This window comes from Rhodnius prolixus, unplaced genomic scaffold (assembly GCF_049639745.1).
Source record: "Rhodnius prolixus isolate KJV_2025 unplaced genomic scaffold, Rpr scaffold_1, whole genome shotgun sequence".
Lineage (NCBI taxonomy): Eukaryota > Metazoa > Arthropoda > Insecta > Hemiptera > Reduviidae > Rhodnius > Rhodnius prolixus.
Window position 1 is genome coordinate 12,800,348 of NW_027411581.1, and position 1,091,732 is coordinate 13,892,079.

The 1,091,732-nt window shown below is 33.1% G+C and overlaps 37 protein-coding genes, 7 long non-coding RNA genes and 1 pseudogene across 116 annotated transcripts; 15 read left to right on the forward strand and 30 right to left on the reverse strand.

The window, feature by feature from the left end:
- Positions 1 to 147,262: 147,262 nt before the first annotated feature.
- On the forward strand, positions 147,263 to 148,277 carry LOC141454676 (uncharacterized). The gene is made up of 2 exons (XR_012458867.1): positions 147,263 to 147,549; positions 147,700 to 148,277. It is a non-coding gene; the product is annotated as an uncharacterized lncRNA (long non-coding RNA).
- Positions 148,278 to 149,956: 1,679 nt separating this feature from the next.
- On the reverse strand, positions 149,957 to 156,991 carry Srp54k (signal recognition particle 54k). Its single transcript, XM_074129131.1, has 9 exons — positions 156,769 to 156,991; positions 156,179 to 156,355; positions 155,856 to 156,085; positions 155,634 to 155,784; positions 155,034 to 155,182; positions 154,016 to 154,277; positions 153,796 to 153,904; positions 153,454 to 153,720; positions 149,957 to 150,863 (listed from the first exon to the last, which is right to left on the reverse strand). The coding sequence occupies exons 1-9, from the start codon at positions 156,844 to 156,846 to the stop codon at positions 150,769 to 150,771; spliced, it is 1,518 nt and encodes a 505-aa protein (XP_073985232.1). The 5' UTR covers positions 156,847 to 156,991; the 3' UTR covers positions 149,957 to 150,768.
- A 136-nt stretch (positions 156,992 to 157,127) lies between these two features.
- On the forward strand, positions 157,128 to 160,140 carry LOC141454672 (uncharacterized). Its single transcript, XM_074129165.1, has 2 exons — positions 157,128 to 157,383; positions 158,762 to 160,140. The coding sequence occupies exons 1-2, from the start codon at positions 157,347 to 157,349 to the stop codon at positions 159,106 to 159,108; spliced, it is 384 nt and encodes a 127-aa protein (XP_073985266.1). The 5' UTR covers positions 157,128 to 157,346; the 3' UTR covers positions 159,109 to 160,140.
- Positions 160,141 to 162,368: 2,228 nt separating this feature from the next.
- Positions 162,369 to 171,130, reverse strand: LOC141454665 (uncharacterized). Of its 2 annotated transcripts, XM_074129140.1 has the most exons (12): positions 170,895 to 171,130; positions 170,367 to 170,393; positions 170,233 to 170,298; positions 168,983 to 169,045; positions 168,817 to 168,882; positions 168,507 to 168,736; positions 168,224 to 168,337; positions 167,261 to 167,395; positions 165,765 to 166,004; positions 164,577 to 164,693; positions 163,608 to 163,673; positions 162,369 to 162,618 (listed from the first exon to the last, which is right to left on the reverse strand). In XM_074129140.1, the coding sequence occupies exons 1-12, from the start codon at positions 170,943 to 170,945 to the stop codon at positions 162,531 to 162,533; spliced, it is 1,263 nt and encodes a 420-aa protein (XP_073985241.1). In that variant the 5' UTR covers positions 170,946 to 171,130; the 3' UTR covers positions 162,369 to 162,530. The 2 variants fall into 2 exon arrangements, with proteins under 2 accessions (XP_073985241.1, XP_073985251.1); XM_074129150.1 differs by lacking the exons at positions 170,367 to 170,393; positions 170,895 to 171,130 and having other exon boundaries at positions 168,817 to 168,902.
- A 4,139-nt stretch (positions 171,131 to 175,269) lies between these two features.
- Positions 175,270 to 180,970, forward strand: LOC141454682 (glutamate receptor-like). The gene is made up of 12 exons (XM_074129197.1): positions 175,270 to 175,432; positions 175,823 to 175,983; positions 176,144 to 176,551; positions 177,019 to 177,152; positions 177,752 to 177,925; positions 178,996 to 179,216; positions 179,493 to 179,611; positions 179,685 to 179,774; positions 179,867 to 180,024; positions 180,118 to 180,228; positions 180,321 to 180,405; positions 180,636 to 180,970. Exons 1-12 carry the CDS (start codon positions 175,285 to 175,287, stop codon positions 180,789 to 180,791), a joined length of 1,965 nt encoding a protein of 654 aa, XP_073985298.1. The 5' UTR covers positions 175,270 to 175,284; the 3' UTR covers positions 180,792 to 180,970.
- Positions 180,971 to 182,950: 1,980 nt separating this feature from the next.
- On the forward strand, positions 182,951 to 193,235 carry LOC141454694 (ionotropic receptor 75a-like). The gene is made up of 9 exons (XM_074129210.1): positions 182,951 to 183,279; positions 183,351 to 183,508; positions 184,837 to 185,118; positions 185,243 to 185,376; positions 186,087 to 186,257; positions 187,366 to 187,568; positions 188,560 to 188,768; positions 188,882 to 189,144; positions 189,330 to 193,235. Exons 1-9 carry the CDS (start codon positions 183,135 to 183,137, stop codon positions 189,607 to 189,609), a joined length of 1,845 nt encoding a protein of 614 aa, XP_073985311.1. The 5' UTR covers positions 182,951 to 183,134; the 3' UTR covers positions 189,610 to 193,235.
- On the reverse strand, positions 190,604 to 199,809 carry LOC141454687 (glutamate receptor ionotropic, kainate glr-3-like). Its single transcript, XM_074129204.1, has 10 exons — positions 199,625 to 199,809; positions 199,116 to 199,282; positions 198,322 to 198,609; positions 197,931 to 198,064; positions 197,678 to 197,848; positions 196,826 to 197,019; positions 196,225 to 196,430; positions 195,131 to 195,310; positions 194,839 to 194,933; positions 190,604 to 190,865 (listed from the first exon to the last, which is right to left on the reverse strand). The coding sequence occupies exons 1-10, from the start codon at positions 199,803 to 199,805 to the stop codon at positions 190,604 to 190,606; spliced, it is 1,878 nt and encodes a 625-aa protein (XP_073985305.1). The 5' UTR covers positions 199,806 to 199,809.
- Positions 199,810 to 201,167: 1,358 nt separating this feature from the next.
- Positions 201,168 to 207,379, reverse strand: LOC141451292 (ionotropic receptor 75a-like). The gene is made up of 10 exons (XM_074122566.1): positions 207,181 to 207,379; positions 205,605 to 205,765; positions 205,084 to 205,371; positions 204,875 to 205,008; positions 204,608 to 204,778; positions 204,025 to 204,236; positions 203,088 to 203,296; positions 202,820 to 202,999; positions 201,627 to 201,721; positions 201,168 to 201,531 (listed from the first exon to the last, which is right to left on the reverse strand). The coding sequence occupies exons 1-10, from the start codon at positions 207,326 to 207,328 to the stop codon at positions 201,276 to 201,278; spliced, it is 1,854 nt and encodes a 617-aa protein (XP_073978667.1). The 5' UTR covers positions 207,329 to 207,379; the 3' UTR covers positions 201,168 to 201,275.
- Positions 207,380 to 208,591: 1,212 nt separating this feature from the next.
- Positions 208,592 to 214,373, reverse strand: LOC141454701 (ionotropic receptor 75a-like). The gene is made up of 10 exons (XM_074129222.1): positions 214,129 to 214,373; positions 213,155 to 213,324; positions 212,707 to 212,997; positions 212,496 to 212,629; positions 212,089 to 212,259; positions 211,678 to 211,889; positions 211,381 to 211,589; positions 210,803 to 210,985; positions 209,751 to 209,845; positions 208,592 to 209,102 (listed from the first exon to the last, which is right to left on the reverse strand). Exons 1-10 carry the CDS (start codon positions 214,277 to 214,279, stop codon positions 208,856 to 208,858), a joined length of 1,863 nt encoding a protein of 620 aa, XP_073985323.1. The 5' UTR covers positions 214,280 to 214,373; the 3' UTR covers positions 208,592 to 208,855.
- Positions 214,374 to 215,582: 1,209 nt separating this feature from the next.
- Positions 215,583 to 219,856, reverse strand: LOC141454714 (ionotropic receptor 75a-like). The gene is made up of 7 exons (XM_074129263.1): positions 219,719 to 219,856; positions 218,381 to 218,551; positions 218,095 to 218,306; positions 217,816 to 218,024; positions 216,879 to 217,058; positions 216,702 to 216,796; positions 215,583 to 216,208 (listed from the first exon to the last, which is right to left on the reverse strand). The coding sequence occupies exons 1-7, from the start codon at positions 219,850 to 219,852 to the stop codon at positions 215,962 to 215,964; spliced, it is 1,248 nt and encodes a 415-aa protein (XP_073985364.1). The 5' UTR covers positions 219,853 to 219,856; the 3' UTR covers positions 215,583 to 215,961.
- A 478-nt stretch (positions 219,857 to 220,334) lies between these two features.
- On the reverse strand, positions 220,335 to 222,327 carry LOC141454720 (uncharacterized). Its single transcript, XM_074129277.1, has 3 exons — positions 221,575 to 222,327; positions 220,729 to 220,898; positions 220,335 to 220,652 (listed from the first exon to the last, which is right to left on the reverse strand). The coding sequence occupies exons 1-3, from the start codon at positions 221,723 to 221,725 to the stop codon at positions 220,335 to 220,337; spliced, it is 639 nt and encodes a 212-aa protein (XP_073985378.1). The 5' UTR covers positions 221,726 to 222,327.
- Positions 222,328 to 222,446: 119 nt separating this feature from the next.
- On the reverse strand, positions 222,447 to 228,905 carry LOC141454710 (ionotropic receptor 75a-like). The gene is made up of 10 exons (XM_074129252.1): positions 228,510 to 228,905; positions 227,191 to 227,360; positions 226,312 to 226,599; positions 226,100 to 226,233; positions 225,838 to 226,008; positions 225,420 to 225,631; positions 223,997 to 224,205; positions 223,719 to 223,898; positions 223,286 to 223,380; positions 222,447 to 223,215 (listed from the first exon to the last, which is right to left on the reverse strand). The coding sequence occupies exons 1-10, from the start codon at positions 228,655 to 228,657 to the stop codon at positions 222,957 to 222,959; spliced, it is 1,866 nt and encodes a 621-aa protein (XP_073985353.1). The 5' UTR covers positions 228,658 to 228,905; the 3' UTR covers positions 222,447 to 222,956.
- Positions 228,906 to 230,843: 1,938 nt separating this feature from the next.
- Positions 230,844 to 238,109, reverse strand: LOC141454709 (ionotropic receptor 75a-like). The gene is made up of 10 exons (XM_074129236.1): positions 237,342 to 238,109; positions 236,659 to 236,828; positions 236,216 to 236,506; positions 236,005 to 236,138; positions 235,760 to 235,930; positions 235,182 to 235,393; positions 234,884 to 235,092; positions 233,466 to 233,648; positions 231,703 to 231,797; positions 230,844 to 231,379 (listed from the first exon to the last, which is right to left on the reverse strand). The coding sequence occupies exons 1-10, from the start codon at positions 237,490 to 237,492 to the stop codon at positions 231,118 to 231,120; spliced, it is 1,878 nt and encodes a 625-aa protein (XP_073985337.1). The 5' UTR covers positions 237,493 to 238,109; the 3' UTR covers positions 230,844 to 231,117.
- A 1,091-nt stretch (positions 238,110 to 239,200) lies between these two features.
- Positions 239,201 to 242,582, reverse strand: LOC141454724 (ionotropic receptor 75a-like). The gene is made up of 7 exons (XM_074129290.1): positions 242,429 to 242,582; positions 241,697 to 241,867; positions 241,408 to 241,619; positions 241,125 to 241,333; positions 240,740 to 240,919; positions 240,563 to 240,657; positions 239,201 to 239,653 (listed from the first exon to the last, which is right to left on the reverse strand). The coding sequence occupies exons 1-7, from the start codon at positions 242,560 to 242,562 to the stop codon at positions 239,407 to 239,409; spliced, it is 1,248 nt and encodes a 415-aa protein (XP_073985391.1). The 5' UTR covers positions 242,563 to 242,582; the 3' UTR covers positions 239,201 to 239,406.
- Positions 242,583 to 242,635: 53 nt separating this feature from the next.
- On the reverse strand, positions 242,636 to 245,360 carry LOC141454728 (uncharacterized). The gene is made up of 3 exons (XM_074129300.1): positions 245,144 to 245,360; positions 244,505 to 244,674; positions 242,636 to 244,428 (listed from the first exon to the last, which is right to left on the reverse strand). The coding sequence occupies exons 1-3, from the start codon at positions 245,292 to 245,294 to the stop codon at positions 244,114 to 244,116; spliced, it is 636 nt and encodes a 211-aa protein (XP_073985401.1). The 5' UTR covers positions 245,295 to 245,360; the 3' UTR covers positions 242,636 to 244,113.
- A 1,685-nt stretch (positions 245,361 to 247,045) lies between these two features.
- LOC141454734 (venom allergen 3-like) lies at positions 247,046 to 280,292 on the reverse strand. Its single transcript, XM_074129303.1, has 5 exons — positions 279,785 to 280,292; positions 258,186 to 258,332; positions 257,643 to 257,772; positions 256,587 to 256,676; positions 247,046 to 254,675 (listed from the first exon to the last, which is right to left on the reverse strand). The coding sequence occupies exons 1-5, from the start codon at positions 280,115 to 280,117 to the stop codon at positions 254,452 to 254,454; spliced, it is 924 nt and encodes a 307-aa protein (XP_073985404.1). The 5' UTR covers positions 280,118 to 280,292; the 3' UTR covers positions 247,046 to 254,451.
- Positions 268,189 to 268,260, reverse strand: LOC141446426 (U4 spliceosomal RNA; annotated as a pseudogene).
- Positions 280,293 to 281,859: 1,567 nt separating the features above from the next.
- LOC141454744 (uncharacterized) lies at positions 281,860 to 687,421 on the reverse strand. Of its 45 annotated transcripts, XM_074129318.1 has the most exons (22): positions 381,110 to 381,257; positions 380,072 to 380,151; positions 322,567 to 322,623; positions 322,246 to 322,347; positions 321,078 to 321,161; positions 314,940 to 315,037; positions 313,355 to 313,522; positions 313,100 to 313,227; positions 312,196 to 312,353; positions 310,595 to 310,720; positions 306,384 to 306,893; positions 298,876 to 299,052; positions 296,807 to 296,976; positions 295,997 to 296,104; positions 295,571 to 295,883; positions 293,342 to 293,463; positions 293,134 to 293,268; positions 292,946 to 293,052; positions 292,140 to 292,269; positions 291,817 to 292,034; positions 287,286 to 287,437; positions 281,860 to 286,358 (listed from the first exon to the last, which is right to left on the reverse strand). In XM_074129318.1, exons 1-22 carry the CDS (start codon positions 381,184 to 381,186, stop codon positions 286,345 to 286,347), a joined length of 3,234 nt encoding a protein of 1,077 aa, XP_073985419.1. In that variant the 5' UTR covers positions 381,187 to 381,257; the 3' UTR covers positions 281,860 to 286,344. The 45 variants fall into 45 exon arrangements, with proteins under 45 accessions (XP_073985419.1, XP_073985471.1, XP_073985477.1 ...); XM_074129370.1 differs by lacking the exons at positions 380,072 to 380,151; positions 381,110 to 381,257 and adding an exon at positions 687,309 to 687,421; XM_074129376.1 differs by lacking the exons at positions 380,072 to 380,151; positions 381,110 to 381,257 and adding an exon at positions 685,612 to 685,796.
- LOC141454941 (uncharacterized) lies at positions 597,413 to 600,887 on the forward strand. Its single transcript, XR_012459060.1, has 3 exons — positions 597,413 to 597,455; positions 597,539 to 597,705; positions 600,764 to 600,887. It is a non-coding gene; the product is annotated as an uncharacterized lncRNA (long non-coding RNA).
- Positions 687,422 to 687,574: 153 nt separating the features above from the next.
- Acat2 (Acetyl-CoA acetyltransferase 2) lies at positions 687,575 to 692,436 on the forward strand. 2 transcript variants are annotated; one of them, XM_074129616.1, is made up of 8 exons: positions 687,575 to 687,805; positions 687,885 to 688,006; positions 688,165 to 688,277; positions 688,349 to 688,548; positions 688,694 to 688,923; positions 689,073 to 689,258; positions 689,839 to 690,001; positions 690,705 to 692,436. In XM_074129616.1, exons 1-8 carry the CDS (start codon positions 687,754 to 687,756, stop codon positions 690,824 to 690,826), a joined length of 1,188 nt encoding a protein of 395 aa, XP_073985717.1. In that variant the 5' UTR covers positions 687,575 to 687,753; the 3' UTR covers positions 690,827 to 692,436. The 2 variants fall into 2 exon arrangements, with proteins under 2 accessions (XP_073985717.1, XP_073985720.1); XM_074129619.1 differs by having other exon boundaries at positions 687,576 to 687,805; positions 687,917 to 688,006.
- Positions 692,437 to 694,559: 2,123 nt separating this feature from the next.
- On the forward strand, positions 694,560 to 697,756 carry LOC141454922 (cuticle protein 19-like). Its single transcript, XM_074129630.1, has 3 exons — positions 694,560 to 694,981; positions 696,082 to 696,153; positions 697,351 to 697,756. The coding sequence occupies exons 1-3, from the start codon at positions 694,970 to 694,972 to the stop codon at positions 697,579 to 697,581; spliced, it is 315 nt and encodes a 104-aa protein (XP_073985731.1). The 5' UTR covers positions 694,560 to 694,969; the 3' UTR covers positions 697,582 to 697,756.
- A 19,589-nt stretch (positions 697,757 to 717,345) lies between these two features.
- On the forward strand, positions 717,346 to 721,136 carry LOC141454989 (cuticle protein 19-like). The gene is made up of 3 exons (XM_074129777.1): positions 717,346 to 717,494; positions 719,834 to 719,974; positions 720,758 to 721,136. The coding sequence occupies exons 1-3, from the start codon at positions 717,477 to 717,479 to the stop codon at positions 720,992 to 720,994; spliced, it is 396 nt and encodes a 131-aa protein (XP_073985878.1). The 5' UTR covers positions 717,346 to 717,476; the 3' UTR covers positions 720,995 to 721,136.
- Positions 721,137 to 721,805: 669 nt separating this feature from the next.
- Positions 721,806 to 726,315, reverse strand: LOC141454945 (uncharacterized). 3 transcript variants are annotated; one of them, XM_074129678.1, is made up of 10 exons: positions 726,188 to 726,315; positions 725,847 to 725,978; positions 725,676 to 725,776; positions 725,380 to 725,543; positions 724,716 to 724,865; positions 724,431 to 724,619; positions 724,221 to 724,358; positions 724,040 to 724,143; positions 723,849 to 723,936; positions 721,806 to 723,437 (listed from the first exon to the last, which is right to left on the reverse strand). In XM_074129678.1, the coding sequence occupies exons 2-10, from the start codon at positions 725,921 to 725,923 to the stop codon at positions 722,163 to 722,165; spliced, it is 2,286 nt and encodes a 761-aa protein (XP_073985779.1). In that variant the 5' UTR covers positions 725,924 to 725,978; positions 726,188 to 726,315; the 3' UTR covers positions 721,806 to 722,162. The 3 variants fall into 3 exon arrangements, with proteins under 3 accessions (XP_073985779.1, XP_073985771.1, XP_073985762.1); XM_074129670.1 differs by having other exon boundaries at positions 726,103 to 726,237; XM_074129661.1 differs by lacking the exon at positions 726,188 to 726,315 and having other exon boundaries at positions 725,847 to 726,181.
- A 1,833-nt stretch (positions 726,316 to 728,148) lies between these two features.
- LOC141454960 (iron-sulfur clusters transporter ABCB7, mitochondrial-like) lies at positions 728,149 to 741,015 on the reverse strand. Its single transcript, XM_074129686.1, has 13 exons — positions 740,747 to 741,015; positions 737,832 to 738,065; positions 736,724 to 736,913; positions 736,448 to 736,614; positions 735,747 to 735,848; positions 735,479 to 735,655; positions 734,297 to 734,471; positions 733,670 to 733,827; positions 733,423 to 733,586; positions 732,463 to 732,592; positions 729,291 to 729,434; positions 729,069 to 729,200; positions 728,149 to 728,754 (listed from the first exon to the last, which is right to left on the reverse strand). Exons 1-13 carry the CDS (start codon positions 740,933 to 740,935, stop codon positions 728,527 to 728,529), a joined length of 2,190 nt encoding a protein of 729 aa, XP_073985787.1. The 5' UTR covers positions 740,936 to 741,015; the 3' UTR covers positions 728,149 to 728,526.
- On the reverse strand, positions 738,725 to 740,748 carry LOC141454967 (SET domain-containing protein 4). Its single transcript, XM_074129700.1, has one exon. The coding sequence runs from the start codon at positions 740,504 to 740,506 to the stop codon at positions 739,196 to 739,198; it is 1,311 nt and encodes a 436-aa protein (XP_073985801.1). The 5' UTR covers positions 740,507 to 740,748; the 3' UTR covers positions 738,725 to 739,195.
- Positions 741,016 to 741,032: 17 nt separating the features above from the next.
- On the forward strand, positions 741,033 to 753,998 carry kri (uracil phosphoribosyltransferase krishah). Of its 7 annotated transcripts, none has more exons than XR_012459071.1 (8): positions 741,033 to 741,342; positions 741,448 to 741,490; positions 742,357 to 742,506; positions 743,951 to 744,095; positions 744,206 to 744,336; positions 745,169 to 745,232; positions 747,450 to 748,105; positions 749,996 to 753,998. XR_012459071.1 is itself a non-coding variant. In XM_074129723.1 (8 exons), the coding sequence occupies exons 1-7, from the start codon at positions 741,176 to 741,178 to the stop codon at positions 747,563 to 747,565; spliced, it is 816 nt and encodes a 271-aa protein (XP_073985824.1). In that variant the 5' UTR covers positions 741,033 to 741,175; the 3' UTR covers positions 747,566 to 747,579; positions 748,510 to 749,952. The 7 variants fall into 7 exon arrangements, 6 of the variants coding, with proteins under 6 accessions (XP_073985824.1, XP_073985832.1, XP_073985846.1 ...); XM_074129723.1 differs by lacking the exon at positions 749,996 to 753,998 and adding an exon at positions 748,510 to 749,952 and having other exon boundaries at positions 747,450 to 747,579; XM_074129731.1 differs by lacking the exon at positions 749,996 to 753,998 and adding an exon at positions 748,594 to 749,951 and having other exon boundaries at positions 747,450 to 747,579.
- Positions 750,646 to 765,124, reverse strand: LOC141446319 (uncharacterized). Its single transcript, XM_074112879.1, has 9 exons — positions 764,709 to 765,124; positions 763,928 to 764,110; positions 759,207 to 759,332; positions 757,361 to 757,404; positions 756,284 to 756,338; positions 755,879 to 755,971; positions 754,337 to 754,441; positions 753,859 to 753,903; positions 750,646 to 752,719 (listed from the first exon to the last, which is right to left on the reverse strand). The coding sequence occupies exons 1-9, from the start codon at positions 764,751 to 764,753 to the stop codon at positions 752,639 to 752,641; spliced, it is 777 nt and encodes a 258-aa protein (XP_073968980.1). The 5' UTR covers positions 764,754 to 765,124; the 3' UTR covers positions 750,646 to 752,638.
- Positions 765,125 to 767,474: 2,350 nt separating this feature from the next.
- LOC141454991 (neprilysin-2-like) lies at positions 767,475 to 783,253 on the reverse strand. Its single transcript, XM_074129785.1, has 21 exons — positions 783,232 to 783,253; positions 780,677 to 780,716; positions 779,316 to 779,409; positions 778,983 to 779,074; positions 778,853 to 778,909; positions 777,482 to 777,643; positions 777,256 to 777,339; positions 776,035 to 776,272; positions 775,146 to 775,371; positions 774,797 to 774,910; positions 773,507 to 773,657; positions 773,285 to 773,402; positions 772,995 to 773,088; positions 771,659 to 771,835; positions 771,478 to 771,581; positions 770,777 to 770,835; positions 770,565 to 770,613; positions 770,417 to 770,484; positions 768,828 to 768,958; positions 767,944 to 768,108; positions 767,475 to 767,844 (listed from the first exon to the last, which is right to left on the reverse strand). The coding sequence occupies exons 2-21, from the start codon at positions 780,699 to 780,701 to the stop codon at positions 767,665 to 767,667; spliced, it is 2,388 nt and encodes a 795-aa protein (XP_073985886.1). The 5' UTR covers positions 780,702 to 780,716; positions 783,232 to 783,253; the 3' UTR covers positions 767,475 to 767,664.
- Positions 783,254 to 787,295: 4,042 nt separating this feature from the next.
- On the reverse strand, positions 787,296 to 794,491 carry LOC141455000 (uncharacterized). 2 transcript variants are annotated; one of them, XR_012459085.1, is made up of 4 exons: positions 794,098 to 794,491; positions 792,580 to 792,773; positions 792,066 to 792,258; positions 787,296 to 788,403 (listed from the first exon to the last, which is right to left on the reverse strand). It is a non-coding gene; the product is annotated as an uncharacterized lncRNA (long non-coding RNA). The 2 variants fall into 2 exon arrangements; XR_012459084.1 differs by lacking the exon at positions 787,296 to 788,403 and adding an exon at positions 788,414 to 788,742.
- Positions 794,492 to 808,292: 13,801 nt separating this feature from the next.
- On the reverse strand, positions 808,293 to 814,715 carry LOC141455007 (uncharacterized). 2 transcript variants are annotated; one of them, XR_012459087.1, is made up of 8 exons: positions 814,621 to 814,715; positions 814,227 to 814,534; positions 813,888 to 814,140; positions 813,277 to 813,769; positions 811,571 to 811,760; positions 809,106 to 809,231; positions 808,838 to 809,019; positions 808,293 to 808,498 (listed from the first exon to the last, which is right to left on the reverse strand). It is a non-coding gene; the product is annotated as an uncharacterized lncRNA (long non-coding RNA). The 2 variants fall into 2 exon arrangements; XR_012459086.1 differs by having other exon boundaries at positions 809,106 to 811,760.
- A 1,103-nt stretch (positions 814,716 to 815,818) lies between these two features.
- Positions 815,819 to 820,870, reverse strand: LOC141451301 (uncharacterized). Its single transcript, XR_012456674.1, has 3 exons — positions 820,596 to 820,870; positions 816,793 to 818,610; positions 815,819 to 816,697 (listed from the first exon to the last, which is right to left on the reverse strand). It is a non-coding gene; the product is annotated as an uncharacterized lncRNA (long non-coding RNA).
- Positions 820,871 to 823,984: 3,114 nt separating this feature from the next.
- LOC141455010 (uncharacterized) lies at positions 823,985 to 840,022 on the reverse strand. The gene is made up of 4 exons (XM_074129810.1): positions 839,861 to 840,022; positions 830,937 to 831,150; positions 828,457 to 829,679; positions 823,985 to 824,863 (listed from the first exon to the last, which is right to left on the reverse strand). The coding sequence occupies exons 1-4, from the start codon at positions 839,873 to 839,875 to the stop codon at positions 824,624 to 824,626; spliced, it is 1,692 nt and encodes a 563-aa protein (XP_073985911.1). The 5' UTR covers positions 839,876 to 840,022; the 3' UTR covers positions 823,985 to 824,623.
- A 21,735-nt stretch (positions 840,023 to 861,757) lies between these two features.
- On the reverse strand, positions 861,758 to 877,380 carry LOC141451307 (uncharacterized). 2 transcript variants are annotated; one of them, XR_012456675.1, is made up of 3 exons: positions 877,178 to 877,380; positions 867,193 to 867,415; positions 861,758 to 862,054 (listed from the first exon to the last, which is right to left on the reverse strand). It is a non-coding gene; the product is annotated as an uncharacterized lncRNA (long non-coding RNA). The 2 variants fall into 2 exon arrangements; XR_012456676.1 differs by lacking the exon at positions 877,178 to 877,380 and adding an exon at positions 870,854 to 871,187.
- A 9,459-nt stretch (positions 877,381 to 886,839) lies between these two features.
- Positions 886,840 to 903,496, forward strand: LOC141451312 (uncharacterized). Its single transcript, XR_012456677.1, has 6 exons — positions 886,840 to 887,603; positions 889,252 to 889,395; positions 890,139 to 890,276; positions 890,436 to 890,629; positions 900,908 to 901,083; positions 902,766 to 903,496. It is a non-coding gene; the product is annotated as an uncharacterized lncRNA (long non-coding RNA).
- A 38,747-nt stretch (positions 903,497 to 942,243) lies between these two features.
- On the reverse strand, positions 942,244 to 952,592 carry Pdss2 (Decaprenyl diphosphate synthase subunit 2). Of its 2 annotated transcripts, XM_074129985.1 has the most exons (7): positions 952,518 to 952,592; positions 951,686 to 951,918; positions 950,963 to 951,091; positions 949,613 to 949,814; positions 949,246 to 949,497; positions 948,807 to 948,968; positions 942,244 to 947,903 (listed from the first exon to the last, which is right to left on the reverse strand). In XM_074129985.1, exons 1-7 carry the CDS (start codon positions 952,566 to 952,568, stop codon positions 947,748 to 947,750), a joined length of 1,185 nt encoding a protein of 394 aa, XP_073986086.1. In that variant the 5' UTR covers positions 952,569 to 952,592; the 3' UTR covers positions 942,244 to 947,747. The 2 variants fall into 2 exon arrangements, with proteins under 2 accessions (XP_073986086.1, XP_073986082.1); XM_074129981.1 differs by lacking the exon at positions 952,518 to 952,592 and having other exon boundaries at positions 951,686 to 952,511.
- A 6-nt stretch (positions 952,593 to 952,598) lies between these two features.
- Positions 952,599 to 958,199, forward strand: LOC141455178 (uncharacterized). Its single transcript, XM_074130044.1, has 4 exons — positions 952,599 to 953,505; positions 955,873 to 955,996; positions 956,117 to 956,172; positions 956,735 to 958,199. Exons 1-4 carry the CDS (start codon positions 952,777 to 952,779, stop codon positions 956,870 to 956,872), a joined length of 1,047 nt encoding a protein of 348 aa, XP_073986145.1. The 5' UTR covers positions 952,599 to 952,776; the 3' UTR covers positions 956,873 to 958,199.
- A 704-nt stretch (positions 958,200 to 958,903) lies between these two features.
- Positions 958,904 to 966,363, reverse strand: LOC141455069 (ESF1 homolog). The gene is made up of 11 exons (XM_074129912.1): positions 966,127 to 966,363; positions 964,907 to 965,470; positions 964,548 to 964,729; positions 964,356 to 964,469; positions 964,064 to 964,264; positions 963,751 to 963,967; positions 962,228 to 962,520; positions 962,007 to 962,129; positions 961,758 to 961,928; positions 961,538 to 961,678; positions 958,904 to 959,335 (listed from the first exon to the last, which is right to left on the reverse strand). Exons 2-11 carry the CDS (start codon positions 965,463 to 965,465, stop codon positions 959,222 to 959,224), a joined length of 2,115 nt encoding a protein of 704 aa, XP_073986013.1. The 5' UTR covers positions 965,466 to 965,470; positions 966,127 to 966,363; the 3' UTR covers positions 958,904 to 959,221.
- Positions 966,364 to 966,582: 219 nt separating this feature from the next.
- LOC141455070 (CWF19-like protein 2 homolog) lies at positions 966,583 to 974,164 on the forward strand. The gene is made up of 12 exons (XM_074129927.1): positions 966,583 to 966,777; positions 966,853 to 967,026; positions 967,447 to 967,563; positions 967,644 to 968,062; positions 968,164 to 968,296; positions 968,381 to 968,638; positions 970,247 to 970,312; positions 971,314 to 971,505; positions 972,846 to 972,962; positions 973,440 to 973,595; positions 973,672 to 973,854; positions 973,938 to 974,164. The coding sequence occupies exons 1-12, from the start codon at positions 966,712 to 966,714 to the stop codon at positions 974,058 to 974,060; spliced, it is 2,004 nt and encodes a 667-aa protein (XP_073986028.1). The 5' UTR covers positions 966,583 to 966,711; the 3' UTR covers positions 974,061 to 974,164.
- Rpn12 (regulatory particle non-ATPase 12) lies at positions 974,073 to 976,829 on the reverse strand. Its single transcript, XM_074130108.1, has 6 exons — positions 976,669 to 976,829; positions 976,521 to 976,593; positions 976,345 to 976,447; positions 974,853 to 975,045; positions 974,576 to 974,761; positions 974,073 to 974,294 (listed from the first exon to the last, which is right to left on the reverse strand). Exons 1-6 carry the CDS (start codon positions 976,777 to 976,779, stop codon positions 974,157 to 974,159), a joined length of 804 nt encoding a protein of 267 aa, XP_073986209.1. The 5' UTR covers positions 976,780 to 976,829; the 3' UTR covers positions 974,073 to 974,156.
- A 41-nt stretch (positions 976,830 to 976,870) lies between these two features.
- Positions 976,871 to 979,545, forward strand: LOC141455249 (transmembrane protein 50A). Of its 3 annotated transcripts, none has more exons than XM_074130172.1 (5): positions 976,871 to 977,005; positions 977,099 to 977,286; positions 978,151 to 978,257; positions 978,417 to 978,589; positions 978,749 to 979,545. In XM_074130172.1, the coding sequence occupies exons 2-5, from the start codon at positions 977,194 to 977,196 to the stop codon at positions 978,853 to 978,855; spliced, it is 480 nt and encodes a 159-aa protein (XP_073986273.1). In that variant the 5' UTR covers positions 976,871 to 977,005; positions 977,099 to 977,193; the 3' UTR covers positions 978,856 to 979,545. The 3 variants fall into 3 exon arrangements, with proteins under 3 accessions (XP_073986273.1, XP_073986269.1, XP_073986264.1); XM_074130168.1 differs by having other exon boundaries at positions 976,887 to 977,021; XM_074130163.1 differs by having other exon boundaries at positions 976,948 to 977,286.
- Positions 979,546 to 982,641: 3,096 nt separating this feature from the next.
- On the forward strand, positions 982,642 to 998,694 carry Grp170 (hypoxia up-regulated Grp170 co-chaperone protein). Of its 3 annotated transcripts, none has more exons than XM_074129896.1 (18): positions 982,642 to 982,800; positions 983,762 to 983,894; positions 985,113 to 985,378; positions 986,567 to 986,772; positions 986,845 to 987,022; positions 987,480 to 987,666; positions 989,147 to 989,296; positions 990,139 to 990,336; positions 990,409 to 990,581; positions 990,692 to 990,724; positions 990,823 to 991,070; positions 991,243 to 991,492; positions 992,155 to 992,320; positions 992,531 to 992,812; positions 993,868 to 993,975; positions 994,929 to 994,992; positions 995,189 to 995,377; positions 996,405 to 998,694. In XM_074129896.1, the coding sequence occupies exons 1-18, from the start codon at positions 982,769 to 982,771 to the stop codon at positions 996,434 to 996,436; spliced, it is 2,895 nt and encodes a 964-aa protein (XP_073985997.1). In that variant the 5' UTR covers positions 982,642 to 982,768; the 3' UTR covers positions 996,437 to 998,694. The 3 variants fall into 3 exon arrangements, with proteins under 3 accessions (XP_073985997.1, XP_073985988.1, XP_073985994.1); XM_074129887.1 differs by lacking the exon at positions 996,405 to 998,694 and adding an exon at positions 995,493 to 995,627; XM_074129893.1 differs by lacking the exons at positions 990,692 to 990,724; positions 996,405 to 998,694 and adding an exon at positions 995,493 to 995,627.
- A 1,493-nt stretch (positions 998,695 to 1,000,187) lies between these two features.
- On the reverse strand, positions 1,000,188 to 1,001,848 carry LOC141455133 (O-glucosyltransferase rumi homolog). Its single transcript, XM_074129991.1, has one exon. It carries the CDS (start codon positions 1,001,688 to 1,001,690, stop codon positions 1,000,512 to 1,000,514), a length of 1,179 nt encoding a protein of 392 aa, XP_073986092.1. The 5' UTR covers positions 1,001,691 to 1,001,848; the 3' UTR covers positions 1,000,188 to 1,000,511.
- Positions 1,001,849 to 1,003,955: 2,107 nt separating this feature from the next.
- LOC141455020 (uncharacterized) lies at positions 1,003,956 to 1,044,103 on the forward strand. Of its 9 annotated transcripts, none has more exons than XM_074129832.1 (24): positions 1,003,956 to 1,004,552; positions 1,004,630 to 1,004,823; positions 1,007,547 to 1,007,672; positions 1,008,291 to 1,008,469; positions 1,008,706 to 1,008,799; positions 1,010,697 to 1,010,807; positions 1,010,889 to 1,011,005; positions 1,012,452 to 1,012,940; positions 1,017,267 to 1,018,553; positions 1,021,410 to 1,021,458; positions 1,021,834 to 1,021,873; positions 1,025,106 to 1,025,191; positions 1,025,327 to 1,025,419; positions 1,025,500 to 1,025,544; positions 1,026,572 to 1,026,914; positions 1,026,997 to 1,027,095; positions 1,027,182 to 1,027,380; positions 1,028,380 to 1,028,493; positions 1,028,581 to 1,028,757; positions 1,029,117 to 1,029,284; positions 1,029,998 to 1,030,225; positions 1,031,211 to 1,031,274; positions 1,032,699 to 1,032,826; positions 1,032,907 to 1,033,644. In XM_074129832.1, the coding sequence occupies exons 2-24, from the start codon at positions 1,004,659 to 1,004,661 to the stop codon at positions 1,033,045 to 1,033,047; spliced, it is 4,542 nt and encodes a 1,513-aa protein (XP_073985933.1). In that variant the 5' UTR covers positions 1,003,956 to 1,004,552; positions 1,004,630 to 1,004,658; the 3' UTR covers positions 1,033,048 to 1,033,644. The 9 variants fall into 9 exon arrangements, 7 of the variants coding, with proteins under 7 accessions (XP_073985933.1, XP_073985951.1, XP_073985960.1 ...); XM_074129850.1 differs by having other exon boundaries at positions 1,008,309 to 1,008,469; XM_074129836.1 differs by having other exon boundaries at positions 1,003,961 to 1,004,189.
- Positions 1,042,755 to 1,047,008, reverse strand: LOC141455228 (uncharacterized). Its single transcript, XM_074130143.1, has 5 exons — positions 1,046,782 to 1,047,008; positions 1,046,619 to 1,046,709; positions 1,046,393 to 1,046,539; positions 1,045,473 to 1,045,756; positions 1,042,755 to 1,044,883 (listed from the first exon to the last, which is right to left on the reverse strand). The coding sequence occupies exons 1-5, from the start codon at positions 1,046,856 to 1,046,858 to the stop codon at positions 1,044,799 to 1,044,801; spliced, it is 684 nt and encodes a 227-aa protein (XP_073986244.1). The 5' UTR covers positions 1,046,859 to 1,047,008; the 3' UTR covers positions 1,042,755 to 1,044,798.
- Positions 1,047,009 to 1,050,471: 3,463 nt separating this feature from the next.
- Positions 1,050,472 to 1,064,489, reverse strand: LOC141455195 (uncharacterized). 3 transcript variants are annotated; one of them, XM_074130062.1, is made up of 8 exons: positions 1,064,360 to 1,064,489; positions 1,058,211 to 1,058,442; positions 1,058,017 to 1,058,127; positions 1,056,233 to 1,056,358; positions 1,053,295 to 1,053,378; positions 1,052,390 to 1,052,521; positions 1,051,872 to 1,051,993; positions 1,050,472 to 1,050,614 (listed from the first exon to the last, which is right to left on the reverse strand). In XM_074130062.1, the coding sequence occupies exons 2-8, from the start codon at positions 1,058,439 to 1,058,441 to the stop codon at positions 1,050,488 to 1,050,490; spliced, it is 933 nt and encodes a 310-aa protein (XP_073986163.1). In that variant the 5' UTR covers position 1,058,442; positions 1,064,360 to 1,064,489; the 3' UTR covers positions 1,050,472 to 1,050,487. The 3 variants fall into 3 exon arrangements, with proteins under 3 accessions (XP_073986163.1, XP_073986172.1, XP_073986182.1); XM_074130071.1 differs by lacking the exon at positions 1,064,360 to 1,064,489 and adding an exon at positions 1,059,668 to 1,059,842; XM_074130081.1 differs by lacking the exon at positions 1,053,295 to 1,053,378.
- Positions 1,064,490 to 1,091,732: the final 27,243 nt, after the last annotated feature.

Consider the following 1,091,732-nt stretch of genomic DNA (forward strand, 5'->3'; position numbering starts at 1 on the left):
GAGACCTTAGCTGGCTCTTTAAAATTCGAGCCGAGCTACTCAGGCTGAATAGTGTTCCATGGTTGGAGCGGCAGGGTGATAAGAGCATGTGCCCTCTGTGCTCCATAGGGGCACAGGAGGATCTGTATCATTTCCTGGCTATATGTCCTACTCTAGGTGAACTCCGACTCCAGATCATGGGGAGTTTTAGTCTTTCTGGTCATTATATTGTTGATTTACTGTCCACCCTGGATTATCTTCCACTGATCACTTTTGCTAAGAGAGCCTGGATTGTAAGACACAAAATTATAAATGTAGAATGTACAATTTAAATATCTTTTATTATTATTTTTAACTCTCAAGAAGTTTGTTTTATTTTCTATTCTTTCTTTTTTTTTTTTTTTTAGCTTTAGAATTTGGTTTCCTCTTCATTGTATTTACTTCAAACCTCATTTTATTTATTTTTATTCTTTTTTGTATCATGTCCTTATTTTTATGTATTTCTTATTTTAATGTATTTATATATATATATATATATATATATATCTTTTTCTTTTTTTTTTCTTTATATAAAGGCTAACTCCTGCAGACGGCTATAGGCCATGCAATTTCCAAATTTTGTATTTTGTATTATTATTTGTTTATTTTAAAAATAAAGGATTAATTATTATATGTAAGTTATAAGTTATAAATTCAACCCAATTTTTTAAATTCATTAGCAAGAAAGGAGGCTAATGTTGCCTGAATCAAATTGAGGGTACCAAACAAAATGTCCAAGAAATGGATTATTATAAAACCTACGTGGATTAATAATAAAAATTTGGAGCCTACTCATAATTTACTTATCGCAAATAAACCACGAATTAGTGTTATTATTTGGAAGGTTGATTTATTGGACGGTCTTTTAGCTGTATTGGGTGACCATTGCCCTTATTTAGGAGGAACAAAAGGAATATTTAATAAGTGTCCCTTTTCACCCACTAATATTCTCCGACTTGTCCCAAAAATCTTCTTAATGCTGTAACTATTACTTTGGAAAATTATCATCGCTGATTCTATCCGTGGAAACACGCATGCATGTTCATTGTATCCCCACATATCAAAGGTTGGTAGATCAGCTTAGTGAACTATCTTTCCGTCTCACACTACACTTGCTGAAATCTGCAAGAATATGCATGCTACAACAGGTAAAATTCGCCATATCTCTCACAAAATGTTAATAATATGTATGATTTCCCTATAAATAAATGTAACACAAAACTGCACATATGACTCTATCGCAATGTTATAAAGAACAACAGATAACTTGAAACAATTATTTGACTAAAAAAAAAAAAAAAAAAATCGCAAATATGTCTAATGTTGAGAAACAAAATGGAAGAGTTTCAAAACTCTAATCCTTACGCTCTTAAAAACATAGTTTTTGAATCATTTTATTCAATATATGTGCTTAGCAAAGAGAACTATAATTTATCTATATAAAAACTACGATAAACTAAGCTAAATGTTCTAAATAAGTGTAATTTGGTCGCACCAAAAAATTCAGATAAAGATCAAAAGAGGAACGGCTAGACTGAAAAGAACGTTAAAATGACCTCATCAAGAAGTTATTAAAAATAAATCGTATATCGTCATTGCCATTACTGGCAACAATCGAAAAATTATAATTAAATAATGCTTTTTTTATAGAATCGATTTTTTTTTTTGTTAGTTCACACGATTAACAATCGAGTAATGAAAAAACTTATCCTTGAAACGTCCTTTTTGAGTAAGTCAAAAAAAAAATCACGATAATGGCTCCCCACGATCATTAATTAGCAGATAATCATTACCACAATCTCCTCTTTCATATTCGATTTTATAATTAATAAACTAAAAATAGAAGCCATAAATAAATCAAACAAAGATACAGTCTAATAATTAAAATAACAAAAAAGTTGTGAATTCAAAAGAGGTTAACACCCGGGCCTTATAATCGAACTTATTGTATTGAAATGTTCTGAAGAAGTGATACTAAACCAGAAGTTGCAGTAAAATTACTCAAGTAACAATCCCAATAACCAAACTGTTCACTGTATCACTGTCTACCTACTATTTTCACCAAAAGATTATAGGTTATCATTCGTAACAAACGATAGATTATAATATCTTTTTTTTCTTTTTTTGAAAAAATAACCACCCGTGTTTACAGTTACTTCTATATATAATCAGAAAACAATTTGAACTAAAACGTTATAGGCTCTTCTGAAACAGTTATCTATTTAAACTGTTCTGTTAGTATTTCGAAGATTTTTTTCATTACTGCTACTTCTACGTTTCTATTTCTATTTCTATTTTATTTTTTAGACGAAAGATTAGTTAATAATTTTGATACTTTCTTTAAGCTGAACAAAGCTTGAGGCTTGAGCCTCTTCGAGAGAAAAATGTTAGTAAGGAGCTATTGATCTATTATAATCTATAGAAAACTGGATAAAGATAGATTTGGGGACTTAGATTAGCAGAGAAGCTCATATCCTCCAAAATAGTATATGGTTACATACCTTTGGCCAAAATTCAGATTCCGCCCCCAGCGAAGAGTATGCACTGGAGGCAGAAGTTCTGGGGGCGAACACTTAGGATGGGGAATCTTGGAGAAGCTGTAACGCAGCATTAACATTTATTGATTAGGTATAAAGAAAAAAGAAGAAGAAGTTGAAGCCAACTTTTAATCTCAACAAAAAAATTCTGTTTTGGAGGTAAAACAAACAAACTGCTATTAACCAATTATTTTAATCAGCTTCATTGGACCACTTCTTTTTGCAATCAAAATGGCCACTTAATAAAGTTTAAAAATAAATAAATAAAATCTATTTTGATAGTTTAATAAATATGCAGTAATGGAGCAATCATAAATCAGTATGAAAATTTGTACATTTTGATTTACAGCTCACGAAATTCCTTTCGGCAAGTAGGTAGACAAGAAAGAAAAGAAGAGGATGATGTGGGTGGAAGCTGAAAGCCACAGGTGAAGACAATCACCGGCGAATGAAGGTGACCCGAGGCAGTAGAGAGCTGGCTCGGAGTTGGAACAGTTTTTTACCCACTCATTACTCGGCTAACTCGAAGGAAAGTATAACATAGGTTAACAAATAAGTGTTTGGATTGAAATTAATGGCAAAGAGTAGCTGAATATTAACTTAAAGTGCTTTCACTTCCGTCTGTGAATTACACTTGTACAGATTTAATTTTAATATTGGTCCACTTGGTTACAATTTTTTCATTAAGCTCATCTACACAAAATACTGTAAATGATACAGCCAAAAATCTTTTGCCCAATTGCTCCTTATTATGCCAGCAATCCAACTACTGGATACAGAACCCAAGATTCTGAATTCCACTAATATCTGAACTTCAAAATTCCTGAGGCACTTTTAGTCTCTCGCCCAACTGCAAAATTTAGATGCACCATTTCGCTACGAAGACATTATATTCTCCACCAACATTTATGTGCTTAAGTCGATAGCAGAGCTAGCAATGAAATATGAATGTATTTAAAAGCTATAGCCGAATTAGAATGAATGGAAGAAAATGCTTAGAGAAGGATTACGTGATTTTAATTTTGGTTAAGCTCGTAGAAGGATGGCAGGAGCACAGAGTGCTGCTCCATCCATTAGCAGTAGTTTATGTAAATAGTTGTATATAGTAGAGGGATGAATGTGAGAAGCGAATGTATTTGTAGGTAAGAATGGAGAGTGAGTGATATTCTAGTGATAAGCACCTAGACGATGCTGGCTGTATGGCGGAAGCCAATGCCAAAAAAAAAAAAAAAAAAAAAAAAAAAAAAAAAAAAAAAAAAAAAAAAAAAAAAAAAACTATTGGTAATCACCACAATACGAACAAATTGCATCCTCAAACAGGAAGATACGCTAGTCCAATAAGAAAGCTATCCCCTCTACAAGTGACTGCAAAAAAGTAGTACCGCCAGTTGCAACCACATTTAATGCTAATGTATTTTAAGCTGGTCTAAGATTAAAACACACAACCAAAAAACAAACAATAACTCGTAGAAACAAGTCAATAATCTAGTTATTGTAATTCAAAAACTGCCCAATAGACCAAAAAGTCAACTAGGAACAAAATAAAAAATAAAGAAGTAGAAGTAAGACACATGCAAAATAATAAGGTCATGACATGTAAATAACAAGGATATGTGATAATGAAGTCATATGGGTTGAAGAGTAACTTTCAGATGTAGCTGTTTCACGTACGATCAGCTAGATAATGGATGAAAGAATCAGGAGAAAACGGTACACAACGTACAATCAGAGAGATAGACGAAGGGAACCGAGTGAGTGAATGAGTAAGAGAATGCACTCTCTTCAGGAGGTAAGTACTCCTTAATACTTACACAATCAAGAGAGTGTACTCTTATCAGGAGGTAAGTACTTCTTAATACTTACACAATCAACAGTTTTACAAATACAAAACAGAAACAGACACAATAATTCTCTCAAATAGAAACTTTACTCTCTCTCGTTTGCTTTCAATGTGTGCAATACTCTCGTGGATATCTCTCTCACAAAATAGGTACATTGTCCGTCCTTTCGCCTTTACATCCTGAGGGCATTACCTCCTTCCTCCACCACAATCCATCCATCCTGTTCGTGTAAAACACACTATCTTAACCTATTGTTATCTTCTACCACCACGACCTTCGCCTTTATTTTCTGTTTTATTTAAACTCTACACCCAAATACTAAAAAAGTAACTCCGCCGACGAAAGTGATTCGAAGATCTGATAAAAGGAAGAGTATAGAATCACGGCGCAGTCTCTCTCTCGCTCACACATTCAGCAAGGTGATATTTATTTTAGAATATAACAGCTGTGAATGGTATCTAGTAACACCCCAAAATATAATAATGAATAACTACGAAAGTTTTAGGTGAAAGGGAAAAATAATTGGCCGTTTTTATCAACAAATCATGGCCAAATAAATCAAAAACTATATAGAATTTATTCAAGATTAAGTAAATATTTTATGGATTATTTAAAAACCGAAATATATTTTCTACGTATTGTACTCTAGAGAAAGCAAACTGTCGTAAAGGAAAATAAAACTGATGTGCAACAATTTTCTAGAAAACTAAAATCAAAATCCTATTACAAAATGGCTTTAAAGCAAAGTGAAAAAGCCTAAGACACATTAGGTCAAAGTTCAAGTAAAATACGTCGCGATCAAGCAGTAGGATAGTGTCTTCTGGAATCTGAATGTCGATACACAGATTTGCTCCTCATGAATGAGAGTTCTGTAGGTTTTTCTATCAGGGTTGTGAGATGTTGGGTGGTCTCTGAACACACTTTCATCACCTGGATGGGCATTACGTTGGGCACATACTGGGCCAGAGCACTTCTGTAAAGTTAAATGAGACGAAGACAGAAACTAGAAGACTTTCTACAGATTGTTGGGGATGGTCTTTGGATCAGACTAAGTGGACAAAGGCACGCCCAGTTAATCAGCTAATTTTATCGATATACTTATTGTTCGGTTATACTAAACTAAATATCAAATTTAAACCAATCTGGGCGTATGGAATAGAGCGATGGGGTTCATCAACCAAACGCACCAAACTCCAAAGAATCAATCTAAGACACTTCAATCTATAGAAAACTCTCCATTTTTTTATCATTAACCGGGCTATACATGCCATCTTGACGCCACGGTAGCCGAGCGGATAGAGGCAAGACCTGCAGAGCTAATTTATATTAGTGATACTGGGTTCGATTTCCTTTCTAGGTCTTACATTTCATTTAATGTTTAATATAAGAACTTTGTAGTAAAGTATGTTTGCTAATCGCCTTCGTCCATGACACCCTAATTGGTAAAGCCCGCCTAAAAAAAAATAAGCATTACTTTATTTACTTTTTCACTTTTACATGCACATCTTAACATTCCTTTTATCACCCAATTCGTCAAAACACGATACGAATTCTCCACTTTAACCTACATCCGCACGGAAATCCTGTAGCACAAAATCTTTCTTCTATAACTCTTCCTGACAACCCAACAAGACAGTGGCGACTTGATCTCCTTTCTAATGAAGAAAGTGACAAATCGTGAACCATTAGGTAACTTCTTCACACGTTTACTTCTACTGTTTACTGTTATCATTGTTACTTATAGCGCCAATGCTCTGATTTTAGCACAAATAAACGAGAAAAAAAATACATCTAATTTGAACAGTCTGCAATTATTCGCTTGAATTAACCGCGATGAAACCGAAACAGGTTATTTACTTGCATTTAATTAGTGAGTTCGATATTAAGAGCTTTCCTATCAATTTAATATTCGTTGCCTTTTCACTTTCTATATTTCTGTCGTAATAAAGAATAGCAAATCATACAATAACATCATAAAAATTAATAAAAAAAAATAAAAAAACAAACCAATCTGACCGAGTGTTATATGGGGCTTCGTCACAATGTTAACTTAAAAAACAAAAGTTAACACTCCAGTTACTGGGAGTTATGCGCGCCTAACCATATGGGTTGCACCATTAAAACTATGGAGTGTTACTTTTACTTTGTAGATATTTATTTATTTGCCTCCATTTAGTTGTTTTTACTTCATAGCTGATCAAGTTTTCCATTACTTTCTGCAGTAGCTCCCGCCAATCTGGTCAGTCAATTAGAAAAAATCACTTTCGTATAGTTGCTTAATGAATAAGATGAAATAGTTCTTACAATTGACCTACATGATCAGCGAAAACCTAGCTAATAAAAGTAACTGCAACGAATGTAAAAATCTAGCTTGAAATTTTCCAGTAGATAGCCTATGTAAAAGAGAAGTATAATTCTTAAAGTGCTACTGAAGTTAATTTGAAAAAGCCGACCCTCGAATAAAGAAAAGGTCCAATACCTTCTTTGACTTTTAACTGACGGAATTTCTTGTTGGGTTAGGGGCTTAATCTCCCAAGTAAAGATCATCCTAAGAATGGGACCGGTTTAGAGTACTTAGATCAGACAAAAGTCTGATATATAGACTGACTAAGAGTGTACACCCTTATGATGTTATTTAACTTGTAATACTGTACACTTACTAGAAAATTGAAAAAGCTGGGCCTGCTAGTAATAGTATCTTGCATATTCAACAAGAAATGAGACACGATTTCGAAACTATCCTAAAGAACACGATTAAAGTAGTTTCAGTTCAGGTTTCGGCTACGAAAGAAGAGAGATCCTATCTTCAAAGATCTAAAGATGGTAATAAATCTAATCGGCCATTAAAAAGTAAAAACACATCAATAAAAGTTTTCGAACAACTAATTTACCCAATCCAGAGATCTAATTCTGAGTCTTATCAGTTACTGATGGAGTAAATTAAATGTCTGTTAACATCTGTCAGTCTGTTAACACGGCTAATGATCAAGAAGTTATGGAAAAGCATAAAATTATCACTAAACGAATCATTTACAGGAAATGAGAACATTTTATTGCATCGCAAAAAAGTAGGTATAAATCTCTTCTTTTACAAACCTTACTGCTTACAGTAAATCTTAAAGTATTACAATTTATTTCTCTTATAAATACGAACCTATGGTAAAATCTAATGGTTGTTATTATTATATAACCTTTCAATGCAACAATTTTCTTCCTAAACAGTTTATTTGAAAAATTATTCGGATCTAATCAAACCAATTTAAGATAAACTATGTATATTAAACGTTCTATGAACACCAGTTCTAATACATATATGGAGAGCTCGCATTACGAAACTTACAAAACAACTTCCATATACTTGATTTATAGAATTACACATCATAACTCATAATTTTTATGCAGGTGAAAGGCGTTCTTTACAATATTTATGCACCGATGTCTGCTTTACGAATGGTTGCATTAATTAGTTAAACAACATCTTAGATTTTGTATAATGATATCACTAGATGCTGTAAGATTTAAATAAAATTAAAAACTTCTAATATATGTGTGTATTAGATGGTCTAAGTATTTTTGTATGGTCAGTTAGATTGCATGAGTTGCTACAAAATAAAGAAAAGTTATAACTTTGGTTAAATACTAAATAGGTTTGCAATAAAAGTTTGCAATAAATTAATCACAAAATCGCCAAAAAGAAAATCTGAACTTAATAAAAATTGGATTTTGTGATAAGGTACTGCCAAAAAATACTCACAAATGCTATATCAAAAGGTCTAAGTTGAATGGATGGAGTCGCGTCCTTGCGCAAATGTGAAAGGTACCATATTGTTTGATTCTTTAGTTAGAACAGTTTTTTCCCCCAAATAGCGAAGTTTTTAAGAGAATCGAGTAAAAATAAGTATAACAACTGGGCTAGAAATTGTGAGATATCTTTAGCGTGGAAGACGAGCACAATTTAAGGATGCTGGAGTAAAAAGCCTGCTCACAATAAAAAACAAGAAACTAAGTAAAAAAACTCATCCACATCCGTTAACTAACCTGATATTACGAGGGTCGTTTGAAAAGTCCGTGCATAGTCAGAGAGATAGCACTACTGGCGCGTATCGAGGTTATGTTTAGTTAGTAGCATCTCTTGGAAGAACACACACCAAGTTTCAGCCAGATCGGTCTATTTCTTTGTGTTTGGCATTCGTTTGAATCGAGGAAGTCGAGTGATTTTCAAAAAATGGACGAAAAAGAATTTCGTGTGTTGATTAAACACTACTTTATGAAAGGCAAAACGCCTCAGGAGACTAAAGAGAAGCTTAATAAACATTATGATGACTCTGCACCTTCGATTAGAACAGTTTATAAGTGGTTTCAAAATTTTCGGAGTGGCCATATGGGCACAAGTGACGCTGAACGTTCTGGACGCCCTGTTGAGGTTACTACTCCAGAAATCATTGATAAAATCCATGATATGGTGATGGATGACAGAAGAGTGAAGGTGCGTGAGATTGCTAGTGCTGTGGGCATCTCGAATGAACGGGTACATAATATTTTGCATCAACATTTGGACATGACAAAGCTATCCGCAAGATGGGTGCCGCGATTGCTCACGCTTGACCAAAAACGAAATCGTGTGAAGTGTGGCAAGGACGGTTTGCAGCTGTTCCAGAAGAATCCGCAGGACTTTAAGCGTCGTTTCGTCACTGTGGATGAAACATGGATACATCACTACACTCCTGAGACCAAAGAACAATCTAAACAATAGGCGCAGGTTACCAAGGGGGAATCTCCGCCAAAAAAGGCGAAGACCGTTCCTTCGGCCGGAAAGATTATGGCGACTGCCTTTTGGGATTCGCAAGGAATAATCCTCATCGACTATCTGGAAAAGGGTAAAACTATTACAGGTGCATATTATTCATCGTTATTGGACCGTTTGAAAACCGAGCTGCAAGAAAAACGCCCACGATTGGCCCACAAAAAAGTCCTTTTCCATCACGACAACGCACCAGCTCACTCCTCAGCAGTTAATGGAAATAGGGTTCCAACTCGTTTCACATCCCCCCTATTCTCCATACTTGGCTCCCTCGGACTACTATTTGTTCCCCAATATAAAGAAATGGCTGGCGGGAAAAAGATTTTATTCAAACGAGGAGGTGATTGCAGAAACGAATGGCTATTTTTCAGACTTGGACAAATCCTATTATTCGGAAGGGATCAACAAACTAGAGCAGCGTTGGACGAAGTGTATAAGCCTAAAAGGAGACTATGTTGAAAAATAAAAAAGGTTTACCCCAAAAAATTAAGTAGTTTTTATTTTTGCACGGACTTTTCAAACGACCCTCGTATAACAGCAGTTGTGATTCCTGCCAATCTTAAAGTGGTTTTTATAGTCGACTTAATTGCACAAAACTCAGGTGATAAGAAAGTTTAGCACGTTTAAAGGATAGCCGAAATGCAGATCTCAAGAATATGGTGATATCAGCAAAACCTGGCAAGCAATCCGAGCAGATACAAGGAGATGCTTAATTATTGAAGCAATTCATGGAATCTGGGATCTCAGCATTACGATATTGCAGAATTAGCTAACTTTTGTAAAAAGATGAGCTAGAATAAAGAATTTTCAGTCGTTACTAAAAACACTAACTATTTCTGACATGTTAAAAATGATTGCATCATAATCATAAACACGATATTGGTACATAATAATGTGAGTCCGATCATGGGTGACTACCAAAGTCGTGATGCACAATCAATGGAGACAAACAACAAAACATACATACATATAGACAGATTGACGCACCAATCCTGCTGCAGAATTAATGGTCAAGGTGTGCAAGCTTACTTCTTTTCTTTTTTTCTGTCGTTGTGTTAAACGAATTGATTGGGCTTGACTTGTTCATACAACACAGGCTTGGCGAGTTTGACTTGTGTTGTAATAAGGTAACTGTGACGTAACAACTCTTCATTTTCACTAACAAGTACTACGTGACAGTGTCATAATGGCAAATATTAGAGTAGGAGGGGGATTTTAAGTATTTGTTAAATGTCATTGGTTTTTATTTAAGAAAGATTGATTCATTAGATAATACGGTGACTTAACGAGTATAATACCATGTAGAATATATTAATGATCTCGGAAGGAAGCGAGGTTATGGAATATATTAATACTGAAAAACGAAAAAATAAATAATTGGCTAAGATTTCCAAACAGATAGTAGGCAAGAAAGGTGAGATTTCATTATTTTGATGAACTGAATCTGCAAGAAAGGGATTGAAGTGTCCCCCTCAATCAAAAATCCCCTCAATCAAGGGCCCGAAGAAAAATGAAAAGAAATTTATTAAAAATTTGTTTCTACGGGGAGCCACTTGCCCTCCGGTGCCTCTAAATGGCACAATCTATTATGCATCTATAATTGTGACATGACACGGGTGCAAAAAAATAGTGTTCAGTACGATACGGTCCAAAGAATAAATACCGTTGGAGTAATATTGTTCAAGACGAGTGAACAATTATGAGGTCAATCAAAGAATGAAAACCAAAACAACAAGAACTGACTAAACTTTTATAATATAAGATTAAACAGCTTGAGTAGCATCTATATGAAGTAAGATAATAACAATTACGTTTGTCAGTAAGTACATTCTACTCGTATATATGAGAATTATTGAGTTCGCATTGCTTCCTAGTGTTACGTACAGATAAAAAGTTGATTACATAGACTGAAATCAATCGCTCTGACAGATGGAGAAGTGCGTAATTCTTTTATCGTTAAATGCATAAAAAAGGAAGGAAACTGTTATGTTACGATTGGCACACATCGTTCTACTGGACACACATGTTGAACGTAATAGTTCGTGTTTCATTAGTAATACTGAAAATGGTGTACCATTCTAATTAAGTAGATTTTTATTACGAAGTTTATTCTTTTATTATCCTTAATATTCCCTGTTTACATAATTATATAACTTATTATTCCTGAATCCATCTTACAGGGATTATGGAAAGGATCCTAAAAGAACAGCGGAAGAGATGGAGAACCCGCGCTGACGGTCGTCAAGCGAAAGAAGCTCTTGTCTTTTGGACTAGGCATACTTTTAGCAGGTTCCGGATCCACCAGTTAGTCCAGGTATCTGAGCGAAAACGCTATCCAAGCGTATCATGTACGTGCAACTTGCTGATTTTAAAGGTCATATCTTCGGCAAGGTGAGAGTCCACCCTCGTTGTTGCATACTTAAAGTTAAACGAACCTATTCGGTGCATAACTAGGAGACTGGGCCTCCCCTCTACCACTATTAGTATCCGGTTATTTACGATTTTATCTAATATTATTCGGCAAGAAGAGATTCTCCTTGACTCTCCGCATCTCTCTGGAGATGAAGGGTGGACGAAGAACATTAATTTCCTACGTAACTTACTAGAAACGAGCCGTCCGTTTCTGCAATCAAATCTATAAAAAAAAAAAAAAAAAAAAACGTTACGGTATTTGTCTAAAATGTCAGCGGCACAAAAATATTTACCACAATATGTTTACAATGTTCATAAAATCTGGCAGAGCTAATGAATTGTGTACCTGGCATTTTCTGAATATTTAATTCACCCACCAACAATGCAAAGAAAAAGAACCTAACCAATCCATTCACCATTGAACTGGGCAAGACCATTCTTTGATAGATCACTTACCAGAATAGCTTTTCTTTGGGTAACAAATACTTAGAATTCAAATTAAATGAATAATGTATATAGAATACATTAAAAGTGAATAATGTATGCAATTATTCTGTTCATAAGGTACATGCAGTTAAGTTGAATATTTATAAAACATTAAATTATTATAATTTGAATGCAATAAAATACTTTAGTTTTACGTAATAATCGTTTCAATTGATTGGTGCAGCAAGTAAAGGTTATATTACCTAATATATTTTAAGCGAGCTTAACGTTCTACAAGCACATCTTGTGGACAGGATGAAAAAGCACTATTAACATTCTAACAATTAAAAACTAGGAACAAGTAAGACTAGTCCTGGAGAACTCTCACTTTCAATTTCGCACATCCATGAACACTACACCAAAATATTGTCATTTACAAAAACCGACAACAAGGTTGCTTCCCTTAGTTGAGATGTTGAAACACACAGCTTCCAAAATCCGTAAAACAGGGTAATTGTTTAGTTATAAACTACAAGAGTTGGGTTTTGAAAAAGTAGTTGGATGGTAATGAATAAATACTTTGAATCAAAATAAATATAGATTATAGAACCGAAAGACTAGATTAGCTACACATAAATTACGATTAACTGAAAATGGACTAGAATGAAAGACGTTTTAATAAGAGCCATAGTGCTGTGGGATAGTTGGAACTCTAGAGAGTTTATAGATTATTCTGACTGGTTACAGCATACGAAAATCAGAGTAACCGACTAAGGGTGCCACTATCGAACACTGATCAACTACAAAGTACAGTTGAACTATTTTAGAAGTATCTTTAAAGTGGCTTAACTCTTGGCCAAAGTGGGTCCTTCCTTCTTCCTCAAAGGATGATCTTCCCACTCTTGTTACCGCAGCGCTTTCGTTTGCTTTGTCTATGAATTGTTTCTACATTTCTCTTGTAAAGCCGCTAAAGTACTGCCTACATCCGGACGGATTTAAACCTGACATCACTATGGCAATAGAAAATATAACAGTGGCCCACTTCGAATGGTTTCTTTAGAACTCAAATTTGATTTATTTTTAAGGTAAGAGGCTTTACTTTACAATTATAATGGCGTTTAAGATATTATTTGGAAGTATCTTGCAAGGGATTTTAATTTCTTTTATTTCAAAAACATGAGACTAAGATGACGTTGAAGTGAAGAGGAAGACCAAATCTTAGCTCCAATTTTTCAGGAATATAATTATTATTACTATTTACCTGACAGTTTCGATATTCCAATCAATGAATTAAAATAATCAATTCCAAACTCACCTGCAACAGAAAAGCAGAAGTTAGTAAAATCATACATAGCTTCAAAAAAAATATTTATAATAATTTTCCATTCAAATTTTATTAATAACGCAACAAATTAGGATACGTATTTTTTAAAATAAATATTTCAAGATGAAAATGAATTTGCTGGTTGAGAAAATAAATCAAACTAACACTAGACGTGAAGATAGCAGATCAAAGATCAGATAAACGCGAATACAAGAGATCTGTATCGATGAATGAGATATTTAAAAGTAAGTTTGCATTCAGTGAAATTGTAACAACTTTTTTTATTATTATCACTATTATCAGGTTCAGAAATCTTTTCAATAAAGTGTATCAGTGATTATCGAGCCACTGCCACATTAAAAACTATTTCCTTTAAAGGATTTTAAAAAAGAATTATAGCTAAACGCAATAAAAGTAAAGGAATACGGGATAACAACAGGAGAAAGTGTAGTTTTATTAACTGGAATTAAAACTAATTCCTATTATGACGATTAGAAAAAAAAAATATTTAAAAATTAAAGAAGCATTTACGTTAAAAAACAAAATTTCCCTTATAACAGAGATTGTTTTCAAACAATTTCTCTAATCTCTAAAAGTAAATAACTTCAACACTGAATAAATTGCTATTAATTTATGGTAATCAAGATTCTTATTAACACCAAATATAACAGGCCTAATGTTACTTTTGTTGTTGAGGATATTCGTAAAAACTTTCTGGACTTATAATTAAAATATCAACAAGTATTAATGTGGACGAACTAATGGCACTAAGTAGAAGAATTAGGATAAGAATTAATTCTAATTTCGGCTATTTACTCAATTATTCCTAAGAATAAAAGTCTCATAATTCCTGACAACATTCTGATGGCGATTGCAAGTAAAAAGTAAAGTAATCGCCTATTTTTTCAGGCGGGGCTTAACGTCCAACTACCATTTACTAGGTGTCGTGGACGGAGGCGAATAGCAAACGTACTTTACTATTTCTCATTTAACCATTAAATAAAATCCAAGGCCAAGACCGGGAATCGAACCCAGTACCACAATGCATATTAGCTTTGCAGGTCTCGCCTCTTAACCCACTCGGCTACCATGGCGCGATTGCAAGTACGTAGATAGTACCGCTCCTATCAGCAACATCCATCAGTTTTTGACAATGGAACAACATTTCTGTTGTGGACGGCTATCCTAGCCAAATTTGTCTTGCAATTTTGATAATATGAATTTTATCAGGCAGGTGATAGTTGTTGAATAGTTATAAACAAAAGAGAAATGATTTCAATAATTCCCTTAAGAAAGAACATACTTCCGTTTTGAGGCGGTTGACCTACAGCGTCTCTCACAAACCCGACTCACACCAGCATCACTTGAGATAGTGAGAGCAGAGGCGAACGAGGATTTCGCTTTCACTAGTTCGGTTCTAAATTATATGAGCCAAACGTTTGCATTCCAATTGTGATCCGCCAATATTTTTCTTGGCCACCATTTTCTACAATGTATTGTAGAAAATATCTAGTTTCCTACAATCGACGGGATGTAATATGTTTCTCCAAATGAGTTAAACCGCAACTATTATGTTCCTGGTAAACGTAGGTTTAATACGTTTTCCTGGGTTGTACGAATCTTTTCCCAACAGTTTTTTTGAGAAAACCATGTAAGTCTTTGGAAATGAATTGATCTAAACTTTATCTAGGAAACTTGGACACAAGTAAAATTGGCCATGCATTTATTTAAAATGGGCAAAGCAGTGCGAAGTATTTATTGAATATATTCCCCAAAGTTTGAAGGCGCCACTATAGCCGAGCGGTTAATGGCGAGGGTCGCCAGATGTATTGTGTTATTATTATTAGGTTTAATTCCCGGTTAAAATACTGATTTTATTTAATGGTTAATAAAAGGAATAAAAGGAGTATGATTGCTAGTCGCCTCCGTCCACGTCACCTAATCAGGTAAATAATATTGTTACATTGGACGTAAAGCTCGTCTGACAAATTTGGCATTACTGTACTATTTATATTCCCCCAGATTTCAATTCAGGGTTGACGATATTTTTTAAAAAAAGTATGGTCAACAAAATTATTCTCTACCGCATTGCATAAAATGGTTAAATCCATTGGACCACTAAAAACAGGGGTACCAAAAAAGAATCCACAATATTAACTTCACAGTAGAAATCAATAGAGAATGAAAAGACAAAACTGGCAGGCTGAGAACATAGAGAAAACCATTTAGTAATGAGAATGGACATTAAAAGTGTCTGTGAGAATGGTGAGTTGAAAGAGCTGAAGTTAGAAGAAACTAGGGCAAAGGTTAATTTCGCTAAGTTTAGGTAATTGGTAGGTCCAAGAAGGTATTATAGGTTTAGGGTTACAGAAAGAGGAAGAAGTTTATATCTACCCAAAAAGACTAGAAGATCTGTTGAACTCGTTGATAAAGAACTCTCATAGAGTAATAGGTAATCGTTCTCCCAAGAAGAGATTTCATTGACTACAAGAATTACGTACCCTTCTTCTTATAACCACAACCAATTTTAGACCTTACGTTCTGTTCAACAACTCTTAACTACATTGTAAGTATACCTACACAAGTTGGTAAACTCGTGTTTTCTTCCTTCTCATCTCTAAATGTAGGTTAGGATGTTCATTGTGCAGCAGTAAACACGAGAGTCTGTTATCGTACAGACATCCAAACTCCACTAACAACACACTATCTAGACAGGAGAGAAAGGTCAGTTTTTCAAATATATATAATTACAACCAGAACTAACGACCATATCACAAAACATGATCTGCAACAGAAACCACCGACTGATTGTGAAAACCGGAAATTGTAAAGCTAAAATTATTTTACTGATAACTTTTGACTTCGTACTAGCTTTGGAAGTATTACATTAAATCACTAGATATGTCAGAAGAAGACATGTGATCCTGAAACTCTTAGTATTTAAGAATTTATAGCTGTTTTAATCAATTTTAAAAGACAGATTAAATGAATCAACTTAATCTATAAAAGTCAATCTAGAAAGGAATTAAACTGTGTTGAGAACAAAACCGAATTTAGATAACCAGAGCCAAGTTTACAAATTTAATGACAGGACTGATAAAAATTCGTAATTTTTACATTTACTTTTATCCCGCGTCACAGGAAGTAAGATAGAGGTCGGCCGAACTTAAAAAAGTAGCTTATACAATTGATATGTACGGGTGCGTTCGTCATCGCACTGAATCCGTGGAATGTAAAAACGAAGGAATCGAATAAAGTTCAAATTCCTGACTTAATATAGATTTCAAAAGGCGACAATTGTAACGGATCAGGGCGGGTTATTGTTAAAATAAATATAGAACCTTTTTTTAAAAAGGCCGACAACAGTAAAGCAGTACGTAATATAGATGTAGATAATGTAGATGATATCCGTCACAGCAATCAGCGAGTGTTGGGTAAAACGGAAACATAAGTGAAGTTCAAATTCTCAACACCAAACCGGTTAATTAACCTCTAATAATGGACGAAAAGTTCGAAACCGGTCAGAGAGTTCAATAAAAATGAACGGATAAAATCAGAGATAATCTAGATATAGTATAATTTACGATGATAGTAGAGCAAAGTGATTAACGCACTTATTTTGTACTTTACGAAAAATTCTATTTCATTGTTGCTTTCATCAGGCACCAAGTCTAAAGGACTATTTAAAAATTAGTAAACAAATGTCAACTAATAAGAAAGATTTTCAAATAAGAACAGTGAGATTTTGATATAACTGAAAAAGTGTGGGTGTTTCAGATTTATGTTTATGTGTGTACGTAACAGACATCCGTCACAAAGAGTATCACAGTGGAAAGCAATCGCTTGAAAGTGCTCTTGGAAATCTCCATCAACTCTAAAAACAAATAGAAACAATTTTTTCACGCGAAACATTAACAGAGATGAAGAAAACAATGGAAATGTTTAAATATACCTATATATATAAAACCAACGAAAATATGGCCACATATCGAGAGAAAGAAGAATTAAAAATGCTTTTAGCAAGTGAATGAAAGCAAAAGACGGAGTTATGCGCCTCACAACTAAGAAAAAAACAGTATTAAAAAGGTGCTTAAGTATTGGAGTGCGTTATTGGCGGAGACTAGAAAACTGGAGTATTAACAGAGTACCGAGAGAAAAGCAAAAACAACTTAAGTTTGAAGCCTCAAAGGACTTTCTCTCTCACGCTGTTTTTTCAAATACAAAATTTTGAACTAAATTTCAGCTAACTTTGGATAAAAGAACGATAAAGGGAAACTTGAAGTCCCAGAAGCCCTTCCACAAAATATATTTTGGAATGCAAAGAATTTCAAACAAATGCATGTTTAAAAAGTAAACGATAATCAAGATTCTCACTTCCGGTAGCAATTTCAACACCATGTTTAATTTTCATCAATATAATGTAAGATTGTACACTTTAATGAAAAGGCACATTAGAAATGCGCCCAACTCTCTCACCGGTATTTATTGATATTTCCATATTTTATTACCATTGTAATATTTTTATATAATTTAGATAAGCAAACTGATAATTCCTAATTTATAGTTAAAAGAATGAGCATGAACAGATATAAACACAGTTAAACAATATTGCTATACCGAATGAGAGAGATATCACGACATTGATACAAAAATATATCGTGCACATTTTCAGGTGTAATTTTAGGTTGTTTTAGATTCATTTCTAGTCCAAAAATCATAACATGCACTAAAAAAGAAGGATACATAATAACGATCCTGGTCCTGGTCCTGCTTGTACACAATCCGGGACTTTCTCCTCCAGGATTAAGTGTAGATTTTCTTTGCAGTCTGAATTTTCAATCAATATTGAATTGCCTAATAATATAAGTAGAAGAGCTAACTTTAAACTAATCGAATTATTACGGGAAATATCAATTTTTTTAGCTGTGCAAGCGCGTTGGTGTTTGTACAAAATATTTGTAAAACGGAAAATCACAAGAAGCTGAATCGATATATTTTGCTTGCGCCCTACGACAATAAGTCGATTAGAAGATAAGTTAGCAATCAAAATGCTTAAACCGGAAGTAACGTTTTATTTTTTTTTTTTAAATCTATTTTTGAAACATTTTTCCACTGAAACATTAAGAGTACTACAACGGATGGGGATTTTGGCTTGAGTATACCATTTCAGTAAACTTCAGGCTATTGTGAGATGAAGGTTCAATTAAGTCGCTAAATCATGAGCTGTAGAATCAAACTTTACAACAGAAACTACCGCTTTAAAGTTTTGGTTTTTTGAAAGTTTCTTAAAAATGTCCTCAACAATTTTCTTTTGCGTTTTGCGTGTTTTAAAATAATTTCCCTAGGGAAGAATTTTTATCGCTATACTAAAGTCAGGACTCTTTGTTTGATAAAATCGAAACTCTAAAGTTTCAAAACTCAATTTAGAAAATTTGACACCGTTTAGTAAGAGAAAGAGCCTCTTCTTCTCCAAATCACCTTGGAGATGTAATATTACCTTCCTTCCTGAAAGCCATTTATAAAAGCAAAATTATTTACAATTTTTTACTTACTATAATCACAGAGAGAAAAAAATTATGAAAAGCGAGATCAAATCGTTAAAATATTAAAGATCACTATGTTTTGTCTAAGCATTATTAGGATGAAAACAGAAAGTCCCCAGCAAAAGATTACCAAAAAGAGTAATAATGGAGGGATAATTATTATGTAAATAGAAGTAAATATTATAATATAGTATAACCAGGGGAATACTGCAATAATCACTTTCTAAACGTTTATCTGTAACAATCTCTATAACATGCACATGCAATAACAGGTTGTATACTCTCTCACGTGTACATAACTTGAGCAGAGAGGAGGCGGCAGGTGAACATTGGAATCATGCACATAATGATCTTTCAGAACCTGAAGAAACGTTATCAACCCCTACTTTTTCTTTTATAAAAATACATCCTAAATAGATCCAATAATAAAAGTAACTTTTTTCTGATTATAAAAACTAAAAATATCAACTATGAAAGAAATAAAAGGCAAAATATAGATGCATTTATAGTGAATAGATGCTATTTACTAGAAATATAGTGTTTTTAGTAAAATAGTGTGAACTTTTGACCTGTAATTACAAGTATTAAACGATAATCATCAAGGTTTACTAAAAAGGTTATTATTTTGTAATTTTTTTACCTTTATTTCATACATTTAATATCAATAACAGCATTAAAATAATGAGGGATGTCACTATTTAAATTTTCAAGCACTAAATAATTTCTAAGAGATCGGCTATTAATATTATAGATTTTTTTTTTAAAATATTTAAATAGGCTATTCAAAATTTTTCCTGCAAAGTAATGCGAATTTCATAAAACTAATCATTTAATTATTTGTACAAAAAGAATAAAATACCTTTGTGGCAAAGCAGTTTCTTCTACATTCTTCAAAACTATTTTAATAAATGAAACATGAAACTAATTAAGTTACTAGTTCTGCAGCAAGAACAAAGAATCTGGTGCGAACACGAACGCGACTTCCTTTTACCGCAATTTACGTAATTCTGTTCTTGTATTTTACTAAAATGTTAGTTGGCTCCAATGTTATAAAAGACAGTATACTGTTGAAGGAATGCTTTACGCCACAAGTCATTTAGAATCCCAGTATACGAGTAATTCCAAATATTCCAGAGAAAACATACTTCCTTTGCCGACTACCCTATGAAACCCTACTGTGACCACTACGGGTAATATTCTTCAAGTCTTATTTTTGGGTAGGCATGCCAAATTCAAAATTGGTGATAGATTCGTATAATATTCAGTACAAACGATTTAGACCAGGGGTCCCCAAACGTTTTACACAGAGGGCCAGTTCACTGTCCCTCAGACTGATGGAGGCCCGGTCTATAAAACAAACCATTTTAAAGTAAAAAAAAAAAAACAAAAAAAAAACGGGAACAAATAGAATATTTCAAATAAAGAACAAGTAAATTTAAATCACCAAACTGCCCAGTATTTCTGTGGGAATTATGGATCTGCTTTTGGCTAATGAGATGGTCCAATGTCCGGTTTAGTTATAGTGCTTTGCCTTTCTTCCTCCTTCTGGCTGTTATTTTACACTGTTTTCGGAGCCGTGACGCGTGCATCCCGCACCATCGGAAGTAGTACTGTAACTACATGAGCGACGCAGCGCTTTGCGGCGGCACCGCCACATTTAGTGCTCCTCTCACTGACCACCACCGAAAGAGATGCCCCTTCCAGAAGTATGGCTAAACCCAGATAAACATCCTCAGGGGGCCGCATGTGGCTCACGGCAGTAGTTTGGAGACAATGGACTTGGAGATTTGAATTTAGACAATGGCCCCTTCTTGGTTAAACAAAGTTTTATCAGAAAATGTCCAAAAAATAGAAATATACCTACTTTGCATAACACGGACATAGCTGAAAATGTGAAAATGTCATGAGAAAGTAAAATCAAGGGATTCTGTGCATCCTTAAATCAGGTAACATGGTAGTCTTGTTTCGAACAATAATAATACTAAGGGAGCAAAGTAAGGGATGTAATTTTGGATACACAGGAGTTACTTATTTAACTATTTCCTTATATGTGTTCTTAAAATAAAATGGCTATCCTTCTTTTTTCTGGGCCATAATAAAATAAGATTTTAAAAGAGATTATAGAATTTTTTTTTATAATTTGTGAATAGATAAGTTAGCAAAGAAGTCAGTAACAGTAGAATGAATATGTAGTTACCATCTTAGAATGCAGTCTTATGCTAGCATTCACTGTCCACAGACAGAAGCAAAGATTATCATTCCATTCACTTTTGTCATGCCCATTAGGACTAACCGAGACTAAAGAGGAAATCGACCGTCACCGTGTTTTCATAAGGCCGAATAGTTCAAACAACTCCAAGAATTTTTTTTGTTTTCCGCAGTTTATCTTTGATCAAATACTGAATGTAAAAGAATCTTATAGATCAATATTTGGAAGGCATCAAAATTTGGGATAAAAATGCTTGAAAAGTTATTAAATAAAGCAGAGTTTAATCTTTTTAAGACAAAGATCATCAATTCCCTTGGATGAAAAAGAAGCTGCAGTTATTCAGAGTAGAACCCTCCTGTTACGTAATCAGGAAAAGGAACCAGTATTTTTTCGCAAAAAAAGGATACAGTAAGTAAGGTATTCATGTTTGTAAGTTATTGAAAGAATGTGTAAATACCGGTGGTTCAACAGTAAAGAAGGTACAGGAGAAAACGTAAGACATCAGCTTTCTCTTTTTAGATTATCAGGGATATTAAAAGTAATTTTTAAGGGCAATGCATGTTAGATGGAAAACACTTAAAGATCTCTGAGGCTTGCATCTAAAGCCGAAAGGATACAATCTAAGATGCACCTTTCACTAGCCGCAATGGTAACAATATTAATTAATGAATTTCGAACGAAGTTATGGCTTATTACAGAAAAGGCTCCGGCTAAACGAATCTCTTGTAGGCTTTTTTGAAGGCTCTTTAAAGTCAATAAATCTAATGTTAATGCTAAGATACTATAAAAAAAATATATATTTCAACATGTTTCAAGTAAAAAATGGAAAGCATTTCCTTTATTAATTATAATTCAAATTTAAAAATTGCCTAAAAACACAGAATTTTACTGAAAATATTTGACGCCATATAGGCAAACTTATGAGCATTCCACAAATAGCAGAATTACGTCAGCAGGTAACAATGCAGTTACACTACCCATTAACTAACGGCATCTCTGTTCATGATAAGAAAAGTCTCGTTTCTAAGTGATATTCTCGCCTACCAAAAATAATAATTTTAAATAAAATATAAATAGATAAGTTTACAATTTAAAATCGTTCTTGCCGTCACCGAGAAGCACGTTAAATAAAGGGGGCTTAAAATTATAGTATCCTAGATGCCAGTCAAAAAAATCAAACAAAAATGTTGAGAGTAAAAATGACAATTTAGGTAGAATAGGAAGTATTAAAAATAAATAAATAAGAAAACGAAATCCATTCACAAGAAGATGACGACTTACTGAAAAAAGTAGCAGTAAACAACTACTTCCGCAACAAAGATTTTGTCAAAAATGTAAGGATTTGAAGCTAAAATAGTACCAAAACCGATAACCAGATCTACGATTTCTGCGACGTTTCATACAAATGAGACAGCGTGCACTAAAAATTATTTTTCGAACTCAAATTTTGTATTTGAGGTGAAAATCTATTTAAAATATCTAATACGATCGCAATAGATCCTTCTGCTAAGAATTAAAAAAAGTAAGAATCCGGAGTAACATCCTTTTACAGCAATTCTCATAAAATCAAACTTGTTCGAAAATCACTGTAAAAATAATTATTTTGACTAAATTTACAAAATCAGTAATTTAGAGGGATACGCAGCACCCAGTATCTAAGTACTCCTTTTAAACTGAACCGTAGAGCTCAGACGAGTAGTGCTATCTACTCCTAGGCAGGCAATCCGTTTCGAAGCCATGGTATTTCCTCCGATGGCCGCTGAAATGATAGGTTTTGGAAGTCATTTTGATATTTAAGCCGCATCCACCAATTCCGCTATTTTTCCTTCTCGCTGGTGAGAAAGAAAGTGAGAGAGCGAAATTATTCCCTAAAATAACTTATTTCTAATTCAGGAACATCGAAACAAGTTCAACTGAAAATTACGACAGAAAAAACTATGAAACCGCTAAGATGTATTATTATTCCATGCTGTATGATACGACTGTTATTTTATAGTTGTTTTTATGTCTAGCCTTATTTTAAGTTCATAATTGCCTGCCTTACATGCTTACATCTTTCGTGCTTAAGAGTCTATATAAGAAGTTGGTAGTAAAAAAAAACAACAAATATTTAAGCGAACTTTTACTTCTAACTTAGCACGATAATGCTAGCAGCATAGCCTTGACATTATAATATACCTAGTCGTATTGATTCGTTCTGTTTATTATGTATAATCGTCGTCGTTCATATAAATATAATATGTACGTAGTCGAATAAAAAAAAAGATACAATAAAAATTATTCTCTTGTAATAATGAATTTTGAAAATTAAATTAACTTTTCTTATTTCCGTTAATTTAATCACAAACAACCATTTAGTTATGGAAACCTCCACAAAGACCTTGCGAAGGTATGCGCGCCAAACCTAGATAGCAAGTTCACCGTGGGTGTTACATGTGCGTAAATAAGTGTCTCCCCCCATTTAAAGAAAAAAAATATCAATTTTTTCGCAATAGAATATTAAAATTAATTATATGAATCACAAATTATAGGTTTAGGTGTGCCCATGGGACTCATATCAGTCATCAACAATTTCTTTTGAAGTTTTGACGAATGATAATTTCAAATTTCGTGAAAAGTGTTTCAAATAAAAATCTGGCGTGGGCTGACGGACACACGATTTCCTACGATTGAAACTGTTACAATTTAAATTCTGGGGTATAGTTTCCCTCAAACAAATGTGTAGGTGGTGGAGGGATAGATTAGTTGATTCTCTGCTTGATTAAAGTAGGTTTGTTACTGCACCTGTATTCCGCTTGTCAAGACTACATTCTCTTAAACTTGATATCCTAGAATTATGAACATTTTAAGTACTACAGGGTCTAGTCAAATCAATGTCATCGGGTCAAATCCGACCGATGTGGACGGAGTGGCACTGTAGGGATCCGCCAAAATTATTAATACACATCTAAACCAAAGATCCAAAGCCTTATGGCGAATCGTTAATGCTTCTCTTCCAATAAGCTACATGAAGTACTCAACAGACGTTTTATTTCCGAACTAATCCGCTTCCGAATCCTTACTATTCTATTCCAGACATCCTAATACAGTAGCTGAAACCTGAAACCTTCCCTTCCACTTCCCGACCGACCACCTCTTTTAAATCAGTAGCGGTCAGTGATCTCCTGATTAATCAAGTCAAATCAAAACTCCTGGAGAATTTCAGCAATGGATTTCTTTTATCGCATTATGAAATTTTCTTGAATCATAGAATCTGTTCGGAAAAATCGCCCCCAAAAAAAGTTTATTCAGTAAAAAACTAGCATGCTCAAATTTAAAATTTCCGCTTGGTCGCAGTGTTAGACATTTTCAAGAAATACTCAAAATTTCTATTCAGCAAAGTGGACACCTCACACTAAATGGCCCAGTAGACCCACGATGCATGGCAGTTTGAAAAAAAAAATAATAACAGCAATGGCACTGAACAGGATTGCGAATTTAAGGAAGAGGCAAATGAGTTCCATGTATTCCTGCCAATGGGACGCAGATATAAGAATAATAATTATTTTTCTCACTTAAAGTACACCAACAAAATTGGAATTGTAATGAAATGTAGAGGAGAACTTTTGAATTTGAATTATAAACCATTTGAATTAGACAAGGTACAGATGTGTTCAATGTGCAGTCTGAGAGAAATAGAAGATATTTATCATTTTTTAGCAGTATGCCCTATCCTGAGATCCTTTAGGAAAAAGTTTTTAAAAAAAGAAAATATGTCAAAAGAGGAATTGATAAACATTCTAAATGGGGAAAATTTAATAGGTTTATATAATTTTGTTATAAAAGCAGGGCAATACAGGAATTTTTTGATTTTAGAATTTAATTATTAATTTTAGGTTTTCTTTGTTTTTTGTTATTTTCATCTAGAAGAGACGTTTTTTAATTGTGGGTTAATTTATTTTTATTATTATGGAATTGAGATATGTTTTTTGACAAACTAAAACTCCTGGCAGACGGTACGGAGTACCATGCTGTATTTTTTTCTTATTGTATGTAACATATAAATTGTAAATATATAAGAATATATATAAGAAAAAAAAAAAAAAAAAAAAAAAAATAATATTATAATACTATATTATAATAATAATATAGTTCTTTATTCTCTTAGTTGGTTACTTTATTCTAGTTTTTGTCACTTTTTTTTAACTAGATTCTTTTACACTAACAATAAGTTACAATTTTATGTTCGAATAAAACTTCCTAAACTGTTGTAACAGAAATCCAGGTCAATGTTTATTCCTTACATGTCAAGAAGCTTATTTCCTATGGTAAAAGACGTTTTTAAATGCATAAAGCTAACTTAATTTACAACCTGAAAAGAAATCTATGTAGGTAAATATACATTTTTGGACGTAATTAATCTGAGTAGTAGTATTAAAGATTTAAGTCTTTAGTTTTTTATTAAGAAAGTAATATTTTAAAGTAAGATTTAAGTTATACCAACTAATAAGGATTATTAGATCAAATGAAACTATTTTTATTGTGGGTTAGAGTTAACGACAAGATATACGGACTGGCCTACGTGTACACAGGAATTAGGTAACCAACTAAATTGAAGTGTACCAGTAGGTAATACGAAAGTAGTACATGTTGTGTACTTAGAGACAGGTCCAACACACAACATTCCATTATAAAATAAGGGCTTAACTAACAAGTAACCTAAAACAAGAAAGTTACCTAACATGTAGAGGCCCGCACAAAGCTTTCTGGACAAGTACAAACTACCATCATACTTTTGTTTATACAATAAGCAGATGAAGGGCTAATTTAAAATTCTTTCTGTACTAGAAAAAGAGCATATAAATGGGAATGTTGTTATCTATTATTATTATTATTTTTTTTTAATGCTTTAAGGCGCGTCAACATCTAAGGTTATTGGCGCCCGGAGATTTTTTCAGTGCACTGCCGGCCTCCGAACAGTGTTCTCTCGTTACAGACAACACTGTCCATCACCGGTCAGTGAGCTGTAAGAAGCTCCTAGGAAGAGAAAATCTAAGAGTTAGCAGCTGGATTCGAACCCGGGACCTCCGCGTGGGAGTCCAGTACGCTATCCGCATAGCTAATCCCTTCCCTTGTTATCTATTATTATTATTATTTCTATTACTGTTAATAATTTGTGGTCGACTGAAAGATAAGTGACGGTGTTGCTTTAATTTATAGCTTTTGTTTTTTTTTTTTAACTTGAAGACGCGCCCAGAGCTTTTTGTTCAGCGCACTGCCGGCCTCCGGAAGTGTTTTTTTGTCACAGATTTCACGCTCCATCACCAGCTAGCTGTAAGAAGCTCCTAGAACAGGAAAATCTACCAGCCAGCAGCTGGATTAGAACCCAGGATCTCTGCATGAAAATCCAGTAGTAACCACCGAGCTAATGCATAACCTTAAGATCATTCTTCCGTAAACTAAAAACTTTTGCAGCAAAGGCGGACCCATTCCAACATGAGTACCCGGAAATTTATCTCAGAAACGGTCGAAGAAAACCCAAGAACAGAAAGCGAAAAATTGAGACCCCCTACATTTATTAGAAAAACATTTCTACGACAAACGACGACCCACTTTTCGGGGACCTCCGCAAACTGAAAAAAAAAAAAAAAAAACCACATTCTTCTGATCTTTAATAGAAGGGAGGCAATTTAATCGTTAAAAAAAGAGTTAGGTGTAACGTTTGAACGTTAATATCTCATTAATACTCAATAACTCTACATAATGTTACAAAATTAGAATAAACTTAATTACTGTTTGGTTTTTAACTAAAGCAACAAGAATTTGTTAAATGATCTGTTAACGGTATCCATAAAAAAAGAAAATGAATAAGGTCAGATTTACCATAAATTATCGATAACCATAATAAATATATCGGTACATCAGAAACATAATATTTTTAAAATAGGTTACTCCTTTTTTTATTAAAAATAAAAAATGTTCACATGAATATTTAAACTTCAAATACACATAATTATGCACTATTTATATAAAAAAAATTAATGGGGCTGAATAGCAAATATGGTTGTCTTTTAAAATATCAATGGGAAATTTATTAACTATTTGTTGTAATAAATGATTTTAATTAATATAATTGTTCTTATTTTCCCACAAGCAAACAACAAATATCTAGGTACCTATTTCAGAAAATATTTTTTCCAGTAAACAAATATTTATCTATCGACTCTCTAATCTAAAGACGAGTTCTCGAAATTAAGTTTATACAGAAATATATCTCAGAGACAAAAACTGCTCATCCTCGCTTTTCAATACACTCTCTTTTTTTTACGTTTTAGAGTTGTGAGAATAGGTCCCAAATTATTCCTTAAACTTCTTAGTACACAGCAGACTCTCATCTCATACGAAACACTGGAAAAAAAAAAAAAGTTTGTCGAAGAAATACAAGTTATTAACGAAGCAAATCGAAGTAGAAGTAGAAGTGGTTATTCCAGCGGGAGCCTGCTGCAAAACCATGTTCTGCCCCAAAAAAACGGAACTCAATAATAAGAAACTCTTAATTAGATCTTCATATAATTCTACAAACTGAAATATACAGGACTATGGTCAAATAAGATTGGGCGAAACGTTCTGCGTGAGATCTTCGCTAGAATATGCAAGAAAATCGATCTTTCACACCGAAATTAAAGCTCCAAAAAGACAACGATGTTGACTAAAAGCGTAGAAGTCAACTTCTCTACACCAAACTGATGAATAAACCTTTGATGATAATTGATAATTCGAATGCGGCCAAAAATAAAACGCACAAGAATAGTAAAATGAAGGATATTACAGTTTTTATTACAATAAATCGTAATTATCATAAAATATTTGTTTCATTTCACTTTTATTACTACATACATAAAATTATCATATTCTAACTTTCGTAATATACACGCAAACCCCATTGGAGATTAAAAACAAAATAAACATAAAAATAAAATGAGATTGACAAAAAAAAATAAAAGTGGTCACGCCAAAAGTTCTAACAGTGAAGTTGCTCCTCTCGTTGTATTCATTGATTTCTTTTTTAATTAGAAAATATTGAAGTCAAGATTTTTTGCTTTTAAGTTTTCAGTTTCTTTGATTAGGAACAAGTAGTTTTTATAGATTGTTACGCGTTTGGAAGTTTGTATCCAAAAACGAAATATTAAGGAGCTGTCACATCAGCTGCTTTCTAAAGTATCCTTTTAAAAGTAAATCAAATTAACAAGTTTTAATAGTAAATGAAACTATATTTTCAGTACAAATTGTTTAAGGCCAAAAACTATTTGTTTACATAAATTGTACAGATATTTTTTTAATTTAGCTTTTCATTCATGGAACGATAAACAGTCTGAACCCGTTAAGAAGAGCAGGAATCGACTTGAAAGAAAAGCTTGATTCTGAAAGGAAGAGGAACTGGCGAGGAAGAAGTACAAGCTTTGTGCCAGCCTGGATTATGTACTAAAGAGATAAGATTAATACTTACAATAAACCAAAACAATGATGCAAAACTGTTCTAACAAAGGATCCAAACGAGAATTGAATTAACTCAAGACTTAAGAGCAATATAATCCTATTGAAACTACGGCTCAGATATTTTGAAACGACTCAGGAAGCAACTAAATATTAACTACAAATGAGAGTTAAGGTGGGGAATCAGAGCTCTTAATGCTTAAGACACACTTATTTTCTATAATTTAGATAATACTTTATGCAGCAAAGAAATTTACAATAAGCGATTTGCGTTTAATTTTTTACGATCATAACGTCTTGTTCATTTCATTGGATTTTCTAAAATTATGTACAATTTATTTAATTACCCGGCTGTGCGTAAGAGCGTTTAATTTCACGTAATTACAATTTAGAGCCCAAGAAACTCATACTGCAAGTCATTTATAATAAACGGTGATTTATTACTTGATTATTGTAAATAAGTTAATTTCACTTGAATTGTCAATGAATTGACGCAAAAGCTTAAGCTGCAATTAATGTCTAAATAGCGAGAGAAGGACACAAATTATTGGGAATTAAAAAAGACAATTATATTTTATTTATTTACTTTGAGAGTTAGAAAGAGTTGGGGAGAAACGGATCATGCCAAAGTCCCCAAAGCGCGTCATCCCACTGTTCGAAGTTTTGAACCAAAATTGACAGTACGCTCGTAGAGAGTGCAGCCAAACAGTGACCACTTCTGCCCTTATTGAAATGATATCCGTTTGCAGTTTCTAATGAATCATAAATAAGAATTATAACACCAACAATACGCGCCAAGTATCAAATGAATTAAAAAAAAAAAAAACAGAACAACGTACATCATTCACCATTTAATCCTCTAAAGAAGCAAAGAGTTTAAAAAAATCAAAATTAAAAATTTAAGTGCACTTTTAGAAAGTTGTTCTAATAAACAGATGCACGGTAAATAAAAAATAAATCAAGAAAACTTTACGAAAAGAAAAAGAATCAAAAACTTCTTACAATGGAGCCTTTAGTAAGGAATACATGTTAAATCATGTCTTAATAGGAAAAAAATAAAATACGGTCTTGATAAAGGAGAATTGTTAGGATAGAAAGTAACCAAGTTATACAAACGTCATCTTTCTTTGTCTTAACAGTTTGACAAGACACAATATGTAAACTGGAATATACCTTGACAGACAGGTATGGGAACTTTTAGACTGGTGTCTAAGGAAAAAATAAATAAATAAATGTCTGGGACTCACAAATAATAATTACATGACAAGTAATTTAATTATAACATTAGTTATATAAAGAAGAACCAGAAGAGAGATTAAAAACTCAAGAGGAATTAGACTAAGACATGTTAGTTGTATGGAGAAGTTTAGTTGATGGATCCATTTTTGGGTATCAAGAGGAATTTCGGTTGATTTCATCTGGTACATGAGGATGCCAACAAAACAGAATCACTTTAGTGATGTTAAAGGATACAATTCGATAGTTGGACTTAACCTACAGCTTTGAAGAAAATCATATCTTCAAAGTTTTAAGTGATATTTTCAGAAGAAAAAAGAAACCTTAGGGCTTCAAGAAAGGCAGTTCAAGAAAGAAACGTGTTTCTACAAAAAAGATAGAAAGAAAAACGCTTTATTTGCGAGCATTTGCAGTCGTTAATTTTACTAATTCTTTACAATGACAATCAATCGTATTCATTAACTGTCATCCTAAACCTTTTAAATTCATTTAAAGATTAAAATCCAATTAATATTTTATTACTTCTTTTGCAGTGATTTTACAAGTAAATCAAAAACTGAGTCACTTCACAGAAGGCTAACATTTAAATGAGTCATTTTTAGCGACTCCAGTCCTTGAAATGTGATAATAAACTGCTATTATGCCTAAAAAGCTGCCGAACACCTTGTAATTAATTTTTAACTTATAAAAAGTAAAAGACAGTAAAAATGTAGGCTATTTAAAATGAAAAAGAAATAATGGGTGTCTCAGGAGCCATCGCTGCCTATCGCTACACTAAACCACGTATTTTGATGTAGTTTCACACTATTAGCAAACATTTAAAACCTTAGATTCAAGTCGGCCAAATAAATTTATCATCAAGGCCCCAATAGTAAGTTTCAGGGGATGAAAGTAGAATAAAACCAAATTTTCTGACGAAGGTTTGTAATGGTCTCAAAATTTGTAACAAGAAATAAACGAATAGTTGTACAATTTGATAAATGTAAGAGATTCAGTATTCAGCAAAGAGACATAAAAAGCCTTTCAACAGTAAACAGGAAGCGAAGTGACGCCCAAAAAAAAACAAAAACGGAAGAGAGTCAGAGGTTATAATAAATGAAAGAAGATGGACAACAAACTCGCACAGAGGAGGAGAGTTGCCGATCTGTTGTACAGTTGTTCTGTGTTGTTCGCATTACAAAAGTCGTGAATTTGCAATGGTCACGAGATATAGCACTTTGTTGCGGAGTTGGTACCACAATGTTTTCTGTATTGGAAGATATGTTATTAATGTCCTTTTATCCTAGAGTTTTATTATCGAATAGGAGACAATAATCACGAAGAAATCGATATGCATACATTTTTAGGGGGTTCTAAAGGTTAAATAATGGAAGGGGCATTGTTTACAGATCACAGTTCTATGGTCAGTTTGATGTGATTATTACTTTTTAGCAAATTGTGCATTAGGATTTAAAAACGTTATTCAGTTCACTTCCCAAGTCTATTCCCACCAAGTCGCCCTAATAACTCTTAGAGTCTATTCAAAAGGCTCTCCCCTCGAGAGCAAAAAATGAATAGAAAACCAACAACCCTTCCACAGCATGACTCCACCCTTCACAACAGATGTCCGAGATGTCGTAATACTGTCAACGTTGCTGGCAAAAGGAACTCGATGGTATTACAAAAGAGTTACGTAGTGTGGAAATTAACATCCAGTATAATTCAGTCCCTTTATCCGTTAAATCGGAACTTTAAATTGCACAACCAATACTTTTTGGTGTTGAATGAGAGTTTGCGTTTGCCGCATCTTTTAAAATTTGAACTCAGACTTAATTTCCAGAGGAACTCTCCAAATGGCTAATAAGTTCCATTGAGCTCGAGACAAGGATTTTGTTTAAATATAAATCGTACCGTTTGAAAGAAATATTAGTTATCATTATAAAAGATTTCTAAAAGGCTGGATGTGTTACAAGTTTAAGGTACGTCCGACAAAATAATAACAGTGTATTTCCTTATTTTTTCTATCTCAAAGTAATACAGTTTTCTAACATGGCTAAAGAGCACACAACAACAATGACCTCTTTCTATCTGGAGAGATGCTGCCAAAGCAAGAAAACTTAAGACGTCAAAATATGAATAATCATTTCCGTGTTTTTAAAGGGTCAATCTAGGATAAGTAGCCGCAGGCACTTCACTGACTTTAAAACTTCATATATTATAATAAATATGCGGTAAATGATATATTGTCTATCATGGAACTGCGCACACCATACAAAAAACCACAAAAATAAACTCATTTTTGGATTAACAGATCTGAAGGTTAAACTGCTGAAGGAATAATATTTGAGAAATTTCTTGGTTAAGCTTAACGATCTGTAGTACTTTGATCATCCTAATATGGGAGAAAAGGTTGTTCGATCCTTAATGCAATACCGCTGATTGTATGCGTCGAAGCATGAATGTTATTTTTGTATTTCTAATCGGTCTAGGAGTTTCTTCGGTGATCAGAGGTTGACTGACTTGTTTGTTGTAAAGAACTTTACTTCAACTCAATTTCCGTCACACTTGTTGAGACAGCTGGGGGTAAAAAATATAAAGTAGATTTGGGACAAAAAAAATTGTACTTAGAATTGCATTTAAACTTCATATAAGGTTCGGGTAAACCTAGAAGGCTTACTATTCTATAGTAAGTATTTTAATATTTGTGTTTTTAATTTGAGACTCACGACAGTAAGACGCCCTTGACTTAGATGGTTGCATGACCAAAAGGAAGACCTCCGTCCGGTTGGAGTCATAAGATAACATTTCAAGGCCGCTGACCGTAAACGAATTGGGAAAACTTACTGATGAGCTCCAGGCCCTTCACTAAAGACTGTTGCGCCGATTAAATAAGTAAGAAAGGAATATATATAAAATCAGGAAGTGGTATAGGTGTCCCCGAAATCCAATATTATGGCCCCAAAAACTAATGTGGAGTAATTGTAACCTCATGTAGATAGCCTCAGTTAGCTCGGACAAAATCTTTATTACAATTTTTCTTAAGACTGATGAGTTCAGAGTTTTTTTCAGCGAACTGCCGGCCTCCGGACAGTGATTAAAGAACAGTAAGCTGCTGAATTCGTAGCCGAGATCTCTGCAGGAGAATACAGTGCTCTACCACTTAGTCCATTCTCTCAGAAGTTACGGTTAAAGGAAGCATAACTCCGTACATCTTTACTAAGTGAATTAATATTGAATCTTTCTATTGAAGAACTTTCTCTTAAACTGAATACTTCTGATGAATACATCATCTGTTCTGATAGAATATATTTCTGAGTACCGCTTCTAAGTTAGAATATAATTGAAAAAAATTGATGAACAAGTTTTTGGAGAATTTATCACCGAAATGTTCCAGTCCGGATATTTTCAATAATAAAATAGGGTAGTGACTTTTCATATAATGCCAAAAACGTTGAGGAATAAAGAGCTGAACAATTTCCAATGTGATAAATGAGAACAGACTGTGGTTACAGGTAAGTGGCTGAACCTTACGATTTTTCCACATTATTTGCTACAACTGGAGTTAGACTGCGTCCTTTCCTCGAGTTCCTTCAGCTGGTGATTCAGTTCGGCGGCACCTCAATGGCCATCGGTTTGGGGGTGCTACTAAGTAGGTACAATTTGTCTCCAAAATATATTACGAATAATTTTTGAAGGTGATTTACAATAAAATCTACCATTTCCTTCTTTTTTAAAAAAAGAATATCTAATAATAACAGACAATCACAAGCATTGTACATAACAATAGTAGTATTGGAGTGAATGAATGGCTACTTACAAGCGTAACGCTACTTTAGTTGACCAACGCTATCATGTTAACAACTTGCTGGCAATACTATTCGCTCCATTATATTCAATTGCGCCCATTTATTTTCGTATCCACTTCCTTTAAAACATTGCGCCAATTGATTACAGATAAAAAAAAAATCAATGTATGACGCTGGAAAAATCTAATTTTCTAATATCCATGTTCTAATAGTTCATCAAGTTCCCGCCTCTAGGTGGTGGAATTTCTTTTAGTGATTTCCTTTTAGCCATTGTACCAAGAAGCAAGTTATAGATCAAACAGAAATTCTTCTTGAAAGGACAAAAAGTTATCATACTCTTAGATTTGAACTAATTATTTGGTTATTAATATTTTACGTTCTTCTTTCAAGGCTCAAAGAGGCTTTTTTTAAAGATCTTTCATACACCCATCTTCTTGAGATTCTTATTCATCTGGTCCAGCCAACTGTTGGGTGGGCGATCTCTTAGCCTACCACCATCAGGGCAAATCTCTTAAGTCTTGGGCCATGTTCATTCGCCAAACAAGATCTGCCCAAATTCATCTTGCTGGCTACACCCCGATTTCCTGCACATGACCCTCTTCCCTTTTAAAAGTATCATTGCTTTTCACTAAGCATTGGGTAGTAGTAGGTTTACTCTGGTCAGTAAATCTTCTTTCGCAAGAACTAAATCGGAGTTCACTACTCGAGACTAAGCCTCTGAGGAGCGCAATATCATAGAACTTTTTGTGGTTTTGAACGTTAAAAGCTGGGCCTTTCTGTTGATATTTATGAAATTTTAAAGTTTTTAGAGGGGAAAATATAAAGGGGTATCAGGTATAACGGTGTCTCCGAAATCCAATATGATGGACACAGAAAACTTATGAGGGGAATTATTGCGACAAGAAGTGATTGCGTTCGTTTGCTCGAACCAATCTTTATTACAGGTTTTATTTGATTGATGAAATATGTTTAATTTGGAAAAGATCGCGCGAGCAAATTGGCGATGGTGAACACTTCCTTCAAAGTGTGAACTCATTTATGATGGTTGGTATGACCTTCATTGACTCGTTAGTGTTGTCCCCTCCTTAAATGTCTGTAGCGCAGAAGTAGAAAAGTTTAGGTCTCCACTTGTTGTGGTTAGAAAGGTGTGCATGTGGAAGAATGAGAAAGAGAGGCTGTTGGAGTAAGAAAGAGCTTGCGTCTTTCTCACATTGGTCCAGGGCTTCTGCGATATATTCTCATATTCCTGACTCCTATCTCAAACTCTGATCTTAAAACCGAAATTTTAGGATCAGCAACAGACTCTATTCCAGACTTCCTACTTGTTGCTACAAAGGCAACATCTTATCCTTTCACTTTGTGCACAGAAATACACCACTGCAACCAGCAGGAACTTGGTCTGCGAATGAATACGCAATCATAACTATCCTGCTAATGCTACTCCAACCAACCGCCCACGATTCAGTACACGAAGTCGAAAATTCCACCAACATTCATTGATTTCGTTTCTGCAACCCCAAACTACTAATTTTTCCTTCCAAAAATTCAATTGAATCGATTTCCTTCTGACAATCATTTAAAAACATTGACGAGATAAAAGATAAGTTAAAATAATTACGATTTAAGAAATGAAGATTCAATACCTCTAAAAGACCTAAAACCCACTAGTTTCTTTACTTAAACTTTAACGGATTGTATAAATATATTTGATTAACATTAATCAAAAATCTATTATATTTTTTTATGACCCATTTTATCTCCAAGAAAAATAATAATCAGTAATATTTTCGTTTAATTAGAAAATCTTTAACAAACAGTAAAAATGCTACTATTTTTAAAAATATAATGAAGTAAAATAAGAAACAATGAAAAATAACACAATTCAACTAAATAGAATGTCAGTCTTTTAATTAAGAAAGGATATGAGTAAGAATTCAAATTGTTTAAATGCAGAGATTTTAAAAGAAGAAGTCCTTAAGAGTTTGTCGTAATTAAAAACCACAGAGGCTGGAAAAAACAAACAAAAGAAATTCAGACAATAAAGTCCTAGCAACTTGAGAGTAATGAAAATACTATGGTAACTTAATAGCTAACAATATACAATAGAAATTAATAGGTTGGAGCGACTGCTAATTTAGTTCAGCTCAGTAAAGTTTATAAGAGTCAATAAATAGCTAATATCATTCTACACTGTTGACAGTAATGATGGAGCGGGGTATAACAGCAGAATCCGCAAGCTGGGTCGAGAAACATTCTCATTGTTGAGGGAATAGACACCGACCATCTGGATGGCGGAAACTAGCCTCTATTCAGAATTATTCATTGAAGTCTTCCGGAGAACAAGTATTTATTTTTTTAACTTTAAGGCGCGTCATCTGAGCTTTTTTCAATACACTGTTCGCATCCGGACAGTGTAACAGTCAACGAGCTATAAGAAGCTCCAAGGACGAGGAACTCTAACGCGGCTAGCAAAAATTGGATGCTTGGGACTCCAGTACACTAACCCTTCAGTTAATCTCGGCTCTCTAGGACCTAGATATATATTTCAAAATAGCTAAGTTTATCATTAATAAAACTATAGTATAAGTTACTATAGCTAGCTACAGCTATCTATTCAATATTTGTAATGTATTTTTAATTTCCAAAATAAAGCTACTAGATTTCCAAAATAGACTACCATAACTCTGGTTTTTATGACACACGCACGAATGTAATACCCAAATATAGAAAAAGTTATAAAGTAAAGTAAATGATGGTTTAAAGCATACAAGTGGAATGCAATTGAACATGCAGTGGCTAGCTTCTTCTCACGCTCCAACGGTGAGGTTGTCAAAGATAGTTTGGGAAAAAAGAAAAACAATAAATGCTTCTAATAGTCTTTTATATTTACTTTTATTTCAAACAACCAAAAAAAAAATTAATTTACGTGTTCAACGAAGTAAAAACTAAGCCCGAACGTTCATTAATTATACTAAAGACCGCTTTCCTAGCCATCTGCACTTGCGCATTTCATTGCTTTATGGGACGTATGAGGGTTTATGGACTATACTTGAGGCTACTTCTAGGAATTGTAAGAGGATTGAGACGCATTAATAATCGGTTAAATATTATTTTTTGGTTTAACTGAAAGGTTGAAAAACGGTATCACTTCCGAAGAATTCTCAATTTTAAATTGTGATCCGATCTAATTTACGATTTCTAGTAAAAGAATCTAAAGAAATTAAAAAAAAAAACAATAAATCAACACAAACCTTTAATAGCTTTTAAGATGAAATAATTTATTTCAGAAAGTAAGTAGGTAGTTGTTTGTTTAAAAAACTTAAGATCCGTTAAGAGGCTTAAAAATCTACACCCATTACCCACGATAATTACATCAAGCCAGCAAGAAATACAAGCACAGATTGAAAAACAAGTAATCATCAAATAAATAGAAATTGAAAGTACAAGGTCGAAATAAAAACTGACAACTTCAAATAGTATGTACGCGCCATAGAAAATGGGAATGCTAGGTTGATGTTCAATATTGACCTCAATTTCAAATAAGGCATTAAAAATCGAGAGCTATGTAAGCCAGTATTACACACTGAAAGACCAATTCGCCTTAATTATCTCCTTCGAGCACTTTCTAGTAATCTTTCTAGAAAGATGTCTGTCTGCAAGGAAGGCAAGGGGAAAGAAGATAGCTACATCTGTTTTAATAATATTTTTAAACATTTCAAGACGTTGGTGATTAGACCGACGTATTTTAGAGAATGTTTCTACTTTAGATAGATTAAAAACATCAAGTTAATATCTGACTACCGCAACGATCTAATTAATAGGTAACTAATTTGCTTAAAATAATGATAATAAAACAAGTGTAATTAGAGACCGTGTGAATTTTATAATTAAAAGTTCCCAACTGAAAGAAGAACATGATAGAAAATAAAATCCTTTAAGATTCTAATTCCCATCTAAATACTTGAACAAATCGTAGCAAGACTATTTCCTAACTAACTAGAACCTTTTTTATAACAATGCTTCAAGTATTTAAAAAAACATTCTCATATAACATCGTGGTCGGATGACCACGTTATGTCAAATAGCTAAGATTGGTAACTAAACAAAACAGTAGTCTAATAATATGGTTGGGGTCTTTGAAGTTCCCCAAAAAATGTTAAAAGGTAAACAACAGTTATATAAATATACACAATGGTGGGCGTGTCTTTAAACTGCACACGTACACACAAGTGGACATTTCACTTGGGAGAGGAAAAAGAGGACGAGAAGTCGTGGAGCTGGTGAAGGATTGAGAAGCAAGAGGTCACGTTGAAGAATAGAGAGATAGTGGGTGTAACTATCCGCCGTTATGATCTACCGCAGACCGCCTCTTTCATCTTGTCTTGCAATTACAATATGTACACATGCAGTGGGCACTTGTACATTCCATTTTATGCATAAAATGAAAATAGAAAAAAATTAACAGAACTTCGTAAAATAATGTTCAATACTTCCTTTGTTGGATAAAGAAAAACCACTTTTGAATCTCCATTTTGCTGTAAATTACAGGAACCCATTAAAACCATAAGTGGCAAATTCAATCACCTACTGGTAAAGTATGTGTCTGGTATGTGATTAATCAATTAACTTAATTAATCAGCAATCAGCTGATTACGATGAAATCATCACCATTACATCCAATGCTTATTAAACTTCTAGCTCCCAGTAACATCTTAATTTGGTTTGTATTAATTATTTCTTTGGTTGCTACAGTTACATTATTCGTAAGGTACATTCCTTAAAATCTCCAAGACCTATCTGTCTGTGGTGCTACCGTCGTCCTAAGAGGACCCAGTGGTTCCTAATTCTTTTTCAAACACCTCTGGCATCGGCAATTCTCTTTCCATCTTCTACCCTTTAAGCTAAGCATTGATATCTTCCAGTCATATTAATCAGAGCCTTCCACGGAATCTGTTACTTCTGGGATCTCCGATGGAACGTTTTCCGAGGGAGTCCCACTTTCTAAATGGCTTGCCAAATAACTCTTCAAGTAACAAGTTCTTTCTTGCTCTCTACGTTGACCATTCTCTTTAACTGCGCCAAATATCCACCCACCTCCGAATTTCTCTTTCACAGCTTCAATAACTTCTTATTTTTGGGTAAGAATACGAGATTCACTGGCACATGATCACATAAGAGGGTAAGTTTACTCTGAACACTTCCCAGATGAATCAATAAAAGTGGTAGGATTTGATTAAGTGGTGTTTTAAGGGAATAAAGTAATTGGTATAAGCCACGTAAATAAATAAAATACTATAATAACGGAAGGGACGGTAATATTCAAGCAATATCAGCTTCCCTTCCGGTATTTTGTTTTTGAGATAAAGTTTTTACACGTAATAACAATAAAAATAAAACAATTATTATTCAATCTAGTTCGTCGAGGAGAATCAGTAGCCAGTGTGAGCAATTCCTGCTTGAGGTTACTATTACAGGCATTGAGCTCAGACGGAACAGGCACAGAGTAACCATCGGTCTGATGACCACTTTGGAGAGGAGAAGTTTGTTACAGTCACCTTCAAGTCTCTTAATGGTAAAGGGAAAAGTAGCCTTTCAGTCAGTTTACCGGGATTCATTTTGTCCTGAACGTGCGAAGAGAAGGTTAAGTTTGTTGTCTCAAGTTAAGCCGAGATACTTAACGTGGTTAGACCATGAGATCAAAATAATGTTGAGTCTAATTAGTTTATTCAGGAAGGGTCTACATTTAGTTAAGAGTATGGCGTTAGTCTTCTGATGAGACTTTATTTGAATTTTCCATCTAGAGCAGCATTTTAGTCAGTTTTATCTATTGATAAAGTAAGTCAGTCTGTGATAGTGAGGACCTTCCAAGATATAAAGCCACGCCATCAGTTACACAGCAACAATAGTAAGTGGAAGTTTAAGCTGAGAATCGCGACAATATTATCTACATTCACAGTAGCAAGAAAAACTGGAATTTTCATCATTCAACTCAAAAAGATGAAAAAAAATAAAGGAAATGCATGATGATAGGAACAAAAAGCTATTAAATTACACAACGCTAATAACAGTTCCACAATCGGTTATTACTAAATACAGGACATAATAAAACAAAAGAACCGCCATCATTGCAACATGAAGAAAACTTTTACAAAATAATTCAAAAATTTACATTTCAAACATTAACGGAAACCATTAAATAAATTCATATTGTTTCATTAATGATTTAACTAACTGGGATGATTGATGATTTCTTAATGCGCTTTTTTTTGCTTTTTGGAGACCAGAAAATGCAGGCGCCTCATTTTACAGATTAAAGGCACAGGTATGTACCGTAGCGGCAGACAAGCATTCCTTGTTCAGCTTAAAATGATGATTGAAGACACGAAAGGTGTTTATGTACAAGCATTTTGGGTTCTTCTTACTAAATCGAAATCTAAGCTCACAATATCATAGCAAACATCGTAATCAAATAGATTTTGATTGGCTTTAGAATGAAAACTAATAAAATCTATCTCATGGTTTTTCAAAACTGAAAAAAGAAACAAAAACAAAGATTTAAAGAGATACAAAGTTGCATCAATCCACAGAAGATGGAAATGATAATGTTTAAATTCATGGCTTAGCCTAAATAAGTCTCATAGCCTCAATAAACAAACTGGGTCACAAGATGAACGTTAATCAATGGAAAAGTAACATTAAAAGAAATCCTTCTCCTTAAGACATTAATTAAAGCTAATAAATACATTTATATAATAGAAACTCTCATTACATAAATTTTAATTGGAGAGACGGCGACAGAACCGTGGAAATAAGGACCTTCCCAGCTGGTGAGGTTTTTGTGTCAAATAATCTCAGGAAAAGTGTAGCTATATAAAATTCTTCGTTTGGAATGAATGGTTTATCGCCAAAGGATGATCAGAAGGTTCAGTGAATTTTTTTATCATTTATGTACCTATCTTTTCAAGTGATCAATATAATGTTAAAAAAAAAGATCAGTAATGCCTATTTTTTGAGGCAGGCTTTACGTCCGACTACCAAATTATATGTCGTAGACGAAGGAGACTAGCAAACATACCTAACAATGAATTCTTGTTATTAACCACTAAATAAAATCCAAAGCCTAGACCGAGAATCGAACCCAGAACCACAAAGCATCATAGCTTAGAGGACCTCACCTCTAACCGTTCGACTACCGAACGGTGTTGCCACCAGTGATCAATAAAAAGGACCCTTTTACGTCGAAAACTCCCAGGAAATCTACTTAGCCTTATTTTGGTGCAGAAGCCTTAGCGGCTTCCATTTATTGTTAAGATTAAGGTTTCGTTTGGGACGCTACTTTTTAAAATAATAAAGAAAAGAAAGCTATGTACAAGATGGCGCTCTTATTAAACGCCAAACAATAATAAATGCTAAAACGAATTTAGTATCAAATTCGTTTAGATCGTTTTTAAAATGAATCCATCCAATTTTATGCGCCGACTTTGTTAATTCTGTATGAGTCGAGAGTTACTATTCAGTGGAAGCCAGCGAAGCTGCAAAGAAATTTTTGTGGATTTTATTTCTGTCGCAAAGATTGTGAAGGTGTTTTCTGGGTTGCTGAAGGAATTCTTTTACTTTTCTTTTTATTGATCACTTAAGCGATGGTTAAAAAAAAAAAATTTGACCAACAAAATGTAAATCTTCTGGACCTGATAGATGAAAAACACCCTCGCCAACTGGCCAGGAATGCTAAAGTTACAAAGAAAACAAAACATCTTTTCAGGCCAACGCATTTTCCGACAAAATTGAAGGATTTGATGTACCGCTGGAGGAACCACCCTCCCTCCTTTGCACTACATTTGGAACCCTCTGTCTTCCACCAAATCTAAAGAAAGTTGTGACTTGAACTCGTTTTGTGTGAAAGAAAGTGGTGAACATAGCCGAATATGGGTATATTGGCCTGGATGTACCTTGACCTCGATATTTTGCCATTTCCGATAGGCATATTGGTAAATTTGATGATCATCTGCAAAGGAGATATCGCTAGAACAAGTTGGAATACTGATTACTTCAAAGTTGAGGCAAAATATTAGTTATCATAAAAAATAAAAACAGACTATTAATGACAGATGCAAAAGGCATGTACGAATTAAGATGGCGACTATATCTAGCAAACACGATTCAATTTAAAAAAAACACATACCAAAATTGCCAACCAAACCAAACGTTTATTTATTTACGTCGTTAAAATAAAAATCGATATGAAACTAACTTTACTGAAACAATATCTTCTTTCAACATATCCAATTACCGACTAAAAAACAAACTACGTTGTGTTTAACGGCGTATAAGTGATCCTGTGATCCCCACCCAAACATATTTCACGTCCTTTAAAAAGAATACAAATAAAAACTTATTGGCTAATATCCTTTTAAAGTTATGTTCTAATGAGAACCGTGCACAGTTTATCCTTCTCTATTCGTGTCATTTAGATTTTATATTCATTTTGGTGGATTGTTCTGACATACACTGGAAAAATAAAAAGAAGAAAGCAATGTTGAACTCATCAAACTGCAAGAAATAATAATGTTTTCTGAAGTGAATGTTTTCAAAATGGCCTTAAATTTTGTAATTAAAGATACAAAGATTTAATAGGGAATAACATGCTGTAAAAGTTCTGTATACTTTTTCTCTTCTAGTTATTTGTTAGCAAGTCATTTGTGTAAGCTCTTGTTTCAAGTTCAGCTTAGTCACGCCCAAACACTTTTAGAGCTACTACTTGAAGTAATACTTATTTAGTTTCAATTTGTTCACTTGTCGAAATGATATAATTCTAACGTTCTGTTTTCATTAATCAGGTTTGGAAAGCAATGAAAGGTATTAAACATTCGGGACATCCATCATTAATAAAACTAATCAAGTGTAATTATCAACAGTTAATGCTGGGAGAAAGTTCTCGTCAACTCCTTTTAAAGATACCCAAGAGACTTGAAGCCGGATCTGAAGTAAAATCTTCTGACAATTTTTAAAATAACTATAATTGTAGAATGGAAACTGCAGAAATAGGTTAAATAGGTGATACGATAATCGCATTAACATAAGAGGGCGGTTTATTCTTTACTATTTAGTAGTCAGTGGCAGTTTTATGGTGACAAACTCTTGTGAGGTACATGGCTTACAAAAAAACATATTAAGTAAGTAAAAAACAATGATTACAATTCGAGAATGTACCACTTATTTCCATAAAAGCGAGCGAATTTCTCAATTATTTGGGGGGCGGAAAATATGTCTAGATAGATAACTAGCAATGCTGCTTTGAGACATGTCTACATTCCGAGCGCTAATGGGCGTAGATGTTGACGCACCCTAACTTTAAAAAAAGACAAACACTGCTAGCAGAAAAATCTTCTTTTGTTTTTTTTTTTTTTGCGTTTATTGTGCTATTCACAATCAGCGCGTTAGCGCTATAAGTAACAATGATAACAATGAACAGTAGAAGTAAATGAGTGGAGAAGTTACCCAGTGGTAACACTCCAAAACATTATATGGTTAGTCACTCTCTTCACTTAAGAGGACTTCACGAGGCCACTGTCTGTCTCTTAAGGCGTCTTGTCCGGGTTATCAGGAAGAGTTCTAGAAGAAAGATTTTGAGCTAGAGGATTTATATGAGATTGCTGGGTGAAGTGAAGTTTTCTGTATCGTGTTTTAGCACTTGGGTGACAAAAGGAATGTATAAGGTCAGTGTGTATAGTCAGGTTGGAGACATAAAATGGAGCGTTTACGATAGTTCGAAGTACTTTAGATTGTAGCGATTGAATCCTTTGGAGATTGGAGCGTTTGGTTGAACCCCACAGCTCTATTCCATACGCCCAGATGGGTTTCAAAATAGAAGTATAAATCAGTCTTTTGTTGTCCAGAGAGAGTTTTGATCTATCGTCTAAGTGTCTTTTATGTAGTCGATAGCGTCTGTTTAATTCTGTTCTTATAAGTCTAGTGTGGGGGAGAAAAATCTTAAAAATAGAAATATTGTACTATTGCAATTAAGGTAACAGGTGTTGTAAATTAGACTAAATTGCCACCAGAAATGCGAACTGAATGTATTTCTCTTCTTTGTTATCATAATTAAAAGGAGAAGAGCTATTCAAATCACAAAAGCGAATGCTACGTGACAGTAATTGCTAACTAAAGATTCTAAAGGCTGCTCATTAGAGGCTGATTCAGAAAGTTTAAAACAAATAACAGTGACAAAATTTAGTCTAGAACTGATAGTTAAAGTAATTATACAACCAAAACTAGTCCACTTTCTTGGAACAAACTGCCCAAGGCAATTACAGCTTTAAAGTTAACACGTTATGTAAAGAGAATGGTATTCGTGGCTGACAGAGGGAGGAGCACAGTTGTTTTTTTCCGCAACTCGGATTGGCTCGAACAATACAAGTTCTACTACTCTCTAAAAATGTCGACTTCAAGATAGAGAAGAGTGACTCTAAAAGAGTCCAGACGACCATAAATTGGCCAGAAGAAACTGCTATTATTCTTTTCTTATCAATCGTTCAATAATGGCGACAATTATTCAATACCTTAAGTTGTATTTTTAATATCGAGCGACACAAAATGAAGGTAGTTGTAATGTGGAATTGTGAAGAAAAGTAAAAGCAGCTAGTTCTTTAACGCTTATTGTATTTCAAACTTTTCATTTTATTGATTTATTTTTTAATAAAATACAGATGCCGTGTACATACGATCTCTAAAAGGGACTAAGTAGGTGAAGATTTTGGGACACAGTGGACCTGGATCTGAATTGATATTAAAATCGTTAAATTAAGATAAACTAGGAAAGTAAAGGCGATAAATCTCTGGTGGTTGATCCCAAAAATTTGGTCGGGTTTCCTGTCTATAAGATAGAACTGTTAGCGTATATCTTACGCAGGATAATTAGAATAAGAAGGTTAAAGACAAGAGAGAAATCGAAAGAGATACGTCAGAGAATTTTAGTCCCCCAGTGTCCATCTCAGAGAACCGCAATCTTCTTCCTACTCCAGCACTGTAGACATGTTCATCGAGAGGAAGAGAAACGAGTTAGCAACCTGACATCAAGAATGATCGTTCCGTTAAGAAGATTACACAATAAAGGCGGGCCAACGTTTAAAAGATCGACAGTGCTGAAAGAGAACGGAATTGAAAGTAGCTCAAATTTTTTGTTTTGAGTAGAGGTAGAATTTTGAAAGGAAAAGAATGGAATAAATTTAGGTTATGATCCAAACAAATATTACTTTTAACAGATTATATAAAATATCTCTACGTCCTAAATGTAGCCCAAATTGCGTATTGGTTATTATAATGCGCAACTAATTATACCGGAAAGGAAAACAAATTAAATATAAATTCAAGGAAAGGAAAAACCAAATTTATTATAATTTTGCTTAAGCAAAAACGTCATCGGAAGACATTGTAATGAAATATAACATAAATGAACTTCAGTGCACCTTAGATTCGCACAGAAACTAGATACATTTCGGCAGCCAAAAAGTCTTTTTGAATCCTTGCGCTTAAATTAGTCTTCTTTCATGCTTACCACTGAACTGAAGCCACCATTAACCAGATCTTATTCGATCATTCAATCTATTTGATTCACAAACGCTAATCTTTGCAATGGTACATAGATACAATAGCAAATCTGCGTTGACAGAACATGTAATACTACAGCTTAGGTCAACGTGCTAATACAGCGCTACAACCAGGAAGAACGTGATCTGAGAAACCATACATCGCTGATAACTTCTAGGCTCAGAAAATCGCAAGGCCGTCGTAAAAATTAAATAGCCTTTTTTTTCAGGCAGAGCTTAACGTTCAACTACCAAATTGTGGACGGGCGGTGGAAGTTTATACTAGGAATTTATATATATTTACGAAACTATGAACATTTATCCAACAAACACGAACTGGGAAGTTTTATTCACTTCCGTAGCACTACAATGAACCGAGAATATTTAATGGGGTCCTTTGACAAACACGTTCATTCAAAAAGTGGAGGGTTTACTTTCATCACCTTTCCCATAAATCTTACATTTATTTAACATTCGATCTCCCCATCTCGCTAGAAGGCTAGAAGGACATCATAGAAGAAAATAATTGATCCAGACTCCTGGAATGCCACTAACAATTTCACTTGAAGATGCTCTACAGTCTGACTACGCAGTCTCTAAGTCATTACAGCCACTACAGAGCTTCCATCAATTTTGGATCCACGAGTGTAACATCTGTCCATTATCAGAGACCCACTAAACGGACCTTTTCTCTTGGAAGTGGCAGCAACCTAACGCTGTGAAGAATGATAATAAACAAACGTCTTTACCTCTCTTAGCCAGAAGATAAAACTGCGATTGGAATCTTGGCAATCATCCAGAGAATGCACAAATTTTCTCAAAGCAATGTTTAGGTCCTTCAGAGCCATCCATATAGTACAGCAAAAATTTACAAACTATGATCTTTTTATTAGCAACAAAATTTAAAATTCGGGCTGTAGAATTTTAATGTGGTTTGCCAAATTTGATAGTACGATAATCATATATTCGAGAGCGGCCATTATTGTTTAACCCATCCTGTGGGAGGTGGATTGACTATAAATGGCATGCCAAGCAATATTGTCCAATTCCAAACGATAGTTTAAAATAGGATGTTTAAAATGCAAGTAAGGTCGGTTAGTATATAACCCTTACTATCATAAACTAACTTGATGGACTACAAATGCAATGTGTGTTATCAGAAATATAATCTACTTTATAATGTAATTTCCTTTCTACATAATGATAACGAGGTAATTAATAAAACTAACAAAATCTATAATACTGAAAATCTTAAATAAACTTTAATGACAGACCTTTCGAAAAGATGAATAACATTGTGCAAAATGATCTCAGAATGTTAAGTTCTGTCAGTAAAATTAATATTCTTCAGCACAATCCTTAGAATATTAAAATAATCTATTGTGATAGGCCTTGTGATAAGGATAAGGAGCTAAAAATTGGGACGCTTTCTTCCAATAGCGATAAATAGGGTTATCCCAATTTTACTGACGCTAGCAAGCGTATTATCTTTCCTTCGCTCAGATTATCAAACAATTTATTCGGTGATTAAACAGGCAATAGCCAAACTTAGGAATTCCACGGGAACATAAACTGTCCTTTAGTAACCACTAAACCGGAAACAGGATATTACAAAAAATAAATAAATATAGATACTCAATACATACACTCGATAAACTACAAAAAAATTAAATAAATAAAACTGAAATAAAACATTTACGTAGAGACTAAGTTTGTCCGTATATAAAGGAAAAGGATAGAAAGAAATGTGCGTGTTAAATGGACACTAATTTTCCCAAACTCCCCTACTTGGTGGAGGATGTCACAGGTAATGAGTTATGGAGGATTTTATTAAGAATTATGTCGATCGTAAACATATATAGCCGCGGAAAGCTATTAAAGGGAATGTATAAACTTTAGTGTGGGTAGATGAGAGTCTTACAACTATATTTAGGGCATAGAACTTAAATCCCTCGGGGCGAGTTCTCCCTTATATCCTGCAGGGAGAGACATTCTACAATTATTCCCCCCCACATGTGTGCACTTTTCTCTTCCTGCATTTCCCTAAGTTCTACATTTTCTATAAGCTGATATAGTTACTGAAGGTTAGACTATAGGGAACTATTCTTTAAGACTAATACAAAATACCTCAACCAAGAGACCTCTCCTTAAAATAAATACTGACTGAAAATGCTGCTAACAAAATTGCTAGCGTTTTATAAGAGTAGTACGAATGGGAAATTTGAGCAAATCAGCTTGTTGTTATCTAGAAGAAAAGCAGAAGGAAGTAAAATCACGTTTCCTTCAAAATCGGCTTTAAAGCCATGCATTCAATTCTCATTCATTCAGTACAGATGATAGATTTGAACGTATCACTCAAATGAAACTCTAAGGAGAGCTTTTCTTAGCTACCTGTTGTTCTTCAAAACAAATTTGCTTGAAAGTATGTTGGAAAAGTTCTTGAAAAATTGTAGAACTAAAAATGTGAAAAGTCTTATAAGTTAAAAACTACTTTTGATTGAGAGTTGAAGCTGAAAACCATGCTAAGGCCAAGTATCACAGTGTTATACCCACAAAATAAAACATTTCGAGCTCCTTGCTGTTATTTATTTTTTTTATTACACATGATCTCCATTCAGCCTGGAAATGAGTGTATCAATGGTAGCTTAATTCCAAGGTGTGCCATTATAAAATATCATTAAAAGTGGAATCATTAAGTTGACTTTTCGCTAAACACTATTTCTAACAGTTAATATCATGATAGATTCAACTTGAGTTTAAAACGCCTGCACTTAGGTAGTTCAACTACCAAACAAAGATAAACATAATTCATTCATGAAGTTCACAAATAACACAACAGAAATTTTAACAATACAGTAAACAGAATAAGAAATAATTATTACATACCAAATACCCACAAATAGTTGAAAGTAAATTTTTGCTAGTTGCTGAACTGGGAAGCCGATTATTAAGGATGAAGCAATAGACTGTTAACGATTTATTACCTTCCTGGGGCATACCAAACTGAGTAAGTTACTTCTCTCTCGTTTAAACTGTAAATATATTACAACGGAAAACTCAGTACAGCGACTGTAATCGTTACAATGTTGATAGATTTCTCTTGGCCCATTACGAGAAGCATTGGAGCCTTTTATTGAGCCATATGAGAAAGAAGTAGGTTTCTAATTCTCGCTAATCCTTTAAAATTACAGGAACGTTCGACCTGATTACTTCATTTTTTTTGAAACAAGAAAAGGAGTGCGGGAAGAAATACCAAACTCAACACGATAAACGAAATAACGAACTCTAAATCTAAAGGCAAAAGAAGTAGACTCTTCCAAGGAAATAAGTATAAGAAAGAAGAAAGAAAATTTCATATAATTTGCGTAAAAATAAATGGTAATTACCAATTACTCAAAAACAAAAGGGTACTTGAGTAAGTATGGTGCAATGTCAGGTGAAAGGAAGAGGAAGCTGCAAGCTGACCAATCATCGAGCACTTCATATCTGCCGCCAACAACCTATACTTGTTCAAATAATACTAGTTCACTTTAGTAAAACAATTTCATAAAACTGCTTCAATAGTAGCGTGCGTCTAGAATAAAATACCAGCGAGCAATCTTCCCTCTTAGATAACTACCAACTAAGTCCAGATATCCGCCTTGGATTTTATTATTCGCAAACTATAGGATCCACTTTAGCCTTAATATGCGAGAGTCGTTTGAAAAGTCCGTGCAAAAATAAAAACTACTTAATTTTTTGGGGTAAACCTTTTTTATTTTTCAACATAGTCTCCTTTTAGGCTTATACACTTCGTCCAACGCTGCTCTAGTTTGTTGATCCCTTCCGAATAATAGGATTTGTCCAAGTCTGAAAAATAGCCATTCGTTTCTGCAATCACCTCCTCGTTTGAATAAAATCTTTTTCCCGCCAGTCATTTCTTCATATTGGGGAACAAATAGTAGTACGAGGGAGCCAAGTCTGGAGAATAGGGGGGATGTGAAACGAGTTGGAACCCTATTTCCATTAATTTTGCGACCACAACTGCTGAGGTGTGAGCTGGTGCGTTGTCGTGATGGAAAAGGACTTTTTTGTGGGCCAATCGTGGGTCCAATAACGATGAATAATATGCACCTGTAATAGTTTTACCCTTTTCCAGATAGTCGATGAGGATTATTCCTTGCGAATCCCAAAAGACAGTCGCCATAATCTTTCCGGCCGAAGGAACGGTCTTCGCCTTTTTTGGCGCAGATTCCCCCTTGGTAACCCATTGTTTAGATGGTTCTTTGGTCTCAGGAGTGTAGTGATGTATCCATGTTTCATCCACAGTGACGAAACGACGCTTAAAGTTCTGCGGATTCTTCTGGAACAGCTGCAAACCGTCCTTGCAACACTTCACACGATTTCGTTTTTGGTCAAGCGTGAGCAATCGCGGCACCCATCTTGCGGATAGCTTTGTCATGTCCAAATGTTGATGCAAAATATTATGTACCCGTTCATTCGAGATGCCCACAGCACTAGCAATCTCACGCACCTTCACTCTTCTGTCATCCATCACCATATCATGGATTTTATCAATGATTTCTGGAGTAGTAACCTCAACTGGGCGTCCAGAACGTATTTTGAAACCACTTATAAACTGTTCTAATCGAAGGTGCAGAGTCACCATAATGTTTATCAAGCTTCTCTTTAGTCTCCTGAGGCGTTTTGCCTTTCATAAAGTAGTGTTTAATCAACACACGAAATTCTTTTTCGTCCATTTTTTGAAAATCACTCGACTTCCTCGATTCAAACGAATGCCAAACACAAAGAAATAGACCGATCTGGCTGAAACTTGGTGTGTGTTCTTCCAAGAGATGCTACTAACTAAACATAACATCGATACGAGCCAGTAGTGCTATCTCTCTGACTTTGCACGGACTTTTCAAACGACCCTCGTAATCACTTCCTATTGTCCATCACTGCTTCTTACACACATATAATTAATTGCACGGAACCGATCATTATACACGAATTGAAACGCAGGTAAATTAATTACATAAAATAAATTTAGAAATTATTAACTTTTAAATTGTATTATTTTACCTTCGATCGAATTTGTTTTTTTCATAAAAAGTATTCACTCACCTGTAACAGAAAGAAAATAAACAAATTTTACAAATATAGTAATAATAAAATATAAAACGGTTGTCAGAGTTTACATAACTTTGGTACCACAGCTAATTTGGTAGTTGGAAGTAAAGCCCACCTGAACCTAAATATGTGGGCACTACTTTTCTGTTTACATCATACTTCCGTATCGTTACTTTGGGAACCCGTAAGATGGCCAAGACCTGTGAACAACTAACTAAACGGGGGATACTTATGAATATCAAATGTCCAATAAGTTCCGAGGTTAAAAGAACACATCAGTCCTTCAGAAGTCCATCTCTGTAAGACATCTTTTAGATATTGCTGTCATTTTCTAGGCAGTAAAAGGGTTAAATTTAAAGACTGACATAACAATCACTTTGATTACAAAATGTTATTATAATGATGTACAATATTCCAAACGATGAAACTCTCCTTACTAAAATTCTAAGTTCCAAATAATTACTGTTACAATCAATGCATTTATTGTGTTTTAAGCGACAAGAACATTTCACTATCTATGGAATATCGTCTGGAGATTGGAGATAGCGAGGACACTGACTTTTAAGACGTCTGGGAGTAATATCTGGAAATGTTCTGAAAAATAGATGTTGTACGAGAGGACTGTGATGAGATTGAATGTTAAGATGGAGTTTTCTGTATCTGCAACTTGTGTGACGAAAGGAATGTTTTAAGGCTGTGTGAATGGTTTGATTGGTGACGTAGAAAGGAGCGTCCAACTATAGAGCGAAGAAATAAACAAAAGAAATTAATTGCAAAAACTGCAATTTGAGAATTTTCAGGTAAAACATTCCAAATCTTCAAGAAATACACGAATTTGAACGGAAATCGTTACAGTAATTTTCGTGCACGTGTGAAAGCTCACAATCTGGGGGACCCTTGGGTTGCACAAGCAACGAAATACAAAGTTTCTTGCTTTTTGCGAATGTTCGTTGTTTTGCTAGAATCTTAAAATGTGTATTTCCGATGTAAACATAATACGAGTATATACTTACATAATTTGACAAGATCTCAATACATTTTAGGTCATTAGCGTTTACACCATCTTAACCTCTTATAAGAGAACGTAAATAAGTACAGTAAAGATTTTATGGTAAATTATTTATATTTTACTAATAATTTCATTTACATAATAGCGTTTGCCTCCGTCCGTGAGACCTAATTTCAATCTAAAAGCCCACCTGAAAAAAAAAGTATTATTTCATGTGTGCTTCATGACCAAATACTGATCAGTTTTCTGGACGAAGGCTAGTAAGTAAATTTTACTACAAATTTCTCAAGAAATGCACTAAATTAAGCAAAAAACAAAGCCGAAGCAGAGAATCGCAAACCAATAACAAACTATGGTCCACAACAGTAGCTCCGCATAGCTGACTAGAGTAGCTATCGAGAGTGGATCTATCATAGAATGTATTTCCGGTAGGAATCCAATTTCTTAAATATAACACAATGATTCCTTTTATGGGAATGTAAAAGGAATCGAATTACTACAAATCTCAAAAATTGGTAACTTTATAAAATGTAATAACAAAAGAAACTAACTCGGTTACAAAATTATGAATAATGCATAAGAAAACATTTCATAATACTACTAACTGACTTGAAATTAGCGCGTAATACTTTCGTGTTGTTTGCAAAATACTTGTAGAGAATTATATAAACTTGCATAAAGTAGCAAAAAAATAGCTTTTAACTTAATTCTTAATGCTGGAAACTAGACTGCAGGTAAGAAAATACTAGTAATCAGGAGAAGGAAGAACTGAAGTTTGAAATATGAAAATCATTCTTGGTAGAAAGTGTGGGAAATGCAGAAATTAGTGCAATTGCAGTTCTAGTTTAGTGCTGGTACGGGGCAAGCCAACTGTTTGTACATTCAAATCTGTGTAATGTACTTAGTTGCACTTTGAATAACTAATATATTGCATATTTATCTTTGGAACAAGGGACAGTGAAAGGAAAATACGTAATTATGTCCCGTATTATAAAGCGCATAATAGAATTGTTGGAACACAGTGCGCCTAGGGACAAACTACATTTTGGGATCATTTATTTCTTTATTCGGTTTGATTATTTAAAACCCCAAAATATAATAAAGCATCGTGAGAGCACAATATTTGCAAAGATGAAGGCCGTAACAAGTTCAACACAATGCGCTTTGTCATTTATTACACATTGTTATATCTGACGAGCGAGGTAAATAAAATCTCTCGGGTCTCATCAAAATGTTTCTACTTCTTTTTCGAACTTATTTATTGTGCCCAACACTATTGTGTAACTGAAAATACATAATAAATAGTTCATCTTGAATAGATTCTAATATTGCAAGTAATCTCGTCTATCAAGTTTTGACATTATTAATAGTTCTTTTTGTAAATAAAAAAAAAGATGAAACTTGGCTCGGGTCAAGGTTAATTTAAAATAATTATAAAGATACAGTTCAATAAAACGAATTCAACACGAACATCACTTTTTCTTTATATTACCCAAAAATGATACGAGGATTTGTGAGTTGATATCAGAGAGGTTGCCGGACCCCTCCCTTTCTTTCTAGAGCAATGAAGGACCCAATAACAGATCTATTTGGTCGCAAAATTACTCGTTAATAAATGAACAAAATGAAAGTTCGGCAAGAGTTCGGTACAAAAAGTTAATAGATTCGTCGGTGCAACAGAAAGAAGAACCAAGTTGCAGCCGCCTTCATGGGTGCAACAGAAAGAAGAACTAAGTTGGAGCCGCCTTCATGGGTGCAACAGAAAGAAGAACCAAGTTGGAGCCGCCTTCATGGGTGCAACAGAAAGAAGAACCAAGTTGGAGCCGCCTTCATGGGTGCCACAGAAAGAAGAACCAAGTTGGAGCCGCCTTCATGGGTGCAACAGAAAGAAGAACCAAGTTGGAGCCGCCTTCATGGGTGCAACAGAAAGAAGAACCAAGTTGGAGCCGCCTTCATGGGTGCCACAGAAAGAAGAATCAAGTTGGAGCCGCCTTCATGGGTGCAACAGAAAGAAGAACCAAGTTGGAGCCGCCTTCATGGGTGCAACAGAAAGAAGAACCAAGTTGGAGCCGCCTTCATGGGTGCAACAGAAAGAAGAACCAAGTTGGAGCCGCCTTCATGGGTGCAACAGAAAGAAGAACCAAGTTGGAGCCGCCTTCATGGGTGCCACAGAAAGAAGAACCAAGTTGGAGCCGCCTTCATGGGTGCAACAGAAAGAAGTACCAAGTTGGAGCCGCCTTCATGGGTGCAACAGAAAGAAGAACCAAGTTGGAGCCGCCTTCATGGGTGCAACAGAAAGAAGAACTAAGTTTGAATCGACGTTACTTAGAAAAGTTCAAAAAGAGAAGAAAAAGAAAACATTTAAAAAACCAATGATACTTCCGGTCGAATACATAATTCGTCAGAGCCCATTGTAGTCTCTAAATGAAATGTAAAGTTTGGATTTCCTGCAATGTAACGTTCTTCATCTAGAGTGTTCTCACGCACTGAAAGACGAGTTTTCGGACCTCAAAGCGGACGTTTCCAATGTGAACTCGATATCGAAAACATGACCCGATCGCAATACTTTCCTGTACCTGTACTAAGCGAAGGATAACAAAAAAGAAAAAAGGCTAATATTTACAAGCAAGGGAAGGAAAAGTGCAATGCAATCAAGCAATGCAAGCACACTCTCATAGAAAAGTGAAGTTGAAGGCCACTTTCACTCTGGCACAGTGCGAGTGGTCATCGCTCGGCTGAACGCTTATTACCAACAATAATTAACTAAGAACTAACTATTATTATTCTTTTTATTGCAGTTTTTTAATTTCTATTTTTTTAATTAAAAATTACTTGTAAATTATTTCTGTAAATAATCAATTTGTTTTTCATATCCTTTATTTTATTGGATAGAGATTTAGGTCATCTTTGAAAATATATAAACAGTACGCAATTACGGTAACCGTTTAACTATCCACTGTTATAATTTACCTTTAAGTTTTTCTAATTAACGTTCAGTTATTTTTCATTTTTATTTTTATATCAGGTAAATGTCCAGTGAATATGAATTGAAAAACCAATTATGCAGAATTCATCCTGGGAGTTAAAAGTTTAAGGAATACTCGCCTGTCTTTCTCTTACTTTAATTATTACAATGGTTATTGAGAAGTTAGTTTCATTTGAACACAATATTATTTCAAATAGTGATTAGGAGTAATTTGTACCTAAAACTGGAAGAAAACCAGCAAGAGTAACAATAGTAGGCAAATATTCCCTGTCTGCTACAAATCAAGAAGCAAATTATTCTGGGACCAAGCTTACAGATTGCTCCAAAACACCGAACTAAAAAATAATTCTACCTTGCAGATATCTTATAAATTATAAATTTGGATTGTTAGTTCGCGTAAGATCAAGTAGTAATATCCCAAGATAAAGGGGACTCTGAGATGATTATGATTAGGTAACAATTATTATTTATTAAACGACCTCGAAAATTGCTGCATAACTAATTCTATGGTGATAGAGGAAGGAGAAGGTCTGTTTATTGGGCAGGACAGACTCATCGTAAAAATGTGAAATCGATTTAGTTTGGAAACAGCAGAAGTAGTTGAAGAATTAAAAAAAAAGAAGCATCCACCCAGAGCTGAGGAGTAAGATCTTATCCATGGAAATTAGGAGTAGCTTTTTCATTACAGCAACTAAGGGATATTCGCGTATGGAACAGAAACATGAAACAATATGCCTTGCAAAAGTCCAGGATAAATAAAATGAGAAAAGGATGCCAGAAGTAAGATGGCCAGAAATGGTGAGCGCAAGGGTATCTCAGAGAAAAAGGAAAAGAGATAGGCCAGCCAGGAGGTGATTGATGAACTGATGGCAGGAAGAGGAATGTCAGATGGCTCCTGCCTGGATATGGAAGGGAAATAATGAACTGAAGATAACCCAAACATTGACAAACCCGGGATAAGTGTAAAAATAAAAAAAATCTTGCAAATAAAAATAGGTAAATAGGTTCCATGTTTAATAGTTCCAGCTAGTTAACTTATTGTGGGAAGCTGAACTTCAGGTTGACCTATTTCATTCCAGATTGGAAATCTCGCAATGCTTCTGATGACGTTTTTTTTAATTAGAGATAGTAGGTTTCATTTTTGCAATGTCCAGGCACTTTAGAGAGTCGCTTAGAAGTTAAACAGTTACCTGAACGAAAATATGCCAAATAATAGTATTGCAAATAGGATGTACGAAGTTAAAAAGGAATTGCGAAAAAATAATTTACAAAAAGTTCGATCACATCACTTCTGTAATTCAGCTAAGTGCATTAATTGTATATAATATAAACATATCATTAAAATTCTTGGCCTAAATACTAAATTAAAATATATATATAAGTTATGAGGTTTTATAATATTCAATCAATAAAAATTTACTCAAAGGATACTTCATGTCATACGAGAATCTATAATAGCGATTACTATACTCAAAAATTCAATAAAAGAGAATTACCCGTAAATATTAAATGAGTAATTTCTGAATTGAACTATCATGTAATTGCACCTTCTTACTATGATGATACTGGAACCGAAATATTAATGGCGGAGAGAGTGCATTGAATGAGGCTCGTCATCAATTTAGTGAGAAGCTCCCAGCGGACCACCACAGCCATGGTGATCACGCAATTGTTTCTACAAAATAAATCACCATTTAATGAATACCCCAAACATAAATCTTAGTATAAGACCTTTCTGTTTAATCACTCCTCAGTGATTCAACTCCGGCAGTTCGGTGAATCGCTAATGGCTAATTATTAAAACTAGTCTTTCTCGCTTAACTATTTTTTTTTTCGGCAACTGTTATCTTAAATCTAATTGGCGCCGCGGACTGTGGTACGCAAATTTCTAGCTAAGAAATTGATGGTCCATTTCATCTACCCTCAAAAACTAAATTTATTCAACACCTTCCATCCCCTTAAAATCAAACTTAAATGTCCCAGAACTAATAATTAAAAAAAAAAAAAAATCAGATGTGAAAAGATGTGTACTCGTAGGTTACTGAAGTTTTGAAAAAAATTAATGCAGCCGTTTTCAGAAATAAATGAATAACAATAATTATCTGATTTTGAGCCCTTACACGACTCATAAAATTGAATTTGTAGCCTAAATCCATAGTTCCACCTGAACTTCAAACTTGCGAATGAAACACTTAAATAAAACATATATAGTTGAATCATTTTTCATTCCTCTTTCATGGTGTTTCTCCAAAATTTTAGGTTTGGACATTAGAATTAGCTTAACGGTTAGCACACTGGGCTTCCCCCGCAGAGATTACGGTTTTGAATCCAGCTGCTTGTCCTTAGATTTTTCTGTTCTTAGGAACTTCTTACAGCTCTCTCTTTGGTGATGGACAGTATTGTCTGTAACGAGAGTACGCTATCCGGAGGCCATCTGTGTACTAAAACACGTTCGAGGTACCAATGAACTTAAATGTGGTCACGCCTCAAATTGAAATAAAAATAAGATGTGGGCACCACGATTTTTTTCATTATAAAATAATCGTTAGAAAGACACCACGTTGTGATAGCTCGCCCTCATCTCTAAACACAACTATAATCAATTTTCCCAAAGAAAATCTAACTAAAGTGATAGGCCTAATTATTAATTACGTCCAATTTCCAATGAAAATCCTTTGATTAACCTAGAAAAATTACGGAAATCGAGAAAAAGTCGTGCCATAGTATGAACGCACATCCGCTGGCTTGATAAGTATACTTCCAGCTTTCGAAAATTTAACCAGATAATTCGTATATGTAATATGGACAAGGGCCATTTCCTCCGTTAGAGGTTCCGAAAGCTTCAAAACCGAGCACTTCCGGTAAAAATTGGATATAGAAAAATCTGACATGAATCGCAAGACGTCATCCGATGGAAATTCTTAAAAATTTACACGAACACAAATTGTAAAAAGTTTTTTAATGAATACAAACATTACGTGTAGTTAATGCGAATGAATTAGTGTGTTGTAATACGCCTTTACCGTAAACAGACTGTGACTAAATAAATGTAGGTATTGACAAACACATACGAGGTTCAAGCGACATATTATTCTGTAAAACAACATTATTATACAAATTAAAATATATTTATTATTAATATATTATAATTCAAATTTCTCTCTTGAAGTTATGGAGGAACTACGCATATATCGAAATATGAGAAGAAATGGAGTCATCCGGTCTAAGAAAAAATATAAATTTGGCGCGAACATTCACTCTCGAAGTTCTAACTTACTTCTTTCTCGAATTCTAAATTTGTAAACATACTTATCTCTTATTAACACCATCTGGCTAGTGAAAATCCAGATGGCACATTTAATGACTTCAGTACGCAAGGTTCTTGGTGAGGTTATAGTGAAAGGCACGAACATAGTGACGAGTTCAATAAAGAAATTAAAAAATGCAGTTTTTTTATTTTAAATAAATAAATGATAAAAATCAACTTGTATTATCTGCTAAAGAAAAAGCTAAAAAAGACTAGACGTTTATTAACATAAAAAGTAATAACGAAGAGTGAATGTCCATATGTCCAATTTAAACTGAATATAACGAGGGTAGTAGATAAGGGTGAAAGGCTGCGCACAGTCTGTAATAATGAAGGAAAACGTCTAGCGATAGACCGACTGGGTGGCTCAAATGTGAGAAACCAAATCTACTCTGTAGGAGTTACCATAAAAGGTAACCATAAATGTAAATTGTCCGAAGACTTCAAATGTAAAGAGTCCAGATAGCAGTTTTAAGCATTCAAGTAGGTGGCATTTAATTTCCTGTAGGTCAGTGGGTCTGCATTGGTTACTGCATATAAATGCACTATGGGCAGTTTTACAATCCGCAAAGAGCACGGTGACGAATTCAGGTTGTAAGTAAAAGATTTCTAGTAATAAGAATGGATATGTCAACTGATAAGAAAATAAAAGTATTTGCATACAGAGAATATGAACTAAAAAGTGAACTATAATGCGCATGGGTGAAAGACCAACAGCACACGAGGGAAGGGGAAAGAAAGGAAGATGACGGAGTACTTCTGACATTAAAATTCCTGGCGATAACGTCACGACCGGAACTACTCCCTCCACGTCTTCTATTGCAAGTACCCGGACAAGGCCAGTTAGATCGGCCAAATAAACACAACACCTTGTCAATAGCCAGACAGTGGTCTAACTGAGGCTGCGGACACTAGATCACCAGCCAACGTTCTGTACAGACGCCTATAATCTCTCTTTCGCTAATTATCCTCTACCAATTCTAGTGTTTCACCAGGAGTCACGCTATTGTTCCCTATCCCACCAATTTGCAAAGAATGCATGCACAGTAAGAAACTTTCGACTAGAATACTGCTACTGATATTTCGTACAATGCAATGGAACTATTACTGTTATCTTCCTAAGTTTAGAAATTATCACCTCTTGCGAGTTGCGCATAATAAAAAAAAGTGCACTCAGATTTTTAAAATATATTTAAAACAAAGTAAAGTAATCGCCTATTTTATCAGACAGGCTTTACTTCCAACTACCAAATAGATGTCGTAAACGGAAGCGATTAAGCAAACATACTTTACTGTTAATTTCTTTTATTAATAGGATGAAAAAATAATTGCCATTTCAGTCGTGATACATTTATTCTGCCGAGCTTTCGACCTAGGGACTGGGTCATCTTCAGGGCTGTGGAACATATTTACAGTTTGTTAACAATGGTTCTATTAAAATGAATATGTAAAATGTAACGAAATTTACAAAAATTATTTACCCAGTTTAGAAAGTAATATTTTTACATTTCAGGGTTGGTGTGTCTTCTGTCTTGTCTGTTCATGGACTGAGTGTGATCGGTCTGTGTGTGATATGTGTTAGATTGGGTGGAAGTCAGTGTTGCCAATTGTCAAGTATTTTGTAGTAAAAGTTTGCGTATATGTTGTTTAAATTGTTCGTGTCTGTTTTGAAATTTAAACTGTTTTCTGTCTTAGATATGTATATCATTTCTAGCACTTTCCTTTCTTGTATGTTGGTTTCTGATTTAAGTATCTTTGTGTTTGGGAAAATCGAAAGTTTGATGATTTTCTGTGCTGTGTAAGGAAAGTGCTGTGGTGTTCTTTTTTAGTTTTGTGTCGTAAGAGTGTTGGTACAGTCTTTTTTTTAAATACTGTGATGTTTCGCCTATATATTTTTTGTGACAGTCTTTACATTCAATTTCGTATATAAGATTTGATGGTTTGTCTTTTTCAGTCTGGTCTTTTAGCTTCGAAAAAAATTGTCTTTTTGAGTTGTTGGTGTTTTTTGTAGAGATTATTGTGTTTGTCGTGTTCTGCAGTAATGTTTTTAATTTGTTTGTGAGTGGTTGTACATATGGTAGTGAGGCATATTTTTTGGGTTCTATGGATAGGTTGGTGTCGTTGTGTGTTTGCACATATTCATTTTAATAGAATTATTGTTAACAAACTGTAAATATGTTCCACAGCCCTGAAGATGACCTCGTCCCTAGGTCGAAAGCTCGGCAGAATAAATGTATCACGACTGAAATGGCAATTATTTTTTCATCCTATTGATACTATGAATCAGTCACCAAAAATAATGAACCGCAATTCTTTTATTAACCATTAAATAAAATCCAAGGCCTAAAGACCGGGAATCGAACCCAGTACCACAATACATATTAGCTTTACAGGTCTCGCCTCAAACCGCTCGGCTACCGTTAATTGTGCAGTGGCACTATCGAAACAATGGTTTAATAAAACGTACACATTTATAAACGCTTTTTTTTATGTGGTTTTTTGTCAAAATGATGGCAGCTACGTCATGTGCTCGTTGTCCCAATCAAGAAAACTTATTAAGTTCCGTCGACCGCTTAATGAGTCCCATTCAACAGGTTAAAAGAAGAAGAACTCCAAATTAGTCTTTCTCTGTGCATCCTCTCATTCAGCGATTCATTTGTAGAGATTCATTTTCGCCATTTAAAGGACAAATAGTAGTTCAATATTAGTTAACGCAAAAAAATAAGGATAAATAAAATCATTAAATATGTAACAGGTGGGTTTTTTTCAAATCCCTCCTCAGATGTATGTACATAGATCCTATAGAACCGACTTGTGTAAAATTCATGAGCTTTACGATAATATCCCATATTCAAACCATTTGCGTGTTTAGACACTCAGCTAGCGTGGTCTAGTTTGGGCATATCGCTACACTAATAACTAGATGTGTAAAACAGTTGGCTGTAAAAAGCCCAGTGAATTTGGGAGATTGTCAATGAGTTTTCTTACACATCAACTACGTCTGCAAAAACTGTCACAGAGGGGAGACGTACGTTGCTGCGAGTATAATTTTGATGATGGTAAAGACTGGCATAACTCCCTAGGCTGCCCGAACGAATAGTCCACTTCTCATTACTGGAGGCAATTTAGGACATCTACTTCAAATTCAAGATCTAACCAATATTTCTCATAATAATAATAATAAAATACAGCTGACGAGATACTGGAATACTCCTGCATATACTCTGTGGACGTGGACAATGTATGTTGTTCCTACAAAAATAAATAAAAATGCAGAGAACACTGTACTGGAAGTAAAGAGCGCTGTTGCATTATTTAAGAGGCACGTTTTAGTGGTAAATAAATAGTAAAGTGTTCAGGTAGGTGTTAAGAGAATGGTGTTTGTGTGAAACACTAAGGTTAACACTTGGTAACCAACTATCGCTCGATGTACTAGTACCTAAACAGTAACAAATCTAACCGAGTACACACTTAGCTTACATTAAATATACATACTAAACTTGGTACCTACTTAACACAAATCTCCCCCCACCAACAACACAGCTTAGTGTGTCTAAAGTTTGTGCACTTTCAGCAAACTGGGCGAAATGGAACTGTGTCAGGCTAAGGCTAACAAAACTGTTACACATTATCGTACAGACAATGCAAAATTATGTAGCAAGATTTTACATAGCACTGGTAAAAAGGAAATGTTGGTAGCGGTACTTCGTTTTATTACTTATTTGGGCCTTTAAATGGCGAATTAGGCTCTAGAAATGAATCGCTGAATGAGAATATGCGCAGAGAAAGACCAATTTGGAGTTCTTCTTCTTTTAACCTGTTGAATGTAACTCATTAGGCGGTCGACAGAACTTAAGTGTTCTTGATTGGGACAACGGAATCAGTGAGATCGTAGGCTTCGAAGAAATTAATGGCAGGGTAGCCTAAGTGGCTGAAGTGTGGGTTATGTTGATCCACAATAATATTCTTCCGCATCTACGATCAGTGAAGCATGCTGAAGAAAGGAGTCTGACCCAAATTGGCTTCACCCAAAACTAAGATCAGTGCATTCGTTTTACACAAGTTACTGAAGGAATGCAGCTGAGATGGAGCAGCTATCTAGGAAATTTTGTAGTAGTAAAGGCGCTCTAGAGGAAAGAATGAATAGACAATCTAAACAGAAGACACAAAGAAAAGTGGGCGATAAGGTTGGACTGCTTTTATTTTGTCCCCTGTACTACAGTGCACTTAGCAAACTGATAAATTAGTTTGGAAATTAATACTAACTCCAGAATTAGTCATAACTTGATTTTGAACTGGAAGAACTACCTTCCTCTAAAACGAGGAGTATAAGATGGAGGACAATTTACCTGGTTAAATTCGAACAAACCTTCTTGGGCCCAGATACATTCTGCTACGTAATGAAATAGTTTTTAAGATTTGGGTTAGCTGCAAATCTGAGGCCTGGAAATGAAAGATCAGATAAGAGTTTTCTCCAAAATTAACGTAGGCTAAATGGCTCTAAATAGTGGGTTAAAACTGGACACTGCAGAAGAAAGTCTGCAGGATATGGTTGATGGTGTGTGATCATTGCAAGTTCTGTTAGACTCAGGAAAAAAACCAAGAACACTTTGTTATTCAAACAGTTTAGCAAGAACGAGATTTTCAAATTGGCGTCACAACGACGGATTTGTCTCTTACTCTAAATTCCGTTTACCGGAGGATATCAACTAAGAGTCGCAGCGGTTGTGGGCGTTAGGATTATCCCATTTTCCATATATTCCTGTCCAAGTCATGGTTCATAATGATAATTATATTCCAATCTTTGAAAGCTGTTTCAAACAGGTCTTTTAGTAATAACAAACACATCAACAACCATTACAATAATTCAATGATATCGAATCTCTCGCTGCTTAACGAGAGAAACAATTATTTTGTGAGGAACGATCCTTAATTCAATTATCAAAGTCTATTTCCCCTTAATCAAAAAAGTCTCCAAATCCATTTGGAATAGAGTAGATTCTGTAATGGAGATAACAAATCTAATTTGAGAGAAAAATCAATTCCCTTTCTGAATGGGGTAGGTTAAATTAGGGTTATCATATCAAATTAAATAAAAGTACGTTTGTAACGTTCCCCGAACTAGAGTACGGTACTAGTTACAAATTAAGAAAAAACAAAATCAATAAGTAAAAACTCTGGTTATATTTGCATTATAAAAGTTTTTCTTCCTTTTAAAAAAAAGTACTAGTGCGGTATGTCCCTCCTTGTCTTTACTGTTCGTGTAAAGAAGTCTCATTAAAATGGATCCCGGTATTAAGTTTTTAAAAAGTAATTCCAAGATATTGGGTCATGAGAAAAAAAGATGTAATTTGTTGTATTAAAAGTTTGCCAGTGTTTGGGATAAAAAGCGCACGAATATAGCTCTCAGAGAGAGAGGGAGGATGCAGAGAATCATGGTTGGTTAGCAATTGAAGTTAAGTGCTTCACTTGGGACCCGAAGGCGTCCTGGGAAGAAGAGCTGGAGCGTAACTACCACATGGGGTTTCTCCCTAAGTTTCAACTACAACCCAAACACACGTATCCCTTGGCTCAAGGAAAACAATGTGCCCTATCTATAATAAAATGGAATCGTCTACAAAATAACCATTAATATAAATGATAAATTATCAATATATTTCCTGGCTGCTACAATGATAAATTGAAGAATTATTAAGTTATCTCCAGAGTGACAAGGCACACCTTCTTTAACAATACGAAACGTACCCGTCAATATTTATTACAATATTCATTTTTTTATAATAAATAACAGTAATTAATAATTATTTATGGCTACTATAAATTAGGGGGGCTCCAGGTGAATAGAAGAGGAACCTGGGGTGTTCGGCGCTAATCAGAGCTATGATAACTCAGTAATCCTAGAAAAAGTGGCTTTTCAGCAAGAACTTAAAGCAAAATATTTGTAAAGATAATAATCAATTCCAGTACTTTTCGCAGCCTTGATTGGCTATCAAATCCTGCCAAGTTAATTCAAGTAGTGTGAGACTCCCCTCGGATGGACATTCTAATGAATGTTGGTACATATTTTCCGAGCATTAAGAAAAAAAAGCGTAATGAGATGAGAGTTTTCTTGGTGCGGGAAATCCTATGGTATCTTCAAGGGATCTGAGTCATCACTATAACGGGAAATGGACAATAGTCGTAGCAATGGTGGGTGACAAAGAAATAGGCGAAAGAGTTCTTTATTAGCCAATCGGCCGTTATTCGGATGAATTGTTAGCTGCTTGAAAGGCCAACTAAGTAAACAAATCCATCACAAGAGCAGACAACGGATAGCCTTCATAAGTTGAAAAGAAAGAAGAAGTATTGGGGGGTATTGCCTGTTCAATCTGAAGGAAAAACTCCCTCTACTCAAGCATTACCCACGAGACTCTCCCTAGATTCCACACAGTCTAATCAAACTAGACAGCACTAGAGGAGTGCCACAATCAGTCCTGTGGGTTGCGATGGAATAGACTAACTGGCAATCCCCTTGGGTATCTAACCAAAATTTACCTTCAATTTTTGGCTTAAAGAAATATGCAGAGAACAGATGAATATGAATCCATTAAACATGAGTTTCAGTACAGATTTAGGAAAGTTAAGCGTTAGAGTTTTGTAAACTATACATCAAATACGTAAATAATACATTTTTGTAGTGAATTCTAATTCTAGTACAAATGGGAAAAAATGTATTTCTTCATAGAATTCCAGAGATTAACTCCTAAAACTACCCCTAGGCGCGCCTTTGGATAGCTAAATATACGAGGGTCGTTTGAAAAGTCCGTGCAAAGTCAGAGAAATAGCACTACTGGCGCGTATCGATGTTATGATTAGTTAGTAGCATCTCTTGGAAGAACACACACCAAGTTTCAGCCAGATCGGTCTATTTCTTTGTGTTTGGCATTCGTTTGAATCGAGGAAGTCGAGTGATTTTCAAAAAATGGACGAAAAAGAATTTCGTGTGTTGATTAAACACTACTTTATGAAAGGCAAAACGCCTGAGGAGACTAAAGAGAAGCTTGATAAACATTATGGTGACTCTGCACCTTCGATTAGAACAGTTTATAAGTGGTTTCAAAATTTTCGGAGTGGCCATATGGGCACAAGTGACGCTGAACGTTCTGGACGCCCTGTTGAGGTTGCTACTCCAGAAATCATTGATAAAATCCATGATATGGTGATGGATGACAGAAGAGTGAAGGTGCGTGTGATTGCTAGTGCTGTGGGCATCTCGAATGAACGGGTACATAATATTTTGCATCAACATTTGGACATGACAAAGCTATCCGCAAGATGGGTGCCGCGATTGCTCACGCTTGACCAAAAACGAAATCGTGTAAAGTGTTGCAAGGACGGTTTGCAGCTGTTCCAGAAGAATCCGCAGGACTTTAATCCGCGTCGTTTCGTCACTGTGGATGAAACATGGATACATCACTACACTCCTGAGACCAAAGAACAATCTAAACAATGGGTTACCAAGGGGGAATCTGCGCCAAAAAAGGCGAAGACCGTTCCTTCGGCCGGAAAGATTATGGCGACTGTCTTTTGGGATTCGCAAGGAATAATCCTCATCGACTATCTGGAAAAGGGTAAAACTATTACAGGTGCATATTATTCATCGTTATTGGACCCACGATTGGCCCACAAAAAAGTTCTTTTCCATCACGACAACGCACCAGCTCACACCTCAGCAGTTGTGGTCGCAAAATTAATGGAAATAGGGTTCCAACTCGTTTCACATCCCCCCTATTCTCCAGACTTGGCTCCCTCGGACTACTATTTGTTCCCCAATATGAAGAAATGGCTGGCGGGAAAAAGATTTTATTCAAACGAGGAGGTGATTGCAGAAACGAATGGCTATTTTTCAGACTTGGACAAATCCTATTATTCGGAAGGGATCAACAAACTAGAGCAGCGTTGGACGAAGTGTATAAGCCTAAAAGGAGACTATGTTGAAAAATAAAAAAGGTTTACCCCCCAAAATTAAAAAGTTTTTATTTTTGCACGGACTTTTGAAACGACCCTCGTACCATACAAATTTAGTTTCAGCGAAATAGTAACAGGCAAAAAGTTACAATATTCTTATAAATGCAACAAGTAACAGTCGTGTTGGTTTCATCACTCAAGATTTTTTAAACCTCTTTTTACATCTTGCCCTTTGTCTTCTTTTATCCACCATAACTCAAAACATAAAAACAGCAAAAAGTTTGTTGAGGTAAGATCAAACACAACCGATTTCTTTATTGATTAGATTATTTTATTTCCGCTTTTAATGATTTTCTTTTAAAAGCTCGACCAAAGTTCTTTTCAGTTTGTAATACACAATAAACAAAAGCGGCTCCATAATTCTTAATGTAAACATTTTATTCTGAAAGAGGCTCGCGTTTCGCTTCTCTCAGTAACTCTTCTTTCTTATTTGCAGCGAATCTGCACAGTATTATTTAAGTGTAAATGTAAATCAGATTTTAAGAATTTCAGTAAGAGAAAGGAGGTGTCAGTGTTCACCCTGAAATATTTAATAAATATTCAGGGAAAAAAGGGATATTTTTCTATATTTTATGGAAGAAATCTCCTAAACAGTTTCTATATTTCTGATTTTAATACTGATTTACATATTCTGAATGTAAAATAGGAGGACAGTCAGCTTTATACTTTATTCTTTCAGTATTTTAAATAGTAACAAATGTTAAAGAATGTTCTGTAAAACTTGTTTTTATAAATGTTGCAAAAACATGATTTAATATTCAATTAATTCAACTAAAATAAAGCCATTGATATACGAATCTAAATCAGTTTTGTTGTCCGACTTCAGAAAATTCTTTTAATATAAAATAAAATACTAAATTAATACTGTTCACCGTTATAACTATTATTTTAATGTAGGTTTGAATTCTCTAACATTTACAAATGCTAACTATTAATAATGATGTATAATTCTGAAAAATAGAATATAATGCATGCATGTGTCTAACTTGTTGCTTGTAATTAATACGTGCTGGTTTTTTAAACGCGAGTTTGTAATTCTAATTAATAAAAAAAAAAAATTCAACTGTAAACTAAAATAACTTTAAATAACCAAATAAAAAGCCTTGATTAACCAAGGTAGTGGCAGAAGTCCTTTTTTTTAAATAATTTCTTTAAATAGTTTCTACAAAGATTAATTACAAATATGAATGGAGCAAGCGAATGAATGACCAAAAATACGAATACAAAAACTAGCCTCAAAAAGATGGACGAAGAGAGAGAGCGAAAAAAACCTAACTAGTGAGAAGAACACAAAACACGCAATCATGCACAGAGATACACTATATAACGGTGCACAAAGAGATCAAAGTGGAGAGGATAAGGTGCCGATATCGTAGAGGATGGAGTGGTTAGCTGTAGGGATGGGTGATGATGTAATAGAGGTGAGTGGGCGAACAGGAAGTGACCAAGACTGTATACTCCTCTACGTCCATCCATGGCCACAGGTACAATAAGAAAGTAAACACTAATGAAGGCGGTCAGGAGGAGAAGAAGTGCGGAAGCAGAGCAGGTAGTTGTACATAGGGACTCGTACTACACCTGTAAGATGAGTCTTTTAAATATGGGATTCTTGCTTTCTTATCTAGGAATAGCCAAGTATAACACCATATCAACGAACTACATTCACCTACGTTTATTTCCAGACTTATTAGTGGTTACTGGCTGTTTTTTAACATTCTGATAACTGAAACTGAAGAATATGTGACGTTCAGCTCAGAACAACAAGATGCTGAATCTTATCAATTGCCACAATAAATTTGCCAAACTTCCTTAGTTCGGCAATCATTCATTACCTTCTCTAATCCCCCGGGGTAGGGAGTATTGCAATCACACAGCATGTAGTTTTTCCAGTATTCCCATTTTGGGGGCCTCTGTACTCGAAAACATGTTAGTGCAAGGTGGATGTGAGCTGAAGGAAATTTCAATTATTCAATCAAAAGAACTACCTAATTTTCCAAAAGATAATCATGCCATTTTGACCATTTTAGAGCTTATAAATAGAAAACTGTAATAATGTTTTAATATTGAAACAACACGATTTCTGGCCTTATTTGAACAATATGCTATCAAATCTTTTAAAAGTTTGTTTAATTAATCTAGGAGCAAATGATCACCCAATGTGATTTGTAGTTGCAAGATTCTGGCTAAGATTTATGGATAGTCTAGGATGGGATATGTAGCGCATAACCTTGATCTTCAACCAACACTTGCCTTTCCTAATCAACCTAAATCAAACGTTTATAGTCCACAAAAAATGGTTATTACCAAAAGAGTGTTGATCATTAAACCCGGTGTTCCAACAAAATGTTGCTAAACATTGTACAGCTCATAGAAGCGTACATTGTTCTGACATCACATTTGAGGAATACTTAATGGTTGATGAAGTTCCTCATCAACAAACCTTGACAAACTCAAATCAATCAATTTTCCTCAAAAATTAATCCGGTAAAAGCTTACAGGAAGTTGGGTTAGTTATAAACGAAATATAAAGGAAACTATATGAGCCACTTGAAGAAATGAAGAACAAAAATGGAATAATCCCATCTATAAAACGCGCTTCCGTTTATTGATTTAGGTTGAAACAAAAGTAGCAATAGAAACGGCTTTAGACTAAAATGATACAACAATTTTTCTCGAGTTTCAGTTCGAGATTTATATATTGCAAAAAATACTAAATTGTTAAAAAAAAGTATGATGTAAAAAAAATAAAATAAAATGGTGGTGTACTGATTATTGAGACGGTAACAATAAAACATTTAATTCAAACAACTATTTTGAATGCACGATCCATCAGCGGGACAATACTAGATTCGATAACTTACGGTTAAAATGATCGTGTAAGGTTGACAAAAATACTGAAGTATGATTGAAGTGTATTGAATTAGCGAAGAAATGTTGCAGTAGACCGTGTAAGTATCTATCACACTTTCAGTACCTGTGATGTCACTACTGCTCACTATCCGATGACGACGGCGAGTAAAATAGGAAGTCGGCAGATGAAGATCCTGGATTTCAATGAAATCGTATATGGACTTAGATTTACATTCTTTAAAGATGGATTTATTATTATTCAACTATAGATCAATGAAGTGGGTCTACTAGCTCTAAGATCTAGGAGAGTCCAGCCTTACGGGTCCATAGCAAACACTTGGGGATTAATTATTATCGGGCACTTATTCACGTAACATTTCCCACGTCATTTAAGGCATTAAAGAAATAAAATAAATAAAAACAAATAAGACGAAAACTCATTAGCAGCTCATGGGATCATTGCATTTCCTGTTCTATGTTTAAAAAAATAAATAAAAAAAGTCTATAATGAACATGTCTGATACAAGATCATGTTTTGTTTTTTTCAATTAAATCTTCCGACTAATGGATGACCAGAACATCTAAAGAAGAGGAAAACATTCCATGCCATCAAAGACAGGTTAAAAACAACGTAGCGTCAGACAAGTGTCGATGAGGTAGACAGAAAGAAAGTTTAGATTATTCTAATGTGAACTAGACTACAGGGAACACGTTCCCAAGCACAACTTATCATTATTATAACAAACCAACACACATATACACATTTTGAGTCCCGTTTTAAAGGGCCACGTCTTGTTTAAAGAACAAACTGAACGCATGAAGGGTATTTAAGGTGTGATCCTAGAAAAAGTAGGGAACCATTTTTTTTGGAGTCCCCGTGTACTTTGATGAGAAATAAAGCTTAATCATTATAAATTCACTAAATATATATCCATAATTTATTAATAAATTATCATCTTTCCTTCCCATATAATTCTTTATCCAATTCCTTTTTTGTTTCCACCCTGCAGCAGTTCTAGAAAGGACATTCTGGAAAGGACAAAACCTCATTACTGCAGAATGGAGATGATAAAAAATGCAATATGCTAGATTGAAACAGAATCTGCAAGAAATAGCTTGGCACTGCGGATCTAACCTTCTCGTCTAGCAATTACCGGGATGATTAATTCGAACAATTTGTTTAGAATTGAATACTATTTTTTGCGACTTGAGAATTAAAAATGTAAGTATATTAAGAATAAATTATTAAACAGCTTCATTACTTTAACATTCATGAAATAATCTACTTCAACAAAATATCAGCAATACTTTTCTAAGCGATTCAAAGCTGAAATAAAGTCGCGCGTTTCAAACTAATACTTGTAAACATTTCTTTTAACCTCTTTTATACTTTCTCTAATAAGTTACAAATAACAAGGCAAACATTATACTTTTCTATACTTAAATGAAACTATTTATATACGCATTGACTTAATATTTCTTTTATTTACTCTCTCTTTAAATGTTTTGATTCGATTGTTTGTGCTACAATCAACGCGCGCTGGCGCTATAAGCAACAATGATAATCGTAACAAAGGAAGTAAACGAGTAGTAACAATCCAAAACATTAATTACTATTGGACTATTAATCACTCTCTTCACTTGAGAGAGATCACTTCTAGAGGCCACTGACTTTTAAGACGTCTTGTCGAGTAATCAGGAAGAGTTCTAGGAAAAAGAAAAAGATATTGAGCTAGTGTATTTGCGTCTGGTTGCAGGTTGAAGTGGAGTTACCTGTGCCGGGTTTTGGCGAATTAGGTGATAAAAGGAATGTTAAGATCTGTATTTGTATTCCGTTGGAAACGTAAAAAGGAGCGTTTACTATGGTTTCGAAGTATTTTAGATTGAAGAGATTGAATTCTTTGGATCTGAACCCCATAGCACTATTCCATATGCCTAAATGGGTTTTAAAATAGTGGTTAAAATTAGTCTTTCGTTGTCCGTTAAGTTGTAGACAACGTCTGTTTAGTTCTGTTCTTTCAAATCTAGCGTCAGGATTTGAAAACATTTTTATTTTACCAACTTGGAAAAAAAACGTGCTAAGGAACGAAAACCTCTCGAAGGAAAAGTCATCAAGAAATTTGCATTTCCGGCCATGCAATTTTTAAAAACTAATTTAAACCACCCTAATATTAAATGTGGTAAGGCTAAATTCAAGAGTAAAATGAACCTTAAGGGAACAAACTCAGTAGACTTTTCGGTGGAAAGTTGTTTTTAAAAATAAAATTTCAAGATCTATGAATGCATTATGAAGTGTAAAATCGTATCTTTTTTTTTTTTTGAGAAAAACGCAAAAAGGAAAAACTAGGCTTTCTAAAGAGAGAGAGACTTCTGAGGGCAAGATTCCAATTGGTTGTAGTTAGATCTTGGAACTGCTTAAACGACACAGGAAGTTTAAGCTCGCCATGATTTTGTGTTTTTAAGCTAGTGTTACTCGTGGATCATTTTAGGATTTTATTCTTTTAAACTTAGGAGCCCTCTAGACGGATATTTCCATAGAAAATCTGACTCAATCGCAACACTTCCGCCGCTTACTCTAGAAATGAGAGAGAACAAAAAGAATAAGATCGTCTTATCTTCAATTACCTTTCTTGCATGGTCAGAGGCTAGCAAACTGATAAAATGGACAAAGACTAGGATCTTAGTATATTCTTGAAGTAGTTTTGGCAATTTCAATTTTTTTGTTTGGAAGCTCAACGTCTGATTGGCTAAGTTACGTAGCCTTAAAAGATAGTCCCTAACATAGGGACCTTGAACATCGATAACGTTCACGAGATAAACAATTTCAGTTGAAAACTTCTCATCGCAGATCAAACATTTATTATCGTTACTTTGTTTAATTTTTAAACTAAATATTTATTTAAACAATAATTGGCCTTAGTACAAAGCCTGCGTACCACTGAATAACTTTACGTCAAATTTCGATAAAAAGTTTTGAACTTATGAGTTCAAAAGTTGATAATTCGTTCGACATTAACAGGAAATAATTATTACCCTTTGCTCAGAAATAGGAGATTCTCTCAGATTATTCTTTTGTTTCTTTCAAAACAGAATAAAAAACGTGTTTTGATAATCGGATGTTTCTCCATCGATATGTTATTAATACTTGTTTGTAAACAGTCAGCAGGCAGGTATAATATACTTCTGAAGAAGTCTTAGTTGGTGGGATTAGTCGCCTTGTTTGGACAGGTGTCGTAGTTAATAATATTGTATTAATACAATATTTTAGTAGAATATTTCTTCCTCTCTAAGTTGATGTCCATATCTTACTATTTTGTTTTACTAACACAATCTTTAAATTTAAAATACTGCCAAAGTTCTAAAAGCAAGCCCATATCTTAACTTAAACATGGTTAACTATCACAAGAAACTTGCGGGAAGAAAATTACTAATCAGTCAGAATTAAAGATGAACCAGGAATCAGACTAACAAGCTGTTGATATTAATTTTAGACAAAAACAATAATTGGACCAATCTAAATAATTCATCAACTAATTTTGCTAAAGCAAACGTTGTCCAACTTCTTAACAATGGAAAATTGTAAGGGCAAATCTAATACTTGACAGCCAGTAAATACGGAGGGGGTCATTTGTGGTAAATTTTCGTAAAAACGTAAACAAACATTTGCGTAAATTTTTCAAGATTTAAAATTATTAGCAAATAATTAGAACGATTGATACTAAACAATATGAACAATATCTCAAAAAAGAATTAGGGCTATTCAGGGACAATTTCTAACTAAAACCACTGGTAGGGCAGAACAAGAAAGTACCTCTTCCAAAAAAAGGAATTTTACGGATAACATTTAGGATCCAACTAACCAGCGATAGACTAACTTTCTAAGACAAATACTTCCGACAGTGTAAATAAAATATAACACTTCCGTTGAATAATTAATTCTATCAATAGGCTTTACTGTTGTAAATATTTTTCCAAATATTGCAAAACCAACTTATTAATCATAAAATTAGAATAAAAAGATAAATTCATGTTATAAAAAAAGATTTTTATAATATCAAATGAATAAGCTTAAATTTTGAATGGATTAAAATGGCAGTTAGTCCTTATTTTTAGTAGTTTTATCAGTAGTTGATTACTCAGAGACAACGTTTTGCGTTGTTATTCTGCGGATGTCAACATGACACACTTCGTGATTGAAATTCCTGGTTTTTTCAACATTATTGAAGGACAAAATTTAAAATAGTCGCGACTACGGTTTTAATATGGAATGCTTTATTTACGTCGACAATTTTAACTACGTATTGGTCGTAATGATTTCAAATTTTCTAGAAAACTAAAAGAGGAAATAATTATGATCAAATAAACTCACCATTTTTTTTATAAAAAGTTTTCAAAACCACAATTAATTGTAGGGCAATTTGATGTAAGATGATCTCACACTTCTTGTTTTATGGCACAAAATTAACTTACAGTTCGTTGAAATCACTTAAAAATTTTCTTCTGTTTACTTATTCTCACAAATTCTTATTTTTTGGAGGGAAAGGGGGGATAAATTTTGCCAAATATTATTTTGTTCTTTAAATCTAAAATTTAGCACAACTTTTAGTCAAAAAAAATAAAGATAAAGATAAATTAGTGTTTAAGCCTAAAAATAAATTAGTAGAAGCGGTTAACAATATTTAAAACTGGAAAAATGTTAAAACTCGATTGGCTGAATTATTTTTCCTCGTTTATAATAATAAATAAAATATTTTAAGAAATATAAATTTCTATAATCTGTAGATGAGGAATGTTTCGGGCATTTAGTCATTTTTTAAAACAACGTATTAGGTAGCAAAAGGAAAACAAAAGTGATAAAATGAAACAAAAAGACACAAACTCGAAAAGACGAAACACACACACACACGGTTATCACAAATAATAACAAAAGCACAAACCTAAAAAGAGAACAACTATTTTATTTAAAGAAAAAGAATTTAAATCAAAACATTGCTGTGTTTGGCACAGAAGAAAAAACTTCGTTAAAAATTAATCAGTACAGTAACACTTTTGATTTTATGGATTGTTTATATTATTTATTAATAATTTAAAAAAAAAAAAAATGCTGATAATATTAACGATAGCTATCCACACGCCATGTACAAGAGCCAAGCAAGGCTACTATACTACTGACGAGGTGTTCACAAGCCGGTTCACTAGATGGCGGTGAACAACGTGTGGTCTGTATGCGATGGTGCGATGGAGGGGATTTTCAAACTACGCAGAAGATCTTCCGCTCCAGCTGTCGGCAGAGCCACTGTACTTTAGACCGCTGTCTAGTTTTGAACGCAGAGTGAATGGAACTTCCGCCAGTACAGACTGCAGTTATTCAATAAAATACGCACAGGAATTTTGCTGACTACAATTACGAGGACTCTAACTGATAAGATTTATTCTAATTGAATTTAAACTTAAGATATTATTGACTTTAAGGTGGTTCTTTAATAAAAACAGCCAATCAGAGTGATGTCACAGGGACCGGAAGTTCTCTTAAAAATGGATATTGATGAAAACAGTTCTAACAGTCTTTATAAGTGAAAACAAAATACAAATTGGACAGATTCACAATACCAAACAAACTCCCTCAAACTCTACAATTTGAAGATTAAAACAGTATAATTCAAGCTGTGATGCTGAACGGTTTCAAAGACGTCTCCGCCCAGGAAACCTTGCTTAAAATTAGTCGAATATGTAGGTTCCAAGTTACGACTATATCCACCGCGAAACCACTTATACACTGGCCTCTCTGGCTTCAGTTTACCAACACGAAAAAAAGAGAAGAAATCTAGACAAACCAGGAACCATTTTACATTTTCGATTTTTGAAATGAAGGCTACCCTTTATATTTAAACCCTTGCCATAAAATTAAGGAAACTGAGAACAACTTTGCACGGTTATCACCAGTAAGTCAGCATACCCCGAGAGACAGGTGTACCTAGTCGTACTTCGAGCTAGAACTAGTTGCATCCGGTAGAATGTCCGTATATACAATTCTTCAATACCGTGTGGTAGTTTAGTGATCTAAATAATCCGACAACTTAGTTAAGACCTCTTTGACTAGTCGCTGACTCAGGATGATAACACTTAGCACAAATACGAGTAAATAAGCATCCTATAAATGTAAGTTGCTTGATTCACCGGCGTGAGAACCATTATGTTTAACAAGATAACTAGCAAAGATACTTAGAATTAAAAATGGTCACCTTGAAAGTAATGAATGCTAATATTTTTACAGATCCCAGATAACAGATAAAAAATACAACTGGCTTTTAACAAGTAACACCAATTACATACACCAGATATACCAGCAGTGTGAGAATTACATTTTTTATCCAGTTTAGAAGTTTAAAAGTTTTAGTCGACATTATAAACATTTGCATATTATTCTTCAATTATATATTTTGTTTATCAAAGTTTTTAACATTGCAGTACGCACAGTTATTTATGCAAATAAAACGCAGGGTGGAGTGTGTAAACCTTGAAATGTTTTAAAGGTTACAACAGATACTATTTTGAGGCTGTTTGAAATTAAAGTCATATACGGAAATAAGTTTACAGTTATAGGATAGATATAAAAACGCATTTATTTTTTGTTTTTTTGTTTTAAAATAATTTAATCTAATAAATAATTGAAATGCTGCAATTAAAATAAAAAATAAAACTGCGTGAGAAAGAGATTTAATATCTCTTATTCACAATTACGAACGGATCTTTCGCCGAATATACTCGAGTTTAGATCCCTTTGACGAAAAAAATGGTTTTTATGAAGGTTACATTAGTGCAAAGAAAGAATGTACTGATCTACCACCTGGATAAAGGAAAAAGCATTATCGGAATTCAGACAAATCACAATTATTATTGTTATTAATATTTATTTGCTTAAGACTGTGGTCTATACAAAGAGGTTTGCACATTCTTATTATATCTGAAATCAGACAAAGATACAAAGAGATAACGACATCGCAAAAAAATGAAGTACAAAATAAATAAAGTACTTATTGACATATAATTAATTCCATATGAAATAAACTATAATGAGCCTAGTATTTTCAAATGGGAAAAGATTCTTAACTGAAATTGATATTCTAGGTTCAAAATATGATAACTAAAGCAATTTTTGTATTTCTTTTATGTATTAATAAATGTGTGGGTGAATATTAAAAGATATGCTGCTCCTTGTTAATCTAAAAATAAATTTCTTACTTTACATGTCCCATCCACGAAAAAATAAATATCATTTAATTTCTTTAGACCTGATACAATTCACAATTATGTCTGACTTTACTTCGAACTTAATAGCCAATATCAGAATTAATTCGCAATAATAAGAGCCTGCTCCAGAACAGCTAACTTCCTTCCGAACACCCCTAGAGAGTGCATTCGCCTTCAAGGGAATGTTCTGGATCCTCCAATACTACTACGTACAAAACTGACAGTCCTATTCGACAGTCCAGAAACAACTTAACTGAATTCCCCACATTAAGGTAATTCTGAAGATACAATGTCAAAAACATTGTTTTGATTGAAGAGTCTACAAATTGACTGGCTTATTATCTCAGGAAATATCCGCGTTTTATCCGAGGATTTGTGGAGTAAAAGTGTTCGAGAAAGAGGATTTTTATATAAACTTTGTCTTTTCAGATGGATCAGAGAAGTTACTGTAAGGAGAACGGCTGGTTAAAAGAAAACCTACCAATGAGAGAGGTGGATAAAAGTAAGGATTTCCTGTAGGGAGGAAGGATCTATCCATGGCCTCTAGGTTCTCTGCTGAAGGGCACCCCCAAGAATAACAGAAATTCCTAATCTTTTTACACGAATTACCCACTTTTTAGATGTTTTTTGTTTTTGTTTGTAGCTTAGCAAAAACTGATGCGAGTTTAGCAGCTTCAGCTTCTTTAGGCGAGAACAGTATTCTGACCATATTAACGCAAATAAAGTGCAAATCTATATTAGAAATCTTCACTTAAAGCAAAGCGCACATCTGCTTTGCCACAAAGCCAGGCAATATAATTATTTTTAATTCCCACACTACTTTGTTTTTTAACGGTATTAACTCTTAATTACCATTTATATCAAACTAACTGAAAATATACTATTAAAAAACTTCGAGCAATCAATCTTGATAATAGTAAAGAGGATGTATTAACCAGGTTTAGTAGATTTCCTATATAAACTGCCTACAAAAGTTATTAATAAAAATACAATATAATGATTCACTTCCTTCCTTAATACAAATTCTGTGTTTATTTTTATCTCACGTCCCCCTAATAGATCGAGGCGCCTCTTCTGAACTTCCGGTAGAGCTTTAAAGCTTGAATTGCTGCCGTCTGGACAGTTTAGGCTGTAAGATGGAAATTATTCATGATCTATTTACTAAACTGTACCACCACCATTTACTATCCTATTCTATTCACGGATTTATCATTCATAAATATCTCAGAATATTACTGCGTAGATGTGAAACATAGAAGTTGGGTTTGCGACTTTAAGAAAAGTAGTAATTTATTTTTAACATAATAACTTTATGCATTTCAGATTGGAAATCCAAAGAAAATTGTTGTTGGAAAACACTGTATAAGTGTTTATTGCGCAGCTATTACTTGTAGTTGAAAATGTCAAAATACTTAACATTTTTACTCAAAAAGCTTGAAATAGTACTGAATATACGAGGTAATTAGCTTCTAATGCAGAATAACGCATAATCTTAAATAAAATAAGTTAAATTACATCAATTTTATAGAAGGCTCCCCCAAGAATTTAGCCATCTTATGAGAATGGAAACATAATGAGACCTAAACGAATAATAAACGAAGAAGAAGAGGTCATCCGATAAAGACACAATCGGGAAGGAATGGCCGCGAGAGGATTGGGAGAGGACGATAGGAAAAGGAGAAGAGAAGGAATTTGTGGAATTGACGTATGCACATTGTTCATCAAGAACCAAAGAAGAGAAAGCAAAATTGGGTTAATGATTGGAGGAGAACAATCAAGACAACGAATGTTTTCTTTAAAGAACAATACCTTAGTATTGTTCTTCTACAGACCTTTCTACTTTCTCTTACTGCTCAAAAGCGGAAGTATTGCAATCACGAAGATAACAATTTTTTTAATTGCAAAAAACTACAAAGTAATTAAAGGAGTACCAATAAAGTAATTCTAGCTCCTACACAGTCTTAGTATTATCACACAGGCTAAAAAGGAAGTAAAATTTTCAATTAGAGGGAAAAATTGCTTAAAAACCTCTAAAATATAAAATAAAATGCTAAAGCCTAAATTAAATTATATACTGAGTATATGCTTGACTCTTTTAGGTTTGTATTGAGAGTTAATGTCATATGTTCCTGTTTGGCTGTAAAGAGGTATGTCACTGCCTTGCAGTTTGGTGAAAAATCTGTTTGTACTATTTTTAACTATGTCTTTGATGTACGTGGAGTCTGTAATTTTGTGGAGCGTCTCGATGTAAATGTACCTGGGTGAGTCAGTCGGAGGCCAGTCTTAAGAATTTGACGAAGATAACAGAATTTGAGTTTTTCAAAGGAAATAAACGTTTCTTGGTGATCATGATTACGAAAAAAATAATACAAAGTGGTGTGTACGAATATACTGCTTTCTCACCATTACTGAAAAGAGAAAAATCGACCAATTTGATTTAATCTATTTTCATATTACCACCCACCCGGAAACTTGTCAATCAGGTTTTGTTTAAAATCGATCTGCCGGGAAAAACCTCTTTACTAAATGGATATTCAGTTTTTTTAAAAAAGAAATTAGGAGCAATAATACTAATACTTTCTAGAGTCTGTCTAAAGCGTCTCTTCAGATCCATGGAAAGAAAAACACAGAAAACATAATTTAAATTTTATTTCACTGTCTTTCATGACATTATAAAAATTACATGACATCTCGATTCTAGAATTAATTTGTGATAAAATGGTTAAATAAAAAAAAAGTTTGAAATCTAAAATAGTCAGACGGACCTGGCGAGACAGCTGGCAGAGGTTGGCAAACCTAGATCATTCAAGCAAGTCATTATATCAAAAGAAATGGAATTGGTTGTCCTTATTAGGGACAACCGATGTCGACAAAATCTCATTGTAAAGGATTTTAATAAGAGTAAAATACTGGACAATTTTAGGAAGCTATATATAGATAGATATCGAAACAATATTTGGGATATTATTACTGAAATAATACATATTTCTATTCCTCAAATACCAAATAATGTCACGTTCTTTGAAAAGATAAAGATTTCCATCAATAAAATATTCTAATATTACTTACTATCAGGATGTCACGGTGGCCATTTCGTGACGAGACACCAATTTACAGTTTGGTAAAATAATAGTCTAAAAACAATAGAAATACTGACAAACATTTTAGAAGAAGTCGAATCCATTAAATGTCTACGTGAACTATGTAAGAAGAAACGAATTCAATTAAAAATAACAAAGGAAAACAAAAGGACATTTGGTGGAATTCAGTCAAGCATAATGGGGCAAATCAATGGAGAATCCTACAGTCAACAGGTTGGCTTTCAATAATAGATAAACTGGGCGGAAGTGGAAGAACGGGAATCAATCAAATTCCTTCGCATAAAATCAATTAATTGATCAAAGAGAATAGTTTATGAGCAAGACCATGCCGATATGAGCAATAGGATTATTTGCCGTTGCACTGCACATTGGCCTCAACAAAAGATGGTTTATTCAGGATGAAAAGAGTAGAAAATTAAACAGTATTGAAACGGAAGCAAATGGAAAGCTGTCTAAGGAAGAACTCAATTGAAGCAGAGGAAATGCACTTTTAAAAAAAGGTGATTGTACAATAATTGCATATTAGGATGCACTCTTTGGAACAAAGAAAATGCCGCGTCTGAGAAAAGTGGGAATAACTGCTTGTAAGGTGTATCCCAGTTAGTTGATCAAATACAGGTCTAAGAAACGTTGTTCTAATTGCGGGTAGCCACCAGTTGCAGCATGAAAATGCTATGTTTATGTAATTTGTTAAGAACAGCTTCTTAAGAACAACTCAGTTGGCACAGGAAGCCTTCAATAAGAGAATAGGTGTAATATTGAATGTAGGCGAATAAGGAAATGAGATGACTAATACCCAAGCATCTCCTCTAATGCATGCCCTTTTGTCTGATTTGCGACAGACCTCTCCAAGAAAAGCGCAGAAAGTGGGCTCTCAGAGCTGAGGAGCAGGTGAAGAAATATCAAGACAATTATAAGAAGGAAGAGGCTCCGCAGGCTGATAAAATTTCCTAAGTGGTATTGTCGACTCAGAAATATCTGGGCAGATTCGAAGAACAATTGCCGTTATTCAACAAAAATTTCTAAGCCCAGGGTAGTTACCAAGAAAAGGCTAAAACCTTTCAGATTCCGTATCTTCTTCTCCGACCAACAATTCAAGAGGGCCAGCTAAAGTCACATAGTTGACATAACTAGTAGAGGAGGAGAACAGATTGAAGGTCTTGCAAGTGCAATAATCAATATTTGACGAAAAATACCATCAAAATAAGAAAAGGAGTAAGCAAAAACTTATCAACATTCTTTTAAAGCGGGTCGCTTTTCTTTTATACCAACCAGTTTCCTGAATTTCTGTTTAAAAGATCTTTATTATAAACACAAGCTGGCAGCTACAAATATTTATGTTAGTGAAATATAGAATTCATTTCACTACTAATATAAAATTTGTCCCTTTAAAAAAAAATCCTATTTATTATTTTTGTTTTTGTAATTTGAACTAAAAAGATAATTTAAACATAATTTTAGTGAAGATGTTATAGAAAAAAACTATACTCATAGTAAAATATTAAAGATTTGTAAAGTAAGGTAATTAGTTTCATTAAAGTCGTCAATCTAAAATAAATAATTATTAATCAATAAATCTGACAAGACTAAGAAACAAACTATTTATTTCAGTAAGATGTTTGATATTCCCAATCTTTTAATGAAAGCTAACACATAATTAAACTGAAGCGACGAAGTCTCTTATTCATCAACAAGGTCGTCAATAGTTATTTATTTAACAAGTGTGGAAAGTAGTAGTTTTCCTCACGCGAGGCAGGGTTTGCTCGCACGAGCGAGCGAAGCGAGGCGAGTGCAAGTGCAAATTGCCGAGTGTGAGGAAAATACTTTAAACTCGAGTTAAATATTATATTTTTTCTGCAACCATTTATTAACTAAAAAAATTAAAAATTTCATTTTTACAGTCTACAAAAAGTAATTTATTTATTATAAACATTTATTGTTATATTACAATTATTTACATTACTTACGTATTTACTTTACTTATTACATTTTCTGCTGATTCTTTTATTGATGGAGGAGTGTTTTCTAAACAGGCATCGCAAGAATCCATTTTAAATTTCTATAAGGTAACACTATAACCTTTTTAACTGTTATAATTAAAAATATCTAATTATTTATTAAAGTATTATTTTTATTTCTATATTCCTTTCAATGTTTATTTTATTTTTTAATATTCGTTTTTAATTATTTAGTTACGTTAAATAAGCTTATTAAAGTTTTACAGAAAATATTTAAAATTATTAATATTATTATTATTATTCATGCAAAGTATACCAAACTTGAAAATATTGATAGTATGTATTATTTAAAGTATATTATAGAAGCTAAATAAAAAGGTAAATAATAATTTTAAATAAATAAATTAACTGTAAAGATTTTCTTTATATGCAACAAATTATTTAAAAAGAAAAACGAAATGGAAATTAAACATTTACCCATTCAATTAAAACAGAGTAAAAGTGGATGAGATTGCTATCTGGCGGCTGAAAAATGTACTAATACCAAAAAATATCCAATAGATAGCGCTTGCGTCTAGTTTAAAAGCTAAGTTCAACATACAACTTCCTCATTATGTATACTTGTTTATTATCAATAAAAATGGTTTTTAATAAGAAAATTAGGCCAGAATTCATTGGGAAAGAAGTGGATTTACAAAAAAAAAACTCAGAAATATCTGTTTACAAATAAACATTAGAAAATATAACCATTTTACCTTTACAAATATTCTTGAATGCAATAGTTACGTTTACAACAACATAATAGTTCATGAATAAGACCTGGTTTTTCCAATATGTGCAATTGTTTAGTTACTTATTTATTTATTTATTTTCGAAAACAAGGATGTGTTAATTGTAATTTAATATATTGTGGTTTTCATTGACATCTATAGCAACTAATCAGAATACACATTTAATTTTTAATTAAATTTTGTTAATACTTTGCCAATTCTCCAACACAATCTTCTATAATCGTTTTGCGCTTCATCAAGAGTTAAGGTTTCTCTGCGTAACATTAAAATGGCGACCTACTCTGACACCTACTAACGGGGATAATGCAATCGTTTCAAATTATCGACGCGTGAACCAGATTTTTAAGAATGAATAAACTTTTGAATAGCGTATCTCTAAAATACCTACTAGGATTCTTAAATTTTATTTCAGCATTTGTACAAAAAAAAAAAATGACATTCACATAAAAGGATTTGTATCAACTACTTCTGTTATGTTCGAGGACCGGATATTATTTATTTTTTAACATTTATTAATACACGACGACAATTCTCGCGAGCCTGCCTCGTAATAAGTCATATACTCTTCAATTTCTACTCTATGGACAGACCTATACCTAGTATAACGATACTAGGACTACTTACGACACAATGTTATAAACAAAAGGCGGTAACACAGACATTAGCAAAGCCATCACCGACTTACACTTCAACTAATCTTATAGCAAACTGGATCAAAAAAAAGAGAATTAAATTTAAACCTACAGAAAAACCTAAGCTAAAATCTTCCCTCTAAGAAAGTTACAAAATGAAGACCTAAGATCCCTAAATCAAGATCAAGGAGTGTCCTAGCTCGTCGTAACTCTGGACGACCACATATCAACTCAAAACTGCACCAATCATAACCCAACTGAGACAGTTATATCCACTTACTAGAGACAAACAATAACGTACAAGGCACTACACCACCAAAACCTATTCTGGACCTGCCCTAGTCCAAATTTAGATAACATCTAGTAAACGACTGACCAACCAACTAAGTCATTACAAAAAATAATTTACTGAACTACTCTTCGTTAATCAAGAAATACAGAAATTCATCCAAAGGATTTCATGGTGTTCAATAAAAACACAGTCTTCTAACAATGTACATAGTATTATTTACAAGCATTGCACTTGTAAGAAACTGATCAAATTCGGTAACGTGGTTAGTTGTGATTGACTTGTCCGTCCGTCAGTAGTTACTTCAACTTGTAAAGAATAAGGTAAATGCATTTGATAAGATGATTTTAATACATCAAAAAGGAGTAGAAATCAATTCTAAAGATCTATTTTGGAAAACAATTAATGCTAATTTTAAACTAATAGTCGATTTCACTTGACCAAAAACCTTTTGTCCTTTAATCAACCCTTATAATTAACTTTTTATTAAGGAGATTAATTAATTATAAAAAAACAATTCTATATTAGTGACTCCAGTACTGTAAGTGGCATTTTAACTTATAAAGTAATTATAATTATAAAGATTTGTTAGCTTGCGTCATGTGTAACATTGCCTCAGCCGTTAGGTTTAAATGAAAAGTAAATAATAACATGGGCACTCCCTTTATATACCTGGGCCAATACCTGTGATCAGTTTCAACCAGGTAGGCAAGTTTAAAATGTTACGTTCTGAGATGAATGAAGTTTCTTAGCGTTTATCATGTTTTCATTCTTAGAGGTCTCACGATAATTTTAGAAACTTTCATTCTAAAAACTAAATAAAATATTTTACTTTAGAAAGCAAATCAAGTGAAATTAAATATTCTAGCTCTGACATTTAAATAAACTGTTTATAGTTAATAGAAGTATAGCTAACCAAGCGCAAATATTGATTTCTCAATTCAGGATCAATATTTTCACATTCTTATCAAATAATTGTTATTGTACATAATTTTTTTAATTTTTTTTATTTTATTTTTTTTTTTTTTTTACACACACCGGATGGGCCGTTCCCGAGCTCTCGCTCATAACAGCCCAATGATTACACTTCATCCCCAATGATCCCGAAACAAGAATAGTTCCCAAGCAAGAATATATGAGGGAAGGGCACAACAAAGAACCCTTCCTAAATTATAAAGAATTTATGCTACCTTTGCAGAACAAGCCAACAACCTTACAAACTGCATCGCATTCATACTCATTCAAACAATAAATACATTCATACTTCACGCATGCAGACAAAATTCCTATCCTAATTGACCTCTCAGTACTCGATATTCCTGAGAGGCCCGCTAAAAACTCGACAACTACCCAATCTATGTCATTCAATCCACAGTCATCCAATAAATTACTACTAATATTCCCACTTTCACTCCGCCTACCCTCGAAAATCACCCCACAGTGTACCGCGTCTTAGAGCCTCTTCTGCAAACTGTTTAAAGGCATCATATGCACTAATATTTTCCAGCAACAGGGTTAGTGTATCATTATCAATGCAAACATGATAGCCTATTGCACTCCATAATTTTGCCCTGAGATCCTCATAACAGATGCACTCAAAAATAATATGTTCGGCGGTCTCTAATTCACCGCAACGACAGCAACCATCACTTACCAAACCCATCTGATACCACTTTCCCTTAATTTGCCCATGGCCTGTCACTAGCCTGGAGACCGCGTAAGAAAAATCTGTGGGGACTATTCTTCTACCCATTGTCGCGTCCGGCAAAAACCTGTAGGTGGTCCTCCCCTTTTGAGAGTAAGACCAGCGAGATTTCCATTGCAGTAACAGATCCTGATCCAGTTGTTTCTTTTTTTCATTCAGGAGCCAGATTCTGAAATCATTTCCTATTTCTCCTTCTGGTAATGGTTCCAACGAATGTCCCCCCAAACTCACTGTTTTCCCTCTCCTTAAAAAGTATAATAGGGCCGATCTCACTACTTCCAGGTCAAGTGGAAGACATCCCGTCAAAACCTGTAGAGCCTCAGTTGATGTCGTACGGCTAAAATTACCCATCAACAACAGCATGGCTCTCTGTATTGCCATGGTATGAGTCCTAAAAACCGAGCTGCTAACCTTATGCGCCCAAACAGAGCAGCAGTATAATACCTGCGATAGTAAGATGCTTCTATACATTATTTTAACTGTTTTTTTCTTTAATCCCCAATCTTTCCTCGTAACTCGTCTAAGTTGGCCGATTAAGTTTTTAGATTTCCTTCTTATATCCTTTATGTGGGTGACAAAACTTTAAAATTATTATTATTATTTTTTAAAATTATCAATTAACCTACAAACATACAAGAGGCTTAAAACAATTTCAAGAAAATGCTTTTGTGGAAAATTGGAAATTATTTTCAACCGCAGCCATTAGCACCAATTATAAACTTATATTAACAATTAAAAATAAAATAACAGATAATATAAAGATTTCTCATCAAATTTGATGAAATATAATTAATTTAAAAATATGACAGACATCTGGAATGAGCCCTCACCTAACTTTTACTGCAATAATCAAAATATTCTTCTACAAATTTTCAATTAATATTTGCTCAGTGGTTAGCGTACTTAGCGTAGATTTCTCCCACATGGAAATACTGGGTTCGAAAGCAGCAACTGGCACTTAGCTCAATGTCCGGTTATGGGCCGTTCACTGAATGAAGCTCTGGGCGCCAATAATAACAGATGTTGAAGGCGTATAATTGTTTCAAACATAAAGAAAGGCGTTGAAGACGTTTTTTTCCGGGAAACATAGAACAAAGGTACTTCCGTTTTGAAAGATTTCCGTTGCTAAGTTATTGTTTAGACAGGTCCTACGGAGGTAATAAAGTAAAACAAAAAAATTAAAAAGCTAAATTAAAGTTCAAAAGTTTACATGTTACACATACACAGAAAATGACTTTTTCGGACTTTACAATATTAATTTTGGAGAAAATTTAAGATCTACAATTTTACGTGAACTAAATATTTCTCTTATTTTTGTAAGAGGAAGTAAAAACATCAATAAATCAGTCTAGCCAACTTCCCAGTTTGAATTTCCCTATAAAAACCAACGTCATCATGAACAAAACTATCAACGGACAGAAGTCTAATATCAAGAAATCATACACGGTGATAATGTAACCACCATGCTACTGAACATTTCAAAGAAATGGGTAAAAAAAAGAAGAAAGAAAAATGAAATTCATCGATATCAATGCTAAACACGAACAAGAAAGCAAAACGGGGGGAAAAAAATATGTTCATATAGTAGAAATAATCAGTAAGTAAAGGAACGGCCTTCCATAGAGCGGAAGTTAATATTACCGGTGTCCTGTTGATAAATCAAGATCCGTGCATGACAACTACACCATCAGGCTAGTTTGCCACGAGATAAAAGGGAACATGGCAGTCAGATTTGACAAATTTATAAAAATAATAAAAGAAATGAACTACTCGTAAGTGCAGCCGGAGGCTTCTGTGGCGGTAATTCTGCAATGTAACAGTCACAGGAGAGAATGCACGGTGGTAATTTCGAATTGAAGCAAAAACGTTTAATTGCTTTTTTCTATAAAAATTCAATATTTCAAATCTCATCTCTTTACATTTAATATTATTTGTTTTATTGTCAAAAACAATATTGTTAAGAACAATTAAAACAATAGATCCAAAGCACAGTTGGGTAGCATTTTTTATTTTACAAGAAAGTGAGATGAGTTACATCAATCATTTCCTAGTTCAGCCCGTCTGACTAATGTTAAAGTTCAGTACGCTCGAGGAATGTAAATTCTCAAAGATAGAGTTCGAGAATTTTGAGCCCACCGATGTTGCGGTGGCGATTTAGGTTTGTAGGGAAAAAGGAGGATGTAATGGGTAGGGAAATAAGGGACAAATTGTACCTAGGCCCCCATGTTATCGGGCACCCTCAACAATATTAATAAATTTAGATATGCGCATGCGTGAAAAAGAGCGGCACTTAGTAGAAATGTGCTTAAGTCTGCATTTCTGTAAAAATTGCCTCTCAAATAAATTTTTATGGGGAAAATGGTGCAAATGGAAATCTAAAATACTTTCAAAGAATGGTTAACGTATATTAGTCGTCTAGAATGGTGAAACTCCGAAAGAAGAAGATTTCATAATTGTGCACTGGCACTTTACTTCATAAAGAAGATCGCGTGACCATCGGAACTAACTGAAAACTTTGCGGAAAAAGCTAAAACTGAAGAAAAAAAAAAAATTCAGTATTTTGCCTTTCCGGTAGACAATACTTTAAAAAAGAATCATAGAATCAGGAGAGACGATATTATCTGAGTAGTCGGTTGGCCATAAGTGCTTCTTTTCTATATAGATTTTATTTCATATTTCTCGCAGGTCGTGAAAAGACGTACGCTTTGCAAGTGACTTTTTCCAGGTAAGGTAATAAGCTACAAATGGTTTTCTACAGTTTGGGTTATAGTTTTGTCAGAGAATGTACTCGGACAGGTGCAAAGGGCTTATAAAGGTGAGTGAGTCACCAATCGTCTCTTGAGAAGAAGTTGAAAATACATTAAACATATCAATCTATCCTTGAAAATTACTGAATCCTAAATAATAGGATTTAGGATTTCTAAGAGTTTTCTGAGCAAAAATTTTAATGATAGATTTTTTAAAAGAAAAACCTCTAGAATTTCATTTTGATTCCAAAACATTTTTATCAATTATTATTTCTTTTTTAACTAAATATTTTACTTGTCGAAAAATGTCACGTATTTGCCTGCATTCTAAGTTACCAAGAATGGTTAAACTCAGCCCAAAAGTAAAAAAAAAACAAATACCTGAGTTTTCCCCAAACGTCATCGCCAATACAAGAGTCAAGAGTTCCCCAAAACATCAATGAAGTACATCAACACTCAGCTTTTAACTATTCCCAACAAGGAAAACTCATGACCAGTTTTCCCCATAGTTTGCGAGTTTGAAAATATAATCCAGGCGCTAAGAGAAGTCACAGAATCTCGACAGACATATCAGTTCTGCATGTAGCCCATCTGTAAGTTTGCCAAGAGACTTTAACTCTAGTTATTAATAAATTAGAGGTAACTGAGTTATATCGCGAGAAATAGCTGAACAATGGTTGAATCCACATTGTCGGATAATATCAGTGATTTCAACCTCATAACATGCCTGTTTTTTTTTTGATAATCTAATTGGTTTCGGATTTTCATCTATCAACACAGATTATCAGCTTTGTGTAGAGAAATTTTAGTTCCGCTTACGTCCTCACTTGCCTCACTCTCCTGACTTAGATTCAAAAACAAACAAATTTTTCCTAAACAAACCAGATGAGTCAATTACTGAAGACAGATGGAATTCCAAAATCGATCTAAATTATGAAAATCTAGCTTGCTGCGACGGTTAAAAATCACTAAAGTAATAAATAATTTGAACATTCTTTTTTCTTTTATTTTCTCAATATTTAATTTTGCTTTGACAAATCATTGCAGTGAACTTATCTTCATGAGTAGGCAGATTTCCTTTTACGTCACAATATGGCAAAGAGAATACGTGACTAAACACTGACTCCTACAACCCACATACGTATGAAAATGGTAAGATTGTTATGGTGAACAGAAAATAAATATGACATAAAACTGCTGGGAAATCACTCGTGTACTTGGAAAAATAATAAAATAAAAGCAGGTTTTGGTAAAAAAAAAACCGACACGCGCCTTTCTCAATTTTCCTAATACTGGGAAAGTTTACAGAAATTGTTTGTTACTAATTACATTTTCCTAAGCAGAAGAATTCGAATTTGAGAGGGAATCGTAACCACACAGTCTATCAGAAATTCTATCCACACCCCAAATTACTAAGCGAAAATGTTTTAAACAAAAACGATATTTCCATAAATGCGCCAATTATAAGTGAAAGGTCTAAATAAGCGCAATTCTAGTCCAATAAAATCAATTAACGACTTCAATAGAAACTTAACTGAAAACTGTCAGACCAATTGAAAAGAGCAATACTTCCGTTCAAATTAAAGACGAATTCTCTAAAAATATATATATAAGTCACTCATAGCATATCCAACTGATTTTATTAATTTTTGTACTACTGTCGGTAAAATAAATTTCTTTACGCGACGATGAGAATTAGACAACAATCTCTGCATTCTCCGCTGTTTAAGAGACTAGAAATAGATGTACAATGTCTCGAGAGGTCCCAGCAATGAGTCACATAATACCTCCATGTTGTTGAAGTTATCTATCTATAATGTATATAACGTCTATTTACTTACATCACTTATTTACTTACTTAGTTAACCATTGTAGGTTGCAGTGATGATAGATAACGTGCAGCCTTCACATTATTCATATAATTATAATATTTGGTGAGTTGTTCATACTCTTTTTTATAAATATGTTTATTATTCCAAATTATTTATAAAAGTAAATCGATTCCCTAGAATAAATAGACATGTAGTTGCAGCTATGACACTCTAGGTAAACTTTATATTGCATTCTCTCAACATATATTTGATATTATCCATCCTAGGTTTATAATATTAAATTTATTAGTTCAGATCAGATTGTCTTCCAAAGATTTCCTTCACTCTCCTCAGATGCACAAACTGAACTGGATGGTGAAACTAATCATGCGTACCAAAGTTTCTGTTGTGAAAACTTCCTGATTATTTTACGTTAACCACAAGCTTTAAGCTAATACTCGTATTTTTTTTGCAAGAAGTTATCAAAGCATGAGAGCCGCTTTTGTGGAGCTTTTAGCCGCAATCGATTTAACAATTTTGGGGTTTTGCAGAGACTTCCGTTATGAAAGATCAGAGCACCTTGAGCGGTCGGTTTATTCTCCCAACAGCCGTGACAGCTATGATTCAGACTTCACAGGCTTAAGTGCTTCTATCGGCTTATCAGCTTAGAGTTCCCTCACCGATTTATGTTGGGGCAGTAAAGCCTTTAAGGCTTTTGTCAGGGTCCTCTAATGAACTCCTACGCTTGCCTTTGCTCAGTGGTATTGTTTCTCCTAGACCTTTTGTCTCATTGTCGAGTCAGATCTTTTTAATCTACTGTGACCGTATTCTCAATTTGTGGAGATATTTTTTCTTATAACAACTTTTTGACATTCTCATCAAAGAAATTAAGCACTTCCTTAACCTTCAAAGATGTTCTTGTGGACCATTACCTTTCTAAACTTTAAATGAGTAATTGCTCTCCCCAGATGAAATAAATTTATCAAGGGATGTTCAGTGCAACCTTATATTTTTAGTCTACTGGGTTTATGTAAAATTTAACAGATGTTAGATATTGTTTTTTATTGTTAAAATATAAACTGTTGTCACAGAAAAAGCGTTCTGCCTTCTAATATAGACTCTAGATCTCTTTAGGCCAGCGTCAATTTAAAATGACCCTTGTTTTCTCGATGCGAATCTCGCATTTTCTTGAGGTTTCTGAAGTCAGCCGTAGGAAGCATAGATTAAAATAACAGTTAAGAAGCAGACCCAATTTCTTACAATCTCCTTCTTTCGTGCTCAATGTCTTCAAAAGGTATTAAAGAAAACTAACGAAAAACTTGTAAATCAGAAAATCTTCACAATTGCATTACTTCCGTTTATGAGGAGCCAGGGAAAGGAAAAACTATTAGTTAATCTTGTGTTAAATCAATCCGGAATAGCTGACATTATCCCAACACTGGGGCAAACATGACGAAACCAAGTTTAGTTTTTTTTATGATCAAGTATCCACAGCCAAATGAATATATACATCAAACGTTTCCTTCCTGTTTATTTCGCATCATTACATAAATCATCTTAAACTACTATTTTGTTATGAACATGATTTTAGTTTTTCATTTAAGATTATGTAAGTGGAAAATAATTTTTTTATCTATGCTAATTCTTATACACACCGGCTTTTGGTTCCACATTGTGTGTCGATTTAATGTATATTCTATGTTCTGTCTGGAGGCAAACAGCAACAATCAACTTCTTCATAATGCCTGTTGTATATACAAGTAAAATGAGTGAAAAAATTTATGATGTGAAAAATTCACACGACTGTTTCTTGCTTCATTAGTTTGACATATTGATTAAGATTACTCTATTTTGAGGAGGTAGGTGGCGCTATCTTTAGATAAAGGGACAACAGCCTTCTAAGATGAGAAATATGCTTTCCTTTCTTTTATCTCCGTTGAGCAGATATCGCACTCTGCTCCTAAAGGGTTCTGTATTAGTTCGGACAGTCAGGATTCACTGCCGATTCTTAATTCTTTTCTTCACCTCGAAGTTGGTGCTAGAATGTATCAGAAGACTGTTTCTTCAATCAAAGGATGTACTACTTGTCTAGATTTTTTCTAAATTTGGCCAAATTACGCATGTCTCTCCCCCATATTAGACCGAAACTAATGTCGGCGTGGCTCTGGACTCTTGTCAGGCCAGAACTAAGTGCTTGCAGAACTACCTAACTTCAAACAACAGTTTAACATAGCGAATTGACGGATACCATCGCTCAGACGCCAGATCGGTGCTCACGTTACACATAATGGTTTATGAATACTTGACATTACCTAATGGATCTCCTTATAAGATTAATTTGGCAGACTTTGTGAGACAGAGTAGAGAAAGGTTCTTTCATCTGCTGTTTCTCCAAAAAGTTGTTCTTCAGTTTGTCTGTCACAATATCTATGTTTTGTGAGAACCCATGTTCTACAGTGTTTGGTAGTTATTTGAACAATAAAAAGAAAAATGCTGAAACACCGTATAGAGTAACACATCGAGTTAACAAGTCATCGAAACCCGTTAGTCGTATAGTCTGCAAAAAAAAAGACTGAACATATTCTACCAATTTCCAGCCGCATTGTGCGGCCAAATCTTCAGAACAGATTGCCTGAACTTGGTTTTGAAACTTCAGGCATACTGTACACCCTCTGTAATTACCCTAGTCAGTAGTTTGTGCAGAGACAATAATTGATATCATTGAAACGCAATACTGTTGTTGAAGTACCGAGTAAAACACAAAGCAAACCTTTCAGCTAGTTTCTTTATTTGATTTTAATCAATAAATATTACTGTTAATTAATATATTCTCCTTCTAACCGTTCTAACTTAAGTCTAATTTTTACCAAACAAAGTTTTTATTGAATGTTGTTTTCGTCTTCATAGAAAAAGATAGTTAGGGGTATTTCAAGGCATGTGGCGCCATTGGTTCATAAAAGTTTCTTGATTACTGTCAGAAAAAAAGGTATCTGCGTTTCTCTTTTAAATCGGAATTTCAGCGGCCAGTTTAATTCAAGCTATTTTAAGTTCAAGCCATTGAAGTGCCAGCAAAATGGCACTTTGACGAAAATCTGAGCTATCACACCACACCAGAAATGCCTTAAAATCAGTTTTCTTGGAGGAATATATCAAACAAAATTATAGCACCCTATTGATAATTACAGAGTTTAAGTAATCAGGTTAATATTCAAGAAAACTGTCAGCATACTGAAAGAACCATTCTGAGACTTAAATATCCGGTGACGCTTTATTTTTTTTAAAAGTCTTAATTTAAATATAATACGAGAAAGTGAAAAGATTGACCATATTCACAAAGTCTACAGACTAAAGGTAAAATTGATGAATTTTAATATTAAAAGAGTCGTGAAAAGAGAAAAGTAACACGTAAACATATGTGACGTTTCCTTTTTTTTTCACAATTGTGACCGGAAAATCATGCTAGCAGTGGCTACCTAAAGGAATATTGGAATTATTTCTGCAATTACTCGCTTTTGTTTTGTTTCCCACCCTCCCCCCTGTAATAACGCTTCCCTCTCAAATCACGCTCTTGCAATCATTTACACGCACGCTCTGATCATAATAAACACGCGGCAAGAAATGAAAAAACAAAAAAAAAAGAAGAAGTTAGAAATTTTGTAAAAAAGAAAAAAGAAGTTTTCATTTTCAGGTAGTCTAAAAAGTTTGTATTTCCGGTGAAATCCTTATTTCCGGAAACTGTCAGTAATGCAATATCTTTATCTCTCTCAGTGCACTCTCTAGGAAATAAACAGAAATGTAACGACTCAAATTATTGACACTTACATTTTAGTCTGTTGCTGTAACGAGGGAATCTCAAGGAAAAAAATGAGATATTGTTTCAAAGCTAGCAGGATGAAAGGAGAAGAGTTCAGTATATATACAGGAGATCGTAGAATAATTCGTCGAAACCACTTTTTCTAATTCAGAAAACCTCTATTCGTAAGTTTCTGTTGACAACTCCAAAAGAAAATCAGCATGGGGCTAAATTTCTTCTCACGAGGGTGAGGGAAACTTAATAATATTTCTTTTAGTAATTATAATAATCTTGAGGGGAAAAATTATTATTTTATACTAAATAATCTTAAGAAAACAGCTGAAATTCAATAAAAAGAACGAACTAGTTGCAAACATTTCCTTCGAACAAATTCTCATTATTCAACATTTTCCACGAGAACACCACACAAAGAACTCTTGTGCTTTAATGAAAATTATCATAAATACAGTAAAATTATTATTGATGCGCAAATATTTATTATTCTAACTCATTAAATGTGATAATAATTGCGATAACCTTGAATGTAAAATTGGAAACCGAGACATAGATACTGTTCTATCTCATACTAACTTATCGTAAGTTTCTTTTTTTATAACAAGTCACGACATTTAATAATTTTATTACTTTAAATGTGGACTAAATCATAAAAATATATAAATTTTTTTATTATCTTGACAATTAACAAGCTGCAAGAATAATTGAATCATTATAACAAATTGCTTCTTTTTATGCTAATTTGTGCATATGTTTAAAAAATTGCACTTCTATTGTATCTCTGACTAGAATCATAAAGCATCCATAACATTCTACATTTCCTAAAGTCACAACATACTTCCTTAATTTCTGAATAAGAATATCTGTGGCGTCAGAGACGTCGAACCAATAATGGCATAAAGAAATAAATGTTGAATCAGAAAACTATTACAACGAAATATTGTGACACAGGCCAAACATCAAAACTGATTCAATCAATTAACAATGTTATTGACTTTTCTTCGACCCTGTGCAGGGATAATTTGTATCAAAAACAAATTTTAACAAATACTGTAGCCTGCTGTAAATTAAGTCACTTAGCCTGACAGGCAGAAAACTGTTAAAAATGTGGTTAAGACCGTAGTCATGAATAATATCAACGATACTATATATTAACCAACACTGCAGAGCTAACCACATTTTCAACAATTAACAACACCTAGACTAGACTAGACTGCAAACAATTATCTTCTTTTTTAAAATACTAACAACCAACAATTAAGTAATAATTCTTGAGAAAGATCTTAGATTGAAATAGAGTAGGTTTGCTTGTAGCCTTAGTAGGCGTTTAATAAGTGCAGATTTCTCTCCCACTGATCAGAGACCAATTGGACCATGAAGTGGGCTGAATGTGGAGGCAGGGAATTTTCAAAATTAAAGATGGGAATATTATTATGAACTAGGTAATAAACAATATGTTTAATGTAAGTAATATCATCGCAATAGATTAGCAATGGCAGTATACACTTCAATATTCACTTCAATCCTGTTAACGTTAGCCACTCCCTTCGCATCTCCTCAGTCACGTGTGTGTTTTCTGGTGTTTTTATGTTACTTTTTACTTTTCTGATGTACAATGATTAGCAGGTTGTTAAACTTTAGGTAAAGTTAAAATAAGTATATTTAAATAACAATGGTAGAACCTATTGAGCATATTTCTTTTAGAGTTAAACTATAATTACTTATCATAATTTCCATTTTACACAAACTTGTTAAAAAGTAAAAGAGAGAAACTAAATAGCCTCTTATGTAACATAAAGAATTCTACAGATCAAAAATTCTGCAAACTGTAAATTATTCCTCTTTTAAAGTCAAATTCATACATCACGAGATCCAAACCATTTTTACGAGATTTTGTTCAATATTAAATATTATCCTTTATCAAATTGTTCCAATATTTTAAAAGATAACTGTTCTAAATTTTAGTCCTGGAATGCCCGCAAAACTTGCTGGAATTTATGTATATAATGTAGAGATATCCTGTACAAATTGTAGAAGCTACAATTGCATGTGCCATCAAGAAAAAAAAAACTAGATTTAAGGCGCTAAAGACCATTGATGGCGAAGCGCCATAAAAGAAAAAGGAATTGAAAAATTCATAATTTGAAGGGAATCGGTTAGTTAATCGTGAATACACTTTGCTGAAAAGGAATTTTTGTTTCCTGTCCCCACCCGAAAATGAGTCTAATGACTTCATTATAACTTAAACGAGCAGTTCTATTACTTCTACCAATATTTTTCTATTAACTAGACTGTTTAACTTTACAATAACTTCATTAAAGGAGAGTTCTATTGATCGGGTGAACATAGGCTCTACCTTCTCCTCTGAAATACATTTCAGAATAAGGTTCGACACCTGACGGTAGTAGCAGGATATCAAATATGAATTTATCTTTTTAGTAAACACTCTAAGTTTCAAAAACTGCTGTAAGACAAAGTTGCACAACTGTACACGCCAGGCATTCATTTATTTTTCTTAAGATATAATTACATTATTTGGTAATTTATCGCCCAGATTTGGTTAACACACTACTAATTGCCTTAAAATAAGTAACCTTCAAAAATTAGCTCTTTTTAGTGGCTTCTAAATTCACAAACACATTACGTAAGATGATTATTTGCACAGTCTGGGAAAGCGCGGATGGAGTCATTGCACTCTATTGTCTCTCTGGCCAAGATAGTCTCGCGCTCCAACCACCGTCTGGGGAGATGCATTCTACTTTTGTAAACGATATTATTATTACTTCTGTGCGCAGTTCTTTTCCTCATTAAATACGTGTAAGTATCTTAGAATTCAGCTCAAACATTGACATAAATTCCTAAGCAATGGAATATATTGAAGAATCTGTGAAAGCTAACTAAGAGAGGAGAGAGTTAGAACCCAGCAAAATCTATTTGTGAATTGTATATTTTTTTCTGTCTTTAAATAACTCGCACTCCACTTTTGCCTAATTTATCTTGGAAGGAAGCAAAATATTGGACAAGTTTTTCTCGATAGACAAGCCGACAAGCGGAACACGCTTGCGACACGTGTCAAGAGGGACACGTGTACGTATTACTTCCTTTTTTTCAGTAGAAAAACGTTACTTCTCACCAAAATTATACCGCTAAATATATTATCCTCCTGAAAAAAATATATATCAACATCTTGAAGTAGAATTTTATATAATTCAACAGATTTTTCATTTTAACAAGTCTTTATTTACGAAATAGAAAATTTTTAGGCTTAAATTTGATGATATATGAATGAACGTGATTATTCATTACCCACGAGTGAAGATCGCGTACTAATTACGAGAAGTTTTTTAAATTTACTTTATTTATTTCCACAACTGCAGCATATTTCTGCAATTAGTGAAGCTGATACAACATGATACATAGTTTAATGATGTGTAGCTTGAGGGGAGAATTCACCCTTTGGAGAAACTTCCAAAGAAGAAGAGCTCACTATTGTACACTGGCACTTACTTCATTAAGAAGATCGCGTGGCCACTTGCGTTTCAACTGTCTTGGAGGATTTCCATGGCAATGCAGTAAGTTGGGATACTAGAGGATTAGGATTTGAAGTAATTCAAATGTGGAATTTAACTTAACGGGATCTTATAGCTTTTGAAACATAAGGAACAAGGAAATCTCGGTGCAAGCTAGAGTTTAGATACAAAGTAAGGAGTATTAGCGGTTCGACGTAGTGTTTTTGACTGGAAGGATTGGATCCTGTAGATATTGGAAGCTTTGGCTGAGCCCCAAATTTCCATTCCGAAAGTCCAGGCAGGTTTGAGTATCATTGTATAAAAAAGTCATTTATTGTTTAGTGAAAGTTCCCATCGTTTGTCGAGAAGTCTAGAGAGAAGTTTGAATCGTCTGTTTAGTTCTTTCCGTTTAAGTCTAGTTTGTGGATTCCAGGTAAGGCGTTTTTCTATAAGGAAATTAAAACAAAAATTACCGATTACATGAATTACAATATAAATTAACCTGTTGAACATTAGAATAAAATACTCGTATCGCATTCATGTTTAACATTAATTTTTTATCGAGTTACATTTTTATATTATCAACCTCTCAGACCTTGTAACAAGTAGTGAACGTTAAAAGTCAAGTGAGTTTTCCTTTAGAACTATCGATATTTTTTTTATTTACGCTCAAATTACCAATTTGTAGAGGAAGGAGTTGCGACAATGTACACAATATACACATAATAAATTCGTCAATATAATAAACAAAATTGAAAAATAAGAATATCAAACAATAACCAGAACAATTTAATTACAAAGGAAAATACAAAAACAATGTCCAGCGAAAATAAAATGAAAAACGTATCGTTAAACAAAGCAAAACGAAACATGTCCTTTTCTTAAACAATAAGAAATTCAAATATCCTAAATAGCTTCCAAAATTAGTTCGTATTTACTGTATTTTAACTGCATTGTTAATTATTTATTTTCTTTTATTTATTGTTGTAATTTTGAAACGTTTCATTTATTGCTATAGAATCGAGCTATTAATAGAATTTACGGATCAGTACTGTGTGGCTCAACTAAACCCTCCAATATCTCCCGCATCCTTCCAATCAAAAGACCTCCGCCGTATTGTTAATGCTCCCTATTATGTCGGTAACTTCGCTCTTCACGAAGATCTAAAAATCCGTTTTGCTACAGAATCTATTCATTCTCGATTCATTAATTTCCACAGAAGCCTATCCTGCCCTCCCTCCGTAATGCATCCTGATAATCCATCTAAAACAACGTTGGCCTCGTGATCTCCTATCTTTGACAATACTAAAAATTAAAATTCCCGATGATAAGCTGATTTCTATCTTTCCAGGTTGCTATTACAGAATAAAGATAATAACTAAAGATATCCTTGATTCTTTCAAACAAAAGTATTTTACTGTATTAAATAATATTTATAGAAGTGTAACACCATTTCTGCCATTAAAATAATAAAACAATTCTTAACAATCCGATCTTTAATTAACATCAATAAAATAAATAATTAAAGAAAGATAAAAAAACTATACATCTTACATAGAAATAAAGATCATTGTCCATTAAGAAAGGAAAGTTATCTTTACGCAAGGATTACCATGGAGATATTAAGCGCAGCATAACTAAGGATAAATGTTTTAGCTGGAAGTCGTTGATGGTGTATGCACGAGTTCTCGCTGTACCAGAAGAAATGCAACAGTTTATTAAAACAATTTTATTCTGTTAGTCAAAAAAAAATTAGTCAACTATTGTCAACGAGGCTCCCCATCTAACTGTTCTATACAATTGATATAAATTGTTTCAATGCTATTATTAAACAAGGAGATCTTATTAAAGCGAAGTGTTTGAATCTAATATCGCAGCCATGTTTTCTTTCTGTATTTTTTACCGGTTAAAACTAGGAAGTGCAATTCTCAAAAGTATACTGCGGAAGTAAACGTTTTGACATTCATTACGACTGCAAGTGATTTTCTAGTTTTACTAGTGTAAAGTCTCTCTATTTGTAGTAAAAAGCGTTTTTTATTCAGCAACCTAATCAAGCAATTTATAATGGACTAAATGAAAATGTAATGTTTTTTAATTGAAGCACAGATACATATTCATGCTTTACGCAACAGTTAAAAGCTCACTACATAATTCGGAGTTCAGAATGAAGATTGTAACCGATATAATAAATATTTAATAAGGTGGATTATTTATTCTAATTAGCCTCCATTAAATGTTTATTCATATTATGTTTAAATTCCTTTAATTTTTATCATACACCTACCGATCTTTGTTGCCGTATAGTTAATTACAAGTAAAGGTAATGGTTTGTTATTAAGGAGACGGTAATGGTTTGCAGGTAATTAAATACTAGTTGCAGAGCTAATGGCTTTTAGATTGTTTGGTATACATATGTTCAAGCGAGACGAACATTTCAAACTACGTCGCTAACAAATTATAATTGTAAAAGTTCTAATTCTTGGTAAACTTAATGGTCTGAACAGAAATCATCAAGAGTTTCGCTCTTCATGGTGCTGAGAGATGTGTGAAGGGGAAGTTAGGCATGAATTGGTTTTCTGACAAGGAAAATCTAGTTTTTGGGGCAGAAAATTTTCGTCAGGAGAATCGAAAAGTACCTTTAAAAAGAGCCCAGATCTATGGATGAAAATGAGAAAGCCTTGGACTAGAATACCATCCCAGGAAGTGTAAAACTACTTCTGGGTAGCCAGAACTGGCTAACATCTTGAGACTGGACTGTAATAGATTGTAAAAGTTACCTCCTGGATATTGTCCATTCTAGGAGGATCTGAAAGAGCTGGGTCTAGAAACAGGGTAAAGAAAAAGCCTAAATGTCTTCCCAAAGCATGAAATTTCTTTGTAAAAGAAGATTCTTTAGACTGGACATATTCCAACATGGCGAAGATAGAAAATCTTTCAAGACAGCCATATAATGTATCTCTCCAAAATAAGTAAATACTTATTAGAAATGTTACATATTGCAATAGTATTACTCTATCTTAAAAAACACGCTGAACATTTGATATTCTTGATATTATGCAGCTTAGCACCCATTTTTATTGCATCAGTGACCGGTTCTGCTTTTCAACCATCATAAGAGATGGCTCAATCAATTTAGTGCAAAGATGTGACTTCTCTTAACGTTACCGTTACTTAAGTTGAGTGTAAGAAGACGAAATCTCTTTTTAAGATCTATTTTAGCACAATTTATTTATATAATTATTTCATATTTTCAATGTTGCATTTTTTAGACCAATCTTAGCAGATTAAACGAACTTAAACGCAATAATATGATGGTTTGATCTGTAAGAGCACAAATGTATAGCTCTATGAACGCTAGCATCTTGTACTTATCAAGGATTTCTTATTTCTTATTGAAGCGGTTGATGTATGTGCTAATTAAAATCGATAAGTGGAATAAAATGTGTAATTCGATTGGAAATGTTCTTGACCTATTCAGTTTATTAGTTAAAAGTAATGGGCTAAAGTATTTTCCGTATTTTCTGCTTTTTTGTCTTACTTCTATACCATTTACGTTCGAGCGGATATCCGATTCATTGAGTATTCACCAGATCATTTCCGTTTTAAGGAGTTTTGAGTGCGATTCATTAATGTATTGAGTGGTCAGGATATCTCGGAAGTGTTATTCAAGTGACTAATTGAGTGGTCAGGATATCTATGAAGTGCTATTCAAGTGACTAATTATAGCAGTTTAGAATGCAAGCAACAATTCCAATTTGAAGTGCAGAGCGGAAGCGTCACTTTACTGCCTAAACTTTGCAGTATTTTGCGTATTTCCGTACAAAAATTTCTTCCAATAAATACGATAAAAGAAAGTTAATGATTGTGCGCACCACAGGAAACTATTTTAGCGAGCAAATCATTGATTGTGGCATTCCAAAAGAAAAACCTAAGTTACGCTCCTATTTGACAGCGGAAAAAAAAAGAGTTGCAATCATTAATCTCAATCTAGGAGAGAATAGGTCAACATATGTCACTATTTGGACTCATCCTAAAGATCCGCTTGCCGAGCAATTCGTCTCTGACAACTATTTATCTAAAGTATGACAAAGAATATGTCCTAGACAACACAGTCTATAAAATTTTTCTACGAAAACAAAAGAAAAGCAAAACAACACATACTGAGAAAAAGCAGAAATAAAATTACAGTTATGCTAGTGAGGGAACAAGATGGTAATGGTGATGATGATGATGACGGTAGATGCAAAATGAAAGGTGTATGACTCTACAAATGTTTCTGCACAATTGAATACCACGGAGGTCGTGTAGAATATACCGTTGCATGTTCACCGCAAAACATTAAAACTATTCTTAGTTTGGTGCTTCGGCTATAAAAAGTGAAGAAACACTGCATTATTACTGCATCATAACTCAGGTGGTATCAAAATAAAAAATAAATATTTTCTTAAATTAAGAAATCTGACGTGAATTAGCTTCAACGATTTTTCTCTTTCAACGGCTCTCAAGAGAAAATTAATAATTCTCTACATACTAATAAATTTCTTCACTCTACTAATTTTTAAACATTAACGTACTGTTAGATTAGATTCTATGAGCATTGGCTAGACTAGGCCACCGTGTTAGAGAGGGAAACACAGCGGCACCCATTAAATTAGAGCCAGTCCAGTCTGTTAAACTAGTCTTCAGGAGACAGGTGAAAGGCTCCTAGACAAAGTATGAAGACATGCATTCCCAAAAGATGAGCCCCTAAGCCAAATTGCAATTTGAAACTCTCAAAATCAGAAATGAGACTTAAAGTGAGTGCACTTCCCGAAAAGTGCCCTTTAAAAGAATGAAATCATCACGATAGCCGAGCGGTTATAGACGAAGTCCGCATAGTTAACTTGCATTGTGGTAGTTGGGTTCGATTCCCGGTCAAAGGATAGGATTTTATTTAATGGTCAATTTGAGAAATTTATAATGAAGTATATTACTAGCCTCCATCTACGACACCTAATTTGGTAGTTACATGTAAAGCCTAAAAAAAATAGGCAACGAAACTGAAAGGAAGCTCATGTTTGCCCATAGTGAAAATGCATCTAAAAATATTCGACAAAGCAGGTACACTTAAAATAATTTTAGTTAATACTTAATCTAAGGATTTATTTTTAAAAACATTAAGTATTAAGGAATATATAGGTTTCATGACCGTAAATTGTTAAACTTAGGATGGATGATTTGCGAGAAATCGGTCAAATAAAAAACAACTCGTCTTTTTGCCAACGTTTCAACAAATATATTGTCTTCTTCAGGGCCTGGATATTACAAATACAAAACAATTTACACAGTCAGTAACATAGAAAATACAGTAAAAATCAGTAATACAAAAATAAACAGTAAAATACAATAAATTCTTTATAATTATTGAAAACTTACGTGGCTATGCGGGTTGGTTGAGTTACAGAAACTAAGAGCCAGAACTGGTTTTTACTTATTTTCTATGTTGCTGACTCTGTAAATCGTTTTGTATTTGTAATATCCAGGCCCTGAAGAAGACAATATATTTGTCGAAACGTTGGCAAAAAGACGAGTTGTTTTTTATTTGACCGATTCCTCGCCAATCTTGAATACTTAGTTTAACAATTTACGGTCACGAAACCTATATATTGGTTAATAAATGTGTTTAAAAATAAATACAAAAATTAATAGGTAAGCGCATTGCTTCTTAATGGTGGAGCGATTTTGGTGATTAATAGCGAAATTGGCTTCAAATATGTCACCAGTCAATGACTGCCCATTGTTCATCACGTTGCAGATAATTAATGCTCAAGTAATTAAAATCTACACACTTGGGCATGACTATTGGTCAATCAATCAATCAAATTGCTGACAGTTTTTTTTAGGATATTTAATGAAGGCTGTTATGGAGGTTACGTGATTTAGTAGAAGTCACATATTGTTTTGAAATGTCATTCATCAGTTCTTTTTAAATTGATTTATTTGTTCGTCGTGAAAGTATAATTGCATTCAATTTTTGATTAGGGTAATGCCTATTTTTATAGTCAGCTTAGCCTAATCAGTGCCTTGTTGATTGGTTGAATAGCAAATTCAACATTTTAGCATAAATACCAAATTCCAATCACTTATATCATCCGCTTCCAGAGTGTCTTCACCTTATTTTTTGCACTTTCGTCATATTAAAATAATCAACTCATATTAAAATCTATTATTCACATTTATTGTATAAAGATCATTATGGAAACCCAGAACACTTTATGTAAGTTTTCTTATTTGAGATGCTCAAAACAAATTCAGATAACCACACAAAAAAGAGAAATAGAGCAAAAAGTAAAGAAACTACGCCCTAAAAACAATTATTCCATATTCAGTGGGCCTATAAACATGTACTTCCGTCATAGACGTTGAAAACTTAAGAACACTTGATACAATCAAGATACTCCCTGTGACCAGCAAAACTCCTCAGACATACTGACAGAATTCTAGATATTTATTGGAGGCTAAAGATTGATAAAGGATTAGTTTATACTAATCCTAGAACGAATCTGTAGAAACTGTAAAATAGAACGAATTAAAAGTTAAAAATTAAGAATTCATAATTAAAACTTCCAAAATGAACTTGGATTTAATTTTATTCATCAAAACGAACTATTAAGGATGGATTAAAAAAAATGGTATTCATACAGAATGAATGAAGGTCATTCAAGTTTAATCTGGACGATGCTCAGTTTAAACAACCATGTAGTTAATTTAGTTTGTGTAACCATTGATAATACAATAGCTACAATTGTGGGATGCCACTAAAGTTCGTCATTTATTTATAACACTAGCCATTACATAAGGCATTTCCGGGCGTTAAACTCACAGAAACAGTGTAATAAACATTCAAGGAAGACATCCGGTTGCTAACCACTACTTACTCTGCAACGCAGAACACTTGATCATAGTTTATAATAATAACCGTAATGAGGGACCATGTACAGTAATGTCACAAAGATGCATGGAATTATTACAAACATGTTTTATTCTTATTAACCAGATAGACGAATGAATTAAATGTTTAGATAAAATAAAATACAAAAGTTAATAAACCTACGGAAATCAAACTTCATTGATGTTATTAAGTTTTCTCCAGCGAAATGTGCCAAGGACTAAAACAAATCGAAGACATCCGGGGGCGAAGTTTACTTTGCAGGCTGATTCGTACATCTTGACGATGGATGGAGGTAGTCAAGCTTGACAAATTTACACTATTCTTTTGTCAGTATTAAAGTAAAATTAATGACTGATAAGAAATCATTACGGAAGTTTGAAAAGTCTCAACTACGAGTATAACAACTACTAACTGAAGGCGTGACTTGTTATTGATGGAATCAATCTACAACTACAGATCATAATTTAATGTGCGCTAATAGATTACAGTAATCTCTGAGCATCCTTCCGCCTTGTGCTGAGACTGTAAACAGCAGACACATGTGGGTAGCCTTTAATTTAAAGTTCAAGGAACTTGTTTAGTAAGATAACGGTCATTTTTATAAAAACATTCATAAATTTAATCTTAAAAACCAGAAAATAATGCGTATTTTTTCATGTCTATAACCAAATTAAGTGTGATAGATGGAGGCGACTAGCTAACATACTTTACTATAAATTTTTCGTATTAACTATTAAATAAGATCCAAGGCCTACACCGGGAACCGAACCCAGTACCACAATACAACTTTACAGGCCTCGCCTATAACCGTTCGGCTACAAGTAAAGCCTGCGATTTTTTAGGGAAACGCCCAGTACAAAAGAAAAGAATGGCAAAAAAATAAGAAATGAAGATATAAAGAAGGAAATAAATATAAAAAAAACCGTAAAGAACAGATAGGCAAAAAGAAAATTTAAATGGTATGGACACTTAAAAAGAACGACCTCGAAGTAGGTGGGCAGAAAAGGCTAGGAAATCCTTCGAGGATGAGAAGAAAGGGATGACCAGTAAGATATTGGGAAGCACGGAGAACTGAGAGGGAGATTAGTGGAGAATATTGGAGGCAGAAAGTAGTCCTGATGGTAACTGAGAAAGGGAGTAACCGATTCAGTTACTACACTAAAAATTTGTTTCTACTTACAGAAAGGAGACAAATCTTGATCAATGACTTACCTGGAACAGAATAAAAACAGGTTAGAACAAATATAGAAAGTCAATGCTTAACAAAGTCAATACAAACAATATTTTAGTTCTTTCATATTACAACAAGGGAAAGAGATTAGCGCAATGGTTACTGCATTGGACTCCCGAAATCTCATCTAGCTGACGGCGCTTAGACTGTATCTTCCAAGGAGCTCGGCACAGCTCACTGTCCTCCAGCGGACTGTGCGTAACATGAGAACACTATCCAGCAGCACAAAAAAGATTCTGGGCGCCAATTAACATACCTCAGACGCTGTCGCGCCATAAATTAATAATAATGATAAAATAGTAATTTCTTTCGCGTAGAAAAAGTCAATGGGCAGTCTGGTCCTAATAGTATGAGTCTAAAAGAACTTGAATGCCAGCAACTTCTTCAAGATTGTCTTTAGCCTATAGGAAGATCTTTGCAAATGTAAAAGTTGGATTGCACCGATAGTCCACAGAGAGGATAGATTCTTGAACAACTTTTCGATCGACTTTTTCCTCTTTCCCCCTCTCTTCTTCATAACACTTCCTATTCTTAGTAGGAAAGAGAAAAAAAAATATTATGCAAAAGATTTGAAAACTAGTTATCGATTTGACATGATAATTTAAAGTTATTTTTGCACGAGTTTCGGTTTCTATATTCAATGGAAAAGTAGATGCAAGTATTATTGCATCTAAGTGGTACGAAATGTATGAATATGTAAAAGAATACATGCATTCCAACTATAACCCTTTTTACATGAAAATATCTTCTCTGGACTTTGTTGAGCCCTATAGCAACTTTAAATGCTCTATCATCAAAACAAGAATTATATGTCAGTTGCGAATTTCCTGTATTAAATTAATAAGATTATTTCACAAAGGGATTAGTTATGTGCTGGATAGCTCAAAAAGTTGCCCGATATGTAATTCAGGTGAAAGTGATGACTTAAATCACTTCTTTATAGGTTGTCCCTTGTTGGCAAACCTGAGAGAAAGATTTCTGCGAGATTATATCCAAAATTGTAGCGAACCCCTTGTGGATTTGCTACAAGTATCGAGTTTAAAGCAATTAAACGATATTTATTATTTCGTGGATGGGGCATTTAAAGTGAGAAATTTAGTTTTAGATTAACAAGGAGCACATCTGTTAATATTCACACACATTTATTAATATATATATAAAAGAAAAATAATAATTTTTGTTTAGTTATATTTAGAACCTAGAATATATTATATTTCCGTTAAGAATCTTTTTCCAGTTCAAATTACTAGGCTCATTATAATTTTTTTCTTAATTATTTGCTATTAAGTGCTTTATTTATTTTGTACTTCTTTTTATGTGTGTTGTTTTTTCTTTGTATCTCTGTCTGATTTAAGTTTTTTTTATAATAATAATGTACAAACCTCTTTGTATAGACCACGGTCTCAAGCAAATAAATAAATAATAAAAATAATAATAATAAAAGAATACATGCATCTTATGCAATGATGGCCTTCACAAAGGTGAGAGAAGGTTATGATGATAATGTCTGCATCTTTATTCTAAATAAATTTCTATTAAAAGCTCCAAAAATGTAATTCACTCTTTTCTCATTTGAGGAGAAAATCTTAAACCATGATTCTGGTTTAATGTAGCCAAAATTATTCTGCTTTTATAGAAACAATATTTTTAAATACATTTCTTGTTCTGTATTATTACAGTCGAAGTAATACATTGGTGCATTAGGAGATCAGATACAATACCAAGCTCCTTATAACAGATTCAAGTCGTGCTCAGCTCTCGTTATCAAATTCTCATTCCGTCCATTTCTCTTCATATTTGGAAACGGAAAGGCGTAATGAATAATAAAGAAAAAGGATAAAAATAACAACTTTTCTTCTCAACATTTCTAAATTTTTACCTTAAGTAAGAAAGATTAAATTAAAAATTAATAATAATTTGTACTACAAATTGAAATTCATTACGCCTTTCATTTGTAAATCAATAACTAATACATGTAGAAAACCAATGAAAATACAATTTCTTCACTACAAAATAATTACCAATGAAATGTGACCTCAATTCCGTGATAATATGAGTGAAAATCAATCAGTAATAATTATTTTTTAAAATTAAAAAATAGAAACAGGTAAACCAAAAGAAAAAGAAAAGAAATAATGGAAAATTAAGAAACGTGGGTAAGAAATGAAACCTTCTTCAAAAGCATATGGCAGATGTAGTAGAGGTTCGTCACGCGACAATCACAATACCGTTCTGTCTTGATTATGCCAACCAGCATATTTCTATTCTCTTGTGTTCCCGTTAAGGAAAACGAGAATAAAAATACACTGAGTTCTAGTAATGAAGCCATTAACTTATTACTCTCATTTCATCAGATCGATATTATAATTAATTATGGCCGCCCTAAATCGTGTTTGCATTTCATCTCTTTTAGATACGGTTTACTGGCAAAAATGTATAAAAGAAATTAATAGATCTCTAAACAGTGTGCACACAAAATTTATTTAAAATCATTGGAATCATTATCAAAATTAAAAAAACACCATCAACATCTAAAATCAACTAATTTTCTTCAAATTTCGATTTTTACCTACATATTTTATGCCTAATAATATAAACTACGCTGTGAGGCTGCACATTACACAAAAATGACACATTAGAGGTATGTTGTTTACGAAATGTGATTCCTTTACAACATATAATTTACGGTGAAGACCTAAAATCATTTATCAGCACGATTGCAACACTTCTTCTTAGTAAAAGGAAGTTAAAAAAAAAAAAGAAATGTACATCTTACCGATAAACGGAAGTATAGTCCCGTTATACTGTTATGGTCAATTGCTGAATTGATCCTTCTCTGGCAGCGTTTGATATTAATGTAATTATCTGTTTATTGAGCACAATCCGCGCATGTATGTTACAAACTTATCCAACAATTTCAATTCTTTAAATGATTCTTGTTGTGATATAAATTAACTGAACTCCTGCAAACTGGTGTAATTCAGTTAAACAGTAAGCAATAGAAATAGGCATCGTTAACTTCATTAGATACTAACAGGAACATAGAATTTAGTTCTGCTAAGATATTCTCCTGTATAAATGTACATCTTAATACCCAAGAAGTTCATTGGCTTTAGATAAATCTTGGCAGAGAGATAATTGTAATAGCAAGTTCAGTCATGCCTGACCAACGAGTTTTGGTATCTTTGAGATTTGCGGATGGTTGTTGGTCTCTTTTGGAACCTCTTTTTTTTTATTTTTTAGCCAATACTAAATTTCTCTTAAGAAGTTTGCCGTATTAATAACAATGTTCACGGCTGATGTCTTAAGTTATTTGTTTATATGAGACTTAAAAGAGCGATATTAGAAATTAAAAAACTTGAAGGAAATAGAATAATCAGAAGTATGATTATACAGAATTAATTTTTCATTTTACATTAGGGAAATTCCAAATTTCATCAATTTTCTTGTTTTCGAGTTTCGAAAACAGTCAGACGAATACAATCACAGGACAATTTGTAAAATCCACTTTTTCGCAAAAAAAAAATAATAAGCACTAGTTTTGGTATTTCAAATTAAACTAGATATGTATTTAGATTAAGTTGCTAAAAGTAATCCAGGTCAACCAAAAATACAGGAGTAAAGGTTGCTAAATATCACATATTTATGTAACACATACGGACCCAACAGGCAACAATATTTATAAATATGTAAAGTAAATGAATTCACTACTTAGAAATCTGAATTTTCTAATTATTCATCTTGTAAAAGCCAATCACGTAGAGGCTCTTAAGAAAAAAACCTATATTACAGCGGATTTCCCGTCGGTATTTTGCATCCATTCACTTTAATTGGTTTGCTAATTATTATTTATCTCAAAAGACACCATATCTATTGTCTCCTCATTTATATGATTTCATTCAAATCAAATTGAATTTATTCAATGATTTCCCAATCAAAGTAATTCTAAAACTAGGGAAAATGAGATGAATGATTCTCATTAGGGTTATTCCTCAATTAAAAAATGCAATTACGCTATAGAAGTTCCCCCCCCCCCAATAACCTCCAACACCCCAATAAAATGTTAACATTACTCATTCTATTTGCTTGGTGCACATGTTCATGGGGGGTTAACGGCTAGCTGTGACGTCATTTTCCTAATTAACTTCACCCTAATTCAGTAAATATCTCACCCTCCATCTGAGTAGGAAATAATCTTTAGGATCTTCCTCTGTCTTCATCCCCCATGACTACTTAGATTTTCCAAAATTATGCTTTTGGAAGTTTTTCGATTTTTTCTTCCATGGTCTAGCATGCTTGAAGCAATCTCTAGAATTTTGATTAGAAGTTTTCATGGAAAAAGATCAGCAACATCCAAAAAAAACAATGAAAGAAGAGTAATTGTGCGACGATAGGATGTGACAAAAAGGTTACCGGAAAAATTACCCAGCTGGAGGTGCCACTATGATAAATCGAATTTTCAGTTTGCGATTGACCAGAAAAGTGTTAAACGAATTTCCCCCAAAATCTAGAATAAACAAGTACGATTTAGATCTAAAACTATCATTTGAAACTATTTCAAAGAAAATTTGAAGAGAATTATGGGCGAAGGGGCGCCAGGCTTCTTTCTGCAAACAAAATTCAAAAATCGAAAAAGTTAGCCTAAGTCTATTTTTATTCATTTCACTGATTTTTTCATTATATAGTCATCATTTTTAATTTTATTCAGCTGTCTGCATGAGGGTCAATTCCTTTAAAGTCGCTTCCGTTGAAAAGCAAGGCGCCTGATAAAGGAATGCATTAGAATAATTTGTAAATTGCTCTCAATGAGCTATCATTAGATTAGGTTCGTTTAATAAACCCATCTTCAGTTTAGAAATATATCTGACTTAGGTAATAAATTACAAAATCTCTACTAAAATACTCCACGTTTTTTAATCAACTTAATGCGCGACTTAAATTAGATACCTTACACAACTTAACCACAAAACTTCATCTTTAAAGTTAATTAAAATATTTTTTAATCATATTTAAAAAATAGTGAGTATACAAAGTATGTGCCCCCTAAATGTTACATGGTCGACAATAAACAAAACATTTACAGTACATGTATTTACTTCCTGCAGCACAAGGTTAGCACCGTGTCACTAATTTATATATATAATTTTTTTTTTAAGTGAATGTAAATAATTACAACGCTATACATAAAATACACCTTTGACCTTTTTGCAAATGTTATATCCAAACTTCATGCATCAAACGTTACACATTAATAACAGCAAATTGAAAAAATAATAACTGATTTTATAAAAGGTGGTTCGTGTGTAACAAACAACTCAAAACCGAAAAATGCCAGAAGCTTAAAGCTCAATACATCATTTCGGTATCACCATTGAACCGGACCATACAATTATTCAACATTCATAATCTCTCAACGGGAAAAAAACATTTTACGTAAGGGGTTTTTAATTTTTATTGAGTTTCCCGTAAAATATGGCTCCATCGTTTTTCTTTAAAAACTCATTTAGACCTACAGCAGTTATATGAAGCATTTATTCAAGAAAATTCGAATATCGGGCTGTACTAGGATTGAGGAGCATTGGGAAAAGACCTGGTATTGTGATCCTGGAGAAGGTTGTCGGTGGATATAGTGGAACTAGGTTGGTTAGAGATCCTTCAAGAGCTACAGGACCCGGTAAAGAATAGAAGTTAGTAATCTGGAGATATTGTCCATTGTAAAAGGTGTGATTACAATCCTAATCCACTGTGGCCAATAAGATCTATTGTGACTCTCGAAAGTGTAAATAAGCACAACTTTAGACTCTTAGTTAAGTGTTTTAAAACTCGTTCAAATGGAGTAGGATGATGAACTAGAATCTGCTGCTGAGTTCACTTCACTGCAATAGTTGCACAGATCAACTTGCAGGCGCCACGTATCAGAATGAGGCAGTTTTTACGGTAAAAGTAAAGTGGTGTTCGGTTGTTAGTCTAGACTAACCATAGAGTCGCCAAGTTCTCTGAAGAAGTGGCTAGCTAGGACTTTACAGGGGTTCGTCTTTCAATAAATTTACAAAAAAAAAAAAATCATAAACTGTAACATAAATGAAACTTTACAAATACACAAAAATATGAACAGACTATCTTTAGATCTTTATGGTAAAGACAATCGAAGAGAAATAATAATAAGGGTCTACTTGGAAGCTGATGCGAGTTCACTTGGCCACTAAATAAGAGTGTCCGTCTCCAAACAAGAGAGAACACCTGAGATGATATAATAGGTGCCCAGAAGTCACGCTTTCCCCATTATGTTTGAAGCCAGCCGTATATAGATAGCCCTACTAGATCTATCTACACCTAGCCAGGGGGACAACAACGGACAGAGGCGGTATGGTTGCGTCTTGTGAAGAGGGAATGTCAGTATGAAGGTTTTTCTACCACCCGTAGAATGCTTTAATATAATAACAGGAAACTCACTGCCACATATATATTATACTATTTTATGATTAACCATGTAGTGCGCAGGAGTAGGCAACTCCTGATGGTGAGCATGAAGTTACGTCACACGATTTGAGAAGGAACAAAAATTAAATGAGAAAAAATTATGGAAATATTACCTATATCCTTCGGCATTTAGAGCCGGCTGCTCGATCGTCCTAAAATTTCGCAATAAGAATGTAGAGTAAGTAAAGTAGTGCTTTTGTTTTCAGCGAACTAATACTACTAAGTCCCCAGAACAGGGACATGGTCGCGGAGGCGCTTAGCCTAACATATTTCACCAAAATTTCTCATATCATCCATATTAAATAACATCCAAAGTCTAGACCAGAAATCTAATCCAGTATTCCAAGGCATCTTAGCTTTCTAAGCACTCGATTACTACGTCGACACGTTAACTAATCGGAACAACCAGGGTGATAAATATTGTTGGAATTTAGTTAGACTAGTTTAAAGAACTAGCGCAAAGTTTATCGAACCTGGGTACCAGATAAGATCAACTCAGACCTCAAGTTGTAAATCATTTTGTTTAGGGGGCCTACGCTAATAAAAAAAACATTCTTTTTAACGAAATAAGATAAAAAGTATCAGCTATTCCTTTACCTGGAGAAACAGTTACCTTACACATACGGTCTAGTTTATTTCTATTTACTAGAACTATAAACTCTAAAACATACTTATCGTTTTAGTGAACAAACTTGGTTCAAAAAAAAAAAAATCCATTCTTCTTCAACCAGAATTTCGCCAAGTACAATAAGATATTATCCATCAAGAAAGTATGCAGCAGCAAAAACCCCTAGACAGGTGGATCCGACATGGCGGAATAAGATTACTATCCATAACTAATGCTTTTAACTGGCGTTAAAATATCATTCCCAGATTGCTAGGTCATAGTTTTGGAGGACAACGAATAAAACTAGCTGATCTGGGGATGTTTTTTTAATGTGAAAGAACGTTTAAAAGGAATATTTGGTATCTTCTACGTATTCCTAAATATATGTATCTTAATCTGTATAAATACTCAAATGTCTTTCTCAAACTGTATAAATTTTTTAATAAATTTAACTATAACTAAAAGTTTATAAATTATAAAGTTGAACACTAAGCAGAAATGCTGCATTAGAATGCACTAAAAATCTAGAGAGCGTTCCCTGAATACTACAAAATAAAATAAAATAAAAATAAATAAATAAAATGGCGCAGTAAAATTTCTTTCATTGAAAATTGAAAAATCCATTCAGTAATGTTTCATTTCGTACTTCCGGCTGTGGATGTTTCATCAATCTTGTAACTAGCACACAGGTTTACTGAAATGGGTCCTTCAAAAGAACAAAATCTATCTTCTCTCAGCAGTGGCCTAATTTTCTCTGGGGAAAATTTTCAAATATAATGAAATAAATATGGTATCAGCAACGTCAAACTTCCGCCATAAAGAGTTCCTTCAGAACAGTGCACTGTTCCACTCCCTAGATAATACCACTGTACACTGAAAATATTTCTAGAAGTCCAAATCTGATACAAATTAGTACCTGGAAAATGAAATTGTACCGAATACATTTGTGTCTTTTATGGGGAATTTTCTATAAACAGCTGGCTGTATAATTATTATTTGAAGATAGGAAATTATCTCTTCAAGTGAGCACCTACGATTCTTCCATTCCTTAAAGACACAAAAGAATTAAAATCCACTTTTCTAACTTTCTCCTCTAGCTGCGGGTTTTGCTATCTTTTTTCCTAACATATTTTATCCTTGTCCCTTCCGATAAATTACCTAACTGTTAAGAAGGTTAAAATATAAATTTAAATTGAAACTTCATCTTTGTAATTATTTAAAAATATTATATAATTAAGTTTATCTATTTATCTATCCCTTCGAGGGTTTATCTATCGCTCAGCACATCCGAATTTATTTGAGAGAATAAAAACGTCGGAAGGAAATGTAACATCTAAAATTTTAATCAATGAAATAGTATAAATTAGTGAAATGTCCACGTAAGTTTCTTTCATTAAATAAAAGTACCTTAGCAACCGTAGGGTTCCTTTATTTGTACAAAGTACCATCAGTACAAAGCCCCCTTACTTTACCAGAACGTAATCACGATAAGCATTCCACTTGATTAATTGCCTTGCTTCACGAAATAACATCCGAAAGGAAAAAGAGTGATTCCATTACTATTTCACTGATTCTATTGGATGAAAGTTGGTTTTTAAAGGATATCGATAAGCTTAGGAGCATACTATTCAAACAGATAAAATATTATAGAGCATTTATCTCATCTAAGTAAGGAAATAGAATGAAAACATTAGATAAAGTGAAGTAATGCTATTTTTTTCAGGAGGACTTTACGTCCAACTGTCAACTTACGATATTACAATGAATTCTTATACTCTCAGAGGTAATCCTTGCTACACCCTTTCTGACAAGCTATACACGGATATGAGGGTAAAAATGTGGACATTGAGAATCAACTCCACAAGGTTACTGCCGGACTAAAATTCTGCTTGAAAATGCTTTAAAACAAATAATATTGGATATTTTTTTAAAAAAAGAATATGCGAACAAATGAAATCTTGAATTATAAATTTCCAACTGTCTGAATTTTGATTGATCCTTTCTTTGAAGATGCGTTTGTAATACAATGCGTCTCATGAAAGATTTGATTTTGTTATAAAAGAGGATATGAGAATAAGGAGACAATATAAATGAGAATTATAAGACTATACAATGAGAAAACGAAGCGGATACCAATATTATAAGGGAATTCTTGAATAATAATAATAATGCATTCACTACTAAGTAGCCAAGGTCATTAGTAGAAGAAAGGCAATGCTTAAAGCAGGAAAAAGTTCTTTAATAAAACAAGTTGAGGACTTAATTGACGATTGAAGATCATTAAAGGTGGAAGAGATCCGAGACTTTTATTTTCTGCTACTTCTCTAGTCTTTAAACCGGTTTGTAAAATACCAACAAGTGAAACAGTATAAAGTAACAAATTATCTTTCTTTTTTTTATGAAAGGAACTGGTTTAACAAAAGAGAAAAGGTAAATTTAAACTCTAATAACCTCTAACGGGCTATGGAGTATTTTTGGCAAAGTTTATAGCAATCCAAGATACCGTTAGAAAATAATGGTTATATCGAACAAAAATAACTATATGACTTGCCTTCAGTAATCCAGTCAACTAAATCCATCTGTAACCGCAAATATTACAATGGAGCGTTTCCATTCTAGAGGTTCCACTGGCACGAATAGAGTTCTCTAGCTTCTAAAGGAGTTTACATTTCCTTACAGTTATTATTTTAATGGTTACTAGTAAATATTTAATTTAATCTAAAAATAATGTTACTAGGTTTGCCAGCCCTATTTCAGGCTGGTTACAGATTTTCATTAACATTTATGGTTTCTATCCTCTGATTGTTAATAGAGAACTGGACTTCCACTAATAAATCACGTAATGCTCACAAAATTAATATGAAGGTACATAAAATAATGATATCGTAAAGGTTTCAGAACAGTACATTGTCCAAAAAAACACTTTACCTATCGTGCTTTAGCTACTTGTGTGACGATAGAAATGTTCAAGTCTGTGTGAATGGTTTGATTGGTGACGTAGAAAGGAGCGTTTACTGTAGAGCGAAGAATTTTAGATTGCAAGGACTAGATTCTTTTCACAGTTGAGCGTTTGGTTGAACCCCACTGTTCGATGGCCATAAGCCTAGACGGACTTTAATATATTTACATAAATTAGTCATTTGTGGTCCAGTGTGAGTTTTGATCTGTTGTCTAATAGTCTTTTTCAGTTGTCGGAAGCGTCTGTTGAGATCTGTACTCTTAAGTCGTATATGAGGATTCCATGTAAGTCTTCCATGTCGAAGTAAAGCCCAAGGTAGCGGACTACGTTGACTGCTGGTAAAGGAATTTAATTGCAAAACATAGGAGGAAGAGTGATGTGTCGAAGAGTGAAGGTAATGTTGTTTCGTTCATTTTGATTTGTGAATCATTTTTCTCAGGAGGTGAGATGAGACTGAAAGTTTCTGTGAGCAATTAACAAACGCATCTTCAAAGAAAAGAAATCAAAAATCGGACAATTAGTAATGTATAATTCAAGTTTACATTTGTTCGCATCTTTTCTTTTGTTTAAATATTTTCAATATTATTTGTTTAAAAGAATTTTTAAGGATACCGCATAAAGTTTCTAATTAGAACTTCTAATTCAAAGTTAGAATAAAGTAGAACAATTTTCGAGAAATTTAAGACAAACTAGTGAGAAGAGAGAAGTGAGATCTGTCGTATTTCCTGTTTCGAACTGGAAATTAGTTCAAAATGGTCCAACAACATTTCTTAATAAGAGAAAACTTAACTTTGCTACTTTCAAGAAACGTTTTTGACGCATAATAAAGCTGGTATAACCGAAACTATCTCGAGATAGGTAATTTATTGGTTGTTTAAGGTTACAGGGAAGCTAAAAGCGAAATACCACACATGAAAGACTTACTTCTAGTAATGAAAAATAAAAATAGAACGCTTTTTCCTCAACAAGTATTCATTATCAATTGAAATACTGTATAATTTCATTTCATTGCAAGGTTTAAGTTTTAGATCCGTGAAATGGTAAGATTTATAGACTGGAAATCAAAGTAAAAGAACCCAACTACTTAGAATAAAACTGTACACAAAGACAGACTAACAAAGATGTCTAACTGGGTACCAGCTGTGGAGGTTAAAAAGAGGATCCTGGCCACATCTCGCACCTGTCCGACGACCTTGACCCATTAGTATACATTCTAGTCGCTGAGGAATGGATGGCAAAGATAGAATGCGCTTTAGATAAAAATATAAAGAGTTAAAACAGAGGATACTGTGCAATGGAAACGACCACTCTCTGATCAGAACGGAAGTAGTTAAATCAAGCAAAAAAGTCCAAAAAGAATGGGTGTATTTGGTGCGAGGGTAGTATATTGGTGGAAGGAACTTGCTAAGTAGGTGAACAGGTCTGTGTGGCTGCAACTATCTCCTTGGCAACCTCCACTAGCTCTCTCACTTCTTTGCACGGAGAAACGCCTACACCAATTTCCTGATATTACACCGTCTGAATGCAGTCAGTTCCCCCCCTCCTTTCTTGTACTGCACAATTCTGCAATTCACTTTTCACCACCTACTTTTCATGCAAATCAGTTTACGAATTCGTATAAGACAATATGCAACTTACTTCCCACAATATTTATTTATTCATTCAGTTTTTGCACTTCAATACTTTCTCCTTTTAGTAAAGGAAACGAAACAAAATGGTTGATTTCAAACCCATATATCACTTTTTACAATACAGTTACTACTGCAGTTGTAATAGTATCCACTAATATTGAATTTTAGTTAGTGAACGTGATTAGTTATCCTTACGTAACTGATTTAGCTAGCCGTTACCATCCAAATAAGTAAATAGGTAGTTATAGAGTAAAACTCCTTTAACTTCAAGATCTACTCCATGTTGGAGCTACTGGTATTTCGAAGCAATCTGCAGCGGCAGGCTGTAGGTTAGTTAGTCCTTAAAGCTTTGCCTTAGCCTTTAGTTTGTAACCTTCCACAGCTACTCAATCATATCATCATTTGAATATTTCCAATCAAAATAAACCTACTCATGCAGCGTTTCCTGCAATTTTACGGCGAGAAGTCTAACCTCATCTACAGAAACTGTACCATGAACAGTTGAGTCAATTCAGTGTCACAACGATCTGCCTTTGTTTTCCTCACGTTCTCTTTGCTATTGACTCCGTCTATCTTCAGAATCAATTATTAAAAATCTTTATTATAATCCCTTACACTCTCAGTAGTACTCCTAGTCTTCTTTTGGGTCTTTTAAAGTTCTTAGAAGAATTTCCTCTATTTCCATCAAATCCTAATAACTTAGGTACTATTCAGAATTTTAGGTGATCCTTCAAGAAACGGCATGTATTTTTGTCTTATTTGACTGTATCTGGGGCCAATTCACTGTATGCCAGAAATTACATCATTTCCAACATAATTCACCAAGACAAGATTATTAATAGCTATGAATTAACTAAAGAACTCGCAATTATTTAAAGTTTTACATTTTATGTCAATCCCATAAGAAGTGCATGTAAACAACCCTTACCCTGGCGGCAATAAGGATACCTCAACTTATTTAGTAAAAAACAAACTATATTCAGAGATATATCGATATTATATAGTACAGTATGACAATAGTAGTAACAAATTAGACAAGTTCCACTCTGAGCCTGTGCTAATAATGCTGTTAAGGAATGTAGTAAAACATATTATGCAATTTAGTGGGTACATTGTGGCCCCTCTCATGCCACTGTTAGTGTAATGATTTCTTTTCGGATATTACTATGTTTTATTTTGTGTCAACAGTTAATCACTGGTCCTTCATTTTAATTTTACACTTTACAGCGCTCAAGATTAAGTAATTGGTAAAATATGCAAACATTTTTTTTAATTACATATGTGGGCATTATACGTTTATGTAAATAGGAAAAAAAATAATAATAATTACATCTTGAGTGTACAGTTAAATAGTAAGAATTTTTGTTTACTTTATTATAAATTTTATAATTTATAAAACACACAGAATACGAGGTGTGTTCAAAAAGTAACGGGAATTTTCATTTTTTGAAAAAAATATTTATTTATTCATCTACATTAATATTGTCGCCTTCAAAGTAGTCCCCTTCGCATACAATACACTTGTGCCAGCGCTTTTTCCAATCCTCGAAACACTTCTGAAACTCGATCTTTGTGATAGCTTTCAGCGATTCGCTTTTAATGTCATCTATGCTTGTAAAACGACGGCCTTTTAATGTTCTCTTTATGTTTGGAAATAGAAAAAAGTCACATGGAGCCATGTCTGGCGAATATGGAGGCTGGGGCTTCGTTAAAGTTTTGTTTTTGGCCAAAAATTCACGAACAAGCAATGAAGTGTGAGCAGGTGCATTATCGTGGTGCAAAATCCATGAATTGTTTTGCCACAAATCCGGGCGTTTTTTTCGGATTGCTTCACGCAAACGGCGTTGAACTTGTAGGTAGTACTCCTTATTGATTGTTTGACCTTGTGGCAAGAATTCATGATGCACTATGCCATTAAAATCGAAGAACACAGTGAGCATAACCTTCACATTCGACCGCACTTGTCGAGCCTTTTTCGGTCTTGGCGATCCAGAATGCCTCCACTGGGACGATTGAGCCTTAGTTTCGACATCATATCCGTAAACCCATGTTTCGTCACCTGTTATAACACGTTTCAGTAGATCCGCATCGTTGTCGACTTCATTGAGTGACTCTTGAGCAACTTCCATTCTCCGCTGTTTTTGTTCGAAATTCAACAATTTTGGAACAAATTTTGCTGCCACACGTTTCATACCCAAAACATCCGAAAAAATTTCATGGCATGAGCCAATTGATATGGCAACATCATCAGCGACTTCTCTGATTGTGATTCGGCGATCGTTCATAACCATTTCTTTCACTTTTTTCACGTTTTCATCGGTTGTTGATGTGCTTGGACGTCCAGGTCGTTCGTCATCTTCAACGTTTTCGCGGCCATCTTGGAAACGCTTATACCACTCGTAAATCCTTGTTTTACTCATAGCAGACTCACCATATGCCTTTATTAACATTTAACACACTTTATTTCATTTTTGACGCAAAATTTAATACAAATTCTTTGATCCATTTTTTTTAACAAACAAAAATCGCCAAGCTCGAAAAACACGTCTAACCTTAACGGCTGCCACTTAAGAAGTAAACAATGAATATTACTGAAAATTTTATCGTACTTCAGGGGCATGTGTACCAACATAATAAAAAAAAAATTTTACAGACTCTCCAAACCCGCGAAATTTAAAAATTCCCGTTACTTTTTGAACACACCTCGTATATGAGAAATAAAATGGTTTGATTTAAAATAGCCATTAATAAACAAGAATTTCTGTCAGCGAACTTTATGGAAATGCTTTTTGTAAAAATCGAGTTTATCAGCAAAATGAAAATAACTCTGTCAAACATTTCAGTACAAATTTATATCTATGAATTACAATACCAAGTAAATCTTTGATGAGGTTTTTTGGAAAAAAAGAAAAAGAAATTAACCTTTAAAAGCTTTTAATAATGACTATAATATGTCGATAGTAGAGTCGTACATTGCACTAAAGCAGCACGTAAAAGGAAAGTTTGACCTTAAATTTACTTCAACACCAATTCAAACCAAACAAAAAACTATTCTTCTAGAACAAGTAGAAAAGAAAAACAAAAAATATGATGTAGTTGTTGCGTACAATTTAGAAAAACTTGTTTGATTCATCTTCGGAAACCCTAACTTCAGTTTAAAGATTTATTGTAACTTCGGACTTTTAACTAAATGTTACTTAGTTATAATTTCAATAAAAAGGTATAATGGACACGTGATATCTACTTAAAATCAATTTTCATCAAGGATTTGAAAAGAGAATTTTCAGAGATTTCCATGTCTTTAGTTATGGTGGCATCGAAAAACGTACAAACTGAAAGAGAGAGAGGGACCAATTTATAAAAACGCTCAGGAGTATAAGTCACACTTCCGGATAAAAAGTTTTGACTAAGTTAATGCCGGAAGATACCTAAAGGAAATATTAGAGGTTTGGCAATTTTTCGCTTTAGAAATAGGTAGATCTAACTATATTGGCGTACACGCTAAAAAATTCGCTGAAAACGTGACTTCTGATATATTTCATGGCATTTTTTCTCCACATGAAACCTACCCTGACTTAAATGTAGGCCATGTATTGAAACTGCATGTTATATCTACAATGAAGCAATACTAAATGATTTCTTGCAACTACCACCCTGTGAAATACGCATATCTACAAATCTAAAAGGACCTAGCCCGTTATTTCGCTCAAAAAAGGTTAGAAATTCGGCAAATATCATCTGGCTAGCCTTTAGTAACTTGGTTTATCTTCTGTTGGATTCCCTAAATGAATATCCCATGTTCTTCTGGTCAATTGATTAAGATTTTCAAAATGTAGACTAGATTTGCAAGAAGTAGTGCCAAATCAGAACTCATCAGTTATCTTTGTTACTCTCTACGTGTATTGTACACTTGCTCGGAGCAATCAATATAGTAGCTTGATCGAGTTAGAAGAAAACTGATCGAGAGGATGCGGCCAGTGACCTTCCTTTTCTCGGGTGTTATTTGATCATGATTGATCTATGTCTGTCATACAATTTCATGGAATAAAATGCGGATGTTAATATTAACTAGAGACGAGGATATACTTGCTGCATTTGCATACAACGTTCTACTGTGAGAACGTTCTCATGAAATTTTAAAGAAAAGATTGCATGTTGCATTCAACTTATTCCATTCTGCATATTTCAAAAATATTCTTTTACACATCAGATAATTATGGAAGTAATTTAAACCGAAGAAAGAATAGTTATTAAATCTTACCAAACCGGCACAGATGATTTGATAGTTAAGAAGAAGCGTGTAAAAACATCACGGAATGAGCGATCAAGAAGAATATGCCACTTTACAAAACATTTTTCTAGTTCGTTAAATTTTAAATGATTCTCTAAAGTTCCCTAAGAATACTGGAAGTTATGGGCAATATTTGCAGCTTCTTCTAGACAGAAAGTGAGATCTTGAAGCCTCTGAAATGGAGAGAAATCAAGAGATTCATCCGCACAGGATGAAGACTTGTTTGGGAAGATATAATATAAACGACTGATGCTGACATCAGAATATACAAAATAGGACTGACCCTAAGTTTTTTTTCTCAACGATTCTTGTAAGCTTATGCTTCTTGTATTCTGGCAGTGGTCTGAGAAAAGATTACAGATTCTAGTACATCCCCTGGCAGAGAAGATATAGGCATTCAAAGAAGTTTGAGTAACTATCAGAGAAGGAAATTATTCTTTAAAGCACCAAGAAATCAATCATTAGACTACAATATGCTGAAGACCTTATTCAGGGCTCCATCAGAAGCTACTCTTAGCCGTAAGGAACTAGATAGTACGCCAAAACACACACATGCACAAAAACAAGTAGAGTCTGTGTCCAATTCTCCCTCAGGTAAGATTGCACTCTAACGACAGTGGTTCGGAAGTGGTGGAGGAAAGAATGTCAATGCTGCTATTCATCCTGTGGAGATCGAAACTCTCCCTCATTCCATTTCAAGTCCAGTTTCTCAATTAAGTGAGATACAACAATAGAATTATCTAAATTTAACCTTAAAGAATAAGAATAACGGCCAGCATTCATTCTTAAAGAATTGGTTCAGAGAACAAACAGATTTCAGTTTTTTTCTGCAAATTTAAAAATAGCAAGCCGTACACAAATTTTGGTAGCGAGAAGATAGAATTATTGATAATTCGAGAAATTAATCTTTGCGATTTAACAATTAAATAAGTAATAAAGACTTTCTAAAACTTAAACTGTCTTTAGCTTTTCAAAAATTTAAATTTTCGCTTAATAACTTTCAGATCCGTTTGATATTTAAATTAAAAAACAACTACATTTTAGCTAACTGCAACAGGAAACCATTTGTTCCTAATTATACTTTAACTTTTTGCACCAATTCTGTCATAAAAGGAGGCGAAAGGAAATTGGGAAAAAATAACTTTTTTCTGTTTTACGTTTTAAAGAGAATAAATTAAAATTTTAACATTCTTGCTTTAAATTCAAATTATTTTGGTTTAACTTTTAGTATAAATAATGTCGTCATTCCCTTCGACAGAAAGTTGAACTTTACCAAATGTCTTTTTTTTAAAACATTATTTCTAAACTTAGCGGATTGTTGGTTTGAGAAAATTGAGAAAACTTATTAGGGCATTTCCTGCATTTCCCAACATATTTAACGTTAATAATGTCACCAATCTATTTACTTTTAAAAGTCTAACCAAACATATCCGGTTAACCTTCAGAAAGTAAAACTTATGAAATCTGCTTTTTATTTCCTCAAGAGTCATTAGCAACCATTAAACAACTTTCCAAAAAAAATACTAATATCAAGAAGAGAGCAATAAATAAGGAGGTAGTGATCAGGGGGAAATGGACGTATTGCCATAGAATTATGGGATTCAAAAGAAGCAAAAAATGGCTGAGAAAGGTTTAAAGGGTTAAAACCAAACCTCTGCTCAGTGCTCACTCACTGAGATTTACTCATTCGCCATTATTACAGTATTTAAAACGCTTCTTTACTCGTCATTCAGTTTAGCCAATTCTTTTAGAAATAATATTTAGTTTACCCCAGTTAGTTATGGTTTAAACAACAGAAAGATTCTAAGTGGGTTGCTTAATATAATGAGTTTATAACTTACTCATCTAGGGCGAGTTCAATTAGTAAGCTTCCTGAACTTATTGAGGTCTTTAAAGTTAATAAGTCCATTAAATCTCAATAAAAGAAACTATCAGAACTATCCAGTACTATAAGGTCTTTAAAAGTAAAGAAATAGCTGCACAGCTAAATCTTCAGTGTGTCTATTTTCCTGTGCCTTTATAGTTTCATGTACGAACTTAATTGAGGTCACAGGACTTAATTGCTGTAAGCAAGTTAATTATGTACTGTTTAAAGTAGTGGCCGTAATGTTCAAGTTATGTTTCCAACAGAATGTTCTCTGAACTTTTACTAATGACGCCATTAATTCTGTGGCCTTTTCAAATTTAAAGTAACTCTAAAAATAGTGTGAGATGAACTTTCACGCGCCCTAAAGATTTTTACGATTTTTAATATTAAAAAAAAAAGGGAGAGAATAGATTCTTCCATTCAAAACTTTTAAAAATTTTAGACAATTAATCCCCATAAAAGTGGACAGATTTAACAAAAAAAATAAATAAAACAAAAGCCGTTTAATAATTTGGTAAAAAACAAAAGCTTTTGTGAAAGCTATTTTCCGATTGTTCAATTCAGATTTTTCTTTTTATACGCCATAGATTAAAAAAATAAAAATAAAATGGTATAGTTCCATCAGTTGGGAGAAACATGAATGATTTTGTCATATTTATAGGTTTATGAGTCATGCGTAAGGAATTCATTATCTATTTGCATACAAAATGAATTCATAAAGTAAGATTACAATGGGACGTGGCCATCTGGCATAGTAGCTGTCTCCTTTTTTCATGAAATAAGTTGACTGGCTGATGTATAATTTGAATTGTTGCAGAAATATTTAATTTAACACAAACAGCCGATTGGAACTTATTGCAGCTACCAATCAGCTTAATTACGCTTCTCTCAAAAATTAATAAAAACCTCTGCGAATGAAAGTATTTCTTAATTTACTTGCGTTAGCAGTTTTATTGAAATCTATTATCTAAACAATTTTGTTTAAATAAAAAAAAAAATATACAAATATGAATTTTAAAAATTCTTAATTTAATTCTAAATCATTATTACTAAATTTGTTTAATTTTACGAGTTTTATTAAATGCCATTTTCTGTTCAATTACTAGCGTAAAGTATTAACTTTTTTTAAAAACAAATTCCTCATACAGATGTTCTCCATTTGTATTACTTTCTTGTTTGAATCAATATTAACTTAAAAGAAATAAATATTTCATAATAATTACAAGAAAATTAAAGAGTTATTGTGACAGCAGCAGCCAAACAATAAAATAACAAAAAAACTATCAAACTATTCAAAAATAAGAAACGAATAAATAAACTAAAAAAAAAAAATAATTAGGAAATTAGGGAACAATAATACAAAATTTGTAGTTTATATTACTATTGTAAAAAATCAAAAAATGGAAAAAGAGCTATCGGTCAAGATTTTTGAACACTATCTTTTAGTAGTTCAGTTTCACATATGAGAGAAACCTCGTAAATGCAGCAATGGCGGGCAGCTGTCTGAGCTTCCGTTTGTAGATTTATTGGATTGGAAAAATTATTGTACAGATCAGTTTTCATTATATATTTAATATATATATATATATATAATTCTTAATTTTCAAGTATTTCGCAAATGTTTTATTATGATGACGGTACTGAGCCCTTTGTAATGTGACATAAGAGGGTCGTTTGAAAAGTCCGTGCAAAAATAAAAACTACTTAATTTTTTGGGGTAAACCTTTTTTATTTTTCAACATAGTCTCCTTTTAGGCTTATACACTTCGTCCAACGCTGCTCTAGTTTGTTGATCCCTTCCGAATAATAGGATTTGTCCAAGTCTGAAAAATAGCCATTCGTTTCTGCAATCACCTCCTCGTTTGAATAAAATCTTTTTCCCGCCAGCCATTTCTTCATATTGGGGAACAAATAGTAGTCCGAGGGAGCCAAGTCTGGAGAATAGGGGGGATGTGAAACGAGTTGGAACCCTATTTCCATTAATTTTGCGACCACAACTGCTGAGGTGTGAGCTGGTGCGTTGTCGTGATGGAAAAGAACTTTTTTGTGGGCCAATCGTGGGTCCAATAACGATGAATAATATGCACCTGTAATAGTTTTACCCTTTTCCAGATAGTCGATGAGGATTATTCCTTGCGAATCCCAAAAGACAATCGCCATAATCTTTCCGGCCGAAGGAACGGTCTTCGCCTTTTTTGGCACAGATTCCCCCTTGGTATCCCATTGTTTAGATTGTTCTTTGGTCGCAGGAGTGTAGTGATGTATCCATATTTCATCCACAGTGACGAAACGACGCTTAAAGTCCTGCGGATTCTTCTGGAACAGCTGCAAACCGTCCTTGCAACACTTCACACGATTTCGTTTTTGGTCAAGCGTGAGCAATCGCGGCACCCATCTTGCGCATAGCTTTGTCATGTCCAAATGTTGATGCAAAATATTATGTACCCGTTCATTCGAGATGCCCACAGCACTAGCAATCTCACGCACCTTCACTCTTCTGTCATCCATCACCATATCATGGATTTTATCAATGATTTCTGGAGTAGTAACCTCAACTGGGCGTCCAGAACGTATTTTGAAACCACTTATAAACTGTTCTAATCGAAGGTGCAGAGTCACCATAATGTTTATCAAGCTTCTCTTTAGTCTCCTGAGGCGTTTTGCCTTTCATAAAGTAGTGTTTAATCAACACACGAAATTCTTTTTCGTCCATTTTTTGTAAATCACTCGACTTCCTCGATTCAAACGAATGCCAAACACAAAGAAATAGACCGATCTGGCTGAAACTTGGTGTGTGTTCTTCCAAGAGATGCTACTAACAAACATAACCTCGATACGCGCCAGTGGTGCTATCTCTCTGACTTTGCACGGACTTTTCAAACGACCCTCGTACAAATACTTGGGTACTAATTGAACATATTATTTGAAAAGCTGAAACTTGAGTAAATTAACCATAGTGCGAGTAAGAACTTAATTCAGTAGTGCATCTTTTGGGTTTTAGGAGGCTGAAGGAACTCATTTACTCTGCCCAGCTTTGCTAATATTATCAGAATAGCTCAGTTTTGGTCTTTTTAATCATCAAAAATGTATTACTCTGTCATCCAACCTTTCAGTAAAAGCTTCAAATTCGACAGCTTGGCCTTCTCGACAAGTTCTATGGGCAAACAGCTTTCAATTCCACCGGACATAAAGGATGTCTATTTAAAAGGTTGGGCCTTTCTCTCATGACAACCACCTAATTATGTTGTAAAGGGTTTTATGCTATAATATTTACTGCACATCACTCGGAAATTAACAGTCTTCTAAAGCCTCTTAATTTTTGGTTTAACCGCAATTTTGCAAACATCAACCTTGCGTCGTGGGTGGGTGAAGGTTGTTGAAATGATCAACAACTAAATGTCAATGTCACAATACCTCATTTTCACGGATGCATTCATTTCGAACCCGACGTCTAATAATAGCAAGATAGTAGCGAGGGACCTAGAGATATTTTAAGTTAAACGGTATCATGATTGTGATTGACCTGGAGACTTGTTAACTTTTTTCGAATTTCCAGTTGAGAAAGATGGCTAATATTGAAGATGGGCTACAACTTGGTCAATCTAGCTCTAGCTAATAGCTTTTGAAACGCCCTTTGGATCCACTGTTCCAAGCTACAGAATCTTGTATTCTTTAAGCTATTACTATGGTTAATCCTCGGCTGATTGCCTACGATTTCGGCTCCAAAAATTCGTGTAATTCAAGCTAATCGGCAATGAATTATTTACCTTGAGACAGATGTTCAACAATATTAAATACTCTGGCGGTACTTCTTTATCTTCCTACTGCACAATTTCTTCATTTGTCGTTTTGGCATGTAGTCTTTTTTTAAAACAAAATATTGTCTTGGAAGTTCGTGAATGACTAAGAATATGGGAACATAATAAAGTTCAAAATTGGTCAACCTAAATATAGCGTCAGAAACAAACCAATTACTTCAAGATATTTCCAAGTTTGTCATTAAGTACTTAGGATTGAAATAGCGAGGATTCGGTCAAAATAAAAAATAACAACTCCGTCTTATTGCCAATGTTTCGACAAATTAATTGTCTTCTTCAGTGCGTGGATATATGAGCTGGTTGAGTTACAGAAAGAACAAAGCAAAAAGCTAATACAAATTCATATTTGTATGTAAAGATAAGAGTTTAAAAAAAAAAAAATAATAACGCGATCACATTTACAGATATGAGCTGTAATGATCACTTAAAACTTTTTCCGGGACGATGTAAGAGAAAGTCCACGAATCATGTTCATCAAAGAATATTATTCACCGAAAGTTTTACCACCTGCAGTTAAGGTACTATTGGTTATTTTTACCATAAATAAAGAAGATTGTAAAGACGTAAAGAAATGAAATCTTAAAATTTAGGTAATGATAACTCTATTTTTCAAAAGAACTGATCAATAGGAAACACAGCACGACACAGACAGATAAACTTACAAGAAAAAAAAAGAATTACAATCAGAACGCTTGTTAGAAAGACAAGGAAGACTATTGATGACTACATAGGAGGTCCTATTTCTATTTCACTCACACCTTCACTCAGTCATAGCAAATATCTAGTGAAATCTCTTCTGTGTGCGTGACTTATTACTATGTCTTACTGCTACTCAAAGCACGAGTTGCAGTAGTCTAACATTTACTAATATTTCAACCAAACTACCTGTTTTTGAGAACAGCCGAATACCATAAGAAAAAATGTTTTCTTAAGCGAATGAATGCGATTACTTGAAATGAAAACACTGAACGCTTAAACTCTGCATCGATACTCTAAAGTTTCGGACGAAATACGTTAACCGGATGTACACATTACAAAATGAACTTTACAGTATTTCCGGTCAAAAGGGACATAACTTTTGACAAAACTTTTTCCATCGAAACCTCTCTCGTCAATAAAGGCACCTAGTTTGGTGGGTGTACGACTAGAAAATTCTTTTTCCTCTGTTTGTATCGGCACAGAGTGTATACCTTCATCTGTAATTGATAACTAAGATTTGCACTTTTGGAATAGGACGATCTATAAAGTAACTATTTTTAATAGGATGAAAAAATAATTGCCATTTCAGTTGTGATACATTTATTCTGCCGAGCTTTCGACCTAGGGACTAGCTCAACTTCAGGGGTAGTTTACAAAGTAATATTTTTATATTACGGAGTTGGTGTTTCATCTGTCTTGTCTGTTCATGAACTGAATTATTTTTTCATCCTATTGAATCTATGAATCAGTCACCAAAAAAAGAATGAACAACAGTAACTGTTTTTATTAAATTTTGATTATTGGTTTATTAATTTTGGATATGACTAACGCCATACACTTCACTTAACGAAGACCCTTTCTGAACAGACCAATTACACCCAACAACATTCTGATCTCATGATCTGAGCATGTTAAGTATCTCGCTTTCTTTGTATAACAAACTGATCTTCTCTACTCACGTTTAGGACAAAGCCAATTCCGGTAGGTAAACTGACTACAAGGCTACATTTTCTCTCTTTACTCTCATGAGACTCAAAGATGACCGTATAAAACAAGCTCATGCTCAACAAAGCGGAAACCAGACACGAAATATCGGTACAGATGTGTATACCTTCATCTGTAGTTGATAACTAAGATTTGCAATAATAATTCTAAGCCTGCTCCGCCTGGAGCTTGTAATAGTATCACGAAGAAACTCCCAGAAAACACAGAACAAATTTCTTGACTCTTCGACGACGTACTCAACTTCTTCTAAGAGATATCTTTTTTAATTAATCTCCGTAAACGTCTTTATCTATTACTTTGTGAAAGAATACCCCAGCACTCTCCTTTCATAGAGCAGAATATCATCTCACTTTCGATTTCACAAATCATCAAAGCAATGTACATTGCAAACTGTTTCTGCAAAATTGTTCCCTAGCCCTGGAAGATGACCTAATTCATAGATCGAACGCTTGTCAATCAATTATGACAAATTGGTAAAACGACAATTTTACTAATAAAACCATAAATAATATGAAGTCTAAATAAAATGTAAATCAATACAATAAAGCGGTATGATTAATACCAATAATGGTTTCTAAATATAGCAACGTCCTTCACGCAATAACTAACATGTGGGGCTCGGAGCTGTGGCCACCTGGCTGAAGTTCGTAAGTGAAATCGTTAATCGGCGGGTCTCCTGGCAGAGGGCGTTCAACAATAAAACAGCTTTCGTTATTCTCCTACTGGATACACGAACATTCCATCAACGTGGCCCTGAACTAATTAATACTGTTCATAACGATTTCCTCGGAATATTACGTACACTACTATTATTAATATATAATCTTAATTCAAGCAGGAGATAAGCAGTTTGTACCTCTAGCGATCACCATCCATCGACCACCTCGACACTTCAACACCATTGTTCATTCCTCAATATGGAAGGACAAAATATTTATGTAACATTCATACGCAATTATCTTTATCCTATAAAGGTTATGTAACACTTTCAACTGAGAATAGTATTTAAATATAGTTGCATGCTATTTTTACACGATTCCTATAGACAAAAAAATCAAATCTGATGTAACCACTCATATGACTTCTTAATATCATAATCCTCCATGTTCTAACTTTGTACTATTTAAATTCTAGGAAGCCGAACCCCCAGATATCTCATGAGAAAAATCTATCCACAGAAATTATTCAAATAAAAGTTATACGAGTATATCTTCTTGTGTAACGTAAATAGAAATCTTAAAGGAAATAGTTAAAGCCAAATTACCTTCAAAATCGGGATTTTAGCTACTCAAATAGTATCGCGAAAAAAAGGCAACCAATATCTATTTGGTAGAAGTGGTATTTTGGGTTTGCTGTCATTGTCTATAAGCTTATAACCAGGTCTCCATGTTGATCTATTCCGAAATATCTAATTTAAACCGTTTTTTTTTAATTACTCACACACTCTAAGCGTAAACAAATCTCTTTTTTTTTTGACATAGTAAGCAACAAGATCTGTCGTCATCTACATTTCTGGGCAGGTGATTTTCTTCTAATTAGGGATGATAGACTTTTTTCACTAGAATTCGTCAGTAAAGGGAAATTCAATGAAACGGCAAGAACTGCCTTAGAATAACATTTCTTGGGGTAACTATATTCATTATAGTAAACTATATAACTATAGTGTACAGTCTATATTTATAATCTATAACAGAAATTAATATACTTAATAACTTTAAAGAAATAAGCTTGAGTGGTATAATAGATTTTATTATTAATAGTTATTTTATCTTAAATGAATGCCTGCATATCTTCTGAGCGCATTAACTCTTTATCTTGAGTCGCCAACAAGCTAGATTGTTAAGAAATTTGGCTTTCTTGAACTCAGAGTGGAGTATAACAATATAGGAATTATATAAATATTAATATGAATGGGAAACACATAGTGTAGTGAGGAAGTAATTACTCAAAATGGCACACACGAGATAACAAAGTAACTATACAAAAAAACCCTCAATTTATTAAAATAAAATTCACGAAATGAAAGAACCTAACTAGTGGACACTATCTAGAACTCTGCTTCTTTTTGTATTTTTAAAACTACACTAATCAAGTTTACTTGATAACTACTACTCTACTCCGAATTCGGGACTACAACCACTATACCCAAGTTCCTATCATTGCTGTTGGTCTTTTTTTTAAACACATTTCTGTCTCCGTCCTGATCCATTATAGTGGTATTTGAGAAATGAACAAATACTCTAGGGTAAAACAAACAATTGGTCAACCTATTTTCCTTAAAATCTGGAATTTCCGCTTGCTGTTAATTCCTCGTAAACCACGCCTACAAGTTTCATACAAAAATTCACCATTTACCTAAGAAAATTCATTCTAGAATAGTTGCCTTTTTGTGTTATTTTAAAAGAGTCTTTTTCTGTGTAACTTCGTAATAAAACAGATAAAGCGAGTAATGATAAACGGAAATCCTGTCAATTCTACAGGCCTTGAAAGTGTTATTAATTTTAATAATTTTTAAATAAAGCAAGGGGAAACTGTTCTGGATTAAGCAATAAATTGCATATATAATACATAAAATAATAAATTATTTATATTTATTTTCCTTTTTGTGTCTTAACTGTTCCTCAGGATAAGAAGGAAGTAAGAAATGTTATAAATTCTGAAGTAGATCTATATATTAGGCCTCTGATGCTTTTCTTGTCTATAACCTAGTTTTTCAAGATAACAAGTTTTTCCTAGCCTCACTAGTTTACAGTATGGTGGGGCGGTGGAAAGTTTGTAAAAGGAAAAATGGCCGCCCTCGTAGAGAGAGAAGAGTGGGGAAGGAGAGAGGCTATTGGAATGTGAGAAAGAGGATGTAGTAAGAATGTACTATTGACAAAGGAGAGTTAGCGGTACCAATTCCTTAAGTACATTGTAAATGACAACTACAGGTAACCACTGACATGAGTTGCTGGTATACTGTAGTAAACAACACCAATAGAGATCCAGTTAATAACTACAGTTCAATTAAATACATTATACATAACTATACGCGTAGTTGTGTTCTAAAATTTGAAGCAAAATGGTTGTCTTTTTTTCTACAACACATTCCAATCAAAGTTACAATTTTAGTTAACCAAATAACTTCTTCAAAGACTTGGTATTCCGAAATCGCTAAATAATATTGTGATTAATATTTCAAACAAAATGTGAAATTAGATACAACTACCAAAAACTCAATTATTGGACGAACTTCGCCTTGACGAATCTATTGAACAACTCTCTACGACCTAAGTTCTCCTTTTTCCAAAACAGAGATAATGCAGGTATAGAAATGGAGTAGAGACCATTCTTCATGCTTGTCATTGATTTTGAAAACTTGTGGAAAGTTCAAATTTGATATTGTCGTTCCAGAGAATAGGAATTAAGTATTCGTCATAATCCAGTCTATTGGAAGGTCACTTTGACTCAATTTTATAGGTTCCTAGGATTTTCTTTCATAAAGTACCATTGAAATGTTTAGTACGGTTCCGTACCTGCCTAATATATATAATCTTGAAATGTCTAATCAAAATTACGAAATGGAAGAGTATCAGTCTACCGTAAGTTGGTCCAACCAACAACCAACATATCCAAAGCCTCACAAAATACTCATTTGGATCTGAGCAAAGATAATGTGCGTAAATAACCAAACAACTTGTGCGTTTGTGAACTTAAAATGTAACTCCAGCTAATCTTCTAAACACAAATTCATTCTTCACAAGCACATATTTATATCAGCTGAAGTGGTTTTTGAGTTTTTAAATTGAAATTCTGTTCAGTAAAACTAGTTCAGCTATCCTGATCACATTGGTACCAAAACTAATTTTAAGAAAATGTGTATTTACTGTAGGAGTCTCAGTGGAATGTATGAGAAACAGGAAAGAGATGCCACTTTTTTAAGACCTCGAAACTTAATACTTCTGATGAAAAAAAAACCCAAGACGGATCATTTTAAAAGTTCTATACTTCCTTTTGGCGCAGGAAGTGAAGGTAAAAATAGTCTAAAAAGTGAAGCATTCTGCATAGCAACATGTCCACGGTAGATTCCCAGAGCATGTTATATTTTCTTTTGTACTATATCTATCTGTAACTGAAACGAACTCCATATAGTAAGTACATGATGTACAAACACAGTGTACAATGTCACGTTTTTTCCGCTGTGTTGCAGTAAATATACCTATATTTATGGATAGAGATAAAAAAAAAAGTTTTCGCGTTCAAGCAGAACAAAGAAGAAGAGGAGATATGCAGATAAATATTGTAGAAGATAGCAGAATAATGCAGATGCATGAGATAAGACACGTTCAGTGAGGTAACAGCCACAACAGAACATGATGTTTAAATATGCAGTTTTATTTAAATTAATTAGTATCCATATTAGGTGACATGTTAGAACATGTCCATTGTTTGTTTGTTGTTTTTTAATTTTAGCTCTTTGGGGAAAATAATTCTACGCGTTAACTTTGCGAATGTCTTCGCTGCTTCATTACAGAGAAACTCTGTACCACTGAGGACATTCAATACAACGAGCAGAATGTTCAAAGTAAACTATTAATTTTACTGTTGCAGTCTATTTACTCCGGTACTAGTCGTACAACTCGTCTACTATTTGCCACTATTCTTGCAAACAACATTCACTTTTACTTACTTATTATAGGGCAAGACAAACACAGGAAGACTATGATGCCTTGGCTGTGTAAACAAAGAGCCGAAGTGACTCTGTGCTTGGGTAGAAATCAGATTACTCTGATTACAGGCCTATTCACAGGGCATGGTAGGTTCAGGAAGCATCTGTACAAGATAGGGCTTATTAGCTCGGAACCGCTGTGCAAATTGTGTCAGGAAGAGGAGGAAACGGCCTCTCACTTGTTGTTAGATGAAGGTAGATTGAAATGGCTCGGCCAACATGAGCGGATGATAATTTTATAATTTATTTGGTAGCCAAGCTTAGTCCTAGGGTGTAGTTCATCTATAGGAACAATTTTGTTTATTCAAGATGTTTGGAACACCAAAATTCTAACCAGGAATTTGTCATTCAATTTTTTTTCTAAAATATAAGCGAAAAGAGATAAACAAGAGAGGAAGCTGTAAGTAGTGAAAAAGTACCAAAAATAGACTGATAATCAAGTTAAACAGAAGCTTTGCAGCATCAACATCTTCAGCTATATGTCAATATGCCTTTTTTTACAGAATTCACTCTCATTGAATGATTAACATTTTAATCAATAACAAAGACGTACTGACCACATAAGTATTTGAGAGCTCGTTTGAGCCGTTCGCTACTTTTGTGTAAACATAAAATTCATAAATAGATTGGCAGTAAATAAAATAATATAACATTATTTAGATGCATCCAATAGACATTAAATTCGTAAATTTTAATGAATTTTTTTTCTCCAACAATTAAGAATATTAGAGGAGACCACCAGAAAGATTTGTAACTGGCAGTTCGGTCTTTTTGTTGCGACTTGTGGTTGTCTTTAGATGTGAACTAATCTACTGTTACTCCAGTGAGAGATGTGGAATTCTTCCCTCTTTGTGAGAAGGTTCATTTCGTGGCGGAGGGTTCTAAGATACTGTTTCATTCCGGCTGTAAGAAGCTGTCCAAACTTACTTTCTATCTCTCTCAAATTCATTGTCAATTATCTGCTAATATTTTCTCCGTTAGTCCTAAATATAAAAAACTTATTTTAGTTTACAAAACTAAGTTAACCAAAATTCCGACAGATGGATAACTTATTTTTCGCTGCCTAATAACTCATCTCCCTCTGTTTAGTTTTAAAACTACCTAGCTTATTTTTTACAGATAGTAAGTTGTGTTCGTCCCAATTTATACAAAATAACTTCGTATAATTAGAATAATAGGAAAAGAAATATGAATTTTATTAGAAAAAATAATAAATGTAATCCCAAAATGAGTTTAAAATATTCAAAACTAATTTTAAGAGAACTCATTCTGGTACTTCCAGAAAACTTTTCTGGATAAATTTGAAGAATCAGGTCAACTAACTCCAGGCTAAGAACTAATAAAAGAAAAACATCAGAGCCAAGAATTCATCTTCCCCTAAGAAAGAAATGGTTATTTACATTACCATAAAATAAGTACTAGAAATAGGAGAAACGTTAGGTTATAAATCATGGGGATATTTGGAAACCACATGACAACTATTTTTCAAATGTAAATGAAGCAACAATTTCTATTACGAAACAACTAGAAACACATTATAAATGCAAATAGTGTTTGTGGACAGATCTAGGATGAGAGGAGTGTGTTCAAATAAAACTGTTTTTACAGCAATGTATTTCTAGTAAATAAATCAAAGCAAAACTTTTTTCAAAAAGCAGAAGAAATATATAAGACTAGTCACAAAAAATGAATAAATATTACCAAGCACAAAAAGACACCTAATATTTAAACACAGACAGTAGAATTAAGTTGCGATTTGAGATTGGAAATGAATACCGACTATTATTTATCTACATTATTGCTTCTTAAAAGAAATCTGAACTGCCCTTAAATACCTTATTATAACTTATACCTAGTAATTAATACCTTAGAACCCTATAATTAATACACTTGATATCAAAAACCTAGAAGTATTCTCGAATGTCTCTTGAAAGTCACTTTATAGCATCTCAGCATGTAATTTTTTCCTATCAAGACCAACGATGAGAAAAACTCATAAATTTTAGAGCTCGAGTAGAGGGAAAATAGCGTTCCAGCATAAATGAAGTTTGACTTGCTACGGGAGAGAATGCAGTATGATCATTTCACTTAACTAAATTTAAAGGAAATCAAGTGAACGTTCGGCAAAATTACGACTTAAAATGACGGAAGTGCGAAAGATGTTTTTTATTTCCAGGTTTCCGCAAATTTTGTAAAAAAAAGTGTGAACTAGATTGTTCTATCTTAATGTAAATGCTGGTTTAGCACAGTTTGGGCTTTAACTTATTGATAACTTCAACTCCTGTTGTTGCCTTCCTGAGGAGTCCTACTCCAAAGCTACTTATTAAGACAACTCGCAAGGTGCTCTTTGTTATAGGTACCCTCTTGCGAACTTCATTATCCGTGTTACACCCGTGTTTGAGATGTAACTTTATTCTTGTTGGGTGAAATGACCACTTTTCTGCCAATTGTCCAAGCTCAGCTGTATCCGAGCTAGTAGAGGGAAAATGGCGGTTCTGGCGCACCTAAATTGTGCAAGATCTAAACACCTCCAAATCTGACCGGGTAATCATCAAGTTCAACGAAGCTGTCAGCCATACCCATCAGCACCATTCTACCACCACCTATACAAATTCGATGAAAACCATGACCCAAAAAAATTTCAACTCTCAATATCTTCTCAACTAATGGATCTGTACTCAAGAAAACTATAGCATACTACTCAGTAAAACAGAGTGTATAAGAGCAGAAAGTTTCACACGAATAATCTGCTGTTTACTGTGGGCCCCATTTCACAGCAAAACCATGACCCAAAAAAATTTCAACTCTCAATATCTTCTCAACTAATGGATCTGTACTCAAGAAAACTATAGCATACTACTGAGTAAAACAGAGTGTATAAGAGCAGAAAGTTTCATACGAATAATCTGCTGTTTACTGAAGGCCCCATTTCACAGCAAAACCATGACCCAAAAAAATTTCAACTCTCAATATCTTCTCAACTAATGGATCTGTACTCAAGAAAACTATAGCATACTACTTCGTAAAACAGAGTGTGTAAGAGCAGAAAGTTTCATACGAATAATCTGTTGTTTACTGTGGACCCAATTTCACAGCAAAACCATGACCCAAAAAATTTCAACTCTCAATATCTTCTCAACTAATGGATCTGTACTAAAGAAAACTATAGCATACTACTCAGTAAAATAGAGTGTGTATGAGCAGAAAATTTCATACGAATAATCTGTTGTTTACTGTGGGAATCATAAGGGCCCAATTTCACAACAAAACCATGACCCAAAAAAATTTCAACTCTCAATATCTTCTCAACTAATGGATCTGTATTCAAGAAAACTATAGCATACTACTTCGTAAAACAGAGTGTGTAAGAGCAGAAAGTTTCATACGAATAATCTGTTGTTTACTGTGGGAATTATAAGGGCCCAATTTCACAGCAAAACCATGACCCAAAAAAATTTCAACTCTCAATATCTTCTCAACTAATGGATCTGTACTCAAGAAAACTATAGCATACTACTCAGTAAAACAGAGTGTATAAGAGCAGAAAGTTTCATACGAATAATCTGCTGTTTACTGTGGGCCCCATTTCACAGCAAAACCATGACCCAAAAAAATTTCAACTCCCAATATCTTCTCAACTAATGGATCTGTATTCAAGAAAACTATAGCATACTACTCAGTAAAACAGAGTGTATAAGAGCAGAAAGTTTCATACGAATAATCTGCTGTTTACTGTGGGCCCCATTTCACAGCAAAACCATGACCCAAAAAAATTTCAACTCTCAATATCTTCTCAACTAATGGATCTGTACTCAAGAAAACTATAGCATACTACTCAGTAAAACAGAGTGTATAAGAGCAGAAAGTTTCATACGAATAATCTGCTGTTTACTGTGGGCCCCATTTCACAGCAAAACCATGACCCAAAAAAATTTCAACTCCTAATATCTTCTCAACTAAAGGATCTGTACTCAAGAAAACTATAGCATACTACTCAGTAAAACAGAGTTTGTAAGAGCAGAAAATTTCATACGAATAATCTGTTGTTTACTGTGGGAATTATAAGGGCCCAATTTCACAGCAAAACTATGACCCAAAAAAATTTCAACTCTCAATATCTTCTCAACTAATGGATCTGTACTCAAGAAAACTATAGCATACTACTCAGTAAAACAGAGTGTGTAAGAGCAGAAAATTTCATACGAATAATCTGTTGTTTACTGTGGGAATTATAAGGGCCCGATTTCACAACAAAACCATGACCCAAAAAAATTTCAACTCTCAATATCTTCTCAACTAATGGATCTGTACTAAAGAAAACTATAGCATACTAATCAGTAAAACAGTGTGTAAGAGCAGAATGTTTCATACGAATAATCTGTTGTTTACTGTGGGCCCCATTTCACAGCAAAACCATGACACAAAAAAATTTCAACTCTCAATATCTTCTCAACTAATGGATCTGTATTCAAGAAAACTATAGCATACTACTTCGTAAAACAGAGTGTGAAAGAGCAGAAAGTTTCATATGAATAATCTGTTGTTTACTGTGGACCCCATTTTACAGCGAAACCATGACACAAAAAATTTCAACTCTCAATATCTTCTCAACTAATGGATCTGTCCTAAAGAAAACTATAGCATTCTACTCAGTAAAATAGAGTGTGTAAGAGCAGAAAATTTCATACGAATAATCTGTTGTTTACTGTGGGAATTATAAGGGCCCAATTTCACAGCAAAACCATGACCCAAAAAAATTTCAACTCTCAATATCTTCTCAACTAATGGATCTGTATTTAAGAAAACTATAGCATACTACTTCGTAAAACAGAGTGTGTAAGAGCAGAAAGTTTCATACGAATAATCCGTTGTTTACTGTGGACCCAATTTCACAGCAAAACCATGACCCAAAAAATTTCAACTCTCAATATCTTCTCAACTAATGGATCTGTACTAAAGAAAACTATAGCATACTACTCAGTAAAATAGAGTGTGTATGAGCAGAAAATTTCATACGAATAATCTGTTGTTTACTGTGGGAATCATAAGGGCCCAATTTCACAACAAAACCATGACCCAAAAAAATTTCAACTCTCAATATCTTCTCAACTAATGGATCTGTATTCAAGAAAACTATAGCATACTACTTCGTAAAACAGAGTGTGTAAGAGCAGAAAGTTTCATACGAATAATCTGTTGTTTACTGTGGGAATTATAAGGGCCCAATTTCACAGCAAAACCATGACCCAAAAAAATTTCAACTCTCAATATCTTCTCAACTAATGGATCTGTACTCAAGAAAACTATAGCATACTACTCAGTAAAACAGAGTGTGTAAGAGCAGAATGTTTCATACGAATAATCTGTTGTTTACTGTGGGCCCCATTTCACAGCAAAACCATGACACAAAAAAATTTCAACTCTCAATATCTTCTCAACTAATGGATCTGTACTCAAGAAAACTATAGCATACTACTGAGTAAAACAGAGTGTATAAGAGCAGAAAGTTTCATACGAATAATCTGCTGTTTACTGAAGGCCCCATTTCACAGCAAAACCATGACCCAAAAAAATTTCAACTCTCAATATCTTCTCAACTAATGGATCTGTACTAAAGAAAACTATAGCATACTACTCAGTAAAATAGAGTGTGTATGAGCAGAAAATTTCATACGAATAATCTGTTGTTTACTGTGGGAATTATAAGGGCCCAATTTCACAGCAAAACCATGACCCAAAAAAATTTCAACTCTCAATATCTTCTCAACTAATGGATCTGTATTCAAGAAAACTATAGCATACTACTTCGTAAAACAGAGTGTGTAAGAGCAGAAAATTTCATACGAATAATCTGTTGTTTACTGGGGGAATTATAAGGGGCCAATTTCCCAGGAAAACCATGACCCAAAAAAATTTCAACTCTCAATATCTTCTCAACTAACGGATCTGTATTCAAGAAAACTATAGCATACTACTTCGTAAAACAGAGTGTGTAAGAGCAGAAAATTTCATACGAATAATCTGTTGTTTACTGTGGGAATTATAAGGGCCTAATTTCACAGCAAAACCATGACCCAAAAAAATTTCAACTCTCAATATCTTCTCAACTGACGGATCTGTACTCAAGGAAACAACAGCATATAACTTATAACTCAGTTAAGTTTAGTATATAAGCGATCAAAATTTCATGCCAATGTGTTGTTAACTGCGGGAGGTAGTTTTAGGTCCAGGAACATCAATTAGTAAAGCTGCTAAAAAGCTCCCAGTCGCTGGAGTTACCCTACTGTACAAAGTGAAAGGTAAATCTAGAGTCAGCAGACGAATGGAGCCATGTACAGTACTCTCCTCTGCGGAAGAAATTTTTTTTTAGTTTTGTGGATCACGTCCGTTGCCAGAGCTGGGTTTCCCATCACTAAAAGGCATCTACTGATGAGTGTGTGGCAGCTTATTAAAAAACTAGATATACCGAACCCTTTCAATAATAACCTACCAGGTAAATCTTGGTAGAAAGCATTCTGGAATCGTCATCTTATCATTGCAAGAAGGATAAGCGAACTGTTTCTTGAGCCAAAGTAACCAATACTAGTTTGAACGTTTTGTATAATGAAGTTTCTCGATAACTGAATGACGCAGATGCCCTAGAAGGTTTGAACGAAATTAAAACTCTCCGGTAGGATAGTTGTATAAGGGTTGATGGTCAATAACTGCATGAAAAAGCGTAATGTTGAAAAATATTACATTATTTTGGTAGGCCAATTTAAAAACCGATTGTTATTAATTATGAATAAGACTGATTTTTTTGTTAAAAATCTAAGTGGAACAGTGATTTAGGTATTTTGAATTTATGGTCCAGGTAATAGGAGAATATAAGTAAATTAGGTAAACAGTAGAATAATGGCGAAAACAATAATGTAGAGACCTCAAAACAAGCACTTTCCTTCTATAATTTCTAAAAACGGCCATAACTGCAGTACTTCCTCTTACTGAGAGCGAGAGACAGAGCAGGAAAAGCTAATTTTCTAAATATATATAAAAAGAAAACTGCAACAATTTCCACGCAACATCCTCCATGAGTTGAGCAACTAAATGAATTTCCTTCCTCCAATTTAAAGCAACAAAACAATTTCTAATCTTTCCTTTTTTTTGAACACCTATGTATTTATCTTTCGAAAATATTATTTTGTTAAATCAATAACAACTAAATACAAAGTACAAATAGTGATTTTTTATTACATAAAATATCAACAAAAAAACTGTATTGAACTGAAAAAAGAAAGAACAAAGTTCTAAGCAGACTTCAAAACTTAGTTTGGGAGAAGAGAATACAACCACAAGAACCCTGTGGAAGTGGCCACTCACGCGACATGAATAATTCTAGAGTATAATAAGGGACAGGGCTCACTGTATAGGGCCGTAGACAAGGTACTGCGATATCGATTTGAACTTGGTTTTTATTTATTAGTGCAGTCAGTCAATGTCAAGCTATGTTCGCACCATCTCACTGTGAGAGTTTCCCATGATTGTTTTTGTATTTTAAGCAATTAATTATAAATTAGAGAAAAAATATAAAATAATTTTAAGTCACCAATTATAAAATAATCGATCTAGAAATCGCTATGTTAAAAGACATAAAAAAAACAACTTCTATTTTATTAGTCGTAGTAAGCATGTTTATTGTGTCCCTGATCGATTGTGGGATTTCATCCCTCATAACGGGTATTTAGATATTTATCAGATATTTCATCTTAACTTATATTTCCGTTTCGCACTAAACTTATTGACTCACATTTTGACTAATTCCATTTTCAACATAAAAAAAACTCCCTTCCATCAGAGAAATCGAAAGATGTTGAAAAAATTCAAAAACTTATTCAAGAACAGTTATTGGAAATAGAGGGAACTGGAGGGAATTTAGAAACCTTAATTCAGTAAAGTTACTACCTTACTGAGGACTGTGTAAGTTTGAGATTATGAAGTCGGTGGAGTTATCATAAAGCAGTCTGCAAGGTCCATCTTTACAGGATCGATGTCGGAGCAGACAGATATCTGCTCCATTCTGCACCAGCAGAAAGATGACCTGGTAGCACCTTAAACCATATGCACCTTACTTCTAGAGGTAAACGGAAAATGAGCACTACTGGTTCTCAAAGGACAACAGATATTAGGCTGTTCGGCGCTAAATGTGCGGGTGAAGTATAGGAAAACAAAATCTAGAGAATTATACAATCGCAGATTCCAGAGAAAACTGAACGGAAAACTAGGATAGTTTACGAGAGCAAGATCTAGCTACAGGAAACTCTCTACAAAAACTGTTTTAAGAAAAATTATAGAAATGATTAGAGAAATTATTTAAGAAAAATTAGAATATTTATTTGCGGTCATTTACTTTTTATTGATCTAATTAAAATGAATCTGAAGAAAGAAATTAGTATAATAATAATAATAATCTGCTTTAAGCATGAAATCTACAACAATTTTTCCACAAATGTTGGTAGGAGCACTGTCTTCTAACTCTGTATTTTAAAGGTACAAGGATCTCTAAACCCTTATGCTTGGCAACAAAGTTGACTGATTAGCATTCCTCATCACAAAATGGACTCTGAGAGGAATGTATATCGCGTAGCAGATACACTAACTGGCAAAGAAATAATGACAATATCTGGTATTGTTATAAAGCTACTTAATATTGTTTGTTATAATTATTTTCTAACAATGGCTGCTCTCTCAGCACAATTGTTTGCACACTCAGCGTACAATAATTTAAGACGTGGTAGGTACTCTTGGCCAGAACATAAATCAATAAGTTATGGTCTCAACTACAGATACGTACACTTCTATAGCCAAGCAAGATGGTAATATTTCTGATCTATTCTTTGTAACTAACACGTAAAGTAAATGAAAGTAATTTTCATTTTTTAATTCTGTGACGTATTAATAGAATATACATTTGTATTATAATTAGATTTCTTTCGTTAAAAACTTTTGCATTATTAAATTTTTTATTTCAGATAAAATATTTAAAAGCCACTAATATTTTGTAAATTTGCGTGATTTTTTATTTATTTATTTAGAAAGATAGAATCTTTGTAGTTAAGAACACAAAAAGTAAATCAGATGAATTGTGGAATCTGTTAGACGTGATTAGCAGGAGGAGAGAAACTACCAATGGGAGAACTCTCGACGTGATACCTATTATATCAGTCCCGAAGAAGATCTCGAAGCCACTGACGCTTAAGTCAGCGTAAAGGATTGTCTGGGATGGTAGCGAAAGGATTAGGCCATTGAGAGCAAGAGTAGTATGGTATTTTGGGTATTTTTCCTCGGCTCGCTGTTTTAACCAAAGGAATGTCCAGATCGGTGTGCATTGTCAGGTTTAAGACCTAGAGAGGGGAATCAATCATTTTTTGTTTTTTTATTGAAATGTCTTACAGAGTGTTCATCTGCCAGCAAAGCTGTAAAATGATACCAATGGAGAAGTTACCCCAGGGTAATACCCCAAAACTGCACAGCAGCATAGCCACTCTCTTCACTTGTGAGGAGATCACCGAGCTACTCTCTTTTAATAAGCTTTTTAGGGTAGAAAGATTTGGAGCTGGCAAATTGTAAATTGACATGGTTTTTCATGTATATGATTTGGCTCACTGGCCCGGCGATTGGAAGTGTGTCTGCAACGAGAGGACAATTGTCCGAAGGCTGTTAGTGCACTGAAAAAACCTCCATGCACTACCGAAGATACTGACGCGCCTTAACGAAAAAATAATTATTTCATTCCAACTATAAAGCAACTTTGTCAAGAAAGATACGAGAAGCGAAAGCATGAAGAAGTCGATAGAATGTTATAAAATAATAAATTATTTGAAAATTAATTGAAATCTATAAATGAAAAATTAGCAGCAATTAAATCCGTGTTGAGAAAAACAGGCTTCAGTGAAACAATATTGAAAAATCTCTTTTTTTATAAATATACTAGAGAGAATTGCAAAATTGCTGACATATTACAAAATATTGCTACACCCTGGCAGAAAATGATATGTCGTGAAATATAAGAAAACTATCTACGTGCCAGTGCGTATGTGCGAGTGAAACTTCCGTTGTGGTTTTACACTTAGGCAGTAAAGAAAGCATGCAATGCATGTCGCTAACATCTCATCTAGTTTCTCAAATTATCATGAGTAGGCGAACTATAAACTATAAACTTCACTGACGGAGATAATAACGCAATTTTACTAATCGAATGGTATTTAGAATGATTCAAAGATATTTCTGGTGAGTTCTGAATTTCTGGTAAACATTTTAATTAGGTTCCTCAGCTTCATACAAAATCAGTCTTTTTTTTTTTTGCAGCTTCCAGGTCTGATGCTTCTATGTGGAGATAAATGGGATTTGGTAAATTCAAATCGGCTTGTTAGATTGAAAAACGTAACGCAAGTTACCTTACTATGATCACTCGTTAATCTAGCACTATGATGGATGAAACTGCAACCGGTCAAGGTTGTTGTACGTGCTACGACCAGTAAAATCAACCCTGCCGACCTAACCATATTTTCAATACATTTATTTGGTTCGACCACTTCAACAGAATGGATGGACAGATCAGGGTGTTCTTTTTCTTTGAGAGATTTGTCCAAACCAATACTTCGGTGTTGGCTAAAATAGAAGTCTCGCTAGATTTGGAGGGAAGTGAGGTGACCTCTCAACGCCACCGCCGTAGAAAAGGAGGAATGATTAAGAAGAATAAGAACTATGCGGGATAAAGCCAACTAAACATTGCGGATCTAGCCATCATCCTCATTCAAATCATTCTTGTTTCTAAGGCAGACATCATCCTAGCTATAACCTCTGCCTGAAGAGATATCTAGTGAATATTCACACTGTTTTCTGTATTTCATTCTAAGGACATTGTAACAACTGGTCCGTGTTAAATTAGACAATGCTAATAAGATACAGTTTTAGCCAAAATTACTTCGTCGAGTGTGAAAAAAAAATTATTAAGATGGATGAGATAACGAAATAGTTGAATTATAAAAATAAAATGTATGTAAAATAACAATAAAAACAACAAAAATAGTTGTTTTTTCCAAAGAACAATTTTCACCTGTTTTCCCGAGTGGAGAAGACTGGTCACAGTTTAGAGGAGTGGTGGGGACACAAAGAGAGGTAACATAAAGGAGCTAAACTGAACTGGAGAGAGAGGGAACTGCGAGAACTCTTTTTAAAAAGTTCAACGTCCGTAGAACATGGGCGAAGTTCCACCAGCTGTATACTACAGCCGCTGGTGCAGTATTCCCGCCAGTTGCAACCTTCCCCATCTTTACTCTGCCGGTACAAAGCTCTTCTTGCTGTTATTTACTGTTTTCTCTCCATCTCTGTCTTCTTCGCACACTCTCACTATCTACACTGACTTCTTTCAATACCGGACAAAGAACTAGTCACCGTTACTAGCATAAACTGATATTTCCAAGTAACTTAGTCCATCTACGACGTCATGATCGAGTTTTATTATGTGTGATCAAGTTACTAGTTGCATATATTACAATAACGAAATCGAACTTGCCGCTGCTGAGCACTATATATGTGCTAAACGAACATTAAAACTATTCCATTTTATTCGTTTACTAAAATGTAATACCTTCTCATAGTCCTCTCTGAGAAACGCTATTCACGATAGACAAAAAGTAGAAACACTAGTTCAAAATATAGTAATTTCGGCAGTAGATTTTAATGAACATAATATTGCTTGTAACAAGATGTAATGGCGTCACATATTTATAACGAAATAAAAGTTATAAAAGTCTAGAAAAAGTCTTATATTTTGAAAAATGGTGATGATACCATGATTCCCCTTTCTAGGAATGCGAACTTTAAATTTGCATGAACAAACGCGAAACTAGAGTTTCTAAAGGCAATGATGAACCAAGTAAATAGTAAAGAAAGCAATACCTTCCACGACAAATATTAATTGCTTGAATCAAAACGATGCAAGACATATTAATAGGATGAAAAAATAATTGCCATTTCAGTCGAGTAAAATTTATTTTGCCGAGCTTTCGACCCAGGGACTAGGTCATCTTCCATGAACAGACAAAACAGAAGACACACCAAACTTGTAATGCAAAAATATTACTTTATAAACTAGCCCTGAAGATGACCTAGTCCCTAGGTCGAAAGCTCGGCAAAATAAATTTTACTCGACTGAAATGGCAATTATTTTTTCATCCTATTGGAATTATGAATCAGCCACCAAAAGGAATGAACAACAAAGACATACTAAGATGTCTTAAAAAAAAGAAGGCTGCCTACTTTGACAGCGCTTTAGAAAAAGAACATGAGGAAACGGTAAAGTACGATGAAATAGCAGAAAAAATATGGTAGTCAGACTAGGAATTAAGCTACAAGGTAAATTCGAAGAGAAACGATAGCGAAGAAATTAAATTTAAAAAGAAAAAAAATTAAAGAAACAAAAAGATTAAACCTTGAGAATAAAGCCAAAGCAGATATGAAGTGAAATCGAATACAGATAATAAAGGAGTCTTAGCTAAGAGGAGTTCATGGTAGCTAAGAGCCTCAGGGAAGATTGATGACAGGACAGAGGGGATGGATTTTGGGTATTGAGAATACAATCCCTTAATTTAGGATTGGCACACCCCCGAAATAACAAGAAAATTGATAAAATCTACGAAAATTTGAAGACATTACCAAGAAAACGACTGAGAACCATGCTAATTTTACTTTCTATTACTTCAGATACAAAAAAAAGTTTTCAAAATGTCGAAATTAAATTCAAATATACTGACACTGTAACAGAGCAATACTATCCTGAAAGGTCATTGCATTCTGTGGGAATTTAGTTACATTTCCATTTAGTAAAGATCTAAAACTATGAGATCATCCAACCGTTCTAATACAGAACTTAAACACTTCATTATTTTTTTCTTACTGCTTCCTTGCCCCAGTATCTTCCATCAAATCATCCACAACGACCTAAATATTCTCCTCATCAATGGAATCCATCTATTGCTCTACTTAATTCCACAAACCTTAACCACATATCTATATTCTCTGAAGCATCACAGTTTTTCTACATAAAACTGTTATTCCGCAAACTTAGCCCTCTACTCAAGCGATAATTGTCAAAGTAAAATTGATGTTACTGATGTGTTAAATAAAGTAATAGACTTTTTGAACTTTATATAGTAGTAAAAGCGTTTTAAATTTATGTTATTTGAAATAAGATTGGCGCAACCTCAAAACGTATATTTCGGACAAATTCTCATCCGATAAGATTTTAATGATCTCTGGCAACACTTCAACTTACTAGAAAATAAAGGAAGTTTCAAACTTTCCAATTTTGGAGAAGCTGAAATTTAAACACTGAGGAAAATTTACAGCTAATAATTGGAACATATCCTGAAAGAACACCACACTGGTTACCTAAATACCTATATTAGTAGAATATAGAAAATCCGTGCATTATGTATGACGAATTGCCAAAAATGTTCCTCTCTCTAAGTGTGAAATAAATATTACTGTACATTTATAACTGTTCGGAAGCAGTTTGACAAGGGTAAACAAAGATATATCGCACTTTTATGTGATACACTAATAACTCAACGATCCGGTAGGGCGTAGAGAACTTATGAATTTATATTGGAGGTTATTTTGTTTAGTAACAGCTCACATTAATTTTATAATCATAAAAACTGCAAACAACTTGACTGAAATCGAGGTAAATACGGAACTCTCGGTATTAGCCAGTCCCATTTTAAAATGCAAGACCTGATATTTTTTAGTCTTCTATAATCTTACTCACGAAAAATATATGCATGTATTAGATTGACAAACTGAGTTTTAATGTCGGGTTAAAACAATATCTGCCGAAAATGCAAAGTTTCTGAGCTCATTTCATTAATGAGTTAAATAACTTAAATTTTCAAATGTGTTTTAATAGAAACTATAATTTATTTTTACTACATTCAATTTTAACTTCAGTAATAGAATGGAAATAATTCGAGAAAGATGCTGCTTGCTTTATAATTTACTGATATTTGGGCATTCGAAAAATGAGGAATTCTAAAGATATTTTTACTGCTTATCTAACAGGCTTTATCATTGGTTTTGATAACTAACACATGAGAAATACCTTTTGTGAGATGTCTGTCTGTCATTCATCTCAAATTGCAAATTATAGAATCTGACAATGTTTGGTTGAATCTTTAAATTTTGGGACAAGGAAGAATTTATCTATAATTAATTATAACATCATAAAATGGTGTTTTCTGAAATAAATATGACTTCAACTTTTCCAAAGATAGAATTTTTTATTCACTGAACGATTTCTTGACAATAAATCTACAAGAAAAGCCCTAGTGGCTATTAAGAGAACAACCCTCTACCATAGATCTTAGATCATTGGGGCTGAATAGCTATTTAGGATCATAAATCCACCCCAATAGCCTCAGCGGTCATTATATCGATGGTCTTAATCCGTATCAGGGCGGTGGCTCAGAATAATTTATGATATAAGATCTCTAACACCCCAGGCCTCTTAAAAAAAAAAGAAGATTCTCTTTTTAGAACGAGAAGTAGTTGACAAAATAAGCCGCAAACAGTTGCAGGGTCAAGAGAAAATGATCAGCCCGATGTTCTGATCAAATCTGGTTGGAGAAATGGAGCACAACATTTCAAAAAATTCTATCCGTTCGATTGACAGATTTCGGTCAAAACATAAGAATTAGAAGCAGCAATAGAACTAAAAGAGTATTATAAGTTTATGCTACCATCAAGTTCTTCCTTATGCATAATCTCTTTCATTTTATGCTAAACAAATTTAGCTCAGGCGACATTTGAGTCTATAAAATTCTCAAACCTTTAACACTTTAAGCTGCAATATGAAAAGTCTTTCATTTGACATGTACAAAAGGAAAGTCAGCTGTTTTCCCCACCGCCTGACAGTTAAACTGCCACGCCAGCAATTTAACATTCCCACAAGTGCTTTTCACGGCAACAAAAAGTGTTTGTGTTGATGATGTAAACATTTCTGTTAATGAACAGGATTAAATATTTTATACAGACATGCACAGGAAATGAAGAAACAAAAAAAATTAAAGAGAATTGCAGGTATTACTATAATTAAACTGCAAGATTGGTGGTTATTAAATGTGTGTACGATAAAAGTAAACAAAAAAAAAAGAAGTGCATTCCTGTTATTAAATGCATTTCTTTCTATGTCATGGATAGAAAACTACAGTTTCACCAAAAGGTATTCATTATAATTAAGTAAATCATTTTCACTAAGAATTTTGTTCATGTTATTTGTTGAGATAGTCATTCTGTTTGATCGATTTCTCTTAATTAAACATATTAACATTGAACACGGCAGTCCTACTTTAAAAAACACGTTTATTTTCAGAACTTACAAATGAAACAAAATTATTGCAACCTCATTCATCAGGTTTGTTTGATATTTACTTGTGTACTGATGTTCATGTGCATTCGCTGATATGTTTTGTCATCAAGCTATACTAAACAAAACAAACTGAGCAGACCTTAAATACACCTTTCTTAAACTAGAGGCTTTTGTGGTAACGCTCAGTATTTAATAGGAAGCATTCAAGCTTAGGCGTAATTATAAGAATCATAAACTCTACTTTTGAATAAAGAAGCAATTTTACTCTGCCGTTAATTAAGCAAGTGTTAGGCAAGAAGAACTATGGTTTATGGAAATACTATGGTAACTGAAAATTATAAGTAGAGAAAAATGTTTAGGTTTAAAAAGTAACTTACCGGTTAAAAATTGGATTAATTTTTCAATTTTTGAGCAGCCTCTCTCAGGTCTCAGGTTTGTATTTAACTGATGTGTAACACTTTTCACAATAAAAAGAAGCACACAGCTGGCACAAACTTTTAAAACAACAAATACGCATAGAGAGGAAGTTATGTTACGGCACAACAACAATCATCACAGAACACGTTTCCAAACTCACTAAATTAATGACAAACACCCGTACTCCGGGGTTATAGCACTGGAGGTGGGTTGGCTAAGAGCGGGGACTCCAGGCGTTGCTACATCTGGCGCTACCAGCGGCGATTGTATTAACTCAGTTGCCATAGGTTATGGCTGATGATTAGATATAGAATATTAGGAGCTTTCTTCGACAGGCTGACTAAGAGCTTCTTAATTACAAAAATATTTGCAGAGTTAGTCAGTCTAAGTTCTTAATATTAAAAATAATTGACGTCTATGACTATTTAGCAATACCTTGTTCTAGAGATCCACACAACTTTTCAATCGTAATTTATTTGTTTTGCAAACATGGCCACTACACATCAAATTTTCTTACTTAATTCAGCATAGAGCTTTAACACTAATTACCATAACTTTTCATCAATTTGAAAACTGTTTTACAGGGTTCAAATTGGTTTTGAAAACTAAAAGGAATAGAGCAAAAAATAAAAATTTTATACTAAGATAATATAATCCTAAGAATCTCTTCTGCAGCCTCTATATCAATTTTTTTCTGAATGTTCCGAGTTGTTTGCCACTTTATTTAAAATAAAACTCTAAACAAAACATAATCATTGGTACCAAGTCGATTGAGCTAAATCACCTAATGCTTGGCGCTGCACTGGAAATCTAATTCCTGGTAAAGTTTTTTTTTAATTTTTTTTTCCGGCGCATCGACAGATTGGTCATTAGCGCCGTCTCGTCAAATAAAAACTTCTTGTGCTCGGATGGCTCCTCCTCCTCCCTCGTTACATCCTTTACTGCTTCCATCCCAAACAGCCGAGGGACACTGGAGCATATCTTCCCTCTTCAACCCTTTGACCATCGACTCCAGAAGTTATTTAAGAACTCCTGCCTATTTTTAGTGAAATGTGGCAGTTCTCCAGTTTGTTGGAAAATAAACCATTTTATTTAGAAATCCATTCTGGGTCAACTAGGTTATAAAAAATATTTGTAACATACGTCGTCCTCCGTTTCTCTGTACGCTCTGCTTGTACGATCCAGTAAGCTTTGGTACCAGTAATAATAGGCTGTTTGCAGGTAATTAAAGCTACACATGCAGGACAATAACCATACTTAGTAGAACAATAAATTTTATGAAGATAGAAGCGCAATGCAGCTGACTAATTGTGGAATCAATTTTCTTCAGTGAAACTTGGTAATTTTAAGGATTTGAAGACTTTTTTTACTTTAAGGAAGTCCCACAAAATTATTTTCCAAACACCTAATCTAATATCACAGAAATTTCACCTGTAAGAAATGCTCGCAAAGATTTTCTGAATCTCATACAGTTATGACCTTTATTAAAACTAATTATGGACCTAGAATAAAAAAATCGAACTTATTTGAAAAAAAAGTCTCACTTCTGCATCAAAACTCGATTGAAAAGTGAGTGTCAGTTAATCAGCATTAAGTGGCCAAAAGATTAATTGTAAAGGCTGTTCGTTAAAATATTCGATCAATATTAAAGAAAAAAGAAAGACCGGTATTAGACATAAGAAGCTTTAAAATACTAAAACGAAAAGATTGTATTTTTTGGGTCTTAATTCAGGATTCCCCGCTATAAAAACATGTTTCATTAACTACTAAATTGAAAAAAATAACCAGCAGGAATTTTCTAAAATAGTGCACTCTTCTGTGCATAAATGAAAATGTAACAAAATTATATACAGAAATCTTTATTTACAAATTTTTCCGTATTCAATAATAACTTTGTTTTGCTTTCTCCTTTATACTTTCTTATACACCAAATTAAAAATGCTCTATTCACAATATTTTTTCATCTTTTTTTTTTTTTTTTTTACACAACGTTTTCTATCTTACTCATTAATATTATTAATACATTTCATTTATATAATATGTACACATTCATGGATTACACAAGATATCGTTGGAGCCATTTTACAAACTGGTCGAATGTTAGCTGAACCTTTTTTTATATATATATTTAAAATCACATAAGTCAAGATAAAGAACACATGGTACGTGCTAATCATTTCTTTCTTTTTACTTTTATTATTATAAAAATATACGATCCTCTATGAAGTTCTCAAAGAACCAAGGACAATATTAGTTTATATATTTAATAACTTTTAAGCGCTAATGAATAATAAACTTTATTCATAATCTCCCTGATTAACTGGAAATGAATATTTTTTATTAAGTAGAAAAAACACGATCCACATTGCCAAATTTTTTTTTTTTTAACATTTAAAATTACTTAAAAAATAAAATTCTGACGTGCACATATTAATTTTAAACACAAAACATGCTCTTGCATTACTTATATAAAGAGCGTTCGGTATAAAAAAAAAAAATAAAATGATAATAAAAAGAAAAAAAACCCTATAATTTACCTAGTGTTTAGAAGAAAGGTACAAAACTGTATTCCAGTATGGATGACATATTATCATAATGAGCTAATTATCATTGTGTGGATTATTGTTGTTTTGTTCTTTTATTTGGAAATTAACACTACTTGCCTCCAAAAATATTGCCGAGACCTCCAGCTGCACCGCTCGCTCCTTGTTGTAATTGTCTCATAATGTTTTGAAGACCTGACATTCCACCTGCAAAAAGAATAGAAATCTCTGTTTACTTGCATGCTGATTAAATACGAACGAAGGTATTTTTTTCCCCCCTGCCTAAGTCCATGCCTCTTTTATTAGGTTTACAGTTTTACCATTAATGTAAGCAGTGTAACCTCGAAGTTTACATGCCATTATCTGGTTTTATGAGTCTTACAATGAAGAAAGTTCTAAAAAGAAGAGTTATCTGGTAAATTAAGAACCCTTAAGTAGTTCATATTCGTGATATGCGCTACTAGATTAGGGACTGCTTCACACATACCTCTGTGTTTAGCCATGATGAAGCCAAGGTGTTTTCTGAAATTATTTATTTATTTGTATTTTATCATTCAAAGGAATTTTCTGTTGAAAGGTAAGCTGAATATTTTTTTACTTTCTAAAACTCAACTGTATATACATTAATTTGGACGTTAGTTCAATAGAAAATGTATTTGTATCAGGTGAATATTTAAACCAAACATATCACGCACCTGACAGATTGATATTCTATGAATAAGACGTACTTGCATATAATGCTTTTGTGTCATACTTTAAAAAATGATTTTTTTAAAACCAAGTATTTCTTTTTAGCTAAAGGAATTCAGGCATGAAACCTGATGGCGTGAAAGAACTGAGCTAGAAGGAAGATTTTGTCCAATGCTAAATGGGAATGCCCTTTGTACAAAATGTTCCGGGGAAAAATAGAAAGTTCAGGTTCAAATAGAACACAAAGTTGACACATCACAAAGTCTCTCTTTACCCATATAGCTACGCCAAAGAAAGACAACGAAGCAACCCAAACCAAGCATAGGGCAAAGCTCAGATACAGATGTATGTGCCTTTCATGCGGACGACCAGTTGGATCTGACAAGGAAAACTATTGCAAGTTCAATTCGAAGAACTAACAATACGAATAATTGGAAATCTAGGTGTAGAAATGACCTCAAAAAATAGAAATTAAACGAATGAGAAGTATACAGCTTTTGAAGTACTGCTAATATGAAAATAATAATAATAATAATAGAGGGAAGGGATTAGCTATGAGGTTAGCATACTGCACGCGGAGGTCCCGGGTTCGAATCCAGCAGCTGACCCTTAGATTTTCTCTTCCTAGGAGCTTCTTACAGCTCACTGTCCGGTGATGGACAGTGTTGTCTGTAACGAGAGAACACTGTCCGGAGGGCGGCAGTGCACGGGAAAAAGCTCCGGGTGCTAATAACCTCAGCTGTTGATGCGCAAAAATAATAATAATAATAATAATAATGGTATAACGCAGATCTATCAACTATATTGTCAAGCACGAATCGAATTTTGGATAGCCATGCCTGAGAAAAATAACAATGATTAATAGTGTTGGGATTTATTGCTAGAATAGTTACGATGGAATAACCAGGAATGAATATATTGCTGATCAAATATGAGTACCAACGTCCAGCCAGTGTCACTGTATGTATTCTTGAAGTTGTTCGTAAAAAATCTTCTGACCATACACCAAGTCAGCTGGTCTAAGATGGGTATTCAGCCTTGAAAAACCTTGCTTTTCCAGATGTAGCTTAGTGGTTAGAAAACCACAAGAAGATCCGTAAAGCTTCTAGTAAAAAAACTCGAACGCCCAGTTTTTCTATTATTTTTTGTTTGTTTACTAAATGATTAGGAAGTTGTGAAGATGTTATTACTGCACTAGATAAATTAGCAAAAAGTAAAGTAATCGCCTATTTTTTCAGGCGGGGCTTAACGTCCAACTACCAATTAGGTGTCGTGGACGGAGGCGACTAGAAAACATATTTTACTGTAAATTTCTTGTATTAAATAAAATCCAAGGCCTAAGACTGGGAATCGAACCCAGTACCACAATACATATTAGCTTCGCAGGTCTCGCCTCTAACCACTCGGCTACCGTGGCGCCTAGATAAATTAGTAATAGTTGTGAAGGCTGGGTGAGAGGCATACGTCAGGATTGGGTAGATAAAGGCTCAAGGCTGGCGAATAAATAACTTGAACTAGCTGTATAGTAGGGCAACATAGTTATTCATCATTTCGATGAATGTATTACATATTTAACACAGATTGCTGAATTTCGTTAGAGCAGGGAGGTCTCGCTAGTTCCACTTATAACTTTTAGTGGTAGCTTTGGAAGTGAAGATCAAGGAGATTTCCCCATTTGGGACGAATATAGTCTTAAATCTTTGTATGCCACTAATTCTGTGTTGTGATACTCAAGAGAATAACTCTTCAAAACAGTGAAAACAGCCCAGGATCAGTGACTTTTTGAGTGGTGAGCACAGGGTGTAGTCTTAACCTGGAGGGAATCGTGCTGACTCTTCTCACTGAAAGGTACAGTTTATGTTTCACATATATTACTGATTTCTGTTAGAGCAGTAACTTTAATGAGATCGCTGCACTCATAACTACAAGAAGAAAACAAACGAAAATGTGCAATGGTAGTTTTAGATTCGAAGCAACATACCTTGTGTAATTGCTTATTGATCAAGGTCAGCATATAGTTAAACGTGATTTTAGCAAGGTCAACAATTAACCGAAACTACTTGCACCAACATTTGAACGAAATGATATTTACAATACAATATCTTACCCATTTGGTGAAGAACTTTTGGATCCATCATTTTTGCCATTTGTTGATTTAGTTTGGCCATTTGCATTTGATTGACATTCTTTGCCATGTCTCCGTTCTTAAACAGTCCTTTTATACCACCCATCTTCTTGACTACAGCAGCAAATTTAGTATATTGCGAGATTAAATCCTTTACTTCTTTTTCTGTCACGCCTGAACCTTGAGCAACTCTGATTACACGTCCTGGTTGTTTACTGAACAACTTGGCCCCGTCACGGTTATCCAATTCTATTAAAAACAAAATCTTGGAATTATAAAAAAAAAATACAAATTTTAAAATAATTTTTGTTCAAATCCTTGTACCTCCATCATTCATACTATCCATTATTGTCATTAATCGTTTCAGACGAGCCATTGATTCCTGCTCACTACCCTTGGACAGAAAGTCCTGGCTGAATCCTGGAATCATTCCCTGAGAACAACGAAAGTAATTCACTTTGATGAAGAAAGAGCAAACATAAATCAGTCATTAATTTTTTTATTTTAAGTTATAAATGTAACAAAAAAAAAATAATAATAATACCATAATTTGTGAAAAAGGTCCCATTTTTATAATATTTTGAAACTGTTCATACATATCCCTCATGGTAAACTGTCCATGTTTAATCTTCTCTATAAGTTCATCATTGTCATCCAATTTTAATTCATTCACTTTGTCAATAAGGCCTTCAATATCGCCCATTCCTAATAGTTTGCTGATAAATGGTTTAGTCTTGAATGGTTCTAGATCGTCTATGTGTTCTCCAGTACCGATAAAGATGATAGGACTATTAGTTGCAGCAACACTATTAAAGCAATACCAAAAAATAATTATATATATATATATACATATATTTGAGAGGGATAAAGTTTAAGATCAAAGTAAAAGTATCATTGTATAATTAAATTTATAACAATTTCAAAATAAAAACAACTACAGAAAGATGCGGCAGTCACAATAGTTCTTATAAGTAGTTATTAAAAGCACCAAAAAAGAAAACAGAAAACTCCAGAACTTTTGTAAAGACGAACTTACAAAAGAAAAGCGCGTGGAAAAAAATTAACGAGCCAAATGAAAGGTCCATCCAAATAAAAATGGATTTTGAAAAGTTCGAACGTGACATCTGTTGGTATGCTCCAAAAGAAACAAAGTTAAATTCGAAGCTGTTAATTAACAATGCACCACAACGTTTTTTCGTGAGTGGAAAGAAAATGTAACGCTCAGATTATGAAGACGGTTTTACGAAGAAGTCTAAAATGAAGAATTTGAAGAAATTCCAGTTTATGCATTCCAATGAAATACAAAGAACTCGTCTACCTTAAAAAGCATTAAAAAATAAAATTATTTGACAGATCTGGTTGATCATTGATGTAAGTTTTTAAGATTGATGACCGAAAAAACACTTCAGGTAGTGTAGAATAACAATTTCAGTTAAGAATCATAGCTACCAAAAATCTAATGAAATAAAAAAAAAGTTATTTATGTTCAAAATATCAGTAATGGCTTCAAACTAAATTTAATGATTAATGAAATTTTGTGTAAATATTTGAAGTATACATACGCTGAAAGAGCTCCACCACCCTTAGCATGTCCGTCCAACTTGGTGATTATGACCGCACCGACATCTACTTTTTCCTTAAAAGCTTTAGCCTGTGACTCACAAGCTTGACCGATGGTGGCATCCATCACGAATATGATATTATCTGGTCGCTACAGAAATAAGTTAAGAAATTACTATTAATTACTAATTGAAAACCTTAATCTAACAATTATATTATAAATTTTAAATTTGTTTAAATATGAGGTACTCCTTCATATTTCTGTTCTGAATCTGGGGTGAAGCAGAGTAATTCTAACCATAAGGAATATTAATGCGAGGAATCCGACTATCTGAAAGATGCCTCCTAATCACAGTCAGTGAATTAAAATATTAAGATACTAAATTAAATTAAAAGACTAAGATATTAAATCCCCCCCCAAAAAAAAGACGTTATGGTTTAAGTAAATATCAGTGCAACTAAGAGCCGGTTCAAGAACTCATCTTAGAAGTGCCGAACAGAATAGATAATTTTAATTTGTAGAAATTCACGTATTCTGTGATCAGTTGCAGATAAATATTAATAAATTTATAATATGGTTATACTTCTTAGTATATACTAACAATTGCGTTAGCAACTTGCAACATTTCCTCAAAAAGCGATTCTTCTTGCTTGTGTCTTCCAGAAGTATCGACTATAATTATTTCAAAATTCTCTTTTTTAAACATATCTACACCATCTTGTGCAATTACTACAGGATCTACTTCAGTGTAACTGCAATTAAAATTAACATGTTATAAGCTGTATTATATTTTAATCAATAAAAAAACAATCATACGACATACCTTCCATAGAAGGGTATCCTAGCTTTCGTAGCATTCTGTTTTAACTGATCATAAGCACCTGCCCGAAATGTGTCAGCACATACTAAACATGCTTTCCAGTTTTTCTTCAGATAATGATAGGCAAGTTTGGTACATGTTGTGGTTTTTCCTGATCCTTGTAAACCAACGAACATAATTACATTAGGACGACCTTTGGTTGGCTGATAAGCCTTCACTCCAGGATCAACTAGCTACAATGACAACATTGATTAGCAAAATACTCTAGGCTTCAATGAGAAAATCTCAATAAAAATATACAAATAACTCAGATTAATTTACATTACCTTCACTAGTTCCTTAAATACAGCACTTTGGATCATACGCCTTTTATTAAGGCCACCAGCCATTTCATCAAAGTCAATGACTGCCCGAACATTTTCCCTTAGTTTCTTTACTAGTCTAATGTTGACATCGGCCTCTAGTAATGCTGCACATACCTCTTTCAGCATAGAATTTAACACCTAAAGAAGTACAAATGGAGAAGGTGAAAAACAGAAATAAATCATTCCATTGCATTCCTAAAAGTCCTAAAAAGCAATGTCTAATTGGGTGACTAGATATTTGATCATGTATTTGGTATAGAAGTTAGTACATTATATTTTAATGATATATTACCCTGAGCTCATACAAATTGACATGGTGATATTCTTTTAGAAATAAAATTCTAACATTAGAGACGAAATAATTTTAATTTACTAACATGATTATTGTGAACTGACTCTAACAAAAGAGAAAAAGAGTAATTAGAACTTTCAAAGAAAAATGAAATATGAAAACGAACAACCCACAGTAAGATAAGTAAAAAGAGATTAATAATTGCACTCTAAGTCTACAAATCTGTGGTAAATGTAACTTTACAATTCTCAAAAAATACCTCTTCATTGATGATAGTTGCATTACTCAGAGATCTCAAGGCGGAGGTGATTTTCCGCCCTAAATCTGCTAACACCATGTTGTGAATAAAAATTTACAAATCCGAATTTATCCAATAGAATCACAGTACAAAATTATTTCTAAAATATGTTTAACAAACGTAAAGGTTAAACACATAACAGCTGTCACTAGGCCAACATGGCATGGCAGTGAATCGTAATAAACTTTCTTGGATTATAGTTCCACATTTATACCATAGATGGGGATAGACACTGTATTATGATCTACTTCTTGTATCTGCGACATCTATCTTCTACAAAAAAAAACTAATAAAATCTTATGAAAATTAAGTAATATTCTGGTTCTACAAAGAAGAAAGAGTTTCATTATGAACAAAATTTTTTGTTCAATTTTTGGTCTATGTTAAACTGCGCCTTGCGCGGGGGCGCCGCTCAATCAATATAAAGGAGTCTGTAGTTGCTGTAATGCAGCATCCATGAGATGATCTTTCATCTCACTATATGTATTAGATTTTTTAATTATTAATGAAAAATTGTTTTACAACAGTCTAACTTCACCATGTCTGACTTAGATAATTCACACGTTCATAGCCCAGGTAATTTAACTTTTATTTTTTTATTAGTATTTTATTTTAACTTTTAGTTAGTAGTAATTATTTTAACCACATTTTCTTTCTCAAAAAAAATGTCCATGTTTCATAATTTACAGTAAATTTTGTTTCATTTAATTACAAATTTTCCGGTGTGCATTTAATTTACATATAACAGAAACTATCCTATGAGCTTCCATAATTCTCGCCAAATACTTGAAGATTCTCTTAAGATAGCAGTTTTAATTTCTTCAAAGGGACTCAAAGATTTTTTTTACTTTTCTATCTAGCAAAACAAAGTTTTCACATTATTTTTTTATTTTTATTTCACATTAGTTATTTCTTATCTTTTGTTTAGCTTACAGATTAACAAAAATTTCTGTTAAAGAAATTCTCTTCAGAGATTCTTTGACCTCATCTCCCTCTTATGTTTAATCCACCTACTGAATTCAACTACTGAATGTTGTCCAAATAATTGATTTTTTTAAATTAAAATTTTAAGACATTAACGTTTTTCTAGAAAAGCTGCTATTGCAATTGAAAAACCATTAGATTATCATCTAATCTAACTAGGTCAGAAATAAAACAATTATTTGTAACTAATACAATAACTAATAACTCGACTGCCGGACATTTATCTTCCCTTCTATTCTCTTCCTTATCTATAAGTTTCTAATTTTTTACACGCCTCTAGCATACTGCCGATCTCCACAAAAAATCAATCTCTGCTGCCAGAAGTTTCTTGTATCTCATCAGTTGCTCAATATTTTGCATGCTTTTGCTCGAAGGCTTTAATAAACCTATAACTATCTGTCTTCCTGTTCGTCTCCTCTTGATTTTTTATCCGGGAGTTTAATTATTTTGCTCTGTGGAAACACGGCTTTAAACTAGTTTACTTTGAGTTAATATTCTTGTTTACAAAACAATGAATTTTCACTCTGTAGTATTATCCTAATATTGATGACTGGTGAAAATTGTCTCACATATTTTCTGACTACTTTTGTATTCAGAAATTATTCTGGAAATTAATATTTATTTTGAATCTTGTTCATAGTATGCTACTATAAATGTAGATTTAATAATTTAATATAGGGGTGGGATTAGCTAAGAAGTTAGTGTGCTGGTGTCCCAGCAGAGATCTCTTATTCGAATGCGGCCTCCGATCAGTTGATTTTCTCTTTGTAAGAGCTTTCAATTCATTGACCGGTGATGGACAGTATTGCCTGTAACGAGAGAACACTGTCGTAGACCGGCATTGCATTGAAAAAAGTTCCGAGCACTAATGACCTCAGATGTGGCAACATCTGAAAAAAATAAAATAAAGTAATTCATCATATAAATCATTAAATTTAGAGAATGCAATTTTTTGTTTTCATGTTTGCAGAAATGGCTAATGATATTAAAGAATCAGTGGCGGAATTGAAATGTAAACTAGAAACTATGAAACAATTACTGGCCGAGAATGGAGCACTTGGTGCAGTTCCACAACGGGATCCCACTGGTCATGAACCATTTTTTCGACATTCACCATCGTCTTCATCCGCTTCTCAAGACTATCTAACCAATCGACGTTATTACTCTAGAAGGGAAGCTTCGTTAATAGATGGCAATTTTCTTAGCGCAATTTTTGGTGTCATTTTTCTATTAATTGTTGGCGTTAGTTTTTATGCATTTCAAAATCTCTATTTTGCAATATTGAAGAAATTTCCATCAAAACACACAGAATTATAGATTTTTCGGGCCATTTTTTTTTTTTAATGTGATCTTAATTTTTGCTGCACTATTGGTAAGTGTTTCTTTTTTTTATTTAACCGTCACATTGGAATTTTCAGCATGAAGGACCAATTTTTTTAAGAAAACAAATCACATTATTCGCAGCTTGTACATTGGTGGCTTGTGTTTCATTAAACAACTCTATCATAAAGACAATATTTATTTTTTAACTGTTTCTACATTTTCTTGTTTTATGATTGTACTTTTGCGAATATTAAGTTAAGGGATCGAACAAATCATGCCAAGAATTCTGATATTAGAACACATTTTTCGTTAATTGAAAAAATGACAATATCCATTGAAAAAGTACCTAAGACCAGTTAGTATGGAAAATTATTAATAGAACTTGTATGAGGAACCTCATGAGAATCGTTTATTTGAGGAAAATCGACGTTAGCCTCATTAGAAGGGACTAAACATTGAAGAATGCTTGAATGCTCAAGAAAGTTTAAGAAACAACATTCATTTTGCATATCTCTTCGCAAAGGTAATGTCGAGAAATTTTTAAGGTCTACAAATTACAAGAACAACCATAAAAAAAATGTTGAAAGTCATAAGTTGGCAGTTTTTGAAGCAAAATAAAATTCTTCAAATGCTAGAAAGAATAATGACTATGTCTTGCCATCTAATTTCTTTGTCAATGATATTTATCGTGAAAGTGATTACCTGGATTGAGAAATAATTTAAAATTTAAAGAGTAGCAAATCCAAGTAAAGATGTCACATATAAAAAAGCTACTGGCGCTGAGGACAAGTTACAGTTACTTTAGTTTTTATTCTAAGAGCTCTACAGTTACTACCGATAATAATCTCAAAGGCAATAGCTAAAGTAAGTTAGAAACCGATTGCTGACCGTGACTACACAATGCTCTTAAAAAAAATATCCGCTATTTATTGACTGAGGTGCCAAAAGATTAAAGTTTATTTAGCATTTTATGAATGCACTACATCTTAAAAGTAAAAATTTAAATTTTTCAAACCAACTCTTAAGCACCGCCGCCACTTATTTGGAACAATATCTTGAGTAATAAAAAGTAAAGATCTTAGTTTACATTTTTCAATTAAGGTACTAACACTTGAAAAAAGAAAACGAGAAAACTATTATTATCAGAACTTTTATAACACTAATTTGGTAGTATTAATTAAAACTGAGCACAATTAATCAGCTCATAAAACAAGAAAAAAGTTTTGAAAATACTGGTCAAATACATTAATTTGCATTCTATTGAGTAAAGTACACTGTGTCAATTGACATAGTGATATAAATATACTGAAATATACTTTAAAAAAAAGAAGAAAAAATACTAGTTACAATTCAATTATTCATTGTTGCTATACATCATTTTAGGTACATATAATTTATTAATGGCTTATGCAGGAACAACACATTTACTCTCAATAAATATATCCCCCTGCACTGGTTACTCGTAATGGAAATCTCACAGATAATGTGTTTTTAATCAACTATTTAAAATTGAAATAAGTAAATATAAAATAAGTAAATAAATAAATAAATATATACATAAAGATTTGGTTGTGCAAAAGAAAAATTACGTGATATTTTGTAAATAAAAGGAACTATCTTTAAAATTAGAAATGATAAATAACCATCTTTTATAAATGGTACCATTAAAAATAAATTGTAACTAATTATCAATCAGTCGTTGAGGAAATACATTTGTAATGCACTGTAAGAGTAGAAGAGTGATGCTAAAGAAATGTTTCCAATTTTATCACAAAGTTGTGAAAGTTATCTTAGAAAAAATAAAACATTTTCAAAATGTAATTGTACAATAAATTAATCAAAATAATGTTAAAATGTGCCCCTAAAGGTTGGGCCTCTTTAAATCGTTTTTAAAAACAACTTAAAAATTAGTTATTATTTATTTAAAGATATTTATGTTATTAGTTAGAAAGTACCAAAGTATTTTCCTTCTTTTTCATAAAACGAAATAATTTTTATATAAATTTATAAAAAGTGTAATCTATTTTCTAATAAATTTACATCCTTAAAAAATTTGTTTTAATCTTAGCTGTTTGTGTTATTTGAAAATATTTTTCTTCAGGCGGTATTGAGGTAATTCACTTGGTTTCACTATTAATTAGGCAAATAAGACCAGTAAGAAAAGCTTTTTGCAAAGGCAAAGTTTTGGTTGTATAATATTATTGGTATTAATGGATTTCATTCTTTAGGGCCAATTGACTCTGTGACAGTTTCTCTTAGGAACTAATCTTACAAATAAAACTAAAACAGTATATTATATATTTCTCACAATATTATCTAAAACTGTTATCAATTTTTTTTTTTTTTTTTAATTTAAGGCTAGTCGACATCTGAGAACTCTCCATCACCAGATAGTGAGCTATAAGAAGCTCCTAGGAAGAGAAAAATCTACGGGTCAAGGATCCAGTATGCTAACCACTCAGTTAATCACTTTTCTCACACAAGTTTATTTGATTTTATTTTATGGCTATTAATTCTACTGTACCTACTTCATACTTTTGTGCGTCGCCAGCTTCCAGGAGGACAACTAAACAGTTTATAGATCTTAAAGAGAAGGAAGCACACAGAATAAAAATGTAAAATTTGAAAAAATTAAGAAATAATTTACAAAAATTATTTTAAAAATTAAAAGTTCTTAGGTTCGTGAAACTTTTTCAAGTGTGTTTAAATATAATAATCATAAGTTTCAGGCATAACTTTTACAGCCCACCGAATTCACTAGTTGTTAAGCAATTGTAGTGAAACAAAATGACAGGGTAATTGAAAAATTATTCTATAAGTACTTCAGAGAACCGAATTTATTAAATCAAAGAGTTCCAGGAGTCAAACCTAAGAATTCTAGTACGAAGGCCAAAAGTAGCTTAGTCCTCTTGTTAGTATGACTTTATATCTTATATTTTATACATTTTGTATAAATATAAGTTAACAACAGCAAAAATTCATTGGTTTATGCAAGATCAACTTAGCTTTATTTTCTCTACGTGTTACAAGGGAAAATAATGACAATAACATTTTAATTCAAGTTGATTAATCTATTTCTAAGGTGGATGAAAGTTCGAAACTGAATAAGAAAACCAAATTTTCACTTCACTGAAAGGGTTATACTTACAAAAAAACACTAATCATTTATTATCTCTAACAAAATAATTATTTTATATCTACGGATGCTTGCATCATCAAGTAACGCGGTCCTATTTTAATAATTAAATATGAGGTACATGTGAGTGGAAATTGTTTATTATTGTTTCAGTTGTACAACACAGTAATTTGTAACAAATTTGAAAACACTGACACCTTACCCAGCCATTCTTTGAGTTTTATCTTCACAATTTTTCACAAGTACAAGATCATATTTTCTCTTAAAAAAAATCATGCAACTAGAAAAAACAATCAAAATTCACGGGATCAAAAACACCGTCGAGATCAAGAGAGCCGGCTTTCAAGTCAGGATCAAAGTCTGGGATGCTAAAAAAAGAAATTGATGATAATTAAGTGTGCAAATATATACTTTTTAATTTAGTGTATATATATATATATAGTATATATATATATATATATATATTGTAGACTGTTATCATTAACGGTATGTTAAAAAGATAAATGCAGAGTTATAAAATAAGATTTAAGGTATGTGAAAGCCTAGAGAAAATGATTACGCAGAGAGCCTCTAGAAAGCGCTATCTCCTCTACTGACATGCTAAACTATGACCCTCGGGGCTGTAGAAAAGTAAAAAGTATTTCCTTAATGGGAAGGTGCACCCACTTTATCTGGAGTTCTTCTCTAACCTGGCAATCTTAGCGTTAATTTTCGTCAAAGCATCGAATGCAAACAATTATTTCTGAAACCACTGAGCTGACAAGAAAACCTAAAATAAAGGCCTCGCTTTTTCTTGTTGACCTTTCCTATCTGGCTCCCAGTTAGAACCACCTCCCGGGCTGGAAACCATTTTGGCATCCAATGTAGGCCCGGTACTTTATTCATAAAAAAAAAACTCTAGGGCCTTCGGATCAAGACCGTGACTGAGTTTGATAATGAATCAATTTTGTAGCAGGCTTGTTCTGGATGATGTAGAGTTTTTATATGCATACGAATACGGGTATATGCATAACGGTAAAATCTACTTATTACCATGACGAAACGTTGTTCACCAAACCATGGAAGCGCCTCTGGAAGCGCCAACCAATTGGCGAGAAGCTTAAATGAAATAATACCATAGTAATGTTATTGCACATGGCAGTTAAGCATTTACTGAAATTTACTCTATCCATCCACGTAAGTAATAATTTTGAAATGAAAACAAATCTGTATTCGTCCGCTAGAAGAAAATGATCGAAAGTCCAATTTAAAAGAATAAAAACAAACTCAAATAGAAACTGAATGTAACGTTCTCTATTATTATAATGATTTAATTGGTTTTCAATATCTAACTGATGACTGAAGAAATTCCGTTTACCTGTCCAAGCGGGTGCTTGATAAGAAAGATCGTAATTCAAGTGGTTCTTGATTGTAGGTAGAATCTCTGGAAACAAAAGGTAATTAAATGGATTTGTCAAATTATCTTTCATTATCAAAAGTTGCCGCTTACAAGTTATCTGGTTAATCACTGACTTACGAGTAAAAGGCAAATTAGATTTACGTTTTTAAAAATAGTTAAGAACACATCTTGATTAAAGTGAACTAAAAGTTCTTGAACAAAACAAAGGCACTTCATTTTTTTACAGAATCAAAAGCATTAGGAAAACTAAACTAAATCTCACGAAAAATAAAATATTTGACTTGAATTTCAATCTTGGAACCTCATAAAGCAAAGAAAGTATTAACTAATTAATTATTTGTAAACACCAAATGATCACTCGCAATTCAGGTCGAGAGAATACTGAGAAAGTGGAAGAGTGCCAGCAAAGGATCAAAAGTAAATCTCGCAAGAGAATTTTATAGAGAGTATTCGGAACTAAACTTAGAGCTATTGAACCGCAACTTTGTGGCAACTTCTTCTTGGGTCAATTTAATACCCAATACCCAAAATGTTAGTGCAGCAAATTTAATTTTGAACTTCTTTGGACGAAATATAGCGTTATGCTTAATTCCAAGCTGCACAATACTTAATTTATGCGCTAACTAGCGAGTATAAAATTAGGTCAAATTCAAGATTGTCTTCCAACTTCATCATTTTATTATACATCCTTTAAAGTTTTTGAATCAAGAGGCAACAAATAAGTGCAATGTACGCTTCTACCGCCAGCTCTTTTATTCAGAGCAACTAAAAAGTTCAATAACTTCAAATATGAAAACATTTGTAAGTTAGAATTAAAAAAAGATGATTTTTCTTTTATTTCTTCATAACCTGCTGATAAATAAACGATATCATTTGACTGAACAAATAGTTATCAAACCTAAACCAAAAAGTTTAATGAGAAATTACCGAAACCGCTGATTCTTTGACTTGTATTCAAATAACTGTGAGCATGGCTTTTCTCTTTCCTTATTTCTAGAAAGATAAGGTCCTGAATACCAAAATAAATTCTGCCCAGAAGTAGTTCTGTTAAAAAAAAAGTTTTATTAAATTAGTATTTAATAGAAATAAAATAAAATATTACAGATTATTTATGTACTTTTATTTATTTCTTTTTTGTAGAAGAAATATGGCACAACGTGTACCTGAAGAATTACTCAGTATATCTTTCAAAAATATAATTTTTATACATTCTAGAAAGAATACATCCTTCCAAAATGTGATGCGGTACATGAGGAGATGTTCCTTCTTCACACTGAATCTAACAGACGCCAATTTCATTTCTACGTTCAATTTCTTCAAGACCATCTCGTTTACATGTCACATGAGAATTACCCGTCGGCCCCGATAGCTTAATTATGTACATAAATTTTCCCGATGGTTACAGCCTGCTTCCTTCCAGATACTGCCTCTAAGGAGCCTGCTCTCTTAATTTTCTCTCTTTACTAAGCTTTTCTGAGAGAGAGATGGGATACAATCTTAGAAAAGAGATTTTCAGTCTCGTGGGGGAAATTGCCCCATCTTTTTTGGGCGCTTGTAGGCCAATCACTCACCAAGCTAAGCTCACACCCAAATGTTGATAACATTATCCCGTTTGTTGTGATTACTAAGGTATTCCCACTAAATTTTCCAACCGATAGCTCGCTTGCTTAGTGCGTTAGTGATTAAAATCATGAATCACTAGTTTCTGATTTTTGTAGTGCAAAGTTTGGAAAGAAGCTTCTTCAAATTTGATAATGCCTTGAGGATGTTAGGTAAGGCCTAAACACCTGCTCCATGGCCTGCACCAAGTCCTACACAAATTTCTTATATTTGTACCAGTTTCCAGCACCAGCCTCAATGGAATTCTTTGTGCACTCGTGTCCTCCTGCGTTACGCAAGATTTTGACCAAAATTCAAAATGGATTTACTGCTTCACCCTCTTCGTTGCTAGGTATACTATTACATTCTACTAAGATTTATTTTAGCCACCCAACTCTAGGACTTTTCCGAACGTAAGAAGCCAGGAAATAGAAACTTTTACTCTCTGTGTCCTTTCAATATCTATCTAATTCTACAGTTAACACTCACAAAAAATACAAAAATACGATCGCATACCTATGATTATTATTTTCATCACATGTGCTGAAAGTATCTTCCATATTTTCAGCAAAGCGTACTTTGGCAACTTCAGTTCTTGATCCTTTCTTGACAACACCCCTCGCCATAGGTTTTCCCTTTGGAGCTGAATATGCTTTTGGCATTAAAGAGTACATATTAGATAGTGCCGAAGAAGTGCAGTTTCTCTTAACGAACTTCATAACTTCTGAATCTTCATACTGCTTGCTGCTTTTTCCTCTGAAAAGAGTTTAGTTAAACATTAAGACTGCACTAGCCCTACGGCCAGAGTTTTATAGATGCTTAATTTAAATGTTGCAAAATGCTTAGAGCGCCTAAGTATGCTTTTTGACCTAGTAACCTTTCTTCCGCTCTAATCTTCGATATTAGTGTTCAACAAATTACTCATTATTACCTGTTGTTCATTGAACATCCTTAAAAACTTACAATATGTACGTGTACACTGTGATAATCAACAATGTTTTCTTTATTACAACCAAATTTATGAGTCGATTTTTACTTTGGACTTAATATAACAATATTACATTTTTTTATTTTCATTATTTTTTATTTTTAAAGTATATATTTTTCAAATAATTTACATACGAGTTGACGGCCAGGGAACCAGGCTTTCTGAGTACAATTTGTGAAAATCATTACACCATGTCAATGAGAATTACCCATTTTTGGTTAGCGACTGAATGATTGTTTCATTTTGATAAGACTGAGAAAGAACTCTAAGATCAGGACTCATTTCGCATCTGAATTTCATGCCCTACGTCGCGAGATTCTCTTTTAACAAATGTATACAGATTACAGAAGTATCCATTCACATCAACGTCCCACTAAAACCAGAGTTCCAGAAATAAATGAGAGAAAGAAAAAACAGCTGTAAACGCTCAAAACACTTTTCCTCACTACAATCCTCACTGATTTCTTTCACATTTGAATTTTTACTAAATGTTAGTTCGCTTCGTTATAAGTAAAATGCGGCTTCACCATGATTCACAACAATCAAGAAATTTTGAGAGAGGCTTTACATTCTGTATACTTAAGATCAGTTTTTATGAAAAGAATTTCACGACAGAGCGATGGGGCTTTGACTGATTAAATATTTAAAGGTGCTAAAAAGAAATGACATAGATTTATATTTCCAAGCAAGTATTTTTTTTTTTTTTTATCTCTGAACTTAAATCTATTACATACGAGTATTTTGCACAATTCAGTGAAATAGTTGAATAGATGAAAAATTGTCCCTCTTCATTGCCCAGAACAGTCCTTTTCTAACAAAATAATTTCAATCTTTCTTACGAAAGAGATTCCAAGAAGTGACTAAAAATAGAAAATCTATATGATTGCATAGCATTCCCTTAAAAAAAGTGAGAGAAAGCATCAAGGGCAAAGTAAGGACAAGAAGTGCCGGACACATGTTCATTCTAAAGTTTTGCAATATTTATACCATTGTATTTCCACTATTAGAAATAAAGATGACTCACTCATTACACTGTATTTTGGAATCAATATGAAATTGTTTGATAGTGTTCATCATATTGTCAATTGGTGGACACCCTACATCTTGGCTTGAAAATTCATATATTCTGAAAGTTGAACTCGAAGGAAGACAAGGGTCTCTGAAATTGTTATAAGATTGAGTTTTAATTAATGGAGAACAATAATAAAATAATAATTTTAAAAATGAGATAATCCTAGAGGCGACTTAGGGAGTGTTATCACTAGGTAACTTCTCCCCTCAATTTGTGAGTTTGTAGTGGTCTCAGTTATTGTCATTGTTACAAATAGTGGATCTAGCGCTGGTGTAACTTAACAAATAAATTAAAAAATAAATAAAGAAAACAAGAGAAATTCATTGCATAATTCATAAATATTTCAAGCTTATATCTTCTTTGGAAAGAAACGAAATTCAAGTATTATGAGTAGCAAATATAGAGTATGCGAATCCTTGTTTGGAGAAGTTCAAGGATCTACTTTACCACCTTGAGGGAAAAAAATTGACCTCCTGACATAGCCTTATTTTAAGCCTCATATCTTCTTCCCTCAAATTTTTAATCTAACGCACAAATTGAAAAAAGGGTTGTACCAATCAACCTTACAAATGTTTGGAGCTTCAGCTGTTGTTTGTAGAATTGCTTCTACAACCACCGAATTTAAAAAGTGAATTCACTTATTTTACAATTTTGTATTAATAGATTTTATTGGTCCTAAACTCGTTTTAAAAGTGTTACATACTGAGAAGTGATAGTCGAGTAATCAGTATTGAAAGATCTAAGTAAAATATCAACAGTTAAAGAAACAAAAAACGCAAGGGCAAAAACGAAATGACAACAAGAAAGCTGAAAAAGAAACTTGTCTTTTTTGGTGTCTGGGGAATTAATGTGCCAACTATTCTGTCCATTAGTGCCAATTAGTTAGAATACAATAAAAATTTGCCATTAATATACCTTTCAGGTGGAAAACTAGAATTTTTCTCCTTTTTCGTTTTCACCAAAATATCCCTTAGAATAGGTAATTTCATTAGTTCTTGCTCCAAATCGAATGGTGGACATTCCCAATTTCTGCGTTAACAAAAACAAATTAGGTACCCTTAAAAAATTTAATATATATTTTTTTAAAGCGTGTGTCAGTTAAAAGAAATTGCTTTCACTTATGTTAAGCTTTTTTTTTAAACAGCTTAGAAAAAATAAAATTTCTATTTTTAAATAGAAAAAAAAGTAATTATGGTACCCATCTCCCAGATTGGCATTTTCCTTTTCAGTTTGTTTTATTTCAGTTTTCTGAGGTTTGTTTTCTTGATTGTCCTCAATAATTTTTTTTTCTTTATTCCAATCCCTGTCATCTTTAAGAGCACCAATAAACTCTTTAAGTTTTTCTTGATTAGTTGTATCACGAAGACTTTCCAGTAACCCAAACTCTTCTTCATTGCATTTATTTATTTGAAACTCAATGTTTTCAATCTGTAAACAAACTTAATTAATTGTTATTCCATTAGTGTAAAATTAATGTACGTTTGAACCGCTGTGTAACGTGTACTTACAAGTGTTTCTAATTTCTGCAGTTCATTTTTCAATCGTGCTAGTTTTGCTTCATAATTCTCTTTCATCTTAATACAAATAAAATATACTATTTTAACCATAGACATACTATTTTATGATAATTTCTTATCATAAATTACAAACGTTCAAAACAGTTTGAGCACTTACAGAATTTAAAAGATTTTGCATTGTATTCAAAAGTACCAGTGAACTTGATTTATTTTTCATAATCTAAAAAGTCAAAATTACATTCTCAATTAATTTAATAATTTATAAATCTATAGTTGTCTTGTTTTTGATTAGTTTATATTGTGAAAATAAGGCAAAGATTTTCTTTATTTACTATTGTGCACTCTTTTGATTCAGAATTTTGTTTTGAAAGTAAACATTTGCAGAGTGAGTAAAACATGAGATGTAAGCTATTGACCGAAGCAGAGCAAGAACGCTTCTGTTGAGGTATCGCATTCAGCAAGGTGTCTCCTCTGGACTAAAATCTGGTCTCTTTCAGGAGCATTTTCAGCTTAAGAAAAAAGCCAGAAATTACACTGAACTATGTCGAAGCATAGTTGTGTTTAGCCAGGAAACCCTCTGAAATGTGAATAATGATTGGGTGCTTTAACACAAGAAGCTGCCTACAGGTCAGGCCATTTGCGTCTTGAAGGCGACGAAGAACCAATTAGTAGTATTACTTGGAAATGGTTGTGCCGTGTGGAGAGTAGTACGTGATGAACTGCGCTACCTAAGTCAAAGAAGTCGGTCAGCCATGACTTTGACATTGTTGCGAACCTGCCTTGCTTTTTTGAAGCCTCGCGGATAATGGATTGAAATGATTACAACTTGGTACTGTAGTGTCTTTTTTAGAACACAGCCGGCTTCCGATAATGATCTATCGTTACACACATCACATCCTTACCGGACTAATCGTGACTGTACTCGTAAAAACACACCAAGCAATAGAAAAACTAAGGGTAGACAGTAATGTCTTGGATGCCCAATGCACTAACCTACATAACCAAACTTTTCCGCATGTTTACAAAGATGATCACATGACCGGTAAAAATAATTCAAAGAAATTCACAATTTTTAAGTAAATTGGAGAGGAGCAATTGCTTTGTTTTCCTGGGTTTGATTACTATAAATAATAAGATAAAAAGAAATGGGTAGCTATATTTTTAAACACACAGGTAAATAAAAATAGTTGTAACAAATTTAGATCTCTCTGTCCAGTATTGTGACCTTCAGATGAATTTCCATTTCAATTTTTATTTTATCCAAAATAAAGCTGACAATTGAATGCAATGTTAATTAGCAGCAAATGTGATATCAGCAACAATTATGCTGTAATTTTCATCTTTTTAAAAATATAAGTAGTTATTTTTAATGAAATATAACTAATACAAGGCAGCTAAAATTCCCACCTCCAATTGGTTGCATTGTAGTTGATTGATCATATCGTCTAAAACTACTTCAAACTCTTCTTGTCCCTAAAACAATTTTTAATTATTGCAATATATTTCTTTCAAGAAAGTATAACAAATTATCTTTATCATACCTCAATGTCTTCCTTCTTTTGCTTCTCCTGCAAAAAGTTATAGTTTCTGTTATTAATGTAAAATTCTATCATAAATTTATCATCATAAAGTAATCATTATTACTTTTTCGATTTCGGAAATTATCCACCCTTAACGAAAAACCAAAATCCTTCTAGCTTCAGACACTGTTGCAACTACCTCCGATGAGTCATCTTGGATTAGGAGATAGTAGTGCATAAAAATCTAGTAGGGAAAGTCCTCAACCTCTTTAGTAAGGGAGGTTTCGTCATCTAGATCCTATAGGGGAAGTCACAATAAGCCTCTTTTGGCTACAGTGCCGTGGGGCACAGGTCCCTTCCCGCTTTTGTAAATGTAATCGCATCAAATTACTTACATTTCACCTAACTGCTGTGGATCAACTTCTGCTCTTCAAATGGAATGCAAAAATTATAGGCCAAATTAAAATTTCACACAGAAGCTTTGCCTGACAAATCTCTCAATGTTTCAAAAGAACTTAATTGTATAAATTACAGAATTTTCCAACTTACCTCATATATGAGTAGCGTGGCCAGCAGTAAAAGTAACAGAAACATTATCATTGTTAATTATGCATCATTATCTCTGTAAGCGGATAATTATACTTAGAATTTTCAATAACCAAGGAACAGAAGTTTTTTCGGTGAAATAATCTAACATATTTGTTACTAATGTATGGATTTGTTATTATTAATTTGAGTTTCTATAGAAATTATGTTATTTTTTATAGTGGGAGATAGCACTAACATAATAGGGTAAAATAATGAAAATAGTATAAGCATAATAAAATTTATTAACAAAATATCTCTTTAGAAAGCCAAAAGTAGAACTAAATTTACATAAATGTTTATAAATTCTTTTCCATACACATAAAAAAAGAATTAAGCTTTCTAAAGGCAACTAATCAGAGACATGTGTTGCTCATATGGATTACAAAAATTTCACTGATCTTACTGGAGCTGTTTAGACAGGAAATAAAGATACTGAAGTAAGTCCACTCCTCTTCAGATGGTTGCTGCGTTTGAAGTTGAATTCTTGGCAATTCTTCAATCAAGCATGTGAGGATTAATTAAGGATGCAGGGGTAGGATAGAATATTCTAACCAAATGGGGGTTCGTTGTCCTCGCGACCTATAAGGTTCTAATGTAACATCTCTCCATTAGCCAGTAATATCAAATGGCTCAGAGCACAATGCGCAAGCCCAACAAGGAGCCTTCAAAGCTGACCTCCGCACAGCTCAACGCCCAGTATAAGGAGTCTTGCTCCTGTTACGAGAAACTTCTGTACGCCATAGTGTTCGTGTAAAAAAAAAAAAAAAAAATAGTTAAACACAAAATATATTCAACCGAACATTCAAATCCACTAAAAATCCAGTCATTTCAATCACAATTCTCCCATACTTTTTATAACTAAGACAAAGGTGAATTATACACCCTGAGAGCCTACATTTGGAATTACCATTGGAAAAATGAGTAATTTTCCTTTGGTTTTCAACAAAAGTATAAGATTTCTGCTTCAGTGTATTAATAACTAAGACAGAGTTGGAATGTAAACAGAGGGTAGCCCGAATTTGAAGTGACGATTGGAAAAATAAGGAATTCCCGTCTAGTTTGTCAAGGCCTGTTGTTGGAATCACCATTCCACAATTATAGAAAAATAAGTAATTTTGGTCTAGTTTGACTGGAAAGATTAAGATTTCTGCTTTATACTAATGATAAATAAGCCACAGGTAGATTGTGCCAACTGGGTATCCTGAATTTGAAGATACGATTGTAGAATTAACGTAAAAATACAGAATATTTGTCTACTTTGACTGGAGAGATTGATATTTTTATCTTCATTTTTTTGCAATCTTTCACATTGTATTGTTCAAAACTAGACTAGTTTCTTATTTTTCCATTCTTTCTTCAGACATAATTTGGAATTCAGACTGTGTATGCATTCCATCTCTGTCTTAGTTATTAATTCACTGAAGCTGAATTTTCAACCTTTCCAGTCAAAGTAGACCAGAATTAGTAATTTTTCCACTAATTTTGCAATTGTGACTAAAAATTTGGGCTACCACGTGTATACATTCTACCTCTAGCTTAGTTATTTATTCACTGAAGCCGAATTCCCAATCTTTACAGAGAAACTAGAAAAGAATTCCTTATTTTTCTATTAATTTTGCAATCGTGGCTTCAAATTCGGAGTACCCAGTTTGTTTAATCCAATTCACGCATGAATTTCGGATCACCATTGCAAAATAATTTGAAAAATAAGTAATTCTTGTCTAGTTTTGAACAAACGTATTTGATTTCTGCTATAGTGTATTAAAACTAAGTCAATGGTGGATTGTACACACAGGGGTGCCTATAATAAGAAGTTACGATTGCTAAATTAATGGAAAAATAATGTTTTCGTCTAGTTTTACTGAAGATTTCGATTGTTGTTTTATACATACATTTAATTACTAAGCTAGAGGTGGAATGTTCACACAGGGTAGCCCAGAATTTAAGAATAAGGAGTTCTCATCTATTTTGTCTGGAAGGATTGAGATTTCTACTTTATTGTACGAATAACTAAGCCAATTGTTGATTGTACACAATGGCTAGCTCGAAAAGCAACTTCATCGCAACAAATGCGAACTGTCAGCAGTCGAGAAGCAAAGAAAGGAAGTAGAATAAGGATTGAAAATATTAGTAATCAATGGAATATGGTCATGAAAGAAATCCTGGCTGGAATGGAAAGCAGAGGTCTGCGAGGAGAATGTGTTAGATGAAACATTGGAAAAACAATACTGTAAAAGAGAAGGAAGATCCAGACAAAGATAAGTAGATGAAGTGAAGGAGATATTAGCTCATGAAGAAAGAAAGCGATGAACCAAGCATAAATGGCGGGAAAGTAATGGAATAATTTGATTTAGGAAATTAGATGAATAAATCTTCTTTTTGTTTATTTAAAATCGAAAAATGCATGAGAGAAAAGATATAACATTATCACTTCAAATATTTTGTTTAAAATTAATGTATATATGTCAATTTTTATTGTTTTTAGTACGCAAGCGTAAGGTTTATCTATTTTGTACATAGAATAACTAAATGGAATTGATTCGGTTCATAAAGAGAATATAAAAATAGTTTCTAGTTTTTGCTTTATTTTCGACGTAAAACGATTTAATTATTCAAGAGAATTCGCTTCTATTGAAAAAAATATTTATTTTGAATTGAAATGTGGCAGATTATTTTAGTATGAAAAATTCCTTTGTGAAATGAAATCTCAACTTCAAAAAAAGTCTGTCATTGACACCCACACCTACATTCACTCCTACGCTTCTGGTCGTACTTCTGATAAATAAATTTTGATCGGGCAGAAATTTAATATTATCGACGATTGAATAGCATTTTTTTTAAAATTTAGAGTGAACGCTCACACGATTTTTTTTACCTATTTTGAATTTTCTAGACATTTATAATTTATAAAAGGGATTTGACTTTAGTATACTTCAATTTCAATAAAATCTTTTGAAGGAGATCGAGTCTTCGCAGCTACACTGCACTCTATTTAGGTCATAATTCTCGGTAAAAAGTTTCGTTTTTATAGTGATAAGCTTAAGACCCGATTGGTCCAACATGGAGACAGTCTTGAGTCAAGACAATAACAGAAACCTCAATAAGTGCAATTAGACAATCGTACACCTATAAATTCGGAATTTCGGCTACATATTTGATATACATAAGATTTGATGCAGATTATAGAACCATACCATGAGCTTAATTACTAATGAGGGGAGCTTAATTTTTACATCTTCCCCGAATCCTGGTTAATGATTAAAATATAAGTAAGCGATCTTTATATAAGTACTGAGCAAACAAAGTTTAGAGATAATCATTCGAAAAGATTTCGGAATACATCAAACTGAAACAAAAGGAAGAAGAGAAATATATTTAGTAAAGGGCACTTTTCATCAACAGATTTTCTTAAAATTAGGAATCTTGGTCCTTATGTATTCAATTTTTATTAATACAATCCTAGTCACAACATTCAACAGTCTAGATTTTTCGTCATAAGATTGGAAGAAGATTCTCCTATCAAGATTGTACTTCTAATTTTGAGCCAGATCAGAAATGAGGAGGTGCTTAATGTACAGACAATGTTGCCCTACTTTTACCCCGGATTGGTACCGAACGGTTGTTGGCTGGCTCTGGACAGAGCTGATTAAACTGAATATGAGTTTTCCACGGATGCCTCTCTGGTTGGATCACTCGCTGGATAATGTGATTTAAGAAGTTCTCTTAATATATAATGGACATCTTACCAAATCCAATTGATTGATTGAAGGAGCTTTTGAAATAATTTCCTCAATTATTGAGGAAAAAACATCCTATTATCTCATAATTTTGGTATGTAAATTAGGAACAGAACGTTTTTCTCAAACTATGGAAGAAAACGCATTATTTCTCCCATTTGACCCAAAGCGTATAAACATTTCATTGAGAACTCTTTTCCTTAAAAAAACAAATGGTAGCAATAAAACGTTTATCTTTAATTTGATCATTTTCTATTTTTTATTAAAGGATTTTTTTATTGTCAAAAAAAAAAAAAATCTCTGTTTACTTTTAAGCTGGGCCAATTAGACAAAGATTTACATAAAATAGTATGTTTCTGTGATGGCCAATAGGTTTCCCGTCTAAGAACCCTTTTTTATTGATTTATTTTGTGATTACTATAATTTGAAAATTATCATATGAATATTATAAATGATAACTAGAGAATTGAGGGAATTATTTACTGAATTAAGTAATTTTGTTCTTCTTTGTTTATGCCTTAATTTACATAATTTTATGAAAATTACACAAACTAAAACTTCATGGTAAGAATCTATGAAACTGAACTAGAATAACGATGGATTCTTTATTGCAAATGATGATGAATGTGATGAACATTTCATTATTCTTAACAATTTATCTGGTGCATCTTCCATTTTGCAGTGCTTCTTCAATGTTTGTACGTGATTTCTTCATTTCAAGAAGTATCAATACTATTGAAATACATGCTTGCACCACTAATGGTTAGCTTAAATATTCTTTTATAAATGTTAAAATTTACAAATTAAAAGAATTTAAAAAAAGAAAAGTTAGTGATAATATTAACAATAAAAAAATCATCCTCCTAAAACAAAGCACGGCATCAAGGAAGTAATATTGAAAGTGGCAACAAAAACTCCAACTTACAGCTTCAGGCCACAGACTTTAGCTCATCACTTCCTAGCACACAGGGCACTTGATTCAAGAACGTGACATATGCTACCTTCATTTCTTACTCAGCAAGCATTAGAAAAGCCATCATCTTTCTTAAAACCTACATATTTCTGTTTTTTTTTTCTCATTTCTAGTTATCTACAAAATAACGTTTTGTTTTAAACATTAGACTAATTTTTTTAACTTGTTATTTCTATCAGATGCTATAAAACTTGTCAAGGATCTGACCAATGACGGTTTTCAAGTCATTTTAGCCAGACATAACCGCCATGAAGAAAATTATTATAGACGAAATCATTACTATAAACATGGAATTTACATTGATACTAACTGTAAAGCAGGAGTTGATTTGATTTACATGGTAAGTGAGTAGCAACTTTTTGAATTATAATTTTTGTATGGAACTATACTCACATTTCACTTTAGCTACTTAGGATTTTATTTGTAATATTTTAGAAGTTTAGAATTCTTAATCTGTTATTGAAAAAATTATATTTTAATAGCTTTTTTGTTAATTACAGGAATCAAGTTTAAATTCATTTAATTCTAGCTTCTGTTGGCTTTTATATCATCAAAATTATAAGAGCATCATTTCTACTTTGAATCAGTTACAACTTGGCATGACCAGTGATGTAGCATTGGCTGTACCTTTTGATTCAATATGTGATACTAGTGGATGTGAAAATGAACTTGAAGAAATAATTTCAACAAATTTGTTAATAATCTCAAATTTTTACGAAACCTATAATGTTCAGTACAATAACTATTTAGAATATATATTACTGTATGATTTGTACAAAGTATTGGCTTGGCAACAGTTAATAAGCCAACTTATAGGGCGTTGGTCGCAAAGCGAAGGGCTTATTAACTTTGCATTACCTAGAAGGACTTATAACATGGGTAGAACTGAAATAAAAGCTGGTATATATGTAAGTGTGTTAACTTTATTGCTCAGGTCTTTCGGGTTTTTACTGAATTCTGTATAAAATGTTAATATCCGGGGTGGCAGTGAACCAGCTTCTTCAGGGACATTAGCGTCTCTTCTTCGATGAGTACACTCCCATATGTTTATGGTAAATAAAATGACTTCTCTAGGAAGTTCGGATTTACAACTCCATCCCTCTACTATTCACAAGCTAGAAATCCTAAAAACGGTTTTAGTTTTAATAAAAACTACAATGGGGACCTTTATCGAGCGTGAAGTTATAAACATGAAATGAAATATTTAACCTGCATTGGGTGCTTATCCATTAAATAAATAAAAACTATAAAAAAACCAAGGATTTAACATTTTATCAGCAAATTGTTTTAAATCGAGTTTATAGCTCCTTAATACATTCAATAGTTTTTTATTTCTCATTTAAGTATAATCAATCTTATTTAATATTGATTTCAGTTTCTGGAAAAAGTTTACCATTTAGAGAATGTTGTGAATGAGCTTCAAGATGATAGATATAACGCAGAACATGACATTGCAAACCGGTTTACCTACGCTATTTCCCTTCACATAGCTGATTTGTACAATTTTTCGTGAGTATTCTGGGCAATTCACCATTAAAATACCAAAACAATTGAGGGTTTGGAGACGTCACTTCTCACAAAAGGTTTTTTTTAGTTATTGAGTTATAGCCAAATCCAATCTTTTTACCATGCCAAGTAAAGGTTAGCGTAAGATCGACTGGAAGAAAACTTTGAACTTTCTCCTTATAATAAAGGAAAGTCAGATTGTTCTAAATGGTAAAATGTTCAAACTTCAAAGACCTCATGTTCTGAATCAACTCTTCTCATTCTTGAGGACTGTTTCATTTCAGCATTAATCACGCTCTCACTTTCTCTCAGTCTTGAAAGGAACTGGGTCTCCTCAAACAGCTTCCTCCATTCTTCTCGATCGTCAGCCCCGGACCACTACCTGCGCACTTCCGTACTCTTTAGGTCCGCTTGTATGGCATCTACGTAGTTCAGATGGTGCTCAACCAAGAAGGTCGACTCTCTCGAATGCCGTGGAGCATCTTTCTTTTTAAGCTGTTCACCTTCATCCAATATCATGAATTACCTCTACTTTACACTGCCACAAGGGTTATTAGAGAGATACTTAATATTTTTAATGTTTTTTTGCCATTTGTCTGTAGGATAAATCTAGTAATAGAAGATAAAGCCTGGGGTACAAAACAAGAAGATGGCCATTTTGATGGTTTAATGGGTTTGCTGGAAAGAGAAGAAGTAAACCTGACGATCACTGCAATGCAGTTCATGAGCGCTCGACTAGATGTATCTGATTTTATTTTCCCTTCACATTATTTCAAGTAAGAAGTTTATTTTATCATTTCAGTTTATCGTTTGTAACTTTACTATAAGAAGGTGAGAGAGAAAATTTAGAAATGGATCTGGCATTTTGTGTTCGCTTATTGTAAATCTTACCAAGAAAAATACAACAAAGTAGGTCAAATTCTGGTTACATCAAGAATCTGACACGAAATTATCGCTCGGAATTCCTCAGGCGATCCTCAATTTACTGGCCTAAAAGATGGACTTCAGAATTTTAATCTTGCATTAATAGATTTAATAAATACAGCTTTCAATATAATACAGAGATGTACATATTTAGTAACATCGCGTATTCCTAATTTTGACCCAAGGCATGCAATAAACTTTTTGAAGTCAACTCTTTTTTAATTTTTCAAATATATACCTTAACAGACTTTAATCATTCATATTTTATGCCTTCTTCTTTGCATGAAACGTTCTGGACATTGGTTGGACAATGGCTGTGCCCTCCAATCACTTCCCAAAGACCACAACACACTAGAATCAGTGAGGTGATCGGCGATTGGTGTCACCCACTATATAATTTTTAAAAACTGATGAAACCATCACTGAAGAGAGGTAACGTCATTAACTTGAAGAAATTTAGCGGAAATTCCATCAATCAAAGCAGGAATTGGCGAAAGAAGGAATCGATCCTATTGCATGCCAGTACGTTTTACAAATCACAGGAGAGCAGAGCAGAAGTTTTGCCTCAACCATTATATACTCCAGATGTGTTAACACATTATCACTTTTGCAAGTATCTGGATAACTTTCTTTCTGGTAAAAACCCTTATCACTAAGTACCAGGGATTTCTCTGTCTAATGCCTTGAATACCAGGATCTAATTCTTGCAGTTACGGGATAGATATGCCATGCCAGCAGATTTGCTAATGGGGCCTGTTTCCATTAATATAAAGGAGATTTAGTTGAGATATACCAATTTACTTCATTTTTTTTATTTAGTAATATTTTATTCACAAATTATTTAAATAGATATTTATAAAAACAAATCACTGAACTGAGTTTAGATCTGTATTTGATTAAATATTTAATTTTTTTTTTTTAGCTTTCCATTTATCTTCAAACAGCCGCGCGCTCTTGGTACCTACCGTGCGTTGTCACTTCAATTGCAGACACCTGCGTGGATCTGTGTGGGATGCATGCTACTTATCTCAATTTTTATTTATTGGATTGTCCAGAATGTTTACTTGAGAGCCAATGATCCTGATGGAGAGGCTACTTGGAGTGGCGCAGTTATCCAAGTGATTGGTGTGGTCACCCTGCAAGGTTAGCACTTCATTAAGATGGAATGTTGCGGTAGTATAGAATATGCTAGTTGGAAGTTGAGCTACACTCATTGTTTATACTGGACATTTTATCGTGTACTTATTTTATTAAATCTATCACTTCAGCAGTAAGGCAAAGCACTGCAATATCTTGGGGCTTATTTTTTAATAGCTCCCTCTTATCTAAAAATGCATACAAAATTTACGATTGTAACTAAGATTTATTCGAAGAATAATTGATGTTTATAGTATCTACAACTAAAATTTAAATTTCCAGGATTATCTCAAGAACCTTATAGAATTGCAGGAAGGATAGCTTGTTTGTTTATCTTGCTGCTAGCCCTGATGATCTCAGTCTATTACAATGCTGCAACGATGAATGCTCTCCTCTCTCCAGTAGGATATTTTTCCTTTTACATATTCACTTGAATAAACATTTTCTTAATTGAATAAATTATACAACTTGTAGGCACCTGTCTCCATTCGTAATCTACAACAATTGATTTCAAGTAACATGCCATTATTTTTAATGGATATACCATATTTCAACACTAGAACGGTAAGTTAAAAGACATTGAGCTTACAAATAAAATCTATTGAAATTTGTACACAGCTACTTATCATTAATTTATTTATTTTTTTCTTTTGCAGACCCGCGAAAGACTCTTATCTAAAGAAGTGATGCATAGAATTTTATCTCAACGTCAACCAGATTTTATAGCCTCATTAGATGAAGGCCTGGAGATAATACGAACTCGTGGGGCTTTTTTAGGAGAAGATTTTACACTTTATACTGCTATAGAAAACAGGTAGACTTATGAAAAAAGAAATTGAATATTAATGTATTTTCTTCGATAACTGCTTAATGATTTTGAAATATCCAATCAACATAATTCATGCAGATTTCAAGATAGTGATAAATGCGATTTAAGCGCAATATCTGCTTTACCAAATGTCCCTGCAGGAAGTTACATTAAAAAATACTCCCATCTTAAGGAAATCCTTTTTAGAGGGCAAGTAATATGCAATTTATTGTTTAATTATAATTAAATTATTATTTTGTTAAATAAAATAACTTTTATTTATTTATTTCTGTTTCATTTAGAAATCTGCGCATGAAAGAGCATGGGTTAATAAACAGACAAGGGTTGCACTGGTTTCCAAAAAAACCCACATGCGGTAGTCAGCAAGTAAGTATTGTTAGACAAAGTTTTAAGCGTTTTTACGACAAATATGAATTATATAGTATGTATTTTTTAAATAAAAGCGCTCAACATCTCTGAGGTTATTGCCACTTTCTTTAGTGATGGTACCAGTATTTAGTGATGGACTAGTATTTAGAAAAGTTAGGTTTCAGTAGCATTAATATAGGATGCTTGTAATTTATTAATTACCTTTTTTTTAATTTGATATTTTACAGATGCTTTTACTTGTTGATTTGAAGGTTGTTACAATAGCTGTTTCAATCATGATTTGCGGAATTGTTGTTTCTATAACCTTAATTTTTCTTGAATGTTTCTTCGCCCGAATCAATAATTTCTACAAAAATGATGGTAAAATTGAAGTAAAACAATAGTAATGACAGTAGGTAACGACTTCTTTTTTGGTAGAGCGAATAATTAAATAAGGCTAAATTGTATCAATAAAATATAATTTTCAAAATTCTTGTTTTTAATGTAAACTCCTTCCTAAAAGATATTTTCTTTATAAAGATAACATTTTTGCTACAGAAATTTTGCAATCATCACGTAACAGTCAACATGCAATTGTGGGCTGAACGAATTCTGCCAAGTTTCTTCGTGCAAACTAAATTGTTGGAGGAATTTGAAGACATTTAAGAATTATAATGCTATGCACGCTTCCCTATATTCTGTTACAGCTCTTCATAAGTCCGCAAACTCCTTAAACTGTAAGATCAAGTTTTATCTTGGAGAGTTAGTCATTTATTGAAAATTATGGATGAAGAAGATAAATACATGCCAAAACTGCAATATGCCGAAACTACGTGGAGTCCGGTTTAGAATCATTGTACGAACTGATTTAGGTCTACCATTTGTTTTTTTTTTTTTTATAAAACAAAACCAGTCACTAAAATGTATGCCAGAGTAACAAACTCTGTCAAGTCTAGATATTAAACATATTAAAAAACTATAGAGGAATAAGCAAAAGGTTCGTAATGTAAATTGCATGCGATGGCATAACTTGTAATGTTGGACGCATTGCGCTTGTACTACTGCAGTCGATAGATAAGCAAAGGAACACCTAATAATTCTGGCTACACATCTGGTCGTGGGTGGAAACGAAAAAGTAACCAACATTACTTAGATTTCTTGTTTTTATCACATCAAATAGAATCCAAGACTGGGTAGTCATAATTATTAATTCTGTTAAGACAATAGAGGATTTAACTAGTTTTACCCACAGTTGGGACATCCATATAGTCATTTTTTTGTGACAGCCTTTGTGAAGAATGCTGACGTTGTAACGGAAGCGAGATATAAACGACTATTCCTTGCTTCCAATCATTTATTTCAATGAAAGAGAATCAGGAATCTGCAACATTACACTTAAAGCAACTTTAAACTATGTCCAGATCAGGAAATTGTAAAACTCAGCAGTATTCGCTCATCCAAACTCGCGAACTCATTATATTTACCCTGTCCCCTTAGCTTTCACCCTTTAGAACTTTGGAAGTAGGTACCAATCTGACTACTGGAGTCCTCCACTCTTGAGTGCCCAGTGGCGCTGGTATAAAAGCTTTTTTGTAAACTTTGATTCGGATTAAGCAAATTGTTACCAAAGAATGTTAAAATATTTTTAATTGGGAACTTTGCGAAATGAATAGGATCAACTAAAACAATACTAATACCATAATTTATGGAATACAAATGTAATATAAGGCCCTCATGGAGAATAAGCGACTGGGAACAACATTCTTTGAGAGATATAACGATACCTTAGTAATGATTGTGCAGCCTATTACTTTTTGGGCGGTAAATCTATCCAGGACAAGAGTTCTTTCAGAAGTAGTTTTTTTTTTTAAAAAAAAAATACCTTGTCGCGTTGGCGTTTCGCCATTAGAAGTCAAGCCTAATATAAATTCTCTTCAGCTGGTAGCTTATCACTTGATATGATCTTAAGTAAGCAAAGGCCTTACCTTCAAATTACTGATCTCAAAACACATCGCTTGCTCGGCATAGGACACAATATGGACTTTGGAACATCCAATTGCTGTCTCTGAAGATAATCATGATCAGTGATAAATCGGAAGCAGACTACTGCTTCATTTCGAGAAAGGTTATTTGGCCTTTCGCTGTCATTCTACGCAACATTTATGTACATTTAGTTTCAGATAAAGTAATTAATAAATTACAATTAATTAAAAAAAAAATAGAGTAATAAAATATGTAAAATAATGTTCAACTACTTCAAACTTATTACTTGCAACAAATATACAGTTTTATTTAGTAAAATTTTCGATTTTGGCTACAGTTGTTGCTATTTCTTCTAAACTGTGAATCTAGTGTTATCAAATTCTAGCTGTACATTTAATATTGTGAGTAAGGGGCAACGTATATCTGCGTAAATGTTATTTAGACTCTTGTTCTAGCTGCAGTAATTACTTGTCAATAGTGGATTTATATTAAAATTCAGTGTTTGTACGCTGAAATAATAAAAGGTTATTCTTTGAAGATACCCAGTAGTTATTATGAATATTTTTTCCAAAAAGAAGAACGAAAAAATTGACCACAGAATTAAGTATAATTTTCTGAAATTATTTTACACAAAGAAACACGAAGCATGACCTTTGATCCTAACTCATTATTTACACCTCACAATCCGTACTGGACAAATTCATTACTGAACAAGAAGTGTCACACTCCATACTTACAGAAAACTATTTTCAAACAATATTGCAATGAATATTGTTTGGTCAATATTAATTTTATGCACAATTTTCATGGTTTCATTTACAATTAGCTCTCCTATTTCGGCATTAATCACGGATTTCTTTAAACTAAAACATGTGGGAATACTTTATTTACAAACTTGTGACACATATAGTAAGTTACAAGTGACTAAAGCTCAATTTAAAGTATGGAAATTGTATATTTACAATTAAATTACTTTCCAGATGCGACCCAATTCATGAAATTCTTGTCAGATGAATTTATTTTCTCAATGAACATTAATTCACCAAGATCTTTAGCGAATATTGTACAGAAGAGTGACCAGAGAATCGGAATCTTCCTTGATTTATTCTGTGAGGAAAGCATTCAGTTCTTGAAACTGGTAGATATTATTATTAAATTTTTTACATTCGCATGATTTAAAATTTAAGTTTCAATTGCATTTATAAGTAATATTTTGTAAATTAAATAAATAACATTACAATTTTCACATATCATTACAGCACAGAAATATTAATTATTCTTTGGCAAATTTTATTGTATGCAGATGAAGATGCTCGACAGAAACCTAAAAAAACCAACGCTTATGTTATTGTTTTTGCTTTTATTTGGAGTATAGAACGGTTAGAGTCTCCCTGGGGCAGAAGTTGAAAGAACACCATTGTGTCGACCCCTTATAGTTCTGTTAAGAGAATTCTGACTTTATACCCGGTTTAGCGACCAATCGTTTTTGCATATTAGTCTATTTTGGATTCCAAGTGCTAGAGCTTCCATTTCGCTTTATAGCAGGATTGAGGGGGCCGTTTCCGTTTCTTCTACTTCTGTCACCACGGCACATTGCTGGACACAAATACTGTGGGGACCCTGCGATACATACATAAAAAGTCGTAAGACCAGATGAAGTAGTTTAGGACATTCGGCTTAATTAGCGCCGCTAAAGATTTACTATTAGCTTTGACTAGAAAACATTATTGGGATGCAAGGGCCATATCTAGAGGAAGACAGCATGCTTACAAAGGGTATCACCCTCGGAACAGCCGTCAAGTCTTCTCCAGTGGGTTCTAGTAAACGACTCAAAAGTGCTGGATGCACAAATGATACCCAGTGTCCTCCCCTTCAACCGATATTTCCTGCAAGCATCCCAGATTAGCAACATATTCAAAAACCCAAGTCCTTTAACCATTTCATGACACCATTAAGACTCGAGTTGCTGCCAGACAGGAAGTATATTAGCCACTTTTTCAGGTAACTTGACCCGTAACTGGTACCCGTCTCTGCAGGTATTTCAATCTAAAAACATGAACAACAATTACTGGTACCCCCAAATATTCAGAAAACAGATATAGGGTCTGCAAAGATAATTGATGTATGGCAGTTACTCATACAGTATCTTTTCGTGATTAGGAAGCCAACATGAAATATTCGATTTTATCACCCCACACATACCCTAACTCACACTTGTACAGTTTAGAGATTCCTAAAATTTAGCAAAACAAAAAACATAAGGAAGCCAATATAGATCTTTTTGATCGCAGTGAATTTATCTTATAAACTTCCCTTTATAAAAAAAAAAACTGTTACGTAGTATCAGAACCGGGATTACCAATCCAGAGAACACAGATTATTCTGGCAAGAAATAAGTCGTCTTTAAAAGTCATTCACCTGAAGGGAAGGTTTCTTTTGAGTTTATGTATGAATTTATTTTCAAAGGCAACATCTCTACATTTGTTCACCATAACCTATGAGTGGTTGATATTGTTAAAAAGTGAAAGTGACTTTTCTCTACTGGAGAATACTGGTATTGGAATGAGCAGTGAAGTAACGACAGTGATTTCATCACAATCAATTTTATACGACCTACATCGACCAGATGTAAGCAGTCTATTAATTAAGACACCCGTAGGGCGTTGGTCAGATCTATATGGGCTGGATTATAATCGAACACCAAGGGTACTTGACTTAGAAGGTGAAACCATCATTGGTTCAATGTTTGTGAGTAAAATTTATTTTTAACTGAATATTATTGTACTTCTCTGTATGCAATTTAAAGAGTTTTCAGATTACTGATCTTTAAATGTAGTTTGTACTATTTAGTTGTAAATTTATTGTATTGCAGTTTATTCAAGACGTGTACGATCACAAAAATATTTCACAGCAGATGCAAGACTGGTCTTTTAACAAAAATGATGATGTTGTTAATAGATTCTCTTACGTTTTACACATACATATTGCAGATATTTACAATTTTAAGTAAGTCTGTGCATTTTTTAAAGAATTATTTTTTTTTTAAACGAGGCAATCATTAAAAATTAAAAACCCTATTAGGTATGTATTTCCTTTAAAATCACATGTAAAACTACACGACTGCAATTCGCGAAGGCATAATTGATTAATTTTATTTAAAGTTTAAGAGCTTTATCTAAACCTAATTACGTTCAGTTGAATTGAAGGGTGAATCAGAACGTGGCATTCTAGCTGCCACAGAAATCCCAAAAAAGTCAAAATTCTATGATTATATTCAAGTAAAAGTGATAGACCTACTTCAGACTATAGAGTTTAAGAATTGATCTATAGCTCTAAAGCGTGTCGAACAGCTTCCAAGATACTGGGAGCCTACTCGTAAGTAGTGTTTCCTAGCTAAGGAAGACAGTTGAGATGGTATTAGACCTCATCAGAAAGTGTTATAAAAGCAAGATATACTCTCTTAGGGAGAAAAATGTTAAAGATTTAATAGGTCATCCCTATCTGCACTCTTCCTAGGACCTATAAAGCAAGGATGGTTACTCAGCCAGAATGAGGAGAGAGAAAAATCCGTACCAAGAATAGACGATGTAGCTATAATACTAAGTAAGTTAAGGTCGTTACGTAAGGATGAGTTGGAAAAATCAGAACTGTTTAAAGTGAAGAGAATAAGGCCAAATATACTACCTGCCTCCTCAGTGCAGTTTGCAATGTTGCAGATTAGAGCTCTTAGTAACGGATGGATGGGGAGCTCAAAAACCTGATGGACACTATTCTGGAATTATTGGTCATTTAGAGACAAGAGCGAGTAACGTTAGTGTGGCCCCATTGCTAATACTGCCCCATAGAGCCGCAATTGCAGATGTTTTAACCCCAATGTCCGACTACTGGTAAGAATTCAACCAATATTTTCTATAAAAATAATTTTACTGAAAACTAATTCTAGAAATTTATGCATAAAAGTAAAGTAAAAAGTGATGACTATATTTTACTGCTTCACGTCCAACTGCCCATCGTGAACGGAGGCTACTAGCAAACATACTTTAAGTTCTTATATTAAACATTAAATAAAATCCTAGGCCTAGACTGGGAATCGAACCCAGTACCACAAAAATACATATTAGCTTTGCAGGTCTCGCCTCTAACCGCTCGGCGTGGTGGCCGAAATTTAATATCTATATGTAATATAAAACATAGATTTCCTAGAAGTCCCTCACAGCCCAGTGTCCTGTGATGGGCTGAAAAGGTTCAGTTTCTAAATATCTCAAACATTATTGTCTGTTACAACGTCTTACACGCTTTTTGAGAAAACTCTAATCAGGTTCGAGCAGCGCTCTTGAAGACCAACAAAAAAAGCTACTGAGCAGTTAGAGCCTTCGTGTCTCGAGCTTTTGGTAACATCTCTTCTCTGGCCATCCTTTTAAGATGTTCATCTGCCTCAACTTCTTTTTCACTATTCTCTCTTCAAATTATTCTTATTTCTGATACAAATATTTCTTGCGCTATAGATTCGCGTTCTTATTTACCCACAACTCCTCCATTACTATATTTCTACAACCCTTATCTTTGAGAATCACTGTGCTAGACTAGAGTGGTGGCACCATATGCCGGAATATTTCCTTGGATGGAAAGTTTCCTATTCACTTCCCATGGAAATACAACTATTTATTATTATCCGCAATAACAACGAATGTAACATGGAGATCACTGAAATCAAGCATTAAGTATTATAATGGAGACTCCATAGTTTAAAAAATTAGCCCAAGACTTGTGCAGACTTCTTGGGGTAGACATACGCCAGTCACCCAGAAAGGTGTTGTCTAATTCAGGTTATAGTATGTTAGTAACGTTCCCATCTTTAAGATCTTTGAAAGGATGAAGAGGTTTCCTGCATTTTGTGATTAGTATATTTTTAATAACAATTCATTAAGATATGTAAAAGTTTATAACTTAATTTATTTTTCAATAATTTAGATTAGTTACAATAATCATTTCCAGGAAGCCATTTGTATTCAAACAGCCACGTGCTTTGGGCACATATAGAGCTCTATTTTTGCCATTTGAGCCTGCAACATGGGTAACCGTTGCTTTCATACTTTTTTTTGCTGCCTTAATTTGCTATAAATTTAGTATAAATGAAAACCATCGACCAACATTTAGTGAGAACATTATTCTCTTCATCGGCATCATTGCACAACAAGGTAACCTTTAAAATTTACAATATCTATTTATTAATAAGTGGAAACTTACTTTAGGAACATTTAAACGTATTCAGTCGCCTACACCAATTACTGCGAATCGCTTAGGTTAATGTACCTCTTAAGAAACTAGAGAACTTTGAAAAATATTATTGTTTACATCGTCATCCCGCTCTGGAGTTCAAAACTTCTAGCATTACTCTTGGTCTGACTAACTTTTAGATTCCCTATTTTCTATTGCCGCTCTCCAATTGAGGATACCAAGGATATACTTGTATTTTTGCTACTCAGTGCATCCTAAACAGAGACAAACACTCGCGATAACTTTCTTGGGATGTCTAGCTCAACGTAATTAGCCGAGCTAATAATCTTTGTAATAAATACAACTTTGTATAACTGCATTAGTTCGGTGTTAATTCTTTATCTACATTTAACTCTAACTATGTTTGTTCCATGAATGTCCTGATATAAATTCTTCTCAAATCTAAGTTTTATTGACTAACAATTAGATCAACATCAGATTGATCTGCATTTAGTATATTGTTGCTGGTAGACCAAGAGGACAATTTGCTATTGATGTGTTCTTGCTGGCCGCCAGTTTCTAAGCTGGATTCAAGGTTGTGAATGTTAAGGTCGTCTAATAAATAAAAAATGTAACTCTTCCAAAAGCTTCTAAATTCTTTGGTGTCACATGCAGACCTAATGCATTCACACTATTCGTTAGTATGATTTGCGAAAGAATCTTTAGGCTTTTCTCGTTTATACTTTAAAAGAAAAAAAAATTATGGGTAATGTATAGCGTGTTACAGATGTCAATATCAACTCATTCTGTGAAATAGTAGAATTAAGGCTGTGTTTTCGTTTGTGCTAATGTGTCTTTCGGTTCAAGCCTGAATATTCTTTAGAACAATAGAATAATAAACTGAAATCAAAATAATAAGATAATGCTTTCAGACAACAATCTCTTTTCTAAAATGTTATTCTGGTTTTGCAGGCTTAACAAGAGATCCCAAGACAATAGGTGAACGTCTAATGTGCTTCACTATGCTAATCATGGGAGCGATGGTGGTCTTGTACTATAATGCTGCCACAATGAGTGCGCTATTGTCTTCAACTCCACCCAAAATTAATAAACTTGACCAATTGGTTGATAGTAACGTCCCTCTAACACTTATGGACGCGCCGTATTATAATAATAAGGAGGTCAGTGAAACTATTTTAAACATAAGCTTTTAAAAGTCATTTAGATTTTTTTTCTTTAGATTACAGATAAAGGGCAATGTTCCTTTTTATTTTATTTTATATAATTTTTTTAGGTACGGAATCGATTGTTGGATAAAAACGTTAGAGACAAAGTTGATAAATATTCTAAAAAGACTTATGGTCTTGAAGAAGGTTTACAAATTATTTTGAAAGGAGGAGCGTTTAGTGCAGAATATTTTGCAATTTTTGAAGGCATTGATAAAAAATTTAAAGATTCACAAAAGTGCGATCTTACCTACATTCCAGCCTATAAACCTCTGTACGTGTCCTCCTACTTTCCAAAAAAATCTCACATAAAAGAACTCTATAATCGTGGGTTAGTATTTATTATCAATTATTTTTTGTTTCAATATGTTTATTGAAGATGGATTTTCTGACTAAAATAACTTCAGTCATATAAACTGAAGGAAAAGAAATCCTTTTAGAGTTATGTTTTGTTTTAACACAAATGAATGTTCATTTTAATTCAGTATTGTTGTAAGCATAATATTATTCCTACAGATTTCTTCGATTGATGGAACATGGACTGCTTCGAAGAGAAAAAGAAAAATGGATTGTGAATAAGCCCAAGTGCGCTGGCAAAGAACAATTTCTTTTCGTCAGTTTGGAAGCAATTACTATAGCATTAGCCACACTGGGACTTGGTGTGACCATTTCCATTGTGGTTTTAATTTTTGAAATATATGCATACAGCAAATCAAAGAAACTTCTAAACGTTAAACGTAGAAAAAACTTACATACTGAATCATCTCTATCTCTTATATTACCAGTGATTAATTAAAATTAGTTAAATGTGGTTAACCAATTATTTACTTTTGTTTAGAAATTACAAGTGTAACAGACTTGAAATTAAGAACTGTGGTCAACTGAATCTTCTTTTATCCAGTTATGTGCTAAAATAATGTGATCTCGAAATTTTAATACTTATAATACTTACAATACTTACAAACTTATAGTTCAAAGCGAAATTTAAATGGCCTAATCCTCTTACATCTGCATACAAACATAAATCTATTAGTTGTCTGCTTCCTACTAAACATAATTCTCTAGCCTAAATGTTAATGTGGGTTAGATTAGATTCCATAGTTGGCCAAGCGCGATCCATGGTATCTATTGCGGCCCTCTAAAATTGTCTGTCTCAAGTATCTTGTTTGGATCTAGGGTTTAGTCTATTTAGTTATGCATGTTTTGAAAGAGATTGCCCGTATAAAGAGTGAAGCTACGAGTTTTTCTTCTTCTAAGGGTCGAATTCTCTACGCTCACATTGACGGGAAATACTCAGTAAATTAAGTTACACTTATTCTTCTTGCTGACAAACCTACAAAGGCACTTCGTTTATAGACCCATGCGCTGCATGGGCTTTCTCAATGTGCAATGGATCTGTGAAGAGACCTACCGTCGTCCAATGTCCTTCCGGTTTTGATCGTTAGAAAACTAGTAGAGATTGTAAAAAAAGTAACGCAATAAGATAATAATACTTTGTGAGGGCAAATCAAGTTATTTTTGCTTTTCTAAGTTTATTAGTCAATAGAATGCACTAATTATTAAGTCTTAAAAACCTACTTACATTCAATGCTAAATTTATTCCTTATTTTACAAAAAATCCTTTGAATGAGGACATCCAAAAGAACTCCAAACTCTATTTAAGAGAGCGGGAGAGAAAAAGGCATGTATCAACGAAGGATTAACAGCTGTCATGATAATAAAAGTAACATACCAATAGCTAATTTGCGTTGTACAATAAGGCAGAAAAAAAAATTAAAAGTAACAGCTTATTATGGTAAAATTTTCTGTGAAAGAAGCGAGAGTTCTTTAGAATAGAACACAACTTGTTTCCGCTTCTTCCTGAAGTTGCGCACTTCAAGTATGAACACGATTCCCGAAACAAATAATCCAATTAGCAGTACACTAAAAGCTATTGTAAGGGCTCTCGTACCAATCGTGAATTTTTCTTGCTTCCAAATACATTCTGGTTTGCTAGCAACCCAGAATTTAAATTGATTCTTTATCATGCCATTTTCCTTCATTAATAGTATGCTGAAACAAAAGATGTTCAGTAAATTCAATGTTAAAAATAGTTTTGTCACTTAATTATAGTAATGACAATAAAAGAGTTCTCAGCAGATTTGAGCTCTCTTCCATTTTTATTTTCTATTAACAATAAAATGATTTTTCCCTTTTATAAACTGGATTTCATGATTACATTAAAGAAGCACCTTGCGTTTTCTCCATTTCCTCATATTCAACCAGTTTTCGTAATAGACTATCCTTTCTATATAATAAAGAAAACCCATTATAGTTGACTTTACTTACTTACTTAAATGTTGTTTCCATGTATGGGGATAATAATAATAATGTTTTATTTGTAATAAAAAGAAAGTAAATACAATTAAATAAATAAAAAAAAAAAACATTCTACGGCATGGAAGTTCCGTCTGCCGGAGGGTTGCACAAAATTAATAAAGCAAAATAAGCACTACATAAACAGACAGTAGAAAAATTAAATTAGACAGAAAAATAAATAAATAATAATAATAATAATAAATAAAAATTAACAGCATAAAAAAAATAATAAAAATAATAACATTAAAAAATGAAAAAGAAATAAAACAGAATAACTTTTTACTTTGAAAAAAGAAAGTAAAATACATTCATCAATAAATAGAATAGGAAAAAAAAGAAAATTATAGTATTCTGGAAAAAGCAAAGAAAATACATAAATAGAAAAATAGAAAATGAGAAATACCTACAAGATGGCAAAAATAAAAACATAAAGAATTTAATATAAATATTGAAGTTAATATATTTGGATGAAATTCACACAAGCCTTGAAGGGAATAATACTATGATGGCCAAATCATACGACGGCGATAATGCCAAGCCAGTCGCGCAAAGTCTATTAAGCGTTTGCAATCATTCTCAGAAGAGGCGTTTAGAAAGGGTATCAGCGCTGATGCAGGAAAAGGGCTAAAGCCAAGGCACCGCACCCGCAGTTCGCTAAGGGCAGTACACTCGCACAGAAAATGATGCAAATCCTCCCTCACAATCGGGGCACAAAGAGGGCAGTTAGAATTAGGACGGTCAAGCCATGGGATGAAATTTAAATGTAAAAGCTCACATCTGAGCTTAAATAACCATTTCAAATCGTGCAGATTAAGAGCTAAACGGCACTCAACCTCAAGACAGAAAAGTTTAACATCGTAATTGAGTTCTTTATACAAGAGAAACCTGTCAGAATCCTGAGCAAGCCGTACACATTGTTCTGTATGCCGAACCTTAATAGTATCTAACAAAGACCTGAGCTGCCCTTGCCAGAGAGAAACCTGATCCAGAGAACTATCAAACCTACAGGTGTATCTTAGCGCCAGCTCGCACCAGTGCCTGAACCAAAAAGCATTCTGATTGATTACCTCGATTGCCAGAATACGTGGTAAACGATGAGAGGGAAGATTTATAGCCCTAAGACAATATCTAAAATGTAAATTTAAAGTAAACACTTTAAGAAGATCTAAAGAAGTTTCCAAGTAAATCATATAGTTAGGTGTGGAGGAAGGTAACGAAAACAACTTCTTCACGAAAAACCGCTGAAACTTCTCCAACTGCTCATACCTCTGAAAACCCCAGACCTGGGCCCCATAGCAAACAATGGAACGTAAAACGGCATCGAACACTTGTTTCTTTGCATGAAGAGGGATCAGTTGCTGAGCGATGAAATTCGACCAATTCCTATTAAGAGCTAATTTTGCTGCTGAAATTCTTTCTTTCAGGTGGTATTCCAGGGAAAGGCGAGAAGAGAGCGTAACGCCAAGATACTTGTAAGAATTAACCACCTCCACTGGCTCACCCCTGTACCTCCACCGATCTGCAACAGCCAGCCTACCCCCCCTTCGAAAAACAACAATTTTCGACTTGTCGAGATTAACAGTCAAACTCCACTGTTCACAATAGATCGCCAACAGATTAATGTTTCGCTGCAAAGTAACACGGTCCTCCGCGAGAAGAACAATATCATCCGCGTACATCAATACACTAATACGACGACCCCCAATACGCACGCCACCCTCAAGCACCTGAGGCAGGTCATCCAAAAAGAGCGCAAAAAGGAGCGGGCTCAAGATACATCCCTGACGAACACCAGATTCAACAGGAAAAAACTCGGAAATACCCTCTCTACCACGAACAGCCGATTCAGCGTCGGAATAAAGACTTTTTAAGATACGGATAAATTTTGTTGAAACTCCAAGATTAAACAATTTCAAAAATAAGGCCTCTCTTGGAATACTGTCGAATGCAGCTTTAAAGTCAACAAAAAATGAATATACTTTATTACCTCTTTTAAGAAATTTAAGCTTAATAATGTTTAACAAAACAAACAGGTTATCAATTGTAGAATACCCTCGCCTGAACCCGGCCTGATACTCACTAAGCAACGCATTGTCTCCAACAAAGGATTCCAATCGCTGAAGTAGAAGACCAGTGAAAATCTTAGCAGAAGCGTCTAAGCAGGATATGCCTCTGTAATTCCGGACATCATTAACCTCCCCTCGTTTAAAAAGCGGAAAAATGATAGATTTACTGAATGAGGTTGGTGTTGCGCCAGTTTCAAACATGAAGTTAAATAAAGATAAAAGGCTATCCAAGAAGTTATCAGGCGCATACTTATAAAACTCATAAGACACTCTGTCAGGTCCAGGAGCCTTATTATTTTTCAACTTACTAATAACCATCTGTAACTCACGGAAATCAAAAGGGAGATCCAAAGTACTAGAGACAATGTAAGGTTCAGCATACAAAACTGACAACGCATCCCCTGAAGGGGTAAGCAAACTGTGGAAATAGGCTACAAACTTAAAAATATCAACATTATTACCGCATGTAAAGTTTTTACGTTTAAAGTGATTTGTTAAATGCCAAAACTCTCTGGAATCATTTACTGTTTTAAACTTGTCAGTTACCATAGAAAAATAAAGTTTCTTCGTATGGGGATAATAAACTAATAGTAATGTTAGATTCCATTGGAGTTGGCAAGAAACCCCTAAGCCTTGCGTCCCAAAAGAACTATTGTATCACCTACTAGTTAGATCAACGCTTCTAAATCTTAGTTTAGAATTAGGAATGTGATGAGTGGTTCTTCCCATATCCCAATTTCTAAGTAACTCAAACGAGAAAACCTAATTTTGGTTACCATCTCTTGATGTTATCTCCAAATATTCGTTCCACATTAGCTTATCAGACTTCATAGGACTTGATATTCTGTAAAGACGGTCTACTGCCTCTGGAGTTGATTGTCACTTGTTTCATATTCTTTGTGGATAGATTTTGCTTGCTAAAATATTAGTCTGGTAGATTAGAACCTTTATCTCCCAGGACATAAATTATTTTTAAGAATCGTCAAACCGCTCGGAAGCATCTGTTGGCATTATGCTTTTCTTTATATGATAACATTGTAGACTGTAAATCAGTTCCATATTGTTTCAAATTGGTAGTAATCTTTGAGAGGAGAGCCTGAAGATCATTTATACCAGAACTAAAACACTCTTCTAGGTACTCATTATTTTTTTTTACTTTTTACTTATGCTTATCAAGTAAAAATACTTTTGTAAACAAATACACAGGTACACTAGGTATATTCTTAATTATTATAAATGTATTCCGCCTTTTCGAAATGTGCAAAAAAGAAAAATAGATATATGCAATTCCAAATATGTATGTCCAAAATGTAAAAGGGAGTAAAAAAAGGAGTAGCGGAATATTAACTGATTATATTGTAGATGAACTATAGGCAATCATGGCCATAAAATACCTTTGCCAGTATCATCCAATGTTTTACTGCATCATAACTTTCAAGTTATTTAAAGCATAATTTACAAAAAATGTATTTTAATACTTCAATCTAATCAATAAAAAAATTCATTGTAACTGCAGTAAATGCTAACACTACACCAGCTCAACACTAAAAGAAAACTTTTTTTTTTTTAATAAGATTTAATTTAATTAAAAAAAAACCTACCTTCGTCTAAATAATTCCTTATAGGGACCATTGTTTTGGACTATTGGTCCAATGTGAGTTTTACTAAATTTATCTATTTCCGTTAATGAACATACCTGTAGAAAAATAATTGAACACAATTTACTTATCTTATTTCTGGCCATAAAAGTATCATATAAAATAGAACAAGTCAGCATCAATTCCCAAAAATATGATATAATTTTGAGCATGCCAATCTCTCTTCTATGTCGCAATTCCTTATTGTTACTTTTTTTTTACAAACAAGAGAAATTATTTATAAATGTAGACAAACCTCAGCTTCAGTATATTTGTCCCTAATTTTAGCATAACTATCAGTAACAAGATTATAAAATGCAAAGCCTCCTCTTCTGACCAATTCTAGTCCCTCATCTGAATCAAAGTACACTTTATTTGAAAGTTTAGATTTGGCCATTTTTGCTCTTAGGCGAACTGATAGTTCATCATTGCTTTCCTATTAAATAAATAACTTTATCAATTTATTTTAATTAGATTATTAAATGCATGATTCATCTTCTAGAAAGTCAGTCTCTTTTAATGTTTTTCTTTTACCTAAAAATAGAAATATTACATGGGTGACTAATTTCCAAAATTAAGTTTACATCAGAAAAAAAATGTTTTGAGCTTGTAAAGTGATTTTAAGAAATCAGTGTTTTTGTGGAAAAAATATCTCAAATATGGAAACAAAAATGAATATCGAACTATATGTTTCAGTTCTACCAGCAAACCCGAATATCTCCAGCGGTCAAAATTCATCAACCAGAAAATCTTTTCGGGAAAACCTGAATGGATTTTTCACTTTTATGTAATTAACTAAAAATGGCTTCACAAATTTTCTTTAATCTTTTACACTAATATACATCTATAAACTTTATTCGATCTACCAAATGAGCGAGGAGTTGTCACTGGTAAAATATAAATATAATTGGATTTCTCAGCTGCGTAATTGTATTGATCTCTCTGATTTGTGGGCCACAAGATCTTGAGCAATTTAGAAATACAAAAAAGTTATCACTTTTTGAGAGTTGAATTCAGGAATATATTGACAGATAAATAGATCTTATTTCAGATTCTAATTTTGATTTATTCTGCTCATTATGTTCAAAATCAACATCATCATAGGTTTATTTTTATGAAGATATGCCAGTTAAGTTTATAAGGTTTTTGCCTAATTAAGAATAAGTTTAAAATTAATTAAGTACGGTGCGCTACTACTGTATCAGTTCATTTTCTGAAAACCATTTTATCAGATTCAAGGGACCTAACCTTACATTTTTAGTGAAAACTAACATAAAAAAATTTGATAGAACTCAATACTTTTCTTCAACTTGAGGAAATAGAAAATTTTGAAGCAAATAATTTACTAACAGCATCATTGCGAATGTAAGGTTCAGTTTCAACACCGAACTTCAGATTGCTGGCAAGTAGTTGATCCATATTCTGTATGGCATTCGGTGCAGGCAGCAGCAAGCCACTCAATATGGCAATGTTGTAGTATAATGTGATGAAGAAAGCGAAATTCAATGCAGCAAGATGCCATAGTCTTTTCGACAGATTTTCCATGTCTGGACCACCTAAAATTTGATTAAAATATCTTTATGGATTTTAAAAATGCCATTTTAAGATTCCTTAAGAACGAAAATGTGTTTTCTCCATCCACTTTGGTAGGAATTTGTACATGTAATGTGTGCCCACTGTTATTAAATGTAATAAATTGCGATAAAATTTTATATTTCGCTTAGATGCTACCAGAAAACTCGACAATGGTTTTTTTTTTTTTACAAAATCGGTCAGCCGGGAATGCCAAATTTTTGTACTGCATTAAATTGTCAGTTTTTTTTTTGTTTTTCGAAAATAGCTTCTACGTTTTTCTTTAAACATGGCTCATTTACTTAGCTCATTTATATAACGTTTGAAGCTCAAGCAATACTAAAAGAAACTTTAAAAAAATCAATATTATAATGGTTACCCTGCTGTGCAATTGTAGCAACCACCATCAAAGTACTGTCGCTCCAGAGTTCTTTACAACGGCCGACTACCTTAAATGAGATTATTGTTACGATGGATATTACAAGTATAGCTACCCATACTATTGGTTGCAATGGAACAACCAAAGCCTTGTAAGTTCCCAACAGCTTAGGTTGTAAGAACAAGATCGAGCCTCTGCAAATACAAAATTCTCAGTAAATTTAAATGTTTCCACAATGTCATTTTTAGCAGTATTTGCTTTAAATAACATAAAAAATAATCACAAAATTCTGAAATCTAGTCAGAGTTTGTAATTTAACTAACTGTATCTAAACGTTTTGGTACGATGTGGCTTGTCAGATTTTAGACTCACTAGAAAATCAATAAATTTTATGTTGCATGTTGTAAATTTAGTTCTTTTAAATTAACATTTCTTTTTGTAATAATCAGTAAATAATACACCTAATTTAGATTTTTCGTTTCAGCTTCTGAGTTTTTTCAGTAAGACGGTAAAATATTATATTTTCAGTTTTTATTATAAAACTTTACTCAGTAAAAAGTTAAAAAATTTCTCAATTGATGGCATAAAATTATTTTGAAAAAAAATCATATGGTTGATTTATATTGAGCTTTAGAAGCACAATATTAAAACTTAATATTGATTCAATTCTTTTTTTTTTTTTCATTTAGGGCAAAGATCGCAACCAAAGTGAGTTGTGTCTCTCTCAGCCTCAATTGGACTGTAATTTAACCACAGAAAATGATAGATTCACAGTTTTACACATTTAAATGATATTATTTGAACGCAATTAATGGACTATTATTGAACAGTTAACATGTTTGATCACCATACTTAGCATAAGTGACTGCCAGAACATAATCAATAACTGCAGATCTGGGCACACTAAATATTGTATAGACGGCACTGATTTCCGTTTCATTCCTTTGCAACTGTCCTATCATACCAATGAAGCTGCCATTCTTTGTTGGAATTCCCCAAGTTCTAGCAAATTTGTAGCTGGGACTAAAAATAAATTATATCAATTTATTTTTCATAAAATTTCTGATACTCTAATAATAAAGAAAGCGGAAATTTCTAGACTTACGTAAAGTTATAATGTTCTGCTAAATATATAAACATACGCAAATGAAATCTACGTTTTGCGTCCATACCTGGCATATAGGAAGGATCTAACATCAACTCTATGATGTTATCTTGACTATAGTTCAAAAATCGTGCCTGTTGAGATAAAGCAGACGAAAATTGTTTAGAAAATTAAAAAATATTGACGATGTAAAAGAAGATCAGCAGATTTAAAAAATTAGTTTAAAAATGTAACCCGCAGTTTTCATTTTTTTAAGTTGATTTTTCAAATCATTATTGAGAAATGTAAAAAATATAAGTATCGTAAGCATATTTGGCTTCTTAAAAATGACTTTATCAGCGTTTTAGCGATAACGAGTATTTTACAAAATATTTATTTGTTTGAAATTTACCACAACGGACGCTTTTATTACAGTGCCCATAAAATTATTCCTAGGTTTAGGCATGCCAAAATTTATCGAAGTCCCAGTTGCTGGCCACAATTTTAGCTTGGTAACGGTGAAAGGTGTGGAATAGTGCATTTTATACAGATCATAAACTATTGTTTCATCTTCGCTAGCTACCGCCACAGTTACTGCACTGTCCACCAATATCCTAGCCGGATTAAGATGGTCTATTGTTTGGTTATAATTATTGGTCCAAAGTAGCCAACGATACGAACTGTTAAAGTGTTGAAAACTCTGAAAAGAAATCAAAGCATTTTATTCTTAAACACGTTTGAAAAATATTTTACTGCAGATTTTGCAATTTAGATAATTGTACTAAAGCTAGTATTTTTATGCAATTCTTATTCCCAACATTTTTTGAATTTTTGATATGAAAGTGTGAAGGGTTTAGCTCCTAATGAATAAATTCGTTATAGCGCTACATCCTCAGGGATTTCGTTGGAAGGGAGCACTCTTCCAGCACATTGTTACACATTTGTATTGAAACTCATCTTTACCTAAAACTCCTGAGTAGCTGCAAAAACTTTGTTGGTTTTCCTAAATAATATTGACCAAAATACAAAATTTAATTCCGAAAGTTTTAAACATGCAAAAACTCACTTTGTTCTAAATTAACCAAATATTAATTATTCCAAAATAAATTAATAGCAAGTTAGGTTATCCAAAAAAAAAATTCTCTCAAAAATAAATTTTATTTGACAATCATAAAGATTGTCTTAAAACATTAATTTCTGATTTACCTGTACTAAAAATTGTATTCCACTTCGACAAGTTAAATCTAAAAAAATCTCTGTAATCTGAGGTTGGAGAAAGGATGCAATAATTTCGTTTGAAGATAATTTAAAATTTAACACTCTACTGTTTATAGTATGCTTGTCAGTAAAATGTTTTAAAATGTTCGTCGCATCTGTGAAGCAGAAATAAAGTAAATCTTCAAATATTATTGATAAAAATATGAACATTATAAATGTAAAAACAATAAATAAAGAAATACATTTATTCTTTTAATAAAAATAACAAAAAACTATGGGCTCGAATTCAGATTTTAAAGTTATTAAGGGGTAAAATCATTCTTTTATTTTTAGTCATTGTTAATCTTATGAAATATTAAAATATTATTAAATATTAAATATTATGTTTATTATTTTTTTAATGATGGTTGAAATAAATTGTAATTTCTTCTTTCCTTTTAAATTTTAGATGACAATGTATAAGCGAGAGATTCAATCTGTATATAGGAGATTCATACCTTTTCTACTGCAAAAATAAAGATGAGTCCCTGCCGATGATACTCCGATGAATTCACCAATAACTTTGTACATGATAGCATTTTTACTACCAGATTCAACTATCATCCTACAATCTGCTTGATTGTTGAAAAATAATAGCACAATTACAATTAACATTTTGATAAAATGAGGGATGTACATATATATTACTTGTAATGAAGCAAGTTTCAAAATGATAGTAATTAATCATTATTTAACCAATATTGACAAAGCAATTATTTGTTAAGATATCCTAACTTTATTCTCTACGTAATTAATCGACCTAATTTTAGCACTAATTTGGCGAAAATATTGACATTTATTTTGTTTCCTACTATCAACCTCTAAAACTATCAAAGAGAATTTAGTAACAGTAGCATTTAGCAAATTGTTACTATCATTTTTTTTTTTTTTAAGCAATACTAAAAATAATTTAAAACTTTTATTTATGATGAGTATTATGATAGAACAGTAGTGAAAGATACATGTCTTCAGAGTTTATGCACACAATAAGACAGGCTAACTTTAATATAATATTTAAGAAATCATACATTTAATAGTTGTTTTTCATCGTTACGCTTTTTCGTGCAGTTTTTGACGACAACCCTTAAGCAAAACCCTACCGGACAGTTTTAATTACTAATTTTATTTGAGATATTATTCATGATAAATAACTTCTAAACTTCTTTTTACATTTTATGTTACTTTGGAAATTCTTGTTTTGAGGTCTACTTTGAATTGAGTGTCTGTGGCTGCCTGACTGAGGTTCCGGTGAATCACTCATTTACTTCCTTGTTTAGAGTTTTTTAAAAATTTTTTAATTAGCAATGAAGTTAACTTTGACATACTATAACATGAAATTACTATTATTTTATTTATTTATAAAGTTATCGAATCATTCCGATATTCGTTCCAAAGTTGAAGAACGATTTCGTTCTGCAGTCTCCGTTAGCAGTCTTTATTTAAGTAGAGTTTTACCAAATAAATTAAATTGACTGCCATTTGGGAAGAAAAGTTAAGCATTTTACATACTGCCAAGGAAATCCTCTAACTTCAAGTTTCCTTCAGCGGTCATAAACGTTTAGATTATTTCTTTAAAAGATTCCTTGGTCAGCATGGGTGATGTCAGGCCACCTTTTTCACAAAATCCACTCCTCCACTGATTGTTAAAGTGCCCCCATTTGGCAACTTTGGTTTTTAATTTTCATACTCCGTATTTACAGTTAAAATAAAATTGATACATCTATTTCCTTGACCATATTTTAGTGATGATTTCCCTAGAAATATTTTCCACAATTCTACTTGTGAAAGTAAGGAACAAAATATTTAGATCAAACTTAAGTATTTCTAGAAGTTTATCCGTTGGAAATTGTGAGATTCATAAAAAAAAAAAAACTTCTTAAAATTTTGGAATAAAATGCTTGAGGGACTTTCTTTCATTTTGTAAGCATGTAGCTAGTATTATGTAACTATTGGTTTCAATCTACACCAGATTTAGAGTAAAATGGGAAAATAATATGTACTTTATTTATTATTACTTTATTGTGCTTTATTAGTTTAACAGAATGATAACAGGCATTTCAAAACAGAAGCACTGTTATAGAACTATTGCTATCTTAGCCAGTACTGTTATTAAAATTGATTTTTCTTAAATAATCTTGATGAAGAATTTTTTCTTGTAAATTTCTTTTGTTTCATTTCAGCGCTTATTTCTATCAAGAAAATAACAAAAGATAAAATGGTTCCTAATGATAAAACAGCGTAGGCAACAGTTAATGGTTCTACACCAACTACCAATGCATCTTGTTTCCAATTGCATTCCTGTTTACGAGGGTTCCAAAGCAGTTTCCCTCTGCTCATGATGCCGGTTTCCCTCATCAGCGTGAATCTGCAGCAAAAGTTTTCATCTTAAAAACAATTGGGCAAAGAAGTAAATTTATTTTGCGACTAATTATATAAATTTAATTAAGTAAATTGCCTTACTTTCTGTTAAAGATCTCTTTGAAAGGACTGTTTTTTTGCAGGACCCCTGATGTTTTAAATGGCCGGTATTTCTCTATTTCAGTCAAGGAACAAATCTATTAAATACAATATATAATCATTACTTAAATTATGGCTCTGTGAAAATCTACAAAGAAAAATCAAAGCAAAATAGGAAGTTAAAAGTGTATAAAGCCAAGCAACCATTTGTTGCAAATGTACGTACGCTAACACTTTGCGTAACATCGAGACGATACGGTGCAACGGTTCTTCTTGGTCCAATTTCATTTAAATCATTACTGTTTCATATGATACAAGTGCAAAAGAAAATGACACAAAATATATCAACGTAGTTTCATTGCAAGATCAAAATATACAAGCCACAGCAAATGTAGCTATTTCTAACTTTGCAAAAATTGATTCATTGCTTGTGAAACACCTTCAGAAGGCTTTATGCCTGCAGAAGTTGATTTATTGTTAAAAGTTTATTTATTTTGATCTGTTTTTGCTATTTCTAACTGGTTTCAGATTTTCATTCATAATCAGTGGTTGATTCATGAGTTTGGTGGAGAGAATTTGACTTCTACGTTTCTGATGTACACTATAATGACTCGTATACTAAGCAATATTTTTTGTATTCATTTTTCATTAAACAAAATTAAACTAAAATCATTTTGCTGATAAACACGCGAACTCTGGAAGAAACTTTTATAAGCCGACTTAAACCTTAAATCTGTCTGTAGGCTATACTAAAATTCACAAGAGTGTACACTATATTTTTAAATTCTTGCTTTGCGTTGAGCTATTTTGTGTAATTTTTTATATAGAAGAATATGTTGTTGTAGGGGTTTTTCTAGGTATATAGTCTGTTGTGTTTTGACAATTTTACTGTCAAGTATTTCTGAAAAGCTTTCAGTGCAAATTGGCGTAATAATTTTCACCTTTTATCTGCCTTTAGAAGATGTACAGTTTCGAATACAATGAAGGCAGCTCCATTAGGAGCATAAGAGTATACATCTGTGCTATTTGCTTTTATTTAAAGTGGAAATAGTGCTATATAAAAAAAGGATTCTTTTTTAGTGCAATGCCAGAATAAAAACATGTTAATATATAATTTAAGGTCTAAAATTAATAAGCCGTTTCATTAACAACCCACAGTTTGATGTTAAAACTATCTGTAAACTCAAAATGCTTACTTCAGCGGCTGACAGTTTACTATTTATATCAGGATACGCTTCCCTAGTCATGATGTACAATGCCAGGCCACCATGTTTCAGCATGTCTACCCCTCCACTGATCGTAAAATATCCTCCATTTGGCAGTTTTGATTTTTCCATCTTTTTACGTAGTTTCATTGTTAGCGAGTCATTATGTGTCTTTTATATGCAAAAGAAAAGAATTTAATACTAGTGTATAGTGTATATGATCTAACTTTTTCAAAAGCAAAAATTGTATAGACTGTACCATGTCATAGAGTAAATATTTCGTATCAGAAGTGGCAATTTTCATATCGCTGGCCAATAACTGATCCATGTTTTGTATCGCGTTGGGAGCTGGCAGTAGAAGTCCATTTAGAATTGCCGTGTTGTAGTAGACAGCCGCCAAAAATGATACTCCCAGCAAACTGAGATAGATAATCCTTGTCGGTAGTTTATCCGTACTGTCTGGAATACCTGGACAATGTTTTTTTTGTACATTACAAGTTTATTACAAATATAAGTATGTTTAGAACGTGAGTGAGAAGTAATGAACCACTACTGTAACACTATACCAACGATAAATATTAAAACCAATTCTAAAATCTCGAAATATAGGTTTCCCTTCATCAAAAATGATGAGCAGGGTGCAGTTCTCTGACTTTTAAACCTCAAGAAAGGCTAACTCCGGTTAGATGTCAGGACTTTTCTTCTGTTTCTTTTGCACCTTAGCTTTCTTAAGTTGATTATAAAGACAATAGTAGACACAAACTATGGAAAATCAAACCTTGTAAACAGCTGTCAAAATTATTTTTCATCCCCTGTGAACGTTTTTAAAACTTAAATCGCGGGAATTTCAAAGTGTTCTGTAACAAACGTTTAGTTTCTACATTTTTAATAAATTTATACTTCATTTGATAATTGATATTTCCTTAAATATAATTTATAAAAATGAACGTTTTTTTTTCACGGCTAGATGGTCCTCCACCCCAGTCAAAATTTCTAATTCAATTAAATAATATGTCGCGAAATAAAGTTGCAAGTATGCTGCCAACGCTCATTATTGGGCTAAATCGAGAAATTGAAATGAAGATAACATTAAAAGAAATTGATTCGCTTTTTATAATTGGGATATTCCATCCCAAGTGAATGTTGGTCAGTCTACCACTTAATACGCCTACATGAAGCTGAATGAGATTAAATACCTTGTTGCGAAATTGCGGCCAACACTAAGAGAAAGCTTCCACCCCAGGAGTCGTTGCTCTGCGAGGTATCGTCGTAAATAGCAACGATTCTAAATACCACAACGCCGACTACTGCTATCATTAGCAGACAGGCCCAGACTGTTGCATTCATTGGAAGAATTAAAGCTTTATACGAGCCGAACAACTGCGGTTGTAGAAATGCGAAGCATACTCTGTAACAATGAATTATTATCATAAAAACTTTCGAATTCCAATTTTTCTACATTGATCCTACAGCTATTCACTTCCAGTATCTGACGGTTAAAATTTAAATTATTACTCTCCAATTATTTTGATAAATTAAAGTAACATTTGCTTTGTAAGGTCAAAATTGGGATGTTTTCTTTGATTGATTTGATAGTAATCCTCCAATGGAGTATTTTATCCAATTTCTTGATGTCCAAGGAAAGCTAAATTTTTAACTACAAAAGAAAGACATGATTATTCTAATCACCGCTCAAGACGCCAGCCAATCATTCATTTTCCGTCCTTGAAAAGTTTATATTTTCACCCAATGTTTACTCCTAAAGAACATGTTACTTACACAGTGGTATCCAAGATTCCAACAAAGTCTATTACTCTGGTTCTGGGCACACTAAAATGAACTCCGCTTAAGCCCATATCAGCTTCACGTCTTTTCACCTGACCTACCATGCCAGACCAAGAGCCGTTCTTTTGTGGATATCCCCAGACGTCAGAATAGATATATTTGTACCTTTAGAAATATTACATTTAATTGATTAATATAAAAGTTCCAAGTTCATGAATACTTAAAGAAAATATATATACAGTAATCATTTTTCAGGCTTACTTGAAGTTATAATATTCCGACAAGTGTTTAAAAAGAGTGAAACCATATCTACGATTCGCATCAACCTTAGGCAGATAAGCCGGATCAAATAAAAGTGGTATTTCTTCTGTTTTGTTGATAACCGTATCAACTAGCTGGAATATTTCTTTGGTTACCATAATTGTTTAAATTCGTGAAATCAAACATTACCAAACTCTAGTTCAACCAACCAACAGACTTCCGGTGAGCGCTATTCCTTTGAAATCCACTCTTGGCGGCGGTTCTGCAAGATAAGTTACTGTACCTTCTTTTGACCAACGTTGAATATTCGTGGCTACAATTGGCAGGGTGTCATGCATCCGATAAACATCTTGAAGGATAATATCCGTGCCATTTGGGTATGCTAGGGTGACATCACTGTCTGTCATCAATCTTGTAGGATGGAGGAGTTTAGTGGTAGCCGTGGGATCGTTACACCAGAATAACCAACGGAATGTAGCATTGAAAGCGCCAGAATTCTACACAGACAAACAAATAATTCAACATGAATTACAGGATTTAATGAAATTAGTAAGAAACTTATGTAAAGGGCTTCACTAGATTTAAAAAAAAAAGAATTTAAAGAAAAAAGCTTTTGTGAAAAAAAGATAATTAAATTTTGTTAACATTCCAGTTGAGCCAAATCCACAGAAATTATAAAGTTTCCTATCATTCATGGTAAAATGAACTAAACTATTTAAACAAATAGTACCTGCTTCAAGAAAACGTGTCCGCCTTCACAAGTTAAATCAAGAAATACTCCCAAAACTTGAGGCATTAGAAACGTAAGTTGCAGCTTTTTAACTTCACCTAAATGGTTAATGAAGTAACTTTGACGTTCATTTAGGCTTTTCTTTAACGTAAGTAGTGCGTCTGAAAATCCATTAATCCGTTTTTAAAAAAGTTTTCATATTAGTTCACAAAAATGGAGTTTTCTTTTACCCAGATTGTTTTCATTTATCACAGTTAGGCTCTCCACCAGTGCAAAGCAGTTCTTAACGGGAGTGCAACGCCCTAGTTGAGTAGGGAGATCTTAAGAAGATAATATGTAGAAACGTGATCGACAACGTGCCCGCAACACCGATTACAGGCGATGTAAGCTACCGATGAGGCGACACAAACTATCTAATTACGAGTATATTACAGGACGCTTCTTAGTCACCTTCCCATTGAGGAGTTCCACTTGCTTTTTCCTGGTGTCAAGGACTAAATACGATTATTCTTTTGTAAAAGGTTAAAAAATTGGCAACAGTATGTTGAAGTTCTTTGGATGCTTAAAAGCCTCTATAATGACATTTTCTTACATGTGTGGATTAAAAACAGCGCTACTTTCTTTGTCAACCATATCTTCTTGAAAGCTTGTTATTCTGGATATGAAGTATTTTACTTATTAGAACTGCAATCAACGGATGGAACTCTTTCAACCAATAGAAAAGATTGCATGCAGGTTGCTTGGGGTGCACTGTTGCTTCTAATCTCAAATAGAATTGAAATCACTTTACCTTCTAAAGTCAATGTTTTGTTCCGCAGAAATATAAGCGGAATTAAAGTCATTTTAAAAGATTATTCAAGCCTGACTTTAAACCGAGCTCAATTACAAAACTTGTGATTGGCAGGTTCTACCAAGAAACTGTTACTGCGTGTAATCCAAACAAATGCTAGAATATCTCTGATAGAGAATATTTAATCTATGAGATATTTTTTACCTGCATTCTCAAAATACAAAACACTTTTTATTTGTATGGGAGGATGAAGTTGATCGCCTGCTCATGCAGCCCCCAGCGTAATCTAAACGATCAACAGAGAGCACCAACCTGAATGGGTCAGGCCATAAGGCCGACTCAGGAAGTTGGGGTTTAATTGCCTATAAAACTCCGAAGGTGCTCAGGGGAAGAGTAGAAGCCCTACTTATCTCATGCTTCTAAAGAAGACGTAAAGGTTTAAATGATTTAGTGACATCCTTTACCTGCCTTCATCATTTAATCCTTAAATAAATCAAATTTCTCTTTGAAAGGTCGATGGAGGGCTAGATATTTAAGCCTTAAAGAATAGATAGCCGCACTTGTCACTAAAGTAGAATTCTAAATAATAATAAGTTAAATAAATAAAAGGAAATATTTTGCAACACAAGGCAATAAGAAAGCAATCGATGTAGTAAGAACCTATTTAAGAATATTACGAACTGGGAAGCAATAAGAGATGTTGCTGACATATTCTTTTACATAAAACAGAGTTTCGGAGTTTTTACAGAGTTTCGCCCTATATATTCTCTCAAATTATCTGATTACCTTCTTTTTGGCAAAAAAACAAATTGGTGCCTTCAGCTGATCTAAAATGCATTTTAATAATCTCTGTGATAGATGGCAAAAAACTTTCAGTTTTTATAGCCGGAAGTAATAGATTTAACAAGAATGTCAAAACAACGATTTTCCACATATTTTAAGCCAGCAAAACCTATCTTTTAAAAAAGTTAGACTTGAATGTTGGTTTACTCTAAACACTGGTGATTACATAAACTGACATGTCTATCAAATGAAGTCGTATGAATTATTCATACTCGTCAAGTTTTTGACTTCCCTTTGATTTTATTCCATTTTTTCTGAATAACCACTATCTTCCTCTGTTTTCATGTTTGATATAGCTCCCAAAATAACACGTCATTGATCATTGTTTAATAGCAATCCACTATTTATAATATGCTCAAGAAGTTGAAAAAAAAAGAGTTAGCTCTGATTAATAATGCGTTATCAAAACTATTCGCTCAAAACTATTATAAATTTTATTCGCTCTTGCCTCATATTAAGTAGCAGAACACACATGTTAAGTTCGTCGACACGAATATTAGGTTATTTCCCACCTAAGAGGACTCAGCTACTGAGAGAGAATACAAATAATATTCTTTTTTTTACATCAAAGTGGTTAAGTAACAGGACTAATTGGATTCCTTAATCACGTAAAAAAAGTGCAAAGAAAGGTTGCAATGATTAGTTGAATTCAAGACGAACTGCATTTGGATCTGGAAAATTTTTTTATAGCGAAAAGTCTACCTGTGAGTAAATGTCAACTCAAATCTGGAAAAACATAAACTCTAATTCTTCTCTACATCTCTAAACTAATTAACTCTAATTCTCTTCTATACTCTAATTTGGTATTTCGAATGATTTTTGATTATTTTGAGAAAGTGAGAACAAAAAGTGCGTTTTTTTCTTTATGCATTTAACGTTGCACTTATCAGTGAGGTCATCACTTTTATTTGTAATATTGTTTACAGGAAATGTTCATAGTTTTTTTCTCCATCCGCTTCATGATATTGCGAGATGGGAGAATGAGCTTCACGCTTAGCAAGAAACTTAACCAGGTGAAATGACAGGAGTTTTAAATCTAGGAAAACTTAACCATTAGAGCTTTGTCTACCCAAGTAGAGCTATCTCGTAAATAATTGTGAATCGAACAATAGGTTTATGTTTATATAAAATCTTTTTAAGCATATTTTCTTTTGTGGAACCATATCCTTTTCTTTGTTCAACTTGGTTCTCTTGCACAGTACTTAAATTTTAAAAGATAAAATCTTTAATAGAGTTAGTGCCATTTATACTACCAATTCTTTGATTTCTTCTTATGAGTGATTTTCCTTCAAAGCTCACATTCATTCATTCTCTCTTTGTTTTCAATCTGTTTTCCCAGAAGTTTACCATTAAATAAGTCCAGTATACTTTAAGAAACATAACTTTATTTGGTAAGTACAATTTATTCAGCAAATATATGTAGAAATGGTTTAAAAAGTGATACCATAATTGGTAACCCCAACCAACGATAATCACACAAAAAATAACACAAATGTAAATACATAATAAAAATTATTTAAATAGTTAACATGTAAGATTGAAGTCACAAATATCTAATCTAACGAAACTATGTACTTAATGGTAACAGTGCTTTCATTCAATGTCAATTTCTAAAACTTTAAGTAAAGGCTATTCTTGGTCTCGTCAAAAGGTTATTTCTGCTTTTACGCCGTTTACAAATCAACATTTCCGCCAACCAGAACACTATAGCAATGAAAGCTCCCATTATGATGATTCCATAAGCTAGACTCAATGGTTTAATGCCAATTGATAGTGCATCTAACTCCCAGTTTGCATATGGTTTGCGGGGCATCCAGTATGTTCGTTCACGATCAATAATGCCAACTTCTCTCATGAATAACAATCTGTAAACAATAAATACATTAGTAAAAACAGTCATCTTCCATTCCTAATCAGTATTTCCAACATACCGAAGAAATCATTGTACATTTCTTTTTGAAACAATCTTAAGATTCGATGAGTTTCCAATGTCTGTCAACAGAAGTGGTACTTTACTGAATGGTAAGTAAATTTGTGGGAACCCTACATTCATCACCAGTACATTATTAATTAAAATTATATTTGAAATGACCTCAAATACGTATTTGTTCCAAAGAACTTTTCTTAACGATTTTTAGTGTCTTTAACCTTGCGATACCAATTACACGAGTCTGGTCTTTCTTTCTTTTTCCTAATATCATTTTTCTTCCGGTAACTTTGATTTTTGAAAGATGTTGATACATCAAGGTTCAACTAAATTCGATTGCTACTGAATGTAATTGTCACTCAAAACCATGGAAATTGCAGGGTGTGAAAATCGAGTAATTATTTCACTATAGGCTTTCACAAAAGAAAACTGTTTTCATTTAAGATAAATTTATTGGAAGTTTGAGCGGTTCTGTAACCTTGTATTTTGTTAAATGAAAAGCATGTTTTGCATTGCATCCAATTTTAATGATGCAGAATTATCTGGATAATCAGTAATAACTGGCGAAATTCGAATCAGTACTTACTTTCTTTTAAATATCTCTTTGTATGGACAGTTGTCCATAACCAAAGCACCCGTATGACGAGGTCTGAACTTTTCTATTTCTGTTAAAGAAGCAATCTACAAAAGAAAAGAGAAAAAGTCGTAAATATTAATAGTCTTTCATAAATATTCAAATAAAAATGACTATAATGTTGGAAAGAAAAACTGAGTTGATTGAGGCCTTTTAAAAGACCGAAAGAAATTCATGGTTGTAAAACTGAAATTTATTATTTATATTGTCGTAATCAACAATTTTTGTTCTTGATAATATTAATTTACGACTTTGAGGACACTGCATAAATCTCAAAAAGAGAACAAGTTCCAACAGTTAATAAGTGCGTCAAAAAATACATCTGATTGCATAGTGTGTTAGAAACTGAACGGCTGGTAATAAGCATACTGGCTTTGTCAGACTAAGTCTGTTGTCAGACTGAAACTCTAAATGGATGAAATCAGGAAATGGAAACGGTGCTAAGTTTACTGAAATTGGTGCACACAATCTGATTCAGCTATCTTTTTGGTTAAACGTAATTGGGTAAAAGGAGTCACTGCTTACGGAATTTATTAAACTGTAAGCATTCAAATTACCAGTAAAATGATGTAACCATGTTCTACAAAGAATAATTAGCTGTGACTACAGTTCTGATACAGAAGCTAGAAATGGATTGGATATGTGATAGAACTGCACAAAGTACCACCACATGAGTGGTAGATAAGATCAACATGGTCAGTCAACTGAGAGCGAGTAGCGCCAAATCTTTCAGAATATAGTACAGAAGTAGGGAAACCCTCTCTGTTGACACCAGCTTGTTAAGTACATGTACGGCGATGAAACGTAGGAACACATCTTGTTCCGCAGACCTATTTACATCTCTCTTAGAAATCAGTACATCTAGAGCTTTGTTCTATGCTACCAATTGGTAGTGCTGAAGACAAGGCGAATGTCTAAACCATTGATCATATAAAAATTAGAAAGAGAAATGCCAATTTCAGTCACAATTTTTAATGAGTTGTCAGTTAGCTGAAGTTTCTTACTTCTGCGTTAGTCAACACTTCAGGTACGCGGTCATAAAATTGTCCAGCAAAATTGTACAGCGCAAAGTGTCCTTTTTTAATTTCCTGTAATCCCTCCACTGTGCCATAGAATGTTTTGTGTGGAGGCTTGAGAGCTTGCAGCTTCTTCCTCACTCCTACTGTCCAAGTATCATTCCAATTTTCCTTTGAACAATAAAAAAACTATTTGTAATAGTAACTCAATGTTGAATGAATTGTTTTTATATTTATAAGCATGGTTCTTGGGCAAGATCTTATGCGGCTCTGCACTGCGATCTGGCATTACACTTAATGAAGGAAATACTTTTAGTTCTGAGATAACTATCAACAAAATTCCCGAACCATATGTTGCAGGTTGAATATTAAACTTTCTCTGTTTATATTGGATAAACTGTTAAGTAAGTCATATATTTCTTCCCCATTTCCGTAACAACAAAAAAAGGAACTAAAATGAGGAATAATAAAGTTTTTACTAAAAATAAATAAATAAAAAATAAGTAACTAAAAGGAAATCTCAAATAACCACTTTATGAAGCAAAAGATAAATAACTTTAGCTAACCAATTCAAAATGGAAGTAAGGCAAATCTTGAATACCAATTCTTATATCACTTTCAAGTAATTGGTCCATATTCTGAATTGCATTCGGCGCCGGTAACAGAAGTCCATTTAAAATTGAAATGCCATAGTAGAGAAAAATGAAATATGTGAAAAACAAGAAAAAGAAATAAAATAATCTAGTAGGATTTTTATCTGGATTGTCTGGCATGCCTGAAAGGAAAAGTAGATTTAAGTTGTAACCTTTATAAAACTAGAAAAAATAAATTAAACTAAATTATCTAAATGTTACTATAATTACCTTGTATTGAAAGTGCAGCTAAGACTAAGAAAGTACTGCCACTCCAGTTATCATTGGTATATTCTGATTTGTCGTGGACAGTCATTGTCCGCAGTATAATTGCTCCGAGAATTACAACGATAAAAATGCAAATCCATGCGTTGTTGTTGATAGGTACGATTAACGCCTTGTATGATCCAAATAATTTAGGCTGTTTAAATGTAAAGGTGCACCTATGTAATTTTGAAACGAATGTAAATTGTAATTCAAACATAAATAATTCATTCATTAAGATATTCAGGCAACTTCCAATGATTGTCTAAATTATTAAAGCAGTTTACAAATAATTACTTGACATTTGGTTACAGCAGCTACAAAGACTATTCTTGCTACATTAATATTTGCGAAATAAAATAGTACAAAGACTCTTACTTGAACAAATAGAAAGTCATTAAATAGTCAATAATGGGAGCTCTTCCAAAATTAAGTTGTGCCGGACCAAAGCCAACTTCTGAAATTCCGCTGTCCAAATGTTTCATCATTCCGTTCCAAGAACCATCTTTCTGTGGATATCCCCATGATTTGGCCATTGTATAGCTATAACTGTAGTAGAATACTAATTAATTATGGATAAAAAATTGTATACAAATAACTTTGCAGAACTCTAAAAATAAATAATTTTACTACTGTATGGAACGGTAAGTTTTCCTTAATATTTTTGAAGTAATTGAAGTAAATGGTATTCAGAGCACTCTTGTGCAAAAATTAATAATTACTAAACTATAGAGATAACTGTAATATTCTAGAAGAAAGAAAATGTGTAATATTTATAAACTGACGTAATGTTAAAGACATCAGCAATAGTCAAGAAAGTTGACATTCCATATCTCTGGGCGCCATCAACTCCAGTCATGTAAGCTTGATCGAGTAAAGGATCGATAGAATTATTCAAATCATAGTCCATGGAAGTTAGCTAAAAGAGAAGGTAAACAATATATTTTATTCGTTAAATAAATTCATGAACTTCTAGTTCTTGGTATGGTAGCTTACAAGCAAAGTAGCTGGAATCACTGCTCGTTGGAAATTCTTCCTTTCTGGAGGGTCCTTCAGATGAATGTATGTTCCGTTGCTGTACCATAGTTCAACTTCCGTGACGGTGAATGGCAGCGATATGTGCATCCTAAACAAATCTAGCAATCTGATTGTGTCTCCAGCACCTGACAATGCTATGGTTACATTACTGTCTGTCCGTACCCTGGTCGGCCGCAGAAGAGTCAGTAAATAATTATAATTTGTGGTCCAAAATAACCAATTGTATGAAGCGTTGAACTTTGTAGAACTCTAAAAATAAATAATTTTACTACTGTATAGAACGGAAAGTTAACATATCTTCACTAATTTTGAAGTAAATGTATTCAGAGTATTCTTGTGCTAAAGTTAATTATTACTGAACTAGAGAGATAACTACAATATTCTAGGAGAAAGAAAAAGTGTAAACCTCATTTAAGAAACGTATTCCTTTTTCACAACTCAAATCTACAAAAATCCCAAGTACAGGAGGTTGCATAAAATGCAGCTGAGTATCTCTTGTAGAGTTTGCTGTAGTTAACAACTTTGAAGACAATAGTCTTGGTTTATTGTAAAATGCTCTCATTATTTTTGTTGCATCTGCAACAATTTAAAACACAACAATTAATAGCAGTCAATCACTTTTGACGGATAGAAAAGCAACTCAACTGCAATATTGAAGTAAATTATTTCAGAATCAACTCATTTTTATTCAACATTTTCCCAAGCAAAACTTCTTTGTTGCACATTATACAACTGTGACGGAGTCACTTGACTTCAAAATCTAAGAGAACTGAAGAATGTGTTTGAGTTTCGATTCAGACATTTCTTATAGGATCTGAAATCTGGACCGTTATTTTTTTAAAATTTGTGATTTCTATCTCTCTGATCTTTTGGTAGCTGAGTAGACCACTCGTCAGCCAATCATCAATACTGACTATCTCTTTATCTTTTCCTGCCACAGGGTTCCGCGTTATTGTTTAGTAACCACTTTTGCAGCGTTTACCTTTGCTAATAACCTGTTTAATTCAGTTTAAGCATCTTTACAACTTCATGCACGTCTTCTTTAAATGTTGCAGGCGGTCACTGGGCGCCAGAAGTGACAGTCAACGATTAAGTGCACCAAAAAATTCAGAATGAAATTATGACAATACTGAAACAATTTATGACAAATTTAACAATTTAATAATTTAATTCCTCAGAATAGAATAAGTCAGAATCATTTGTGTTCTTTTTTCGGATAGTAGCTTCACCATCTCTCTACTAAAGTTCCATGGGTTCGTTTTAATATTGATGAGTTGATCCCTTAAGAAATAGCCTGACTAGTTCTTTCTCTGGATGAAGAGAAACAACACCCATATTGTTAGGAATTAGTATAAATGTTAACATCCTCATTATCATTACCTCTCTTTTCGCAAACGTACAGCTGGAAGCCTTGAATTTCTAAAAAATGTTTGCTGATGATATGCGGTATACTTGAGGGCAGGCCAGTCCCAAATGAATCCAGCCAATAAACTACGCTAATTATGGCAAAAAGAAAATCTTTAACCTTCATAACTTTAGAAAAATGATGGCTAATGTGGGCTACTTAAACAAAAAATTGAAAATGAAAAACAACTTCTTAATAGTAATCGAATGAATTTGTGATTCTGGGGGTATATTAAATTCTACTTATACATTGATTACTCAGAATACAGAAAACATGACAAAAGCCCAAAGGTTCATGTGAAGTAAACTTGGAACTTAAGATCAAAAGAACCGCAAAAACAAAAAAGAACTAGAAAGAACACAAGAATAAATGATCAAGGCTTTATGAGAACTGCTGTCATATCACAAAATGAATTCAAAATAGATTAAACTCTGTCCCAGTTTATGCAATTTTATAGAAAGGGGCCCTCTACATAATATTTCAACAAGATTTTTTTGTTGTTGTTGTTTAATGCACAGTTAAATTCTGATACTTTCTCTTAATGGCATTCAATACTTTATGTTGAAAGAATTACTTTATATATAAATTCTAATTATATTACTTAAATGCACTATTGTTGAAAAGAAGTGCATTGCTTTAACTAAAACCTGCCACTTTTTAATCAAAGTTAGGTTAATTCATACTAAATGGAAACTTCAGTTTTAACATTTATCACATTGTTCAGGCTGTCACTTTAACTTTGAGAATTATAGCGATGTTAGTATTTGTACATAAGAAGCCACTCCAACTCATGCAAATCTTAGTAACATTGAATTGAAGGCGAGAAAAGGAAATTAGGAACTTTTCCAAATATGGAAATTATTTTAAACATGTTCCTCACTGTAACGAGACATTTAGCCGAACAGACTTTTCTGCTTTAACCCGAAAAGAGCCACTATCAGCTGATTTCCTAACCGGGAATTATAATTGTATACATTTTCGCAGACTTTACACAAATAGCACAGGAGATACAGCAATACGAAATATGAAGGAAATGCAAAACTCCGAAATTTATCACCTTATATCCCCTTCAAAAATACTGCTAGAAAGTTCGGATTGTGCACAATTGTAGAGGTATTCAAGTACTATAATTGTACGTATTTTCGCAGAGATAAAGCCAATAAGACTGGAGATATAACAATTCGATACATGAAAGAAATGTAAAGCTCCCAAACTTTATCACCTTATATCTCCTTCAAAAATTGAGTCAGAAAGCTGTAATTTTGTCGAATAATGTGTGCTATAGTTGTCCATGTTTTCTAAATGTTTACAGTAACTATATGTGTCACTTTGTTGGGTAAATTTAATTTTCGATAAAAACGATTCACAGGTGAAAGTAGATCCAAAAACACTCATAACTTTTTGTGCCAGAATTAGAATTTTTTTTTTGTGACAAAGTGTGTAAACTTCTCGAAAAACTTCACTTTTGCCTTGCCATTGCATTTATTGATCGTTGCTACCCACATCTTTGCGGTTAGTGGAATAATTTAAATGCTGGAAATCTGCGCTTTCTCATCATTCAAATCTTTCTTGAACAGTTTTCATGACAATGGATATCATTGTAAGGGAAGGTTTATTAAATACATATTTATTGATGCTCATGAAAATTGTTTATTGTGAGGCATTTAGCTCAATATTTACTTTTTAAGATTAGTGGTGACCAAAAAATAATGGAAATCAAATATGTATACAATTAAATATAATTGATGTTCTAATAAATTTTCTTAATCCCAAGTGTTATTATTTTACATGTTTAGTAAAGTTATTGACTAATCAATCTTCTCAAAAAGTTTCACAGGAACAATAGATTTGTTGCGGTTGATCTTGTGAATGCTCATCTCCAACATCAGGACGAAGGGAGCCGCTGCCATACCGACAATCAGAATTAGAAACGCTAATGCTAGCGGACCTGTGCTGACTATCAGCGGATCCTGACGCCAATGGCATTCTGGCTTTTGTTCTCGCCAATACTGATGTTGGCGATCCAGCACTCCTCGCTCCTTCATCAGTGTAAATCTGGAACAGTGAAATTCCAATCATTTGGATGAAGGTATTTCTCCAAGAAGAGACGCAAAAAGCTTAAACTTTATATTTCGCTTTCAGTGCTTTGGTTATGGCCGGAACTTCCCGTTTTTCACCGGGCTCTGCATGTCGCTGTAATATATACTCTTAACATATATTGTGTCTACTCAAGGTCATTTCCTTTTTCTGCCTTGATAATCCAAGCAAGCCTGCTCTATTAGCGTGAAGTTAACGCTCCCTGCTATTGCAAAAACTCTCCAAAGAGATCTAACTTTGTAGCCAAGCCAATCTACTGTATAATTCTTAATTTCCACTAATTACTATAAAATCTAGTAGCCAATTCCAATCCCATCGTCATGTCATATCACATCCACTCAAACCAATAGCCTTCTACTTCCTTTAAAACAACGTTTACTATGCGACTCCCTAAACACCAATCAATTGCGGCTTGGAAACTCGTGAATAGCGAATTAATAAGCAGACTTACTTCCTACTGAAAATCTCCTTGTACGGACTGTCGTCCACGGCTAGAGCACCAACATGGTAGGGATTTGATACCTGCACTTCCGACAGTGTGCACACCTTGCAAATAAATTCAAATAATTCAGTGCTAAAATGTCTATTATTTAAGAGAACAACACAATATTTGGTATTAATTATTCACCTCTGCATCGCTCAGTTGGTTCAGCAACTCGGCGTACACTTCTTCATCTTTAGTGAACAATGCAAACTGTCCGTTCTTGATTCTGTGCACACTCTCCACGATGGAAGAGTAGACATGTTCAGAAGGCTCTCCGAGCATTAATTTCTTACGCACTTCCTTTGTTACTGTATCATTTTTTCTCTACAGTCATCAAGAGGCCTTATGTATGATTTGCATCAAGAAATCTTTCAAGAAAAATTTGATAATGCTTAAACACTAGTAACTTAATATTATTAATAATTATTGAATAACTCTTAATTCAGCAAAATCGAGGAAGACCAGCCCAGTTTCAATGAATGGAACCTACTGTATCTTGGTGAATTTTCATCCTAAGAACTAGGAAACTGGGTTCAAGCAGCTTGAAGCTTAAAGCTGGAGATGTAACCGACATTTTGGTTGCTGATATCAAGCTAGTTCGCGATAAATCCAAGATAACGTATTTGAACCAGATCAAACAAGAGTTTGTTAACAATATTGGCCAAACAATGTTGGGTCTGTTGTAGTATATCTATAGTACGTACGAGTATATCAGATCTTGCCTTTCTTTTTTTAAAACACTTAATTTTTTTTTTTTTGTCAAAAAAGAGTTATCACTTATTATCATTATGTCTTACATAAAATCTTTAAATGTTTGATCTGTATGGTTAATGTATGGTTTTAACATAAGAGATTTAAAGTAAGCTGAACTCTAGTTGTGAAGAGTCGCAACAAATCATAATTTTAACGTATTGATCAAGAATTTTGAAATTGTATATCATATGAACATTCCAATTTGTAACTAATAATCGTAACTTGATTGTCTTATAAAAAAAACTTCAATTCTATTCATTAATGGCCTTAATTAAAAACAAAAATATTTTCTCTAACAACGAAAATTAACAAAAAAAAATCAACTGACAAGCGCCTCTCGCAGTAGAGGTCTGTCCAACAATCCAAACTCTAGCTCGCTTTCTAAAAGCTGTTCAATATTGTTAATAGCATTAGGCGTCTGTAACAATAGTCCATTAAGTATTGCCGTATTGTAATATGTAACTGTAAAGAATGAGATTATCAATAAGCTGAGATAAATCAGTCTGGTGGAGGCTTTTTCGTCACTATCTGGTAAGCCTGTAAATAAGCAGACAATTAGTTTATCACATACTTCACTGTATAACAATATTATGAGTAAATCATGAACCTTGCTGAGTAAATGCAGCTATAACTATCAGCACACTTCCGCCGAGATTGTCGTTGTACATAGTATCTCCTTCATAACTTGCAACTAATCTGAACATGAGAACTGCTGCAATGGTTATAATAAGTAGGCAAGCCCAGACTGAGTAGTCTAATGGTCGAATTAAAGCTTTGTTCGTGCCAAACATTTTAGTCTGTAGAAATGTGAAGCATGACCTGTCGGACAATAACAGTAATATTACTTGAAAATAATAACTAATAATGCACTCAATATTAAAGAATCAACTTGCCTGAATGTATTTATAGAAGTGACATAATCAATTGCTTTAGTTGCTTGAACGTCATACTTATAAGGGGCTAAACCCATTTCTGTCTGCCTGTGTTGTAACTGTCCTATCATGCCGTTCCAGGTTCCATTGTTTAGTTGAACTCCCCACTTGTTATTTAAGGCGAATGAATATCTAGGATAAGAAAGGATTTTTGAAATACGAGATCCATTAAAACTTTAAACTAAGCCTTTCAATTCGTCAAATCAAAATCAAATCTCAAATCTTCCTAATCATTTGTTCTATAAAAAATAAGCAGGTAATAATAAAATCTGGTGACAAACGTTTAAGTAACTATTTCACTCGGATATCATAGTTATAGCTGATTTCCTGATACTCAAAATATTTTTTAGCACGGTAACGAAGAGGGTTAAAACCATAGAGAATTTTGAGAAGAACCATTTTTAGAGAGAAGCCCAGATTCACTAATTCCGTGAGAATACCTCCTAAATTGCACGAGAAACGCTTCAAGCAAATCTGCTCAGTACTTAAGTTATGTATTTATTGTACTGATTTATGGAATTTGAGTAGAAAACTCAAAGGAAAAAAACCGGACATTTCACTTCCGAAAAGCTTTTTTAATTAATTAATGTTAATAAAGTATTTTTTAATATTTAAAATTTTAGCAAAACATTAAATTCTCGTTTATATTATAAAAGTAAAGGAACATTAAACATAACATTAAAAAAAGACTCTAAATGACAATAAAACATCATTTTTAAAAAAAATGGTAACTACTTTTCTCACTAGAAGGCTGTAAGAGATAAGTAAATCTGTTTGAGGCATCAGGAGATCTGATGGACTGTTTGAGGGAAGTTTTCATCATTTCTGTTTATAGTGTTTCCATTTAAGTATCTAAGTCTTCTATCAAAGATCTTTCTCTTTCTCTATTGTGAAGTGAAATTTTAAGTCCACATGTTCTCTACTTTAGTTACCGGCTGAGCTGAATACGATGATTATTGTTAATTGAAAGTGGTACTTCTACTACATCGAAAGACTTACTGTCGATTCCCATGACTGTACTTTAATAAAACAATCAAGTTTGAGGTACCTTTTTATCTCTTTCTTTTGAGAAAGGTTACTTCCGCAGAGATAATTTTCTAGACAGAATTAAAGAACCTCAAATAAGAACATTTCTAATAGTTAAAACTCAGCTTCCTAAAATTTGACAAATATTTCAATACTTCGCTGAATAGTTGTAATAGAAAGTAAATATCCCAAGTAGGAAGTTCATCCAAACCAGTAGGCATCCACCACAATTGCCTTCTAACTAATTTCTGTTAATTATTTATTATTACTTACGTAAAGTTACACATGTCGGAAAGATGTAAGAAAACAGCCAGACCGTATCTGCAGATCCCATCAATACCATATTTATAAGACTTGTCCAATAAAGGCTCTAGTAAATTACTCTTATTGAACTTTATTTCTGACATCTATAAAATAAATTGGACAAAATGGGACAGTACTTTTTGTTAAGACAATATAGTTTAAACTTGTAGCATTCTTACGATTTAGACATTTTTCTGAGATCCGCTAAACCACAACATTAACAAAATAGATAAACATGAGGAGTGCTTAACGTTGTGTGGCTTTGTTAAGATGATCACCGTAATCTTGTAGATCAGCAGCTCTTATCCTGGGGTCTACGAACTTTCATTCATTTTATATTACTTTCTCTATTTTTTCAAGAAATACATTGTTCAGAAGCTCCAAGAAAAGCTTCTAGTAACAATGTCATATAATAATAATCTAGTTCCAATGACGAGTTGAACAACCCTTACACACTCTTTCTGATCGCACTGAACCTAAATATCTATTCATTTTCCAGTTAAATTAATTGTTTTAACCAGCCATGGTGTGGCTCTAGTTAAATGCTATATATTAAGTTAAATGGCATGTTGACTAGAAAATGAATCTACTTAATGCTTATGTAAATCGTAAAACTTAACATCAGACTGGCGGCTAACTCTATGCTTTCAAAATTGTCTCTAGCTAGTGGTACATCAAGATGAATCCATTTACTATCAGACCACTGTGTGAAGTTCGTTATTCTAAAGGGTTGCGACTCATGTATCCTATATATATCGGCCAAAATCACACCATGTTCCTCATATATGGCCATGGTGACATCACTATCAGCTAATACCCTCATAGGAGTCAATAAATCCACTGTATTCTTGTAATTATCACTCCATAATAACCAACGGTAAGAACTGTTGAACATCTTGGAACTCTGCAATGGCAATTATAGGTATTCTGAGAATATTTTACTGTTCAAATCAATAACTTTAGTAATTTAGCTACCTCACCTGATGTAGAAAGGCTACTCCATGGTTACATGTAAGATCTAGATATATTCCTTGCACTTGTGGTTGTTGGAAATTTACTTCTATATTCTTGTTTTTCAAGGAACGATCCAATGATTTTATGTTATAAACATTATTTCCTTCAAAAATTCTTTTAAAAATAGACTTAGCAGCTAAAAGAAAATAACAATTCTGTAACTTAACGATATAAGTTTTAGATTTTATGAAATAAACTTTTAGTCAATGCATCCAGTAACAGTTCTTTGTACAGTTCTGCAAATTATACAGACTGTTTAGAAATTAGCATTAATTTCAAAATTAATTTTAGACAATTTTACATTTTTATCTTCAAGATTTCCGATCCTACAATGACAACTTATAGAGCTTACATAAAGATCTCGGTTTCCATTGTACACAAAATAATAAAAACCTCTGACTTTAATAATCTCTCAAAGGTCGCTTACAGACTGTTTTTGACCATAACAGAACAATTTTTATCCTATCGGCGATACTAAATCAGATAAGAGTTTCAGAACTTTTGGTTTTCAGAGTTTCAGAACTTTTGGTTTTCAGAGTTTCAGAGCAGAGCAGAAGAAAATCTAGGAAGAATCAGAACTATGGAATGAATTAACTGCTCACTTTCCTAGTGAACAAATTCCTAATTCAAAGCGAAAAGAATATGAAATGAAAGTTTTCTTTTTAATTATTGTTTTAAATGGTTAAAATTGAAAATGAATTAATCACATCACCTATAAAGTCGAGAGAGATGTTCCTTTAAAAACTCAGACAAAGGGATTCCCTTTAACTTCTCTCCAAGTTGTAAGTTAAAAATTATAAAAAAAAAATTACCTTTGGGTGTGCAGAAATATAAGTGAACTCCACCAAAATCATTGAAATGATGGCTAATTATCTGCGATAGTTGTGCACTTGTGAACATTCCATTAGCATAAATATTTAGATAATATACAAAATAGATTATTGACAAGAACGACTTCGACATTATAAGTTGTTAAATAGTATGTAGTTCAGGAAATAGTACGAATTGTTGAAAGCAGATCGTCAACAAGTTAATGACGTAGGTGGAATTGATTTCGAATTGTTTATTTGCCATTAATATTTTACTGTACTAAATCACCACTTCCCCCTAACAGTGGAATCACATTATACAGTTAGTCTCCTTTTTGAATTATTCTACTTATATTATTTTCATGATGCTGAAAAGGAATAATTTATTACTAAATATTGTCTTTTTCTCCTTCTTTTCAATAACATTTATGTCAGAGAAGTGGTATTGTAGACTAAATATTTGTAAATATTTTTTTTTTTCTCAAAAGAAATTAAACACCAAAAATAGTTTATTTTTCGGCGATTTTCTATGTAAAAATGAATTTGCTAGCAGACGAGATTAGTAACTTACTTATTCTGAAAGAAATATTTACCATTTAATCACATATTATCCTTAAAATTAAATATATAGCTAAAAATTAAATAAGTATGAATTTGTTGAAGTATGTTTCCATCTTTAGCTAGAAATTAAAATTAATTTTAGATTAAAATGGAAATTTTTTTTGACTTTTGGTTGAAGTTTTTAATCTAATTTAATTGATGATTTTATTTAACAGAAAACACAACCATTTTTGCTGAATGTACTTACAACTTTTATATACTGAATATACTTTTCTAACAAGATTATAGGACTCTTTAAATGACTCTCTCTGTGGACCACAAGGATCTATAATTTTTCAGTATTTATTTTCTTTAATTTCATTATAAAGCATATTCTGCAGCCTTTTCACAACAAGCATGCTTTCATTAGTTCTATTTGAGGTGGGCAAGCGATAATTCTGGACAGTGTTCATCCCAGAAAAAAACCATGTTCTTGTTCCTTTCTAGATTTGTGAAGGTAAGCTATGTTGTTAAAAACGTGGTCCTTGATACCTTGGTACGTTGCATAAGGCTGCCACAAGTACTACACTAATGTCTGTTCTGTAAATTGTTTAAACATATCTCAATTATTCATTATTTTTAAGAAAACAATTTAGTTTACAATGTCCTCTTACAAATTGATTGATTGATTAAATGGCCTCTTACAGCCTTTCTGTATGACATACAGTTAAACTTTGTGATCTAAAATTAGGTACATAAGGTGAAAGCAGTTGCACCAATAAAAATTAAACATAGACTCATGAGAAAAGAAAATATGGGATACATTTAAAACTGTAACACTGAGTTTAATGAGGTTGCCGATGCATAAAAAACTTTGAAGAATGATTTCTTCGCAATAATTTCTTTTGTTTTCTAAATGTATGTACTTCTATGAAGACAAGCACTATGGCTACAATCGTTCCTAATGATAAAACAGCGTATGCCATGGACAATGGTTCTGCACCGATTACAAGAGCATCTTGCTTCCAGTCACATTCCGGCTTACGAGGATTCCAAAGTAATTTACCTCTGCTCATGATGCCGGTCTCTCTCATTAAAGTGAATCTACAATAAGGGCAGACAATTTAGACTGATGGCAAAAGTAATCATTAATGATTATTTTAAATTGCCTTACTTCCTGTTAAATATCTCCTTGAAAGGGCTGTTATTCTGCACGATTCCCCCAGTTGGAAGTGGGCGATACTTCTCTATTTCAGTCAAAGAACATATCTATAACAAAACATTTAATTTATATTTTTAAATTTCGTAAATTATGTAAATTAGTTATTAATTTAAATTATGACAATGTCTGACTGGATAAAATTATAACCAATTAAAGGAGGGCCAGTTAAATGAATTTGAGATTTTGGTAAGGTGCCCAACAATATTTAAGGTTCTTTGCATCTACTGGATCATTATACTAAATCCTGCCTGATAACGTTACTTTTAACTAGTGATAACTAATAAGTTCTTAATTTATTTCCTTCCACAGAGGAACAGTTCACTTTTTATAATGAATATAAAACAATTTTTTTGTCACAGTTTCTTCTTAATACCAAAATGCTTACTTCAGCAGCCGTAAACTTATAGTTTATTTCTTGATAAGATTCCCTAGTCAGTATGTACAATGCCAGACCACCTTTTTTCACCAAATCGACTCCTCCACTAACTGTTAAAATGCCCCCATTTGGTAACTTTGATTTCTCCATTTTCTTACGCAATTTTACTGTTAAAGTGTCATTGTGAGTCTTGAATAAAAAAAAAACACAAATTTTTTAATTATGGGTAAATGCCTAAATTTGGATTAAAACAGTGTAAAAGTACATTTTACTTCCAATTCAATTACCATGTCATAGAGTAAATATTTCGTATCAGAAGTGGCAATTTTCATATCGCTGGCCAATAGCTGATCCATGTTTTGTATCGCGTTGGGAGCTGGCAGTAGAAGTCCATTTAGAATTGCCGTGTTGTAGTAGACAGCCGCCAAAAATGATACTCCCAGCAAACTGAGGTAGATGATCCTTGTCGGTAGTTTATCCGTGCTGTCTGGAATACCTGGACAAACGTTTCAGCTACAATTTTTTGTGATAAATTATAACATAAATACATAAATTATAAAGAACGTTTTCTAATAAAGTCAAATTTACTAAGGGGTTATTGCATTTCCCAACAGGTATCGCTAGTGCTTAGATAAGATGTAAGGAACATAAATTAAAATTAATATAACTAAGTTTTTGAATCAAAATACTTATTTACACTAAACAAGTTAATAATTGATAATGAAAAAAGATAAAATAAACGTTATTGAACTTACATTTATTGATTGAACAATTTCATATGATACACACTAAATATTACATTTGTTTGTATCATGTCTTTCCCTATTTTTTAAATGTATTTAGTAAGATAGATTTCTTTCTTTTCTGTTTGTATTTTTATTTCTTTTCACTCTCTCATTATCAACCTCCGGAAGACGATTTTACCATGCCGTAGAATGTGTGGAAATTCATGATTTCTGTGACTATTATTTTATTTTGTAATAAAGCATTATTATTGTTATTATTATTATTATAAGCACTTCAAAGATGATGTTCTGCCATACTGGATTATAAGTCACATTTGAAAATAGAACTAAAAAATGTAAATCGTATTTTTACTTTTCTTATTAATTTATTCTCAATAAATCCAAATCATTGGCGAGTTAGATATAGTGATTACGAGCTTGGTCTCTAAATAGGAGGCGTCCAGCTCGCCAAACCGAAAATAACTAAAAAAATTATTATTTGGAACAAAACTAATTATGAAATAGTGAACGATAGTAGAATTCAGAGGCAGCATACCGGACTCGCGGAGGACCCAGGATCGATTCCAGCTCACTGCCCTTAGATTTTCTTTTACTATAAAGCTACAATATGGGGGACTTTGAGAAGGCTATGTGCATCAGTAGCCTGAAATATGGGATGGCCTAAACGATTTGTTGAACTAAAAAAAAAACCTACTTGTCGAACCCCTTATACTTCAATAAATTATACTGAATTTTTAAGTAAAAAACTTTTTGACTGAATAACCCTTACAAACGCGTGCACAAGAGAGAAGGGAATGCATCGTTTTTGTGTTTAGGATCTGGAAATCTCTAAAAAGAATTTTAAAATTAGACAAGATGCACTACATCCCATAAGCAGTACAGAAACGAAAGTAAATAGGTGCCTCATGTAAGAAAGCATTGTTCTCACAGGGCATTTGTGAAGTAAATTGGATTTTGAAAGTACCTTGTTGCGAAATTGCGGCCAACACTAAGAGGAAACTTCCGCTCCAGGAATCATTTTGTTGAGAGGTATCGTCATAATTGGCAACGATTCTAAATACCACAACGCCGGCCACTGCAGTCACTAGGAGACAGGCCCAGACTGTCACGTCTAATGGCAGAATTAAAGCTTTATATGAGCCAAATAATTTGGGCTGTAGAAAAGCGAAGCACACTCTGAAACAGAGAATACTTGTAGTAACAGTGCTGCTAACATCTTAATCTTCTAATTGACAAGGAAGGAAATAAGGTGGCTAAACCTTGGCAAGGTAAATGTAAAACCTTATCAGACCTAAAAGTGAAAAATATGGAAACGTTAAACTCAATGATTGTATTAAACAAAGAGAATTTCTGCTTGCACTCATTCAAATAAGTTTAGTTACCTCGTAATATCTATGATGCCAACAAAATCTATTACTTTGGTTCTGGCAACACTGAAGTGTGCAGCGCTTAAACCCATATCAGCTTCGTGTCTTTTCACCTGACCTACCATGCCAGACCAAGAGCCGTTTTTTAGTGGATATCCCCACACATCGGAAAATATAAATCTGTACCTACAGCGAGGACAAGTTTTAAAAGCACATACTTAAAAGACATTTACGCTTGTCAACATTTAAATGTAGAATAGAAGATTTTAACGCTTACGTATAGTTGTAATATTCCGCCATGTGCGTAAAGAGAGTGAGGCCGTACCTACGATTTGCATCAACCGTCGTCAGATAAGATGGATCATATAAAAGAGGGATTTCTTCAGATTTATTTATTACCGTGTCAACCATCTGGAAAAAAAATACATTTTTTTCTAAATTTACATTTATTTAAAATTAATCAAATTCTAGATCTGTGAAAGAACTAACCAACAAACTCGCTGTGAGTGTAACTCCCTGAAAATCCACTCTTGGTGGAGGGTCGGCAAGCTGGGTTACCGTTCCTTCTTCTGACCATCTTTGAATATCTGTAGATATAATCGGTAATGTTTTGAACATACGATAAACATCTTGAAGAATGATGTCAGAACCATTTGGAGATGCTAGGGTGACATCACTGTCTGTCATAAACCTTGTAGGTTGAAGAAGTTCTGCGGTTTCTGCGGGCTTTATTGTGTAGAGTAACCAACGAAATGAAGCGTTAAAAAAATCAGAATTCTGAAAATTTAGTTTTTAATTTTAAAAAAGAATACAATAAAAGAAATAATCTAAATTTCAAAATTAAATTGTGCATTCCATTTTTCTTTAAACGTAGCAAGTTTCTGCCATCTACAGCTCAGATACATACGAGTGGAGAAGTTACCCAGATATAACACTCCAAAACACTGAACTATTAGTCACTCTCTTCAGTAGAGAAGAGGATCTCTAGGCCACTTTCTTTTAAGCCGTAAAAGGAATTCGCATCATTTAAAGAGAACTGATTCTCTAATTACTTCAGTTATCCGATAGATCGCTAAGCTGATCATTACGCCAATGGAAATTTTTATTTTGAGTTATTTATTTATTTCTTGGTTAAAATTAAAGAGATTCAATTTTCGAAATGTTACCGCTCAAATCAACCACATCCTTAAGGCTTCAAAGCTGAAACTACTTCACTTCAATGAAAGGTATCACTCTACATTTATTTAATTTATTGTTTTATACTTGGTTGAAGTATTGATGACAATATAAAATTATTTTTTTAAGAAGCTAAAATAGAGTTGTAAATACATTAAGGCCTAAAACTTATAATATTGCTTGAACGAATACCTCTTTTAAGAAATACTGTCCTTCGCTGCAGGTCAAATCAAGAAATATTCCCATTATTTGAGGTGTCATAAATGTAATTTGAAGTCTTTTAGTCATGTTATCTTTACGTAAATGATTGACGTTGTAACTTCTTGCGGCATTTACAATATTTTTCAACATCATCAAAGCATCTGGAAATGCATTAATTTCTTTTATAGTTCTTTTAATTTTGAAAAATTAATTTTAGAATCATTTTTGCAAATTCTTAATTATAAAAAAGGTATTCTATTTGAAAATATATCCTTAATCAAAAATTTCTGATTCATAGGCAGAAGCAAATTCTTCAGAAGACTAATCCGATAACAGTTTTTGATCATGATGGATGATTTTTTACATGTTTTCAGTCAAGGTGGGATTGCACCTATCTTAGAAATATAACATTTCTTTAAGGTAATATAGGGTGATTAATTAATGCTTCTTCTAATTGAATTCTGGAGATTTTAGTATTGATTACCTTTAGCATAATTTAATATACTATTTTATTTAAATTACTAAAAGAAAATGTAGGGTAAGGATAGTGAATTATGATTAAAATAAATAAACTAGTATTCAGATAATGGACTCCTTCCAGATATTGCCTAGTTTTTCTTCAGATTAAAAAATAGACCTAAGAAAGAAAAGAACTTCGGAAAAATGTATACATATAATGGCGAAAGACCAGGGTATGTTGCAGAAGAGCTTGATAGTAATTTCAATCATGCTAATCTCTGTTGGGACTTATTTTAAACTTTTAAGATATTAAGTCAATCCAAATTTAATCTGAAACAGAGAGTACATGGTTTTAATATTTTGCTATATTGATCTGTTTTAGTAAGAAGCATTTTTAGTTTCGATATAGTTACTAATAGAATTAATTACGTATAAGTAAATCTCTTAACAATTTTCCCGTATGAAAATGTAGATTAGATGCTCTTAATAAACGTGGACTTTACTGCAATTAACTTTCTAGCAATATATCGTTGTATATTCATCTTGCAGGAGGCAAATGCTCGCAACCACATGAACTTTTATTAGGAAAACACTTCGTAGTTGGCAGTTAACATCTGTACATAAATGCAAGACCTTACCCATCTTTGCATAATTAGAAACATGCATCTAAAAAATAAATTTTTCGAAACGTTTTTTTCTCTTTTCATATGCACAAATAAATAATGTTTATTAGAAACTTCAAATAAAAATAAAAAAATTAATAAAAATCATCTTAACTCTTTTTTTTAAAAAACAATTTGGCCAGTGCAGCAAGTTCCAATTGAGTATTCGGACATAAAAATAAGCATTACCTATTTTTTGGCAAAAAAATAGATTGGTCCCTTCTCGTTCTCTAAAATGCATTTTTATAATTTTTACCATAGATGGTAATATATTTTCACTTTTTGCAAGGGGCATTAACTGGTTTAACAGAAGTGTTAAAAATACCAATTTCCACATTTAAAGAGAAGTTAAGTCTTAAACCAATTGAGAATAGAAACATAAATGATATTTTAATTCTATTAAAGAAAAGGTTTTAACTCAGATATCTGAGTCTGTCAGATAGTAATACATGAATGATTTATATTGACAAGTTATTTTTCCTTGATTTTATTTTAGTTCAACCTTATCAGAAAGGACAATTTTCATTTCCAGGTATTTCAATGTCCACATATCCTTGCTCTCTTAATAGACACCTGCCATTCAAGTCCCGCTCTTGTCCAACATTAGCTTACTACAATATTAATGTGGTTTCTGAACATTAGGAAGAAATGGCTATTTTGTATTTCTATCCATGTGACATAGATTTAACTATTTTCATCGATTAAGATGTCAAAACTGATTTGACTTTACTCCTACAGTGCCAATATTTAGAAGAAATTCTAATGCAAATGTAGTTTATTTATGTGATAAAAATCATATACAATTGATACATTTTTAGTCAATCATTGAAGCAAAATTTATTTAATATATATTTCAATCATTCATGTCTAACTGTTTGAGGTAATTGAAGTAGATTTTTTTTTTTATATAAATAATGTAAATGTGAATTGTAAGTAATTTACACTGAGTTTTTTCAAAATGTGACATCAAAAAGTGAGTTTTTTCAAAATGTGACATCAAAAAGTGAGTTTTTTCAAAATGTGACATCAAAAAGTGAGTTTTTTCAAAATGTGACATCAAAAAGTGAGTTTTTTCAAAATGTGACATCAAAAAGTGAGTTTTTTCAAAATTAATTTTTCATTCTTTCACTAAGTGAATTTCTTTAAATTCACTTAAATGATTGATTTTCTTAAATTTCGCAAACTTGGTATTTATCAGTAAGTTAATACTTTTATTTGTAACATTTTTACAGGAAATGCTCAGAGTTTCCTTTCGCTGGGGCTGTAGCTATAATATCAGTTGCTGTATTGCGGAATGGGTTAGTGGGTTGCAGACTCAGTCATAAATTTGAAAGGTGCAGGAGAAATGATATCAGGATTTTCAGACCCAGTATAAATTGACCAGAATGAACTCCGCAAAGGTGGGCTGCTTTAAACCCGGACTTAAACAACTGGGAGAAAAAGAGCTTTGGCGTTGTACTTGAAGGAGACTCTTTTCGAAATAATAAGTACAAGGTTGAAACAACAAAAAGGGGACGATCTAGATATCAGAATAAAGTTGGAAAGTTTGCGTTAGGACTCCTCCTCAGGATAGAAGAAAGATCTAGGCATAAAGCATATGAAGGGCATCCTGATAGTGGAAATTCCAATTGAAGATGGTTAGAAACTGTGGATAATCAAAGAGTGAATTTAAAACATCGAAGAAGGAGTCGCTGACCTAGGGTGAGAGATTCGGGATATTGCTGATCTCAGAATATGCTTACTCTGTCTGTACGAGAAGCATAGTAGAGTATGCTATTGTTCGGCAGCCGATTTCAAAACGGACCAACAGACTTGATGCGATCTAATTCTCATTCTCTGTAGAATATTAGCAACAGGTTTCCCGGACATGAACAAATTTTCTTTATAAGCTAGAATACTAATACGGATTTAAATTTAAATCTACTCAAAGGTGTCTGCCCACAGTTACCAGTTGTTTTTAAGTACCACATCGTAGACGAATTTCTTACGCCGTCTCGTTCATTGAGTGACTTATGCATTCACATGAAGGGAGATGTCATATCAAAAATAAGTTCTAATCGGAATCATTTCCAAGAATGTTGTTCTCGGAGTCTGTTTAGTTTAATATAAAATGCTTTATATTAAATTGAACATGTGATTGGGTATCCATCAATAACCCAGAGGATCATCAGGTTTGTACAAAATAAACTTATATCCACCTTTACAAATGCGATCCGTTTTCACCAAAATTGGAGCATTAAAAAGTATTTTCAAATGACTACTTTCTCGAAAACGTTGAAAATCAGACCATGGATTTTATGATATTTTTGTAACAAATTAATTGTAGAAGCATATCTCTTCAATTGACCAGTTAAACTTGGTACATCTGAACAGTACTTAAATTTTAAAGGTAAGTTCTACAATACAGATGGCGCCATTTATACTGGCAATTCTACTTTGATTTCTTCTAGTTCTCTTCAAAACTCACACCTACTCATTAGCTCTGCTTTTCATTCTATTTTCCCAGAAGTTTACCATTAAATAAGTCCAGTATACTTTAAGAAACATAACTTTATTTTGAAAGTGCAATTTATTCAGCAAATATATGTAAAAATGGTTTAAAAAGTGATGCCATAATTGTCAGCCTTAAGCAACGATAATCACACAAAAAATAACACAAATGTAAATACAGAATAAAAATTATTTAAATAGTTACAATGTAACAGTGAATTCATTCATAACGAAACTATGAAGTAAATGGTAACAGTAGCTCTTTATGATTGGTAAGTTATTGAGTTATCTGTTATTTCATTCAATGTCAATTTCTAAACTTTCTAGTAAAAGCAATTTTTTTACTCTTTAACATTTTATTCCTCTTTTTAAGTCGTTCGCGGATCAAAACTTCTGTCATACAAAAAATTATGGCTATGAAAGCTCCTAGTATTATGATTATAAAAGCAATGCTCAATGGTTTCATCCCAACTGACAAAGCATCCAACTCCCAGCTTGCATAAGGCTTGCGAGGCATCCAGTATATTCGTTCCCGATCAATTATGCCAACTTCCCTCATGAAGAACAATCTGTAAACATTAATTAATTATTAAACTGTGTTGTATAGGCAATTTTGACTTTTAGGAGATATCTGATATATCAGGTTTCTAAAAAATTGGAATCCTAGATTATAGTTGCCACTTAAAACCATGAAAATTGCAGTAAAAGAATCACTCTAGGCTTTCACAAAGAAAGCTTTTTTTCATTTAAGATAAATTTATAGGAAGTTTGAGTAGTTTTGCAAGCTTGTACTTGTCGAAACGGAAAACACGGTTTGTATTACATCAAATTTTATAGATTACAAAATTATCTGAATAATAAGTACTAACAGTGGCAAAATCCGAATACTTACTTTCTTTTAAAAATCTCTTTATACGGACTGTTCTCTACAACTAATGCACCATTTTTGCGCGGTCGAAACTTTTCAATTTCAGTCAAAGATGCAATCTAAAAAAAAAAAAAAAAAAAGACATAGAAATCAAAAACAATCTTTATAAATATTCTGATCCTTGTTCAATACTCGTTAGATCAAAGGAGGGTCTAACGTGAGGCTAATCATCTTTCCGGCTTAGCAGTTCTTTTGGACGTCAAAAAATACATTTGATTGCATAGCAGGAATAGAAAGTGGACGATATTAGAAAAGTCTGCAGCATGACTAGATAAGAATCATCACTATGGTACAAACTAGAAATCTACTAGACTGAAAGAACTTAGTACAAATGCAGTCAATAAAATACCGTAAAACTGATTCAGCTATCTTTTTGGTTAAACGTAATTGGGTAAAAGGAGACATTGCTTACGGAATATTTTAAACTGTAAGCACCTAAATTACCATTAAAATGATGTAACCATGTTCTACAAAGAGTAGCGAATTATCTCTAGCCACATTACTGATCTAGAAATGGGTTGGATACGTGAGAAACTACATAAAGTACACACGAGTGGTAGATAAGATCAGAATGTTCAGTCAACTGAGAGTGAGTAGCGACAAATCTTTCAGAATATACGTAGTATAGAAATAGGGAAACCCTCTCTGTTGACACCAGCTTGTTAAGTACAGTGCGGTACAGCACTTACCTTACCTTCCCTACTAATAAATATCGAAACCAGTTCGTTATATGCAAAATGTACACGGATAAACATGTTTATACATATCTCTTCGTAATAATTATCTCTTTAGATTGTGCCTGCTCAAATTAATGTTGATGGGTTTATATTTCAAAGGATTCTTTAATTATTTGGTTATTTTCATTTTGATTTAAGAACATTCTTTGTTGTATATATATTTATTTATTTTATTTGAAATATATTTATTAAATAGTCAGTTATTTATCACCTCATTATTATCAAAATTGAATAACATCTGAGGTGATTTCATTAAATTTAAACTTCATATTTCTAATTTCTTTTTTTTTTTTTACTGAGAACAGCATAATGTTAATTTTCTACTTGTTAATTTTATATTTAATTTTACAGGTACAAACAGCACTTTTTGTCACTACATTTGCATGTGTTGAGTCCTTATATAAATGCCAGGAACGTGATTCGTAAATAAATATCTTGAGCCTAGTTGCATTGTGATGTTGATCAGATACCTCATGTGCAACGGAAAAAAAAAAAGGGGAAAACATAGAATTAAACATAAATGATTAGTCGATAGAATGCTTCATGATACCCGTATAGCAAAGATTGCCCAATCGAGACCCTAATAGAAATAGGAGAACAAAACTGATACCTTCGGTACACTTGCAGTGTTTACGCATCTCCCTATAGGAATTTTAGAATTAACTCTACTGCTAGGGTATTTGGCCAAACAATTAATTTCCTTTGTTGGTAATTTGAGCTGACAATATTCCCTGTTTGCCATCTGAATTGCCATTACCGAAAGAAGCGGAGGAGAAGAAGTAATGTGAATGAAGATATGAGCTAGGCTTCTTAAGAGAAGAAAAAATTGAATCTGATAAAAAAATAGTAAATATCAAAATAAGATTCATGTGCAGAAACTAATGTGTGATTTAATCTCATAAAAGCACTTTTAAATTGATATATAGATTAAAAAAGGCAATGCTATTGGTTTTCGTTTCAAATACACTATTATATGCTGAAGTTTCTTACTTCTGCGTTAGTCAACACTTCAGGTACGCTATCATAAAATTGCCCAACAAAATTGTACAGCGCAAAGTGTCCTTTTTTAATTTCTTGTAATCCCTCCACTGTGCCATAATACTTTTTATGTGGAGGCTTGAGAGCTTGCAGCTTCTTATTCACTCCAGTTGTCCAACTATCATTCCAATTTTCCTTTGAACAATAAAAAATGGTATTTAGATACTAATGGATAACTCAGTTTTTAATACATTTTTTAAATATGTGTAACAATTATGTTATTGAATTTTATACTCTTTTTTAGAAAACAAAATTAGAAATAATGATTAATTATAGAAGTCCCTGCACAATTAAGTTATACCTATTAGGGAATCATCTTGGAAACAGACTATGATAAAACGAACAAGGGCGAAGGCGAATCTCTTGCTCCAGGCTCCTCTAAACTCTTCCACAAATACGAATCGTTTCAGAAGACACAGTTATCTGAGAAAAAAATACTTCTCCATTGATGTAATTAGATCAATTCAAGTTTTGCTGTTCAGCTTTTCATTGCTGAATGAGAACAGCAGAATGCTGGCAAGTCTCAAGAGAGCTCGTACCAGTTCCTTCAAATTTCTTTGTACCAAACCATTTTCTCCCAGCTTATCTCCGTGCATATTGGTAAGATTTCGGTAGGTTCATATTTATAGCTGTCCTTGGACCTCTTACAGCGTTGCCTAATGTTCATTAACGGTCAAATTTAGACTTCAATGTGACAAACTGCTTGTGCACCCTTCATGGGTATTCAACGCATTGATTTAGAGATAATTTTCGTTCCTCACTCCACTTTAATGAAAAGATTTTTCTTCCTTTGACCCATCTCTTCTTCTTCTTCAATGAAACTCTCAAATTGAAGCGAATAATTTTTTGAGAAAACAGGAAGAAAATGAGTATTACTTTTGCTCTTCCAGTTCTCTCATCTCTAATAATAACCTTTTTATGGATCATAATTCTTATATCCCAAATCAAACTACTGACTGAAGAATTATAACCAACTTTGTCAGAAGTACATTTCAGTTCACCTGCTGGAAGATCAGCAAATAAATTTGAGGCAAAACCATCTCATCCATGCATTTTACCCATTACACACTGTCCAATAATTGTCGCTGCAATAAACACAAGTAAGCATCATTTTCCACTTTAAAAATAATATTAAAAAAAAAAAGATAAAAAGTAAAAACAATAGGGAAATTCCCACCCGATTCCCGCAAAGAAAATAAATTTGTTGAAAGTAAAGGAGTGTTTATTGGAGTAATTAAGGAAGGAAAAGAAGAAGTAATTAACACAACAACAAAAATAACCAAGGGTTTGGTTATTACCTTTTGTAATCTAAAAATAAATTAATTAAACGATAAGTTTCATAGACAAAACGATAAACAACTTCAGCTAACCAATTCATAATGGAAGTAAGGCAAATCTTGAATACCAATTCTTATATCACTTTCAAGTAATTGGTCCATATTCTGAATTGCATTCGGCGCTGGTAAAAGAAGTCCATTTAATATTGAAATGCCGTAGTAGAGAAAAATGAAATATGTGAAAAACAAGAAAAAGAAATAAAATAATCTAGTAGGATTTTTATCTGGATTGTCTGGCATGCCTGAAAGGAAAAGAGATTTAAGTTGGAACTTTTATAAAACTAGAAAAAAAAACATAAACTACATTCTTATCTAATTTTTAGTAGTTTACCTTGCTGAGAAAGTGCAGCTAAGACTAAGAAAGTACTGCCACTCCAGTTATCATTAGAATATTCTGATTTATCGTGGACAGTCATTGCCCGCAGTATAATTGCTCCGAGAATTACAACAATAAAAATGCAAATCCACGTCTTATAGTTTATCGGTATTATTAACGCCTTGGATGTACCAAATAATTTAGGCTGTTTAAATGTAAAGGTGCACCTATGTAATTTTGAAACTAATTTAAATTATAATTCAAACATAATGAATAAATAAACTAAGTCAGACATTATAGTAGTTTCAAATGTTATTCTGAACTAATTAAGCTTTACTAAATATTGTAATTTCCAAACATTTAATAACATCACTGTTGAGCCCACAATAATTACCTAATATTGAAGTATCATACCTAAAAAAAAGTCTTCTGAAATTTTCGCCTTTTTATTGAATCCCAGATCGGTTTGGGACTTTCTTTCATGAAATGTGATTAATCAGTTAGGGATAGTGATTTTGATTTCATTCATATTTTCGTCTCGCTGTACACTCGTTGGTTAACAATATTAAATATTCAATGAAAAGAAGACTTACTTGAACAAATAGAGAGACATTAGAAAGTCAATTAAAGGTTCTCTTCCAAAGCTAAGTTGGGCTGGACCAAAGCCAACTTCCGATATTCCGCTTTGAAAATGTTTCATCATTCCGTCCCAGGAACCATCCTTCTTTGGATATCCCCATGATTTCGCCAAAGTGTAGCTGTAACTACAATAGTATCCTAATTGATTTAATTTTTTGTTACAGATAAATATACCATTCATTTAAATTTATTGACTGACGTAATGTTAAAGATGTCTGCAATAGTTAAAAATGTTGACAATCCAAATCTCTGTGCACCATCTATTCCAGTCATGTAAGCTTGATCGAGTAAAGGATCGATGGAGTTATTCAAATCGTAGTCCATGGAAGTTAGCTAAAAGAGATGGAAAACAATATATTTTATTCGCTAAATAAATTCATGAACTTCTAGTTCTTGGTATGGTAGCTTACAAGCAAAGTAGCTGGAATCACTGCTCGTTGGAAATTCTTCCTTTCTGGAGGGTCCTTCAGATGAATGTATGTTCCGTTGCTGTACCATAGTTCAACTTCCGTGACGGTGAATGGCAGCGATATGTGCATCCTAAACAAATCTAGCATTCTGATTGTGTCGCCGGCACCCGACAATGCTATGGTTACATTACTGTCTGTCCGCACCCTGGTCGGACGCAGAAGAGTCAGTAAATAATTGTAATTTGTGGTCCAAAATAACCAATTGTATGAAGCGTTGAACTTTGTAGAACTCTAAAAATATATAATTTTACTACTGTATAGAACGGAAAGTTATCTTCACTATTTTTGAAGTAAATGTATTCAGAGTATTCTTGTGCAAAAATTAATAATTACTTAACTAGAGAGATAAGTACAATATTCAAGGAGAAAGAAAATGTGTATACCTCATTTAAGAAACGTATTCCTTTTTCACAACTCAAATCTACAAAAATCCCAAGTACAGATGGTTGTATAAAATGTAGCGGAGTATCTCTTGTAGAGTTTGCTGTAGTTAACAACTTTGAAGACAAAAGCCTTGGTTCATTGTAAAATGCTTTCATTATTTTTATAGCATCTGCAACAATTCAAAACCCAACAATTAATGGCTTGCCAGACTTACATACATTTTTGAAATATATTATTTTTGTACTTAGTTGATTAACAATTTGCAATCTAAACTTCTTTACAGTACAGAATATAAGGTTTATTATCGGTTCCACTTGACTTAATCCAAAATCTAATGCAGATATTTCTTAAAGGTTCTGAAATCTGGACTATATTTTATAAAAATTGTTGTAGGTTAATGAGACAAGCAATCCTAACAGGTGGGTATCCGTTTTCAAATAAACGTGATTAATCTTGGCTGGCTAGGCACTCATTCACAAACCAAAGCAGGGATGGAGGTTTGCATCACTTCCTGCATAGTGAGTAATGATACCTTCGTGATCAAGGTAGAGAGATCCTTGGGTCAGTTTCAACGTTGATGATCCTCAAGAAATAGCCTGACTACTTCTTTCTCTGGATGAAGAGGAACTACACCCAAATTGTTAGGAATTAGTGTAAATGTTGACATCCGCATTATCTTTACCTCTCTTGTCGCAAACGTACAGCTGGAAACCTTGAATTTCTAAAAAATGTTTGCTGATGATATGCGATATACTTGATGGCAGGCCAATCCCAAATGAATCCAGCCAGTAAACAACGCTAATTATGGCAAAAAGAAAATCTTTAACCTTCATAACTAAGCGAAATGCTGTACTAGTTTTAATTTAAGAAGTTACTGTTGGCTACTTAAGAAAAAAAACTTGAAAATATAGAAGAATTTTTATAATGGAATTGAAATGTTTACTGTTTGCGTGTACATTAAATTATAAATGCTAATTAAATTTGGATGATCAAAAGAACTACAAGAATAAACAAAAAGAAGTAGAAAGGAAGACCGAATAAATGATGAAGCTTTATGAAAACAGCTGTTACATCAAAGCCAGTTCATATTTATGTACTGATACATTCCCCCAAGATATTTAATATTCAAGTTGAAAGAATTATGATTTTTTCATTTTTCAAAGTCTACATTACTAATTACTTCTACTTAAATGCATTTTTTTTTTTTGTTTTTTTTGTTTTTTTTTTGTGATTTAAGGCGCGTCAACATCTAAGGTTATTGGCGCCCGGAGCTTTTTTCAGTGCACTGCCGGCCTCCGGGCAGTGTTCTCTCGTTACAAACAACACTGTCCATCACCGGACAGTGAGCTGTAAGAAGCTCCTAGGAAGAAAAAATCTAAGGGTCAGCAGCTGGATTCGAACCCGGGACCTCCGCGTGGGAGTCCAGTATGCTAACCTCATAGCTAATCCCCTCCCTAAAAAAATGCATTATTATGAAATAAAATAAAATGCATTACTAAAACGAACCTAACTTATTGTTGCGGTTATTATTTACACCAGGGAAAATAATTTTTGTAAATTTTATTTTATTCATTGTCTCTAAATTTTGAAATTGAAGACGGTGTCAGGTCAGTATTTGTACACAGAAAGTGGCTCTGAATGGTTCTACGGCAAATCTCAGTGAATTTAAATGTATGACAGAAGAAAAGATTAGGAACTTTCACAAATTGGATATTGTGTGAGGATGTCCTTTACCGTCACTTGTCATTAATCCCTGCAGAACTAGGATTTTCTGCTGTATAACCGGAAAAATGAACTAGCAAGAATAGCAAATTAGCTAGATACACAGGTTATTTATTTTTTGTTTTGTTTTTTGGCTCATCGACTGCTGTGGTCTGAGACAAATAATTATTTATGTGTTCTGGGAAGGATGTAACGCTAAAAACAAATTTTGCTGAGGATACTGATGGATATTATAATTGTGAATATGTTTCAATTTCTTTCTTTTCCTTTGTTGTGACTTACACTTAAAAAATAAAAATTAAGGGCATTTTTCCATCCAAAAAGTGAAATCATTGTTACTTTCTCTTACTTTTCTAATAGAAGTCATGTAATCGTGCAGATTCCTTCAATTTTGTTTTTTTTTCACCAGAAATATTCTAATTGTGAACCTTGCAATGTTTCAATCTCAGGTCTGTGGGCTTAGCAAGCATGTACACCATGCTATCGCTGCTCTTGAAATTTAACATTTAATTGTGAATATTTGTTTACTTTTCTCATACACTTTGCTATCTCTGAAGCCCAACAAGACATCTCAACAGATTGCATTTAAAGAGTTTAAGGTATCTGCTTCAATACAAACTTCTTGAAAAACTTCACTTTTGCCTTGCCAATGCATTTATTGATCATTGCTACCCACATCTTTGCGGTTAGTGCAATAATTTAAATGGTGGAAATGTGCACTTTTTCATCATTCAGATCATTCTTAATAAGTTTCATGATATCAATGGATATCATGTCAAGTGAAAGGGGAGGTTTATTAATTAGGTACCCACGCACAAATTGATGCTCATTACAATGTTTTATTTTGGCGTTTTTATGACTTATAAAATTCTCATAAAATAAAAACTCATAAAATTTGAAATTTAGATTAATGATGACAAAATAAATATATTATTTAATTAAGGTGATACATATGTATACAATTAAAAATACTTGATAAGTTTATTCTAATAATTGTTATTCTACAAATTTAGTGAAGTTGTTGATTAATCTGTCTTTCCAAAAGGTTTCACAGGAGCAATAGATTTGATGCGGTTGATCTTGTGAATGCTCATCTCCAACATCAGGACGAAGGGTGTCGCTGCCATACCGACAATCAGAATTAAAAACGCCAATGCTAGTGGACCTGTGCTGACTATCAGCGGATCCTGACGCCAATGGCATTCTGGCTTTTGTTCTCGCCAATACTGCTGTTGGCGATCCAGCACTCCTCGCTCCTTCATCAGCGTGAATCTGAAATTTGAATTGCAGAAAGCTTTAACTTTATATTTCGTTTTAGTACTGTCGTCGCTACCGGTGTTTTGGTTCTGGTAGGGATCCGAAAATTAGTTCAAGAAATCTAGATTTGACGGTAAAACTGAAATCTCACTTTTCAGCTTAATGAGGGCGCAGGAAGTGGATGCAGTATGTGTTATTTTCTCATTAGGTATCTTTCTAGTTTCTAAACTGGTTCAATTCAAGCAGGCCTGTTACCCCACGAGTAAAATAATTGTACATATTTTCGCAGACATTACACTAATAGGATACAGCAATTCGAAACATGAAGGAAATGTAAAACTCCCAAACTTTATCACTTTATATCTCCTTCAAAAATTGAGATAGAAAACTGCAATTTTGCACAATTGTACAGGTAAAATGAGTACTATAGTTGTACATATTTTCAAAATTTAACATTGTAACTTTATTTTTGGGGAATTTCATTTTCGGAAAACCTATTCGCAGGTTGATCCAAATGTGCACACGTTTGATTTTGATGTTTTAAAAAATGTGTTTTAGTTCTTTATAACATTGTAATTAAATCATTTCCATTTGGAGATATGAAACACATTTTTTAAAATTAGGACGAATCCAATCCTTCCTTTTTGAAGTATTTCGTCGTATTGTCAACCTCTTTGCTATCTTAAATTACTCTCCAAAGAAATTTCAATTTGTTGCCAAGCCAATCCATTCTATCATTCTTAATTTCCATTAATAGCTACAATTCTTAGTAGCCAATTCCAATCCCATCGTCATGTCATATCACATTCACTCAAACCAATAGCCTTCTACTTCCTTTAAAACAACGTTTGCTACGCGACTCCCTAAACACCAATCAATTACAGCTTGGAAACTCGTGAATAGCGAATTAATAAGCAGACTTACTTTCTACTGAAAATCTCCTTATAGGGACTGTCGTCCACGGCTAGAGCACCAACATGGAAGGGATTTGATACCTGCACTTCCGACAGTGTGCACACCTTGCAAATAAATTCAAATAATTCAGTGCTAAAATGTCTATTATTTAAGAGAACAATACAATATTTAGTATTCATTATTCACCTCTGCATCGCTCAGTTGGTTCAGCAACTCGGCGTACACTTCTTCATCTTTAGTGAACAATGCAAACTGTCCGTTCTTGATTCTGTGCACACTCTCCACGATGGAAGAGTAGACATGTTCAGAAGGCTCTCCGAGCATCAATTTCTTACGCACTTCCTTTGTTATTGTATTATTTTTTCTCTACAATCATCAAAAGGCCTTATGTATGATTTGCATCAAGAAATCTTTCAAGAAAAATCAATTATGCTTAAACATATATTTCATAGTGCAACTTAATTAGTATGAATTAGTACTAATTTTTATACATATTGAAAGAACACTTATAATTACCCCCCATCCTTAATACAGGTACATCACAATACAATATAACGGAAAATAAACTGACTAGCGCCTCTCGCAGTAGAGGTCTGTCCAACAATCCCATCTCTAGCTCGCTTTCTAAAAGCTGTTCAATATTGTGAATGGCATTAGGCGCCTTTAACAATAGTCCATTTAGTATTGCCGTATTGTAATATGTAACTGTAAAGAATGAGATGATCAATAAGCTGAGATAAATCAGTCTGGTGGAGGCTTTTTCGTCACTATCTGGTAAGCCTGTAAATAAGCATACAATTAGTTTATCATATGCTTACTTCATTGTATAACAATATTATTAGTAAATCATGAACCTTGCTGAGTGAATGCAGCTATAACTATCAGCACACTTCCGCCGAGATTGTCGTTGTACATAGTATCTCCTTCATAACTTGCAACTAATCTGAACATGAGAACTGCTGCAATGGTTATAATAAGTAGGCAAGCCCAGACTGAATAATCTAATGGTCGAATTAAAGCTTTGTTCGTGCCAAACATTTTAGTCTGTAGAAATGTGAAGCATGACCTGTCGGACAATTACAGTAATAATACTTGAAAATAATAATAACTATTAATGCACTCAATATTAAAGAATCAACTTGCCTGAATGTATTTATAGTAGTGACATAATCAATTGCTTTAGTTGCTTGAACATCATACTTATAAGGGGCTAAACCCACTTCTGTCTGCCTTAGTTGTAACTGTCCTATCATGCCATTCCAGGTTCCATTGTTTAGTTGTACTCCCCACTTATTATTTAAGGTGAATGAATATCTAGGATAAGAAAGTATTATTATGTAGGGTATTCAGCATTACTTGAACACAAATGCAGAAAGCAGTGGTTAAATTTGAATATTCCTGGAAAAAATATTGCAAATGAACGTTTTAGGATTTCTTTGGAAGCAGGAAAGTAGTATTTCCAGGTAATGGTTTATCATCACTAATATGGCCGATTGTATTGTAATGAAAGCTGGTTTACTAAGTATAATTGTATTAACAATTAGTTGTAGAGGTATATATGGATCATATACATCCTAATAACAATGAACCTGATCTTCCCTCATCTTAAGTAGTTAGAGATCAAAGGGAGTAACCTTAGTCTTAGAGTGTTAGAATTATCTTATCTTGGAGTCTTAGGATTATCTTAGAGACTTGGAATATGTAATTAACTCTTTTATATTTGACAACATTGGTCCAGAGAAATGAAGTAGGGCCACAAGAACATACTGACTGACCGCATATGTCCAGCGGTCCTAGGTGTGCACAACTGATTTAAACCGACATTTCCGTATGCCTTTTCAAGCTAAATTCTGTTAATTATTTACTATTACTTACGTGAAGTTACACATGTCGGAAAGATGTAAGAAAACAGCCAGACCGTATCTGCAGATCCCATCAATACCGTATTTGTAAGACTTGTCCAATAAAGGCTCTAGTAAATTACTCTTATTGAACTTTATTTCTGACATCTATAAAATATTAAAAATAAAAGGGATTGTACCTTTCTTGAAGACAACATGTTTTAAAGAAAATACTAAGTTGATGTTCACAGTTATAATGACAATTTCTTATGATTAGTGACAACAGGAGTAACCAAAACGCCAAATTCAGTGTCTCTACATCCTGTTTTATTTATTTAATAAATTAAGACATTAGGACCACCTACGGTCCATTCTCACTCCTATTTTAAGTGTGAAAATAGTAATGTTATTGCATAATTTGAAGACCAAATAAAAAGATTTGGTTTTTTAAGCCAGAATTTCTTCAAATCTAAAATTTTGAAAACAAATATATTTCTGTATTATCTATTTAACATTCAATTAATTATTTCAAGTCTTAACATCGTCCGTCCGATTTTTTATTGGAAGAGAGAATTTGAGCCAAAAATTGATTTATAACAATATTTTATAATGACATCAATCTTTTAAGATTGTACTCCATAACATAAACAACGACCACCGGCGAGATCTTCTGGTTAAATAAAAAAACTGTTCACTTCCAAACTTAAAATGGGTCTAAGGATGGATTCCGAGAGATCTGAAACTTCTTTATTTAATTAGATAAATAAAACTTGAAGAGAATAAAAATTTGTGGTTACACTCACATATATTTAGGATAAATAAATTCGCCAATATGTTATTCAATCTCCCAAGATTCTCTGAAACTAGAAGTTTAACAAAGTAGACAAATTTTGAAAAATAGCTATCCAGTCAATAGATCTTGAATTAATATTGCACTACTTCTAATTTATTTCAACAGATACAATTCTGGTTGTAAATGATTAGCAAAACCACATACTGCTTGGCTAACCCCATATCATTATGAAAGATGATGAACTTATTAGAAAGACATCTGAACTTAGAAGTGTGAAGACTGAGTTTCAAACATACTAGCGATATTGCCGTTATAGCAACATGCAGTTTGATCTTACAAAACCCTGCATGTCTGACAGTCTTATCAATACGAAAAAAATTTACGATAGGTGCCTGTCAACTGGTTTAAGGGCTCCATTTCCTGCGACTCATCAAATTAAACGACTCATTGATTTCGCGGTGCTAGAAAGGATTGTGTAAACTCATCTTTTCATGCAACTCACAAGAATGTATTGAAAATAGTTTTACTCAGCCTCTAAGTTAATAATATTAAATGTAAAATATTATAAGGCGCCAAGTTAAGGGCAAGAAAAGCTAATAAGTGTAGCTATATTGGATTCGATTTCTGTGTCCTCCAAGAATCAATGTAGTTTTTGTTAGAGTAATTCTATAATAAATTTAGGCGAATTGTAAAATAAATGAACTTGAATGACTGCACCTACGTTCTCTATTAGCTTCTCTTTCCCGCAAAAAGTTTATATCAGTCCTTAAACACACTCTTTCATTGGACCTCATGATCACCAATATCTATTCATTTGTCAATTAAATGTTATTAATTAAATCACAGTTTTAACCATAATTATGAAGTGACAGAAGTTAAATACAATATAGTAAATTAAATGACATGTTGACTAGAAAATGAATCTACTAAATGTTTATGTAAATAGTAAAACTTAACATCAGACTGGCGGCTAACTCTATGCTTTCAAAATTGTCTCTAGGTAGTGGTACATCAAGATGAATCAATTTACTATCAGACCACTGTGTGAAGTTCGTTATTCTAAAGGGTTGCGACTCATGTATCCTGTATATATCGGCCAAAATCACACCATGTTCCTCATATATGGCAATGGTGACATCACTATCAGCTAATACCCTCATAGGAGTCAATAAATCCACTGTATTCTTGTAATTATCACTCCATAATAACCAACGGTAAGAACTGTTGAACATCTTTGAACTCTGCAACGGCAAATATACGTATTTTGAGAATATTTTGCTGTTCAAATCAATAACTTTAGTAATTTAGCTACCTCACCTGATGTAGAAAGGCTACTCCATGGTTACATGTAAGATCTAGATATATTCCTTGCACTTGTGGTTGTTGGAAATTTACTTCTATATTCTTGTTTTTCAAGGAACGATCCAATGATTTTACGTTATAAACATTATTTCCTTCAGTAATTCTTTTAAAAATAGACTTAGCAGCTAAAAGAGAATAACGATTCTGTAACTTAACGATATAAGTTTTGGATTTTATGAAGTAAACGTCTAGTCAATGTATCTAGAAACAGTTCTTTGAATAGTTCTGCAAATTATACAGACCGTTTAGGAAATTAACATTAATCAAAATTAATTTTAGACAATTTTACATTTTAACATTAAGATTTTCGAAGTGACTATTACAACTTACAGAGTCTACATGAAGATCACGGTTTCAATTGTATAAGAAATAAAAAACCTCTATCTTTAATAATCTTTTAAAGCTCTTATATAGACCTACCGTAAAAAAAATAATTTGTGTACTATCGGAGATACAAAATTTGATTGGAGATCAGAACCAGAATTGTAAATATCCAGTAAAGTCAAGGAATATGCTCCTTTAAACACATAGGCAAAGTGATTCCCTTTAAGTTCCTATCCAAGCTGTAAGTTAAACATTCAGAAAATACTTTACCTCTGGCTGTGCAGAAATATAAGTGAGCTCCACCAAAATCGTTAAAGTGATAGCTAATTATCTGTGACAGTTGTGCACTTGTGAACATTTCAGTTGCATAAATATTTAGAAAATGTACAAAATAAATTGTTGACAAGATTGACTTCATCATTATGATGTGATGTTAAATATTATTTAGTTTAGGAAATAATACTATTTATTGAAAGCAGATCGACAACAAGTTAATGACGTTGGTGGCATTGATTTCAAATTATCTTTTTGACATAAATACTTTACACTAAAACTTCGCCCTCATCAGAAACCTCACATTATTCAGTCCCTTTAGTCTTTCTCCTTTTTGAATTATTCTTGTATTCATTTAACTCAAAAGGAATAATTTAACGATCGTTTCTCTTTTAATTAGCATTTATGCCTAATAGTGCCATTGTAGATTAAATATTTGTAAATATTTATTTATTCTTACAAAAGAAATAAACAGAAAATATTGTTCCATTTTCGTGATTTTTCTGTGTATTAAATGATTTTTCCAGCAAATGAAATTTATGTATGAAAAACTAAATCATCTCTCGTTACAGACAACATTGTCGATCACTGGACAGTGAGCTGCAAGAAGCTCCTACGAAGAGAAAACTAAGAGCCAGCAGCTGGATTCGAATCTAAAAACACTGAGTGGCAATCCAGTACGCTAAACACTGAGGTATCTCTTCCCAATAACTATTATTAATATTAACTTTGAAAATCATAGCCTAATTTTCCAAGTAATATAAGAGGTTTCCATTTAACTGCGACGTGCTTTCCAATGTTTACTTCTATTCAGAAAAAGTGCTGTAATCGAGCCTTATTTGCAGTTTAATTTCTCTTTCCCCTCCTTACAAGTTATTGTAATGTATGCAGAGTACAATTTATCTGCTATTTATCTACAATTTATCTAATGGAAAGCCAGGAATTAGAAGAATTTCTTTAACCTTTCTCTTTTGATAAAAAGTATTGCATTAAAAAGTTAATATCCATTATCGCACTTACTAAAAAGTAATATACAGGCGAGTTTACTTTCTTTTTAATCTACGAGCTATATGTTTTTAAAATAATCAGATAAATGTGGAGCGAGTTGTTAAGATTTAAATTTAGAGTGTGTTTTGAACCAAGAAAAGTTTAGCACCTACTACCTCCTAAGTCCTAAACTAATACATCCTTGCAGTTTGTACTTTACTTGTATGTATATTGTAACTGTTATTGTTCAAGTTTTCACAATGATCTAATGAATGTGGAACGAAATATTGCAACTTAAAGTTAGTGTGTTTTGAACCAAGAAAAGTTCAACAGTCATTATCTCCTTATCTGCGCCATGGTAGCCGAGCGGTTAGAGGCGAGGCCCGCAAAGCTAAATTACTCTTTAGTTGGGTTTCCGGTCTAGGTCTTGGATTTCATTTATTGGTTAATAAAAGAAATTTACAGTAAAGCCTACGTCCACGACACCTATTTGCTAGTTAGACCTAAAGCCCGCCTGAAAAAAATAAGAAATATTTGTTTACTTCTTTACTTTCCTTTAAAATAATCAATTTTCAGACTGATGGTTAACCGAATGAGGGTTCGAATCGTTTCACTATTGTAAGTATAAAAGTGAAATAAGTAATTTGAGAGTGCAACAGGCTTTTAGTTGACATAAATCTGTAACTGCAGTCTTCTTCATAATAACCGTATTGTATAAGAAATATTAGTTTTCAAAATAATATAGGATTTTTTTTCCTCTTGCGTCAGATTATTTCTGCTTATTTCTGGGAACGATTTTGAAATTTCTGAGTGTGTTGTGAAGGAATAAATGTTATCTATCATCAATCCTCGAAATTGAAACAAAAGTGAAGAGGATCTAGGAAGGAAAATGTAATGACAGTATTAGTAATATCGGTTTTTTAAAATATTTTATTTCCTTCCTTTAATAACATCCAAAAATATAGGTAGTACATCATTTGTAAGTTTAAAAAAACATACGTTATAGGTACAGCACTCACAAATCCCATAAGTAAATCAACAAAATGGAGAAAAATAATGCTAGCAGTTGTTAAAAATTTACTATTGAATAAAGGAGTTGAATAATAGCAGAAAATGTTCGCTCAATTTGTACAGGTAAATAGATACACTAAAAATGATGTTGCTTCGCCGAAGCCGAAGTAAAAGATAAATATAAATTCATTCTCTGCAATTTGATTGCTTCAAGATTACAATCTTTTAGAGAAAAAAAGAAAAAATCATGTGTATTAAATATTAAATTGTTTTAACTTAGGCCTAGGCTTTTAATGTTCTCTATTCAATGTTTCGTCGATGGTTTTTTTGAGAGGAATACTCTCAAAAAATGACAGGATTTAACCTTACTACCTGTATTTAACAGGATTTAACCTGAAAGAACTGAAGACCCAGAACGACATAGGGAGACAAGGTGAGAAGGAAGGCTTCTAATGGTGAGCGGTAATCATCTTAATCGTTTCTTTTCTGAAATTTAAGTAGTTTGTAGAGGAATTACATAGCCTCTTCCTTTTCAACCTAGCGAGCTCTTGAAATAGTCATCTTAGGCTGGGCAGTCGCCCCGAAGACTGTCCTTACAACAAGGTTCGACCAAATCGTTACGTCACAGGCTTCTTGCTTTCTAATTTCCTCAGTAACTTTATTTCTGAGTCATGATTCATCTATTTACGCCTTTGGTTTAGAGCCTATAACTGCGAGGATCATGTCAAGAAAGAAAAGTTAAACTGTTATGAGCCCAGATGTTGTAAAGGGAGTATAGATGGATTATGATGACGATTTTTATTATTATTATTATAAGAACTGAGAACATTATATTTCCTTTAATTGTTGGAATCTCAGACACAAGAATTTTGGAAAACCCTGAAGAAAACATAACTCATAACTTTTCATTTCATTTTCTAGCATTGGCGTTCTGGCCATAATTTTCCTTCATCACTAAATCTCGAGTGAGCGAATGAACATTTAGAATGTTATTTATTTGTTAGTCGTAAACAATCAAAAAATATTGAAATAGAAATGTAATTCAAACTTTAACACACACACACAAAAAGTTCCTTTAAAAACCATTGAATTGTTTTCCACATATACACCCAATATATCAGTGTTTTTTTACACACACTATACACAGAATACAAACAAGCAATGTATAATATCAACTTATTTATGGCCATAATATGGCTATCACATGTTTTCATCCATTGAACAATAATTTTATAATTTCTATAATTAATAATTATTTAAATTTCTTTATTAGAAAGCATCGATAACATAGAATGCAATCATTCTCTATTTAATTTAAACAACAATTGTGTGGCAACCTTAATTGTTTACAATTTTCCAAAACAAAAAATGTATATAGTTTTATTCATTTAGATTTTTATTCTTTAGGAATAAATATATCTGATTCTCAAAAACAACTCAGTCTGTACATTGATTTACAAATCATATTACAATTAATTAATTTTTAAAATGTATACTTTCTTCAAAGTCTCATACAAAACATACCTCTATACAGTAATTTAAAAATGTTTTTCTAATGAAACATTTCTAGCTATTGTGAGCAATTATTTTGATTAATTTAAGTTTTAAAGATTTGTTTTAATTGTAAATACTTTTTTGTCTTAAATTAAAAACAAACAAAAACGAAAAAAGTTACTTTCTCCTACTACTGCCAAGAGGAAGTAATTTTTAGAATCTATTTTATCTAAAAACTTGTGTGTATAGATTTCTTCTAAACATTTTAATTTTATAATATTTCTTAAATTTATTCGTAATTTTATGGAGTTTATAAACGGACTACATTCATTTTTTTTTTGCAGCTTCTATGTTTTCATTAGTTCTGAATTACGTTTTGAAATTTCATTGGTGTACAGAATTTTGACTGCATTAGTGCATGCATTTACATTAAAAGTTTTTTTAAGAGGAAGACAACTTCTCTAACTCATGAATCAACCTTTAATGAAGGACGAAAAATCAGAAAAAGCTCATCCAATTGTAGAAAAAAGCTGTACCATCTTGTAAAATTACCGAAATCAATTTCTATAATTCATTTTGATAACTTAAAAAATAGGCTAAGTATGATGAGAATTTTAGATTGAGAACATTTTTTTTACTATAATTATTAATTTTTGTATAATAGTTAAATATTTTAATTATGAAGTGATTTCAAAAGCTACCAATCATAAAGTAATTAACAAATTAAATAATAAAAACAACAAATAATCAGCTTATATCAATAAAATTCAATCCAGCTAGTAAGAGGCGTTCCCCAGGGGTTCTAGAGGAGAAACATTGAGTTGAAGTTATTGCAGAGGCAAGAAATAATCCTTTTAAAGTTTTAATCAATTTTTTTTTTCTTAATCAAATCAGAAAAAGCTGTTCAGCAATCATAAGTGAAAACTGTTCAATTAACATAAATACTTAGGACAATGGATAATTGAATAATTGCTACCAAAAGGTTCGAAATAAAATTATTTACTAAATCTGAAGATACTAATAAAAATTTGGAAAAACTGCTGCATTTCAATTTTTTTATTTATATAGCACATCCATATAACTATATACAAGTATTGCTTACCCCATAATATTTAAATTATTCAATTAAATATTTTATAAAAAATTATATTTTTAAAAAACTTATCATTTTGAAGCAATGATATGCAATATAATAAGGCATGCCTGAATAATTAGGCAAACATTTTATTGTTATTAGCAAAATATAATATTATGGCATTATTTTTATTTTAGATCTTAGCGTATAAAGTTTCTTCTTAGGTTTATTTTTTTTTAATTAACTTTTAATTTAACACTTACATTAATTTTTTAAAGAAATATTCTACATTTTTCTTTAGGTCATTAAGACTAATTTAACATTCACCAACGATTTTAATTAAGTTTTCTTATTCTTCTAAAGATTCGCAATTAGCTTTGGAAAGCTTTTCAAATATGAATCAAGATTTTAATTAAAAAACAGTGAAATGGAAGCTTATTAAAGTATTATTTATTTTTTAGATGATATAGAATAATAAAATGCAAAAAATCCTACAGTACAATAGAAAAATATTTAAAATATATGGTGTTTTCATCTTATATGCACAGAATTGAATATTAATTAACTTTTCGCTTTATGGGCTCAATTAACAAATTTATCAATGAAAAAAAATTGTTCGAAAAGATGATTTTCCAAATAAGTGAAGTGTAGTTAATTTAAAGAAGTCAAATAAAAAAAAAAAATGTAGACTATTATGATATGATTCCTCCAAAATAATGATCTTATAGAGGAAGGAGGTAGGAAAGTGGAAAAAGTACTGCAGCTAAAAAAAACAACCAATCATCATTTCGGGAAGCTTATCCAAAATTATAAATGCAGTGAAGACACTACACAAGCAAGCAAGATTGATAAATGTCCGTGATTCTTAATGAGGCTTCAAAATTTAGTCATCCTATCTAATCTTTCTTTGAGATCCAACAAGAAATTGTTATCGAAATACATTTTGGTAACTGTTGGCTTCACTTTCCAATTATGCCAGAAACCAAATCACCCAGGGATTGTAGTAACCGCAAATAGCGAAGCCACTCAAGAACATTTAAGCTTAGAAAAACATTCTAGCTTCTTTAAGATAGAATAAAGTTGGATTATGTACAGAACTTCTACATATTAGAAAGAGTTCAAGTATTGTTATTTCCATTAGTTGAAGAATTCTAAGATCCGCATTGGCTACAAGTTTGAGAATTAAGAACTTCTTTGTAAGCGAAAACATCCAGATAATCGGACTGAAAGGGCATTTCTAGAGGAAAGACAGTCTCCTCTGCCCACTCTCATTTCTTTACTATTTAATAAATTTGAGTCATGATTTTATAGATTGCACAGAAATAAATTCTAGTCTCATGCTAAAAACCTGTTGTATTTAAAAACCTTTTTTATTCTAAAATATTGACTAAATAATTATTTTAAAGATTCTGCTTTTTGCTTCATATAAAAATAATGTTCATAAAAAAGAAGGTAGATTTCTGTTCAAACTTTAATACGTTGATAGGAAGTGAAATGACATTAAAGAAAACATTAATTGCTTTTATGTTCTGCTTTAAAAAAAAACAGCTGAGAATTCTCCAATAAGAATGGTTCAAATAAAATTCTAAAATTTGCCATTTTCCACTGGAAAAGAGAAAATCTATTATTGAATCATATTTAGTACAGGACTTAGGACATTAATAAGTTCTTAAAAATACTTATTTCATAATATTTTCAGTGTTCGATAACGCGATATTAAAAATCATGAAAATTTTACGACGTTGCATTTTCTTTTTCTTAGCAGTAAACAATGATTTCTTAAGAAAAGTCAATTTTATAAAAATAAAATTTAATAAATTGTTACTAACAAAATTATGACTAAAAATTGATCCAATAATTTTGAAAATTTTGCAAAGCTGAAGATATTTAAGAACTTTTTGTTTACAAATTATATAGTTAACAATAATGCACAAGTTTTCTTGTGATACATAATTTGAACGCCTAATTATTTCTCTAGATTAGAGTAGATCAAGTGTTATTTAGTAGCTAGAAGCATATGGTTTTTTTTTTAAAGCCTTGAATAATATTCTTAAATTTAATAAGGCTTTTTATTCCCATGCTGAACATTAACGGCGTTCTGTAAGTGAGGCAGATGATGATCTTTCGTAGCCGATATTTTTCCATTAATAATTTAGCTATTTATAAATTTTTATTAATACAAAATTACTACGATTTCCATAATTCAATTTTCCTCATTATTCATAACTGAATTCATGGTAAAACTTTACTTACTTCCTTATGTTGATATTAATAGAAGCATTAATATAGCTATAAATTTATTCAAAGCTTCTTCGTTTTAAAAAATTCATTAATGTAGCAATCACAAGTGCTCCACTTGTGTTATTACAAAAAAAAAAAAAGTTTAAAAAAAAATGAGGGTAATACTTTGTAATTGATATCTGCTCTTTGAAATATTATAAAAAAAATTATATAAATTTTATTTTTGTGCAAAATGCAAGGCCGTGGTTTTTTACCTTACAAAAATTTGATTGCCAAGCATGGATTGTTTGGAGATTTACTATTTATATGAGCATTTTTATTTATTTATTTATTTATTTACTTAAATATGTAAGCTATAGGTAAATCCATTGTCAATGGCCATCTTTTCTCTTTTACATAATCAAAATTTAGTTTAATTATCGAATAAATTAATTATTTTCTACATCTTTTTTTTAGTAAAAAACTAAAAACTAAAAGGAACTATAATATTTAATCTTTCCAAAAATTTTCTGGTGTTGCCAAAATTTTTACAGCGCGTAGTTTTTATACTATACACAAAATATATTTAAAAGCTATTCTACAGCTGAGGTACACATTTAGAGTCAATGAAACTACAATTGACCAACATTTTTTTGTAATATAACTTATATATTTTTTTTTATTTTTTGGCAGCAATGTCTCCGTGGAGGACTCACATTGTTTTCAAATCAATAATTAACTATTTAAGATGGAATAGAAAAAAAAAGAAGAAATTCTTCTTTGCTTAACACTTCAAAAATTTGACTTAAAAAAAGGTTTGTACCCCCCCAAAAAAGTGACCGTTTTTCTCCGTTTGTCCACTTACAACCTTCATGTTTATTAACATTTAAGATTAATCTTAAGACTCTAAAGAGCGTTTCCACACATACTATCTGATTTTTATAAGTTTGTTTCGGTCACTGTGAAGGGATCCAGTACTAGTCTGTTAGAGAGAAATGAGAAATGTCCCAGCAAGATATGTCCTGAAAACCCAGAACTGGGAGAATATAAAGTTTTTGTTTGAAGGAAGAATTTGTGGTACCAAAAAGAAGCAATACCAGCACTAGGCCAGTCAGGTATAGGAAAGCGCAAAGCCCTGATTCCATTGCTGCTATACGAGATGCTCTTACTTTTTTCTTCTCAAACCTTAAGTCTAGAGTGTAGGATACTAAGGGGTGGTATACAACTAAGGATAAAGTATAACATCTCTGAATCTTAAGATCATTACGTCATACTGAAAACAAAATTGCACAGATGCTGAATCTGCTAGTGCTCTACCTTTGGCCGAAGAGGAAGACTACCTAGCTCAGCGTTACTACCTGGCCATCATTCTAAAAAATTAATAATAGTGGCACGATTAGAATTAATGCAGTTTGATAATTTTGAGGATTGTAGCGCTCTTGGATCAGAAATAATATTAAGAACAAAAATGATGCTTTTGCCACAAAACTGTGATTTTCAACTACTAGCAGATTTGTTTACAACAATCACAATAGGGACATCCATCGAAAAACGGTCTTTTTTTTTCTTTTTTTTTTTTTTTAATGCACTGATTGTAAATATTTTTGTCAAATACCTATAACATTTTTAAAACATAATTTTTGAGTTAATAACAGTTTAGTTCGCCTCCTAACCACAAGGGTGCGACAGAGGACTAACGTTTGTTCAGTGGGACGTTTGTAGTGTCCCACTGAATTGTAAATAACTTATAAAATGAGCATTTTTTTTCCTTATTTGTAATTGTAATGTACAAATTTCCTGCAAACAGAATAATGCACCTGCATCCTGCAGAATCTTTTTGTGAAAGAGTGTAGCCATTAATTATACTTCAATAGTTCTATAACATCAAAAATGCATCACACCATTTCTAAAATAAACCTATAGCTGAATTAATAAATATTTTTTCACAAGTTGTTTAACAATTAATTAAACTTTTGAAATAGGCCATACGTTAACAAAGAATAAAACTATTCGTAGAAGCCAATGTCACATATTTTTTTTAAGCATTTTTTTTTTTTAATAGGAATTCTCGCATTATTTTAAGGAATGTTCTGTCTCAATAACAATAAATAAATTTTTTAATAAAAACATAGAACAATACTCTACAAGTTTGTGGAAGACATCTGATTGTAACAATTACAATACATTCTCATAATTTGCTTTAGTATAAATCATTTTTATTATTACTTTTTTCAACAAAAACAGAAATCTTTATTTTGTATATTAAGATTTATAATTGTTATTATTACTTATTAATGGTTACAACATCAGTTTTTAACAAAAAATTGGTGTCGAGCACCACCGATTGATCCTTGGCAACTACTTCTCAAACATAAAACATTGCTCTCCTCCTAACAAAGACAAGTTGCCTAAGGGCACATATTCACTTCATAAGGGGCTGCTAATTTACCACAAGCAAGCTGGTAACCTTCTTCTTCTTTTTATTTTTTTTTTTTACTTAGATTACACCTAGACAGCACTATGTGCCTAATTCGACAGTGCTCCTGGACGTAGATGAGTCACTACCGGATACACTGTCAGTTTCAGTTTCTGGTAAAGGAGGTAATACATTTTCTTGGAACTGGCCAGATATATTTCCTGGCGGCCAATAGTAAGCTGCTACTAATATTTTACCAGCCCTTGAGCAAGCTTTTCCTACACCGAATTTCCTTGTTGATGCCCACACCATCTGAGTGAAGTGACCTGTGAAATTAAATTATCTTTTAAAAATGAAATGGATGAAAACAGAATATAAAGTTCTATAAAGGAAGAAACGGTAAGAATAAACGAATATTTTGAAGAGATTTTTTTTTTCCTGTGACTGGCCAGATAAAGTTCTAACTTTCGAAAATTTGGTGCTTCATTAAAAGCTTCTAAAATTATTAACTTATAGAGTAAAACAAAAACAAAGTTAGTAATAATATTGAATTAAAAAAAAGAACACATTTGAATAAAGACAAAAATTAAGGAAAACCAAACAAACCTATTTCGTTCTAAACAATTTATTAGTAGTTGGAACTAAAGATCGCCAATAGGAAAAGGTGTCATCTGATTTAGAATTATATATTTTCTATTTTGTGCCAAAAGGCAAACAAAAATAGATGCTAAAGGCGGATAAACTAGTTTTATACATAAATAAAAAAGGCAGTGACCTAACTAAAAAAGCAGAAATGTCCTTTATTTGTTCATGGAACTATCCATTAAGAATTGAGAGATAAATTCAAGCGGTTAAATTCTTTTTAAAAAGCACTCCTTGGTTTAAGTACTTACTTTAGGGTAGAAATGGTCCATAAAAGACCCAAGCTTAAGTCACCAAAGCTCTCCACCTATCTCAAACCCTTGTCAACGTTCTCCAACTTCAAGCGCTTTCAAATCGTTCTACACCCCCTTTTCCATTTGTCGATGTGCTTTTACCACAAGGATGATTATATAAAGCTTTTCTGAAACCATTTGCCTCTTCCATCTGGTGCAAATATCAATCGCAAACTACCTACCGAACTTTATAAAGACGACTTAATCTGGCTCGCTGAACTGATGATTTCTGTTCTTACTAATTTTTAGCCATCATGCGTCCTTACAGGTCCAAATATATTTTTAATCCTTTATTTCCCACTGTTACAACCGTTGTTCGAACATAGTGATTAAAATTCATATCTTCGAACCATAAGTTACGATTGATCGCACTGTTATTTAGATTCTTACCATTACTGCTTGAGACAAACATTATTTCTAAACTCCGTCTGCAGCGATGAGGGTTGTTACAAAGCGCTGCAAACCATTCACTGTTGTTAGAACTTATATTGCTTCCAAGTATTTGAATTCCTTCAAAAGAGTACTCCCTCCAAAGGTTACGGAAAATTCTTCTTTGCCTTGTACTAGCCATATACTTTTTTTGTTGTTGCTTCTAACCTACATTTCATACATCGAAACAATCAATCCAATTATAAGCCATTTTAAAAAGATCTATGAAAAGTTTGTGATATCACTTTTCTTTAAAGAGAAAATATGATCCTCTGATTTCCTCAACTCCCCAACTCTACTTCACATCTTTAGAGAACGTTCTGTAGTGTAATTAATTCCCTACACGAAAGTGAATCAAAGAAAAATGAGCCATTGATTTGTACGAACCAGAATCGAGAGCAACATATCACACTAAAATTATCTCTGTAATTTAGGATTGATTGTTGCCATTTACCCTATCCTCTAGTAAAATCTATTACACTAAACATTTCAAAAAATAAACATATGTTGGTTCAAGAGTATCAACCCTTTTGATTAACCAAAAAGGAAGAAGCAATAATTCATACTTTTTTTATTCATCTTAATAAGTAAAAATTCAAAAGTAGACTTCTTAAGTAATAAGCTAAAATCTTGTATCATGTTCTTAGTATCAATTCCAGAAAATAAAAGAACATTCCAAAAACTTTTTAAGGCAGTATAACATTTTAAGTGATAAACAAAATTTTGCCTAGATATTGTTTTGAAGAAACTTTAAAGTTTTTACGAGTGTTAAACGTTCCTACGTTTAATGAAGGAATAATACCTTATATTAAAGATAAAAGTAACAATTAAAAATGAAACAAGACACAAAAAGTAATCACTTAAATGACTTGCCTGCATTCACGTTGGCATGTAGTACATCTGGTTCTTTGAAGTAATTGTATTGTCTCACAGCACCATACCAGTAAGATGCCACTTCTTGACCTGGGAGAAATATAAAATTTATATGAACACACTAGTAGGACATCCATAAATTGTTTGTTGCCAAAAAAAAACAACAAAAATCAATATAGAGCCTTTATTTAGTTAATAGAAAGCCGTGGTGAAGTTTTATCTACCTATATATTTAATTTTCTTGTAAATTACTCAATAATTTAATCACTAAGTTTTGTGAGGCTTGCTAGTAAGCATAACAGCTTCATAAGTGCTGATCAAACTTTTCACCGAAATCAGGAATGAAAATCCTCAAAAATAACTCAGAATTATCTGACATTATATCTAGAACTATCTAACTTAACAACCGATTTAAAGCCTGAATATGCGGACTTTTGTTTGTTTAACTTGATGATTATTATTAAAAATAAGACCCTGATTGTACAGCCTACTTAGAATTGTAGTCCAATAAAAAGACTGGACAAACCAGTATTTAGTTATGAAGATTTTATAACGTTCGAAGTAAGGTTTTGACAAGTGTGAGATGTGAAAAAAAAAAACCATCTCAAACGGCTTAGGGGATAACACTGGACTGTAGCCATACTGCTGATATTGATGGTTTAATGCGCACAGTGCAATCAAAACTAACTCGAAAAATTGGGAGTCTAAAGATTTGAACATGGGCAAAAATTGTCGTATTTTGAGGTTTGTAATTGATATTAAAACAACTCTTCCTCCAGGATCAGATCAAAAATAATAAATACCATTATAGACTGTATATTTATATGAAGGTATTTACTGACAATCTGAAATATTGTATTATTTTTAGTTCTTGTGATTGATGATGGCACAGAAGTTTGTATTGACCCTAAATGATTAACTTTGAATAAATTTTGAGATAAAAGGCAAACATCTTCTGAGGGTTTTAAGTAAATAATTTTAATAATGAAAAGATTTATTAAAAGAAAAAAAAATACTAAACTATAATCTAAAATAAATGCAAAGTGAAATACTAACCGGTTACATCTGTCTGTAAGGTATTCGTTAAACGGCAAAACAAATTCTGCCCAACATCTTTGTCACTCTTGTAAAAAAATGAATTCGTGTGCGCCAGATGATTGGCCCATGATTGTGCCCTTTCACACAACTAAAAGAGAAATTGATGAATTAAAGAGTAATTCTTATTGAAACAATGACAGACATTCAAAGTTCCAAAACTGTTTCTTGAGGTGTTAAAATTCTAGTATATTTAATGAAGTGAATAAAACACAAAAACTGGCGATTTTCTTGTTTTGCTATCCTTAACCCCTTAACGTGCACGCTCGAGTTAACTCGAGCGCGCTAAATTGGCCAAACTGTGCACACTCGAGATAATTCGAGCTGCGTTGTACTTTATGCTGCTATAATTTTTCACACTCGAATATAATCGAGAATTGAAAATAATGTGAAAGCAAAGAAAAACAATCGTTTTATTGATATTTATCAAAAAAACTGTGCAATAAGGGGTTAATAACTAAAATTTAATTTAATTTAATTTACATATTTAGACCAAATTCATACCTGCGGACAAAGAGAAAGCACCGGTACCCCATGCCTTTGCCTATATACATTGTGCCAACAAAGACATTCGGCAATAAAGTCAGAGTCTAACCAGTCTGTATTTACTTCTTCCTCTTCGGTTACGATACCAGGTCTGTTGCTTAAAATCTACAAAATAATGATAAATTAATCTAAAGTTACAAATAAATTGACAGGTAATTAATCACACACAATTTATGATGAAAATTTTCTAAAATATTTCTGTAATGAGCCTGAGTTTTGAAGATCAATTTGTATAAAAGCGAGAAATGATTTATTTGTTGTATGAATTTGATTACTTGAGATGAATTTGATGGGTCTCCATCATTTCGCCGGTTTAGACTAATGTGAGTTCACAGATACTTTGGAATATTATCAGGGAGTAGTTCAGTGGTAAGCATATACTGGATTCCCACGCGAAGATTACTGGTTCAAATCCAGCTGCTGGCCGTTAGATTCAATCTTTCTAGGAGCTTCTCACAGCTCACTGTCCGGGGATGGACAGTGTTGTCTGTAACGAGAAAGCTGGAAAAAGCTCTGAGCGCCTATGACCACAAAGGTTGGTTGATAAGCCTTAAATTTTTTGTAAAACAAACAATGATTATTGCCCATCTCTTAAGATCAACAATTAAAATTAGTTCGGAAATGTCTGGAGCGTTCGATCCAATGCTGCGAATTCCTCCTCGAAGGTGAAGCTGGAAGCTTTCCTCATTTTTAATGTAAATTCTGGAACTTATCCTTCCTTACCTCCCTTATTCTTCTCTTCCTTTTGCTTCCTTGACAGTAACATTTTATTTTTTGTCCTTTCATTTTTATTGGAAACATGGTTCCAAGAGATTTGACGAAGAGAATCACCTAGAAGTATTTTATACGTTTTGGTTTTGTTTTTAAAATTAGTTTTTTTCCCCTTGGGATTCTTAATATATGTTCAATTTTAAACATAATATCAATTCATTATGAGTTTTATTTTTTAAAAAATACAACCGCCTAGTAAATATTCTTGTTGTTTTTTTCTCTACTTGTCTCTTGAGAAAATAAAGCTATTGTCCTCGATACGGCTTTAGATGAAATCTGTCTTTTACATCCAGTTGAAAGCATTCTAACCTAATTATTAACATATCACTTAAAGATTCTCAGTATTAATTACATAATAAAATAATAAGTTTCACACTTCTTAGCTATTCCTCAGAAAATCATTCGAGTTATCTACTTTTACACAAAATCTAAAACTGTTTAAAAGACTTCACTTAAGAAGAAGTACTGCATTCGTACAAGTTTTTTTTCCAACAAATATCGTTTTCAATGATTTGAATAAACCTAAAATTGAAATCAATTCAAACAGTTTTCAAAGAAAAATATTATTGGCCTTAAATTTTAAAAGAAAAATACTTTTAAATTTCAAAAGAGTTGTATAGTTGATTTCTAAATCCTCTAAATTTTGACTCATTGAAGAAATGCCGTGACTACATTGAACTACCGTAGAACACTGAGACAGAGCATGGTTTGATGAAGTAACATCCCCTGTTAGCGTTCCTGGCGATGACAGTTTGTTCAGTGTACCTAGGCAATTTCCTTTTCCGCAGTCTTTCTCAGTTTGAGTAAGTGAAGGATTGCTTAGGCTAGAGATAAGAATGTCGTGTGGAATTCAATTCTTATTTCAAACATTTGATATTTGTCAAGTTTTATTCCTTCTTTCCTTGTACAACTTTTTGACAAAGTACTTTGCTGAGATTAGGATTCTTTTTTTGACAATGCAAGAAAAAGAAGCGGATATTGCTGGCTACTAAGTTGTTGGAATCAAAAATCAAAAGACCCTACACCATCTCATTGATAATTATGAAGCAGAAGGCCGCAGCACAGCAGCGGTTTGTTGACTGCGGCTGCCAGCAAAATGCCTTTGCGTTATTGATCTCGGATGTAACTCGGTCGCTATGGTGACTGGCCACGCTTGTGGCGCCGAAAACCGCCAGCTTACACCAACCGTGCTCTGCTTCCACTTCCATTCATGACTGTAACCGTATGCACCTTCCACCCCCTCCGAAAGTGACGCTTTCAAATCTTCTTCCTCATCATTGTGAATGTCCTTTACAGCTATCGGCAAGGTCACGTAACTCGGCTAGTAACACACGTGACCTATCACATTACCTAGACTTACCCTCTGTCCTCTTTAATAAGCTTTGTAAACATATTGATGGATACTTCAATATCATTCATTGAATTAGTCTGTGTGATTCAAACCATGATAATTAATGCTACTTTAGACTGGAATACACCATCATTTTCGAAATTACATTAAATGAATTATTAAAGAAAGAACTGTAGTATTCAACACCACTTTCCTGCACTGCAATTTACTTATTTACCTATATAATTAAATTTTCTAGCAACTTAAAATTGGTAAGAAAAAAATACAAAGAAAAATTTGCTAAAAACAATTATTATTAATAAATACTTCCGCTTTCTTTAGTAATAAATACTTGTTTCTAGTAATAGGTTTCATAACAGGAATAGGGTTGGGTTATTAAACCCGAAACCTCTGGGTAAACCATATCCGGAAGAGAAGAAAACGGCTTCTCATATCCTCTTTGACTTATTTGGTCTTGGGTACTTTGCTTCCTATAGAGATCATATCAGAACTAAAACTAGTGAGTGAGATCCCAGGCCTAGGAAAAAGTTGAGGATTTACTACTAACTAGATTACTTAGGGAATGGCTTAGAAGCTGCGGTGCCTTGGGGAACAGGATCCGTTCCTTATCCCAATAATACTGTAATGTGGCCGTACATTGCTCTTCATAAATAGCCTTTCTCCTCAGCGCATTCGTGGGAAAATGTTCCAAATAAAAGAAAATAATTGTCGCCATTTTTGAGAAAAATCCCTTAAACTAGAAAACTGGCAGCACTTCCGTTTTAAACTCTCTGCATTTTTTCCATTTTTTGAGTTAAGCTGTTCACGCATTCACCTCAATTTGTAAAAATCGCTTTTTCTCACTCAGCCGACCACAAAACAAATATTTCTAGAACAATCACATAACTTCTCTTCCTAGTTGCAAGAGAAAGATTACAGTATCTAAGAAAAATTAATTAATGCTTACAGCTTTTATAATATGAAAAGTTACGAATGATGGTTTAAAGGTTTTAGTAATTTCATTCATAAAAACCTCAGTCTCAGTTAAAAGATCATTGTCATGCGCAAAAGTACTCATTGACCGTAAACGGTAGAGGATCCAAAACATTATTAGGGAGGTGGTATTTTGCTTTGAATCCATTCTCGTGCAATTTTAGAGCCCTATTTTTAGATTTATAGGAGGTTTAACTTAAGTGTAAGGGCAAGGTAAAATATTTATTGACTGTGTCATGATTATTATAATTTTGTTTGCATTTTATTTATTTATTTTGCAACCGTATGCAATTTACAATAAGCAAATGAGATGAGAGGTAGGGATATTGTGGAAATACATACATACATCAGAGCACCTAGAGTCATGAGTGGTATGAACGATGACCAACCTAGCGATGGAAGACGTTAGTGGCAACAACACACAACAACGATCCTAGAAGATCGGTGTTATATGTTGGATATGGTCGCGTGACTACCAGATTTGGAGGTTCGGGTAAATCAGAAGGTGGAAATAACTGTCTAACTTTGAGTTTTATGTATCGAGATTGGGCTATTTCAGTAACGAGTGGAGTATTTAGGTCAGAGTGTATTATGTGATTGGAGACGTAGAAAGGAGCTATTGTTCTTAGAATTTTGGATTATAAGGTTTAATGTTGGCTGTTTTTTGTTATTTATTTTTTTAAATGTATTTGACAAAATTAACTGCACTTCCTGCAGGCTTTGATTGTACAGTGGTGAAATGCATTATTGTGAAGGAGGAGAAATGGAAGTGTTAGTTTCTAGAGTGAATTCATTTGTGTATAATTGAGTTAGTGAGACACAGTTTCCCATAAACCAATCTTGCTGGCTTTTTAAATGGAGTAAGAAATAGAAGTGTGTTTTGATTGTTTGGTCGAATAACAGAATCCTGAAGCAGTGTAAAGTATTTTCCCTAAGGTAACTTCTTCACAAAGAAGGTTGGTACAAATTACTTGATGGATGAAACTTGCCGTAGTGACTGACTAAAAAGTTGACGAGTTGACTACGTTTATATGATTGACTAAAAAGTTATTGACCAAGCGTAATTATCGATTAATATGAAAAAAAATAAAATCTGTTGACGGTTAACTCTCTAAATTTAGGAGAGTGTTTTTCGGTAGTTGCTGCATGGAATTCAAACTATTTAGTGTTATTATTATAAGGGTACTTTTCTTGTGTCTATTTTAGTAAAATTATTTCCAGTAAGTCAAAATAATCTGCACAGTTCACCTTTAAACTTCGCTATCTGTAAAGAAAGTTTAATAGGGTGAGCACACCAACCTTATCTGGGAAGAATTGACGATTCTCTACGCAGCTCCTCTTCCTGCACTTTACACCTTAATCTATATCTCACTGTCCCGTTTCGATTTTATAAAATGAAAAGAAAGGGATAGAATTCTTTTTTAATTTAAACAAAGTTTTTTCTTACAAAATACTTCTTTTTAATAAATTAAATCTTTTATAAAAGTACATTTTTTTCACAAACTTATCAGTAGTACGCAACTTGCTAGACGATTAAATAATTTTACATTAACTTTTTAATTTATAAAAGCTTTTTGTGTTTATTTAATTAAAATCTCTGCAGAGTGTTTCCAAAGATGTATAAACTCAATTTACTTTTTTTCCCTTACTCTGTTTAATATTTATTCCCAAAATAAAAATATTATTTATTGTTTACATGAAACCAGAAACATAACCCAAAGGAAAGCTCATCAATAGTTTCAATTTTTAAATAAGAGAGGTAAAAATGATGGTTTTAAAAACTTAGAGATAACTTACTTTTCCAAAATGTTTCTTAGGAAAACAGGTAAGACCACAAATTTTAGTGTTAAATCTTAGAACAGAAACAGAACATATATATTCGACAAATCACTTTAACCACATGACAAATTTCAGAATAGCCTATTATATTTTGGTAATGGCATTCGACTCAGACAAAAGTAGTAAACGCTTTCTCCAGGAAAGAATTATAACTAGATCGCACAATTAGATTGTAAAAAAGCTCTAGAAAGTAAAAGAACCCTCCTGCTAAAGAGAATCAAAGGAATTCGTTTCATGACAAGACAAATGATATGCATGGTAATGGTATACCTTATTCACCCTGATTTCTTTCTAAAGAAGTTTAATACAGAACAGGGAAAATCTTTGAAGCAGATGTAAATCTAGAAGTTAGAAAGGAATATAAGAAAAGAAGGCCGATACTCTTTGTAAGATGAAAAACACATACTTCAATTGGAACAAGTCATGAAGAAAATACAAATGTAAGAACAGCAGAAAAGGATGAAATTAAAAAATTAACAGGATGGTTTATTTTTAAAAGACTATTTCAGTCGTAGTAGAAAAGGATGCATAAGTTTGCGCATTTTAATTCTTTACCATGGCAACATTAATTTAGTCTAATGAAATCTGAGTTAAATTAAAATTAAGGAAGAAATACAGGAAAGAAAATGAGATAGAAATGTATTGAGAACAGGAACAAAATACAAGTGAAAAGCAAATAGACTCCAACAGCTTGATTTCACTGTTTAAGTGCTTGAGTAAGTGAGGAGAAGTTCACTGATCTTTTACCACACCGAGGCGAACTAAGAGCTGGGGTTAGTGTTACTGCTCTATTCAGAAAGATAATAGAATGTTATCTCTTACTTTTAATGACTTAGATGTATCTAAAGAAATTTATTTTAATTGTCTGGAGTTACTCTTCTAACTTACTACCTCCAGGCGTTCAATGAGATATAATTAAATTTTTCATTAAAAAAGAATTTATCGTCATTGAAGACTAGATCGCAGAGGCGGAATAGACTTTTATTACGGTAAGATACAAATATAAAGAAGATATTAAAATAAATAGCGGATACATCAACAAAATAAAGATGCTGATGGTCAAAATTCCATTAAAAAATAAATAAAGAAAATAAACAGGAATACACAGCAAGTATAAAACATAGTATGACAACTCCACTACACGAAATGAATTATCTGTACGAAACTACGTTCGTGACATTAAATTTTAATAAAGCGTTACAAAATTTGATGTTAATAACATCAGGACTGTAACATTGATCGTGTTACATCAAAATGCAATACACCTTCTAAATAAATACATTCTACAAGATTTACAATCCAGTTAACATTTTGCTCCAAATTTATCAAAAACAAGGAACAAAATAAGTATCCATTTACATCAAATTACATTCTGTATAATTTGTTTTATTTCTGTAAACAATTGGAATTAGTAGGGCGATAAGAACCATCCTAGTTATAGCAAAGACTGTAATAAATTGGAAGTACGCACGAAACAACAATAGATGGCGTGCAGTTCTTATCTTCACTATGAACTGATCAATTTTTGGAAGATTCCAGAACACAGTTTAAACACAATTTTCATGAGCGATCTTTTTACTCCTTTTTCAGATAAGGTTGTTTTAATTTAATTTGCTACAAGAATTCCCATGCCGAGGGGGCCCCAATATTTGCCTTGATCTTTTTTTCTACTCTTGATTAAAGCAGGCAGCACAGATATATGAATAAGATTCTAAATATAATTATTCTTGGAGCAATATGGGTCATGGGTCTACAACGTTTAAAACAGAGCTTTAAAATTTGAAGCATTTCTAATCCAAATTTGGAAATGTGAAGCACCGCTCACTACTGAACATGGAAATTTATCAATGAAATGGAATTGGTGCGAAAGAAAATTAACGAAGAATAGAACAAGGTCATTATGTCCTAAGCTCAGTCACTTTCCAAGGGCAGTCATCAATTTTAGGGACTGGTAAGATCATAAGTTAAACAATAAAGACTTAAATCCTCGTTCAAAGACTTGAAGATAACTCTTCCAAGGAGTTTTCAGGAATAGTCCAACTCCTAGTATCGCGTAGCCCTCTATATTCTCTCTTCAGGTTCCATTCTCATTATAACATTAAAGTAAGAAAATAATTACCTTATTTTTCAAAGAGGTTTAACACCTAATTTCCGACCACAAAACCTATGGGATCAGTTGAATCCAGACATGCACATATCTCCTATGGAAGCAAACGATAACTTTTTATGGTCAATGTTTCCTCAAAGGATAATTTAGCTTTTGTCACAACATGGAGGTCCATTAGCTGTTTTAGCCTGCTTTGGTCCTGTTTCAGAACTTCTATTCAAAAAGTGAAACCTGCAAAGCTAAAAATGTATTGTGGTACTGGGTTCTATTCCCAGTTTAGTCCCTGGATTTTATTTAATGTTTAATAGTCGCCTGCATCCACGACACCTAATCGGTAGTTGGACGTAAAGCCCGTCTAAAAAAATAGGCATTACTTTACTAATTGTTTCTTATCTGATACTTTATCAAAGTGAAGTTCTAAGTTAGCTAATCGAATCAGGACTGAATTTATTTTTTTTAAATATCCACGACTAATTAATTAAGGAAATTCGTTCTGTTAGACACTTTTTTATGGTAACAAAATATTTTTGAGTCAGTGAACTAGATGAGTGAGTAAGTAATTGAAAAGAAATTTGGCCGATTTAATGGCTAAATGTACGGTATACTATAAATATCGGCGTATTTAGAATAACTACCGAAGTAGCCATAATAAGAATGTGTAATGGTCGCTAAGATGTGGTCCTTAAGAAGAATGTGAATAGTCACGCGGTATCGATTTAACAAATACACAAGGTCGCATGTCTCCACTGCTTACTATGAGCTTTCCACGCTTCCAAGCCTATTATAGGTTACATTACAGCAGAAAATAAGGATGATAACTGAAGAATCTGCCAATTATGATTACCAAAATAACCTAAAAGATAATCTTAAGAGATAGTTGTATCAACGTTTTTTCGGTTTATTGCCAATTTTTTCAGTTTTTACTCATAAAAATTTTGATTCAATAAAATAAAATGGCTTATAAAAATTTAGAGATAGCGAAGTTCTCGAGTGGAAATTAAATAAATTGCATTTAATGGGTTGAAATGATAGCAATAGTTCACCTATGTCTCGCCCACCTTTCTTGCAGTATGTGGGCGTGTCTGGTGGAGGTATGCTGCTATCTAGTGCTAAATTGAATAAAACATTTTTGTAACAAAAGAGTTAATAAACAATAGGTTTATTTTTAATAATAAGACAGATTATTTTTCCAAGGAATAATGATAGGAAAATTCTCCCGCAGGAACAGTTTAACAAAGTATGTGTGGGAGGGAATTTCTGGAAATGTATGAAAGTTACATAAGATAGACTGTTACATTTATGTTGTTTGCTGGAGTCTAACACTCTGGGAAATTGTATTTGAGAATTTAATATTTTCCTCTCACTAAAAATCAATTAATATTTGTTATTTTTAGAATGGAGTATTCTTCCTACATTTTGCTAATGCTCTAATTCAGGAAAATAAACGAACACAATTCAATATCAGTGACCAAAAATAATTAATAAATAATGTTACTTTATTCTAACGTACAGAACTTTCCCTTTTTAGGAAAAATTCATTCATTCAGAGAGACTGTCCCTTCCCTCAGCTCCTACTTTTCCTGCGATTTACAAGTTTCCATCTGATTCTCACATATAGGATTGCTCCTCTTTATTTTCCTATTTCTAAAAAGGACTCTCCTTTTTTTAGACTTGGTATATCTTCTTTACTCTCATCTTCTTTTATTACAGCCAACCTTAATTGTTCAGTTTACCTATGCAGATTGTCCCATTTACCCATATTGTACAGTGGTTAACAATCTTTCGGCGAACGAAACAAGATTGCATGCGCTACTACTATTAGTATTAAATGCAAAAATTTTTGAACTAAAACTTCCTTTAGATTGATGTATTGCCGGCTCTGAAGGAAATGAGCCATTGATTGGTGTCAGAACGAGAATTTACAAGCTGAAAGGTAATAGCTCCGTCATGTCCATGAATATTATTCTGGGTCAATTTTGATGTTTTGGGTATTGTCATTATCAAAGTTAAAAAAATAATCTTTTTCGGTACTCTAATGCCGGACATTTCTGATCCAAAATTGTTTAAATATGTTGCAGCTATTCACAGCAAACGTGGAGAAATCAATGATTCTGCCATTTGACGTAATAATTATATGTAATTTTTTTAAAAAATGGTTTAGTTTTAGATATGTTGGTTGATTGACCATAACTACGTTCATTGGATTTTCAATTAGTTTTCAACATGTGGTTCGGCAAATATGTTCTTATTTCGGATGCTGTGAACGAACCATTTTATAGGAGATTGAGACGGCCCTGCTAGGTCGTCCTCTTGAATTTTTAAAACCAACGTTTAGCAGATCGTTCTGCACATCTTCTCCTTCAGCTTCACGAACTTTCTGGTTGCTTAAATTGTTGAAAGTTCTTTTTTCGCTAATAATTTTTTTGAATTCTTAAAATTTCATATTCTACAAAAATTGTTGAAGAACGGTAAAATAAGACGAAGCAATTAGAATTTGAATCAAAACTTTTAAATCACATTTTATAAATGGTAAAACATTGCTACATATAGTTCAAATGTAGAAATAAATAAGGGGCTAAAGTTGTGATATCAACAAATTTAAAAGGACAATAGCATTTCCCAATAGTTCCTAAAATAACTTCAAAAAATTAGCCTTGGAAATGTATTAATACTTTTTTATTCTTTCATTTTTTATTGATAAAATTTACAACAAAAGTTGTAACAAGTAAAAGTAAAGTAACTTCCTATTTTTTTAGGCAGGCTTTGCGTCCAACTACCAATTAGGTTTCGTGGACGGAGACGACTAGCAAACACACTTTTATTAACCATTAAATAAAATCCAAGGCCTAGAGACCGGGAATCGAACCCAGTACCACAATACATATTAGCTTCGCAGGTTTCGCCTCTATCCGCTCCGCTACCGAGTTTTCAACTAGCAATAATCGCACCTCAGGAAACCTTCATTGGTTACGACATTGCCACCGCGCAAGGTTGTAACAAGTAAATTTGATGTTAATGGATCAGTTCGCATGTTTGGATTTTTTATAGCAATCACTGAGAGGTGAAACTCTTTCACAGAGGAGTTCACTCCCATCAATAGGTGTCTAGTCCAGTTCCACTTCAAGCGACAATGAGGACTTTCTGGAAAGTAAGGGCAGGAGAGCTGTCGCCAAAGAGGATTAGGATGGAGATCTAGTATAAGCTGTGAAATTCGCGGTAGCGAGACTTAATTAGATCGGTGACTAAAGGGATTTGAAGCTCAGTATAGTGCATTAAGAATCTTCATTAAGTTTTTGACTGTATTGTCTGTATGCGTTTGGAATTTGAAGGTTTGGTTGACTCCATACTTATGCTCCGCATGTGCTCATAAGTCTTAACAGTGTCTTGTTATTGTTAGCTGGAAGTTCAAGTTAAGATTTGATCAACGGTCATGTAGGCTAGAAAGTAATTTAAGGTGAAGAACAGAATCTATTATCGGTATTAACGCTAAAATCTAATTAATTTCAAAAATAAAGATTTTAATTTTAAGAAAATAGGGGAAGAAAATTGCATGAATATTTCACACCGTTTTTCTAAACCTTTTCTAAGTAAAGATTAACTGAATTAAAAGTCCTCTTTAACAACTATCACCAGAAGGGAGTATTAGCACAGGTGTATTGGAATTAGTACTGTTGTGAGAGTAAAACCAGATTTAAGAAGAAACAATTAGCCAACGGAAGTGGGCACTAATCGCTAGTATTACGGAAGGATGTAGCACACTCCAAATCGATTTAGCTAGAAGATTTCTCTTCTGTTGGATTCTAAGGTCAAGTTCATTGGATAATGGAATTAGTGGCAGATTTCATCAGCCTTCCATCTTAGAGTTCACTACATGCGACAGGTGAAACAATTATTTTCGTTACACGGAAACAAATCATAGAACTTTTTCTTTTACTTTTAGTAATCGCAAAAAGAAGTATTGTAATCTTGCGTATTTCAATCTTCATACACGTTGAAAAATTCTGTTACTCATTACATACAATTTGTAGGTTTGTAACTTTTTTTGAAACACTTTTTCTGGAAATTGCATTGCGGGTAGTTCAAGGAAAGAGATGACATTAAGCATTCTTCTTTAGTGCTGTATAAATGTGATGTTTGATTTCATCACTTGTGCATTATTAAACAGAATCAAATAGATGGAATTATATATTTGAAAAAAAGTGCGAACTTTCTAATTATTATCTTTGATTTTATTCGTCGAAGCACGCATGTTTTTGTATGCCTCACCGGTTTCAGAATTCCGGTTGCCTAAACCAGTTGACTTCTGGTTCTTGCCATATTTAAAGAAATTATTTGAATTGGTAACAGAAGTTTATTCCTTACTTTTCGTTTATTTATTTTTATTTCTATCGGAAAACCATATATAAAGCCTGGCTTTATAAGTAAATAAAAAATTTAATGTGTTTCAATTTTCCATAAAATAAATATATGTTCTCTGATATCCTCCTAGGCAAGAAATAAACCATATATCTGAATTTATATACCATGACCTCTGTACTTTTACATACTACAATCCTTGAGATGGGTACTGAATGCCATCTGCTGTTCTATTTATGTACTAGATCAACTACATACTAGAAGAACTGGTCATGTAAAATTTAGGCACTGTACATTATCTGAATGAATTACATATTACCATATTTCTTTCATAGAAAATAACAAAGTTTATATTGAAAAATAGGATCTTTCGAAAATATAATAGAGCTATCCAACATGCTTCCCTCTCTGAAGTGAATTATTGTGTTATTCCCTTGACCCAAGAAGCGAGCCTCATTTTCTTCTCTAAGAGAACTCTTGCATTTGAGAAGTTAATTAATGTGCTTTGTCCATTAATTGTTTCGTCTGCTCAGAGGTTTAATAAATTAATACCCGACAGCTTGATCTTTACTTTTTTTTTAGTCAAATAAGATAAATATATTTTTGTCTTCGTTTAGACAACGTTTCGTCAAATTTATTTCTTGTTTCAGGGACTACAAAAATAAGATTACAACATATATAGGGGTAAATAAGGATAAACGTGATAACTCTGGTTCGATGCTGAACCCATATACTAAAGCTGGGTTTTTGGACTGGATTCAAGGGCACGGTTATTTATTACCTCTTAACTATAAAAAATTGTGGACATGGACGATTTATCAACTGGATGATTCTGCCTTCCTTAAATTAATAATAACAGCAATTTTGTCCAGTTTCAAATTATTCCTGAATAATAAGGAAATAAGATGCTAAATAATTCTAGTTTCACCTCTTTCTATTACTGAATTTTTGATTAGATCTTCCAACAGCAACAAAATCTACTTAATAGTGTAAAGAACACTGTCTTGAGACCAACAATGACCTCAAATGCTCTTTAAATTAAATAAAGAATTGCACTTCTTTAATGACAACATGCACAAATGCCCAATTAAGAATTTCATCCACGAAAAATTCCTTTAAGAAATCCAAGAATTTTGAAAGAAAAACATTGAACAACAATCAAAATTTATCAATGTTCAAATTTACCATTTTAAAATTTCAAGTTACCCTTACATTTACCATTAAATACTGTATGAAATTCATTAATAGCAATTTGAAAGACAGTACAGAATCTTTAATATTTCCTTGTTAATGAAGGCGCTTAAAAACAGCAAGCAAATTTTCCGTTACCTGAATTAAATTAAACAAATAAAGAAGTAGAGTATTAATAGAAAAGGTAAATTTATCCACAGCTGTATGAATAAATTTAATTAATGAATTAAGATTAATGATCAAAGTGACCTAACATTAATAAAGGTCATCAGCAACAACCCGCTACACTGAAGCCAGTAATGAAGGTTCTTAATGTCAAATCTCACCCCATCAGGTCAAGCAGAGCTAGGGCTATAATGCTATGGATAGAGTAAGCTATAACAGAGGGGATACACGATTCTGCAAAAGGTCAAAGAGTTTGTTGAAGAGAGCAATTCATTTTTAGAACTTGAAGAAGAAATTTTTTGTATTGCTTTATTATATTACAACTAATGAACTCAAATTTAACTGCGTGGGTTATGATTTAATTTTTTTTTTTTAATTAGAATTAATTAAAAGTTTGTTTACTCTTTTTTTCAATAAGTTGGGGATTAAAAACATGAATGGCAAACTGTAGTACCAAAGGAGTTTTTTTGGGGCGTTGATTTGAGAAATAAATGCGTTTTTTTGTTGTTTTTTTTAAATCAATAAATCTAGAAATTTCATTTTAGAGATAACATAATCACAACCATTTAGGAGGACATTCAGACAATCGTAAACCTCATGACGAGGCTACACGTGCTTGGCTGAGAGATAGGCTCTTCTAAGGAGAATGGCTTCAAGCTTTACTCTGAAGATTCTTGAACTTGAGCAGTGCTAAAATTAGAGGGTACTTCAACAGACTCCCTGACTTGGGTTGCCTACCTCTACAGATTCTAATCTCACTTTACGTTCAATTTTTTGATTAGAAGATTAGCGAATTGGGAAAAATTGAAGTGAAAGCAACAAATTCATGATTGCATATAAATCTAGAGCTAAGCCATTTGATATCTTAGTGGCAAAATTTCATAAATAAAATCTTTTACCAACATCGCCATTACTTTTTTAATAATTTGTTCTACACAATATAATGACAAAATTACTTTATTATGTCACTGATTTTATTAATCAGAGCACCCATGTTTTATGAGTCTCTGACCGGTTTCGGATTTTAATCTAAACATCAGTTTTTGAGATATCAACTATGTTTCCATCTTACTCAGCACTTACTAACTGACTCATCAACTCTGATGATGGAAGAAAGTCCAAACCAAGGTCAGGGACTCAAAAGAACATAAGTGCTACGAAATAAAAAATCAGCCAATAAGGATCTAATCACATTTTCAACTTTGGTATACTTTTGTATATGCAAATCGTGCCTAAAAAGTAAAATATTTGATAATAGTTACTTTTATCTATTTTATTAATTTGTCTAGCATAACAATGATTTCATATTATCCCTCAAAATCAAAATATCCTGAAGAAGCTAAAGTCCGAAACCAATCTTACCAAAAAATGAGATAGAATAATAAGAGTAAAACCACTCTTTCAGTACTTAAATGGATGGCAAAGAGAAAAGACGGAAAAATAACAACATTTGCCGAGGAAACATTGTTTATTCAAAGTTTCAGAAATGTAGTTGATGTCCCTCCTCAAAAGTTGTCAAGAAATAAAGTTAATGAGAATCCATATATTTCACTTTGAAATTACAAAATTAATTGAAATTATGAAAATTACGGAAAACTGAAAAATCGTTCAGATGTTGACGGATTTTGGCCATTATTTTAGTATCTATAATGATGCAATCACCAAAAGGGAATATCAATTTCAGCTGTCAGCAATTTTTCGTTATCGAGGTAAACTATTCCATTCACTAACATAGTCACACCGACCAAAATACCATTGGAGTCATACTCAGGCAATAATCTGTATTTCCCATTGAAACCCAAATTTGAAATGATCGTGAAACTACATCTCACTAAGAGATAAGTAGAAACAGAAACTTTTTGGGATGTGGAACTGCAGTGAAGAACTACCTAATTTATGAAAAAGTTAATTTCCTCTTTCTGGGTTTCAGAAATCTATCAATAAGATAACATTCTTAAAAAGCTGTCAGTTTCTTTCTGGCTTAGTTCATTTTTAAACTTATAAGAAAGAAAGAAAAAGATAAATAGAGATGGATTATGTATTGATTATGAAGAGAAGCTGTGATGAAGGAAGGGCTGATGAAGAAAGCAGTAAATCATTTCAGACATAAGCAAGGCTTTTTTAATTTTAATCCAGATTTCTTTTATTTACTTAAATTAGAAAAAAAATTAGTTGAGTTGCTGTTGACCTTTAAAAGTTCAAGAACTAGGTATATTGAATTAATATTTTGGACCTTGACAGTGTTCGCCTTTTGTGAAATATTACTCCATATTTAGATATATACATGTATACATTTTTTTTATGCTTTACGACAAAAGCGAAGATGTAATTAGATTTGCATAAATATTGGAGTAAAATACATTTTATAAATTTACATATCTATGCACGCAAGTCTTGAGAATTCTTCTTGTTATCCTAAGGTCAGATCAGTTTGTTTTTCTTCTTTAGGGAAGGGTACCAGGGTGGACTTCCATTTATCATTGATGTTCTTGACCTTGAAACAGTCTTGAGAAACATTATATTTCTATATTTCTCGCTCGCTCACAGATCTTTGTTTGCAATTTTGTATTACTGTAGAGGAGAGTAATACTTTTCCGCAGGCCGTGGAAATAATTACTTTAATGAAACTTTCTTATAAATATTAGCCGACTGCTCTTTACTTTCGTTTCTTCATGCTGAAGTACATGTGTCCTTGATTTCTCTTAGTGATAAGAACTTATTTATGATTTCCAACAAAGAGAGAAATCAATTGTAAATAAAATTTCGTCATTAATGAGATTAATTATTTTGGTGTGAACACTCACACGTCATTATCTTTCTTGGACTGAGACTTTGGTCTCTAGAATGATCCGCTTGATCCGCCGAACAAGGTTTCGACAGTTAATTTACTTCGATTTACTTTATTAAAAAGTTGCTTAGATTTTCGTCAAGAACAACAGAAAACGGCATTTGTATTCATAGATTGTAACTCACTTATTTTGCTTAAAAAAAAAATCACACAATGAAAGAGGAGGTTTGAAAGGTTTTGAAAGATGAAAAGTCTGGGAGCTGATTAAAACATGCAAATGGAATTCAGCAGCAACACCTAAAACGATAGGTTGCTGAAAAGCTCTGCAGCATTTTTAGTTTCTCTTGGGAATTTAATTTTGTCACGACTGAATTACCGCCAACACAACTAGCCAAGGGAAGGGATTAGCTATGAGGTTAGCATACTGGACTCCCACGCGGAGGTCCCGGGTTCGAATCCAGCAGCTGACCCTTAGATTTTCTCTTCCTAGGAGCTTCTTACAGCTCACTGTCCGGTGATGGACAGTGTTGTCTGTAACGAGAGAACACTGTCCGGAGGCCGGCAGTGCACTGGAAAAAGCTCCGGGCGCTAATGACCTCAGCTGTTGATGCGCCAAAAAAAAAAAAAAAAAAAAAAAAAAAAAAACAACTAGCCAAGCCAGCCATATTGCAATGTGCATTTACTTACTACTTACTATCCACAATTAGCTAGCACTTAATTACACAGTTGAAGTGAAGATAAGAGCCATCCACTACTAACCATTCATTTGAGTTAGTGGTCGTGAGGGAGATGGATGGATCAATTCTTTAGCCCACATTGCAGAAATGAGAGCTGAGCGAGGCATTGTGCTCGCAAACGCACACCACCATCCTACACAATGAATCCATCGTCTCCTTGGAGAAGGACAACACCCCTGATCTCTATCCTAGCTTCAATTCAAGCTGTTAGCTGCCCTACTTTAGTGACCTACTTTCTGCAGTATATCTCTTCCTTATTCCACACTAACAACGTTACATAATTTATCGCTAAGCTGATCTAATCGCCTCAGGTGGTTTATATGTCAAATATTTTACAATATCTTATAGAATATTAAATATTTTTTCAAAATGAATATTTTTTGTTTTCTAAGTGTTTTTAATTTAAAAAGCTAGGTTTGTGAGTTGAATGTTTTCCTTTTTTGGTACCCTCAGTCTTGGAGTCTACATGTTAATATTTTCAGCCAAAATTGTTAAGGAAATTCAGTGCTAGTTAAAATATGGTAAAATATTATTTTGTTAAATAATTCTAGGCTGAATTTAGCAAGGAACGAATTGTTAATTTATCAGACAAGAACATGGTATTCTCTCTATCGTACTAATTGTATTTACAGGTATTGTACAGATGTAAGTAATGAGGACTACCAAATATTTCCCAAGATCTCTGCTAGAGAAAATTGAGTAATACAGGGTTTACGATGTCCTAGTTACCAAGCATTCAATTACAGACTTCTGGGCAAGATGGCTGGAATTCAATAAAGGTTTATTAAGGAATTGAAATCAAATTAGAGGATATTAATAAAGTGGACGTGGCACTTTGCTGTTAACAAAATTTAATATAATACTGATCTCAGTTCCATATTAAATTTTTAATTTTCCAATTTAATAATTTATTTTTAAACTAAAGTAAAACAAACACATATGTTACCACATTCCATTTCTGTTTCCAAAACAGAAAAAATAGAATAGTTTCCTGGACAAAATTTATTATGTTCCTTTTACAAGTTTTTGGGAAAATGGAAAAGTAATTCTGCTTGCATAATATGACGTTTTATATTAACCGCCAAAATCGTTAAAACTGTTTTTTCTTCAGACCTAAAATGATTAATTTCCGAAAGACGTGAAAATTTTGGCAATTTAGCATAAACTCCTTTAAGCTTGTTTGTCTTTACTCTTTCAAAATTTTAGTTAACAAACTGTTTTTTCAATGATAGTAATGTGATGTGATAACTGTTTTCAATGATTGAGAATTTCTCATAAAATGGAGAAATAAATTATTACATTTCAAAAAATAGCCACAACTAATTCCTTTTAAAATGTTACGAATTACCAGTTTTCTTGAACAATTACAAAGAAAAGTTCTACTTGTTCAAATATTATCTTAACGCCTACTTCATGAACGTTCTATAGTTACACACAGGAGCTTTTCCTAAGTTCATCAACCTGACCTCATAATTCACAACTGTTGCGAGCAAACTAGTTTTATTAGTGTTTGTCTTTCATTTCCCACAGCTTTTTTTTTTAGATGAGTATTATTAGATATAATTCTACCTACACTACGTTTTCTCTTAAACCTTCTAAAAACATTGGCGTAGGAAATGAAAAAGACGCCCAGGTCTTGGAATTATTTTTTTTTTTTTGCCTTCTGTCTTAATTTCCCAACAAAATTTAGAAGCTCCAATTAGTTTATTTTGGCTGCAGTGCCTGGAGAGAGAGGGTCTGTCCTTAATTTTATTCTAATTTGACACTCAAGTTTAAATAAAGTCTGAGATACTGTTTTTGAGAAAACTCTGAAAATATTCAGAAATATTAATTCTTTAGATCACACTTTGTTTTTCTTGATTCTACAAAATTTGATTCTTATAGCCTAGAGAGCAGCATTTTTTCCCTCGAGTGGCACTTTAAAGAGTGGCTTGACAGTATAGTTCCCCGTGCACCATGCTCGCTCCCCAAAAAACAACATTCCTTAAAAATTATTTGCAATACAAGTAAAGCCTTTCTATGTAGTAGTTCGTGCAACAAATTTAAAGAGAATCTTTGGAGGTTTTCTTTTGAAAATCTTTGTGAAACAGTTGCCCTTCTAATTTGATGAATTTCGTCCAAAACCATAGAATGTCAAAGTTAACTTTTGCTGATTCACTTTTTTCGTGCTCAGTGAACTGATGATAAAACCCACTTTGGTAATTTGATAGAATCGCATTAGGTAATGAGGTGTTTTAGAGATAATTTGAGTTTCAGTCAGAAAACGTAAAGTTCATCACTTCTTTTTAAAGCAGTTGTTTTTTTATTGAAGAGATTATTTTATTGTTGAAACTGTAGTGCAATTAGCTTTGATTTCCTTAAATATGAAGTGAATAATCGGGACCTCGACTACATTGTCTTACTTCCTAATTATAGTTGTGTTAATTATTGGTGTAGCAATTGCCATATTGTTTTCTTGTGTTTTAAAAGACATTCTGGTTAGAGGTCCGAACAACTTGGCAGAAAGCCATCTGGCAGACTATGTGGTTCTCTGGAATGGTCTTACATATTGACAAAGAAGTACGAGAAGAAAATGGAACACTAGTAAACAACGCCCACACAATTCTCAGCGGGCGCCACATAGATAATACACGTAGTAGGTTATGTTGTCGTTAGGAATGGGCGATAAATCTTATTTCCAATATCTAAAGTACTCTGAACAACTTGCAACCTTTTTTGCAAAATGAATATCTGCAGTAAACAATGTATTTTTTATGAATAGATTTACATCCATAAAGATAGATTAGAAAAACATTCATCAACATCTTCTTTCCTAAAAATATAAAGGGAGAGAAAGGATAATATATTTCAATAAACCAACACCACAGCCTCCTTATCTAAAGGGTCTTGAGGAGTTGGGCTCCCTAAATTTACCAAGGTTGCTTTTATCTTTCATTGAAATTTATGTTCTTAAAACAAAATCCAGGATCAATAATTTTTTCACGCTTTAGAGCAAGACAGCCTATCAACAAGTTTTTTTTCATCAATATTTATTAAATAAAATATTTATTTATGGTAGTTTTGGTATTGTTTGCATTGATTTCGAGGTATGGGAAAACCAACATATGGTATTTACAGCTCCCTTGGCTAATAATGCCCAAATCTACCCATGTATTGGTGGGAGTTCCATTTATTCCAACATTCATTTTGTTTCAAAAGAATAATTGCTCTGCAGGCTCTTTCACTTCTTTCTACTCATAATTCTACTAAGAGTATGAGTAGCTTTCTTCCGCTCATTATAAAGATATAATGAAGACATTCTATTTTAAATGATTTAGTTTCCTCATAAAATGTTTGTAATGGTAAAATAAAGAATCAGGAGTCTACAACTGAGAAGTGTAACAAAAGTGGAAGACATACGTATCTCTACTCTAAACTGATGAATGCAGGCTCTGATAAAGGGTAACAATCTAAAACCAATCCAATATAAAATAAATAAATGCCACAATAGATCCTTGGGGTGTCGCGGTGGCGTAGGCTGAATAGCCAATTCCCCCGATGGAAAATAAATAAACACGCTTTGGTATATGCTATAAAGTATGGTTGGTGTTCGCAATTTCATAAAGATCGTTGAAGCTGTTTTTAAAGAAGTCATGAACATTTTAAAATACAAGTAAAGTGGCAAGTCCCAACTTTGACCAAAACCTTAATACTGGTTCCTACGGTAGCAACAAAACGAAAACTATCAAATTTGAACTTTCTGCTATTCTCCTGTTTTTGAATTACACTGTCTTCGGACAAACAAAGATGCCAAAATCTTATCCAAAACAATATCTTGAAAAGCGTAATGACTTAATTTACGTAAAATGGTACTTAGAATTAACTTGATCAATAGCTTTGACAATAACAATTTAAATGACAACATTTTCAGCAAAAGAAAATAAGAACTTGCCCAAAGCTAAAAAGATTTGTAATGTCTGAATCATTAATAAAACCATTTTATACAATACATAGGCTTCGGAATGGTATCCAATGGAAAAAGGCAATGTTCTCAGTTGATTCGATAAGGAAGTCAACCGGAAAATTTAATTTTTCAGGTATCCTAAGGATTAAATTGCTTTCCTGGCCATTACCTTTATTTCTGCCCAATTGAAAATTAGACGAAATCTTACTGTTCAATAATATGGAATAGTGGAATGTGTGGAAATAATTTGTTGAAGAGTCGTCAATTATTTGAAAAGGGTGAAACTTTTCCTCGTTAAAACAAATAATTTATGGTGCATACATTTTTATAATCTCATGCAAATTATGCAAAAGAAATTAATTCTACTAACTTGTCTTTTCAAGAAATTTAGCTGTGGTCAGACATTCAGAATTGGAAGGGTTTTTGTGGCGCCAAAAAAATCTTTTAAACGGTTAAATAGTGCTTAATCAGTATAAAATAGTATTACCTAAAGGCCATTAAAAGAATCCTGTACTTAGAAAAATCTCACACGACATTCTCTTATTCAAGAAATAATAATAGTTATTGACACTGAATCAGTAAATCCAATAACGAGAACGTTTCAAAAAATCCAGATATTTATTCTGTAAAAATTGTACAACTTTTAACTCCCCATAGTACCATGTATATGGTAAAACTTTACATGTTACTGAAGTAGCACATTAGAGAAAGTTTCAAGATTCAGATCACTGGTAATCCCCATAACCTCTTTTTTTTCTCAGAAAATAATAACTATGGGGGGAATAGTATAGTTTATGAAAAACCGTTGGCCCCATAATTCGAGAAAAGTTCATAAAAATAGAAACTCGGAGTAGCGAAAAATCGCACTTCAAGGGACGAAATCAAAACGAGAAATTCATGTTGGAGCTTTCTGCAGCTTTTCGTTTTTGAGACATTCTTTGAACAGAGAACACGTTAGGAAAACACTTAGATACCACGCAATATAAATACTTGTTTCATATTATTCAAAGGGCCCAAAACATGTATACCCAATACTCAGTGTTGTCGTTTCCAACAATTACTCTTTTTCTTTTGAGCAATTAGAAGATAACAATTTGTTTTGTTATTATCTTGAACTGATATTGCTGTCATCCTGCTGCTTACACTAGGAGATCAAGAAAGTTTATAAAAGGTACCGCGAAGTTTTTATTATATTTGAAGGTATTTTTTACTTCAGTTTTTTGTAACAAAAAAGTAATGTTTAGACAAATTTAATTGTCAATTGATTTCGCAGATATTCTGTTTATATTTTGTTATCTAGCATTTCCATCTGCAAGTTGTTAAGTGTTAATGTTTACCTTTAATAGAAGATGAGGTTTATTAGAATTGGGTGCTCTGCTAGCTGGCTGAAACGGATATTGCTGAAATCCAGCACTTTGGGTGGGTGATCTCATCATGCCCTGAGTGCCAACCCTTTTATGCAGATTTTGAAGGGCAGCGGCTTCTTCACGCCGCCGAGACGGTGGTTCACCAACTGTAGCACCACCCATGATTGTATTCACGCCAGAATGAGCACGCCAAGAGCCCACACGTCGCCAGTTGTGGCCTCCACCAGGAGCTGTTGTGCCGCCTGTCGTCTCAGGACAAGCGGCTGTGGCGGCCGGCATCGCCGCCCCCGCTGTTCCGTCCATCACAAGTGTTTGTACTGTACTGCCTCCGTTGCTGGCCGTTTGCAGGCGTTACTCATTTCGCTCTCTTGCTCTTGCTTTGCGCAGAATCCCGCTCTTACCTCCCTTTTCTCTTTTAATGCCCAGCTACATCCTCAATAAATTTTGCCTTAAGCTTTTCCATTCAGAAAATTCGTTTGATAAAACTAGTACATCTTGAAAAACATATCAGATAAATACATACACATCATTACAGAAAACACTAAATTAAAAAAATACTATTTTGAGCCAGTCAATAAACTTTTAGATTAAATATCTAATTATAAGTTTTATTAATTAAAAGATAACTAAGAATAATGAAAAAGATTTCAATAGCTCACCAAACAAATTGAAGCTTCTATATAACGCTTCTATTGCTGATAAAACAGTGGTATTTGTTATTAATATTAAATTTTAACATACTGTGATGAATTTATCACGTTTGATAAATACCTTGTTTATAAATGCTGCTACTTGGTGGCTAATTCTTATTTTAGACATTTTTACCATTTTATTTGTTCTTTGCATATAACTTATTTTTGATTTTTCATAGATCTAAAAAAGCGTACGTTTCGCATATAAAACATACCTTGTAAGCAAACATGCTTACAATTAATTAGAATATAAAATAAAGATGAGTAAAATATTTGATAACTATCATAATTTTGATTTAATAATTGATGATGATCAATTAAAGTTATATATGATTTCCATTGGGTAGATGTTTTCTAACATTTTTTTTTTATTTTGGTGAACGGTTTTGCTGGCGGTTTTTGTAATATCGGCCGATTTTTGAAGACTAACCGCGCCTTCCCATTGTCTCACAATTTGTCAAACGTTTAAGAAGAATCTGTAATTCTTTAGTTATGAATCTCATTTTTTACCTTCCTGGATTTCCGTAGGGCAGCTTTCTAGTGTTAATCATTTTCTCAGCAGAGATTAGTGAATAATTAGACCTTTGTTTTGTTAACTGCGGTAGTCATATTTTAATTGCATTATCCTTGGTTTTCGAAGACTTGTGATATTTGTCAAACCTTGAGAGTCTGAGCTGGGATTGACACTCTAACATTTAAGTGAAGTAATGGAGAAAGAACGAAGATAAAGCGAAATTAAGAGCATAATAACCGAAAGGTTCTTTGCTCATAAAAAAAAAAATTACTACTTGAGTGAAGTTACTTGCAAGGTTAAGGCAAGGCTAAGTGAGAATATAATCTCAAATCACATCTGTATATTCTTCAATAGTTATGATTCACTTAATCTCATTGAAATGGCAAAATTCAATTTGTAACCTACTAACTCAAATAAAACAACAGCAGTTTTGTTCACCATCAAAAAATATAAATCTGCAGGCCAAAACAAATAGATAAAAATGATTGTGTCAGAATCTTAACAACTATGGTTGTCCTAAGGTCGTTTTCGTAAACTCTGTGTGTGTGTGGGTGTGTGTGTTTGTGTATATATATATTGAGAGAGAGAGAGAGAGACCATTAATTTCGTGAATTAGTGAAGTAAATGAATCTATTAGTGAAGCCAACTAATATTAGAAAAATTCAAAGATCAAATTTTGGGAATAGCAGTAAGTGAAGTGCCTGTTAGCATTGTGGAAGTGAATTCCCACAGCCTATTTTAATCTTGGATAAGAGGACATTTTGACCACATCTTGATCTTGAGAGCTAATGCTGGAAAAATAAGTTTACCATATATAATGGGGAAGATAAAAACAAAACTTTTAACGAGAATTGTATTATTATTAAAACATATTCTAATAATTACATAATTTTGTTTAATAAGTAAAGGTTATTTTAAATTTAACACCATCGCACAATTTTTTCTCTCACACTTTCATTTTTTTATCACGTAATCATCGGGCTTCATTTAATAACTACTATTAATAAAATGTTTCTTTATACAAGTTTTATTACTAAGGAAAAACAAATTATATTTCATTTTTCTTGCCATTCCAAAAATTCCTATAAAATAAAAATTGAAAAAAAAAATTGGAAAGGTAGAAAATACACTTTTATTATTATTATTTTTTAATAAGGTAGGTATTACGTACTCAAATTTCTAAGAAAGGGGAACATTTGTTGTGAATACATCTTCAAAATTGCTTTTTTTAAATTTTTTTTGATAACGGCATGCAGAAAAGGCACTTAAAGTGGTAAAATATCGCTATAAAAAATGAAGAAATAATGTAAAAAGATATATTAAGATATTGCGACTATTTTTAATATTTGACCCAATATATTTCTTTTTATTCATTGTGTAAAATCATTTTCTTTTTTTTTTTTTTTTTTTTTTTTAGTAAGTTGGTGCTCATAAAACTATTTACTGTTAATTTTGTCATTTTGTCCAAGTTAAAAATAAAAATTGTTAGTAAGCAATAATAGTAATGATAACAATAGTAAAAAAAAAATCTAAAGCATTCAACCATTTGTTTAACTAAATAAATTAATACCCAATATATGAATAATTAATTTACAATTCTATTTTTAAACTAATAATATTGAAAGTTATAATAAAATTAAAAAATAATGTGCAGGGGACACTTTTTCAGGACAGAATATAAACCAAATCTGGAACGCATAATAGGTAATAAACAACTACAAAATTTACAAAAAATAAAATAAAATTTTTAATTCGGCCAACTATTAAAAAGTGTAACCAATAAATTATAGAAATATTAATAAATTATTAATGTCTGCACCACATACAAATTTTTACGGATTAAATTCATAACAATTGAGTTTCGTGCTAGATTTATCTCTATAAGTCAGTAATGTATATATTTATTGCATGCTGAGATTCATATGCAAAGGAAATTTCTTAATAAAGCTTGTGAAAACTTGATGATATGGAATCCAGAAGAACAAGTTTTTGAAAAAAAAAAAAAAATCCAAATCCGTTGAACAATGGGAATTACCATCATCAACAAATAAAACAAACAACAAACAACAACGAAAACAGAAATGAGACAATTTTTGAAATTGTAGAACTGATTTGCAACGTTATCTGTGAGGATGTCCGACTTAGAAAACAGAATTGTGATCAATTATGGGGATAAATAAACGCTGTATTGTTATAGCAAAACCAACTTAATAATTATTGCAGGTTTTAAATAAAAAGCAAAAAGAAATGAAACCTCGCAAACAGATATGTATCATAGTATATTAATATAAAACTTTTTTGATACTTAAAAAAAAAAGAAGAAATACTTCGAGGCTTGTGCTTATTTGTAAATATTATGTGTATTATCAAATGATTGTATATTATTAAAAGTAAATACTTTTTCATATTTTTTTTTTTTTACATTGATATGTATGTTTTAGTGAAGTTCAAAAGTTTGCCAAACCAAGCAAAACAAAAAGACCATTTATTCTGCCAATTTCTCAGAAAACAAGATTTTACATTTAAAAAGGAAGGTATATAAATAGATACTACATAAAGTGAGTTTTGTGAGAAATAATAATAACCGACAATTTCTTTAGATAACATTATATATACATAAATAAAAAATATATATATATATATATTAGGACAAAATTAAGTATATAGTCAGTATCTACGTTTTACTTCTACTTTAATTTAAATTCTTTTTAATTTTGTTTTAATCTCTCTAGAAGGATGAATTCTTTTTCTCTTTTAATTGGCAAAAATGTACAAATACCTCTTTTTCAGTGGTCAAAAATAAACAAACAGGTTAAAAAGTTAAAAGGAATAAATACATTCATTATATAATACAAAAGTATGTATATACACTCCGTTATCAGTGAAAGAACAAAGTATAATAAAATATTAATCATAAAAAAAAGAGAGAAAATATGACCCTAATTCCTAAATTTCAATTAGATTAATAAAGAATAATTAATTTAGTAATTAATTTCTTTTTGATAATTAAGCACCTTGTTAATTGCATGCCACAACAATTGCACCACCACCACACAGAAGTAAGAAGAGTTATAGCTCTGAAACTTTCAGTATTTATTTACATTAACCAAAGCTTTAAATGATTTCAATTAAAGGAAAATTTTGGCAATAAATAAAGGGGTTTATGATGTAAAGGTTTTATCATTAAACAAAGAAAGTATTCGGGGTTTTATCCTATTAAAAAAAAATAATAATAATAATTTTCTGTCTAGATTTTTGTGGAGAAAACAGCACATTTATGCCTAGAATTGCCTGAAGACATTACACGCAGTTAAACAAACAACTTTGAAAGCGAAAATGTTTCTTTTTGCATAAACAGCGAAATAGATTGGATTAAATCAATACTACTGGGCTTCTGTTTTGGAGATCCTAGTCTGATGCCAATCACCATCGTCCCGGAAGCAGACGACTTAAGAAAAGACTCAGGGTATGCACGCAAACAGCTTAGTATATCGCGGTTTGTTCTTCTAGATATGGGGTACTATAGCGTAACCTTTAGGCATTATTATCCCGGCAGATTTAATGCTCGTCGTCGAGATTTTAAGATCAGTTTTGATACCCTTCTTGAAACGATAAAAACAAATCTTTTCTTCAAGAAGAGCAAATAGAAATACTCCATCGATGGATCCCAAAAGAAAATGATAGGGGAATGTCGGGTCAGCGCTTAAGAGATCCTTTCCAATCAACTTTGAAGAGCTGCATCAACACGGATAGTCGCCTGGGATCATACATCGATCATATCCTTCGGAACATGGCAGCAAGTGTTGCTATTCACATATTCTAAAGCAAGAATTATTATTAAACGTATTAACTTTAACTGCCACATTTGCCCAATTGAAATCATTTGCTTCTTACATTAAGGCAAGTAAACTGTATGTTTCAAGCTAGAAATTTTACTCGTACTAGATAGTGTACTTTTGTTTTGTTTTTTTTGGCACAGAGTTAATTATACTGGATCATTTAAAGATATCTAATCAAAGAAAGAAAATTGATACTGTCAAATGGTACTTAAAAAAAAAAAAATTACACTGTTAAAAGTTTACATTACTTCGAGAAAAAAAAAACCATTGTTGGTCATGTTCTAACAATTTAAGTGTTTTATATTAAAAGCATTTTACTTATTAATTAGAAAAACATATAAACAAAATAATGTTAGCAACAATTTGGAAAACAAAATCTGCAGCCGTCTTTGCAAACTACTTTCAGCTCTGATATAGCAATTTCCCAATTTCCTTGGGGTGGGGTGAGGGGGGAGAAATATACGGCAACGGTGCATTTTATTTAACACCTTATTTATATTTTTATGCAACTAAGAAAGATATGAACCAATGTTTTGAGAGGGAAAAAAAAATTCAGTAGGTTTATTCATTTTTTTTTTTTGTATAAATAAAATTTTAAAAAATAAATAAATAGAAAAGAAAACAATAAGTAGTTATATTGAGCTTTTACTAGAAGAGAAATAAAGATTCAAGACTAAATAGTCCGGGAGGAGGGCAACGAGAAGTTTAATACACCATTCCATAAAAAGGAAATTTCGGAAAGATACTTACGCACATTTAAACACCGAATATACAATATAATATTATCACGATGCTGAAAAAAAATGACTAAATTCGTTTATTTGCTTAATTAAAAAAAAAAAAAATGAAAAGAAATAAAGAAAACTCATATTTATAGAGAATATTTATATATATATATATTTATATAATCAAAGCACTGGCTCCATTGACTACCATTTTGTTTTAATCTTCTTTTATTAAATCGATTTCATTCTCTCAGTCTTCTTACCACCAGCAAAAATGCATTAATATTTTATACATGCTTTGTATAAAAAAAAAAAAAACTAATGACGAATAATGATATTAAATCCAAAAAAAGAAGAAAAAAAAGGAAAACCACTCCGATACCCACCATGCTTTATTTAAATTTTTTAAAAATTTTATTATTTACTATTTAAAATATTTCATTTCCAAATATCTTTTTCCTTTTTTTTAATGTTTACATCAAATAACATGTATAATATTTACATTTCACTGATTTTTTTTTTGTTTTTTAAATAATTTTTTATTAATAGTATTTATATTTATTTATATATATATATATTTATTTCTTTTTCAAGAAGCTTCTATCAAATAATAAAAACCATAAAAATCTGGCGACGTTTAATTAAAAATACCATGTATTTCTCTTCTCTGTTTCTGCTTCGCTGCTGGTTTCTTTTCTTACGTGGCGGCTAAACAATTTATCTATCGTAATTCTTTTTTTTGCATTCGTACAAAAAAAATTTAAGATAGCAAATCTGAAACAGAAAAGATAAGATTTATGTCCTAAAAAATAAATACAAATAAATAACAAATTAATAAATATTCATCCTTTATTTTTTAATTGCTTCTAGCTTGTTATAAAAAAAAATAGCGAGCGGCAGAACTGTAAATTTTAGGGTGCACACAAAATTCATTTCTCGCCTCCGTGACATGCTAAGAAACGTAAAATAGTCTTAATACAAAAACAATGGCGCCCAACTGGGCTCCAAGAATGAGTCCATCCAAAATGTACGTAGTAAATGTCTATATACGTTGTGTGCACTCTTTAATTTGGATAGTTTTTCATACTTTTACAAACGCAGCTTTTGTCCGATTCATTTTACGTCGTTGTGTTCTATACGGAATGAAACTCTTGCTAAAGACACAATTAATTTGTTAAATCAGAGACAAAAGATTGCTTTATCAGCCTTTTTGAAGTTGTCTGAGTCAGGAAAAAAATGGTTTTTTAGAAAATGGTGCGTGTTTGAGGGAAACACCAAATACCGCAAGTAACTGAAAGTTTATATTTCAATTTGGTGACTCCAGGGAATACTTTTGTAATTTAGTGATCGAAATATCTTTAACGGGAACCCTAACTTACAAAATGGATTTCTATTTTACATTTTGTAGAGAATGACTCCAACATCTTTATTTATACTTCTTATACTTTTTGCACTCCTAATGATCTAAAACGCATATTTAATAATCAAAAGAGCTATCGAAGAAAATAATAATTAAATACAGCCGTTAACCGCAAATACTTGCTTTAAATTTAGTTTAAAAAAACCCATTGGTCAGCCTTGAGCCTATATTTTATACTTACTTAAAAAAAGTTTTATTCTTATAATTTATTTTTTTTAATGTTCATGACTACAATCTACACTACCTTTTACTATAGTATTTTTAAGAACTATCAAACCTACCGTTAACAGTATGAGGTTCCTTTTTCTCTTGAAATTGTGGTATGAATTGTGGTTGATCTTGAGGAATTTTTCCACCGGGAACATCAAGGATCTGCCCCACTGATTCTGTACCCAGACTGACAAGCAGACTGTTTGTCACATTGTTCTGGGCACTGAAATATTGAGAAAAACCAAAATTAGTAAGTTATTTTAAAATTAAAATAAAAAATATTCAAAATGGTTGTTTGAGAGGTTTACTCGCACATTTTTTTTAGACAAATGTTTTATAACTAATACAAAATCTCTAACCCTAATTAAAGTAATTTGATAAAAGCAATATTTAAAAAAACTAGGAATTTTATTCGTGCAATAATATTTTTTGAAATTAAATTAAGAACCAAACAGAAGTGAGGCGTCAATGGAAGCAAGAGAGATGCAGTGCAACCTTTTATGAAAATAGTTTTTTGATTTAATTAATGAATTGCAAATATTCATTATATATTTTTTAAAAAAAAGAGAAAAATTAATCAAACTTATTTAATGGGATTTTCGAGTAACGTTAGGCTGGAAACATAGTGGAGCGGCGAGCAAAGCGGCGTTGATAGTGAAGAGCAAAGCGGCGAAAACAAACACTAGAAATAGATAGAGTTGCTCTATCTTCGCTTTGCTCGCCACTATGCGCGGTCCCATATGTTAACTTCTGTTTGATTTCGCCGCTTTGCTCTTCGCTATCATCGCCGCTTTGCTCGCCGCTCCACTATGTTTCCAGCCTTACGCGAATAGAGGCTTTGCATGCACTTCGAATTCCTGCTTACTCAAAACGCATAAATCATTTGGCTCATCGTTGGGCCAGGCATCCGCGTGATGAAACCATAGCGTTATGCAGCCTCTTTATTGCATAAAACCAGAGGTTTTTTTTGTATCTCATCGCATGACGGAATTAAACGAAAGAGAGATATTTCAATTTTATTTTTAGTAAGACTTCCCAAAAAACTTTTAGTTTCTGTGTATATTATTTTGTTTAATATTACTTAAATGTAAACAAAAATATATGCCTCTGGGAAAAAAATCACCGATAAGTTGCAGGAAAATCAGAATGAAAATCATAATTTCAAAGTTTGTTTTTTTTTCAAAACAGTTTTGTTAATGCTAACTTTTTTACATCACTGCATCCCTTGACGAACACGTCGCGCCATACCACTGTTTACAAACAAGATTTTCTAATGAACAGAAATCGTTAATCGGCTCAATTGGACTAATAACCTAATCGACTAATAAATCACCTTCAAAATCGTCTGTTCTAATCATTTTCTTAGTCAATAGATTGACACAATTGTGGATTTAAATCTATACGTTAACATCTCAAAAGCTACATGAATACGAAGTAAAAGCAAAAAGAAAGAAAAGTATTCTAATCTAATCAAATTAACTTCCTTGATTATAAAAAACTTCTCTTTCACTAAAATAACGAAACTAAGAACATCGACAAGTCCTGTCTCTAGTTGAAAATAAATAATCATGCAAAAGCTTTTGAAATTTTACTGTTTTAATGAAATAAGAATGAAAACTGCAGAAGATATAAGACCACTTACATTTTATAATTTTACTCTTTCTTTTATAATTAAGTGACATCAGTAGGTCGGCACTGAGGTACCAGCAAAATGATATTTTTGTCGTACAAAAATGATAAAAATCTTTGAATGAATAATGCCCTTACTAGATGAAAATAACCTCTTTTATTAATGGCCTCACTTAGTTTATGTATTCTTCTTCTTTTTAATCTACCTTTAGCCTTTAAAAATCTTTGGAAAGTTTATAGAACGGCTTAGAATCGTGTGCGGCTAAAAATACGATCAACACCGAATAAATAAAAAATGTATAGCGAGCGAGAGGTCAAAAAAATGCAGTAGGCCCCTCTTGCTACACAATGGCCCCTACCGAATGAAATGAATTCCACCCTCTCTTTTCATCCTAATGCGAAGGTATCAACCGTAATTTAGTTTTTTTTAAATGTGGGTCAAATCTGGTCGAAATCGGTGCAAGTGTAGTAGAAGCTCATTTACACAATAACCTCGATAATCAGAAGCTCAGTAACTCGAACATTAGCCAACCAGATCCTCCTATATTTATATCTTTTGCGGCTTCAGGCGTTCAGCAAAAAGATCTATTCACGGCTAGATAAATCTCTGTATGAACAAAAATTTACTACGAAAGCCAAACGGCTCTTTTCTTATGTGACTTAAACTTCAAATGGGGCAAAGAAGCAGGGCTCAGAACGAGAAGATAATGTGTACTTTTCCTGAGCAACTACAATCCTAAAATTTCTCATGGATGTTTGCTTAGAAGTGGTTTTAAAATTAGTGGACTCATTCTGGCCCAATATTGGCTCAGAATAGATCTCATTAAGTACCTATACCACCTCCAAGCCTCAATTGCGAAATCTAAAGAAAGTAAAGTACAAACAACTTAAATTTGTTTAAATAAATTCGGTTAAAGAAAAGAATTAAGAGTTCTTAATAAATAAATATTTCTGACTGTAGAACAGCAAAATGCTCAATAACTTGATAAACGATAATATAACCTGTGGTAATGAAAAAACATAATTTTTTTTGTCAGAGATTGAAATTATTCACTAATTGAAAGGTAACTCACATCTGAATTTCTGTAAGAGGTTAATACTTAAATCTTAATTATTATCTTAAAAATTAGTTTTTAATCTTCAAATAGATTTCTAGTTACTATTAGTAAAACAATATACATCGCTTTTTAATAACTTTTTTAATAAAAAAAAAAAAATAATAATTAGGCTAAATTGAAAAAGTTACATATTTTTGTGGATTTAACCTAAACATAAACAAATTTAAAAGCGAAGAATAAAAGTTCAAAAATATTCTCAACATTTCTACAGTTTATTTCTCAAAGTTAGCTACATTTTTTTAAATGTTTTCTTATGACCGTTCTACGAGGTATTTCCAGAATTGATGTACAAAATAAATAAATAAGTAAATGATGGGTACCTGTAAAACTCATCATTACTCAAAAAGACTGAATGTTTTACCGAAGATCCATTGCTGATTTTCATTATAGATTACTTTAACTCATTACTTTTTTGAACACAGAAAGGAGACTAATTATTCACCCTTCTCCATTTTATTAATACTTTAAAACAAAAAGTATTATTATTAAATAATTTAACTCTCTTATTCTTAATTTCTACAAAAGAAATACTTGCCAATTAATACAAGTGCCAATCAGCATAAATACAATAACGAAAATTATGCAAAAAAATTTCATTTAAAACTGGTCTACAATTCTTTACTTAAAAATCCCAATCAATAATTTATAAAACGTAGTTTCATTCTTTAAAAATTAGTATGTACAAGATTTTATTAAATGCATTAGTCTATTATGATTTACAATTTCAGTTATTTATATTTATTTATATATAAACGGAATATATTTAGATTAAATTGAATAATATTTGTATAAATAGATTTAATATAGAGATAAGTATAGTTTATCAGTAATCTTTTACATAGTAAGTACAGACTATACCCACAAATTATTTATTTCTAAACATAGATTTGTGAGCTGATTAAAATCAATTGTGTTTAAGAATATGTACGGTTTAATGTATCACGCTTACAAACAGCACTAAATAAGAATTTATTTAAACAAACATTAATAAATAAGTAGGAGCGTTCTTTAAGGAGTAGCCAAAGTTAAAACTCAGAATTCTATTGTTGGACGGTGACAGGTCAACATTTTAAAGGATGTATGGATCATACTGCCGGGACGGATAAAGTCTAGATAAGAAAATGTTTGAATAGCATGCAGAGGGTCCGAATCCAGCTCTTAGATGTTCACTTCATACGAGCTCTATTCAGCGCTCAGAAGTTGTTACAAGGGTGTTGTCTATAACGAGAGAACATGGCCCACTGGTCGGAACAAACCAGTAGTATTTTGTTGAGGTCCCCCCCAAAGATTGCCCCTTAAAAAAAACAATAAACATTTTTTAAAATTTTAGAAACCTATCCTGAAATGGACAACATTCCACAGTTCTGGAGATCTGTACTTTGGCGACCCCTGTTATACAGATTTCGAGCCAACAATGGAGACAAACTTACAATCCTTGAAAAAGATAAGATTTTATTTATCATTCCTTAAATCACAGAGAAGAAGACTAATCTATAAAAGTTTAAATCTTAAAATTTATTCGCATAACAATATTAGCAATAATTTACTCTCAAAATGTTCACAATAAAAAAACAGTACAGCTGGGCGAATTCCGTAAGACCATTCAGTAAATGGATTAACAGAAGTTGACATCATTCATTTATAGAATATAGATATTTTTTAATTTAACAATAAAGACTTTCACTTCTCCATTTCATGGTCAATTTTAACCACTTTTTTTTAAAAAATAAAGTATTAAGAATGATATTAACATTTATGACCTAAACCACTTATATAGTCCATTTTTATAAATAACACTATCGTCAGTTTTGTAAATAGAATATTTATGTTTATATAATTGATAAAAAACACTTACACAGTGTGGTAAGAGCCGTTATGATGTCCATTATGTTTGTTATTGAGCTGTTCCATTGTAGACTGGGAAGTTTTCATTGAGGACATACTATTATTGGCATCTGAATGACTTCTTTCAGAATGGAGAAACTGGTCGTGTTCCGAGGATACGGATGTTACACTCTCCGTCATTTTTCTAGCTTCATCGGCTGGACTGTTCTCCTCGGATTCTTCGCCGTCCTAATGCATAATTTCCATTATTTTAAAAACAGATAGAAACATAAAGCTTAATTCAACACAATGGTAAGAACTTCCTAGCTCAATCTCTATTCTAAAAAATTTTACCTTCGTCGGAGTAGTAGTGGACATACCACCCTTTCCGCGAGTTCTCAGCATGATAGCTTCCACTCTCTTTCTTCTCGCTTGTCTGTCTTCTTCTTCCTTCTTTAACCTCTGTTCCATTTCTAGTCTCATCCTAACAACCGATAAAGGTATAAATACGTATTTATTTTTGTCCTTGCATTTAATTAAAACGTCAAATATAAGAATATAACTTATATGCAGATGAAAAATTTAGTAAACTCGGGTCTAAAATGAACTATTCCAATGTGTGCCTATGCTCTCATTTAGCACAGGAGTGTTTGTGTGTGTGTTTGAGAGAGAAAGAGAGAGATAGAAGGAGAGGAGAGAGAGAGTAACTCTCCTATGACCTTCGCTTTGTTTACATTTATTAATGTTTCCATTCTAAGCTGTTTTTATTCATGGACTAAATCTTTTGGTCTTAACCATGCATCTGATAGAGTTAGAACGTGTATTACGTATTACATTAACAAAGGCGTAAGGAATGCATGAGGAGCAACTCTTCTGCCCTTAAACTGGTATTTAGTTAGGTCAGCTATTTATTTAACTCTTGGAATTCATTGTAATTGCTGATTTTTAGATCAACTACTTATTTTTCTCTGTAACGTAATGTAGGAGATTACAGTTTAGTGGCAAAAAAAAAGTGGTCTCTAAGAAATATGATTTTTGGAACAGATCTTCAAATTCAAAACTCCAATACTGTTGCGGTCAATTCCCGATTAATTCATTATATTAGTTTGTGATTCCTATAATATATAAACAGATACTGCAAGAGGAGTTTAGTTACTAACTTTTCAGCTTCTTCTTTGGCTTTTTTTTCAGCCTCTTCTTTCTCTAATTTAAGCTTAAGTTCTTCTTCTTTCCGTTTTCTTTCTTCTTCTTCCCTCTTTTGAGCTTCCTTTAAATTTAAAATTAAATTTATTACTTATAAAGTTTTTTTTTTTCTTGTGAATATATAACAAATAACTCTTATTACTACCTCAATTGCTTGTTTTAAACGTAATTCTTCAGCTACACGTGCTTCTTCGAGCAACCTTAATTGTTCTTCTTCCATTCGTCTTTGTTCTTCTTCCTCTTTCCTAAGACGTTCTTCTTCAGCCAAACGTTCTGCTTCCTGTCATTTAGAAATTGATTTGATTACATTACTTAATTATAAAACACATATTATAATATCTATTATAACTTACCAGTCTCTGTCTTTCAAGTTCCGCTTCTCTTTCGGCTTGCTCTCGTGCTAAACGTCTTCTTTCAGCCAGAGCAGCTTTGGCTTCTTCTTCAGTAGTTATTCGTATTTTTGCAATCATCGAGGCTGTAAAAACGTAATTTATAAGATAAACTGGAATAAAGGATATAAATTATTGATATCTTTCAACTTGGTACCATTTTACTTAGTTAACTTAAAGCTATAAAAGCATTATTTTTGGAAAATGTATCAAATTGAAAACTACTCGCCATGTAAAAAAGGAAATTAAATGACATTGTCTAGCTATTTAGTTAAAGGTATATTCAAAAGCACATAAGGTTTTGTTTTTTTTTAAAAAAACGAATATAATACTTTAGTTTAAACAAATTTGACTAAAACTACTATCAGATATCAACCAACCGTTCATAATGTCCAGCCTCATCAAAGCTTTAAATCCGAGAAATAATTGTGCCAAATAGCACAGCAATCGTGGCTATGGAAAGCAAAGCAGGTAGGTAACTAAACCATGAATGAATCTATTTTCCGACCAAAAAGTAGGTAATATTCTCGAGGGGTAACCTGTGAGTCATAGACAAGGAGTTGCCAGTGTAATACACCCCCAATAACAACTGGGATTACCTTTCTGTGTCACGACATTCACTATCACAACCATTTACTCATTTCCACAACGAAAAATCAGTTATTTTAAGATACCTATTGCGGTCTATACTGTTTGATACTAAACTTATGCGGTGAATTTATATTTTTTCTTTAATAAGCCCTTTTTTTTATCACTTCCAATGACTCGAAAAGCGCAAAAATGTCTGAAAATGTCTCTAATTTAGCATAGTCACAATGAATAAAGGTTCTTTGAATACAGGTATTATCTGCTCTCCTAAAATTTCTTTTTTTCTTTTAAAGGAAATAATACAACCACAAACACTTTGAAAACATAAAAATTACCAATAAAATCACACTCTATGGAAAATAGAATAAAATAAGTTTACTTAAACAACTTGGTAATACAATGTAAATCCAAACTTTTCTTATAATATTACCAAAAAGATATTAGTGCAATGATCAACCAAAGTGTCAAAATTTACTGACTACTTCTTCCAAGTTACGATAGGTTTTTTTTTGTTTTTGTTTTTGTTTTATACATTTTACCTTTCCATCGTAATTTATTCCAAGAGACGGCTGATGATTGACCGCAGCAAATTTTGATAGCTTAAATACAAATTATAAAATTTTTGTTAAAAATCTTTGATTTTTGAAAATAAGTAACTGCCCTCAGTGCATTGATATGCAAAAAATTCCAACTCCAAAAGTTTAAAGCTAATTATTGATACAATTCAAAAAGTATTTCCCTGTCCCTTAGATAAAACGAAGATACAAAAAGACTCGTAAAGACTAAAGTTAAGACCTAGCAAAAGTTTATTCCAATTCATTTGATTCAAAAAAATAATATTTGATTAAAGTCTCTTTTTCTATTTTATTAAAGTAACTATCAAAGAAGTTTTAATCATTAAAGCCAATCTGTAACTTTCCAAGCGCTGCGGAATCAAGCCATAAAATTATAAGTCTTTGCTGCAATAAAAACATAATCTAACAATTATCACTTAATTTTAATATTTGGTTTTACCTGAACATGATCTTGTTCGAAACAAAGGTTTCTTTTTAACACTAGCCGACATAGTTATTCAATTTTCAACTGTATTAATTTTAAAAAAGAATGGAATCAACCCGTGAACTTTACTTTCTGTAAAGAAATGATTAGTTGGATAAGAAACTTTTATAAGCCCGTAATAAAAATTATCTTTATGTAATCATAAATGATAAAACTGCCAAAGTAATATATATATAAAACAAAGGAAGAATTTGCTGGTACTTCCATTTGTTACATCTCTTTTTTCTGTGGAAATCCTTCTGTTTACACGTATTACTCAATAACCATTATTATTTCCATTGTTTTTTCTCCAAAGTTTCAATTGCATTAGACCGAAATCGATATTGATTTTTTTTTAAAAAATTTTTGTTGCAATAAAAGAGGATGTCATTCTTAAATAAACTGCAACTATAGCATTTTTACTTAAATTGTAGTGCTTCCAAATTTTCTAACTTTTTTTTAATGCTCGTTAAGTAATAAAAAAAGATGAAGGCGATGTATTTTCAAGAATTTTAAATCGATTGTTAGAAATAGAATTACATAAAAGCAAAATATTGTTCTACTAACAAGTCATTTCAGTGTCTGGTAATTCTGTATTGCCATTTTCTAACTGTTGTGTTGGTTGGTTAACACTTGTAGTGTTTGCGGCATTTGGTGGTTGTGGTTGTTGTTGTTGTTGCTGTTGTGGGGTTTCTTGAGGTTGTTCGGTAATGATCTCTTGTTTAGGCTGCGGTGGTTGGGTTCCTTCCTCTTGTAAGACAGGCTCTTTTTGAGGTATTATTTCCTCAATTGGCTGCGTCTGAGGTGGTTCTTTTTGAGGTTCTTCTTCTTTAGGTGTTCCTTCCGCAGTTACAGTCGTAGTCACAGTTTCCACATTTGTCTAAATAGAAAATGATTACTATAATACTAATAGTTGTTACATCTTAACTAAATCATAAAATACATATTTTGTTTTTGGTTTTTTGAATTAAAAAATCACTTTAGAACAAGTACCTCTATCTGAGATTTTGGTTCATTACTAATAGAACTTGTAGTTGATTCACCGGATTCAACTAGAGGCGAATGCACTGGAGTTGCTTTAGGCGTGTTAACAGTAGACGTCTGAAACAAATAAATAAATATAAATAAAAACATTATCATCTGTTCCAGCGGCTGGATTCGAACCCATAATCTTCGCGTTGGTATCCAGCATTCGCTAACCACTTAGTAAATCAATGATTTCTCTTCTTTTCAATAATTAACATTTTGTCGAGCCCTCCTGGAAGTTCGAATTACAAAGTATCTGGATATGAAGAATACACAAGAGTGGTCGCTTGTAGACATAAACTTGGGTTCTGTGAACCCAAGAAGATTAGTTGGGCCAGTTTATCAAGAACTTGCAAAGAACTGATTGCGTTAAGTAGAACCCGTAGTTCTTTAGTCTTTTTCTTATGTTCTTTAAATAATATTACTTTTAGGGCGATATGGGAAATGGGACGCATTAGCACTACTTACAATTAATCTCCTCTCCTTTAAGGGTACGAGGGTTCCTCATTGTAAAAGGCTAAAATGCAGCAAACATTAGTTTAGATATAGAATTTTAAAAAAACTTAGAAGAACACAAATGGAAATATCATTTTTGTGGTAATCAGGAGTATGAATCATTTTCAAGATAATTTACAATATACATAACCTTTGTATTCAATTTTAAGGGCATTTAAAGATAATGATTTGTTTTCCAAGGAATATATTTCTAAAATGGTTACTTCATTTGGAATAAACAATATTTCTTAATAAACAATAAAAATATAAATTCATAATTACCTTAGTTGGTTTAGCTTTATCTGCACTTTGTTTTTTAGGATGTTCAGTTTTAGCAGCAGTGGCATTAGTAGATGAAGTAGCGGTATTGCTTGATTTCTTGGATGAATGGACTTTTGGTAAAGGAGGCCTATCAGTTCCTACTCCTCCCACGCTTGGCGACTTTACAAGGCCTGATATTTAAGTATTTACATTAATAGACTATAAAAACACATCTTGGGGGTAATTAATCTTTTTTTAAGAATGGATTTACTGCAGAGAGACGAGATGGTATTTGCAAATGAACAGAAACTCCACAAAATATTTTAAGACAAACACAAGAAGCTAAGAAATATCTATCATAGAATATCAAAGATAAGAGTAATTAGTCACAAAGAGCAGACACTACCATATTCTGAAAATTTACTGAATAATTTACAGTAATTGTTAAGATATAACTTTCACATTACAGCAATTTTGATTACAATGTTTAGCAACATAAAGCAACTAAACGAATAAATGATAAATTCTGTACGTTTAACATGAATTTACGAAATGTTCTTGTCAGTTCTAAGCTAATCACTAACCTCTTTTCAACTGTTGGCCATCTGCAATATATTCACAAATATCTTATAAACATATTTTAAATCGTTTTTTCTAGGATCCACGCTTACTTTCAAATGCTGAGAGCATTTGTTACCTCAAAGAGATATTGCTTAATTACTTATTTAATAATTACTTACCTCCTCAAGAAAAATAATTCTATCTTTATACTACAGAGTAAAACAGATCTTTGCCTTAAGAAAAGAAGTAATATATGGTACTTATTTTTAATCCGAAACTAGATTATTTCGGAATAAATTTTTGTATATAACAAATAGTATACTTTTTAGATTCTCTCGTAGACTGAGGAAATGAATGTGAATCAAATTTCATTGAATTAGAAAAGCTAAGTTAGATAAAATCATTTAAGATCTTCATTTCTAATTTGGAATGAACAATTTACACCAACATTTATCGACTCACAGGAAGATTTGCCGTAAAAGGAAGGGAACCTTTCAGAGTAAAAGAAGGTAATAATATTAACAGGGATATTGACAATATATTCTTGTTTGCACAGTTTTATAAGTAGAAACTTCCAAGCTAGGAACTTAGAAGTAGGACATAGCATCGAGATCTTGAAAAGAAATCTTCGGGCATTTATGCAAACCCCGGCTGTTTCGTAAGCGAAAAGTGCTGATTACTAACCCAGAGCGTGATCCGTATCAACCATAAATGCCAATCCTTTTTCTAGCTCGGGAAACCCTGACCATCCACTGTTGCAAATGAGCGTATCGTCTTTTTCTCGATATATCTCTAAACCTTGATCTTTTTTTTATTTTATTTTAATTATATCGTCTCTGCGTATTAGCATGGGAAAATGATGCGGTCGATACATGATCAGTTCATTAAACATAATACTAAAACGGCGGAAAGGAATGTCTGAACTAGTCCAATAAACACCATTTAGTAAAGTATGTTTATTTCTTTGGTTTAGGCGGTAAAAAAAGCGACAAATGACCAATCAGACTTGCAATTTGACTATTATAACTGTTATAATAATGGTGCCTAAAGAAAAGGACCTAGCTAGTGAGAAATTCGTATCTCCTACCTCCAAACTCCCTCTAAATAAGAACCATAAGATCTCTCCTCTTTCTACAACATCTGAAGGGTCTGCCAACTATATATTTTTTTACTTTGCGAATTGAATTAGTGTCACCAGAACCACAACAGATAAGAAACTTTATGATCAACTACCATAACGGTTTTCTACAGTTACAGCTGAGATATTATTGTTGGCAAAGATAGACCATATGCGAATTCTAGCAAGACAATGCTGTAGTTATCTTGCTATTTTTTCCGATTGCGCCTCAAAAGAGATTCATTGATGAGACACCGACTTCCTTCAATTTCTTATAGATACAATAAAATGCCCTCAGCGAAAATTTCTGTTATGAAACATTACATTCACCAAAATGGAAATCTTTATATTGTTCTAAATTTTGTGTACAGAACAGTTTTTTGTTTTGTTTTAAATACTTATTTTAATTTACCTTTATCAGCTGGCGAAGTGATACCAGTAACAGCGATACTGACTGGCCGTGGTTTCCTAGGAGTTGTTGCTGAACGAGATCTAAGACTAGCTGATGCTGTAGATAGTTGACTTGTTACACTATGCTGCGACATGGAGCTCTGTGGTCTGGAAGGGGTCATCTCTCCGCTTCTTAACCCTACAGGTTGTACAAAGGCCAACAATATTTGGTTTATTCTACAAATAACTACTCTAAAATTATATACTAAATCGATTAACTACAATACAATAAGGAAGGAAATTAGATAGCTGTTTCCCGTATTAAATAGGGCCATGGACAAACTAAACTGGGATATATCATTAACCACCTGTAATCTACTTGCATTAAATACAATAATGTGAATGAGCTTTAAATTGGTTTTAAATAATATCATCAGGGAAATACGATTTCATTTCTAACTAGCTGAATAGTTTCAATTTAAATAAAAACATAGTACATTAATGATTTGCATAAGAATTTGCGTGTCAAAAAATTGCAACAGCCAAAGGCGTAAAATTACAGACTTGAAATTTTTACATTTTATATACACCATCTAAGTAGTAAATGACTTCCTTAGAGACAAGGGACATGAGTTAAAGAAAAGAAGTTCAAGAATGCAGGAGATGTACTGTACCCTGGTGATGACCAGGGTTAGCAAGACATTCTCTTAAGAAGTCGCAGCATGTTGCTTCGAATGAGGAGATCTATGTTTTCTGTTTCTATCTCTTTCCAGACATACTGAAGATAATGACGAAGCCCCTCTGATTAAGGGGAAATGCTTCAGCGCTAATCCATCATAACTTGCAAACGATCAATAAGTTGAAAATGTGGTTATATCCATATATTCTATTGGGTTTATATTAAGGAAGAATAAACTGGCCGTGGTAAAATTTGTTCTAGTTAGTTGTAAAAAAAAGGTACAACAAATATTACACGAGGTCGAGCATTGTCTTATTAGATGGCATTAATATGACTATAAATGAGCATGACATCAAGCGTATCACAACTGGCATAAGTATTCGTGTACCGTTGAGCATTTGAATTTGCCTTAGATAAATCCAATGGCTATGGCATCCCGTAATAAAATGGAACTTCTCTTTAAAGATAATACAGTCTCATCCATTGACTTACTGATATCCAATTTTTGGGGAATATCGAGGTGCGGTCATCAATAAAAACAACTTTTTTGCTTTATACCAACGTTTCGGTAATTTTCTTCAGGGTATTATAAAAAAGTCAACAGTTATGATGATATAGCTCTACATTAAAGTTCACAAACTTTTTTATAATACCCTGAAGAAGGTAGTAAAAATTACCGAAACGTTGGTATAAAGCAAAAAAAGTTGTTTTTATTTAAGGCCGCACCTCGATATTCCCCAAAAATCATCTATCAACAACGGTCGAAAAAAACCAAAACCATCACTGATATATCTTTCTTGGCATATCTGTAAATCATACCGTTGACATGGTGTGTTGGGAACGTTGCTCTACGTTGGTACCTTTTCTCTTGGTCACCCTTTATCTACAAACGTTTGGTAAATAGCAGCTGAAAGATTAAAAACCTCCATTAGGTCATTTTACTTGATGACCACAGTTCTTGAAGTCCACTATATAAGAGCAACTATGCTGGATACAAGGGTCGTCCGTGCAAAAATAAAAACTACCTAATTTTTTGGGGTAAACCTTTTTTATTTTTTAACATAGTCTCCTTTTAGGCTTATACACTTCGTCCAACGCTGCTCTAGTTTGTTGATCCCTTCCGAATAATAGGATTTGTCCAAGTCTGAAAAATAGCCATTCGTTTCTGCAATCACCTCGTTTGAATAAAATTTTTTTTATTCAATCTGTCCAGAACGTTCAGCGTCACTTGTGCCCATATGGCCACTCCGAAAATTTTGAAACCACTTATAAACTGTTCTAATCGAAGGTGCAGAGTCACCATAATGTTTATCAAGCTTCTCTTTAGCCTCCTGATGCGTTTTGCCTTTCATAAAGTAGTGTTTAATCAACACACGAAATTCTTTTTCGTTCATTTTTTGAAAATCACTCGACTTCCTCGATTCAAACGAATGCCAAACACAAAGAATTAGACCGATCTGGCTGAAACTTGGTGTGTGTTCTTCCAAGAGATGCTACTAACTAAACATAACCTCGATACGCGCCAGTGGTGCTATCTCTCTGACATTGCACGGACTTTTCAAACGACCCTCATACAATCTTTTAACCATTGAAGAATGGTTTCTGACCAAATGAAGCGCGATTTCTCGACATATCTGCTTTATGCTTACCGTTCAAGTTCACAATCGGAAATGAGGGGTAACGCCGTCTTCTGGCAATTAATTCTAGGTACAGCAGGAGTTGAAAGAATGCTCACTTTAAATATTAAATTGAAAATTTTAAATGAAATTTCACAAAAACTTGTTGGTTTGGTCGTAAGTTTCTTATATTGTTTCCTTCTCCTCTATTGAAAGCTCTAACTACTTAGATAAGTGGTAAAACAACGTGAAAGTTTCAGGTTTGTAATTTACTTCTTTTGGATGATATCAGTGTTCTGCCACGTAATTTATTAAGTATTTACTGCCTAGATTGCTAGATGAATAACTATAATGGTAAAGCAGCTAGTAGGTACTCGTTTTAAAACAAAAACCATCAAAAAAAAGAGAGGAATAAAATCAAATATCCCACACCTTATTGCAAAAATTAATAATAATGAAATGAAAACATTTTCCAAAAATGGTAGAAAAAAGATTTTCATGTGCTCTTTAATGATACAGAAATTAAAAAAAAAACAACAAAAAAAACTGGTGCTTTCTTACAGTTCTCTGAGGTAATGTGCAGAGAAAGGAGAGAAATATATATCTCTGATTAAGGATCAATACACCAATCAACCACCACGTTAGAAAACGGTTAGAGATGAATTAAGTATAAATAGAATAAAATACTGCCTGAACGAAGTTGGTTGTTATTAATAATTTATCATATTAATCTGGGGGAAGAGACATAATTAAGAAAAAATGTAAAGAAATTATAAAAAACTAAACATAAATTTATATAACTATAATTTTTTAAAAAAAAGTAATATATAACTATGAAAACGTAATGACCAATCATCCTTCTAACTTCAGGATGACAATAATGAGCAAATTATTGACACAAATCGACTGGAATACAATATATCTATTTTTTAATTTTTAAAAAGTGCTTTGTGCTTTTTATCATCAAATAAAATGAACACAAATCATGTTCAATATCAAAAACTTAGTACACCAAAAATTACCCTTGAAAAGAATTTATAAAAAAAGGTAGATTTGGCTAAATAAACAATGGATACACAAAAAACTTAATAGAAAATTCTAACATTTTTATTTTTTAGTCAATTATGATAGATAATTTTTTTTCTTCTGTTTTATAATAAATTAGGTATACAACAATAAATTAAAGGACATCTGTTACCTTGGAAACTATTGTGTAAGTCCATCCCTTCACCATTCATGACTCTTAAGTAAAAAAAAAAAGTATATGAAGTAGATAAATATTAAAGGTTTCTTCTTATTTACTTACATATTAGCTGATGTAGACCAAAGTATAAATATGATGGTGATTAGCTATTGTAAATTATACAAAGCTGCTGCGGCAATAATGCAAGTGTGATTTGTGACATTCCAAACATATCAAAGCAAATTAAAGAAAGCAAAAGAGGAGGTAGAAATATAAATGAATTACTTAAAGCAGGTCAATAGCAAGAAGAGATAAATACAAGTTAGAAAAGCAAATATAAGTAGCAGCAAACAAAAGATGGAAGGTAACAAAAAAAAAAGAAAAATTAAAATCTTAACTAGCTGCAGTTTATAAACAAAGGAGATTTACGTGTGTTCCATGTTCGTTTATAAACTTAGACGCAGTGACGTCACACTAACCATAAACATGGATTTTTTTTTTTTTCAATCAAAAACCTCCACACTTCAAGCGTTCAAATTAATTTAAAAAAAAAAAGAAAAATTGAAAAACTAAAGGACATCTGAAAATCTATTTACAGAACACAATCAAAATTAAATAATAACGTGACAAAAAAACAAATCAAAAACTAAAACAAACAGGAAAATAAACGAACATTCCAGACAGCCCTCAAGTAACTTTAAGAATTTAATTTATAATAAAAGTATGTCCTCATAAAATTATATTAAATTTAATATACGTAAACGTTTCAAAATAGGAAGGAATAGTTAGTTAATTGAATCTATCATAACACTATTCAAAATCAAGATTAGTGATTAATGTTCTACACCGTGAAAAGTATCAACAGCAGGCCTGTGCAACCTGAGAATTGTTCAACTGTTTGGTTCGGACGCGGTACGGAATTGAATTAAAACCCAACTATCAACTAAAGGTTATAACTAAATAATTTATTTTAAATTAATCACAACTAAAAAAATTCTTTGCAAATAGAAATAAATGCATAATGAAGTTGTAACTTAAAACATTTCCTTGTGATTGTATTTATTCATGTACTGGATAAAATTCCTCATTAAAATGAGCTGAAAATTGTCCGCACAGCTTAACAACACAACACTGTATTCATTGAGCTTTTTACTCATTAAGTTCTGTATTCTCTTAGGATTGGCTGATTCCTGTAGAAGCATCGATACTTCAGTTAAGGCCAGACGAATCAAATCAATACCAGGTTTTTTTTTACACTTCAGGCACGTCAATTTCACACTCGTTAAGGCTCAACAAACAACGCACGTGCCTTTTTTTTTTTTTTTTGGTACATTACAGGCTCCCGAGCTGTGTTCTATCTTTGGAAGACCAAACTTGTTTGTACCAATACTCCAAGGTACACTAAAAAACTTTTAGTTTGTATTGTTTGGCCCGGTACTTATGGATAATTATTCGATATTAGAATTTTAATTCCAAAAACAGTACCTACTTTAAACTTTATTGCCAAAGTTTTGCCAGAAAACTTATAGAATATTCATTACAGGTATTGCAAGAGAAATAACTATAGTGGCAACGTGTAGAGAATATTGGAACAACTGGGTAGTTGGCGTACATGCCAACAAAAAATTATGAACCCTCAAATTTAGCAAAAACGCATTCTTTCTCTAAAAATGGATAGACAATAGAGCGTACAATCTGTTGAATCCAAACGTTTTCCTCAGAATGAAGGGCCACAGGTAAAGGTACCTCAGTGGCGCTATAAATGTTAATTGATCTAGGAAATCTTTTCAGAGAAAATAACTGGCTATCACCTTGAAAATAAATTTAAGGAAAACTGAAAACTAAAAACTTAATTTCCGTTGAGGCGTATTATGGTGTTTTAAACCATCTTTGGTGTGGCATTAAAAGAAATTGGGTGGCCCTTTTAGTTAAGTAAAAAGGTTGCACAGGCGCAGATCTAGGAAGTCTTTCAAGGAATTCTTATAGTAAACAAGAAACAACTAATTAATGTTTTGCAACTTTTTAAAATATTAATTAAAAAAAATTAATTAAACTTTATTATGAGACTAAAATGGATCCATACAAATTTAAATTACGAAAGGTAAGCGAAAAAAAGGTTACAGGTACCCCTCACTTAACAACCAAGCTATTTTAAAGAAAATAATCGAACTTACTTATAAAGCTTTAATTATTATTTTTACACGCGACTTTTATAAAACATTTTGCACTCGATTTGGCGAAGGAACCAGTTCTGAATGCTTAATGGGACAAACTAAGCTACATTCAATCTGCTCACTTGTCCACCAAACAGCTTAACTCTTAACTTAATTTTTTTTTTAAGAAGAAATGAAACGAAAGAAACACCTGCAACTAGATGAATGAAAACTAACAGGTGCGGAGGTATCAAAAATAGATTACCTATAAAAGAATGTATAGCAAGTAATATAGCGTTAGTGCAACTGACCGATTGTTACAATTTTAAAAGTTAATGACGCAAATAAAGCATCCACGACAATTACACAACAAAACGACCCAATTCCCAAAATGGAAAATCACTGGCTATTTTAAATGCAAACATGAATTAAACCTCCCAAAAAAACACGAATCAGTAAGCTATTCAATATTTCTAACCAAAGAACACAGTACTTTCGCGGCTGTTTAGCAGTGGTTCCATTATCTAAAATATTTCCAACTGGTAGGATACATTAACGTGAGTTATATCGATTGAGTAAACACATGTCATTAGCTACTATTATTGCTCTACTTTCACTGGGTCAACTACGGCTATACTTTTAATAATTGGTATCAAATTGAGTTTGATGATTCATTAATTTAATTAAACCATTACTATCTGAGAATGAAGCAGTTAAGGGTATGAATTTACTTTGGGGATACGCATTTAGTAGCGTAAAAAAAATCCTCAGCTTTGAAACTTTATCGAAGTCTGCATTACTTCATTACTGCAGTTAAGTACATAAATAGGTTCAAATCTGAGGGTTGTTTATCAACCTAGGAGAAGATAATTATAACTAATGCAATAGTTTATTATTACTTAAGAAAGTTCGTTGGTTATCCATAAATACTAAATATTGAAATACATTAGTGTTCAAGCTAAAAGATTTTTTAAAAAATATTCTGAGGAACATTGTGGTGCTGATTTTATTGGACATATACCAGGGGCTCGCTATTTGTTTTTAAGAAGGAGCTCAGGGCAACCGCCTCGAATAATTGAAGAAGTAAACTTTTGCTGAATCCTGGAATCTTACCCTTTACAAATAAAAACATAAAATATTTAAGCACAAAATTCAACTTTTTGTTATCGTTGCAAAACTGAAAACGTTTTTGACTCTATCAAAGAAACAATTTTAATTAATAGCAAATATTTGCTCTAAAATACATTAAATACAAGAATCTTATCACAGATTCTATTACAATAAATAGAGGTAATTGCAGGCTTTCTATATGTGCCATCTAAGATTAAATTTGAAACTATATCAATAGTAGCTTACTATTGTAATAGTTGGGAAAAAATTAAGCCTTTGAGAAGTGCATTACCAAAGTTGAGAACTATCGTTTACCGACACTTGTTTTCTCCTTATGACTTATTCATTTCACTCAAGACAATTACAATCCCATCGTCCAAAAAAGTTATTAAGCAAATGTAGATGAACTCTTACCAATTTTGATGGTAACAAAAAAAAGTGCATTTTTAAAGTGGACATAAACGTTTGGGAACCACTGCTATAAAGGATCAAGGGGGTCAGGTTTATGAAATCATTTGCGGCTTTTTTCATCAAGATTCAATCGCTATTTTGTTATTATTATTATTATTGCTGTTTTAACTGCGATTTGAGAAAACACAATTAAAACTAACTTTTAAAGTTGTTATTTGTTTCTTACGTTTTTATTAAAACAGATACTTTGACTGACCGACTCGGTATTAAGTAGGAGTACCTACACACAAAAGAAAAAGTGATTCCAAAAAAAATTGAAAGTGAAGTTTTTAATTATGAGGACGCGATAAAAAAGGGCTGTCATCAACTAAGGAATACCTGGTGAATGATGATCGCCAGAAGGACTCCTTGCAGCAGCTGCAGCCTGTTCTCTAGCCTTGCGTCTTAGTTTTTCAGCTCTTGTCGGCCGAGGAGGCGGTATAGGACCACCTCCTCCCAACTGAAGCATACTTCTTGATTGTACGGCCCCTTTGGGACCTAGTTTACTAGTTGTGGCCGACCCCCCTGTCCCAGGTAGGACAGACATTGAACGGTAGACTGACGGCACCCCACCTCCAGCAGTACGCCTCAATGAGGGTTGTTGTTGAACTGGTGGGGGCGGTGTCAACTTGGGACGCCTGGGCGCGGCTAACACGTCCAGTCGAGACATGGAGTATGCCCTACCTGGATGGGTCTTCGCTGATCGTGGTGTCCTAGTGCCGGGTGTTGGCGAGCATACAGCTTCTCTTGAGGCAGACTGGGGTACAGTCGGTGTTAGGTCTGTCTTCTTCCGGCCAGCGTTACGACAGGCGACTGTTGATACGGCACCAGTTACACCATCCATCTCATCTGTGTGTGTAGAGGTGCACGGCCACCAACAACACATACAACAACACCCAAAATAAAAATAAAACAAAATAGCTTTATTGCAACAACTGGACCAATCAATACAATTCTTCTAACAGACATAAAAGTAAACCCGCTCCCATTGGCCAAGCTAAAAATATAATAATTATAAATAATAAAAACAAAAGAAATAATATTTTGGAGGAAAAGTTGCCCCAGTAAACAATGCACACCACAGTATTTTAATGCAGGTCCTCTCTGACAGCAATCTAAATCTTCGCTTAATACATGTATTATACTGTATTCATTCACTCACTGCAATAGATTAATTGGTATATTGACAACGATACTTATTGTTTAGATATAAGCATTCATTTTTACCCTCAAATAAGATACTAATTTTCAAGTTCATTTAGGTATAATCTAAGACATTACTAGAAATAACACCATGTAAGAAAATAAATTAAGGGTTTTAACAATTGTAGGTGAGGCGGAAAATTGCATCAAACTTAATACGACTGAGAATCCCACTGGAATATTCTACTACCGAAACTACCACTAAAGAGAGTTTTAGATTTAGACAAGTTCTCAAAGAAGCTGCAATATACAAACTATTTTAAACAAATCGCTTCAGTGTTTTTGAACAGACATTAGTATAGAGGGGACCCAAGTCTTTCTAGTGTTTGGGTACGATTGGATACAATAAAACTCAGCAACTTTGTACTCTGAAATTATTTTAAAAATATATATTTTGGACTGAAAAATAAATTGCTAAAGGGCACTTTTGATTCTAAGGCTTTGAAATGGTTGCACAAATTTACAAGTAACATCTCATTGTGAATTGCAATAGTAGAGTGCATTGAGTTTACAAGGGCAGAAAAAAAAATTATACTCGATGAAAGAATGAATAACAAAGAGGAGAGAATAATTTAATAAAGCATAAGACATTAAATCAGAGAGGAACCTGCGCATTAGCAATAAAATGAAGTCCATTAGAAATCCACAATCACTTTCACTCATTCTTTGCAATATAAAAAGCAATTGAAAAACAAACAAACATCTGTAACACATTCATTAGCTATGTCATATAAAACCAAACAATCTTAAGGCTATTCGTCCATCCGCAGTGAAGCAATTACTCACAATAGACAAGCAATAGGGTGGCATACAATGATTTGCAGTTGCTGAAAGATTTGTTACAATAAATCGCGGATAACTGAAATAGTGTTTCATTGTGCACTTAAGGCAATGAAACCCCGTACGGGGAAGTGGATTAACCACTACTTCAGGGTACTAGCGTCCCTGCGGATATTCCAGCCTAACAAAATGAACATGAGCAACATTCACTGGAACACCCCAATACATTTACACAGTACACATAGGGCATAATAGTGGTGTATCCTTTGATTCTATCCTTTGCTCCTGTCTATCCCTTGCCTGACCTCCTTGATCCCTAACCAAGGTAAGATGGGGTCTCATGTATATGGCTGAATGCGTACAGGTAGTAAAATATATGTGCGGTTACGATTACCGAGGGGCTCCGGGCGAAACCCTATTGAAATGTAGCCTTCCCTGGTAGTCTGTGTGGGGTCTGCCTCAGCTGACTGTTGACTAATAAGAATACAAAAAATAAATAAATAAATAAATAAAATAAAAATAAAAATTAAAAATCACCAGCTAGTGGTGTTCCTCAGGTTTCTAAGAAAGGTACGCCGGCTAGTTCTGAACACCAGACCTTAAGATGGATGCGGTAGGACCATAGGAGGGCGTTCCTGGGGGAAACACTGACTCCCACAGAAACGGAGGCTCTTGCTAGGAAACGATTTTCTTGATGAAATCTTTGGCTTAATGAGAGATAGACCAAAGAAGAGAGAAGCGCAAAAAAAAACTTTTAGGGACAGTCCTCAACCTCCTTTAGTAGGGGAGGTTTCGTCAACTAGATCATGAGGTAACTCTAACAAAACGAACAATATGCGATAAATTGCGCTGTTTTCGTGTGATGTGCAATTTTTGCTTTACACTGAAAGTGATTTAATGACGAAGAACTCAAAAAAAAAAAAGGGTCTTTATTGATGTCCAAATTTCGGTTATGAAGTTCCTCCTACCGCCATCATCAGGAGCTAAGGGGTTGGAGAGCTGACCATATTTTCAACACTCCATTATTGGACTCCAATCAGTACTATAAAACTGTTTCTGTTTTCTAATCCTAAAGAAGCTCCTGATGATAGTCACTGATAGTTCTTGAAACGTAGAGAAGTTTTTTTTTTTTTCTAAAAGGAAAGAGTTCCATAATGATTACAGATCGTTGCCCTAAAAGCCTCTCTATCTTACCCGAACACAGTAAGCTGCTACTATCAGCTTTCCAACGGTATTGTATTTTTGTTTCTTGCAATGATTCTTTCGTTTGATTGCCAATACTGTTCTCAACAAATACCACACTTTGTGCTTCTTCCTCACACATTCACTCGCTCTCTTTCTTTCTCATGGCGTCATTCATCTTCATGTTCACTATAACTCAGGATGGACGAAGAACCCTATTTCTACACCAGTAAATGCTAATTAAATTAATAATAGTAACAGAATCCCAACTATAAAGTTCCATGCTCAGTTGATCTAAATTTTAGGCACACTAAAACTAATTGATAAAAATATTGTAAATACTATTAAAACTTCTACTTGGAATTAAAAAATAAATAAATAAAATAAAATAATCTCTTGCATTAGTTAATCTTCACATGAGAGGAAGAGGTGGATTTGGGGAAGGTTGTTAAGAGAAGTTTGAAATGTGTTTGAATTTAAATTTGAGCCTAGAATCTAAAGCTCTCCTTCTGAGTTATATTTTATCTGGCCCTAATCGATTTAATTGGACTCATTGATAATTCTTGAAGATCTATCTTAGGAAGTACAGACTCCCTTTGATACTTGCTACTTCGTGTAAATACTTACCATTTTAACTAGAAGCAGAAGGAAAGGCTTTGAACGGTATCTAAAGATAAAATTTTATTGAAAGAGTAAATATAATTTTTTTTCACATTTCAAAAACTCTAAAACTGGTCCCCAAATTTCTAACTACTTAAAAACAAAAAATCAACCAAAAATCAAAGCTCATACTCGCACCCTCATGTAATCAAGCATCAAATATAATTTTATTTGATGAAATTTAATATAGAAAAATTATTTATTGTTTATTTTTTAAAGTAGTAAAAACCATAAGTTCAAATCATTTGCATAGTCAAAAGCCCAAAGCAAAACAATTTATTTTATTTATATTTATGTAAGAAGTTATTTTTGATATCCAAATTTTATTATACATTTCTTGTTTTTGGCGGCAGGTTAGTTGGAAAAATAAAAAATAAAATTATCAAAAAGTAAAAAATAAATAAAATAAATCAAGAGCACACAACAAAATAACATTCCACACAAGATCGGGACAAAACAACCAATGCGGTAAAATCTGTGTTATATCTGTAGAAATGACAATCACATTGACGAAGACAAAAAGGAAAATTCAGACAATTAAAAATATTAGCAGCAATAGACGGGAAAAAACATTAGTTTTTTAGCATTTTTTTTTTGTTTTTCTTAAAGAGGAGAAAAATCCAAAAAAAACAAAAACATAAAACTAAATCGTAACAAAAGCTTGGAAGAATTTTTGAAAACAAAAAAAAAACACGAGGCTAAGTTCAAATTCTTCATCTCCTCACCGTTACGATATAAGAACGATTCATTACGATCGATTACAGCTTTATGGGAGTAGTGGGGGGAATAATCATCGTCACCACCCCATTGGAATACTTCGTATATAGACGAGCTTGTCATCCTCAGAGGATCTGTAAACAGAAAACAGAAACTAGGAGGAACAAAATAAAACATCCTCTTTTTTACTTGAAACAAAAAGAACAGAAAACAAAACATGATGAAAAAGGAGTCATTATTAAGGAGCCGTTCGAAACACCTCACAATCTTCTTTTGCTGACCAACAAAGGATATAAAAAAGGGATCATTCATGAAGGATTTACAGATGGAAAACAGACAAAAAATGAAGTTAATTATAACGTAAAATAAACTGGAAAAAAAAAAAACGTAATTAGTACAGGTGGTACGACATGATGATTTGAAGAGTAATTGTGCACTGTAACAGAGGAAGAAGATGTGCAAAAAAAACGTTGTAACTAAGGTTACCAAAAATCTAAATTATATCATTTTATAGGAAGTGCAATCATTGTTTGCATAAATAAAAACTACATTATTGCCTTTGACAATCTATTTTTAGACAATAATAGCACAAGTATGCATATCAGCTTAGCTGGCCAGATAGTATTAACTTTTAATTGTGATAAGATAGCGTGAAGCAGCTCAATTAACGGCTTTAAACACTCTCAGAATCTACAATCTTTATCTTTTAATAAGCCAAACAGCAAATTTCGCACCTTCGCCGCTCATAACATTGTAAATATATATATTTATAAACAAAATTAAAAACCAAAATTCAAACCTTTTTCGCAAATAATCCAATAAAAATAATTATAATTTATGTGAAAATAAATTATAAAACCGGTAACACTTATAGAATCCTGAATGAAGGTAATCGAAGAATTTGTTACAATTTTTTTTTTTTTTTTTTTTTTTTGGCGCATCAACATCTGAGGTTATTAGCGCCCGGAGCTTTTTTCAGTGCACTGCCGGCCTCCGGACAGTGTTCTCTCGTTACAGACAACACTGTCCATCACCGGACAGTGAGCTGTAAGAAGCTCCTAAGAAGAGAAAATCTAAGGGTCAGCTGCTGGATTCGAACCCGGGACCTCCGCGTGGGAGTCCAGTATGCTAACCTCATAGCTAATCCCTTCCCTCTAATTTGTTACAATAATCAGAGTATTATTTTACTTGTCAAGACAGCGGTTATCATGCTGTGAAACTTGTGCCGTTTATTTAAATCGTATGGTCGTTTGGTAATTCAAAATTATTAGAAAAAAAATGAAGTCTTTAAAGAACGAAGTACTAGTTATTCTTTATATTTTTTCGTTTCCAAAGAAAATAAGACATATTTCCAGAACTTGAATTTTATCTTCAGAGACTTTTTTTGAAGTGTCGCATCCATTAGGCCCTAAAACCTTTTCTAGAACAACTAATAACAGTGGCTGTGAATAATTTGTCATTAATTCTAAGAATTTTCAACTTTATAATTACAAGATGTGGTCAGTTGGAATGCCTTGCAAAACTCTACTGAAATAGAAGAAAATAGTGCACATAGTTTAGAAATATCAAATTTAAAAAAAGAAAAATAAAAGAAAGTAGTATTGTGTACCGTGGTGTATTTTTCGATCGATACCACCCGCAGATGCTGCTCTCTTCTTGCTACCTGACCCATCAAGTTCTCTTTCAGAAGATCTCCTAGTTAGTGGTCCTCCAGGTGAAGCGGCTGTTGTTAGAGATAAGGTCATTACATTCGTTGTAGAAGTTGCTCTGAAATTACAATGAATATTGCATAAGTAGTTGTAAATTACTATAGTTAAGATTAAGAATTAACTTTGCAAATTGAAAACTATTGAATTTTTGTATTTAATTTTTTGAGATTAGATCAAGCAATTGTCTTATTTAGAATACGGAGTAATTTTATTTTTTCTTGTTGTAAAGAATTTGCTTTATGACTTTTTCTTCAAAGAGAAGTATGATGAACACATAGTAGGGACACATGGTCGGACAATTGCCAACATAATTTTACTTAAAGTAATAATATTAAAATGAGGAATCGCTAGTTTTACAATAGCTGTTTCAGAGAACTGTCCTTAGTCTCAGAATGGGTATCAGGGAATTTCGGGTTTATTTATTTATTTTGTGTAGCAAATATCATAATCAGGAGATAAGTTAATTTATTAACTAAGAGCTGAAGAATGCAGAAGAACGTTTGCCCGGTCTGTATTCTTTGTTTCTAAACAATAAGAACAGTTTAATGATTTAGTTATCCACAACATGATAAATGATAACACAAAAGGATTTTGCAGTCATTAAAATAAACAAGTTTTATGGTGCACCTTCAGATTTGAGGATGTCAGAGACATCACTAACTAAGTTGCCGGACTGTTGTAGATTGAATAACTGATAATTTATTTAAATAACCAAATTATGCAAATTAAATTGGCCTATTGACGAAGAGATTAAAATTTCTTTAAAACATGTCGAATAAAAAGGCTTCAATTAGAAGAAATTACCTCCTAGAAGCCCAATAAGAACTGCCTGTATCTCCAGGTTCGAGCATACGTGGAGTTGAACTTCCAAAAGCGAATACTATCGAACTTCGTTCATTTTTTCTTTTAGATTCGATTCGAGCTTCCCGCTCCTGAAATTTAGTTCAAATAATTATTAATGGCTAACTAAAAATTTTTTGCATAAACTTTCAATGCTTTCCAAAATATTGAATGCAACTTAAAGAGAGAGGGGTTAAGTTTAATTGAATAAAACCAGACCTGATTCTTTCTGAGAATAGCTTCCCTACGATCTCTTTCAGCCTCCCAGATTTGCCTTTTCCGCTCCTCAACTTGATGCCTTCGATCCGTGTCTCTCATCCTCAGCTCCTCCAACCTACGCCTACGCTCTTCCTCCTTTTGCTCACGAAATTTCTGAGCTGCCAGCGCCTGAAAAAATAAAATAAAATGAGAGATAAATAAATATTTGTTGAAATAATACAGTGTCAGACGCTAATACAATGTCAAGGCTTCACGTAAGAAATATGATCCATTGCGGAGATAATACTTTGTTGGATACACAATCAGGTGACTGTAATGGCGACCTGCTACCGTTGCCTTTTTTTGTCTGAATTTGATTATTTGTATCTTTTCAGTAATTAATTAGTGTGGATTTTTGACGAGTTATATATTTCTTTAATTTTCCGATAGTTTCTTTGACCTGTGGTCTTAGGGTTGTTGATGTTGAACCTACGATGGAGTTCAGTGGCGTAGACAGCCAAGGATTTATTTTCCTTTATGTTGCTCATATTTCTGACTTATTGGTAATTATTAATTACAAATGTGGCAAAGTCTGTGCAGTGCACTTAACTGAGCAGTGTTCAAGTAAATTCTGCCCACTAAGTTAAAGTTTCCGTTTCTGAAAGGCCTGTTGTATAAAAGATAGAGATCTATTTTACTTTTTTCAGCGTTGGTCACAATGACTTGCCGACCTTTTCATCTCTGTAACGGAAGTGAAGCAGTGGATTCTAAACGAACACCGGAAGCAAAGTCATTTGTTCTGATTGGATTGGAATTATTCACAAATGTGTGTTTAATATTCATATAAACTAAATTCAAATATAGGCCCGACTAGGGCGACTCTGTTTACTTTTAGCAAATCTCGGATCCACCCGTTAGACCAATTGTTGAGGGGAAATGGCACCCTAGCTTACCAATTCATAAGCAGTCACCTGCTTTCACTGCCAATCAGTCTAATGAAACTACGCACTACTAAGTAGAAGAATGTTGCGCCAATCTTAGCTCCAGGTCTTCTGAAAGGATCTCTCTTGCCGAAGATGTTGCGTCCAGTAAATTGAACGAACTCTCAAAGTTTAGGCTAAACAAAGAGAGACTTGGCCGTTCATTAACTGCTAATAGTAACTTAGTAAACGATAATTTACCGTCATACATTAGTTTTTAGCTGGGCGATTCTTTTTAACTCTTCTGCATCCCCATAAAAAGTGAAGGATGGACAGGAAACAAAGAGCATTCTTTGCTGGCGTTCATCTTCTAACGGGAGCCGTCCGGTTATGCAATCTACTTTAGACTTGAGTTCAGGAATCATGACCTCATTGAAGATTTCCCAGTCTAACAGTGGATGGTGATGGGTACCAAGTATTTCGGTTTAGTATACTACAAACTCCTACCTCATCACCACATACTTGCACTACATGCCTGGATCACTGTACAGGCTAGCAGAGCATCAACTATAAAACTAAGCAACTTATGTCCAAAAATCTTAAGTCCATTACTGCTAGAAAATTAACACTTTAGTTTCAGCAAACTTAAAAATACTTTCTAAGAGAGAAAAAATTAAGCCACTCACCTGCTGCTTAAGCTCATCCAATTTTCTTTGTCGATCTTCATTTTGTTTTTCCCGAAGAATTCTAAGTCTTTCTTCCCGATCGAGTTGACCCTCTTTACCTGTACATATTATACAAAATATTTTTTACTTATATTAATATTTAAAAGAGAATAATGTGAATGAGATGAAGGTGATTTGATAAAAGATTAGTAGAACACACACTTACACTATTAATTGATTGTTAATTAAAGACTACTCAAAATCATGCTGAACTAAATTATCTGCTCAATACCTTCAAACTGTAAGTCAAGTTTAAATTATTCATATGAGACAAGACGTTGTACATGTATCTTCTTAAAAACAGGAAAAAAAGGACTATTGGCTTATTTTATGTTTTCAATTCTTTCCCAACATTTCGACAAGCCAGATAATTTCATGGGTTATAAAATATATTAAGTAGAAAATAACCTTCTAAGGTATCTTTAAAACCAGAGCATTTACTTGGTAGTACATACTCCGGCTTAAAGTATTTTATAATATCCTAAAGAAGACAAGGCTAAACTTGGCGAAACGTCAGGAAACAATAAAAAGCAAAAGAGATATGATTTTACATCAACCCCCTCTCCTAAATAAATAATGATGGCCAACTAATTTTCAAGAAGTTATTTAATTCGTTTATTTTAAAACAGGTCAAAAGCATGCGCAGTATTTACTTAAAATGGCTATTTATTGTAATAGTAATTTACAGTTTTATTCTTTTACAACTAATAAAAAAAATACTATATAATCCTAAAAAACTATGGTGTGCAGCACCTCACTAGTGCCTAAATTTCTAAACTAAATTCTGCTGGTGATCCAGAACTATTCAATAAATATACAAATAATACTTTTATTCAAATAACTTTCAAAGCTTTGCACTGTACTATGTGGTGATTAATATCTATGATCTTTAATGTGCTGGCTATTTTGTCTTATGGAGTTCGGATGATAAACAAATCTGCAAGGCTAAAGAAAGATTAGATTATATATTAGACGGACTAAATTACATCGAATTGCTTCATTAGGTAAAAAGAAGAAAAAAAAGCATGTGCATATTTTTCACAGATGTGATTTGTTGTTATTATGTAAATTTCTGTTTGCATCTATGGATGAGCTTGTTCACAAAACCATCAATGTGGAACCCCAGTTTCTTTCTAGTACAAAATAGATCGGCAGTGCTCATTTGTCTTCTGGGGTATAATGCGTGTTAGCTAATAAAATCATAAAGATAGATCTGATGTATGCCTAATCTTATCAAATAAGTACGCTATGTACAATATTGGTGCATCCTTCGTGCTTCGACACAGCATCAATGCTGTTCCTTTTAATGCTTCTATTACAAAGTTGGAGAATGCAACGTTCGCTGAACGTTCTAAAGCCACGTTAGCCAATCAGTACTGTTCTCATGTTACATTGTCCATCGTAAACCAATTGCAAGCTAAATAATTGAATCAACCTCCCATTTTTCTTTTTTTCTTTGTCAGTTGTAGCTCATTTAAGTGAGTAAACTTTATATTATTACTCTTTTATTAAAATGACCTGGCTTTTAATGACACTTAGTCCATTAAGCTCAAGTCTGCTTACTTCTGAGTAATTACTAAAAGACTACGTGCCTCGTAGAGAAAGATATACACAAAATTTCCATATTTTCGGTGACTTTGCCACAACAAAGAAGTTGAATGTTCAAAGAAACCCAAAAATTATCTTATATTGATTAACGAGTGACGGAAATTTTCACCTTTTTTCAACAAAATTTTGAAAGCGAGAGGAAAACGATATTTCTTCAGCACTTTAGAAAGGTTGGCATGAAAAATCAAATCCCTCTTATAAATATAAATTAATGTGTATGTTAATAAGGATGTCAAACATAAAACCAACAAAACAAAAATCAAAAATTAATGACTCCTTTGTTGAGAGACACAAGTTAGAGGTCATCATTTAAATACAAACAAAACTCTTTTTTAATAAATTGATTACAATGTGCCAAAGTGCCACCATCGAAGTTAAAGAACGCAATTTGTTTATTCATTAGAAAAACCAAACTACGAGGGTCGTTAGAAAAGTGCGTGCAAAAATAAAAACTACTTAATTTTTTGGGGTAAACCTTTTTTATTTTTCAACATAGTCTCCTTTTAGGCTTATACACTTCGTCCAACGCTGCTCTAGTTTGTTGATCCCTTCCGAATAATAGGATTTGTCCAAGTCTGAAAAATAGCCATTCGTTTCTGCAATCACCTCCTCGTTTGAATAAAATCTTTTTCCCGCCAGCCATTTCTTCATATTGGGGAACAAATAGTAGTCCGAGGGAGCCAAGTCTGGAGAATAGGGGGGATGTGAAACGAGTTGGAACCCTATTTCCATTAATTTTGCGACCACAACTGCTGAGGTGTGAGCTGGTGCGTTGTCGTGATGGAAAAGGACTTTTTTGTGGGCCAATCGTGGGCGTTTTTCTAGCAGCTCGGTTTTCAAACGGTCCAATAACGATGAATAATATGCACCTGTAATAGTTTTACCCTTTTCCAGATAGTCGATGAGGATTATTCCTTGCGAATCCCAAAGACAGTCGCCATAATCTTTCCGGCCGAAGGAACGGTCTTCGCCTTTTTTGGCGCAGATTCTCCCTTGGTAACCCATTGTTTAGATTGTTCTTTGGTCTCAGGAGTGTAGAGGTGTATCCATGTTTCATCCACAGTGACGAAACGACGGTTAAAGTCCTGCGGATTCTTCTGGAACAGCTGCAAACCGTCCTTGCAACACTTCACACGATTTCGTTTTTGGTCAAGCGTGAGCAATCGCGGCACCCATATTGCGGATAGCTTTGTCATGTCCAAATGTTGATGCAAAATATTATGTACCCGTTCATTCGAGATGCCCACAGCACTAGCAATCTCACGCACCTTCACTCTTCTGTCATCCATCACCATATCATGGATTTTATCAATGATTTCTGGAGTAGTAACCTCAACAGGGCGTCCAGAACGTTCAGCGTCACTTGTGTCCATATGGCCACTCCGAAAATTTTGAAACCACTTATAAACTGTTCTAATCGAAGGTGCAGAGTCACCATAATGTTTATCAAGCTTCTCTTTAGTCTTCTGAGGCGTTTTGCCTTTCATAAAGTAGTGTTTAATCAACACACGAAATTCTTTTTCGTCCATTTTTTGAAAATCACTCGACTTCCTCGATTCAAACGAATGCCAAACACAAAGAAATAGACCGATCTGGCTGAAACTTGGCGTGTGTTCTTCCAAGAGATGCTACTAACTAAACATAACCTCGATACGCGCCAGTGGTGCTATCTCTCTGACTTTGCACGGACTTTTCAAACGACCCTCGTATATATTCATTTACAGCAGTCATTTAGGTAACTGGGATACATGCTTCAATCAGATAAACTGTGTACAGAATAGTGAACTTCCAGATATTAGTGGAGGTACAACTTGTGTGTTATTAGCTAGCCAAAAATACCAATACTAAACAAAAGTTTGTAAGCAGATGCAATATGATTGTAAAATTTTTAAGCAAATCGACCACTTTATGTTTTTGACTTGAAAAAAGGTTTAAGATCATAATAAAATAAACACAAATAAAATTTCCATTTAACATCATCACTACATTACAAGTTTTCTTTTGTAACTGTGTGTGTGACTTATTACTACTGCAATAGAAAATCTTTTGTACACTATGGCGACTACTTGGCGTTCTACACTGCAGATCTAAGAAGAAGCGATCTAACGCAATTTGAGATTCTAAATTGTGGCCCTGTAAATGTTGAAAATCAGGAAAATATCCAGTTTGAGAGTTTATGATATCAATTTCCTGATTTGTTTCGAAAAGTTGAAGCATTATATTAACTTTACAGCTAGCAATTTGGTAGAAAATACTATAAATTATCGGAGTTAATTTTATTTTAGCTAAATCTTCGTTTTCAAAGTCAAATATGGGATGGAGTCAACATGATTGCATTTACCTTTTATTGCCAGTGAGAAAAAGGGAAAAGATTTATTAGAGAAACCATTAATGGGGAAAAAAGTTCATTGCTCGTCTAATTATGACCCGAAATTTAATGTTTGAGCTCTTCTTAAATTTTACTAAAATCATTTATTGTGCTCTAAGCAGTAAAAATCCCTGTAAATGAAACAGAGAACATTTCTATCATTCTAGAAAGTGCAAAATTTACGGTTTTTAAAGAAAAGAGGCACACGTTATGTAGGATAAGTAGCTACATTGATGCGGCTGTTCCCAAAAAAAATTTCAACTATTTATCACGAAAAACTGAAAATAGGTCCTCATTTCCGCCAGATTTAACAGGTTGCAGCTTTCCAAGACTTTTCCTTTTCGAAGACAGATCCGTTTCAAACATACGAATTCAACTTTTTTGATACTTTCTGTGAAAATTAATTTTGTAAACATTTTTCACGTTCGCAGAAGTTCTATTAATGGGGAAACTGGTCCAAGTTTTTATAATTTATTCGCCGGAGAACATTGAAGAAATCTTCAATCCATTCCTGAAGACCTCTATCAAACTTCACTCATAAAACTAAGTTTATTTTACATATTGAGCTCATGCCGTTTTAGTATATAATAACGTCATGTAATAAAAGGTTCCTTATTCAATAATAATTTGATATGTTGAATAGAAGATAATCAATTAATCTGACACTATTAACTGAAGCAATCGTTGAATGCGAGACGTAGAATCTAAGATTCAATCTAATCTAATTTTCCTGTGATGTGCATTTAATATTTTCTTAAACTATTTCCAAAAAATATGTATATATCTAGCAAAACATAAGTATTTTTAATAGATCATAACGTAGGAAATGTGTTTTATTTTATCCATTAGTTAAAAATATACATTCTATTTATTCACAAACTTATCCATATGGAATTAATGTTAATTTTGGTCGTTTTTACTTATATTTGCCGATATCTAGTAATCCATAGAGCCAAAGAATGCCAGAATAGAATGTGCGATTTCCATGTAGCAATTTGGGTCATCTCGTTGCTCACTGGTTGGTACCAACCAGGTGGTTAGGCAACCTGGTGGTTGGCAGATCAAAAAATCCAGTAAAAAACGAATAACATGTTATTATCACACCTGAAACTAAGAAAAATAGTAGCCAACCGAGACATTTCTTCATCAGAATCAATGCAAATGATCCGACAGTTTACAAGGTTGAAATATAGATCAGGGTATACCGGTCGATCAAGTAGGGAGAGGGATCCACCTTGAAAGGCCTAAGTACCATCTTCCGTGGCCAATACTTGCCTGGTAATCAGTAAAATCAATCCTGGTAATGCAGAAGTAATCCTGGTGCATCGACATCCGGCCAAAGAGGAAGTTAGTCAGACTGTATTAATGAACCAACAGAGGTGAAACAGAGTGAGTGGTAGACAACAGACCATCACCAATCATAATGTCAGTTAATGAAGAGAATCAATTTAAGCACGAGGTTCACATATCTCTTTGAGATTTAGTTGGTGTGCGATCACATCAAGACTTTACACTCACCGAACAGAACACAGGTACTCTTTGAGCGCCTGGAGTAAACCTGTGTAAATCAAGATGCCCTAAGAGTAGTGTGACTGGATTACTCACTAATCTTTCAAATCGGCACTTAGCCTAATAATTACAACTGCCTAGAAAGTTCAACAACGTCCAGGCTCACTCACCAGGCTATAACTGTTTTGCCCTTTTAGGTAATATGTGATATGAGAAAATTCAACCCTTGAAGTAGTGGACAAGTAATATTCATTGAAACTGTTATTATTAGAATAATCTTAGAATATTCAGATCAACTACAAAAACGAGTCAATTCACAAGTTGATTTTATACTTTTTCTTAACAACATTTCGTACGTTACAACCCGTTAATGAACAAAATATGAACAAGTTCCTTTCAACACCTTAAATTAGTGTCCTTCAAAAACACTCAAACAAAAACAAATACAATCTAAAACTAAGTATTATTCTAGTAGTGATCACAGACACATATTATTATTATGCAAGAGCACACGCTAAATCCCAGTTCCCAGTGAGATCCCTTCACAATAACAAAACTTTTATATTCGAAATATAGCGCAGAGCTTCTGTGGCGTACTTTTTAATGGACAATACCTTCTATTGAGTTGTGGTCAGCGTACCAATGATGTTGTCCGCCAGCAGAGCCAGCGGTTCCCGGCTGCTGAGTCGAACAGCTTCCTGTAGGAACATAGAAAACATAACAAATACTCTCTGCTAAAATTGATGTTTTTTTTTTTTGTTTTTTTTATCGCTGTCATTTATTATTGTAACCTGAAATGTAGCGAAGAATTGGCAATCCAGTTTAAAAAATGGAAATTCTCAAAAAAAGTTCCCAAAATTATTAATTATAAAAGTGAAGCAATAAAATGGGAACATAGAAGCTACCATTACTTTACTATCAACAAAGAGTTACAAAAAGCCCATAGAAAACTTAAAATAAGAACGTGAAGTTTAAGACAACTCATCACTGGACCAATGATGCTTATCAAGTTAACAGATTCTCTTAAGTACTGTTAGCTATATCCACAGCAATAGCTTTTATTTTTAGCATGACATTCACGGATGTCATTTATATCTGCAGTTATGTTTTTTTCGTACTGTTCCAATATTTTCGCTCTTGAATGGAACCAAAAACAGAGAAGTCTTCATACACAGAATACGATAAGAAACTTGGATTAAAAAAAGAAGCTAAAGTTGATCTGAAGATTTAGAAACCAAAACCGGTATAGTACTGCTTACGGAGAAGAAGTTTTCAGTAGCTGAAAAAGATTACCATAAATGGTTTCCAAGATTCAAGAGACATAAGAAGCCAACTGGTAGATGGTCTAAAGTTCGAGGCAGACAGGTTTCTCAAACTCAATCTGAAAATTGAACTCCTTTTTTTTTACATTTAAATAATTTTGAATATTTCATTTTATTAACATTTGTTTAATGTAAAAACGCAATAACATATCAGTTATAAATTGTAAGTAAAACACACTGCTTTGAAATAAAATTTAAGCTATTTCGGTTAGGTTAGGTATCTGAGATTTCGTAAAAGCAACTCATAATTGACGATGCAGAATTTCGAAATAGAAATTATTACATTTACTTCAAATTTCAAATAATAAAATTGTAGAACTCACACAACAAATCAACCAATAAGAAATGTAATAAACCAAAAAAAAATAGTATTAAAAAAAAATTAAAAATGGTTAGAGAAAACTGGCAATTAATGGAATCCCGTGTGCACAGAAGACACATGATTCACTGTAATTTTTACCATCAAATTGATGCTGCAAAGAACGATGGCGGACGGTCTGGGTAGAATGACGTTGCAAGGCAGACATATCTGAGGATGAATCTGGTGCGATACCCCACCAATCTAATCCATTTAATTTTATTATTCAATCTCAAATGAAATATAAATTTATAAGTTCTTTGCATAGTTCTATTTTAAAATTAATAATTCCAAACAATAAATATATACACCAAAATATAATATTTCATCAACAATCGTTCATTTCACTCACTAATTTATTAGTGAAATAGTTTTTTGTAGGTATGTACTAAGGTAAAAGTAAAGGATGAAACAATCAACTACCTTGTTTAACAGTGGCTGGCTTTCCGTTCTGCTTAGGGTCGACAGGAGTGGCACCCGCTGTAAATGAAACACAATATATATTAGTTATGATCATAAGACATCCTTATTTTTAAGCATAATTTTGGAAGAAAGAATCGTAACAGAATTATAACTAATAAAATCAGAGTTTTTGCCACGGGGGAACTTGCTTTCATTTCATGGTTACTCCCCGTAAAACCATCATAGAATCACTCACAAGTCTATCTCCGATTTATAAGGGAAATACGAACTTACATCTCTTCCATTAATCTCAAAGAAATGGTATAAAATCAATTTTTTGTTTTATTTTACTTTATACACATTCGCTTTCTATTTCGTTAGGTCTGTGCAATTTAACAAAGATTGAGAGCAAAATGTTTACTCTCGCCATTCTCACTGATTGTTTTCAGAGAAACTCACGAATGTCGATACAATGACAGCTCCTTACCATCATTTACAACAGTCTTTCTGATTTCAAGCACGTTCAAAGTTCTAATTTCAAGCACTTGCTTCCAGAGAAATATAACGAATTTAAAATGAGAAACATTGTTTGTTTGCTTTTAGCTCAAGATATTTTTACGACTTACTTCCAACTGACAGCTGGTCGTCTTGAGAAACTTTAACTTGATAAGCCGAACTAAGTTCGCAAAATAACACAATTGTATCGTCTAGTTATTTCTTCTTCTGAGTGTTTAAGCAAGCCGACACTTAGATCTGAATATAAAGTAATAACTCTTTGTTGCAATTGCTTAATGCTTTTAACTTTGTCAGGATTTTTTCAGAAATTAGATTTCAGCTATTTGAAGAAAATTATATTTTCATTATGAAGCTTATGTCACCATGTTTTACTGTTTCTCCAGATAAACGATACAATAATTTCTAAAGGGATAAAAAGTCTACAGATTCAACTAATCAAAATATATGATAATTCAAGTGCCAAATTTGATAGATCCCCCTACAACATAATTATAAAATGAGAAAACAAAAAAATTATTTCTGTTATTGATTAATTAACCAGTTACGAATATAAATAATTAATTGTTTAAAACTGATTGAGAACAACTCTTCAAAGATAATGAAGACGTGGGCGGTGAAGGTGACAAGAAAGTTACAATATAATGAACGCTAGACGAATCGTAAAGTCAATCAGACATAGTTTTGTAGATCAAAAGAGATGGCAACAATTAATTATCTTTCTTTTCGACTAACAATTTCAAAACAGAAAACTCAAGTGAACATTGATGAGAATGAAAAGACAAGCAAGAGGAAGTAAGGAATAAATACTATTCGAGAACAGCCAGTGTTGCCAAGATATTCTACCCAAGAGAACACACTATATTATTATTTCTAAAAATTGTTACTGCAATCTCTATGAATGAATTAATTTACTTTCAAAAACTAGATGCCGGGAATGAATACACCATTGATGTAATTATTCCCTTGAATGTGGCTAAGCGATGAAAGAAAGCTATTATTTTGAATTTAGCTTACGATATATAAATTGGCTTAACTATTCAAGATTGCGAGGAATACTGAACTGAATTCAAAATGATGATAATAATAAATTACGGGTCTCTATGTCGACTGGATAAGAAGTAGAATTTATCTAGTGAATGCAATGAGTCTACTCATTAGAATACTGACGTAATCTCTATGTCTACATTATTACTATTGTAACAGTTAAATCACTTGAACACTCCATAAGAATGAATTTCTGATTGGTTAAAAGAGCAATAAAATGGAATAGCTTCGAATGTTATTTAGGGCAAAGGAAAGAAGATTTTTACAACAAATTATTTTTGTGACGTTTGGCCACTGATTTCTGGTGACGTGTACACTGGAAATTCTATGAGACTTTTGAGCTAACTTATAAAATGCCTAAACAAAGATAATATATACAAGTTTATAACTTATTATCTGCCATTCCAAGGTTAAATCCTAATTTGTCTGGGCTAGAAGAAAACGTAAACAAAACTGAGAAGTTATTCTAATGTTTGAAAGTAGAAGACTATACTTCAATATAATAAACTAGCTTGACAAAGAAGCGGCGGCAACTATAAGCGGTGATACTGTAAAAGGATCTGGAGTATGATCTGGGTCAGATAGATAAAGTGACATAGTAACAGAGAGATCCCAAGGGTTCTTGAACAACATCAAATAGAGTTCAGTGACGTCAGATCTAGATTGAAATCACGTACTTTGAACTTCTTTGGATGCTCCATTCTTGTGGAGGTTTGTTTAAGCAGAACTTTTTCAGATAATTTTTTTTTAAAAAAATCAACACTTTTTCTGATTGGGGGATCTCTTGCATTTCCAGTGAATATTCGATTCCAGTGAATCTTTAAAAATGGAATTGGTCGCAAAACTTGCTAGTAAGCGAGGCCCAAATTATGTTCTCCCAGTACTCAATCACCGATTGACAGATTTAAATAAATGAAATGGAATCTACGATTTCAATACAAGCCCTAGTACACAGTATTGATTCTCTAGGATGTAATAGTTATTTTATACTTTATAGTAAAAGAGAAAAAAATTGTCAAAGTTGGGTTTTGTTTTTCAACGTTACGCTTTTTCGTGCACTTGTTGACGAACAACCCTTTTACAACTGTCTTACCGGACAATAGTATTAAATGGGCTAAATAAGTTGCGGTTGAAGAGACGTCACCTACATATCTGTGTCTTATGTGCATTTCAGAAAAGTTGGAGGTGTCCGTACTAAGGGTTGTTAGGCCGGAAAAGTCGTCCATAAGACGACCAACTTCCCCCCAAAATATTTTTTAATTGTAACAAATCCTTATTGTAAACATTTCAGATTTCCCCCGTAAATGCTCTTACAACGCTCTTAATCTGAGGTTGTGAAAAACCTGGTTATTCGGTGAAAATTTAACATTAATGTAATAAACTAGCACAATGAATGAAAACGTTGAAACAGAATAAATAAGGGTTTATAATTTGCACTTAAATTTGTTTTATCTTGTTGTACAAAAAGAATAAAGAAGAAGATTATAAAAAGACGGTGAAGGTGGAGTTAAAACAAAAAAGGAAACGAAGAAATATTTAATATATTCTAAACCATCTAAGGAGGATTCAAGAGAAATAAGAAGAGGGAAGAGAGGAGGAGAGAAGACAGAAAACGCTAGCGAGGAGAGCAGATAGCGGCAGAGGAGAAGACCACTCCCCTCTATATTCTGGAAACACTCACACAAAGTTAGGTTTGATTATACAAAAACAAAATTATACTAATCTCTGAGTATGGGTATCGCATCCTTTTGCCTAAGATGCCACTTGTCTTTTGAAAGTACCAGCGAGAAATCCAATATCAACTTGCGGACTGTTCACTGTAAATAAAACTACTGAATTATTATCTTATCTCCAGTGGAAGTCGGGTCGGACCAGAATCGACCAAATACCATCTTCTGTGAGATTTTCTTTCTAAGTGACAATCGCCTTTTTTTTTAATCTACTTTCTCTTATCTCTCATTCTTACATCAGGTGATAAGAGATTATCACAAGGGTACCACGAATTACACCAAATTGGATGGAAAGTCTAGTATTGCTCACTTCAATTAGTTTTCTTTTAATTGGTTCACTATATTCATATTTTCTAAATGTAAATATGAACACTATAACTTACAGATATCCTTTTTTCTTTTCTATAGGAAAATAAATGATGAAAAGCGACTTCATATTTTTCTATTATTTCGTGACTTTCTAGGATATTGCTTCAATGATAGCCTAGACTATATATTCCTAGTCATGGATATCTATGTATAACACTTTTTCCGGAAAATTCGACTAAGTTTACTTCAAGAGAGAAATATAGGTAAGCTTGTAAGATCATACAAACTTATTTACAAAGAAGCAATGTTAAATGTGATGGTAATATTTCAAGATTAAAGAACATTCCCCCAATTGGAAGTCTTACTTTAGAGAACAGATTTTTTGTTTCATTGTTAACAATTTGGACTTTAACCTTTAATCAAAGTAACTTAAACTTACCATTTTTTTGTTTAAGAGACATTTGATTCACAAACGCGCACCCTCCTATCGGTAGCTAAAAAAATAATAGCTCTCTACTCCTAAGAACTTATTTTCAGTTTTGATAATCTGAGAATGATGTCGAAACTTATCATACATTATAAGTAACAGAAAGAAATTATATTATCAAAAGAGTAACAATAATAATTAAGAAAATTAGATTACAAAACCAAAAATTTGAAGCCATAATTAAGCTTGACTAGGTTTTTTTAAATAATGGTTAAAATACAGATTGTTGCAACCAGTAATTTATCCTCAGTTCCGTCGTGATCACGCTAACAGGTAATTTTATTCACTCGCCTTTTCTAGGTCTCACTAACTAATAGCAATAATTAATAATAATAATAAATAAACTAGCAGCAAACTTTGCAGTTCTATTTTTCAGTTTTTATTTAAATATAAGGAATTATTAGAGCCTTAGCTTAGTATTCTGTTTTCCGGAAATCCTCAGCTGAATTTGGTCGTTAGATTATCAGGTAAAATAATAAAAAACAGTACCTGAATATTATGTTAAAGATTTCGAACTTATTGCTTTAAATTTAGCTGTGGTAATTAACAACGAAAATTCAGTGCAGGGAATCAAGTCTGTATCATCAAATATGAAGAATTTCAAGTTCAATAATATGAATATGAAATTTACTTAAGTTTTATCAAAAACAGCGCAAGTATGGAAAAAGTGGGAAAACTTTATATTATATGGAAAATATAATACAGGAAATACTTTTAAATTAATTTAATTCAGGAACAAAGAAAATACAAAATATTGAAGGTAAATCTATTTTCTCATTTACAAGATGGTGAAAATAAAGTAAATGAAAAAAAAGAAGCATGAATTATGATCAGTTCTAGAAGAGGCTGAGCATTTCCTGGAGGTCTACAACAATCAGGACCCCAAAAATAGGAATGTTTAGTAAAAAAGTGACCCCACAGGAGTAAAGGATAGCCTAACTGTGGACAACCTGCAGCCGCCAGTAAGATCTGCGTGATCGGCTGCTATATTTCCCGACTCCAACATGATCAATAAAGATGAATCATGGTTCTATTAAGAGAAATTGTAAAAAACCATTATTTCTGTATTTTTATCTTCCTTAGTACAAGCAAATATTGTGACCGTTTTAAATTTCTGGAATTAGGATTTTTGCAAGTAGAATAGTTCCATACTGTCAAATTTATTGTTTTCAGAATTTATCACAAAATGGCGGTCTTAATTTTCCTCATTCACATCTAAGCAGATTACGGTTTTTTCCTTCATTCCGCCACACGCAGCTGTACAATTAACACCATACAATCACCCACATTCTGTGCACAAACATCGACAATTTAGGAAGCCAAAATGATCTTTAAAGTTGCAGTGAATTTCGTTTACATCAATACCATTTTTCAATTAACAAAGAGTTGTATGTATGAATGTTAAAAGTGTTGAGTCAGGGCAATGGTAAACTTACATTTGCCATCTAAACTTGGCAAACTAGGCATGGAACATGCTGAAAGCAAATAGGAAGTAAGAATAAAGCGGAACCATTAAGCGGAATAAAGAGTAAAGAAGGAAGTTGCTCTAACCCAAGTTCTTGACGTAGTTGAGTTAATGCTAAAGGTGTTCTTACATCCATTAGATTGTCTAAAAACTTCTGTAGCCTAATTGATAACAAACAGAAACATACAAAGATGAACGTCAAGCAAGAACTTTAAACTACAAACACATGAACAAATGTATTTCGTCTAACTTCCCCATTATTTCATTTAAAATAATTACAGACAATTTAACTGGGTAACAATTTTGATAAATCTCAGCAATTTAGTTTTAATGAATTCCAATTTAAATTAGAACTTCTTCCGCTACTTATATTTACAATCGTTACAAATTTGGATTTAATGGAAAAGATGATCCAGTCTTTACACAGCATTTACAGAAAATAATTTAACAATTAATTTCGTAATGAAGTTTTGCCTATTTTCAGCGAATTTCAGGGTATTACTAGGAGTTTCTTTTTGGATGCCGAGGTTAAGTTACAGATAACCATTATGGTTTTAATTCTCACTCTTTCACCAAGTAACCAGTAAAAGGATGTGACAGTTCACTGAAGGAATTATTAGCGAGCTGCCTAATATTATAATTTTAGTCTGCAATCATTGATAAAGTGCTAGTCTATTCACTCTAAATTATATGAAGCTTTCTTGTTAAACAGCTATTTACTTTTCTGGTTGGCTAAACGTCTAACAACTAAATTATGTATCACGAACGGGGGCGTCGGAAGCACATAATTTACTAGTAACAATTTTTTTTTTAAACAAATACAAAATAGTTACCAGCGAGTCTCAGACTGTGGAATCTTTACCTAGTACAGACATAGGGGAGAGGGCCATCTCCCAAAAGGGTCTTCCTTAGTACTCTACGAACTGTCACTTAAAGATTACAATTAATGTTTTAAATTATATAAGACTAATAAACAGTTCTATTTTTATTAATAGTTTCAACCAAAACTATAACAATTTTTGCAAAAAAATCACTAAAAAAGAGAAGATATAATTTTTGCATTCTTTTTAACATAAAAAAAGCTTCTGTGCGGGGCAGTAAAATGAGAATCGATGAAACTTGAAAGTCGATGGTCTTTAAAAGGGGAAGTGAACCCACATCATTCTAGTGCGATTACAAAACATGATGCTGGGGGTACATCCTAATTTGAAATGATTCAATTATCGGTTTATCGGACAGAAAAGAGATTGCCTTAAAACAGATTTTAGATTTTTAATAAGATTACCTGAGATACATGTATATCTTACATAGTATTAAACTGGTTTACCTGAAACCCCAATAATTTCATTAATTCATTAAACTTAATCATCTTTGTCTAAAAGATAACCTAATAGAGTAATACCTATCTTTCCAGGTGGGCTTTACGTCTAATTGCCAAATTAGGTGCCAATGTCAGAGGCGACTAGCAAACATACTGTACTGCAATTTTTTCTTAACCATTAAATAAAATCCAAGGCCTAAGACCGGGAATCGAACCCAGAGCCATGTTCAATAATCAATTAGTCGCACATAATTTTCTATTACAAATATCGTTAAAGAGATACTACCAACATAACGATAGCGAATTACAAGATGAAAATAATCGCTTTCTTAACGCATTAAAAATAAGACCGAGGATTAAGTGAAGCTAAATTACATTGGCAGACTATTGTGGGTGGTACAATTCGATTGGTGTAAATGTAAATTTCACGAACCATTTACAGTAAATGTTATTTGAACGGGCATGTAGGGTGAAATTGGATTGGGCAACCATAATTACGAGTACCTACACTCTCAGACACACTTGTCCATCCGGCACCGAAATGTTATTTATTAATCTCTTACCCTTCAAACCAGACTCTATAGCCTTTTCTCCGGAACTAATAGTCCTACTAAATTTACTAAAACTAATTCTTGTAATGAAATGGTTCTAAAATCCCATTTCTCTTGACATATAGTTTTATAGACATTTATAAGAAGTATATTATTTAATTAATCTACGTTTTGAAACATTAGAACAGTTGTTTAAGAGATCGCAACATCTACCCCAGTCAAGATGGATATACAAATCTGTACTATGAAATGGATATAATCTTTTCTCGGGACAACGTAAAGCTGTTAAAGAATTGGAAGCACTGAACTAAGGCAGACATTCAAAGATCTGAAAGTATTGTAAATTTACAGGTTATGCAAAGCACTAGAATGACCTTCTATTTAGATTATAAAACAGCATATACGATTGCGCAATTCCCTTTAAACGCTGAATCTTTTAGCAAGTAGGACCATAAATTTATAGTAAAATGGCACATTAATACAAAGCATAAACTAGGCGCCTCTGTAGCCGAGCGGTTAGAGGCGAGACCTGTAAAGCTAATATGTATTGTGGTACTGGGTTCGATTCCCGGTCTTAGGCCTTGGATTTTATTTAATGGTTAATATGAGAAATTTACAGTAAAGTATGTTAGCTAGTCGCCTCCGTTCACGATACCTAATTGGTGCATGGGCGTAAAGTCCGCCTGAAAAAATAGGCAATAAAAAAGAACTAATACACTACTCCACCAAAATCGCTCCTTTTTCTCACTCATGAATTTTAGGGCACTTCTAAGGAAAGAGGGATGGTTATGCTTTTCCCTAGATAATTAGATAGATTAAACTAGGGCGGCCTCAAGGCCTACGCCACTGCGACCCCTTTGGATCTATTGTGGCTTCCCTCACTCTAAAAAGCTCACCCTCCAGACCCGTCCTTTTAATCAGACTCTTGATGCTGGAGAGCGGCTCTTGGGTAAAGCTCAATGCTTTTCCCTAAAGTGCCTTTTTCAAGTAAATTCTAGCCCAACACACCATTAGCTAGAATTAAATTATTTATTAACATTTAAAATTTGTAGAAAATGATGTAACCGAAATTATAACTTATTTATTTTTATACATTATTTGCAATCGACCACTTACTGCAGAAATGATCCTGTAGAAGTAAGGTCTTCTAGAACTCTTCCTGACAACCCGACAAGACGCCTTAAGAGACAGTGGCCTCGTGATCTCCTCTCAAGTGAAGAGAGCGACTAATAGCCTGTTTTGGAGTGTTACCACTGGGTAACTTCTCCACTCGTATTCTTCTGTTATTTGTTGTTACCCTGTTATCACTGTTACTTATAGCGCTAACGCGCTGATTGTAGCAAAAATAAACGCAAAAAAAAAAAATATTTTTATAATCTCGCGCATGACTATGAGTTAATAGAAGTTTTTATCACAAAAATAACATAATATTTTTTTAAAGTTTTCCGTGAAAAATAACTAAGCTATGTTTAGGGACGTCTAGTTTTTCCGGTAGGCTAGTCTTTGTGACTGCCAATTACTTGAGCAAGTAATTTCGTGGGGAAACTACACATATGTGGTGTTCCCTTTGAGGCACTTATTTTATTTATTTATTTGCTTAAGATTGTGGTCTATAGAAAGAGGTTTGTACATTCTTATTATACCTAAAATCAGATAAAGATACAAAGAAATAAGGACAACACAAAAAAATGAAGTACAAAATAACAAAAATAAAGTAATTCTTGACATATAATTACTTCCATATGGAAGAAAGGTATAATGAGCCTAGTATTTTCAAATGGGAAAAGATTCTTAACTGAAATTGATATTCTAGGTTCAAAATATGATCTCTAAAAATCAGGTTTAAATCGAATGGTGACTTTATGACGTAGGATTAAGAGTTTTTGACATTTTTAAGAAAATGACTCAAGGATTTTTCAATAAAATTGAATTTCGCTGGTTTCCTGGAGAATGTGTGACTAATATTAGACTTAAGTTGCCTGCTGCAAAGTTTTAGTAGAACTTGGCGAGAAGCTAATCCATTAATTTATTAAATTTGTAAGAATTACTAAAAAAAGATTGATAAAGTGGGTGCAGCTAAATGTAGAAGTTTAAGATGGTTGGAGTGCGAGGGGTGGGAAAGTGAAGTTGGTTGGAGCACAATTTGGAGGAGTCGAAGAGCCGGCACTTTTCTATGATGAGATATAAAAGTTAAGGCAACAACAAATTGAATGAAGAACGCTCGCTTGCTGCCAGATTACATGAATATTGCTTTAGTCAAGAGTGGAACAGCTGTTACGCTGACGAACTGGCTCTCATATAGAACAGGGCTGTTTCAATAGATTTTACTAAGCTCTTTATCAAATTGGACTTTATTCACTCAAGCAGAATATCAACAAGACAGCTAGATAATATGCTAAAATTGGAAAACCTCTCAATGAATTACTTACATTAAAATTTTACATCAAGGAAAGCTACTCTACATCAACAGAACTGAAAGCGAACGGTCATATGTATAGAGGAAGTGAATGGAAGAAAAGGTTATTTCAACAAAATAAAATGGAAAATTTAAGATAAACTTGGGAGTAATAAAACCAAGTTTTCTTTCAAGACCAGAGTTTACCAACCAGGTTATAAAACTTTCGAGATGGATCATTAATTGAACTTTTGATTTATTTTACTGGTCCTTCACCCCGTAGGGGAGAAGTGGATTAGTCACTTCTTCAGGGTGCTAGCGTCCCTGCGGGTATCCTAGCCTAATATGAACATGAGCAACATATACTGTTACAATCCAATACATTTATACAGTACAGATAGGGCATAGTCATCTGTACAAGGAGGGGGCTTATTAGCTCGAAGCGGTTGTGCAGATTGTGTCAGGATGAGGAGGAAACGGCCTCTTACTGGCTGATCATTGCGTTACAATCGAGTGATATGAAACCATTGGCTCTTTGAGGCCAAAAAAGATAGTAGCGCAAAAAGAACTAGTAGGGAAAGTCCTCAACCTCTTTAGTAGGGGAGGTTTCGTATACTAGATCCAAAGGGGATGGCACAATAAGCCTCTTTTGGCTGCGGTGCCGTGTGGCATAAGTCCCACCCTGATAATCTAATCTACTGATCCTTCAAATCACCCACATCAATTATCTTTTATGAAAATAAGCAAGGCAGTATGAGCACTTAGGGTAATTGAAAGTAGTCAACATATACTTCACTATTTACACAGAATTTGCGCATTTATAGACGAGAAATATTGTCTAAATAAGGAAAATCTAAAATATGTAAAGCTAAAATCACCGCTAATGGCCAAATGGCATATTAGCTAAGCGAAGAATCTATGATTGCCGTAAATCGATTTTTTGAGATCTACCCAAATTAAAAATTAAAACCATCGTGAAGTTTTAATTACTGTTAATTATTTTTGGTGACTGAATCACAGTTTCAATAGGATGAAAAATTATTGCCAGTTTCAGTCATTATAAACTCTATTATACCGAGCTTTCGACCTAGGGACTAGGTCATCTTCAGGGCTAATTTACAATATACTGTTTTACATCATTAGAGGGTTGGTGTGTCTTCTGTATTGTCTGTTCATGGAAGGTCGAAAGCTCGGCAGAATAAAGTTTATAATGACTGAAACTGGCATTAATTTTTCATCCTAATAAAGTTTTAACTTTTAAGGTTATTATACTCTTATACTACAACGCTTGAGGTTAACACATCTAAATATACTCATTGGAAATGTATATCCATCAATTGATTGGGATTGAATACTTAAGGTTTCTCAATCCCCAAATCATAAAGCCAATGCATTAATAAATAAATAGATAAATCCCTTTGCTCTATCTAAATTTTATTGTAGAGTGTATTGTGAATGTTCTTTTAAAAAATGAAAGACCTAGGGTAGAGTCATTTTTCAGGGCTTCCTTTAAAAGTTTGGGGATATTGTTCTGCCACCTGATACGTGGATAGGAAGGTTATTCCGTTACAATATACTGTCAATTGTTTTGATCTACAGACGACTATTTGGGAACATTTCTGTTCAAACACACATGCCACACTTCATACACACTAAATACTTTACCTTTTTATTAAGCAAAGGGAGGAGTTAGGAAGATAATAAGGGACTTCATTTTCCCAAGGGATAAATATAAAAAAGAAAGTTTGTGAAAAGAGATATATTCGGAGGTAGAGTTAGAGGGTACGGCTTGTTAGCGAAGAAAAAGCGGGAATAAGTTGGCGAGTGGCGGTGGCGGGAACATTGGGCTTGCCGCATACTAACTAGGCGCCAGTACAAGCGCACATGTGGCTAATTAGCTGAAAGAACATCTTTCATCGTTCTCTTATCATATAGATATTATATGAATATACTAAATTAGGAAATTACCTGAAGAATTATGGAGTGAGAATGTGCTGATTAATTTAGAAACTAAACATAGATTCGTCTATTAAAGACACGTCTATCTCCCGAACTATGCACTATCGCTTTCCAAGTGATAGCCTGATAGTGAATCTAGAACAGATCTATTATGCCGCTTACTGGTGCCCTGCTCCCTGCAGATGATAAACAACTTATCCAGGTTCTCTAATAAAAGTTCTAGCAAGAACTTGGAAGTCGGAAAAACGAGGATTCTATCATCTCTAATGCAACTCACTCATGTCACTCTCCAGCATTTCCCAGACATTTTGAGAGAAAACCTAATAAACATTTTCGCATTAAACCATTTTTCAGCTAATTAGCCACATGTGCGCTTGTACTGGCGCCTAGTTAGTAATAAATGAAAATAAATTGGGATTTCGATGGAGGTTTTCAGTCTTCAAGTAGGGGCTTTGTGTGGAGGAAGTTGATGTGGATTTCACGGGATGGCAGTTTATGGTTGAGCGGAACACGCTTCAGGTAACAGTTTACGGATTCAACAACCTATACCATTCTTTTTTAAACCGCATATTTTCCACTAGCTGATAAAAGATTAAAATTAAAGCAGAATCACAAAAATATAAGAAAAAACTGATAGCTAAAAGCAAATATTTTTAAAAAAATAAATGAATAGTCGAAAGAAAATACGTTTAATCACAAATATAGTTATATAAGTATACAAAAAAATACATAATGTATGATATATTTGAGCCGTATCCTGTCCCGGTATGCAACATTCCACTATCGCACTTACGTACATAAAGTGGCATATATTTTTGAAATCTAACACATACACACCTCCACTAGCTAGCACTATCTCGCTGGCACTTTTTTTTATTTTCTTCCTTTCAAGCGGCCTGCATTTCACAAACTTCTCACTTCCGGCAACTGCGCCACCGGCGAAGAATCAAGCCACCGCCACCACCACGGACGTCCCACCTTTCCCGGCGATAGTGGTACGTGGAAAATAAAACCAGCTAAAGCAGACTGGAGGCTGTGTTAGAGGTTATAGTCGTCTCTTACACACAGCCCACTTAGCTCTAGCAGCTTACATCTACAGCTGTACTCGTTCCATATTCAACGAGATTCCTCTTCCCTGCTGGGTGAGGTTTCTCTCTTTATTTCACACTTGGAAATGAATATCCTGCAAATTTCTTTAACTCTTCTTCAAGTTATTCTGGCAATTCTTGTAAAATACAACCATTGCCCCGATAGTTTTTGCTATATTCTGTTCAAAAACAAATTCTTCTTTGTTAACTAACTATAGTTCTGTGAAACTCTAGTAACCAGTAATAATAATAATAAGCTTTATTTATTATTATATACATTTTTAAAATAAATTTACGAGAATACCCAATTAAATTTTAAATTGAAGCGCCTACTGCATGGATTGCAGTCCGTCAACAGAAGTTGACTCCTACTCAATGTACTGTATCTTATTATAAAAATATATACTTCACGCTTACATCTCTAAATAATAAAATAATATATATAACTAAATACAAAATACCTTATAAATAAATTTAAATTGCAACAAACTAGAAATAAATTCCTTAATCAAAACGTTTCTGTATTTCCGGGCCGTTACATTACCTATTTGTACATTTTCTCTCAGCTATGACCGTTTATATACTGAACAGTTAACAGTTAGTTTAAAAAACAGAAGAAGATATTGGGAGTGATTTAATTAGATCTACAACATCCTCAAGAGTTTCAAGTGAAAGTATAAACAGACCAATTTAGTTGACCAAAACTTAGGAAAGGCCATGCCAAGGCGTTTTACAGGATCTCTGACTATCAGTGAAGCCAGAGCCCTCTAGCTAACGTCTAACTCAATCGTTCTGTTATGATAATTTTAATCGAACTTAATAATCGATATCTGATATCTAAATTTTTAAAATAATCTGTTGAAATGAAGAACCTAAACACAATAATATTTAAAAGAACGGTTTTCTTTAATTTTCTTTTATAAAGTTTTAATCGAGACGTTTTCCAAAGAGAAAACTCTAGTATGACTAGGTCCCTCTAGTGAGACCTAAGCTAGGAACATGTTTGGAACAGCAAAAGCATTCTGTGCAGAAGAAGTAGAGGTTCTTATAACACCTAGGAGGTTAATATTAGCACAATATAGAGCAGGAAGGAAGTACTAGGATACCGCCAAGAGAATAACGAAGTGACATGGAGGCGGCACCTCCTACTTCCTTCTTCACACTTTCATTAAGGGCGTAAGGAACAGAGGTAGGATGTAAGGGATCTAGGTTGGTCAAGGCTACTGCCCATGGAACAGGGAGCCTGGGGATATTTATAGTCCCTTAAGGGTCATTTTGGAAGCACTAAGTTCTGCCTTCAACGTACAAAAATATAAAAGTTATTCCTTAGGGATACCATCGTAAAGAATTAGTTAAATTAACAATATGACTTTTATATTCAGCAAATAATGTGCGATATAAATATGCCAAACGCCGCCATTATGAACTCTTGGTTGCAGTGCTATTCTTGCAGTAACACGTGCATGCTACTGTAATGGGACTGTAGTTTAGACATTTCAGCGCATTTCGTGTTATTCTACCATTACAGAAATTAGGAATTTAATTTATTCAAATTAACATTAACAATTGGTTTTTAAATTTGCATACTTATATGTTAGTATTAATTTAGTAGAAGCTTGAATTTAATTGGTAGAAAATCTGTTACACATACAAACACACTGGAAGGTAAACATTTCGAAGATTAGGCACAATTTAACAGCAATTAACAACCGAGATAGGTAAAAAGTTAATTAATGACCTACCTAATGTAAATCAACAGTTTGCATTATCAAATATTTACAAAATAAGCGTGTAAATTTCTTCGTTGATTTTAATCATGCTTCTACGAGGGTCATTCAATAAATAATCAGACAAACTTATTTAGGGAGTGGGCGCATTATTTTACAGCTATGAGAATGGAAGGGAATAAGTAAGCGCTAAACCAACTAAGCACTAAGCATTATGTGTGAACATTTATGCTGTTTAATAAAACAAAGAAAGAGATGCGAGAAAGATAGAGCTATTTCAGAGGAGTTTAGCTGGAGAATTTAAGTGGTTATGGAGCAATGTTTGGTAGTCTAAAACCCATATACCCATTTCCACGATAGAAGACAATTGTAAAGAATCCGACCAACGCTTTAGCTGCTTCAACGGCTCAATAACAGACATATACAGACCATTACAGAAATACGGCAGCCGCTACACGAGTAGAAGAGCATATTTCACAGAACACTGAGGAGACTATAGTGGTAATAGTTAAGCCTGCTGCGAGTGGTAGAAAAGCCTCGACTGTGGTAGAGGGGTTGGGACCCAGCCATGGTAGTAATACCCGGTCGCTTCGCACCAGTAATGGCGCATAAAAACTGGCCAACCAAGGCATTAGTAGGACTTTGGTGACGCCAATTATAAATCAGAACAGCTACACACCAGCCTCCATAGTGTGAAGCTAAGGGGCTTATAGCGCTTTGGTTTGTTTCGGCTAGTCCGTGTGAGCGCTGGGCGCGTATGAAAGTGCATCCATATTATTATTCACTCTAAACTCTCAGTAAGCACGTGTCCCATGCACACCAAAATGGCTTACTCCCGAAAAAATATTATCAAAATGGTAGAAAAATAATAACAATGATACAGGGCAGAAAGGAAAAAAAAAAAAATCGACCCAATTAAAATCCAGCTCCCTAGGATTTGCTTAACAATGGTTGTTGAAGATATAAGTGGAAAATGGAGGAAATTAAATAGAGGTAAGCGGAAAAGTCGAGTAAGCGACAATGGGTGCTCTTCGGACAAAGAGCTACGCTGCGGCAAGGCTACATAGCGAAGCTCGCTTTTAACAACAATACAGCCTCCTGTAGCACTTCACATCTAACTAGGACGACAAGCTCATGCTCCATCTGCTAACGTGGAATAAAAATATCCTTCTCTCTTTTTTTTGGTGTGTATCACATTCCTGTCCGAACGCTCTAAATGAAGAGGAGAATGTCCCCGGCGAGCTGGGGTTGGCAATCTAATGGGAAAACCCTACCTAATATTTCCTGGCTCTATAATAAATGTCCACCCAAAGATTTATAGCTCACCCAAAGTTGGAAAGAAATTTATTTAGTTTTTGTGTGCCTTTAATATCACTTACAGAGCAGCCGACAGAATCAGTGCTTCATTCCGATTGGCAGAAATGAGATTCTCCAACATGAAACCAAAGTGTGCGTCAAATATAAGCTTTTACGTCCAACTAATAAATCCAGATTTGAATACAATAACCAGAACTACATGCGGAACATATTACCGAATTTTTTTCAAAAACGTCTCCAGCGGTTTCCCTAAAATTGCTTAAAGCACAAGTGAGTGGGTAGCGCAAGACTAACTGAGTCAGCAGCCATTTGCAAGTAAACATAGAAAATGGCGGATTTATGTGCGACAACATGTCCAATTAAATATCCAATACTCCAAACTTTTCCGCTTCTGGCTTACACTATAAGTATAAATCTAATTATATAATGTATGGAAGATTTCTATTTTTAGAGTTTTTAAGATATATATATATTTGATTTAATTGCATAATGCGAAAATTCATGAAATACTTATGGGAAACAATAAGTATGAAAAATGTTAATAGTACTTTTCGTAGAAATAATTACCAATAAAGAACTAACCAATTACAGTAGATTTAGGCGGCTTGTCGGACCATCAGAAAGCCGGGATTTTTAGGTAGTCATACCTCCTTTAAATAGGCCACGTCTTGCCCAATGAAAACTCAAATCTAGCCAGTGAATAAAATGGAGGTTTCCTTTTCTTACAGAATTCATACTTTCTACAACAAAACAACTGTCTAAAAACTCTTCTTCACTTGAGTCTTGATCTGTGGTTTGCATTATGCTTGGGCAACCCTTTCCTCGCCAAAACCGAGGAAGTTTAATTTATTTAAAACATCACTTCCTTAAAAACTAAGCAGACTTCCATTTCTACCATTTCCCATTTAATGGATGATTATATCTTAAGGTAATGTCACGGTAGTGGAAAATACACGAATGCGGTTTGACGCGCTGGAGAAGGCTGTAAACGCCATGAAGGGTATTACAGTGCGGCACTCAAGTACAGCTGCAATATACATGAGCGTTTCACATCTCCTTTCACTTCCTCATATTGACACACACCCTTTCCTCTGACAGTCTCCAGACTTAGCAACTCTTTCCTTCCAATATATCTCTTCTACAACATACTTACACGAACAGAGAAGTAACTCCTTTCCTTATTGCTACTCCCGTAAGAGATTTCCTACAATAAGCTTCTCCGTAGCTCACTTTAAACTATACTAAAAAAACAAATCCTCTAAGCAAGAGCAACCGTAAAGCTTCCTAGATACCCGCAAATATAAACAGCGTCTTCCTGAATAAACTATCTTAGATTTTAAATACTACTTGACCATGTATATTTTTTTATTTTTACCTTAATTATGCGACGATATCGGATTGAATGTAGAAGTTCTAACTCTACCGAATGGCAATAATGAGTTATGAAATGATATTGGGATGTTAGGCAACAACCCATTCGGTTTCCGTTCTATTACTTCCACTCATCTAAGACATTATTCAGGAAAGAAATTGTTATAAGACGAGCAGTACGAAAGGGAAGTCAAGCTCTTTAAATCGGAAGTGTCTCGAAAGTTTGATAGGTCCTTCAATTCTCTTACCAGAAATATCCCATTTTCTAGACTTAATAAGAATGGATAATTCCGTTATTGAAATTCCCCACTTTTGTTGGGATGGAGAAATTAAATTCACAGAAATAAAAAAACGAACAGCTGGCCGTTATAAGGAAAGATCTGATATTGTCGACTAATTAAAAAATAAAAACTAAAAAATAACTAGAGAAACAAAAAACTATAGAAATAAACTCGTTTCTCTTTTACTCAAACTTTCTTTTTTAATTAAAAAAGTTCCATTTCTCATTTAGGGCAGAATTAAATATTTAAAAAAATAATAAAGTAAAAGGCATCCACATGTATGAGTGAGGTGTTTGTAAATAGAAAGAAAATGGAAGGAAGCCTGAGGATATTTACTTACGTCAACAAAGGATTGTGAAAAGTAACTTCTGTTAAAAGTAAGAAAAAGAATAGTAAAACTAGAGAAAAGCCAGGATTGGACTATTAAACTATACAAATAGAGCACAAAACTACTTCCAGCGGAAGTAGAACTAGATAAATAGAATTTTAATTGGATAACGACAAAAAAAAAAACTTTTGCAATTTCAAACTGCCATTTTAAATTAAAATCAGCATAAAAAAACTTATCACACAATAGTAACTGATTAATTTTTCTTCATTCAAAAGAAACGTTTTGCATCTCAAATAAGTCTTAAATTTTAAAAAATTAAATCCCGGCAGTTGATGCAATTAAAACTTAGATACAAGTCTTGTCGGTCGCTTTTAGTTCCAAAATTACGTATTGTTTCTACAATAGAATCAGATTGCTTATCAGATTAGAATCAGAGTGATGTTATCACTGTAATGCGGCCAACTTCAAAAGTTAAATAGTTGTGAAGTTTTACAAGAAATTCGAGCGAAAACATTAAATTTTAAAACCTCCCTAACTCACTTAATACGAGTATAGTACTGATCGCAAAAAGAAAAAAGTTATTGAAATGTAAAACTGCAACAATTGTCACAACGAGTAAATATGGTAGGTACATGATAACGCAAGATCAAGATTATTTAAGTGGAGAAGGCAGTAGAGTCACTCCAGTAACTATACTGTTCTCACGATAAGAGTAGATCGCTATGGCCATCTTCTCTTCAATCTCCTTCGAGGATTACCTGGTTTCGCGGAAGAAGATAGGTGTTCAATTAAAGGATTAGAAATTGGAGCATTAAGAATGTTCAAAAATATTGAATGCAATGACTGAACTTCTAAATTGCGCGGAATGAGTTGATGACATGAAATAATCTTCACGGAGAAAAAAATGACTAATTTATTGTTGTCTAAGAAGAGACAGTTTTTGGAATTTATGAACTCGATTTATAGCCTTTAATAAGATTCCGTCCGTATATGCTCCTCCGTAGCGCTGGTGTTGAGAGATTACGTCTCCTCTCACTCTCCTAAAGAAAGGGAGTTCGCTGGTTAGAAAGAGGAGTGAACTAAAGTTAGTGAGAAAGAGAGACAGTTGGTAACCCGCAGCTTCTCTTACGGTATAAAGTTTCTTCTGTATTGTTCCAGTTACTGCCACAACAACTGACTCAAAGTAGACATCCTTCTTAAGACAATCTTCCTCGAGGATTCATTATTGTGTTCAGTAAAGCAGAAAGACCAGCAGAAGAAGTCCGCTGTTAAAATAAACAGATAAGCATTAGAATACAGGGATCTGAAATCTGTATTTCCTTTTTTCCAGCACCTTTCAGTTGGTTCCCTAAAATGCAACATTACCACTTCAAACAATCCACCACAACTTCACTTATTACAAGTATTTCTATGTAAATCTCCACTCTCTGTCGGCCGCAGGATAAATTTCCAACTTTAATTTACTTTGAACTGACTAAATACTAGCGTTTACCCTTTCGTTCTGCCTTTCTTTTCACAGCCGCTGTAATATTAATGATGCCTCTTTCATGTGACTATACTCTATCTCCTCAATCCATTCATTATAAAAAATAACTCCACTATCTTCATTAAAATCAACCGTACTGTAATCATCATATTTTCACTAGATATCTTTAATGAATTGACCAGCTTGTACATAGGTATATATATTCCATATTCTACTCAAGATAATCTCTAAGCATTTTTTTAAACAATTATGTGAAAACTGGTTTATTTATTTTTATAATTATGCGCTTAATAGTGTCGCTAAGTATTTTCCATAATATATATTAATAAAGATGAATATTATACAGATTTACTCCAGTTGTAACATTTGCTTAATTTTTACACTAGTTTTTAGCTGCAAGTACACTATTTTCTGTAGATCGCAGTAAAATAAGTATTTTGCTCATCGCCATAATAAAGATACTAGTGACAGGATGTATTCAAGATGCCAATCATTTTAAGCTCACCTTCTTCTTAACATTAACCACATTTATCTGTAGATGGTTTGATACAAATGTGTCCTAATCTCTAATTCCGATCTTTATTTGCGGAAATCCACCATTTTTATCGTTTTCCTAGTCCCTGTATCAATGCTTAGTTTGCTAAGCGATCAGCATGCATCTCTGCGCTTCCTCATCACATCAGCACATTTGCCGCTGAGAGTAGGCCTAACTGTAGTATTTTAATATTCTAAAACCCTTTTCGAATCACTCCCTTTCATTGAAAGCGCATTATTGTTGCTTGTAAAGATATTGAAAGCTTTCTAAGTTGAAGTCCGTGTTAGCGTCCATTTAAACTAGAAAATAAATTACTTTCAAAGCAGTACTTTGTTGCCCTGCAAAGAAATCTTTCGATAAACTAAGAATACTCATTTAATGGTCGTTATCAGACTCTTCCCTATTATATTAAATAATCCTTTCGATAATTATAAACAAAAACATCTAAATTAACATAAATTTATGGCAACATCTGCAGAATCAATAAATAAATAATTGCCGCCGCTCTACTCAAACCTATTCATGCCAAACATTTATTCTAATAGAGTTCAATTACTTCATTTTATGAAATCAATTTCCTGCTCCAGATGAAAAATGAATCCAAACAATATATAATCCAGGAAATTAATCAATCCAGCCGAAGGAAATAAAATGTATACTTTTTTTTTTTTACTAGAAAAGAAATAGAATGGAAAAAGGTGAAAAATTGCTTGAATCCAATGACGAAAGCAGGTGAATATGGACAACCTTCCAGTCAAATCAATCAATATCTTTATTCCTTATTTTCATCAATTGCTATCCATCTTCTTACCTACTGGAACTTCTTCCTTACGTAAGAATGGAGAGTAGTATTGCTAATTTGAATAATGTTATTATATAGAACATTCTTTTTGTCCAGAGTCCAGAAGAATACAATCATTTTCTAAGAATATACTATTTCCTCAGAAAGGAGGATATATATATATATTTCCGGTAAAAAAAATCTATATCAAATATATGATACGAAGGCAACCCTTTCTCTTGGCGAGGAGTTGAGGCGATGATAAGAGGGAATGGGCACAAAGAGCCACCCATCAATAAAGGAGCCGACTGAGGCCAACATTGTCCACATATACCACTTCGTCCAGCCGATTGTGTAACCTGATGTTATTGAACACTGGTTATATATGAGCACCCGCCAATATAACCTTCTACATGCAAAATTAAAAACCAAAGACGAGCAGTAAAACAGGGAGTTTTTTTTTTATCCCTTTTTTTTAAGGTTCGATATTTGATATGCAATACATGCGAAGATTAATGGACGTGAATAACAATTTATCACTATTTAGAGTTCCAGTAGGACGTGAATTTTCAGGATGGATTATTATTATTTTTTTTTTTTTTTGCTTAAGGGGTGGCGTCAACATCTGTGTCACCTGACACGGTGTTCTCTCGTTACAGACAACAATGTCCATCACCGGAAGGTGAGCTGTAAGAAGCTCCTAGTAAAAGGAAATCTAAGGGCCTGCAACTGGATTCGAACACAGGATCTCCGCGTGGGAAGCCAGTTCACAATTACTTAGCTAATTGCCTCCCTACGGATTATTTATTAACTTTAACAGTTGATAGTTTGTAATCTTGGATTTATATGACTACGAGTAACCTAATTTACAGAATATGTCTTTAATGGCAGCTGGGAATGCTTGTATACAATACGCCACCTCAGGGAATTGTTAGATTTTTTAGACTGCTGAACATTTGTGAACAGAACAATAGGTTACTTCAATTCAATTTGGTAAATTCAAATTAAATAGAACTGGTAAGTGATTAACTAAAACAAGTATATAATATAAAAATTAAATTGGTGAATCAAGTAACTTTCGTTAGGGTCCGTCAGTAATGTTAGTAGAGTAGTAGAGATTGCTATAGAAATGAGATGAAGTGGAAAAACACAATTGGTTCATTCAAACTCACACCGGCTTCACTTCAGGTAGTTGACTAAGGATCGATTTTCAAATGGACAAAGTGAACAATGGAATGCAATTATGGAGTTTTAAATCAAACTACCCTAATTCGAATCTTCAAAATTGCAATTTAATTTCATTTCAATTTTTTAAAATTAAAACACCAGTTATGAGGGAAAAAACGGAGTTCATCTCAATGCTTTTTAATTTTCTCTTAATGCACAAAAAAAGAGTTGTTGCCTATAGTTACATATTTTCAAGATTTGCGTATTCTCCAGTAAAATGAGTTTCGTAAGTCACCAGAGGAGCATAAGAAAAATAGTGAACAACTTAAATAAAATTAGTATGTGAGTTATACTGATCAATTCTCCGCAAAATCTTCAATGCTCTCTTCTAAGTAGCCAATCAAATCATTCACAATGACCTCAACCATTCCTTTCCCGAATGACCTCAATCCGCTATAAAAAAAATTCTTCAACACCTCGTGAAATTAATAAATATACTTTATCTACAACTAACCTCCATCTGAGTATACAAGAATTAAATCTTCTGTTCACTAAGTTCTACGTAAAGTACGTGTTTTTGCCTTCGCCCAAGAAACCTAATTGGTAGTTGGAACTCCTAAAAAAAAGTGGCGTTTTACTTTACTTTATAATTTAAGGGCAGATTTGGTAGAGTAAATGGGTGGGTTAGTCCCTAATTGGTGACTCAATGATAAGACTAAGACTAATTGCCCAATGCAACTTTTGCCGGCCTTAAATGGTCCCTTGTTACGGCCGAGCGAGTTGAAGCCTTCACATTTATGTGGCAGGCTTGCTACACTTAACAGAAATATCGATAGACTGACTTCCAACAAACGATTGTAAATTCTTATTTTGTAACTCCCACACATCTAAAAGGAAAAAAATTAGGCTCCCGAAACATAAGGTAGTTCAATTTTTTGAGACGCAAACTTCAAACCAAATTTCGAAGTGTGCAGGAAATTTACAGAATGACTTCTACACTGTTATTTCTGAAAATAAACTAAATAAAACTATTGCTGAACGGAAGTAGAAAGTACCTGAATGCCGATGATGTGGGAGAGAGAGCCAATAGGAATGGTATATTCTGAGAGGGTACTACGGTCCGTACACATCACCGACCCAACTATTATAGTAACATGTCGACGATATCAATGTCGCACAATGGCATGCTGCTGTTGAAATGAAATAGGATAACAGGGGCAGCCGACACAAAGCACATCGCCATGGTGTATGGGAGTACCATATAGCACCATTGTGACATTTCGCAGCAGTTCAGTTATCAGTCCGCTCTTCAATACACAATGACATACACAAAAACTTCATCTACGTCAGCTGTACCAGAATTCACCTCTGTTTTGCCCATACATTTTATCAGCTTAATGTTTTTTTTTTACATTATATTCTATGTTTTACAAACAATTGGTTTATATTATCTGTCGTCAACAAGCTAGTAGGGGCACAAGAGTGACGAAAACAATGCCATTCTGTTCTTAAATGCACAAGAGCGAGTTATTCGAAAAGTTTGGAATGACGAAAAAGCAGATATCTTCTTTCGAAAAATCACTTGAAAATAGGTCACTCCTCATTTTATCTTCCACTATTATTGAAAGCTACAGTTCGTCTTCCCAAGGTTACATAAAATAAAAAATAAAAAACTTCGTCTTTAACCGAAAAAGACAATGAGGGAGGCCACCACAGTCAAAACAAGGGGATGTTTAACTTTCTTTACTTTTAGTGAACACTGAAGTTTCACAGAAAATAGTATCCGTTATCCTGTCGAGGATGTCATAGAAAGTTCTTTGGAAATCCTAAAGTAATTGCCAGAAATGACAATAATTCAAGAACAACTAACAGTTTAATGAATATTCTCCTTAAAATCTCGTTACAATTTAAGGTTGAGTGGAAGCTAGTGGTTTTGAAGCGAGAATTTCTAAATAAGAGATCACCAAGTTCGAATTCCGCGTGTTTTATTTGTTAGAAAAAATTGTTTATAGTAAAGTATGTGCTTCTGCGTCCGTCCAAGAAACCTAACTGGTAGTTGGGCCTCCTTAACAATGTGGCACTTTACTATACAATTTAAGGGCAGATTTGGGGGAGTTCCTAGTTGGTGGCTCAATGATAAGTATTTTGAAAACTATAAATAGGAATGTTATATTTCAACTTCCAATCTCACAGGCCCATCTTGAAGAAAACCTATGATTTCTTTACTACCTCCACTTCGTAAAGAAATAGCAAAAACCTAAGTTGAAATACAAAAAATCTAGAATCAATCACCACTGATAAGAGTTCTTTTAATCTATACCTAGTATCTGAAGAATATATTTCAGCAAAAGGAAATTACAACAACTATTAGAGGGACAATTTACTTTCCCCGAGGTAACAGCTCAAGATTATTATTTCAAACACGACCGAAATGTGAGAAGAGGTTGATGTGCAAGGAATATTAACACCAGTCCAGGGGTGCATGGCTCACCCGCCTAGTGCATACAAACACAGGCTTATCTCTCCACTCATACTCACTGAACACTAATGAAAACTCCGCCCTATCTACATCCGGTGCCATACTACAGTGCCTCTTTTCCATGCTAATAAAAACATTACATGAACACGTTAAATGCAACAGTAACATTGCCAATCTAATATATTTCCCCCCCCCCTCTAGTCAACTGGTGTTATTTATTTTGAACCAGCCAATGTAAATGTTCGAGGTAATATTTAAACACTATGTAGTAAACCTGCACATACATATGTAGTAAAGGAGTTATTTCGAGGAGTCGCTCCTAAGCACAATTACAGGCCAAGTTTCTCATACTTCCAACAGAGTAATGCGGATAGCAGCTTAATATGCTAAACTTGATAGGTGGATGAACTTGCTGATTGTACGAGTAACTTCAGCGACATCGTGATAAAGTTTCATCCAATAACAGAGGTAGATTTATCAGTTCGGTGTAGAGATTTCGACTTCACGTGTGTCCCACGCTATACAACAGTAAGTAAGTAGTGAACTTGAAATCACTATACCCAATTCATTAACCTGGTGAATGAAAGACCTGAACCGGTCAAAGCGAGATTTGGCTGATAAATTCAAATATATTATCCAACACTGCAGAACTAACACCTCATTTTCAATTGTGAGGTGATTTTACAATTCTGCAAATTCTGCTAGTGTGGCCAGCTTACTTGTGAATCTTTAAAAAAGCTGACCAATAGCTGTACTCCAAAAACCTGTCTATTAGGCACGCAGGATACTACCTACTGCCAAGAGTCTGACGAGTCTGACTAAATTAGCCACTTACATAGCAACACAGAATATCCCAGCCTGACAACACAAACAAAATTAACTCTGACACCCAGAAAAGGGACTAGCTCCAGTAATTATAGTACTGGATTCCCAACCAAAGTTCCGATACAGTTACTTACATTTTCTCTCCCTTAAAGCTACTTACAACTAACTCATTTCCGTTGATGGACAGTGTTGTCTGTAACAAAAGAACTGAAGCCAAATATCCCGAAAGTTGACGCATCTTTGATCATAAAACACTGGAACGCTCCATCTCTAACATCTACATAATTCACGTGAATAATATAATATTTTATACTTTTAAAAAATAACAAATCTATCTTATTTCTTTCTTACCGCTTCCTAACAATCCATTCTTGTAATTTATCCTTTTATTGTATAAATAAAGCTACATAGTGGAACAATTAGTTGCATAATTCCAATAAGCCAAGTCTGCAGTATCCACCACAGATGGAATGTTAAGTCGTCATTGGAAACATAATATGGATTATTAGTTATTCCACAAGACTTAATGTTATAATGATAAGTTCAAATCGATTTAAATATTAAAACTTTTAACAAAATTTACACATCATTGATCTTTGTCTAATTTAATTGTGACGCGCGTGTAAATATATATAAGTTAGGTTATTACATTTTGCTGCAATACATTATTCAAACAAGCAAAATACAAGCACAACTCCTTGACAGTATGAGTAAACAATATCTGAATAGAATAAATTATTTATATAGGGACAAAAGTACTACAAGTGCCATGTCAATTAGTCCTGCTCTTACATTCCCTAGTATTATCTATTCATGCTTTACTTCCATAGGAGTTACATCTACAATATTACTCTGAGACGAAATTCTTTTTTCACTGACTCTTTTAAACTATTTATTTTATTCACAATTCATTGCTATTCTAAACTTTTTATGTGAAATAAATGTTAACTTTAAAAATTTATGAGGTTACAACAAAGAACTCTGCTTTTTTTATTGCAACTTAAACTTAAATTAATCTATTAAGTTTACTATGCCAAATATAGGCATCATTTTCTATAACTTAAACTCTGTTCTTCCGTTATCAGCAACTGTCTTTCGGAGAGAGAAATCTCAAACATAGGCTATTTACTTATCTATATTTGTACATTTCTTTATTACGCGAACTGTGGGCAAGTGAGTGCGAGGTAAAAGCGGAAATCAGAGAGCACCAGGCTGTGAGCCAGGATCACGGAAATGTTCACAATTCGAAGAATACTGCAGAAGACTTTCGATGTGTTCACTCCTACGATGTGAATAGTCAACATAAAATTCACCTGAAAACATTTAATGCTAGTGCAAGGTTCAGCCTCAAGAGCTACCGTAGGTAGTGATGAATCTAAAGGCAGAAAACGCTCTGGTTTTAACTTTTAAAATCACTTTACAGTTTCAGTCAAAACACACTTTAAATGTGAAAGAGAGCCGACACATGTTCAGTTGATTAAATTTAAAACCGACAATTGTGACGTTATTCTGTCATCTTCTCTTTTTAAGAAGTGAAGAGAAATTTCCCAAATTTTTGTTTTAAATCGCTGAGACAATCATAAACTGAATGGGTATATAAACTAAGATATATACTGAGAGAATAGGTACCTAAAACTAGTTAGAAATATATGTAGTATACTTAGTATACTAAGTTTTCTTCGAAGTTTCAGAAGATAAAAATCTGCCAGAATGAGATGGGCTAAAGAAAGTAATTATCGTTGGCACAGAGTAGTTTAGGAAGGAAGAAATGGTCCATTGGCATTTTGCGCAGGAAGATGTTCTAGCTTGAGACTGTGCACTACCATAAAGTTACAGTCCACATGGGGGCCAAATAACAGTTAATTCTCCGGAGAAGCCTAAGTACCACGTTTGAGCTTTGTAAAGTAGGTGTAGAAGTATTTGTTGAGTTTAATCTAGCTCTTTTTACAGAGGTTAGTTTTAGTACAAAGTATGTTATTTAGATCGATACTGATTGACTTAAAATTTACTGATAAAGTAACCAAAAATAGTAATTATTGTTCTTATTTCGGTAAAGGCCTATTATTGAATGATCAGTGGACAGAACGGGCACGCGCAAGAGCCGTTCGATTTTCTCTTTAAAAGCTTTAATGCGACAACAAATATTATTATTAAGTTAATCGAATATTGCTAGTGATGTAATAATAATAATACTAATAAAATAATGTAATAACTGCAATGAAGCTCTGTCAGCTGAACTGATAATCAGATTGACAGAGACATCTATAATACTGATTGTTATTAACAGTTGTCAACAAATATCTCATACTGTTGTAATATCCGTTAAACGTCTGCTTATGTGATCTATTACGTGTACATAGAGATATGTCAATGTAAATGGCATTTATTTACTAAATAATCGTATTTTATGTAACTAGTTCCAGTGCGGGGTTTACGAATTGTGTTACATTATCTTGTTCACAACATAATAAATTGATATTATTATTTAAATTAAATTGACTGCTATTTATTTTCAAAATATTTGCAACATAAATTTTGCAAGTTAATAGATTCTTACCCAATGAAAATAGAGCTAATGTGCCATAATAAAATTATAGCCGGTTTTGCACCCTTCACGAGGGCATCCTCGTAAAGGATGTTGGAAAGTAAGTATATATAACTATACATCCTCCCTGAGAGGTGTTGGGAGTGCGGATACAGTTCTAGGTTCCCGTTTTCCACCTCGAGATCTTGGGAGTTACAATGGCAGGAGGAATATTTATATTTCTCCAACTTGTTTGAAACATCTGGAGTGCATTGGGGCGAGGTGCAAGGATTGGTAAACCTACTAGGTAATTCCCTGGGTATCTGAAATTACCTGATCAAGAAAAGTCTTCTTAAGAATATCGTTGTGCAGAGAGTTAGTACTGACATTAAGGATTGGTTGTACCTAAATGCTGCTTCGTAGCTCTGCCCAGGGTTTCCTTCCAGAACTTGATATTTGTTGTAAGGGGATCTACATTCTCTAAAACCCTCCTGGTTTCTTTTAATCAGAGGAGAGAGACTTTTTAAGTACTTCTAAAGATAGGAGAGGTCTCCTAGGGAGTTGGTTTAGGGTTATTCCAAATTACTCGCTACTTCTAGAATCTTCCTACAGAACCATTACTGGTTGATTGGTTTCATCAAATGAGGATGGTCCAAGCAATTATCTCTTCTGGTACAATATATTGGTCGTAGTACAGGAACGAATGATGCTCAATAATATCGAAGGGTGAAGAGTCTGTGATAGGGGACTCAGAAGTTAGTGCTCTGGACAACCACGCGGATTCAAATCCAGCAACCAGACCTTAGGTTTGCTCTTCCCAGAAATCTCGGACTACTCTCGGCCAGGTATTGGACCACATTGTCTATAATAAGAGAACACTATCTGGAAGACGACAATGCATTGAAAAAGACTCCTGGCGCCAATGGGATTGGCCACAAATAAAATGAAAACTGCTTTGAAAATTTATTTCAACAAATATGTATTATATACTTTACGTATGTTTGCATAACTACACAGAATATTTAACTGATTAAGGTTAGACGAACATAAAAATTTTAAAAATCACATAAAGTACTTTACTAGTGCAATAAACATTACTACGTAAAGTGAAGTAAATACCTGTCTTCATCGCAAAGGATGTGAAACTGTGTATTACGCTTCAATAATATTACATACAAAATTTAGAGAAGAAATAATATCGAAAAGATAATATTTAAAGGGTTATTTCTAAATCAAATCCAGAGATAAAATGAGTTAAATAAACAGTGGCGGAAAAAGGCGGTCTGCCCACAAAGTTACTACCTGAATTCTGATGAAATATCTACTGAAGTTATCCGTTTGTAAAATGATTGGCTATCTGCAGTGAATATGAAATAGAGACGAATAAGAGTAAAGGTATATAGACTTCAAATATATCAATAATAAATATTCAACAGCGAATGGGTTCTACAATATGATGGGACGGAGTATTAAACATTCGTACAATATACTTTTTTTTTTTACAGAAAAGAAATTACCTGAGATCTATCAGTAGAGGGAAAATGGCGGCTCTGGCGCACCTAAATTGTGCCAGATCCATACACCGCCAAACCTGACCGGGTAATCATCGAGTTCAACGAAGCTGTAAGCCATACCCATCAGCACCATTCTACCCCCACCTATCATCGAATTTGACGAGGCTGAAATCCGCACCATCACAAAAAAAAGAGGAATCGTTTTAAAAGATCTAAAGATTTAAATCGGTAAAGGTATACTCAGATCACAGAACTGTTAAATAATAATTTTGTTCAGAATAATGTTTGAAATAAATAGGTTTATGACAGAGAAGTTTAAAATAAACAACAGACTAAAGGTTTTTTTTAAGCGTATGCTTATTTTTTTCGAAAAATAAGGGCCCCATTTCACAGCAAAACTATGACCCGAAAAAATTTTAACTCTCAATACCTTCTCAAGTAATGGATCTGTTCTCAAGAAAACTATAGCATACTACTCACTAAAACAGAGTATGTAAGAGCACAAAATTTCATACGAATAATCTGTTGTTTACTGTGGGAGTTATTAGGGCCCCATTTCATAGCAAAACCATGACCCAAAAAAATTTCAACTGTCAATATCTTCTCAAGTAATGGATCTGTACCCAAGGAAACAACAGCATATAACTTATAACTCAGTAAAGTTTAGTATATAAGTGATCAAAATTTCATGCCAATAATGTGTTGTTAACTGCGGGAGGTAGTTGTAGGTCCAGGAACATCAATTAGTAAAGCTGCTAAAAAGCTCCCAGTCGCTGGAGTTACCCTACTGTACAAAGTGAAAGGTAAATCTAGAGTCAGCAGACGAATGGAGCCATGTACAGTACTCTCCTCTGCGGAAGAAATTTTTTTTTTCGTTTTGTGGATCACGTCCGTTGCCAGAGCTGGGTTTCCCATCACTAAAAGCCATCTACTGATGAGTGTGTGGCAGCTTATTAAAAAACTAGATATACCGACCCCTTTCAATAATAACCTACCAGGTAACTCTTGGTAGAAAGCATTCCGGAACCGTCATCCTATCATTGCAAGAAGGATAAGCGAACTGTTTCTTGAGCCAAAGTAACCAATACTAGTTTGAACGTTTTGTATAATGAAGTTTCTCGATAATTGAATGACGCAGATGCCCTAGAAGGTTTGAACGAAATTAAAACTCTCCGGTAGTATAGTTGTATAAGGGTTGATCGTCAATAACTGCATGAAAAAGCGTAATGTTGAAAAATATTACATTATTTAGGTAGGCCAATTTAAAAACCGATTGTTATTAATTATGAATAAGACTGATTTTTTTGTTAAAAATCTAAGTGGAACAGTGATTTAGGTATTTTGAATTTTTTAGGTCGTTTCAGGAATATACTTGCTGTCAATCACTGGTCCCACCCCATGTCAAACACTGGTACCACCGAATATTCGGTATGTCAATCACCGGGTCATCGAAATACTTGAAAAAAGTAATAATTTTTGGTTGACATAAAAATCGAATTTACTGAATACATAATACAATCTAATGGAGCGGCACAATTGTACCAACCAACACCTGGAGCCAAAATAACGGAAGATATTCTAAACGAAACTCGAATTTTTTCTTAAGCTCTAAATTACCGGTCCCTTCACCCTATTTGTTTTGTGTGAGTGCTTTTTTAAACTCATTTTTCGAAAAAAATAAGCATTCGCTTGAAAAAAACCCTTTAGTCTGTTGTTTATTTTAAACTTCTCTATCATAAACCTATTTATTTCAAACATTATTCTGAACAAAATTATTATTTAACAGTTCTGTGATCTGAGTATACCTATAATAATAATAATAATAATAATAATAAAGCTTTATTAACACCCTTTACAGAGAAAAAGCCTCTCCATTGGAGGATTTAGAGTTCGATTTGTACAATTCAATTTAACAATTCTATAGAATGTAGTATAATATACTAAGAAAAAAAAATAGCAAGTAATCAAAAAATAATTAAATGAACAGTTAAGTATGCAAAATTTAGAACGTAATATACTGTAAACAAAATAAGCTACAAAATTTATAACAAAAATTACTTTCTTCTAAATTAATAAATTTAAATTCTTCATTAATAAATTATAACTGTTACATCTCAAAATAATTGTTTACAACTTTAGTCCATACACCTCTATCTCTTGCTGTGGTCCACCACCGGCAACCCACTCTATCTGCCATCTCATCTCTCCACCTCACTACTTGACGACCTCTTCTTCTCTTCCGATTTCTTGGCGTCCACTCAGAACTTCTCTTTGCCCACCTTTTATCCTCCATTCTGGCCACATGACCTGCCCATTTCCATTTTAATCGATGGGCCTCCAATTCTAAATCCTGCATTTTTCCGAATTTCCTTCGTACTTCCACAATACTTTTCTTTTCTTGCCTCTTTACTCCTAGCATACTCCTCAACAATTTATTTTGGGTTATTCGGAGCCTATTGGAAAGGTATTTGGTGAGGGCCCAGGTTTGACATCCATACAGAATGCAGGGATAAACGCACTGAGTAAGTACTTTTCCTTTCAGTTCATTCGAGAAATTTCCTTTAAAAATACTTTTAAGTGCCCAAAATTTCTTCCATCCCCTATTAATCCTTTTATACAATTCTTCCTCTCTCCTGCAATTAAAAGAGATCGTTTGTCCTAAATAGTTAAAATCTTCTACAAATTCTAGTTCCTCTCCTTCGATTCTAAAACCTTCCCTTCTCCCATTGGTGAGAATTTTGGTCTTCTTCCAATTCGGTATTAATCCCGCTTTCTTGCATTCTTTTAGCAATTCGGCTAGCATTTCTTCCGCCTGTATCAGATTTGGTGCGAAGATTACAACATCATCAGCGAAGCGAAGGTGATTGAGGAACGCACCATCTACACAGATTCCTCTCTTCTCCCAATCCAGCCTTCTAAAGATACTTTCCAATACACAGTTGAATAGCATAGGAGATAAAGGGCAACCCTGTCTCACTCCCCTCTCTAGACTAAAGTCTTTTCTTCTCCTCTCCAACATAATGTAGGCCTTATTGTTAGAGTAGATTGCCTTAAGTAGGTCGATGTACACCTTCTCCACTCCGATTTCCTGTAGAGCTAACCAAATAGCTTGATGTTCTAACATATCGAATGCCTTTTGGAGATCAACAAATATTAGGTATATTTCCATTCTATACTCTCTACATTTTTCCACTACCTGGTTTACTGTCTGAAGGTGATCAATTGTTGAGTACGAAGGAAGAACAAGCAGGTTCTGAGTATACCTTTACCGATTTAAATCTTTTAGATCTTTTATAACGATTCCTCTTTTTTTTGTGATGGTGCGGATTTCAGCCTCGTCAAATTCGATGATAGGTGGGGGTAGAATGGTGCTGATGGGTATGGCTTACAACTTCGTTGAACTCGATGATTACCCGGTCAGATTTGGAGGTGTTTGGATCTGGTACAATTTAGGTGCGCCAGAACCGCCATTTTCCCTCTACTTCTATCAATAAAAGAGAGAAAATATGTCATGAAATATTCATACTATATTGGGAAATTTTTTTAATGGATCCCAGCAAACTCTGTATCTTAGCAACGTAGGTGGTAAAGTCGTTAAGGGTACCGGAAATGGTGGAAAACCGCCTCCAAAATTACACCTAAAATTAACTTATTATGTGTAAAACTGTCCTTATCCAATTATCAAGTTTAATGGAAACAAAATTGGATTTAGAAGAAAATCAAGAAAAGCTGAAAAATACAACTACAGGAAATCCACATTATCGGCCACATAAACTGACATACAAACAGTCACAAACATTAATGGGGGGCCTACAGAACGTTTATCGATTAGTGTCATTCTTTAGCATGAGTAATTTGACCGATCTCCATACTTCCTAATAGCAGTAGTAAGAGAAAGTAAGACTTCTGAATGTTTTGGGAAGAGAAATATGATCCTGCGGAGAAAATCTCCGCATTACTCACCTGCTCTACAGCAATTATATAAAATAGTGCCTACTGTAAAAGTAAAAAAAAAACCAGAGAATATAAAATAATTTAAATATTAAAAATGATATATTTAAAGAGCAAGACATTCAATACAATAGGGAACACAAAGGTTTAGATAATAGTTTATGAGGATATATTTTAAGGTATCTCCTAAGGGATATTGTATCATAGCACGCAACACTCACGTGAATAGCACCAACCACTTTTATAAATACATCTTTTATATACTGCCTTATTTATTCTTGCTACAAAAAATACGTATACATGTATATTTATACATATTGTAAGGTAGAATTTTTAACATAAATTATATTTATATTTTTTAAAAATGGAAGTCTTTATACTGGCAGCAGTTTGCCTGCAGCAAAGCAGTCTCCACGAATTCGGTCCATGAGGAATATAAAAATAACTTTGCCTCTTCAAAGGGAATGTAAAAGCAAAATGAAATCATTTTATTAATCCTCCAATTACTTCAATGGGTTTTTAAGAAGTGGAAGCCTTGATTTTATTTCGTCCTCTAACAGAACCTAATCACTTAGCGACAAGAAAAGGATTAGCTCAGAGGGAAATCGACTGGACTCCTACGCGAAGATCCGGAGTTCGGGTTTAACTGCTGGCCTTTACATTTTCTTTGCCTGAAGTTTCTTACAGCTTACTATCCGGTAATTAATAGTGTTGTTCGTAACGAGAGAGCACTCTCCTAAGACTAGCGATGAACTTGAAAACAAAAGCTCCAGGCACCAATAACCTTAGATATCGACGCGCCTTATACGTACTGTGCAAGTGCAAAAGGCTCAGGGTACGGCTCTTCGTACAGAAAAGAAAGGCAATGTTTTTATATTTGGCCAAAGAGTTCTTCACCCAGACTCCTGAGTCTAGCCAAGCAGATAGAATTGTAAAAAGTTCTTTAAACAGAGGATGCCACAATATCTCACTGTGTTGCTTTGAGGCTCCCATGTAATCTAAGAGATAGCTACCAAACCAAATCCACTGCCGTATAAAAGATCCACTGTGGCTCCCTTAAGAGACACAAGTTTTTGCATAGAATATAGTCGTTTATAAAGTATTGGAATATACAATGTAGAATGTGTTTAATGATGAACTCCCAGTTGACCCATAGATTCGCTAAACGCTAATATCTCTGCAGGATAGTGTTTGTGAGTCATTAGGTGTCAGCGTAAGTATTGTCCGGGTTCAGAAGTACGGATTTCCTGTAGTTTGTTTTTTAAGTTTTCAAATATTTTTTTTTTTTTAAATCATTTTTCATTAAACTTGATACACTACGTAATTGTAGTAGAACTTTATATACTTCATCAAACCTAAACTAACCAAAGGATGCCACAATAGACAGAATGAGGAATGGAATAATTCCAGTGGTTAGCGAACTGGATTCCCACGTTATAAACCAAAACGTTATTGCGGACGAAAAACTTTTACCAAGTTCTTGTTTTACTCATTCAATCGATTTGTACCATCAGTTTTAAACTTTTTTCCAATAAAATTCGATCTGGGAGGGACGTTCCCCTCTGAAGTGCCAATTTAGATACAGTCCAATCACTTAAACAGACCCCACTAAGAAGCAATGAATTATTATTTTTGGCTAATTTTCAGAGTTTAAAGAATATTCCTCAAGCGGAAGTATATAAATATTGAAAACTCACGGAAGTTGGCCATACATAAAAGTGTTGTTAGTATATAATTGTTTATTATCCATGTTCAGAAAACTCACCTGAAACAAAAATGAGAATAACAAAAAATTAATAAAAGAAAAAAGTTTATTCCATAAAAATAAATTAAAATTAACACTCGAAGTAAGAAAAACAATATAAATGTAAAATGTAGAGAACAACGAAATACAAAGTGCCCTTTATAACTACGCGGTTACGACAGCTAAGGGTTAGCTAACAATAACAATGAATAAATACGCCCTAGTGATGATTACAATTGTGTCTGATGTTATTACAATTGTTAATATTAAACATTTGTTTGTAACAATGAAACAAACCAGCCGACTAGGGTTGCAAACTTTTAATGCTCATTTATTAAATGTGTTACGTATTTCCCATCTAACACATTTCCTGTGTTAACCTGTGTGATAACTAATTTGAAACAGTGACTTTCTTCTCTTAAATTAACGCTGAGCTAATTAAATTTGGTAACTATGGGAACAAAATACCACTACAATGAAGTATTAGCGAAACTATAAATTTTACACAATTATGCAAACTAAAATCATGTTGCCGTTCAAACGTAATGCTTATTTAGAATTCTGAAAAAGGTTCAAAACCACAATGGAAATCATTTCTGAAACAGATTCAGTTACAAACACGGCCATACTTTTTCTTACGTCAATTCTCTCAATAAAGAAATCAGTAATTATATATTACGAGGCAGGCAGTCTCGAGTCCACTCATGTTAATATATTATGGAAATATTAATTTCTTAAGTCAAAGTCTCACTTTGTTACAATGAGCAGAGGTAGAACTGCTTTTTCTTTAATCATATCCTTTCTTTTCTTTTTTACAAATCAAGATCTCTTCAAGACAATGAATACGGAAAGCTACACAGGATACGAAGGAGTCGTAGCACAGCTGTAAGACGGCACAACTTTTCTACCTTTTCTTTTAAATACAAAAGAGCAGACATCTTTTCAGATGCTTTCTGAGATGGCGAATGTAAAAGGGTGATAGGGTTAAAGATCCCACGAATAAAGAAGTAGCAGGAGGAACAATGGATTTTTTTTTTTTATTCTGCCAAAAATGCATTGAAAGGAAATCTGTAGGTACTATATGAAGAGTTCTCGAAGATCTAAGAGCGATGAAATTCAACGTTCTAGCGTCTTTAAACAGTTCCTCAACTTTCCGTTCTTAATTTTATCTTCTTAAAAGTATTAATTTCCACAAGATCTAAAAGGCAGAAATCCTTAGATACATCTTCCAGGTTTATCAAATATATACAAAAAAAGCTATGCAGTTATGCAATACCGTAACAGCAAGTGTGCTCAAGTTTTGTGCAACCATAATAATAGAATAATTTTACATTAGACGCCCCTATAACTACATCTGGCGCAGAAAACCTGGTTACTCTAGTATTATTATATTGCTGGAAAAATTGTGTACAGTGTAAAGAAATGGCTTTCAACGACATAAACAAACTGTTGAGGTTTCTTTGGGGAAGTTTACCCCAATCTGTGCTATAATCTAGCTAACCGAATTCAAGGCCTTCTCAATAATCCTTCTTTTATAACCGCTTCATTCCTCTAAGTCCTCAAACCCCTCTTAAACTGGGGATGCCATTTCTTCTTCTGCTTCTTGTTAGAAACCTCTACACTTTCCGGGTTATTCCGCCAACTTATTTTTCTCCTTTCTCTATTAAGAAACCACAAATCAGTTCCTAAGTTCAGGACCATCTAATGTTTTTATTGTCTTCCACACATCTCTTTTCTTTACGTGTACGCAAATCTTACAAAATCAGGTAGGATTTCCAGAACAGGAACGGTTATAAAGGTTATCCACATCTGACCGCGATTCTACCTTTTATTTCCACACTTTCATCGTATTTGGCAGTCCCCAGCGCACCCAAAGTCTTGTAGGAATTGCTTGAAGGATGGCGATGCTTTCCTACTTGGTTCCCTTCTCCTAAATATTCTTGTTCCTGGTCGTCTTCATATACTTTTCTTTATATGAAAGCTCTCAATAGCGGAACAAACAATAAAATATAAAGTGTAACCAAAATAAGAACAAAGCAAAATTACATGCCAGAATTAGAGAAGTTCAGCTAGGGCAAAAATAATAGAAAACTAGTCCAAATTTGATTTCTGCAGAGCTAAAAACGGCTAGCTGGTTTAAAGACAGATTGTAGTTAGAAATGAAGTCAGGAGTAACTAACTGCATGACCCTATTATAAAGTTAATTACTATTTGATTGAATTAAACTAACCTGCTACCCGGAGGTGGAGATTTTTTAAAATTATTTTATTAATGCATTTAAAGTTAAATTAATTATAACGTTTTTTGGTCATTATATTTGATTACGATATAAATTTTTTTATTGGTAATAATATTCTCAGATTAAATGAGAAAGGTAATTAAAATGTTATTCTTCTCCGTTAATTTTCAATTAGTTAATTATTGAAGTTAATCTAAATGGCATGTAGTACCTGATGTTATCCAATCACTGAGTAAGATAACAATTAAACATAAAAGAAATATCTTAAAACCACGTCTACTAAGACTGTTTATTACCCAGGTCAAAGTGCAAATTGAATGCTAGTGAAACTAGTTAACGTTCTAATTATGAGGACGGAAGTTAATTAGAAACTTATTAGATTTGATAAACAATTAAGTAGAGACTTAAGGAAAGTTTAAGGTCAATTAAGATGATACCCAATATAAATAGCATGGCAGTTTGGTTCCTCAATAAACTGACTAGACTACGCTAGTGCACCTGTTTCTCAGGCGAACATAGAAGTTCTCAATGAACTTCACAAAACTATCCACCATTCAGAGCACAGGATAAACTATAAAGATTACAAAAAAAAAAAGTATAATTTACATCACTATAACTTGTCTGGATACAAAATACATTGTATAAAGAAAAGAATCGAAGAATCAACTATCAAGAATGACTAAAAGGCTGGAAGAGCACCAATTATGAATCTCAACTTCTTTTAAGAAAACCATCAATAGATTGCTCTGTATTTACATCAAATAGCAGCAGATTGCTGTGAGCTTGTAGCTCTAATTGACTGAAAATTTATAAGTAATAAGTCAACACTTAGCAAAAGATGAAATTTTAAAACAAAAATTACTACTTCGAATTTTTAAAGGAAAAAAAATCTTTTTAGATTATTTATCTAAATAACATCTTACAAGAAGAAGAACATAAGTATCAGAGAAGGTTGTGGAAATAACTTTGAGGTAATAAAGCTGGGCAAGGATGAGAATAAATGTCAGCAGGAGCAATTTAGAAAAAGGAAGAAAGTAGAAGGCGAAATAGAAGGAAATAAGGATAAAGGAAATTCAGGGGACAATTTAATATCAACTGATATTTCTTGATGGAAGCGCTGAACGAAGAGGAAGAAGAATTTTTTTAAAAAAACAAGAATTTATTGCATCGGTGCTTTATTTATTTTTAAATTTTATTTCCTTCTGAACTATTTATTTATCTACTGTACGGTCGAATAGAGATACAACTATTACCTTTACACTTTATTAGAATTATCTTGATAGATGAGTGCAATAAATAACTTTTCAAGACTAAAACAATAACTTGAGGTCCAGATATCGCCCTCGTCGCCTTAGTCCTTTATTTTAAATCCGTTTATTTATTCTTTCATTGAATACAACGTTTTGAGTCTTGGAGTTAGATAAGATTCGGAATAGGATCTGTTTCCAAATTACTGTCGCCAAAAAAAGATTTACAGTACCCATTCCTTGTAGGAGGTCTATTAGAAGAAAACTCATATTTATTTTTGAAGTATAGGGTTTTAACACTAGTGGTCACTTTTTATGGTAAAACGTTGCAAGTGAAAGTGCTACGATATCAGGTGGGTAAGAGCTGCAAGAAGGTCAAACAGAGGAAATCAAATTACCCGGAAATTCAAAAACTCTGTTCTGTAAAGATGAAGTTTTCACTTGAACAATTTCCTATATATTGCTGGGGCTATCTAAGCCTAGCATGAAGAACAACCTAAAACTTTTTATAATACTACAACAGTAAATGATCACACAATAACAATTAAAACCTTTACTCGATTCTTGTTAATAATTTGATTTGACTTAAGTCTATCCGTTCCTTAGCTTTACATCAGTAGGACAAGAGATACAATTCAAGGGGTACATGAGTACTATAACTGTCCACATTTTAAGGGATTACACTAATACGACTGAAGATACAGCAATTCGAAAAATGAAGGAAATGCAAAGCTCTCAAACTTTTTTATATCTCCTTCAAAAATTGAAATATCTAGAACATCGCAATTTTGCACAATTGTAGAGGTAAACGAGTACTATGATTATATCTATTTTCGCAGAGATTACACTAATGTGATTGAAGATACAGCGATTCGAAATATGAAGGAAATGTATAACTCCCAAACTTTATCACCTTACATTTCCTTTAAAACTGCAGGTAGAAAGGTGCAATTATACAGATTTGTAAAGGTAAATAAGTTCTTGAAATTTATAAAATAAAAACAAATAAATAAAATTTCGATTAGAAAATGCAACAGCCTACGAAGTAGGTGTGACTAAGGAAGTTTGAAGTAGGAATTATTCGAACATCCGCCTAATTCAGCAGATTTGGCTCCCTTCCGCTTCCACTTATTCACTAATTAATCATTTAATAGATAGAAAACGATCTGAGTGAAAAGAAGAGTTATAGCAGCTGAACTATTTTTCAGAAACGCATTCGAGAATGGAATCCATTTATTAGAAAAATGTTTGACCAGGTGCATTGTATTCGACCACTGAAAGCAATCCACGAAGAATAAACAATACATTTTTAAAGTAAAAAAAACTCCCAAGTCTTTCACTGGAAGGTCAAGATCTTCCACCTTGTCTACGTACTTCCTATGAAAAGGCAAAACTGGAACACGACCGCACTATGGACTCCCGACTATAGCCAGCTAGAGGAAGGAAGTAAAATATGCAACACACAAGAACAAGAAAGGAACAAATACAAGTTGGGTGTGTCAGTGTGAGCGACCTTGAGCATCACTAGCAGGGCATAGTCTTGCTTCCAAGTAGCACCACTCTCTCTCTTGAGAGGGAGAGGAGATGTACCCATGGAAGAAGAGGGTGGTAGCGTGTCCGGCAGTAATACTTCATCCAGTGCCTCCCCACCCAGGCAGGCCCTACTGGGCCGCCGGCAGGGCTGTCTGTGAAAGGCGGACTCCTGTAGCCCCGTCTTCATGCCAGTGCTAAGGTCAACTTACTGCGGCCATTCTTTACCCACTCATAAACCTCACCATCTTTGTACTCTTCTTCTCAGTCGGTGATCCTCCCACGTCTGCTAACTGTCTGCTTGATGAGTGTATAATGCCGCGTATCTTTCATATGCTACAACGCTCTTCGCACTTATTGCTTTCCTGTATTCACACACACTTCCCAGTTTTTGCTGCTCAAACAGTAAAAGTAATCGAACGATTATTATTTAAAATAGGATTCGCACAATTATTCTTTCATAAAAACTTACTGCAGTACACAATAATCGCCTCAGAAAACTACGAGTAGTTTGCCAATTTTAATCAATCGTCATCCAAAGCAATGTATTCTACAATAATAGAAGAGAAACATTCTCATAGCAAGGAGTGTGACATCTAGAAGATGAAATTGACCTTTCTTCATCCACTAACATAAAAATTAAAAGAAAAACTACGCAATTATGGTTAGCTGGAAGGATATAGGGAAGTATTTAAGTAAAAGAAATAACATTCAAAGCGAGAACCGTGTAATAACATTGTTGTACATTGAGCAAGTGTTCCACGCGTTAATTATTAAGTACTAATTAACTTGCGAACAATTAAACTAACAAGCTTCAGGGGAGGTTGGAAATTCAGAGCACAACTTGCTCCAGAATTGAAGAAAAGATCAAGTAATTTTGTATCAATTCTAAATGCTTATATAAATATCCACTTTTAATTATTAGATCAGGAGGTTATATATTTATGATATATGTGGTTTACTGGAGGACATAATTGCGAGTAATATTGCCACAATATTACAAGATTGATTTTCAATCCCTTATTGAGGGATCCTAGTCCAAATCAAGGATCTGGAAGAATTGCTCTGGGAAACCTACTATCCCAGAAGGGAAGCGAAAATAAATAATGTCATTATTAAAATGTAACAACAATTACTACATTTATATATCAAAGCAGCAGAATAGTGCAGCCTGTAATATGCAAAAGCAATTCAAGTAATATTAATGTAAAATAGTGTTTAGTAAATGGGATAATACAGAGGAAAAGCATGGGATATTAATGATTAGAAAGGGTCAAGACAAAAGGGCCTACCAACCCAAGTGGGTGGGTGGCCAGTTACCACCACGGCCTGATGAATATATCAATACGGCGTATCCAATAACCCTCGGCCATACACGCATTATATTATCGGACAACAAGTTTGCCTAATTTGGATTTTTCCAGAATGTGTAAGACTAACACTTTTCGCCATGAAATTAACAAAAAAATAATAGTTTTTAGAGAGATTGGCCGTACTTAGGTGACTGCATTGACCTGATATTAATAATTCCACTGCACCATTGAATTAATAATTAATTAGAAGCCTTCATTAATTATTAACAAGACAATAGGCCTGCCTCATTAACATACAAGATTAGACAACAGTTATGTCACTAAGAATAATTTAATAAATTGTTTAACAAAATATACCCTATTTATATATTTTCATTGAAATTTATTTTATATCACATGTCATTCGGTCATGTTATTTCACTGTAATACTATATCTATAGAGATAAGAGAAATAATACGTGCGGCAGGAAGGTTTTTTCACGGCACCAGAAACAGTTTTATAGGAAAGAAAGAAGTCTCTGCGCGAGTCAAAGTCGCTGTTTTTAAAACTGTTTTTCTACCGATTCTGGTGGAAATGCGCTATTTAAGAAAGATTTTAGGGAAAACGAAGAGAGATAGAATCCATAAATGCGACAGTTAGAAGAGAGACCTGGACATTGAACCGGTCATAGAGATTATTAAAAGGAATCAACTCAGATGGTTCGGTCAGGTTATGAGAATGGCAGAAAATAGAATTTCTAGGGTAGTGTACGAAGCACGTACAGAAGGAAGAAGACGACACGGCCGCCCTCGAAGGACATGGGAAGAACAGATAAGAGAGTACTTGTTGGAGAAGGGTGTAGAATGGAGGAAGGGGAAGGAGCTTGCTTGGGATAGGAGTGAATGGGGAAGATTAGGTAAGGCCTCAACACTGCCTAGGCGCTAGAAGAGGATAGACTATGATGATGATGATATTGTATCTATTCATATGTATGGATGGGTGATCTTCAACTGAAATTATTTGTTGCATTTTCTTTTCTTTCAAATTAACTTACAGGCGTTTACTTTCATAGTATCAGCACTCTTTTCATTTTGTCGCATCAACATTAAATAAAATCCAAGGCAGGGAATATAGTTTAGTACAGCAATACATCATAGCTTTGCGGGCCCCACCTCTAACCACTCGGCTGCCGTGACGCCTTGAACAAACCAACGTTTATTAGAAGCTGAAAGAATTGCTTTTAACCAACTATGTTACCTACAAAATGAAACCTACACCACCAGTAAAGGAACTAAATCAACATTATGTGTTTCTGGATGACTTAAAAGGAGGGGAAATGGCTAACAAATTTTCTGATAAAAATATATACTGCAAGAGAAAAAAGGGACACACGGGTTAACTAGCAAATACTTGGTTAAAAGTACGATGTTATATCACGATATATACGCCTGTTTGAAAGCCATAAATGCTGGTTTAGAGTTTAACAGCGGGTTGAAGCTGAAAAATAAACTTTCATCTCTTTTTTTTTAACAGCTCATTTATTTCTTGGATTTTTTTATATTTTTTTTTTATTTTGTATATGTTGTATCAAAGTGGAAGTAGATTCATGTTATCCAATAAAGCTTTCAGAACTTTCAGAAATAGTAACTTTTCATAAATAACCAAGTTCAAAACCTCTCCTGCTAGCATGTGTTTAAAATAAACTGTGTGGTGTAACTCATAAACTCTTTAAACGTTTTCAAAACTTGACCAATCATTATTGCTATTTTCATCAACTCTAAGGAAGCAAGACCGACAAGTAAAGTTTCTTCGATACTAGCAGCAGTAACTTTAGGCTGCAGTTCGTAGAACTTCAAACATCATTTAATCGGAGAGCGCGTAAATCAGAATTATTTTTAAGAGAATAGTTGCATTTATACACCGAAGGATGGATTAAGAACAAAGAAAATTCAAGTTTCCCTTTATTTAGAGAAAAAAGTCGTATTTAGGAGAGACTTAGCTTTGGAGCTTTAAGTTAAGCACCAAGTGTATATAAGCTGTACCAGATTCTCTACGCGTATATTTATGTAATGCATAAAATAAATGGAAATATTCCAGGATGTATCTCATTATTAAAGGATGCACGTTCAATGTTCCTATATTCAATGCAAAAGCAGTATGATATATCGTACATGTACGCTCAGAGTCAACCAAGTTATCCTGATGGAAAAAAAGCCAACCTAATTTTAACTGAATACCGAATAAAGACTTGGTAATATTTAATATTACAGGTTTTCTATATTTTCCTAAGTAACCTGTTACTTTGTTCCGCAAACCTGTTCCGCAGAAATAATGATTTTCGACATATACAGAAATTATAATAATAAACAAAATTCTTTTAATAATTTTTTACTTAAAAATGGGCCAATCAATATTTTGAATTTACTACCTACTTCCTGCCAATAATCCTTTCTTAAGAATAATCAAATTCTATGTTATCTTTTCACTCAAAATATATTTGTGAATCAATTCAACAGTAATGATTTTCGTGGTTTACACGAAGCTAAAACAAACTCTTAGATAAGGCGGATTTACGAGGGTCGTTTGAAAAGTCCGTGCAAAAATAAAAACTACTTAATTTTTTGGGGTAAACCTTTTTTATTTTTCAACATAGTCTCCTTTTAGGCTTATACACTTCGTCCAACGCTGCTCTAGTTTGTTGATCCCTTCCGAATAATAGGATTTGTCCAAGTCTGAAAAATAGCTATTCGTTTCTGCAATCCTCCTCCTCGTTTGAATAAAATCTTTTTCCCGCCAGCCATTTCTTCATATTGGGGAACAAATAGTAGTCCGAGGGAGCCAAGTCTGGAGAATAGGGGGGATGTGAAACGAGTTGGAACCCTATTTCCATTAATTTTGCGACCACAACTGCTGAGGTGTGAGCTGGTGCGTTGTCGTGATGGAAAAGGACTTTTTTGTGGGCCAATCGTGGGCGTTTTTCTTGCAGCTCGGTTTTCAAACGGTCTAATAACGATGAATAATATACACCTGTAATAGTTTTACCCTTTTCCAGATAGTCGATGAGGATTATTCCTTGCGAATCCCAAAAGACAGTCGCCATAATCTTTCCGGCCGAAGGAACGGTCTTCGCCTTTTTTGGCGCAGATTCCCCCTTGGTAACCCATTGTTTAGATTGTTCTTTGGTCTCAGGAGTGTAGTGATGTATCCATGTTTCATCCACAGTGACGAAACGACGCTTAAAGTCCTGCGGATTCTTCTGGAACAGCTGCAAACCGTCCTTGCAACACTTCACACGATTTCGAAAATTTGAAAATCACTCGACTTCCTCGATTCAAACGAATGCCAAACACAAAGAAATAGACCGATCTGGCTGAAACTTGGTGTGTGTTCTTCCAAGAGATGCTACTAACTAAACATAACCTCGATACGCGCCAGTGGTGCCATCTCTCTGACTTTGCACGGACTTTTCAAACGACCCTCGTACTTTTGTCCATCACAAATTATTGATCCAATTTGGAATTGATTCAGATATGTTACCAGAAAATTATCGGAATCATCTTGCCAGGGTTAAATAACGTAGTACCATTTTTAACTTTTCATTCACTTCTAATGATTCATTCGGATGATTCCATTCAAATGAAACTGTATAAATACAAAATTGAATCACAATGCTTGACAATTTGGCTAATAATCAGCCCCTAATAAGCTGTCTTTGATTTTTGTATTGTGCTTTAAGAAAATATAAAAATGCGTCTATACATAAAAAAAGGCGAATATCAGCAGAAGTGCCTCATGACTGAATACAATCTGTGGTTTATAAGTTTTTTGTACGCAGAAGCCCTCAGTTTCAAGAAGATTGTGTTAAGAGAAGGACGTGCCAGTGATCGCGCGTGAGGTGATAGTCAATAATCAACCTTATCTTCAAGCATGTCAACATTTAAGGTTCGTTGAAGGGCGGAGTCTTTGTCATCAGCCTCTAAGACAGTGTGTTGCTCAAGCTGCACATTACCTATTGCTGAACTCAGTCTGTGGGTAGAGAAAATCCAAGGAACGGCAACTGGGAATCGAACCATGGGATCTCAGTGTAGGAGCCAATAAGCCAATTCTTTCTCCAATAAACGTTACTATTGTTATTTTTATAAAACATACCTTTCGTACGTTTTCTTCGAACAATTCTTCCCGGATCACTATCGGTACAGTTTTTACAGCAATCAAAGCCAAACCTATTCCAGAGCCAAATGGGCTTGCAATAGGTGGCAATTTTCATCAAATTATCTATTTCAAGAACCTCAAGATATATGCACATCTCTCTTTAAAACTTCTTTGTTTATGTTTCATTCTAGTGCCTTTTGTCATCGCTATGAAACCGTAAATATAGTTAACTTAAAGTGTAACTATTAAAGAGGTGTCACGGTTGCCACATAGGCTAGACCCGCAAAGCTAAGATGTATTGTTGGTTAGTGGGTTCGATTCCCTGATCTAGGTCTTGGTTTTTATTTAATGGTTAATGTGAGAAAATTATAGTGAAATACGCTTTACTATTTGCCTCCATCCACGACCCCTAATTTGGTTAGTTGGACGTAAAGACCTCCTGATTAAGGATAGGCATTATTTACTACTAAGGAATGAATGCTTTATAATATAAGGAATATGCTTTATAAGCAAAATTAAGGGAGATGATGTGTAGATATTTAGAAGTAAATTATTCCCATTTGGATATTTAGCCGAATCTGAGTAGTGAGATCAGAGTTCTGTTAATATAAACCTAACTATTCCCATTAGAACTACTGGGAAGTGGGATGGGTAACAGCATCAAACATATCCCGGCAGTAAAGTGAATCCCAATAGAGATTCGAGGGACACTGAACAGTCTCCTATGTCCCTCAACTACTTTAATGAAGTTACCAAAGGCAGGCGATCACATTGCCGGGCCCCTTTCCCCCTTTAGCCAATACTGGTAGTGTGGATTCTGTTGCTATTGACACGGCCCTCATTTTACTGATGCTATCCATTACAATCCTATTAGTCTATTTGAGGTATTCCCTCTTTTACTGAGACCGGCCGGTCGACCTCACAATATCCTGCTATTAAAACAATCTATGGAGTAGGACGGTATGTAGGGCTAATTATTTAGAGGAGAACCAATAAGAGCTCTCACATTGTTGCAACATATTATATCATAAATCCAGCCCCCAGCCTTTATGAGTGGAGGTATTGTACCCTTCAATAATTAATTTTAAACACAAATGATTATAATTTAATATCCTACATAAATCATGCAATAAAGCAATTAACTAGTAAGTTATTTCCAAGAGATGAAGAAAAAGCTCGCGACGCGCTGATAAATTCGAGACAATGAGGACATTTATATGGGCAAACTTAAATTGTGAGAAAGAAAATAATACTAAACATTTAAAAATCATTAATTTGTCCGTTAGAGACCATTAAAAAATCCTTCAAGCTAGACGCGATAAATTTCGTTAATTAGAATACCATAAGTATACAAAGTTACATCTAAAAACAAAAGTTGCATCGTTTAAACAAAAACTGCTAACATCTGACTGGCAAAAAAAAGAAAAGTCCAAAACTTTTACTAATAAATTAAAATTAAACATTTTAGAACAGCACAGTTAGAAAACTGTTGATGTTATTAAAGTTCATTATATTACGGTCATCATAAATAGTGGCCTGACGAGGCACTAAGTTTGAAGTAATTAGATTTTAAGGAATAAGATGATGTAGGAAGAAAGTTTATGCGAGCAACTAATCTGAGTCCGCTTTAAGCTCAGCTACACTTTGCAATTTGCCATTAACTAATTAGACATCTTGTATATTTTCTACATTTGTATATTCAATGTTTACAGTACACTTATGAGGGGATGAAACTGATTAAATAATATGTTTTTTTCATTTAATCGATTTCCTTCTGAGCAATAAATCAGTACAATGATGTGTAGCATGATGCATATTGGAGTAGCAAACCAGTAGGTATACTTGTATATAATTTATGAATTCTATGGAACAGTATATATACAGATATATTGGTCCATACAGTGTACAAAGCACATCTGGCTGTATATTATATATCGAACAGGAATATTCATTCCTTTAAGGACAGTATTGATTCTGTTAGGATTTGGCATTCGTCCATCTTTAGAAGACACACACACACACACACACACACACACACACACACAGCCACTCATATACACGCTGCATACTACACATACTTCAAGCAAACCAAGAGAACGTGTACGGCCGAGAACTGATCAAATAAATCCGTATTTGGGTTGTTAGGATTTGGACTAAAGGGTTCCTACTTATCTGTTCATTCAAGAGAGTTTGCACCGTAACGCTCAATGGCTAAATATTGCGTGTACAAAAAGTAGAATATTATTGGCTAATTATATTGGTAGTAAATTAACATTATTTACTGCAAGATAATCAATGCGGTTAAGTTCTTGGATATTTTGGTAATTAGTACTTTTTCTAATGAGAAGCTAAAAAAAAAGAGATGATACTAGTGGCTGTTTGGTTACCTTTTTCTTTCTAGCAACTCTGCAGCTGACCGGTCCATTGTGGGAAATTTAAACCGAGTAGACTATAAGGTAGACAAAAACCATAAAGAGTCCGGGCGCAAGCAATGTCACGCCTTTTATTGTTAATAACATAATTTATAGATAACTAAAGAAACCGCTGAAGTGACAAAGCCTCGAAAATCTGTCGAAAATTGACAACACGCATGAGTGCTTAGAAAGCAGAAGCACATTTACAGCGTACTCCCAATTATCCGGGCTATTGATGGGGAGACTTGGCAAGGATAATCGAAAAACAAGGATATTTATGAATACATCAATAAAACGCCTTATAATCAATCCGGTAAATCAATCAATACTTCTAACAAATTGCCGCAAGACCTACCACGTAAACAATACGAGTGTTTATGTAACCGAAATTAAGTCAGCTACTTCACACATTCCTAACTAAAAACGGTCACGCGCCTATGATTATAACGGAAATGGAAACAGGATAAGGCGGAAATTTGTTTTTAATTTACTTTATGCGCCGGGTAATCGGGATTATACTTAATACTTCTATTACACATAACTTGTTAGGAAAGCGGCGCTCAGTGTATGCAAGCCATGCAAACACCAGTGCTTGGCGTGCATGCATACTGAGTATGAAAGGTAGGGGAACCAAATAATGATCAAATCTTTTTTACAATTTTTCTGCATAGTAATCTGATAATTTTGTTGGATTAAATCTATATCATGCCGATCTATTTTGTCCAGGGCAAACACTGGCCTATCTTGCCTAGGCTGGTAAAGGCACTCCTGTGCAAAACAAGGCTTCGTTACAAGTCTGGTGCGAAGAAGTTTCTTTGCCCAGTAACACGTTAAAGGGCGGTCACCCCGTTAATTTGCATATTAACTAAGTAACATGCAAGTAGATTCATATTCGCACTTTAACTAAGTAAACCAGGAAATCCTGTACCCAGTCTCTGTGCGCATTAAAATTTCATAAAACAGGCTCAAAGTTATTTTAAAGAAAACAGAAGAATCTTTTAATTCAAAATGTTTTTTAATAAAATGGCCATAACTTCTGCCCAATCTCGTATCTTTTATCCAATCTTAGTTCTAATAAGTCTTTAGAAGAGAGGGCCCATTAACAAGTAATTCTTTCGATTAAAATTAAGTAAAAGAGTTGAAAGAATTTATTTAATTAGGTTAGGTGATAGACGTAAACGGCGGAATAACTAAAGAAATTAGTTGAAGAATTGGAACAGATTGGAGAGTACACAATAAATATCAGAAATTATACAAATCAGATATTGAAATTAAAAGAAAGAAGAAATTATGGAACTCAATCTAATTTATGCTTGCAAAACCTGGCCAGCAATACAGTATAATTCACTAAAATTGTGAAGGACGGTAAGAAATATGATGAGAAGTATGCTGAAAATAAGAAGAAGGGAAATGGAAATGGGTGAGGAAGAATGTAGAGAGGTAGCTGTTGGACAAAAGAAAGTAAAAATGTGGCCAGCGAGATTGTTCGATCTACTGATAAGAGATGGACAAAGAAAATACTGGACTTGGAAGGCCTGCGGAACTGAACAGTCTCGAGAGGCAGGCCGAAAAACTAAATAGGAACAGGAAACGAAAAAGGTGTAAGATGGTGTAACTTCGAAGAGAGTAGCTTTGGATCGGTACAAATGGAGAAGTATCTGCAGCAATGTGAAGGGCCGAATGAATGAAATATTCAATAAGAAAGTAAAAAGAAATTTAAGTTCTAATAAATTAATTTATAAATAATTTAAATTTACTTTTTATAGAGCAAGTGAGATAAGTAAGTCTTAGCTTTCTTCCTTATTAGACAACCATCCTACCCCCACCCCAAATATAGTCAAAACATTAGGCCAATAGAGAATAGACAATAAAGTGAAACTGAGCGATTAGAATAGTCAATTTGAAAGCGAAGGAAGAAGGATAAGTACTGTTGAATATATTAATTATTGCAGAAAACCGTTGGCTGTTAAAGGATTAGTGTTTGCGTGAGCTCTTTCAATAATTTCAACTCAAGCTTATACCAACTCATTGTTTTATAATCTCCAATTCCCATTAGTCAAATCAATCATTATATTAATCAAGATTTACTCAAGCTGATACCCAACGGCTCATAACTAACATAAATATTCAAAATAATTGGTACTAATACAGGAAACTAGATGAATAACAAAGTGATGTATGCAGGAATAATATGGTAATATTTGTAGAAGGATGAAGCATCCAAAATCTAAAGTTTGATTCGTTAGGGTCCTTGACGTTCTACTAGATTCTGAATAACACTTCAAATAGTGGTATTATTTCAGTGCTTGCACATAATCCATTTAAAATGGCTTTCAAGAGCAAATATTCCCAATATCAATATAATCGCATTTACCAGCCGAAATGGAAGTGCATTGTTAGGGAATGATGGCAACGTTGCAGACTGAGTTTTTATTATATCTACTCGTCCACTTGATTTTCTTTTCTTTTTTTTTTTCTAAACTTGGGAAAACATTTTTCCCAAGCAAGCAACCCCTTTTGAAAATAGTAACCCCTTTGAAGTAAATAATTTATAAAAAAACATTTACGTATTTATGCTGAAAAATAAAACAGCACATCTATTTCAGAATAATGTTTTTATGTTAAAGCTTATCCGAAGCGAAAAGTTTAGATTCAAGCTACTTATTCAGTCTCTAAAAATATGTTCAAACAAAAAGAACGTGAAAAAGAGTAACAACTTTCAGAAGTAATGCAGAATGAATATAAGAAGTCAGGGAAGCAAACTAATGACAGTGTAGTCAGCGAGAGATCATTTGAATGACGCTGAGAGGATGTAAGGCACTACTAGTTGGGATGAACTCATCACGTAGCTCCAGACTTGTAATTTCCTTTCTACTATTAGCATGCAATTTTCCTGAAAATGAAGGCTACATAGAGCTCGCTAGTTTTATTTTCAATTTACTAGCTCTACTCTATTTCAATCTTGTTTTATTTGCTGCACATCTTCTCTAGCAAATTGAAAGTTTTTCTGATTCTCTTCCAATGTACCAAAACCACAAGGAGCAAAGTTCATAATCTTGATAATGATTTGAGTTTATTTTGGTACAGTCGGCAATTATATTTTTATTGTTTTATTTAATTTAACCAAATTTCTTCTTGTTTCTAGTCTTTTCTTTAAAAAAAAGAAGTCCCATTGCGTGTTTTGTTTTACAAAACTGAACGTGCTTAGGGCTTAGCCCAGAGTTAACCTACGACTGAATAAATTATATAGTCTCGATCGAAATTTATAAACAAAAATTTAAAATATTCAAACCAAACCTATAAAAATGAAAAATATAATGCACACAGATTTTATGTTTTCCTAACCTTTTGTAACATTAGATGAGTGAACTATGTACGTACATAAGTGACAATATAGACAGGAAAGCTCGCTTTTCTTCCCTAATTTTTACCACTTCCAAAATCACGCACTAACGATGATTGGTGGGATGATACAGTATAAATCTCAACTTGCCACTGTTCATGTCGGCTTTTACACCACTAACTAGCGCCCTCCAACTAGCTACATCTCACAAAACTTCTGACAAGCAATAACAGCTTTTTTTTTTTTTGTCTGAATCAAAGAGATATATCACAAGATTGTATAGTAGGCAAAGCAATTTTCAGTTCGTTCATAAAGCAATTAATAAGTGTAAAAATGTTAAATTAAAAAAAGTTATTTTAATATGAACTTTTATCTAATAAGAAGAAAGAATATTGCCAATTTCAGTCATTATTATTATTTGTAATGATTTAAGGCGCGTCAACATCAAAGGTTATTGGCGCATTGGAGGTTTTTCTAGTACACTGCCGGCCTCCGGACATCACCGGACAGTGAGCTGTAAGAAGCTCCTAGGAAGAGAAAATCTAAGGGTCAGCAGCTACACGGGACCTCCGCGTGGGAATTCAATACGCTAACCGCATAGCTAATCCCTTCCCTCATTATTATTATTATTATTATCACTATTATTACTATTATTATTATTTTGCCGAGCTTTCGTTCTAGGATCTAGTTATCATTTTATATAGTTTACCGAATTTATTTTCTCATCAATTATCAATTACTACGGACCCTTTTTTTAAGGAGGCTTGTTGATGAATAAAAAAACAGTTCGCAGATAAATTTTTCACCACAATTATTAATTTAATAAAAAAAAAGCAATAAATAAGAAAATAAGTTTGAACTAAAGCAGAGAGAGATCGAATGAAAGGTACGTCCATTTAGTCTGTACAATAAAGCTCCAACACAAAAGAAGCAAAGGGGTTCAAAGAAGTGAAAGTAATGAAGGAAAGTTAGAGAGCAAAATGGCGACTTTGGAAATGAAATAAGATCCTATAATTATTAGGATAACAGTTCCTCAAGTAGCACGAAACATATCATTAAACTTTCCTGAATAGAGCAGGCAAGTTGAATAATAAAGAGCTCCTAAGAAATTTTGCAAAAGTTTTTTTAAAATTATAAGTTTTAATTTTTTGTTTTCCATAAATTTTTAAAACATTGTAAGTGTTAATTTATATATAAACTATAGCTAAACGTAGCCATTTAAAGCACAAATCTCAAAGTTAAGTAAAAAATAAAGTCAAAAGTATTGAACAGAGGCATACTTGAGATAATGTTCACGTAACGGATTTCCATTGTTACTGTGACGTCACTGAGAGCAAGAGAAATAGTTGAAGAATAAAGGAAGAGATCAGTACACCGTGCAAAAAGAGCTGACATTGTGAGAAAAGACGAGTTAGTTTAGTTGCAAAGTAGTTAGAGTTGTAGTTACAGCATAAAGTTATGAAAGTTAGCAGCTTACAGTTCCACTGTCTCAGTTAAGAGTTAGAATCTGCAACTAACATACTTCCATATATTCTATTATCCACCATTATCTCAAGGCAGTCATTCGGTTTGAGCTCGGTAGATCTATAAGTAATTGGTACGGTTCTAAATAATAATTCCATAGGTTTTTAGAGAAACATAATTTAACTTAAAGTTAACACTTAAACCCAAATACCTAAAATTTCAAATTTGAATAAAAAAAAAACATTGTCTATACCTAAAAGACCTGGAGGAAATGGTACACGTACCATGATATCTCTACCACCTTATTTAATAGTAAAATAAAATTAATACAAAATCAATGAATGGATAGTAAGCAGTAAACTAGAATGGATCATTAATTAACTTCTGAGATTTTTGTTTTTATTTCGCTTTAAAAGAACAGACAGAAATTAGAGTATTGCGGTTGGTTGGGGATCTACTAAAAATCATTATCCGGGAGAACTGTGGGTAGTTTGTGCCGCCAGACGGACGGACTTCCACGGAGTACGGCGACAATCAAAAGGCTGACATTTCCTTTGGCAGCCCTTCCTCTATCTATATTTATTATACACCCTTCCTCAAACCAAGTACTCTACAGTTCGTAAAGGTCACAAGATGCGCAACTCCAAGAACTATAACAACCTTGATAATACTAAATAAACTCACCATTCATTTTCCAAGGGAATAATATATTGCGGGTTCTTTTTCTTTATCTCATTCGTCTTCAACTTTCAACACTTTTTTTTAACTCTCTCCTTCTGTGGATAAATAAGTTAGAAGAAAGAAGAACTTAGTTGCGGGAAGAAAAAGTGCCGTCAGTAGACGGCTCTACCCTAAATGAGAAGAAGTGGTAAGCCTGCGCAGACACATTATGATATTCCACTAGGTTTAACACCACAGTCCCTTATCAGTTAGCCAACTGTAATTACAAAACCTGTTTGTAGAAGAGGAAGGAAGGACTGTCCAGAAAATGATTAAGGATGAAATACACACACAGTAAGAGTCTACGGAAGTGTTATCAATATCTCGAGGCGTGGAAAGTGGAGGGTTCTGTCGATGAAGAAAATATTAATTTTCCTATTTCAAGGTTTATATATATTTCTATAACATTTTTATGCTTCTTAAACTATATATTTCTGTTGCGAATCATTCATTGCACGTCTTGTCTTGTGTTATCGGATTTTATTCGTTTCATCGATTTGAATTCTACGATAAAAGGGAAACTAACATTTAAGACCAAAATGCAAACATTGAAGATATTATAGCAGGAATAACCTGATAAGCAACGCCACAAGAGAAGTCAGAGAAGCCCGTCTCCACGTCACGTGTTGTGTATTACAACATTCCTTTGATCTGACAGGAAAAAAAACCAGCAGCTCCAGCTGTATTCACAGCGAACGAAGCTTGCAGTGTCCTCTGATGATGAGTTTGTTGCACAATGGTGATAAGATATGCCAAACAAGAGGATAAACGCCTTGACAACATGATTATCTGCTTAAGAGACTGTTCACTAACTTCATTGCAGAGAAACCCCAAGAGTAATGACAGTTGCGACTTCCTAAAAATGATTATTCAGCACAGTTGGAGGGGGTAAGAAATGGTGCATTAAGGGTGATGAATCTTCTGGGAAAGAACTTAAAAAAACTTGCTTACTACCGCAAGAAGAAAAAGAAAACTCCACCATTAGCCCCTCACCCACTAGTCAGGAAAGTATGAAGATTAGCGCACCCTATCTCGGCGGCCACAGACCAGCTCGGGAAGAACACAGAAAAGTTTTCTCAGCAAGAGTAGAGCTGTCCAAGGATAGCATTTCCAGAATTTAAAGCAAGAGATGATGACATCTTTACATCACAATTTCTCTCGCGGTACCACGAAAATAATATGCTTTCTAAACTGTTCATTGTGCACTACCTCTTCTTGCCATGTAAATACAATATACATTTCGCTGTACTATTGTTCACTGAGTTTCTGCATCATCTCTAATACCTATTCAAGTTCGAAACACTCATCTTTCATCCTCAGCAATTGGATTCAACAAGTATCGTGCGAGATAGTGATGTAAGTGAAGTCAGTTTCCTAACATCAAACTGATTATTTTTTCTCTAATGATGTATGTAAGTCCGAAACCGGTCAGTGATACAATAATAAATACGCGCTTCTATGGATAAAATCAAGATATTATCCAAGACGACGGGCCTAACCACATTTTCAAAGCCTGATGCCTTACATCAACCCTCAATACCGACAATGGAATAACTCCTGGGCAGAACCAAGAATTCTAGCTTGTAATAACTGTGAAGTTAACAGACATTGCAGTTTAATTTACAAACAAATGAATTTGGTCCAAGACTAGTGACTCTCATTAAACGATAATCAAGCGCAAGAAATCAATGATGGTTTTAATGGCCAGATATTGTAAAAGATAAATATTTAATATTCAAAGTTGAAATTTAAATTTAAAACTAACATAAATTTATTTATATTAACTAAGAGATTTTAATGATCTTCAGTGAGAGAGGTGGCCACTGAATAGCCCCCCGTGTCGATATAACAGGCCCATCAAATTGCCTTCGAGATATCTCTTTACATGCCTCATGGTATTATATCGACATGGGGGACGATTCAGTGGCCATCTCGTTCACCGGATTTGACACCTACGGACTATTTCCTTTGGGGATACCTGAAAAACAAGGTGATTATTCATAACTTTTTTCTTTCTTTCCTTATTTCTGCTTATCTAAAAGCATTTCTAAATCTAGGTGTATCAGAATCAAGCCGGAATTGCATCTGTAGATGAACTAAAGCAGAGAATAATAGATGCCTGTAAGTCGGTTAAAGCTGAATCTATTTCTTTGGCAGTAAGGGGCAGGAAAGTGCATGTCTATGCATCTCTAATGGTGGAGCCCAGTTCGAGCATGATCTGCAATATTAATGAGGAGTAAAATTTATGATAAAATAGTACTTTTCTTCTTATTCAATCAAAAAACCGTTATAATATTATCATTTTGAAATTTCTTATAAGAATAATGTTTTCATTCATAACTTCTAAAATATCGCTCACAGAAAAAACCGTTCCAGTAAATTTTTCTTTAAAAAAATAGAGGAATCTATTTCTGAAATAAAAACCGCACCTTCCCATTTGAAAAAATAAAGTTGGTGCCTGTATCTCGCTTCTGAATGCACCGAAAAAAATTTACGAAGTAAATTTGGATTCCTAACAAAAAACTAAGGGAACACGTATTTTTTAGTTTTTTTCTAGCTATCTTAGTTTCCGAGAAAAAGTCGTTATCCATATAGCTTGGGACACCCTGTATACTTAAATTACAAGGATCTATAAAGGATGATATATATGGTGAAAGAAATAATTTCAAAGAATAGTGGAGAAAGTTGCGAATTAAATAAGACTAATGGTAGCTTTATCAGCTCTGTTATTACTTAGTTCATTTAATATTAGTGCTAACTTATATGAGAACAGTAAGCTACTCTCTTATAAATCGTCGATAGTACAATGTTGGTCAGAGATAGGTACGTCTCAAATGTACGGAGCTTGAAGCTAATTTGTGAGAAAGTATCTTGAAGATAGGAGTAGTGGAAAGTCATGTGAGGGATCTTACAAGATTTTTGTGTCAGGGGATTCGAGTTCAGAAAAATTTTCGGTCTCAAGGTAAATCTCGCTTTTTCTTTTCCCTTAAAGAAAATAGTGTTTAATACCGGATGTTGCAGACCATTTTTCTGTTGTACGGTGCCCCACCGATTTTGTACATGATGAAGCTTTGGATTAAGTAGATATTAAACTTTATATTTAGTGATAAATTAATCTATGATGATGGTTGAAAGTCTGCAACCAGTCTACAAATAAGAGGAACATATACGTGTTAAGAAGTATTATATGAACGATATTATTCAGCCCTGCACTACCTCTAACAAATCTTCTAAGAAAGATAAAATGGTAAAAAAATAAGATTATAATAGATTGCAAGCTAGGATTCTACAAGTAGAAATAAATTACATTTGTATAATCATAAATTGAAGACGAGTAACTATTTCGAAAACTTGAAAGGATTAAATTATACTAGAAATAATAATTAACAAAGAGAATAAATACGAAATGATCTGTACTGCGGTGTATAATACAATATTAGATACACTACTGGCTCTAGAGTCCTGGGGAAACTTTCTTCTTACAGAACTCTGGGCCAATGATCAATAGTGCCGGCATTAAGCCAAAAAATTTCCCCAAAGCCCCAGTGGGAAAAAGTGAAATTATTGATGGCGGCAGCAACATTTTTTTAGTAAATAGGTAAGAATATTTTTTCTTCATTTTTTTATTTTTTTTTATTTTATCGCCATCTAAGCAAAAATTCAGCCAAACTGAACAATTTGAAGATTAAAACTAGAATTTAGACAATTATTACTATTAAATTTAGTTAGAAAAGAAATATTTATTTTGAGGAAGATCAGTTAAGAATAAGATTTCCGAAATAAAGGAAATTTATCTGGTAAAGGTGAAAATTGAAACAAGATATACGAAACCACGGGCTCTGCTTTGCCATGAGTGATCAAGATTGATACAATCGATATGTATAATATGATCGGAGGGGAAAATGCCCTTTCTTCAATCGAAGCTTTTCTCAATTATCTTTAAACTGGAAAAAGGAAAAGAAAAGCCATTTGCTTTTTTTTCTCCTTTTTTATTGCTTTAAAGTTGGAATTTATTACTGGCGGAAAAGGGCGGTAAAAAAAAGAAGTTATTGGACGTTAAATTGAAGACGATAACATTCTAGACATTCTTTTTCTTTTCTTTTTTTTAATTAAAGAAGGAAGAACGAAGCAGCAATATTGAGAGATGGCGGCAAGACGCCATCTAATAGAAAGAAAAAGTAGTGGGCGAAAAAAATGAAAGAGATAATACAATGATCTCCGAATACCTGCGAATTCGTCGTCTTCCTCTTCTTCTTCGTCCTGTAAATGGTGGTCGTGTTCTTCCTCTTCGAGCGCCAGTTGATCCCTGTCAAGATTCACATCAGGATACCAAATATGAAAACTGATCACTTCACTCAAGTCAACAACAATTCATTCATTCCAACCCATAGAAATATACTTAAAAAAAGATGAATATTTTGTCATCGCCTCATTTAAGAATCGACTAAACAAGGAATTAAAGTAACTAATGTTATTAAACAAAAAAATAATAGTAACGTAAAGTAAAATTAAGTTCAACTTAAGTTGAAACTCAAAAATAAAGATTCTGATGAAAAGAAAAAAAAAAATATATGGCACTGTATGACGCAAAACTTTAAAAAGGGAAGTTACACTTCAAGAAAGAGGAATTCCTCTGAAACCCTCTAAAAATAGAATTTGATTTTGAAAAACGTATTTACTTATTTAGTTTTGATTATTACTTAGATGAGAAGCTAAATGCGAAGTCATTTTAAAAACCAAATGTTTTTCTCCATTAAATTCATTTGAATTAATCAAAAAAGAATGATTTATATAAAAGATTCTCTGAAGAAAAACTGCAATAAATAATAGTTGAACAATGAGAGAATATTGTTACTGGTTAAAAACGATTCCCATTGCAGCTGGGGTTGAAAGAATATTATAAAAATTAAAGATTAAAAGCGAACACTACTCGTATCCAAATAGCCACATGGATTTATTTTTGAGTAAATAATTTCAAAACTTCCTTCTGGAGGACTAAACAATGGCACATGTACGAGTATTCTTCTGTATTCTGAAGGAAACGTTCGCCTTTTATAAGAGGCGATAGATTCTATTGGCTGGACTTGAAAAAAACAAAATTACTATAGAACTATCAACTCTTCTGAGTTCAATCGATGTCACCAAAATTATAAAACTATACTTCCTTTTTCTTTTATTAGGCGTAGACAAAAATAGACAAGCAGCACACCCATTCACATTTATGCACACAAAATAGCATACAATCAATTCATGCAGTGACAGACCTAAGAGATATGATGTAACCAAGGTAGCCGTTGGCGACGGCTCGACGGAGAGTCTCCCGACACAGCTCCGAGAACATGAGCCCATGGCCGACGGGGGACGACTGCTGCAAGCAGGTACGGTAGTATTCCAACCGTTATCCGGCGCGGCACCAGCGCCCCATTCAACCACCACCCCCACTGCCAACATACACTTACCGAGATAAGACGAACGTTCACGAAGTCAAACGGCCATCAAATTTAACTATAATGGGAGATTTTTTTGTTTTGTTTTTAAATTTCTTAAATAAAAGAAATTTACTACAATTTGGGACAATTAAGATCAATTTTTATCACTAAGAATTTCTAGAAATAACCAGCTGGTCTTGTCCTTGCTGTTAACTCAGGATAAATAACCTTAAAGGCAGCTAATTTGGTTTTTCTGCAATTTAAAACACTAACTTTTTAAACTACAAAGCAGAAATAAGTATTTTAAAATGAACTAAGAAAATAATTAATTAATGATATGATTTAGCCATAAATAAGCCCAAAACATTCATAGTACCCTTTCGACTTAATGACGAAAAAAAGAAGACAATGTGCAGGGAAACAGAAATATTATTATATCAGCAGTCTGAGGAGGTGAGTGGGGAATATTGGTTATCATCTTTCAGAGGGCGCAGAAGGGAGAGGGAGAAGAAGGAGAGAGCGAGAATGTTGGTGGTTCACGACTGTTCATGTGAATGTAAAGTAAAACAGTAGTAGTAGGATAACGCGGCAAAAAGGGAGGTCAGGATCGACCCTGTGCGTGCGCAACTTCCCCAACCCTACCGTCACTAGGACAGGCTGGAGGCGGCACGGCGGCCATGGTAGACGGGGTACCCCATGGTGTTTGGATTTAGAGGAATACCAGCCGCCCCCAACGCCGATGACTAGAAGTGTTTAGACAGGCTTTACAGCGGTATTGTGTAAGTAATGTCTCTATCGGTGCAACTTACCCGAGAAATGCTGCATGACCAACTGGTACCTTCTTTGAACGTCCCAGCTGTAATCGCTAGTAATTTACCATCGCGCCTCGAATCTTAGTAACCAGGGAACCAGGTTTTTACAACAGTAAGATAGAAACTGAAATACGAGTAGTTAACGTATTTCATTAAAATGCTAATCGATTATAATGTACTTCGGTAAAATACAAATATATCAATGATACATTTACGTCAAAGAGAAATTCCGCGTCTATCGACTAACTTTTTAATTGTTTTATTAGCCTAACAATTCAAGAAGTTTTATATTTTCTACTTATTCAATTTTTACTATTGCAAAATCTATGTTGCAGGATTCACACGGTTCTTTCCGTAGAAAGCAGAATCCGAGTGATTCAAATAACTTTTTGGAGACCAGGAGTGAAGTAATTGGATTTTTGTAAAGAATCATCAAGGAATCATGATTAGATGCCAAAATCCAAAACAGCTAGTCTGATAGAAGGCATTTTATTTCGTAATCTATCTGGGCAAAAAGTATCATTGTAGTTAGCCAGTGTTAAAGAGATAATTGAAAATAATTGCAAGTCTAGGATTCTGAAAATGCATCGAGCAAGATAAGAATACTCTTAGCTTCAAAATAACGGCCATTAGCTTACATACTGCTCAATAAAGGCTTGAAATTTTTGAACAAAAAGAATTTGTTTCTTTTGGTCTACTCCAACAGTCTTGACTTTCTTGATCGTTCATTCCTTTGTCACTCGAAACGCTCTTGCATAAAGGAAACACTGAATGATAAAACAAATCATTGTTGCCCATTTTGACTTTTTAGCGTTTTCTTGTTCTAACTTTATTGCCGATCTTTTTTTTTGTGTTAAAAAGATTCTGTCCAAAAATTTGATCAAGTTGTTTGTTAAAAGGGATGCTGCCTGGACCACCGTCAAAATTTCTGTTCTAAATAAAAAGCATTTTCTTTTCCACAATCAAAAACTTGCTTAATTTCAGTGTAATTCTTTCAGCACGTGTGGCTAGAGCAACAAAATTTGGCTAACCATACTCGTACTTAATTATTAATTTGAGTTCATGTATTTAAATTCCCAAAAATTACTGTTAATGTAATAAAACTCTCGACAAAAGAGAGAAAAACTAATTCTTCAGGTTACTGAGTGTTAAAATTACAGTTCTACTCCGAAAAGTGAAGCATTTGGAAATCCATCTAGGTCTAAATTATATTCCACTACATTTTTTTTAAAGAAAAAGTGAATTTAGAAATTTCAAAATCTCTTATTTGGAAAAGTGAAAAGGCTATTTTTTTACATACACCAAAACTTATGGTTAAGCGATTCAGAAGTTTAAATATTATCACGTCGAAACGTTTAAGGAGTTTAATAAATATTCAATTTTAATAAATTGTAAATGTCCATTGAATACAAAAAATGTGCAGGTACTTCTGGACAAAGAATGTTTTATTGCAGGTTTAACAGAGATACATACAAACAATTATTATACTTAAATACATTTATCCCAGGATTAAGTCTAAATAACTGATAAATTGTGGGGTTACTTTTAATGACCACATTTAAGACCATAAAATATTTCTCACCCAAATTACTACATGATCCTTATAATAAGGATACCCTTAATAAAAGGAAAAGTCTGATATTTCCTTTTTCCATGTACACAGCTTTTTATTTAAATATTTAATATTATAGAAATAAAATATCTGGTACCCTAGATTGCTTTAGAAGGAGTCAGTGATTACGAAATTCCCTTACTGATAAAGAAGGCTGTTCTAAACATTTAGAGACACACGGAAAAAAAAAAATACTATCAGATCTGATCTTTCAAAATTACAAAATTGAATACTAAGTTTACACAAGGAAGAATCTGTACGTCCTCTCTGGGTATAGTAGATGTAGATTCATGATGAAAGAGTACTTAACTAACTGGGAAGAGAGACATGAGAATTCAAGAGCATCAAATAACAAAAGTGTCAATCAAGAAGGAAAGGAGTTAGAGAGCAGTTGCAGACCCAAGATCTATAAAGGAGGTATTATTTAAGCGATAACAGAGGCTGTACCTCCAATATCCTTTAGTTTTCGAGCTCTCAGGTCTTTTGAACTGAATCTACTACAGCTTGGACAATATTAAGGAAACATTATAAACAAATATTATTTTAAATAAAATATTATTCTAGTTAAAAGAATAATTTACAGTTATACATCAGATATGATCACTGGAATGACGCTTTCATCCTATAATTCTCAAGGTTTTATCCTTAGGGGCCGTACTTAAATTACGTAACGAACGCAAGGGGGGAGGGGGGTAAGGCTCGATTGTTACCATTCGTTATGGTTCGGGGGAGGGGTTTTTTTAATGCTTGTACGTAATTTTTCCAATTGAATCTATAATTTTTTGGTCATTAATGGAAAAATACTAACGATATTTTTCGCGCCAAATTCTACTATAGCCAACCTTCATACTAAGTGATAATGTAATTAAATAAGTAATAAATAAAAAATATATGTTTGATTTTAATTAAATACTATGCAATGACGATATTCCATAACAAAAAATTACGTACATTTGGCTAGGGGGGGAGGGGAGGTTGACATTTTGTTACGATCTGTTACATCGGGGGGGAGGGATTAAAAAGCTCTTTAAATTGCGTTACGTAATTTAAGTACGGCCCCTTACACATTCTTCGAGCTCAGAATTTTAAACAATCCATAAATCTTATTAACTTTATTCACATAGTAAAACTGCACTATTGCACCAAATAACACTTTAAATGGAATAATCTTAAAATGCACTAAAATTTTCAAGCGGCACTCCTTCGCTATATTGATTTATTACGAACAATTTGAAGTCTAGGAAACTCCAGACAAGTGACCTCTTTTCTCCTAGGGAGAAGGGATTGTCAGGGATGGATTGAAAAAAAAAACAAGTCTTTCTTTAAGTGGTTTAGGATGGGCGGAATCATGGAACTTTTCGTAATAAGATGTAAATTAAATTCAAGTAATCGCTGAATTTTCAGACGGGGCTTAACGTCGAATTCAAAATTAGGCGTCGTGGACAAGAGACGTAAGCTCGTACTTAATTTAACATTAACTAACAATAAAAACAATTACCCAATTAAATATAAAGCAGCAATATGGTGGAATCGAACCGAGAATCTCCCATTTAGAAATCCGAACTTATAACCACTACACACACCAAACACCTCCCTTATACGTAGATTAACTGGGAGCGTAGGTTATTTCTTTGCGGAGGACTTTAGATTGGAGTCGAAAGGAACAAAAAGCTAAGCTTATCCCAAACTTGGCAATCTTCAAGTCCAAACTCAGTGTGACTGAAGTATATATTTTTTATTTTCGGGTGAAAATTTTAGAACGTCAGTCAAGTAGTTGGTCAACCATCTTCACTTCCTGACTGTTCAGTATAGTGTATCAATATAGGTGGAGGCGTTGGTCTAGGTAAATAACAAGATGGCGATCTCTTGTGGAGTCATCTTGGAAAAGGAAAAATTGGAAGATTTAAGCGTCTGCGGACGAAGTTTAAGCGCGTGCAATTGGCTTATAAAGATTTGTTTTAGTTTTGTTTAAAACATTTTTATTAATATGGTAAACGTTGACTAAAATGTTAAGCCGTTAAAAACTAGCATACCTGGTATCTCCTTCTAGTGGGAGGAGTTAACTTGGATGATCGATTGAAGTGGTACGCGCACGTACCGGCTGCAATTTACAAGTCTACACTGATGACTTCCTACGGAGAAGTTGTTATATTTTAAGCCGAAAATAATCTAATAAAATAGTGCAATCAATTTTGTACAAAAAATATAATAAAATAAATAAAATTGCTCACTAACAGAATTTTAAAAAGTGTGGAAAGATTGTCTGATGGGGTTTTCGCGAATGTTTAATTTCCTACATCTCTTAAAATTTATCGAGATCACTACGAAATATGTTTGTTCAACGATTTGACCTAAAAAAAGTATCATTTCTATCTTGTACATGTGAAAAAGTCTCCAAGGTTACACAGCTTTGAAAAGCACGATTAAAGTTGCAGCAACAACATAACCGTGGTTTTAATGCACTCTTATGCATATTAAGGTCTCCTCCTTTCAGATACTACAACGCTGCAGCAGTTTCCTTAAATGTTCCATTTCCCCAATCTGTTACGCGTCTTTAAACTCAACCATTATGATAAGCTAAGTGTATTTCCACTGCCGTTGATCGTCTACGTTCTCTTTTTCAACGGTATTTTTACTTGAAATTTTTGTTATTAACTGAAATCTTCTGCCGAAGGAGAAAGAAAATTAAATGAAGGTTACGAAAAAGAGGACATCTAATTTTTCTAAAGATGGACATCAAAAATCTACAGCATTAAAACTCAACTTTCCTCAGACTTTAGTCGAAATTAGGTTGCACTGCAATAAGTTTACAGATCCCCTGAGATATTTTTTTTGGAAATAGGTGTTTTTACACGTTCATTCTGTGAGTTTGTTTGTTGCGTTACCTCTAGTCGTGGGTGGCTACTACTCCTTCCTTGAAAAGAAAGTCGATTATAGCTTGACCAACAAACATTATTTGGAACTTACTCGAACAAAAGTTGTTTTAGTTGCTTGGCAACTAGAACTCCGCCAGTGTAAAAAAAAAAGAAAAGAAACTGGAGAAGGTTAAAATTTTGTATTTCTTCAAGTTTCTGCTGAATCTTGCCGATAAATTCATGTTTTCCTTTTCAGATTGATGAACTACTGGGATTTACTGCTCAATTTTATAGGTTTTTAAAGTGATTTTTATAGAAATAGTCAAAATGAGTTTCTTTGAAGTTGGGCACCCCCACAGATCTGTATCAATTTCTTGGGGGGGAATTCATTTTTTGGGGGAGAAGGTTAAGGGTTTTTTAATTAAGAGAAATCGGATTAATAAAAACTGAAGGTGCTGTCAGAATTTGCAAAAAAAACTATAAGCGTCTTGTCTGAGCGGTTTTGGCGTACCTAGACCTTTTAGTTTGTTATTATTTTTTAAAAAAAAGTTGTGAGCACCAAATTGTCGAAGAGAAGTCAGGATCGAAGAAAGAGATTAGATAAATCACGGCATTATTCATAATGAATTTAAAAATTAAATTATTGTAATATATGATGAGAATATTTTAATATCTCAGGCAATTTATATGCTAATAGTTTCACAATAGTTTTCAAAATAGTTTCATATTGAAAATTCGGGAATAGGGTCTCAAAACAATGCCAAGAACTAAGAGGAAATTAATAACAACATTAAAGGAAATGATGCCTTGTGCTTTGCGAGGGAAGTTCGCCAATTTATCTGCACCTAATTCCAGTAAGTACTGTTGCTGTACTAAGCATCATCATGTACAAAGTAGAGTACGAGGATCGTTTGAAAAGTCCGTGCAAAAATAAAAACTACTTAATTTTTGGGGGTAAACCTTTTTTATTTTTCAACATAGTCTCCTTTTAGGCTTATACACTTCGTCCAACGCTGCTCTAGTTTGTTGATCCCTTCCGAATAATAGGATTTGTCCAAATCTGAAAAATAGCCATTCGTTTCTGCAATCACCTCCTCGTTTGAATAAAATCTTTTTCCCGCCAGCCATTTCTTCATATTGGGGAACAAATAGTAGTCCGAGGGAGCCAAGTCTGGAGAATAGGGGGGATGTGAAACGAGTTGGTACCCTATTTCCATTAATTTTGCGACCACAACTGATGAGGTGTGAGCTGGTGCGTTGTTGTGATGGAAAAGGACTTTTTTGTGGGCCAATCGTGGGCGTTTTTCTTGCAGCTCGGTTTTCAAACGGTCCAATAACGATGAATAATATGCACCTGTAATAGTTTTACCCTTTTCCAGATAGTCGATGAGGATTATTCCTTGCGAATTCCAAAAGACAGTCGCCATAATCTTTCCGGCCGAAGGAACGGTCTTCGCCTTTTTTGGCGCAGATTCCCCCTTGGTAACCCATTGTTTAGATTGTTCTTTGGTCTCAGGAGTGTAGTGATGTATCCATGTTTCATCCACAGTGACGAAACGACGCTTAAAGTCCTGCGGATTCTTCTGGAACAGCTGCAAACCGTCCTTGCAACACTTCACACGATTTCGTTTTTGGTCAAGCGTGAGCAATCGCGGCACCCATCTTGCGGATAGCTTTGTCATGTCCAAATGTTGATGCAAAATATTATGTACCCGTTCATTCGAGATGCCCACAGCACTAGCAATCTCACGCACATTCACTCTTCTGTCATCCATCACCATATCATGGATTTTATCAATGATTTCTGGAGTAGTAACCTCAACAGGGCGTCCAGAACGTTCAGCGCCACTTGTGCCCATATAGCCACTCGGAAAATTTTGAAACCACTTATAAACTGTTCTAATCGAAGGTGCAGAGTCACCATAATGTTTATCAAGCTTCTCTTTAGTCTCCTGAGGCGTTTTGCCTTTCATAAAGTAGTGTTTAATCAATACACGAAATTCTTTTTCGTCCATTTTTTGAAAATCACTCGACTTCCTCGATTCAAACGAATGCCAAACACAAAGAAATAGACGGATCTGGCTGAAACTTGGTGTGTGTTCTTCCAAGAGATGCTACTAACTAAACATAACCTCGATACGCGCCAGTGGTGCTATCTCTCTGACTTTGCACGGACTTTTCAAACGACCCTCGTATAAAGTAACAAATGATTTCTTTAAAATTTGCAACAATCTCTCAAACAGAATTTATTATTCAACGAAGTGATTACTGAGAAAGGTAGTTGGGGATGTCGCTTATATTTCAGATTATTTAATAATTAATTAATATTTTCAATAAGATTTGATAATTATCTGGAAAATTAATTATTAACTCAGTAGAAAGTTTGTGGATGATACAGTACAAGAACATTAGCAACACCTTGAATACTTTATGAAATTAACTCAATTCTATGGTCTTTCTCTTGGCACGTTTAGTTGTACTACAAAGTACATTTACTGGATATTAACGTCTAATGAGTTACATTAGGTTTTGGTATTGTAGGAAGAGCTGAGCTAACTGCAAAGGGCTCAAATAACTAAATTAATTTACGCTAATATTTATTTACAAATAGTGATCTTTTTAAACAAATAAGCTTCACCGAATTTTGTTGAAATTTATAAACTGAAATAGTTTTTCGTTAGGAATTAGAAAATATGGACAAATTAGGTAAAGATGAGCACGCAGAGGACTGTAACCTTATGAGTTCGGACTCACATGGCGATGATTATGGAAACTTGAAGAGTGAGGCAAAATGGAGCTCATTTTGTTTTGTCCTTTTTGAAGGTTTCAGTTACCCTGAGTTTTCTGCAAATGTACACAATGACATTTTACATGAGCTCCTTACGTCCTTATTCTTGCTGAGGATTACTCCACAGGATATCATCAAATCTTTCGAAAAAAAAAATATTGCTAGTTTTCGATCCAACAAAAAATCAAACGTACGATTTATGGGGCTCAATTAGAGAAGGCTCAAGCCCAGGAGAAGATGGATAAATCAGGAAATCACAGGAGTATAAATCATTCAAGTTATTAAGCGTCTAGGCCTTTCGTTCTATTGAAAGGGGCAAAATGGAATTCTAGAAAAGGGAAGAGGAAGTAAGGTTAGCAGAGTACGATGTATCATAGTTTCATGTTGCTTCGGCATGTTAAATACAAGGGAATAGCACTGAAACCGGGAAATTAAAAGTTAGTCGAACTTGAAAACTTGAAAAGATTCATTACACGATTAGAATTGTGGAGTATTCAATTCACTTACGTTACATAGATTTAGCAGACCAACGACATAATGTGCTAGAGTTCCCATAACTTTATTGGTACAAAATTATTCACTAAAACTAAATGTTTAGAGGAAAGATGCTTGAAAATGCATTAACTTTCACCAAGCCAAAAAGAAAAAGAAAAAGTTATTTACTCTCTTTGAATAAATCATTCTGTTAGAAAATTCTTTTATTTCTGGTCTCCGAGGGCAGTACACTAGCCTGCCTTAGAACTACAACTAGCAACTCCAGGATTGTGATGTGGACCGAACCAACTCCACCTTTAGCTACAATGAATAAAAGACATCACGATGGAAATCTCTTCAGCAGGAATGGATCCAGCCAAATAGATCAGAGCATTTCCTAATTTCCTTTTAAAATTATACATATAATTATTATATAATATATAATTATAATTAATACATTAAATATATATATAATTTTATTTAAACAACGGAAATATGTATAGTTAAATTTATTATTATCTTTTGTTTGTCTTTATACACACCCATATAGACATAATTAAATTTATATAAACAATATATTGTCCAAAAAGTTAATAATAGATGTTTGAAAATATTGAGGAACAAAATTTTGTTCCCAATTATTATAATGTCTATGTAATTATGAATCGAGTGAAAGCGAAAGGGATTTAAATCCAATAAACGTCAACGTTACAAGCTTTCTGAATAGAATTAATGGATGCCAGAACACAAGTGGCAGTATAAACTGTCAATATTAAAATTTTGTTCATTAATATTGTATTCGACAGAAAAATCTGTTACAATTAAAAACTTTCATATACGATTTCGATCAATAACTCTGGTGGTGGAACTTTCTAACTTTCATTCTAAGATTTGTGAAATTATAAATAAATCTGTGACCTGGTGAATTCGGTAAATCCAGGCCCTGGACCAAGAGCGCTTTTTGGAGCTTCCTTTTCCAAAAAAAGCAAACAAATCATACAAACTTTTTTAATAAATTACAAATAATTAATCTGTACTTATTACGTTGTGACTTTGTAATCTCTTTATAAATGCTAGTAACTAAATAGAGGGCAAACTATCATTGTCAACAACATTGATCAAAGTATCATTGATCTCAGCGTGGGAGTTGAGCACGATAACTGTTGTGCTTATCTCTTTCCATCTGCAAACTATTCTTTGTTTTCTTCTACTTCTCTTTTATTGCTGATATTTATCGAAGTGACTGCTTGACGAGAAAGCTGTTTTGAAAATATTTTAATGTTATTTGATTAAATAATTTCTATGGGGAATGTCAAAAAAAAGAAAGGGAATCCTTATAATTTAAGGACTAATGAACCAGCAGGATATCCAACTTTTAAGGGGTAACTTTTCTCAAAGTCTCACGTCAGCTTTAGACCGAAATGCAATTACCGAGTTCTAACTAGGTACCAAGGAGATTGTGAGAAATGAATGGAAATACCCAAAGATTAATGCAAGGAAGATAAGAGTCAGCTGTCAAATATGATGAATGCTTAAAGTTAGGTTAATAATTAATTATAAATGGATTCCTATAAGAAGAAGAACAGGAAATGACCTTTTTCTAAATAAATAATAAATCAATAAAACTCGTCGATAAATGTTGCAAACAATTTTTCACTCCTTAATTAACCAAAATGCATCAACTAAATCGAAGTAATGATTTGTAATCAATAATCAGTAAACATTAAATCAAAAAACATGGTCGCTAGTAATTTTCTAAATTTCGTTTTGTTTTGAAGCTAAAAAAACCAAATTATTAATTAAATCCGATTTCTATTGGTACTTTGTGATAATTTGTATTTAATTATATATTATGATTGCGTTGCGTGTAGTAGTAGTAGCCAGTAAGAACAGAGAATTAGGTACTGTTTAATAATCCTGGTAATTTGGTAAAGTAAGGTAAATGTGTGCAGCCAGTACCAATATTATCCAGATTATTGCCAATTAAATAATTTAATACATTCCGTCCTCTACGCTCCCTGCCTTGGTAGATTATTTATTCAATCCTGAAGATTATAATAGTCCGGGGGAGTTCTGCGTTCCTAATTATAGACTCTGCATTACGAGGGGGCAATTTATTCTTATTAGGGCCACAATTTTTCTTCTTAAGGTTAATAATAAATAACATGGATTCACTCTCTCTCTCCATTTTGAGAATTCTGACGAAATTTTCTAGAGTTCCGTAAACTAACACCAGAGGATAATTTTGTTAGAATAATTTGTTTTTGTGAGAAAAAAATTTGTTAGAATTTTACGATTGAAACTAACAATTTTTACTAAAAGTAATTAACTTTCTGAAAAGTACAGTTTCCGAACAAACTAGCCGAATAGTTTGTAAAATAGTATTTTCGGTAGGCCAATTTTCTTCGATTTAATTATTTTTAATTATTATATAATACTATTTTATTAATTTAATTTTTTTTTTAAATAAGGTGTATCGATATCTGAGAATATTGGGGCCTGGAGCTTCTTTCAGTGAACAGTATTCTCTCGTTACAGACAACACTGTTGTGCAATCACCGGCCCGAGAGCTCTGTGTAGCTAATATTGGTACTGTGTTCGATTCTCGGTCTTAGGCCTTGGATTTTATTTAATGGTTAATAAAAGAAATTTACAGTAAAGTAGTCGCCTCCGTCCACTACACCAAATTGGGTAGTTGAACGTAAAGCCCGCCTGAAAAATTTGGCACTTACTTTACTTTACTAGTTTACTTTACAAAGTAGGAAGGGAAAATCTAATCTCTAGGGCAGCTGGATTCGAATCCAGGGTCTCCGCTGAAAATCTAGTTCGCTAACCATTTATCTAATCCACATATAAAGATTAAAGCAATAATGCCCATACAATAACCCAAAATGGCACTTTACAGAGATGCCCAAAAACCCACATTTGCCAAGAAATACCATTCAAAACAATTTACTTGAACTATTTATGCCCAAACTATGTAATTTAATGTAAATCGTGGGAGCCGGATTGAAGGAAATCTGGAATAACTGGAAAATCTGATCCTAAAGTGACAGTTCTAGTTAGCTGGTTTTGTCCGAGAGGCTGATTACCACGTGTCATCCTGACACTAATTAATACTATATCCAATTAAAACTTTCAGTGATTATGCTCTGCTGAGCAAACACTTAACAGACTTAGACTGAACTATCCATATACAAATTTGTAATAAAGTATTTTAATAATTTCTCTATCTGTAATATAAGTATTGTACAAACAAAAACCCAACTTTTACCGCAAGTTATGTGAAGAAATTTTTATGTATAACGTAAATATGGGTGAAAAGAATAGTTAAAACATAAAATTAATTAATTTAGTAAGTTGGTATTTCCTGTTAACAGAATTGGAATTCGAACTCACGCATTGAGTTCTGCATTATGGAAGCAATGAGGTCATGCGCTGTATTTCAATGAGACTGCAGAGAAAACATAGCCCCCACTCTACGAACTATGTGTTAGGTTTTGAATCATAGTGTTCGAATAAAACAAATGAAGTGAGGTCCTTCTAAATAGTGGTATGTGAAATACCTTTGATTGCCTCAACTCACGAAAGATTTTTTTTGGGGGGGGCCTACAGAATCGACAGGAAGTTATTAGTGTGCTCTGAACTAATGGCAAGTTCTCACCTGTGTATCTGGTTAGATCAAGAGCTGTTAATTAGCTAGTCAAGCTAAATAGGGCTATTACTTTGAAAGAAGCCAGAGAGAGGAGATCTTCACGGTGATATGAGGAATGGTGAGGAGTGGTTGTTATCAGTGAAATAAGTCAGAGAAGAACTGCATAACTGATGAGTGAAAGCATTATAGCAGCGGTTAATCTCCAGAGAAATGGAATTAACAAGATGTAGAAGGTGAGGAAGGAAATCTTCCAGGTCTAATGGTGGTCTTACTGAGCAGGTGGTTCGGCAAGATAACTCAGCGAGATTACCCTGAACATTGAAATAAGTATAGAGGTGTACGAGGCCATGCAAGGCAGAGTGGTAGCTTTTCACGGCGAGATAAAGTAAGAATGGAGCATCCAATTTCATTAAGGAGGTACCTACAAGATAGAGGACCTTATCGCTTCCTTATTTCCAACATATAGGCTCCCATTCCTGTCCCATCAGGATTAAAACACATTTCCGATAAATAAGGATCTTTTCTTTCTTTTTCCGACTAAGAAAATAGAATTGTAATTGAGCGGATTTGCCGGAAAAAACAGTATTGATATCCTTTAAAGGATTAAAAAATCCTTACAAATTTTCTATGAGCTTCTTTTATCCATTATACGAGGTATGTTCAAAAAGTAACGGGAATTTTTAAATTTCGCGGGTTTGGAGAGTCTGATTGTAAAATTTTTTTTTTTATTATGTTGGTACACATGCCCCTGAAGTACGATAAAATTTTCAGTAATATTCATTGTTTACTGCTTAAGTGGCAGCCGTTAAGGTTAGACGTGTTTTTCGAGCTTGGCGATTTTTGTTTGTTAAAAAAAATGGATCAAAGAATTTGTATTAAATTTTGCGTAAAAAATGAAATAAAGTGTGTGAAATGTTAATAAAGGCATATGGTGAGTCTGCTATGAGTAAAACAAGGATTTACGAGTGGTATAAGCGTTTCCAAGATGGCCGCGAAAACGTTGAAGATGACGAACGACCTGGACGTCCAAGCACATCAACAACCGATGAAAACGTGAAAAAAGTGAAAGAAATGGTTATGAACGATCGCCGAATCACAATCAGAGAAGTCGCTGATGATGTTGCCATATCAATTGGCTCATGCCATGAAATTTTTTCGGATGTTTTGGGTATGAAACGTGTGGCAGCAAAATTTGTTTCAAAATTGTTGAATTTCTAACAAAAACAGCGGAGAATGGAAGTTGCTCAAGAGTCACTCAATGAAGTCGACAACGATGCGGATCTACTGAAACGTGTTATAACAGGTGACGAAACATGGGTTTACGGATATGATGTCGAAACTAAGGCTCAATCGTCCCAGTGGAGGCATTCTGGATCGCCAAGACCGAAAAAGGCTCGACAAGTGCGGTCGAATGTGAAGGTTATGCTCACTGTGTTCTTCGATTTTAATGGCATAGTGCATCATGAATTCTTGCCACAAGGTCTAACAATCAATAAGGAGTACTACCTACAAGTTCAACGCCGTTTGCGTGAAGCAATCCGAAAAAAACGCCCGGATTTGTAGCAAAACAATTCATGGATTTTGCACCACGATAATGCACCTGCTCACACTTCATTGCTTGTTCGTGAATTTTTGGCCAAAAACAAAACTTTAACGATGCCCCAGCCTCCATATTCGCCAGACATGGCTCTATGTGACTTTTTTCTATTTCCAAACATAAAGAGAACATTAAAAGACCGTCGTTTTACAAGCATAGATGACATTAAAAGCGAATCGCTGAAAGAGCTGAAAGCTATCACAAAGATCGAGTTTCAGAAGTGTTTCGAGGATTGGAAAAAGCGCTGGCACAAGTGTATTGTATGCGAAGGGGACTACTTTGAAGGCGACAATATTAATGTAGATGAATAAATAAATATTTTTTTCAAAAAACGAAAATTCCCGTTACTTTTTGAACACACCTCGTACATTTAAAAAACAGCTGCCACGATAGCCGAGTGGTCAGAGGCGAGACCCACAAAGCTAAAATGTATTGTTGGTTAATGGGTTCGATTCCCGGTGTCTTGGCATTAGATTTTATTTAATGGTTAATATGAGAAATTTATAGTAAAGTATGTTTGCTGGTCGCCTCCGTCCATGACAACTAATTTGGTTGTATGACGTAAGTTCGAATTAACCTGATCCCCACCAAACTGTACAGAATGGTTTCTTTAGATTTTTCTATGGTTCATTTTGACTTCCGCTGATGTAAGTGTTTTATTTCAATTTGGACATAATGGAAGTAGGCCTAAACATCTTGGTTTGTAGTTTTAGTTGTTAGTTAGTGTTAAGTGCGGTTCTGGAGAGATGTGTGACATCGTGCTACTTTCAACAGATCTTTTTGGAATACTGAACAAGTATTAAATTTTTAGAAAATTTGATTGCATTAATTGTGGCAATAAAATTTTAGTTTTCACACTAGTTTTTTATTTTTTCATTTGTTTAATATAGTCAACTTTTGCGCTGGGAAATAGAGAAGATACTCTAGCGGCAAATCAGGCAGTGAAGGACTAGGTATGCGCAAAGAGCGAATGTGCATACTGGAGATATCCATTCATTTGGAACACCGGATGGGATTAGATCTAGGAGGAAGCTAAGGAAACCTCTTCTCATGAAACCATTGCTACATAGAAAACCCATCCACCACATACGAGACACGAATATATAAACTCAATCTTGGATCCAACCTCTCAATAGCTGGCTTCCTGGCTGCCTTTTTAAGCTCGAGAATACTCTGTCCTCAGCCTAACGGATGAAATACAGAAACTCGACAGTACCATAGGGTCTTTGGAAGGTAACTAATCAGCCAGACAAGTACCTTACTTGCCGCTTCCTCTTTATAACTTTACTCAATCAAATATGATGTTCATTCAGATCTAGAGAAACACACCCCACACGACTACATTTATTCACAACAACTCATTAAATTCAAACAAAATTGAATATTTAATTGTAACAATAAGAGAAAGATTTACACATCCTTTCATCAAGTTTTAATTGATCATACTTACCCGAACAATTAGGACGCCAGTTACTAGACGTTCGGCAGAAACTGATTAACCCAAATATACGTACTCCGTTACATACAACATGATGTTATTCGCTAAAGATAGTGAAATGAGTAAATTGTTGTCAGTGCCAAATATTTTATAATTTCAATTGTTTACGTCACTGAATTTTGCAAGTGCAAACAGCGGATATGGGAATATGTGTGAACATAAGATATTACTTCCTCCCACTAGGTCGTACCCTATCATTTTATTTATTTATTTATATTATTATTTTCAAATCAATTCAGTTGGGGAATTCTATTATTTTATTTGATAGGCTGGACATTTTATATTATTTCCGTTCGAGTGCATTGTTACACAGCGATGTGTAAATTTCAACTACCTACTTTCGCTAACCAAGTTCCTTTATTGAAATTAGATTTTTCTAAATACATTTATCATTATCTATTCTGCTCTGGCAGTTTAAATCATTTAATGAATGGAATTATAGATTTATGTGGCACAATCCTCTTTCTTACGCTTCAATGTTCCTAAAGCAATTCATCATTTCAAGCGTTAATACGCTTTTATCTGCAATGAAACACACAAACGGCTTCCGCTTAATGCAATTGATGCATCTATTTTTACAGGGAAGTTTCACTAAACGTATTAATGTAATATTGATATTATTTAAATTAAAATTAGATTCCAATGGTTCCATATTCTTGGAAGCTATCTTACTTTATCCTGAAATATTTCTTAAATATTCGATTTGAGTGGAGTTATACGTAGCGCGATTAGGCTATTTCAGAAAGAAGTGGAATATTTAGGACAGAGTGCACTGATTGATTAGAGACATAAAGTAAAGTAATGTAATCGCCTATTTTTTCAGGCGGGGCTTAACGCCTGACTACCAATTAGGTGTCGTGGACGGAGGCGACTAGCAATCATACTTTACTGTAAAATTTTATTAACCATTAAATAAAATCCGAGGCCTAAGATCGGGAATCGAACCCAGTACTTTGCGGGATCGCTTTGCGGGTCTAGCCTATAGCCGCTCGGCTATCGTGGACTCGAGAAAATCTAGGGTCAGCAACTGGATTCGAACCCGGTTCCTCCGCGTGGGAATCCAATATGTTAATCGCATAGCTAATCCCTTCCCTGTATAGATTGAAGTTTGATAAAGTGGAGCTAAAGTTGAAACAACTGTTTGGACAAAGCGAAGCCACTCGATTTGTTGATTGGTATACAATGAATACTGTAGAAATATTTTAGAATAGAATGACCTCGAAATAACTGTATGGCCTGTCTCTCTGATTAGATTTATCAACCTAGGATGTACAAGTAGATTGTAGAGTCACTTGTAGATTTAACACTTTCCGTGGATACAGCCAAAAGGTGATTGCGTACACATCAGGCCAGTTGCTAAAGTTTTGCCTTACTGTCGACAGTTTAGAACTATTGGTGAACCTACAGCTTTAACGATTTAACGACTACCACCACCAACAACCTGACCCAGTAAGGTTAATGTGTTTCCTAATTCTTCACTGCCCTTCAACTGCCCACACTTAAAGTTCCTAAATTTGACAGCTTGTGCAATGGTATCCAATAGAATTCTTCACTTCTCTTGAGGCTCGTATAACACCCTGGCCCCAGGGCTGCAAAATAAGACTTTCAAACTGTCTTAGTAGGGTTGTAGGCAAGTTCAAGTTATAACTGATCCTTTTTCCGGCCAATTAAGCCGCCTTTTCGCTGCCCGCTCGCTCTACAGTAAAAAACTGTAAAAATTACTTTGTTTATAATCAAAAAATAATGATATAAATAAACAAAACCTCAAGATATTATAATATAACAATATTGTATTAACAATAATAAATTTTAATTAGAGGATCTAATTAATGAATACAAAAAAAAAAATGTATTAATGAAAAAGATACATAGAACACACGAACAAAGGTGGTATCATTACGGTACTGGACTTAATTAAATTGAAATTACTAGGATTGGCCGCAAGTGGATGATGGGAAATTAATTACTTTTCTGCTGAGTAAAATATTTAGCAGAATTAGAACTAGTCCGCAGATATCCGCGCTTTTGTACCCTTGTGGTGTCTGTGATTGGTTTAATTTATTTACCACGACTAAAATATTTACATTGCAAAATGATTTAAACACACACACGATCTAGTATCTCTTTCATTATTCCACTAAAACTAATTCCTAATTATTTGCCTGACTGGATGGTTTACGTACGCTTAAAAGTCACTTTAGAGATCTAAAATTCTGTTAAAAGAATTTTCTCCCAAAAAACTCAGAATTATAATAATAAATCAAAAGAATTTACATAATATTTGGGTAATAATGGCAAAAACAAAAGACGCAGATTTGTACGTAAAAAAGAAGTTTTATAGAGTGCCTGCACCTATGTAGAACCAGCAATACATCAGTGTATTGCTGGCTAGTCTACTGTAACGCCGTTTAACTGAATACTTGGCAAGTTTCAGTATAACCCTTTCTTGAAAGGTTTATTTTATCAGCTCAACAATCAAGGAATTCATTTAACTAACTGAAAGGGATTTTCAAGAAATAAATGTGTAAAGTTTCAGATAGTTTCCGTGAAATTCGTTGGACATTTTAAAATTATAAATGGTAGTTAAAAATTTAACCAAAAATAAATGCACCAACCTTTCGGAATGGACGATAAAATGAAACCGTCAGAACGCCATCGAAATAAACAAGCTGACACATAAAATCACACATTTATTTCGTCCTTTCAAATTAATTAAAAGCAAATAAATAACACAAACAAAATAACACAATTATTTGAAGAGTTTTACATTTACTTTTATAGCAAAAAATGTAAGTTGTTTGACAAAATGAGGTCAAAAGGATATTGCTTAATATGGTAATCAAAATCAAGGCTACTTTTGATTACACACCTTAATTGGAATCAAATTGAAAATTAAAAGAAATTCAAATGATTTAAATCTGAATTACTTTTCCATCCTGGTAAAGGGAAGTATTGTGATCAAGTAAAATTTTCTATTTCGATTTTCATAAAGGAAATCCGTTCTAATTTCCCCAAAAATAGCTTTTTTTAAATAATAGTGTGTTTATGTGTATGTATGAGTGAGAGAGAGAATGAGAAGAAAATATCTAAAAAAAAATAAAAATAAAAAAGGCAGGAAGCTAAATATACGAGTATTACATTCGGGTCCCACCATCTCGTCTGTAATAAAGAACAACCCAAAACGGAAGTACCACATCTTTTTAACTTTTTTAAGAGTTTCTTGATAAAGAAGTATTTACTAATAATTATCCGACATAACCCCATAACAAACATTTTTATTTTAGTAAGAAGGCAATTATAAGGGAAACCAGAATATTAAGGGCTTCAGTTGAAAATGCATTCAACATTCTAATTTTTAAATATTGCACATGCATATGTAATTCATATATAAGGCCACACTTTGAAATATATCGTATGTAATTAATAAAAACCATAAGCTTAAAATTTTGAAAATGACAGAAAACCCTTTATAGAGGCTAAAGGTGAAGAGAGAACAAAATAGCCATGTGACATATTTAACCAAATAGATCAGAATGGCAACTGCAGCTGAAATTCCACCTTCTCCGCAGATTCATTTTATAGAGCTGACGGCCATTTATCTTTTCACTTCCATCATTAGCAGAAAAGAACTCGAAAGATAAAAAAAAATCTCTTGCATGGGGGAAAAAATTCTTTCCTCGGCAATATTTTTAACAGTAAAAGTGTACTTTGGAGGCCCCTGCTTTACGAACTACGCTCAGGGCACTTTCAGCTTTTAATCACTCGGCAAAACTTCTGCCGACAAAATTCAATATCCAAATTTGGTTTTTGTCCAAGTGTAGTGTTTCTTCTTCTATCCTAGCTCAGCAACTATGTTAGATAGATAGACGCCTTGCGGGTTGATCAGTTGGGATTTGCTACCGCATATCTTCAATAGGTCATCTCAGTCTGTTCAATTTGAGACCAAGTTTAATTAAGCATGGTGTAGGCCTAGAGTTAGCTTGAAAGTAGCTGTAGACGCAATCATGCATTGCAGTTTCTTCATTGCTTCGAAGAAACCCTTTACCAAGTACTTTCTCAGTCAGCAGCAGTCTGTATAAGGACGATATTCTACAAAAATCACGATTAAGAGTATCCGAACCTTGTTTTCTGCTTGGATTTTAGCCACATTTTGATGAAAGTCTCCGTATAATTAGGTTGGAGATGCTATTTTTGAATGTTTATTATCTTTTTCTTATTTTCTGTAACATTCTGGAAGAATCATTCACTAATTGAATTCCCTCCTCCTATTCTTTCCATTCTTATTTCCTATTTTTTAGGCATGCTCTGTCCACTGAGATACTTTTTCTATCCTTTCACATCCTACCCTTGATAGATTGATGTTTAGAGAGGGTTGACCAGTCAGCATATGCTACCTCCGTCTATGTAGGGTCTACTGCGGCACTCACATTACAATAAAACTCTAGTACCCTCCGAAATCTGAAGAGAAACCCTGGATGAAGCTTGAAGGATGACCGAAATAGACATCCAACTCTTTCAATCGTACACAAACTATGGCTGTGCTGTTTAATCCGTTTCCTGACAAAATAATTGGCCATCCATAACCAAACCCATGAGCAAACAGATTAGACATGAGAACACAGACTACAGTGCCTTGAGATGAGTTAAGTCGCAGCTAATCTCTTTATCTTAGGTCACATCGTTTTGATGAGTGCCTTCCCTTGCCAATGAAGTGGGTATGTTATTGTGGAAAATGTCTATCTACTGTTTTCTTAATTATTTATTTTATGTTTTAAAGAAAACCCTTTTAACACATCATATTAATAATAATTTAGCTTCTGCTTCTTTTACAATTTTATCTCGTGCTTTTACGTTGATTTTCATTTCAAGAATTCTTATAAAATTGAGTTCTTATAAAATTGACGTTGTTTGTTTAGCATAAATATGTTATCTAAGGAGCGAAAAGTGAAAAAAAAAATAGGTGGCCAAGAGCGACACCCAGAAAGAGGAGGATGGAGTTACTTCTTCTACCCGTCCGCATCCTAGGACAAGGGTTGACCAGTCAGCATTTGCCACCTCCACCTGGGCGGTACTCATGTTTTCCATAAACGTTCCTCACAGCCAGTCAGAGGGAGCGGCGGCTTGGCAGAAGTGGCTGTTAGTAAGAAAATGCATGGGTAAACGAAAATAAGATCAGGAATGTTATTTTGTTAAAGTGTTTTGGGCTAAGTTATGGGATGGCATCACTTCAAGTCCAGTGTCTTGGTTAAAGTATTGACCTATAGAGAAAAATAATATCTGCCGAAGAATATTTATATTGAAAACGACGGAAAAGGTCAAAACTATACCATAATTAGGTTATGTTTTTGCTGACTGCATCAAGTGCGGCTTTTAGAAAGACAGTACAGTAACGGAAGTAATGTAATGTAATTTACTTTATTTATCATCGTAAATTCGTGTCAATTTGTGTTTAACCATCACCATCTGAACATTAAAACAAAAAGAATGTAAGCATGTTTTGAGCGAGAAAGAATGTGAAGACAACACTAAGAATAAAAAATCACAAGAGTTGAAAACTGTGGTAAAACATCAGGTTTAAAATATTCCAAGATATTTCAAGATTATTGTCTACAATTTTGTTTTTTTTTTTTTAATTCTTCTGAAACGTTCTGGAATAAACTCAATCGAGTTTCCCTAAACATGGCCTTGCTAAATGTTCACGCAATGCCACTTTTGAACAGAAATTTTTACATTTTTTAGTGCGTTTGGAAAAAGAAAGATCTAACTGTTGTTGCTAAAGTAGATAAGCCGTGATTACCGGTCTTCTCACACAAAAATAAATAATAACAAAAATAAAATAGACCATTATAAACTGAAAAACTGTAAACTGCCCACAATGACAAACATTACACAATAGATATATAATTCCATATCAAACAAAGGTCTGCACTAATTATAAAAAAAAAAAATAGCAGGAAGCTAAAAAAGGAAAATGTTCCTACTTTCACTTCCTTTAAGGACACGCACGTCCAGTAGTCCAGTAAAACAAGGATGTGAATTTTCAGCAGGCTGGGGAGAGAAAAATGTGGAGATTTCGCATGAATTATAAATACTCTCTCATATAACTATTAGCACTCTACAATTACGTGTTATTCCAGATAAACTGTTCTTTATAAATTAATTATTCCAGTCCAATTAATTTTGTCTAAACTTTTCCTTGTCTGAATTTTTCAGGACCATAATTTTAATACTGTCTTAAAAACAGTAAGGACCTCTCAAAAATCTATACATCTAATGTCTGACTTGCCTAGATTGTGTTTGTCAAACACGGTACCCTAAACCCCAATGAAATCTAAAGAAATCAATACAAAAGGTCAGCAAATATGAAATTATAAAAAAGAGATGTGCTGTATGTGTAAATAATAATGTAATGTTATGACATTACACACATTTCTTAAATATGTTTCGAGTAATAAATGAAGAAATACTTTTCGCAACACGTAATATCTTATGGAAGGTCATCAGTTATGAAGGTCGTCATTTATCTGAGATGAGAAAGTATAAAGGAATTTAAAAAAACAAATAAATATTTGTTTCATTGACGATCATAAAGGTCGTGAGATAATAGAAAAACAATATTTGTTACAGTTATTGAATTACAACAATATTAAGATGTTTATTTTGTTTCCGATATTTCAATATAGATATCACTTATCAAAACAATATAGAAGTCGTCATTAAACAGAAATATATGAAGAAACACAATGAAATATCCCGCGCCACGTGGAGCTCGGCAACAAAGTGGACATTTCCTTCATCAAAAGAAAAAGAATAAATCATAATTTAATGCAACAAGTGGGCGAGCTATTCTCTCCTTGGTCGAGTATCATTTCCGTGATATCTCACGTCAAGAAGAGATAGCAGGTAGTAGTATTAAGAGTTACGTCCTTAGGCTGGAATAGTTGAATGCTAAATTTGGGCTGTTTGGAGGACCTTTTTGCAGGAAGATGAGTGTTCTGCATTTGATGAGTTAACAGAATAACTGGCGACTGTTCAGAAGGACCCCTTTCCTCTGTGGACCCTTGGGAGCTTTTTTGGACTGTAGAGGCAAGTTTATGTCACAAAAATGACTAATGGGTATAAAGCCCCCAGAGCTCGTACAGAGGGAAGGCCTAATCTAACTAGACCTTTCGAAGGGGCGGTGCGATGATCCTTAGGGAACTCGACCCATTCCGTGTTGCACTTACAAAAAATAAATAAATAAAAATAGAAGTGTTATCAGGGCCAATCTTTGTACAATTTTTGTATCTCTATAAATTGACGAAATTTCAGGATGTTTTCATCTATTCAGTAAATCCAAGAATGGGCAATCCTAATTGTATAGTTCTAGTTCCTCAAAAGAATCCTAAGAATAATCCATTCTGCGTAGTTGATCGGCTGAATGGAATGGAACAGAATTTTCTCTTTTCATCATTCCAAACTCCAACAATAACTATACCATTTTTACGCTCGCAAAAAAAGATATTTCTTTGCTATTGTTGTAATGTATTAAGTTTCTATTGTAGAGGTAAGGGAACAAAATAGATTTGGACAGTTAAAAGTTTTCTCATCAAAGTAACGACTTAGCTGATGTAATTGTGAAATTTTGTTTAATCTAGGACATTTTATTGCAAAATGAAAGCTACCACATTTATTTACTTTTTACACAGTTGTGTATTAAAAGTAAAAAGTAAAGTAATCGCCTATTTTTTCAGGCAGGGCTTAACATCCAACTACCAAATTAGGTGTCGTGGACGGAGGCGACTAGCAAACATACTTTACTGTAAATTTCTTTTATTAACCATTAAATAAAATCCAGGCCTAAGACCGGGAATCGAACCCAGTACCACAATACATATTAGCTTTACAGGTCTCTACAGTTGTGTATTAGAATCTAGGTTACTCATGAGAAAAAAGAATTATGATAAGTCTTGGAAAACAGAAAATTATTTTCAAATCCAAGAAGCCTCACAGAATAACCTTCTTGCAAAGAAAATTATAAATTTGGTACCAAATGAAAAAAAAAAGATTTCAAATTGTAATGTTAAATGAGAAGAGAAATGTTTAACAATAATATGAACAATACAAAATAGGGAAAAAAAAGATTAGTTGATTTGAAACTAAAGGAGTTTCATTAAAACATGAATCAGTCTAGGGAATTAAGATTAGATAAAGCGAAGGAATATTTAATCACAAAAGGTTTTCACAAGATTGGTTAAAGTTGGAAGCTGATAATCAAGAACTTGAGCACCTGGGTACTTCTGCAGATGGAAGGATTACGATTCTATTAGAAGGAATAATACATTTCACTATCGTATCCTCTCTCTTACCACCCTAAACATACTGGAAAGAGATTGTACTGCAATTATGGCTTTTTCTCTTTTATTAATCAAAACAGCTAAACGGTAATTTTTTTTTTAAAGCGCATTAACACTTGAGAACATTGGCGTCTGGAGTTTTGTTCAGTAGATTGCCGGCCTCCATACAATGTACTCACGTTACAGAAAAGATGATTCTAAAAAAAAGAAAATCTAAAAGACCAGCAGCTGGATTCGAACCCACGTTAGAATCCTGTAAACGTTAATCCCCACTAATTAATACAGCTAAATTCGAAAATGTTTAATTTTTCTAATCTTTACGGATTATTTTCAAATTTTGGAGATTTTTTTCCAAAATTCTTTTTATAATCTTCATAAACTGCGTACACATTACGAACATGTCGATCACTTTTACAGAATAATTTCAAAAACTAACGAAAAGAAAGTTGCCGCTATGATAATGTAAAAGAAATGAAATTTACTAATTTGTTTAAACTGTTTCTTAAATTAATAAAAGTTTTGCGAAGTAGAAAAGAGATGAGAATTGTTTAACTCATAATTTTCATTTAAAAAAAAAAGAAGACCCAGGACTCCTTTTTCCCAGTTAATAGATTTCCTGCGTTCTGTTCAGCATTATTAAGAAGGAACCCATTTTCTAAAAGCCACCTCCTTTTCACAGCATTGCTCCTTCTCTCTGTCACACTCATTCTTCTTCTTCTAGCACTAATAATAGGAGAGGAGGAGGAAAACTCGCCTTTTATTTTTATTATAATTTCAGGGCAACCTTCAACATCCGGTAATGAGCTGTTTACATTCAATTTTCTAGTTTCAAAAACAGCATGGCGTTAATAACATCCAATTTAGTTCAACACTACTTTTTTTTACCTTCCTCTTATCGTAATAGTGATTTTGCTTTCGTGTCCGTTTTTACATCCTTAACAAAAAATAAAATTTGGACTTCCAGCCGTTTTTATTTTATTTTAAAAACTCAAAATTCATATGGTTTGTTTTAAAACACGGATTATCACTTTTGTATACAAATTTTTTTCTTGGTATTTCTCGATGTAGTAATATCGACACTATCACCAAAGAGCTGTGGAAACCACTTTAAATGAAGGTACTTCTCTTTTCGCTAATATTCTGATTTAAGTCAAATTAGCAGTTTGTGGTCTTCGAACCGTTTTTATTCTCCTCAATCGATTTTTCCGAAGAAAATTTATCTCTCACAAGTGAGAAAATGACATAGTAGAAGGCAGTAAGAAGTGGAAGTCTAGTAAGATTCAAGATGTTCGTAAAAGCGGGACTTAATTCGATAAAGCTATAAATAATATCGTTTATGAATGTGCTGTTGACGCATTGTGGGTATGGCAAAAATGCAGAGACTGGGAAATGGTTTCAAATCTGATAATTTACTAAAAAAAAGAAGTATGCTTCAGACAAAAAAATAACTAGTGATGAAAAACAGATGAGCATAAGTATTCGAAACTTTACCTTGTTGGCTACAAACATCAATGTTCTGAAAGTGTTTGGGCAACAGTAACAAACCATAATACTCACCTGAAACAAAGAAATAGTTATTTATTTAACAAGTGTGGAAAGTAGTACTTTTCCTCACGCGAGACAGGGTTTGCACGCACGAGCGAGCGAAGCGATGCGAGTGCAAGTGCAAACCCTGTCTCGCGTGAGGAAAATACTTTACACTAGAGTTAAATATTATATTTTTTCTGCAACCATTTATTAACTAATAAAATTAAAAATTTCATTTTTACAGTCTACAAAAAGTAATTTATTTATTATAAACATTTATTGTTATATTACAATTATTTACATTACTTACGTATTTACATTACTTATTACATTTTCTGCTGTTTCTTTTATTGATGGAGGAGTGTTTTCTAAACAGGCATCACTAGAATCCATTTTAAATTTCTATAAGGTAACACTATAACCTTTTTAACTGTTATAATTAAAAATATCTAATTATTTATTAAAATATTATTTTTATTTCTATATTCCTTTCAATTTTTATTTTATTTTTTAATATTCGTTTTTTAATTATTTAAATAAAATAAATTTAAATAAGCTTATTAGAGTTTTACAGAAAATATTTATGTTAATAACAAAACTTCTTATATCAAGGAAGCACAATAAAGTTTTTCCACTCACTTGTGCGGAAAGTGACACTAATGGGAATTTCCCCCCACTAGTGTGGGAAGTTGGGCATTACACAGCTGATTTTAATTGAGTAATGAGAACTTCCCTACATGGTTGCAGAAAAACAACATTATTGGTATATCTTCGGGTGCTTTAAAAATATTTCTAATATTGACATATTTTTTTAATTAAGGAATGTGAAAATTTGATGTTCTAAAATCTAATCAGCAACTACCTGATATCGTTCTCTCGTTACAAATGTTACGAGGTATTTTCAAAGAATTTAAGTAGTAATCATTTTCTGAAAAAAATCTAAATAATACCGATGACACGGTTTTGTATATGACATCATAGAGAACTGACACGAACACCAATAGACTTACTTTTAGCAATAGACAAACCGACTAAATACTACGCTCAATGGAAAATCAAAATAAACCTTGAGAAGACTAACCTCAGCTTAACTTTAGACAACATAACTGATCTATTCACGTTGGAGACTTCTTGACCTACTAGAATCTATTCCTTCCATGAGATATCTTCCAAAAGCCACGTAACCTTCTTTGTCCAACATCATCTGCGGAAACTCCTCTCCATTCTAGACTGTCAACCCTCTCTGCCACGAAATAGCCCACCTACGATCCTTCCATTCCCTACAGAAGCCAAAGAACTAAAAACATATCCTTCACTGACTTTCTCCTCTCGCTGTCGGTTTCTTTTTGTCTTTTTCCCTTGCAAATGATATTCTTGTCCCATTTTACTCGTTCCCTACACTATGTAATGTAGGATGAAATGTAAATTCATTGGTACTTTAATTTTACTTTAGAATTAAATCTCCCTTTAGGTTCGAAGGAGTAAGGATCAAACTTTAATAATTACTGTAATAGTAGTGGTTTTGAAACTTGGGACTTCTTGGAAGTTTTCGTTTTTGAGATATTAGTCTCTCTCTCTCTGTAAAATTTTCTAGATCGAAATTGAAGAAACTAGAAATTAACTTCTAAGGGATCGAGATCTGAGAAGGCGATTTTATTTTTCAGTAGTTTGAATTACTTGATATTTCTATGAGTTAAACTTTGGTGGAAACACTAATTTGAATGTATTGTTTGCTGTTGCCGACCTTGGCCTTGGATTGCATTTGTGTTAATTTGAGAAACTGTTGTCAAGTATCTCTGACAAGCACAAAGGTAGTAGAAAGTGAAGCCAACATGAAAAAACATTTTAATTTACTTTTTATTTTCCCTAATACAAATCTCAGAAATTTGAAATTTTATATTTTGTTCTAGATTGCTGGAGGACCCTTTAATGTGATTCAGACCGACCTCCTTCTAGATCAGCCGCCTCATTTCCCTTAAATCCCGGATGACCAAACATCACTTTAGAAAGACTTTATTTTCGCTATGAACTGTCGTCAGGATTAGTCAGGAACAGTCTCGGACTAGTCTTGAACTGAGTTTGTAGGTTTATTGCGAAAAGCTCCGTCTACAAGACAGTGGCTAGCCAATCAAGGCTCAAATCTTGGATTAGCCCCATAACCATCACTCCTTTAGTAAAAATATAAAGTAGCATGAGTTTCAATCAACTTTAGAAAAAAATATACTTTCAGAACGGGAATAACGAAATTCTGAATACTAGATGAACATTCTAAATGGTTGGATTTGAAAGGAAAGGGCTATCAAGTAGCCATGTTAGAGGTGAACGCGAGAAAGGGCTGCGTCACTATGTCTGTTACTCAGACAGTAAATAATATCCTGTTAACCTAGTTGTGGTGTACACAATGTGCGGTTTAAAGTTTGGATAATTCATAGCAGGGCATTCGGGATGGTCGAAATTAGACGTTATTCTCATTCACATAGCAATGCTTACTACAAGTACAAGGATAGCAGAGGGTCAAATCCAGACAATGCCAACTACACTTCCCCACATACTGATATCTGGTCAGATTTATTCTGCGGCCAACCTCCTGTGTATGTTCTCACTACTAATTAATGGAGGTCTCTCTGGTGCATGCGTTTTGTGTACTGTATTGAGCTTAAGTTGGTGTAATCTGTCAGAGTAATACCAAAAGAACACTACCGCTCGTATTTATTTGGCTCACTGTTTTAGTTCCTGAATAGCTGCATTTAAGTATCACCATTATTAATAGATTTTTGTTTTAATTAGCACCGTCACAAAAGTATGAGATGGGCATTTTGGATTTTTTTTTTTACGGGACTCATGATGAAGCTTATTTAGCTTATGCGATAATTAGAACCTCAAATTTTCATATTCCTTAATTAAAAAAATATGTCAATATTAGAAATATTCTTAAAGTACCCCAAGACATACCAATAATGTTGTTTTCTTTGTTACAGGTGAGTATTATGGTTTGTAGATGATATTTAATAATCGACAAAAATCTAGGGAAGGGTGGGGGAAAAAGTGATCAAAATACGAGAAATAAACGCTTTTACATAGATAAGAGTCATTGTGGTACTGGGTTCGATTCCCAGTCTTTAGGCCTTGCATTTTATTTAATGGTTTAATGAGAAATAGTAAAGAACGTTTGTTAGTCGTCTCCGTCCACGACACCTAGTAAATGGTAGTTGGACGTTAAGCCCCGCCTGAAAAAATAGGCGATTACTTTACTTTTTTTTTTACATAGATAAGAGTCCATTTTGGATAACAAATGTGGTATGGATAAAGAGGTCCATAGCAATGTACATAAGGAAGGAAATGAGATTGCTGCATTCTCGAGGGAATAAGAAACGAACATTTCACACAATCGTAGAAGCAAAGAGAGGCGGAAGGAGATAGGTTTCTAGGGATGATGTTTAAAGACGTCTAAAGGATATAGGATGAAGAATTAGAGCTGAGGGGGCGTTAAGACTTGACTTCTCAAGCACGGGAGAAACTGACGTAGTATGTGGACATGACAGGTGGATAGAAAAAGAGAAATGGATCAGTCTTGCGAGAGATTGAGTACACAAAGAGGTAGATCTGGAACCCACAGAAAGAATAGTATGGAAGAGAGAATAGCTAAAACAGGCCTGTGGGCAATGTCTGGAGATTCGGGAAGAAATAGATGGCTATAGTTCTGATGGTAACACCTGAAGAAGAGAAAATACCGGGTAAAACATCAGTTACCATCGTCCGGACATCCTCATCTCGTGGTACTACTGCTGGCCTCCCAGTCATCAGTTTCCGTCAGTTAAGTCTAATGCGGCTATTGTTACTATTGTTCAGTACGGCCCTGGCAACCTAACGCCCTAACAGAGCTTTTCGGACATCAACTTTTTAAAGATGCAACAGAACAGAACCGATGAGCAGTCGGAGAATGGTTGATTTTACTAATTAGACATACTGATTTCTTTAAGTTATGCATTCAGTTTCTGATCTGTTTGAGATCTTCATTCTCACCCCTTACCCTATTTCTAGATGTGCAACAACATGAATCACTTTGTTATGAAGAATTTATGAATAAATTATTGCACCTAGGTGATGCACTAGTCAACCAGTTTAGAGAATATAAACAAAAACCAATCTTAGTAGGCCAGTGGAGTCACAGAGAAAAAACCGCTTAACTTGGTTACTAGCTCCGCCTAGCTTCATGCTCTTTTATTTGGTTCGCAAGAAGTAATAAGTAATCCGGCATTTCATTCTCAAGTAACAGTTTTTTTAAGCCGATCAACTGCTTTATTCAATGAGCTTCGCATGTATCTAAGACACAACAACACCAGTTTTCAGGGCGCTGCATGAATATATATCTTACAATTTCTGTATTATATAGAAAAATTACATCAAATGGGGCGCATCTTTGTGCTGAAATTGAAATTAGAGAGGAAATGCTCTCTGACAACTAAATTGGGCGATTATTGAAATAGCGAAGTTGCTGTGTGAGATGGCGCAAAAGAAGAGTGAATATAAACCTCCCCCAATGGTGACACCAATGTGACTACCGTTCGAAGCGGCCATTAGACACAATATGATAATGGAAATGGGAGGAGGAAAGTCTGAACACTGTCAATAATATGTCACACCTTAGTGACGTCATAAATAAATATGACGCACACAAGATAATATATTTAAGAAGAAATAAAGATTCAACAAATATTTCAAGTTAAACTAAAAGATCTTAAAAGCACACAATTTTTTTTTTTTTTTTTTACTCCACGTTTACTGACAGCATAATGGAGAAATATCACAACATAACTGTGTAAGCTCTTTTAAAAAGCAACAAGAAAGCATGAATAAAAAAAAGCATGCTCTCAAGAGACAGACGGCTTGGTGTTATATTTAATGCAAGATAAAAGGTAGTCATCACTCTCGAGCAGGTAAAAAACTGGCTACTCACTTCACTCTGAGAAGTTTATGGCTTAAATAGACTGTTAAAAACTTATAAGAAATTCAGTAATTTGATTAATGATGGTGTGGAATATGAATATTGATGTTGACCGATAAGCGAGTATAAAATAGCGATGGTGACTACATTCTTCTTCGGCAAAAGGCTTGTGCATGCCCTTAACTTGGTTAGTTCCTTCCTTAGATTACATTGAGCCAGATCGGAAGGGGCCTCGAGACTCTAGTTCAGATAGGGAGAGAGAATTATCCTTCTCTTATTTATGTTACTGTTCTCGGACAGTCGTCTTCCAACAATACTACTGCATAATTTTAAAATCCATACCTTTCGTAACTGCATTTCCTTGTCACTGGCTAAAGTCTAGTACTAAAAATAAAAGAACTATCAAAAAACAGAACAAAAACAAATAGTTTTTTATTAATTTATTAGAGGCGATCTCATAAACTGCATTAAACAGAAACCGCTAATTGTAGCACGATTTCAGCATGAGCAACCTTTGTTCCGCTCTTAGATGTTCACTCTGTCGGGAACAATTCTAATTTATGTTGAGTCCAAATGATGGAGAAAATTTTGATGTTCCAAAACATAATATAGAACAAAGGTATTCAATCATAAATCTAACCATCTATTGCACTTTCTATCCAAAAGAGTAACCATTGCGGATGACCTAATATAAATTGGTTGATGTTCTGTCCTATGCTGTTCTCGGTGAACAACTGAGAAATTTAGAATAAACTTTATAATGGCAGAGACTTGCTAGAATCTTCTGATCAAATAATTTTAGAACATTTTCGTCGAGTTATCTGTGAAAGAAATGATTCAATAAAGCAAATTTAGCATCAACTTCCAATTCGCCGTACATAATCCATTATTAATGAATGGAAATAAATATGGTGAGCAAAACGCTTATAAATGTAAAATTTGGAAGAATTCAACCATATCCGTACGATATTAGATTTAAAAGATAAAAATAATCGGCACTAATTAAAGATTATTAGCATAGTAAATCCCACAATTATTGACACAACTCTATTTCCCTTCCTGTACGGCTACATACTACGGCATATACGGCTATGTACACAATATCAAATAACGGGTCTCAAATGAATTTCCCGTCAGAAACCATGAAAAAGCCACGCCCTCTTTGAATAACATTATAATCACATGCTCTCTACGTAAACACCCACCTGGGAAATTCCAGAAACATTAAACGGAAGTAATTAAATAACCGCTCATTTCCGCCAAACCAGATCTTTAAATCTTGATAATAAATATGGAGGGGAGGACTTATTTGTTAATTTGCTGCAAGATAATAACCAAATGAAATAACATTTCCGCGCTCGCTCTTAAGACAGTTCTAAAACTTAACTCATACTTATTCACGGTTGCACGTAAACATAAATTTTATTTCATTAAAGTAAGAAGAGAGAAAAAAACAACGAAATTAACTATTTGACTAAAATTCCATTCAATAATAAGTATTTCTAATGGTACTTTAAATGACACAAGGTTCCTAGATCACAATTGACAGGAAATTCAAGAACTTGAGCTGCTACGTCATCACACTCTGCATACAATCCAAAAAAATTTATTGTTTTGTCACGTCCACGATACGGTACTCTTGTATGTGGAAAATAGATTACAGCACCAATTTATCTACCAAGAAAGGAGAAATGATATTAGTTTATTTTTTGAATTTAATTTTTTTGTGAGGAGACGGCTTTGAAGCAAAGATTCGAATAAATAACTACAGATTAATGTTGTTTCTTTTCAATTTGGTAATATGATGTGCGCATATCTCTATCAGATTTCTCGACTAATTTTATCTCACGAACTTCTAGCCTTAAATATAAGGGGATTTCTTTCCCCTTTCAAATATGGTGCATCTACAGATATGGCAGGAAGCCTAATTGCGGAAAGAATTAACGACAAAGTTCCATTCCTTAACAATTATGGAATATGTGAAGGGAACTACAGTTAACTCGATATAAAACAACTAATATTAGATAATATTAATCAATAAAAATGATAAATATTACAGTTCTCATAATAATAAATAAAAATGGCTTAATTTAAACGTTATGTTATGAGAGGTATGGTATAATTAAAGAAGTAATATTACACTGGTACTTGAAGGATATTGAAAATTATTTAGTTAAAGTATTATTCAGGCGGGTTTCACGTCTAACTACCAATTAGGTATCGTGGACTAATTCAAGTATTAATTAATAACATAAAACTAATAATCAAAAGAATATTTAAAAAAATTAAGTAAGTTTGGTATTGAGACCGAATTTTAAAGGTAAAAAGCATAAAACAACTTAATCATTCATATTGCAAAAATCAATATAAATGTTTAAAAAAAGAATAAGTAGATAAAAAAACATTTCAATAAAACTAAATTCATCTCTTATTTGTGGGAAAAGATAAAACAGATCTGATGAAGATTGTAAAGAGTCGAAACGCCTGTATGTATAAAATTCAAAAACTGTTACTGCTGGGTTATATTTCGTTCAATATTTATTAAAAGGATACTTACTGTAATTTACACAAATTACAGTTAAGATAAATGAAGAGTTTTGAGGAGATAGTGTATGCTCTAATTGTTAAAGTACGCCAGATAGGGCTGCTGTATAGCGGAGTGGCAGTAGTGTGAGATGTCCCAGATAGTTATGGTAAAGGTTGGTAAAGTTACAAGTTCATTAGGGTGAGGTTAACAAGGTGCCAGAGTAGCGAGACCAGAGAGTTGTAAGGTGTCAAGGTAAATAGAAGGTTCCTTCTACGCTGTTCTAACAGCTGAACCAGTGGTTCAAATCCTTTGAGCACTTTCTACCCATAATTACTCTGTGTTCTCCTAGAGTAGAAGCTTGTTCAGAAACAAACTTACTCTATGAGACCCAGTTCCACTAGTACACACAACATACTGAAAGACAGAGCGCGCCTCTGATCGTCACATCGTGGCGCTTAGCAACAATTACCTTCTCTACTCTTTGCCCAAACTAGCAGCTGAAACTAACTCCTTTACTGAACACTTCAATATTCTTCAAAGATGTAGACAATCTTTCAACCAATTCCCCAGTTGAACCAAACCTCTCTACACAAATTAATCGGTCGAAATGAAGATCACAGACAGTGACGAAGATAACATGTATTTCTTCATGTATCACGAAGAAGAAAGCGAAATAGAGAAGCGAGTCAGAGAAATATAATTGTTTGAAATTCTAGGAGGAATTTTAAAATTATTTATATATACATTTATTGTTAGCGTAGGATACGGCTACAAGACGTAACTAGTTTCACTGTATGGGGAACTAGCCAATGGTTCGTTGCTCATGGCCGCTGGGGATTCGGTTTATAGTTGGTTGGCAATTCCAGTGTTTATTACAAGGCCTGAAAACTCTCTTTGCACGTAGACTGGAGGCGTAGCGCTTAGGCGAGGTTGCTAACTGGTCTCTGGCGATAGGTCCGTCTCTCCCGATTTCTAAATTCCCGTTTCTACCTTATCCCTTTTACCTTTCACTTCAAATTTACTCAAACTGCCTTAGCCTAGCGCAGGGCCGTCAACGTGGTAAATTAGTTGCCGATTTTGGGGCTTTGCCTGGATCTCCAACTTGGCTTGACGTTTGAAGTCTATTGAGATCTGCTTTATGCGGTTTTCTTTCCATTTCGCTACGGCGTAGTTCTCCGGTCATTTCTGAGTATCAGCCCGCGCTTCAGCTTGTGATTTACCCTTAATATTCTTACTTAACTGAATATTACATCATTACAATTCTCTGAGAACTATTCAAATATCAATGTTACAGCGAAAATATATTTATAAACAAATAAAGCTAAAAAGAGAGAGAGAGCAATGTTTAAGAAAATTTTCTAAGAAAATGGTGACCTGGAGGAAACACTTTCTGAAAATTAGCTTCTTTCGGTTCATGGATTTTTATTAGAAACTCGAGAAATGAAAAAATGTTTCTTGATTTTTCAGATTCAAAAAACTCGTGAATATATACTCAGAGCTCCCTAAATATGCAGTTTTAGAGAAAACTAAATTTCGTAAATGATACAGTACTCTTGCGCTTATTGTAGAAAGAAAATTTAAAAAATTTCCTTCCTGTCAGAAAAAAATAAAGCGTTTCTTCAACCAAGTCTAGAAATATCTCCACCTAGTGAAGTTGTAAAGTTCTGTCTAAAGCTGCACTTGTGAAATCTAAATAATTTATAACTTAAGGAATGTAGACTAAGCTAGGAATGAAAGTGTGGGAGCTTTAAGTTCTCAAAACTTCTAGAATAATTTTATAAAACTTTTACCTGTATCTTTTAGAATTCTACATAGTTATTTAAAGACAACGTTGGAGTTGTTGTTAAAGCTAAACAAGAATCACACGCTTGAATTGTATAATCCTAGATAAAATTTTTGTAATCATTGTTCATGGTACACAAGTAATGAAAACAGAACAGAGAAGGAGAAAATAAGCTAACGAAAATGGTGTAGAAAGTTTAATTATTAAAAAATTAATTAAGTAATTCTAAAAGCAAACTTCAGTTTTTGTTGGAGAAAATAAACAGTTTGAGTTCACAGCAAAAATTAGCTGTAATAATTTATTATGTGGATAAATGCCGAAATAAAAAGTCGTATAGTTTTTCAAAATCAGAAATTTAAAACTGTCCAAACATGTCTAAGAATCGATCTCACTTAGCGCACTTAACTCTTAGGTCTAAACGTCACTGAAGTTTAGCTAGCACTCCAATAAATAAATATAATGGTTAATAAACCATTAAAAATATTTTTAGTTGGTTTTAAATAAATACAGCATCATAGTTTCTAGCCTAGGCACTATGTAACTTCAAACTATATGTATCCAAACTGAAATCATTTTATAACAACTAATATAAAATAGTTTCTTATTCCGGCTTCACATTGCAGCCAGCAATTAGTGGAGGCGCTCTCTAAATTTCAAGTTTTCAGCCCATTACTCACTCCCGGAGATGATATATGATCTTTCAGCGGGAAGGCCAAAAATGATTACTGTGCCTTCACTATGGATTTAAGGTTAACACATTTGCACTAACACTGAAATTACCCACAGCTTAGCATCTATTTTTTTCAATTAAAAACCAATTTCCTTACTAGGGTTCTTTGCTAAATTCCAATTTCTAAACATGTTAGTTCGTTTCGCTGAAATGAATGCTGTTTGGCTTTACTAGAAGGTCAATGTGATATAACTTTTCAGTGTAACGTTACACCAGAAATGCGTTCTTAAAACCAGAAGTTCATGAAAAGAATTTGAACAAAAGCGATGATGTTTCCAATCAATTGATTTTTTTCAAACATGACATTTTAGGATCAAGTTGCTTACTAACATTACTTAAAGTTAGACATTTTATTAATGATACGGAATTCATTGAAGATTAGCTCAGTGGCTTGGATTCCAAAGGGGAGATTTCGGGTTCGAATCTAACTGCCGCCCTTAGATTTTCTCTTCCTAGTAGCTTTCCTACAGCGCACTGTCCGATGTGCGCAACAAAACAAGTCTGTACGGAAAGTGGCGCAAAGAACTGAAAAAATCTTTGGCCTAGAAATTAACATGGGGGGGGGGGGTTGAAATACCACAGAATGTAATATTAAATGAGTGAGCGCACATCTCACTAATAAAATATATTAAAGGAAAGTGTCCCATCACACTTAACACAAACGTGGCCTTAGCTAACTCAGGAGTAGTAACATCTAAATGGGTGCAGTTCTAACTCCCAAACTCAACGACTGTATATCTTAAACGCGCTGCAAAACGAGGTGTGGCTATTAAATAACGAGACTGATGCTGCTACCAGAAAAACTATGCATGCGCCAAATCTTAACCCTACTCTTTTGATTGTAGCGTCTCACATGTTTGTTGAGAAATCTTTCTGAACGGTACCGTCGTTTGTGTAAGAGGTGTTAGTTACGTTTTGCCGAAAACATGATACTAACTACACATGTAGTAGAGCAACGAATTGTCGTGAAATTTCTCATCAAAACTTTCTCGTAGGTTAGGATAGGAGCAACTCGTATGCAGATAACTTTGCTAACAACAATGGCTATAGAGTGGAAATTGATTGTAATCAAAATATTGATTGTTACTTCGCACTTGTAAAAAGGATAAAAAGGATCTCATGGATATCAACAGACTTGTTGTGAGTTTAATACAGGTAATGACATAAAGAGAATGGAAGGCAATGAACTGATATCCTGACTGTTTAGGTTCTGAGCGTGGTTGCTTTTTAAATGTTCTGATTTTTGAACAGGTCAGTGTTGCCAATTGTCCAAAAAATGTTTTGTTATAGAAATATTAGTATAAATAGTGCCAGTTGAGAAGAGAAGAAGAGTAAAAAAAACGGCTAGAAATTATGACTGTAGTAGAAGGACCTGGCATGTTAGGTGCCATGTGGATAGATCGTATAGAAGTAGAATTTACTTCCGGTGAGAGGGAGAGAGAGAGTGTAGAGTTGTAAAGAGAAGAGTTAGGTAAACCGGAAACCAATGGAACAAGAAGGTGTTGAAATATATTTTTATGTGGAACCCTAACGCCGTAGAATAGTACACATTCCTGTTGAAGAGGACCACCGTAAATACTACTTAGGGGGTTCAGCACTGGGGAGAGTTCAACGAAAACTACACCACCGCCTCCACTGTCAGCTACAGTGTTGGGAACATTACTCAAGATATTTCCAGCTTGGTTCACTTTCCACAAACTTGTACGCAAGCATCTCTTTCCGGTCTTTCCCAGTGTTTAAATTGAATGCCCCTAAAATTGTTATAGCATATAACTGCATTAAAGAGGTAATACTTCACTTCTAATACTTTATGATGATCTTTTAGAAATAAGTTTTAAATTTAAGTAAAACAAAACAAGAAAACTTAGGACTTGAATAGAAACTATTTGTCAAACCTGGCAATGAAATCGGGTCTGATGATATGTTTAGTGACAACAATGGTTGGAAAATTTAAATCAATTATGATTATGCTGATTATAGTGACTTAAGTAATCCATGATTGCCTAAAGAAGACTATTTTTGGGTTCCCGAAAGTACCAGCATAGAGAGCAATGAGAAATTGGACGAGTTGGCTTGAGTGTGGGATCCTCAGACAGAGGATCAGAACAGAGTCTTTAGTAGGCACGAGACAAGGGTAGTTGACAGAAGCAGTAATATAGCAGAGAAAAAAGAAAAAAGAAAAAAGAAAAAAGGAAAAAAATTGAAAATAAGGGTATCAGAAATGTTCTGGAGAGGTTCGGTATGGTTTTTTCCGGACAGAAAAGGTTTTGGAGTAAGGTGTGTTTTTGAGTATCCTCTCCCTGAGTAGAATCGAAATTTTGGTAGACGTTCTTTGGTGGCAGCCATTTTTACAAAAAAGAAAGAAGAGGTGACTACAGAAGATCTAGACGGGAATGGCGTGGATGTATTACGGGAAGAAAAGATAAAGAGATAAAAGAGAACTACAGTATGCTTAAGGTAAATGCTTGAGAAAAACAATAATAACATTTAACTCGACAATTAACATGTACCAGTTTAACTATGTTAAACATAAATGCACGCCATGCAAATTATAAGATGAAATGTTATAATTAAGATGGCTGTAGTATATGGTGACATGAAGGTGTTTATAAGTCATCAAGTACTAAGGTAAGCGATGATGAACGTATGTTAGTTCTTGCAGAGGCAACGCGCACTGAGATTAACAAAAATTTCAGATTGAGCTCGATGATGATTTCGGAGTTAGTTTTGTTGAGATTGATATCGTAAATCTGACAAATTTTAAGCATTCTCATAGGAGAGAATTATCTGAAAACTGCGAAGGGAGTTGAACGATATAAGTTGGTCTACCAAAAGACAATTGTCCCGGAGAAATTTAAAGTAATCAATAACCAACTGATAACAAAAGCAGCAAAGAAGAACAGGATCAGCCCCAGTGGATTAGCGTATACTGCATTCTAACGCGGAGATGTCGGGTTCTAATCCAGCTGCTGGCTCTTTTTCTGGATTTTCTCTTCTTTGGTGATGGACAGTGTTTTCTGTAACGAGAGAATACTGTCCTGAGGTCGGCAGTGCACGTTCTGGGCGTCAGTGACCCTCAAATGGAATGTGCTTTACATTAAAACGGAGGGTGGAAGAAATAGCAGCGCAAGGACTAGTTCAGTACTAGTTCACAGGACTGATGATGTAATGGTCGCGGGATCGATTCCAGCTGTCTGCCTCACTGCCCGAAAGAACAATGTCCAGAAGCCGACGTGCGCTAAAACGTGTCTACGAACCCAATAACCTCACATGTTGTGCAAAGAACACAAAGAACTCTTTGTAAGCACAAGGAAGGTAATTTTTACAGAGCAAGTTGCAACAAAGCCACTCAATGTACCATTAACCAATACAAAGAACAGTGAAACTTCTAAAATGGATAAAAATCAATGTTACGTAAAAAAGGATATATTTGAGGTAAGTTTTTTATCACTTTCTATAAAATTAAGCCGAGAGCTAGTCAGGTGTGCAAAACTTCTGCCAAATAAACTTTCTTAAACTGTAGACTTTGCATTTTAAGCAGGCACAGCTGTGCTATTTAAGAGAGAACTATTTTGCATAGGTGGTTTGCCTGTGGCCTCTAAGCTTGCATAAAATCTGGATAATTATTCCTAGCAGTGTGATTTTCATCTTTGATCCGCTCATCTAGAACAAATATCTTTCGCTAAATTGCACCAGCTGATTTATTAACGACTATTTTAATAAATCATATTTAAAACAATAGCTCTCAGTTTACGTCATGGTGCTCGCCAGAAGAATATTCCTAATTTGGACAATATCAATTTTTTTCCCCCAGTATATTATTCTAATTTAATTTTCTTTGCAGGTATTCACCCTGCCAAAAGTATTCCTTAATTCTTAGACAGTTAATCGCCAACCAAAATGACAAAGCCATTCATTCTCATCCACTTTACAAAAAAAAAATTACACAAAGCGTTTAAACGGAGCCAGGAATGTTCTGATATTTTCTTTTAAAAAAACAATATAGGATATCTGCAGAACCACCTAGTAAAAAGCATAGAATTTCACAAGGCTAAAGTACTTTGTAAATATCGTTAAAAAATGTCGTTTATGGAACAATTTTATCGGCTTAAAAAAATGTATAAACGTATAAAGCGACCATAGAACTTATCGACTTGGAAATTTAACGATTTAATTTGATCGTTTGCTATTACATTGTTGAAGTTTGGCTAATATTGTTCATTATTAAACTGTTTTAGAGTTTAAAGAAGAAAATTAGAACATTCACAAGAAATTTGTAATCATAATCAGTACACTCTTCTAAATGCGAATATCGATGTTGCCAGTGTTGCAAAAATTGTATTGAATTGTTTTCACAAAACAGTTTAAATAAATTTCGTACAGATTGTAGAACAGGATAAATGGGTTTTCATTGACAATGAACAATCTAGGCGGGAAAACTCAGGAGGAGCTTCTCAGATTTTGATTTTACTTTAATCTTCTGCAATTTTAATTATTATTTGTACAGCACCAAGCCTTGCAATAAATGTTTTAACAGTACCACCAACCTTTGGTAACCTTTGAACATTCATTTCAATTTCAATTGTGACCTCTCCTTTAATTACAAATTAATTAATTTTCCATTTAGATTGCCAGAGTAATGAATGGATGAATTAATTAATGAATTGAGGAAGTAAAGAATAACTCGAACAAACACCTGTTATCTCACTTTGAGGAAAATTAATTAAATAAATAAAGTAATAATATGATGACTTCTAAGAAAATTCAATACTAAAAGTAATTAACAATCAAGACTAGGCTTACGTTTTTTTAAATATAATTAAAGAATTTAGTTAACAATTTTGCCTAAAAATTGTTAAAATAGAGTGAAACTCTATTGGTACACTGTTAGGCAAAAAAAGAGTTGGAAGACCACGTAGGCATTGGCTCCAGGAGGTTGAGGAAGACCTCAAGACCGTTGGAGTAGATGACTGGAGAGGAAAAGCAAGAGATAAGAATATCTGGAGTGTCATTATTAGAGAAACCAAGGCCCACACCGGGCTATAGAGCTACAACAAGAAGAAGTAGAGTGAAATTTATCCAGAATCTTACAAGACAGCAAAGACCCGAACCCTGTTTAAGAAAAATGTATATAAAATATTTACCCTTTTTCAAAGTCCACAAAGAGTTTCTACCTCAAGGTCAAACGGTCAATCAAAACTTTTACCGAGAGGTTCTTGAAAAACTTCAAAAAAGGGTTATTTGTGTGAGACCAACCATCAAGAACAATTGGGTGTTGCATCACGATAATGCTCCTTGTTACACAGCAATTTCAATAAACGAGTTTTTGGCCAGTAAAACCATTCCTGTGGCTCCTCAGCCTACTTATTCGCCTGACTTGAGTCCTTTTCGACTTTTTTCTCTTCCCGAAGTTGTAAAATCACCTCAAGGGAACTCATTTTGGGACAGTCGAAAACATTCAAACGGCAGTAATCGACCAGCTGAAGGCTATTCCAGTATCGGAGTTCGAGCACTGCTATGAGGAGTGGAAGAAACGTCTCCAGCGCTGTGTGGCTTCAGAAGGAAGTTATTTTGAAGGTGACAATATAGAATTGTAATTCTTTTTGAATAAAAAAGTCAGTCTTATTACTTAATTTACAGACCTCGTATTTCTTCTCCCAATTTTCCTAGTTAATAAAGGAACAAACATATTTAGTGAAGGCGACGTTTAATGCCAGGTATGGTAACTTTTGTGCTGGTTGGAAACTAAGCGAAGTGTGCCAGTCAGCTCATCGATTAATATTCACGTAAACACAACCTTTAAGATCTTAGTTAAAATGGCGAGTCCGCTCGAATGGTGAGATCCGTTTTTGTTAAATTTAAATAAATAAATAAATAAATAAATAAGTAAAATGTAATAATGAAGCATTTTAAATATAAAAAAAAAATAACACGAATAGACTTGAAATGCCCACCATTTTAACTACTATAACCTTTTGAAAATGTCAAAATAATTTTCCGCAAATATGCAGAGAATATGTTTCAATAACTCTCAATTAAACTAGATTAGAAATTATAGATTAGAAAATTTTAATATAACTCACATTAGAAAACAGCGAAGACCACAGAAAGTATAAAAAAATCGAAAATGAGAGATCTCAAATTATGGACTTACCTGTAACAGAAAAGAAGAAGATATTATTGCTACATTATTGTTAATAATGAAAGATAAACAATGTTAATTAGCAAAAATATACATTGGAACTTTACGCAAATCAGGCGGAAGTATGTGCTTATTACTAACGTGAGGAAAACAACGGCGTCATAGATACTTATTTTCCGGATATTCAATATTAGCACTTTACTTCATGATGCATAAATATGCATTCTGCAATTTTAATCATTTCGTACCAGATTTATGTAATGCAGATGTCCTCCCCTTGGCCAATATGGCGGCGCTAGTTCCCCTTGTATCAATGATTTATTAGACCATCATGTTGAAACCACAAAGAGTAATTCAATAGAATCAGATGGTTTGGAGCTTCAATTGAAACATACAGTCAGTCCCGAATTACTTCAATTATGGTCCGCTATTAGTTCGCATACAAGAATGGGTGTGTGAGTGTGAACCTAGGCGTCCCTTTCAAGGGATATCCTCCCTATATAGACAATCATCCTTAGACTTTTAAAGCCCAAAATTATAAGGCCTTCAGCAGAGATAGTTGCGGTAGTCTACCAACTTGATTAAGAACGTGCAGGGCCGACTTCCAGCAACCAACTTACTCGCTTTCACTACTACTGGCTCTTAACAAACCCTACACCTTCCGAGAGAACTGCACACTTTAAAGGCCATGATTAAAGCTGTTCCTAGCAGTAATTGGGAAGAAAAACTTGACATGCAACCTCAAGGAAAAGTTTCTCTCCATATTTCAAGAAATTACAAGAGAGCATATCCCTTGTATTCCACCAACTCCTCCTTCGAATGGATGGCAAAACTGATTGGGAAACTCGAAATCCTTAAAATGGAGTCGGCCATTCAATAAAGGGTACTTATATAAAACTTGACCAGCAGCAGTTTAGAAACTGTTCTTTCAGGTGTTATGGATTGTCATTTCTACTATAGATAACAAGATACAAGAAAGATATTAAAGATAACAAGATATTAACGAGATTTGAGAGAGAGGTTTGGAGGAAACAGAATGCTGTACGTGTCAATCACCAATCCCCTGAAAAGAGCGAAGCCAGACACTGATGTCGACGGTACGAAGAGCATACTGAGAACTGAGCTTTTAAAGTAGAAATATTTACTACGGAGTTGAAGATGCCATTGGTGCCTAGCGCCCACAGCACAAACTCTCATCTCCAACTATGAGGTGCTCTCCTTGACTATGGAGACCAACAAAGCAATTGGCCCGTTGCTATTGGGAATCTATCGGACAAAGTAGCCGTTGCGAGCCAAGATCTTTCTTCCCTGCCTGTTATATTTCCTTGATGTAAAAGGGGACTGAGTCATGATTCTGGAAAAGTTTAAGCTTTTTATTAAAGAAGACGTGATTCGTACGTTCTAATTTGTCTTATCGTAACTGTTCAGAAATGGTATCAAAAGATAATACATCTAGACAGAACTTCCAGCAAGTATACCTATATATGAAGAAACAAAGAGAATTCAGCCTCAATTTATGATAAAAGTAATGTGATGACAAGATGGGATTGTGATTATAGAAATGAATGAAAATTCCATCATAAAGTCAAGCTGTTGCCCATAGAATGTCGCCGAAATAAATTAAGCTTTAATGGCAGAGAAAGCAACCTGAATTCTGCTTGACTCGAATGAAATTTCATCCATTACGAGGAGGTAAGCACAACTCAACAATACTAAGTGTTCTAATTAGAGCATAGCGAACGCAGCGTGCTGGCTGCTGCACACCGGAGTAAATAATACAAATGTAATTCTATAAGCTCATAATAATGACATGAAATTCTAATTTAATTAGCATCAGTTAATTAGTAAATAACATCATTAAAATTCAAGCATATAACTGAAATAACATTTAAAATGCTAATATTCAGTTTTATTACAGGGGGGGGGGAAACACAGAAAATAAGAATTATTACATATATAATAATTTTTATGGAAACAAATGGAATACAGATAAAGTACATTAATAAATAATTAAACAGGCTGTAATAAAAACAACAGCAAATATTATTTCATTAGAATCATTCAAATAGCTTGTGAACAGTTATTATGTTATTAACTTTTTTATTTTCCGTCATCTCTTTTTATAAATAAACAGTTTGAAAAGTAATAAAGAGATCAAGAATATTTTGAAAAACTAACAAACAAAGATCGGTACTCATAGAATCCTTCTTAGAGCAATTCTCTAGATTGTAGCACAATAAGTTCACAATTAGCATTTTAAAATGTACTTTAGTTTTTATTAATATTATTTAGATTTTCAATCTGTTCATTAAACCGAAGTTACAGCCTAATCCTATTTCAGAATGCCCTAAAATAAAATTTTGCCGAAAAAATTTTCATTGCTTAAGTACAGGTTAGGTGCCTGTTGGGGAAATCAAAATGAAAGTAGACAGCAGCGAGTGTAGTTCGATAGGGAAATGTAAGCGAAGCAGAAATGTACACCGAACTGATTACTCCCTTCTGTGATGATGGGTGAAAGGGATACGATAAACAGGCGAACTACCACGAACCAAATACAAACCAATCTGGAAAAAAAAAATCGATCTTAGGGGTCCACGAAACGGTGATTGACGGTGTGAACTTGAAATCGAAAATCGGCTTGATTGCTAGGACCCTTGTAAGTAGGGTAAGAAAGTTGGTAAAAAAATATTTATTTAATACAAAAATTAATTATTAAACAATTTCACACTTTGAGGGCAACGCATAATTATGTCCTTATTGCATCTTGAGCAACCAGCGGCATTTGTTACCCCAGTAAAGTACTTTCGGCTTATTAATGTCGGTAAATGGTTTGAATCGTAGCACCATCCTGGTGGGAACATTCACTCCTCGCCCTTCTCCCAACTTCAGACCTATTACTCTTCTTCTTCTCCTCTTCCAGTGGTCTTCCTTCGCTTAATTTTAAAACGGCCATATTTTACCATCCCAGACAGGATATTCTCCAGCTCTTTCCCTTCAACTGAGAAGCACCGACAAGTCTTAGCAGAATTTAGCCGGTAATATTTCTTAAGTGCGGCGCTTTAAAACGTTGTTAAACATTAATAATAAAATTATCATTATCTTTTTACCAGAATAAACAGAAAATGATGGACAAGCTGAGGAACCAATCAATAGGAAACGTGAAAAGTGCAAAAGAACTTATTTTCCACCATTAGCGAAGTTGGCAAGAAACTGAGGTTTTCATATTTCCAAATATCCGATAAACTCGTACTTCTGATGTCAAAGGAAACGAATAGCTGAATGAGATTGCTCTGAAGTCAGAACCACTGCCGCCAATGCCCACAGATTCAATGAAACATTTTAACTAAAGTATCTACTAGAAGGCATCATTCATTCAGACGATGCTGAAGATAAATTGTAGTCCAGCTTTTGCCGAAAAAAAAAAGCCATTACGATCTTTGTTAAGTCGAGCAGAAATGATGGCTGAAGTCAGAATGTTAACAAGAGTCTACATCAGAACCACTCACTTTGTCAGAGGGTAGAAATTTCAGCATAACTTCGACGATATTAGGGTGTTGGTAGCAAATACAAAATCACTCGTATGTAAACTCACATAGACTGATGATCGCCAAGAATAGGGCTGCAATAAAACTCAACTTATAATTCAATATCTAATAGAAAATAGAAAACAAGTTAGAGGTGACACAAATCTAAGACAATGACCAGCATTGGGAATCAATCCAATTTGTATGAATGATGAATTTATAAGCTATCGTCTAGATATAGAGCTCCTAATTCAGTTTTAAGAGTAAAATATGTACAACTTTGAAGAACTTCAAAACTTGTTCTTCCAGTAGAAATGAGTTTTATCATTGACAAGTCCGAAAATACGTCCACAAGTAATTAAAAATCGATCTCAAAGTTGAAATTAATAAAAAATAAAATTCCTAAATCTTGAAGACATCATTGAGCCTCCTCCATGAATCTAAAAGATAATCCAAAATACACTTAAAATTATTCAACTTATTTGTTACTTTATTCGGTATTAAAAGACTGTAAGCTTTAAGTAACAAATAAGTAAGAGGCGAAGAAAAGAAGAAAGATGCAAGAGAGGTACTAATTGGACTTGTTAAGTAACAATAAAGGTGAGTTCACGTAATTTAAAAAATTAATTAAACTGGCAAAGTAGACAGTAATGAGGGCTCTCGATCCATCTTCCTTGTTAAATTGACAATAACCTTCTTATCTTCTAAACTATAAAGACAAGAGTTGTGGAAAATTTAAACGAGGACAAAATGCAAATTTTTATAACAAATTCATCTAAGTAACCAAGTTAAATTACAAAATATATATTTTCAACAGTAAAAGAAGTTGTATTTATTATAAAAATAGACGAAATTTAGTTAACTAAATATCAACATAAAGAATTTAAGTAAATTCAATAAAAAATTCAAGCATGCTTACGTATGTAATAATCATTCGTTCAATTTTTAACTTCTTTTTTTGCTTGTTTATTTATTTTGCCACTGAATAAAATGTACAACAAGCAAAAAACTTGACATGAGTGGAATGAACAATGGCCATCCAGTGTTGGCAAGCTTACACAGCAACCATCCTAGAAGATCGGCGTTACATGTTTAGATAGTCGCGTGGCCAACGGATTTGAAGGTTCTGGTGGACGTGTTGTGGACCAATGGGTTATAGTGGATGTCTGAGCGAGATTGGGTTATTACAGAGACGAGAGGAATATCTAGATCAGAGTGTATTGTGTTGTGATTGGAGACGTAGTAGGAAGCGTTAACTACTGTTCTTAGAATTTTAGATTGCAAGGTTTGAAGTCGGTTGAAGTTCCGATTTTTTGGCACTTCCGTAGAGTTGTATTACGTACTTCCATATTGGGGCAAGTGGAGCGGTATTCGTTTGTTCGTCAGGGTTAGTTTTAATCGTTTGTCGAGTAGTCTTTTCAACATTTTGTATCTCAGATTGAGATCAATTCGTTTGAGTCTCGTGTGTGGGTTCCATGTTAGTCGTTTGTCAAGATGTAGTCCAAGATATCGTACTTGGTTAGTAATTGGTATAGAAGTATTGTGGAAGGAGAGAGGAGGAAAGTTTTCTTATTACGAGTGAATACTATGTATTCTTCACTTTTGCAGCCAAGGCTGGAGAAGATCTAGGTGTGATTGGAGTGCACGGCATGATTTAGATAAGAGGATAGAACTGCAGTGTCACCGGCGAATGTGAAAGTAATTGTAGCCCGGTGATTTGGTAAGTCGGCGGAATAAAGAATTTTTTTTTTTTTTTTTTATGACGATAAGTTTCATGCTAATATTCAGCAAAGGATATAAAGGAGTTATATTTTTATAAAAGTGATGTCATGATGTATGTTTGTAGTGACAATAATCGACTTCGTATACCCAGGAGACGAAGAGGGGTACAATATATCATACAAAACCTGTTCCCAAGGACGACCATCTACCTTTAAATATGTATAAGAACATAGTTACACTTACAAAACTATACCTAGCGAACAACTATTACAACAAATAACATTTTTAAATATTGGTCGCATAATTTTAAAAATAAAATCATAATTAGAGATGGGATTAGGTCAGTGACTGTGCATTTAACTCAAGTCGAGCAGGTTCCGGGCTCGAGTGGTTATTTTATTATTTAGAGAAGTGAGCTTGAAGTATATATTTCTGTTATAAAATACGATACAATTGAGTAGGAGTGAACTTCTGCACCGTGCAATTTATGGCCCTGAACGTGATGGACAGAGTTGGAAAATCAGGAAAAACCTGAAAAAAAAAAATGCTTTGTTCAAGGAACCGGATATCGCCAAAATTATAAAACTCGGAAGACTGCGATGGGCAGGGCACGTGGCAAGAATGGAGGATTGGGGAATGAAGAAATGCCCCCCAAAAAAATGTGGAGGGCAGCGAACAAGGTCCCAGAAGGGTACGCAGACCAAGGAAGCGATGGCAGGATTGTGTGGCAAGAGAGTGCTTTGGCAATGCTTGGATTCCGCAACGGGAGGGCGGTTGCGCAGGAAAGAGACGCCTGGCGGGCACGTCTTGAGGAGGCCAAGACTCTTCATGAGTTGTAGCGCCGCTTAAGAAGAAGAAAACTTCTGCTGACGGACTGCAATCCATACAGTAGGTGCTTAAGTTTATGATTAAAGTGTGTGTTCTTGTAAATTTATTTTAAGAAAATCAATAAAGCTCATTATTATTATTATTCCTGGTGGTAATCTCAGCTAACAGTCCCATTTTTAACTGAATTCGTCATTTGGCAGTGAGAATCGGCCGGAGAAGAATGCTTTTAGTCAACAAGCAGAAGCCTGTTGAGCTAATGGGCAAGACACGTTCAACGAGAAGATTCTGTTCTGTTCCACGTCACAATATAAGAGAAATTCCTAAGATAAGTATTAACAATAATTGCAAAACTTAATTAAATTCAACTTATCAAATTTGTGCAACTTCTTGAATTTATTAAATGTCCCCTCTCAATTTAGAGAGATTTAATTATCTGCAGAGACAGTCAAAACATGATTTGCCGCCGGAGGAGGGTGTAAAACTAGCAAATAGTGGAGGTGATAACTATTTTAGCGAACACTATTGCCAATCATCCAGTAGTTGCAAATGTTGATCCAGCATTTCCATAACTGATTGGGAGGTCGAAGTTTACCAGTAACCATTCCACATTGATTCATTCAAAACTAACTGTATGCCTAATTCAAAACGTAAATCCAAATCCAAGTTTCCAAAATGACAAATATTTGAATATTAACAAAAAGATAAATAAAACTTGTGTCCCCTACGTGTTTGTAATTAGAATCACTATTCTGATTTAATTAGTATGTTCAGATTCACAACTTGATTCAATATATAATTAATCGATAAAATATTAAATGTCTGGCGTGAAAGGCCCTCATCTTTTTCTCTTGTCGCCATTTTTTTAAATAAAATTCTCTTGAATTCACTTATTTTGCAACCTGGTGATAAAGAGAATAAGCTAAGATGATATGGGGAAATACGTACATACTCGTACACAATGTGCATAAATAGGCATATGCACGCAGCATGTAGTAGCAGTTGGCTGCATAATGTTATTACTTTAAACCAATAATTTTATTGATAATTACTTTAAGATCAATATTTGGTCGTTCTATGACATCATTTGGCCCAAGTATAGCGATATATATTGGCGCCATCTTGTTGTACCAATGTCCCCTGTCAAACTGACTGACTCCTACATACTCTTTCCTGCAGTTGATCATAATTACATAATTTTTTGTGCACGCCTACGTGTGCACATATTTCCAAGCATATTGCACACTAGAACACCCATTCACTTTCTCCTCTCCTCCTCCTCTACACAAGAAGTTAGCCCAACTCAGGTGTGTTGTCCTTGCGAATGTAAGGAATGTAGCACACAATGCGTAGGTTTACCTACTATCAATACGGTATACACTGGGGCTTTTGCTATATTCACGCTTATATTTATCTATCAATATCCTACACTGTAAATATTTGCGTTTTAATTACAATTCACTGGTTCGACAGCATTAGTGTACACTGAACAATATCAAATATCAGATAAAATTTATAATTTAAGTCATGATTTTAGGTTACTTATTTCTCCCCATCCATGAAAACTCTTCGAATACATATTTAAATAGCAACAAATACGGATGGCTAGGCAATGGTAAATACGGTCGTAGAAAAAATAAACGAAAATAAATAAATGTTGAATCGATTGGCTGTTTGGTCCAGTAATTATACACGGTGATCACTTAAAACGCACAAATCGCTAATAACTTTTCAGGAAAGCGGAAATCCGGAAAAACCTATTATATAAACTATTATTTTCTTTTGGTCTAGTTTTCAAATTTTCCATCCCCCCGATGCTGTATCTTCATTTTTGGCGGAGTTACGGCTAAAAACCTGATCGTGGTTTCATGAGCACCACTGGTTTTGATAAAGATAATGAAAACTACATAAAAAAAAAATGGTAAAAAATGACGTTAACCCCGTTTCGATATCCCTAATATTAGTCGAGATATTTAAGATCAAAGTTACAATTTTATCTATTCGTGATCTCGGTTTTCGATATTAATTTTCCACCCGGAAATACACGTTTCGGGAGTCCTCTGACTGCAAAAAATGTTTTATTGTGACGCAAAGAACAAAAATAATAATAATTATTGAAGATTTAAAAAAAAAAAAAATGTAGTGTAATGTAATGGTTGTGGGTGAATCAGAAAAAATTTGTTTTATCATCAAATAAAGGCAATCATCATGATAATGTAGTTTATTTAATTGGTTTTTTCGGATTTCCGCTTTCCTAAAAAGTTATTAGCGATTGGTGCGTTTTAAATGGATCACCCTGTATATTTATTAATAGACGATTGGGACCTAAGGTGTTCGAAACTTCCAGCTAATAATCTGTTTTAAAGAAAACGGAGTTTCTTGACCCCAGCCAGCAACGTGTATTTTAACCACAGTCAAACATCCAATTAATTCACGTCAGTTATGAAAGCTCTGGCGGCGAATACCAACCAAGTCATCTGTATTGAGATCAAACAGACCTTTAAGGAATATTTATTAAAGCCCATTTATTTTTATTTATTTTTTTTAATTTATTTATTGAGTCCCTCAAAATTTTTAAGATAATAAAAAAAAAAAGATATTTTTTCTTAAATTAATTTTAACTGGGCATTCCAACTTATGGATTAAAATTTTGGGTAATACTACAACACAAATTTGTTTATATATAGTTTGTGCAAGGTAGGAAGAGATGAAGAGAAGGAAGCGACCCTTAACATTCCAGAATCTCTCTCTCGTTCAAGACACAAGCGTACCCCGGAGTTCCACCAGTGGCCAGCGTTTTTATTAAAGAATTCTTCCTCTACACAAACAGCAATTCCCAAACTTTGTACACTCCTGCCACACGAAAATAAGTGAACCATAGAGTTTATATAAATATATATAAATACAATTTCCTCCTTTTTCACGAAATTATTACGTATTGAAGGAGGAAAATAGCTAGCAACAATATTTTCCTAATCAGGCTTCATGACAGGAAATCTGGTGGGCATTGTATTAAAAGATTTTCAATTATAATTTTCCGCAAAAGTAGACCTTGGATCTAGTACGGCATTCTAAACGGAAATTCTTAAAAATATTGGAATTTGATTTAAATTCATGAGAATCACGTGCTCGGCTTTTCTCTTTCAGCAACTGTTATTATGTTACTGAGAAAATTTCCTAAATAGTTGAATTTCCTTTTGCTGCATAAAGACTGAATGATATGCTTGTGACAAGAAAGAAGAAATACGGCCTATTGCAGACTGATTGTACAATAATCGCTATTTTGCGATATGAGATATTGACACTGGCATCAAGATAAATCTTTAAGACTGAAAGGATTTGTAATTGGCAGGAAATAATACCTTTAACCTTGCGAAAAGAATAAAACACGAAGTGGAAAGTGGACTACACACTTCTTCAGGAATGTTGTCGTCACTACAGTGTTAATAACCAACGAACCTTGCCAAACCACATCAGGCATTCACGCAATCGGATCTAGAGAGAGAATTGGTGCAGAACCATCTGGGATTAGTGAACCCACAGGCCAACTGAAGCTCATGATGATTGCACCCACACACACGATAACTACACTTCAGTCTCAATAATTCAAAGACGAACAGTGTGGGAAACCGCAAAAGAACTTTTTAGATCGCTACTGGAACTAGAACGGTAATATGGCCTTCGGATTTTTTACTAGGCAAGGAAGGTTCTGAAATGTAAGAAGAACTAATCAGCTGACAGATTGGGCCAGTGAAGAGAGGAATCGGCCAACGACTACCACCTTTCGTATCAATCTTTGTTTCAATCCGTCACAGCATGCATGTCTATAGAATCCCTGACCAGTTTCGGTCTTTTCATCCAGTAGCAGAGGCCGATTTCGACTTCATTTATGTTTCTGTCTCCCACTCCACTTATTGATTCATTAGACTGATACACAACACTGACTGGAATCAGCACGGTGGACCAAACCAGATTTTCCTCAGTACTTATCTTGGGAGACTTTGAGACAGAAAAAGATCATAGCTCAACAACTAGTGGTCAAAACCTCCAAGATTTACGAAAAGATAAGATTACACCAATCTGGAATTGTCTAGATCGGCACAAATCATTCATCAACACCGACAGTCTTAAATACGATAGTATCCTAAAGGAATAACTTGAGATTAATGATATTTCTTGTCTTGAGATATTTTAATTAACACAAACACGAGATATAGTTTTTTTTTTTTTTTTTTTTTGCGCATTTACTGCTAAGGTCATCAGCGCAGAAATAGCAATGTAATCAAAAATATATAATTCAATAAAATATAACTCAATAAAAAAATATAAATTATAAAAAATAATATTATTAACAAAGTAAAGTCTTAAAAAAGGTTCTTTCCTAAGAATAAGTTATTTAACATCATTTTTTAAAATGTAATTCTATTAGAAATCACCTAAATAGCTGATCTTTGTGATTACTTTGTAGGAGTGTGTGTGTAAATTAGCTTCAGAACATGTCTACGATACCTTGAAACATTCAGTGATTTTAAAGATAAGAACTCTAAGAAAAGAAAAAACCCACTAACTTAGAAACCAAAACTAAGAACAGAAAGTTTTGTTTACTTCAAGTTCACCAACAGGCAAGTTGCAATTCGCTTTCAGCCAGCCAATGAAGAATAAGAAGAAATCACGAGAGAAAAATCGGAAAAGCTAAAAAAAGAATGAAGCAAAGTTTGCATCAGTTTAAGAGAGAAAAAATGTATTGGAACCAGAAAAAGTTAGTTAAATGGTGTTAGTAAGTGTGAAATGGGAAGGGATAAGCAATTTGGAAAAGTTGGGGTCTACTGAGCCGCGATGACAGTGCTGCAGAGGGCCGCGGTAGTTCGGAACCAGTATTTAAAGGGGGATTTTAAAAAGGGGCAATAACATCCTCCCTCTCCACTTCCGTATTTATCGATTCCGCAATGAGAGTCTTGCCAAACTTCCATTAATGGAACAACTTTAAATATATAATCTATCAAAACGTGCTGACAATCTCACATTAATAATTTCATCCAGAATCAATTTAGCTATTTAATAATTTTCTCCACTTAAATTTTTAAAAATTCTGACCGGAAAACTCATTAACTTCCTCTTAATACTATTCTTAAATTCGTGCAATTTCTTGAAACTGAATTTGAAAGTATATTTGATTAGCATCATATACTTACATTTAGTGTTATGATATAAATAGTGTTAAGATTGATTTAATAAAAATACCACTTATGTTAAGTTGTACTTCATAATTTTAAATTAGTATGTATCTCTTAACAAAAAACTTACTGATCAAAAAGTTAAGTGTAAGGACCGATTAATCGACAGTAGGTTCAAAAATAAGCAAGAACCCAACATTTCTTTCACACTTCTTCAGCTCGTAATTTCAGTAATTTAAAAACGTTCCAAAAAGATTGTGTTTAGCTGACATTTTATTGATTTACAATTGAATCATTTAAGTAATTTTACTACTGCATTACATTTTCATTGATATTGTGAAATTTTTCATGATCGCAGGACATTCTGCTTACCGGAAGTATGAGAAAGTAAAATCAATGGGTGCCTAAATCGACAATAATTAATTGATAAAATTAAAAATAAGAAAACTAAAAAAAAAAAACAGGTTCATCACTGTGACTGCCAAAATCTGGATTGATTTTTTTTCACTTATAAGGGAAGATTCCGTCTCTAAAGCGGCCATAGATAGGTTGTTGGTTGTCTGGAGAGAAACTAGATTATTGAGTGAAATTCTTGATTCAGATAGCAGAGGCCAGTTTTGTGTGTGTTTAGTAGTAGCAGCGCCTTCCAAAAGGCTCTCGAACTGGCTGTTGGAGGTCGACGACACTCTCTACTTAGATATAACTTGTTTCAGACACAACTGAGAATGGTGTTTGTTGTCATTACTGGAACACTGTCTAGAGGGATACATTCAGTATTCAGCACATTCATCGGCCTATCCCACTGAAACTTTTCATTTCCCTTGATTTACACAACAGTACAAGTAGTACTGGACAACTCTGCAATATTCTCTTGTACGAGTAATTACTCTAACAGCCCTGATATAGCTTACTTCCGCCAAAACTGATAAGATATTCAACAAGTGAACTAAAAGCGAGGCTTTACTCCTTCTAAAAGCTTGCCGTCTTCACCTTTCATTTATCATACTAGAACGTGACTACTTTTATAATTCCTATCGTAGGATCACGTGATCAATCGCGTTAAAAATATCTCTTCACACTAGTTCACAATAAATCTACAATGTCACAATATATTCTGATTAATATTATTGGGAAATGATTTTAGAAAAATGCTAGTGCACACTGTAAGCCTACTTTACAGAAATGCTCAACTTCCCTCACACTAAATGATCCCAATTAATCAAAATTTCTTGAGAAAAAGTTTCAAGAACAAGAAATAGCTCAATGCCTATTTTTTATCCGGCGAGCTTTACGTCCAACTACCGATTAGTTGTCGAGGAAAAGGTAGAAAACAAAATCTGATGCCTAGACCAATAATCGAACCCAGCCGAATAAATACAAACCCGGCTCTAGCCACTCAGCTTAAGTGCACATTAAGGATAAAGTTAAAAAAAGAAAAAACTAATCATAAAAAATGAAAAAATATTGTATCTTTAAAACCAAAAAAAAAAATTATAAAAATGGAGAACTATTTTGCGAAAAGAGGCGGCAGTTACCGTAACCGCTCCGTCAAAAGTTCGCTTCCAAATTTCTAAAGCGGTTTCTCTAGAAAACCGATAAATCGATTCAGAAAGGTGACATTTCCTGTAAGCTGTTATTGTCAAAAAGCCAATTGTCATACCTAGAACTGATAATAGATTTTAATCCTCTCCGAATTTCGCGGGTTTTTTTGGCACGCTGACCACTTTCATTGAAACTCTCTCTATCTCTCTCTCTCTCTCAATTAGATTTAAAAAATACCAGAACTGTTAATTCCAAATTTTATATTTCTCCATATCGAACAGTTACCTATAAAAATTCATTTCTTGTGCAATCTTCTCTTTTCTGGAATTCTTTACCTCTTACATTAATTCATAAAAGTACAATAGCTTCATTTAAAAATGCATTGTATGATTTCTTAATGCGGTCTTTCATAGAAGACGCTTCTCATTAGAGAATTTATTATTTAGTTTTATATCTATTAATTAAGTGTATTTCAATGTAATTTTTGTTATAATAATTTTACTTTTATATTGCTTTTACTTATAGAGAACTTGTTGTAATTAATATTGTAATTTAAATTTTGTTTGTTGTCCTTAAGGGATATTGTCCCAGGACAAAATAAAAGTTTCTTTCTTTCTTTCTTTCTTTCTCACACACACACACACACACACACACACACACACACACACACACACACCCACACCCACAAACACACACACACACACACACACACACACACACGCGTTTACGCACTCAGGGAACGCCATTTTTTTGGGAGGAGAATACTCCAATTGACTACCTAGAGAAAGAAAAAAAAAGGTTAAAGAGTGAAAAAAAAATCTCAGGTGAAACGAGGTGATAAACCACTTTCTCCAAAGGCTATTCGCGTAGAAGTCTCCCTACACGTAGAACTTATTAAAAACAATCAAGTTTCATGGTGAAAATTCGCGCAGTTATGCTGTAGATGTTTTTATACAAAAGTCTGCAGGTCAAATTTCATAATAGATTTTCTTCAAATCCGATATCTCAAAATTTAGAATTTTTAATATCAAATCAATTCCCAAGAACGGTTCATGATGTGCAATGCTACTTCAAGATTCCGAAAATGGCCCACTATTTTATACCCAAACAGTCAAAACGAGCATCAATTATCGTTTTTGGTTAAAAACTTGGTTTTTATACCAACTACCATCTTAAAAAGTTATACTTTGTTAATCATGCAAACAAAACCAAAGTACAACGTTACTATGCAAGTAAGAGAAGATATGCTTAATCTACTGATAGAACAGAGCATTGCAAGATTTACAAACTAAACTAATGCCGTGATTTGGCCAGAAATTTGATCGCCTTGCGGGCTATGAATCCTTTGTGCAAATACCACACTATAAGTATTGACAACTTATAGTTGGTTCGAGACAAAGTAAAAAAGAGACCAGCCCAGAAGATCATTGTGTGAAGACTAGGTCATTTTCTCTTTATAAAGCGCTGTGAATAATGTACTTGTAGACAAACTGAAACTATGAGAACCTTATAATATCCGTTCTATAAGCAATTATGTTCCATAAAGAATGTAATAGCTCCGATTGTTGTCATTTTTTTGTATAATAAAGAAGAGAGAATTTAATATTCTCTAAAGTTGTAGTAACAAAGTACAGTACAGCAGTGCCTTTACATTAACATTAGCTCCATAATATTAACATATCTCCAAAAAAAAATTCCTTACGCCTCCCACAAGCTAACAACCAGTATTATTTCTCAAGCTTTCACATATTTTAAAGAGATATTTAACCTAGTTTTCAATAATCTTTAAAAGACTTTTTGAAAACAACAACTGAAGGACAAGCCTGACAATAACAGAACTTTCTTTTTGCTCAGTAGAATTTTGTGAAGATAAGAAATTTTCTGAAAGCCGATTACGGTAACGCAAATGACTGCGAGACTAAGCTAAGATCCGTCTTCAATCCGAAATTATTATTCTCCAAAAGGAAGCCAGCTTTGTAAATGCATGCCAAGACTATTTCTAAAAATAATTTTTTATCAGTAATCTGCAAGAATAGAAATAAATGCTGCATCTTCAAACATGCTCGGGATGGACAATAGATAATTTCATTATATTAAAATTTAGTATTAATTTTTTTTTTGCGTTTATTTGTGGTACAATCAGCGCGTTAACGATATAAGTAACAATGATAACAATAGAGTAAGGAATGATAAGGTAACGAGTGGAGAAGATATCCAGTGGTAACACTCCAAAACATTAGACTGTTAATCACTCTCTTCACTTGAGAGAAGATCACGAGGCCACTGTCTTTTAAACCGTCTTGTCAGGTTGTCAGGAAGAGTTCTAGAAGAAAGATTTTGAGCTAGAGGATTTATATGAGATTGCAGGCTGAAGTGGAGTTTTCTGTATCTTGTTTTCAGCGACTTGTGCGACAAAAGGAATGTTAAGGTCAGTGTGTATAGTCAGGTTGGAGACATAAAATGGAGCGTTTACTATAGTTCGAAGCATTTTAGATTGAAGAGATTGAATCCTTTGGAGATTGGAGCGTTTGGTTGAACCCCTCAGAATATTATTTTAAATTTAATATTATATAAAATATAGTAAATATTTTCAGTAGCGTACATTAAATTTCAATTGTTTGAAGCGGTCTATCGACAATAAACCCACTCTTGACGGAACTCGGAAAAAATTATTGCTTTCCACCATTGGGATAGGGAACCCCTAAGCCATCTACTTCTCTTCCAGGTCCATATAGCCACTCCAAGAAAAAATAACAGCGATACAACTGGGATGTTCTGAACCAATGTTAACCAGGCTTTTAACAGTTATCATTAAAAGATGCCCAATTGAGAACTATATTATATTAGTCCTTCTAAAATAGATAAATGCCGAGGTTTTCTACAAATCAATGCCACCATTTGCATGGTGTTACGAAAATAAATTACTATGTAATTCGAACGTCATGGAGATCTAGATCAGATTCATAGAAAATCAATTTCCGAGTAATAGAGTGGTTCTGGCGAAGAGGAAAAAAAAATCGCAGAAATTAACTAAGGAGCTCAAAACAAATAGCGTCATGAGAAGGTAAAATTTTGAAGTTTAAAAACAGCGAAATTATTTTTTAAAAAAACAGTAATCAGAACAAGTAGAAGCAGATTATGACTATAATCAAGTATATAATCAACTTGACTCGTGGATTCGGTAGAGGACAATCTAGCTACCAGCCAAGCCAATGATAATAGCTATTAATGATCATTGCGGTACCAACAAAGTATTGTAACGGTATTCTAGCTGAGCTCATTATGTGGTACTTGTATGAAAATAGGTACTCAGTCCATATGGACTTGGATTCGCTTGGCCCAGCTAACTGAATACTATTATTAGACCGCTGTTGGGCTGACTGATGGCACCAGTGTTAAGTCAATTTTTATTTTTCCTTTATTTTAAGTGAAAGGAAAGTGATGCCCATTTTTTTATTTACAAATGGTCTGTGTTGTGGCAGTTATTGAAAAAGCATTCTACGAGGGTCGTTTGAAAAGTCCGTGCAAAGTCAGAGAGATAGCACTACTGGCGTGTATCGAGGTTATGTTTAATTAGTAGCATCTCTTGGAAGAACACACACCAAGTTTCAGCCAGATCGGTCTATTTCTTTGTGTTTGGCATTCGTTTGAATCGAGGAAGTCGAGTGATTTTCAAAAAATGGACGAAAAAGAATTTCGTGTGTTGATTAAACACTACTTTATGAAAGGCAAAACGCCTCAGGAGACTAAAGAGAAGCTTGATAAACATTATGGTGACTCTGCACCTTCGATTAGAACAGTTTATAAGTGGTTTCAAAATTTTCGGAGTGGCCATATGGGCACAAGTGACGCTGAACGTTCTGGACGCCCTGTTGAGGTTACTACTCCAGAAATCATTGATAAAATCCATGATATGGTGATGGATGACAGAAGAGTGAAGGTGCGTGAGATTGCTAGTGCTGTGGGCATCTCGAATGAACGGGTACATAATAGTTTGCATCAAAATTTGGACATGACAAAGCTATCCGCAAGATGGGTGCCGCGATTGCTCACGCTTGACCAAAAACGAAATCGTGTGAAGTGTTGCAAGGACGGTTTGCAGCTGTTCCAGAAGAATCCGCAGGAATTTAAGCGTCGTTTCGTCACTGTGGATGAAACATGGATACATCACTACACTCCTGAGACCAAAGAACAATCTATACAATGGGTTACCAAGGGGGAATCTGCGCCAAAAAAGGCGAAGACCGTTCCTTCGGCCGGAAAGATTATGGCGACTGTCTTTTGGGATTCGCAAGGAATAATCCTCATTGACTATCTGGAAAAGGGTAAAACTATTACAGGTGCATATTATTCATCGTTATTGGACCGTTTGAAAACCGAGCTGCAAGAAAAACGCCCACGATTGGCCCACAAAAAAGTCCTTTTCCATCACGACAACGCACCAGCTCACACCTCAGCAGTTGTGGTCGCAAAATTAATGGAAATAGGTTTCCAACTCGTTTCACATCCCCCCTATTCTCCAGACTTGGCTCCCTCGGACTACTATTTGTTCCCCAATATGAAGAAATAGCTGGCGGGAAAAAGATTTTATTCAAACGAGGAGGTGATTGCAGAAACGAATGGCTATTTTTCAGACTTGGACAAATCCTATTATTCGGAAGGGATCAACAAACTAGAGCAGCGTTGGACGAAGTGTATAAGCCTAAAAGGAGACTATGTTGAAAAATAATACTAATTAATAATACTAAATAATTACCCCCAAAAATTAAGTAGTTTTTATTTTTGCACGGACTTTTCAAACGACCCTCGTATACCGACTTTGTTAGGCGACTGAAACTGAGGGTAACTAATCGGAAGTAGAACATAATTGAAGGGATTTTTTCTCGCTTTTTCAATTCTTTTTCTCAAATAGTTGCAACTTTGTTTTATTCTTTATACAGAAAATTCTAAGGCTCATTGCACCAAAAATTCTTATTCGAAATCATTTTTCAAAGAATATTAAATTAGGGCAATTTTGAAGGAGGGGGCTAGATAAGATTGCCTGTAAAGCGTCATTCAAGTGAAATACAAGGGCCTACCACTTAAATTTAGGAGGATTTCAAAGAGTTGCAAATATTCCGAGTAAGAAAAAATGGGTGAAAAAGAAAAGCTAATTTGGAAATTGAAATAATTTCTGCCATTATTTGATAATGGGTCATATTTTATCGAAAAAGCTCCCAACGATTTTGTAATAATTTTTATGTCTATAAACTTTTAAGCTATTACCTGAATTATTTTTGCTCTTAACACCTTCTTTAGAGTGACGTACGGAAGTACATTCAATAAGATTACGAGTATTGATTGAGTTGCTAAAATTTACAAAGAATCAAGAAAATACCGGAAGTGCAAATTTCTCGAAGAGTTTCTTTAATTTTCTATCATTTCATGTATACACACAATCGTGATTATTTCTATCGATTTAATTATTATTCACAGCTATTACTGTTCTGAAACTTTACTCATAATAGAAAAGTTCGTCACACAGAAGAATTACGAGGACATAAGGGAAAATCATAAGAGTGTTCCTAGAGCTTGAACGATTGGAGAATCTAATTAAAGTTATATAATTAAAAAAACATAATTCCTCCAGAATTTATTAATTAATTTTAAATAAAAACAATAACGCAACAATAATAAATCAACTTTCACCTAACGATTTTATAACTGATTCGCCTTCCGATTTCCGTTGTACTTTTTAGTTTGCATTTTCTTCAAATCTGTAGCTTTGCCTTTTTATATAACCTTCATAAGGAAGGTTTTGCTGGCAGAAGTTAATTAAATTTACACATTCTTTCAAATGACAAAGACTGTCAAACAAACAGTCAGGTGTGAGAGAATAATCTCTATTTCTGCCGCTCAAGTCATTCTTAAATTTTTCTAAATTTCAAATAATTTACTTTGTTTGTCTTAGAAATGGATGCATAAAATTATTCGTAGATGTTTTAAGATATACCTACTTAATTTTAAACATTTTACCACGAAATGCTTCTTAAGTAGTAATCACTCGGGGATGAGGTGCGGTAAGATTCCCTCTAAAGAATCGTGCAAGTGGTATCGGCCTCATTAGGTTCATAATACTAATAGGATTTCCATCTGTAAAGGAAATTCCAAATTTGAAGTAAATTGATTGAAGCGGTGATTGGTATACATTTTAAGATTCAAGAAATTTATCACATACGAGATCTGTTCAAAAAGTATCGCGAATTTTGTGGTTTTTTTCAAAAATTATTTATTTATTCATGAATATCTATTTTGTCCCCTTGAAAGTAATCCCCATCGGATATTATACACTTGTGCCAACGTTTTCTCCAATCCTCGAAGCTTTTCAAAAAATCATTTTTTGTGATCTTCTTCAGCTCCTCCTTCGATGCCGTCTTCTTGGCCTAGCGTCGTCCTTTCATGGGCCTCTTCAGTTTCGGGAACAAGAAAAAGTCACAGGGGGCCTGGATCTGGGGAATACGGTGGCTGCGGCATCATTAGTGTGTTGTTTTTGGCCAAAAATTCGCGTCGAAATCGAGCAATTTTGGTACGAATTTCGCGGCGACCTGTCTCATGCTCAAATCATTGGTAAAAATCGAATGGCACGAGCCAATCGATAAATTTAGGTCCTCAACAACTTCTCTAAAAGTGATTCGACGATTGGCCAATACTATTTTCTTCACTTCATCAATGTTCTCGTCTGTTGTTGACGTGCTCGAGCGTCTGGCACGCTCTTCGTCGTTCACATCTTCTCTGCTCTCTGAGAACATTTTGTACCACAGATAAACGTTGCTTCGGTCCAAGGTAGCTTCACTATATGTCACAGTCAACATTCGGAATGCGTCCGCGCACTTAATTTTGCTTTTCACACAAAAGATTCTTGGATACATTTTTTGGAATAGGCAAAAATCGAAGACAAGCTAAAACACGCGCAAGCAAAATAGCTGTCAAAAATTAACTGAACATTCAAAATGACCGAACTTGTCGGCATAAGAGAGAGACATGAGTACCAACATAACGCCACAAAAAAATCGAAAATCGAATATACGTAATCCACGGAAATTCAAAATTAGTTTTTGAACAGACCTCGTAAATTGCGTTAAGAGAATTGCGTCTGATTATTTATGCGTCTTATTTTTTTTTTAATCTAAAAAATATTTTTGATTAAATAAAATAATAAAAGATAAAAAAGTAGTTAAGGTTATTCTAATTGTCACTAATATGGTTTCAAGTAGGGTGGATGGCGAGAGGGGAGGAACACTTGAGAAGAAGACTGTCAAATGACCTGAATAGTAATCGGCTAAAATATGTGCGTGTGCAAACACTCTAGTCCCGGACGTTAGTGACTCCTTCAATGGTTACCAGTCTCAAGCTAAAATTGGTAATAAAAAGATAAATAATAAACAAAACGAAAACGAAAAATCATAACTGTAATAAAACACTTATGAAGATTTCATTATTAAAAAAAAAGAAAAAGTTCAATGAACTTTGCAGTTATGAATTCCTAATTAAAACACGTAAACTTGCAGAAAATATAATAAATAAATGCATATGACAGAATAACGGGGTAATGAATTTCACACAATTTACATAAAAGCTCTTCCCCACAACATTCCTGATTCTTCCTTGTGAATCAGGAAATCAACTGAATTGTAATTAATTTGTGTTATGGGTTATGTACAAGGGTTCTCTTAAAAAATAAGCGGCTTTAAAGGATCATGGAAGACTTTAAAAAATAATCTTTCTTTTTCTTCTTCTTTTAAAGTACTGCAAACAATCAGGAAATTTCAAAATGCTCCCTGATAATGCTCCCTGATAATGTTCCTGATAATGCTCCCTGATAATGTTCCTGATAATGCTCCCTGATAATGTTCCTGATAATGCTCCCTGATAATGTTCCTGATAATGCTCCCTGATAATGTTCCTGATAATGCACAACATTCCAATCTGGATAATTCTAACATTGTATTAAATTCTATTAAAAGTAATACCAACATAAAATGTCCAGAGCAACTATTATTATTATTATTATTTTAGAACGACAGACGAATGAGTTCCATTTCAAAGTAATTTAATTTTGACGGGGAATATTTCTGGTCGTTTGTATTTTAATCAGAGAGGCAAATAATTGCAGAATCTGGAGGGAAAGATACTGAATTTTATTGTGGTTCAGTTCTTCTTAAATGAAGAACTATAAATTAGTTCAGGTTTAAAGGATACAAATCCTTTTTTATCTCATTTTCCCGCAAATAAAATTGAGAAGTTTATTATATACGTATTAGGATACTCAAAGATCATTCTCAAGTTGCTGCTAAGTTCCAAATCCGATTAACCGGCTTTCTTCAAATTAGGGATTCTTGCAACATTTTAAGGACTTAATCCTCCCCCACCCACAGATTAGTAAAGTAAGTAAATTCATGCCTCCTGCCTCCATTTTCAGATGGGCGTTACGTCCAACTACCACAAATTATTCTAAGTGAACGGAGGTGGCTAGCAAACATATTTAACTATAAATTTCTCTTTTTAACCATTAAATAAAATTCAAGGCCTAGAGCAGAGGAATCGAACTCACTAACCAACAACACATCTTAGCTTTCTGGGGCTCGCCCTCTAACCGCTCGGCTACTGTGGCGCCTTTTCCTTATTATTATTCAGCTAATTCACAAAACTAAAACGTAAAGCGGTACTGATTCGGTCAGCGCCTAGTTACAAATAAAACTGAGAATAGGCATGGGCATCCGTGATTTACCTAGATTAAAGAAAATCGCGTCAGTGAAGCAGAGCTTATGATTAAGGGGTTTCGAACCATTATTTCTGTAACAACAAAACAGAATATAAAATGCGTGCCACAGATCATGGGCGAGAAATATTATCGTCTTAAAGATCCTCATAACTAGTAACTACTTCTCGTGGAAAATCAATTTAGAATTCTTTTTTCTCGAATGCAATACTTCATTTTACTAGAAGTAGAAGAAAGTAATTCACAACACTAAGATAAATCAACTCTTAGATACAATCTCTTAGTCAACCAAACTTAATTCAAACAGATTACAGATAAGTTGTAGTTGAATTTATCTTTATAATGCCTGACTCATTTCCAATGACGTTATCGTAAGGAACGATGTAAAACAACTTCATTTTCTCGTTTTAAACAATGAAAAAACCGAACGAGTGTAGATGGGAAAAAGTGGGACAGATAATGTTTAAATAAATGCAATGCAGTGAAGTAACATATATGAGCAAGATGGAAAGATAAAGAGCTCTACAGAGTGAAACGCTACAATGAAGCCGGTGGAATAAGAACTCAGATAAAAAAAAAAAAGCACCTAGAGCTTCTGACCAGATGCTCAGATCAGAAGAAATTAAAGTTTTCTGTGCCACAACAGAAGTGACAGTATTTCCGCCTGATTGACACAATAAATACCATAATTACAGCAGAATAAACTCCATAAACTAAAAACAAAATGGTAGCAAGTTGCCGTTAAATTGGATAAAAAGTAAAACTAGGTTAACTAGCTTTGGACGAGAAGGAGGCAGAAATGGTAAAACTAAAAGCAATGAGTAGCTATTTGATAGGATTTAGAAATGGAAATGGTGGAGATTGGACAGTGCCGGAGCTGTAACATCAGATCAAGGCTTCACCGTTGGTGGAAGTTGAGCAAGTTACTAGTTTTAGCCACTCACCAATCTACGCCTGTCCATGTATGTAGCCTGTAATCAAATATTTTGCTATCCGTTTGGTTACCATATTTAGTTAGCGTTTGTTACAACACGCTCAAATATGCCGAACAAGAAATCAGCCTAAACTAAAACCGGCTACAATATCTTACAAGGTGAGAGGATGATTTAAATTGTTCAAAAAGATCATTATCTTAGTGTGAATCATTAAGCAGCCTATCAACTATTTTTTTTTTTTTTTCTAAACATTTCTTAAGTAGTACAGTGTGCAAACAAATTTTAAAAGAAAATCGTTTCTAAATCTTTAAAATTGGAAAATTCGGAAAAGTGATCGATAAGTGAATACAGACATCCATAGTGAAAACCAAAAGAAGTATAGTTTTCTATGATTTTTCAGATATTTTACGTACACACATACATCATTTGCTAAAAAGTGGAAAACTTGATCGCAACACTTAAAAAAAAAATAAAGTAATGCCTATCACAGACACGTGGGCTTTGCCTCCAACTACGTCAAGGTCGGAGGCGACTAGCAAACATACTTTATTACAAGACCGAGAATCGAACCCAGCACCAACATCTTAGGTTAGAGGGGTCTCGCCTTCAACGAAAGAGAAAGTAAGAAATGTTTTCATTTAAAGCTCGCACTACTTACTTAGTACTTTCAAGAAAGGAATTTTTATGATTCCAGTAGGGAGCATTGAATTACCACCAAATAGTATAACTAGTATAAGACATATTCTGTTTTAGATGAGTATTTGTATAACTGTCAATTATGTGGTCGTACGTCACCGCATACTATACTATCTGAGAGGGATAGATTGTATGCGAGTAAATAGCCCCAAATTAGAAGAACTGTTACAGTAATGTTCCCTAAAATGTATTCTCCTACAGGAACTAACATGAACATTACTTAAACATAAAACAGTTACACCAGCATGTATTAATTAAGGCCAGGCATATTAGTCCAGTTATACTAATGCAAAACATACAGCACTACCCAAAATATTTAAGAAAACAAAAACAAGCGCGGAAAGAGGCGGATCTCCTGAGACAAAATACGTCATTTTGTGTCCAAAGAACCTCAGTTAACTGAATACATGCATTTTGGTAGGTGCTGACCGCAGTAAAGTAATGCCAATTATTTCAGGTTAGGGGATTACCTGTTTTGTAAGTGTGTTATTCAGAATGTTATTGAATTGTAAAACATTTTTGTAAAAATAGTGAAATGATGAAATGTTAATGGTACCTAGTCTTTGTCCTAAGGGTTCTGAGAGTTTAGAGCATGTTTAATGTTTTAGAATTGTAAAATTGAAGTAGTATTTTGTGAGGGAGACGCCCAAATTTAAGCAAAAATCACGGAATTTGATTAATTTTATTTGTACTGAGAAAAAATTGTTGATAATAAAATATTTATGAATATACGACTCGAATCATTAAACAAATGCTTAATTAAGTAAAATCTGAAAAAGAAAACTTTAAAATAGTAAAGAACATGTAACTTGTTCACGTCATAATCACGCTTTTGTTGGAGAGGTTGCTTAGGTGTGTCTTCTAGTTTGGCACGAAGTGACTTTAAAGAGTGCATCAGCGTTGCAGTTAATTTGGTAGTTCATATTGTTTTGATAATAGGCTTACTGTTAGTATATTTTTAAGATATTCGTTCACTTATTAAGTGTCGTGAATGAAGAACTGCTAACAGCATATATTTTACTTAAATGTCTCGTATTATTATAACAACAAAGGCCAAGATGCTAATCCACAGTTTTGCTAAACAGTTTCCATCCCTTTTAACTAAATCCATTATCCAAAAGAACGTTGCTACAGTAAAATCAATAAACAAAATTTAAAGAATTTTCCAGTTGACGTCAGATTTGAAATGGTCAACAGTTTTTCCCCAACCTGGAGGTTTCAATTGGACTAATGAGCAATGCAGAGCTGGAGAGATCACAAGACATTATTTTGCCTTCTCCTGCTGTCCCCTGTTTAATTTGATGCTGAAATCACCACTATCTCTCTTTGCATAAGGCCAGTATTCATTAAAGGGAATGTATAATTAGCCCTGGATACAAGGAATACAGTTTGAAGTTGGGAGAGGCGAGGCCAAAGAGTTGGTGTTAGTGAAAGTTTCATTAAAAGAAAACACCCTCGTACATAGTTTATGTATTATACATAAAGGAAAAAAGAAATATTTCATTTCAAATTTAGTACGATATTTAAGGATGGATAGTATAGCTTACAAGAAACATAAAACTTGAATGTAGCTAATTGTACGTTCTAAATCAATAAACCTGACAGGAGGATCAAACTGTTCTATGAGCCAGCTAAATCTAATGATAACTTTGGACACGGCCGAACTCTTATTACAATTCTTAAGATTTTTCTCACACTCAGTATTTTTATTAAATATTAATTAGTCAGTTTCGAATTGATTCACTAAAAAAAAACACCTTTAAGAAAAGTGGGGCATCGTTCATTTAACTTCAATTTTCATTTAATAGAGAACAACAAATACGTATTGAGTAAATGTCGATTGTAAAACTCGAGTGAATCCAAATTCCAGTAAATACACTGCCTTATAACCCATCATTTAAAAAACACATTTAATATTAAAACAGGGCAAATTAATTAGATAATTTCACCAACACCTAATTGAATAAATGACATTTTAAAATCACGTGTTTAGAGAAAAATGGTGGTCATTTTTGTGCTCCAGAAAATTCCATGGAAATCCGTCAACGAATTTCCAGTTTGTATCATTTTGATTTTCATCAAACTATGTGTAAAGCTGATAGAACTGTACATTATTCTGAGGTAAAACATTAGAGAGATGCTTGTAATTACAACTTCGCTGATAACCTCTACGCTAACAATTTTCATGAGAAATGCCCTCAATGAATTTTAAATGTGGAATTAGTATTCTAATTGACCCAGCGGCTAGGCTAACAGGAGAAGGCTAACAGGCCTAGCAGGAGAAGTGGTTGTTTAAATCAAGATCAAGAAGCAAGAAACAAGTCCATCCCACTAGCCTGTGTAGGTCTAGGAAATAGTACACCACCTCGATGTACCCGCCGGTAACTTGCTGTGCAGATCTCGGAGTAGGCAAAGTGTACTTTATAGGGTACAATACGTGCAGAAAACAGAAGGAAGGGACAAATTGCGGGCAGAGGAGAAACAAAACTCGACTCTTATAATCGATATGACATCTCCGGCACTCGGAAACCAGTGAAGGTGACCGCAAAAAACTACTCTTGGGAAAAGGCTGGATCTCACAAAAAGAAAAAAGGAGACTTCAAATGTCGACATAGAATCCTCTGCAGGCTACAGAGTCTGGGAATAAGATTTCTGCCATCTTCTAATCTAATCTCGAGTATTCCAAATTTTAAAGAAAACCGTTGGAACTATTTTCCAAGAAAATCTTGAAAAAAGTTATTACAATCAAATATTTCAATACCGGATTTCCTCCCAATTCTGAAACGGAATGCCAAGTTATAACCTATAACACGCAAAGACTTTTCAAATATGCTGCACGTATATTCTGTAGAAACACGATTTCCGGGGAAATCATCACACATGAACTTACGATGAAATTCCAATATTGAAATATTTGACATCACAATCACCGCACTACTCTTTTATTAACAATGAAAAGTACAACTTGATTAAAAGAATTTTGTAATAATTCCAAGATCAATGATTAAATGTAGATTACAATATTACAGGAGTGTAAAGTGAACTTAGTGAATGAGGAGGATAGTGGCCACGAACGAGACACACAATAAGTAATATGTTTAGAAATTGGCGGAGAGAGAGGGGCCACCTTTCCCGTCGGGTTTTGTCGTGTCAGTGTGGTATGTGGCCGCCGCCGAGTGGGACAACTTAGTACCGGTTTTATGACAAGGTGTACTGCAAGCAATTTTACACGCCCCTTGGACTTTTAATTTAAAATATCATTATAAAGACTATGGAGAGGTGAATTTTTTATCTTTACTCTTACTAAATATTTCTTTAACGTATTAAATAAGAACGCATATATATGTTTTATTCGTTTCCTGTAACATTATTTCCCCATTTAGTTAAGTAAGTAAAGATTACATTTCTGTGAAATTACGGAAAGACAATTATGTAATTTAGAAGTATTTCCGTTTTATTCCATCCGCTGAGTGGTCTCAAACATTACGATAAAACTGATCACAATCGATTATACTTCGTAACTGTAATAAAATTAATTAATTTAAACAATTACTAAAGTGAGCTTCGATTTATTCAATAAATGTTTACTTTGCACCAAAATTTCTTCATTATTTGCCAAAAAATTCAATCAAATATTTTGTCCCCTTTCATTATATGTTTAAAACCCTCCAATTAAAGAAAAAAGATATAATTTGTCATCAAATTTCTATGAACATTGAGAATTGAGGTGTAACACTTTTAATGATCTACCCAAAACGTTTGTATTGTAAAGGGAGAAAAGATCATTGCCAATTTTAGTCATTATTTTTTTACCAAGCTTTCGGTCTAGGTCATCTTCAGGGCTAATGTTTGCAGACAATTATAGTATTTTTTTTCCTTTTTTAACATCAAAGGTTAGTACGTCTACTGTGTTCTGATTGTACAGGTTAGGTTTTTTATATCTTTTTTTAAAATACAATTATCAAAAAACAAAAAACGAAAGCGTACGACTGGAATAACTTTCTCTATTTTTTGATTCGAAAGTGCTGATTTCAAAAAAGTGATATGAAATGTAAAAGTAAAAAATTATTTTTCAATAATAATCGAACGTAATTGAAGCTTTATGAAAATTCAAAAAGGTACATCTCCCATAAAAATATACGTTCCAAACAAAATGCATTGTATGGTTGATATATTTTCTATTTTTTTTTTTTTTTTTAAACTATTTATCTATTGAAACCATTTTCGGAGGAAAAAATCAACTTAGAAAATATTTTGAGAAAATTAAAAAATCTAGCCAAAAAAAGCCTTTACCTTATCGATTATTATCTAATATATCGGTTATCTAATATACTAATCGATTTCCACAAAGAACAAAAATGTTTTTAATTTTGTTCTTCGCAGCATACATGTTAATTGTATCCCTGACCGGCTTCAAACTATTTTCCGCTATCAGAGGTGGATTGATCAGTTTGGTGTAGAGATTTCGACTTTTCTTGTGTCCAAAACCGGATAGGGATACAATTAACATGCGTACTACGATGTATAAAATCAAAGAGTTTTCATCTAGCACTGCGGACATAAAATGTTCAATAACATTCTAAGAAAAATGTCTGAACAGATTAAACATGTTTTTTTCTTTTTTCAAATGATTGTGTTATATAAAACTACGAAAACAGGCAGATTGCAGCCAAAAGATATGAGTTCTTGTGGTAATGTATCATCAAGGTTGAGGATCCTGAGTTTTTGGAGTTATTTTTTCAAACATCACTCGCACAAAAGGATAGAGAACGTAAATATACATCTTCCAGTCCCAGGAAGTGGATAAAAGGACTTTCCCGAGAAGAAAGAGCTAACACAAGTAGTTTGAGAATGAGGGACAATGGAAGAAGGATCTGCACTCATTATTAAATACAATAATATAAGGAAACTAACCGTCATCATCATCGCCAAGAAATATATTCGTTTCTAAGAATGTGACCTTCCTACGCCTTCTTGGTGCGGCAACTGGAGGCTGTACAACTTCCAGGTCGATGGGACCAATATTCTCTCTAGACAACGATCCAACAAGTATTCCTCTGAGCAGGGTAAGATCTTCACTTGGTATATCAGCGCGATTATCTTCATCTCGACCCATATTCTTTCAACTAAAAATGAAATCACCAAAGAAGAATGGACAGAGTGGACTATGGCACTCATGTAACCGTGCACAGACACCCATACACTTCTGGTGTGCATCAACTATACGATGTAACACACATTGGTAAACACTAACACCTGAAGATAACACAGTTAAAAGAAGAAGCTGATCTTATAAATAAGAAAGTGGCGTAGAGATAAGCATTACAAAGAGTAGAAGTGGCCGAAGAACAAGTACTGGGAGTGTAAACAAGATAAAAACTAAATCACTTATAGAAAAGAAGCACGACTACCGACTAACTGGCCTTGTGCTGGGTTTTCTGCCACCTCTCCTAGCAGCACACCGCTCCTACTTCAAGCTGCTATGAATGATGACGTCATGGTATTGCTTGCCTCATTCACACTGTCAGAGTTCCCCACCACCGCCGGCCGCAATAAACTACAATAACAACTACATCTGACTGACTACACTATCCTTGTCTTGCCCTAGTGCTGCACCTCCTGGCACCGAACAGTTCGCCAATCCCTTCTACTCCTTGTCAGCCATCTGATCAAGTCTTATCACAACTTAGTCGTATCAGAACTTGAAAAGTACATTAACACTTCAAGGATGGTAACAAAAATACCAAGCAAGGTAAGGCACATTTGCAAAGTTGGTTACTTAACTAAGGTTATTCCTTTGGGTCAAGAATATTTGTTTTATCTCGTTTCCCACGAGAGAAGGTAATGCGATCGTGCCAGTTCCGATTTCACAGTACACATTATACAATATGCGTATGTACATTTTTATTTGAAAGTGATAAATGTATCGGAAATGATCTCTAGTTCATAATACAATACAATCAATTAATTATTAAAGCAATCGAAACCAATCACTTACACGTTCAATCAATCCGGACCGAACTCAAGTGCTTTTAATCTTTCATAGGTATACTAAAGCCGATCTGACTGGAAATCAATCGCCTGGCGGCATTTAAACTTAATATATTCGCATATTTAGCCCAGGTGTATTGAAACGGGAAAGACATATTTTTGATAATAAAATTAAAAATCATTATAATTATCTAGTCCCTGCTTCTTTTTATTGATTGACCCAGCATTAAAAAAAAAATCCCTGGTACATTACGGGTAAAAAAGTTCTTAAATTATTAAAAATCATATTTTTTGCAACATTAGATTCGAATAATGAAGGATTTTTATTCCCTGTCATTAGTCAGTTTACAAACATAAAAATCATGGGAAAGTATAAATTAAACACGTTGTTTGCTTAAGTTTGAAAAGATGTATAACGTAAAGTAAGACTGCTTCACCCAATTATTGCTAATATAATGGCTAAACCCAATTACGATAATCAAAACGGATCGAACTACTAATAAGGAAAGACATCTTTCACGAAGTAAACTAACATTTACTAGAGCAACAATAATACAATATTTAATTAATTAACCCTAAAGAGAAAAAGAAATAAATACATAAATGAACAAGAAGAAATCTGTGTTGAAAGAAACCAGACGAAACAAAAATGTAGGATGATATGTACATGTCAGCGTGGCTGGAAGAGACATGAAGAGAAGTGATATGAAGATCTCGTAGGCACAATTCCAAAATGATGATTTCCAGATTGGTCGGATGACAGCCTGGCGGAACTGAGAGGAACTGGAGCAAGCATGTCCGGTACATATATATGTAGGAGTGAGATGGAGGCTAGAATAACAATGCCAGTGAAATCCCAAATGATTCATACGACAACAATGTGTAATTTTGGGATATTATAATTTATTTGTATTAAGTCAGACAACAAATCATGGTTTGGATTGTTCTTAGCAAGGACACATCATCATTAACTAGTCACAAAGATTCAAATTGATCTCATTAAAAAAATATTGTTTTTCAAAAATTAATTTTTCTATTCAATAAAATGAAGGTACACCGGATGTTAAAGTTCATACTAGTACTATAAGAAACAATTGTAGTAGCCTCAATAACGGTACAGAGGTGGTAAAAGTGTACAATTAGGTGAAATGAAACATAAGAAATAAGCTTACCTCCCTGTCACACAATAAAATTTAATAAGCTTTAATTAATTCAAACTATTAGAACGTATAGCTGAAATAGTTAGAAAAATTAATTATATTTTGGGGTGGCAATGGTTCCACACAATGGTTTAAGATAGTTTGGTCTGTTGACCTCAAAGACATCTCACTTATCAGACAACCTAAATGGTATCCGTAAATGGTTTTTACGAGGGTCGTTTGAAAAGTCCGTGCAATGTCAGAGAGATAGCACTACTGGCGCGTATCGAGGTTATGTTTAGTTAGTAGCATCTCTTGGAAGAACACACACCAAGTTTCAGCCAGATCGGTCTATTTCTTTGTGTTTGGCATTCGTTTGAATCGAGGAAGTCGAGTGATTTTCAAACAATGGACGAAAAAGAATTTCGTGTGTTGATTAAACACTACTTTATGAAAGGCAAAACGCCTGAGAAGACTATAGAGAAGCTTGATAAACATTATGGTGACTCTGCACCTTCGATTAGAACAGTTTATAAGTGGTTTCAAAATTTTCGGAGTGGCCATATGGGCACAAGTGACGCTGAACGTTCTGGACGCCCTGTTGAGGTTACTACTCCAGAAATCATTGATAAAATCCATGATATGGTGATGGATGACAGAAGAGTGAAGGTGCGTGAGATTGCTAGTGCTGTGGGCATGTCGAATGAACGGGTACATGATATTTTGCATCAACATTTGGATATGACAAAGCTATCCGCAAGATGGGTGCCGCGATTGCTCACGCTTGACCAAAAACGAAATCGTGTGATGTGTTGCAAGGACGGTTTGCAGCTGTTCCAGAAGAATCCGCAGGACTTTAAGCGTCGTTTCGTCACTGTGGATGAAACATGGATACATCACTACACTCCTGAGACCAAAGAACAATCTAAACAATGGGTTACCAAGGGGGAATCTGCGCCAAAAAAGGCGAAGACCGTTCCTTCGGCCGGAAAGATTATGGCGACTGTCTTTTGGGATTCGCAAGGAATAAACCTCTTCGACTATCTGGAAAAGGGTAAAACTATTACAGGTGCATATTATTCATCGTTATTGGACCGTTTGAAAACCGAGCTGCAAGAAAAACGCCCACGATTGGCCCACAAAAAAGTCCTTTTCCATCAAGACAACGCACCAGCTCACACCTCAGCAGTTGTGGTCGCAAAATTAATGGAAATAGGGTTCCAACTCGTTTCACATCCCCCCCTATTCTCCAGACTTGGCTCCCTCGGACTACTATTTGTACCCCAATATGAAGAAATGGCTGACGGGAAAAAGATTTTATTCAAACGAGGAGGTGATTACAGAAACGAATGGCTATTTTTCAGACTTGGACAAATCCTATTATTCGGAAGGGATCAACAAACTAGAGCAGCGTTGGACGAAGTGTATAAGCCTAAAAGGAGACTATGTAGAAAAATAAAAAAGGTTTACCCCAAAAAATTAAGTAGTTTTTATTTTTGCACGGACTTTTCAAACGACCCTCGTAAGAAACACATTGAAGAAGCTGAACAATCACAACGGTTTGGTGAAATTTCGAAAAGTGATTGCCTCATGAATCAAATAAAAAAATGACGTTTGGAGATTTGTTCATTTATGTTTTCGAAAATCGAATTATTTGAAAATGGAAAGTTCTGGCTCATCCTTTACATCCCCAGGTCTCTCACTTTGATTAACACTTTTTCAAACTGGTGGATTACTTGTGGGTGGATCTTCGCAACTAAGGATCAGCTTCGTTTTGATTAAATTAAAGGAGTATTAGTTGAGATATATAATTAGCTGCATCCTTCCTAAGCCGCCATACCAATATAAAGAAGTTAAATTTTCATTAAATATTAATAATTAAAAATATGCACAAAATTTAGTGCTTAAGAACATATTTAAACATTAAAAGTGGTTAAGGTAAAAGATCCCATAGCTTTCTATGTTTATACATATTAACATTCTGTAGAAGGTAGTCTGTCCTGTTGTATTTTAATTTCACCGCTCGTTGAATATGCATGTGTCGCCACAAGTCCCAGTCGTGCTCAAAATCATACTAAGAGTTAGTTTCAAGGACACTGTCATTAAAAAAGCTATTAAAACAAAGCAATCGAAAATTAAAAAAAATTAATGCTAGCAAATTCCGCTGATTAAAAATTCAAATAAAATAGTTTGATATAATGAAAACTGAAATATGACGCCGTGAATCGGACTTTAAGCGCCATAAGTGAGCCAATAAAATTTAATTCCATTATTATGCTTAAATGACAAAATTTGCAACTGTTAGCTGTGAATGAACCATGTCATTCAAGGTTCATCTAAAGCTCAGTCAAAAAAAATAAGTAAATTAGTACTGGGAAGTTAAAACTCATCAAATAACCAAAGTGGGTACTATGAAATCCTCGCTGTAAAGAACCTACCAACGAAAAAGACTTGTCTACACTCCTTCGACCAGGTAGTCATACTGTGGGTACGATAGATTCTTTGGCAGGGCCTATATTGTACGTACTACAACAATCAGATTATCGTTCTAACTCCTTAACATGAACGGATCCCAATTGTTGCTACCAATTTCGCACTTCGACAAGGTTCATCTGTAGCCATGTTGTGTTAATTTACTGAATGCATATTTTATTCAGTAACATAAAATTAAATAAATAAGGTAAGATGATCTAGTTTAATCAATAAAACAAACAATAAATTGATAATCATTAATAATTACTCAATTATTAGTAATTACTTTGAACTCTTGCAGTTCTCAGACAGCTCTAGAGCTTAAGAAGAGGAAATAGGGGGGTGTAGGGCCCTTTCAGAGTTATATCACGGTAGCCTAGGATAGAGCAGACGGAACTAGTTGCAATACATTTGTCACTCTGAGATTATAAGATTGGGATAATCGATTGCAGAGAGGTAATGTTCACCGACATCTAGGCGTCTCTATTGGAACTTCAGTTACTAGGAGTCAGTTAATTCAAGGAGTATGAGACTACCTGGGTGGACATTATATTGATTATTGGAACATGTGGTCAGAATGCCCAAGTACTATTCAGCTCAAAAGCGTAACGAGATAGGGAGTTAGCCTAGTGCGAGACTCCTTCCCAAGGTACCTTCTTCAAAGGACCTTGTGACATTTACAAAGGATGGAAAGTAGGACTGCCAACAAAGTATTGGAATAAAATGAACAGTTGTAGCGATCTGTACGTGAAAAAGACAAGAGGCAAAAGTCAACTTCATGTTTTACCAAGAAGCCCTCCTGTAGGCTCCTATGTCTAACCAAACAGACGGTACTGGAGAAATACTTCATCTTCAGAAAGGCACAACAAATCCTTGGTTTGAATTGACTGACTAGTCACGGAATCAAATACACTCTTAACTTATCAATAACTGTTAGATTAATGAATTAAATTTAGAATGTAGAAAACAGAGATTCAGTTTTATTTAATGGATGTAAAAGAGTTGAAAGTATTAGTAAAAGTCACCTAATTTCGCTAATAACGCTCAAAATGCGTTAGACTATGTTACAATTATATTTTTTATAGCAAATTATTGCAAAACTTTCTTTATTCAATATAATTTCGACATGGGGAAGAAAAAAGTCGGTATCTGTAACAGACCGATAAAGAAAGAATGTATATTAAGGTAGCTGAAAAACAATGAGGTTCAGAAAATAAAAATATAAGGAATTCAGGATCCGATTTCTCTAAAATTACTGCCGAGTTGGTTGAGAAGAATGTAAAGCATGTTTATAAATAAAATAAAGACGGGGAGAAATCTAGATAATCATAAACCGGGTGCTTTCCCTCTCTAATTTGGACATACCTTTTTTCTTAATGTAAGTGATGATAATGCTCCAGACTATTATTTAAATTTCTATTAAAAAAAATAAATAAAAAAATAATTATAATAATTAAAATAAAGTTGAAAAAAATAAGACTGTGTGTTCCATGACACTTGCATGTTGATTTGTAGGTCAGAATACATTTAGAAATACGAATGGGGGAACGGACCATACATGAGCATTCGGGAACCGGCTCCCTATTTCGTGCTACATAAGGCCCGTCTATCTCATTACCATTACCAACTGGTAGATGGTCACCCATAACTATGTATCTGTTTGAGTTAGAAGAGAACAAGAAGGGAATATCGACATCACAGTTCTAGGTCCAACCCAATATTATAGAAACCCATAATTATGGACTAGATTTATATAATTATCTTATATTGTTATGGTTTATAAAGAGATCTAACGGTAAACCTTCCACACTAGTTAATAGTCAGCTAATTCACCACAGGTATTTTAACCAAAATTGTTTAAAGGAAGTGCAAGTAATCTCTACAAGTGCCAGAATTACCGCGGGTATTCAAAAAACAAAGTTGGTGGCATATTTGAGGCATATGATTACCAAAAATTAAAGGATAAGAGATATGAATTTAAAAAGTAAAGTTGTTAGTAGCTTGGTAATAAACAGAAGTTGATGGCGTCACTGGTGAACTAAGAAGCTACTTCTTGATATACGTGAAGGACTTGAATAAAGATCGAACTTAGACAACAGTTGATGCCTCAAGAATACTTGCCTTAAAGAATTCACTCTTTATTGTACTAGCATGCGGGGTAACATTGGACCTTTTCGTAAAAATAAGTGATTTGTAAGTGCAAACAGTCTGTAGCAAACTTTGGAAAAACTAAACTTTGATACTTCAAAAAAACAGTAAAAGAAATTCATAAAATGTTGATACAAGCTTTCGGCGATGATGCGTATGTAAATACAAATCGCTAGAGACGGTTTAAAGACAATAGAATGTCAACTGACAATGAACAAATTTATGATAAGTCCGCCCTCAAAAAGTAATGCAAGAAATCATTGCTCTTAACTGTGAAAAAATTCTTGAAGATCGTCAGCAAACTAAGCAACAGAAATGGAAATGTGCAACATATGTTACATAGAGCTGAAAGCCCATTGGGTAACCCATTGACTTCAATTTAATTTCAATTATAGTTTTAGAAGGTAGAAACAAAAAAGCAATCATTCCTATAGAAATCACCATGTCACGAGGCCCACGTTCACCAAAAGACAAAGGTGCTACGCTGGAAACGATATAACGCCTCAGCAGAAGCACACTTCCGAGTTTGTGTTGACAATTTTTACATTATATATTGTTTTCACAGAAATACATTCATTTTGGCTCGCACCTTGTAAATAAACAATGTTGACCATTTTTCTCTTTTCTCCTAAAATCGATTTCAGGAGGGCAGAAATCTGAAAGTAATGGATGAAACCAAGAACAGGATGCAGACATTCAAATAAAAAGAGAGAGAGTAAAACTGTTTGATAACGCAGTAGAATTGCAAAAACTGAAGAGAAGCCAAGCTAATGTAGCGCAGCTGGAGTTTTACAGCCAATGCCACAGGACACTAAGAGAACTGGAGGCGGCAGTAAGAATGGAGAAGGTAAAGCGAAGTAAATGAAGTGTAATAGTTGTGTAGGGAGTTAAACACAAGCGAGTGTGCAGAACCAATATCGAGAATTGATGGCTGTGAAAGCTACAGGAGGGCGGCACACTCCTGGCCAGCCGGCTGTTCCACACTAACTCGCTCCTCGACCTAATGCGGCCTCCAAAACACGCCTTTCTACCTCTCTCTGATTATTCCCTGCCTCTAAATATCTATATCTAGGCTATTCTTCACTCGCCTATAACACACCGCAGTCTTATTGATCACCAAAACCGCTTCACTATTGTTTCTATAATTTATTATTATAGTTGGCTCTAGAATGTTAATTTATCGCGCACGCTCCGCGCTCTCCAATGTAAATACACTTCACTCGCTCCACAACCAGGTAGCTATACTGATGTAATTGTATTATTAATTTATCTTCAACTTGCAGGCGTCATAATCACGCTTTGTCAATACCAATCGGGTAAATCATTTGGTTCACCACTGCTCACATGATCATTTAAACAAAGAGCTTTGAAAAAAACAAAACGATATAATAAATAATTAGTTAAACAGGAAGTTAGTATAAATTACCACAATAAATTTAATCTTTATTTCGGGATTCATAACATAGAATCACTAGTTGGTTCGAGTTTTACTCAGGATAGTGGAAATAGGTTTCACTCACATTTCTAGAAATAATGTGGAGAGCACTTACACAACTTGCTGTTAATAAATTTTCTTATATATTATCTTCGAACTTAGGAGGATTCAAGTTCTGTACTGCCGGAAATGGCTCTTTAGAGAGAAAAGCTTACCCCTAACATCACTTACGAACTGCTTTAAATCGAATTTTCCTGAAGTAAAAAAGAAAAATTGCTACAAAAAGTAATGAATGTTATGTAGATGCAAATTTAGAGAAAATTACAGAAGGCGTTATAAAGGCTATTTGGAAAAATGATCTCTGTGAATCGCTATTTTCGCATAAGGAGTATTTTCCCAAATCGGATTTTAGGGATACTTATAACGCTTTAACAATGATAAGATCGTATATTGTACTCAAATTGATCTTTAAAAGAAAAAATGTATAAAGTTACACTTGATGGATTCCCAATCGGAGATACCGGGTTCAAATCCAGATAGTATCTCTTAGACTTCTCTCTACCTAAGAGCTTCTTGTCAGGAAATTGTCTGTTGTTGGACAGTGCTGCCTGTGACGACAAAAAAATCCTGGGCGCAAATTTCGAATCGCCTTAAATTATTTAAATAAAAACAGGAAGTTAAAAATACTTTTAATGAAGTGTTACTTCCGTTGAAACAATTTTTTTTTAATTTAGCAACAAACGATACAATTGGTAGGCCTGTAAATCGCACTAAAAATGCGAGTTTTCCGAAAAGTCTATCCCACTCCCACTCCGAGTAGTGTCTTTAATTGAATTTTCCGGGAAGAATGGTGGCAATGGTTGAATCAAGTGCATTGAGTGCACAAAATTTAAAGAAAATTATGAACCTTATTCGAGAAAGAAATGAAATATCTATTCAGTAAATAGTGCTTTTACTCGAAGAATTTTTCTTTTGCTAAGTTTATTTCGTTAAGTTCGTTCAGTCGGTTTCAATGAGGGAATGAGAACGAAATAAAGTTGCATCTAGCTTTTCGGCTAGATGTTTCTTACGCAAACACAAATACACACACTTATTAATAGATCACGTATAGCTAAGTAGATTGATAATAGATTAAATCATGAATTTCTAGTCTGGAAAAATTCCAGTTCCATGATCTGATAAAATTACAATACTTTCAAAATGCAATTAAGCATTAAAAAACAATTTGAAATTTCGAAGAAAAGTTTAAAACTTTAAAAATCGCAGTAAGAGCAATCTAAATGATCTCACCAGATTTTTGGGTCTTCAAGAAAATAAACTGCATTTAATTTTCTGTAAGCTACAATTACATCAAGGCAGCTGATTTATTCTGTGTTTTATAGCAACAATGTAACATTTCACAACAAGGCTTATTAAATATTCGTATATTTCAACCTTGTAATAAATAGTTTCAGTTTGCCTTCGAAACAGTAGTTACTTTACTAAAAATATTTAATTACTTTAAATAAACAAAGTTTAAATAGTCCATTAAATTGTATTCAGTGGTAGTTTAATGGTATGTGGGCCGGCTGGCTGGCCAGGTAAACCTTCCTTCATTCTCTTAAGAGTAAAAGTAGCTAGAATGTAATTAAGACAACCAACAAATTACAATAGTTTCAGTGCATGCAATCCACGCTGGCCTCAATTAAAAAAGAAAAAAGAAGCTGGGTCTACAGAAATAAACCAAAACCAGAGAAAGAACTATGTTAGAAGCGTGGCAGGTCGCTTACTAAGTTTAATTTCAAGGATAAGAAAATAATCAATAACGGAAACATTGGGTGTTTCCTGTTTCCACAATTGTTTAGATACGCATTTCCGCTTTTCCCTCATAATAAAAAACATATTCCTATACAGTTTGCAACCTTGACTTGAGAAAAACCTAACATAAGCATAAATCATGTTCAAAAGCATGAAATAAGTTTGAATAAAAGAAAGCCAAGTTTAGTTGTATTATGCTCCCGTTGATGACGTAAGAGAAATTATGCAGAGAGTGGAGAGCGATAGAGATGGATGTGGGAGCTGCACAGAGATAGATCGAGGGAGAAGTGCAAATATCTTCAAGTTTGCAAGGAACAGATAACTCATAACTCACTCGGTCAGACATGACTGCTCTAAGATACAAACGGTTTGGATTCAATCAATTCAAGTTACGTCACATTTAATTAAATTTTATTCAACTAAAGTTAGAACAGATGGCCAAATTAGAAGAGTAGCAACTATGGTAGCGAATGCTTCTTCACTGAATAAGGGTTACTGCATTTTCTGTTGTGACTTCTACTCAGTATTTGGTGGATCACACAGTGTATCTTTGCGAGTTATCGCTCACTACTTCTTTGTATTTCGAGCAGGTAACTATTACTACTGCCAAGTCGATCGGAATTGCGGTGAACAATAAAGGAAATCATTTCGTCAAGTTTATAGCCAAAACTATTGTGCAAAAACTGCAAAAAAGAATTTATCTATGGGGGATAAAGCGTTGGTGCACTTAAAATGAGAAAATAATTTGAAAAACAAGATTTTGGAAAAGCAAAAAGTCGGAATTAACAAGTAAGAGTGATAAAACTACAAAGAAAGATTGACTAAACAATTTTTTGCCAATTAAAGAAAGTGCCTGCAAGGGTTTAAGAGGGATTACAAGCCCTTTAAGTGTAGTAAATTTAGAGACTTTTGAACTTTTAAGCGCAATGTTTTCGCCCCGATTGGAGTATATGAACAATTGATCACAAATCATGCAAGCACAATAGTCAATCTTCCAGCAAGAAGAAAAACTAGCTCCAAGAAATACTTCAAGTTCATTAAAAACGATGACTCCAAGAATCCATCAACTCTACGTCTTCTGCAATTACAATCTGCACCATATAGGGAGAAGTGTAGTGGTTACTGCAGGGAATGGTTGCTACTCTTTCTTGCATCATATACAGAACAGAAGTTACAATTTAATAACAATGAAATATTAAAAATGTGGATAGGTCTGTCGCGCTGGCAAATATTGATCTTAACAGTTTCATCACGCGCGTGAATCCCTGACCCGTTTCGGACCTTCATCCAATTCGATTTCACTGTGTTTCCGTCTCACTCAGCGCCAGTAATGTAGTGTGAGTGATACTTTATTATAGCGATACTTGACACATCATCCTTATTAATAAGCAAAATTAAAACTTACTTTCACTTCAACTATATCCAGAATATACAAACTACAGTACTTCGTTAAGAAAACATGCACGGGACTTACCTGTAACAAAAATAAATGCATTAATAAAAAATTAAACGATTATACATTTTTATAACATAATGTTAAGTAAATATAAATATTAATAAATTTATTAATGCAAATGGAGATATAGTGAAATGCAATTAGCGAAAATATGGAGATAAATTAAATATTAGATAAACGCATGAGAGTAGACAAATACGTAGACGATGACGAAGTTTATATACCTAAATTCATATTTATAAATGAATCTAATGGACATTAAACAATCTACGTCAAAATGTATACTAGACGTGTACATCGCCATGACGCTATTCTGCTAGCTCTATATCATTAAGTAACATGACCACCATAGAATTTAGTTTTAAATGACGTGATAATTCACTATTACTTTACAATATGTACTAATAAATAATTCTTTGACGTTTCATTTATTATAAATTCAATTTTAAGGACAACCTGAACAAAACTTGTCAGACCTAATACATAAATTGAAAGATTTTGGGGAACCGTTACAGGTTAACTTTAAAAAAAACATTTCAATAACAATAAATTGTACTCATCTTGTTTCTACAATATAATTAAAGAATTTCATAGAAAATGAACTTCTTTTTAGATAATTTTTTTTTTTTAATTTATTTTGTAATTTACAATCTGTATACAGTATACGATCAATAAATATGAAGAGTATGATGAACTGGTGCAGGAGGAGAGCAGGAGGAGAGAAACTACCCAGCGGTAGCACTCTCTATAGGAGAGAGGAGAATGTGAGGAGGAGAATACGAGGAGAAGAGAGGAGAGTAATAATTTAGGTCTTCAGCCTACAAGGGCCACTGGCGATTCAGTTGGCGAGGAGTATTAGGGATGTCAGAGGAAGCGAGAGACATTACAAGAGGATTAGAGCTAGTCGAGAGAGTAGTATGGAATTTTTGGTATTTAGTCTTGGCGAGTTGGTCTATGAAGGGATGTTGAGGTCGTTGTGAAGAGTGAGGTTTAGCTAATAACTAAAAATAAAAGAAAACAATATGGTACACAAAGAAGTTATTTATTGTAAAAGTAAGAAAAGAGTATTTTTCTAACACCGCGTTCAAGTAATTAAAGGAGCGTAGAGAGCGCATTCAATATTTACTTATTTCTATAACATTTTCAATAATTTAGAAGATAAACTCAAGGTATTTGGTACTGAATTGAACATTGGATTAACTTGAGCTTTGTAAGTTTAAAAGTTAACGAAATTAATTGCTAATTAATTCATTTTGTTTTGTTGTATAAGCGACGAGGAGAATCTTCTTGTATTTAAGGAGATGTGTTGGACAGAGAGCCAGTAAATAGCCTGGGAATATTGCTGTGACCAGACTTTTTTAGATCGGTGACAAAACAGATGTGGAAATAAGTTTCAGAGGTTAGGTTTGAATAGTAGTAAGAGATATTGAGGACTTTTTGTAACAATTTTTGTTTGTACAAGTTCGAAATTAAGTTTGGCCGTAATACTAAATTCAAATTCTTAATTGTAACATTGAGTGCTAACATGAGATTTTAAATCAAAAAGTTTTATTTATTAATTTCTGAGTTCAACAATTTTGTAACATTGAATTATTTTGCTTACATAGCTAATTTAAAAATGAAAACTTACTAATTAAGCATATATTTGCGGCTGAGATTTGCACTTCCTTTAATAAATTTAGCATATTTGCGATGGTAGACAAAACGAAAAATCCCAAACAATTTAAAGTTCACAAATGCATGGTGAGAGCATAAAAGGAAACAAGAGACAAACTTTTAGTTATAATAAAGATTTTCATTTTACAAAATTTTGTACATCGAATTCCTAATCAAGTAAAAGTTGGGTAAGAAGGTTAATGAGGGTTCAGGAACATCAAATAATCCGAAATTGATAATATTAAATGAAATTTCCCAAAATATCTGCTGAAACGAAAGTAATTTCCATATCCTGGAAGGAAAATCTTAAAAGGACGAAGGTTTAAAGGTGGACGAAAGGAAGAAAACTAAATGAAATCCATAAGGAAATTACCATACTCCGAGTCTTAGCAATATCCAGCCAGCAAATTTTTAGAAATCAAAGAGTGGCAATCAAGGCGAAAGCAATAAGCCCTCAATATACATATATATGGGCGATTTCCTACTTCTTGCATAAAGTTTGGGTCCCAAAGCACTTGGCCAGAAAGTGGTGTACAGGTTTGGCTCACATTGCAGCCGGCCCCCCGCCGAACACAGGTACGTAGAAGTGAGCTTAGTGTATGGAGGAGCTATTCGCCCTCACAGTACCGATTGTACCTGATTGCTCTTCTTCCGCCCCAGTATGGCTGCCTCTCCTATCAACTTTGAACGGCCATTCAAGGGCGTTGCTGCGGCATAAACACCCCTTGGGCATTGATCTCCAACTTCGCTAAAGATTTACAGAGGTAAAGGGAGAGTTTTGCTCTCTATTGTAGTAGTGTGTTATATAGCTCAATTCCCAATATACAACCACCACTTCCTAGTGGGTAGCTGCCCATTCTTGTTTTTGTTCCAGCTATTTCCTTCTCTCTCTTTCCAAACTAGCACAACCCAATCTCCCTTTTTTTGTTCATTCAATTTCTTTAACAAAATGGTTAATTTCCGCGCAAATATATTTATCAGATTTATTACCATTTCTTTAATTAATTCCACTTTGTTCCACTTCCAGCTAATAACGTCGTGTTTTAAGACTCAAAAAACAGTTAACTAAGAAATCAACCAGGCTTTTACTAACCAGTACCTCATTAAAGACCTTTTTGCCCATAAAACTGAACCAAATAATTTAATGGAAGTTAAAATGAATATTTAGTGCAAACGTAATAATTACAGAGTGTAAACATCACACATCTCCTACATAATACTTACGGCACTTTGATGCCTTTTAGTTATGTCTGTTTCTAGAATGACAATGCTTATTATCATTAATCATTTCTTTTAAAATTACTTAAAGAGCGAACGCTACTCATTTTAAAGGAGAACGAATTATCCCAATCCGCCGTCTAGAACAGTGTAGAGGTCTTGCAGACTGTCTCCCACCTTATTCCTCATTCCTCATCTCTGCAACCCCTCTCTTGCTTCCTCGATCCAAGTTCTTCGAGAACGAACCTCTCATATATTCTTCATCACGTCTTCTACACTAATTTTGCTAAACGATCGTCTGCCATTCTGAACTCATCTCTTTACTAGGATAGTTGATTTTTCTTTATGGTTACTATTGCTGTTCTTCACTTACGTGTTGTTCCTGGTCCTACATTTTCTATTCTTTTCTACAACCTCCACTAATGCCTAGAATTGCCACTTTGTTTTTTGTTTTTTTAAGGCACCAAGACTAACTTGAGTTCGACAGAATCAGAAGGAAACCTATTTCATAAACAGTGACCTTTTCCTTCTTTCTTTTGGTGAAAAACTTTCGTGTGCTTCGAAGAACCTTCCAGTACCACCTATTTCTCTCTTTTACTTCAACCTCTTTTCTTCATGATTTATTTAGGTGGACAACCAGGTATCGCTTAAATTCCAATTGGGTCTTCTATCATCTAACCAACTTTCTCGCCATGCAATGGTGAAAAAACAAGAAGAAGAAGAAGTAAACTTTATGGGTATAACTCGTTGATTTTATCTGCTGTGCCACGCATGTTTATTTTATCTCTGACCGATTTGTGAATTTCAACTATCATCAGAAGTAGATTTTAATAATTTTGGTGCACAGAATTCGACTTCACTTATGTTTCTAATGGATAATATGTTTTATGTAAATGAATAACTATGGATTTGAAAGAGAAAAGATACATTTCTCTAGATTCATCTCTCCCATCCTTAGGTTGTTAAATGAGATGGGTCACAGATATTTCCTTTAACTCCCTCATTTCTCGTTCATAGCCAAAAACCAGGAAAGCGAGCACTATAATATCATTGGCCAGCTTTAATCCTGAAGATGGAGCGGAAACACCTTCTTTTTTTTTAATTTTTTTAATTAAAGGCACGTCAACCTCTGAGCTCATTGGCGCAAGGAGTTTTTTTTTTTTTCAGTGCACTGACGCTCACCGGACAGTGTTCACTCGATGCACACTATACGTGTTGACATACGCTCACCGGACAGTGAGCAGTAATAATCTTCTAGAAAGGGAAAAATCTAAGCAGCTGGATTCGAATCAGGGGTCTATAAATTGGAATCCAGTATACGCCAAAGGTAATTGTAAGAATGTTTTTATTAGGTACTTAGAATAACTTTCTACGTCTTCTTTCTGCAACCACGTGTATATATATGTGTATGTGCGCGTGTATGTGTGAGGGTCTGCGTTTTATAGAGTTGGAGAACTTAGTAGATTTATAAAATAGTTCTTGAAGGCCAATAGGTTGGTCTAAATAGACTCTGAGAGTGGTAACTACTTGTGGCTAGGTCTTCCACCAACCGCAGACTAGTTCCATTCAATTCCTTTTCAGTGTAAGAAGGAGCAAAGTACAGCCCTTCGTGCTCCCTCCATCTTACACAACACGTACTTCCCTTTCACACAAAACCCACTAGAATTTACTACAACACTGATAACTTCTAATTCACGGACCTTTTTCCAATTTCCTCTTATAAAACTACCAATGCACTAAGTGTGATAAACTTACACAAACCACTTACAATACTTCTCTCTAAGTAAAAAGAATAAGAAAATCTGTATTCCGATTCAACACAAGTAGCAGTAACAGTAATCATTCCCCTCTAAAGTAGTTTATAGAATAACTTATCACACAAACTTTCAACAAAAATATTTACTGTCAACACTATTTTTAAAGTGAATACTTTTTATAGAATTATTTATTAAATCAATTCAAGGAGGGGATTAGCTAAGTGATATTAGCGATTACTGGATCCCTTTTCGGAGCTCTCGGGTTCGAATCCAGCTGCTGACCCTTAGATTTTTCTAGGAGCTTCTTACAGCTCACTTTCCGGTGATGGACAGTGACGACAGAATTCAGTCTGGAGGCCAGCAGAAAAAAAGCTCTGAATGTCAATAACCTCAGATCTTAGCGCGCCTTGAATGATTTCTGTCTATTTCAGCCGTTCTCCAAGAAGTAGGTTCGTAATTATGTGATATTGGTAGCTGATTGCAGTAAAGGGATAATAAGAAATCGTCTAATTTGTCCTGCGTTTGTGAGTAACTTGCATGTTGAGTTCTCTGTGAATTTGTGGTTTCTGTTAAAAACATCTAAATTCCAGATTAAAACATTATTTTACAACTAAAATTTAAAATCTATCACTTACAAACTCTAGAACCAATTATAACAATTAGAATTCCATAATAAAATGTAAGAGAAAATCTATTTTCATAAAGATAATTTTCAAAAAACTACTTCTTGAACTATTAGTTTGGGAAACAGTCATATTCCTGTGAAAATTCAATATCGAACTCGCAATCGGAATACTGATTGTTGGCTGCCCATAGAGAAGGTAAACAAGAATATGTGGAGCCGTTTGACTTGACTATTATCGATAAAAGTAGTATTCGTTATTCCACTAGCGTGCAGCAACATTCCCAACAAGGTTAGGAGTGTGAGTGAGATTGGAAGGAGACAGTGATACTGAGTGAGGAGGAGGAGGAAGCTGGTCGCCAAGTACGCTGGGTTTGGTAACAACCACTCTACAAGAATTGTTACAAGGGCGGACTCGCATTTTTATCTATTCAAGTATACATACATACATACAGATGTACTTGTTTTTAGAGCGTTAGCATTATATTAGGCATAATTTTCGTATCCCTAATCCCTACTGCCAATACACTTATCTAAAAAGAGCGAACTTTTTTATTTTGGCTGCACCACCATTCAGTGCGGGAAAATATTCTTATGTCTCAATCGAAAGCCTTTTTTTTACAAAATACCGCCCAAATTACAAAATTCTATATTATAGATAAGAAAGTAAATTTTTTGAAAAAATAACATTGATGATTTCACTGGCAAACTCAATAGGTAACCAGATTGCTCCAATATCAGTTGTTCTAACCAACTACAGGTGTACTACAGCAACAATTCACCCATTAGCTGTACATTATCTTCTTCTTTCTTGGCATTACCGCCCATGAAGGACCCTAACTTTCTCAATTTCCCAATTCAGGTTTTGAAACGTATTAAGGTTTTTGAAGCTATCTCCGTTGGGAAGATAGCCCTTGGTGTATGTGCCTTGGTGTGCTTGTATACGTGGTAAATGTATTGTATCCCGATTGTACAGTGTAAGTGCATGGAGTACTGTGCTAAGAACCCGTAGGATTGCAACACCCTGGAAGCTGCATGCAACAGCGACCCCCTGGTGGGTACTAATGTCATAAATATGCTAACGCAGAATAACTAAGAAAAAGATTGCCGATATGAATGAGCCAGAGTTATTTTTTTTTTATTCTTATTATTTGTTATTCTTAGAATCACTGAATATGCCAGCCCTCTACCCAGCTACTGGAAATACTTCTTCATGATTAGCTGTGGATGGTTTGGATAGGAGAGGAGGAACAGGAGTTTACTCGAGACGATTGGCAAATGTGCAAGAAAACATCGTTGCGAAGTAGTTACAAATAGTACTGACTTAATCACATACGGATTAAGGCGGTGCGATTCAGCATTAAGGATTACAGGAGAGGGATTTAAGGAGAGGTGAGATAGGGTAACAACACAGTGAGGGGTAGCACTTCCATTTCAATAAGCGTAGTTCTTCCTTGGCTACTAGTTACCGGATTAGTCGGTGCTGAACAAACTTTTCGGGCAGCAAGACGGAGAATGGGTAAAATACCTGCGGCTAACAAAATTCTCCCAAATAATTCATTACTACTGAATACAACACTATTTAGGACTTAACACTCAGGAATGTAGGGAATATTACTTTAAACTTTTTTGTTGTTGTTGTTGTAGTTTCTACATAACCTTACTGAATCTTCTGTCCTACTTCTCAAGAGATTCCAAAATAACTGGAAGTGAACAAAACTAAATTCGTTAAAAAACTGCTTTTTCAACAAAATAAAAAGGAAATTAAGTCTAGCCCGTTCTAGACCAGTTGAATGGAAAGGCGAAGATAAGGAGTAGAACTTGGGAAGAAAAGATTAGCTGAAAGAATGAAAGTGGTAGGTAGTGGAGGTGGAAAGTGGTAGTACAGGAGGAGTTGGGTGGAAGAGGATTAGAGGAAAGTGGTTTAAGGAGGGGTGAAAAGAGGCAACATTAGAGCGAGCTGCGGCTATTTGAAGAACTATTGTTAGTGGAAAACTAAATGCTTAAGCTTAACTACTCAGTTACATCCTTCTCTGGCCACCAACAATGAACACCAACTAACTGCCGAGGACTAGCTGAAAAATTACCAACTACTAACAAGAAATACTGGCCCGCTAATTTAACTTGATGCCTTTATTTAGCCAATACAATGCTCAGCACTCCAAACCAATAACATAAATAATTACACCTTCATTTATAACAAACTTACAAACAATGAACTTACAAACCATCACGATTTTCTCTTGCAGCAATAATGACAATTAAAGACGTCAAATTTCCTTCAAACGTTATCTTAGATACTCGTAGAAGGGATGTAGATAATCTGTTCAAGCTATAAATCCTATAAGTTCCTCACTTAGACCAGCAATCAAGAACACTTAAAATCACAGATTCTTAACATCATACGAGTTCTTCAGAGATGAAAACCCTATTAAAACTCAAATATCACTTTAATCAAGAAAATGTTTCACTTAAAAATGGAGAAGGGGCATTTAGAGGAGTAAAATAGTGTACGAAATTTATGGGAAATAGTTAAAATCATCAAGCATCAGTTAAGTTGCATTTTCGCCGGATGATGGATTTCGTAAGAAACATTGGTATCTAAAGCAACAACATTATAAAATTGGAATCCCTTGTAAGCTTTTAGTGATATTTAAATTTTTGAGGAACACTCACTAAATTTTTTAACAGCCCACTAGGTGTTGGTAACGTTGGAATAGAAGAGACACTCCAATCAAAAATATATATTACATCTTTTCATCTGGATTTTCAATTTAAGTTTAAAAACCTTTTTTTTTAGTATTGAGGGTCCCCAAAAATATGCACATACGTACTCCCTATTAAATAAAAACAAAAAATCTATTTCCTAAACATAAAAACCTTAGTGGTTCAGAAGGAAGTAATGATAATTTAAGAAAATGAACGAATTTGTAGGATATTGTGTTGTCACCACTAAAAACTAAGCGATAAAGCTGAAAACGATGGGTCAGATTGAAAAGGACTGCACCATACCCTGAGAGAAATCCAGCCAGCAAATCATTATTTGATTCGCAGGCACCCTAACCGGAAAACCTTCACAATACAGCCGCCACCTACTATGAATATAGACCGGACCTGGAGAGATGATTGATGTGTGCAACTCTTTGGGTTTTGGCTAATCCACAGGCTAACAACTCTAAATCATAACACCAACGCGATGTATAAACGCGATTCCTTAACAATTCAGCAGGATATACTCCACTCGAATATCCTGGTGACAATGTTTTCTAGGATGTCTTCGCCGTCCGTGACACTTAATTTGATAGTTGATCGCACAGATTTGAAAAAAAAAGAACATTACAAGGATATACCCACACAAATTGTCCCACAACCCTGAGATGGATTTTAATTAGAAGCTCCTCCTAGACAAGGAATACAATAATCCACAGACAAATGAACACACTTAAATCGAGCCCAGAACACTGTGTGCATTTAAGAAGGAACAGAATTACACTGAACAGCCATAATCAATCTCTTTGGACACCTAACTGAGAATATCCTCTTCTAGAAAAAGTCGTCCCTCTCTGTCCTCAACATAATAAGTGCTCTCTCGGGCTGAACTGATGAAGACAAAGCGACTCCTACACTCGGTATTTTCTCCTCGCCGCTAGAGATCTCAATGTCCCGTTTTTGTACTAGAAATGTCCAAATCTCCATTACTCTACTTAAACCTGTTCGCCCACGATAATTCGTTCACTTGTCTGCAGCCAGCCAATAAAACCCAGGAAATTCCTGAGAGACAGTTTATGGGCTATTCACTATCTTACCCTTTATTCCACATTTTTTAATTATTTTATTTTAGTCTTATGCAGGTTTCGAGGATTTCTTCGAGGAAATGAGGCTTGGAAGGTGTAGCAAAGTTCGCCAAAATAAGAGAAAAAGTTATCTTTTAATAATGTGCAAGCATACAAGTCCGCTTAGCACTGTAAAAGGAAAATTGCAGACAATTCTAACTTTTGCAGTCCAATATTTTGTACAAATTCCACTATTAAGAAATGTCCAGTCCAAATCAGTTGATCTTTGCTTAATTTACAATCAAGAAAGTATTTATCTTCATTTTTTCCTCTCAGTTTATCTCAACATGCTCGAAAAAACTAATGAATTTCTTTTTTAAAACTTTCGTTTCATAACTCTACATAAAACAAGACGTACCTAAACTCTTTGCACAAGAAAACTTTGAAACTAATTTAAATTATCTAAACTACGTCACAGAGAGTAGTAAAAATGTTGGAAGTTAAAAGAAAATTTAAACGGAAGTTTGGTAGCCTAGAAGGTTTTCCATCTCACAACTTCCTCCGCTACACCATAACCTCACTCACACTCAGACAGAGATATTTGCTGTAAACTCTGAAAAAAGTAAAGTTCCTAAATTGTTGCTGTTGGCCGCTGTTATCCACAGACTTCTCTGAGAGTTTATAAAGTCACAACGCAATTGTTGCTCATTGCTTACATTGTTTGCATGGAATATACTCGTTGTCGAGAGTACAATTTGTAATACCAACTGTAAACTTTTTTTCTTCTTTTTTATACAGATCTGTCGAGGGACACGCAGAAATTAAGCATTCGGGCCGTTTTTGAATCACAACTTGTCAGTATAGCTATTCAATTGTAAATTAGATTCAATTAGGTTCGCTGTTGTGCAAGGTGATGTGTAACAATGGAACTGTTTAACCTTTCACAATGGAACTTTCTACCCCACCTCAGAACCACAACTTATTCCCATACTCGAGAGCTGAATCAAAAAGACATTACATTATCTTAAGATAATTATTTATCTAATATCTTAAGATATGTACTTACAATCCTACAGCAGTCAAAAAACAAATATGGCACCAAACCACCACTCGCCTCTCTATCTTACAATTTACCAGGCTCCCATTTATTAAATTTTACTCAGAAATCAGAATTGCAGAAATAATTACAATTCTTACACATTATTGGAAGAGCCAAAGAGACTCTGTGTTTGGGTAGAAAGCAAGTTACTATGATCACAGGCCAATTCACCTCACAGGTGATATAACCTCCAGTTCCAAATCTACCACTCCGGTAGTTTCTCAGAACAAAATTCTAACACATAGCTCACACCATTAATCACTGCTGGTCACGGAAACTGTCACATCTCTACAGAATAACTGCCCACAGGTTTCGGACCCTGTGCCCAAACCATCTCAGTCTGATCTGCCATCTTACAGGGACAGCTGGTGCAGAAAACACACAGCCATATCTTAAAGAGTAATTAGGAAGATTGCGACAAGAGGTGAGGAATAGAAACAGCTTCCTTTATTTCTGTATGATCGCATCACAATACTTAGCCTGCGAAATTTGGCCTTCGGCATTTCGAGACAACAGATGTTCCCAATTACCGAGAATTTTAGCATACTCAGGGATACACAGGACACTATAAGAAGGATATTTCTGATAAATATGGCAGTAAGTTACCGAATAACATCTTTTGAACAATCCAATTATGTCCATGCGTTCTTTTTCTAAGAAAAGGCGACCAAGAAATTGAATAATGAACTTCTAAATAATCCTAGTAATTTTTACCCATTTCTTGATGCGCCCACATAAAGTTAATTAATTTTTTTTTTGTCAAAGTGAAAGAAGAGAAGGTAGTTGAATTGTCGCTAATGGGCCGAGACGGAACATCTTCACCACTTAGCGGCCCCGATCTACCCAGCACGAACTGCAGTCTGCTAATGGCGGACTAAACTTATTACAGAAATAAACAGACTTCTACTCTCTTTCAAACGCCCTGAAAAGGAAATTATAATTACTAGCCCATCTTCTTCATTACTCTTCTTCTTCTTCTTTATGAACTCTCAATTAATAAAGATTTGAATTTTACTAACTAGTGAAACGTGAATTTTTGGGGAAAAATTGAAAAGATAAACCTTATTACATTCATTTTTTTTTTTAATGCTCGAAGAACGTATATCGATTTCATTAGTTACAATCCAAGTTATTTTCCTTTAACTTTTCGATTAGTTTCGAAATTCGGAAGTTATAAGAAAATTATGTCATTTTAAACAAAAGAATATGGAAACAAATTTGCTGACCGCACCAAATTTTTCGACTCTATATTACTCGACAAGTTTTGTTTAAAATTAGAATACTACATAAAAGCACTTTTACAGGATTTTTTTTTCTTTTTTAAAGCAACTGGGGGCAACACTTTCCCCAAAATGAACATTCTAGTGTTGGATATTCTGCTTTGACAAGGGATAAATTAACAAGGACTAATTGAGCTTTCCAAAAAAGTCAACTTTCTTTCTTTTTTTAGTAAACCATTCACGCTGTTGTCTTTTCCGAGAAAAATCATGTTATTCCTGGTAGAACTGTAGCGTCCATACATATTTCTCCTAAGTGCTAACAGCTAAACCACTAGAATTATGCGGTATTACTACCTTCAAAGTAATATTGCTAAAATTCCAAGTCTGATAAAAATCGCACGACGCCCTTCAGATATGTATCTGATGTGTATCTCCCACAACCATTACATTACACTACATGTTTTAAAATCTTCAATTATCATTATTTTTTCACTTTGCGTCACCAATAACATTTTGTGCAGTCGGAGGACCTCCCAAAACGTGTATTTCTGGTGGAAAATTAATATTGAAAACCGTTCGCGAATAGATAAAATTGTAACTTTGGTCTTAAATATCTCAACTAATATTAGGGATTTCGAAACGGGATTAACGTCACTTTTTACAGTTTTTTATGTAGTTTTCATAATCATTGTCAAAACCAGTGGTCCTTATGAAACCCCAATCGGGTTTTTGGCCGTAACTCCGCCAAAAATGAAGATACAGCATCGGAGGTGAAAAATTTGAAAACTAGACTTTAAAAAACATATAGTTTACTTCGTGGGTTTTTCGAAATTCCGCTTCCCTAAAAAGTTATTAGCGATTGGTGCGTTTTAATTGGATCACCCTGTATATAGAATTTAATTCATTAAAAATGCCAAGCATGAAGGAAGTCTTGATAACTGAATACGTAATGGAGAATGTTGTAAGTGACTTCCCAGATATTCTTCTTTGGAATAAACCATTTTAAAAATCACTAGAAGAGGTTGAATAGAATCGTTCAACCAAAAATAATGTTCGTACCAAAAATGATAAAAAAAAATAAGGTTGAAACATATTATCAGCTGTATCCCACACATGAAGAATGTCAAGAACTAAAAGAAAGACGTGGGAAGTAGCGAGCAGTGAGTGAGACAGCAAAACAAGGCTTTAAGTCTACGAGATACAGAAAAGGCCGCCCGTCAAGAAGAAATCGGCAAGAGGGCTAGAGATGTAGGAAGGACGGCAGAGCAATGGAATACTCGCTTTACCCTTTCTAAAGCTTCACCAAACTAGAGCAATCTTGCTGGACGAAACTAACAATCCAGAAAACCTCTGCATCATGGTGTCAATCAACAGTTTACATAACAGCATAAGTACATTACATGTTGTGTGCGTTTGCTTTTAGCGTCACTTTTGGGCCAATTTCACAGCCCATCGCAGACTCGATAGAGTTTGTTCCAATGTGCCAATCACTCGAGGGAATTCAACCATTTGCTTTTCACACATATCAAATATTACCGGAAGAAGATGAATGCAAGTTTTAACTAAAATCTAATTATTATTATTTTTTAATTAGTTTACTAATGGTGTAAAAAACGGAAAACCTTTCTATAACATCATATCTCTTAGTTCTATTGCACTTTCTGTAATTGCCAAAATTATTCTTATTTCTTATTAACTTTCGCTTAACTTTAGATCTATTTAATAGTTAAATTTAGCGCCGGTTAACGTAATGTCTCCCTTCGCACCGTTGTTCGTCCATCCTTAACTCAGTATTAATGAGTGTGTAAATACGAGGTGTGACTATTAAATAACTAAACTGATACAGCTAAAGAAGAACTATGCATGCGCCAAATCCTAACGACCGACAGCTGTGCAGCGTAAAGCCTTCTCTTTCGATTGCAGCATCTCACGTGTTTGTTGAGAAATCTGTCTGACCGGAACCGTCGTTTGTGTAAGAGTTGTTAGTTTCGTTTTGCCGAAAACTTGATACTACACATGTAGTAGAGCAAATAATTGTCGTGAAATTTCACTTGAAACTGGGAAAAACCGCTACTGAAACTTATCTTTTATTAAAAGAAGTTTATAACGATGAATGTTAATCGCGTCCGCGAGTTTTTGAGAGGTTCAAGCGTTTCCAAAATGGCCGAGAAGACGTCGGAGATGATGACGGCCCAGGTCGCCCTTCCACGTCCAAAACGGATGAAAATATCGATTATAATTAATCAACATTACTACCGTGAGGTGCTTGCTCAACTCCGTGAAAGAGTAAGGAAAAAACGGACCCGACTTGTGAAAGAACAAGTCACGGGGTTCTCCATCAAGACAACGCGCCGGCTCACACTGCATTGTCTGTCAAGACGTTTCTAGCCAAGTACAACATCCCAGGTTTAGGTCATCCGTTTTATTCGCCTGATCTGGTCCCATTTTGACTTTTATCTGTTCCCCAAAGTCAAATCTGCATTAAAAAGGAACAGGATTTCAGTCCTGCGTAGCTGTGAAAGAAAAAGCGGCACGTGTCATGTAGGAGCTCACAGAAAAAGACCTGCAGCCCTGTTTCGAACAATGGTAAATTCGCATGGAGCGTTGTAGGGATAGGGGAGGGGTGTATATTGAAGGTGATAATAACTAAATATGTACAAATTTAAAATAAAATGTTTTATAGCAATAGTCTCGTTATTTAACAGCCACACCTCGTACATTCACCGTAACTCAAAAAGTGAATAATAGCAAAAATTTAATCTTGGTGCCTCATTTCCGGCAGAGTGATTTTAGCCGAAACTTTATCAAAGTAAATTTTCAATATTTTCGAAGATGCCTCCAACAATTAAACATTATGAGTACTCATTATGAATTTGTTTGTTTTTTCAGACCCTATTTTCTAGCAATACAGCCTTTTTGAGGGCCTAGATATTTCTACAATTTCGCTGCCAAATCTCCCACCTCCTTTATCCAAGCACTCTTGGTATTCTCCTCCATAAAGTCTAGCATTTCCTGGCTTCAGCGACACCAGTTCCACTTTAATCAAGCTTCCTTCTTCTTCGCTGAGATTACATTTAACTCTATACTTTCTCATTCATTGATAATATAAATATTAAGAAGCTGCCGTAATCATTATTAAATTAGTTTTTTGCCTTGATCAATGAATAAATATTTTTTATAATAATGGTGGGTAGTTTTCTTTAATCCCAAACCTAAGTGAGAAAGAAAGTCAATAAGCTGTTGCAATTTCATTAGGATGACCAATAAAAAGTCTGTATAAGAAAAGAATTAAAATGAATGAACTAAAGACGAATAGAAAGAACAAGCCGCCATTTTGGACACAATGATGGAGCATCTGTTTCCAACCCTTTGGATTAACATTTAAAGGCAATAAGATCTCCGACTCCAACCTACACACACTTTCCCAAGCTTCTCGGAAAATCAAGTGAAAATAGTGGAAACTCAAGAACTTTTATTTCTTATTTATAGCTAACTGATTCTGAGCAAAGTGCCGGCGAAAATTATTCAACTCTGCTTAAATAAATGATCAGTTATTTAATTTATTCTTTCAAACAAGAAAAAGTTTTATGATGAATAATAAAATGATAGAAGTTTGTCTTTTTGTCATAAACTATTATTTCCAAATTCAATGCAAACTTAAGCACTTCAACGAAATGGAACTGTCTCCCTCTAATATGTTAAGGACAATAAAGTCCAACAAAGTAAAATCAATACACTGGAAACCCTCCTGCTTATAATCTCTCATAACTTTTTGGATCTATCTGAATTCAATGCTCAAAACTTTTTTAATATTTTCCAGGTGACCTTAAATCCTCCTCAATATCTTGCAATAATTGAAAAGATCGTATTTCTTGCTGGTACTAGGAACGTAGAAATGAGAAGTAAATACTAGTACTGTACAGTATTTCTTAATTGATATCTGTAAAATTACATTTGACGATAACGGGGTTCAAGAAATGTAACGGTAGGGACAGCCGCATATTGTGCTCTCTTTGTACACGTACAAAATGTTTACCGAGAATTCATTGTAATCAAATGCAACAAAAATTTGTGTATAAAAACTTATAATTAAGCTAGCACGCTACAACTAACAGCCACTGTCATATCCAATAAAAGAGGGCGTGGCTGGGGGGGGGCGTGGTCGCTATGAATTTTCCAGCTGCTGTTTGGCTAATCTAACCACCCATATTTCACACCTCTATCACTGATTCTGATTCGACAATTATTTAGCACTAATTATTTCGTAGAAAAATGCCGTTCAGATTTTGTTCACAAATTTTCCCCCGTAAGTTGAATGATAAATTGTCAGAGTTTGCAATAAAAACTCTATGTGAAAATATCTATTATAATTCGTTCGTAATAAATTGATTTATTAAATTTAGGCTTTATGGAAAAAGAAAATTGGGTAGATTTTTATGATTTTAAGAAAATTTAAACTTTCCAGTTCGAAGAGACTGGGTGACACAAATTGTGATTAAAACGAATCTAATGCTTAATATTGCGACCCTCTTACGTTCTAAAGGCATGTAATGCGATCTTTGACAGAAGAACTTGTCACTTAGCTGCTGCATGTTTGGGCTAACATTACCACATTTCGCGAAGATTAGATGACTTCGGCTAAGATGTCTGAACAATGACAATCTCAAACTGACTTAATAAGCATAATCATTAGAAGAGGAAGCGAGAGAGAGAGAGAGAGAGAGTGAGGAGGGATGCTGCTGAGTGGTATCTGCATTGAAGGGGAGCCCCTTCATTAGTATTCCATTGTGTCTATCTAATTTAACTAATCTCCCCAGTTAGTGCACTCTCGCCGGTAACTCCCCATCGCACCGGGTCTAAATGTAACAGAATGTTTGTTAAATCCAGTCAAAATTTCACCCTTGCTCTGCATCGATTCTCCCCACCTATCCTCCTATCTATCACAAGAAATAACATAAGTTTTTGTTCCTCCTTACGGTTTACCACTTTCAATAATTAATGATATAGCCGTGAATCAACAAAATTCTAGTTTTATACTTGCATTTACTTTGTTGGTAAAACGTTTTGCGACCTTTCAAAATTAAGAATTCACTGGAAAATAACTTATTTATTACTAGAATAGAATAGAATAGAAAAGAAATTTATTATTCTAGGACAATTGTCCCCTAAGAATAAAAACAGGTACAAATAGAGGCCTTAATAGTTTGGCCTGTGATTAAACAGAAAATATACGTAAGTATTTACAAAAAGTGAAAATAAAAATAACAATAGAAATTAAGGAAATAAATTAAAACAATTAAAATTTCGGAGGAAGCTGAATAGAAAGGAGATAACTGAATAGACGGGATTTAAAGATAGATAGGAGCATGGCGGACAGATGATGGCAAGGAGTTCCAGAGAGAGGTAGCACGTATAAAGAAGGATTTGTCAAAGGATGAGGTACGGTGAGAGGGAATATAGAGATCAGACGAGCGAGATCTAGTATTACGGGAATGGATCGAGGATTTAAACTTGAAAGAGTTGAAAAATATAGGATGGCCTTTGAGACTGGATGACTTGAAAAAGGAAAGAAGCCAAAAAATACTGGCGGCAATAGACAGGAAAAAGCCACTTCAACTCATCGTAGCAGTGCGAAATGCGGGAGTCTCTGGAAATGCTGAAAATAAATCTTATGAAGCAGTTCATGGAGGCGTTTGAGCTTAGCTTCAATATCACCGGAAAGACCGGCCATGCATTAAGCAACCATCGTCGAAATGGGAGGAAAATAAGAGAGGAAACTAGGGAGTTGCCGGGTCTTAATTGGAAAAAGGTGACGGGAAACTACAGACAGAATCTCAGACAATCTGTAGCAGTCAAGGTATTTCTTACAACCAACTGTTCTTTCTAATTAAAAATTAAAAATAATAAATGTCCATAATCTTATAATGCGATAATACTTCCTTTTAGGAACGACTGAAAGATAAACAAATAAACTTTATAGAAATTACAAAAAAGAATATAAAGTTAATTTAAAATAAAGGACAGAGAGAGGGACAAAGTATTGATTTTATCCGGTTAAAGCGCTGTTATGACGGCGGAAATTAATCAAAAGGAATGAGCTCAGACGTAGGTGACGTACTATGGTCATATTTAGAGATGACGAGATTTGAGTTAAGAATTTTTTCTTTTTTTTAATATAACTTAAGAGTAATGAGTTTGCTGCGGCGTCCGATTGAGAGAAGGTGTCCTTCAACCACAGTACTAAGTATTTACGAGGTGTGTTCAAAAAGTAACGGGAATTTTCGTTTTTTGAAAAAAATATTTATTTATTCATCTACATTAATATTGTCGCCTTCAAAGTAGTCCCCTTCGCATACAATACACTTGTGCCAGCGCTTTTTCCAATCCTCGAAACACTTCTGAAACTCGATCTTTGTGATAGCTTTCAGCTCTTTCAGCGATTCGCTTTTAATGTCATCTATGCTTGTAAAACGACGGCCTTTTAATGTTCTCTTTATGTTTGGAAATAGAAAAAAGTCACATGGAGCCATGTCTGGCGAATATGGAGGCTGGGGCATCGTTAAAGTTTTGTTTTTGGCCAAAAATTCACGAACAAGCAATGAAGTGTGAGCAGGTGCATTATCGTGGTGCAAAATCCATGAATTGTTTTGCCACAAATCAGGGCGTTTTTTTCGGATTGCTTCACGCAAACGGCGTTGAACTTGTAGGTAGTACTCCTTATTGATTGTTTGACCTTGTGGCAAGAATTCATGATGCACTATGCCATTAAAATCGAAGAACACAGTGAGCATAACCTTCACATTCGACCGCACTTGTCGAGCCTTTTTCGGTCTTGGCGATCCAGAATGCCTCCACTGGGACGATTGAGCCTTAGTTTCGACATCATATCCGTAAACCCATGTTTCGTCACCTGTTATAACACGTTTCAGTAGATCCGCATCGTTGTCGACTTCATTGAGTGACTCTTGAGCAACTTCCATTCTCCGCTGTTTTTGTTCGAAATTCAACAATTTTGGAACAAATTTTGCTGCCACACGTTTCATACCCAAAACATCCGAAAAAATTTCATGGCATGAGCCAATTGATATGGCAACATCATCAGCGACTTCTCTGATTGTGATTCGGCGATCGTTCATAACCATTTCTTTCACTTTTTTCACGTTTTCATCGGTTGTTGATGTGCTTGGACGTCCAGGTCGTTCGTCATCTTCAACGTTTTCGCGGCCATCTTGGAAACGCTTATACCACTCGTAAATCCTTGTTTTACTCATAGCAGACTCACCATATGCCTTTATTAACATTTCACACACTTTATTACACTTTATTTCATTTTTACGCAAAATTTAATACAAATTCTTTGATCCATTTTTTTTAACAAACAAAAATCGCCAAGCTCGAAAAACACGTCTAACCTTAACGGCTGCCACTTAAGAAGTAAACAATGAATATTACTGAAAATTTTATCGTACTTCAGGGGCATGTGTACCAACATAATAAAAAAAAAAAATTTACAATCAGACTCTCCAAACCCGCGAAATTTAAAAATTCCCGTTACTTTTTGAACACACCTCGTATACTTAAGAGAAACACGAATGGTTTATCTAATAGTATACAAGGTGATGTCAAGGTCATGTGTAGTTTTAATGTGTTTATAATTATTGTTTTTAATTACGAAAATGAACAAGTTTTGGAAGCTGCCATCTTTTCTGTCCCATACCCATATGTATTATACAAAACCATTAAAAATGGCTGGCTAATCATATCTTAAAATTTCAAAAAATAAAACTGAATATTTCAATTAATTATTTAGTAATTATAAAACAAAACCAAAAATCAGTTTGTCCATAATAAGATCTACGATCAATCAACTAATGTTTATAGTCAATTAAAAATATTTAAATTGTAAACTAATTTGCTCTCCGCATATTCTCAAGGTAGTCAACATAGATTACAGCTCGCCTACAAATAATCACATAACATTGTATTTCTAGACGTCGAACGATAATTTTATCCATTAAAGTTAGCAATCTTACTTTCAAAACAAAGAAAATTAAATTTAAATGACCAATCTCTGACATCAGAAACAAGATTCAATATTCTTACTAAAATTTTACAGGTTTTAGTGTTTAAAGAGGGTGACACAAATAGATAGAAAACAAAATTCTCTACATTAAACTGATAAATGGATCACTGATGATGGATGAAAATGCAAAACTGGTCAAGAAATTAATTATAAATTGAACGAAAATTGGATAAAAACCTATTAATTGTTGCAAGATTAAACGTCGCATGGTTAAAAATTCCTTTTTATTAATTTTTTTTTAAATATCTGCTAACATAAAATTCAAAACTTACACGAAAAAACGGAAGGAAATAGAGATAATCCGAAGAAAAACACCCAAATAAAACAACAAATTGAGTATAGAAAGATATTCATGATTTGTTATTGCCGAATATGTGGCTAAGATATGTATGAGTGTTGGTTAAAATCAAGCTATACACAGAAATATTGATGAAAAACAAAAAATAGTTAAAAAAAAGTAACGAACGAGGTAAATAGGTTTAGCAAGCCGGCGTGGCCTAGCATTGAAGAAATAGTGGGGGTATATGCATTATGTAAGCTCTGCGGCACTTTACTAGTGCGGCAGTAGTTTGTGAGCTGGCCGCTAGAATACACTACTTACCAAGTACAACATCAGCAGGTGGAACACAGAAAGTGAAGGTAACTGCCATCTAGCGGATTTCTATGGAACTACTTTCAGGTTATACTTCTTTTATTACAAGGCATTTCCATTTCGATATTGTCAACAAATTAGCTCGTAATTATATTAAAATAGTTGTATTTAATCGAAAAAAGAAAAAATTTACTTCTTAAAATCAATTCACAAGTAATTACTTATTATTTAAATAAGTAAAATTAAACCGGCATTAAAAAGTTTAACTTATAGAGGGAAAAATTAATTCAATTATTTTAAAGAATTTTATTGCGCCTAAGGATTGTCACTAAGTTACTGAACATCCTAAATACCTTTTTTACTTTATCACTGGTCAACTAAATGAACCCCAAATTGTATTCTTATGATGGCAAAATATAATTTATTTCAGTTGTGATTGTGTCTACAGTGTTCTAAAACAAACAAACAAAAGACTGCTCACTTTTTTATAGCTCTAGGAGTCCCTGTTGGTATCCCAATATCATACATTCCTAGTCCTCACCGAATGTACTATGCAGAGATATTTGGATAACTACAAACTAACTCCAAAGAATTTAGAGATTATATCCCTATTTACAGACTGTTCTATTCTACTTACAAAATCTGTCATACCAAGAAACAATGTTAATTATTAAGACAATTTGAATCGCATCAATGAATTGTAGTATTATGATGTATTGGACATGGCAGGTGAAAAATCTATTCTTATCATCGATTATCAAGAAAGCAATTATCAATAAATTGATAAAATATTAACCAGGGATAAAATGACAGAAAATCCAGTTTAATGAACAATACTTCTTCCTGACCGAAATAAATAATTAAACTAGCTGAGAAAGAAGGAGAAAAATAAAAAGGAATCTCTTGGGAATTTATAGCATCCAGCCAGCTCATAAAAAGAAACCTCCAAAATTATGAAGAAGCTTGAATTAAATTAAATTCTCAAAGCTACTTTAAATTATTCATTTTAAATTAATGAATCATTGATTATGGTTTTAGGCTGTATATTAATGGGATCATACTTAATAAAACGAATATTAGACACATTAAGAATATTTGAAGAAAGAAGTAATTAACATAAGATTATACAATCAATGTTCCTTTTGTAACATTATAGCACTTCAAAGGTATTTTTAAAGGTTCTCATTATCTTTTGGTAATATAAATATAAATCTATTGGGTAAAAAGAAGAATACATACACACAATATAAGTGAAAGGGACAAATTAAACTTAAAAACAAGTACACTAGATGAAAAACAAATCGTCTAATTAAATTAACCTGGATTCAAGATGTTTTCAATTAACGCTCCATTTAGTGAAGTATTGAGATGTAGCATAATTTAATCTTATACCCGAACTATAATTAACATTAAAACATTAACAAAATAATGAACACAGTAAAGTTAGCCTACTAGAACTGAACATCTTGTTAACTAATACTAAACAAAGCAGTTTATTTTCTATAACAGCAAATGTGAATCTAGTCAGTGCTGCAACCTAGCGGACAATCAGCAAACTTACTTGCTACTTCCAAGCAGTATAACCTTTTATTTTATTGAATTTTGTTAATTATTATACAAAAATTGGCCTATTTTACTCATTTTGAAAATGTGATTTTATTTATAAAATCCATAATGCTAGTTTATTATTATCTATATAAATAAAAATGTATTTAAAAATAAATACATTGAAAAATAATGCGGGGAGAAAAGAAATCTATATTTTTTCCGTTTATTTGAGGAATGGCTCGAATTGAGTAAAGTTATAAATTAAATTGATTTTTTTTTTTTTTAATTGTAACATTTCGAAAAATAAATGCCAATATTGATAGTACAAAACGTATGGAACCGTTGATTTGAAGGGAATAAAAATAATTCCCTTCAATAATAATAAAGAATAATGGAATGAAAAAGGGGAGAAAATTATCAGTTTATTCAGAGATAACCATCAAATTATTGGGTAATTTGCAACCATAACATTCATATACCATAACCAAATGGTAGCAATAGTGATTTTTTAAATAAATGCAGAAAAGCATGCTCAGAGATCAATTCAAGCTCATTAGTTTAGAGGTCATGATAGTTGATTTGTGTGTTGTTTTTTTTAAGTTGGGTGTAGATAACACTCTGGACACAGGTCAATGACATCAAGTTTGCGAGCACATAATTTAAGCCGATCGAATATCGTGTCATGTCAACTTTTATGTTTTAAAATGTTTGTTTTATATATATATAAGATCCTACCGCAACCACAAAATACTCTAATCTTAACCTAATATAACCATAATCTTGATCATTTTACATTTTGAGTTCAAAATACTTTTATGATTAACAACTACTTCAAGAAAACTAATAAGTGCAGTAAAACTTCTAGAGTGTAATAATTTTAAGTGTGACGTAGGAATGGAATTTATGACGCATAACTTCTACTAAAGAGATTTAAGATTAGAATAATTTAGCTACCAACATTTGAAAATGCAAATCCTCTGTAAAATACTTCTCTCCTAACTTCCACCTCGCTACTTTAATTATAAACCAAAATAACGTAGATGATATAAACGACGTTATGCATAGAAAAACTAGGTGGAAGTCGACCGACCACACGCCGAGTTGTAGGCTACCTGAAGCTTTGTTCTTAAAACTCCACCTAACATTCCTACCATCAAACATATTACTTGCGATAAATGGTGGAATAAATAAAGACAATAAATGTTAGACCAATCTGTGTATCTGTTCTCCAAAGAGAATATGAGCGAAAAAACTGACATTTATTGGAACTTCGCGGGCGTCATAGATTTTGGAGGTAGTCCTCTCGAAGGTCGTCCATCATCTATTCCAGCGTTTCCCAACCTTTTTTTGGCTCGCGACAGTATTTCGTGAAATTTGTTATTCCGAGTGTGTTATTTTATTATTATTGTCTTTATTTGTATAGAGATACAATGTATCAGTTATAAAGGAGTTCAAGTTCATGTTGACTTTATAAACTTAGTAAAGTGTAAGATCTTAGCAATTCTAATTCTAGAAGGGGTTTGAAATCCAATCATCACTTGTGTTTTCGGGTTTAGGAAAATACTCCATGAAAGACAATTTTAATAATGTTAAATGTGCTATTATATTTTCTCGTATATCTTGAGACAGACTAACCTTATTACTGTACATAACTTTACCGTATAATATTATTAATTAAAATAATGTTTATGAATTTTAGGAAAAAACGTTTCTATGATATTTTTATTATTTAATTTTTATTTTATTTTTACGTCCGCCATTATTGATTATTTTCGCGTACCACAGGTTGGGAAACGCTAATCTATTCTACTTCACTCATCTAGAACGTGTATATTCTGTTTTTCGATGTAAAATATCCTACTTTTGTTAATCAAATGAAGAGCGATCAAGTTAAACGACCTCCAGGTCCTCGATAAATCGAAGACATGAATTTTGTGCACTTTCTACAGACAGCTTACTTCCCTGGACAAGGACTAATACGTATAACTACCTCTTCCGCTTCTGCCATGGTAAAGTAAAAAATGGAATATTTGGAGATTTCCCACCAAAATAATGGCTCTTATGGTCAACAATAACATTCAAGTTTTTGGACTAAAAGGCAATTAGAAGAGTTAGCTTGATTGCTAAGAACACAGATCATCTTGATATATACAGGTTTGTCCTGCAGCTATGTATCTCCACCTTGCACAATGTAACAATGACACAATTAAAAGTACAAATTATTTAGATGGATGCTAAGAAAGCGTGCAATGTAACAATCAGGGAAGGCTAATGAATAATGTATTCAATACCGTGTAGAATATATTCAGCAATATGTAAATAAATTGTTATGATACAATAAATATAAAGTGTTACCACTACTGGACTAGCAAATGTTACTAATATTTTGAAATAGCCCAAAGTACAGTTTCATAGATTATTTTTAAGAATCCAGTGGAGAGAGGGGTACGCGACTGTAAGTTGTGTGGGCGTTGAGAGGGACGACAAGTGCACGCTATTGGCTCATTAGTTGAGTGCTGTGCATGTTTTATATTACTAGAACCAGAGTAATGTTCACAATGGTGACCTCTAGTCAATCATCGTATCACAAACACATTAGCTTCTTCTCTAATCTACACTAACTGCTGTAAATTACACCAACAGCTACTCTGTACTTTACCTAGAGTAGTTGAAGACCTTCACGGTATATGCCAGTGAACTTTTAGTCAGTTTATTCTACTCTTAAATACACAACTATTCTTCAGATTAATGACCCTCTCAAACCGATTTAATTTCTACCAATATTAAGCTTCTCTACCTCCACAGAGGTTGTAAGAGGAAGTAGTTTGAAAAACACGTTAGATTTCAAGAAATGAGTTTCACAATACTCATTTTGAGAATCTCTAATATGATAAAAATATCGACGAGGAGTTTCCCAAGTGTTTTCCAAGGCCGTGTGTTTTTACTTCATTTCTGTGGTGGTATCAAGAAAACCGGAGATGATTTTTAGACTTAGACTTAAGTTTCCTGGCTACCTTAATTTGGGACAGTCTGGGGACGGGGACATCACTACGTATGACGAAGATACCTTGAAGGCATGGAGGTTTTTCTAAGGGATTTCTCTACTTAAAGCCTTTTGGTGCTTTCGAACAGAGTGGAAGTTACGATACTTAGGGCCAGCAAATTATACTTAGTCCATCATACTAGTTTCTATTTTCTATACAAGGCAAACGGCGCACTCCAATGGGACGTTCAATTACTGGATAACCAATTAAGATCTATAACAGCATTTACACTATAAACGGTACCACAATAATCATCCGAATTTATTAAACAGAACTATCTACAGTAATCTTAAATGCAATTAAATTGCTTTTCTTTATATTTAATTATAAGATAAAGGTCTATTTAAATAAAATGGTAAATTTGTTAGTAGTATAATTAATCAACAATGCTGTTATATTACCAGCATCTTCGCAATTTTAATTTCAATGCCGTGCGTTGGCTAGGAATCTATTAGGAGAAACAATAGTAAAGAGGCGGAGGGTTTCCAACATGGCGACAAATAGAAGGAATTGTTCTTCATAGAGGGCACTTTTAAAAATCTGGCGGGGCACCTTCATACTTCAATGTTTACTCAGCACTAAGACATACATTTTTTTCTATCTAATATATTTACAATTTCGGTCACACCTAAAGTATAAACGATGGCATTAATTTCACCAAAGACTTTGGTTTGACAGTACTCTTTACACGTTTTCGATTCTAGTATATCACTAACCAAAACTCTAGTAAAGAAATCCAATCTTCTAAGCAGATAGATTACCAAGTTTTAAAGAAGTCATGGCTACCGTTTTTCTCAAACTCAATTCTCACTAACGGTTAACTTATTTTCTTTATTCTTGAGTTCTAAGTAATTCTTTCATTCCAGAGCCATCACCTTCGCAGATTGCCATGCGACTTTATGGGCAATCCAGGTCTAAGAAAGTCATTAGAAGAGTGCTTGGTATACCCTGATGAGTATACTCTTAGCCCAAAACAAAGATCTTCCTCAACTTCTAAGTCCGTCCTGAAGATATCCTCATCAAATTACCCTGTAGCAGCCATTACTTCCTAGCAATGGTATAGGTTTTTTGTTTTTGTTTTAAATTAAGAGCGTGTATTTTCGGTTTGTATTTATCATGATCGCGAAAGATTCTCTTTCTAGAAATGAAGGAAAATCAAAAATTAGGCGCCACGATAGCCGAGTGGTTAGAAGATAAGGTGTATAAGGTGAAAGGCAAAGCTAAGATGTATTGCGGTATTAGGCTATATTCCCGGTCTTGGCCTTGCATTTTATTTAATGGTTAATATGAGAAATTTATAGTAAAGTGTGTTCGCGCATCCTTGCAGGACAGATAAAATTTGGTAGATGAACGTTATTTCGCCTGAAAAAATAGGTATTACTTCCGTTTACTTTTTACTTTAAATAAAATTAAATAATGTTTTATGCTCTTACTGTTTACGATAACGTAAAAATTAGAATCGAAGAAAACCTAACTCGACCAATTTACATATACAATCCGTAGAATGGCCGCCTTGAAAGAAACCTGACGATAATGACTCTGAGTGATGGAACGTGCGTTAAAAGAAAAAAATGCCAGAAACAGAAATAAAGGAGACAAAATAGCTTAATTAAACCTTGAATAATTTTAAACCATCTAGTTGTCGGCACCAAATCGCCTAGGCACAATACACCTATTATTCTTAGCTATTGACTGACAGATAAATCCTTGGTGTTTATCCTTGATGTCTGATAGTTTACTGATCTCACTTTTAAACAGCAATTTACATAATTTTCACGGAAAACCACATACAAGGACTCAACCAATTGATTATTCCGTTAGTAAGTTTAGAATCTAGGCGTCTATTAAAGTGTTGAATAGTACGGTCGGTCAGCCACTAATTATTATTTAAACAAAAAGCAAAAAGTTTAAAAATCTGATAACGATTAGTTTTCCTTAGGCTTTGTTTCCATCACGCGTGGCTAGAAAAATCTTGAATGGCCACGAGTTACCGACGGAAGGGACACTTCTCGTCACCAGACGTTCATTGTTCTTCAATTTCTTTGTGTAATGAAAATATATTCAATAAAAATAAATAAAGGTAAAAGTGCGATCAGAGAGTGCTGACGACAAATCTGTACAACCTGAATGTTAGGTTACAATCTTGGAAGGTTCAGTATATCGTTGGAATATTAGGATAGTGTTCAGTGAAGGTTAAATATTAACTAGTAATTTAATTATTCTTTTCAGGTAATATACGTTTTTAATTATTTATGCATCACATTGTATTTCTTTATGATTTACTTATTTATAAAATTGTATTCTTTTCAGAATAATAAAATCTGTATCAAAACTGACTTATAGTGTATGAACCGTGCAGAGATGAAGAAGTAGCAAATGATGCAGCGGTTTTTGTGATATTAAGTGGGCAAGATTTTAAGCAGTAAAATGATTAAATCCAAAAGGCTATGTAGTAACTACATAATCAAAATAATCACTAATCGATGCAATAATCCAAATTGAGACATCTTAAAAGTGAGTTGTGTAAGCTCAACACTTTCATCCTCTCCGTCAGTGCTCTCTGGGTTTGCTTCTTAGAAGCTGTTACAACAATATAACCTTCAATATGAATGCTGTTTCATGATATTAGTATCCTTGATCGCTCGAATGATCTATTAGTTACCATAAATTTATTCGAAGAAGACTCCGAGTGATATGAGGAGGATAGTAGGACACTATTACAGAGCCTAAGCAGGTGATACAGATTTTATGGCAGCACTTGCAGTAGATTGCAGCGAGATTTAGATACCCACTTACAAAGTAACGGCAGAAGAACTTACTCAAAACTTATCGCAGTAAGAGAAACGAACCCTAAATTCGTCTAGATCAATGAAGGCGAACCTATGACATGCGAACTCATTTTGGGTGTCACGCATTGACAGGGACAAGAAATTATTATATAATTTTAAATAATTTAGGGAGTACTTTGAAGAAATTTCGGTATATATTGAGAGTTAAGGATCTGGCAAACTTTCCTCAGATGAATAATCATAAAGTGGGTCATTTAATAGATCTTTTTTTTTCCACTATGGTTGCAAATATCAAAAAAGTATTAATATTTCTAAATGTGACACGGCACCAGAGGTTAGGTAGGGTTTTCCAAAATTTTGACATGCCGAACTCAAAAGGTTCGCCATCACTGACCTAGATTCTACCTTCTTTCCACCCAACTTCACCTACCAAACACCGCAGTTGTGTTTGTAGTGGAGACGCAAATAAAATTAAGTCCGGGCAATAGACCAGATTTCTGCTTCAGTCCAATACCTACACAGTTCTAATGACTCCACTTTGTGTACCGTAAACCTACTCGAACAGTTGGAGGCGCAAGTTTACATACCCACTTTTTCCTTCCTAGCTATTAAAATGCTGTATTTTTTCAAGGAGACGGCAACTTTACTCTCCATCTACGCTGCTAACTCTAATCCTAATTTCACTATAATCCCTCTGTAAATATAGCATAGCTCAGCCCGATGGAAATTTTTAATCAGATCGCAAATCACGTATTTCCGGTACTTACTCAATATCGACAATTTGATACGCTCGTAATACTTCCTCTTTCTTCAAGTATTATTTAACTAAAATTGCAAGGATAATTCATCCAAGCGATAAAGAAACTTATAATTGTAAGCACTATAATAATATGAAAAGTAAATACCTAAACAGAGATGTTAACCATGTTCTAACGCGTATGTACTGCATGTTCAGTATAATTACAGTAATTAGACAAACATTTCCTCAAATGTGTACAACTTTCTATCCATTTTCTCGCTTATTTCCCGCATTATGTTCATCATTAAACTTGTAAATCCTAATTCTAATTAAACCTAATCCTAATTAAACTAGTAAATTTAAAGAAGAAATCTGTCAGAATAATTGAATTAATAATAAAATAAAAAATGAACAACTTTAGATTTTATTAGCTGACGGGATTTCTCTCTGAAATTAGTGAACATATTACAGGCAACACTGTCGATTAGTAGACAATGAGCAACGAGAAACTCGAAGGAAGGAAATAAAAAAAGGGAGCCCGTCTAGATTCCGAACCCTGGACGCGTTCTAGCCAAATTTTAACCTCATTCTACGTCCTGTAAACTAACCACAGGGCAAACCCTTTCCCTTATAAAATTAGTTCCATCTTATCTCTAAATTAATTAGTGCTAAATTTGTAATAGTAGTAAAAGAACGTCAGATATGCGGTGCCAATTTCTACGATTTTTCGTATTCGTGTTGACGGTCACAAATATGTCTTTGTACAATACTTCCCAAACATGAGAGGGTAAAAAGGAGAATTCCTTCTAATACTGAGAACCCAAATATCCATTCGAAAATTTAGAAGTAAATTTAACCAACAGATTTGCATTTATATTGTTTGTATGGATGGAATAACCAATAAAATATACCACAGTAAGTTCGATTGGCTTTCGTCTTGTACTTGTTGTTCATTTTTTTTTTTTTTGGTGACTGATTCATAATTTAAATAGGATGAAAGTTCAGTCCATGAACTGACAAGACAGAAGACACACCAATCCTGTTATGTAAAAATATTACTTTGTAAACTAGCTCTGAAGATGACCTAGTCCCTAGGTTGAAAGCTCGGCAGAATAAATGTATCACGACTGAAATGGAAATTATTTTTTCATCCTATTGAAACTATAAATCAGTCACCAAAAAGAATGAACAACAAATACCACTGTAAGATGATAGGCAAAATCTTATTTTGGAGGTCAGAACCAGATAAGAGAAATACGATTCATGTGAATCTCACATCTGTACATGAACTTCTAATCTCCAAGTAAACAAGCAAAATCAATTAATCAAAGGACAACCAGTGAACTTTAAAGTAACGCCGTAAAGAACTGGGATAAATTGTACCAGTCTGGGTGCAGTAAAAAAAAAATCCATTTTGGTGCTTACGTACAATAGACTCTCAGAAAAAGGCTAAGAAGTGCAATTGGAGAACTAACTTGGAATGCTGAGAATCGGTTTGGAATGTGCTCAATCGCTCTAATAAGCCCAACAGTTCAGGTGACGTATCCTAGTCAGAAGCTCTAAATTTACTACTTTCAAGTTCTTCCCAATCATGTTTTCTCTTAGTTAGTAGTTAGTTTCACTTAGAATGCATTTCTTGCGAAAGAAATGTTAAGAATAAAAGAGGAAATGTGAACAGAAAATAGAAGAAACCATTTTGAAATTATTAGAGGCGGATTATCGAATTAGAAATTTCCATTTTAAGTTTTCCAACACACACAAACTTTGCGAAAACTCCCCTCGAAATCAAAGAGCCTCAGAACGTGAACTGCCGCTGAAATCAAAAGTAATTGCAACAATTACTTTTATTAGAATTGTTATACTAAATTATTATATTAGAATATAATAATAAGCAAAATTACTATTTTTATTAGTAGAAGGAAATATTAACTTCGTTTAATATTTCCCACTCGATTGTTATTCGTATCTTTTGAACCTGCTATATCATAGCAGCAAGCCACACAATGTAATTCCTATTTTATTTCCCCTATAGAAAAATCTAGTCAGTTTTTCCTCAATGTACTTAACTGATTCCAATTTCCGCAAAGGTATTGTCGTTACTTTTTTTGAATACAAAATAAATATTAGAAAGCGTGAATTGATAGACATTACGACATGATCTCTATCAGACCCCACTTATTGGTCGTCATTCACGACTATGTGGAGGGAGGCTACCTGTTCTGGCCTCTTTCACAAGAAGATAAATCTATTTGCAGACGTGTAGGATGGGACTAAGATACAACATTCCCTTCTTGCAAGCTGTTCAGATAAACATTTTGGCACAATATTGCCCCGTTCGGTTATTATAATTTCAATTATTGGTTTTTAACAGCACTTATTGCTAGAACGTGGAGATGATTTTCCTAATCAAGTTTTGCACAAATCAAATAGAAAACTTTTCTATAAAAGTTATTATTATAATCACTTTTTGGTTGTCCAGTTTCTGTCATAGCGGAAGTTACCGTTTGTTTATAGTTTTCTAATTTTTAATTCTAGCTTTTACTTCTCGTGTTTCCGTTATTTTTTACCTCCTCTCACTTTTATTCTATACAAAACTTTACTCTATACAGAACTTAAAAATGAGACAATTGATGAAGACACCATTATTATAAGAGGGACGACGAGATGGCCAATTGAATTAAGAGAAACTGCATCAAGAGATGACCATTCCAAGGTCGTTCCATTCTAAGAGACTGTTATCGCCCATGTTATAGTATTATCATTGAATATCATTGCTCACACCTCCCATGCCATTTATTTTAACTTAACATATTTAATCGCCAAATATTATTAATTTAAGAAACTACATTCATCTTTTTTAGTGACTCAATTCTTCAGGGCTGTGAAATAAATGTTTTACAGAAACCAAAACATTGTAACATTGCCATCTGTTTCTATAAAAAAATATGTACCACAGCCCTGAAGATTAACTATCCATTCCCTACGTCAAAAGCTTGGCTAAAAAAAAAAATAAAAATAAAAAAAAATACAGAAATTGGCAACACTGTTTCTTCCTTCATACCAAAATAACAATAAACAAAACAACTTAAACTCTGAAACCCACAAAATGGTCATTTCATAATAAAATTGCCATTAATAATAGCAACACACGTAAAAAGGAGTTCTCATTTTTCCCGGATACGGATACCTGCACTCAGCATAAGACAGACCTAAATAACATGAAGTAATGTGGACATCAAAATTAACGGCGATATACAAGTTCATGCCGACAGCATACATAAACAAGACCGAAAGCTGTGGAATTCCCCTTTACCCCTACCGCTGATTATATCTCTATACGCGCACTGATTCCTTCAAGCACATTACTTGCACCATACTCAATCATACTTTGCATTTTAATACTGTTATTATCATAAAACGGTTTGACAATAAACATAAAGGTTACCAGTGTGAACTTATGTATGCAACATAAAAGTTTAAAGAGTACTCCATACATAATTTTAAAGAAAAGAAAGTTTTCAAAGATAAATGATCTGATAAATGCTGAAGATAACATGAAATTGAAAATGATGAAACAATTCTAAAAATGTAAATTACTGTAAATAAATTCTTCAGGAGAAAATTTCAAAATAAAACCTCGAAAACTTTACAGTATGATACTTAACCTTTAATGTTCACAGAGTTTGTCACAATCGTGAATCTTTAAATACTCAGGGGTTCGTGCAGAGAGTATGGGTCTCAGTAAATTATGTACGGAGTGATTTGTATGATAATGAGCTAGAAATAGTGGGTTCGCTAAACCCCTAATAAAACTATCTCCACAGACTCTATGTTGAGTGCTGTTTGGGTCTGTGTAAGGGTCCAGCAAATTCGACTGGGAGGTCATTAATAACCGCTAAATCGAAACAATCGAAGTGAGAGATAATCAATCATATGAGTGTTTCTCATCAGACTTTTATGACCTTCTTTTCCTTTTTCAAAGAAATTCACGAAATTACCACTCATCAGTTAATATTCATGATGGAATGGTTAGAACAATCAGACGGCAACTGTGCGGCTCTTTGTATTCTAATGTTCGCGTTGACTGCACCCTAATATGGTCACCAACGGTTCTGCCTTTCGTACAGGTACACCGGATATAATCATAAATGAATAGATAATATATTATTAATGCTGCGGAAAATTCACAATAGAGGCAGGCACATATGTGTTTTAGTGATAGTAAAAAAATCTAAGAATCAATCACAAAACACTTGGAATCGAAAGCTACAGACAGAAACTATTGGCTAAAAAAGAAGGCTCAAAGCAAAACAGCTGCAAACTTTACCTTTGTGACAACGTTCATCACACTGCATTGAAAATGTTCGATTAATAAGTGAAAGATCCACAATACTCACCTGAAACAAAGAAAACAATATTGTTAAATCTGAAGTGAGGTAAGAATTTTTTTTTTTAATTATCAATTTAAATGTAATTAAGGTGAGATAAAGCAGAAATGGAGCCAAGTCAGTGCATTACAGAAGAACCTCTGGACAATGGTTCTTTCATGACAGGAAACTCTGGTCTTCAACGGCCAGTGAGCTAAGAGGATCCGTCATTTTTGAAATTGAATTTGCTGGCCAAAGTCCACATTTAGCGGCTTCCAGATACAAATCATCTCTTGGTAATTTAAGGTTATTTTTATTTATTTACTTAAAGCGCATCAAGATATAAAAGGTAATTAGCATTCGGAGTGATTTTTCATCGCACTATCCTCCGGAAAGTATCCCAATTTCAATAAAATAGAGCGTTTAAAGTCCGACTAAGAAATCGCTTATTAAAATAAAGCGATATTTAAGAGGGGACCCTTAAATTTACACGTGTTCATGACCCTTGAAAATAGCATTTCTTGCGAAATTCATTCAACAATGAATGATATAATTTAGGTGCGACAATCAATATTAATAAGTTAGTAAAATAATCGCCCATTTTTTCAGAAAGAGCTTACTTTTTATTTAACAAATAAAAAGTAACTGTAACACAGGATACGAACTGGTGATCTCCTACTTAAAAAGGCACATTTTATAACCACTAGACCAGCGGTGTCAAACTGTCGGCCCCGAAACAATTTTTTGTGGAAAATAAATAAAATGAAAATAGAAAAATTAATGGGTCATTAAATGATGGATCATTAATTAATGGGTCAAAAAATGACGTCATGTTGTTTAACTAAGCGCATGACTCAATTCAGAAAATGTGTATTGTTATGAATAATATAGCGCTTAGGCGAGATCAAGGTAATACCGTACACAGAATTCCCTCCTTTATCTGCTGAAGACGAGTATAGACGTGGCCCAGTGCTTATCCTGGGGGCCTGCGGGCTTGCATATACGCGCTGACTAGTTCCGGCAACGTTTGGAAGCGATATGTCTGCCGCACTCAGTGTCACTTAATGTAATCAGATGCTAATAGCAAAAAGGTTAAAAAAAAAGCATTCTGGGTTGTGATGTTAAATATAAATATTGAATATAAATGGTAAATTTAACAAAATTTGCAAATATGATAAAGCCCGAGTGAATCTTGCCTTTTGCACCAAATGGCCCGTGTTTAATTAAATTTGACACATCTGGAATAGGCCAACACCCGCCCCAATCAATCAATACCCAATATCAATCGACAATATCAAAACGCAATACCAAGTAAGAGCTTGCTTAGACTTTTCATAGTAAGACAATATACAAATCTCTCCCACCCTCTCATCCCTATTGACCGAGACAAATACTGTGTTTTAATAATTAAATTATACTGAGCATTTATTAATTAATGGGTCAAATAAATGACGTCATGTGGTTTAACTATGCGCATGACTCAATGCAGAAAATGTGCAACAAGCTAAACATTTCCGGTCAGTTAAAAACAACAATATTAATACAAGAGCTCATGAGTGTATTAATTTGTCATTGAGAGTTGTGCTTATATTTTTCAGGCGGGCTTATATCAAACTACCGATTAGGTGTCGTGGACAGAGACAGATAGCAAAGATATCGAATTTTATAATAAACTTCTTTTTTCTGCAACCATGTAGGGAAGTTCTCATTACTCAATTAAAATCAGCTGTGTAATGCCCAACTTCCCACATTAGTGGGGGGAAATTCCCATTAGTGTCACTTTCCGCACAAGTGAGTGGAAAAACTTTATTGTGCTTCCTTGATATAAGAAGTTTTGTTATTAACATAAATATTTTCTGTAAAACTCTAATAAGCTTATTTAAATTTATTTTATTTAAATAATTAAAAAACGAATATTAAAAAATAAAATAAAAATTGAAAGGAATATAGAAATAAAAATAATATTTTAATAAATAATTAGATATTTTTAATTATAACAGTTAAAAAGGTTATAGTGTTACCTTATAGAAATTTAAAATGGATTCTAGTGATGCCTGTTTAGAAAACACTCCTCCATCAATAAAAGAAACAGCAGAAAATGTAATAAGTAAAGTAAATACGTAAGTAATGTAAATAATTGTAATATAACAATAAATGTTTATAATAAATAAATTACTTTTTGTAGACTGTAAAAATGAAATTTTTAATTTTATTAGTTAATAAATGGTTGCAGAAAAAATATAATATTTAACTCTAGTGTAAAGTATTTTCCTCACACTCGGCAATTTGCACTTGCACTCGCCTCGCTTCGCTCGCTCGTGCGTGCAAACCCTGCCTCGCGTGAGGAAAAGTACTACTTTCCACACGTTAAATAAATAACTATTATAAACCATTAAATTAAACCTTTAGGCCAAGATCAGGAAACGAACCCACTAAACCAACAGTACACCTTAGCTTTGCGGGTCTCGCCTCTAACCGCTCGGCTACCGTGGCGCCTTAAAATACAATAATATTAATAAATAATATAACACATTAATGTATAAAATTGTATTAAAGTACACTGTGAAAGAAAATAAACATTGACACACTCACCATTAATATATTATTAATATAAAGTTATTTAAAAATACTTTGTAATTGTGGCATTCCACTTCTAATTTGATTTCTTTCTAACTGATCTCACATTCATAACTTTGATCACCAAATTCAGAAGAAGCAATCTACAAAACATACACTTCTGTTAATAAGTTAGAAGTAGTAAAGAAATTGGACTCGCACTGATAAAAAGTTACTATCGCCGTTGTACTCGCATCACATCCAAAGTGCCAGGATAACTTGTAGTAATGATTGGGACGCGTGTCCTAGAAGTTCATTTATTCAAAGTAAACAAATTAAAAATCACTTTCACTAACAGAGACATAGTGGTCAATTCACGCTGCTACAAATGAAACCTCTAATTATTTCCAAATGGTAATAATGTAAAAATCAACAAGGTGGGTTTATAACTGAAGATTTGCACGAACACATGTGGTAGATGGTAGTTATGTTCTTTGGTTAGGCTGATATAATAACAATAATATAGGATTATGAGCTATATAATTTTGTGAAAGTGTTTATAATTTACACACAATAAAGACTAACACATGGCACATACTAAGTGTGTACTTAGTGTATACCACAGTAATAAGAAACGGTTCTCTATGAACATACGAGTAGCTCTTTACTCTCGTTTCTTAACAGATATTACACTGAAAAGGTTAACATTAACACTTGAACAGAAAACAAAATTATATAATAAATAAATTTCTACAATAATTAGAAAGCTAAAGCGTAAAGCTAACATGTGAACGTAATTTCAACTTAATATCACAGTGGAGCAACACGGAAATATATAATTTTATTGCTTTAATAGAATGTTTGCAAAGAGAAATGAGGTTAATAAAACTTAAATCAGACGATAGTTCTGCACAATATTATTAATGAAGAAATAATTAAAATGGCTGGCAGGAGGAAGAAATGAATCTGAAATGGACTTTCAGACGACATTCTCTTGCTATTGTAGTATACTCTTAGGTTCTAACTTATGTTATTTCTTATGGAACATACTTAATGGTTAGTAACATTATAGTAGTTTGTAAAATGTTCATTATATTGAAATGACGAAGTATACACAAGTCTAGCCTCTTCACAATACTCGAGGGAGTCACTGCCCTCAAAAATGTATGGTCTTCTATAGTAAACTATATTCTAAATTCGGAGAAAACTGTAAACTCCTACTCGAAACCATCTGAAGAATTGCAGATCCAAGTATGGGGCAAGAAGGATACTTTTTCAAGTAAAACTTATAATTCAGTTTGTACTTAATAAAAGTCAGTGACTAAAACAAGAAAACAAAAAACAGTGTGCCAGATAAAAAACTAGAGTAATTATATCGTTTCCGTTAGCTGTACACTCCATGGCGAAGGGCAAATTCAATACGTTACACATTTCGACAGTAAATTAATTATGGATTCTGTACATACTCGGCGTTACCCATTTGGTAATACATCAGGATGATTGATTGGCGGTTTGTGAAGGTACGTGATAGAAACTACCTGAAACTCATTACCTTGGAAATGCCAATGTTACCGAAAGTCTGGCCTTGTGCATTGTTTTCTGACTAGAAATTGATTTCACTAGTTACATTATTAGTTTCATATATTACTAATTAAATATTAATATTGTTATCTTAATACACACATATCAGTGCACAATGCCTAATCGGTAGTTGGGGAAGTATAGGTCCGCCTGAAAAACAAGGCATTACTCCACTTTATCACCATTTACTTAAGGAGGGCCCCGCTCCAATATTAATTTAACCAAAGAGGAAGTTTAAATATTGTTGAGGAAGACAAGATATAAAAGGAAAAAAAATAATTGCACAAAAGTATAATTCTTAATATAGTTCGGGCTTGAGAGCAAAGGAAGAAAAGGAATTGATAGAACATAGTGGGTTCAAAATCTTGTTGGCCATAATAAAGAAGTAGACGATAACTCAAAACAACGGTCTTTCCGAACTGAAGTGGTTTGAAATTAGGCTTTCATAAATGAATATTTTATTGCCAGTACTAAGGATGAGGATGTCGATGACTATAGCCACGAAAAGGAGATTTAGGTAGCCATCGATTTATAGGTAAGACTGGAAAATTAGATTTGATTAGAAAGGCTGAAGTACGAATCAGAAGAAAACACGATTAACTATGCGCATGACTCAATGCAGAAAATGTGCAACATGCTAAACACTGACAAAGCATTTAACGCCTAGCGTTAATACCAACTTAGAAATTAGTAAGTGTATATTACAGAAACTAACTAGGGTGAACTAAACATAAACTATTTCTAGGAGAATTGGCTGAACTGAATGACGAGTAAAGTAACGACGTGAAAAAGGGTCTAAGTCCTCAGAGAGTAAATGCAATGCCTGAATGCGATTGAATGTCCCGAGTCTGGCGCCCTTATATGTATACTCCACAGCTTCTATAGTTCTGAGCCCTACCAACAAATTATTCACTGTATTAAGTAATTAAATATTAAGTATTTATTACTAATTTAAGTACTTAAAAGTCTATCGGAAACTAAATATGGTGGAACCATTCTAGAAAAAGCAACCCTTAATTATTTTTACAAGAGAGGAAGTTTAACTAGATTGCATCACTGTAAATCCTCACTCGTTTCCTCCGAATAAATTTAGAGTTTAGATCAGTTAGCAAATCAATATCAGCGATATAATCTGTCAGCGATCACTTAATTAAATAATTATTAACATCAAATTTGGAGGTTTACTCACGAACTTGATGAAGAACCCGGATATTGGGATTACCGATAGAATAGATAGATTGTTTTTACAAGCTAAGTTAGTTATGGGCATTATTTAAGCATAAGATTTTTAGCATTACGTGTTTTAGATAATGGAGGTTATCATTTTTCTTCAATTTAGTGAATTTCTTTCACTTTATACTCTCTAGATATTAGAAAGCTAAGCTTAAGCTTGAAAAGACTAGAAAGAAGAAAAAATTCGTCTGAAGTCGAACTGTGATTTTACTAACAGCTGGTCTTGAAGGATGTTTCAACGTTTCCGTCTTCTGTGACCCCCAACACAACACTTCTCCGAGAAGTATGAGATACGATAAAAACAATCAACAGAGCACTCAATCAATACTTATTCTAATAAGAAGAAGAACAACAACAATTTTTGAAAATGTTGTTTTTGCGCATTTTTCGCATCGTTTTTCTCGAAAACTAATAAATCTATGTTATTACAAAAAAATTACAGTCATAAAGGAGGATTTGCCCTACATTATAAAGAAAATTTGGGAATTTTATCTTTTATAGGAAAAGAGAAAAAAAATGTCAAAGTTGGGTGTTTTTCAACGTTACGCTTTTTCGTGCAGTTTTTGACGATCAACCCTTATACAACTGTCCTACCGGACAGTTTTAATATATTCATAAATTAACAGATAAAACAGAAACCAAAACAAAACCAAAAAAAAAAAATACATAAATCCGGTTCGATAATCGATTAATCCAATTTAAAGAAAAAATTAAATAAAATAAAAAATGAAGAAGTTATTACGCAATGCGGACCTCTAAAAGAACAGCAGCCGAAAGGCCACGTTCTTCCAAGAGCAGACTGGCCAGTCGTCTGAATAACTAGGTCACATATAATAAATGTGTTCACAGAACGCTATTCACAAGTGTTAAAAATATTAATGACTAAAATTAGATTACAGAAGTAAACCAGTTGGAGCCTAGGTAGTAAAACCATCGCCAAAAGCACAGAATATCGCCGGAAAGTCATGATAAAAAAAAGGAGGAGGGGGTGAGAAGAACCTTTTGATGCGACATTTACTTGGCACGTAAATATATTGTGGAGTTGAACGCGGCCAAACTACTGACGGCAATGGTGGGACCTTTGTTAATACACTATCGCAGTGCTCTAGCATTCAAATATAACGGACAAACTAAAGGTCGGCCTCGCCCAATAATAATACACATCATTAACAGTATTATATAACTAGAACACCTTTCAAAATAAAAATAGAAAGATAACTATGTTAACTATGAAATAAACGAGCCCCCAAGTTATATAAATTAGAGATGTTGAGATACTTACTAAATCGCTGTTGAGTGGTATGGTTACTTCTAAATGAACTGTAACATGTAGACATATCAAACACCTTCACAGGGTGGCGTTATTTAACCCGGAACTCTTTTATACAGATTATGTCCAGGAAGAGATGGTTTAACCCTGCTTCTCATCAGATATCACAAGATAATCTGAATATGTACGATTCGCAATCAAACAATTGAATACTTATGATGAATAAACTTGTCAGGCAGCGATGTTGAATGAAATTTTGTTTTGAAGTTGGAAAAATATGGCAGCGGAGATTTTTTGAAATGTTCTGTGTGAGCTTTGAAGAAGAAGAATTGAGTCGCGGAAGATGTTACGAGCGTCATCCGCTATTTAAATGCGATGTTGATAACATGTAAGATCGTCTGATGACTATCACGTGGGTCAAGTGAAGTCTCTTTAGCGTACTAAATGACCTTTCAACAGGTAAAATTGCAGATACCTCGTGTTTTCCTCCAACACGCCACACGACTCATTTAGCCATCAAAGTCACTCACTTAATTGGCCCCCGACCCAAGCAAAAGACCACGTAGAGGAAAATGTGTACACAAAATGAAAATTCAAGTGCTCATTGTAAAGCTGCTTTAAAATCCGTCCTGTGGAAATTGTTGAACAAACCACGTATTTTAAAAGGTAATTTAAACAACTAAGTAGTGAACAGATTATAAAAAGATAAAGAAGCTATAGCTAATGTTTAATACATGCAATATTATAAGGAACAGATGTTTTAGAGAAAGGAGGACTCAAAAAACATGAGGAATTCATCTTAATTTTAAAATGGTGGGCGTGCGAACGATAAAAAAAAAAAAGCCATCGTGGCCACATAACCATCAAACTGACCACACAAGTGTAAATTACCGGCCATATAACCTCTGCCTCGACAGATAATACATCTCTAACATTCTCACAGAGATAGACACTTATAAAGTTACAATGATGGAGATAATGAAGTAGAATTAGTGTAGGTGTGGGTGAGCGGCAATGTAGTGTCGTCCAATATTACTTAATCTCTTCGCTTTAACTTCATACTCCGAGTAAATGTGAGGGCTGTTGCCACTGGAAGCTGTTGCAGAATAAAAACAAAGATGCACTAAATAGGACTAACCAAGAACCAACCTTTCTACCAGAGTTCATACTTTCTCTTACTTCTCAAATTTTCAAAAATCAATTTTGACCGGAAGTTGAGTTTTGAGGTCATTAGAATAAAATACAAAATGTTTTTAGAGCATGGTCTGAATGAGTTATGTCCGTTAGTATGTGACAATAGGTTTTACGAACTTAATATTTTGTGTCACTAGCAATTTTGGTCGAAATGCACCAAAGCGTTCTTTCAGTTTTTCTCAATATTCTCTAAAACCGTTTTATTTTTATTTTTTAAACTTCTTACTCTGGTGATACACTTTAAAAGTTCACAAATTTTATTGGAAATTTTTCTTGGGAGTTCTCATACCTTTCAAGTTCAAGGCGGAGAAAAAATAACTGTGTTAAGTCACTAATAACTAGTGAGGATAAAATACCTTACTTACCAGAGATATTTACGCCAGAAAAATGAATGTCCACACAACGCTTCTAGAAAATCGGTTAACATTTATTCCAGCTTATCCAAAAAAATTATGAAAACTCGGTAATCAACATTTCCGGTTTGCTGATTTTGGTTTAAACTTATAATTTTTGGAGGAGGGAGGAGCATTGGTTCCTGATGATGTCCTATGAACTTGTATTTCCAGTGTGAATTCAAAATAGTAAATGTGGAAAATTCTTTTGGGAAAACCCAAAAAACAATTTGTTTTCTTCAACAGCAATCCTTTTTCTTGCACAGATCTGATTGCGCTACCTTGGGCTCTACATAGACAAACGACTCACTTGGAACCCACACACTAGACTTAAAAGACAAGCAATGCCAACAAAACGTGCGAAACTGTTTTACAGACTACTTGGACGACACTCCAAATTACCCATTGAACTTAAACGCTTAATAAACAATACTATCCTCAAACCTATGTGGACTAACGGACTAGAGCTGTGGGGTTCAGCCAAACCTACAAACATACGGACTGTACAGACATTCTAATCAAAACTATTTCGACAGATAGCTGACGCTCCTTTCTACGTTGCTAAAGTTAATCTTCATAGTGACCTCAACATCACCATTCGTACGACCACTTGCCTAAACGAAATATCACAATTTCCATACTACTCTCTGTAATTGTTCTAATCGTTTCGTAAAGTCTCTCGCCTCCACCGTCATTTCTGACAATCCACCACGCTGACTAAATCGCCAGTGGCAACGAACATTATTATAAACATCGATATCCTATAAAAAGGGCTACTGCTAGGTAGTTTCTCTCTTCATGCACCATAACATTTCCATCAGATTTACTTATTTGCATGTATTTTCAGATTTGTAAATTGCCAAATACATAAATTTAAAAAAATAAAATAAAAGTTAACTACAATTTAACACTAATTTAATAATTATATGGACATTCCTATCACCGAATACAATTCTACCAGAAAGCAAGTTGCACAGTAAACAACAAACACTAGTTTAAACTCAACTTGTGGACTTTATAACCAGGATTAGTTTTGCTTTTGTCAGTTTCACTTTACTTAACCTACTTACTGAGCCAAGCACTGTTCAGATTGAAGTTAAGCCTCAACTAAATTAGAACTTGTGCTTGTCTTTTAAAACAATTACAGAATTAAGTAAAATACTTTCGTTTGTTATTGTAGTTCATTAAGGGAAAAGAGTCATAAAAGTAAAAGTACGAGTAACAGAAAGGACTTAACTTTGATAAAAACAACAAATCACAGATCCTTTTTTTTATTCCTTAAAGTTAATCTCTGTAAGTTAAAGAAGGTGTTGCAATCAAGAAGATTCTAGGATTTTTAGTTTTCATCGAAAATACCCATTTAAAGGGTTCGAAAAAGTGGTCCTAACCGATTAGATAGTGTTTGTGAGGGTGTCACTTTTATACAAAAACTTTTATTCTTTTCTTTAAATGATTCCATTGATTCCAATAAACGAAGAAAAACATCTGTATGTTTGAAAATGTGATTAAAACCGCAGTGCTGGATAACCCGTATGTTTATGGTATCGCTGGCTGGTTTTTGGATTTTCCAACTTCATAAGAGGTGGAAGATTAATCAGATTGGTGAAGAGGATTTCGATTTACTTCATGAATAGGTACTATACGTACTGTCAGAGATACATAATCTCACTTATCTTGACTCAGGCCCTGGATACAATAAATATGCCGGATATGTCAGATAAATTCCAAGATATTACCCAGCACTGTGGACCTTTATTTTTTAGCAGCATCCTTCGGCTAGAGAGAAGTCTTCTTTAAAGATATTTCAGTGAACGGTACCAATCTATAACCAATACTAATATTAGGGTTTAACCTCTAAATAGTTTAGCTAGATTTTTAGGAGCAAACGCAGAACTAAATAAACTAATGGCAATCTATCATTGTGCATGTTCAGTAAAATTAAAAACCAATCACGAGGTTTTGTTGGGGGCCAGAATGTTTTGGATATGTCAAAGAAATGTCGAACCGTAATCGCGAGTTCAAAGAATATCAGTCTACCAGAAGTACGACTGTAGCAAACAGCTTTTTCGAGTTTTCTGTTCATTTCTAGGGTAAACTGCCACAAAGGGTACCAATTGAATTTGGCCATAACGTACGTTAGATCAATTATATCATTTCGTTTTCTCAAGAAATGTTGATGTTAGTGCGGTTTTGGGCTCCTTCAACACGTAGTGAAGTATAATATTGAAGTCAACTATGTTTTCATTACAGATTCTGATTTTCAAAAAAGAAAACTTATTTACGTAAATTGCATTGAAGGGAAGAGTGCGTGTTCAAGTCATTTGTTATTTGCATTTATTGCCATCATTAGAGCAATGTTTAAATAAAATATAGAGCTAAATAAGCGCAGAAGGATCATATTAATTAATAATCAAAATTACTATTATCGTATTGCCCTTAATTATATGCGCAATATTTCCAATGGAATAACAAAAATTAAAAGATAGCAAAATGAATGAAAGAAAAGTGATTATTACAGTTAGCTGATGTTTGTATCTAATTTTAATGAGATATCTTGGAAGTAATCAAATGCCGCAGGTGGTGTAACGAATTGCTCCCGAAATTATACTAACGGACACTGCGTGGTTGTTGTTTCTTCTCTGAACTGAAGAACCAGGTCAAATAGATGACGTGTCAAAACATTCTTAACTACTTGACACGATCTAGTGGAGCTTACAAGCATTACCACTATTGATACTTGTTGTAAGTAGTACAACTTTGTTAACCTACCTACGGTAGATTTTTTTTTTTTTTCTTAAATATTTTAAAACGAAAAACAAAATCATATTTTTCTAGGTAAAGAAAGGAAATACGAGTGAGTATTGCAATATTGAAATAACTAGTCTTGAGATCCTGTGAGGCAGCAAAAATGTTTCTCAAAAAAAAGTTTTTCTCTGTTAGTTTGTTCGTCTGTCTAAAAGATAGCAAAAAAAGAAACTCCAAATTTTGATTAGATTCCACCAGAAGGACTTGACACAGAAATTCTTTATCCTCGAATACTACGGGAAGAAAGAGTACTGCCAATTTTATTCAAAAAATTTTTTATTTGTATCAATGCCAAGTTTTCGAGCTAAAGACTAGGTTTTCTCCAGGGCTGAGAAACATTAATTTGGTTATATAAAATTTTCAATTACAATCTGTTTCTATAAATGTGTTCCAGTGCCCTGAAGATGACCAGTCTCTAAGTTGAAGGATTGGCAAAAAATAAAAATATAAAACTTTTAACTTATATTGGCAATATTCTTTCTTATTGTGCAACTTAGGTTCACACCGTTTTACTGAAATTCTGCATAAACACAATAAATCTTTCAAATCAAACTACGAGGGTCGTTTGAAAAGTCCGTGCAAAAATAAAAACTACTAAATTTTTTGGGGTAAACCTTTTTTATTTTTCAACATAGTCTCCTTTTAGGCTTATACACTTCGTCCAACGCTACTCTAGTTTGTTGATCCCTTCCGAATAACAGGATTTGTCCAAGTCTGAAAAATAGCCATTCGTTTCTGCAATCACCTCCTCATTTGAATAAAATCTTTTTCCCGCCAGCCATTTCTTCATATTGGGGAACAAATAGTAGTCCGAGGGAGCCAAGTCTGGAGAATAGGGGGGATGTGAAACGAGTTGGAACCCTATTTCCATTAATTTTGCGGCCACAACTGCTGAGGTGTGAGCTGGTGCGTTGTCGTGATGGAAAAGGACTTTTTTGTGGGCCAATCGTGGGCGTTTTTCTTGCAGCTCGGTTTTCAAACGGTCCAATAACGATGAATAATATGCACCAGTAATAGTTTTACCCTTTTCCAGATAGTCGATGAGGATTATTCCTTGCGAATCCCAAAAGACAGTCGCCATAATCTTTCCGGCCGAAGGAACGGTCTTCGCCTTTTTTTGGCGCCAATTCCCCCTTGGTAACCCATTGTTTAGATTGATCAGTGACGAAACGACGCTTAAAGTCCTGCGGATTCTTCTGGAACAGCTGCAAACCGTCCTTGCAACACTTCACACGATTTCGTTTTTGGTCAAGCCATCACCCATCTTGCGGATGGATAGCTTTGTCATGTCCAAATGTTGATGCATAATATTATGTACCCGTTCATTCGAGATGCCCACAGCACTAGCAATCTCACGCACCTACACTCTTCTGTCATCCATCACCATATATGGATTTTATCAATGATTTCTGGAGTAGTAACCTCAACAGGGCGCCCAGAACGTTCAGCGTCACTTGTGCACATATGGCCACTCCGAAAATTTTGAAACCACTTATAAACTGTTCTAATCGGAGGTGCAGAGTCACCATAATGTTTATCAAGCTTCTCTTTAGTCTCCTGAGGTGTTTTGCCTTTCATAAAGTAGTGTTTAATCAACACACGAAATTCTTTTACGTCCATTTTTTGAAAATCACTCCACTTCCTCGATTCAAACGAATGCCAAACACAAAGAAATTGACCGATCTGGCTGAAACTTGGTGTGTGTTCTTCCAAGAGATGCTACTAACTAAACATAACCTCGATACGCGCCAGTGGTGCTATCTCTCTGACTTTGCACGGACTTTTCAAGCGACCCTCGTACATTTAAAAAAAAAAAGTCCCACTGAACTTAATTCAAATGAATCTTCGCCCAAAAGTTAACTTAATTCAAAACAATATCAGTTTGAGCCTTTCTTATGCTTCTTATTGGTTAAAAACAAAAAAATGAATGTTAAAATGTTCAAGAATCTCTGTTCAATAGTTTTCTTTACCGATTTCTAAGTAACAGAAGAAGTAAAGAACAAACAGAAGTTTGTAATTTTATACTAGAAATCTTTGCTAATTATATCTTAAATTCAGCTACATCATCACTCGTATGTATATAATTGCGTCATTGAGTAAATGAATAAGATATTGAATCTCTTCAACTTTTCAAATATATATTGTACTATAAAAAGTTACGAAAAAATCAATTATTTCATCATCTTTACGATTGAGCACATTGCAACCTTTTTTCTCTCCCATAATTACGTTAAATGCAAATAATGGAGTAACAAACATTATATTTCCATTTTCAAATCTTAGCTAAACCATAATTTTCCTAACTTTTAGTGCCAAGGAAGTTTCTTTTTATTTAATGTGCGAAACTTAGTAAGTAATTTTCTTGGCATTAACAAGAAAAATGTTCCTTTTTTTGCAAGGCAAAAAAGAAGAATAACCGTTTAAAAAGTTGCATCTAAGTGAATCTTTAATGGAATATACTTCTTTTGTTAAAAGTTAACGTAGCAGAGCTAACAGTAAATATTTTTATCATTATATTTAATCGAAAAAGTTTAAGTTGAAAATTACATTTTACTTTTGGAATAAAAATACCATTAGCACCATAATTTTGATATAGAAATAGATTCGATGTGAAGAAATACATTTGATTTACGATTCATAAATAAATTAAAAACAAACCAATTAAGGAAATGATAAATAATAAATTCCCGTGAGAATCATGTTTGTTGGTAATGAGTTCTAATGGTTTTCCAATATCACGAAATGAAAATTTAGATGAAATGGTTGTGAAACCTAATCCTTTGTAATTGAAAACTTGAAATTGAAAATTGATTTCCTTAAGAGGAATACTGAGTCATTTCTTCAAGGTCGGTGTGATGTTCCGGCAAGAACCCACTGTTGACTGTGACAAACTTGAATTAAAATTGGGCTAAAATCCCAATTATAAAAAAGAAGGAGAAGTTGACGTGTCCCATGTTGGTGTTGGTTTTTAGCGTACCAACAGACAAATTCTAGTTTACATTTGATAACGTCTGTCTATCCAGTAGAACACTACGATCAAAGAGGAAATAAAACACAAGAGTTATTTTAAACGGAAATTAAACTGTCTACAGATCTTTTCAATAATCAGCTACTTTCATGCAATTTGTTGAATTTTGTAAAGTAAGTAGGCTTCTAGATAAAAATGGATCTCACATTCTGCCGATGACATACATACATAAGAAAATGCTAGGAACCATCAACTAGAAGAAAAAAGAAATTCAAGAACTCTAAATTGAATAGGAAACTATTCGATGGGGGAGGACTTTACAAAAAAAGAAAAAAAGAAAAGAAAAGCTTTAATTCTGGAACAAAAAATAAATAACAATTTATTAATAAAGAAAAGAAAATGAAAATTATTACTAGAGCACAAACACCGGCTGAGAAATGAAAAGATATAATGGAGACAAGGACTGTGGGAACGCAGTAGCAAAGCCCACATCATTATCAGTACTATCCTGAAGTGCACAACATGTATATATATATACCTATATATGCAGCTCTGGTTCAGACAGATCAGCAAAAAAATAAACTGCAATGGAATCAATAAGTAGACTTCCATACCGCGCCTGAGTCTCCAATAGTAGCACTACTCACTGTATCTACACTTCGATTCCAACTTTAATAGCAACATTGAAAGCAAATTGCATACATTCACGCTACAAATGGAAAAAAAGTTACCAGCAAAATTGTACTAAATATTCGCTTGGAGAAACACTCAACATGAATTATTCAGATTTGCTTTAACTACATTATTCGCATTTTAAGTCCTAAACTTCCATTAATTTGTATACTTATTTCTGATAATTAAACTGTATTTTCATCAACACAGACCTGTTGAATCAAATAAAAACTATACATAGAACATTTTTTTACAATTTAGTAGCCAGATGCAAGGTACAGGGCCAACTGTCACAATACTTAAAATAGAGTAATGCAAGTTGTGCGTAACGACTACGAATTAAAACTACCGAATTTAATGATTATTTCTGAAGTATAACTATTAAAGAGGCGCCACGGTTGCCATATAGGCTAGACCCGCAAAGCTAAGATGTATTGTTGGTTAGTAGGTTCGATTCCCTGATCTAGGCCTTGTATTTTAATGGTTTATTTGAGAACTTTGTAGTGATTAGTTTAATAAGCTTTGCTATTCGCCTCCATCCACGACACCTAATTGGGTTAATTAGACGTAAAGACCGCCTAAAAAAAATAGGCATTACTTTACTTTTTTACTTTTATAAAGGCATAAAAGTTTGTAGAGAATTTTTTTGAAAACAAAAATCTTTCTTCGAAGGGTTAAATTTTGCATTTCATTGAATTTGACTTTTAATACCATGAATTTAACAAAATTAGTTTATTGTAGCTCCTTTATTTTAGTACTATCAGATCCTGTTCTAATTCTCTTAAGTTCAGTTATTATTAAGTAGCATTCATCAAAGAAAGGAGCTAGCGATTATTTTATGAATAGACAAATAAATGATACTGATTATAGGCCAGAATGTATGGAGTATTTTGAAACAGTGTCAATGATCTTTTATTGTAACGATAAGAAAAATTATCGTCATTTTTTTTTAAAAAAACTTTCAATAGATGAGTTGAAAATAGGTACACTTAGATGTAACTACTTCTCTATTTAGAAAATGATATAAGGAAACTAATGATTATAGAAGAAGACTCAGACTAGAACAGGTTTATTGTAACAGCAGGTATCTCTTTTATAGAATACCAGATGATAAAATCTAGTACAGTTTTTATGTTAACATATATAAAAAAACAAGGCGATCCATTATTAGTGCAGCCATGACAGTGACCTCACCTTGGACATCTTGTCCTCTGCATACAATACTAAATACTAGAGTACATTATGTAATCCCTAATACAGAAAGAACAAATATACAACCTCTTACATAGAGAACCAGGAGGAAATAGGTGTGGTACTTGAGCTCTGTTTTAGGACAATAGAATTATACTTGAGTGTTATACTTTCTACTATTATAAACTTACATCTAGTTATAGTGTCAAGCGGTTAGTATTTATTGCTACAAGTAGAGACTATTGTACCTTTAGAACGCTACGAAATAATGATATGAGCATTATAAAAGAGGGCTCCATTGTAACAACATAACGGAAATTACTTTACACGTTGTAGAGAAAGTCAAATTATTTTAATTTCTAATAATAGTCTCTTTTCTTCCCCTTTCTATATTTATTACAGCCATCTTGTAATTTTCTTCTTCTTCAAAGTGGATAATTTGATAATTACACAAATATACTGAAGCATTTATTGAAGATCTTGAACTCCTAAAAAACAGATTCCTTAAAATATCACTTGCATCTAACCGGAACTTCATACTGCATTCACTTAAAAATTCCTAAACAGTGATGTGAATGCTCAGACAACTTCTTTAAATATAAAAAGGCCTAAAATTAATTAAAATGTATACAAACTTATAGAATTTGTAGTAAAAAAGACAGTTGCTCTATAATAAAATGATTTGCGGAAGGATGTATTAGTAAAAGAATAATGCAGTGGCAATCATCCTTAATGCTTAATGTAGCCCAGCGTTGATCTAGCCTAACCATCACTCATTTCCACTCAACAATCTCCCAAATCCAATGGAAAATCAAAGTGAAACTTTAACCACATTGATTTGCAGTTTCTCTAGTAAATGAAAACAATGTAACTAAATAATTTAACAGTTTAGAAAAACTAAATAACTATGTTCTAAGCGAAAGTCTACACTTGGATAACAGTTAATAAGCTAATGCTTAAGGCGTACCTTACGTCCAACTACGAAATTAGGTGTCGTAGACGGAGGCGACTAGCAAACTTACTTTACTATAAATTACTAATATTAAACATTAAATAAAATCTAAGGTCTAGGGAATCAAAATTAGTACACTACAATACATTCTACATAAGATAATTGTAAAAATTCTTGTTGGAACTTCGTTCACTAGTGACCGGAAAAACTGACGGTCGTACTAGATGATGCTGTCATGATGAAGTGAAAGCTGAAATAAGCTGGTGACGATGGTTGAAATGTTGAAACACATTTTCGAAAGAAATTAATACCTTCAAGCGGACGAAGTTTTGAAAACAATCTACCAAAAAATATTAACTTAAAAAGAAAATAAAGAATTTCTTCAGTGATATTGGTAGATTGAAGAACATCAACTTATCGTTAAGTGGCCACCATTGGAATCCATAATTATTAAACACTTTAGTACTACTTATCCAAACTTTCTTGATTATCACATACTGCTTTCTTTGTCCTAATCATTTCACTTGATTTATTGGCTGTCTGCGATTATTGCGCCCTACTATCTCTCTTTGAGCTAAACAATTACTACTAGTCTTTCTTCGTGATATAGACGTGTATTAATCATTTCTTATATGTATATTAATAATGGTTGTTCACAAATGTTTGCTCTTCATGATTTACAGTTAAGACTGTCAGCAAATATGAACTCAATGTAAATATTGGTACCTAAAATATTCAATGGAACTAAAATGGAGAAAGGACGAGTGTTCCGTTTAATGGGATTGCTCTGGCAACTTACCAGCAACATTATAACTGTATCACCCAACTGTGCATTTAAATATAAACCAGTGGGTGACGTATGAAATCTTCTTAAAAGACATTCTTTAGCACGAGAACAAGCTTTTAAATTTACACGCTGTTGTTTAACACTTATTTGTTATGAATATGCATTTAAATAATAATAAATTTGACCGTCGATAAAAGAAAACAAAAAGATCCAAAAGCCACGAAACAAATAAAGTCAAATAAAGAAATAGATGTATACTTCAGATATTTCAGTACATTCTGCTGAAATTTTATCAGGTTTTTTCTCATTATTGCAGTACGAGGAGGCACTGCAAGCGAACGAACTTGATGTGCCTTAGTTCGGAAAAACCTTTTTCATTTTCTTCTACAGTATACAAAATATTTCGAGTAACTAGAGCGGAAGTTCCCCTATTTCTTAAGTATACAACCCAGACTCTTGAAAGCAATATTCCATATCCGTAAGAAAAGAATTTCCCGCACTAGTTAAAACAAATAAACTATTCTTTAACATCGTATAATCGTAAATTATTTATTCACTAAAGATAGAAAACTTAAGAACTGGAAAGATAATTGGGGAAAAACTAACTACAAGTGATGGGATAAAACTACGATCTTATAAATTTTTTACGTGTGTCATACAAGGAACTGCATATGTGCCGTAAAAAAACTGAAGACACAGAACAAAAAAGATAATCAGGATCTACGCACAGCCAATAACTTAAGACAGAAACTAAAACAGAATAATCTCACTATTATACTAGACACTACGGTAATTTTAACAAACTCAAACTATGTTAACTAAAGAACTTCATAAATAAAAACGAGCAAACTCAACTTACGAACGACCCGACAACACGGATCTAACAGCAAATCAAGACAGCTATAAAAACAGCCCCCTTTATCGTACATTAAAATGGAGTACTCAAATACAGATCCATGAATCCCACAGCCCCTAACCTGAGAACAGTTCCCAAAGTTTACTTATAAAAAATACACAACGTATTATCCACTTGAAAGGGCGCCACGATAGCCGAGTGGTTAGAGGCGAGACCCGTAAAGCTAATATATATATTGTGGTACTGGGTTCGATTCACGGACTTACGCCTTGGATTTTATTTAATAGTTAATAAAGGAAATGTTCAGTAAAGTATGTTTGCTAGTCGCCTCCGTCCACGACACCTAATAGGTACGCAAGCCAGGTTAGCCAGGAGGTTTCAACTGGTCTCTGAATCTGAGGAGGCACCTTTGAAGGCACAGTACATGCTGCACAAGCTGCGTAAAGTGCATTATTTGATAAATTAAGGAATAAGTTTGTTCCTTTACATGAAAGATATTGATCACTTAAATATGTGGCAGGAGGTTTCCAATTTTCTTGCTAATTAAACGCAACTCTCCCAAAATTACCAAATGATTATTAAACCTTCTTGTTTATAACAGATGTGAAATTAATTTTTAGCCATTTTGTGTATGCTTGAGAAGATCTAAAGCTATTAAAATTTGATTTTTCTTAGAAAAATCACTCGGAAAACTACTTATTTCCCGTTATTAAGAAAAATACTAGCTTTACTGCCTTGGCAATATTTTTAATAGAAAGGGGATGAAAAAATACATAAAAATGACCTATCGCGTGCTCTTCTTTCTCTTTGATAACAAGTTAAAAAATTGAAATATGATTAATAAATACCAGATTTTGAAATGGCCTAGCACCTTTAATTTTGAAGATATCGAATTGAGGTTTCCGGTTTCTTTCATAACTTTTTATACTCTTTAAAACTGTGTATATGAAAATGGGGGTCAACTGCGAACACTCACTTTTGGTCGAGCGTCAGCCGCGTATGGGGAGCAGGAATCTAAAATCAAGTAACATATTCTGAAACTAGAGGTGACGGGCAACAAATTTTCCTCTACCATTTTTCGCTCAGATCAACCGTTTAAGCATGAAATGCATTTGAGCCGTCTTCAAATGAACACCCTGTATAAAGATTTAATACAAAACATGATTAGATCTCCTAGATAATGATTACGTAGTAAGTTCATACTATCTAAATAAGCTGCTATAAATCTGCTATATCCAAGAAGAATGTCATCTAACTTCATTCTCAAATGACCATAAAATATATTGCGACCATTCATGAAGAACATAATTACAGAATCAAACTGAAGTACTTGTTAGTAGAAGATATATGGATTCATATGTTTAGATGATTTACTCTCTCGGATGTGGCAGTATATCTTACAAGAGATAGATGCACCTAAATTGGCCCTTCAGATACCACCGCTTCCATCCCCTTCCCCTAAAGTATCCTTAATCTCAACTTTCACACAAAAGTTTTAGATCTACGTGCGAGCAATGGACGTCACAAGTTGTAAGACCATCGATGGAACCATTTCCGTGAAAACATCAATAAAGTTGGATTTTATTTTTACAGAATATTATTGGGGGAAAAATCCATTCGGCTGATAGAACAGAGCTCGTCTGTTATTCTGTCTGTTCAGTATTCCTGTGGTACAAGCTGCCTCACCCAGTGCTAGTACCTTGGTTAGTACCGTCCCAATTTCCCGGCCTCTACTCCAACAATATCTATTTTCCATTACTACTCCCTCCCCTTCCTCTTCACTGTTGATCTTTTTGGTTCTCTGCATTATTAAACCAGCCAAACCTTTGTTTACGGCATGCCAGTAGCCTGGCGGATTATTAAAACCGAAAAATTGCTGTTTCTCAAACCTCTTCTTGTAGTCTGATAGATGCGGCCGCCATAACTTTCAGAAATCTCTCTTAAACTTCCTTTATCTACTTTCAACATAATTTCTTATCCTTATTCACATATTTGGTTAAAGTAGGTTAAGGTCCTCCACGGTAAAATTTGAAGAGCACCTAGGGAAAAATCTTTTTCGTAAATAGAGATCACGAAAATATTAATTGCGGTGAATTCTCCAAAATACGAAATTTGCACGGCCGCAGTAGTTTCTCTAGTATTAAGAGAAAGTGTACGCTAAGATGAACAAAAATGATAGTGGTAAAAAGTAGAAATACGACACTAAACAAGAGTAAATAGTTTACGTTAATTATTATATTCGGCAAAGAGCACAACTACACAACAGACTGCAAACCATTCTGTAGGTCTGAACAACTATTAGCAACTATCTAATAGCCAATTAGTGTTTAGACCTTGGCCAATTAAAACTTGTAACACACTAAAAAAAAAAAACTTCAAATTATCCCCACTTAAAGGTAATAGAGCGTTTTCTAGTCATAGTCGTTCTTATTGACAACAAATCTAGTAAAACAAACACAGTGTGAGGATAGGTGAAAATTGTAAAAGTACACAATGGTCTGACCTACACAATTAGTGGAGAGATCCCCTCTCTTGGTGCTTGGAAGTAGGATTTAGACACACAGAGATTTACAGAAATGCAAATGAACTCTGTTAAAACTATTTAACTAACTTTAGAAAACAAAAGATTTAAACCATTTTCTATTATTTTTGTTAAAAAAACAAACAAACAACCAAGCCTGAGACAGCAAAGAGACAAAACAAAATAAACAAGAGTTAGGACTGGAAACAAAACATTGAGCCATCTGAATCAACAATAACAGCCCTAAGCAATATCACTTCAGGGTGGAGAGGTTACATTGTGTTTACAAGTTAAAGGAAAACAAATAGATTGATTGGAAGGAGTTGAGACAAATAAGGTTGGTGCTCAAGTCTTTAATAATACACCATTTTGGGATGATGAAGGCCAATTCAGTACTTTTACAGCTCAACTTCTATCCTTTTCCTTTTTTTATCTCTTTTTCATTACATTTAGTACATTTTCAGTTTTATAATTTATTTAAATTGTGGGAGAATGACATCACAATCTTAACTTCTGTGACATAAAATTTGTTTTAAATCAAAATTAAAGTCATTTCCCCTTCTAACAGATGCTCTTTTGAAATTAATCAGGAAAGTAAAACAAAATGGAGTTGTGTTTGATTTTATCCGACGTAGAACGCATGTTTATTGTACCCTCTGACCGGTTTGGAAGCTATATCTATCATCAGGAGTATTGCCCATTTACACTTCTAAACAGTAGCGCGTGACACGGTCTTGCCTTTGGAATTAAATATAACGAGTGAAATTAAAGAGATGAACTCAAAAATGGTTTTGAGTGTAGATTATACAGTAAGCTTCTTGTGTTACTGTTATTTCAGTGTCTAAGTGAAAAAAAAAAAATGAATCTGAACGTTCAATTGTCTATTTTTCTTGTATAAGCACACAACTGGGCCTAAATGTTTTCCTATTTTAATTACCTAAAATCCAAATACCATTCTTTCTACCTTTGCTGACGATACTGCAATCTTATCTCCTCATTCCGATCCTCTTATCGCTACACGAACTCTACAAACACACATGAACCACTTACAGGACTGGCTTTTCAAATGGAGAATCAAAACTAACGTTCCCAAATCAAAGTTTATAGTATTTACTCTCAAGAAGGAAAATCCTACCTCCTATCATCTTGAACCAAACTCCTATACTAACTGTGGAGAAAGTACGCTACCTTGGACTGTACCTAGACAAACGGTTGACATGGAATCCCTCATACTAGACTGAAAAGACAAGAAACTAACCAACGCTACAAATTTCTCGGTCAGACTACTTGACAAACGTTCGAAACTTAACCTACATTACAAAAGACTAATATATCTACTGTTACTGCGACCTATTTGGTCATACGGCATCGAAGTATGGGGATCGACTAAGCGTTCAACCTCCAGGCATTACAGTCAAAAATACTTCGCAAAACTACTTAACCTCTATGTATCTAACCTCACTATCCGTAATGATCTCAAAATCCCTTTCATTACAGATCTTGTTATCACTCGTTTCTTCAAATTTCATTGCTCTACAGCAGCTCATCCTAACCCTCTCATAGAACACCTATCTTCCTCCACATTACCAGGTAATCCTCTAAGGAGATTGAAGAGAAGATGGCCTCGTGATCTTCTCTTATCGTGAGAGCAAAGCACGTTACTAGAGTGACACCACTGGGTGCCTTCTCCACTCATGATTTTCTTCTATTTCTTTTCTTTCACCATATTTGTTTGTTGCAACAACTGTTGCAGTGGAAATTACAATAAGACATTAAAAAAAAAAATATATTCCCTAAAAATGTTTTTCTTAAGTTCAAATAACTTGTTTACTACTTAAAACTCAATTACAAAAATTGGAAATGATACAATAACTTTTAGAAGTAAAAGGAATAACAAAAGAACTGGATGCTAGATTTAAATTATTTAATATAAAGAACCTATTTGATCTGTTCACAGAATATCAACTACAGGAATAAACAAACAAAGAAATAAACAATTACCAGCACAAACCATAATGTGGTAACATTGGTAAGCCACAATGCTACTGAATCTGCAGGTTCCCTTTTAACTGTCTTTATAGAAGGTACACTCATTTCCGGGACTCTAAAGAAATAAAGATTTTAAGAATTTTTATTACTTTTGTTCTTAAGTTTTTGTTTGAAATAACAATAAAATGAAAAAAACAATATTATTCCAAAGGATAAAATATTAAATTTCTATATAAATATATTTTTACGAATAATGGCCGCTACAGAACCATTGAAGGTTCTTTTAATTAACAAATTAAAAACACAACAATTTCCGATGTCAACTTCCTTAATGAACTTTTTCCTGGCAAAGAGAAAGTGCCACGGAAAGGCATAGACATTTAGCGAAAAAGTTAATGGCCATCAACTTCTTCAGCATTTTTTTTTAGTTTGGCTAGAGGATAGTGTCTAGCTTCCGTAGCAGAAATACTACTTTAGGGAAACGTCATCTGTGATTACTGATTGATAATTCCTACAAGTTTAGGAAAACAAAAGCGATATTTGTTACAAGCAAGGCGCACAAGTTTTTCACCAGTAACTTTTCTATCAAAGCAAACAAACAAACAGATTATAAGTATTACGTATGTACTGCTTAAGCTTTAAAGTACACACAGGACGTTGAGTGTTAACGAAAATGACTAAGAAATGCGCCTGCTTGAATTTCAAAATTGCACTATAAAAAATAAGTACTACATTTTTCAATTAAGGATTTCACAAAATATTGAGGCCTAAAATAGTGTTTGAGCAATTCCTGATCAGATCATCATTGATTGATGATCTCTGAGCAGACAACTTAATGATTTATCCATCATCGAGTATCTCACTACACAGATACTACTGGAGGCCTGTATGTACAATGTATCATACGCAACAAAAATACATACATACTGAGAAAAAAAAAAGATGAATGAAATCAAAATTATTAATTTAAATATGTTGATAAACAATACAAAACAGTTTTCTCCGTGTTCGTACAAATACAGCTGACAATAATACGAGGGTCGTTTGAAAAGTCCGTGCAAACTCAGAGAGATAGCACCACTGGCGCGTATCGAGGTTATGTTTAGTTAGTAGCATCTCTTGGAAGAACACACACCAAGTTTCAGCCAGATCGGTCTATTTCTTTGTGTTTGGCATTCGTTTGAATCGAGGAAGTGGAGTGATTTTCAAAAAATGGACGAAAAAGAATTTCGTGTGTTGATTAAACTCTACTTTATGAAAGGCAAAACGCCTCAGGAGACTAAAGAGAAGCTTGATAAACATTATGGTGACTCTGCACCTTCGATTAGAACAGTTTATAAGTGGTTTTAAAATTTTCGGAGTGGCCATATGGGCACAAGTGACGCTGAACGTTCTGGACGCCCTGTTGAGGTTACTACTCCAGAAATCATTGATAAAATCCATGATATGGTGATGGATGACAGAAGAGTGAAGGTGCGTGAGATTGCTAGTGCTGTGGGCATCTCGAATGAACGGGTACATAATATTTTGCATCAACATTTGGACATGACAAAGCTATCCGCAAGATGGGTGCCGCGATTGCTCACGCTTGACCAAAAACGAAATCGTGTGAAGTGTTGCAAGGACGGTTTGCAGCTGTTCCAGAAGAATCCGCAGGACTTTAAGCGTCGTTTCGTCATTGTGGATGAAACATGGATACATCACTACACTCCTGAGACCTAAGAACAATCTAAACAATGGGTTACCAAGGGGGAATCTGCGCCAAAAAAGGCGAAGACCGTTCCTTCGGCCTGAAAGATTATGGCGACTGTCTTTTGGGATTCGCAAGAAATAATCCTCATCGACTATCTGGAAAAGGGTAAAACTATTACAGGTGCATATTATTCATCGTTATTGGACCGTTTGAAAACCGAGCTGCAAGAAAAACGCCCACGATTGGCCCACAAAAAAGTCCTTTTCCATCACGACAACGCACCAGCTCACACCTCACCAGTTGTGGTCGCAAAATAATTGGAAATAGGGTTCCAACTCGTTTCACATCCCCCCCATTCTCCAGACTTGGCTCCCTCGGACTACTATTTGTTCCCCAATATGAAGAAATGGCTGGCGGGAAAAAGATTTTATTCAAACGAGAAGCTGATTGCGGAAACGAATGGCTATTTTTCAGACTTGGACAAATCCTATTATTCGGAAGGGATCAACAAACTAGAGCAGCGTTGGACGAAGTGTATAAGCCTCAAAGGAGACTATGTTGAAAAATAAAAAAGGTTTACCCCAAAAAATTAAGTAGTTTTTATTTTTGCACGGACTTTTCAAACGACCCTCGTACAAGGGGATTTACAAACAGAACAAACAGAAATAGATACGCATAAATTTAATCGGAGAACGCTTCGAAGGATATCAAAGGTAAGTTGTCCATGAGACACATTATAACCGAGTGTAAACAAACAGGTTTACCAAACTAAATGTTTTCTTTATAAAGCTTCATAGATATCAAACTGCATTCCGGCGAAAGAATTTCTATGTCTTCAGTAACCTCTGAATAGAAAACATGTCAGAAAGTACAATAAAGGCATTTATTGTACGGAGAATTTCTAAAAATTTCTAAAATGTACAGAATATACGATTCATATTAAAGAAAGAACTACTGGAAAGTAATAGATCATGAAATAAGAATAGAGAAATCTGTAACAATCTATAGCCAAGTAGATATAGGAGTCTAAACTAGATAAATATTTAGAATTAATTTTGCCTTCACTCTCATTCCAGATAATCCAACTAGCTCACTGAATTGCCAATGGCCCCAAGACTTCCTAAAGGTCCGGTGAACAACATCATCAATATCGATTTCGGTAGAGATCGCTAACGCTGGGTAGCTTCTCTAAACCTGCTCTTTTGGTATTAACTAATGTATTATACATTTATATTAATACAGATTGTAACTTTTTAGAAAAATAATTAAAAAAAGAATACAATTAAACAAAAATCTTAGCGAATAAGCAATTGGAAAGTAAAATTCATGCACTCTCAATCTCAAATAACAAACTACTTAAGCAACCTAATAATAATCGGCAAACTGACCGATTTTCTCAAGGAGAATTTACGACCCAGACAAAATAGACCCTAAGAAAATGGATATAGAGCTCGATGGTCTGGCAGATTCAATGAGAAGATGGAGATAATAGCAATTCACCTCCTAACTGACTGTGATACCATTTTCGAAAGGAGATTCAGACACCTAGGTAATTGCCAAGTGCTGGAGGAAAAAAGGCAATCTCTTTAGCTTAAAATAGTTCCATTAGAACGTACTGTTTAATTTAAAGTAGCTACTTCCGGTAAAAAATTGTTGTTTATAAGAAAACCCAACTACATTCGTAGTGGTAAGAGAAAGTCGTGTGAGTGTGCTCAATAGATTATTCTAAAATAGTTCCATTAGAATGTATTGTGTAATTTAAAGTAGCTACTTCCGGTAAAAAATTGTTGTTTATAAGAAAACCCAACTACATTCGTAGTGGTAAGAGAAAGTCGTGTGAGTGTGCTCAATAGATTATTCTAAAATAGTTCCATTAGAATGTATTGTGTAGTTTAAAGTAGCTACTTCCGGTAAAAAATTGTTTTTTTTAAGAAAACCCAACTAAATAGGCAGTGGTAAGAGAAAGTCGTGTGAGTGTGCTCAATAGATTTTTCAAAAATAGTTCCATTAGAATGTATTGTGTAGTTTAAAGTAGCTACTTCCGGTAAAAAATTGTTGCTTATAAGAAAACCCAACTACATTGGTAATGGTAAGAGAAAGTCGTGTGAGTGTGCTCAATAGATTTTTCAAAAATAGTTCCATTAGAATGTATTGTGTAGTTTAAAGTAGCTACTTCCGGTAAAAAATTGTTGTTTATAAGAAAACCCAACTACATTGGTAATGGTAAGAGAAAGTCGTGTGAGTGTGCTCAATAGATTTTTCAAAAATAGTTCCATTAGAATGTATTGTGTAGTTTAAAGTAGCTACTTCCGGTAAAAAATTGTTGTTTATAAGAAAACCCAACTACATTGGTAATGGTAAGAGAAAGTCGTGTGAGTGTGCTCAATAGATTTTTCAAAAATAGTTCCATTAGAATGTATTGTGTAGTTTAAAGTAGCTACTTCCGGTAAAAAATTGTTGTTTATAAGAAAACCCAACTACATTGGTAATGGTAAGAGAAAGTCGTGTGAGTGTGCTCAATAAATTAAATTGGAAATAAAGTTAAATGGTCAATAGAGCCGATAATTACCGGAGAAAACCGATCGCATTCGGCTAGTCAGAGAGAAGAGAGAGAAAATTGATAATAAAAATCACGGCTAAGGCACGTTGGGTTACAGATCCAGTAATTCCTAGAAATCTGTTGATTTTCCAGCTAAATTGAGGTTCTCTAACCCAACGTGCCTTGATGGCATAGGTTTGGACTGACTTTACAGCTCTGCAGTGAGTTTATCCTCTATATCTCAGGAACGGCAAATCGCAGAAAGTTCAAATTTGATATTTCATTTATGTGCCACCAGTGGAAGCGACGGTAAATTTTCGGTCAAAATAGGCCCACCGGAAGTACCACTTTACTGAATAAATTTTTCACTTTTTTAACATTTTTTCAATAACCACTCCATGGATTTTCTTTAAACTCGGTATAATTATAGCTCACAAATAGTTCTTCAACTTTTATAGGAAACATTTTTCTGTAATACTTCGATTAAGGGCACTTTTGGGGGAGGGGGGTGGTGGATCAGTCCAGTAGAATGCCAGTCCGCTGTAATATATGGACTTACTTCCTGTTAAACATTAATTAGGATTAAATGTGACACTAACATTCTATACTTGAAGACAATTGGTCAACCGGAAATAGCACTTCACTAAATCGACTTTACAGATTTTAAATTACTATAATGATTCATTTTAATCTTGATAAACCACCTTAAGTCAAAACTCCGTTATTCAAATTGCGACAATAATACTCGTAAACCAACTCGAACTTGGTCTTTTTCTATTTTAATTTGTTTTGTGTGTGTGATTATTATTCTTAATAAAAAGCATAATAAAGATAAATAAGAATAATTTGGAATAGAGTTAAAATAATGTGCCTATTTAATTATGAAGATTGTAACCTACATTTTATCATTATTTTAACAATAAAAAAAAGAAGTTATTATGAATGAAACGGCTAGCAAAGGTTCTATGACGTCTAATAAATTCTACAAAATATTAATGAAAATTTAATGTAGTATAATTACTTAAATGATATCAATAGTAATAAACTGTTAATTAAACACACGCTTTTTCAAACGTTTAAATATAACTGATTTTGGGCACCTTTTGGCGTTTAATCAACCCTTAGGGTGAAGGGACCAGTAATTGACTGGGCACCAGTAATTGACATACCAGATATAAACTGGTATTATAAGGGATATGAGCCGTTTTTAGTGGTGATTCTTTCAATTTCGTTATTGAGAAGCCTTTAGGCAGCAGTTCCAGAAAAATATTAATTATTGGAAGGTTCCTTGGTATCAGTGGAAGGTTATTTGTGTTAAAAGTTCAAAATCAAGGAAAAAACAAGCCGTTGCTAAGGAGGATTGATAAGAAAATAATTTTTCTTTTTTCTTATTTTTCGCTTATTTGTTCATATATTCGTGTGGTTATCAATGTTCTGTTATAATTAGTATTACTTGTAGATTTCATTTATGTAGTTTTTTTTTTAATTATAAGAAGCATTGAGGATTAAAATGGGGCTGTCAATCACTGGTCCTTGAAACGGCAATCTGCCCAGTAATTGACATGTATGTCAATTACTAGTCCTACAGCTTTTTTGTTTGAGACCAGTGATTGACTTCCAGGGAAAATGATAAGATAGGTTGATAAATTTTATTATAATTAAAAATTCAATCATTGTAAAATAAAATCATTGATAAAAATCGGCAACATAAAATAAATAGTAAAACTTCCAACAAAATATGTTTAAATTAATGAATTAGCAAATGTACGCCTTATTTCAAGAGGGCATGCAGAATGATTATTCTGTACAGAACAACAATGTAAGAACAACAAACTGGAATAGTCGAGATCGCCGAACAGTTTCACGAGGCCAACGTGAATGATAAAAACGACGCCCACTTATTGGAGTTTGAAAATCTCTCATTCTCCCTCAGTTTTGGGTCCTTGCCACATTCCAAAGAAGAAAGGGAGGAAATGGCTGTACCATAGAATTCCATCAAATAAAACGGCCAGGGGAAAAATGAAGCTCCCTCAAGAGAAGTACCAGGTGCGAAATTAAACATAAGTGGAGAAGTTGGTGACTTAGTGATGTTACACATTACTTACTTTTTAATCTAGTTTTTTTTTTCATTGATGTTTCATTTATTTATTACTGTTGTAAGTGCGAATGCTTACAACCTGAGGCGGGACGCGATTAACGCGCACACAGTGTATATATAAATGAGCCCAAGAGGTAACTCAGTAATAATAAACAATCAAATACTGTTTAGATGCAGAAAATAAGAATGAATTACATTCAGATAGTTTGGTTTCGAAGCAAATGACACTTGCAGCACAGATTGTGGAAAATATTAGCGAAGCGCTCCAAAAGAAGGGAAGCGTAGGAGAAATTTTGTTCACTAGAAAGCGAACCCAAGGACGCGTAGATGCCATCAGTAGCAACGTTATAGGCGGAATGGATAAAACAAGGATGTGACCACATAGTCTAATCGGAAGTAGAGAGTTTGGTAAAGTGAGAACCAAAAAAAAATTCCCAAAAAGAGGTTTAAGTAACAAAATATTTAGCGGAAACTAAAGGATAAGAGAGCGGAAGAGTTGAGAGAAAGAGATAAAAGCGAGCCGACAGACATTGTGTACGATCTAACATGTATGTTAGCTAATATCTCCTTGGCACTATTGAAAGTAAGGGCTGTTATTCAAATTACCTGTCTTGGCTTGGGGAACTTAATTAAAACTGTCCAGTAGGACAGTTGTGTAAGGGTTGGTCGTCAAAAACTGCATAAAATAGCGTAATGTTGAAAAATATTAGATTATTTAGGTTTGCCTATTTAAAAACTGATTAATTATGAATTAAGACCGATTTTTGTTATAAATCCAATTGAAAAAGTGATTTAGGTGATTTAAGTGATTTATTTAGATTTAAAAGTGATTTTGAATGCATATCTTATGTCGTTTCATGAATATATTTGTATGTCAATTACTGGTCCCACCCCATGTCAAACACTGGTTCCACCGAAAATTCGGTATGTCAATTACTGGGTCATTGACATACTTCCAAAAAAAATCATTTTTGGTTGACATAAAGATCGAATTTACTGCTTTTAAAATATTAATAAAATAAAGTACATCCTACTGGAGCGGTACAATTTTACAACCTACACCTGGAGCCAAAATAACGGAAGTTATTCTACCTTAAACTCGAATTTTTTCTTAAGCAGTCAATTACTGGTCCCTTCACCCTACATTTAACTTTTCAAACTATAAGTTTTTGTTAAGGAACAGTGATACTAAGCTACTAATAAAAGAGGTGGGTATTGATGAGTGGTTATTGGTGGTATTGGTAAGTAAATGGGAGATTCCCAGTTCGAAACCTGCGTTTAGTTAATTTTTATTTGTTAAACAAAAATGTTAATAGCTAAGTATGTGCTTCCGTTACGACACCTATGTAGGTAGTTGGGCGTTAATCCAACGTACAGCCTTGAAAAAAATTGGCGATTACTTTACATAGATAATACTAAAGAAATTTTAATCGTCAAAGAATTTAGCTCACTTTTCTTATCCTAGGCAGAACTGCATTAGCGCTGGATGCTGGTGAAATGACGGAACTTATCAATGGTGTTTAGGTCAGTGAGAACTTGTTGAACTTATGACTGGAAGAGACCGAAAGTGAGTTCAAGAAACGTCAACGAAGCAAATCGCGTACAGCAGGCGATACCAAAGCTAGGGAGAGAAAGAAGCCACAGTGGAAATCGAAAACAATCTAGACGCAGTCTAATGCTCAGGTTTTCTCCATTAATCGCTGGTGATTTTAATTGTAAAACCAATAGTACTACAAGCAACGCTACCTCAGAGTATACCAATTAGATTCTTAGTTAGTTCCACTCTTGCTAGTTATCTAAATGGATGTTTATTTATTTAAAATGTAATTACAGTAAATGCAGGATTGTAGTTACAAGCTATCCATGAAGACGATTGCATTTGTAAGCTTTTTTCCTGCAGCAAAACACCGAGCTATAACAACCTCTCAGCGCATTATTCAACACAAAATCATAATATTTGTTGTTACACCGTCACTTTTTTAAAGATTTAAATCACATCCAAGGGTAGCTTTAAATTATCCCAATTTTATATGTTCAACTTTATTTTGTTAGAAGTTGGACTTGAAAAATCATTATTACATTTACAAACATTGCGGCGAGAAATTTGCCTTCCTTGATGGCCCTGTAATGATACAGATGTACATAAACAGCTCGATAAGCTGCTAAGCACCGCCGTCAGATCTGCTGACGTCACTTAGCTCTGCCTCAGAGGTATCACAACTTACTTGCAAGAGCTTACACAATGTGTGAATAATCTCTGATCTTAGGTACGAAACGTAGCCACTAATAAATGCACACATCGTGCTGAAAAGTATAGCAAATAAACAATAATGAACATTTTTTCCCCAAAAACCTATTTACAAAACACCAAATTGAGTTCAAAATATGAATTGCAGAAAAGAAAGAAATAAGTAACACATACAAAAATTCCTTCCCTTAGAGTGTATATCGGTTGTTTTTCTTGAATTTAACTCACAAGACAATTACTTCTGCTGAATTGAGCTTACTTGGAAAAATAAAGTCAATTTTTCTCTAAATTCCTGCCACAATTTCTTTTTTATTTTAGCAACTTCGGGACATATAAGTCGTTCTCTTCTCAAATTGATTGACTCACTGCTCTATTGTAAATCGTTGGAATAATTCAACTCAACTTCTGTGGCAGGCGCTGGATGATAACGGTAAATTTATTTGAATTTATATTATAAACAGAACTATAAAAAACAATGTACATTATTTCATCGCATTTCTCCACTTTCTAATGGAGTTATGCTATCCAATAAAATCTAAAATCCGACAAAAGAAGGAAGATTAATTATAACAATAATTTTTCAAATAAAATAAAAATCTATCATTATGAGTTTAATTCTAGAACCTCGTTCAAACCAAACTGATGCGGTTTGAAAGTTAGTCATCATCTCATACTAATGGAGTTTCAATTGTAGTATAAACAGATAGAGGTGAGTGTGTAGAGTGCACTGTTTACTTTAATTACTAAAGCTAACTTGTTTTAAAGTAGACGCACAGTTTGGTCTATCCATAATACGATATTCATTAGGAAACTCTAAGGGTAGTTCATGAAATTATCAACTCCAGAAACTTTGCTAATTAAGTGAAAGGTAACCTGTAGAATATAAAATAGTTTTTTGAAAGAAAAAAAATTAATCAAACTTATGCGACGTAATGAAATGTGAACGAGAGTGAGAAAAGATAATTAACTCTCTTAACCTGAACTTTGACATTTTTTAAATCAAAAGTTGTAATTTCTCCCTGAGGTAAATTTATTTTTAAAACTTAGATTTTATATTGATGATAAAGTCGCACGTTGTATTTGACTATTTTTTATTGAAATATAAATCTATAATCGGGGAATGATCATCAAATATATGTAGCTATCAGTTCGAAATCATAATCATCTATCATCCCCAGCCACCAGCCAATATATCCTTGTATACCCACTATTCATAAAAAATACAATGTGAAACTGAGTAAACGCTATCAATCAGAGTAAATGATCGCAAAGTTAATCTAAATGGCAGAACTGTTGTACTATTAAATAGGAAATCTAGAAAGAGTTTGTGTACATCGCAAATGCTCCAGCTAAGGCTAACCTAGAATAAAGTTCTGATATTCTTATTCTGCTTATTCGTTAAATAGATATACATACAGAATGCTTTAATAAAATAACAGCTTACATTACAGATTAACATCAAGACTGCCTCAAAGAAGTCACTTACCTGCAACAAAAAGAAATACAATAATGAATAAAAACCAATAAGTTATTAATATTATTTTTTTAATTTATTTATTTTTACAACTGCAGTATATTTCTGTTCCTGCAATTATTGAAGCTGATACAACATGATGTATAGTTTAATGATGAGTAGCATGTGGGAAGAATTCACCCATTGGTGAAACTCCCAAAGAAGAACAGTTCACTATTGTACATTGGCACTTACTTCATTAAGAAGATCACGTGGCTACCGGCGCTTCAACCGTCTTGGAGGATTTCCAGGCAATGCAGTAAGTTGGGTTACTACAGGGGTAGGATGTGAGGAAATTGAAGTGTAGAATTTAATGTAACGGAATCTTGCAGCTTCAGAAACATGGGGAACAAGGAAATCTAGGTGCAAGGTAGAGTTTGATACAAAGTAAGGAACATTAGCGACTCGACGGTTTGTTTTTGACTGGAAGGATGAACAAGTTATTTAATTTTAATTTAAGAGAAAATAGTTCTTTTAAAAAAATCGATTTCCGTTTGGTTAAGCGACTGATATCGAGTGTAAAATACTTTCCTCGTATAATTTTTCAATTTGTTTTCGCCCAGCATTTAATTGGTTAACATGTACGAGATAATAAATGGCTAAAAATTATGTCTCTTTATTCATTTTAATGTGATAAATGTTAATAAATACAAATCTAACGTCAACAGTCGCATGGCGATCCTCAACATTCTATTTCATACAACTACTAGCTGGTTATAAACCGTGTAAAATATCTAAACCTAAAACGAAACTTTGGCCAAGATAAATACATAAAACTATGAGCTTCGAGTATTTTGAGCACTGAAGACAATTGTAGGATCCGATTTAGAGAAAATATTACTTTCAGCTGAAAGATTTCCTTCGGAAACTTAGGAATTTCAGTACTGACTGTACCCTTCTTATGGTTTCTTATACAATCACAAATTCACAATTAATTCAAACACACACAATGGGGGAAATCTTAATGGAAGAAATAAAAGAGAATTACTTAACAAAGAAATCTTTCTTCTTCTTCTGCACTTCAGGGATTAGGCAACATGCCTGTTCCGTCTTCACAATATTTTATTTATTTTATTATTTTTGTATTTATTTATTTATTTGTTTTTTTTGTTTTGTTTTTATCTCCATCTTTTCAATGGTCGTCCTACACTACGTTTTCCTCTAGGTCTGTACCTATTGATGACCATTACAGGTATTCTTGTAGTTGACATACGGTTAAGATGTTCCCTCCATCTATCTCTAATTTCTTCTATAAATTCATTGATATTGTATATATCCAATTCTTCCCGTATGTCAACATTCCTTATTCTTTCTCTTTTTGTGCAATCCTTCACTCTTCTGAGGAATCGCATCTCTGCACTTTGTAGGTTACTTTTATCTTTAGCTCTGGTAACCCAAGATTCGCTTCCATAAGTGAGCAGAGGCACAGCCATAGTTTTGTAGAATTTTAGTTTTGTTTCAGGTCTCGTTTTATTTTTAAGTGATCTTTTTAATTAACTCAAATTAATTAACTCAATCTCTTCACAAAGAAATCTTTAAATCAATAAACATCTTTAGGTATTTGGATGGGGTCCCTGTTTTAGCAAATAATACTAACATTCAATTTACGTAAGTGACTTATCTTTCATATCTACAGATTCGCCATTACTAGAACCCAACACTGAGATTTCATTAAAAGAAGATTAGTGGTAGATTATAAAGGTAGCGGGTTATAAATCCCACTGCTGTCTAAAATATATTGTGGTTTCCTTTGTAACAGGCTTTATGTATAACTGTAGGTGTGTGTAAAATGTTCCAAGTGTGTGTTTGGTGAAGTGCTCGGGTTTGTCTGTGAGTTTACTACAAGAAAACAGTTGCAATGACTAGATCTTTGCAGGTCCTTTGTGTGAATGTTTCGGGTGTTAGTGAAGATGTTAATAAGATAGATTCTGCAAAGATCCCTGCAGATTCCTTACGGAATAGACTTCACATTAAATGCAAGAATTACATCCATTAGTTTTAAAATGAATATTTACGCTGTGCTAAAGTGCAACAAGTAAATTTGATAGAATATAATATTATATCCCCAACTTGATAAACTTTAATGGCGTCCATCCAGTAATGAGAACTCTTATTACTTCACTATTGGACACGAAGCAAATCACGTCTGGACCGATTTCAAGGTTTGGCTGGTAGTGTGATACTGAAGAAGTCAGCAGCGAGAGATTTGGAATGAAAACACGTGTTTTGGAGAGTTCAAATATAAATGGAATGTTGAAGTCTTTGTGAACAGTAAGGTTATTGACATTCAGAGAAACGTTTACAAAGCGGCCGAGGATTTAGAGACGGTAGTGAGTTCCTATTCTGGTAATGTTCGATCGTTTAGTTTCACGGAAGTCCATATTGGAGCAAGAAGCGCACCAAGAAGAAGAAATACAATCGTCGTTTATTCTTTTAAGTTATTTTAGAGAGCGTTTGTCAAATAGTCTGGCTGGAAGATTAAGGTTCAGAGAACGCAGGGTTCAACGTAAATCTCTTGGTCTAGAACAAGAAAACCGGTGTAGGAATCTGCCGTTTAAGAGTGAAGATGTACTAAGCTTTGTCGGTGTAACCAGGATTCTAGAGGCTGAAGTTGTGATTGTAGAGGGCGCTCAGCTAATATCGGATCAGCATGTGAGCAGAGAATTAGCCATATCGTCAGCGAAGGAGTAGGTAATTGCCATGAGAGTTTGAAGGTAGGTCGACGATAGCGTGCAGCGAAGGAGAGCAAACTATAAAAAGTAAAAGCAGAAAAGTGACCCAGTCAGCCAGTGAAGCGTGTGACGGAAGCTAAGTGAACTCAAATTCTCTCTACACCCAATTAATGGATTAACGTCAATAATTTGACAGCAAACCCGAATACAGTTGCGTCAATCAAAGAAACAGAAGCGATATGTGGTGCGATAAAGTCAGCAGTGCTGACTCAATTTCGGAGGGCAAAAAGAAAAGAAAGTTTTTCTTATTGAAACTAAAAGTAAATAAAAAAAAACTTCATAATCATGAATCATTAAGTTGGCTGCAGTGATAACAACCTTGGACCGGATTTCCTGGGAATCTTGGCCATATTTTCTCACATGCAATATAACAGAACAATAAAGGAAACTGACGCCGCTTAGTTGTTTCTTGGCTAAATATTTCATTTTTTTTTTAAATTAAAGTTTATACATAAAATTAATTATGTATGAGGCTAATTAAAGTTAGCGAGCGCTAAAAATGGCTGCCCTACCTTTACCCAAGAACTGATGTAAAGATAGTGAATGTAAACTCGAAAATCTCCCAAAAATAAAACAAAAAAAATTGTTCTTCTTATCATTTTTTTGTATTCAAGTCAAGGAAAACTTAATCAATACTAAGTCATATTAGAACGACTAGTGGGTTCAGTTAAATACAAGTTAACTTAGTATTATACTGGACTTACTGAAGCATTACAAACAAAAGCAAGATACTTTATGTTAGGAAAAGGAGGGCGCTAAGATAGCCAAGGCCCACAAAGCTAAGATGTCCAGGGTACTGAGTTCGTTTCCGACCTAAGCCTAAGACGTTTTCTATTAATTCAAGATATTTACAGTAAAGGAACAACAACCTTACCAACAAACCATTTGTCTATTTTACTTCTGCCAAACTATCGCTTACTTCTACAATTTTCCCTGTTTAATACAAGTTTTCTTGTTCAAATTTAGAAGAAGAATCGAAGAGATTTGAATATTAGTAATACTGCATAGTTTAAACAATAAAAATGTTACTAAATATTAAACATTACATACGAGGGTCGTTTGAAAAGTCCGTGCAAAGTCAGAGAGATAGCACCACTGGCGCGTATCGAGGTTATGTTTAGTTAGTAGCATCTCTTGAAAGAACACACACCAAGTTTCAGCCAGATCGGTCTCTTTCTTTGTGTTTGGCATTCGTTTGAATCGAGGAAGTCGAGTGATTTTCAAAAAATGGACGAAAAAGAATTTCGTGTGTTGATTAAACACTACTTTATGAAAGGCAAAACGCCTCAGGAGACTAAAGAGAAGCTTGATAAACATTATGGTGACTCTGCACCTTCGATTAGAACAGTTTATAAGTGGTTTCAAAATTTTCGGAGTGGCCATATGGGCACAAGTGACGCTGAACGTTCTGGACGCCCTGTTGAGGTTACTACTCCAGAAATCATTGATAAAATCCATGATATGGTGATGGATGACAGAAGAGTGGAAGGTGCGTGAGATTGCTAGTGCTGTGGGCATTTCGAATGAACGGGTACATAATATTTTGCATCAACATTTGGACATGACAAAGCTATCCGCAAGATGGGTGCCACGATTGTTCACGCTTGACCAAAAACGAAATCGTGTGAAGTGTTGCAAGGACGGTTTGCAACTGTTCCAGAAGAATCCGCAGGACTTTAAGCGTCGTTTCGTCACTGTGGATGAAACATGGATACATCACTACACTCCTGAGACCAAAGAACAATCTAAACAATGGGTTACCAAGGGGGAATCTGCGCCAAAAAAGGCGAAGACCGTTCCTTCGGCCGGAAAGATTATGGCGACTGTCTTTTGGGATTCGCAAGGAATAATCCTCATCGACTATCTGGAAAAGTGTAAAAGTATTACAGGTGCATATTATTCATCGTTATTGGACCGTTTGAAAACCGAGCTGCAAGAAAAACGCCCACGATTGGCCCACAAAAAAGTCCTTTTCCATCACGACAACGCACCAGCTCACACCTCAGCAGTTGTGGTCGCAAAATTAATGGAAATAGGGTTCCAACTCGTTTCACATCCTCCCTATTCTCCAGACTTGACTCCCTCGGACTACTATTTGTTCCCCAATATGAAGAAATGGCTGGCGGGAAAAAGATTTTATTCAAACGAGGAGGTGATTGCAGAAACGAATGGCTATTTTTCAGACTTGGACAAATCCTATTATTCGGAAGGGATCAACAAACTAGAGCAGCGTTGGACGAAGTGTATAAGCCTAAAAGGAGACTATGTTGAAAAATAAAAAAGGTTTACCCCAAAAAATTAAGTAGCTTTTATTTTTGCACGGACTTTTCAAACGACCCTCGTAGTACTAATGTTAATAGTTAAGTGTTCCTTCATTTTTCTTTCTACACAGTTAAGTTTTGGCAACGAGTTAAACGAGACTGTTAATAATTATTGAAACAATAAAATAAAATACAAAAAATAAACCTAAGTCGAGGTAAGAAATCCACTTATGTGTCATGAATTAAGATTGTCAATGTTTGAATCGATATTAAGTCTTCTACAAAGCAAATTATTACACCAACACAGTATTGCAGTGCCATGCGACTACGAGTATTATTAGAAGAATTGGGGACATGACTGCCATAATATTCATTCCATCCACCACTCAGTATATTACTGCCAGATAAATTATGCTAAGTATTACATACATTTTTCATAATATATTTCACAGCTAGAGAGAAATAAGTTTAAATTTTAAGTAAAATATTGGAATAGGGATATTTTGTTATCATTACAATAACGTTTTAAAGTGAAGCACTTTATTACGTAAATGTTTTAACAAAAAATTGGGAGACAAAAAAAAATGCCCACTTTTTTAAAGAGTTTAGAAGTGGCTGATTTCACTTAAAAGCTCTATCATGCGTGACATCACAGTTACATAAACTACTGGAGGGATTAAATAAGAGGTGGAAATAGCGTGTAACGTGAAAAAACGTAAAGTGTTACTAACATTCTCTGCTGTGACATAAAATTGTTAAAAAATTCTTGTACATTCGATTTTTGTAAGTTTTAATAATTGGCGTAGCAAAGTGTTGGTAGTCTACATAAGATTTCCATTTAATCTTTGGGTGAAAGCTTTGTACTTCGGTGAAAACAATAAGGGTACTGACCCAGCTCAGTGGTGCCAAAAAGTGTCAGTAATTGAAATGGGTTCAGGTGGCAGGCTTTATAAAAACCCGATACTATACCAAGAAGAGAGAAAAAATAATTGGCGGATTCATGGACCAAAATGGAGAAGAAGAGCATCCCAGGATCTAGCCGATCTATTCGGAGTATTTAGCATAATTCTAGACACAAAGTTGGGTGAATATTGAAAAGCAATTGTTGTTCATTCTTTTTGGTGACTGATTCATAGTTTCAATAGAATGAAAAAACAATTGCCATTTCAGTCGTGACACATTTATTCTGCCGAGCTTTCGACCTAGGGACTAGGTCATCTTCAGGGCTAGTTTACAAAGTAATATTTTTACATTATAGGATCGGAGTGTCTTCTGTCTTGTCTGTTCATGGACTGCATGAAATGGCAATTATTTTTTCATCCTATTGAAAAGCAAGCTATTAGAATGCTGAACCCAAAATATGGTTCCACCCAATCATGGGTCCTGTTGGGATAAACAAAACCTGCTCTAAGTAACCTTTTTTGGTGTACAAAACTGGAGAACAAGCCGTAAAAGAACGAGTATCCTGGATGAGGACAAGCATCAAAAATGAGTTGTAGACATGTAGAAACGGAAAAAGAAGTTGTAGTATCCATGATGTTTAGCAGTGATCGCTGTAACCACTTTCGAAAAATTTAAAACTGACAAGCCCAATTTCAGTATAGTGAGATATGTCCTGTTTACTAATTTTCGTCACATACCTACAGATCAAGTTCTGGATGTGCTTACATAATATATAGATAAGCAGGAAGAGGCAAGAAGAGAAAATACTGAATTCTGAAATCACACTTTTCCATTCTCTGAATACTCGAAATTTGTATTTCTTGTCGAAAGTCTTCTGAACTATGTGGCAGAATCTTAGTTTTTTAGAGTACAATATTTTAGACAGAACAGCTGACAAAATAATGCACACTAACTGGAAAATAAATTAACATTGTTGAAAAGAATTAATTGTGTTTTCTTGAAACAATAATTAAATGTGAATTTTCTAAAATTGTATTAAATTAGACATTCTAAATCGAAATGGAAGATTATGAATTTTACAAGAAATAATAACGACGTAGAGGTAAATACGTCATAAACCACTAGACTTTATTTTCGGCCAGGCGGGTGGGCGGTAATCTTCTTGCTGCATTTCTTGCACGGACCAGTGGGAGCTTCCAACTGTACTGCAAATTAAACTGGAAAGTGCTGAAATTATAGCGGACTGTGGCTGGGAAAGCCGATGAAAATCGCACAGTGTACGGGCTAGTTTTTGTACTGGTGAAGTAGTTGACATTTTTTTTATTTTCACTTACCAATATAACAGGAAGTTTGGCAATCATGTTTAAGCAATCGCAAGGAAATCTAATAAACATGAAAAACCGCTCAGTAAAGTGATACTTCCGCTGGAGGATTTTAGATCGATAATTAATAAGCACATCCTAATTGAAAAAATAAATGCAACTTGCTGCGATTGAAAATATACACAAGTCAGGTAATATCTAAATGTTAATATCTAGTTGGTATCTTCGAGTTATGACGTAAGTTTGGTTCAGAAATGGAATAAAATACCCCATTAAAAGAAATATTATACCAAAACTTGTGACAAATGAAATGCCCGCATAGTAATTAAGGTATGTGGGCAGCAGTGGAGTAGCTTTTAATTCATTAAAAAAAGAGCACAATATGGGCGTGAGAACGACCAGATTACGTTGCTGGGAGAATTTTTAGTAAGACCCAAAGATATAATATAAATTATTCCCAAGCAGAGATCTCAGGCTCCAATCCAATTGCGTGCCCTTAGATTTGCTCTTCTTGAGATTAAGATTAACTTATTAAATATCCATTTGATTTTACCTTGCTCACATTGCACAAATTATTTTAATTGCGGAAGTGAATGATACTTCCTTTTACATTAATTCTCAAGATATCTTGTAATATCCATAAATAGGTAGGTGCAACAGATATTGCATTATAGCTGCACATGAACAGTGTAATGCTCTAAGAGAAAATACACCACAATCATCCAAAAAAGTAAATGATTGAAAAGTAAACGTATCAATACTTTTCATTTCATACTGAACAAGCCTTCCTGTATGCTTTATTCCTAGAACTTATAGAATTATCGTACAGCTCGTGGCCACCCTTAGACAATAAGGAATCTATAATTAGTTTTGTTTGGTTATAGCGACACTATGGAGTTAGAGCCAACGAAATGATAACAAAACTTGGAAAAGAGACCTCCAGTAATGACGAAATAGAATATAAATTGCCTGTTACCGATATAAGATCCCTAATTTTAATGAATTAAATAAATATAACTAAAAAATATAATAAAAATAGTTACAAAAATCTGTTAAAATGTAAAAAAAGAAAACATACAAAAAATATTATTGGGATTTTAGAAAATTGTAATAACAGTAAATTATTTTGGAGTACAATAAAACGCTTTCGAAAATCTGGTAGTTCTAATAATATAATTAATGCTGAAGCCTGGGAAAAATTCTTTACGGAAATATATCCAAACCCGAGTTATTGATGACAATGATTATTTTGATGTCGGGCACCCTTTATTGGATTTACCCATCTCTGCTCATATACGAAATGCGATACGCCGAACTAGATCTGGTACATCCCCTGGTTTAGATAATATCTCTTATGATTTCTATAAATGGCTACCTGACAATTGGTATTTATATTTTGAATGTCTTTTAAATAAAATATTTAATGAAGAAAAAATACCTGGTTCCTGTCATGACGTAGTTGGTACCATGTTGTTTAAGAAGGGTGACAGGCATCTCCCGAATAATTATAGGAGTATTTCGCTGATGAATTGTTTTCTAAAAATCCTAACACAAATCTTACATGATAGACTTGGCGACTGGGCAAACCAGAATAATTTAATTCCGGAAAATCAATCTGGCTTCCGAAGGGATAGGAGTTGTTTAGATAATATTTTTGTTCTGAATAGCATTGTGCAATTGAAATTAAATAATAAAGGAGGCTCTTTGTATGCGGCTTTCGTGGATTTTAAGAGAGCCTTTGACTCAATACAACATAATAAATTATGGTGCAAACTTTTTCATTTGGGCGTCAGCTGTAAAATTATAAGGTTAATGAGAAGTATTTATGAAGGAGTGCGAATGAAAATAAGATGCGAATCTAACTATTCGAAATTTTTTGAGATAACCGAAGGGGTTCTTTAAGGCGATCCCCTTAGCCCCTTGCTCTTTAATCTATATCTAAGTGACCTGGAAAGCTTTTTTACTAAAAACGGTGCTCATGGTATTACGATTTCAGCTAATTCTGCCATAATTATATTGTTATATGCAGACGATCTGATAATCTTTGGCGACTCGAATTCTGATATTAGAAATAAACTAGAATTACTTAGAATATACTCAGAAGAAAACTCGTTACAAGTGAATGTAAACAAGACAAAGATTATTAAATTTTATAAAGGTAGACCGAGAAAGGAACGACAAATATTCTATAATAACGAACAGGTAGAAATAGTTAAATGTTTTCATTATTTAGGAGTACTTTTCTCAAATTCTGGTCTCTTCATACAAGCTGTTAAGCAGACTATCTCAAAATCTAATATAGCTACAGGGGCGGTACTTGACATTTGCGCGCGCTCAAAATTGAACTGTTGGAAATCCAAACTGAGGCTTAGCGACGCCATTATACGTAGCACCCTGTTGTATGGGGCCCAAGTGTGGGGACTGCGCTATGGTAATGAAATAGAGAAAGCGCATCTATGTTTTTTTAAGCGTCACCTACAGTTAGCGAAAAATACGCCCAACTATTTAATAAGATTAGAAACAGGATTGCCCCACATCAGCTGGTATATATTAAAGGTAACCTTGAATTATTTAGTAAAACTTGTCAAAATGAGCTCCACAAGATACCCCAAAATTTGTTTCACAAAATTGTTAGAGAGATCGCGAGCTAATACGGTCTCAAAATATAACTGGGTCTCTCAGCTGATAGGTCTTTTGAGGTTGATTGGTTACGCGTATTTGCCAGAATCAGCAGATCATAAATATATAAAGCAAAAAATTCCAATAATATTGAAAGAATATAAAGAATATTTAAAAAATAATGATGTGTGCAGCCTGCAAACTTCTAATTTTAACGCATATTATAAAGAAATTTACAACTGCTTGGAGGATACACAAAATTACCTCACGCAGAATATATCAATAACATTTATTAAACTGATTGCTCAACATAGAACTGCAAGTAAATATCACATTAAAATAACAATAAACGCCATTTCTTATAAAATAGATCCGCAACAAGTTTGTGCTCTATGTAAATCTAATTTAAAAGAGAATCTGCACCACATTATGTTTGTCTGTCCGGCCTTCACGCCATTTAGAGAACGCTACCTCGCTCATATAAACCCTGATTCCTCCTGGCCTGGTCTGGTTTTGAACCCCTCGTCGAAGAAAGATTATAAAAATATTTATTTATTTTTTTCATCAGCACTAAGGTTGAGATCCTTTATAGAATAAATAAAAAATAAAAAAAAAAAAAAAAAAATATAATAAATAAATAAAAAATGAAATAAAATTAAAAAAATAATAATAAATTTAGATAACATTTAAATAATTAAAAAAAAAAAAAAGAAAAAAAAAATTGTATCTTTGCATTGTTTGTACTACATTTGTGATATTGTTCAGTATTTCTTTGTATATTTACTTGTATTGTCGCGCCAAACTTTTTTCTCCTTTTGTATGGGGCTAGACCCCAGATGCAAATTATAATATATAAATGTAAAATGTATAATTTTAAATGTTCCAATAAAAATACTAAAAATACTAAAATACTACCGATATAAGATCCAAGATTATAAAAGCAAGCCTTGCAGAAATGTGCTGGAAAACAGCAAAAGTGGCCACAACGATGCATGTTAAAAGCCTATGATGCCTGAATCGCCCAAATGACCATGGTTTAAAGGATGTTACTAGTATTATTACAAGAATTTCACCCATTCAGCAACAAGAACATTATCTTCTCTTCCAACAGTTATGTACTACAATCCGTGGTAGAATTAAAACTGTTCGGTAAAACAGTTGTATAAGGGTGGCCGTCAAAAAGTTCACGAAAAAGCATAACTTTATTCATAGGAGTAACATGAAGGGATAAACGCGTCGAGAAGTGATGCGACTGAGTACTGTCACCAGATGAATGGCTATAATTCTGTGTCGCTAATTGGTTTAGAAGGAGTACTTAGAAGCAAGTATAGTTTAGATGGTTCCTTTAGTATTATTAGGTGCCCATACATTCATGTAAATGTCGCTGGCTATATGGTGAAAGGCGACGCCAAAAAAGAAAGAAAAAAATATACATAATTTATAAAAACGAGCATAACGGTGGTTAGCCTATTTAAACTTTTAACAAGATCTTGGAAAGAGAAATATACTTTACTGAAGAAAAGGCGGGCAAAATGTTTCCTTCCCTCCCTTTTGTTCCTTTAACTTGATAAAATATTTACCAAAAAAAAGGGACTTTCTGTTTTTTACTCTCCCTGTCTCTCAAAATTGGCTCCAGCTTTTTGTGGGGTTGGAATTCTTATTTACCTACCGCCGTTTGTTTGCAGTTTATGCTTGATTTCAATTTGCATCTCTTTATCTATTTATTTCTAGAATATAAAAGAGATTTAACTAGTCAGATTGTAGGTGGTGCAAGAAATGAAGGAAAAATAATTAACTAATAAGAATAATACGAACAACCATAATAATAATTGCATTATTATGGAAGTAATAAGATGAGGGGTTAGCGAATTCTGGATTCCAACGCGAAAATCTGGGAAACGAATCCAGTTGGTAATCTCCAGGTTTCCTCTTCGTCGGAGCTTCTAGCAGCTCACTGCCCGGTGATGGAAAAAGCACAAAAAGAAATGTGGGCGCCAATGATCACAGATGTTGAAGCGCCTTAAATGAGCAAACTAATGAAAAAACGCACCAAAGTAAGCTGTTAACATCATTTGAACGGATAAGCTAAAGCTCGAAACTTCATTAGGTTGCTGCCTGATAATTTTTTAAAATTTTAATTATTATTAAAATAAACGTCATTTTCAAGCTGAAATTGGTTAGTTTAGACAAGATTTTTTGGCTCTACTTTTTGGATCTAGCTGTGCCAAAGCTTCAATTGAAGCTAGTGAAGTTTATTAAGCCTATATTTTAGTGATAGCTGTACCAGACATTTTGGTCCTCGTTTTTTATTTTTGATCTTCAGTGTGGAGAGAACCACACTCCATGCAAAGCCACTTAACAAAGCTGTTTGGACGAATCGAGCAACGACCTCAAAAGGGAAACAATCTAAGCCCCTCCATTGTCAACCTATTCCGATAAATGGTCCTGAATTTAGCACCCTAAACAATCCTTCATAAGACAAATGGGTGTATCCTACCCTATCCCACTACCTGTAAAGGAAGGCTCTGGGCACGAGAATGTCCCCTGAAACCAGGGGTGTCAAACTCGATTAAACCATGGGCCACTTGGTGCAACAGGCAAGATTCACGCGGGTCACAACATATTTACAAATTTTTCCTTAGTTTTCCAATATATGGATTCAGAGACTGAGAACAGACAATCTTCTTTAAGGCAGATAAAAGTTTAACAGTCAATCTTGATCTGTATGCCGGTTTGTTTAATTTCGTAGAAATAGTTGCTCACACAAAACCGTACTCTAAACATAACACGAAATTTGTACATTTTTGTAGATTTTTCACCTAAATAAGAATATATTTTGGGAATTCCTACTTCGTCTTTTAAAACCGAAATCATTCTGGAATTCCACTGAGAGTGGCAGGCATATCGTTTCCAATGGGTTTATACAAGCCCACAGGCCTCCAGGAAAGCCCCTGGGCCTATACTCGTCTTCATTAGTTAACGGAAACTGGGAATTGTGTGAACGATATTTTGCCTCGATCTCCGCCTAAGCGCTATTTCCTTCATAAAACCTTTTTCTATTTTCATTTTATTTCAGTATACAGTGGGCCAAAAGAGATTACCTCAGGGGCCGCATGCGGTCCGCGGGTCGCCAGTTTGACATCCCTGCCTTAAATTATACCGCCCAGAAAAAGAAAAACCACATTTTATAGTAATTTTAAGTTGGAGGTAATTAATAATATCTGTAATATTGACTGCATATTGCACATTAAGAGATTTTTTATAAAATTACAAAAGTTTAGAATCAAAATGTAAGCTTCAAATAGAAAAGTAACCATCGTAAACATTTGTATAAGAAGTACACATCTTGAGCAATTGTTATGTACTAGCTAGCTGATTAGTTCGTGCATACTACGTTAAACGGCGCTTTGGTAATGGCAAAGTAATTGTTAGATATCAAGTTCCTATTGTCCATAAATTACAATCCCATGTACTTTTCTTTAATTGCACTTTGAAGAATTGTTATATAAAAAAAGAGAAGGAATTTATTTGCAAATTTTCCTTAGTCTAGCTTGATGTATTTCATTTTAGGGAATTTTAGTAAATTACGTGATGTGTTCATAAAGTTAGTTCATGAGTTTGATTGTGCAAGTAATGAGAGTTTCGATTCGATGATTTTACAAGTAATGTTTCGTTAGTCTTCACTCTCAAGTAAATGGCAATGGCGTATATAATTAACGGAAAGATATATCGCTGTTCATTACTGTTTACTTATTTTTCTATCTTTACATTCGCTTACTAGGTCTTGGACAAATTTTTGATATCAAGATTTCATTGACTTTACATTGAATAACCTAGATTTCGTTAGACGTTTCGATTGTATCGCGGATTCCCCACAGACTTTTCAAGTGAGTTTAAAGTTTGAGTAGAAGGTTAAATAAGTTTGGGCAGCGTACTGGATGAACACGTGATTAGATGCCCTCAATGCTGTATAATAAAGTAATTTCATCCGTGATAATATGCTTGCTTTTTGAATCGTAGTAAAGAAATTTGTTTTCTACAAATAAACATCCTGTCAAGATGTTTCCCTAAAGTTTGGCCGAATTTTTTGAAGGACTACGTCTATTTGCTATACAGAAGACATGACTCAAAATTTGCTAAATTGATGGTTAAGTTTATTTAACAAGAAAATAAATAAATAAATAGATATAGATCCGGATGTCTAGAGTAGTTCGTGCGATAGTACAATGGTTATTACGTTATTATGACGTGGATGCTGTGAGCAAGATGATGGATGTGTGGAGCAGGAGATGTTGATCTGTAAGATGAGGTTAATTATTCTCAGAGGAAAGAGATGCTGTTCATGTGTATGTGGTATATACATGTGTGAATGAGAGTAGTTGCTGTAGTCGTGGTAGTAGAAAGAGCAATAGTGTGTAGGTATGGAAGACTGACAGACTCAGATCAGAAGGGAAGTGGGGATAGAGAAAATTGGCCGTTACAATCGCAACCTAGTTATTACAATCACCTACAGCTAGGAATAGAGATTCTTCACTGACCTTGGATCACGCGCCTTCTACAGGCACCTTGCACAAACTACTAGCACACTCTTCGGTCTACCCAAATATTATTTATTTGTTAATAGATAGTTTGTATAATACTACTAATAAGGAGTACGAACAATGAGTGGCCACTTTTCCACTAGAGAAGTCGCTTATCATTAAAACCCTGCTAATTACAAACAATATATTATTATACTATAATTGTCGTCCCTGAGTGATATCCCAGTCTAACAAACACCGACACCCTAAACAAACAAGAGCAAACACTAGCTCATCATACCTTCCTATTTTATTATTTTTTAAAATTTACATCAGAGGTTATTGACATCTATAACTTTCAATGCATTGCCGGCCTCCGGACAGCGTTCTCCCATTACAAATAACACTGTCCATCATCGGACAGTGAGCTGTACGAGGCTACTAGGAAGAGAAAATCCAAGGGCCGGCAGCAGGATTCCAACCTGGGATCTCCGCGTCGGAATTCAGTATTCGCTAACCGCACAGCTGATCATTTCGCTCAGACGTTCCTATTTACTCACCACTATAATCTACGAACTACCAATGACGCTGAAGAGAGCCAAAATAGATTTTTTGAAAAATTCATTTATAAAGACATCTTTAGAGTGTTTTACAGATGGACTTATAAAACACTGAATCCTCATTCTCTTCCCTTGAATGATGTTGAATGGACGATTGAAGAATTCAGAATTCCTACCATGTAGTAAATCAAGAAGTTGGTTATGTTCGACGTTAAGTGTTTTACGTTAGAGGCTTAATAGACGTTAACGAAGAAACTGGACTAACTTTGAAGAATTAGTCCAAATCAGAGTAGGAGACGAATCGTACTTTATCGCGTAAACCCCCTCAAACAGTTTATTTTAGAGTATTTAAAATAAAAAAAAAAGTGCAAAAAAATTGAGTGTTCGCTATGAGTACATGATGAGTACATCGAATTGGAGGATCTTAGCTCATTTAAGTTAGTTTAACAAGTTTAATGGTGGTGATGCAATCATAGAATTAAGGATAGATTCAGGTTCAGAGAAAGTAATAATGCTTTATTAAATCCATCATCAATCCATGTGAAAAAGCAAAAGGATTGCTAAGGATGTACTGAAAATCTGGAGAACTAAAGAACGTATATACTTAACTTACTAACTTCCCTTTAAACAGAAACCAAAACCCAGCAGCAATCGTCTATTATTTGGATCGCATTTCATTTCCAGCGTTTGGCGAACGAGGGTAATTTTTGAAATAAAGTTACTGTTACGTGTTTTCTAGAACTAGGAAGAAGTGATAATTAATCTCGGATCCGAATCCTGGATTTTTCATGATTCCTGACCATTTACTAAAAAAACTAGAAGATAAAGTTTTAACATTACGGCCCGAATAAATAACTATCGTAAGACTAAAGGAAAAAAATGGAAACACATGATTGCCCTAATTTCCTTTTACATCCACCACCTTACAGTCTATACTTAGCTCTATCTGTAAATGTAATATAACCAAACCTGAAACCTTCATGTTTTGTATCAGTCAATCTCAGTGGGCTATATTTAGAACATCAATAAATAATTCATTAAAAGAAATGACTTGTTTCTTAAGAAAAACTTCGACTCCATTTTCTCTCGGAAAAACACTATTCTTATAGAGATTTAGAAAAGCTACTTTCGGTTGCTTTTCTTATCAAATTTCACTTACAGTGGCGAGCACGGATACTAGAGTCAAAACAATAGACACAAACACACATACAATCGTAAGTTTCTTCTTTAATCTTATAAATGTCAAGGCACCACTAATAGATTGCACAATTACTCCAAAGTCCTACAAAGAGATAGTTATTTACTAATATAAACTTACAACAAAGAGAAATAATAAAAATTAAGGAAACAATAGTTGCCAAGAGTGTCTGTTTATGTGAGAGAGGGAAATTGCATTATTCTTATTGGCGGCCTCTAAACTATTTGAAAGGAAACATCCACAGCCAAAAGACTGTAGAAGGTCAGAATGGATAAGTAACCTGAGAACCAGCATTATTGCATTCACACGTGTTTGGAAGAAACAGATTTACAAATGTTATCTTCCGCATAAATGTACGAATGCAATGAAAGATAAGATACAGCTACTTATCTCTAACTCAAGTCTAATCTCGTTTCCAATTGACATTTACGAAAATTCCAAGTAAAAACATTTAGGTATAGAGTATTTTTTATTTAGAAACTTCTTCCAGTTTCCTAGAACTATCAACTTAGAGAAGAAGATAGGAGAATTTAGTTCCCTGAATACAACCTAAGCTTAACAGATAACAATCTTTTAGAAGCTGAGTTCTGTAAATCGCGCATCCGAGATACAGTAGAAAACCTTACTCTAAAATTTTAAGCCTCTTTTAAAATTTTAAGTGTCCCTTCTTAAAACTGATCACTGATCCCAGACCAAACGTCAATCCTGGAACTATCCGTATATCACTTGGTAGAAAAAAAAATAACATCAAATGAACCAATCGATAACCACTAACAGCTGTCCTTCAAGATGAACAAGACGCTGAAATAATGATAAATAAACAAAGATCTTTGTCACAATGTCAGAAAGGATCACCTGTAAAAGATATCTTTAAATTATCTAACGGAAAATAATGTCCACAAAGCTTAAATTGCCCCCCCCCCAAAAAAAATAAGAACAGCAAACTTAATTCTGTAATAACAGGCTTTCTTGCTAAAGAATTCACAAGGTGAGCATAAAACGTCACATTTGAACATACATTGCTCGTAAGATCAGGTTACTTAAGTTGTTCTCTACTCATAGTTCAAAAGTACTGCGAGATCACGCCATCATGTTGAAATATGCAATAATCATCAACGTAATCATTGTCGCCACTGTCAACCAAGAGACAAATTAAGGGAAAGTTGTTTGCAGTTTTTTTTCCCCCAGCAAATGATTTGATATCTGGAAAAATGAATGCTAGTATAACTTGGTAAATTTTTTTGAAAATAGAAATGTCTTGTCATTAGTATTATTTTGCGAGGAAATTAATTTCCTCGGTATAAAGTTGGCGGTGAGAGTGTGACGTCACGCTTTCCTCTGTTAAGGCCAGCCTAATGTGCTAATATAGTTCTATCCAACTATTTTAATATTAGAGATTGTAGATAAAGGTCATTAGAATTGTTAGTATTTTTTGCCTCATTTGGAATTTGACTGTGTTTACTTCGGGTGGTCTTGACGACTATGCGGCTACCACAAGCGAATAATAGTTAATGCCCCATATTTTCGAACCTGCAGGAATCACTGATAATACTATTAATTGCGTTTAGAACCCGTAGCCCGTATATAAGATTCCTGCGTTCCCAATCTGCCATACATTAAACTATAACCAAGAAAGATACACATATTTCTATACCTTCACAAAGATCTACTTCGGTGGCTACTTCAACTTGAAGATATCCTCGAATGATTAGAAGTTGATTTATCCAACAGCTGCAAAGATTTGGAACGATCACGTTTAAACAAAAAAAAAAAATCAACTTTTTGAATAAAATCGATACATGATGAACAGTTTTATGTGGACAAAGGTAGACAAGGCTGACCCCCCCCCAAAATTATCAAAACCTTAAAAATGAAACAAACGAACAAAAATACCTCAAAAATGGCGGGGTTCAGTGTCTGCACATTACACTGGTCTCACCATCTTGAGGCGTTTCCGAGAAATCAGTAAAATTTACGGGAAATTACGCCAACATTTCCGGCATTGGTCAACGTAAACCTCGCACGACCGTTTCTCTACTCACCGAAGAAATTGAAATTTTGTATTCTCACACTCCATACTCTCCATACTTCTTGCCAACTGATATCAACTTTATTTTTTAAGAAACTGGATGACTTTCTTATTGGAACAACTCTGTAAAATCAATTGGAACGGATCAGTAAAAAACGGCATTAGTCGCGTACCTTGAGAAGGACACTAATTCTTTTGCGGAAGGATAAATCGCAAAAAACTTATAATTATGACTTATTTCCTGTTTGCAAAAATGTAACGGTGCTAATGGTGCTTAATTTTCATTAAAATAAACTTTTTTTTTTTTTTAGTTCAATTATGCAATTTTAAAGTAAACCGTCTGAATCCCACAAAACCTGTCTTCTAATCTTTTAAAAATCTGTCCATCACTCTATCATATTTATAAACTTATATTTATATAAAAGTAAAGTAATGCCTGTGTTTTTAGGAGGGCTTCACGCACAACAACCAAATTAGGTGTGGTGGACGGAGGCGGCTAGGAAACATACTTTACTGTAAACTTCTCGTATTAACAATTAAATAAAATCCAAAGCCTAGATCGGGAATATAGCCTAATACCGCATACATCTTGGCATTGCCACTAACCTGTCGGCTTTCTTGACGCCTCTAACTTATTTAGATACTCCCTTCCGATTTGGAGTAGACTTCTGTGTACCAGCCACTAGAAAAGGATTTTTACGCCTTCAACAACAATGGAAGGCCTACCCTAAACTTAAAATATCTTTGCATATTCTATTGTAAACTGCATACAGTGAGCTATTTGATGAAGAAAAATAGTGACGACAGTAAGAAATAAATGAGACCAAAAAATACCCAAAAAACTAAAATAAAGCATAGCATTAATGTCAGTGAACTTAATGAAAAGCATTCTTAGCTATGAAATGTGTGTTATAAGAGAGAGAGGATAGCAAGGACGAATATTATGACAAAAAGAGATTAATCCTGCCCGGATATGTTCCCAGTAAGGAGGACGTGCGGAGAAGTGGACCTAGTGTTTGGTCAGCGCAGTTTCAAAGAGGAATACGTGTCTATTATTTTTGTACATACTCCACATCACCGTGACCAGTTCCCTCCGCCTCCTCAACACCTCAACTTCTACATACATAATATAAACAACAAAAAGTACAAGAACTTTCTGACGAAGAAGGCGTTACTAACAACCCTATGGACACAGGCCGCTGCTAGACTTTTTCTTCTAATAATTTATTTAAGGCAACCACCTTTCGCACAGAACTGGGTAGGCTAATGGAAAAGCAAAGTATGAGGGAAGAAAATAAAAATGCTTAAACCTAGGCACAGCTAATTTATTCATGAACAGATACCCACCCACTGTCGAAAAAAATTGTTGAAAAATGTGTAATCGGGGAACGGCTATGGGGAACTAGTTTTCTAGACAAGACTAAGATCAATTTTCCACTTGGCTACCACAATAACATTTCAGGGGGGTTGGAGAAACCAGCCGCAGAAGTAATCTCATGAATAGTCAATCAAATGACCTTCCGTAAGATGAAATTGAAAACATTTTCCTAGGTTTTACCATCTATTCTACAATACCATTATAACTATGTTATTTTTCCTTCAATATTTAACTAATGAATTACTGAGCGAGAGCATTCTTCAATTATTCTCAAGGCACAATCATAAATACACCTGGTTACTTTATCAATATTCAAAATAGGAATTATACCTGCCATCATATCGCTCATATTATTCGCAATCTGTAGCGTGTTTGAAGCTCGTTCTATTCATTGTAATCGCTAATCTCACCAATAATTCGATATTTGCTTACATAGAATGTGAAAAATGAACATTAAAACAAACGAAATACACAAGCGGTAATCAGTTCAATCTTAAGCTGCAATCTAGGCATCAAGCCTAGGTTACATTTCCACTATTTTCTAGTTTAATCCATATAAATATTTAATTTCAATACAATACCAAGAGTAGAGGTTACGTTACAGACTTGCATCAAAACAGCCATTTAAAAAAGTAACTTACCTGCAACAAAAGAAACAATAATAGTTAATATAGATTAATAAGTAATTTATTCGACAAGTGAGTAAAAGTTAGTACATAAAGTAAAGCAATGCTTATTTTTTTAGACACGATTTACATCCAACTACCAAGTTACGACATCGTGGACGGGAGCGAAGTATTCACTATTTATTTCTCAAATTAACCATTAAATAAAATCAAGCCTAAACCGGAAATATAGCCTAGTACCACATTACATCTTAGCATTCCGGACGTCGCTCGGTTATCGTGGCGCCGCATATTAAATATACACATAGTCAATTTAAATTATTTCTTGTCATATATATTCTAAATTAGGACTGAATAATTGATAAGAAATTTTCGACTTTTAATCCTTCACATAATTAAGAACTATGTCGATAAACAATATTAAACCTGTCATAAACAATAATTCTTTTAAAAGACACATATAAGACAGTTAAAGGATTTCTTTTAAAAGACTCTTCAGTTTAGTAAGAGTTGAATAAAATGTTTTAACTTCACATTCTCACACCAATATGGACTTACGGACTCGAACTTTACGGAACAGCTAAAAAATCTAACATCAATAGACTGCAAACACTCCAATCCAAAATACTCCGCGGCATAGTAGTCGCTCCATTCAATGTTTAGCAACCATACAATCCATACAGATCTCCAAATTCCACTCATCTCCGAACTTGCCAAAATCCGATATAACAATTTTCATCAAAAACTCTCACTTCATCCCAACCCTTTAGCTGCAAACTTATCTTCAATTACGCTACCCTCCAATCCTCGAAGACGGCTGAGGCGCCGTTGGCCCCGTGACCAACTGGGCGACTAATGGCTGCCATCACTGGATGACAGTCATTCACGTCTGCCACGCTATTTTTTATACATTCATCACATTTACTTATTGTACCCTGTAGCGTACAGGTGTAAATCTCAATAAAAGGATATTTAAAAAACTTCAAATGTTATTAAATTCACATTAACAAAAAAAATTATGCTAGTTTCTAGCTTCTGAAATGTGGATTTTTGTTAGTCACAGGAACGACTTATCAAGATATCCCTATGACGGATAATGTTTCTGCAACCTAGGGAAGACGATCCGGAGACAGTGCACAAAGAAACTCCGGATGCTGACACAAAATAAATTAATAAAATTAAAAATATGATTGTAGCCAACACACATCATGGAATATCTGATATTTATCAGATTGTGATAAAATTGCAGAAATATAATTTAAATCATCATTATCAGTAAAGTTTAGTTTTATTTTTTGTATAAAATTATATTTTACATCCTTGTTTAATAAATGAATAAAAATACTTTTAAAGAACAAAGAAATTAGAGAAATGAGAAAACTAAGAAGAAAGTAAGATAATTACGTAACTATCCACCAATACAGTCCATAATTAACAACAAACCTACACACAGATTTGAAGAGAGAGACTATTATTCAAAATAGCCGTGCTAGAAAGGACGGTAAGAGACGCTGACTTGAGATGAAAGTGGACCACACCTAGAGTCCTGGGCAGGTTCAGACAAAGGAGAATATTCAGCCACTTGTCCAGTGCTGTCTGATACAGCTGCTGGACTGACCAAAGTCAACATTCTGTAATCAATATAATCTATAGTTACCTCTCTCTCTGGTTACCAGATCCCTGCTTTATTGGCTCAGTCAGACTAGTCAAAATGAAATGTCTACATCAATTGTTGGTCTATATTGAGACTTACTTTCAAGATAGTTAATGTATCCAACTGTTCCTCAAACCACATTGTTCCAGCACAAGTTAGATTGCAGTAATCAATCTACTAATTACTTCTGTTCAAACTAAAAAACTGTATAAACTAAATATCAATGTCCAAGCTCAATTTATCCGATTTTAACATAACAAGCTTTTGATCGACTATTTATCGTTGAGCCAATAAGCGCGTTTTAAATGTTAAACTTTTTTTTTTTTTTTTGAGCCAATTAATATCGAAGGTTTTTGGCCGGAAGAAGGACCCAGTTTCCTAAGGAGTTGCCCAAGTTTAGTAACTATTCTCTTTCCATTTACTTGGATCTTTTGTTGTGAACAATTGCTTGACAACATGACAAGATGTTGTAAACATACGAGAGCCTAATCGATACTACAGGTGCAATATCATGAAGTTTCAGGTTGTTACTAAGAGCACTTGCAAGATTTTTCCTCCACGTTTACGCATCCTCGCGCAAAGCCCCTAACCGAAAAAACTAAGCATCAACAAAACATCGTGGCGGAGATCCTTTATTGAGAAAGTTGATGCAGGCTGTGACCCAAAAAAACTGATTTTGCACTTCAACCGGAGAACTGTGTTTTACTATGGACCGTAAAGTCGTTTTTACTCTGGCACGGCGTGATCTTATGAAGTAATGAAGAGAATTGAGGGTAGAGTTTTTGTAGAGGGCACTCACTTCTAATAATAATAATAATAATAACAATAATAATAATAAAATTAAGAAGAGCCGTTTAAAGGATAGACACCAACGATGTGTAGAATAGAAGAATGTTTTTGTTTGTTAAGCGTGTTTTGCTGGAAGTCAAGAACAGCGGTGATTCCCTTATTCGAGGGCATTAAGGGAAAAGGAAGATAAAAAATAAACCCAGAATTACAGAATTTATTGGAAATGGGATATGATAATGCAGAAAATTTCTAATTTAATCTGTCCTTCCACTTTATGTAGGCGTGGCCATTCAACTAGATATTGTTAATGGATGAAATAAAAAACAGTCTACTATTATTTGCCAAGAAGAACGTATGTAATACCATTCTTTTATTTCAAAAACTTTTTGTAATTAAAGCAAGAGCAAATAAAAAAAAAAAACTGTATTCAAAGAAAAATTGACTATTCAGAGAACAGTTATGAGGCAAATATCGCACTGCGGCAAAGATAATAAAGATAAGATCTAAGCAACTATAGTTTTTTGCTACACGCAGATGTAATTCTGTGTGGAGGAGAAGGCGTTATTCCTGGCTATTGGCCAGCATACAAGCAAGTAATCTGAACAACGCCTAATAATGTCAACAGTAATCCCAGATTTACATTTGGCAATTTACTGCAACCCTGGCCAGATAGGAAGACCATCGTGGGGTATTACAGCAGGACACAAAATGGTCTTAAGCAGTTCTTATTGGACGTTTGGATTACGGCCAGATATTGGTACTTGTAACAGTAGTGCAACCTACTTGAAAATGACAAAATTTCTCGTTTTATGATATGAGCTCATATAATTATTTAAAAAAAAATAATATGCAAAATCCATTTAGATCAGTAAATTCCATCTTTCAAACAGATATCAAATCTTCTAAAGATCCAGTTTGATGACTAATTGAAACACCGATAATAACTATGAATTGAAAACAAATCAAATTTTGTATAGCTAGTGTAACTGTAAGTCTAGCAACAAAATTATTCAAAAAATATTGTAAAAGCAAGAAAAGCCCTAGCCCAATGAGCTGTTCTTCACTTCCAACGAAATGCTTTCCAGATATGGGTGGTACCGGAGAAATGAAACTAGATGTCCCTGAAGTAACAGGGTGTATTGAATGGTTTTGCAAACAGTATGAAATTAGTACAAAATAAATAAGTTGCTAAAATCCGAAATTTGAATGAACTATGAGTTAGAATATTGAGAATAGAAGTAAAAGAATGTCGAGTAAATGTTCACGCTAGATAATAATAATTAGAATAAAGCCAGAACTGGAATAACTGCCAAAAATCCGGGTCCAATTTATGTTTATCCAAGATAAACCAGATATTTTTGCATTTCTAAAAAGACCTAGAAAAATATCAACTTTCCTAATCCATAGGATATCCTTATATAGCAGGATCAAGATGATAAAGTACCTAATAGTTTCCTGTACATCCGTCAGCCTATGTACCTCTCTACAGACAACAGCCAATCTTCAGAGGCTAAGCTCTTAGAAGGTAACAAGGAAGGATAGCGTGCAGTGTAGCATTCCCATCCCTTATAAAAAAAGATTGACTAAATATAGTGATGATAGCATCCAACTGGAATGCTGTACGTTTCTCTCTGTGAGGTTTACACACAACTAAAACTTATCGAGGCATTTTAGACATAATAAAATAACCTTTTATACTGGAAGGAGTTTAGCGACCTTGGTCGGTTTCATTATTATGTCATTATCAAATATACATGTGTGTGTGTGTGTGTGCAATTGTTTTTGTAAGTTTAAATGGCTGTAAATGTAATAAAACTTTAAGTTCTGGCCTTTAATTATCTAGTTTAAAAGGGGAGAATATACATTTTAAAATAAAGTAAAGTAAAAAAGAAGAATTAATTAAAGACAAAACGTTCAGCAACTAAACCCTAATGGAACAGGACGCTAATTAAATGCAAACCTTTTTTCTCCTGTGAGGAGTCCCCGGACTCTTTTTAAATTCCCCGAGTAATAGCGAAGACACATGGGCTAAAAATGGTAGGAATTTGCAGTTTTAACACCAACCAAAAAGGAATTCTAATGTACGCATTTTTTTATTTTTTTAAAAGGAACATTATTATTATTTATTTTTTAATAGTGCAATGCAGTCAAGTTGTTTTACACTTATTAATTCTAGTTCGTGAGACTCATGAACGCTGCGTGAAATAATTTACAGACAAATATTACGAAATTATCTGCAACTGCATTAAACTCTTCAGAAATAAAGACTGAAAAAGACCTTCAAGAGACTGAAACGAACTGAAGACAACGAACGTTGTAAAACGCATTAAAAGCTGCTGGACAAATGCTCCAAACAAGATAAAACTATCGTAAACATTGCTCTTCCAGTCCCCATATGGACATACGCAATACAACTGTACAGAACCGACAAACTATCTAACATCAACCATCTTTAAACCGTACAGTATAAAATTCTAAGATCTATAGACTAGATAATTCATTAGCCAGGAATTTCCGTGTTTTTTTTTTATTAAAAAAATGATAAAATCAAAAGCCTTTTTGGAGACGTGATTAAAATGAACTAAAATCTAAGTTGGACCCACTTTGAGAATCGTATTTCAGAAAAATATTGTTTTGAGAGGTTTCACAATTATCAATCCGGTGATATGAAAAATTATAAAATTCTTCCACACAGATGGCTCATGCGGATTGCCTTTCAGGTGAAACGTTAAAAGAAACTTTTAGTGATTTGCTCAAAGCTATTTTACGCATAATTTGATTCGATTAATTTTTTTAGATAAAATAAGTGGCTAAAATGCAGCTACAAACCTGATCCAAAACAAATAGGGTGAAGGGACCAGTAATTGACCGGGCACCAGTAATTGACATACCAGAAATAAACTGGTATTATAAGAGATATGAGCCGTTTTTAGTGGTGATTCTTTCAATTTCGTTATTGAGAAGCCTTTGGGCAGCAGTTCCAGAAAATTATTAATTATTGGAAGGTTCCTTGGTATCAGTGGAAGGTTATTTGTGTTAAAAGTTCAAAATCAAGGAAAAAACAAGCCGTTGCTAAGGAGGATTGATAAGAAAATAATTTTCCTTTTTTCTTATTTTTCGTTTATTTGTTCATATATTCGTGTGGTTATCAATGTTCTGTTATAATTAGTATTACTTGTAGATTTCATTTATGTAGTTTTTTTTTTAATTATAAGAAGCATTGAGGATTAAACTGGGGCTGTCAATCACTGGTCCTTGAAACGGCAATCTGCCCAGTAATTGACATGTATGTCAATTACTAGTCCTACAGCTTTTTTGTTTGAGACCAGTGATTGACATCCTGGGAAAATGATAAGATAGGTTGATAAATTTTATTATAATTAAAAATTCAATCATTGTAAAATAAAATCATTGATAAAAATCGGCAAAATAAATAGTAAAACTTCCAACAAAATATGTTTAAATTAATGAATTAGCAAATGTACGCCTTATTTCAAGAGGGCATGCAGAATGATTATTCTGTAGAGAACAACAATGTATGGACAACAAACTGGAATAATCGTGATCGCCGAACAGCTTCACGAGACCTACGTGATTGATAAAAACGACGCCCACTTATCGGAGTTGGAAAATCTCTCATTCTCCCTCAGTTTTGGGTCCTTGCCACATGCCAAAGAAGAAAGGGAGGAAATGGCTGAACCATAGAATTCCATCAAATAAAACGGCCAGGGGAAAAATGAAGCTCCCTCAAGAGAAATACCAGGTGCGAAATCAAACATACGTGGAGAGTTGGTGACTTTGTGATGTTACACATTAATAACATAAAAATGTTTGTAAGATCTATTGTATTTACCAATTAACAGACATGTTGACCGAAGACGAATATATAGCATCCCATAGGCTAAATAGGCTAAACTGTAGTAAAAAAAAATGAAATCGGTATGAAAACCATTTTTAATTCCTAAATAGGTGAAGGTTGGATCGCCCTTTACTACTTTATGGAGAACGTTACCAATTTAATAAAACCGTTGATGTGTGAGGTTTTCAAATGGCTTGTGATTTCAAGTGGCTAATTATCAATTACGTAAGATATATTATGATGTTCATTTCCTATGTATTCCGAAAGAATATTTTGTTTTTTCATTCATTTTTTCTTTTATAGTGTGCCTATTTTAATAACACATATTTTTGTCAATTGGTTACCTAGTTATGTGAATATCAGTGGTTTATTTGTAGGTATGTGTATATTAATACCTATCCTTTCCAAGTTAAAGAGTCAATAACAGATATATATTTTTTAATCTAGTTGTTTCTTCATTGACGTTTCATTTATTTATTACTGTTATAAGTGCGAATGCTTACAACCTGTTGCGGGACGCGATGAACGTGCACACAATGTATATATACATGTGCCCAAGAGGTAACTCAGTAATAATAAACAATAAAATACTGAATAGATGCAGAAAGTAAGAATGAATTACATTCAGATAGTTTGGTTTCGAAGCAAATGACACTGGCAGCACAGATTGTGGAAAATATTAGCGAAGCGCTCCAAAAGAAGGGAAGCTAGGAGAAATTTGGTTCACTAGAAAGCACCAACAACTCGAACCCAAAGACGCGTAGATGCCATCGGTAGCAGCGTTATAGGCGGAATGAATGAAACAAGGATGTGACCACATAGTCTAATCGGAAGTAGAGAGGGTAGTTTGGTAAAGTGAGAACCAAAAAAGTTCCCAAAAAAGGGTTTAAGTAACAAAATATTTAGCGGAAACTTGAAAGGATAAGAGAGCGGAAGAGTTGAGAGAAAGAGATAAAAGCGAGCCGACAGACATTGTGTACGATCTAACAAGCATTTTAGCTAATATCTCCTTGGTACTATTGAAAGTAAGGGCTGTTCTTCAAATTACCTGTCTTGGTTTAGACTTAATTAAAATTGTCCGGTAGGACAGTTGTGTAAGGGTTGATCGTCAAAAACTGCATAAAAAAGGGCAATGTTGAAAAAATATTAGATTATTTAGGTTTGCCTATTTAAAAACTGATTGTAATTAATTATGAATAAGACTAATTTTTGTTATAAATCCAATTGAAAAAGTGATTTAGGTGATTTATTTAGATTTAAAAGTGATTTTGAATGCATACCTTATGTCGTTTCATGAATATATTTGTATGTCAATTACTGGTCCCACCCCATGTCAAACACTGGTTCCACCGAAAATTCGGTATGTCAATTACTGGGTCACTGACATACTTCCAAAAAAAATCATTTTTGGTTGACATAAAGATCGAATTTACTGCTTTTAAAATATTAATAAAATAAAATACATCCTACTGGAGCGGTACAATTTTACAACCTTCACCTGGAGCCAAAATAACGGAAGTTATTCTATCTTAAACTCGAATTTTTTCTTAAGCAGTCAATTACTGGTCCCTTCACCCTAGCTGTTGTTATATTAGGTATTAGTGATAAATAATAAGTTTAGAGAAATCTGTATTTAAATGCCAACCATAAATTTCAACAAGAATTTTAAAAAATAAATAATTATGATAAATTATTATTATTTTTAAAAATAGAGACAAAACGAAGAGAAAAAAAAACTTTAGAATTATATTTAATAAGTCAAAAGAGAAAAGTATATAATGGAAATAATTGAGTGATGGGGTCCAAGAGAGAATAAGGGAAGTGATCAGCAGAACACCTTGATGGAGCTCATGAATAACTAATAATCTTTTAAAAATAAAAATAAAAAAATGGCTAGGAGTTTTAGAGACTAAAAGAGCAGTCTCCAGGGGAAAGTTCAAGAGGTCAGCACATGTGGTCAACTCAGGTTATTTGTCTCTAGGATGAATAGATTGTCACAAGTCGATGAATAAATAGCTCATGGAGATGGTAACAACTTTAATGGCTGGGGCAATACGTTCTTGCGGCTATTACTTTTGAATTGTTAATATATAGCAATTAACACGAACTACACTAACACTGAAGCCCTATAACATCACCAACATACGCACACACACAAGGGTCTCCAGAGGTTGTGACGTTTGTAACTATTTGGGTTTATCGTACCGACAGACAAACTTTACTTTAACTTCTCGTAGCACTCACTTACACACCCTTTGTATATGTGTACTTTACAACCAGTTCACACATATTCACATAGTCACTGGCTAGCTAAACTTGTTTGTCTAAAAATTTAGTTCCATTCATTCCAATCTTATTCATTGCAACTGACAGAAATAGGGCTTTAGAGAGAAACCTTAACCATCTCTTTTAAAAGAGACAATCAAATTTTTGTGGAAAAAGTTTTCAAATAAAAGATGTAAATTAATATACAGGGTGTCCCAAGGTATATGGATAACGACTTTTTCTCTGAAACTAAGATAGCTAGAAAAAAAACTAAAAAAATACGTGTCCCCTTAGTTTTTTGTTAAAAATCCAAATTTAATTTGTAAATTTTTTTCGGTGCTTCCAGAAGCGAGATACAGGCACCTACTTCATTTTTTCAAATGGGAAGGTGCGGTTTTTATTTCAGCAATAGATTCCTCTATTTTTTTAAAGAAAAATTTACTTGATCGGTTTTTTTCTGAGAGCGATAATTTACAAGTTATGAATGAAAACATGATTCTTATAAGAAATTTTAAAATGAGATTATAACGGTTTTTTGATTGAATAAGAAGAAAAGTACTATTTTATTATAAATTTTACTCCTCATTAATATTACAGATCATGCTCGAACTGGGCTCCACCATTAGAGATGCATAGACATGCTCTTTCCTGCCAATTGTCCCTTACTGCCAAAGAAATAGATTCGGCTTTAACCGACCTACACGTATCTATTATTCTTTGCTTTAGTTCATCTACAGATGCCAACCCGGCTTGATTCTGATGCACCTAGATTTAGGAATGCTTTTAGATAAGCAGAAATAAGGAAAGAAAGAAAAAAGTTTTGAATAATCACCTTGTTTTTCAGGTATCCCCAAAGGAAATAGTCCATAGGTGTCAAGCCCGGTGAGAGAGGTGGCCACTGAATCGTCTCTCGTGTCGATACAACACCATCAGGCATGTAAAGAGATATCTCGATAGGCAATTTGATGGGCGTGTTATATCCAATTGAAAAATGAAGTTGGTGCCTGTATCTCGTTTGTGGAAGCACCGACAAAAATTTACAAATTAAATTTGGATTTCTAACAAAAAACTAAGGGGACACGTAATTTTTAGTTTTTTTTTCTAGCTACCTTAGTTTCTGAGAAAAAGTCGTTGTCCATATACCTTGGGACACCTCCGAAAATGCAATTAGTACAGCAAGTTTTCAAAAAATCGTTAGAGCTGTTTACGAGAAAATCTAGAAAATTACGAGAATCTATTTAGTTTTGCATTTTAATCAGGGCTCTCTGATGCAATTAAATGAAATTTGAACTTCATTTCTTGATTTTTGAGTTGATGGGCCGACAAACAGACAGACCATTTAGCCAAAACCATGTAGTTTAACTTGGAGGATCCCAAAAACAGATATTTTTATTGGATACTCAAACCCCCACAAAATAACTTTATCATTACAATATCTTCTTATCTACCCTAGGAGAAGAATAAATTCATTTAAATCCTGTAAAAATCAACGAAAATGGCCAAAATGCAGTTCTATGTATAACTACGATATTTTTTTTTGCGAGAACAGGGAAATCTGGACATCGAGATTCTAGTCCAATAATTTTCTATATGGAGGGAAAAAGAAGAAAAATCGGTGACCCCCAACAATGTGCCTTGTTATCTGCATGACTACTGCTCTACCCTTTAGAACCTTAACCTTCTGCCTTTTCTTTGTGGCAAGCACATTAAAACCTTTATTACGTCTGAGGTCACACTCTGTACGTGGGAAGCATCTCTTATATCACATATCTTTGGAGATCTTTTTTTTTTTTCTTTTTTAATAAAACTTAAAAGTATCCAGAATTAATGAGCGACTATCAAGACCGACGACCTACGCATGTTTAACTCAAAACCTAACCGTGCGCCTACGCATACAACTTTCTTTCTCACATTTTAGTCCACAATATACCAATGACATCATTAAATTAAAAATATTTATAAAATTTATTTAAATCAATTGAGAATAAGTTCAAAGTAATCATAAAACTTGATGGGGCCACTTTCTTCTACAATTACTCACCGCCTATTTTTGCGCGTAGTTTACTTTCACGCCAATCAATGGAACTACGTATATTTAAATCTAATTGTACTCATTAAATAAATTGAAAGAAGGACATACGATTTAAGAAAAAATTACAGACCTATTTTATTCGGCATTAAACAAGTAGTAATTTTTATCAATTTTTCGAAATTAAATTAGAGAATTGGTTCAATGAATTCTACCTATATATGTAGAGCAAAATAAATGTAATAATGAAGCGTGGGTAATTTTTTAGAAATCTAGTTCCACCAATGATAAATACATTTTAGGGCAGCCATTTATTTATTTATCTTAGTTATAAAATTGAGCATCTATTTGTGTATAATAATTTTGAGACTATACAAAATATATGCATTTTATAATGTAAGAGCATTATAATGTACGGATTGTCCTCTAAGCGGAAATTAAAATAATATTTCAGTACCCCGGAGGTACACAACACTATGTCCAATTTTAAATTTTTTGCCAGAGAGCAAATGAAAGAGTTTTTTCGAGGTTTTTTCTTACTTATAAGCCCGCGGGAGTTATTTTGCTTAAATCTTTGGTGGATAATAAGTAATAGTAAAAATAGATGCACCTTAAGTGATGGTTGAGTAATAAAAAGGGAAATGTTGTATTAGGAAGATTAAAAAAATAAATTTTTAAAAAAGGGACATAGTGATGTGCACCTCCAGGGTACTGATTTAATAATAATTTAATACATATTTGCAAGGTTTTTGTTTGATAAGACAATTTTTTATTTCTTAATAATTATTACTAATTTAATGTCAAAATCTCTGCATATTTGCACTCATAGTCTTTTCAGGGTTCGGCCTGCTTCCAGATAATGCTCTTGCGTTGCAGACATATTCCATCACTGGACCAAGAGCATTAAGACTTACGAAAAGATGCTGTAAGAGCTGGCAGCTAGATTTAAACCAGGGATCTCTGTTATTTTTTTTATGTTTAAGGCGCGTCAACATCCAAGGTTATTAGCGCCCAGAGCTTTTTCCAGTGCACTGCCGGCCTCCGGACAGTGTTCTCTCGTTACAGACAACACTATCACCGGACAGTGAGCTGTAAGAAGCTCCTAGGAAGAGAAAATCTAAGGGTCAGCTGCTGGGTTAGAACCCGGGACCTCCGCTGTTATTATTATTATTATTATTATTATTGTTATTATTATTATTATTACTAAAATCTATATTTCAGCAGCACCATCATGTTACTTGTAATATGCGATTTATAAAACGACTGATTGTGTAATATTATATTGTACTGAATTATAAAATTAAATGAGCTGTAACACACCCAATATCACACTTAATTAATTATCAATTAACTAAATTTAACTCATTTTGGGGCTATAAGGATAATTGTAGGCCTATTAACGGGCCACTGCAGGCTCAGAAAACACAAGCATCGCCTGGGCCTGGCAGAAGATAGCCTTTGTAGGTTCTGTCAGGAAGAGGAGGAAACGGCACTGCACGTGTTGTGTCAGTGTAAGGGGCTCGTATGGCTAAGGATGTTACTTCTCGGAGAGGAAAAACCAAGGCCTGAGAGCTTTACCCAGGAGCCACTCTCCAGAATTAAGAGTCTGATTAAACGGACGGGTTTGGAGGGTGAGCTCTAAAGCCGGACAGCCACAATAGATCCATAGGGGTCGCGGTGGCGCAGGCCTTGAGGCCACTCTAATTTAATCAAATCTAATCTAAATTTAACTCAAGAATCAAAACTCACAAAATGTAAAAATCAATGTTTGTTCTTTTATAAAACCATAAAACTCTAGTAAATTTTCTGATTTCACTAAAATTGTCCAATCACTTATTGGCCAAGTTATTGTGAACACACAAAGCTGAAATGCCGTACAAGAGAAGATCTAGCTGACGCCAGAAGTGGGCAGCAGAACATGAGCAGTTGATATTCAGTTGACTACACAGAGGCAACTAGCGGGGTCCGATTGACTAAAACAGGTCAAATACTCTCGTAACTTCTCTCTCTCTCACTCTCGCACTCTCTCTTTTCTATCTCTCTCTCGCACTCTCTCTTTTCTATCTCTCTCTTTCTCGCACTCTCTCTTTTCTATCTCTCTCTCTCTCTCTCTCTGTGTGTAGAGCACTGAGCTAACCAATTTCCCTTATCTTTATTTTATTTAACTTCGTTTTATGCTTTCGTACAATAGTTTAAAGATTTCCGTAATTTTAGGTCATGTTAAGTTCTTAAAAAAAAAAAAAAATTAAAAAATGACTTGTTGGCTAATTATTTATAACTAATAACTGAATTCACTGGCGCTCATTGGCTTTGTCATGCTCAGCCAACGTTAAGTCAGAGTTCTCTCGCAATGGCTAATATTGACCATCACTACAGCCACAGAGATTCAAATGAGGAGGGAAAACCTATAAGATCAGCACGTATCGAATCAAACCTGAAACATCCGTGCAGGAAATACATTGTAATGAATATATTCTCAGATGAATATAAATAAAATATCACATCTAATGGGCGAAATGTCCATGACTGAAAACAAAGTGATTCTATTAGATGTATGTTTCAGCTAATTAGATATCAGATCACCCACGGACCGCAGCATCCCAAATTTAATAGCACAATCCCCACAGTCCCATTTATTGATTGGCACTTTCCCTGAACTATAATTCCTGTAAAGTGCTTTTATCAAGCAATTTCTCATGTCCCAGATCCTTACAATGTATGAAACAGAATATTATTCTAATGTAATTTCTCTTTAAATATATATTTTCACGTTCTTACTAAAGGAACGCCTGTTTGTAATATAAAGGTGTGACCTATCGGCAAGAAAAAAAACAAAAACGAGAGGCCAAACTGGAGACTTTATCTCTTTAAAGAACCAATGAAGTGAAGAATATAGGTTACTTTACTTTGAAACTAAAGGACACAGTTCAGGAAACTCGCTGAAATCTACGCCCACGAAAATTCATACTAGCTTTTCAAAAACAAAACTTTCACTTCCCACCGCTATTAATAATAATAAAAAAAAAAACAATAATTATACTGTATTTTAATATATTCTCAATGTGTTAACAAAGTTTTACAAAGTTATGTGGTAGTCCAAACAGAGCAATACTTTTATGGGAACCGAGATGCCAAAGTGACCCCGGTCAGAAATTACCTTAGATCAACCTTGAATAAATAACAAAAAGCTTCTCACTTCCGGCCAAGCAACTATCAATAACTACTCCATCCATTAGCAGCATCTCAATCTCAACGATCTCCCTTTGGCACAACATCTTACCAAACAGCTCTTCCTCTCGTAAACATACTGTTCTTATCCCTTTATCCAGAAATCTCTCTTCTCGCTGGCTATCTTTCTTGCCTACAGAAACACCAGTAACCCAGAGATTAAACTTTGGACACGATTAGAAATCACTGATATCTTATAGATAGTGCTACCACCATTTGTTTGAATCTCCGTCACCTAATACCTCCAACAACAACCTACTAGCTCACTTCAGATTTGCTTATTCTATTCAGATATTCATTTAAAAAAATATATTATTTAAAAATATTAGAAATGTATAGTGAATTATATTTTGCTATCCGCGTCCGTTCAGCTACGTCACCTAATTTGGTAGTTGGACGTAAAGCCCGCCTGAACAAAATATGTATCGCCGCTCTGTTTGGAAATTCTTAAATTATTTTTTATTTTTTTAATGTTCGAGTTTTAGACAATAAAACTAAAATTTCCCTTTTAAGTACGTATCAAGTAGTAAGTTCTGTAATTTTCAAGGAAATTGGAAAAGCTGTATTCGAGAAAACATCGGAGAACCCTTAAGGTTTAAAAAACCGGTTAAGGAATTTTGTTCGCTAACTTACACTTGAGTCTAGACTCTAGTCTGGAAACTAGGGCTACTGAAACCAAAATAAATGTTCGAGCATTCAGCATCTTTTTCAACCATATTCTTTTGCCCAAGTAAATTCTGTTGTTTTAGTCAGGACAACTCGAGTTTTTTTAAAATAAAAACAATCTCCTACAAGTAAAATGGAAAAATAAAAATATTTAAATAACGTAGGTGTGGCTAACTAAGTATTAAGAAATATCAATTTATTTCCAGTTGAGAATATTTGGAACACCACAGGAACTGACGAAATATATGTCTAAATACAACCATATGTGGTTAATATCTGAGACAGGTTTCCGTTAAAACTAGTTGTATATTACATTTAAATAAACAGACAAGATACACGGACAATACAATCTGGTTAACTACACAAAATAATGTGACTATAAGAATCTAGTTGGACACCACTATAAATAACAACTAGAGGAACATCAATTACAGTCAACACTAAGTGGGCGGTGTGGTAGTGTGCCCAACACGAGAAAGAAGAACGGTACGATAGTGAAGAAGATGAAACCAATAATATTAAGATCATTAAATTAATGAAGACAATTATAGAAAAACATATGGCCAGTAGAAGCATATGGTTTATTAATTAGATTCACGTAATAGATGGGTTTGAAGAACCATCAGTTTTTCAGAATCAGTTTATGGAAATCCAAAAATGAAAAACAAGGATTAGTTTAAAAGGGTTTCATTTACTTGGTCATAGTACAGGCTGAAGTATTTTTGTAAAAATAGGGGTCAAAACGTTTTGACCCCTCGATTACACTGGTAAACAGAGATGCTATAAATACGTACGAGTATATTTATTCATTGGTACCTTAAGTTCGCTTAAGGTGATGATTATTATCTATTTAATTACAACAATGATGACTTAGGGGGGGATTGATCTGATCATGGAGGTCCGATTTATATCTGAGCGAATACTTTATTTTAAATTTTCTTTATTGTAATCAGTAATTAAGTGTTTCATAAAGTATTTTGTTAGCAAAGAAGTCTAAAAGATGAATCGATCCTGAGCAGATTCAGTCTTCCCAATTTTGCCTTCAACAACAGAATTGCTTGTAGCAAATCAAGCGATATCTCGGATCACTATAATGGCCGATAGTCATGACCGAATCAAACGAACAATACTCAAGCTCAAATATAAAATGATTCTCTGCCATTCTAGCTTTAAAATAAATCTTTTGCAATTTACTACTCGACACGACTGATAAAAACAAGTCTAATATCAATCCACTTCACACCCTGCAGTCCAAAAATCCTAAGCGTAATAATTTTATGCTTCATCTAAAGGTGCTCAACCTTGCAATCAGTTGGCCCGCTGCCGCTATGTAAAATTCTACTGTCAGTAAAACCATTAAAATGGTAACATGTACATAAAAGAACATGGTCCCTAAAATCCACATGGAAATGGATTGAAGCGCAGAGTCTCTGCGAACAGTTTTTTTTTTTTTTTTTAAGATGTCAAGCTGCAAACTACCAGCTCCATAACCAAGTGAGCTGAATGGACCTCTTTCACGCCACTGTGAATGCATAATGAAATGTACGCACATATGTACACCAACTTTACGTTCCCTATATTTCGCTTATTGAATTTCGTATACAGCTGATTTAATAATTCAATTAACAAAAAAGAACCTTTAATAAAAGTGAAAAAGCAAACGAATTAAAAATGTCCCTTAAAGAATTTACATTTTATACATTATTTAATTAAGGAAAACCCTAAAAAAAATTGTATCAGACGGCTTCTAGATAGAAGTTTCACTTTTTCTTCACAAATTTTCACATTTTACTAGAATAGATAAAAGAACTGAAAGAAGAAAATACTACGATATATAGGATTAACAATTTTGCTAAAGACAGCAAACTATGATATAGATAGCAGCGACTAAGTCAATTATATGTTGTAGTAAGTAGTTACATAATGCAAAAAAAAAGTAAAACCTAACATCACATCAAGTTCGCCTCAGCGCCATATCAATCTGAAGTAGAGGTAAACTCACGTAAATCAGGTGAAAAATAAAAATAGCCAATTAGGATGGTTATCGGCTATGATCTTAAACTTGATACTATAAAGAACTAGAATCCTCAGCAACAGCTAACCCCTATTCAAGTGTCTCTTCTACTGGCCCACACTGTGTTGCATCATCCAACTATTCTTATGTTTTTCAGTTATTTCTCTTATCTCTTGTCAAAAGAAGTGCCATGGGTCGAGTGTAATTCATGAAACTTCTTACTTCTTTAAATAATTAATTTTCCTAAAAAAAAAAACGTTTCAGATAGCTTGACTTCCTCGCAATTAGCATTCAAACATTAAAACAATAATAATGATCAAATAAAAACCATTTTTAGAACACTCCAAGAAATAAAACAAAAGTAGTGGGAAACGGAAGCATAAGTGAAGTCGAAATCATTGCGAGCTACGATTGATAAAATCAATGCAGCGGATCTAACCAAATCTTCAACATATAAGACATCCTTTCGTTGCCACTTATTGTTGAGTAAATTCGGTCGCTAACTAAACTAAGGTTGATTTCAAGTGAAAAAGAGGTCCATAATTGTTCTGTTAAAATTTCAATAATCCTTCAAATGAGCTTTAAAAAGAAAGTAAAAAACTGAGAAGTGAACGAATCACAGAAGCAGCAGCAATATCAACAATAAAATATTTCTTAACACAATAATTATAAAGAAACCAGTTTACTTCGAATCATTAAACCAGTTTTATATAGAGAATATAATAGCTTCTTCTCCCGCCTCTCGTCTAAACTATTTGCACTAAGCGCATTTAATAATAGTAAATAATTTTTATAATTTATTACATTTTATAAGTAATATTATTTTGTATTTAATGCCATAAATTAACATTAACATGAAAATATGATTGGAACAATTTTTATTTTGTTACACTATATTTAAAACAATAATTTTATTTTTATTCGCTATAAATTTTATTTTCACGTTAATAAATGTAAAATTTGTATCGAGAGAAAAATTAAATGAACGAGGAAGATCAATTAGCCAAGTTCATGGAAAGAATTTTGCAATTAAAGCACTTAAATGATGGTAAATTTTACTTTTTAATTATCTATCCTAGGGAGCTTAAATTGCTTAGCAAACATTGAATGAGGTGCACCACTCACAAAAGGTAAAAATGCAGGCTTAAAACCTCCACACTTTTTTTACATTCGCCTAAAAAGTTGCCTAATTTCATAGAGGGAAAGAAATAACAACAAGTAAAGGAATTTGTGGTAAAAAGGTACCCACAATCTTATTCATAATCCTAGGGCTTCCTCTACACCGATTGAAGTCGGTGACAAAGTGAAGGAACTTCTTATCATGAAATTCGCATTTACTGCCCTAGTATTCTCTTCATCGTAAGAATATTAGCAAACTCATTTAACACTCTTTGAACTTTGAACTTGAAAAAGAACTCAACAAGTGCATTAAGTGTATAATCATAAAGGAGAAATAGTCGAATCTGAAAGAACTGGAAAATTTCTTTAGTTTCCAAATCAAAAAAACTCGATATCCGAGAAATTGACACGATTTTGTATTTAACATGTGGATAATGATCAATACTCCCTCTTAGTAGGAATAACAGAAAAGAATAGCAGTTATCTCTTATTCATTTGAAAAGATTTAAACGTAAAAAGAGAAATCACAATTAATTGATGGAAATCTAAAATCAAAGCATTCAAGAAAGTAATTATTTATTAAATTAAATAAAAATTAACAAGAGAAGCTCTTACTTTTTTCCGAGTTGAAAATTCACTGAGATTTCAGATAAAACTTAATTATCTTTTTCTCAAAGAGTTGCTTAGATGTTTTCAAATGATTTTTAAAAAAAGAAAAATGAGTGCATCTTGCTTTTAAGTCTTTACACAAACTTATAAAGAGAAAAACTTATTAACAAGAAGGAAAAGATTAAAGACTATGTTAATTATTAACGCGACGCTACATAACAATGTTGTTCGCCTTAATGATGCAAACAACTTTAGAGAATTATTAATGAAGTTAATGTTATATCAAGGCCTAAATACTTGTTCGTCCCTTTCAGTTAAACCATAAAGTTTCTACTTAAGAGGGATGTTGAAGGGGATAAGTGAATGATGCTAACTTTAAAGGTTGAATTACGCCTGTAGAAAAATGTAAAGGAATAAGATTTTGTATAGAATATAACCTTTCTTAAAAATTTTTAGCATTATTGATAGTGTTATTAACATATTGGGTTTTTTTTTTCAATATTTACCAATAAAATGTACGTTCAGGATTTTAATAGCTCAAAATAATAATTAAAAAGCAAATCCATCAATAAATTTCCCTCATCCTCATAACGTTACCGATAAATTAACCAAGAAATCTCTGTAGAGATTTTAGCATGCAAGTTATTATCCGAGTTCTAATAAATTAATGTACACTTCACTGCGAACCTTCTGCAGACCAGTTCTCAGACTGACATACTTCGTACATTACACTCAAAAAACACAATTCAGTAAAGCTTAACTTGAAACGCGAAATAGTATACACAGAAAGAGCAAGTATAAATCTATTAACCTATCATAATTGGAGCTAGCGTTTTTCATCATTCCACTGTTTACATTGGCTGAAGACAAGTAAGATCATCCTCCAATCAGTTTGCATGCTAAGGGATTTCATGTCATGCGATATACTCGTATAAACCTGAGACACGCTACTTAATATAAACACTTCACAAATACAGGGTGTCCCAAGCTAAATGGATAACGACTTTTTCTCTGAAACTAAGATAGCTAGAAAAAAACTAAAAAATATGTGTTCCCTTAGTTTTTTGTTAGAAATCCAAATTTAATTTGTAAAATTTTTTTCGGTGCTTCCAGAAGCGAGATACAGGCACCAACTTCATTTTTCCAAATGAGAAGGTGTGGTTTTTTTTATCTCTATGAGCGATATTTTAAAAGTTAGGAATGAAAACATGATTCTTATAATAAACGTCAAAATGATATTTTAACGGTTTTTTGATTAAATAAGAAGAAAAGTACTATTTTATTATAAATTTTACTCCTCATTAATATTACAGATCATGCTCGAAATGGCCTCCACCATTATAGATGCATGGACATGCTCTTTCCTGCCAATTGTTCCTTACTGCCAAAGAAGTAGATTCGGCCTAACCGAGTTACAGGCATCTATTATTCTCTGCTTTAGTTCATCTACAGATGCAATCCCGGCTTGATTCTGATACACCCAGATTTAGAAATGTTTTTATATAAGCAGAAATAAGAAAAGAAAGAAAAAAGTTATGAATAATCACCTTGTTTTTCAGGTATCCCCAAAGGAAGTAGTCCCTAAGGATCAAATCCGGTGAACGAGGTGGCCACTGAATTGCCCCACGTGTCGATATAACACCATCAGGCATGTAAAGAAATATCTTGGTAGGCAATTTGATAGGCGTAAAATATCGCTCACAGAAAAAACTGTGCAAGTAAATTTTTCTTAAAAAATATATAGTAGAGGAATCTATTTCTGAAATAAAAGCAACACCTCCTCATTTGAAAAAATGAAGTTGGTGCCTGTATCTCGCTTCTGGAAGCACCGAAAAAAATTTACAAATTAAATTTGGATTCCTAACAAAAAACTAAGGGAACACGTATTTTTTAAGTTTTTTTTCTAGCTATCTTAGTTTCCGAGAAAAAGTAGTTATCCATATACCTTGGGACACCCTGTATATCTGGACACATATATTCACACCATATAGCGCAGCCTCCATAGAATGGAGTACACATTTGACGTCAGTAAGGAAAAATGGAGAATGAAATAAAAGGAAAATATGAAAGGAATGTGACGATCCTTTTGTTAGGATATGAGTTAACAAAAAAGGAAATTCTTTTTATTTTCATATTCCCATTTTCACCAATGCAACTCCTTCCCCTCCCCTTCCAAATGTGAAAACAAAACTTTCCCCTGAGCTAAGGAAGCGCGGAAATTAGGAAACTCACGCAGCTGGGAGGTTACATGGCAGCATTGCGCATGAATACAGAACAGTCCTTCAAACCGTGACAAATGACATTCAACAACAAATCTAGAGGAGGCAGGGAGAGAGAAGTAAGGTAAGCAGTTACGCTTACCGAAGTAGGACAGTCTACTAAACTATCTTTTGGCAACAGTTTCACCATATTTCCAGGTTACGCCCCTCAACGTCGCATTTTTTTTTGACACAACACACTTAGCTAAGATTCCTGCATATAGTTCATCAACATTACGATTGTAGTTTATGTTCATCATGGGTTGGTTAAATGAAATTTTTTTTTTGTACTAATTAGGCCATCCATTTTTTTTAGTTTATAGAAATTTTCAAAATTACATGTTCTAGCTGCGCGGATATCCTGCTATTAGCTAGAAAGTTACAACTACATTAACATTACATTTCATTTCTAAAAAAAAAAATTTTGTAACTAACACTTATTGCACAAATGAACAACTAACAAGAGGGGTATCAAATCTTGATACCTGACGCTGAATCAGTGGCTATTTAGATAAAGGAATCAGTGGACCAAACTAAATTTTTTTATTGTTTAGCCTTCTCCTTAAGGACACTGGATGAAGGAACATTTTTTCGTACATCTGCACATTATTACAAGGGCCAATCATACACTTTTATTATCAATTTTCGGCAGGAATAATTTTTTCTGAGGAAAAGTCCGTGCAAAGTCAGAGAGATAGCACCACTGGCGTGTATCGAGGTTATGTTTAGTTAGTAGCATCTCTTGGAAGAACACACACCAAGTTTCAGCCAGATCGGTCTAGTTCTTTGTGTTTGGCATTCGTTTGAATCGAGGAAGTCGAGTGATTTTCAAAAAATGGACGAAAAAGAATTTCGTGTGTTGATTAAACACTACTTTATGAAAGGCAAAACGCCTGAGGAGACTAAAGAGAAGCTTGATAAACATTATGGTGACTCTGCACCTTCGATTAGAACAGTTTATAAGTGGTTTTAAAATTTTCGAAGTGGCCATATGGGCACAAGTGACGCTGAACGTTCTGGACGCCCTGTTGAGGTTACTACTCCAGAAATCATTGATAAAATCCATGATATGATGATGGATGACAGAAGAGTGAAGGTGCGTGAGATTGCTAGTGCTGTGGGCATCTCGAATGAACGGGTACATAATATTTTGCATCAACATTTGGACATGACAAAGCTATCCGCAAGATGGGTGCCGCGATTGCTCACGCTTGACCAAAAACGAAATCGTGTGAAGTGTTGCAAGGACGGTTTGCAGCTGTTCCAGAAGAATCCGCAGGACTTTAAGCGTCGTTTCGTCACTGTGGATGAAACATGGATACATCACTACACTCCTGAGACCAAAGAACAATCTAAACAATGGGTTACCAAGGGGGAATCTGCGCCAAAAAAGGCGAAGACCGTTCCTTCGGCCGGAAAGATTATGGCGACTGTCTTTTGGGATTCGCAAGGAATAATCGTCATCGACTATTTGGAAAAGGGTAAAACTATTACAGGTGCATATTATTCATCGTTATTGGACCGTTTGAAAACCGAGCTGCAAGAAAAACGCCCACGATTGGCCCACAAAAAAGTCCTTTTCCATCACGACAACGCACCAGCTCACACCTCAGCAGTTGTGGTCGCAAAATTAATGGAAATAGGGTTCCAACTCGTTTCACATCCCCCCTATTCACCAGACTTGGTTCCCTCGGACTACTATTTGTTCCCCAACATGAAGAAATGGCTGTCGGGAAAAATATTTTATTCAAACGAGGAGGTGATTGCAGAAACGAATGGCTATTTTTCAGACTTGGACAAATCCTATTATTCGGAAGAGATCAACAAACTAGAGCAGCGTTGGACGAAGTGTATAAGCCTAAAAGGAGACTATGTTGAAAAATAAAAAAGGTTTACCCCCAAAAATTAAGTAGTTTTTATTTTTGCACGGACTTTTCAAACGACCCTCGTATATGCACATATTTGGTGACAATTATTGCGCATAATATTTACTTATTGCACTACCAAAAGAGATTTAGTAAATCTCTAAAAATATAAAATGATTACAAAAGCAGTTTAACAACAACTTTGGGCTGTCTAGAGGAAATTACAAACTTGAAATTCTATTCTGAAAAATTACACTTCAGGTAAACCAATTTTCCTCAAATTGGAAAAAAGGCAATAAAAATTGTTATATGAGAACATAGTATCAACATTTTTGGAATATTATAAAGAAAAAAAGATGTTAAGTGTTTTGACAGCAAAAAAAAAAAGCGGGAATCTCGTTCAAAATCCATCAATTGGGAATGTAATTACCGCACAATTTTTCCACATTTTAAGTTATATACACATGATGCTTATGTATTAGTGGAACTTCTATTCTCTTTTAGTGAAAAAGTTCTCCCGAGAAAACTGCTTCGAGGGACGCTAAAGTTAGGCTTGCTTCTTAAAGTGCTTCTTTAGCACATAGTACGGTTTTATACAAGACTAGAGTATATACAGTAGCTAAATGGAATGTACTTTATTCAATAAATGAATTATGCACATGAATAAAATATACTTTAAATGGTTAGTAAACTTTAATCACATATTTAAAACGAAACCAGAAAAGTTGGAAAACTCCTATTCGAAAACACTGAGAGATTTAACCAGTCTACAGTTTTTCTTATAAGTTTATTTCGTACAACTTGTTTATCATCTATATATTTAGCAATAAACCCCTCAATAAAAGGTAAGGGATTAGTGAAATGGTTAGCGTAATGGCTTCCCAAGCGGAGTACCTGGGTTCGAATCAAGCTGCTGACCCTTAGATTTTCTCTTCCTAGGAGCTTCTTACAGCACATTGTCCAGTGATGGAAAAAGTCTGTCAAGAGACCAACAGTGCCATGAAAAAAGCTCCGGGAGCCAATAAGCGTAGATGTTGACATGCTTTAATTAAAAAAATAATTATCGTTAATTGCATCTGTCTTAACAGGCATGTCACTCGCATTCCTGATCGATTTCAGCCATTCATCCATCATGGAATTGTAGAGATTTCGACTTAACATTAATGAAAGACAGAATACGATAAACATGACTACAACGACAGATTAAACCAACCACATTTTTCAACTCCTTTAAGGTCAAATAGTTAATCTACTTCCGCCAGCCATAGCTAGAAATTTCCAATAAGGTTTGTACACAAAAGAAAACTAAGAGAGCAACGCCGTTCCTAGCGGAGTATCGTCAGAGAGGGATTTAACAACAGGAATAAGAAGTCTGGATAGATGAATGTGGACAGCAAGAAATCAAGAGTGAATCACTTCAATAATAAACTGTAGGTTGGTGCAGGTTATTGTTGGAGGCGAGGAAAGAGTATTGACGATTCCGTCTAAGGATTGTATACTCTGAATGTTAAGGATTTGATGAACCTTCACAGACCCGCTCCGAATGTCTTAGAATGAATTAGTTGTACTTAATAGTAATAATTAGTTGTAAGTTTATAAAATCTGTCACAGCGGAATTCAATCCAGAAGACTTTACTACCTGTTTTAGTACTCCGTCTTGTCAATAGAGGGAGGGTATGGGTTCCAAGTTAATCTACTATCTGAAGGTAGAACCCCAGTTAGCAGACTTGGAGGTAAGTAGATTATGTCCCGGTTATTTTACCGGTACAGCTGGGTTGGTCTTTCGCCTTAGTGTAAATTAATTTGAGCGCAGTTGATGACGTTAAGTTTTTTTCACCATAAAGTTCCAAGATTTAGGTGGTCTTAGCCAACTTTGGAGGTTTTAAGGGGGGTGTGGGTTTGAAGAAAAGTGTAACGTAGTAACAGCATAGATGATGACCTAAGTATTAGGATAGTAGAAATGTCTACCGTTTCATTCCTGAAGATTTAACGTCACCTCGCACTCTGAAGTTGAAATCGGAGATGAAGAATTATTTGATGAGGTAATATGTGCTGGGAAGGAGATTTTCAGCTGGAACAGAATACAAGGTACCACACCTAGTTATTGTAAAATATAACAGAACACTGGACCAACAAATCAAAATTCTAAATTTATTTCTCCAAATACCCTCTCAAACAAGATAAACGACTAACCGAAGAGATAAGGATCACCTTTTAAAGACAGATTACTCTTAATAACAATTTAGAAAATATTAATTCGACCAATCAATTGTCGATTATATCTCCCAAATATGGAATAACCCTTATTCAAATCAACAAGATCAAGTCACCACGGTTAGTAAATCGATTACTAAGTCGGCCATCAAGTTACCCTATATAGAATTGACTTAAGATTTATAATTTGCATAAGATATGTAACTTATAGTTAAATATGCTACCCGTTTCTGTGAAATTATTCAAAGGAAGTAACGTAATCACAATAAATTATTTACCTTTATAAATGACTTTTGTAAGATGGGATATTATGCAAAAAGTACAGACCATAATTAGTAATATTTCAATTCAGTGCCAATAAACTAAATGAACAAATCGTTACATAAAAGTTAGTTGAGTTAGTTGGCTGTGTTTTTACGTTTGAAGATTACTTATTTATACAAAATCACTTTTTTTCTCTTTTATTTTCATTTCCTTTTTAATGATGATAGTAACATTTTAAGGCATCTTTTTAGATCTTTCCTTCGAGAAGCTACAAGTAATTTGTGTTTTTAGGGAAAGGCAATTGGATCATTTAAATATTAAAGAACTCATAAAACAAAAAAAATGAAATTCCAAAAAATTCCGAGAACAAAACAAAAATCTGTAAACTAATGGAGGAACCAACTCTTAGTGAATTAATTTCGACTCAATGTGATTAAAACATAGTCTTGGATTCAATATTATAAAGGTTCATAACCTAAAACTGATTCTATAGAATTCGAAAAAAACATTGTTTTACCCTTTTCCAGATAGTCGATGAGGATTATTCCTTGCGAATCCCAAAAGACAGTCGCCATAATCTTTCCGGCCGAAGGAACGGTCTTCGCCTTTTTGGCGCAGATTCCCCCTTGGTAACCCATTGTTTAGATTGTTCTTTGGTCTCAGGAGTGTAGTGATGTATCCATGTTTCATCCACAGTGACGAAACGACATTAAAGTCCTGCGGATTCTTCTGGAACAGCTGCAAACCGTCCTTGCAACACTTCACACGATTTCGATTTTGGTCAAGCGTGAGCAATCGCGGCACCCATCTTGTGGATAGCTTTGTCATGTCCAAATGTTGATGCAAAATATTATGTACCCGTTCATTCGAGATGCCCACAGCACTAGCAATCTCACGCACCTTCACTCTTCTGTCATCCATCACCATATCATGGATTTTATCAATGATTTCTGGAGTAGTAACCTCAACAGGGCGTCCAGAGCGTTCAGCGTCACTTGTGCCCATATGGCCACTCCGAAAATTTTGAAACCACTTATAAACTGTTCTAATCGAAGGTGCAGAGTCACCATAATGTTTATCAAGCTTCTCTTTAGTCTCCTGAGGCGTTTTGCCTTTCATAAAGTAGTGTTTAATCAACACACGAAATTCTTTTTCGTCCATTTTTTGAAAATCACTCGACTTCCTCGATTCAAACGAATGCCAAACACAAAGAAATAGACCGATCTGGCTGAAACTTGGTGTGTGTTCTTCCAAGAGATGCTACTAACTAAACATAACCTCGATACGCGCCAGTGGTGCTATCTCTCTGACTTTGCACGGACTTTTTAAACGATTCTCGTACGTTATCGCCGATTTCAAATGAAACACTGGCGTCAGACTAGACTCGAACAGAAAACTAGAAAAAAGACTTCTAGTCAATGGACTTCGTGGATGGACTTCCGTTTTGTACGTAGCGCGTGTTCTTGAAATTAAAGAAAACGAAACGGACCCATTTTCAAAAAATTTATTCAATAAAATAAGTGGCACTTCTGATAAATCATAATTACTATACGGAAGCAACCAGTAGACCAAGAACAAAACAGACCAAATATTTGAAAACCACAGGAAGTATATTTCAGTTTCAAAGTCAAAATTAGAAATCTAGACTACCGTCAAACTTGCTCTTGCGAGTATTAAAAGAAAATAAAAAAGAAGAAAAAATAAAAGAAATACCTAAAGCAAAATATATAAAAAAAATTAATTTATTTACGCAAGAAAGGAACAAATGCTAAGCAGAATTCATTTTATTATAAAGAACGAGGTTAAAGTTAGATTTACGAATTATTTGCAAACTTTACCAAAATGGAAGTACTTACCATTAAAGAAAAGAAAAAATGAAAATAGAAATTTTGCACGTGACATTATTTATATTCACCAATGGGGGAAGAAGAAGGAAGAAAAGAGGGGAAAACAAGGCGGAGAAAGTTAGAAATTTGAATAATAGGGAATAACTGTTGAAATTTAAGGATAACAAAAAGATAAAAACGAAATAAAGCATAGATATAATGTATCATAAAAATTGAACAATATGTCTACTGTTCGCGCCAAATATAGTAGTAGTATGTGATCAAATTACAGAGAAATATATTAGTGAAAGTGTGTTCAGATATGAAGGAAGATTACAGGTCGGAGCGACCGTCTGGGAGACGATGATTACGGTTAGTGAATAGAGGGATCACGTACAGAGAAAATGCCTTTTGCTTGCATTAGCAGCTAAATTGCCGTCTATTTAGTATATATATATATAAATAGCAGAACCTCCATCATTTATCGGCCATCAGGTTTGCTGAAGGAAAAACAGTTTCCATTTTTCCACTCACTTGACCTAATAACCTACACTTAATCAATTAACCGTTGTTGATCAATTTATTGATTCTAGATCATTGTTTTTTGTTTGTTTCTTTATGCGTTCTAGTTTAGTCTGACTAATATATAACATCAGCATAGTTCTAGTTTAGTCTGACTAATATATAACATCAGCATAGTTCTGTTTTCATGGTTTATAGAAAAAAAAAAAGTACCATAAATCAAACAAATATTTGGAGTGAACACTCTTACGTCCACAATTCTTTATGTTTCGAAAAAGTTTCTTCAGATTTGGTTGCAAACTTACAAGTTTTAGCAACAATAAGTTCACATTAGGTGATAAAACCATTGATTAAACAAGGGTTGGCTGAAAAGTAATGCACACATGCTTGCCGAGCACGAACGAAGAGCTTCAAAAAGCGCACGAGGTGGCCTTTGGAAGTCACATTTCCCCTTATTACGTATGTGCAATTTGAACTCGCTGCGTTCAGCCAGTGAATTTTTAGACGACGAAGTATGGACACGTGTACTGGTGCTATGTCACTGAGAGATAAACATCGTGCTGTTATCGACTTTCTTTTGAATATTTTCCTTTGACAGGGGACGAATCATGGGTCCACCATTACGAACCAGAAGAGAAAAGGCAAAGCACTGAATATCGACATGCGTCTTCACCTCGGACGAAAAAAGTTCAAAACACAACCGTCCGCAAAAAAAAAAAAAAAATTCTTTTGACTGTGTTTCGGGATGCACAACAAGTTTATGTGACCGATTTTTTGGTCACAGGGGCAACGATAAATTCTTCTCGGTACGTACAGACTCTAAGAAACCTTCGACGTTGAGTTTGTCACGTTAGAGGCAGCTTGGCACCAATAATCTTGCAACATGACAACGCCGCTCGTCCTCACACCTCGCGCGAAACTGCAGAGGCTCTGGAAAAACTGAAGTTTGAACCAATTCCACACCCTCCTTATTCCCAGGATCTTGCCCCCTGCTATTTTTATTTGTTTCCACTACTCAAGGGAGACCTTAAGAGTAATCACTACTCCTCAAACGATGTGGTGAAGGCAGCTGTCAATTCCTGGATTCAAGAAAAGTCAAAAGAATTCTTCAGTGACGAAATGAAAAAACTTGTTTCACGTTGGGAGAAATGTATTAGCGTTAATGGTGACTACATGGAAAAGTAATATATAATTGTGAAGCTTAAGAATTGCACTTTAATATACTTTCTGTCTGAACTTGATAACACTTTTCTTTCCCCCTCTCCTAGCATGTGTGCATTACTTTTCAGCCAACTCTTGTAGTTTGAAAAATGGAATGTTAAAATGAAGAACCAAGGAACTCGAAAAGTGATACTCAAATTAACAAGGATTCAGCTGGGAAAAATTACCAAAAAAGCAGCAGAGAAACTAAGAAAAAAGAAAAATCTTATAGAAAAATCAGCATTTCTTATGAGAGGAAAGAAAATGTAGAAATGTGTTGGCCATCTTGAAACTGGTGAAAGGCCTATCATATAAATTTATAGAAAGACCTCTGAACAAAAACCTATTTATAAAAATTCAAGACCAGATACCTAGCTAGAAAGATCGACTCGACACAAGTTACAGCTGCAGCAGTACTGTTATTGAGGTGTCACATAAAAATAAATAGCGAAAGTTAGTGAATAAATAAATAGATCAATGGCTCAGACTGTAGTATACCTGGTATATACTCGTATTTCTAGTAGACAGGATGTAGATGAGTTTACAGTGAAGGCGAGTTACACTACTATTATACACTACTACTTCAGCTAGTAATACTCGTAAATCAAGGCAAGGTGAAATTGCTGTGTCATAAAACTGATATAAGTCAGAGTTAAGGCACTGGTTTTATAATGCATAGCATAATTTTCTCTAATATAAATTAGACCATACAAAAATAAAATTATCATGACATAAAAAATTACTTAGTAGTCTAGAGTCTACAGTAGGAGGTGGCCCTTAATTGCCAGTAAGTGCGCAATTAAATTTCTTAATATAGACGGCGTTACTAGATATTAAACAGACAAAATTTTAGAACAAAAGAAAACATTAAAATTTACCATCATTTGGAAATGTCAATTTAAATTTAGACCCAAAATAAATCAGTTCCTAATTACTAAATTTTGAAAAGTTAGGCCCGCAGCGCTAGATAATATTGATTTTTTTATCTGTTGTAGAATGCAAGTTTTTCTACATCCCTGATCGGTTTCCGAATTTCCTGCGAAGTATAATGCGAGACGGAAGTATGAGTGAAGTCAAAATCTCTACACCTAACTGCTAAATAAACCTCTAATGTTAGATGTAGATCAAAGTTCGAAACCAATGAGGGTTAAAATAAAACAGGGAGGCGCCACGGTAGCCGAGCGGTTAGAGGCGAGACCTGCAAAGCTAATATGCATTGTGGTACTGGGTTCGATTCCCGGTCTTTAGGCCTTGGATTTTATTTAATGGTTAATAAAAGAAATTTACAGTAAAGTACGTTTGCTATTCGCCTCCGTCCACGACACCTAATTGGTAGTTGGACGTTAAGCCCCGCCTGAAAAAATAGGCGATTACTTTACTTTACTTACTTCTTTACTAAAATAAAACAGGGCATGCTAAGACGGATGCAAGTATTTATTTGCACATCCAAGCAACTTAACTGACGAATTTACATTTTGATTCAGTATATAACATCTCTAGTACTTTTTTTTTTTTTATATAAAAATTTGGAAGTAGGTATTGTAGTGTTTTGATCATTTTTATTAAAGAACCCAGAACAATGCAGCATTACGAGTACTATAATCCAAAGCTCTGTACTTACATCATCCAGAAAACTTGAACAATTCCCAAATAAAAGACACACTTACCTGAAACAAACAAAACAAAAATTGTAAATAAATAAATACAGATGTAAATCCTTCTTCCCAACCTGAACAAAGAAGAACAATATAACATAAGGGCCACCAGCTGAATCTGTCTACGAAGAAAGTGATTTAAGAAGAGCAATTATGCAGTGAGTAAGCTGAAGCTTCAAAGCATTATGCTCTTTAAGTTGGTTCTATCGGTCAAACGATTAAATCAGACCTCTATTTACACAACTAAAACCCTGAAAAATCAGCTTTGGCTGAAAAAAAGCTCTTCTTAACCGGAAAAAGGGTTCTAGTTTGAAAAGTCAACGAAATGCTGCAATCGTAAACTCAAACGTTCTCAAGATATGAACTTAGAATTCTCCCTCATTCAGCCTTTGCTCAGAGCAAGTTACCACTTCACAGGCTCGCTCTGACTTCACTTTTCGGCTACACTGCCACAATTTTTTACGTGGTGAATAGTTTTGAAAATACTGTGTAAAATAAAACGGGACAATTGGAGATTCTCCCGCTGAAGAGCGCTCATAGTAACTCAGAAGAACACTGAATTATTAGCTCAGAAATGGATACAAATTTTTGAGAGAAAATTTACCTTTCGAGGACATTTTTCGCCTGAGGGGGTTTCGTAGGAATAGTTTTAACTTTGCTTCTGATTAATTGATTCAATTTACATTGATACTATCCATGACTACAATGCTTAGAATTAATCATTCAATAATGATTCATTTCAATATCGTACTATAGTAATGTTACCCTTAAAGATAACAGAACACAAAGATAATGAATGGAAGAAAGACTACTAGAGAGAGAGAGAGATCACCATGAAAATGAATGAACATGATAGAGCAAAGTGCCGTAGTGACTGATAACAATAGGCCGGTGATAATGGAAATAAACTGGATCGATAAATATTTATGAATCCTAAATTAGTCATATCTAAGGAAATTAAAAAGAAAAAATTGGAAACGATTTCATTGTCTCTTCTTACTCTTCTTGCAGGAATTATTACAACTTGCCCATTATCTGGCAAGAACAGACACGACTTAACTCAACCAGTTTTTCCTGAAAGAGTTGTGTTTTATATAATGAAACTAATGTACCTTCTATATTTATATATATTTAGATTGCACTATAATTATATCACTAAAGTGTTATCTATGCCACAATCTCACCTTCCAAATATGTTAGCTTCCATTATTATTCAAAGAAAATTGATCTGGTATAAAGAATATATTCAGTTGTGTAATAAATATAATTTACAATTGTTTGATAGTACTGGATTAGAGGATAGTACTTTTGAAAATTTAATTGCATCAATTTATGTAGATTTTAAAAGAATGCTGGACAACAGAATTTTGAACGCCAAATTTCACGCATTGTGTAAAGATCTAAAAGTAGATCTTGGTGCAAGTCATTATGTCAGCGATAGTAACTCCCTAAATTTAATAAGTACTGTAATGAAACTGAGAGGGGAGTTGCTATCGCTGAACTATAGTGTCAGTAGATCTGAAAGAGGGTGTATTTGTGCGCTCTGCAATACCGGAAATATAGAAGATACGGTCCACTTTGTGGGAACTTGTCCTGTTCTGAGAGAGTTCCGTGTCAGATGGCTAGGAAAGGTCTCCATCAGTCGAAGGGAGGTTATTAACCACATGAATGGACAGTACGGTTGGCGGAGTATTCACGGATACACTCTTGAAGCTTGGCGTTATCGAGCATTTCTAATTGAGCAATTTAATTATGATCCCTAATCTTTAATAATAAGTAATCTTACTAAACACTCTTAATAAAGAAAGCATAATTTACAAATATTTCTAAATTTGTAGAACTGGAATAATACCAAACTCCTGGCAGACGGCTAATAGCCATGCCTTATTCTGCTTTAATTCAAACTGTAAATAATGTATACAAAAAAGTGTAATATGAATAAAGCGTATATTATTATTATTATTATTATTATTAACAGACACGACTTGCTCTGAATGAGATTCTCAAGGTACCAAACCATATGCATCTCTTAAAAACCCAAAATTTCAAAATGACTAACAGTATATGCTTTTCAAATCTAATGTTACGATAAAAATGACAGTTTAGAATAATATCTACTCTGTCTCAGTAGAGCTAATGTCCGTGGTAGTCAATGTGCATCGTAAATAAAAAAAAAATCTTCAAAACGTAGAAAAAATCAACAAAGTGGTAATTCCGGTAGAGGAATAGTTTTGAAACTTGAATTTTAGCTATCACCTTTAAAACCTTCAAATAGTACTCAAATTTCAGGGCCATATTTTACACTCAATTTTAGTGAAACTATCGCCCAATTCCCCTCCAATAAATTGCAAGAACTGACCAGATTCATCAATTTTTTTTCTAAGTACCACCAGTCTTTGCTCAATTGCTCATGATGTTATCATTTATTTTCTGATAAAAAAAATCTGCGTGAATCACCAGCCAGATAATTAGTTAACTACGTGATTCAGTAGGTTGTTATTTTCATTACTAAAAATAACTTTTAATAGTGAATACCAATTAATAAAAATAACTGTAAATTATGAAGAATATTTAAAAAATTGAGAATTTTTCCTCTTTTGCAAAAAATTAAGGATAATTTCTTTAAAAAGAATACATTTTTTAAATTAATTAAAGTATTTATAACTTGAAATCTTGTGAGACATATTACTGTGGTCGAATATAGTACAAATTAAATTTTCTCTAAGCACAAATTTGGAGAGAATTTCATTTCTAAATTTTAGCTAGTTTTGCATCAGACTCTCTTTCATAGCTCCAACTAAGAAACAGCCATCTTTTCCTCCCATGGGGGTAACCATTGCAGACCTAGTGTCTCTTTCGTCATTAAACTAGCTCTTCATATTGTCTAGCTCTCAGGTTTCAGGTCAAAACTCAAGAGCATACTCCAAAACACCTAAGATTTCACCCAAAAAACGTCAGTATTAGATTACTTATTTTTCACGTATGCGAAGGCACTTAACTTTCTTCAATTCATCCTTCTTCTTGGCAGGCATCTTCCAAGGTGGTAGGTAACTCCTTCCCTCTACTGATTACAATGTGATAACCTATCTTTCTTTACACGTTCGCCGACAGTACCGCGATTAACTCTCCAAACATTGATCCTTTCACAAATATTGTTCTAACCAAATTTATCTTACATCTCCTGTAAGTCTTGGTCTTAAGAAGTGTTAATATGGGGTTACTTAACTTTTTTCACTCTGTTTTCCAAAACAAATCACCTACTGCACCAGCTATGTCTTAAAATTTCTTGAACAAGCGTTTCATATGGGACCATTTCTTCTAGGCACAAACATAATTAGTTGTGTAATTCACCTTACTACCATTTTTTCCTTTATTACCAACGTATCAAAATCTCTTACCAAAAAAATCTTATTATTCGATATAATTTAATAAAAATTAGCCATACATTATTATTCGTTTGAAAGGAGCCATAACTGTAAATGTAGAACTGTTATTGCCAGAATAATAGGAAAACAAGTTCCATACTTCCGGAGCAATTTCCAAACTGCTTGGTTATCCGGGCTTAATTATCACTTAGTAACAATAACAAAACTTCTTTTACATCTCTACTGTGACACCTTTTTGGGCATTCAGATCAGAATGTGAATCGCATCCAAAATCCTTTGCACACAACTCTAATTTTTTGTTTCGTCCTTTATCTTCATATTCATCACACGACTCCAAATATACTCCAATCCAAGCCAAATCCTTTAAACCAAGTCTTTGTCTTTAACTACTTCCCAAGAAACCTTTAACGGTCGGTGTCCTCGCGACTTCTTACGTAATTAATGGCAATTTCACTGGATGAATTCCATTTGAGCGTATCTAGTCAAGCTAGGTATCATCCACACCGACATATCCGCTAGTAAATATTCTACAGCTGTAAGATTTCTAACAAACAAACAAAGAAGTAGCGGAAAAGCCAGTCAGATGATGATAGCCTAAAGAAGTGGTAATCTCTCTTAAAGGAAACTATCACCTAGGAAGTTTCTCAGTAAAAAAAGAAAACAAAAACAGCCTAAATTAGTAAAAGAATAAACTCCCAGATTGCCTCCAGTTCCAGATCTGGGTGTACGAGAGGCAGTCCCACTAACCTGAACATCACGTCCATCTAATGACCCCCATTGTCCTTGTGTTTATATTTCTTTCCACCAACAATCCAGCTACTCAACATCAGCATTGCCGCTAATCGCTTCTTTTTTTTTGGCATTATTCATGAATTATTTCACTCCCAGTCGTCATTCATTTTTCACATTTTATCTACGTAATCTAGATCTGATTTTCGTAACCAAATCACATTTTTATTTCGTCTATTATCTTCTTCTTCTCAAATTAATCTTACAAAGAATAGCAATCATAATAATAGTGTATTTCAGTCTACAAGGTTGTTCTTGTAATGATTACTGAGAATTCACCTTACTACCATTTTTTCCTTTATTACCAACGTATCAAAATCTCTTACCAAAAAAATCTTACTATTCGATATAATTTAATAAAAATTAGCCATACATTATTATTCGTTTGAAAGGAGCCATAACTGTAAATGTAGAACTGTTATTGCCAGAATAATAGGAAAATTTGTAGAACACGAATAAATACACAAATTTATTTGTAGTTACAAATAAAAGTTGTGATTCACTAACTGGAAAATGCACAACAATAATCAGAATAAAGAGAACGCAGAAATATTCGTTGCAAAATCTCCTTTGATTAAGAAAACGTGGTTGTCACAAACTGTTCTGTGTATGCGTATGTGTCCGCTGTAAATCTAAAATCAAAAATCGCAGAAGGTTGAAATTTAATATTTCACAGGGTTGCCAACAGGAAAATAGATCTACCGGAAATACAACATCACTGAGTCAATGTTTCTTTTTTTCCTTTCCCTCAAAAACGGCTCTCACGTTTTACTTTAAATTTGGGATACGAGTTGGGTATACGAAGAGCTAAAACTTTAATTTGAAACACTATCCCAGGTAAATAAGATTAGAGTACTTCACAGAGGGAAGAAGATACGTGTAGAAAACAAATATTACACTATAGATCTAAAATACAAGAGAACAATCAGGATGTTGATTAAAGAAAAACTATTTACCAAAAAATCCAATCAGAGTGGAAATCTCGACATTCAGTAAAGGGATTCGCTAAGAGGAGTTCTGGTGAAGATGGGATGTCTCTGTTCCCACCAAAACGCCACTTTATTACAGCGGTACCAACCAACTTATAGAAAACATTTAGATTTAAGGGAATTATTTATTTATTATTTTCTTTTAATTTGAAAACTCCACTTTTCTGCCAATCTGATCTGATAATAACTGCACTTCCTGCAGATCAGATAAGAGAGAAATGCAAATGAATATATTGCTAAGTAACAATGCCAATATCATGACATTAAATAATCAAAAACCGCTACGAAATTCACCTCATGAAATGAAAATTTAATTTTAATCGCTATTAGTAAACTGTACTAAATGTCAAAGTACATATTTTTGTACACTTATTTTATTACTAATTATATTTTTAATTAGGGTGAAGGGACCAGTAATTGACTGCTTAAGAAAAAAATCGAGTTTAAGATAGAATAACTTCCGTTATTTTGGCTCCAGGTGTAGGTTGTAAAATTGTACCGCTCCAGTAGGATGTATTTTATTTTATTAATATTTTAAAAGCAGTAAATTCGATCTTTATGTCTACCAAAAATGACTTTATTTGTAAGTATGTCAATGACCCAGTAATTGACATACCGAATTTTCGGTGGAACCAGTGTTTGACATGGGGTGGGACCAGTAATTGACATACAAATATATTTATGAAACGACATAAGGTATGCATTCAAAATCACTTTTAAATCTAAATAAATCACTTAAATCACCTAAATCACTTTTTCAATTGGATTTATAACAAAAATCAGTCTTATTCATAATTAATTACAATCAGTTCTTAAATAGGCAAACCTAAATAATCTAATATTTTTTCATCGTTACTCTTTTTTATGCAGTTTTTGACGATCAACCCTTACACAACTGTCCTACCGGACAGTTTTAATTAAATCTAAACCAAGACAGGTAATTTGAAGAACAGCCCTTTCTTTCAATAGTACCAAGGAGATATTAGCTAACATGCTTGTTAGATCGTACACAATGTCTGTCGGCTCGCTTTTATCTCTTTCTCTCAACCCTTCCGCTCTCTTATCCTTTCAAGTTTCCGCTAAATATTTTGTTACTTAAACCTTTTTTTTTGGGAACGTTTTTGGTTCTCACTTTACCAAACTCTACTTCCGATTAGACTATGTGGTCACATCCTTGTTTTATTCATTTCGCCTATAACGCTGCTACCGATCGCAACTACGCGACTTTGTGTTCGAGTTGTTGGTGCTTTCTAGTGAACCAAATTTCTCCTACGCTTCCCTTCTTTCGGGGCGCTTCGCTAATATTTTCCACAATCTGTGCTGCCAGTGTCATTTGCTTCGAAACCTATCTGATTGTAATTCATTCTTACTTTCTGCATCTATTCAGTATTTTATTGTTTATTATTACTGAGTTACCTCTTGGGCACATGTATATTATACATTGTGTGCACGTTCATCGCGTCCCACCACAGGTTGTAAGCATTCGCACTTATAACAGTAATAAATAAATGAAGCTGTTCGGCGATCACGATTATTCCAGTTTGTTGTTCATACATTGTTGTTCTGTACAGAATAATCATTCTGCATGCCCTCTTGAAATAAGGCGTACATTTGCTAATTCATTAATTTAAACATATTTTGTTGGAAGTTTTACTATTTATTTTGCCGATTTTTATCAATGATTTTATTTTACAATGATTGAATTTTTAATTATAATAAAATTTATCAACCTATCTTACCATTTTCCCAGGAAGTCAATCACTGGTCTCAAACAAAAAAGCTGTAGGACTAGTAATTGACATACATGTCAATTACTGGGCAGATTGCCGTTTCAAGGACCAGTGATTGACAGCCCCATTTTAATCCTCAATGCTTCTTATAATTAAAAAAAAAACTACATAAATGAAATCTACAAGTAATACTAATTATAACAGAACATTGATAACCACACGAATATATGAACAAATAAACGAAAAATAAGAAAAAAGGAAAATTATTTTCTTATCAATCCTCCTTAGCAACGGCTTGTTTTTTCCTTGATTTTGAACTTTTAACACAAATAACCTTCCACTGATACCAAGGAACATTCCAATAATTAATATTTTTCTGGAACTGCTGCCCAAAGGCTTCTCAATAACGAAATTGAAAGAATCACCACTAAAAACGGCTCATATCCCTTATAATACCAGTTTATTTCTGGTATGTCAATTACTGGTGCCCAGTCAATTACTGGTCCCTTCACCCTACATATTAAAAAAAATTAATGAAAACGTAGAGTTATTTATGAAATCAATAAACACCTGTGAATATTGATTAGGAAAAACTATGAATAACCTTCAAAAAATGAAATAAAAATATGACAATAAAACAAAATCTATTAGTAGATCATGCACATCTGACCTTGACAAAGTATGAGTTCATAATATGTAAGAGATGATTCACTTAATCATCCAATACTGCAGGTTAGAATGTTCAGGCTGATGATGAGCCTGTCATATAGAATGTTATGATTGTTTTCAGCTAAAAGCGAAGAGGAAGACAGGAATTGGTAAAAACGCTTAAAATATCCAGTTGGCAGTGATGGCTAGTGTCTTTCCTAGGAAAAAAGTGTGATGTCACTCATCTATGCAAGGATTAATGCAGTCAGGTGCGTTACTTTTATTATTACTATCTTAAGCGAAAATATGATGAAATATTGTGAAAGAATGCACATCCGTTCAGCTCTCCTAGAGAGCCCTTTCAGAATTTTCAGGCATTTTCTTTGCAGGAAAATGATGAAGTACAGCTTTATCGATCTAGGTAACTAAAGCGTATTCCTCTCATGGAAATGTCTGGAAAACTACAATTGCAATTAGTTTTCATTTTTATTTTCTTTCCTTAATCGATTTTGCAAATTATTATCAGATCAGTACTGAAGAGAAGTTCGTCTTAAATAGATCGGAATACGCTTTAGTTTCCTAGATCTTTAAAGATGTACTTCATCATTTTCCCGTAAAGGAAAGGGCTGTAAATTCTGAAAGGGCTCTCTGGGGGAGCTGAACCCTGAACGGATATCCGTTCTTTCACAATTCCATCTTATTTTCCCTTAATAGTAGTAATCGGGGAGGCAGATTTTGAAATTCACAATGCTGAATAAGTAAGTCTAGTTTAAGAAAATGATCAAAAAAAAGTAACGCACTTCATTAATCTTGCATAGACGAGTGACATCACATATTTTGTTTCTAGAGATGACACTAGCCAACACTGCCAACAGGATCTTTCTTGCTGGCTCAACTTGATCCATAAATACTATCTCTGATTATATCCGCCGTAGCACGCATGTTTATTGTTTACCTGACCGGTTTCAGACTTGCTTCCACCATCACAGCAAGATTAATCACTTTGAGGTAGAGATTTCGACATCACTTACGTTACCATCTCGCACTACACTTGCTGACTCAAAATTCTTGAATACTGACTATAAATTTTACTTGCTAAACTTTAAATTGTCCGAACGAAAAATACATTTTTTTCGGAAAGAGCTGGTATAATTTAGTCTGAGTCTAAAGTAGTTTAATACTACTAAATAAGGGAAGGGATTAGCTATGAGGTTAGCATACTGGACTCCCACGCGGAGGTCCCGGGTTCGAATCCAGCAGCTGACCCTTAGATTTTCTCTTTCTAGGAGCTTCTTACAGCTCACTGTCCGGTGATGGACAGTGTTGTCTGTAACGAGAGAACATTGTCCGGAGGCCGGCAGTGCACTGAAAAAAGCTCCGGGCGCCAATAACCTTAGATGTTGACGCGCCTTAACTTAAATCATAAAAAAAAAAAATACTACTAAATACTACTTCTACTGGAATTCCATGCAAAATTCTCTCATCCAAAGAATCGTATTTTGGCTAATGATGTCATAACTAATGCATATGAAGGAAGACAGACTAAGTTTATTTGAAAAGTCATTCTGTAGCGAGTAAGAACCTGTAACTTAGCAATGAATTCCACATTATCTCCCAATCACCAGGTAGATCTCCATATATTTTACGAGAACTATAAAAAATTCAAGGAACATCCCAAAAGAGTCATTTACAAGTACAAGAATCTGATGGGGTTATTGCACGCATCACATCTAAGCGACAGATGTCATCTCAACTACATAACTTATTCCTCCTTAGACAAGCTTCAATCAGGTTTTTATTTTTATATAACCAGGGTATTGATAACTAGTATAAAGCAATAATTATTTACGTTAAATATGTGATTATAATAAAAAGAAACATAAATTTAAAAAAACTTGTGATAGAAGAGCCTTCAATGCAAAATTGAAGAGTAGGTACGTACATATTCAACAGGTGGAACGTCTGGGGTAAGGGGCGGGGAATCCCAGTTCGGTCTGATTACCGCTAATGATTGTCATAATGCAAGTTCAGCCCCAAAAGTGAGACTTCTGTAGTCTATTTTTGCCGGAAAGGCAATATTCTAAGAATGGACAGTATCTCGTACATGTAGTAAAATTCTATTTGAAATACTGCCATAAAGCCAGTTTGTTTGTTTTACATCAACATTCCGTTTAAGAGAAGACGATGTCCATAAATATGAAGTAAAATTGTCTTTTTTTAAGTAGACTTTACAGAAGAAACTGAAATAAGGTGATATATTTCAACCAGGCTTTCTACAACATCAGCTGTTGCCATTCTTTACAACAAAAATATTTCCCTCCAAAATAAAATCGTCAGTCAAACCCAGCAATCAAACCTATTAGTGTAATCAAAACCATTTCCAAATAAATTAAATACGAACACCAAAAAAAAATAAAAAAATGCCGACGCTGTTTTGACGCCAATTTTTTGCAATTAATATGAAATTTCTGCATCAATTTTTAAAATAACCACTATTCATGGTATACCTTTCGAAAGGTGTTTGTATGTAGATGTTTTTCCATGAGCAGTGCACATTTTAAACTTATTTATAATATTTTTGAGAAAAATGAAGTCAAAGTCAAAAAATTAGAAACTTGCTATTTCTTATGTTTGGGCCGCAAAATGGAACACTTGATATTATTATTTTGGAATATAAATTAGGTTATTTAATAGGAAATTTAACCTTCTTTCTAGTGAGCTTATTGAAATTGCTGTAGCCTTTGTAGTTTGAGAAATATAGACAACCGTTTGCTAAAAAGTAGTAAGACCTTGAAACAACATAAAATTAAAAATATCTATAAAAACGGAGCCGAATCGAGCCATAGTTTATATAGAATTTTTTGTTGCAAATGATGCCCAGAATCGCTTCCCGAAATTACGGTAGTCTTATGCTGAACATCCTGTTTAAGAACTTCAAGGGAAATCAATGAAATTTTTATAACGGGGGGAAAATCTATAAAATGGAAATCCAATTGAAAAATGTTAAACAAAACTATATTGAGGATGGTTAGTTGCATATTGTTTGAGGGTACCTCCAGAACCGAATAACAAATTCTGTCTTGAAACGATTTATAATTCTGACTCAATCTTCCTTTCAACCTCAAGTTAAAGAGATACAGTGACCAATTAGTAATAACCAAATTTTACGCACTCAGAGAGCTCCAAAACAAGTACATCTTATAAAAACTGGACATGGAAAAACTGCAATACTTCCTCTTAAGACAGACGGGATAATTAATTAATTGAACTCAATTGACTTCTTTAGCCCGTATAACTGCTGAAGAATGAAAGTTCGTCAATCGAAGAGATATAAAATTATGATTAAATACAAATCAATAATAAAAGCATTCTCCCACTTTCGGCCATGATATCTAATTTTATAGATAGAAGCTAATCCCTCCCGGTAAAAAATTAGAGCATATTGCAGGGCGAAAAGCTAATATCGGACACAGGTGGGTTGGCCAGCTGTGCAACTAGGACGATTTACGAGCGCAATAAGTGAATATCTCTGCTATAAACAGGCTGGGAAGTAATAAAAAAAAGTTTTACGTTTTATTGTTATTCAGTTGGCAATTTTCTTTCTAGAATTTATTCAATTTAGAGAAAATAGTATTCTAGCTTGATGATAAAAGTGGCGGGAAGTAATAAAGTTTTTGAAAAATGGCGGGGCCATCAGGTACATACATATGTATTACTTGGCCGTTGAATGGATGTCTGCTAAGATTACCAACATGGGTAGGAAGATATCCGTGTTACAAGTTGGAAGAATTATTACGGAGTGGTTGTTGTTGCCAACCTCTCATACAATATTTCCTTCGCTATGTACAGACAGACGTACGTACAAGGCAAGTGAACTAGTTTACTCGGCTACATGATGACCTGTAGGCTCTAGCTTACACATGGTCCGCTTGTGAATGCATCGCCGTGTGCCACTAATACGTGTCACAATGCTCATATAAAAGGATCCTCTCTAGATAATATAGATTCTTTACTCTCTTCTTCTTATTTTGTCTTGGTCTAGATGTAAATCATTCACTCTCCACTACCCAACTAGGAATAAAAAAACTAAAATACCGGCTGTAACATTCTTCGCATACAATCTTAGTAAATTATTACTATTTTTGATTTAAGAAGGGTCAACATCTAAAGTCAATGGCGCTTGGAGCTTTATTTCAGTGCACTGCAGGCTCTGGGCAGTGATCTCTTGTTACAGTATCCATTGCCGAACAGTGAGCTGTAAGAAGCTCCTAGGAAGAAAAAAATCTAAGGGCCAGCAGCTGGATTCGAACTCGAGATATCCGCGCTCGGATATATGCTAAATATTCAGCTAATCTTCACCCTAATAAATAATTAATATTAAATTTCAAAAATTAATAAATATCAACCTATTTAAGATTAATTTTTTGTTCTTTTTCAGTTTTTATTAGGTCTGAATCTTAAATTCATGAATCTTAATGAAAATGTACTGGCAAACATTATATTGTCATTCAATTCAATTTTGTTTATTTGTTACAGGGGTAGACGACTCCAATACATAGGAGCATGGTAGTATTTAGGTACAAATTAATCACATATACTGACAAAAAACAAAAATGCTGAAAGAGAAATACAAACTCAATAGATGAATTATTTATATAGAAACATGTACGTAATTCTGACAAATGGACAAAACAATTTCATATCCAAATTTGGCATATCCAAAATTATTTATAGAACTAATATTGATGTCTACTGAATAGGGAAGAAACATTCCTAATGATAACTTCCACAAAGATACAATCTACAGCTTTAAAGAGAATGCTCACGTCAGTGTAAGCTGATCGCACAAGAACAAACCGTTTTGGGTGGGAAAATAACAACAGGAATTAAAAAAAAAAAAAAAAAAAAAAAAGAAAGAGAAACGAGACGAACACGAAGTTATTGCGCTGTTTTTAAAAGCGGGCGGAAGAACAATTTTTTTTTCGACATAGAATCCTTTCCGTTCACTCTTCACCGATGATGGCAAGCAATGAGAAAGTTCCGGATGTTTATGCCAAGAGAAAGTAAAACCTAGAAATAAAGTCAGCTGTAGGAAGATAAGAAATCTGCATCATTACAACTTGAATTTCAATATTTAAGGAATACATATATTAAAAAAAAAAATTAAACTCTCATTTACTTTCAAATTGAGTTAATTATTAATGTATCAATCATTTCGTGACCTAAATATTCCTTCTAACAGCATCTTACGCTTTAGGAGAAGTGTAACAACCTAATTGGAGCCATCTACTTTTAGCCTATTATTCAAGATTGCCAGATTGGTTATCTAGTATGTACTAGTATTTAATTAATATTAAATTAATTATTAATAGATACATTAAATTTAATATTAGATCTGTATAGATATGTATGAAGCAACTAATACGTCATAATTGACACGAAAAAATGTTACAGGCAATCTAAATAATAATATTGAAATAAATATGTATTCATACTAATTTGGTTTGATTAATATTAAATTTAATTAAATTAAATTCATACAAATTAAATTCTGATATATTAATTTTTTTTTTTAGTTTTTGAAATTTCACAGTTACTACATGTTTTATTAATAATTAATTATAAATCTATATTTGTATGTTAAACATCAGAAAACCGTCCAATTAAATTCTGAGATGTTTAGGGGTCTGTGACGGTTAGAATTACATAATAATGTAATCTAGTAGTGTGTTAAACTTTTCTGACCTTTTGGGTACTAAAACCATAAATTAATTTAATATAAGTAAATAAGTAATTTAAAAAAAAAAAAAGTGTTAAAGGATGGAGAATGGAGTAGACTGTTTGCTTAAAGGGAGAATAGTATCATCACACCTAATATAATAATAATAATTCTATTTTATTAATGTTAATATAAAAACAATTAATTTAATTAGATGGGTAATAAATGCCCTTTTTTACGGCTACAAAAGAAGCGATCTAGCGTAAGTAAAATATTATTTGAATAAAAGAAATAATTGTTTCTTCTTATTGTGTTCAATAATTTGTTCTGAGAATGTAATAATTGGTATTTAAGACGCACTTGGTATCTACGGCCATTGGCGCCGGACTTTTTTTAGAGTACTGCGGATCTGTGGACAGTGTTCTCTTGTATAACAAAAATACTACTACTACTAATAATAATTAAATTAGGAAAGGCTTTGCGCTGGGTGCCATAATGCAGACTAGTGGAATATTTTGAAGATTATTAGGAATTGTGGCAAATTAGATTAGAGTAGCTCCTCCCGTTATACGCTAGAAATAGAGCTTAAGAGGACTCAAAGAGCTTTCAAAAAAAACATGCAATCCTGTTTCCTCTACTTTCTGACGAAACCTAAACAGGATATCAGGACCTCTCGACATATCTCAGTCTTTAGTGGCCCGGTCAAGAGGTCTAAGATCGATCGTCCAAATGGTCTTGCAAGAATATTCTGCTCCCACCCCACCAATTCTGCTAAACTTTGGAGGTTCCATGATAAGATATTATTCTACGTTAAATCACGTAAAGGACCTCTTCCACCCAGTCTAAGCGATCACTTCCTTCATATTGTCAAGAAAGCCTATTTAACCAGGCACTCATACAAAAAATGTCCTGTTTTGGACACTACTTCCCAGTCGAAGATCCCAGCAGACCCACACTAACTTTCAGCCAACTATTTATGACTAAATACCTATAAGACCGGCTGACTGATTAGGGCAATAATAAACATTACAATTTATTTTACGCCCGAAAAACTGACTGGGATCAGCCACCAATTACCTCCATATCCAACCTTTCCCTGTATTGGAGCGCCATTAATCTTAGATCATTCTATTAAGCTAGTTGCCACATCCCATTCACGCAAAGAGGTGAAAATTGAGGTCAGCAAAGATAGGAATTTTTTAAAGACTTGTTTAATAAGAATTTCAAGACGTGATCTCTAGCAAAATAGAGAAGAGTAATATGAGAACCATTTATATTTCGTAATCCATGAACTGGGATGAAAACTTTCTTTGTACGGGCGCACCTAGATGATGTCAAAAAGGAAACAAAAATATATATACATATATATAAACTAACCGAAATCTTTGAGAGAAAGAACTTTTGACAATCTTCAATTATGCATGTTAAAACAAAATAACATATACCTCTTACAGTTTTGCACGCGCCAATTCTATATCATTATGCCTTCAAATTCTACGTTCTATTCGTCATACTTGTTCTACGAGCAATTTACAATTCATTATGCAAGTGTCCATAGTTCAATATACCCGTCAAAACTAGAATAGCCGTGCAAATTCATAAATGTTATTATTTTATTGTTTAGCAATATTTACTGGTATGAGTAGATATGCGATTTTCATTTGGCGCGAATTTCGCAATAGAAGTTTTTCTTCAAAATTAATGTTTTCGTAGAAAAAAAATATATATTTAGTACAGTGGCATTTCCGTTCTACTGACTTCCTTTGAGGTTACAATTTCAGATACGATTGATAAAGGGCAAAAAAACTTTAGGAATCGTAGCAAGAAAACGTCGTGTTCACATCATTGCTTTATTTAATATTATAATTTGGACCAGGCTGTCTTTCAAAGTCCACAGGTATTTTAATTGACAGAAGAATGTAAGAAAGGAGACATAAAATTATTAAGGAAGTACTCGTATTACTAGAAACTTTTCATCAACTGATTTTGTTATTTAAAAAGATGTAACGCTAAAATGTTTACTTACTTGGCAAGTAAGTATTGTTTTTATTCACTCGAGAGTTTTATGATTACGAAGACAGTGTTTTAAAGGGAAATTTACTGTACCACTAGAATGTGTCAATCTGCAAATTATCTTCATTAAAAAAAGTGATAAGACAAAACATTTGCCTTACTCCTACATTTGACAGAGAGAAAACCTAAAATCTATGCTTAATTTTGTTAATTACTTCATACATTAGGAAATAAGGTTTGCAAAAACAATTAGACTGCTGAAACGCTAAGGCTAAATCATCCATCAGCAGGAATCAAATCTCATTGCAGAGATAAAAGAAAAAAAAAACAGAAATTGTATAGAAGGTTCAGCAGAAAGAGAACCGTGGAAGTTGAGTGAGGTCGAACCACGATGGACCGGGATAAACCGGTTGTTGGTAGACCAAGTGTGTTGCAGCAAGACACATAACACTGTGTACATCTTTAGCAGCAGACTATCTACTGCTAGCAAACTTCCCATATAACTGCACCAAGTCCATTTGTACGCCCATACATATTTTATGCTGAAGGAAACGTTGCATCTATTATGTTCGTAAAATACTCAACGTAATAATGAAATCATTTATTTATTTTTTGTTAATTAAATTATGTTTTAAATTTTAAATAGTAAATAAGTTACTGCATTTATATTCCAAAAACAGATTATCTATTCTAATTTTATAACAGAAAAATAAATATCCAACCGAAATTTCCACAAATTCTTCGCTTATTATAATGTTTTTGTGACGCAATGGAAACCTGTTTAGGTTAGAACATTTTTTTTCGGCACAAAAAAACATTTAATCAGAAATATTGCTGTTAAAAGGAAAATATTTCTGTGCATTTAAATGAAACAAAATATGTTTAGTTTATACTATAAAATGGTAGAAGAGAAAACGAACCCAAAATAGAAAAATGATGTATCGGATAGCATGGCATAAAGGAGAGCAATAATACAAAAATGAATTAATAAAATAAAATAAATAAATGAATAAATGGTCACCAGTCCATACCAATAGGCAACAATTACAGGGTTAATGTGAATCAACAATTAACATGAACGAGTTCATTCCGTTATTTAAAAGGAAAAAAAAAGAGTAAATAACAGAGAACTATGAAAATTATCAGACCGTCTCTACACAGGAAGCAAAATAAATTCAACTGCATACCTTCCACGTATGTGTACTGTTTCTTTAATACGACTGCAATGAGTATATATTATTTAATAGAAAGTGATAAATAATATATTTAATGAATTTATTTGATTTCTTAACCTTTTATTTACTGAACTCTTAATGATCTCGGGAGGGAGAATGAAAAATTTATAAAATTTTCGAAATTGTATTTAAACGGAAATCAAGATTCCCACGGGACCAAAAATTGTTTTTAGCAAGTGGCCTCTAATTGGTTGGTTGGTTGGTTGACTGTGTGTGTAAGAGAGAGTGGTAAGCACCAAATCTTCTTCGTGTGAAGACCCGCACGACTTTCCCTTGCTCTAATTGTACCAATTATGAAGTTCCTTTAAATGTTGTAGTCTGCCTAAAATAAATGCAGCTGTAGCTGGAATAAAAAACCCCTTGCTTATACTCGTATAAATCCAACTTGATCCCATACTTAACTAAGTCGATTAAACTGCATCCTACCGTACCCTGACGAAGTGGATATATGTAGATGAATCCTTCGCAGGTATAAATCGTTAGTTCAAAGAAGTTTCAGCATCGAAGATATGCCCCCTAAAATCTCTTGAAATTGGAAATCAGGAAAGGTTCATACGAGGGTCGTTTGAAAAGTCCGTGCAAAGTCAGAGAGATAGCACCTCTGGCGCGTATCGAGGTTATGTTTAGTTAGTAGCATCTCTTGGAAGAACACACACCAAGTTTCAGCCAGATCGGTCTATTTCTTTGTGTTTGGCATTCGTTTGAATCGAGGAAGTCGAGTGATTTTCAAAAAATGGACGAAAAAGAATTTCGTGTGTTGATTAAATACTACTTTATGGAAGGCAAAACGCCTCAGGAGACTAAAGAGAAGCTTGATAAACATTATGGTGACTCTGCACCTTCGATTAGAACAGTTTATAAGTGGTTTCAAAATTTTCGGAGTGGCCATATGGGCACAAGTGACGCTGAACGTTCTGGACGCCCTGTTGAGGTTACTCTCCAGAAATCATTGATAAAATCCATGATATGGTGATGGATGACAGAAGAGTGAAGGTGCGTGAGATTGCTAGTGCTGTGGGCATCTCGAATGAACGGGTACATAATATTTTGCATCAATATTTGGACATGACAAAGCTATCCGCAAGATGGGTGCCGCGATTGCTCACGCTTGACCAAAAACGAAATCGTGTGAAGTGTTGCAAGGACGGTTTGCAGCTGTTCCAGAAGAATCCGCAGGAATTTAAGCGTCGTTTCGTCACTGTCGATGAAACATGGATACATCACTACACTCCTGAGACTAAAGAACAATCTAAACAATGGGATACCAAGGGGGAATCTGCGCCAAAAAAGGCGAAGACCGTTCCTTCGGCCGGAAAGATTATGGCGACTGTCTTTTGGGATTCGCAAGGAATAATCCTCATCGACTATCTGGAAAAGGGTAAAACTATTACAGGTGCATATTATTCATCGTTATTGGACCGTTTGTAAAAACCGAGCTGCAAGAAAAACGCCCACGATTGGCCCACAAAAAAGTCCTTTTCTATCACGACAACGCACCAGCTCACACCTCAGCAGTTGTGGTCGCAAAATTAATGGAAATAGGGTTCCAACTCGTTTCACATCCCCCTATTCTCCAGTCTTGGCTCCTTCGGACTACTATTTGTTCCCCAATATGAAGAAATGGCTGGCGGGAAAAAGATTTTATTCAAACGAGAAGGTGATTGCAGAAACGAATGGCTATTTTTCAGACTTGGACAAATCCTATTATTCGGAAGGGATCAACAAACTAGAGCAGCGTTGGACGAAGTGTATAAGCCTAAAAGGAGACTGTTGAAAAATAAAAAAGGTTTACCCCAAAAAATTAAGTAGTTTTTATTTTTGCACGGACTTTTCAAACGACCCTCGTAGATAATATCGTTGATTCTTATCCATCGTAGAAAGCTTGATTATTGTATCCCTGATTTCATCTAACATCAATGTTAGATCAATCAGTTTGGGTGTATAGATTTCTCAAGTCCACTTATGTTTTCGTAACGCACTGCAATTGCTGAATGTGTGACGGAGGTTTAATGAGGATCATGTGTTTTATTCAAAATGTTAATGTACAGCAAACATACATCCCTTGTGACCCCCCTTCATTCAGTCAGCTAGTCGGAAGATACATAATAGAAGTCGAAATCTCTACACCTGAGATTAATTTACCTCTGATGGTGAAAGAAGGTCCGAAACTGGTCAGGAAAACATGCGAGCAACGACCGACAGATAAACTCTTGAAATATCTATGATCTTCATTATCAATTAATCAGTTGGAAAAAAAGAAAATGCATTTATTTGGGAGTTACCGCAGAAAGATCCAAAAGAGCCATTACAGTATGATCTCTGATTCCAACACTTGACGCAATCTTAAAGTAATAAGAAAATCTGAAGAGCGAATTCACTGAATATTTTAGGTTTATGCGATTTTTATTCAAACGGCTGTCATTAAATTTATTACAAATTATTTAAACAATAAATGAATGTTAATCCACCATCGATTACAGAAACATTTTAGATGGATTCTGGGCTTTGAATGGAGTTAGCTAGACTTAGACTCTACTTTGAAGTGCCACTTCATTGCAAGTTTCTATCTAACAAAGTTTGAAATGTCTGATAGTTTGCACCTTTAGAATGTTTGATTCTATTTCCAAAGTTCAGAGTTTTTTAATTTCCGCAGTTTGAACATCAGACGGTATTTTATCTACAATCACTATTGCTTTAATCGTCTTATCAAAGTCAATAATTTTATGAAAATTTTTTAATTTGCTGGGAGTCAATTTTAAAAGTAAAGAAATAAAAAAATGCCCCTTTACAGGGAAGAACTTACTCAACATTGAAAGCAACCAAAATTTAGTAAAAAAGGATTGAGGCATTAAAAATCAAATTAAGAGAACGTTAAATTAATGAATCGTTCTTTTCAATTTTTGCAACGATTTGGAAAACGTTCCAATGGCTATATTACTTTTTTAAATTTTAATTGAATAATTCTTTAATTATTGATTCAATTTACAGGGCTTCTGAAGAGTTGAATAGACTACCACTGCAGTACAGTGTACGTTTTTACCTATTTTACTAATGTTAAATACAACTCAATTTGCTAATAAAAAAAGTTGTATTATATTTTTATATCCATAGGTTGAAAAACCGTCACACTAACCAATAATCACCAACAATAAACTAGTCTGTGCAAACTAAACAAAGAAATGAGACGATAAATGGCGGCCCCCAACTTGACCACATTTATGTACAAAACGAAGCCACAAAGATAGTTTTACTGGAAATAAAAAAAGAGTATACACAAGGTATTGCAGACTGACAGACAAATCATGTTTCAAAATTATGAATAGTAAAGTTTAATGAGCTGAATATTGTAGATGCAAGCTTCTAGGCACTAATGAACCCCCATTAATGTTACACAACAATGTGTGAAGCTGATAAAAATCGAATTTTGAACAATTATTCTTTACAAATACATTATTAGTCAATGCTTAGAGTAATGGACCTTCAATTAAATAGTTTTTTTATAACAGTTAATCACCTAACAGGGAGATAAGCAAACTAAATATTATTAAAACTTTAAGTAATATCTGTACAGAGAAACTTCTTTAGATCTGATTTTTGGTGTCACAACGCCAATGACTTTCTCTAACTGGATCGTGTGGATAATTTACTTTGAATTTTCACAGCCACCAAAATTAAACTTAAGGAGCAAGCAAAGACGAAACGTGCGAAACTGCTTTACAGACTACTTGTTACAACGACGCTCCTAATTGCCCATAGAACTCAAATATACAATACTATCCTCAAACCTAGAGCTGTGGGGTTCAGCCAAACCTACAAAAATACGGACAGTATAAAAAATCTAATCAACATTACTCTGACAGATAGTTGACGCTCCTTTATAAGTGACTAACCTCACTCTTCACAGCGACCTCAACATCCCTAATTTGTACAACCAAACATCTAAACGAAACCATACTGCTCTCTCTAATTGTTATAATCGTTCTGTACAATCTCTCGCCTCTACTGAACTGCCAGTGGCCCCCTGAAACTTCCTTGAGAACTGAAGAACATCATCATCATCATCATCATCATCGATATCCTACCGCAGGATAGTTTCTCTCCTCCTTCATGTCTTCACGACCATTTACATCGTCATCAACATTTACTTACTGTATATATTGAAACGCAGTTTGTAAATAAATAAAGAACTTCCGCAGGAAATAAGCGTTTATGAAGCCATCTAAGTCCGCAAAATAGTCTGTTGTTAAATCAGTATGGATTAATTCAAATCGTCAATAATCTCCGTCTTTTCATTGTGGCTTTATCGGTTGATTTGGAGGCCTTTCATTAAACGGCTAGCCATACCTATTTCATCACGTTTCTGACATTGAAAGTTAAAACTGATTTAATTTTGTTTAAATCACATGGCCCGGTGTTAAAAGTTTTAAGTTGTTTTATTGTTTAAAGGTTAAAGTGAAAAGCTAGTAAATGTTTCTCTATTGAAATGGCATAGTAATTGAAATTTACTATTTTCCAATTTTGTGTGTGTGTTTTTTTAAATGATATTCTTCCAAAAGTATTTCTTTGTCCGGAAATAGAAATAACAGGATTAATGTGTCACCGACCTCCGAAGAGAGGAATAGTAACATTTTCAGAATTAAAATTACCTTGAGTAGAGATTCTTCTTAATGTCAAGGACTCTCGATTTGCATCCTTTTTAATTGTAAATATTTATGAAGGTGCTTAGCAATACGAATTTATTTATGAACATTTTCAATTAAATTAGCTACCATTAAAACAGAATACGTAAAATCAAAAGCAGTTGCACACACTGATTGCTAACCAACTACGAAGATATGGATATGGAGTGTGTCTATTTATTGTTGCAAATTAAGTAAATCTCTTACTCAAACTATTTCTAAATTGTTTTAAAACTAGGCTAAACGTGTAAACCATAATAAAATATAGAGGTGGTGATAGGTTTGTGATAAGTAGACTAGCTAAGAGGTTGGAAACTAGCTGGCTAAGCAGAGATTAACTTCGCTGCAGCTCTGTTCACAGTATCTGCCCTAGACAACCTGCATTTAAATCATAATTAACAGCTTTGTTGTATAAAATGCCGAGTTTAATAGATAGGCGTGAAAAGAACCAAAAATACAGAGTATTTCAGGTGCCACGGTAGCTGAGCGGTTAGAGGTGAGACCTGCAAAGCTAATACGTATTGTGTTACTGGGTTCGATTCCCGGTCTTAGGCCTTGGATTTTATTTAATGATTATTAAAAGAAATTTGCCGTGAAAGTATGTTTACTAATCGCCTCCGTCCAGGACCCCTAATTAGGTAGTTGGACGCAAAGCTGGCCTGAAAAAATAGGCAATTACTTTACAGATTATTTCTTTCTTTACAGGAAATTCGTGGGGAAACCGCAGACTATGCATGTATCGTTGCGGCTCTATTGAAAATTTACATTTAAACTTGAGAGATCTTAGCACGTTTTTTAGTCTTAGAGAGCAGAGATGGAATGACTGTTAAGACAAATCTGGAGGTTCCTTGGTTAGGAATGCAAAGCGATGAAGTTTGTGGACTCTTTGCTCTTAAGGGATTGCCTTAAATCAACTCAGTCTTCATTTCATGGATAGTTCTACCTCTCTGGCCATTTATGTACCTTTATTATCAACCACTCGATATCTCCTTACCTTCTTTTTACCGGAGAAGCCAGGAAATTAGAATACTAGATTATAGTCGCGGAGCTTACAGTTTATATTCCTTAAATTTTATTGATTTTCCCCCTTAAGAGTTCTTAAATAAATGAAGACACCTAAACGGTCAATTTCAATTCTTATTTATACTTAATTTACACAAAAATTACCTTTTTGTCTTAGAAAGAAAGAATTGAAAACAAATTCACTTCAGGCACTTACAGTGCAATGTGCTATGCAGATTATCACGCACGAATGAGTACAAGTTCTCATTGATTAAAGTTTTCAGAGAGGGAGAGAGAGATAAGGCATTTTGGTTTGTTTAATTTAAATTAACTAAATTAAACTAATTCTCCCAAACATATTGACAAACTTAGTGAGAATGAGCTTCTTATCAACACGTCTTGATAAGATTGTTTTTCATTAAATATTTCCCCCAAAGAAAAAAAAAAATCTGGCATTGTTTGAGCTTATCACAGTTTCCAAAATGAGATAATAATATGCATAAATAACTTTAATAATGTAAGCAAAACTTCCACAACAATTAGCTTAATAAGCAGATTTAAAAAAAAAGAAAGAAAAGACCTTATCTCTTAGTCAGCAATGCTATATAATTGTTTGAAAAATGAACAAATTTTTACATATCTAAATTTTTTTTAGAATAATAATTGACAAGATACTGACATAGCCAGACACTTCCTTCGGGACCACCGCTTAACAGATGCAAACTGAACTGCAAACCGGCTAAATCTCTTTTTAACTGAGTACTATCCATATTGAGCACACAATCTGGTAACAACAACAGATGATCTAAACCTTCTTGAGGGCCTTGGGAGGCTGTGGCGACGTGAGTAGCGGCAAGCATCGCATCACTCACCCCACTGACACCAACACTTTCCGCCTTCTTATTCAACGTGATTTCTATATTCGCAACTATTCAAATCCGCAAAATTTTTTACTGTTTCACTTAAAACAATTTTAATAAAATAAAATTTAAAAAAAAATGGTATATGTTCCACTACAAGATGATTAGTTAATTTATTGTAAGCTAATAAAATCTAAACAAAACAATGACTGCTTACAGTATTTATTTATACTTATCATCGCCCGGACAGCTACACGACCCAACTGTACGGGCCAGACTGCTCGGACATGTTCCTAAGCATCATTGCCCCTCCAGCTCAACAGCCGACTAGCATCGACCTCTTACGGAGCAACACGAACGTTATCTTATTTATTTTACAATTTATATAATAACCGGTATGTAATTTAAATATGTAGATTTATTATCCTTTATTTTATACTATATTTTAATAAATTTTATTTCCCCCACCACGATTTTTTAATTTTCTCTTACACTTTCAAAGAGGGCCTTTTGCAATCATGGATTGTTCTATTTTACGTTTTGGATGGAAAAAAACTTTTGAGGTTTCCAGTGACAGAAAAATTTGAAAAAGAAAAAGGAAATGGCCTCTGGGTGAACCACGGATCTGACGTCAATAATTACTCAAGGGGGAGATGAGCAAGCAGTTTGATTATTAAAAAGTATCCCTAAAGAGAGTGTAATAAAATATAAAAATAGTAATAAAGGGTACTCACAAATGTGTATTTACATTAGCCTATTTATAAAATAAATAGACTAATATAAGGTAAATCTTGAGGAGGAGGGAATGAATGAATTGATGACAATTACTGATTTCCAAACAACCTAACAATTACTTCATTCAAAAAGAATAGAAAATCCAACATGGAGGAACAGCGGCTATGAAACCCACAAAACAAAATTCTGCAATAAATATGTCAGAATACTGATTTAGGCCATCTTTGTGCGACTTAAAAACTGGATATATCCTGTTCACTAAGAGTTATCGTCGTCACTAAGTGTTTTATTTTACAAAGTTTACTTATATCGGCTTGGTTCGCCTTCACATATTGATTGATTTGACTACAAAAAAAGAAGTTTTAAAAAGTCAAGTTTGGAGCATGGAATTGAACTTTCGAGATTCAATTCAACCAAACAGTCCAACCTCCAGAGATAATAGAATCCCTTCAATCCAAAATCCTCCATACAATAGGTACTGTTCCCATCTATTTTTCAAATTTAACCATTCACATAGGCTTTGAAATTCCATTCATCCAACTAGTGACCCGATTTGGTTATCAAAAAAAAAAAGAAAAGAAATCCACCAATCCCTGCATGACCCCCCCCCCTAACTAATCGCTTGGTCCGCCACCTCTCATCTCACACCATCTCAGATAACCATCCTGGGCGGTTAAAACGCCTTAAGCCTCGCGATTTCCCCATCGAGTGACGTGAGCAATGATCTTTAGTGAGTGGGTAGCTTCTCCCCCCAACCTCGAAGAGAGCATGGTGCGGGTGTGTATGGATATTCAGTGCAACCAGAGTGACCTATAGCATTATAAATGCTGGTATAACAATTCAAATGCAAAATAAAAATTAAATAACTCACCAACATTAAGAACGGAAGTACACAATTTTAGATACTCACCTGCAAAACAAAAATTATAAATTAAAAGATAAATAATAAAATTATTTAAACAATTTATGAATAGTGTTCATAAAAGTTGAACTCAGCATCCTTCCAAAAAATAAATGCATTTAATTCAATTTTCTCCGATATCGTACATGTTACAAGCAGTTATATTGCTATCTATTCGATCGCCCATCATCGATAACAGCTGATTCCAGTGTTTCAAGTTAAAAAGGTCAACCAATCGTTTAAGAATACTTTTACCCGCAAGCTCAGTTCTGTATGAATGATACGAATTAATCAGCTGATGAGTTGTGTGCCAACAACTTTCCACCCTTCAATAAATGGCAGGGTAAATATTACGTATTACTGATACTCATCATGTAAATTTGTTGAAAATCAAGTATAATAAAATTATCTGGAAATAAATAACAAAGCTAGAAGTTTTATCTTAACAATGCCTCCAGGATACCAATTATCTTTAGCAATCTGCTAAGAGCTTTCAGTTTAAGAATGGCAACCTTGATTTGTAAACACGGTAAAATCATCTTTAGAAAATAATATAAATTAAATTAAATTGTCAAGTTCTTATTTCCTTCCCCACGTAAAGTGTAAAGTAGTTTTGCTTTCAATGTTAAATAATATTTAATCTATAACTCCAACTAACATTGGTCCAACATAAGCCAACTGATGTCCTATCTAAATCACCATAATATCCAAAATAAGGATTTTGTGGAAGAAACAAAACTGTTTGTTGCATTTTATAGTCGGGCTCCGAATGCACTCCTGCAAAAATGGTAAAAATAAATAAATCTTTTACGGCTAACAAACGTAATTTAACTTGTTTTTTCCCAAACTTTGGAGCTCGCTAATATTTTAGTTGGTGATTGCAATCTCTAATTACAAAAAGGAATTTGTTATGTTACCTTTGTAACCGGCAGTAAAAAAGTACATAAGTTTTCTACAGAACAAACCGTGAAATTTCTATTTTTATGTTTTAATTTGCAGTAATATTGCAAGCACAGACGCGAACAGTGATGCGTAGCAATACTGTGTACTCGCCGCTGTTCAATTCAAAATTCATATTGTACTCTGCATGTATGAACATGTTGTTTTTTAATGATTCTTTTTAAAAAAATCATAATCAATTACATCTAAAAGATTGTTGTATTCACTCATTGCTTAGAATAATCTTTTGATAAAAAATTCCGTTTTACAGTCAATTTTTAATAAGAGATTGTACAAACGTGCAACCCAAACACGAGACGCCATTGGATGGCCTAATGATTGAAGTCCTATATTTCTTCCTAAATAAATGATCATCGTTATTGCATTTAGAACAAAATAATGTATTTAGAACAGAACAGATATATTCCAATATTAAAATAATTAGTTTAACACACAAACTACAGCCAATTATCCAACATCATTCTTCCGTTTACAATGACGTCAATTAGGCAATTATTATTCAGCGCACATGATGAATCAGTTTCACGGAAAAATCTAATAATTAATAAGAAGAGAGAGTTGCTAAAGATCACTTGTTAGGACTGTTAATTGATTGAATAAAATAAAAAAAAAATATTTAAAAAGAACTAACTGCATCTTTATCGTTTTGAAAAGCTATATTTGCCTCTTTAGTTATGGACAAGTCTTCTTTAAAATTTTATTTTTCCTATGATCGTGCAGAAAAACGTTTTTTTTTATCACATGATTACGAGTGCGGAAAGTATTTCATTGCGTCATAAGCTTACTTCCACCAACTTGCGTATACGGAAAGTGATCACTTTTCACGCTTATTGATGTCACGCTTAAACTTCGATATTACTCCAACCTATTTAGTTCGATTCGGCTAATTGATTTCTGTAGAAATAAAGATTAAAATAGAGCTATAACTGATTCACTTAAACAAAAAGAGCAGAGGAACATAATGTTACCCTTGTCTAATCATTATTACAAATTAAGTAGTTTTGAGTGTCAATATAAATACTAAATTATTTCCTAACTTAAGTCTAATTGGGAAGTTCTTTTTCTCACTTTAAGCAGATGGATATTTCAAATTCTAAATTATTTATTTAATCTTTTGGCAGTAGAAAAAAATATTGAGTGCAACTGATGCGGAAGTATTTTCTTACTCGTGTAGTTACAACACTTGCCTTCCACAGTCTTACAAAAGAGGAAGAAATTAGCTCAGTGGATAGCTTACTGGATTCCCACGTGAAGATCCCGGGATCGAATCCAGTTGCTAGCACTTAGATTTTCTCTTCCTAGGAGTTTCTTAAAGCTCAGTTTCTAGTGATTAACACTGATGTCTGTAACGAGAGAACACTGTCCGGAGTCAATATTAAGTAGTATCTACCCCGTACTAATAATTTTTATGTATCAAAGTACTTCAAAAAGGTAGTTAGTTAAATAAAAATAGAAAAACATATTTTAAGACCTGCCTCGAAAAACGAATTCAAAAATATCAAAAGATATCTTGAATTGCTTATTGAAAGGAATGCATTCAAAATTTGAAAACTTAAAAGAGAACTGATCAATTCTAATTGAAAAGCCAAATTTCTAAAATTATATATTCTAATTCAAATAGGGAATAAGTCTGGATAGACACCAACTACTTAATAGATTAAACACAGTTGGAAATAAGTCACTGACTTGTAGCGTGCAACAGCCTGTTAAAGTAAATGGAAGAAGCGAGGTTGATGATTACAATGCTGATAACAAAAAAGAAAAAAAGATAAGAAATATGATGATATTACGAAGAAAAAGAATCAACTCACCGCCTCATATTTAATCAAAATAATGATGGAGTTACCGAGTTCTACACATGTCTGTAAATTACATTATCGATACACATTATTAGACTGACTCATCCAAACGAGGGAGAGGCGGTGATTGTGAGTTGATTGTAAACTGCTAAAGTAAAACTAGTTGGAACTTCTAAAGGAAATTGATTTTATTTTATTTTTAAATATCGATCAACTGTCATATGATTGATCAATTTAACATAACGCTTGTTATTTCAAAAAGTTTAAACGTTTTGACATAAAAAATTGTAGCCTTGTTAAACATTTAATAAAAATATTATTTCAGTTCGTTATAGAAACTTGATTTATGTATTATTATTATTATTATGATTTAAGGCGGGTCGACATCTGAAGTTATTGGCGCCCGGAGTTTTTTTCAGTGCACTTCCGGCCTCCAAACTGTGTTATCTCGTTACCGACCACACTGTCCATTACCGGACAGTGAGCTGTAAGAAGCTCCTAGGAAGAGAAAATCTAAGTGTCAGCAGCTGGATTCAAACCCGGGACCTCCGCGTGGGAGTCCAGTACGCTAACCGCGTAGCTAATCCCTTCCCTGAGAAAATTATTATTATTATTATTATTATTAAAATCGCCATACAGTTTAAATTAAAAGCTTTACTAAACTAACTGACTAAGTTCGTAACGATGTATATCTTAAATGCTTTAAATTAATTTATTTTAGCTAGGGAAATAAATTCACCATGATTTTTAACATGAAAATAAATTAATAATTATTCAAAATCGAGAAGAAATGGATGGATACGTCGTAATTCTATGAAAAATCCAATGAAAAAACTACTAATTTGTTGTTAGGGAAGGGACTATCTCGGTGGTTAGGCTATACTGCATTTCAACGCGGAGATCCCGGGTTCAAATCCAGCTGCTGGCCCTTATAGAGTTCCTCTTCCTAGAAGCTTCTTACTGTCTGTAGCGAGTGACGGCTGACAGGCGCTAATGGTCTCAGATGTTGACGCGCCTTTTTCTTTATTGTAATTATTGGAAGTTAAAAGACCCAAATTGAATACGTAGATGACCCACGTTCTACGACAAAGTTATGTTCTGTATTGGTGTTAAGGATGAATGCGGAAAAGACGTTAAGGGTAGGATCATTAGTTCCTCTGGGTTTCAGTAACGTTCATATCCTTTCTTTATTCCAACTGTAAAGATAAGTAAGAAATAACCGCATTATTTACAATAACTCCTAATACTAATAAAGAACTAACATCTACAGTAACACCATAACTTTCTCTTATATATTCTGGTTACTTTTGTTATCCATAATAAACGTTACTTTATCCAATTCTTCAGCGAGCAAACTTTCACATCTTCACTATTATATACTACCCCCACTACTGCTGCCAACTTCTACTACAACTACCGTAAAATACACTTTAGAGGGGCAAAAAAAAAAAATCAAATGAGTATTACATTTGGAACAAATCGCGAGACGGCCACGCTTTTACTTCTTTATAGTGAAGGTTTGCCAACCACACCATCAATCAGAAGGCATTAGCACAACTTCTGTACACTGTGTGCTATATTTCTCTCGTCGTCTCTTTCTCTCCTCTCTGCGTTTAGATCAAGGTACAATAAGGAGACACTTTCCCATTAGTACCAGTTATGTAACTGGTCTTTTGCTACACGTAACTCTTCAACGTTATCAGAAGAAAAAGAAAATACATTACTAATGATGAGTTCACAAAATAAACATTAATTACAAAGATAATTACCAAAAATCCTAGCCCTCAATATTAAAGACAGCAAAGATACTAATCTAATGTGAATAACTCACCTAGACTTTCCCCCCAACTAATGTTATTGTATTATGCAAATGGACACTTCTGGCACTTTTTAATTATTATTGTTTATTAAATCTTTTTTTTTTTTTTTAATTTTTAGATTTACAAAACTTGGTCCAACTGAGAAATGAATTAAACAAAGTATATGCGTTGGCTTGAGCATACACATTGGTCTGAACTCGTGCACCAGCGAAGATTGCAGTAATGCACTAGGTTGTACAGTTGATGTCAGGCACCAAGATGCAGGCGCCTGAAACTTCCTTGCAGGAAAGTGAAACATAGAGCGCAGAGAGAACGTTTGGATTGAATAAAAGAATGGTATGGAATTTGAAGCAGCAGATTTTGGCTAAGTTGGAATCGAAAGAAACTTTTAAGTTTGCATGGTGTGGTTAGAGCAGTAAATGAGAGCATAGACTATGTTTCGTAAGACAGATGTAAAAATTGAACGCGTTAGAGATTTGTGGGTTTATCAGTTCCGTATAGTCCAAATACGAGGCGCCACGGTAGCCGAGCGGGTTAGAGGCGAGAACTGCGACGCTAATATGTATTGTGGTAATGGGTTCGATTCCCGGTCTTAGGCCTTGGATTTTATTTAATGGTTAATAAAAGAAATTTACAGTAAAGTATGTTTGCTAGTCGCCTCCGTCCACGACACCTAATTGGTAGTTGGACGTTAAGCCCCGCCTGAAAAAATAGGCGATTACTACTTACTTATTTAGTCCAAATACGTACTCGTATATCCATATCCGTAATAGGGTGTCGTTTGCTGTGCACATTAAGTTTTGAGTGTCTGTCACTTAATTTCTTTAATATTCTATTCTGCATCTTTGCTTCAGTTCAGTGATTTTTTTTTTTTTAATGATTTAAGGCGCGTCAACATCTAAGGTTATTGGCGCCCGGAGCTTTTTTCAGTGCACTGCCGGCCTCCGGACAGTGTTCTCCCGTTACAGACAACACTGTCCATCACCGGACAGTGAGCTGTAAGAAGCTCCTAGGAAGAGAAAATCTAAGGGTCAGCAGCTGGATTCGAACCCGGGACCTCCGCGTGGGAGTCTAGTACGCTAACCGCATAGCTAATCCGTTCCCTTCAGTTCAGTGATATTTCAATAACAATAGGAAGCCAAGATTGATATCTAAGATAACGGATTTGAAAGACTGTTCGGGGGAAATAAATGTGACTGAAATATAAGGCAGAGAGAGGGGTTTGGGCTTTCAGGTGAAAATTAGATGCTTTGATTTCGCTTGGTCACCTTTATTCCCCACTTCCGGAACCAGGAAATGGTGACGCTTAGGCTCTTGCTTAGACGGCTGATGGCCCTGACGGAAAGATAATTTGGGTAAAGGAGCACCATCTGGTATGAGCTACTAGTTATAAGAGGGGAGCGTGTTCTTCCTTCAGCAACAATGAGCACGAAAGAGAAAAGGAAATCGCCGGTGGTAACATCCCCAAATTTGAACTTTTCATTGGTTTCAATTAATTTACTTTTTCAAATAACTTTTAAATACTTCATATCATTTGCTGAAGTTGTAATTACACTCACAGAATTCATAGTCAATGAATGCTCAAGATTCTGTTGGCCTAATTAGTGATCTCGGATTCTCTAACCTTGTCTCACTAGGCAATTTTGAAAAACTAATATATTTTTTAAAAAATAAATAAGTAAACTTAATATTTAAAAGAAACGTAGGCCCTGTCTTAGTCCTACAGGAAAAAGGTTGGCTAAAATATTTGAAAAGTCTGTAAAATTGATTACTTAAATTTGAAACAAATAAACCTTAACAGCCAATTTGCCTATTTCAATGAGTTGAATTAGGTTATATGTTCAATTCTGTTTTTCCAACTCGGGTTCTAAAATCTAGGGAGAGAGAGTTTAAAATAAAATATCTGGAAGTAAATAAATAATGGACAAACTTGGCCCAATAAGAACCCACAGAATATGAATAAGAAAAAGAAAGAATTCCACTGCTACAACCAGGAGGAAACGGAGCTAAATTCGATAACCGAAAATCGATAATCGCCGTCCTAGTTTAACGATTAGTTGAAAATCTATTGTACTTGTTTTATATCGAAGTTTGGTAAATAGGAATGGAGAATTCCAAATTATGTTTTAAAAAAAAAACATCTGGAGCAGTGGGTTTATAAGCGGCGATGGAATATGGAGTACACGCATGCGCATCGTAACTCAGAGTCAGAGATAATGAGGGTATTAAACAAAAACTCCAACTCTATTTTAGCCGAACCAATTCGATACTAGTAATTATTGAATAGCAAGAGGTGAGAGATTAATCCTAGCATAATGTCTGCCAACAGCTGGAGCGCTAATAAACGTAGCAAATGTGTTCCCATTAAATCAATATTTTAAAAGTTCCTCAATGAAAGGTGCCAATGTAGACATAGAAATAGAAAGAACAGCAAGAAACAAGAATAACATCAAGTAATGAAGTTACCCTTGTGCAGAAAGCTCAAGTTCTTCATGATTCTTGCGCGTTTGATAAAGAAATACCCATTTCATTACAAAATTATTCAAGAAAAAGTTATGAAAAATATGCTACACACCCCCCTCAAATCGTTTCAAAACATTTCTTTTTTACTCCGGAGCTTTATAGGGAAATATTTTCGGTTAATACTTTATTCCAAAATTAGATACAAACACAATACTGTCGGTTACAAGCAGGAATTTGGTTGATTTATTTAGTAACCTACCGTCCGCCAATATGTTCTTTGTAAAAGGAAATAATATAACAATATAGTAATTTGTAAGATAGGCGATTCAGAAATTTTTTGTAAGATTATTTTGTAATGAAAGGAAAAAGAATATAATATAAGAATATCAACATTTTCCTAATGCTAACCGCTGCTCTAATAATAATATTTAAAAATTACAAGTGCACCATACGAGGGTCGTTTGAAAAGTCCGTGCAAAAATAAAAACTATTTAATTTTTTGGGGTAAACCTTTTTTATTTTTCAACATAGTCTCCTTTTAGGCTTATACACTTCGTCCAACGCTGCTCTAGTTTGTGGATCCCTTCCGAATAATAGGATTTGTCCAAGTCTGAAAAATAGCCATTCGTTTCTGCAATCACCTCCTCGTTTGTATAAAATCTTTTTCCCGCCAGCCATTTCTTCATATTGGGGAACAAATAGTAGTCTGAGGGAGCCAAGTCTGGAGAATAGGGGGGATGTGAAACGAGTTGGAACCCTATTTCCATTAATTTTGCGACCACAACTGCTGAGGTGTGAGCTGGTGCGTTGTCGTGATGGAAAAGGACTTTTTTGTGGGCCAATCGTGGGCGTTTTTCTTGCAGCTCGGTTTTCAAACGGTCCAATAACGATGAATAATATGCACCTGTAATACTTTTACACTTTTCCAGATAGTCGATGAGGATTATTCCTTGCGAATCCCAAAAGACAGTCGCCATAATCTTTCCGGCCGAAGGAACGATCTTCGCCTTTTTTGGCGCAGATTCCCCCTTGGTCTCAGGAGTGTAGTGATGTATCCATGTTTCATCCACAGTGACGAAACGACGCTTAAAGTCCTGCGGATTCTTCTGGAACAGCTGCAAACCGTCCTTGCAACACTTCACACGATTTCGTTTTTGGTCAAGCGTGAGCAATCGCGGCACCCATCTTGCGGATAGCTTTGTCATGTCCAAATGTTGATGCAAAATATTATGTACCCGTTCATTCGAGATGCCCACAGCACTAGCAATCTCACGCACCTTTACTCTTGTGTCATCCATCACCATATCATGGATTTTATCAATGATTTCTGGAGTAGTAACCTCAGCGTCCAGAACGTTCAGCGTCACTTGTGCCCATATGGCCACTCCGAAAATTTTGAAACCACTTATAAACTGTTCTAATCGAAGGTGCAGAGTCACCATAATGTTTATCAAGCTTCTGTTTAGTCTCCTGAGGCGTTTTGCCTTTCATAAAGTAGTGTTTAATCAACACACGAAATTCTTTTTCGTCCATTTTTTGAAAATCACTCGACTTCCTCGATTCAAACGAATGCCAAACACAAAGAAATAGACCGATCTGGCTGAAACTTGTTGTGTGTTCTTCCAAGAGATGCTACTAACTAAACATAACCTCGATACGCGCCAGTGTTGCTATCTCTCTGACTTTGCACGGACTTTTCAAACGACCCTCGTAGAGTCAGCTATAAAAATGGGTACCTTTCCCCACATTTTTTGGGTGGGAAACCCGAAAATTCGTGAGAAAAAAGAATTGACGTAATTCGTTCTAACACCACTACGGTATTGTAACGAGATGAACCCAGTTGAAAATAATCAGGCCATTTCTTTCTAGAAATGCCAATAACAGAAAGTCTAGCTGTTATAAACTGAGTAGTTAGTCTATCACGCAACACATCAGTGTAAAGCAGGACTGAACTGCGTGAAAGAGTGTTGTTGAAATGTCACAGGCCGCAAAATTCCATTAAAAATAAGTGAGTCAAAATTCTAACTTGTTCATTTACACAAAAAAATTTTGTCAAATAAATATTTAACACTTCTAAAATTTATAATTTTGGTAGAATTATATTTCATTTCTATTCAATTAGCTATTTAGTCTTTTCGGGAATAGTTTTAGTCCAGTATTATTTGGACCATGAATCCAGTACCAACACAAATATAACGTTTTTAAAGCCCTCATCCACAGTTACGCTGCTTCCGTGTATAATTATTCATTATACTTCAAAGAATATGTAATGAACAACAGGGAACAATAAAACGTTTAGAATTGGGCGAAAAAAGGATGATAAGCTGAAAACGAAAAATATACTACTGAACTTTATTTAACCTGCATCCATTGTTTTACTTTTTCAAAAAAATGAACTCTGTTCTATTTAGTGATAAAAAGTAAAAATCTGGAAAAACAAGCAGAGGACTTTCTCATATCTGTATTTACTTAGCTATGTTCTAAATTCACAGTAATACTTTCATTAATACGAGTTGTGGCTATTAAATAACGAGACCGATGCAGCTACAGAAGAACTAACGAATCCTAACGATCGACAGCTGTGCAGCGTAAAGCCTTCTCTTTCGATTGCAGCTTCTCACGTGTTTGTAGAGAAATCTGTCTGACCGGAACCGTCGTTTCTGTAAGAGGTGTTACGTTTCGTTTTGCCGAAAACATGATACTACACATGTAGTAGAGCAACGAATTGTCGAGAAATTTCACATGATACTTGGTAAAACCGCTACTAAAGCTTATCTTTTATTAAAAGAAGTTTATGGCGATGAATGTTAATCACGTGCGCAAGTTTTTGAGTGGTTCAAGTGTTTCCAAGATGGGCGAGAAGACGTCGGAGATGATGACTGCCCGGGTCGGCCCTTCCACGTCCAAAACGGATGAAAATATTAATCAACATTACTACCGTGAGGTGCTTGCTCAACTCCTTGAAAGAGTAAGGTAAAAACGACCCGATTTGTGGAAGAACAAGTCCTCTGGGTTCTCCATCAAGACAACGCGCCGGCTCACACTGCATTGTCTGTCAAGACGTTTCTAGCCAAGTACAACATTCTAGTTTTAGGCCATCCGCCTTATTCGCCTGACCTGGCCGCCCCAAGTGACTTTTATCTGTTCCCCAAAATCAAATCTACATTAAAATGAACACGATTTCAGTCCGTTGAAGCTGTGAAAGCAAAAGCGGCACGCGTCATACAGGAGCTCACAGAAAAAGACTTCCAGCACTGTTTCGAACAATGGTAAATTCGCATGGAGCGTTGTAGGGTCAGGGGAGTGGTGTATATTGAAGGTGATAATAACTAACTACGTATAAATTTAAAATAAAATGTTTTACAGCAATAGTCTCGTTACTTAATAGTAGAACCTTGTATGAACCAAATTAAAAATAATTTTGAAAAGAAATAGCACAGTGGTTAGCCCAGATGAGATCAAGGGTTCGAATCTAGTTGCCAGCCCTGACATTTTTCTTCCTTCTAACGACTCACTTTTGATGGACAGTGTGGTCGATAACGAGAGGAAATTGTCCGGACCGGTACCAGTACAGCAGAAAAAACCCGAGAATTTAGACCTCCGATTTTAACGCGCCTTAATTTAAAAGAAAAAAAATGGATAAGTTTATCAGAGAATAAGTCAAAAGATCTGCTAAAAATGATTCCTATTTCAAAAATCAATATTGCAAAGTTTAAGAGCCTTTTCCAGTGCTCCACTGCTTTCGGAATAGTGTTAATGTTCCCTCGTTAAAGATAACAATGTCCATCAGCTGACTGAGTGTAGAGACATAATTAAGATGGGCAAGATTCGAACTAAGTATTTCCGCTTAGAAGATTGAGGTGAGAATTACTAGTATACGTTACCTAAACTAACCAAATTGAAGAGTGATATAATGCATATCCTTCTAAATGTTTATAAATGAGGAAAAAAAAGAACCTCCCTGTGGTGCAGTTAAATGTAAAAAACAAAAACAAAAAATTAACATTAATAAAAATAGGTCTTTCGATACAGTTGATAAAAACAAGCAAGCAAAGCTAAATAAAAAAATCAAAGAAATGATTAAATGTCGTTCAAACGAAAAATGGGCTCAAATGCAAAAAGAAAAAATAAATCAAACAGGCCAAGTGTGAGCCAAGACATTATATCTACAAGCCAATAACATCCACAGATGCAAGACCCGGTTATCACCATAGCAACGTGTACATCACAATCTGTTGGTGGCATGTTTGCCGGACGGTAGCGCCACTTGTTATTACAGTACAGTGCTGCCACAAGCCGGTATAGTGTTCAACAACTGTACTCTCCCATGTTGTTACGTCACTCAATCATGGAGGGGATATTACAATGTGACTGCAATTCTGCAACCTACCCTACACTTATTTACGTCATGCAAGTCGTACGGTGTGCGCTTAAACAGGGCTGTGCAGCCATTTAAAGTTGTTACTAAATAGTAAAGTTTCTTCATTTTGCATTTTTAATTTTATTTAATTTCAGATAAAGTTATCCATTCACAACAAAATGAGAATAGATGTTAATTGAAAATGGCATTTATTAATCTGCACAGGTATAATTAATTTGTATTGGTTGGAAAAAAAAAATGACAAAGGGAGGAAATCAAGCAGAAGATTTTTTAGCAAATCAACTTATGTATTACACCATTTGAAGGTTATAGATAGAGAGAGCCGATGAATTCAATTGATTACTTCCAATCGATCGATACAACCCATTTAGGGCAGGACACTGTATTTGCTAACAATGACAAAGATAAAACCTTTATGTCAAGGAAATCCATTAATAGACCATTCTGCTAGAACAATTGCAACAGAAACTTCTTTTAAAGAAACGTGATTATCGATTAATTAAATATTTTCGTATCCATTTTTTTTACTGTGATCAATATTTCTACCAATAGAAGAACTGGATACAAAGTTTTCTGATAGAATAGATTTTTCTCTCGGAAAACAATTCATTCATTTTGAAGATATAGTAACTACTTTCTGAGGGACAAAACCCCACAACCGGAAGTAATAAGTTACTGAAAGGCATTTTCCACTTTTTTTGAAATTTGGGTCAAAAATGGCGACAATGATTTTTTTTTTTTAAGTAGAAGTAGAAGAACAATAAATTTATTATTCTGCTGAGACTATTGTACCCTAAGAATAAATACATGTACACTTGGAGGCCAGGCCCTATTAGTTTGGCTTGTATTTTAGATATTTATAAATAAAAGTAAGTATTTACAGAAATTAAAAATTAAAATTAATAAAATAAAAGAATACAATTATAATTTCGGAGGAAGCTGGGTAGAAAGGAGATAATTGAACAGAAGGGATATAAAGATGGTAAGGGAAGGAGCATGACAGACAGATGAATAATAAGGAGTTCCAGAGAGAGGTAGCGCGTATTAAGAAGGATTTGTCGAAGGATGAAGTACGGTGTAAGGGAATATTGAGATCGGAGGAACAAGATCTAGTATTAAGGGAATGGATCGAGGATTTGAACTTAAAGAGTTGGAAAATATAGGATGGCCTTTGAGATTGGATAACTTGAAAAAGGAAAGAAGCCAAAAAATACTGGCGGCGATAGACAGGAAAAAGGAAAATAATACATACGAGGGGGTACCCAAAAAAAACCGGAATTATTTTTTAAAAGCTATTTATTTACAAATTTTTTACAGAACAACCTTATTCCCTTCAAAATACTCTCCATTACAACTAATACATTTGTCCCACCGGTGCTTCCACTGTTCGAAACATTTTTTGTAGTCATCTTTAGAAATGGCTGACAGCTCCTTCTTCGTTTTTTTCTTGACCTCTTCAATATTGTCAAATCGGTGACCTTTCATGCCCTTTTTCATGCGTGGAAATAAGAAAAAGTCGCACGGAGCCAGGTTAGGCGAGTAAGGTGCGTGGGGCAGCGGAACCATGCCATTTATAGCCAAAAACTGTGTAACAGAGATGGCTGTGTTTGCAGGTGCATTATCGTGGTGGAAGAACCAGTCTCCTGTTTGCCACAAATCGGGTCTTTTTTGGCGAACACTATTGCGCAATCTTTTCAAAACTTCAAAGTCGACGGTCTGTGAACACCAGCTCTCGAATTTTTTCAACATTTTCGTCGATTCGGGCAGTTGATGGACGTCCAGAACGAGGTTTGTCATCAATCGACATGTCGCCATTTTTAAACTGAGTAAACCACTCGTATACTTGAGTTTTTCCCATAGTGTCATCTTTGTAAGCTGTTTTCAACATTAAAACACTTTCAGCAGCATTTTTGCCGAGTAGAAAACAAAATTTCAGAGCTGCACGTTGTTCACTTAAACTTGCCATCATAAAAAACGAAAAAAGAACAAAACAGCGCTGGTAAAAACAATCACTGCAGATGAACAGAACAAGCCAGGCAGACAACACAGGCAGGACTGAACTGGCAAGGAATTGCGCTATACACGTCTAGCGGCAGAAATGCGTACTACATAAGCTCCATGCGCGGCAACGCAATTCCGGTTATTTTTGGGTACCCCCTCGTATTTCTCTACCTAATTTCTGCTTCCGGCAAATTTTCGTTGTTTAAATATTTACTATTTTATAAAAACCACTTTTTTTTCAGGAAACTTGAAAAACCCTAATTTTCGGAGAACTTTTCAATATAGAAATGTGACACGACCGCTGGAGTTCTTCATCCAGGCAAAAGAGAAACTATTACTTAACTAGGTAATATCAATCTCCGCATCAAGGATGTTTAATTAAAATTAATAAATAGTTCATTTTTTGGAGGAGAAATAGTTATTTATTTAACAGGTGTGGAAAGTATTACTTTTCCTCACACGAGGCAGGGTTTGCATGCACAAGCGAGCGAAACGAGGCGAGTGCAAGTGCAAATTGCCGAGTGTGAGGAAAATACTTTACACTCGAGTTAAATATTATATTTTTTCTGCAACCACTAGGGTTATTAACTAAAAAAATTAAAAATTTCATTTTTACAGTCTATCTATCTAGAATCCATTTTAAATTTCTATAAGGTAACACTACAACCTTTTTAACTGTTATAATTAAAAATATCTAATTATTTATTAAAATATTATTTTTATTTCTACATTTGGGGTTAATGTTACCAATTTATTTAAAAGTTCCATAATTAGGTAAAAAGCTTTCAAGTTAATTAATAAATTAATACATTCTGTAAGGAGGAGGAGGAGCCAAGTTACTGATGATTAATGCAATAGAAAAATAAAACAATGAGTCAGCCTTCAAGAACGAAAACAACTTATTATTAAACCAAGTGAATATTCCATTTCCCATGACGACTGCCCAATCATTTCTGTCGTAGATTCTAACCTCTGCTCCACTCATCTCATTCTGCAGCAAAAGTAAAAGAAAGTTCTATAGCCAATACGTATTAAACACAATGTGCACTCATCTATGGTTACGATAATAGATTCTGATTTTAGATTCTAATACGACTTTGCAAGTAATTAATATCCGCAGAACCAAACAAAATAACGAACTGAATCATCACATCTAAACTTCCTTTTACACTACATTGTGTGGGTGAGTCAGGCTGATGCAAGTGAATAATAAGACTGTTTGTTGAATATGCTTTCATTTATTATTATGAACTTTATTGATAAAAGATTGATGTGGTACCCACCGCTCAAGACTTCAACTACTTAAAAGACAGTTCGACCCACGATCTAATCTCTCACTTAATCACAAATGACTAACATCCACTTCTATGTTGAAAACCAACCTGGACGTACGGTAGTGAAGGTAGCTCTAATTTCAAATTCAATCTTTTCAGTCTAAAACCTTCACTCTAAAAGTTAACGCTCCATTTTTCGATTTTTAAATCTAACCATCTGTACAGAAATTCCCTTTATAAGTCAAATAGCTCGAACTCACCTCACAATAAATACATTCATCAAAACTAACAATCTCACTCAATTCCTCTTGTCAGCCATTTATCATCAAGTCACATTCCAGATCATCCTTCTAGGCAATAAAAAAGCCAGTGGCCTCGCGATTTACTCTTTTCTGAAAAGAGTAGTTAATCCTAGAGATTACTTAGCTGGTGTTACCGCTGAGTAATTACTCCCCCCGCAATTACTAGGCGTATTATATAGTGTCAGTAACATAACAGTAATTGTACAACTAGTTGGAATAACTTTAAAAAAATTAATAAATAAATAACAAATACGAACTTTAGAGAAACTTATCTATTTCGAAACTTTCCATGACGTAGTATATCTTCTTACTAAGAACAAGAGGAAGTAATAAGAAAGACTAACATAAGTTTTGTTATCTGAAGTGCTAACAATAAAAGTGTTGTTTGAAGCTAAGTAGGTAAGTAAATAGAAAAGATTTAATTAGTTTTAAGTCCTACAGCACTAGATGCTAGTTCGATAAAAGTGTCTAGAATGTTAAGTTCTAGAATGGGTAGTGGTCGGAGAAGATTCCATAGTCATCTTTAACGTTTGTGGAATTTAGGTATGTTACAAGAACAGGAGTTTAGTATTTAAGTTATGCACTTAAAACTTTCAAACTAGGTAAAATGTTTACAGTAAAAACACTATAAAATAGTTATAATACAGAGATAAAAATGCAAATTACTTGTAATAGATAAAGATGTTGACACCATATTTTAAGAATAGGTTAATATTTTAAAAGGCGAAATACATTTTAAATAACTTCCTGAATGTCGCAAAAAGATAATATTAGAAAACGAAAACTGCGCTGAAAATAAATTAAGGCTGCTAACCTTTGCCAAACTAATGCCAACTCATTCCAAACTTACCATTCTATACTTCTCTTTTCATTTTTTCTAAGTTTTTTAACTTCTGAGTAGATAACTACTGTTTTAATTTGAATGTGTTTTATAAACAGTAAACCGCTTGAACGTATTGTGTTTATTTAATGCTCAACAATAATTGATGTTAGAATAATTCATACTGGTAGTTTACAGTTTACAGATTGGAAAATAACGGGAGAACACTATCCGTAGCCGGCCGCGCTCTAAGGAAGACTAAAATTACAACAGCAACAAAATAAGCACATTAAAACAAGCAAATTTCTTCAAATTGGGCGCATGATTTCATACTTTAAATGCTCAGCCAAATTAAACAAATGAAATGAAAATAAAACTTAGAACCAAAAATAAGTCGACAAAATGCACTAAACTGGACGTCTAAAATAAATAATTAAAAACTTACTTTAACCTAAAAATGCAAAAGATACAATAAAAAAAAAAATTAAATAAAGATAAATTATCGTGACATAACACAAATTCCACAAAGATAACAAAGAAGAAATATGACTTTTTAGAAAATCCAAGATAATGCGGAAATGGCAAGTTGGAGATGATATATAGGAATGATCTGAAGACTGATAGAGAAGGAAAGTGTGACGGCAGGGATGAGGAACGGTTTACCGCAGGCTGCTGTCCTGTGGGAAGGAATATAAAGGTCAGAAGGATGAGAGCGGATACACTATACAGTGATGTGAAAAAACTGAAATATCTTTCTGGTTTGATAAATCTTGCCAATCAACAAAATTTTCGCACATACAGGAAACCACAAAATTTTTTTTAATTCAAATTTTATTTTTATTATTTAATTTAAGTCTCGTCAATATCTAGAGAGGACAATGCAGTCAGTTCTCTCTCCTAAATGCACAGATCACGTTTGTTACACACAACACTCTGCACATCATCGGAAATGAGCTGTATAGGCACTCCTAAGAACGCAATAGCTAGACAGGAATATTTAAGATCAATATAATGAATTCTGCGGGAAAATTCATTTTGGGTCACTCCTTGGATAAGGGAGTGTTTACGCTAGACTCTGAAGTGGCATTTCATTGAAATGTATGGGTTAACACTTAGATAGCATTAATGAGGGTAAAATATGGTGCTAACATTCCGAGAGTGAAAAAAAACAAAACCGCTAGACCCCAGAAGTACAAATTTCCGTAAAAGTCATTAATTTTTCCACCATTTTTCTAAATTTGATGTATCAACTCAACATACAGTATTCTATTATATTTGATTGCAATATTTTATTACCACTTTCATATAATTTCTGTGGATTTAAAGGATGCAAAAATTCAATGGAAGAGAATTTGTAACTATATTCTTATACTAGAAAATCAAAAAAATAAAAAGGAATGCGTGGAGACGCTACTAGGTGACCCCTAGGAAGCCTACTTCACCCTGCCGTGGCTCAGCAAGGTGTATGTGACAGCCAGAGAGCTCCACGTGGTCACAGAAAGAGAGAAGCCATAATAAAATGATCGGAGGCGCTAATGACAGCAGTAGTTGATGCGCCACCAACAAAAAAAAGAAAGTCATAGGTATGACATCAAATTTTTAAAAAATAACTACAAGAATCCATTAGAATTACGTTAAATTCCAGCTTATACAACAGCATTCTTATTCTTGTAAAGTAAGTAACTGTAAGGAGAATTAAGAACCATCACGCACATTACCTGCGGAGGAAATATTTAATTAATAAATAATTACTGATTATTATTACTCCTCGTTATAAAGCCGAAAAAAAAGATGAATTATTCATGGATGAAGAAAGCAAATAGAACGTATAATGGAGTCTATATTGCTATTAAGTTAATTATTTACTAAATTTAGAAAGGTAATAAACACGTAAATATTCATTCTAACTGTCCATATTAATGTATTTATTACCTTCAAATAAAAATTACTTCAAGTTTAAACTGTAATCTTGTAGCATCAGTCTACTATTGATAAAAATCGTCCTTGATTAAAATAAAGTACTGTACTTAAACGTCTGTTTAAATTGGTTTTGTTTTAAATGATAAAAAAGATATCTAAATACGCAGCACTTGTTCTGGGTAAATGTGTCATCCATTATTAGTAGACATCTACAAGGATTCTCAAGTATATATTCACGAGTATAATAAAAATAGTTTAATTTAAACAATTAGTTTCAACAGAATGATGAAGTCGTTCTGTACGATTTGATGAGAAGAAGCATTAGTGATTTTAGAATTGAACTCAGTTTAAGTATTGGATGCTGAGTGGAACCCACAGACCCGCAGTATAGAATAATAGTCGTCGCTAAGGTTTGCACAAAGTAAGTTTGCTTTCTAAAATAAGTTTAAATCAACAATCAAGAAGTCTTATAACAAAAGATCATGTTAAAATGTTCTAAGTTTCCATTCTTTTCAGAAGAGAGGAGGGTATTCACGCATAGAACTATAAACAGATCCTGTGCAGAACAGTGATCACCCTTGAATACTTATCAAACTGAAAAGAATATCTAAATTGATTGTGAAAGAAGCGTTCTAGAAAACTTTCTTTGCCTTGAGCAAAGCCTGATGTATATCGATACTTGACAAATCGAAAGCAATCATTGAGTGAATCAAGATCGAATTTTAGTCAATCAAAATAAAAAAAAACAAAAGAACAACGGAATTTGAAACAATCTGTAAAAGTCCTCAGGTGTGCCAGTAAATTTTTATGAATGTTGCAAGTTTTAAAGTGTCATCAGACAAACATTTTGTAAATTCTTAGAGTTTAAGAGGTTTCTAGTAGGGTTCCTGCTTATTTGTAGGAGGTACTCTATTGACGCAAGAAATGTAATGATGAATAAGTGAATTAACTGCGAAGAAATAACTGAATATACAGTGGTGTTAAAGATTGTAATTGCAAATAAACATAATCATCAGAAATGTGTGATCTACTCTCTTCATCATGTTTCTAAGGGGACGTTCACAACGGAGCTGTGAGCATAGATGATAGCGGAGATGATAGCAGTGATGCATCAGCGCTTATAGAATAACCTAGTACATTCTTATGTGAGCGTGCACAACGAAGCTTCGACTAGTGACTCATACGCGCTGCTATAAACGAGCATAGATGATAGAATTGAATTTTTCATTTTTCTGCTAGCTGAACTCCAGTATCGGAGCTTCAAAAATGGACGTCGAAAAATTAATTAGTGCTGTCTTTACTCATTATTTTTGGTTATTATTTTATTATTTACTTTTAAACAATATTTTGTTTTTTAAATCGTGCTTACATTTATTTTCATGTGTATTTATTTGTTTTTTTACAATAAAATCATTACTTACCTAAGAGTAATCACTAGTTTTTCTTTTATGGTTATAGAATTTCCATGACAATTTTTCCAAAGTTTTCTTAATTTTGACCTTATTTTTTCTAAAATATAATCGAATGTGGATGGACCCATCCTCACATATTCAAAAAAAAACGATCCGGATAATTTCTAAGTTCCTTATATAAATAGTGAAATTCGCCCAAAGTACTTCGTTGTTTATTTATGGGATGTACATGATATTTTCTAAAGCGTTTTTTCTTTAAAATATACCTTTTAGTTGCTTCTTCACTACTCGACATGTTGCATGCATCACAGCTCCGTTGTGCACACTAACCAGCGATTATATTTTACTCTACGTACCCTAAGGAACCAAGAAACAGATAGAGCCTGGACAGCTCCTAGATAATCCTTTCATTACAATTCAGATCTCAACTTGAACGGTCTTTGTGAAATAGTTTTTAGCCAACAAAATATTATTACTATTGATACAATATTTAAAAAATTATAATATATTCTAACATAGGCGAAATGTTTTATGGCTGTTACTCCTGTGTCGTGCAGTTCAGAAAAAGATCGATAACAAACTCTCTGATTAATGGACGAAGAATACGCGTGGGTGAGGTCACCGACTTACACAAACTTTAGACGTTATTAAATTCCAGATGGTGGTTAGAGGTTTGGATATACTTTGAGAGAGTTTATATCTGATTTTAGGGAAGTTAAGTCAATATTTATTACAAAAGTTGACTTGTCGAAGATTGATTCATAAAATAAATACTTTAATAACTCAAAAACATTAATTAAAATGCTTAGAAAAAAATAAAAAATTGAAGAATATCTGTTAGATTTTAAATTTAATAAGTAATTTCCTTCTATCAATCATTTAAATGTTCGTGAAATTATCAATTAAATACAAATTCTTGAGAGAACGTTTCTTCGATAATTTTTAGTAGATAATTAACTGATAGCTTGTTTCCATAAGACAGTCGCACTGGAATAACTAACATACAAACAAGAGAATCGTTTAATCTACTCAAAATTACCGAAGAAAATAATCAGTACTTCTAGAATTATTGTTGATAATTAAACTTTAAAAGAATGCTTAACATTACCGATTACTATGGGCCACAAAAGGTACATAAATGGAACTAAAACTGTAAGCAGAACTGCTTGAATGAAGCCAGGGTATGTTTAGAATGTATGTCGTCAGCGAAATTCCCACGTGAAGTAAGCTCTACTTCAATGGAAAAAATATGTAAGCCTACACTTTTTATTTAACAGAATATTCTCAAAAAAAAAAAAAAAAGCTTATATTTTTAATTTACTTATCATTCAAAGATTACACTATAAGAATTGTAAAAAGAAGATTAAGAGCTAAATTGTGACTTACATAATTGAACAACTGAAAAACAATGGTAAACGATTGGACAGGAAAATTTTGCACTATTGGTGCATGTTTAGATCAATAAAGGTTGGGCTAATATTTTCAACGATGTTGCAATCTGCATTAATTATTATATATTTATAGTTACTAATAGTTGGAACATGTTTGTGAATTAAAGACGATCATTAATAGCGAAATAGAACTTAGAAAGAAATTTAAGTACATTTAAGTAAAATTTATTAATTTTTCGGCACCCAAACTTTTGGAGAGGCTATTGGTGCTTATCTTTGATTCGTTTTCCGCTTGAAATTCATTTCCACTAAAAAGTGTCAATTTCAAAACTATAAAAAATGAAATATCCGATGGGTTGGCTTAAAAATGCTGAGCAATTAAATTGGGACAAAAATAATAATTTCTGAAATAAGATATAATTAATACTAAGCTCAATAATATTTTTATTTTCTGTTTGACTACAATTAAGATGTGGATTTTAGGGTGTTCAGGAACGTTTGTTGAACGTTCTTCACTCTAAAGATTAATTTTACAGTAATTATGTTAACGCATATAAACAGAGAACCAAATTAATCATAGGATTTTAAGAATTTACTTTTGATAAATACAAAAAAAATTTTTGCTAAGATTGAAATTATTAAAACATAGATTGCATTCATTAATAATTAAAAAATTAACTAAACAATAAATATGGAAATGTAAAAATCTTTATAAATTCTGACCAATAACAGAATGGAATAGAATGACTTATTAATCTCGAGCTAGTGGTCTCGTGTTCATAGACCTACAGCCATAACCTAAATCTAGTTGCTACTTAGCACGTGCGAGCGAGCATCGGTGAACAGCTGAACAGGTAGGTTACAGTATTAACTGAACTGTGAAGTCCAAATAAATACGTATATAATAAATCTTTGGATTTTAAAGTTTAAAAAAAAAAATAATTGCTTAAATCAAAAATTAACTTGAAAGTTTGAACTTAAATTAAAAAAATTATCAGATACAAATATCAGTATTATATAAAATTAGAGTTTCAAAACCTGATCAAGATAGAATAAAGGGTTGATAGTGTGTGTTTAATTTGTTCTAAAGGATTTGAAGCATTAAACATGATTTCGAAATAACCATCTCAATGTTGCTACAAATACAACCTCGGACTATTCACAAAATTAACAAGAAAAAGAATTGATTTCAGGTACATTTAATGTCAAAGAGGGGAAAATTGACGAAAAGAAGGAGACATCCAATAAAAATAAAGAGGATAAACGTGAATGATACCCAGCTGACACATACCATTATCTATAATAGTATGGAACGGATCACTGGAGTTTGGCGACCTGGAACAACACCACATACCTGTTACTATAAGTGCAAGAGAGGAGAGAAACGAACGATGTATCACCTACAAAACACTAATACAAATAATAAAACAAAAAACAACAGTAACTATCAGGGATGGCCGTGTCCGATATACTGAAGAGAGAGACCAGTGAACAGTCTGTGAGAGGCGGCACTGAGGCGGCAGCAGTTCTGGAGGGGACCGTAACTGTAGTACAATCGATACACAGAGACGGCTTTTAGTGTGGACGGCAGTAGCAGAACTTTCTATAGACTAGGATACCGCCGGCGACGAACAGTCGGCCCGCCGAACGTGGGGCTGTCTGTTCTCGGCGGTCCAGCCAACAGCCCCCATTCATGGGTTGGCTAAATCATCGCAATATATTCCACAAATATGGTGATCGCAACTTTAAGAAGAGCAGGAAATCAGGTCACCCAAACGGCATCATCAAACTTCTCTACAATGTCCGGTAATTATTTTGTTTCTATCACTCAGAAGAGAGAACATTTTCTGTTGTGGCGTAGTTTGTCCATCCATAAATGATCATAATAAAAATATTTATTAAAAAGAACAGTCTATTTATTATTTTAAATAAGAACATAACAGCTATGTTAAAAGTAACCACTTCGAATTACGTTATCTACGAAACTACAAAGTCACAATTTGTCGATCTTGTTCAAAGGCTGCTGGTTTCTCAGCCCACTAAGCACGCCTAGAGGTCTCTACTTCTTTTAAGTAAGTAGTTGAGAGCTAAAAGATTAGCATTCCGGAATCTTAAGCAGCAATCAATGGTTAATTTATTGACAAGCAAGTCATTGCTTTCTTCCTGTATTAATGAGTTCCCTTTTTTTTCTTTTTTTTTTACGAGTGAATGTTAAATTTAATGGTGAAAAATGAATGCGTGCGGCAAAGGGTTTAATTGACATCGAAAACTTATCGATTACAGTCGATTTACGCGAAAACCTTTCTTAAAAAAGCTTCCTGGGAAAATGTCACGTCAATTCCAAAAGCATTTTCCAAATAATTCTGTCTGGAAATTGAAAATTTATTTTCGCAAAATTAAAATTTCACTGGGATTTGTTCCAAAGAGAGCCACGCACCGCCACCCTGTAGTCATTTCTTGCAATTTATCGCTACGATATCGGATTCACTTGTAGTCCTTTTTTACACAGTTGTTCGGGTCTAAATAAATACAAATGTAAAGCATTAATGTGACTGCAATTTCCATTTGTAGATTGTAGCGCTAAAAACCTGTTTTTTTTATTTATTTCTAAAAATTCAAAATTTAGGCCAAATAACCATTCATTTACTCATAATGAAAGACTCCGAAACGGGAAGACCGAATAACTTGAAATTTAGTTTATTTGTTGATCTCGCTAAGAACGAGTGTTCGAAATTAAAAAAAAAAATACTCTAATCAATCTTATATAAATTGAGTTGTTGAGCTTCATGCTGTTGAAGGACGGAAGCTTGATAAATCGACGAAGATTGTTCTTGTTCATGCTGGTTATCTAATATCGTAGCATCTATTCAGTCGCATTTAATTTCACTCTTAGTCGTCCATCAGCGCCATGGCACCTAGCGGATAGAGGCGAGGCCCGCTAAGCTAAGATGTATTGCTGGTTAGCAGATTCGATTCCCGGTCTAGGCCTTGCGATTTTATTTAATGGTTAATAAGATAATTTAATAGTACAATAAAGTAAAGCTAGTCGCCTCCCACTACGGCACCAAATTTGGTAGATGGATGTAAAACCAGCCTGAAAAATTGGCATTTCTTTACTTTAATTAGCCCTTTCGAGTGAGTATACTGGAGAACAACTTAGTTCAGTCATAAGCTGAGTGCCTCAATGGTTATCACAGAACTGAGTCGTTCGTATTCACGCTCACCTCCGCCCCCGCCAGTATATTTCCAAATGATTACCCTCTTTGTTCACCAATAAAAATTCGATATCTAGGCCTGCACCAATACAGGCTGCCATTCCATCAACCGACCACAATAGAGTTACATTTAAAAAAAACCCTTAATTTTATACACTATTTTAAAGTGCATTAAGAGATCTTGTTCAACTCAAGAACAGAAGAATATAGTAACACAGGATTTACTGAACTCCCGGGCAGCAAAGGGTAAACTGTGACCGGAAAGAGGTAGTAACTGGAAAGAACATTCTTCCTGTTAAGGCCATAGTTGATGGTACTTAAAACACAAGTCCTACTCTTTTGGCCATTAAATATTTGACTTTTAGTTAGTATATTTTCTACCTGAGTTAACATTAATCGCAAATATAATCCAAATATTTTATAATTAAGTTTTGAAATATCTTGGTGTCCATTTCAGTATATTACATTTAAGTCAATAAAAATTAGCAACTGAACTAAGTGATTCTACTTTTGTGCCTTCAACAAACAATTAAAAATTGACAAAAAGCAAAAAACCTAACGAACTATTAGCGAAATAAATTCAAGAGTTTTCCAAAACCAGCCATTCAAACCAAAATGTGAAAGCATTAAACGAATCCATTAAAAAAACAGTAAGAAATAAATAGGATCGCTATTTTTTAAATGGACATTATCTTCCAAACTGAGATAAACAGAATATTATGTACTCAAAAATACATTTAAAGAAAATATTCAAAAGGAAATTGAGTTAGTATATTTATCTAAATACTAACTGGGTTACCAAAAACCATTATAACCAGAGAAATTATTGTTTATATTTTTAGGGAGAATAACTTTTTAAAAAATCTAATACAACTTTATCTTATGAAAAGTAAAGTAATCGGCTATCTATTTCAGGTGGGCTTTTAAACGACCAACTATTTAATAAATGTGTCTGGGACTGCGAACGGAAATTCATCATTTACTTTCAATATTTCATAAATAATCAAAAAGTAGCCACACATTGGACCCATTAACTAGCCTTAACTCATCGTACCCACTAAACCAAACTCATCAACCTGGACTTACTGGCATTTTGCCACAACTTACGTCATTATCTTTTTCATAAAACTTGGAATTCATGCGAAACAATTCACTCTTTAAAAAAAAAACTGATCCCATTCACAAAGACCAACGTGTAAAAAAAATCACATTTTTAGGAAAATCAAACGTAAATTTCCGGTAAAAAACAAAAATAGGAAAATCTGCACGATCGCAAAACTTTTCCTTGAAGAGAGTAAGAGAAAGAAAGATATGGCGAACACACAAAGGAAAGAAGTTGTACTTTTTAGAAGATTATTCTTCTCCAAAAATCGTCAAAAACTAAAAAATTAATTCCGCATAATGGCACTTTTGCTCGGGTATGAGCTAGCGCTCGGGGACCGCCCCTAAAAAAGAAAAAAAATGGCACTTTTGCTAAAACAAATATAGAATTTTACTTAAAAAAAATTGTATTTTCATTAATACTGCAAAGCTAATGAGTCCATACGTTAGGTTATATGATGCTTTGCCAAGAAAATGCCACCTCTCTTAAATTACATTTTCCTGAAAATGTTTAAGTTACAGCCAAAATATTTCAAAAACCAATTTAGTAAAGTGAACTTCCGGTTTAATGAATTCCTCTAAAAGCTATTATTATTATTATTATTATTTAAGGCACGTCAGCAACTTAAGATTATTAGCGCCCAGAGCTTTTTTCAGTGCAATGGTCGGCCTCCTGACCGTGTTCTCTCGTTACAGACAACAAAGTAGATCATCGGACATTGAGCTATAAGTAGTTGAGAAAATCTAAGGGCCAGCTGAGAATCCCATCGCGTGGGAATCCAATACACTAACCGCATAGCTAATCCCTTCCCTAAAAAGCTTGTTTTTTTTATGATTCAATGGTGGCAGTGTCTCAATATGATATTGAGTCTTTGTGAGATGTTCACTTTTTGAATTATGCTGACCACACCAAAAAAATTAGAAAAAATCATTTTTTGGACTAAGAAGAACACAAAATTGCCGGTGAAAACTATAAGTACAGACTAAAGATAAAGTTAAAAGTAGTGTCTGTTCGCGCATTTTTGTGAAACGTCCAGGAATATGTAGCCTATCAAAAATGAAGTACAATTTCTGCAAATTGTTTTCCTAAATGCCATTCATTTAATAATCCTAAAGCGGATATTAGTGCTTCACTGAATGTATAAACAGTAGCTGAGACTATTCACAATACCTTAACAGTACCAATATTGTCAGCGTGGAGACTGGAACTGCACTCACCTAAAACAAAAAGGACGGCATTTAGTGCACAGTTTCTTGTTTCTCTTTCTCTTTCACACTCACACTCTCTCTCTCTACGTGTATATACATAGAGCAACTTTTGAAATAACTCTTAAAAAGTGGAAGATATCCAAGAAAACGAACATAAAATTTGTTGAAGTATTTTCTCTCTAGTTTGTTCATGTTTTTTGATTTTATTGCCGCCTTACCCTGACGGCAAGGGGGTATAAAGAGGTGACTTCCTTTGGCCCCCCCCTTTCTACTACTGTATTTACAACTATTAAACTAAAAAAATGAAGAAAAATGCCGTTAATTTCACATCCATGTTTCAAACGAATGCCGAGATATTCAATCATAAAGATGATTAAATTTTCGTCGTTTTTTACCTATTTCTCTGTTTCATAAACTAAAATAATAGCGGATTTTCTTATCAATTTCTAATAAATCGAATGCTTGTAAAACTCACAAGCCAAGAGGGTCTTAAAATCAGGTAAAACATATTCATTTTGAGTAATTAGGACTTCTTTTTTTTAATCGATTTTTGTCAATTAACTGGATTTTTTTTTAATGATGTTTTACCTGATTCTTAAGTCTCTTATGGCTTAAAGTTTTGATATATTAATAAGCAATAATAATAAGTGAGATATTATAGAAGGTTAAAGTTTAGAGGTTTTGTAGATCGTACAAATTTCAAACCTCCTATATCTCTCTTCGAATTGTACAGATTTTAATGAATCCTTTACTAAATTGTAGAGAAATGTCTTCTCTATAACTGGAATAAATAGTAATGTTTTAGTGATAATAGTAACTGAGATATAGAAGGTTAAAATTTTAAGGTGTTGTAAAACGTTCGAAATTTCAAACCACTGTATCACTCTTTGTATTGATCACTAGTCAATGAATTCTTTACCGAATTGTAGAGAAAAGTTTGCTCTAAAACTGGTATAAATAGCATTGTTTTAGTGAGAATATTGTAGTTATTGAGATTTAGAAGGAATATGAGAAATTTCTAGTAAAGTATGTTTGCTAGTCGCCTCCGTCCTCGAAATCCAATTGTGATAGTTGGATGTAAAGCCCGCCAGAAAAATAGGTGATTATGTGCAATGAGGCAGAAGTTCGCACTGAAATGGTAGTTAGGAGGGGTCGGCAGAGTTACATCCACTTTCTAAAGAGTGCTCAAACTTAAATGAATTTCCTGAGAAAATGATCCAATTAAAACGCAATTTTCTGTTTTGGAACAAACACGTTTGTCACAACTGTTTTTATACGAAATAAATATATATATAAAAAAAAAAATCCAAATAAGATTATAATAAATAAAAGCTTTTCTTGAAACAGAAGAAAATGAAGGTTAAAAAAAAACAATGTCCCAGTTTTCACAGCTCACACAAGCCTTGAGCGTTCGTGTATAATGAGAAAATGGAAGGCCGATCGACCAGTGGAAAAACTAGGGAACGCAGGCTTTTAGCGGATTAAAGCCACTCTGCCCGCACTCACAGACCGCTGCAAGGACTTATATCAAATTTAACGACATCCCACACCTACCAAGAAAAGGTCAGACTTTTCGAATAAACAGTAGTAAATCTAAAGCGCATTCATCAAGTTCAACTAAATAAAATCAGCCAACACTAGACACTAATAATTTATTTCTGTCCAATGATTGCATTAATTATTTTAAATGATTTTTTTTAATCCATTTTTATAGTCCATTCTTCTAATTACAGCTGCTGTGGCTGTTATGTGTTCTTGGTTAACAAAATATTATTTACCATATATAAACAAAAAAGGTATAGCCAAAATATGCAAATAACATAGAAAACAAAATTATTTTACTTTAATAAATATTTTAAATTCTGGTTTGTTGAATGTAGGACTTGAAGACGTCTCTTCATCTATTCGCAAACGTAACGCTAAGGATGTGTGTCTTTCTCAGTGGCCCTGATAGATACAGAAGTGTTGGAACAAGTAGTTAAAACAAGTTTTTAGTATGCCGTTTACGAATAATACTATTAATTATTATCAAGTAAAATAAGATTGTTAAGAGATAGAGTAATTCTAGCTAGACGTTATGAAGAAAGTAACTAACGACTGAAGCCTGAATTATAATTCCACTTTGCGAAATCAAAAATATTTGTAAGACTTATAGTAAGGTTGTTTTTAAGTTTTTTTTGCCTTAGTTTTAAGATTGACTTATTAACGTCTATGTAAATATTAAAGTTGTGGAGAGTATATAGGCCCTCCAGCCTGAAACCTCCTTTGGTACATTTATTTATATATATTTTTAAATTGTAAATAAACTATTAAAAATTCTTCTTAAGAAAAAAAAAATTTCTAAGACAAAAATAAACAATCCTTTAAATGACAAGAGAAAACTGGGTATTTGTTTTTTCTTTGTTCAAATGATAATTTTGTTAAAAAGAAAAATTACACTATAATTAAGTAGGTAAATAAATGATGGCAACGTAATTGATGCAGTCCAATAAAATCCAACAAGATTAAAATAGTCATAAAAATTTAAACATTAATATTATGTCATTATATTGTTCTTGCTGATGACGTGTCCTTAAACAGACTTAATAATAAACTAATTACGTAAAACCTTTGAGCAGAAAAATAATAATTTACAGTTGATTTAACGGAAATAACAATATTAAAATAAATGTTTTTATGCCTGACAGCTAACAAAAAAACCGTAATATTGCTAGCGGAGCAGCACATAAGGATGCTGTCTATTTGGGATAATAGTTTTTAAGAGAGGACGGGCTAAAACTGGCTAAATAATTTGCTCATGAATAGAACTAAACTTATAGCTAAATTGAGTAAGAGTTTGTTAATAAGTGAATGAGCAGTATGTGAGCTGGGTTTAAGCGTAAATAAAACCGCTCCCTAATTGATGCAACAGCACAACAAACTGCATGAACTCTAATCTTCTACTTCTGCTCCATCTTCGGCCTTATAGTCTTACAAGGACTTGACACTAATAACCAGGTTCCATCCACCACCTTTTCTTAGCTTTCCAATAACTCCTCTTCTTTCAGCTCCCTTCATCATTGTATTCCATAACCTAGCCTTCAGAAACTTTCATTAAGCAGCCTTAATGTATTAAGTAGAGAAAACACCATTTTGGTAATTTCATATTTTTGAACCTAAGAATTTGTTCTAAAATATAATTGACTCTATGAAATAAAATATTTATTTTAAAGGAATGACATCGCCAATTTCCAAAATTTAAATTATTATTCTCTGAAATGTATCATTACATTCTCCGAAAAATAGAGTTAAACCTGAAAAGATAGGTCTACTACACGTTTTGCTAACGTTCAAATTCTGGTTTACCAATATTGTTGCAATTCGATTATTTTTTTTTGTAAAGTAACTATAGTGCAAGTATTAGAACCATACAATATCTAAAAGGCTTTGATTCGCCCCTCCCTAAGAAATCTGCAATATCCAAGTTACCTGGGAAGAATATTTCAAATCAATTCAATAATCCTCCCACATGCGTACATTAAAGAAGTATGTGCTCACAGTTTGAAGGAACTCTGAGGAGTGTCCTTAATCGAATTTTTCCCAGGATAATGTTTCTAATAAAAGTTATAGAACTACTTGAGGAAAGTAAGGATAGCACGTTTTAAGAAAAGTGAAAGCGCAGTTTTCAGAAAACTCTGAAATAAAAAAAAATCTATTCTTTAATGTGGCTCTTTAGATTGGATGATTTTATCCAAAACCTATTTTGCTCCTTAGTTACAGGACAACACAGCCCCATCACCGGACAATCAGCTGTAAGAAGCTCCTAGAAAGAGAAAATCATTTAAAAACAGAAATACTAACAGAAACGAACTGTTTCGTGTGCCTATGAAGTGGTAACGCTTCCAAAAGCTTATTATCTGATGGTGGCACCTAGATAAGATACAATAATATGGAATTTCTAGGATCTATTTGAGCCTACGACGGACGCATACCTTTGGCGCCACGGTAGCCGAGCTATTAGAGGCCGATCTGGGTTTTGGATTTTATTTAATGGTTTTTACGAGTAATTTATAGTAAAGTATGTTTGTAGTCATCGCCTTACAAGACACTTAATTTGGTAGTTGGATGTAAAGCCCTTCTACATAAATAGGCATCACTTCAAATCTTTTTTTGACAGAAAGAGAAAAGAAGAGAGACGGCGGCAAAATCAAAATATGTATTTTTTCCGGTAAGAACTTAAAACCGAAAATTTGACGCGACCAAATCAAAAATTGAGGAAAAGAATAGGCCAGTGGTTAACCCACTATATTTCTAAGCGGATATCCTGGATTCCAAATCTAGAACCCTTAGATTTACTCTTCCTAGGAGCTGCTATCAGTTCACAATGAGCAGTGACGTCTGTTACGAGAGAACTATTTCCGGATGTTAGCAGAGCACTGAAAAAGTTCCATGCGTCAATCTAAGACATAAATCTGTTTTAAATAAAAATAAAACATTAATAACACCAATATTTGAGAAGTTAGGGTTCCCTCCATCATTTAGTTAAGCTCTCTCCCCTATATATCATTAAACTTAGCTAATCTTTAGATTAACTGCAGAATGCTTTACGATAAAACTAATTATTATTCGACCAGTTATGTGCACTTGTCTAGAAATAGAAAAAGATAAAATAGAAATAAAATTGCTAAAATATCTAAAGGTATGGAAGTTATGATGGTATAAGAAAGATGACAGTATGGGGACCAAAAAAAGAGAGAAACCTCCAGGGTGATCTCAACAGTGGCCGCAGCCGTCTAGTAGGGTGGCGGACCTCTACTAAAGGTAAAGTTATTTTAAAACTGTGCGCGTACCAACCCCCACATGTTATACATACCAACTACATCTATCTTTATCTCTCCCCCTCACACTCGCTATCTCTCTTGCATGCACACACTTGTTTCAAGGTGAACCTATATTTATGGCAGACCTCCACACGCGGTAGTGCGACAGGCCAGCCCTAAGGGCGTTGCCGCAGAGTAAAACATACAAGTACAGCTACTGGCCTCTTTATATTTTATATATAATATCCTAGGTGCACATAAAAAGAAATGCTACCCACTTTAGTCTCTAAGCAGGAAGATTCCAACGTCTGGAACTAAGGATAAGCAGCGAATCCAGTATTTTGTTTTAGGATCAACTAATATATCTCACAGAAATCAGCAATAAGCGACACCTCAGTGTAGCAAAAACTGCACATTCATGTTTATTGATGCCATGCCAATAAATACATGAATAGCAACTTTTTTTTGTTGCCGTAATTTTAGCGCGTAAACATCTGACGGCTCTTTTTTTAGTGCATTGCCGGCCTTCTGACAGAGATCTCTCGTTACAGGCCACACCGGACATTGAGAAGCAAGAAAGCTCCTGTAAAGAAAAAAATCTAAGGAGTCGGCTGGTGGATTTGAACCCAGGATTTTAACGTGTCAAATTTTAAAAAATTTAGTTTTCACCGGAAGTAGGGCAATTTGAGGTCCCCTGGTCACGAAAAAGATTATATTTGTGCGTGAGTAGTCTCGTTGAATATCTCAAAAACTGAATACATACTCTCAAAAATTTTAAAGTTAGTATTTCGTTACTCTTCGTTAAATTTTAAAATAAGCACTACTTGTTAAATTTCCTTCACCATCTCCAACGTACTCACGTTAGTTTTTTTTCTTCATTTATTTGGAAGCCTGCGCAGAATGTAATAATATCTCAACATCGTCCGCACAAGCAAATAACGAGACGGACTTATTATGTACTGTATCCTGGAGTCTAAATCCAGAATCCAAAATGAATTTAATTCCAGGAATAAACTAAAAAGGGGATTGACTGGCTTAGTTCGATGTTCTATTCAACAAGTTGTCCATAAGTTGGAGATGATTAGCACAGTGGTAAGCTTATTGTCCAGCCCTGCAGGTCTAACGAACATTTTCAATTAAAACCACACACTTTCTTGGAACGTACTGCAGCCGCCTTTATCAGTGCAGCAATCAATAACTTCCCTTATTTTCTGTTCGTGATTTATAACATTGTCCCACCATACAAAGATACAGTTAAGAAGAACTGAAGACGAGATGGATCAATCAATTTGTAGGCAATGGAATCAGGGAAAAACTACTGAGTATCCGTAATAGATTTTTTTTTGAATAAACGAATCTAAAACACCTACGTTCTTTAAAAACTTTATTTCAGGAACTTTTAAAGATCGTCTTAGTATTTCTAACAAGGTATAAGTAAAACAAAACAAAATCCTGTAAACTGGTCTGCCAAAAAAAAACAAAAAAAAAAACGAAATTAACGCACCTAGGTCAAAGTGCGTCCTTCACAGCAGCACGAAAATCGGAATCGTTTTAACCATTCTAAAACACGCTACCTACCCACACAATTGACCTTAATCTGAACATGAAAATAATACATTCACCATAAATAGGTGGTCGATTGGGTGATAGTGTTCCAAAAAAGAAACCCTTTCTACTCACTCTGGTCTGTTTGTAGACCCGGAAATCTAATTGCTAGTGTCGGACCACCAGGTTGCCATTTTGTAAATTTTCTATTTGAGAAAACTTTCTTAAAGCACAGAAATTTCGAAGCTGAATTTTAATTTTAAAGACAATAAATAAAACTGTGAACAAAAAGTCCCTGAAATGGTATGTTAGAGACATCCGAAATAACTCCCTTCAGGAATCCATTAATATTTTATCCTGTGAAAAGTTTCAAACAAATAAGACAGTACACGATTTGAGTAGTTAGCAAAGTAATAGGATGGGTGGAATAGGAAATAAACCTAAAATAAAGACAAAAATCCATTCAATAACGAGACACTTCCGATCGATTCTACAAAAAAAAAAAATACATCTTGATTAGATACAATGTATGGCTTTGATAAACCGTCAGCTGGAGGTCTAAGTTACTGCAAGTAACGGACAACGTATACATTTTGACAATGTGCAGTCTAGTAGGTCACTTATGCTTACTAAAATAGAAAGGGTGAACCTCCAGATTCAGTTCTAAATGAAATAAAAAAGTAAAAATGAGTAAAAGTACAGGCGGAGTTCACAGATTTCTCTCGTTCGAACAGACTATACTTCATTATCACTTTTTCGTACTCCAGAAACTTCAAAACCCATTTTCTAAAATGCAGAGAGGATAATTTTCAATACACTAATTATAATGATTAGCTTATATTTGAAAATTTAAAACGATTTGTTTTGAATACACTATAATAATCATCCAATCTCAGATATCACAGAATTTAATACAAAGTACCAGCCGAGCAACTTATTCTATTGATCACCTATAAATTCGCAGACGATACCATTGGATTATTTCTATTATCATTATTCAAAAAGTGCTTTGATAATAATAATACCAAAAAAAATGGTTCGTGCTTGATAAAGGGTCAATAACTTTATCATTCTTCCTGTTCTTCAGTATATGTGAGTGCCTGAAGAACTGCGTGACATCACGCACCTTACTACCACAAATAGTCTTGAGATCCACCAAAGAGGTGCTCCTGGTAGGCGCCTTATTTAACAAACAATAGGCTTTAACAGAGGGAGCATAATGTGAAGTCAAGGGAAGAATAGTGCTGAGTGAGAGAGAGATATAGACGATTGCACCTGACCATCGGTTCTATTCATGTCCAATGAGCTGGTTAGTTAACATTTTTTTTGAAAAATCACTGTGGCTGATAAGCTGATTAAAAAACAAGATTGAAATTGCAATATGCAGTAAAGTGACACTGCCAGAGGACCGATTTTGACCAATTCCTTATTGCAGCATACTCTCGTCACACCTTAGGTGTGAAATATCAAATTCTGATTGTGCCAAATTTGGAGATACGGTGAATACAAACACACAGAAAGACACCCTTTCAAACACCTCAATCTGTAAAAATAAAAAACCTATTTTTCTGACTCAAAGACTTCAAAACTGGTACATCCGCTTAAATCTCAAGAACAAAAATATACCCGACTGCAATAATTCCTTCCTGAACTAGAAGAGTCAAAAAGAACAAAACAATTCACTTGTTTACAATTACTTTTTTTTACAAATTTAAAATAGAAAATCCTAACCCTTTCATCCTGCCAAATTATAACAAAATCGGGCTAAGATTTACAGAGTTATTAGTAATAATAATTTTGGAGGTGGCCTTACATACATGGGGATAACTCCTCTCCTATTGCTGTACAGCGTCGAGCCCCTTAAAAGGCACATCTATATAAAATTCCGAATCGAATGACACCTCAAATCGGTTCGCGCGTTTAGGCGCTACGTTGTTTACAAAAAAGGTTAACAACAACAACAAAAACAAGAAGAAGAACAAGAACAATTTTTGAAAATGTCGTTTTTGCACATTTTTGGCTTCGTTTTTCTCGAAAACTAATTAATCTATGTTATTACGAAAAAAAATTACAGCTATAAAGGAGGGTTTGCCCTATATTTTAAAGAAAATTTGGGAATTCTATCTTTTATAGAAGAGGAGAAAAAAATTGTAAAGTTGGGTGTTTTTTCAACGTTACGCTTTTTCGTGCAGTTTTTGACGATCAACCTCTTATCCACCTGTCCTACCAGATAGTTTTAATTTTAAAGAAGTTATCTTTGAATAGACCACCTAATAAACCAACATAAATTAAATGACTGAAACTTTGGATTACTGGAGAACTCATATTAATACCTCACAGTGTAGAACTCACAACAAATGATATTATCGCTAATGCTATGCGTAATTTTTTACGCTTATTTTAAAAGGGTTTGGGCGCAGATACTCGAGGACCACTGATCTGGTCACAATACCTAGTGGAATATGACCAATGATTTGTGGGCGGAGGAATTCACCTTTAGAATTGTTGGCGAACTATTCGGTGCTGGTGGTGACGTCACATTGTCAAGGTAGTGATTGTGTGGTGACAAGGTCGGCCGGGTACGTTGACGTTAAAACACTCTTCCACTTCATCATCATCATCATCGCGTTACCTAGCTGCCGTGTCATACACATACTCAAGTGGTACCTAAATGCCACGTACTACCTCTATCGTGGCTTCCTCTACTACATACATACCCTCCATGGATACACAGCCATACGAGCCTAAAGCTTCCACACATCTAGCCACTTCCTCTCTTTCCACTGTTTGTATTGTGTGATTATCCCCACTTCCTACTGTGTTCCCCACTTCGGCCAGTACTGTCGTTTGTATCCAGCCATTTTAATAATCATATTATAGTATTCAATTATATCTACCCACCAACCATCAACGTTGGGTGTGTTTCTTTGTATCTACTTTTATTTTTTGTCGTTTCAATTTATCTAGTTTTATATTCAATCCCATCCAGTCTTATTGTTTATGTCCTTTATAACTCATAATTTCCTGTCTTCTTCTTTTTCGACAACGTCCGTTTCCTTTAAAGAATATGACTATTGCGCATTTCGCTGGTTTCTTGAATACTGCATTCAATTTTACTCAATCATAGTTCAAAGTAGGTCACGTTAGAATGCACCTACTTCAAGTTGATGCTACATTTTAGTCGATACCCGCGCAGAGTTATCCAAATGAGATATACGAGGGTCGTTTGAAAAGTCCGTGCAGTCAGAGAGATAGCACCACTGGCGCGTATCGAGGTTATCTTTAGTTAGTAGCATCTCTTGGAAGAACACACACCAAGTTTCAGCCAGAGCGGTCTATTTCTTTGTGTTTGGCATTCGTTTGAATCGAGGAAGTCGAGTGATTTTCAAAAAATGGACGAAAAAGAATTTCGTGTGTTGATTAAACACTACTTTATGAAAGGCAAAACGCCTCAGGAGACTAAAGAGAAGCTTGATAAACATTATGGTGACTCTGCACCTTCGATTAGAACAGTTTATAAGTGGTTTCAAAATTTTCAGAGTGGCCATATGGGCACAAGTGACGCTGAACGTTCTGGACGTCCAGTTGAGGTTACTACTCCAGAAATCATTGATAAAATCCATGATATGGTGATGGATGACAGAAGAGTGAAGGTGCGTGAGATTGCTAGTGCTGTGGGCATCTCGAATGAACGGGTACATAATATTTTGCATCAACATTTGGACATGACAAAGCTATCCGCAAGATGGGTGCCGCGATTGCTCACGCTTGACCAAAAACGAAATCGTGTGAAGTGTTGCAAGGACGGTTTGCAGCTGTTCCAGAAGAATCCGCAGGACTTTAAGCGTCGTTTCGTCACTGTGGATGAAACATGGATACATCACTACACTCCTGAGACCAAGGGGGAATCTGCGCCAAAAAAGGCGAAGACCGTTCCTTCGGCCGGTAAGATAATGGCGACTGTCTTTTGGGATTCGCAAGGAATAATCCTCATCGACTATCTGGAAAAGGGTAAAACTATTACAGGTGCATATTATTCATCGTTATTGGACCGTTTGAAAACCGAGCTGCAAGAAAAACGCCCACGATTGGCCCACAAAAAAGTCCTTTTCCATCACGTCAACACTCACATCTCACACCTCAGCAGTTGTGGTCGCAAAATTAATGGAAATAGGATTCCAACTCGTTTCACATCCCCCCTATTCTCCAGACTTGGCTCCCTCGGACTACTATTTGTTCCCCAATATGAAGAAATGGCTGGCGGGAAAAAGATTTTATTCAAACGAGGAGGTGATTGCAGAAACGAATGGCTATTTTTCAGACTTGGACAAATCCTATTATTCGGATGGGATCAACAAACTAGAGCAGCGTTGGACGAAGTGTATAAGCCTAAAAGGAAACTATGTTGAAAAATAAAAAAGGTTTACCCCAAAAAATTAAGTAGTTTTTATTTTTGCACGGACTTTTCAAACGACCCTCGTATCTAAGTAGCCATTGCTGTTACTAAGAGCTAACTATAGATTAGCGTGATCACGCTCTGTGCCTTCAATCTGTAAATATTTATAGTTTTACTGGTGATTAGACTGAGTGACAATTGTATTGATTAAATACTTCTTTTAATCTTTTATTGGAATTTACCACTGCAACTGTTGTTGCAACAAGCAAATATGGTAAAATAATAAAAGGAAATCATGACTGGAGGAGGCAAAGGTGGTGTCACTCCAGTAACGTGCTCTTGCTATACTGCACTCACGATAAGAGTAGATCGCGTGGCCATCTTCTCTTCAATCTCCTTAGAGAATTACCTGGTAATGTGGAGGAAGATAGGTGTTCTATGAGAGGGTTAGGATGAGCTGCTGTAGAGGAATGAAATTTGAGAAAACGAATGTTAGCAAGATCTGTAATGAAAGGGATTTTGAGGTCATTATGGATAGTAAGGTTAGTTACACAGAACGGAGCGCTAAGAAATTTTCGAAGTATTTTTGACTGTAATGTCTGGAGGCGTAGCGAGTTGGAACGCTTAGTCGATTCCCATAATTCGATGCCGTATGACCAAATAGGTCGCAGTAACAGTAGATATATAAGAGTCTTTTGTTATGTAGGTTACGTTAAATACTTAACTCTGAAGAGTGGTAATAAAAACACTGAATAAGATTTCAGTCAAACAGGATATCTACCACACAAACTCAGGATGTATTTTTTTGTTTTTTCACAAAGAAGAAGTATCGCAAACTGGACTTATGTTCGCCTTTGTGGGATTACTAAAGCCCCACTGCCCGACAGAAAGATGATATAATCTTATACTGCATCCAAAATAAAAGATAAGTTGCAAATTTTGTTTTTAAGTAATAGTAGATGCCAAATTTAGAGAAATTAGGTGTCTATCAAATCTACGAAAGAATAAAAAAATAAAACGAAAGTTACTAAAAAAAAAGGTGCTGCTTAAAGAAACAGACATTGCGGCCATACAAAAAGAATACGATAAGATGGGATAAGCAAATCCTGGACTGGAAGAAGAAGTATGGACAGAACCAAGGAAACGTGGGGTAGACAGTTGGTGTCCCAGAAAGCCTCTAACGTTTGCGGTCTGGGAGTAGAGGTTACAAGGAATAGAGCCAGTTGGAAGTTGCAAGTTAAAAGAAAGATTTGGTTTAGAGAAACCTCAGTATTGAGTAATTTCTCAGCACAAATAAGTTGCATCAACTTTTCGAGTTTGCCCGTACTTCTATGTGTGTTATCAAATGAATGAAATAAGTGTATTTCCGGTTCAAAATTAAAAATAAAAACAATCCGGATGAATGAATACTTCCTCTTAAGATGTATAAGAGGGGGAAACAACTGCTGTGGTAAAGAAATTACATTTGTCAAATCGTTTGACATTGAACTGTTTAGTTTTTTCAAAGTGTTCATTTCTGAACGAAACTCACTAAATTTACAAATATATCCCGGTTGAGGGAGGGTTGTGGTCGAGTAAAATCGATGGAGCTTCCTGCAGTTAACAATTTTCGTGCCGGAGTTTCCACAGTCTATATGGAAAATTTTTGCAATACTAGCTACTATCTAGAAGGAGACAGCGAAAAGAAGGATCATTAATCACCCCACGATTGTAGGAAAATTTTATTGGTCTCCAAAAACTGCTTAAACCTTAAAATAAGTATAGACAGAACTCAAGAAGGTCAAATAATAGCTGTACTAACAACGCCAACGTACGAAAGGAGGCCATTAATGTTAACATGATAAAGGAAATGAAAAAGAAAAAAAAAACAAAATCAATTAAAACACAATAAACCAATGAAGAAATAATAAAATGATTTAAAATGGAGAACTTAATTTGGACTAAAGGGGGTCAAGTTAGTTAGGCACTGTTATTACACTGCAATATTAAGAGCGCACACTTCAGCAAATTGACTACATACATTGCTAACTGTGTCACGTAAACCTACAAATATACTAGCCGTATATACTAGTTTATTATCTACTTTTCAGTTTTTACAGAATTTCTAAACAACTTTTTCTTTTTTTGTCCTGCAATGGTAGAAGAATGAACTATTACTCTTTAATTGGAAGTAAGATTTATTAAGGAGATGACGGCACAAATTTTGTACAGTACTAAGTTACTGGCTTTTTCTTGTAGAAAAAGAGCTTGTAAAATACTTCCTTCTTATTAAATACTGCAAATATTCTACTTCACGAATGACTACTGAAGAAATTTGCTCTCTAGACTGACCGCCAACATTTCAAACTAATCTTATCCTAGTTTTTAGGAGAGGAGTGCCTTCATCATTTTACCAAATATTTGCCTCAGAAAATTCCTCTACAATTTATTAAACGAAGGGCAAACAACTTATCTTCACAACTTGACAACAACTCGTAATTCGGGACGGTTTCTCTAATCATTGTTCTTCCATTTGGTCTTACTTTACCCATTATGTGCATTAAAATAATAAGATCACTACAGCAAAAATGAAGCACTAGTTGTAGATCAATTTACAGAACTTCAAAGTACTAAATTAAGAGAAAACAATACGAGGGTCGTTTGAAAAGTCCGTGCAAAGTCAGAGAGATAGCACCACTGGCGCGTATCGAGGTTATGTTTAGTTAGTAGCATCTCTTGGAAGAACACACACCATTCAGCCAGATCGGTCTATTTCTTTGTGTTTGGCATTCGTTTGAATCGAGGAAGTCGAGTGATTTTCAAAAAATGGACAAAGAATTTCGTGCGTTGATTAAACACTACTTTATGAAAGGCAAAACGCCTCAGGAGACTAAAGAGAAGCTTGATAAACATTATGGTGACTCTGCACCTTCGATTAGAACAGTTTATAAGTGGTTTCAAAATTTTCGGAGTGGCCATATGGGCACAAATGACGCTGAACGTTCTGGACGCCCTGTTGAGGTTACTACTCCAGAAATCATTGATAAAATCCAAGATATGGTGATGGATGACAGAAGAGTGAAGGTGCGTGAGATTGCTAGTGCTGTGGGCATCTCGAATGAACGGGTACATAATGTTTTGCATCAACATTTGGACATGACAAAGCTATCCGCAAGATGGGTGCCGCGATTGCTCACGCTTGACCAAAAACGAAATCGTGTGAAGTGTTGCAAGGACGGTTTGCAGCTGTTCCAGAAGAATCCGCAGGACTTTAAGCGTCGTTTCGTCACTGTGGATGAAACATGGATACATCACTACACTCCTGTAACCAAAGAACAATCTAAACAATGGGTTATCTGCGTCAAAAAAGGCGAAGACCGTTCCTTCGGCCGGAAAGATTATGGCGACTGTCTTTTGGGATACGCAAGGAATAATCCTCATCGACTATCTGGAAAAGGGTAAAACTATTACAAGTGCATATTATTCATCGTTATTGGACCGTTTGAAAACCGAGCTGCAAGAAAAACGCCCACGATTGGCCCACAAAAAAGTCCTTTTCCATCACGACAACGCACCAGCTCACACCTCAGCAGTTGTGGTCGCAAAATTAATGGAAATAGGGTTCCAACACGTTTCACATCCCCCCTATTCTCCAGACTTGGCTCCCTCGGACTACTATTTGTTCCCCAATATGAAGAAATGGCTGGCGGGAAAAAGATTTTATTCAAACGAGGAGGTGATTGCAGAAACGAATGGCTATTTTTCAGACTTGGACAAATCCTATTATTCGGAAGGGATCAACAAACTAGAGCAGCGTTGGACGAAGTGTATAAGCCTAAAAGGAGACTATGTTGAAAAATAAAAAAGGTTTACCCCAAAAAATTAAGTAGTTTTTATTTTTGCACGGACTTTTCAAACGACCCTCGTATGTAAAGGGATTGCAATAGTTCCAAATTGCTTAGTTTTCACTGTCGCCTAAATTGGGCTACAGTTTTGAGAACAGTTTTATTGCCGTACTTACAACATATGGTCTTGCATGCAGATTTCAAATTGCATGGTTACAGGGTAATTTCGCTGGTCCTCTCAGCTATTATCTGCTGTCTAGTTGACGTCAACGCTCTTTTGAGTAACTAGTAGGGGCTGAAAGTCGCCATTTTTATGAACAATAGTCTCTGGTTAAGTGCCTAATTCTAAATGTGGAGAGAAATTTCTAACTTCAAACTAAATTCATTGAGGAAATTTAATACTAACCAATTTAGCCAAAATTAGTAAAATATATACATAACAAAAAGGAAGTCAAGGAGGATATATTCATATGCGCCCCACACTATTCACCTTTTCAATGAAAATCAGTTATTAGAAATCCCCCGTCACCTTTCGAGCTCTAGAAATTGAAACAAAGAAATCAAAAGGTAAAACAAGATTAAATTCGAAACACAACTATCAGACAGGATTTCGATACCTAAGCAGCTAAAAAAAAAATTTCATTGGAAATAATGCATTAAAGAGGGTTCGATGAATAGCTAAAGACTCACAAGAAAAGCCTACACAATGAATATTGAGGAGATTCAGACCGCGAGGTTGCCCGAGGTAGAAGAGATAGTATATAAGGGACAGTTCAGGTCTTGTTCTGGAGAAAGAGAATGAATTGTAAGAGGTGGAAGAAAATGGTACTTTTTAATAATCCTCATTAATATTAAATATGTGCCAGATCCATACATTTCTGTAAAATGCCACGTTGAGTAAAATTTAAAAAGGATAACTAACCACTGTTCCCCAGAAATGCCATACAAAAAATGTTTTCCGTGGAAATATTCTAATTAAAAGTTCTAGAACTACATTTGTGCAACAAGCATAGCAAGTTAAAAGAAAATTGTTTGGGAGTTATTTTAGAAAAGTACCAAAAAAGTAAGATTAATTCAGAAAAAAGCGCCTATATGGAAAGAGGTGGTGAAAAACCACCCTTAACTAAATTATCTATTTACTGATTTTCAGCTATGACCATGGGTGTAGATAAGCAGACATATAGAGCAAACTATTTGTAAAAACCACTTAGCTTGTTCAGAGAACTGAATTCTCTCGAAATCTACTTAATCACAACGATTCAAACCCTTTTCCAATTCATTTGTTTCGATTAGTAAGTCCTTAACTGGTCCACTTCTGCTATTCATCCACATTTTCATCAATCAGTAAATCACATAGAAAATATTAAAAGCCAAATCGTCACTTTCAAGTTTCAATCAAATTGTTAAATTATTTTCAAACAAAACTAAATCATATCGATGATCGCAAACAAAGATGTCTGAATCTATCATTTATTCATTTTAGATTGGCAAACTTAATATGTTAATTAAAAAACATTTATCAAATTTATGGTTTGTTTTTAATTATTTTTATTTAATTATTATTTTTAATTATTAATAAAATATCTTATTGATTGTTTTTAATGATATAAAGTATTAATTAACTTGTATAGATTGAAAATATGTACATAAAAATTCCCGCAATTTTAACCATTTCTTTTACAAGTTTTACAGATTATCGGAAACAGAGGTTAAGTAATAAAAGTTACCGAACTAGTCCATTCAGAAAAAGTCAAGTGATTTATTCAGTGCAGTTTTCAATCAAACCAAATAAGTCATTTATTTTATTTAACACAATAAAAATGTGTAAAGCCTTTAAAAGGGCGGGAAGAGAAAGCAATGAAAGACCAGACGCCATCAGAGTACAAAAATATGAAGTGCTCCTATCGGCAATTATGAGAAACTCAAGAGGTAGTTTTTACAAATTTTAATTAAAACAATTTTGAGAAAATAAAGTAACATTATAATCAATAATAAAGTAAAGATTACAGTAAAGAATCCTAAAAAACGCTTAATCAGTTACAAGTCCCTTTCGTAAATTAGCAATTAAATCATTTAACGTTTAGTCTTGAACATAGCCAAGTAACTACATTAACCATCTACGTTCATTATCTATTAATTCCTTTAAGAATTATAAAAATTTAATTGAATGAAATTAACTATTAAGTCTTACCTTGTTTAAAGAATATAAAAGAAGTTTTGTTGGATCTCCAGCCCAGAACAGAGCACTGAACTTCTTACAGTAATTTAACGATATCACAACATTAATTACACTAAAACTGAATGTCACTCACTAAGAATAACTAAAATACAATTCACATAACACAAGTACACTTCAAAAACTGAATTAATAACATTAATATTCAAGTTAATAAAACGTGATAACTAAAGTGCAAAAAATGGACGCCGGGAACTGACCATAGAGATCAGCTGGTAAAATGCAGCATATCTAAGCAGAGTGACCAACTTAACTTCAATAAATGAATTATATATAAGTGTTCAAATTAGACAACTAATACAAACAGAAATGTTCGCAGAACTAACTGACTGGGTCTATTTATTTCTTTAAACTTCTCTGGTGAACTTGTTTACATTACTAGGTCAATCTTCTTTTAAAATGTATAAATCTTTAAATATTTATTTGGTATTTTACAGTTATCATTAAAGATTTAAATGAAGAATCGAGGAAACTGAAATATATAAATAAATAAAATCAGCAAATAATAAAAACTTCTACACGTAAAAGACCTTAATGGTTTGAAATGCTTAATGTCTGTATCTGTGCGCAGTAAGTAAATAATAAATAAAAAAGTAAAGTAATGCCAATTTTTACGTTGGGCTTTACGTCCAACTACCGTGGTAAGTGTTTTGGACGAAGGCGACTAGCATACATACTTAACTACCAAGTTCTCTTATTAAACATTAAATAAAATCCAAGGTGTAGACCGGGTATCGAACTCGGTACCCCAATATATATTATCATTGCGGGCCTCGCTCGTTCGGCTACCTTAACGCTTTGTAACTAAAATAATACTCATATTTCGGTGAATGTTTTTAGCTTCTGCATTGGTGCAATAAATGTAACTCCGTAATATGACGCAATGCAAGCCTCTAACTTCCAAATAGTTTGATAATTTTAGCATGCGTGTATGTATTTAAGTTGTCACTCTCCAGCATTAAGAGTCTAATTAAAAGGACAGGTCTGGAGGGTGAACTTTAAAGTTAGGGGAGCCACAATAGACCCAAAGGGGTCGCAGTGGCGTAGGCCCTGAGGCCGCCCTAGTCTAATCTAATCTAATGTATTTAAGTTAAGATCTGAAAATATTCCCTCCTATTTAAAAAATGTAAAGTTCAAGTTGAAATTGATAAGCATTCAAACACAGCTCTTACCTTACTTAAATAGAAAGCTACGACAAGATATCTCAAAAAATTGTGTTACCCTCTCTACTAGTTCATTAAGGTCATAAATAAAATATTAACAATGTGATAACATAATCTGTTTAATGCAGTCCGTGCGCTATCATACTGTTCAGCAAAAAATTAGTTCAACAAAAGAAAAAAAATCCTGTTAAAAAATTATCTAATATCGATCGTCTAGTTCATAGAGAAAAGTAAAAAAGTGTGTTACTGCATAGTATATTCTATTCTGTAGCAACAGTGCAACGCTGCAAGATTGTTACGCTTTCACGAAAATTCCTTCCAAGTGAAACCTATTTATACATTTTGTAGTCAATATTAGACTAGACTTAGTCAATTAAATTCTAATGGCAGTGCATTTATTAGTGTGGTTTTTTTTAATTGAATATTTAATGAAGATAAAGTTAAATGATTGAGGAAATTGGTATGATAACCTCTAAAGAATCAAAATAGCCCTTTAAATAAAATCTAAGACTTAGAACGGGAATCGAACACAGTACATAACACAAGGTTGCGGACCTCGCCTTTGACCGTTCGGCTACCGAATTTTATCGATTTTTTTCTCGATAAAAGTGCAATTATTCGATAAAAATAATTATATTAATGTTGAAGAAAACACTGGTGTTGCAGCAATTTCTCACAAAAACCTTTACAATTTCAATATTGAACTTTTTACTGAAACTGTTTCAAAATTTTCCAAGTGTACCTAAACCAGTGTGTCAAATATGCAAAGAATTGGGACGTAAGAACATACAAATTGTCTAAGAAAACTTATAGATCTTCTAGTGCGCCATTATTGTGCTAATTTAAGGAAATTCATTTTGTCAAAAATTTCAAAAAACATTTTGAATTTAATCGAAATAGTTGCGCTACTACAAAGAATTTGATCATTAATCTTACTGTAGAAACAGTAGTATCAAGTAGTAGTACCAAGACATAATGTTAAGTTAAATTCCTGCTATTTATTGGTTCTCAACTTGGCTATTTCGTTCTCAAACTATTCAAAAAGTACTACACTGTATAAACGTAATTTTGAAATATTCCTTATGATCGCCAGGCTGAAGATCTTCTCACCTTTGCCGGTGTGATTTCAAACGTGATTTACTTTTAAAATATTATAATATTATACTTTAAAAATGAATCATTAAAAAATACATAATACAAAAAAATATAAACCTTGTATAAGATATAATAAAACCTTCTAAATAGGTAATCATTTACATTTTCAAGGTTATTTTATGACAGCAAATACTATAACGGATTTTAATTAGGCCATACTAAGTCAACAATAAAAATATGACTCTGTTGTAATAACAATGCAATCAACAAATTGTATCGATCAACCAATTATGGTAATAGAGTTTTCGGAAAATTATTTGAAGTGGAAGGTTGTTTTTTTTTAATTAAATTTAGTTTTTTGTCATTGATTAAAGAAGGTATAGTCCGTTTGTAAATGCAAGCAATAAAATATTTTATATTTTAGATGCAAAAAAATTTTATAATTTCAAATTCTGATTTTATTATTCACAAAACTAAAAAGAAAAAAAAAAAAAATTAACAAACTTCAGCTTAAACTCCGAAATTAACGTTTTTTCAATAATATTTTTGGACAATTTTAATTTTATAATGATCAAAGCATTGACTATGTGTATCAAGATGGCACAGAACTTTCAACTTCGTGCAACTAAATTGGTTACACAGGGCAATCATTCAAAATATTTTTACAAAAAAAAAAAATCGTTATTTGAATATTATGTTATCCAGAAACATTAGAAGCGTATCTGATACTGCGAGGTTTTTTGAAAATCAGTTTACCAGGAGAATGACATTTAAAATTATAGTTTTTGCATTTTAGTATTCTCTTATTTAAATGATTACAGCGTATTTATATCTATCAGTTTCATGTTTTCTAACAAGATTGCGCTGAGAAAATTCCTGAAGAGATCAAGGGAATTCACATTTAAACTCCGCCAACAATCGGAAGAAGACAGAGGAACCAACACTGATAATGTCATCCAGTTCAGGTAAAAAGACTTCCGTATTTCTTGTTAAGAATTGTTCATCTCTTTCTGGTGACTGATTTAATCATCCAGAATGATTATTGCCAATTGCAGAATAATAATGTTTTCTTTATTTTCAGCCAGACTTTTAACCCCAGGACTAGGTCATTGTGGGACATGTTTTAATAGAAAAAAACTAAATAAATACAAAATTATTACAGTAACTAGTATTAATCTTTCTATTTCTTTGCTTCCTTTATTACGTTTTTATGATTAATATCATGGATCTTCCAAGGACAGAGGGGCCGTGACTTATTGGCAAAGAGAAAATAAAGTTGAAGTGCATTAATCCAAGACATAACTACGGAACCGTGCGAACTTTCTTAAGAAGTGGCTTTTGTAAGAGCATGAACATTTTTTTATAACATCCCTAGGGATCAAAAAGCAGACCCCAAAAGTTGATAAAACCTCTGACAAATTCCTTAAAGTAGTATGAACCAGACGGCAAGACTTCTTGCAAGTGTAGCTATAGCAAAACATACTAAAAAGCTAACAAACAGCAAAAGAAACAAGTTCGTTATACTATTAACAACAAGATGTGTCCAGCATCAAGCCATATTATGTCTGCAGGTGTTCCAGAAGCGTCTCCAGAGTGTAGGTAGATTCCAGTAACTTGTACTCCCTGTGCCGACTATGTCAAGGCGGAGAACAAGGAAACGGCCTGTCACATCCTGTTTGTTAGCACATGATGGCTAGATTATGACCTGTAATGTTTGGCACTATTCGACACTTTACTGGTCTGCAAAACGTTAAGATTGCTTCAACCAAACGCAAAAGGAGTCGACGACACAAGCCTACATTTCTCTGCAGTGTTTATTATCGTGACTATCCTTGCACAAATTTGATCTACCTTCATGATTAGAATGATTTTAAGTAAAATTAATTAATTAGTTTAACAATAATTGTAGTAAGACTCCCTCTTCGACGGATCGTTGAGATAAGAGCGGAAGTATGAAGAAAGTATCTACCTACCATCCAATAGGAAACTAGAAGGCTGCAAATGACATTCCAGCTGGAGAAGTCATCTAAAGAGAAACTAAGTGCAGCTAATGGCCACACAGAATCGATGTGGGCCGCTAAAAAAATTGAAAAACTGCAGGATCAGAAATCTGAAAAAGATTTATTTCACACTAGGATTCTCCCTTAAAATACATCTCAAATCATATACTTCCGGTAAAACTTCTAATTCAAAAATTGTTTAACAATCGCATTACTTATGGCAGATCGTGAAAGTAATAAAAATCCGTAATATTTTTTTTTTTATTTATTTATGATCAAAATACATAAATTGCACAAATAATATTCATTGAATCATATAGCCTAGGGTACAGTGACCGTCAGGCGAGTTCCGCGTTACAATACAAGTATATAACATATCGTAATTCCCCAAAAATAAACTTATTTAAAAATATCGGATATTTAAAATTATCAACATAACCAAAAAACACAAAAAAATTTCAAATAAACAATTTCAATAATTACTTAACACAGCTATAATAACCAATATAAAAAATCCGTAATAAAAACAAGAGAAACAGTTTTGTAAAACATTCCAAGATCGCAGAAAGATTAAAAAAAACAAGAGAATCTAAGATTTAAAAAGGTAAAACTTCTCCCCCACTATTCGTGAGTGCATGAAATAAATGCAGTTGAATGCAAAAAGAGATCATTTCCTAGATGGAATGTTACTGTCTGTGTATAAGTTTTAATAAAAGATGACTCACACCATGGAATCTGACTGACCCTGAAACCAACATACTATTTCTAAGCTAAATGATACTGCAACTAATTGATAACAGGTTTAATAAACCCATTTCAGAATCAAAAAATTTCATATTTATAAATATTCATAATATTTTAATCATTTCAGAATCTATAAAGATTTACAAACACGTACGCTTTCAAGCATTGTGGATTTATCAATACCGATTTTACCATCACATTGATCAAAGAGTTGGAAAGGTTAAATAAAATTCAATAATAATGCATTAATATAATTAACTAAGGAATGTAAATATTTGTAGAATAAACAATAAAGATGCAAGCGACAATTAATTAGTGTAATTAAGAGGATGCATTATAAGACCTCGCGGTCATAATTTGCATATTAATGCCTCCGTAAACGAACAACTAGGTATGCACACGTTTCACTTGATGTTAGTTATTGCGACACTAGCGATCTAAAGGGGAAAATAACAACTATTCCCTTGAGATTGCTACTTTCTATCCTCTCAAATAATTAAAACCTTCTTTTAAAATATACTTTCATTCACATTTTACAAAATATATAATAATGAATGTGATGGTATGGTGCTCTTAGATGGATGGATCAACTAGAGGAGAAAAACAGCCGACTGGTAAAACTCTCACTGGAGTTGGTAGCATTAGTGTTAGAGGTGGTCACGAGGCCATCGTGGGAGATTGTCAAGAATGGAGGTGGTTGCAAAGTTTTGAAACCTTGTTGAATTCAGCAACGATTTAAACTATCTACATGTTTTGCACTGCCGCGATCTATTGATCGGATGGTGTAGCCACTATCTGCTACAGATTAACTTTACAGCAGATTAAGAGATCACAGACTTTTGAGTTATTATTAGTATTCAAATTAAGCCATAAAACAATTTGACTTTGGCGACCGAAAAGATAAGATTGTGGTTAAATAAGGAAAAATGATTGTCTAATGCAAACTACAAACAGAGTTAGAAAACTAAAAGAAAAATTGAGAGAATAGTGTACGAGTTGTATTTAATTAAGGACACTTATCCAAAAAAGTAAGGACTTTGAGCATAAATCCATTTTAAGGAATAATGGCTGCAAAGCATAGGTACGAGGGTCGTTTGAAAAGTCCGTGCAAAAATAAAAACTACTTAATTTTTTGGAGTAAACCTTTTTTATTTTTCAACATAGTCTCCTTTTAGGCTTATACACTTCGTCCAACGCTGCTCTAGTTTGTTGATCCCTTCCGAATAATAGGATTTGTCCAAGTCTGAAAAATAGCCATTCGTTTCTGCAATCACCTCCTCGTTTGAATAAAATCTTTTTCCCGCCAGCCATTTCTTCATATTGGGAGTCCGAGGGAGCCAAGTCTGGAGAATAGGGGGGATGTGAAACGAGTTGGAACCCTATTTCCATTAATTTTGCGACCACAACTGCTGAGGTGTGAGCTGGTGCGTTGTCGTGATGGAAAAGGACTTTTTTGTGGGCCAATCGTGGGCGTTTTTCTTGCAGCTCGGTTTTCAAACGGTCCAGTAACGATGAATAATATGCACCTGTAATAGTTTTACCCTTTTCCAGATAGTCGATGAGGATTATTCCTTGCGAATCCCAAAAGACAGTCGCCATAATCTTGCCGGCCGAAGGAACGGTCTTCGCCTTTTTTGGCGCAGATTCCCTCTTGGTAACCCATTGTTTAGATTGTTCTTTGGTCTCAGGAGTGTAGTGATGTATCCATGTTTCATCCACAGTGACGAAACGACGCTTAAAGTCCTGCGGATTCTTCTGGAACAGCTGCAAACCGTCCTTGCAACACTTCACACGATTTCGTTTTTGGTCAAGCGTGAGCAATCGCGGCACCCATCTTGCGGATAGCTTTGTCATGTCCAAATGTTGATGCAAAATATTATGTACCCGTTCATTCGAGATGCCCACAGCACTAGCAATCTCACGCACCTTCACTCTTCTGTCATCCATCACCATATCATGGATTTTATCAATGATTTCTGGATTAGTAACCTCAACAGGGCGTCCAGAACGTTCAGCGTCACTTGTGCCCATATGGCCACTCCGAAAATTTTTAAACCACTTATAAACTGTTCTAATCGAAGGTGCAGAGTCACCATAATGTTTATCAAGCTTCTCTTTAGTCTCCTGAGGCGTTTTGCCTTTCATAAAGTAGTGTTTAATCAACACACGAAATTCTTTTTCGTCCATTTTTTGAAAATCACTCGACTTCCTCGATTCAAACGAATGCCAAACACAAAGAAATAGACCGATCTGGCTGAAACTTGGTGTGTGTTCTTCCAAGAGATGCTACTAACTAAACATAACCTCGATACGCGCCAGTGGTGCTATCTCTCTGACTTTGCACGGACTTTTCAAACGACCCTCGTATTAACCAAGAAAACCAAAAAAAAAAGGAATACAAGGGTAGAGAAATTGTTCAAAAAAAAACTTGAGGACCTACGAGTGACGATGATACCCCATAGTTAGAGGACGACCACAGCTGGCACAGAATCACAACCAAACCGGCTGGAAATTTCAAATACATGTTATTTATACAGTTCCAGAAATAAAAAGGGGAATAGATAACTTCTCGCTTTAAGTCGCCCCTCATTCTTCACGTTCTCGAAATTCTTATGTCTGTAATTCTAAGTTATTGTCTGACAACTAAAATTAATGAGAACCACAAATTGTTGGAATTCATCTACCTATTTATTTAAAATAAAGGTAAATTGTTGAAGAACTATTGTAGGTTGCTTAATCAATATTTATCATTCGTATTTCATATTTTTATCTTATCAACTGTACTGTATTGGGATGAATCACAGTATCGATTGTAAGTGAAATGAGTAGCGATGGAAACACTGTTCAAAATAGTAAAAAGGTGTGACCACCTTAGTCAGGTGGTCACCTTAGATTTGAACGGCGGGACGGAACCCATGCCCCACGGCACCGCAGCCACCAGAGGCTTATTGTGCCTTCCCTTAAGTCTAGTAGATGAAACCTCCCCTTCTAAGAAGGTTGAAGGCTTTCCCTACCAGTTCCTTCTGCGCTATAATCTCCTTTGGTCTCAAGGTATCAAAGATAACAGTAGCGTAGTCTCTCGATTGTAACGCAATCGAATAACAGGTGAGAGGCCGTTTCTTCCTCTTCTTGGCACAATCTGCACAACGGTTCCGAGCTAATAAGTCTTATCTTGCACAGGTGCTTTCTGAACCTTCCGTGCCCTGTGAATAGGCCTGTATAATCAGAGTGATCTATACCGGCCAAACTCTAGGTTTGAGCAGGAGTGTGATGAGGGCGGCTAAGTTGGTCTTGGGCGCCCACAAAGACGCCTCTCCATCCGCTATTCTGGAAAGTCTCAAAACGAGGGACTTGTAGACGGCGGATTGGAGAGTAATCAATAAGAAGGTGGTCACCTTAGTTTAGTCAGGATATTCATCATCTTGCAAATGTTTTAAATCAAGGATCAAGGGCTCCAGATCGATTCTGAAGAGTATTGAGACACAAGTCTGTTTTTGGACAAGCAACAGCCAAATAGAAGTTCACATAAGTTTAGGTGGGACCAGCAGAATCTTGATTTGGCCCAACAGAATCTGTAGATATGTATCTAATACAAAGTAGACAGTAATCTTGAAGTAATACTTTAGAGACAAGCATAAACGTCTCCTTCCCATAAATGCTCTAATTTCAACTTTTCTATAGTAGAAGTACTTGACAAAAGTCGGTAAGTTGGTAGGTACTACCAGAAATGCAAAATTTCCACCGTTTAGTTATATAAAATTTGAGATTCTTGAGATTTATTTATTTTTGAGTTAAAGCGCCCACCATAAACACACCCATAAGACCCAATTTTCGAAATACTACTTTCTCTCATTTGGAGATTTGGAAACGTGTATTTCGACGAAAACTGGATATCAATTAATTTGACTGTAGAAGAAGAAAGCAAATCACATGAAAGCCTAAATCAACTTTCTCATATTATCGGCAAAAAATGGCTATAAAATCCAACAAAATGTGAGCAGAATAATATTATCATAACCATAAATTCTAAATAGTGTAATAAAATACAGAAAAATAAAAATAAACATGACGGCAATGTTTTTATAGCTCTCTTCAACAAAAACTGAATTGAATTGCAAACATTTAATTGTCAATGCAGATAAGGATTAAATAAAAAATCGTCATTACAATAATGTCGCACAAACAGAATGATAATTTCAAAAATGAGAGTCTATTAACACAAAAAAAAAATCGAAAGTTAAATTTTAATTGAAATAAAGTGAACAGCAAAGTATGCTCTCAACTAAGTCGAATTGAAGCTGTTGAATTGTTGCCTCCTCAATGCCGGCAAGAAGTGAAATTCTAAATAAGTAAGCATTAGATTTAGATATGATTGAACAATAATTCTTTTTTTCAAGACACACCAGCGTACTGTACGCAACGAGATCTTATCAAGAACAATGTTTATCTTCGAGGAAGCATCCATCATGGGCGAGTTAGAGTCTGATCTATTCTTCAACAAGAAAACCATATATTTTCAAAATATATACAAGCTGCAAAAGAATAAACTAAACTTGATCAAGATAAGAAACATGCAAAGGTATAACAAGAAAAATAACATATCCAGTCAGGGTGAATACGCTTTAGTATCACTTACGGTGTCTAAGGGTACGTTTACAACGGAGCTGTGAGTATAGATGATAGCAGAGATGATAACTGATAGAGTAAAATATAATCGCTGATTAGTGTGCACAACGGAGCTGTGATACATGCAACATGTCCGAGAAGTGAAGAAGAGTTTTTATGTTCAGCAGCAACAAAATGGAATATTTTAAAGAAAAAACGCTTTAGAAAATATCATGTACATCCCATAAATAAAAAACGAAGTACTTTGGGTGAATTTCACTATTTATATAAGGAACTTAGAAATTATCCGGATCGTTTTTTTGAATATGTGAGGATGGGTCCACCCACATTCGATTATATTTTAGAAAAAATAAGGTCAAAATTAAGAAAACTTTGGAAAAATTGTCATGGAAATCCTATAACCATAGAAGAAAAACTAGTGATTACTCTTAGGTTAGTAATGATTTTATTGAAAAAAAAAAAAAAACAAATAAATACACATGAAAATAAATGTAAGCACGATTTAAAAAACAAAATATTGTTTAAAAGTAAATAATAAAATAATATCCAAAAATAATGAGTAAAGACAGCAATTTTTCGACGTCCATTTTGAAGCTCCGATACTGGAGTTCAGCTAGCAGAACAATGAAAAATTCAATTCTATCATCTATGCTCGTTTATAGCAGCGCGTATGAGTCACTAGTCGAAGCTTCGTTGTGCACGCTCACATAAGAATGTACTAGGTTATTCTATAAGCGCTGATGCATCACTGCTATCATCTCCGCTATCATCTATGCTCACAGCTCCGTTGTGAACGTACCCTAAGTAACTACTAGCTATAAGAATTGAAAATATTGGTGTTCTCTAACTAAACATATTGATGCAGTTGGAGACTGACAGCAGCAGGAAGTGATTCTGCAAAGGGAAACGGAAATAGTTGCAACTTTTCTGCAACAACAGATGAGTAAAGAAGAAAGTCAGTAGGTCATGGTCCCCGAAAAGTGTTGAGGGTTTGAATTAGCAAAGAAAACCTGTCCCACAAACTCCGAATCTTCTCTTATCCCACCAGAACCAGAAACAGCCTCTTGTACTCGCTTAGTTCTACACATTTCCTGAAATGGGCAGGAGTGTCTGGCCCCTTAGCTGTACCCATCATGCCGTACTATGTTTCTAATTCTATCTCCAGATAAGCATACAAATTCTATTATTTGCATTTCCTTACAACGCGGGGTTACCATTTCGCTCCTTGAAGAATATAATCGCTACAGCAGAATATAAGAGTTGCATTGCAGGGGGGAATTGTTACCGAATAAAATTCGGAAACAAAAATTGGTAACCATTTTAATTTCAAATAATGTTAAATAATTGGATTTAATGACAAGTGCATGCCAAGAATACATTTATGTGTACGTATTGATATGTACAATAGAGTATAATAGAGTAAAGTTGGACTTAGGTTTGTCGGCGAAGATGTAAACACAGCGGCGCGTAGGGGGGTGCGCGGAGCTCGCGAGAGAGAGAGTGTGAGTGAAGTAGCGCTTGAGAGAAGTGGTGCACTGGGTTCCCTTTTTATCGGCTTGCCGGATATGATTTTCTAATTTTTTTCGTATTAGGAAAATTGGGAAAATTCCGTAAAGTGAGTGCGTTACTAGTGGCATAGGACAGCCCTCTGGTAAGGTTTCCCATCGAGGGGATTACGCTCTACGGAAGAAACAACGGAAAGGGAAGAAGGAAAAGCACAGGAAAATCTTCATGTGGGATCCCGAAGAAAGAAGACGGCGCTTCGGAACACTGTAAATAGTCCTTTACTCTATTAAAGAAAAAAAGTCAGGCTTGGGGTGAGTTTTCTGTTATTTTGAACATTTAAATAAGATAATTTCCCGTGTAGGAGAAGGGTTCTTACAGGCTATTTATAGTTACAGAATTTTATTTCTTTTGTTTTATTCTGTATCATTTTTCCTAGTTTGATTTATTGTGTTGTTGTATATAATTTTTTTTATATTAGGCTTTTCTTTTAGAAAAGTAGTTTCTTTTATTATTTGTAATTTCTTTTCATTTTAATTGGTTTAAAAGTTTCAGGAAGCTTCCGGTTGTGTTTTTTTTCCTTAAGAAAGGTTTTTTTTTTCAATGATAAATAACAGTTTTCATGTAAATACGTTTTTTTTGTAAATATGCTTTTTTTATTTAGGGAGTAAGATTATTGTTTCCAGATAGATTATTAAATACCTAGTTACGTAATTAACGTAACGTTCGAACTGAACCAGTAAACAGAGCTGCATTTGTCATTATTTTTGTTTTTTTTATGCTTAATAGTTTTTTTTGTTATTATACGTATTACTTACTCCCACTTGCCTTTTTGTTTGTTTTTTTTACCTTCGTCCCCTTACCCCGTGGATTTCGCCGTTTGCTGCGGAAGTCTATTTTTAAACGGCGTGGCGCCCAAGCACCACATATACACCTATATATTTTCTTTTTTTTGTTTTTGTTGATCTTATTTTACTTTTCTTGGTTTATATTTTTTTTTGTGTGTGTCTACACCTCGGCCCACCCCCGTCTCCACGGAAGCTACGCCGGGGCAACGGAGTGTAGGGTAACACCACTTTATCGCCCTACAACTAACTGAACTGTTCTGCAGTTCCCACAGTCAAAACAATGTTCAAACTAACATAACTCACCGATAATACGAGGTGTGGCTATTAAATAACGAGACTGTTGCTGTAAAACATTTTATTTTAAATTTATAGATATTTAGTTATTATCACCTTCAATATACACCCCTCCCCTATCACTACAACGCTCCATGCGAATTTACCACTGTTCGAAACATTGCTGGAAGTCTTTTTCTCTGAGCTCCTGCATGACGCGTGCCGCTTTTTCTTTCACAGCTTCAACGGACTGAAATCGTGTTCCTTTTAATGCAGATTTGACTTTGGGGAACAGATAAAAGTCACATGGGGCCAGGTCAGGCGGATGGCCTAAAACTAGGATGTTGTACTTGGCTAGAAACGTCTTGACAGACAATGCAGTTTGAGCCGGCGCGCTGTCTAGATGGAGTACCCATGACTTGTTCTTCCATGGAGTTGAGCAAGCACCTCACGGTAGTAATGTTGATTAATCTTTTCATCAGTTTTGGACGTGGAAGGGCGACCCGGGCGGTCATCATCTCCGACGTCTTCTCGGCCAACTTGGAAACGCTTGAACCACTCAAAAACTCGGGCACGTGATAAACATTCATCGCCATAAACTTCTTTTAATAAAAGATAAGTTTCAGTAGTGGTTTCACCAAGTTTCATGTGAAATTTCACGTCAATTCGTTGGCCATTCGTTCGCGTCAATACATGTGTAGTGTCATGTTTTCGGCAAAACGAAACTAACACTTCTTACACAAACGACGGTTCCGGTCAGACTGATTTTTCTACAAACACGTGAGAAGCTGCAATCGAAATAGAAGGCTTTTACGCTGCACAGCTGTCGGTCGTTAGGATTTGGCGCATGCATAGTTCTTCTGTAGCAGCATCAGTCTCGTTATTTAATAGCCACGCCACGTATAGGCGTTATGTTTTCTAAGCTCTTCTTTAATATCCAAAATCGTTCTTTATCGATATCGATGAATTCCTTTTTTCCCCACAAGAAAAATCTAACTGAAATTTAATGAGGCTTTCAAATCATGAAATTCTCAAGAAACGGCTAGAAAAGGGTATCTAATCCAAATCTAAAATTAGCCAGAAGATAAGATGGTTTCTCTTATCTCGAAAGCATTCTAAGGGAACCGAAAACTTTAAAGTACAAAACTTACAGGGTAAAGTTTATTTTTAAAATATATATTCTCTAAATTCTTTTAAAATAGAATTCTCAAAAAATCTATTCATTACGAAAAAATGTTTCAAATAAGCCCAACTTATTTAGTCTTTTTTTTTCAGTCAACATCAGCGCCCTCAGCTTTTTCCAGTACACTACCAACCACCAGACAGTGTTCTCTCAGTCACTGGACAGTGAGCTGTAAGAAGCTCCTAAAAATCTAAAGGCCCAGCAGCTGGATTCGAAATCATTACATTTCCATGTTGGAATCCGGTTAATGTTAAACACTGAGCTAACCCCTTCCCTAAGTTTGTATGAAAAAAATAATCATGTTAAGAGCAAGCCATTGCAAAATCACGAGGAGTTTTGTAAGTCAGTAAGTTTTTTTTCACGCAAAAAGAAGGGACAATATCATGCGCTCTTCAGAAGGAGATGGGTTAGTTTCTATGAATTATCCTCAACTAGATACCTAAATGTAAGATACCGAGATATGATTAGAAAGAAGAAAGACACGAGGCAGGAAGTTCCTAGGGGGCTCCAATCTTGGGATCTGTCCAAAATGGTGTGGAATAAAGATTGTTTTACGTCTTTCGTCAGTCTAATTACTGTTCGCATGGTAGGCAACCTCTACCTCCAACATTACGTAGAGTTTACTTTAACGCTATAAATAAAGATGTCCATCTTCCTTCAGGAGATATTAACTCAAGAAGATTCGTTTATAACTAAGAAATCAAAGTTAGTTAACTCGGCCAGTCGTAGAAACAGGACAAGTTCATTTAATGAGTTCAAGATCATACATAGTCAATTTAATTCTAAAGGCACAGTTTAGAACAAAGAATCGTTTTAGATCCAGAATCATTCTAGGTCATAATTTTAATTAAAAAAAAGTTCTGCCCACAGTGTTTTATGATAGAAACTGAAATTACAGTGTACTAAGTCATAAAATACAGAATGATTTTTCGATCGAAGTTTTTACTGTTGCAATTCTATAAAATGATTTCGATTAGTCAATCTGTGATTTTCGATTAAATCCCTCCCCCCTTTAAAGAAAGAAAAGATTTCATAATAATGTCTCAATCTTTCGAGAACAAAATAAGGATGAAATAATTGAACAAATAGAAGCTCTAGATTCTATCACAGAAATCCAGTACGACTCTTTCTTTACTTTACTATATCAATACATGAATTAGAAGATTGTAGAAGAGTTACCATTATTTACCCAACAAAGAAATATAAATAAAAGTAGATCTACAAAACAGAGAAGCTAAATAAATACGCATTCAGCTATAGTTTCCTCTAGAATTCAGCTTTCTGAGAAAACTAATGTTTTGTCGTGGAGTATTCTGCCCCAAATTGGTGTAGTTGGTCGATGGTTTGTATTTGTTCATACCTTTGTAGAAACATTTTTGTTATTTACAAAAGCTGAGGTACTCGGCATTGTGTTTGGGTGGTAGTTTGTAAAAATAGAGTTATTCAATTAATAGAAGGGAGTGGATTCAATCTACTTAGAACACATAGCATAGTACCCCAGTTCAGGACAGTTCAGATTGGTCTAATAAGCGGTAGATTGTTACTGAAGTGTATCGAACGTCTGCCAGTGAAGTTTAAAGCGATGGTTTGAATTCGTCTCTTTCTTGTTTCTAGTTTGAGACTTCCAATGAACCTTTCATCGTGTTATCACTCCAAGGTAACTGATATTGTCGACATTCTGAACCAGTGTCTGGTTTCTGAGAATTGGTGGTAGGATTTACAAGCCTAGAGAAGAATGTTAACAACATTAAGTTGAATCTACAGTGAACTTTTGAGTGAAAATAAGATAACGATTTGGATAAAGTAATAGCTATGTCGTTCGCAGGCAACAGAGTACAGTTACTAGGGTGTTCATAGTGAACAGGAGGAGAACAACTTAAATTAGTTTTTAAGTAATTCAATAGTCGAAAATAAGATTAACTGAGGCTAACACAATACCTTAACATCAATAATACCAGCGGAAGGCAAGAAAACAGCACTCACCTGTAACAGAAAAGAGGGCATTAGCGATAATTCGAAATCCAGCTTAAAGCAATACTAAGTATTGTGACCAATTTAAGTAGCCATGACAGCCGGTAAAGAAGTGCATATCTTTTTTGAATACATTTGATTTTTCAACTTGAAATTTATTGAATGCAATAATATGATAATATAAGAAATATTTTAGTAAATAATAAGTTAACCTTCTGACCAGTAGTTGCAAGTAAAGCCTGTCCGTTAAAATAGACATTACTTGACTTACTAGATAAGTTATAGATGCGTTAGACATAGAAACTAAAAAGCAATGTTGTTCCTTAAAGCTAGAGCTAGCCAACCTAAGTTGAACACCTAAATTTCCGCTGCAGGCCCAGTGAGTTTGAGGGAGAGTGTTGCATATAATTTTTCCCCAAAAATTAAAAATCGATAATCATTAAGATAGCAATATTTATTTTTACGAATGGTTAGAGGAAGTGATAACGAAATTAGGAATTTTAATATTCCCTTCCGTTTTATATGATTTTTTATTTGGTGATAGCAAGCTCCGGAAGGAGTGTTCTACCCCTTAAGCATGCCATACTTCTCTAACCATTAAAATGGAGTCGTAAAAATCGATAAATCACAATCAAATGAAACTACTCACAAGACTGAGCAAGTGTATTATGAAAAATGGAATGTTACTAACGGAAATATAAATCTTCCACATCAAACTAAACCTCTGAGAATGAACGAAAATGAGAAACCCGCCAAAAATAAAAAAGGCTTACCACGACTTAGAGCAATAATAAAGATCACTATAAATAATCACCGAAAAATTTTATCGATAAAAAGTGAACAGAATATTTTACATTTTCATTTACCCACAATATTTAATAAATAAATACTTTTAATTTTATTATTTAAATACAAATAAATATTTTATAACCACAATTGCATTTTACTTCTGTAGAGACAATCTATTTTTAAATGCTTTCCTCTAGTAACCATTTTAGTAACAATATAATTTCACCACATTTATAGCGTTCAGACAATTAAATGTTACGTAAGCGTTCAAAAGATTGTACCAAAATGGGCAATGGTAACGTTGTGAGCTGGCGCTCTAGTGTTTGTAATATAACTTTTAGATTGTAGTTAAATGTTCATGTGTAATGGATTTCGGTTTATCTATTCCTCCCCTCTGGGTCATTTGGAGGAGTGCAGTCATCAAACGTTTAGTTTCCCTTTCGATCCTTTCTTTTAACCTCCATTGAAAGTTACATAAAACTACTTTTTTGGACTCAAGGGCTCAAAATACGGATTTTTGCAGTGAAAACTAAAAATAATAAATCCGCATAATTACAATCCCCAATCTTAGTTGAACAAGGAAAAGTAAACAATTAATAATTCTATTCAGTGAAGTCGTAATTCCGCTTGTCCATTATTCTTTAATAGTAGGATATTCGCTACACGTTTAATCACTCGTATAATTAACATATGACGGGTGGTAAGTCCATGAATTTACAGTAAATGGAACCTTAGAAGAATGACCATTCAATCCATTCCCCCCCCCCAAAATAAGTGCACTACAGGGAGTTTTCCAGAAAAACTTTTTCTAAGAAAAGCTATACAAGTTAGTGGGCTATAAGTATAACAAAATAAATCATAAATGCATCGTCATAGGAAAATTTAAAAAATTGTAAAATAGATTTAGTGAAATGATAATATTTCAGGTTGACCAATTTTCTTCAACTATGCAATGTTAGTGTCACATTTAATCCTAATTAATGTTTAACAGGAAGTAAGTTCATATATTACAGCGAACTGGCATTCTACCGGACTGATCTACCACCCCCTCCCCCAAAAGTGCCCTTAATCGAAGTATTACAGAAAAATGTTTCCTATAAAAGTTATAGAACTATTTGCGAGCTATAATTATACCAAGTTTAAAGAAAATCCATGGAGTGGTTTTTGATAAAAAGTTAAAAAAGTGAAAAATCTATTCAGTAAAGTGGTACTTCCGGTGGGCCTATTTTGACCGAAAATTTACTGTCGCTTCCTCTGGTGGCACTTAAACTAAATATCAAATTTCAACTTTCTACGATTTACCGTTCCTGAGATATGGCGGATAAACTCACTGCAGAGCAGTAAAGTCAGTCCAAACCTATGCCATCAAGGCACGTTGGGTTAGAGAACTGCGATTCTAGGAATTACTGGATCTGTAACCCAACGTGCCTTAGCCGTGATTTTTAATATCACTTTTCTCTCTCTTCTCTCTGACAAGCCGAATGCGATCGGTTTTCTTCGGCAAATCTCGGCTCTATTGACCATGATTATTAATTTTATTACCAATTTAATTTAATCTGTACACTCACACGACTTTCTTTAACTTTTATTTTGTTCCCGGTTTTCTTCGCCGATTTTCGGCTCCGTTGACGAATGAACTTTTACATCTAATTTAATAATTAGCACCTAATATGCACACTCACACGACTTTCTCTTACCACTACCAATGTAGTTGGGTTTTCTTGTAAACTAGAATTCTTACCGGAAGTGGCTACTTTAAACTACACAATCACATTCTAATGGAACTATTTTTGAAAAATCTATTGAGCACACTCACACGACTTTCTCTTACCACTACCAATGCAGTTGGGTTTTCTTGTAAACTAGAATTCTTACCGGAAGTAGCTATTTAAACTACACAATCACATTCTAATGGAACTATTTTTGAAAAACTATTGAGCACACTCACACGACTTTCTCTTACCACTACCAATGTAGTTGGGTTTTCTTGTAAACTAGAATTTATACCGGAAGTAGCTACTTTAAACTACACAATACATTCTAATGAACTATTTTTGAAAAACTATTGAGCACACTCACACGACTTTCTCTTACCACTACCAATGTAGTTGGGTTTTCTTGTAAACTAGAATTCTTACCGGAAGTGGCTACTTTAAACTACACAATCACATTCTAATGGAACTATTTTTGAAAAATCTATTGAGCACACTCACACGACTTTCTCTTACCACTACCAATGCAGTTGGGTTTTCTTGTAAACTAGAATTCTTACCGGAAGTAGCTATTTAAACTACACAATCACATTCTAATGGAACTATTTTTGAAAAACTATTGAGCACACTCACACGACTTTCTCTTACCACTACCAATGTAGTTGGGTTTTCTTGTAAACTAGAATTTATACCGGAAGTAGCTACTTTAAACTACACAATACATTCTAATGAACTATTTTTGAAAAACTATTGAGCACACTCACACGACTTTCTCTTACCACTACCAATGTAGTTGGGTTTTCTTGTAAACTAGAATTCTTACCGGAAGTGGCTACTTTAAACTACACAATCACATTCTAATGGAACTATTTTTGAAAAATCTATTGAGCACACTCACACGACTTTCTCTTACCACTACCAATGCAGTTGGGTTTTCTTGTAAACTAGAATTCTTACCGGAAGTAGCTATTTAAACTACACAATCACATTCTAATGGAACTATTTTTGAAAAACTATTGAGCACACTCACACGACTTTCTCTTACCACTACCAATGTAGTTGGGTTTTCTTGTAAACTAGAATTTATACCGGAAGTAGCTACTTTAAACTACACAATACATTCTAATGAACTATTTTTGAAAAACTATTGAGCACACTCACACGACTTTCTCTTACCACTACCAATGTAGTTGGGTTTTCTTGTAAACTAGAATTCTTACCGGAAGTAGCTACTTTAAACTACACAATACATTCTAATGGAACTAAATTTGAAAAAAGTGACATGTGTACACTCACATGACTCTTTTGGAGCTCAGCGAACCTTGGAACTCATACTTCCGATGAAAGACTAATGACTGAAAATCTACCTAATTTGTGATTTCTTCTAATACGGTTTACGATTGTAATTGACAAACGATTGTAAAAAATACAAAGTAACAATAATAGTGTTCGGCTAGCAAGCGATTTTTTTTTTTTTTTTTTTTTTTTGCAACTGTGTGAACATAGAAGAAGAACTCAATAACTTATATTCTTAGCTACTCAAAGTGAGAAAAAACACCGTCTCATAATGAAGACGTAATAAGTATATCATTAAAACAATATCTAATTCACAAATCACCACTTCTAGAAAGGAATAAAATACAAAAAAACTAATTATGGAACTGTAGTTCTTATTGGGGTAGCTAGCCATGGTTTTACTCTAATCTCTCCAGCACAGCTTCCGGTGACGAACAGCATTTTCAGAAACAAGAGGACACAAATCAAAGGTCTAAAATTCATTGAAATAACATCATAAATGTAGTTTAGGCTTTCTTTAAAAAAAAAGTTATAATACGAATTATTAAGTCATAAATTTGGAAAAAGATAACTTCTCTTTCTGGAATATAAATATAAAATCTCACGAGTAGGATTTAAGGTTAATTAATTCCATTAAATGACTCTGGCAGACAAGATGCTGGCAAATGAAGAAAATATGTAATATGAATGTGGCAGATAGAATCTAGAAGATGCGAGAAGAGATGTTGAGGAGCAGGAGTAGAGTAAGTACCAGATAAATGTCAGCAACAGCACAGGGGGCACAAAAACACATTTATCTATTTATAATCAACATATGTGCGTGTGTGCGACAACTTCCTTTGTGCACTTGGGTGCCCACCCTAGACGAGAGGGCTTAACCACACTCTATTAAGGGGACATCATTTTAATGGCGGTAAACCTCACTAATCCACACTTTCTTAATGAATTAATTATTATTATCTATTAGTTAGTATTAACTAACTCATATAATTGTGATCCTAAAGTTTTGCAAACTATCCTCCAGGAACGTCTTCAAAGAGCTTTAACTACTATTAACAGATCCAAAATATGGGGAACTAAGCCTTGCTCTCCAGAAGAGAATAAATCGAATGTATGCGGATCTTAATAACTTTCTGGGAATAAAAAAAAAAAAAATCTATTGGGTAGGACTTCGTTTATCCCAATGTACGTAATAATTAAATTACCTACAAGCCTCGGTAGCCGAGTGGTTAGAGGCGTGGCGTGGAAAGCTAAGATGTATTGTGGTAATAGGTTCGAGTCGCGGTCTTGCATTGGCTTGGATTTTATTCAATGTTTAATATGAGAACTTTTTAGTAAAGTATGTTTACCAAATTAGGTGTACCTTGGTTAGAGGTTGACTACCAAACGAAAATCTAACCTTGGGAAATATTTAGACGGTTTCTCTGGTTTGGCGACAATACGATTAAACAACCCTAAGGACTGATTCTACAACTTGTTAGATATGGAAAGTGTTCAATTAATCTAATAAAAATTTTCCATATTTTTGAAATAATTGGCCACTTCTTTGCTCAAACACAGGTTTTCACGACCTTCAATAACGAGATCGGGCAACACCCCAAACCGTCTACCATGTGAGCTTTTAAAGCCCGTTAATTAAGAGGCCAGATCGACTGCCCCAGCTTGAGAGGAATGCCTACCTTGCCCTAAAAGTGCTCTTTTTGAGTTTTCCTGTATTATCATCTAAACATTACTAGATCTGCAAATAAGCCATTTATTTAAAGGAAATAGTAGGAAACGCGACCGGGGATAATCTGCAAAATATTGAATAATTGTTTCACTAAATTAGCCGAGTGATTCTCGTCCAACAGGTTGTCAATGAGACCTAAAGGTTAAATCAAATATCATACAAGAACTAATTGCCATTTTCCGTATTTAATTGTACTTAATTTCTGTATTTATTTTAGTAGTACATCTTATCAAACAAACAAGACGTAGGCATGGACCAATTTTGTAAAAACTATGTGTTCATAATCAGGGAAAAATCTAAGCACATATTTCGGTGCGAACTTTGAAATCAAAATCTAAAGCAGCATGATCGCAGTACTTTTTCTTTCAAGCGGAAATTAAAAGAAAATTCCTATCCATGGAATTCAAAATAACATTTCTATTTACGGAAAATGAATATATTCAAACACTTGTATTAAAATGAAGGCATTAAGATCGGTTACAGTTTACTGTAATAAATTACAGTTGACGTTTAGTTGGCGCTGAACAATATTAGTCAGTCCAGGCAATGTCGGTGCAAATTGCATCAATTTAAATTGATTAATGCACTCTAGACAGTCGTAGTGACCATCACCTTAAATGGTTGTCATAGTTATTATGAGATAATGAAATTAAATAAGTGCAATAGATAGAGATAACAGGACGGAGGATAAATTTAGAAGAAACCCAAAAAATCTGCTGAGAACACTAACGTCTGACTCACATTTATTTCTTATCACTATCCAACCCCTCTATCAGAACTAGTGACTACAGAATTTTAGGGAGAATGTTTCCAAATTGATAATTTATTCAACTATAAGAAAACAAATAGTTATATAATTATTCTTGTAAATAAATATTCTTCCTCCTTACACTTTTCGCACAACGGAGTAGCTCGTTTACCGATTCGGTGTAGGTACGACCCGCAGACTGCATGGTTCGCTCTCAATCTGCTAATTGTAGTAACCAATCTTTTGTTCATGCCTGTACCTTTAAACCATACGCTTGTAAAATTGCCCCTTCGTACTATTACTGTAGTCTGTTTGCCACATTTGTAACGCGGTTTTGGTTATTCTTCCTCTTAAATCCGACATTGGAACTTTGTACTCTTCAAATCCTCCATATTCAGTGGCATCTTTAGCGTGTGTATCCACTACTTCATTCTCTTTAACACCGTTATGTCCTCTTACCCAAAGAAAGTGAACGTAAACGCTCTCCTCTATAAGAAGTGCTATACGCTCTACTATTTCCGCAATAATATGATTCATCTTACAAAGTCCGTGCGAGTTTGTTAATCTATGCAGTGCACTCAAGCTATCACTTAGAATTAGAAACTTTTTCTCAGACAAGGAGCACATATATTTCAGTGACATCAGTATAGCTAATAATTCTGCCATGTAAATAGATGCCTCATCACGGTCCTAAAACGGTTGCGGCACGGATCATATACCGCACTCCCGACTTTGTTACCAATTTTCGATCCGTCTGTGTATAAACCGTATGCGCTCGGATAATGATTAGAAATGTAATCTGTCAGCGCCAACTCCCTCATCCCTTCAGGTATTTTGTTCAGTTCGAATGTGGTATTAACGCTTATTTTATTCAATAAATGTTGGTACTTCATCGTAAACATGGGCAATTTATGGTTATGAGCTATGTAAACGAACTCTCTATAGATGTTTGTAAGTCAGTAATACAATAGTCAATGGTTGTGTATTAAGCCAAATGCGACAGAGAAGGTCCAGTTATGTCCAAACAGCAGAGTTTAAATATCTAGTGTCTTTAATCTGTAAAGTATGGAGGAAAACTATGCAAATAAAAACATTGCCATAAAGAAAAATCGCTCTAGAGAGCAATCCATAAAAAGAAGTCACAATTATAAAAATATTTTGGTTTAAAATGAAAAATACAGTTGAAACAAAACAACGGGGTGTGTTCATAAAGGGAAACGGAAATACAAGATAAAACTCAACAGTGATTGATGATGACTTAAGTATCAATGATTCTCTCTTAAATGAACTTTCTCAATAAGGAAGTATTCGATTTATCGCAGCCGTCTCGCACATTGAAGTGTTCAAATAAAATTGATTGGAATATTGGTTAAAGTCGGCAATTGCATTTTTTTAATGCGCTTTCTGGCTGAAATTAATAAAATACAATCTACCCTCTAGATTCTAAAGTTAAATAATTTTATCTGGCAATAAATGATTCTTAGTAATTGTTTAAAGATTAAAAGATAGCAATAAATTTTAATTTTAAATTTATTGCTGTTGCATAATGTCTATACAAAAAAGATAAAAAAGAAAAAACAGTTCTAAATTAATTATGGATACATTTTTTTAACAATAAAAATTAATAAATAATCCTCTCCAGAAAAATAAGGATTCTGCAGCAGTCTCTAAATTGGAAACCAATCAGAATCCCACAACAATACCTAAAAAGGTCATTTATGTTATAAAAATAAAAACATTTTAAATAAAAAGTGAAACATTTAGACAATTTCAAACTTAAATTTTGATACGAACAATACTATAGGTAAAATAGAGTAAAAATATTGTCGATTACATGTATGACCTTCAGTTTTACATAATTTACAACTGTTGCGTAAAACTATAGTATTCACATTAATAGATACTATTCCATATGGATCTATATGTCTAATAATATGTTTGGTATCAAATAACGAACTCCAGATCACATTTCCTTTAATATTTATCGCGTTGAATTGATGGATTCAGTAAAGTATTGGATTAAATTAGGTCATATGTAGTAACTGCTATTTCTTATAGCGGAAGGCGATTTGTGTTAAATTTCATCCATTTAACTCATACATTAATAGAATTTTTCTCTCAACTTTATAGTTTCTTCTGGGGACAATAACTCTGCTTAAGATTGAGAGCAGGCTAAGGGAAAAAGAAGAACTTAAACGACATATCAGACAAAGAAAAATATATAAATAAATATGACGAGAGATAATTAAAAATAAAATCAACTCCCCAATTCAAATCGGTACGAATGAAAAATAAAAATAAAAGTCTACTCAGTAAGAGTGGGAATCGATAAGTTATAAAAGATAACTAATCCATTAAATAAAAGATAAATTTTATTTTTGGCGTCACAAATTAGTTAGCTGAAATATATATCAGGAACTAAAAGAGTGAATCACAATGTGGCCACCATGGCCACTGCCAATTTTTGATTCAGCATATAAAAAGAATAGTGACGTACAATATTTGTAATGATACAGTTGATTGTATCTTCCACAGTACGCAGGAGTTTTTGTTGTTTTCCTGACCAGTTTCGGATTTTCAACCATCATCAGTTTTATTATTATTTAATCTAAGGCGCCTCAACATCTGAGGTCATTGGCGCTCGGAGTTTTTTTTTTGTCAGTGCACTGCCGGCCTACGGACAGTATTCACTCGTTAGAGACAATACTGTGCATCACCAGAGAATGGAAGAAGCTCTTAGAAAGAGAAAATCTAACATACTAGCACCTGGATTTCTAACCTGGGATCTCCCGCTTGGGTATGCTAATAATATTGGTAACCCAATAAGCTATTTTTTCCCCCTAAACATTATTATTTATTTAGTCAATTGCAAACAATGGAGCAACAAGGAAAAAAATGATGAATAAGTGGGAAATACATGTTCATATACAAACAGAAATTACACGCATTAGCTTGGTAAAATGAACGGCGTCCAGCCAGTGTTGATAGCCATTAGTCAGCTGCTATTTGCTGACATGTAGGCCAACCTAGCACAATATGACATTGGTCAGGAAGCCATCAACACATGAAATTGCCAGGAGCGCTAATCTGGGAGTATCCTGGATGAAAGGGAGCGGACTAGAGGATTGTATTGGGAAGCTAATTTGGCGTGGAATTTTAAGCAGCGGGATTGGGCTAAGTCTGCGCCTAGATAGATAATTTAGGTCTGTGTGGATGGTGAGGTTGGAGGCATATAATAGGGGCGATTACTGTGGTTCTTAGAGTTGCCACGGTAGCCGAGCGGTTAGAGGCGAGACCTGCGAAGCTAATAGGTATTTATGGTTTAGTGGGTTCGATTCCCGGTCTTAGGCCTTGGATTTTATTTAATGGTTAATAAAAGAAATTTACAGTAAAGTATGTTTGCTAGTCGCCTCCGTCCACGACACCTAATTGGTAGTTGGACGTTAAGCCCCGCCTAAAAAAATAGGCGATTACTTTACTTTACTTACTACTGTGGTTCTTAGGATTCGGGATTGAGAGGGTTTGAATTCGGTTGAAGTTAATTCTTTTGGATGTCCCAATATTATGTCCCATTCAGGAGCCAGTAAAGTATTGTAAATTTTTTTTCTTTTACGAATCTTTTCAGCAATTTTTTCCATCAATTTCATGACTCGCAAGAATAGTAGAAGCTATTTATGTAGACTTTTGAAACCACTCTATTAACGTAACGAGACTTACTACTAAAATTCTAGAAACCTACACCTAGTAAAGCCAATGAAGTGAAACTCAAGGGCGGGGATTCTATTTATCCGGCTATGATATTTTTTCCAATCAATTTCTTACTGAATACTCTTTAACAAGCGATTTCCAAGACCTATTTCAGGTCAACTACACAAATTCATTGTCCTTCCTTATTTATATTAATAAATAAGTTAAAAAATAATCTCTAAATTGGAATTTATTTAAATAATAAATTATTAATAAGGCAAAAGAAGACCTGAGCACTGACACATCTTTCTAGTAGTTTAATTTTCATTAGACTAACCTGGATGTTTTCCTGGTTTTAAAACATACGTATTTAATTCTTAATAGTAATATCCAAGTACATTAATCTGAACGAGCACGTTAGAGTAAAGCCTAGAAGATTCAAATCAAAGTTATAAATCTAACGAATGTAACGTAAATACATTGCATTCATCCATAAGTTTAGAAATTCAAAAATCGTTAAGAGCCTTTTTCTAAAGAAACCTAAATGAAAATTCTAATATTTATTTTATGATTCCAACTCATAAAAATCAACAGGAAATAGGGAGGGAAACACTAAATGCAACCAAATTTAAACTATTTTAAAATAACTTTCATATTTTTCTTTTTAATTTAAGTCAGAAAATAGACAAGAATTTGTTTACTCAGACATTTATAAATATGTTAAAGTCTCATTTAATATTAATGTAGCTTCGTCATTGCAGTTGCAGTGCATGCGTAAAAAGAATTTATTCATATATGAGTAATTTTACCAAACCATCTTATAGGTATGTTTATTAATGAATCTAAAACTAGCTGGATCCTTAAAACTGTAAACTGACGTAAAATTCGTGAAATAATAAAACTGAAAAATTTCAAAATTTGCATTCAATTAGATTACTAATAAATAAGATATAACTAGAGAAATTTTCTTAATAGCAACTTTTTGTTCAATTTAATGTGCCAAGTAAATTAGTTTTCTAGAATTCGACGGCGTAACAGTGGAAATAATGATGTAAATACGAGTATTTGCATCGAGATAGAAAGAAACAGAACTATTCTAAGCGACTAATATATCTGTCTCTTGTTATGGTAATTTCAGTTTGAACGACCGCCTAAATTACATTATCACTTGAATATATATTTGAGGACAAGGCCGGGGCTCTGGTGCGCACGCGCGTGTGTATGTGCTAGGGAAGCCAAATACGATGTTGGGAGATCCATCACAGTGTAGTAAACAACAGTAACTAACCTATAATATAATGTAATTTATTTAGAAACTATTAGTTCTTATTTCAAGAGTTTGAAAGCTGTGTAATGTTCATGCTATTGGTAGGGAATGATTCCTAAACTATTCTATTTTAAATGCTCTGTAAAGTTTTCAAAATTTAAAAAATTGCCAAAAATGTTAAGTTCCTACGTCTATTATTCGTTTAAAATTAACCATAAAGCTGGTTATTTTTAAGGCTTTACATGAATTGCCTAGGTTTCTTATAAAATGGAATAAGTCTAGTCAATTTGTGAAACAATTTGGAATGCATTGCTTGAACACGTATTAAATTGCAGACCTAGTTATGTAAGTCAGAGTGTTTTGATACTTAATTTTTAAAAAATAAATAAATGATAGACTTAAATTCTTAAGTTATAAAATCCATAAAAATAGAATTTGCATTTTGGATACAAATGTTTCTCCGTCTCTCTCTCTCTCTCTCTCTTTGATAACTTGATAAACAGCACTTTGTGTCTATTTCAGTGTACATATATGGCAAGGCTCGGACAAATAGGCCACGACTGACAGATGGAACAGCATAGACCGGATCCGGAAGTAATGAAGGACGCCAAGGGGTACTTCCCCTACATTACTGTGGAACAAAGTACCCATTATAACCATGTATCTAAACAAAATAAATTTAAAAAAAAACTACAAAGGGGAAAAAAAAGAACAAATTTTAATCTCCGTGAGTGATAAAACCTGTCATAATAGAGCAAAATAAATGAAATGGAAATTTTTGTAGAATTTGGAGCACAATAACAGGTTCCAGGGTAAAGATTAGCTATGCGGTTAGCGTATTGGATTCCCATGCAGAAATCCCGGGTTCGAATTCAGCTGATGGCCCTTTTTTCTTCCTAAGAGCAATTTCTTACAGCTCACTGTTCGGCAATGGGCACTGTTGCCTGTAACGAGAGATCACCGGTGCCTGCAGTGCACTGAAATAATATAGCTCCGGGCGCCAATAACTTCAGATGTTGTCGAGTCTTAAATCATAAAAAAAAAGTTCCACTTTTTTTTGCAAATTGTTAAATGTCCATGCTCATGCAGGTAAAATGAAGTAGGACTGCTAATTGGCCGATTCTGCAAGACCTTCTTCCGCGCTTTTAAATTTGAATCACTTTGATTTGAATCGTAGACAGGTCTACCGTCTAGCGATGTTCGTAGCATCCTATACCCGAGCCTCCTAGCCTTCCTTCTACCGTTCTACTAGTCCTACAGGTAGACTCTGTCTTTTTACATTCATCCCTCATAAAATGCTCCCATCAGATTGCCTTCTTCTTCGACCATCAACGCAGTTCACATTCGCCAATAAAACCAATCCCTTTGAAACCAACTAATTTTGTTTTCCTCTATTTGTTCTTGTTCCTGTATTCTAGCTTTACATATGGTTTTTTTCAACCTTTCCTTAACCTTTATCACTGTCCAATAATCCTGCCACTGGCCTTTAGTTTCGAAAATGGAGAAAACTGTTTTTTGAAAAACCATCTTCTGGTGTCGACTTGTGGTTGATTGGATTTTCCATTATCTACTTCACTAATAGAATGTTACCATCACACTAGTAACTGACACACTTCGACGCCAGTATCGTTGCTACCTTTCCGAAGCTAGAGCAGATATTGATATCTAGGGCAGATATCTATTATTGAATAGATTTCCTAAATTAATTAATACCTGTATATGCTCATAAAGATTGCAAGAAATGTTTCCAAAATAATGTTTCCCGCATCTAAGTTTATAAAAAAAACTTTTAAGTACCCTATTAGGTAAAGTAAACGTCAGCTACTTCTTATAAGCTGTAGTTCCATAGTTTACATTTAATGTCTTAGCTGACTCTATCAGCAGTCAATACTCTCTTAACATTTAAGTTGTCGTTTTAAATAGTTTCATCTAGGCCAAAATACTCAATTAAGAAATCGTAATTAAAACTGGGTAAAAGGGTGACCGCCAAAAATTGCACGAAAAATTAAACTGAGATGCCTAAAAACTCCCGATAATGGTAGATAAAGATACAACTTCTTGCCATTTCTTTGTAAACATATTTTCACCTATACCTGTGAATGCTATTCCTTTATTAAAAAGAAATCTTTAAATGGATCTTAGTTTTTTCAAATTACTTTTCGAAAGTTACTAAATTTATTGAATTTTTACTTATTCGCAATAATTCCTCTGGTTGTAAAGTAAAGTAAGTAATAATTAACAAAAATGATCCTCTCAGCAAACTTAGAAAAGAGCCACTTCTATTGTTTCCTTAGAAGAAATAAAAAGTATTAAATGCAATCTTAAATGGCCAGCTTTCACTCAGTACATATATATATATATACACAACACCTGTTTTGTGATTAAATGGAAACTTTGAAAAATTATAAAATGTAACGAGGCCATTTATGATTAAGTGCGCTTATTTTAATAGATTTCACTTTACTTAAATATAAAAGTAATTAAAAAAGACAATAATTTCTACTTAATTTAATAATCATGGGCGATTAAAAGTACAATTTTTTTGAATTGTCGTCTTTTTACTTCCTGTTTAGACATCTAGCCTAAAAAGGGACTTTTCGCAATCGTGCCGACTTTTTATTTACAGCCTTTGCCCTGAATTAAAGACGTATAATTACAACGATTTTCCTCCTAAACTCAGCATAATTTCGCTCCCTGGGGCCTCCAATTTTTATATGAAAGATTTTCTCAGAAAAATTGATTTGATTTTCAGGAAATTGCCGTGTTATGCTATCTCTAAAGTGCTCCTACCGTACCATTTACTGTTGCCCAGTCTATTTAGTTATTATCAAGTAGCACTTAATAAATAGAAAACTTATCATATGGGTACAAATCCAACATTAGTTTTGAGATAAACGGAAGTAATCAAAGTTTGGACAATGAATTGCCACTTATTTTTTTTACTATTCATTAAAATATAGACAAAATCGCTGACAGCCCAAAGTGTAACACTCTTTTTTGCCAGTTATTCAGTTCCTCTTTGGAATCTTGAAGATTCTTGGACGACAAAAGAATTCAAACTAAACGTACGTGATATATATTCCTTATCCAGTTCCATAGAAATTTTTCCCATACAAAAAAATTGAGCCATGGATCGGAATAAATGGTAATCCGAAAAAGCAAGAAGCTGTACCATAACCAGAATGTGGAAGAACTTCAAATTCTAGCTTATTAATTTCTCAAGGCATATTTCTTTGAAGTCTATATGTAGCCTTGCATTATTTGCTGAAGAAAGTTTAGTTTTCTGTCCACTAAAGGGTGGAATGGCATCTTAGATCCATAGAGCTCAAACAGAGCTCTGATGTGACAGCTCGCTCAAGGTGAACCAATCAAAATAGATCGCAAATAACTTCTTCAAAGGCTCTCCCACTAAATAAAAAGATTTAAAAAAACCTAAAGACTTTTCTGAAACCCTTATGATAATTATCTAGAAATAAAACTACCTTTTTTTTTAGGTATTCTGGGGGAACCTAGAAGCTTCGAGGGAGGGAACTGTCGGCACCTGATTACGTAGGCCAATATCTTCTATTGTGTACATTTTTGCGCTTAGTTGGAGGCAATTTTGTTAAAATTAGGCTTGTAATAATCGACGCGAAAACAAGCTGTGTGGATATTTTACACTCTAATCAGATTTCTTTTTAAAGTCTGACCTAAAAGAAGAACTTAAAGAGATCTTCTGAAGCATTTTTAACTCAAAAATTAAGAAGAGAAATTGTGCCTTTATTGCTGTGACATTATACCAAAATGGCGAGTAGAAGTTGATAATATTTCATTGTAAACGAAAACAAAATAAAAATCAACATACCTTCTCTATCAACAGATCTTTCACGTCTAAACCTAACTGGAAATTCTACAAGACATAACATTGTTCACCTAAAAATATGATGTTACTCCAAATACACAAAGTCTTGGAATGGGAACACACAAAGTAAACTTACAGAACAATAGAAACCGCAAGAAACTGCAATATTGGCAAAACTAATGCAGTTTAAAGAAAAGCACACAGCGTATAGAAAGGAGAGGCGATGTTGTATTCACAGAGACCGGACCGGATGTATGGCTCGTACAGACAGACCGGTGTGGAGAGGAAATCAGATTGGACTCATTATGTGTTCACAATGCATGTAGTGGGAGTAGAGAAATTATTTTTATTTAAAAAAAAAAAAAAACTAACTTTCAACATCTTATAAATAGTAAAAACACCTTTACTTTCAAATTGAATACTAAATTATTTCTTGCTTTAAACTAATTCGATATATGTAATTACGTATATGAATGAGCCCAAATGTAAGGCCAATTAAGGTTTTTAGGCGGCAGAAATAGGAATTTTCGAAATCAACTTAAAAAACAAAAAACTGACGTGAACACTGCGGAATTTTATTACCAACATCCTCTTGGTTTAATACCAATTTCGTTTTCTTTTCTTATTTATTTATTTATTTTTTGTAGCTCAGGATGCTAACCAAAATGGCAAGCTTGAACTTACTTCCTGTTGTAAAAAAGCACACATGTTTTTGCGTCCCATTGAAAAGGTGACACCTTTTGTGTTAACGATACTGTGCGCGCCATATTTAAGTCAATGCCAGCAATTTGTAGTTAAACAGTTCAACTTTTGCTATCTAAATTTTCAAAGCGCTATCATATTTGGTTGGCTGAGAATAAAAAAACACGTGGAAGTACCACAAAAAAACGATGGAGCAACGCTGGTAACAATAAATTCTGCTTTGAATTAGGTAAAAGTGCTGCAGAAACTTTGAAAATGATGGGAACGAACGATGGGAATGATGGTCTTTATGGAAACGATGCGATGAGTCATTTAAAATGTTTTTAAGTGATAGTGATAGATTTCGTGATGGTAGAGTGTTGAAGATGATCCAACGTTAGCAGTTCGAATTGATACTACTACCAATGTCAAAAAAGTTGAATGAAGTTTTACAAAATGATCGTCTTGCAACCACCAGGCTCGTATAGGATCTCACTGGTATTCCCAAAACCATTGTCCACCTTATTTTGACGGAAGAATTTGGGTAAACAGAATGTCTGCGCAAAGCTTTGTTCCACACGCACTAACCGATCACAACCCACCCACATTCGCCTGATTTAGCACCGTGCGACTTCTGGTTATTTCTAAAATTGAATCTGCCGTTGAAAGATAGGAGTTTCGACTCAATTTCGGATTTCCAGAATGCTTTGTCGACCATTTTGGACAGCATACTAAGAAATTAGTAAACAGAGAGCTTTAAAACATTCTACCAAAGGTTGCAGCGATGTATTGACTCAGAAGGAGTATATTTTGAATTAAAATTATAATAAATTAAAAATAAATATAATCCTGTATTTTAGTTCGTATCAGTCACCTGTTCAAAGGGACACACTTCATATTCATACATTTATACGTAAATTTCCACGTTTAGATTACGTAGTAAGAAAACCTTTTTAGAATTCAGGAAATCGCAAAATATTACCGCTGAAAAATCTATTTCTAAAACTGGCATCCAAGTAAGGTCCAACCAAAAGCCCTGTCTTCTCTGAAGGTAACGGGAAACTTAAGTAAAATAGATGTTTCCATATTTTTAACTACCACCAAAAAATTAAACTCTGTCTATTTTAAGGTGCATTACATAAACATGCAGTTGTTATTACAACTATAATGGAGCCCCCTAAAATTAATTAAAGAATGAAATTGAAATATAAGCTAGAGTTATTCAACAATGAACACAATTAAAGGAATAAAATCATTTATTAGAATGGTCTTTACCAAACATTAGTTAAAAGGATACTGACAGAATTTCTTTCCATGTAATTAAGTTCCGACAGTTCCAGACTGATAGCTTCCATGGTATTTCATTTATAATTTTAGGCATCCAAGTAAGGTCCAACCAAAAGCCCTGTCTTCTCTGAAGGTAACGGGAAACTTAATTATAATTATCGAGAATAATTCTATCCGTCGCTTTTCTTTATTCTTTTATTTCTGTCGGCATTTCAGTTCTATTCTTTCATTTCTTTCTTTGGTGAAAGCCTTCTTTTTTTAAATTACAAAATAAAATAAAATAACTAGCAAACATAATAACGGAGAAAACATAAATAGTTACACGACTGGAATTTTCAAATTAACACGCAAATTTTCCGAAAGTACAAATTTTTTATAAAAGGTCGCCTAAACAAATCTGATTTAGGAACATGATTCCCTGAGCTCACTAAAATATGTTTTTTAGGAAAACAAAAAGTTTTAAAGTCAAACCTCGAGTCGATGTTTTGAAACCTTTTAATCGGAAAATTCAAATTAAATTTCAATATATTTGATTTGTTTTGGTCCAATTAAATAGAGAATTTAATATTTAAAAATAATCAAATAAAATCATATTCTAAAAAAAGAAAACTAAAAAAATATACTCGTATATTATACAATCATATAAATATTAATTTCAATATATTAAGAAAAACTCCAAATTTGAAGTAAATTAGTTAAAAGGAAGTTACTTTTTTTTATTATAAACCGTTTCAAGAAAATATAACTCAAATTGCGATAAAAGTCGTGCGACTGTTCGCAACAAAGTCTTTCACTAAATGAACTACAAATTGTATTTTTAATTAAATAACATTTCTGGATTTCTCATTTAAAAAGAAATCCTTGTCTATACTTTAAATCTAGCGAAGAACTATTCAAATCTGCCTAACTGCATTAGTTAAGATGGAGAATGAATGTGTAAGAAAACGTTTCAAATAATGAGAGAATAGAAATACATTTCAATGGACAAAATATAAACCGCACCCTAAAAATATATTTAATAGGTGACACCAATAAATACGTCATTTAATACTTTATCTGTTCCAATCGCTGAATTGGAATTGATATGAATTAAAGACTAGAGGAAGCTCAAAAGCAAAGGAATCGATTGATTTTTACTGCGACCATTTCTGGCTGGATTGGAAAAACTATTTTCACCAGGGTGGATCAGGTTTCTGAAGGGACTCAAATCAATCTCATTGAGAGCATAGAATTATTATTTCCACCATTTAAGTGAAACTACAGAAAATTCATTGTTACAGAGGAAGGTTTAAGGATAATTGCTGGAAATGTGACTGCAGGTCCGTGGTTTCGAAAATAGTAATGTTTTTCAATGCTTTAGTATTACATGATTGATGAAACAGATAGGTTAATATTGTGTACAAAGTTTAAAAGAAATCGTTCGGGCGAAAATTATTATTCATTTTAGAGAAAGAGAAAATAAAAAGTTCTTAAAAATAACAATTAAAAGACAAAATTCCAGAAAAAAAAAAAAAGTACACCCTTAAATTTAGCCTACAATGAGCTGGAACATTCCAGCCGATCTATGAATGATAAACTCACAGCGTTCCTGGAAAGAAAGAAAACAATAATAAGGAGAAGGCGGTGTTAGTACTAAGAAATAAGAGAAGATAATTGATAGACATCCTCTGGATGTTCTCCTTCTAAAAGCGAATACGACTTGGTGCTGGATATTGCAGTCAGAAACGACGTTCATACTATCTTGGCAACACACTAAGAAACTAATAACTGCAGAAAGCCACTAATAACTGCAGAATCTGCCGTTACTTTATTAAAGAAGAATTTAAAGTACATTGTACACAGGTTCCTTAATACTTGAGAAAATTTGAAACCAGTAAAGTTTTAGGAAATTTAGACGAATTCCCAGGTACTGTTTAATCAATAGAGGTTTTCTAGCCCCTCAAAAAAAAAAAAAAAGATAACAGTGACAGACAGGGCAGTGGAAAAGAGAAAAAATCTTCGCCGGAGCTTTGGGAAACTGATGTTACAATTTCCTGCAATCTGTGCTGTAACTGTTCGGAATTTCCCAGATCACCTGATCCAAAAAAGAAGTGATACTTGTCAAGAGATATTTATTATTATTATTGATTACAAAATAAAGCAATGATAAAAATTAAAAAAATATATATAGAAAAAAGTGCCCCACCGCTCCGATGGATTCAGAATAAGGTAAATTACTTCATCACGCGTTAATTTAGTCACCTGATTTGCCTAACAATAGATGCCCAGGTGATTAACCAAGCGTAACGGCAGCTATAAACTGTTTGGCCTAATATATAGTGTATATAAATCTCGTTTGAATAATTAAACTGTTGTTCTCTCATTACAATTTATCTTTAAATTAGGTAGTTTAGAACAAAAAATGAACACAATGGACTCACTTCTAGGTTATCCTAATAAGGATAACTACTTTCCAACATCAGTGAAACCGAATACTAAAACACTTAAAAAATACACAGTCTGTGGAATAAATAATCACGATGACTAACTTAAATAGAAAAACAAAACGAAAAACTGACTATACAACGGTTAAACATGCACACTTCCTCTGCCTAAAGGAAGCTCCTAATGACGAGCACCAATGGTATACGAAACGTAAAGTTGTAAATAAAGCAATTGGTCTCAATAAAAAAAAAGTCAATTTTTGAGAAACAAACTGAAAAACTGAAAAATCGATTTAGTAGGTTTGCACACCCAATTGGCTATTTGCCAAAAGGCTAACTGCTTGGTCACATGGTCATACCTTAAACATTATTCAAAATTTTCTAAATATTTTAATTGGATAACCATTTTATTTTTCCTAAAGTTTTGCTGGCCACACACAATAACAATCAGACCGCCATACTAACAGCTTACAATTTTAAAAATCTCACGAGAATCTAGAAATGTATTTTCCCAGTGTGAAAACTCCAAAATCTGCGATGAATACAAAACTTCCTTTAAACAGTAATCCTAAATATTCTCTCCATATAGTTTTTCAATCCCTTTTTTTTTTTTAACTATTTTTGAAATATGATACTATTATCTGAATGTAAACAACATGGAAGTGTCAACAGCTGGATATAACCTAATCTAAAATAAACACAGTATCTAATAAATGGCTAATAAAGGCCCCAGTGAAATGCGCAATATCCTTTGAGATGGTTCCTGTCTATAGAACAGTACTCTAAAAATTGATTAAACAAATACTGGCCATTGAACACATCTCATAAATATATAAGTTAAATGATTCGAAGATTTTAATTTAATTCATGTATACAAATGGACCAAAAGATTTTGGTCCAAGAGCTGCTTCCAAGCCGTAATCCACACTGATAAGTATTAATGCATCACCTCCCATTTATGGAGCAAGCTTTACTGTTGGTTTCCTATTAAATGAATTATTAGAAGTTCTAATTATTCATTTATGAAGATTCATCCGATTAGAATCCGAATAATTTATTTCTAATCTGCTGCAGTGAAAGCAATCAATATACCTCGTTAAATATTAAGGAAATTTTCAATAATTTCCTTACAAAACTTTGTGAGAGACAAGGCGATCCCTTCCGTCTTTTTGAATAGTACAGGAAGTAGTTTCCCCTCCCTTCCTGACACTTCTACGAGAACCTGGGTGAAGGTATAAGGATAGGATACATTCTATCAGGGAGAATTGGAAAGGATGTCTATGCTAGATTATTGCAGACACTCCAAAACTGGGCATTTTCCAGGGTCTCCGGTATAGCCTCCATTGGAAAAGAGTGCATGAGATACCAAGAAGATTATAACTGACTACAGAGATACTAATTAATCTGGAGGAAAGCCATCCTTAGAACATTTAGGTAGGAGCAGATTATCACCAAGGAAAGATCCCTCACTGCCACCTTCCTGTTTATCTGGGGTATTTTGTGAATCCTAAAGAGTTGTGGAAAAGAATATAGACTTGGAAGAACTTTCCTCAGAATGTTAAGGAAGGGAAATGAAAGAGGATTCAGTTTTCCTCCTTTAAAATACTTGGATGAGTAGTTTTATCGCTAGAAGACGGCGCAGAGTCTAACCTGTCTTAGTCGATCTAATTAAAGTGAATTAAATTAAAAAAAAAAAATCCGTCAACAAGTGGGAGTGTAAGATGGAGATGTAAAATTTCAATTTAATGAAAAAACAAAACATTTTTTCAACTTCTTGACAAAAAAAAAAAAGAAGTAAAGTAATGCCTATTTTTTCAGGCGGGCTTAAAGTACAACTAACTACCAATTAGGTGTCGTGGACGGAGGCGACTACTTAACTGTAAATTTCCTTTATTAACCATTAAATCAAACCCAAGGCCTAAGACCGGGAATCGAACCCAGTACCACAATACATTAGCTTTACAGATCTCGCCTCTAACTGCTCGGCTACCGTGGCGCCTTTCTTGGCAAAAATACCAAAGCAATTATTAAGCTTCCAAAAACAAAGATTATGTTTCATTCTTTTGGTTTTAATTCCTTTCAACTGAGTAAACAAAATGAGAGACACTGTGAAAATACCAGTTAAACTTTCGTTTTCAATAAATCGATTACCAGACAATATTCTCTACGGCAATATTACTCTATCTTCAAAATCAAATGGTAACCCTAAGCTAAATCACTCAACTTCCTTAAACAAACAGGACGTATTTGAATATCAAGATACGGTTCTCATTAACCAATATAAATTAGAGACAGACACAAACACAAAGCAAACAGAACGTGACAAAGCAAATTAATCTACACACATAATCCGGACTAGCAACTCCAAGTTCATACTATCTGCATCTCAATATCCACATTGATAGTCTTATCATTCAGTTAAGACTAACTGGTATGCAGCGAATTCACATCAGAGCAAGAAGCTTCAGAGGTGCAGAGGTGCACTGGAAGACGGCTGTGTTTATGGTACGACAATATAAAGCTCTGAAACTCTATACCAAATAATATAGGAGGGGTCCAGCTTATATACCTACTACAATGCAACTGCATGTTAGGGCTGTCAAGTAATTAAGGCTCGTGCAGTTCAATTGTGGATACCCTTTTGACCATGAAAATCTCAGAAGAAATGCCTTAATCAAATTCCTCCCTGTTGAAGTCAAACCTACGTCAAAGACTTTCAGCTGGAAGTTGCCGACATAAAACCCTATTAGTAGCAAACTAGCTATTTCCTACAGACCTTATCATTCCTGTTGATTCATCTTAAAACGACCAAACTTATACTGACAGCCCAAATACCCATCTACTAAATATAGAACTTCTAGCGGTTAATTGATATTTGCATCTATCTGAATTAAGCGCACCCTAAGGCGATTTCGAGCTCATAAAACATACAAACACATGTTCATTCAAAACTTACAATTATGCACTCTACTGCAGACACACTCAAATCTTGGACACAATGTCCTGCTGAGGAGATGTTCAACGAGTTCTTGGATAATGGAGAGCACGATCAATTAGACTTAAAGCCCAGATAAGGCTGATATGAAAATAAAAATGTATCAATAGATAAAAATACAAAAAATATTTCCCCCTCAAGTGCAGTTATTAAATTTAAAATTTAGAACAAACTCTCTAAACTGCAGCAGTCTTGTAACACTAGTCTAAGCACGCTTTAATGCAAGCAATAAACCTGGACCCCAATATCTTATCATCCTTTGCAACAATGTGCTAATTGCAACAAATGTGAAAGGCTAGAACAATCTGTTAACATTCAATTCCTTTTCAAATAGCCAATTAGGATTTCACCTTGCTCACTACACGTGACTGAATATTTTAAATATTGCTATTTTAATGTGTTTAAAAATGCGACACTTTGAAATCAATGTTTCTTTTTTAAAAATCTATATAATTTTTCTTAGATTTATAGAGGAAGCAAATTCAATTTGCTGATCTCAAGGGAAATAATGTGAAGGTCATTTACAAGACGCTGAATATCACTCCTGTAAAGCTTCTAGGAAGAGAAAAACTAAGGAGCGACTCTGCATTCGAACCTGGAATATCAGCGCGAGGATAAAAAACAGATCTCGTTAAAAAGTTTACAATAATTACAAAAATCCCACTAATCAACACGTCAGTACTAATTTGTGTACTGTGGAAAGGATTAATAAAAGTTATTAATTTCTTAATCCAACAAAATGTGTTTTTGTTTTTTTAACATAACTGACGAACATTTTCGTGAAGGAGGTACAACAAAATTCTAAAAACAATAACTAATATAAAAATCACTAGTAAAACCCAAGACTATTTTAATTATTTTCGAGGCCTCCAAAATGGCAACATTTTTACAATTTTCAAATCTAAAGCGAAAAGCATATTTGGCTACTTTCTAAACTGATGTATTTTCATAATTAAACAATACGCCAAACAAAAAGCCATCTGCGCGAATGTCATTACGTTGAACAAATAATAATTTGTAATAATGTTAGAAGTATAACATTTAATGTTTTTTTTTACAAGTGTGAAGAAAATAAAAATTAAAACAAATCTAGAAAATTCATTACATAAAAGTGCAATCAAAATTTAAAAGAAACGTTGCCTGTAGTTTAAATCCATAAATTCTAAGCTATTCGGAAAGGATCATACTATTAGAGTAACTATAAAAACTTCGTTGATGGTCAATTTCTATATGACCTTACTTTAAAAGTATTAGTTATAACGTAATGATAAGTGCTCGAGTATACCATTTTGAATTAGAATCAGCAATAAAAATAGAACCTTAACCTCTAACGTAATTTTCAGTGTTAAAACCAATAAACTCCAAAATGTATCATCTTTTATGAGTAGATAATGTTCTAAGTGAAAAGGAATCATCTGGTGTGGTATTAAAAAAAACAAAATCGCGGAAATCTGGAACAACCCTTCAGAAAATGTGCAATTTTGAATTACGTCATTTTCTTCAAACCAATAATTTGTACAAATGATAAGTGCAACTTTGCACATAAATAACACTTTTAAGAGGAATCTAATTTACCTCTTTTCCATAAAAAAAGAAACGCTTTTCAATTTTTCAGGCAAAAATGTTTTAAATAAAAGTTGGAATTGTAAATTTAATATAATTTCAAACATTTATGAGAAAATTGCAAAAATAAAATAAAATTGCAGTTTGGAAGATAAATTTTTGTCCAAGACCTAACTAATGAAATCACTGATGAATGAATCCAATTTGAACAATCTACATATGCTGTTCTTTTAGTTACATGACCAAAAACTGAGAAGACAAATTTTAAAAAACTACTGCTCTTGTTTAAGGGTTCACAAAACTAAAAAATCCACCTTAAAAGGGGTTGGAGAAACTAGTTCTAAGGAAAACCAAAATAAAACCATTTCTTCCCGTAATATTTCTAAGTTTCCATGTTTGCTAAGTAGATGACTGTATGTGAATGCAGGTGTCAGCTTCAAAAAGGCCATTTGCCTCAAGGTACTCTCCCTTCCCATAATCCTCACAACTGGTGAATGCTAGTAATCTATTTAATTATAAACTAAGTTTCTGCTCTGCTGACGGGGCAAACGAGCCTTGCATATACCGTTTCTTAGACCTATGTCTAGACATCACTACTCGCATGTCGAAAGGAACTTAATAATCACATATTACCCCAAAAATACATGCAGACTCATTCAAAGGGTCATTTTTTTTTTAAATAAAAAAAAATAAAACACTATTAAAAGAAACTTACCTAAATCGTCAATACATTGTGACACCACCATTATAGTAGTTCTTGTGTATGAAGGACAAAAATGTATAATTAAAAATACAATCAATCAGAATATCCTTTGGGTGCAGTGTAGTGTAATGGCCAACAAAGTAACGGCAAGCAGTTAGGTCCACAACACTCCGAGATCAGTCATACACTATAGATACTCACGAAACTAGAGTCGAAGGAGGAATCTCTCTTGAACCTCTTAATAGTATAACTTGGGAAGGGAGAGCGCGCTACCTACATTCATAACCATAAGTGCTCCGCCCATCATTCAAATATTCTAGTCTTTCTCAAACTGATTGATTATATTTATTGACAAATTATTCGTAAAATAAGCAGTAAATAACAAATAAAATACAACAAAGATCAAAACCCTTATAAATAGTTCTCACTAATGTTTTGTATATAGAACACGATAATACTATTCTCACAAAAAAGTTAATCATTTAAATAATTTAATAAACCTAATCATAATAAATGGGAATTCATTGTCAAATCCTGAAATGATAGTAATCACGATTAAGAAAATTAACTTATAACCATGTGGTTGGTTACTTAGGTTATGATTTCCTAAAACATTTAAAAGTAATCAAAATTGTAATTTTCGTCATATTTTAAGCTCCGAAAAAAACCAGTTCTTGACAAATGAAATAGAATATTCAGATGAAATGTAGAAATTCATTGAACACATTTCAACATTATTTCTTTTTCAGACTTATAGAAAGAAGAAAATGATGATCGCTTATCTTGTTTCATTCTATAAATTGCAATTTAAGTAGTAATACCAAATTTTAACTTGAACCAAATATGAAATCACAATCTGTATGTAAAAATTACTATTTTTTCATCCCTGAAAAGTAAGACAGTACAAAATGGGATGCCAGAAAGGTATCAATAACAATTCTACCTCAAATTATTAGATGATTTACTCAGAACAAAAAATGTACACTTTATTTCTTGCTCATAAGTGAAACTTAAAAATATACTTTAGTTAATTCCAATTAAATGACTTTAAAACTATTCTATTTCAATAAAAAAGTTCATTTTAAAAATATGAAATGTTTAAAACTATCTTAGACTTTTTTTCTTGAAATATTTATGTTGTAATCGATATCGGATGTATTTAAATTAAAGAAACAAATTTAAACTGTGAAATTATATGATGTTAAAATCTATTTTAGAGTAACCTGCGTTAAGATTTATAGAAAACGATAATTTTGGAACTATTACTGAAAAAACCAACACAAGTATTTTCCTAACCTAAAACCCCATCTTTAAGCTTCGTATTCTAAATTATTCTAAAAAAAACTATTTAAATAAAAAGTGTTAAATATAGTTTTCTCAGAAAAATACTAAGGTCAAGGACGAAGAAAACCTTGTTGAGGGAATATTAAGAAAACTAAGTTCAGAATGGAGAATGCACCAAGTCTCATTGTATTACTATCGGCCTTCCATAAAGATTCTTTAACTGCAATAAGAGAAGGCGCTTTCATTTCTTATAAACAATAACCAAATGTTATGATTGATTTTTCAGTCAAGACTAGGAGGGCAGCTGGTTATAAGGTCTGGTCGCAAGAGTACTGAAAAGATTCCATCCATGTTTTACCAAAAGTAATGAGACCATTACCAACTGATTATCTGTTGAGTTATTAAGGTATTTTCATCTCAATTACCTGAAATGTTAGTTGAGGACTGGTTTAACTCCTGCTTTTCAGCCATTTTTGCACAACACCATAGCACAATACTACTGGACTGGAAAGGTTACGGGGAGTGAATAGACCCTTACTCTATTATCTGAATTGAAATTTACGAAGTACTTGAAATATTTAAAAGAGATAAATATTTTTTGTTATTTTAATGCGTTTTATTTAATGAAGTCTCAATTTATTTCTTATATTTATAATCTTTCCTAGATATCATATTATTAGAAGGCATTGCACGGCAGCCATGTTTGTTGCGGGAGAAAGTTCTACAATGATGATAGCAGGTATAACATTCCAAACATACCATTGTGGTCAACTGATACTTATACTTCGGTGCCAGAACTTAGACAGTCATTATTTAGAGGTTACTTAGCCCACTTGTTTATTGTTCGTTTAAAAGTTGACTACATTAGTGATGTCGGACATTAACAAAGTTGTCATCGTTGGAGCAGTTAGGACTCCTATTGGTAACAATATTTCTATCATACCTTCTCTTATTAACTTGCTAATTCAAAACAGAACTCATAGAAGATCTAAAAACTTCAGGATCTTTATGTGGAACACTTTCTTCTTTGAAGGCAAGCGAATTGGGAAGTATAGTCCTCAAAGAAGTTTTGAAAAAAGCAAGCTTTAAACCAGAAGAAGTGAACGAAATAATAATGGGCCAAGTAAGTAACACATAAAATTAAATTGGCATTTTCTTAAGCAGTGAGTTTTGTTACCTAATTTCTTACGATTGAATTACTGAACTATGGTTTCCAAAGGCGTATCTATTAATTTATTGTTATAAGAAATTGAGATTAAAACTCGTCAAATGTAATTTAAGGCCCTGATGGCTGGGGAAGGTCAGAACCCAGCAAGGCAGGCTGCAATGAAAGCCAATATACCTTTTTCGGTTCCAGCTTTTACTGTAAACCACGTGTGTGGTTCAGGACTAAAGTAAGAATTAAATCTTATCAAATATAGTAATTAGTGAAAATAGATAATCCTGAAATGAACGTTTGTTGTAGGTCTGTTGTTCTGGGTTATCAAAGTATAGTTGCAGGCGATTCTAAGGTTGTTTTATGTGGTGGACAAGAAAGTATGTCTCGCGCACCTCATTCTGTTTACATGAGAGCTTCTAACAAAATGGGTGACGTCACGTTAAAAGATACGCTTATCTTTGATGGTCTCACTGATGCGTTTCACGATATCCACATGGGAATTACTGGTAACTCTAAACTTATTAATATTCCTGTGTTAGCTCTTTTATATATACAAGTTTGTATAATGCATTTTAGATTTTGATGATTATGGAAGATGGCGTTTTACAGATAAAGTTTGAGGCTAATCATTTATATCATTGCTCTTTTCAGCCGAAAATATAGCACGAGAGAAAAATATAAGTCGCAGTGACCAGGATTCGTTTGCAGCAAAATCCCAGCAAAAAGCTGAATTGGCCAGGTTAGCAGGGCATTTTCAAGAAGAAATAGTACCAGTTATAATAGAGTCAAAGAAAGGACAATTTTCTTTGGATCAAGATGAATTTCCTAAACCTGGTACTACTGCTGAAGTATTATCAAAGCTTAGACCTGCCTTTCAAAAGGTATATTTTTTAGTTATATCTTAATTCCATTTATTTTCTTATTCAATTTTATTGCAGTATTCATTATCAAAATTAAATATGGGCTAGTTTACTAAGAGCTTTACACACAGTGATACTTCATTTCAATAAAAATATATCAATAATCACAGGATGGAACTGTGACGGCTGGAAATTCTAGTGGAATAAATGACGGAGCAGCGGCGCTTTTACTAACGACTGCTAAGGAAGCTAAATCTAGAGGATTGACAATTTTAGGAGAGATAATTGGATGGAGCCAGGCTGGTGTAGATCCAGCATTGATGGGGTTAGGACCAATACCAGCTATTAATTCATTAGTACGTTATTTGAATTTTTTTGCTTAAACGCACTTCATTTCTTTTCTAATATAAGCATGACTTTCTGTGATTTCTGTTAGACAGTCATCGATTTTAGTGGGATATGATTTGAATATTTCGAAAGTAAAAAATAATGTCAGGCCTTAACTTAATGGAGGTTTCTTTTTCGACTTTGGTTAGTGCATGTTTTCACTCCTGGTGTGAGAAGGGATTTTTCAGTTTTTACTTGAATTTCACTGTCTTTTGAGGTTCACTCAGTATAAAAATATGTTTTTTTATGTACTTTGTACATTAACATAAGTATTTGCGTTTTTCATTGATGCTTTTCTTAATGATGAGTTTTAAAAATTGGTAATTAAATTTGTGCAGAGTGAGCTACTCTTGCAAGTTTTCTAGTTCATATTCGAGGGTCAGCTTCTACGCCTCTTAAAACAGTGCTGGATTACCCGACCTTGTTTTACTTTCATAAGTTAGTTTCCCTAAAGTTTTTAAACCACAGTTGTTCATCGCAAATTGACCTATATTGGCTAACTCAAATTTACCGTTTTGATTTTTAAAAGATATATATTTGCCTATACAGCTGGAGAAAATTGGATGGACAAAAGAGGAAGTAGATCTTTTTGAATTAAACGAGGCTTTCGCTGCACAATCATTGGCAGTTATAAGAGAGTTAAAGTTAAATGAAGATAAAGTCAATGTGTGTGGTGGAGGTATAGCCCTTGGACATCCTATTGGTGCTTCTGGTAAGTTCAGTATTTACTTCGTCATTTTCTTTATTAGTTTTTAAACATTAATATTCCCCAGTAAAATCTAATTTGACAGATTTAACGCTTTCTGCATTCCTGCACCAAAAATTGCTTACATATAAGGAAGAGTGAGGCAATTTTAAAGTTCATATAAGGTGATCCTGAAAAAAAGATCTACTTTAGCTCGAAATAATTCAATTAGAGCTTTAAAGGTTATGCAACAAATTTTAGGTTAATTTAAACTTATAAGAACAATTGCCACAACCTACATTCTATCCATATTTTTTTAAAAAATCCCTAAGACTCGAATTTCATGGGTTTTCGTGATCTGCATTTTTTTTGTGGCTTTCTGCTAGAGTTAACTCTTTTTTGAAGTTCATGGTTAATTACGATGTCCTGTATCCCATTTTTACCACATCTGTTGCAAGTATTTTTCAAACATTTTGAAAGTAAAATGCTTTTACGAATGTTCTGTATCGTTTGTCGAAAGATTTCTTGCTCTGTAAGAAAGAATTCAGCAAAAAGTTTTTTTTTTTTTTGTATATTCTTCTCTTAATCTCCTCATTGCTCATTGTTTCAAAAAACATGGAAAATATTTATCAGCAGCTGTTCATGCCGTCTGTTCTTGTTTAATATGCTTTTTCACATTTTATTGTTGATGTTTTTCTTTCAACAATTTGTTTATGATCTATTGCCTCAGGTGCTCGAGTTTTGGTAACACTTTTGCACGGACTACGCAGAATGGCTAAGACTAAGGGGATAGCTGCTCTTTGCATTGGAGGTGGCCAAGGAATTGCAATTGCTATACGCGTACCTACATAAATTTCCAAGCATGTAGTAGAATTTATAATAATGATTTTTTATTCAAACTAGAATCGCACAGATACGAAGCTTCACACTTTATTTTAATATCCGAAGCTTCATATTCACTATTGGTGGAAGGCTATTTAAACTGCACTGAAATGAGAATCTGTCTGTTAGTTGTAAGTTAAATTTTTAAATTGATGATATGACTTCAGTTATTTCTTCTATATTCCACACGGATTTGAGATTGTGAAGGAGCTTTAATTTAATTATCAGGATGACTTATTTTGGGAAGTTTTGAGCATAATAAACAGTCACAATATCCAAAGATAATGATTAGTCGTAGGTAAAAGTCGTATTTTCATTTAATGATAAAAATGAATTAATCTTTTTTTTTAATTGGTTGCCAGGGAGAGTTATAGTTTTACTCAGTTTAAAGGAAAAGAATTAATGGTTACAAACTCTCTTTATAATTAGGCTAGAACTTCTTTTTCCCCACTTTACTTCTTACTTATCTCGTAAACAACAGTTCATAAAATTTAAAAATAATTGTTGAGAAAGAGCTTTTCTAATGAAGATCAAAACAAACGGTAAATGTTCATTTTACTGTTTATCTAGTTGTAGTGTAATGAATTTTTCAGCATAAGTGGCTCGTGTAGTGGCTTATCCAATAGTTCTTTCTCAAGAAAACAAGTCGCTACTGTGACAATAAAAAAGATATTTCCGTTAATTTTAGCCGAGGTGCCTTAGACATTTTGAAGGATCTTTTCTTTTTCAAATCTTAATTATTATGTAGAATCTGACAATATCCATGTCGAAACTTCTATTCTTAGTATATGACAATTATTTTACCATCTATCTCCAGATCCATCTCGATTCTCTACATCGGCTGCTGGTTATCAATTGCCAATAACTCCGAATACTTTTTTTTTTAAATTATTTACCAGGACTTCATATTCCTCTCTAAATTAGAAACTAAAAGACGAACTAGAAAATTTCAGTTATAACTCATTGTGGTATACAATTATGTTAATTATATTCATTCTTTTTCAATTTGAAGAAGTAACTTTTAAGAGAAATTAATATGAATTCAAAGCTCACAGAGAGAGACGAAAGATTTTTTTTTTACATCCATTTCATTATTTCAGTTCTTTTTCAGAAATGCTTTCTATTTAGATGGTGTGTTAAAATACTTTGTGCCTTCATCGGAAATATTGTTTTTCAAATTACTGCAAATAAATATAATTTCTGTTATAAGAAATTATAGTTTGTATTAAATGAAAAAGACTGTAAAAGTTAGAATACAAGTATTTACATTTTTTATCTAAACAAATGGCTGTAGTTCAGCTCTTAAGTCATTGTTAAGGATTGTTTAATCCCAGTATTATTATTTTTTGATCATTAATGTTTATGAAATGTAAATTGTAATCCATTTATATTTTCAGTCATCTGCAGATTTTTATTTTATTCTGAAATAAAATAAGAAATTTTATTTATTTTCTACAGCGATTTTTGATTGCGACTTGCAGTTCAGTTTGTGCTTTACGGTACATTGGTACTTATTCTAGAAATAAACATTTTTGACGTATTTGCTGAAGTTAATTGGTAGTATTTTATAAGTATTATACTAACAAACAATACTTGAAGGACTCAGTTGGTAGATTTTAAATATATTTTATTAATTTTTTATGTATTTTGTTAGATTTTAAATTATATTTTTATCATTGTTAATAAAAGTGCTTATTGATTCAAAAATTACTTATTTCTCTAGCTCTATCGAAATAAATTTATTATTTTCCAAAAAGAATGAAACATGTTTCGGTTTAAGACCTTATGTGATATTCGCTTCGGTTTAGACGTGAAGTGGAATCTAACTACAAAATTACTTATATTTCAAGCAAAGATAAGTTTTCCAATACAAAGCAAGATCATCTGATTTTGTGACGTTTACTTTTCTCCAGATTTCTTAACGGTTTTTAGACATTTAGTTATTTCGCACATTGCATATCCTAATAAGCCATTACTACCGTAAGCAATCAGTAGTGAAGTCCCATGTCAAAGAATATTTGGTTTTAAAAATCGTATGATATTGCAGTGCAATTAAATTACTCATGATCACAGGCCTATTCACGGTACATGGTAGGTTTAGAAAGCATTTGTACAAGGTGGGGCTTATTAGTGTGGAACCGTTGTGCAGATTGCCAGGAAGAGGAGGAAACAGCTTCTCACTTGTTCGATTGCGTTGCAATCGAGTGGTTGCACTATGAAACCTTGGCTCTTTGAGACCAAAGGAGGCAGTAGCGCAAAAAGAACTAATAGGGAAAGTCCTCAACCTTTTTGGTAGGGGAGGTTTCGTCTACTAGATTCAAACGGGAAGGCACTATAAGCTTCTTGTGGCTGCGGTGCCGTGGGGCTTAGGTTCCCACCCACTAGTTTTAATATTAATCTTTCTATGTGAAAGGAAGAGGAAGGTGAATATTATAATTTCGATTGATAAATAGTAATAATTAATTCAGTATTCGTAAAGTGAACTAGGAACTACCACAATCCAGATTATCTATGATAAAGAATGAACCCAATTCTAAAAGTTAAGGTGAGCCAAATAGTTTAAAGTAAACGTCACTATATCTAACATTAAAGATCCAACTATTCTGCAGTGGACACTCAAGAAAATTTAGTTTTAGCTTAGAGGAAAAATCAAAATTTTAGAAAAAGTTCCCTCAAAAAAATATATCCACACTTTGAAAGGAAATAAGCAAGTTTTTGGGATTACATTCACTTCTTTATAATTGAGAAAGATTACTCGGACAAAATGGACTAACCTTTAAAACAAAGGCAACGATAATCATAAAAAATTATGTCCTTATACAATTCAATTAAATGAAGAACAATAAAGTTTACATAAGTTATCAAAACTGAAAGGCTTCATTTCTAAATTTATTGTTTTATTTTACATTTTTTTTACAGTCTGATTGCTATATACAATGTCATAGCTTTTTAGTTACGCTAACATTACCGCTGCGTTATAACTGGCAGCATCTTTAGTTTATTCTGAAATTTAATGTAAGGAAGTTCATGTATGTTTATATTTTTATTTCACAATTAATTTCTTCCTTTATATTTCATTTCGGAACTTAGCAAACAAATAATTTAATTTGTTTAAGCTTAAGCAAACTGATTTACCACAATTATTCAACTTTATACTATTAAACTGTGTTTTGTTCTTTTTCCACCAAAATACTTGTCATATTTTTAGTAACAATTACTGATCGTTGAATACTGTTATTACAATAGCGGCTTTAGAAACTTCCTCAAGCAAATTTACCCAAAAATTTATAATTTCAAATTTATGTATGGTCATTATTAGAACTTAATTCAGGTTACTGAGTGTAGGATTGCATGTACCTTTTTACTTTCTATTTAGAAGAAATGTTACAATGAAATTTTATCCTGAGTATTCAGTGCAAATACTCATTTTTAAGTCCCCTAAGCAGAAAAAAGAGTTTTTACAAATTCTTTCAGTTTATTTTATACATAAATGTTCATTTTAGACTGAGGTTCTGGACAATTCAATAATGAGCATGCCAGCATATCTTTATAGTAAAAATTCTAAGTATTAATAAAATTTAGTTACATTAGTTGGGTAAAATATTAGAAAAGTATTTTAAACATTTTGTGAAAATAAAACTAATTTAATTATCAAAGAATAAGTTGCAAAAAATAATCCATCAAACAATAAATGAATTTAAAAAAATGCACTACAGACTGAACTTTAGATAACAAAAATAAAAACTAAGGTTAAGCTAATATTAAATTAAATTAGAGCGCAATTTCACTGTCATTTCCTTTTTTTTTTATTGCCGTAACCCAACGCAATAAGAGAAGTATCTAAGAGTTGGGTAAGATCAGAATATGGTCCAATTTAAAGTTATTAAACTTAATTAATAATTATAGTACAGAAAATCTTTGAAAAATACTCCACCTCTTCTAAATAAAATTGGATGTCACAGAAGAAGGGATCTGGAACAAAAAGGATGGGTCAGGGAGACGAGTGACACTTGCACAATGTAAGCGCAGAAGTGGGAGCTAGGCTGTAAATATAAAAGATCATGTATTGAGTTGGGTAGAGCTAGTATTAATTTTACCTTCTTCACTGTCATCATGAAATTTGAGGTAAGTTATTTATTGCGATTTAAAATGCTATATATTCATTTTGAACTAAGAACAGAAAGAGTGAACTTCTAAATAACCTTTTTTATTCACTAACATCCATCTTTGTTTTTAAAGTTTCCTCACACTTTTTTACAAGAGGCACAAGGTGACAAGGCATTCGGTTTAACCGGAATAGACAGGGTTTAAAAAGTGACTTGGTTTAATATTTCCTTGAATAATAAGTCTCCATACTATGCTTTTTTTCTACACAAAGTAAACATTTCTCATTAAATGAAATAATAATAACTAAATTTAATCTTAAAAATTAGCGTCTGTAGAATTATTCGCCCTAACTTAGAATGTTTGTAATTGCATCTATTTTCTACCATTCTCACAGTTTTCATATTTTTATCCATCTTCAGAGATAAGTTAATCAGTTGTTCAAAAAAATTTGCTTTGTCTATGCCTATTCTTTAAGGTACTAAGCCAAAACCTTAAATTAATGGGATTTCCTCCTTAAGCAGATATTTAAATTTTATGCAGTATCTTGCCCTGATGTTTACTTTTTAAAAAAGTGATCTCCAATCCCACGCACTCTTCTAATAGAGCAATCCTGTTTAAAGTTAGTAAATCTAGTCACATCAACTAGCTAGAACATTCTGTTTATACATTAACTGTTGTCTTTTAACAAGTTACCCATATTAGCTTAATTTATTTTCAAATACCTACTGTAGGAAGATTTTATTCGATTTCCTCAAGATTCTTAACTTATATGTTAATTTCTTTCTGAAACAAAGCACTAATGTTCAAAATGTGGTTAGGTCTACAGTTCTAGATAATATCTTTTACTTTATCCGTCATAGCTCGCATATTTCTTGCATTCCCAACCGGATTCGACTATCATCCAACATCAGAGGTAGATTATTCTGATTAATGTAGAGATTTTGACTACCATCTCGCACTATACTCGCTGACTCAGCCTTACACTAAAGTACGAGTACTTTACCGTCAGCAATGTTATCATAATGTTCTTTTAACTGGAAAATTTTTGGTTATATTTCTAAAAAACCTCCAAATGTGGTTCATGAAATAAAGACTAAGAATTATCTATAATATTACAGGTTGTTTTGTTTGCCATCTGTGTCATATATACGGAAGGATCTGCTCTCATTGCAAACAAATATGATGATTATGTGAGTATTTTATTTTATTGTTGAATGATAAATAACTGTTCTTTTCAAGCCTTACACTAAAGTTGTTTACCGAAGTCATATTTGGAGACACCTCTTCAAGTTATTGCCAAAAGCTAGGGGTGATCCTAACACAATTGTGATAGTGGAACTAGTTTCTAAAACAATGGTATTATAATGTAACAAGTTTCAATGCAAGAATACTAAATATAAACAGCTAATTTAATTAAAAACTAGTTAATTTTCTACAACTAATCCAACGAATAGTTGACATTTATGAGCTGGTAAGGAGGATCCTTACCCTGTAAGTCGATAGACTTGCGATGCAAGGATCGAGCTAACTGCTACTAAGAGAGATGGCTGAAGTGGATTATCTGAAATTTTTTTGCTTATTGATTTTAAAAACAATATGCGAAATTTAAATGATTTCTTGATAAACTTAAGGAAAACGTTTGAAACTGTTTGATTTCATCCAAGCAAACTTATTGGGTATCACTGCCTCGGATATCCACTTATTGGGTAATAGGTCTTCTTTTTTTAGCATGTTGTCCTTGAGGTTCCAAGGAATGAACTTGTAAACGAGAATTTACGTGATAAATCGTCGGTAAAAGTTAAACGACCCGAGGAACGCCGGAGTTGCTCTGAAGTTTCGGGTTTGGGAGCCTCACAAGGACAAAGTTCGGGTTGGGCAAGGGGCTCACTCCCCGCGGGTCACTAGCGTTTTGCTAGTGCTTCAGGTCTGTTTTCAATGTGAGTGCTTAACTATTTGACAGTGGTGTCTCCCTCTCTCAGATACACTTTCTAGTAGCCCAAAGTAGATATCTACTATTTCTCACGGTGTTATGTAAAAGTGAGGATAGTATCATAAAGTAAAAAATGTCAAATTTAGACTAAGAGATAATCAATAGGAAAGTACTGTACTCTGAAGTTTACTTTTGATTACCGCTTGAAAAATCTTAGTAACTTTACCTTGTAGAAAGTTTTATGAATCGGTATCTTTTAGAAGTAAAATACTTGAGAATACTCAATATAATAAAAGTCGTTTTAATTAATTTAATTTTGCAATAACTTTGTAAATTGTGTTGCACAATGGTGTATAAGTTCCAAGCTTTCATCTTATTTTTATCTACTAAATAAATCAGATCTCATTTGAAATTCTTTGCTCTTTAAACCAGGAATAATGAAGTTTCTAAATTTCAGGATGAACCAAAGTATGCATATGATTATTCAGTAAATGACATAAAAACCGGGGATGCAAAGAGCCAATGGGAAACCAACGAAAATGGCATTGTGAAGGGAGAATACAGTCTAGTAGAACCTGATGGAACATTAAGAATTGTTGAATATGAGGCGGATCCTTACTTTGGTTTTAGAGCAATAGTTAAGAAGACCTATCCATCCGGACATCAAACACTAGATCATTATGGATAATTTAAATTAGAAAAGAAAGTAGATTAGGATGGATTCTGAGACAATCTTTAGAATTGGTCGAATTTTAAAATTCACATATGTCTTTTGTATTTTCCTCTTTGTAATTATAAACCTTAATTTTTTATTGTTCCTAATGTAATTTTATGTAAATAAGACAATTTTTACGTTATTGCAATTTTATTGAACAAATTGTACCTAAAAAATTGCATTTTTTTATGTTTTATCCTGCTATTCTAAGTATCTAAACATTCTTTCATGAATTAAATTCAGTTATGTTTAGAATAAGTTGGAAGCTCATGCTTATCCATGGAGGAGTTCCATATATATTGTTGGCTAAATTTCGATTATGTGATCAAATATTCAACTCCCCATGAACAGATACCCAGAAATTCTGTGGAATTTGCAATTGAAATTGTAATGAAATGTTTATTTCAGAGAATCTTTACGGTTATTGGCGAAAAAAGATTTCTTCCAAATGTAAAACTTCAAAAAAGAGAAAAACTAAACTCAGTAAGCAATTTAAAAATAATCCACTAAAAGTTCAATCCTAGAAAAGTTTCTAATCTTGGAAGTCTAGAAATTGCGACTAAATATCTAGGAAAATTACTTTCATGTTTTTCCTTTATCAATTTTTAATTAGAAATATAAACGTAATTAAATTTTAACGAAACGCTATTAATTTGCTATAAGTTCAATGCCCATGAATCAAATTATGTTATTAAAAAATTTTAAGGTACTTCTAACAAAAAAAAATAGAAGAGATTAGATTGTATTATTTTTATAAAGTAAATTTGTAGATGACTTTGCGCTGATTAAAATTATTTTTTATTCATATCAATATTTAATTTTAACGAACACCTTTTAAAATGTATTTATTCATTTGTTTTTTTGGCTTTTAACCATTACAAAAAGAGGTGGACACAAAATTGAGTAAAAAATGCGCCTTTTTAATACATAAGTTCGAAAAAAACAATACTAACATTAGCTTTTATCAGCTTAAAATAAACTGGAAAATCAGCATTGTGACACTATCTAGCGACTAAAGCTTAAACTATATTACCACAATAGTTTTGACAAACCCCGCTAGGTAGCGTTAACATGCAATTTTTTTTCAAAAATTGCAATTATTCCTACTTATAATTTTTTAATTTTTGGAAATACATTTGATTTTATCCGATGAAGCAAGCAAAATTTTATCGACTCCATTCGTAAAATTTACTATTGATTTAGATTTGGTTGTCAGAAGTAGAAAATAAGCAGAATCAACTAGGTGACTATTCCTACATTACCATTGCATTTGTACTTACACATTTTTAAATTTGATCGACTTCACATACCATTCAGTATTGTCTTCATCTAGCGGTCTGAGACAAAAATTGGTATAATCTGGACAAACTATTTGACTATTCCAAATTTTCCATTTTTTTTTGCTTACACTTTTCTAAATTAGATCGGCTCTACATGTAGTTACATTCAGTATAGTTTAGATTTGTCACGGAACTAGTTTTTAGAGACGAAAAATGCACATAATCTGCTCAAACTAAGTAACTATTCTTGCATTTCATGTATTTTCACTTATACATTTCTAAATGTTACCGATACCATTTAGAACATCCAGGATTCTCATAGATCTAATTGTCATGGACCGACGTGAACATAATGTGGTCAAACTAGTAGACTATTAGAACTTTTCCATTCGTTTTTTTAAGTATTCATTTCCGAATTGGATAGACTCTGCTTGTACCATCTAGTTATCTGGGACCGAATATGGACATAATTTGCTCAAACTACGTGACTATTTCAACATTCCAATTGCGTTTACACTTTTAGATTTATTCTATTATTTTTACGACTCTATTTGATCTTCAAGCATTAAGTGTTGATCATATTTTTTTTAGAGGGAAAAATACATATAATCTGTTCTATCTTGGTGAATTTCCTGAAAGTGTATTGTTTTTTTAAAAAAACTTAGACATTTCCAAGCGCTATTTGAAACTATCTAGTTGAAACTGACCGATAGGACAGTTGTATAACGGTTGATCATCAAAAAACAAAACATCGTATGGTTAAAAACACCCAACTTTGACAATTCTTTTCTCTTTTCCTTGTTGATTTCAAAAATCTCATCTTCTGTTGCTGACATCATTTAAAAAAATGCTTTAATAAGTAATTAAAAAAAGTAATAACTTGGTAAAAGTTTATTTTTATTTCTTCCCCCCCAAAAAATCTAAAAATTCGATTGCTCAAATTTTTAACATTGAAGAATGAAAATGTTCCTATTTCATTGGATTCAAGAAACCTTTCACAATAATATGCCGAAGAACAGGCTACAATAAACCATTAATTCTACATAATTTGTTCTACAAGGCATGTTGCAATGTGTAACAGTGGAACACAATCGTGACAATATATTGAAATGGCGTTACCATTCACTTACCGTTGGTACATACAAAGTTATTAAAAATAATCTTTGGCCAGAACTAAAGAAAAAAAACAGATTTGTACAAAAGTATAATACAACTGCATTCTCATCTTGATCAATTGATAAACATTAACGTCTTTCAATTCCATCTGTTCTACATTCAATTCAAATTTAACATTAAAAAAAATTAGATCGAACTTTATCTTTGTGAAAATACTAAATTTATTTTTTGAATAAAATTATTTAATTATTATTACTATGAGGTTGATTATCTTCAGATCACACCACTCAAAGGACTAAAGAAGGATTAAATATTTCAGTTTTAATTTTTCATTACTTCATCCAAAAACATGACGTTCCAACTACCAGAGTCATGAATATTAAATTTCGTTGTAACATTCAAGTCTTTTAGATTGAAAAATAATCTAAGACTAAAATCTCATTTTCTTGTTCAATCATAGCATGGATTCCTATTTTTTCCAGTATTTTAAAACAAATATTGTGAAATAAAGGCGACCCAGACTGTAACTTTTATGGCCGATCCACTTATTACCAAAGCAAGATCGAAATCACACATTATTCATCCATTTGGCCTCGATTCCCAATTTTTTCCAGTTTTTTAAAACAAATTTTGTGATATGAAGACGACTCAGGCTGTTATGTCAACATCTATTATGTTGAGAAGTAATCTAATATTAAATTCACAATTTTCTATTCAAACTAAACATGAATTCTTATTTTTACCAATACTTTTAAAACAAACATGATATACAGACGATCCAGGCTGTAATATTCGCGGCAGATCAGTTTAACAGAAATCTAAAATTAAAATCAACTAATCATGTCAATCTAGGACTGCAATGCCATTTTTCCAGTCTTTTTTAAACAAATGATCTGATAGAAAGACGACCCAGGATGTAACATTAGCGGATGTTCTGTTGAATTGTCAACTAATATTGAAATCATGCCTTTCTTGTCAATCTAGGCATGGAATCCTGAATTTTCCATTACTTTTGAACCAGATGTTATTATTAAAGGACGACCCAAGCTGTAACATAAGCGTCTGTTCTGTTCAGTAGTAAACTAAGAATGAAATCACACTTTTCTTGTCACTTTGGCGTGGAATCTCACTTTTTCCACTCCTTTTGGAACATATATTATGATAATAGGACGATCCGAGATCTACCTTTGGCAGTTGTTCTGTTAAATATTAAACTAAGATTGAAATCACACTTTTCTTGTCAATTTGGCATGGAATTCCACTTTTTCCATTGCTTTTGAAGCAGATATTATGATATAAGGACGGCCCAAGCTGTAACATAGGCGTCTGTTCTGTTTAGTTTAGGATTCCCACTTTAACCAGTTTTTTAAGTATATATTCTGAAATTAGAAAGATCCACTTTGTATCATCCAGTATTGCTCTAGGATTTGGTAACTTAAGATTAAAATAACATTTATCGGTCAATTTTGGTCGGGATTCCTAATTCTTCCAATGTTTGTTAAGTGCGTAATATGAAGTACGAATATTACTGCCTGTATCATCAAGCAGTGCCCTAGTAAACAGTAATCTAAGATAAAAATCACTCTTTTTTAATAAAATTATGCTTGGATTACGTTTTCCCAGTTTTTTTATTTAATAAATCATCATGATAATTTAAGACGCTGACTGTAACATTCGGCTTGATGTATCTTCTTTTTTTTTTATGTTCTAAGTTTGTATTTCTCTATTGGTTTTTAAGTAATATAAAATCAGGAGAACCTCTGATTTATCAACTATCATTGCTCTAGTTTTTTCTGCAATGGGTGTAAAATTGTATCCAAAATTAAAATACTCAGAACGTATAAAAATGTTAAAATTGATTATTACTAATAATTAATACATAGTAGCCGAGCAATTAGAGACGAGGCCCCCAAAGCTAATATGCATAGTGGTACTGGATTCGATTTCCGGTCTAGGTCTTGGATTTTATTTAATGGTTAATAATAGAAATTTAAAAGTAAAGTAGGTTTGCTAGTCATCTACGTCCAAGGCACCTAATATGGTAGTTGGACGGACGTACAGCCCACTTGAAAAAAAGGCAACATTTTACTTTTACTTAATACTAATAATTTTTTAAAACAAAAAATATATTTTGGTTTGATGCTAGTAAAATAATTTAGGTATATCTTTTATAGTTTTTAAAATTGGCTCTGTTATTCTCCTACTTTTTTTTAAAGGTAAAATAACAATGATAGTTGATAATTACAACATAATGACATGTTTCCCAATTGACCGTTTTTCTGTGTAGAGATTTTTTTTTTTCTTGAAAAATGTTTCTTAAACGTTGGTAGTTTTATAACTCTGAAGGTATTATTGACCTTTCTTGTGGGGCGTGAACGTGAAGCATGACAGTGAATGTAAAACGGAGGGTCCCTGGTTTAGAATATTTACTCTATTTTGCCTCCTACATTCTTATCTAATATCATAAGTATGTCGCTGGTTATGTAATATAATATTTTTATGTTATTTTACAGTGTTTGTCCCATGAAATTACTTCCTCTTAATTTAATCACTTTAGGAAGAGTAAGATGACAGAAAAAGAAGGTTGTTACACACGGGACTTGGATTAGGGATTCCCTTTTATTGATCCAGTAGCATAACCACTGTTCTATTAAACTGTAAGGCATTCTAAGACTTCTGCATATTAAAATTTTCCTCTGCAAACCTTCCAATTTAGTTCGTCAATAAAATGCTTTTTGCGATCAGATCTTGCTTAATAATATTTCTTATTTTTTATTTAATATTTCTACTTTTTTTATGGTAATTTGTACTTTTGACTCAACTAGCACCAAGATAGCCGAACAATTAGAGGCGAGGCCCGCCAAGCTAAGATGTATTGTGATACTGGGTTCAATTCTTGGTCTAGGCCTTGGATTTTATCTAAACGTTAATATGAGAAACGTATAGTAAGGTACGTTTGCTGCGCTCCTCCGTCCTTTTCACCTAATTTGGTAGTTGGATGTAAAGCCCACCTGAAAACCAGCCAATACTTTACTTTTTTTCTATTTAGATTTTGGGCAAAGCATTGCACTTAATTACATGTTTATGTTGGTAACGTAATTTGAAAAAGAAAATTATTTAGTTTTTGGTTCCTCAACTGTTATTTTCGTGTAGCAAAGTTTTTGGCTTGTACTCTTATGTTGGTTTTTTCCAGCCCTCATATAAAGTAATTGGTTAATGTGCAAACAAGACCACAATAACAATAAATAAATAAATAAATAATACTCTTTTCTAAGGTATCACCGTTATAACAAATGGAAGCAGATGAACCTAACTTATGTGCATTATACAGATTTGGAGTTGGCACTGAAATAAGGCAACAATTAATTAGAATGATGTTTGAGAAAATTAAAACATTTTTTTAAGGATTTTGCCAGAACATTGGTTATTCTCGATTTTATTAAAGAGCAATATTACTTTGCAAATTTCTTCTCACATTGAGAATTTTTTTACAAAAAAAAAAAAAAAAAAAAAACCTACTGTGTTCAACATTCTTTAATTCATCATTAGTTTATTATATTTTTATACATTTTTTTGAAGACCTCGAAGTATTTATATTATTATTATTTTTTATTGTGAGGCCGAACACTACCTCAATTCATTGACAAAAGGAATTACTATGAAGTAAATAGATCCAAAAAAATTACATTTTTCTGCAACCATGTAGGGAAGTTCTCATTACTCAATTAAAATCAGCTGTGTAATGCCCAACTTCCCACACTAGTGGGGGGAAATTCCCATTAGTGTCACTTTCCGCACGAGTGAATGGAAAAACTTTATTGTGCTTCCTTGATATAAGAAGTTTTGTTATAAACATAAATATTTTCTGTAAAACTCTAATAAGCTTATTTAAATTTATTTTATTTAAATAATTAAAAAATAAAATAAAAATTGAAAGGAATATAGAAATAAAAATAATACTTTAATAAATAATTAGATATTTTTAATTATAACAGTTAAAAAGGTTATAGTGTACCTTATAGAAATTTAAAATGGATTCTAGTGATGCCTGTTTAGAAAACACTCCTCCATCAATAAAAGAAACAGCAGAAAATGTAATAAGTAATGTAAATACGTAAGTAATGTAAATAATTGTAATATAACAATGTTTATATTAAATGTTTATAATAAATAAATTACTTTTTGTAGACTGTAAAAATGAAATTTTTAATTTTATTAGTTAATAAATGGTTGCAGAAAAAATATAATATTTAACTCTAGTGTAAAGTATTTTCCTCACACTCGGCAATTTGCACTTGCACTCGCATCGCTTCACTCGCTCGTGCGTGCAAACCCTGCCTCGCGTGAGGAAAAGTACTACTTTCCACACTTGTTAAATAAATAACTATTTTTAACTGCATCTTATCCTTATGAAATTTCATTTTATCTTCTCTCATTGTTAATTCTTACAAAAAATGAGTAGGTAAAGTCTATCAACTATATTTGTTCGTATCTATTCTGCTTTTATCTCCGTACTAGACATTGCTTCCTTTTCTAGCCAAATTCTTCTTCTTAATGGATTCTTTGATATTTTCTTCCTAAGTTAATTCATGTATAAATTACACCGTTTATACAATTAATTTTTATTTAGATTACAAAAAAATGATGAGATGATCTGGTGACAATGCCTTTTTACGAGCAAAGTTTTTGTACAAAATGAAAGATGAACAATCACACTTGTAAAGGCCATTATCCTAATTCAACCTACAAAAAAGTTCCTTTCGCACTGAGGTGTCAGCGCTACCTATCAGTAGTCATAAAAATAATAAACATTTAGTTTTCTTTTAATTTTCATAAGCATTCAAGATCTATGTATTTGTACACATTAGATAACTAAAAAATGTTATTAAAAACAAATATTTAAGCAAAGAATTCCCGTGCCTCCCGTTTTAGTGTTAATCTCTCCATGGTGAATACTTAGAGTAACCTTATAATATCCGGAGATGTTTTAAAGGATATTCAAAATTCGATATTTATTAATCTTATGACCAATTTGGGAAATGAGGTGGAATATGAAAAATAAATTTCTTACACAAATCTAAAAAATTGAATGATGAAGATATATACCTGAAACTGTTCAAATTGAAAGAAAACATAGTTATAATAAGAAGAACGTACATAAGTGACAGTAGGAAATTGAATTAATGTACATATGTTTAGTCCCAGTCAAGCATGATAATTTTGCTCGCAATGAATACTTTAAAAAGATGCCCTATTTTATATACATGCCTAAATTAATAAAAAAAATTGGATAAAATAGTTGAAATTTCGTTAGTAGAAATGATTACCTAGAGGAGATGATATGTTTCAGATCAGAGGCCTGTTGAAGACAGCAGCACAACTTGTTGATTATAGTTGAGGGAATATGGACAACATTAATCTTAATTGTATTGTAGGGATGAACTAATTCAGGAGTTATTGTTTCACACTGTCTTCTACAATGTAGTATAATGAAAATAACATTATACTACGATAATAATAGTTGGTGCACAAACCAACCACCAGCTGTCTTGCACAATATTTGCACTAGTGATTTCGAACCTTTCCCTGACCTTCGCTCATACTGGCCACTCACGAAAACTCTTGATAATGGTACGACAACCAGAAAGAACTGTAACACAACATATTTTATCTCCCCACTTCACCGCTGTTTTTAATACAGGGTAATCAACACTCTTGATGTTCAACAACGTTCACACGAATTCAAGAGAGACCTTTCGAAGAAAAAAGAAAAAAAAAGTGTCTAAATAACACAAGTTTCACAAAAACACATGCTTATCACACATGCGTTGCAATCATCAGCTATGCTCAACAGACATCCATCAATTTTTGAAAAGCTGTCTAATTTTGCGAATCTTTCTAAGGAAAACATTCAAATATATTGCTTTTGGGGCATAAAATTGAAATTATATAGGTAAAAATAATAGTGAAAATGATTAAACTGAAAAATTCATTCAGATTATTAAAACTGTCCGGTAGTACAGTTGTATAAGGGTTGACCATCAAAAAGTGCACGAAAAAGCGTAACGTTGAAAAACACCCAACTTTGACAATTTTTTTCTCTTTTCCTATAAAAGATAAAATTCCCAAATTTTCTTTAAAATAAAGGGCAAACCCTCCTTTATAACTGTAATTTTTTTGCAACCACCCAGATCTAATAGGTTTCGAGAAAAAAGTTGCCGAAAATGAGCAAAAACGGCTTTTTCAAAAAATGTTCTTGTTCTTGTTGTTGTTGTTGTTACCTTTTTTGTAAACAACGTAGCGCCTAAACGCGTGAACCGATTTTCATAATGAGGTGTCATTCGATTCAATATTTTATGTAGATGTGCCTTTTGGGGGTCCCGACGCTGTACATCGAATGGGAGAGGAGTTAGCCCCCTTTATGTAAGGCCCCCTCCAAAATTATTATTACTAATTACTCTGTAGATCTTGGCCCGATTTTGATAAAATTTGGTAGGATGATAGGGTTAGGGCTCCCCTACGTAACATTAAAGCGGCGATCAGCTCTTACACTTGTTAAGGGGAAGTATAGCAATCGTTTCAAATTATCGACACGTGAACCGATTTTTATTAATGAAGTGTCATTCAAATCGAAATTTTATACAGATTTGCACTTTAGAAGTCTCGGCACCGTGCCTCATAAGGAGGGGAGTTTGCCCCACCCAAATAAGGCCCTTTCTAAAACTATTATTACCAATATTACTATAACGCTTAGTCCGATTTTGATAAAATTCAGCTCGAATAAGTGGTTAAAGCTCCTCTACGTTGCTGATTCTCTTGCTCCTACTAAGAGGAAGTACTGCAATCGTTTAAATTATCAATGAGTGAACCGATTTAAATCAATGAATTGTTCGATTAAAAAATCTTTGCCTCTTTGCCTTTTAGGGAGAAGTACTGCAATCCTAGTTTATTTTTCTTACTCCTCTTAAAAGGAAGTACTGAAATCGCAGTTTAATTTTGCTATTTACGTACAAATACCTTCCTATGTTATTCAAAACGCTTTCTCAAAAAAATTGTTATTGAGGATGGTTTGGGAGCCGCAACTACAATCATTCTTTAAAAAGATCTCTCCAGTGGTAGTTAACACCTTATCAGGTTATAATGATAGAATTGCTTATTCCAAATTTTAAAAAAATCTGTAAAGCAGATATGTAACTTTGTAAAATAGACAAAAAGGAAAATCTATCCAAAAGGTACAAAAATCTCCTTAACAAAAACTTACAGTTTAAAATTTTAAGTATAAGGGTTGATTAAACGCCAAAAGGTACACAAATCAGCGAGTACCCAACATTTCATTAATACTTTATTAATATTTAAGTAATTCTACTGCATTAATTTTCATTAATAAGTTATTTTTTAGATTTTATTAGATATCACAGACCTTTATGCTGGCCACTTCATTTATAATATTTTTTTGTTATAATTATGATAAATTACATATACGTACATGCATGTTAAAGTAAAGATAAAGTTAGAGTAGGCTACTGTCTTGAATCCGTCTTACCGAAATATTCGTGAGCACAATTAACACACAGTTAATAACAAGTAGATTATTAAACAATAATTATTCATTTCTCTATTGTAATTTAATTTAGTCCCCCTAATTTTACTTATAGTAAAATACTGGAATAATTAGATTTCCTAAAAGTATGCATATCTTATTTACTTTATATTACATATACAACATTGTGGAAAGTACACCTAGATGGAGAATGTAATTGAAGAAAACTATATTATTTGCGATAAAGCCAGATAATTATTACCTATGATTATAAACGTTTGACTACTTCATAAAATAACAATTACTTTAATCGAAGAATGAACTTAAACCGACGATTTTTATTTAAAAATAAAAATAAATAAATAAAATAAACAAAATCATTGATGTAAGTTGGTGTAAGCATTTTTTTAAACAAGGTTTTGAATTTTTTAGCCTCATATTTTTATTTTATTTTTTATAACGTTTTTCTTTTTAACCTGTAATTAATAGTTTGATTATTATAAATAACTAGATATTACAGTCAATCTACAGTGCTACTTGAACATATATTTTGTAGACGAAAATGGCCAGCATAAGGGTCTGTGATATCTAATAAATTCTAAAAAATAACTTATTAATGAAAATTAATGCAGTAGAATTACTTAAATATTAATAAAGTATTAATGAAATGTTGGGTACTCGCTGATTTGTGTACCTTTTGGCGTTTAATCAACCCTTATACTTAACATTTTAAACTGTAAGTTTTTGTTAAGGAGATTTCATTACAGAACTTGAAAGTGATTTTATTGCAAAATATATTCTTCTGAATATTCACAAACTTTCAGATAATCATTACGTATAAATTTCATATTAAACAAAGTGGGTAGTATTATTGATTTATTTTTTTAAATTCCAAACTTTGTTGATTTGGTGTGCGAACGAAAATTTGAAACCTAAGAATTTATTCACCGATAGAAAATTGCATATCTTAGCAAACTTATAGATACAGACTTATTGCTTGGAAGTTTATTATCTTCGACAAAAAGAAACATCCACTGCAAATATTGCTAAAATTCAAGGAATTTCACAATTGTCGTTTTTATTTGTCCTAATTGGTGTAGGTTCTGCCATCAAGATGCTTGAAAAGGTAGTGATCCATTGGTGTGTGAGGCAGAAGTTGACCTCTATCTTATTCAATTTTTGGTCAGTGATCTATGAAGTAAAATGGCAGGCGTTGTTATGCCATAGGAGCGCTGTATTCCATCAATTTCTTGACAATATTTCTACAATGACGCTTAATCGGTTTTCGAGCCTCAGGACATGTAAAAAATATTGTTTTGGCTTGTGGGAAATGTTTTGGACTCAGCACCCTCCAATCACATTATATGAAAGTGATTGTAAAGCAAAAATCACTGCGACATAAAAGATATTTTGTGCCTGCAGTAAGTGACAGTGTTTGTGTGCGAATTGTAGGTGACACCTATAATTATGTGTATTATATGTGAGGTTGAGTTTGACTACGGGCTCGCTAAACCCAAGAAGTTACAGATTTCTACCTCTGCAAGCTCTAAGGGTAGTGTAAAACTGTTGCAGGTGTGAGTTTAGGAATTATTTACGTTGTTAGTATACCCGCAGTTCCAAGATATGGTTCTGGGGTTCCCCAACCAAATGTTCTCTAAAAAAAAAAAAAAAAATCTGAAGGTCCGGAAGGACAAGATATTTTAAGCCTTAAAGAGTATGTCTAACAGGAACTATTTTCCATCACAAATCACGATATGTTAAAGATTCGATTCCAAAATTTATCATTTTGTTTCGCAAATGCAGTAAATGCAACTTCCGAATCATCCAAAACATTTTCGAGTTTTTATGCTTTCCCAATAAATTTTAACTATTCACTTCTGCAACGTAGCTAAAGTCCAGTTGCCCCACGAGCTCCTGAACTTTTCCAGACGAACCAGCTTCTGGGATCTTAAAGCATTATCTTCAGTTATCCTAGATCAAGCGGTGCGAGTGCTATCTTCGACGTCAAAATCTCCAGATCGAAATTTTTTTGAAGTGCTTTCACTTAAACTTTAATACCCCAGACAATATTAATTATTCGAGCCACTTTAAAAGAGAGAGTGGTTTTAAACCACTTTAACATATATTACAATCATAAAAGAAAATCACCCGAGATTGTTTTCTCGTAATGTTGAAATAGTTCTTTGAAAATGGAAAAAATCAGATGATAAATACAAAAATAAATGTTGCCTTTAAATAAACAGATATTAAGATATACACTACGATAGTATGAAATATTAAGCAAATGCTTGAAAAAATTCACAATCAAGACTCACAAAACTATTAGGATATAAATCCTTATACTTTAGAAAAGAAACAGGTTGAATGGAATCACTCTTTAGCTAGTTTTATATTGTGTTGAAATGTTAGTATGAAATTAAAATGAGCACGCATTTTTGTGAATAAATTAGGCATCCTACGAAAATTTAGGTCATGTTTGTTTATTGTCAAAGATATTATAAAATATTAACGTTGCTATTAAGTTAGAAACAAGAACTAGTAGATTTCACTGAATTAGTTTGCGGTTTAAACATATTTGTTTTTAAAACGGAATTAAATAAATAATATTGTTAGGCAATAATTTGAAAACCACAAATAATAGAATAATTGTGATAATTTGAATGAGTCGCTTTAGGTGATTGTAAAGGTAAAAAACAAATCTTTTTTTTTATTTTAAGAACTTGGGGTAGACTCTCAAGTATTTATAAAGAAAAGACTTTTAAACTAGTCAAGTTAAAAATCTTCAACTGTAGTTATCAGGATACAATCATGCCTGCAAACAATTATGTTTCCATATTGGGTAGTTATCACACAAAAACCAGGAACGTTTTGTCCTTATTTACAACTGATTTTATATCTAAAATTTCCTCTCAACTGTCCTATATAATATTAGCAAATCTTATAAAAATGACTTATTCACAATAATGACATAACATTTCGATATATTACTTCAAGATTTTTTTAACTTTTTACCCGAAACTTTATTGATATTTTGAATGGTCGTTCTTCTGTACATAGTCCATAGTTTCTATTTATTCAAATCATTTCTTTCTATGCATCAGTGAAAAACATGGGTTTTTTGTAGTAAATCGTGTGAGGTCGAATAGCTGGAAGGCTTCGTGAATTTATGACAAATTGTGCAACAATGTACACGACTGTTGCTAACAGAAGTATAAAAATTAGATCATGACAACAAATTATTTTTAAAATACTGTTATGAGTTTTCTTTGATTAATATACAGGGTTCATTTCTTAACTTCTTTTATTACTCTTACTTCGATTAAGAGAAAGTTTTCCGAACGACTCAAATTGTCATTTTGAGACCCCTCTAAAAAAGTGGGTTTTAAAAAATAAACTGAACGTTTCGCCAACCAACAGTACCGAAGAGTAATCACAGAAAATTAATTTATTTTCCAAATGTTCCATTGAACATAAACTGCTCCACGTATTTGTGGCTTTACTATTTATAATGAATGGTTTGACTCTAGAATAGTTTAAATGAACAAATTAATTCCAGTGTAAGACAATATATAATCATATTCGAAGTTAGCGTGTTGGATTTCGTTGCGTAGATTCTGTGCTCGAATCCAGCTGCCGACCCTTAGATTCTCCCTTTCTAGGAGGTTCTTACAGCTCACAGTCTGATAATGGAGCAATGAGAGGAAATGTTCGGTGGCCTGCAGAGTGCGCTGAAAAAGTTCCGGGCGCCAATAGCCTCAGATAATGCGCTTTAAATTAAAAATAAAATAAAAATAAAGAAAAAACAATAAGTATAACTAATATATACTACATTCAAATATGTGAACACAATAAATCGTTTAAGGAACAATTCATTAAATATTTACAAAAGATTGAAATAAATCTATTCAACAAAATTATAAAACACTCCTTGTAAGCCCGGTGTGAAGCCGACCAAAATATTCATTTTAGGGCATTTTTGTAGAGGAACGATCACATCTAAGGTTAATAATGGTCCTGTCGCTTGTATAACTTTACCGAAAATAGTGGACACCGGAAAATTCTTCTAATCAGGATCCCAAACAGTAACTAAAACACACATAAGAGCCATTACCCTAGGGATTGGTCACGTGTTCAGAGATCATAGCGATTTTCCTACTACTCGTATTCTCGCTCAACAACACAAACAATAACATATACTGACACCCTAAACATACATAGAGTCTGCACTGGGAGGCAACTGTTTGTATTTAGTGACCCAATCAATCTCACACATGTTAGCTCTAAAAATAATTCACTACACACTTTCAGTCTGAAGCACCTGCAGTTCCACAGAGTTTTTGAGTAGCATAGGACTTCATTCCTAAATTTCAAAGAATAAGAAAAGTTTTAGAAACTAGATTTACAAGAGAATAATATCAGTTTGTTTGTAATATATTTATCTGATTCAATGGACGGAGATCGGTGGCTTCAAGGTTCTGAACTTGTTACCAACGAGATTGTGGTTTGGGTTACATTACATCATAGAACATGACTAAGAAAATATTTCAAATATTCTAAGAATACACCAATATGCATTTGGTGTGAAATATGTAAATGAATTTGTCTTAAAGTAATTCTACCAAAATTTATTATTATGATTGGAGCATTTTTAGTTCATATTTTATTTGCCAACGCTCTACAGATTGTGCTACGTGTTCTTTAAAAGGAGTTCTGTAGGAGCGTTTTATCACTCTCGCAGAAAATAGTTAAAATTTATAAAAGAAAATTAAAAATGATAAATAATTTTGCTCTCTATTTCTCTGTAAATCAATTCTTTCAAGTTCTTTGCCAAAAAAAATTGGAAACAAACTCGAAATTAGATTTTGAGAATTTTTGAGTTATGCTGATCTACAAAATACTCTTAGTCTCATTTCTGTACTGCACTTTTTTGTACTCAAAGTAGGTACCTTAAATTCGGGATTAGTAAGTAAAAACTCAAATGCAAAAATCTAGCATTACCATTTAAAGCAACATCATCTTTCATGCTGAAGAAATGAACATTGAATTTCCCAGAAATGAACTTAAGAAAGAAGTATGGCCTCTAGGCCAACCAGAAAGTATTTTTGTCGATTATTTCCGATGCATAGTGTGATTATTTAATCAGTGGAACTGTGTACTTGTTTAAATTTCATTGTTACAAAGTAAAAAACAAATCTAAGAACTCCTCTAATAAACCAAAAATTATAAATTTTGTTTTTAAAAATTTCCAGGAAATCATTATTAAATGTATATCTTATGGTTTCAGATTTTTCTTTTTCCTTTCATTCTGTTAGTGAAGAAAGACAGTGATGCCAGTACCCTTTTGGTTTTAAGTGAAAGTGATGATCACTGCCGTAAAATAATTCAATAAGAATTAATTTTCATTAATCATAAATCACCTAAATTAAACTAGCAGGAAAATCACCTCAGTATACCAATTCTCACCGGCAGCCCCCTCCTCGAAATAAAATCTATAAATTTGTGCGGACTTAAAACGGTTATAATTCTTTTTTGCATTTCAATTCTGGCTTCACTGCCATGAATCAATAGTTTTTTACTTCAAAAGTTTTTCTAAAAATCTATTTTTTAATTTAATTTTTTTTTTTGAGAATTTTAAAATCTGAAGTTGGGTTTGGTAAGAAAGGATAGTTTGAAAAGGGAAGAAGTAAGAACAACTTGCAACATCATAATTAGATACATTTTAACCAGAAACTTCTAAGTGCAAATCTCACCATTTACATTTAAGAAATAAACACTTTTTTCAAAAGAAAACTCAATAAAAGTTAGTTGTGTGAAAGTTCAAACATTAAGCAAGTGTTTCTCGCTAATTTAACAACTTTAAGTTTTTGTACCACATTTTAATGTATAATTTTTAATGGTCTTTTTTTTTTTTACGAAAAATCGATATGAATCATTAATTTGTGAGAATAAGTTTTATTATAGTAATAAATGTTTTTATGAGAAATAGGCTAATTGTAGGTCATTGGTGGATGGAGGATGCTACCCTTTATCAACGTTTGAGTACCGATTCAGGCTGTCAGACTTCAAAAAGTTGTATCCACTCTCTAAGTACTCTGCTCCATTATTCTAGGTACATGATTGTAGACTGTGTATAGCTCGGTATACTTCAGCACTAACAATTTTATGCAACTTTTGTGCTTAAACTCTTGTTTTTGAAGCGGAAAGATCAAAGTAAAAAAATGCAGGATAGGAAATTTAGAATATTAATCTCAAATGTTTTAATGAATGTAGTTATAAAAATTTGTAATAAAAATTGAAGTGGGCAAGATATTAATAACTAGTCATTCATGTATTAAAAATCTCTTAAAAGAGATTTTAAAAATTCTACATAGCTTCTTTTAAAAAAATGTACATTTATTTTTATAAGATAATATCACCTACCATCTACTATAGACGAAATAGAGATAAACATTGCGAGATGGACCTTGAACAATCCAACAAACATGCATTCACGGCAACTAATGATAACGGCAGGGTGTGGGTCGGAAGTAAGAGGAGTTTTACAGCTCTGTAACTACCATTTTCTTACGGTTCTTTCATTGTTTACATTCTCAAGGAAAAGTTCAAAAATGAAGTGGTCATGCCTAATAACGTAGTTTAATAATAATTACTAAATTACGCAGCGCATTACTTATGTCGGCGTCCTAACAACCTTGAACTATTCAATCTTCTAACTAACAAGTTCCTTCTAAAAGCATAGTCATTTCATCTTTCGCCTGAACAGATATGAAATAATCAGTTTTAGGTTAACAATGCTTTCACTGAATCTATAGTTCATTATCTAAATGTGAAAAATTACTCCTATCTCTCACATCTTGTAAGATGAAAGTATTAAGCAGATATTCTATTTTTAGTATTGTGCTTTCTGTTTTATAAAAAACGTCATTGGCGCTTTTTTTACTTTACTGCAAGCCTTTGGATGGTATTTTGTCTTTACAAGCAATACTATTTATCACCAGGCTGTGAGCTTTAACAGCCTCCTAGGAAGAGGGCTCCCACTATGTATCTTAGTTGATTTCTCTCTCCACAAACCGCCGTTGTGTAGATCTCATCGCAGGAACCTATCCCGCAAGTTGTCCATGTTGGACATGTCTGGAAAAAAAAATTATTTAGAGAGAGTGAACGAGAGAGAGAAGATGAGCGGGTAAGAGTAAGAAAATCGTCGTTACTGGAGGTAATAACGAAGGTTTAATTTTGTTTTATTTTGACAGATTTCCATTTAAGTGCTCTGTTACACTCTTATAATTTGAATTATTGGGCTTTTATATAAGTATTCGATGATAACTACTACGGCAGTAGTAGTAATGTTTTTTGTATTACTGTGCATGTCCTCAATAAAAGAATATCACCCTAACGCCATGAAAATTGTGATTTAATTGTTTCACGTGACACCAACCGGCCGGCCGTATAACCACTAAACCCTCAATATGAATACTAAAAACAGTTTTGTTCCTTATTTCAAGGTTATTAATAGTTAAAGACCTCATAAGTAGAAAAGAATATATTGGCCAAGGATAACAAAAAAAATATTTTAAACTCTATCATATATTAATAAAATAATTGCAAACGGATATGTATTGGATTTTTTTTTTATAGTACAGTACAACTTAGTATTTATTATAATAAATCTTGATTTTAATGTCCTAGTAACTGATCTTTATTAAATATTTATTCTTATCTGGCAGAAAAGTACAGGATTTTATTGTGATTGTTACTGACAATAATTCTACTTATTTTATCTATTATTACTGTTTTATTATTATTCCCAATCATTAAGAAAAACGCAGACATTAATTTAATAATTTTTTTTATTTAAATAATGAGGAGCAGTCATAAATTTTCGAAAACTCCTTTTATATTGATGTTTCGGCAAATTTTTTCTTCAGGATAAAAGTGGATTCATTATTTTGTTAACTGACCCTTCTAAATATATTAAGACAAATTTTGCCCTTCAATTGAGATTTGGACTTTAAAAAAATTGTATACTGCAAATGGATGATGATCTGCCTTTTTTCATTTTGATATTATTAAACGCGTTAAGTTTAATCGTACTTTCAGTACGTTCAGAATGATTCTTTAAAATTCTAGTCTCGTTAAAGTGAAAACCAATTTTATAGCTTTCTGTAGCAAGATAGCTCTGACTTAATTATTTCTTTCGACAAGAAATAAAAGGGAGTCGAGCCAAATCCATCTAATCTACAGTATCATTAAAACTTTTCCCGCTAGTAAGGAATATAAGGTAAAGGTAAGTTCGGCGATCGAAAACCCTCCAAAAACAAGATATAGCCAGGAATGTTGATGGGGAGTGTAAATATATTTTTTAAACAAATAGCTTAGGAATGTTTCTACCTCATCGATTTAAATGTAGTCCTATATCTGAAAGGAATAGCTTACAATAGTGCCAGCAATGTCTTCCATACTTAGAAATTCTAATTTAAATTTACACATATGTACTTCAAAATATGAGGCCTTTTGGAATTTAGTAAAAATGTCTCTGTTACTTCTCCTTAGATTGGGTCCTCAGTTATTACGGGTAAAATATTAGTAACTGTTTAATTTCTTTATTTTCTTAACTGCCTAGCTCCAACTAATTTCTCATATTTAATGCCCTTCTCAAAGATTTGGTTCAATAAATTCCAGATTCGGCAATGTTTCTCGGCTTTTACACCCTATCAAGATATGATTAATACTTTATTTCATCTCGACCTGTCGCTACCTCTCTCCTTATCACCGAAACATTTCACTCTGACATTCAATTTATTATTAAACATCTCTGCCTTAAAAAAGCTCCGGGCTCTGATTTCATAACTGCTAAAATACTCCGCCTCTTCCCAGAAAAGCAATAGACCTCTTGATTACAATCTACAATTCAGTACTAAGAACAACTTACTTCCCGACTCTACGGAAATCCTCCATTATTCATTCTATTCCTCAACCTAACAAACCACTTCATCTTTCCAATAAGTCTATTGCCAGTTCTTTAGAAACTTCTTTTTAATCAAATGCTTCCCATGCTCTTATCAGTTTGGATTTAGGCGATAACACTCAGCAGCAGTGCTAACGAGTTGTAGATACTTCTCCCTTGAGAAGAAAGAGTGTTGCTCGGATGTCTTTCTCGATTATGAAGCAAACCTTCGATCAGGTGTGGCACCCGAGATTGCTCTGGAAACTCAAGACATTCTTCCACGTCATCTTCTTAAAATCCTACTTGTCTAACCGCTTTTTTCAAAACCAATTAGGAACTTCGTAATAACTATTCTAAGGGAAAGGATTAGCTGAGGTCAGCGAATACTGGATTCCTACGCGGAGATCACTGGTTCGAATCCAGCTGCTGGCCCTTAGATTTTGTTTTCCTAGAGCTTCTTAAAGCTCACTGTCCGGTGATGTACAGTGTTGTCTGTAACGAGAGAACACTTTCCGGAGGCCGGTGATGCACTGGAAAAGCTCCGGGTGTCAATAACCTCAGATGTTGTTGAGCCTTGAATAACAAAAAATAATAATAATAAATATTCTAATAATTGTTGGTTTTAAAGGATATAACGGCATGGCGAGAACGAATTTGTATCATAGTACAAACTAGATTTCAAAGGGCTTATAAACGAAGTGACTTCAAATGACATAAGAATTATAGGTCCTATTTTCTATACTGTCCGTTTCACGAATAGGAAACGGTCCAATTTCACAAGTGCAGGTCCTGCGATACATTCTATGTACTGTAAAAACAGTTTCGTTAAAAAGCAAGGGAAGGGTGAAAAAGCGTGTCCTTGGTCCAGTGAGAGGGAGAATGTTGAGCGTTCGGCTTCAGACAGATCTAAGTTTCTGCATACATATATATAGAGTTGGAACCTTTGGCTTATCAATCACACCACCGACATTACTGTGGACAGTACAACATGACTTCAATCCCTCAGGTAATCATTTTTCTAGTTTTTTATTTCAGTAACAATTTTAAAATAGAAGATTAATTCCTTTATGAAAACATTATCGAATTATTGTATAGTAGTAAAATTGGAACTGAAACAACTTTTTTGTTCTATGTTTTTCATTTTACCCCGGAATCATCGCTCAAAAAAAAAAAAAAAAAAAAAAAATAATGCTGTCTTTTACCTACTTTAAAGACGTACAGTAACAAGTGGAAGACTCAATACTATTTGCAGTCTGAATTGCAAACTATGCAGTTATAGTGCTGATACAACGAAATTTATTTGCACGCTTCAGATTCTTCAGGACGTAAAAACATGATCTGCTTTCTAAAATATTTCGAAAATATCATCTTGTTCTATTATTTTCAATAAAGGAATTATCTAGCAAAATAATACCATACCACTTTATGTCTGTTCACTCACAACAGGGAAGAAAAGTTTATTTGAATCAATAAACCCAAATATTACATTGTTTCCAGGGTTTCTAATCTTGAATTTATCGCAGCTACGATCTACAAATCTATTAATCAAAACAAGAACCTCTACAGTCACCCATCTTTGTCATGAAGAAATAAAACTATTTATGTCTTTAGTTTTGGATTTGGCTTTGCTGGAAGAAATATTTCGCAACAGAATGTGGAAGCGTTTTTTTCTGCGAAAAGTTATTAATTCGGTTTCCAAGAGAATGCATGGAATTAATTGATTAAAGCAAAGCTTTGTGGCCCGATGCGTGTGATCTTGGAGTGTAGGAAGATCTAGCAATCAACCAGTAAAGAAGAACTGGGCCTCTTGTGTTAATTCAATGTCGGTTTCAGCCGCTAAGTATTTGGTGCAGTTCATCGATTTGCTGGACGTATTTTTCAGATGTAGTGGTTTCTACGAGTTCAGGAAGTCGTAAAAGATCAAAATACTGCAGATCGCCAAACACTGACACCCACTGGTTTTGAGTAATGCTCGGAGATTTTTAACCACCGAGATATACAGTGCCAGCTGTCAAATAGAATTACGGTGCTCATTAAAATCTGATCCATTAGGCACGTTTACATTTCTTAAGAAACTTTTTGCAAATACCTCAAAATGAGCAATTTTTTTACCTTTTTTTACATTTAAAAATGCCCATCACTGAACAGCTGAATTTGAACCAGTCCCCACTGGCTTACTAGTCTCCCGCGCTAATAATTGAGGTAGTATTGTTTTCTCACACAATTATCGAGCGTTTTCCTCAATGCCAAGATGCATAAGCGCAAACACAACTCAGATTTGCTGACTGTTAGTTATGGGCTTCCTTCTTATAAGGATTAGCTTTGATGATTGTTCCCAATTCGACATCTGCAAACGATCGCCCACTACGCTACTTACCTTTAAGGCTCTCGTTTCTAAGCCGAAACCTCTCTTCTTCTCCTCCTAGGAATTGGTTGCACAGAGTAGTATCGAATCTTTTCGTGCCATTTCGAAATCCTAAAAAAATCTACTCAATTGGTCGTTTGTTTAAGATCGCTGCTCTTGTCAGAAATTAAAGTGAGAATAATCACTTTATCAACAAGTGCTTATAGTGAAAAAAATAACCCAAATACAGCATGATTTAATGAACAATTATACACAAAAAGAAATATTCAATGAAAAATCCGCAATAGTGTGATCAACTAAAAAGTTGGCCCATACAAAAAATCCAAGTGTCAGTGGTACAAATGAATGGAGTAGTTCTTATCGTTAGGCAAGGGTACCTGATTTCTGGAGCGCCAAAAGTCCTGAAAAAGTGGCTAATTCACTATTCCACCAATGTTACCTTAGTTTAAAGACTAACTTCTTTCCGTTCCTTTAATTGTTCTGCAATTTTTTCAAAATTATTCTCAAAAAGGATTAAATAATTTGAACAAATAATCATTTCTGAGGGATCAAAGCGTCCCTGCGGGTATTTCAGCTGTACAACAGTTATATTTACATCCCAATAACCAATAGACATTTCTGACGTAGTACGTATTTTGTGCAACTACCTACTATGGCTAGCAAATCCATAATTTTTACATTGAATCTAGTAATTGCATAAGGCTGTATATTGGGTTTAACGCACCCATGTTGCGGGGATATAAACTCAACACCCACAACCCCCTCTCATTCTAGTGCGGAAATTATTTATAGTTGAATTCTAAGAATAAATACTGAATTATTTAATTCGATAGATTTTCTAGCTTATATGAATTTCCAGCTCTGCAAGATTTTTCGACGTTCTCCTGAACTAAAGTCTATGACTTGGCTCCAATCTCTACTTAAACTTAGATAATATTTACTGATATTTTATTTAACTTGAGCTTTTACTTTATGAACAGATAACATTGCTAGTAGCTGTATTAGTTGCAGCAGTGAAAGCAGGGTACGTTGGCGGTTATGGAGCACATTACGGGGGTCTAGGTTTCGGAGGACCCTTCGGATATGGTGCTGGATTTGCTAAAGGCGGGCTAGATTATTATGTAAGTAATGTGTATTAACTTTTTGAAAAAATTTAAGTATTAATAACGGTTTGCACGATTCCTTTAAAAATATGAAGTGACTTTTTTTCAAAACCAATTTTCTCAATTTACTCAAATTGAGAATCATTTCTAAGAATTATATCAAAAAGTTATGAAAAATATATTTCTACATCATAATTTTCAAATTCTAATATTTATAATAATTGTTTTATTCTTATTTAAGAGTTTAAAACTAATGTATGCTTATAGGTTTCTCAAAAATTATTTTTAAGATCTCCCATTAGAGTTAAATTTATGTTGAAAGGGAGCATCGTATTCAGAAATTCAATCCTTTTTTCGTAAATGTAGAATACTTTTTGAAAACTAACTGACTTCTGGAAGGATATGATAGTTATTTTGTTACTTTTTTTTTATCTAAGGCATGAAGACATCTGAGGTCATTGGCGTCTGGAACCTTTTTTTTCAGTAATGCTACTCTCTGACCAGTGTTCACTTGCTACAGGCACTTTCATCGAACACTGAACTGTATACTAGGAGGAAAAGTCTAAGAAGAGCTGGACTCGAACCTGGGATCTCCGGGTGCTCCAGTGCACTAACCACTGAAACAATCCCCTCCTCACAAGCGCGTGTTGTCATTACAATATTTTCATAATCTTGAAGGTCAAAGGGCCAGATAACAAATTCTTTGAAAAAAAAAATAACACATTTTCTTAGAAATTTTAACTTAATTTTTTCTAAATTTAGAGTATTATAAATTAAGTGTTCCTTTTTTTTTTTTGACAGGCACATCCAAAATATGCCTACGATTATGGCGTTAAGGATGGTCACACGGGCGATGTGAAGAATCAGTGGGAAGAACGCGACGGTGATGTAGTCAAAGGGCAATACAGTTTGGTTGAACCAGATGGTTCAGTCAGGACAGTTACTTACACAGCAGACGATCACAATGGTTTCAATGCTGTGGTACACAAAACTGGGCATGCTTTCCATCCTAATCCACTCTACCATCATCATTACTGATTTACAGAACTCTTACCAACCACTCTAATAAGTTTTTTTTGTGAAGTGATATTGTTTTATAAACCGTTGTGTGGGAAGTGTAAAAGATAGTATTTATGTAAAAAAATTTTATACAGAAATATATAAAATATATATAGCTTTATTTCAGTTTTTAAATTTATTCACATAAATGAAGTAGACAATATAGAAATTATACTGACAACTTCCTACAGAAACGAATTTGGGATGTTATGGTCCTAAATACGATTTTTCTTCTTCATTAACTTAAAAAAAATGTACGAATTTTGTCACAAAATTGTTTTTAAGCCTTGGCCATTTATTAAAGAGAAAATTTTTGGATAACCAGGGTGTTGAATGGTTACAGTTGCTCTGAGTTCATTAAAACGGCCTACCAAGAGTTATTCTGGGTTCTTGTCCCCGTTTAGTCTTTTCTTTTATATGCTGTTGAATAAGTGATATTTCTAATTTTCATTAATTTGTAGAAATAAGTATAAAGTCACTTTATTGTTTCAAAATGACTTTTTATCAGATATTCTAAAACACCTAGAGTGTTTAGGATATTTGTCTTAACCTGTAACTTTAAAATAAAAGTAATCTTACAAATAATAGCCTTTTCAACAAGCTTTTCAATTTAAGATTTATTGCGGACAAATCAATCACAATTCAAAATCATGTTTTGAGAAAGTTGATTTTTAGAAAATTTACCTCCTTCATAAAACACATTATTTGATTGAGTTGTCCTTTTTATTTTTAATTGAAAATCTAGACTTTTTCCAACAGCATACTAATTTCAAAAATGTTTACACTCAAGTAGCAATATTTATTTGTATTTGAGATCTTTCTTGAGATTACAAGGAAAGGAGGTTATTATTATAACTGCTTTTATCTAGAGTACACGTGTATTTTGATTACAATTTGTTAAAAAATCATATCTATGAAACTCGGTATAAAAAAGAGTACTAATTACAAAATATAAATTCTTTAAAACATCAATGCTTTCCATCGCGTTTTACATCCATAGGAGATCAATTACATTATTTACAAGCACCATAATTCTAATTACGCATTATTTAATATCACAATAAACTGACAGCTTTTAAGTAATTCTGGTAACCATAAAATGATTAGAATGGATGGAATGTTCAATAATTAAAGCAACTTCTAATTATTATTTTGTACTCACTGTGGCAGATTCTTCACTGAATTCTTTCATTACCTCGCACTTTCTTTTACTTTTTATTCCATTGCTATTTACATGTTCAAATCCTTGTATATTTTTATAAGAATTAGGCTTATAATTTTCATTTTTATCGTGGAAAAATCCTGAAATATTATTAGAACTACTCTCTTGATCTATGCTATTTAATGCTTTCAAAAGGTTTGCTTTCTGTGTTTCACCAAGCACTATATCCGGCTGAGGACTATCCACTTCTTGATAACAATCTTCTAGTTTTTGTAAAAAATCATCTTTCTCTATTAACTCATGTCTGACTTCATTGGATGAATGTTCAGGCAATTTATCAGGATTTCTATCTGAAGTTTCCTGTTTAATTTCTTCCTCTAATAGACTCATACAAGCTCTGTCTACTATCCTATTGATATCATCTTCTGCTTCCTTTCGTATCTGAGGCATATCAAATATTTTAAACTTTCTTTCCAATTTTTCAATTTCTTCTTCCACTGAATTAGCAAGATGATCTTTCGATATCGTTGCTGCAATGTCTTCTTCTGATTTCTTAAACATAATGTGGTCTAATTCATTTTCTAATTCTGTACGCATTTTTGATAATTCATGGTCATATTTATTTTTAAGATAATCATCATCAAGTAGCGGAGAATTCGTTGCCTTATTTGTACTACTTACTTCGTTTGGCATACTTTTCTCAAAAGAATTTGATTTTACAGAATCCAGTGAATGAGATTTTTCAAATGTTTTGGTAGGAATGCTAGGCCTTCTCTCTAGAGATATGTTTTTTGTATTCTTTAACAAAGGTTCGATAGAATTAACACTACTTCTTCTTGTAAAATTCTTAATTTTTGTAGAATTTTGTAGAGTTTTCGCCCCGACACTATTTTTATTAACACTGAAATTTCCATTGTGATATTTTGAATTTGTATTACTATTTACAGTGCTAATCTTGTTTCCAACTAGCCCTGACTTTATTGAAGAACTTGCAATATTCTTAGGCTGGACTAAATTTTTGAGACCATCTAATTTTGGACTTGCTCGCGCTAATCTAGAGTGTGAGTTTCCACTGGATACATTTGCATTTCCTCTTGCATTAAGTATTTTGCTAACAATACTAGTGCTTCCTGCCTGAGTAATGCTTGACCTTTCATGGACCATATCAACATCATCCTTTCTATCTTCCACTCCGTCTGAATCAGATCGATCCGAACAGCTATCTTCATCGGTATTGTGTTGAAGCATATTTTGAAGGCCCTGAAGGACAATGAAAATAAATAAAAATTAATTAAACAATATAAACAAACAAACAAAAAATACATTTTACCGTTTAAAGGCAACCAACAATTTTTTTGAGATAATTAAAAAAATAAAATAAATAATCTGATTCTTCTAATAGGCTGAAACTAATTATAGATTATTTTAAAAAATCCATGTATGACTAATCTAAAACAAATACAATATTCTCAAGTTTCTAAACAAAACTTAGCTAAGTAGGGTATTAGCTACAAATTCATTACATTATATATACATATTCTAAACTTATATATACTCTAAATACTTTATACTTTCAACAAACAAAATTTTCTAATTTTTCATTGTCTGTTCCTATTAATAAAAAATAAATAATCATAATTAATCACGACAAAAAATTGAGCTATTTCTTACAAATGAGTAGGAATCCGTTTCCGAATCTTCATCCCGATTAATTGCCGTCTCAGACTGAACTAGTCTTTGAGTTTGTCTGATTGATACACTAAAGTTAGAAAATAAAATTTAAATTGTTTCCCACAACTTTTGGAATTTCTTTATTTATGTATGACTTTACTACTCTATTAAAAATGCCAAATTGTACTTACTTAGGAGGGGGAGCTGGTAAGGAAATACGTGACTGTTGAGTAGGTTGTGCAAAAGCTCGTACAGTTTTTTTAGAAGGTGCTGTATTTACATACTTTTGCTTCCCCTGAAATTAAAAATTTGATTGAATGCATAAATCTCGTAAATTGGTCTAAATTTATTAGAAATAAACTATAAACATACTTCGATGGAAGATTTGAGATTATCTATTGTCTTGCGCGCTTCACGTAATTCAGCTTGGGTTTCTTTATGTTTACAAATCTCTATGTTTAACTTATGTCGATAACTTTTCCCTTCCAATTCCAGTTTCCTTGTTAAAATCTACGTGCCAAACATATTGCATTTTCAAATGTTTTAAACGGTTTGTAAATCAAAATTTCAGAAGCAACTAACCTGAATTTTTTCTTGCTGTGACTGAACATGCTTTTCCAATTCTTCCAATTTCTTTGTAAGTTTTTCCCTATCATACAATTGTTTATCTCTTGACAATTTTAGCAGGTGTTTGTGTTGCTCCTTCAAATTACTCAGTTCAGAATCTCTATCCTTCAGTTTGCTTTCTAATACTTTATAATTGAGTTTTAACTACATTGTAAGTAAATAGATTTTTTTAAAAATCGTAAAATGTACCGAATAATATTAAAATTAGCTTTAACAATTGTTCCAATAACGAATAATTACCTGCTTAAACCTAGTATTTATTATTCGAATTTCTTCATTATGAGATTTAATCAATTGTGGAAGTTGTTCCTGACTACCTTCATATTTCTTTAACGCGTTATCTTGTCTTCTCTGTAGAGTTTTCAATAATTTATTTTCTGTCAGAAGCTCCTACAACAATTTAAAAAAACTAAGAAAAAATGAAGACGAACTAAAATATTCTAACGGGTGAAATTAGTTTTCAAAACTCAAGGGTAGGTGGTAATGATGGATATATTCGTTGGGGATCGAACGATCTACTGCTACCAGCTCTGTTTTATCTTGAGAACTTTGAACAGAACAAAGTTCCACTTTTAGTAAGTTTTAGTCCATCATTCTTAAATTAACAATAGGTGGAGAACCCGGAAGCTCGCACTAAAGAAGTGAACGTTAATCACTCAAATAATGTTTGTCTTTTGTCGCGGAGCACCTAAAAAACTTTTAATATTTTTAAACCGGGTTATAAAGTAGCATGTTTTATGGTTAAACGTTCTTAAATCTTGTGAAATAATATTTTTCAAATTATACTATTCCCACAAGATTGTAATTAACATTGCGCAATGTTAATTAAGTTATAGAAAAATGCTCAAGTGGCCATACAATAAAATTAATAAGCAAGTTAAAATTACCGAAATTTGTTACTTACATTGACCACACTCTGCGATTCTGCTAACTGATTCTGAAGTTGCTTTACGCGCAATAATTTAGCAGACATTATGCGCTGAGTAAATGCACTTACATTATTTTTGGCATTTTGAATGTTTCCAAGATAGCTTCCACAATAATTATTTCTCCCTTGGTAAGGTGTACCTAAAATTTCCAAGAATCATTGCTCTGAGGTGGTTTTTGTACTCATTAGTAAATTGACTTGAGAGGAATTTAAAAAAAGTAAACTAAACCAAACAAAGAAATCGATTAAATTTAATGCTCAATTTAAAATACCGTGTAGAGGATGCAGTATCTTTTTCTTATTAAAACCATTTCCATAGTTGTAGTTTTTGCTTTCTTTGCTCATTGATTTATTACAATTGTGCTTCAAACATCTACAATTTTATTGTTATTTTAAGTAAGCTTATAAGTGCTGAAACTATATTCTTATAATCAGATACATACTCATTGCTATCTTTCAGTTCAGATATATCTGTAGTTACTCTCAGTATTGGTGAAGAATGGGAGGAATCACTTTCCATTATTAGATAGGCCTTAAGTGTTACTTAGTACTGGTTCTCAATAATTTGTTCATACCTTTTTAAATACAACAAATAAAATATTGATATAAGGATCCAAGATGAGTTTTAAAGTGCCGTAGGTACTTATAATTCTTGTAATGCTTCATTTAAACATTAAACCATAAAAGTAATGCTACAACCTATCATTAGCACTTCCAAACGACTTTGGCTGTAAATGAACTAAAATATAGACCTCAAATTGATTGTTTACTATTGCAACCTCACCTAACAACAGCGACGAAAATGGAAACAGAACAAGGTTATGATATTCTATTATAAAAACTTTCTGGAATCTTTTTGTTGTTGATACTATCCATCATTTCAGTTACTTCCTGATTTGGTCAATATTCTATTAATAGTTCAGAACTGTATCATTATCGTTATAAAAGATATATAGTTGCTTGATATAATGATCGCAAAAAAAAAAATTCTAGAAATAACAAATATATTTTTTATGCTATTCTGTAGCATAATTTATGGTACTTTTCCGTTAGCCGGGACAGTTTGGGTAAAACTGTTTTCTTTACAATTCATTAAAATTTGTTTATAGTTGAACTTGTTTTGCTTACTATTAATAAATATTTGTTTATAGTTGAACGTTTTCGACTTTTATTCCGTTGACTTGGCTTGCGTTTGGTTCACAATTGGCGACATTTGCGCCCGGCTAACGGAAAAGTACCTAATTTATTATAATTAATGAGAAATATTGCAACCTACCATTGAGTTCCTTTCTTTTATTATTTGGCATAGAGTTATCATTCAAAATTCACGTTTTAAGACCCTCTGGGTCTAAAAATGGTTTTTAAAAACTAGTCTACGTTTGGAAGAAAAAAAACTCGCAGAAATTTGAAAGTTTATATTTCTTTTATATTAGGAACGTTGTAGATCTACTTTAGGAACCGATTGTATCTCAAGAATAAAACTTTCTCAACTGGAAAACTATTTTTTCCTAAAACTGCTTTAACGATTTTCTTTACATTTTCCCATTGGTTGCTAATAAAAACGATAACTTTTAAGTAAAGCTTTTTACTAGGAAATTGGATTTAATGGCTGTAATGCAGAAAGTACTAGTTACGCTTAAATCAAGTCGTACGTAACGAGTATACAAGTTTCATAGTTTTGTTTTCTAAGATTTTCTATCTTACCTACCTACCTACCTCATGGCGCTACGGCCCTACAAGGACCTGGGCCTCCACCACTAGTTTCTGCCGTTCGGTTTTGTCTTAGGCGTACCTCCGCCATCTTCTAACACCCATCCCTCTCAAAACTTCCTCCACAAAGATTTTCTGTCCACTTTGTATATTTCACAGCAACTGTGGGGGAAAGGTGGTTTAAATGTCTCATTAGTATAATGTTCGGTCCTTTTATTTACTTAATTCAAAGGACTGAATTAGTCGCCAAAAACGCTGAGTTTGAAGTAAACAACTCACAAGCGTGAATTTTCTTTTACCCAATTTCCTCGAAAACCAATACAGTTGATGTCTTAGTTCTTAATTTACTAATTACTCATGCAGAACTTATCACTGTTGCTTGAAAAAGAGTAGAATTTCCTCACTACATCCGATTATTATGCGAGGAGTTTTTTTCGCCAAACAGTATTTTCTTACTTAATATCGTACATCGGATTGTGAGCTGGAAGAACCTCCTAAAAAATAAACCCTAAGCGCAGCAGCTGGGCTAAAACCCAGTATTTCCGGGTTTTCAGTGCACTAACTACTCAGTTAAATCGCTTCACTTATTAAATGAAGTTAATTAAGTAAGTTACTAAAAATTAGGGAGATAACCCGAATTTTTCTCTTTATAACTCTGGGTAAAAACTGTGGGTGTCGTATATCCAGCTTTTTTTTTTTTGTAATTTTTAGTAATGGTCTAGCTCTAGGTCAATGCCATTCTTCTAACACTCCAATTTGGAAAAAATTGGTTCTTGAAGCTATTTTTCCTACATTTTGAGATATCTTCTTTATCAGTAACCAGGAATTGCTTTAATTTCAATTACATCTTTGAAATATAAGCAAATTGTAGATTTTCCGTAGATATCATTCTAATTAAATCAAAAAGGTGGGGAGAATAAACGCTTGAAATTATTATCACAGAGGCGAATACATTTTAGCCATTATTATGGTGTTGGGGGGTGGCTGGCAAATAACTACTAACAAAGAAAGGTACATTCTACAAAAATTATAAAATATTGGGCTAAAAGTATTTATTTACATGGTTATGATAATAAAACAATTACAAACTGTTTCTTGCATGTACTCCAGAACTGCTGCGTTATAGCAGAAACTGTAATTAACTACTGAACGAGACATCAAGGGAAAGTTACACTTTCGAAGACTTGCAGATTTTGTTTGAGATTTAAAGCCAAGAATAATGAAGTATATGTAGCGCACCCTTTGTTGTATAAATAAGTAACAAATGTACATTGACACAAAATTTATTGAACTACATCACAGTTCAGAAAACATCTTGTATTTATCTTTCAAGAAAATGTTAATAATTTATTATTTATTATGAAATTTATTATATTTATGCCTCTAATCAGATCAGTTACAAACAACTTGCATTTAAGTTTTATTTTTTCTATCATTTGCAGCAGAAGCGTGTTGCATCTGCCACATTTTAGTATACAATGAATTGGGATTCTGTAATAAAGAAAAATGATTTCCGCGTTCCACTACTTTTCCTTTTTCTAACACAAGTATTTCATCTGCATCCATTACTGTGGACAAACGATGTGCTATGCAAATTGATGTTCGTCCTCGTGTTGCAACTTCAAGTGCATCCAATATATTCTAAAATCAATAAAATACATAAACCTTTATGGAAAAGTTACTGGAAAATGTTATCTAAATTATTTCTACAAAAATGAACATAATAAAAATGCTACAAGATGCTTCAAAAATCAAGGTACTTTACATCTATATTTAAATCTCGTTTTAGACGTTCTAGAAGTGCCTTTTTGACTTTTTAGTATTAAGTAATGTTTGGCTGGATATCCACAGGGCTGACAAGATCACTGAAGTTCGGATCTCTTCCCCTAATTGTATTTTAATTTTTCATCATGTAATAATAAACTCACTTAAATCTACTGATAAATAATGCTTACATGTTCTGTAATTGAATCTAAAGATGAGGTTGCCTCATCAAACACTAGTATAGGAGATCCTTTAAGTATTGCTCTAGCAATGGCTACTCTTTGCTTCTCTCCACCAGATAATTTCAAACCTCTTTCCCCTACCTATAAATAATTGGTCTCTACTGTAATAAAAACTAAAAGAAATTCGTCTATCAACTATACAATAACATTTATTCAACACTCTTATATTACCTGAGTTTCATAACCCATCGGCCAATGAATAACTGAATTATGAAGATTTGCCATTTTTGAAGCTTCAATTACTTCTTCATCACTCTTACTGAAGTCCCCATAATGTAGATTGTATTTAATTGTGTCGTGGAACAGTACCGAATCCTAAATTAAATGAGACATTAAAATTTGTAATATGACAAGGGTGCACTTATAAGAAGGTTTTATTATGAATTGTAAACTAGTTAATTATCTGCATAATAATCTCCCAAATGTAAATATCCTAAACTGCTAATTAAATAAACATAACTTTGATTTTAAACAGGCTTGATTTCAACAATATATATAATTATGGTGGGGAGGGGGTTAGAAGTGAAGTTTAAATTTATACTATATCTCTTTAACAACAACTTACAGTTTAAAATGTTAAGTATAAGGGTTGATTAAACGCCAAAAGGTACACAAATCAGCAAGTACCCAACATTTCATTAATACTTCATTAATATTTAAGTAATTCTACTGCATTAATTTTCATTAATATTTTTTTGAATTTATTAGATGTTTCACAGACCCTTATGCTGGCCATTTTAATCTACAAAATATTTGTTCAAGTAGAACACCATTTAACTTAGATTGACTGTAATATCTAATCAACAAACTATTAATCACAGGTTAAAAAGAAAAACTTTATTAAAAAAAATAAAAAAAAAATATGAGGCTAGAAAATTCAAAAACTTTTTTAAAAAAATGCTTACACCAACATTCATCAATGATTTCATTTATTTATTTTTATTTTTAAATAAAAATCGTTGGTTTAAGTTAATTCTTCGATTAAAGTAATTGTTATTTTATGAAGTAGTCAAACGTTTATAATAATAGGTAATAATTATCTGGCTTTATCGCAAATAATATAGTTTTCTTCAATTACATTCTCCATCTAGGTCTTCCCACAGTATTATATATTTGGAATATAAGATAAATAAGATATGCATATTTTTATGACAGCTAACATAATTATTCCAGTATTTTACTATAAGTAAAATTAGAGGGACTACATTAAATTACAATTGAGAAATGAATAATTATTGTTGAATAATTTACTTGATATTACCTACGCGTTATTTGTGCTCACAAATACTTCGGAAAGACGAATTCTAGACTGAAATATTGTTTTAAATCCGTGATTCAAATTTAAATAGTAGCCGACTCTACTTAGTCTTTTTCTACTTTAACGTGCATGTACATACTCGTACATACATGTGACTACTCAGAATAAATAGCATAATAAAGATAAATCAGAAGAATAATTTGGAATAAAGCTAAAATAAAGTACCTATTTAATTATGAAGATATAATATACATTTTATCATAATTAGAACAAAAAAATAAAATATTATGAATGAACAAAGGGAAGGGATTAGCTATGCGGTTAGCGTATTGGATTCCCACGTGGAGGTTCCGGGTTCGAATCCAGCTGCAGACCCTTAGATTTTCTCTTTCTAAGAGCTTCTTACAGCTCACTGTCCGGGTGATGGACAGTGTTGTCTGTAACGAGAGAACACTGTCCGGAGGCCGGCAGTGCACTGAAAAAAGCTCCGGGCGCCAATAACCTTAGATGTTGAAGCGATTTAAATCATAAAAAAAAGAAAAAGAAAATGAATGAACTGGCCAGCATAAGGGTCTGTGAAACATCTAATAAATTCAAAAAAATATTAATGAAAATTAATGCAGTAGAATTACTTAAATATTAATGAAGTATTAATGAAATGTTGGGTACTTGCTGATTTGTGTACCTTTTGGCGTTTAATCAACCCTTATACTTAACATTTTAAACTGTAAGTTTTTGTTAAAGAGATTTTTGTACCTTTTGGATAGATTTTCCTTTTTGTATGTTCTTCAAAGTTACATATCTGCTTTACAGATTTTATTAAAATTGGGAATAATAAATTTTAATTGTATCATTATAACCTGAAAAGGTGTTAAGTCGGAGTTACTACCACTGGAGAGATCTTTTTAAAGAATGATTATAGTTGCAGTCCCCAAACCATCCTCAATAACAATTTTTTTGAGAAAGCATTTTGAATAAAATAGGAAGGTATTTGTACGTAAATAGCAAAATTAAACTGCGATTTCAGTTCTTCCCTTTAAGAGAAGTAAGAAAAATAAACTGCGATTACAGTACTTCTCCCTAAAAGGCAAAGAGGCAAAGATTTTGAATCGAACGACAATTCATTCATGTAAATCGGTTCACTCATTGATAATTTTAACGATTGCAGTACTTCCTCTTAGTACGTGTAAGAGCATGATGGCACTTCACAGCCACGTAGAGGAGCTTTGATCACTTCTTCATGCTAAATTTTATCAAAATCGGACTAAGCGTTATAGAAATATTGGTAATAATAGTTTTAGAAAGGGCCTTACCTGGGTGGGGCAAACTCCCCTCCTTATGAGGCACAGCGTCGAGACTTTTAAAGTGCAAATCTGTACAAAATTTCGATTCGAATGACACTTCATTCATGAAAATCGGTTCACGTTTCGATAATTTGAAACAATTGCTATACTTCCCCTTAACAAGTGTAAGAGCAGATCGTCGTTTTAATGTTACGTAGGGGAGCCCTAACCCTGTCATCCTACCAAATTTTATCAAAATCGGGCTAAGATTTACAGAGTAATTAATGATAATAATTTTGGAGGGGGCCTTACATAAAAGGGGCTAACTCCTCTCCCATTCCATGTACAGCGTCGAGACCCCCAAAAGGCACATCTACATAAAATTCCGAATCGAATGATACCTCATTCATGAAAATCGGTTCACGCGTTTAGGCGCTACGTTGTTTACAAAAAAGGTAACAACAACAACAAGAAGAACAAGAACAATTTTTGAAAATGCCGTTCTTGCTTATTTTCAGCATCTTTTTTCTCAAAATCTATCAAATCTAGGTTGTTGCAAAAAAATTACAGTCATAAAGGAGGATTTGCCCTATATTATGAAGAAAATTTGGGAATTTTATCTTTTATAGAAAAAGAGAAAAAAATTGTCAAAGTTGGGTGTTTTTCAACGTTACGCTTTTTCGTGCAGTTTTTGATGATCAACCCTTATACAACTGTCCTACCGGACAGTTTTAATATCTTTTAAACTTATATTCATCTAGGATTACTTCAGTAAGTAGAAAATTTTACTTTAGTGCCTCACCTGCGGAACAATCGCAATAGCTTTACGCAAACTCTCAATATCTAAATCCTTAATATCATGCCCACCGATAAGTATTCTACCAGAATCTGGTTCAAAAAAACGAAACATCAGTCTAATTAGAGTAGATTTCCTAGAAATAAAAAAACAACTTATTGATATGAAACTCATGAAGATCATATTGACAAGATTAACAAGGATAGATGGAAACAATGGGCGGATCCTATTTCTTAGACAAGGCAGTCAAATAAAGGTTTATTATGTGAGAGATGTAACCATCCTCTGCTACTGTGACTGGAATCTTCAGGATTCGGAATTCGAAATCCATGATTGTATTTGCGATATGATCACCTCTAGTCACAAGGTGCCAAACAGCCAAACAGATGTGTTTCTTGCTCCTCCTGACAAAGTTGCCACAGAGCTCTAGGTTATTTAACCTCTCCTAGAAGTGTAACCTGAACATATCCACATTAATCTGGTTTTGCCAGCCTCGGTTTATTTTGACACTAGCCTCTTACCATCACGGAACTGTATCCCAGTATTTGTCGTGCTCTCAACAAGTCATTGCTTAAGAGACTTCCGCACGGTGTATCTCGTACAGACACTGAACCAATGAATGTAACAGCTGGCTCATCTTCGGGAGTAGATCAGTAACTTCTTTTCCATTTATGCCAGAATGCCCTGGCACAATTTCAGAGAGAACTTTCTGTGCCCGGTAAGCCGCACCAAAATCCTCAGCACTCCCAAACAACATTTAAAAGATAATTATAAACAGTTTTTTTTGGGGGGGGGGGAATATTACATACCTAGTAAATAGTTTGTTAAAAATCACTCTTGCAATCATTGGGCTCATTGAAATCCAGAAAATTTTCTCTCAAAGGCAGAAATATTCACATTGCGTATAATACAATATTGACAATACTAGGAATACTTTTATTAATTTTTTAATTAATATACACTTACCCTGTACCAGAACCCCCCACGATTGCAATTTTTTTCCCTGCAGAAATAGAACAAGATAATCCCTCGAAAACAGGTTTCCCTTCCGTGTATTTGAAACATACATCGTCAAATTCTATTGTAGCATTATCTGCAGTTAAATGAAGAGCTTTCGCATTTGGGGCACTCTGAAAATTATTAACATTACCGTAAAAGAAAAATAATAAAAAATTGGAAGTGAAAATAAATCAGTAATTTTAGATGTTCTTACTTTTATAGTTGGATTTCTTGTCATGAGGGTGAACATTGTCTGCATATCTATTAATGCTTGTCTCACCTCTCGATAAACAGAACCAAGAAACCCTAATGGAACGGACAGTTGAAAGAGTAATCCATTGACCATTACTAAATCTCCTACTGTCAGATTACCTGCAAATAATTTTTTAAAATTAATTACCAACCGAACAAAAAAAAAAAAATCTAGTGTGAACATAGAACTTTCTCTTACCACAATACACGTTTTTAAATTTTCTTGAAACATGAAAAATTTTTACAAGAAAAATAGGGGACTACAATATCATGATACATTTCGCACACGCTTCGGCCGTACTTGTTTTACTAAAATATACATTATGTTCACTATTATAAAATAATAATGTTGAAGAATGAGGCGATGTTGGTGAAGGGGTTACGAAGCGTGGGTTGGGTAAGGCTGTAGATCCTCAGTGCGTATAAGGCGTGTTGCTATTTTTTTTTTATTTTTAAATACCTAACAGGTAGTTGGCTATGTCCGCACTAAATCTTCATTTGATACAATTAGATAAAGCAATGTCAACGATAAAGTGGGAACTTATTGTTAGCAAAAAATAATCAAACAAAAAATAAAAGATAAATTTACCTTTCATGATTTCTTGGGCAGCTAATACCATAGCAATTGCAATAGCACCGCTGAATATTGCATTTTGACCAAAATTCAAAAGAGCTAAACTTGTCGTAGTTTTTAAGGACGCTGACTCGTATTTTAATAAAGAACTATTATACCTTTCTGCTTCGTACAATTCATTATTGAAATACTATGAGAAATAAGAATAAATAATTATTAATCACAAAATTGAAAATCATAATTAATAAAAAAAAAAAAAAAAATCGTAAAATAAAAGATTCAGGTTGCTTTTTATTTCTCGATATTTAAACTAGCTAAGAAGGTAGATTTTGGGAAAATCTCAACCGATTGGGGATTCCAAAAGTATAAAAATGTCAATCTTAAATTTAATTTCTCTCGTGTCTAGGCACAATACTAGTATTGTGATTGTGTAAAATTTTTAACGGCATGGCAAAACCGGAAATACATTTTTACCTTCTCTAAATCCAAACAAGAGGATTTTAGAAAAGGATCTCTCCGTGTAAATCAGTATTTCAAAACCATTTGCATTTGTTACTACTAGGAGTTTGGATAATAATTTAGGAATAACAATACTCAACTGAAGTTCCCTTCACTGATATATTATTGAGTTAAAAAAAATTACGAAAATGGTTTGCACAATTTATTTTAAAATTTAGTATACTGAAAAATATTCATGCAGAACTGTAGCATTTAATTGAATCGTTTCTCCAGAAATTGTTTATTTAAATAGGGCACTTTTGAAAGATGGGTTTTTGGCTTAACTTTTAGTATAATGTACGGTTTTATTCCTTAATAATAAAATATTGACTTGCAAGCTCAAGGAGAGAGTGTGGCCGAAAGTGCGAAATTTCAGAAAGAACTTTTTTCTTGAATTAATAACAATTAAATAGTTGCTAAAATAGAGAGTTTGAAGAAAACCGCTTAACCCGCATTTTATGTTTTATTTGATTACTTTTTAGATGTCAACTCTGTGTCTCAACTCAGTTGATGAAAATACATCAATTTTGGTTGCCAATTTCCGAAACGTATTGAACCATCATTCAAATTAAGATTTAGTAAAAATTAGAAGTTCTAAGATTGATGAAAGAGAAAGTCCGCTCACACTGGATTTTTGATGTTTTCGAATTTTTTCTTGAATAATTCACAGATATGAAAATTATATTGAATTTTCCTTACTTTAACAGTTTCATAATTGATCAGCGAATCTACAGCTTTATTTCCGGCTTCATTTTCTGCTTGATTCATAAATACTCTAAATTTTGTACGCCATTGCGTGATTAACAGCGTGAATAAGGCGTAGATTCCAACACATGCCAAAGACAAACCGGCAAATACCGTGCCACATTTAATACCCTAGAATAATACCATTAACAAAGATAAGAAATATAACAAAGTGAAATTCAGTTATTACATAAATTTAACGAAATATTGTATTAGAACTTACCAAAATTGAACTAACTAATATCAACTCAAACGCTGTGGGTACAATGTTGAATACCATTGCAGATAGTACAAAGTTTATACCTCTACTTCCACGATCTATTGTCTGAAAGTGAACAAACCATTTTACATCATTATAATGTGAAGTGCCCTTGTTAAGAACTTATAAAAAAACGTAGTTTTTATTAAAATTTCAAGTTGAAAATTACACTCATCCCACTTTAACGAAAAAAAAGAGTGGGACACCGATGTAAGCTTGTGCCTAAGTTCCGTCATTATGTCTGTAAGGTAAAATTGTGAAAACAGTGGAAAAGAACTGAACTGTACTTTTGAGACGCGATCTACTCTTGAGTGTGTAAAACTCATTTAAAATGTAAATAAAATTATTTATACTACATCCTGAAGAAACGTCCACACTCCCCAGAGCATCTTCATACTTGCAGAACAAATGCTTGTGAAACCATTCAGAAAAAACAGTTACATTTAATCAAGTGGCTTGGAATGGTAATGTGATTTCTTCAAGGTAAGCATATGAACCCGATTAGGCTCAGCATCTAGCATCAGTTTCCAAAACTCCGACCTCAGGTAGGACCTTAAAACTGTTGCTTCAGACATCCGTTTAAGGGAGGTCCATAAGGACGATAGATGAGTGTTATAATTTATTTACAGGCTTGCACTGTATTCCATATTTAAACGATTCTTTACCTTAGACAGTGCGCCTGTCTGCTTGGATAAATGGAAAGAAAGATCTTGATTGTGAAGATGTACGAATACATTTCTTGCAATCTTCCTAATTGAATGTTGTGCGACTCGTGCGAACACTGCGTTCCTTAGTTCGTTGAAGCCGGATGCTCCTGCTCTGGCTATGCCGTCTGTACAAAGTCACTGTTAAGAAATTATGACATTTCTGAACTCAAAAATTGGAGAACATTGATAATTAAAACCAAAGAAACTATTATTTACCTAATTACTATAACTTACATCCAACTAGCAGGGCAACTGCACTGGTTGCTATCGTCTCTGGTGCACTCTCCATACTTAATAAGTTCAAATAATGATTGAGATCATCCACAGCAAATTTAAACAAGAAGGGGATAGTAACATTGAGCAGCTTAGCTCCTACAAGGAGACTTAAAGCAAAACACACTCTTTGCTTTACTATTGGATCATCCTAGAAGATTAATATTTTTTATATAGGCAAAAACAAACAAACAAAATTAAGTAAAGAAAAGTATTGCACTTCAAAAAAAGAATTAATGATTGGAAACTAAACTGAAAATTTGATACGAGGACACATCAAATAATTGGTAGTTACTATAACTGCTTCATTGTATTCTCATAATGTAATTTTTTTAGAGTTTAAACTGCGTGGACTTTAGAATCAAGCTATTTAAGTCCGTTTGGTGTTGCCATAAACAGTTTTTTTAAGAGAAGGAAATAAGCCTTCTAATAAGAATTTCCAACGCTCATCTCTCCAATGACTTACCGCACTTTTGGAAACGTTTCAATCCCCTCAAATACCCTAGCCTGCTTTTGCCAGTCTATTTACAATGATATTTGATCTCGGATCTGGAAGGCGTCTAGGTAACCAAGTACGAATTCTTTCCCTAGCCAAGAGAGTTCACAACCCTACTCTGTCCACACGAAGAATTGAAGAATAAGCTCTCCGCGCTTCTTTCGTTCGCGATTCCTCTTTGGATTGTGAGTAGAATGGTGAGGCGTTTGTTGTAAAAATTCCACATGATCTGGAAGCTTCAATTAGATGTACTCAGTTATCGGGAGAGGGTCTCCGCAGTGCATATTGAAAGAGAGACACTCCTTTTTTTTAGCTAACTTTTTTTTAATATGGCTCATATTGAGACAGTATTTATTAAGCAGTTTCTATACCTTTCTTTATATTATTTGATAAACCAAACAACCTAAAATAATGGCTTTGACAATTATTTAAATTGTGGGTAGAGATTTTTTATATATTTCAGACTATTGTTTAAAAAAACAATATGGACACGAGTATTCTTAGAATTGCAATTGGATAGTACTAAAATCATCACAGTATGTTCGATCTAAAATTGTCTTTAATGATACATACTTTTGGCCAGATGTAAGAGAGCATAGCATGAAGCATATCTTTCGATGTAATCTCTTTGGTACCTTCAAAAGTACCGAGTGATTCTCTTGCAAGAGCTGATGCCCCAGGATGGAAACAATCTCGTTTCTTTTGAGTTGGCGGCAGAACCACTTTATAACATTTGGTTTTATAAGATTTGAAGGAAACTCCATTTTTCCTATAGAAAATTTCATCAGGATGACTCAGCGAAAGTGTCTAAAAAAAAAGCATACAATATATGTCTTACTAATTAGTTCTTTTTAAAATCAATTGACTAAAAATTAGCCTGGAATCTCTTCTAGTCATTTACCCAATCAAAAAGTACCTATGATTTAATTTTTTTTTGGTAATTATAACACATCGTGACCCAGACGCATTTGAATTCCCATTAGTGATTTTTACGAAATGAATCAAAATATATCCATATCACCATGCTGTTTTCTTCCATTGAAAGTCCATGGAGAGGTGAGCAAGTATTTTCAACTTGAAATTCCTACCAAGATGGAAAAAATAATCCTTTGTGGAGAAACTGATTCTTAGACTAACCTACTAAATCTATCTCCCTTAATTAGTGTTTGATTGTAGAATATCGACTGAAGATGTAAAGAACGTATAGTGTTAACGGAAGGATGTAATGTCGACGTAGAGTTTCCTTGGGTTTACTAAACCCAATCTTTTGCAAGCATGACCTACTTCCATAGCCTTATGGTAGTTAGTGTGAAGTTGTTAGAACGTAAGTGTTGTAAGCTATCCATAAGTTCTTGAGGAAGTAGCTAACCTAGAAGTAATAAAAATATAAAAAGGACCTGATAGGAAAAATTCAACGCGCCAACAGGATTTCTCAGCGAACAGAATCTTGCATCAAGTGAACAAAGTTTTGAAAAAACATTGACTTTTATTTCAGAACAATGGGAAATGTATAATTTTCGAACATTTTTCATAATTTTCATTTTGACTTTCATAAAACAAAAACGTTTTTTGCTATAGTCATCACATTGGTAAAAAACGAGAAAACTAGTAGGGGAGAACAAACATACGTTTAAAAATCGCAAGACCATACAAATGTGTTTCAGTAAAAAAAAATCTGTAATAGGTGTTGCAAATTTTGTTCCTATTTTCTACAAAACCACAGCTAAGATGCTCTTATCTTACCCTATCACATGGAGTCCTCAATTTGCCTTTTAATAATCTAATAAATATATTTTTTTAATAAATAAAAAATGTTGCAACAATTAGGTTATTGGATGATTTTCAAAACGAGTTATAGATTAACAAAAATTTATTCATTATCTGAACAAATAAAAGTTCTTTTTGCCTATTTAATAAGTCTAAATTATTTAGAGTAATCAAAGTTTATTTACACTGATAAATTTAACGAGACAATCATTGAGAATATCCACATATTCTTTCAACAAACTACATCCAATTACTACCGATTCGTTACAATTATTTTTGTTTATATATTTATCAACTGTGTCTAAATATTCTTGATACTCAATTAATTTATTTTTTATTATCACTTTGCCTATTTTAGAAATATTATACTTGTCACAAGAATTGAAAGCACCCGAATATATTTTTTTTATTGAATTGTCATCAAAAGCAAAACAGGTAGAAAATACGTAACATAACACATACATATTCCAAGATAAATCTTCAAACGTACAGTATAAGTCACAAAAAAAGTTCTTCGAAATAAGGAAATTAATTTTTCTTGTATAATCATATTCAGAGCAAGCAAATGTTTCTGCATTAAAATCACACTTATCGAAAAAGATTACATCGTTTTTATTTTTATTTAAAATAAAACCATATTCTAAATATAGTTTTAAGTTAGAATGATCTCCATAATGCACAAAAACTTCATCGAAGCGATTGTACTTAACAAGTGTTTCTATCTCATAAGAGTTGCTCTTACTGTTGAAAGAAGCATTTACCTTTGCATCATCAGAATGATTAAACAAATCTAAAAAAGGAGCAAGAACAAAAGAATTGGCATCTCTAAGTTTGAGGTCGTGAGGAAAGTTATTCTCAGGAGCTATATAAACTGACCTAGAATTCACTGTAAACCAAGCCCATTTAAATTCACCAGACGTAAACACATAAACCAAAGCCTTCTTACAATGCTGACAAATTTTTCCTCGCATAATGTTTTGAACCGACTTGTACAATTCGTCAACTTTTCTTCGCAACTCGTGAATTCTTTCTTTGATAAAAGTCGGAAATTTGTCAATATCACGTTCATTAGAAAATAGTGGTGATGTATATTCTTGAGGAAGTGTCTCAATGTACCAGCGCCAAAAAGAATTCATGCCTATGTGTTTTTCCCATATCAGAAAAACAGCTAAAACTTGATGAACAGAAAAGTAAGTTTCACTCTCCCTTAAAATGCTGCCTAACAGGGACTCGGATACACATTTCACTGAGATAAGTAAATGGGCTGGGATCCTGACAATTATCCTGTTTAGGCTAATCAGCTCTTTTGTCATTAATCCACGTCCGGTTTTTGGAAAAGTACTCCTTCTAAGATTACAAGTAGGTCTCCAACCTTCTAAGAGAAGCCACTTGATTAAGTTTAGAACACTGTCTTCTGTACTCTGTGATGAAATTTGATTTTCCATCTTTTTCCTTTTTCGCTTCCTGGAAGTGCGACCCATGACTAGTTGTTATGCAATTTAGAGATGGGTTAAATTTAAACCTCACTAAATAATTTATAATTGTTAATTAAACTGTGCACTGATTTTCAACTTCTGTTTGAAGTAATGTCAAAAGAACTTGTCAAACATAATTTAGTTTTACAGAAGTAGAACTAGCAAGGTTGGATTTATTAAATACAATGTAACAAATGTATGGAACCACAACTTTTATGATACAATTAAATAACAAAATTTCCTCACCTTTAGACCAGCACAATGTAACGTAGAAGCCCCAGATCCCAATGAAACGTACGTTCTATAAACTTCAACATTTCCCGTATATAAGCGATTGACGTTAAAATATTTCCATTGGCCTCTTTTACTTCTAAAGATTAAATTTGCTATGTTAATGTTTGCTGGTATCCTATCCAAAAACAGTGCTGCTGCCATATTTTGCAGAAGAGGCAGCCTTCATCTCTAATTTCGATATTTACAAAGCATAACCTAGTTGTCTATATCATAATGCGCAATAGCTAAAACAGCTGTAGAATGATGAGGTTACAGAATAGTAATAGCCTAGTGGAGGTAACTAATAGAAGGTATGGTTTGTTTCCCCAGTTGGTGTCACATGTTTTGTGTTACTCATTTACAATAGTATTATAAAATACTTGCTGAATTAACTTTATTAACATGTCTGAGACCTTTGAAATATTGAATAACAAAGTTGGGCCTGGAGGTGATCATTTGAGTATTAATGAAGATATAAAAAAAGAACTGTTTAAAGAATATGGACCTAAATTGAAAATTTTACCTACAAATGATCAAGTTAGAGAGTTGCAAACAATTTTGAGAGACAGGTAATTTTTATATAAAGAAATACACGAAGACTTCCTAACTGAAGTCTAAAGTCTAATATGATGTTTTGCATTATCCTCTTGCTTCACCTGCATTTTCATTCACAGGAATACTACAAGGAGTGACTTCAAATTTTATGCAGATCGCTTGGTAAATTTTAAATACTGTCATTTTTACATACTCAGAAAATATAATAGGAAAAAATAATAGTATTTTTCTTACAGTTATTACTGTTTATTAATTTTGGGTTAATTACTTAATCTTGGCCGCTATTGATTCGTATTTTTAAATATTAATTTTATTATATCTTTATTGTACCTTTTTTTTAATTAAAAAATTAACTTTTAAAATATTTATAAAGGAGAAAATTCCAATCAATATTTTTAAAGCTTATGATTTTCTCTGTAAAGAAAATCTAATCTAAAATGGAAAAATACTGGTGTAGCAGTAAAAATTGTTTTTTTTTTCAGTCCCTGTAAACATGATATTCGTATTTCTGTAACCGTTATCATGCTTCTCTAGTCTCAATGATTTATATCGATTTGCTGATAAACATGCTTAAAAAAACATTTTGCATTTTAAAGGTTTTAATATGATTCTTATGGAAATAGTTTCCACAATAATTCTCTAAATTTTATCACGCAAAATGTTTTGAAAATATTCAAGAGTTTGTCATCAAAAGACACTTTGTAATAACTTTTGGCACTATAAAAGCACACTTCTACAGAAGCATCTTTTAACTTAAATACCTTCAGAGAACGTCTAATTTGCATTGTGCACCGAGCGCAATTGACAATGAGCTGAAATAGGAAGCAATTTACCTTACAAGATATTTTTTACGGTTTATTCTACTGTCCTTAATGCAGTGTACAAATTTGAAATTATCCAGTTCTAAAAATTAAGCACTTATTAAACCATTATTGATAACAGTGTAGTAATGTAATTGTTGATCACTGTTACGAATTTTTTACGTTTCTACTTCAAAGAAATTTACTAATTTCATGTATTATTTTTAGATTCGCCTTGTTATTGAAGAAAGCCTTAATCAATTACCATTTAGTGAATGTGTAATAACAACTCCAACGGGAGCAAAGTATAATGGATTGAAATATCAGAGAGGCAACTGTGGAGTTAGTATAGTTAGAAGTGGAGAAGCGATGGAACAGGTAAATGTTATTTAAACAAGGCCATAATCCATAATCATATTGAATGATTTCAATATAATATACGTCAGAATGTTTTAATCTGAAAAAATAAAATTAAGTTATAATAAGTAGAAATTGGCCTTCACTTTGAAAATTACTCACTATGTTTGTACCTACACTTTAGTAGATTCAGGAAGGTAAAATTTTGAAATTATCCATTTTGCGTAAATTTTAACTAGAACTGTTTTAAAGTTTATTGTGCTAGAGTGCCATAAAACTCTGGAAATTTTTAATCTTACAATTCAAAAATGCGTAAGTACGAATAACTAGTAAACAAATACTTATAAAGTTATTGTTCGATAATTTTGCTATCGCATTCTATACTTAAATTTTTCTGGGAGTCAACAGCATTTAACATGTTGGGGATGATGAGTCTGGGGGCTACAGCTTATAACGATTGCAAGAAGTTCAAAATTCAAATATTCTCCTGTTCTTTTAAAGAGTTTGACGTGACGAATGTGATTTTGCATTGTCTTGTTGAATGGAATTCAATTAGTTCTCTCTTTCTATTAACTGAAGGTTGTTTCAGCCCAAACAGAGTGTCGCATAGAATTCTAGAAGTTCGAAGTTGAGTAGTGTTAGCATGTAATTGACTAACCGGAACTAGCTCAAAGTAAATATTGCGTTGTTGTATGCCCCGAAAACATAAATCTATGTGGAAGGAATTATTGGCTGAGGGTTAGTGCATTGGAATCCCACTTTAGAGATCCGTTCAAGCCAAGCCTGCTATTATATTACGTCTTACTAAGAGTCTTGCAGAGCAGTGTCAGTGATAACAAATGTTATCTGTCACATGAAAACTCTACCCTGAGGTCGGAAGTTCATTGAAAATGAGGCCATTGACTTGAATCAAGTGTTGACGCCTTTAATTTTTAAAATAACATCTGTCTAATTCATGCCAATGTTTTTGGTTGTTTGTATTGCCCAAATAAATCCACTTCCATAATTTTTGATGAAATGAAAGTACTCATGATTTGAAAATGGTTTTAGCAGACTTAAAGTCAGTGTACGGCATGCGTAAATTGATGTGGAATGCTTAGGCAGTTTGCTGAATACATGCAGGTGCAGTTGTGTGCGACTTGTTAATTCACCTGAACTTATGCTGATGAAGTACCAGCTTTTACAACTTATTCAATTTACAACTAATATACAGCGAAGCGTATTCTCTAGAGTGCTGCTTAGAAATAGCACTGTTTTTTCCATAAGCAGTTACAAGCAAAAATTTTAAGTAAAAAAAAAACCTCATATGAAAAATATTGTAAATACTTGGGTTGAGGATTAAGACTTAGGAACGCACAGATTTTTTCACTGCTAAGATAAATTTGCGAGTTGTTTCTACAAGGCCACCTGATTATTTTAATATAATTTTGAAATTACTTTTTTTAATTTAATTTTTTTTTTTTAGGGCCTTAGGGATTGCTGTAGATCGATAAGAATTGGTAAAATATTGGTTGAGTCTGATGCCGATACTCATGAAGCAAGGGTAGTTTACGCAAGATTTCCTGAAGACATAGCTTCCAGAAAAGTTTTATTAATGTACCCAATAATGAGTGAGTAATGTCTGCTTTTTAAACCTTCATTATATTTATTTATATTATTTAGGGTCCTTGGAAGATGCAGTTTATTAGTTGTTCCACTAACATTGAAATTTATGTTCTAGGTACTGGTAATACTGTGGTTAAAGCAGTGACAGTACTGAAAGAGCACAATGTACTTGAAGAAAACATTATATTATCGAATCTGTTTTCTACACCATTTGCTGCTAAAGCGGTAGTTCACGCTTTTCCGCAGGTACTATTTTCATTTTCGATTTATATCAAATTTTCAATAATAAAGTTTACCGGAAATGGTGTTTCGAGTTCGAACAAATGGTATAGTGTTCAGCATTCAAAGTTCGCTGAAAGACCCGATTGCCTTGTAACGTGTATGTATAGTACTTATTGGACTTACTTTTGTGTGAGCATAAAAAATTCAAGAGTCTTAAGAAGTGCAAGCTTTCTGATAGTCAATTGCTGCAGTTTAGTTTTTCCAGTCAGATATCCCCGACCTTTCTAAAACGACACTGAATTTCCTAATCAGATACTTTTCTTCTTGCTTAACCATCTTAACTTATATAATATCAATTTCTAACCGCTGGTATATAAGAAGAAGAAGAAAATAAATTTATTATTCTGTGACTATTCTCCCCTAAGAATAAATACATGTGCAGTCGGAGGCCCCATTAGTTTGGCCTAACTTTTAAATATTTATAAATAAAAATAAGTATTTACAAAAATAAAAAATTATAATTATAATTTCGGAGAACGCTGGTTAGAAAAGAGATAATTGAAAGAAGGGATTTAAAGATGGAAGGGTAGGAGCATGAGGGACAGATCAAGGCAAGGAGTTCCAGAAAGAGGTAGCGCGTATTAGGAAGGATTTTCGAAATTGAAGTACGGTGTGAGGGAATATAGATATATCACAAAACTAAAAAGTTATGTTATCCTAATAATGAATACGATTTTTAATATTAAACAAAAGTACTGTCTCTAGAAATAGTTTATATTTATTATAATTACGGAATCTTATACCCGCAAACAAATGCTTTTTTTATATTTATTTTTAGTATTTCATTTTGTTTCAGATGACCATTCTTACTTCCGAATTACACCATGTAGCACCAAATCATTTTGGTCAAAAGTATTTTGGTACTGATTAATTTTTGTTACTATTAAATTATATTTATCTATTAGTCATTTTAAAAAATGTGTACGTACATTATTTTAAGACTGTTCCCAAAGAAATTTCGAAAGCGTCTTAGTTCCTTTTTAAGTTATCCTTTGTCTACACTAATTAAATCTAGGACAAATATTATTACAACTTAGGTTGGCAATTAAAAAAAAATCATATATTGTAAATTAGTTTTAAAATTTAACAATGAAATATTCATAAAGAGGCTATTAACATATTTTCCCCGTGACGAACTAAAAATTTGAATTTAAATTTTGTTACAGAATATGTACTCCAATAATAATGTTTACTATATTATATTATGAAAATTTAATTTATGTTTGTGATAATAACTAGCTTAACTTATTAAGTCAAAGAAGTTTACATTTTGAGCTAATATGTGCCGTTGAGATTATCAATATATGCTGAATCCAGAGTAATAATCTAAAGAAATCGCCAGGAGGATAGGAGAGAACAAAAAAAAAAAGTAATTGCTACAATTTTGTGCCAGTAATCACTCGGTAAAAAATGATATTGCCTTTAGTGATTCACTTAAGCGAAGATTCTTTGGGGAAAAGGATAACAAAGTGGCAAACCTTTTTGGAATTATAAGTTTTCCAAACCTTTTCTACTCACCTGAGACAAGTATATTACTCTGATGTTGCACTGTTCAAAGGAGGCTGATTCGATAATCGATAACTCGACACAATTTTATTCACGTACATCTAACAAGGTAATTTTTTAGCCGAACTGCATGAAGCGCGCGAAGTAGTTTGAATAGTCAGCATCTCCAGGGAGTTGGTCGTTGGAGTTTCGGCTAGAAGCACAGAATAATATGGTTTCTTGATGTTGTGACCACCTCATGAGAGTCGCTCTCTTTCTACTTTCAGGGTGGGCCTACAAATATTCCAGCTCGCGCCCCAATTCCTCAACTGCATGATCAGAAAACAAACATTTTTCATATATACTTTCTAACCCGCTTGGAGGAAGTGGATTTGTCACTCCTTCAATGATCTGATGTTCCTACGAGGTATCCCAGTCTAAAAACAAGAATATTTACTCTTAGATGTTTAACAGTTTACCAAGTCTATATTTATGCACATAAAGTGCTATATTAGGACGCCACGGCAGCCGAGCGGTTAGAGGCGTGGGTCACGAAAGCTAAGAAGTATAGTGGTGGTACTAGTTCGATTACTGGTATAGGCTTTAGAGTTTATTTGATGTAATAAGAGAAATTTAATGTAAAGTATGTTTGCTATTCGCCACCGTCCGCGTCACCTAATTTGGTAGTTGGAAGTAAAGCCCACCAGAAAAACTAGCGTTACTTTACTTTTTTACTTACTTTACAGTGCTACATTAAGGTGCTACAATGATCATTTTAGGTCGCAGTAGATTTCCGCTCTCATTATCTTCTTACTTCAATCTACTTACTAATTAATTTCCATTATTCCTTAAAGGATCTTGAGCCTTATTAGCCTCTTTCCGTTTTAGCCTACTTCTTAGGCCGGCCCTCTACTTCCTGCTGCCCGATAAGTCTCGTTCGCCCTTTTTGAGGGTCACAGATCGTTTCAAATGATGGGGCATGGATTTCCACAGCATTAAGAAGAGCCTAGGTAGTCCTATGTCTCACTTGTGTATGGAATTATTGATCGGTTGATTTTGGTTCCTAAAACAAGGTTTTTTGCTTCACATATGAGCATAGGTATGGACTAATAAATAATTGGGGTGGCTGTGGTGCTTGTGCTCGCAAGTGTAATGTTTAGCGGGAGGCGTACGGTGGTGTTCGGACACGTACGCAAGCAGGTTAACTGATAAAGATATTTTTTATAAATAATTGTAGTTTTCAAACTATTGTTATAATTGTTTTTTAAGAAACTAAAAATCAGTATAACTACTTGTGTGGAAGAATGTTTTTCTTTTATTTTATAATTTGTGCAGTTTAATTGATTACCTTTTAAAATTGTATACTTAATTAAAAGTACTTAACTTATTAACTCTTTTTCTTTCATTTGATTCCCAAGCTCTATTCTTGACAGATTGAAATCATTTTTAAATGTTTCGTTGAATTTTCTTCAAGCTTTCTTATCAAAAATTCATTTTATATAACTTTTTTGAGCCTGTCAGTGTGCATTTATATCGCTGTGCTTGAATGCGTCCCGACTCTTATCCCTGTTGTAATTACTTCATCATTGCAGGTACACTGTTGCCAAAGAGACCATTTTTCAGGGCTCTGAAGGCGGACATCAGAAGGTGCAAGTTCCTATCTGTAGGATGGATGGAAACTAAGATAGAACAGTTCATGGAAGAATGAAATCAAACCATTATGTATCCTTTCTTGAAAATAATTTGGACGTTACTACCGATTGAAATAACAAACTGACCTGCAAAAGTTTTGAGCGATTCGCCGATCGACTCGAAGACATTATTCATAAGTTTTACATGCAGGCGTCACAGCTGTGTACGGTCGACTAGGGCACAGAAAATCCTTTCATTTTTCTTAAATAGAAGATGACGAAATATTTGTCCAAGACCCTCGGTGCTTTCTCGTTCAGCCAGATATCCATATATATATAAATTCTGTTCGCGCCATTGAGTGTGACGATCACCTTGTCCGCCACAAGAAATGTCCTTATCAAAGAACGCCCGTGCTCCTCTTTAGAACTTAGCAAGATTATATTTGCTACAATTGAAATTAAAGGAGATGAACAATTTTTTTTTTATGAAAAGACGCGAGAATCTCCAAAAAACATATTTAAAATTTAGTACATATTCCAAACGATAAGTGATGTTTTATGGTCCAGGAAGTAGAAATGAATGTTAATGTGGATACTAATTTCTAACTGGATTAGAGGTATTATTTTTTTTCTTTTTGGTGTTAAATTCTTTTGAATTTTTTAATATTTTTGCGTACTTTCTGCTTTAAAAAAAAAAAAAAAATCAAAGGACATTGAAGGACTCTATCTATAGTCTTCGCTACTTCTCGAGATGCTCATAATGATTTATTTAAAACTCGAAGTTTTTCTCAATATTATTTTTCTTAAATTTACGGACAAAAAATAATAATATAATATTTAAAAATACTTTTTTGTAAATTACTTGTAAAAAATGTTTGGTAGAAAATTGTATCATAAATGATGGGTACTAATGTTGATTGCTAAACTTGTATGCATAAGAGAGGCAATAGTCATACTTAAGTTAAGCCTTCCCAATCAGCTTTGCATTGTTTTTTTTCTTAAATATGGTAATTGCTTCTAGGGGACGTCATATTCTCTAATTAATTTAACCTGAAGAAAATATTTTTTTTACGTGTTGCGTTATCCTGACTTCACTCATTAACAGATAAATCGCCACACTCGTGAAGTCCAATCTGTAATAATCACTTTTTCATTCTCAGAAGACCTTAAGACGTAAAGTGAAAAGATCTAGTGAAAATTCAGTATATAATAATCTGCAAGATTGTCATATTTTTGTAATAAATTAAAAAAAAAAAAAAAAACTCCCATAGAACAATACTCTCTTTAATTGTAAACTGTGGATTAAATTATTATTAATTTTGAAAACTGGTTATAGATGCAACTCAATGCTATGATTATAGTTCCGAAATTGTAGTGTAAACTAGTATTTTTTGACAGATGTATAGAGAGCTTTTTATTCGCATTAACTACATAGCTGAATGCTGAACAGGAAGGGGGATTTCATAAATCCTGTTCTTTATTGAGAAACAAAGCATCATTGCAGAACACAAAACAAATAGATAATTATTCGTTTATCGGTATCTATATTAAAATGAAATCTTATAAAGTAATTATCTCTATAAATACTGTATCTTATCTAGCAATATATTCTGTTTTTTTTGTACTACTTTGTAAAAATAAAAATTGCTGCGTGTGTATGTTTTTGGATCTATTATTTATGAACATCATTAACTATTATAAGATACAATCAGTTTAAATTTTTTGGGAGAGTATTCTGCTGTGTAACTTTCATTTAGATCTATTGCGCTAGGTTAGACCTTCACAACTCCGTGATCGATTAGGAGTGGTCGGCACCGACAACAAGGGATTAAATCTCCACCATTCCCCCATATTTCATTCCTCCTTAAATATTCTAAATAAAGTTTCCACAAGTAGATTATATTTAAGATATATTTATTCCCAACTAACACTTGGAAATTACCCATGCTCTCTAGGAAGCGTGGGCCCCTCTCGCCACTTCTCTTTCATTCTCCAGATGTTCTGAAGATAGCTCTTCTAGATCAAAAGGAAACCAAACTTTTCAGAGGGATTTTAGGTGCACTAAAAGTTGATGTGAGCCTATTCCAATAAAAATCTCACTGATTGTCTTCAGCTACATGAAATGCTACGCCCAAAATTAGTTAAATAAGGTTTTTTCTAAGAAAATGTGAATTCATTTGATTCATAGATTTGATCCAACGAAACTTAACTGTAACTTAGACTTAGCTTACGGGTGCAACAGTCCATCACTGGTCCTTGTCCTCCTTCATCCACTTCCGCTGGACTTCTCTATTAGAGATTTCCTCTCGTGATGAAGCAAAACTCTGGTTTCTACTTTCATCTCAACTGCCCACTGTATTTTGGGTGAAAACCGATTCGCTAATCTCTTTCCTCATTTATCTTTTTCTTTTTTTTTTTTGGTAATCTTATCATATTGTCATCTTGAGTATTTTACAAAATAGTTTTGGTATTCCATGGGTATAAACTTGTTCTTGAAATGTTTTCAGATTCTAAAGATTTGCTGCCGCCATTCTTCGGAATAAATGAAAGATTTCCCTCTTTCGAATACATACAGATCCGACTTGTGGAAATGCATCTAGCTGGGAACTAAGCAAGCGTGACAGTGCAAGGAAAAGACTGCACCGAATTTAAAATGAACCATGGCCTTAGGTAGTGAAACCCGATATCATCGACATTGCTTAATACTGGGTTGGAAGCAATAATTTGGAAGAATTTATCTGAAAATTGTAATCCTAAGGTTATCCAGTAGGATGAAAAATGCTAAGCACATGGGAATGTGAATTAGAAAGGAATATTTTTTGGATCTATAAGGACTCAAGGTGGCAACAGAATGAAGAAAAACAAACTGTACGGTTAGTCAGTTTGTAGCCATCATCTAGTCAAATAGTTTGCACCAGGCCCGACTGGGAGAGATAAGAGGTCCTAAAAAAGCCTAATGTGAACACAACCTCGAAGAAATAGGTTGCAGGACAGCCTAAATTAAAATGGCTGCAGCATATGGAAGAGGATTTGGAATCCATTAATCAGCAGTGATGGTGAATGTCTGAAGAGATGGTGATGGGTGGAGAGTAGTGAGAGCTAAGAATGCTCGATATACCCTCAAAGTAATGTAAATAAGTAAAACACACAGTAACAATACAGTGGTTAAATTGATATATATTTTTAAAATGTAAAAATAAAATTGTGGGAACAATAAATTTTAATGAGCAAAAAAAAAAAATCAATAAACTATCCAAAAGCACTTATTAATAAAATTTGAAATATTAACATTTAACAATATGATATAAAAAATTAATATTTTTATGTGATTGCATTGATTATATTTAAATTTCATTGTTAAAGAAATCAAAACTGTCTAACAGCTTAATCAGTGAATAACAGCTTATTTACAATGAAAAGATGAAGCTAAGTATGTTATTTTGAGATTAATATTATTAATAAATCACAATGATAACCACTGACAATAGTGATGCAATTATAATTGACCATTTTATAAATTTATATTTTAAATAAATTGAAATATAAAACAGTAAAAAATCTAAATAGACTAAAATTTCGTTTTTGTACATTTAATATTGTATATCCAGAAAAAGCCATGGTTTTTGGGCAAATTTTGCACAATGAAAAAATTTAAAGCAAGAAAATAATGAAATAAATAAATATAAATTGCAAAAGCTAAACAATATGTGCTAAAAAAATAAATATAGTTTATTAATTCAGATGGAAAACGAAAATCCTCATATTGTATTAATTTAATAGATATTCAATTCCATCTTTTTAAAAAAATTGTAACCGTAGTCTAACTAAAAAAACAAAAAATAATAAAAACAGTATTACAACATATTACCTTTGATCCTGCATCGAGGCCTGATACTGCGCAGTTACAACAGTAATCAGGATAAAATAAGCAGTAAATATTATCATGATTTTAAACATAGGATATTCAGTTTCTAGAAGCACCTATAAAGGGTCATCTAAGAGAGGGTACCTTTTGGGGGTTAAAGAGTAATGGCGCAATCTGTATTATTTTGATGATTCCAAACAGGAGCAAATTACTCTTGCTTCTGGAACTACTAGCTTATGGAAAAGAGGTAAAGAATTTGTAAAAGATAAGTATTTTTTCGGACAGTTAGGCTTCGCTCAAGGCTTTTAACAATCGGTGATTTATAACCGAATTGTCGGAACAGTGTAGGAGTAGAGATTTTGGACGAGGAGTAATGTAATGAACTTCTTTGTTACCCGAACATATTGAGATGAAAGGCAATAAAAAAGCAGACATGGAAACATCAGCATCGTTCTGGGAGTCCAGATCCAGCGGTAACCGTCATGAAATAATTTTTTAACAACGATTAAGGTCTGGAGAATGAATGGGTTGGGGAAGCGTTGGATCTTCACTGGGATATAAGAGAGTCCACGAACTTTCTTCTCTCTTGTGTAGGATGTGATTACTAATTTTTATAGCAGCACTGGCCGGGCATGATGTACAATGGTTTGGTGTAGACGGTAATTTTATGGTAAGCTTCGCGGTATTTGGAGCTCATGGCATTTTAAGAAATTGTAGCAGACCAGCAAGCCGCTTCTTGGCGTTGGGATTAGGTTGGACCCTTCGAGTTAGGTACCCCAACAATAATACGTCTACAGTTTAGAATAATCGCTTAATTGCTCGCAATTATACATTTAGAGACATACACTTTAATAGGTTTTTATATATACAAAGCCATAACATAGTCTAAGTTCAAAAAAAAAAAAAAAAAAAATTGCCCAACTTATTTTTTAAACACACAACTTTCTCTATACAAGAATCAACTATTTCACTTTTCATAAATATTTCGTTATTGGCAATGGTTTTTCAATTTATTTCATTTATTAATTTTATTTATAACATCTGTATCACAATAATCCATACACAAATAATACAATTGATAGTAATAAGCTTAAAAATTAAAACAAAAACATAATATTTAATTTATATAATAATTATATGATTTAAAAATGTCTTTACTTAACCCCTAAAGTAGTGCTTTTTTGAAAAAATAAAATAAAAATAGACGTAATATTTTCCTCTTTGTTTCATGCAGCTGTAACCAAGATGAGAGAACTGGGAAATATAAAACAAAACAAAACAAAAATCACTGTTCTTCATTGCTGGCAACTGTACCATCAGCACTACCGTCTGCTATCTTGTCATCATCAATTGCTACTGAATCAGTCTGTAAAGAGAAGGATTGAATAATCAATTACAGATCATGTTAACTTCATCATTAGGATATTTTCTGTAGTGAATTTTTACTCGTTAAGTTTTTATAATGCAGTTCTAAGAAATTCTAACTAATCAAATTTTCTTAAAACTTTTTTTTGGGGGAGGGATGGGAGAGTAGTGGAACACTGCGACTTCATTGAAATTAAGATACCTCAGGAAGGGTTCTTGGGAGAATTTACTCTCCCAGTAACTGCCACATCATTTAAATCAAAGGAGAACGTCTTCACGGCAGTCCACCAGAAAGGGTATTGGAGTCTTTTCATCTCCAAACAGAATCTCTATGTGATATCTTAATCCAGCTTTTCCGGTGTCCAACTTCAGCTGATAATGCCCCATGAAAGAACTATAAGAATAACTATTTTTGTACATAGAGAAGCAAGCCTCAAATCTCTTCCGATTATAATTGTCCAGAAAGACTTTATTTTTCCAGACCTGTGAGGCCACTGCATAGGTCGTTAGTTCTGCTGTTTTTCCTCATCTGGCTTGCCAAGGTGACCTGACACCCCAATTAAATGATGGCCCGCTTCCTGGAGAGAATAAAAAATTTTCTTATTCCGGGATTTACTATTGAAGTTAAATGAAGGCATCTATTTATTGCGTAACTTTCCACCCGGAAGCTGCTTTGCAATGTACTCGTGGACCGAATATTCCAAGCCCAGTTCCTTCAGGGGCCTCGATCCTTTCGGGATACACACAGTCACATTTCTTTAATGCTACAAAAAACTGATTTACTGCTTCACTCCATCAAGAAAATACTAGTTCTCTAAGGAAGTGCCACAGAGGGAAGCTTGCATCCAGAGATGATCACACCTGTTTTCTATGCTACCCTCCTCTCCGGTACCTTCTCTAGTTACTCTCAAGATTGGTCCCCTCGGCCTACCTTTCAAAAACAACTGTGTTATAATAATAAGGAGCCAGTAGGCTTAGTTGGTATGACTATTCTCGGCAGTGGCCTCCGCCTTGTTTAATTTATGGAACTACAAAAGTTTCATTAGTTGATTTGGCAGATAATAGTTTTATGAAAGTAAAATAAAATATATAAACGACGTGTAACACACATAAATTATATAAATTTGCATTTGATATTACCTCTTGCTTATCTTCTTGCATAGCTTCATCGTCTACATTGTTTCGCTGCAATAAAATAAATATTTGCAATTAGTTAAATGAATTCGAGATAGAGGAAAAAAAAATTAATTCAAGCCCACTCAAAAAAAAAAAAAATACAAGATTAATTCTAAAATTAATAACTATCTAAAGTACTAATAATTTAAAAACCAAACAATTTATTAAAATTAAATCGCGTGCACAAAAAAAGTTGTTAATTTAAAATCAAACTGAATTAATGGTGAAATAAATTACGTTAAAGGGAATTCAGAAAGTTATAAACTTACTCATTAATAAAATACAAATTAACTGATGACCACTAACTGACATACAGACGAATAACAAGGTAACAGATCAATCGATCAACAATCAGGGAACAATAAATTCACGAACTGCTAAAAAAAGATACAATTAAAAAAAAAAGAAAAAGAAAAATCAAATTCCATAATGGAACACCAACTTGAATTGTCTCTTTATCTGGTACTTTTCTGGCTACAGATTTGGCAATAGAGTCTAGAAGGCGTTGAGCAAGGGACGGTGTATAACAATATCCATGAACTGCTTTCTGTAAACCACCCCGAATAACAATTCTGTAGTCAAGTAAATTTCACTACATTGTAGTAATACAACACTTTCAAACCAGAAAAAAGACACTCATTCATAAGTGTGAGATACCAAAAGCTAAACAAAAACAATAATGCTCTTTTTAAAACAAATTAAAAAAGAAGTTTGGAAATTAAATCACTGGGAACTTGTAGAGACGTGCTACAACAGAACAATCGACATTTTTTTTTTAACTGAAAACACTCAAATTACTTTCACTTACATAATAATACAAAAGTCTCTTTATACAAATATAATTCGACAAATTTTTGGGATTTTACGGAACGTGCTTAATGATGAAAACGAGTTGGTATCTAAATTCAGGTATCTAAATGTTTAGTTACCTTACACTCCAATTAGTAGTGCCACTGACAAATTCTGAGTCTGTCTCACACGCCTCAAAACCACTAGTAATTTTTCATAAAACAAGCATTGCCAACTTGTCAACATATTGGAGCCGTTAGCGAGGGGGAAAAATGAGAAACCAACAACATTGCACTTTCAGTAGACTTATAATGCTCAAACTGGTAATTCTTCTTGAGTTTTGTAAGTGATAAGACCGTATTTTACACTATAGTGGCACATTAAGAGTTACTTAAAGTTGCCGTTGTACCAAATGCTTGAAATAACCATGGTAGACAATTAGGGGAAATAGTAAGCCATTTTCGATAAAGTATAGGGAAAGCGAAAGTCACATCACTAAAGTCGCTCTAAAGGGATAGAAAATTTAGTCGGAATTTTTAAATCAGAAGTGTCAGCAGAATCAAAACGGAATACTAAGAGCTCGCTGTGGCTTTGCGTTTTTAAGATATTCCGTCAACACATGCATATTACAAGATAAAAATATTGTTTTCAGATTCTAGGAAACCTAAAACTCAATTTCGAAAATTTGAAACTAGAATTATGAGGAAGTAAAAATTATTCTCAATTTTTCTCTAACTAATGTAGAAATTAAAAAACTTTAACAATTAAAATTCACAACATGTAAATTATTAAAATTACTTAAATGAGATACATAAACTAAAATTTATCTAATTGTGGATAAATTTGTTGAACTATTTTAATTAATTCAAATTATTACAATACCATGGGATTCCCTTGTAGCCTCCGATTACAAAAAAACGCCCACGCAGTAAGGCATTCTGGCAGAAGCCTTGTTTTCTTGAACTCTGACCGGAGGCGGGCAGTGGCATTAAACAAGGAAGGCTCCGGGGGGAAAAAAAAAAAAAAAAAATACTCCATGTTCACTGCAGCTGAAAATTCATCATGCCAAAATCCACCTCTGGGAATCGAGACAGCACGAATGTTTATAACAGTCAATTAAACTGAAGCAAACTAAAGATAACTTGAACGATCACAATAAAATAACTATTTTATGTATAATAGATGTGTGACAAACAGGTAAAGGCTTGCGTATTCGGGCCTTGAGCGCCTTTTCAATCCGTTTTGCCAATCCTGGAGTGTAGCAGAAACCATGAACTGAAGGTTCTTCCTAAAATAAAAATATACAACGAAACAGCTCTAAGAGTATAATCAATCGCAATAAAGTGGAGACAAGTAAAAAAACTAGTAGATAAAAATGACAGCATCCAAGTAAGCTAAAATTAAGAAAGATAAATAATGAAAAATTAATGCCATCTAAATTCAACAACTTAAGCTAAATTCATACAGTTGTTAATTCTTTACAGCTGTTGCTGTTAATTCCACAACTGCTACAAATATTCACAGCCAGCAATGAATATTTTGAAATAAAATAAAAACTGAAGCTAGATAATGAAAGCCGCTTAATCTCAACCAGTCAAACCTCATCTTGCAGTCCTCCGTTTGTTGATTCCACTGAATTCATGAAGCCATTTGTTCTACAAAATATACAATCATAAACTAAAGTTTCCGACCGATGAATGTGTACGAAAATATGTAAATATGTCAATTAGTTTAGTCATGAACAAAACACTTTTCACGAAAAACTGGAAAATTTAATTCAACTACCATATAAATAATCGAACCTTCATTAAATATACACCCCCATTGTCGTTGTACCATAGTAAAAAGTCATTTTCTAGACAAGGTAACAATTAGGTAGTTTCCTCCCCCAAGTTTTGTAGAGTAGAGTTAGCATAACTATTAAATGTATTATTTGTGCTGTTGCCTATGGAGATATGGGCAACAACAAAAGATACAAATATTTCTAAGCTAATCAGGCTGAGCGCATGATTGAATCTCTCAGGGGAATTCAGGTCCTTTGACCATTATTTTGGTTCCGTTAGAGAATCACTGGCGGAAAGCAGAATGTTCTAGACAAATGAAGTTTTGAAAAGAGATCAAGCAGGGACATGTGGAAAACATCTACTACCTCTAGGAAGGATGGAATTGTTTAGTATGGTTGCTTGATGGCAGTCCATAAGCCAAAATAACGGTCAATCTGTGTGATGAGGGATTGGGTAATGTTGCACACCAAAGACTTATCTGTTGCCTCTAAACAGACTAGAAAGGTGCAAAGAGCGATGTAGTTAAAATATTTACTATTAACAAGTAAAGAAATTCAAAAACAGTACCTTCAGTCAAAATATGGAATATAACACACATTAATTAAGTGGGGCACACGATAAGGACACTATCATGCCAAATTTAGAAGTGCCAAGTATGCAAGGTACGGCACATTTTTTGGCACCGATTCGGCATCAGAGAATGTACGTGTATCAAGTTTGCTAAAAGTTTAAAAGAATTCCAATAAGAGAAGAAAAATTGTGCAGTAAAACATCGTGTATCAGCTACACTAAAAAGCTTACACGCGTATTTTCTAAGTACAATAGTCATAATTACTTGGTACAAAGAAAACAAAAATATATAAAACATTGTCTAAACAATAATTAATAGTCACCTTTCCGGGACTTGAGGATCGCTTGTATCTTTTTCAGTAGAAGGCTGCAAAAATTCACATGCAAATTTTATATTGTCATTTCAGGGAACAAAAAAGCTATTGAAGAGTAAAGAAGAAAATATATTTTAATGATTAATACGCAGAAAGTTCTCGTATATGCTTGACTTAAGTTTGCAAATAATAAAAATTTAAATTGCACACTCATATGACTCTCTCTAATAGAAATTTACATAATGAAATTTTCTAGAAAGTTAAGAGATTATTGACTTCAATGTTATTTGATGGGTCTTACAAGAGATATTACCCAATTCAAATGATCCACTTTGGCAACTGTCTAGAATAATAAAAACTAGTAAATGTCATTCTAGCCTATCAAACATTTGAAGAACTGAGATCCTTTTAACTTGGAATTTGAGCTGCACACGTGATACGTATAAATATTTTAATAGGTGTTAAACCATTAAATACCCTTAAATGGCATTGTAGAAAAGAGCCTCTTACTTTGCTCTACTCTTAGAATTCCGTGGAATTTCAGTATAAAATGTTTCATTAAAAGTGATGAAATAGTGAATAAAGCGATTCAGTTTACAAAGTTTAAGTTAAGCATTCACATTCATTCATCCCTTTTACATTGGTTTTACATATTAAAGTAGTAGTTCTGATTAACCGATTTTTTTTTCAACTTTGGAATTTAGGTGATATGTAAATGTTTGTTAATATTAAACAGGTGGTAAGACCTACATTACACTAGAATGGAATGACACCTACAAGGTAACCTACCCGCTCACTCTCCACAAAAGTGTTAATGGGATTTTCTTTTTTTTAAAAAAATTGTAAATATAGAAATAGATCTAAACGTGTGAAAAGAGTGCACCACGTTCAATGAAAATCGTTAAAGGCATATCCGATAATTAAAAAAAAAACTCTGAAAATTCAATTCAGAGAAGTGACCCTTCTCATTGACCCAAATTTTCAGGACTCGTGTCTCTAAAATCAAACATCAAATTTGAATTCCTAAGAGTTTCCGGTTAGAATGCAGGATGGAGTTTCAGTGAAAATACAAAATTGAAAATCCTCACGATCGTAATGTTCCCTCTTAAGAGGAATAAGATAAAGTAAATAAAACTACCGGGAAAAACACTTACGACGAGGCACAGGTCTATTTGGCATTAGGCCAGCAATCAATTGGATTAAAGATCAATGGCGATCATTTTAGAACACTCGTTTCAAGGTGCAAGTTTCACTAGCAATAAAAGTTATTTATTACTCAAAACCTAAATCTGAGTTTTTTTCTTCTTAAAAAATAAAAAAAATCAAGCATATAACAGAAGTTCCTGTGGTTGTAATCTTGCATTTGCTTTACTTGCCTACATCCGAAATTTTTTCCAGTATTTTCATTCCTATGACATTTTCTCAAATAATCAAATTTTCTTTAAAAAATAAAACAATTAAATAATCCTTGATAGTTTGTGGAAATCAAAATCAACGACGAAAAAATAAGAAACAGAGGATACAAGAAATATTCACTTTCTTTAACTGCTCAACGTCTCAAGTTTTCAAGTATTATTATTATTTTTGACTTTCAAGGTGGGTATAATTCCCCACAACAATTTAGCCTAAAGGCTTATTGTACAAACCCCAATTTTTAAAATAAGTCAATTTTTGTTACAAAATCTTAATGAAAGTTTCATTTTAAGAAAGTGATCATTTGAGAAATAGCTGAAGAAATCAAAGGAATATAATAAAATTAAATCAATACCAGCATGAATAAGAGAAAAGAATACTTATTAATGCTAATACTCAAGATTTAATTCCTCAATAAATAAAGAAATAACTGAACAATTACTTCTCTTCCATTGATCACTGTTGCTGGAGGTGCTGGAGTAGGAGGAGTGGTGGTAGCAGACAATGGTAGTTTGAGAAATGCTTCAAGTTCGTCATTTTCATTTGCTAAATCAAATCCCACATAATCCTGAAATTGAAACATAATACTTTTGTGAACTATTGGTCTCAACAATAAAAATAACAAAAATAAATAAATAATAAGTACAAAATTTTTAAAAACTAATTTTTTAAAACCTTTTTTATAAAATCAATTGGTAAACAAAACTTATTAAACCGCTTTGAAAATTATGCTTTCTTCGCAGAGGAATTATACTTTCAATTTTTCATGCTATCGTAAGAATTATTGAAAATTGAAATTATTTGATAAAGGTTAGTATATTATTTTTTTTCTCTATCTGAATGAATTACTTTTTACAGATAATATTTATAAATATTTGTGCTGTATTAAGCATTTTTAATTTAAATATTTAAGCATTTATAGCTTACTTTAGAACCCTTATTTCCCACAACGCTCAATTACGTCAGACTTAACATGAAGTATATACCACCACCAAAAGACCTCTCGATAGCATTTGTGAACAACAATATTAGAAACTACGTCACAAAAAAACTCAAAAATAATTTACAATAAAAATCAGAGAAAGGCGCCACACGACTAACAGTCAGTATATAAATATCAGCAATGATTTTTTTAGAAATGTACACTTGTCCGATCGCACTGCATTTTGGGAGAAAGAAAAAAAAAATAGGAGCAAACCAAGAATAAAAGAAAAAACGAGCTTAGCACTTTCTGCAACAACACTCAACGTACGTTCAAATCTTGATATGGACAAAGACAAAAATAAAACAATATGTATTTGAAAATAAAAAATAGTTGTAAAGCAAGCCGACACTGCCATCGCCTGATTATAATCACAACACGGTATAAGTTCAGACTTTGTACCGCTCTTGAGCCTCGGAGGAAGGCATCTATCTGTATCGAATCATTTTTAATTATATAAAATCGATTTTTCATTCCCTACAAACGACTGAACTGAGCCTTTAATATTTAAAGTAAACTATATTAATAAATAAAATAAATTTCTATTAGAATAGTGCACTGTCAAAAAAGACTTTGAAATGCTAAACAAACAATCAATAAATATATAAATTTAACAAGATTGGGCCATGTTGTCTGTAATTTTGCATTATTTTTAAGAAAATCAAAACTTTCTTTCTATTAAAAATGTGGTTGTCTTCAAAGTGCTAGATAATGTCGTTAATTTTATCCATCATATAGCATGTATGCTTTTATATTTATGACCGGTTTAGGATATTTTTCTATCATCAGAGGTTGCTTCACCGGTTTGGTGAGACAGAATATAAGAAGAAAGTAAAATTCTCTGCACCAAACTGATGAAACAACTCTGACGATGAGTGAAAATCTGAAAACAAGCTGATAAATAAAAAAAGAACTTTCTTTCAAATTTACCAAAAGAAGAGTTTTCTTAATTGTTTACCGCCTAATTAAATAACTAAATGATAATTTAAGTTATTATATTTTTACTTTTGTCTTTTATTTCTAAATGTTGGAAATTAACTGAGAAATGTTTTCTTGTCGCCTAAATCTGATCAAACTTCCTAATAAAAAGCAGTTTTATCAGCTGGACTTGAAAAAGTAGCTTTCTCTCCTCAAAATTAGCTGTTTAATGAGATGTAGATTGTTAACTAAACAAAGGAAAACTAAGGATTGTAAATTACTTATATTCCGCTCTAGCTATAATCTAATTATATAAAATTACTTAATGAAAATAAAGAAAGTTCATCAGGGCAACAGAAATGCAATAGAACAAATATTGTTCTGCTCCAATTTTTCAGTTACTTAAATGGTAAAATAACTTCATTGCTGTAGATTAATTTCAGTTTTATAAATGAAAATTATTATTGCTCTAGTGATTCTTATACTGTAATAATGCGAGAATATTAAACTCTAAAATCTTAACTTCTACTTAAACAACATATGCTTAACAATTGTTTGACAGGACTGGTATCAATTATTATGATTGAATGATTGTCATTTCATTGTCTCATTTCCTTCCCTCGTTCTAATAATCTCCCTCTAGTCCCACAGCTCCCTAAAGGGAAACAAAGACATAGATCTCTTTTCATTATTACCTAGAACAGCGGTTCCCAACCTGGGGTACGCAAAAAAAAGTTATTATGATGGAAGATATAAAAATTATACAGATATATTATTAATGAGAAATAAATTATATAATAAATAATTCCTACAACTTAATTACAAAATTATTATTATTATAAAACTGAATAACATATAAATTGACAAGAGTTAAGTACTTATTCGATACCACAGTATTTTTTTTTAAAATAAATATATTTGTATATCAAAAATTATTAAATGATTTCTTGAAAATGTAAAAATGTCGAAAAAATGTTGCTTCAGTTTTGACTAATATTACACACGGCCCGCATATAATTTACTTCTCCTTTATTAACGCTTTGCTGTTTCAATTTACGACCCCTGCAATAGTTATTGGTTTGAAATGTTTACCTATTCATAGATGATTTTTTTAATAGGAACATATCGTATGTATATGTTCTTTACAAGACACATTATATTCAGATTGTTTTGCTGTTAATTTAAAGTTACAATACGTAAAATCAAGAATACGATTATGTATATTATATATGTTAGGGGTACTAAGGAAACAATCAGGTAAAGGGGTACACTAATGAAAAAAGATTGGGAACCGCTGACCTAGAATATTAATAAAAGTATAATTAAATAGGATCGAATTTCAAAAATCAAATATTTACCTGTATTAAATAAATTATGAGGATAATATCCTAAAAGAATTAAGTACAAACAAAAACTGGTTGACATAAATACAATTTTCTGGATTTTAGCAACATTCAGTATTGGGGAATCAAGGAACTCATTAGGGAAAGATCGCCGGCTTCCTTTATTAAAGTTTCTTTACCTATTTAATCTCGGCCCTACCAGGAGAAGAAGGAGGACAGGGCTTTTCACATCTGATTAATAGCTTTGCTGCGATACTTGGCATCTGCAAACAGGAGAGATCATATCGCGACAAAGACTGGTACAGATGATCTTGAGATAAGCAATGTCTATTATTACAGACGGGCTTGTCGTTCAACTACCGATCAGATTTTGAATGGCTACTTGAAGGGCTTAATCCTTCAACTTCCGATCAGATTTTGTGGATGGATCCTGAATCTTGTAAGAAAAGTATTCACTATTCTGGCATTCAGGGGTTGGTAAAATAAGCTTTCAAGCTGCAGCACCTTGGAGAAACGGATCGTGAATCAACAATAAAAATAAAAATAATAAGAAGAAGAAAGAGAGGGAATTAACTATACGATTAGCATATTGGATTCCCATACGGAGATCCCGGGTTCGAATCCAGCAGCTGGCTCTTAGATTTTCTCTTTCTAGGAGCTTCATGAAGCTCACTTCAGGTGTTAGACAGTGTTGTCTCTAAAAAAACTGTCCAGAGACCGGAAGTTTACTCAAAAAAGTTCCGGGCGCCAATGACCTCAGATGTTGATGCAACTCAAATTTAAAAAAATAATAAAAAGCTAGAAATCTAGTTTGGGTTTCTGTTAGTGCTTATTTTTTTGTAAAAAAAAAAAAAAATTGCAATAACTACCGTTATTGCACTTTTCTGCAAATAACATCTAACTGCTAAGGATTAATTAAAAATGATTTAAAGAGGTATTTCTTACAATCAAATTGTTGAAAAGAATTTCTAACAAAAAGTTAAGCTGGTAAAGCCACATAAAAAGGTATGCCTCCCTATTCGATGATTCTTTAAAGGTTGAACTAGAATTCTTCAGGAGCGTAGGAGAAAGGAGATTGATGGAAAGATGGATGGAGGAGGAGATGAGAAGCCGTGGTATGGCAGATAGCGATTGGTTGGACCGACTAAAATTAAAGATGGACTGTCTTCGGATTTCATTTCTTAGCTTTACTAATTCATACAAGGCGAAGTATTTGTGAGCTAATACACAGCAATCACAATGTTTTTTAAAAATAATCAGATTCATGCGCAAATGAAACCGATTTTATTTGTTACATTTAGATTACCTTGATCACTTAACTTTTAACCTATTAATAATAAAATGTTGAATAAAAAAAACAAAATCTACCTAGGCTTTAAGGTTTACGCTATGCGGAAGCAGCCCTAAATTCAAATTTTTGATACTTATGATACTAATCCATATCAGTAATAATTTGATCAGGTTAAGATATAATTGCTGATTTAACTCACGTGCTGTCTGTCATTCGTATTTTACTCCTTTGTACGGGTGATACTTATCACAATTCAATTTACCGGCTTTCACCGCTGTAGGAGATACTAACTTTCAAGTTACCATGTTCCCATAGGAAGAAAGTGTTGCAATAAGCTGCCTTGCTTTCACAAGACAGACCTTACCTTTTTTTCTAGTTTTTCGTACAGGAAAGTATTTATTTCAATAAATTTTGCTTACTTATGTTTGCCAGGATATATTGTTACAGCTAGCAATTTGTTCAAAGAAGCTTCAACTAATTTTTAATTAATATCAATCAAATAATATAAATCTTGTTTTATTTATTATGGTCTCTCTATTAGAGGGAGTCAGTGAATTTCATTTCAATGGCATTCCATTCATGCTAGCCTATGATGAACCTCAAATTAGAAAAAATAAATAATTACGTACTCCACAATATTCCTGTTCATTGAAAATCTGTGGTGGTAAAGGATGTTTTGACTCAGTCGCCTTGGCATTATCTTGCATGAATTGTTTATCAGCTTCATTTCCAGGTTCCGTGATATCTATCGCGATGTACTTAATGTTTTTACTATCCATTATCATCAGAATACGCTGCTGCCTCTTCTTGACCTAAGTATAAATAAAATAATTAATTCACCTAAGATTTTACTACTTCGGCTTACCGTTTTAACATACAGTTAACAATAAAAAATTGCTACTATAAGTTATGTATAGATGAATGAATAATGTGCTTATGAGTCACCATAAAGTATTAATCAGATTGACACAATTTCATTGGAAAGTTACCTTAATTTAACGAACGCTAATGCGAATATGAGCATTAAGATAACTTGAAACTTTTTTAGTTTAATAGTGTTTAAAAGGGGACTGAAAACTGTAAACCCGCCAGGTGAGCTATCCAAATTTAAAATACCAGTGACTTCACGAATTAAAGCTGAAATTATTGGATACCAAAAATAATTCTCATTTTAAGCCAACCATACCGTAAAAATAGGATGATAATCAATTATTTATGAAAGAAGTTGGTTAAGCTTTTTAGATAAAATAATAAAAATACAGATTTGGCTTTTTCCTGTAAAACGTTTACATATACTTCAGAAATAAAAAAATCGTAGTGTATGATTAATGCATAGCACTTAATAAACCATGAGTAGAAGCTTCTAAATATCGTACAGGTTATAAATTTCTAAATGTGTTAAATTGATACCTCTTTATTTCCAGAAATTCCTGAAGTATACACTTTAATCACCATTTTTGTAGTTTTCTGTTTAAAACGATCACAATTACTTTAAAACACACTAATTAACGCTGGATTGCTCGTCGTTTTACGACCATTTAGTGTTACACTTCACTTAATGATACTTGAGCACTTGCCTCACCCATTCCCCAGTACAGACACCCTTCCAATTTCCCACCACCGCCTTAACTGTGAGAACTTTTCTGACCGTAGCTAAATTATCAGCTGGGCTGTCAGCGATCGTACTTCATTCTAGTGTGATATTGTTAAACTTTAATGCAAGTTGGAAACTTAGAATGGTTAAGAAACTTAGAAGGGGAACTAGTAAGTAAAAAGAATAGTTTTAATGAATATTAAATCATAGAACAGTATTGAACACAATAAAATATGTAATTCAAGCCATTTTTCACCACTCAGACATTTCAGAATAAGGATACACAAATACTGAGCGGAACTACATTAAGTTGGTCATTTGCCAACAGTTTTTTCTATCACAGTTTACATTATAATTTAATTACATTTTTAAATACTATTATTTTCTGATATTTTTGATAAATACAAAACAGTTTATATTATAATTTATTTACATTTTTAAATACTATTTTATTAGTATTATTTTCTGATATTTCTGATAAAAAAATAGGTTTATTTTATACTGAAACCTTTTTCAAAGCGGTTTAGACACTAAAATAATACAATAAAGTTGAGGCATGCCATCTAATAAAGTAATATAATGTACAGCAGAAAACATGTAAACATTATGTTACGCCTCAAACAAAAATATTAATTTTTATTTTTATCACTAACTACGAAACGTAATAAACGTATTGAACTATCTTTAAGCGTTGAATACTGCCGGTTTTCGAAAACTGGAACTAAAAAACAAAATTGTTACAATATAATTGATAGGTTGAACTTGAAGACTTAAAAAACTAAAGAAAGCGAAAGAAGAGAATTGAATTGTTTTATAGTGAAAGTGAATGTTATGCTACCTAGTGGCGCTTGCCAAAACTATAAAAGGATTGTAGTTTTACAAATTGCCGCTAGATAGCATGGAAATTTACTTTTGCATGTTTATTGGACGCCTCATCAACCTGAATAATTTATATTTTATTAAACAATATACAATTTTAATAAACCCCAATGCAAATTCTTTGCATTTAAAAATTAAAATATTGTTTAGAATAAACACTTACGTTTAATATAATGCATTTATAAGTAAATACTTTCAGTTAACAACAGCAAAGAATTGTAATTACTTATATTATTCCTAGCATTCTTTATAAACTAAAGTACCCAAGTATTGTTACGCTTTTTTGCTCAAATTATCTATTCTATTATGATAAAAACACTATCTAGATTATGCTAAACACAACCCTATCTTCTAATCAATAATTAAGAAATCTTTACAATTATCAATAGATAGTTATTTCTTAAGTTTAGTAGGAGTTGCACAAACTTTACTTCATTTATACTTCCACCTTATTAGTAATGCCTACTGATTATGTAGACAATTGCAAATAAAGAATACGTAGACGATATAAACAAATTGGAAAATAAATAAAATATTTGAAGCTTGCACATACCAAGGTACGAACTGGTTTAGTATACTCGTACATACAGGGAAACATACTGGTTTAGGTAAAACTGGCCGAATCACTCGTATATTGATCATTTTTAGGCACCCTTCGTTTAAAATACACTACAATAATTATTTATATAAAATTCTAGATAAGGTTCCATGAGTATTCTGTAAACGAAAATTAAAAAGTGCAATCAAATTATTCTTACCTTTAAATATGATATATATTTGAATGAGTCCACATTTAGTTTACGAAATGTTGTGCTGGCGGCTCGATCGATGTCAGTTTTTTAAGAATTCAAAGCCGCAGCAAGGAAGATGTCGTCTGTATATAAATGACGACAAGACTTTTTATTTAAAAACTTCTAGGAGACCAGGTCAGGTGGAATCCAGCATGAACCTTGGAAATCATGTGTTTAAATCCGCATGCCAGTTTAAATATCTGGGAGCACTCGTGACTGAAAAAAACGAAACTTCAGAAGAAATAAAAGCACGAGTGGCGGCAGGCGACAGATGTTTCTTCGTTCTTCAGAAACCGTTGAAATTCGAAGCTGCAGAGCTAAGGTCCTAATTTACAAAACAATCATTCGGACTGTGGTTACGTATGGTTGTGAAAGTTAGGTATTTACAAAAGTTACGGAAAAACTTCTTAACATATGAGAAAGAAAAGTACTTGACGAATATTTGGATTTTTTTGGCAAAAGTGGGCGCTGGAGAATCATCATGAGCTTCGGCAGATGTTCGGAGAACCAGATCTCCAAGTAAACTTTTGGTGGGAAATCCTGGAGGAAGCCGTAGCGCAGAGGGAGGCCTCGTATGAAATGGTTAGATGGTGTGGAGGAAGTTTTGAGAGGGATGGGTGTTAGAAGATGGCGGAGGTACGCCTATGACAAAGCCAAATGGCAAAAACTAGTGGTGGAGGCCCAGGTCCTTGTAGGGCCGTAGCGTCACTGGGTAGGTTGGGGTAAGTGTAAATTATATTGAGTATCGTTAAATTGCCTGAAAAAATGCAGTACAAAGTGTGATATTCTTAATTACACTTTGTTTTTCTGGGCCATTTTTTTCTTTAAACGCTACTGTTGTGAGTTTTCTAGCATTAATAATAAGAGAAAAATGGAAATCGTAGTTGATCTATTTGAATAAAAAGTAAGCAATAACAAAATAATACCTTTATTAAGAATATAACAATAAAACTAATAAGTAGGTAACTTTTTTTTAATAAAATATGTTTACAGAAAGGTTCCTATTTATGTACAAAGGATGTATAAATATTTAGATCTTCTCTTCACAATAAAAAAGAAAAAAATTCTTTCGCAGTTACTTGTAGGCAGTTTGAAATTAGAATTATTCCCAAAGTTTGCATTTTTTAGTTGGATTCATGTAGGAACCTTTAGGGCAATTCCATGATTGTGAAAAATCAAGAGAATTTTGCAAAACCACTATTACTCTAACGAAGTTTGGACTATGTTCATCACTTTGTATTATCCGTAGAAGAGCGTCGTCTGAATATTCTGAACACCACATCTGGAAGTTAGAATCTTCAATAATTACAAGTTTATCAAAATAAAAAATAAAAAAATTTTAAGAATTTAAAATTTGCATGTATATTTTAAAGTTTCTCACATTGGCAAACGAAAGGAAAAATAGTTGGTCATGAGTGTAATTCATCATTCCGGGGAGTTTCGCCTCTTTGCCATGCTTTTTAACATAGGACCTATATGCTGCTAAGGAATCCCTCACTCCGCCATCATCGGCTATGTTTTCGCCTAAAGTTGTATATCCGTCAACCTGCAATTATGAAGATAAAATTTAATCCATTTATAAATAAATAAAAAGCAATATTTAAAAAATTCCAATTCTTTAGCGCTACGAGTACCCAGCTAATTAGTTTACGATTTACAGTTTACAGTCAGCTTAATGTGTTATTTAGACAATTTTCGGATCCAATCGTGAAATGAGGAGATGAACCAAAATATTAGTTTTTTTTTTAAAGGTATTGAAAGTTAGTACTTTAAACAAAAAAAAAAAATAAGACAGGTCAACAACATCTGAGGTCATTGGCAGTTTTCTCTTGCTACAGACATCTCACTGGACATCCATCACCGGACAGTGGGCTGTAAGAATCAAAGAAGAGAAAATCTAAGAGCCAGCAGGTGGACTCGAAGCTGGGAATCCAATATGCTAACTATCGAGCTGTAAGTGATGTAAGTTGATGTCTATTCCATGGCCACTCAATCAAAATTCATTCATTAATTAAAATAAGTTGATTGGGTAGAGAATTTTTCGAGCAATTGATGAACAGGATTTTAGAAATAGGCCCACTTGATCATGGTGTAAATAATTTCTTAGTTTCTATATTTTAATTTTAATTTTTTTATGTTCAAAAATTATGCTAATTTATTGTAAGCTAAGGTAAATTAGCTATTATTAGGTTTATTTACTTTATTAAAAATCGTAATCTAATTAGTTTAAAGAAAAGTCTTAAGACCAAGAAGATTCTAACTTACCGTACTATTAATAGATTCCAAGTAGAAATTATTGTAAGCATCTAGGAAACAATCTGCTCTTTTTGAATACTCTTCAGAGGAGAAATTAGACCACCATATTCTATAACTGCCGAACTTATCGTACATTCTTCCTGGATCAAAGAATATTTGCTTATTACAAACAGAGAAAAAGAGCTGTTTTCTGTTATTTTAATACTAGATATTTGAGATCATGTTACATTTTCGAAATTAAGCGAAAGTTACATTTGAAATATAAATTTAACAGTTCTCTGAAGTTTCATGTGGAATTTAGTAAAAAAAAAAAAAAAAATTCCGTAGAAACTTATTAAAGATGTTGCTATTATATTTATTCTCCTACTTCTATATTATTTTTATGACGTATGAGGAACTATGAATTTAAGAATGAACACACTGAAGGATATCTATCCAGAATAATAGTAGAAATTATATTTCCACGAAATAAAAAAATCGATTCTTTCTTCCTTCAGTACGATAAATGGAGAGAAAGAATGAAATTATAATTTTTAAATAATAATAATAACTGAATACTTTTCACTTTGGAATATCGAAAGAAAAATAATTTATTATCATTTCTTTACTTTTCTGGATGTCTTACGTTACTGTAAATAAATTAGTAATAAATAAAAGAGAACTTGGGATTTTTAATACCTTTCATTAGAGATGACAGATATTTTATTTGTTAAAACATTTGTTTTAAAAAAAAAGTTTATGTACAGTTTTATTACTGTGTAAACATAATTAAGAAAACCAAAAGATATAAATAACTAATGGAAATTAGTGAATAAAATATTTTCTTGAAAATAAACTAACAACATAACAAGTATCCAAAGAAGAAAAAATATATTAAAGTGAGCATACATTTTATAAACAAATAGCTCTCTGTGCAAACGAAACTGCGAAGGGAACTAAACTAATGAGTCTTATATATACATATATGCATAACTCTATTAATTTGAGATTTATGTGCTTCATAGTTACGATTGTGGAAACAAATTTTTTTCTCCATAGTACTTACTTACTTAACTGTAGGAGATCCATCTCGAGTGGTTTTTTTACACTCATTGCATGTAAGAAGTTCTTTTAACATGATTCAACAAGTCATCACAGTGCACCTCAGACAACAGCGATTTCCGCTCTAGGACTTGGATTTTAATTAATGTTTAATATGAGAACTTTTTGGTAAATAGTGGCCACCGTACGCGACACTCAATTACGGAGTTTGACGCAAATCCTGCCTGAAAAAAACAGGCATTTTTAATAATAATAGTAATATGTCTCTAAAGATTCATCGTACAAACAAATTTAAATATAGCTTGCGCGTTACTCCTATTATTGCCATTCACACTCGAGATGGATCTCCTAGAATTAAGTAAGTAACTTACATCTATGGGGAAAAAATTTGTTTCCACAATCAAAACCATGAAGCACATAAATCTCAAGAGCTTTGGGTCAAAAACATCGAGATCAATTTTTCCTAGCCAGCCTATAAGTTGTAAAAATATAAAACTCATTCATTTTCAGGTTTATATGACAGTTTAGAATTTGAATAAAAGAAATTTAAGTATTACCGGTATTATCCAGTCCATGTGTCATTTCGTGTCCCAGAATGGTACCAATAGCTCCGTAGTTTAGCGCTCTTTAAACAGTTTTAAATTGAGATGAAAAATTAGAAAGTACATACTAACAATAGTAATTAGATAAAATTAAATCACTTACTGCAATCCCATATTATAATAAGGTTGTTGGATAATACCGTAGGGTACAACTGAAAAAATATTATAAAAATGTAAAATTACCAATAGAATGCGTGACATCGTAGATAAAATAAGAATCAAGAATGTTAGAATTGAGTAATAACTTATTATCTTTCAAATATATTAAAATGAGACATGCAAGTATAAAGTAATAAGAGTAAAATATTTACTTACTAATTGAATTTGAACTTGGATCATAAAAAGCATTGACATCTAAGGGTTCAAAAAACATTCTGCAAAATAAAATAAATAATAAGAAATTTTTCAATTTTTTAAAGCTGATGCACATGTAAGATTCTCTGAGAAAATTATAATTCATACGGGATATTATCAAAATTATTATATTTTTGTGAAGATTGTTGCTTTGCGAAAAGTATCATTTCTAACTGAGCCATTTAATGATTTTGAATCAGTTTTTTAATTCAAATGGAAGATAAATGAGCAATAAAACTTGAACATCTCTATTCTTTCCATGATACCAATTTTTTGGCTCCTTGAGTACATAAAAATAGTCCATGAGAGTGTGGCGGTCTGTCTATTAATGTGGCCATCAACCAAAATTCGCGTTGTTCAGATTTCGATATTTTAGTATGAATTCTAAAGTATGTACGCTAAGCAAGCTGAGATGTCTTAATTTCTTCAACAGATCAATTTGACATTGAAGTTAATTGTTTTTTTTTTTTTAGATAGAAATTATATTTCAAGAAAATTTGATTATATAAACTAAGAGAAATGCAAATGTTCACAAAGTTAAGGAAGAGAATACAAGGAAGGCCTTATTTCAATATGATATATGCAAAATATAATATATCCGTATTATTTCAAAATATATGCAACCAACACCATAATTCTTTTAATAAATAAAATAAACTTACTGAAACCGATCATTTATGTAATCTAAAGAAGCGAATTCATTGTAAATATCTGCACCAAGCAAGTATAATACATTTAGTAAATGAGTTTCTCTTTTTAGAGTTACCTTTAAAAAAAAAAAAAATCAGAATTATACTTTACGTAATTGCACTAATTACACTAAACAATCAAATGAAAACTCACATTTGCAAAGACGTTTTCCATTATTTCTGTGTCGTTAAACCAATTAGGATAACCGACAAACAGGTTCATTGTATACAATTTTTCTACAGTGGCAAATTTAGTTTCTTCATCCATCCAATCAAGAGCGTAAATGAAATTTGTAAATGAACTTCTTACATAATGTATCATTTCTTTAACCTGCAAATATATTTATAAAATACAAAATGTATAACTTATGAATGAAGAGTAAGTGATAAAATTTTGGTAACAGAAATTCTCTAAAAAAAAAAAAGCAACAAAATATGTAGTGAAAAAGTGCAGCTGCTGGCCCCTAGATTTTCTCTTGAATTTCCAAAGTAGCGGAAAGAGGTGGTGCGGAGCGTGGCGTTGTAAATTGAGATGAGTAAAACTAGAGCTATTTTGGGAATTTTGGAAGGATGGTTGGAGTAACAAGATCAAATCCGGGTGTTTTTTTTTTTTTAAAAAAAAGAAGATATCTAATAACATAAATTATTACTTAAATTTGAATTAGTGGCATGTATGGTTAGAGATGAAAGTAGTTAATTAATTATAAATACGTACATTTTTAGATTTATATATGTTTGTATAGCGTATACTTAGTTCTTTAAATTATCTATGTTTAGATAAACGTATCTTTAGCGGAGAATCGAATATCGTAGAGTCTACTTCACTTAGTCGTTAAGTTAAACTTGAATGTGTGGCTGTGAGATCTGTGAATGAGATTTACTCTTAATCATTGGTGAGAAAGAATTACATCTACGTCTTGAAAACAAGTTGAAGAGAGAAATAGTTGTCTGATGAAAAATTCTCTCCAGGAAAGGTAAAAATGTGAAAGGAATTTTTTTTCGATAGCAATCAACCTAATTCTAATCAAAATACAAGGTATTATTTGGAAACTGTTGTACAAAGAGAAAATAAATTGTAAAAAGAGTTTAATAAAACGAATTGTTTTTTTTATTTTTATTTAAGAAGGTTCGATATGTTCACGTACACCATAAGAGCATATATTGTTCGGGATAAATCTGCCCTGAAATGACAGAATTCAGATTTGAATTCATATATATTTTGTAATATAAACTCTTTATGATTAACTTAGTCATTGCAGACATTTTATCTTATAAGCATTGTTATAAATTTTAAAAAGATAAATCAAAGCTAAGAATAATAATAATAAAAAATGAGATAGCATAATCACCACACTGCAAAGGAGTTGGACATCACTTGTTATTTATTTTAATCTAGGCTGGTATAATGACTTATACCTTATAAGTGATTTATAAACATGCATGTGTTTTATTTTCATTTAACACATTTTAAGCAGAGAAACATTACGAACCTCTGAAATTTGTTCTTCGCTGGCATAATCCTTTACTTGATATCCAATAGCTATTTTCATAAGTGAGGATACTGTCTCCACACATAATTCGTTTCTGTAATAATAATTATTGATTTTGGTTTTTTCGTTTTATTTTTATTCCAATGTAAAATTTCGGATCATTCAAAGATCTCGCTTTCAAAAGATAAAATTGTTTAATGATCTCTTTTTAAGTGAAAACAACAGATTTGTTACTGAAAAGTAGATGAAAAAGTGAAAAAACAGGGAACCTTAAGGAAAAAGAAACTCACCTACTTTTGGATGGTAAATTCATTAAAATTTGTTTATCTATCGCTTCTTTCAACTCTTTCATTTCCTCATTAACATGCGAAGCAACTGCATAAATCACGTTCCACCAAATGAAAAGTTCTATAATAATAATTAAAATAGGATTGCTTAAAAAAAAATGAACAAACGTAGAATTTAGATTACTGAAGATAACTTAAGGTCTTCTAACTATTCTTGATACCAACCAATAGCTCTATCCTCCATATCTTCAACTAACTGTGACAGTAGTTCCAAGTATGGGACAGTCTGAACCATAATTGGCTCTGAAGAATCAAATTCCAATCTGTTAGAGCTAATATCTTCATAAATAGCTCCAAATAATGATTTCCAATTTATCTGGAAACAACAATAAACTTGTAAAAATACAAAAAAAAAAAAAAAAAAAACGCCTGCTTCGAAAAGTAACTGTCTTCGTCTGATTTCCAAAGAATGTTATATAAACGCTTTTTGATAACTTAGAATTTTTATCAGGTGTTACGTTTTTTAAAGAAATAATGTAATAGGTGAGGGAACGTGATTATAAAGAAAATGAAAACAGATGACTGCGAGGCTTACTATCTCTCTCAAATTATTAATAACAAAGTATCAAACAAAACCAACAGGGTTTTATACTTATGAACTATTAATATATCAAACTTTAAAGAAACCTAAAACAAAATTAGCATCAATCAACTGTAAAAGTTTAAAGCACTCATTATTCTTGACTCCAAACTATGAGAAAAGATGGCAGGCGGGTTAAAGACTTTTTTTTTCTGGATCGTGCCAAGAGGACCCTTTTTAGAACAGTATGAGAAACGGAAGAGCGTAAAAGTCCTCTCTTAATTTGAGCATTGATGGTGAAGTGAAATGTGGGAAGCGAAGAAGTTGCAAGGCCGATATCTTGTTGTTTGAGGCTGGGATATTGTGCGTTAAGATGTAAAGTTTTATGGCCTCCACCAGGTCTAGATCATAGCGACCCGTAACTACAACAGATACATCTTCTGGAAACATACCCCACACCATACCCCTAACAAGATGAGAAAGTATCACTCCATGGAAGTTGTGCTACAGACAAAATTGAGGGAAAGACTATGATTACTGTGGTCCTATCGGAGACATCTAGTTACACGGTAGCCTATACCAGTTTACGCAGAAGGTCTTAATTGCAACCACTTGCAGCTTGATTAAGATTTTTGAAACCGGCTTAGGTCTTAAGTCAGCGATAGCCAGTTTCAACATAATGTTTTGGCCGGGTTTGCCCCTGGCCTAGTCATCTCGTGGAGCACGATTTAAAAAAGCAATAATAATAAAATATTAAGGCCAGCAGCAGAATTCGGACCCCCGAGTTCCAGGTAGATTGTTACAGTATCAATTTCATATTTTCTTCAAACATCTAATTTTCAAGTACCTTTGATTCTTGGAAACACTATGAAATTAGTTAAACTTATATTTTTTTAAAATGAAAAGTTAAAAAAAGAAAATTTAAGAAATTTCACCTTAGAAGTGCCACTATTGGTAGCATTATTCACAATGTATTGCATTTCTTCTAAAGTGTATACTGAAGGAAATGGTTCTGCTGATGACTGTCGAACATTATCATCATTTTCCAACTGTGAATTTTAAAGTTGTTATTGTGTCATTAGAGTAATTAATAAAAGATTAAAGTGAATTTCAGTTAATCAAAAACTCAGATAATTAATTTTAAATCTTGCTATGAATAATCGCTACAGCTATAAAGAATTACATCACAAACTTCTATTTTTTGTAATAATAATAATATAATATTATATATATATTTGTGCGGATTTATTAAAATAATGATACATATTTTGTATTGCCTCTTACCATTAATAATTCAGTTTGTACGTCTAAAATAGTAGTGGCAACATCGTTCATTTCTTCTTCAGTTCCTAATGTACCATTATCTGCATTTATAACATACGCTATTAATTTAACAGCCAATGTTTTCCATAGTTGATTGAACTGTTCGCCCTCATCTATGATTTTTCTTTTAAGCTTTTCAGGTAGTCTTTTATCATCCCATCTCCATCTGTTTCTTTTCCACTTGCTTCTACAGAATACAATCAGTTTTTGTTAATCAATGGCTCAAATAATTAATATTAAATCTTGCTATGAATAATCGCTACAGCTATAAAGAATTACATCACAAACTTCTATTTTATTTATTTATTTTAATGTAGATAAATATTAAAATTTGGAAGGTGATGAGTAAATTTTTTGTATAGATCTTAGCTAACAATATGTAACTAATAACTATTGAACACATAACAGCTTAGCATTCTTCATTTAGAAAGTTATACATATGGGATATATTTATGGGTTTAGATAAAGGAAAAAGGTGAGTTTGCGCTGTATTACTGCTCTAATTAAAATAATAAAAAAATCTATAAACGAAAGTCCTTCTATTTACGCAGTTCACGTACTAAAATTTATCATATCAGCGTATCCCAAATAACTCGGTTAATGGAGCTCTAAACTTGACCAAACCGATAGCTTCAGCTTGAGAGAAATAATTTAGTTGTTGTACTTAAGTTCTTCCAAATAATAAGCATTATTTTACTTTTTGACTGAAAACTAAATATTAAAATTTATGTTTATTAAAAAATTAGTATTTTTGAATTTGAAAAGTTTTAATAATTAAATATAGAAGTTTGAATACAGAAGCTGTAGTATCCACAGAGAAAGTAATGTTGGAGATATAAATCAAATATACCCCGGTAAGGCTTGTTCTTCTCCTGGAATGGTGACAATAAGTTGATTTATGCTACTATTTTTCAATGATGACAACACGCCAACGCCGATTAGCAAATCTAAAGACAAATATCTTCTTGCCTTTGCAATCGTTTTAATCCATGGTTGTGTCAACGTTGTCTGGGTCATAGGATTTCTAGGCAAACCAACAGCTTCGAATAAATCCCATAAAGCCTGTAAACCTGTTACTTCCATAGATTCTGTAAAAAAGTTGGAATTATTAGATTTTATAATCTTTCTGCAATCGTATCTTGTCGATCGCTGTTGCTGAGTGAGATGCGGCATTGATATCAGCATGCAGGACAGTATACTGACACAGCCGACATCCCTAACTAATCTGTAATAATGTCGAATGCTAAGATAACGTAACCCTGACTTTGTACCATTATTCTACAAAATTTTATTAATACCTTGTACTCATGAAACATTGAGTATTAAACTTAAGTAAGCATAAATTACATTTACATTTTGAAAACAGACATGCCTACTCTACAGAGCAACACAGAAATACATACTTTCATGCCGATTTGGGCATTTGGAGGATTAAGATGCTCCGCCAAACCATCCAATGTGAATCCTAAACAAACATATCTTCCAATCCACAGTTTTTTGCTGAATAGGCAGTGAACCCTGCACTTCGCCCACAGGAAATCATTTAATCCAATACTAACTTTTCTTAAAAACCTTTACGGCCCCCCCCCCCGAATCCACTTGAACGATCGCTGTTAATCTGAATATATTCAAAAGTGAATACAATCTTAGAAAGTGAAAAGGGTGTTGTGACAAATTAGCACTCGAGATTCTATGTTTCTATCGCTGAAACTCAACTTTAAATTCACAAAATTTAGAATAACCTAAATTTTGTGAATAAGAATAAGACTCGCAATGCATCGAGTTCAGGCTTACAGCTCCTAGATTTTATTTAATCTGCAAGCTTCTACAACTGATTTGAATGGTACTATCTAGAATATCTTGCTCTGAGAATATCAGTGCGTAACCAGAGAGTTTCTTATACTAAGAAGGTCCCATTGCATTGCCATTGTCCACAATTATTTATTTTATTAAAGTATATTAATAAAATTATATATGGGAAGGGTTGATCGTAAAACTGCACAAGAAAGCGAACTGATGGTATATATCGTAATATTAATTAAAAATGATATTAATAACCGCTGAATATTACCGAAATCTAAGCATGACTTGTAGACCATTCTTGCTTCTCGTACTGAACGAGGATCCGTATCTGAATTGTTCTTTTCAAGGTAATCTGTAATAAAAAATTTAATTTTATAATACTGTAAGAAATAATAATGTTATTATCTGTATCAATAAACATCCAATCTAATTTGTCTACAATAATTCTAAATTTTAATATTTATTACAAAAACTGCTAATTTGCAACAACATACCAATATTATTACGCATTTGAATTTTGAAACTTTCTTGAAACCAATTATTAACGTAAACTGGCAATGGGGCTGGATGGGTTTTTCTCCAGTTACCACATGCGTACGAATAAAAATTATCACATGGTTTAACTTGTAAATTCATTGACTGCAGTAAAGTGGCCGCTAGAAGTTAAACAAGCAAACAAAATAAGGTAACACACATACCTAAATGCATTTGCAATCACTCAAATGGTCAAACTTTCTTAAAATTTAAAAATGGAAACCACATAAATGAAGTTAATGGGAATTTGATTACAACCCGAATAAGCTTTATGATTTGATCCACATTGGCTCAGTTAGTGCAAAGAACACCCTCTCTCAATAATAATTACTACGTTCATAGATTCCTCAAGATTGCCCAAAAATATTAGTCCAGAAAAATGATTAATCAGAAACTAAAGGTTTTTAATTGCGCAGATAGTTCCTCAGTTTAAAACAAAAGCATTGAAACCGTTTTTCTAAAAAAATAAAATAAATGTTTTTTTTTGTTTTTACATACACAAATACAGACCGCGCGCTACTCATATTTCATGTGTGAGGGCCCTCAATTTTGAATTTAAAGATGTTTTGGGTGAATAGTGAATCCACCTCCATTTATACATCGTGATTAAATATACTCAAGCTCAGTTAGGACCACATTTAATTGCTGGTGCCTCACACTATATTGAAATTTATTTTGTGATATTACTTTATCTTATTGATCGGGATAAATACGTACATAAGTACAATTATATATAATTGCATTAGAGGAAAATCGTTAGATAATATTTTGACCTCTTATTGGACATACTATGTTTAATTACATATTTATATTTAAAAAATAAAATTGAAAATGAATAAATAATAAAATTAAAAAACTGAGCCCCCCATTTATTTCTTTTTCTTGAAACCGCCTCATCTGAGCGAGGTTTCGAACAGAAAAACTTGAAACATTCACTACTATTCGAGGTCATACTCTACTCCTTGTTCTTTAGATCTCTTTCTATGATATCTCTAAGCCAATCTTCCACTTCACCTGGATTAAACCCTTCATTATGATAGATCCCACAGTGTGTTTAGATGTAACTGTAAGTTCAAGCTTGCTACATATCTGCAGCAGGACCGAAACACTTTCGCTCATTTCAATTTTCTAACTCGATGTAACTTTTTTTTCTTCTCTAACTTCCACAGTTGGCTGGAATTGGCCTTTTTGAAAACAAACGTTTTTAGTAATATTGCTGATTCTAAAATGAATATACATGTTTTGGAGGAGCATTCTTATGAGATGTAGAATTAAATATGCTCTATAATTATTCGAACGACAGCAGGCAGACATTTAATAATAAACCATACCTGCTTTAATGCAATCAGGCGTGAAGCAAACATCACCCGCTCCTTTATTTTCTATGGCTGAAAAATAGTTTATAATTAATAAGTTTATCAATAAATATGTTACACATAGAGATTAAAGGTAATAATTTACCATAATATAATGTGATAGTCAGTGCTAAAAGTAGTAAAATTATAAACGCAGCTATTAAAAGTAATTTTACTTTTCGCCATTTCGACGACTTTCTAAAACAACAAAAACAAAAACAGATATTAATATCATGTGAACCGCGGTCACAGTCGTTGTATAAAAATGCTTTCAATAATTCAAGATGTAACTCTTGTTTATTGAAAACATTCAAAATTTTCTAACGCTAACATAAATTTTTGTTTGGTGCATAACAAGTATGGTCATAAATGCTAAGTTTAGAACTAAGTAATATACTTCTTTTTTTTTTGTCAAATAAATTCATGATCATAAACTTACAAAGTTTTTTCCTCATTAGTGTAAATTATTTGCTGTTCATTTAGAGGACTGCCATTGTTGCTCGGTATCCAAACACCATTACCTGATGTAGGCCCTTTAAAATTTAAAATATAAAAAAAAAATCTCATATTTACAATTGAAAATTAATTAATTTCAAAATAAATTGGCCAATAAACAAATTATACGTTCGGGGGAAAAAAGGATTTTTGACATGTTGGTGTAGAATAGATGATTAATAGTATTTGAACAAGAGTACCAATAAAGATGAAAAAATAGACCAGATACCCTAAATCGATTGATGTAGATGAACTGAACTTCTATAGAAGGAAGGAGGAGTGGAGAATCTAAGATAAATACAGGAAAAGGGTTACGGAACAAGGATGCTCAGTTTATTTACTTAATTCATGGCTTTAAAAGTGCAGCTAAGACATACGAAAAATAAAACTCTGAACAATAGTCTAAAACAAGGATGAGCAACACGCGGCCCGCCAAGCATTTCTAAAATTGAACTTATTTTATCGACTTTCTCCCATCAATATATTGTTATAAAATTAATTATAATAAAATGGCCGTACATACTAAACCTACATATTTTTTTTATGGCGAGTTACTTGTCGACGACGTTTTTAAACATGCAATACGAACGCGCCGCGTCTGCGCGATTTTTTTGTGACGAGATACACACTTGTCGGTGACTTGTTCAAACATGCAATACGGACGCGATGCGTTTCGTACGAAGTTTCGTAAATTATTAATAAGAGTTAATTTATGTGCGGCCCGCCAAAAAAAAATTAAATTTAAATTGGCCCATTGATTAAAAAGGTTGCTCACCCCTGCTCTAAAACATATTTAGAAACAGTACCAGTACTCTAAAGTATACAAAATAAATATATACGAAGTTTATTAATATGCTTTTAATATAGCAAATTTAGAAAAGAAATTAAAACAATTACGTTTATGAAAAATGATTTATATATTGAAAGTATTCATAAACTGAGCATAAACAATTACTCTTTTACTTATAGATCCTCTAAAAACCATGTGTGATACTTGTTTAAAAGAATTTGACTTTAATGGTGAAAATCAATATTTTTTAGCTTTCCTCATAATTCTGTTGAGAACACTATTGCAAAGATGGTTATGTTGTTTGGCATATGCCAGATTGGACTGGTTCTGTGCGAGGCATTAGAATGTTAAAGGTGAATTTGTTTGGTAAAGTAGAGGCAAACACGGAGGCCAATTGGCGAGATGGACAAAAACAGTTTCTCCTCTTTAAACAATACGAGAAAAGTAGAGGATAAGAAGATGAAGGAGTCAAAGAATTTTATTTTGTAAAGTTATTTATTTGCAATAGTTCTTACGTATGACGTTGTTTCCGGATTGCATCCTCGCCTTAAGGTCCTGAAAGCAAATATTAAAATTTTTAGTTTTTTTTTTAAATAACACTATTTTTTTTAATAACTCTGCAGTTTTGGCATGGATTAAACAAATAATTAAATTTGATTCATTAAGAAAATTTTTTTAAAAAAAGTTAGTTAATTAATGAAGTAGGGACAGATAGTTTGGTTTGTGACAGACTCCAAGCATTGCCATCCTAAGACATTCTTTTAGTGTGGGGCACCGCAGCTCATTGACGGATGAGGGTGATTGCTAATACAATCTAATCTAATAAATCCTTAGGATTTGGAAAGAAAGACTATGACACCGCGACCCGAAGATTCTATTGTTAGAATATCCACTCGTTAGAGTACTCCTTTAGTCCTGTCTTTTTGAAAAGGACATACGAGTAATATTCAGATGAGGGGCAAAGTAGGAAGGTTTTTGTTTTTACTGGACTGTAACCGTTCACAAAGACTCAGCGCCATTCCTTCTTCTTTTTGGCAAAACAAGACTGTTCTTTTGTCACGGATCAGGCAATGCTTGTGCTTTGTCAGTCAACAGTAGCCTATAAGAGGTTTGCCTGCGTAATCCTAGTGACATCTCTAGGTATTGTTAGAATACTACTCGTTCTGAACTCAGCCGAGTAGGTGGTAGTAATAAACTTGTTCGCTTCCCTCTACCCTGGGTGTCTTATTCTCAAGCGTTCTACTCATAATTCCTCTGACCAGCCAAGTTTGATGGATGAACTTGTATCACATTTTGTATACATAGATCCGCTACCAGAACAGTCGATCTCTGCCGCTTTATTGCCTCTGTATTTCGAATGTCCAGCTGTACAGAGAGTGTAATATTCAATGTTGGTGACCAATTCTTGTAAGGATCTTCATCATTGGTCTTGAGTGGACTTCTTTAGACCTAACAGCCAGTAGAGCATAAAAGAGCTCTAAACATTGACCCTCAAATAATATTCCTTCGTATTTTTGAATATTTTTGTGGCTCCATGTTGATGTTTTTATGATACTAAACTTTATTTAATATTTACAAGTTAGAATAAGTTTGAAAAATCAATACAAATTGATATAGGTCATTGGCTTAGTTAATATTTTATTTAGAGCAAGTTAAATGCGTTTAGTTAGTCAGAATGTCTCCAACTTTTAATTTGAATAATTCATAGAACGCTAACGTAAGATGTTAATGTTGTGTTAAGTTGGTGAAGTAATAATTAATCACTTTTTTTTTTAACATTTCTCTAAGAATTATGTGAGGCTTAATCATGGATTAAGTTTCTAATTTAAAGAACTTTTATTTTTTTTATTGCTATTAACAGACTGGTTAGAAATAAAAGAATGTGTTATACAGCTCTGTTTGCTATTCTGCTACTTTATTTCAATCTTCTTGCTATGACTAACTGTATGCAGCCAAACATTATCAGGCTGTAATGAGCTTTTTATCCCAACAATATCATTTTAACAGCCATAAAGGAAGCATACAAAAATTAGCGACTCATAGTGACATTTTTTTTTTTAATGTTCCGTAATTTTATTGCATATCAAACTTTTATCAGTTATTCGCCAAGTACGTTTAAAATAATAAGTTTGAATTCAAATTGGTAAGCAATAATAAGTTTTATTAACTTTATTCTGTGCACATTGTTCTGTTATTAATACTGAAAACTAACCACTTAATATTAAGATAAATTGTCCCAAACACCAGTAAAATTACTTAAGAACAAAAGTTCTTAAAGCCAAAAATTCTTCATCTCAAACGAAGAGTGAGAATTGTGGCCTATCTCCATTTGAGGAAGACAATGGTGCAATTATTTGTAAATAAACAGCCTCTGTATGTCCATGAAGGCCAAGAATAATGTCATTCTCCTTTTGGCTAGTAATACACGGGTTTGGAACTTCAACAACTACTTTTACGCTTGTTTAGAGTATTATTTTATTTTTGGATTATTAAGAATTAAATTATTTTCCAATTTTGCCAATAAAAAGTTGTTTTCTCTTCCTCCTAATTTCAGTGGAAGACCAAAAAAAAAAAAAAAAATCATAATAAGAGACCTTGAATAATAGAAGACAACAAAATTCATTAGGACAAGTGGCTGTTCTCAAAAGTGGTTTGAAATATAAAACTGAGGATTTGAAGAACGAATTGTTGGAATGTTCACCCTGCTTACCACATTAAGCACCTACTGACTTTTGCCTTTTCTTTTGACTTTAAACTAAAGAAAGATGTAGGAACTAACTTGAACTTAAACTTTTATTAAATGAAAATGTCATTTAATTTACTGTATTAATAGAATGGAGACTGCATTCTAGGAGCATCATTTACTCAGCCAAAGCCAAAGAATCAAAGACTATACCACAGCTCAATTCAGTCCGAATGTCTCTTGCCGGAAAAAATAGCTGATTCTCAGATCAAGAGCTTCTGAGGCAGACAAACACAGTATTCAAGATATTTTTAATAAAAAAAAAAAAAACATAACGGCTTTTCTCTTAAACCCTAGGCTAACATTAATAGATCAAAACTTACTTACCTCTTTCTTTTTTTTATCTTTCTTTCTTTTAATTTATACTTCAAAACGACATTCCAAATCTCAGGGTTTGGTACTAATTAGTTTCATAAATAGCCAGATAAAAACATGTTTTAATGCAATTCGTGATTCTTATTTAACTGAAGAGTATTTTTACTCTTAATTGAACATTTTCCTCTTTAATTTATTGTTAAATGATGTAGATTTAGATAAGACATGGTTACATACATTATTTAACTTTTTTATAAGCACTAAAAATAGTAAACAGGAAAATATAATCATCTATTATCTAGTAAAACAATATTAACATTAAATATTAAACGAAAAGATATGTTGTTTGTGGCTAAAGTATTGAAACACTAATGTAATCTATCCAATGACATATAAATAAATAAATAATCCCTTAAACTGAAGTCTTTCAAAACAAAATTGGCCACGTTTTCATTTATAAATAAATGAAAACCAAAAGAAAAACGAAAATAGACAAAAGATGTCGAACGCAACCTTCAATTTTTTCCAATAATTTTACGATGAACCATGGTCACTTTTCTTGATTTCAAGTAATCATTACAATATATTGTTGAAGTGGACGAAGTTTTGTGCGCCTGAATGATTTCCTATAACTTTGAATAAGTAAATTAAAAAAAAATGTTGAGCAAATGCTAAGGGTGTGCCTGAGCACAAGTATTTTTAGACGCTATGTCTATAAAAATTTCTAGACTAGAGAGAAAGTAGATTTGAAAAATTAAATAAACAAATTATGATTTATAACCGTTCATAAATATAATGGCTTTTATTATCAAAGTTTTTCTCTTATCACAGTTAAACTATTGACGTGTTTAGATCAGCATGTGATTACGTATATCTTATTGTTTTAAAGTTGCACTTTAGAATTTTATATAAAAACAATTTACTTAATTTGTAAATTAATGAGTGTTTTATTAGGTAGTGTTGTTTTAAGGGGGCCTTTTAGAGAATCGCAGTTTATGTTGCATCTGCAGGTGGGAGATACAACATATGGGAGAAATAATTGTTTTTCAAAAATTAAACAAAAGGAAAGTAGTAAGATTTAAGAAGTCGCTGGCCTTTATCCTCTGGAATTGTCGGCTGCTCCTTCAAATCAATTCATATGTCCAGAGTTTTGGTAAACTCTAACAAATTACGTAAACAAACATTGCGAGGAACAGACAGACAATGCAATCAGTTGTAGGGTTTAGTTAATGGTGGTCGCAAGGCTAGATTTCTTTTTCTATTCAGATTAATCTAACATTCGCCTAACCAATTACACGTGAATATACTGCGGAGATTCTACAATATTTTTTTTGAAAAATCTTTTTAAAATTGCTTTTCTGGTTGGTGCTGCTACGGCTGACATTGCTAAAATATATTTCTAAGATCATTCAGATATTCATTTTGTGATTTCGTGCTGGATGTCGAGTAACTCTTGAAGTTTTGTTCTGGTGCAGAAGAAACTTTTAGAGCTGCGTATTGAAGGGAAGTTGTTTTTTTGAGATGCTGCACGATGATTATTTATAGAATTTAATTTGATATAATTATTGTTTACCTGTCTTTTTTAGAAAACTTTAAAAATTGAATGACAGGTGCAAAATTGTAACAATTATGACAATGTTATAAAATGTTCCTCGACTTTCACTAGACTTACTATTAATTTTTTACATTTACTAAACATTTATTTTCCGTATTTAAAAGACACAGGAGTTGTATGAGAATGGTCTATGCCGGAAATTACGCTGCCGATATGAAAATCGATATAATAAAATCAATGAAATTATTATAACCAAAAGCAGCGATAGAAAGTTTCAGTGGACTTATTTTGTTTCAGCACAATTCTGATAATTTAAAATGGTCAAAGATAGGGAGTTTTCGCAGTATGCTTTTGCACCCTGTGACCAAAAAACAAACAAACAAAATAAAACCAATTTGGGCATACGGACTTGAACACTGAGAACTACCAAACCGATCTACCCACGACGGATAAATGCAATACTAAACAGACCGTAACGCAATGTTCTTACATACTCGAGTTTACACACTACTAATTTCATTTGTAAAGAACCGAAATAACTTTAAACTTTAAATAAGATTCTGATCCAAAATAAATATTCACATCAATCTTCATGTATGCCCTGGTCATTCCCTGGAAATGTGCCAGCATTTTTGAAACGCCATTACCACAAAAAAAAAAAAAAGATTCTGTGAATGAATGAGGAGCAACTGGACCCAGAAGATAGCACTTGTCTCAAGCCGCGTCAAGGTAATTACATAACTCATTGCTGTAATTGACATCAATCAGTACATAATCAGATAATTAAAATCTCTGATCTCTAGAAGAGAGAGTACTTATTGGGGAACCTTCAAATAAAACAGCCGATCACGGAACTTTGATTAAGAAATTAGAATTCTTATTGTAAACTATTGCCAAAATCATCAATAACTGCAAAAAATGTAAATCACTAATATAATATGTAACACTTACTTGTGAACGATTCCTATTACACCATTTCCTTAATTCAAACATTCTCACATACATGTCTAGTAATCACTACTTTTCGTTTCTGTTAACATTTCCAGCGTTTCAATGAAATAAGAATAAATAAAATAATAAACCGCAAATAATCTCTTAACTACCTAACCGTGAAAATAACGAATGAAAAATGTGGAAAATACCCTTGAAGAGGTTAGGGTCATTTTATATCCTAATTTACTTTCTTTTATTTTTTACATTATTATTTATCTTCTGATTACCATTTTTATATTTATCATTTTTCAGTCTTCAATCAAGTTTTGACAATATAAAAGCGTATAGCAATGTCAAAATCATAGAAACAGAATAAATGATTAGCGTTAGTTGCAGGTTCTTTTTGTGGTTTTAAGTTTAATTCTTGCTTAGAAAGCTCTAAAGGTCTTACATGACCGCTGTCTGCATTGCAGCTCCAATTGCTTGCTCCGCCACAAGTTAAACCACCAGTAGACCCAATACGAGATATATAAAACTAGCACTCAGCTTAAGTCGGGGCGATCCATAGTTATGTTGTCAAGAATGTTAATAAAGAGCACAAAGCTCATAGAAAAAGCTTTTAGGCACAAATTTTCTTGTCCGATTAGTTAGATTCTTCGACTTAAATATCTTCCAACCACCTGTCACTACGATCAGTATGGAGATCTCAGCGTTCCTCCGTGCATCCAAAAAAAAAAAAAACCAAAGGCAAACTCTTAACTCAACATCACTTTCTGCTTGATCTCCAAAAAATGCACACACCCTCAAATAGACATTTAACAGTTCATAAACCCTACCCCAAACTCTATGCACATACGCTGCACTTTATTACATTTATGTTGCAGTAAATTTAGCGATCCTCTGGTCGTTTGCTTTTTAATAACAATAATTTAAAAAGAAAAAATCATTCCTGCGACTGATTCTAATTTTACCCACATTACTTTGCGCTAATGGCTTAAAATTGTAGTTGCGGTCAAGTCGCAACTTAAAACTAATGAACTATCACTAAAAACCAGACATTCCTCGGGGATTCCCATATCTAAGCAATTGATAAATAGTATTAGTTCTTTAAGAATTAATCTGTTAAATTCATTTGACACTCAAAAAAATACATTAATTTATTTATTATATGTTTATTTGGTTGCCTTGCGAAGACTCATATTCATCCGATTTTGTTTCTCGTTTCTTTTCAGAATATTGAAAATGTGGGTAGATTCACAGTGCAGAACATGTTATTGTTGATTTTATTTATCATAGGGAACATGATTTCTTTATTTCGAACCCGTCAGCTTCGTACATTAACCGAGGTTGATGTATCAGTTGATGTAGAGTTTGATTTGCACCATCTAAGCTGGCTAATCGCTGAGATGTTCAGTTAGCCATTTACACAAACACATCATAAAGAGAAATAATCTTTTCTTGTTTAGTGGGATTTCATTTTCCGATTCAGTTTGAGTTTTTCTTCATTTTGGAAAGTTTAAAGATTCAGAAAACTTCTTTTTCTGAAAGTTTACTAGAAAAAAAACAAACATAAAAGAGTGTACATTTATGTTATGTCTGTATTAAGAACAATAAATTTTGATACCATACTTTGAAAAATAGCAAAAATTACATAATCTATTTGATGAAAAGGAAAAACATCAACATGTTACTTTTAATTAAATACATAACTTAAGGATGAAGTAGAACAATAAATTAACATCGCGCAAACGTAAAATTTTACAAATTACACCGCAATTACATTAAGCAATTATTCGCGATTTTTTTTTTCCATCTTTAAACGATTTCAGTGGTTTTAATAGTAGCCCGACAATGTTCATGAAAATTGCCACTTAGAGTACAAGGACATTATGGTTAGTTCTTATGTAGATAATCTTTTAATTTATTGTTATTTTAATGTTTTTTTTTATAGATTTTTCATTAAAATCATTACATTTCGGTTATTCTTCTTGGTTAAATTTATTTACTTATTTAAGTCGAATTTGTTCTTTAGAATAAGCCCTTTAAGAGCTGGTTGTTCGCTCACACAGTCACGGAGATTCTACAAAAACCACTTTTTCGAAACTTAGTGTTGGTTTCAGATACTAATAATTGAACGAGATAACAAATCTGAAATTAATGAGATTTCTCTTTAATTTGTTATAAAGATGCTCTTACAAAATAGGAAAAGTCAAACAATCTTTTAATAACTTTATTAGATAAAACTCAAAATTTAACTTCAAAAATTTGAAGATATATTCCCTATTCCTTCTGTAGGAGTGAGAGCAATTTATAATTCAAGATGTTATCTCAAGAATTTTCACGACAGGATTTCATTATTATCAATCAGAATCGTGATTTCATTCAATACAATGCCGAAAAGGTAAACATATACTCGTAATTCATATGGCACTGTAATTGAAAATGACAAAAAATCCTAGTCATTTATCTTTACTAACTATCGTTTTATGCAGGCACCACATTCACGATTCATGTACGATTATGTATTAGATAAAGTCAAGGCTTTCTGACGCTATTGTCACTTCCGGAACTCAAATTTTGGACCGAAAATTCGTCAAACTGATGGTGCGTATTTCTAGATGAGTTTCCAAATTTTTGGCAATTATTTTGCAAACGGCTCCACTAAATATCTTTGTTGAAGGTGAGCTGAATGCTTGCTGCATAAGAAATCACATTTTATTAAAAACCATTTTTTCAAGGAAATGTGGTTGAAGGAAGGTGGTGAGGGATAGACATTTAGCTCTTAAATTGAATCCACCCACGCCAGGATTGAAGAGGATGGACAATAGTTCTAAATAATTGATTATTATTCTAAAAGTATAATTTATGATAAAACAATGCACCTGGCTAATCAAAACATTTTTATTTGAAGCTTTTTTCCGCGGGAATTGATTTTCGGAAGTTTTCTAAAGATTGACTGTCTACTAAACGTATATTTGTGTGTCAAGCTTCGAGACAATGGTAGTCACAGGAATCGCTCAATAAAGTCGCACTTTCTGTAAATAGATTTCATTTAAATTTGAAAATTTATGATAACAAATATTATTTTCAATAAAAGTACCACTGGACAGGTTACTAAAGATTAAATCGGCATTTTATAGCAGTGCCTTGTCATTCATCTCACAGGAAATAAGCCATCTGTACTGTGTATTTTGCCAGTAAAATGATTCACATTGAGAGACCTGAATATACAGTTTGTTTGTGAAGTTTGGAAGGAAGTCGATGGAACTAGTTCCGGGGAAAATCGCTGTGGTTGACTGATTCTGGCTAAAATTTTATTGACTCATCCACAAGTCGACTCCTAAATGCATGATTCAATTTAAAATTTTTTTTACGGTTTCCATTTTAAACAAACTGCGAGTAAACTTGCCATACAAACCGAGACGATATACCACGGCTGGCCTATCTTTATAGTCCTAGAGGGCCTCTTTTTTACATTATTGTTAGCTTTGGGTCGGCCCAAGGATATTCGGATTTCTACTTAATACACCCAGAGATAGACAAACTTTTTTTAATGTTGAATTTTCTTGAACGATTGTTCCTTAGAAGCGTCTCTCCTAATTTAAGTATGTAGTCTTGAATCTAAATTGGTGAGCTCATTTAACGTTAAAACTAAATTTATTTAATAATAGATATATTAAATAAATATTATTTATTATATTTCTACATATTGTTTATAAAATATATCCAATATTCTGAAATACGGATTAGAAGAAGAACAATATGATTAATAACTTCTTTTTTTTTAGATATTAAGAAGCAATCAATACCTTCCTCAATATTTATCTACATATTTATCGAGGTATTAGTCATAAGTCGATTACTGAACCAATTTTTGTGAATACCGTATGAATAATGCACAATTATGAATAATCTATTAAAATGTACACAAAATAGAAATTTGGTCAAGTCCTAAACAACATTTTTAAGGAAATGGCAAGGGAGAAAAGAAAGAAGCTTCTAGGAAATTTTTATCAGGAACTGAAAGTTGGCCAATAAAAGTAATTGATCAAAATACGATAGAAGCTGTCGCCTCACTAAGTCTAGAGCACATCCTTTGTATTTTTTAAAACAATTACAAAAATGCAGTAAAAATTGCACTTCCAGGTTAATCTACTTACTTTAAATTTGGAATTCCAACAATTTGTGTGGTAACTGTAAAATATGCAGCGGATCAGGAAGTTGTTCTGAAGACTGTCTTTACGGAAAAGCTTACAAAGCACTCTTTTTAAAGAGCATTTCTCAAAAGAACAGCTTCCTTGAAAAAAGTTCGAAATTTAGGAACAAGCGATAAGCTCTTGTCTGTACCTGAGTATACGAACTCAAAACAAAACCATTAAAAGACGAAAAATTGCTCCAATAAGTAACACTTCTAGATAACGAATTTCGGCAAAAACGTATAAATAAGAAAGGAATATAAGAACAGAATATCACATTATTTTTTGGTATTTAAGAATTTCTGTTCAATAAAAATATAAAAACAAAGCTAGCGCTGAAAAAATGTTATTAGTTTTCTGGTGACCACAAATCTAAACCTAAACTACCGGCGCAAACTCGAAAACAACATTTTTTTACCCAATTGCAATACTTTCCCTGACTAAAAGAAATAAAACCGGATGTTGATAAATATTACAAAATAAAATTCAATTCGTTTGTACGAAATTGTTGAATAATGTTAGCAAATGAAATTTTCTTCTGTTTTATGAAAGTGAGTGTGCCCCATCTAGAGCTTCTGTAAGCTACTTTGGCCTTTGGACCATACTTTGTCCCCTTCAGCATTAACTGCACAGACCAATTTGGAGAAACAACTTTTTTTGCCTCTCGATTACAATTCAAAAATGTTAGAAAATCAGTACTTCCTCTTAAGAAGCATAAAGGAAATTAGAAAAAAATAAATTTGATCTAAAATTAAACTCAACTTATTTCACCAATTTGATTTCAAAATTTCTCTTTCTATTGTCTCAAGTTATAGTTCAATAATCAATCAATAATAAATAATACATATTTTTACAGGTTCAGATATAAAATTACATTCCTAGACCAAATAGACTGGGTTCCGTTCCAGATACGAGTTTAAGGAAATTTTAGGTCTAGAAATTATTTATTTCCTAATTGATAGAAGGAAAATTCTCTAAAATAACCACAATCAATCAATTACAAAATAAGCACCACAATGACCTCTAAAATACAAAAGTCATTACAAAAACACAAAAAATAAAACGAAATATAATATTTCAAAAACAACGAAAAGTCTATGCCATGACTTCTCAGATTTCCTTATTTTGCTGAATGATTTATATAGTTTTTAATTGGTTTAAAAAATTTCCAGTTAGTTTTAGGAAATACTGTTTGAAGGAAATTATGGAAAAAATATGCTAATTACCCCCTTTCTTTAGCCAAAGAACTTTAAAATGATTTTTAGAATTTTAAAAAAGATAATGCCGATCTTAGATTAATATAAATCAGATACATTGTTGAAAAAAAAAAATTGAATTAATTAATAATAACCACATAGATACAGCGAAATTTAAAGATTGAAATCTATACCTGTTTTTGCTTCTTCTAATTGTATCACATGGCTATTCTAGGACATATGTACACTCGAGCACAATGGTCTGTTGAAAACTGAACCACAAGAGTTACATGCTAAACCATAAATGACTATAGTACAAAACAATCGATTGCAAACTATAGGATCGAATTGGTTGACGCATCTCCAAGGTAACAGAGGACACACACACACGTACACACTCACGTGCGGACAAACATAATAATTTACAGGTAGTTTTTGTACTTTTTGTTTTGAAATATGCAAATATAATTCAATTCTGCTAAAACTAATATTTATAAAAAATATTTTGTTAATTAATATTACTTAATGTATTTATTATTCTTACCAGTTCAACCTTCTCGTAAAGGGGAACATTACAATAGTGTAAATTTTCGATTTTGAATTAGAACCGGAAACGCATGTTTTAAGTGTCATTTTAGGAAACTCTTACGGCTTCATCACATCTATAGTCTCAAAGAGGAATTAAATATGTAAGTAAAATTGCAAATTTGACGGAATTCGGTCAAACAGATGTGCTACAGAGTTGAGATTAATTTGAAACTTTTGTGTAAACTCGAAGAGCTTGGGTAGCAGAGACGCATCATTTCGGAGGAGAAATATAATGCCATCAAAGTTTGCTCCAGGAGCCACTCACCTGATTAAACTCACAGGATCAGAAGGTATACTCTAATTAGTGAGTACCTGAGGTAACTCAGTAAATGTACAGCGTCATTATTAAATAATAATAATAATAAGGGAAGGGATTACCTATGCGGTTAGCGTATTGGATACCCACGCGGAGGACCTGGGATCGAATTCAGCTGCTGGCCCTCAGATTTTCTCTTCCTAGGAGCTTTTTACATCACCGGACAGTGTTGATTGTAACGAGAGAACACTGTCCTGAGGCCGGTGGTGCTCTGATAAAAGCTCCGGGCGCCAATAACCTCAGATGTTGACGCGCCTTAAATCATAAAAAATACAAATAATAATAATAATAATAATAATAATAATAATAATAAGGGAAGGGGGGAGGGAAGGGATTAGCTATGAGGTTAGAATACTGGACTCCCACGCGGAGGTCTCGGGTTCGAATCCAGCAGCTGACCCTTAGATTTTCTCTTCCTAGGAGCTTCTTACAGCTCACTGTCCGGTGATGGACAGTGTTGTCTGTAACAAGAGAACACTGTCCGGAGGCCGGCAGTGCACTGGAAAAAGCTCCGGGCGCTAATGACCTCAGCTGTTGATGCGCCAAAATAATAATAATAATAATAATAATAATAACCTCAGGTTGACGACTTATTTATCTAGCTGGGAATAGAAACGTCCCTCTTATATCAAAAAAATTAATATTTTATTATACTAATCCAATCAATAAGTAAAGATCTTGCTCGCTTTATAAACCAGATCGTTTTCTAAATGCTACTGATTATGAAGATGCTTAAAGTTCAGTTTTGTAAATCTTCCATCGACAGTCTGCTAAAAAGAAAGAAAAGAGAATCCGATTATTCACTGAGTATTTAAGTACCTGAATTTGGAATAAAATCTTTGGATAGCAGCGGATAGAGAGCCATATTGGTTTTTATTCGGTAGTCGCAATTAATAGTTTGTTTTTTCAATTTCATTTGAAAATCCGAAAGAAATTGAGAAATTTTCAAGCCACAATCCTCATTAATGGAAATTATTATAGCAGCGGTTAACTTTATTGAGACACATCTGAATAATTTGAGGCAAGAGCCGGATGACGTAGTGGTCACAGTTTGTTCCTAACTTAATGTTTAAATTGCATTATTACAAGGTTTGTTTTTTTTTTGCACTTTCTGTTATCTGATTATAGGTTGTTGTTATTGAAATCTTAACCACAAATGATCAGAAATCAGAATGAATGTCGCTGTATTGTTGCAATAAATTGTCTATAAAAACAAAAAATTAATTAAAATAAAATTTGGGACTCCAACTGGGAGTTATCTCCTATCATTTACAAGAATACACTCAAGTCTGACCCGTTTGAATAAAGAAAGCACCTGGTTAGGATCAAGGAGTTCCTGGGTAGGACGTGGTTTCCGATCGTCTTTAAATAGAATCGGTCGAAGATAGATCATGTCTCTGTCTGGATTTCTGCTGGTTCCCTTTATGATAGCCATGGATCAAGCTTATGATATTGTAGAGTTTGTCTCTTAGATGATAAAAGTCTGTCCCGTAGCCTTGGATGGCACAATATGAATTTTCTCGACCTAAAGAATGGCGAATAATCATTCTCATTAGGTTTGAGCTTGGAACGGAAGTTGGTGGACAAAATCAAATCTGCACAACTTAGTGCCACTTCCAGCAATGAATTAATAATCGATTTATACCTCTGGGAATACCTTAGGTCAAGTTAGAAAGAGATGTTTTTGGATTTTTTTTAACAATAATAAAGAAGGAAGCGCTCCCCTCTATGCTTCACGGCACCGCAGCCAAAAGAGGCTTACCAGATAAATAAATTATATAACCTCTGGATTCTTCATTTATCTGTGCACAATAAAATAAAACAATATGGATTACCAACAAAATTCCTATTGTGTTCATTAATTGTTTGATTTAAACCTTTGTTGCAACATCTTCTGACCTAAAAACTTTTAATTGTTCTAAATGATTGTATCAGGTAAACTAGCCCGTCATTATTTTCAAATGAACCAAGGGTAAGCATCTGATAAAACTTAAAGCAGCTTCTGGACTTTGTACACAATGTATGTATTTTAAGATAAAACTTAAAGCAATCGACCAAAGTTTGTGAAAATTCAAAAAACATTATTTTGTTTACCTTTTTTCTGGATCTAACTTCTCATGATAAGGACTGAATTCAATTCAACTTTATAACATTACTTCTATTTTGTATAGTACTGTGATTGCGTCATTTTTTTTTTAAAATTAAGTTTCTCCTTAATAAAAACAGAATGTTACAAGCACACAGTCTGTAAGTGTGTTTCGTTTTGTCCAGGCGCCTCTGACCTCAGATCTTACCGCGCCTTAAATTAAAAGAAAAAAATGGAAGATTCGTGGAATAATATTTAAGAAAGATTAGGAGCTTCAGTAGATAGATGAGATGAAAGTATCAACCAGGATTATAGAAACTTCTTCGTAAAGTCACAAGTCTAGAATCTGTTTTGGGTTGTCTCGAACTTGATACATATTGTAGAATACAAATAGTATATATAACTTACACTTTCTATTGCTCTCTTTTGAAAGAACTATTCCTATGTAAAACACATCATGCAAGATCGTACGCTTGTCGTAAATATTTGTCTTTTTAACGAGATAAAAGAGTTTGAATAATCTCTTATCGTTTATGTACTCAGAGATGACATAATGAAATAAAAATGTAAATTTTAATATCTTTCTTTTATGTAAAACAAAAATGTGCATTTAAAAAAACATAAAATACATTTTGCGAGTGTAGCAGCGTGTCTGGTTTTCCATCCTCTTACATACAAAAGGACCCGAAACGTCCCTGAAAGCTATTCACGTGAACTTCCTGTATAATAACAATACAAGCCAATCTAATGTGACAAACAGGTGTTTTCTATGTTTGTTTGTTTGTTCTTTTTCAATACTATTCACGCTATTTTTTGTGAATCCGAAGTTGAGTTATTCGTATAATATTGATAAATAATCGTGGAATAATATTTAAGAAAGGTTAGGAGTTTTCAGTAGTTAGATGAGATGAAAGTATCTACCAGGATTATAAAAAATTCTTTGTAAAGAGAGTCGACTCTTGAAAGTCAGAGAGTCAGTCACAAGTCTAGAATATTAATATTTAATATTAATTAACATTAAACCCAAAAATACTTTTCATTCTAGTCTACTCAATAGTGGAATATCTACCCTGTAGCTGGGCTTCTTTACTGTCACTAATCCCTGAAGAGAAAAATATTATTCAAAATTACTCTGGAACTGCATTTTTGGTGGTGAACTGAGCATCAGGAAATTGATTTTTGACAAATCCAACGTTATGGAAAATGAAAATTTGGAAGAAACAATTTTCGTCCGTGAGAATAATAAAAATTGCACACACAAAAATTTTTGTTTGTTTTTTACCTATATTGACTTTAGATCACATATATTTTAAACTAATAATGAAGTGCACAGCCATAATGAACGTATGTACTATGTCCTTGGTTGAGTTCACGATATTTGTGCAAAACGATTACAAAATTCTTAGGTGAACTAATAGCGAAAAACGGTTATTATTACAATTTGTTTACTTAAGTTATTTTAACGTTCTTTATAATTTTCTAGTTACATTTTACCTGTATATCCACGTGAAATGAGGTCAAAATCTAAAGAATTGAAATAATCTAAAACATACGTTAAAAGTTGCAGTATCAATTCATAGATGCCGTTAGGTGCATAAAAATGTCTTGTGTAAATAAAAATGATAGGACTATCAAAAAAATAGAATTTTTGAGCGGAGATTCTGATAAATATAACAATATAAACAATTTATGGGTAAAAGTACAAAAATACCTTTAATTTTTACTTTTTCTTACTAGTTATATCTTTATTTTTTTGTGCTGATTTGTGTTTAATTTGTACATCTTAAAAGAACTTATAAAAATCAGTTTGTCGTATTAACAAATTGTCTTACAGTAAATTTTTGGTAATTACTTACTATAAGCTTTCTCTTTCTAGATGCTGAGGTTGTCGCCCAAAGCAATACTTCCTCCTCTTCTACCCAGCTAGTTAATCTTCTCCCCTCTTGTTTGCTGCTGAGCCGATCTCTTCTTTTAAGCACCTGAGGAATTTCAGTTCATTGGCCAATGATAGGCCTTCCAAACGGGTGCCACCTTTGTTCTGGCTGTATCTATATTTTAACCACTTTTTCAGCGAGCTTGTCCAAGATTCAGCGGTTTTAAGAAGTTTTTCTTTGAAAATGGAGCTAACAATTCTTTTCTTATTGCCCTTCAAATGTAAGGGATTTCATTCAGTGTTCAGTGCAGTGGAATTCAATAAGGTAATCCCAGGTTCCAATCCAGATTTCTGTTTTTAGATTTTCTCTTTTACAGGAACCTATACAGCTCACAGTCTGGTGACAGGCAAAAAAAAAAAACCCGTAGATGAAAGCAGGTTGCAGCACTACAAGGATATGTATTTTAAAATGCCCGTTACTAATAAAGATCACTGACCTGTTTTTGCTCTTGAGGATGTTCAACATTAAACATAATTTTGTCCTGAAGGAAATTATCCATTTAATGAGACATCACCGCCCCCTCTTAAACAAGTTCAATTATAATCACCCTTATTTACCAGTTAAGAAGGGAAGCCATTAACATTTATGCCACTGAGAGGTCAGCTTGATTCTTCTTGAACAATTAATCGTTTGCTGTTTTATTTTACAAATTATCATTGAAAGAACTTACTATTTTTAAATGTAATTTGTTTAAATTTTCGTTGGTCACGTTATTATTAAATAACGTTTAAACTGCGCTTCTTAAACTCATCAATAATTGCTACACCATCCCTACCTATCTCTCTGAAAGTTTATGTTAGCTGCATTACGAATAGTGTTTTCGTGCCATTTTATTTTATATGAAATAAGAGTTAATGTATTAGTCCGCCATTGTACTTGATGTTTTCTTAGCTACTTAATTTTAATTTCATAAATTACTAACCTTCAGTTAGTTTAGTCTGCTTGAACAGGGAGGACGAATTCCCCATAACCTCCCCAGAAACGAATTAGTTGCCTGTTTCAGACTAGCCACTGGACACGATTACCTGCAGGCTCATCTTGCCCGAATTGGAGTTGTGAACAGCCCTACCTGTGTGTTGTGTGGCGTTGGGAGCATGACTGGCTCTCACCTAGATGAGTGCCAAGCTCTTTTAGACATTCAACAACTGCCAATTAGGCAGACTGATAACTATAAGTATTAATCTATTTTATATTGGACTGCTCGAAGTCGAATGGCTGAACGCCAATCATGACTTGGCATTGGAAAAAAAAAAAAAAAAAAAAAAAGTTATAAAAGGAAGTGCACTTAAACTTTTGAGAACGCATTTCCAGCCAGAGAAACATCTTTAGGGATGCCGAAGTTTTGGATGAGATGAGGAAGCTCAGTTTCAGTACCATCCCTCCAGATAAAGAATCTGAACTGTGACTGAAAGGATGAAACTGAAAATCAGCGCATTATTTTGTACATTTCTTTTACTTATTCTTAGCTCAACATTAAGTACTGAACACACGTAGATTATATATTTAGGATTTTCTGGTGCTCCTGAGTGAGAAAAAGTTGTTTTTTGGCATGAGTGTGTGAATGAGCAAGAAGGTCCCCGCCTTCCAACCTCAGAATTTAAATTCGTTGTTTCGTTAAATGTCGCTTCGGTTAAACTGTAAACCAGCTTAACTTCTTGTGGACAATATGAGAGGCAATAAGATTGGCAATTCAATTTACTGATTAAAGTGGAGCAAACTCCTCTCCAACAGCATCGAGCCCTCTAAAAGGAGTCATTACATAAACTCTCCAATCGAATGGAGCCTCATTGATTGAAATCGGTCCACACAATTAGGCGATTTGTTATGCAAAAAAAAATTTTTTTTTTTGCTGTTTTCGCTCGTTTTTATCAACGTTTTTGGCAGATGAAATCTATTTCATCTATTTCTAAGTTGGGCGCTTTTCAACATTATCCTTTGCTTGCAGTTTTTCACAATACAATTTTTTTACAATTGTCTTTCAGTTAGTTTGAACTTGTAAGTGGAGCTTAAATATTTCGCTAAGATTCTAGATTTGCAAAAAATACGAAGAAATTGATCTTTTATTAGTGAACATAAGTGGGTAGTCATGGAAGTATGTGTACATTTTTCATAATTGATTTTGTTTTTGTTTTTTTGTGAAATTCCAATTTGATTGGCTTATCATTATATAAATGAAATTTACTATTTCCATGTGGAGTTTCTACATTGATATCGCTAAAAAACTAAAGGAAATTTCCAACAGGCAAATTTTATTACTTTTTAGTAACGCATGAATAAAAAAGTGTTCCTGTATTTACGAGTATGTGTCATCCTGTTAATAGTGTGATTTTATGGGAACGATAAACAAAAAATCAAAGAAAATCACTGTAATAAATTTAATAAAATTGAAATTCTTTTATTAGCCTTAGCAATGGAAATTTAACAATCTAACTATTGAGAAGTAAAATTGTTTTTTCCCTAGAAACTTATCATTCATACTAAAAAGATACTTCAGATCAGCTTACAAACCTTGGCACCTGAGGTTTAGGGAAAATTAAAATCATTTTATGTAAAGGAAATTCTATTGGGAAAATGAAAATCTTTTAATCAGTATTTACTACTAGAAAATTCTCTCCTTTTATGGTTATTATCAAGCATATATTGTAACCTAATTTATAAGTGCAAAGATTGCAGGTATGTAATTGCCTTATGAACTTATGAACTTTTGTTAGTTAAAAGCCCATACTTAAAAGAGGTAATAAGAGGTAATCATGGGATAGTTGAAGGTAATTGAGGTATCTCATTGGAGGAATATTAATGCACAATAATGGGTAGCAAGCATTACTAATAAGTTAAACGGATAACTTATTTTAATCTAAACAATTTCTTTAAGTTAGATTCGCTCATTATATTCCTATAAATAGATCTAGAATGTTTACTTGAAATATGATTTCAAAGATATTAGATTACAAACACTTCTGGGATAGTTTGCTAGTTACTACCTTCTATAGTACAATTTTTACTTGACTTGAGGATATATGTAAGGAATGAAATGGTCTATGGTACCGCTAAAATTTTGAGCCTCATGCAAAAGGCCCGAAGAGAAGGGGGCCCCAGTTTTTATCGAAGACAAATTGAGCTGAATTCTTTAAAATAAGTGCAAGGGATTCGCCATATTCGTGCTTTACAACATTTTTTCTGTTGGATCGGCCCCTTATTATCAAATACATACTATCATAATTTTAAGTAAATATGTTGCTAAACTTTTGAGCTTGTAGACAATCCAAACGAGAAAGTCGTGCGGATGTTTCATATCAGCTTCCGTTTTGAGTACCTTCGCGATTTCTTGGTAGCACTTTGCAGTGTACATCGTTGACGATTAGAATTATTATACACGCAAATCACCTGATATAAACAGAACTCTGTAATTAATTTTGAAGGTTAAATTGAATTATTCAATGTTAGAATTCCGTTCACGCACGCAGGTAGCTTCTTGCATTAATTAAGGAAGTCTATTAAGTAATTGATTACCTACATAGTCTTTTGTCAATCGTACTGTTAGGTCTGCTATGTCCTTGAATTGGGGCAATATCTTTTTAGTTTTCTTCATTAAAATAGTCTTAGGAGCCTTAAAGTCTTATTCGGAAAATCTTAAAAAAGTGAAAATCCATTCCAAAGTGTAATAGCACTTCTGGTAGAGGGATTTTGATCCATGGTGGGGACCCAATCAAAGTACAAAGTTTTAGCTTCCTGTTTAGAGATATATTGTTCTCACCTACACAAAGAGACAATTTTCTAAAAACCAGTATTTTTGACTCAGGGAATATAATAAAGGATAACTTCCGGAGATAACTGAGATTAGAAAATTTGACACGATTGCAATATTAATAGAAGAAAAAAGATTAAAAAAGGATAAAACCGACTATATTGTCCTACACTTGAAAAACCTGCAATGCATCACAACATTCCTGTAATTCAGATTAGCATATGCTAGACTTCTCAGGCGCCACTTTCTGTTCAAGTGTTTTGTTCAATCATCTTAATCTTGTCAATAAAGTGAATAGTTTTTGTAGTATCATTGAAGAAAAATATTTATAAATAAAATTTATACAATTTTTACGAATATCAGTCTTTATTTTGTAGCCAAGCTCGAACTAGGAAATAGGTCAATTTCAAGGCTTGTACTTATTAAAAATAATAATTTGTTTCATATTGTTAACATCACAGATTTGTGTATCTTCTGTCTTGAGTGATTAGTAATACTTTTTTCTCGTCATAGACCAAGGACTGATATTGGCAAACAAAATTCTTTCTTCTTTTTGGATTAATGAGTCAGCCACCACAATATCAATGATCAATCTTCTATAATATATTTTTATTTGGCATAATTCTATAAGCACGTTCTTATATCTGAGGAAAGATGATTTAGGAGCAATTTCTATTCACTATATTCAGATTAATTACGTTTTACATAATTTTTAACTCGTGTCGCAAAAAAGTCTTAGTTCCTACACGGTAATTGGTAAAAAGCCAGATATCTTGTTTTTGTTTTGTAGCCCTGAAGATGAACTAAATATAGTTCGAAACGGCTTGAAGAATTTTTTGTTTATAAACTAACCTAAACTCAAGATCCCTTGGAAATTGTTCTAATGTGGCGAAGTGCTGATATTCTTGCAAATTATTATGCTGTGTGGACTCTTTCTGTCAATCTCCAGCAAGTCCAAGATCTCCTCATTCTATTTAGATGTTACCTCTTTATTGCATAAATGTTCTTAACAAAGAATGGACACAGAATTGTTTTCATTGTGACAAAATTGAGGAAACGTCAATATAAGAAGTAAAAACCAAATTATCTCAACTTTATGTCATCCTAAAGTCTGGACGTTAGAATTTGAATGGTAAGACTTCTGGTTTGAGTTTGGAAAGGTATTATAAACAGTGAATGTAAAAAGAAACCGTGAAGTTTTAGGTCCGTGCGTGTATGTGTGAGTCAGGATGTAAGTTTGTAGTCAGGGGGCAAATAACCAGTAAATTAACTGTGAAGCAACTGTTGTACGCTTAAAGGTTGTTAAACAGTATTTTATGTACTTCAAAGAATGGTATCAGTTGGCTATTTATCTGCATGTGTTTGTGTATGTATTCGCCTGCGTATTTATTTCTTTTCAACGGTACAAGGACATTAACAAACATTACAGGATATGGATTTTCAATTGATTATTTTATATTGATTACTGAAGAGAAATGTTGCTATTGGTCACGTGTGAAGCCAATCTAATTTTTTACTCTCACTTACAAACAAAGAAAATATTATGAAAAAAAGAGATGAAGTTCAAACTTAATTATTCCCTTTAAGGTGCTCTTCGAGAACTAAGGTCTTGGGCATAATTGATCTACTTGAAGCACCGTCTTGCTGATTGATTTTAATCAGATGTTCGCAATTTTCATGATCTTAACAGTTTTCTTGGAAATGCAAGAAATAACAAAATTTTTTTTTAAAAGTCAAACGCTTTTAATTGAACATTGATTGCTTTTTGGGCGCTTTTAGGGAACTTAATCGGCCCTGAAGTGACCTAAAGTGGCCCTGGTCCCTAACAGAAAAAAATTACTGTTCCATAATGATGCACTGCTACAATTTCAAGTTTCCATTAAAAGAAGAAAAGTGACTATGCTGAATTGATCTTAGTTTCTAAGAATGTTCCCGGAAAGAGGCTATACCTTATTTGCTTCAACTTAATAATGATAACTGGAAATCTTAAACATCTACTTTATAGTGGGTCACGATAGGGTTAGAAAGAGTGTGCCACAATGGTTTTATGTATTTACCTTCGACAGGAGGAGACTCTTACATCCTACTTTTGAAGCTAATTTGGTTATTGGCGAGCAGAGAAGTTAGAATACAAAATTACTATTGGGGCAACCAGGCTTCTTTAAAGCAGAGGTTTCTCAAAATAGCCCTTTAAGGAATGAGCACATTTAGCCTTTATTAGCTTCCCATGTATCACTGCTTTTAACTTGATGTAGGTACTTATTAATTTGCTCCAGATATAAGCTTATCGTTTGATTGGAAAAGTTATTTTTGGGAACTTTTGTAAAAACTAAGGGTTAGATTTAATTTGATAAGTGCGAGGTTGGAATAAAGAATATAAACCATGTGAACCCAGTCATACATATTAGAGAGAATCTTGCAATTACACTGCACCATTTTTTTCTGAGTTGGAATTTAAAAGAGAGTTGGTGATGGTAAGTTACTGCAGGAAGAGAAAATCGTATGAGTTACCTACCAGATATTGTCTTATCTCTTCATTCGAAGTTCATTGTTTTGCAAATATTCCTATACATTCTTATTTTTTTTGTTATAACTGTAGATAAATGTTTACATCCCTTGACATACAAAATAATACAAAAATATTTAATGTAATGATCACTTTCTTCGATAAATCAAGGTTTTTAGGGTGTGTGTGTTTAAACTTGGTAGACCTTGATTTGAAAAAATTTATTAGACATTTATGTTTATGTGCGAGTAACTAGGCATGGTTATTGGGTCAAGGTAATCCCTTTGATTTCTTCTGGCGTTCCCATCCAGTTTGTTTCTAAAATAAAAAAGGGGTCCAATTCCCTGCATAATTAAAATATTTTCTGTCAATGATCAATATATATCTTGATAGAGTTATCTATTCTGTCTATCTGGTTATTAATATTTATTTATTTTTGAATCTTTAAGTAAGACCCTTTCTTTTAAGTCCTAAAACCTATTTGTAACATTCAAAGACTACCTTTAAAAAAACCTATTGCATATACAATACATGATAAATTAATGATATTATCACTGCACTAAATACATAAATATATCTGACAAAGAAGCCTGCCCATCTTATCTTCCCCAACGCCAATACTGGCCGATTTTATGCAACTTTCATTCCAGGGCAATTACTGCATTTTCTTGCTATTTATCCACCTTCTCCTGCAAAAATTACAAGACATCTGCCCATTTCTTTGCAACACAAGCGAAACTTGAATTCATTACTCAAAAACTTGAAACATATTCACAATTATAACTGCTGATAAGTAACTTCCTTTTGTCCGTCTTATCTCTTATTAAGCTGATAGATTTATCCGCCGAATGTCAGCAAACATGAGTTTGTCTTAATTTTCTTTTCATTAAATGTCAAAATTACATTTATTTTAGTTTCACTGGTTTATTTATTTTATTGCATTATGGGATTGATTTCAATTTTATTGTCTATTTAAACTAATTAACTAATTTATTTTTTATATTTAGGTATATTTGTAAATAAAAGTCTGTTTCTTTTTCTTAATACATTTCTCTGATTTATTACTAATTACTCTGGTCAGAAATGATGAATCCCTTAGCCACAAACATCTCCTTGCTGCTTCTGAGGAGGACAACAGAGAGGGCCTTGAACCCACTAAAAAAATTAAACAAACCAAATTTAGAGACCATTCACCCGCAAAGATCCACTATGAAGAAAAATAACTACCATTCTATCATTTTGCCCGCTTGTGTCAGTTTCATCCACCTTTTCCAACAGCGAGATTTCCACTGATGATGGATAAATAGCTTTAAAATAGTTTAGAAGCCCAATCCCATAACAGGAAAGTTAATAAAACTTTAAAAACTATTTTGTAAGCCATTTAAGTATACATATATATGTTTGCATATCTTTCCAGTATTGCCCAATAATTTTCAACCGGTTTGACGTAAAGATCTGCTGTAAAGGTGTGGCCGATATTTATTTGGGAGTGAATCGAAAAGAAATTAATATGGATGACCAAAGCAATAAATAAATCATCAAAGTAAACTTTTAAGAGATATTGCATTGGCAATAATTTTTATTGTAAGACAGCTGTAATTTTTTAATTAATAGCTAATTTTAGTTAAGGTTTCTTATATGTTTACTTCCTTTAATTGGGATAAGAGAAAGTGCTTTGCCGGAAGTAGGTGTAGGTGTGTGCCAAAAGTTCAAATGTAACGGCCTGTTTGGATATTGTATTGGTTCAAATTTTAGTTTCTCTCAGTAAACTGCAGATTTGAAGTTCAGAGGTATTGATCTTGGGATGTTATACTGAAGGGCTAGTCCCTTTAAAAAATTAAGAAACGTTAAAGTAAGTAATGCCTATTTTTCAGTCGGGCTTTAGGTCCAAATTGGGTGTCATGGACGGAGGCAACTAACAAACATACTTCGCTATAAATTCCTTGTATGAACCATTGAATGAAATCGAAAGCCTAGACCAGGAATCGAATCCAGTACCATAGTACATATTAGATCCTTTAAAATGTTTTCTTTGCTTATGCTTGTTCTACCTTTAGGCCCTTCAAATGATGTAATTGAATACTCTTCCAAGATGGTAGAGATAGAAATAATCGCAATTCTGATGTTAAACAAGTAGAATGGGCTACATTTATTTAAGTTCTATATTCTAAGCTTATTCAATGCTTAGTTAATGTAAAGTCAGTCTACGCATGAAGCCACAGTCCATTCGATTTTTAACATTGAAGCGCATCTTCTAATCATCTTTCGGAGGTCATCTTCGACATCCAAAACCGGGATCATCCTTGCCTCCTTGTGCCCCCTCGATGCGCTATACAATATTTTATTTGTCAGTTTTCCTTTAGATATTCGTTCTATGTGACCTTACCATCTTAACCTACCCTTCTTTACTTCAGCTGTAATGCCCAGCTCCACGTACGTCTCGTACTTCCCAACTGGTTATGAGTTCGCCATTTCCCTTGTATCCAAAACTTGTGGGAAACAAATGAGCCACTTCCCGTATTGATATAGTCATTATACACAGAAGCTCTTTACAATGTAGCTATAGAAGGGCACTTAAGTACAATATTATGTGCTATCAAATGAATATTTATTTTATTATATTGAATACTTATGTAAAAATGGCGGGTTAGCTGCTCTCTCCATCACTTCTTCATTGCCGTTCAGCGGTATTGCCACGAAGAGGTAGGAAGGACTAGATTTCAGAGTTAGATGTCTGGTCTATATCGCAAGCCTAAGTGGATCCGTTAGGGAAGTCGTTAATGATTTATTTTTTTCCTTAAAGATGGGAAGAGCGACATTTGTCCAATGCATCAAAGCCGATGGCTCCCATTCTTAGCATTAAGCCAGTCATTACCATTGAGGATCAAACTGCGGAACCTTCTGTTTGACAATGGCCGCGATTGTTTGAAAAATAGATTTCTTACAGTTCATTTGTATATCCGTAGCTTTCATTTATTTGTTTCTTCCTAGTTCCTCACAGTCAATACCACATTTTGCTTTGAATCTCCATGAGATTCTCGTCTAGGATTCCTGCTGGACGAATTAGGGTGACATTTTTTACCGTTAATTGTTAATGAACATTCCAATGAACGTAAATGCTGTATTTTGCGCTTTTGCAGTCTTTAAATGAACCCTAAATATTTTGAATAGGTCCTCTTACGCAAACCTTGAACACAAGTAGTAATATAATAACAGAATACACATGAAGATTACAGTGAGTAGATAACTACGAGTGTAATTCGTTTGAATAAATAATTATAACATGTTTAAACATGAATGAGAGAACTTTTATTAAAAAACAAACAAACCAAAAAAAAAGAAAGAAGTTTAAGTTAGCCCCGAGGATTGGAAATCGATCTACTTTAGTTCTTGTGTATCTGTTGTTGCTCAATACTTTCGAAAGGTAATTCTATTATCATAAACACTATTATTTATATTCCTATTTTTTTGTAGTTCGCCATTAAAAAGTTGATTAGTGATTTCTGTTACCGCGAACCACGATTTCCTTTTGCAGCAATTTGATCGAAATTTTAGCTTCTAGCAATTTTTTTTTTTTTTTTTTTTTTAAGATCCTTTGTTCATCAAACCATTTTGTCGGAAATGTAGACCTCAGAAGGGATATTTCCTGTCGAAACTCGATATCGAAGAGTTGAAGCGCACGCAATACTTTTTTCACCAGTCGATAAAGTAAAAAGTCAGATATTGACTTTCAAGCAGTCATTCTCATTCGTGACTAGTCATTTCTTTTGTGCCTAGAGCATTTAGATATAGTCTTTTGCTTCTTCTTCTTCTATAACCGGGCGTATCAGACAACTTTCTATGGATCCTTACAAGTGCCTATCCTAGATCTCTTGCTTAGCTATTCAGAGTTCCAGAATCCCATTCCATTTTATCAAGTTTGTAACCGAAAAATAGTCGTAGATGGCAGGAGCTGCTACATAATATAAATTTGCACTTTGGACTGCAAGACCAGGTGCTATTTACAGCTAATATTCCAAAATAAAATAAAAAAATTCATTCTCTACCGTACGTTCGGCCTGGCCAGTGCCTGCTTATGTTATCTATCGTCTGTGAGTTCTATATTTTTATTATTATTTTGTATCTAGCAAAAATTTTCCTATTTGTATGAATTTTTCCTTTTAGTAAAGGTATTTTGTTGTTGGTTCATTAAGCACAAGAAAGAATTTTATTTTTACTCCCTATCACCCCGGGTGATTGTCTCCAGGACCCTCCCTCCTCTCTCCAGTGAGCTATCCCGCCAGAGGCACCCTTAAGGGTATTTTTCTATTTGAGGCTGGTTAGGGATCCCGTATCTGATAGCTTCGGCTATCTGGCGCCCGCAAAGATACCGTCCCTTTCCCCTGACCGGTCAAACAAGCTGTGATAGAAATGTGTCAATATTTTAATTCTTACTTTTATTAAGTATGATGTGTTTAAGTCCCACACGGTCAGAACCCGTAATAACTTTGTGAGAAGCTGCCGTTCAGGTCAGTGAATCATGAAAGTTGAATTAACTAATAATTAGTTTGACATTTATTTAAGAGTATTGTGTAGAGTAAGCGTTGTTCGCAGATATTTTCAAACAAGAGGTGCAGACAAGAAATTTAAAACATCCAGTCGCGTTCCAACATGAGTTTACAACATTGTTTAACTCTTTTTATTACCCATAAAAGGTCAACACTGAAACTAGATATCACAATTTATCTTTTTTAAATGACCAACTAAAGAAAAAAAGAATGTAATAAAATAAAGCATAAATTTAATTATACATGTAAATTAGCCTAGTTATTCACTTAATTAAATGTGGAGGGCAAAAACTGCATCTTAAGTGTACGAAAACAATTAGTTTTTATGTCAACCAAGGACTTCCAGTTATTGGCAAAACGGTCACTAGGTAAGTGTTACGATTCATTCATTTTCAATTTTAAATATGTTTTCTAGACTTTTTTTTTTCAATCGTTTTACTTTCTCTCACCGATGGCAACCATGACGAATTTTTTAAACTCATTTTTTCACCGGAAGTGTGAACACATGTGTGCGTTTGAATAGAATATCTAGGGGGAAAAAAATCTCCAGAAAAAAAGCCTTATCTTATTTTGCATGGTTAATATCATTACTTCCGGTCGAAATATGTACGTAAAATAGAAGGTGTATACTCGTATTTACTGAATGGTGGTTATCATTTTGCTGGCGTTTTATTAAAGTACTTTCCTTTAACCTCATGCACTAAATCGACCTGTTGCTTTTATTTGTCATTTTTTTCTCAGATTCTTTGTTTTTGAGATGGTCTCTGAGATCAGCTATTTTAAGCGCCAATTTATGATAATTATTGCTGTCTATATTATGTCAATTTACTGAAAAACACAGCTTGATATACGATAGTGGTTGTGTTTCTTGTCCCGTGTAGAAGACTGTGCTGCGCTGATTGGAGACGTTGGATCCGAAACCTAACTTGGGCGTTTCAGCACCAGCTTAAATATCATTTGAAAAAATGAGACCCACCAAGAGAAGAAGACCGTTTTCGAATTTGGGACAAATGTAGGAGTTAGGGATTCATTTATTGCCTCCGAACATGTTAATTTAGAAACTTATGCACATTTCAACTTTCAGACTATTAAGCAGCTTCTCAATTTAATTTACCTTATTATTAAATCCATTAAGTCTTGTTTTACAAATACACAATCATTACATAAATAAATTTATAATTGTAACTACAACTTTCTCAATGGCCAACATGCCAGCCTAAGGAATTCTATCTTACATTCAACATTGTTATGAATGAAAAAATAAAGTTGCTCTTTGTAATGCGCATTAAAATGATATGTGATTCTAAAGATTGTAACTGTAAAGTACGTATGAATTAAAGTCATAAAACTTTAAAGAAAACAAAGATAGAATGAAATCAAGCAGTAAAAATCAAAATGAAGAACAATAAAAAAATTTCTTTTTCTGTAATTGACTTTAAATATAAAAGTTATTATATCTAGTTACCTAGTAAAAAATGTCCATACTCAATCATTTCTTAAAAATAATTTATAATTAATTCCACGTCTCTTCTGTTAATAAATTCAAGCATAAACTTTTAATTGCTTGTATCATCAAAAACTTGAAACTATCTCCTCACTCCTTGGACAGGAGAATCAGAAATAGATACAGAGTTTCCTTTTCGGTTGAATTACTCAGTAGACATGCAAACTCACCATCTGGAATGTAAAAGAATGGATTAAAACTCAGTGGTAAAAAGTCATCTCTAATTTTAATAATTCTTCTTCGAGCTGACAAGGATTCAAATAAGTCTTTCATTTACGAAAATCTTATGTGAAGCAAGTTTAATTTTTCTAAAAAGGGTTTAATCAAATTTAATTTCGGCAAAATACCTAATTGCAAATATTATTATATCATTTTCAGTCAATGATCAATATATATCTTGATAGAGTTATCTATTCTGTCTATCTGGTTATTAATATTTATTTATTTTTGAATCTTTAAGTAAGACCCTTTCTTTTAAGTCCTAAAACCTATTTGTAACATTCAAAGATTACCTTTAAAAAAACCTATTACAATACATGATAAATTAATGATATTATCACTGCAGTAAATACATAAATATATCTGACAAAGAAGCCTGCCCATCTTATCTTCCCCAACGCCAATACTGGCCGATTTTATGCAACTTTCATTCCAGGGCAATTACTGCATTTTCTTGCTATTTATCCACCTTCTCCTGCAAAAATTACAAGACATCTGCCCATTTCTTTGCAACACAAGCGAAACTTGAATTCATTACTCAAAAACTTGAAACATATTCACAATTATAACTGCTGATAAGTAACTTCCTTTTGTCCGTCTTATCTCTTATTAAGCTGATAGATTTATCCGCCGAATGTCAGCAGACATGAGTTTGTCTTAATCTCAGTAGACATGCAAACTCACCATCTGGAATGTAAAAGAATGGATTAAAACTCAGTGGTAAAAAGTCATCTCTAATTTTAATAATTCTTCTTCGAGCTGACAAGGATTCAAATAAGTCAAATTATTATATTATTATATTCATAAAATTGTAATAAATAATAAACTATGTAAGTGGCTAACAGGGCTTCAGGATGAAGAACAAGAGTGGGTCAGAATTTGAGAGGAAAGTTGAAAAAGCGTAGCTTGAAGTTAGAGATGGCAGATAATTCTTGATGCTGAGAGCCAAGTACCTGCACATTGATTACAGAGACTGAGGAGAGAAGCAGAATGGAAACAACAGGTAGTTTCAGCCAGAGCAGAAGCGTTATCCGGTGGTGCATCTCATAATAATAGATGAAATGATTCCATCAAGAGTTTTTAGGTGGGTAGTAGATACTACAGTGCCTAGTCATCCTCTCACTTGAGAAAATTTAAGGCAAAAAAATTATGGAAAACGTTACAAGAGAAGGTTACATCATTTAAAGTTTAAAGAAAATTTGCTCTTTTCCGCCGTTTTTCAGAAAGGAAAAGCAGACAAAGAATAAAAAGCAAGAATAAGAAAAAAGCGTGAACATTTAATTAGAATGGATGGAAAGTCATTGAACAAAACGGAAAGACAGTCTATCACCGGAAGATTGTTCCATATTTCATTTGTTAAGCAAAACTGGTTAAGCTATAGTAGCAATATAAAAGAAGTGGAATTTTACTTCTTTTCAGAGAGATTGTGGGACAGATTAGGAATGGCCGGCGTAAAAACAGATTATTTATTCTCTGTTGTTAGCGAATGCAACAACAGAAGAACTATTGATATGAATTCTCAAACAACCTTCTAAGCAGACACTTCAAGACCGCGCTTGTCTGGAAAAATAATATAAGAAGTGGAAAATTCTCATACTTTCTCCTTCCACAAAACTGCAATAATTTACCATTTCCCTTCAAACTTTCTTGAATGAAAATTGAAGGACGAGTTACTACAATGCAATATAAAAATTTAGCAATCACGAAACGTTAGTATTTGCAGTCAGTGCCTAACATTTCTCCATAGCTTCCTTTTAAATCCATTTCTTGGGTTGTGCATTTCACATTCCAACTTCATATATAATCATGAGAAAACCAAAATATTATTTAAAGTCGCACTTATAGTTAATCTAATTTCCACTCTATTGTAATCACTTTCACTACCTTTTGAACCAGTAGCAACTAAATATTGAAGTAACTAAAGCAATCACTAATAAAATATGCCGAACAGTAAAAGTGTCACAGAATGGAAATTAAGGAAAACTAAAACTTTCAAGATTAGCAAAGGATTTAATAATCTGGAGAGAGCGGATTAGAGGAGAGTTATGCTTTGTTAACAAGTGGGAGGCCACTAATCCCAAATACACATCTAAGTTATTGCTTGTTACAAAACTGAGGCGAGTAAAATATACTCATTAATGATTTCGCGGATATTCCGAAGCGTTTATAAAGGTGAGCTCTCCTCGTTCACAAATAAATATCGTTTTTACAAAATTGCCAATCGTGTCCAACAATTTTTTTATAGTTTTTTTTTTCTTTCTTTTTAAGAGCGTGACATTTGGCAAAAAGCAAAGACTTGAAAGAGTTTTGTTTTTTATCACAAGTCATCAAAAAGAGATTTAAATATAATATTTTATATTTAAATTCCCTAACCGTTTTTATGAGGATATAGATTACACTTTATTTCAATTACTTAACGACGATTACAATAGAGTTTATTTCAATAAACTCAAATATGAACAAGATTTTAACTATAAACTAAATCTTAAAATCTTAAATGTCATTCTAAGAATAAAAAAAACAGCATTAAAAATTGCAGAGTAAATGTTAAAATTGTGTATATACCTTCTGTATAATTGTAAAGTTATTTTTTGTCATTAAATTTTATTAAAAACAAGAAAAACATATTTTCAAGATCAAGAACCAACCACTTATTGAAGGAACTTTGTGTCCCCTTACTCAAACATACTTCCGTTTTTTTTTAAAGGAGCAAAATAATTTATGGAATTCAATTGCCAACACTCTACAGCCCTAACCACTTCTGGGTACATTATAATAAGGCAACTGATGAACCTTCTCTTTTATGGAGGTACTTAAAAGCTTCTAATGTTTTCCATTTGCAAACTTAGAAGAATAGTGGCAGTTAATTTTGATCTAAATCCTCTACCTAAAAGATTTACTGTGGATTTCCCAAGTATCATTATTGGATCAAGTAACAACTTTAACCTTAGTTATTAGGAATTAAGAGAGTTAACAAACTGCGAGGTCAGAGTATCCTGGAACCGATTAATGGGAACTTAAAATACTTAGTTAATTTTTGCCACTGGGTCTGTGTTGGAAGCGCTCCCTTTCAAGGTATTAGTCCAAGATGAAAGGTTTTTGAAGATGATTCCTTCAAAGCCTTAGTCTTCGGCTCCTCCGGTTCAGTTAAATTAGTCAGCCCTTCGTTAGCTTGCTTCGTAGTTGCTTGTTAATCAGAAGTACTTGCTTGTCCGGCTGGAAATGGTATAATTGAAATTTATTTAGTAATCTTTTAAAAATGTATGAGCCAAGAAGTTGGGCTCATAAAAACCATGTTAATTACTTGAGGAACTAATTTTAGATGAGTTTCTACTTCACTGGCTGTCAATCTTACCCTGTCTCAAGTTTATTGCTGTGTAATAATTATTAATTACTTAACTATAATAGCTACTATGTTAGTTGTTCTTTCTTCACATATTCTCTTTTATTTTATTTTACAAAAATCCACTAAAACTATTAATGGAATGCCACATAAAAATTTCTTTAGTCAACTTCACAATTCGCCAGTGCTTGATATTTTAAAGTACAAAGTCAGGTGAGTTCAAGTATATATCAAAGACCTTAAGCATTTTAATTTACTATTCAATTATTAAATAGATTACCAGCTTTTACAAAGAAGAACTTATTTCTCTAGTATAATTAAGAATTCATGACATTACAAATTCAGACGTAGGAATAACTCTAAATGGCACGAAGAGTTAATCTGCTAATTACTACTTTTAAAGAAAAGTAATTAATGGTTGAAGAACTCCTCTTTCACTTTTGTAATATTCAGGATGTGCCACAGATTAATATTCAGGCCATTATTATTATTATTGATTTTTGTGAACCTCTTTCATACAACTTTAAAGACAACATTCATCAACTTGGCAACTTTCCTCCTTCTAAGTTATTTATTTCTATCAGCTCTAAAGTTTTTGATTTTATTAGAGGACTTTTATTAACAATATTTGTAAAATAAAAGCACCAAAAACGTGGTATTAAATATTCACATTAGGAAATTCTCATAATTACAATTTTCAACGTTTAAGAGCTAAGAATTTAAATTTAACTGCTCTTTGTAATATTAAAAATAAAAAATTAATAAAAGAGTGTCTGTATGAAGATTATCTTAAGTAATTCATTCTTGGGCTTCAAAGAGCACTTCTTTAAAATGTAATGTAATGCTAGTACAGTTCTAAAACAAACACTTTTAGCATGGAAAATAAATATCCATGATACAGTAGCAGAAAGAAGAGGAGATACCATTTGTTTCTCAACCCATCTTGACAAAATAGAACTGGAAGCCGACGGACAGTTTAAAAATGATTTCCAATTAACAATAAAGCCAGGGAAGGGATTAGCTATGAGGTTAGCATAATGGACTCCCACGCGGAGGTCCCGGGTTCGAATCTAGCAGCTGACCCTTAGATTTTCTCTTCCTAGGAGCTTCTTACAGCTCACTGTCCGGAGGCCGGCAGTGCACTGGAAAAAGCTCCGGGCGCTAATGACCTCAGCTGTTGATGCGCCAAAAAAAAAAAAATAAATAAATAAAATAAAATAAAGCCGACACCAGTTCACCAAGTAAACTATCGCTTCCCGCCAGAACAATCGCGCAACGTATACTTCTTGCTTTACCATCTCAAGTCGTACATAAAAAATTAAGAAATAATATAAGTTAGCTCGGTTAAGGAGTTTATAGATTAGTACATGTATATTCTAGGATTGTTACCTTATAAATTATCATTATTCATCGTTTCATTGGTTGATGAGGTTTCTTCGCAAACACAAAGCATGAGGGTACTCCAAAATGAACGAGTGTATTATTTGTTAATCCATACTCTTTGTTACTAAACAAAGTCTCACAGAAATCATTCATCGTTTTGGACGTTAAACAACTCTTATTAAGAGGCCTGGCAATGACCGAAGACGCGACGATCTTTTCTCAATTCTAATAACCCAGCCTGAACCAGGTCATTCGTCTAAGCTCTCATTTATCCGTTAGCTCTATACACCTTAGAAGAGCCGCTGAGCTCTGGTTAAACAGGTTTGACAATAACCATTGCGTGGGTCTTCTAGCGGACATAACGTGTGGAGGTCATACTCTGAACAGAGTATGACCAGATAACTGCAATATTGCAGGTGCATTCTACACTCTTAATGTTCCACTCACGTATTTGTGTCAGTATCGTATCTGAGCTCCTATTTAGTACTGCCAAAACTTTCTGCAAAAAAAAAAAGACGAATTTTTAAGATGAACCAATCAAACCAATATTGAACTTATAGCATATCATAATTAAATAACTATTAGGATTCTAATTGCAAGTTTATTTTGATAAAAACCTTCCTGATTTTTTCTTCCTATAATCAAGTTTTTTTTCTCTAAGTAACTACAATATTTATTGCCAACATCTGGTACAAGACTCTGCTGCCCTCTTGAGGAGGTCAATAAACTTAGAGCTAGTCAGAAACAGTCATAAAAAGTGCAGAAACAATTATTTATATTCCAATATTTATTGATTCTGTGTATGCGGGTATTAACTCTCATTATTACAGTGATTGTTGTGTAAGTGAGGACCCAAGTGATCTGTCTTTGCTTCTCAGAAAAAAGAAAAAAAATCATATCAGCTAAAATATATGCACAGATTTGTTAAAATGATTTAAAAAGAGAACAGAAACTACCTTTTATTTGAGTTTGCGTGGCGCAGGCCAGGTGTACATGTGGGTGGACTCATTCACTTTCAGCGCCGCTAGATCGGTGTCACAACCGGTCATTTACACACTACACTTCTTGGATACTCCGCTCCTTAAGACCTCCTATTTACCAGACTCACATGCGGGCACTACATGCAAACACATGCACATACGCGCTTAGATCTTGCACATAACTACATTAAGATAAAGTTTTGTAAATTTATTTTCGTTAGTTTCAATTCTCTATCTCTCTTCGCTAGCATTTTCTGTTCTTGACTGAAAATGACTAAAAGCAGCTGAAACAAAGGAAAGCATATCTGATGAAACTGTACAAGAGTTGTGACGTGGTATTTTACAGCAGAGCCCTTTTTCTCATACTTACCTGATTTTTCCCAGCAAAAATCTAATAAAAGTGATATGCCTTTAAGTGTTTTCATCACATTCAAAGTAGGACATCGGAGAATTTTTGAGAAAACTGAAAAAAGTTCTCTTCAGTATGGGCGCACTTATAGATTGATTGAATTCAAATTGAAGTAACCAGAGCTACAAGAATTATCAAACGAAACCTCAAGTTTTGAGTTTTTTAGAGACTTTTAATTTTTGAGATATTCAGTTATTTTTTTTTTCGGCGCATCGACAGCGTGGCCATTAGCGCCGTCTCGTCATATAAAATCCCCTCGTACTCGGATGGCACCTCCTCCTCCCTCGTTACATCCTTTACAGCTTCCATCGGGAAGCAGTACGGAGCCGAGGGTCACTGGAGCACAACTTCCCTCTCCAACCTTTTGACCATCGACTCCAGTTCTGTTCTGTTATTATTGTTGCTATTTCAACAAATGTACCCTAATACTTCGGCGAAAAATGAGCCTCCTTTTTACCCGGTGGAATACTTTTTACTCATCAACCTAAACATCATTGTTCATTGGTTACCTTTAAACTTCTCAGTCTGGTCCAGGTAAATTTTTTAAATCCCCCAGAGATAGGATTATAGAATTATTTCTCTGGATTATATCTAATCCAAAGTTGCTCAGTCTGATTTCAATAACACTAAGTCCCTACTCTGTTGACACAGTGCCAGCTGAAATTCCCTTATGTTGAACCACAGACGCATATCTAGTAATGAGTATCACTGGGTTCCTTAGTGTACAACTATCTCAATTAATCCTGAGGAAATCCTAAAGATTAAGATTCTGGGTAAACTACTTAGAGAGGACGTTTGCTCATGTCCAACTTATTGTTATTCTAGTATTGTTACAACCTGGTAGTTTTCAGAGATATAATGGGTTTTGAATTCTTGATGGGTTGAAAAGAACCTACCTTTGCCAAATTGTCAGCTTTCTAGCCTTATTCAGAGGAACCCAAAACATGTAAGATCCGTTTGAAGCTCAAGTTCTTCCTTCTGATATGCTCTCACCTCTTCCTCTTAACAGGAGAAAGTAATAATTTTATTGCTAAATCAAGTTTCAGACTTGCAGCTAAGCTACTGTTCAGCGTTCACTTAAGTAATGATCCTTTCACTCATGATATATTTATTATTTAGTAAATAAATGTATAATAAAAAACATAAAATTCTTATTTTAAAAAAGTACTCTGCAACAAATTGCTTTTATGAAATCATGTAATCCAATTATCGAGACCATTGCAAAGGAAACATTATTACAATAGTTTATATTAAATAAATATAAAAAAATGAATCGTTTCACTTTTTATTTTTTTTTAAAACATTTTAAATAACAATTATGAATGCTCTATAATAAAGTTGTAGGAATATGAATAAAAATATCGGGCGCCATAGTAACAATAAAGTTAATAACAATAATAAAGTGCTCCGACCTTTCACATGCTGGACAAGCGTGGCCCCATATCTGAATGCGGTTGCGTTTTCTATATTAGAAGGTGAATGCGTAAATAACAATATGCAGGTGAATTTGTTGCCGTGTTTCAATTCATTGTTACACAACAATCAACAAGTCTATCCCTTTCGATAGGTTTAAGCTATTTAAAAAGTTGAAGAATATTTTTACTTTCTCTCACTGTAGTAAGAGCAATTTGAAGTCCTTGTCCAATTTGACAAGCAAGTGTTCGTCAAAGAATTTCGAAAAAGTTATCGTTAGACTTGTAGTTAAGTCCGAGTTTTCTCCAAGACTTATGGAGAACCAGCGGAACGAACTCTATATGCTTAGTAGGAATCTACTGGACTGCAAGTTTCCAGCCATTCTGAGGGCGTTAGGAAGAGTAAGGTATGTTAAAATGAGCGTAAAAATGCCCTCTATGCAAGGTTACTGAGGCACCTCTCACACTGCTTTTGCAATGCTTGTAAGCATTGAAACTTGCATAATGGCTGGGTTCGTGCCATCCACTTTTTTAATGCTGGTGAATGGTGAATGTTGCAGTGCATCAATATGGTCCATGCTGCCTCACAGCTAGATGGCACCTGCCTCTTCCCGGTTAGATTTGCTCTTCAGAGAGAAAAAAAGGTTACGACCTTGATTATTGTCTTTTGGATTTTAAAATACTCTTGTTTTAAAGTAAAAATGTTTTATTAATTACTAACTTATAAGAATGAGGTTAGATCTGTTGAAATATCCTTAAATGGAAGAGGCTGCACATGATATCGTTACACATTTCAAGTTCAGCGTCCTCTTCTGAAATTGATTTTTAAGACATCCGTAGTATACTAACCGCCAGACAAAATAAAAAAACTTCAGCCTTCATTCCTGAAACTGATTAAATTTTCATGAGAATTGTTTCCGAACAGATTTTAATTTAAATAGAAAGAAAAAACTAACCATGGACCACGATAAAAACAAATAAACGTTAAAGAATATTTAAAACAGAATTGTTATTTAGCGGCGAATCAACAAAAGGTACGCTAGAATATTACGAGTATTCTACCAGTAGGACAGGTTTTGAGCTTTTAAGGAACGACTTATATATGAACAAAATATCACAAAGAAACCTTCATGTGGTAATTATGTTACATCCGGACATCAGCAATGGAAAGTGTGTTACTTTACTATTTGGCGTTTTCTTCAGTTATCTGCGATTTGACTTGAAAAGGACTTCAAAGCATTTCTTTTTATTTCCTTTTAAAAATCAATTTCTCAGGAAAATTTATGGAAACCTTCTCGGGAAACTACACACACGCACATTCACACATAGTGAGAGCGCGGGAGAGAATTTCATTTCCAGTATTTGTAAGCATTAAAAAAAGAACCGCATGACCGCATTGCTTCTTTACATCAATAGTAAGAGAGTGTAAAATGTAATTTAGGTATTTGAAAAAACAACAACTTAATTAATGCAATAATAGTTGCATACTCTAATAATTATATTAACTGTGTAACCACTTCAGCAACAACTCTAATGATTACATTTACTTAGGACGTGTCTAATTATCAAGATAATTTACATACCTAGGCTAAGTCATTTATACAGTCTACCACATTGCTGATAGTGTTTGCTGCATTTACAGAATTATTTTTTTACCTGACCTAAATAATTATCTTAAAGAGAGCAAGGTGCGTCAATAATATGTCGTAACAACGATTTAAATCAGAGTGCCCACTCTAACTGGACAGGTGTAGAAGATTTTTTAAATCTTCAGAATCTATTTTTATTCGAAATAATAATAAGGAATTCATTTTTAAAAGATTAATCAATACTTTTGGTCCATAAAACGGAGTTTTAGTTGATAAACTAGTTCATTTAAAATTATGATTAATCAATTTCTAGTTTGTGTTTTTAAATTCATGTGAATATCGATTAATGTTTTGCAAGAATTATATTAGAATTCTTGGTTTTATAATTCATTTTTGGAATACAAATGTGAAATTGGGTTATTATAGTTGAAACATAAACAAATTCTTGAAGAGGATTGAAAAGCTGCATAAATGATAACAACAATCCTTGAATTATTTCCAACAAAACGTGACCAGGGCAGACCAATACACGAGTATGCTCCGGGAGTTCTAATTGGAACCCACACTTCTGGGGAAGACGAGAACCGTCCAACGACTTCTTAGATAGAACTACACTGCGATTTTACAAATCACATTTTACGATACATACGTACGAAACAATGGGTAAGCATGTACTAATGGTCAAAGAATAATGACCCTCCAAATCAAGAGCTCAGAAAAATCGATAATGCTTCAATCTACGTCATCCATTAATATCTTCTATAAAGCTGAGTACATCATTTATTTGAAAATGATTTGCAAACTTTTCCTTATCTTCCAGTTATTCTACACCTGCTGCTCAAGACCTCTCTTCTACATCTTACCCCAACCATCCACCAAACCGCTGAAGTGATCAAGCCAGATCCTATCTCCTGAAAGGTTACAGCATAGTTGGCATTTTTCAGCACTTCCTGAAATATTCAAAGGATTGGATCATTAAAACATTTATTATACTATTTACTAGAACAGTGCTGGATATTACAGACTGGGGCGACCTTACTTCGTAGTACAGGTTTAAAAAAACACTGGAAAAAGTTAAAATCCCGGCCTAGTTTGACCAAAAAACAGTGATTTCAATCTTAGATTACTATTCAACAGAGCAGTGCTCGATATTACAGACTGGGTCGACCTTATTTCGTAGTACACGCTTAAAAAACACTGGAAAAAGTTAAAATCCTGGCTGAGATTGGCCTAAAAACAGTGATTTCAATCTTAGATTACTATTCAACAGAGCAGTGCTGGATATTACAGACTGGGTCGACCTTATTTCGTAGTACTTGTTTAAAAAACACTAGAAAAAGTTAAAATCCTGGCTGAGATTGGCCTAAAAACAGTGATTTTAATCATAGATTGCTATTTACTAGAGCAATATTACAGACTGGGTCGACCTTATTTCGTAGTACAGGTTTAAAAAACACTAGAAAAAGTTAAAATCCTGGCTGAGATTGGCCTAAAAACAGTGATTTTAATCATAGATTGCTATTTACTGGAGCAATATTACAGACTGGGGCAACCTTATTTCGTAGTACAGGTTTAAAAAAACACTAGAAAAAGTTAAATTCTTATAAAATTTAATTTGCTTTTAATTCATCTTTGGTAACATCAACGAAATTAGTTAACAATGTAAGTACATCGAAATGTTTAACGTTTCTACAAACTACATTAGAACTTATTTGATTTACACTTTTAGTAAATACGTAAATAATAAATAATTAATCACTTTCATCTTTCGTTCAGGTGGCAGCAGGCCAGCTGCCAACTCATTCACCAACATCTTCAGCATATTTCTTACGCATTTCAAACCCCTTATCAATCTATTAATCTCCTTTCTTTCATCTATTTCTTAATGCCATTGACCCAACACTGTTCCTCTGGCTTGCGAACAGACTTTACTTTCGAAGACATCAACTGGACGTTCTCTTACATACAAAACGAATCGACATTGCATATTAATTACTGAAACGCACTTTCCTGACAGATCTCAATTTCCTACCCCCGACTACTCTGTTTACAAAGAGAGCTAAAAAACAAAAATGACATGCCCAAAGCATCTTCTTCACTTGAGTAAAATGCAGTAAGTATTCTGGTAAGTAGCTGGTATGGAATCTTGAGAAGAAAGTCACTTCTACTAGATCATAAGAGATTGAAGAGTCTAGGAAGTCAGGAAGCTGAGGGAAGTTAGAATACAAGGTCACCAGTACTAAAGATGTATTTTTGGGTGAATGGTACTGTCTAGAATACTAGGAGGATCTGGAGTCAGGGATATCTATGTACGCCAGACCAGAAGGCTTCTTCTGGAGGAAAACTTTTATGTGATTTTTTGGGGGTTCCGGGATGAGGAATAAGACCAGACTCTGGTTCAGCCTCAAAGTAGGAGAGATAATCAGCAGAAAGTATGTGGAATGCTGCTAAGTAGAAATGATGGTACGAGGAGGCGGCTTAATAGTTACCACATCAAGTTGAAAATGCAGGAAGGCCGTGGAAAATAATCAAAATAAAAGAAAAACACTAAATTAAACTACCCAAATATCTTCTTTCCCTTTTTAAACAAATGCACCACGTCATTCAACCTCCTAAAAACAAGTCCTCTATAATATTCCGATTCCTGGAGAAAGAGAAAACTAGATTCTATAATTATTTGTTTAGGTAGTTAGCAAATTCTTGGGATGGTCATGAACTCACGAACATTTATTGAAGGACATAGATATATTTATATACAATATATTACGTCATATTAATAAAAGTTACCCATTTGGAAGAGAACACTGGAAAATGCTGGCTTATTAAAGAATTTACAAATGAAATAAATGGTTTTGACTGGAAACAAAGTGTATAAAATAAGAGTTAATAAAAAAATAAAAAAAGTTTGTGGTCGCGTAAAGCTTGAAGTTCTTACCGTTAGCGTCAAAGGTGTAATGGTGGGCATTATTGGTGGGAAGCTGTACTAAACTTTCAACCTTAGGGCGGTTCTCCTTGAATTTTAAAGTTCTAAGTATATAAGAAGGTTGTATGTGCAACATACATTTAAAAATATATAGATGTATTATTTACGCACAAATATATTATATATATTATATAATATATTAAACAGTTGAGGGACCGACCAGAGGCGCATGAGCCTAAACACTTAACTGTTCATTTGCCCTGCCCATGTCCAGACTTACCTCACACAAAGTTACATCACTTACTGGAGCACTTATATAACCGCTTGATGACATAACTTAGCTACTCACCCTCTCGTTAATAGCACCCTCTTTTATTATTTTATTTAGTGTTTATTTTTATTGTTAATTCTATTATAGGCTAGTTTTTTTTTTTATGCATAATTGATCTATTTTCAATTTAGTTATTTCTTTAACATCACCTATCAGTTGTCTTTCTCTTAACTATAGATACATATATATTCATATCTGATTCCCTTATAATAACAGAGTCTTAGAAAAATGAGAAATAAGTTAACTGGAATCAATTTTGACTGACACCTTCTTTATTAAAGAATTGGGTCAAACTACAACGTGTATCTCTTTATTTAAGGTAGCCATTTTTGTTTTTAATCTCAGGAAAAAAAACCTTCTTATGTAATAAGTTAATGAATACTTTGCTTCGCTTATTTATCGTTTATAAAACTGGCTCAATTTAGTGAGAGCCGCCCTACCAAATTTGAACACATACTACATTAAACTCCATTCGTTTATTTCATTATAAACACGGCCAGAGATTCAGTTACCTACTTATTTTTAAGTTTCATTTCGTAATTAGCCGCAAAGCTGAGATTTATTGAGGTAATGGGTTCGAGCCCCGGCCCTGGCCTTGGAGCTAATTTAATGATTATTTTGAGGAATTTAAAATGAACTAGGTTATCACAATATCTACCTTCGTTCACCACACCTAATTTGGTAGTTATTTAAGGCCGCTTAAAAAAATAGGATTACTTTGAGACTTTGTTAAGTAATTAAAATAGATCTTAAGCTTACCTCATTCAACTCTGATCAAAATATTAGTGTTCATGAAAATTCTATGTATACTTTAGCTATTTTAATTTGTAATCACCGCTTAAATTTACTTGTCCCCATCATTCTGCCTCTCTGACATAGCGTCATCGTGAAGGCAAATCAAAAGATCATTTCCTTTTAAGATTTCCTTGTATTGTGGAAGGGCGAAAGGTGTACAGATAAAAAAATTGAAACTGATAACAGCTGCTGCTGTGAATAGTTGAAATTTGATTTAACAAGTTTTCAACTAGGATGAAGAATATGGATTTTAATGGAATAAAAAACCTTAAAGACGGTTAAGGACTAGATTTGCGGAACGTAGGGATTTGGAAATTGTTTTGTTCATTTTACTTAACATAAATAACGTACGGCCAAAAACTGTCAATCGTTGTAATTTAAAGTTCAATTCAGACTAAGTCTGTCAAGCAGTCTTCTGAGAATTCCATAATGTTGGTACTTCATAAAAAAGTTATATTACTTACAAATGATTTATTTAGGCGGTCTTTAGGTCCAACTACAAGATTAGGTGTCGCAAACATATGCAATTAGCAAATACTTTACTATAAATTTCTCACTTTAAAAATTAAATAAAATCCAACGACGTCTAGATCGGAAATAGATTCCAGAAAACATCTTACCTCTTTGAGGGCCTCGCCGCCAACCGCTCAGCTATCGTCTCGCCATTTTAAATAAAAATGCTTGACTTCCTAAAGTAGCTTTAAAAGCAAAAAAATCTTTTCACTCTAGAGTCCATAAACTTTGTTAGACATTGGTTATATTTTTTTTTTAAGTAACTCCCTAAACAGCTTTTGTAGAAATGGTAGTCTGAAAATCCCACCTAAAAGCAAAATATTTGCGAAATAGCCCACTGGTTAGCTTTTACTGGATTCCGATGTGGATATCCCGTGTTCGAATCTCGCTGCTGGCCTTTAGATAGTTTCTTCCAAGAAGCTACTTACAGCTCCAAGAGAAGATTGCCCGGTGGCAGATGGTGCACTGAAAAAAGTTCAGGACGACAATAACCTAAGATATTGACGTGCCTTAAACTAAAAGAAAACTTCCTATATATTTTAATAATTATATTAACACAAACAAATTCTTTCTTTTGAGAGAATTTGATAGAGAAGAAAATGACCCTGAGCCTGACAAAGGAGATTGTTTGAGAAGACTTTAGTAAACAGTGAAATCAACCATGCTTCTCAAATTACAATTTAATTCCATTGTATATGCTATTTTAATTTTAGTAATCAATGCCTATCAATTTGCATATAATTATATTCGCAATCGCCTTCTCACTATCGATTTAGAGTTAACAAAAGCGTCAGTTGGCTTAGCTACCATCTCTCAGAGAAGCTGAAGTTGAATTTTTCTGCAAATCTAGATTAGATTAGATCATGGGACAGAATCTGTTTATCAAACATTAAAAGGAAAATAAGCTTATTGTGTGGATTTTTCTGCAGTTCTAGGAGAAATTTCTTTTTTTACAAGGAACAGTAAACACTGCTTATCTACCAACTTTTTATCTTCTGCTTATCTACCAGTCGCTTTTGCGTACATCTCTTCTGATCTCCAAGGCTTAGAGGATACAAGACACCATTTCCTCTCCTCCTTCCATAGACTGCACAGGAGCTTCAGGAGGAAAAATTCCTACGTAAGTGCCGACACAGAAAGGAAAGCAACTGCTGGCGAAACTTCGACAAAGAGATCTATTTACCATATCCAACAAAAGCTAAGTAAAAACACATGCTAACCCTAAATAACCCACCTCTCCACTCCAGGTCAAGGGCCGTAGTAGAAAGGTGTTCCTCAAAACAGTCACAGCGTTTTCAGCCACCTCTTCGTGAAACCCACTGCAATCACGAAAATGATGGGGACAATTTTTCCTCACCGCCTCTTTATGAGATAATTCCTGCTAAATCTTTATGGTGATGAACAGTTTAGTAAATGTAGATGCAGTTATTGTACGAAACTTATAGAAATTCAACATTACTAAGTAGAAATAAGATTAAAAGTATGAAAATATTTATTTATAAAATACAAAATTATTCGAAAATCCAATTAAAAGGTAAATTTAAGAAATAATAAAAAGACGAATGTGGCAAATAAAAGATGAGTATCACAATTTAATAAATATTTACAAAGTATGATGACAAAAGATTTTTCTTTAAAAAAAAATACAAAGAATTCTTAATGTAAATCAGTTTGGTTTTATAAAATTACTGATTTATTAAGAATTTATGGTAACTATATATAAAAGAATGGTAAATCATTTTAAATACAATTATGGTCCCCCAAATAATTTAATGACAGCCCATGATTAATAAAAAATTTCATGCTCTTTAGATCTATGTAAATAAAAATGGTAACAAATTTAATATTATTATTCCTTAAATACATGGATCCAAATTAGGAGCATGAATTATTTGTGCGAGGTATGGCACAACTTTGTTTTTATGTAAAGAAAAAAAAATTAGTAAAATTGGTATTTTAAATTAATTTTCTTTACAAGAAAATTTAACACAAAAATGAAAATGTCATATTTACAATTTATTGTGTTTGATTTATTTTTGGACTTTAATTCGTTGATGGTAAAGTCTCAAGATATATCTATAAAAAAATCTTATTGAAACGAAATTGATTTGTGACGTTTCTTGGTAACAAGTTTGCGAAAGACGAAGAACGAGAATTTGAAGAAAAGAGAAGAGAGATGTTAAGAAAAAAAAGTTAAAAAAACTAAGAGGGTAAAGAAAGAAAGTTAGATGAAAGAACAGAAATGTAAAAAAGATGGATAGCATGAAAAGGAGAACTTTAGAAGAATGAGATAAGATTGCTAGAGAAGGGAAAGAGTAAACGAAGTAGATGAAGATGATGAAAGAAGATCAACAGCAAAAGAAGAATCTCTAAAATACCTTAGGTCCTTAACTACCTTAGACTAACCGAAAACAGACTTGGCAACATTAGCGGCAGCCGAATGGTCTTGTTTGTGAACAGTAGCGTGGAAACCAGTCTCCCAGTCAGCAACATAGTCTACGGTCCTGACAGAACCATCAGGTTCCACCAGGCTGTACTGTCCTTTCACAACATCACCGTCGCGTTCTTCCCATTGATGTTTTTTGTCGCCAGTGTGAGGATCGTCCACACCATATTCAAAAGCATATCTTGGATGGGCATCCTGTACAAATAACATTGTCTAGGTTAACTTTTATTATTGCCTTGATTATACTGTGATAACTAAATTCTCAAGCTAACATTGACAAGCTAACTTCTCAGAAGAAATAAAATAAAATAACGAGTAATTGTAAATAAAAACAGATTTACAAAAAAGCAAAATAATTTTAAAAAATTATATTATTAGGCCTTTATAATGATGGCTATCTGTACCATCATTCGGCCTTCGTATATCTTAAATCAACAAGAGGTTTTTTAAAATCATTTTTAGCCAACATAAAACATCCAAACTATTGTAAGAATTGCAATAGATTATTACATCCAAGCTTTCAAAATCTTTGTGATAAAATTATAAAATGTCATTTCACTTTTTTTGGTAAAAACGACTCCATGAAAGTCGCGTAATGCTTTCTAAGTACCATAATTATGCAACAAATAAATAGCTAGTCAAAAGTTTAGGTCGTATGATGTCAGAAAATATGGTTTTATGTTAATGTAATCAATATCATCAATCAGGTAAGACGAGGGACAAAGTCCTAGTTATCCCAAGAATCACATAGCTTCCTAATGTGCCATTAGGCCAGGTCACCAATATTCTTCAATTAGTACATATCAGTTAACCGTCAGTATCAGAAGATATAGTTCAGTTAATCCAAGAGTCAATTCAACTTTAAAAACACTGTTTTCATTGCTGTCATAGCGACAGAATCTGTAGTAAGATCATTTGAAAATTTGTAGCTAGCTTCTTGATTTGGGCCAGGATATGTAAAGTATGTGGAAAGTAAAGGAGCCATCTTTTAGGGAAAGGAGCAGCAGCACTTCTTTTTACAGGTTAAGCGACCAGTTTCCTCTAGGGGAGGAGTCAACCAACAGTGCTCCAAGAGAGGGCCGACTGGTACGGGCAAATACGGGCAATTTTAAATATACTAATACATGGTTTCTTCACAGGGCATTCACTTGGGAAGGTCAGCAAAAAAAGGGCTTGCAACGGATCTTCTTCTATAGATTTTCAGATCCAATCATAGGCTAGAAAACTTTATTTATTAGTTCTATGAATATTTCAATGCATGGGATGTTTTAAAAATTTAGGCTTGGAGTAGACACGAGGATGAATGGATCTACTATCCTAGCACAAAAGTCGTTCGCAGTGAACTATCCTCCCTCAAACAGAGAAAAGCAAAATAATAGATAATGACCTACATTATTAGATAAATAAAGAAATTTTCGCTAAAGTGCCAGCTAGATAGATGCATACATTTTTCTAATTTGCGAGCTTAAAACAAAAGAAAAGAATTTATTTTTGTTATCTATTTAAAAGGAAATTCACGTAAAACTAAAAATAGCATAAAATTAATTATTTCCTGATAATTTAGATTTGGTATTTGAAGATATTAAGTGTTAGAAATTTCGGTTAAGTAATCCGCTAGTAAGTTGTAGAAACTGCAAAAAGTAAGGGAAGATAAATTACTTTTGAAAAGTAATTAAAAATGTATTATTTATTTAAACATGTAAAAACATTTATTATCTTGTTCGAGTGGAATATACGAATATAGAAATAAACACAACCGCAAATAACTATTAAGTGTGGCCAAGTACTTGTCGTTCAGACCTTAAATGGTCGCCTCTATTAATGTAGATCTCATTATGAAGAAGTTTTGACTCTGAAAGGAGGAAGTTTCTTTCATTCAAAATCACAAACACACGTAATTTTATTTATTTATTACAATTTAGTGAACGATTTAATTTATACAAATCGGGCATTCACATCCGTTTTACTTTTTCTTTTTTTACTTTCTTTTACTTTGTAAGAATTACGAACGGGTAAAATATTCGAAATCGAGTTTCAACCGATAATATTCATTTTGAGATTGTTAAGTTCAAAAAGTGGCTCTTAGAAAGGTATGTTTTGGGTTGCCTTAGCAATCAGCCCAGTGGCATATCTTGAATTTTTGATCCAAGACAAGTAAATGCATTCTTAACGAACTTCTAGCTTCGGAAGGTTTTAAACCCTTGTGAAATTTTTAATTTCCTTTTTTATAAATGTATTTTAACATGATTTGACATGACGTATTAGTGTTTTTTCCGTTCCATTCATCTCCTGAAACATTATATAGCGCTGGTGTTCTGAATTAAACAAATTTCAGTATGAATGAATTTAATATGGCACAAAGAGAAACAAATCTTACTCTTCAAATTTTGGGCACTTTACTGCTTTTTTTTTTTTTTTTTTAATGTAAATTATGTGCAGAAAATTCTGAGACCTAAATAGAAATTCGTATATTTAGTAACCAGATTATTCTCATGAATTATCAGCCGTCTTTATTTATTACCAAATTGATTACTGTTACTCTTCCAATGAAATAAGTGCCAATAAACCTAATTATGTCAATTGGTGACATCAACCAGAGAAAACGTATAAGTGCAAAAAGAGTTTGCAATGAATTACTGGGCACCGGCTTAAAATGAATTGTCCAGAAATCCGAGTAATTGTTAAGTTGCACGGAGGTCAAGATAGTACCCAAGAAGTAGTCGGTGCTACAATCTACAGGAAATTATTACCGTACTCTGGAATATTTTTCTTGCTTGTGGTTTTCAAATTGAAAACGTTAAGCTTATTTTTCCGTGCCCTTAACTTTCGTTCATTGGCGGAACTTGACAAGGTGTCGCCACCACAACTCTTGAGGATACAGTAGTAGGTAATATGGAGGAAACTGCCTTTAGATGGATAGTTCTCAAACCAGATTATTCAAGCTCAAAAGATGGATGGAATTTCTAAGTCGGTCAGATAACAAAAAAAAAAAAAAAAAAAAAAAAAGGAGCAAGAAGCTGATGCTGGATAAAACTACAGAGTGACGAACGTAAAAAGGTCCTGCTAAGAGAGGAGAAATGGGTTAAATTCTGTTGTTTTTTTAAGCTTTCCAGTTCTAGTGCCACTTTTCTTAATACAAATGCAACGGCAATCGATGCCTGTAACGGCATTCGAATTACTTTCATTATCAAAAATTATCAATAAACAATATTTCGGAATTATTAATTATAATATTTAAGTCCTCAGCTTAAAATAAAAATATCTGCGCAGACTTTAAAAGTTGTGCCAAATTTCAAAACTTCAAATATCTGAGGATTATAAAGAAATTATTCGCAATTTATTCAATTAAATACTTCCGGCCTAATGGATAGTAACAATAAAAATAATTAATGGCCGTTAGTTATTAGAAACTGACATTTAAAAAATAATAAAATAAGTAAATACATTAAAATAATAAATCATTAAAATGAATAAATTTACTTAACAAAATATGCGCGTGGTTTTATTAATTGTTTGTTCTGACTGTTAAAGAAAGAAATCATTAATCAGGATGTCGAACGGAGGCATTTCTCACTGTTTCAAAATTAAATCAAAACTAACTTCAGGACAAATATGTGAAAATTGAAAATAAAGCTTGTTTTAAAATGCTAAGTAACTGAATAATTTACTTTTTAGTCCAAAACTGTGGTGTTAATGATGTCATCACTGTAAGAAAATGTCACTAACAATAACAGTCCATACGTGAGTCCATTATTTTAAAACTATATTATTTAATAGTACAAACTTACATAGTGATCTAGATGTTCCTTATGCACAGATTTGACGACTGCGGCTGCTGGAGCTACTACCTTTCCAACGACACCATGACCTCCTGAGAAATATGCAGCTGGTGCAGCAGCCGCAACTACTCCATGTCCTCCGGACAGTAATGCTTGGGAAGCGGAAGCGTATCTAACTTGGGGAGCAACATAAGAAGCTAAAGCAGGGGCAGCAGCTACTTTCACGGCAGGTGCAGCATACGTTGACACAACTGGAGCGGCTTTGAAGGCGGTAGAGAAACCATGTCCAGCTGAATAACCCAAAGATGAATGGCCACCGTAAGCGGCTCCAGAATATCCACCCAAAGCGGCTCCGGAATATCCACCCAAAGCGGCTCCGGAATATCCACCCAAAGCAGCTCCGGAATATCCTCCAAAAGATGAATGGCCACCGTAAGCGGCTCCAGAATAACCACCCAAAGCAGCTCCGGAATATCCGCGCAGAGCGGATCCGGCTGAATAAGTTACAGCTGGGGCAGCGTGGACTGTAGCTACAGCTGGGGCAGCATGGACGGCAGTAACGGCTGGGGCAGCGTGGACTGTAGCTACAGCTGGGGCAGCATGGACGGTAGTAACGGCTGGGGCAGCGTGGACGGTAGCTACGGCTGGGGCAGCATGGACTGCAGTGTCAGCTGGGGCAGCGTGAACGGTAGCCACGGCTGGTGCGGCGTACGTAGCAACGCGGTGTCCAGTGGAGTAACTAGCGACAGCTGGGGCACTATAAGTGGATGCTAGGCCATGACCAAAGTAACCAGCGGCCACGGGAGCTGCAGCTACTTTGGTTACAGCAGGAGCAACGGCTACAGCTGGTGCAGCAACTGAATAGCCAACAGCAGCGGGGACTCTAGCGTACGATGAATATCCACCATGGGATGAATAGCCAGAGTATCCTCCTTGTGCAGCATATCCTGCGGCCACTTTGACGGTGGGAACGGCTGCAGCAACCTTGACTGCAGGTGTTGCATAGGCAGCAACGGCTGGAACTGCGGCAGCTACTTTGACTGCTGGAGCGGCTGCGTATGTTGCGTATGCAGCCGGAGTTGCTCTGTATGCGGTGCTCAGTGCGGCTCCAGTAGAGTATCCTGCGAATGCTGGACCAACAGAAGCTACCTTAACAGCTGGTGCTGCGTAGCCGAGATATCCTCCGCTCACTCCAACGGCTGGAGCTGCTGATACATAGCTATGGCTGGCTCCTACAAAAATAAATTAATCTTATTAAATTTCTAAAATTAAATGTTTAAATTTTTTTCTTTAAAAAAAACCATTAGTAAATAGTATTGCACGAGTAAAATTAGCGACTTCCTAAATAAACTTTTATTTAATATTGCTGGTCACATTGTTCTAAAAAGGCCGTCTTCAGCAATCTACAAACAACATATTAAATTCACGTCTTTACATCAAAAGTCCAGAGTTGCTTTTACTAATTTCCAAATAAATATTCTTGAAAAATAAATGATTTATAAATGTGTAAAGGAAATAAAAAAAGTTCAGTAAATTGTCACTAATTTTATTTCTCTTAAATGACAAAAAGTCGAAAAAGGGAGTTACAGTTTTCCTCCACAAGCGCGAGTTATTAAAGAAATTATTGAAATTAATAATTGCGAAAAATAACAAACAGTCCGTTTATTCAACACACCAATAATACCAAACTAGCATTTCACCTTCCTAAAATCTTACAAATATGTACATTCTTTCTAATTACAAATTAAAATTACAACTTTGGCATTTAGGTCAGTGCGACTGTAATGGGACTGTTCGAGGAAGAACTCAGCAGAACATACCGAGGATGAATGAATAAACAGTAGCCGAAAATTTGATTCTCTTTTTTTTAAAAAAAAATGGCGCGTTGTAAGCCAAAGTGGATACCCAAATGAAAATAAAAGGAGCTATTACATCGATGTACATCCCTTACTACAATCAAGTCCTGGTTTGAAGTGTTGGGTAAAGAAAGAAGAGGTTAAGACTTAGATTTAACCGTAATTTCACAAAACCTGTAATGATACAATATAAAGGTTCGAGAGACTAATGGTTGTGTCCAGAACAGATGAGGAAAGAAAGGTGAGAAGTCGAATGTAAGTGGGCTGTCCAAAGGAAGAAGAAAGTTGGACTCCAAGGGTTTGGATGAGCGCCTGGGGCAAACAACGAACTGGGGACATCAATAGGAAAGAAAATAATGAATATAAGGAAGATGGTAGTAGATGGAGAGTGGCTGGAAAGGCGCCTAGAGGCACAATAAATTGGCTCGATGCTCGAAGGCACAGATATGTTAGAATAAAAGGAAGAAGTTTGACTTATAAACCCATTCTTAAATTTTTCATGTTTAACATGGATTTTATAATTCTATTTAATTAAATTTTATTTATTAACTTTTAATCGAAACAAATCAATGATCTATTATCTTCAAAATTATTTATTAACAAGTGAATTGATAATAAAAAAGATAAAATTACCAAGATTGTAGGAGGCGACAGCGGGAGCTGCAGCGGCGACTTTAACAGCCGGTTGGACATATCCAGCAGCTAGTCCACTCAGAGCCGCTCCAGAATATCCACCTCCTACAGCGTATCCACCATATCCATGACCATAGGCACATCTGGCACGATATTCAAGATCAGGATCCCAGTGGGCTGATACAAGGGTTAGCACGCAGGCCAACGTCAATACCTGGAGGAAAGAATTTTGTTAACAGATTTTAATAAATTACAATTATAACTACTTTATAGAAGTTCTTGTACTCCTTCTTGATGTTCCAAGTTAGATTTATTGCTCAGAATTTTTCAGGTGTTCCTGATGAAGTTATAGAGTTGAAATATAATTTCTAAATCATCTTGTACGAGAGTACGATCTAAACATCTCGTATAACAGCGAACATTAAATTTATTCTTCAAAGGGAAACTTCAAGTTAATCCTAACTCTCCTACAAATTCTCCAGACCGTTAAAAATCATTCAGTTCTAGAAGAAAAACCAAAGATCTCGATTAGATAAATTTACTAATTTTTAAAGCAACTTATCGGATTTATTTGCACAAATAATGCAAATAATTAATAAAAAAAATCAACAAGTAATTCGTTAACTGTCCCTTCTTAAAGAGGGATATTGTCCTAAACCCTCCAACTCTTTGGAGCGTGATATGTAAATTGAGTACTATGCTTGAGAATTCGTCCAATCCAAACACACCATAAATGTACACAGCTGCTGAAGCTCTATCTTAGCAGAGTGAAAACTAAAAATGGCGAAAAATAGGAGGAAGCTAGAATTGTAAGTACAATAAAAGCCAGAAATATCCGGAAGTAGTATACTCTTGAGGATACGAAAAATGGTTTTGCATTTTAAAATTAATAAATGTCCGGTTAAAGAAGAATTAGAGCTACTTTTCTCGCTTTTCACAATAAAAAATAAAAAAATCAACTTTTCAGTTTTATTTACTTAAAAAATGAGCTAATATTTTTACGCTAAAATCTCATGAAAATAATTTAATAAATTCATGTCCTGTCAAAAGCACTAGTTGATAACAGCTCCAGTCGCGCGAGAGATAAAAAAAGAAGAAGTGATTTGAAGAAAATTATCCAATAAGCACAATTACCTTAGATTGCTTAGAAATCTACGAACTACTTTATAGATTGGTGAAAGTTGGTTAGTATGTAGATGTATCGAATAACCATGAATTTATATCACAAGTGCAAAAGAAACTCTTGGTAGTACAGTCCTGTTATTGCGTGACGTGAGGTAAGCCAGCCTAGGGGTCCATCCCTGTTCAGTCCTGTCCTCTGTATCTTATTAAAACTGTTGTTTTCCTGACTAGACTGGAGCAAACAGTTCCAAAAGACAAGAGAGCTGATCGATCACACTGAGTTGGTCAAAATCCCTGTCTAACATCAGATGTGAACATGAACAAGATTTTCTATTTCTACAACTCAAATTAATAGTTTATAAATTTTTCTACAAAATATAGATTGGGAATATAATTGTATGTCCTGTTACCTCACACGAAGTATCAGAGGTTACTGCACAGTACTCAAAAAATCGTTTCACGTCCCCTACTCTAGAGAAGACTACGGCTAAATTCCTTGGCCAAGGATTATATCTCTAAAGTTTGTGAGTAAATATTCTTTCCAGGCTGAAATTCACACAATAAGTAAAATGTGTTTCTTTTAAACACAACAGGAGGTGTCTGAATCAGCAGATAATGATCCTTTACGCCATCCAAGCAGCCAATAAGGCGCTAGGCTCACACATTATCAGCAAAAAAATGGTTTGGGAAAGCCATGGTAGACTCAAAGAACTAGACACAGAAAGTAAAATCCATCATCTACTGCTTTTTCAATACAAATCTGTATAAGATTAAAAAATAACAGCGGTGTGCATTAGATTTTGATTCTTACTTTGTGACGTAATGAAAGTAACGTTTCTAAACGTTGTTAAAGTTCTATATATGACAAAACGTATAAAAAAGTATAAATTACATTTGAATTTAAAAGATTATATTAACCTTAATTTAAATTTCATTATTGTCTCCAATCGTTAAACAATGTCACGATGTCATTTTAATGTAAGTTTTCTGGCCTACAGAGGTCTGTTGCCTTCTTTACATAAAGATAAGCTTTTTGAAAATAGAGATTTGAATATATATATTTATTGAAAAAATAAGAATACAAGTAATCACTAATGACATTATCCTGGGTATCAAGAATTGAGTATTAATTAAGCAGGGCGCGCATCCCTCTCTTAACGTGGTTTAAAAGAACTCTTGGATGGGATAAGTGACAGGATCTTACACTAAGATCTCAAGAAAGAAGAGACAGAGAAAAGAAGGCAGAGGAAGTTCTGGTATGGCATTCCATTACTGGTCGATTACAAAAGGAAAGAGCGAAACTAGGCTGCAAACGGTTATGGATTCCATTGTAGGCATCTAAAGAAATAAATCCTGGAACGTGACAGAATCTTCAAATTCTGTGGGGTGACGCAATAGACTCCAATAAACTCCTCATAATTCATTGTGATGCCGTGGTACAGGCGGCAATCAGGTTTTTGAAGGAGTAGATATCCTCCCTTGAACCATGCCAGATTATTGGAGAGAATTCAGCTAAATGGGTGGGATCGCCTGGCATCAACAATTTAAAGCATTTAAAAAGATTAAGATTGTATGAAAGAAATTAAAATATTTTTACAAAAAAAGAATCAAAACCTTGAAATTCTGCTTGTACCTTTAAGTCAACAACTGATGTTCGCTAAAATTGGGATTTGGTGCAGTCTTGAATGCAGTACGCTTCCTTCTTAACATGGAGACGCAATGCAATCTCTTCGAATTATTTTTTTAAACAATTTTTTGCATAAAACGTGGTAAATAGTTAATTGTAAATCAATAAAATTGTTGAAACAATTATCGAACGTTCGGTAAAAGACAGAAAAGTTTCTATGCAGAACAGTAATCCATCAATGTTTTTTCCATTTACAGGAGGGTCTTAACTAACGTTCATCTCTCGTCAATGAAGTTTTCCGTTTTCATGGGAACTCAAAACTTTTTTTACCGCTGAAAACTATTTAATTATTTGGTGGAAAAATTTTCACGATTACAATAATTCTTGTTACTTAGATAAGAGATAGTAAAAATGTCATATAGGAGAAAATCTCCCAGGCATTCATTCATGTTTTGCATGTTAAGAAAAAAAAAACAAAATTAAAAAGTTAAAAGGAGGACTTTTGGATGATAATTCTGGAGGAAATCTCCTATATATTTCCTGGCAGTGGTTAAAGTGAGGATCAAGAAGAGAAAGTAATAATGAGTGTAACGGAACCGGAACAAAATCATGTTTACGGTAAATATAAAAATGAATGCAGGAACTATATATTAAAAACACTGTCCAGTGTTATTTTTAATTTTTTGTAATCAAGATTAATTAAACAGTAGATGATGTAATTAACTTAGACAGGTGTGCACTTAACTAATAGAAGCGTGGCAGATTACTACTGTTAACAACTGATTCGATCGATTGATAAAAAGTTTGATAAGGTGTGTAATTTTTTTCACGTTATGAATAAAATTAAAAAGAATAGTTTGTTAGCTCTCCAATAGTCCATTATGCTAGCGGAAGTTGAACAACCATGTCAAATTTTGGAGCCTGTGTTTTCGCCAGAAATAGAGAGAATATTCAACCAAATGGATCTGCGTTGGTAAACTCCATAAAACAGAAAGAGTTAAGTTAAATGTGATATTCTGCATTGCATCTGGTATTACGGACATAGCTAAGGACTTTTAAATGGAAGGCTGATTACTAATTATTTGACAAATCCTGTTTTTTCTACAAATTTAAAAAAAAATGGTTCGAACGATATACATGGAATTATTGTCCATCCAATTGAAAATCACAGTTCAATACTAAACTCAGTTCTTACAGTCTGCGAACTGCACCCAACATGATCGGGATTGGGTGGATTGGGTGGTTTTAGTTCGCTCAAATCATAGCTCATAATCAATTAGGTCTGTAAGACATTTGTACGTCAAGGGAGAGATTGGAGGTACATTTTTACAGGCGGCAGGTTCTTTGAAGAAATGATAAATCAATTAGGAGACGAATACCTTTAGAACTAAAGTTCTTAAACTAAGAACTGACGTAAGAATTCATCTTCCAATACCAATCGATTAAGGGTTTCCATTTTTGTGTGGAGGAGTAACCGCTCAAGATCTAATGTACCATATCAATAAATTATGTAAGGGTAACCAAGGATGAACCGCCGGTATTTGCGTTTAAAGTAAAAATGCAGGTATTACTTTTTCTCAAGCTAAAGATGATTTTTGATAGTGAGTTTTTCGGAAAAAAAGAAGTTTTTGAGGTCCTCCTGAGTGCAAAAGAAGTGGTTTCTCTTGAGTTTTGTGTTTGTCTGCCCTGCCTAATTCAAAGAAGAAAAACTGCAGAAAGTACTTAATCGATACTTTGCTCAAGTATAATTGTGGGATGTGACAGTAAGGTTTCGGTCAAAATTAGAGCCGTGGATTTTTGGAAAAATTTTCATTTTTTTTCCTCGAAAAATGGTTTCTTAGGTTTTTCATAAAAAGGAAATAGACTTTTTTTTTAGATGGGTTTTCAGGGAGCCGCTATTTAAGCGCTCCCTTCAGAGTAAGTTACGGTTTCAAAGTGACACGCAATAGGTATCGTTATACGTTAAAAGCGGTGATGGAGTTCTAAATTAGAAGGAAATCGGTCAACGGGAAGTTCGACATTAAAGGTTACAGAATTCATGTGCACTACTACTTTAATTTGCTCTAAAAATTTTCATTAATCTTGGCAAGTTAACTTGGCAATTAATAGCCAGGTGACTTGTCTGACTGCGAGCGAACGATGGAGTGAAGAGAGGCATGGTAGTTTGGCGAGATGGATATTATAATAAATTGGTTTATATAATAAGTCTTGTGATAAGTGAGTGGGTAAGTTCGCGAACAGCAAGTTGGTCGCGTTTACTTAGTAAAGTTGGCCTCTTTAGTATAACACTTCACCCACCATGTTTGTAATACTTTTCACTTTTCTGTGTGACCTCCGGCCGGGCGGACAAGCCGGTTCAGTCTCTCTCTAGCTCCTTCAATACGGTGATAGTTTTAATTCCAATTATTATCTTTCTTTCTTTTTATACCGCTTCTTTAATTTAAGCTACTGACACTATAATTATTCCATTCTCCCACCCGTCTAACTGCAATTCACATTTTCAAAGTCATATTCTTTTAATCATACTCTAAAAGAAAACATCGATTTACCAAAATGATTATGATCTAGTCATAAATAGAAGGAACTTTACATAAGAAGCGAAATGCGGAACTGCATTTTTAAGCAAGATATCCACCTTACTAAGTCTGACTGTTCGCAATTTGAGTCTACATACACCTGTGGTAGTCCTTCCTCACTAGGTAATCTATTAATTAAAAAATGAGTGAGTTGCGCAATGTGTGATAGTAAGGTTGTAATATATGTATTAAGCAAATGGTTACTTTAAAATAAAGGTCTGTCAACACTCTTTCACTTATTCTCCTTTCTAAATTTCTCTTACTAAGATTAGAACAATTCTAATTGTATCTTTAATTTGTTTAAATTCTCCTAAAACAAATTTTACTGGTGTTGGACGCGTCATAATTTAAGTGCAAGCAGGTTAGTAAAGTGGTTGCTACATTACCCACAATTTAGCTGTGCCATAGTAAAATTCAGAAGCATTTTGCTCCTTACGCGTTCCCCTGTTGTCCAATAAGAAATTGTTTCTGGTAAATAGATGTGATTGAATATTACGTGAACAAATAGAGTTTCAAGTTTATAAATAAAGATGTAAAAATGCAGAACCCTCACTAAAAACTCGATTGCCCGGTTATTTTATTTCAAATTCCAGAAATGCTCTTAATACTACTTGTTTTTCTATAAACGGAGAATCTAAAGATGCTGTCTTGAAGACGAACGACAATATGTACCCATAAAGTTATTAGGAATTAGGGTACTTGTAAACAGGATAGGAAGATTACGGGGAAATCGTTGGAGCCGTATTCGAGGGAATCCTGAAAAATTAAACAATCGTTTTAGTGACATCGCACTTACGTTCTAATACTTAGTGTCTTACTAACTAACTTTATTGTCTTAAGTGAATATGTTAGTAAAGTTTGAGCTGCAACTTTTTGTTTAGGAGATATTCTTCTAACAGGCCACCGCAAAAAACAATTTTTCTAATGTCCAAGGTACCTCGAAAACAATATATTTGCTGTGAAAATTCCATTTCAAATATTGGACCCGATCGCTATTCTAAAATAACAGCTAAACCTAACTAAGGGAGGGAATAGATTAGCTGAGTAGTTAGCGTATCCTGGATTCCCACGGAAAACCCGGGTTCGAATCCAGCTAGTTTTCTCCTCCTAGGAGCTTCTCATAGCTCATTTACAGTTAAATTACCTTCTTACAGCTGAACGACCAGGCCTTTAGTAGATAAAGAAGTAATCTGCTCTTCTTAGAATGGAAATAGACACAAAACACAAATTAAGACCGAAACTAAAACATGAGGAAACCCTTGGGCTCCAACCCTTATAACTCTCATTTTCAAAGAGGCCAGAATAACTTAAAATATTCGATATATAAACTATTCTTGCTAGATAAGAAGAGACAAGAACTGCTTCTGACACCACAAACATATCTCTCTTTCTCTAGTATTTCTTGACCGTCGTTTCAAACTCTCACTAGAAAAACAAAGAATTATCTTTCAACTACTTAACAGTTAGTTAGATGGAAATACAAATATAAACATTGAAACACGGCTATTAAAAGAAGTTGTAGTCGCAAGATGACTCAGGACCTCATATACCAAACTAAACTAAGTGCAATTTGCCCAACAACTCCAACATATACTAAGAACCTCATTCCAGTGGTGAATAAGAGGAAGGTCTAAATTTAAATATAAACATTCTGGACAAAAAACAGTTAGTACAATATAGTTGTGAAACACTCACAATTATTATGTGAAAAAATCACTAAATTGTTTGTTCGGTCATACAGATTGGATTGGATATACACTCAAACCAATGAGTTAGACCTTAGAGGAGATCTGGTGGCTGTTCTGAGTGACATCCCTAACCTGTGGCACTTACGAATTCTTAAGATGGATGGGCCATCGTGAAGCATTAAAATTTAAAATATTAATTATTAATAAGCGCGGTCTCACCAATAGTCACTAGACTTCTTGCCGTATGACCCTGTCAACTTAATCTGCTCTTACGACATCTCCTTAAGTCGCCATAGAGGAAGTGGGAGGCCTTGCCTCTGTGCAGACTACAGTAAGAGAGAGAGGAGCATGCCTTTTCTAGATGTGTATAGTGATCGCTAGTTTGCGATATGAACTTGGGAGACCAGAGAAAGTAATACATAAGGAAAAAAAAACAGGTGAGAAAACCCTTGACCTTGAAAAGCTGAAAGGTTTATCTCTTCCCAGATTCACGATGATGGTAGGCACAATAATCTTTTTTTTGGCTGCCGTACTGAAGAACCAGGACCAGCGCCATGTTCTAATCTAATCCATATTTGGGTCCAGTATAATAGGAATTCAAGAAAAATCACTTCAGCCGAATCTTTAAACAATGAACCTATAATAAATAAAATGGTCTCACAATTAGCAAGCAAACGTAGATGTGCTATTTATATTGCCGCGACGGTATTGCAAGAAATGTACTGAATGGGAAGTTAGATATCAATCTATTAAATTCAATCAAAGCGAAATTAAAAATGTTGAATGCTTTTAGAACATAATTTCTCCCTTGAACAGTAATGTCAGTTCTTTTTTAAAACATTTTATAGCAAAGATGCCCATTAAATAAGTAAAAAAACCTTGGAGACTATCCCTAGTTGCTCGGACGACCTCTTTGGTCAATCCCTGTTCTATACCTAGAATGAAATTATCATATCTTTTCGAAAATCATGGTTTTCCGCATGGAGGCCTACCAAAATCTATTGGCTGAGGTTTTTATCAATAAATTTCTCCGTGTAATCCAATCACGAATCATCTCACCACATTTCTCTCCACTTTTTATGACAATACTAGATTCATCATTGCTGTTGTAAAACAAAGAACCTGACAGGAGTCTCTTTATCAAAGCACTAAAGAGGAAATACTTCAATTACACCCTCCAGTACTTGCGTAAAAACCAAAACTTTTTATTTTATAATCCACCACAATTAAATCACTCGCGAAACACTTTTCTTTATCAATTCCGAAAGAAAAAAACACTAAAACATTTTAAGGTCCTCTTCAAATATTTCCTGAAAACACCTTACAAACAAAAATAAACAAAATACAAAATTAAAGTAAAAATAAATAAATAGATTAAAATATTAATGCTATGGTTAGATTTAATTTGTTACACTTTCAAATATTAAATAAGTAAAGTACTTTTCCAGGTAAGTATACATTTAAAAGGCATACTTAAAGAAGGTAAGTATAATTTAAAGTAATAAGTAGAAAGTTATTATTTGATTATGCTATTCAAAAGTATAAACAAAAATTTACATCCCCGGCTTTTAAAATTCTCTAATAAAAAAGTTTTTTGATTTAAAATTAATTTTTAGTGAAATAATCTCAAAATTGGAGCATTTATTTCAACAAAATAGTTTTTTTAAAATGGGCACTAAGAAAATGAAGTTTGATAATATTTAAAAAAGCAAAAATAGTAGAAATATAATTTTGGAAAGTTAATCTATGATAATTTTGGGTGTGGCCCCACCCATCCCCTCCAAAGAAAGTAACTTTTGAAAAATATTTCACAATATTCAGGGGCTTCTGATCCCAACTGAGTTGTATTCGAGAACTAAGAGAAATAAAAAATGAAAAATTACAAATTATATATAAATAAAAAATCAATACCTTGGTAATAGCCATGTTGTGATAAGTGGGAACAAAAATTGTCTATAAAGAAAACTTAAAAAAAAAAAATTGAATCCCTAAATAAATATAGAATTGCGGTAATTTTGTATTGAAGTGAGCGGAACAGTGTCGGGATATCAAAGTGATAGGGGTTAGAGGAGAACTGGAGACTTATATAGGTATACTTCGACTGGTGGGGATTCATATGGAGGAGTTCTTGTTGCAGTGCAGAAACTACCAGACACTCTGGACACTCGCATATCCAGGGTGTGGCCCCACCCGAGTCTCTCTGTGTGTGTGTAGCAGTATTGGTCACTACCACTTCTATAAGCTCCAGTATTACAATAACAACAACGGCACAAATTGTTGTTGCGAGTTGTTGAGGGGCTGACTCCCCCGTTAGCCTGCTAGTCTGCCAGAAGAAGAAGAAAAAAAAAAAGAAGCTGCCTCTTGCGTTGTTTTTATATATATATATATATATATATATATATATATATATATATAGATAAAATTACTCAAAAACAACCCTCTTGCACCTTTTAGCAACTATTTTGAAGCAGGAATTCTTGCCCCGGACTGATGCAAGCCAGGTTAATTTTTTTGTGTAGTTAAAGCAATAACCACGCTATATTTCTGGTCTTGTCTTTGGACTACCGGCGCTCTCTCTCATATCGGGGGACCAATATTGCTAAACAGCCATTGCCGGCCTACACCCCAAATTACGTAAAATCTCTCTTTTAGCTTTGAACACAATTAAATATTAAATTTCAGTAGCTTACTTGCGTCTCTCCCTCACAAATAAAATTAAAATTCTGCATTCCTTATTTATTTATGTATATTCTTATACCGTTTTTCTTGAAAGAACATTAAAATCTGTTTCAAGAATTATTTCTTTTATTATTATTTTACTTTAAGGCGCATCAACAACATTTCTCGTTACAGTCAACATTCAGACAATGAGCTGTAAGAAGCTCCTAAGAAAAGAAAATCTAAGAGCCAGCAGCTGGACTCGAACAAACATCTTCGCGTGGATATCCAGTACGCTAATCACATAGTTCATTCCTTCCTTCATGTATTGATATTTTTGTTTTAACTAACTTGTTTTGCAGGAATTTTAATAATTGATTTTATCTTTGTTTTCAAATAAAAAATAATTATATATATACAATTTTGATAAAGATTGATCGCTATAAATGCTAATGTCTCTGTTTAACTGTTGATTTCAGCATATTTATTGGCGATTAAACGTAGATATCTTTCCGTCGATTACTATATTAGATATCCGTAGATAGATAACTGCAGCATATTTCAACGCAATTAAGATTTTGAATGATTTACTATATATATATTGGCAGGGCTATTTTTTTTAGTTTTATTCAATTTATGGATAGATAGATAGATATGCAGCTAGCAAGGAGATCGCTAGTTAAATTCTGTATTACGTAGTCAAAACTAGTACTGGATCTAGGGCAAAAGATTTATATTCGGATATACTGCTCTACGTGGCCGAGATGTGGATGTTCTCCACTGATATGGATTACTGGAGACCAACAGCCAGACTTATACGAAGGGAAAGTAAGCTTAATCGATAAATTAGAGAAACGTACAAATTTGTAGAACGATACTTTTGAAAGAGTACAGAATCAGGAGGTTAAAGGTTTTATGAAAGGATGGTAGAGGGCAATAAACCTAGGTTTGTCTCCTTAATTAGGAGAAGAAAGAAATGCTCAAGAGGAGGGTAGGGATGAATGAGACGCGTATGAATGGGAATCGATTGTAAAGAGACAAACCAGAGAGATATCGGACAAGAGTAAAATTAAAAAAGAAAAAATACTGACGAAATAAAAAATTATGGTTTATTACCAGTGACATGGCAGAAGTTATCAGCAAACTGCAACAGTAAACAGTCAGTATAAGTAACTATCTCTCGGAGATAGCCAAAGATAGAGCTGTCGTCTAAGAGAGCATGGGAAATCCCTAGTAGGAGTTCCATGAGTATCTAAGTTTTTAGTTGTCAAAAAGATATTAATAGCTAAGTATGAGTTCCCGTCCAATGCGTTTGGAAGTTGCTCGTTGAGCTACTTTACTTCAAATTATTTTTCGCTCGATCAAGAACTGCAACAGCAACCAGCTCATCAATTCCCCCCACGAATATTTTATATTAATTTTTATTTAATACCTTCTCTTCTCTGTAATATTTGCTCCTTTTCTAAGTGTGGCGAATCAATTACCTCAGTTTTTTTCAGATTAATAGTATTAATCTTTTTGGATACTCAAAAAATTATTACACTTCTCAAATGATTTCTAAAAAAATCAATGTCCATTCAGATATCTATTCAAACTTGTCCTAATTTTTATTATTTTATGTAAATAGATCTTTTACTCAGATTATAACTTCTTATAAGCGATTGAAGTATTTACATTTCCTTCGTTTTTCACAAAGAACTTTCTTGCGATTTGGTAAATATAATGGAATATAACCTCATGTGAAGAAAGGCTGCTTGATCAAGTACTAGCCTTAGAAATTTATTTTGAATTCGCAGCATCTTTGGTACATTACTCGCCAAATCCCAGGATTAATATAAAACTATTTATCGTTTTTTTTTTAAAAAAAAAAAACATACCAGCTATCAAATTTTACAATAACACGACAGTCATTAACAGTTTTTTCGTACTATTTTTTACATAATTTAAGATTTATAACTTCTGAAGTATTGGTTCATAATGGAGAGAATTAAAGTTGCATTGCCAGATAAATTCTATAAATACAAATATGGTGATTTATATTGTCAGTTTAAAAGCTTTTCTATGACCTACATCTTGATACTTGCTTTACAATTGTTAATAAATGCCATATTAAATGTCTAATGCAATTAAAAAGAAAAAAAATACAAAACAAAGATGCAAGCATGCTGTTTCAAATATAATTTTGATATTTGCAGCTACTAAAATTTATGACGCTATTTTTAAAAAATACATTTTTGCGAAACGGTGAAAGCACTTGCGGCGCCTTCTGTTGTCTGCCATGTGAATGTAAACTAATTTGGTTGCATTGGAGAAGGTCAAGAATGCTTTAGGGTCATTCAATTATATTAGTATCAAGTTCATTGAGATATTAAACATTCATTAAGATATTTTCGATATAAATTAACTTTAACTTTAATAACCTTTTATGCACCTTACTAAGTTTATTCTAATAAATAAAAAAACTTAAAGTACACGTCATACGTACAATAAACTGATAGCTGGTAGCATAGATTAACAAATATTCCATATTCATCCAATATTCCTAGATTATTGCATAGAATTCTCTTGATATTTTAAAATTGAAACATAGATAATTATTTCTATTCAATTTTATTGAATTAATTAATGAAACCCATTCAATTAAACTGTAATTAGGAATTAAAATTTTAATATTAATAATACTGAATAATTATTCTCATTATAAAATTGCTGATATTTAATTTTTTTTTTTATGAATTAACTAATTACCATTCAGATTGGACTTAGTGACAAAAATAGGCTGCGTTTCCTTACTAAGCGGTCATTAACACTTCTCTCTTGAAGTCTTCCTCATTTCCTTTTATGTCCGGCTGATCAAGCCTTAAGCTGCTTTGAAACCTAGAGCTCCTCTTTTTCCCAAACAACAACTCTGGAGCCAAGTTCTGTACTCGTTGTTTTTCTTACTGTAAAAGAAGAAAAAGCATTGTTAGCGTGAATTTTAATTTTCAAAATTAACTGTTGCCGGATGTACATGCATTGAGATCCCCTGGATGCTATAAAACAATTTACGAGAACTCACTAAATTTTCTCTTAAATTTTTCTTTCAATCTCAAATTTTTATACAATTTTAGTTGTTTTATTAAAATTCATTTTAATAAATGGATGGTAAATGTTCCAGGAACCATTTTTAAAATAAATTCTCTACAAAAGAATTGCAAACAAAAGAGATAAGAAAGACTAACCAGGGTCAGAAAGTATTCGGATAATAAAAAGAAATCGTTCCAGGTTCAAACTTTGGATTAAGAACGTTAATGGTGTAATTCTGACCATTTTATGACGAAAGAGAAGTGGCTACTCACTCACTCCATTAAAGTGGTGTTGGCTTAATCTTTTAGACATTCAACAGTAAGCAGGACAGTGGGGGGGGGGCAGGACTCGCCCTGTGTTTCCATCTAATAATTATTTCACGGATACGATAACGTACAGTTCAGTGAAATGAAATCAGTAAAATAAAAACCTTCCACTAGAGCGACTCTAATCAAAGTTGTATTTTAAGTGAGAAGTAAAAACTACAGTTAGATTGGCTTCAATTTCATGTGAGGGTTACATTTGAGGCATTTGATTTTACATGACTGACCACATATCTGAATGTTTGGAATTTCCTGGAGAACGGCTCCATTTTTCGAAAATGAATTCTATTTATATATTTTGTATTTGATTTGAGGCATATCTACATCTTAGATAATCGGATCATTGCACTGTCGGCCTCTGGACAGTGTTGTCTGTAACGAGAAAACACTGTCCATCACCCAGAAAGTGAAAATCTAAGAACCAGCAGCTGGATGGCTCCTATTCATATTAAACTTATTACTATTTAAAAAAAAAATAATGTTTACCTCTGATATTTTTATACCCATATCCATGCGTTAGATAGACATCTATTTAATCAACTCTGACACTATTATTTGAACGATTTTAATGACTCGATTGATATTTAGAAATATTTAAACATTTTCTAGTGCAAAGTTTAATATTAAAAATCTATGTATGAGTGAACTGATTGTATGAATATATAATACGATCAGTTATATACTGGAATATTTCTGGTAGAATGCAATACATACATATACTGAAATACCCTCTGATATCTTTCAAAAATATCTTTATGGCCGTATTCCTAATGTAAGTACATTACTATAATAATTTAAAATAGATTGTAATATTTATAATTTATTAGGTAATGTTTTACCTTTATTTTATTTTTGTATTAGTGAGCCTTATTTTTATAAGATTAATTTTTAGTGTCAATTATCGTAATATCATTGCGACATTAAGTCCGCCAAGAATTGAAATCACTTATCTAACTCAGAAATTTATTGATCCACAGAGCTAGGTAATGTCGCTTATTTTCTTCATCAACCTCTGAGGATGGATGAATATCTGTAACCGGCCAGGAATATAAAAGTCATGAGTGCTACCACAGATAAAACCCAAGCACTATTCTTAGATTGGGATATCTACACGTACACCAAAGCCAAAGGAAGTCGCTCGCTTTTCTTACTGTTATTGAAACATATGCTTGTTTCTGTTTAATTTTCCTGTGTTTTTACATATATCTGACGTTTTTTACTGCACTACGCAGAGGATTAATGGGATATTTTAATAGGAAGTCTTATTAATTCCATGTACGTACAGTCCCGAAATAAGGTCCGAAAAATTTGTGGCTTAAAAGAAAAAAAAAATTGGCAGAGCTTTGAATATTTTAAGTCAGGTAAACTTCAGCATTTTTTCTTACAACTCACTGTCCGGTGATGGACAGTGTTGTCAGTAACGAGAGAACACTGTCCGGAGGCCGGCAGTGCATTGAAAAGTTCCGGGCGCCAATAACCTCAGATGTTAACGCGCCTTAAATCATCAAATAATAATAATAGACTCCTTTAAACTTTAAAAGTATAACAATAATTGTTAGTCTAATAAACTTTTGTTATAATTGCATACTCTTATTGTAAAAGTTTGTCCGCTTAGACCTTTTCAAGTTTTTTCTAAGAGCAAAGATATTTTAACCCTCTTAAAGAGAAATTGGAATCGTGCGAATATAACCCTCCAATTTATCTAAACCAATATATCTGGCGCTTTACAAGCATTAAAAAACCGTTTTACAACCTTTATTATCTTCATATAATACCTAGTAAATCTTAAAATTTGATTATTTATTGCGAAAGAATTTATTGTGAAAATATTTTACAGTTCATTTATTGTTTCTTAACAATTCTAAAGTCTGTTATCTTTTATTACATTTTTGCTTTCTTTCATATCTCATTCAATTGTTTTAAAATTCAACTAGCTTAAAATTTGTCAGTTCCTAATTTCTTTAAGGACCTCTAGAGGCTTACGAACGATACACTTCTTTTATTCTTACAGGTTTGGCATGGGAGGAGGAGTTACCGATGGTTTTCACTCCAATGTGTCAATTATTGAAGTGTATCGCTAAGTAATTTTCGAGGCTAGCACCGTTTAAATCTCTATTATTATGAAAAACTATTATTATGTGAAAATTTAATTCACAAAAAAATAATTTAAGTATTCCAAAGGTCATAATAAGGACCCAATTATTTTTTAAATGTGCGGCAGTCGGTGGGATAAAATAAAAAGGAAAAATCCAGATAAAACAGTTTGTACCTAATTAAAACAGCATCACATAAGTTTGATTTCTTTGATTAGGTGTGAAACGATTAAAAAATAAGCCCAAACGATAGAGGCGTCTCCGAGGAGCTACTGCGCGACAGAAGAGGATATGTTGCAATAGTTTTATTAGTTCAAACTAACACGCACATTTGTTACATCCATCGAGATTCTGTAAGGAATTTTTGATATAATTACATCTATTTCTTCTTCTTTTTTTATTGCTAAATTATTTCAGAGTTTTACTCACCGTAATTGGGACGTTCTTGTTTAATTAATAATTAATAATTAGAACCTCACACTGTGATTGTGTCAGTTTAAGTTCATGTATTTAAAACAGTGCATCTTTGCAGTACATATTTACTCAAAAATGGTTCAAGCGATTTGCTTTAAGACTTGGCATATGTGCAAATAAATAAAAGCCAAGTTATATACTCTTGGCATATCGACTGGGGAGTCGTTAGGGCCTTCTTAAGTAAAAAACTCAGCTGAACCATTATATTATAATCAATAACTAAGCCAAATAAAGAATTAATTCATGTAAGATGACACCGCTAGAACTAAGTTTTTTAGTTATTATTATTATTACTATTATTCCATTATTGGTTTTAACTTTCGCCGGGTCATAACATATTGAACTACGATCCCACTTAAGGGTTAATTTTTTTTTTTTCATTTACTCGGAAATCATCCTAAAAAATATCATCAAGTTAGAAAATCAGGTAAGAACCTTCTCATAACAACTTACAACAACCCTATCAAAGTCTGCTGGTTAGAATTGTAATAACCGCATTTAAACAATGTCACATGATTAGCAAAACCAGATCTTTAAAAAAAAACATAACTTCTTCAATGTTGAAAGCTTCTTCATGGAAAAAACACACATCACAATAGTCCATAGTAAATTAACAGTTCAGGAATAAGTGTGCAACGGGAAAGCGTGACATACAGATTGTACTTGCGATCTGTAATTGTACAGAACAGTTCGACTTTTTGTTGAAGTGAAAGAAGAACGACGAAACAATAAAAAATTGGTGATTGCCTTCCGCTTTCTTTTCAAGCTGACGAGATGGTGGTTTTTAGTCCTCAAAAATAAGGATTTGGTGTTTGGATTAGGATGATCAACTACTTTAAAACAGAGAGTGTATATGTATTTGGATTAGCTGTGAAAGGAACTGAAGTGGACGACGGCAAGTGCTGTGCAAAAAGTAAGTAGATTTCAATACCTAACATAGCTTTCTTGTTGGAAGAATGGAATAGAATATAAGGCGTTGTACAGTCACAGAGATCGCAAGTCTGCTCCACGCAATCTTGGAGAGTAAATATCCAAATAGAAGAGCCAGTTTGACGACAAAACACGCTAAAACCTTTTTAAAAGGAAACACATACTTTTGCGGAAATTAAATTTCTAAAATTTTAGTGGATCTGAAACTTCCTGTGAGAGGAAGAAATCAGTAATTGGAAAAAGTAAGAAGTATTACTTCTATTTCTTTCGTATCCGCATTAGAACTGATAAAACTACTTTATTTCTACACAGGAAGTTTTACTCCCGAATAAAAATAGAATAGAACTGATAATTTTATTGTTAAAAATAATTTCCGGAGGTTATCCAATTTAGGAAATGGAAATTTACTTGTTCTCATTATAGTGAAATTGATAGTAAAAATAGTGTTAACCAGTGGCAGCAGACTTAGGTACTTCGTTCTGAAGTTTATACTAGCCGACTTTCCCATGTGACTTCTAATGACAAAAACCACTTCTTCTATGCGTTCAAGTCTCAGCGCTTTTAAGTGAAATCTGAATCACAATGAATAGATCACTTCAATCAAATAAGTTAATTCATTAGGGCAATTTTCCCTCTATTTTCGCTTCAATAATCAGTTTAATTAGTACAGAAAATCGCAATAATACGGGCTAATTTTTTGTAAAACTAAGACATGATCTCTAAATAGGAAGGAAAGTAGATTTTTGTTTTTGTAAGTCGCGTTAACATCTGAGGTCATTGGCAACCGGAACTTTCTTTAGTGCAATGTCAGCTTCCGGACAGTGAGCTGTAGGAAACTCACAGAAAGAGAAAATCTGAGTGCTTTTAACTGGATACGAACTCGGGATTTACGCGTGGGAATCCAGTTAGCTAGCCCCTGAGCTAGTCACTTCCCTAAATCCCTATAATCAATATAGTGTTTGAGATAAAAATTCATTGATTAAAAACCAACAACAGAAGCTAATTATTCATAATCTTTTTATTTTAAATATTTTATTCATAACGGACAACAAATTAAGAGCAATTAAGGAACCTGTGCACGCCTGGGACTCAGTATACAGGTCCATTAGAAGAGAGGAGGTAGTAGTGGCTCGGCCGCGAATTGGCCATACACGGCTAACGCATGGTTACCAGATGTGTGGCGAGCCTACCCCGTTGTGCAACGCTTGTAACGGCTGTCTTTCTGTGCAGCATGTCATTGCTGAATGCCCGTCCTATGAGCAGGCTCGACGGAGTGATAATATTCAAAACGGCATTGCGGAGACCCTAGGGAATGATCCAGCTCAGATAAACAGGATGATCGGGTTTTTGAAGCAAATCAGGCTGTTTGATGAAATATAGCTTGGAAGGTAGATCTACACCTTGTGAGTGGTCCTTGAAGGGATGAAGAGAGAAGTGGGATGAGAGCATAATAACCGAAAGGTTCATCGCTCAAAAAAAAAAAAAGAAAAAAAAAAGACATTTTAACATTAAACATTTGTAAATAAATATTTTTAGCACTGTTTTGTAGACTATAACAATGAGACCCAATTTTTACGGTTTGTTCTTCGCTTTAGAAACTCTACAGTTACCTAGCCTCATCTAAAAATCTGTTTTTCTCGAAACCTCCAATTTGTTCTTAACGTCGCCTAAAACATCAGTGGTCTTTCTACAAGAAAAGACACCAGTTCTAATATTTTATTTTTTTCAAGGATATTTATTCTATAGATTTTATTTTATTTTTTGTTCTCATTCTGATTTTAAAGTTAAGATGAAACAAAAAAATATCTTGGTAATGTGACCTTGATTAACACGGTCCATTCTTAAGAAACTTGTTCACATTATCATTATTTTTAATTAAAAAAACAAAATCTATTATTTTTAACATTAGTTATAGTGGAGTTCTACATTCTTATAAGCTAATTAAATTAATAAATCTAAATCTACATTCTTTATTAATTGACCAAATTCTTATAGTTTTGCTTGAATAATAAACTATATATATCTCACTAATTATCTCATTTAGCGGGGAATGAGGTCAGTTCTTGATCCCTACAGAATCTGGGCCAACAGTACAATGTAACAGTGTATGCACGCACAGATATGAGCAAGTACTCAATTATATGTGCAGGAGATATGTCAGATCATGTTAAAAAATAAAATGGAAAATAGAAATTGATCTAAGTTGAACGGAACTTAAAAGAAAAAAAAAAAAATTAATAAAAAAATAAAAAGACTTGTGCAATAAACTAATATATTAATAATTATTAAAAATCACAATAAAAAAAATAAATTTATGTTATAGATCTTATTTAAGATGGCAGTCTATCTTTATTAGAGATTATTGTCATGCTTAAATTGGCATGTTGGCATATGTCCAGATTACATAAAACAAAAAAGTTATTGACCTATTTTACAGGATAAACTTGAATGGCAGAAAATATTTAAATTTTATTTTCATTTTAATTGCTAATTAAAGGGATGCTAAAACTTACATCATCTTAGCCTTCCCTCATTATCAGGATTTTTTTTTTTCTCTTCAAAATACTGATTGTTTTTGCATACCTCTAAATACAAAAATAGTTTTAGTGAGTATTGTGTAGATGGTTTTACGTGCTAAAAGTTGATATTCCGTTTAGATGTCGCACTAGATTTTGATTAAGATTTGTCAAATAGATGTGTCTCAATTTGGAATTATTTTTTCCCCACTCCATTTCTTTAAAACTGGTTTCAACGATTCCATAACTGGCACACTAAAAGTGATAGGTTTTTTTTGTCACTTTTAGGATTTTTTTAGCAAATTGGTTTACAATTGAGAAGACTTTAAAATTACAAGAATTGAAATAGACTGCGAAATAAAATTTGAGTTGACCAGTACAATTACGTCACGTAGCTAGATTTATTTAAAAAGAGAATAGTTGAAAATATCACCATATAGTACGCAGGTTGTAATCTGAACTTGCAGATTCCCAAAATGTTTCTAAAAAGAAACGATACACTGACTGATTCCACCCTGAGCTGAGAGCCGGATTTTTTGCACCTTTATTGTGGTCTTTGGGGGGGGGGCCCTACTTCTTCCAGGAACCCCTCCGATCATAGTTTCGCCATCCCATCATAAACTGATCTGTATCTTCACTCTTAAACATTGTTTAAATCAGAAAGCCTTTCATAAAAACTTCATAACTATTTTCTCTTCTCTTTGTTTATGAAAATATCTACTCCTTACCTAATAAGCCCTGCGAACATCTAGATTCAATAGTTCTCATATGTGTGCACCTCAAACAATATCAGATTTAAGCCTAACTTGGCCCAAAATATTTTTTATTTCGGACTCTTTAATGTGTAATTGAAAATAATTAATAACCAAATAATATCGCATTAACGAAGAACAAAAAACAATTAAATAATAATTTCATAATTTCGCATACTTCTACGGAGAAAGAAGACATACGGCCCACGGCCCTTGGAGTATTTGGGCTCAAGAAGTACATTTTGACCAGCTCATACGTACCTTTCTCCTAGTCCTTGTTGGTAAAGGCAGAATAGCACACCTCTAAACAGCTAGATGAAGATGACTATGCCTGTCCAATAATTCCAGAAAACAACTCTCATGGATGGAATTAAGCAACTAGGGCTCCAGAAATCTTTAGTAGCGAGGAAAAGTTAAGAATATAACAGTTTATAGCAAAAAGAAAAGAATCAAATGGAATGTTTATTTTGTATCCTTGCCACAAATAGATAGTTTTCGTTCTACTTAAGACCATATTTCGTTCGTACGTATGTGTAGGAGGCGTTGTTCTTTCTGCCAGCTGTGTTTGTCCTTAAGTGGTATGTTCTAGCTGGAGGGCACAATAAAGTGTACTGTTCAGCATTGAGTTACTTCTGTGGCCGTTATCTATTCACACCACCTATTTAATCAGGGGACACGCTGTCCTACCCAAGGGTCTTATTAATTTTATCTCTTTATAGATGTACGCTCGTTCGCAATTATTTTTTTACTCAACGATCAATTATTAAAAACAAAAAAAGTTGAGCAATAGATCAAATTCATTTTTTTTTGGACCTTACTAACAGTTGAGTTTCTAATCTTAAAATTAAACTTCATCTTTAATCTACATTGGTTTAAATCAAATTTTCTGTTCACAGAAACTTCACTCTACCCATTATTCACAAAGCTTATCATTATCCTGTAAGTTATTGTAATTACAATATTAATTAAATTATTATTATATGCACAGATATAATAAATAATTACTAACCCCGATTAATACACCTTTCTTAATATTATGTTATTAATAAAAATACTTATAGAAAAATTAGAACATATCAGTCATTCACTTGACAGAGCGACCCCGACCTAACTATATAACTAATATACATGCAAAAATGCAGGCGCCTTAATTGTTTATTGACACTTTAGAAATATTTTTCCAGCATTACGGTTGGTGATTTTATTATCATCATTACAAGGGAGACAAAAATCTGAACCATAAAATTTATTCAGTAAATGGGCCAATCCAATCAACTGACTTTTTTTTAAATATGAAATTTTAATTAAATATTTAAATCTTTTTAGTACTAAACGGGTTATTGAAGCTACATTTATTGAACTTAATGCACACTTTACAGAGTAGCTTAGTGTCCTACCAGGTCTCTAAAACTGCATAGAAATGCACTTTCCTGGAAGAATGTTACAAATCTAAATGTTTTCAAAGAGCGTGCCAAGTTTTAGCAAAAAAAAAAATCATTGGATCCGCCTTTGAAGACTTCCTAAAAAATCCATTTATTTTGGATGGTTTCAAAACTAAGTTACTAAGTAAACTTATAACTACTTATAACGAATACTTATAACTAAGTTACAAAACATGGTCGTGTCACATGATTTCACTGAATCGTTATATTAAATTGAAAGAAAGAAGCGTTGAGAACTTTAAACGCTGTGAATATTATTCGGACTTAAGTGACCCTCAAAAAGGTAACTCAAAATATAAACTCTACACTGTTGTAATACCAGTCTTTAATAAGAGCAAAAGAAAATAAAAAGAAAGCTGTACTACAGAAATATAGGGACTGGAGAAACATTACTTTCTGACCCGGTAAGGACGCAGTAGCATGGAATTCGGAATAAAATTAAAACCATGGAATTAGGAAGAGGATAAACTAGCTGGCCTAGTTTAAGATGAAACTTCTGTTTACGTAGTCACAGTTTAATGATGAAGATGGTATACCATTTTAAGAACACAACAATTTTAAATCTTCATACTCCTAATACTCTTCCTTTCCAAATAAAGAACTACGTAGTACTAAAAATTTTGGAAGTCTTTAGAACAATGTTTTAATTAGCAAATAATATTACAATTATTATTCTAAGAACAATATTGGTAACCAGTTTTAGTAATTCATTTGCATACTGCTAATTGCATGGGTACTAATATTTAATCCATTCACAGAAAATAAATAATTCTTATCAGATGTTAGTCATAGAGGTTCTCACCGAAATACAAGTTTGAGACTTTAGTTTGTGAAAAGCAAAACTAGAAATTAGAAATGCTTAGAGGATTAAATGTGATGGAAAACCTGGGTTAGGGCAACAAAAAGGGGGATTTAAAGAAATATTCAGTGAAAGTGAATTATTTCAGGAGGGATATTTTTTTCTTTTAAGCTTAAAATGGGAAATAATTTTATTCTAGAGTCATCTACTAGGACAGAAATGTGGATTCGTTCAACATGCTGATGTGATAAGGTTGCCGAACAAGTTCATTCTTGTCTGGCTGCCCCGTCCAGGTTTCCCAAGCCCCATTGCAATACCGGAACCCTTTTACTGCGCAACAAATGCCTTACAATGAAGCCATCAAAACACTGGTGTACAAAAAGCCATAGGAATGTGGATGGAAACCGGAGAGGCAAGAAAAAAAATTCTTTGTGGGCCACTTATAAACTTGTTAAGTTTAACCACAAATACATTCAAGAAGTCCGGGTGGCAATCGGAAGACCACAGGCCTCCTAGAGACTACTGCAGATAAAAAAACATAAGAATCTGAAAACGGATGGAAAAAACAGATTTCATCAGGAACAGAAGCAATAGCATTGCCCTTATTGGGTAAATGAGAAAGCTTTTTATTGAAGAAGAAGTCACGCCTTCAAATTTCATCTAGGAGCCGCTGAATCAATTCAAATAGTAAGAGTTGGAGGGTGTGTCTATCAAATGGTGCCTCGGAAGACCCTAAAAACAACAAAATTATCATTTTTGTAAACATCCAGACTAAATACACCCTATTTTTTGGCGCCTACAACTTTGGTTTTTTTAAATGGGCCTTGATCATTGCAGTTCTTGAATCTAAGTGAAAACGTTTTCAATGGAAATTCGTGGCGAAATGAATTATGATAGCGAAGAAAATACATAATAAAGTGAGCATAACTGAATTCATCTGAAATTAAAAATATACAGCCACACGTTCATGTCACTGTAAGCAACATTCTTCGAATCGCAAATTGATTAAATCATTATGTGTAATAATCGTTACTAGACCATTTATGTTGTCGATGTCTAGTTATTATATTGATAAAATATAATTCTGCGATCCTCAATAAAAGAAGAAAAATCTACATAATATAATCATCTATTTTACATTGTATGGGCGTAATACCTAAACCTATTACGCCCAGTCCATTTACACTGTCTTGTGTGAAATAAATACGATTCGCATAATGTTAAAATGATTATTGCAATATAGTTACGCACAATTTATAGAAATGTGTTGGAGTTATCGAATAAATACAGTCACCCAATAATGTAAAAGTGCAAGGATATATGTTCTTAAATCAGCTGCTTTGGATTCAATAAATAATACTCGTATATAACCATTTTAGACGACTTTCCTTTATTTTATCCTATATACTTAAATTTCTTATATATTTATCAAACTTTAATTAGGTACTAAAAAGTAATTTCTTTCATTATTGTCAGAGTACATCTTTATAAAGCGACGCTTGAATCGTAACATCTCAGTTCTTCCTCTTCCATCTTTTTATTTATTTATTTCAATAAAAGAAGGGCCTCGTTCACTAAGAACTTGCATTAATTTAAGGAGAACTTTGAAGTTTTTAAAAGCATAAATTTGCTGTAGATAAGTAATTATAGTTAGACGAGACTTTTAAGTAATTACAGCTTTAAGGAATGTTTAAATGAACTCTCCTACATTTAGTTAAAAACATACTCAATTTGGAGTCTCCACGACCAAGAAAGTGGTTTCATTCTATCATCACATCATCAACACTCTTTCCAAGCCTAACGAACTTGACTTACGACCTTGATGTATCAGTCAAAAGATTCCATCAATGTTTACACCAACACTACAGCTCTGCCTTGGAAGTGAAATATGGATTAGCCACTTCTGCAGGGATCTTTGCGCCATAGCCCTGCAATACATAATGCCGATACCACTAACAAAGTAAACATAGAGCTACCAGAGATAGTTGATTTTGGGTTTAGTATTGGGGGTTTAGTGAATTTTAGCTTAGCACAATCAAAGGTAAGATGCGACCCATGTTAGGATGAATGGTAAAGCGGCGCTTGCGACAGTGTACGGAGCGTCCGATGCACTCTAGACTCCTCTCGCTGTAAGCAGCTTTTCTTCTCTAACATGAGCTTGAAAGGACGTTGTGGACTTCTCGAAAAAGTTTGCGCAGTTGGTTGAGAAGGACTTCCTTCCTTTCTTGGAAGGGAAGGATTGTTTAGGCACCAGATAGTGGTAACCTCAATGTATCTTCTTTCCTCGCTTTATGGGGGTTCTCTAGAGAGCCTTATTAGCTACCAGATATTAAAGAATATATTTCTTCCCTAAGGAGCATCAGAAAGGAGATATCGGGATCCAGGGAGTGGTTTATCCCCGACCATCGACTCTCATTTCTAGTTGATTTTTCCAGGAGAACCTGGAGCATCTTCCAGGTATTGGAAGGAAATATACTCTACCTACAATTCTTAGAATTTAATTGGGGAAGCATTAATCATAGTATTTTACGGTGGAATTGAAGGAATGTGCTTTGCTTTAGGGTATATCCCTAACTGCTGGCGGCTTTTATTTCTCTTCTTAAACATCCTAAGAGAACCTAGATGAGTTGCTTTTTTTATTACCTATGGACCTGTGGAGTGGTGAAGTGTGAATGATATCACCTGGAATCAGTAGGGGCACAATAGGTGTATTTGGTCTCAGCTGAACGTAACCCTTTGAAATACATTACGAAAAAACAGAACAAAACAGTTTTTTAACCTATAGCTCTATAGAGATTGTTGTGATGTCGGTTAACTAACTATACGCAAACTTCTGTGGGCCATATACTCATTCACACATTGTCAACTTCTTTTACAGAAGAATGTGTACTTTCAGATCTAAGTGGAATAATTGATTTTACAATCATTCCATTCACATCACTAACATCTATGGGAAAGAAAATCTCTCCAAAAAAAGAAGAACTTTTGTGAAAACTAACACAAGTTTTTCCAATGCAAAAACGATTGGAATTTGCTTACAAAGATTGTGTCTAACCATTTCCAATTATCCTAGTTTAACTTGTATGCATAATTTGTACTTGTTTTAAAGAAACCGAACGCCTGAATTTAAACTAGTTTTTACCCACCTCGATTTACAAATATTTTACATTTTTTTATATACTAAAAATATAGAATAATAAATTACAAATTGTCCACTTTAAATATAACAATTATATTATTAATAATTAAATTATTTCGCTCGTAGAATATATTAATCATTACCAAACATGTCCACAGAAGGTCGACTAGATTGGGAAAAACAAATATTTAATAAATATATATCAACTTTTTCCATTTCTTTATTTTTAAACATTTTTTCGTAACTTTAAATTTCATTTTTAATTCATTTATTATTTATTACTGGTTCAGTATATTAAAATTATTAACATCTCACCTAGCTACAATATTTACAAAGTTTTTTGTATGGACCACTGTGTGCAAAGCTCTTAGTGAGCTGGCCCCATATTTAATTGATAAAAATATAATAAAGTTTTTCTTGTTCACATTTAATTTCAAATAGAATTAATTATTACTTATAATAGGATAACTGACCTAGTTACTAATAAAGAGGTCGATTTTATTTTTGTGCACACACAAACACACTATATATTTGTATATATTATTTTTAGAGTGTAGGTGAGAAAAGTGATTGTTAAGGTCAATCTGTGACTAGTTTAAGTAATAATTATTGTAACAGTATTAAGTTAACTGTTTGTGGGGTTTATTTAAAGCAAGTCGTAAATAAAATAAAGTTCTGTCACCAGAGAGCATTAATATCGCTACTACACCTACGTGCTTAAATATTATTCATTGCTAGCCAATTATTATTTTTATTATTAGTTTCTTATTCTTTTTATTTTATGAATACTTGACCCTCGGTAGGAAAGGGGAGTACCCAAGTTAATGTACAGGATTATGTGTCGCTACCCTCTGTATACTACAGCAGTGTTCCCTCGATAAACTTACATACGACAGGAATGGAAGAACTTCAGCTCTCTCTATTCAGCAATTCTGGCAACAGTGTTTCTTTTAGGGCTTACTTTTGTACGACTTTTCCAAGGGAGTAGGCAAAGGCCCTAATACCAAACATAATTAGCTATCCATACACTTGAAACTCTCCATACACTGAAGTCATATCTGAAACCAATATGTAGATTTCAAAATTTTTCCTATTTCCTCTCTATTACATATGTCTAATCGAGAATATACAATCGCGTGGTGATTCAAGTGAACCCAATCCACTACCAGCCTTAGAGGACTGGCTTTAGGTTTTTTGGGTTCACTGTTCTGGGACAATTCCTAGACACTGAACCAGTTCTCCATGCAGGGTCTGAGCCATGCTGTTGTACCACTTCAGTTACTTCCTTTTAACCAACATCAGACAGGCAGGATCTACCTGATTAGTTTAGTTAAGATCGTTAATAGTACTAAACCATCTTCAAGGAAAATGACTGAAAACTAATTTCGTCAGAAATAATAAGATGCTAACGTTACATAAAATCTATAATGGACATGCTGTGCATTCTTGCAATCAAAGACACTACTAGCCAATAAGATACACATCTCGAAAAGATAACATTTTAAGGTACAATATTAGCGGAGAAAATAACCAATTTGGGATTCCAATACATTTTGAGGAATCACTCATAATTAGAAACGTACTCTTTCTGCTTATGAATTTACCAGTTCATAAGCAGACAAGACAAAAGACACACCAACTATAGAATAATAATGTAAAAATATTATATTGTCATTAGGCTTGGCAAAATAAAATAAAAAAAATGAATGAAATTGGCATCATTCTTTCTTCCTGCTGGATTAATGAATCTGAAACCAATGACAATGGACAATAAATAAATAATAATAATACCTGATAGAGGGGATAAGCTGAGTGGTTAGCGGAAATCCCTGATTCGAATCCAGCTCTTAGATTTTAGATTTTCTCTTCCTAGAACCTTCTTACAGCTCACTGTCTGGTGATGTATAGTGAAAAGTTTTGAAATCTACATATTTGTTTCCGATATGACTTCAACGAGAGAACATTTTCTGGAGGCCGGCAAGCCATTAGGAAAAACTTCGGGCTCCAATGACCTCATATGTTGATAGCACGCCTGAAAAAAAAATTATAATAATAATAATCTAAGTTATTGAAGATAACTTAATTGTAAAAATCAATATAACAAGGTCAGCTAACATATTTTGGACTGTCCATAAACTAGACTACAATAATAACACCTTTCTATAAATTCAATATTTCTATTACAATAATTAAGGAGATTGTCAAGAATAATTCAATGTTTAAAGTGTTTTTAATAATACAAATTATATTAATTCATTGAATGTTTTTTTCTATTTATAGTTTATGTAAATAATTATTACTAGCAATTATTACTTTCTAAATGACAGATTTAGCACTAAAACTGTTATAAGTTTTCAAGTAAATAAGTTTTTTACAGACAGAATTAGTCATTTACTCATTAAATGAGTAATAACGGTTAATTTTCTTCAAAAACCATCAATTAAACCAGACAGGGGTGACCGAAACAGTCAAAACTTATTTAAAAATAAGCATAATTGGTTACTTAAACTTATTATTTTTTTTAAAAAGCTTTCTCATGATTTGTGTGATATACGAGTATCTCTCTTTTTTTTTCAAATTGTTCGCTGTACATTGAACTTAAGATAAGTAAAGTGAAGAAGTAAAGTAATGGCGACTTATTGTCGTCAACTATATCGCTAATCAAAAATAATTTCTCGATTTCTTTGTTAGTAATGAGCACAAGTTAACTGCGTTAACACTCTCTTAGCTAACTCGTATGATAATGTTGATAATAATTAAGCCAAGCATACTGGACTCCCACGCGGAGGTCCCGGGTTCGAATCCAGCAGCTGACCCTTAGATTTTCTCTTCCTAGGAGCTTCTTACAGCTCACTGTCCGGTGATAGACAGTGTTGTCTGTAACGAGAGAACACTGTCCGGAGGCCGGCAGTGCACTGGAAAAAGCTCCGGGCGCTAATAACCTCAGCTGTTGATGCGCAAAAAAAAAAAAATAATAATAATAATTAAGCCAAGCAACAGGGTCTGTTTTTTGTTGTTTGTCCCAGAATCAAGTTCCATATTTCGTAAGTGAAACTGTAATCAAATAAATTAGTTTTATTCCATTACCATACAGAACAAACCATGTATAATCAATTTCCGAAATTTTCAGAGCCAATACATTGTTAACATTAGGGCATGAACTTTGCACCTATTTAACAGATGCATATTCTACATCTGAGAATGAAACTGGAGAACTATACAGCAAGCAATGTGCTTCTGACAATTGTAGGGAATATTATCGCCATACGACTTTTGATGTCATTATATCCAGTATGATTAGCTATCTTCATAGCAGCTAACTGCAATCAATATAGATTCTAAAACAAGGCAGTTCTGTTAAATTGCCCTCTCCAAATATACAATTTATTATTTAAAAAAAAAATGTTGTCGCGTTATTTCTCTGAGGTAAATAACATTCATAACTTCTGAAGTCATTAGTGCCCAGTCTCCGGACAATCTTGTTACAGACAAGCGTAGGTAGATGGATTCGAACCCAGGATCTACGCGAAGGAATCCAGTAAACTAACCACCAACTAATCCCTTACTAATAACGTCAGATCACCGTAGCATAACAACGATAAATTAAAATTCCAATCAGCCGTTTAGTTGAACTGCTTCAACAGAAAATAATTTACAGATTTTGTTTTATATGTTTCTTTTTATAAATCCAATTTTATTATTATTATATACATGTTATCCGCCCTATTAAGAGTCAAATTGGGAGTGTAAATTAAGAATTTATTTATATCTCTACCAAAACGAAAGTAAGAAATATAGAGCCTATTTGCAAAGCATTTTATTTTGGACCTCGTCCATAAAGAAGTGGCCAATGTAGACCAAGGCTAATTTGAGGCCCAGAGTACAGCAGTAGATTGTATTGTTTCCCAATATCTTTTTTTCTGTTACGTGTAGGCGGAAAAGATTTTTTGTTTTTTGTTTTTGTTTAATAAGAATCTATATTCCATCTTGAAGCCATGATGTGTTTTTCTTGAGATTTAATTTTTAAATTCAAAATCCATTGTCATGTAAATCTTACGATGGGATTTTTAATTGGTTATAATTATTTCAGAAAAATTATTACATATTGTATTTAGGGTAGAAGTATTGCTCGAGACTTTGGTGTTCATAGGATGCTTCTTCAAAATAAAGAATATTTACTATCTTTATTTTGTTTTATTACCGAAAAACAATTATTCCTCTAATTTTCCACTCACCTGGATCATTTTTCCACTGCATCTTTTTGGTCATTTAAAATTCCATGAGAATATATTTAACAATACTGCCCTGGTTTATATCAAGATCAGTAGAGGTTGGCTTCAAATTATTCAATTTCACCTTTTATTGTGTTATACACATTGTTCAATCATTATCTGGGGTCTATAAAGAAAAGTTACTAGTATACGAGCATCAACCATCATTGGATGGCATGAGAATAATAACTTCAAGTTAGATACCCTGCTATTCAAGAATAAAAAGATAATAATAATAAAATTAGGTTCTTTAACTTCAAAACTTTTGAAAACGTCTCTAAAAGCAATCAAATACTCAAGTGCTATAAGGTATAAAATTTTATATTAGTGTTTTTTCTTTTTGTCATTAGACCACTGACGACATTAAAATAAATTTTCCAAATTTGACCTATTCGTAATGGTCTCTGAATCGGGCAGGAAAAGGAAGTAGAAACACTATTGTATTCTTGCTTTTGCATCCGAATTTACCCAAAAGGAAAATAAATTGAATCTAGTTTTATGGTCTGTTCGGGATGACATTAGAAGTGATAATGATCCTTAACTCTTAAATACCTTCTAAATCGAGGGAACTGAGGCAGTCAGGCCTCGCTATCCGCCCCCTAACAGTTCTTTGACCAGCAAATATTGCAGTAAAGCAAAATATCAGATTATTATCTTCTGTCACCCAATTTTCTAGTTGGTCGATTTATTTTTTAAAACTTAGAAAATAAACAGCAATTAAAAATTGCCTAAAATAATGTAAATTAGATCTTTTGTTTTAAACTTCTATTCATCAATTACAGCAGATTTTAGAAAAAGATATCTCCTCTCTTTATAGAGGGGTGAAGAGATTGGCTCAATGGTCAGCGTATTCCTCCAATGCGGAGATCCCAGGTTCGAATCTAGCTGTTGGCCATCTAGATTTTCTCTTCCAAAAAGCTTCTTCACTGACGGTGGTGGAGAGTGTTGTCTGTAACGAGAGAACACTGTCCGGAGGCCGGCAGTGCACTGAAAAAAAGCTCCGAGCGCCAATGACCTCAGAAGTTGACGCGCCTTAAATTAAAAAAAAAAGAAACAGACTATTTCTGAATATTTCAAACATTATATCGCCAACAACTGATTCATAACCGTACAGCGGTGAATTCCTTTATTGAACAAATTATTATTGGCAGGCATCAATCAATTGGAAATCTGCCAATTTCCCTTTGCACCAATCGTCTCATTCTTCTCCCAATATTCTAATTTTTTTTTTTTTAAATCCAAAATATACAATTTAAATGTAGTTCCTTTCAAGTTGCTCTACGCACATTAAATCAGAAAGATATATTTTTAAAAAAAATTGACTACTTAACAGATACTTTTATTTTATTACAATTTAAAGTCAGTTTTTACAACCTTTAATTTATGTGATACTTTTCGCAGATATTTTGAAATAAAATAATAAAATAAAAAAAGCTAATGTTTCTTGACCTAGTTTTTAAAAATAAAATGTATAAAAAAGAAGAAAACTACATTTCTAGAACAATTTAAATTTTATGTAAAAATAACTTAACTGGAATAAAATATACAACTTCATGGGAGCGAGTTTAGACAGTTATATATCTCTCTTTCATTCTTTTTCTTACTCTCTCTCCCTCCTTTATCTTTATCGAATACATCAGATCTGAAAAAAAGGATAATATTTAAATACAACTTTAACTATATATTATATATCAGAAGTTAACATAAAAGAAATGAATGTAAGAAAAGTAGCAAGGACATAACAATAGCGTATTGTAAAAATTGGACCTTTGCTTATATATAAAAAAGTATTTATTTAAATGGCGGCAGAGGGAGAACGATCTGTATTGTATAGAAAATATAGATGTATGTAATATCAAGATTTTATTATTAATAAATAGCAACTAGTAATGCTGTATATAGCGCTACATTATTTATTATGGCACTTATATTAAAATGAAAAGAAATAAATAAAAATTGAATGAATATATTTTATTAAACGATAACTATGATCAATACGCCAATATTGAGTTTTTTATTGATTAATTTATTAAAATAATCATTTTTATTTAACTATTTTTTGTTTAATTTTGCCATAAGTAAAACAGTTGTTCTGTATAATAAATAATTAATGAGGCTGCCCAGTGGTAGCACTCCGCATAAGAAATTTTGATAGTTTTAGCTATCTAAGAGCAGATCACGAGGCCATTGTCGTTTAAGGGTACGTTCACAACGGAGCTGTGAGCATAGATGATAGCGGAGATGATAGCAGTGATGCATCAGCGCTTATAGAATAACCTAGTGTACATTCTTATGTGAGCGTGCACAACGAAGCTTCGACTAGTGACTCATACGCGCTGCTATAAACGAGCATAGATGATAGAATTGAATTTTTCATTTTTCTGCTAGCTGAACTCCAGTATCGGAGCTTCAAAATGGACGTCGAAAAATTATTTAGTGCTGTCTTTACTCATTATTTTTGGTTATTATTTTATTATTTACTTTTAAACAATATTTTGTTTTTTAAATCGTGCTTACATTTATTTTCATGTGTATTTATTTGTTTGGTTTTTTTTTTTTTTTCAATAAAATCATTACTTACCTAAGAGTAATCACTAGTTTTTCTTCTATGGTTATAGGATTTCCATGACAATTTTTCCAAAGTTTTCTTAATTTTGACCTTATTTTTTCTAAAATATAGTCGAATGTGGGTGGACCCATCCTCACAAATTCAAAAAAACGATCCGGATAATTTCTAAGTTCCTTATATAAATACGTAGTGAAATTCACCCAAAGTACTTCGCGTTTTTTATTTATGGTATGTACATGATATTTTCTAAAGCGTTTTTTCTTTAAAATATACCTTTTTGTTGCTGCTGAACATAAAAACTCTTCTTCACTTCTCGGACATGTTGCATGTATCACAGCTCCATTGTGCACACTAATCAGCGATTATATTTTACTCTATCAGTTATCATCTCTGCTATCATCTATACTCACAGCTCCGTTGTAAACGTACCCTAAGACAACTAGGAGAATCGGCAGGAATTATTCGTGAAGGCAGGCGACAGACTAAAGGATTCGGGTGTTCGGTAAAGTGTTGTGGATTTTTTCTTTTTTGCTTTTAGCGGACTAAGGTTATGTGGGACAGGAAAGGAATATTGAGGGCATAATGAATGGATGCATAGAAGGAAGGATTATACCCTTCAGGAAGAACCTCATAGTTCGATGCCGTAGGTTCATATTGGTTTAAGTGAACTGCTGTACAAGGCACTGTGTGTATCATAGTTGAAGCTCAATTTAGTATCTATTCTTTTCAGAAATTACGGATACAAAACCATTTTCTGTAAAAGTTCTAAAAATTAGTGCAGAGGTTACGCAATTCCTCTTGGGAAACGGTATTAGCAGCGGAGCTACATTATTTATTATTCTTTATGTGAAGTGATGAATTTAGAAGCAGTTAGTGGAAGAAGCAGTAAATTAAGCTGATATCTGTTACAATGTCAGTCAGGAGTAGAACTAAATTTAGTGACCATGTTGGGGGTTCACTGTGCCAGGGCAAAAGAAAATCCAAAAGAAAATATGACTAAGTGTGTTGGGTATGAAATAAGGTTCATAAAAATCGTGTCCATGTATTCAAGTTACGGTACTTTACTTCCTCCTTGGGCTACCCAGTCCGATTTAGATCAAATCTGGAGGAATAGTAGAATTTCTTCTCTTTTTTTCTAGTTCTATTTCTTTTCTGCAGAAAATAATTTTTCTTTCTGAATAATTTTACTATTGATACTAACTAATCTAAACAGAATCCAATCAATTTTCACCATATAATTATTTTAAACTTTGTCTTTCTCCAGAAACCCTTTGTTACTGATCTTATCATACCAACGTTACCAGTGGTGGATAATGTGAGATAAGCAATAGGGCGTTCCTAGCGGAGGTCGAGATTCCAAAAACAGTAAGAATTAAGTGACGTTGAAGCGTGGGAGCCTTCAGGGTTGTGACTCTACAGTCCTACTTAACTATAGTGACTCATTTCTACAACTCAAATTGTTGTACTAGTCACCAGACCAGATTTATCATATTGTTATTCCTTCTTTTATATATTTTTTTAAATATTATTTCTTCACAATATCAAACAGTCGCTGCTATCTATCACCTCATTTTTTGTATATTTCATTTGTTTGTTTGTTTGTTTTCTTGTGCCATTGTAACGCTCGTTATAAATTTGAATTTAATGATAATCATTAGTAGTAAACATAGGACCTAGCGCTTTACACCTCTAGAAAGAGCAACAAAAAAATTGTAAAATGATGCCAAAATCTGAAAGTAGTGAAGATAAATATGGTGCTTGAAGAACAGGAGGAGAGAAACTACTTATAGGGTAAGGATGATAATTTTCAGACCTCAAGGAAGACCCGAGGCACTGGCGATTCAAACGGCACGGTGGATTGTCAGAGCAGGTGAGAGACTGTACAAGAGGATTAGAGCAAGTAGAAAGATGTGTAAATAATTGCGATCATCAAGTTGCAAATCCTTTACTATTTTTTTTTTTTTTTTTTTTTTGGCGCATCAACAGCTGAGGTCATTAGCGCCCGGAGCTTTTTCCAGTGCACTGCCGGCCTCCGGACAGTGTTCTCTCGTTACAGACAACACTGTCCATCACCGGACAGTGAGCTGTAAGAAGCTCCTATGATGGCCAAACCTTACTCTAGCTGAGCCAGTTATTTGCAGATTCCCATCAGATTTAAGAAAGCTATTAACTAGATCGTTATATCTAAACTAAGTTAATATCCCTATAGAAACATCCCCACCTTCTGTCTCCTGTAACCTCTCGAATTTCATTACTAAAGACGACACAGTCAAACTAGTTACATTTAATAGTGTTAATCATTTTCAATTTGCCACTTAGATGGAAAAATTCAGTCTAAAATTTAAGATGAACAAAAGGATCAAAAGCAGGACAAAATTCGTTAAACGGAGCAAAAACAAGCCCTTCATGCTCCTCCGGTAAATATTAGTACTGTTAGCTAACTATTGACTAGCTAGTGCTATTCAGAGTATAAATAGATGGTAGGAGATTGGATAACCTTTTCTTTAAAGTATTAATGGTAACTTAGAGTAACTAGGGACTTCTGGGTTTCTGCTTTTGCAAATAAGTGAACAACTTTTTTGTTAATTTGTCCGAAATACCTTTTATTCCATAAGTCAATAAATGCTGAGTTTTCTCGTACGAGTGAGTAGCTAGTAATTCTAATAAAGGATATTTTCAGTTTCTCATTTCGTAACTAATTTGCAGCAAGAGTAACTTACAGATCTCTTCTAGGGTTAAATCAGGATCAATGCTAAGTTTATAAGTTTTTTAGATTCTTGCTCTTTAAAAGATTTTTTTTTTTTTTTTTTTTCCTGCAATTAGGTTTCAGCCTAAAAACAAACTAAATAATCATTCAGTAATAATTGACCGGCTGGTACTGTATGTAGTCACTGTTACACATAAAACTGATTCTAGGCAAGAGAATTTTCGTTCTAGTTGATGTTAAGATAGCGAGTCCACATAAATAACACCATCTGTACGCAAGCTAGATCCGATAACAATCTGTGTTTGAAGCGTTCAAATAGGTGTTGCTGCCAATTATCATTATCTCTTTTTTTCTCATACTTTCAACACTTTCAATACTGTAAACGCTAAATTATTATTTGATACACTTTCCCACAAACTGCCTAACCATCAAGAACAATTTACAACAATAAATTAGTAGAAAATTATTCATAAACTCTACATAAAAGTAAAAGGGCGTTGACAGTTGTTGCTTAAATCACATCGTAAATATTCAACGAATACGTTCTACGCAATAAAAACCACCATTGAGCTTGCTATTAATATTGTTATATGTTCAACTTTTGATTATTTTTGGAGTTCAGCGCAATAGATTTTTTTCTCCATTTTGGATTATTTTTATTTTGTTTAATTATATTATCGAACGTGAGAAACAAGAAAGTTCCACAGTCTAAAATACGATTGCACCAACTTATTTAGGCTAATATTTGGCTACATAGTAGTACGTAGCTGAAGAAGAGCGAGATGAGAAGGAACAAAAGAATAAATAAGGAATTAAATAGACACACATAGGAAAGAGCGTTAGCTAGGTGGTTAGCGTAAAGGGTACCCACGTTGAGATCCTGGGTTTGAATCGCAGCTTTTTACAGAAATGGATAGTATTGTCTGTAACCAGAGTAAACAGTTCGGAGGCAGGCAGTGCACTGAAAAAACTGGGCGACAATGAAGTCAGATGTTGATGCACCCTAAATTAAAAATTAAATAAAACACTAGAATTAAATGCTTGAAACTTCGAAAACAGCAATGATTCAGTGGAAAGCGCTAGGATCAATACAAATCTGTAGATAGCCCGAAAGTGATGACCAGATTAGCTCGTGCTATCCACGAGCTACAGATCCTTTGTAATGGATTAAGATCCAGGATCTCTAGTGGGGGATAAAAACAAATTAATGACCTTCGCTGCCTGCCCTGATTGGTTCAAAATGGATTCAAAACAAAGGGGACATCATAGAACTGGTGTGCACTTTTATTTACTTGGGAGTGTCAAATTTCTCATTTGGAAGGTCAAGCCGACCTAAGTTTTAAGCTGCAAAGGTTTCAGTCAATGACAGGCGAGTTTAAAACAAAACTTTAATAATAGTTTCAAAATTATTTGAAATGAAATTAGTAGAACCATATGAATGCAATCAATATGCCAGTATTTAAGAAAACTCAACTATATTAGCTGAAATAATTGAATTACTCACTACAGAAATACAATAAATTTGCTCATGCTTAAGTTTTTTATCAGCTTCCGGCCGTTCCTTCAAGTGCTGAATCTTACGTCCGCTACTGATGATAGCCATAATAGAACGTTAAGGCATTGGGGATTACTTGACATGCTCCTCTGGCTAGGCGACGTCAGCCAATCAGATGGTCATCCTCAGACTTCTTGAAAGGTTCCGTGGGAAGTGTTGAGGTTGAGAGGATCTAGAATAAGCAAATTATTAGTAATTTAATTTTGAATAAAAGGAATTACAGAATCAGGCTTATTTCTTTAACAATAGACCTCGTCACTTTAATTTTTCTCATTAATTTCGCCCTCGCAAATTTTGAAACAAATTATCTTACAATATTTCTGTTGAAATTAAAATAAGTAGGTAATTCTTTAAAATATAATATTTACAGAAGTGCACAACTATCACGTATAATAGTTAACATATATTACCAAAATGGCAGCTATTAATCAATAAACCCCAGAAATGATTAAAAGATAGGGATGGGCGGAGTGATAGGGTAATTCCGATCTGATTGTTAGATGTTCCATTACTTAGCAGCGGTATCTACAGATTACATGCTAAAATTAATGTGTTTGGGTTACATCAGGTAATAAAGTAGAGACATATTATTACTACCATGAGGTGTTACACTGGGTATAATGTATGTAAGCAAGCCATATTACAGTTCACACTCTCTTATAATCAAGCTCTCTGTCTACTGTCATTATATTAATTAACTCGCTTTCAATTATGTATTTATTTATTCCGACGATCTTGTTTTTTTTTTTTTGGTTTTTAATATAAAATTTTTAATTTATTGGTTATCAATATTTATTAGGTAAGGTAAATTATCCTTCGAGTTAAAACCGTTAAACCTAATTGGTAATAATTGCCGTGGAAAGTGGAAGAATTTCAGGTTTATAAAGCAATCGCATTTCTTGGTAATATTATGCGAAAAAAATAAACATTTTCATTTTGTTTGTTTATTTTTTTTAATTAATATTTAACTCATAGAAGATCTAACGTCACAACTTGGAATCGGGCCAATTTTCTAATATACTATTCAATTACATTCGCTAAAAGAGAGAGGAACTACCAGACACTCATTGCCAGTTGTGAGAAGATCACGAGGCCGCTGACACTTGTGGCATCGACTGGGAGATTCGAGATGAGAGATTTCTAGCTAAGAGACTTTCAAGGAAGAAAGGGTTCACCTCTTATCTAAGGATGAATGATGAGTAAGTGGTTACAATCAAGGAATATAAGGGACGTGATGGATAGTAAAGTTGAGACCAGTAAGAGAACCAATCAGGAATCAAAGATCTGTCAGTGAAAAATTTCACAAGTATAATTTCAGTTCTGTACTGATCCTTAACCAAGTATCAAAATCATCCACAAAGAATGAATGCTGTAAAACAACTCCTTTATGAAAGCAAGACAGAGATAAATTCGATGGTACGGCAGCATCTAAATGGTCAAAAATGATGGGGAAAGAAGCGACTAATTTGGTTCATTTTTACCATCTTACATCCAAGAATATACACTATGTATTGACGTTAGGGAAAATTATGAAGAATTAACATTTGAGGCGGAATTTTCGAATTAAGAAACTGGATTCGTTAGAGGTTTGAAAGCTTACTTGAACCCCACAAAACAAGATTTAAGCTTGGATTGCTTTTAATGTCAGTTTGGATCTAAAAAAAAAAAAAAACCCTAAGCGGCTATTTCCGTACTTGACGCGTAAATCTATAGTGAGATTTAATTGTTAGTGAAGTTTTTGACGATGTACAAACTAAGGTAGAGGATACAACTGGCAGAGGGCAAAACTATTGCGAAAAAGTTCTGGAGTTACAAATATTGTTGTACCTTTTCTGTTTTGTTATATCTTTATACTTCCACATTTATAAAACATTTCTAAGGAAGAAAGATGGGTGCAGAAAGATCTCCGGGATTGAGCTGGAAAGCAGAGCCCCTTTCGTAGTGGGGAGAACTGTTCCGAGATTGCTCAGGACTTGAATTTTTATACATAAATCCAATGACAATTAATAAAAAAAAATTACAACGCTATTTTAACATGTCAGCGCAATGTGATTAAGAGATCTGGTTACTGCAGATTCAATAATTTAGAGTGTTCACTATTATTATCAATTATTAATTAAATATTATCAATTAAATCAGGGGTGGCCAACCCGCGCACCGCATGTGGCATACCTTGAAAAATTATATGGCCTGCGATATTCATCTTACTTTTACAAAATTTGTTTATTATCACCAAATGGAGTTGATTTACTTACAATGTATACAATAATAATGAATATCAGAATCAAAATATATTTTATTTATAACACTTCTGTCACAAAAGAAAAATTTTCGAATTTGAGAAATCTGGCAAAAGAAAAATTATGAGCGCTTTTGGATCAAATACACCTGCGAATCGTTTTTTTGTCTCCAAAATGAAATCTACCACACAAAGTTATGCAGTAAACTTTCCTAAAATGTGTACATTTATAGTAGTTAGTCATCTACCTCATCAATTGTGCGGAATTACCGATTTCCAGCTCAATTTTTAAAGGAAGGTGATAAATTAGTTGCTTTAATTTTCCTTCATATTTGAATTTAACTAGACGTTTTTGGAACATAATCATCTCTAGTCCCAGCAAGCAAAAGATCTTGTAAAACTGTAAACAACAACAAACAAGGTTGCCATTTCCTTCTCTTCCTATCCCAGAGGCTTCAAGTTATTCAAGCCTGCGAAGTAGAACGTAGAATTGTAGAATTTGAAACGGGAAGAGACCTACGCCCCAAGGCACCGAAGCCACAAGAGGCTTATTGTGCCAGTGGCTATGAAGTAAAGAGGCTTACTATTTTTATATCATTAAAATCAAATATTATGAATTCAACAACCAAGTGTTTGGACCCATTTTTCAATCAGCTTAAACAACAGTTTGTCTTAACAACATATGAGTATTGTTTTTCAATGAAGTTGTAATTTTTCTAACAATTAAAAGTTGCTCTTCGCGGGATTCGAACTGGAAATTACCCACTTACAAAACTAAGCTTCGTAACCAGGACACCAAATATAATTCAGAAAATAATTAGAGAATAGAAAAATAAGCTTTTTTTTTGTGCCCAAAATACAGAATCCTATTTCTATCTACCTACCAGATGGATAATTTACAAAAAGTGTTTTACTGACGAAACAGACTCATATACATAACCACAAAGTTCAGGCTAAAAAATTTAATTTAGTTCACTGGACTAGGATTTCTCTAAAAACAAAATTAAATAATCTTAGCATATACATATGAATATTTATGACGAAATTTGATATATATTTCTTTTTTTAACAGAAACTTTGTATTTTGGAATGTTGATTTCATAAAACTATCTACTCAGTTAGTGAGATATTTCATTATCTAAACACTCTAGAAAAGTAAAACTACAAGAAGTAAGAACTAACCTTATTAAAAAGATTAGGCAATTTTCTTTTATAAAAATAAAAATAAAACTTATTTTTAATAATTTACATGACAGCATGTACGCCTGGACTTTTCCTTTTTAAATTTAAAAATTAAATGTACATGTGTTAAGTTCAATTTCATCAAAAGATAATTTAAATTACAGTTTCATAATTTGATGAATGGCTTACTTTTAGTTCGTCAATCTATGAATTTCAATGTATTAAACTTTTTGGACGACGTCTAATTATTTTTGGGTGCAGTGAATTACATTGTTAATCATCATCAAATATCATTGAATAAAAATCTTATTTTTACAGCTTTCACTAGCTACTTTTTGAAACGGAGTTTTCAGCGTGTAATATACGTGGTAAGCGACTGTTTTTCTTGGATAAAAGGAACACTAATGCCATATAGATCTGTTTAGCAGTCCCATATTTTCAAATCCAACCACATCCTATTGAAATCCTCAGGCTATTGAATTAGAACGAAGAAATAATGGTGTTAAAAAGATTCTGTCCGATTCAAAGAACAAAAACCTATACAAAATTATGACCACAGAGGTAATGGACCACTTTCATTTCCATTTTTCATGTAGATGACATCGTTTATATGCGAGAGAAATTAAAAAGGTTTAGCAAGAATAATTTCAGAGAAATTAGTTTAAACTTCTGTAAATGGTACTTTTGGATTGCTCGATAATGATGCTGTATATACTGTATGGTGGTTAGGGCACCAAAAGTATTCGCTTCCTCAAACTCACCTCATCTCTGTCCGAATATGTAAAGTGAAGCCTGCTACTAGGAAACACTACTGCGTCTTAAATTTACTTATAGTAGTTATTATTGGCTACTTTTTCAGAAAGTGATGCCTTGGTCGAAGACAGGTAGCTTACATTCTTTTCCATTCTCCTTTGTATAAACACATTAAATAAACATACAAGAACAAGATCTCATCTTAGTTTTGTGATCCTCGCCATCTGTGAGGATTTCATTTAGTACTCAGCATTATTTCAAGGACACTGTGAAAGAACCCAAGTAAGAACAGATTACTGAAATTTTAGGAGATTACAGCATTCCCAGTCGTATTATATGGTCTTGAAGCCAGCACATTAACTCTTCCACCTCTAAAGAAAAATCGAGGCAGCCGATATGTATTTCCCACCGTCTGTAACTTAATTTCCGGTGGTACGCCAAAGAGGAACACAATTGCAATATTTCCTCACGCGAGGAGTAAAAGTAAGTAAAAAATAATTATTTTTCTTATTTTAGTAAAACTTACCTAACTTTATAAATAAACAATAAATGACAAAAAAAAAATTAAATTTAAAAAAAATGTGACAAATTTATCTTAATTATAAAAATAGATATTTTGTTTTTTGAATAAATTACAATTCCTTAAAGACAAGTTATTTATACATTTATTAATGTTTCGTAATAACATAACTGGCACCACTAATTATAATTCTTCCAAAGAAATGTTAATGGAATTTTACTGTTCACCATATATTCTTGGTTGACATAATGTTGTTTTAATTAGTCAATATATTATTAATTAAAGTATTTTGTCGTAAAGAATTTTTAATTGTTATTAAACTGTGTCTTGATTAATTTATAAATAACAATTGAAAGAAACAATCGCGCTTCATTTTATTTTCTCATGTTAAAATTTCAAAAATGTCAAGCCATCGAATAATATTTATTATAAACAACTTTATCCCCTACAGGAAGCGCCTACACTGTAGGATGTAACAGGAAATAAAAAAATAAATAAGGAATTCCGTTGTAATTAGATTTCTACAGTTACAATTTATTGAAATTAAATTATATTGTTGAGAAGCCGGTTAACTATCGGTATATATCAAGCCAAATACTGGAGCATACAACCTCGGCAGATTTCATGGGAACTCCATGACATTGGAATTAGGTTGTGTGATGTAAGAGAGGGCAAAACGATGATTTTTTGCAACCATGGCAATGAAGAGTTAACAATAACCCTGAACTCTAATTGGTTTGTTTTTCAGCCTTTATACAGATGGCATATTGTTACTGATAGAATCTGAATAATATTATCAACTTACATTTTAATTCAACAAAGAACGGACAAGTTTAATGTATGAATTGAATGTTTTACTGAAATGGTTTTCTTTTTTTAAGAAAAACTTTTGCGTTCTTAAAGATGTTCGAAACTATTCCAACAAAGAAGTATACTGTGTATATTTCCTGAACATGGAGAAATCTAGCGTTTCCAGACTGATCACTCACACTGCTTTCTCTGACATAGCATCCAGCGGAACAGTTACAAATCCATCGTAAGTGTGGCCAAGTATTTGCTATTTCTTAAGACGTGGCTTAACGTGCCCAAATTAACTTCTAAATTGTGCTACTTGGATTAGTAATGGAAGCTCATTTCCCAACAAATAAAAAGTAGCTAGAAAACTGAAACTAGAAATCTCCCACTCTTTCCTACACCAAATCCCCTTAATAAATATTTTGCGTACTTAGCTTCGATTAGTTTTTTGTGGGGGAAAAACATTAGAAAAACAATTTCGAACGCGCAATTTTAGAAACTTATTGAATTTTCACGATAACTGTGAAATATTTTCTGGCAGAACGGTAGTTTTTTGATAACTTCCAAGCCATACAAAAAGAAATGATTCAATGCTTATTATGTATATGTATATATATATATAACTCTTTAAATCTATTTCTACTGATTTAATGGTAAAATCGTAATTTATGTTCAACAGGTAGATAATAAGAATATCAAGAACCTAAAACTTAATTAACTGACTAACAATTATCATATAAAGGAACTTTAAAGTAAAATGCCACATTAGAGCAAAGCAGAAACTAACCATTCCCATAGGACGTTTCTGTATTCCCGTTTTTTTGAAATATGTACATATCAATGATATCAAGTAGCTTTACCTTAACATAATAAATGAATAATTGTAACATTATTTAAAGCGAATTGTTGGAGTTGTTCTTGAAAATAATCCCTAAAAAGCGAAAAGCAAAACCTTAAAATGATAGTTTTGGGTGAGGGATTTTCTTGGTTAGGCTCTGTTGCAACCAATATTTTTGCGATTTCTCTTTTTTTGAAGTTGTGTTCACCCGTGCACACAGAACAATCTCTGAAAGCACCTTTTTTCACAAGGGCATCTCAATAAATGTGTTCATGGAAGTAATCGGCTTTCCACCCTCCCCCAGACAGGTCTCAACATCAACCAACTAACATGAACCGGAGGCGGAAGCATAAACTTTATTATCAACATTTTCATTTGACAAATAAAAAGTAGATTTACACAGATTTCGAACTGGCAATCTTCCTCTTACGAATCCACGCTTCAGAATCATTCACTCTTCCTGATGAAAAACATGAATTGAGTGAAAACTCGAAATAGAAAATTTGCAACACTTTCTTTCATAAGTTGTAACACATAATGAATTTGTAAACAACAAAACTAAATGAAAAGAAATTTGCGAATTTGGTTTCAAAGCAGAGAACCCAGCTTTGAGCAAGCACCACTAAGACTTTCCCTTCCAAAGAGCTTCTTACAGCTCACTCTGTTGAGTGATGGAAAGAATACTATAAGGAGAGAGCACTGTCCGGAGGCCAGCAGTACATTAAAAAAGGCTACGGGACAAAGATGCTCAGCTGTTGACACGCCTTGATCTCATAATTTGTTTAATAGTACTTCATCTGTTTTTTTTGAAGGTGGTAGGAAGTCTTGCTTATTAAGGTGGCAGACCTAAACGCTGGAAGGTAATCAATACAATACGATTTCAATCTCTTAAAAAAAAATCTAAACTGTAAGCAAGCAAAATATCAGAAAGACTGAACGGCAGTTTTGCAGCGTTAAAGAGAGTAGTTCGAAAATGATGTGAAGGTTAGAAGATAATTTGGAAAGGCGAAACGACGACAACAAAGCCTGAACGCTGAAGAAAAATGGGATCACGGTAGCCACACTGTTATTACGTCACCAAGTTACAGTCGGCCTTGCAAGGCAGTCACCCCAATCAGTGTTTGTTTTTTTTTTGTCTCCTCTCTTTGATTTTAATTTATTGTCCGGTTTCCTTTCTTTAACTTCTTTTCTCCATTCTATTTTTTTAATTACTACGCATTAGACAATACAATTTAATAATGACTGGTAATTTTTTTGTAAAATACTGTTTCACCATATCGATGAGTTTTTGGCACATTTTTAGAGGAAGCGAGACGGTTTAGCACGTTAACCTGAGTGTAGTTACTGTGTACAGTACTGTCAACTGTCAACCAAGTAAGTTTCAAAGCTAATTGGGTCGGCCTACATAGAAGTTGGTAAAACAAATACGAAATCCGTTGATAACATTAATTTTTTAGAAAAATAACATCCAACTGTTAAACTACTGATTGACTATAATAAAAATTCAACATTAGTTTCTCTCATAACATTTATGTAGTAGATTAATTTAGATTAGTTTAAAATCAAGAGCGATAACTGATTTAGTATTAGATACATTTTTGATCCAATCAATCATTAGGTTTATTTTCTGATATTTAATCATGGAATTTCGGTTCCCGGCGTGTCACCTCCATTCTAGAGTCAAAAGTGATAATATATCAAGTGGAATACCATGTTTTAATATTACCCTCTCCCAAAATGTGCCCTAAACTCTATGCAAGCATATTACCAGGTAAAGAAAGATGTAGGAAATCCATAATACCAGAGATTTCAGTCTGATTGGCCGAACAAAATTATGACTGACACCACCCAACATTTTTTTTATTTTATTTATTTGTTAAGTTACACCAGCGCTAGATGCACTATTAGTAACAATGACAATAACTGACCACTACAAACTCACAAATTGAGAAGTTACCCAGTGATAACACTCCCTTACCCAACATTAAAACCCCAAAATGCAAAATTAGATGGTTCATGTGTCCATTAGAACGTTTACTAGATAAGTGTTAACAACACCCATTACACACCTGCATTGCGTAATTAGTATAACTTAACCCCTTTAACAATAAAGCTTCTATTTTTGCCTCATCATGACTTTTTGGTGAGAAATGGTGTTAGTGTACATTCTTATCGTGTATGTGCCAAAATTTGGGCAAAATAAGAGCAACGATTTGGGAACTTATAAAGATCTTACAATTTACACTCATTGTTATATACAATAAATTAAGTCTACATATTTTCATACTATACGATTCCGCAAAAATTTAAATTTTATTTTTATTTCAAATTCACTTTCTAATTCCTTTATTTTAGGAGAATGCCTCCCAAATTTTAGATTTGCTTTGTTTATATGGGAATAAAATCCATTTTTTATTAAATATTAAGCCGCCTCTTACCTAACACCCAATTTATATTCATTAGTTTATATAAATTCATAAAAATATCAAGCAGTAGAAACAGGACGCCAAGTAGAGCTAGTTGCATTCTCAAATCGAATTAGATATTTGTAAATTCACGTCATAAATTAGAGTTTAATTTATATTTCGCCATTACATTTTTGTATATAATTATTTAGTTATTTGATACTATTAGGATCTTGATACATAAACTGTAATATATTATTATTTATGGAACCCCCTTAAATATTAACACACATTGTTACTAAATCTATATACTTTATGTAGTATTTTAACAGTTTAATTACAAAATATAAAATGTGAACTGGCCGGAAATGTAATATTTGAAGCTATTTCCTTGCACTCTGTTAGATGGAGAAAAGAAATCCGCTGCTATTACTGACAGAATCCTCAATGAAGTGTATTCTCGAGTCATGTTCTGTAGAGATAAATAGAAGAAATGGAGCAATGCAAACTGACTCGATCTGAATCGGTGTGGAAGCTACTAGGACGATATTCCAAAAAAAACCACCAGGTCTTCAATTCCGCTTAGGTCTGAGAATCAGATCACACCCAACGATCGTGAGAGATCTTTCCACACAAAGGCCCAAACTTAAGTAAACAGGCGTACCAAAGAGTGTTTGCTTGAAAACTGTCCTCTGTTACCTCTGTTTAATCCTTGAAGTCATGGAAAAGTGTGGCCATGTAGAATAAATTCGTGAACTGGAGAAATTATTGGATATTTGACCAAGAACAAATAATTATTTGAAATTTTAATCCATCAAACCAAAGCACACGGAGACCCTTTTGGAAGCGGAAAACAGGAAATGTGTGAAATATTCGCAGCTAGCCGTGGACGGTCCATCTCAAATTTTAGTTTCAGAAAATAATTTTAACATCTGAACTGAAAATAAAATGTTTGGAGCTCTGGTACATGTGAAAGAAGATCCAGTACTTTGAAAATGAGCAGGTGCGAAAAAATCCTTTCACTTAAATTTTCAATATTCTAAGTTACGAATTTCCATTTTACCCTAAGTTCAGAAGTTCTTAATATACGATAAAAGTAACGATCTAATACAAATTTGTATTAAATCACTAATAATAGAGTTCAAATTTTTCGGAAAATTTAAACGCAAATTTTGTAAATTTATACTGAAAGGAGCACTTACTTTTAATTGAATTTCTTCATACATGGAAACCTAGCAATGCTTCTGAGGATCCACATATTGTTCTGAAGCGGCAATTTAAGAATAGAACCCAACAGAATTACCTACAAATGTTCAAACAGAAAAATAAAAGTTCTTATTATCTAAATCAAAGAACACTATGTTCAGACTCTAACACACTCTTATAAATAAAAAATTACAAACTGGATGACAATTGAAATAAAACAGAAAGGGTCCAGACGCACCCTGCATGGAATTCTGTACAATAATGCCTTATATTCACCAAAAAAGGTTACTTACAGTAACGGATGTACATTAAACAGTTTTAATTACATAAATAGTACTAAGAAATTAAGTATTCCTTTAAACTCTTATAGTACTTAATTAGATTTCCTCCATTCTGAGAATGGGCTATGGTGGGGCCTTTTTCTCTAGTTCCAGCTTATTTTATATTCCTTGCTTAAGTTACAGGAGAAAAGTGATACAAGTTATTTGTGACTTTCACTTGAAACACAACAATCTCGTTAAATAAAACTTTCCTTTAAATTATGTCCAGTTAGTTATCGGTCATGTTATGGTTCAGTAAATTATTTTGATAACGCCGAGAGCAAACAAGCCATTAAAAAAATATAAAAAGTTTAATTAGGTAAGTGTTTTACCCACCCTAATTCAGCTCATGTTCTATCGTCAGCAAGGCTCTTAGTAAATCAACGGCCACTACGAGCTTTACCTCAATCGCGAGCAATTGGTTTTGGAACCTGGCGCTTGCGCCAATAGAACAATACTTCGCTTGACTTTGATTGTCGGTAGTGGTGTGACGACTGATCGCACGCTGATTTTTGTACTGATTTTGGCCCGTTACCGTCTGGGAACAGTAACCCAGAAAAAAGAGCCTATCGATTTCTGGAGAAGGATCAGAAAAGTGTTTTAGATGGTCGTTGACTTAGAAGGAAGAGAAACTGTAACGAGTGAATCCTGCTGGGGCCGGGCAGTGCACTGAGACAAGTTGCAGGCGTCAGTGGACCTTCACTCTCTTAAAGCCAAAAATGTTAACATGGATTCTGGCTAAATAAACAGCCATTAGTGCAAATTTTGGCATTTTTTAGTTCCACCCACCTAGCTTGGACAGATGCCAGCTCTTCAGTTAATCTAAGAGATTTCTTAAGTTAATCTGTGCTGGTCAAGTCCAGCTAAAATCGGCTCAGAGTCGGTTTACCCGGCTCATTCTTTTTACATGTGTGACCCATCTAAGTCTATCAATATTAAAAGATGTCACATTATCGTAGCTTTTGTAAAAGTGTTTCATTTAGGGATTCCATCTTCAATTCCAAGCATGGTCGTCTCTCATAGCTCCATAAATTTTCCACAGTACTAATTTGGCTCGTTATTCATTACTTTGTTGTTGCCCTCATCTCTGTGGCGTACGTGTTCACAATGAATGCAGTAAAAAAAATATTTTATTCTTTATAATCAAATACGCAGCTGGTTTGCATATTTTTTTTTTATAAGCCTTAATAATTATAATAGAATTTTGTTTTACTACTAATACGATTTAACTAATACCCAGTTATAATGTTGAAATAATTTTTAATACTCTCTTACGGAGTTAGTGTGTGTGTCCCAGTTGTTAGTAAATATCTATCTACGTATATAAAAAAAAGTTATGTAAACTGTGAAGCGAAGTTTCAGAACGAAGTGGTGCTTGGTAGCTTGAATTATTACTTTTATAAGCAAGTTTTTAATTTTTAAACTTTTATTTAAATAATAATAATAACACGCAATAATAGTAGGTGGTTCTACTACCGATATTAACTACAATTTCACGCACGGCCAACAATTACATTTGATATACTCGTATATAAGAAGTATGATGGATAAAAAAAATGCTTTAACAAAATCTATTTTATACTCTTTGGCAGAAAGAAACTATCTTTAACAATACGATTTACTATTGGTGTTGATAATTTAAGTATACACCAATACAGGATATTGAAATTTTATTCATAAATTTGCAAAATTATGTGTAACTCTGTATGTACTTTATTTCAATTTCTCATAGCTGCATATATGTACCATACAAAAAGGATCTATGCATTGATTGCTTCTTTCAAATTAATTAATAATTTTTACCGCAATTCCATTTTTATATTTACTACTTATAATTTTGGTTAATTTATTTAATTGGAAGAAAATAATAATATCATAAGAAATAAAACTTATTAAATAAACTTATCTGCCACCAGTTTTGTGAAGCTTTAAAGGACATGAAGTTAAGTCTGATACAGTTTAGAGTTATGCAGAAATTTTTCCTGACGGCACAGGCGCTCCCTTAAAGGTTCAGCAGGTTGTAATCTTCCCAAAATATCTTCAAAAACATTAAAGTTCTCTTATTATAGGCTATGAATATGTAAATTTATCGAACATAAAAGCGCACTATTTAGAAAATTCCAGCTCCAAGACAGTTATTAATTTAGTTTAACTTTCCTATGTCTGCACTGAATCTTGAGTACAACATCTTTTGTATGCATTCCAAAAATAATTCTCCAGATCACTGGACGTAACTTTAGATTGAATTAAATTTCGCGAGGCTTCAGTCTTTTGTTTAATTAGACTTAAGAGGCTGATGAAGGGCATGTTGGTGAAAATACCACTTTTATCTGGCCTGACTAGCTCGCATTTCCTTACATTTCCATCGTTTTTAGCAGTGAGAGAATAGAATTAGATTCGCAATATCTAGTGCTGTACCTTTGTAGTTATTCTCATTACTGGAAACACAACATTTACCTGGCCTAACTAGCTCGCATTTCCTTATATTTCCATCGTTACTAGCGGTGGAAACAGAAAAAGATCCACCCAAGTTGTAAACTCAAATACTGGCCTGGAAAGTTATTTTCTAAGACGGAAAACCCTTTTCTTCTCACATATTTTTATATTCCCGAACATTTTTCCCAAGAAATGTCAATTATAACATTTAATAGCCAAATCAAGACAAAATTCCTTTTTTTTCCGATGGCTTTTATTATTTATTTTTCAAATTAGATCGACCATAGTTGCACAATGTAGCATTGGCCTAAATATTAACTATCAAATACAAAACTAGCAGAGTTCTAGCTGAATAAGGACGCAATTCCTTTATTTTCTGATGGTTTTTACATCTTATTTTTCAAGTTGAACTGACTATAATACTTGAAGAATTTATCATCGGCCTAAGTATAACTATAAAATCCGGAACCAACCGGATTCTAACCAAATTAGGACTCAATTCCCTCTTTTTCCGATAGATTTTACTTACAAATTAGATCGGTACTGCGTGTACAATCTGGCGTTGGCCTATATTATTTATCATACACAATGTAGCAGCAGTGGCCGAAATATTAACTATCAATTACAAAACCTGTAACTTTTTTGCAACAACCCAGATCTAATAGAATTCGAGAACAAAGTTGCTGAAAATGAGCAAAAACGGCATTTTAAAAAAAATTTTTTTGTTACCTTTTTTTGTAAACAACGTAGCGCCTAAACGCGCCAACCGATTTTCTTGAATGAGGTGTCATTCCATTTGGAATTTTATGTAGATGTGCCTTTTAGGGGTCTAGACGCTGTAGATGCAATAGGAGTGGAGTTAGCCCCCTTTATGTAAGGCCCCCACCAAAATTATTATTACTAATAACTCTGTAAATCTTGGCTCGATTTTGATAAAATTTGGCAGGAAGAATGGGTTAGAGCTCCCCCACTGTAAATTAAAGCGACGTTCTGCTCTTAAACCTATTAAGAATATGACAATCGTTTAAAATTATCGACGCCTGTACCGATTAATAGTACTCGCAGGTAACTTATGCCCTTCCTAAATTATAGTAAAATACCTGTTTTACACAAAACGTTTTCATAAGAAAATTATTTTTTTAAGCTTCTTTGCGAACAGCAACTGCAAGCATTCTTTCGAAAGATCTCACCAGTTAAAGGTACAAGAGTTAATCAATTCTCATACTTAACTTCATAAACGATAAGCTTTGCTTATTGTTCTGATTTTAACGAAATCTTCACTAAATTGTAGAGAAAAGTTTACTCCATAACTGATATGAATCGCAATGTTTTAGTGGAAATAGTTATTGAGATAAAGAAGATTAAAGTTTGGGGGTTTTGCAAATGGTTCAAATTTCAAACCTCTATATCTCTCATCATATTGCTCCGAGTTTAATGAAATCTGTACCAAATTATAGAGAAAAGTTTGCTCCATAACTGATATAAGTCGCAATTTTTTTGTGATAACAGTTATTGAGATATAGAAGGTTAAATTTTGAAGTTTTTTGCCTTAATATTAACTACCAATTACGGGAACAGCAGCATTGCAGTGAAATTAGAAGACGAATTCTACTTTTTCCAGTGGTTTTAACTTCTTGTTTCTCAAAATAGATCGACCCAACTTGTACAATCCAGGATTGGCTTTAATATTAACGGCCAATTACGGGAACAGCAGCATTGCAGTGAAATTAGGGGGAAAGTTCCATCTTTTCCTACGGATTTTACTTCTTATTTTTCAACTTCGATCTACGTATATGAACAATCTAACATTGAACTATTTATTAACTATCAAATGCAAAACCAGCAGTATGGTTACCGAATTGGTACACAATTCCCTCATTTTCTGATAGTTTTTACTTCTCTTTTTTTCAATATTAGATTAACACTACATATACAATGTAGCATAGGTCTAAATACTAGCTGTCAAATACAGAAGCAACGGAAGTCTGGCCTAATTAAGACTCAATTCCCACTTTTTCCGATGGTTTTTACTTTTCCAAATTAGATCTGCACTACATGTACAATCTGGCGTTGGTCTATGCGATAAATAGCATGTGCAAAACTTGTAACTTTCTAACCAAATTAGGATAGAATTCTCTCTTTTTCCGTTAGATTCTATTTTTTTTTTTTACAAAGTAGATCGATTCCAAGTCTACCATGAGCAGTGAGTAACTAGAAATAAATCCACCCTTGTTGCATTTAGCGCTGCTCTATATAGTTGTTCTGCAAGCCAGAAAACCATTTTCTTCTGCCCTAACAACCCACATCTTCTTAAATTTCTAACCTATTTCCCAATAAATGAAAAGAAACAGTTCTACCTTTCTTGTAACATCTATCTTTCTTGAAGCTGGTAAATCCTTTTCTTCTGACCTAACTAGGTCATATTTTCTTACATTTCCCAGTAAACAAAAAGAAAGTTATCTACCTTATTTGTAACATCTAGTGCTGGTCTTAATAGTTATTGGAAAACCTCTTTTATATGGCATAGGCCAGCTATATAGATAGCCCGCATCCCCTACCTTTTTAGCAGCGAGTGAGTGGAAAAAGATCACTTCTAGTTGTAATATCTAGTGCTAGTCTATATAGTTGTTCTCATAGTTATGCTCTGGCAGTAAGTAGGATTTTAATGATACTATACAAGACTATCTTACTTTAAGACACGCATTTACTTACACACGCATACACACCAATAAAATATTTGCATTACAAATAAAAACATTCACACTGTGCTCTTAATATAATCATTAAAAAATTATAACTTACTATTGGTTCTCATGGAGTACTATCTTTTCCCTATTCCGGTATCTAAGCCAATATTTAAATAAATACATTAACAATTGGTTGTGTTAATTTAATGCCCTGTTTTAAGAGCATATTTACTTCATTTTGCTTTTAGTATTCGTTGATTTATTCTTTAGACTCAACTTTTTTACAGATTCAACCTAGTATTATTCTTCATTCTTTGGTGAAAGAAACTGCAGGAAGTCTATGAGCTTGATTATAATTTGAGGCTACAACTTCCAGTTGCGGTAGCATTGCTTTCTACGATTTTCGCTCTCTGAAAACCTTCCTAGACTGCAATGAGTTGTGTAGTATGAATTTATTTACACTCTTTGGAGGATCCAATTCACGAATCTCTGGTAAGAACTTACGTTTCGTAGTTTGTTATGATGGCAATGTTCCCTTTTACTTGGCAGGACACAGAATGGGTAACTATTTGCCATAAGAGGACTTTCAGGTAAATGTTTTTCATCTGATTCATTTTACAAACATATTTCCATTGAATTAGAAATAGTTACCCATTTAGAAAGAAACTATAGCTAATAGAACGAACATGAAACATTACAAAACAAAATTAATTATAATGTTTGTAAATAATTGGAAAGGTGTGTACGCAGTCCAAAAATGGTTTTCTAAACTGACATTGAAAGGGCGAATAATAGAAAATTATAGTTTTAGATGATGAATTATTACGTCATATAAACAGAGATATATGCAAAGGAAAGAAAAAAAATAAAATAATAATGAATATAGTACGACATTTAGAGAGCACTAAAAGAAACTATTCAGCCCTAGTTTAAGACTAGTGCCATTGGCGTTACTAACTTACTGACTCGTGTCGTTCACCCACAGCACCCCACTCGTATTTCTTGTCTCAGATTAAATACTTGAGAGCAGTTGGACAAGATCAAATCTATTCTTGTTTAGCTGGTCATAAAATGAACGTTGGTAATATTCATTGAAAACAAATGCTAATAATCAGACTTACAATGACTTTTGTCAAGTTATTTTATTTGGTCATGAAATTTACATTTTACATTTTCGTTTTAGAGTTTTGGGAGCTGTTTTATCTTTATTTTGTTAGTTTCTAGAGAGAAGTCCATGGCAAAACTGCACTTTAAAATTATTATCGCTTACAATATCGCTTTCAGATTTTGAAATGTTTACACCAGAAAATGTTGCAAAATACCAAAATAATCGTTTATTTTATTCTAATATATTTGAAAGCAATATTGTTGGCGATATAATAATTGTAAAAATCAGTTCACAGCTTTATGTGGGAGCAAAAAATCATTGTTCTCAATTTCTTAAATTTTGCATATAAAAGTAAATAATTTGCGACTAACTGCAGTATGAAAATTAGCAGATAAGAGACTTTAAGTGTAAGTTTTCAACTCATTTATTTTACATTAATTAATAAACTTTATTTAAGTATGAGTTATTAGCATTTTAGAAAGTATTTTAAACTGGGTAACTTTTGATAAAAATTTAAATTTGTTGCAATAAACCTATTTGTAAAAAAATCAAAATGTGGGGCACGCTTCGTGACTTCATCATAATAGTTCATTTCTTCATTTTTGTTGGTATTTACTTTTAAATAGATTATGATTTTTTATTGTTTTAGTCTTCTTTTTTTCTGACACTCTACTTAATATTAAACTGCTTATGCAAGGAGGATGGCATCAATTAACTTGGTCTTGAGACAATGTTGTATCTATCCGCGAAGACGCAAGAAAACCTGCATCCTAAAAGGAGAAGACTTGACAATCAATTACAGGGAGGAAGATCTGCAACTATTCGTTGAAAGCGAGGCTTACTATATTGCACAGTTCAGGAATCTCTGGTAACGATCAAACAAGTACTTTCTTTTTTACTCTACCAGATATCCTTTCGCACAAAAGGAGAAGAAAGTCGGCCTAAGGTACCGCGACCCTAATATTCTCTAGAGCTCCAACAATGTAGGGCACCTTCCAATCCTGTCTATTTGATTAAGTAGTCTGAACAGAGCGACTCCTAATGAACAGCTTCTTTTTTCGATAAACCAATCCCTCAGCCAGCAAGCTCTTCACCCAGTAGGTGTGATGCTGTTTCTGCCACATCCTTTCAGAATCTATCCAAACCATTTTTGCTTATACAGACTTTAGAGGTTCAAGTAGTAGCTGCCTATGGGACTTTCATCAACCGATGCACCTGACATAAATTTAAGCAATTAGCCATTATGATAACATTTTCAAGGATTTAATGGAAATTAAAAAGTCTTTTGGTTTTGAAGAATTCTTATTAAATAAGGAGATATGTGGTTCGGAAAAAAGAATTATCATGGGGGGGCTATCCCTCACTAGTTAGTTTACCGTCACACTTATATATGACTCTTCCTAAACGCAATTATTAATCGTAATACCATTTCAGAAACTCCTCGACATAACAGAACCAAAGATTTACTCGTAGCACTTTTTTCGGTACTACGTTTTTCCCCAAAACTCCCAGGAGCTGCTTCCTTATGCCAAGGAACTGTACGATTGCTTGAATTCCTAATTAAGTACTTGAAGAGAGTGAGAGAGAGAGAGAGAGTGAAAGAGAGACAGAGGCAGAGGCAGAATGAGAAACAGTTGAACACTATATGTTTTTAATTTATATTTGTTCTAAAACTTGTATGAACACTTTCTAATAATAAGTATTGGCGTGGAGTATTTCCAATTAAGAGTAACACATAAATCCTATCTAATTACAACAACTGTTAGCCCTGTCTATTTTGTTTGTAAGCCATTAGGTAGTTTTTACAAAGCAAAAAACAAAACAAAAATCAAAGGCAAAGGTAAACCACATGAAACCATATAAAGGTAATTGTTAAAAAGATAACAGGTATGACTCATATACAGGTAACTAGAGTTTGATCGATTTTTTTAGATATTTTAACTAAACTAAAAGTTGAAACAGAAAATAAATTTGAAGGTCGATGAAAAAAAAAAAATATTTAAAAATAACCATTATATTTATTTTGTGTTTGTGTGTGTACGATGGTGATTGAATAATTTGCTCAAGTGATTTGAAGCACCAATCACCTGTTGTGAAAGAAAAATTATTTCTACAACACTCACTACCTTACTAGGTGATATTTGCTAAAAGTGAATGAACACTGGCAATTACAGTAATTTTATCCACCCATTAATGATAATATGGTTAAATAACCAGGTCGGATTGCTCTCTCTCACTCTTTTTCATTCCATCTCTCATTTAGGTGTCCATTTTTTATATATATTTTTTTTATTTAGACCTGTAATTAAATTTTTAAATTTGTTTATTCGCAAATACTCAATTTCCACCTTATGCAAAAGATATAGAATGTTTTCTCTTATTAAATGCTTCCAAGGACATTTACGAGGTTTTTTTTAATAATTTAAAAACTTCTAGGTGGCCTATTAAATAATTGAGAGAAAAAAATTAATTACAAATAATATATTAAATACAGAGAATATAATGATTGAATAAATATCCGGCTTAAAACGGCCATCATACTTTCTCTTACTGTAATTTTTTATGATGTTCTTAGAGGGATTGGCTTTGTTTCCACCAAGAAAATAGAGGAGTCATTATCAAAAGACCTCGTTCCATTAATAGGAAAATGGATACTTACAAGGGGATTCTTCTGCTGCTCTGACTTATAAGCTTATTTACAGGTTTAATTTTCCTTTTTTTTTTTAATAATTTTTTTATATATTTCTTTTTCTTCCATTCCAAAACTTACACCACTACAGGATAAAATCCTACAAGTTTCTATTGAAGGTAAATTTTTAAATCATTGGCATCCCATTGCACTTTAAATTTGTTTGCTTATATTAATTATAAATAGACTTTAAACAGGTAGACTTTAAACAGGTAGACTTTAAACAGGTAGACTTTAAACAGGTAGACTTTAAACAGGTAGACTTTAAACAGGTAGACTTTAAACAGGTAGACTTTAAACAGGTAGACTTTAAACAGGTAGACTTTAAACAGGTAGACTTTAAACAGGTAGACTTTAAACAGGTAGACTTTAAACAGGTAGACTTTAAACAGGTAGACTTTAAACAGGTAGACTTTAAACAGGTAGACTTTAAACAGGTAAACTTTAAACAGGTAGACTTTAAACAGGTAGACTTTAAACAGGTAGACTTTAAACAGGTAGACTTTAAACAGGTAGGCTTTAAACAGGTAGACTTTAAACATGGTAGACTTTAAACAACAACAACATATTGTTGAGTAATACAAGAAAAACCAAAATACGATGCTTTATATGAGCCGTTGACTGCACAAATTGATTAACTCCACTTTTTTTAAAATATCTTAAATTTAAGCGTCAAAGCATTTGGTTCAGTAATAGTTTTTTATATTTATAATAAATTTCCCAAATATAAAAGATTAACACGATTTCTATCAGAATCTATTAGAATGGAGAAACACAACAAATTTAGAGATGAAGAGTTAGTCCAACACAGTGAGACTATTTGCTGATCTTTGAGGACAGGATTTCCAGTTTTAGGCGATCCCTTAAAGCCAAATACTGCGGAGGTTGTGGCAAGGAGAATGAACAGCAAGAAAAGAAGAGTAAAAAAAAGAAAGCAACGACCAACAATCCAAATTTCTGCCAGCGCTAGGCCATCGGTGATTTAATAAGAGTGAAACTCATTTCAGAGGCCAGTAAATTTGGTATTCTGTTGAGATGTGAAAGGAGTAAGTTCACGATCTTATCTGGGTAAAGGTAGCCAGGTCTATTAACCATAAAAATTGTGAATTCAGTCGCCAGGTTCTCACCGCTCGGAACGAAGATACAGTCCACAATATGCCAGTCCAAGAGGATTAGGTCTTGGTAAGTTTACTTGTCTGGTTTCAAAATAGGATTTATTACTTTGTATACTTAAAATCACTTAGCATCCGTAATTAACCATATTGATAAAATATTTTTGATAAAGGTGTTAGACTACATAAACAACTTTTTCTTATACTCAACGCCGACTGTGAAATGTTAGACCCATCCACATCCACTGAAATTGAATGTCCAGATAGTAACTCATTGACTAATTGGTAGTTGGACGTAAAGGCCGCCTGAAAAAATAGGCGATTACTTTACTTCCCTTTACTTTATAACTCATTGAAGTATTCACTCAAAAAGTAAATAATTTATAGAACTCTTTAAATTCAGTAAGAAATATTAATCAGATAATGATTGGCAAATATTTTTTTTATATAATTTAAAATTTAACTATATAGTTACCGACAAATCTTGATTATTTGCCTTAACAATTTTATGTTTGTTAAATTTATATTCATGTACATAAAAGCATGATGAAATAATTTAAAAAGAAAAGAAACCTTGGACCGTTAATGGAAGTTCATAAAAATGTGTAATTTTTGTATCAAATTGCCGCCTCCACATCTACTCTAAAATCTGGTCTGTTAGAGGTGTTGTAGGTGGAGCTGTATGATAAATTTAAGTATGTTTGGTGGTTCCCGTTGGTTTGGCCTTCGCTCTTCTTTGATAATCTTAATGTCCATGATCTCTTTTTTTGTTTGCTTTGTTGTATTCTAAATTTTGAATAATTATATATTGAAGAATGATTAAAAACTGTCAGAAATTTGATTTAATGATGCATTTCGTCAATAAATTACTCCCCACTTCGATTTCTTTAATGGTTAAATTTTGTTTTTTAATAGAATGGTAATTAGGCACAATATATAGTATTTTCACTTGTTTTAAAAGGTAGTCAATTACTGTTATAAGGGGCTGAAATAATAATTTGGTATTTTATGAAGGGCACCACCAAAGGTCCATACCATTTAATGGAGCGAAAATCGCTCTGTGCTGGATTTTCAACTCCAAGTAGAACTTCTTTATTTAGACCACAGGCCCTGATTAGATAGAGACTTCGATGATGAAGAACATTTTCTTTGCAACTATAATGTCCGTGAAGTGATCTATCAGAGGGGAAATTTCCTCTTCTAATTGAGTTTTGTCAGTAGAAAATACGCCTATCCACCCTCAACCACAGTTACACTACTATCGTCATACTTTTAAGGCTAGTTATTACTGGCTTTCCTATATGAAACTATAACTTTATATGGAAGTTAATTTTAGTTTTTCAGTGAACTTGTTTTGATCAATTAACTGTAGCAGACTGCATTTGCCATTGTCTAGATGTTATGTTTCTCAAAATTGTATACATTAATTTTTAATAAACATATTTATAACTATTTTAATAATAGTCTAGTTATTACACATTAAACTAAAACAAAAAATACTTGGGAGGGATGCAAAAAGTTTAGTCTTGGTGTACTCACCCAAAAAAATCGTGCGACGTTTAAAGTAATTGATTTGATCGTGAAAGAAGCCTCTTTAGGTAATCGCCCAGTGGTAGATTAAAAGGTATTTTGGATAAATTATTCACTTTACTTTGTTTTTGAACATTTTCTTCAGATAAATGAGCATTTACTGGATGAAGTAATTCTTTTCTTTCCAGGCACCAACAAAAGCATGAAAACGCAAAAGCAAACATTTGACGATAGCAAGTTAAAGCCAGAACATGATATTTCTAATATTTCGTTCTTCCCTCTCAGTAAACTTCAAGTAATCATTCCAAAAAAAACAATGAAAAACTCTTGAGGTAAGTACTCGTAGTTGATAAAGAATTTTGAACTTTGAAAAGAATATGTGTTTCAGATGTATTAATCTACAACTCCATTTTTAGCTTGCATTTCTTTTTTTTTGTGAGTTGGTTTTTAAAATAAAATCATATTCACCTAACATTTAAACTTACATAGTCTGAGCTATACGGCAAAACGGCATTTTGTTAAAAACAATGTCACCCATCGTCAACTAACTTTCGTTAATTAGTGAAAACATAGTTTTTCTTTAGTTTGATTCTTGTCATTTCGCTTAATACAATGCTCAAATTTTGCCAGTTTTTGTTACCATCTCTCTAGATCTACTATGACTGGAAGAAGCTACTAAGTCTGGTGTAACTTCTACTTACTTAAATATACAAATATTAGGGTAAATTAAAGGAATCGCTAAAATTTGAAATTCGATTACGACTTCTACTAGACATATCTGTTTCCGTTCTAAACATTTTAAACGAATAATTTTTATAAGAAAGTGTGCTTAACTTCTAAATTCTGAGGAGGAAAGAGGGGAGAAGATATTCTACGCATTCTGTCTATGAAACATTAAAATCCCAAAAAATGAAATAAATGTTCGTGTTGAAACGTTGATAAGGAAAAAAGAACTCTCATAGAAAACAAGGAGCAGGTGCTTCATACTCAGATAGATTCTGTCAAGTTGTCAGCATTTTGTTGGAAGATGACGTGCAGACTACAGAATTGAGTTTGAGTTCAAAGTTTGTTTCAGATCATTGATGTCCCAGAGTATAACTATACTCCTACTGGAAGTATACCTACTGGAAGTTATGAAGAATTATTTTATGCGACAGAAAATGAACTGGATATGATTTTGCGAGTATATTAACTATAGTATAGTAAAGTGTTGGTAAGGAAATTATTTTCTAGTTTTTACTATTTAAAATGGGAGTAAATAATACTTAGTAATTTTTCTAAAGAGGTTGTTAAAAACGTGTTTAAATGTACAACGTTATAATGTTAAATGCACATATATTGCATTAAAAAGTATAATTTCTTTTGCTTTCAGTATGAATAAAATATAATAGCCTCATTTAAGGAAATATTATTTGAGATAGCTGTTGCGATACTAAAGTTAGAATGACCATTCAAAACTGGAAAAGATAATTTATTACATTTTATAACAGTGAGCAAGCGCCACATAAATAAAATGTTCCCCATATTGCCTTTTCATAACTACTTCTTTTTTGTTTCTTGATAAAGGTATGTATATATTTATGTACTTTTAAAAATAAAATATTAACCTTTTGAAATACCTTTATGATTCTTTAAAAATAAAACACCTTTAGAGTAATAGAATCATTATTATATAAATTATGCAACATCAAGAGATTATGAATATACGTATTTAATAATTAATTATACTTTTAAAATTTTTCTTTCATCTTAACTTGAGTAAGTTTTGCGACCGTATCAGATTTGAATTAACCACCGCATGCACTAAAAACTTCTAGAGTGAAAAACAATCAAGACTGTTTCATGCTGCTTATAATCAAACCAAACCTAAACCAAATCTTCCAAAAGTTACATTTTGATCACTTTTTCCAAGTACGTTAAAACCCAGGTGTGGGATGCAGACTGGAGACTATTCACAGATCAATAGGTTTCATCTGATTTCAGCTCATACAGCTGCAAAATGGCTTGTCGCTTGGAAGCTGGGTTCTATGGGATAAAATCAGAGACTTTTATTGAACGTTCTCTTGGCAACTGCTACACTATTTCTTAATCCATTATTCGTTCGGAAAACGCGCCTTCTCCACATGGCCTGCTCAACACAGCCTACTCAACCTAATAAGTGTTTAGACTTGGGTTTTATTATATCAGCAAGAAATAGAGGAATTTCTTGGTTTAACCACTACACCCTTCGAAGAAGTAAGCATGTGGTGAGAAAATGAACACAGTTCTTCAAATTGCATATCACATATATAAAAAGTTAACACTCGTTTAACTGAAAGATTAGCGGTACTGTCAGTAGTTTTGGATTCTATTACTCTGGCCTAACGATTTTGAAATTTATTGCATTTATAATTTGAAAGAAATTTAAGTAAAGTCGTTAGCTATCCGCCTTTATCCACTTCTTTTACATTTTTTTAGTTACCTTTTATTTAAATTACTTAAACATAACCAATTTAATTTCCATCAAATTACTGAAACCCAGATGTACCTAACTAAAAAGAAGTAGTTATACATATATTCAAATTCTCCTTGTAGACACTATATATGTTACAGTAATTCAGTGATCATTGTTAAGAACGCACAGACATAGTTTTTTCATTTTGTCCTTCTCATTTAGAGTAAGCTGGTAATTGAATATAATATATGGTACATATAACAAATTTAAACATTAAGCGCCGTTTATACTAATTAATTGGTTACTTTACCTTGGCACTGTTTTATAATAAATGAAATTTGCCCGAAAAGTTCCTTAATTGAGGCAACAGCAGTTAAGTAGCTGTCCGCTGGCGCCATCTAAAGACCATGTCTTTTTTATACTTTCTTCTTAGCTTACTTTTGCTCTTTTGACTTTCTTCTTTCTTTAAACAAGCTTGTGTGCCTGTGTGAGTAAAAATGTGCAAAGTTAAGTTTTTCATTTTTAATCACCAAAAGATCACATTCTCGGATGGTATTCTGAAACTCTCACTAAAACAGCTGTGGATGAATGAAGCTATTCTAATTAATTTGGCTTTTATTTCGTCTGTTTTTTTCTTTTTTACTTCCTTTTTTAAAATGTACTTCTGAAAACAGTTAGTATTGAAATGAACGAAAAAATCTAGTGGAAGACTATTCAATTTCAAAGCTCTGGACTAGAGGCTGGGCAAGAGATCCATGGCTCTAGAAACGGACTTTTTACGATTTTACCACGGCAAGTAAGAATCGTCGAGATAAGGACGATTTTGGAACATCCTGTAGTTCTTAGTCCTTGAGTTTCCAGCATGGTTTGCACTTGTGAAAAATATTGGTCCTACTGGACCAATAATTACCTTCTGGTAATAATTCTTTATTACCTTACGAGTTGTTAGCGAGGTGAATGGTGAAAGAAAGCGAGGACCGAAAGGAAAATTGAGGGGGTCAGATGGGGCAAGAACAAGTAGTAGATCGAAAACCTTTGAGAGAAGGATTATTGTGTGTAGATGGAAGGTACAATAGATCCAGCAACATCATTTCACCTGTTTCGATTTATAGAGTTTTCGAGATTACCTCTTCTGCATGAGTATATGTAAACTCAATCTGCCCTTTTGCAAGAACTGTTTTCGTCTGAAAGAGAATATACTTGTCATCCGGAAACCATTAAATATCGCAATTAAAATAAAACTTACAGATCTTCAAGAAAAGTAAGAGTTTTTATTTATTAAAAGCTTTAATTGAATTTAGAGTAAAGTTCTATCATTAATATAGTAAGGAAGGTATTAAAATTTTTTTGAATCATGTTGGCACTCGCAAAGCGACAAGTATCTCAGTTTTGAAGTCTTACTGGTCAGCAGATTGTTTCATCTTTATGAACGCCTCCTTAGTGACCATCTCTAGCTAGCTTCAGAGAAACAAATAATATAAAGTGTCCATTCATAAGAGTATTCCTGAACTAATTTATAGCAAAAATATTTCTAATAAACGTGATCGTTTATTACATGAACAAAGAGCCATTTTAATGTATATATAAAATGCTCGGAAATATTTTTTTAAGTTGCACTCAACTTTATCTTCTTCACATTTGAAATCGTAGAAAATAAAGTCTCTTTGCTAGCTGATAGAGCTGTAGAATGTTTTGAGACTAATATTAGCTATTTCATTGCTATTTCCTAAATATTATTCGAGAGTTTGTCAAAGTTTTATGTAAAATAGTTTAAAAAATCTCTTTATTAAACTTTGTGAAAATAATGGCGTGAAATAGCTTTTGCTACAGGTATGAACTCCGTGTCCTTGTAGTTGATTGTGTCCAGGAATATTGCCTTAATTATCTCTATACACATTCAATTCTGTACGGCCTACAATTATTGACATGGAGGAGAATGTACGAGGAGAGATTATTTAGAATGGAACTTGTACAGAAAAAGTGAAACATTAGTGAATAATAGAAATAATGAGGCAGTGTTGCTTGGCTTATCGAGAGATCACTCCTCGGATTTGCGCTGTTCAGACCGGCTCTCATTTCTTCTGTCATAGTGCGTCCGAGAAGTTACATAATAATGAAGCTTCAAGCTGCTACTTTATTATTACAGACTGTCAAGTTTTAAAGTTTACTTTATAGCTTTAAAAGAACATGTTGCCCAAATTATTAAGAAAGAGATGGTGTTTGCATCAAAACCCTCCTAAAAGAACTCTTTGTGCGCTCCTGGAGTGATAAAAGATATTTTGATTTAATCCTAACCGATTTTGAAGTTTTTCTTCTTATTGAGACTTTGATTTATCAAATACCAAAACTAATAAAAATCTCAGTTTACTTTTTCTTCAAGCTATATATGTATATATACGTATGTTTTCATAAATACTATATACATATGTGCTTAAAGAAACAATAGGCAATAATACAAATTTATGATTTTTAGCTCTTTATGTGTTGGAAATACAAGACTTTTAAAGATTATCATTACTTTATTATCAGAACGCTCATAATGCTGCGCACATAGACCTCAGTTTATGCATAATTTTTACATAACCAATTTTATTGGTTGCACTTGTCATAACTTTAAATGGTAACATTTTCATAGCCTCGTAAACATTGATATAAACAAAAGTAATGTGTTAAAATAAAAATGAATGTTCAAATAAAGTGGATCGATTTCATATAAAACGCGTTGTCAGCTACTAAATTTGCGTAATTGATGATATGGTTAAACATGAAAGGAAATTCCAAGTTTCCAATAAAGTTGAACGAAGGAAAAAAAGAGAAAGTTGTAAAATGTGCTTTACGTATGAAAATAGATAGATTGCTGAACCAATTGGAGGAATAGTAATTTTGTTATAAATTGGTGAATTCCTAGATGATCAGTTTACAAGAACTCAATTTATTTGAATTGATCAATTCTATTGGATGGATAAATCTTATTCACTAGAGTTACTGACGCTTTCATTATAAGTGGCTGCGTTTAAGACGAGAATATTTAATGGAATGCGTAGAAAAAGAAAACATTTTTCACAAAAAGAGATGCTGGGAAGACTTTTGATTCAAATAAATAGATGGATGGGCATTTTTAATGGTTTGAACCCAAAGGCAGGGAAAGGACACATTGGCAGATAGTATGTACCTTAAACAGAAGTGTTAATGAAGAAAGCGAGGAATGATTAAAAACTTGGAGAGGAAGATTGTCAAGTGATAGTCGGCGTTAAGCTATGATGAAACAGTGAGTTCTAACAATCCCCAAACTTTATGCTATATATATTAAATATAAATATGTAATTGCGCGCAAAGTAACAACGAAAATAAACTAATCACTAATTCTATCGCTATCAATTAAAAAAAAATGCATCCAAATACTTGAAAATTATTCAAAGAAACATAAACTGTAATTTACGAAGTGTGACGTATCAGACAAACTAAGCTTTACATTGTGCGGTTAGAATATTAAAACCGCAATTTTTATTCAGCGCGCGTTTGGATGTTTTACTGTACTTGTTTTATTTATTTGTATTGAAGTAAATGGAATTTGTTAGTAATATGCAAATTAGATTTTCTGTTTGAGTGGAAACAATGATTCGGAATTACTACTTGAATGAAATAGTTATAATAATATATTTATGAAGTTTTAAACAAGTGTCTTTTTTTATTGGAGAAGTCGAATTTGGAAGTATTTTAATATTTATTTATTATTGTTACATTATTGCCTTTTCTAATTTGATACGATAGAGGTAATAATCTAAAATAGCATTATTAAAGAAAGCAATGGTAAAACGGATGAGATTAACGAAATACATTTGTACAAAACTCAGAAATGCTTCTTTACACTTTAGGTTCTTTTTCCTCCTTTCTTTGCTTAAATCTGTTCATTCCTTCAGAACCATCCCAATCTCTTCTTGTGGTTCCGCGGAGACTAAAACTTTTACCTTTTGACCATGATATTCTAAAAAGTTAAAAAAAAATTCTTGTTATGCAGAAATTAAAAATTTAACAGATCTTGATTTTTAAGAAAATAATTGCAGTGACAGGATACTTTTAAAAGTGGTTAATATTTTGTTCCAACTGTTTAATGAACGTTTCTTATTAAATATTGAATAATTATTCTATTGGGAAATTATATTTGACCTTATTAACTGTAATTTCAATATTTAAAGCAGTTTAAATTTACTTTTATATTTCCTCTAATTTCCTGTCTCCATTTAACTATCATATTGGATAAAGAAAATACGTTTACAAATTAGATATGTAGATTGTGAGCAATTTATATACTTTTTTAACGACTCAAATAAATAATTCATTACAATTTTATGTTAACCTATATTGAGATTTTTACAATTGCAGAGAAATAAATGCAACAAATAAAACCGGTAATAGTTGGTAAGTAAGCTGATCGGCTAAAGGCCTGCAAGTAATGAACGGCGACCATCCAGCAAAGGCAGCAGTAGGTCTTCATAGCAGGAAGTTGACATACCAGATAGTCGATGCAAACTGATGCATTTGGATTCACAGGGAGGATTAGTAGGAAGAGCGGAGGTTGAGAGGTCTTGGACTAAAGAATTCGTGTGAGAGGATAGTCGGCAATTTTAGAAAATGGGATTTGGAGATGACAGTGATAAACAGAATTTATAATTCACTATTCCCTAAAAGTTAGCAAGCGTTTTGTTAAGATTTCAAGTATAAGGAAAGTCATTTCTTCGTTTAATCTTATAACCGTATTTTTAAAATATTCTCAATAACACATTAAGTTTTTATTTTGAAGGATCATCTATTACAATAATTTCCAATGCACCTAAGTGAAGCTGCAAACTAGATTCGCTGATGAGAGAAGCACTGATGACCGGTCTATAAAACACCATAATGACGAAGCTCTGGGTAGCAAGTCAGGGATAACCACTCCCTTCAAAAGCCTTTCATCCTAGATATTCTGAGGATGAGGATAAATTATTACTATTGCTATTGATGTTAGAAAACATGATCATTTTTATTATAGTTTACTACCTCGTTTAAAACATGCTATTCATCGGTTTTATTTCAAACAAAAAACAATGCCACTTGTTATAGGTGTACATTGATAAGATAAAGTATGCTTCAGTAGGTAAGTTTGACATTTTTATTGTTGTTCTATGATGTCACTATTGCTGTTACCAATAGTTAATAAATTATAGCATACGGCCGCAACTAAAACAGAGTAGACAGGTGTCTTGGTTTTTATTTTCCAACAATATCTCTTAGATTTTTCGATTCATCTCATACTATCTGTTCCCTGTTTTCAAATAAACATTTCAGTTTTTATTCTAACTTCAGAAACGAAAGAATAATCAATACAAAGTTCTTAACATTGAAGATTATTTTTGTACTCAGCCAACCATCGAAGATTATATATTACCTGTTTTTGTTTTAGTGTATTTGTAATATTATATGTACGTAATCAATTAAGAGCTTCTCAAAAAAATAATTCTGCTTTTATTTGTTGGACTTTAAAGGCACGATAGAAGAGAAAGTATCTCCTCTAGATGATCCGCTGTAGCTGGGCCTTGTGGATACTTCGTCAGGAGGAGAGGAATTTTCTACCAAACAATTTTCACACCCTGTCAAATTGCGTTGTAATTGCTGTATAATTGATTTTGAGACCTCTTGGAGATCCGAGGAGAATTCGTAGAAGTGACCGGTGGTGCTTGTAAAGAGGCGAGATTATCCTACTAGAGCTGCAAGGAGTCGTTATTAATAAGTCTAGACAGGCTAAGCAGATTAGCCTAGTTCCCTTGCACTAGGTCACTGCCAGGAGGAGTAGAAAATGGCATCCCTGTTTGCCGGATTTACAATCGCCGGGCGGTGGCGAGAGGCGGCTGCAACGTTGAGACCAAAGGAGATTTTGTAGCTTTTTTTTTTTTTTTTTTTTTTTTTTTTTTTTTGAAATTTACACCTGCACTCGTGCAGTACAATAAGTAAATATGCTGTGCGTACAATAAAAATGGCGTGGCAATCATGAATGATGATCATCCAGTGATGACCATCATTAGTCTACCAGTTGGTCACGGGGCCAACGGCGCCTCAGCCGTCTTCGGGGGTTGGAGGGAAGTGTGGTTGAGAATAGGTTTGCAGCTAAAGGATTAGGGTGAAATGATAGTTTTTGGTGGAATGTGTTGTGGCAAGTTCTGGTATAAATGGAATGTTGAGGTCTGTGTGTATGGAGTGGTTACTGACATAAAAGGGAGCGTTTACAATGCGGCGGAGTATTTTAGATTGGAGTGTTTGTAATCTGTTGATGTTAGATCGTTTAGCTGTCCCGTAAAGTTCAAGTCCGTAAGTCCATATTGGAGCAAGAAGGGAAGTGTACAGTCGACGCTTGTTCTGTAATGTTAGTTTTGAGCGTTTGTCCAGTAGTCTAGCAAGGAGTTTGTATCGTTTGTGTAATTCAGCCCGTTTAAGTCTCGTATGAGGGTTCCAAGTTAGTCTTTTGTCTAGGTACAGTCCAAGGTACCGCACATGGTCGGCTGGTGGGATAGGAGTGTTATATAAGAAGACAGGTCCAAGAGTTGTTCGTTTGAGTGTGAAGACTATGTGTTTGGATTTATTTGGGTTGATTTTTATTCGCCATTTTTGCAGCCAGGGTTCTAGTGAGTGAAGGTGAGATTGTAAAGAGCGGATAGCGAAGACAGGATCAGTATGTGTGGAGAGAATGGCAGTGTCGTCAGCGAAGGTGTATATGGAGGTGTTGGGATTTGAAGGTAAGTCGGCTGTAAAGATTGTGTAGAGAAGAGGAGCTAAGACGCTACCTTGTGGTACACCAGCAAGGACAGGAAAAATAGATGATCGAGAAGAGCCTTGAATTACTAGGAAGAATCGGTCGGAGAGATAGGATTTGAGTATAAGATAGTATGTGCTTGGTAGAATACCCTTAAGCTTCCATAGCAAACCCTTGTGCCATACTCGGTCAAAGGCCTGTGAGACATCCAAGAATACTCCAGCGCAGAAATGTTTAAGCTCCAGTGATGTAGCGATGGTGTCCACAACGCGATGGGCCTGCTGGATTGTAGAGTGGCAACTGCGAAAACCAAATTGATGATTTGGGATAATTCCAAGGCCATCAAAACTTTCTTGAAGGCGTGGTAGGAGGAGTATTGTAGCTAAAACGACTAATGTATGAAACCATGAACCTCGGAACCTCAAGTATTCTCATTTACTTTCCATGATTCTTCATTACTTTTCTTATACTACTTTGCTCATAAAATGACCAATTAGAACTTCTTGATTAATATTATTTAAAAAAAATCTATTTGGAAATATAACATGTTATATAACATTTTATTTTAATATTATTTCTGTGTTTGACGCTAAAACGTCCTACTACCAATATTTAATCTTTAAAACAGCTCTACTTTGCATAACTTATTAATTCACATTGCACACAATGTATGCAAACTTTCACTAACTTGTAAGCAAATTTATTTCTATTATAAAAAAAAAGTTAACTAGGACGGTATTATTTATTAGTAAGAGATAAATAAATAGAAAAAAATCTATGATGTCCTTCCATGAAGTTTTTCAAAAACTACTTGTACAAATCTATAACTAAAATTGGATCATTCTTCTGTAAAATAAAATTTAAAAACCAGCTGCTAATTTCTAGAAACGGGTCCATAAATTTCTTTTTTAAAAGTACAATCAGTGATACTGTCTTTTATGATAAAGTAATAATAAGTCCAAATCGTTGGTTCCAATTTTTTTCCATTTAGGTCTTGAGGTTGTTTTCTTGGATTTATTTATAATATTTTTTTCCAAGTATAGTTTTGTAAATAAAAATAAATTATGTAAATTCAATGAACAAAATCTATGTCAACTGTTAACTATTTATACGAAAACAATTTAAAATTACTGACAGTTTAATTACAATGAATTTAGTGTGGAAAGAAGGTTTTTGTAAACAGGCAACTAAATTTTAATTAATATTTTACTTCTTTTTTTTTATTTTTTTGGTCTATTTATATTATTTTTTTAACATTAATGAAGCAACTAATTTTTTTTATAACAATTTTAATATTACGGAAAAATAAACCTATGTTTATCTATAAAACAAAGGTTCGTGAAGTTCTGAAGACAGAATATTTCAGGCCTTCGAAAAGTGTCATGCCAGGTGGTGCCGTCATGCCGTATTCCATGCGCTGACTTCTGATCTAATCCCTTCTCTTATTATTAAGCTTAAAATACGTCCCCGTTTTAAAGGTATATTCCTATCGTCCCGTGATTCTTTGGTCCAGGTGATTACATTCAGAGAAACCAGTAACAGTAAGAGGTGCTAGTTAACAGCTGGAGCTGTTGTCCGCAATGGTGTAGACAACCGATCAACTGTACTCTCCTTTCCTCCAATCAAGAGATCTTCCACATTCCAGAAAAATGTTTTCGTAAACGCATCAAAAATGAAAACATTGCCAAAAATCTCGAATTCTGGGAATTGGGCTTAGGGGTTTTCCTAAACTGTGCGGATTTCCCAGACTAACAACAAGAACAAAACAATAACTTCTCACATTACAAGTAGAGCCAACAGAGATAGTTGATGAGAACAACTACCTCTCTTTGGTTTAATGACCACACATGTGGACTCTAGTTCATCATTATACCCACAGTCATTCTATTACGTATTTTACGTGCGTGAACACTCCAGATGCCTAGGATCTATGCAGAAACACTGCTATATTAGAAAGCCAGAACAGATCATAGCCAATCTAGAAGTGGACAATGGAGGCCGATCAAGTCATTCCACAGAATCCAAATGTTTTGCTAAAATTTATCTTAGCTTAACACTTATACATTTGTACCTATAGACCATTTTGTTTAAAACCACTTTGAAAAACCCGTGACCGCGGTCACACTCAGGATGAAAGCCTAATTTTGGTAGTTTAGCAATCTTAAAAGGGTTACTCAATCACGAATTAAGGAAATAATAGAAATCTGTCTAAAATCAGATCAACATCTGACCTCCCTCAAAATTAAATTACCTTATTAAACTCACGACTAACAATGTAGTAAGACATATTTAGTTTTGGCGTAGGTAGATTAAATTTATTTTTAATGAAACTTGTAACGATTCGTTCGCAATTTTATAGCCTGAAGTAAAAAAGTACTTTGCTGGTTTGCATAATAAACATAATATGGTTGCGTACATATTATTAATTTATGCGGAATAAACTAAAAGTCATGTCCAACAGCTCTTCCGGTATATATTACAATGTCGAAAAATTGCTTGCTTGCAACAATCGTTACTTCGTGGCTAAATATAATTTATATTTTGAATTATAAATACTAAATCATTTAGAATTTGTATAGCTTTATTTGTAAATTACAAATAACAATTATTATTTTTGTTTCAGTCGTTCAACATCTAAAATTCATTGGTATCCAGAACCTTCTTAGTACAATGCCCACCTCCGGATAGTCCAGTTACAGGAGATAGATCTAAGGTGCAATGCTTCTAGGAAGAGGAATCAGTTACAAATCTTTGATAAGATAACTGAGAAAAGATCTGGATGAAAATTCTAACAGCCTGGTTAGGATTTTCTATCTAGATTAAATCCAGACTGTAAGGATTGTCTCACATTTCCTAAAACCCAGTTTCCACTATATTTCAATTTAAGGAAAATCAACGTAATAGCGTTGATTGTTGATAACGTAGTAGCGTAGACTGTTAGTAATTTTACTTCCCCTTAACTTTTTGAGAGGGAGTACTGGGTTCGCATCAAATTGAGTTTTAAAATTTGAGTTTCCAAGGTTATCCTTGTGAACCCATTTAAAGATAAAACTAACCTGAGGTATAACTTTACAGATGATTTTTTTTTTTCTGAATACCAGGACGATGAGGAACAGTAAATCGGTCAATTTTAGTAACAAAGAACGTGCGATCTGTGTTATACACAAATGAATCGAGGTCATTGAGAAAAGTGGAACTGGAGTGATTGGTCCACGGATCATCGCTTGAGTTTACATGTAAATTTCCCAGCATCTTTCATGCGGAAATCGCGCAATAAGAAGATGGATCTAATTTAATCTAGACTTCTTCGCGGAAGTCTCGGAATCCAAAGATTTAAGTTTTTAAACTGAGTTATTAGCTCGGAAATGGTTTGGAAAAGCCTGGGCAATTACAGAGAAACAAAACACTTCCTAAAACCCTCCTACACTTGCTTAGTTATCCTAGTCAGGAGGAAGTGCAGTGTTTCGCCCGGAACGTTTTGCAGTAGAGCTTTGAGCTCTTCTTGAGTTTGTAGTATAAGCGATTAACAAATAATTCTAGATAAGTTCATAAATTTTTTTTTATTATGTTGGCCATAGACAGGCAGTCAAATTTGCATAGACTGATTAAAAACCTTTGTAATCAGGAAATATCTCTCAGTAGTGGAAGAGAAAGTAGTTAATTGTTGTAACTATACAAATAACTAAATCGTGATTTCTAATCAGATTTTAGCTGAAATTGAAATGACTTACTTGTTTTTTTATCTACAAGTAATTTATTTATACCCCCCTGAAGTGTTTGTTACAGTTAATACCCCCTCAGCTTTACTCAGACTGTATTTGGTATATTTTATGCCTACAGCGTCTATTATAACAAGACGGATACATTTATTTATTGTACAAATAAATACCACGTTAAGCTAAATCGAATGCTTTCTCTTGCTGCACTTTACAAAGTTGTAGACTATATTTAAATTCTCTAAAACCTTGGAATTTCAAAGTTTATTTAATTTTTTCAAAATACAGTTTCTAGATCCACTTGCCAATACTTAAGAAACAAGTCCCTACCCAAAACTTTCTTAGAAACTTTCAAATCAAAGTTATAGTTCTAAGTGCGTGCACTTAAATAAGAAGTTTGCATAAAATCGTCGGAGCTAAAATAAATAAATAAATTTAAAATTAATGCAGCAAAGAAGTATTCTAGAGCTTGAAGGATTTTCATCACTAAATTCAAATCAGGTGCCCAGGTGGGACCAAATCGAAATACAAAGATCCCCATTCTTCAAAAAATGAATTTATAGTACAGTCGTCTCCGTCCACGATACCCAATTTTGGAGAAGGACGTAAAACCTGCCTGAGAAAAAAGATATTACTTTACTTTTTCATTATTTTAAAATGTATATTATTATTATTATTCAAAACAAACTTCTCCATATTCTGTAGTAATTCAGCGAGCTATTTGATTTCATGCTGATAGATAAACTTTGCTTATTTTCGTTTCAGAAATTCCCCCTTCAGTGGACTGAAACTATGGATAAAGCAAGAGCCATCTAGTGGAGCGAGCGAAACTGATCCAAATTCAAAAACAGAAAATTCAAGAACTTGAGCAGTTTCCTCACCTCACCCTGAATACAGTCTCGATCTGATACAATTGAAAAATTACGTTAGAAAGGTGGCATTCTTTGTTGTTGGGTTAAGGCAAAATCCTGAGCATCGGAAGTGACTATAGCTCGAATCGGAAATCTAAGTGTGAGCTTTCTCCCAATTATTTTATTTTATGTTTTTACTGATGTTCTGCTCACCTGCTTGTACCAATGAGATCATGGGCTAGATCGAAAAATCTGGGCTAGATTCAATTTGTTGAATTTTTAAAAATTTATATATATAAAAACCCTTTTTTTAATTTCATTCTTTTAACAAAAAATAAAACAGAACTATTCCAAAAATAAGAAGCAAAACAAGGAGTTAGAGAAAGTATAGAACAATAACTTGTAGGGTGTAGTCTATCTATGTACTAGGATATTTCTCTGCTAAGTTTCATACCTTGTCTTATTCTGATTTATCGAATTTATATTTTAAATGCACATTATGAAAGGTTGTACTAAGCAGTATGTATTTAATAATTGCCCACAGGGGCGTTGTTAAAGAAAGGTACATTTATAAAATCTTATGTGAAATAATATTAAGTAGAGGTACAAGTTGAGGAAAATTTAAAAAAATAATAATAAATAAAATAAAAATAAGATCAACCACTAACGTGAATGTTAAGTGAACTTATTCGCCGTTTTGCACAGCACTTATCAAAATTACAAATAGTTTTACACTTAGAACTCCTTTCACTTATTAGAATTTATAGAGGTACTATGTGTACACCTCTACTATGAAATTTTAATAATTTTTGGTTGTCAGTTCACTAACTAGAACAAAATACGTGTATTTTTATGTTTGATTCAGTTAGATATCTATCTAACTTTTGAGATGTCTCAATATTTTGAGCTATTAGGTTTAAAACATTTCGATTTCGCTGGTAAAACTTTGTCATCTATTAAAAGCGATGAAAGAAAGTATTTCCTATTATTTTGATAAAAGCCAAAAGGATTATGTGGGAGTGGCCAAATGGCGACTTAAAAGGAAAGCACTGCTCTCAGAAGTCTACCCTTTAGCAAAGGCTTGATAGAAGCGCTTTGCACAGTCTTTATTACTTTGTAGGTATGTATATGAAACAAAGACGACAAGAAACGAGATGTGAACGTGGAAGTTTAATAACTGTACATCTTTCAAAATGTGGTACAACCAGATATGCGGACTAAGAAGTTACGACCTGACGCGTAATCGTTAAGTGGAATAAAAGATTTGGGTATTAGAAATAAAAAAATAAATGAATATAAATAAATTTCGTCTTACCATCTCCATCAGAAGATTAAAATAAGATAATCTTACTTCTGAGAGGACCTGCTGGTAACTTGCAGCCAGTTTCAGGTCGGGCAGAGAGACCTAGCCGACTAAATCTACTCTTCTGCCTTCTTATAGGGCACGAACCGATTCAGAAAACAAGGACTAATTTTTAATTATTGAACAGATTGTACCAGGTGAAGCCTCTTACATCAGTTTGTTTTGAATCGTTGCATAAGCGAAATGAGACCAATGAAGATATTACCGCAAAAGTGGAGGTAAAAACTCTGTGTTCTTTGTAAAGTAGAGGTTTCACTTCCTAGACCTACGAGAGATAGGGTACAAGCGGGCCTTTGTTTGCAGTGCTGGGAAACAGAAAACCACGAATTGAGTTATATTAACCATAACAGAAGCCCAAATTTCATTTGCACTATGCTAACTTTATGAATTTGTGAAGTCACAAAATATAAAAGCACATTATAATAACAACTGTTCACTCTTGATATTCTCTACTGTAGAGAAGTTAAAAATTTGGAACGTACCTTCGGCCAATCTAAGCAACAGTTCTGGAACTCCGAAGGAGTTCTTACTTTGCGATGTACAAGTCTGTGAATGACATTTTTTAACCTTGATTTTAACTTCAAATCAATTTTCGATGGCCCTCCGATTTTCTCCTTCTAGAAGCATATTACAACTCGCTGTCTGGTGAAAGACAGTGTTGTTTGTAACGAGAGAACTGACCAGTGGCCGGTGGTGCGCTGAAAAAATGCTGGTCGCCAATAAACTCAATGTTGACGAACCTTAAAGTTAAAAATAAAAATTAACAATCAGAGCTTAATAAACCAAACTTTCGCCACGATAAAGAGCCTAAACCTTTCTAGAACTAAAATAAGCGTCTACCATAGTTTCTCCAGCCCAGTAGATCCTTCTACTGTCCAGTAGATTGCTTTTTTAAAACCAGGTCACAACTTTGGCGGTATTAAAATCATTAAATCGTTCAACTCTCTCGAAGAAGCTGAAACTATAATTCCCTTAAAAGTATTAAAAACTCTCCTAGAAGAAGGCGTAACTTTACCTCTTCTTAAACTTCACAAAAATTTAATAACTCTATTTTCATAAAGATGTAATTTACGCAATTATTTACAAGGCCATCTAAGTCATGATCCTATATTAGATGCTCTAAAAAAAAATTAGATAAAGTTGCCCTAAAAAAAACAGAAATAATCATAGCTCTTTTCTGGAATGATTTCATTTTTGCACAATTTTCCAAAATACCAATTCAATGATTTAACTGGAACAAGTGAGTTTGTAAATTATTTCAACTTAAATATTTTGTGAAATAGGGTTAATTTTAATTTCATTTGTAATCTAAAGATTTCTTCAACCCAATGCTCTTATTATTGATTTCAGATTACAATTCATTGTATATTCTACCCAAGAATATTTTTTACCCGGGTGGCAATGATTAACATCATTCTTTCAATATTTTTCATTGTAATTTACAAAATGTTTTGGGTTAGAAGGTAGAGCGGATGTAATGATTCTTATATGTCAAAATGAAAAATATTAATAATTTGATTTAAACAAACATTTATAACAAACTGAAGTTGGCTATATATTTTAATTAAATTTATATATATTGAATAAAAATAATGTTTATAAATCTTTCAAAGATTAATACCATTCACCTTTCTATCTGTTGAAAAATATTTTGTTTATCCAGGAGACCTGTAAGCAATGAAATGTTGTCCTGTCGGTCCCAATTATTTATATTTAACTCAATTATAGTTATATTCAAACAGTCAAAACAGAGATAAATATTGAGACTAACTCCAGTTAGTTGAATTCAAATTAGTTGAACATTATCTAGCTGCATTGGTAGTGAGTGCTGTGATTGTGAGTCAAATTTTCAAAAATGAATTAATTGTGGATATTAGTTTCTGGAATAAGAAAATAGATTTTTATTGAATGTCTGGATTGAATTCTGGAACAAACAAAAAATCAAAATAAATTGTAAATTTATTGATTTATTATTTCAAGGATGATGGTTGTGATAAGATCACGGCCAGAGGATTTCTCCCAGGATGATTCAGGATAGCATACTGAACATCAGAAGGAGAGAAAGCTTTGGGAGGAAGTTCTGGAGATCACGGTCTATTCATCTTCATCTTCAACTTTTCTCATTGCCCCCATGCTTAAAGAATTAGATGAGCATTATTTCATTTGTTTTCTGGATCTTTCAAGGAACTAACCATGGCCCGTACATGCCAAAGAACGAATGCAAAGAACTAAGCAGCGAACCACCGCCTATGAAATGTTAACTCCATTAAATGCACCCAACTGTAAGAAGTGTCCTGAAATAGATTTTTCTGGAGAAATATTCAAGTAAACTTCATAGTTCTGTATGTATGCAATCAGTATACCAAGATTAAAGGAAGCTGCAAGAACCATTTTCACCTAAATTTTCAAAAAACTGAAAAGTAATTTTGTAAAGCGGTACTATATGATGGCCGGTTTGGCCCAAAGACCTTATCTCGCCCCTTAATGGCATCTAAACGGAATAGCCAATTTGAACTTCTTGCCCAATTTTATTTTTTTAGATCGGTGTAATTGTAAAATTCAGAATCAGAGAAACTCAAATCGTGTTCATCTGGAGAAAGATCGGATTGTAATACTTTTTCTCAAAAGTGAAAAATAATAAGACTTTTTTTTAAAAAAGTTAAGTACAACCGCTCTTCAGTTTCTGAACGTTATATCCCTATTTAGATAGATGGAGTAAGCGACCGCCTTCATGAAGGATACTTATGACTCAAGGATGGTCCTAAAAAGGAGAAACATTATCTAAGTTGCAGCTGCAGACAGTGACCAACTGGTCAGTACCTTCCCATTTCAATCCCTTCCATACTCGTGATCTGTCAGTTTCCATTCCCCCGTACCATACAACCTCCATTCTCAGCTACTCCTTCAACAGAGCACGTTGATTAGAACTGAGAATTTCTGCCCTACTATGTTTCTAACAAAGATAATTGTAGATTACAATGTTGTTATCTATGCTCTTTCCATCTTTGCACACATTTATATTAATATTAAAATTATATACTTCCTTTGGCTATAAGTTCTGCCACAAGTTATGATTTTTTTATATTTTAATAAATGTAGCTCAGTGCATATTTAATTACTTTAAGAATCCTCTAAAAAAGTTCCTCTAAAAGTTAAATCAGTTGTTTCTTTATTAAGTTGAATCGCTCAATAGATGGAAATAGGCATTATTCCCTAACGGCAGCATCATATCTTCTATGGTAACCCTCAACTAAAATCTGTATCCATCTCTTAACGTCGATCTTATCTCAAACAGCTTACTCTCACACGTGAAGTTCGTAATAATATCGGTCACTTTTTTTTGTATAAGAAATTGTAGTTAAATGGATACTTTAAATACACAACTACACAAACACATTTACCATGATAAATATTCCGACCAACCTTCAGTTAACATCAAACCGGTTCTTTTAATATGGTCATACTTTTAGTCCTGTGGATTGATGTGACCATATTACATTTATTCAGTATAACTGTCGTAGAGATTTACGCTGAAAGAAGAATAAAGATGCTCTTTTCTTCTTTTTTTTCTTAAGAAAATGGCTTGGCCATCAATACAGATTTCCTATCTGGTTTCTAGTGTTCTGAGCGTTTCTGTAACATTGGTTTGAAACTTATCCCCCAGATTGGTTTTAAAAGGGTGTCGAATATTCGAGAGATCTTTTAGAAAATGTAAGGTATTACTAATTATTATTAAATACAAATTAATTTCCATGTTGTGACTGCAAAAGAAAAAAAAAATAGTGTACTTTTCTTTTCTTTTAGTTAAATAGACTTTTCCAACTCTTTCCATGAATTCCAATTCTGGAAGATGTTCAAAATATCTGTGGCTATTTACACCATTTCATTCCGAATGTATTCTAGCCGCAGATTTTTATAGGTTTGAAGATAGGTGGAATCAGAGAGCGCTAAATCTGCTGAGGAGGGTGGTTATTCCATGTGCCCTTCAAATCCCTCAGCTTTGCCATACCAAGTTGTGAGCTGATCAAAGGAGGTTTTTGTTTTTGAATCCAGACCTCCTCTCACTCCCCCGAGATATCGTAATACTCGCCAGATATTTTCTATCCTTATTACAATTAAAGAGTAAAATTATAATTCTTAATATTATTTTTTTCTTATTATTTATTTTGTTATTTATTCTTATAAAAAATTGCTTCATAGAAAAACTCCTATAACTTACCGACAAATGAAGTCGACTTCACCTTGTTGCAGTGCCTCCGGCCTCCAACCACTACTTGGCTAGCTAAATGCAATTAGGCAAGTCTGATGACAAAACAAACATCCATGTCCTTATACTTTAATTTTAGCTTTAGTTCTTCTACTGCTTCTTCATCAAATGGTTGGTTCTTATATCCTGCAAAAGATCTCGAAACAGAGAAGGACAAGCTCATTTTATTTAGCCATTGCCTAGAAGTCCAGCTCGTGTAATTAAATGTTAGGACAGAGCGTTGCAATTCGATCTTTCGTTGCTTTAGGGAGTACACGGCTTCTGAGTTAATTCCGTAAAAAGAAGTAGTTGCTATAATTCTGCTTTCTAATTTGTTTACAGAGTTAACTTGAAAGCCAAGATATAAGAAGCTTCCAACAATATGGCTGTCTCGTAGTTGCCGAGAGTAGAGAGTATGAGACACATGTACAGTAGCATTCAGTTCTTTTAATTATATGTATACTTCGGTCTAGATTAACCACAAGCACATCTTAACTCACCACCAAAATACATTCACTCACTCACTTGCTCATCATACAAACCCTGTAATGCTATCATAATTGATTTGCAATGTCGCTAATATCCGCCCTCACCTACACAGATTATAATTCTGTTAATCATGCAACATTTGTTATCTATAGTTCACATAAAGTGAAAGCTAAATTATTAATTAAGTTCAAAAAATATATGTATGGCGTAACTATTTAGGAGGAATTGATTGGTCGATCTGCAAGAAATATATCAAAATCGACATAGTAATAATAATGACTTCACTTCCAACTGACTACATCTACACCAAACTACATAACCACCCATCCCACATTAATCTTGACTATGATGTCAGTTTGATATTCAAATACGCTCTATTAGAATTTCTAATTTCTAAAAAAAATTCATATTTATTAGTTTGTATGTTCACCTATTTTTTCAATTTGAGATAATGTTGCATGTAAAATTTTAATGCCCTACTTTAATATGTTCTAAATTCTCCTCAAGGTTAGATTCCTATTTATGTAGATTTATTAAAAGAATTTTCGTTTCAAGTGCTTAATTACCTAATGGCTGGGGCCATTAAATTATATAATATACATTAATAATAACAAAGATAATTTGATTTTGTAAAGTTATTGTATAATTTATGGATGGAAACAAATATTTCTAATAAAAATAATATTAATATTCAGAATAAGCGTTCAATATTTTGATTTTTCTAACAGACTTAAACAAGTAATCCAACAAGGCCCTGCAAGTACTATAATGACTGAAGGCCTTCATCAACTGCCCAATTCTATTGCAGGATAGCTAGTCTTTTCTTCTATGGATTCCTTGCAAGTTTGTCAGAAAGAAGAAGACTAAACTGGGCTCACGGATCACACTTTTCTTCGGAGTCTTCAAGTAATACATAGGAGTCTTTCTTCTCAAGATTCTTAAGCCTAAATAAGCAGTTATAAGTGATGTTCTTGTCTAATTGGGGATAACGATGGTTGTGCCGATTAATGATATAGCTACATGTAGATTAAGAGATAGGATTCAACCAACATCGACCGCCCTTTAAACTACATGTAACTAACTATTTTTCACACAAAGTTGTCTTCCTGGTTCTTAATTTTTTTAAAAAACTTTTCATTGATCATTTCATCCATCTAGCGATTAAGCTTCAACAACGTTGAAAGCTAATTAGTGAAGAGATGAGGATTAACTACTTTAATGGATGAAGATCGTAGTTGTGGTTTATTTCTCCTTCCTAATCAGTTTTCAGCTAGCAATATAATCACTTCACAATTTTAAAATAATTACATAGCAAGACATCTTTATAATTTAGAATTAACTATTTTTGTAGTCCTTGCCTATGAATTTAGGACTTATAAACTGCTATGAAGTGAATCGTGTGGGGTATTCTCATTAGATAAGTTAAATATGGCTGTATAGCAAAAATCCAATTAAAAAAAAAATTAAATAAATAAATGTGGAAGCTGAACATAGGACCCAGCTATAGATCTTAGATCGAACTCTTAGTTCCAAAATGAATGTTCTTGAAAAGTTGATAAACCCAAATAATAAATGAAAGTTAAAGAAAAACAAGTTTATTGGCCTTTTAGTCCATATTATAAAATGACAGTTATCTTATTAACTTTAGGCAAGGTATACATTTAAGTAGCGAAGATATCTTATTGCTGCCCTTAATAGGAACTAGCAAAGATTTAGGGACAAAAATTATGATGCCGACGAATTTGATAACATTCCTTTAGTATGAGACTGCAAGTCGGTAGAAGCTCTCAGAACAATTTACACTATAGAAAGCTTATTAAATTTTAACCAAATTTAAAGCTGAATTTTCTAAGTTTCCTCTTAAAAGACCATTTATCTTCAAGTTTCAAAACTTAAGACTACCTAGAACATTCTAAATCCTTGTTTTGGACTCTAATGGACCTTGAAGACAATAAGCTGCTCGTATAATTTTAAAGAAAAAGGTGAACCAGAAAATGATTCAGAAAAGCTATCAAATAAATCTCTGCATTGCTTTGCACGATATAACTAGATATTCCTTATTTAGGTAAGTAAATCGAAAATGGGGAATGTTGAGATAACAAAAAATTCTTTACCATACATTTAGATAAATGATAAAACCTACCAGTTCTTTCTTCATTTATTACTGTAATCGGATAAAAAAAACAAAAAAAAAAACAAGTTTACGAGTTCCATTTATCCACATTAATTTTATTTTTTTCATCATTATTAACTGATTACCTTGATGACAAATTCATTTGATTAATGAAAAGGCTATTCTTTAATTATTTTTTGTTTCTGCTTTAGGAATCTAATCTTGATTTAAAAATATTTTGATATTAAATTATCTTAACACCCTTTCTTTGGCAGTGAGCGCCAGATCTAAAAATCGTATTAAATTACCTAACAAGAATCTGCTTGAATCAGAGCAAATGAAAACATTCTCTTAGCAAATCAATTCCATGCAAGATGCGGCATTGATTTTTTGCTAGAAAGGGTTTCGTTGAACGTCAAGTCAGTCCCACATTCAAGGAAGTCCTTAAAAATTAAGGAGAAGAGAAATTGATAACAAGACTTCCCATTTGATTTTTTAATGCCTTATTTAAAACCCTCTGACATCCCTTTTAATTATTAGTTTAAATAAAAACACTAATTAACTATGTAATTGCTTACTTTTATGGTTATAAGTTAGATGAATATCTTATAGTTTTAATCGTGTAAGAAAAAGTATTACCTACATACAGCAAATACAGCAAAATACTTTTTATTTAAACCGGAATTTCAGTCTATCAGGTTCTCGTTCTATTAAAACTCTTAATAGATGTCTATCTCTGGTTCCAAACATCTCCTCCACTAAGTTATCTTTACAGAAAAAGCGTTGGGAGCGATGGTCTCCTTCCCCCTATTCTCCTGAGACTCCTTTCCAGATGCTTCCTCATGCCAGGCTGCGGATTGAAGTCGGATCATTGACGATGTTCGGATGCGAAATAAGAAGAAGTCTGATCATCTCTGTCATACACAGAGAACAAAAATTCACAAAAATCTATGTGAATTCAATTTCTCAAAACAGTTTTTACCTGTTGCAGAATTGATAACGAACTGCATATACAACGATACAATAAAAGAAAAAAAACTAAAACATTCAATTGTCTTCTGTCCCCTAATGCGTCTTCAGTCCCCTAATGCGTCTTTACAATTTTGATGATGAAGGTAGTAAGCACGATCTAACATTTCTTGTTTAAACTATGTTTAACATCTCGGTCGGAGTTCTCTTCTTTCTGACATATTACACAGTGCGCATGTGCTGCTTCTTTGCCATGTCAAAGAACAATTTAAATTTAATTGAACTCCTCAGTTTAATTGAATATAACATAAGGCTCAGTTTATTTCGTTACGTTAGATAATCTATTGCATTGTCCATGACCAGTTCAGTATTCATTAAATTAACGATAGTTCCCAACTTATTATTGACTCATTCAATTCCCAAAAATCTCATAACTCACAGCTTGTGTTAAGCCATTCAGTTTTGTTTTACACTATATAAATTTCTTTTGCATCAAAATGAACTTTTTGTACATTTCTCTGACCAAAAAAAGTGTTTCTATCATAACCTCAGCTGACTGACTAACGTAACGGCAAGCCTTCTATTCCAACTAGTTAAGAGGCTACTGAAAAACTACAACATTTAACCTTAAAGAAGCATTTAATTATTACAGCAAAAAATCCATAAATATATATATATATACATAAAACAAATGAGGCAAAAAATTTATCACAAAATGATTAAAAAAGGCAAAGAAGAAAGACAGACTACAGGAATGGGACAAGATTCCAGAATGGTGTAGAACTACTTTTGTTTATCCTGAGTGGGCAGAAGATATTATAGACAAGCTGGAAGATCTTGTACAGCTTCTGGTCTTTATCTCTACCAGTTTTGTAACGCTATAAACCAATAGAATAGCTAATATGATTGAGTATACTGAAAGGTACAAAACGAAAGAGCCTGCCAGTAACGGTACGTTAGTGACAGACTCTACTCTCTGGCTAATTGCTACATATCCCACGTCTATTTATTTTTTGACTGACACACACACGCGAACACTCTTTAATTTCTATTACATATATCTATTTATCTAACTAAACTTAATATCCTACACTATATCAGATATCATACCTACCTTTATTCTGTTATTATTTAAATTGCACAATTGATTTATTGTTAGGGTAAATAGAATCACTATTATTATGTACAAAGTACATGTTCTCTTTAAAGAAAAAGTAATATAAGTTATTATATATTACTTTACCGTATCTATTGTCTAGTAAAACTTCGATTATACCTTTTGATAAGGACTTTCTTGTATTTGAAGCAAAAGATGGGCGCTTTTTCAATTTGGCGTTGGAGAAATATTTAAAATTGTTATTTTTTGTCCTTAGCTATTCAGCCAGCGATATCTGTTTGTATCTACGAACACTCACTAATACGAATAGTACCATCTAAACTCTACTTACTTCTAAATACACCTTCTCTTTCTATATTAACAACATAGGATTGTAGCCATTTTTATAGCAGTATGGAGGCAGTACTCAATCCATGAACTCTCGTCGCGTTTTTAATAAATAGTACCACGGATTGTAGTACATAACATTGCAGGAGAAGATAACGGTCCTGGTAACCAAAAGGCTACCTCTAAGTATCCACTAAGAGTACCCACTTTCCTTTCTTAGAGTCATTATCATTATTATATGACTGAGATCTTCTTCAACGCGATTTGCACATAGCGGTAAAGATCTTCAATGTATTTTTTTACGAAATTCGGTGTTAAGATTGATGCGACCAGTGCTTGTTTAAAAATGAGCAAAAATTACGGCGCAGAACATAGGACCCGCTATTTTGTACACTCATCATTTAATTGTTCAGTTCCTCTGAATTAAGTGATGAATAGGTTGAAGAGAAGAAAGTAAAATTACTATAAACAGTCAACATTTGTATGAAAATCGAAGTGAAAAATGAAATTTAGAAATAAATAATGACTAAATAAAAGCTATTTAAAATGAACTACGATTTATATTGTCTTTGATAAAGCGGACAATCAGCCGTTCTGAATTATAACTATATTTTGCGGTTTTAATATAATAAATGAAAGAAGGAGAATTGTGTAATATATATATATATATATATATTGTACCATTTATATTTGGGCCAAATCTAATATTAATGTCTGGCCAGTTAGTACCCGTAGTTGGAGAGATTGTAGTTGTACGATTAACTTCACGCCCTTGAGGCTAGCAAAATGTTTAATGCTGGGTGCTATACTGCCAGCAATTCTCTATTACTATTGTGTTCTATATTTTTCACTCCTCTATAAATCAACTAATTTAATTTGAAAGTTTCATGTAATTCCAGGAGGTTGGGTAAATAATTTCAATAAAATAATAAAAATTTAACTTATGTTTCTCTAAAAAAAAAAAGAAGCATAACCATTAACAAAACTTTCTACTTTCAACGTTTCTCGGTGAGCAACAATAGAAAATTTAAATAGTTTCAAATATATGTTCTTTATGTTTAATTTCAAATGGGGGTTTGGTGGTTTGTAGCAACAGTTTACCGAGATGAAGCTTTTTGAAATACTACTTTACTGATGTTATGCGCCTAAGTCTTAGAGTTATTCTAACAAAGAAGCTATAAGAAGAAGCAACATATATATCATTTATAATTCATACAAAATCTTTTAACTTGCCAGGCCTCAACAGTATTACAAAGTCAGAATCTCGATGTCCACAATATTCTGCCAGATACCCAAATACACTTTTTTCACCACCGTCTAACGCCTATTTTGGTGAAGTCCTATTGGGCAACGTCCATCCATTGCAAGCGAAGTTTTCCACTTCATCCTGAACCACAATGAATTAGATAAAAGAAATATTTCGACAGTGTTGGATGGCTAGGTTAGTGTTGACGTTTCAAATAACTAAGTAAAGTGATGTCTAGTTTTTCTGGCGGGTATGATGTCCAACTACCAAATTAGTTCTCGTGGACGGAGGCGTCTAAGAAATAAACTTTACTATAAATTTCTAACAAATAAAAACCGGGCATTGAACCCGTTATTGTAAAATACATTTTAGCATTGCAGGCCTCGCAGCTAAATGCTCGGATACCGTGGCTACCATACATTGTACCACCTAAATGGAAGTGTGTTATTGAACTTAGATCCAGTTTTCTTTGGTAACCTCAAACTTTTCCATCATCTTGGACCACTCCAAGGAGAATGCACTCCAGCTCTAGCTCTTTGGCAAAGACAAATTTCTTTTTATTGAGGGTCATTCTAGTTCTTTTACCACAAATCTTTTTAGATAGAATCGGCACACTGACAGAAGAAGAATGGTCTACCCCTTCTGTTTAAATTAGTTACACCTTTTGGTCAGATCATGGTGGTGCCAGCCAGAGACTGGTTGAGGAAGGTTTGTTTGTTTTTTTATCATTTCTTAGAGCAGTGATTGCCACTTCAGCGTACTTTTTTTTTACAATCTATTTTCTAGTTATCTCTTATATTTACTTTTTTAAAAAGATCTATTGTGACGGCAACCGCTGAAGAAACTCCTTGAGTCGTGAGAAACACGGTACAAATCTTGACCAATTGTGAGGATTTGGTTGCAGTTGAGCCGACTCGTAAATAAAGGATTGCCCTTCGCAATGATGTGCCTTATCAGATCTATGAGAATAGATAGCGACTCTTAATCAGAGGGGCTGCACCAATAGATCCCTGGGGCCGCATAGGTAAGGCTAAGGGGCCCACTCCTTAATCTAACTAAAATAACTACTTCAATAAAAATAAATATATACAATGAAATCTAGTAATGGTAAAAAATCCAGCCCGCATTGCAAAATAATACACAAATGAGAATAGAAACAGAGATAATATTTGAACAATGTAATAAGGCCAATAATTACCAGTTTCTAACAAACAATAAATCTTATTCGGAACGTTAATTTCCTAATAACTAGATATGCAGCCTCACAAATATTATCAACTAATGAATCTCTAAATTAAGAATTTAGATCTCATGTTCTTTTCAGTCCAAGTCCGTGCAATTCTTAGTCAAGATTAATATTTGAGATCAGTGTTTTTTAAAAACAGAATTAAAAAACCTACAAAGAAAAATATGTGCACTATAATTAAAAACTAAATGAATTTTCCTATATTCACTAACATTTCCCAATGTTCAATCAATCTTTAGAAATAATTTTGTTTTACATACATATATGTATTGAGAAAAATTAGATTGACTTTACCATTACTTTTGAAGGAGCATTGTGTATGATATTCTTGTGAAATCTTGATACCTCTGAAGCCTAAAAACACCTCTAAGACTAAGAACCAACATTAATATAATAATAGTCTACATGAGTATTTGGCTCTACCAAACAATTTGGTTTAGGTAATTACAGGATTACAGGTAACGTTCACATTTTCATTTTTCAGCTTAAAATACCTTGAAGGTCCCTAATGCTGTGATGTTAATTGATAGATTTCTTTCTAATTATAAAATCTATTTATTTATTCCTGTAATGGCGTTTTTATTTAAGTAGTTAACAAAACTTCTGATTTTAAAGACTCAAATGGTCTTTTTTTAAAAGTTCCATAGATTTAAGTAAAAACGGGCTATAATAGCTACTTTGCTACATTTCTATATTTATTTTCTACATTTTTTTAGACTTTTTTTAAAAATTTATTCTGATATGACACTACAAAAAAAAAAGTAATTTAACCTATTCATCAAGTTAAAGGGCCTCCCAGTTTAGGAACTATCCTGGTTTCCACAGAAGCTGCACTGAAGAGAAATACTTAAGATTTTTAGATCTTAATTTCGACATCACAGCTCCTCCTTGCTCGCACGATTAAATTAAGGGAGGTGTAGAAGATGCAGATCAACAACCCTCAAAAAAAAAAGTTTTAAATTAGAATCGTAGGAATTTCAAAGGGTAACAATGTCGATTACTTCACATACTGTAATTTTTCCCCAGCTCTTTTTTATTGTGAATATTCCTAAAGAAGGTGTGAAATGTGCAACAATAACTGCACTCAGCAGCAACATATCTTAAGAATGATATTTTTTTAAATCTTCTTTCGCTGTCTTCTCTGCTTCTTCACTATCTACACTTCCACCTATAATGTAATCCTTTATAAAGGAGAAACACCTCTGAATTTCAACACATGATCCTTTTTTTTTCGAGCAAATTGATTTCGACGGGAACTGTGTTGCGTTGGGCGTCATGTGAAATATTTTGTTAAATACAAGTATAAAGAAAGTTTTTAATAAAATCATTAAGTCTTAAAAGAGTATTTGTCATTCATAATTGCGAGTGTTATGGCAGTTTATTGTTTTTATAAAAGTTGCCCTTCTCACATATAATATTCGATATGTGGTCAATAAAAAATGAAAAACTTTTTTTTTTAATTTTGTTTGAGGGGAATTAATTCGAAATATAAATAAAAAAGAAAAAAAAACTCAAAGTGACCACCATTAGCAAGCAAATTAGAGCGTAACATTGTAAATTGTTGAGCAACAATTAGACACTTATAGCAAGACTGAAAAGTAATGTTTTAAACAGTTTTTAATAGCCGCAGGGATTCTTTATTTAAAAGAACACTAAATATACAAAAGGGTGTCAGAAAAGAATTTAATTTGATGGAAGTACAGGGTAGGTACATTGCAATTACAATTGCTAAAGGCTCCACAGCACGGCGCCACTCAATCTTTTTGTAACAGAATTGATTGCAGATACCTTTATTAGGCAATATTGGGACGGCTGCCAATATTATTTTTCTCTTTTTTAATGGAGTTTATACATGCCCAATTTATTATTTTTATCTTTTTTTCTGATGTTTTGGTTTAGGAAAAATATGGTCATGTAAAATTATTGAAATAAGGTTTATTTCACGTCTCTAAGATGATTTCTACGATTGTTTCTAAACTTCGTATACACATTAAAGACATGAGGCAGATCAAATGTTTATATTTAAATATTTTTTATTTGGAAATTTGTTTTGGACATTTCTAAAGTGCGCTAAAATGTTGCTAAAAGTCAACAATTCGAGTAGGGTAGTCAAAGAAAGTTGTTCGATTTTTCACTGCAGATGTTTTTTTTTAAACTGTGAAATTTCGGAACAGGAGTGCAATTTATAGGTAAATAAATTTATACATTCCCAATACAAAATCCGTATTTAAAAACAAAAAAAAAAAGTACTTTTTCGATCTTGATAAATTAGCATAAAGGTAAAAAAAAATCACTATATGATCTCCATACGTACAATTTCATTAAGGCCAATAAATAGCCTGTAGGCAAGTGCGGTCAATGCGATTGGCACGATCAGCCCCAAATACGTGAAGGAGCGGTCAAACCTTGGTACCGTGGACCTTGCGCCTTATGTGGGAGTGGGCCCGGGTCCCCCGTGACTTGTGCCTTGTCACCTTTTTCTAAACATGTTCTAATTGTGTCCCTAACGTTCTTGCACTTTTACCTTTGCTAAATTCCAGGCTAAATGTATAAACTGTTTATCTATTACCTTACGCTTTTCATGCCTTAATTTTTCATAGTTAACTGTTCAAACAATTTCCTACATTTCAGTCATAAAATGTATATTGTTATTTAGCTGAAGTGAAAATTTACTGTGAATACTTCTTCAGCGAGACATTTGTCATGATCATTATTTTACGAGTATTATTAGATAAATCTGATATTCTGAAGAGTTTGTCAGGAGGAGTTTTACTGATTGAAATTGAAGATTTACCCTGGCAATACTCAGCCAAAATAACTGTTTACAGACGAATGTTGAAGAACTTTAAAAAAAAGCTCAAGCAAAGAAATCAGTTCAAAATGATGGGGAAGAAAATTAGAGCCCATGTAAATAAAGTAAATTTTCATTAAAAGAAAAAAAAACTTTATATCTGGCTGATATCAGCTACAAAAACTGAGAATGACGTATTAGTACTTGCTGAATTTAGAAACTTTTGCTGTTAATTTCATTCCATCTTAACGGTAAAATTTTTAAAATGAAAGATTTTATTTATAAATTAATAATAAATTAAAATTAGAAAAAAAAAAAACCTGTTAAACTGACCTGTTTAGAATTTAATATTAAATTCTTGACAACTTATAGATACATAAAGTAGGTAAATATTTAAAAAAAATGTATATAGTAACGAGCTTCTATAATCCAAAATACATGTTCTAATTAAATATGGAATAATCTACGCATCATATAAAATATTTCATCTAAATTTAATTTAAATTCATTTAATTGCCACATTTATCTTATTTATTCATGTATTTATTTTGAATAAATCTTCCTTTTTTTATTATTATTAACAGTTTTATTTTATTTACTTTAAAAAACGTTTATTCTTTAGTGAGATTCCTTTTCTTTTTCTTTTGCTGTGTGGTCCATGCAGAAGCGGGACTTCCAACAACAACGACCTATATATGGATGGCCTATTCTCCCAATAAACTCAGAGGAAAACTGCCATTTAATTTCCTTCCTAACTTAAAATATCTCTGCAAACTTAACTTTTCTGCGACAATCAATCTTTGGCCTAAGGGCGATCCCTTAACTAATGTTTTCTTCTGTTTCAGAAGAAATCATCTTCTTCTTTGAGACTAATTCTTTTATCAAGCCATTTCTCTTCTAACATTCAGATTAAGCTCGTCCTCCATTTATACTAAACTTTGACTTCCTTCAAAGTTTTTTTTTATGAGAAGCACTTCTTTGACTCAGTGAGCTTTGCAGTAATGTTCTCGGCCAGTATGTAGTATGTACGAGTATTTTTCTACTGCTAAATAATTCGCTGAACTAGGATGGCAGCACTTTCATCTATTTCTTTGAAGAAATTCAAAAATAGATTTTTATGTTCTTCCATTTTGGGTAAGTTCAAACAAAAGGTGACAAAATGTTAATAGTTTCTTTGAAAGATTTTCCTTATAGATCTTTCCTCAATTCAATTTCTTAAAACGAATATAGAGTCCTGGAAAAATGGATCTCCTTTCCCAACACCTTATCATAGAAGATTAATGATTCTGGTAAAAAATAATCTTTGACTAGCATCAAATGATTTCTATTATTGCAATTGTTACAGTCTTTTTATTAGAGGTGCCCTAAATCCAGATAACACATTTTAGGCGAAATTTTAGTGTCTGTTGCGGATTAATGTACTTCCAGAAATTTTTAAGATAATTTTATTTTCTTAGATACAGATGTACACATGAATACTGAAAACATCTACTGAATTTCGGCCATGTTAATGGCCAGAGTAGGATTCAGAAAGAATATTTGGAGGAGGCGAGTTTACTAAAATAGCAGTTAGCCAGAGGGACAAGAAGCAGGCTCGACACTGCCTTTATTGTTACCAATATCCTTTGCTATTGACAATAATAAAGTAAAGTAATTGCTTATTATTTTAGGCAAGGCTTAACGTCTAACTACCAATTAGGCGTAGTGAACGAGGGTGGAAGCTCATACTTTAATACTAGTTTTTTTTCCTAACAAATAAAAAGTAGCAACACCCGGGATTCGAACTGGAGATCTTGCACTTCTACGACGATGACTACAATTCCAATAACCACCCTTGACAATAATATTAAGTGTCACAGTGATTGGTGATATAAGGGTAGTTTGAGCACACAATGTATCTAGGTTTTGTGTGCATGTACGGCCTGCTGTAGGGTGCATATATATACAGGTGTCAGTGGGAGGGTTTTAAAGAAGTTAAGATTAGCATACAATGAACACAAATAATTGTAATGAACTAGCTCCTCCTAGTCAGTGTAAGTGTTAGGGCTATCATTACAAGTTTGTAAGTGTTGTTAGAAGAAATGGGAATGTTGTTGTAAAAAGAAGTGGCTAGTCCACTATTTTTCTGCAGCGACACTAAATAGTGTTCCCTACAACAGTTACATATTCATATATGTGTATACTTTCTTGAAGTCCCAAAACATTCAGTTCATACAGTTGAAACCATATAATTTCTAAAATATTTCCTCTAAACCGGTAGGAGGGAGTTAAACTAGACTGCAGAGTGCTATTTATGTACACATTGTTGCATATTTCCCAGGATAGATCAGAGGTTACCATATCAAACAGTAAGAACTCCTTTTTTGTAATAATATATTTCTAGTCAAGAAATTTATTGTTTTAATATAGAAAACGAAATTGTATTAGTTCCTCAGCCCCTCCATATTGTTGAATATTTCAGTTTGGCCTCATTCTAGTTTTGACAGAACGTGACTTTTGTTAGTTATTCACTGTGCGTTGGAGATAATTGTAAAATGTCCACTCTGTAATATTTCATGTTAATGTACTAACTCGTTTTTTTGCAACTAGAATTTGTTTTTGTTTTGTTTGTAACTAGAATAGTTTTAAACACAGTTATAGTTCAGCGTCGAAACCTTTGAAAGGAATACTTAAAGGCATAAGGCAATCGATATGGTTGCAACCCAATCATCTTTCTGTAAAAAGAGAAAGTAATAAGGCAAATTTAGTCTTTGAAAATCACTAGGATTTACCACTTCCGGTGAACAATTTATGTCAATCTCTAATTTCTTAATTATTTAAAAACACTGAATCTACACAACATAGAAATTGCATTTTAGAAGAATTTAGACAGAATTTTATATAGAAATTTGAAATGATAGACCTTTAAATGAAAAAAAAGGGATAATTTTCAAGGAAACCGCCAAAAAAAAAACAGCCTTTTATTTGTAACAGCTATTCTACAAGGCAACGTTTAGCTTTGACTCCTGAATAGTAATATATTTTCTTATACTTAGTCAACCAATGGATGTACCTACTTTTCATTTCCAAATTTGCCACGTTATCAAGAACTAACATTGTTTTCTTCCTTTTTGTTTCTTGTAGTAGCACATCTGCTACTCAAGACTTTGCCATCCCCAATCTGATTAACGTGCTCCTTACACATCATAATGAGTGATCAGAATACCACAGGAGAACTCTTTCCTTAAACAAAATTATTCGAATATCTCGTATCGCATACGTATTCGTTCATGATTCGCTTCAGCCTATGTTTCGCTTTCCCTGAACGACTAGCTGTAAAAATTGTTTTAAAAGTCAGGACGTCTTTTTATTTACATGCTTTCCTAATTGCCCAGGTTCAGGCTTATATCAGGGCAAATTAACTTGGTTAAAGTACGTAAGACGTAGTTAAGCTTAACAGATACGGGAGATGGCTCTGGCTAATAACACCGTAAAAGTTGTAGTTCAAGACGGCACTCGCCTTGGACCCATCATGGAGATCTAAACACAAAAAATATAATCAATCAATTCGCTAATCTTAAATAGAAGCAAATAAACGCATGATCCGGTAAAATATTTATAAACAAAATTGGCCCATTCAAAGTTCTTATTTTTCTCTTGATGTCCACTAATCAGAAAAAGAAAAAAAAAAATTCTTGTCCTTTGAAAAGAAGATATTACTATAGGGAAGAGTTTCAATTTCGACTTGTTCATGTCTGTATCAAGAGCCAAAGAGAGAATATATTGTGTCATAACAACTTTAAAGGTACAAGAATCTTGCAATCCAAAAATAGGGCAGCAATGTACGGCTAATCCAATATAATATGGATATATTGTAACTAATATTGATCAATATAAGTCATTATCAGACGACTTGTTTATTTTTGCTTGACACAAAGCAAACATGTATGTTATGACAGAACATTAATATATCATTATATGTTAATTTATTAATGTTCAAGGTATCAGCACCCTTTCACAGCCTTGAACTGTGTCCAACATCAAACCCTTAGGTTATCCGCAGTCATTACTTACTCTATACGAAAGGTAAATAAACCAAATAAATTGATCCAGGATACTCTGCACATATATCACCCTCTCCTTAAAAAACAACTCACTAAAGGATAGGGATATTTCAATACAGCTAAGTTGTAATAAATATTTACAGTCCTGAAGTCAATAAATACAATAAAACTTGAAAATGAAAATTTTACTCATTATTTTTTTTGTTTTTACCTAAGGAGGATGCAATTGAGAGTTTCGGTTATTGATCTGACTGGGCATATTTGAGCTTCTACGCAAGAAAGGTTGAACGGTAATTTCTGAATGTCAGAGGGAGTTGGGACTACTTCTACCTCTATTACTTTCATTGCCGCAACGATGGATCTGGGCCACTTCAAAGATTCTTTGCCTTCCATCCCTATTTCCTGCCCTTGCTCTCCATTTCCTCACTAACATCTATAAATATCTACCTCCACGTCATCTCCACGGATAGGCTGCTTCAAATGGACGGTTGCACATTTTGGAGGTAACTGGATGGGATTATTACACAAATCTCTGATCCGCACCTTGGCCGGTGATAATTCCAAACTTGATTCTAGCTAGAAATTCGTAATTTTATTTTATTTATTTAAGGCGTGTCAACATCTGAGGTCACTGGAGCTTTTAATCAGTGCACTGCCCAGGCTCTGGACAGTATTCTCTCGTTACAGACAACATTGTCCTTAACCGGACAGTGAGCTGTAAGAAACTTCTAGGAAGAGAAAATCCAAGGGCCAACAGCTGGTTTCGAACCCGGAATCTCCACGTTGGAATGCAGTGTACGCTATGCACTGATCGTTTTCCTAGTTTTGTATTTATTATAAATGTAGTTTCAGTGATTTTTTTTTTTTTTCAGGTGTTCACTAAAATCGTTACTTTGTAAGATAAAGAAACATCAATAGATCAAAGATGAAAATACTAGAATAATGTACATAATAATTAGTCTACAACTAATAACACTTCATTATTAACAAAGTATTATTCTAAAGTAAAAAATTTAAACTTAGTTAAAAATATTTATATTTCTTTACTTAGATAGGCAAACAAAATGATTTGGTCACTTTTGTATTAATTGGATTTCTCTATTTAAGAAATAAGATATACAAGGTGTTGCTGCTTTACGAAGTTTCCTGAACTGTTTCGAAATCTAGTAGGTCAAACACCACTCACTATAAAGGGACTTTATCGCCATGATTAGCATAAATAAATTGATCTCATTCTCAACGTTTGAAATAAAAATAAAAAATAAAAAGTAGAAGGAAACAAGTCCATAATAAAGTTTTTTTCATTGATCCTATTTTGAGTTATTGTTTTATAAGTTATGTTTTACTGTTACAAATAACAATAGTTTTTATGTTATGTATGTACAAAATTAATAATAATAAGCCTGTAATTGGTTTCATTACATACATAATAACTTATTTATCAAATTTACTACAATTTGTTTATTTATTACACAGATAAGTAACAAACAAAACCAAATATTTAATCAAAAAGAAAAAACAAAATAAATACTTCTTTACATAAAATAAAATATAATTATTTCTCTTTATTTTGAAACCAGGCCCAATCTTTGAGTAAAGCATCTCCCATCTCGGTCTATTCATCTCTATAGTAAATTCTTTTAATTAAGCAAACTACGTATTTAAAAAAAAAAAAATCAAATTATGTTACAATTATATTATACTACTCTATTTTATAACCTAGATTCATTTTTATTGAACATACTTCATGAAATGATGACACAATCATATATTTTTTTCAAATTAATTATCCAGGTTTCATTCAGTTAAATATTCACAAAATAGATTAGAAATCTTATTCTATAAAAAATTGTTCATTTTAAAACTAAACTGCGAAAGCCATGAAAATATAACTAATGTATAAGTAAAGACCTATTAAAAATTAATTAAAAAGTATAATAAAAAGAACATAAATATTGCAGGAAACAAGATTTTAATGCAGTGAACTAAAAACCAGTAACTCTGTTTTAATTGCTTTGGTAGATTTCAAATTGGGGAAATATATGGATAAATAATTTTATTTTTAAAATTATAAATTATTAAAAGTTTAATTTTTAACCAAACATGCTTTTTGAACAATTATATTTAATTTTTAATTTTATTGATATATAAATGCAGCCATTTATATCTGCTATAAATAATAGGAACAGAGTTTATCAGTTCAGTTGTAGAAATCGCTTGGAGGCTTTAGTGTGAATTGTTGTTGTTGCATAAGACGTTTTAAATATTTCAGTCATTTGTGACAATTAATCTAGAACAGTATCACCAAAATTGCCTTGAAAAGCATTCTCAGGGATTTTGTGAGAAATTCACTTCTTTGCCTTACCAAAACGACAACTCTTAAAGATTGTTTGAGCAATCCAATAGAAATGTAGGGGTAAGATAGGGAGTCTAGCCTGTTCTGTTTCTGTTCGCTGAAATAGAACTGGACATGGGTATGTCCAGCGTGTGAGGGCTATCACATACAGCAACACAAAGACTCAAGCTAGCGCCTCTGATGCCAAGAGGTGGCTTCAGATTGTTGGCCAGTTAAACTCTTTTGCCGTTGATCGAGCCAGTACCATTTATCTCCACTCTTACTTCCACTTCATTGACCGAATAATTTTAAACTACAGAATTCACACTTGAAAAACTAGCTCACTGTCCTTGAATCTGTTGTAAGTCTCCGACTTACCTTCCAAGCAGAGAGCTCAGCATTTTTCTTCGCTACTTCTTAGAGCAGACTGCACCAGCTCTCACAATTCACAAACAAGAAATAAAGCATTATAAGACAGTACACTGTATTCCATTTTTTTTTTTTTTTAATTTATTTTGTAATTTACAATCCACAATATAAATAAGTATATACGTATAATAAATAAATAAGAAATCAGTGAAGTTAAATATAGTGCGTGAAGAGTAGGAGGAAACTACCTAGAGTTAGCACTCTCTACAGGACATCGATGTTGATGACAACAATCTTTAGACCTCAAGAAAGTTTCGGGACCATTGACGATTCAGTCGGCGTGGCGGATTGTCAGGAATGTCAGAAGAATCGAGAGACGAAACAAACGGATTGGAGCAAGTAGTGAGAGCAGTATGGGACTTGCGATATTTTGTTTTTTGGAAAGTTGTTGTACGAATGGGATGTCGAGGACGTTATGAAGAGGAAGGTTAGTAACGTAGAAAGAAGCGTCAACTATCTGACCGAGTAGTTTTGATTAGAATGTTTGTACAGACCGCATGTTTGTAGGTTGGGTCCATAAGCCCACATAGGTTTGAGGACAGTACTGTACATCAATCGTTTTATGGGCAATTTGAAACGGCGCCCAAGTAGTCTGTAAAGCAGTTTCGCACGTTTTGTCATGGCTGGTCTTTCAAGTCTAGTCTGTGAAGAGCCCAAAGTAGCGCTCCAGATCTGTGCAAGGCAGAGGATTGCTGTGGAAGAAGACAGGAAGACAGTAGCCCCAAATTCCTTCCTAATATAAATGTACATACAGAAATTTAAGAAAAAGAAAGAGGTGTTTATCAGCAGAGTTCCTCACATTTTTACTCAGTCCACTCCGTTCATTGATCTGTAGAAGACATTTAAATATTCATTTAAAAGACACAGAATCTAAAATTCGGACAATTATTTTTGTTGAAGAAAGAAGTTCTTTTTTTTTAACGTTTTAAAGTAGATTTAAACGTCTGCAAGTCGGTGGCAAATCTTTGACTTGCCCATATTTCGCAGAAACATAAGCAGGTGTTCTTAATAGATATTACGAGATTGGCCTGTAAGACACCATGACACAAAGGAAGGTCTGTACAGGCTTGCTCTGGAAAAACTAGTTTTCATCAAATTAGAAGGGGAATAAGAAGAAGACTTAAGCATTCTACACCCTGGTTGGCCTGATTTCATTCAGTTAGTAGTATTATTTATTTAAAGATTATTTAATATGGCTAATATCAAGAATGTCCATACCTCAAGTTGGAAGCGAAGAGAAGAAATAAAGGCTAATTATAGTCAATCGAGTTTGCTTATTTTATATTTTATTTTAAAAAAGTTAGAAAATAAAGTAAGAAATAGAGATAAAAAATATATTATTTCCCGGCATAATGTACGTACTAAAATAATCAGATTATATTGGCAGCTGTGTTTAATTTCAAAAGTATTTCGAATAAAATTGCATGACATCACCTATGTATTATAATAATAATAATTTGGATTGTAAACATTTCAACCAAATAACCTATTTCAAAATTTATATAATCATTTCGATTGATTGTTGACCTCTGTATTTTACTGTTGGTTGAAATTTATGTTACAATGAATTTATTTATTTTTTAAAAATATAATAATATTTTGACATTATTATCTACTTTAAAAAGTTTTTTAAATAAATGTCCTTGAAAAATATAAAAAGGAACACGTGGAATTTCCTCCCCGGACAGTAGAAACCTCGTGCCGCTTATTGTACTATGTAGTTGGTTTTTCAAAATATTTTAGCAAATTGAATAAAGTATCGATACTTCAATTTGGGCCTGCTGGAGAAAGAATAAAAGAAAACAACATTAATCCAAGGAGCCGAAAAGACCAGATACATATATGATAATGGGGATAGTAAAAACAGAAGAGGTTTGATGTGAGCGTGGATTTGTAAGTGGGAGAAGCCTAGATTAAGACTATAGCTAATTTTTATTTGTTAGACCAATTTCAATAGTAAAGTTTGTGTTTCCGCACTTCTCGACAACGTCTCCAAATTTGGTCAAGCCCCATCTGAAAAAAATAATGATGAATTTTACTTTAAGAAATGAAAACAAAAGAGGAGAGTATAAAAATTTAGAAAATCCACTCCCTAAGAAGAAAATTAGGCCTCTCCCTATCGAAGAGTGAATGAACCCTTTTTTTCTATGATTCCTGTACCAGAACACCAATGCGAGAAGAAGTATAAATGAAAAGCTACTGAGGTGAGTTTTATACAGTTATTATCAGTTATTACATTTTCTGCTTGCAAATGAAATTTTAGAGAACTTCAGATTTAAATTAACTCAAGCCGAAGGTAGAAGAAGAAAAGAGTAAGAAAGAGATGGAAAGGAAGAATAGGAGATAACACATACAACCGGAAAATTTGATTAGAGCTTCGTGCGATTTTTAGGTTGCTTGTATCTCAATTTACTCTAATTTTTAATTTTCAAAAATATAAATAACTAAGTCATTGTTTTACCAAAAGACCGTATCTCTTCAGTGGATGTCATTCAAGGCAGTACTGTATCACTTATCGCCATATTTATTTTACTCACTAATTAATCTATCTCACACAAAAAAATGAAAGAAGCGTAATTTAATTTAAGTATTGGTAACGTACTTTTTGAAGTTCTAACTAATTGTATTTACTTTTGAACAAATAGCGAGTCACTCTTTCACATAGAACAATTATAATCTAACCGCCTCAGCGCACATCAACAGTCTTTAATCAGGTAATAGCGTGTGCACTTAACATCACCTCGCACGCGACCATCACGCCTAATTACTTTGGAAAACAATATATATCAATTTTTATGACAGATAACTAATTTACAATTGGCAACATTTGCATCTTTCTTTTTTGTTGTAATAATTTAATGAAAGCACATTCGGTTTTCACTTAACAAATTACAAATGCGTTCGGAGATTCGTTAGACGAAAAGAATTGTTTAGCCAACCTTACATGTGAGTCAATATTAATTGTTATTTCTAATGGTTAGAACCTTAAACTTAGGAATCCATATAGTTACAATCATGTCCCTTATATTCCTGGGCAAAACCTGAATGATTTCTTTTATCTCAGATTTTGACCATTTTCAATCAATAAAGTCTCACTTTCACACAATTAAGTATTTCCATCTCCCCTCTAACTCTAAATACGTTCCAGACACGGTAGTAGAGGCCTTACGGTAATGTAAAGATCTAAAGAACCGTAGAGACCTTGCTAATAGCAGCCAGCAAGTTAAGTACACGGCAACTAGAGGAGTGGCCGAATTTGTAATTGTGTCTAAGAACAAAGCAATAGCATAAACTTCTCCTTTAAAAAATTCGTGACCACAAGCTGTAGGAGAAAAGAGTAATACATCGCAGCAGTATATTGTACTGTCAGTTGTGTTTCTTTGGCAAAAACCATCAGTAATCATCAATCATGAATAGTCCTTTATCAAACTGCCAACAATTTATTAATACTCCACTTCAATACGATTGTCAATGCTAAAGTATTTTGACCGTCTAGGTCCGCTTTTCATGGCCCGTAAATTTGTCAACCTTAAACGCTTGTTTTGGAGTTTGCCTTGTTTCCTTGGAGCCATATCGCTCATGATGAATTATGTTGTTTGCAAGAAAAGAACATTACGTAGAAGCAAGGAAGAAGAAGAAATACTTCAAGCGCCAATGACTCCACAATTAATCTATGCAAAAGTAATAATCTTTTAGAATTTATGGTAGCAAAATTCCGCCATTTTTTGCATTCATCGCTCACATTTTTGTTAATTACAATGTAACTGCACATATTGCTGGAGAGTTACAGGAGGAAACTGAGAGTAAAGATATTTGTAACCTAGGTAACTACTGTGACATACAGTTTTACATAAGACAGGTAGTTAATTGGTTTTAGAAAGGTCCACCCTCTTGCTGTTCACACCTCTACTTTGTATTTATTGTTCGGGCTTTTATAATTATATAATAATCCTGTGGTTTGAGTGAAGAAGGAAAAAAAACAACACAATATGTTATGAAATTATCTTTTTAAAGGTAAGAGTAATTGTTGATTAATTGTAACAGCAAAGATATTAAATGTAGGTCTCCGTATAAAAATAGCCTCAAGCTTCTTGAACTTTAGCAGTTTAAAATTTCCATCATATTGATACATGGAACAATCCGCTAGAGAGCTCTATTGAGCAAAATGCAGTTCATTCTTTTAAATTGTATCCATATTAAGCAAATAATATATTTTTATATCTTTTTAAACACTACTAACACATTAATGATATATTTATTCAGCCTAATTATGGTTTTCAAACTTCATTATTATTAAAATAATTATTATCAAAAATTAACTAAGCATTAAAAACAAATAAATATAGAAATTTATTAAAACTAATATGAAAACATAAGCAGTTTATTAGCTGGTTCTAGTGATAACTGGAATATTAATGAACTTATATACAGGTGTAAATTATGTAGCTTAATTGTCCCTTATGTATTTTATATTCTAATTAAGTTAAAAATTTGAATTTAAACTTTATAATTTTTGAGATTTTTATTTATTCCAAAGTATTGAGATTTCAGTCATTACTACTGATTATTTTTTAAAGCAAATCGTTTTTTTACGTTCTCTTATTGGTCGCAATTTTGCTAGAAGTACCAGTATTTGATATTTCATTTCAGTTTCTATATCACATCCGTGTTAAGGTTTCTAGCAAAATCTTTTGATCGAAAAGGCGACCACTGAATAAACTACGCAGTTTTTGGCTATTTTCTCTTTAACGATTTCATCGCTATGTTCTGAACTTAAGATTCTAGCTGTACTGATTTATTATCAACGTTTCTTATTTTTCTTTCTTTATGAAAGTCGATGCGCCAACGAAAATTCTGGAAAAATAATTTAAAATTATTATTACATTTCAATAACCTTATGTTTTCTAAGAAAATAAGAGAAGTCGAAGAGCACTGGAAATTACTTTTGTAGATTACAAAAGGTTTCTCCTCCTTCAGATAAGTAATACATTGTATTTCTTCAATCTGAGCAGGTAGGAAGGAAGGAACCAAAAGAGAAAAAAAATTCGCCACATAATGTCAAAATTTGTAACGGGAGAGTCTAGGAAAACAACATTCTTTTTCCAGACAAAATTCCCGTTACTCTAATGCGTCTATCCGTAGAAATAAGCACTTAAACCACTCCTCGCGGATTTGGATATCAAGGATTATCTTATGGTATTTCAGGCAGACCAGAGAAGAATTGACGCCTAGGAAGGTTTTTTTCTTTTTGGTAGATTGAGGATGGGGATAACAGCTTTTTAGGCTTAGATCCCATATTAAAACTGTCCGGTAGGACAGTTGTATAAGGATTGATCGTCAAAAAGTGCACGAAAAAGCGTAACGTTAAAAAACACCCAACTTTGACAATTTTTTTCTCTTTTTCTATAAAAGATAAAATTCCCAAATTTTCTTTAAAATATAGGGCAAACCCTCCTTTATAACTGTAATTTTTTTGCAACCCCCCAGACCTAATAGATTTCGAGAAAAAAGTCGCCGAAAATGAGCAAAAACGGCATTTTCAGAAATTGTTGTTGTTCTTGTTCTTCTTCTTCTTCTTCTTCTTCTTCTTCTTGTTGTTGTTACCTTTTTTGTAAACTACGTAGCGCCTAAACGCAAGAACCGATTTTCATGAATGAGGTGACATTCGATTCGGAATTTTATGTAGATGTGCCTTTTGGGGGTCTCGACGCTGTACACCGAATTAGAGAGGAGTTAGCCCCCTGTATGTAAGGCCCCCTTCAAAATTATTATTACTAATTACTCTGTAAATCTTAGCCCGATTTTGATAAAATTTGGTAGGATGATAGAGTTAGGGCTCCCCTACGTAACATTAAAGCGGCGATCTGCTCTTACACTAGTTAAGGGGAAGTATAGCAATCGTTTCAAATTATCGACAAGTGAACTGATTTTCATGAATGAAGTGTCATTCGAATCGAAATTTTGTACAGATTTGCACTTTAAAAGTCTCGTCGCTACGCCTTATATGGAGGGGAGTTTGCCCCACCCAAGTAAGGCCGTTTCTAAAACTATTATTACCAATATTTCTATAACGCTTTGTCCGATTTTGATAAAATTTAGCACGAAGAAGTGATTAAAGCTCCTCTACGTGGCTGTGAAGTGCCATCATGCTCTTACACCTACTAAGAGGAAGTACTGAAATCGTTAAAATTATCAATGGGTGAAACTATTTACATTAATGAATTGTCGTTCGATTCAAAGTCTTTGCCTCTTTGCCTTTTAGGGAGAAGTACTGTAATCGCCCGTTTATTTTTCTTACTCCTCTTAAAAGGAAGGTCTGAAATCGCAGTTTAAATTTGCTTTTTACGTACAAATACCTTCCTATTTTATATAAAAAGGCTTTCTCAAAAAAATTGTTATTGAGGATGGTTTGGGGACCGCAACTATAATCATTCTTTAAAAAGATCTCTCCAGTGGTAGTTACGGTTCCTACTTAACACCTTATCAGGTTATAATGATAGAATTGCTTATTCCAAATTTAAAAAAAACAGTAAAGCAGATATGTAACTTAGCAAAATAGACAAAAATGAAAATCTATCCAAAAGGTACAAAAATCTCCTTAACAAAAACTTACAGTTTAAAAAGTTAAGTATAAGGGTTGATTAAACGCCAAAAGGTACACAAATCAGCAAGTACCCAACATTTCATTCAAGCTTAGTTGATATAATTTAAGTAATTTTGCTGCATTAACTTTTCCTTCACATTTTTTAGAATTTATTAGATGTCACAGACCCTTATGCTGGCCATTTTCATCTACAAAAAATTTGTTCAAGTAGCACTGTAGATTGACTGTAATATCTATTAATCTATAATAATCAAACTATTAATTACAGGTTAAAAAGAAAACGTTATAAAAAATAAAAAAAAATACGAGGCTACAAAATTTAAAAACTTTTTTAAAAAAATGCTTACACCAACATACATCAATGATTTCGATTATTTTATTTTTAATAAAAATCGTCTGTTTAAGTTTATTCTTCGATTAAAGTAATTGTTATTTTATGTAGTAGTCAAACGTTTATAATAATAGGTAATAATTATCTGGCTTTATCGCAAATAATATAGTTTTCTTCAATCACACTCTCAATGTAGCTGTTCTTCTCACAATGTTATATATATGTTATGTAATATAAAATAAATAAGTATTGCATACTTTTAGGACAGCTAATTATTCCAGTATTTTACTGTAAGTAAAATTAAATTACAATTGAGAAATGAATAATTGTTGTTGAATAATCTACTTGGTATTAACTGTGTGTTATTTGTGCTCACGAATATTTCGGTAAGACGAATTCAAGTCTGAAATATTGTTTTAAATCCTCCGTGATTCAAAATTAAACAGTAGCCGACTCTAACTTTGTCTTTTTCTACTTTAACATGCATGTATAAGATGTGACAACTTCAGAATAAAGGGCATATTAAAGATAAATCAGAAGAATATTTTGGAATAGAGTTAAAATAAAGTACCTATTTAAAAACGAAGATATAATATACATTTTATCATAATTATAACCAAATAATATTATGAACGAACTGGCCAGCATAAGGGTCTGTGACATCTAATAAATTCTAAAAAATGTGAAGGAAAAGTTAATGCAGCAAAATTACTTAAATTATATCAACTAAGCTTGAATGAAATGTTGGGTACTTGCTGATTTGTGTACCTTTTGGCGTTTAATCAACCCTTATACTTAACTTTTTAAACTGTAAGTTTTTGTTAAGGAGATTATATGTAGACTTCGCATCAAGAATAGTAGTAGTAAAAAAATTATGAAACACAATCACGACCCCATACATTTATGTAGCGTAAACTGAAATGTATATATAAGCCAATTAATATGATAAGATTGCATAAAGAGAAGTTTAGAATAGGTCCAAACAACCTGGTAAATATGAATAATTATGCACGGCAAATATTAGAATGGTTGCCTGATGCCCATATTTCTAGTCCTCAAGCCTAAATCTGTTCCAACTTGTGTTGTTTATCTGTTCTTTATTGGTTAGTATTAGTTTTCTCATCAATTAAGTAGCCGTGGCTAGTTTCTTGAGACCAATAAGCGGATTCTTGTCATTCGTTTGTTAACAAAAGTTCCGATGTCTTTGATATTGTAGGTGCAAGGAAGTGCTGTCTCATTGATAAACTGTAGAGCAAGTTTTATTTTCAAAACAACAAACTATAGCTCTTTCTCCATTTTGAAGGATATTTTTTACTTTTTTATAGCGTCACAATGTTATGGACTAATCTGTAATAGAGTTTTAGTAATAAAATATTTACAAAATTAATAAAAAGAACTAGTTGAAGTAGGTAAGTCTTTTTTTTTATAATTAAAATTATTTTTTTAATATGATCCAAATAAATACTCTTGCAGAATTATGACGAAAGTATGTGAAACATTAAATAATGCATGCTGTGAGGGACTTGTTGACCCCAATATTGCGGCCACCCTAACATTCCTGTAATGGCTAAATCAGTCATTTTTATCATCTAGTATCATTAAAAGGACCTGTAGATTATTAATTTAATTAAACATAAAACATTCCGGTATAAAAAGAAAAATATGGAAATAAAATGATCTTATATATATATATAAAAAAAGTTATAATGCAAATTATTAAGTTTAGATCCGTGCACCAGTTAGGAAATTGAAACTTTAAAAAACCTGTATGTTAGTGAATTAGATAACAACGGAATGCCTGCCTAAATTAAATCTATACTCTGTAGTAGGTGATATGACTTCACGTATGTTCAATGCAGCAACATATCCTTGACTTTTTTATCAACTGGTTGCTTTACCATCTTAGTACTGTACAGCTTCTGTGATTTTGTTTTTTTTTGTTGTTTTTTTTCAGCTGTACCACTACTTTTTTTAATGATAAAGCATTATTTTTCTTTTTAGTTATGAATTTTTTGCAATTATATACTTTATTACTTTATCTTTTAGTTAATATGAGAAAGTACTGCGAGCGTGTCAATTTTTGAATTGAGTCTTCAACGAAAGTAAAGGGCTCCTTTGATAGGAAAATGCGCTAGATGGGATGGCTAATGTGAACAGAAGATCCAAAACACGAAATATCACTGAAGCTCAAACTTGAAATTTAGTTTAGATCTATCGAGCATCTATTGAGGTTCACCGAATTGAGGTTGAATTTTCGTCCGAAGAAAAAAGAAAGTGAAAAACAATCTCCCGATGCAATCGTCTTTAAACAGATTTATTGTAGGTATTTGATATTGAGGCTAAAAGTTTTCAAAGAACATTTAAGCATTGAAGCCACACACTGCTTGTTCGTTGAACCTTGGGCTTACACGCTAGGAACCTTAGCATTATAAGTCTAGCTAGGAAGCTAGGTAAGTCTAGTCTATTTTCACAAATTATCACAAGGCTGATAGACGCCTTTTATTTGCGAATAATAATGGACAAGTGCTCATTCTGCCTTTTTTACATTTTTTCGGCCATTGTTCTTAGAAACCTCATTTCCATTGCCTAAACCCAATTCTTTGTCGTTAAGGAACACGATTTAAAAGAAAATTGTTGAAGGTGTCAGGATAAATACCGACATTTGCGTTACTTTTGTCACTTTTCTCTGGTTTGAAATGTTCTTTGCGTCAGCGAAGAGAGCCTGCTCTCAGCATCTATTCTTTCATTTATTTCTTCTTCACTTCGCCATTATCATTAAAGTGAGTTCTCCAGACATTTTAAGGTTAAATTTTGCTTTATTACCTTACCAATTCTTGTTACACACATTCTTCCAAGTTTTTCATCTATATCTGTCATTTTCGTCTTATCTGGATTAAGTCTAATTAAACCTTGGTCATGTTTCTGTCAGTATATAACTGATGATCCTTGCCATAATTACCCAGATCTACCAAGTCATCAGATAATTGATCAGATGGATAATGTTCTGTAGTTTAGCTACTACAGAAAGAAATAATTATTTATTAAGGTTGTTGGCGCCACTACCATATCACCACCAATGGCGTGTATTTTTGATTAAATTATCTGTTGTTTTCTATCACCACAGTAAAATCTATGGACGTAAAAACCAAAAATGAATTTCTTTATCAGATAAAAAAAGAAAGAAAAAAAAGGTACCAACTTACTTAAGTAGACACAATTTAGTTACAGGGGGAAAAAATATAATAATATTTACAAAATGAACCAGAGCAGATCAATTCAACTACCTCAGCACTGAGATCTCTATCGATCTCTAATAATTCAGTTTTTATATACGTAGAATAATATGCATTAGGTATATAGTTTTTCTACTTAATGATATTAGAATTAAGTATGTAATTAAAGGATGGCTCCACCGTCACTGTCCGCTAGATCTAACATATCAGATATTTTTGCTTCCCGACATCCAATACCATGTCCTAGATAGGATCTTTAAATCAAATATGTACCTTAAGGATATACACAGCGCCGTCTTTGTCCTGCAGCTCTTCATTTTTAATACATTGTTTTTTTTTCTTAAATATCTTCTTAATTGCAAAATTATTTTGTGAAGTGGTATTATGCATTATCTTTTTTTTTTTTTTTTAAATGATTTAAGGCCCTACAACATCTGAGGTTATTGGTGCGCAGAACTTTTTTAAGTGCACTGCCAGCCTCCGAACAGAAGCTCCTGGAAAGAGACAATCTAAGGATTAGCAGCTGAATTGAACCCAGGATCTCAGCATGGGAATCCAATACGCTGAGCTAATCCCATCCCTTTTATGTATAACTATTTCATTGCCTACATAATATGTTTATATTCTTTAATTTTAATTCTAAATTCATTGAAACGCGCATTTTTTTTTTTTAAATAATTTTCAGATAGGCATTTATTTAATAAGAACTAAATAATTAAGAAAATGAGCAGGAATTTAAAATTAACTTCATAGAGTTGAGTAAGACGGTTATAGCCAAGTGACGATTTGTAAAGATTATACTTAGTTTAATAAAAATTTTTAAAGCAATCTGCACTTAAATCTTTATAAATCAAATTCCAGCAATACCCAAATTATAAGTTTTCACTTGGTGCTCCCGAGCAAAAAACAGTTTTATGTTTTCCTTCATCCAAAACTCGCTCTAAATATACGCCGTATTTCTTTTGTGAACTAATCCATAATTTGAGGAAGACATTGAGTGTTGAACTTTTTTTGGGTCATGGTTTGCTGTAGAGTTGCACCCCCTATAGCTCCCTCAGTAAACAACAAATTATTAGTATGAAATTTCGTTCTCTTATACACTACATTTTCCTCAGTTATATACTATAGTTTTCTTGTGAATCCATTCACAATTTGAGAAGATATTGAGTGTTGAAATTTTTTTGGGTCATGGTTTGCTGTAGAGTGGCACTTCCTATAGCTCGCTCAGTAAACAACATATTATTAGTCTGAAATTTCGTTCTCTTATACTACATTTTCCTCAGTTATATGCTATAGTTTTCTGGTGAATCGATCCATAAGTTGAGAAGATATTGAGTGTTGAAATTTTTTTGGGTCATGGTTTGCTGTACAGTTGCACCCCCTATAGCTCCCTCAGTAAACAACATATTATAAGTCTGAAATTTCGTTCTCTTATACACTACGTTTTTCTCATTATATGCTATTGTTTTCATTTAAATCGATTCATAAGTTGAGAAGATATTGAGTGTTGAACTTTTTTTGGGTCATGGTTTGCTGTAGAGTTGCACCCCCTATAGCTCCCTCAGTAAACAACATATTATTAGTCTGAAATTTCGTTCTCTTATACACTACATTTTCCTCAGTTATATGCTATAGTTGTCTTGTGAATCGATCCATAAGTTGAGAAGATATTGAATGTTGAAATTTTTTAGGGTCATGGTTTGCAAGTTCAAATCCCAGAAATGTGACTTTTTGTATTGATATAAAAAGGATTGCTTATTTAAATTAATATTGAATGAAATTAAATTCTTTATTATTTTAATATTAAGAACATTCCAAGAAAAAAAAACGTACTACTCTTACACGATGACTCATCTAATTATCGAGTTATAAAATACAAATTTATTTTAATTTATAATAACTTTAAAATACTGTAATCTAAGGCTGTAAATCTATTATGTCATACTACAAATAAAAAAAACCTTTAAGCTAGACTTTCATCTAATTGCATTTTAACAAAAACAAAAAAAACTCTTTAACTAGCTATTATCTAGTGAATTTTTAAGTATTTCATGAGGCGTGTTTTATATACAGAACAGAAAATATGGAAGGTTGATATAAAAGTTTCTACTCAGTCGTTTAATATTCCACTTTATCTTTTAAATGTCAATATTTCTGTAAGTATTCAATTTCAATCGATCTTCCACTAAATGATTGCTTTTCAGGTTTTGATTCTGTAGGTAATAGCAACAATCAAAAACAATTTATCTCTCATTTCTACTTAATGCTTTTTGCCTTATAATAGTCAATAATTTACAATAATAAATTTGGATGACAGAGAGGCAATTTATTGATTTTATTAAGTAATTATAAAAATATCTTCGATTAGAAATAGCGAGATATTTAATTTTTAACTCATTAGTGCTCTCAAAATATTCCTAAGAATTCTAAATTAATGCAGAAAAAATTTACAAAAACTAAATGAAATCAACATAATATTAAGAACTCTATACGTTATCAGACAAGAAAAAGAAACTGATAATATTACACACTATCTTTCTGAGAGGAAAAATAAAAGTAAATCTTATTTAAGTAACCATGTAGGTCATAAATGAACATTTAATATTACAAAGTACTTTTTAATTTTTACGAAAAAAAAAAACATTCATTTTCAAATAAGTAATGGAACTGACTAATGCATGAATTAAACCATCTTTTTTAAATGTCATGTATTATGGAAATATCAACGATAAGAAGACAAACGATCACGTACTCCCATTTCCAATATCTCTCACAAACCCGATGGCATTTAACTCTGGTTATTGCTATTTACCCATTAAAATACATTTTTTCATATAAATTTTAAAGTTTTTTTTTCGGTAATTCTGTAAAATTGTTAAATGTCAGTAAATATTGCACACTTATTATTATTTAAAAATTAATAATTATGGACCAATATATAGTGAAGAAATTTAATACATTGTGCTCAGGTAATTTCGCTTTTTTGTTCTAAAAATATGAAAAGAAAACCAATCTTGTGGAGTCTTCAAAGATTTGTCAGTTGTTGTAAAAGAATATTTTATCAAAGAGAATACCGTCAACTTTTCATCATTACCATCATTACTTACTATAATTACATACAATCATTTTTTTAAAAGTGCAATTTAACTGCCAATATCTGAGAGGATCGCAGCCATATACATGACACATTCAAAGTAATTTTAAAAAACTGCACAAGCTGACCGGCCGCGGGCAAATGTACACGTATTTAAACCGTTCCTATTGGCCAAACGGGTTTTGCCGGATGTTCTTTTGATCCGTACACAACCCATCTACAAACCGTCAAATTCTACTGCAGCTCGGGTGCCATTCTCCCACAATCTTAACTCATTACTAAATCGATTTGAGCTATCCACAAATAAATCTCAATATAATAAGAGCTGTGGGCGATAGTTTTGTATTTTTGTTAGAAACTAACTTTGAAACTTAGGAGGATTCTTCAAAGCTGTGTCAGCTTTGCTTGCTAGGGATGGGATACTACAAGAAGAGTGCGATCGTCTCATTTGAAACATGACCCGTCGTTAAACCATTATCAAGTAATGCGTTATTGTAGTTCTTTAATTGTTGGCATCCGTCCTCCTCCCGTCGAAATAGTTAAGTGTAGCATAATTTAAATAAACTTGTGAGTTTCTAGCCAGTAATTTTAATACTTTTAAGTGATACATTTCTTCTGGCAAGCAGTTTTACATCCTTTGCAGATGTTAGTTATTAAAGTAGATGTATTTCAAGAAAAGACAACTTCATTTATTGGTTTTTTACAATTTGCAGGGCATAGAAGCAGAGTTGGAACTTTTTTTCAATTAATGGAGAACAATATGGTAGGAAACAATTTTTTTTATGGCAAACTAAACAGCAATTCGCCTCCAAATTTTAAAGGAGATTAAGTTATTCTCACCGGCGATGATAAAGCTTTGCTGACTCTGCACGCCTAGCTACGCACCACCAATAGTATAGAACGCTCTTCCAGCAATCTGCGAAGGATGAAAAATTTTTGGAAACCTATGGTAAAGAATGGCTTGAATGGCTTTGATTAAACATATAAAAGTTGTTTTATTCGAATAGAAGCTAAACATTTTTCTTGAACCTAAGAATTTTTTTCTAACTTTTTCAATAATTATCAATTTATTTACGTATAAATACAAATGTTTTTCTTCATTCTTTTGGCTTCTTTCCCTGTGAGCTCTCCAAAATCTTAAACTATGCCTCTTCTCTTCTAATCTGACGACGCTCCTGCCAGGTACCATTTTTTGTTTGTAGGCAATTTAAGATAAATGTGATTCAGCTAATTATATACCTACTATTATATTTTATAATACCATTCTTGAATCTTCGCTCATATTTTCCTTCATAGATGAATACTTCTATGTTTGGCTTAACTCAATTAAGCAATTCTTATTTATTTACAGTTTCATTTGTGAGTTTAATCAATACCAAAGTGTTCAACAGCAAATTCGTCTATTATAGCAACTTTCTTACGAAATATTCAATGATTAAATTTTTTTTATTACAAGATTAAACAAGATATTTAACTATCTTTCGATTGTACACATTTAAATCTCTTGAGTAGCGGGCGTAAGAGCCATACCACTCCCATTTTTTTCTACATCTGTAAATTCCATCAACTATTCCTAATAATAAGCACTTTTTTATCCGATTAATTCATTCGAAGGAGAATTTGATCAGCCAAATACAACTCACCTAATCAGGTCAAACCAATTATACAATATATTGTGACATAATTAAATTTGTCTATAAGACTAACATATCTGTGATTTACTATTATTGTATATTATACAATTTCTAACCTATCCCAATTAGTTTTCTTGTTTCATTATTATTATTATTTTTTTACCTTAAAAGCGAGTTTGTGATTGGACTGAGGTTGATTTCTCTTTTTATATAAAATATAATATCAAATCAGCCAGGTATCATTTCATAGCTCATAGTAATAATACTAATGCTTATTTAAGCTGTGTTAATTAAAAATGATAAGGATGAAGTAAAATCTATTTATGTACTTCGTAATTGTTGTTACTATGTTGAAATAATTACTCTTCATGTATTAAATAACCCAATGTTACTATCCATCGTCCGTTATTGAAAATTCCATAGTAAATCAGAAAGAGACACATATACACTATTTCCGAGCAGCTCATAGAATCATTAGTTGCTAAATTTACAGATTGTTTTTTGATAAAGTATAGTATTTCACCAAGCCTGTTGTTTAACGAAAAATTTCCATGGACCCAAATTATGTACATACCTGTTAGCCATTCACAGATAGAAAAAAACTTGACTTTGAACTTGCACCTTAAATTTTGCACTTTTAGCCTTGACTTACTTTTGAAATAATTGGATAATGGAATGTAATTATTAAAAAAATAAAAAAGACAAGGAAAAAAAATCTTTTATAAAGTCTACATTGAAATACACATTATTCAGTGCAATCGAAAAAACACATTTTCTGATAGGTGCTCAAGAATTTTTAATGTTTCGAGATTAAGATGTGAATAATTTTATTGTAACTGGGCGACTGCCCGCATTGTAAATAAATAAATAATTAATACTTCTGAAAATTCTATGTTTCTGCCTGATATGAATGCATTTCATTCATGAAATGCACTGCATTCCACACCTTTCAGTAAATAAATCTTTTGCAAAAGAGAAATTTTTAACCTCTGGTAAATTTTCTACGTCTATTAAGACTTTTATAAGGAAAACCTACTTGTTAGAGAAGCATAAATGAAGCTTTTACAGAAACACCCTTAATCTGTTTTGCTAGAAAATTTATTTGAGAAAATCGCCAAAAATTCTAGAACGATTGCTCACACTGTCCAGCAATTTTTTTTTTTTAAATGAGTATTCTATAATTTTTTAGACAGCCGGCAAGAGTTTTATTTAGACCTGGACATTAAAATACAAAATATTTTTTTATTAATTTTCATTTGAATTGTCTTATTGATAGTGTTAATTTCTTATTAACATTTTTATTAGATTTTTTGTGGGTTCATTTTATAACATTTTCTTTATTATTCCTTTTATATTTTTCATTTACTTTTGTAAATTTTTTCTAGTATTTTTAGTAATGGGATGTTGAGTCGCCAATATAAATTAGTAACGCTTTTTATGGCTTAAGACTTCGATTTGTAACTTCTTTCAACGAACAATGGCTGTCCGTCTCTACCATAAAGCTAGCTGTGACGTTACGCATCCTTTAACAGGACCATTTTATTATAATGAACATGTGTAATTCTGATGTCCACTTAAACAAAAAATCACACATTGAAGAAAAATTAATTATGTAAACTGGGCTGTCTTTCATTGTATTGCCATTCAGATTAAAACTTCTTTCTGGTTAAGAAAAAATAACGTTACTCACAATAGTTTCAAGAAAAATGTAAATTATGAAATTGGAGGCCACCCTTATATCATCAATTACTTCCTGGATTAGGGTTTAAAAAATCAAATATGTGTACATAAAAATATATTTTTATTACTAATGTTTTTTACATATCATACGGTAAATTTTTTAGTTTTATTCTTTTTCTTTTTAAGGCAAACAAGTACTTATCACAGCAGCTATATTTATAAAAAATTAACTATTTCTCTAGAATAGCAGCAATAATGAGCGAATGGCCTATTAAAACTTTTTTTTTTAATAAAAACAATTATAAAAGTAAAGCACCTTTTTTCCAGACCATTTTAATACTGTATGGAAAAGTCTCAAAGAAAGTCTGAAAGTATAAATTTAATTCTGAAAGAATAAATTTAATAAAAATCTATAACGTTAAATCTTTTGTCACAACTGACATCAGAATTTATCAGTTTAATGGGATGTAAAAACCTTATATAGTTTAGAGGGTGTATATAAGTGGATGTAGAAACTTTCGTTAGATCATTTTCTGAAAGTAAATTATTCAAAAGTTATCGATAAACTAAAGAAATGAACTAATGAATGAAAAAAGAACAGATGTTTTTAAGAATATTTAATATCTTTACAGCAGTCAAGCTTTTGTATTACTCCATTAAGTTACAGGTTATTTCCATTACTCTTCTTTAAATATTTTCATTGAACATCAAATTCTTGAGCAAGATGAAGTCTAGATAGATACGGGATCTAGCATTAGGCCTACAATATCGACCAATGTTAATGTAATTAATATCTTTGATCAAAACTCCGCCACAGCAAGTCCCATGCTTAAGAATAAGAAGTAGTAGGTTTCTCGCTTTAATTTCATGACTTTGATAATGTCACGAAGAGGTGGCAGGGCTAGTATTTCAAAATTTTGGTAGGAAACATTGAATTCTTGAGCAATTTTCGTCAGGAAAATGAGAAACCAACCCTGGCCTGCATGCTTGGACGGTCGTCACCAATTGGTACGTGAAACGTTTGGCTCGCTGAGACCAGGGGTGATAATTTTGCAAAAGCGACTAGTACATAAAACTCTGAACCTAGATGTTGAGGGGAACGGTGCAAAACACCACTTTTGCTTTAATGCATTAGCAAATAGGACCCGCCCTAAGACCCAATAAATAAATTATCTCTGTAAATGTAGATAATACCAAGTAATTTGGCAGAAAACAACTGTCCTGATGAGCTTCATAACAGCTGTGAAATAAGTTTTTGGTAAAAGTAAGAAAGAAACTGCGTACATTAACAGTTGTCATGATATAAGAAGGGCGTTTGCATTTAACAACTTTTTAATTTCTCTTAATACAGCTACGAGGAGTATCGCGATAGTGTCACATTATCGATATCGCATTTTTACTGGAAATAAACGTTTTTTCGCTCCCTCAATGAAAAAAGTATAAAAGATTTTTAGAAAATGGTCTGTAAGTATACTCCCCCAAACTGTACCCTTAATGAATGGTACTTTATTCAAAATATTCTCATCACCTACCACACAATATATAACGTGCTTATATTGTGATTGTATAGTTTATTGCACATACATTTCAATTTTTGAAATCTTTAAGTGCGTACGCGAATGAGAACAAAATACCTCAAAAATTGAAAATTACCCGAAGCTTAAAATTTACGAGGTGTGTTCAAAAAGTAACGGGAATTTTTAAATTTCGCGGGTTTGGAGAGTCTGATTGTAAAATTTTTTTTTTTATTATGTTGGTACACATGCCCCTGAAGTACGATAAAATTTTCAGTAATATTCATTGTTTACTTCTTAAGTGGCAGCCGTTAAGGTTAGACGTGTTTTTCGAGCTTGGCGATTTTTGTTTGTTAAAAAAAATGGATCAAAGAATTTGTATTAAATTTTGCGTAAAAAATGAAATAAAGTGTGTGAAATGTTAATAAAGGCATATGGTGAGTCTGCTATGAGTAAAACAAGGATTTACGAGTGGTATAAGCGTTTCCAAGATGGCCGCGAAAACGTTGAAGATGACGAACGACCTGGACGTCCAAGCACATCAACAACCGATGAAAACGTGAAAAAAGTGAAAGAAATGGTTATGAACGATCGCCGAATCACAATCAGAGAAGTCGCTGATGATGTTGCCATATCAATTGGCTCATGCCATGAAATTTTTTCGGATGTTTTGGGTATGAAACGTGTGGCAGCAAAATTTGTTCCAAAATTGTTGAATTTCGAACAAAAACAGCGGAGAATGGAAGTTGCTCAAGAGTCACTCAATGAAGTCGACAACGATGCGGATCTACTGAAACGTGTTATAACAGGTGACGAAACATGGGTTTACGGATATGATGTCGAAACTAAGGCTCAATCGTCCCAGTGGAGGCATTCTGGATCGCCAAGACCGAAAAAGGCTCGACAAGTGCGGTCGAATGTGAAGGTTATGCTCACTGTGTTCTTCGATTTTAATGGCATAGTGCATCATGAATTCTTGCCACAAGGTCAAACAATCAATAAGGAGTACTCCCTACAAGTTCAACGCCGTTTGCGTGAAGCAATCCGAAAAAAACGCCCGGATTTGTGGCAAAACAATTCATGGATTTTGCACCACGATAATGCACCTGCTCACACTTCATTGCTTGTTCGTGAATTTTTGGCCAAAAACAAAACTTTAACGATCCCCAGCCTCCATATTCGCCAGACATGGCTCCATGTGACTTTTTTCTATTTCCAAACATAAAGAGAACATTAAAAGGCCGTCATTTTACAAGCATAGATGACATTAAAAGCGAATCGCTGAAAGAGCTGAAAGCTATCACAAAGATCGAGTTTCAGAAGTGTTTCGAGGATTGGAAAAAGCGCTGGCACAAGTGTATTGTATGCGAAGGGGACTACTTTGAAGGCGACAATATTAATGTAGATGAATAAATAAATATTTTTTTCAAAAAACGAAAATTCCCGTTACTTTTTGAACACACCTCGTATACTTAATTGGACCCGACAGGAAATCCAATTGTAATTTAGTAATCAAAATCCCTTGATCAGAAGCACCATTATGCCAAATTTTTCGAAAATAGCTTAAACGATTTTCTCTACATTTTTTATTTCCAAAACAAAAACCTGTATCTTTAACTTTTATTACACTTTTACACTTATATTTTCACTTGAGAAAAACTAAAGATGTAATGTTTAATGAAAACGTTACAAATTATGTCTTAACAATAATTAATAAAATTAATATGACAAAAAATCGACAATCTTATGGTTAATCAATTTTTAATGAAACTCGTATTTACAATTTCAGAATATTAGGCCTTTACAAAATCTAATTTTGTCAGAATGAATGTGATTATTGCAAATTGTACTACTGGTAACATTTCCACTAACAAAAATTTATCGAAATCAATAATAAAACATTGCATTACTTTAATATAATTTCCACGTAGCTTATTGTACCATAATAAAAAAAAATAATACTTGTAATCGTTCATTAGTTTTCCTAAAGCCCCAAATAACTATAACAAAGCGGATCTCGTTTTTACACTAACTTTTTTCTTTAGCAAGTAATACTGAAATAATCGTGTTTTATATTAAGTATTTTGCATCAAAATTTCATTTTTATTACATTCTAATAAATTATGTCTATTACATTTTTGCTAAAATTACGCGATTTGCTTGATACTGGTTGTTAGTAACTGTCTCAACGATTAGAGTTGGTAATTCCTTTCATGTCAAAGAATCATTATTTAATGAAAGAGCCAGATCTGTAGTTGTGTTTGAATAGTAAGTTTAAAAATAGTTTTTCTTTTTTATTTTCAACGAGTATTTATTGTTTCATTTTATTCTACGACTTAATTTTCAAAATAGTACATCATGGTACAAGACTAGGAGAATAATAATATTTATTCTTTAGGCATGGAATATACAAACATAAGCATAACAAGTTATAATAAATTTAATCACTGGGGATTTCAACAACTTTGTTTATTGTGAACAATCAATACCTAATCAATCGCACCTAAGGTTTTAAGTACATGTAGATGAAAACTGTCGGCCTCAGACAAAGTTCTTTTTACAGACAACACTGCCAACACCGGACCGTGAGATGTAAGAAGCTCCTAGGAAGAGAAATCTAAGGGCCGGCAGCTGGATTCGATCCCGGGATCTCTGTGTTGGGATTCAGTGTACGTTAATAAAATAAGCACACCACTAAGCTAGGCTCATACCCTTATCGGCATTATTAAAAGTAATACGCACTGAAAATCTATTACGCATGTATTTTTTTTAATATTATTATATTACATGCTAATGAAATTACGTACATTGTCAAGAACATCTTTTCTAAAATTTTAGGAATTTTATTAATTTCAAAAAATGTCCTTATTTCCTAAATTTTATACAAAAATATTGTAAGAAACGACAGGGCTTAATTTTTAATTTATCCATCAAGTTTGGAGAAGACCGAACTGGGAGCAGAAAACAGACTAAGGAAAATAAGAACTGTTTTTTAGTTAATGTTATCTTTGGTTCTATATCATTGCTCCAGTTTCGTAATCAACAGTTCATAACCGAATTATCGCAGCCTTCATCAACTCAACCGTCAAAATTTTCCTATGAATATAAAATAGATATTTGTAAGATTATTCATGTATCATATCGACATACATGGCATAAATTTGGAACCTAAGAACTAAGCTCGGTTGCAGAAATGGAGACTATCCACCAATATTTATAAGTTTAAGTGAGTTAGAAATTCTAAATTCAGAAAAAATTGAAGTGACAAAGAAAAACCACTACCGGATGGATAAAAAAGAACAGATAAGGTTTGGTCACGTGATGAGCATTGCATCATAAATATTCCCTAAAGAAGTTCTTGAGAAGGAAGGAAAGGACACAGAAAGCGTGCTTAATATTTAAATATTGTTTAAGGAAATTTGCAGGATAAGAAAACTGTTTTTCCTGAGAGGGAATTTAGTATAGATGGGATGAAGTATATTTCTGCTCATATAGGAAAAAGAAGTACTAGATAAAAAAAAAGTGGACACTTGTGAAGGGAAAAAAGACCCTTAAATCTCTAAGAAACTCAGCGTACTAATTTGAATGAATTCAAGCACTAATTTGAGTCCAAAGCTTTCTAATTTGAATGAATAATATCAAACCAGACAAATAGTGGAAAAATTCAACATTTATGATCCAACGATTGAAATATTACAGAAGAAATGGAATAAATACATATAGTGATATAAAGTAATGCCATTTTTTCGGGCGTTCTTTAAGTCTAGCGAGTAATTAGGTGTCATGGACAAAAGCAACTAGCAAACAAGCTACTATCAATTTCTCACATTAACAATTAAATAAAATCCAAGTCTAGACCGGGAATCGAATCCAGTACCACAATACATTTTAGCTTAAAGGACCTCGCCTATAACCGTTCGGTTACAGTGGCGCCTAACTTAGCAGAACGCAGAGTTAACAAGGCTCTATATATATATCAACAAATTAAGGCAATTCAGTGATAATAACAATAACAACAAATGTAAATAATGCAATTAATATCGAGAACTATAACAAATAACTGAATACTATAACACCATGAAATTATTAACTTCATAATTCACCCATCGCAAAAATAATATTCGATAAAGCTGTACGAGCATCACTATCCTGGAATGAATTCAATACTTCTAACGCTTTCTGTGAATGTTCTCTCTGAAGTTCCTTTGTTAATTCTATACCTGGGCCCTTTGAAACTATTTCATGAACCTGTTAACAAATATAAATAAATAAAATAAATACAAATCAAACAGCCCAATAATACTGTAATTCCTATACTATTATTATTATTATTATTATTATTGTACTAATATAATAATTATAATAACAGTTTAGTGCTGTTACAACTATTACTTAGATTTATTGATTAAATAGAAATAACTTGGCGAATATAAAATATATATATTTAAAAAAATATTGCAAAAATAATAAATAAACAAATTCAGTTTGTTCGGAAAAAAATGCGGAGTAAATTAGCATGTCAACCACAATAACTTCAGTGGTTATTTTGTACATTTACAATCTTTGGAGAAACATTGTGGCAACACGAGATAGTGGGACACATTACACTTATCATCTTTGGTAGGTATATGTTGGTGGTTGAGGACCTTCGGATGTTTCGTCTTCAAGGTTGCGCGATTTGTTCGGACTTATGTAAATTTTTAATATTTTAGTCTGGATTTTCATGCAATATTTGCTGACCTGACATTGATTTTTTGGGGTAGGGGTAGCACTATAAGCCTACAGTGGTTGTGGAGAGCATAGGGTTTTCCACCGACGAATGATAATAAATACTGATTATGGGTCTTTCAGTGCTGCTTGAAAGCAAGAAATTACAATAAGATAAACGGAATCAAACTATTTGTCCATTTTTACAAATTTTTAAACCTTAGTTAACTTCCTTCAAATGGTTTTAATAAAATAAATGCGTTTAAGTGCTGAGAAAGCTTGTATTTCTTCAATTAACAGGAACTTATAAAGCTTATGTACACAATGCACGATTCTCTGTTTGGAAAAATGCCTAAATTTGTACCTAAACTTTACTAAACATGTGTATGTTTTTTGTTTTTCTTATATGAAACCTGCATTATTTTTCGAACAACCTATTTTTACCTTCTGATAATTTACGGCATGTATGGTATCCAATCCTTTTTCAATTTCGGCATACAATGATGGGTCTTTTTCTAGATGGAATAATACAGGTGCTGATGTTAAATTAAACATTGAACCAGGTACATATTTGCTGCTTATAAACGGTTCCAACTCTAAACAGGCCTACAAATATTTAAAAAAAAAGGTGTAAAAATGAAGAAAGTTTTTGTAATAAGTGCTAGTTATGATTATTTCAAAATGTGAATTCAATATGATTCAAAAATTAAATTAGTAATTTGTAATGAAAACTCCTAAGCCGATGGTGGGCTACCACAACCAATGGTTGATGTGAGTACAATTAATTAATTAGATTACTTGAGTTCCTTGAAACATTTGTAGTAATAGAAAAACTAATTTTTTGGTAAGTCAATTAAAAATGAAATGGAAGAGAACCACTCGCCTGCCATGCTAATGCAAGATGTTTTCCAAATTTATAGCCTTGTTCTTGCACTTGATTAGTATGACCAGCTAATTTAAGAGTACCCTGACAAGATTTACCAAGTAAGCTACCAGCTGAAAGGACATTTCGCGTGGTCCAATCTGCAAGAGCACTCTTTCCACAACTGGGTAAAGGGTTATTTTGTTTGTCTCTCTGCCCAAGAAATTCACTGACAGCTTGATCTCGTACTGCACTTGACATTAAATCCACTATCTAAAGGTTAAAAATAGGTTGAACAATTAAACATTTTTTTTTATTTGTCTATTAATACTCAAATGTTTTTAAGCAAATAAGTAGTTAATATATCATTTAAAATAAATAAACTTACGTCGTTGTTTCTGAGGGCGGCTAATTCAGCACAAGAAGTACAAAGCAAATAGTCCCCACTTAGTAAAGCTATTTTATTTCCAAACGCCATATCATTCAATTCACTAGGTTCTTGGTACTGGCCAGCATAAATATTTACTAAACCTTTATGAACTAAATGACTTGTCCTTATCATTTCTGTAACTTCTGCCAACGCCCTTTGACTGAAATAAAAGTAATAAGGAAGAGGTTAAAACACTACTAAATTAAATTAAATTAATTAAATTGGTATGCCTAAGGTCCCGATTCAAATCCGAGTGTGCAACCCTTATATTTTCCAACGCTCACGATTGCAATACTTTCTTTCAAGAGTAATAGAAAAAGTAAAAAAATGCGACACTTTATTGGAAGTATCACCAAGATCGTTGTAGTTCTGTTGAAAACTTATACACACAGCGAATTAGTACAGAATTAACAAACTAGATGTGACGGGCAACAAATTTTTCCTCTACCATTTTTTGCTCAGATCAACAGTTTAAGCATGAAATGCATTTGAGCCGTCTTAAAATGAACACCCTGTATATAAAAAGATATTAGTACTAGGGTTTTTAGAAATCAATGAGCTGGATTTTGAACTTATTCTCTGTTAGGTTGAAAATAAAGAAGCGCTCTTTTAGTCAGTAAAACAAATACTTAATAAACAAAAGCTTAATAAAATTCTCAAACCATTTTTTCAATTACAATTTTATAAAATCATATTGCATATGTAGTGCACATAGGTGATGAGTTCTGTGGCAGCATAAGTACTGCTCCAATCCGATCCCTTCTCTCAAGTGCTATCTGCAAACCATGTAAACTTAAAAGACTAAATTTCCTTGTTTGCTTCTTCAACTAGCTTTTGAGATAATCCTCCGTTTTCTTCTTGCTTCGTCCTTCAAACTTACCCCTTTGCTCATCGTTTAACTGGAATTGAGTTAGATCCATATTCGTTAAATGTCTGAAATTCTTCGATCGTAATACTTGCGATTCTTGCTACTATGATGAAAAAGGTGAAAGACGCAGTGCTTACAGGGTAAAGTTCAAAATGAAAAGGGCACAACAATACCTACAAATCAGCCAATAACTTTTGTATAACAAGTATAAAATGAAGAGAGAGTTGTGGCTACTTTTATTAGTACTCTTAAAAGTACTTATAATTTTAATTGTGAACTGAGTACATTTCTCGAACTCTTTTTTAACAATTATACTTACTGATATGCTTACTTATATTTAGAATGTAAGAAATGAGGAAATAAACGTGAAACGGCCTTTGAATTTAGTCAATAACAAAAATAATGCCATGAGAGAAACATTTACTTGCTTAAAAGATTACCTATATAATACTCCAGCAGCTTTATCTTCTTCCATATCATCAACATTTCTATGTCCTGCAGCTTTAGAAATCAGTAAAACTATTAACCCCCAAGCTTGCATATTGTTTCGTCCATTATAAATCAGACTTCTGAAAATGAGATAAATATAAAATGTTATACTGAGTAAACAAAATGAAGGCCTCGTTATTCAAAAAATGAGGAAAATGTTTACTCAAATTAGGGTGTTTTTTGGTCATTGAAGTAATGGAAAGTGATTATCGAAAAGTAAGAAGGCAACTTGTACATACAAATATAATTGCGCATATAAATATTTGGAGGGGATCCAAGACATTACTTTTGTAATTTGGCTCAACCTTCATAAAATTAACCAACACTTCCTGCATTAACATAACTTCAGCTTAAATCGACATTGTCAAGAAAAATATTCTAATAGGATATATTATTTAGTTAGATATAATCATCTTTTAATATTAGTTTTGCTTCTTTTTTTAATTCTACTACACTGAAATTAAATCACATTTACTTTAATAAGGCAAAAATAATAACTGCCAATGTCATTTAAAGAATGGGTCAACATATACCCGTAAGTATAAATATCGACCGCAAAAATTAATTTCAATTAAAAATGAAAGTACGATATTACGCTGGTCCTCAATTTAAATGCAGAGACAATTCTGAAAAAATTTGAAACTTATTGCAGCTTTAATGCAAATTTTACTTACTTGGCAGTTTTCAAAAGAGGATGGTTAGAGCCAACCAGTTTCCTCAAATGGAGAGCCACATTAGCAATTTCATCACTCAGAAGCCATCGAAGGCTAAGAAAAGATGTGGGATAACCAACTATTTTTTCTGCTTCAGAGACAGCTCTGTTCCAATCCGGTCTCTGATTCGTAGACGATAACGTACATGATGTAAATATTTGAAGCCGCGAATTTTTACCAAGGATTGCGACGTTCTGTAAATTAAAAGCACTGTTTTCACCAAACACAGTACACGAAGTAATCTTACGACCTATACGAAAGAATTGATTGAATGCCATATTTAACGGAAGATCTAGACAAATTTGTAATATATTCAAAACACAAATCACATAAAAAAGTAAACGTTGACTGAAGGAGAGAAGTGAAAGTGAATTCAAGTATGAACCAACACTTTGCCAAGGTTTCTGAAGAAGACTAGTTATGATGGTGTAATCCCCCACTTGAAACTGTGAAAGTTACCAAAATCATAAAGCTTTCTTGAGTCTAAGATAAAATATGCACCTCACTTTCACTAGCAACTCTTACTTTCAGTTTCAGTTTAATATCCAAAGTACCTACTAAAACAAATACCACAGTCTTTAAATTACAATAACTATGCATAATTTGTATAATATTGTTAACGTGAAGACACAAAAAGAAAATTAAGCTATGGGAAAATACCTAGACATTTCTGATTCATTCTAAATTGTTAATAAAATTACAATCTTTTACGTGAATATTTTTTTATTATCTTCATTTTTATTAGAATAAGAAAAAAGGAAGTTCATGAAAAATAGCTACTTTAAAATCGCACCCGTTTTTCAATAGATATAAGATAATCAAAACTGTAATACCACACTAACATTTGTGATCAGATGTTCCTGCAATGATATACTATTTATAAGGCAGTGGATAAGGAAAAAACTAATTCCAATATGGCTTTGAGGGGGTGTGAGTTTCATTTTAGCAATAAAGTACGTAAATTCTGCTACATAAAATGGTGAATTTTATAGGCGGTTTATTACAAGACGAACTAGTTTTACTTCGTTAATGAACCTTTTCTACGGTGTAACATGGAAAAGAAACAAGAAAAGCTCTTAGAAAATCATGTATTCAATGTGGAAGTAACTTCTAAAAACTGCATTTCAGAGAAAACCAAGGAAATAAAACCTACATTAGAAGATTCTAATTGTAATTTAACTATTTTACCTTCAAAAGATAATTTAATTTTGGACCAAATAGACCTCATTCAAAAATGTGACAAGTTAAATGAAATTAGTTTGAATGGCCCAAAAAAACTTTTAAATGGTGTTGAAAGCGGAAAAGAACAATTAAGTAGTGGTTCTAGTGAGAATTTAAGTTTACAAGATAGTTCTAGTCATTGCAAAACATGTGTGAATGCTAGTGATAGTAAATGTGAAGCAAGTGCGGTTAGTTTAAATATAAATCCAGTTATTCAAAAACCTAATGAGGAACCTGATGATTCCTCTCAATCTTTAGTTTTGAGTGTCACCAACACTGATGTGGTGGAAACAACCACAAGTGTTGCTTCCAAATTTTCATGTAGTAACATTGAAGAATCAGCTCACTGCTCAACTTCTTTGAGTGAAACTCAAGAGAACAATTTACCATGTAGTGTTGCAGAAAAACAGAGTGAGTGCGGTGAAATCACTTACGTTTCATATGAATCGGAATTGCAAATGCCAGATATAATGAGACTCATCCAGAAAGATCTCTCTGAGCCCTATTCCATTTATACTTATCGGTACTTTATTCATAATTGGCCACAATTGTGTTTCTTGGTAAGTTATAAAATTTATTTTCTTAGTCATTAATGAAAGCTGAACTAAGATTTAAATAAACCGGAAGGTTTCTAATAATAAATACAGATTTTCCACAACTTGTCCTCAGCTTCTTAAACTTTGTTCTTCATTTTCCGTCTAATTTTAAATGTTTACATGGTTGTGACCCAAATACTCTATGTCTAATATATGTGATTTGATGCTATTACTGATCCTCATTTATTTCTTATATGGAATGTATAGATTTGTGTAAGACGAAGTAATATCTTGGACTCAGATTTTACATACAAGCAAGAAAATTAGATAAACGATCGTTGACCAGATCTATTTGCACCCCATCATTACACAATAATTAAAATTAGATATAAAAGAAGCAGTATGTCTTAGACAAGGTGGTTAACTTATTAGATCGTTATTTCTTTATTTTTGTTTTTTTCTTAGTTCGTTATCGTATGTATTTTCCAAAATGATTAAAGCATTTTTGTATTGGATGAACAAAAACCCCGAACAAATGCATTTGAAAATTCTCGCTACATTAGATAACATTAAACTTAAAAAAAATTTCTTTTAGGTATATATTTTATTGAAAGAAGTAACAATATCATGATTCACTAAAGCTCGTTAAATGTAACCCATTATAAAGTACATTGAGTACTAATGTAATTAATGAGGTAATAGGCTTAATGCTTAAGTCTGTGAAAACAATCTAAAAAATGACGATTTTCTGTAAAAATTTCTATATTTGGTTTTTAACGAGACAATTTTTTCTTTAATTCTGAAATCTAAAAATAACTCAAAACTTTATTGAAACGCAAAATATCATTTCTATTTCTTTTTAATATAAACTAAGGTGTAAGCTACAATTTTTTTTTTTTTTTGTAACGTTAAAATTAACCTGACGTAACTTTTTCGTTTGTTCAAATAATTTGGGTTGATCTTAAATTTAAAAAATTAAGTTTCGATCTATAAGTTTATTAAAAATTCTATGGCGTTAAAACTACGGTTTTAATAGCTCACCCATATTGCTAGGGACGAAAACCAGTATCTTCTTCAGTAATTTATTTTCAAATGATAAGGTACATCCCCGTAATTTGTTATAAAAAACGAGACATATTTGATCGAAAGGTTTATTTATAATCCCAATTAATGATTTATCAGTCATCTTAATTAGCTGTTCATAAAATGCTATTTTCATCAGAGAAATAGATTAGATTTGAATTGTACTTTGCTAATTAGAAAGCTATATTTATTTCGACTTAAACAATGTTATGTATCAGTGCTTGTTCGCATATTGAAAGCGTCAGTAACGCTGATTACATATGTTAAATTAAGAGCTAAGTTTGCCTCTAGTTCGATAACCCGAGTAATTGCATATTTCAGTTACCTCTGCAGGCTCTGCGAGTATTGAGTGTAACAGTAGTAGAATTGTGGTTGTGGTTTTTACGCTGGGGCACTCGCAGCTATAGGCCAATATTCCTAAAATATCTCCGTATTATGGGGGCGGGGTCAGTGAAATAACCCAATATTTGTAAATTTACATAAATTACACCAACATTTACAGTTTGAAATAAAAGACAAAATCTCCCAAAGGCAGCTGCCATACAAAAGTACGTTGGAGGTGAAGATTTATGACAACATATACCAACGGCTTAAAATTTTATTATGTCCTTAATTGGAAATTTGTTCTGCATCCGTAATCCATAATTTATCGTCCTGCAAAGATTTTTTTTTTCTCAACCATTTGCACTCCATTAATTAAACTCAAGCAGCAACAATAAAATGATAATTTGGGTTACACAACTCAATGATTAATAATAAATAACATTACAAAATGAAAATTATCTAAAAGAAATTTCGACATTAATTTTTTGAGTAACAAATTACAATATCTTTAAACAAGATTAGTTGAAACCATTTTACACCGTAGAATAACTTGGGATGTCTTTTACCATATAAAACAAGAGCATTTTATATTTATTTATATCAATAATACTATATTATTTTTTAAATTTAATTATATTCTATCCGAATCTGAGTTAGATATGAGAGGTATTATTAAAATTTGAAGGAGTACATCTAAATGCAAAGTTAAATTTATTTTGAGCTTTTATGTTTGAACTTCTTTACTAAAACTACTCGCAAATTAATCAAATACTCTTAAATGGAATTCTATATTTTGTTCTTCTAAAAAAATAACTGAAATATTGAAAACTACCCATTGTTTTTTCCTCCCTCCATGTTCTTCAAATCTAAGTCTGTATCGAAGCGCTAGATAAGAACATAAATCGGGCTTTATCAGTCTGCTTAAAATTTAATACAACCTGTTCAGTGATTACTATATCTAAAATATTTATTATTATTTTTTAGGCAATGGACAACACCCTTTGCGTTGGCGCTATAGTTTGCAAGCTAGATATGCATCGAAAAGTTGTGAAGAGAGGGTATATTGCTATGTTGGCTGTGGATGAAAAATACAGAAAGAGAAAAATTGGTATTTAGTTTGAATTAATTCATATATTAGTAAATTATTTAAATTTACATCTTTTATTTTTGTGACATATTTTATTTTTCATCATTAATACAGAAATGGACTTAACGCTGTTTGTTTTAGGTTCAAACTTGGTTTTAAAAGCAATTCGAGCTATGGTTGCAGATGGCGCAGATGAGGTAAATATATTGGTATAAAATGATCTATTATTTTAATTCTCCGGCTAATGAGAAGACAGTAAGACACAAATTTGATTTTGATCAGTAGAGGGTACCTGTTATAGGAACATGTTAATTTTCTTTTTAAACCACATTTGACCAATTTACTCTGTTATCTAGGAATCAAAACCAGATTTATATGTTATCATCGAGTTTCTGAATTGTGTTTCCTCTTCTCTTATGTCCAGTTAATGTTTCTCATAGGAATTTTCTAAATTTCATACTTTTTTTTTTAAGAGCATCAACATCTGAGAACGTTGATGCTCGGAGCCTAATCAGTGCATTGCATTTATGCAGAGCATTGTGGCCTTCTTATAAACTTCAGTCTTACATTACCATGACTGATTCAGAAAAAGTTTTCAACTGTTGCAGCGATTGGCATTTTACCGATTCAAACCTTTTTCCGAATATTTTAGATGGTTGCGAATGGTCTTTTAAAGAACTAATAACTTAAACAGTCTTCGGTCTAAATTTCTAAAATATATTGTAGTTAGAAAAACTTTAATGAAATTGTGTTTTGCAGGTAGTGCTTGAAACAGAAATAACTAACAAGCCGGCTCTCCGATTATATGAAAATTTAGGATTCGTACGAGACAAGAGACTATTTCGCTACTACTTGAACGGCGTTGATGCATTGAGGTTGAAATTATGGTTGAGATGAAAGTTTCCGCTAAATTAAGTGCCAATTTCTCTTTTTTCGCCCTTCCTTTTTTTTTTCTTTTTTCTTTGAATTTTCCGCCGCAACCTGTAATTTTTTTTTTGTATTGATGACATAACCAGTGCAATTATTACATTCTGATATTGCAGTGATATAATTTAATGGGAATTATTATATGTTACTTTTAATATTACAAAACTAAATTAACATTTTTTTTCATATAATTATTTATTATTGATAGCAAAATTTGCAGACTTGACTTTTGTAATGCCTAATTGAAAACATATAAAGTGCTTTAATCGATAATCAAGTGCAGTAAACAGAATAATAAATTATATAAAAAAAAAAAAATGCACAAGGTGATGAAATCATTAGTTACGGGCATAGTTCAGGATGTTTTAATTAACAAATAAGTAATAATAAAAAAAATTTTAAATTACTAAATTATTTCTGTGATACTAATCTTTGTTGTCCTTTAATTAAGGCACTATGATTTCGATCATGCCTACATTATGCCTAATTCAGTTCTGTCTCCTCTCTTTTTTTTTTAATACTTCTTTTTCATATTTATAATTTTGTTGAAATATGAATGTTTGTGTATTTAACATTATATGGGTCTTTTTATGAACACATGTTAATTTGGTACAAAGCTAGAAAAGCTGTTATTATTGAGCAAATGTGTAACAATGTTGTATATATTTAATAAAAATTTCAACGACTGTATATTAAATATAAAGTGTATGAAATTTTGCCTTTTATCTTATAAATGGAAAATTATATTTGTAAAAAATAACGTAAATGTACAGCACCTAAAAAAATAATTTATAATTATATATATATATATATAAATAAAGAAAACTTCATTTTGTAAATTGATGATTAGGGATAAGGTAAAATAAAGATCGTGAGCTTATTTAATCTGTGTTATTAAACAGGTTATTTTTTTCTGAAATCAAACTTAAATAATTTTACTATTACTTAAAAATAACTTTTCCGATCTGCCTAGATAAAACTGTTCGAAGTAAGGCTAAATTAGGTCCATCTTCTGTTTTTCGAAATTTTCTTCAATGGTACTTATACAAATAATCATTTAAAATCATAAAAATTCGTAATTATCTTTTGTGTATGGAAACTATACTGGAGAAATCTTAGGTAGCCCTTAATATTTTCAGTATAAAGTAAGACGTACTATATATCCAATCGCCATCCGTGAAATAATTAATCCCCTAAACTCATACGAAAATAGGTTAATTGCTAGAATTAGTATAAGTTGGAACATACAAATGGATTATTAATAAACACTAAGCAGATTGATGTATTTTTACCTTTATTCCTAGTAAGAAGTATTGCTATTGGTCAACTTTTCTGATGTATTAAAATTGAATATATAACTTTTTTGTTAACATAAATACGTTGAGGGGACACAAACACAGGGGTGGCTTGCCATGGATGTTAGTTATTCTGCGACAACTCCATTATTAGCTCAACAGTTTACGAGCCAACGACGTTTTAGCTGCTTTACAAGATTTCCTCGGAGTAAATTTAACGAAAAGTTTTGAATAAGAGGTTTGAAATGAACAGAGTGTCTACTTTTCGTGGTATTGGAATTTTGCTAGGTCGGGTACAAAAGGAATCTTCTGGTATGTGTGAATAAAGAGGTTAGAAACCAAGAAAGACGCATTGATTGAACATTGGAGAATTATGGACTGTAGGGTTTATATTCAGCTTAAATTGGTACGTTTTTGCTTCTTAGACTTCAAGACGTGAAGTATTGTCTTTTGTTCAGTACAGTAAGTATGAGGCGATTTATAGAAATCTAGCGAATTCTTTTATAAAAAGCGATATTTTCTTTGAACCCTTTTTTTTCTGGATATTTATTGTATGGCATTTATGATTTAAATATTTATCGAAGAAATTGTGCTCTAATGTCGAAGAAATAAGCAATCGTCTACAGCAAAGTTAAATATACCGAAGTTATAAGGTCTGTTGCATTTAGAAACTGCGATACCTGTTACAAATGCATTTACAATAAAATTCAGTTTTTCAAATAATTTCTTTATTTGTAATAAGCTGATAAAATGGTTGTGTTTTGATTATCAAAATTCTTAGTAGAATAAATAACCAAAAGGATATATACTTTACATATTAGATTACTATATTATTTGTACACATATTTACAAAAACCGCATATAAATCTTGTGGTATTTGTTATAAAAGACTGCATTCAGAGCAACTCTTAGATTTCATTTTTCAGATGTTTCAAAAAAAAAAAAAAAAATACAAATTATTTTGAACAAATATTAAAAATCTTAACCTGAAATCCCAAACTCTTACGTTCGCATCAAAAGTTACTTAATTGTTTTGAAATTTCATTTTATTAGACGTTTTCCCTTTTATTGAAGAAACGAGTGAGGCCAGTTCCGGATGTAACTTCTTTTTTGGATCGTTTTTAGAATCTTCATTTAGCTGTATTGAAACAAATGAAATATATGTATTAATTTTAAATAGAAACCATCAAGTTATAAGATATACTATTTGGACTATTGTAGAAAACAATAGTTAATTTCAGTTTTTACTTTTATTTTACTGATAAATCATTATTGTTCCAGTAATCTTATTTGTGAGACGGTAAATAATTTTAAAAATCTACGCTAAGAAAAAAAAAAAAATCAAACGCGATTCATCGAAAAGCATTTCTGTTCTGATTCAAGAACCAGTGATTTTAATACGACTGTTCATTGTGGAAAAAAAGCTTTTGCAATCTAATGGTCTCGCTAATTCTGAGCATTATTCAGTTGGAACCAAACAGGCCTTTTTCTTATCATTATCTCAGAAAAGCTTTTGAATCAAAATATAAAATATATTTCTGAAATGAAGCAATTTTCTTTTCTGACTCAAAATTTGCTTAGGTAGTATTTGAATAAAATAAAGCAACTGACACAAAGGCTACATTGAGATAAGATTGGCGATATTATCAAATTTACATTAAAAAAAAGTAATAAAGTTCACATCTTCCACTAAAAAATGTAAGAAGTACTTACTGTAAAATGTATTATTCGTATTCTTAGAAACTAGTATTTTAAAAAAATACAATCACAAATTACACCACTAACTAATTGCGGTAGAAGATTACAGAAATGACATTATTACAAATGAAAAGAAGTTTGGATAAGTTATCGACACTGAACAAGGAAAATCAAGCAAACGAAGTCAAGTGTACGCTATATATTATTAATCCATTATACAATTATAATTCAATTGTATCTTATTCTAATTGTACAGTTTTAAGGCTTATACATCTCAATTATTAAACCATTATTATACATAATAAGGTGTCTAATAATATACAGCTAAATAATACGAACACACAAAATGTTAGAAATAAGGTTCATTCATTTGTATCCCAGTATTGTAACACAGACTAATTAGAACCAAATAACTTAATAATGGATTAATCATTGAGATGTACAAGCCTTAAAATTAAAACTGTATAATTAGAATGAGATAGAATAAAATTAAACTGTTAAAAATAGTAAGAAAATATTACTACCATGCGTCGGTTGTAAAACAAATGCTATACTAAACCCGCTACTTGCGGTTACTTGCGTCCAAGTGTACCAGGTTTAGGTACCTAACATATAGGTACATATGTGTTGTAAATTATGGCAGAGGAATTATTATTCCTCTTTTAGCCGCTTGTTCTAATCAAGCATATTCCCACGACTAATTTTTTTTACTCAATGAAAACATTACTGTAGGGCGAATATTGAAATGTTTGTTTAATATAGATATATTTTTTTCCCCCGGAACATCTACGGTCATTAGCGCCCACTATCAAGGTTCTTCCTCTTTCCTTATACTATACGAGCTGGGATAGATGTTATTATTATTATGGAATTAATTATACGCCGTGGTCAGTGAAGGGGTTACGGAAAGGCTGACAGTTGTCTAATATTTCCGATTGAAGATGTACTTCTGGAGAAGTTCAATAAAAACGATCCACAGAACGGTCATGAGATCGGTGTAGACGATCCCACCATCGACAGCTTGCCTTGTATCCCAGCATGTTCTTTACACAACGAGTTTCACGTATCTCATTTGACCAAGCCATTGAGTCTTCTTTTATATTGACTAATTTGGAGTTACAACACGGAATGCTTAGACCTTAAAAAGAGCCAGGTTTTCGTAAAAATTCTTCCCTCTCATTAATATCCCTGCCATCCCTCTAACAGGTAGGATGAAATTCAATAATCACAGTATGGCAAAATGTACTAATAGATTTCCTTTTTTCCTAACCCTGTAACTAAGCAGAAGCTTCAAAACAGGCCAGTTTGCTCTTGTCTGAAAGCATCAAAAAAACAAGAACCGAAACATTACTCTACTCCTCCATCATAACTGAGTAACTGAAGAAAGTAGTCTGAAATCAAGATTTTTGACAAAAACATTTCTTTTTTCTAATCAAGGGCACAATTTTCTTACCGAGGGTAGATCGCGAAAGAAATATCTACAGTATTAATGTGAGATTGTATAAATACTATAGAAAAATGTATGCAGCGTGCTTCGAAAGTTATTCTTTAAAAACTTAATGTTCTTACGATTCTTTCACACAAAAACCTAGTTAATCCATAATTAAATTGTCTTACAAAAGATCTGTTACAAAACTAGTACCTCCTGCAGTTTTCTTCGCTTCTGCTTTTCTATAACAAATTCTTCCATCCCTTTAGTTTTTCTAAACTGAGGATGCGCTGGATCAATATTGAAAAAGTGAGAAGTATATAAAGCTGTAAACCTATTATCTGCTACATCAACCTGCAACAAGAAGAAAATATTAAGAAGATTAAAACTAAATTAAAATAAAATATATTATTTATGAAAAAAGTAAACAGACTTTAAAATTATCTTCCTCTTTTGCCGAATTAATTTTTTTTTTAAGTTCCTTGCGCCATTTATTCTTTTTAGCCTTTCCTTCTTTTTCTTGCTTCTGGATACCTTTCAAGCTGAAATGTTGCTTCTTACTTTCATCAATGACATCTTCAGTCAGTAACAACTCTAATTCAGCCTAACAGATAGAAAAATCGTTGCAATAAGATCGTAGAAAAAAATAACATATCTAAATCATTTAGATAAAAGCACTAACATTTCGTTTTACTTCATCAGCTGAAGGAACTTCAGTCTTCTTCCATTTCTTCCCTTTATTTAATATCTTTTTCTTGGTCGATATTTGGGATGTAGAATCTTCCGATGAACTAGATTCGGATTCCTAATTCAATGAAACAAACATTTATTCATATACAGATATTTTATATATTAATTATAAATTAATTTTATACTATTTAAGTGTGACATGAATGCACTTACACCGCCCCTAGGTAATGGCTTATGCTTATTTCTGAAAGTGGATACTTTTGTCTTCATAGAAGTTACTCTACTATCATCAGTGTCACTATCTCTGTTGTTGTCACTGCTTTCACTGTCCCGTTTTGAGTTGATCCCTACTCCCCAAGATATTTCCATTTCCACATCTTTATTTTTCTTTTTGTCTTCCTCTCTTTTTAAAGAAGCAATAAGAGATTTATATTTAGATAGTTTGTCCTTAGGTCTACTCTGTTCACTTTCGTTATCGCTTACTTTAATATCAATATCTATTCCACCTATAATAAGAACCAATTGTTTACATAAAAATTCCTGTTTCAAACAAAAAATATATATATATATATATATAATACAATTATCTGTTTAAATAAAAATTTCAGTAAAGATTATTTATTAGAAACGATACTTTGGACGGAATTTTACCCACTCTCGCACAAGAACTAAACTAAAATGAATTTAATAGAAAAAAATTCCAGCACTTAATGAGCGGATTTAATGTACTAGTTTAAAAAAAATCAGCTGGAATGGTTTTATAAAAAATAGCAAAAATATACCCTTCATCTGAGTGACACTTTATGTGGCCGACATAATTAAATGACTCTTTAGCCCACCAGAAATGCTCTTATTCGAATCTGGTTTCAAAAATCTGAAGTGAACACCAATTTCTATTATTACTACTCTTAAAGCCCAATTTCACAAATTTTCTTCCAACTCCGAACGTTTCACTCATATTCAATTCTAATCAATTTTGAAGGAATTTATCCACCCCTTAATCAATTTTTTCGGAAAAATGTTCAAGTTAAAGTTGTAGAATTAGGTGTTTGTAATCATTATACAAAGTTAAGTTTAAATTACAGATCTTTTTGCGTGAAAATCTAAAAAAAAAGAACAAAATCGGAAAATCTATCTGTAAAATGGTACATTCGTCTCTGTTTCTTTTAGAAATTAGGAAATCAATACCACATTTGATTCTTATTAGTTAAACAGAGGACAATATTATATTAGGAGTATATTTTACAGGTAATTTTAGAGGAAAGCCTAGCCAATATTTTCCTAGAAATCGAATAGAATTTTTCTAGAAAAATATTTCAAATAAGATTATAGATCTACAGATATGCAACTTGAACACCAAATTCCATGACTAGTCGTGAGTGCTATTGTCGGGAAAACCTAAAAAACTGGAAATGGATTCAGTTAACTAATACTTCAGGTTGTCTAATTTTGACTTAAATCACTTTAGTGGCGTCTTTTGGCAAAAGATTAAATTCTTATTGTCTAAAATTTTTATTTTTTGAGTACGATGGATAAATACGTAAATCAAACTGGCAAATACATACACATACCAACAAACGATCTGTAAAAACCTCTTTTATGGTCCCAGATAACCTAAAAAGAGATATTTTCTGTGCAATCTCAAAATCAAAACACCGCACGGTTGATAGTTTCTTAAAAAAACAAAAAAAAAAACTTAGGAAAATGTTAATGATAAATATTATGTACTAATTAACCTTCTTCTGCACTTTCCTCCGAAGATCCAGCGATGTAATTATTTATATCTTCATCAATGATTTCCCCAGACGCTAATCTTTTATTGAATTCAATTCTACAAGTATCAGTTTCATCCCACGTCAGAGCAACTTTTCCTTGACGTAGTGCACTATTTTCAAATAATCTAGGCTTATACTTTGTTACATCTGGTAAGCTTGTACATACTTCTCTGGGTTCCTAAAACGTTAGAGTTTACATTAATTTGAAATTTCTAAAATTCAGTGTTATTATGACAGAAAATTAAAATAATTCAGCATTTTTATAACGTATTACTTGATCGAAATTCATGTCATCTGGTATAAAACGCATATCTATTTTCGCTGCGCAACTCTCATATTCCATACCATTACATTCTGTGTATAGTTTGTTCGCTGTATCGATATTATTACAAACGATAACGGCGTAGTAATATTTAAGCCTATTAAGTTGATACTCCCTCAATTTTTCCAAATGATAAGCTCTACCTTCAGCATCCTAAATATTTTTTTAAAAAAGTGTGTAATAATTATAAAATATCTAAAATTATTAACAGTAAAAATGACAAGGGAAAATTATTTATAATTACATCATCACAGTCATCTTCTTCAAAACCAATTGGTTCTTTAATTTCTACAAGTTCTTTAGGACCCTTAAGTTCTTCCTCTTTCATTCTTTCCAAGCCGAACTGAGAGGGATATACCTGGAAATGATAAGATAAAATAAGTGATTACACGATTGCAGACAAAATTATACATGCATTTAAAACAACAAAACATACTGTAACTGATTCTATAATTCCGTCTGCAGGAAGAAATGAATTCAATAAAACCATCAAATCCTTAGCGTAAATTCTGTCCCAATCTAAATGACAAATTGCTAATCTTTTCGTCGCTTCGTCCGTAGTTTCTGCATCTTTATCCAATTCCCCCCATGGATGTTCCACAAAAATCGAATCAGATTCTGAAATATATAAACTGAATTTAAATAACACGTATAAACAGTATTATAAAAAGATATCTCAAGAACACAGTAATCACTAATGCGACTACATAATTAACTCTTAAAAGTTAAACGACTGAAATCATCGTACGAGTGATCGAGTAGTCTATGATAAAAAATTATATTAGTAATATTCACCATCTGAATCTGAATCATCTGATGAACTGTCGGACATAATAGTACCAACACCTCTTGCGTAATCAATGGACATATCTTGAAGACGCCCATGGACAGAGTCACTGATTTTTGTTTTATGCACATCGTCCACCTCTTTCATTACCTTTTTAATCAACTTCTTACTTTTCTCACTACTTGCTTTCCCTTTAAAATCTGATTCACTTTGAGACTCTACATCTTTAAGAGATGAATTAATGTCTCGGTCTTTCAGATTTGTGTCATTTACATCACTAAGTTCGGACGATCTATCTGTTTCTTCTACATTTTCCTCAGATTCATCTGACTCGTCGGAACTACCTTCACTAGATATATCATAATATTTCTTATAATTATCTGACTGTGTTTCACGTACTGGACGTCCTCTTACGTCTACAGCGTATTTTAACTGAAACTTTTTGTCCGTAAACACAGATTGGAATCTCTTATCTATTTTAATTTTTCTTTCTTTTCTTGGTAAATTTTTGAATCTGGGATCAGATCCAACATGACTAAATCTTTTATCTTGGAATAAGTCATCCATTTTATCTAAAAAAAAAAATAATAAAATAATAATAAATAATAAAATAATAATACCTTAAAAAAAGGAGTTTCTTAAAATCTGATGTTATCATCCAACTAAGTATGAAACACAATTGACAAACCACGTGATTTGTAGCAACAGAAACATCAGAATATTTCAAAGAAGGCACTTAAATGAAACATTATTCAACACAACTGGGCTTTTTAGAAGGAAAACATTCAGCGTTTTATTAGAACATCCATACTTCTGGAATTCGGCCAGCAAGGTGTTAGATGGTATCTTGTCACCCTACCACATGTACTACGAGGGGTGCGTATAGTAAAAACTAATGACTATGAACATCTTGTGATAGGCGAATAATAGACATTTGACTCAACTCAAAATAAAGGGTAAATGTAACACAGAAAAAATGTCTTTATTTTTATAGAGCACTGCGGAATTCGATTTAGGGTGTCATAGACTAATTTACTGACCCTCCATTAAATACATAAAATAGCCCTGTGTTTCGTAATCTACTGGAATTGAGAATAATATTATTATCCTACCCTTAGAGAACTTTAAATAAAGCAGACATATTTAGTCGAGTTATTGCAGCTATTTGTTTTGTAATTTACTTTTAAATTAAGTAATTTTACTATGTTAATTCAGAAAAAGTACTTACTGAATTCAACTGCAGCTTATATTTAAATAACGCAACCTTTTAAAAAAGGTGGACCATTCTCAAAATTCAATTTACATCACACAAATACTTATTCATTGCAGTAAAAAAAAGCACTGATTCATATTAATGCTTCATAATTAAATAAACACTATTAGATGAATTTTAGAACGTGAATGGATCTTAAAACCATGACTCCAACCTCCCTACACTGACTTTATTGAATGTATGTTAACCACGAGAAACCTTCTTTTCTTTAAAAATTATACGAATCTATCGATCAATTGCTTTTATCGATAAAAGGTTTAAAATTATTATTTTTTCGTAAAAGTATTAATTTATATTCGGTGTTGACCTTGCCATATTCGCGAATATAAGTAATATTTTTTCTGTTTTGAATAATATCTTTGAATGAATACCAATAAACTGAAATTCATATAATTAATTTGATTGATAATATTAAGGTTATTATGAGGTTATTGCAATAAGGTTGCAAACAATAGATATTCTGTTTTGTAGAGTATTCGGTTAAGTTCTCGTCATTGCTTGAATTTTTGTTTTCATCGTTGAATTCATATTTATACTGTAATGGATGGTCATTCTAAAAAGTATAAGAAAAAGAATAAGAAGGAGAAGAAAAAAAAAAATTCTTCGGTAAAATTTACTTGTAAGATATTTATTATAAAAGTTAAAATTGTCTCATAGTTTTTTAATAAATTATTTTTTTAGGGTTCAGAAAGTGAAGTAGAATGGGTAGAAAAAGAATTTAAAGAAGATCAAGATGTACAGGTCAAAAAACGTGATGAATGGATGTCCTTAGAAATGGATTTAAGTTCTTTAGCCCACAAAAAAGAAAGTAAAGACAAAAAAGATGCCAGGAAGAGAGAAGCTAAACCGGAAAAGGTATATCAGTGTATAATTTTTTCATGACGATTTTTGGCTCATTTTTATTTCCTCTATGACTGATTTTACCGACTCCATATTTCAATAATTATTTTTATAGACTAGCATAACTATATATATATATATATATATATATATATATATATATATATATATATAATTCCTCCGGGAATGTAGAATATCTAGAAAATTTATTTTGAGACAACAGTATTGTTTTGGTTAAGCATGCGAACTTTCAGGCTAACTCCAGCTTAACTTCACACACTCACTCTCTACTACACTACAGTACGCTTTAAAGGCCTCTGAAATCTGTAGCAAGCGTGGCACTTAATAGAGCCAAAAAGTTCTTTAAAGTCAAAGTGACTTCAGGCACTCCGCAAACAAACCTAATCTAAGACTAAAATAGTAAACTTTTTTCAGTTGGGTCAAAGTAGTAGAGAATTAAATCCATACTGGCGTAATGGTGGTGACGGATTGCCTCCGGATTGTAAAAAGTCAAGATCTGAATATGGTCAAAAAGAAACATCAAACAAAAATGTGATAGTTTGCTTAATTCATTTTTTGAGGCATTATTTCTTAAAATGTATTTATTTTTCATTCGAATATTTATATTTTAGATTTCTACAGACCTACGTTCAAAAAATAATAATGATTGTAGAAATGGTAATAAAGCTACCTGCAGTACTAACAAACATTCAGATAAAAATATCTTGAATAAATCAGATGAAAAACGAAATATAAAGAACTCTTCAAGCAGACAAGCAAGAAACAGTGCAGGACCTAAATCAGATGAAGATGGTCATGTTGAACAAGAAAATAAAAGAGGGAGAAGGGGTAACTCTAATAAAAGTTTTCAGAAACCAAAATTAGAAGATACTGAAGACTATTCTAATATTGAAAAGAAGAGCGGACCGAAAGAATCTAGAAGTATTAGTTCTAGCTCTTCTAAAAAAAGATGGCAGAAAGGTCCAATCGTGGAAGGAACTAGGTCGGAGCCCAACGAAAATTTACTTTTTCAGTCTCCAGAAAAAAACAGGTAAGTAATACTTTATTAAAGATATCGCACCGACAACTATAGTCATTAGCGCCTCTATGAGAGTGTAATTTTTCAACGAAGTAACAATGAAATTGTCACAGAAAAGTCAACAGCACCGAAGGAAGTTCAAGTGATGAAGGTTCATTGGTGGAAGAGTCCCCGAAAACTTACACTAGAGATGAACTTAATAGAATGTGTGGCAAAGTCTTGAGAGCTGAACTAATGGGAAATATGGTATGTTTAATACGGCACAGATTCAATAACTTTTTAACTGTATAAGGGTTTCAAAAATAGCTTTTTTTCTTACTTTTTTTAAAGAAATTGGCAGCAGAACTTAGAGTGGAATATGAGAAAGCCAAAAAAGATACCTATGGTAGTTCAAGCGAGGAGGATGATGAAGATGAAAATACTAGAGAAGTAGTAATCCTCACAGAAACTGACAGTAAAGGATTTACTCGTCCATTAAAGAGCATTCGAGAAGAACGATTAAATGCAAAGAGAAGAGTTGAAACACATGAAGGAAGTAAACGTGTTAGATATTTTGCAGATGATGACTCACAGAGTCTTCAACAAATGGTAATAACTAAATTATTAAAATTAGTTTCGTACTTTTGGGATATTAGGCGAAATTGTAAGAACTTCAGATATATTAACATATTCAAAATCAGTTCTGGAAATCCATTAAATGTGCTGATTATTTTAAAATGGGCCTAAGTCCGTTTATGTTAAAATCGAGATATTTAAGGGTTTGCGTTTTAATAAATTTAAAAGTATTGGTGACTGAAAACATATTAGTATAATGTTTCCATCTCAACTACGGCAAAGTAGCCTGTGTATTCTCCTTGAATTTTCAGGTTCATCAAATTAAATGTAAATAAAAACACATGCCAATAACTGATTTTGAAGAAGTTTACTCTCAAGAAGCTGTGGCATTTTACTTTCTCTTACACCTAATAAAAGTAATTATTGCGATCGTGAAAAATTTTCGAAATTGAGTTTACAGGAAGTACATGTTTTGCAATCCCTTGAAAATGAAAACAAAATCTACTCACTTCTGATACAAAGATTTTGGCTTAAACCAAAAAGAAATGCGATTTTACTAAAACAATTTTGTTTTCTTACATTGCTCTAAAAGTAGCTCCAACCTTTTAATTTACTTCCCTGTAAAATTGTTACGAAGGAAGAGCTACATATGTTAAGCTTATTCAGGTTAATGTACTGTTCCGTCACCATACATATTTATTTATTTTTATTTTATCAGTTTAGAGCCAGTCAACGTCTGAGGTATTAGCACTCGGAGCTGTTTCAATGCATTGCTGGCCTACGGTCTGTGTTCTTTTGTTAGATAAAATTATCCATCACCGGACAGTGAGCTGTAAGAAGCTGCTAGGAAGAGAAAATCTTAGAGCCACAGCTAGATTCGATCTCGGGTTCTTCACGTGGGAATCTAGTTTACGCTAACCACTGAGTTATTCCTTTCGCCATTACATAATATTAAAAGTATTGCTAGAACTTCAAACTTGAACAAAAGTTTGTTGGCCAGAAATGCGATTTTGTATAAATAGTTATGGTTTTTTTTTAAAAAAAAAACATTATCAACTAGGAATGCTCCATTAAACGTGGAATAATAATTACCTACGATTGGTATCTTTGTTTTGGTTAGAACAGTTTTTAGGAAAAATTATTTTTTGAGAGCTTTGTTTGACTCGCATTCAAACTGATGAGAGGGAAGATATAGAGTGGTCTATTCATATTTCTTAATCCGATTCCTTGCTTAATTTTCTTAAAAAAAGTAAAGTAATGCTTATTTTTTTCAGACGGGCTTTACGCCAAAACTATCAATTTAGGTGTCGTGGATGAAGGCGGATATCAAACATCCGCTTTTATGACGTCTTTTTATTTATCATAAACCGCTCGCCTACCTAATAATACCTTTCTGTAATTCCTACTCTTGCGGTTATGTGTTCTTAACTTATATCTTTAGTTTAATTTTTTTTTTTTTTTGAATGTTTTGGCGTAATAATTGCAATAAGAGAAAAGTGAATATATTTGTCGCACAGATTTTTGGTATTTGTTTTATGGAAAGAAATTTTGGCAAAATTTCAACAAATTTAGAAATTATTGACTTTTTCTTTAATCTTACTGTTTTGAATTAATATATTGCTTATTTCTTTTTATTTTCAGTTTGAAAAAGAACGTTTTAGTTCATCACGTGAACAAAATGCAACCTTTATGAAACTCATGGGAAAAGTAGGTGCACTGCTAAGGATTTCCATATTTACATATATATGTATTATTTTTGACGATCTAAATTTCTCAAATTTATTTTCTGTTTGTATTCGAAAAAACAATTCTTGGAAAATCATCTAGAAAATTAAAAAAATCGAATAACCGTGATTGGATAACAATTAATAGGCAACACAGTTTTTTCCAGGGGTTTTTTTTGCAATGTGTAATGCCGTAAAAGTGAGTAAAATTCAAAACAATTAGCAGACTTTGCTAATTAAATGATGTCTTCTGTAAGTACCATTGAAGTATTCGTAATAGTGCATTTGAAGGAAGAAAAGTTTATTTAAATAGACAAAAAAGTTGTCGCAGCTCGAATGCTTACATTTAGAAAAAAGTTTCTGTTTTTGTCTTTATTATTATTACTAATATTATTATTTTCTTTATGTTCATTTATTTTCGGTCGAGGTTTAGTTATGCTCACATGTCTTTTTACATAAATTTCAGTTACATACATATGTCAATTGCTTATATTCTGTTTCGGAAACAAGATGCAGCTAAAGAATCGTCTTATTTTTTATTTCATTTGTAATTAGTGATTAAATTTCTCATTTAAAAATAAACTAATAATAATCATTTAAAGTAAAATTCAAGGCCTCGACCAGGTAATGAACCCAGTACCCTACTGGCACTGGATCTTAGGGGGCCATTAACCCTATGACTTCCGTGGCGCATTTATATTTATTATATTTATTTATATTTATGAGTAAAATGTAAGTAAATAAAAAGGTTATTTTGAAAAAGACAATTGTACTGAATCCTACAGTATGGATCAAGTAATTTTTAGGGGCATGTAAAAAAGTTTGAGAAACCATCCTTATATGATTCTTATTAATCAAAAACTTCACTCGTAAAGTGACGCATTCAAGCTGCATATTTATGTGTTAATTTCAATTATTCGCACACATTTTGATTTTCTCACTTTACCACATTTTTTTTTTAGTATTCATAAGTTATTTTCTTAGGAATTGTCTGGAAATAATGAAGATTCATTTGAAGAAACCGCATCTTGTGCAAGTACCAGCAGACAGGACAGGAAAAATTGGAATGAAGCTATCAAAGACAATGTTAGAAAAGAAAATGCGTTGGAAAATTGTTATTGGTGTTTAGATAGTAAACAGATGAATCAAGACGTAATTGTTGCTATCAGAAATAAGGTATTTTTTTATTATTGAATTAATGCTCAACTGTTTTTAAATATTTGTTTGGAGATTCTGAACGTTAGATGTTAAGGAATGCTGCCCAAATCCAATGACTTAAAAGATTTATTGTGGCTCCTTAAGGTGTCTGATCGGGTTCCCGATATGTTCACAATTGTAGCCAACATAGTTAAGCTAGTTTGTTTAGAGCTAGGGATGTGAGAGCATGTACAGTAAGTACGTCCACGCATTGTACGGTCAACCTTATTGATGTTTAATCGACGGCTCTGATATAAATGCATCTGATATAAAAAGTAATGTTTATCGAATAATGAGCGAGCAGTGTTTTTGATGAAAATCCTTCCAACTTTTGGTTCCTCCAAATGGAAAACTTAGTGGTGGTCTTCATGAAGGCTTATTAAAAGAAAAGACTCAGTAGTTAAACTAAGGTACAGAGTAAAAAAAAAAGAAATTCTGGAGATGTTAGAAAATAAAGAGAAACAAAGTGGAAAATTGACGTTTAAGTTACCGATTTATACTACATTGGGTTTCTTCACGTTTCTTTTATAAGGATAATAATGGCTAGGCTATCCTTCTTGAAGTTAGGTAGATTCGTAGCGAGTTCATTAGTTCGCTGTAGCGATTTAATGTCGGTTAACGAATAGATGCAGACTCAGTTTGATGGAACTCTCTTGCCTTTACTTTTTATAATGTACCCACGCCATTTAGATTGTTGAATCTAGCGAGCGTCGTTCAAGTTCGTAAAAATTTTTTTATTTATTTGTATCTGTATAAATTATCTACAGTAGCAAATGGTTATGCAATATACTACATAAAATGTACTCAGTGCAGAGCAGTATTATGTAGTGTGTGCTTGATATGTACTGCCACGGTTCCGTTCGCTTATCTTACTCACTTTCGAAGCTAATTTCCACCCAGCCGATAGTTCCCAACCTGTTCCCAGTTTAAGTAGCTTTAGTAGGAACTAATTTTTCGATGTAGTAATGCCTGTTGGAATTAGTAAAGGCAGTGAACAGCGCATTCAGAAAATATGATAGAATTGTAAATTGTTGCTGATGAACCTAATATGTTGTGCATTGCATTGGATTTGGTCCTAGTGTTAAAACGATTTATTTTGGCGCCTGGAGCTGTTTTCGGTGCACTTCCGGCCTCCGGACAGTGTTCTCTCGTTACAGGCAACACTGACCACCACCGGACAGTGAGCTGTAAGAAGCTTCTAGAAAAAGAAAACCTAAAGGCCTGCAGCTGGATTGAACCCGGGGTCTCCTCGTGGGAATCCACTACGCTAACCACATGGCCAATCCCTTCCCTGAGATTAGTTAATAAATATTTTTCAGGTACAACTTTGTGTGCCATCATCATATTCACTTACTGATGGCCACTGTATAATTCTTCCATGTGATCACGTGACTTGCGCAACTAATTTGGATGAAGATGTTTGGGAAGATGTTATGGTATGATTTACTACTATAAATATTAACATAAAAATAACTGATATTTCTTTCTTAGTGAAGTGGATGACAATTCAGTCATGAACATTCGAATTAAAAAAACACTTGCACTAACTACTTTGTGCTTTCTGTTTTATTGATTCCAGCGATTTTACTTTACTATTGCAATAAAAAAAGTCAGTACGGTTTGTTGAAAATTCTTTAACGCTTTGTTCTGGAGAAAAATATATATGTATATATTTTTCTCCAGAACAAAGCGTAAAGAATTAATATATAAATATTAATATAAAAATATATATATAATAACCCTGAGCATTACTTCTGTTAAGTTTAGATAAACTGTGTAGAAAATAATGAATTGTACTCATTGAAATTTTCTGCAGGATATTGTTATTGGAAATCTCAGTAACCTTAGTTTTTTAAAAACTTTACAATCAATTGATAATTGGAGTCGCTTCTCTTATTATATTATGATTTTAGAACCTCAGAAAAAATCTAGTGAAAATATTTGCTGCTGAAGATGAAGATGTAATATTTTTCGAATGTGCGTCTAATTTGGACAGATTCCCTCACATGCAGTTACACTGTGTTCCAGTACCAACAGAAACTGGAGAAGTTGCACCTATATATTTTAAGGTATTTTTCTCTTACCTATTAGAAATTTCCATATTCAATTAATGTGTGCAAATCATTTTCATAAGTATTTTTACAGAAAGCCATCATGGAATGCGAATCTGAGTGGTCCAGCAATAAAAAAGTTGTTGATTTAAAAGGTAAAAATGTTCGCAAAGCAATACCAAAAGGTTTACCATACTTTGCTGTGGATTTTGGTATGCAGCCCGGATACGCACATGTAATTGAAGAGAAAAGATTATTCCCCAATAATTTTGCTCAGGTATAAAACTAAAATAGCATTGCTTTGATCTAAAAATTGTTTTTTTTTTTTTTTTTACTAACACTTCATATATGTTTGTTCAGGAAATTATTGGCGGAATGTTAGATATTGATCACTCAAAATGGCGTAAGTTACACAAAGACAGTGAAGAAAATATTCAGAAAAAAGCTACCTATTTGAAAAACTTACTACAAAAACATTTATAAATTGAAACAAGATTTAAGAAAAAGTTGTATAATTATTATTATTATTGTACACAAGCAAAATAATTTCTTTATTTACAATAAATTAATGTTTTAATTTTAAACAATCATTTCCAATTCCCTAGCATACTCCATTGCCTGTGTCACTAGTTCTTTAGATGGAAGAGCTTCATCACTTTTCTTCTTATCTTCTGGAGCAAAATAATAATAGTTATCTTTTCCTACAACCCAATGTTTCTGCAAAAGAATGGAAGTACAAGGATAAGTAAAAGATTTTGCATAAGGAGTGGTGTTTATTAGTATTTAATTTTTCAAAAAGTGTCAATTACTAGTAAAGGCAAAGTGAACAGCGTAGTAAGAAAATCTTATCAGTAAGAAATAGAATCTTAATCCACATTTCAAAAGAGTGGGTTTGCGTTCAAACACCTTTGTTTTATAAAAAGGATTACTTTCGGACAAAACAGTAATTTCAATATTAAGAAAAACCTGAAAAAGGTGGTAAGTATTTTAAAGCTTACTTTTGCAGCATACTCTTTTAAAGCAGATAGATTAGCAAGATTAAGCATTCTGGTCGCATCGGAGGATGAAATTTTTTTGTACGCAACTTCCAAACAACCAGCTATTTCATTTCGAATAGTTTCTAGAAGAATATCAATGAAAAAATTATAACTTTCTGCAGGAACATTACCCTTTGCTAGAAATATCTACAACAAACATTAATGATGGTTAAAAAGGGAAAAAGAAAGTGCTTTAATGAATATGAGAAACAATTTTAATTCTATTCTTCTTACTTACTTTGTTATAGTTACCCTCCATCAAATACTGCTCTAGAGATAAAGGATGCCTAACATATACATTGCTCTGAATTTGGTCTGAAGGCAGTAGTTCAAGTTCCGTATGAAATTCTGCTACACGATTCTGAGAAAGTAATAGCAATAAGTTCAACCCTAAAAGCTGATACTTGTAAGCTGACTCTGGAAGATGATCTCTGAAATGACAGATAAACAATTATTAAGAGATGAAAACTGAACACTAAATTTTTCTGCCATCTACACGCAACAATTGATAATTTACCAAAACAATGGAACCAAATCCTGAATTCAGTTATATATATATACATTGCTCAGTCTAAATAAATACAGTGAACAGTTGGTACGAGGTGCAATAAAAGCTTCCACACTTTTACACTAGAAAACTGAACTTAATATAATTTCTTTTTCTACTGCTTATGAAATAAAAGGGCCAGAACCGGTCGGAATTATAAAAAGAAGCACTTTCTAATGCACAATTAGATGAACATGAATACATTTTCTAATGTCTTGAATGTCCGAATTTCTGTTAATACCTCGCAGTGCCTTATCTACAGTTAAATCAAACGTAAAAATTCAAATATCCATTATTATATATGTATATATATACTTCAGTAACTTTTTTCAAGAAAGTAAATATTTGTTTCCAGCGGAAGCTATGGCCTACAACGCGAAGAGCTAACATTTCTCTATATTTTTATGGGAAGCTGAGAGCATTTCGCTTTTGTTTAGTTTCCATCGGATGAGAATTGAAGGAAAATTCTTTGAAAGAATACTAATAGAACAAGATTAAAAGAAAACTTTTTTTTGGTGGGGGGGGGCAATGAACCAATGGGTTATTATGCCCTCATAAAGAAAACTTAAACATCTTAGAATACAGTAGTGTGTATTTATCATTAACTTTTTCTCCCTGTTAATCCTGAAAAGTGGAAATATTATGGATAGTTTATAATAAATATTTAATAACTAAAAAGATTTTAGCGCATGAATCTCTTTGTAAATTGAACTTAAATATAAAAAGCTACAAGTCGAAGGACGCTCAAACTAATATCCGCTTTGATACCACAGTCCCTTTAAACATTAATTTTAACAAAATTCGTCAAATGGAATGCAACTTTTTTAGAGGTAATTTCTCAGCTCTGCAATTTTCTTAATAAAACACATATAAACCAATCAGTTGTAACAATTTTTTTTTTGCAACTTGCTCAAAAATACTTCCAACGATTCGCATTGAACTTTAGGTGGTGGTTGATACATTACCCCCATTACTTGTAACCTAACTATATAAAAGTAAAATACTTCTTGTAGGTATTTTTTTTTAAAAAAGTATTTGAAAGAAACTTACGAGCTTAAATAGTAATCAACAGTACTAATCTGAAATTTGAAGGATTTGGGTATCATCCTAAATTACGAAACAAGTTATTATCCATACAAGATCGAACGAACTAATAATAATTAAAGTTGCTAGATATACTTACTTATAATCCAAATAATAACACTTTAATTGAGCCATGTATCTTTCAAATGATGGAATATTTTTTGTTGCGATGCTCCATTGGGCTCCAATTTCCAGAATATCTCCTTTAAAAAAAGTATTCCATTGTTACAATATGCTCTTCAATTTTTACAAAATAAATATTATTTTTCTACATACTTGCAATAAGTAATTCTTTTTGAGAGGCAGCAGAATTAGACGTTGGCAAAAATATTAAGTGTGTTAGAGCAATCTAAACATAAGAGTATATTAAATGATAAAAACCGAAATATGTATACATCATTAATATCATTTTGCTAATTTGTACCTTTAATTCGTCTAATAATTTCCCACATGACTGTAAATTTGGAGGTTTTTTCGTCCATTCCGCTTTCAAATTTCTATGCAACAAAACTACATTGTCCAGGACAGTCGCCATCTTGATGACAAAGTTAGAACCTCAACCGGGAAGGGAATGTGAAGTTTTCAATTTTGATCAACCAGTGTTGCAAAGCAAAACTTTTAATGGCCCAATATATCCCTTTGTTCTATTCTATACATCACTGGATTCATTACGGACAATGATATACACAGGAACACAGAGAGATAGAACTAGAACTTGTGCAGTGAGTGTACGTGGACTAAGAGGAAACAGAAAGCAAGGGGTACTGTCAGTAGAATGTAATGTTAATGATCTGTAGGTGTTAAAAAACTTTTGTGAAACTTCGCAAATTTCTAATATTCTATAAATTTTACAGTTAAGTGGTTAATGAAAATGTGCCACAGAATTTTCTTTATCTGAACGACTCCAAAACATAGTCATTTAAGTGCGTTTATTTTACTTAACTTCAAAATGGGAAACGTTATGGAAAATTTACCATCATGTATTTGGTTTGAAGGTGGAGATAAGAAAAATGCAATTTCATCTCTCATCGCTGGATTATTGGTAATTTTACGGGAATACTCTTGTTTTAGTTTGATTTCTTAGCCTACTATTTTAAATACAATTTCTTGAACCTAGTTTGAAAACTCAAGAGATACCATTAAATTAGACTTGAATACATCTTTATATCCTGTTTTTATACTAGCATTTATTAATAGCAATTATCCGTTTTGAATTGATAAGGGTTGCTTATTACAGAAGTTGACCTAATGTGAGGTATTTGAAAATACTATGAATAATAACTTTGTTTTCTTCCATGATAAAATTGTATTTTACGTTTATTCATCATGCTTGCAATCATCTTTTTGGTATTCTTAACAAAATTTGTATTTTGTTGAAAGAGTTATGTAACAATAACAATAAAACAAGTGTAAATAAAAAAAAAGGTTAAAAGTGTTATTCTACTTGCGTTTCTTGCAAATAATGTATGTAGGATTAATTTGTTTTATTTTTTATCTTGAGTTTTGGTGTTAAAGTCGATTATATCTAAATATAATTTATGTTAACAATAAAAAAAACAAAACTAAATAGCTTTTGTTGGAAGATTGGGTTTCTTTCTCACAGAAATATTCGTTTTTTGATCGAGCTATCAATCTTTGCATGGATTGATTCCTTTTATTCCTGTTATTTCCTTTTAAAAAAATTAATGTAGCTGTTCGAGAGTAGTTTTTAGCGAGAAGCCACTCACATTTCTCTGTATACTCTGATTTGAGGCAAAAATTTTAACTCCCGTGCCGACTTGAATAACTTCTAAATCTAATGGCTTTATCTTTTTGGAACTTAGTTTGATTTTTAAGCAATGGTGGGAATTGCTCTACACCCCAGATATTGAGCATGCATTAATTTCCTAATAATTTTGTTCTTCAGTTTTTTACAGGTTGGTGGTTTATTATTGATGCCAATGCCACTCATTCAGACTCTTTTCATGGTGCATACCATGTTTGCGGGATAATTGGTACTCTGTCATTATTTATGTAAGTTATTTAGTTTAAAATCTTCAGAATTCAATTGAAATTTAATGAGTACTTAAGTTATAAACTTACTGCTTCTGTTCTTTTAGTTTATCTATTTTGTGAGAAATGTTTCTAAATAGCAAATGTAACACATATATGTATAGGATACATATGTTATAGGATAAATTCAGTGTCGAGTTTACAAATGCAGGGAGATACATTTGCTATGCAAGGAGGATGGATAGGCCCTAGAGGTGCAAGATTATGGTTGTTTGTAGGTTTTGTACTTGGTTTTGCAGCGGTTATTGCTTCCTGCTGGATTTTGGTTAGCCAGTTTAAAAGTGTTACAAAAGGTAAATGTTTTTTTCCTTTTATTTTGACTGCAATCGCAATTTATTCAATTGCTAAAGCAAACCAAAACTTATTTTTCTCATTCATAAAAATATTAGTGAACTTTCTGCTAATTATTTTTTCCTTGCTTAAAAATAATATTTGTTTATTATTTTTTATAGAAAAAGATTCACTTTGGGTTGGTACAGCTCTATTCCTACAAAATCTGTTTATATTTGCTGGCTCGTTAGTGTTCAAGTTCGGAAGAGTTGAAGACCCATGGCGTTGAATGATTTTTCGCCCTACAATTTAATTGTATTTTCTCTATGTTTAACTATTTATTTAGATTAATTGATTTGATTTAAAAAGAAGAAAAAACAACAAATAAATGAAAATGGTAATTTTTATTATAATATATATATATTTTCCAATTTTTAGAAATAAGATCTCCATTAAAATAAAAGGCCAATTCAAAATAAATTATATTGAAAATTTAACTGAAATATTTTATAATTCAATAATTTTAATGGAAATTTTGAATTAGAAATATAAACGTATGTGTATTGTAACTGATACCTGTTTAATTCTGAGAAATAGAATGACAAAAGAAATTACGCGGTTTAGGATTAGTTATAGTGAAATCTTATTGAACTAATGACATCATCAGAAAAATGGGTGCATAATAATGTGCGTTAAGAGCAAATTATTTTCTAGGTAGTAAAGAAAAAAAAGATAAAGTAGTAAATAAAGAGCAAGTTTTCTCCGTCTCTAATTCTCAGCTGGAATAAAGTATTTGTATGTTTGTATGTGACAGTAAATGCACCACTGTTAAGTGTAAAATTTAACAACAGTTTAAATAATGTTAAATATTCTAATGTAATTTAATCAAATAGCTTTTCCTTTAAGATCATTTATATTTAATTAAACCTTTTTTTGTAGAAAATTTAAAAAAGTTGTAAATAAACCCTTTTTTTAACAATTTGCAAGATTTGATAGTTTATAAAATATTATAATTCATTAAGTTGTGAATTATATTATTATTAAATTATCTATTTAGTAATAAAACTGAGACCTATTGATAATTTTGCTAGAAACCAAATCTACTAGAACACTCTTTTTTGACCCGGTAAAAGTTTTTAGTACACAATGTATTTTGTTTAAGATAAAGACCAACAGTGTGCATCATGTATGTATAATGTGTATGCAACTACTTGGGCTTAGCGCACGCACTAGCAAAACCCTAGCTCATGATACATTGTTCTCACTCCTTTGTTTTTAACTCTGAACATGCATATCAAGGTCATTCAGAAACATACTATCGTTTTTAATGACATCCATACCTGAATGTCAAAGCTTGGGCTTTCCATCAAATTAGAAACCTATTACTATTATGTTTAATCTACAAATGTTTGCTACAATGTCGTGGTTATAACATGTTTTTTCTGGGGGCGACATGAGTGCTCCATGAAAAGTTCCGGAAGAAATGTAACCAGGCCGTATTTTTTTTATAATTATTATTATCTCAGTCTAATTTTGCATGAGATAGTCAAGTGTTACATTATAAAATGAAACTTCTCAACACCATATTAATTCAGAATAAGGTTTTTGCCTCCTTTTTGAAGATCTGAGTGGTTAGTATACTTATGTGAGCCTCAAATTAGGCGAGTGAATGCTGCCCATTGCACCATGCAGCCCCTCTGGCAACCTTCATTTGGTTAAAGATGATCATGAATTGAGTGAGTTTGCAAAATTCAGTTTTTCAAAACAAATTGTATAACAGAGTTCGAAGATGGTGTAATGTCTTTTATTAAGTAATGAAATTATGTGTAGACAACTTTTTACCGTATTTTCAAGGAAACTATATTTGATTTAAATTAATTAAAAACGAAATAGAGTAGCACCTTATGCATTACACCCAATTTATCTGAACTCGAAAGAAGTATATTTTTTTTCAAATATCTCCTCCCTCAGATATGGAAAATTATATTATATTCTACAAACTTGCCGGCAAAATCATCTCCGTGATGTTTTTTTCCCGAACAGCAGCAGGCCATAAATGTAAAATTAAAAAAATAAATTATATATATATAATTTTTTTTTTTTAAGGCGCCACGGTAGCCGAGCGGTTAGAGGCGAGATCTGCAAAGCTAATATGCATTGTGGTACTGGGTTCGATTCCCGGTCTTTAGGCCTTGGATTTTATTTAATGGTTAATAAAAGAAATTTACAGTAAAGTATGTTTGCTAGTCGCCTCTGTCAACGACACCTAATTGGCAGTTGGACGTTACGCCCCGCCTGAAAAAATAGGCGATTACTTTACCTTTTTATATAATTTATTTCTTGACGTTTCCAAAGCTTATTCATGTTTATTTGTTCTGCGAATAGTTTTACATCTTTCTAAATATTTTCTCTTTCTCAAACCTCTTCTTCTCATTTCATGTAATACATTTGTTTTTAATTTTTATAACTGCTTTATTTAAAATAATTCTTGACTCAGTGAATCGCTGAAAAAGTTAGTACAAGTGGATAAAGCTCCCAGTAATTATCTACTGAGGAGGAGTGGGACCTGGTAGTGGCAAGTTGTCAAAAGAAAAAAAATTGATTAGTTTTTATTAACTAATCATTTCAAATAATTTATTCCCGAGCACTAAATTAGGATGGCTATCATGTATTTTCAATCTTTTTAACTTAAACTACCGGAAAGTTAAATATCGTCGCCTAAGAAGTGATACCTCGTAACTAGAAAATATCAACTTTACAGGAGAAGGAAAAAACAGGATATAAAATTCATTTTAAGGCATACAGTAATTCTTCTTTCAATATTAACTATTAGTGTGACTGTCGTCTTGAAAGTGTAATTTATAAAAAATAAATTTTATATATATATTCATTTTTTATATATAAAAATGTAATTTTCGTTGAAATTGTAGTTACGAGGTATCACTTCTTAGGCGACGATATTGAGAATAAGATCGGGATGAGATTTTTTTTATACCCAACTTTTTAACTCTTTTATTACCATTATTACTTTCATTACAATCAATTACCAATTTGACGCTAACGACTGTCGCAGATAATGCATTAAAAAAGTATGAAATTCTGCACCAAAATGCGGCAAGTTGGAAGGCTATTCACATAATCTGGCAAACTCTCACCCATTCGGACTTCCAATTAAAGTTTACGCGACACTTCGTACTTAAGAAAATTAAACTAAAAACAACTCAAAGCAACAATATCAAATTAAATTCTAATTTTTATTTGTCCAGTGGTAACGTGGCTTGCAATTTGCCTAACAATGGGTTTGACATATGTATGAATATTAAACAAATGAAAAATAAAAAACAACTAAGAAACCTCATTTTTAATATAGTCCCAAAATGTTGACCATTTTTAAACTTTTCTGCTTCCTCAACTTGCAATCAGATTAGATGGATTTACCATTATTTTATTTTCATCTGAATTGTCATTATTAAATTGTGTACTGTGTAAATGTAATCTCTTTCTTCAGCAAATACCATTGTAGGATAACAAATAAATCATTGTTGAAATGAAGTCAACATTAACAAACTTGTTGACCCCCAAAGTTTGTTTTATTTAACAGCTATTAGTACTTAGTAGCTAATTTTGGGCCATCGGCCTGCAGGCCAAAGATAATGATAGTGGGAGTGAATTGAAGCATAAGGCATACAGCAGTTTCCAGAAATTTCCAAAAGAGATATTAAAAATTATTTCATTAATTATATTTAATGGAAATGCAAAATTAATTCAAAATATATACATACAAGTACTGTAAGGTGATTTTATTAATTGTTTAAAATTTATTATGCAATAAACAAAATCATACTTCTACAGAAACAGCTAATTTTTTTGTCTGTATGAATCAATATAATTTCTCCGTTTCTCGGTGAAAAACTGTGGAAACTGTTATTTTAGGTTATTCATGAAAATTTAAAAGAGGGGAAATAAAAAGTAAGGCTAACTGAATACTTTGCCTATGATCACAAGAAAAATGAAAATTAACCCTTATTTTTACTGGTATCAATAGCCAATAGCTTTGCTCCACACTGTTTGAACCTGTGTAAGTGACTGTCCTAGCAGCTGATTGGTAACAGTCTCTCACATGTATTAACGTGGTTGAAGTAAAGCTACTTGAAATGTGGTGTCAATCCTGCATCTTATAAATTTATTAGTTCTCTATTATAATGTTAAAAAGCAGACTAGCTTGGTCTACGATGTGAGTACACTGTAATGTATAGAATTATCCTATAAACATTTAAATGTATCTTTTTTTATATATATCCTTTATAAACGGCCCAGTAAATGGCCGTTTAACATACGATTAATACGAGTATGTGGTGTTCAATGTTAGTCACCCTAAAAAGCCGCAACTTTTTCTTTTGACTATTATTATTTTGTTTTCTGCCGGCGAAATAGTAATTTAGTAGCCGCAAATTTTGAATGTAATTTTTACGGCAAATAATTCTCTAACTTTGAACTCAGAATTTGAACTAATAGATCAAATGCAATTATTACACTAGGAAATGTAATTGGAAACTGAGTGCACAATTGGAAACAAAACTCGTTTGGAATGAATTTAAAATATTAGAAATCTGAATCACAACTTGATTTTTCCCCTTGATGTTTCGTTCATTTTTGGCTTGAAACAACTTCGCGAGGAACCATTGTCTATTCAGTTTCCATTTTTGAGGTTTTTAAAAACTATTTTAAGGTATTTAAAATGTTAGCAGATGTACTATTAAAATTTGTTTACATTATTTTATTTAGGTGAATGATTGTTTCTTTATAATTATGGATTCAAGGCCAAAGAGCTCTAAAACGTGCAGATACCAATAAATTAATTCAAAATAATATTGTTTGCTGACATTGTGCTTTCATAAATTTACAAATTATTATACGGCATATTATTATTATATATCTATATTTATTAAAGAGCAAATTTAACTTTTTGTTTTTCTAGCTTCTTATTTAAACTTTTTACTTTTATTGGATGGACACTAATTCTTAAGCTATATCGGTGACTATTCCAGTAGTGTTCTTAAATATTTTTTTTAAAAGATTTAAAAAAAAAGTAATGCCTATTTTTCAGGCGGGGTTTACGTCCAATTACCAATTAGGTGTCGAGGACGGAAGCGACTCCTAAGAATTTAAAATATTATAATCCGTTTTTGTTTCAGGAACTGTATAAGGCCGTCGTTTTTATTTATTTCATGTTTGATTATTGTTTTACAAAACATTACACCTTCTCATGGCGTTGCAGTGATGAGTGTAGATTTCGGAAGCGAATGGATGAAAATAGCAATTGTTTCTGTAAGTTTACAGCATAGTGATAGAATTTTAACTTGCAAAAAGTGATGTGAAAAATTCACTCGACTTTTACTTACCATTTATTTTAGAAGGGTTATTTATTTTAGCGAATTAATGTGCCTGGCTGCTCTTAAAAATGAGCAGGAATTTAATCATATGATTAATTTATTATTTCTGCCTAGTATTTAATCCCCACGAATATAATAAAGGTAATCCATAATTTGCTGAAATTACAACAATCGCGGAAAACTAATAAGCCTTTCATGAAATTCCTAATTCTGCTTTAATGATTTCTTCAAATTAGTATTTTAAGTAATCATTAATAGTCGTCGCCAAAATTGTATTAGAGAAAGGACGGTTTGTCACTGTACCCAATTCTAAAAGAACGCAATTAAACCAAAGAATTGTTTCAATAACATGACACTTTCGTTTAGCAGATTCATTTCAAATACTAAATGTCACATAACCTGGTGACATCTAAAGCACTTATTAATTTGAACTTTTTACGGTTTTCGTTTTTAAGTTATGTTGACATTTACACTAATTTTAAAACCATATTTTCAAACAAAGGGGCCACAATGTCAAAAACTCGAAATAGAAATTCTGTAAGGTAGCAATAATTTCTCACGAAAAAAGAAAACAGAAAAGTTGGTTAAAAAACACTGATATTGTATCACTTCTAAACAGAGTTAATATTCTCTTATTGCCCTTATACGAGCAGCAGTAAACTAGGTTTAAAGAAAATTATCGGGGTCATTTTCGAGAAAACCTCACAAATCGATTCCATAAAATGGTATATTCTGAATCTGCTAACCGAAAGTGTCATGTTATTGAAACAATTCATTGGTTTAATTGCATTCTCTTACAATTGGATGCAATGATAAACCGTCCTTTCTCTAATACAATTTTAGCGACGACTATTAATAATTACTTAAAATACTAATTTGAAGAAATCATTAAAGCTGAAGAAGGAATTTCATGTTTGTTGGATTTAAAAGCCCATGATGATTGCCAAATCAACTGTAAAATTCTAACTTTCAACAATTAACGGTTTTTGATTTACATCAGACAGTCATAAATTCAACCCAATTGGGGAACACCACTTATGAAAATTAATAAAATAAATCACCATGAAATGAAACTTTTATTTTTTGTAAAGGACATTTTTTCTTGTATTCAATGTGAACTGAAATAGCTAATTGCTTAATTTTCATTTTCCAGCCTGGGGTGCCGATGGAAATAGCTTTAAATAAAGAATCAAAAAGAAAAACTCCTGTGGCCATTGCTTTCCGAGATGGTGAAAGAACATTTGGCGAAGATGCCATGGCCGTAGGTGTTAGATTCCCTAAAAATTGTTATGCTTATTTATTAGATCTTCTTGGGAAAAAAGTTGACAGTCCTATTGTGAAGTTATTTCAACAAAGGTTTCCTTATTACCACATTATTCCTGACGATGAAAGAGGGACAGTAGTCTTTCAGTTAGATGAGTATGTTTATTTTTGTATTTTATATTGTATTACATTTAGCGCTAATTATTATTTCAGAATATAACAAATTATTAAAATCTTTTAAAGTCGGTCAATTTACTCTCGATGCCGTTGATTAATTGGTTTCAATTAGCTAACTGATCGAAATATTTTAGCTACTTTGATGGATTGTCCTATGAATGGGTGACGTCTAATCTCCCTTTTTCGCTGAGAGGGCAAATTATTAATTATTACCGTGTATTCACAGTTTTGTGCTAACCATTTTGAACTGGCAATGTAGGGGAATAACACCTCCTATAATTAAAATGTGGCGCAAGTAATCTCTCACTAACTATTGGATTTGAGTCTTAACATTTTTAAGTGAATGTCTCTTGCTAAAACGGAGAGTCTTCTTACCCAGATAATCGACTGTCTCATTTCTAGCAACACCAAAATGGTCTAGGCTCAATGAACATTTTTCTCTTTTTGGGGAACTTTTTGCATTCATAATTCATCTTTGTTTTGCTTCGTTATCTGGTGAGTCCTTATTCATATGTGCTTTGACAGTGCTGTTCAAAGCCAAAAGCAATAATATTACCTATGTTCAACTATTGCATCGGAGTTTGAGGGAAGGGAGATGCTTGCCTTGTAGAGAACATTTTGGGCGTCGGAAATCGTTGAGTTCGAAAAATCCCTGCCGAAGATAATGCTATTTTTTTTTGTTTGTCTGACCCTTCTGTCTACACATTTCAAGGGCTTGCAGTTTCGCTTGTTATTCCATGGGCAGGCTGTAAGGTAATCTTTCTTTGCATTTCCTGACTCCATAGGTTGCAAAAAAATTACAGTTATAAAGGAGGGTTTGCCCTATAATTCAAAGAAAATTTGGGAATTTTATCTTTTATAGAAAAACAGAAAAAAATTGTCAAAGTTGGGTGATTTTCAACGTTACGCTTTTTCGTGCAGTTTTTGATGGTCAACCCTTATACAACTGTCCTACCGGACAGTTTTAATCTCAGAATTATAGACATTTTTTGCGATGAAAGAGACATTTCGATGTAATCGTAAGATCTCTACTGATAAATCTGTTAAATGAATTTCATTGATGCTTATTAATTACAATTATTAAGCTTTTCAATCAAGCAGCAATTAAGTAAAAGTAAAATCCTTTTTTATTCTCAATATATTTAAATGTACGTGCCCTTTTTTTAGGTCTACAAAGTATAGTATAGAAGAATTAATAGCCATGATGTTGACGAAAGCAAGAGAAATTGCCCAAAACTCTGCAGGTCAACCAATAAATGAAGTGGTGATTACAGTTCCTGGGTTTTTTAATCAAGCTGAACGTAAAGCAATGATTCAATCTGCAGAAATTGCTGGTCTAAAAGTTTTGCAACTTATGAATGATTATACAGCAGGTAGTAAACGTTAAAAATTAGGATGTTTATTATTTGATCAAATAATTCATTTAAATTTTCTTTTTTTTATAGTTGCTTTGAATTATGGAATTTTCCGCAGAAAAGATTTTAATGAGAGTATTCAGTATATGATGTTCTATGATATGGGCGCTTCTAGCACCTCAGCAACAGTTGTTGGGTACCAGTTGGTGAAGACTAAAGATAAGGGATTTTTAGAAACAAATCCACAGCTCTCAATTCTAGGAGTTGGGTGAGCATGAGAAATTTGCAACGTTCATTAGAAATCCATTCATTAGTTTTCCGAATTTCTCTTAATGATAAAAAAAAAAACAGTTTTTTTTAAATTAAATGTTACGATAGATAGTATTTAGAAGTTGTATACATTTTAATCTGACGTGATTAATTGTCTTATTTCTCTTAATTTTTTTTTTTTTTTTTTTTTTTTTTTTTTTGGCGCATCAACAGCTGAGGTTATTAGCGCCCGGAGCTTTTTTCAGTGCACTGCCGGCCTCCGGACAGTGTTCTCTCGTTACAGACAACACTGTCCATCACCGGACAGTGAGCTGTAAGAAGCTCCTAGGAAGAGAAAATCTAAGGGTCAGCTGCTGGATTCGAACCCGGGACCTCCGCGTGGGAGTCCAGTATGCTAACCTCATAGCTAATCCCTTCCCTTATTTCTCTTAATATTTTTTATTCCATTTTTACAGATTTGATAGGACACTAGGAGGATTAGATATGCAACTACGATTAAGAGATTACCTTGGAAAGAAATTTAATGAAATGAAGAAAAGTAATAAAGATGTATTTGAAAATCCTAGGTCTTTGGCAAAACTTTTTAAAGAAGCTGGAAGACTTAAAAATGTTTTAAGTGCAAATGTTGATCATTATGCTCAGGTAAATGTTTTAAGAATCATAAGATTAATTTTTTAACTGAGCTTATAGTTAAGAACAAAAACCTTTTTAGCCTATTGAGATCTTAAATCAGTACCTTGGAGATATACAACACAAAGTCCATGTTCTTAAAATTTATTTTTTTAATGTTTCTTATTCTTATACAAAATTATTATTTTGATTACACAACCATCTGTTATCGTGCATCTATGTTACTTATTATCTACCAAAGATTTAAGCAAAATAACTCCCATGGGCTTACAAGTAAGAAAAAACCGCGAAAAAACTCTCATTTATTCTCCTGTAAAAAATTTAAAATGTGGCACAGTGTTGTATACCTCCCAGGTACTGAAATGATCCTTCAGGGAGCATGCTTTACCGCCTTTTTTATTCTTTAATTAGAAGTAGACTACTAATTACTTAATCGAAATTTGGGATAGTAATAACAACGATCTAAACTCTTTTAGGCTTATTCTAAACATTGTAAGACTTATGATTGTACGGTAGTAAACAATGTTTGCTAAGGAGAAAGAGATCTTCAAAGAATTGAAAATAAAAAGTAAAATAATGCCTATTTTTTCAAGTAGGCTTTACATTCAACTACCGAATATAGCTGACGCAGTCTCAGGCGACTATAAATTTCTTATGTAAATCGTTAAATAAAGTTCGGGGGAGTCGAAGCCAGTACAACAAACAATACATATTAGTTTTGCGGACCTTGCCTCTAACTGCTCAGCTTCTGTGGAATAGAAAATACGTACTTGCAGTGAATAATTCTTATTCACTATTGTACACGACCTAAATCTTTCAAACATATTACCATAATTTATTGAAGCAATCAACTTAAAGTATTAAAAATTTGTTCCCTTATACACTATGCTTTACTCAGTTATGGGTTGTAGTTTCACGTGTACTCCATAAGTTGAAAAAATATTGAGAGTTTAAATATTTTTGGGTCATAACTTTTTCTTTTACTGTGGTTGCAGATATTAAAAAATTATGAATATTTCTACATGTGACACGGTACATAGTTTTTCAAAATTTTGACATGCTGAGCTCAAAAGGTTCGCTATCACTACCTTAACGTATTGCCATGCGGCTAGTATGCCAAGTTGAGGGCCAATGCAGTTATCCTCTTGTGTTTTAGCCCCCTGTAATTTTTGATAGTGAATTTATAGAGAAACAGCTTAGCAGCAAACAGTACTTATGTAAATATCTCTAATGACACAATCATCATTTACCTCTTGTTTTTTCGAAAAGTATGTGTACGTTTCAATGGATATTGTTTCGAGTTTTTGTTTGTTCTTTGAACGCGATGGCAAACGAATTCTGATCTGAAAATGATCTCGCACATACATGTTGCATACATTTTTAATCAACTGGTTTCCATCATTAGAATGGATGTCTGTAGTGTTTGCGTTAGCATTTAGAAGTTAATTCTTTCTTTTTTTCATTTTTATATTTTCCATGCCTTTATTTTTAGGTAGAAGGACTAATAGATGAAGTTGACTTTAAATTATTGGTAACTCGAGATGATTTCGAAAAATTGTGCTTTGACCTCTTTGATAGAGTAAAAGATCCAATAGTGCACGCATTGAAAACGTCTGGACTTTCAATAGAAGCTATAAGTCAGGTAAGAGTGCAGAGCAAGATTATTGTTTGTTATTAAACTTCATTTGTAAGAAGAAATTTACGGACACATTAGTTTTTTTGAAAGAAGCGGTTATTACCTGGAGAATATAATGCTTTGAGATTGAAATATTGCCTGGAGAAAAACGTTTGAGAAGTTTCATTTTTTGCGAAAACAGCTTTAGTCGTGAGTCAAATTACCGTTAGGATGAAGTGGATTAGCTGTTAAGAGTATCTTGGCGTCCTGGTTGGTATCCCAGCCTAACAACTCAAACAACACTCAATACTAGCACTCACCAGTATAAAAGAGTCTGCAGAGACAGTAAATTATTATATTTGGGCTTTCTTAACCTAATTCAGGTGTCAAGCGATTCGTGGCGAAGAATGAGTAGCACATTGGTCGAAAACAACCTGCGAGGCAGCAGACATCCCTCTAACGTGGGAAATATTTTAATATTTATTTAGAGATAAATCCGAATGGTTACCACATGTTTAAAGATGATGAGATAGAAGATAGATGTAGAGATAGAAGGGATGTTTATTATTAGATCATCTTATATGACTACTCTCCATCTCTTGTGGGGACTTCCGCACAGTAACATACTAGGTTGTTTAAACGCAATGCTGCTGGGTAGCATCAGAGTTAGGGTGCCTAAGTCCCTGGGTGGTTTCCTCGGTTGAAGGTATGTTTACTTTCACTAATTAATTTTGGGATGGCGTCATTGGAATATTTTGAGAGACGGTGCATTAAACCTCAGGGGAGGGTTATCCAGGCTTACATTTAGTAAGAAGAAATAAATAAGTTCTAACATTTCATACTTGAACTTTCATATTTGTTTCACGCAGGTTGTTTTAGTGGGTGCCGGAACTCGAGTGCCAGCTGTACAAGAAAAATTGTCATCTTTTGTTGGTTCAGAACTCAGTAAAAATCTTAACACCGATGAAGCCGCTGTATTTGGTGCTGTTTATAAAGCTGCTGACTTGTCAGCTGGATTTAAAGTAAAGAAGTTTATTACTAAAGATGGTGTATTATTTCCAATCCAGGTATTTATCTGATATATTTTTAGATAATTGTTTTTTAATAATAGTTAAACTTATTTTAAATTTGATCAATAGGTTACATTTGAGAGAGAGGTAGAAAGTGGAACTAGGCTAATGAAGCGCACACTCTTTGGGTTGATGAACCCGTATCCCCAGAAAAAAATACTTACTTTTAATAAGAATTTAAGCGATTTTGAGTTTAATGTAGGATATGGAGAGCTTGATCATTTGAATCCTAAAGAAACTGAGTAAGATTATATTCTTTTTATATGGAAAGACTCAGTCAATAAAAAAATAAAAATCATAGTCAATGACTATCGTAAGTGATTGTACTTGCATGGTTGGTTTTTTCTTTTAGGAAAAGACAAAATATGCTGGCTATCTCTGAAAAGTAATTTAAATACCTCTTAAAACATGTTTTTCGTTTGAACTATACCTAATACTGTTTTTTTATTTTTTTATATATTTTTATTTTATTTTTTTCGTTAGATCCTTAGGATCACTTAATTTAACAAAAGTATCATTGAGTGGAGTTGTCGAAGCACTAGAAAAAAATAAAGGACCTAATGTTGAGTCTAAAGGTGTTAAAGCTCATTTTCTAATGGATGACAGTGGTTTATTAAACCTAATTAATGTTGAACTTGTTGTGGAGAAGTCAATGAGCGAAAGTGATAAAAACGTACCAGAAGAATCCCCTTTGTCTAAACTTGGCAGTACTATTAGTAAATTATTCACAGGTAATTTTGTGTATTTTGCATATTTCGTTGTTAATATTAATCTTAATCATCACACGGACTCCAAACTTATTATTACTAGTTATTATTTGATTTTAAATTTGCTTGTAAATTGTAAAATTACAATTCGTTCCATTTTAGGACATGGGCACTGTTGTTTTATTTTCTTTTAAAGGTCCTGAAGAAACATTAAAAGAGAATCTGGAAAAGCCTGAAGATAAAGATGAACATAAGGAGGGTGATAAAAAAGATGATAAAGCTACGGATACTAATAAAACACGGGAAGAAAAAGAAAAAGATGATAAAAAAAATAAAGATTCTGATAAGCCTAAAGTTATTACATTAAGGGAGCCAATTGCAACAAAGGAAGATTTTTTTATGACTCCATCTTTAAATGAAAAACAATTGTCAGATTCGATTGGAGTGTAAGTTATGTAGGCATTTTTTAATTTTAGGTACGTCAATGCTATGAGATCTTTGGCCGTCACCGAAGCCTTTTTTAGTGCACTGCCGGTTTCCGGGCAATTTTCTCGTTTTCTTGTTGTAGACAAGAAAATTGTAGGCAAGTAAGTAAGTGAACTGTTAGAGGCTTCTAAAAATAGAAAATTTAAGGCCGGGAATTGATCCCACCATCTCCGCATGCGAAACCTGTGCACTTACCACTGAGTTAATCCCTTCAAAATCTTAAAAGAACTAGTACATACTTATGTATGTTTAACATTCTTTATATGTTGCAACATTCTTTATATGTTATATGTATTCTTTAACACACCAGTGATTTAAGATGAATGAAATTCTGAAATCAGTCGTTTCAGAATCGTTAGAATGACGAAAAACAAGTTTTCTATGAGAAGGAAATCATTAATATAAGTTTCCTTTAAATAATTAATTTCAGTTTTTCTTTAAGCATACTCTATTGTTTTTCATGCCATTAAGCTATTAATAGTTCATTAATATTTTTGTAATTGACTCTACTATCATAGCTTGCGTGTTTCTTTTGTGATGGATTCGGATATTTCCATTTGAAATTTAAAAGGGCTTGCTGTGGCTGACCATATCTACGATACTAAGTTCAATCTTTTTCTAGGATTGATAAATTAAACAAAAATGATGAGAGAAAGAGAAGGCATGAAGGTGCGTTGAATTCATTGGAAAGTTTTGTATTCGAAGCAAAAACTAAGCTTGAAACCGATGAATACAAGTTAGCATCCACTGCTGAAGAAGCCGCTGCTATTACTAATTTGTGTTCGAAGGTAAAATCATTTTAAATACTTTTTTATTAGCGTCGTCTTAGATTTCATAGTGCAGAACATTTTTGTGCGCTCTTTTCACCACTTCAATTTTTGTAATTTAGTGCTTTCGGTTTTAAAATTCTAAAATTTAAAATCCAAAAATGCAGTAAATTAGGGCATCAGAAATAATAATATAATTTATTTTACTGTTGATTCGTTTATTTCTTCCAGACTTCCGATTGGTTAGATGAAGAAGGATTTACAGCTAGTGCTGATTTATTGGAAGAAAAGCTTGGAGAGTTGAAAAAATTAACTTTTAATGTTTGGGCTCGGGTAAAAGAACATCAAGAGAGACCAGAAGCTTTAGCAGCTTTAAATTCTGTCATCAATGGAAGTACCCATTTTCTAATTACCATTAAAAACGTGTCTGCCCAACAAATGGACAGTCCTGATGGATCAGTTTTTACCAAAGTGGAAATTGATTCTTTAGAAAAACTTATTAGAGAAACACAAGTAAGTTTCTTATTAATAAAAAAAAAGTATTTCAATAGTTTGTAGTAATCAAATTTAGGTTAAAAAACAAGACAATATTATTCTGGTATTATTTCTTGGTTTGTTCTTAAAAAACAGTTTCCTAGATTATTTGAAAACTATTGTTTGTCATTGTTTAGTAGTTCCTTTTCTAGCGGGAGTTTTCTAACCCCTTCTTCAAGGATTGTGATATTTAGTTGAAGTTTTATAACAACTGATTTTCAGGTGGCAGAATTTGTTCCAACAGTTTCTAAGTTTCTAAGAAATTATGCTCCAAGTTGTATTTTTAAAGTAGGAAATAGTGTCCACACTATCTATGAGAAGGAAATCATTAATATACTTTTCCTTTAAATAATTAATACCCGTTTTTCTTTAAGAATACACCAGTGTTTTTCATACCATTAAGCTAGGAAGAGTTTATTTTAATTTAATGAAATTTGATTTGGTTATATCGTATTTATGAAGTTGATTTTCATGAGATATTTAAACGAAAATATTGTGATAAGAGGACAGTTATCTATTCTGAAAGTTTAGCGGCAATTAAAGTGATCAATGGATCGTGAGTTGATTCCATATTGGAATTAACTCCTTTGCCGAGTTAGCTAGTTCAAATAATTTTTATTCTCTATGCTAGGGATTGACGTATATGTGGCGATAAGTATGTGGACGATGTGATCCATGGTGATAAATGTATGGGGCAGCTTTTCAAGTGGGTTTGGGATCAACTTGTGAACCTTGAGCTTGTGTTCACGCTATGCACTAAAGGCTAGCGCAGGCTAAACAGGGATATTTCTACAGAATATTGTGAGTTGTGGTATCTAAGATATGTTGCCTCGCTTTTCTGGTACATATTCTGGTCTTTCACCAAAAAATCTGTCTTTGCATCTTTAACCAAAAATTAGTCGGTGGTTTTATCGAAGAAACCTTTAGTTAACGGTTTATGTTGGTTTATAAAATTGTTGTTTATGTTTAAAAACTTGAAACGTAAATATCTTGGACGTAATGTAAGATTTTAATAAAAAGTATAATGATTACAGGAATGGAAAGAGAAAGCAATAACTGAACAAAATAGGCTACTACCTCATGAAACTCCCAAATTGACAATTAAACTTATTATGGAAAAAATGGCATTCTTGGATAGAGAAGTATTTAAAAAATTATTTATTTTATAATTATCTCTCTCTAAAAGTTTTGAATATTATAGTATTGTAAGATTTCTTTGGTTTATGTGGTTTCTGAAAGTTGATCAGTTGATTTTCATAAGCATTTAGCTGACCAATGAGATGAGATTTTTATCAGCAGATCATTTCAATATTTTTCTCGAAACCTATTTTAATAATTTTATGATGCATTAATTATGAGATAATGGCCTGGCATTGACGAAACAATACGAAATCACGAAAAGAGTTTTTTAGAAAAAGTTCATTTAAAATAGTATATCACAAAAACCTCTTACTTTTGTTCATTATGTAACTAGATTCACTAAGGTGGATCACATTTAATATTATCCAACATAGCACAGTTCTTTTCTTTCATCTAGACATCCATACGTTGTAAGAGGGGAACTTTCATAAAGGAAAGTATCATAAAAAGTTTACTTAAACTTAAAAACAATATAAAAGATTTTGAAATTGGAACTAATGAAAAATCAGGAAAAGAAAATTAAAAGGCGAAATTATTTGTACCAGAAAAATAGAAATAACCAATGAACCGATCTCGATTTTAATAAAACATAAATAATCAAATGTTTGGACTAAAAGTGAATAATACCACTAAGTCGCGAAGGCGTAGGTGTGACAACTGCTGTAGGATATAAGCTGGCTTCAAATAAGAATGTAATATCAATATTTCCTCGAATAGTAGCAAAAAATCTGGTGTTCACTCACAATAATTACTCTTATTTTTTTCAAGATCTAACTTTTAACAAATTTACTTCACTTTCTTAATATTTAGCCTAGCGAGCGGAAAGATAAAATTTTCTTTTAACAGCTTTTGTTATCAGTAATGACGATACCTCGTTTTTTTCCGGATTCCGGGTAGCAAATAATGTTAATTTTTTTTATTGCAATGATTATGATATTATATGAATTTTTTTTAGGTGAAATATCTTGTTAATAAAGCCAAAATTTGGAGGCCGCGTCAACAAGAAGAGAAGGCCAAAGGTAACTAATTTTTTTTCGGTCACCTTTTTAAACTAACACATATCTCAAATATTCTATAAGCAATTAACTTTTCCTTTTTTACTCGTCACTTTTTTGTAGAGAAAAAGCTCCCAGTATAAATATTTTATAATTACTATTTTAAGTGGATAGAGTTAAGATTTTTGAAGATAATATTGAATACTTCATTTTTCTTCAGACACTTCAACAAATACCACTGACAAAGTTAGAAATGATACTGTTGACTCAGCCGATAATGTTGAACCAGAAGAAACACAAGAGATACCAATAAAAGATGAAAAACTAGTTGAAAAATTAAGCGATTCAAGTCATGAATCAGAATCGGAGGAAGCTATTGAATCAACTCCTATTCATTCGCCAACTACAGGTAACCTAAATTTTCACAAAATACATTATTTCTGTTTTCTTTTTCCAATGTTTGTGCAGGTTGTTTGCCCAGTGTTTACTCATTTATAACAGTGCATGATAAATTTTATTTTCAGAACTCATTGGTATAGACAAAACTGAACCATCTTTGCTTATTAGTGCTCTAACTATGATTTTAATACATTTTTTATTTCAAATCACTGCTGTTGTGTGATTTTCGTCTTACCGAAATATATTTGTTTATTTGTAAATCATTGGTGTATTGTCTCTCCCACACTTTTTGTTTGACTGTCACAATTTTTGGATCTTTTTTTTCTGCGTTTCCTAAAAAACCGTTTTCTTATGGAAATGAGAACATTTTTCCTCTTTTTAAAGGAAATTCTGTTTATTAACATTAAAAAGTATTTTCTATGTATTTACAAATTTAGTTGCCTTTTTTTTCAGGCACTTATTACAACTTTTTTCTAGGAGGTAAAGTATTTGCATCGTTTCACATGTACGAAATCGACTTGCCACCGAAATGCATATTTTGATGACTCCTTGCACAAAAAAATAAATAATAAAATTAAAGTATATAAATGGTTAATATGCAAGTATATAAGAAAAATCATAGCACAAAAATGAAAAGTCGAATAAAATTCAGCCAGTTTTAGTAGTTCGTCGCTTCTGATGCTTGAATTTGGCCAAAATCCTCAACATGTGCGACTTTGTTTAAGCGATTTTTCTATTTCTGTTATTTTCTTGAAAGTAATTCTTATAATTTTCATTTAATTTCGTATATTATTGAGACCACCTATCACCACTTTTATTCGAAGCTTTTTCCTGGGAACATTGCTTTTCGGGGATTCTGGGGAACTGCAATATTAAGCTTTTATCTAAAGTTCTTCTAAAAACCGGACGTAGGAAGGAAGCTGCTATTTCACGAAAATTTGAACAGAATCGTGATAATTATTTTCGTACCAATTTTTTTTTTTGTTTTGTTCAATCTTTTAAAGTATAAATAATATCTAAAAATATTTTTATTACAGATAAGGAAGAAAGAATTCATTCAGAACTCTGAAGATTCTTTTATGGATTCAGCAAGTGGGGTTTTGTGTTGTTTTCACAGCCACAAAATTTAATTCAAGTGACATTTCACATTTTATAAATGTTTAATGGGGGGAAATGTAATTTATTTATTTATTTATTTTGTATTTGAATTTTTAAGTGAAGTCGAAATACAGTTAAACTGGACCGCACTGGGTCTAAATTAATGGCTCTTAGGTAATTAATCAACCGTAAAAGGATTTTAGGGCTATTTTTCATTGTTACAGCAGCCCTGTTTCTCTACAATTTATCCGTGACCAAATACATTTCTGCAAATATTCTCTAGTAAGTAACTATGTATTATTTCTCTTAAATCTTCGATTTAAGTAAAACATTGTAGACGATTTCGGATGCGAAATTATGTAGGGTTGAAGAAAATTTCGAAAGCCTGAATTTCACCCATTTCCTAATTACAATATAAGAAATAGTTTTGAAAAATGTTTTTCTTTAAATATATATGTTGTAGATCATTCTGTTAAAAAGTCCAAATACCTTTAAAGTTGCCATTGAACCTCCTCTAGGGTTGAATCTGGCCTCTATGTTGGAAATATAATATGAGGTTGAATCAATGATGATAAAAGATAAAAGTCACAAATATTTCAATGTTTAAATGAATATTTATAGTAAACTAAATTACAAACCTGTCTTCTCATGGTAGTGATGAGTTTTCTGAACTCATAAAAATTTTGCTGTTGAATTGATAATTAAAAGTTATCAGTTAAAACATGTTTTGAACCTCATTAATCATCATTTGAACAATATGATTAAATTTAATGTTCAAAACATAGTTATCTCTGTTTTGAATAGAATTTTTCGTTATCTTCTGCAGAAGTTTTTAAAGCGTGATTGAAAGTTAATCTGTTTCTTTTATTTCTATTTTTTTAAAGAATGATAACTAGTGGAATCAACCACAGTTAGTTTGGAAAATATTTATATTTAAATATTTTAAAATATTAAGAATGTAAAAACAAAAATATTGTTTAGCTTAATATGAATCTTTTCCTATATTACATTGTGAAACTCGTCGAAACATCCCAAGTTCATATTTCTTAGAGGATACCTAAAGTAAATTTAGCTAAAGGATATAAATCATTAAATTATAAATGTATATGTTGCTTAAGTAGTTCGGGATAATTATATACCTTTTTGCGTGTTCCAATTGTCTGAGGAAAAAATGAAGGAGAAACAGGAACTACTCGAAGATAGATGGACTAAAAGTTTTCCGGTAATTTTTAATTAGAAAAAAGGTTGGAGTTTTTAATTGATTTTCGAATTAAAATTATAAACCCTTCTAGTATGTTTTAACAAATAATGTTAACTTGTAATAAAGTGCGTGGATGTCGGGCATTTACTTATTTTTTGATGCATTATTTAGACTACACAAAGTATTTGTAAAGGCATTGGCGCAAGGGATACTTTATTGCGATATTGTTTATCTGCACAAAAAAATCAAGTTAGTTTAAATTTGTCTGGAGCTATATAAATTGTTCATGGATTAAAATGTTGATCTTCTATATCAACCTGTAGATAACAGGGCTCCATGCTGAGCAATCAAACTTTCCCTCAATTTAACAAATGAATGATGAATATGCAATGGTATCAGTTCCAAATGATAGATATTCTTTTATTGTATTTATTTGTTTAGGATAACTGAAAAATATTTGGTTTAAAAATTAGAGAAAACATTTTCCAAGGAGTATGTTGATTTGTAAGTAACAGACAAAACACTGAACGTGAAAACATGCATATGGACGGTTGTACAAATAACTGGAAACATACTGAAATGTTTTTTTTTGGCATACCAAGGGAGCAAGAATTTATTATGAAAATGTGATGTTAATTTATTAATTTTCTGTAAAGGGGTAATGTTAAATTATAATTAAATAAATCTTTAATTATATTCAGTATTATATTCTGTACAGGAAACTATTCTGTACTTTAAAATTTATATGGTGTAAAATGCGTTTTGTAACCATTTAACATTATTAACCAATCAATTGGCCTGGAAACGACTTTTAATCTTAGTTAATTCCAAAGAAAAAATAAAAAAATATCAATTTCTATCTACGCTCGGCTAAGTAGTGTTTTTTTTATTACATTTCTTTTTCATCATTCCAATTAAGAGCTGCATTCTTCTTTTCACCGTTGTCTTTCTTATAAAATAAGTTAAGATTTTATGTATTTCTTATAAATTGGATTAAACGAATTTAAATACACCATTGAGCCATCTGATATTTTGTTTATATATTTATATTTAGAGAGGTACTATATTTAATGATTAAACTTACAGTGAAACAAAGTAATATTGTGGTAGTCTTAAAACTTGCTTATGAACTTTCCTTTTTATACCTGGTACAACTTTACAAACCAAATCTCTGGCTTTAGAGTTTAGCGTGCTCCTTTGGATTGCAAAACAGTCCATTAAGCACCACCTAATGCATCATGTAAATATTAAGGAGAGCAGAGAAATGAATTTGATTTTTAGAAAGTCAGATTTTTTTTTTTGTTGCATTAAGGACCTCTTCAGGCCCTTTGTTGTGTAAAACTTGGTACACTACGTTAAGAGGACAGCATGATCTTTGACCAGGTAAGTGATTGGTAATGCTTCCTCGAAGGTTTCTATCGAAATAGATAAAAACCATGGCTACAAATATAGACCTTTAGGAAATCCTGTATCCGGGTAACAAATCTTTGCTACTTGCAAGTTTTAAGATCTATTGTATCCAACGCCAGCGTATATTGAGTAATCATCTCCTCAACCACTCTTTGAGAAGGTCCTTGCAAGGGCAAAGAATAAAAAAGTATTTTCTGTACTAGGTAGGTGGTTTTTCACTTAGCTTCCACCTAAGCGACCAACTCTGGATCAGAAAACAGCTACAAAAGGTGAAATAAACGTTTTTTATGTTATAATAGGTTAGGTTATTCTTCAAATATTTAATGGACGGCCAAATCTCTTAGGCCCTGGGCACACAGAAAGCGGTCTGTCGCAGTGGGCAACGATCTCCGACTGAGGCGGTCTATTTGTATTACACAATGTTGCAGCATCTCTGTCAAACAGAACGCGGTCTAGTCTTTGTCGCGACGACAATCGATCTGGTAGTACAAAATTACAGATTTCAACGTGACCGCCTTGCCACCTAGTAATACGAAATAAAGATTCCAATGTTAAGAAACTTTATTACTCATTTTTTATTTCATTCCCGCGACATATGAAAATACTAGAAGAACTTATTTTCATGTGACTCCAGTTCAATACATAAGCGGTGGTATTCCTCTAATTGTTCTCTCTTCTTATTAATTACATGCACCCAACTTCGGTTTTTTGCTTTGCAAAGCTAATAGCAGAAAGAGTTGTTCTTCGTCCGAGCTCATACTCAATATATAAAAATTAAAACAAACAACAAGAAACGCACTACTACTTCTCAAGAAGAAAGCTATCAAACTGGACCGCTCTAACAGAAGAATCGCGTCCTATGTGACGTCCCCATATCGACGACCGCTAGATCGCTGCCTGCCGCGACAGACCGCTTTCTGTGTGCCCAAGGCCTTAGGTTTCAAATGTCACGACGTCCAACCCACAAACAAGCAGTATATGATCCATTTGTGCATTAAATAAGGGGTGTATTTGAGTGAAATAAACAAATTTGGGACGCCACAACTCTTTTATTGTGCATTAGACATTATTAAATAACTGTTACAAAGGGGAGAATTAAAACAAATCCAAATATTTTTTTTATAAAAAGAGATATATATTTTATATAACATATTTATATTGACATAATTTTCGCTATATTTTATATTAGCACACTTCATACTATAGTAAAAAATAATGAAATAGAGTAGTAAAGGACATCCCAAATCTCCTATTTGTCAAGCTTTAAGATTTCACTCACACAATCCGAAAAACTGTAAACTGCTAGACATTTCTTTATTTTGACAATTTCGTAATTATTTATTCTTTGTCATCTTCTTCAACTTTCGCAAACCTCCGTAACATATTCTACAAAACGATTTTTTTTTTTTTAAGATATTCAAAGGTACATTTAATATTATGAGATCTTCTTCACTAAAATAAGTTCTTTATTAAATTTTGGTTTGAAAGTTAACAATTTGGAATACTGAAGCAATAATCTTCTCCAATAACAAAAAATATCTTCCATTTTTAAATAATTATACACAAAACGATATCCTCTTAAAGCAATACTTTTCGCAATACTGTCTTCTTGATTTAAAAAACTTAATAACTTCTTGTAATCTGTTGTTGTAGCATATTTATCCAATGGTACATAGTGCACCCACGGTTTCAAAGCAGTATAGAAAAATTCTTTCCATTCATTTCCAACATGAATAACAAGTGATTTGCATAAAAAAAGATATTTAAATCTAAAACTCGCAGCTACTCCTCTAAAATTCAAGAGATATTTATACTGGCAATGATCTTCTAATGAAATTTCATTAGAAGGTTGTTCACCGAGAGTATCGTTCACAGATTTCCACGCTTGATTCTTAGTGTAAGCAGCATCAGCAATACTTGGATTCGCTCTGGATAGCAATACAATATTATCTCTTTCGCTACTAGTTCTTGAACCACGAAAAAATGCTTTTTCAATCTTCTTTTCCCAAGGAGATCTATCAGCTGCCTTTGATATTGACTGCCTACCTAAATCCCACCTACCTAATCCCTGTGGTATTAGTTTGATAGCTGGGCCACCTTTCCAGAAAGACCAAGCGGGATACATAATATCATAATAATTATCTGGTTTACTAAAAGAAAACATTGGTAATGGGCTACTATGGTGTTTACTAATTTGTGACCAATCGTGAAAATTGACACACAATTCCAGATCAGGTAGTTCATGGTTTAGTTTGGTCAGAAAATATTCCACACCTTCACAACGAGATGGAAATAAACATTCTTTATTTCGATACCATTTACCTTCAATTAGTTGATACTTTACTCCCTTGGAAGAACAGATCCTCAACATTTCTTCAGTAATCCCATTTTTAAAAGGGCGTAAATCTGCTTCAATAACATTTAAATAACATGAGCACTTATCACAAGTATCATTTTTATATAAAGCTTGAGCTTTGTAGTACTGTGTCAAGAAATAATTACTTCCTTTTTCATATAAATTATGGGATTGTTTGCAGTTAGCACTATTGCAAACATGTGAATGAGATTCTAATGTGTTTATATTAAGCAAAAATAAAACGAAATAAAGTAGCATTGCATTTCTTTCACAGATTAATCAAATATTTAAACTATTCAACTTAAAAATATAAAAAAATTAATGTAATTTACTTGGTTTCGCTCAAACATGTTTATTTACATTTGCGGGAAAATAATCTACAAATATAACCGGTAAAGGAAAGGTTACGTTACTGTAAAAATTAGTGATGGGCTATTTGAGCGGACTCGTTCCATTGGAACGAGTCCGATGGTGGAACGAGTTGATTCAAATCCCTATTTTTAAAAAAAGTGATTCCGCCCCGCCCCAAAAAATTTAGGCAAATAAAAATGAAAATGAGGCAGCAGAAGGTTTGGAACGATTAAACATAAGAACAAATGTCACGCAATTTATTATATTATTATATCATTAAATGTTAGCTTTCCCAGTTAATAACAAAACTATATTTCTTTAACACACATTGAGTACTATCCCTAATTTCCAATTGCTCTGATAAATATAAAATTAACAACGTAATACAAATATTAACACAAAAATAGGCTAGTCAAATATAAATTAAAGCAATGCAGTTTTGTCATTATCTAGCTTGACCACTAGAAGACTGGAGTTAACTTACTTCAAGAGTATTCAAGGTAGAGAAACGGAAATGGGTAGGAAATTATTCCATAAAAATTCTAACCCTTCAAAATTATAATTACTCAAAATATTTATTAACTAAGAATTGAATATCAAGCTTTTAAAATATTATCTTATTGTTTTACAAAAAGAAAAAGCTGTGTGCTTAATCTTAAACTTAGCGCTGGACACTCTTACTCTCATCTTCATTGGCGTAAGCTTGAACGTGTACATGTCAGCTAGACGGTCAAAGTAAAACTGGGCCAAAATTTAGTATTACCTAACTGGTTTACTTAGTGTAGTATCCCTCCCACTCTATCACCTATTTCACAAACATTCATCGATTGAAAATATTTTTTAGTTAAATATTCGTTTCATTGGAATACAAAAAACATTATAACGCTTTCTTAAGATGATTTGAATTTTTAAAATTTGTTTTTGTCCATTACTCTTATAAAATACGAAGAATTTCAAATAAAATATAATATACAAACACAGAATGATCTAGTGTGCAGGTGGAGTCAGTCGTAGTTACCATGACAACGGAACCGTTAAACGACTCCGGCCCAGCTCTAGCATTTTCATTGGTTAAATCCACTGGAGTTGGTGGAGTCGAATCCGGAGTGATTTAAATCCTTTTGAAACCGGACTCGTTCCATTTTTTCGTTCACTGAATCTAGCCAATAGAAATTGCTGGAGCTGGAACCGGAGTTGTTTAACGGTTCCATTGCTATGGTAACGAGGACTGACTCCACCTGCATACTAGATCATTGTGTTTGTATATTATATTTTATTTGAAATTCTTCGTATTATATAAGAGTAATGGACAAAAACAAATTTTAAAAATTAAAATCATCTTAAGAAAGCGTTATAATGTTTTTTGTATTCAAATAAAACGAATATTTAACTAAAAATTATTTCCAATCGATGAATGTTTGTGAAATTGGTGATAGAGTGGGAGGGATACTGCAGTAAGTAAACCAATTAGGTAATACTAAATTTTGGCTCAGTGTTACTTTGACTGTCTCACGGTCATGTACACGGTTAAACTTACCCAATGAAGATAAGAATAAGAGTGTCCAGCGCTATGTTAAAGATTAAGCACACAGCTTTTTCTTTTCGTAAGATAATATTTTTAAAGCTTGATATACAAGTCCTAGTAAATAAATATTTCTTTATTTATGAGTAATTATCATTTTGCTTGAAGGGTTAGAATTTTTTTTATGGGAATAATTTCCTACCCATTTCCGTTTCTCTACCTTGGATCCTCTTGAAGCACGTTAACTCCAGTCTTCCAGTGGTCAAGCTAGATAATGACTAAACAGCATTGCTTTAATTTTTATAATTGACTAGTCTATTTTTATGTTAATTTTTGTGTTACGTTGTTAATTTTATATTTATCAGTGCAATTGGAAATTAGGGATAGTACTCAATGTGTGTTAAAGAAATATAGTTTTGTTATTAACTGGGAAAGCTAACATTTAATGATATTTTTTAATAAATTGCGTGACATTTTTACTAATGCATAGGGTAAGTACAGAGACCGGAATCGGTGAACGAGTTGTTGGAATCGATTCCAACCCTGGAACTGATTCAAATCCAACGAGTCCAAAGACGGACTCGTTCTGCCCATCACTAGTAAAAATACATTGCATGTCCAAATATATAACAGCGTTTAGAATCTATAAGGCAGTGGTTTGTTTAGCGAATTGAGCAAGTAGTGGATTGTTCTAGTGAACTGATCAAGCAGCGTATACATGTTGTGTATTGATAATTATTATTAATTAATGCAGGCAGAAATTAATCATATCTCAGTTTAAGTGATTTTTAACATTATGGACAAATGTTGTGTTGTGTAAAATAATGATTTATTTGCTACAAATAAAATTATAATTCCATCGTTCATGATGGTAATATAAATAGGTATTTTACATGTACATGTTTTTATTTTTACCGGGGTCTAATTTATTTCAGTATTAATTATTGTATTATTGTGAATAATGATCATAATGCGTTTTAGATCGCATTATATTAGTTCACTATGATTAAGTCGTAACTAGACTTTTTATTTTTTTTTAATAATAATGCTGAGGAAAGTAGGAACTTAGTTTAGTGTTTGGTTTTTATACAAATAAATTACCAGTAGTTATTAGGTAGAAGAGCCGTAGTACATAATTTGCTTGGTGAATAAAGCAATTTTTTTTTTGTTCATTTGATTGTGAATTTTTAGTCTTATCACGTATTTTCTTTTCCTATTTAATTTAATAAAAAATTGATCTGCTAAAGGTATGGTAGTTAACTTGATTGAATATTTTTCTGTCATGTGTATCAGAATGTTCATTGAAGTCTGAATCTAATTTCAGGCGTAAGTATTTTCTTTCACTAATTTACGATGCAACCAGCATGGAATCAATGGGGGGCTTCTTCACCCTATCCTTTGGCAGGATATTCTTCTGCTATGGGTGCACCCGTAGCAACTGCAGCACCAGCCACAATGCCGTACTCAATGGGAGCCGCGTATCAGTGGCCTAACTATTCAGCTCCGACTGCTACTCCCGTAAGTGATTTATTATTGATTTATACATAATGTACTTATAATTCAGACTTAGCAATTTTAATTTGTTTTATTTGTGCAATATTTTATTTTTGTTAGAGTATATCTCAGTTGGTAACCAGCTTAAAAAAGTATTAAAAAAATTCTATAAAAAAATAAACAGTTTGCGAAGAAAGTTAGTAATCAAATACAAAGTTGCAATACAAAATATTGTAAACTTTGTTAGTATATGTTATTAAAATTATATCAGTTTGATATTTAATTAAAAATAACTTAACTTTTCCATTCCTTAAAAAACCTCTATAAAAGACTTCCAGGGTAAAATTCTTATATTTCCAGAAGCAGTAAGATAGATTCAAAATTGTTTAAATAAAATGTGTTACAATTATCCGATAGTTTTTGATTTTGCAAAATAAAATAAGAATAAATTGATTTTTGCAAACAAACATTAAAAATAATTAAACTTTACTCTGAACTTAATTGATTTTTTGTTTGTTTGTTTATTATTATTATTATTATTATTATTATTAATAATTACCGTTATTTTTTGGGTTTATATATAGCTTGTGAAAAACAATATTGACATTTTTTATTTATCTTACCTGTCAATATGGTTAAAAAGAAGTCCTATCCATACAAACTCATGTCTATACACACTATGTACAGCCACTTTTTTTCCAATCCTGCTAGAAGATTAGATATCTTTATTGCTGGAGACTCTCTTCTCGCTTAGTTTTGTGAACATTTCATTTTCGATTGTTTCTCTGAGAAAAAGATCTTGGATAAAGAAACCTGATATGATCAAATTTATGTATATGTACCTGATAATATGAAGAGTAGATAAATAAATTCTAAATATCTTTGTAATTGCATTTGTTCTTTAATTTTGATAGATTTCGGAGTTTTATCTATTCTTAAGAGCTTGGTATATCAGTTTTCATTTTCAGAATGTGACTTCTATTTACACACGTATACCATACACAGAACTTCAACGATTTGTGTCAGTGTAGTATGTAACAAAAACATTAAGTGCGATAGAAAGACAAGTAATGAAACAAGCTCGAAGATAGATGAAAATCTAATACCTATTGGAAGTTTTTGAACAGCAAGTCTCTGAAGAATAAATACAATTTTGTCCAGTATTAGGAATTAACCGCGTATTCAAGTATCTTAAAATTCAGTTTCAGTAAAAATAAATCTATAGAGTCCTTCCTTAAAAATGCACATTACATTGTCTCAAAATATTTTTATTTTTTTATTTATTAATCATCTAAAATTAAAAATAAATTACGGATTTAAGCGTTTAGATATTAGTTCAGATTATATTATTGAGGAAGACCTTAAAAGAATTCAGTACTGCACCCACAAATTGTGGGAGTCTTTGAGGTAAAATTATTTTCTTAAAACTGCAACTTTAGTACTTTTAGAATTATGATTTTTTATCGGTCTAAAACATTTTTAAGTCTAGGTCATCTTACTGTCAAGGTTTTGCTATATTACTGTTGTTAGTTCGATGCCTTTCATATAAATGATTAATAAAAATCTCGATCGAACAGTTCTTTTAACTGTAGTAGCTCTTTTCGGTGTTTATTAGGGAGTACAGTCGTCTGTAAACTTATAATATATGTATACATATGTGAGTGTGTTTTATATGATGAATTCGAGTTTATCGGTTTGTTTGCTAACTCAGAGAATTGCAGCTGTTGCCTTTATCCTTGCTTGCTGGCACCTATAAGTATTGAGGATTGTATGTAATTGTTATTCTTGTTGTCAGTCAGGGATACCCACAAGGCAGGCAAGGTTCTAGTAGGTGGCTGGCTTATCTACTTCACCTTATGGGTTATAATAGCGTTGACTTAGGGAATAAAAGTTCCGATGGTTCACTACCCAAAAACACGAGTTCTTCATTAAACTAAGTGAAGATTTTAAAAAGTTCTTGTTAAAAGAGAGAAATGTAAAGATTAAATCTCGTGAGGAAGGGTGCTAACAAAGTTACTAAAATAATAATTATTTCCACGTCAATATTCTTACTCCCAATTAGTTATGAAGGTATCAAAGTTTTGAAAATGAGTTTTTGACGGAAATACGTATATTTACGCGAACATTATACTCATCTACGTACCTTACACCATAGTATGAGTTTGGTTGAATACAGAATAAATGATTTTTAAATGTAAACCTGTGCATGCAGGTATTTGGATATATATTTCTAAAAAAAATATTCCTCGTAAAGCCTAATGTTGTTCTTGTTATTCTGTTTTGTTATTATAGTCGCTTCCAGTATTTAGGTTTTGGCCGAAAGAATGACTTCGCGAGGCTGTTTACATCACCCTTGCCTTATTTAGTAATTAGTACAATAGCAAATGTTTTAACATCTTAATTTATTACCCACAGCTAGACTTTATTAATAAATAAATATAACATTTTTCTCTATCAGGTTTGTTTTGAGATTTTATATACATATACTTTTAATCGTGCCGAGAGTTACAGTTAATGTTTACAGTTTTCTTTAAAACTACCTTAAAATTTGCATTTTACATGCTTGCTTATTACTTGTTCAAGCTTACTATTTTATTAAAAAAATGTTTGAGGCAAAAATTATTTAAAGGGGGTTCTGGGGATTTTTAAACTTTAAACCTTTGAATCTCAGTTGCGCATATAATGTGTTGCCTGCCCCTTATCAAATTGTATTATTTCTAACAAATTGTGGATAATTTTGATTACAGGCTGCTGCCGCTGGAGCTTGGCAGCAACAGCAACAACAACAACAACAGCAACAACAACAACAATGGGAGCAATGGCAACAGTGGCAACAGCAATATACCCAGTGGCAACAGTTGTATGGAGAGAAGGTAGAAATGAGGCTTTTTCCCGCGTTACAAAATATTCCTTCATAGGCTTTGGTCGAGGTTTTTTTTAAATTTATTTTATCATCAATTCTTTTTTATTTTATTTTTTCATTGAGATTTGTTTAGTTAAATAGTTCACACACATACACACAAAATAAACATACATACGTCTTGCAGAGTTAAAGGAATTGTTTTACAAAAACTTATACTACAGGATCACATCTCACATCCTCTCACACATACAAATGAGTGCAAATGTTAGTTTGAGGAATAAACAGTTTAAAAGAACTGGATAGTAAGGAAATAGTATGAAGAGTGTGGTTTCCAAATCAATTTTAGAAAAAACAAATTAATAAAATAGGTGATGGATTCTTTTTTGATTTTCTAGTGCATTTCAATGTGACGAATTAACATCAAAAAATTATACTGTTGGGTCCTTAAACCATCTCAGGGACTAAAACCATGGTCTCATTTTCACTAACTTTAGATGTCAATACCTGCTAACGTCATATTGTATTATTAGATATTTTGAATATTATTTTATTTATTTATTTACTTTATCAAAGTACTTTGATAACCTTTTATTTGTATTAAATCTACGAAGTATTATGTTTACAACAGTACATGGCTTCTCTTCAGAGTGGAGGAACTGCTGCGCCTCCATTACCTCCTTCAGTTCTGAACACTGCACCGCTTCCACCAGTTCCACCAACATCTGAGTTCTCAACCACTGTACCTACTTCTTCTGTAGGATACACAACTGCCACATCCACGGTTGATTATACCACTTCTACAGCAGGGTAAGTCCTCTATGTTTCTTTCTGTTGTAACAATTACCATTAAAACTATTCCATTTTCATTATTGCGGACAGTGATTCCCCGATTTCTTGAACTCTTAAATACGTTTGCAGACCTAATGATTTCAACTCTCTTCATACAGGGAATGAAAACATTAGTTTTTCATTTTCATGTTTAATATCTTTACCATTTATACTATTTTTTTTTTTTCAAATCTAACTTGAGTTTGAAATTAAAGGTCAAAGAGACCTGGAGATTCACTAGATTCAGCGCAAAGCAAGAAAACAAAAAGCGATGCAAGTGATGCCTCATCTGCAGTGAAAACAATTAAGGTAAATTTCAGTGTGAAATGATTTAAGCATTTGTTTATGCGGTTACGTTATAAATAGGAGATAAATAAAAGTGTGCTTCCTGCATAAAAGTATGGTCAAACCAGGTTAGGTTAGGAAATTAGTGGGGAAAGTTAAATTAAGAAGGTATGGAGAGTTGTGCATATGTTATCACTGAACAAAATATTCTTGCTGTATAATTTATAAAATTCCACCTTCAGTATTTTACTGAATTTTGACTTCTTCAGTTTGAGATGATCACTGGAAAACTGTTTTTTCGTCAATTTACAATTCTCCTTGTTTACATGAGGCAAAAAGAAATGAATTCAGCAAATACATATTACGTTCTGTTTTGCATAATAATGTGTTTTTGTAGCCTATATTTGTTTCCAAGTTTGTAGTGTTTATACATAAAGAAGCTATTAAATCATATTTTTTATTTATAAAAAAAATCAACATTTATACCTCAATATTTATATCGTCAGAGGTACTATAGCACTTAACTAACTGCATTGCGATCAGTAAACAAAATTTTTTCTCGTTCAAAATAATAAAAGAATTATTAATATAGATACGGTAATATTTGTATATTATGAGACCCAAAATACAAATTTATTTAAAAATATTTAATTTAAAGAAGAAATATTGTCAGTGATAGACCGATCATAACCACTCTGAAGAGAAGTAACAGTCAAAACAATCCTCCACCTAACTATAAACAACTGACCAGCTCTTTGTTATCAACATGCAAAAATTACTTTTGTTTATTGGGAATTTAAAAAAATAAACTCTAGTCGGTTTGAAGTATTTAATATAAAATATGTGATGATTATTAGAGCACCACTAATTTAACTATTTTCCACCACTACTTGTCTCCTAAAATGATAAACCAAATCTTGAAAATTTTACCTTTTTTATTTTTTGCTTTTGTGATTAACATTTTTAAACATCTATTTAATAAATTAATTGAGATAAGAAATAAAATAACCGTAATATTAATGAGAGAATAATATTAATATTAAGTGAGAAAAGAGAAAACTAAAATAATAATTATTAGTCATTGGATTTTTTGTAATAAGCTGTATTTATGTTTTTAATAATAACCCCTATCCAAACCAAAGACCAAAAATGAAATATCTCCAGTATATTAGAAATAACAAATTTGCTCGAAAAAGTAATTAACCCTCCAAAAACCGTAGTAAAATATTATAACAGGATTAAAACAATAAAAAAGCAATCAACTTCAGTGAATGTAGCAAAGTGTATTATTATAGGGAGAGAGTAAAATTTATCTTCCTTTTTGGTGCGTTTGCAAATTAGACTGCATGTTTTATTTCAGACCTTTTTTGTCGCTGTTTTTTTTCTTTATTTTTTAACGCAATTACCCCGAATTATCGGTTATTCTAATTGAATTTAAACACACTAAATTTTATATAGGTTTTATTGATAGAAAATTGTAAAATTCACCAACTCTATGAGACATTTATTCATTAATATTGGGTTGTCCGGAAAATATTGCAGGATTTTATGTTTTCTTTAAAATACCCCTCAAAATAGTTTATGTTAAAATACCCCTCAAAACTGTTTATGTTTGTTAGACTTTTGACTTTTATAAATGTAAACACTTATTAATCCCCTTTCAAACAAAAATGTTTGTTTACCTCTGTAACATTTTGCTACTTGGAAATAATTCAGTCTTTACTAAGATGTCAAAGCGTGATTTTCGCCTAATTTTGTTTTACGAGTTCAAACTCGGCCGGTACGGGACCCAAACGGCCAGAAATATCAACAAGTCTGAGGCGAAGACAGTACCATAATCCTGCATTATTTCCCGGACTACCCAATATTAGTAATTACGTATTTTATGTTAAAAATTGAAGTAAATAATTTACTTGTTTAGGATGCTTTGGAAGAAATGGCACAGGCGGAAAAACAATTTGATGAACAGTTTAATAACTGGGAAAGTCAGTTTAATAATTGGCGAGAACAAAATGCGAATCATCCAGATACAGTATGTAGTTGAGGCTAGACGTATTTTAATACATGCATATTTGCTTTAACTTTATATTACTGTACAATTATTTATAATTAGGAACAGTATAAAGCATACGAAGCCAAATGGACTAGTTGGAGAGATCAGCTTCTTCAGCGGAGGGAGCAAATGAAAAAGAAAAAAGAAGCGAAAGAAGCAGAACTTGCTAAAGCTCAGGTAACTTTCTTAACTTGATCCTTGCTTGTTTAAATGTCCAAATGTAAATATTTTCTTAATTAAAAAAAAAAAATGCTAAAAACCTAAATTGGCCTCAACACTATCGAATTTTACTCCTTCTGAGTTTTAGCGGGATAGGCTCATGATTCGCTGAAACAATTCAGACAGAGAATTCATTCTGAAAAAAAGTGAACCCATACTCTTGTTGAATATGTGAACGATTTTCAAACAAAAGTAACCGAGGCTTGTGAGCTAAAAAGATGAATATTTAAAAAACACGACATAGAATAAAAGTTGGATAGAAAAAAAAAATTCTAAACGGGAGAGAAGATCCCCTAGTACTTCTGCCTAAGCCAGAGAATTCTATTCGAGCCAAATACATAGTTCTATATGTTGTTGAGCGAAACGTTATTGATGTGAGACAGATTTAAGATGAGAAGGAATGTAATCTAGTTATATCACATAAAGAAATGCTAGGAAAGTTTGTCAAGAATGTGAGGAAAGTTGCGATGTCATGCAAAGGCTCGTGAATAGTGTAGTGACCCCTGACCGGCCGGTCGAAGCTAAGGCAATGAGAAGATCAAGGAAGGCCAAGGGAAAGATGAAGACCAAGGCAAATACTTAAACATAATATCTTTCCTCTTGCATAAGCCCAACAGTACAATTCACGCTATGCTCGACTTCAAAAATTTTATAGCTGTTACCAGATCAGATTCATTTGCAACCGAGGGTGGATGATGAGGTGGATAGTCTAGGCCAAATTTGATCTGTTAAAGGGTTTTGACAGTTCATTTAACCAACAGAGTAAAAGATTATACTTCTATTAGTACAAGGTGATGCCCCTCGACATGAAGAACGCACCTGCCACATTTCAGAGACTAGTTTACATAATTACCGAGGGTCTACAATATGTGAAGCCTGAAATATGTTTTCTGTACCATGAAATTAGGTAAAAATCTGAAAAAAAATTAACAGCGTCAAAAAAATTATTCCTCTGGTGAAGAGAGTGTTTGGCGCTCATATTAGCGCTACCACATTCGAATTTTACATAAATTCTATTGAAATTCTTCAAACTTTTGTGTAAAATGATCACAATCCTCTCGTTTACTACCTTCTGTGCATGACGAAGAAAAGTCATAGGTTGAAGAGACGGCGTCAGTCACTGCCGAATTTTGACTTAAGTATCAAACGTTCAAAAGGCAAACAAATTCTGAGAAAGAAGAGAGTGTCACGCGAAGTTCAAGACAGAGAGTAATAAGAAAGTGGACGTTAGTCTAATGAAATTAGTTTAGCTTATATGTTGGAAGATAGGAGGTTGATATGTTAAAAAATCAACATTGGTATTTTAGCAGAATACATAAAGTACCTTTTTTTAATTTGTTTCTATTATACACATTTCTCTTGTGCGTAGCATGTAATAATGAATATTCATCTGTTTGTTGTTAGGCAGAAGAAGCAGCTGCTGCTGTTGCCGCCGCCGCCGCTGCTGCTGCAGCTGCAGCAGAAACAGTGAATGTTACATCTACATCAGTTCCTCCTCCAGTAACTGGCGTACCTCCTGTAAATATAGCAACAACTACCGGGTTACCTGGTAGTACAAGTATGCCATCTTATCCTCAAGCTGCCCTTGGTCTTTATGGAAGTATGGGATTTCCAATGGGATATGGACAGCAAAATTATATGTTTGGTATGGGCCAACAGCCTACTGGTGTAGTGCCTCCTATTCCACCTCCGATAATGCCCCCAACACCTCTTTTACCGCCATCAGGCAATACCACTACTGCAACACCAGTCGCCAATCCAAATGTTCCTCCTCCAGGACCAACCCCGGTTGGACCGCCTTCACAGTCCGCCTTGATGAATGCAGCTACTACTTCGTCGCCTCTTTTGCCGCGCACTTCCGTTCCTCCACCTGATTCTGGTACTACAACTTCTGTAAGTACCATTTCGTATATATATTTTATTAAAAAAAAAAAAAAACACCACTTAACAAACCAAAAACTTAGACCTAAAGTAGAAATTAATTTATTTTATTTTTCTTGTTTTATTTACTAGGAATAATTTTTAATTTTATTCTACTGCTTCAAATTATCGAGCTTACTAAAGCTGCTATTCTGACTGGGTAATTAAGTTAAGTAAGTCAGAAGGCCATTGCATTTATCTATTTAAATAAAAAATTCTGCTATTCCTTTAGATTTGGTTTTAGGTTGTATTGGATTTGTCTTGAGATAAAAATTAGAACTCCTTTATTTCACTCGCTAAATTAAAACATTAGACAATAAAATTGTTTTGGAAAAAAGTTTTTAGAGATCACGGTGTGGTTGGTGTGCATTTCGTCGAATATTATTAGATATTTTTAAAGTAGCCTCTGTGGCCAGTTAATTAATGCATGAAATTAATCTTTTGGGACAGCATCATTAATTAAAAATGGGAAAGCAACTGTCTAACAAAGGTCAAAGTTCTCTTCTTGTAAATAGCTCCTTTAAGGATAAAGTGTGCATCTTCTCCCTTTAAAATGCTCCTGGATGTAGGCCTTCGAAAGTGGTCGCGGAAATGTTGCAAGAGGATCTACAAAAATTTGGAGAAATATTCCTCTATATTTTTTGGGTGACCTAAGGACTAATAGATTATCGCTCAGGGTGCGAAACACTCAAATACTTCGTATTACTTCTACAGTCGAACGGCTTCTAAGAGGGAAATTTATAAAAGAGAAACAGAAGGTCAGAATGTCATCGGCATGCTATTGTCTGTTCCAAAACATGCAACATCGAAAGATATGTTATGAAAGATATAAACGCTTATATAAAGTCCCACAGTGAGTTTGTAATGATTTATGGAGGGAATCCTGAACTCTTTGCGAGAGAAAAGGAAATTTATTGCCGACATGGATTTCTGGAGTCAATCGGCTTTGGAAGACTAGAATAGAGGAGATTAGGAGAGTCAGAAATATAGTCATTTGAAAGATAGGGGACGGCAAGCAGAACGTGTTGGAAAACTTAGTTGAAAGAAGATTCCAAAGGTTCGGCCATATTTTAAGAGTATAGGTTAAATGATTGCCAAAAAAAAAGAAGGTTTTTTGGACCTGTAAGAAGAAAGAGAGCTCAACCAAACCAAGAAGTCACTTATAGAAAAGGGAGAATGCCTAATCAGAGATAAATGGAGATAATGTATTGTGTATTCCTTATTCTGCTCGGTTACTTTTATTATAAATTTTGTTTTCTACCATATTGGTATAAAACATATGAAAATGTATAAATGTTAAATAGTGTTAAGGTTATTTATATATATTTATAAATTGATATACATTTAGTAGGGTTCTTAATTTTATAATGATCGATAATTTATTTCTTTTTGTCTTGAATCTCATTGAAAACCAATTTGTATCAATACAAAATATTTGTGCGCCTGGTAGTTAAATTGCCGCGAGAATACAGCAGTATAATCGGAACTCTGAGAAAACAGTACCATATGTTTGTTACTACCGCCTTCGTTTGCTATTGTTGAGAGGAGTCCTTCTCTCCGTACTTTCGAGCTGTGAAGGATCTCCGACTGTTAACATGTAAAAATAAGTAGGCAAATTAATAATAATAATAAAAATTACTCATAACAATTCCAAAATCAAATATCACAAATAATAGAAAACCAAGAAATATAATTATAGATTCTGCTGGCAATTAAGATGGTCACTTTGTACCAAAGTCAAACTATTCAGTTCGTCTTTCTTCTTCTGCACTACGAACGTTTGTTGATTTGTATCTGTGGTGATTTTTCAACTTTAATTTAAAGTTGGTAATTTTCTCTCTTCCTTGAAAGAGCCGACTCGTCGACCGGCCTAAATGCAGAAGTGGTAAAATGCCTGGGGCGTACACATTGTTCAGCACTCATCCTGTGCTTAACGGTCGCAGAAACACGAAAGGGCAAGAATATTTAAATGTACTATTTAAAAATAATAATAAATTTATGCACCGATAATCTGCAAACCAGAGCAGATTCTTTGCTTTAGCTTGTCCTAATCAGTCAAGCAACATATCATGTTATAAGCTGCAAACTTCAATACAATGTTGTGCAAATGTAAACGACGTACTCATTATATATCTCGAAATTCTCACTGTTCCTTTAACACCACTTTTCCTGAATTGTATCTCAATGACTCTTGTATAATAAATACACACACACACACACACACACACACACACAAGATAATTGTGTAAGTATAAATTAAGTAGCGCATTAATCGAACGATAGATGTGTTTAATACTATTAATGTACAAGAGTCATTGAGATACAATTCAGGAAAAGTGGCGTTAAAGGAACAGTGAGAATTTTGAGATTAATTTTTGCTTACGCAAAATGACATTCTTGATTTTAAAAAGGAAAAAGTGTTAAGATGATTAATTTGTTTTCTTAATAACTCCCAATGTTTTGTCTAGAAAAAAATGAGTTCTTAATATTTAGCTCATCTGAGCGTATTTAGTTTGTGTGGTAGAATTGGTAATTAACTTATCTACTTTAAAAATTAAATTTAATTCTATTACAATTTTATGGTTTAAAACTTATTACTATTGATTGTTAGTGTTATTATTCATATTCTTTATATTCTATATTTATAACTTTTCAACTTTTTTTTTTGTTTTTTTGTTTTTGCTTTTGTTTTTTTTGTTTTTGTTTTTGCCTAATTGAACAAAAATTTCTTGATTTCTATTTACACAAAGGTGCAATATTTAAAAAGATTAACTTTATGATTGTTGCTACATGTGCAATTTATTTCAATCACAACTGTTATCTTTCTGGGACATTTTTAAATATTACGAAGTTTCCAACAAATAATAGGTGTATTTTTATTTTCATTTATTTATTTATTTAATTAAGGAGCATCGACTCCTGAGATCATTAGCGCCAATAGGTCTATTCTTTTTCTGATTGTGTCTTACGGTATTGTAAATTACATACTTTATTTATAGAAGTAGAGTGATGTAAGCTTTCTTTAGTGTTTAAGTAATGAAATAAAAAGGAAGTATTTTTTAATTTACGAACATAATTTTATGTAAGATCTACATAGCCAAGCGGTTAGAGGCGAGACCTGCAAAGCTAATATGTATTGTGGTACTGGGTTCGATTCCCGGTCTTAGGCCTTGGATTTTATTTAATGGTTAATAAAAGAAATTTACAGCAAAGTAAGTTTGCTAGTCGCCTCCGTCCAAGACACCTAATTGGTAGTTGGACGTTAAAAAACAAAAGAAAGAAGAAGATCTACATATTATATGTATATGAATATACATTGGTGGTTTCGTGACCGTAAATTATTAAAATTAAGGATTCAAAATTGGCGAGGAATCGGTCAAATAAAACTGAAAAAACGGGTTGTTGTTTTTATTTGACCGATTCCAGGGCCAATTTTGAATCCTTAGTTATATGTATATATACATATATATAAAGCATGTTAAGCTTATCTTTATGTAGAAAAACTTTTTCATTCCACTGATTTAAAACAGCTTGAAGTTTACACGGTTACAATTTTCATGGGTAGAAAAATACCTTTTATATGTATCACGCCTAAATGTACTTTACGACAAAATTCGCTTTACAGTGCAGCCCTTAGACTCTTTTATCTTTAAATGCTCTGTTGGTTCACTGTATTTGTTTTAATCTGTGTCTAAAATATACTGCTTTGGAGGCTGATTGTCATACTTGAAAGTATCGGGCAACAGCTAAAAGTTCATTGACTTCATGTCTAAAAATATCTCCTTTAAGTTTAACTTCTATATATCCCAGATTATAAAAAACTTACTTTAAGTTATTTTGAAATTTATTTAAAAACAAAAGTTGCATACATCAGCATGTTGATTGATGAAATAGTTGTGCCTAAAGAAGACCTTCATATTTTAAACTAAATTTTTAATTGGCATTTTTTGAAATTCAATTAAATCACCAGATCTCATAAAAGTTTCATTGAACACGAAACTCCAATCAAATCTTGTAGATAAAGAAAGGCTTTTTGTTTGTTTGTTTGTTTTATTTTTCGCAATGATACTTGGTTCTATGAGGCGCAAGAACCGAATTTTTGAGATTTGAATTATGGCCCGTTTGAGAGGAATAAATAAAATATCGGTCAGATAAAAATAAATATGATATTACTTTCCGTAAGGAGTAAGAAGTGCCAGAACTCTTTAAAACCGTTTTGTAGTTATTGTTCATTGCTAAATCGGAAATTGCTGCTTCTAAGATTTATGTTTTGATTAAGTTGTACCTTTAAACTTACAGGTAGGGCACGTTCCAACTACGCAGCAGCAGAAAATGGGACCTCTTCCGTCAAGTACAAGCTTTCCAATGACAACGCCACCTCCAGATTCTTCCATACCAGGACTTGATTTATTAAGCGGAAACAATAAGAATTCGTTACAACAGATGAACATAAAACCAGTTAGATTGTTAACTGAAGATGAAATCATTCAGACACCAGCTGATAATAAGCCATTTGATTTTCCTGCTCCGAAGTATCAAAATACACATCCAGCTCAACAACCCAAGATTCCTCCATTGATGAGTGCCCCACCATTGATGAATGTACCACCACCGAGATTTGGAAATCCAGCTGCTAAAAAATTTCATCTAGGAGCTCCAGGAGGACAAACTTTGTTTCCTGTAAAACATAATCCTAACAAAGATGTTGTAGCTGCACTCATGAACACCCTGCAGCCCTGCAAGCCTGAAGATATTCCTCTAGGGCAAAAGAACCAATCCAACATTCCTGGAGATTCTTTTAGCAAAGAAGGAGATAATAATAACCAATCTTTCACCTGTAACAATCAGATGGATAATCAGTTTTCACAATCTTTTCTTGGTGGTCAGAGTTCGCCAAACAAACAGCAATTTCAGCCTAATAATCAGTCCTTCCCCCCACTAACTAGTCAAAGCGGAAATGCTTCTACTAAGCCTTTTCTTCCGAATAATAATCAAGGTGGCCCCCCTCCTAACAATAAACTTTCATTTCCTTCTAATCAAAACAGTGGTCCACCTTTCAGTTTTAACAATCAACCCTTCAAAAACCAAAATTTTCCTCCAAATAATCAAAATTCGAATTCACCAAATCATCCTTTTCCTTCTAGTGGTAATTTTTCACCTTCCAAAGGCATTCAGCCAAATCTGCAAGGTCCCCCACCAGGTTTTCAGCAGAGACCGAATTTTTCACCCAGAAATCAAGGAGGTGTGCCATCCAAAGATAGTGATTTCAATAAAGCCCCACCGAACTGGCCAGATGGTCGGTCACCTAACAGCTCAAGACCACCTCTGCTTCCTACGCCTAACGCCCAAGGAGGATTTAATCGACCTGGAGATAATTTTAGAAGAAACTATTCTCAGGATTACCCACCTCCACTTTTAGATCAAGATGGTCCACCACGCAATATGAATGATGGCGAATTTGGAGATAAAAAAGAAATGCATTCTGGCCCACCTGGCAAAAATGACGACAGATCATTTGGTTCATACCAAAATCGTTTTGATGGTTCAAGAACTTCACAGAGCGGTTTTGATCGCAAAGAGGATGAGGTAAACACTCATTACCAGTTCCCATATTGATTATTAGTTTCTAGGTATAATTCGTAGTTGATTTTTCCAACCATCTTCAGCATGGTTTGTAAATTAATAATTTTGATTGAAATGCACGAACTAGAAATTGTTTTTATACAATATAAATTCTTATATTTTATGCTCCGCATTTGTTATATTTAATAGGAACTTGGATAGAAGAGATCTTTATCTGAGTGAAACAAACAAAAAGTAAACAAAATATTACCTAATGTATATGTTTATCCTAAAACGAATTATGTTGCGAATTACGTGAAATATTTAGAATGGTAGCCAAAGTTCGTTTTCATAATATCTGCATTTTCTTTACGGTGTTAAGTTTTAGAGTTAATTTTAATTATAATTGGACTTCCGTTTTGATGTAAAAACAAAATTACAATGAATTGATTAGTTTTGCGGTCTAAATCGAGAGATGTTGGGTTATTAGTTAACAAGTAGCCTATAATTTTGCAAGGGTAATTGCTTTTATTAAAACAGTCTGGCAAACCTGCTACACGACGACGTGTTAGTTTGTACATTTTTGTTATTTTGTATTAAATGACATATTAGTCAATTTGAATTGTGAATGCGTGAATAAATGTATAAATGATAACATGTACTCGAAGCAAAAATGCCTTTCTAAAGTGACTGCAGCATTATTTAGGTTGACCAGGCCATATAAGTCTCTTACACGACTTTTTGTTTTTACAAAATATTCATACAATATTATATTTTTCCCCCTGTGAAAATATGAATAACTAGTGACGCAGTTTCCTATTGGGTTCCAAATCTGAGCGAAAAAAAAGTACTTTTAGTATACATACTAAGAAAGCTAGGTATTTCTGCTGTTGTGTACATCATTATCATTGTGTATGAATTATGAATAATCGAAACAGACTGACTGTTCATGACTCGACCGAAGGCTGCATGTTGCCTTAGCTTCTTGCACTAACAGTCTCTATTCATGTGAGATGAACTGCTTGAGTATTAGGTTAGAAATTGCTAAGAAGACAGGTTTTCGATTGCATTCGGAGTCTTCGAAAAGACGAGCCGTGCATCAGTTATATTACGCGGTCACTTCTAATTGAAAATTAAATGCTTATTAAATGTGGAGTTCTTTTTCCAACCAAACATTTCAGAATTTGCAGAATTTTTGTTTACGTGTGAGGTTCAGGTTCAGGTTTTTAGTGACTAATAGAAAATGAAAAGTAGTTATAATTGAATGAATATACTATTTGATTTGATTAGAAGGCGCTATGGTAGCCGAGCGATTAGAGTCGAGGCCTACAAAGCTAATATGTATTCGTAGTGCTGGGATCAATTCCCGGTCTAGCCCTTTATTTAATGGTTAATAACAGAAGTTTACAGTAAAGTATGTTTGCTATCCGTCTCCGTCCACAACACCTAATCGGTTGTTGGACGTAAAGCCCACCTGAAAAAATAGGCATTACTTCACTATTTGGTGAGATTGTGGCTTTAATTGAAAAGGTATATTTAACAGATATTTCATAAGAATTTCTTTCTTTCACTAAAGTTGTTAAATAAAAGTTTAAATTACAAGTTAAACAACTGCATTAAGATTGATGGAATTTGCAAGTCTATTCCAAAAAAGATCTGCCTAGAAATCTATATAAAGTTATTTAGATTTGGTATTATTCAGAACTGTTTGGTAGTAATTGTTTTACTGCGTATAAGTTGTAAGGCTGTAACCCAGATAAAATAACTGTGTAAGCTTCTAAATTAAGTTATTGTTTGTTTTCTTATTTACTGTAATTATAATTTATGTCGCAGAAAACAAATTGTTTTAAGCATTTAACACTAAATTTCGTAAGGCTATATTTCTATGTTGTTTAAATAAATTCTTACGTTCTGAAAAATTTGTAATCTCTCTGACAACATCTTTCATCTCTCAATCAGTTTTTGCCTTCTGCAGCTTTTTTGAATCTTTTGTTTCTTAAGGGAAAAAAATAAATTTTTTGAACTAACAATATTGTTGAAAATGCTTTACTAAAATTAGTCTAATCTGTTGTATGAATGCATTTATTTAAATTGAATTTGTCCTAACAAAAGAGATAGTGAGGAAAATTAAAATGTTTGTTTTAAGATATACTCTTAATAATAATTATTCTAGTCATAAGTTATGTTGCACTAGGTTAGGTGTTTGAGATGTAACGATTTTTTGAGATACAGTCACTTATTTCGAAGTGATTTCTCTTGCGATTCGAACTCTTCAATTAACAATGCCCAAATTCTCACGCTGTCCTATTTTCGGTCCCTTTTTTCTACTCATCTACTCTCATTGAATCGTATCAATGACGCTAAGAACAATCCTTCGGTTGAACCCTAATTATTTGAGAAGCTTCGAAATTTGATAATTTTTTCTTTTCTTTTTTAATTATTATTAACCCTTCCATCTTAATAAAAAAAAAAATGAGACTGACTTAACTACTTTTGTAGAGTACTAGTTAATGTTAATAAATAATTACTAGTTACAATTAATTATTTTCAAAATATGTAAACAACAAAAACACGAAATATTATACTATAAAAGAACTTTTGGCTTGACTTGGCCAATTTATATTTAACAAAATTATTTATTGAATGATTTAAAATGTTATCGTTTTGCTAAGAAAATAGTTGAAGCTAATAGCTGGTAAATATTAAAAGTTGTTAAGTTTTAAATTTGTCCAGTCGCATTTTTTAAATGGAAATCTAGATTTAACTACATTTATTTGATTCCTAACTTTGATAACTACCTGTTGAATAGTTTTGGTTTGAGTGCCTTTTTTTATCTTCTTTACTTTTATCAAATATTTATTTGTTTGCTTTTTTTTCTAGGGATCAAATTTTAATCAAACTAGACCTGGTATGCAACACCCTGGAAAAGGTTTGTTTATTTATTTTTTTAAACAAATTATTTTAATCTTGATTTGTTATTTATGTTTATAATTACGTATTTAAAAATATGGCTCCAGTCTGGACCTAATAATAGTTCATCGGAAAAGGCTGTTTCAACTATAATTAAAATATTCTACTTATTTCCTTGTCATTTATCGGAAAAATAAATTAATTAAACTAAGAAGAATATATCACTTTTATTGGACTCATGACACGTTCAAGTCTGATTGCAAAAATTAAATAATATTGGATTTTTATTTCTTACATTTCAAAAATAAAAATTTAAGTAGCTTCCTGTTATATTATGTGAAAGAATATTTCCAAAAAGTCAATGTAATATGTATAAAAATATTTTTTGTTTTAGATTTCCGCTATCCTCCTCCTTTAATGGACAATTTGGATAGGTAAGAACATAAATCTACACTGCATTATAATTTTGTTATATGTATTTATGTAGAGGTATAGTTATTAACTGTTAGGCACTTTCAAATTATTATAAACAATTTAGCAGGCAAAGTAATGTAAATCTATTACATATTTCACTTTAAAAAAATTTTGTTGAACACACAGAAGGATCTGCAATGCTGGGCAATGTCAGTTGTTTTCACCGTCAGATCATAGCTTGTTTTCTTTCATTCTGATCTTTTCGGATTATCATACATAAAGAAAACAAACTATACATATGGTTGAAAACTTGGTAATGAATATACTCGTATAATCTTAGCAATCAACATCTTGAAAGAAAATATTAATTTCATAAATAATTATTGTTATTTTGTAAGAGCAAACCTTAACCTTAATTGTGGCTCTAAATTGTTTAATTAATGACTCTTTACGAATTAATTTTGATCATTTTAGAACTCAAGGAATTAATAATATTAATGTTTGAATACCTATATATTTAAGTGCTGCCCTCAGAAGTTATCTTCCAACCATTCTTCGACGACAAGTAAATTCTATGTAATACTTACCTACCAATTCTTTTATGCAACCCTTTTCATTCGATTACTTTTCTTTAAAGATCCTTCTTTCTTTTCGCTAGAGTCCAAGTGATTCATTCGTCTTCAATGATTTCTTGACGATCGACAGATTACGTTTCTTAGATCTTAATTGCATTTAAAATATTTGGAGAAAAATTCTGCTACAATCAGCTTTCACATCTTATAACAGATTTCGTTGCTATTAGAAACAACTGCCTAAACTTACAACTACTAACTAACACTTGAACCATTTTAAAAGAATCTTTCACTTTGAGTATTTTGTTTTTTCTTGATTACCTCCTTTTGATTTTTATAGAAAGTCTGAGTTTTGGAGGTACTTCGTTTTTAGAAAGTTTTTAAACGTAAAACCCGTTTAACACAAATTTACTATCCTTTTTAGTTTTTAACTAATTTATCCAACTCCACTATGCCTAAAAATTTTTAGTAGATAAATACTTAACACATTGAACTCAGCTAATATATAAATTTATAGGTAAAAACAAGATCTCGAATTTGTAGAGGACCGATATCGCAAAATAGATGAAGAAGTGTATGTTTAAAAAAAAAAAACCTTAGTAACATGTTTGCAGAGGCAGTTTTTTTGGATCATTTTAAGATCATAAATTGTGAAGTAATTAAAGGATCAATCATAGTTAAATAAAAATGTAGCTGGAATTTGGAGTTTTTTCTGCATACAATTTTATTATTATTTTACGAATAATTAATTGTTAAACACATCATTTTGTATTCCTACCTGTTACTTACAATAAGGTAATTTTTAATTTAACAAAATTTCGTAAATGTATAAATTAGAAAAATGCATATTATCCTAATTCTAATATAATTAAATTTGGATTCATATTTTATCTATTTTAATAAATGCCATTATTCCATTTTTAATAATTTGCGTTTCAAATCATACTTATATCATTTTTGGATATATAAAATGTTGCGTCGTTTCTTATCAGATAGTATAAAGACTGACCTACCATTCGGCATTTTTCTCCACACATTAAAGAAATGGTAAGATACGTGAGATTTATTTTTAGATTTGGGCTCTTCTCTCCTTTACCGTTTGGTAATTCAAATATAGGCTGTATAAATCTTTTGTTCGAGTAAAATCTCCAATTTGCTTATTGTATTATCTCTGCGTATCTTTCACTGGATACGCAAAGGATACCGCCTCATACTACTTTGGTTCCAACATTTTACAAGACCACTTTGAAGCTCAGATCAAAAATGGGGAATCAACTCAACACTGCTAAATTTGTACAACTATCTTTCACTTTTCAAATATAGTCCTTCCAACCTCAACTGCATCAATAACTCAAACTTAAAAGACAGAAACTTACAGAAATTTCTGGGTACTTAGGAGACTTCTAGGTCCTAGATCCACCCAAACGATACACAAAATCTTTTTGAGTTTTTTTGAAAAAAATTTTGAGCAAACAAGATTTCAGTTGTCCAATGAACATGTATATATAAATTTACTGAGGCTACACACCAGTAATTTTGAATTTTTATTATCAGTTGTTGGAGTTTTGGATTCCGTACTATTCCGCATTTTATAATGTATGTATATAAATTTCACTTAACGCGATTGTTATTCTTGATTCTATTTATATTACACGAAGTGTAAGTAAAACAAAATTAATGAACACAACGAAAAATTTTATGGCCCAAAAATGGACTCAAAAAACGTGACAATGTAGTATAAAGGCTTTGGCAGAAAGGGAACCGAGACGCTATTAAATTTTTCACATATTTCAAGAAGTACTAATTTATCCCCAATTTTTTTTCTTTTAACGGTTTATAAGGCGACATATGATCAGTCCTCTAAAGTGGAAGAGTGCCGTCGACTATAACAAGTGGACTATAACATGCAATTAACGATTTATTATCTTGTTTTTTTCTCTTTCGCATAGTGATTGAATATCTCTCCCAGAAATCTAGTCCTCGCATTACTTTTACTTACTTCATTCCTCAAGGTTCAGTATTGTAGTTTTCTTCTAACTCCGAATCACAATACATTTTTAATTCTTATCAACATTATCCGGTTTGTAAATCGTACGTACTTGGTTTGTGATGAACAATTCTGGATACACTTAATACTATTTTCTGGGCAAATCCCAGAAATGACACTTCTAAAGTCCTCTAAGGTAAGCCTTAATCTCTTCCTACAAAACGACCCTAAAAACGAATTTCCCTTGATAAATTATAAAAAAGTTTTATTTAGAAGGTATTGCAGATTTATTGTTTAAGAAAATATTCCGATATATCAAATCCCAGTTTATTTAAAATATATACGTCTCCCTCTCATTATTTGCATTAACAAACTATTATTTCTTGCATTATTCATACAAGTTCCGGTTTATTTTCCCCCCTTAAGGAAATATATTATTTTCATATTTTCTAAAAATAAAATACCCTTTGCCAGTACATTGAGTAGTTTTAGTTGAGATTATTTTTAGAATCTTATACTATATTTATTTATTAAATACGTTGATAAAAGAGTACATTTATTTTTTAATAATTATTTCCAAGTACATCGTTCCATGATATTTGTTATATTTGCTCATTTTTAAAAAGAACTTGTTGAATGAATGATTTGCGCCATACTGTTTTTGACAATTTAAATAACTGTTATTTATTTCAGGCTTTCTAAGAGTCCACATGAAAAAGACGCAGCTGTATTCAAACCTTCAGTGATAATTGATTATTCTCATAAGCCTGCTGACCTAGGTATTTTAATTTTATCAGTTTTGACATTATATCTGAATTCAAAATAACTAGATTTAGCTTTGCATGGCAGCCTTCCTCAGAAGCAAGATAAAACTTTCGAATGCATTTCTAAACATCAAAATGCTCTTTTTTAAGGAGTTGATCCCGTGTATGAACCATGTACTATGATCGATTATGCACATGGAGCTCATGACATTAAACCTGATGATGAATTCAATAATTCGAGAGGTAAATGTTCCATTTCGTTCAAAATTAATGTCATTTTAAATAGAAATTTGACTGATTAAAGAAGTGATATTATTTTTCAGAACCATGGAGATTTGACCGAGGATCTGGAAGAGGTCTCCCTAGAGGTATTTATAATATTATTTGTTGCGAAAAATGGTACAATTCTTGATAACTTTTCGATACCCTTAGAAACCCTTTAGACTATACTTCTCTTGATAGCCCTTTAAGTTCAAGCACAAAGAAATCACTTTGAGCACTGTCTGAAGAAAACATTCAAAATGCTAGACATTATCATGTTTCAACATTATGGTTACAGCGTTTCACTTTGCTTGATTTTATTGCAGTTTTAAGGTGATTATTTTGAAAACTGAGCATGATACTTACAGTGGTCCTTCGATACATGCACAGCTTCAAGAAGATCCCTATTACTCCAAAACGTGAATCATCATTTCGTTCTCTATTTATGGTTGTATTCAAAATTTCTTTGATTTCGATTAAGAGAATGGCGTTATTTTTGCTAAGAAGCTCCCACTTTTTCGTTTGAAGCGCTTAGTTCTTCTCAAGCATCAAAACGTTCTCAATTCAGGAGACATCTAGCGTGGCATCCATCTTGCACCAATTGGAATGTATCTGCGCTTTGTTAAATACTGTACCCATGATTAATGTGACAAATCGTTAATTTTGAACAGTATCACTCGCCGTTTTTTTTTATTACTTAGCTTAAACTGCTGCAGAGTTCTTAGGAGACAAAATCCGATGTTCTTGACCAGAAATTCCTTGGAACTTGCATATTTTGGGAACTTTTTTGATCATTTGTTGACTTACTACTACCATCAACAGCTTCACCTTTCCGCCACATAAGCTTCCTCAATTCTTCACTTACACATAGCGATTAAAGAGGGACATTCTTTGTTCATTCTTAAGAGGAGAAGATTGAAGTGAACTGTATTTTTGCATCTGCCACTTTGTTAGCACTCACAACATGATTCCCAACTTTAAGATGATACAGTTTTTACAATTGTTAGTTTTTTTTTGTTTTTTTTTTTTCTTATTTAATAATTAATTATTCTGTTTGTCGCACTCTTCATTTATTTATCAGTTCTTTTAGCTGGAAATACTAACTATGCAATTTAATACATTGTAACTTTTCAGATTTTCCTCCAGGTCGACCCAATCCTTGGATGCCAGGAAGAGGGCCAGCTTGGGATGATAAACCTCCAGATGATTTTCGGCATAAAGGGCGTGATGACTTCAGGTCCCATGATGACAGAGGACCTTGGGATTCTCGACGAAGAGATGACAGAGACAGAGATAGGGATAGAGATAGGGACAGGGACAGGGACAGGGACAGGGACAGGGAACAGCGCGATAGAGATAGAGATCGCGATCGGGACAGGGATCGTGACAGAGAAAGAGGTCGAAGTCGAGAAAAAAGATTCACTCCTACTAAGAGAGATGAACGCTACAGACGAGATAGAAGTGCCAGCCACGACAAGTATGTTAATTAAATATAAATAATTAATTAAAGGCTAAGATACAGTTTGTTGCAGTTGTTAGTTAAATTGTAATTGATTTAGACATAAGGAAGACAATAAAGATAAAGATGACAAGAGAGATAGGAAAAGTCAGGAAAAAGACTGGGATAGCCGGCGTTCAAGCCGTAGTAGTAAAACTAGGTTCGTATTTTTATGTTAAGAATCGCATCTTAATTTGTTGTTTGTCACTTCTTAAAATTATATATATATTTTTTTTTCTGTTGTAGAAGTCTCTCACCTCATGAAATACCGAAGCAAGAGTCTCCCAAATCTAATATTGAACCAGAAAAAATGGTTCCACAAATACCTTTACCAATTAACGATATTCTTGCTCTTCCTGGTCGTGCTACCCGACCACCACGCATTGTTATCATTCTAAGAGGTCCCCCTGGATCTGGGAAAACATTTGTTGCTAAACTGATCAAGGTTAAACATAATTTTTTATTATAATTATTGTAAAATAAATAACTATTAGAAAAAAATATAGTATCTGAATACCCACAGAATTTTCTCTTGCTGCAATTATTATAATGATGTTTCTTAAAACATTTATTTCCCACTTCTAAATGTAGATTACTTGGGAGTAAAATTGTTTCTTTCATAGTTTTAGAAGTACTGTTTTAGTGGTCCAGTCACTGATCACATCAAATGAAGTCTTCAGAGTACAAAAGCTACTACCGTAAAATTAGTTGTGAACGCCCACAGAGAAAAATCTCAAGTGGTCAGTCCCAGGTGTAGAGAGAATGCTTGTCTGTCTTTCCACCGATTTGCAAATCTGTCATTCAAAACCACTCTGACAGATGAATTGATGTGAGGGGATGCACTACAATGGATACAAAACTGAGATGGTTTTGATAATAAGCACAATTCATTGTGCCGTTTCTTATTATTCATAATCAAAACTTCTCTTTTCTATTATGATGATCCTGTATTATACAGAGTTAATGAAAATCTCTGAAACTTTATTCCAGAAATGTTATACAACCAAAAAAACTTGCCTTGCTCTGTTACTTATTACTAAAGTAACATTGATAGAAATAGTAAACTTTCCTGATGCAGCTATTTATTAAAAAGATATTTAACAACATGATATCTCTGAGAACACCCCTAAATAAATAAATGTTCCTGGACAAATTCGTTGGGAAAATATTGATAAAAGTGATACGATATTTAATCATCATTCACATTTAAGAAAAACGGCAGAACCATTTTCAAAAAATTACAATGTTGACAAATAATATACGTTTGATTTTTTTAACACATCGTGTTTTTGAGAAATTCTGTTCACAAAAACGCAAACGGAATCAGAAGCTCTCAAAAATTGTATTTCCTCTTAATTACAAAGAATTTTTAGTTTTAACGTTTTATTGGGCTTATCATTCGTTATTAGTAGATAGTGATAAATTAATTAATGTTTTCTTTCAGGAGAAAGAAGTTGAGTCTGGCGGATCTACCCCAAGGATTTTGTCTTTAGACGATTATTTCATGGTTGAAAAAGAAAAGGATGAAACATCCACTGCGGACGCTTCAGATTCTAAAGTAACATTATGCTTTAGTGATCACAATTATAATTTTATTTCTTTATTGAACTATTGATAAAAATTAATATTCTTTTTTTATTTTAAGACTATGGAGTATGAATATGAAGCTGCTATGGAATCACAGTATCGAGAGTCATTAATAAAGTCATTTAAGAAGACTGTAATTGATGGATATTTTCCATTTATAATAGTAGATGCTATAAACAATAAATTAACCCACTTTCAAGAGATAACCTTATTTGCCAAACAGAAAAATTTTCAGGTATTTTTATTATTATTATTGTTAAATCTTATGTTAATATACTGAAATTCCGTCTATTTGGGACATATTTATCTAGAACAGTATATGCACTCTTACTAAAGTGACTCGTCTTATTAGTAGAACCAGGCTAATGTATTCCAGATATTTTTCATTTTCGGAAGATGAAATAATGGGATGTCATTATTTGTCATTTAATCTGAATGATGATCTTTTTCATGATTTTCATATTTGTCCTTTATTTGAATCTTATAGAGTCATATATTTGGAGCATTATTTATTGGGAGGTATAGTTATTAAGTTTTAAGTTGTAAGTTTAAATATTTTATCAAATATTCAAAAAGAGTATTTTTTTCCTTTAGGTGTATCTATGCGATATGGATAAGGACTTAGCAAATTGTGTTAAGAAAAATATCCATAATCGTACTGAAAAAGAGATAGAAGATATAATTAATGATTGGGAACCAACTCCTCTAACAGAGACAGTGCTGGACATAAGATCTTTATTGCAAGATGCTAGTATTCCTGAAGTAAGTAGCCTTTATTTGATAATTGAGTTACAACATCGATTCACATTCAAAATTATCGTTTATTATATGTTGATTGTTTCGTTATTGTCGTTTGTTTCATTCATGGGCTTGTCCTTTGTGATTGTCGACCGGTATATTTCAGGGTGCGTTCATAAAAAGTTCAAGTCTATAAACTCACTGAGATGTCTAGAAGTGAGTTCTAGAGTCTATTGGACTCATTAAAATAATTGAATTTTACTTGATCACTGCAGCGCCAAATTTTATAAAATGCCCATGCATCGAAGAAATTCCCGAATTTTTCAAAAAAGTGATTCTTGAAGTTATTTTACAATTTTAAATTATGATAATATTTTTTAGGTGAGAATTGTTCACCATAAACTCTGATTTTTTATATATATAACTATTCGTCTAATTTTTCAACTCGTTCGTCGAACTGGATCTCAGCCGAACTTATACAGCATTCGTGATGTTTATAATTTATTATATCGTCATTTCGACTATTAGCGTAGGTTTTGTTTAGATAATGAATAACTTGTAATAAAGGCATCCAAGTTATTTCTGTATATGGTTATAAACTGTAGCCACGCTTAAATAGGATGTTATGCAGGTTAATCATTTTTTACGTTAGAACCTTATTGTCGACTGACATTTTGAGTGTTGTCAAGTCACTAATGCTGTTAAGCGTTTTTTAACATCAGTAAATAATGATTCAGGTCAATATGGAAGATACGGAACCAATGGAAGAACTACTACAAAATCAAGAACAAACGGAAACTAGTGGTGATGCAGAACCTGGGGCACTAACACTCACCGAAGATGGTAATACAGTAGATGCTAAAGACGAGACAGCAGTAAAAGATGATGGCTCTAATAATTTAGATAATGAGAATGATGATAAAAAGACAGAAGAGGAAGCTGAAACCTCAGCAGTACCAAATGAAGTAAGTTGTTCAATGGGGAAACATCCTTCATTCAAACTCTATAATCACATTTTTACAGCCGATCAAAATTTTTTTACTTTCTGATATTTCCGCATTGATTGATTGATTTTTATTGATTTATTTTTTGTATGTACTGCCTTTTTGGTGGACTTGTTGCAATTTCGAGCAGAGAGGTCGAAACAGATCTAAGAAAATAATAAACATATCCGTTTCCAGTTTTAATTCCATTTCATGAATTTAACTTTACGTTTTTGTTTGTGTTGTCAACATAAATGTTCGATCTTGCGACAGAAAAAAATGTTAAAATGAATTTAACACCCAACTATGGATTGAATTTTGGATATTTTTTGTTCTGATTTAGGGTTTTATACAGTTTCAGTAGTTTCTGATTTTCCTCGCTTTTCATTTCTTTAACATGCAATTTCCTGTAAATGATTCTCCTTTCATCATAAACGTGCATATATCATTTATTTATATTTCACTGTTTTATTAATTGTTATATATTTCAGCTTATTTATTAAAATTGATTGAATTTACATAACATTTCAGCAACAGTTCTTCTCATATATTATTTGTATTTAAACTAATCGGAAAAGTTAATTACTTTACAAAAAAATCTGATGGAAAATAGTGGGTTTAAAAAAAAAGTCGGAGTTTTTTCATGCAGATTTTTGTTTTGGGCATTATTCATGATGTACATAAAATAAATGAAAACAAAAGTCTACTGTTAGGCCTATTTTAAGTTCTAGTGTCTTTTTTTCTCCAAAAAAAGATACTTTGTAATGGACTTAGCGATTTCGTCATTTTAATTAAAAATTTTATGGAATGCCCATACTATTCGCAAAAAAACACAAAATAAAACAATAGATGCTCTACATAGAAAACAAAAAATGCAAACATGTACTGGTTGCGTCATTTTGTGCTGAGTACGTGTGTGCAAGCTGTAAAATTAGGTAGCCCTGAGATGTTGGAGTTGTTTCTACAGGGACTTTTGGCCTCGGCACTATCCAGCAAGTGGGACGATTTGGACTCCACTAATAACAAACTAGGTATACATTTCATTTTTTTTGTTTTGTTTTTATAGACATTTTTTGATGTTTAATTCAAAAAATAAATAAATGTAAAAAAAACAATACTCAAAACATTATAACAGTATTGATTAATTTTATTCAGATGAATTCTTTACTTGCAAAGCAAAGATTAACTATTTCAAAATTTAAATTTCTCTCATTATTACTCCGCTTTATTGGTTCGTTTTTAAACATTTAAACTATTTATACAATTATGTACAAAATTTACATTCAGTTTTTGCTCATTTTATACCTCGTGTAATGTAAGATTAATATTGTAAGAGTAAAATGAATTTTAAATTCTAAAACATCATTTACGATTAATTGTAAAATGACACCGAGTGATCATCCTGTCATCAAACAATATCTCTTAAAGAAGATTGCTTTAGGAACTCATTGAGAGTCACCAGGCAAATGTCCCATAGAACTATGGGATTGGCCAAAGAAAACAAGCGAGGTTCACTCAGGAATATCAGTTTAAGAAATATTGTATGATAAGTTGCCGACTCATTATTAAGAGGACAGGTTATGAAATCGACGTGTATAATGCATGGAATTTCTAAAAAAGTGTTTGGAAGTAGTGAAAATATCTTTTTTAGAAGGAGAAAAGTCTCTGGAAAGCTGTTTCCGTTCACTATAATCGTGCGGTTCTTGGTTCGTTCAATTTTTTTCAGTCCTAAGCGCAGATAAATGTCTATAATGGATTAACATCTAGTAAGGTGTATTAATAATAAATTAATAACTATCTTCGAACGTAATGTTTTGTGCAAGCTTGCATGCGTGAACCTCTTATGGTTGAATGTTATTTAAAAAAAACCAAGTAAATTAAAAATCCTTTCTGTTTATTTATCATAAATTAATCACATAATTCACCCAATCTCCAAAACCGCGACATTTAAGCGAAACTTACCTAACAAGTTCTTTTTCATTTAAATCTTTTATAGAAATTTACTACTGCTACAATTGCAACGACAAAATGGTGAAAAAATTTCGGATTCTGTTAAAAAAAAAAAAAAAAAAAACTGGTGTAAAGATTGAGGACTTTTTACATAGTTTCTCTGAATTCCAAATTAATGTGCGACTAACTGCTAATCTTAATTAGAATGAAGCTGCTCAGAAACGTGTAATTATGTTCTTTAACAGCTAAGAATTCTTTGCTTTGTCATTACTAGCAAACTAAATAAGTGAGAGTTAAATGAAGAACAATTTTTTTGTTAACATTTTTATTTCCAATGGTACTTTGACAATACAAAATTAATTTATTCATTTAGAATCTTACAATACTGTTATATTGAATAATTACATGTAAATATTTGATCGTTTTGTTATACCAATGCAATATAGGTTTGGTGAAATCGTGGCCTCATTTTTAGTAATATGGTAATTTTGATATTTTGTTGTAGACCGTCTCGACGGGCTTTCGAAAGCAAGACGTCCAACGACCACCATCAAGGATTGGCTTCAGCTTCCAGAGGATTACTTCGAGAATTCAACCGGGTCAGCCCAGATTCTTCCGGGGGGGAAGAAGAGGGTGTGTACTTAACATAAAAGAAAAAATAATTATGACAGGCTGAGATAAAATAAGGAAGTTTTTTATAACCTGGGTTCCAGGTACGCTGGGCCGATTTGGAGGAGCGACGTGAACAGGAGAAGATGAGAGCCATAGGATTTGTAGTTGGACAAACGGATTGGTTCCGCATGATGGACCCTTCCAGCGGCTCCAGCAAATTAACACAAACTAAATATATTTGACGATCTCAAATTGCTTAAATTAAGTAATTTAAATGGTCTTTCCCCTTCCCCCCTTCTTTTTTTAATGCTTTATCAAACAAGTACTATTTTTTAGTAACTGACTTTTAAGTCTTCAATATTCTTATATGAATTTTACTTAAATCTGATCACTTTAATTATTAAAACTTATTGTTTGATTATTATTTATTATTTTTGAAATGAGGAGAAAAAAAGTTTTATTAAATTAAAATAAAACTCTTGTTGATAAATTACAAAAAATTTTCGTTATAATTCATTAATTTTTTTTTTCTCTCTCTCTTATATTCAATGTCTAAGTAACTGCATTGCTGTACATTAACAATGCACCTCAATCCTTCGTACTATATTGTTGTTCAGAGATTTCAATTTGCCACTTTAATGTGTAAATTGGTAATTAAATGTAGAAGTTTAGAATTATATTAGACTTTTTACTGATCAGATATGTTTATTTTATGTGCTATCTTTAAATTGAACTTTAATATTATTTTTTTTTAAGAAGAAGAAGAAACTTATTAAAGAAATTAAACAAGCTTATATGTGTATATATAATTAGTAAATATACGTACTTTAGATGTACAATATTTTTTTTTTTTAATCAATATTAAAAATACAATTAAGATTTCGAGAAGCGTTTATATTCACTGATCGAACTGAAGTCATACTTTAATAAGAAGTTTTACAAATAAGTAATGTCGAAACAGTCTAAATCATTTTCATTTTAATATCAGTGCTAAGTAATGTAAGTAGTTCTCTTGAGTTGTTCATTTTGTCCTTACTGTTCTATTGCCGACGTTCTAGTTGAAGGGCTGCTTTATAGGTTACGATATTTTTCACGAAATTATCCTGGTTATACACGTAAACATTGACGATGTGATTATGATAAAAATATCAGTTGCAATTGCATCTCTTCTTTGTGGTCTCTTTATTTCTTGTTCCTCTTCGTAACTTTTGGGGGGGGGGGGTTGTCTATAATGGTTTGCCATATGTTTTTGAACTATGCTTCATTGGAAACCATATCATTGGTTTGGAGTAAGATTTTGAGTACAAAAGGAATCATTCTGCATATAGCGTTAAATATTGACTATCTAGGTTAAAATCACGTAAATTCTACGCCAAATCAGTTTGCTTTCTTTGTGTAGAATAACATAGCAATTTGTCTGTTTTTAGTAGTATTATTCTCTTTCTCTTAAATTTATTGTTCTTAAGAATTGCAAAATCGAAAAAGTATTTAAATTGCCTAGTGTTAGCAATTTAAAGGTATTTTTCACTTTATATTCATCCAAATGTAATTTTGAACTACTTGTTTTTCCAGTTTTACGCCAGTTAGGGAGAAGGGATTGATCTTTGTCTTACCTCTTGATCCGCACTGGGCACTTAAAGGATGAATTTGATAAATTTTATAAAGTGATGTTTTAACTTTAAGTTAGTTTTGATGAGGCACCTGATTATGGCATGTAAAAGAGAACAGCTTTCTCTCACTCTCTCTCTGTCTGTTTGTCTCTCTCCCAGGCACACACACACACACACACACTATCTTTCTCTCTCAAACTGCGTGTTTGTTTTTGGTGTTGGGTATTAGTTCCGAAAATTTTTTTTGTCACGTATATGTTTAAGTAAACAATTGTCTTTCAAAAACTCAAATTAAAACCCAATGTTTAGTGAAAATATTTTTTGTTAATTTGGCAGAGAATCTGTGTTGAATTTGTGGTAGTTTTCTTTATTCGACTTTTTTTCTAGAAAAGGAAGTTCTGACGCAATAGGAATCTCCTAACCAATAGCTCTGTAATTGAATTCTTTGATTTTCTCTTCTCACGTTTTTAGTCACTTCTCGGTTATCATAACCTTGAATTTGTGATCTGATAAAAAATTGAATCTCTTTAATATTCACACAAAATGACATTCAAAGCTTAGCGATCGTAATTGTTAACAAAAAATAAAATACAAGAATGATTATTCATACTGAAGTTTATAAATAGTTATGTGAATTTATATATGTTACCACTTAATAATTTGATTATTTCTTACATAAGGTAAAAATGCTTTCTTTTTTCAGAAGTATTTTCGAAATATCATTTATTATTCTCTGTGTTTGTGTATTTACCACTGAATTTTTTAACAAAACATTCTTAGCTGAATATTATGGTGGAATTTAGTTATACGTTGTAAATACTTCGAAATTTCTACTGTTTTCTCTTACTAAAGATTAAAAGAGGTACAGCAATCGTTTCAAAAATTCGGAACCAATTTTTCATTCGAAATACACTCACTGTGTATGTCTTCTGTATGTTATATGGAATACTTTTTCACAAAATAATAACTCAGGAAGTTACACTTGCTATTTTCGTCCGGAGTTAGGATCAAAGCCTATCTATCGAGAGTATCATTTTACCGAATAGATTTTACAGGTTTTTCTCGAAAATTTCTTTGACGATTTTATTTTGACTAGTCCAGACGTATACGTTGAACTGCTATTTGACTGAAATGCACGTTGCTAACGTCGTTGTAATAATGTAATTATTAGACAAAACAAACATGAAACCTCCATCTAAATCTGTCTTCATCTAGTAAAATATTACTTTTTATATTCATTAACTTCGAATCATCTCAAATTTGTGTGTATTGTTATACTTATCGTACATATATTGGTGAATTCTAAAAATGATTTGACAAAAAAATGTACTTTGAAGGAAGGGAATTAGAGTGTTTTGACTTACATCAGAGAAATATCTCTGTAAAAACAAAACAAAACAAAAAATTCGAAATCTGTAAGAATCTGAAATTAAAAAATGTCAATTGAGCTTCTCAATTTTGTCAAGTTTAAAATAGAATATTAAAAGCGCTATTTTTGTTAAATTAAAAGGTTTATTTAGTTACCTGCAGAAACAATAGCATTCTAAATTTTTCAAACTGCTCTTCAAAATTGTAAAAAAGGCGACGTAATCTACTTATCGTTATGATAAATTAATGATTTGCTTTTCTTAAATTCCTGAATTTGGGAGGGAACATCTTCGGAATTATAACAAATAAATTAATTCAATTAAATGTTTTCAAGAAATTTTAAAAAGACATGCCTGCAGATGTAGTTCATAGATGCGCCCTGATCCTGGTTGAAATTATTTCGTTTGATTCATCTAGAATATTTTGGTTCACCTTTAATTTTCTAATTCTGAAATCCATTGAAAGGAGAATTAACGATTGTAAGAGCTGTACCTGGTACAAGGGATTGGGAAAGAGTGTTCGACATCGTTGCTGTCTATCTTTTGCTATAATTGAAAATTTGTCTATAATTAAAATTATATTCGTATTAACCTATTAATAATACAGATTACTCTCAACATATTTGAATAAAATTCTTCTTACCCATCTGGCAATTTGACACTAAATCCATTTATCTAAATTCGATAACTGGTTGATTAAATTCACAAGAAAGTGTAGAAAACAACTGTAGAAACTGCAAGAATATTTTTCACAACTCTCGCTTCCTTGTAAATGCCGGACTAGAACTGTTTAATCACAAAAAAAACTCTCCAACCTTAACCAAATAAGTCCAATATCCTGTCTCATACTTCTTGAATGTTACAATTATAGCGAACAATTCTAATGTTTAATCTTTATCGGGCTAAGTTCCAGTCATTTCAACCCTCATTCATAGTTTGATATAATCAATCGATTCGCGAAGGCTGACGCCGTTGGCCTCTCGGTCGCTGAGAAGGCTTAGAAAGCAACAATCCTTCTAACTCTTAGATTGGCTCCTCTCATCCCTATCAAAACAAATTCCTATTGGTTAACTTTTCTCTTTTTCAGATTATATTTTAGGATTTTGATTTATTATTCATTGTTTTCAGTATTGCTTTTGAATTAATTTTCTTTTAATTTCAGTTAATACATTTGTTTTCTTACCTACGCATCTACAAGAAATTTTGAAAACAGGCGAGGTTTCTTAGAACTCTAGAAATTTAGGTAAACTCAGTATTTGGTATTCCATTTTGATTCTATCTAGCCTTATACAAGCCGAAGCGAGAAAAGTCATCCGGAAGCGGGGTTTTCAATTTTCGATTTTCTTTAAACATTGTATAATTGATTTTTCTTATTAACTTCTTTATTGTTAACAACAGTAATTGGAAACATGGTTCCGAAAAATTAATTTTATGAAGAATTTAGAATGGAATTGATCATAACTAAAATAAGACCTTTTGTGCTTGAAAAATTTATATTTACAATAATTTGCAATAAGAAAAAGTCATTTAAAAGTCTTTAAGATTTATCTTATATTCTTTTTATATTTAAGATCTCAGATTTATCTACTTGGAAAAAAATAATTTGCTCTCCTTGTTACTTTTCTTTGCAGATTATTCTTACCTTCCTTTATTAACCATCATTACATTTCACAATTAAATAAAAAGTGTTTGGCGTTCTATGTTTGTTCACAACTTGGTCCTCTTGTTCTTGCCTGAATAATGGATCAATCTCGATAAGATTTTTTATTGAAGTTATGCGATTTTTTTTTCTGCAAATTCGCTATTTGTACTTTCATGAAAATGACAAAACCCGACATGGTGATGTTAATTAAGGAATATCGGTTAAGCGGAAGTGCATCAAAGTCTCCATGTTTTAATTTTTTTTTTTTTAAGACTGCACCGTTTTTCTTCAAACAGCGTACTTTTTCTCCATCTAATTGTAGTTAAAAGTTTCCCAGAGAAGTTATTTTTTCGTTTCGCTTGTATCAAAATTGACTTAGTTTATTGTTATTTTTAATTAGGTATTTTCAATTAGCCCACTTATAAAAGGTTTTCAACTTTTTTAAAATAATTGTTTATATTGTCCTTTAAATAATTTTAACATTTCCCGAGTTGACGCAAAATTAGCAGCTGGAATATTATGAGACAAACACGATGAACAAGTCTTCTTACACGCCAGTTATTATGTTCTTGCCTCTTCACTACTAGTAAATTCCTCTTCAATGAGACTACTTTCGTTTTGTATCGCGTCTAGCTTTTGAATTAGAATTTTTTATGTAAGTGCAGCATTTGAGGTCTACTAAACTCGAAAAATTATTTCCTGTGTGCGGCTAGGGAACATGACAAAAAATGAAGAATCTCCATCAAAAGTTTGACCTAAGCTAGGGATTTTTTTTTTTAACAAATTTCCACCAAACTAAATATTTGTTCAACAAATTCTATGCCCGTTCATATGACTCCTCTATGCTCGCCCACGCCGCCTATTACTTCTATTTACGGCATCGAAGAAAGAGAAGTTGATTGAAGCGAATTGTAATCTAAGCAAAAATCAGAAAATCACGATTGAACAATGGCATTCGTTAGCAAGTTCCTTGAAATAGGTTTTGCCACATAATTCATAACCAAATTATTTGTTGTTTCAGAAACGACTGCAATGTTGAAGGTTCAAATTTTATGCAGTACTAAGCACATTTTAAAGGGAAGTAGAGCCAAAATTTTATCTTGCTTCAGATATTTGGTATATGTCCAAGGTAAGGTGTTATTCCAATTAGCTTTTACCCGGATTGATAAAAAGAAAAACTTGTTAATAATCATTTTTAATTCAATATTTAGCTTCTTCAGGTTTCTGTATTCATGTTCTTTTTTTCCTTGTCAGAACTGTCTTAGAATCGCCGCGGGCGATCTAACAGATTTTTCGGGGTTTATGCTTTTTTTCTCAGTTTCATCTATTTTTTACTGGTCGAAATATGTTCACAATTTAATTACAAGCGACATCAGTATCTCATTTTGTAGAGATAATGTTGGTTTGATTATCGGCAAGGGATTAAAAAAAAAAAATCATTAAGGCGACCTAAATGTCTTTGTGGTGCGCAAATGATGTTCGTTGTTGAAAAAAGTTTACTAAAAAGTATTAACGAGTTGGTTACTATTATCATTCCACAAAACACTTCCCAGCGGAAACTATGTGTGGAATGTGCCTGTTGCGATTTCTAAATAAGTGTGGCTATCGCCGCGGGCGATTGTCCATCGAATTCTGCTTTCATTGCATATTTCCTTCTTCACAACCTTTCCTTAACGTTGTGTGCAGTAGAAATGCTTTTTATGAAATTTAGGTGCTCCGCTTTCTTAAGATATTTAAAAAATGTTCGTTTCTTGGCAGGAATGTGGTCAGTCCTGGTATTGTTTCTATTGAACGTAAAGGTTTATTAGTTGCTTAAGGAGAACATGGTTGTTTGTCTGATTACGATAAAGTGCTGCTGTAAAGGTGAGACAGTTGGTGAATGAATGCGAGTTAAATTAGATTTGACGTTTAGGAGAACTGGCTTGGTCGTTAAATAGACGAAATAAGCGGCGTACTCTCATATAAAAAAGTGCACCACATACAGACATGACATTTAGTTTTCTAAATATTGTAACGTGATCAAATTACGATTGTTCTCATTAAAGAAGGTGGAAAATAAATGATTTTCTTAAGTATGGTTGTCATTTACAGAATTTTGTAAGAAGAATGTTAAAAATAATAAATTAATACACATTCTTTTGCGTTAAGATTCTCCAATTGTTGACAACTGTACACTTCACGCTTGCAAATTATATTAATTTATCTTGTTATTTCTCTTACTCGACAAGTATGGTATTTTTCTAAGATAGACTTTTATTGTCTTTTAATTCCGCTTCTTTATGAACCACTTCAGAGACTACTGAACAACTGTGTTGTTAGCCTGTGTGAGAATTGAAAATCGATGGTATCAAACAATAATTTTGTTGTTTCGTCTATCCCTTTTGAAAACCAGAGAATCGTGTAGCCTGGCCGGATATCGGATCGAAAACCGGAGTTCTGGCAACCCTAACTGCCATGTTCTTGGGTTCAATTTCAGCGTTTTTTCTTCGAGGAGAGAATTCAATCTCGTATTGAAACAAAACTGTCATCCAGTTAAAGAGTTTATTCAACATATTAAAAACAAAATGTAGACAAATATTTTGTTATGTTTAATGTTGTGTATGATAGTGCGTACGGCTGCAGCTTCCGTGCTTCTGTGTCTATTTCAGGAGCAGTAGTCTCCAAGAATATGTAATGCATTTGTGCCAAAATAGCCCTTTGAATCGCGGTGACATAGGTAGGTTGTGTGGCCAACCCTCGTAGAAACTATTCTAATATATATAAGATTTCTTTTTCATTTATTTTTAAATTTTGTTTTATTTGATATTGTTATTATATTAGGGGAAGGGATGCCTTATTACCTACACAAACTAATAATAATAATCATCTCAATTCCAGATATTATTTATGTGGGAAATGATTACGAGCCGATATTTCGCTACATGTTGATTCTTTCTATCTCACTACATTTAAAAAAAGAAACACTATCTACTAACAGCTCTTATCGATCGGAACTTTATGAGGGTCAATTCCAAGTTATGCTGCCAGCTGATTCGTTTTACTTTATATTGTGCGTTATTATGGGTCAACAAAAATGCGTATTATGCAAAAACATGATTTAGGAACGTCTGTCACAGTTTAGATGAGTGTCTTATTTTAATTACTGTTCATTATTTTTGGAGACTGATTCATAGTTTCAATAGGATGAAAAATAATTGGCAGTTTCAGTCATAATATATTTTTATTATGCCGAGCTTTCAGTCTATGAGCAGACAAGACAAAAGGAAGGCACACCAACTATTTAATGATAGGTATTAACTATTACATTGTCAATTTGCCCTGAAGATGACCTAGTCCCTAGGTCGAAAGCTCGACATAATAGAAATAACTATATTATAACTGAAACTAGCCGTTATTTTTTCATCCTATTGGTCATATTTTAATTTATTTGCGTAACCTACAAATTTGGGAATTAAAAAATTAATAACATATTGGCCGAAATACAAGTTAACTTTTGTTGTAAACAGTTTGGATTTACTTATAACACAGCGTAATTGAATTTTTTATTGAACTTGAACTTTTACTTTGTGAAAAGGCTTTGTAAAAGTTGAACACTTTTATCCAAAGAAATTTTTCCATATGAATTTATTACAAACATTTAATCTGAAACTATTCATTAAAAGTTTTTTCTTAGTTTTAGTATTTTTTTATATCTTTGCGTGAAATTGAACACGGTTAAATTTACATTAGTGCTTGACGAACTGTACATAAATTTACAACGAAGTAACAAAGTGAAGTAAATTGTGCTTTTTTGGGATATGAGTTGCTTCGCAAACAGCCAGCTTTTCTACTACGGACAGTAATAATTACGCAATTTGGATAGATTTCAAATCAAAAGTAATTACTAAGTCACTAGGGGCGGGTGTTGGTCTAGTGGTCAAGAGCGAGGCTTTTTGTAAATGGGAGATCTCCAGTTCGAATCCCGTGTATGACTATTTTTTATTTGTTAGAAAAATTGTTTATGATAAAGTATGAGGTTCCGCCCCCGTCCACGACACCTAATTGGTAGTTGGACGTTAATAATAGTGAAAAATAGATTTAAAAAATTTAATAATAGTGAATTATAGTATTCAAAAGTTAGTTGGTACTAGGGCAACAAAGTGGCAGACCTGCAGCCGTCACAGATTCCGAGACTTTTTGAGGTGTAGCAGAACACTCTTTTAAGTGCACATATTCCGTCATTAATGCTCTGGTTACAGGAAGTTGTACAACAAATCGCAGAATTGGAGAACGGATACCCAGGTCAGAAGCACATCCGAAAAATTCAATTTTTGTAATAACTGCGGCCATTCGGATGATCGTGGGTCTCTTGACGAGTTACTGCATTCTGAGGAAACGTACGTCGTTTGGGCCTTGATAGCGATAGCCTGTATTATGCATGTTTGGTCAGGAAGAAGAAATTCTTTATTTCAAACTACGTTTGGCTTATAGCATTGTGAAGGGTTTATGTGGCTTAAGAGTTCTTCAGAGAAGAAACGTCCTATGCATCCTTGCACAGGAGCTTCTCACCCGTTTGTAAATCTGATTAAATTGATAAGACAGGTGGAATTTGCTCCAAAGCGGGAGCCATAACTTTTTTTGTTTTTTTTTGGTGGCTTGAACTTTCTGCTCAAGACTTGAAATCACAGGAGACACTTGGTCACACATGTCCTGCCTTATAAAGAACTTCACAATATAGAACCTTTTTTACACTGTCTTTTGTTTCGATCTATGACTCAATTTCTTTGAAGTTGAGATTGGCATTTGTAAGGATTGAAATACAGAATTATATAACAGAGTATTTAATTATGGTTTAGTTATATTTATCCTCTATTCGTCGCCAGTATAGTAATTAGGATATAAAAATTACGAGAAACTTTTAGATCTATTTATTGTACATTTTTATACATTAATAATTGCAGAAACGTATGGTTTGTTCTACCATTTTTTATTTTTTTGTATTATTATTTTTGTTTATTTATTTATGATTTAAGGCGCGTCAACATCTAAGGTTATTGGCGCCCGGAGCTTTTTTCAGTGCACTGCTGGCCTCCGGACAGTGTTTTCTCGTTACAGACAACACTGTCCATCACCGGGCAGTGAGCTGTAAGAAGCTCCTAGGAAGAGAAAATCTAAGGGTCAGCAGCTGGATTCGAATCCGGGACCTCCGCGTGGGAGTCCAGTATGCTAACCGCATAGCTAATCCCTTCCCTTCCCTTATTATTATTATTATTTTATCATTTATGAGATAAATACAATAATTATAACATAATTAAATGGACAGAAATATATTTATAATTTCAATCGCTACATTTCTTCCCGCTTTAATCAGTTACGTCTCTAACTTTGCACATTTCTGAGAAGGAGATATGAAAACAAAAGAGGTTCCAGGATCTAAATATCCGAAAGAGAGAATTTACAGAAGTACCAGAAGTTTGGATAAAAAAGGATTTAGGGAAAGGATGAAAAGCGGTGTGACTAATTATAGGACAGGAGAGCTACCATACCTAATCATGACTGAAGGAGAAGTAAAGAAAAAGCCCACAGATCAATTAAGGGCAATTAAGACTGCACTAGAAAAGGAATAGGATGAAGAAGATGAGCTTAAAGACGGTAGCTGATTATAGCGAAGAGAAATGTAAGGATTGAAATATAGAAATATATTTCAGTCTACTTAATTATGATTTAATAAAAGGTAATAAAAAAGATGGTTTAAATGTGTCCTCTTATTAATTATTTTTTGAATCCTACCTCAAAGGAGACCTCATTGAGGAAACGGCTAAATTATGCACGACATCAAAAAAATGAGATTTTCTAGCTTTAAACTGATTGAAATTGCGGATCGCTAAGCTGAGATGTCCTGTGGACCACAGGTTGTGGTTCTAATTTCATTCCCGACCTTGGGCTTGTTTCTGTTTTTCTTTTTTTAATTGTAGTAATAGTAAGAGAAATTAGCAGTGAATTAGGTTTGCCATCTGTCCACCTGATGGACCACAATAATTGTTAAATGTAAAGCCCGCTACACTTTACTTACTTATTTTTTAATTTAAAGAGTATGTATTTTACTCTTTTAAATTCTGCAGTTGGTTATATATTTAAGTTGAACATGTATCCTTATGGTTGTTGCTGAATCAATAATAATGTATTCATAACTCAACTTGAACTTAATCATACAATAAACCCATATTTTGAACTTACAAGCAATCTGTAGTGACAGTGCCATATTTATCCTATAGCCAAAGGTAAGTGATGTGTAATATATTGTATTAATAATGAATTAAATTATATTATCTAATTATTATGCAGTTTTCTCTTACTTATATCAGTGATTGTTCAATTGTAGTTATTTAAAATTGATTAGAAATTAGTAATTTTATTTAATTATAGGAAAAGAAGATGTGGAATGGCTAATGCCCAGAAATTTGTTTGGATAACTTATCAATAGAGAGGAATGATGTTCACTAAGGTGGATAATACTGATGTATTATTAGTCAGTATTTTTTATTAGAAAAAAAGGGTGTTTCTTTATTTATTTTAATTTTTTTTGCTTTTTCTTCTTGTGATGCCGATAGTTTTGCTACTTTTCTTTTCAAACGTTACTTCTTTGTTCTGTGCCCTTTTGATGTATTTTTAATGCAATAAACTTACATATACAAAAATATTTTCTTTTTTCGAAGTCTTTAACATCCTTTTGACTCTCCCTTTCACTCAGTACAATAATTTACTTATATATTTATACATTTATTTCTAAGCGAGCTAAACTGGAGGTATACTTAATTTTATTTTAGTCAAAATTATACTATAACTTGAAAGTAAGATCTTCGGTTAACCGATAAGATTAGAGTTGTACTTTAAGCTTGCCTAAATTGTGCCCAAATTCTTCAAAATTATTACTATAAATAAATATATAATAAGAAAAAAAAACTTTGCTTGGGGTCTAATTGATACTTATCTTCAGGTTTTTTGTTTTGTTTGTTTGTTTTTTCTCCATTTCTTATACAAAGAAACAGAGAAATATTGGTAACTTTCTGAAATCTTAATAAAAACGGGGTTCACTATTATAAAAAGGCCTATTAATGTTATTTCAGATATTTTAAGGAAGGTAGAAGCAATCTGAAAAAATTGATTGTATTGAATAACCTATTGCTCTTAAGATACTTTCAAGATAAATCGAATAGATAAAACGATTAAGACAAATGTATGATTGTTGAATAGAATTAATTTCTAATGTGTTTTAATGGTTTATTATTACTAAAATGTGTTAAACATCTTTTAGGAAGCAGTTGATGAAGCATTAGACACTTAAGTTTTTGAAGCAAAAGATTTTTCAGATATGAGTGCTTATATTTGGAATCTTTAATTCTTACATCTGTTATCATTTCTGCATTTTCGTTGAAAGTTAATTGCATCTATAAATTCACAAACTAATGATTTCCCAACTCTGAAAAAACGTGATCGAAAATTAATTCTGCATTTAAAAAAATAAAATAAATAAATAAATAAAAAAGAAAAAAAAATAGGTTTTAGGATGGTTCTATCTAAAAATCTAAAGTCTTAATGTTCATTCTACCCTGAGAATGTTCATGAAGAATACATTACCTCCGACTTCGCCAAAACCTTAGAAAACTTTGACATAAAAATTAATAAGAGGACAGCTGAATTCAGATCCCTAAGGATCCGGCCAACTTGGATGGCTGCTGCTTACAGCAAAGTTTAAAATAGCGGTCATTGATTTTGTACCTCTTATTCAGACTAGTTCTTTTATTATTTCATCTTGTCATCTTTTTTGGTTGAGCATCTTCTTTCAGCTCATATAATACTTCGTGGAGTCAATAAGGATTTCATGCACTTTTTTTTTTTTTTTTTTGCAAGGCAATCTGGCGGGGTACAATCAGTTATGCTTTGACTATTAAGCATTAAATATCTGAACTCTCACAGCATACCAATGGTGAAAGTGAATGACCAACCTACATCTTTAGCAAACCTACAAGAATTTGCTTGCAAAATTTTTTAAAGCAAAAATTAGTTACCTTAAATATTCTTCGGAGTTTTTCTCCTTAGTGTCTTTATGTCTTGTTTGACAACGACAACAAGCCTTGTCATACATCCAGTTTGGTAGCACGCTGGAATCTCTTACGACATCAGTTTTTACAGTTCCAACTTCCTCATTTTTCTTGTTTTTCTTCATGTTATCGAATATTGGGTTATCTTCCAAATAAAAAATGTTATAATCAGATATATCCGCTGAATTAGATACTTTTGTTGGATCGTCATAACTATTGGCATCCTTAAGAACGAGTTTATCTTCAAAGTCCTGAAAAAATAAATTCCTTAAAAAAAAAAAAAAAAACTTTTGAAGATAAAAAAAAAAAAGTTAACCGTCAAATGCCTTTCTTCCATTATTAAGATTAAGATTAACTTAGCGGGGCGGGTCCTATGCCCCACGGCATCGCAGCCAAAGAGACTTTTATGTAATGGATACTTCAAAATCAGTTGGGTAAAATCCGGCAGACGGATTTATCCATGCCGTATATACTTGAAATATATATTATACTTATATATTTCGTTTTTTTATTTATTTTGTTTATAATGTATTGTTAATATTATAAATCAATTGTTTATAATTAATGTGTTTAATTAATTAATGTTCTTGATAGTTCTGCATAATACAAAATTTAGTACACCATTAATTTTATATATTTTTATACTAGTTGGTGAATAATTACGACTTAATAGTTTTAGCTTCAAAACACATACAAATTAACTTATTTTTCATATTCCGTCCATCTAGGACATATTTGCCCTCGAACAATAATAATTGCTCATGTAAGGGGTACTTTAATATATCGGACCCTCCGTACATATCGGACTAGGCGCTACGGTAGTCGAGCGGTTAGCGGTGATACCCGCAAAGCTAAGATGTATTAATTAAAATGAATAATTAACTTACCTGATTATCATACAGGATTCCTTCTTTTGCGGTTACTTCGTCATAACTTCGTTTTTGTCTCTGAGCTTCTGTTTCTGTAGTTGTTGTTGTAGTGGTCATCATAATCGTGATTGGAGCTTGGGATTGTAAACTATCTTTCAGGCAGCTCTATAATTTTATCACTAATTTACCAAGAATAGAGAAAGAAAGCTTTCTTTCAAAATAATAATTGTAAAAAAATAATTACCTGTAACATGTTCAGAAAGAACAAAAATGCAAGAAGTGTCAAAGCCGAGAGAGCTAGTTGTGGGTTTTTAGTCTTAGATCCGCTGTCTTTCCTGGAATTTAAAAATCAGTTTATTACTCATTTGAACAAAACAAAAATCAGATTATGTCTATAAAAACTGTACCAAGGAGGATGAAATGAAATATGTTCTCTTTCATTCATAACTGGCTGTTCTTTCCCAAAAAATGTTGATAGTGTCATATCTGTAAATAAGATTGAATTGGATTTAGAAACAATGAAATAAATTTTATTTTGTAAATGTTTATTTACAAATGAAGTTTTGTGTTGTGTGTCTGGAGAAGTTAGATACACAAAGACTGTAAAATAAGAAGTAATAATGACACAGTTTGGTGCACAAGAACTGTCATTATACTGTTTCGCCTCTTCGAAGCGCCTCTCTAGTCCTCTTGAACTTATTTTAATTGTATGTACTTCCTTCTTTCCATTGTTATCGCCATCTTTTGACACTACGCTGACTTTCATTATAATTATTAAAATGTAATTTTTCATTGTTGCAATTATCTTGCATTGTAATGATTGTAAGTAATTTTAATGGCGAATTTCAAAGATTATTTAAGCCACACTTTAGTTCACAATTAACCATTTTAAAATATCTCAAAACAAAATTCTTAAATACCTCTCGACTCTGAATTGTCTCGGTTCATTCTTACAATAAATTTGGTCTGTAATGCGCTTATTCAAAATAGTTGATTAACACATTTTTACAACGTGCTTTTTCGCTTTGGGCTAGAGAAAATATTTAGAAAGCTAGAAAGAGTCAGCCGGAATTCGCAATATGGGATAACAAACTTAGATTTACCTTAGAGCATTATTAGCTAATAGTTACATCTTTCAACAATGTATGTGGAATTAGGCCTTTTTTGGAAATAGCGGAATTTAATTTTATTTCAGAGTTCATCCTTGCAGAACATAAAAAAGATAGTTTTTATTGTGATACTGAATGCCAGCTTCTCTTAAATCTCTTAAATTCATTAGTCGTATGCCTGGAAATAACAATTGGCAACATTTCAATTTTTTTATCCATCTACCTAATTTTTCGACGTTTATTTTCTTCTTAAATTAGGTTTTCTAAATTCGTTTCTTGTATTTATTTACTTTTCTCGCAATTTTAAGAAATAGCTGTTCATTGTGGTTTGAGGTAACTAGGAGCCCTGAATGGTTATAATTACAATTAACTCGGTGCTAAGGGTATCACTGACTGGTTACGAAGGCAGAACTATAGATTGGCTAAACGCTCCCTAACTCCACGGACCCAATAATAATTTTGTTCTGGTAAACCTTGAATTATTTGTGGATGTATTCCAATTTGGGTTTAGTTCAGATTTTTAACTTGACTTCTACTGTTACTGAGGAGAAATAAAATTATTTTCCATAATGTTTTCCTGAAAAACAAGCTTATTATCGCTATCCTATCTGTATTATGTACCCTCCCGCTTTCTTGAACATCATGAAAATCAATATTGATCATGACTGTTTGAAACTGACGTTGGTAAACCAATGAAAGCGGCCTTAATTTTGGAAAAGTTTTTGTTATTTGACCGCAGTTGGAATTTTGAAGTTCAACGTAATTGATAGGCTTGGTAAAATATTAAAAACAAGCAACTGTTGAAAACTTATATCGTGACCGTTAAATAAATAAATAAATTTAGCGTATTAACGGTATGTGTGGATATTTGATAAACAAAAGACGGAGGAAACTCAAGTGTTGCATTATGTTTTGGTGTATTGTAATAACGCTTCCAGTTCTTAAGTTTTGATTGAAATTCGCCAATTGAAATTACATCATTACTGTTGCAGTTTTCAATTTTTCAATAAAAAAAAAGTCCATGTTTTATGCAAATCGGGGAACCGAACATAATTTTAAGTTAATTTTAATTTTATTGCCAAAAACGCTGCTTCTATCTACTCCAAACATAAGCCATCTACTGACTGCAGAGATAAAAATCTTTGTATTAATTGAAATGTTTTTCATAAATAATTTATTTTTGGTTCATGTATGTAAGAGTTCGGTTTGTTTGACTGTACCAACCTTACCTTTTATAAATCTTAGTAGATACATCACTAACTAAGTACCATCACTAACTCCAATATTTATGTGGTAAACATTTTTACGTTTAATTTTAGTACATTTTAAATTTAGACTAGAAAGGGAATTTTATGGTGTTAGCAACAGATTTACTGATTTCCTTGAAAAAAATTAAATAATTTAGAAAAATTTCAATATGAACCTTAATTTATTTAGCATTTTTCGTAAGTATTGTGAATAAAATGAACATTTAGTTTTTAAAGTGCGTAAATCTACATTGTTTAGCGAAGGGAGCCTTGTTAGTAACAACTTCGCCTGTCACTAGCTGAGTGTGTTCTTGAAAACCTTTTTTGCATTGAGATCGAACCCCTAAGTTGTTTTAATTGTAATTTAAAGGAAAATGGTGAAATTAAACAATCAGTCATTATTTTTAACTAAAATTTAATTCACATTCATTCGAAACAATTACACAACAGCAAGCACCCAAAAAGAAATTTACAAAAAAAAATTAAATAAATAAATAAAATAAAAAACAAAATACAAAACAAAAACGTAAATAAAAATATTCGAATCACTAAGAGAAAAGAATGAAATAAATACACACTTATTCAACAAAATTTAGTCATTACCATTTAAAAGCATAGACATGACTCTTTTTCTAATTAAAAAATAAATAATAAATAATTCAGTCATAAATAGTAATTGTGACCACTCATTTTTCTATACCTATTTTATTGTACACGAATAATGTATTTAATTATTTTGCAGAACTTAATTTGTAAAATAAAAAAACAATGGATTTCAAATTGTATTCAGAGCTGGGTCGGGATGCATGAAGCATTTTCCTGTTTTTAAAAAAATATATAAAAATATAAATAATATAAATAGGTTCAAATAAACAAAAACAAAAATCAAACAAACGCAAAATGGGAAACGCAATATGCTGAGAGAATGGTATTTACAAGCGTACAACTCAAAAAGCATCAAAGTAAAAAAAGCAATTTCATGTTACTACATCAAATTAGCCCGCTATTTCTTCCTCCATACAGCTCAAGCTTATTTAATATAGTCCATGTGTAAGCTAATAATATTATCATAATCACCATTTATTTTGCCTTAAGATTTCCTACCCTGTGATGAGCATTCAATCGTACATTAGAATTGCGAAGATTAACAATAAAATTTTCTGCAAAATAATAATTACCTTAAGTGGTCTCAACTCTAACACAAAAATTTAAGTAAAATCAAATTTTACAACAAAATTAAAAAAAAAATAATATAAGCCAATTTGAACAAATAAATAAATATTTTGTCTTTAATGAATATTGCCTGTTTGAACAATAATACAGAAACAAAGAAATACAAGGCTTAATTTTCTTTTACATGAAATTCTGAAGCCTTTGTGATATTACAGAATTTGTAATTGCGCAACCTTTTAGGAATGAAAGCAATTCTTTTACATTTATTTTTAGCCCGGCTGGTGTTGTATATAATTTATTTAAAAATATATTTTCTCCTTTTTAATTCATTTCGAATTTGCCTTGATGACAAGCCTAATTTATATGTAATAAATAAATTATATTTTCTAGTTTTTTAATTTTTTGTTTGTCTGTGTTTAATTGTGTCTTAGTTATTATTAATTACTTTAAAAAAAATCTGCAATAGAGTGACTTGTGAGATCGGTTTGAGTAATTTTATTGCTATATGGTGATTTCTCAGTCAGATCAAATCTTTTTGAATGAAAGGTAGAATAAAATAAAATAAAAAAAGTCTACATTTGTTCTTATACTTCGTTGCATGACAAATAAAGTTGTTGACAGTCATCACCACTTCGGCCACGTCTTCCTGCTTCATAGTATGAATCAAATGGAGCTGCACCAGACCTTTGCAGCATAAAACTGGCTACGTACCTGTCACAAAAAAGCAAGTTCATAGTACTTAAATTTTCCATTTGAAGCAAGTTCAAATTTTGTATTTTTATAGCCAAAGTCAGGAAATCTGTTCATTAAGAATGTTCTTATGAACATTATTTTCAAGAATGTTTCTTATTTTAGTCTAGAGTGGCTGTATGCAGTTTTTATCGGTCCAATTTTAATTATGAATTGTTTCAATATTTTTATTTTAAGTTACAAATATTTGAAAAGAAAATTAATCTAAACGCCTGTTATTTTTGAAAGTATAAAAAAAAAACTTATTATATTTTGTCTACTTCTTACTTAGAGATGCTATGGTTTATTTAGAAAAAAAAAATGCTGGCTTGATTTTTTAGAAAAACCTGTAGGGTTTGTCCTAATAATTCATGCAAATGAGGTATGGGCATTGGGGCAGATGAGTATATCTCACGTGAGTCTAAGGAGTAGAAGATTGCGAAAAGGCTGAGTAATCCCCTATAATATTTTAAATATTCTATAATGCATGTTATGGGATTTAAATATTACATTCATAGATTATTCTGGCCTTTCAATAACAATTTTTAGGTAATAAAAATACAAAATAAGCCATATATAAACTTTTGCCGAATTTAAGAAGCAAAAGGTGTGTCCATTAAGTTAGTACATATAGATTTGAACATTTTGAGATGGTTTCTGTTTGACTTCTTCTTCATGCAGGGTAAAATACTGCCACCGCACAAAAGGACAGATACAATTCAAAATAGTCTACAATATGAAACGATGAGTGGGCAAAGGTCCAACTCATCTAAATCCAACTTAATTAATAACCAATTTAAATTGGTTGAAGGAGAGGTTTTGAACCAAATCCACTGCCAACTTCGTCTAGCACTGAATGAAAACTTTTGCTAAGTAGATGTCGTTACAAGCATAATGAAATAAATTTGCTTGTACTCTGTAAAAACAAAATCTGTCAAATCCCTTTCAGCCTCATGTTCTAACTGTGGAGATAATAAGGTGTTAGGCCCCAGTTAGGCTGGGATATCAGTAGCGACCACAGTTATATCCTTTTATGATCCTACGCACTTGTGGTAGTCAGGAAGAACTACAATTTTTTGTTAATAATATGTCGTTTATTATAGCTGAATAAGTTAATAAATATTAAGAAGTATTAAAAGAATAACTTTATCCTTCAAAGTAATTAATAAAATGAAAAACTTAACTTATATTTTGCCTCCATATTAATTATTGAAACAGGAATCTATTTATATGACTTACGTTCCTAGTTGGCAATAAATAGTGCTAGATCCGTTTGTATCTCCAGAGCATTCCCTATTTGCTTCGCACATGTACCTCAACATGCAGTTTTCATCTGATGTCTTCATAGTTTTTACATAGCCCTAAAAAAAAAAGTGTTGATAATCTTTTAAAACTTCAAATAACTGAAGTAACTTCTGTAATTACTGTCAAAAAGTGATCTTTATTTTTATTTTATTGTACTAACAAAATAGGAAATTAGAATAGTAGTAAGGATAAAATGAATTCCATTTTTTTACAAAACTTAAATCTCGAATCATAAAACATAAATAAATAATTCAAAAGGAAAGAAATCAATTTTATTTGATCAAATCGGCTTTTTTAATCCAATGATTGAATGTGAATAATCTAAGCATTGCGTAAGTAAATTAAAATATTAGTGACTCCAGTAATACAAATGCGCTATACTTTTGGTCAAGAAAATCGTAAGAAATAAAAAAAAATATAATAATATAAAAAAGTTATATATGAAGTTCTACCTTGAAAAGAGTAAGACTCGCTACAGCAGCTTCGGAAACAGTATCCTTCTTGCCGATGGATCGTGCTGCCAATGAACGATGAGAGAATGAAGTTTTCAGAGCATCAAGAAGATTTACGACTATGTTTATGAACTGTTGGGAAAAAAAATGTGATTAATATATCTTTCCAGTTATGAAGATAAGATTAGGAACCTTTCATTCCTATAAACCTTATATCTTGATTTTTTTAAATTTATTTATAGATCAAATTTCATTTTTTCAACGCATTTTTACTTAATCTATTGAAAAATATTACTTTAGAAGGAAAATCAGGATATTTCTATATTTACATTAGTTTCACTGTGATATTCCTCAATTTATTTTTAAAAATTTATAATTTTTTATCGCAATATATCATTCCATTTTAGAATTAAACTGTTACACCGTGCCATTTCGAAATAATAATACTCAATTCTTAGAGAAAGAAGATTAAAAGAAGATGAAATTTAAACTTTTACTTGGAAGTTTTACTCAACCATTAAAGCTAAAAAAAAAGTTCGCGCTTTTTATAATGATTTTAAATGCTACCGCCTAAAGAAATTAAGTATTAGAAATTTATTCAGTAAGAAATTCTCCGTTTTGTAAATTATTTCTAATTACTAAATTCCCCAAAAGTTCTTCCGCTATTTCTTGTTTTGATTTCATCTCATGTACAACTACCTAATGCTAAGTTCTGCCGCGAGTCCAAAAATAACTTTATTTACATCTAAATAAAATAGTATTTACATATTTATAAAATAAATGAATAGTATTTGGAGAAGAAAACAACTCAAGTGCGTTTCTTTTCTTAAAAAAAAATTAAAAAAAATCTGCATAATATTGTATTCAGTTTTGTAGATATATATATAAAAAGTAGCGGTACTTACTTCACCAGCATGTTTAGCCATTGTCGCAACTTGATCTGGATCACGGGAACCAAGAAATGCAGAGAGGATAGCAGCTAACACACCCTGTATACCAGCCGTACCAAAAGCTTAGCATTATTCTATCTACTCCCGACAATCGTTCTACAACCATCAATGCCACACACTATTTTGTTTGCGTATATTATTAATGGAAAAGTTTTTTTTTATAAGCCGTACTCAAAAAGGTGAAGAAGCTACTAGGGTGTAACAAAAGTCTGTGTATTACCGCCTGTGTTTACCGGGAGTTTTTACGTTTCAAGTACCCATTATTCTTCAGTTTATGGCTGTATCATAATTAAAGGGGAAAAAAGAGATTAAAAAAAAAAAATGGTGTTTACTATCGACAATCTATTACTTCTCGAGATTCTAATTTTTTTTTTTTTGCAAATTCCAAACTTCTGAAGCGTACTTAATTTTTACTTATAATATGCAGCTAAAAACATGCTCTTTATTCTGAAATGACGCTTTAAAGAGAAGCCAACCAGCTTTAATCTTCTAAAAATGCCATGAACAAATTCTTCTAGAAAAATGATAAACAATAAAAATAAATACTAATGAAAACATTGTACAGTAAAGTGGTATGTAATCACTCAGCCCTTTTCTGTTTTGCTTTGATCTGCTTTTTCAGACTCAACAGACTTAAAAACGGATATTTCTCTCGAAAATTCAACATAGACAATTTGACACGTTCGCAATACTTTCGCCACCTAAGAGTATGGCCGAATTGATTAGATTTTGCAACGAGATAAAATAAAAATACGGCAGAGCTCTTCATATCAACTTTCAAATCAGCAAGCCACAAACCGATTTAGAAGCCTGTAAGATGCTTTTTTCTTAAGAAAGCCGATTAGCTTTCGTTCCAACAAATTAACGATAGAAAATGGTTTTATTTCATTAAAAAAAAAGGCGTAATCATTTATATTCTCGTTCTCGTTCCCCGAAGAGAAAGATCTGCACTTTCCACACGTCGCGCAAAGCCGCACAAGATACTCATTAATCTAAAAATTAACTAATGCTACTCTCAGCTCTTTATTCTGAAAGGAAAGAGACAGATAAGAAGTTTTAGAAAATAGGATCTTCATTTTGATATGTAAATTTAATAGATGAGTGAACGAACCATTCTTGAATTGTAGAGTAAAAGAGACACAGACTTTTTTTACACCCCAATGCAATGTGAGGCAATTGAATATACTGCGAGCGATTGCCTTTTTTTGTTCATCCATTTACTGTAAGCCACAAGTACCACTGTGCAAGCATTTCTTGATTTCAGAGAACGTTTAACAAACTAACATTTCATGTTTGTTTATTGTACTACCAGTAAAATAAGGAACTACGAAGGTGCTTGGAATAAAAACTGATCCGGGTATATATTTTTTAGTTCATTAAACATCTCTAATCCTCTCAACTTTCACCCATTTGAATACATTTATCGAATCTCTAATGCATTAAACCCGATTTTTTTTAAGTGTAAAGGCCACTACTTTTCATTATATATCTAACAATAAGGAATTTGTTTTTTAACAGTGGCTGCATGCACAGTATTTGATAATCTTAAATGGATTCTTTTTTTGTCTTTCAAATATGTACACCAAATTTACACACAGAAGAGAACAAAACCTATTTTAACTTGATTTAGCATTGATGTCTGTAGACTTAGTATTTCTAGCACTGCAGAATATAGCAACAGAGAAAACTAATGTACATAAAAAAATTAAGCAGGACACATTTATGTAAGCATTTAAAAATGTAGTTTTTCCGTAATAATCAATCTCTTACTTTTTAGGATTTTTTTTTTTAAATCAAGCTTTAAATATAGACCACAGTAATTGCTTAGTAAGAGTTCTTCCTGCTCACTACTGGATTTCATGCTGATACCGTAAACTGCTTTGGAAACAAAAATCTGCACTCCTTTTTTTGTCGTTGATCTAATGTTAATGTTGATCTAATAATCTAATGTTAGGCGAAAACAGATGGTGCAAAGGTTGGTTTGTAGAGCGGGTGTAAAATAAAATTCAATATGCATCCAATTATTTAATATTTCTTTATTTAACGAAGGTTTGGTGTGTACATTTTTTCTAGTTGGAGTGAATGTCAAATCATTTCTAATAAATGTTTGAAACTAAAATAGGGAGTTCGCTGATCAAAGAACTTTCTCTTCGAACTCCCATAGAGGACATTTTGTTTGCAGTACAATTAGTTCAGAACGAAGTAAAATTCTAACATTATAGGACAGGCATGATTTTATAAAAAAGTTCTTATTAAACTGACTATTTGAAGAGGAGATATTAAGAGTAGGTATGTTCTGAACAAAGCTTAAGAGATTTATACACTATTAGGTTTGGAAACCTAAATAATGAGATGTTTGTGGACGGGATTTATGTATCTTCTTCTAAGAACGATTCTTTCTCATAAAAATCCTTTTCTAAAGTTGCTTTTCAAATATATTCAACTAGTTAAAAACAGTTCTTTTATAAATTCAATTAATTTTTGTTTATTTCAGCTAGAATAAAGCGCTAACTACATCAATGACGTTTTGTACTAATTGCAAAAACAAAATTGTTCAATATTAGCTAAAATCGGTTCCGAACTATATGTCAATTATAAACTATGTATCGAGATAAAGAAATAGTTATCACTTCTCTAGTGGATTTTCCTATTGCATCTTGATTGAAAACCATGATACGATTGGAAGTTGTAATATTTATCCTAAATCATAGATGAAATATATTTACATAAAGTTTCTATTTCACTACACAATTGAACCTTAAAAAAAAAGAAAAAGTGATTTTGCACAACTAGTTACTGAAGATTACTATGCTGAGAATTAAGTTAATATGTGCAAGCACTACTAACTGATAATAAAGAATTGATAGTAAAACAATTTGAATTAACTACTTACTTGCATCGGTGAGGAATTGTCGACTTTATCAATACCATCACCTCCGACTCCACCTCCTCCTAAAAGGGCTGTGAGAATTTTCAGACCGACTGTGAGCAAATTGGCCCATGGCGATGGTGCTACACTCTGTTAAAAATTGATAAATTAGTTAAGAAACATAACATAATGTCTGAAAACAAATATATTCACTTTCTTTTTTTTTATCTCTTAAGTAATTCTCTCAAGGGCGGGTTTGGACTAATGGTTAGGAGCATGGACTTGTTACAATCTAGATTAAGCTCTACGTATAAAACTTAATTTATATTTGTTCGCTAAATTATAATAGTATGTGCCCCCTACTTAATTGGGTAATTGGGCTTAACATTCATTACTTTAACCATTGCTACTAGACAGTAGGTCTCTCCGTCAATGCCTCTTTAGTTTGCCCTCATAGTCCGATGGAATTTGGCAGGAGGAAAGCTGGTCCTTAAGAGGATTTGTATAGAAGAGAGGATTAGCGAGATCTCATCATCTATGAAGGGCATTTCCAGATCACTATGACTAGTTCCGTCGCCTAGTTAAAGAGCATGATCATAGTTACATTTTTTTTTTTTTTTTTAATTGAGCGTACAGAATATATCCTTATTAAAATTCTGTTTTTCACAGGAGCAGATAAAATGATTAGATTCATAAAATGTTGAGGGATAATCCCACAATGTATGCAAATTGAAGACTGTATCTAGAAGGATCCCGAAAGCTTTTGGTTGCACGTTTTTGGGTCAGATCATCATAAATACCGTCTTCAACGCAGGCATGGTAATCTACACTTTTTTTTTTTTATTGCTGAACCCCAGTTGTTGTTGTTAAACACCAGATTTAATGAGAAACTCAGAGAGGTTCTGTCAGCCCTGTTACAAATTGAACTAATATGGTACTTTCTTTTTTTTTGTGATTCACAAGTAAATGTTAGCACACACGGGCTGCCATTCTTATGAAATTGTTGAGTGCCATAGAATCATAAAAAAGGCTTTGTAACTCTACAAGTATTCTTAGTCATTGTGGAATCAAAAGAAATAAAGTGGATGTTGACTTACAGTCTGCAGGAAGCTTTTTTTTTTTTTTGGTTGTTATTGTGGAAGGCACCTTCTGTTAAGAGCAGAACATTCTTTACAAAAGTCGAAGGGTAAACGCAGGGCTGTGCTTTGCTATAACGAATTGAAAAATGTGGTGCCAAAGAGGTTTAATGCTTCTGATTAATTACTGATTAATAATAATCATGATAATGATTATTTATTATTTATACACTCAAGCTTATCTGCATAGACTTTAGGTCGATAGATGTGACCGAAATGGCTTCCGTAAGCAAGAACACAGCTTTTTATGTGAGAAATCCTCGCATATTTAAATATTTATTCTAACAATACATTCTCAACAATTTCAAAGACATCTTTGGTTGCATATCAGTACGTCGATGTCAGGACATTGGACAGAAAAGTTATTCGTAAGATTAGGCACTTTTCAAAAAAAGTTTCTCCAATTCGTTATCAGAACTACATTCTCATAATTCAAGGAACGCTAGCAGAATTCTTTTCTAAAACAGTTAACGATCCTTCGGAAGTATTAAGATAGCAAAGAATAAATTAAGTTTCAATACTTCTTAAGCATGTATTATGATATATTCTGTGTAAATAGCAAATTTATAAACGAAAAAATCAACATTTATGCTTCTCATGCTAATAATTACTAAAATATGATTTCGTAATATTTCACTAAAAAGAATGAGAATTTCAAAGATTTTTTCTTACAGTATCGGTGTCCAAGCTGTCAGATTTATTTGGTCCTGTATGACCTGTTGGATTGAACAACATTTGCATAAACATGGCAATCATGTTACTCCAGGAAAAGCCACCATCCTGCTAATGGCATAAAAATAATTGTTTATTTTAAACAAATGCATACAGGTAAAGCATGGATTTTTAATTTGTTATTTATACTTTACCGGGATTTGATTGGTAGATAAATCATCTAAATCGTTTCTGTCTTCTAATGCTTGAATTTTTTTCACAGAATTTGGTTTCTCAGCAAATTTACGGCCATCAAACTGTGGTGTATCCGATGATTCCTGAGACAGTTGTAACGTTGCCGAACTTGGATATGCCATTGCTGGCATAATTGAACTAGTGGCAATGAGGCAAACTAAACCCCAAGCCAATGTCTGCTGATTTCTCATCCTGCAATAAAAAAAATAATATCAATTTGAATGGTTGTTAAAGTGTTCTACAGAATTGTAGATCCACAAGCATATCCTGAGTCTGCTGAGTAGTATGTCTCCAAGGTGGCGGATAGAAGAAGTCCTCCATAGTCCTCTAGTTCGAATATACAGAATGATGATTAGTGGGAAAATAGGGAGACTGCCATCAGAGAAAACAAGTGCGATGCCGCGAGAAGGGAAAGCCCTTCACCGGACTTCACCAGCAGTAGGCTGGTACCCTGTTCACAGCACATCTAAAATAATCAGAATCTCCAAAGCAAAGAAACGGATTGGACGACGGTAATGGGCAATGGAGAAGCATTTCCTATAGTTGATGGCACATTTCTCACTCACGGAATGCAGGCGAAGTGAAGACATTAGAAGGGAATTTGTACTCTCCAAAGTAACAACGTTGAAAGAATCAGCAGATACCACATCCCACAAACGATTTTGGGATGTTGCTGAATAGAGGCCGTAAGATAGTGCATTATATAGCCCAGAGATTTGTTTATTTAAACTCATATTTTTTTTTATTACTTTTAGAATATTTAGACACTTCAGTATTTGGAAGTCTTTGAAAATGATATAGACCACCAGGCCTAGTCTCTGTTATTGATGTTGATGAAATGAATATTATAATCTAATCATAAGTGAATTTAAAATCCAATATTCGTTAGTTTTATAATATATTTAACTATCAAAATTTAATAATAAAAAACATCTTTGCTTTGTATAACTTTTTGGCTGAAGAATAAAAAAAAAAAAAAAAAGAAAAAAGTCTGTTCTTTTTCTCTTTAAGCGCTTAGCAAATTGGTCATAATTCTTCTTGAATGCGCTTTTTGGCAAGGAATAAATTTCGAATAAATTAAAACTGAACTTGACGGATTTCTTAATTTCAAATCGTTGTACTATCTTTAAAAGGTACCTGGAATATCCACCTTCCAAATACTTAAGTGGCAGAATGATATATTTGAATGATAGCTGTTCTATCTTGGTGATTTCTTATGAACATTACTACTGACTATAAAGTGTGGAAATGCCCATTTCCTCCGGGCGAGCCTTACTTCCTACTGCCGGCCGAGGAAGGAGACGGATAGCTTACAAACTTCAATAACTTTCTCATATTATCACATTTATATATATTTCGTATAAAAAAAAAGATTAAGACCGAATATCGAACCCATTAAATTACAAATCAGCCATACCTCTAATCGCTCGGCTACTGATAATTTTAAACTTCTCGAATTTGCCGGCAGAATTGCTCCTTAATATTATACTAAAACTACAAATTGAAGTTTAACTTCCACATTCAAGCAATAAATATCATTCATTTTAGACTCATACTCCTATCTGCAAGAAGTATGCACGTCCTAGGACCAATTTACGTGTCATGGATGGAAGCATAACCTCATTACTAATATATTTTCTAACAAATGAGTACACGAGAGCTTCGGAGTATCTCCCACTTGCGCGCTCATAACTATTAAATCAAACTTCCGTCTCATAAATAAAGTACTTATAATAATAATGAACTGTAAAAAGAGAAAATTATGGAGAATGTAAGACATTTTTTTGTTTTTTATTAAAAAAAATAAAAATCAGTGCTGGCTGTTATCTACCAGACTACCTGATGACCTGGGATATCTCTGTCTATAAATCTTAGAACAAGAGCAAGGATGTAAAGATAAATACAACCTCAGACTTTGGCTTCTTTAGGTTAAGTGATGAAATGGAAGAACAATGTTCTTCTTCTTTTTCTTTTTTTTTTTTTAATTAACATTTCAACTGTTTGTTTTAACTATAATAATTGTGAACGTCAAAGAATGTGAAAGTGACCTGAAAAAGAAAAATATCTTATCTAATATAGTGATCTAACAGCATTCAAAACCAATGGTAAATTGCCTTTAAAACGAAAAATTAATGAGTAAATCATTTCTTTTTGTAAACGATTCTTTTATGATTTTGTTTCCTACGTTTATTTTATTTTCCTATTCTTGTGAGGCTCAAAAATCATGGTGCATTAGCAACTTAGTAAGTTAAACAAAAAAGCTGAACATATTACGGATATTGTAAAATAAATAATAAAATAGCAGATGGCCAGTTGTTTATCTAGTCGAACAGGGCTAAACTTCTAAAATATCTGTTAACTTTCCACCCATTAGTCAACCTTGAAAAATTAAAATCCTTGCTGGGATTTTAAGTTGGAGGGTTGAGGATTATTCAGAAATTAATCTTAACCGTCCTAATATTCTTAATCTTAGTATAAAGAAGGTTCTGAATTCCGGAAGAACTATAACATTGATCCTAAGCATTCCTCTAAGTGTAATCTTTATTTATCCCAAGCCACCCTTATCTTAACATATTTGAGAGAATTTTCATTGAAATTAAATTATTTTTTGTTTTAAGTGAAAAGCTGTGAGAGAAAGTCTTGAGACTATTTGAGTCATGAAGTAACCAGAATTTATAAATATAATTCTATTTATGTAATTTATCACTTTCTACTCAGAATGTTTCTGATTTACGGAATCTCTTCGACGATTTCATAGATCTAGCATAGATGATGTGTCTTTCTATTTTAGTTCAACACATCATTATATCTGTTTCTCTTCACTTTCTTTTTCTTCCATTACTAGACAAGTCCATAAATGATTGGTTCAGTTTCACTCTTTATTACTATTTAAGGAATTGTTTGGACAAACTTTTTTTCTTTTTTTTATACCACTTGCTATTAGTCTGCGTTTAGTAATCCAAACATTCATTTACATTGGTATTTTAATGAGATTTAATCTCACATAATTTAATGAGTTTTATAAAAAAAATATATTCCATCATAATAAATGTTAATTGAATCTTCCGTTTTTAATTTCTTTGTGAGATGATATTTTCTTTTCTTTAGTTGATAGGTTTAATGCTCTCCGTCTAGAATGAGACTTACACTGAGTTCATATGTTAAACAAAATCTTTCTGATACAATTTTAATAATTACCAAGTGGTTAATGAGGAGCTAAAGAAAAGAGCTCTTGTTTCCTAAATTGGAAAGTCGAAGCGTAAAAAGAGATTCTTAAAGAGAGTGGCGATCGAATACTGCAGCATCTTGTGGCCCCTGTTGTTTTACAGAATGTCCTCTGATAAATCCGAAAAATTGCGTACATCAATCAGTGTGGTGCATTATAAGCGATTATGTAGCACAGTTATTACGATATCGTTAGGTTGGGATGCCACAATTCCGAAGTTGTAATTTCACTTTTCTTTGGGAAGTTTTGAGGCTTAACAAGTTAACACTACCAAAATGAAAACACAAATTTTTGGGAAGACTAAGTCAGAGAAACAGATAATATTTTGTGCAGATTAAAAAATCGTAACAACTCAGAATTCTAATTGTTCTCTTATTTCACGTTTATATTTAATTTATATATTTATAATACTTTACAATCACGTACGGCAAAGTTTCCCTGTACACTGTTTTATCATAAGAGATAGCTGCTAGGAAGCTGTATGAAATGAGATCTCAGCACGCACTTCTTTAAATGTTAAGAATGATATTCTGATCTCTTAGAACTGAATCAGGTTGTGTTTTACAAGTTTCTTTAAGTTGCGTTTTCTTTTAAAATACCGTAAAGAAAATTTCGTGGTGTACAGTTCAAGTTAAATAAAAATTTAATTTCATATTGCTTTCATGTTCAATGGATCCTGTTATTTTAATAGTGGAATACATTAGCAAATATTTTTCAAACTCCGGCAGACGGTAGAAACCATGCCGTTTAAAGTTTTTTTGTTCTGTTTCAAAATATTGTACCTTGTATTTTTTTTTTTTTCATTAAATAAACTTTATTATTACTAAATTATCAAATTTACTATCTTGGGAGTAAATTTGAACAGTAATTTCTGGCGAAAAAATGTAGGTGTAGATTTTATTGAAAGAAAGTTTGGCGCTCGCGACCCAGAACTTGTAGGCCGCAGCAATTTCATTACCTCGCTCTTGACCGTCCCAATCAATAAATTTCCCTTAGTAATTTTAAATTTACTTACAGTCCACAGCTTATTAAGCAATGTTTTATTTAAGTATATTATTAGATCCTCTGTCTTACTCGAAGCATTGAAATTGGGGTAAATGTTCGCGTCTTCACCGGAAAAGTTGTGAAAAAACTCACGTGACATTCTTTCATCCCTCTTTTTTTTGGGGGGAGGAGATTATTATAGAACATTAGGCGTTTGGGTTCCAACTAGATTCTAGAAATAAACTTGAAGAACTTTGTTTGAGTCAATTTCAAGAAATTCACAAAAAAAAACGTTAAAAATCTTTTTAAATGACTTTTCCAGTGGAACGATTTTGACCAAAAGCTTACGACGTATGGCATTTAATCATAAATTTTGGCTATCAGCGACACCTATTTTTGAGTATTCTTGACCTCATGTACAGAAATTTTTGGTGAGAAGTCAAAATCGGCGCGAATACAGGTACTTCCTCTCATAAAAATTAGAAAATTTTATTGACTTGAATTTGGTGAAGGACTCGCAGAATGCTTTAATGTTTTATCCCCTACAAATATTATATTATATTTTATATTTAATTAAGAAAACCTAACATTTAATGAACAATATTTCATTTATAGATAATTGTAGTCAGGAGGACTGTGGAACCTGTTTCTCATCGGATAAATAAATAAATAATATAAATAATAATAATTCTAAGTAAAACTTTATATTTCGATATCATTTTTTGGCCGTTCAATAATGCCATTTTGGAGATTTAGAGAATTTATCAACCAAGAGTGTTCCAATGATATTTTGGAAAGAGAGCTGGCGTTTTTGAGTTCATGGAACTCTCTAGTGTCCGCGCATTGGGCCATTTCACTTGACTCCTTTCTACTTGCGTGCTCACCACACCAGTCCATCTCTCCATGACGACCTACATTTCCTTTCAATGTCGCCATTGTCGCGTATTCATTTATATCCTTCTGTATTCTCCTACCTTTTGTTTTTCTTTGATTTTTTTTTGTTTTTAATGAATTATCTGTTTATATAAATGTAAATTGCAACAATTATTTTAAAAAATATTTGCTTCAATGTGAAAGAAATTGAAAATAATGAATTTTTGTTTCAGAGATTCTATAAGAAGAAAAAAGGCGAGACGGGGTGGATTAAGTGTGTCACATAACGGCCTTTATTCTAGTCTTGAGTCATTTTCACATAAAGAAACATTAGTAACAAGAAAATCTAATTGATGCAAATAATATTTTAAGTAACTACTTAAAATACAGAAATATATTAAAGTAGAAATTGCAGTTCTAACTTTATGAAGAAAGAGCTTTCTTCTTTCTATGGACAAGAACTTGAATGTCTTTTCCTCTATGGCCTAGATTCTAGGACCTACTTTCATCTGCATACCTTTCCAATTTTGATTTTTGCATTTCTTTTTATAATTATTTTTTAATATTCTTTTAATCTCTATTAATATTTGAATACTACTCTGTGCAATCATCTTAAAGGTTTATAATCTTTGAGAATCATTAAGGTAAAAACATTACTCTTCTTTCAAAATATCAGTACTTTTTCAAATTTTCTGTCATTGTGAAAACAGAATGAACGTTACTGCTCTAATATATTGAATATGAACCCTTTTAATTTTTAAATGTTAGTTTTTCTCTTAAACGATACTGCAAATAGAATTAATCTATTAGGTTTACATTATTAACTAGGGTAGGATTTTATTCTCGTGAATTATTTAAGAATTTAACTGTACTAGTATAAAATTATTACTTGTTCCTCACAAATTTTTTAGTTTTACCGGTTGAACAAATATAAAATTTAGCTTTTATGAGGTGGTAGAAAACATTATTAATATTGTTATTTAATCTTGTTATATTAAAAAAAAGGTAATAAATCAAAAGGCTTACCTTTAAAGTATATTAATAAATTTTATTGCCAACAGATGAAGTTTCAATTGAAATTCGTAGGAACTATCACAAACACTTAGTGGATGGCACTATGAAGAGAGTGGGTTACCAACACTGCTGCCCCTTGCTATATATACTCTGACCTACTTCCATCCATTTGCCGAAGAACATTCTTGGAGAAGGGAGATGGCTGGTTCTCTTTAAGTTCTTCCACCACTTCTATCCAACTCATACACACACCGTCTCTGTCGTTATCTTAACAGCCTCTTTTCCTCCTTTTGAAAGTGATTTTTTGTTCATTGTTTTTTTTTTTATATAAATACAAAAAATTCGGGCGACCCTTTTGGCCTTGGGAAAACTCAGAAGAAGGATATGAGCTGAAATAGTCATTTTATTGTCTTAAAGATCGTCACCAGTTCATTCTTCATGTGCGAAGGTTAAAAAAATTGTTTGCTAAATGCTAAAGCGAGGTATCGAGGTGGTTCTCTAGTGATGAATTAGTGGAAAATGTGGCTTTCGAATGAATAAGAGACTGATGAAATAGCCGGAGAAGGTTTTAAGCGCAAGTTCAGGTGCAGCCAAGTAAGCAATGTCCAGAAGCGAAATAGATATATTACAAAGATCTTATAGAAGAATTAGTTGAATTATTTAGTCAACTCATTGTTGCGGTAGATTAAATTAGAACATAGGACAGATCCTGAAAGCCGAAAGAGACTTATTGTACTCACACTTTGCAGGAGGCACCTCTTACTTGGAAAAATGCTACATTTCCTCTCTCATAGCTTTTCTTGTTATCTATTTTGGCCTTCTTATGCCAAGAGACACCTAACAAACTTTCGTCTTCTTCTTCCTCTTCCTCTGCAAAGTTTCCTCTTCTCTTGCATCATTCAGTTCAGGGGCCGGAAAAAGTTATCTCACCTTTGGTGGGGCCCGCTGTTGCAGTAGATTCCTTGTTCGAATCTACCAGCCCTTAGATTTTCTGTTATTAGAAGCTGCTTCCAGCTGCTGCCGACAGTACAGTGTCCGGAGTTCAATATTAGAAAATGACCGCAGATGCGACGTGCTTTGAAAAAAGTAATAACATATTCTGTGAAGTGTTTTTATAGCTATGAGTTGAAAGACATTACAATTTGTTTTAATGAGTTGAATATTAATGCAAACTCGTTTTATGATCGTTCCCACCTGGTACCTGGTGTTTCTGATGCTTCGTAAAATCTTCAATTTTAAGGCTGTGAGACTAAGGGAACAAACATTATTGCCTTTCTTCATTTAAAGTCAGAAATTTATTACCTCGATTCTACAGTTGTAAGAGGATTTCCTGGCTAGACAATTACTATGAAATAGTTAGTGAAAAACCAGCTAATGCTTTAATTTGTTTGATATTAAGTTGATATTTCTGTCCTGGTACATATTCATCAACTGTATTATCCAAGTGTAAGGAATCGGTCACCTAGCAATGTATATTCATTATATCCCATTTGGATATTCCTGTTCAGCTATTTCTGGTTCGTTGTTGAGCTAAGAATAGTCTTCAGTTTCTTTAAAATGGGAAATTGACTTTCTGCTGCAGATCTAAATAATAATTTTTGGAAGCACGCTTTAAGGTGCTGTTTTTTTGCGGAAGGAATCACAAGAGATGCGGCGGTTTCATTTCTCAAATTTAAAGTATCTGAGACCTTATCGCGCTGAAATGGGATTCTTTCTCCTTTAAAGTAGTCACTGAGTGATTTCTGAAATACTATTTTTAAAGTATTCAAATAATACGGATATTCATACGGATAAGCGTATGGTATCTTTTCGGAGAGTCCTGGGTGAAGTAATCATTTTTTTGAAACCCACATTTTACCATACTAAGTACAAAATAGAGTCTAAGAAGGAGCCAATATAATGAATACGGCTCTTTTATCCTCCCTTTTCATTCTTGTAATTGCGCCTCCTGCCATGTTCCAAGTACCATCGAAACACTGATCTCAGCATCAATTATCACTACTCACTGATGGGTAGGTTTAATCTTCGATTATCATCTGTGACGACAGAATTAAGTGTCCTATTTCTCGTTTACTGATGATTGAAATATTTGGAAAAAATCTTTTATTTCTATCTGAGCGTTAATAAAAAAGCAAATAGAGTGTTCCTGAAGGATAAAATAAGAATCTCGCCCTCCTAATCGCTCATTAAATCGGCCTGAAAAGTTCGAGAATCCAATGGACGTGTTACGTAATTACTCATAGTACACAAAATCTCATGGCACGTTGGATAGGAACCCAACTGGAATGTTTTTGATACAAAAATAAACTGTGCAACCTCCATACTGTAATCCCAAAAGATTAAAAAGATGCTTGACTAATCACCATTTCCGCCAACAGCAGTCCTGGGATCCTGGGGTAGGAAGCCAACAAAAACCGCATCTTTGCTCCCATCTTTAACATCTTCGGTCTGTAGCATTCTGAGTTTTATTATAATTTTTTTCTTTTATAATTTTTTCTTTCATTTTTAGAGTTTTAGCAGCATTTTTTATTGAAACACGATTCTAATTTCGAAGAGAATGTCACATAGTTTTAATTAATTACTGAAAGACAAATTACACAGAAACCTGCTTCTTTTGGCTTCAACAATATTATCCAGGGTAATGTTCAACTACTGAGTTTGAAACTTCATACAATACAGGTAAACACTGATACACATTCTTATAAGTATTTTAACTATGTCTAACATTTTTGATACAGGCTGAGACTCGCCAACTTCTGTTATTTTTTTCCACCTCTATTACGTCAAATGAATCCACGTAATTGAGTTGGACTCACTTCGAGAACAGAAAACCTGAATACGCTGCTTGACTAGAGGTTTTGTAAAAAGTTATTTATAAGAATTATAAAATACTTGCATCAGCGTCTGTAGTTTTATCGGAAGTTTGTACTCAGCAAGCTCTAGATTGTTATCCAGCTTGCTTTTTCACATTTTCTCTTAATAGGAGCCTTTACAGCCTGCTACCTGGTGATGGACAGTATCATCGAAATCGAGAGAACAAAATCCGGAGGCTGGCAGTGAACTAAAAAGGCTCCGGACATTGTGGATAAAACTATTTGTTTTACAATAGATTCCTTTTTTAAACTGATATAAAACTTCATTTATTATTTATTCTTTAAATTGAGTTATTACTCTTTAAATTCTATTGCTGGTTGAAATTTTAGCAAATTATATTGTTTATGACGCCAAATTCTCATTTCTACTGTTTTCCTACTAATGAATTTTTAGAGCAATCAATTGAAGCAAATGGCATCAGCCTTACACATTACCTAATGTTACCTATACTATTCGACTTCGAAAAAGTACGTAACATCTATTGTTTATTTAACTTTATTTTATTTTATTTTAGTAAGTTTCATTTAAAGAGAAACATCTTTCGCTTTTACTGAATTATAATCTGTAGTAAGTACTGTTTCAGTGGAACTCTCAACAGTGTGCAGTGCGTGGAATAATGTGCCCAGTCGCTTGGCAGAGCAACGGCCTAAGTAAAAGTGTCCTTGACGATGGTATAAATGAGTGCAGCAAGGTGAACGAATAACATTGAGATGACATGATGAGAAATAAAGCATTTAAAAATTAAATTATTATTCATAAAAGTAAGTCACTCGAAATATTAAGAAGGAATTAAAAACTGTCAGTAGTATTGTTCAGCATTACGGATTTGAGCAGGTTTTCAAAGATTTAAATATTACAATAATTCATTATTTTTAATTCTTGTGCAAGTTGGTTTCATGACAGAGTTTAATTAGAATCAAAGATATCGTATATTTATCTATTTAATAAGTGATTTTTTTTCTTTGACATGCATTAAACGAACATGGTGAGAGTTACATAATTTAAAATGATGTTAACGATAAACATATGAGTAGTCGAAGTCAAATTATTTAAATTATAATTGTATACTGTCTTCAAGGCAATATTTACTGTTGCTTAATTTGGATATAATTGGGAATGCCCTTCAAAATGTTATCCTCCAGTAAACGTTAGACAAATTTTTAACAAGTTTCAAGCTCGCTACGTTACTTTTACGAACTGTACTGTCAGTTTGAACAGTATGTACTTAGCACAATATCTGAAATTTCTTGACCAGCTGAAATAAATCACTTTTTCTTAGTGCTTCATGTAGCTAAACTTGCGAAAACTCCTCCAAAATAATATGCACACAATAAGTGGCTGTCAAACCTATATTACTGTTTGCTGTTAGCTTTCACTGCTACTTGAGGACATTCAACTCTTGTCTGGCGATTATCAAGTGCGATCTAAGCCCACCAACTGCTGACATGGAAACTTTGTTAGGAATTACATCTCTTTTTTTAGACTGACAAAAAAAAAATTTGGCAATGAAAATTTGTTTACAGAAATAATCAATCAGCGTTTTACCGTGGTAAGAGAAATAGTCATACTTTCATCTTCGCCAAAGGTTATTTTTAAGGTTCGAATTACTGGTGTTCCTCATGCTAACGTTACAAGTACGTTTGTTTTTATACATTTACAGCTTTACTTTACCTAACAGGGAGGACTGGTTAGCGATTAATCTGTATATCTTATAATTTTTTAAGGTATTGGAAATATGGTTCCAGAATGGAAGGAAGCTCTGGAGCAGCAGGGCATATAAGCTATTGGTGAGTCTTTTGATGTCTTGGACAACTGACATCGTGGCTCTTTTAAAAGTTACGCTCAGAGTGAAGGCACTAATTTCTTACGTAAAAAGAAGTAAAGTAATCCCTAGTTTTTCAGGCGGCCTTTACGTCCAACAACCAAATTAGGTGTGTGGACAGACAACTAGCAAACATACTTTCTATAAACTTCTCATATTAACCAAGGCCTAGACTGGGAATCAAACCCAGTGCCATACTAGAACTTAGCTTTGTGGGATTCGCCTCTAACTGTTCGGCTACCTAGGCTCCTCTAATTTCTTATCGGTACTGGAATGATCAAGTAAATTAAAGAATGTTCTTCTAGCTAGCTTTCAAGTTCTAGATGGGTATTCCCGGATAGGAGAGGAAAGAAAGGTTGGCCAAATTAGGCGCTTTTTTTTTTTATCCACCTGTTGTTGATCTGACTTTGGACAGTTGTCTGTCTTGCTTCCAACAATAAATAGCTTCACAGCATTCGGTCTTACGGATGTGCTTAATAGGTTTCGGCAGACAAATATGCTCACTTAGAAATACGGGTAGAACCATCAGTAATTCATTCGTTGTCTGACATTTTTCAAAAATCTCTTACTGATCTCTCACTGGGCGTTGCGATTCAATCAAAAACTGTATATAATAGCATTCATATCAGACCTCTTCTGAAGAATTTTGTACTAAAGATTAAAAAATACCAATCATCTCATGACAGAATGTTTCCTGGATGGAACTGAATATGTCTTTCTATTTGTCCGATGACCATTCCCAAGCTTCGTCTTCTTATAACTGCGTTCTATTGGCCTGCTTTCGAGATATTATGCCCCAGATAGCATAAGCTAGTTGTATTTTCCATTTCTTCGTCAGTACTTCTCATTGCTTGCTTTTCGTCACAGTTTTGTACGTTGTTTAGTTTCTTACGTACAAAGAAACTTCAACAAATACCTGTTTAAATAGAAGCTGGCTTATTTATAAAATAAATAAAACATCTTTCTTTTCTATGTTTTTTCTATTAAGAAGTGGAGAACTTTGCAACTGCATAACTCGGAGGATGGTATAGCCTTTGATCTAGTTTGTGAACGTTATATTTGTTTCATTCCTAGAGTGCATAATTCAAAATTATATATGGTCAAATATAAAGAAACCAGTAAATATTTTCTTTTATCCAAAAATATTGAGGCCTTGAAGTCTAAAAGGAAGCTACAGCACTGTTTATAATATGATTTATATGCCGAAATTATCCCCAGTTGAGTTGCAGAGATATCTTTGGTTTTGATTTAGAATTGTTAGGCCATTAAAAAGTAGGTTAACACTAATATACAAAATTACAAAAACAAACATAATACTGTAAAAGTAAATAAATAACTACTAGAGTGGCAAGTAGAGTAGGTGATACGGTCAATAAGGGAAAAATAGCTTGTTTAGCAAGGTCAAGAAGATGCAAGGTAGAGTTTTATAACGGTGTGTCATACATTCGCTGAGTGTATACATGTCTAGCTACCGAGCATATACATAAACTTTTATTTTTCTTACCATCCTTCCTGCACTTTAAATCAAAAATGTTGTATTGATTTTCTTTTAGGGTAAATGAATGGAGTAAATACATCAATACCCATTCAATCAGGTACTCGCAATGATTATTTAAAAATCACACTTCTCAATTAAAATAGTTGCTCGGTACAAACTTTAATAATGGTAGAGAAGTCGTTATATTAACACTTCTTAATTATTCTCATAAAAAAAAAAAATTTGCTTTTCTATTTCTGCACAAATTCCTTCCTTCCTCTAATAGTTGTTAAAAATATATTTGTTTGTTTATATATTTATTGCTTATGAAGGACAATGTCCTTTATCAGGGGTTTGGTTACAAAGCTTACAAATTTAAATATATAAAAATCAAGGGGCAGTTGTTCACTTATTGGTCCAGAGCGTGGCTTTATAAGTAGGAGATCCCCAGTTCGAATCCCGCGTATGACTAGGTTTTATCTGTTATATTGTATATTTGTATAAATTGTTTATAGTAAAGTATGAGCATCTGCCCCCGTCCACGACGTACAACTAATTGGTAGTTGAACGTTAAGCCCCGCCTGAAAAATAGGCGATTACTTTATACATATGTAAATCAGTTACAAAATTATTTAGGTAACATTATCCCATTAAGCTATAAAATAAAAAAGAATAACATGTAATTTCTTTAGGCTTGTATCTCGGTTAGGTTCTTGGAAGCAAAAGAAATAGTGGAAACAAGGTACGACTTCACCGATGTAAGCTGACCACGGACAATCAGACAGAGCGAGTGCAATAAGTTTGTGCCGAAGAGATTGTAAGAGAAGAATTATAAATCCAGAGATGTTTTATTTTTTGCAACACTTCAAAGCAACACTTTCTGGGTTTTAAGATAAACCTAATTTATACGTTCAGTGCTTTATTGTGTTCAGTGTTTGAACATGCTCCCAAAAATCAGTATTAACACAAACTTACTTTATCTTACTCTTATAAGGCAGCAATTGTCAATTAGACCCATAAACAAACTAATTCATTCGAGATAACAAATACAAGTTCCTGGTCAGAACAAAAGTTCATATTGATTAAAAAAAAAAAAGGCTGGAAAACCTCTAACCAGCGTTGTTTTAGTTATTTCACCTTCGACGTTTAGAAACATTATTAATGGAAAGTACTTAGGAACTATCAGAAGCAGTCATCAAATCTTTAGGTGAATTTTTCACTAATATCTTGAGAAACTGATATCTCGGATGAACTTTCTTTACATATACATATGCACGTTTAAAGGTTAACTTTAATTGGTAATGTTTGCCTTACACATAGTTCATAGTTTTTTGTTTGATTTTGTTTTTTTTTTTAATGGTTTGTATGATTTTTCTTATTTCTTGTTGTTACCTTAGAATCTAAGTACCATAATTAATATCTTTAAGTAGTGAAATGTTTTTAATAAAACTGTTATTACAGTTATGTGGTAACAAATAAATGTGTTGTACGTGTGGTAGATTCACCGTTAGTTATACCGGTGCCCCACATTCCAAACAAGCACGTAGCCAGGTCCCAAACAACTCCCTGCTGTCACTAATTAGAAGTGCTATTTAGGTTATATCTCATCCCTTTTAGTACCCTTTGCTACTTCAAAGTAGTATAAGTAACCAAAATTCAAACAATTTATGTATTAAAGTTTGATAAAAAATATATCCTTCCAGCTTATGCAACTTTATTTCGTTTAGTTTCCTATTTCGAGAAATTTGCTTCAATTAAAGTAAGTCTTCTTTATTTCTGTAAATACATTGATACCAAGGGGTTTCTCAGAAAATTTTAAAATATAAGAGAAATGAAATATCTCTTTGACGTAAATTTTATCATTATGTCCGAGTAATGGACTGGAGGAATTTTAGTAGGACGAAATTTCCCCATGTTTCTGACAGCAGTGTCACTTCTGCGATTATTCTATGGAGGTTGCTTCTGTGCTTTGCTTTTGTGAGCCACAGGGGGGCCTAGAACAAGCATATAAATAAACGCAGAGAAAAGTCTTCGAGCTAATTAGGTGGTTTAGCCCTCTCATAACTGAAAGCATAACTAACACACAAGAAGTTCAATGGCACACAAAATATAGACTGGAGTTCCGACAGTGAGGGCGAGTGGGGAAATATTTCTGCCTTCGGTCTTCTTGATGGTATGCAGCATCATTACAACTACCTAAACGCCACATCATCTTTCACCTCACCTGAAACATTTTTAACTTTCCAAAGACACAAGCTTACGACACTTGCATATACGTATTATGTGGAAATCTGTGTCTTACGGGAAGGAAGTCCTGGTGGTTGAGAAAAGAGGCTAGAAGTTGCTCGCGGTCCTTGAAGCTGGAACACATCACTTTGCCTTGAGGCTCTTCTAAATAAGGGGCTAGAAATTAACTCAGTCAATCTACAAGCGTAAAATACTCAATGGTGAGTTTTAGGTATTGTGAATATCTACCACAATCGTTGGGAACTTTATCAATTGGTGAGACTCCAAAAAAGGTGGAGTGTTCCAGAGTTTATTTTATTTATTTCCAATTCGGTATGAAAAATTATTTCAAGTCTTTATTTGCAATTTTGTTCGGAATATTATTTAGAGTCCTGTTGAGAATCAGGGTACTTTTAGGTCACTAGTTGTGGGGTAATTTTATGCTTATACGTGGTCCGGATTAGCTTTTGTGGTAAACTAGAACTCATTTCCAGGTGCTCTTAGACTGTTGAAAGATGATATCTCATCTTATTATTCCTCTTTTCTGAAAATAGAAGTTTCTAATCTTTTTTTCGGCAAATTTATAGCTTCATCTGTATAAAACCATTTAAATATTATTAATGCCTCTCTCTCTCACCAATTCAAGAGAAAAAATTGTAATTCAACTTTCTGTTCTCAGGTTACGTAAGTGTAAGATGTTTTCCGACAATTATCCAATATATTAAGGTCCCTGAATTTATTTTATGCTCATTTTTATTTATTTTTAAATTAAGGCGTGTTAATGTCATTGCGCCCGAAATATTTTTCAACAGTGTCCATCACAGGTTTTTGTAGTAGTTGTTTCATAAATTCTTAATCTGAACACCAAATTATTCCATAGCGTGGAACCAATTTCCTTGCTTGCTACAACCTAACGGAATAGAATATTATGGCTTGCCGTGTCTGTTTTTTAATGTGAAAATAAATTACAGGTAATTTAATCTCTTTAACTTAATAACAACTTAAACTGTTCATCAGCACTGTTTTTTAGTGGAAGTAAACATGTATAATTAACCAGATACAAATTATAAAAAAAGAGAATAATTATTTCAATTATTTGACTATTCACAAAAGAATGCTTTTTTGCACCTCATTTTTTCATGGAGGAGCTTCTTTTCAACTTGACCTTTAAAAAAAACACAATATTCTTCTTCAAAGTATTTGTCTCAATTAAAAAGTTAATTTAAAGTGACGAATCCAGCTAGCTGTTCAACTCATTCAAGTATAGTAAGTCTGGTAGCTTAAGTTTACAGACGACACTGTCCATAAAGACCTGCTAGATTTGAACCCGGGATCCAGTAAGCTTACTACTGAGGTAATTCCCTTCCAGTTCTGTATCAAATAGTTTTATAATAAATCGACTTAACGAATGTACTATTCACTGATTAGATTTTCCAAAACGTTTTGAACGATTTACTTGGGTCCATTTATAAAAGCTCTCTAACTTTCATTTTAAAAACATTTTCTGGGAATTAAAGTGACTTAGACAGAGCTGTTCTCTAGGCTTACAACTCTTCATCCTCAAACAGTCCTTTTTCTAAAAAATTATTAAAACATACTACAGCAAGAGGATGAGACATTTAATGGAGTAGCTTCAGCTATCGTCTCTATTTTATTAGAGACATTTTTATTCTTTATATAATACAATTTCATTAAATACATTTAGATCAAATTGCAGTCCAAATCCAAAACATACATATTTATTAAGTCCGACACCTTTGGTTTTAACGCTGGTACTTTAGAAATACAAATTTGCATAAACTAAATGATCTTCTCAAATTAAGCACCACATTCATTTTTAAGAACGAGCCTAGGGATGACTGGTATGTTATGTTGTTATTTTAATAATGTTATTATTATGAAAGAATTAACTTGTTATGATAATCAGAAATAGTGGATAATACTTCGGTAATCAATTTGGTTTCTCATATATTTCTAAAAGGCTGCATTATGTATGAATGTGATGGATACCGCAATGTAATCCAGCCTAAAGAAGAGGAGTGAACCTTAATTGATTGTCATTGAAATTATTAATATTGCATGTAAAAAAATGCCTGAACTTGAAAGACCTCTTTTGTACTATTAATTTAGTGTGTTTTTAATTTATTCTGATGTTTATTTATTGAAATTGAAATAGATAAATCAGTTGATTTATGTTTATATTAACTGAAGTTAACTTTTTTTTTCTTTTTTTTTTAGAATAATCTTGGGGAGTTCTTTGGGGACTCGATGAGTGAATAGCATAAGCGAGCCCCTGACCTTGCTAATTGATTTAACAGTTTTATAGTGAACGACGAACAAGGCTATCAATACTTTCACCAGTGGGGGCCTGTCGCCGGCCAACTCAGCCGCCAAAGAAAAAGGGAGAAAACAATCGAAAGTAGAATGATCGGACATTCTTTCTTCTTTGAGTTTTTTTTTTAATTTAATTTTTAGTTTTTATTTCTAAACGACGAATTTCGCGTTAGTAAAAAACATTGTCTAAAACTAGGTTGAATTGTTCACGGTATTTACATTTTTTTTTTTGCTAAAAAAAGTCTTTCTTTGTTGGTTTGATGGTTTATTATTTATTCCAATTTACCATTAACTTGTAAATCGCTACTTTTAAAGGGTTAAAAAAGTGATCATTTATATCTTTAACACAGCTAACAGCTAATTTAACCTATTCGAATAAAATTATGATTCAACCTCTCTTTTTTGTTTTATCTACGTCAGCATTAGCCATTGCAGTGGCTCTTGTGGTCGCTTCATATTGTAAGTGACCAGATTCTACAATTCAATGCAGATGCGAAGCGGTCAATACTCCCCGTCCACACAAGTGCACAGTGAAGATTCTGCAATTCCAATGCAGCCTAGGTGGCTCTGCATAGTGTTCGGCATTCACTTTGAAGAAGGCCACTCTTCAGGGCAAAGTTGAGGAAATTCATTTTTTTGCTAGGAGTACCACTCACGCCCAGTCTTCACCTTTATTCTTTTATTTTTTCAAAGGGCTCTTTAATAATTTTGTAACTCTTTTTTAAAAATATTTATTTTGGAGGCTAAGTTAGATCGCACTGTTCTTTAATAAATTCAGTTTTCCTAATACTTCTACATCTTCATTTTAATTACACTTTATATCAATAAAGTTTAAAATTTTAGCAAGTTATCAAAAATTTTGACTTAATAAGTTATAGAAAATATCACAATAAATCTTTTGGGTCTTGGTAGACTTTTTGGCCTACTATCCAAGTAAAATCTATTAAAGTCAATGAGGTAAATAAGCACTAGCATTATAGTAACTAGTCTTTAAGATATGCGTTTACAATGATGTCAATTATCTAAGTAACATTTCTATAGATCAGTTAGATAAGATGGTTATTTACTTTAACAATTAAAAAAATAATTAGAAAAGGCTCAAACATTTTACCTGCAATTATTGTTGTGCTCATTATTGTTGTAATTATTGTATTGTGTGGAATGATTATGGTTAAATGATTAAAATTTAGAGGTATTCACATTCATAGGAGCCAAAAAAAAATCTCTTAGTTGCTGATTTGACTTTGTGGCATTTCTTTCCTATAACTAATCTCCTTACGTGCTAAAAGAACATCTCTGCGTATAAACAGCATCATTTAAAAAATTGCAGAAATTCGCCAAGAAAGAAATTCACCGTTCTTCCAATCATCAGAATATTTATCCTCTTGGATATTTTCAATAACGAAAATATTCAATTCCACTCCCATGCACAACCTTGCACATAGACATGGTAGAAATCTAGATTCTGGAAACAAAGACTGAAACTCCATTCAAAGGAGACAGGTTGCTTTTTAGGGGAATCATGGTCGAATATTAATAATTTAAAAAAATCTCTATTAACGCTATTTATTGCGTCAGTAATAAAATTAACGTTTATTACTTTTAAATTCTAAATCGAATCGTATACAATAAATATTTATTGTCACTTCTACACATCAATAAAATTCAATACTTCCGATTAAAGTAAATATCTACCATTCCATAAAGACAATAATATTGGCCACATAAGGTCCGGGATCTTTGTCCTTCTCCTAAACGGACGATCTGTATCTGCTAATGACATTTTAGGAAACCACAATAGATATTTTAGATGCAGTTAGTTGTATTTTACTAACCACTTCTTATAACACAAGTTGTGCTCTAGAGGCTAGCCAACAGATATCATCTCTTTTCCAGAAGTTCATTTTTTTTCGGATAAGAATTATATACTATCGACTGATGCTCTGAAAGAGTAGAAAAGGTTTTTTCGTTTTCATTTGTTTAAAGTATACTTTCTATAGAGCGATTCTGGCCGATAACTTCCTCACGGAGTCTGTAAAGACATCAAATAAATATTAACTTTCAGCTTTCTCAATTGGTCGCTTTTGAGCACGGGTCCACTTTTAGAAGTACTCATGAGAATAAAATTTAACAAACAATTTTAGGTCCCTGGAACCTGTAAACACATATTTCCGCTAAATACTCCATTTGAAATTTGACAATACTTCCTCTATGCAACAGAGAGAAAAGTAAAATTGTTGAGGTAGTTTTATTTTAACAGAAAATGGAAACTACAAATGATACATTACGCGTACATTACGTTTCTTTCTTCCTTCCTCAATTCTTATGTAACTGGTTAAAACAGATTTTGTTCACAATGATGTCATTGAGTGGGATGTACTCGGTCATTAGTCATCAACTTTCCACTGTTTGATCCGGCTTTCCAACTAGCGGTTTCATACCAATTTACTTATGTGCAGGACAAATTGAAGAAAACCATTTTTCTTGTTCTATGGACATTAATTAATAAATGTTTCTTTACGTTTTTAAATCTTACTCAATTATTTTTTTTTATGTCCATCAGATGAAAGAGCAAGCGCTTGTGATCACAGATGAGATGCAGCACTCCAAGAACCATCCTAAAATCAAATTTGGTTAAGAAACGTGTTTTAATGTAAATGTTTTAATGTAAAAAGTTTAAATATGTGCATAATGTACATCAATGCTCCATTTAAAACAGAATATTGGAAAATAACCATCAAAAACGCACTTACAATTAGCCAATTATCTTCAAAAATTATCATTTCACGGCCGCGAATTAGCGCATCGCGCCTTCTCTAATTGCAAGGCCATTGGTATGAGTGCTTTTAATCTTCAAACCTTCAGAGAAGAGCAAGAAGGAGGTTCTTGTGAGCAATAGGCTTGCCTATTATGCTTAAGGTCGTGACTTGGTGACCCTTAACTTTCTTACTTTTTTACTATTTGTGGTTGTCTGAATTTCATAAGACTGCGAATCTCGTTAAGGCAGAAGAAGTGACTATAATTATTGCTGTGGAGTAATTGATGAATAAAAACTAAAATTTGAAATACCAGTACTTAATTTAATATTCCCTTGTTTTTAACGGGAGCTTCTTGGGAATCCTAGCATGGTTTCTGGATTAATATGTGATGGAAATTAGTGAAAAATCATTTCTCAGCTGGAGAATTCCAAACTCTTGAGGTTTATGAAAATAGAAGCATAAAAAAAGTATTCCAGATGTATTTAAGGTCACGTACTTGGTAATTCAATATCAGTATTAAAAATAATAATAATAATGGATTTTATAGCCGGTTGTTTTATATAAATTTCCGTATAACCTATTTACCTTTATATTTAATCCTGGTTAAAGTCCTGGGTTTTTAATATATTTTTATATGACGTACTAAATTAATAACATACCGACAGGTCCGCTTCTTTGTAAGGCAGGACTCAATTGTTTAGCGAGCGCTGTTCTGCTTTTACGGTGGCGTTGACAATAAATTCGAACCCTTGCGTTTTCTAAACATTGTAGCTTCTTTCATGTACTTAAAAAAAAACCAAACACCAAACTGCGTTACTCGGCAAACTAAAACTAGTGCACAAAATGGAAGGCTGGACGCATACATGTACTTTTTTTCGGCCAATAGTAACATACTATTATTAAATTAACAATAGTGAAATTTAATTCTTTTTAAAGTGCATTCCTCCATGAATATAGGTAAAAGTATGTAACTACGAACACTAATTTTCTCTTTTAAGTACTCCAAATTTAAATGTAATAGATTTGCATCTTAAACATACAGTTAGCTTTTTTTTGAAAAAACATTTCGAGGTTATTCATTCTACGGTTGGCTTGATTACTTCCCTCCATCTGTTTAATTTAAAGAAATTTCTGTTCTGGATTTAGGTATGTGAAAAGGAAGGAGCTAAAACTTACCTAAAATAAAAACGATAGTTTATAAGTTGTAACTAAGAAGATAGTAACTTAAGTTTATCTATAGGATTAAGAGGACTAGCCACTTCTTCAGGGATCTTGGCATTCCTGTGGGTATCCCAGTCTAACAACCTGAAGAGCAGTAACACTCCAAACACGCACACTATACAAGTAGGACTGCAGAGGTGGTTAACGCCTGCAACTATTCATCGTCAACCTTAGTAACTCCTACAAACATATTATACTGTTTGTAGATATCTATTTATGCTCAAACATTACATATGAAAAAATGCATAGAATCCTTATAGATGCAAAAGACCAGATTACGTTGCCTAGAACTCGAGATTGACATGTACCAGGCCGAGTGCCCGGAGAAATCATTAGAAGGACCTTCATGGGTCAAATTTATTTAGACAAACTAAAACCTAACCCTTAAAAAGTATTTTCTGCAATCCATTCGTGACCACCACCACTGTCACGATTATGAAGACTGAGTAGCTGCTTCCTATCTTAATTACTTTCAGTATGAAAGAAGAAATCCTCTGTACATTTTTACAAAAAAGAATTTATGAAGTTGCTGAGTTTAAGAAGTTATGCTGAATAGAAATAAATTACTCAATAGGGGCGTATCGTTTGAGTATATTTTTCACTTCTAAATTCCAGACCCTACTGATAAATTTAAAATATAAGAATCAGAAATAGATGAATATGTAGACAGTGTAGTAATAAAAAGAAAGGCAAAATAATGTAGACGCGAAGAGTATACTGTTTTCACTAGTTCTTGTATTGCTAATAAATATTCTGAACATTGTCCTACGTGAAAGCACACGTAAAGTGCATTAATTGTTACATTATCAGACTTTTGATGAACTGCAATAATCTGTTGACGTTTTAATTTCCTCAATAATGAAATCAACAACAACAACAACAACAACAACAACAAATGTATTCTCTCTATTAATACATAAATGTAACGAGGAGGGAGACCCAGGTTGGCCAAATCGGGAGCCTTACATCATCGCTCCCAAGCCAAGTGGTTGGCGCTTCGTTCATAGTTCTTACCCTACTATCTAGCATGACAGGTTGCTTTTTCTTAAGGTCGATGCCCAATTGTTCTGACTTCTATAAATAATAGGTAGCTTAGTTCCAATACTGACTTTTCATCCGGTCTGTTGCAGTTTTTCTTTGCGGTAAAAACAACACCACTATCCTTATAATGTCTTCAAGGAAGACTTCTTCCATTAATTTTTTTTTGTTCTAAGTGGAGCGTGACATGCTATTTTTTATTCACTCTTATTTTTTAATTATGTTCTGAAACGATTATTCTTACCTATCCTCCATGAACAGTACTTGAAATAAGTTGCAGAAAATACATTTTCTGAATAACAAAACCAATTTTTAGTATTTATGGAATAAATTTTAGGTTTTCTTTATTCTGCAAAGGTGTTTTTACTAAACTTACCCTTCTTATTATTACTTACCTCAGTAACTGATCAAAGGGAGTTCATGTTTTGGGATTCTCTAAATCAGAAAAAATGGTTTTGCACGTTTATTTAAACTTTTTCGTGGGGAAATAACTTTAGATAGTCTTTTTGGGGCGAGGGAGAATTAAACTTAAGTGCCATAAATAGTATTATGGAATACTATTTAATATTATTGAATAGTATTATTCAATTTTTCCTCTTAAATAAGATTTTTATATTTTCAAAATATTTCTTTTTAAACCCCAGTTTATTTATCAAAACAAACCATGTGCTTTCTTCTGAGGCTAATTTGAATGAAATTGTAAATATACACTTTTCCTTGGTTATTGTTTGAAAATGAGTTGTAGCGAAAGTAAACACTAGTTTTCCTTTCATTTGTGAAACGCAACATATCTTTCTTACAGTTTTATTATTTTTCTAACTGGCAATAAAATTCTTCAGTTTCTATTTCAATCAATGGTGCTATTATGGTCATTAATAGAAGATTGCCCATTTCATTGGCTCAATTGATTTTGCTATAATTTCACACTATCAAACTGAACATTTCTTTAAATTCAATCTTTTGATATTTCAGTAACAGAAACATTAAAGCAAAAATATTTTATACTAGTTTCCCTGGATGTACACAGATATCAAATTGTCCTTTATTTTGAACAACGATTAATGCAGTCTTCGCTGCCCGTGTTCCTTTTCTCTTCGCTCCCTAAATGTTCTGAGGACTTCTCCTTTTAATGGCTAGGTATAGAAGTGTCGCATTAAGTTGGTCAGTTATACATAGTCTTTTGAAGTCTGGGCCTATATATTTATGTAAATTTTAAAGAAGGACCCTGCTGCTTCAACAATCAACTTATTATCATTAATAATTCGATGGTAACATTTATTATTGTAACTTTATTTATTGGTTAAAACCATATAAATATATAATCTCGCGAGTTCAATACATGCCACGTTTCTGTGGCATTTATAGAACACTGTACTTAAAGTTGTGCGTATAAATCCTCGAATTGACAGTTGGAAGGTCTTCAATGGGAAATTGAGAACCGAGAAGTTAGAAAACTATTTCTGAGAACACTTAAGAAAACAGATCGTGCCATTGACAATTTCAGCTGATGCATAGAAAGAGGTGATTAAAGCTACTAAGACGCTAGTGTTATAAAAAAAAAAATATCTAAAAATATTCTGACTCTGATCATGCCGATGAGACCATTAACTTCCACAAAAAATTGTAACAAATACTACAAAAAGTGAAGGGTGCTTTCAATGGACAATGGTAGATTGATTTTTAATTTCAGAATTTACAATAAAAAGAGTTAGTGAAAGAGTTAATATAAAAATATTCTTTAATAGAGAAGAACATGGATAAGTAGGGAATAAAGGTTATTATTATTAATAGAATAGATCGACGAGTAAGTTAATACAAAATCTTTATAACTAGTGAAACTTACTAATATTTCTCTATGCTGTGATTATGTATGATTAACATAAATTTCATTAAAATGTTAAAAAGTGAGAGTTAGACATGGCTTTTGGATAATATAACCCGACCACAAACACAGAGGAGAGATCAGGATGGTCTGTGAAAGAAGTTTGGCTGTGAAGCGGTCAAAGAACCTTCAAAATTTCAATATAAGCTTCAATTCAGTTAAAAGATTAAACATTTTTTGATTGTTTAAAATCACTAGATTCGATGGGTTTAAATATTTTAGTTCAATTTTGAAGTTAAAATTGTATTTTAATGTACAGAAAAAGCAAAACTGTGGATTAATCAGAAAATTATTTGTCAGAGAACAATTGTCATTTAATAGACAGTGAGTTAAAAGTTAACAAAGAAATTTAAATTTTTAACAATTCTTTTTTACTATGTAAAGTTTCTGTAATTCTATCGTTTTCAACCATAATGTTCATTAAATTAACACACACAAAATAAAACTCGACATTTCAGTACGCTGTGGTCCCAAAATAAATAAAGAACAGATAAAATGAAACATAGCCAAGAGTTTGTTCATTCATTGTTTTTTCATTCATTCCATTATTGAATAGAGGCTGAAATTGAATATATGAAAACTTTTTGAGGAAGCACTTAAGCACTGAACTTCAGCGTTTTTATGAATTTTTATTTTAATTAGACTCATTAAATTTTATCAATGCTAGTATTTTTACTTTATTTTTAACCATACCATTTACATTTTACCATGTGTGTGGAGAATCAAATAAAACAATTGATTTATTACCCTTCAAATTTAGAGATAAGATTTTTTACTTTTCTGTTTCATCGTTAATGATCCTTCATCAGATCTAAGTTTTAGCTTGATTAAATAATAAATGTTCAGTGTTATGAATTCTCAAACATCAGTGCTTGTCAAATACTCGCATATAGAATTCTTTTATTCCAGAATTCCAAAATGATCTTTAATAAAAATTATTGCTAAATGAATGAAATTAGTTAAGCGTGATTCCAACCAGAAATGGACATATTTAGATAAATTTAATTTTAAGATAAAAATTATTATTATTATTTTTAATAAACAATGTTATCTACAAAATATGTCCATTTTTAAAAATTATTTAATTTTATGAATTTAATTATAATAGTTATTACTTAATACCATTTATATTTTGACTGTTTTCCTGACCACATACCATTTAGGTTGTATTTTATTTAAAAATAATAATATTCGGACCCGTTGCACCTGGAATTAATTTTCTGCCTAGTAATGCTGACTGTAGTATTTGGCATATTAGAGTTACTCAATTAGTAATTAATACAAATACTAAATGAGTGTAGTTCATTAAATGTTTAAAACGTTTGATAATAAAAAAGTCTAGACATCTTTAGACATTATATTAATTTTCCTGTATTATTATATTGTTAATATATATGTATATATAAATATACTTAATCTTTTGCAGGTAGGAAACCAAATCTGCCCTTGCAGCACTTCAAAGCTACATACAGGCTTTCATTAGAGTTCAAGGCAACATTAAACAATGAGTTTAATGAGAATAATAACGTTCCTTTAAAACGCTTGTTTTCATTGAATCTGAAAACTGTCAGAATTAAAAATTAATTAAATTGACCAAAATACCATGGATGAAATCAATACCAACTAAAAGTAATGCTCATTTTTTCAGGCGAGCTTTAGTCCAACTACCAAATTAGTTAAGGTGGACGGAGACGACAAGCAAACATTCTTTACTATTAAATTCGATATTAGCTATTAAGAAAAATCGAAGATCTAGACCGGAAATCTAACTCAGTTCCACAATACATCTTGTGTACCTAGTCTCTAAACGCATGATTACCTTGGGCTTTCGTCGCCAACTATAACGTTTAGTACTTTTGGAGGAACGGTTTTAATCCAACCTATTTTCCTGATTATGTGCTGGCTGATTCGTTTTAGGACCTGTGGTGTCAAGGTCTTCTAGAGCTTATCTTCCACAGTTTTGATCTGTCCGGATCAGCACTAGGGTCCCTAGAATCTGTGATTGTACAACGACAAGAGAAAGATTCCTATGCAGGATTGGAAATTACTAATTTTATGTATTAACCTTTTCTAATTTACTTAATATCGACGTCCTCTAATTTCCAAAAGCATAATGCAGGATATCTAAACTCCTTTTCGATATTTTATTCAGGAAGTTATAGCAAAATTTTAGTAAAATTATAATATGTATTACGTCCTTTTTTTCACCACGGTTATACAAGTATGTTATATGCAATGAATGCAGGGTGCAGCCCCTTCAACTGCACCCAAGCTCACCAACTTCATTCGCGATGCCTAAGGAAATAGTAAAAGCAAGAAGTTCTAAGATGATTTATCTGTGACTGTAAATGATGTCTGAATCTTGACGTGAAAGCAGCGCCTCGCTTTCTCAATTAACACAATAAATATTTGTAAAGGATATCATAACGGATATTTATTCAAAATATAATAGTAATTTTGTAATTGATCATTTCTGTTATTTATTCAAAATTGGTTCTCTCCAAAACAATGAAATTTCATACATAGTTTATTAAGTTCAATGAAATCCATTTTTAAAAACTAGAAAGGGAAGAGTAGGTTTTTATTTTCAGAAAACTTTTAAATACTTCCGGAGACTGAGTTGAACAAAAAAAAAATAGATGGCTAAATCTGTCCCGGATCTGTAGTAAATGTTTTAAGTTCAACGTACTTGTTTACTTGGTCTACAAGGTATGTTTAGTTGTCGTGTACTATAATTTTATGCAAACGGGTTAATTGTTTGTGCCTATTTAACAAATAGAACTATTTTAAATGATAGTACATTTTAAAGCAACCTCTAATTGCGGAAGTTCATTAAAGTAAGCTTAAGTTTACTTAATTTTATTCGTTAATTTTTATTAATTAAGCAAATACAATAAAATGGAAATAAAATTTTGATTATAGTGTGCAGGCTTTGTTTATAGCATTATTAACTAGATTAAGCTCATCTTTAAGATACTAAATGTCAAAGAAAGTGATAGTTTGACTTTTTCAAATAAATTGTAAGTAATAATTGAATAACTAAGACTTGTAAGAAGTTTTGGAATGTTGGACTAAGCTTATCTTTAAATATCCTTGAGTTAGATTACCGTTGAGCTCTTCACTGGAGGAAAAGAAAATTAGGAGGCTGGGTAAGGCAAGAACCAAAATAGAGGTGATGGGGTAGCTTTAAAAACTTAAGTTTTCGTTAACTTTGAAACTCACATAAATTTAACTTTAAGCTAAGAAGATGTAGAACATTCTCAATTTATGAACGTGGCGAATTAAGTTTTTACTTATCATATCTAAAAGAAAATATTGAGAAAAAGTGTAGGCATACAATGTATGCTTCCAGCCTAAGTAAAGTACATTATTGTTCCTGTTGCGGCTCAGTTTGTATCATCAACCTGTTCACCTTTTCTCATATAACTTCAAGTAGATAAATTTTGTAAAGTAATTCCACCGAAAAATTTTTTACGTACAATGAGAACTGATTGTGGTTTTACACAATTTTATTAATGCCAACCTGAAGCTGAGTGGACATTTGAAAAAGTATAGATCATCTAAAATACGAATGAGAACGCGGAAATAATTCCTAGTTGCTTTGCAGGTAGTTGCAAAGTGAAGTCTCTAAAAAATATAATGTTTACTTGTTTCTAGAACGAAATTAAAGTGAAATTTTATTTAATTCACGAAATATTAACAAAAAAAAACCTTAGAAAGGAGGAACATTTTAAGTTTAGAAATTATCCGACAGTTTCGTCATAGATTATGTTTAATCTGAAACTAATATCGATTATAACCAACTAGTTTAAAGGAATATTAAACTGGAGAGCATAGACCGAATGGAGAGGGAAATTGGGCGGCTCCAGTCGGTCTAGGCTTGAAAGTTCCGACGCAAGAAATAAATTTCCCACGTGTAAAAAAAAAAGTCGTGGATGTCTGAAACATATTAGCCTCGTCTCTGGCCTGTGTCCGAGTGGGGATTGCCGCTGATTATAAGGGGATTTTCACTTTTGTCCCATTATGGGTATATTTCAAAGTCGGTACATCTCTTCGCTTTCTTCCATCGTTGAGAGAAGTTGTTAGGAGAAGCGCCCGAGGAGTTTGCCGTCGGTTTCTTCTAGTAGTAACGAGATATACAGCCACAATGTTATAGCAACAAAGTGGGGTACTTGGTATTGTAGCCTACTGGTGGCACCACTGTCCGACCCCAGGTGAAAGTGTTGGCCCTCCAAAAAGTGTGTTAACCTCTCTTCTATCACACTCTCCTTCTAATGCTTCTTTCTTGAGTAGTCTACATTTAACTGGATTTGCGTCAGCTTCTACAAGTTTTTTTTTCACGTTAATTTGGTAAAATCCGTCCAGATGCTGAAATAATGAGCAATTTCTTTTTAACTTGCATTTCCAGTATCCTACCAACTTAGAAATGATTCAAGAAACCATTGTAAAAGCTAGAGTCCTAAACTCTACACAAACGAAACCTACATTCCAATGAATTGCTAAACAAGTGTAATATAAGCAAATAATTGAAGTGAAACATCGTTACTTACTGAAAGTTAACATTAAATCATTTTTACAGATTTCCCCAGGTTCTAGCACATATTTTCTTTCAAAAATTTAACTTCTTTGGATACTTCTATAAACCACATTCTGGTGGAAACTCTACCTCCAAAATTTGACCTGTTGGATTTAGTAAACCATGTAATACGCCCCATAAGACGACTTAATGATATTCATTACGAAACATTTTGTGATAAGGTTGAGATATATGATTTGAGATGTTATGATGTTTAGTGGAATTGAGTATAGAAGATAACTAATTAAAGTAATTGATACTCAATTACATTCTAATAATAATTACAGAACCGATTAAACTAATATTATGTGAACCAGTTATGAATTTTTAAGAATTATGTGAATTAGCAACTTGAGGGGCCATGGTAAGAAATAATCGAGCGTATTTTGACTGAGAGATTTAATTGTTCCAGCCCATCTATTGAGAATTTTTGTGCATTTCCCTGAATGTGGGGAGAGAGTGCGTCTGTTCCCTCATTATTTTACAACTTCAGGACTTGATTTCTCACGGCCGTAAATGGTTCTCTCAACGGTAAGAATATCCATTGTTCTCTAAACCTACATTTATCTTTTCAGTCTCGTTACGATGAATAGCTTTAGTTTAATCTTGGTCTAGGTACTTACGTCAGAACAGGCCAAATTTAAACTGTCCAGTAGGACAGTTGTATAAGGGTTAATTGCCAAAAAGTGCACGAAATAGCATAACGTTGTAAAGCTCCCAACTTTGTCAATTTTTTCCTCTTTTTCTATAAAAGATAAAATACAGAAATTTTCTTAATAATATGGGGCAAATTCTCCTTTATAACTGTTATTTTTTTCTAATAGATTAACATTTTACTAGTGAAAAGTTCGGACTTTTCAAATACTTCAGAACTTTTTATTTGAAAGCCTTAGGTACTTACGTACAAGTTTCATCACTGTCCGCTCTTGATCCAAGGACTCTTGCGGTTGTTCTGGTCTTTTTCAGGCTTTATTCGCATGCTATTTTTATTGTTAATACGCGGCGCGGAACCTGAGCGTACTGTGTCCCATTTTCTGCATCCGAAACCGAACTGAAAGAAATCACAACGGTTCTACGCCAGATGCAGTCTTCTGGTCTGTAAAACAAAATATTGACGAAATGTGCACGCTGTGCCAATTCACCCATTTCATTTTAAACAGAATTTTCCGTCCTACACGTTTTCACAAATCTATCAAATGTCACAAATCTATCAAAACTCTTAGTTGTACCCTATTTAATGAGAGAAGATGTATTGTGTCTTTCAGCCAGTAAACTTCGATACTTAGGTATTAGAAAGAGAGAATCATTCATACAGATATTAGCATGGGAATCACTTTTAAACTTGGAAGGTCTACTCTATAACGTTTGCGGACAGCAAATTCTAATTTGGGCAAGTTCTAATTGCCCAAAGCGCTATTTTCTTTTTTGGTACCAGGTTGAAGGACACATTTGTGAAACGAAGGCTTAAGAAATATGGAGAAAGAGTAATTTGATTTATAGGATAGGAGGTTCAATTTGGCTCAGAGCACCATAAAAGCAGTAAAAATCATTCAACTCTAGGTTCGATTATTCATGGGTCTAGTAGCTGGGAAGGTGACATAAAAATTCAGACCGGTGGCCTGAAGTTTTAGAATCACCGAACTTCAGTGGAATGGCTGCGATACAGGAATGGATGAAGAGAGAGATTCGCCTAGTATGAGGCAGAAGAAAGCAAGCCCGACTTAGAGCCATCTTGAAGAGCGAAGGTCCAAGGATAAAAGTTCGCGGCCTTGGCAGGACCGGAATTCATGGCGGAAAAAAAATTAAAAAGCAACCAGTGGTACAAAGAGGGATATTTGTACAAATATCCAATGATTTTTTTTAAAGAATATTAGGCTAACTTTATCAAATTTCGTTTTCATATGGCCATCATTATTATTGATGAAGTGTCTATGTTTATGTTATTATGCCATGATTATTAATAAGTGTTAAAGATAACGGTAGACATAGAATACAGTTAGGGAGTTAAGAGACTGCCGTCTATAGTCGGCCACTCTCTGTGTAAATTCGCCCCTCCACGCCTAGTTTTTAAACTTGCAACTTAGATTTCATAACGGACTTCTGAATCTCTGGAGTAATATCTTTTTAATATATATCATAATCATTATTTTTTGTTATTGTTACTTTTATTATAGATTCAGAAAGGTTTTAATATTCAGCACTCACTAACTTTATCTACAACGTAGGGCCTTGCTAGATGTTCAGTTGTAAAATTAAATTCAAATTAGTAACTTGAAAGCTTAATTATGATTTCAAAAATTACAAACGCATAACTGAACAAATCTTAAGCAGTTTCGAAGAAAAATAATACTGGTCAGTTTTATCAATGAACAGTTTCAGGTTTCGACTCTGTAGGACTTTTGAATAAACTAAATTCAATCCAGATACCTCTATATCTACAAGCAATACTAATATTCAACCCATTGGTCAAAAATTTGAGATAAGAATACTCTGGATCCTCAGTACCCGATGAGTTATCATGGGCGGAGTTCCTTAAGATCAATTCTCAACCTAATTCACGCACATGATTCTCCAACATTCATTACATCTATATCTGCAACTAACCACGTTGCTTTCAACACATCATAGAATTTCCAAAGCAATAGAAACATACTAACTTCATTAGACAAAATAACAGAATGGTTCCTCAAATGGAAAATGGACATAAACGTACAAAAGACTCTGCAAAAATATTCACCTTTTGTGGGAAGCAACCATCAAAAACAAAGAAAATGAACAAACCATCCGTGGATCAAACCAGACAAATTCTAAAATATCTTGGTTTGACAGATGAATAGCCTGGACTCCACAACTAACTCAGAAATCAAGACAACGGCTTTACACGGAATGCACGCTTATGTAGAGAGCAGGAACCCACAATTAAAAGACTTCATAGACAGGACAACACAGACATTCCTAGAAAACCTACAAACTTTGGAAGTTTGGACAAAATTTTCTTGTAAGATTTTACAAGAATATTTTATATGTTGTGTTTATTTATTATTATATTTTTTGTAAGGCAGAAATAAGCGGCAGCCAAATAAGAATGTTTTTTCTATCTCTTCTGCCAGCTTTTGAAGTAAGTTTAGTATTCTATCAAACTGAAAATGTCCTGTTCTAATTCTCAAGATTTCTTTAACTGGTTTCTAATTCAGCAAAAAAAATAAATATTTATATGTATATATATAATTATCATCTCTACAAATAAATAATAATATATTACAACCAAATAAAAAAACTAATTAATAATTTAAAAGGAATATTGACTTTTAATAATTAAAAGATCCTATTCAATCTATACCTTATTTCAACTCCTACCAAGATCAACAAAACCGTTTAGTACACAAATAATATTCATTTCGCAATAATTGATCCTTGCAATAACAAATACTACTTTAAGAGAAAGAAGCTACTAAATGCTGTTATCGGTGGAAAATGCGGACATTGATTGCAAGAAAGATCATCTAATGATGATCTCGTTGTTCTTGTGTCTTTAATGGTAATGCATTTCTCACGAAGATGTAACATATGTAACACAAAAATGGAAGAGCAAGAACGCACAGTTTGAAAAACCAATATTTCAGCATCGGTCATAAAACCCATAGTAATTTATGGGCATCGGTCGTTATTATTATATTGTTAGAAGTTATAAAATTATTTTTACGGATTTTTTTTTAACACAGCTTTATTTTCTAATTCGCATTTAGAAATATCATATTGGAACTTTTAATTCTCTGGCGCATTACATTTGAATTAAACAAGATGTTACTTTATTAAAAATAATTGTTTTTATTAATAATTCAATAAGTAATTTGTTCTTTATGAATTTTTCTCTAATAATACTATATAGAGCGTATACATGCACGCATCTGGAAAATATTCTTCATATAAATTTATAAATCTTTTCAAGTTAATATTCAGTTAATTTCACAATTATCACTTTTTATAAATTTTCTGTTTTTAAATTGAAGCTTATGAGTACAATAGATTATCAATTATTTTATTAAATTAGTCCAGGGTTATTCAGATCGTCCGAATAGGAGTGGCATAAATTCAAAGATAACATAGTACTCCGGGGATAAAAAGGTGGACCCACTTCTGCAAGGGCTTTGGAATCCCTGCAGGAATCCCAGCCTGAGGACTCGAACATCACAACTGATGCAATACTTTCACAATACAATTTGCAGAGATAGTTCAGCTGATGTAGTCAACCACTTGGACTTAGCACACTCTCAGGTAAACTAAAGCTCTTCAACAATCCATGCACAAGCACTGATAGCAGGAAGTCTCACTTGAACTTTTAGTGTACAATGGATTTGATTCTTTGGCCTCTCTCTAGACAAATATAAATCTAAAGGTTCAATTTATTTCCATCACAATGTAATGTTTAAAAAAGCTTATTTCCTCCAGTTTGAGCGACAACGGCAATTGTTCGCTTCGGTGTACCCTACATGGGCGTACTTATGTTTACTAGATTTGTGATCAATAAATTGAACGCTGATGTACAGTCTGTTGTGATCCTATTTTGTTATAAATTGTATTATGTAGTTAATCTCCACCCATATTCCATGTTAATTTTCTTTTATCCTATCAAATAATTAAATTTCATATTCCTGTTAAATAATTTTAAAATATGTTTGATTTCAACAAAACTATAGTAAAATTATTCAAGACTTTTCTAACAGTGTTTCTAACAGATCAAAAATGAAATCTTGAATCTTCATTTCGGAATTCCAAAAGTATTCTTAAATGTGATAATTTTTTTTTTTTACATATTTCATTACAAACAACTCCATTAAAGACTTTAAATAATATATCTATTACGAAATATGGCATTAACATATTACTATTTGTTTAAAATAAACTTTCTAAAAGTACCGAAAGAAACAAAACTAGGAAAAGAAACATTTCAGTAGATCTGTCAAGAACAAAAAGCATCACGACCGGAAATATAACTATTGTTTCTTGAACGCTACAGGTATTAACCATGTGTGCCGAGGAAAAGTGAGAACTATTCCAGCCGTAGAGCATGACACAAATGTGCTCCATAAGAGAAAGGGGCTATATTCATTGAGCATAACAAAACTTACCACTGGATAGAACATCATTTGTTGCCCTTGATTGTTTTGTTACATGA

Coding starts and splice junctions, on each gene's coding strand:
- LOC141454922 (XM_074129630.1), top strand. Junction 696,154..697,350: donor CAAACAAATATGATGATTAT/GTGAGTATTTTA, acceptor TCTAAATTTCAG/GATGAACCAAAGTATGCATA.
- LOC141454672 (XM_074129165.1), top strand. CDS start 157,347: ATGTCTGACTTAGATAATTCACACGTTCATAGCCCAG. Junction 157,384..158,761: donor TTCACACGTTCATAGCCCAG/GTAATTTAACTT, acceptor TCATGTTTGCAG/AAATGGCTAATGATATTAAA.
- LOC141454989 (XM_074129777.1), top strand. Junction 719,975..720,757: donor AAGGCGGGCTAGATTATTAT/GTAAGTAATGTG, acceptor TTTTTTTGACAG/GCACATCCAAAATATGCCTA.
- Grp170 (XM_074129887.1), top strand. CDS start 982,769: ATGTTAAAAAGCAGACTAGCTTGGTCTACGAT. Junction 992,813..993,867: donor AACTTATTAGAGAAACACAA/GTAAGTTTCTTA, acceptor TAATGATTACAG/GAATGGAAAGAGAAAGCAAT. Junction 993,976..994,928: donor TGGCATTCTTGGATAGAGAA/GTATTTAAAAAA, acceptor AATTTTTTTTAG/GTGAAATATCTTGTTAATAA.
- LOC141454724 (XM_074129290.1), bottom strand. CDS start 242,562: ATGTCAGAAATAAAGTTCAATAAGAGTAATTTACTAGAGCCTTTATTG. Junction 240,658..240,739: donor ACCAACTGAGCGATGCAGAG/GTGAATAATGAA, acceptor TTTATTTGCAAG/GTGTGCACACTGTCGGAAGT. Junction 239,654..240,562: donor AAGGAGATTTTCAGTAGAAA/GTAAGTCTGCTT, acceptor TTCAAATTTCAG/ATTCACGCTGATGAAGGAGC.
- LOC141454710 (XM_074129252.1), bottom strand. CDS start 228,657: ATGTGGAAATTGGTATTTTTAACACTTCTGTTAAACCAGTTAATGCCC. Junction 227,361..228,509: donor ATTTTTTTGCCAAAAAATAG/GTAATGCTTATT, acceptor ATGCATTTCCAG/ATGCTTTGATGATGTTGAAA. Junction 223,899..223,996: donor AATATTTACTCTATGACATG/GTAATTGAATTG, acceptor TTTTTATTCAAG/ACTCACAATGACACTTTAAC.
- Acat2 (XM_074129616.1), top strand. CDS start 687,754: ATGTCGGACATTAACAAAGTTGTCATCGTTGGAGCAGTTAGGACTCCT. Junction 688,007..688,164: donor ACGAAATAATAATGGGCCAA/GTAAGTAACACA, acceptor ATGTAATTTAAG/GCCCTGATGGCTGGGGAAGG. Junction 688,549..688,693: donor TATCCACATGGGAATTACTG/GTAACTCTAAAC, acceptor TGCTCTTTTCAG/CCGAAAATATAGCACGAGAG.
- LOC141455178 (XM_074130044.1), top strand. CDS start 952,777: ATGGAAAAGAAACAAGAAAAGCTCTTAGAAAATCATGTATTCAATGTG. Junction 953,506..955,872: donor GGCCACAATTGTGTTTCTTG/GTAAGTTATAAA, acceptor ATTATTTTTTAG/GCAATGGACAACACCCTTTG. Junction 955,997..956,116: donor ATACAGAAAGAGAAAAATTG/GTATTTAGTTTG, acceptor TGTTTGTTTTAG/GTTCAAACTTGGTTTTAAAA.
- LOC141455228 (XM_074130143.1), bottom strand. CDS start 1,046,858: ATGACACTATCAACATTTTTTGGGAAAGAACAGCCAGTTATGAATGAA. Junction 1,046,540..1,046,618: donor TCTTTCTGAACATGTTACAG/GTAATTATTTTT, acceptor ATAAAATTATAG/AGCTGCCTGAAAGATAGTTT. Junction 1,045,757..1,046,392: donor GAATCCTGTATGATAATCAG/GTAAGTTAATTA, acceptor TTATTTTTTCAG/GACTTTGAAGATAAACTCGT.
- LOC141454665 (XM_074129140.1), bottom strand. CDS start 170,945: ATGATAATGTTTCTGTTACTTTTACTGCTGGCCACGCTACTCATATAT. Junction 168,338..168,506: donor AATGCCAATCTGGGAGATGG/GTACCATAATTA, acceptor TTGTTAACGCAG/AAATTGGGAATGTCCACCAT. Junction 163,674..164,576: donor TCAAAGAATCAGCGGTTTCG/GTAATTTCTCAT, acceptor TTTTGTTTCCAG/AGATTCTACCTACAATCAAG.
- kri (XM_074129715.1), top strand. CDS start 741,176: ATGTCTGAGACCTTTGAAATATTGAATAACAAAGTTGGGCCTGGAGGT. Junction 744,337..745,168: donor TAGTTCACGCTTTTCCGCAG/GTACTATTTTCA, acceptor ATTTTGTTTCAG/ATGACCATTCTTACTTCCGA. Junction 745,233..747,449: donor TTTTGGTCAAAAGTATTTTG/GTACTGATTAAT, acceptor TCATCATTGCAG/GTACACTGTTGCCAAAGAGA.
- LOC141454682 (XM_074129197.1), top strand. CDS start 175,285: ATGATGATGAATGTGATGAACATTTCATTATTCTTAACAATTTATCTG. Junction 177,926..178,995: donor TTCCCTTCACATTATTTCAA/GTAAGAAGTTTA, acceptor TTTTTTTTTTAG/CTTTCCATTTATCTTCAAAC. Junction 180,025..180,117: donor TATACTGCTATAGAAAACAG/GTAGACTTATGA, acceptor TAATTCATGCAG/ATTTCAAGATAGTGATAAAT.
- LOC141454967 (XM_074129700.1), bottom strand. CDS start 740,506: ATGGGTCGCACTTCCAGGAAGCGAAAAAGGAAAAAGATGGAAAATCAA.
- Rpn12 (XM_074130108.1), bottom strand. CDS start 976,779: ATGGCGACTGTCCTGGACAATGTAGTTTTGTTGCATAGAAATTTGAAA. Junction 976,594..976,668: donor AATTATTAGACGAATTAAAG/GTACAAATTAGC, acceptor TCTTATGTTTAG/ATTGCTCTAACACACTTAAT. Junction 975,046..976,344: donor TGTTATTATTTGGATTATAA/GTAAGTATATCT, acceptor CTGTCATTTCAG/AGATCATCTTCCAGAGTCAG.
- Pdss2 (XM_074129981.1), bottom strand. CDS start 952,002: ATGGCATTCAATCAATTCTTTCGTATAGGTCGTAAGATTACTTCGTGT. Junction 951,092..951,685: donor CCTCTTTTGAAAACTGCCAA/GTAAGTAAAATT, acceptor TCTCATTTTCAG/AAGTCTGATTTATAATGGAC. Junction 947,904..948,806: donor ATGCCGTAAATTATCAGAAG/GTAAAAATAGGT, acceptor ATTTGTTAACAG/GTTCATGAAATAGTTTCAAA.
- LOC141455069 (XM_074129912.1), bottom strand. CDS start 965,465: ATGGATGACTTATTCCAAGATAAAAGATTTAGTCATGTTGGATCTGAT. Junction 962,130..962,227: donor AGCCATTACCTAGGGGCGGT/GTAAGTGCATTC, acceptor TCATTGAATTAG/GAATCCGAATCTAGTTCATC. Junction 961,679..961,757: donor AAGAGGAAGATAATTTTAAA/GTCTGTTTACTT, acceptor TTCTTGTTGCAG/GTTGATGTAGCAGATAATAG.
- LOC141454694 (XM_074129210.1), top strand. CDS start 183,135: ATGAATATTGTTTGGTCAATATTAATTTTATGCACAATTTTCATGGTT. Junction 183,280..183,350: donor ACAAACTTGTGACACATATA/GTAAGTTACAAG, acceptor ATTACTTTCCAG/ATGCGACCCAATTCATGAAA. Junction 187,569..188,559: donor CGGCATCATTGCACAACAAG/GTAACCTTTAAA, acceptor CTGGTTTTGCAG/GCTTAACAAGAGATCCCAAG.
- LOC141454714 (XM_074129263.1), bottom strand. CDS start 219,852: ATGTCAGAAATAAAGTTCAATAAGAGTAATTTACTAGAGCCTTTATTG. Junction 218,552..219,718: donor TCCGACATGTGTAACTTTAC/GTAAGTAATAAT, acceptor TTCTTATCCTAG/ATATTCATTCGCCTTAAATA. Junction 216,209..216,701: donor AAGGAGATTTTCAGTAGGAA/GTAAGTCTGCTT, acceptor TCACTGTTCCAG/ATTTACACTGATGAAGGAGC.
- LOC141454991 (XM_074129785.1), bottom strand. CDS start 780,701: ATGCAATCCGGAAACAACGTCATAC. Junction 778,910..778,982: donor GACTATCACATTATATTATG/GTAAATTATTAC, acceptor ACTATTTTTCAG/CCATAGAAAATAAAGGAGCG. Junction 770,836..771,477: donor TACATAAATGATCGGTTTCA/GTAAGTTTATTT, acceptor TTTATTTTGCAG/AATGTTTTTTGAACCCTTAG.
- LOC141446319 (XM_074112879.1), bottom strand. CDS start 764,753: ATGGTGATTAAAGTGTATACTTCAGGAATTTCTGGAAATAAAGAG. Junction 755,972..756,283: donor ACGGAGGACTGCAAGATGAG/GTTTGACTGGTT, acceptor TTTTTATTTTAG/GAAGAACCTTCAGTTCATGG. Junction 753,904..754,336: donor CAGATAAAGAGACAATTCAA/GTTGGTGTTCCA, acceptor ATTTTATTGCAG/CGAAACAATGTAGACGATGA.
- LOC141454709 (XM_074129236.1), bottom strand. CDS start 237,492: ATGAAGGTTAAAGATTTTCTTTTTGCCATAATTAGCGTTGTTTACTGG. Junction 236,829..237,341: donor GTACGTTTGCGACAAGAGAG/GTAAAGATAATG, acceptor GAATTGTTGCAG/ATGCTATAAAAATAATGAAA. Junction 235,394..235,759: donor ATGTCTCTCTATTTGTTCAA/GTAAGTCTTCTT, acceptor AAAATTACATAG/GTGCACCTTTACATTTAAAC.
- LOC141454945 (XM_074129678.1), bottom strand. CDS start 725,923: ATGGAAAGTGATTCCTCCCATTCTTCACCAATACTGAGAGTAACTACA. Junction 724,866..725,379: donor AATCGCAGAGTGTGGTCAAT/GTAAGTAACAAA, acceptor AAATTGTTGTAG/GAGCTTCTGACAGAAAATAA. Junction 723,438..723,848: donor AAACGGATTCCTACTCATTT/GTAAGAAATAGC, acceptor ATTGTCCTTCAG/GGCCTTCAAAATATGCTTCA.
- Srp54k (XM_074129131.1), bottom strand. CDS start 156,846: ATGGTGTTAGCAGATTTAGGGCGGAAAATCACCTCCGCCTTGAGATCT. Junction 155,785..155,855: donor AGGATACCCTTCTATGGAAG/GTATGTCGTATG, acceptor TTTTAATTGCAG/TTACACTGAAGTAGATCCTG. Junction 153,721..153,795: donor GGATAGTATGAATGATGGAG/GTACAAGGATTT, acceptor TGTTTTTAATAG/AATTGGATAACCGTGACGGG.
- LOC141451292 (XM_074122566.1), bottom strand. CDS start 207,328: ATGTGGAAAATCGTTGTTTTGACATTCTTGTTAAATCTATTACTTCCG. Junction 204,779..204,874: donor TCGGAATATTATAACTTCAA/GTAAGCCTGAAA, acceptor ATATTTCTAAAG/GTACAAATATATCTATTCTG. Junction 204,237..204,607: donor GGAATCTTGGATACCACTGT/GTAAGTAACATG, acceptor TCATTGTTACAG/AGTATGCTTCGCATTTCTAC.
- LOC141455070 (XM_074129927.1), top strand. CDS start 966,712: ATGGATGGTCATTCTAAAAAGTATAAGAAAAAGAATAAGAAGGAGAAG. Junction 967,564..967,643: donor AAGAAACATCAAACAAAAAT/GTGATAGTTTGC, acceptor TTTATATTTTAG/ATTTCTACAGACCTACGTTC. Junction 968,063..968,163: donor CAGTCTCCAGAAAAAAACAG/GTAAGTAATACT, acceptor AAATTGTCACAG/AAAAGTCAACAGCACCGAAG.
- LOC141454744 (XM_074129311.1), bottom strand. CDS start 450,847: ATGGGTCGAGATGAAGATAATCGCGCTGATATACCAAGTGAAGATCTT. Junction 310,721..312,195: donor CGATCGAAAAATACACCACG/GTACACAATACT, acceptor TTCTGTTTACAG/ATCCTCTGAGGATGACAAGC. Junction 296,105..296,806: donor ATAAAGCTAAACCAACTAAG/GTAATTATGAAT, acceptor TATTTGTTTCAG/ACGTCTACTGTTAACACGCC.
- LOC141454734 (XM_074129303.1), bottom strand. CDS start 280,117: ATGGACGGAACAGCGGGGGCGGCGATGCCGGCCGCCACAGCCGCTTGT. Junction 258,333..279,784: donor AACCTCATCTTCTATTAAAG/GTAAACATTAAC, acceptor ATTATTTTGTAG/ATTTTAAGCAACAGACCTGG. Junction 256,677..257,642: donor CTTACAGACAGATGTAACCG/GTTAGTATTTCA, acceptor TATTTCTCCCAG/GTCAAGAAGTGGCATCTTAC.
- LOC141455010 (XM_074129810.1), bottom strand. Junction 829,680..830,936: donor TGTCGCCTCCTACAATCTTG/GTAATTTTATCT, acceptor TTATTTTTGTAG/GAGCCAGCCATAGCTATGTA. Junction 824,864..828,456: donor AGGAACATCTAGATCACTAT/GTAAGTTTGTAC, acceptor TTATTTGTACAG/GATGCCCATCCAAGATATGC.
- LOC141455195 (XM_074130062.1), bottom strand. CDS start 1,058,441: ATGAGAAATCAGCAGACATTGGCTTGGGGTTTAGTTTGCCTCATTGCC. Junction 1,052,522..1,053,294: donor TGGCTAAACATGCTGGTGAA/GTAAGTACCGCT, acceptor TTTTCCCAACAG/TTCATAAACATAGTCGTAAA. Junction 1,050,615..1,051,871: donor ATTTATTGCCAACTAGGAAC/GTAAGTCATATA, acceptor TTTTTGTGACAG/GTACGTAGCCAGTTTTATGC.
- LOC141454687 (XM_074129204.1), bottom strand. CDS start 199,805: ATGTACATCCCTCATTTTATCAAAATGTTAATTGTAATTGTGCTATTA. Junction 197,849..197,930: donor GCAGAACATTATAACTTTAC/GTAAGTCTAGAA, acceptor ATTTATTTTTAG/TCCCAGCTACAAATTTGCTA. Junction 196,431..196,825: donor TGCTACAATTGCACAGCAGG/GTAACCATTATA, acceptor ATCAAATTTTAG/GTGGTCCAGACATGGAAAAT.
- LOC141455133 (XM_074129991.1), bottom strand. CDS start 1,001,690: ATGCTACTTTATTTCGTTTTATTTTTGCTTAATATAAACACATTAGAA.
- LOC141454720 (XM_074129277.1), bottom strand. CDS start 221,725: ATGTCGAAGTCGTTCTTGTCAATAATCTATTTTGTATATTATCTAAAT. Junction 220,899..221,574: donor ATATTTCTGCACACCCAAAG/GTAATTTTTTTT, acceptor ATTTTCTTTTAG/CTGCTAAGTCTATTTTTAAA. Junction 220,653..220,728: donor GAGTAGCCTTTCTACATCAG/GTGAGGTAGCTA, acceptor TTGCCATTGCAG/AGTTCCAAGATGTTCAACAG.
- LOC141455020 (XM_074129832.1), top strand. CDS start 1,004,659: ATGCAACCAGCATGGAATCAATGGGGGGCTTCTTCACCCTATCCTTTG. Junction 1,012,941..1,017,266: donor ATTCTGGTACTACAACTTCT/GTAAGTACCATT, acceptor TTAAACTTACAG/GTAGGGCACGTTCCAACTAC. Junction 1,021,459..1,021,833: donor TATGCAACACCCTGGAAAAG/GTTTGTTTATTT, acceptor TTTTTGTTTTAG/ATTTCCGCTATCCTCCTCCT.
- LOC141454960 (XM_074129686.1), bottom strand. CDS start 740,935: ATGGCAGCAGCACTGTTTTTGGATAGGATACCAGCAAACATTAACATA. Junction 733,828..734,296: donor TGCCCAAGAAATCATGAAAG/GTAAATTTATCT, acceptor AATTATTTGCAG/GTAATCTGACAGTAGGAGAT. Junction 732,593..733,422: donor GTGGGGGGTTCTGGTACAGG/GTAAGTGTATAT, acceptor TTTTATTTCTAG/GAAATCTACTCTAATTAGAC.
- LOC141454701 (XM_074129222.1), bottom strand. CDS start 214,279: ATGAAGGTTAAAGATTTTCTTTTTGCCATAATTAGCGTAGTTTATTGG. Junction 212,260..212,495: donor GCTGATGTCTTTAACATTAC/GTCAGTTTATAA, acceptor ATTCTACTACAG/TTATAGCTATACAATGGCCA. Junction 209,846..210,802: donor AAGTGTTGACTAACGCAGAA/GTAAGAAACTTC, acceptor TTTCTTTTGTAG/ATTGCTTCTTTAACAGAAAT.
- LOC141455249 (XM_074130172.1), top strand. CDS start 977,194: ATGGGAAACGTTATGGAAAATTTACCATCATGTATTTGGTTTGAAGGT. Junction 978,258..978,416: donor GGTACTCTGTCATTATTTAT/GTAAGTTATTTA, acceptor CATATGTTATAG/GATAAATTCAGTGTCGAGTT. Junction 978,590..978,748: donor GTTTAAAAGTGTTACAAAAG/GTAAATGTTTTT, acceptor TATTTTTTATAG/AAAAAGATTCACTTTGGGTT.
- LOC141454728 (XM_074129300.1), bottom strand. CDS start 245,294: ATGATGAAGTCAATCTTGTCAACAATTTATTTTGTACATTTTCTAAAT. Junction 244,675..245,143: donor ATATTTCTGCACAGCCAGAG/GTAAAGTATTTT, acceptor ATTCTCTTTTAG/CTGCTAAGTCTATTTTTAAA. Junction 244,429..244,504: donor GAGTAGCCTTTCTACATCAG/GTGAGGTAGCTA, acceptor TTGCCGTTGCAG/AGTTCAAAGATGTTCAACAG.